General features: G+C 33.4%; 164 protein-coding genes, 5 long non-coding RNA genes, 5 other non-coding genes and 7 pseudogenes across 270 annotated transcripts in view; 89 read left to right on the plus strand and 92 right to left on the minus strand.

The window, feature by feature from the left end:
• Nucleotides 1–1,050: 1,050 nt before the first annotated feature.
• On the minus strand, nt 1,051–3,351 carry LOC123212931 (probable WRKY transcription factor 75). Its single transcript, XM_044632176.1, has 2 exons — nt 2,926–3,351; nt 1,051–1,419 (listed from the first exon to the last, which is right to left on the minus strand). The coding sequence occupies exons 1-2, from the start codon at nt 3,270–3,272 to the stop codon at nt 1,242–1,244; spliced, it is 525 nt and encodes a 174-aa protein (XP_044488111.1). The 5' UTR covers nt 3,273–3,351; the 3' UTR covers nt 1,051–1,241.
• Nucleotides 3,352–10,828: 7,477 nt separating this feature from the next.
• Nucleotides 10,829–15,850, plus strand: LOC123215020 (sphingosine-1-phosphate lyase). 2 transcript variants are annotated; one of them, XM_044635055.1, is made up of 15 exons: nt 10,829–11,202; nt 11,297–11,342; nt 11,853–12,004; nt 12,121–12,180; nt 12,323–12,547; nt 12,642–12,783; nt 12,999–13,049; nt 13,163–13,254; nt 13,722–13,848; nt 14,290–14,305; nt 14,589–14,696; nt 14,791–14,845; nt 14,924–15,070; nt 15,315–15,393; nt 15,568–15,850. In XM_044635055.1, exons 1-15 carry the CDS (start codon nt 11,012–11,014, stop codon nt 15,688–15,690), a joined length of 1,614 nt encoding a protein of 537 aa, XP_044490990.1. In that variant the 5' UTR covers nt 10,829–11,011; the 3' UTR covers nt 15,691–15,850. The 2 variants fall into 2 exon arrangements, with proteins under 2 accessions (XP_044490990.1, XP_044490991.1); XM_044635056.1 differs by having other exon boundaries at nt 11,046–11,202; nt 11,853–11,997.
• A 709-nt stretch (nt 15,851–16,559) lies between these two features.
• LOC123213442 (protein LAZY 1-like) lies at nt 16,560–19,732 on the minus strand. 2 transcript variants are annotated; one of them, XM_044632880.1, is made up of 5 exons: nt 19,447–19,732; nt 19,273–19,339; nt 18,070–18,863; nt 17,699–17,978; nt 16,560–16,928 (listed from the first exon to the last, which is right to left on the minus strand). In XM_044632880.1, exons 1-5 carry the CDS (start codon nt 19,450–19,452, stop codon nt 16,909–16,911), a joined length of 1,167 nt encoding a protein of 388 aa, XP_044488815.1. In that variant the 5' UTR covers nt 19,453–19,732; the 3' UTR covers nt 16,560–16,908. The 2 variants fall into 2 exon arrangements, with proteins under 2 accessions (XP_044488815.1, XP_044488813.1); XM_044632878.1 differs by having other exon boundaries at nt 18,070–18,887.
• A 6,610-nt stretch (nt 19,733–26,342) lies between these two features.
• On the minus strand, nt 26,343–27,502 carry LOC123213214. The gene has a single exon (XM_044632602.1). It carries the CDS (start codon nt 27,483–27,485, stop codon nt 26,592–26,594), a length of 894 nt encoding a protein of 297 aa, XP_044488537.1. The 5' UTR covers nt 27,486–27,502; the 3' UTR covers nt 26,343–26,591.
• Nucleotides 27,503–33,169: 5,667 nt separating this feature from the next.
• LOC123214375 lies at nt 33,170–34,505 on the minus strand. Its single transcript, XM_044634115.1, has 3 exons — nt 34,127–34,505; nt 33,566–33,795; nt 33,170–33,495 (listed from the first exon to the last, which is right to left on the minus strand). The coding sequence occupies exons 1-3, from the start codon at nt 34,503–34,505 to the stop codon at nt 33,283–33,285; spliced, it is 822 nt and encodes a 273-aa protein (XP_044490050.1). The 3' UTR covers nt 33,170–33,282.
• Nucleotides 34,506–36,695: 2,190 nt separating this feature from the next.
• Nucleotides 36,696–39,616, plus strand: LOC123213440. The gene is given in 5 exon segments (XM_044632876.1): nt 36,696–37,393; nt 37,396–37,444; nt 37,564–37,804; nt 38,809–38,926; nt 39,088–39,616. Coding segments are annotated over 5 exon segments (1,017 nt in total). The 5' UTR covers nt 36,696–36,876; the 3' UTR covers nt 39,180–39,616.
• A 2,655-nt stretch (nt 39,617–42,271) lies between these two features.
• LOC123213441 lies at nt 42,272–43,000 on the plus strand. The gene has a single exon (XM_044632877.1). It carries the CDS (start codon nt 42,320–42,322, stop codon nt 42,875–42,877), a length of 558 nt encoding a protein of 185 aa, XP_044488812.1. The 5' UTR covers nt 42,272–42,319; the 3' UTR covers nt 42,878–43,000.
• A 1,484-nt stretch (nt 43,001–44,484) lies between these two features.
• Nucleotides 44,485–48,968, plus strand: LOC123213439 (glucose-6-phosphate 1-dehydrogenase, chloroplastic). Its single transcript, XM_044632875.1, has 10 exons — nt 44,485–44,923; nt 45,244–45,476; nt 45,601–45,695; nt 45,879–45,993; nt 46,802–47,007; nt 47,089–47,238; nt 47,331–47,451; nt 47,555–47,784; nt 47,882–48,082; nt 48,401–48,968. Exons 1-10 carry the CDS (start codon nt 44,740–44,742, stop codon nt 48,648–48,650), a joined length of 1,785 nt encoding a protein of 594 aa, XP_044488810.1. The 5' UTR covers nt 44,485–44,739; the 3' UTR covers nt 48,651–48,968.
• Nucleotides 48,969–53,106: 4,138 nt separating this feature from the next.
• LOC123213062 (transcription factor TCP20-like) lies at nt 53,107–54,445 on the plus strand. Its single transcript, XM_044632401.1, has one exon. The coding sequence runs from the start codon at nt 53,298–53,300 to the stop codon at nt 54,084–54,086; it is 789 nt and encodes a 262-aa protein (XP_044488336.1). The 5' UTR covers nt 53,107–53,297; the 3' UTR covers nt 54,087–54,445.
• Nucleotides 54,446–60,121: 5,676 nt separating this feature from the next.
• LOC123215108 (ACT domain-containing protein ACR4-like) lies at nt 60,122–63,283 on the plus strand. Its single transcript, XM_044635166.1, has 7 exons — nt 60,122–60,517; nt 60,698–60,743; nt 60,840–60,954; nt 61,043–61,110; nt 61,771–62,367; nt 62,532–62,636; nt 62,732–63,283. The coding sequence occupies exons 1-7, from the start codon at nt 60,444–60,446 to the stop codon at nt 63,074–63,076; spliced, it is 1,350 nt and encodes a 449-aa protein (XP_044491101.1). The 5' UTR covers nt 60,122–60,443; the 3' UTR covers nt 63,077–63,283.
• A 1,710-nt stretch (nt 63,284–64,993) lies between these two features.
• On the minus strand, nt 64,994–69,195 carry LOC123214450 (photosynthetic NDH subunit of lumenal location 5, chloroplastic-like). Its single transcript, XM_044634219.1, has 7 exons — nt 69,041–69,195; nt 68,741–68,956; nt 68,378–68,528; nt 68,153–68,241; nt 66,651–66,705; nt 66,263–66,348; nt 64,994–65,497 (listed from the first exon to the last, which is right to left on the minus strand). Exons 1-7 carry the CDS (start codon nt 69,179–69,181, stop codon nt 65,339–65,341), a joined length of 897 nt encoding a protein of 298 aa, XP_044490154.1. The 5' UTR covers nt 69,182–69,195; the 3' UTR covers nt 64,994–65,338.
• Nucleotides 69,196–71,540: 2,345 nt separating this feature from the next.
• Nucleotides 71,541–75,137, plus strand: LOC123214449. The gene is made up of 10 exons (XM_044634218.1): nt 71,541–71,752; nt 71,835–71,906; nt 72,277–72,356; nt 72,782–72,881; nt 72,958–73,011; nt 73,363–73,440; nt 73,688–73,785; nt 73,871–73,928; nt 74,347–74,468; nt 74,853–75,137. Exons 1-10 carry the CDS (start codon nt 71,552–71,554, stop codon nt 75,013–75,015), a joined length of 1,026 nt encoding a protein of 341 aa, XP_044490153.1. The 5' UTR covers nt 71,541–71,551; the 3' UTR covers nt 75,016–75,137.
• Nucleotides 75,138–75,457: 320 nt separating this feature from the next.
• On the minus strand, nt 75,458–82,966 carry LOC123214448 (protein ESSENTIAL FOR POTEXVIRUS ACCUMULATION 1-like). 2 transcript variants are annotated; one of them, XM_044634215.1, is made up of 11 exons: nt 82,545–82,966; nt 82,168–82,227; nt 81,967–82,040; nt 80,715–81,557; nt 80,530–80,623; nt 80,287–80,445; nt 79,255–80,013; nt 76,976–79,162; nt 76,847–76,898; nt 76,120–76,259; nt 75,458–75,989 (listed from the first exon to the last, which is right to left on the minus strand). In XM_044634215.1, exons 1-11 carry the CDS (start codon nt 82,618–82,620, stop codon nt 75,661–75,663), a joined length of 4,773 nt encoding a protein of 1,590 aa, XP_044490150.1. In that variant the 5' UTR covers nt 82,621–82,966; the 3' UTR covers nt 75,458–75,660. The 2 variants fall into 2 exon arrangements, with proteins under 2 accessions (XP_044490150.1, XP_044490151.1); XM_044634216.1 differs by lacking the exon at nt 82,168–82,227.
• A 1,392-nt stretch (nt 82,967–84,358) lies between these two features.
• Nucleotides 84,359–85,438, minus strand: LOC123214376 (BAG family molecular chaperone regulator 6-like). Its single transcript, XM_044634116.1, has one exon. It carries the CDS (start codon nt 85,436–85,438, stop codon nt 84,359–84,361), a length of 1,080 nt encoding a protein of 359 aa, XP_044490051.1.
• Nucleotides 85,439–86,964: 1,526 nt separating this feature from the next.
• LOC123212947 (5-methylthioadenosine/S-adenosylhomocysteine deaminase-like) lies at nt 86,965–92,188 on the minus strand. 2 transcript variants are annotated; one of them, XM_044632203.1, is made up of 10 exons: nt 91,879–92,188; nt 91,230–91,402; nt 91,012–91,117; nt 90,322–90,497; nt 89,666–89,809; nt 89,153–89,309; nt 88,633–88,805; nt 87,951–88,006; nt 87,516–87,618; nt 86,965–87,233 (listed from the first exon to the last, which is right to left on the minus strand). In XM_044632203.1, the coding sequence occupies exons 1-10, from the start codon at nt 92,090–92,092 to the stop codon at nt 87,144–87,146; spliced, it is 1,392 nt and encodes a 463-aa protein (XP_044488138.1). In that variant the 5' UTR covers nt 92,093–92,188; the 3' UTR covers nt 86,965–87,143. The 2 variants fall into 2 exon arrangements, with proteins under 2 accessions (XP_044488138.1, XP_044488137.1); XM_044632202.1 differs by having other exon boundaries at nt 90,322–90,471; nt 90,959–91,117; nt 91,879–92,185.
• Nucleotides 92,189–96,988: 4,800 nt separating this feature from the next.
• LOC123213013 (auxin-responsive protein SAUR36-like) lies at nt 96,989–98,018 on the minus strand. The gene has a single exon (XM_044632325.1). The coding sequence runs from the start codon at nt 97,699–97,701 to the stop codon at nt 97,168–97,170; it is 534 nt and encodes a 177-aa protein (XP_044488260.1). The 5' UTR covers nt 97,702–98,018; the 3' UTR covers nt 96,989–97,167.
• Nucleotides 98,019–105,405: 7,387 nt separating this feature from the next.
• Nucleotides 105,406–111,344, plus strand: LOC123214377 (protein MICRORCHIDIA 7-like). Its single transcript, XM_044634117.1, has 19 exons — nt 105,406–105,991; nt 106,443–106,517; nt 106,617–106,651; nt 106,734–106,812; nt 107,028–107,120; nt 107,238–107,322; nt 107,462–107,537; nt 107,759–107,887; nt 108,402–108,500; nt 108,620–108,721; nt 108,885–109,046; nt 109,128–109,223; nt 109,337–109,388; nt 109,526–109,637; nt 109,716–110,067; nt 110,208–110,425; nt 110,675–110,747; nt 110,882–111,004; nt 111,090–111,344. The coding sequence occupies exons 1-19, from the start codon at nt 105,475–105,477 to the stop codon at nt 111,156–111,158; spliced, it is 2,547 nt and encodes an 848-aa protein (XP_044490052.1). The 5' UTR covers nt 105,406–105,474; the 3' UTR covers nt 111,159–111,344.
• Nucleotides 111,345–112,710: 1,366 nt separating this feature from the next.
• LOC123215082 (glutaredoxin-C1-like) lies at nt 112,711–113,249 on the minus strand. The gene has a single exon (XM_044635139.1). The coding sequence runs from the start codon at nt 113,224–113,226 to the stop codon at nt 112,846–112,848; it is 381 nt and encodes a 126-aa protein (XP_044491074.1). The 5' UTR covers nt 113,227–113,249; the 3' UTR covers nt 112,711–112,845.
• Nucleotides 113,250–118,016: 4,767 nt separating this feature from the next.
• Nucleotides 118,017–120,002, minus strand: LOC123214378 (exocyst complex component EXO70B1). Its single transcript, XM_044634118.1, has one exon. The coding sequence runs from the start codon at nt 120,000–120,002 to the stop codon at nt 118,017–118,019; it is 1,986 nt and encodes a 661-aa protein (XP_044490053.1).
• Nucleotides 120,003–121,418: 1,416 nt separating this feature from the next.
• On the plus strand, nt 121,419–126,122 carry LOC123213918 (serine/threonine-protein kinase PBS1-like). Its single transcript, XM_044633545.1, has 5 exons — nt 121,419–121,977; nt 122,611–122,819; nt 123,847–124,036; nt 124,822–125,213; nt 125,341–126,122. The coding sequence occupies exons 1-5, from the start codon at nt 121,857–121,859 to the stop codon at nt 125,821–125,823; spliced, it is 1,395 nt and encodes a 464-aa protein (XP_044489480.1). The 5' UTR covers nt 121,419–121,856; the 3' UTR covers nt 125,824–126,122.
• Nucleotides 126,123–126,708: 586 nt separating this feature from the next.
• Nucleotides 126,709–129,505, minus strand: LOC123213920 (bidirectional sugar transporter N3-like). Its single transcript, XM_044633546.1, has 6 exons — nt 129,296–129,505; nt 128,861–128,897; nt 127,846–128,056; nt 127,592–127,753; nt 127,381–127,500; nt 126,709–127,279 (listed from the first exon to the last, which is right to left on the minus strand). The coding sequence occupies exons 1-6, from the start codon at nt 129,339–129,341 to the stop codon at nt 126,962–126,964; spliced, it is 894 nt and encodes a 297-aa protein (XP_044489481.1). The 5' UTR covers nt 129,342–129,505; the 3' UTR covers nt 126,709–126,961.
• Nucleotides 129,506–132,506: 3,001 nt separating this feature from the next.
• Nucleotides 132,507–132,578, plus strand: TRNAQ-UUG. The gene has a single exon. It is a non-coding gene; the product is annotated as a tRNA-Gln (tRNA).
• Nucleotides 132,579–132,642: 64 nt separating this feature from the next.
• Nucleotides 132,643–134,792, plus strand: LOC123212727 (delta(3,5)-Delta(2,4)-dienoyl-CoA isomerase, peroxisomal). 2 transcript variants are annotated; one of them, XM_044631886.1, is made up of 3 exons: nt 132,643–133,352; nt 134,328–134,535; nt 134,649–134,792. In XM_044631886.1, exons 1-2 carry the CDS (start codon nt 132,713–132,715, stop codon nt 134,516–134,518), a joined length of 831 nt encoding a protein of 276 aa, XP_044487821.1. In that variant the 5' UTR covers nt 132,643–132,712; the 3' UTR covers nt 134,519–134,535; nt 134,649–134,792. The 2 variants fall into 2 exon arrangements, with proteins under 2 accessions (XP_044487821.1, XP_044487820.1); XM_044631885.1 differs by having other exon boundaries at nt 134,328–134,792.
• A 2,649-nt stretch (nt 134,793–137,441) lies between these two features.
• On the minus strand, nt 137,442–139,827 carry LOC123213466 (glycerophosphodiester phosphodiesterase GDPD1, chloroplastic-like). Its single transcript, XM_044632902.1, has 8 exons — nt 139,622–139,827; nt 139,328–139,521; nt 138,906–138,965; nt 138,726–138,806; nt 138,418–138,618; nt 138,237–138,332; nt 137,952–138,148; nt 137,442–137,859 (listed from the first exon to the last, which is right to left on the minus strand). Exons 1-8 carry the CDS (start codon nt 139,716–139,718, stop codon nt 137,613–137,615), a joined length of 1,173 nt encoding a protein of 390 aa, XP_044488837.1. The 5' UTR covers nt 139,719–139,827; the 3' UTR covers nt 137,442–137,612.
• A 10,043-nt stretch (nt 139,828–149,870) lies between these two features.
• On the plus strand, nt 149,871–151,479 carry LOC123215013 (NAC domain-containing protein 83-like). The gene is made up of 3 exons (XM_044635045.1): nt 149,871–150,433; nt 150,520–150,791; nt 150,893–151,479. Exons 1-3 carry the CDS (start codon nt 150,253–150,255, stop codon nt 151,181–151,183), a joined length of 744 nt encoding a protein of 247 aa, XP_044490980.1. The 5' UTR covers nt 149,871–150,252; the 3' UTR covers nt 151,184–151,479.
• An 8,786-nt stretch (nt 151,480–160,265) lies between these two features.
• LOC123213352 lies at nt 160,266–161,350 on the plus strand. The gene is made up of 2 exons (XR_006501689.1): nt 160,266–160,936; nt 161,028–161,350. It is a non-coding gene; the product is annotated as an uncharacterized LOC123213352 (long non-coding RNA).
• A 2,805-nt stretch (nt 161,351–164,155) lies between these two features.
• LOC123212882 (pyruvate dehydrogenase E1 component subunit beta-1, mitochondrial-like) lies at nt 164,156–168,739 on the plus strand. The gene is made up of 16 exons (XM_044632109.1): nt 164,156–164,383; nt 164,530–164,595; nt 164,665–164,718; nt 165,095–165,175; nt 165,268–165,294; nt 165,406–165,468; nt 165,668–165,754; nt 166,128–166,253; nt 166,451–166,584; nt 166,683–166,755; nt 166,901–166,966; nt 167,533–167,571; nt 167,659–167,783; nt 167,881–167,995; nt 168,182–168,287; nt 168,439–168,739. The coding sequence occupies exons 2-15, from the start codon at nt 164,545–164,547 to the stop codon at nt 168,248–168,250; spliced, it is 1,110 nt and encodes a 369-aa protein (XP_044488044.1). The 5' UTR covers nt 164,156–164,383; nt 164,530–164,544; the 3' UTR covers nt 168,251–168,287; nt 168,439–168,739.
• A 354-nt stretch (nt 168,740–169,093) lies between these two features.
• On the plus strand, nt 169,094–175,246 carry LOC123214195 (uncharacterized protein At2g33490-like). 2 transcript variants are annotated; one of them, XR_006501823.1, is made up of 12 exons: nt 169,095–169,538; nt 169,851–169,923; nt 170,100–170,171; nt 170,462–170,523; nt 170,610–170,678; nt 171,132–171,160; nt 171,337–171,544; nt 171,635–171,871; nt 172,628–172,681; nt 173,152–174,127; nt 174,694–174,762; nt 175,192–175,246. XR_006501823.1 is itself a non-coding variant. In XM_044633956.1 (11 exons), exons 1-11 carry the CDS (start codon nt 169,419–169,421, stop codon nt 174,708–174,710), a joined length of 1,917 nt encoding a protein of 638 aa, XP_044489891.1. In that variant the 5' UTR covers nt 169,094–169,418; the 3' UTR covers nt 174,711–175,246. The 2 variants fall into 2 exon arrangements, 1 of the variants encoding a protein (XP_044489891.1); XM_044633956.1 differs by having other exon boundaries at nt 169,094–169,538; nt 174,694–175,246.
• Nucleotides 175,247–175,477: 231 nt separating this feature from the next.
• Nucleotides 175,478–177,373, minus strand: LOC123214196 (leucine-rich repeat protein 1-like). Of its 2 annotated transcripts, XM_044633957.1 has the most exons (7): nt 177,077–177,370; nt 176,847–176,979; nt 176,684–176,755; nt 176,324–176,467; nt 176,172–176,243; nt 175,878–175,949; nt 175,478–175,774 (listed from the first exon to the last, which is right to left on the minus strand). In XM_044633957.1, the coding sequence occupies exons 1-7, from the start codon at nt 177,156–177,158 to the stop codon at nt 175,696–175,698; spliced, it is 654 nt and encodes a 217-aa protein (XP_044489892.1). In that variant the 5' UTR covers nt 177,159–177,370; the 3' UTR covers nt 175,478–175,695. The 2 variants fall into 2 exon arrangements, with proteins under 2 accessions (XP_044489892.1, XP_044489894.1); XM_044633959.1 differs by lacking the exon at nt 176,172–176,243 and having other exon boundaries at nt 177,077–177,373.
• Nucleotides 177,374–181,368: 3,995 nt separating this feature from the next.
• LOC123214725 (leucine-rich repeat protein 1-like) lies at nt 181,369–183,375 on the minus strand. Its single transcript, XM_044634690.1, has 7 exons — nt 183,179–183,375; nt 182,905–183,037; nt 182,737–182,808; nt 182,249–182,392; nt 182,076–182,156; nt 181,642–181,694; nt 181,369–181,521 (listed from the first exon to the last, which is right to left on the minus strand). The coding sequence occupies exons 1-7, from the start codon at nt 183,252–183,254 to the stop codon at nt 181,472–181,474; spliced, it is 609 nt and encodes a 202-aa protein (XP_044490625.1). The 5' UTR covers nt 183,255–183,375; the 3' UTR covers nt 181,369–181,471.
• Nucleotides 183,376–184,110: 735 nt separating this feature from the next.
• LOC123214726 (leucine-rich repeat protein 1-like) lies at nt 184,111–185,557 on the minus strand. The gene is made up of 7 exons (XM_044634691.1): nt 185,390–185,557; nt 185,136–185,268; nt 184,970–185,041; nt 184,709–184,852; nt 184,545–184,622; nt 184,363–184,439; nt 184,111–184,272 (listed from the first exon to the last, which is right to left on the minus strand). The coding sequence occupies exons 1-6, from the start codon at nt 185,463–185,465 to the stop codon at nt 184,403–184,405; spliced, it is 540 nt and encodes a 179-aa protein (XP_044490626.1). The 5' UTR covers nt 185,466–185,557; the 3' UTR covers nt 184,111–184,272; nt 184,363–184,402.
• A 1,268-nt stretch (nt 185,558–186,825) lies between these two features.
• Nucleotides 186,826–188,116, minus strand: LOC123212827 (leucine-rich repeat protein 1-like). Its single transcript, XM_044632036.1, has 6 exons — nt 187,974–188,116; nt 187,675–187,807; nt 187,493–187,564; nt 187,235–187,378; nt 187,076–187,153; nt 186,826–186,947 (listed from the first exon to the last, which is right to left on the minus strand). The coding sequence occupies exons 1-6, from the start codon at nt 188,047–188,049 to the stop codon at nt 186,917–186,919; spliced, it is 534 nt and encodes a 177-aa protein (XP_044487971.1). The 5' UTR covers nt 188,050–188,116; the 3' UTR covers nt 186,826–186,916.
• Nucleotides 188,117–190,164: 2,048 nt separating this feature from the next.
• LOC123215065 (leucine-rich repeat protein 1-like) lies at nt 190,165–191,458 on the minus strand. The gene is made up of 6 exons (XM_044635119.1): nt 191,323–191,458; nt 191,070–191,202; nt 190,888–190,959; nt 190,632–190,775; nt 190,455–190,532; nt 190,165–190,330 (listed from the first exon to the last, which is right to left on the minus strand). The coding sequence occupies exons 1-6, from the start codon at nt 191,396–191,398 to the stop codon at nt 190,300–190,302; spliced, it is 534 nt and encodes a 177-aa protein (XP_044491054.1). The 5' UTR covers nt 191,399–191,458; the 3' UTR covers nt 190,165–190,299.
• Nucleotides 191,459–191,886: 428 nt separating this feature from the next.
• On the minus strand, nt 191,887–195,770 carry LOC123214485 (zinc finger protein CONSTANS-LIKE 15-like). The gene is made up of 4 exons (XM_044634275.1): nt 194,769–195,770; nt 193,828–194,031; nt 192,912–193,177; nt 191,887–192,821 (listed from the first exon to the last, which is right to left on the minus strand). The coding sequence occupies exons 1-4, from the start codon at nt 195,663–195,665 to the stop codon at nt 192,719–192,721; spliced, it is 1,470 nt and encodes a 489-aa protein (XP_044490210.1). The 5' UTR covers nt 195,666–195,770; the 3' UTR covers nt 191,887–192,718.
• Nucleotides 195,771–202,249: 6,479 nt separating this feature from the next.
• On the minus strand, nt 202,250–204,058 carry LOC123212930 (GSH-induced LITAF domain protein). Its single transcript, XM_044632175.1, has 3 exons — nt 203,740–204,058; nt 202,636–202,762; nt 202,250–202,529 (listed from the first exon to the last, which is right to left on the minus strand). The coding sequence occupies exons 1-3, from the start codon at nt 203,931–203,933 to the stop codon at nt 202,446–202,448; spliced, it is 405 nt and encodes a 134-aa protein (XP_044488110.1). The 5' UTR covers nt 203,934–204,058; the 3' UTR covers nt 202,250–202,445.
• A 4,363-nt stretch (nt 204,059–208,421) lies between these two features.
• On the plus strand, nt 208,422–209,726 carry LOC123214172. The gene is made up of 2 exons (XM_044633928.1): nt 208,422–208,822; nt 209,243–209,726. The coding sequence occupies exons 1-2, from the start codon at nt 208,589–208,591 to the stop codon at nt 209,555–209,557; spliced, it is 549 nt and encodes a 182-aa protein (XP_044489863.1). The 5' UTR covers nt 208,422–208,588; the 3' UTR covers nt 209,558–209,726.
• Nucleotides 209,727–215,627: 5,901 nt separating this feature from the next.
• LOC123214171 (GEM-like protein 5) lies at nt 215,628–217,070 on the minus strand. Its single transcript, XM_044633927.1, has 3 exons — nt 216,594–217,070; nt 216,228–216,502; nt 215,628–216,143 (listed from the first exon to the last, which is right to left on the minus strand). The coding sequence occupies exons 1-3, from the start codon at nt 216,937–216,939 to the stop codon at nt 215,949–215,951; spliced, it is 816 nt and encodes a 271-aa protein (XP_044489862.1). The 5' UTR covers nt 216,940–217,070; the 3' UTR covers nt 215,628–215,948.
• A 382-nt stretch (nt 217,071–217,452) lies between these two features.
• On the plus strand, nt 217,453–218,919 carry LOC123214173 (uncharacterized proline-rich protein-like). Its single transcript, XM_044633929.1, has 4 exons — nt 217,453–217,612; nt 217,709–217,763; nt 217,881–218,052; nt 218,736–218,919. The coding sequence occupies exons 2-4, from the start codon at nt 217,727–217,729 to the stop codon at nt 218,785–218,787; spliced, it is 261 nt and encodes an 86-aa protein (XP_044489864.1). The 5' UTR covers nt 217,453–217,612; nt 217,709–217,726; the 3' UTR covers nt 218,788–218,919.
• A 3,768-nt stretch (nt 218,920–222,687) lies between these two features.
• On the plus strand, nt 222,688–224,814 carry LOC123212881. Its single transcript, XM_044632108.1, has one exon. It carries the CDS (start codon nt 222,794–222,796, stop codon nt 224,720–224,722), a length of 1,929 nt encoding a protein of 642 aa, XP_044488043.1. The 5' UTR covers nt 222,688–222,793; the 3' UTR covers nt 224,723–224,814.
• Nucleotides 224,815–226,979: 2,165 nt separating this feature from the next.
• TRNAV-UAC lies at nt 226,980–227,052 on the plus strand. The gene has a single exon. It is a non-coding gene; the product is annotated as a tRNA-Val (tRNA).
• A 5,290-nt stretch (nt 227,053–232,342) lies between these two features.
• On the plus strand, nt 232,343–234,287 carry LOC123212798 (protein TIFY 9). The gene is made up of 6 exons (XM_044631992.1): nt 232,343–232,627; nt 232,729–232,903; nt 233,008–233,095; nt 233,193–233,304; nt 233,418–233,475; nt 233,880–234,287. The coding sequence occupies exons 1-6, from the start codon at nt 232,519–232,521 to the stop codon at nt 233,911–233,913; spliced, it is 576 nt and encodes a 191-aa protein (XP_044487927.1). The 5' UTR covers nt 232,343–232,518; the 3' UTR covers nt 233,914–234,287.
• A 2,383-nt stretch (nt 234,288–236,670) lies between these two features.
• LOC123212669 (putative pentatricopeptide repeat-containing protein At5g13230, mitochondrial) lies at nt 236,671–243,338 on the plus strand. The gene is made up of 4 exons (XM_044631796.1): nt 236,671–240,043; nt 240,363–240,425; nt 240,557–240,607; nt 242,484–243,338. Exon 1 carries the CDS (start codon nt 237,443–237,445, stop codon nt 239,936–239,938), a length of 2,496 nt encoding a protein of 831 aa, XP_044487731.1. The 5' UTR covers nt 236,671–237,442; the 3' UTR covers nt 239,939–240,043; nt 240,363–240,425; nt 240,557–240,607; nt 242,484–243,338.
• On the minus strand, nt 237,022–237,103 carry LOC123215156. Its single transcript, XR_006501959.1, has one exon. It is a non-coding gene; the product is annotated as a small nucleolar RNA SNORD36 (small nucleolar RNA).
• A 9,586-nt stretch (nt 243,339–252,924) lies between the features above and the next one.
• LOC123214944 (protein LAX PANICLE 2) lies at nt 252,925–260,741 on the plus strand. The gene is made up of 4 exons (XM_044634975.1): nt 252,925–254,012; nt 254,152–254,202; nt 254,374–254,446; nt 260,498–260,741. The coding sequence occupies exons 1-4, from the start codon at nt 253,255–253,257 to the stop codon at nt 260,651–260,653; spliced, it is 1,038 nt and encodes a 345-aa protein (XP_044490910.1). The 5' UTR covers nt 252,925–253,254; the 3' UTR covers nt 260,654–260,741.
• Nucleotides 260,742–261,123: 382 nt separating this feature from the next.
• Nucleotides 261,124–264,575, minus strand: LOC123212802. Of its 4 annotated transcripts, none has more exons than XM_044631997.1 (2): nt 263,490–264,575; nt 261,124–261,786 (listed from the first exon to the last, which is right to left on the minus strand). In XM_044631997.1, the coding sequence occupies exons 1-2, from the start codon at nt 264,361–264,363 to the stop codon at nt 261,746–261,748; spliced, it is 915 nt and encodes a 304-aa protein (XP_044487932.1). In that variant the 5' UTR covers nt 264,364–264,575; the 3' UTR covers nt 261,124–261,745. The 4 variants fall into 4 exon arrangements, with proteins under 4 accessions (XP_044487932.1, XP_044487931.1, XP_044487934.1 ...); XM_044631996.1 differs by having other exon boundaries at nt 261,124–261,789; XM_044631999.1 differs by lacking the exon at nt 261,124–261,786 and adding an exon at nt 262,450–262,860 and having other exon boundaries at nt 263,490–264,573.
• Nucleotides 264,576–269,273: 4,698 nt separating this feature from the next.
• LOC123215112 (transcription factor bHLH137-like) lies at nt 269,274–271,044 on the minus strand. Of its 2 annotated transcripts, none has more exons than XM_044635173.1 (6): nt 270,605–271,044; nt 270,381–270,506; nt 270,233–270,298; nt 270,067–270,135; nt 269,904–269,984; nt 269,274–269,812 (listed from the first exon to the last, which is right to left on the minus strand). In XM_044635173.1, exons 1-6 carry the CDS (start codon nt 270,989–270,991, stop codon nt 269,612–269,614), a joined length of 930 nt encoding a protein of 309 aa, XP_044491108.1. In that variant the 5' UTR covers nt 270,992–271,044; the 3' UTR covers nt 269,274–269,611. The 2 variants fall into 2 exon arrangements, with proteins under 2 accessions (XP_044491108.1, XP_044491107.1); XM_044635172.1 differs by having other exon boundaries at nt 269,274–269,815.
• Nucleotides 271,045–285,294: 14,250 nt separating this feature from the next.
• On the minus strand, nt 285,295–286,937 carry LOC123212701 (transcription factor BPE-like). Its single transcript, XM_044631834.1, has 6 exons — nt 286,615–286,937; nt 286,391–286,516; nt 286,244–286,309; nt 286,078–286,146; nt 285,920–286,000; nt 285,295–285,831 (listed from the first exon to the last, which is right to left on the minus strand). Exons 1-6 carry the CDS (start codon nt 286,924–286,926, stop codon nt 285,628–285,630), a joined length of 858 nt encoding a protein of 285 aa, XP_044487769.1. The 5' UTR covers nt 286,927–286,937; the 3' UTR covers nt 285,295–285,627.
• Nucleotides 286,938–295,010: 8,073 nt separating this feature from the next.
• Nucleotides 295,011–297,623, minus strand: LOC123214949 (transcription factor bHLH137-like). Its single transcript, XM_044634980.1, has 7 exons — nt 297,121–297,623; nt 296,851–297,039; nt 296,177–296,242; nt 295,899–295,967; nt 295,719–295,802; nt 295,473–295,619; nt 295,011–295,341 (listed from the first exon to the last, which is right to left on the minus strand). Exons 1-7 carry the CDS (start codon nt 297,520–297,522, stop codon nt 295,327–295,329), a joined length of 972 nt encoding a protein of 323 aa, XP_044490915.1. The 5' UTR covers nt 297,523–297,623; the 3' UTR covers nt 295,011–295,326.
• A 6,766-nt stretch (nt 297,624–304,389) lies between these two features.
• LOC123212895 lies at nt 304,390–307,563 on the plus strand. 4 transcript variants are annotated; one of them, XR_006501631.1, is made up of 3 exons: nt 304,390–306,036; nt 306,541–306,601; nt 306,759–307,563. It is a non-coding gene; the product is annotated as an uncharacterized LOC123212895 (long non-coding RNA). The 4 variants fall into 4 exon arrangements; XR_006501630.1 differs by lacking the exon at nt 306,541–306,601 and having other exon boundaries at nt 304,390–305,218; nt 305,602–306,036; XR_006501632.1 differs by lacking the exon at nt 306,541–306,601 and having other exon boundaries at nt 304,390–304,829; nt 304,919–306,036.
• Nucleotides 307,564–309,796: 2,233 nt separating this feature from the next.
• LOC123213493 (RNA polymerase II C-terminal domain phosphatase-like 3) lies at nt 309,797–315,880 on the plus strand. The gene is made up of 11 exons (XM_044632933.1): nt 309,797–310,713; nt 310,825–310,960; nt 311,125–311,180; nt 311,263–311,323; nt 311,418–312,833; nt 313,006–313,635; nt 313,738–314,156; nt 314,260–314,371; nt 314,472–314,729; nt 314,965–315,011; nt 315,122–315,880. Exons 1-11 carry the CDS (start codon nt 310,175–310,177, stop codon nt 315,183–315,185), a joined length of 3,738 nt encoding a protein of 1,245 aa, XP_044488868.1. The 5' UTR covers nt 309,797–310,174; the 3' UTR covers nt 315,186–315,880.
• Nucleotides 315,881–316,511: 631 nt separating this feature from the next.
• Nucleotides 316,512–318,380, plus strand: LOC123213494 (protein NETWORKED 3A-like). 2 transcript variants are annotated; one of them, XM_044632935.1, is made up of 4 exons: nt 316,512–317,115; nt 317,204–317,279; nt 317,362–317,526; nt 317,597–318,380. In XM_044632935.1, exons 3-4 carry the CDS (start codon nt 317,400–317,402, stop codon nt 318,301–318,303), a joined length of 834 nt encoding a protein of 277 aa, XP_044488870.1. In that variant the 5' UTR covers nt 316,512–317,115; nt 317,204–317,279; nt 317,362–317,399; the 3' UTR covers nt 318,304–318,380. The 2 variants fall into 2 exon arrangements, with proteins under 2 accessions (XP_044488870.1, XP_044488869.1); XM_044632934.1 differs by having other exon boundaries at nt 316,513–317,115; nt 317,204–317,526.
• A 656-nt stretch (nt 318,381–319,036) lies between these two features.
• On the plus strand, nt 319,037–326,498 carry LOC123214691 (coiled-coil domain-containing protein SCD2). The gene is made up of 17 exons (XM_044634632.1): nt 319,037–319,600; nt 319,686–319,858; nt 319,939–320,014; nt 320,106–320,147; nt 320,257–320,319; nt 320,442–320,491; nt 320,578–320,605; nt 320,833–320,907; nt 321,026–321,136; nt 321,209–321,269; nt 321,605–321,721; nt 321,824–321,945; nt 322,092–322,161; nt 322,283–322,327; nt 325,488–325,528; nt 325,781–325,907; nt 326,108–326,498. Exons 1-17 carry the CDS (start codon nt 319,211–319,213, stop codon nt 326,224–326,226), a joined length of 1,710 nt encoding a protein of 569 aa, XP_044490567.1. The 5' UTR covers nt 319,037–319,210; the 3' UTR covers nt 326,227–326,498.
• A 6,045-nt stretch (nt 326,499–332,543) lies between these two features.
• Nucleotides 332,544–335,543, plus strand: LOC123212718 (serine carboxypeptidase-like 45). Of its 2 annotated transcripts, XM_044631862.1 has the most exons (10): nt 332,546–332,913; nt 333,014–333,115; nt 333,251–333,346; nt 333,745–333,837; nt 333,922–334,001; nt 334,069–334,350; nt 334,465–334,589; nt 334,920–335,012; nt 335,099–335,216; nt 335,308–335,543. In XM_044631862.1, exons 1-10 carry the CDS (start codon nt 332,652–332,654, stop codon nt 335,455–335,457), a joined length of 1,401 nt encoding a protein of 466 aa, XP_044487797.1. In that variant the 5' UTR covers nt 332,546–332,651; the 3' UTR covers nt 335,458–335,543. The 2 variants fall into 2 exon arrangements, with proteins under 2 accessions (XP_044487796.1, XP_044487797.1); XM_044631861.1 differs by having other exon boundaries at nt 332,544–332,913; nt 334,069–334,589.
• Nucleotides 335,544–335,751: 208 nt separating this feature from the next.
• LOC123212719 (protein NEOXANTHIN-DEFICIENT 1-like) lies at nt 335,752–339,054 on the minus strand. 3 transcript variants are annotated; one of them, XM_044631863.1, is made up of 11 exons: nt 338,934–339,053; nt 338,648–338,741; nt 338,472–338,555; nt 338,311–338,374; nt 338,118–338,164; nt 337,423–337,498; nt 337,140–337,178; nt 336,804–336,975; nt 336,555–336,618; nt 336,412–336,468; nt 335,752–336,214 (listed from the first exon to the last, which is right to left on the minus strand). In XM_044631863.1, exons 2-11 carry the CDS (start codon nt 338,710–338,712, stop codon nt 335,953–335,955), a joined length of 930 nt encoding a protein of 309 aa, XP_044487798.1. In that variant the 5' UTR covers nt 338,713–338,741; nt 338,934–339,053; the 3' UTR covers nt 335,752–335,952. The 3 variants fall into 3 exon arrangements, with proteins under 3 accessions (XP_044487798.1, XP_044487799.1, XP_044487800.1); XM_044631864.1 differs by having other exon boundaries at nt 337,423–337,477; nt 338,934–339,052; XM_044631865.1 differs by lacking the exon at nt 336,412–336,468 and having other exon boundaries at nt 338,934–339,054.
• Nucleotides 339,055–340,548: 1,494 nt separating this feature from the next.
• LOC123212717 (pentatricopeptide repeat-containing protein At5g13270, chloroplastic) lies at nt 340,549–343,555 on the minus strand. The gene has a single exon (XM_044631860.1). It carries the CDS (start codon nt 343,366–343,368, stop codon nt 341,053–341,055), a length of 2,316 nt encoding a protein of 771 aa, XP_044487795.1. The 5' UTR covers nt 343,369–343,555; the 3' UTR covers nt 340,549–341,052.
• Nucleotides 343,556–343,697: 142 nt separating this feature from the next.
• Nucleotides 343,698–348,291, minus strand: LOC123212716 (auxin response factor 2B-like). Of its 2 annotated transcripts, none has more exons than XM_044631859.1 (13): nt 347,974–348,291; nt 347,623–347,856; nt 347,485–347,541; nt 347,238–347,390; nt 347,071–347,155; nt 346,392–346,482; nt 345,937–346,221; nt 345,716–345,791; nt 345,469–345,637; nt 345,228–345,332; nt 344,438–345,126; nt 344,151–344,341; nt 343,698–344,054 (listed from the first exon to the last, which is right to left on the minus strand). In XM_044631859.1, the coding sequence occupies exons 1-13, from the start codon at nt 348,118–348,120 to the stop codon at nt 343,874–343,876; spliced, it is 2,463 nt and encodes an 820-aa protein (XP_044487794.1). In that variant the 5' UTR covers nt 348,121–348,291; the 3' UTR covers nt 343,698–343,873. The 2 variants fall into 2 exon arrangements, with proteins under 2 accessions (XP_044487794.1, XP_044487793.1); XM_044631858.1 differs by having other exon boundaries at nt 345,228–345,353; nt 347,974–348,290.
• Nucleotides 348,292–356,431: 8,140 nt separating this feature from the next.
• On the plus strand, nt 356,432–358,153 carry LOC123213154 (annexin-like protein RJ4). Its single transcript, XM_044632526.1, has 6 exons — nt 356,432–356,643; nt 356,742–356,887; nt 356,975–357,187; nt 357,267–357,473; nt 357,556–357,645; nt 357,712–358,153. Exons 1-6 carry the CDS (start codon nt 356,571–356,573, stop codon nt 357,913–357,915), a joined length of 933 nt encoding a protein of 310 aa, XP_044488461.1. The 5' UTR covers nt 356,432–356,570; the 3' UTR covers nt 357,916–358,153.
• A 424-nt stretch (nt 358,154–358,577) lies between these two features.
• On the minus strand, nt 358,578–360,636 carry LOC123213153 (annexin D4). Its single transcript, XM_044632525.1, has 6 exons — nt 360,586–360,636; nt 360,261–360,436; nt 359,701–359,919; nt 359,347–359,565; nt 359,141–359,212; nt 358,578–359,042 (listed from the first exon to the last, which is right to left on the minus strand). The coding sequence occupies exons 1-6, from the start codon at nt 360,629–360,631 to the stop codon at nt 358,833–358,835; spliced, it is 942 nt and encodes a 313-aa protein (XP_044488460.1). The 5' UTR covers nt 360,632–360,636; the 3' UTR covers nt 358,578–358,832.
• A 1,216-nt stretch (nt 360,637–361,852) lies between these two features.
• Nucleotides 361,853–364,120, plus strand: LOC123215135 (annexin D3). The gene is made up of 6 exons (XM_044635206.1): nt 361,853–362,099; nt 362,183–362,328; nt 363,019–363,243; nt 363,375–363,587; nt 363,664–363,753; nt 363,859–364,120. Exons 1-6 carry the CDS (start codon nt 361,988–361,990, stop codon nt 364,060–364,062), a joined length of 990 nt encoding a protein of 329 aa, XP_044491141.1. The 5' UTR covers nt 361,853–361,987; the 3' UTR covers nt 364,063–364,120.
• A 691-nt stretch (nt 364,121–364,811) lies between these two features.
• LOC123213019 (integrator complex subunit 9 homolog) lies at nt 364,812–370,515 on the minus strand. Of its 2 annotated transcripts, XM_044632336.1 has the most exons (12): nt 370,192–370,515; nt 369,700–369,758; nt 369,208–369,597; nt 368,887–369,101; nt 368,204–368,494; nt 367,249–367,459; nt 366,915–367,007; nt 366,735–366,826; nt 366,497–366,614; nt 366,095–366,180; nt 365,567–365,618; nt 364,812–365,451 (listed from the first exon to the last, which is right to left on the minus strand). In XM_044632336.1, the coding sequence occupies exons 2-12, from the start codon at nt 369,706–369,708 to the stop codon at nt 364,933–364,935; spliced, it is 2,076 nt and encodes a 691-aa protein (XP_044488271.1). In that variant the 5' UTR covers nt 369,709–369,758; nt 370,192–370,515; the 3' UTR covers nt 364,812–364,932. The 2 variants fall into 2 exon arrangements, with proteins under 2 accessions (XP_044488271.1, XP_044488272.1); XM_044632337.1 differs by lacking the exons at nt 369,700–369,758; nt 370,192–370,515 and having other exon boundaries at nt 369,208–369,603.
• A 978-nt stretch (nt 370,516–371,493) lies between these two features.
• Nucleotides 371,494–375,381, minus strand: LOC123215043 (CSC1-like protein At3g54510). The gene is made up of 9 exons (XM_044635084.1): nt 375,098–375,381; nt 374,883–375,020; nt 374,665–374,803; nt 374,323–374,535; nt 373,772–373,969; nt 373,400–373,698; nt 373,048–373,327; nt 372,672–372,950; nt 371,494–372,013 (listed from the first exon to the last, which is right to left on the minus strand). The coding sequence occupies exons 1-9, from the start codon at nt 375,379–375,381 to the stop codon at nt 371,624–371,626; spliced, it is 2,220 nt and encodes a 739-aa protein (XP_044491019.1). The 3' UTR covers nt 371,494–371,623.
• Nucleotides 375,382–376,262: 881 nt separating this feature from the next.
• LOC123215029 (mediator of RNA polymerase II transcription subunit 28-like) lies at nt 376,263–377,803 on the minus strand. Its single transcript, XM_044635067.1, has 3 exons — nt 377,423–377,803; nt 376,719–376,837; nt 376,263–376,623 (listed from the first exon to the last, which is right to left on the minus strand). Exons 1-3 carry the CDS (start codon nt 377,661–377,663, stop codon nt 376,489–376,491), a joined length of 495 nt encoding a protein of 164 aa, XP_044491002.1. The 5' UTR covers nt 377,664–377,803; the 3' UTR covers nt 376,263–376,488.
• Nucleotides 377,804–381,306: 3,503 nt separating this feature from the next.
• On the plus strand, nt 381,307–385,316 carry LOC123212934 (U-box domain-containing protein 44-like). Of its 2 annotated transcripts, XM_044632182.1 has the most exons (5): nt 381,309–381,835; nt 382,209–382,264; nt 382,339–382,993; nt 383,107–383,407; nt 383,763–385,316. In XM_044632182.1, the coding sequence occupies exons 3-5, from the start codon at nt 382,346–382,348 to the stop codon at nt 385,214–385,216; spliced, it is 2,403 nt and encodes an 800-aa protein (XP_044488117.1). In that variant the 5' UTR covers nt 381,309–381,835; nt 382,209–382,264; nt 382,339–382,345; the 3' UTR covers nt 385,217–385,316. The 2 variants fall into 2 exon arrangements, with proteins under 2 accessions (XP_044488116.1, XP_044488117.1); XM_044632181.1 differs by having other exon boundaries at nt 381,307–381,835; nt 382,145–382,993.
• A 997-nt stretch (nt 385,317–386,313) lies between these two features.
• LOC123213221 (U3 small nucleolar ribonucleoprotein protein IMP4) lies at nt 386,314–389,427 on the plus strand. The gene is made up of 9 exons (XM_044632612.1): nt 386,314–386,517; nt 386,607–386,690; nt 387,058–387,167; nt 387,319–387,369; nt 387,899–388,042; nt 388,134–388,223; nt 388,515–388,621; nt 388,758–388,842; nt 389,088–389,427. The coding sequence occupies exons 1-9, from the start codon at nt 386,406–386,408 to the stop codon at nt 389,184–389,186; spliced, it is 882 nt and encodes a 293-aa protein (XP_044488547.1). The 5' UTR covers nt 386,314–386,405; the 3' UTR covers nt 389,187–389,427.
• A 1,994-nt stretch (nt 389,428–391,421) lies between these two features.
• On the minus strand, nt 391,422–394,335 carry LOC123215053 (zerumbone synthase). 2 transcript variants are annotated; one of them, XM_044635101.1, is made up of 2 exons: nt 394,057–394,335; nt 391,422–392,386 (listed from the first exon to the last, which is right to left on the minus strand). In XM_044635101.1, the coding sequence occupies exons 1-2, from the start codon at nt 394,098–394,100 to the stop codon at nt 391,588–391,590; spliced, it is 843 nt and encodes a 280-aa protein (XP_044491036.1). In that variant the 5' UTR covers nt 394,101–394,335; the 3' UTR covers nt 391,422–391,587. The 2 variants fall into 2 exon arrangements, with proteins under 2 accessions (XP_044491036.1, XP_044491035.1); XM_044635100.1 differs by lacking the exon at nt 394,057–394,335 and adding an exon at nt 393,549–394,030.
• Nucleotides 394,336–395,374: 1,039 nt separating this feature from the next.
• On the plus strand, nt 395,375–408,019 carry LOC123213792 (RNA helicase aquarius). Its single transcript, XM_044633369.1, has 14 exons — nt 395,375–395,886; nt 395,992–396,081; nt 396,451–396,513; nt 396,653–396,739; nt 400,730–400,882; nt 400,989–401,149; nt 401,577–401,811; nt 401,948–402,058; nt 402,146–403,204; nt 403,333–403,596; nt 404,307–404,492; nt 404,665–405,819; nt 406,049–406,387; nt 407,274–408,019. Exons 1-14 carry the CDS (start codon nt 395,485–395,487, stop codon nt 407,595–407,597), a joined length of 4,629 nt encoding a protein of 1,542 aa, XP_044489304.1. The 5' UTR covers nt 395,375–395,484; the 3' UTR covers nt 407,598–408,019.
• Nucleotides 408,020–408,976: 957 nt separating this feature from the next.
• On the minus strand, nt 408,977–412,400 carry LOC123214379 (putative disease resistance RPP13-like protein 1). The gene has a single exon (XM_044634119.1). The coding sequence runs from the start codon at nt 412,398–412,400 to the stop codon at nt 409,008–409,010; it is 3,393 nt and encodes a 1,130-aa protein (XP_044490054.1). The 3' UTR covers nt 408,977–409,007.
• A 2,745-nt stretch (nt 412,401–415,145) lies between these two features.
• LOC123212670 lies at nt 415,146–418,506 on the plus strand. Of its 5 annotated transcripts, none has more exons than XR_006501595.1 (8): nt 415,146–415,589; nt 415,777–416,114; nt 416,473–416,664; nt 416,765–416,857; nt 417,342–417,400; nt 417,492–417,622; nt 417,701–417,794; nt 418,191–418,429. XR_006501595.1 is itself a non-coding variant. In XM_044631797.1 (7 exons), the coding sequence occupies exons 1-7, from the start codon at nt 415,205–415,207 to the stop codon at nt 418,407–418,409; spliced, it is 1,380 nt and encodes a 459-aa protein (XP_044487732.1). In that variant the 5' UTR covers nt 415,146–415,204; the 3' UTR covers nt 418,410–418,506. The 5 variants fall into 5 exon arrangements, 2 of the variants coding, with proteins under 2 accessions (XP_044487732.1, XP_044487733.1); XR_006501597.1 differs by having other exon boundaries at nt 417,472–417,585; nt 418,191–418,213; XR_006501596.1 differs by having other exon boundaries at nt 417,492–417,585; nt 418,191–418,211.
• Nucleotides 418,507–424,164: 5,658 nt separating this feature from the next.
• Nucleotides 424,165–427,614, plus strand: LOC123213216 (calmodulin binding protein PICBP). Of its 2 annotated transcripts, none has more exons than XM_044632605.1 (2): nt 424,165–427,177; nt 427,279–427,614. In XM_044632605.1, exon 1 carries the CDS (start codon nt 424,374–424,376, stop codon nt 427,161–427,163), a length of 2,790 nt encoding a protein of 929 aa, XP_044488540.1. In that variant the 5' UTR covers nt 424,165–424,373; the 3' UTR covers nt 427,164–427,177; nt 427,279–427,614. The 2 variants fall into 2 exon arrangements, with proteins under 2 accessions (XP_044488540.1, XP_044488539.1); XM_044632604.1 differs by having other exon boundaries at nt 424,166–427,186.
• A 445-nt stretch (nt 427,615–428,059) lies between these two features.
• On the minus strand, nt 428,060–430,048 carry LOC123213217. The gene is made up of 5 exons (XM_044632606.1): nt 429,949–430,048; nt 429,557–429,641; nt 428,933–429,054; nt 428,703–428,824; nt 428,060–428,541 (listed from the first exon to the last, which is right to left on the minus strand). Exons 2-5 carry the CDS (start codon nt 429,639–429,641, stop codon nt 428,229–428,231), a joined length of 642 nt encoding a protein of 213 aa, XP_044488541.1. The 5' UTR covers nt 429,949–430,048; the 3' UTR covers nt 428,060–428,228.
• A 1,980-nt stretch (nt 430,049–432,028) lies between these two features.
• Nucleotides 432,029–436,824, minus strand: LOC123213694 (glycosyltransferase-like KOBITO 1). Its single transcript, XM_044633169.1, has 11 exons — nt 436,395–436,824; nt 435,492–435,641; nt 435,256–435,308; nt 434,947–435,055; nt 434,720–434,854; nt 434,536–434,580; nt 433,998–434,185; nt 433,474–433,615; nt 433,228–433,274; nt 432,962–433,049; nt 432,029–432,661 (listed from the first exon to the last, which is right to left on the minus strand). The coding sequence occupies exons 1-11, from the start codon at nt 436,758–436,760 to the stop codon at nt 432,383–432,385; spliced, it is 1,602 nt and encodes a 533-aa protein (XP_044489104.1). The 5' UTR covers nt 436,761–436,824; the 3' UTR covers nt 432,029–432,382.
• Nucleotides 436,825–438,016: 1,192 nt separating this feature from the next.
• On the plus strand, nt 438,017–442,192 carry LOC123213693 (ubiquitin carboxyl-terminal hydrolase 24-like). Of its 3 annotated transcripts, none has more exons than XM_044633168.1 (7): nt 438,017–438,529; nt 439,017–439,724; nt 440,025–440,212; nt 440,675–440,922; nt 441,150–441,295; nt 441,528–441,704; nt 441,801–442,192. In XM_044633168.1, exons 1-7 carry the CDS (start codon nt 438,515–438,517, stop codon nt 441,849–441,851), a joined length of 1,533 nt encoding a protein of 510 aa, XP_044489103.1. In that variant the 5' UTR covers nt 438,017–438,514; the 3' UTR covers nt 441,852–442,192. The 3 variants fall into 3 exon arrangements, with proteins under 3 accessions (XP_044489103.1, XP_044489100.1, XP_044489101.1); XM_044633165.1 differs by having other exon boundaries at nt 438,023–438,529; nt 441,830–442,192; XM_044633166.1 differs by having other exon boundaries at nt 438,024–438,529; nt 439,020–439,724; nt 441,830–442,192.
• Nucleotides 442,193–442,764: 572 nt separating this feature from the next.
• LOC123212963 (U3 small nucleolar RNA-associated protein 25) lies at nt 442,765–455,004 on the minus strand. 2 transcript variants are annotated; one of them, XM_044632232.1, is made up of 25 exons: nt 454,866–455,004; nt 454,570–454,677; nt 454,196–454,331; nt 453,222–453,322; nt 452,369–452,546; nt 452,063–452,207; nt 451,439–451,562; nt 450,999–451,099; nt 450,776–450,907; nt 450,002–450,082; nt 449,404–449,606; nt 448,883–448,955; nt 448,038–448,097; nt 447,871–447,909; nt 447,655–447,743; nt 447,361–447,425; nt 446,962–447,008; nt 446,321–446,380; nt 445,705–445,776; nt 445,207–445,236; nt 445,005–445,099; nt 444,770–444,875; nt 444,163–444,225; nt 443,961–444,032; nt 442,765–443,061 (listed from the first exon to the last, which is right to left on the minus strand). In XM_044632232.1, the coding sequence occupies exons 1-25, from the start codon at nt 454,891–454,893 to the stop codon at nt 442,987–442,989; spliced, it is 2,283 nt and encodes a 760-aa protein (XP_044488167.1). In that variant the 5' UTR covers nt 454,894–455,004; the 3' UTR covers nt 442,765–442,986. The 2 variants fall into 2 exon arrangements, 1 of the variants encoding a protein (XP_044488167.1); XR_006501637.1 differs by having other exon boundaries at nt 444,770–444,867; nt 454,866–454,993.
• Nucleotides 455,005–457,071: 2,067 nt separating this feature from the next.
• Nucleotides 457,072–458,681, minus strand: LOC123212969 (protein JINGUBANG). The gene has a single exon (XM_044632249.1). The coding sequence runs from the start codon at nt 458,559–458,561 to the stop codon at nt 457,317–457,319; it is 1,245 nt and encodes a 414-aa protein (XP_044488184.1). The 5' UTR covers nt 458,562–458,681; the 3' UTR covers nt 457,072–457,316.
• A 2,874-nt stretch (nt 458,682–461,555) lies between these two features.
• Nucleotides 461,556–470,429, minus strand: LOC123212965 (probable inactive purple acid phosphatase 1). 7 transcript variants are annotated; one of them, XM_044632239.1, is made up of 15 exons: nt 469,939–470,213; nt 469,757–469,836; nt 466,287–466,374; nt 465,553–465,819; nt 465,372–465,480; nt 464,872–464,986; nt 464,653–464,785; nt 463,836–463,913; nt 463,554–463,741; nt 463,135–463,321; nt 462,971–463,038; nt 462,532–462,622; nt 462,247–462,435; nt 462,064–462,141; nt 461,556–461,883 (listed from the first exon to the last, which is right to left on the minus strand). In XM_044632239.1, the coding sequence occupies exons 2-15, from the start codon at nt 469,810–469,812 to the stop codon at nt 461,827–461,829; spliced, it is 1,704 nt and encodes a 567-aa protein (XP_044488174.1). In that variant the 5' UTR covers nt 469,813–469,836; nt 469,939–470,213; the 3' UTR covers nt 461,556–461,826. The 7 variants fall into 7 exon arrangements, with proteins under 7 accessions (XP_044488174.1, XP_044488173.1, XP_044488170.1 ...); XM_044632238.1 differs by having other exon boundaries at nt 469,757–469,844; nt 469,939–470,080; XM_044632235.1 differs by lacking the exon at nt 469,939–470,213 and adding an exon at nt 466,940–467,384 and having other exon boundaries at nt 469,757–469,844.
• Nucleotides 470,430–471,100: 671 nt separating this feature from the next.
• Nucleotides 471,101–475,578, minus strand: LOC123212967 (probable inactive purple acid phosphatase 1). The gene is made up of 13 exons (XM_044632244.1): nt 475,223–475,578; nt 474,698–474,785; nt 474,189–474,455; nt 474,007–474,115; nt 473,483–473,597; nt 473,161–473,293; nt 472,897–473,084; nt 472,632–472,818; nt 472,475–472,542; nt 471,854–471,938; nt 471,594–471,779; nt 471,418–471,498; nt 471,101–471,275 (listed from the first exon to the last, which is right to left on the minus strand). The coding sequence occupies exons 1-13, from the start codon at nt 475,552–475,554 to the stop codon at nt 471,210–471,212; spliced, it is 1,905 nt and encodes a 634-aa protein (XP_044488179.1). The 5' UTR covers nt 475,555–475,578; the 3' UTR covers nt 471,101–471,209.
• Nucleotides 475,579–479,916: 4,338 nt separating this feature from the next.
• Nucleotides 479,917–482,976, plus strand: LOC123212968 (scarecrow-like protein 3). 4 transcript variants are annotated; one of them, XM_044632246.1, is made up of 2 exons: nt 479,917–480,234; nt 481,225–482,976. In XM_044632246.1, exon 2 carries the CDS (start codon nt 481,262–481,264, stop codon nt 482,687–482,689), a length of 1,428 nt encoding a protein of 475 aa, XP_044488181.1. In that variant the 5' UTR covers nt 479,917–480,234; nt 481,225–481,261; the 3' UTR covers nt 482,690–482,976. The 4 variants fall into 4 exon arrangements, with proteins under 4 accessions (XP_044488181.1, XP_044488182.1, XP_044488180.1 ...); XM_044632247.1 differs by lacking the exon at nt 479,917–480,234 and adding an exon at nt 480,267–480,659; XM_044632245.1 differs by lacking the exon at nt 479,917–480,234 and adding an exon at nt 480,268–480,585.
• A 491-nt stretch (nt 482,977–483,467) lies between these two features.
• On the minus strand, nt 483,468–484,452 carry LOC123212973 (dirigent protein 22-like). Its single transcript, XM_044632252.1, has one exon. It carries the CDS (start codon nt 484,333–484,335, stop codon nt 483,766–483,768), a length of 570 nt encoding a protein of 189 aa, XP_044488187.1. The 5' UTR covers nt 484,336–484,452; the 3' UTR covers nt 483,468–483,765.
• Nucleotides 484,453–486,084: 1,632 nt separating this feature from the next.
• Nucleotides 486,085–488,607, minus strand: LOC123212971 (protein trichome birefringence-like 38). Its single transcript, XM_044632251.1, has 5 exons — nt 488,260–488,607; nt 487,190–487,361; nt 486,939–487,111; nt 486,633–486,791; nt 486,085–486,550 (listed from the first exon to the last, which is right to left on the minus strand). Exons 1-5 carry the CDS (start codon nt 488,553–488,555, stop codon nt 486,259–486,261), a joined length of 1,092 nt encoding a protein of 363 aa, XP_044488186.1. The 5' UTR covers nt 488,556–488,607; the 3' UTR covers nt 486,085–486,258.
• A 1,340-nt stretch (nt 488,608–489,947) lies between these two features.
• On the plus strand, nt 489,948–491,552 carry LOC123212974. Its single transcript, XM_044632253.1, has 2 exons — nt 489,948–490,373; nt 491,125–491,552. Exons 1-2 carry the CDS (start codon nt 490,095–490,097, stop codon nt 491,308–491,310), a joined length of 465 nt encoding a protein of 154 aa, XP_044488188.1. The 5' UTR covers nt 489,948–490,094; the 3' UTR covers nt 491,311–491,552.
• Nucleotides 491,553–492,844: 1,292 nt separating this feature from the next.
• LOC123212964 (pentatricopeptide repeat-containing protein At4g20740) lies at nt 492,845–497,265 on the minus strand. 2 transcript variants are annotated; one of them, XM_044632234.1, is made up of 3 exons: nt 493,561–497,265; nt 493,246–493,399; nt 492,845–493,168 (listed from the first exon to the last, which is right to left on the minus strand). In XM_044632234.1, exon 1 carries the CDS (start codon nt 496,084–496,086, stop codon nt 493,924–493,926), a length of 2,163 nt encoding a protein of 720 aa, XP_044488169.1. In that variant the 5' UTR covers nt 496,087–497,265; the 3' UTR covers nt 492,845–493,168; nt 493,246–493,399; nt 493,561–493,923. The 2 variants fall into 2 exon arrangements, with proteins under 2 accessions (XP_044488169.1, XP_044488168.1); XM_044632233.1 differs by having other exon boundaries at nt 492,845–493,399.
• An 8,728-nt stretch (nt 497,266–505,993) lies between these two features.
• Nucleotides 505,994–508,901, minus strand: LOC123212970 (bifunctional endo-1,4-beta-xylanase XylA-like). Its single transcript, XM_044632250.1, has 2 exons — nt 508,613–508,901; nt 505,994–507,414 (listed from the first exon to the last, which is right to left on the minus strand). Exons 1-2 carry the CDS (start codon nt 508,701–508,703, stop codon nt 506,267–506,269), a joined length of 1,239 nt encoding a protein of 412 aa, XP_044488185.1. The 5' UTR covers nt 508,704–508,901; the 3' UTR covers nt 505,994–506,266.
• Nucleotides 508,902–511,863: 2,962 nt separating this feature from the next.
• Nucleotides 511,864–514,754, plus strand: LOC123213112 (protein IQ-DOMAIN 11). Of its 3 annotated transcripts, none has more exons than XM_044632473.1 (6): nt 511,864–512,192; nt 512,379–512,568; nt 512,638–513,009; nt 513,140–513,355; nt 513,689–513,820; nt 513,920–514,754. In XM_044632473.1, the coding sequence occupies exons 2-6, from the start codon at nt 512,494–512,496 to the stop codon at nt 514,538–514,540; spliced, it is 1,416 nt and encodes a 471-aa protein (XP_044488408.1). In that variant the 5' UTR covers nt 511,864–512,192; nt 512,379–512,493; the 3' UTR covers nt 514,541–514,754. The 3 variants fall into 3 exon arrangements, with proteins under 3 accessions (XP_044488408.1, XP_044488407.1, XP_044488406.1); XM_044632472.1 differs by having other exon boundaries at nt 511,865–512,192; nt 512,395–512,568; XM_044632471.1 differs by having other exon boundaries at nt 511,865–512,192; nt 512,399–512,568.
• Nucleotides 514,755–523,421: 8,667 nt separating this feature from the next.
• LOC123214227 lies at nt 523,422–524,168 on the minus strand. The gene is made up of 2 exons (XR_006501827.1): nt 524,029–524,168; nt 523,422–523,843 (listed from the first exon to the last, which is right to left on the minus strand). It is a non-coding gene; the product is annotated as an uncharacterized LOC123214227 (long non-coding RNA).
• A 640-nt stretch (nt 524,169–524,808) lies between these two features.
• LOC123214226 (cytokinin dehydrogenase 6-like) lies at nt 524,809–527,384 on the plus strand. Its single transcript, XM_044634009.1, has 5 exons — nt 524,809–525,433; nt 525,753–525,880; nt 525,980–526,240; nt 526,369–526,631; nt 526,725–527,384. Exons 1-5 carry the CDS (start codon nt 524,818–524,820, stop codon nt 527,044–527,046), a joined length of 1,590 nt encoding a protein of 529 aa, XP_044489944.1. The 5' UTR covers nt 524,809–524,817; the 3' UTR covers nt 527,047–527,384.
• On the minus strand, nt 525,294–531,756 carry LOC123214228. The gene is made up of 6 exons (XR_006501828.1): nt 531,549–531,756; nt 528,966–529,150; nt 527,292–527,376; nt 526,004–526,189; nt 525,726–525,872; nt 525,294–525,435 (listed from the first exon to the last, which is right to left on the minus strand). It is a non-coding gene; the product is annotated as an uncharacterized LOC123214228 (long non-coding RNA).
• A 3,452-nt stretch (nt 531,757–535,208) lies between these two features.
• On the plus strand, nt 535,209–540,063 carry LOC123214166 (probable glycerol-3-phosphate dehydrogenase [NAD(+)] 1, cytosolic). The gene is made up of 5 exons (XM_044633919.1): nt 535,209–536,631; nt 537,248–537,469; nt 538,484–538,731; nt 539,488–539,627; nt 539,729–540,063. The coding sequence occupies exons 1-5, from the start codon at nt 535,971–535,973 to the stop codon at nt 539,853–539,855; spliced, it is 1,398 nt and encodes a 465-aa protein (XP_044489854.1). The 5' UTR covers nt 535,209–535,970; the 3' UTR covers nt 539,856–540,063.
• A 563-nt stretch (nt 540,064–540,626) lies between these two features.
• Nucleotides 540,627–542,658, plus strand: LOC123214167. Of its 2 annotated transcripts, none has more exons than XM_044633922.1 (4): nt 540,627–540,836; nt 540,929–541,246; nt 541,332–541,419; nt 542,136–542,658. In XM_044633922.1, the coding sequence occupies exons 1-3, from the start codon at nt 540,703–540,705 to the stop codon at nt 541,399–541,401; spliced, it is 522 nt and encodes a 173-aa protein (XP_044489857.1). In that variant the 5' UTR covers nt 540,627–540,702; the 3' UTR covers nt 541,402–541,419; nt 542,136–542,658. The 2 variants fall into 2 exon arrangements, with proteins under 2 accessions (XP_044489857.1, XP_044489855.1); XM_044633920.1 differs by having other exon boundaries at nt 542,376–542,658.
• A 389-nt stretch (nt 542,659–543,047) lies between these two features.
• On the minus strand, nt 543,048–549,120 carry LOC123214165 (calcium-transporting ATPase 4, plasma membrane-type-like). Its single transcript, XM_044633918.1, is given in 8 exon segments — nt 543,048–543,570; nt 543,659–543,957; nt 544,039–544,210; nt 544,315–544,473; nt 544,537–544,733; nt 544,736–546,481; nt 546,572–546,626; nt 548,799–549,120. Coding segments are annotated over 8 exon segments (3,120 nt in total). The 5' UTR covers nt 548,973–549,120; the 3' UTR covers nt 543,048–543,252.
• Nucleotides 549,121–554,446: 5,326 nt separating this feature from the next.
• LOC123214168 (zinc finger CCCH domain-containing protein 46-like) lies at nt 554,447–559,082 on the minus strand. 2 transcript variants are annotated; one of them, XM_044633924.1, is made up of 10 exons: nt 558,551–559,082; nt 556,949–558,199; nt 556,693–556,857; nt 556,416–556,595; nt 556,220–556,314; nt 555,876–556,136; nt 555,617–555,770; nt 555,325–555,531; nt 555,154–555,240; nt 554,447–555,031 (listed from the first exon to the last, which is right to left on the minus strand). In XM_044633924.1, the coding sequence occupies exons 2-9, from the start codon at nt 557,965–557,967 to the stop codon at nt 555,168–555,170; spliced, it is 2,154 nt and encodes a 717-aa protein (XP_044489859.1). In that variant the 5' UTR covers nt 557,968–558,199; nt 558,551–559,082; the 3' UTR covers nt 554,447–555,031; nt 555,154–555,167. The 2 variants fall into 2 exon arrangements, with proteins under 2 accessions (XP_044489859.1, XP_044489858.1); XM_044633923.1 differs by having other exon boundaries at nt 556,410–556,595; nt 558,551–559,081.
• Nucleotides 559,083–568,948: 9,866 nt separating this feature from the next.
• Nucleotides 568,949–571,264, minus strand: LOC123213937 (basic leucine zipper 23-like). The gene is made up of 2 exons (XM_044633572.1): nt 570,602–571,264; nt 568,949–570,150 (listed from the first exon to the last, which is right to left on the minus strand). The coding sequence occupies exon 2, from the start codon at nt 570,097–570,099 to the stop codon at nt 569,299–569,301; it is 801 nt and encodes a 266-aa protein (XP_044489507.1). The 5' UTR covers nt 570,100–570,150; nt 570,602–571,264; the 3' UTR covers nt 568,949–569,298.
• A 1,433-nt stretch (nt 571,265–572,697) lies between these two features.
• On the plus strand, nt 572,698–575,561 carry LOC123213936 (pheophytinase, chloroplastic-like). Of its 2 annotated transcripts, XM_044633571.1 has the most exons (5): nt 572,698–572,872; nt 573,375–574,374; nt 574,624–574,815; nt 574,921–575,077; nt 575,201–575,561. In XM_044633571.1, the coding sequence occupies exons 2-5, from the start codon at nt 573,392–573,394 to the stop codon at nt 575,423–575,425; spliced, it is 1,557 nt and encodes a 518-aa protein (XP_044489506.1). In that variant the 5' UTR covers nt 572,698–572,872; nt 573,375–573,391; the 3' UTR covers nt 575,426–575,561. The 2 variants fall into 2 exon arrangements, with proteins under 2 accessions (XP_044489506.1, XP_044489505.1); XM_044633570.1 differs by having other exon boundaries at nt 572,698–574,374.
• Nucleotides 575,562–576,111: 550 nt separating this feature from the next.
• Nucleotides 576,112–578,466, plus strand: LOC123213355 (structure-specific endonuclease subunit slx1). Its single transcript, XM_044632773.1, has 3 exons — nt 576,112–576,420; nt 576,871–576,977; nt 577,968–578,466. Exons 1-3 carry the CDS (start codon nt 576,203–576,205, stop codon nt 578,159–578,161), a joined length of 519 nt encoding a protein of 172 aa, XP_044488708.1. The 5' UTR covers nt 576,112–576,202; the 3' UTR covers nt 578,162–578,466.
• A 3,433-nt stretch (nt 578,467–581,899) lies between these two features.
• LOC123213351 (acyl-CoA--sterol O-acyltransferase 1) lies at nt 581,900–583,238 on the plus strand. Its single transcript, XM_044632769.1, has one exon. It carries the CDS (start codon nt 582,032–582,034, stop codon nt 583,115–583,117), a length of 1,086 nt encoding a protein of 361 aa, XP_044488704.1. The 5' UTR covers nt 581,900–582,031; the 3' UTR covers nt 583,118–583,238.
• Nucleotides 583,239–585,619: 2,381 nt separating this feature from the next.
• LOC123215002 (serine/threonine-protein kinase-like protein At3g51990) lies at nt 585,620–587,639 on the plus strand. The gene has a single exon (XM_044635029.1). The coding sequence runs from the start codon at nt 585,950–585,952 to the stop codon at nt 587,375–587,377; it is 1,428 nt and encodes a 475-aa protein (XP_044490964.1). The 5' UTR covers nt 585,620–585,949; the 3' UTR covers nt 587,378–587,639.
• A 3,954-nt stretch (nt 587,640–591,593) lies between these two features.
• On the minus strand, nt 591,594–600,994 carry LOC123213829 (protein transport protein SEC31 homolog B-like). The gene is made up of 22 exons (XM_044633433.1): nt 600,380–600,994; nt 599,547–599,604; nt 599,287–599,409; nt 598,870–598,966; nt 598,749–598,785; nt 598,502–598,607; nt 598,333–598,390; nt 597,980–598,077; nt 597,676–597,795; nt 597,168–597,210; nt 596,748–596,851; nt 596,543–596,670; nt 595,892–596,441; nt 595,647–595,739; nt 595,025–595,210; nt 594,729–594,942; nt 593,984–594,132; nt 593,711–593,875; nt 593,354–593,476; nt 592,983–593,259; nt 592,270–592,508; nt 591,594–592,167 (listed from the first exon to the last, which is right to left on the minus strand). Exons 1-22 carry the CDS (start codon nt 600,694–600,696, stop codon nt 592,072–592,074), a joined length of 3,381 nt encoding a protein of 1,126 aa, XP_044489368.1. The 5' UTR covers nt 600,697–600,994; the 3' UTR covers nt 591,594–592,071.
• Nucleotides 600,995–603,307: 2,313 nt separating this feature from the next.
• LOC123213011 (EEF1A lysine methyltransferase 4-like) lies at nt 603,308–606,303 on the plus strand. The gene is made up of 8 exons (XM_044632323.1): nt 603,308–603,583; nt 604,086–604,199; nt 604,308–604,376; nt 604,511–604,530; nt 604,654–604,706; nt 604,932–604,962; nt 605,066–605,147; nt 605,930–606,303. Exons 1-8 carry the CDS (start codon nt 603,400–603,402, stop codon nt 606,091–606,093), a joined length of 717 nt encoding a protein of 238 aa, XP_044488258.1. The 5' UTR covers nt 603,308–603,399; the 3' UTR covers nt 606,094–606,303.
• Nucleotides 606,304–609,006: 2,703 nt separating this feature from the next.
• Nucleotides 609,007–613,418, plus strand: LOC123214501 (agamous-like MADS-box protein AGL15). Its single transcript, XM_044634299.1, has 8 exons — nt 609,007–609,441; nt 611,145–611,220; nt 611,517–611,581; nt 611,686–611,785; nt 611,876–611,917; nt 612,315–612,356; nt 612,444–612,622; nt 613,119–613,418. Exons 1-8 carry the CDS (start codon nt 609,260–609,262, stop codon nt 613,204–613,206), a joined length of 774 nt encoding a protein of 257 aa, XP_044490234.1. The 5' UTR covers nt 609,007–609,259; the 3' UTR covers nt 613,207–613,418.
• A 202-nt stretch (nt 613,419–613,620) lies between these two features.
• Nucleotides 613,621–614,553, minus strand: LOC123214381 (protein BPS1, chloroplastic-like). Its single transcript, XM_044634120.1, has one exon. The coding sequence runs from the start codon at nt 614,551–614,553 to the stop codon at nt 613,621–613,623; it is 933 nt and encodes a 310-aa protein (XP_044490055.1).
• A 5,364-nt stretch (nt 614,554–619,917) lies between these two features.
• LOC123213270 (serine carboxypeptidase-like 40) lies at nt 619,918–626,366 on the plus strand. The gene is made up of 7 exons (XM_044632667.1): nt 619,918–620,355; nt 621,873–621,980; nt 622,088–622,362; nt 624,211–624,471; nt 624,554–624,765; nt 625,622–625,727; nt 625,983–626,366. Exons 1-7 carry the CDS (start codon nt 619,986–619,988, stop codon nt 626,139–626,141), a joined length of 1,491 nt encoding a protein of 496 aa, XP_044488602.1. The 5' UTR covers nt 619,918–619,985; the 3' UTR covers nt 626,142–626,366.
• A 1,546-nt stretch (nt 626,367–627,912) lies between these two features.
• LOC123215023 (N-terminal acetyltransferase A complex catalytic subunit NAA10) lies at nt 627,913–630,428 on the plus strand. Its single transcript, XM_044635059.1, has 2 exons — nt 627,913–628,506; nt 629,852–630,428. The coding sequence occupies exons 1-2, from the start codon at nt 628,207–628,209 to the stop codon at nt 630,215–630,217; spliced, it is 666 nt and encodes a 221-aa protein (XP_044490994.1). The 5' UTR covers nt 627,913–628,206; the 3' UTR covers nt 630,218–630,428.
• A 1,722-nt stretch (nt 630,429–632,150) lies between these two features.
• Nucleotides 632,151–635,210, minus strand: LOC123213129 (protein PNS1). 2 transcript variants are annotated; one of them, XM_044632488.1, is made up of 5 exons: nt 635,026–635,210; nt 634,534–634,884; nt 633,489–634,400; nt 632,697–632,930; nt 632,151–632,613 (listed from the first exon to the last, which is right to left on the minus strand). In XM_044632488.1, exons 1-5 carry the CDS (start codon nt 635,050–635,052, stop codon nt 632,437–632,439), a joined length of 1,701 nt encoding a protein of 566 aa, XP_044488423.1. In that variant the 5' UTR covers nt 635,053–635,210; the 3' UTR covers nt 632,151–632,436. The 2 variants fall into 2 exon arrangements, with proteins under 2 accessions (XP_044488423.1, XP_044488424.1); XM_044632489.1 differs by having other exon boundaries at nt 632,151–632,635.
• A 2,264-nt stretch (nt 635,211–637,474) lies between these two features.
• Nucleotides 637,475–639,839, minus strand: LOC123213252. The gene is made up of 3 exons (XM_044632645.1): nt 639,669–639,839; nt 639,527–639,579; nt 637,475–637,819 (listed from the first exon to the last, which is right to left on the minus strand). Exons 1-3 carry the CDS (start codon nt 639,757–639,759, stop codon nt 637,682–637,684), a joined length of 282 nt encoding a protein of 93 aa, XP_044488580.1. The 5' UTR covers nt 639,760–639,839; the 3' UTR covers nt 637,475–637,681.
• A 1,815-nt stretch (nt 639,840–641,654) lies between these two features.
• LOC123214535 (putative disease resistance RPP13-like protein 1) lies at nt 641,655–647,110 on the plus strand. 3 transcript variants are annotated; one of them, XM_044634355.1, is made up of 2 exons: nt 641,655–641,767; nt 642,004–647,110. In XM_044634355.1, the coding sequence occupies exon 2, from the start codon at nt 642,120–642,122 to the stop codon at nt 646,587–646,589; it is 4,470 nt and encodes a 1,489-aa protein (XP_044490290.1). In that variant the 5' UTR covers nt 641,655–641,767; nt 642,004–642,119; the 3' UTR covers nt 646,590–647,110. The 3 variants fall into 3 exon arrangements, 2 of the variants coding, with proteins under 2 accessions (XP_044490290.1, XP_044490289.1); XM_044634354.1 differs by lacking the exon at nt 641,655–641,767 and having other exon boundaries at nt 641,810–646,631; nt 646,730–647,110; XR_006501850.1 differs by lacking the exon at nt 641,655–641,767 and having other exon boundaries at nt 641,810–646,643; nt 646,730–647,110.
• A 7,519-nt stretch (nt 647,111–654,629) lies between these two features.
• LOC123213496 lies at nt 654,630–656,848 on the plus strand (annotated as a pseudogene).
• LOC123213495 (putative disease resistance protein At3g14460) lies at nt 656,766–659,710 on the plus strand. The gene is made up of 4 exons (XM_044632936.1): nt 656,766–659,090; nt 659,177–659,236; nt 659,346–659,421; nt 659,523–659,710. The coding sequence occupies exon 1, from the start codon at nt 656,858–656,860 to the stop codon at nt 659,054–659,056; it is 2,199 nt and encodes a 732-aa protein (XP_044488871.1). The 5' UTR covers nt 656,766–656,857; the 3' UTR covers nt 659,057–659,090; nt 659,177–659,236; nt 659,346–659,421; nt 659,523–659,710.
• A 932-nt stretch (nt 659,711–660,642) lies between these two features.
• LOC123215104 (protein RETICULATA-RELATED 4, chloroplastic-like) lies at nt 660,643–665,856 on the minus strand. The gene is made up of 9 exons (XM_044635163.1): nt 665,238–665,856; nt 664,889–665,104; nt 664,013–664,081; nt 663,087–663,218; nt 662,936–662,989; nt 662,810–662,854; nt 661,927–662,066; nt 660,989–661,114; nt 660,643–660,892 (listed from the first exon to the last, which is right to left on the minus strand). The coding sequence occupies exons 1-9, from the start codon at nt 665,580–665,582 to the stop codon at nt 660,844–660,846; spliced, it is 1,176 nt and encodes a 391-aa protein (XP_044491098.1). The 5' UTR covers nt 665,583–665,856; the 3' UTR covers nt 660,643–660,843.
• Nucleotides 665,857–666,593: 737 nt separating this feature from the next.
• Nucleotides 666,594–669,640, plus strand: LOC123213588 (50S ribosomal protein L1, chloroplastic-like). Of its 2 annotated transcripts, none has more exons than XM_044633061.1 (7): nt 666,594–667,129; nt 667,717–667,953; nt 668,050–668,104; nt 668,356–668,483; nt 668,898–668,981; nt 669,104–669,229; nt 669,320–669,640. In XM_044633061.1, exons 1-7 carry the CDS (start codon nt 666,737–666,739, stop codon nt 669,455–669,457), a joined length of 1,161 nt encoding a protein of 386 aa, XP_044488996.1. In that variant the 5' UTR covers nt 666,594–666,736; the 3' UTR covers nt 669,458–669,640. The 2 variants fall into 2 exon arrangements, with proteins under 2 accessions (XP_044488996.1, XP_044488997.1); XM_044633062.1 differs by having other exon boundaries at nt 667,774–667,953.
• Nucleotides 669,641–669,973: 333 nt separating this feature from the next.
• LOC123213590 (structural maintenance of chromosomes protein 5) lies at nt 669,974–683,612 on the minus strand. 3 transcript variants are annotated; one of them, XM_044633064.1, is made up of 30 exons: nt 683,284–683,612; nt 682,433–682,610; nt 682,200–682,353; nt 681,494–681,567; nt 680,742–680,891; nt 680,541–680,645; nt 680,321–680,466; nt 679,757–679,868; nt 679,523–679,678; nt 678,983–679,104; nt 678,755–678,899; nt 678,602–678,667; nt 677,455–677,583; nt 677,267–677,365; nt 676,951–677,116; nt 676,733–676,878; nt 676,508–676,571; nt 676,289–676,413; nt 676,047–676,124; nt 674,787–674,859; nt 673,764–673,867; nt 673,326–673,442; nt 673,169–673,246; nt 672,534–672,633; nt 672,404–672,458; nt 671,790–671,838; nt 671,614–671,701; nt 671,445–671,517; nt 670,516–670,619; nt 669,974–670,239 (listed from the first exon to the last, which is right to left on the minus strand). In XM_044633064.1, exons 1-30 carry the CDS (start codon nt 683,319–683,321, stop codon nt 670,178–670,180), a joined length of 3,156 nt encoding a protein of 1,051 aa, XP_044488999.1. In that variant the 5' UTR covers nt 683,322–683,612; the 3' UTR covers nt 669,974–670,177. The 3 variants fall into 3 exon arrangements, with proteins under 3 accessions (XP_044488999.1, XP_044488998.1, XP_044489000.1); XM_044633063.1 differs by having other exon boundaries at nt 671,614–671,719; XM_044633065.1 differs by lacking the exon at nt 683,284–683,612 and having other exon boundaries at nt 671,614–671,719; nt 682,200–682,342; nt 682,433–682,573.
• A 1,955-nt stretch (nt 683,613–685,567) lies between these two features.
• LOC123214134 (RNA polymerase sigma factor sigD, chloroplastic) lies at nt 685,568–688,153 on the plus strand. The gene is made up of 5 exons (XM_044633871.1): nt 685,568–686,074; nt 686,153–686,383; nt 686,460–686,600; nt 686,870–687,070; nt 687,523–688,153. The coding sequence occupies exons 1-5, from the start codon at nt 685,670–685,672 to the stop codon at nt 687,799–687,801; spliced, it is 1,257 nt and encodes a 418-aa protein (XP_044489806.1). The 5' UTR covers nt 685,568–685,669; the 3' UTR covers nt 687,802–688,153.
• Nucleotides 688,154–688,714: 561 nt separating this feature from the next.
• On the minus strand, nt 688,715–692,175 carry LOC123214135. The gene is made up of 5 exons (XM_044633872.1): nt 691,677–692,175; nt 690,465–690,542; nt 690,020–690,119; nt 689,439–689,581; nt 688,715–689,008 (listed from the first exon to the last, which is right to left on the minus strand). The coding sequence occupies exons 1-5, from the start codon at nt 691,965–691,967 to the stop codon at nt 688,799–688,801; spliced, it is 822 nt and encodes a 273-aa protein (XP_044489807.1). The 5' UTR covers nt 691,968–692,175; the 3' UTR covers nt 688,715–688,798.
• A 452-nt stretch (nt 692,176–692,627) lies between these two features.
• On the minus strand, nt 692,628–696,191 carry LOC123213645 (annotated as a pseudogene).
• Nucleotides 696,192–701,563: 5,372 nt separating this feature from the next.
• Nucleotides 701,564–705,112, plus strand: LOC123214092 (phenylacetaldehyde reductase-like). 2 transcript variants are annotated; one of them, XM_044633813.1, is made up of 6 exons: nt 701,564–701,870; nt 702,912–703,078; nt 703,499–703,690; nt 704,273–704,435; nt 704,498–704,681; nt 704,755–705,112. In XM_044633813.1, the coding sequence occupies exons 1-6, from the start codon at nt 701,753–701,755 to the stop codon at nt 704,771–704,773; spliced, it is 843 nt and encodes a 280-aa protein (XP_044489748.1). In that variant the 5' UTR covers nt 701,564–701,752; the 3' UTR covers nt 704,774–705,112. The 2 variants fall into 2 exon arrangements, with proteins under 2 accessions (XP_044489748.1, XP_044489746.1); XM_044633811.1 differs by having other exon boundaries at nt 701,571–701,870; nt 704,774–705,112.
• Nucleotides 705,113–706,491: 1,379 nt separating this feature from the next.
• On the plus strand, nt 706,492–709,147 carry LOC123214091 (phenylacetaldehyde reductase-like). The gene is made up of 6 exons (XM_044633810.1): nt 706,492–706,710; nt 707,481–707,647; nt 707,728–707,919; nt 707,997–708,159; nt 708,591–708,774; nt 708,880–709,147. The coding sequence occupies exons 1-6, from the start codon at nt 706,593–706,595 to the stop codon at nt 709,019–709,021; spliced, it is 966 nt and encodes a 321-aa protein (XP_044489745.1). The 5' UTR covers nt 706,492–706,592; the 3' UTR covers nt 709,022–709,147.
• Nucleotides 709,148–709,951: 804 nt separating this feature from the next.
• Nucleotides 709,952–713,186, plus strand: LOC123214094 (phenylacetaldehyde reductase-like). Its single transcript, XM_044633815.1, has 6 exons — nt 709,952–710,151; nt 710,268–710,434; nt 710,527–710,718; nt 711,499–711,661; nt 712,538–712,721; nt 712,824–713,186. Exons 1-6 carry the CDS (start codon nt 710,034–710,036, stop codon nt 712,984–712,986), a joined length of 987 nt encoding a protein of 328 aa, XP_044489750.1. The 5' UTR covers nt 709,952–710,033; the 3' UTR covers nt 712,987–713,186.
• A 907-nt stretch (nt 713,187–714,093) lies between these two features.
• LOC123214382 lies at nt 714,094–716,769 on the plus strand (annotated as a pseudogene).
• Nucleotides 716,770–717,391: 622 nt separating this feature from the next.
• Nucleotides 717,392–724,203, plus strand: LOC123214383 (annotated as a pseudogene).
• Nucleotides 724,204–724,368: 165 nt separating this feature from the next.
• On the minus strand, nt 724,369–728,992 carry LOC123214093 (notchless protein homolog). Its single transcript, XM_044633814.1, has 13 exons — nt 728,630–728,992; nt 728,465–728,546; nt 728,255–728,344; nt 727,989–728,114; nt 727,612–727,739; nt 727,219–727,418; nt 726,890–726,953; nt 726,381–726,491; nt 725,972–726,109; nt 725,402–725,544; nt 725,269–725,323; nt 725,031–725,087; nt 724,369–724,907 (listed from the first exon to the last, which is right to left on the minus strand). The coding sequence occupies exons 1-13, from the start codon at nt 728,771–728,773 to the stop codon at nt 724,824–724,826; spliced, it is 1,422 nt and encodes a 473-aa protein (XP_044489749.1). The 5' UTR covers nt 728,774–728,992; the 3' UTR covers nt 724,369–724,823.
• A 973-nt stretch (nt 728,993–729,965) lies between these two features.
• Nucleotides 729,966–737,005, plus strand: LOC123214699 (alpha-N-acetylglucosaminidase). 5 transcript variants are annotated; one of them, XM_044634644.1, is made up of 20 exons: nt 730,209–730,349; nt 730,438–730,487; nt 730,727–730,800; nt 731,141–731,352; nt 731,770–731,891; nt 731,988–732,073; nt 732,591–732,685; nt 732,864–732,945; nt 733,198–733,304; nt 733,465–733,495; nt 734,083–734,200; nt 734,412–734,462; nt 734,542–734,651; nt 734,804–734,906; nt 735,194–735,292; nt 735,414–735,524; nt 735,641–735,864; nt 735,957–736,194; nt 736,429–736,507; nt 736,594–737,005. In XM_044634644.1, exons 2-20 carry the CDS (start codon nt 730,476–730,478, stop codon nt 736,836–736,838), a joined length of 2,199 nt encoding a protein of 732 aa, XP_044490579.1. In that variant the 5' UTR covers nt 730,209–730,349; nt 730,438–730,475; the 3' UTR covers nt 736,839–737,005. The 5 variants fall into 5 exon arrangements, with proteins under 5 accessions (XP_044490578.1, XP_044490580.1, XP_044490579.1 ...); XM_044634647.1 differs by lacking the exons at nt 730,209–730,349; nt 730,438–730,487 and adding exons at nt 730,984–731,049; nt 731,634–731,682 and having other exon boundaries at nt 730,743–730,800; XM_044634643.1 differs by lacking the exon at nt 730,438–730,487 and having other exon boundaries at nt 729,966–730,349.
• LOC123214701 (polyamine oxidase 1) lies at nt 736,977–742,567 on the minus strand. 2 transcript variants are annotated; one of them, XM_044634648.1, is made up of 10 exons: nt 742,431–742,567; nt 742,084–742,333; nt 741,711–741,839; nt 741,568–741,629; nt 741,318–741,472; nt 740,008–740,151; nt 739,146–739,295; nt 737,825–738,079; nt 737,644–737,725; nt 736,977–737,550 (listed from the first exon to the last, which is right to left on the minus strand). In XM_044634648.1, the coding sequence occupies exons 1-10, from the start codon at nt 742,480–742,482 to the stop codon at nt 737,351–737,353; spliced, it is 1,479 nt and encodes a 492-aa protein (XP_044490583.1). In that variant the 5' UTR covers nt 742,483–742,567; the 3' UTR covers nt 736,977–737,350. The 2 variants fall into 2 exon arrangements, with proteins under 2 accessions (XP_044490583.1, XP_044490584.1); XM_044634649.1 differs by lacking the exon at nt 740,008–740,151.
• A 10,294-nt stretch (nt 742,568–752,861) lies between these two features.
• On the minus strand, nt 752,862–756,525 carry LOC123214702 (pentatricopeptide repeat-containing protein At3g53170). Of its 2 annotated transcripts, XM_044634650.1 has the most exons (4): nt 756,144–756,522; nt 753,832–754,927; nt 753,355–753,502; nt 752,862–753,255 (listed from the first exon to the last, which is right to left on the minus strand). In XM_044634650.1, the coding sequence occupies exons 1-3, from the start codon at nt 756,498–756,500 to the stop codon at nt 753,480–753,482; spliced, it is 1,476 nt and encodes a 491-aa protein (XP_044490585.1). In that variant the 5' UTR covers nt 756,501–756,522; the 3' UTR covers nt 752,862–753,255; nt 753,355–753,479. The 2 variants fall into 2 exon arrangements, with proteins under 2 accessions (XP_044490585.1, XP_044490587.1); XM_044634652.1 differs by lacking the exons at nt 752,862–753,255; nt 753,355–753,502 and adding an exon at nt 753,509–753,723 and having other exon boundaries at nt 756,144–756,525.
• Nucleotides 756,526–760,012: 3,487 nt separating this feature from the next.
• Nucleotides 760,013–764,279, minus strand: LOC123214703 (cycloartenol-C-24-methyltransferase). Its single transcript, XM_044634653.1, has 14 exons — nt 764,132–764,279; nt 763,887–763,987; nt 762,991–763,057; nt 762,623–762,696; nt 762,437–762,521; nt 762,274–762,329; nt 761,777–761,831; nt 761,580–761,627; nt 761,324–761,407; nt 761,081–761,197; nt 760,897–760,980; nt 760,660–760,785; nt 760,406–760,503; nt 760,013–760,289 (listed from the first exon to the last, which is right to left on the minus strand). The coding sequence occupies exons 2-14, from the start codon at nt 763,967–763,969 to the stop codon at nt 760,226–760,228; spliced, it is 1,041 nt and encodes a 346-aa protein (XP_044490588.1). The 5' UTR covers nt 763,970–763,987; nt 764,132–764,279; the 3' UTR covers nt 760,013–760,225.
• Nucleotides 764,280–769,495: 5,216 nt separating this feature from the next.
• LOC123214118 (cytochrome b5 domain-containing protein RLF) lies at nt 769,496–772,112 on the plus strand. 2 transcript variants are annotated; one of them, XM_044633852.1, is made up of 5 exons: nt 769,496–769,674; nt 769,759–770,044; nt 771,077–771,211; nt 771,342–771,392; nt 771,751–772,112. In XM_044633852.1, exons 1-5 carry the CDS (start codon nt 769,642–769,644, stop codon nt 771,849–771,851), a joined length of 606 nt encoding a protein of 201 aa, XP_044489787.1. In that variant the 5' UTR covers nt 769,496–769,641; the 3' UTR covers nt 771,852–772,112. The 2 variants fall into 2 exon arrangements, with proteins under 2 accessions (XP_044489787.1, XP_044489788.1); XM_044633853.1 differs by having other exon boundaries at nt 769,498–769,678.
• Nucleotides 772,113–772,448: 336 nt separating this feature from the next.
• On the minus strand, nt 772,449–774,188 carry LOC123214117. Its single transcript, XM_044633851.1, has 3 exons — nt 773,974–774,188; nt 773,361–773,858; nt 772,449–773,261 (listed from the first exon to the last, which is right to left on the minus strand). Exons 1-3 carry the CDS (start codon nt 774,050–774,052, stop codon nt 772,735–772,737), a joined length of 1,104 nt encoding a protein of 367 aa, XP_044489786.1. The 5' UTR covers nt 774,053–774,188; the 3' UTR covers nt 772,449–772,734.
• A 1,742-nt stretch (nt 774,189–775,930) lies between these two features.
• On the plus strand, nt 775,931–782,792 carry LOC123212721 (DNA topoisomerase 2). Of its 2 annotated transcripts, none has more exons than XM_044631867.1 (19): nt 775,931–776,596; nt 777,218–777,486; nt 777,575–777,641; nt 777,729–777,999; nt 778,096–778,298; nt 778,402–778,611; nt 778,710–778,823; nt 778,915–779,025; nt 779,142–779,306; nt 779,389–779,730; nt 779,821–779,954; nt 780,042–780,387; nt 780,480–780,666; nt 780,767–780,816; nt 780,920–781,348; nt 781,444–781,639; nt 781,744–781,811; nt 781,892–781,997; nt 782,101–782,792. In XM_044631867.1, the coding sequence occupies exons 1-19, from the start codon at nt 776,018–776,020 to the stop codon at nt 782,613–782,615; spliced, it is 4,362 nt and encodes a 1,453-aa protein (XP_044487802.1). In that variant the 5' UTR covers nt 775,931–776,017; the 3' UTR covers nt 782,616–782,792. The 2 variants fall into 2 exon arrangements, with proteins under 2 accessions (XP_044487802.1, XP_044487801.1); XM_044631866.1 differs by having other exon boundaries at nt 775,932–776,596; nt 782,083–782,792.
• Nucleotides 782,793–783,560: 768 nt separating this feature from the next.
• On the minus strand, nt 783,561–788,301 carry LOC123213578 (protein OBERON 4). Of its 2 annotated transcripts, XM_044633051.1 has the most exons (3): nt 788,083–788,301; nt 784,919–787,913; nt 783,561–784,296 (listed from the first exon to the last, which is right to left on the minus strand). In XM_044633051.1, exons 2-3 carry the CDS (start codon nt 787,908–787,910, stop codon nt 783,740–783,742), a joined length of 3,549 nt encoding a protein of 1,182 aa, XP_044488986.1. In that variant the 5' UTR covers nt 787,911–787,913; nt 788,083–788,301; the 3' UTR covers nt 783,561–783,739. The 2 variants fall into 2 exon arrangements, with proteins under 2 accessions (XP_044488986.1, XP_044488987.1); XM_044633052.1 differs by having other exon boundaries at nt 784,919–788,301.
• Nucleotides 788,302–789,695: 1,394 nt separating this feature from the next.
• LOC123214580 lies at nt 789,696–790,454 on the plus strand. Its single transcript, XM_044634439.1, has one exon. The coding sequence runs from the start codon at nt 789,761–789,763 to the stop codon at nt 790,184–790,186; it is 426 nt and encodes a 141-aa protein (XP_044490374.1). The 5' UTR covers nt 789,696–789,760; the 3' UTR covers nt 790,187–790,454.
• Nucleotides 790,455–790,720: 266 nt separating this feature from the next.
• Nucleotides 790,721–794,333, minus strand: LOC123214579 (peptidyl-prolyl cis-trans isomerase FKBP42-like). The gene is made up of 7 exons (XM_044634438.1): nt 794,052–794,333; nt 793,648–793,830; nt 793,451–793,540; nt 792,936–793,120; nt 792,673–792,795; nt 792,390–792,542; nt 790,721–791,240 (listed from the first exon to the last, which is right to left on the minus strand). Exons 1-7 carry the CDS (start codon nt 794,089–794,091, stop codon nt 790,914–790,916), a joined length of 1,101 nt encoding a protein of 366 aa, XP_044490373.1. The 5' UTR covers nt 794,092–794,333; the 3' UTR covers nt 790,721–790,913.
• A 1,065-nt stretch (nt 794,334–795,398) lies between these two features.
• Nucleotides 795,399–798,941, plus strand: LOC123214384 (cation/H(+) antiporter 28-like). The gene is made up of 4 exons (XM_044634122.1): nt 795,399–795,560; nt 795,655–796,645; nt 796,821–797,407; nt 798,336–798,941. Exons 1-4 carry the CDS (start codon nt 795,399–795,401, stop codon nt 798,939–798,941), a joined length of 2,346 nt encoding a protein of 781 aa, XP_044490057.1.
• A 699-nt stretch (nt 798,942–799,640) lies between these two features.
• LOC123213163 (DNA-directed RNA polymerases II, IV and V subunit 11-like) lies at nt 799,641–801,841 on the minus strand. The gene is made up of 5 exons (XM_044632541.1): nt 801,681–801,841; nt 801,493–801,582; nt 801,313–801,391; nt 800,457–800,552; nt 799,641–799,910 (listed from the first exon to the last, which is right to left on the minus strand). Exons 1-5 carry the CDS (start codon nt 801,731–801,733, stop codon nt 799,878–799,880), a joined length of 351 nt encoding a protein of 116 aa, XP_044488476.1. The 5' UTR covers nt 801,734–801,841; the 3' UTR covers nt 799,641–799,877.
• A 1,916-nt stretch (nt 801,842–803,757) lies between these two features.
• On the plus strand, nt 803,758–810,130 carry LOC123213943. Of its 3 annotated transcripts, XR_006501781.1 has the most exons (14): nt 803,764–803,974; nt 804,169–804,535; nt 805,117–805,294; nt 805,366–805,415; nt 805,781–805,873; nt 805,953–806,041; nt 806,133–806,211; nt 806,484–806,566; nt 807,305–807,383; nt 807,545–808,271; nt 808,583–808,663; nt 808,783–809,407; nt 809,564–809,936; nt 810,020–810,130. XR_006501781.1 is itself a non-coding variant. In XM_044633582.1 (13 exons), the coding sequence occupies exons 1-13, from the start codon at nt 803,943–803,945 to the stop codon at nt 809,703–809,705; spliced, it is 2,625 nt and encodes an 874-aa protein (XP_044489517.1). In that variant the 5' UTR covers nt 803,764–803,942; the 3' UTR covers nt 809,706–810,130. The 3 variants fall into 3 exon arrangements, 2 of the variants coding, with proteins under 2 accessions (XP_044489518.1, XP_044489517.1); XM_044633582.1 differs by having other exon boundaries at nt 809,564–810,130; XM_044633583.1 differs by lacking the exon at nt 808,583–808,663 and having other exon boundaries at nt 803,758–803,974; nt 809,564–810,130.
• A 700-nt stretch (nt 810,131–810,830) lies between these two features.
• On the minus strand, nt 810,831–814,327 carry LOC123214385 (annotated as a pseudogene).
• Nucleotides 814,328–815,160: 833 nt separating this feature from the next.
• LOC123212668 (tRNA-dihydrouridine(20/20a) synthase-like) lies at nt 815,161–821,836 on the plus strand. Of its 4 annotated transcripts, none has more exons than XM_044631791.1 (13): nt 815,161–815,265; nt 815,787–816,022; nt 816,104–816,230; nt 816,602–816,729; nt 816,819–816,888; nt 816,977–817,079; nt 817,678–817,795; nt 818,010–818,091; nt 819,666–819,727; nt 819,949–820,021; nt 820,114–820,197; nt 820,832–820,912; nt 821,456–821,836. In XM_044631791.1, exons 2-13 carry the CDS (start codon nt 815,820–815,822, stop codon nt 821,618–821,620), a joined length of 1,296 nt encoding a protein of 431 aa, XP_044487726.1. In that variant the 5' UTR covers nt 815,161–815,265; nt 815,787–815,819; the 3' UTR covers nt 821,621–821,836. The 4 variants fall into 4 exon arrangements, with proteins under 4 accessions (XP_044487726.1, XP_044487730.1, XP_044487728.1 ...); XM_044631795.1 differs by having other exon boundaries at nt 815,166–815,265; nt 815,884–816,022; XM_044631793.1 differs by having other exon boundaries at nt 815,216–815,297.
• Nucleotides 821,837–822,823: 987 nt separating this feature from the next.
• LOC123214224 lies at nt 822,824–826,337 on the plus strand. Its single transcript, XM_044634007.1, has 3 exons — nt 822,824–823,149; nt 823,439–823,785; nt 824,206–826,337. The coding sequence occupies exons 1-3, from the start codon at nt 822,912–822,914 to the stop codon at nt 826,126–826,128; spliced, it is 2,508 nt and encodes an 835-aa protein (XP_044489942.1). The 5' UTR covers nt 822,824–822,911; the 3' UTR covers nt 826,129–826,337.
• Nucleotides 826,338–827,839: 1,502 nt separating this feature from the next.
• Nucleotides 827,840–831,414, plus strand: LOC123212828 (actin-related protein 7). 2 transcript variants are annotated; one of them, XM_044632038.1, is made up of 8 exons: nt 827,840–828,211; nt 828,429–828,650; nt 829,080–829,221; nt 829,635–829,879; nt 830,334–830,517; nt 830,610–830,677; nt 831,068–831,234; nt 831,325–831,414. In XM_044632038.1, the coding sequence occupies exons 1-7, from the start codon at nt 828,134–828,136 to the stop codon at nt 831,218–831,220; spliced, it is 1,092 nt and encodes a 363-aa protein (XP_044487973.1). In that variant the 5' UTR covers nt 827,840–828,133; the 3' UTR covers nt 831,221–831,234; nt 831,325–831,414. The 2 variants fall into 2 exon arrangements, with proteins under 2 accessions (XP_044487973.1, XP_044487972.1); XM_044632037.1 differs by having other exon boundaries at nt 827,841–828,211; nt 831,068–831,414.
• A 1,435-nt stretch (nt 831,415–832,849) lies between these two features.
• On the minus strand, nt 832,850–834,887 carry LOC123214386 (annotated as a pseudogene).
• A 1,987-nt stretch (nt 834,888–836,874) lies between these two features.
• On the minus strand, nt 836,875–840,805 carry LOC123214886 (polygalacturonase-like). Its single transcript, XM_044634895.1, has 9 exons — nt 840,475–840,805; nt 840,272–840,403; nt 839,978–840,145; nt 839,819–839,839; nt 839,224–839,431; nt 839,056–839,137; nt 838,330–838,438; nt 837,424–837,540; nt 836,875–837,324 (listed from the first exon to the last, which is right to left on the minus strand). Exons 1-9 carry the CDS (start codon nt 840,733–840,735, stop codon nt 837,103–837,105), a joined length of 1,320 nt encoding a protein of 439 aa, XP_044490830.1. The 5' UTR covers nt 840,736–840,805; the 3' UTR covers nt 836,875–837,102.
• An 11,765-nt stretch (nt 840,806–852,570) lies between these two features.
• LOC123212769 (carotenoid 9,10(9',10')-cleavage dioxygenase 1-like) lies at nt 852,571–858,484 on the plus strand. The gene is made up of 14 exons (XM_044631957.1): nt 852,571–853,019; nt 853,093–853,163; nt 853,490–853,504; nt 854,378–854,489; nt 854,849–854,948; nt 855,028–855,090; nt 855,171–855,281; nt 855,355–855,539; nt 855,608–855,746; nt 857,265–857,382; nt 857,481–857,582; nt 857,808–858,056; nt 858,139–858,250; nt 858,331–858,484. The coding sequence occupies exons 1-14, from the start codon at nt 852,669–852,671 to the stop codon at nt 858,358–858,360; spliced, it is 1,758 nt and encodes a 585-aa protein (XP_044487892.1). The 5' UTR covers nt 852,571–852,668; the 3' UTR covers nt 858,361–858,484.
• A 1,237-nt stretch (nt 858,485–859,721) lies between these two features.
• LOC123212767 (carotenoid 9,10(9',10')-cleavage dioxygenase 1-like) lies at nt 859,722–864,308 on the plus strand. Of its 2 annotated transcripts, XM_044631956.1 has the most exons (13): nt 859,722–860,215; nt 860,333–860,403; nt 860,965–860,979; nt 861,090–861,201; nt 861,914–862,013; nt 862,092–862,154; nt 862,243–862,353; nt 862,436–862,620; nt 862,709–862,847; nt 862,925–863,042; nt 863,125–863,478; nt 863,578–863,689; nt 863,951–864,308. In XM_044631956.1, exons 1-13 carry the CDS (start codon nt 859,877–859,879, stop codon nt 863,984–863,986), a joined length of 1,755 nt encoding a protein of 584 aa, XP_044487891.1. In that variant the 5' UTR covers nt 859,722–859,876; the 3' UTR covers nt 863,987–864,308. The 2 variants fall into 2 exon arrangements, with proteins under 2 accessions (XP_044487891.1, XP_044487890.1); XM_044631955.1 differs by having other exon boundaries at nt 861,914–862,154.
• Nucleotides 864,309–865,071: 763 nt separating this feature from the next.
• Nucleotides 865,072–871,100, plus strand: LOC123212770 (carotenoid 9,10(9',10')-cleavage dioxygenase 1). Its single transcript, XM_044631958.1, has 14 exons — nt 865,072–865,332; nt 865,600–865,670; nt 865,792–865,806; nt 866,025–866,136; nt 866,806–866,905; nt 867,351–867,413; nt 867,684–867,794; nt 867,886–868,070; nt 868,272–868,410; nt 868,901–869,018; nt 869,117–869,218; nt 869,445–869,696; nt 870,062–870,173; nt 870,846–871,100. The coding sequence occupies exons 1-14, from the start codon at nt 865,129–865,131 to the stop codon at nt 870,873–870,875; spliced, it is 1,614 nt and encodes a 537-aa protein (XP_044487893.1). The 5' UTR covers nt 865,072–865,128; the 3' UTR covers nt 870,876–871,100.
• Nucleotides 871,101–871,502: 402 nt separating this feature from the next.
• LOC123212771 lies at nt 871,503–872,218 on the minus strand. Its single transcript, XR_006501611.1, has 2 exons — nt 872,112–872,218; nt 871,503–871,837 (listed from the first exon to the last, which is right to left on the minus strand). It is a non-coding gene; the product is annotated as an uncharacterized LOC123212771 (long non-coding RNA).
• An 816-nt stretch (nt 872,219–873,034) lies between these two features.
• On the minus strand, nt 873,035–876,975 carry LOC123213325 (nuclear transcription factor Y subunit A-7-like). 6 transcript variants are annotated; one of them, XM_044632732.1, is made up of 8 exons: nt 876,837–876,975; nt 875,763–875,985; nt 875,134–875,249; nt 874,918–874,986; nt 874,081–874,245; nt 873,873–873,990; nt 873,582–873,648; nt 873,035–873,445 (listed from the first exon to the last, which is right to left on the minus strand). In XM_044632732.1, exons 2-8 carry the CDS (start codon nt 875,944–875,946, stop codon nt 873,160–873,162), a joined length of 1,005 nt encoding a protein of 334 aa, XP_044488667.1. In that variant the 5' UTR covers nt 875,947–875,985; nt 876,837–876,975; the 3' UTR covers nt 873,035–873,159. The 6 variants fall into 6 exon arrangements, with proteins under 6 accessions (XP_044488667.1, XP_044488666.1, XP_044488668.1 ...); XM_044632731.1 differs by having other exon boundaries at nt 874,081–874,233; nt 875,134–875,267; XM_044632733.1 differs by having other exon boundaries at nt 873,582–873,627; nt 875,134–875,267.
• A 4,278-nt stretch (nt 876,976–881,253) lies between these two features.
• Nucleotides 881,254–887,836, minus strand: LOC123214400 (protein FRA10AC1). 2 transcript variants are annotated; one of them, XM_044634141.1, is made up of 14 exons: nt 887,604–887,836; nt 887,425–887,492; nt 886,295–886,382; nt 885,987–886,070; nt 885,150–885,189; nt 884,099–884,144; nt 883,714–883,772; nt 883,474–883,541; nt 883,290–883,373; nt 883,076–883,177; nt 882,875–882,964; nt 882,708–882,769; nt 881,869–881,977; nt 881,254–881,726 (listed from the first exon to the last, which is right to left on the minus strand). In XM_044634141.1, exons 1-13 carry the CDS (start codon nt 887,657–887,659, stop codon nt 881,901–881,903), a joined length of 924 nt encoding a protein of 307 aa, XP_044490076.1. In that variant the 5' UTR covers nt 887,660–887,836; the 3' UTR covers nt 881,254–881,726; nt 881,869–881,900. The 2 variants fall into 2 exon arrangements, with proteins under 2 accessions (XP_044490076.1, XP_044490075.1); XM_044634140.1 differs by having other exon boundaries at nt 881,869–881,991; nt 887,604–887,835.
• Nucleotides 887,837–890,853: 3,017 nt separating this feature from the next.
• LOC123213572 (cellulose synthase A catalytic subunit 3 [UDP-forming]) lies at nt 890,854–897,564 on the plus strand. Of its 3 annotated transcripts, none has more exons than XM_044633037.1 (16): nt 890,856–890,973; nt 891,069–891,153; nt 891,463–891,642; nt 892,009–892,204; nt 892,536–892,756; nt 892,845–892,959; nt 893,063–893,261; nt 893,543–893,809; nt 893,945–894,290; nt 894,368–894,505; nt 894,887–895,012; nt 895,093–895,305; nt 895,439–895,703; nt 895,875–896,077; nt 896,235–896,585; nt 896,672–897,564. In XM_044633037.1, exons 3-16 carry the CDS (start codon nt 891,619–891,621, stop codon nt 897,254–897,256), a joined length of 3,249 nt encoding a protein of 1,082 aa, XP_044488972.1. In that variant the 5' UTR covers nt 890,856–890,973; nt 891,069–891,153; nt 891,463–891,618; the 3' UTR covers nt 897,257–897,564. The 3 variants fall into 3 exon arrangements, with proteins under 3 accessions (XP_044488974.1, XP_044488972.1, XP_044488973.1); XM_044633038.1 differs by having other exon boundaries at nt 890,911–890,929; XM_044633039.1 differs by lacking the exon at nt 892,009–892,204 and having other exon boundaries at nt 890,854–891,153.
• A 578-nt stretch (nt 897,565–898,142) lies between these two features.
• On the plus strand, nt 898,143–899,181 carry LOC123213573. 2 transcript variants are annotated; one of them, XM_044633041.1, is made up of 3 exons: nt 898,143–898,361; nt 898,602–898,832; nt 898,974–899,181. In XM_044633041.1, exons 1-3 carry the CDS (start codon nt 898,194–898,196, stop codon nt 899,103–899,105), a joined length of 531 nt encoding a protein of 176 aa, XP_044488976.1. In that variant the 5' UTR covers nt 898,143–898,193; the 3' UTR covers nt 899,106–899,181. The 2 variants fall into 2 exon arrangements, with proteins under 2 accessions (XP_044488976.1, XP_044488975.1); XM_044633040.1 differs by having other exon boundaries at nt 898,183–898,361; nt 898,962–899,181.
• A 5,704-nt stretch (nt 899,182–904,885) lies between these two features.
• Nucleotides 904,886–908,609, plus strand: LOC123214120 (zinc finger CCCH domain-containing protein 30-like). Its single transcript, XM_044633855.1, has 2 exons — nt 904,886–905,289; nt 905,904–908,609. Exon 2 carries the CDS (start codon nt 905,915–905,917, stop codon nt 908,069–908,071), a length of 2,157 nt encoding a protein of 718 aa, XP_044489790.1. The 5' UTR covers nt 904,886–905,289; nt 905,904–905,914; the 3' UTR covers nt 908,072–908,609.
• A 3,373-nt stretch (nt 908,610–911,982) lies between these two features.
• LOC123214909 (protein DETOXIFICATION 43-like) lies at nt 911,983–915,330 on the minus strand. The gene is made up of 13 exons (XM_044634933.1): nt 915,082–915,330; nt 914,791–914,969; nt 914,588–914,709; nt 914,019–914,512; nt 913,799–913,934; nt 913,613–913,709; nt 913,348–913,448; nt 913,102–913,265; nt 912,925–912,996; nt 912,697–912,813; nt 912,496–912,591; nt 912,286–912,407; nt 911,983–912,199 (listed from the first exon to the last, which is right to left on the minus strand). Exons 2-13 carry the CDS (start codon nt 914,865–914,867, stop codon nt 912,145–912,147), a joined length of 1,653 nt encoding a protein of 550 aa, XP_044490868.1. The 5' UTR covers nt 914,868–914,969; nt 915,082–915,330; the 3' UTR covers nt 911,983–912,144.
• Nucleotides 915,331–924,528: 9,198 nt separating this feature from the next.
• Nucleotides 924,529–924,610, plus strand: TRNAS-GCU. Its single transcript has one exon. It is a non-coding gene; the product is annotated as a tRNA-Ser (tRNA).
• Nucleotides 924,611–924,810: 200 nt separating this feature from the next.
• Nucleotides 924,811–927,355, minus strand: LOC123214918 (transcription factor MYB83-like). Its single transcript, XM_044634944.1, has 2 exons — nt 926,906–927,355; nt 924,811–925,960 (listed from the first exon to the last, which is right to left on the minus strand). Exons 1-2 carry the CDS (start codon nt 927,202–927,204, stop codon nt 925,288–925,290), a joined length of 972 nt encoding a protein of 323 aa, XP_044490879.1. The 5' UTR covers nt 927,205–927,355; the 3' UTR covers nt 924,811–925,287.
• A 3,392-nt stretch (nt 927,356–930,747) lies between these two features.
• LOC123214942 (ATP synthase subunit O, mitochondrial-like) lies at nt 930,748–933,784 on the minus strand. The gene is made up of 6 exons (XM_044634971.1): nt 933,590–933,784; nt 933,359–933,409; nt 932,821–933,064; nt 931,856–931,968; nt 931,247–931,333; nt 930,748–931,151 (listed from the first exon to the last, which is right to left on the minus strand). The coding sequence occupies exons 1-6, from the start codon at nt 933,686–933,688 to the stop codon at nt 931,023–931,025; spliced, it is 723 nt and encodes a 240-aa protein (XP_044490906.1). The 5' UTR covers nt 933,689–933,784; the 3' UTR covers nt 930,748–931,022.
• Nucleotides 933,785–937,363: 3,579 nt separating this feature from the next.
• On the minus strand, nt 937,364–939,373 carry LOC123212736. Its single transcript, XM_044631908.1, has 6 exons — nt 939,027–939,373; nt 938,851–938,906; nt 938,728–938,774; nt 938,157–938,645; nt 937,820–937,994; nt 937,364–937,689 (listed from the first exon to the last, which is right to left on the minus strand). Exons 1-6 carry the CDS (start codon nt 939,172–939,174, stop codon nt 937,540–937,542), a joined length of 1,065 nt encoding a protein of 354 aa, XP_044487843.1. The 5' UTR covers nt 939,175–939,373; the 3' UTR covers nt 937,364–937,539.
• Nucleotides 939,374–940,856: 1,483 nt separating this feature from the next.
• LOC123213326 (E3 ubiquitin-protein ligase BIG BROTHER-like) lies at nt 940,857–945,077 on the minus strand. The gene is made up of 9 exons (XM_044632736.1): nt 944,803–945,077; nt 944,155–944,214; nt 943,881–944,063; nt 943,139–943,367; nt 942,872–942,912; nt 942,659–942,703; nt 941,951–942,078; nt 941,252–941,360; nt 940,857–941,157 (listed from the first exon to the last, which is right to left on the minus strand). The coding sequence occupies exons 3-9, from the start codon at nt 944,019–944,021 to the stop codon at nt 941,107–941,109; spliced, it is 744 nt and encodes a 247-aa protein (XP_044488671.1). The 5' UTR covers nt 944,022–944,063; nt 944,155–944,214; nt 944,803–945,077; the 3' UTR covers nt 940,857–941,106.
• Nucleotides 945,078–949,913: 4,836 nt separating this feature from the next.
• Nucleotides 949,914–952,816, minus strand: LOC123214169 (ADP,ATP carrier protein 1, mitochondrial). Its single transcript, XM_044633925.1, has 4 exons — nt 952,660–952,816; nt 951,589–952,100; nt 951,109–951,480; nt 949,914–950,420 (listed from the first exon to the last, which is right to left on the minus strand). The coding sequence occupies exons 2-4, from the start codon at nt 952,087–952,089 to the stop codon at nt 950,124–950,126; spliced, it is 1,170 nt and encodes a 389-aa protein (XP_044489860.1). The 5' UTR covers nt 952,090–952,100; nt 952,660–952,816; the 3' UTR covers nt 949,914–950,123.
• A 1,307-nt stretch (nt 952,817–954,123) lies between these two features.
• Nucleotides 954,124–954,196, minus strand: TRNAA-UGC. The gene has a single exon. It is a non-coding gene; the product is annotated as a tRNA-Ala (tRNA).
• Nucleotides 954,197–958,679: 4,483 nt separating this feature from the next.
• LOC123214905 (zinc finger protein WIP2-like) lies at nt 958,680–961,038 on the plus strand. The gene is made up of 2 exons (XM_044634926.1): nt 958,680–959,479; nt 960,493–961,038. Exons 1-2 carry the CDS (start codon nt 958,976–958,978, stop codon nt 960,937–960,939), a joined length of 951 nt encoding a protein of 316 aa, XP_044490861.1. The 5' UTR covers nt 958,680–958,975; the 3' UTR covers nt 960,940–961,038.
• A 762-nt stretch (nt 961,039–961,800) lies between these two features.
• Nucleotides 961,801–967,565, minus strand: LOC123214475 (N-acetylglucosaminyl-phosphatidylinositol biosynthetic protein gpi1). Of its 2 annotated transcripts, XM_044634256.1 has the most exons (10): nt 967,425–967,565; nt 967,026–967,234; nt 966,261–966,656; nt 966,027–966,167; nt 965,814–965,917; nt 965,512–965,733; nt 964,636–965,130; nt 963,219–963,643; nt 962,479–962,572; nt 961,801–962,376 (listed from the first exon to the last, which is right to left on the minus strand). In XM_044634256.1, the coding sequence occupies exons 2-10, from the start codon at nt 967,194–967,196 to the stop codon at nt 962,238–962,240; spliced, it is 2,187 nt and encodes a 728-aa protein (XP_044490191.1). In that variant the 5' UTR covers nt 967,197–967,234; nt 967,425–967,565; the 3' UTR covers nt 961,801–962,237. The 2 variants fall into 2 exon arrangements, with proteins under 2 accessions (XP_044490191.1, XP_044490192.1); XM_044634257.1 differs by lacking the exons at nt 967,026–967,234; nt 967,425–967,565 and having other exon boundaries at nt 966,257–966,390.
• A 66-nt stretch (nt 967,566–967,631) lies between these two features.
• LOC123214476 lies at nt 967,632–968,314 on the plus strand. The gene is made up of 2 exons (XM_044634258.1): nt 967,632–967,840; nt 967,913–968,314. Exons 1-2 carry the CDS (start codon nt 967,675–967,677, stop codon nt 968,140–968,142), a joined length of 396 nt encoding a protein of 131 aa, XP_044490193.1. The 5' UTR covers nt 967,632–967,674; the 3' UTR covers nt 968,143–968,314.
• A 5,817-nt stretch (nt 968,315–974,131) lies between these two features.
• On the plus strand, nt 974,132–979,724 carry LOC123212725 (putative RING-type E3 ubiquitin transferase C3H69). Of its 8 annotated transcripts, none has more exons than XM_044631880.1 (9): nt 974,132–974,348; nt 974,589–974,676; nt 974,760–975,520; nt 976,002–976,071; nt 977,450–977,505; nt 978,321–978,409; nt 978,502–978,580; nt 978,721–978,804; nt 979,363–979,724. In XM_044631880.1, the coding sequence occupies exons 1-6, from the start codon at nt 974,338–974,340 to the stop codon at nt 978,391–978,393; spliced, it is 1,059 nt and encodes a 352-aa protein (XP_044487815.1). In that variant the 5' UTR covers nt 974,132–974,337; the 3' UTR covers nt 978,394–978,409; nt 978,502–978,580; nt 978,721–978,804; nt 979,363–979,724. The 8 variants fall into 8 exon arrangements, with proteins under 8 accessions (XP_044487815.1, XP_044487813.1, XP_044487812.1 ...); XM_044631878.1 differs by having other exon boundaries at nt 974,133–974,348; nt 978,520–978,580; nt 978,708–978,804; XM_044631877.1 differs by having other exon boundaries at nt 974,133–974,348; nt 978,520–978,580.
• LOC123212724 (malonyl-coenzyme A:anthocyanin 3-O-glucoside-6''-O-malonyltransferase-like) lies at nt 979,361–982,234 on the minus strand. The gene is made up of 2 exons (XM_044631873.1): nt 980,536–982,234; nt 979,361–980,408 (listed from the first exon to the last, which is right to left on the minus strand). The coding sequence occupies exons 1-2, from the start codon at nt 981,911–981,913 to the stop codon at nt 980,380–980,382; spliced, it is 1,407 nt and encodes a 468-aa protein (XP_044487808.1). The 5' UTR covers nt 981,914–982,234; the 3' UTR covers nt 979,361–980,379.
• Nucleotides 982,235–986,583: 4,349 nt separating this feature from the next.
• LOC123212723 lies at nt 986,584–993,057 on the minus strand. 3 transcript variants are annotated; one of them, XM_044631871.1, is made up of 10 exons: nt 992,795–993,057; nt 992,533–992,682; nt 991,023–991,123; nt 990,554–990,902; nt 989,536–990,411; nt 989,360–989,417; nt 989,006–989,067; nt 988,823–988,929; nt 988,589–988,688; nt 986,584–987,603 (listed from the first exon to the last, which is right to left on the minus strand). In XM_044631871.1, the coding sequence occupies exons 2-10, from the start codon at nt 992,656–992,658 to the stop codon at nt 987,292–987,294; spliced, it is 2,091 nt and encodes a 696-aa protein (XP_044487806.1). In that variant the 5' UTR covers nt 992,659–992,682; nt 992,795–993,057; the 3' UTR covers nt 986,584–987,291. The 3 variants fall into 3 exon arrangements, with proteins under 3 accessions (XP_044487806.1, XP_044487805.1, XP_044487807.1); XM_044631870.1 differs by having other exon boundaries at nt 992,533–993,056; XM_044631872.1 differs by having other exon boundaries at nt 988,589–988,676; nt 992,533–993,053.
• A 4,987-nt stretch (nt 993,058–998,044) lies between these two features.
• Nucleotides 998,045–999,025, plus strand: LOC123214604 (zinc finger A20 and AN1 domain-containing stress-associated protein 5-like). Its single transcript, XM_044634479.1, has one exon. The coding sequence runs from the start codon at nt 998,191–998,193 to the stop codon at nt 998,710–998,712; it is 522 nt and encodes a 173-aa protein (XP_044490414.1). The 5' UTR covers nt 998,045–998,190; the 3' UTR covers nt 998,713–999,025.
• Nucleotides 999,026–1,003,393: 4,368 nt separating this feature from the next.
• On the minus strand, nt 1,003,394–1,006,307 carry LOC123213212 (sm-like protein LSM7). The gene is made up of 5 exons (XM_044632598.1): nt 1,006,115–1,006,307; nt 1,005,949–1,006,030; nt 1,005,501–1,005,572; nt 1,004,351–1,004,403; nt 1,003,394–1,003,798 (listed from the first exon to the last, which is right to left on the minus strand). The coding sequence occupies exons 1-5, from the start codon at nt 1,006,115–1,006,117 to the stop codon at nt 1,003,709–1,003,711; spliced, it is 300 nt and encodes a 99-aa protein (XP_044488533.1). The 5' UTR covers nt 1,006,118–1,006,307; the 3' UTR covers nt 1,003,394–1,003,708.
• Nucleotides 1,006,308–1,006,799: 492 nt separating this feature from the next.
• On the plus strand, nt 1,006,800–1,014,019 carry LOC123212855 (protein gamma response 1). 5 transcript variants are annotated; one of them, XM_044632081.1, is made up of 5 exons: nt 1,006,800–1,007,083; nt 1,007,873–1,009,334; nt 1,009,880–1,011,121; nt 1,011,440–1,012,012; nt 1,012,616–1,014,019. In XM_044632081.1, the coding sequence occupies exons 3-5, from the start codon at nt 1,009,882–1,009,884 to the stop codon at nt 1,012,621–1,012,623; spliced, it is 1,821 nt and encodes a 606-aa protein (XP_044488016.1). In that variant the 5' UTR covers nt 1,006,800–1,007,083; nt 1,007,873–1,009,334; nt 1,009,880–1,009,881; the 3' UTR covers nt 1,012,624–1,014,019. The 5 variants fall into 5 exon arrangements, with proteins under 5 accessions (XP_044488016.1, XP_044488013.1, XP_044488014.1 ...); XM_044632078.1 differs by lacking the exon at nt 1,012,616–1,014,019 and having other exon boundaries at nt 1,006,800–1,007,087; nt 1,011,440–1,012,278; XM_044632079.1 differs by lacking the exon at nt 1,012,616–1,014,019 and having other exon boundaries at nt 1,007,873–1,009,339; nt 1,011,440–1,012,278.
• Nucleotides 1,014,020–1,014,583: 564 nt separating this feature from the next.
• LOC123213088 (DNA damage-repair/toleration protein DRT100-like) lies at nt 1,014,584–1,015,888 on the minus strand. The gene has a single exon (XM_044632447.1). The coding sequence runs from the start codon at nt 1,015,873–1,015,875 to the stop codon at nt 1,014,691–1,014,693; it is 1,185 nt and encodes a 394-aa protein (XP_044488382.1). The 5' UTR covers nt 1,015,876–1,015,888; the 3' UTR covers nt 1,014,584–1,014,690.
• A 3,316-nt stretch (nt 1,015,889–1,019,204) lies between these two features.
• LOC123213189 (putative tRNA (cytidine(34)-2'-O)-methyltransferase) lies at nt 1,019,205–1,022,507 on the minus strand. Its single transcript, XM_044632571.1, has 7 exons — nt 1,022,259–1,022,507; nt 1,022,061–1,022,161; nt 1,021,153–1,021,221; nt 1,021,014–1,021,072; nt 1,020,508–1,020,568; nt 1,020,356–1,020,409; nt 1,019,205–1,019,711 (listed from the first exon to the last, which is right to left on the minus strand). The coding sequence occupies exons 1-7, from the start codon at nt 1,022,410–1,022,412 to the stop codon at nt 1,019,433–1,019,435; spliced, it is 777 nt and encodes a 258-aa protein (XP_044488506.1). The 5' UTR covers nt 1,022,413–1,022,507; the 3' UTR covers nt 1,019,205–1,019,432.
• Nucleotides 1,022,508–1,023,317: 810 nt separating this feature from the next.
• On the plus strand, nt 1,023,318–1,027,792 carry LOC123214603 (SURP and G-patch domain-containing protein 1-like protein). 3 transcript variants are annotated; one of them, XM_044634475.1, is made up of 9 exons: nt 1,023,318–1,023,478; nt 1,024,207–1,024,637; nt 1,025,185–1,025,311; nt 1,025,511–1,025,617; nt 1,025,858–1,026,019; nt 1,026,212–1,026,346; nt 1,026,492–1,026,674; nt 1,027,334–1,027,512; nt 1,027,614–1,027,792. In XM_044634475.1, the coding sequence occupies exons 2-9, from the start codon at nt 1,024,232–1,024,234 to the stop codon at nt 1,027,638–1,027,640; spliced, it is 1,326 nt and encodes a 441-aa protein (XP_044490410.1). In that variant the 5' UTR covers nt 1,023,318–1,023,478; nt 1,024,207–1,024,231; the 3' UTR covers nt 1,027,641–1,027,792. The 3 variants fall into 3 exon arrangements, with proteins under 3 accessions (XP_044490410.1, XP_044490411.1, XP_044490413.1); XM_044634476.1 differs by having other exon boundaries at nt 1,023,328–1,023,478; nt 1,024,087–1,024,637; XM_044634478.1 differs by having other exon boundaries at nt 1,023,332–1,023,478; nt 1,024,191–1,024,637.
• Nucleotides 1,027,793–1,032,332: 4,540 nt separating this feature from the next.
• On the plus strand, nt 1,032,333–1,035,111 carry LOC123214011 (transcription factor bHLH130-like). Of its 2 annotated transcripts, XM_044633692.1 has the most exons (7): nt 1,032,333–1,032,480; nt 1,032,670–1,033,243; nt 1,033,799–1,034,127; nt 1,034,209–1,034,379; nt 1,034,465–1,034,530; nt 1,034,611–1,034,679; nt 1,034,756–1,035,111. In XM_044633692.1, the coding sequence occupies exons 2-7, from the start codon at nt 1,032,676–1,032,678 to the stop codon at nt 1,034,810–1,034,812; spliced, it is 1,260 nt and encodes a 419-aa protein (XP_044489627.1). In that variant the 5' UTR covers nt 1,032,333–1,032,480; nt 1,032,670–1,032,675; the 3' UTR covers nt 1,034,813–1,035,111. The 2 variants fall into 2 exon arrangements, with proteins under 2 accessions (XP_044489627.1, XP_044489626.1); XM_044633691.1 differs by lacking the exon at nt 1,032,333–1,032,480 and having other exon boundaries at nt 1,032,490–1,033,243.
• A 468-nt stretch (nt 1,035,112–1,035,579) lies between these two features.
• LOC123214013 (ras-related protein RABA4c-like) lies at nt 1,035,580–1,037,811 on the plus strand. Its single transcript, XM_044633694.1, has 2 exons — nt 1,035,580–1,036,137; nt 1,037,051–1,037,811. Exons 1-2 carry the CDS (start codon nt 1,035,908–1,035,910, stop codon nt 1,037,499–1,037,501), a joined length of 681 nt encoding a protein of 226 aa, XP_044489629.1. The 5' UTR covers nt 1,035,580–1,035,907; the 3' UTR covers nt 1,037,502–1,037,811.
• Nucleotides 1,037,812–1,038,424: 613 nt separating this feature from the next.
• Nucleotides 1,038,425–1,039,437, minus strand: LOC123214012 (pathogenesis-related thaumatin-like protein 3.5). Its single transcript, XM_044633693.1, has 2 exons — nt 1,039,308–1,039,437; nt 1,038,425–1,039,208 (listed from the first exon to the last, which is right to left on the minus strand). The coding sequence occupies exons 1-2, from the start codon at nt 1,039,354–1,039,356 to the stop codon at nt 1,038,544–1,038,546; spliced, it is 714 nt and encodes a 237-aa protein (XP_044489628.1). The 5' UTR covers nt 1,039,357–1,039,437; the 3' UTR covers nt 1,038,425–1,038,543.
• A 1,064-nt stretch (nt 1,039,438–1,040,501) lies between these two features.
• LOC123213484 (cytochrome P450 705A22-like) lies at nt 1,040,502–1,042,421 on the plus strand. Its single transcript, XM_044632923.1, has 2 exons — nt 1,040,502–1,041,534; nt 1,041,622–1,042,421. The coding sequence occupies exons 1-2, from the start codon at nt 1,040,602–1,040,604 to the stop codon at nt 1,042,243–1,042,245; spliced, it is 1,557 nt and encodes a 518-aa protein (XP_044488858.1). The 5' UTR covers nt 1,040,502–1,040,601; the 3' UTR covers nt 1,042,246–1,042,421.
• Nucleotides 1,042,422–1,047,326: 4,905 nt separating this feature from the next.
• On the minus strand, nt 1,047,327–1,050,889 carry LOC123214387 (annotated as a pseudogene).
• A 197-nt stretch (nt 1,050,890–1,051,086) lies between these two features.
• Nucleotides 1,051,087–1,056,713, minus strand: LOC123215127. Of its 2 annotated transcripts, none has more exons than XM_044635198.1 (7): nt 1,056,254–1,056,713; nt 1,054,905–1,055,078; nt 1,054,705–1,054,797; nt 1,054,555–1,054,623; nt 1,052,158–1,052,364; nt 1,051,528–1,051,653; nt 1,051,087–1,051,405 (listed from the first exon to the last, which is right to left on the minus strand). In XM_044635198.1, exons 1-7 carry the CDS (start codon nt 1,056,518–1,056,520, stop codon nt 1,051,250–1,051,252), a joined length of 1,092 nt encoding a protein of 363 aa, XP_044491133.1. In that variant the 5' UTR covers nt 1,056,521–1,056,713; the 3' UTR covers nt 1,051,087–1,051,249. The 2 variants fall into 2 exon arrangements, with proteins under 2 accessions (XP_044491133.1, XP_044491134.1); XM_044635199.1 differs by having other exon boundaries at nt 1,051,271–1,051,383.
• A 1,667-nt stretch (nt 1,056,714–1,058,380) lies between these two features.
• LOC123213902 (clustered mitochondria protein-like) lies at nt 1,058,381–1,072,761 on the plus strand. 2 transcript variants are annotated; one of them, XM_044633528.1, is made up of 29 exons: nt 1,058,381–1,058,538; nt 1,058,911–1,059,154; nt 1,060,461–1,060,522; nt 1,060,796–1,060,985; nt 1,061,060–1,061,200; nt 1,061,292–1,061,448; nt 1,061,573–1,061,766; nt 1,061,858–1,061,959; nt 1,062,557–1,062,692; nt 1,062,834–1,062,962; nt 1,063,444–1,063,822; nt 1,063,978–1,064,082; nt 1,064,335–1,064,453; nt 1,064,820–1,064,928; nt 1,065,032–1,065,124; nt 1,066,009–1,066,143; nt 1,066,235–1,066,405; nt 1,066,566–1,066,652; nt 1,067,088–1,067,222; nt 1,067,523–1,067,678; nt 1,068,009–1,068,077; nt 1,068,767–1,068,925; nt 1,069,376–1,069,432; nt 1,069,514–1,069,554; nt 1,070,358–1,070,477; nt 1,070,805–1,071,114; nt 1,071,199–1,071,306; nt 1,071,681–1,071,752; nt 1,071,887–1,072,761. In XM_044633528.1, exons 2-29 carry the CDS (start codon nt 1,058,941–1,058,943, stop codon nt 1,072,364–1,072,366), a joined length of 4,230 nt encoding a protein of 1,409 aa, XP_044489463.1. In that variant the 5' UTR covers nt 1,058,381–1,058,538; nt 1,058,911–1,058,940; the 3' UTR covers nt 1,072,367–1,072,761. The 2 variants fall into 2 exon arrangements, with proteins under 2 accessions (XP_044489463.1, XP_044489464.1); XM_044633529.1 differs by lacking the exon at nt 1,070,805–1,071,114 and having other exon boundaries at nt 1,071,150–1,071,306.
• A 350-nt stretch (nt 1,072,762–1,073,111) lies between these two features.
• On the minus strand, nt 1,073,112–1,078,392 carry LOC123213904 (chaperone protein dnaJ GFA2, mitochondrial-like). Its single transcript, XM_044633531.1, has 18 exons — nt 1,078,000–1,078,392; nt 1,077,813–1,077,906; nt 1,077,586–1,077,663; nt 1,077,406–1,077,491; nt 1,077,177–1,077,260; nt 1,077,040–1,077,078; nt 1,076,721–1,076,819; nt 1,076,473–1,076,526; nt 1,076,292–1,076,379; nt 1,076,141–1,076,205; nt 1,075,915–1,075,989; nt 1,075,169–1,075,241; nt 1,074,803–1,074,894; nt 1,074,623–1,074,694; nt 1,074,351–1,074,407; nt 1,074,201–1,074,249; nt 1,073,966–1,074,032; nt 1,073,112–1,073,419 (listed from the first exon to the last, which is right to left on the minus strand). The coding sequence occupies exons 1-18, from the start codon at nt 1,078,060–1,078,062 to the stop codon at nt 1,073,323–1,073,325; spliced, it is 1,332 nt and encodes a 443-aa protein (XP_044489466.1). The 5' UTR covers nt 1,078,063–1,078,392; the 3' UTR covers nt 1,073,112–1,073,322.
• A 1,556-nt stretch (nt 1,078,393–1,079,948) lies between these two features.
• On the plus strand, nt 1,079,949–1,082,804 carry LOC123213903 (FT-interacting protein 1-like). The gene has a single exon (XM_044633530.1). It carries the CDS (start codon nt 1,080,085–1,080,087, stop codon nt 1,082,479–1,082,481), a length of 2,397 nt encoding a protein of 798 aa, XP_044489465.1. The 5' UTR covers nt 1,079,949–1,080,084; the 3' UTR covers nt 1,082,482–1,082,804.
• Nucleotides 1,082,805–1,083,085: 281 nt separating this feature from the next.
• LOC123213906 (60S ribosomal protein L6-like) lies at nt 1,083,086–1,084,936 on the minus strand. Its single transcript, XM_044633533.1, has 4 exons — nt 1,084,619–1,084,936; nt 1,084,421–1,084,527; nt 1,083,541–1,083,722; nt 1,083,086–1,083,461 (listed from the first exon to the last, which is right to left on the minus strand). The coding sequence occupies exons 1-4, from the start codon at nt 1,084,873–1,084,875 to the stop codon at nt 1,083,306–1,083,308; spliced, it is 702 nt and encodes a 233-aa protein (XP_044489468.1). The 5' UTR covers nt 1,084,876–1,084,936; the 3' UTR covers nt 1,083,086–1,083,305.
• A 132-nt stretch (nt 1,084,937–1,085,068) lies between these two features.
• LOC123213905 (30S ribosomal protein 2, chloroplastic) lies at nt 1,085,069–1,087,182 on the plus strand. Its single transcript, XM_044633532.1, has 4 exons — nt 1,085,069–1,085,417; nt 1,085,785–1,085,886; nt 1,086,021–1,086,320; nt 1,086,794–1,087,182. The coding sequence occupies exons 1-4, from the start codon at nt 1,085,106–1,085,108 to the stop codon at nt 1,086,830–1,086,832; spliced, it is 753 nt and encodes a 250-aa protein (XP_044489467.1). The 5' UTR covers nt 1,085,069–1,085,105; the 3' UTR covers nt 1,086,833–1,087,182.
• A 696-nt stretch (nt 1,087,183–1,087,878) lies between these two features.
• On the plus strand, nt 1,087,879–1,092,171 carry LOC123213404 (sister chromatid cohesion 1 protein 3). The gene is made up of 13 exons (XM_044632838.1): nt 1,087,879–1,088,120; nt 1,088,213–1,088,518; nt 1,088,714–1,088,763; nt 1,088,856–1,088,920; nt 1,089,022–1,089,176; nt 1,089,224–1,089,613; nt 1,089,737–1,089,845; nt 1,089,920–1,090,056; nt 1,090,155–1,090,780; nt 1,090,970–1,091,009; nt 1,091,178–1,091,223; nt 1,091,321–1,091,456; nt 1,091,695–1,092,171. The coding sequence occupies exons 1-13, from the start codon at nt 1,087,997–1,087,999 to the stop codon at nt 1,091,791–1,091,793; spliced, it is 2,283 nt and encodes a 760-aa protein (XP_044488773.1). The 5' UTR covers nt 1,087,879–1,087,996; the 3' UTR covers nt 1,091,794–1,092,171.
• Nucleotides 1,092,172–1,092,826: 655 nt separating this feature from the next.
• LOC123212722 (S-adenosyl-L-methionine-dependent uroporphyrinogen III methyltransferase, chloroplastic) lies at nt 1,092,827–1,096,228 on the plus strand. Its single transcript, XM_044631868.1, is given in 7 exon segments — nt 1,092,827–1,093,319; nt 1,093,322–1,093,486; nt 1,093,489–1,093,658; nt 1,093,833–1,093,910; nt 1,094,012–1,094,081; nt 1,094,684–1,094,961; nt 1,095,799–1,096,228. Coding segments are annotated over 7 exon segments (1,116 nt in total). The 5' UTR covers nt 1,092,827–1,093,114; the 3' UTR covers nt 1,095,949–1,096,228.
• Nucleotides 1,096,229–1,097,077: 849 nt separating this feature from the next.
• LOC123212901 (O-fucosyltransferase 20-like) lies at nt 1,097,078–1,100,395 on the minus strand. The gene is made up of 6 exons (XM_044632137.1): nt 1,099,487–1,100,395; nt 1,099,192–1,099,360; nt 1,098,606–1,098,695; nt 1,098,196–1,098,479; nt 1,097,810–1,098,068; nt 1,097,078–1,097,701 (listed from the first exon to the last, which is right to left on the minus strand). Exons 1-6 carry the CDS (start codon nt 1,100,200–1,100,202, stop codon nt 1,097,465–1,097,467), a joined length of 1,755 nt encoding a protein of 584 aa, XP_044488072.1. The 5' UTR covers nt 1,100,203–1,100,395; the 3' UTR covers nt 1,097,078–1,097,464.
• An 8,366-nt stretch (nt 1,100,396–1,108,761) lies between these two features.
• The window catches only part of LOC123214388 (lactase-phlorizin hydrolase-like), an 8,327-nt gene continuing 8,251 nt past the window's right edge, over nt 1,108,762–1,108,837 (minus strand). The window contains exon 26 of the mRNA XM_044634123.1: nt 1,108,762–1,108,837. This exon is cut by the window's right edge and continues 176 nt beyond it. Coding sequence (XP_044490058.1) covers nt 1,108,797–1,108,837 — 41 coding nt within the window. The 3' untranslated portion in view covers nt 1,108,762–1,108,796.

The raw sequence follows: 1,108,837 nt of genomic DNA on the forward strand, positions 1-1,108,837 counted from the left end.
GTGTATAAACTCACTAAATTAAGAAATAGTGTGTTTGAATCGAACTTAGTGATAATCAAGTCAAGTTCGGTTTGACACGAGCCCAACTATGAGTATTGGTTGGGCACATTTGTAGCCCATTTGCTAGAACAATAAGAATTAAGAATGCCATATTTTGTAGTACCTGCACATGATAATACAAGGATACTCCTGAGCTAATGAATTACAAGTGCTGCTTTCAATAAAGGGTGGCAGTTTTATGAGCAGAACAAAAAATTGCAGTGATTCAATATTTATAACAATTAAACTATGTACAAATAGTTTTCAGTTATCGATTGATTATACAAATAATATGTCCATTCAATACTGGGCACAAAGCAAAACAATGTCAAGGCAATCCATGAATATAGAATAAGAAATCAATATCTGCTACATGATCGACAAGACAACCATAGGCAAAAGCAAGAAAACACATGTTAGCGGATCATGGGTAGGTGTTGTAGTCCCTCGAATCAATTAAAAAACTTGTCAGCAAATGTATTTTCATAATTTCGTTCCAAGGCATACTCAAAATTATAATGTGATTAGATTATTTAATTATTTAATTTATTTATAATTTAAAATCATGGTATAATCACTATTTATTTGTATTTGTGAATATCCAATTATTTATATTTTTTCTATTATTAATTTCTTTTTTAGCAATATTTCCTATGCCAAATTTTGAATATTTATACCTACTTAAAAACTCAAAACTGTTTCAACTAGTTTTATTGTTTCTCATTACTGTAAAAGTATACTGATTGTAACTTAAATTTTGTTGGGTGAAACGAGGTCTCCAGTTTATAAGTAGAGTGGTCGTTGGTTGGCTAGCTCTACCTTGTGGGAGGAAATGCGCCACGTTCAGCCGCCAGGAACACCTTCGTCGCATCACTCAGGCCACAAAAACAAGGGGTCCTTTTCGTTCCTTGTTCATGAATGTAACGTTAGGAGAAAATTACTAATAACATTAATATGCATGTCTCTGGTTTTTCATAACTGAAAGACAATCAATGCACAAGCAAAGAGAAATTAATAAAGTCTACGCTTCATATATACTACTTCCTCCAACCAGCCTTTCAAAGCTGTACTTTGATGGTAGATTTATATTCAAAATAAAAACAAAGGGAATCTGAAAATTCTAATTAATCAAAATTTACAATAGAAAAAGTGTATTTGACGAAGAGTATAATTCTAGCTTTTAGCTGTTGGTTTTTGAAGACTTAAAGAGAAGTGTAAATTTGCATCTGGCCCAAGATATGCTCGAAGTTATCAGTAGACTTTTCTATCGGATGTGAATGCATTCCTTCGTAAGTTGTCACCACCACTCCTTCGTCTTTGGTTAATCGTTGAACTTGCTTCTTCACATTGCACCCTTGATGTGTACATCGATAATAACTTCTGCACATAATTATTAAGAAAACATAATCAGGCCAACTCGATCAGCTGTTTTAGCAACAAAGAGCAAGGCATAAGAGGAGTTTGTCTAAGCTTGAGTTTAGTAAGTTTACAAGGAAACGAGTTCGATCTCACTGAGACAGGTGATGCTCAATGCTCAACTCGCATGGACTCGGTGTTATAAATATGAGCTTGAACTTGATAAATTTATAGCAAAACGAGGTTGTTTTGCACTACTTATAAAAATTCAACACTGACACAAAAAAATGTTATCTTATTATATAAATATATTTAAGCCGCTTGCAAGCCTATCAAATTAAACACCCTAATTGCTTAAATTCAAATTCAAACTTAACTTGTAACTGCTTGTTTTGAGCTCAAACAAGTTAAAATGACAGCCAAACTCTAATTAATTCGATTCAAATTTATAAAAAGAACCTAGAATAAACTCAATCTATTCTAGAATGTTACATGAACTATAACTTTTTATAGCACTGTCCTTGTTCTACAATCTGAAGCAGTAATCACTGTAACTTGAATGTAACATGTACTTTGAGCTCAACCTATGACCGTTCCTTTTGAACTTAACGTGTTCAATTGGCAATCAAATTCGAGTAAACTCAATACGAAACCACCACTGGAGCATACAATAAACATAACCTAATATCTAATCTTGGGGTCCTTGTTGTTTAATCATAGTAATCACTGGGATGCCAATATAAAATGTAACTTTCATGGAAGAGGAAGAAGTTCAATTCTACACGTAGTCCTCATCAAGAATAAAAAATTGCCTTACGTCTCTCTCCTCCAATTACAATTATTCCCAGTAAATTAATACGAGTTGGCTCCTTCAACTTTAATTAAGTAGAATGAAGGATTTGTTTATTATGGTATAATCTTTCATCGTCCTTCTAGACAGCATAATAAATATTTAAGTAATATATACATGCAGGATTAGCAGTTGATACATCACAAGTTTCTTCTTCATGAAAAGACCCTTTCCTAGTTTCCTTCGTCTATATTTTTTATTCTGCTTCAATACGTATCTGTAGAGGACTAAATACTTATAGTCTACACTTAATCGGGAAGGTCTATTCGATTCCCAGTATTAGTTAACAGTTAGAATTAAGCGTAAGAAGATGGCAAACAGAAAGGGCGAAGATTTAATTGGGATTATGACAAATTAATGGCAGCCAGTATCAGCGTGGCCTAGCTGCGGCCTCTGCGTAATTAAAACTCCAAATGCACACTCGCAGAGCAGAAAAGGATATAACTAGGAACCAATGTTGCGCCATAGATTCTAAAGCTATGTGTTATTGGGATGGACCATTAATATTCCATATTAAAAATAAGAGGCACTAACTAGAACACTGTTGCTATCCCGATTGTGTGTGTGTGCGTATCTGATAACCTAGAGTTTTATTAGATATATCTAAAGAAAAAAAGTACAGTAACAATAGATGAATGAAAAAGAAGAAGACTAGAAGAGAAAGAAGAAGCTGATTATACCTTGGAAATTTGTTGTTCTTCACAGCCTTTTGGCCATATTTTCTCCATCTATACCCATCATCAAGAATATCAACCTGGCTTCTTGTTTGAAAAGCGTATCTAGGCTTCCTTATCTTCTTCTCTGACCCCTTTTTCTTTCCTAAATTTTCTTCACTTTCAGACCCTACAACACTTTTGCTGGTAACATTTAAACCAGCTGCAGGAACTTCCATCTCTGGCATTAATCCGAAGAACCCACTGGGCTTGTTGCCTTGAAAATCGCTAAAATTAGTTTGAGGACTCACCATGGCTAATGAACACGATGATGCTGAAGATGAACAGGGAAAATAGGGTTGAAAGTTCTCCATGTCAAAGAAAGAGAAAAAGACAGAGAGATTGGAACCAAAATATAAGGAAGGAGAGACTGAATGTTGATTTTGTGATTCTTATATATAAAGCTGTAAGATCAGGATTTAATAAAATAATTAATTAAAACAGTAAGGCGGCCCGATGGCCAGCTAGCTAGGACCGGGACCAGGAGCCTCCCAGCAACTGCGATCTCCATCCTGTGGTTGGTGTCGTAAACGGCACGTAAAATATTACAAATATTTGCCACGTTATGTGACAGGAAGAATTACCCACCCTTTTTTTCCTATTAATACTTGTTTTCACCCTCACATTTTAAAAACCACATTTTTCTGGTTAATCTGTCTGTTTTGTTGGTTTTGTTAGAAAATTTCATTAATCTTTAAGATAAAAACATTAAGAAAAACAAAATAAAATTCATTACTTCTAATATTAAAGCTAGATAATATTTTATCTTAGAAATATTTTTAATTATTCCACTCCTAGATTATATTAATTTTAAGATGGATAATTAAAATAATAAATTTTATAAACAATCACTGATAGGAAATGATTATGGTTAGAATCACGCTCCAATGATGTGATTCTAATTATCATCAAGCGATTGTTTAATTTTTTAAATTAATTTATTAAGGTTTTGATTTTATTTTCCATTGAAGGATGTAAGTGTAAATGATAAAAAATTAAGTTGATAAGAAAAATATAATTTATTTGCATATTAAAAATGAAATTGATATTAATCTTATAATATTTATATATTTTATAAATCGAAAAAAAAATTTAATTATTAAATTGACATTTGAATTTTAATAAAAGGTAAAAAAAAAAAATGTGTTTTTTGTTTTAATTTGTTAAATAAGTCGTGGTTACAAAACAACCTATAAAATTTTTATCAATATTATAAATGTAATTACCTTTAACACTGTTTAAAATATGATTGTTGGTTGGTGTTGACCAAACTTGTGTTTCGTACAAGAGTACTGCTCTTCTCCATGGAAATATTGATTAAATATTCTTGCAAGCAACATGTAATGAGATTTTTTTTCTGTGGGTAAGCCTTTGGGTCAGAGAATGAGTTATAAAAATAGTTATAAATATCAATTAATAATTAAAAAAATAAATATTTTATTTTATAGATATAATAAAAAATAGAAAGGCCGAGACATCAATAAGATAACTCAATATTTGCACTTGGTATTAAAAAATTACAAGTATTAATTCAAAGTGCACCGGCCTTTTTTTCCTACTGCTTTTAGCACTTTCGTGGAAGTGATAGAACGTTAGCATTGTTCAATGGGAAAGCTCTTAAAAATATTCAATGAAAGGGTCCGTTGCACATAATTTTACCATTCAAACCAATTCTTAATCAGGATTATATCATCTTAGTTTGAACTTAAAACGAATGCATCTTAATCTAACACAAAATCTGTTCTAATTGCGACGGATTGCCGATAAATAGAGACAAACTCCACGTGTTGTAACAAAGGACGCAAGATTTTGTTTTGTGGGAAATCAAAGGATGTGGACTGCAAATTAAAGCTTGAAATATAATTAACTACCGTGATTAACTGTTAATAGTCCACGGTGTTTGACCACATCCAGAAGGTGGAGTGGTGATGAGCAGTGAAGAAGTTTTAAAATCAACTACAATTTTAGAGCGTAGGCGCAGGAGCAGCCTGTAATTTTGCTGCAGATTGATGATTTAGATGATAAAAACATGCATTTTAAAAACTAAAATGATAATAACGTGTTAACAACTTTAATTTATTTATTTATTTATAAAATCCTCCTAAAACTATCATTGCAGCAGTGACGATTCCACGAAATTCAGGTTTGAAACGACTAATTAAAGTTTCCAGGCTCCTTTTCACGCCAAGCTTTATTCAAGAATCAGCATCCAACGTAAACTAAATAGAAAACATGATTCACGTTAAGGTTTTAAAACGTGTAAAACTTAAAAACACAGCTGGTATCTGATTCCAGTCTATGCATATTCATTGGGGTGAAATAACAGTGCTAGAAACAAAATGATCTCAAATATTTTTCATCTTATTTATCATGAAATTTTTGTTATACTTCAGTAGCATTGATTGGATGATGGTGGGGCATATGGGTTAGGGTGGAACCAAGCTAAGTCACTTAGCGTTCAATTTAAATAAGTCAAACTTGAATTAAAATAGTCTTAACTAAAGTTTAAATCAATATCTAATTCAAATGGAGAGAATCATTAATAAAGTCATATTCTTTAATAATTTTTTTTTACAGTAATTATTTATTTTTCTAACAATTTTTTTTTCTATTATTTTCGATTTTTTTTTCTTTGACAGCTATTTTGATAAATTTATTATCAATTCAAATTTAAATTAATTATTTTAAATTTGAGCTTTCAAGTTCAGCATATCTCAAACGCCCTTCCAAGTATAGGCCAGTTGGCCTTGCCAATGCCACTTGTAATTAGAATAAGAGAGTTATGGCCTGAAGAGGACTTGACACCCAAAGGGGACCATTTTCTGCTTCAAAATTTTTCAATCATAATTAATTAGGTCTGTATTTCAAAAAATTGCATGTAACCAACTGGAGATATATATTTAAGACAATGAGTTTTCTATTACATAGGAATGTGTTCTAATTCTTTCTGCTATTTTTTTAATGACTGATTCATTAGACAATTATCAAATCCATAAACACTAAAAAGACTAGTCTGACAACCCACATGGGATCTTTCAATTCATTACAAAGAATCTTTGATCTGAAACCATTAACGGAGTTGCCTGTTAATATTTCTTTTGAATCGACCAAAGATCAAAATCTTTACATTGTTGCTACAGTATTCTCGAACGGTACATAACTGATGTTGAAAGGTTAACAAGAAGCTAATTTTACAAAGACAAAAAAGGATTCAAATCCAATCCCTTCCTCTGTGCCACATTTATCTGAAAATATGTTGCTTTTAAAAGCACATGGAGGCTTCTTGACTCCTTTGCAAGGAATTAGAAGAATTGTATGATGACACACGTGATTTGGCATTGCCGGAGTCAAAATTAACATGCTGGATGCAGCCACATTTCATTAGTGAAACGACCAGATTCAATGGATATGCTTGAGGTTAACAGTGCAGACAAATTAGCCTGCCAGCAGCCAGCAAATCGCAACGTCACCAATTGTCCTTGCTGTGGACTTTTCGCCTGCTGCTTTTCACCCTGTCCAAGTCAAGAGCCAACACCAATATAATCTCATTAACTTCACGAGCCCGAATTTCCATCAGACATGAAAATCTCTAACAGGATGATGATAAGAGAGATCGACTATTGGTATATCTCAATCTATGTTGCAAAAATTTATAATTCACGAGGGTATGACATGTTTCCCTAATAGAATATCTATATGAGATATACATCGTTTATGTCTTCCCTCAATCTATGAGTTGGTATGATGTATCTTTGCTAGTCACTCATTATCTTTATAAATATTTATTGAAAAGTTTGATTGAAAAGAAGTTTTGCCCATATATCAAAATAAAATGTCATCAAATTTGCCAAATCATTGATGTAAATAATTTCATGTTTCACTGAAGCTCTCAAAGTATTTAAGAAATTAAGACGTCTACAAGAATGAATGATGGACAAAATTTCTGCAGCCTTGGCCCATGGTTTGGACGGCAAGGAAAAAATTGTCTAATCTGGGTTGAATAGAAGGTTTTGAATCAGGCTGAAAACGATGATATAGAAATTGAGATATCAGAGATAAAGAGCATAATTCTCTGCATCGATCATCCACAACCATTTTCTCCCACTTGTGACGTAGGAAGTGACGATTTCTGTTGTTTACGTGATCCAGATATCTCTTTCATTCTTTGAAATAATCCAGTCTAGGCTGTCTAGCTAATTAATCACTCTATTCGCTTCCCGTCATTTCATCAACGCCGTTGCTTGTCTTCGTGTACACAATTTCAAACTACCAAAGGCGCGTTTACTTTGGTTATTTTATATTATTAAAAACAAAAATTATTGTGATAATAGGCTATTTAAAAAATTAATGGATTTAAATTATTATTATTATATTAAATAAAATTTTGATAAAAATTAATATATATAAATAATTATTGTAATAATTTAAAAATAATAAAAAATAAAAATATTATTATTTTTTAAATATTTTAAATATAATTTTTTTAAATAATTTTTTATTTATTATATTAATTAAAAATAAAGATATTTTTATCTTAAAAAATTTATAAATAAAAATATAATTTTAATAAAACTAAGGTTATCTTAATAACTTTTTAATATCTAAGATAGATGTAATACCCATATTATTTATCATATTATTATTAATAATAAAATATTATTAAAATTTTTATTATTAATAAATCAAATAAAATAATATTAATAATAAAAAATATATTATCAAAATAATAATTTATTCCAGCAAACGAAACTGCCCCTAATTATTGACAAACATGGTTCTAAAAACCAATACACAATTTATTAGTTCGAGTGTCAACAAGATGGTTTGATCATTGATTGATCTGGAACAAGGAAAGAGAGGGCCCGAGGATTTAAATATTTTTAAAAATCAAAAATTTATTATATTTTATCCTTAAATTTAAAAATCTCAAATTTCACACCTTAAAATTTGAAAAATAACTATTTCTTCTTAGAGTTTTTCAATTACCACTATCGGTGACGAGAGATAGCAATGATGACATTCACTTTCCATTCTGATCAACAATTTATTTTCATTTCCAGCCAAAAACAGAGTTGATGTGAAGAAGACGAAGAAGCAAAGCGTTGAACTTAGATCATTGCCAAAGTTCAACCCTTTTGTCACAAGAACCACAATGACTGGAAACAACTAGAAACGAAGAAGGAGAACCAATATTGAAGTTCAACGGAGATAGATCAATGCTCTCCAGTTCTTCATCTTCTTCACTTCAACTCAGTTTTTGATTGGAAACAAAAATAGATCATTAACCAAAATGGAGAGAGAGAAGTAGATGTTGCCATCGATAATGGTAATTGGAAAATTTTAGGGAGAAATGATTATTTTTCAAATTTTAAAAAATAAAATTTTGACTCTTAAACTTAATAGAGAAAATATGATAATTTTTTTAAATATATTTGTTAAATAATGATTTTATTTTTAATAATAACTATAAAAATTAATTAATTTTTTAATTTTTTAAAATTAATAAATAAAAACTTAAGAAAAGGCTAACCTTTGGATGAGAATAAATCCTTCGGCAGAAAGGAAGACTTGGAACTCCTTTCAGGGTGAGCATCACACTTTGAGTAGCGTTTACTTAACACAATGTTATAGAGCCTAAAAATTTGACTGACTTAAGATTTTTACTGAATAAACTTAAATATAAATATTTAAATGTATAGGATTTTTTGAATGGAAACATAAAGCGTATTTAATGGTTTTGTTCTTACAAGGAAAATGGAATACTATAAACTCTGTTGATGCGAATTGTATTCATCGATAAAAGGTACCTTGAGTTAGGCCAAAATTAAGACAATAATAAATCCCATTGGAATTAAATTAATGAAATAATTTAATATCTACTATATAGGAAGATGAGATGACCATAACTGATAGTCAAAAAATAAAGGAGAGTGATACATCCAATAAAATAATTTCATATCTATCATATAAGATAATAACCAAAACCAGAAATGAAAGAATTTAAGAAAATGATATATTCAAGTTTGCAATGAAACTCATCTGAATACGATATGAGATGTTAACTTAAGTTATTTCCACAACCTCATTTATTCGAGTACTATACTTTTTTTTAAGAAGATATGACAACTCTATGTTTTAAATTCCATGGAGAAGAAAATTTTTTCTTCTGTTATTAAAATGACATTATTCTCCTATTGGATACAGTTTTGGACATATATGTAATAGTCAAATTGCCACATAACTATCATTTGACAATTTTAATAAAATTATGTTAAGTCGATCTGTTATGGGTTGACTCAGACTTAATAAAAATAATTTAAATATTACAGTTTGAGTTAATTTAAATTGAAACTAAGGTTAAATTATTTTTAAACTGAGTTTAAATTTATCGATCTAGAGTAAATTTTTTCATATGTGAATTAATCTCAAAGTGAGCATTGTTCAAACTCAGCTAGCATCAATTGACCACCAATAAGGTAGACCCCGTTAGCATGACAACCAAAAATAATTACTACCATTAAGAAGTTAAACTATTTTTCTTGAATATCAAATCATTTACAATAATCTGTGCCCGATTGATGTACCGTAGAACACCTTGGAAACAATTTGATAAAAATGGATTCTTCAAAATCTAATTTATTTTTGTGACCATATTATAAACTGGCAGATTAATACTCAAGATTTGTGGACAATTAATGGCGCAAGTTCACTTCGTCTTTGTGGTTGGACAATTAATCGTGTTTGCTGACAAAAATGTTAGTTGACGCCTAAAAATTGATGGGAGAAAAAGATGTTGGAAAGGCCAATCGTTGGCTAAAACGGAGATTCTCATTGAAAAAGAAGAAAAAAATCTTAAAGAAAAAAAAAAATTTCAAAAAAAACTTTAAAGTAAAAAGATAATTTTTTAAACTTTGTATGGAGAGAAATTATTAGTTAAAAAAAAATATATAATAAAACTTATTTTTTTAATATTTTTAACTAAATATTTTATCATAATCCTAATAGAAATTTTTAATAAGAAAGTGGGTTTTAAAATTTTTAAGACTCTGTAATAGAGAGTTTGAAAAAATACTAATCTTTGGGTGAGAATAAGTCTTCTGCCTTATTATTATTATTATTATTATTTGTGATTGTATTGGGCCTTCCAATTAAAAATTCTCTGAAGCCAGCCCATAAACTTTCCACCTTAAATTGCTGAATTTGTCGATCCATCTTCTTTACCATGCTATTGGGCTAACTGATGGCACCACATCCTGTCATCTCAGCTTCCCAACAATTTTAGCAGGTCCAATGACTGTATCTCACCCAAGGTTTCCCAGCTTTAAGTTGGAAAAACCTTTACAAAAATAGGTTTTTTTTTCTTAAATAAAATTGTTAAAAAAAAATCTCAAACCAAATTGCCTTCGAAATTTTATTAAATAGTTTATCAAATTCTTATTTTATATTATTTGTAATTAAAAATAATAAAAAATGACAAATTTAATTTTTAAAAATGTTAAAGGTATTAATAAATTTGAATTGTGTAAGATAAACTCAAATATAATTTAAATTAGATTTGTTTTAAAAAATTTTGATACAATTTTAACTCAGATAAAATTTAAGTTAAAAATTTTTAACACAAATCTAATTTAAAATAGATTAATATTAAAAGATTTTAATGTGAAATTTAAACTAATATAACACAAACAACTTAATAATATTAATTTTAAAGTTTGAATAAAATAAAAATATTATCAATAAAATAAATAAACACCATAAATAAGTTGATGTTAAATTGATACTAAAAATTACCTTATCTGAATTTATTCACCGTTGTTCGATTTTGTCTATAGCTATTAATGCACATCTATTACACGAAATCATTTATCTAAAGCAAATGCCTAAACACCAGTCAATAAAAATATCAATAATATAAAAACAGTCAAAATGATGGATCTGACACGCGATCAAGCGAATCGCTAAAACACCAGTCAATCCGAATTTCATCTATTTAAATTTTGTTTTCTCAGAATTGCTTTGCTTGCTGTGTCTGCTCTGTTTCCGGCTACCGATAATGGATTTTTCGTTCTTGATTGATTTTAGAGCTTCTGCTAATTCGTTCTTGACCAAGTTCGAGCCTCTCGCACTGCTTCTCACTCCTTTTCTCACTCTCCTTGTCGCGCGTGTTCTGCAAACGTTTATCCACGTTGTTCACGAGAAAGGATTCAAACAGACTATCCTAGGGTTCTCCATGAGTACTATCAAGTAAACTGCTTACTTGTTTCTTTAATTTTTGAAAATTTTCTGTTTATTAATTAATTACTGGTTATGAAATAAATTTGTTTTTTATTTTCTGCAGGTTAATTCCTGCTGTTAATAGTTACATTGAAGCGGAGAAACAGAAGGTCAGATTTGTTTCTTGTTTTTTATTATATTTTTGAATTTTTTATATTTTTCTTTGGAATTCTTTTCTACCAGTACTTGTGGGGTCAGTTTAGTCACTGAAATCTTACCATAAATGAAGTGAGTTTGTAAACGTATATATTGAGCTGCATCGTCGTAGTTCTTAAGGATGTTTATTGTTAGAGATACGCATTTTAATACTGTTTGTTTGTTAACTCTTTTTATTATTGGCGGGTCCTGAAAATTGAGTATAGTAGTCTAATATCAATGGTCTGTTGATTTCTCATCTGTGGACCATTTTACAAATCCATGGTTCACTAATGCGCATCAGTAGTTTATGATTTACTGAACGGCTATGTACAACTCACTCTTTTTTTTTTTTTTTCTTAGCTTTGTTAAGCACTGTGGATGATTAATAAAGTGTAGTGCTTGTGTTCTTCTTATTTAATTTATGAAATCAGCTACATTTCTGACAGTGAGATTTGTGTTATCTCTGCAAATATGATGTTCAGGTTGTGGATAAGATGCAGTCTGGTGTTAAATCTAAACGAGAGGGTTGGAGGAAAGAGTTGCCCTATGCAGGCTTAGGAGCAAGGGTCATTGAGACAATGAAAGAGGAAAAAGCAAAAGATGTAGTTTGGCAAGGAAAATGTTCTGGTACAGTGTATGTTTATAATTAATGTAATGTAACTCTTTATATGTGTTCTGAAAATTAGACTTTAGGTTCTGCTTCAATAGTGCTTGAGCTTTGATATTTTCTGGATTATTGTTTAATTGCAGCTACATTGGAGGAAGTGAATCTGAGGGCCATTTTTCCTTAATAAATGAGGCATGCTCAATGTTAGTAACATATGGTGCAGTAATAATCTCTATTTACTATTTCATTTGAAGATGTAGAGAGTTTTTTTCTTTCAGTCCTTTCCTTTCCCGTCAACATCCTTCTGTTAACTCTCATATGAATTTTTGCTAAATTTATTTACAGGTTTGCTCATACCAATCCATTGCATTTGGATGTATTCCAGAGTATTGCCCTATTTGAGGCAGAAGTCGTAGCAATGACGGCTGCTCTACTAGGCAACAGAGAAAAGGCGTCTGGAGGACAAGTATGTGGAAGCATGACTTCAGGAGGAACTGAGAGCATATTATTAGCTGTTAAATCATCCCGTGACTACATGAAAAATAAGAAGGGAATTACCAGGCCTGAAATGTATGTGTTTTCCAATGTTTTACTTTCATCTATTTTGCTAGTGTTTACCTGATTTGAGAATTATTAATCTGAATGCATTTTGTTCCAAGCACAGGATCATACCTGAATCTGCTCACTCAGCATATGACAAAGCAGCGCAATATTTTAATATCAGGCTATGGCGTGTTCCAGTTAATAAAGAGTTTCAAGCTGATGTCAAAGCAATAAGACAATACATTAACAAAAACACCATATTGGTATCCTAATCTAGATCATGTTTTGTAATGATAATTTATTTGTTTTCATTTCCCTTCTTATTAATCTGTTATAATGTTCATACCTCAAATTAACTTTCCTGTTCCAAGATTGAACAAATCAACACATTTTACGGTTACTTTTACTATCAGTTGAATTATATAATTTGCAGTTTATCTAAACAAAAGGATCTCTCCTAAATTTTTTGATAATACAGATTGTTGGATCTGCACCTGGGTTTCCTCATGGCATCATTGATCCAATTGAGGTGTGTGATTGTATTTATTATTGTAGTAACAGTAAATGCATGTGAAACATGAGTTTTATATGTAATTGTCTTTTTAATTTTTGATTGAGGAACTATGACAATTTATCATGTAGGAGCTTGGTGAACTGGCTTCTAGCTATGGTGTATGTCTCCATGTTGACCTATGTCTTGGTGGCTTTGTGTTGCCGTTTGCTCGAAAACTTGGGTATGTCTGCTTGGTTTGTTATCATCAAGTCATCTTTTAATTTATTATTTATAAAATCTGTACAATGTTTTTTCAGTATTTTTAACAAGGCAAGAGCTTCGTACATATAGACTATATAGTTGACCATCTATGTCTGCGGGAACAGTACTATAATTTTGTCTGAAAATAATTTTTGTTTTTTCTTAGTGTTTCGTTAGAGCTGAGAGTAATGTGTGATCTTTAAGTTTAAGCTTTAATTCTTTGACTTTCAATTGAATGCTTCTGGATTTACACCTAACGTAATAATATGTTTATTGTAAACTCTCATCACGCATGTCAACATTCATTTGCAGTTTTTTTCCTTTCATTATTTTGGGAAATGCTAGACAATATATTTTATTGAGAAAGCTTTTCACAACATTCTGCAGTCTGCCTTTTTGTCGGGTTGCTGTGATTGTTTGGTAATTTTCGAGCTCTTTTCTTCACAGGTACCCAATTCCACCATTTGACTTTTCTGTTCAAGGAGTAACCTCAATATCAGTGGATGTGCATAAATATGGACTGGCTCCAAAAGGAACAAGTGTAGTATTGTACAGAAATCATGAAATTAGAAAGGTACTTGTTGAACATTTTTCAAATTTTCAAGAACCTGTTTGCATTCGGAATTAAGGACTGGCATCTAATTTTGCCATTCTTTATTGTCAAATTTTTATCTCATTCTTTCCATGCCTATGACCGTACCCCTAAATTTTGAGTATATTTATGTGGATGGACATGTTTGGAAAGATAAAGTTAAGTTTCTTTTAAAAGACAAAGGTTGTTTGCGGAACTAACATGCTTTAATTTCCTATGGCTATATTAATAAAGCTGGTTTCAGACATGGATTGCATTCATAGTATAGATCTTTATTGACTTGATCTGGTTAGGAATCAGTATTCTTTTTGTTGGTATTCCTCTTAATTTCTACCTAATTATGCTTTACTTTTCATGTTATCATGGTTGGCGGGATACTAATTTATGTGAATTGTGGGTTCTTGGATTCTTGCATTCCAACAGCATCAATTTGTTGCTGGTAAGTAATCGTTCCAAATAATAACTTGTTATACTAATTGTCTTAAAGGTCTATTTTTTTAATCGCTTTGGTCATGCATTTTGACATTAACATCAAGACTGGTCTTGTTTATATAAATTGCACTGGTCTTAGACTGACTTGTGCCTGACTCTGGTTCCAGGTGGAACTGTTTTTATTTGGTTCCAGGGTTATAAGTTTAAAGTTAGTGCTACAATAAACCATGGTTTTAAAGCTTATGCTTATGACATCTACTTCTTCTGTTTTGTTTATGCCCTTGCTGCAGTTACTGAGTGGTCAGGTGGGTTGTATGTGTCTCCAACCATAGCTGGAAGCAGGCCAGGGGGTTTGATTGCTGGGGCTTGGGCTGCAATGATGTCTCTGGGACAGGAAGGTGTCAGAACAGATATATCAGTTGGCATTATTGAAGAAATTTAATGATTACTTGGTGTTATTACCAATGCTGATTATGATATTATTAACTGTAGGATACTTGGAGAACACTAAAGCAATAATGGAAGTGTCAAAGAGCATCCAGAAGGGGTTAGTTTTGTTTTCAACTTTCCTTTCACCTGTTTTAAAATGTTGTACTAATCAAAATAACAACTATCGTCCGTGCAGAATTAAGGAGATCGCTGAGTTGTCTATAATTGGAAGACCAGATATGACAATTGTGGCATTTGGATCTGATGTTCTTGATATATTTGAAGTCAATGATATCATGTCTTCCAAGGGCTGGCATTTGAATGCATTACAAAGACCTAACAGGTGACCTCTTTAAGCACGAGGAAAATGATTGAGTAGCATTGTTGTATGCATTCGTCATCCTTTCAATTTGAATTTGCTTGATGGCATCAGTGAATTGATTTTATATTTATTGGGCAGTATTGATGATTTGATTTATATGCAGTAGCATGAGCTCCTTTTTGAGTATAAATATGGTTTATAGCTTGACCCATTTTAGATACTGAAATGTTTTTTCTTCCTATTTTGGGTTTTGTGTTTAAATCAGCATTCATATCTGTGTTACCCTTCAACATGTGTCAGTAGTTGACAACTTCCTCCGGGATTTGCGAGAATCTGTGCAAACTGTAAGTGGTTTTCCACCTTCAAAATATAAAATTATTTCTGCTATGTAGTGGATGGAACTTTTATTTACTATGATATTGTAAAATTACCGTGCACTGGTCTACTTTTTGTAAGGAGATATGATAATTCGCTGCTGGGTGCTGGTGACTGACAGTGCCCTAATTAATTTGTTTCAGGTGAAAGCAAATCCTGGTCCAATAAGTGGTGGCCTAGCACCCATATATGGTGCTGCCGGAAGGATGCCAGATAGAGGCATGGTGTCAGAATTGTTGGTAAACTATATGGATTCTACATGCTAGTCACATTCCACATTTCTTCTGTTCACATATTTTTGATTCAATGTACTTTGATTTGATTTGATTAATGTTCATTTCTCGTGTGAATCCCTTGAATTTAAACTGTGTTGGAAAACTGTACAAATATATGATATACCTACCTATACATTATCTTGATTGTTCACGCTAGTCTCTCTGTGAGCTGCGTAGATTTTTACCCATCTGAAATCAGTTCTTGCTAATTTTATTATGAGTGATACTATACGTGCTCATAATAAGTATTAGTTTGATTTGTAATAATAATATGTTATCTTATGATTAAATGTTATATTATTTTTAATTATAAATTGCCCCATTACAATGTAACATATTTTCATTAATATTTATTATAAGTACATGTGTATAAAACAGGCCTTTCTTTACGAAAAGAAAATATGATAATATGGGATTGGACCATTTTTCCTATTCAATTGGAGGTCAGTCTGACTTAGGTTAATTATAAATCAAAACTTCTCAGGTGGAGGGCTTCATAACAAAGATTGATAGAACTCGTCGAAGAAGTTAAAGAAGAAACATAAGAAGTAAAATACAATGGAGAGGATCCTATCAATTTTGATGATGCATGGCCACTTGTCTGGTCATTCATGAATAGCTAAGATATAAACGAGCTAGGCAGGTAGAGGCAAATTTGTATTTGTTGTCTTGTGATTTGTCTTCTGAATATTTAATGAGAAACGAGGCAAGCTAAGCTATGCACTTCAATTGATGTGGAATAAAACTTAGCAATAAAATTATCTATATAATACAAAATTAAGTATATAAATAATACGTCATAATATGATTAGATTATTTTGAATTAAATGTATATTTAAAACTCTGTGCACATAACATTATTCTAAAGCTAGATACATCATCATATATCAAAATATGTTTTCACCAAAACCAAATATTACACCTTCCATTACATGAGACAGGATCTCTCACAGTCAAGGCCACAGGGAGTAAAGTTTCTAGGAGGACTGCCTCCTTTATTCATTTTATTTGTTCCATTCAAGCTCTTCTTAATTATAATATTAATCACTCACATAGTTATAATATTACTACAAACCACTAACCATTTTTGTAATGACATTCTTACAAACATAATTGTGCTTCTTACTCTGCTTAATCCTCGTGAGTTCATCAGTTTTTGTATCTCAGACTTTTGGCCCTCTTCCTCTTCCATGTCTCTGACCCTGCCTCTTAGAGCTCCAACACCAGGTCTACAATGGAAGTTAACCATATAATTAGATCAAGACTTTCACTAGGAATATTAGTATCAAAATAACCATAACATTATGCATGTAATATATAATCAATAATTAGAGACTACATCTTCATTAAAATGAACCTATGTTGTCATCTGTATATAGAGGTAGATTCTAGTTGAGCTGAACCCAAATAGGAATTGACACAAGCTTGGCTTGATTCCAGAAGTTTAACTTGAGCTTGAGTCAATGATGAGGTTGTTGGAAAGTATCGGAAAAGAAAAAGGATCATTAGAGAGTATGAAGTAGAATAATCATTGAAAAATTAGAAAGGTCATATGAGATTATAAAAGAGAAGAATCATAAGAAAAATAGAGTTTTGGAAGATGATGAAAAAGAAGATGCTAGAGAAGAAGAAAAGTCGATGGAGAAAATTAATTTATTAACAATTTTCTTGGTGACTCATGAGATTCAATCCAACTCGAACTTAAGATGGGGTTACCCCAGTTTGAATTTAACTCTTTTTGAGTCAAACACTGAGTTGAGATAAAACCTACTCAGTTGGGATTTAGCCCCTATCTGTAAATCCATCTTATAAGATTATTTCACCTATATATGAATTGAAAATTAAATATGCAATAGAGAAAGTGAACAATGCTATTTATATTTCTGTATAGGCGAAGAACAAGTAGGTATGGTGTTTAGACAACAGAAACAAACCCTCAATAACGGGGTGGCATTGCATGCATAGTAGACCTTGGAATAGGAAATATTTGTGTACTTACAGTCAGCGTCTGTTTTGATCCAGTACTCCCTGTTTCCGTTTGAATCACAGCCCCCAAGTGTGATCTGTGGTGAAATGGATTGGCTCTTGTAGCGTCTTATCTTTTCTTTTAAGAGGTTTCTCTGAGGAAATATTGTAATGTCTTCATCAGTCACCATCTGACCTCCATTGTCTACTCTGTCATACTCCATACTCCTGTTCACCTTTTTTAGAGGCTTATCAGTCTTTTTCGTGGCCGTGGAACTCTCAGGGTGAACTTTCCTGTGGAACATATGCAGGATCTGCAGGCCACAAAAAACCCAGAAACAGAATGGTAAGATGAAGAGTTAATGTTGAATATACACTTAATTCACGGAGTTTTTGCAACATTACCTTGTGCAGTTTTGTTTCTGCTGAAGCAGAATCAACACCTCCACCAGTGGAGCTCCTGGAAGCATGAAGCATTTTTTTCTTTAATAATTTTTTCATAAGTTGCACAGCTGATTTATCAGCTTCTTTGTCAGTTCGCTTCTCCTCTCTCTCGTATTTACTTCCAGAATTAGTGTTCTCCTCAGCTAATTTAGTCCTCTGGAAAAGTTCTCCAAGCGATGTTCTATGTTCCTTCTTTGCCACGGTTGTGGTTTCAGACAATTCAATGGCTGAACCGAAAAGATATCCCTGGAGTGGACACACTGAAAACCCGTTTCCATTGTTGTCTTGCCCTTCCAACGGCTTCCCACTAAGAGTAATGGTGCTTCCATGGCTGCTCCTTCCATTACTCACGTGACTGTTCCTCCCTGATGACTCATAACATCCATCTTCCTTATTAGCTTCAGCTCCAAGAACTTTCTCCAACTCATCATTGATCAGCTTCAGTTCATTTTCTGTCACTTCCGTTTCCTTCTCAGTTATATTCTCAACAGAGATGCCGAATGTTGGCGTTGATGGGTGATTAACGCCAGGTTCAGAACCAAGGGTGCCAATTGCAAGAAAGCCATGGAATAATTCAGATAGTACAGCTGAAGTTTCTTGATCTTCATAATCTTCTTCTTCTACTCGGGCGGCTTCTAACCCGGCAAAAGAGCTTCGAAGCTGGTGCTCTCTGGGGCCTAATTGCCTGAATGGCTTGGTCATGGTGCCATAGTTTGGCTTTGGGTAGCATTGTTGGTCATCAGGCGATGGCTGCCCTGTAAGACAAGAACAGGCATTTCCTGACACAAAATATGTTAAAAGAAAAAGAAGCAACAAAAATAAATAAATGAAAACAACAACAACTCTGAGCAAGGCCAGATTGTTAACCGGCAGAAAATTTTCTAATTTGTTCTCTCAGGCCATTGTGTGATGTTACAGCTTTTATGTTTATATATAGTTCACATATCATAGTGCTTTATACAAGTCCTTGATAGTTCATGGGCAGCGGCTTTTTATATTTATATGCCAAGTCCCATAATCCGATCAGCTAAAAGAGTCATCAGGGCTCGACTCTTCATCCATTATTAATCAATGGATAGTCATGGATTCTCTTTCAATGCTCATGTACTCTGCCTGTTACATATGTTAGCACGGAAGATACGAAAATGGCAGAAGAAGTCTTACCAAGTGCAAAATCTTTGAGTGGTTCGCTGCTATTTTGCCGGAACTTCCGGTGCATCCAACCCAGTAACTGCAGCAGAGAGATTGAAAACATTAAAAACGTAAGTACATTGAGGAAGACAAGACATGCTTAATTTTCTGCGATGAATATTTGATAATTTGCCTGGTCTTCCTTACCTTCATGCTTAGCTCTCTTTAGGATTCCCAAGCTTTGAATTCGGTCACTCTGATTATGCTGAAATGGTGTTTAATCTCTAGATGTTCAGAGTAATGCTGAATATGAGCCAGTAATGAAAAATGATAGTTGTTTGAAGGTGTTTATCAGATAATAAAGGTGGGAGGAGAGAAACACAGAGATAGTTACAAGATATAGGTTGGCTATAGCTATTGATGGGCAAGATCAAATCATGTGGCCACAGATAAATGGATAGTGGGTCATCAAATCCCTTGTATTCAAGTTCATGTGCGTGGTTGGTCATGTAGAGTATGAGTTATTTATAGGTATAGGTAACTTTCTCTATTCTTAATTGGAGGTGCCAAACTATTCATTTTATATTTAAAACAAAACAAAATAAATAATTTTAATTGTGTTTATTCGATAGCTTTAATATGAAAATATTAAAAATTTGATACATTTTATATAAAAATTTGTAAGTTCAATCATTTTAATAAAAAAATTTGAAAATTCAATTTTTTTAATAAAAAAATCTGAAAATTTAACCATTTTATTTAGAGAAAACAAAATTAGATTTCTTGATAGTTTTATACCTCTAAATATTATGATCCCTTTATTTATTTTAATATTGTGCATGATTTAATTTGTTTTTGATAAAAATGCCAACCCTAGAACAAGTTTCTGTACATTAGCCTTAGTACAACCGAACTCGGAAGTTGACAATTAAACCAATTAGCAATTATTTGACAGAAAAAAAAATTAATTTGCTAGGTATAAATTTTTAGGGAAGAGCCCACAAAAAACCAGCATGAAATATAGAGAATAGTTTGCCAGAGAGCAGCAAAGGTTTCAACTTTCAATGAAAGTATGACAAAGAAGATCTCCTCCGGAATACGAAAAGTTTTATACCATTCTGCGCTTCTTGTTGAATGGTACATTTCTGTGGGCTCCCAATATATCACCAGTACAAATTTCTAGTCCTGCGCTTAGGGACTTGTTGATCTCGAATCACTAAAGAGAAAAAAAAAAAAAAGCATTAGCGATTTAACAATTATTAAGCGGGTAATATACTATAAGTTTTTTTTTTCTATAATTTTAATAATTAATTATTTATATTTTTATTAAAATTAAATAAATTTATAATTTTAATAAAAAAATTTATTATAATTTTTTCAGTTAAAAATAATAGTGACAAGAATAAAAATATTTTTTCTTTTGTTAAAAGCATCTTTTTAATAGTGAATGATTTGGGAAAACACTAAGCTATTGTAGGATTTGAACATATAAGGAGAGTTATATGTTGTGATTCTAAATCTACAAAATGCGATTTAAATCTCACGTTAAAAATATGAGTTTTTTATATGATATTTATATAATTTTGATTTTTCTAATTTCAATAATTAGTTTTTGTATGTAATTTTTTAAAGATTTATATCATTTTGTATTATATAATTACAGTGTTCTACTTGCGATGAGCATTAGAGTCAAAAAGTATATCGGGGCATTAAGGTTAGAGTGTACGGGCATGCACCATATAACAATGCAATTTTTGCCTATGTGGGCATTAGGCTCGAGATTGGAAAGTATGTGCCTGCATACACACTCTTGTCAGATCAAAAATTATATATAAATTTTTAATGTGAGTTTTCTATAATTTTGAATTTTTTATTTAACTTTTAAAATATATATTTTTTAAGATTCATATCATATTAACATTATTTTTTATTTTAATAATATTTTATTATAACTATAACATTGACATTGACGTGATATATATTGTTATTGTGTGACTATAAATTAACCAAGTAGAAGGTTTGAAAATCATGAGTGATAACCCAACTTGAAACAGAAGATCGATCAACTCATCTTCCTTGTCCTTCATTGTTAGCCTGTCGTGTTCAACTTTTTAGATAATGAAGATCAATCGAGCAGAAATATGTCCTCACTTATAAGGAAAAGCTCAACTGGCCCTGGGGATTTTGGCCCTAGAATTAACTGTGCGTGTGTGTCCCACTATCAATCACATGAACACGAAGAAGCTGAAAATTCAGAAACGGGTTTACAACTTTGAGACAAAGCTATATAATGCAGATATTAATTATTGAAAGATGGGAAAAATATATAAATAATCCAAATCAGGATTAACCCATTATCTCTCCATATATGCATAAATACATAAAGTAAGATTTAGAATTATTGATATCAATAAAATATAAAAAAATATTATTATATAGATATTTTATATCACTTATAACGATTAATTAAATAATTTACAAATTTATAAGATATTAATAAATATTTTAAATTATAAAATTTTAAAATTATATACACTTTGATATAAACTAGAAGAAGTTTAAGTTTATCTCTAATTAAAGTAGTTTGGGTCAAACCGAACCCTCCCTAAAAAACTGCAGTGAACTAGGTCTCCTAGGTCGGCAAAATCTTGATAGGGCCAAACTACTGAACAAGCAATAAGACAACTAATGATTGAGTTGAGTCGTGTACACACAGAGGAGATAGTTGTAGAAAGTTGTGCATTTCCATGCCATTTTAGCAAATCAAGTCTTGAAAATCAATGGAACTAAGAGTAGGAAAACGAAACACCATAGCCAGATGGAGGTTGTCATTCAAATGGAAGATTTTCCATTTAAATGGTGTTACATTTTGAGGAGGAAGTGACCTTCTTCCAACGAACAAGTAAATTTTGCATGGGATAATACCATCCAAAAGATAATCCAATTGGGATTTTCATTTTCTCTTGTCCCGATGTAGTTTATGAGCTATGTATAATAATATTAATTTAGATATCAATAATAATTATATTATATATTATAATATATATATATTATTCAATCACTTCGATAATTATCTTGATTGATACACTTTTTTAAAATAAACTTTGACATAAATGAATTAAACCATACACGAATTACTCTTGATTGATACAGATAAAATAAACTTTGACATAAATGAATTAAACCATCTTTACCACATCCTTGCTATAGAATCATTATTATTAAATAATATATTCTTGAAAAAGTAAACAGTAATAAAAGTATTAAATAAATCCGTAAATAGTCTAAATATCCAAACTAATAACCAAATTAGAAAACAAAATAACTAAAAAACTAGTTTGATTATCAATATGATAATATTTGTAAACTGATTAACCGAATTGAATTAAATTTAAATATTGTGAAAAACATATTTTATTTCATTTTTTACGATTGTTAGTTCAATAAAGGACAACCATACATATTCTACTGATGGTCCACCACTTGAATGAATTGAAGAAAATGAAAAGTTTGAAGCTATAACTAATGACCGTTCTTATAGACCTTCAGTTAAAAAATGATTAATTTACAATCCGATTAATCTCTCAATTAATTCAGTTTTGATTTACAATTTTCTTAAAAGTCAGTTGGGTTCAAAAAATGATCAAACTTGGGTTATCAAGTTTTAGACAAACCTAAAAAGTAAGGTCGGATTGATTCATGATATCGTGCCAAACCTCAATTCGGTAGCCAATATGAAACTAGAATACGAAACTGTTGGACTGTTGGCTGCCACAAACATGAGGGAAACTGACCCTCTAGGAGACACTTCAAAGCAAGGCAAGTGCACTGCCACGTGACACATTTTCTATCATCAACAAGTCATGATCAACACTGCATGCATGCATGCAATTAATGTATGGTGATCTTTTGTCACATTGCCATTTAAATTCAGGTTTTCTTATCAAATTTGATATAGGGGCTCTGTAGAATATCTTGCAAACGGTATAGTCAGGCAAGATATTAAGAAATTTGTCCAGCGTCTGCTTTGCTTGTGGCTGTGGATTCAAGTGACCAGCAATCAGAACACAAGGAAAGTAAATAATAAGTCCAGATTGAATTTGCAGCCTCAAACATTGAGCAAACAATCATAGAAAAATATGAATATCCAACATCATCAGGTGTTGGGGGGTTGGACGCTGAGTTTCCTGTCGGCTCTCCATCCTTAGGCAGCTTCAAGCAAGTTCAATGTGAACTGAACTTTTTTTATTCGAATCGGGTTCAAGTCAAATCCACCCTTTATTTATTTGGTAATTCCCTAGATACAGCTGTTGGCTCTGTCCAAAGTCCAAATTTTTTGTCGCATTCCGATACATATATTTGAATTATACATGATGAATATCTTCAAGCTTTCTTCTACCAGTAGCTTATAGAGAGAAAAGTTTAAAATCAAGAAAAATAAAACTTATTATTGCTGGCTCCAGAAATTCCATAATAGATCGCAAGTCACACACCACATGCAAGAATCTTTTCAATTTTACTAATCTGCATGGAATTTAACTAATCATATTAGTTAATAGAGCTCAAATAAAAAGAGGTTGGGGCTCAATTTAAATTTAAATCCATCATGATGTGTCATGTTAGAGAGTCAAATGAATTATGTTTTTTGTTTTTGGAGTTTGGTTTTTGTAACTTAATCAAATCTTGAAGTCATTCATGAATCTAGTAGCTGAATTGTTGAAACATCAATTCTATCGAATTAATTAATTAATGTCAATAAACCATAGCTAGTAAGGTTGTCATTTGTCTAAATTATTTGAGTTAATGATTGGATTTACTTTTATAAATGAATTGTTTAAAATAAACTAATTTATATCAAATTTAAAATTAAATTTTTTTCATTCTGAGTTCAATCTTTAATTAAACGACTTAGATCCCAACCTTAATATCTAGCCTAATTCTCTGCAACCATCATAAAAAGAGCAGTAACATCAACATCAATGAACTAAAATGGGCCAATTAGCAGCGGCATTTGTGGGTTCTAATAGAGAATTATATGTGGTTCTCCTACTTCAGGGATTGATAGCAGCGGCCTGTGGGTTCATCATTTTCGTAAGGGTAATATTATGCTTTTAAATATTTAATTAGGTAGCTAAATAATTTATATTATGTGATTAAAAACTATTTTATTATTAATTTTAAATTAAATAATTATAAGATAATATATTATTATTTAAATAAATAATTAAATATTTTAAATTATATATATATAATTTTATTATTTCCCTTGATGAACTAAGTTACTATTCCATATGTAACTGGAGCTAAAAATAATAATGCTTGTTTAGGTTTAACCCGTAGTTCGGAATTGTCCAAATCCGTGGTGGCTGAAACTGAAACTCAATTGAATTAAACTGATGTCTTGGACAAGGCCCAAGTTCAACTATGGTCTGGTCCATCAAATCAATCTATTTCAGATAAAGCAAATATATTTTATTTATTATTTTCTTAATTTAATACCAATCCTTAACAATAATTAATTCACGTGATTGATGTGATTATAATAATAATAAGCAGAGGATGGGAGAGAGTCATAAAAATAACAGAGATTATTTAACATGATTAAATATATATGTCTTGATAAAAAAAGAAATATTACATTTTGATATGTGACAATTTACATATAAATTCAAAAATTAATTTTCATTTCATATATAATTACTTTTTTGCCCGTGAACACAAGATAAAAATGAAAAGAGGTTAAGAAACTTCTACTTGCCTCGCTCTTCTATTTGTTAGAGCTTAACTTGGTGTTTCATCGGGTGTCCATAAATTTGGTTAATGACATTATAACACATGTTACTACACCCATTCAAATTATCAAAATCTTCAATTTTGGTGGTACTAAATATTCATATTGATAAGTCAAAAACTAAAGTTGGAGAATATTATACTATTGGATGAAAAAATGAGAAGCAATTTGAGGAAGATGAAGACGGTGTGTGTCACAGCAGCACTAATCACTATCCCAGGTGATGGAAGAGGTTGTGATGACACAGTGATGGGCTTTTTGCTCAAATTGATGTTCATTGGTTTGTCACTCTCGAACCAAACAAAACGGAAGCAGACAATGGAGAGTCCACAAGAATTTTATTTATTGCGTTTGTTTCGCTTGTTTATAGTAGTAGCCTTCTTCAGCAGCAGCAACTCTTTTCTGTCTATAGCTGCCATTTGCCAAACTTTTTAACTCTCATTAACTCTTTGCTTGGCGCTGTCCACACTCCACTATTTCAGACTGCCATTATCAACACAACCAACTCTTAATTTTTTGCTTCTTGTTCTTTTTCAATTCCCATTGATTCTTCTGTCACAAAAAGACCATATCTACAAACCAATAAACAATCCCTTGGCTGCTCCGGTACCATCTTCAATAGACACAAATCATATCAATCCCTTATATGGGTCCCTAAAAAAATGGATCTTCCCTTATCATAACAACATAGAAAAAGGATACCCACTTCCCCATCCCAAGTGCCTATCTAAAAATTTACAACACTAATTACTCTTAGAGGTGGACTGGGTGATTACTGTTAATCTCGTTAACAATATTGTTTTCATATCGATAGCTTTCTAATGATACTATAAACCAATTTGAATGAACTCAAACTAGGTATAATTCCATCCAAACTTGAATCTGGATCAAACCCACTTCAAATTGACACCTAATGTCTCCTTCAAAGAAGATAACCTAAACAAGAAGCTTAATTGTACCTCTGGTATTTGTTCTTCATTAGGGTACCCTGCATTTCTAAGGATAAGATCCAACCTAAGTATCCTAGATGTAAGAAACATAAGGGCACCTAACAAGCCTTTAAAAAAGATTAAATTATTACTCGAAAGATGGTTCCAGCAAAAAAGAATCATAGAAAATGGCATCAATTGACATTTATATAAAGAGAAGAGAATAAACTAATATTAAATACAATCCCAGTTCATAATAAAGCATACTACCCAATAATTCCCATAATTTTAATCTTTCCACTAACTATCAAATCTCACATTCCATTGGCCCACTTCACAAAAACTATCTTCACCTAATCACATACTTAAATTCTAAGCAAAAATTTAATCACCCAGAAAGTTATTCTTATTCATTCATAAACATATTTTTCTGAAGTGACTTCTTGCCTGCAACCGAATTCACAATCCAGCCAAATTAAGGAACAATATAGAGTAAAAGGAAAGGGAACATTTCATCGCAAAAATAGAACAAATTTGTTTTTCCCGCTAATAATTTTTTTTTTTGTGGGCTCTCGGCTCGGAAATTAAAAAAAGAAAGTGTTTTTAAAATAAAAAATTCATTTTTATTGACCTTAAGCATTCGGACTCCAAAGCGACCACAAACGAGAATTGAATAACCCTAACACGTCCGGCAGCACTTTTCTAGCCAAACCCTTGTGGTTGCTGCAGCAGCTACCTCCCGCCGCCGTTGCTCGTACAAACTCTGTCGTCGTCTCGTCCGCCGCTGGCAAGGACCCACCGGAGAAATCTATCACCTCGTTTTTCTCAACCTCTTCTATGGGCGAACTCACGAGTGACACGTCGTCGTCTGACAAGACCTCCTCAGCAACAACAGTAACGTTATCGGTTGGTTGTTTGGAGTCTTCAAGTTCTTTTTTAAGAACAGAGCTTTCGGGTTTACCCGGGTTGTTATTCTCGGAACCAAAACGGCGTGCCGTTTTGTCTCTTCTCTTGGCTTTCCCATTTTTCTTAGACTTCTGAGCTTCACCGTTGGTCAAGTGATCTTCAAAGGCTTCAATGGCTTGGTGAATAAGCTCCCGGTTCGGAGAAGAATCCCATCTGAACCAGTAACTGGTATAGCAGTCAAAACAATCGCAATCAAACATAGGAGGCTTATGAGTAGTAAGAGCGTTTCCGTTGCCGTTGTTGTTGCTGCTGCTACCATTTGCAGCGGCAGTCCTCTTCGACGACTTCCTCTGGGTGATCGATGAAGACAAAGTTGTTGCAGTTGTTGTTTTGATTGACCTGGTTATAAGATAAGCCAAAACATCACGGTCCTCGAGAGGGAGGACAGATACAAGAGCAATAATGGCCGCAGGTAGAAGCTTCAGCAAAGAAAGATAGTCCCCGTCTGAAGAGGAAGAAGGAGGAGAGGGAGATGGGTATACTTTACCTTTGTTCTTTATCTTCATGCTTCTTTTTCTTCTTGCTTCTTTTCTTCGAGCTGAAATGGTTATGGGGTTCATTATTGTACTTTGCCTTGTTTTATCTTTATCCTTTTCTTATTATTTATTTATTAAAGAAAATAAAAAGTTAGAATTATTTGGTGACATGATAAATAGTTTTTATTTATTTATGTAATAATAATTATAAACGAATATTTTAATTTCCTTATTCAACAAGGCAGGGAAGGCTGAGTACGTCGGACAGAGGGAGAAGTTACCGTTCCTTGTTTTTTGAGGTTAATATTTGTACGTCTCCTGTTTAGCGCGTGTAAAACACGGTTATGAGTACCATCCTTAATCAAGAAACCGTTTGAAGTTGAGCAAAATAGGCCAAATCACTATTTTTCACCTCAGGTTCAGTGTAAGCGCAATTTTTTATTTATTAATTATTAAAATTTTAAAATTTTATTTATTTTATTAAATTTTTTTATTATTATTAGAGGTAAAATTATTATTTAATTAAAAAATTTATTTTAAAAATTAAAAATTTATTACAATTTTATCCTCTAAATTTAAAAACTAATAATAAGTTATCTGACCAAAATTTTAAAAAACTTATATTATCTTTTGGGTTTTCATAATAGTTGTTGTTGATTAGAAACAAAAATGATAATGACGTTCTTTCTCTCCTCTAACTTTTTTTTTAGTTATAATATATTTTTAATTATTATTGATCATCTTTTTCTCTCATCAATGACATTACAAAAAACTAAGATCTAAATCTCGTATTATTACTAACAACAAAATGAGTATAGGAATTTTTCTTGTTCCCATGACAAAAAAAGGGTGGGGAATGATTTCATGTAAGAGAAATGGGATGGGGAAAAGTGAAATTCAACTCTTCACCCATTGTCATTTTTTATATAAATTTCTTTTAATCATAGTTATATTTTTAAGTTAAATAAAAATAATTAATTAAATAAAATAAAATAATTTATAGATAAGTTTAATAAAACCAATAAATATAAATTAAATACACTTTGAAAAATAAGTTCTAAATCAATGTCGATTTAAAGAAGGGTTTGATCACTAATATATATGTAAAGCCAAGAAGAACTTCGTATAAATAATTATAATAAAATTTATGAATTAAAAAAATGACTTAAAGAAGCTAATTTAATTCTTTTAATTATGCCAGATCTTGCGGATTACATTGCAATCTAAATTTATATCACATCCCTACGTGATACCATCGAATGCTGAACCTAGGCAATGAATTCGGCGCGTGGAAATTCGACAGCCGAAGTTCGGCACTGGCGTGAAACTCGGTAGAGGTAGTGAATTTACCTTTTTAGCATCAAGTAGTACAGAGTTTGAAATCTATTTTGAAAATAATTAGGGGTAAATTCGTAATTAAATAAGCAAATGTCGATAAAGACTACCGACCAAAAAGCAAGTACGAAAATTTTATACGGTGGTGGTGAGAGCACGATAATTTGATTGGTCCGTCAAAGTAAAAAAATTTAAAAAAAAATTTGTTTACTTTTTTCAAACTGTATTTTGTTTTTTTTTAACCAAGAGACTTGTTGCCGTTTTTATTATTAATTTGATTCGTTTTTTGCGTTTTACACTTGTTTGTGTTTTTTGACTATGTGTCTATCTTATCTCATCGCTTACCCAGCAGCAGCTCTTTCTCATGTCCCATTGGAAATTTCCTAAGAGTATAAAAAACAAAAGGCCAAACTATTTTTCCCCCCAAGGTATGTTGTAATCTCAAATTTTTATCCTTTAACTATAGAAATACCAAACACCTACCCATGAGTAATTAAAATTAACGGTAATAAAGGTAAAATCGTTATTTTTTTATAATATTAAAAAATAAATTAAAATAGAATCTATTTTTACCCCCCATAAACTTTAAAAACTAAAATTTTTCCCCAGCTTAAGTTTAAAAAATGGCAGTTTCACCTTAGGGTTTCAGCTTAAGTTCTGCTTCATTACCGATGGTCTCTCACTCCCGAAACATCCTCTCCTACTAACTATCTCTTTCCTCCCATTTGGACATTTGATCAGCATCCAAAAAGCCTTGAGAGACGAAGAACTTTGTCAGGGAAGACGAAGTTCTTCGTCAGGGAAGACGAAGTTCTTCGTTTGGGAAGACGATTGTCTTCCCAGAGGTATTCTTTTGGGAAGACAACTGTCTTTCTAGACGAAGACGACGACTTCGTCTTCGTCTTCTCCGACGAAGTTCTTCATCTCCCAAGGCCTTTTGGATGTCAATCAGACATCCAAATGGGAAGAAAGAGATCGCCAAAAGGAGATGATGCTTCAAGAGGGAGAGGCCATCGGTAATGCCACTGGAGATTTCAAAACGAAACCCTAGGGTGAAACTACTATTTTTTAAAACTTAGGCTGGGGGAAAATTTTAATTTTTAAAGTTTAAGGGGGTAAAAAGTGATCAAATTTTAAGGCGTTAGGGTTCTGTTAAATTTAATCAGCCATGAGTGGGTGTTTGGTGTTTCCATAGTTAAAGAGTAGAAACTTGAAATTGCAACATACCTTGGGTGGGAAATAGTTCTTTGGCCAAAACAAAACCACATTCGATTCGTTTTTGTTTTTTTGTTTTTAATGCTAAACCACATCAAACATTATATAATTTACGAAGATTTTATTTGGTTGGGTTTATTTGTTGGTTGGCGCCTTTGAAGTTTTTTTTTTTTTGGAAGAAACGAGTCAAGCTAAAAGAATATTGCAAACCCTTATCACATAAACAAATTGAAGGCATAGTTGGGTTATTTGGCTAATGATGTTTAAAAGTGAACAGACATAATAGATTTTATATTATTTTTTAGGGTTATAATATTTAAAAGATATAATTACATATTTATATAAAAATTCAAAGGACAATACAAACCCTTAACTCTCGAAAAATAAGCGGACAACTAAACCGAAAAGAGAACTTCAACCCCATTGACCCCCGATTATTAGATTATTCCTCGTAACAAATCTCTATTAATCTATAAATATATTTTTTAAGTATAATTATATTTTAAAAATACCTATACAATTTAAAATATATTGTAATATTATAATATTTCTGTAAACCCTTTTAGAATTTATTTTAAGTGTTTGAAATTAAAAAAATATATAAAAATTTTATTTCATATAATTAACTTAACTTGTTATTAGAGATAACTGTACTTTACAATAAATTAATGAATATATATGATACAATCAAATTCTATTAACTTATAAATATAAACTAAGGTGATAATTTATAATAAAGTAACGTGATTATTTAATTTTTTTCATATTTTAAAATCAAATAATAAATTTTTATAATTTATTTATACATACAACATTACTCATTCTAGTAATAATATATTCATAAATAAAATATATAATTATAATTATAAAAATTAATATAATATTATATAATTAAATATTAATTTATCTTAATAAAAATCTATTAATTACGTTTATATTTATTATTAATACATAAAATATTATAGATAAATTATACTCACATCATTGTACAAAAATAACCAAAATTAAAAATAATAAGCCGCCATTAAATTGTCCCCGAAAGAAAGAAAACAGATAAAATAATTTAGTTTGATAAGTTTTTTTTTAATTTATTTTTTTGGTTTACTTTAGTGTCAGTTAAAGTTTTGATACATCATACGGCCCAATGTGTGTTTCCCACTCTAAACAAAACAAAATCATGCTATAAAATTAACTGTTTGTTTGGTCACAGGAATTCTTAAAACCCCACTTGTGATTGGTAATTTGAAACTCCCGCCCCAAGTTTGGCAAAATAACAGTTTTCACAATATAAATGTCTAAACTACAAACACATGTCTAAGATCAAACTCCATTAAAATTAAAAACGAACGATAATTTCTTTTAAAAAGAAATTGCCTCACATCTTTTCCATTAAGTCTCCTATAGAATCGGACTTGAAGAGGTGTCTTATGGCATGAATTATACCAAGAAAGAGATAATTTCATCATATTATATATTTTTATTACGATTTTTATGGATCTGATAATTAGTTTGTAGCTTTTTTTTAAGTGGGATTTGATTGAAAATTGTAAAATCACATTTTTTTTTTTGGATTTTGATCATTGGATTCAGCTAATTCCCTAATTATTACAAATGATTATATAAAAAAAATAAAATAGTTACATGTAATATAATTATTTCCATGACCCATCTCCATGGAGTTAAATTTTATTTATGTTTTAGAAATTTAAGGGGTGGCATTAGTTTCCCCAAGTATTGGGTAGGAAATTTATTTACTCATAATTAATTAACTAGTGGCCAGAGAGTGAAGTGAAACAGGGAACATGATGCGACATTTAGGAGGATTTTTGTTGCTCGGAAGGTCCAATGTAGCTTTTGGTACGGCCAAATCACCCTTGCCCATCCAGGTTTGATGCAAATTGATATTTCACATGTTAAGTTTGAAAACTTTAAATATCTTTTTTTTGGTTAAAATTTTATTAGTATTATCAAAGGTAAAATTACTATTTAAAAATTTTATTTAAACTCATATTTTAAAATTATTTTTAAGTTAAAAAATTATATTTTTACCTTCTAGACTTATATTTTTTAGGTTTACAAATTGATTTTCTTCCCCCTTTCTAATTCTGGAATTTCAACTCTTATATTTTCTCATATACATCCCCCTTGCCTTTTAAAAAATCATAATTTCACCCTTTTTTAGTTTTAATTTTTTATCATCACTGACATTCTCCTCCTCTGAAACCGAGTTGCCAATGTTCTTCTGCCTTCAATGGTGACTTCTGTCAATATAAAATGGGGTTGAAATTTAGTGAGAGATCTTGCTCAATTTTAATTGGACTTACTTGATCTCAGTGGATGATAGTGACAAGAAACTAAGAAGGAGGCTCTTGATGGCAACGCAAAAGAGAAGAAAAATCGTGTCTAAAGGTCGTTAGGAAAGAGTAAACTCGTCAAAGATTGATATTAGGCTTGATGATGGCTCAACCTTTGGCAGAGTGGTGGTTGGAGATAGAGGGGATGACATCAAAAATGTAACAACAATGAGAATAAGAGATTAAGGTGTGTATCGACAATATTTCAAAACCTTGGGGTGGCAAAAACAGAGAAAAATATGTGGGGGGTCTTTGGATTTGTCGAGGAAACCCTTGAACAAGGGAAAATAATAGATTTTGAAACACGAGCGGGACATAGTCGGCCTTCTAATAGCATATTAATTAATTACACTAAAAACGACTTCGTGCCCTCTTCATTATCCTTGTCTGGGAGGCCACAACCAGTCACAATCTTTTTGTCTGCCGACCACTGGATTTCAGGACCATGAAAGATTCCGGGGCTCTATAAATGTACTTCATTCTGAGCAATCACAGAATAGAAGAGTATTCGTTGACAAAAAGATGTAAAGTAGACATCGACGACCCTGTAGTTGACCAACCCAGATAATAATCAAACAAGATTCCAATCAAAGGGATACGCTGTTTTGTTCTGGTTCTCAACAAAATTTTCAGCATATTTTGTGGGTTCTGTTCTGTTGCTTGAATTAAGGATAGGTTCGATTCGAAGGAATGAACAGTATTGTCATAAAGTATACCTGGAATGATCAAACACATGGTAATATTGGTGGTGGTAAATTAATTACTGAAAGCATAAACCAATGATGAGACTTTGGTAATTAGCTTTTCTTGTTCATCATCTTTCATAATTAGTGGCAATGTCAACTTTTATGATTAATGGAACTTAAGAAATCAAAGGGAAAATCTACTGCTTTTACATTACAAAGAAACCAATATCTTCGTCTGAAACAAGGATTTTTTTATGAGCAGAAATGAAAACGCCATTTAAAGGAACAGAATCAGTCAGTTTTTTTATCTGTTGGTTGAGATTTGTTTGCAGAGGTTGAACGTTTATCCTCTGCATACTTTCCCTGAATCTCTTCTCTCTTCCTGAAGTACTTCTCAAAAGCCAGAGGAAGGAACCTTGGAATCAGGAAGCAGAAGAGATTAGCTGAGAAATACACTAGATTGGCAACAGCAAGAGCCCTCCGAAACCAAAACCAGGCCATGTCCTGAATCACAACAATTTCGATAAGCACATAAATTTCATATATATCATGAACAGAAAGTTTCGGAAATTACCTTTGGTTCCGCAGTGACGGGCAGAGTTCTGCTGAACCAAACACCAGATATCCCGTCAATGATCAGAAAGAGTCGCCTGACAGTATAAAGCAATGGAACCAGTGCCCTCACTGGTGCTGAAAATAACGATAACCCGCAGATGATGTTCTCAGTTAGTATTTGAAACGAGAGCAAGAACAAGTGAGGTGTGGCTGAGCGAACTGCTTCATCATCCCCTCCGGCGAATCCACATAAGCCAATTGATTTTGTGTAATATAGATTTCAATCTTTACACTTGTAGACCCAATATATATCAGAGTACAAGCCAAACGGTGGGTTTAACCACCTAAGTATTTTTTGATACAAATGACAATACACCCAGCCAAAAGACATTTTTAACACTCTAGGTTGCGGAGGTGTTGGAGACTCAAATAAAGAATAAATAAAGAGAGTCTCACATTTAATAAATAGAATAGTGATATATAAGTGTATGGATTGAATTTTAACACAAACTAATTGGTTTTGTATAATATGAATTTTAATATTTATATTTGTAGATCTAATATATATTTTCGACACCTCCTAACATGTAAGCCAGTGGCAAGAACAGCCCGACCGTGGTTCCTACAACAACATAAAACCTGAACAGTTTGCTCCCTTGGAAGATCTCCAGCGAGCTCGAGGAAGACTTGCCATGAGAGGGGAAGACAAAACGTGAAAGTGCCAGTAGATGAGCTGATGTAAAGGCGGGGAAGACTAAATCTAGAAGTGGGACGAGGCCACTGGCTGAGAAAACCATAATGAAGGCCACTAGTTGAAGCTCAGTTACTCGCAATGACCCCAACACAGTCCCCACTGCTCTTGACTGCTGCTGCGGGTGATTTATCAGAGTTCTTTGGTCAGCACCTGTGGCTCTGTCAACCTCATCTTGAGGCGCTACAGCAAGAGATACACCGGACATGGATGATTAAGAGAATGAAAGAGATCAGAGAGAAATTAAAGACAATTTCTGTGGAATGCGAATTAAAGCCAGTATCCGAATAGAGAGGGAAACGGGAAGAAGATTGCATTTAAAAAGAAATATGCCAGTGGATATCTGTGTAAGATAGAAACCTTTTTCTGATGTTGAAGAACGTGTTTGTGTGACAACTTGTGTTTGACAAATGGTGGTAACTCCACGTGGCGAAGCTACAGTTTAACATGTGGCAAGTACGTCTGTTCTCTCATGTGCCCATTTGAGGTCATCGGTGCATATTATTATATTATTTAAAGTTTTCTTTTAATCTAATATAAATAAATTTAGGGTCGAAGCATTGAACTCTATCTAAACAAATTCCCTATGATGTTATATAATTAAATAATTTTAAATTTAAATTAAAATAATATATAATTAAATAGAGACACATCACCAAGACATTAAAAATAGTTTATAAATTGCATTACTCATTAGAGAAAGTAAAATGATCATCATCATTCGTCACCATACAATACTTACCAAAACGAGGCCTACAGATCCAAAATCAAAGCCCATTTTTGCAAAATAAAAAGATCAGGCATACACTTGTCCAAAATGAAAGCCCATTGAAAGCTTAGGTCTACTCATCCAGAATCAAGCCCATTTTAGAATATGCAATTCCATTGTTTGGAATAGGGGCAGATATTATTCAAAGCGGTTGAAACTCAAAATCTTCTAAAATAAAAATGAACCAGATAAAAAGGTCAATTTCAAGGTTTAATTTCTTTTTCTAATTCCATTTTGTTGTCTGTTAAGCCATATGACATGATAGTGGTCAATTTGTCAGGAGTTTCAAATGTTAGACCCAGATAATAAAGAAGAAGCAAAGAACGAGTATAGCAATACCAATAAATAATACATATCCTTCTCAATGTCCCTGGAAATAATAATAATAATAATGTTAAATTATTATATGATTAAAATGTTGATTCATGTTGGACTGGGGTGGGGTAGAGACAAAATATAACGACACATTACATCAGATAGAAACAAAATTACGGTTGCACCTTTTCATCTCATAATCACATCTCTATTATTTTATTTATTTGTTTTCCAGATGCAATCAAAATTTCCATTAAAATTCCAACCAAAAATACTGCCTCATGGGCCATTAATATGTCTCAACAATGTTACGGGTATTTAGTTTTAAATATTTAATTTGATAATTAAATAATATATATCATTTCATATAATAAAATATTATCTTAACAATTAAAATTAGACATAGATAATTTAATCTAATGCACATTTTATTTTTTATTATAATACAAAAATATTAAATTCTAAAATGTTATTATGGACCATTCGAACTTGAATAAGGATGTTATTGACGTCCATCAACTACAATCAAACGAGAAATTTTTGATAGTGACAAATATGCTGATGAGAGACATTCAATAATTTATATGAATTATGAATTAAAACATATAAGATTGTGTACGTTTGTGACACTTCAATCATTTTATTGGATCAAAACAAAAAATGATTAATGATTTTAATGTGTTATTTTAATTAATTTTTTTATTTTTATAGTATAGAGATTTTTTTTCTAATTTAGTCTATAAATTCTTTATTTTTAGTAAATAATTTTAAATAGTGTTTTATATTCTACGTAAAATTTTGAACCTTAATTTATACGAAAATATTAAGACAGAGGATAACCATAACCAACGTAAATAGCAGCAACTAATAGAGCCGTTGTAAGACTAGTTAACTAATTGGATAAGTTTTTGGCCGTTACAAAATTAAATCAGGCCACGTCATTTTTGTACCGTTACCTTGCGCCGGCCGAGAAGCCGCACGCTTGGTTCGGTCAAACTTCATCGGTTCTATTCATACAGGTGGTACAACAGAGTTTCATTGATATCTCAAAAACGGTCCTCATTATCTGACGTGTCAGGATTTCATTGGATCTATCACAGATCATTACTCACCTACCATAACGCCAACGCATGCCAACTAACAACGAACGCCCCTTGTGGTGAATAACAATAATAATTGGCGTAAGTTTGCTTATTGTGGTCCACTTGCGTATGTTAGCATCTATCACTCAGTCAGACACACGCAGATAAGAATTCTAGAGTGTGCTATATAGCCCAGGATGCCGACACGTGTAATTGTAACTCTCCCGCGTCGTACATTTATCCGTTAACCCTAATCTCTCTCCCTTTCTTTCAGTATTTTCTCTCTCTTCTTCTCTCTGTAACTCTCTTTGGATTCAAGAAGAGAAGAGAAAGAAATTCTACGAGGATCATTTTGGAAGGATTTTAAAATAAATATATCATCGAAACTGTTGAGAGAGAAAGTAGAAATTCAAATGGGTAAGCTTTTATGCGATTCGACAACTGTTGCGGAAACGTTTCAAACGGCTTCTCCGACCGTGCATTGGCGAGACCCGAAGCCGTCCGTCGATCTCGTTGACCAGTCGAACGCAGTCGTAACCGCTACACCCGATGACACGTGGGAGGATGTGAGCGGTCTAGAGGAGCAACAGAAACGGCATTTGCAAAGACTCCATGCGAAGGGAGTCCTCTGGAAGCATCCGGAGGACCAGTCCCGTTCAATAGTTTTCAAGTTGTCTCACGGAGGAGAGGTGTCGGCGGACGGGAACTGCCTCTTCACGGCATCGCAAAAGGCGATGGCGCGTGAAGTGGACGCGCGAGAACTGCGAAGGCGGACGGTGAGGAGCTTTATGGAGGATCTTGGATCGGTGGGTGAAGAGGATAGAGACGCTATAAACGATGCGATTAAGCATATGTACTCGCCGGATCTGAAAAACGGTTGGGGGATCCACGTTGTCCAAGAGGTCAAAATGTTGGCCAAGAAAGAAGATCGGGTCGGTTGGACTCCGCTATCGACGAGCTCGTTCAGCTCGGCATGCAAAGGTATTTTTTTTTTTCCTCTCTTTTTAAAACTAAAAATGCATTTCATTCAGAATTTTGATTCAGATCGCTATACAGTTATGTCTTCATTAATGTTTTATTATTTGCATTTCTTACTGAAGAGAGATGGCCGCGGAATCTATATACAAAGAGAAATGTATTCCTGTGAATGATGTGCCGAGTTGGGCTAAGTACATGTTGATCTCTGGTTCACCTGATGATGAATATGATATCATCACTTTGCAGTATACTGAGGACGGTTTATTATCTGTAGATGAGAACAGGGAAGGTCATGCCGCTGCTTTTGGAGATGATATTGCAATCGAGTGCCTTGCAACAGAGTTCAAGAGAGAGATATATGTGGTTAGCAATTTGTGATTTTTTTTTGTTTTGTTGAAGTTGGTGCATATTGCAGAAATACGTAGTTGGTTTATCAAATTTGGTTTCAACTGTGCTGGGTAGTCGATTTGATTATGTAGTTTTGAAGTTTCTATGGTGCTGAAATGTTATACAGAGTCTATACGTGCAATCATATCTATGATTGATTTCTTGGAGATATGGGTCATAATCATATTTCTTTTTTTTTTTTTTAAATGATCAAACCGTCTATATTTGTTGGATAGAAAAATTCGAGATACAATGATCAGATTCACAACTATTGTATCAAACAAGTTAAGGTTTTACAAGCATGACAAAAATTCAAACCTAGATTTTCACTTTGAAAGTTATAATATTCCACTAGTTTTGTTAAATCTTGGGGTTTTATTTCTGTTTTTACTTCATGTTTAGTGTCTGTCGCTGTGATTTCTCATTTTTCACCAAGATGGATGGGTATTTTTAACCAAGTTATACACAGTAATGGCACATGAACTCTGACCATGATATAATTTGATCAATTTTAGGATGCTTGCATTTATGCTATGAAGAGAATGTTTAACAAATGGTGTCGCCAACTGCACTTACGTGAACAAAGTGAAGTGTCATGTACTTTTAATATGTCATGACTTGGATTATGTGCTCCAGTGAAAACATCATGTCTCTGTCCTCCTTTTGTGTTCCTTCTATTGATCAAATATAATTTGTTTCTTGGTGACACTGTTGGTGTAATCATGTCAGAGTTTGTTCTTACGGAGTTAATGGACAGAGAGTGTTTTGTGAAAGATGGGCATAGTGACTTAAGCAGAAAAGAATTATATTTAGTGGTTTTGCTCATGGCAGCACCATGTTATGGGGAAGCCCTCTCTTATCTTGGGCATGCTTTTTTTTGTCTATGGAAATGTACTCAGTTCTATTACAAGAAAAAATTTCTTTAATCCTGGGGTTTGAATTTTTTTTAACTATGTCTTCTGTTTTTGTGTTATCTGCAGGTGCAAGCACATGGATCCGATGCAATGGTTGATGAAGAAAATTGTGTCTTCTTCCTTCCACACCGACCAAGAAGTGAAATTTGTGAACCTCCGTTTTTCCTATTTATGAAAGGAACAGGTAACGACAGTTTTTGATTTTGAAGTGGGGCTGTTAGTGCTTTGTACTTACTTCTGTTCATTTATGCACTGTGCCTCCCATTTGGATCACTTAGTTATTGTTGATATTTCCAGCTTTATTTTCTCTACAAGCAACTGATAGGAATTTCCTTGCACACACAGGCTGGTGTGGTGCCGGGGCTGATCATTATGAGCCATTAGTCGCACATCCGTGTTCACTTGTCTCCAATGAGAAGGTTGCTCTGGTACTTTGAGGACAATAGTCTGCAGTTTTGTGGCGTAGAGTTTGGGTAGAAGTAATTATATTCTTTTTTCTCCTCTCGAAGGCATGCAGTTTAGTTCTTCTCCTGATTCCTTTCTGGGATCACAAGGAGAAGAACTTGATTACATAGAAATCAATTTTTTGTTAACATTTTTTTAGAGTTGGTCATCTTTGACTCTTAACTAGCAGGTTCCGTGCCTGCACTTGAGCAAACCCTGTAATGTTTTTGTAGTGTTTCTGCCGGCTTCTCTTGTTTTTGTTGAGCTCTTTTTGTTGTTGCTTGTATTGGTGGTCTCTGGTGCTATTTGGTCCAAGCCAGAATGGTGCCATGATGTTGTATTTTATGATGCTCTTCACTTTGTCCATGAAAGAAGAGACTCCATTTAGCCGATTTTGGTATTTACTGTTTTGCCCATGATCTTTGTGGAACTACGGCTTCTTTCAATCCCCGGCAGTTACGTATGCAAAGCACGTGGGTGCCAGTTTTTATTGCTAAAATAAAAAAGGCTTTTGCTAAATAGCCCCTGAAACTAAAAGAATTACTTGTCATTCCCACCAACTTTGGGGAATGACCGCGAATTCTTCCGTTGGAGCAGACGACATAAAAAATGTAAAATAAAATTGGTATTTCGAATGAAAACAGAAGAAAAATTTGGAAAGAAAAGAAAAGAAATGGAATAAGAAAGCATAAAAATGGAATCTATAAAGAAAGATTCTAAAAATATTTGTATTCCCACTAAAAACCAAATTGGAATAAGAGAAAATTTAGATAGTGATACAATTTATATGTATTTCTAAAAAATTAATTAACAAATTTAGTTATTTGAGAATGGAGGCCGAAGCCTAAAGGGTCTTGTTTTTTTTGGTCCAATTTATCTGAGGTTTGAGATCCCTTCCAATTTAGGGTAGTTTGAATAGAAACTAAAATTTAATAAATTTTTTAATTGCATTTAAGTCTCGACTTATTAATTTTAAATTGATTTCAGATTAATTATTTTATATTCAAAGAGATTTCGTATTGAGTCTTGTTTGTGTTCAGATTGGAACAAATCTAGTCTTTATCTTCACTAATTTATTGATACAAAACATTTTAGATATCTATTATAAAAATAATAATAATAAAATTGTATGCATCATAATTTAGATACTGATAATTATATTATTATATGATCAAATAATTTTAAATTAATTATAAAAAAATTTAATTATATAATAATACATCTTAATTGATACCTTAAATAATGTTTATTTTAAATATACGGAAGTTAAAAAAAACAATATTACACTGCAATTAGGAGGATCTAATTAGTTATCTTTGCTGCCTAATAATTTTTTAACCACCCAAATTTGGCGTAGCTGGGCAGCATTAAGTGACGAAAGCATAACTTTTATGAGCCCCACTTCTATGAAGCTTCAGCAATAATCCACTTCCTTTCTCTCTTACATTAAGTAAAGGATCTTTTAAAATAGAATCTGAAATTTCCCATTTCCCAAAAGTAACATACCGATTCGTTGAACTTGAACCTGTTATTTTTTTGTAGGAAAGGGGTGGACCTGAATCAACTATTCGATTTGAGTTTTATTTGTTTCTCTTTTTAAATATTATTATTTATTTTATTAATATTATTATTTATTTTATTGATAATATTTTAATAATATTTTACACCAACTCAAATAAACTTAATGAGTTCTGAGCTTGGATTAAATCGAATCTACTATTTATTTTTTTAATTTCAGCAAATTTCACCTTCATATCCAAGGGTAGGTTGCAACTGGAACTAGAGAGAATACAGAGAAAACTTTTTTTGACAATGACTTTGATTTCATGATCACTCAACTGTGTATCTCTTTTTACAAGCCAACCTTTTTCTCCATTCAACAAAACGTGCTACCTAATGCTTTCAGCTTTCGATTATGGAGGAGAAAGCAGAATAATTTAATACAAAAAGCAAGAATATGGCAGATTGACAAGGACAATTTTCAAATTTTTAGTAAAATTTTCTAGTGCGTTCAGTGAGCATCCATGAAGAGCGAGAACAAAATATTATCACAGTTTCTAGTGCTAACTCATCTGCTTTTAATATATAAAGATCAAATTTAACAGTGAAGTTAAACTGGAGGAGAATGAATTATGCACTAAATATCTTCTCACTTTTCTTTTTCATTAACTTTCTTCTGTTTGTTTTGTCATCACAAATGAAATTATTGTACTTATATCTTGAAACAGTGTTCATATATGTGAATCACCAGCACATTTAGAGGGCAATTTGTTTTGATTGCATAAGGCACAACTACTCTCTCTCAGCACATACACTTACAATTTTTATATACAAATCTTAATTAAAAAATACTTGACAGACATATTAGAAGGTTAGCATGTTCGTAGTAAGTCACACTAGTTCTACCCACAGATAGTACTTGCTTGAATGCAAATTGTTATTCTATTCGTTGTCTATTGTATTTACTAATGAAAGGTTCATTAACCTAATCTCTATGCTACCATAACAAATCTTTTTGAAAAATCTATATATTATTGGCTTAATCACATTTCTAGAATTTGGACAATCCCCTCTCGGAATTGGGATCACCACTGTGCAAAACATATTATCTCCTTTTTTTTTTTTTTGTAATAATATATAAAAGCTTTTGAGTTCACTGCACTCGTATGAACATTATCCATGTATTATATAGAATTTAAGTTGACCAAATGGAATATACATCTAATTAAGACTGATATGCGATGCATATTGTACATTCATTTGATTCAAAAATTTTATGATCAAACTTAAATCCTTGAAAAAGCTATTCAATGATGTCAATTAAGAAAGTTTTATGAGGGATATTCTCTTATAAATATTCTGAAAAAATGGAAAAATTCAAAACCAGCAATACCAGACAAAACTCTAAAATGGCAGGCGGAGGAGGCCAAGCCAAAAGCACCTAATTTTATAATCACAACCTACCATGTCTTTTCATAAAGTAACTCTCCCATGCATTTAAAAAGAAGAAAAAAAGAAATAAAATTTAAAAGCCCTTCTTTTTCCCTACTATATAAACCATTCTTTTGGTTCCACTTCTATGTTCAGTCATACGTCAATCCTTGATTTTCTGTATTCAACTTCTTCGGTGGCCATGGCTTCTGTGAAGAGAGTGAAGAAGCTTCAAGCCAATAAGAATTATGAGAAGGGTTGCTTTTTTGTTTGTAATTTGGTAATTGTTTATGCTCTTACTGGGTTGGCTTGCAGTTTGTTCTGGCCTTATCCCTTTTGGTTTTCTTCTGTAAGTTGTTGCATGACGCAGGTTTTGTTCATCCATCTGCCGTATATTTGGTCTTCCTTTTCTAATAATCCCAAGTGGCTGTTCGTGGTTGTCAATGTCATCATTGTCGTCCTTGTAGGAGAATCAAATTTTCTCGGTTCAAAATCATCATCTTTATCAGCTGTCGATCAGTATTACGATAAGTATGTTGAGCGAAGCAAAAGGCTTAGTGGTCTTGACTCAAATTATAATACTGTTCAAGAGAAAAAAGAAGTTAAAATGGACAAAAAGGATCAGGAAGAAGAAGAAGAAGACGAAGAAGAAGTTGGATTGCCTGCTCAGGAGCTAAACAAGAGAGTTGAAGAATTCATTGCTAGGGTTAACAAGCAAAGATGGCTCGAAGAAAAATCAATAGTCTGTTGCCCGGCATGAAAATTCAACATTTGATCATGATAATAACTATGTCCTTGTTTCTTCTATAAATCGAAGAACATCTTTGTGTTTATAGACAACAAAATATTGTAAATAACTTAATCATAATTACTAGACTTCTAATAAATATTTTAAAGATTATTAATAAAATAATTTACATAATTTTATGTACAAATAATAATGTCTAATCATGTGATTACATCTTATTTTATATTTAATTTTTAATTATTAAATTATATAATAATATATTATTATTTATATATAAGAATTATATATATAATGTTACCTAAAAATTATTGTAAGAATGAGAAGAAAAGAAAGTAATTCAAGATTGCTTCAAAGATGAAGTCCGTGCAAGAGTAAAGGGTAATCACAGGCTCAACAATGATGAATACAGGAGCCCAATGGGCTAACTTTTACAACTCTTGTTCGTGTGTTTATCTTTATTCGTATTGAAGTTATTAATGGATTTGAATTCAGTCAAGATAAAACCAGAATAAGACTTAATTATAGATAAATTTAAATTCAAAAAAATAAAGTTTAAAATCAGTTGAAGACAAGGATATGATATTTGAATTTGGTTTTAAAATATTTTTATTTTAGATTCTATTTAGATTGGTTTAAATTTAAATATTTGAATTGTTAAACTGAATTTGTTTTATAAAAATAAGCTTAATTTTTAACTTAAATTCGAACTCAAATTACTCATATAACCCTAGTTATTGACACTCGAAAATAATCTTTATTTTAATATGTCAATTCTTTGTATGATGTTTCGTAAATATGTTTAGTATGTTCTCCTATACTACACTATTGTTATCCACAAAATAAAAATTATATTAAAATATTTATCAAGTCTTTGCAAGAGGGAAAAAAATAATTATAGTTTTAATAATTTGATATAAGAATAAATTTATCATAATAAAATTTATAAAAAATTGGAGTTTCCTTTATTTATTGTAGAGAGTTCATAGATAAGACCTTCTCTTAATTACTAGCCGAACTTACCATATCACAAAAATATTTAGAAATTTATCCAATCTAATTTGAACTGATCAAATTATTCAAAGATAATTAAAATTTTTTAAATTATCTTAAATTTTGGTCTAACTCAATTTTGTCAATTTTGATCAGGTTTGATCAAGTCAATAAATAAATAATTTTTTAATGCTAACTGGATAGAACTTAAAACAGGTTTCTGATTCAATCAATTAAATCAACTAATCTGATCTGATTTTTAAAATAGTAATTTAAACTATTTTTACAAAATTAAATTATTTTTAATAGAGTTTGAATGTCAACTATCAATCTTAAAATAACGTTTTAAAATTACAATTGCTCTTGACGTGGACCTTTTCCAAGATTCAACCCATGTTGATTAAGATATTGCCCTTAAATGTGCTCAACATGTTTCATGCTTCATTCCAATTCCATACAATTATTCATTTTCCACATGGTTTTTACATAATACTCAAAATATTTATTTTCTGTTTTAATTAACAGAAATTTCAAACAACAGGTTTAATTTTTAACCGTTGGATTCATCCAACGGCTATGATGGTGTTTATATATTTAATTAGGTTTTAGCCCGTTGATCCTAAATTCGAAAGAAACAATGAAAGGAATAAAACGCCATTTGTGATTTTGCCTTTCCAATTGTCTGGTAAGACGAAAGGCCAAAAGCAGCCTTTCGGAGATCTCAAGAGTCCGACTTCTCGATATATCCGAACAAGTTTTTTGCTTCTCTTCCTCTTCAAAACCCACTTTGTTAACTCAATCTTCTTTCACCCTTCACTTTTATTTCTTCTGTTTAATCTTATTCTCTGTCTGTTTGGTTGAAAATATATAGAGAGAGTTTTTGGATGGCGACTCTTTATTCTTCATCAGTTCATTGTCCTTCTTATGCCTTTTCTCGTTTATCATCATCTTCTTCATCAAATGGGCATCATCATCGTATTGGTTTCGCTTCTTCGTTGCCCCAACGGTCTAAGATATTTCTTCAATGTTTGAAAAATTCCCATCAAAATATAGTTCTCATGCAAGATGGTTTGTTTTTTCTTTTTTATTTTTTATGTTAACATTCATGTTTTGTAGTTTAATGATTTGGGTTCTTTCCATTTTTCTGATTTTTATCTGAATTTGTTGTTTTAATTGTACTACAGACTTAATGAATTGAATAAAAAAATGGGTAAAAAGGCTTCAATGTTAATAGGAGCTGTTTTATTGAAATTTAGAAGAAAATGGAATGAAAGAAACATGAAGTATATTCTTAAAGATAAAATTTTAAGTTTCATCAGCTATAGTAATAGAGTTGAATTGTTTAATTTTGTATTGATTCTTTTTTATGTAATGGGTAATTTGTATAGGTCCATTGGCCACAACAGCAACCCCAGTTGGAAATGAAACCCCTTTCAAGGAATCGAAAGGTGGATTGTTGTCGGGTGCATCTTTAGAGGAATGTAAAGATGCAGTCAGTTTCGATAATAATGAAAATGAGTCCTCTGTTAGTATTACTGTTGTTGGAGCCTCGGGGGACCTTGCCAAGAAGAAGATATTTCCTGCACTTTTCGCGCTTTATTATGAGGACTGTCTTCCTAAGGTTTCAATTAATTTATCTTTCCTTTAATCTGTGTTGTCTTTCTGCGATTTCAATTTGCTGAAAGGGTTGTAAGTTTCATTGTGTTAACGTAAAGTTTTTTGTGTGTGAATATATTTGGTTGCAGCACTTTACAATATATGGTTATGCTCGGAGTAAAATGACTGATTCAGAACTCAGAAACATGGTTAGCAGGACCCTCACTTGCAGAATTGATAAGAGGTGAACTGGGCTTTATATTCTGTTTGTGATTTGTAGTTGGCATAATAGAGGTTGTTTTGGATGAAGGAAGTCCTCTTATGTTCATTTCATGCTTCCTTCAATTTCTCTTATTGTGTTTTATATTGACTTTCTGTTGTTCAACTTAGTTCAGACATGACAAATGTCTTTTTGTTTGGTTTTCAGGGAGAACTGTGATGAAAAGATGGAGGAATTTCTTAAAAGATGTTTCTACCATTCTGGTCAGTATGATTCTGAGGAAAATTTTGCTGAGCTTGACAAGATGCTGAAGAAACATGAGGTAATTTGGTTGCAGGATGTGTGTGGTGATAACGTTGTACATTTTAGTGTACCAGTAGGTTTTTTAATTTTTTATTCCAACAGCCTTTCTTTATAGTTGAATTTATTTGCTTCTTGTTTGGTGCTTCTTTAAGTGGAAATTATATTGTGTGTTTGTTGTGATCAGGATCAATTCTGCATTCTTCTTTCCTACACGTTTCTAAGCATTTGATGATTAATAACGGGACAGGAGTTTGGCAAAAGTTATTGCACGAATAGATATTTGCGCTTCATTGAGTGTTGGCTTTAACCTGCATCTTTATTGAAAGAGAGAGAAAAACACTTTATTTTTAATCCAAGTTGAAATATTTGATTTCTCACCATTCTGGAACTGTTAAATATCATGTGTCTAGATCTGTAAGTTATGTTGGCTAATAATCATTATATTGTGCTGATACTTTATTCCAGGAAAATTTGGGAGCAGTAATTTTATATTTATTATGAGTTATAGAATTACTATTTATCAGGTAGCATACCTCTTAGCATCATTTGCATTTGTTGGTGAGGATCCGCAAATTATTACCATGTCTGTTAGGGTACATGTTAGAATTGTAATAGGATGCAATATAACATTGAGGCATCTGGGGGTATTATATATCATTTCACTTTCAAATTACCAACAAATGCAACTCTTTGTTCTTCATAGATTATGTTCTTTTGCAGCTAGTTAGGTATCAAACATATTTTTTATGCCAATATCACTTGATTTAAACAATCAATCCTTTAACAGCGTGTCCAATTTTTTTGACAACGAGAAATCACTTGTGCAGGGTGGAAGGGTTTCTAATCGCCTCTTCTATCTGTCCATCCCTCCAAATATATTCATAGATGCTGTAAAGTGTGCAAGCTTGTCAGCATCATCTAGTAATGGCTGGACAAGGGTCATTGTTGAAAAACCCTTTGGTCGAGATTCAGAATCCTCATCTGCTTTGACAAAAGCCCTCAAGAATTACTTAGATGAGGATCAAATATTTAGGTATAGATTTTCTAGCCATAGTTTGTCTTATTATGAAAGAAGATAGACTATTCCCTCGTTGAACGAATTTACATTCTACAGGATAGATCACTATCTGGGGAAGGAGCTAGTTGAAAACTTATCTGTTCTCCGCTTCTCCAACCTCATCTTTGAACCATTATGGTCAAGGCAGTATATTAGGAATGTACAGTTGATATTCTCTGAAGATTTTGGCACTGAAGGACGTGGAGGGTATTGTCTTTTTCCTTATATGTACATCTGTTTTTTAGTTTTCATATTTATTAAGATCTTATGATTTATTTTCTTCTATGGGTTAAATCTAGGTACTTTGACAATTATGGGATAATAAGAGATATAATGCAAAACCATCTGCTTCAAATTCTTGCCCTGTTTGCCATGGAAACTCCTGTCAGTTTGGATGCAGAAGATATCAGAAATGAAAAGGTTCTTTTGTACTAAGACACTGAAGCTGGGCTTATTTGTAATATCTTGCTGTTGCACTTTTTTTTTTTATAATTTAAAATTTTGAATTGCTTCTGAATGCCAGGTCAAAGTTTTACGTTCTATGAGACCTTTACAACTTGAAGACATGGTTGTAGGGCAATATAAGAGCCATACAAAAGGAGGAGTTAATTACCCTGCCTACACTGATGACAAGACTGTGCCAAATGGCAGCTTGACTCCAACTTTTGCGGCGGCTGCCCTCTTCATAGACAATGCAAGATGGGATGGGGTGCCTTTCCTCATGAAAGCTGGCAAGGCACTGCATTCTAAGAGGTATCTAAGGAAGATATAATTTATATATATGTTGCATCTTGGACTGGACAATCCATTACCTGTTCATTTTTTACTTTATTTTTTCTTCTTTCTTCAGGGCAGAGATAAGGGTGCAGTTTAGGCATGTGCCTGGCAATTTATATAACAGAAATTTTGGAACAGATCTTGACCGAGCTACAAATGAACTTGTTATACGTGTACAGCCTGATGAGGCTATTTACTTGAAGATCAATAACAAGGTCCCTGGTTTGGGAATGAGACTGGACCGTAGTAATCTAAACCTTCACTATGCGGCAAGGTAGACATTTTAACATGACTTTGTATTGTGCTGGTAAAACATGTTCATAGATTCGGGGATCAACTCACATTTGTACGGTATGCTGACAAAATGAGACATTGGTCATTTTTCATTGGGCATGAAAACATGGTGAAAATTAACTAAAATAAGTTTTGGTTGAATTTGAAGTGGATATGCTGCTTCTGCATCTGATTTTGTCAGTGAAAATACTCAAATATGACATTGCTCACATCTGATGTTTATTTATTTTTTCTTTTTTAGCATCTACATTAACTTATGTGTCACTCCAATTAATCTTAGTGGGTACGGTCTTTGTAGATATTCAAAGGAGATTCCAGATGCATATGAGAGGCTTCTACTGGATGCTATTGAAGGGGAAAGGAGGCTGTTTATCCGAAGTGATGAATTAGATGCTGCTTGGGCTCTCTTCACTCCCCTTCTGAAAGAACTAGAAGAGAAAAAGATTATCCCCGAGTACTATCCTTATGGAAGTCGGGGTCCTGTTGGAGCTCACTACCTTGCGGCTAGATACAAAGTTCGGTGGGGTGACCTCAACGGCGAGCAATAAGTGCTATCAGAATGAGGTTATACGAGCAGAAAAGCTTCGTGATACATTTATTATTTATTCGGGTGCATTGAATTTGTATTATTGATGGTGGTGGATGAAGTAAACTCTTATTAAAAGCTGACAGGTGACGTTTGTAAAGCAAAAGAGAGAGAGATCAAACCAAGGAAGAGCAGGAGCCTATCCTTTGCGAGATTGTTTTTCCTCCTCATGATCTGTTTTTTAAATATCTATTTGTTCCTTCCCAGAGGGGAAATAGATGGAGTTCTTAATGTTGGTTATAAACATGGTAATAGCCCTTTCTAGTCCTCTTTTAACCCAGATTTCTCGGTTCCTTTGCAAGCCCTTTTCTTTCAAACTTTGTGAGTTTGTGTGCTGGGGAAGGCTGAATGCCTGTAACGCTTTCAAAGAATTCAGTTTTCTAGGAGACCGTTATTTCTGTTTGGCTGCCAAGAAAGTGCAGAAAGGACAACATTAATTAGGAACATGACTATATAAATTATCAAATCGAGCAATATATACTGTTGTGGTTGATAACACTTACAACTGAAATGAGAGATGATCTTATCTTTATTTAAATGAGATTTGTTCTCGTTTCTTTATATATATATTTTCCTCATCAATATTGATTAAAAAAAGGGAAATTATATTAAATATCCATTTTACCTTTTTATTAAGCAAAAATACCCATTTCTTTTATTCCTAAGCAAAAATGTTCTAATTTTTTTAAATACCAAAATTACCATTTATCACATTTATATAAACACTCACTCTCACTCTCACTCTCATTTTTTCTTAATATCAATTACTACGGGTCGGTTTGGAAGGAAGAAATTCATATTTCTAAATTCGAATCGAAAAAAAATCAATTCATGAAAACTATATTGAAAATAACATGTTAAAAATAAATAAATATATTGAAATACCCTAGAATGTCAATAATAAAAAAATCATTCGAAAATATAAAAAAATAGATCTGAATTTTAAAAATTACAAGTTCAAATAGCTTATGAATGAGAAAACTGAAAAATCGATCTAAAATTTTATAATTACATCGTAAAACATGTCTAGAAAAGGATATCGTAATTAAAAATGTCAAATTTGAAAACTATATATCAAAAAAGTCTAGCCCAATCACAAACAAGCTCAAAATCACAAAAACTGAAAATCCTAAATTTGATAAAACAAAAAAATTGCATAATACACACTGAAACAGTTTTATTTTGGCCTCCAAATTTGGCACAACCGATAAAGCTGATTGTTGTTATAGAGCTCGAAATGAGCTTTGCATTGATATATTACAGACCCCGTAACTCCTCCTGGATCAAAAGTTATAACCGTTCAAAGTCTATCTCATATAAGTCTTATAGTTTTAAAAAAGTTAATTTTCACCCAACCCACGGTTTTCACAGACTGACCCACTGTTTAATGTAAAATTTCCCATAGACCCCTGTGGATCTCCCCTTTTTCCCCCTCCCCCTAAAATTCCCCACCCCCCCCCCACCCCACGGGCGCCTATGGGAGGTTATCATAGCGCCAACAGATCTAACCCGTTTTTTGGCTAAAAATCGTCATTTCAATCTCTAATTTTAACACGAGTCAAATATACACATCTAATAACACAAAACACCTCAAGAAATTCAAGCAAAACAACCTAGAATCAAAACATTTTATGCATTGTTCAAAATCAAAACCCTAAACATTCAAGCCTCAAAATTTCCCTCAAATCTCAATAATCCTAACAATAAATTGATTCAAACAAGAAGTGAGATGATGTACTATCCTTATTTATCATTTTCGGTTGTCGAAATACACGAAAAGTCGATAAAAAATACAAAAACCGTTGCACCCGTGGAAGACCCGTGAGAGATTCAAATTTTCTCTGATTTTAAACAGTAAATCAGTGGGAAATGTAGGGTTTATATACAAGGATAGTTTGATCATTTTTCTAAATTGAGGATATTTTTATTTAAACCTTAGAGTTTTGGGCAATTTCATTAAACACCCTCTAGTTTTTAACATTTATTATAATTTCTCTTAAAAAAATAGATCAAAACAGAATCTGCAACTATCTGAGAACAAACTGATCCTAAGAAGCAACTTATAGGTGTTCTTTAGTTGCTAGCCACCAGGGGACTAGTAGAATGTTCTAGAATGGCTTTTTTAACCATCAGAAACTTGCTGGCTGAGCTCGTTTTGTTCACTTTTCACATTTTGATTATGTATCAACATCATTCATCCAACTACTGCCTAACCCCATTATCTATTTGCAATCTTAATATCCCTGATAATAAGACTGATATTTTTTTTATAATAATAAATCTAAATAAAAGTAATCAAATTTAGTTATATTGTATAATGACGAAGGATAAACTTTTCATTACATTTAAATAAATGTAAAAACTATCGGGTAAGAGTGACCTGTGTACATAAGAAAACAAATAATTTATTCTCCTTCTTTTACCCATGCTTTTATCTGAACGAATGATGACCTATCAAACTTTTGATTGCTCTACAAGTTAAGCTAAGAATTTAATTTTGATGTACACCTGTGCTCTCTTACAAATCAGTATTACAAGCTCTAACTCTAACACACTGGGTCCTGATTCTCCTGAACCTCAGCTTTTTCAGAAGCCACATGAGCGGCTAGTAGTGATATAAAAAGAGTGTTGCCTTGAATGCCGTCATTTTGATAGCTACCAGGCCTTGAGCAGCAAGCAAGTGATGACAAAGTGGTTCCATAAGCAAAATACGATAAACCATTTAGGGTTTCTGTTTATATTCTGAAATACCGCGTCAGCTTTTTGTCCGATTCCATAACCGTACATCAATCACTCTGTACCCACTTGCTGTATATCAGTGTAGGGACAACCATATTTACTGTATGTTTGTGCGAGAGAAACGAAGTTGCTTTGATTTTGATTGCCTGGAAATAATACACAAAGAGAATAAAGTTTTAGAATCTTTATAGATTATTGCTCATCTATATTATAATTCTAATGGGTTGCTTAAACTATGGCTTAACACTGAAGATCTTGAAAAGTTGCAGTATCTTATATAAAATAGACTCTGAAAGTAAAGTCATCAGTGTAAAAGATAAGGATTGTGTAGTGATTTGGAGGAGAAAAGTTGGACGGGGCTATTGATTACAGCAAACAAATATTGACTAAAGAAGTAACACAAATCCCATATTATTTGGAGGCCTTTTCACAGGGACAATATTTTGGCTGTGGATCAGGTATTAGATCAGGACGTTAGAGGAGAGATAACATCTAACAACTAGTCAAAAACCTTTAGCAATCATGAAAGCTGAAGGATTACATAGAAGAGGCGGTGCAGTAAGGACAATTAATGGGTTTGAATGGTATTTCGACTAGAGCAGAACCCAGTCAAGGAATTTAAATGGGAAAGAAAATAATGCATTTAGAAAGGAAAAAAAGAAGAATTTAAGACCCTCCAATTGTGAAATACCATTCATATATTCAACTTCAAACCTGCCAAAGATCGATTCAAATGTTCAAATTCAAGTAATGGTTAAAATGTCAATAGCCTGCTTGCCAAGGGACCCTCTTGTGTCTACAAGCGGGGAAACACTCATGAAAAGCATTGCAAGGACTTAACATATTCATATTGGTGGTGATTGCTCTCAACTCTCACCTGCCCGTCTTGATATCCCATTCCCACAGCTGTTAATGAACCTTGCATGCACCTCAAACTGGTGCATTTCGAGAGATTTTACAAAGGATGAACATAATTTTTTTACTGTTATGATAATGTAATTTTGCAGGACCTATTATGAATATGTACTAATAATTTAGGAATTCATAAACTATATAACTAGTTTAGTTTTATCATTCCCAAATGAAATCTTATAAGTCTCACTCTTTTTATCAAGATTTGCTACACCATCATCTAAGAAAACTCACAAAGATTTAATACCGTTTGTAAAATTCTAATTCAAAGGGGTTTGAACTCTCTCCTATACTAGGATAGAGTATTACATTCACTTTTCTTACAAAACTGTTTTGTTAATATAAGATTTGACGAAAGGGTCATGTTTTGTTTACGAAGAAGACGAGACTGTGTAGAGTAACCTGTCTCGTGATTGGTTCAAAATATGAAAGAAAACAAGTGGAAATATATGTAAAGTAATCCTCTTTTCAAGGACCCACCTGTGGCCATGACTTGATATCTCAAGGTGATCAGACCCTTTATCAAAATCTGCTATGAAATAGTGAATCCAATTGCTTCACAAATGCAGACTAATTATTATAATCCATTAGCAATCCACGTCACTAATTTGAGGCACAATACACGCATGATTTAATTGCTGTAATTTTCAGTATCAGCTTCCGGACTGGGTAAAGTTCAGTATGGAATACAAAACAATAGTGAGATGTCAGTACCTGTAAATCTGAAATTTAGTTAAATGATTGCGTGGTAATTTTAAGTTGAAGCTTCCAAATTTGAACATGAAGCCAATACGTTGACACTTGCATTGAAAGGTCAAGAAAGCAAGTCTTTTTGAGGTTACCTTTACCAATCAAAAGAAGGGCCTTATTTTTTTCCTTGTTTCCATGGAATCTAAGGCCTGAAAATCACCATCCGCTGGAGGTACCCACCTTCAAGAGTCTTTCCCAAGAGGCAAGCATGGCAGAGAACAAGTCTGGGGAGATCAAAGACTTCCAACTCATGATTGCAAACAAAACTGATGGTTCAAAGAAGCTGGCCCCAAAAAGAAGCTCAAGCAAAGATAGACACACAAAAGTCGATGGTAGAGGAAGAAGAATCAGGATGCCAGCTTTATGTGCCGCCAGGATTTTTCAATTAACCAGAGAATTGGGTCATAAATCTGACGGAGAGACAATTCAATGGCTGTTACAACAAGCTGAACCATCTGTTATTGCTGCTACTGGTACTGGAACCATTCCAGCTTCCATGCTTGCAGCTGCTGAGGCCTGTGTTTCTCAACAGGGGACCTCTGTTTCTGCCGGTTTGCATACAAAGATAGAGGGACTGGGGTCAGGTGTTGGGTCCATGAATAGGACCAATTGGACAACCATGAGTGCAAATTTAGGAAGGTCTCACATAGGAAGTGGGGTATGGCCAACTATAAATGGAATTGGGTCAGGGTTTGTTCAAAATTATGGGCAGTTAGCATCAAGTTTTGGAAGCGAAAACTTGAATAACATGTCTAAGTTCGGGTTCCATGGGATAGAATTTCCAAATATGAATATGGGTCTGATGAGTTTTTCCTCTATGTTAAGTGGTTCTCACCAACAAATTCCAGGCTTGGAGCTTGGTCTCTCGCAAGACAGGCACGTTGGAATGTTGAATTCTCAAGCTCTCAGCCAGTTTTATCAACCTATGGAGCACCACAGAAGCAATTCAGGATCTTTGAATCAGCAACAGCATCCTGACAAAGATGACTTTCAATGATCAAGAAAGTAGACTGATTAAGATAGAAGTGTTGTAAGACAAATTTTTGGTCAGAAACGCGTAGCATAGTTCAGAAGCTTTTAGTCCCTCATATTTCTTGCTGCGGACATGAAGTTGGAGTCAAGATTTCTCTTACTTCAGCCCTTATGAACTGAGTTACAAGATCAAAAGAGCAATGGCTTGAAGGTTTGATTTGAGTTTGTTGGCTACAAAAATTTGAGATTGTAATTGTGTTATACATAGCAATATGCATATTTGAATGGTGTGTTTATTTGTTTCTGAAAGTTAACTTAGACAAGCAAATATGGATTCTGAAGCATAATTTATTATCAAAGCAGCTAGAAAAATACTTTAAATAAGTTTTTGGGACGTAATATTTGTCTGTGTTTCAATTAAACGCCGGCTCTTATGGATGCCTCCAGCTTTTCAATGTTTTTGTCTCCTTTTATTCTTGGGATGAACAGCTTTTTAGCCCTGCAAAAGATAAGTCAAGGGCTATAAATCAGTTGGTTCACTTGTAATCCTTTGCTTTATTCCTTCAAGATGAAGCATTCATTCCCTGCCAAAAAAAGTTTAAAATTATCCGACACGATGGAATTGACTACTTAAATTCCTCTCATTGATTGCTTATTTTTTGCCGTGATTAACTCTCATAGGGCCAAATGTTGATTTAGAAACTTCACTGTTATTCTTGTCTTCCTTGTGAAGAAATTTCACTATCTAAAATTGATTAATTGAGAATTTAACTTGGAAATAATTTAATTTTAGAGTTTATTTTAACTGATTTAAATTCATATATTTAGATCAATTCAAATTCAATTTGTTTGATCAAAACTTAAATAGTTTAAATCACATTTAATCTTAATCAACTGTTATTGATGTTTCTCTGATAAAAGAAGCTCAGAGCATGTGAGCCTTCTATCTCTAGTGTGATGGTATGGTTTTGTAAAGCTTACGTCCATTGAAAAGAATTATATATAATGTATCATCCAAATTCAGTAGATTAATTGAAGCAAAGACACAGAATTTTATCAAAAATTTGTTTCTATATGGAGCTCTTTCACGAGTGCCAAATGGGTCTTCTCTTTGAACCTGTCAATACAGCCTAGATCCATAATTCTGTATGATGCGATTGCCAAGACCAGCTGAAAGCAGCACATATTGCATAGCCACATCTATAGACAACTAGAACCCACATGGACGATGGCATCGTATTAAATTGTAGGCGAGATGAGAATATGAATATAAACATACAAGAGAAAGTTTGGGGGATTCCATCTTCTAGAAGTGGGCAATTTGGTATGTTAAGGTGGTCCAGTGGAGGAGCAACTTCTGGTTGTGGCTGGAACACATCCACATGAATTGAATTGGGCTGGGTCCAATTTCACACCAATCAAGATTTCCTGAATCTTCTCTCTCTCACACACACACACACGCACACGCACATGTGCTCCTTCATTATTCCAATTGTATGCAGTTTCAAATAATGTTTTATGACCTAGTTCCATTCTTAACCCAATTATGTGGTCTGCTCAGGTTTGTCTTGGTCACATCGGCTGAACGGTTTAAATAAGCATTGATATAGTATATAACCAAACAAAATTGTAGTGCATATTCCTCACCAACTATGTGGGGAATCAAATCTTAACTATCACAAAATTTTGAAAAATGTTAGATTGACAAACGATTGAATTACAATTTAACATGGGTTAGACATTTCGATTATATGACAAACCAATCAACTACTTAAATGATTTCATCATTTAACTGAATTAAACTAATTATCGTATTCCAACTCAATATAGGTTTCAAAACAATAATTTAAAAAAGTGCTTAAAAAAAATCTATTTAGATAGTTATTATTTCTAAGATTATGTTGAGTTTTAAAATCTCCCATCCTCAAAAAAATACGTCCACATCTTAATATGACAAAATTTCAACCCCTCAACTTTTAGAATTCATACATACAGCCTAACACCAAACTTCAAATAATGGATAATATATAAATATTTAAATTATGAAATTCAATTATTCTTTCTTTAAACTAAAATCAAGTTAACAGTTTATATCTCAAACTTGAGATCAAGCTTATAATTTTCGAACTAAGTCTTAATTAAACCCAATAATATTTAGTTTCACTCGATTTGATTGCTATTCAAGATACTAATATATTGTGTTTAGAGTTGGTTTAGCTCAAGTTATCTTATTGTGATTATAAATAAACTCTTTGGGGTAAATCAACCAATTGTATTAACCGAATCTGACAAAAAATCCAAGCGAACTGAATAGAAAAGTTGGAAAAAGCTTAAATGGATTTGAGTTCGGAAGAACATATGATGTCAGAATACTTTATACATAGAAAAGGAAACAGTGAAAAGTAAAGAAGAAATTTGGAGTTTAACCTAGAATGGTAGAAGTAAAACCAAAAAAATGAGCAAGTCACCGGAGTCCATGAGTGGTGTGGACTGGTAAAGAACTAGGGTTACCAGAAGGTAATAATATGAGCAACAATGTTGGACAGAAAGAAAATTGCCAATCTCATGCTTTGTGCTGTCCTTTCAGTTTCACCATGTGCATTTTTCACATGTTCTTACTTTTGGGTCCTGCTGGTACGGCCTCTGTCTCTCTCTGTCTCTCCCTTTCTTTTTTGTTTTCATTTAATCATCTTTGATTTCAGTGAGTCATGTGCATTTTCGTACCAAGGTTTCATGTTAAATACCGTTTACACCACTAAATATATAAATTATACTTTTTCATTTAAAATATTCGTAACAATATAAATACCTATTTTAAATATATAAATATATATATTTAAATTTATTATTATATATTTAGATGTTATTTTATTTTTAATTTAAAATCACTCAATCGTATGATAACATATATTAAATATGTATATATTTATAAATTCAAAATATGTATATATGATTTTATTATTAAAGATATTACCCTATTAAAAAAATAAATGGTTCAAGGAAAAGGGTAATTTTATTATTTAAAAATTAAAAAAATAACTTTTTTACGTATCTTAATCATAGTTAAATCTTTAAAACCTCTTATTCAATTTTTGTAATTTAAATTTAAAAACCCTAATTGTTATAATTGTCACCTACAAGAATCATCATCCACCCAAATTAAGACCCACCGTAATAGTCACCACCCAAATCCACAAGAATTGTCAAACATGACAATTAGATATTTTTATAAGTTTAAAAACCTATAAAAAAATCCCTATAATTTAAGTTTGGAAACATAACCTATATAATTGTTATTTATCCAAACTCAAACCTATCAAAACTGCCACCCACCCAAATATACAAAAACCATTTAAAAGAAGAATATGATGAAAGTGAAATGAGAAAAATAATGTGTTGATATATGCAAAAGACAATGTTAATTTTGGGTGATGTGAAAATTTATAAAAATGAAATAGTTAGAGTAATATGGTAATTTAATTTTCTTAACACTGTGTTGAAATTATTTTATGTTAATGAAGTTAGACTTTGGATGGAAAACTGTGATTTATACAATTAGCATGTAAAAGTGTTTTGAGGCCAAACTCTGAGGGGGCAAAGGAAATCAGCCCTGTGGTGGCAAAGTGACAAGGCTTTCATTGTTCTCATTGTTTAAATTGGTCAAACTTTTTCCCTTTTACCTGATTCCCAAATGCCAATCCCATCTCCACCTTTGATGTGATCTGATTGGTGGTTATGATCATCTTATCTAACCGACCTGCCAACCTTTTACTGTACATCCCACACCCACTAGATCCACATGCCTCTGTCCCACCCTTTGTTATTTACCTTCATCCAAACACCCCCACGAAATTCTTTTCATTCTAAATTTTATGGTAATTCGTTGAATTAAATTCGTATGTGAAATTGTTTGCGTTGTGTTAATATGAATAATACCTTATACAAGAATTCACCCAAGGAGAAGTATATAGAATCAAAAGTGCAATTCTATTCAGAAAAATAGGACACAATAAGATTATTGCTCTGTTATTGATTGTTCTTTAAGTAATTTCGATAAAATAAAGAGCGTTTGGTTTAAATAATATTTTATTGTTAAAAATAAAAGATTACCTTAAAAATAGATAACTTAAAAAATTAATAAGTATAAATAATTATTATATGTGATAAAATTTAGTAAAAAATGACAAGTATAAATAATAATTGTATTTAGTTAAAGGTAATAAAATAATACTTAGATATTATTTTATTTAAATATTTTTAGATATAATTATTTTAAAATATATTTCAAATTACTTATAATATTAATTAAAAATGAGCGTATTTTAGTCATAAAAGATTGATAAATAAAAATAAAATTATTATAAAATAAAAATTATGCTAATAATCTTTAAATACTTACAGTGAAGATAGTAATCAAATTACCATTTATATTATCTATTATATCATAATTGGTAATATATTATTTATCACATCATCATTAGTAATATAATATTATCATAATATTTTATTATTGAAAAACCAAATAAGATGATATAAATAATAAAAAATAGATTATCAAAGTAATATTTATATATCACAAACCAAACTACCCTAAAAACGTAATATGCACAATATACTCTAAACCCTAAACCCTAGTCAGTAAAGTCTTGAAATTATAGAACAATAAGAAAGGTTAATTATGTAATTATATAAAAATATTTAATCAGGATTTAGTATATTAAGTCTGGGTATCTAACGAATTTAGTTCATTGTGTTTTCTTCAAAAGATATAAGATAATGACCGTTTTATAATGATACGGGGATAAAGATAGAATATTATGTCAGAATTATGAATAAAAATGATACGTTAAGGGATAATGAAAATGATTGATATTAAGTCCCACACTTTTTGGTACATTTGAATAAAAAGATTTTTACCTATATTCTGGATTGATCTACACGTTGAAGATGTGTTTAATCTTTGTAAGTTAATTGTATAACTAATCACCTTTTTTATATTACTCTTGTATATTATTTTTTGAGAAGTCTGATCGTACAACAATATTCGTTCAATTAGATGACTTCTCCTTTCTTTTTTATGGACAAAATATCATGAGTTTAATTCTTTAAAGTCATGAACGTTGCATTAATAAATAATTAACCATGAGAATCAAAACAAGTAAAAGATAACCCTAAATCAGAGAGAAAACTTGTAGGGACAATCTTTTAACCGAATATTGGAATCTCTTTGCTTTAGAGGACCTATAATGAAAAGTTCTAAATTGAGACTAAAAGCAATTTTTAGTATGTGAATGTGATTAATAAAGTTGGAAATGAGACAGATACACCACTGTCACTTAAATATAGTAAGAAGTACATATTATGAAATTGAAGGAAAGAATAATATTATGGGTACCTTTTAAAATGTAGTCTTTTCATCTCAGATTACAATTATTTAAGAAATAGTAATATTATATGTAAAAATGATGCGCCAATTGTTCGTATGAAAATAGGCCAACAATAATAATAAAAAAAATTGGCGAAATTGAGAGACAGGAAATCATATACAGTTTGGCAGAATCCTGGTAGATATGGAAAACAGATAAATGAGATCTATAGTTTCCTTCAATATTGACTACCCAAAAGCACAACAAAATCCAACTGGATTTTTCCACTGATAACTTTCATTCGAATAGATAGATTTTTCCCTTTAAGCCAAAGGAATTCCCTTAAGCACAGCAAAATCCTGCTACATTTTCAGATAAAAAGAAGCTTGTCTCTCTTTTCTGTGCCACCAGTCCACATTGCTTTGTGTATTGCCAAAAAGGCCTATGGCACTGGCAATGCCCTCTCAAACTTCAATTTTAATTATGAACCAGCCATTGAATTATATACTATGTTTGTTATAATGAAAGCCAGGCCTGCCTATAAAAAGGGAAAAGAGAAAAAGGGGTGACTTTAAACAGTTTGCAATGTTGGTGAAAGAAACATAGAGTAGAGGCAGCTAGCCAGCCAGCCAGCCGCCTTGTGAAGAGCACCCCAGTCATAAAACAGCCTCACAAAGACGACGAGAAGGGAAAAGGCAGGACCCACTTGAGCCAGCGACTAACGCGGATGATGACAGTGCCATCCCTCTCTCTTTTATTTTTTATTTGTGGTGTATTTATAAATATTTTGTTTGTACTTTGTTAATTGTTGGGTTATCTTGTGTATTATGTCCCTCCAAAATTTTTCGTCCAACTCAAGAGCCGCCACCACCACCCAACAAACACACAACACACAACACAAAACCACAGCCAAATTCAGAAACGCGCAGCTCAGACAGCCCCATTTCTTGTTTTTTCTATAGCCCTTCTTCAGTTTCGCTTCTTAAATTCATAATCTTTACTGTCGTTATTCAAAAATGGATTGCTGGACTTCATCTGTTAGCGTTGATGATGAGTTTGAGAAGCTTGTGCTACGAGTGAACCCTCCAAGGTATCTTTATTTCTTAAATTTTCATGTTAATTTGGTTCCACTTTTTGTTGTATCAAATTTGGCTTCTTTTTGTTTGTTTTTCGTAAAAAATTTTCCCTTTCTTGAGATGAAATGATGGCGCTTGAAAGATTTTGCTTTAAAGATACGTGATTTTGTTTCTTGGTGATGTGGGATTTACAGGGTCACTGTTGATAACACCTCAAGCAGAGAGGCTACTCTGATAAAGGTGCTTGCTTGAATTCTCTGGAATTCTCTGGTTATATTATAAACAAATTCTTGACGATTTTTGTTTTATTTTTTTTCCTCTTTCAATGTTTTCCAGGTTGATAGTGCAAATAAGCGTGGAAGTTTGTTAGAAGTTGTTCAGGTTTTGAATGATATGAATCTCATAATTCGTCGAGCTTACATTTCTTCAGATGGAGAGTGGTTCATGGATGGTAAGCTTTTGATTTTCAAGGGCTTAGCCTTATAAATTTGTGTTCTTTTTGTTGTATGAGTTGGGATTAATTTCATTGTTCTATGCAGTCTTTCATGTTACAGATCAGCATGGAAACAAACTCTCTGAAGATGTTGTGGCTGAAAGAATTCAACAGGTAGATCTACAGAAACCTTGATTTCTCGTAACTCTGAAGTTTTTTGGAAGATGGTTACATAGAGATCCAAGTTGGAGTGGACTTGAGAATACAGTTTTGATTTCTATTGTTTTTTGACAGACACTTAGAGTTTTTTTTCTTTGTTTTGAATACTTTAGGTGCCAAAATGACACCTCAGAATAGATTCCATTGGTTTTAACTATTTTCTGGAACTATTATGGAATCAAATGTTGCCCGTTTCATTTGATAGATTAATAGTATCCTTTCTTCCTTTAGTTCTCTATAGCCTAGACTAGAGATTGGTTATAGCACATTCATACTAAAAAATTGCTATATATTGTTCTAATTCTAAAGCCATGACAGACTCCTTTCTTTACAAAAGAGAAAGAAAATCATAAAGAGGACAAATAACAGTGTTCATAAAGCCTTTGTTGAGTGCTTAAATGCTGGGGAAAGAAACATGTTTGGTTGAGTTGTATGTAGGTACAGATTCGGTACTTAGAGTGGTCACTGCACACTTAATTGCTAGTTGGCCCCAATGTCTAGCTAACAATAACTTGTAAATTGATGGCCTTAATTGCTGTGTGATGTCCTAGCTAAAATATTTGAGGATCCATTTGTCTTCCATGTGATGTTAATAATTGAACTTACATCTTACAGTCACTGGGACGAAGGGCTCGAAGCTTCCGATCCTTAAGAAGGTCTGTGGGTGTTCAAGCTGCCCCAGAGCACACAACCATAGAACTGACAGGGAGAGATCGGCCAGGTCTGCTTTCAGAGGTTTTTGCTGTTCTTGCTGACCTCAAATGTAATGTGGTAGCTGCAGAAGTCTGGACCCATAATTCTAGAATGGCATCAGTGGTTTATATTACTAGTGAAGCTACTGGACTGCCAATTGACGATCTTGATACACTTGCTAAAATCAAACAGCTTCTTTTATATGTTCTCAAAGGGGATAGAGATAAGCAGAGTGCCAATACGGCTGTTTCTGTGGGTTCCACTCATAAGGAAAGGAGGCTGCATCAAATGTTGTATGCTGATCGTGATTATGATATGAATGATACTAGTGGGTCAGCACGTGAGCGATGCAAACCTCTTGTTACTGTTGAAAATGTCTCAGACAAGGGATATACTGTTGTGAACTTGAGGTGCCCAGACCGCCCTAAACTACTGTTTGATACAGTTTGCACATTGACGGATATGCAATATGTGGTGTACCATGCAACTGTCATAGCTGAAGGACCAGAGGCATCCCAGGTTGCCCTTAAAATCAGTTCCTTTTCCAATTTCTGATTGACTTTTTACATTTGATTTAAGAATGAACTTTGCCTTCCCAAAGTTATTAGCAAGGCTTTGAGATTGTCAAATGGTACCAATTTGGAGCATGTCATATTAATATTGGCTTAACTATTGTGTGATAGGAATATTACATCAGGCATATGGATGGGAACCCTATTAGTTCTGAAGCAGAGAGACAAAGGGTAGTAAATTGCTTGGAGGCTGCAATCAAGAGGCGAGCTTCTGAGGTATAGAGGCATTTGGAGGTCTTAATTCAGATTTTAGTTTCCATATCTTGTCTGCCCCTTCATAATTTGGTGTCATTGCATTGTTTGTTTCACAGGGTATAAGTCTAGAACTTTGTTGTGAAGACAGAGTTGGCCTTCTGTCTGATGTTACTCGCATATTTAGAGAAAACGGTCTTTCAGTCACCAGAGCTGAGGTTACTACCAGGGGTTCCCAAGCTGTAAATGTTTTCTATGTCATTGATACATCAGGAAATCCTGTGAAGAGCGAAACAATTGAAGCAGTTCGTCAAGAGATTGGTCAGACTATACTACATGTGAAGGATATAGCGTACTCTAAATCTCCACCCCAGGAGAGTGGAAGATTCTCCCTGGGTTATCTCTTCCGAAGTAGGTCAGAGAAGTTCCTCTACAACTTGGGTTTGATTAAGTCACGTTCGTGAGTAGTTCACTTGGGAGAGTGGAAGATTCTCCCTGGTTTAGTTTGCCTTACTCACAGAGTGTGCTTCAGAATCTCATTGCAAAAACATTTAGGTTAGTTAGAGTCAGTCAGGCCACAAACTTGTTCCATTCCAACATTGTAAAGCTTCATGTAAATACATACATCAGTCTTCTGTTGCTTGGTAGATTTTTCATTTCTTATTGTCCTCCGTTGTGGCTCTCTAAAGCATTCTGATCTTACAGGCATAGCAACAGGTAATGGCAATACAGCTTAAGGTTGCTGAAATGGGATTAAAATCCTCTCAATTCAACCATTTTATCAGCATCTACATATAGGAAAAGTTTTTGTGCAAGAATGTTACACAAAGTTTTAGAATGAATTAAAACCAATTTGAATTGGGATCAAAATCCCTCTCAAGCCTGTCACAATGCAAATAAAGGCAATGTTTGAATGCAAGATTGTCACGCAGAAGCTTTATATAAATTTTTTTTCAAAGAAATTCCATTTTACCTGTGCCCTTCAATATCATTTATATAAACAATGTACACATTTATATAACGTACACTTCAATACAAAAAAATCTGATAGTTTAATAATTTCAAATATTATTATTTGTATTATTTTAAAAAATTAATCCAAAAATAAGATAATATATAATAGAATAATATTATATATATAAATAATATATATATAAATTTATTCAAATAATAATATATTATCATACATATATAATATAAGATATGAAAAATTAAATTTTATGTTCAACCATTAGAAGATAGCAACACGGTTTATAATAAACACACACATAAGGTTAGATTTGAGTTGAACTGAACTCAAACTCAGCTTAGTTTGTATATAGTAGAATTTGAGTTCGAGCTTGAACTCATAGAAGTTAGACTCGAACTCATTTCAAATTTAATTTGATTCATTTTGAGCTAAAATTTTTAATAATTTTATTATTAAAGCGATGTTATTTTAATATATATTAATTAAAACGAATCGTTTTGTATCAAAATTTTTAATTAATAAATTTGATTATTGATTTGAGCTCGAATGAGCTTATATAAGATTAACTCATTTTAAACTCATTCAAACTAAATTTAAATTCAAATTTAAATAAATTCGATTTAAATCTAACTTCACGTGCATGCAGTCACAAAAAAGATAAAAATGCAAAAGAAATGAAATTAGAAGGCAATATTTTTGTGCAAGTGATTAAAGTGACACAATCAGTTAATAATAATAATAGTAATGATGAGAAAAAGAAAGAAAATAGAATTTAAACCGACAGAATCTGAACAGAGTTGAGGGGGTGAGGACAAACGATTCGTCGTTTTCAGTTACGTCGTGAAGACAGCTAGCATTAGTACACGTGGCAAGCTAGGGATCACAAAACAGCAAAAGAAAGTCGTCCGTCAGGTACACAGCAGATGGGGGCAGCTGGGTGGGTTGTAGTATAGTGGACCGACTGGAGGGATGTTGACATAACGTAACATGGTCCAACACTGTGTCACGTGCTTAGGATTCCATCGAATCCTCCTCGGGCCACGTGACCCCCTTCGCAATTGTCAATATTTAGATACCTCACATAATTGGTTTTCTTAATTACTGCAAATTTTTCGATTGAGCTGTAACTTAATACGGATTAGACCGCCGCTAGAGCCATCATTTCTTTTATGCATTGCAACGCACTGCCTTCTTTATACGTTTTTTGTACTTCAATTTAGAAATCTTTTGATCCAAATAAATAAAATTGCTCATTATTTAATATCCCAACCATAAATATGAAATCATTTGATAATGGATGAATGATCATTACACTAAGTTAAGAATTGGATGTTTTGTCTGATAGCCTCTATTGCAGAAGCTTTTATCAGAAGAAAATACATATTCCAATCTAATCATAATGCCATCATAATTAACAAAGTGCAATCATAAATCAGTCACTTATTGATTTTGTGCTGGAATTTTTTTTCAGACCCATATCAAACATTATAAATCTGATTCACCATGTCCACTGGATGAACCAAACTCCAATTATAGCCATTGATACATCGCAAGTTCTCAACACTTTGACTGACTGGTAAAGGTTTGCCAGTATCACTTTCAACTCCCGGATACTTAAGCCTATCTACTGAATACAAGGGACCATACTGAACTTTCAAAAATGGCTCCAAATTCCATTCAATAGAAGCCCAATAAACTGTTTAAACTAGTCTCATATATAAAATCAGCGGCAAAAGAAATACTAGAATTGATCTCATCATACTTCAGACATTGGAAGCTCACCACAGTCGCTAATGACCACTTTCTTTCTAGGACGATCTCCCCTGTCAGTCTCTTGCGACTCGATAAGCTTAACAATGTCCATGCCTTCCAAAACTTGCCCAAAAACAACATGCCTCTGATCTAGCCATGGTGTCTATCATTTGCAAAATATGAGAAATATATCAATGTCTACTCAAATCATGTATGCATGACATAAGAAAACTGTTTACTAAATAAAGTCAACCACCAAGGACAATGGGGAAAACTTGCATAAACCATCCAGCTTAATGAAAATCTCAGTCATAAGGGTGCTTCCATTATCATTATTCAACAAGACAGATTTCAATTTTAAAGTATCAACTTCACAATGTTAACAAAATTAAGACAGCTAAAAGAATATTAAAGTTGGACAAAAGGCAAATCCATGAGCATTTAACATATTCTTTATACTTATACAAACAAGTATACATGGAATTGATATCATAGCAATCAACAAGCTATTCTTTTAGTGATATATTTTTGCATTTCTTTAGCAGAAAGTCCCCAACAGATTGCCATAAGTTAAACACAAGAAGATACATGACAATACCACGTTTCATAAGAGCAGTCAAACCAGCATACTTGAGATAAAGATGAAGAGCAAATTTTGTCAACACAGGAAGGAGGACAACCATTAGGCAGGTGGATAGTAAACTATATCAAGCAAGCTATAACAACTTGGCAAGTGAATTCAAACAGGATTCTTCTTGGATTAAAAAATAGTTATTTCAAAAGGCAGTTTAATGATAGCATGGTCACTTTCTCTAACCTCTGAAAGGTCATTCTGGAGAATATTTTATAGATTGTTAACCGACATAAATTACCAGAAAAATTTTAGCTCCTAATTTTTTTCTTTTCACTGGAATAGAAATCAATGTACCTTCACTGTGCAAATGAAAAATTGACTTCCATTAGTGTTGGGGCCTGCATTTGCCATGCTAACTACTCCTGGTCCAGTATGTGCCACTGCAATACATTATACACTTCTGAATGAAAATGTGCAAAATTAGATAGATATAGAAGAAAAGAATTGACCGTCTCAGGTGACCTAAAGTGCTAGTCAAGAATTCCCACACAAAACATAGTCACTCTTTAAATTAAATATACTGCTAGAAGGAAAAAAATTTTTAATTGAATGACAAAGATATGACATTTGATCAGATAGACCTCATCATCATCTTTTTATTTCCTCATGATGTAACCTGCATGGGCTCTAATGAGAAGTGTGTTTTAACAGCCACAAAAGTAATGTGAGAGGATCAACTTACATTTGAAATTCTCATCTTTAAATGTACGACCATATATACTTTTACCTCCAGTGCCCTGAAAAATATTTCAAATTTCAAGGAATTAGTACACACTACACAGATCAAGTTAGAAGCAAAGTTAAGTGACCAACACAAAAGATAAATTCAGTAACATACATATGTTTTTTTTTAAATTAAACTTTCTGACAAGTACATACTAAGCACAGGTAATTTGGTTGAACAATTTGCCAAATCAAACAATATTTAACAACCATTCAGAGTAATATGGAGATGGAGATGGAGAAAAGGATCAAATATAAAGTATTTGCGCATTAAACTACTGTATTAGACATCCTTCAAATTGATTAAAGATATCTAAAAATCAGCAGTACCCAAATTATTTGCATACATTGGTAGTCGAGGAGCATGGATAATATATAACACCTAAGTAGCAATTGAAACTCAAGAGAAGCACTAGTTGCAAGAATTCAGATTAAACATCAAAAATGAACTTCAGAAATCAGAAACTTATATACTATTGACATTTTCTCCAAAGGTGTTGGTCGACTGCTCTACAAGTGATATTACAAAAATTTGAAGAAATCATGCTACCCTTTTCTCCTATATATAATTATTCACACACTTTTGAGACCTTTTTATCCACAAAGTTATACTTTATGCATTTCTGATATATGCTATCTTACAATTCTAACTAAAGAACGAGAAGGAATAGAAGGTCATGCAGCTGTGCAATAAGTCCATTATAATTTAAATGCCCAAGCTCCACCTTCCAAAGATATATAAGGTGATGTTGAAATAGATTTAAACCCAATCAACTTTTTCTCTCAAATTATATATATAACACACCTGGTGCAAAAAAGCACAGACTTATATTTGTTAGCCCATTCAAAGTAAGCAGGAGTTTAACTCTAACGTATTTTACCCTAAATGGCAGAAATTTTTTTGACAAGGGCATGTTTTAAGAGTCAAAGAGATCAATTGAAACTTTGGCCAGTCAAAAAAACAATATCCACCCTTACAAAAATAATAAGACCAAATATCTTCCAGAAATAAGTGTTTGCATTCCAGGAAAACAAATTTTATTCATCAATTAAGAACAAAAAATGCCAAAAAGTTAAGAGTAGCTTTGGGACCATAAAATTAATTGCATTCACCAGCTAAACACACTGGTCACCAAATGCTCGATCAATGAAGGGGGCATAGACCTATTTTATTTTTAATTTTCATGTATTTAAGGAAATTGAATTGGTAACACAAAAAGGATAATGAGCTTAGAAACTTGATTATCTTAGATATGAGACCAATTCAAGTTGACACATATGTGGATGCTAAATTTTATTTCAGATATTTTTAAAACTCAAAAGAGAATAAAGTCATCAATGCCTTATCAGTATGACAAAAAGCCACTCTACTATAATCCTACATGGAGAAGAATATGGTTTTCATTTCAAGCATTTAACTAATTTAATATGTAATCAAGAACTTTGATAATTTCAACTCACATTTCCTTTGTCAAAGTCGCCTCCTTGAATCATGAAATCTTTGATGACACGATGAAATGCAGAACCTTTGTAACCGAAGCCCTTCTCTCCTGCTCAAATTTACACAATTAAAATAAATTTATAAATACAAAACCAGACCAATAGAAGCCAAAAGGAAAAAACAAACAAAGATATTTCATATTTGAACTGCTCTTTAACATCAAAATAAGAATCCTGCAAAATTACCTGTGCATAAAGCACGGAAGTTCTCAGCCGTCTGTGGCACATCATCACCGTACAATCCAATCACAATTCTTCCAGCAAGCTTCCCAACTGGATTCCCAATGCTTATGTCAAAAAACACTTTGTTGGTAACTTTTGATTGTAAACTCGCTTCCTGAAGCCAACTCAAAAAAGAAAAAAAAAAAAAAACTTCAGTTTTCTTGTCACAATACTAATTTCATTAGCTTATATAACAGACCCTAATTCCAAATCATGGGCTTTTGCCAATTCACTAAATAATATCAGAGACTCGTATCAAAACTCTAAATTCTCAACATTGAAACGTTTCGCTAACTGAGAAAATGTAAGAGATAAGAAAGCCCTAACCTCAGCACTGGCACGGACCACGCTACGAAAACTGGGTTTCTTGTTGGATGAAGTTAGAGGAACCGAACGAAGCGAACCAGAGAAGAAACTGGAGCAGGAAGAAGCATTGGACGGAAAAGCAACCCTTTTGGGAATTTTGATTACATTGCACGTGGCACCCAATCCTTTTCTCTGACAGAAGCTTGCTCGTGGAGCCGATATCGAGCCCACATTTATCTGCAAAATAAAATAGATCAGTCCTGTAACATGAAATGAAATAAAATAAAAACAGAAAGAGAACTGGATTGGAAGAGATGGTACTTGGCTTGAAAAAGTTGCCGCCATTGATGGTGCACTGTCTTGTATTGCTTGACGAAGGTGAGCTGATAAGGGGAGGCGTTGTTGGCTGAAATGACATGTATATCCTCTAGTGGTATCGATCCGGCGGTTTATACGGGACATCCATTGACTTAGTGAGGACGTTAATGTCATTTCGGTTTCACAAATATATAACATAATAACAAGATTCTTCTCATTAATTTTTCCGCGTAAACCTTTTTAGGGAACGTACAACGATTTTATCTTTATAGACAAATTTATTTTTAATTCTAAAAATACTCTCTCCTAACTTATTACGTCACTCTCAGTAATTTACATCATGTTTGACTGTTTAAAATTTTCTTAATATATTTGACAATTTTTCATTCGAAGTATCACTAATTCAGGTTCTAAGAATTAAAAATATATTTAAAAATTGATAAATTTTTGTTTAAATTTCAAATACGGATAGTAACAAAAAAATAGCATAGATTAAGAGAATAATAAATACGAACCGACGTTGTATCACGGTGCGTATGGGGTATAAATAGTGTGTATAGGGTGCGTAAAGTACATACAAGGTGTGTATAGATTAATATAAGTGATCAATTTTTGATAACCTATGAGCATTCTCTATTTGTTAGGTTATGATTTGAAGATTCAAAAATTTATTTGAAATGATCAATTTTTGTTATAATATAAATTGAAACGAAAATATTAACATAAGTGCGAAGAAGGGTACGTGAGGATATACACAAGTGTTTAAGAGTGCGTAAAGGGTGTGGAGTGCGTAAAATTCATCTTAAAATCTATCTAAATATAAATATATATATTATATTGGTATATATAAAACAATATAATATATATATATTTATATATATAGAGATTTTAAAAGGTTTTATGCACCTCACACCCTTTACATACCCTTTGCACTTTTTACATATTCTACACACACCCTTAAGCACTTGTGCGTACCCTCACACACCCTTATTCACACTTATATTAATCTTTTTGTTTTAATCTATATTATAATAAAAATTGATCATTTCGAATAAGTTTTTTAATCTTCAAATCATAACCTAACAAATAGAGAATGCTCATAGGGTATCAAAAATTGATCACTTATGTTAATCTATATGCACTCTGCACGCACCTTATACGCACCTTACGTACCTTTTACGTTTCATATGCACCGTGATACAACGTCGATTCACACTTATCATTCTCCTCATTTATACTATTTTTTCGTTACTATCTATATTTGAAACCTAAACAAAAATTTATCAATTTTTAAGTATATTTTTAATCTTTAGAACTTGAATTAGTGATAGTTCAAATAAAAAATTATTAAATTTGTTAAAAAAATTTTAAGTAGTCAAGCGTGATGTAATAAACCGAAAGAGATATTTTTGAAATTAAAAATAAATTTACCTATAAAGATAAAATCGTTGTACGTTTACCTAAAAATGTTTACGCGAAAAATTTTTTTACTGATTTTAATTAATATCCCCATTAATAATCATACCAATGAAACTCATTTACCACATTTTAATTTTTAAATATGAACTATTTAAGTGCACTTCAAATACTTTTTTTTTTTTATGCATTTTCAAACCTTTGAACTGATTCCTTTCGCCCCAAAATTTTTTTGTGTTTTCGGTATTAAGATATATGTTTAGTTCAGACATTTCAAAATCTAAAGTTTTATATTGTAGATTTTGTGATTCGATTCAGTAAATAATTTATTCTATTTTTGACTATTTTATTAAATAATTCATACATGTGAATGCTTTTAGTTGACACACATAATTTTGTTTCATTGAAAAAGTTGTCTAAAACATATAAAACCAAGTTTTTGGACTAAAAACATAAATAGTAATATTATGTATATCTATTTTAAATATATAAATATATATAATTGAGTATTATTTTATTCATAATTCAAAATCGTTCAATCATATAATGATATATATAAATATATGTATATTTATATACTTTAAATATATATACATAATTTTATATGCATTAAAAAACACATTCAACATATATACACCAAAACAAATTCATCAAATAACCTAATAATTTAGATCCAACTTTAGACTTCAAGATATAAAAGGTAAACACATACCTTGTATTTGAAAACATGAAAATTTTGAGATTGATTATACCTGAGTAGTTCATATTTTGAATATGGAAAGATAAAATTCTGTCGTTATTTGTGACAATAAACAATAGGTAAACAACAGTAAGTATCATAAACAATGTTATTTATATTCAATTTCGAATTAAATAGATTATTAGGGGAGGGAGTGTTTACCTAAAGACACATAATATTATAAATATTATAATAATAATTAATGCAATAATACAGGTGGAGCTTTGGTGGGCCGTATGCTAAAACCCGCATTTTGCATTTTCGGCAGGTTGGGCCTTGCGATTTTTAGCCCGACCCACCGACCCTCTAAGAAAGTGGCCCTAACTTGTGATAAATATCGTTACCATATTGCATCTGAGATGGACATGGCAGTGGTAACGAAATTATTAAAGCAACTGGTTACAGCTCCGGCCCTTCCTCGTTATCCACACCCCAATCATAGAAGGCCACCATTAACAATCTCTGCTTCAAAAATGAGCTCCACTGAATCCCAGACTAAAGCTTTTTCAACAGCCAAAACCATCGATTCACATTTACACATATGGGCTTCACCCGAAGAGGTCATTAGTAAATCGCATCATCAATCTATTTTCATAAGCTAAGGGCTTCCATAATGCTTACAATTTTTTGTACTTTGTGCAGGCTGCAGACAAATACCCTTACTTTCCTGGCCAAGAACCCACTTTGCCTGGAAATGTTGATTTCTTGCTCCAGGTGCGCTTCCTCTTGTTGTTAGCGTAGATAAGTCTACTTTTTATTTTTTGCTATCTGATCTTACATGGGTTTTCATTAAAATTAAAATTGCATACATTTTTAATTACTGATGTCGTTGGAATTGGGTACTACACGTGTTTAATTTGTATATACTGTGTGAAAATGCGGTTATATGGTGGTTTTCAAAACATTTGGAGAATTTGTTTAGGTTCATTTTCTCTTCTTGCCCTTTACCACTATTTGATTTGAGAAATTTACAGGCATGACTTTGATTATGAAGAATGAGTAAATTCTTTTATAGTATTCTTTTGTAATTTTAACATGACAGATATGTAATAATTTTTTTCTTTTTTCATTTTTTTTCCTGTAGTGCATGGCAGAAGCGAGTGTGGATGGGGCACTCATTGTGCAGCCTATTAATCATAAGTTTGATCATTCTTTAGTGACAAGGTTTGTTGAAATTACATTATTGCAAAAGTTTAAGTTTTTGATTTTCTGTTTTCCATATGCGTAAGAGAACAATATTTCAGAAAGCTGCAAAGTCACATGAAAATTGGGAACTTGATTCAACTCATAAAAGACCTTGCACCCAATGAGCTGTGCTCAACCTGAAGATCCTTTTCCTTCCTCTAGAATTGGATTTCTAAGTCATACAAAGGACAAAGATCCAAGATTAAAAATTGAAGACGTTGTTTCTTTACTTTTAAAGATATGTTCAATCTTAGACTTTGCCTTTTTGATCATGCTGTTGAGATAGTGATTTTCCGTCTGCTGTTGATTTGCTATTGTTAATTAACCACAAAGATTCATACAATTGATTCAGATTTTCCTTTATCGTTATGGTATTGCCTAAAGCCAATTCTATCATTGGACAGTGTCCTGAAGAAGTACCCGACCAAATTTGTTGGTTGTTGCCTAGCAAATCCTGCAGAAGATGGCAGTGGGATTAAGCAGCTTGAACAGCTTGTTTTGAAGGTCTTGGATTGCCACCATCTCATAATTGCATTATTATCTTAGATCATCTTTCTGATTCATTCTCTTTTCTTGTTAGGATGGTTTCCGTGCTGTTCGTTTCAATCCATATCTATGGCCATCTGGTCAGCAGGTACTAACCTTAGCATAGAATTGTCTCTACCTATTGTCATAGCTTGCTTTTTGGCTCTCGATTCTTTTCATTATGCTATATTTATCAAACTTCACACATTTGTGAGGATTTAATTTTATCACATAGTCCACCATCTTGTAGAGAGCAAAAAAATTGTGTTTAGACATTCCATTTGATTGATTATTTTTACTTCTAGCTCAAATACAATTCGTTGAGAAACAAGTATGGCAGTTATTTGTGGGATTCCCATCTAATGATGTATTTTATTCCTCCTGACATCTTCATTTCAGTTCCAGCATGTTGATGAAGCAATAATGAGGATGATCATGTCGTTCTTATTAATTTTTGCAGATGACAAATGAAGTTGGCAAGGCAATGTTTTCTCGGGCTGGAGAACTTGGAGTGCCAGTGGGTTTCTTGTGTATGAAGGTATTACAATTCTTCCTTACTGCATTTAAACCAAAATGAGACAAAAAAGACAAGGAATTACTTGGTAAAGTTTTTCTCTCACTAGACTGGTTGCTACATTCTAGTATGGAGCTACCGTATCTTAATAAACAATTTTGTGAAATTAAAATAACATTGACCATATTGGTCTCCAGGTAAACAGTTGCTACATTACTTCTACACATGATTGGTTGGAGTGATATGATAGTAAAACAATGAGCTTTTTCAGGGTCTTAATCTGCACATTTCAGAGATTGAGGAGCTATGCACTGAGTTTCCTTCAACAAATGTCTTGCTTGATCATTTGGGTTTCTGCAAACAGCCAACGTGAGCTCTCCTATAACTTTGATTTTGTTATATAACCCTGTTTGTATTTTTTTGTTATCCAAATCAGTCATATGTTATCTTGCAGAAATGACGATGAAAGTCTTGCCTTCTCAAAGCTTTTAAAGCTATCCAGATTTCCACAGGTACAGCTTCACAAGTGGCTTTTCCAGTGCTTCCTTTCATTCACAATTTTTTTTTATAAATATTGGGATTAAAAGCAGCTGTTCTGGGCTCCATTTTACTTTTTATGAAATATCTTAAGTAAATCTTACATTGACAAAACACAAAAAGATACTTGTTATATATGAGTATCTCATATCGCTTGGGGATGATAAAAGAAAATTGTTTAAATAGTCTGTGAACTTCTAAACTATCAAGATGTATTTTTTGTTGCAAAGCCCAAACTTGTCTTCAAAATGAATAATATCTTCATAGTGGATTGAACTATTTGACTAGGATGTTACATTTAACTTTAGGCTGACATCGATATATACTGTTATTATCTTGTTAAGGCAGTATTTAATGTACTAAATTTGTTATATGGAAATTTGATTTTTACAGGTGTATATTAAATTCAGTGCTCTGTTTCGGCTGTCAAGAATGGCATTCCCATACCAGGATCTCTGCTCTCTTCTATCTCAAGTTGTCTCCAGCTTTGGCATAAACCGTGTGATGTGGGGCAGGTAACATTTCCATTTTCTCCTGTCATACTGGGTTTTTCCTGGTTCAACCTATTGGACTGAAAACAACATTTTTCAAAAATTATAGTTATAATATTTCACAAATAAAATAAGTGGCACAGTAGTATTGATTTTGCATTATGACAACGTGCTAATGTCTTGCAAAACTGTGAATTGGGGTTTATACCAAGATTAGTTTGTGAACAGCCTGATATTCTATTTAGTCGTGGAAGCCTTTAGATTGCTCAATCGGACAGAACTGGCCTACAGGTCTCAGTCTAACCAAACTGTTGGGTTTTCATAACCCTGATTTAGACGATATAATGTATTAATATATTAAGAATGTAATTGAAAACATTAATGTTAATTCTATAGATTTTTTTACAGTGATTTTCCATACGTCGTTGCTGAATGCGGTTATAAAGAAAATAAAGAAGCAGTTTGTCTCATTGCCGATGAAGCAAAATTGTCATCTTCAGAGTCGGAATGGCTCATGGGCGGAACAATCACGCGACTTTTCCAAGATCAATGGCTTCCTCAGCAATATTAATGATTATATTACCTGCAAATATCATATTTCTTTCTGTTGTCATCAATGGTCAAGAGTATTTTGGCAACATTTGGTCAATCCTCCTCGAAAATGCAACAAAAATATAAATTATTTTGTCACAACTTTCTTCCGAATTATTAAAACCGCAACACAAGATTAAATCAAACCAACTCAACTAAATTGAGTCGTCGGTGACCCTTCTTCAACAGCTTTTCAATTCTTTTTCCAGCAAACTCATTGCCAATTATGTGAATTAGACTCAATCAACTGTTTTAAATGTGAGTTGAGCTCTAATTGATTATTTTGGATTTTAATTTAGATCAAATCCACCCCTAGTCTTCCAACTGGGTTTCGACATTGCGTAAGAGAAACGCAAATGCCAATTCTTATTTAAGTACGGCCACGTTTAAGTTAAAAAAAAAAACAAATTTTTCCCCATGAATCCATAAAGAAATGATCTTGCCATGTAAACCTTGCTAGTCTATACAACACTTTACCCTTTGGATGTAAAAAATATCCTAGGCCTAAACCAGGAATTCTTCCTGTACCGAAATGAACATATATAAAAAAAAATCAAATAATTTTCATCTCAACCTATACGACTAAGAAAAAGACCATTACATGGCCGCTACCAAATTAATTAGGCTAATCATCTAGGCGCTGGATTTCACCCATCATGATGCGATTACTAGTAACTTTAAAACCCAGGAGAGCAGGATCAATTTGCCTCCCTTTCTTACCTTTCTTTTTACCACCACGACCACCTTGGGGTCCATCTGGATCTAATGTCCCTATTGTCATGTGGGCGTCAGGCACAACATTTTTCTTGGTATTACTCTTCAACGTGTCTATAAATGAAGGCTCTGAAACATCAGCATCACCGCAGGATGAGGTGTGGCGAAATCTCATTTCTTTCATCCCTGATGCCATGTCTGAACCTTGGCTTCCAAGATTTCCCCCAGGATCTTGCCTCCCTGACAATTTCACAAATACAAATTATTTGCTAGACTAATAATAGGACCCTGATTAAAAAAATATCACTTTTCCCCAATCCATCCCTCAGGAAAACAAATACATGAATTAAGAGAGTACAGATATCAATACCATTAGTACTAGGTGAAACTTTTCCTCTCATAGCAGGATTAGAGATGAGATCAGTCAATCCTTCCTGGGATGATGAAACACGTGAGACTGGTGGACGTCTCAACAAAATATTTTCTTGAATCCTGGATGCAACCTGCACCCTGTTAAAGAGGAACCCAGTGTAAGAAAAGCATTGCAAAATTTGTAATAAATGTTGCCTTTATATCCATCCAAACAGCACACACATTGAACTGCAGTATTCCAAAACACCCAAATCCAGGGCAATGGATGGCAAAAAAATGAATCTGAGTGAATGTCTGATATTGATCAAAACATTAGAGAAGAGAGCATTGACATGGTTTAAACGTATGTTCCTGTTCAGTCACCAAGTAATTATGCTATTTTCATCCATGCTTCTAGTCAAACAACCATTAGTTATACTATAATAAATCATGATATAGGCACAAACTATTATACAGTCTATCATCACATGCGATAGGGATTACGGACTTGCTAGCTTCGTAAACACTCCAACTCAATTTTCACTGAGAAAAATATATTAAGAAACCCAATTAGTAACTCTTTTCCAAAGGTGGCCTATTCATACTCTTTAATACAAGTTCTCTACCAGGGCATATCTTTACGGTTTTTTTTTTTTTTTGTAAATACTTTTTCCCACACCTGTTTTTTTCGTAAATACTTTTTATCACACTTCAGCAGCAAAGAAATTTAGGGAAATAATACTTACTTATCCTTGGGAATATCTTCTGTGAAAGAATCATAAAAACCTGTATCACTACCTGAAAAAGATTCAGAAAATATTAATATTGCTCCAGCAATATATAGGCCTACAAACTAAGCAAGGAGCAGAAATTACCAGCAACATGTGAATTATGTCTGCTAAGAGGATGAGTGGGAATTTCCACCCAATCCAAAGTGGCCAAACCTGCTTGCTTGGCCATCCCATCTTGAACCTCAAAAATAGAACCCTTAATCATATCTTCACTTTTGGAACCATGCTTCACTGCATCAACATCGGAGAACTCTTTGTTTACAGAAGACTGACCAATCATGTTAGAATCAGCGTAAATTGCCCGAGTACCATCATTCACACTTGACAATAATGGCTCTCCCTCAGACATTGCTCCAGATTCAGGTCTTAACCATAATTTCTCACTGCTATCAAAACTGCTAACCTGCTTGCCAGCTACATAAACCTGCTGAGGGTCAGAGGAATTAGAACCATAAGATCCTACTGTAAATGAATTGTTTGGACCTGCTTCTTGGCCTGAATGAAGATTGAAATGGTGACTGGGAGAGCTTGACCCAGAGTAGACTCCAGATGGTGACCTCCTTCCAAAGGGTACACCATTCATATTCATGTCCAATGACTCAGCAGGGTGATGACCTGATCTCTTATGGATCAGCTCCATTAACAATTGCCTTGACTTGTCATCATGAGGCCTATCTGGCATCCATAAACTTGGATCTTCAGAAGGCATTCTAACTTCTGGCTCCCTTCTCTGCTGCTCAGCATTAATGTGAAACTGTTGAATTTGAGATTCCACCCATTGATTTGCCAGCTGCCCATTGTTTTCAGCCCTGTAACCCTCCACTGCATCCAAATGTGAAGCATTGAGCTGGTTTGGGGCTAAAGGGTGGGGTAAAATATGAGGGTGAATGCCAGAAGGAAATGTCCCAGCATGACCACCAGATTGCATACGTGAGCTAGACTGCTTTAAATCCAAACCATGATGACGTGCCATAGTATTAAGTGTATCCAAATTCATCTCCGAAGCACCAGCAGGCAAAGACAAGGACGGCTCAAATGACAGTGAACCAGGCTCAAAAAGTCCTTGCTGCAGCTGCTCTTGTAATGACAGATTCCGCTCAAGCTGACCCAGCTGCTCCTCATGAGTTGACCTCTGTTGCTGCTGGTAAATATCTAGTGGGCTAAACCCTGAGGAGTGAGCACCAGACAAACTCCTATGAAACAGATCAGGCTCATCAGCCGGCCAAATAGAATCAATATGCCTCCCTTCCTGCACTTTGGTTTGCTGCCTTAATCCCACTGATAACTGCCGTGCTTGCATCTGGTCCTGAAGAATCTGATGCTCCAATGCTGGCATTTGTCCATGTTGAGCACGTGACATTAACTCAAACATCTCTCTTTGCTTATCTTGCAGTGGCACCTGACCCAATTTCATTTGCACAAGCTGATCTAAAGAAGGAATGAAGTGCTTTTGGGGATGATGAGAACGTTGTTGCATCTCATGTAAAAGGTGCTGCTCTAATAAAGCCTGATTGAAAGCATTGTTCGCTCTTATTGGGTCAATATGTGAGTGCCCAAGGGCAGGATCAGGCATTTGACCATGCATCAACTGCTCAAAGAGCAACTGTCGAGCTTGAGATTGCTGTTGGTCCTGCAAAAGCTTTTGTTGTTGATGAAATTGCTGCTGTTGCTGCAATTGATGATGTTGGAGTTCCAGCTGACGCTGTTGTTGCAGATGAAGGGTCAAAAGATGTTCCATATCTGAAGCTGGATGATTCGCCAACTGTTGTTGATGAATCAGATTCTGATTTGTCAACTGTTCTAAAACTGATTCATTCAGGCGTGTATGAGGAAACATATTTCGCCGTTGGAGCTGCTGTTGCTGCAATTGTTTAGACAAAAGCTGATCTGCTAGATCAAATCGGTTGGATTCCTGTTCCATGTGTCGCATATGGTGAGCAGTCATAGGATCTTGATACACAATGGGGTCAGCAAGTATGTTTTTTCTATATATATCTGACCGTGTCTCTTCAGTAAGACTTGGATCAGCCATGGCACTGAATGGAGCAGCCCTTCTCATGCCAGAAGGCACATTTGTAGGTCTTGTGTGGGTTCCTTCAAGCTCAGACCACAGCAGGCCAAAAGGGTGCAACTTATCATCATTTTGAATTGCAATGCCAGAACTTGCTGACTCAGTTGGATGAGATGGCTGGACACAACTATCATGAATCCTCCCAGAAGATTTTACAATAGGATATCCGGTATTCCCTGCTCTTCCTGGAAACAAGATTTCTGGAACAAGTAAAAATGAAACAATTAGCATGGGATTTGGGGGATGAAAACAATCGAACAATCCAAAAATATCAATGTAAATATATACAAACCTTCATCTTGCGCAGCGAAATCTTGAATGCTTTGACCTTCAGGATGGAGCAATTGTAAAGGAGCTTCAAGCTCTGGTAATCCTGACTGAAGATGTTGAGTTGAGAGACTGTCAAACTTAGGCAGAGGTTGGTTCACGCCATTTACCAAGGTTGAACCTGTAATTGCTGAAACAGGTAAAGCAGCCTCCATATTTCCTCCCAAAGAGTCAAATTGTTCCAGCTCAGAATTTGGATCAACACAACTGACATTCTTATCTTTATCTTTCAGATGTTGCCACACCTCACCCAAACTTTGGAAAGGTGTTCCCTCAGGAGCATCAGCCAGGCGGACAGGTAAGTCTGTCCCGAAAAAACCTTGTTCAAACCATGAAAGAATATCTGCACCAAGAAATGGTCCCTGAGTTACCCCTTGAGGATCAATGTAGTACAAAATTTGTTGCTCTGGTGGAGTATCCCTTGATAAGTCTTTCTCCGTACTTCCCAAAAGCTGCACATCGCTACCCTGTTTGGGCTGAGTCGATGCTGTATCCAACAGCAAGCTTGAATCATCAGGAAGCTTGGATCTGATGTCAAAAGCAGTAGAGTCAATGTTATCAGACGGAGGCTGTTTATTCAAAGTCAAATCCTCAAATTGCCAATTTTCAGCATGATGACAAGCAGCATCAATGCCTATGGCACTGCTGACACCATTGCTTTTTGAGAAAGTTGAGAACCTTCCATCTATATCTGATTTGTGATCTTCATAATTAACCTCTCCTCCTGAAATAGTACACATCCAATTCCTCTCAGTTGCAAACATGTACAAATATCCTTGTTTCAACAGTATGAATACAACTAACTTAGCTGGTAAGATCCCTTGTACATAAATTAAATATTACTCACACCAAGCTTGGGGAATTTGGCTTCAGTTTGGGAAAGTGCAAATAATGGAGAATTTAATATATAAGAAAATAAAAAGAAAAAAGAAAAAACCTTGCTTGAAAATGATCTAAATGAGCCTTTTTTCAAGAACTACACCAAAACATTACTCACCATCTGCCACATTCACATGTAAACCATAATTCTTCAAGGTATCATTATTAACAAATTGACATGCAACATTTCCAGCTTCCTGCAATGTCTGAACAGTTTCATCAAGAACTGCAGGGAGGACTCCCTTCTTTCCCTCAGTGGATTCCAAGTCTTCATGACCTACACAAGGAACAGGTTGGTGGAAAAAAAATAATAAGTGCAGAAGATGGGAGTAAATCAGTAAAAATTTAAAAAAAAAAATACCTGAAGCAAAATCAGTTGATCTCCCTTGTCTCAGTGAGTTGTATACTGCCCCACTATTTGTGATCTTTCCCCTCCATATATCACTAAGGACAGCCTGTCAGCATCAAGTAACCAAAAGTGAGGCAAATAAAATTTAATTGAAACATTTTTTTTTTATATCAGACAAGTAAATATTTAGTCTTTACCTCCTCTACAGGGTCAGGAGCAACAAAAGCCAATGGTTCAATAAAAGCTGCTTGAGTAATAGGGGACAATTCCTCCATTTCACTGAGCACAGTAGCAAATGAAGGATCAGTCTTTTGCCTACGATAATTGTCAAGAAGCTTCCCCCTGGGATAGCAAAAAGTTTCGGCTAAATGGCCAGATTTCCCTCGGGCACTTTCACTATGGTGAGGATGTGCAGCACCAATGGGGCCTACAGATGAAACCCTCCCAATAACATTTGACCTTCCTCGTCCAATAGTAAATCCCAAATTTGAACCCTCCACTCGTCCTTCGAGTCCAAATCCAGGCGCAGCACGGTATGAACTAGAACCAGTAAAATGAGGATCCACTCTATGGCGAGGTCTCCATTTATCCCTAGCATCTGTGTCACGTTCAGAAGCTGAGCGGTTGCTACTTACAAAAGATTGATTGTCATTGTGAGGATCTTCCTTCTCCTTCTCCGCATCTGTTTTCTTCCCAGTTCGGGTTTCCTTCTCTTTGTCTTCCGGACCCCACCTAGAAGACCATTTGCTATCACGACGTGTGTTACCATCATGCCATCGATCAGAAGATGGTAAGGTTCTATTGTCAACTGTATCTCTAGACGAAACATTATCATTACGACGGTCTACTTTCCTGCGATCTCTTCTAACACCAAGTAAGCTAGTTTCTCTTTCCTCTTCGCGCCAGCGGCGGCTATTGTCACCGTCTGTAACACTCCTCCTCCAGTCCCTTTTGTCCTCAGATCCTTCCAAACGCCAGCTGTCCTTCAGATTGGAATCAGTGGAGTTTCCAAGAGAGACAGAAGTTGGACCACGCACATCCTGTCATTCAAAAAAAAAAGAAAAAAGAACTCCAGAAAACTGCTTAAGAAAGAAATAGCATCTTCTGACAACACAGCTGAGGGGTTATCATATAATTTTGAAGCATGATTATTTACAAGGTCCATAATTTCTCAAAAAAAAAAAAAAACTGGAAGTGAATGCACAGCAACTGATTACATGTAGTATAGTTAGAACACATCTAATAATAATAAATGTCAAAAATAAAAAACGTACACACACATGGCAATCTCAAATAGCTTGGGAAAACACCAAAACTAGCAATTTCAGGAAAGAAAAAATAAAAATCTAGATGATTGATAAGTGAATCTGTCAACCATGCAAGATGCAACTGATATGGTATTGGCTAATCAGTTAGAATATATAGATTCCATTGCCAACAAATACGTACCATCTTGGTTTCACTTGGTTTAGCATATAGCCACTGGGGAGACAATGGAATACTGCTTTCTGATGTCAAATGGTCTGCAGTTCATTAATCAATCAATCAACCAAACATATTACTCATACAAAATGCAAAAGCACATAAATGACAATGAACACAAAATGATATATATATACACAAATAGGATCAAACGTGTCCGTGTTCCACCTTTGGAATCATCAAGTATCCCCAAATGAACCTTATCCTCATTTCCCCCTGACGCAGCCCCTGGCGTAAAATGAACGACAAGCACAAACAAGATATATAACATAACTTTTGTATCCACTAAACAATCGAGCTAATATACCATAACAAATAAAAATCATCAGTGAAACAACCTGATTGCAGACTCACTCTATACAAATTCAACAAATGAAATCCTCAATGCCAGATTCCAATGTGACATTTTAAAAAACAATAAAAAAATAAATCCTATAAAAATAAATATTTTTAAAAAACCCTAACGAATAAAAACGTGGGCATTTTCAAAGAAATTGAGATTGCGATTAATCGAATGAAATTTAAAAAAGAAACCAGAAGAATACCTTTAGGAGTCCAGGGACGATCGGAGGGTTTAGAGGTGAAGAGATCGTCGGGTAGATCGAACTTGCCTTCGGCCATCGAATACTGTAATGAAGATCGAAAGAGAGGCAGGCGGTGATAGGAGTAATACAAAGCAAATAGAGAGAAAACAAGTGAAGGAGAAGAGACGTGATTTAATAGGCAGGTTGTATGAATTTGTAACTGTAAAATGGTTTAGATTTTTTTTAATTTTTTAATTTTAATTTTTGCAAAGAGTTTCGAATTTTTTGTCCAGGAGCAAAGGGGGAGCCGGAGAGGGAGAGAGGAGACAGGGGGTAGTAGATAGATAGACTGAGTTTGAGAGAAGAATGAATGGAGAAAAGGCCAAAGGGGTAAAGAGGATTAGGGTGGACCGAACAGAAGAGTTAAATCAATTAACCATCGATCTATGGAAGTTCAAAGCTAGGGCAGAAAGTTTGAATTCATATTTGGTTTGATTGAATTAAGTTCGAATTAAAATTTTAGTTTAATAATTTTATTTAAATTTGGTTTATTTATTTATTTAATTATATTATTTTTTATTAATAATATTATTTATTTTGTTAAAAAATTTTCTTGAATGTTATATACTAAATTAGATATATTAATATCGATTTAGACTCAATTTGAATTCACTTTTAAAATTGAAATCAACTTCATTCATTGAATTTATAAAAATGATAAAGACCAAAATGAAAATAAAAATGATATAAAAATAATAAGAAATTGTTATCTTTTACTTGTGAACAAATTTTTTTATTATAAAAATAATAAAATATTTACTAAAAACAAAAATATATTTATAATAATTTAAAATTTTTAATAAAAATTTAATAATTAAATATTTAAGGGAATATTAAAAAAGGCAAACCAAATAATACATCGATTGGAGAATATTTATTCTTATCACAATCCAATCAAAGTAGTTGAAGGGTAATTAACCTTATGTCAATCCTTAATCGCAGATTATTTTAATCATCCTCTGCTCATCAAAAATTATAAATATTTTAACTGACCTCATCTCATCTCATCCCATCCGAAAATCCACTAGCTATTGAGGGGATGGGCATCCTAGGTAACCTACCTCCGCTGTTTCATAAAATATTAAAAATGGGTTGGATCATTGCCCAATCGTCCTTCCATTTATTAAGGCTATAAAATAATAATTCTAATAAATATGAGATACTATACATTTTGAAGAAATTATGGATATTGATAAACAAGAGGAAATAAGATTTTTCTAATATGGGGTCAGCTAAACTCAATTTAAGACCTATGACTTATTTTCATGACATTGAGCTAGAACAATTGTACGATTACGCACATAACAATGACCCGTTTTATGATTATTGATTGGAATTACTTCTGGTTTGATAATCGAATATTGAATTGGTGTTACAAAAATAGTTGTCTTAGTGATAACTATTATTTTTCCCTTTATTTTTTGTCGAAAGGATAAGATCACCTTATTTAATAAAGTTATTTAAATCCTGTTTCCGTGAGCATTCCGTTTGGGAAAGGCCGGAATTATGGGCCACTCCGTTTTGAAGGGCCCAAGATTCTTATCACTCCGAGCTACATATGTCCTTTATCCATCCACAAATTAGAAATGAGAAGTTTTGGAAGCAATTTTTTTGGACACCTGACCTCAACAGAATACCGAAGGCACTCGGAGAATCAAGCTACGAGAAATTATTACTTACAAACATCTAAAACAGAGAAATACCGAGAGATGAAAAAAACAGATTGACATCAAATTTTTTTTGCGAAAATTACAAAATACAAGTAAATCCAGAACTCACGATCTCTTGCCGCATTTTTTGTTATCCGGTATCGTTTCGCAGCTATCAACCGTCCCAGAATTTCTCTTCTTCTTCCTCCTCAACCTCTCACACACAAAGGCCTTCTCCAGCTGCTCAACCCTATGTGATAACGAGCTCAACAACTTCGTCTGCATTTCATTCCTCTCGAATAACTTCGCCATCATATCCATCATCTTCTCATTGTCCTCTATCATCTTCTCCAACAGCTCTCTGTTCTTCGAATTCTCCTCTCCTGCTCTATATTCTTTGCCACTCACTTCCTTAACTTCTGCTTGATGTGTTTCAACGGCGTCAATTTCGTCCTTTGACGATGAATTAACATCTTCCTCACACGATTCAATCGAATTCTGAGGATTAGCAGAGGAATCAGACACTGACTCGGTCTGATTCGTTCCTACACTTTCTTCTAAACATTCAGTCATCCAAGCCTTCAATTCACAGTTTTCAACAATCTCTTCGCCTACGTCATCTCTTTGATTGTCGACAACTTCTTTAATTTCTTTATCACCCACTTGTTCAGGTTCAGCATTGTCTTTCGCTGAACCATCACGATTTTCACCATCTTCTGCACATTCCATGACCGTCTCATTAATAGCTTCGATAATCTTTTCAGCCTGATCAAATTCCACGTCGGCATTACCAGAAACAATAGCGTCAATGGTTTCTTGCAACGATATCGCTTTCTTAATAACCGCTTTTCTAAAATCCCTAACTCCCGAATCAACGCCCCTCACCGAATCCAACTTAAAGAGCAAACTCATCAACATCTCATTAATTCTCAATCGCTCCTTTCCGTCTCTTTTAATCAAATCGACGGTCTCTTTGTCTGATATCAGCTTCTCGATCTCCTCGACTTGCCTTCTAATCTCCACGATCTTCTTCACGCTTTTTCTGACGAGGAAACCTCTGAACGCCTTCTCGATCCTCACGGCCATAACGGATCTATCCACAGGCTGCTCCGAACCGACGTAGTGGACCGGTATTTCTCTGACAGTCGGTACCTGGTGAGGGCGAGAAGGCATATTCCAGTAGCTTTTGTAAAACGGAGAATCCATTGTCTCGTTTTAGAAAATAAAATTTTTTTGAAGTGCTTACGTGCTTTTGTTTTAGCTGTGTTGAAAGAGAGTTTCGTGCTTGTGATTTATAAGGCATTATTTGTTACGCTTGAAAGTTCGAGAAGATTCAGGGACGTAGGAGATTTTTCGATAAACGGTCTGCGTCTGACCGTTTAATGTTCTAGAGCAATGGAGATTCTTCTTTAATTTGTGCGCGGGAGTAGGACCGAGCGGTTTATTGGATTTGGATCATCTCCTCTGCTCCGCACCCCCACATGTTAAGTTGCTCCCTCAATTTATTATGAGCGATTCGGCATCATCTGACGTACATTTCCTATATATATATATATATATAAAGCCTCAATTTTAAAATTCATAATACTATTGTTTAATTTACTTTTACGGTGGATATGGATTAAAATACTTATTTATTTTATTTTTTATGTATATAATTATTTTTTTATTATACAAATATAATCATTTGTTAAATTGAAAAGATTATAAAATTTAAGATTAATTAGATGGATTGACTAGCCAACAATTAACTTCCAATAATATCACTAATCAAAACAGGTATTTATGATTTAAGATATTGATTAAAATACTTATTTATTTTATCTTATATATATAATTATTTTTTTATTATATAAATATAATCATTTTTTAAATTAAAAAAATTATAAGATTTGGGATTAATCGAGAGATTGGCTGATCGGTCATGACTAGTCGATCAATCAATTTTTTAAAAATAAATTGATAAGATAGATATTTGACCGACTAACCAACCTTCCCATCATTAAAATCATTAGAAAATTTCATTTTTTCATCTCATATTTTAATTTTAGTAAAATGAATAAATAAGTTTTATATTCTAAGTTTATACTTAATTTAATAAGTTTTAATTAAGTGAGTACAAAACATAAAAATATTTTATATTTTACACTGTATATATAAAATAAACAAAAAACTCTCTCTCTCTCTCTCTATATATATATATATATATATATATATATATATAATTTATTTTAGGTCAATATCCTTTATAATTTCCTGAAGAGACTCAATGATATTCACCTCACTTTTAAATTTATTGTTTGTTTCTGACCAATTTAAGCATTATTAGAAATAACATTATAATTTTAAACACATTCTAGTTAAATTTTAAACATTAACATTTAAATAAACCCTAATCCTAAATTCTTATAATTATTAATTATTTATTTTATTTTCATTATTTGCTTCTTTGATGAAGGTGTACTACTAACCATGCCATCAAATTGCCTGAGTTTAAATTCAAATTTAAATTAAATAAATCAAATTTAAACCGATTTAAATATTTAAATTCAAATTGATTTATATTAAATCCAAAATTAAATGGTTTTTCAACTAAATTTAACATTTAATTCATCAATCTACAAGTACCTCTTTTAAATTCTAATTGATTTCAAACTAAGCCTTCTCAGATTCAATCCGGATACAATCTAACTCCAAACATTATTAGATCATTAGCTTTTAAATAAATGGAATATGGTAAATATATTCTTCTTCTTCTTCTTCTTTTTTTTTTCTAGAACACAAATAAATATTATGCAAACAGAGCATGCTATGCAATCCAATACTGAACTGTATAACACATTACATACATTTCAAGTAAAATAGCAACCAGAAGGGTTTGCCACAACGAGATTGCCCAAGAGAATACCACTCAGAGAACATTCATTCTGTGTGGTAATTTAATGCCAGCCCTTTTCAGAAGTTCGGAAGAAGCTTCTTTTGCAGCTGAAATAATTTCTCCCTGTTCCATTAAAATTAACATCCATTAGTAAGCCTAGAACATAAGGTATTTTGGCAACATATATATAAATATAGTTCGACTTGCATATACTACTAAAATGTGCAAGTAATAATACTTCATCTACAAATGGTTGGTGATAACCTTGACTAGTTAACTTGTTTGTACATGTTAATACCTACTATTTGTACATTTTGTATTTCTAGTGTATAAGCATGATTATAACTTAGAAACATGTGAATTGGAAAACAGAAAGAGAAGCAACTGAAACGCACTGCACAATACCTCATTGACATTCAAGATTTTCTTTTCCTTCATAATCCACTGCCCATTGCACATTACAGAGACTACATTCTCTGATCGCATGCAATACACGATACTTGTAATCCTGCAATTAGTGAAACAAAAAAAGAACCCAGCTAATGTGATTAATTAACTAGCTAGGTTGTACAGAATGAATTGATAAAAAAAAGTCAGTACAGAATGGTTTGTTATATGGTCAATGATTAATCCTCACAAATTTGGAATACTACTGATAGTTCATAACACAGTATTACATCAGAAGTCCATAAAGTCATTATCAGATGAGGCTGATCGCAGAAGTCACCTTGAGAATTAGTTTAAAGAGACATAAGAAATCTTCTTCAGAATATTGAAAAATACACTAATGGATCAGTGAAAATTCATGTCATGAAATAAAATAACAGCATAGTTACATACCAGTCGTGAATAGGAACCATAGGCCATGAAAAAGGATCAACCACAACCATATCAGCCTGCCAAATCATTAAGACACATATCAGTAAGCCTCTTTTATTGGCAAAGGTATGCAGAAGGACTACTACTGATCAGTATCCAACAAAGAATATAACCTTAAATATTGTTTATCAATAAGAATGTGTTCTAGCAGCTATTTGATTACTTATCAATTTTTTATTTATCACAGAAAGAAATTATTTTCCAAAAAATGCTGCCTCTACCCTACTCAGTTTTCATCCCTTTTTTATTTCTGAATTTTTTCATATCTATAAAGTACACAAAAATTGTCAAATAAACTTGTTATTTTGCAACTACTCACAAGTTTCTTTCCTTTTGGTTTGGTAATTGATGTTGTACACATTGTAAAAATGAAATAAAATCCTACTCTTTCCTGCATCATATAGTCCAGCATAGCTGGCTATCTGCCATGGTATAACAGAAACAAATCCGGCAATTACTTCTACAAGTTAAATATTTTCATGAAATTGTCTCCAAAAATAGATTCTCAACAGGAGACACGACGTAAAAAATTCATAAGGCCAAACTCTGAAGTTGTATTTCCATAAAGAATCACACTGCTTATCCAATTCAGCTACTTAGACACAAAGTAAGAGAAACCAATCTAGTGCAGTACTACTCTAACCTTTTTCCCAATCTCAAGTGACCCTATTTCATTGTCCCATAGAACTGATTTTGCACCATTTATTGTAGCCATTCTGAGTACTGTTTCAGCAGGCAGAGCCGTTGGATCAGTTGTTCCATTTGCAAAAACTTCTCGTCCTTTGTTAATCAAAGAAGCTAGATACATCTCATCAACTGCAAAAAGGTAAATGCATACAAAACTTTTCAAGCAATTACCAGCCTAAAGCATACTTACACATAAGAAATTTTTTGAATCAACGTCTTATTTTTATCACATAACCAAGCAGCACTTAAACCATTTTGACTGAGTTATTGGTTGCTCAATATGACCCAAAGAAAATGTCACCATCTGAGTTTTTCTGTTATAAATTTTTGCATGTTATATTTTTTACCTTTTGAAGGTGTAAACTTCAAAGCGTGTACAGGATAAGTGTGCAAAGCAAGCCAAACGCCCTAACAGTATGGTATTACCAAAAATACTGAAGAAGAATTAGAATAACAAAGCAAGAAGTAAAACAGACCTATGCTCATCCTATTGTTTGATGGTGCCCCATCAGTTCCCAAGGAAACACATATGTCAGCATTAAGCATCTCCTTTATGGGTGCAAACCCTAGCATACGCATTGCAGCAGCAGGGCAGTGAGATACTTTGACACCAGCCCTTGAGAGGAAACCAATCTGAAGATAGCATTATGACAGCTATCACATATTATTGTCATGGTTCATCATAAGCAGAAAGCAAATAACACATCACACACAAAAATTCTATTCAAAGGTGGAGTCATTAATTATATATATACATTTGCTTCCTTAAGGAACCATTGAACCCAAAGCCCCTTCACATTTAAGTGTGAACACGGTTAAGGTACTCTTCAATCAGTACAGAACAAACAGAAATAAATTCTTAGCAGAAAAGTTGATAAAATGATTTTATTTTTGATCTTAGTATTAAAGCAGCTGCATTGATGAAACAATTGCACATAACTGAAAATATTTTCAAAATGCACAACACTAACTACGAGAAAAAAATTTACCTCTGTGTTGTTTACCCAAACAGTATGGGCTGAGAGCAAGTTGTCTTGCAGGAATCCTATCTTGTCCAAATATGTAACTGTTCCATGATCAACATCTCGAGTATTCATCACGAGTTGATTCTCATAGGGTATCTCTGCAACATGCTTAAAATTGGAAAAGTCAGCCAATCTATTTTGGAAACAGCATCTTTTGGACTGAGTTCACCCCACAGTTATACATAGAATTTCATGCTTACGCTGAATAAAATTGAAAGTGAAGAAGGAAATAAGGATATGAATCCTATACATTTTCACAAAAAGAAGAAAGAAAGGCTCTGACAGTAATTCAACATTATTTCTTCTCTTCAAGCTCATTTCTAACATCTTTTATCCAGTACCAAATGAAGTTCACATTCCATTAGATGCCACATTTCCATATCTTATAATTTCAAATAGAAATGACAAATTACTGAAATGAGGAAATGGACAAATTAAAATGATGAACATTCCACAGCACACTCTATGAGGTTCCATAGCCTTGTATGGAAAGCAAGTTTTAATGATATTCTATTCTGAAAAGCATATTTCAGCATGCATCAGAAACACATAGTTTAAATACTCAGAAGCATGTACAATCTCCATCTGTAACTGACAGAACAACTGGAAGAGCTCAGTACCATGTGGATTCCAGTTTTCAATTCTCTGGCTGTATCTCTTGTTTTAAGTAATAAAGTGTCAGTTGAATTCATAATTTGCCTAATCCCAAGCCATACTCTAATGCGCTCCTCAGCTGTACCATGGTGCTTCTCATAAAGCTCCTTCTGAGACTGCATCCTTGAAGTGAGAAAATTAGCTTCACTCAGATAAAAATTGGTCAACACTTAAAACTAGTTATTCAATCAAATAATATAAATTAATCAAATGACAATGTAATATATCTCTGTGCAAACAATTAAGTAGCCATAGAATTCATAAACAGAAAGCTTCTCAGGGCTGGCCATAATTACATTAAAGCACATGCAAAACAAGCCAGCAAACAGTACAATCCATTTTCTAATTGAAATAATCTTCTTGAGATTCCAAAGCATGGAAATTTTTTATGAAATCCAGTATGCAAGATTTGTGAGTGCAACTTTATTTAAGTTAACAAAAGAATCGTAAGTCACAAAATGGATTACCTCCATAAATCAAGAAGTTTATATAAATGTGAGTGATTAGACATAAAGCACATAACATTTGTAAACATGTGTACAATTATTGAATCACTCTAAAACTTTGAAGCATTCTAAACAAAAACGCTAAATCATGAACAACCTGAATACAATCATCAGTAGTTCGAATTGCCCAAGAAGCAGGTAGACCCTCACCAGAGTCCATTGTTGACTGGACTAAACATGCGCGTATCCCCAGTAACTCAACTGCTTTAGCCATTCCAGTTACATGCTGCCCTCCTGCTTCAGCAAAACACGTTACCTAATTCCAAAAATTCCCAATCACCATCACTTACATTATAACAAGCTGCAAAGAAACTCTCATATAGAAAAATAAAAGAACACAAAACGGTGCGATGTCTTTTTTCACTTACACCAGAGTGAATGAGCTCAATTCCACAAAGTAAAGTGGAGATGTAAGAATCTTCTTTGGTCATGTTAGATTCGTATGGCCAGATTCGATTGTGTAACCATGTCATCAAATCCACATCATCAGCTATCCCTCTCGCTAGTTGTTGAGATGTGTGAACGTGTGTATTGATCAGTCCTATCATAAACAACCATAATTTGAATATTAACACTAGTGTCCATATAATATAGCTTATTTAATCAGGATTATTTGATTAAATAATCAATTATGACAAGTTTAAGATTGCTTATACGAAAGTCTAACCGTAGATAATAATCACATTTTTAGATTCTTTAATCCATAATCCAAAAGCTAGTAGGATTAGCTATGATTTTTTTTACCGCTAAAGTATTATACATAGTCAACATTTTAATACAAACATTCTTTTGAGATTATTTGTCAAATTGTCACCTATTATTGATTATTCATACTACAATAATCATAAGTTGTACCAGACACGATCAATTATTCTCATAATCATAATCAGATAATTATAAGTCGTGCAAAACTGACACGTAATAAGAGTAAATGCTTTCATTATCAAAACACTTCACTTGCTCTCAGAAACAAAATGGCTTCATAGTAATCACTTCGGAAAGAGATGAAGTCGTTACCAGGAAGTAGGATTCGGCCTTGAAGATCGACGATCTGGTCGGTCAACGAAGAGAACTGTTGAAGTATATCAGCAGATTGACCAATGGCCTTGATTTGATCTCGAGCAATGAAAACGCCGCCGTTTCGAAATACTCTGCTTTCGTTGTCCATAGTAACTATCACCGCGTTGTGGAGTATCGTCGTTGAGCTACCCATCTCCATGTCTTGCTCCATTACACACCGACTCCTTACAGTTTTCACTCAATAAATGTTACTAACTAAGCCCCTTTCAGAGACGCGCCGTTTTGCTTGTCCAATTTTTTCTTTCCAAAAAAGGTATTTTATTTTTATTTATTTTTCATCCGTACGACTAAAATTAAAATTCAGGTTTTAAACAGAAGGAAATCTTCTTTTTAAAATATAGTGATTAACATTTTTCCCACCAACATTTGGAAGTTAATATTTTTTGGGCCAAATCAATAGGTCCCACCCAATTTTTAGTTGAAATTCAAAAACATACTATGGCAATTGAAAAGCCTAAACTCTCACCCACGACCTAATTTCTATTAAAAAAAGAGGTAAAATGGTCATTTTATTATTTATATAAAAAATTATAAATTTTATTAATTTACCTTAGGTTTTAGAAATTAACATTTCACTTTTACCTAAAATTTTCGAACTTTTAAAATAACATTTTTATCTCAAACCTAGGGTTTTCATATTTTTTAAACTATAATCGCCCTCCAAAACTTTCAAAAATAGTAATCTCACCCCCACTCTTCAACTTCAACTTTCGGATCCCTTTCGATGTCATCTCTGGTCTTTTCCTTCTCCTGTCGTGACGAAGAGACGAAGATCTCACGAAGGGATCTCTTTCTTTTGGTTGCACGGTTTTTCGGTGAGCAGGAGAAGAAGAAGGCCAAAGATGATGTCGAAAGGGATTTGAAAACTAAAGTTGAAGAGTAGGGGCGAGATTGTTGTTTTTGAAAGTTTTGGAGGGTGGCTGCAGTTTAAAAAATATGAAAATCTTAGGTTTGAGATAAAAAATTATTTTTCAAAGTTCAAAAATTTTAGATAAGGGCATGTTAGTTTCTAAAACCTGGAGCAAAGTAATAAAATTTATAATTTTTTATATAAATAGCAAAATGATTGTTTTACCTCTTTTTTTTTAAGAAAAAGTTAATAGAAATTAGTCATAGGTGAGAGTTTTAATTTTTCAATTATCACAGATATATTTTTGAATTTCAGTTAAAACTTGGGTGGGAAATAGTCCTCTGCCCTATTTTTTATTATAAAACTCAACTGTAATGATTTTTCACACAATGCAAAAGGTAAATTATCATATTATTCTCAATTATTTTACACTTTTTTAAAATTAAGTTATCATTCAAAATTAACAAAATCAATTAAGTCTAACTCAAGTTTGTTTAGTATGATTTGAGTTCCAAAATTAATTTATTAATTAAAAATTATTTGGCTCAATTCGATTAAGTTTAATTTCAAATCAAACTTTTAAAACCAAATCAATGAGTCACAAATTTTGTTCGTAATATAATTTGAATTATGTTAAATAATTATTAAAATAATATTATTTATCAATAAAATCACAAACTAAAATCACGAATTTGATTTATAGATTTGAATTATAAACTTAAATTAAACTATTTTTATTTGAATTAAATTTAAATTATCTTTAATTTTAAGATATTAAACTTAATTTAAATTAATCTTAAACTCAAAATTTTTCGGACTTTGTCTTGATTTGCATCCAAGCTGACTTTAAAATATTAAGAATAAGAGATTCAATTGTGTACGCAACGCCGTCCGATCGTTTCACCTACTCCTTGCGTTGGTTCATTTGTCTCATGCTCATCCAAATCATCTCCACTCCTTAATTGGCCCGACAAGGTCTACTTCTGTTGCGACCAACTGTTGAGGCTGCACAGCGCTCATCGAACGCAGACTCTTCCTCTTTATTTTATTACTTATAGAAAACAGAAAATTTTTGGCAATTTTCGATCGATAAAGATATTTTGGGTTACTTTATTTTATACGTTGTTTCTAGGAAAGTGACACCAATCATCCCATGCTATTCATCCACTGAATTTAATCCATGTTTTTAAAAAGTTGTAGCAGCTTTTGCTTTTGCAATTGCAATTAATTGATTTATGTGCGAATTTCAAAAGTTTCAAAGATTGTGAAAACGACGTCGATGCACTGAGGTTGCCACCCACCATCTTTTGTTAGTCAAAATTGGTGCACAATAGATCATATCTCAGTCTAACAACCCAATCAATGCGGCACATTTGCAGAAAGTACCAGGAAGGTCCACCAACGTGTGTCTTATGCTTCAAAGTGAAAAAAATTGTATTGGAATATAAAACTTTTTACGTTCTGCAAAAAAATATTTAATAAAAGATATAAAAATTATGAATCGAAGTGTCAAGAAGAGTCCATTGATCCTATTTTTTTCTTTGGAAATTACTTTTAAATAATGTTATATATATTTAATTTTAAATATTAAATTTAGTATTATTTTATTTTCTATTTAAAATAATTTAATCATATAATAATATATTATTTTGATATCTAATTAAATATTTAAAATTAAATATACATAATTTTATTAAATATATATACATGTAAAATACTAATAAAATTTTTGATATTTTACCTCGGTTTTCCATAGGTTTCAATATTATTTTATATTAATTGTCTTATCAATTATTATTATTTTAACCTAGACTTAACCTATTATTTTTTATTTCCAACTTTGTTCTGAGAGTTGATGAAATTACTTTAATTATGTTGCCTTGATTTTCTCATAATTTATTATTATTCTCCGTTAATTTTCTTACCATTTGTTATTATTTTAACCTTGACTTGATCTCTTATATTTCATTTTCAACTTTGCCTCGGAGAGTAACATTTTGATATAATTACTTTGGTTATGTTACCTTCATTTTCCTATATTTTATTATTATTAGACATTAATTTTCTTACCATTTATTATTATTCTAACGATGACTCGAAATTTTTATAATTTATTTCTAACTTTATCCCAAAAAGTAACATTTTGATATAATTACCTTGATTATATTACATTGATTTTCTTAGATTTCATTGTTATTTTATGTTAATTATATTACCGATTATTATTTCTTTAACTTGACTTGACTCTTTATCTTTCATTTCCAACTTTGCTATAGAGAGTAACATTTGACTCTTTATATTTCATTTTCAACTTTATCCAAAAGAGTAACATTTTGATATAATTAATATTGATGATATTTCTCGTTATCAATTAATATATTACGGTATGAGATAAGCCAAAGAAAATATGATACAATAAATTTTTAACGTGGTTCAACAAAATAATTTGAAAACCTACACCCACAACTTTATGGTAGATTATTGATCGAGTAAATACAATGAAATATGTATTATAAAAAAGTCGATTTTGGACATTTATCCTAAAGAGAATAGTCGAATTTCTATGTGCCTTATATTCTATCTTCACGTGATTTTTTTTTATATAGTTTCTTTGTATCCTCAATCCTTTCTCTATATTGATTTTCCATATTTATAAGATGAAAAAGAGAAATTACATTCAAATAATTGAATATAAATATTTATAAGTCAAATATGATTCTTAAGATCTCATCCTATTTTAATTTAACCGTAGCAAAATAATTACATTAAACGGTATAATCCCCAATTTGATAAGAAACAATAAGTTTTCCCTCGTAGGCATACTAAGAATAAGAAAAAAAAACCTTGCTAATGTTGGGAATATATATTACCTTAAGGGGACGTTTGGTTTGGGTAATATTTTATTACCAAAATAAAAAGATTACCTTGAAGATAAATTACTTAGAAGATTACTGGATATAAATGATTACTATGTTTGATAAAATTTGATAGGTATAAATAATTATTATATTTGGTTAACGGTAATAAAAGATTACTAGTAAATTATTTTACTTAAATACCTTTCAATATAATTATTTTTAAATATTTTTTTGATATTATTTATCATATTAATTAAAAATAAATTTATTTTTATCTCAAAAAATTAATAAATAATAATATAATTATAATAAACTCAAAATTACCTCAGTAATCTTTAAATACCTAAGGTGAAGATGGTAATCAGATTACCACTTATATTACCTGTCACGTCAGTATTAGTAATAGAAGATTACTGTAATCTTTTATTGCTGACAAACCAAACAAGAAAATAAAAGATAGATTATCAAGGTAATCTTAAAAATCCCTAACCAAACGCCCCATAAGGAGTTATTCTTATTATCTTCAAGTAACAAATTTAGCCGAATTATTACAACATTATCTCATCCAAGACACATTTAATTGTTATTATTGTTGTTAGTTGCTGAAAATATAACTCATTCAATGTCAGCTTCGGATAATGAGGTGTTTTACTTTATAAGTTTATAGTACCAATTAGGAAGATGGGCATCCCTACTGGGGAAGAATCGTGATGCATATCTACCTGATAATGAAGTGGAAAATGATATATTACTAAATATGAATTAATTATTAGGCAATTAAGTTAAGTTTAGTCGTCCAACTAATTAAGAAATGTATAAAAAATTACAAGGTCAACTTAGGTGAGGTTCAGCATGCGTGCTAGTGACATTGTCATTTTCTAAAATCTCTCCAAAGGCGTGCCAATTGCGAGGTGCTTCGTTACATATTTTTCAACTAATTTTTTCAATTAATAAAATTATATTTATTTATTTTTATATTTAATTAGATATTTATATTATATATAATTAAAATTAAGTATACATAATAATGTATATTCGATTCCAATCCAAATAATAACCAACTTGCATGTAATTTCGGAACTTTGGATCTTATCTTATGAGCTTCGAATCAACCTGCGTGATGTGAGACTCTCAGCCAGAAAGCTTAGAAAAGCTATCCAAATCGCATGGCTGATGTAACTTTTGCATATCAAGTCTCTTTCATCACAACGCTTTCACACACATCCACACTCTTGAATCAGTCTCTCATTGATTAGCATCAACTAGTTGCATTATTGTTGTTTACGGGTGGATTCAATTTGATCCGATCCGAATTAAGTCAAATCTTAACAAAATAGAATTTTGTTCATAACAGTAGATAGATATTATATATCACCATCTTACAATGAAGATAAGGGCGGGCTTGGAGTTGGATATTATTAGCCTTTAGTATTATTGTACAAGATTATTTATTCTTCTCAACAGAGGACTTACAACTAAGAAAACATGAAAACTAGAAAAAAGATGATTAAATTTGATTTAGAACTGGTTTATGGCAATCATCCTGGAGGGGCTGAGGAGGCGATAAGAGTTATGGCTCAAGGGGAAGCCACAACCTTGATGGATCTCATCGTTTTCAGCATCCATTGCTAGTAGAACCTTGTAAAACGCTTCCACTTTGCATGGGAGAACGAGAGGGCCTTCGCTGTTGAATCCGTATTCTGATTCAGCTTCTTCCAGGAGCATCTTGAAAAGTGGGTGATTCACGTACTCTGTTTTGATCACAAATCGTTGTTTCTGAGGACCAACGTAAACAGAGAAGCAGCCTTCAGGAGCCACTCGGCGTTTTCTCTGACGCTTTTGGTTATTGTTTTTGTCGTAATCAAGCGAGCGTGCTGAGGCATCCGAGCGTGGCCATGATTTGCTCTTCATTGTTAAACCTGGAACTGAGCGTTTAAGTTTACCGCTTCTGCCAATCGATTTGCATCTCTCCCATGTCTTCACGATCAAATTGCCTCCTTTCTTTCCTTTTCCTTTACTCATCGCATCCATGGTAAAGAGATATATACACATATAAAGCAAAAAAGAGAACTCAACAAATCAAGAGATGAAAAAGAAAATGAAGGAGAAGGATCTTGTTAACCTCTGTCATAAACCATACAAAACATGAACTCAATATTCCTCGGCCTCATTGTTTTTCTCATGTATGCTAAATCAAACGAAAATAACTCTGAAATCATGCAAGAGGAAGATGAAAATAAAGAACCCAGAAGAAGTTCATAGAGAACATAAGCTGAGTTGAATGATTCAAAGTGAAATGGCAATTTAACAGGGAGATGCAAAAGATGAGAACATATACATATATAAAACGGAAAGGCTGCCTCACAGTTCACCGAATATGCGTACTCAACTGCCCTGGAATCGAAATTAATTAATTAATTAATTAATAGGATAATCCACTTGTCATTTCACAGTTCTGTGGATCGAGAAACTGATACAAGTGGACAAATAAAATTTATCTTTTAACAAATATTTTCATTAGTTTTTACCTGTGAGGACAAAATTGAGTTACGGAATTAGAAAACTTTTCTGTGGATTTTTCCAGTATTTTATGTTGCCTTTGGATAACCACAAAGGTTAGCAGGCCGAGGGAAGTTTGCCGCTAGAGCCGCCAGTAAGCTCCTGACCTGTTCATAGAGAAAGGTTGATTGATAATTTGTTTGTTGGTTTATCAAAAAATTAATACGATTAATAAAAAATAATACTCTATCTATTTAATATGATTAATACTTTTATTAGCTAATTAATATGATGAATACTTTTATTTATGCATTGGTGGTTAGCCTGTAACGTCTTGAATTAAAATCATATTATATATCTTTATAGTTGGATTAGGTATATTAAAATGATGTTATTTTTTATAATTAACATTCAATGATTTATGTGCATAATTTTGATAAATGGGAGGATTATTATTATTATTATTATTATATAAAGTGATGCGGTAAAATATAAACGAATAATAGAATAAATTTAGGGAATTAATGTAACAGCTTATGTTTCATTTAAGTAGTATTATTTTTTTAATTAAAAAAATTAAATTTTGTTTTTTTTTGTTTTTTTATATTGAAGGATTAAAATCTTATATTTCCTATTGAAGGGATGAACTCTTAAATTTTTCTATAAAATATTTCAAAACATTGAATATTTTTTATTATAGGTACCAAACAAATATGATTAAGATTATTTATTCTATTTTGTTTAAAAAGTAAAGTGATTAATTTGATAACTTTAATAAGAAATAATGAAAGTTTAATCTCTTTAATAAAAAAATTTTGAAAGATCAATTCCTTTTATTGAAAAAATAAAGTTTGTTCTTTTGAAAGCTTCCATAGAACAAATACAATAATTCAATACATTTGAGGGGTGTTTGGTTCAAGTATTAAAAAATTACATTAATAATCTATTTTTTATTATTAATATTATTTTGTTTGGTTTATCAAATAATAAAAAATTTTGATAATATTTTATTATTAATAGTGATACGAAAGGTAATATAAAAATAATCTTAGGTATTAAAAATCATTAAGATAATCTTGATTTTATTATAATTATATGTTTACTTATTAATTTTTATGGCAAAAATATTATTATTTTAAATTAATATAACAAATAATATGAAAAATATATTAGAATAATTATATCAAAGATATTTAAGTAAAATAATATTTTTTTATTTTTTTATTACCTATCACTAAATATAATAATTATTTATTTTTATCTAATTTAATCAAATATAATCATAATTTATATTAAATAATTTTCTAATTAAGATAATAAAATATTATACATATCAAACATAGTCTTGGTGTTGTTATTCCCACAAGAACAATACCAAATAAGCAACTAAAAAAAAAGATTATACTCCTCATTTTGCTTACGTTTTATTGATGAAATTTTTATCTTTAACATCACTTTTTTGTAATAATAATAAATTATTATTTAATTATATAATAATATATTATTATCGTAAATGGTATATAAATTAATAATTAATTTTTAATATTTATAATTTTACGCACAATGTAAATATTATGATGACAAATTGCGTAAGTGTATAATAGAGAAATCGAATGAATCATTCAAAGCCCATAGGATTAAGAATCCATGATGAATGATTATCCATATAATAAAGCATGTGTCTATATATGATGTATCTTCTACCATGGAAAGTGCTTTGAAGACAGTTAAATTGACTTTGGGAAAAATAAAAAAAAATATGCACTTGGGAAAGCGTGAAGTGAATAATATCGATTACTTGGTTGTGGTTCCACGAAATGGTGGATTGGTGGATTTGGTCAATCCACAAAACGTTGAATTTGGAAATAGTTGCATTGCTGCATAAATCTGAGCCGTCCATCATAACGTGGAACCCAAAAAAATTTCAATCATAATTTCCTATGCCCACTATCAAATGTCTTCCAATTAGTTTATTTCCAGCACTGCCATGCTGTCCAATCCTCCAGTTCGAGTCTAATCAACAATCCCCAGGTGCTCATTGCCTTCAGAGTTCCCACCTCTTATTCAAGATAATAAAAATTATCTGTCAAATATTTAAATAAAATACCTCTCAATAATATGATATTATATTATTTAAATGTTTGACTAAACCTTTAAAATTAGATGTTCAATTCAAAGACATAATGAATAAGATTTAAGATAAAATATCTTTTTTTAATTAAAATAATAAATATTATAAATAATATTTAAAAAAATACATATTAACAATAAAATGATAATAAAAAAATAATTTAATTAATACAATTTACAATTTAAGAACATAAAAATTCCTAATATATTATTAACCTAAAATATATTTTAAAAAATACATAAAACAAATATTTAAGTTACAGTATTTTAGTTTATACAAACGTAATGCTAATTATATTATTTAATCTTAAGATATTTAAATAAAATAATATTATATTATTTTTTATTATTATTAATCAAATACGATAATTATTTACATATATCAATTTTATTACATATTATAATAATAATAATAATATTATTATTATTATTATTATTATTATTATTATTTTGTAGTAATATTTTATATTTTTAAAAATAAAATGAATTATGAATTAAGATAAGTATAAGATTTAAAATTTAAATTTTATATTAAAAAGTAAAAATTTTTGGTGTGAGCTCTTATTACTTTAGGATTTCTAATATTAATCGCTAGCTTTGTAAGAGATAAACATGATAGTATGTTATAATTTTAAATACAAGATATAAAACATGAATCTCACCTTATAACAACAATTTTATGTGAATAAAATTTTGAGTATCTAATTAAGTATTTATATGATATGTTACTATATAATTAAATATTATTTTATCATTAATTTAAAATTATTTAATTATAGAGTAATATTATGTGTATCGATTTTAGGTGTATAAATATGTACATACTTATATATATCATCACATGATTGAATAATACTTTATTTTTAATATAAAATCATCTAATTATGTAATAATATATTTAAGTATGTATATATTTATGTATCTAAAATGAGTATACACTATTTTATCCATAATTATATAATGATAAATATTTCAAATATTCAATTAAATATTTAAAATTGAATATACATAATTTTATAATATATATATAACTAGGCTCTATGCACAGTATGCACATTTTAAATGTACAGGTCAGTACATGTGACGGCACTAGATGTGACCAAATTAATCATCTCAAGTATTGACATTTTTTATATTATTTTAATACTCGCCACCTTGCTCATGATTCACTACTTGAATTGACCCTATAAATCGGTTGAGTACTCTGACTCCCCTTCATAATAAATTATAGAGTGAATTGCCTTTGTCCACCCAAGATTCGGTTGTGACCCTTTCAAATTTGTGAAAGTATAAATAACATTTTTTGTTTAACATTATAATATTATCTTTAATTATTTTACCTTTTAAAATTATAATGTTGTCTCATATTAACACCATTTGAAAATCAAATTTGTACCAATACTCTCTTTTTCCTCTCTCTTTTTCATTTTCCAATGACTTTGTCACCTGACCCATGCTTTAACCAATAGGCAAATCCTTGTATTAAAACCCTTTCGAAATTATGTTGTCACCTCCACTGAGAAATTGAAACACAACTTCTTTGCCAACCTTACCAATGACCTTGACAATAAACGATAAGTTATTGATATAATCTAACAATGCTAACTTCTTTGCCAATTTCCCGTGAGATGGCGGAGAGAACAGTAATATTATTATAAGTTGTGAAGATGAGTAAGATTATTATAGACTATTTAAAAAGTTATTATTAAAGTTAAAGTCTCCAAAATTTTATTAGAACTAAAAATACCGAATTGTCATGTGTAAAATATATAGGTAATATATCTAAAAGACCATTGTAAATTTATTTTCAAAAAAATTGGATTGGTAAATTACTATGTTACAATTATAAAGTTAATTTATGTTAACCAAGGTTACTTTTTTGTAAAAAATATGTATGTATATATATATATCTTAAAATATGTTAAGTGTTTAAATCCAAAGTTTGCTTATTGGAAATAATTATGACATAATGTTAAATAGTTAAATTATTATATTATTTTTAATTATTTCACTTTTTTTAAATTATTACATCATCCAAAATTAATAAAATTTTGAAATAATCATTGGCTTATTAAAGTTATATCAACGCTATCTTCTTTTCTTTCTACTTTCACTCTATTCATCATTTCAAATGGTTCTAATCGATTTGAGTTTGGGTGGGTAACAATTGTGATGGATTTGGGTTAGAGTTAATGACAGTTACAATAGGATAGGTGATGATTGTACAGTTAAAGTTTTCAAACTTGAATTGTATAATTTGAATTGCAAATTTTTAAGTTTAAAAATTTGTCAAACAGTCATATTTGGTGGTTTTGGAGTTGTTTAGGAGGCAGTTTTAGTGAATTTGGGCTTGGATGGGTGACACTTTTGGTGGATAGGGTTTTCAAACTTAAATTATAAAGACTACAATACAGGTTTTGAAATCTGTAAAATGATTAAATTATCGTATTTAAAATATTAAATTCATGTAAAAAGGTATTTTTAAAATTTATAGATAAAAAAATTATTATTTTACTATTATATTATTAAGTTATTTTTTAAATAGTGTCAGATTTTGGGGGAAAAAAGTGATTTAGGCATATAAAGGGTAGAAAATGTTTTGAGATAAAACATTGTGTGCTCTTAAGTACTCTATCAAGCGTTGACATTTTTCTTCAAACCAATAAATTATCCTGGATGAACTTCTCCACGAAACAACCTTTTGCTCTGACAATTTCAATGGTCAGAATATAAATTCGAATTTTACTTCAGACGGCTTAGTGAATCTATTATCAAAGGGACAAAGGAAAAATAAAAGGAAAAAAGAAAAAGAAAAATCTATGTAAAATATTTTTGTAATCTTTTCGTTCATGAAATAACTGACGAATGTAAATAACAAATAAGAATATAATATTTTTTAAATTTAAAAAATAAAAATGTATTATTTTAACAAATCTTGAATAAAAAATTCATCACAACTTATGCATGGGGCCCTTCATGAGACAATATCAAACATCCGATAAATTTTATTTACTTATCTCACTTTAGGCATTCAAACAACTTAATATATGGTCAACCATAATATCTTTAATATAATCTCAATAATTCTCTAAATTAAATGTATCATATCTAAGTGGGTAATGATAATATTATAGTTATCCGAAAACATGTTTTTCTTACTTTCTTTATATCTATAATTCAAAATCTAATGGATGTTTCTCGTGATTCAATATCAATTTGTAAACTTCACGCGATTTAAAACTTTTTTATAGAGTTAATATAATATTGATTAAAATTTAAATAAATCATTATTTATGATTTTCTAACAAGTAATAGACAACAAAATGATAAAAAAAATATTTATTTTACCAAATAAATGTTGACATGTGACATTGTAATACATGCTAAAAACTTTACAAAATAAAATTTTGATTATTTTTACATCAGGGTGAGAGTAAATTTTTTTGCCTTCGAGATTCATAAATATCAAAAGTTTATATGATTTTTATAGAATTATTATAAAAAAAAAACTCTACATTTTTATCAAAAATAACCTTATAGAAGTATATTTAAAGCATGTTTTGATAGAAGAGCATTTAATCATTTTTAAAATAATTAAATTATTTGAAAATATTTATTGACAAAATGTGTTAAACTAACCCAAAATATAAGATTTACATTGGGTTAGCATGATATTGAACTATCATATTCATTTTTTTTTTTTAATTTGAAGAACTGAATTTTATTTTTTTTATTAAAGTGATTGAAATTTAAATTTTATGAACCGGAGTTTTAAATTTTTCTATAAAAAAGATCAAACTTTCAATATTTACTAAATATATCGAACAAACATAATTATAATTGTTTTTTAAAATAAAATGCTTAGTATAATATCACTTAATCAAAAATAATAAAAATTTAGTTTTTTTAATATTATAAATTTAAAAGTTTAATCTTTTTAATAAAAAAATTTAAAATTTTCTTCTTTTTAATAAAAATATTTACAAGTTAAATTCATATATATATATATATATATATATATATATATATATATATATATATATATATATATAATGAATCGATATTTTTAGATATTATTATCTCTCCTATTTTCTATAAATATTGGACATCCGTAAAATTTAATTAGGGCACCCTTTATCTTTCAAATCATGAAATGTTACACCAAAAGTACTATTTTATTTCACCCAATGTTGCTCACCTGGGTTGGGCGCTAACCCAATCAAAAAGTGGCTTACGGGTCTTAAAGCAATGATAACACATTTTAAAAATAAATTCACAATGATTGGACCATATGGTTGAACTTAATTTAACACTATTTATAGTGATTCAATTTAATTCAATAGCTAAAAATATACCGAACTTAGGATTGGTTTGCAATTCAAGTTTTGGAAATTTTCAACGCAATATCTATTTTAATTCGTGAGAGAATAGGTGGTCCAAAAAATATCCTTAAGATTGTTAAATGTTCTCCCACTCTTAGAATATGTGTGTTATAACCAATATAAATGATAAAATTTGAGGGTTTCCAAAAAGCGTAATGGATAATAAACATAAATTTTAGAGTTTTTAAATGAGATTATTTACCTAAAAGTGTTCTTTTACTTTTAGGATCGATATGTTATAGTTAAAGAAAAACTAAAATCAAAACCACACGTATTTTTAAAATGTAGATTTTGAATGATTTTACACACAGATTTACTAACCTAATTTTAGAATAATAATTTTAACTCTAATAGGATTTATAATTCTAATACTAAGAGATAATATCACCATAATGACAGTTTCAACTCGGTTATAAATATAGGCACTTCGTTTAACCACTATTAGCGCTGATGATGCTATTTCCTAATCACAATAGAATTTGATATATAATCCTTTTCCCTGTTGCAGACACAGATTTTGATTTCGACACCGATTTCACACTTTACTATCAGCCAATCGCCTTACTTGACAGCTGTCCACCATTAATGACGAGTAAATTTGTTTATATACTCGCGCGAGTTACGGTGTATCCCTCCATGCCTCATACGGTCGTACGCCTTGCCGCATTACGACGCGAGGGTATAAATATTAAAGAAGCCGCTTCCTTGGTGGTGTCATTAAGCTAGTTAGAGCCCAAACGAAATTCTCTTTCTCCTTCAACTCTCTTGTGAATCAAAAGAGTTTCTCTCGTTTTCTTCGTGCTCCAAACACACCATGGCTTCTACCATGAAGCAAGAAAAACCTGGTTTCGTTTACTCCGGAAAAACAAGCGACATTGAGAATCTGCGGGAACAAACTTTAATTGCTCCGGCGATCGATATTAGCAGTAGTAGTATCAGCAGCAGCAGCAGCAGCGAAAGCAGTTCTAGTGATGATTCAAATACTGATAACCCGTTCTTTGTTAATATCCGATGTGGAATGAACAAGAAACGAGTTTTAAACGAATCTGACAACGGTGACTTGTTTCACAAGAAACCAAAACTCGAGACTCCTGAATTTAATACCGCGATTTCACCTGATTTTCTTTCTGTTCTTCCACCGCCATTGCCGTTGAACTTCGTGGCGCCTGAGACAGTCGTGGAGGCTGAGCCGGTGCATAGCGTGCCGGCAGCAGCGGATGCTAATATGAATTTTAATTGTCCAGCGTCTCCGATTTTGAGGGCGTGTAAACAGTTTTGGAAGGCAGGGGACTATGAGGGAGTCACTGCTGATGATTCTTCGATTAATTCGGGTGATTAAGCCTTTCGTTATGTTGCTTTTGCTCGATTTTATTGGTTTTCTTTTAAATATCTTTGTGAATCCAGGCGTCATTAAGCGCTTGCTAATTATATGATATCCTTTTGTTGTTTGCGTTGATTGATTGTATAACAGTATGGAGTTTATGATTTCTTATGAATGATTATTTAATTTGAAAGAAGGAATCAACCGGATCTTAGAATGTTAAATTTCAGTTTGGCCGCTTATGTTCCTCTACAAGAATTGTCGAAAATTTGTTTCTCTTATGATGAATGAAGAATTGTAGAGTGTTTATTTTATTATGAATGAACTATGAAATAAAAAACATATGATTGGTTTAGGTGCTAGAGATTAAAATTCATGCGAAAAATTTGCGATCGACCTTTCCTTTTGATATGAATATTTAATTACTATGCTAACAGATAATGTTTTCATCCTGTCATCAGCTGGATTGGATCATGTCAGGGTGCATCCAAAGTTCTTACATTCAAATGCAACCAGCCATAAATGGGCTTTGGGAGGTAAATAGTGATCCAAGCATTTAAAACAATACATTGCATATGGATGATATATTTTAATATTTATCTTCTGTGAATTTACTGACTGAATTTCGTGTGCAGCTTTCGCCGAACTTCTGGACAATTCTTTGGATGAGGTATTGGATCATTTTTTCACTTATTAAACAGTGTCCCAAAGCATTTTTACCTTGCAGTGTTTTGACTATCAGCTATTTCCAGGTTTGCAATAGGGCCACTTATGTTAATGTAGACATGATGAAGAATAAAAAAGATGGTTCTAACATGTTGCTGGTTGAAGGTACACTGTCTTGTTTCCATGTTTGGTAGAACCTGTGAAAATGTTCAAGGATGATTTTGTGCCTGAAAGGCTTTTGGTTTTTTGTTGTTTTTATAATAGAATTGGGTACGATATAGTCATAAGTGCCGGTTTTCAGAATGTCTGATACATAGTACCTGTTACTGCTTCTCATGACAATGCTAGGTGGTTTTATAATTTTTATTCATTGAAAACAGATAATGGTGGTGGAATGACGCCTGATAAAATGCGGCAGTGCGTGTCTCTTGGTTATTCTGCCAAAAGTAAAATGACAAACACCATTGGTCAATGTGAGTTTCTTTTATTAACGGGGAAATGCTATAATTGCGATTATAAATCTTTTTTATGCTCAATTGATTGGGGACCTAACTGGCTCTTACACATTAATATTTGCATATTAACTTCAGATGGAAATGGATTCAAGACAAGCACAATGAGACTTGGAGCAGATGTGATTGTGTTTTCATGTTGTAAGGGGAACAATGGAAACAGGTTGTTCCATTAGTTATGAGTTAATTTTGCTGTTCGGAATTCTACTTGATTGGGAATTTAATAACTACTTTGTTTTTCATACTCAAGTTTATTGCAATGATGGAAGTCCAAAACTAATTGAACCTTTCTCATTATTCAGCATGACTCGAAGTATTGGACTGCTGTCCTATTCTTTTTTGATGGGCACTGGAAAGCAAGATATTGTGGTTCCCATGGTATGTTAGGTTATCTTAGCTTATTTTTCTCATTGTGACTGTATGTTTGGGATGTACACTGGTTGTATGTGTGTGATTCTAAGTACAGATCACTAATTTAGGTACTGTTGCTTGCATGTTTAGCAAATGATAACATATCACTTTCTTATTTACAATTTTAGCAAATGATAATTGGTCTATATTATCTGCCTCTTAATTGTTTCTTCTACTATAATTACAAGATTGACTATGAGAGAAGAGGAGAAACTTGGAACAAGATGATAAGGTCTTCACTGGATGATTGGAACAGAAATTTAGAAACCATAGTACAGTGGTCGCCATATACAAGTGAAGAAGATCTACTTCATCAGGTTTGTGATATTATCCTATTATGTATACGGTTTCTTTTAGATGTGGAATGAAATTGTTTTTTAGGATTACGTACTTCTCATTTGCTTCGGTGTTTGGTTGTTTCTATCAAAAGAAATAGCAGACCACAAGTAAAAACAATTATTGTAGTAGAGCTGCATTCTTAAGGGTTTAACATTCTTTCATGAATGTTCTGATTACTTTTTGAATAACTAGATTTTTCAATTTTAATTCACTCCTGGCATTCTACCTCTTATCGTTTGTGCTTCAGGTCATATTCGTAATTCTAGATCAAAGAAGGGTTCTGTGGAGTTTATAGTTGTTCTTATGCTATGAGTGTAAATAATTCAAATGCTGTAGTGTTAGCGTCAGTTTTTGGGTTATTGTTTTTTCATATTGAATCTGAAGTAATGAATTCTGTTTGACACTTACTCTTTAGTCTTTATAGCTATCTGCAATTACAATAACTAAATTTTCTCTCACCATGTTTACTTTTGTTGTCACGTTATGCTGCAGTTCAACCTCTTAGAAGATCAAGGAACACGCATAATCATATACAATCTTTGGGAGGATGATGAAGGAGATCTAGAACTAGATTTTGAATCTGATCAATATGTAAGCCCTTAGCAATTTTGTTTTCCTTTGCATACCAATTTTCTTCTGAATTTCACCCAGAACTAAAAGGTTGAAAGTTTAGTTTCTCATAATATCTGGTATTATGTTCTGAATAACAGGATATTCAAATTAGAGGAGTCAATCGAGAGGAGAAAAGCATAGAGATGGCAAAAAAGTATCCCAACTCAAGACATTTTCTAACTTATCGACATTCTCTAAGGGTATGTAATATGTATATCAGTATATGTGTTCTGTACAAAGTATTTTACCTTGTTTAAGTTGAAATGTTAGGGTTTGAATATCTTGGTTCATATTTTCCCTCTTAATTTATTTTTTCCTTTCTTATGAATTCCTTATCTATATTTTCTCTATTCATCTTTTCAGAGTTATGCATCGATTCTTTATCTCAGACTTCCAGCCGGCTTTAGAATTATTTTGCGTGGAAAAGACGTCGTGCATCACAACATAATCAATGACATGATGCTGACTAAGGAGATCACATATAAACCTCTACATCTTCCTGACCGAGTTCCAAAAGATTTGAATGTACCGTTAATTTACTTTTAATTGTTATTTGCTTCACTTCCAGTTTGCCATAACCTTGAATTTGCCCACCTATTGTATCAGATGGTTGCTACTGTGACAATTGGGTTCGTGAAGGATGCTCGACATCATATTGATGTTCAGGGATTTAACGTTTATCATAAGAACAGACTCATAAAGGTTAATTTCATGTTTCACTAATGCTTGACAAGGATGATCTTTTTCCCGTTATTATTAGAAATTTTTTTTAAATTTTGTCATTGACTGGTGAACTGACGCTGTGATGCATACAGCCATTCTGGCGAGTCTGGAATGCTGCTGGAAGTGATGGTCGTGGGGCTATAGGTAATTGCAAATATTTTTAGCTTTGCTAATTACTTGTATAATTGTATTTAGACAGATTTTTCTTTTGCTTTGAGTTAACTAATTAATGAAATGGATTCCTTACCCAATTTCACTTTGTTATGCCTTCTTCTTATCAGGTGTGTTGGAGGCCAATTTTGTTGAACCAGCTCATGACAAACAAGGCTTTGAGCGCACACCTGTGCTATCTAGACTAGAAAATCGCTTAGTTGCAATTCAGAAGAATTACTGGTTTGTACTCTTGCCATGTACCTTCGTTGCTTCAGGATTAGATATCAAATAATAAACAGTTTATATTCTTTTAATTAGGTGTACGAACTGTCAGGAAGTTGGTTATGCTCCGAGGCGGCCTTCTGCAAAGACAGACTCTAGAACATCAGATAAAGAAAAGCCGCCTCCTTCAAAACCTGCTTCTGCAAAGAAAGATTCAAACGCCTCAGATAAAGACAAATGCTTCTCACCTTCAATTCAGAATGGGCGTGACCACAGTAGGCTCAAGACAAAACCGCTCACGGAATTGGACAAAAGATCAACAGAATCAGATAACACCAGTGAAGATGGAAGCAGTCATGAACCATCCCGTGTCATTGGTCAATCTCAAGCTCCTAGGTTACATTTACATGAAACAAGCCCTCATATTCCTAGGAGATCTCGCTCAAAGGTAATTCTTTTTAAGCCTTTACAGTTATTAGCTGCTGCACCTGATAAGCCTCGTTTTGATAATCATTGGAACACCTTAATTTCTCAAAACATTCCTTTGTTCATGTGTTCTGTCCCTTAAGTTTCTTTTGCTATACCCAGAATTCCCAGGCAGCTGCTGTCCATGAAGATGGGCGAATTCTTTATAATGGTAACGCAGCGAGTTCAATCAAGTCCAAAGGAAATGATGGACGAGTTCTCCCTCATGGCGACACAGAGAGGTTAATCAAGTCTCAAGAAAAGGATGGACGAGTTATCTCTGATGGTGATACGGCAAGTTTAACGAATTTTAAGGAAGAGGATTATAAATCAAGTGGAAGGTAATATTTAACAATACAATTATCTGTGTATATAGATGATATATTATTATATGATTACGTATTAATTTATCTTAAATTTATATTATTTAATCATATAATAATACATCATTTATATGTATATTTTGTGTATTAGTGCCTGCACTTTTAACATTTCTCAATATTTAAAGTTTCTTTCCTACTCAATTCGTTCATCCTTTTGCCAGTTAAATGTGAATCTTTTTTAGTAATTTTATATCTGCTTGGTTGTAGATCGGAAAGAGTAGATGATTTGCTGAGGGATTTACAGTATGAAAGGGAAAAGTGCACATCCCTCGAAAATCAAGTAGGTTTTCCATTCACTGTTCTCCGTCAATTTAATTTTGGACGCATTTCCAACTTCATAGTTTTGATTCCGTGTCTCATATTAATTTTTAACTATAACTTCACTGTTGGCTTTCCTCTTGTAAATAAATTCAGCTTCAGAAGGCACAACAGAAAATAGAAGAGATGGACAAAGAACAGGTTGCTTTGATTGATATAATTCAAGAAGAAAGGGTGCGGCGAGATGCGGAGGAGGACAGATTGAGGGAAAAATTAAAGGTTAAGGATTAAAACTTCCATCGAATTTGCATAATTATTTAATGAATTGTTTCTTTTTCTAAGTTTATTTGAATGCCATCTACAGGAAGCATCGAGTACCATAAATAATCTAATAGAAAAGATTAAGTGGCTTGAAGAACAGAGAACTCCATGATAGAATGATAAAACGTAATCTTAAGTGTTGGGATCCCTTGAATTAAATGCAGGCGGCGGTGGAGGAGATATGGAGCTTGGTTCGGATCCACCCCTGATTATTATTATACAACTGAGAATCTTGTAACGATGAAACTGGAAAATATAGTGAGGTTTATGATGTATTTTAGAAACTTATTAAAGAAAGAAAAGCAATGGCTTGTTAAGGACCCAATTATATATGTTTCAGATTTTGTTTTTGCTTTGTTTTGTTTAACTTGGATTTTGGATTGGGTTGGGAGCCTATTGATTAACAAAAGAGGGAGCCACCAGAATTGACACTCGTTCAGATTCAACTCCACTCCTCACCTACGCAAAATTAAGTGAATTTTAAAGTAATGCAGAAAAAAAGAAAAAAAACAAAAAAGGAAAACCTTTGTGGATAATTGAATAGCTATCTTGACGCTAGCATTTCGTCAAGACACATAAGGCAGAGGTTATATGCGAAGGTATATTAAAAGGCAAGCAAAATCATGATGTTTTTGTCCTTGTTTTCGTGTTTATCTTCCAAGGAAGGCCTTTCCCAACATTATGATTATGATTTTCCGAAGTGAAGTTAATATATCATCATGTTTACCATTTTCAACTCCCATTCCACTTTTTTGTTCTATCTGTTTTTGTTTTTGCATTTTTTTTTTTATTAACACGACACGAGGAGCTCTTCATTCATGCTATGTGGCCTTGACCTGATGATGTTACCGGTAAAAAACCTTAAGCCAAAGTCATTTCAACATAATTATTGAAACTAATTAACTAGCTCGGCGCATGCATGTTTCTGATTCTATACTTCTCTCTCACTCCCCAATCATTTCATACATTCTTAATACGTTTAGGGAGCCCAAAACATTCTTTTGAATTTCACTTGAGATTATCTAACTCAAATTTAAGGGGGAGCAAATTTGATTCAAATGAAAAATAATGGATGAAATATAGTCATTTTGTACATGAGTTATGAAGTCTAACTCTCTAATTAAGCCATGGATTTTAATTATGAAATCAAATCGAAAGAGTCACAAATCAAAACTATAAATTTTAATTGAATTCAAGACTAATCTAATCAAACATCTTTTGACTTGGTTTAAAAAACTAGTTAATAAATTTGATTTGAATTTAAATTGAAAAGTTTCGAATTAAATCAATTCAGCTTTAGAATTGGAGACTTAGCATACAAACATGCATAAGCCTGTAAGATAAGCCTTCAGTAAAACATACTTTCCTCTAGAAGCTACATTATGTGAAACAAGACCAAATTTGTCATGACTACCGTGACAATATGGCCGAAGGAGACTGAAGGTTCTGGCCCTTCCGTCCGAACCATGTTATAACTTAATGACGCTTCTCATTAGTGTAAACTTACACACCAACATAGCAGAAGTAAATCTGACTCTTCTCTGATCAGTCCGAGTTCTCATGCTCTCCATAAATGGTGACGTCACTCATTAACTTATAAAGAAACCCAGTAATAATCCAAGTTTAACATACATTAATTTAATTTCATTGCATTAGTTAAACGATTAAGCCTTACAGATTCTCAGCTCTAGTGTTACAATATTAGACTTTCAATATAAAAAAACGAAATTAAAAAAAAAAAACAGCATATTATTCTAAGATTAGTTAGACTGGTGTTATTATGAATTATCTGTCCAAATTCAAAGCCAAAGAGCTCCAGCTTCCTTGAGAAGAGGCACTAAAGAGCCATTGATATGGGAAGCCATGACTCGGTCCATGGAGCCAATCAATTTGCCACCAATGAACACAGCAGGAACAGCAGAAGAAGCTCCAAGCAACCTCATCAATGTCCTCTCAATCTCCTTCCCTCTGGGATCATGATCCAGCTCGTACACAGTCGGGTTCACCCCCATTCCGCAAAACAACCTCTTCACAGCGTGGCACATGCAACAACTACTCAAACTGAAAACCACCACTGCACTCTCTGAAGCCAGCCTCCTAATCCTCTCCATCGGATCCTCCATGTTCCTGCTCCTCATTGGCACGTAGAAACCCCATGCATCAGCTTTCTGGTACTGCATTTTTCTCAAGATGCTGTGGCTGTGATTGTGTTTTAGAAAGTGAAACTTCGTGGGGTCGCTTATATAGGCATTGCCAAGGAGATGGGTTAATGGTAATTAAAAAAAGTTTGTCTGTTGTTGTCGCAGCGCGTGCCTGGAAGATTTTGTTCATTTTGCTTTAAAAGGATTGTTGTCTGGGGATATAGGGCACTGCTTGTATTGTATAGTTAGAGTGAGCTTTAATGGAAGCAAAGGTGTCAGTTTCAGAAGGCGGCTATGAAAATTTTGTCTACTCTGGAGAGAGTAGATTGAGCTACAATTATTATTAGTTATTAACGAAGATACGAGTAAATGAGGATTTATAATAATAATATAAAGGTGGGACATGGCAGGGGGCTTTTTCAGGCGGAGGCTGACGGGGATTTATAGACTGCAGTCTCCGTCGTCGTTGTCGGTTCCTGATAGAGATAAAGGTGCGCATGTCGACTTTTAATTATATTAATTATAATTTTTTAACTTGCTTCAACCATAAACATGAAGTTTCTATAATGATTATTATCATTTCTCAAAACTCAGAAGTCCCTGGAGATCTTCATATTCAACGCCTTTCTCTTTCACCTCCATCTCCACGCCCGTGAGAGCTTCAAGGCTACTTTTCTCATGGTCAAATTTGATCCTCAATTTCAAGATTATTAAATAGGCCTCAAGACTATTTCCCACCACCACTTTCTATTTCTCATCCGAATTTTGATGATTTGAAAAGTTAATTATATCCGCCGAAATTATATCTTAATTTTAAGTTTTTATGAGTATTTTTGTCCCTTTACTTCTACTTTCCTATTTCTTAAACATTTAGAATCACTCAAATAAAATTAAAATTAAATTGAGTTGAATTCAATTTTATTATTAGTTTAACTTGATCTAACTGAAAACAAGCTCAATTTTGCGGGTTTTGACTTGCCCAATTCACAAATATAAAAGAATTTGAGTTGAATTGATTAATGATATTATTTCGATCAATACACATTAAAACAATATTATTTTAATTAATAAACATTATAATAATATCATTTTAGTAAATTTTGCTTTGATTAAGCTCGAGTTGGTTTGGGGAAAGTTTATTGAACTCAAACTAAGTTCAAACTAACCTCTCAAACCTAGTTAAACTTAAATTACTCTAAGTTGAATTTAATTTAATTCGAATATATTTATACACTTAGTGAGTCAAATCTAGTCATTGTTATTACAATAACTAGGATTTAAATATGATACAACTACCAATCTTATTGATTGAATAAAAAATTAACCTAAACTAGATATTTATTCAAACCAACTGATGGTATGATTATTAAAATATTATATGTGGTTTTATAATTTTTAACTAAGGATAGATTATCATTTTATAATTTTTTGACCTATTAAATGTTATCCCAAATTTTGTAATCCTTAAATTTTCTATCGATCAAGGAAGAAAATAGGAGAGATTTAAGTGCTTGTTATGGGGATTGAGGAAGCTCCATACTCACTAACACAGTTTGATTAGTAAGAATTCGTCAGTACAAGGAACTGCAGTTAGCAATTGTCTATCGTGGTCCGAAGCATTGCGTAATGCAGTTGAATTGCAGAGGATGAGGAAGATGATCATCTAATTATAGAAACTACCTCAGTCCATTATACAACAAAATATTAATTGATGGCTGGCAAAGGTTGGCAAGTTCACATAAAGCAGAGACAATGTGGCAGTTGTGATTGACATAAAGAGTTTAGGCGTGGCTTATTCGGGCGGCGGAGTACGAATGCGCCGAATACCGGCAGATTATCAGCAGCATCTTTCTATTGTAAAGTGGCTCGGTTAGGTCCGACCACAAGTTAACCTTATTATTTTTCGGCTGCATACATGTATACGTGTATATATCTCAGTCAGACACAACTGTAATTACTGTCGCCCTGCTTTTGGGTAGCTATTAAAAGCAGAGGCCAGAGAGATCCGTGAAATGGCTAAAATTTACTATCTTTGTCTTGTATATCAGTAAATCTAGCGGTATCGGTTTCGATCCCTGATCTGTTCTTCAATAATTCCTAGTTCGCTTCTTGTTATAGCTTGAGTCAAGAACTTGGGGGGTACAAAAGCAAGTGTAGGCCTGATTGAATTGAGTTGGTTCATTTTAAAAATTAATTTAATTCGATTTAGATTTAGATTGACTTAATTTTTTTTTTATCAAACTCTACTCGCACTTGAGCCATGAGGGTTAATTTATGGCTAAACGACTATTTCCTACCCAAGGTATGCTGCAATCTTAAGTTTCCACCCTTTAATTATAGAAGCACCAAACATTCACCCATGACCGATTAAATTTAACGAAACTTTAACCTCTGAAAATTTAATCTTATTTTCCCCTCTAAAAGTTTAAAAACTAACTTTTTTTCTTAAGCTAAGTTTGAAAAAATTGTATTTCTCCCCCTAGGGTTTAGTTTCCAAACCCTTTCACTTTCTTCGGCGCCATCGCCGATCGTCTCTCCCTCCCGACCGTTTCTCTTCCACCGACGGTCTCCCTTAACTCCACCCCAACCCATCCGACGTAGAGAGACGTCGTCTGGGAAGAGAAATCGTCTTCCCAGACGATGAAGACGAGATCGATCGATCTCGTCTTTGTCGTCTGGGAAGGCGATTGTCTTCCCAGATGAAGACGACCCGTTTTCCCAGAGGATGACAATGACTGGGAAGACGAAGAACTTCGTCTCTTCGTCTTCTCAGACGAAGAACTTCGTCTCTTCGTCTTCTCAGACGAAGTTCTTCATCTTCTCAGACGAAGTTCTTCATCTTTCACGATTTCTCTGACGTTGATCAGACGTCCAAATGGGAGGAGAGAGATCGTCGAAAGGAGAGAATGCTTCGAGAGGGAGAGACCATCAGTAATGGAGTCGAAGATGTCATCGGAGATTTCAAAACGAAACCATATGGTGAAACTACGATTTTTTAAAACTTAGGCTGGGGGAAATTTTAGTTTTTAAAGTTTAGGGACGCAAAAGTAGATTCTATTTTAGTTTATTTTTAATATTATGGAGAAAATGACGATTTTATCCTTACCACCGTTAATTTTAACTGCTCATGGGTGGGTGTTTAGTGTTTTCATAGTTAAAGGGTGAAAACTTGAGATTGTTGCATACCTTGGGTGGGAAATAGTCATTTGGCCTTAATTTATTTACAAAATTGAGTCAAACAAGAGTTAGAGAAAATTCAATTTAAGTCATAAATCGAGTGATGACTAATTTTGTTTTAGTTTGACTTATAATTTGATTCAAATTATATTAAATAATTATTAAATGATATTATTTTATTTATTATTAAATAAAATGATCTTGTTTTATTAATGAGTTGTAAATTTAAATCACAAATTTAAATTATAAACTTAAGTAGAGTTTTGAATTTTAAATTTAGAAACTTAGTTGAATTCAAACTATCTTTAACTTTAAGTTGATGAATTTGAGTTGTCTTATTTTTTATTGATCTAAACAAGAGAATATAAGTTTAAAATTTATTAAAAACATATTAAAATCAAATTCATAATATATTTAGATATAATACTTGTATAACCCGATTAGACCCAGGATTTTTGTTTGGAGTAATTCCAATTAGTTCCTTAAAAAATAAATTTCCCAGTTTGGTAGAATAGATTAATATGTTGGTTTCTGTCTGGTTACATTTTCTTGGTGCTTGAGAAAATTAATAAATGAGGCGTGCTTGATCGGTCACAACACAAGCCGAAGACATGGAAGAATTGAATCCATCCTGCGTCGACCCAGAAGAAAGTTTGGCGACTTTGGTCAAATTAGTAGCAGCATAAGCATTGGAAGAAGCGGAAGAAGTCTAAAAAGGGATGGGTCATTAATGAAAGTCTGTGATAATGGTGAAAGTACAGGCGAAAGGTACATGCTAGTGTTGGACTGCCATGGCTGGCTACTTGGAAGGCACACAAAGAAACAAGTGCAAGGCATGCCAAATCAGAAATATGCTATTATCAGAAAACACAGCGGACTCCATAAGTAGATAAAACCTGGATGAAATGCAGCACAACTTCTGTACATTCCGTGCGCTCTAAGTGTAGAAGTAATCAGCAGCAATTGATAAAAAGAGGAGATTATATATAAAAGAGAGTATGTGTTTAAATCTTTGTGGATTTGATTTCTGAATTTGGAGTGATTAATTTTATCTCAAATAGATGATTCAATTCGAAAGCTTAATATGCAAGTTTAAATAGAAAAAAGGTTATAAGAAGTAAACTTTGACAATAACATGAGAGACTCTGCAAAGGATATGATGTAAATACTAACTTATGTTCACCTATGGATGAATTTGAACTTAATTATTCGAGTTCGGATTAGTGTTTAGCAGCTATAATTTTTTTTTAATAAAATTTTTCAATTGTCGGGACTTGAACTAAGCTCATCTCTTGCAAGAGTATGCAACAATCTACCATTAGTTACTTTTCAGTTTTGTTAAATATTGTTTATTTAATCTGCTGTCACTTCAACCAATCAATTTCTGTTTGGCCCTCGATCAGGTTAATACCCGGTTTGAGTGAAAAACATTGCATTTGCATAGTACTCTACATCAATACATCTAAATGTGCAGAGAGAAATATAAAAAGATTTTACAAATTTAATTCCTATAAATAAAATCGTAAAAATAAAAAATGAAATGAAATGTATATCAAGCATCTCAAACTCCCCTGTAATTACATGAAAAAATTAATGCAGAGTTTCACACGAATGCTTAATTTAATTTAACAATAAGCAAAGCATTAATCTTCTTAATCTTTTCCGGTTTTTTTCCTTCCCATAGACATTGGATTTCCATCAAATAATTCTTCAATCAACGCCTCTATGTCTTCTGGTTGATACTTGATATACTTATCTCCTTTGCTACCTTCCAGATATTGCCTAAATCTTCCCAAAAACGACCGGTAAGCCGGAATCACCACCGCCGTTATCGAAACTCGGAGCTCAGATTGAAGCTGTTCATCACTCACCACCCAAGTGCTCTGTGTCTTGCGTATCTCTTCCACCATCGTGTTAAAATTCTTGAACCTCTCTTTCAATGCAGACTTGAGAACCTTCCCGCTGTTGTTTTGTAAACCTTCATGGTTGATGCATTGCAACACTTTGCCCCACGTTTCTCTCTGGTAACTCTTATGGTATTGCCTCAAATCTGTTGTCCTTTTCCTGTGCCATGCGGCGCCCATTACATCTTTAAGCTCCGTGGACCCTTTGATCTTCTGTAATATGTATCTTCCATTGTTCATCAGGAAAATGTAACTCAAGGAAAGGTCCTTATACAGCTTTGACTTGGTATCAAGATTTGCATCCAACATGTCCATAATACTGATCAATTTCATTGAAAATGGAGATCTTCTTGGCGTCCCATCACCCGAATTCTCAGGTTCTGGCTCATCTGACATGTCTACTTTTTCTTGCTGCTTGAACACTTCTTCTAATGTCTTCGCGTATTCACAGGCGTATTTCAGATAATTCACTGTGTAGCGAGTTAAGGGGTGAACTTGGCCACTGGGTACCGGGGTTCGTCCATGGTCACTCTTGATTGCAGTTTCAAGTTCAGAAAATATGCTGACGGCCATTTCACCAATCCGGCATTGAGCAACCCAAATCTGGCATTTTAAGTCTTTAGCACCCTCACTAGAACACCATTGTCCCATTGCTGGAAGCAGGTCTCTGAAAGTCTCATACATATCCAAAATTTTGAACAATTTCTCAGTTGACCTCTTTGTTAAAACAACGCCTTCACCGAAATTGAGAAACCTTTTAATCATTACAGTGGCAAGATCGGTAAACAATCTTTCAGATATAGATGGATATTCGGAGAAGACTGAATCTGAAAGCTTGCGTTCTCTAGGGAAGAGAACCGTGTAACAATGACTGAAAATCCTGATCCATGTTTTGATTTCTTCTTCAAGGGATTCCCATTGCATTCTTTGCACATCATCAAAGCTGATATTGTCGAATCCAAGCTTGGTGAGTTGATCTCCCAGCGCCATTTTCCTAAAGATACTATACACCATGCAACATTCTGATTCGTGCCCGGTTGAGATCATTGCTGTGGCAATGTTGTTCATGTTTGAGATTGCATCTTGTGAGAAAGCTGGGAACTCGTCTTCTTGATTGAACCCGGTTTCAGGCAGAATACATCTATCTGAGTCCTGATTTGATGAGGAATTCGAACTGAAAATGGATTGGTTCGGTGTCTTTGGAGTTTTGAGGTCTAAGTGGCAGCGCTTATGGTATAAAAGTGCACGGAATTCTTCATTCAACAAAGACATGGCACGATTCAGCACATTGCTCGCCTGGTTCAGAGAAAATCCAGTTACATCTCTGGATGACAATTCACCCATTCCATTCATCAGCTTTGAAACCCGTTTCACACATTCAAAAAACAAATCATCCTCATGAGGATTCTGCCCGAATCTGGCCGAACTTTCCCTCGATTCATATGTTTTAATCAATGATTCAAACATCCTGTAAAAGGACCATATTGATTCCGGAACCTGTGCCAGTTCCGAAGATAATGAATTAACGAACCCATCAACCTCTTCCAGAGCCCGAGGAAGGGAAGCTGACTCATCATCAACATTCTTCTGTGACATCTCCTTCAAACTAGCTGAAGCCGAACCTTTTAATGGGTGCCCAGATGGTTTTATCCGAATGATTTCAGATTGATTCCTTCTATGTTCACTACCTTTGGGCAAACTTGCAGTGGTCTCTAGAGCTAAGAATTTCTCCATGGCTGAAAGTTTCAACAGACTTTGTCTGCTGAAGATTAAATTAGATTAGATCAATGGAGGTGAAGAATCATAGCGCAAAGAGTGGAAACCTGTTATTCATTTCAATTTTATTGTTGCATAATCTAGTTTTGGGAAGGCACAATTCTGACATTTTTTTTTTTTTGGATGTGGCCGTTGGTTTTTGTAAGGTGGCAAATTTTCGTTGAAGGGTTGACCTTTCCGTTTTATGCTTCGCGCGACCTGCCCTGTTCTTGAGCTACTCTTACGGAAATCGCTGCCTCATTGGCCCTTTTTTCTCAATTGGGCCTTCCGTTTATATTCTATCTATCTATGCTTAACCCGTGATTAATAATTTAATTTCTATCTCATTAATGATAAAATTGTAATTAGTGGTGAGACTGAAGTAGTGGAGGTTTGATGTCATTAGGTCATATTCGTACCATATTAATTTAAATTTTGTCTCAAAGATAACATGCCTAAATTATAATCATGCCATGTACATTTATACATAATTGGGATTATGTAAATTGAATGGGTATCTAATCCTTTATAGGGTAAAATCATTTAACAAATAAGTTACCAAAGGTGTTAATTTGGTTAGTGGGGATTTGGAATCTAGCCTAATTGGTTAATTAATTAAATGGGCATTTTCATTAGATATGTTCAAAGTTGACAATGACCTCCTTTTCTACATTACATCTTTATCATAGATATAGATAACAAATAATAATAATTTTTTTCCCAAATTGGAATCTAATAATTATATTATATTTATATAAAATAATGATTTTTATTTAAATTTGAATTCAACTAAAAATATTATAATCAATAATATTACTACAAATATTGGTTCTCCAAGAAAGAGTTAAACTATATTGAATTTTTTTTTTTATTATTCATTTATGTAAATTTTTTTGTAATATCTTATGATTATAATCGCGTTATTATAAGTATGTTAAGGTAAAACTAAATATTACGTACAAATAATTGATGTATACAAAATCACGTAACAGATAATTAGATTAGATTGTAATCAAGTTATCAAAAAATAAGTTACATAATTTAAACATGATATACTTTTAGGTTTTAGCCCATGAAAAAACCTAATTTTTCGACAAATTTAAGGTTAAAATAGAATTAGAAACCCAAGTGAAAATATTTACAACACAAAAAATGTGTTGATTTTGAAAGACATAATCTAAGTAACGTTGAGCTAGAACTAATCGTAAGGCAAAAAGTACAGAACGTAGCCTGGGGTTTATGTTGTAACGTTTTCCTCCTGCGTTCCTCCAGAGTCCAGTCCAGTCCAATCCAGTCTCGCCAATTGACACGTATATATGTATTTTGGTTTGCTTTGGACTGGTTTATCTTTTTACAACGTCATTGTCTCTGGTGAAAAAAATTATATATGGATACCGGGTTGCAGTAAAAAGTGGCGATTGGATAAAAAATTAAAGATGGAAACTTGACAAAATCTAGAGAGGAATTTCCATTTTTTTTATATGGTCAAACTTTGTAGCGTCTTACTGGCTGGCAGGGATGGTTATCAGCACATTGATTTTGTATGTACACAGTAATGTTCGGGAAGCCGAAAGCCGGCTCTTTTTCACTTCAAAATCTCTTTCTTTGTTTCTCTTTCTAGCATCTCTGCTTAGCCAATACCATCTCTAAAGTTTTTATCTATATTGGGTTCATTTTGTTCTGTTTGGTGGGAGTTAAATAGATGTTTTGTTTTGTTTTGCATTGAATATGAACCGTTGATTGAGTGTAAAAAAAATCTTGTTTCTTTCTTTTTTCGTATATTGATTCTTGGGAAGACAAAGATTTGAATAGGTTTTGACTTGATTTGAGGAGATGGGTTGTTTTCCTTGTTTTGATTCGAGGGAAGAAGAGAAGTTGAATCCAGTAAAAGAATCGGATGTTCAAAAGCAGGGCCAACATACTGTTCCTGATAACATTTCCAGGTTGCCTACTGGTAAGCTTTGTTTATAATATATGTGTTTTCTTCTTGTTATAATTTTTGGCTATTGTTTGATTGATCTGATCTGGTTGTTTGATTTATTGTTGATTGAGATAAGAAGCTGATGATGATCAATTTATTCAATTACTTTTATATTGCGTGTTTTTTGTAGTTCTGCATCATTAATCTGGTTAATTAGATTTAGGACCTTGTATTATTCTCTTCATTTTGTGGATTATAACTTGATTGATTTTTGTTTTCAAAGAATTTTAGAGTTTTAGATTATGGATTGTGATCATTGATAAGGGAGATCTCAAGATGAATTTGGATAATTTGTGTTGATCTGACTGGTAATTTAGTTTTTGGTATTGTAAATATTTGTTTAATTTTAGGTCAAATGTTGAAAATACATAAATTTCTTAGAATCATCTTCACTTACTATGATTAAAGTTTTGAGTCCGTCATTGTAGCTTAATGATTTCAATTGAACTTAGCGTGATTAAGCTTTCTTCTTTTGATCAATGTGATAGAAATTTTTGTTCTTCTGTCTTTTCAAATTTAAGGAGCTTAATTCTCGACATAGATTATCTGGTTGGCATAATATAGCACTCATGGATCCACTATTTATTGTTTTGATGGAACCTGCAGGAAGAGAGAGACTCAGAGCAAGAAACAATGCAGGGTCTAAAAGGGAATTGCCAATTCCTAAGGAACTTCCTGGTGGTGCCAATATCGCAGCTCAAACATTTACTTTCCGTGAGCTTGCAGCTGCAACCTGGAATTTCAGACCAGAATGTTTCATAGGGGAAGGGGGTTTTGGACGTGTGTACAAAGGGCGGCTTGAGAGCACTGGCCAGGTAAATTATTCTATTATTGCATTATTTCAACTATCAAATCTGAATCAGAGTATATAGATGAAAAAAATCTATATTATATTTTACTTGGATTTACTGGCATAAGGTCTTCATTCTTGTTGATTGATTTATCTAAGCCTACCCAATAAAGAAAGAAGAGTATAATTCTTAGACTGAAAGAGGATGATGATTGCAGCAATTCAAGGCCAAGTATTTGGAAAATGGAATGGTTTTGAATAAATGAATGAATATGTTTTTCCTTGTATGTTCTAAGTCCCTTGTAGAGCGCCAAGTTGGTAAATCCATTTAATATGGTCAGCAGAATTTAATAATTGCAGAACATCATCTATTTATTTTGTCAGAACAAAAGTTAAAGGATAAAATTATAATTTACAAGGCTTCTCATGTCATTGAAGTGTGGGATATTTGATGGCATATAACTCTTTTTTTTTTTTTAAATTCTTCATCATGGTTGATTCTTGAGACACTCTAACATGATATGATTTCCAGGATTATTATAATTAGTGTAACTTGATATTATCAGCCTTTCTGGATAGATTGCACTGTCTATATGTTTTAATGTGAATTCTCTATTAATCTAGTGAAAAATTGATTTAACGTTGCTATTTAGCTCCTACTGCCACATGCATAAGCATTAGCTATGGTTAATTTCTTAACCATTTAAACACAAAAAATGTGAAGAAGATGTAACTGCACCAAACTATTTATTTGGATAATTAAATTCTTTTCTTATTACCAAAGCTGCAATACATGATAAGATTCACCATATGATAATTGTAATAGTTTCAAAGAGATCTCGATTCCTTTAGCCACAGTGAGACAGTTCAAAGATTTACACTCTTAAGACTAAGATTTCATTAGGTTATAAATGAAATTATAAGATTTTACAGGCATGCCTCCATGGTACCCCTGCAGTTTCTGGTCTTAATAGGAATTGTCTACATGTGTATACAGTAGTGACTGTGTTTAATGTGTTTTTTATGTCTATGACTCTATTTTCGCTTCGTAGGTTGTTGCTGTCAAACAATTGGATAGAAATGGACTTCAAGGCAATCGAGAATTTCTGGTGGAGGTCCTCATGCTCAGTCTTCTTCATCATCCAAACCTAGTGAATCTGATTGGATATTGTGCTGATGGGGACCAGCGGCTTCTTGTCTATGAATTTATGCCCTTAGGATCTTTGGAAGATCATCTTCATGGTAACATTTTGTTGCACTTCTGAGTTTCCAAATTTTGGCGTCTTTTAATTATTCGTAGTTTCAAATTTGAATCCCATGAGGACTTTGGAGCCCATTTCAAATGGTAAAGTGACAATACAATGAGAGGTGACTTACTGCTTCTGAAATGATGAGCTGATTATGTGGTTGACTAAATCAGAAAATGATTATTCAAAGCCCACAGATGTGGCAATTCTATGTTGCCAATAGCGAGTGGTTGAGATTTTCCTTTGTTAATGAGTTGTTCTTTTTATGTTGGTTGAATTAGTGTGATTAATGTACACAACTCAGTAATAGGCAGGGTTGCTCAAGTCCTATCTGATGGATATATGTTTTTTGCCTTATAGCTATCTGGTTTGCTTTCTTAGATGTGTTTGTGCTTATTAATAAAGAATAAATGAATAGTGAGCTAATCTGGTTGGAAGGGGCAGTATGCTGGATAGAAAGAAGCGTAACATAATGGACTTTTGATACTCATTTCATTCGACAGTTTTGCTGTTAACACTTGCAAACTGCCATAAGCTACCAACTTTGAATCTAAGAATCGTGATGTCGAATGCATGTGTTTATGAACATACAGAGGCATTTGAAAGAAGAAACAAAAATAAGTTATCGGACTTTAGATATTAGCATTTTTCATAAAGTAGGATCTAGTTGGGGGACACTTGGTGCTGTAATTGCAGCTTTATAGTATGTTTTTCTTTGTTCAACCTTTTAATTTAAAAGATTGTTGTGTGGTGTAATCTAACTGTTGATTCTTTGTACAGATCTTCCACCGGGCAAGGAACCACTTGATTGGAACAGAAGAATGAAGATAGCAGCTGGTGCAGCCAAAGGTTTGGAATACCTTCATGATAAAGCAAACCCTCCAGTTATTTATAGAGACTTTAAGTCCTCCAACATATTACTTGATGAAGGATTTTTTCCTAAGCTTTCTGATTTTGGGCTTGCAAAGCTTGGTCCGGTTGGAGACAAGTCACATGTATCCACCAGAGTTATGGGAACATATGGTTATTGTGCTCCAGAGTATGCTATGACTGGTCAATTAACAGTAAAATCTGATGTCTATAGTTTTGGGGTGGTCCTCTTAGAGCTGATTACAGGACGAAAAGCCATTGACAGCACCCGACCACATGGAGAGCAGAACCTAGTCACATGGGTAATATATTTAAACGTTGTGAAATGTAGTTACAACTTTTCTGCATGTTCTATAGCGCCTGTTTGTCCAGCTGAAAGTTCTGTGATTTCTTTATCACTTAGGCTGCTGGTGGTTTTTGCATATACAGGCACGTCCATTGTTCAATGATAAAAGGAAATTTGCTAAATTGGCTGATCCACAACTTCAGGGCTGGTACCCAATGAGGGGTCTCTATCAAGCTCTAGCTGTGGCATCAATGTGCATCCAGGAACAGGCTGCCACTCGTCCTTTGATTGGGGATGTGGTCACAGCCCTCTCTTATTTGGCAAACCAGGGGTACGACCCTAATACAACTTCACATGGCTACAAAGGCTCTGGGGATAAGGATGACAGAAGAAGCAGAGATGATAGAGGTGGAAGAATTTTAAGAAACGAGGAAAGGGGAGGATCTGGACGCAGGTGGCAATTGGAAGCGTCAGACAAGGAAGACTCTCCAAGAGAAACTGCTAGAATTTTGTGCAGGGATTTAGATAGAGAACGAGCTGTTGCTGAGGCCAAAATGTGGGGAGAGAAATTGCGAGAACAAATGCGACAAACCACCCAAGGCAGTTTTGACGGCAATAATGGGTAGTTTACCACTCTTAGCATTCTTATCAGACAGTGGAAGAAACATGGGAAGCTTAGCTTTAATTTGAGCAGGTTCATCGAAACAGCTTGACAATGCTTCTTCTTACTTCTGAGCCTGCACAGATTATGAGAGACTTGTTGCAGCCATGTTCAAACCTTTTTGTTTTCGTGCTTATCGTTTTTTATTTTCTTTGATTGGAACATAGAGGACGAAGATGATTATGATTATGTAAAAGAGTGTACATTATCTACTAGGAGACTGGAAGCAGAACGAGGCGAATTTATAAAAATTTTGATAGTAAACTCGTCTTGCTCGTGTTCTCTGTATCTTGCAGTCATATTACTTCATTAATGCATAGACAAACTTACTATACAATGAATCCGGTTGAGAACCCTTCAGTGACACTGACTCAAGCTGGGCATTACGGATTCAATCCAAACTTTGCAAGATCCACCCCAGCTTTACTACCAAACACTATTTGCTTTTTATCTTGTCTGGTCGCTATCTTGCCACTTGTTTGTTTCTTATAACAACTTGGAATCAGAAATCTCTGTCACTTCCATACTTACGAATGATTTATTTTCTATGGCTGAACAGAGATGATTGCTGAATTTGTGATTATCTGCAAGGTTCAATAATATGAATTGAGGTAAGCATAACGAATTCCATCTGGCACAAAATTAGTAGTGCTGTGTTGAGGTCATGAATTTTCAACTTGCAGGGTTCCCCCAACACTGAAAATACTCAAAACATAGACCCTCCTTAAAATGGGTCCATCAAATATGAAATATCAACTTCAAAGTAGACTTGACTGCCTTGGTTCACGCTTTTGATTCCAAGTGTCCGGTTTGGTGAAAATTGAAAGCACTGATTATTTGTATTCATATATCTTGCAAGCGGCGACATATATTAAGATACTGAAGCTGAACAGGTACATAAAAACTAACTGGACTGGGACAGTGACTGTATTTGTCATATATGAGAAGATTCACATAACAAGGTTACTGAGCGAAACAAAGGACAATTACGAGGATAGCTTGATTCAGCTTTCATTTTCTATTCATGCATACAGATGCAGTGCAAAATTAACTAGAAAGGGAAGAAGACAAAGCTGTTTCGGTGTGTGAGAAGTAGGTGGTAATTAAACAGCTGCACATAATTCGATTTTTTGGACTCCCTCCTTTGAAATTACTTCCAAGGCTTTCTCAGGTTTCCCTGGCTCCTCTATTTGTTCATTCTCTTTGGCATCTTCATTCACAATATCTCCTCCAACTTCGGGTTCAACTTGAATATGATCAACTGGGTATACTTCAGAAGCTCCCAATGTGCTGAGTACGACAACGTTCTTTAAGGGTTCTGCAGGTAGCTTTTTCTCCTCTATGACCTTACTGGCGTTTCTGTAAATCGTGTAGAGGATCATCTGGAGCAACCCCAAGATGAAACCCAAGACGTTTGGGATCTGGAATATCAATCGAAACAAACAAAAAATTAGAAAACATAATCTCATAGATGAAATGAAACAAGGAAAAAAGTATTTAACAAAGGTAGATTTAAACTTACTGCTATGCAAATATCCTTCTGAAAAAGGCCATAACCGAACCACATAATTGCGCTCAACGTAAGGAAGAACGATAAGTTGAATGGCATGAACTCGACACTTTTGGTTCGGATAACTTGTGCCTACAAAGACATAAAATAATCAAATGATTACAAAATACAAAAAAAAAAAAAAGTAATCTTTTTTAAGGTTGGTTTGTTAATTAATACTCACCACAATGCTCAATGGTGCTGCAAAAACACTAACAGAGAAGGCAACGCAAACCCAACCAAGAACTTTGATCCGGGTATCACCATGAATGAGATAGTGAGAAACAATAAGGATAGAAAAGAAGGCTCCCAAGTTCATTAAAGCAAATATTCTGATGGTTGATTTCTGCAGCCATATAATTTACAGGTTAAGTTGACTGCTGAACTTGAATGTCACATAATTAAAAAAAAACCATTGTCGTTTTTGGTCTAGATTACCCTTCCGTCTTTTGGCGCATAGGCAAGGTACATAATGATGTAAACGGTCTCCACAAAACATCCAAAGGAGTTGATAGTGATGAGAAGAAAGGCATTTCCTTTAACTAATGCATAGTAGAGCCATAGCATCGAACTGAACAACGCTACCAGATAAGGCAAGGATTGGAAACTCTCGGTTGATTTCTTTTTGAAAATTCGATAAAACGTTGGCCTGCAAAGAGCATATATGTAAATAATATTCCAATTCTTTCTAAATTGAAAAAGGAAAATTTTAAAGGCCAAAGGACTATGTCCCACCCAAAGTGTGCGCATTTCCCAAGTTTTCCCCTGTTAACTTTGAAAATCTCATTTACCCACCCGTGTACGGTTAAGACTAACGGTTTCAAGGGTAAAATCATCATTTTTTTTTGTATTTTAAAAAATAAACTTAAATTGTTCCCCTCCAAACCCTAAAAACTAATAATTTCACCACAACCCAAGTTTTAAAAAATAGCATTTCCCCCCCTAGGGTTTCCAGTTTTCAGAGTGCTTTTTTCCGACGGTGTTTCTTCCTCTCCGGCGACCTCCAAGCCACTACTCTTCCTCTCCGGCATGGTCTTCTTCCGGCGGCTCTCCTGGGAGAGGTCCAGACGACGACGTTGACTCGTTTTCGTTGAAACGAAAACGTGATGAAGACAACTCGTCTTCGTGGATCACCGCTGCCAGGAGAGCTGCCAGAGAGGAAGAGCCATCGCCTGGAGGTCGTCGAAGAGGAAGAAACGCCACAAAAAAAATGCATTTTGAAAACTGGAAACCCTAGGGGGGGAAATACTATTTTTTAAAACTTGGGTTGGAGGTGAAATATTAGTTTTTAGGGTTTAAGGGGAGAAATTATATAATTAACAGACTTAATTAATTTTAATAATATATAGGTAGGTAAATAAAATTTTTATAATTAATAAGAAAAAACTTAAAAAATGCGCATACTTTGAACGGATATAGTCTTTTGGCCAAATTTAAAAAGGTAAATACTTACACAGGGGCAAGATAGACCAGAATGGAGATGACATTACCTGCGGTCAATCAATCAAAGAAATAATTACGTAAGCATGATTTTAATTATTAACTTATTATTACTACGACAGCTACTTGTGTCTACAGTTGAACAGTATCTATCTGAGAAACATTTTTAATGGTTCATCAGTTTTCAGTTTTATGCATAAAATATAAACAATAGATATGTAAACTGTGAGGAAGGTTGATCATCTTTTACATGCCCGCCTCAAAATGAAAAATGATTCTCAGTGACTATACTACTGTATGGAAAACTAACTGTGAAATGAACGGATTGAGAACTTAATATGAAGTACACACAGGCTGAATGATGAAGCCAGATAAAGAGAGTAATGAATAAGCTGGAGAAGGGTTATGAAAATGGAGAAAAGCAGAAGCATGGTAAGGTTCCGTATACCTAAGACGCCAAATACAACACCCCATTGATGGTGGTTAATACCCATGAGAGCTATCTCTTCAAAATGAACAAACGGAAACAGAAGATGAAAGAAGCACAAGCGGGGTGAAACAAAAAACTCTAGCTAGCTCTTTCTCGCTGGCTTTGGAGCACCCTCAAAATCACATGCAAAACTGCAGTAAAGCCAACGTAGAATGGTGCTAATAGGTCTAGGAAGCGGCTTTTTATACACAAATTATTGGCACACACAGTAATGAAACAAGAAGATAGTGTGCGTATTGAATTCATTCTTGTAGCATGACAAGTGGAGGATTACCGGGTGGCTTTGCTTTAAAATCAATCATCCAACTATATTTTTTTATCTCCACGTGCCTCGCCAGGCCCCGCGTCGTCTATTCCAACCATGCCCATTTTTTCACCATATCACTTTGCTTTGATATTTAAAATCTGATTAATCATTTAATAATCTATATACTTTCCTTAATTAACATATTTAACTCTTAATATTGAAGTGTAATAAGGAAGACACACGGCATGAGAAAAGCCTGACATAAGATCATTTATTTTTACGTCATTGAGAGACCGTAAAGGTGTCCTTAAGTAGGGCTGATATTCACGTGAGCTCTCAAAATACAGAGTCCTGAAAAGCCGTTTCTTCAATGGGGAGTTGAAAAAGTACAAAAGGCAGAAGAGGAAAACACGCCTGGGTGCGTCAGCCCTGGCGAGATTGGGTATTCTGTTTCATTTTAATTTGTTTGATAGTGTTTCGGATGCTCATGCAAAAGCAAAGGCAGAAAAATTTTTAAAAATTAAAAAAAAAAAAAAAACTGAAAAGGGTTTCGTGTGTGAGAGGATGATGAACATCTCCTGACTTTTTTCTCCTTAACGCCTTTTCTTTTTCTGCAGTTATATCCAAGTAACGGACCAAACTTATGACATAAATAACAATCATGGTGTTGTTATTCTTTTTTTTGTTTTTATTATACGTAATCAGCCGAAGAATGCTAGGTGGAGATTGAAGAATTCGCCAGATAATTCTTTCATGGCTCTCACAGAAAGAGAGAGTCTTCTTGATGCCTTTGATGTCCCCTCCTTCCTTCCTTCCTTCATTTCCGCTGTAAATTATAATAATAATAATATTAATGAAAATAATAAAGCTCTTGCAAGCTATTTGCACTAATGCGCTTCACCCCTTTTCGATAATCTTGTTATATCCTTGCTTAAAGTTGCACTTTATATCTTGTCTTGCTCCCTATCATTCATCTCATCTGATCCGAAAAGCCATGACGAAATAAGAAGTGATAGGTTAAAATTTTTAATATGGAACCGGTCTCTTTCAATTGGTTAAATTGTGTCCTCTTCAATTCAATTTTAAAGTTGATTTAATATTCACCTTAAATATGAACCCACAAACATGTAATAACTTTAAAATTTTTTGAATGTCAAGACAATTAATAGATCAACTTATTGTGATAAAAAAGAACAAATCTCATGTTTGTTTTGACGTTAGACAAGTCTCTTTTTTGAAACTATAATACAATAGTTTTATTTATTTATTATAATTCAGATATTCGAGAGAAGATTCACGAAACTGCAATTATATAAGATGAACAAGCAACTTGTGACGCAGAATTCTATTCATAAATGGAATTGAATTAGACATCTTCGGCTCCTATAATTGAGAAACCTAGCTGGCTGCTTGCATGCAGAAACAGATATATGATCGACCAAAGCCTTCAAATTTTAATGTTGAGTCAATTTTGAGACTAAATATCATTACTGTTTCCGGATCCCAATGCAGATACTTGATCAATATTATTTCATTTTTGAGGAACAAACGATAAGGTTGGTGGGGCAATCAAGATAATGACACAGCCACATGTGAATTGAATTAAGCTGGAAATTTGAAGGATAAATTGAAAGGAGGGAGCATTTCTAAATCTAAACATGAGGATAAATCTTTGTATTAAATGGAAATAACGTGCAAGGTGGAGGTCTTAATTTCATCAAAATCCGGCGATATTCCAGCAAAATTGAAGACAAATAATTAAATTCTATTCTTAATTTGGTCTAAATGTTAATAATTAATTAATCATTTGTGTCATGACTCATGAAAGAAGGAAATCCCAGTGCTGCTGCAACTAAATGTATCGTACAGGCTCCCGTACACAACTCTCCACCTATCTCAAACTCAATCATTTGCAACCAATTAATGCTGGATTACAACATACGTATACGTATCATTGTTGTCTAAAGTAACAAGATTCGAGGAAATAGACATTGTCAACGTTCTAGTTTAATTGTATCCTCTGGCTTCTCCATCCTTTTTCCATTAAGTGAGAGTCAAAGCTACACAAATATCTGAGGTAGTGCGGGAGTTAATTTAATGATATGATAAATTCCACCCCTTTTCCATCAAGTGAGAGTTGAAGTTATACAAATATTCGAGCTAGTGTAGTAGTTAATGATACGGTAAATGTTATTAAAGTTATATATATTTAATTTATTTGAATAATTTATTATTGTGTAAGTATATATTATTTTATTAATAAAATTATATATACATATTTTAAACACATAAATGATATATTATAATATAATTAAAAATTTTAAATTAAAGATAAAATAACACCTTAATATATGATTATATATCATCTGTGTATCTATTTTTATAATAAAAAATATATATAAATATAATAATATTATTATTTTATTATTAATTCACAATCACATAATAATATATTATTTAAATACTTAATTGAATATTCGAAATTAATTGAATGAATATAGTTTTATTGATATTTTCATTGTAACCATGGTAGATTGTTCTTTAATAACTACTGGATTATAATTGCTATGTTAGAAAAATGTCTCGTCTTAGAGACTTAATAGTAGAGATTCTAGGCTAGAACAATGTTTATTGTTGGTCCCCATAACAAAAGGAATAAACCAATATTATATGTATTTATTTTATGTATACAAATAGATATACATTTATGTATGTTATTATATTATTGAGTATTACTTTATTTTTAATTCAAAAATTATTCAATTATATGATAACATATATTAAATATATACTCAAAATAACTATATATAATTTTATTTAAAGGAATATTATTTTTTAGGAAAACTTGTTTGGTTAAGGACGCGTGGCACAGTGTTATATATTTATTATATAGATATAGTGGTTGAAAAGCGAACATCAACGGGTTCTATGGTGTAGTGGTTAGCACTCTGGACTTTGAATCCAGCGACCTGGGTTCGACTCCCGGTAGGACCTTTTGTAATTATTTATTTTCTCCAATATTTTTTTTTTTAATTTTATTAATCAAATAACTAACTTTTCTTTTCCAATTTTCTCAAATTCATCAAAATTTTCTAAAATTTTCTTCCACTTTCTTTCGGACCAAACACATGGAGGAGAAATACAAAACCCTTGAAATCGTTAAAAAAACCCCTAACTCTCGAGTCATCTACCTATACCTAAATCGTCCATCGCAGCGCAACGCACTGTCACGTGACTTCTTCTCCGAATTTCCCAATGCCTTATCTTCGCTTGACCAAAACCCTAATGTGAACGTAATTGTCCTCGCCGGCTCCGGGGATCATTTCTGTTCTGGAATCGACTTAAAAACGCTGAATTCCATTGCTGATGCCTCCTCTACGGCCGACCGCGGGCGCTCCTCCGAGCGTCTCCGGAGAGATATTAAGTTCTTGCAAGACGCGGTCACCGCCATCGAGCTGTGCCGGAAGCCGGTGATTGCCGCTATTCACGGGGCGTGTATTGGAGGGGGCGTTGACATTGTCACCGCCTGTGACATTAGGTTTTGTACAAAAGATGCGTTTTTTTCTGTCAAAGAGGTTGACTTGGCAATCACGGCGGATCTCGGTACTTTACAGAGGTTGCCTGGGATCGTTGGTTTTGGTAACGCGATGGAGTTGGCATTGACGGGTCGAAGATTTTCGGGTTTGGAAGCTAAAGTGTTGGGTTTAGTTTCTCGGGCCTTCGGGTCGAAAACAGAATTGGATGCGGGTGTAAGAGCTGTTGCTGAGGGTGAGTTTGTAATTTTTTTTTTTTTTCTGGTTTGATCTTTTAGTTGCAATTTTAGGTTAAAACCTTAATTCTTAATGAACTGATAATAACTGATGTAATCGTTCTACTTGTCCCATAAATACATGATTAACCTTTGGGACTGATTTTGTTTGGCTCGTCAACTCTTAAGAGGATTAAACATGGATTTGTGAATATAATCCTTCGAAATAGTCCAGATTAGTTTGGTGCCTCAAAGATACTCAATTGTATTAAGTCTTTCCTGAGTGAAGATTTTTTACGATAAGATTTTATATTGATAATTTTCAATGAGACAACTATAAGACCTCCTAGGCCTAAAAGCTAGTTGTTAGCTCTAGGACCCTGGATACCAAATGATTTGAATATTGAGATAACCAAACCCCAAAAGTTAGTTGTTGAAATGGGACAGCTCAAAATCATATAAATCACAAACCAAAAACTAATATTTTCTAACGTGGGATCCAAATCTCATACTTGCACTTGCAATTGTAACATAATTATATTGGTACTTTATAAGTGATTGTCTTAACGGATTTTTTTGTTTAAAAAAAACATTATTTTAGTCATTGTGTTAATTTCAGTTAATTTTTGTTATTTTCATGATAATTGTGTAGACATGAGTTCCTGGTTAGCTTTTTCTTCCCATTTGTCCTTTCCAAATGCCTTAATTAGACCAGCATCATCCAGATTTAGGCACTGCCAGGATGAATGAGTCAAGCTATTTTATGAAGGTTGAGTGACAATCATATAACATATTTGTTAATTGTTTTGAAAAGAACAATTTGATCATAAAAAGTCAAGTATTATCTGAAGCTGAGTATCTGATTTAACTTTTATGATTTGCCGGGTGCCATGAACATGTGTTTGTTAAAGGTTTCATCTTTGATTTGCTTTTACAGAGTTCTTGTCTCCTCACTAGTCAACCTTAAGTTGAGAAATTATCTTAATAAATTGTAGGAATTGCTGCGAAGTCTCCTCTAGCTGTCACTGGGACAAAAGCAGTGTTACTAAGAGGCCGAGACATGACTGTGGATCAAGGTTTAGATTATGTTGCTACTTGGAACTCTGCTATGCTTTTATCCAATGATCTAACGGAAGCAGTTTCAGCACAAATCCAGAAACGAAAGGCTGTTTTTGCAAAGCTCTAATGGGACCTTGGTGCGAGGTATTGTTTTCATTTTCTTGATTTGGAGTAGGGCCAGAACCTAATTTCAGTCGGTGTATGCGAGAATAAGCAATTTAGCCCTTAAACTGATAAGATATTATTCTTTTTTCTAGGGTGCAAACATCTGAGAACAGAGTGCATAAGCTTGCACTTATAACTGTGGCTGTGTCTAAAACTACAGACTTTATTTGCCAATATTGGCTTTTAGACCAAATTGGTTATTTATCTAATGGAAAAAGGGATACTCTTGAATTCAACATTCTCCATGTATTGTGCTGTGGTTTCATGCTTAGGAAGACACTGAGGAATGAGTTTTGTGAAATCATCCTCCATCAAATCATGGGCTGCAAAACAAGAATGAAAGCCATACGCTATTTACAGCATATACTTATCTATAAAGAATAATCTTTGGAGGCACTTTTATTGATTCTAAAGAGTGCAAAATGAGCGGTGTTTAGTAAAATATAGGATACCATTAGAAATGTGTTCCCCATCTTGTATGCCAGTGGCGTAACTCACGCTCTCTTTTTCATGATTTATAACAACTTCTCTCCTGAATTTTGCACCGTTGCTCCTGAATCATTGACAATTTTATCATGTTGAAACCGAAGACTTGGGGTGGTCCATATTGAATCCATTTTTGGTTCAAATGAGTTGATTTCATGTTGGAGCTCCAGCTTTGTAGCTTGAATCAAGTTTGCTTTGTTTGCTCTCCAGTGATGTTGATCACTCTTTCAATAATATTATTTATCCCATTGGCTTGTCATTGATCTTCTAATGACAGTGTACACAAACTCAAACGGGGTATTGTTGAATGGGTTTGTTTCAATACAAATTCATCTATAATAAAGACTTTATTTTGTCTTTTTGAGTGACGTTAGAAACAAAGATTTTTTTTTTTTTTTGAAAGCAAAGATTTATATATTCTTTTGAAGGCAATGATCTATATTATATTCTTTTTGAAAGCAAAGATTTATACATTCTTTTGGAAGCAAAGATCTATATATGTTTTTTGAAAGCGGAGAAATCAATTATCATGTCCCTACTTATCGTCGTAATTTGTAATTTTTAATGTCCTTGATATTTCTTGACAATGACATAATCACATGATTCATTTTAATTATTATTAATAGTGACGTTGGTGTAGTGAAAAGCACTTCTAATGGGACGTGCATGACCTATGTGTGAGGCATCGTTACATTCTGAGTCTTCACTTGAGAGGGATAGGACCATAATAATATAATAAAAGCTACTCTTGATTTACTTCTTTGTCGAATCTTATACACAAAAATAAGCATTTTTAACCCTTGAAGGTTCAATTAGATTTTATTTCCTCCATGTATGAATGGGATGCACCAACGGGCTTCTGGCCAAGTTGAGGGACGCTCTTTATATATGTGTATTGAGCCATTGATATCATGGTTCAGAAGACATTGAAGAAAGAGTATTGATTGTGGAATCATCCATCAAGCAGATGTGATTGGAGTTGCGTGTAGCACCTTTCTTGATGATTATATAAAGACGGGAAAACAGATGGTGCAATCAAAATTCAGGAAAATGCTCCTCCTTATCATGCGTACCAGCGGCGGATTTCAGCCTCCTCTTTCGTGATTGCAACACATTCTGTCTCCTGAACTGTGAACCATTACATATTTAATGTTTGTTTACTTAAGTTGTCTTTTGCAAGTAAAGGACAGGTGGAATGAAAAAATCTATACATTTTGATGGCAAGCAAATCCATTGATTTATGTATTTAAATCTTATAATCCCATGATTCATCTTTCAAGTTAAGGTAGTAGGCTTAGAAGAGACTATCGATAATTTACATGTATATATCATGTGGATCCCAATACAATGAGACAATTTGTAAGAACTGACTGATTTACTAAATGTATGAAAGTTGTTAACCTAATGTATACAGAACAATTAGTTATAAGAACGACAATCATACATGTAATTTACATTGTAGGGGAAGCCAATGATGATTAAATAAATATATTTTCAAATTTAAATAATAAAAATTATCATTTATTTCAAGTTTTGATGGGATATAGTTATTCTGTTTATTATACAGAAGGTATAAATATGGAAAAGAGGTCGGACTGGTTTATAATCTGGTTTATATCTCCTATTTTTGGCATGACTTGGGACGGTATGATCAGCAAAATTACGGGCTATGTGGGTTGCTGGTGCCAACGACAATTAAAAAATAATAATAAAAGGTCGAAAAATATTAAAAATTTTATAATTTTGTCAACCAATGGCATGTTTTTCAAATTGATCCGCAAATCCTATTAATTGACAGGCTTAGATACGACCAAAGCCAGTCTAACATGGTCAAATACCTTAACTAGTATATTTATTGATATCCCAATGCAACGGCAGAGATTTGAATAACTTCTAAGTACCATTACTTCGTGAGTCCCAATGCATGAGTAAAAGAAAATTATCCCGATGTCTTGTTACCCATCTCATATGGACTGAGAGAAGCCACATGTCCATGATGATAGAACCAACTCAACCACCACCATTATCAACACCTTAAATCAGGAGCAGTTGATTGTGTGACCCAGATGAAAAATAAAATATTGAACAATCTCTAGATGCATCGTTTGTGACCTTGAAGCAATGTTTTCTTATTACGATCGGCCCTTTATCCAGTCAAGGTTACAGTTCTAGTCTATTTTGATTTAGCTGGTTAGATTGCGAAATCAATATTGTTGATTTCAATTGTTTGGGAGTCCACACAATTACAAAATTTTTCATTTTCCTGGTTGCAGTGGGTTAAATAAAAATTAGAACTTGTAACCAAATGGAATTATCGAACTAGATTGGTTATCAAATCCCAATCGAACTGGTTGATCCTGTCTAGATTTCAAAACCTACTTCAATTCAACACAGAATAATACTCCTGAAAGAATTATTTTTATGCATTACTCAGTCAATACAATACAAATTTACTTAAACATAAAAAGTTCTTAGGTAATAGCTTGTTCATACAAGCTATTTACAAAAGTGTCCTATTTACACTAGAATTGGAAAAAGACGACTAGTGTTTTGAGAGCATTTGTAAGTGTTTAATGCCTTGAATTAGACTGTATCAGTTCTGGGATAAGCTTGGTAAAAAGAAATGAGAGTTCATCCTTCGAGATTTGAGGCTCTGTTTTTAGTACCATCTTTCCATCCTCTCCAAACAATCTGTCCTCTTCACCATTTTCATTGCTAATTAAATCTGTGACTGCCTCTGTGATCTCTTGCACAAGGTCAACAACCACCCCTTCGACTCCGATTAATCGTTGCAAGAACACCACCTCCGGCACGTTACTGTGCAGATATCAAAAACAAGCAATGTCAGTAGAGTTGGTGAAATTCAATGTCGAAATTAACTTGTTAGATCCAAGTTAAAATAAACTTACTTCAATTCACCGTATGTTACGAGGGAAAGCTTGCACTCCTTGATTCTTGCTATTGCTCCTGGATTTTTAAAGAGAGCCTTCACTTCAGAAACAATCCCTTGTAACCCACCAACCATGCACACCTTAATAGCCTCATCTAAAGAGCCCCTTCTTACATCTGTATAAGTTTGTGCCCCTCCATTGGTTAAGAAGAACACCTGAAAAGCACCATTAACAAACCCCTTAAGGTTCTGAATCAAAATACTGAACTGTAATTAAATTCAATGTAAACATATCTTGACTTACGGGGTAAATGCTCTGCAATTTCCGGATCAACAAAGCAGCGTCAGGTTGAAAGCTTGAAAAGAAGATAGGTCTTTCCTTGGCATGCTTAAATACAACCTGTTACAAACAAAACATCGGTAATTAAATGCTTAAATACAAAAAAAAATTTACTGCAGAAACACAAGAGGGAGGCAATGGATACCTGCAAGATAACTTGAAGTATATGTGAAAGTTGTTCTTCTTTGTAATCTATCTGATCATCAAACTTCAATTCTATGTTGAAGCCTACTGAATCATCAACTTTCTCGAAAGCCTCTTGCAATGTGCAAAGAGGAGCATCTTTTTCAACCATCCATTCAAAAATTCTTCCATCCTTTGTTTTCCTGAACATGGGCTTCCCAATCTGAATAATATAAACAGAATAAGTAATGACTGAACTTTCAGTCCAAATCCATCTTTCAAAACACAAAAGTCTAATTTCAATAGGAGACAGAAGAATCTGAAACTTACTTTTTCATGCTCTTTCTGTGGTCCATATGAAAGAAATTCTTCTAAACTGAGGTCAGTCACTCTTTTCTGAACAATTAAACCCTGAAATGAAACACCCAAATCAATATAAAATCAAATTTTCTGAAGCATAATCTCCAAAGTCATATAAATAGAACCGAGAATCATGTAAAAATCACCAACCTTTTCTTGAGTGAAAATGAAATTGTCATGGAAAATGACTGGACAGTCATCTTTAGTCACCTGTAACAAATATGTAGGTTCTTCGCTCACCCAACCAATAGTAAAAGCAAAAAAAAAAAAGAATAAGAAAAAAAAAAAAAAAACCAAGTCTTATCAGTATCCCTCCATGAAAATTCTGCAGAAATCAAATTCCCATTATCAAAAAGGAAAAAAATTATATCTTTGGCCTGGGATTGAGCCTGACGTGGTGGGCTTCTAAACATGACTAACCCAATGATTCCACGTGCAAGTCTCCGCACAAACCGGACTCGGTCAAAACCATTATTAAGAGAAAACGACGTTAAAGAAACGGGAGGAAGAAACTCACCGGAAAACAAATCGGAAAATTAAAAGAAACGATTGAAAAAAAAAAAAAAACCAACCTGAACGTCAAATTCAATGAAGTCAAGAGGGAGATTCGTGGCTGCATTGAAGGCAAGAATTGTATTCTCTTTGATCGATTTCATTCTTTTGTCAGATGACTGCAACATGTTCATTCCACTTCCTCTATGTCCCATCACAACAAATTTTGGAAACTTAAAACTACCCTTTACTTCATCACCATCACCATTAACACCTAAACAAAAAAAACTCAATAAAGCTCTTGCATATAAAACAAAAATATATATATATGCCCCTATATTAAAATAAAAATTGATTCACGAGATGAAACTTACCATTACGAAAGCGGATTGCGCAGAAGTTTAATGTGACATTATCAGGGACTTGATCAAGATTGGGAACATCTTTAACATGAACAGCTTTGAGAGCCATTTATGATATGTATTTTATTAAATTGTCTGAGAAAGAGGAGGATAATAAGAATGAACCAGACGGAGAGGACAACGGGATTTTCGAGCTTGGCTAGAAGGTGATACAGGAGGGTGGTATTACGTAAACGGTTGGAGTCATTTTCCATTGTTTGGAATAAAGGAATATTCCACTAGTTTTTTTATTCTTTTTTTAAATTTTTAGTTAAAATTTTTACAATATTTTTGGGTTCATAACGCATTTATGGGAGTTCCATGTTCATTGTCTGGTGGAATCGTGTCAGTTTTACATAGCAGACGTGAATTCTATCTGCGCCGAGTCAGGTGGCCATTTCAAATTTGGATTAAGTCTATATCTGTAATTCGAACTCAAAGTTTATTTGAGCTAACATATAATATTATCGAAAGTCTTTTCGAGTTCATTTGTGTTAAAATCATAGCTAAAAGTCAATTTATTTAAATTGAATAATAGATTTGAATCAAATTAATTTGAATTAAATTACTAATAAGAGAAAGAGAAAGAGAAAGAGAAAGGGGTGAAGTGAAAAAATAGAGCATTCACGAGAAATCTAGGAAAATGTTACTACGGAATGAAACTTGATAATTTAATGAGTGAAAGATGAAATAATAAAATCAGGGGAGGAATGCTTCTCACACGGGAAATAGTTTCTAGACAATTGGAGAAAATATTTTATAAGTACGAAGAATGTGCTAGAAAGCAAATTCTTTAGACACGGGAAATCATGGGTCCAATGGGCTTGGAAGCGTGCACCGAAAAAGGCAGAGCTCTCGGTGACCCGGTCCTGGGATTAAGTAGCCGACGACGGTCCAATCCAATATACATTGAAATATTTCCTGCACGATTTTAGTTCCCTGATCTTATTTAATTGCTAGTTGTGGTATATGTACAGAGAACAAGCATTAAATCCCAAAATAATATCTCAAAAATACATGGGTAAATTTTTCAAACTTTTTGTTATAAAATTTCTTGTTATTTTACCATTATCTTATAATTTTTTTTTATATTATTCCTTTCTTCACATATAAATTTATTGTAGTTTTTTTAGTATTGGTAGTATAATTTAATTGTATTATGTTATCAGAATTAGGAAAACTCTTTTAGATAAAAATTATTTTTAAACTTTGAAATAGTGTCTAAAGAATTTGGGCTTTTTTGGTCTATTAGTGACGTGTCAATTACTCTACTCTTTATTATGTCTGGTTACGAGGTGGGATTCAATCTAGGTGGAGTCGGAACAAGATATGATTTGAAATTGGTTTAAACAAAAAAAAAAAGCAATTTAAAATTGATTAGATAAGACTCAATATTAGATTATCAATTTAAAAACAATTTTATTTCAAATTCAATCATGATCAAATTGAATTCAAATGTTCATATTAATTCAAACTTGACTTATTTTATAAAAACAAACTTAATACTAAACTCGAATTTAAGTTGTTTGATATAAGTTTAAATTTGAATTTAAACAATTCGGTGTTAAATCCAACCTTAGTTCAGTCAAAACTGCCCCACTCAAAAAAAAAAAAAAAAAGAAAGAAAGAAGCACCCAAAATGGATTTCCTCTGGCCCTGAATTTTCTGGCCTAGCTATATCAAAAGAACTTCCACCTTGAGCCCATCCCAAATAAATACTAAAGCAAATCAAACATAGAACAGAGCTAAAATTTGAACCGTAAAGTTGAGTGGAATTGTTTAATGACCCACAAAAAGAAAAGCAATGCACGAACACTGCAAAAGTGTTAGTGTTGGAGCAGCAAAGGAGCAGTTGTAGAGTTGCTTTTTCTATAGCAAAGGCATATAATAAAGCAGCATCAATGCACCCACATTACATAAAAAGAAAAGCTGGAATAAAGGTAAAAAGACAGATGCAATTTGCTCATCGGAACAGAATTTGTAGCTTGTAAGTTTTGAAGAAGAAGGGAAGCTACTGAGCAAGAAGCTCCAAAGGTAACTTGAGTAAGAGGGCGTGGATTCGAACCGTGTACAGTGACTGTAAGGGTTTCTCTTTTTAACGTTATTAGTTCATACCCATTAGGTCAAAAAAGGAACTTTCTATGTGAAGTTGACATGAAAGCTGAAGCCAAGCCAGTTGGGGAACTTTTCAAAACCAAGTTTCTGTGAAGTACGGCTTCAGATTCCAAGCAGCAGCTGAATGAAAGCAACTTTTCTGTTTCAAACTTAATTTTTCTACTATATAAAATTGCAGGTACGTACGATTATACGTACAAGCATCAAAATCAGGAGATGGGTTAGTCTCTAAAGGAAGGGAAGAGATGAAGACACGTTTTTAATTTGGTAGCTAGCTAGCTAGGTTGAAGTCCTGAAGAATATTATTATTGGTTTGAATTAGTGTTAATTTAATTTAAAGACCATCCCATTTTGGCAACTTATGTTGAGGTTGAAGAATATCGCACGCATGCTCTAACCTTTTTCCAGCAAGTTGTGGGATTAATTATTGAATGGCTGCCATTGACACTTCTCACTTTGCCTAATTCTTTTTGAAGAAAATGTTTGGGCTAGACTCCGCTTGAGTGCGATTAAATTGAGTGTCAGCTAGAGTTATTAGTTTATTTAGAAAGTGAGTTGAACTCTGATTGGGAGAGTTCGATTCGATTTGATTCAAACATTATCATAATTCAAATCAAAATCAAGTTAAAAATTGATAAAACAATATTGTTTTGACATTTAAAACGACATCATTCTAATCATTATTAAAACAAGCCATGAATATGATTTAATTTCGAGTTTTGAACTTCCACCTTGAGTCAAGTTTGAACTTTTCTAATTTTTCGTTCAATAAACTCAAATAAAACTAAAACTTTTTTAAATCTCACTACAACAAATTTAAGCTAAGCTTGAACCATTCCATTATGTATCTAAATTGAACTTGAGTAAACTCATGTTCAGTAAGGGTAATTCGAGTTAAAGTTAAAGATAATTCAAGTTTGATTTGATCCAAAGTTCAAAGTTTGAAAATATACTCTAATTAACGGTTTATTAATAAAATAATATTATTTTGATAATTTTTTGACATAATTTAAATTGATCTGTTAGCTAAATTTGAATCAAATTAAGTTATTTATCCGGATCACAATCCAAAAGGAGTTAAATACTCTTTAATTTAAATTCGACTCAATTTAAAAAAATAAGCTAACTCTCTCAAATTAAATTTAATTTGAGTTTGGCTCATCTTAATTCAAATTACGGCGAATCAAAATAAGTTAAGTCAATTTGGGTTTAGCCCTAATGTTCAGGCTAGGTGGGTCCACTCGTATCCTGGCCTAGGAAAATTGGTAAAAATTGCTTGCCGGGTTGGACCCGACAGTTGCAAAATTTAATGGAAATCAAATAAATGTCTGAGGCCTTGCGGGCACGGGTCTGATTATAAAGTTTGCGTAGTAAAGTAAAGCAGGTTTATTTATATAAAATAGAAGTCCCATCGGCAAGGCTCCATCATCATCTTCATTCTTCAACTCGTGACTATCTATTTTCTGTTCAACTATTGAGAAAAATCCCATATGGGCTTGCCTCTGAATGTTGACAAATCTTGCTTTAAACTGAAGAAATCAAGCCGATAATCCATGGTAAAAAAAAAAGAAGATACGACTTGTTAAAGGCAAAGAAATGACTAAACAACACATGGGCCAACTTTGAAATCTATGGTGGCTTTTGAATTTCGCCTCCATTTTTGTTATAGAAATGCTCTTATAATTGGGCATATTACATTTTTAAAATACAAAAAAAAGCATAGAAAAAAAATTATATAATAAGAAAGTGATTCATGCATTGATGTATAAGTGGGAATATACAATGTATAATATATGATTGCTTATTGCTTGTGGGTTTTATTTCTTTATATATATATATAAAAGAACAGCATGAGATCATTCTTATATTATTCTATATTTTCCGGGGACAAAGATTAGATCAACTTGTGACTTTGATCTTTTTGAATGTGCTGCACGAAACTCCAGTTTCAGGAATCACAGTTTTTTTTTTTTTTTAATTTAATAATTATATATTGATATCGTAGTCAATGTGAATAAGGAAAGTAACCACTTTCAACATGACACACGATGCCCAAAAATTTAAAATATGAATGATTGAAATAAAGAATAAGAAATGTTCGGCCAATCCAGTTAAACTGTCGTGCTGATGTTAATAATTATAATTTATATAATTTTATAATTATTGAAATTCGATTGTAAAAAATATAGATAGTTCAATTATATATTAAATTAAAAGATAAAACAAAATTTTAATTATTAAGTCTTAAACAGAGTAAAGAAATGTCAAATATTTTAATTTTTCTCTTTGTTCCGATGAAAAGACCTTTTCCCATTTTTTGATAAAAAAAATGATAATGAATTATTATCTTTATTTTTAAATAAAAAATAAAATATTTATTGGGTATTTGAATATATTAATAATAATTCAAATTTTTTAATGATAAATTAATTTTAAAAAGTTATAAGATATATAAAAGAGGGAATAAACTGATAAAATGACGAGTCGACGATATATCTATTGTCATTATTGTTTGTGAAATTTATTAAAAAATTCATTTTTCATCTCAAACAAAAGATTTGGTTTGATTTATCAAATTGATATCTCTATTTTAAACAGAATTTATATGTGTTAGTGATATACGCTATACCACTTAACTAATATTTTATTTAATTAAATTATCAATTAGATTAATCAAAACTTAAACCTATCTTTAATCAGATCGACAAAGATTGACTCTAACTATTATTTCAACAATATTAGTCTATTTGCTATGATTATTAAGTGACAAACTTATAATAATAGAGTTTTGTTGGAATATTTAGAAGTTAAAAAATATTCCTATATAAATTTACAAATCAAGAAATGGGATGCTTCTAAGGAGGGCAACCTAAAAGAGGGAAAACCATAAATAAAATAAGAAAAGTGACCAATGGATCAATTATACCAAACTAAAGGGGTCGTTGTTAGAGAAAAGAAGGTTAAAATTGTAAAAATTGATTGAAAGAGCACAAACACATTTTCCACTAAACAACATATTTTACTCAAAACATAATAATTGTACCCGTTGACGTTTCTCTCTTATTCCCTCAAACCGTCTTCGACGCCCACACGCAAACTCCTTTTGACTCTTAACAGGGGCAATTCAATTATTTATTTATTTATTTAAAAAAGAAAGTATGCAAAAATCGGAGCCGCAATTCGGCTCACGAAACCCGACTTTTCTTTTGTTTCTATTACCGTTTGCTCAGGTGGAGCATTAGGTTGGACCCTTCAAAAAGTTAGCTCGGTTTGAGAAATATCAATTTGAATATGTAGTAATTAAATTTAAATCGAATATTAATTAAAAAAAGGTTAATTCAACATAATTTATAAATTAATTATTTAATTTAGTTTGATTTACTTTTAATTATAATTCGAATCAAGTTAAATTATAAAATTAATAAAATAATATTATATTAATTATTATTAAAATGACTTTTTTTAATGATAGAGAAAATAATGTAAAGTTATAAATTTAAATCACACAAATGAATTATAATCCTGAATTATAATACAAGTCAAACTTAAAAGATTTATCCAATCAAAGTTTAAACGTTCTTAAACGTTAGTTTGACGAACTCAAGCTATCCTCAAAGCTTCACGTAAAGGGTATCTTAAACATTTGCACTTTTCGATTTAGTCCTTGTGAATGGAGTTTCCCTTCTCCCTACGGAATCGGGCATTTTCTTTTGTCAATGTTTGAAGCGCTATTTTAACTAAATCTCAGCTGTCCCGCGTTACATCCCACTTTACTTTCTGTCTCTTTACTACCCTTATTACATATCCAATATTACAATAATGGCATTACCTTGTCAGCTTTAAGGGACAAGTTTATATATTCTTTTCGGTGCTTTAAACTGTATTAGTGCAACAGTGACATGGTATCCAATCACTCTTAATTTCATTATTATTATTATTGCATGATTAAGTGCTTTAAGCTTTTCATTACCTGTTCAGTCCAAAGCCTCTTTATTTTATGGAAGATCAGGTGAAAAGACTTTCGTACCCACAACATAAAATAAAAAAAAAAAAGTAGCAAATAGTAATGCAAGGCACTTTGGGACAGCTTTAGTAGCAAAGGTACATAAGTTGGGAAATTGCGGGGATATATTAAGATTAAAATTTTATTTTGATGGGTTTGGTTTGGCTATAGCACCAATTTGAGCTCAGTTTGGTATTTTAGTCAAGCCAAAAGTTGACAAAAAATATATTATTTTAATATATATTAGTTTAAATAATATTATTTTAATTAATTCAAATCAAATTTTTTTAAATTTATAAATTGAATATTTTCAAACTCAAATTTAAGATTAATTAAAACAAGTCTATTTTGAGTTTATTTAAGTTAAAATAAATTTAAATTAATTTAATTTAATTTTTATCTATTTGATATAATGTGAGTTAAATAAGCATTTTTCGTTTAAAAAAAAATCAATGTAAAAGTGGGATGGAAGGGCATATGTGTCTTCTCGGAAAGAGATTCCCCCTAAAATTCTCCACCTGATCCGAAATAGTGAGACAAGAAGATTTAGAAAATCTTGAGATGGGGCATCACTTGAAGGTGGCATTTTTGTCAGCTACCCGAATCCGACGTGGGTGCCCGTCGTTTTTGAGGCAAGTAGGTCCCTTATCCTTTATTCCCTCACCCACCTGTCGCAAGGCCGTATTCTCTTTTAAATGCAATAATACCCTCCCTTTTTTTTAACCAATTTTACTCCTATATATATTTAAATTATAATTAATGTATTAATGTATAAGTAAAAAAATCAGCAACGAGAAAAAACTTCAATAGGTAACATCGATGACACATTAATATTGAGGTAAAATTTTTTTCAATTTAAATTAAAATAAGAGTAATATTATGTGTATCTATTTTAAATACATAAATATATATATATTTATATATGTAATCATATGATTGGTTATTATTTTATTCTTAATTCAAAATTATTTAATCATATGATGATATATATAAATATGTATATATTTATATACCCAAAATAAATACATATAATTTTATTGTTAAAATAAACCACAATTTAAGTCTAATTTGATTCACATTACATCACATCCATCGTTACTTATGGTGGGCAATGGCAAAACATCCCCCAAATGGGAGAATTATTCAATGACTTGTCAATATCAATGACCCCCTCCATATATACGAGCATCTTAATTTGGTTCATTGATTCTACAAGACAATCTAACACGTATGTCCCTATTCTTTATCATAAACAATTTTAAACCTTGTTTTTTATTTATTTTTATTTTTTTGTGTTTTGATTAGATCTATACCATAGGATTCTTCTTATTACATAGAGGTGTTCCTTTTTTCCTTTATTTGTGCAAATAAACATTCGTATCCACAGATATGAATGTGATTATATTCCTATAAAAATAATATCAATAAAATTTTGTGTATATATTTCTAATATATAATTTAAGTATATAAACAATATATTATTATATGATTAAATAATTTTAAAATAAAAATAAAATAATATTTAATCATATGATAATATATTATCTTTGTATTCAAATTATATATAAAAAATATATACATATAATATTACCAAAATAATAATCATGTTATTAATAATCAAAGTATTTTATGTTTGGTATATTTGATTTTTGGTAGCTTCTATATAGGCCCATATCTCCATATGAATATGCTTCACCATTTTTATTTTTTGATTTGTAGCATATCATAACATATTTTCTTTACTTTCTTTACTCATTTGTAATGATAGATTAGACTTGAACCGATCCTAAATAAAGGTCAATTTAAGTTTAGTTATAATTTAAGAAGTTTAGTTCAAACTCAAACTCATTTAAGTTGGTAATGAGATTACAAAAAAAAAAAATTATAAAAAAACATCAAACAAGAAGAAGAGGACCACTGAAGATGATGATGATGATTAAAAATTATTTCAGAAAAAAGTAAATGAATTTATTAATAATTTTTAACAATTTGTTAGATTTGAGTTAACTTGACTCGAACTTAAATTGGAGTTATTCAAACTCAAATTCAACTAATTACAAGTTGAACATCAAGCAAAAACTAACCTAATTTCGTTTGGATCTAACTCAACCGATTAGTACTCACATGTAATATTCCTTTATTTAATTTATTTATATTTTGAGTTAATTTCTATGCATATTTTTATACTCAATTATAAACTTAAATATTGTTATTATGGACCAGCGAATTTTCTATTAATCAAATTTTTGTTCCATGCCCAACAAATCATGTACTAGACATTGTTAATTCGAATACAAATGTCTCACGGAAACTTATAAAATGCTCATTCAATATGTATGGAAGGAGAAAAATATTAAAAACATGAAAAAGATAGTTTAAGAATAGTTTGAAAATAATTTAATTTTAAATTTATCTGATTTAATTTAGATTTAAATATTCAAATCAATTTAACTCGAATAATTTAAATTGAATCTATTATTAGATACATATGATAAAGGAAAAAAATGTTAAGAACATGAGTCTTGATGTAATTTTATGAAGAGAATTATACTATTTTTTTAAATTTAGGTATTATATTTTATTCGACGACTTAAAATTTATTTTTTAAAATTTATAAAACTTGTAGGGTTGACTTTCTTGAATTTATAAAAGCATGTAATTATTATTGAAATTCCCATAATATATCAATTAGTCATTCAATTTCACCAATTTGGCATTCGAAGTGAATTTATTCATTTATTTTTTTTAAAGATTGAATTAGTTTTGGCTTATGAAGCATGGTAAGGTCAAGAATGCGAATAGATGTATCGTTACGGACAAAATTGTCATTTCAGTAAAACAGCAGACATTTCGTGAAAGTGTAGCGATGTTGAATCCTAAAAACAAGCAGCTAAACTAACCATAAAATCTGGTTCTCCTTATCTGATCGCTCAAACAGAAGTTTGAGGGTTAGTTTTGTAATTTCATCCTAATTAAAAGATTGATAACGTACAGCTGTAAGCATGACATAAGGTGACATCACCCTTACAAGCCCCCAACTCTATTCCGTCTCTTTTTCCTAAATCACTAAAATGCCCCCATCTCCGTCTAATAATTTCTTAAGCATAAAAAACTTGATATTATTTTAAGATAATATGTATTATTTAATAATAAAAATAACAACACTAAATTATTTTTCATAATCAAGCAATCGAAATTTTGTTTTTATAAAAAGGATCAATTTTTTAAATTTTATTATTAAATAGAGCAAATTTATATTTTATTTTACAAAAATGAGTTTAACTTGTAACACTACAAAAAATTAATATGTAAATCTTTTGTTTTAATATATAAATAATGATCAAGATATTTTTTTACCGACCAATTTTTTTTTTTGTATTGAAAGATTGTAGTTTTAAAATTTTCAATTAAAATCTAAACCTTTATTCTATCAGAAAAAAAAAAAAGTCTAACATTTATATGTGCATTATGTGTTTCTTACAATTTTTTTAATTTAACATCATATTTATTTAAATTTTTTAAAATTAGAATGATATTTATTGATGTTAACTGTTGTACTTTTTTTCAATAAATCATGTCCCATTTTTTTCAATTAATTAAATCGTGTCTTAGATCTATCCAACCCATTGAATATGTCAATGTCACATGATATATTTATTTTAGTGTTTTCAATTTAAAAAAAAAAAACTACATCAATTTTCTTTAAAATTATTTAAAGTCAAATGACAGCTTAGTATACTTAATTCTATAGTAAAAATTTTATCCCCTTAATTAAAAAATTAGAAAGTTTAATCACTTTAACAATAAAAAACAAAATTTGATTTTTTCATTTAAAAGAAAATTTGATAATTCGGTATTTAAAAAAGTTTTTTCAAATTTTAGAAAATAATAATGGCTAAGGAAGAAGGGTGCAATAGTAATTTTATAAGGAGAGGACATGGAAAAGGAAACGTTTGACAGCTTCGGTAATTCCCATACACAAAGGTCGAAGACAACTAAGCTGAAAGAGCTAAAAAGCATTAGATGGATTCGGTTTCGTTTCAATTAAAAACTTTAACCTTTTCGCAGAGACCCAAATTTAACTGCTTTAAACGTATTCTTGATGATAATGTGAATGTCAAAGATAAAGGAGTTTGAGTCTTGTTTACGCCATACGGGGTTCGTCCTTATTTATTCCACCCTGTTCTTCTCTCCATTGGTATAAGGAAACCCACAAATTTTCCTTCTCAGTCTGCACTCCTCGCCAATCTCTGCACCCTTTTCTTTCTTTTCAGTCATTGTTTCTTGTTCTTGTTCTTGTTGTTTGGTTGATTGGTTTTTATTATTTTGTCTTTCTTTTAGTTTGATGGGTGTATAAGAAGTTTACATCACTTACTTTGGATTCTGCCTCAATTGGGTTTCGACACTTTGAACTGCCTGCTGCTGTTGTGTTGCTGCTACAAGTACAAAGGCTTTCTTGCTTCAAGTGGCGTGTGCTTTTTTGAAGATGGAAAAGATTAATTTTGTCAAAAATGGAGTTTTAAGATTGCCACCGGGATTCCGTTTTCATCCCACTGATGAAGAGTTGGTTGTTCAGTATTTGAAGCGCAAGGTTTTTGCTTTCCCCTTGCCTGCTTCTATAATTCCTGAAGTTGATGTCTGCAAGTCTGATCCTTGGGATTTGCCAGGTTAGTGAGTTTACATGCCTTTAATTTGGCCTAAAGATTAAAAGAAGTTGTTTGATGATACATAGGGGTTTTTATTTTGGGTTTAGGTGATTTGGAGCAAGAGAGGTACTTTTTTAGCACGAGGGAAGCAAAATACCCAAATGGGAACAGATCCAATAGAGCTACTGGCTCTGGTTATTGGAAGGCCACTGGACTTGACAAGCAAATTGTAACTTCCAGGGGCAACCAAATTGTGGGCATGAAAAAAACTTTGGTTTTTTATGGGGGGAAGCCACCGCATGGTTCAAGAACCGATTGGGTTATGCATGAATATAGGCTTGTTGGTTCGGAGACAACTCAAAATAAAAGCTCAAACCAGGTGAGTTTTCAATCTTAAAAGTCCAACAGATTGCAAGTTTCAGAGCTTTTCAACTTATGCTTCATTGGATCATTTTATAATTTTAATTAAGATATGTGCAGAGCCCTGTGATGGTGGTCGAAAATTGGGTTCTATGCCGGATATTCTTGAAGAAAAGAAGTTCTAAAAATGAAGATGAGGAGACTTGCAATGCTAAAGGAAGCCGTAAATCGAGGACCATCAAGCCTGTTCTCTATGATTTTATGAAAAAAGAAAGAGCTGATTTGAATCTGGCTCCTTCTTTTTCTTCTTCTTCAGGGACAAGTGGAATCACTGAAATTTCTTCCACTGAATCAGATGGTCACGAAGAGAGCAGTTGCAATAGCTTCCTTTATTTCAGAAGAAAACAGTAAACAAATAAATTATAATTTCCCTCTTTTGTACTGGCTGTACCAGTAATTGCTGGTCTTCCGATCAAAAAAAAAAAAAGTCAGAATAAGCATTTTGCAATCCATTGTTTGGTCATTTAAGTCTCAACTTTGTTGTCTCAGATTATCAATTTACAGAACGAGATCTCAATGGAAGAAAAGCCTCCAAAAAAACAACTGCATTAGTTGTTATCAGTAATTTCAAAGAGCAATGTATTTTAACAAATTCAAGTCAACTTGACTGTAATCATCAATAAATCCCGGATCTCATTATGTTCTTATTTCTCTCCTAAAATTTTTAGCAGGGAAAATTTTCTCTGAAAAGATTGTTTTAGCTGTCCAATAACCTATTCGATACTAAAAGGCAAATGATTCACAAAAGAGAAAGATAAAAATTATTAAAGACTGATAAAGTGGTCTGAAAAAAAAGGTACACACACACACATGTATAACATATACATATATATTTTTTAGCTTTGTTAAAAGACAAGTCCTTCGAAAGGAGAAGGAGAATAAGCATATGATCTTTGCAAAATCAGCTTTGCACGAGGTTCTGATTTTCCATATAGGAAAAAGGCAAAGATTTTACTCCAAGGGAACCCAATTCTTTGACACTTCACTATATATATCTCAACTAGAATCGAATCTCGAAGAATCTGAGCCTCCTGCTCCAGGTCAAAACCTTCATACACACTCTCCACCATTTTTATCTACAAAATTGACAAATGGGTTCGGAGGAGCAGACATTCTTTACGTATATTCTACAACATTTGTTACAGTGGTCATCTTCATCTAACAATAATACAAAAGTTATAGGGGAGGGTAGGTGGGAATGCTGATAAAGGACCTTAGAGCCAACTAAAAATTTTGAATTTTACAGGACCAGTTGGTGAAAGTTGAGAGCTGGAAGAAATCGATTCCTGAGCAAGGACGGGATGGGACGGGACAGCCTGGAAGCATTTGAAAATTGGTGAATACTGTATAATGGCTTTTCAAGAGATTGAAGTTTTTAAGATTGCTTGTGCGATCCTGCCAAAAATTTCTGGTTGTTACAATAAGATTGTGAATAAAGAATTAAATCTATTTTTTTTTTAAGTTTTAATATAGTTTAATCTATTATTAAAAAATCTATATTTAAATTTATATAATGTCTATCAAGTGTATCATGTGTTTCCTTTTATTTATTCATTATAATTTTAAAATATAAATTTTTTAAATTGATTATATAAAAATAAAATTATGATCGATAATTATAATTTCTCATTGTATAAAATAGGACATAAAATAAGTGTCAAATGACAAATATATTTGGCGTCTTAAAGCACACAAACAACTGTCACTTCTTTCTATTGATTACTTTTTTAGGAAACACTCTACCATCCAACGGTAATATATATTCTCTTAAATAGAAAAAACTTAGGAATTCAAGATTCTCTTCTCTTTCCTTTCTCCAACAAGCTCCGGAATTAAGTAAATAAATGTAATTGAAGCTTTCACTGCATGTGTAGTACACGTGTCAAACATGCAAGAAGCAGCCACAACCCAGTTGTATAGTTGACTCAATGAACACTTTAAATTATGATCTAGGATGAAATTTTGATAAAAATAAAATAATAATAATAGCCATTTAATTGATTCATTCGTAAAAATAATAAATATTAATTAATTAAAAACGAAAACTTGTAAGGTGGGGTTGTCACCTCCTTGGAAAAATAAATAAATAAATGATATCTTATGCAAACGCTAGATTGACAAAAGACGTTTAAATGATGCCAAGTGGATTTCAGATTGACAAAAGACGGCATAAATTTAATTATATACTATTTAAGAAGAAAAACCCTTTTAATTGTCCGAAATTTGAGAGCTCAAGTCCATGAATAAAATTATTCCTTTAAATAAATTATATATATATATATATATAAAATTAATTTAAAGTGAGGTTTCCGTAAGCTGAAATAAGCTGAATTTGGTTAAAAAATAATTTAATTTTAAACTTACACAAATCAATTTAAATTTGAATATTTAAATCAATTTTATTATATTATATTTTTTAGTGTATAAAAAGCTACTTGAAAAACAATCTTTTAAAAAAGTCTGTTCAAACAATAATAATCAACGACCATACTAGTGTTACACTCGAATCGAGCTAGTTTGGTTTTAAAAGTCAATTTAAGTTTATTTAATTTAACTTGAATTAAAATTGAGTTTGAATTGAAAGAGTTAACTTGTTTCTAAAACTGAGTTAAACTATAGTTAGAGAAAGTTTAATTCAATCTAGCTTACGAGTCAAAAAATAGTTTTATTTAATTTGAATTATGTTAAACAAAATAATATCATTTTGTCTATTATTATATAAAATAATATTATTTTATTAATGAATCGCAAACTCAAGTTATGAATTTGAGTAATTAATTCAAGCCAAACCGACCTAAACTATTTTTATTCAAATCAAATTCGAATTACTTAAATTTTAGTTTGTTAAACTTGAACTGAACTATTTTTTATTCAAATCAAATTAAAATTAAAAGATGTTTGAACTCGATTTTTTTCAACACATTTGAAATAAAATACAACTCAAATCGATTCAAATTTAGGAAAATAAACTTCAGATTGATGAGTTCAGATTCTAACTTGACTAAAAAACAATTGGTTCAACAATAATTTAAACTCAAATATTTATAAAAATTTGAACTTAAATCATTTATAAAAAGGAATCTAATTTTTTTCATTTATACTAAGATTTCTTTGGTCCAAACTCCGAGCCCTAATTATTATAATTAGCATGGCCAAAACAAAGAGGAAGAAGAAGCAAAAGGGCATTAGAAAAAATAAATAAGCCGACCACAGAGTTTCTTGCGACAGTGGTTTACAATGACCTAAAGCTTGGCTGGCTGTTGGAGTTCTTCACGTCACTTTTTTTTCCTTTCTATCTGTAAAAATATAATATTTCGTTTTCAGGATTTGTGTGACAGACACATTGGTTTGGTTTGGTTTGGATTGGATTAGATTGGATTGGATTGGATTGGATTGCTGACTTAGGTTACGAAAATTTGTCAATCACGTGGGCAGCCCGTCATGGTAGACCACTCACTTACACCACATAACTTTAAAATTATACCCTTATGTAGCCTCACCTGATGCTTCTGATTAGGTCAATTTCTTGAAGAAATTAGTACAGATTTATGCGGGTAATTTTGACATTTCATTAATCCAATACCTTGCAGATAGGGCAGGGAATGTATTATCAATTATGCAAGTTGACCGGTTCCTAAACCAACCACTCTTGCCTGGACAATTTTAAGTTCCAAGGGGTTGCTTAGTATCTCTGCAACAATGACATCTCCAATTATTTTAATCACATTCAATTGATATGTTTAATTATGGGATATTAAGGTCCTCCCCTGCAACTACCACCCTATGTCCTTATCTTCAAATAAATTCTAAACCAATATATTCCCTTCATTAGAATGGGATTCAAATACAATTAGATTCAATATAAATTATTCAAACTGAATTTGAGTTTGGATTAAATGATAAGAGTTCAAGTTAATGATTAAGGTTATTTTTATAAACGATAAGTTTAAAAACTTATTTGAATATTTAAGTTAGTGTTGATTCAAATCAAAGAATCAAATTAATTTTTTTGTATTTGAATTGATCTTGAACTTAATTGTACTTAAATTTAATTTGAATCTACTCTAACCTTAATTACAAACTCTTAATTATAGATAGTTAAAACTTAGTCAAAAGGGTATTCTTTTTTTAATATTATATGAGTCTCATTAGGGTTTGACTAGGATAGAATCCAACCCAAGATCAACATCAACTTTATGATTGCCTTGTTGGTTGTAGCTCTTATATGTTAGAAGAAATTAAAGGAATTAGGTGGGCAAGTCGCCTGCAAGTAGGAATCTAAACATGAACAACTCATAGTCATAAGAAGAAACCAACAGTTGTATCAGGTAATGCAAGCTAAGCCAATTTGAAATGAAATTGTCTAGAATTGGAGACTAAATGGTCAACGCTATTTCCAGCAGTTGCCTGCCTATATCTTTATATTGCATTAAAATGCTGACTAACACCTAAAGCAACAACCTGCAGAATGGGGCGGGGTAGGGTAGTTTTCAGCCACAAGCTAAAAAAATCCTAACTAAAATTTCAGCTACAATTACTTCCTAACAGTGCAAGCACAAGATTTTATGCAACAAGACAACTCAAAATTTACCAAAATATGTCTTGATTTTTCAGTCTCCAAGACGTACATAAAAGCTTTTTATGCAAAAGGAGGCAGTTTTGGGTGGTGAATTTGAGTTGACCGACTCAAACTTGACTCGAATATTAAATACCCAACTTGATCTCAACTAAAATAATGCACAGTATTACCCTAAGATTGACGGTGGGATAAACAATGCCATCGTAAAAGACAAAAAAGTCAAAATAAAATTCAACTATCAAACTAAGACTGTAATTCAAATTTAATTAGTTAAAATTTAACATTGATTTAAACCCAAACCCTCAACCAATTCTACATATATCCAGCTCTAAATGTATTCAAAAAGTAGAAAAATGTGTGAGAGTTGCGTGTGGAGGAAGGCAAACTAACGCTTGGATTTAGTCTTGGCCATGAGTTGGTTTAACCTATGAATCAGATCGAAATTGATCAATATAAAATCAAAATTGAAACTAACCTAAACCAGAATTGAAACTGAAATCAGATTTTGATGATTCAGTTTTGGTTTTTTTTGAACCATTGAACTAACGATTAAACCACCGGTTTAAAGATTTATAAACCGATGGTTCAATAACTTAATTTAAAAAAAATTATAAAATTTAAATAAAAATCGTTAAACTTTTTTTATTTTTTAAATTTAAAAAAACTTTATTTGCAGGGAACCAACGTGTGGTAGTGAGGCCGCCTAACATGTTGTTGTGCTGAGATATGAAAGAATTGGAGCAATGTTGTTGCTGAGCGTCTCCAAGGTCTTACATTGCGTGGTGCAAGTGTCAGTGATCACGGTCAAGTACAAGATGCCTAGCCAGGATGGTGGCACGGTTCTCTGCAATTAGCTCGCGCAGACGCAGTGCAGCACTGCATCTTGAAGAGAGATCGGATGAATATGAAACCCAAGAGTTACCCCTGGCTGACAGAAGAGAGAAAGCACGTCCTGTCGGTGCTCAAACGGATGCAAATTTGCATATTCAGCTTTCACACTTCACAAATTATTGCTAATGTATCTAGATTTATACTTTTAACTACGTAATAAAGAACCTCTTGATTTAACTATAAATAGTTCGATGACGAGAATTAATAGTAAAAAAAATGAAGGCGAATGATAAAGTAAAAAAATATCACCGACTATCAGACATACAAAAGTAAGAAAACTACATAAGTTTGATTCTTCTAAAACCCCAGAGAATATATAAAAAGCTTAATTGAAAAACTAAGTCTAAACTTTTTTTTAAAATTTTTTATTTTTAATTATTATAATTATTAACTAAAAAAATAAATCGGGTCTTTGAATCAAAACCGATAGTTCAATGTCAATTCTGAATCGGAGTTATGAATTATCGGTTTCAAACTAATTTCGAACCGTCATATAATAGTTTCAATTTAAAATTTTTATTTTTTTGAATCATGAATTAGTAGTTTTAAATCGAAACCATCTTTTTATGAACCGCAGCCAAGTCTTACTGGATTGATGGGTTGGCCGCCAGGATCCCTGCAAATCTCAAATATATTGAGATGTAAATATTCATCAGCCAATTATACTTGATTTTCATCCTGCCCTATATATAGGCGCTTCAACTTCCCACTCGGTGGTTTTGTACCCAGGTTATTCTTGTTTTTCAAATACAAAATAGTTCCACGTCATCTTTATAACGAGATACACTGCTATCCTTCTTATGACAATCTGAAAGATTAATGAATCCGTCCAACCATCAGCAAAATGGACCTGCATGATGCAAGGCTATACATACCATTACATTTAAGTAAAACAGTTGATTCAATCCAATAAATGATAGCTGAACGAATCTTCATTGTCTCTACATCTCTAGTTAAAATTCCATTATCGAAAAATCAAATTTCTGCAAATGTTAATTTGTAGGTCAAACGAAGATGAAATAAGAAAGGCATTGATAAGAAGTTCCACAGCCGCCAATAAGTTCATCCTCAAGTCAAAAACTCAAATCAGTAGCATGAGCGTGCAGAATTTTTGAGTTTTCAGATTTAACTATAGCTAAAGGTCATAGTGTTGTAAATATATCAAATAGAGCAATCAACTGAGTTGGGGAAATACGATATCATAATTGAATTTGCTCCAATGTATTAAACAAGCTACACTAGAATTCCTTGCTGGAGACTGGAACCTCATAATGGAATATTTAGTTTCTATTAAAGATAAACAGAGGTCGCTTACAAGGTTGAATTGATTTTTAATCAGAAACACAACAAAAATATTTGGCAGCGTTTGGCCAGGAATCACAAAAGACCTGCTCTCCAGGTTCATCTAATGGTCTTACTCAGTTTGTCTGTTAACTCAGCTACTCCCACTGTTTTTCTCATTACTTCCCTCAGCACTAGGCTCTGAAGCTTTTGAAGGTGGTGGTTCTGCACATGCCCTTAGGACAGCTTCATTCTGCAATAAAAGGGCATTTCCAGAACTTTCAGAAACAGACAAAAGCCCATAATACAAGTTAACCGACACAAATACTCGAATCAGATATGTTGAACCAAGATTTATGCGAAATCTGTGGCCAAACAACAGATAAATTAGAAGATTTCATAGTTGAGTTATAAATGAATTGGAGTACAGATTTATGTCGTAGGGCCTCTCAATGTGTAAGCCTTAGTCCTGGGATAAAGGCACAGGAATAATAATAAGCAGGGCTAGTAATCATGGCGGCATGTTCCTGACGGCAGCAAAAACATTGCATAAGGTTGAGTCAGGTGTTTTAAAGACATTCTGCTAATTTCATGAACAAAAAATCCAGAATCACTGACAGATAACACAATTATGAACCAAGCAAAAGAAAAAAGTACCAAAACTTGGTAGATCAAGGAAAAAAAAATGTTATGAGAGAAAAAAGTCAAATAAGTGGATTTATATGTTATCCTATCAACTTGATATTAGCGTCACTTAATATTTGCTGGAAAATCAGTTACTACCACTGTATACTAACACCCTAGAACTGGAAGGGATATGGAGTTAAATGCTTTTCCGGCTTTCATAGAATCTGCATCTGCCTTAGATGTTAGAGGTTTTGTCCCAACCTATAGTTCCACTGTCTATCCAATGGCTTGATATACAAGGAAAGTTCTTGCACAGAGCATCAAGGCCAATTAACCAAGTAGATTACCAAGTTAAATAACCCATTCCAGTCTTTGTGTATTTCACAGTACACAGGTAGCACCAACTTCAGGTATCTATGCTTATTCATCAAATAACGATTGTTACAACCCAATTAAAATGTTCTAAGATTAAATTAGTATGCTTTTGATAAGCCTTGTGTTATACAACACTAAACCTCACCTACCAGGCCTAGATAAGGTTGACCTAGCCCTTCTAGTTATTATCACAGCCAGTCAGAACCGCGATTCCCAAAGCTATTCTACATCAATGTGAAGAAATTCTTGACACAAACATCCACTGTGTATCACATTAAAACACAGGAAGAATTATATAAAACAAATCTAAAAAACAATAGACAAATTTATTCCAAGTTCCTAACCAGGTAAAACAATACTCATCCAGCCAATATGACAATCCAAATATATATTTGGATTACCAAAAAATTGCAGAATTAAGCCAAAAAGAAAAAAACACAGAGAAATTCTCATGAAATATTTAAGAACAAATCCTGATTAGAAAAATCTATTTAAATCATATACATAATAATCCAATAATCTGTGCCCGTTTAAACCAAGAATGCTAGATCTTTAATGCTTAAAATATAGAAATTCACATATACTAATATTAAACATATACAATAGCTAAAATTCATATTTAGGCCTGATTTAATTCAATACAGTAACTAATTTCAATAATTAAAAGAAAAAAAAAAGTGAAGCATAAACCCTAGAAGACAAGTGAGAGAGTAAGAAGAAACCTGCCAAACTCGAAGAAGACGTTTCTTAGCGTTGGCTTTTCGAGTAGAAGTAAGCTTTATTCTCTTCCAAACGAGTCCACCAGAGTCGTGCTTTTTCACTATCTCCATCAATCTAGTCCCCCAAAATGCTCCTACACCTGCCATCTTTCTGCCACTCCTCTCCCACTGTGCTTCTCGTCGCCTCCTAAATCAGTCTTTGTTCTGGACTTCTAGGTATAGCTCCGAAGGCCCTTGGCCCCTTTCTGTTAGTAAGTAATTGGGCCTTCTTTTTTAAGATCCTTTATTTTAGTGGGCCTTTTTTTTAGCTTTGCAGAATTCTTTGTTCCGAAAATGGCATATATTCTTAAATAGGACTTGGTCAATTCAACAAAACCAAGTTTGAGATCACTTATAATCCAAAAAAAAGTCAGTTTGAATTAATTCAAAATCGAAAAATTGAGCTTTGAACTCAACTGAAAAGTAAAATCGATTTAAATATTCTTTATTTAGAAAATGGCAAATATTTTTTAATAAGAGTGGATTTAACATAGGTTGAGTCTTAACAAAATCTACTTTGTAATCAATTTTAATTCAAAAGAGTTAGTTTAAGATAAACAAAGTAAGACTCGAGTTAAACTTAAAAATAATTTTATTTTATATTTAATTCAAATTCGATTTATTTTATAAAAATAAATAATTTTTAACATAAATTTAACTTATTTAATCCAAGTTTGAATTAAAGTTTGAGAAACTCTATCCTGTTCTTGAACCCAATTTTTCATGATAAATTATGAATAAAACTCTAAAATTTTCAATGTATATAAAAAGTAAAATAATATACATTAATAATATTGACTAATTTATATAGTAACAAAAAATTTATTATTACATAAATTTATATTATTTTATTTTTAATTTAAAATTATTTAATTACACCCCATGCATGACATGACATTGAATTGTTACAACGAAGTTAGGAGGAAGCTTCTGCTATTTGGATGAGGCTGAGGTCAATTTAATTTGAAAGAAAAAGACACGAAGCATATTGTCCCGTTCTGATTCGAGTCAATCCATTAGGGTTCCAGGATTTTGCTTCCCTTATTTTAAATGATTTATGAATAAATAAAAAAAAGAATGCAATTTCCAGATGTAAGAAGCAGGCGGTTGGCGGTGGTTTCCAAGGCAATACCGGACGATCGCTGTCACAAACTCCAACCCATGTGTGGCTGTGGCTATCCCCTGCCTAAAACTCGACAATCGCAGCTTCACACTTGTCAGTTTTTGTACGTAGCTGAGTATACACTGCATTATTACAACGCACTACTTTTATAATTTCAATGCTGTACTCTGCTTGCATTTGGCCCCATTCCGGTTGTCTTTTACCTGCTACATTATTATTTTTATAATTCACTTCCTCTCCCTCCCAGTCCTTTGTGGTGTATTTACTACGCTATAAATTCATGAATCTTGGTTCTTTGTAAACATGGGAGGTGCGGCCGTTTCATTGGCAAAGAGAAAAGGGTAAGGTTTGAGGCGCACACTTGTGTGGTACCATCAAAACTTACAAAAGGAGTGACGGTGCCACGCTGTGTGCGTCTGAAACACTTGCTCTTTTACTAGAATTTGTTGAAGACAAGGAAACCAAAGGGGGTGAGTGTCACTGTATTTTATCTATGCTTTATTGCTTGTGCTGTCCTTTCTCTTTATAATTTATATTTGTTTCTGCGTAACTCTGTTTTAGGTGAGTCTGATAAACGGTGCCCTTCATTATCTTTACGGTTTATAGTGATTAGTGTGTGATTGTTTTACTTATTTGCCGAACTCTACTTGGTTCACCTATCAAGCATGTGCTTTTGCGGATTTCAGAGGCTGATCAGGTTTTAGTTTTGTTAGATTACAGGATTGTCTTGTATCCCTTGAAAAGCAATTTGTATGGGTCTACTGCTAGGTTGCCTGCAAGACTGCAAAAGATACAAAGAAATGGTTGCCAGATATATAAAACTCTGAAAGTGTCCGTTCCATCTGAAATTTAATGCAATCTTCCATAAGTTTTGACGGTTTAAATGATTATTAGATGTTAATTTATTATTAATTTAAATTAACCAATGATGTTTAATCAATTAATCACTCAAATCTACAAGCACATAATTAAAAATCCCCAGCAGATTTAAGACCCATCAGGCCATTAGAGCCTGGCCCAGCGTTTTCCACCTGGTTCACCTTTGGGTTTTTTTTTTTTTTTTCCCTGGTTTAATTGTGTTCAAATGAAAAAAATTAAAATTGGCAAATTAACCCAAAAAATAATTATATTTAAAATTTTTTGATATTATTGAATTACCAAAATATCATTAATTATCCCTCGGTAGGTATCTATGTCACATATAGCTTGGTTACTAAATATCGAAAAACTAGTTAACAGTTAGCCTCACAATGTGTCACCTGGATATATTTGCTCCAAAGCATAAGTGAGTGGGTTTTAATTGAAGTATGACAAATCCGCCTCAAAAGATAAGGAAGGTTTGGTTGTGCAGTTAACGTCACATGTATACCATTGAATAAGATATATAAATTGTCACCATCATAAAATTTAATCCATTCCATAGAAAAATTTTAGTTAATATAATTACCGGCAAATATCAAGAATCAAAAGAAAACAATGTTAAAATAGCTTGCAGAAATTCTTATATATATATATAAATAACCAGGCAAATAAATTAATAAACATATGCTTATTCGTAGACACACATTCCCGATTGGTTGGTAGCTAGGAATGTTTCGGGTGGTTGTTGGGTGCGCGCACACGCACCCTACCTCACCTACTACTTTCACTATATGGATCATTTTGCTTTTTTTATTGTTAAAAGTTTATTCATCAACGGCTGTTGTTTGTTGATTATTCTCTGCGGTGTCAAAGTCAAACTCAGTTTTTAATTTTTTATTCTGCCCGATCTTCTCAGCCAAACTCATCCTCAGATATTTCCATTAAATGTCCGAAACGTCCCTGTCCAAAAACTGGTTCTGGTATTAGACTTGCCAAGATATTTCAAAGGCTAAAAAGTCTGATTCACACCCATCGTTTGTTGAAGTATAAGTTTTCACCCTATAATTTTTAGAAAGCCAGATTCTCAACTATCATACATTTTGGTTAATAAATTTTATTAAGTGAACAGGTAAAAAGGGTATTTTGTATATATTTTTTTATTTTTCATTTTCCTCTTTTTTGTAATATTCTTTTTATTCTTTTCTCTTATTTTTTCTATTTTAATTTTTCAAAATTTTGAGTGCAAATATTTTTTAAACATATAAGAGGTGTTATTATAATTTTCTTAAGGATTGTGAAAATTTGAAAAAAGTTTGAGGTAATTTTAAAAATTTTAAAATTTCAATATATAATTGATAATTCAACCTAGGGGTGAGTTAAAAAACCAAACCAAAATTGTGGGTAGCCGGCTTTTGGTTGTGGTTCTTATTCATAATGGAAAACCAGTTTACTTTAAATAGGTTTTGATTCTAATTTTTATTTTTATGAAACTAGTTGGTTTCAATTTTGGTTTTGATTCTATTTCCTAAAGAACCAAAAACCAAAATCTAGAGATATAAAAGGGTTTAATGGATTTTTCTGTGTTAATTGAAACAAAATCGATGTTAAGAAAGAAGAGGCTTGGTGGAGTTCAAGGGCTTGTAATAAGCTCACAAAATCTGTCAATTTAAAGCTACAAGTTGTCTATATATTAATGCTTTCTATTAGATTATATTTTCTTTCATTAGTAGATTTTAAAGACTTTGTGGGATTTGTAATTGCATAAACGAGAACTTTTCGTGTTTGAAGTCTCCTTTACATGAAATTTAGTATGAAAACAAGGTAAATATTTTCATAATCTTAAACACGGTTAAAAAAGATTACAGATGTTTTTCTTTATAAATTTTATTAAAATTTATAATCTTTTATAGTTGTGTAACATATAGAACCGATTTTAAGTAAAAATAAAAACCTATTTAGAACCTACAAGATCAATTATGGGTAGTAATCAATCTTGTAGGTTCAAGGTTCCAATTCTTATTTCTATAAATCAATCGATTCTGGTTTTGATTCTTCAAATTTTCATAAAATATTCGGATCTGCTTATTCTTGATAAGATTGGATTTAAGTGGAGCTTATTTAAGCTTGAGCTTGATTTCGAACATTATAATTAAATATTTTTAAACTCAAGTTGGGCTCGAGCTTTGAAGTGTTTGACTCATTAAACTTGTAAATTTAAAAAAATTGATATAAATATTATTTTGATAAATACACATCAAAATAATGTCATTTTAATATCAATCTATACTCAAAATTAGAATTCAACTAATTTTAAACAAACTAAGTTTGAATATCTTTGAAACAAATTCAAACTTGATTTAATTCGAATATAACTTTATCCCTAATTACACTTTAAAAAAAATTATTAAAATGTAACGTATTAAAATTAGTTAGAATTTTATTATATTTTATAAAACTAAGTAATAATTTTTTTAACTAGAAAATATACGTTGGTAATTTGATTTGTATAAAGGATTAAAGATAATTTTTTAATTTCAATGAAACATAAAAGAAATCAGTTTTTTTAGAAACTGAACACATTCATTAACAAAAGGAATAAGGGATAGGATTTTGGCTTTTGGAATTTAAAGGTCGTGAATTGTACCGGCATCAAAATTTTGGTGGAAGATGAGAATTTAGCCTATTTCAAAATGCTAAGCTGACACCCACGCCATCTTCTTCGAGGCAGTTGTTCTTTGCAGTAAACAAAATAATATAAATAACAAAAAAATAAATTATTATTAATCTTTAAACAACGCTAATCGATACAATTGTACCCTAATAGACGTTGGATCAAATCTTGACCGCACAATGATTAAGCTATAAGAGGGACGAAGTTTTGTCTACCCTGAATCCTAGCTCATGTGATAGTATCCGCAAAAGGCAAAGCGAAGTTACAAGTGCTAAAAGAGAAACTGGTGGCTGTAGGTCTGTTCATTTCGTATTAACTCTGTTCAGGCTTCGGCAATCGGGCCTTGCTCACTTCCGTCTTTACTCATCTCAAACCACCGAACAAGGTGCGTCTGCGATCTAATTTCTTTCTTCGATTCTTTTTCTTGCTTTCTTTGGCGCTCGATATGCGTGGTATTTAATTTCTGTAAATAATAAATTTTATTCGAATAATATTTTAATTTGCGGTGTTGTTAATTGGATTTGCTTGTAGAGGAAAGAGATAAACATGTTGGGAATTATTAGACAGAAAATGGCTGCTGGAGTTTCTCCCGTGATGGTACGTCTTTTTCATTTTTTTTTTTCAAATTTTTGTGTTCTTTGATTGGCTTTTTCATTTTTTATTCAGCGAATACGCCCGGTGGTGTCGGCGTTGAGGAGTTATTCGTCTGCAGTTAAAGAGGTGATTGTGCCTTGTACATGATAGTTTGCGTTTTTGTATTGAATTTGGAATTAGGATGATGTGTGCCTTTTTTTTTTTTTAAAGTTTATATATAGTTGATTTTGAGTATTAGGGTTCTTATTGTTCAGGTTGTTTATGGAATTTTTGTTACGTGGACAGTGAGTTATACATGGTTTTTAATTATTTGGATTTGAGAAGTTACATGTTTATTATTTTTTAATTATTATTTATATTTCCTTTTCTTTTTGTGTTAAGAAGGTGCTTATCTATTTTGGAAATGTTATTTAAGAATTCATCTTTTATTTTAGTTTTTCTGCTTTAGGGCATGTTGTTTTACCTCATAAAGTAACTGAATTATTGATTTTGTGGGGGGCAGATGACTGTTAGAGAGGCTTTAAACTCTGCACTTGATGAGGAGATGTCTGCAGATCCTAAAGTCTTCTTGATGGGTGAAGAGGTAAGGAGAAATGATCAGGAATAATGTTTTGTATAAAGTTGCTTTTTTTAAAAAAATTATGTTATTAATTTCATTTATGCTTTTGAATGCAGGTTGGGGAATATCAGGGTGCTTACAAGGTTAGACTTTCTTCTTGAGGAGATAATCTTTATCATGCTATTTTTCTTTCAAGGCCAGCAAGTGTATTTACTTCCTTCTATTTATCTAATTTTACTTTTTGTTTTGTACAGATAACCAAAGGGCTTTTGGACAAGTATGGTCCTGAGAGGGTCCTTGATACCCCAATCACTGAGGTTATTGATTTCATTTGACTTGATTATGGTTTGTTGTTACTAAATTAGTTGAGGAATTTTTGATGATTATCGTCCGCTTGGTATAGCTTACTGCTAAAGCTTATATTAGTTGTTAATAAATAATGAAATTGAATCTAATTGTTTCAGTTCTTGGTGACAATTGTTTGCGCATTTTAATTTTTGTTTCATGGCTTTGCAGGCTGGTTTCACTGGGATTGGAGTTGGAGCTGCTTACTATGGTCTCAAGCCTGTTGTGGAGTTTATGACAATTAACTTCTCTTTGCAGGTCAGTGGGTTTCATGTTAGATTGCCTTAGTTTATTAAACTGCTAGTCAATGCTCACAAAGGCTACAATCGTATATCGTTAGTTAAATCATTTTATATGAAAAAGAAGATTGATTTTCTGAATTGATGTAGGATATATATGTTTCGTGATCTTATCATCATAAATGTAATTTCAATAATAAAATCCTTGTAACTAGGAGATGAATGAGGCATTAGCATACCATTTATAATTCCACTTCTAGGTTGTGTCAATCTTTTACATTGGCGGTGATGGATTTTAGTACCTGCTTAATATGATTTTCACTGTTTACGTTTGTAGTATTTCCTAATGATATATTTATTTTGATGAGTATCTCTTGTTACTTCTGTTACAGGCAATTGACCACATCATTAATTCTGCTGCAAAATCAAATTACATGTCTGCTGGCCAGATTCCTGTTTCCATTGTTTTCAGAGGGCCTAATGGTGCTGCTGCTGGAGTTGGTGCTCAACACTCTCACGTATGGATTCCCAAATTTTCCTTTTATTCTTTCACCTTATTTATTGCCTTTTCCTTCAAAATCTAAATTGTCTATTTATATCCTTTATGAGACCATGTTTTCACCCTTAAATTGCATATGATTTTTCTAATGCATATTTGGTTCTCATTTAATGGGGGCCTAGTATTCAATAATGCTTCTTTTGGCTTCCTCTACAGTGTTTTGCAGCTTGGTATGGCTCTGTCCCTGGGTTGAAAGTACTGGCTCCATATAGTTCGGAAGATGCACGTGGATTGCTAAAAGCCGCTATAAGGGATCCTGATCCTGTTGTTTTCCTTGAAAATGAGTTGCTGTAAGTAGTTTAGTTCAGTGTTTGATTGTAATGTATGATTAGGAATTTTCAGCTTTCTTTTTCAAAGATTTTTTTAACTTAAAAATTTCGTGCTTCAGATATGGTGAGTCATTCCCTGTTTCAGCTGAAGTTCTAGATTCAAGTTTTTGCCTCCCAATTGGAAAAGCTAAGGTAAGTGTCCTGATCCTTGGAACTTCCATGGGGTCTTTCTGCTTTTGATGTCTCTGCCATTAGTGGTTGTCTTTGTTACTCACATTTTATTATGTTATACTGTCTTTTCTTTTTTATTTACCTTGCAATTATCTACATCAAACAGATTGAGAGAGAAGGAAAGGATGTAACTATCACAGCCTTCTCAAAGATGGTTGGCCTTTCACTCAAGGTTTGTTTTGCCATTCTGTAGCTTTTTTTTAAATGCAGAGGGCTGTGCTATCATCTTGTATTATATTCTGTATGTTGAGTAATTCAATTGATTGAACGTAATTGTGTCATGTGTGAATGAGAAAAAAAAAGTAAGTACAACGTGCATTAGATGTTTAGTTTCAATTGAAAGTAAAATAGGATGTTCCAAATGGTCTGGGTGAATGAGACTTTATAAGCACCCAGGGTGTGGCATTCTTCAGGGGCTTTAGAGCAATTGAATATGGGGAGAAGCCTTGATGCCTCTTCTTTGGTTTAACATTATATGAAGATTTGGGCTCAGGCTCATGATAACAGCACCTTGAATGACTTTTTGGTTTAACCTGATTTGTTTTATATATTATTTGTATAAATAACTGGAACACGATGTTATAGCTTTCATAAGTTGTTGAATATTGCCGTGCTTTGCTAGAGTTCATTTACTGATCAACGCATGCAATTCCATTGAAAAATTTCCTTTATAATTATGACAGTTAGGCCATATTATTCTTTTATTCATTTTGGTATATTTTGTCGCTTCTTTTTCAGGCTGCTGATATACTGGCGAAGGAAGGAATCAGTGCTGAGGTATATTGATACCAGAATGATAATATGTACTTTCAAATGTCTCCAGTTTTAGTTCATATGATTTAATAACTGACTCTGTTAATGTAGGTCATAAACTTGCGGTCAATCAGGCCACTAGATAGAGCCACAATCAATACTTCGGTCCGGAAAACGAACAGACTGGTGACAGTAGAAGAAGGGTTCCCTCAGCATGGAATTGGTGCTGAAATCTGGTTTGTTTTCTTCCTACTTGGATATTTAATCTCTGGTGATCAGTTTTCTGTCCAGTGACTTGATGCACTTGATGAATAATCTTTTTCCTCCAAACAGCACTTCTGTTGTTGAAGAGAGCTTTGGGTATCTTGATGCACCAGTTGAGAGGATTGCTGGAGCTGATGTACCCATGCCATATGCTGCCAATCTTGAGAGAATGGCTGTCCCACAGGTCATTTATGCTTCTACTATTCTTCTTGTTTGATCACTCTTGCTTCTTATGCATTGATCTTTATGGCTCGTTGACTGTTGGTAGTTGTTTGGAAAGCATGATCTATGTCTTGGTATCTTATGGGAAGTGATATTGGATGTGTATTTAGGTTTCAGAGTTTTTTCTAATGCCGGTTACCATCTGCAGGTTGAAGATATTGTCCGTGCTGCAAAGAGAGCATGCTACCGTTCTGTGCCAATGGCTGCAGTTGCATAGTTTTACTGATTGAGCCCATAATTGGTGTCAACTCCAGGTTGGTTTCATTGGTATCTCTTTTGTGAAGTAGTTCTGCCTAGAGGCTTTTTTTTTTTTTGGTAGCTGATGATTAAAGGCTTGTAACTTGGGTTTTACTTATATATTTCTGATATATCTGACAAACCAAAAAAAAAAAAACACTTTTTCAGGAACGGATGGAGGGATCATACATTTTTTTGTCCTTCTCAACTCAACGGGGAGGAATTTCTTTCTAAATAATTGGGAGATTGTTAACAAACAATGACGGGAATTTTGTTGCTCTGTTTTGTCATGTTTACATTGAAATCATTTTGTAACATGTTCAATTCTTGCAAGCCAAAATAAATTATCTTTTAATCTGAAAAGTGAAATCGCTATGTATTGAGGTTTCCTTTTTACCTTGTTAAATAGTACTTTGTAATCATAATCAATTCATTGATCTGAGAATTTGAATGTATTTTTCTTCTCAAATTTTGCTTTATCATCAACAAATTACTTAATAATTATAATTAATAAATAAATTAATGTATGATATAATTGAATGTTAAACGAATTATTAATGTATGAGTTGATGGATATCTCGAATGAATAATTTTGCAACTTTTTGACGGTTCACCTTTCGTTAATAAATATCTTCTCTAATAGGCAATGGTTCATGACAAAGAAAGTGGAGCTCCATGAAAATTAACCGGTGAAATCGGAGCCTATCAGTACGTTATCGGTTTTACAAAATTTAAAACTAGAATTGAAATCACAACATTGGATATCCTCCCATTTTAATTTCGCTTAATTGTTTTGTACGCTTCTGTTTAGTGAAGAGAAGAACTCGACAGAATTAACTTGAGTATAAATAATTAGCTTGATTTGGTAAAAGATGGCGACTTCAACTTGTCTATTAATGACTATCATAAAACGGCAATTTATTATTATTGTTGTTTTTATATTAAAATAAAAAATAAAAAATAAGGCATTCAATTTTATTGATGACGTAACCTTGCCGGGAAGTAGTTTTCTGCTTTCGAAAGATTGAAATTACTGGTCGCTATGAAGATTCGCAACCAGTAAGCACCTCAACAGGAAGAGAAAATTGTATCATTTTCATTTTGCATGAGGCCTTGAAAGAAGAAGAAGAAGAAAATCCAAATCCAAAATGAAGACTTCTCTGAGAAGATTACGAGGCTTTTCATTTCACCACGGGAATGTTAACTCCAAGGACCGACGAGATCTTCGGCCTCAAGCTCAGTTGGACGAGTTCGATCAGGCTTATCAGGTACACCTCTTTCTCTATGCCATATTTTAATTTTGAACGAAATGATTTTCTTTCTTTTTTAAATTTTTTTACCGTCTTGTTTTAATTTTTAGTTGCCAAATATGCGGTTATAATTACTTTGTGTGAAATTTGTTAATTTTTTTCGTTTAATTGTAAGATATTTTCACTGTTATAGTTGGTTGGTTCTGGCTCTTGATGATGATTATCGTTGAAGCATGTTCTGGAAAGTGGAAAGAATTGAATGGTTAACTATAATAATTTAACCATGTAAATGCATGTATGGTTTTGATGACTCGGATTGTACGTGTGTAGGACATGCATGAAATGATAGACTGCTATGATAGCTTACTTTCGGCAGCTGCAGCAACGGCAAATAGCGCTTATGGTAACTAAATTTTCATATATGTGGTATTATCTGCTGGTGGAATTAAGAAAGCTAAACTTATTTAGCATGATGGTTTTAATCTCTGTTTAGTGTATTGGCATTCACTTATTAATCTCTGTTTAGTACTTTGTTGGGGTGATCTCAAGAATTATACTATGTGTACCTTTTTCTGTCAGAATTCTCGAAGTCTTTGCAGGAAATGGGTGCCTGTCTTGAGAAAACTGCTTTAAATGATAATGAAGAAAGTAGTAAGTGAATTTGACTTGCCCATTTGCTTTATTTTCATTTGACAATTCATTTGCTCATCCACTGTGAAGCTACATTCAAAATGAAGTAGATGTTTCTCCAACATGGAAATTAAAAATTGTTTCATATTCTTGTTATGAGTTGCACAGTTGTAATTATTTAATGACATGTTATTACTTGGTCTTCTTACTGCAAAACAAGTTATTACTTGGTTTTCAATTTCAATATGTTGTTTCTCAGGATTCAGGCAGAGAGAAAACGAAAATATTTAGTTCTTTGTGTTTCTGTTCAGGTAAGGTTTTGCTAATGCTGGGAAAAGTGCAGTTTGAACTCCAGAAACTTGTTGATAACTATGTGAGTCATCTTTTTTAGCTGTAAGCTGTAACAAAAATTGTATATCTGACCGTACCCTGGTAATAATTACAATTTTCAAATTTCAGCGCTCGCATATCTTCCAGACAATTGCAATCCCATCAGATTCTCTTCTTAATGAACTTCGAACTGTTGAGGTTTGTTCTTTATGAAGTCTTTGATTTTTGACCTGAGCATCCTATGTCAAGTTTGACATACAGCTCATCCTTTTGGTATAAGAATTAAACTAGAATCAGTCAAAGATTGCCAGCAGCTCAACCAAGATCTTTAGTTGGGTTCGAACACCCTAAATTTTGTGAAAGATATACATATATATATATTCTTCATTACATAGGAAATGATTGTGGAATATGTCTATTGGAACTTATTGGTATCTTAAAATTTGTTTTGAGGACTTCTCTTCCAACATTTTTGCTTACCATTTTTTTACTGGAAAATGACATTCCCAATCAATGAATTTTCCATGGGATAACTATTTCATTCTTATTGTTGTTTTTTTACAAGTATTATAGCACTGTTTGTGTGTGACCTGATTTAGCATTTGACTAAAATGAAAATAAAGTTTTATTTGTTATTTTGTGATGATGCAGGAGATGAAGCGGCAATGTGATGAAAAAAGGTTCTTTTTTTTAAGTTCACACTAACATGAACACAATCAACCTTTTAGATAACCTGTATTCTCGTATTGGTGATTGATCTACAGAAATGTATAGATAACCTGTTTTCCCGTATTGTTGATTGATCTACAGAAATGCATAGATAACCTGTTTTCTCGTATTGGTGAATGATCTACAGAAATGCATATGATTACATGGTGACAAGGCAGAGAGAGAAAGGGAGATCAAAAAGTGGGAAAGGAGAAACTTTTTCTATGCAGCAGTTGCAAACAGCTCATGATGAATATGATGAGGAGGAAACCTTGTTTGTTTTTCGTATGAAATCCCTGAAGCAAGGACAATCCCGGAGTCTTCTTACACAGGCTGCTAGACACCATGCTGCTCAGGTTTCTCTGTTCATTTCTTCCTATGTCTTTATCACATGTTCTTGTGCTGGATGATGTTTAATATACTTATTTTCCTCTGCTTGGAAGCAGATGTGTTTCTTCAAGAAGGCTCTTATGTCTCTTGAGGCAATAGAGCCACATGTAAAGATGGTTACGGAGAAACAGCACATTCATTACCATTTCAGTGGACTTGAAGATGAAGATGGTGATGACGACGGTGATGACGATGATGATGACAGCTCTGACACACATGGTGATGGGGAATTAGGTTTTGACTGTGGACATAATGACCAGGAAAATGCTTCTACTTTGCAGAAGTCAATGGAGGTGAAAGCATAATGTGTTCATTATGTGGCAGAGAAAGCTAAATAACTTATTTTCTGTTTAAGCCCTTACGGATGGAACTCATTTGCATGCTTGCAATCTTGACATTCTGAACAATACTTAGGATAACAAATATTGCTCATGTGTTGTAATATTGAATCATTGTTAAGATAACAAATATGCCCATAACTTAACATTTAGAATCATAGTTAGGATGACTAATATGCCCATAACTTAACATTTTGAACCATAGTTATGATGACAAATATACCCATAACTTAATGATTTTGAAAATCGTTTGGACAACAAATATGCTCATATCTAACATTTTGAACCATAGTTAGGATAACAACTATTCCCATAACATTTTGAATCATTGTTAGGATAACAAATATGCCCTTATGTTAACATTTTGAATCATAGGATAAAAAATATGCTCATGCATCAATTCTGACAAATCTAATAATCATCTAGAGCTGTCATGTCAAATGTTTTATTTTGAAAGAAATGAGAGACAAGTGGAATGTCCATGTTGAAGCCAATTCATGCATGAAAAGCAGAAATTGTCTTCTTGCTTGTCAATCAGCATTTATTTTCAGTGTAGAGAACTACTTTTCGCCTGGAATTTTTTTTTTTATATGATAACTGTTTTGGACATCATAAAATGATCAGACAATTACCTTGTGGATCATCCTTATTTCTACATCTAGAGATGGATTACAGTTAACCTGTAACTTGATTATATACTGATTTATGCAGTTGGATAAGGCAGGCATTACATTTCCCCAAGTTGCTTCTGTGGAGACTGCAAAGGTAAAGGAATTTACTTGATTGACCATTTAATGTGCACAATGATCAGTTTATAAATCGAAGATCAATGTGATGCAAACATAGCCCTATGGGTCAAATCAGATAGTTATTCAATTTTTTAAAATGTTTTTTCAAGTTGTAAATGTATATATGATTAACCCATACAGTTGACCTTGCAAAAGCTGGTTATCTGACTGCAGATAACTTTTATTCAAGTATTTTTTTTTTTTTTGCCATTTTATTATTTAATTATGATATCACTAGATACTTGATTTCGTATGAATAAACAATGAACTGCATCCACTACAAATTGTTGAGTTACTGCTGAATGGAAAACAAGTCTTATCTCCCCTAGTACCACATAACAAGTAGCGAATTTCCCTGCATTTCATATTTTGTGTGTCTGATCATTGAGGTGATGAAGAAGTAATGATGGGTTTTATGGTTTTTTTTTTTTTTTGGCATATTTGCAGGAAAATCTGGATAGAGGCTGTAGCAGATCTATCTCCTTTAATAGGGATGTCAGGCTAGGAAGCCAGTCTGTGCCAATTTTTGCTGAACTCAAATCTGACCCTATTGAAAAGATTAAGCAGATGCAACCATCATCTTCACGGAAGTTCAACACATATGTACTGCCAACACCAGTAGCTACAAAGGTTTCAAATTCTCTAGGACCATGTAGTCCAGTTCCTCACCCAATGAAGTCAAGATTGAGTGGACATACTCATAATTTGTGGCATTCATCCCCCTTGGACCAAACAAAATTTGATAAAAGTTTGGATGATGAGAAATTTTCCAAATCTTCTGCACAGTTTGTCCTCCGAGAGAACAGTGATATTACTACATCAACTCAAATGCCTCCTCCTTTGGCAGATGGGATTATATTTTCGCATCCCCCAGGTGCTTCTGATTATAAAATAATCAAAAGACAATCCTTTTCTGGTCCAATTACAGGTATACCGTCTGCTACAAAACCTGTCTCAAAGGAACATCCACAATTGTTATCTGGACCAATTTTAAGAATTGCAATAGCTCAACCACCAACCTCATCTCTGAAAATATCTCCAAGTGCTTCCCCTACTTTTATGTCTTCACCCAAGATAAGTGAGCTTCATGAACTTCCAAGACCCCCTGCCAGTTCTTTTTCCGAGTCTTCAAAACCTATAGGCTTGATTGGTCATTCTGCTCCATTGATGTCCAAAATTCAAATGCCTTGTGCTACCAATAGATCACCAGTATTGAATGCAGCATCCCAATCGCCAACACCTCCTCAGGCAATCACTCGTAGTTTTTCCATACCCACAAGGGGTCATCGAAAGACTGACTTAGATGTTTCCAAGCCACAGAATTTAGGGATGGCATCTCCTCCTCTATCACCAATAACTTTAACTAACAAGAAGTCATCATCAACTGGTTCCAGAACTGTTGCTCAGGTTGTTGAAATTACAGGTGATTAAAAACCAAGTGCTGTTAATTTTTTAATCAGTATAATTTATTTCACCTAGCATGTCAACATGACAGGAGTTTTGGTATCATCTGAGTAAGCACCAGAGGAGGTGATATATTAATCAATCTCCAATGTTCTGGTGGTAGTAATTAATTTTCATGAACATATTGAGCTATAAAATATGTTAGTGTTAGGGATGGAGATAGCATAATAAACTTCTGCAATTAGACATTTTCACTTTCCAGTTTGAAGTTGAAGATGGTTGAGTGAAAATTGAATTTGATTAGTATTTTCAAGTATTTGATATTTATTTTTGTGGATCAAACATTCTAACAGCGAAGTGAACCTCCGAGTAAACTATTCTTTCTGAGGCTTATGTTGTAACTAAGTGATGTGGATTTGATAGAATTTGTTTTAGGAGGAATATCGTATCTAATCTTTGTATATATCATTTTTATTTGTATAGCCACAGTGCATGAAATCAAAGAGTAATATGTGGTTGGCATTCTGGCTATCCCTTTTTCCGATGATGGTTTTTTCTGATCATAACCATTGTTATATATGACAGAAACAGGCGCCGAGTAATTCTTTTGTTCAGTAGGAATTTCCTGACTTGACAGAAATTTCTCTGGAGGAGGTGAGATTGTTTCATATAATTTCATATAGGCTAAAACGTGTATATATCTCCTTGTCTATTCATCTGTTTTGATCTCTACCTTGGCATCCTTCCATTATTCAAGGAGGAATTTCGTATCTTCACATAGGAATTAATAGCTAAATGCCCCTTTTACTCCCACCATTACCCTTTAAATATTTCTAACTCTGTTTAGCAGCGTGTTGCAAGATGATATGCGGGACATTGAGAAAATTTTATTGACACATTTTTCTCAATTTATAATTATTAATTGTATAATGTTCAGTTTTTTTTTAAAAAAAATTATCTTGTGACATCACGTTGGGCCAATAGATAATCTTGAGTTATTAGTTATTTACCATAAACTGTTGATGCAGAGAACAATAATTTCTTATCCAACCTGTTTCTAATGTGTCTCTACGGCTATCACAGAATATTGCTGGAAGTGGTTAACCAGAAAATCAGCAAAAAGTTTTGGCTGATGTTGCAAAAGCAAGCAAACAAGACTGAAAAAGGAATCGTGATCAAAGTAGGCATTAACCATTGATTTAACTGTTAATATTATCTCTAATATAAAATCATTCAATCATACGATAATACGTTTATTTGTATCTATTAATACTATCATTTGTACATAAAGTTTTATGCTGTTGAAACCGAATTTCTGGGTGATTTAGAAAGAGTGGTTCTGGTTAAGAACTTTATACACCACTGGACATTATGAAGCAAAAGATATATACCATATATATATTTAGGAGCCAAAAACAAATACAGATGGTTGAAAACTTAATCACATACATCCGTAAAGATAAAGGATATCTCCACTTAATACAAGAACCCTAATTAGTTACACAAATTAGACAATTATTAGCTGTTTCCATATGAAGAGACATTATTATGGAATTGGTCATAGTGGCTCCTTCCCTCTTTGGTGCCTCATTTACAGTCTCCTCCTACATCGTATCTCACAAATCCCATCAATTCTGGTCCCTCTAGTCTCGGATTATTCATGAAACTGCATCAACAAATGCAAGCCCAGTCAGGATTTAAACCAAAAATAGCTTCCCAATAGCCATCGACTCTTAAAACTAATGGATGAGTTGAAATATATGCCACACCTTTCCTCAGAGAACTTTGAGAATGAACCCCAGGTTGGAATTGTTCCACACAAATCATTGTTTGACACGTCACTGTAATATTTCCACATTAATGTGAGGTTATATTATGGATGAACAATGATATATGTATTCAATTTTAAATATCTAATTAAATATTTAGATGATATATCATTATATAATTGAATCTTATTATTTAAGATACTCAATTAAATACTCAAAATAAAGTGCATATAGGTTGATTGATTATAGATTTTTATGGGAGATTTGATTTAATTATATAATGTTAAAACTCACAGGATCTTGAGGCTTCCAAGTTTAGTAAGTTCCCTTGGAATCCTTCCTGTCAGTCTGTTACCATTAAGTCTCCTGCATGCGAGATTACGTGAACCATTATGGAGATTACTTCTTAAACATACCAAAGACTAAGAAAGGTATTTGATGCTTACAAGAACTTGAGATTAGAGAGCTTGGAGAGTGAAGAAGGGATGGGTCCAGTAAGGTTATTGTGGTAAAGATCCAAGCTGATAAGGCTTTTAAGTCCTCCCAGTTCCTCTGGTAGAGGACCCACCAAGTCGTTCATGTATAGTTCCCTGTACAGTAAACACACACCGTTACCGACCACTTCATGTTGTATTAAATGCTCCATGTTTCATCATCAATGATGACCGAATTTAAGACCTTCCCCGATCTGACGGTGATGCCATCACTAAAGAAAAGGACACCATTTATTGCACAACCTAATTTGATTACTCTTATTACGTCTCATATTTGTCTCTTCTGTAACAAAATAAAATAAATATGCTTACAGATATTGTAAACGTTCCAGCTTCCCCAACTCAGGGACTAGGCTGCCCGACAGCTTTCCATTTCCGAGGTCTCTGCAATATTTGTAAATTCTTTTAAAAATCGCTGGCCCGATAAAAATATGCATCATGAACAAAGAAGAAAGTTTGGTTGTGAGAAACTTACAGACGGGTAACCCGACTATCAGAGTCACAAGTGACATGGAACCAAGTACAAGGATCCACCAGAGTCGGATCCCAGCTTTCAAGAACACCTTGTGGATCTTTAACAGCTCTTCTCAACGCGTATAAAGCATCCCCTTTTTCATTGAACAATAAATAATATATGAACAAAAAGACTATATATGATTGAAAAATTATCAAGACAACTGTTAAGGATCATCCTTGTATGTATACCTTCTGTGTTAGCGTTTGTAGTAGCTAAAGCAGTTGATAAAAGCAAAACTACAAGGGGATGAAGCAGGGTCGAGATGGCCATGGCAGAACTTTAAAAGCTGAAGGTTATTATTATTCCCAGCTACCGTAAAAGAGTCAAGATGCTGCTTGTGGAGAACTTGGAGATGGAAAGAGTTGTGGTATTTTTGCAGTTTGGTTGAAGAGAGGGAGCATGGAATCAGAACTCTGGTAGGGGGAATTTATAGAGCCCCATAAAATTGAGAACGCCTGGCTTTATGGCTATACAGTAATTACAAGATCTATAAAATTTTTCTCCTTTCTTTATAAGGTACGCTTGCCAAAGTCCTACCCTATCCTTTGTATAGTTCTTTTCTTTTAAATGTCCAGAGATGAAATTCTTAAAATATCCCTCGGCCCTATCCTATAAGACGATTCTGTCCCTGTTGTCGTTACTCTGATAAATAATCTTGTTTAATATTTTATGTACAAGTAGCTGGATATGATATTCTCCTATCTGTAAGCCTCTGAAATATCACTTCAAGAAAATTTGTCTGAATGATTGACTAAAGTCTAATTGTAGGACCAGTGATAAAAAACATTTAGCTATAAATATGTTCAGAATCTTCCCAAAATGATATCCCTATAATCCTTTGCAACAACAACAGAAAACTATCGAGATAATTTTGTTAGTATAAATTTTCTTTTAGCTCAGATCAATTTTTGTAATAATATTTGAAACAATCTAGTTCCACCATAAACGTAAGCTTCTTAGCTCCTCTAAACATTGAATATTAGAAGTTGGAAACGGTGGTAGGAGCCGAAAAAGATAGAAAATAAAGTTGTGTGGGGTAATATTTCCAGTAACATTTGGAGTTGGACCACCATGTTGCTCATACGGTTGCGTTACATCACTGTCACTGAGGAACAAAAATTTCAGAAACCGAGTTGAAGTCAGAGTATTTTGCATGCTGAATATTGATGGATTTCAGGAAAAGTTTCTCATTAACCCAACCATTATCCTTATCTTATTCCATTGATTATTATTTAACTTGATATATTGAAGATAAACTGTCAGTATTGAAAAAGGGTAATGGGTTCGGGGAAAACCAGGCAAATCTTTTGAACTCTGTTGGAGCCAAAACAATATATGCAGTAGAATAATTGAGACCTCAGCATGTGTGGACTGACATCTGTTCATTTTTGCAGTTTCAATGACTAAAATAATGTCTTTTATTAAAGAGTTTGTATTTTGAAGTTTGGATTGTTTTGTTTAGTGTAAAGAGCATAGCATAGGCATAAGAGAAACAATGTTTACTTTGGAAATTCGTGGTAATAGGGTACACATTTTCATTATTCTCCTAATATTTTTATATATTTTACTTCCCCAAACATAGTTTTTTGTCCTATTTGAACCAATTAGAGAGAATATAAAATCAATATTTTATAATTATCCCTCTTGTTATAATAAATATTTTATTAATGTAAAAGAGCCTACAATATTTATTTTAGTCCATAAAAAATAGGATTATATCTAATATAATCAATATTATTTATTATTTATTAAAATCTTTTCACCTTAATGTATTTGCTAAATAAGTTGTTATGGCTTAAACAAGAAAATAATTTGTTTATATTTTAGGATTTTAATTCCAAAGAGAAACTTTATAATAATTCTTATTTTTAAAAAACCTTTACAAAGATTCTTATTCTTAAGAAAAATTTTAGAACAACACTTTATAGGACCCATGTTTCTTGCGCCTTAATGTCAAAGTGTTTTCCAATTCCTATAGCATCTTATAGTTTTATTTATTTAAACAGGTTTATCACACTCAGATTCGGCATTCAGTGGCCTAACTTTAAAGATGAAAATTAATTTCAGGAAGTCAACTGAATGAACAAAGGAATTTATTTTGTTGATACGCCAGCCATTTGCTTGCAAAAAAAACTTTCTGATGAATAATTTGAGTGAAAAAAAAAAAAAACGATTTTATATGTAAGGGAAAATGAATTCAAATATTTTTTTATAACAATTTAAGATGAAAGTCTTATTATTTGATTTGTGAAATCTATTTGGTGGACTTGTTTTGCCCCATGATGGGGTTATCCAACTCGGATAGAGCGGTTTCTCATTAAAAGAAAAGAAATTGAAGCTTTGGATGATACTGAAACCTGTCTGTTCATATTGTTCTTCCCTCTCTTCAGGTTAATAAATTCAATCCCATCTGCAATCAATATCTGACAATGAAATGACATTATCCTCTTCTGGGTTCCCTGGTTTTGTCCTTTCAGTTTAAATTACTGTCATTATGATGCCGTAGTTGCTAGGTTGCCAGATCCTCCTGAACACTACTTAATACGACTTCGGTAGGTGTTTGGGAAGAAGAGAAACAGACCAAAACAAGAAAATAAAATGGACATAAAGGAAAAAAATTGAAACTGGGTGGGATCAAGATTCAGCTCCTCTAAGAAGAGAAATTGGCAGAATGCTTGCTTGTTGCCATGTGAAACTCTTCTTTTAATGTGGGAAGTAATTGTTTTGTTTTGGGGTCCCTTTTTTTGGAGCCTTGACTTAACATCTATTTGAATGTGACAATCTTTCATGTGCAGATGTTTGTTAATAAGCGTTAATGGAAAAAAAAATTAGTGGGTGGATGGAGATATTATGATAAGTCTTTCTCCTTAAAAGGAGTGACTCTTGACTAGGCCAAGCACTAACATTGCATTGAATCTTTCCTTTTTCTCTGTAAAGGCCTTGTTCTTCTTCTTCTAAGACAAAAGCTTTCCACACGGACCATTGAGTATATGATCAAAAGCAACCCGTAGTTGACCATTCTTTTCTCATTATCCTTGATTTGGTTTTCAAAAGCGCCTTTCACGTTTACATATCCCTCCAATTCTGACCATTTGATTATAAAAGTTGTGAAACGGGTTTGATTAAATTCGCATGATTGAGAAACGTTTATTTGTCACAACAACTTTTTTATGGTTAAGCTAAAATTGCTTTTGGCTTTATGTCCATGGGATTACATCATTTGTTTAGATTTGAGATGATTTTAGTTTTGCACTCAATTTGTTCAAACTTAACTTGAACGATAAGTTAAAATCCTTTTTGGTTTTGAACTCTCTTATAAAAATCATTAAAAAATCATATACTATGATCTAATTTATCTAACTAGCATGTAAACAAAGAAAAAACAATACGTGTTATAAATATAAAGAAGACTTAAACAAAAACACTTAATATTTTTGTTATTTATAAGCGATATAAAAATGTTCACACAAAAATCAATAATGTGCACACATGTCAATGAAAAAATGTGTATACATAAAAACCAAGAGTGAACACATGGTTCGTAATTTGCCAAAACACTTGTAGATTATATACTAAAGAGTCCTTATAACCACCTTATATTGTTAGTGAAAAATGAAAATAGCCATGATAAGTTTGTGTAAAGTTGGGAAGAAAAAGGGTCAAAAAGATCTATTTAGTTTGAATAATGAAAACCGATCATAATGTAAACAATAAAGGCAGCAACATCAAACTGCTTTTCCTCCATTTTTCAAATTGAACTGGCCTTTAAGCCTTTAAACCTTTAACAGGAATAGCTGTTCTAGTAGTCTCAGGGGACATCCAAAATTTACATAATTTCAATTAATATATTCTTAATTCAAACAAAGTCAGATAGAAAGGAAGTGGCATTATCTAAACAAGAAATCATTATCATTTCCTTGAACAATGTGAGCTCTTGACCTATATGATTCTTGATTCTTTTTTTATTTTATTTTACTTCCTTCTTGATTTTGTCACACGTAAAAACTACCGAGGGTTTTGGTTAAAAGCTAAATGATCAACCGCAAAATTGGGCAAAATGATCTCCCTTTATTGGGAGGGGCTTAACCAGGGTGGTCCAAATTCGGGCAAAATCGAAATTAAGATCAATTTAAATTTGAATTAAATTTATAATGCTAACTCGAATTTTTAAGTTTGAGCTAGAATATAATATTAATAAGTTTAGAATAATGATTTAATAAAATTTTAGGTATCATAAAAGTAATATTTCAAACCCAAATAAAACATTGACTTAATTAAAAAGTCGCTTCAGGTTTTATTTAGTCTGACTAATAGTTAGACCAATAAAAAATTAAATAAATATCATAATAATATTTATTCAAACAAAATTATGACATGATATTATATGGTTCATATTCTTCAATGGATGGAGTCGAATGGAAATGATCCAACCACCGCATCCAAACAGGGGTTTAAAACAATGCGGAGAACATTATTTTCATAATCTCTGAAGTATTGGGCCACATGCATTACCCGTGCCACTTTATTTTTCTCACTATAATACAGATCACAACTAAAATCAAACAGCTATTTCAACATTCAGGTCAAGCATTTTGAGCTCTTGGGTCCTGTATGATTGTGGTAACAGCATATCCTGCAAAAACAAAAACAAGAACAACTAGTAATTAATGGATCATTGAAATGGACTTGGACAGAACAGTATATCATTATTGTTTCTCCAGTTAGTCTCAGTTCTGGGTGATTATGAGGGTACCTGTTGAGTTCGTGGAAGGAACAGTTCCTGCCAATGAATTGTTTGCTACGTTCCTGATGTTAAATCATTAGATATAGATTATCAAGATTTATGCCAAGAATGATGTATGAAACTAATTGTGTGTCTCTTACTTTAAAAACTAACTCAAAATGTGAGATTTTTCCTCACACTTATACATTGACACTTAAAACCTCTTTCCCAACAAATGTAACTGATGTGGGATAGAGCACACAATGTGCTACCAATTGGACCCTCACATCAAGTGACTCTTGGGTTGTTACACAAAGGCCCTGATATCACTGTTAAATACTATTGGGTCTCTTTCACCCGAAGAGTAAGATCAATGAGTGAGATTTTCTAGACAACCTAGTAAAAACAACAAATATGACTTTATGATGAGTTGTCAGGTTATAGCAAGGAATGCGAGAACTCACAGGATCATCAAATTGCCAAATGAAACGAGGCCAATGACCTGTTCTGGTAATATGCCACTTAGATAGTTATTGTTCAATCTCCTGCCACATTTCGCCCAACAGAATATGAAATAAGTATGATAATTTTGGCTTACTCTGGGATAGTTCAATGGTATTTTGAGTTATCTACTTACATGAACCTCAGATATTTCAAGTTGCCGAGAGTTGCTGGAATTGGACCTGAAAGTTGATTATTGTACAAGTCCAAGCTGACCAGGCTTGTTAAATAACCAATCTCAGCTGGAATTGTTCCCGTAATGTTATTGTCATATACCTCCCTGCCACCAAATTACAATTGTTATCTATTATTCATACCTAACATCGATTCATTTAATTCATAATTAAAAACCCAAAAACCTCCCTCTCACACACATTAAGTTATAGATTCGACATTTCTCATAATTAGTCATCCAGAGGAGTAACACTGGACTCTGATATCAGAGTTAAGTGTTATTGGGTCTTTTTGACCATAAAAGCCAACTTAGGTGTCAGACTTTCACTCACATTTATACACTAACACTTGGCCACTTTCCCAGTGGAGTTGGAACAACCCAGCAAAAGCTATATTTGGAACATCAAGAAATAGAATCACGGGTAAACATTTCAGAAGATTGGATCTTACAGGTATTGAAGATTGGTCAAATTTCCAAGCAAAGGGGAAAGACTTCCGCTTAGGCCAGCACTACCAAGATCCCTTCAATAAGCAAACTGAAATTTCAGTTTCTTGCAGGACTAAAAACACTTCTAATAAAAAAATAAATTTATAAAAAAAGAATGGCAGAATACATACACCCTTGTGACGCTGTTCTCACTATTACATGTAATGTGAAACCAGGTGCATGGATTTAATAAAGTTGGATCCCAGCTTTGAAGAACATTATTTGGGTCAACCAAGGTGGCCTTCCAAGCAGAAAGAACGTCCACTGTTTGCCAAACAACAGTAATTTGAAGACAGTGTGAATGGAAAAGAACTCAAGATCAAACAAACGTTTTAAAAGGACATTGATGATGATATCTATGTGCATATAATGATGCCGGCAAGAAGCTATTTATGCTGTCAATACCTTCAGAGTTGCATCTTACAGTTGCAATTACAAGGGCTAATGCGAAGAGAAAAGACACCAGAGCTTGTGAAGCCATCCACAGTTGAGTAAATGAGATCTGAACGAAGAAGAGAATTCCCCAGTTGTTTACAATCCTCGGACACTGCTGCTTATATTGAATTAAATGAAATCCATTTTTGGAGAATTGTCCAAGAACAAGTCAATTGAGAAGTTCCAAGACTTTTGATTATATATATGTTTAAGACTTAGTCCAAGTTAAAACATACAGTCCAAATACTTAACCGACCCTTTAAGGTGTTTTTATAAATTACTGCAGTTGAAATTCCTGAACTATTAAATTCACCGGTACAACTCTTAGTGGCTATCAATGACCAATGGATAAGCATTGCTCTCGCCCCCAGTCCACCAGATAAGTCTCAGGCAAGACATTTTTTTAGAAGCCATAAAATAGGAAACACTGATCAAATACGTGATGACTTTCGTAAACAGTTGCATAAAAAAGGGTAACTCTCGCTGCTGTAAATTCTCAACAATGGAAGACGAATGACACACTCAAATATACAACAAAATTAAGACAGAGTCTCTATTTGTTTTCAATCTTATTGTATAGTAATTTCTTGTTGTTCAAATAATAGTTACACAATAAATGGAGACGCTTGAATTTTCTAGGAAAACAACGTTAAAAATTTATCATAATCTTTTTTCACTGCGTCATTTCATATTCTTCGGTCCAAATTCGCCTGCGTTTAATATACTTTCTGTAGGTTCAAACTTCTCCCCAGCGACTGCAATTGCCGAAGAATGTTTATAATAATTAAGAAAAACGCCTACAGAATTGACTAGAACAGTTGTACTTTCTGAGAACTGCCAGTAAAACCATAGTTAGTCTATCCACCTAAAGAACATTTCAATCAATTTTTCTAGATACAGAAGAGTCAAAACTCACTTTTCTTATCTTAATATTATAATCTCTTATAAAGTCCGCAAGCCAGTACATTCAATACCACTGATTATATTATTTTGAAGTAATACGACTATAATTTACTTAAGACTTATGAGCTCCAAAGTTTATTTGATCCTTGTAACAACATATCCTACAAAAGCAAAAAAAATTGACAACTTGAAAATTGTTGGAACGGCCATAACTGAAATGTTTCAAACACTGTCAGGTTTGTCTTTCTTACTTCATAGTGATAATTGGGTACAGCTGCTAAGTCTGGGAAGTTATGCAGAGCCTGACAAATGATTATTTGTAACGTTCCTGATAAACCATTAAACAATTATCATCAAGATTACGCTTAAGAGGAAGCCATGGTACAGAGATTCAATAAGAAAGAAATGCTTTGACAAGGAATGAGAAACTCACAGGATCCTCAAATTTCCGCGTTTAAGGGCTTTGACACTCTCTGGTACTGTACCCGTTAGCAGATTATCGTTCAATCTCCTGTTGGAGGAAAACGGCAGGAAATGAACACAAATAAAGATGCATATTCAGGGATACAGAATATACATAGATACAAATATGCTTACATAAACCGTAAAGCTTTTAAGTTGCCAAGCGAATCTGGAATTGAACCAGAGAGTTGATTTTTGTACAGGTCCAAGCTGAGCAAGTTTGATAAATTTCCGAGCTCCACTGGAATCGATCCATTGATTTGATTGCTATGTATCTCCCTGCCAGGATGTGTCAACTCGTATAATATAATGTACTTGTCTCCATAATTTATTCATCACAAGCATAAATTCATTGAGTTCACTAAGGGGAAAAAAAATAAAAAACAAAGGAAGTACAGATATTGAAGATTTCCCAAAGATCCAAGTTGAGGGACTAGAGATCCCTGGAGTCCATAATTGCCAAGATCCCTTCAAGTTAGAAAAATTAAGATGTCAAACAGCCAAATTTGAACTCTTGAATATGTAAATAAACTAAGTAAAGTTGGAATTAATAGATACGTACAGTCTTGTGACTTTGCTATCACCATTGCATGTAACGTGAAACCAGGAGCAAGGATCACCAAGCGTTGCGTCCCAGCTTTGAAGAACGCCTTTTGGGTCAACCAAGGCGTTTTTCAAAGCAGAAAGAGCGTCGGCTGTTTGACAAACATATAAACAGACGCTTGAGCTATTATCATGTCTTCACATGAATGAATTGGAATGTTCAGAAAACTTGTGCAATTTTCAAAAAAAATAAAAATAACATAAGCTCCTTACCTTCTCTGTTGCATTTTACAGTGGAAATTGCCACGGCAAATACAAACAGAAAATGTACCAGGAACTGAGATGCCATCGCAAGAGAACTCTGTGGAAATTCCTATTAGAGAAGTTGAAGAGCAGAGAGTTGGATTACTTTCAGAGAATCCGAGGGAAGACTAAGTAAATACTATCAGTGACATAATAAATAATAAAAAATATATATATATGTATATATTTATATACAAAAAATAACCTATTTATGGAAGTAGAGTACAGCTAACATTTAATAAATTTTACCAAATAATATCAGTAGCATTTTTGGGAAATGGATGGAGACCTATGTGGTACTTACTAATTTATTACGAAGATTTGAATATCTTACTATTTTTCCACCAGGGCTCTTTAAGATTAGCATTAATAATAGTTTTATATCCTTTTTTAAATTTTAATATAATTACTGATAATTTTTTAAAATAAAATACCCTCAATTCTCAAAAATATATATCTTTCTCTCTGACACAATTTTTGACAAATCAATCTTTTGAATATTTCATGTGGCTTTGACTCTATAAATTTTGAAACAAGCATAATTATCTCTGTTTTTTTTTTTTTGGATACATTGTATAGATTTTACGATACAAGTTTGTGTTAATGCAATTGTTTATTTATTTATTTATTTTAAACTATCAAATAGTTGATTTTTATACATATCCAAAGATTTTTTGCTAATCACGTTGAGATTAAATGTTTGTACATGAAGAACTTAGATCCATACCCGAATTCATACAAGAATCATATCATATAGAGTTTATGCACCCATGATGACATTTACCCAATTGACGTGCGTAACCCAAACTAGGTAAATTATCAAAATCTCATAAGTACAAAAACAATAAATCAACAAAATAACAAGACACAATTATTTTAAAAATGGATTTCAAATTTTAAATTCAAATTGATCTTCATACTATCTATAATAATTTTTCTTATTTGAATTTATATTTTCAGTATGAAATATTGTAGACGAAAGTTAGATAATGATTAAGTTAACGGTTTATTTAGTTAGCGTTAAAAATTTGGAACGAAGGTAAAATTGTCTTTAATTAGTTACTTGATTATATCCATAGAGGATTATAATTATTGGTTATTTTATTGAACCAACAGTGTTATAACTTTTTTTTCTGTTTCCTTTTTCCATGTTGCCAAAAATCGAGTATAGAAACAAATTTCAAAGCAGTAGATATACCAAGATTATTCTAAAATTTTTGCTTTATACACCAAAAGCATTTATTAATAGAATAGTATTTATGTATTATTTTATTTTTTTTATGAATAATTATAAAGTGTTATTTTTATAGGAGAAAGGGGTCAAAAGTTAGGACAGGAGATATTCTATTCTACCAAATAAACGAGATATAAGAAGGCTATTACCAAAAATATATACATTGTTATACATACAATAATAATTTTATTATTTTGAAGTGACACGACTATAATTTTACTTCTGACATTTGAGCTCCAAGGTCCCCTAAACCAATTGAATCATTAATCTGATAAAGGATTATTTGTAACGTCCCTGGTAAACCATCAAACAAAAAAATCATCAATATATTATTATTTCGAAAGAAATCACAAGTCATGACAAGAGGAAAAAAATAATGAGAAGAAAGACAGACAGGCTTCGATAAGGAATGGGAAACTCACAGGATCATCAAATTTCCCTTTTCCAGGGCTTTGACACTTTCTGGTACTTTGCCTGTTAACTGATTATTGTTCAATCTCCTGTTCGAGGAACAAAACTTGAATTTTATACATGTGCATATGCATATTCAAGGATATACACACACTCACAAATATGCTTACATGAATCGTAAAGCTTTCAACTTGCCAAACGAATCTGGAATTGTACCATTGAGTTTATTTTCGTACAGTTCCAAGCTGATCAATTTTGATAAATTTCCAAGCTCGATTGGAATCGGTCCAGTGATGTTATTCTGAAACATCTCTCTGCCAGGAATGTATTAACTCTTATAATAATGTGTACTTGTCTCTATAATTTATTTATTAAAAGCATAAATTCATTGAGTTTATACTAAGAACAAAAAAAAGACAAAATCTTACAGACTTTCAAGATCTCCCAATAATCCAAGTTCAGGGACAAGAGAGCCCCCGAGTCCATAATCACCAAGATCCCTTCAAGCAGCAAATTGAAATTCCGGTTTCAAGATAGAATTCAAACAATCGAATCTGAACTCTTGAATATGTAAATAAAGTAAGCAAAGTTGGAATTAACATATACGTACAGCTTTATGACTTTGTTATCACGACTGCATACAACGTGAAACCAGGTGCAAGGATCAGTAAACCTTTCGTCCCAACTTTCAAGTATACCGTTTGGGTCAACCAAGGCTTTTTTCAAAGCAGAAAGAGCGTCCGCTGTTTGGCAAACAAATACACAGACAGTTGAGCTATTATCATGTCTTCACATAATCATGGTAAAATTTCAATAGTTTACTGGCAACATGTTTGAATTGAACTGTACAAAAAACTTTAATTTGTAAAAAAATTACAAAAATAAAATAAAATATGCTAAGCTCCTTACCTTCTATGGTGCACGTTACAGGCGAAATTGCAACGGCAAATACGAACAGAAAAAAACCCAGAAATCGAGATGCCATAGCAAGAGAACTCTGCAACAATTCTTCCTAGAGAAGTTGAAGAGTAGAGGGTGAAAATACTTTTGAGGAGAAAGCTAAATAATATAAGTGACATAGTAAATAATGTGTCTATACATATATATATATAATATGCACCTCCTTATGGCAATAGGATATCGCTAACATTTAATAATATTTACCAACTAAATATTTACCTAATTTGTGTAGCATATCTAGGAAATAGATTTGGATTTTTATTAAAAATACCTATTTTATACTTATAAATTTGTTACAATGATTTAAATTTTTACTGTTTTCCAAATAGGGTTCTTTTAGAAAAGCTTTAATAGTTTTAAATCTTTTATATTTTAATATAATCACCAAAAATTTTATAAATTAATATTTAAAAATAATAATAACAATGATTATTTGATAAATCGCAATAATACCAAACTATAATTGAAGGGAATATAGAATTAAAAAAAAAACTTATTAGAAAAAAATATAAATCAATTTCCTATTTTAGTAAGTAATATTGCTTGTTATGTGTAGATACGTAATCTGATTCTCATTCGTTAGGATTTACTTACCTATTCTTTATAGAAATAGATTTTCGGAAATAGATGGGAATTACCTTAAAAAAATACCTATTTTTATACTTATTAATTTTTTTAAATTTTTAATATAATTTCCAAATATTTTTGATATAATTACTAAATATATCAAGAGGATAGACATAAGGCAAGACATTCAAGAGGATGTCCAACTCCTGAGATTCATCTGTTTATGGTTAGGAAATTTGGAACACTTTGAGGTACAGGATGAATGACCATTAATGAATGATGTACGACTGTTTCCTTCTTATATCAAGACGTTAACAAGGTATTGTTCGCATATGACAGGTTTACTTTCAAATGATTAAATGCGGGATGAAAGTTAACAAATTAACAAACGATTGTTTATAATTCATATACACTTATTCAAAAGCCAATTTATAACCCGTGCAAGAAAATTTGAGAATCGTTCATTACACAGTTCATGGAAATGAAAATTTTCAAAGATATTATGTTAAAACTATGAATGTCTTTGTATGATTGGTGGACGCTCATTAACGTATTTGATGTCAACTGTTGGGAGCTAATTGAGGTAGACTTTACCTGAAAAATAAATGTTATGATATTGAATGTTCGTTTGTTCGTACTGATCAAACTCCCATTTGAGAGCACATTTCAATGAGAAATACATCCATTTGATATGTCAACAACTACATTTGTGTGTCTAATAGTTATTTCAAGCATTCCAAACTTTGAAGCATGCAATTTGAGATGGAAGAAGGTTAGAGAAACCAACTTGACAAGCGAGACACTTTTACCCTCTTCCAAAACATTTAATCACTCCTTTTGTACTTAATTCAAATTCTTGAAAGAATTCCAGTTATTTATTTTGTAATCAGTCTTGTAGAGACATTGTACAAAAATTAGTTTTCAATTTCTTCTTAGATGATGTTAGAGATTTAAGCCTTAAAGATTACTTAATCGAATATAAAACATGCAAAAACTATAAAAGAAAATTCAATAATATTTACTTGGTTCAAATTTTTTGAATAAAATCCTACATCGTAGGTAGATGACGTTCTCTAATCAATCCACTAATAAATAAATAAAATACAAGCTTACAACATTTAAATCACCCGATCTACGCAATTAAACTATATAACACAAATAACACTAAGATATACAATAATATTTCTCACTAAAACAACTAAATAGAGAAAGAGATCAAAACCCTAATAAAAAAGAAGAATTCGTTCTCATCCAATAAACCTAGGTTTATATAATTAGGTCAAAAAATATCTCAACCAAGGAAATAACAATTTTGCCTCTAGTAAAAGAATTTATACACGAGTTTTACAAAACTCCATCTTGTCTATAATACCCGCTCCAAAAGATTTTATATTCAAGTTGATTGTGTTTTTTTTTTTCCATTTCAAGTCATGTTGATAAAGTATTTCATATATGAATAGTATTTATGTATTTTTTTTAATAATTAAAGTTTGTTATTTTATTTTAAAAAAAAAAAGAAGTCAAAGTTAGGAGAGGAGCTGTTCTACCGATAAAGGAGATATAAGAAGCCTACTAGCAGAAATATATAATTATTCATATAAGTAAAATTTTATGATTTTGAAGTAATACAGCTATTATTTCAAACACTCTCAGGTTTGTCTTCCTTACTAATTCTATCACATAGTGATACTTGGATGCAGCTGTTTAGTCATCCGGACAAATGATTATTTGAAACATCCCTGATAAATCATTAAACAAAAATCATCAATATAATCCTTCAAAAGAAGCCACAAGTCATAGGATCAGAAAAAAAAATACAAAAAGAGACTAAACATGAAACAAAACAATGAATGAGAAACTCACAGGATCTTCAAATTTCCCTTTGTAAGGGTTTTGACACTCTCTGGTAGTTTGCCTGTTAACTGGTTATTGTTCAATCTCCTGTTTAAGAAACAAAACATGAATTGAATACATGTACTGATGCATCTTCAAGGATAAAGAATATATATAAGATATATCTATGCACACACAAATGCTTACATAAATCGTAAAGCTTTCAACATTCCAAGCGAATCTGGAATTGAACCAGAGAGTTCATTTTCGTAGAGGTCCAAGCTGATCAAGTTTGATAAATTTCCGAGCTCGGTTGGAATCGATCCAGTGATGTTGTTCTGATACATCTCCCTGACAGGAATGTATTAACTCTTATGAGTGTACTTGTCTCCATAATCTATTTATCACGAGCATAAATTCATTGAGTTCACTAAGAACCAAAAAAACAAAAACAAAAACTTACAGATATTCAAGATCTCCCAAAGATCCAAGTTCAGGGACAAGAGATCCCCCGAGTCCAAAATTGCCAAGATCCCTTCAAGAAGCAAATTGAAATTCCAGTTTCAAGATAGAATTCAAACAGCCAATACTAAACCCTTGAATCTGTAAATAGACTAAGTTAAGTTAGAATTAATATATACGTACAGCCTTGTAACTTTGTTATCTTGATTGCAAGTAACGTGAATCCAGGTGCAAGGATCAACAAGGGTTGCATCCCAGCTTTCAAGTTTCCCGTTTGGGTCAACCAAGGATTTCCTCAAAGCAGAAAGAGCGTCCGCTGTTTGGCAAACAAATACACAGAATAATAATGGTATAATTTCCACAGTTTACAGGCAACATGACTGAATTGAATTGTTCAAAAAACTCCAGTTTGTGAAAAATAAAATAAACTCCTTACATTCATGGTTGCATTTTACAGTCGAAATTGCAACGGCAAATACAAACAGACAATGTACCAGAAATTGAGATGCCATGGCAAGAAAACAATTCTTAGTAGAGAAGTTGAACAGAAGAGGGTTTAAATACTTTAAGAGGAGAAAGACTCCTTTATATTTTTGCAAGTAAATATTTACCTTATTTGGTTGAGTTTCTAGATACGGAATCTGATTCTTTAACTCAGCATTTATTGCTAAAGTTTTTTTAAATTGCTTTATAATGAAATCATGTAACTTCTTTTATTTTAAATTCTTGACATTAAATATGGAATCAAGATCTCAATTGGAGGGTGATGCAATATACAATAAAAGTTGTAGAAGGATCTCAAAAAGTATTTAAGCCATTCATTTTTTATTTTATTTTTAATTTTGATGAGAAAAGAAACCAATTTTTTTTTTTTTTATAGTTAAGTCTAATAGATGGTGTAACCAATAAATAGTATTCGCAATAGCATCTTGTTACAAGTTGTCTTTTGACTTATTTTCCATGTTCCCAATTTCCAAAATCTTGAAAATGTTGACAAAAATTGTAAGAAAAATTTTGAATACGAAGCTTATTTACAAATTTGGCAACAAATTTAGGCTTTATACACACAATGAATTTATGGAGAAGAAACCATATAAATTTCAACTTCCCAATAGATGCTGAAACATGACCCGAGAGTTGATTTTCGTGGAGGGTCAATTTCCAAGCTTATTATAGAGGTCCCTCGACTCTCAGTAACGCCAAGATCCCTTCTATATGAAAATTGTATTCCCAATTTTCCACCTAGAAAATTGTGTAAATTGAGTCCCTGGAAACTCTAATCTTAAATGAATGAAGTAATAGTGGAATAAACACAGCCTTGTAACCCTGCCATCAGGGTCGAACGATGCCTGGAACCAGTAACACAAATCCATAGCACTTGCCAGAAGCTTTTAAAAGAAATAGTAAAAAACTAGTACCTTCACCTAAAGAACCCTTGTTCAATATTTGTACCAAGGGGCAGGGGCAAAAGCAGCATCATTTTTCTGTTCTCCAATGGCTTTTTCAGGTTTCTACATTCTCACATAGTTGGCTTGTAGCAGAACATACATAAGCCTGGGAATCTGCCAGATACAAGTTATTTTCCTACACTATGAAAGCATCGACAACTACCAACCTATTACCAGTCTTCCATTGTCCCCAGCATTTGCCAACTCTGGTACATTGTTTTAAGCAAAACACTTTTGCTATACTCACACATACGGATGTGTTACAACACATAGAGAGATGACAATGCAAAATAACGACAGCAGAATTATGCCTTAAACCGTGGGAAGAACGTAAGAAATATATACAATAGAGCAAGCAAGGAGCAGTCTATCCCCGCAGAGGATTCAACCATCAGGAGCTTCACTAGCCTTCACAAATCGACCTTTCACTCTCTTCCTAGTATCAGCTCTTGCCTTCCTTGATTCATACCGTATGTGCTTCTCATATCTATTCATGAATTAGATTGAAAACTCAGAAATGAAATTATCTGGATACATCTACAGCAAGATCTTGAATAATGACAAGTTAAGAACCTACCTCCGTGTTTTCTTCTTCTCCTTGTAACGTTGCATTGCATTGCCTCTATTTTGTGCCAGCAGCTCCAGATCAGCTTTGGTTGACGCAGCTGTTGCCACTTTATCATGTCTCAAAAGAAAAGACTGTTCCATGAACTTGATTTCTTTGGAGCTACTAGAGTCCTTGGGCTTACCAAAAGCTGAACCTGATGATGGCTTTGCTATTGGTAGGTTGTTGCTCTCAGATGTTGCAGGCCCCTGGCTGGCTGTTGGGTTGTATGAGTTATTCTGGATTTTATTATACAAAACATTAGTACATAGTGCCCTAATATTAGAAAAGAATTGTTCGCTGCCAACATTACTCACAAGACAGTGTTAATTATTTGAAAAAACAAATTATCAAGTTTGATCAGCTCCATATTTAAAAGCTTTTACCCACAAAAGTACCACTTCATATTTGCTATTAAATTCATGTCAAATACTTGAATATGTAGGAAACAATTGTCCATCAACAGTTATAGTGGGCATAAATAAGTTTTATCATCCTATACAAATTTCTATCTCGCTCATTTAAAAAAGGAAGTTTGACCAACCATTTTCTACTTCTTGAAGATTTCAAAGTATGGAGTGTTAACAAACACAGAAAAGTGCTAAGGTAGTTTTTGAATGTTATTTTGAAGCAGATATGCTATTACAATTAAAAATTCCATATTTTGTAAAGGAGACTACTGGGGTACTAGCTTTACAGTTAAGAAATTGCAGACCTTTCACTAACTAATTGTTGCACAGTATCACACATTTTTGTTTCACTTGTGAGTTCATCGAGTTTAAAAGCTAGAGTATCCAAGAGATTTGAATCCCTAACCTCTTGGTTATATACAACTGGAAATCTAATGAAGGAACAATTACAAGCAAACTGAAATTCAGTCAATACTTACATTAAAAGAAGCCATGTCTTCATGCCCTATGGGGCAATTCAATTGGAACATATTTGCAAACATTTCTGTACTAGCCAAGGAAGTTTCATTCATAAGTTCACCAAAGTTCTTTATCATAAATACTGCCTCGCTTCCACCGTATGCAACTTCTAGCTGGCTAGATTCCTCAGTGGCCCTCAAACGTCCTGAATGAAAATCCCATATCTGCAACGGAGTAGAAAATGAGCATTAAAGTATATTTCTATTAAATCAACAACTGTTATTTTTAATGAGTAGCTTTTATGTGCACAAACAATGATGTTTCATATGTGATTGAGTAGTTTTAAATTAAAAATAAAACTACACCCAATTATATGATGACATGACATTGTTTATGCACATAGTTTTATTGATTTTGAATCACACATAAAAGTGAACAAATTAAAAATTCCGGCAAGTTGACGGGGGGAAAAAAGTACAGTATACCTCAGCAAATGCAATTTCTGAGAAGAAAATTTGAGGACCCATGCCAATCAAACATTCAAATTAGAAAGGTGTTACCTTATTGCTTTCATTTTAAAATGCCTTCTAAAGAACAAACGACAAACAATCATGAAGGTATGATAATAGCAGGCCCCTCAGTTTATATTCTAAATCCAAATCACATTATCTCTCACCCCACCATTAAAATCCATAGTAGATTAAGACTCAAGTTAATACTTGAATGATGTGAAACTGATAGTTTTACAGGATTTAGTCAAAATCAATGCATCATGAAACAAAACGAATATGGGTATAAGAATAAAATTTGTTAATTTCAGTTTGAAACAATTGAAAACACGTTCTGCATACATAGCAGACTTGCTTAAGACTCTATCAAAGCTTGAAGGCAATCAAAAACAAATAATTGAACGAACAAATGCCATAATCCAATAAGTTTTTTAGGGTTTCAAAAACAACACCTGAGATCCCTGGCCACCAGAATTACCACCCCACAACATGTTTCTGTTAACAACACGGTCACTCTCTTTGGTGTCAATCTGTTCCTGCATCATAAGTAAAGACGTAAAAGGCGTTTGTTGCCGCAACGATTCTTGAACACAACTATCAACTTGAGCCTCCGTCATTCGATTATTCATTGGAACCAAATTCTCTGCATCTCCATCACCACTAAAATTACTGTTTTTAACATTATCATCATCCTGGTTGACATTCACATCACCAACTTCATTTCCCATCAAATCACTCTTTAACAACTCAACCAGTTGTTTATGTATCACTTGTTTAAGTTTCCCACAACTCGGACTCTGCCTTTTCGTCATACTTATCATAACCTCTCCATTATAAAACATAGCACTCTCATTCGGCACCATCAAATCCTGAACACTCACTCCCGGTTTGTTGTTATACATCCACGAAGACTCAACCGGACTCATCATATCTTGAAACCCGCTCCAGTCGTTAACCAACGGTGAAGATTCATTCATTTTTTTATCTTCAAGACCGAATCCCCACATTGACGCGAGCTCCAGAGCTGAGGGACAGCCAGAGAAGCCTTCAACCGGGACACGATCGTGTGAAGCGGACACAGAGCAAGTCCCGTGGCCATCCCAATCACACTCTTGGCATAGAACCAAATTGTCCGTCGTGCAGCGGATCGAAACCGGTTCGTTACTGCAGTTGTCACAGATCTGCGACCGGAGATGTTTCTTCGAGAGAAGGTTCGCAGAGTGGACGTGTTGGTCGCAGAACAAACAGAGCTTCGCAGAGTCAGCTCTACAGTACAGAACTGCAGTCCGCTCAGTGCAGAAATCACAAGGTACGGTTTCCTTAGTGGTGCCGGCTCTGGGATTCACCATCGTGAAGAAGAAAAAAGGAAAAAAAAATTTGAAAGTGAAAATTTAGAGTCTGATAAGAAGTGAAAACATGATTCAGATTTTAGTGATTCTGTTTTTGTTTTGGGGTAGAGATGAGAAAGAAGGGTGGGTTAGAGAGGGGCCCCATTTTTGAAAAATATCTTAAATCTAAACTTATTGTGATGAGGTGGCAGTAGGGCACATGAAAAGATTGCACGTGCGAAGACAAGGATAGGTTTTGTTACTGTGATTAGTAAGGGTAAGTACGTTGGTTAAGATTGAAGTTGATTTTAAAATTCGAGCCATTCCTCAATTAGTAATCCACTTCTTCGGATTGTCTCTCGTGACTTGAACGACATCTGTAGGCGCCAACCATAGATTATGGGTGTGCTTAATTCAGTTAATATTTTAATAATATTAAAATATCTATCATTTTAATAATATTTGTTATTAATTTTGAGAAAAAAAGGTATTTTGATTTTAAAAATTTGTAATAAAACAAAAACAAAATGAAGGTTTTTTTTTTTTTATTTTAAAATTAGAGAAATCATATCAATAATTTAATATATATATATATATTTTTTTTTAACAAAACAATTTTATTTAAATTGGATTATTTTTTAGAGACAAACTAATCATATTAAATATATTAAACTTTAGATTTAATTATTAATCTCATAATTATTAAATTAAAAAATAAAAAATTTAATTTTAATATATTATAAAATATTTAAAAATTATATTTTTTATATGAAAAATTTGTTCTTTTATCATTCAATGTATCATTTGAGAGCTTGAAAAGCCAATATTGACTAATGAGAAAGGGTAGGGGAGGAAGAATGATTCAAAGTGAACAGGGGCGGGGGAGGGGGTGGTGGGTGGGAGGAGTCAATAAGTCAAATCCCAAAAAATAAGGAAGGGTAAAATCACGTGGAAGGCATTGGGAGATGAGTTGCATTGCGGCTACCTAGGCTTTTCCTTTTAGCACATTTTACACATCCACATCGTCATCCATGACGTCATTTCTATGTAAGAAGATGATCACAAGGTTCGTTTCGGCAGTATATATAGAATGATTTGATTGTACGTTGGAAGACGACATCCGGTCATCGTTCTGGACGGTGTAAAGGTGTGGGCTTATCATTAATTTGGACAATCAATATTGAAAGGCCACCTAATATGTTAATAGGATGTCATCAAAGCTATTCCATCGGAAAATTATGAGTTTGAAAAGCCTTATCAACTATTATTTTTGTTGATTCCCTTGGATTAACAAAGATAAATGGTTCATAAGAAGATTAAAAAAAAATTAAGTCACAATTTTTTTATTCTTGAAATAATAATAAACATATCTCCTATTCAAGTTCTTTTTATAATTAAGTACTATATAAATATTCTAATTATTGATATGAATATTTCAAAATAATTATTAATAAAATTAAGGTGTTCAAAATGGTAATAAGTATTTTTAATTAAAATATAAATACTGAAGTAGTATTAAGAAATTTTGATTATTTTTAATATAAATAAATAATCTTATTCAATTTCATTTATTACTAAACATAAGTAAATATGTATGATTCTAATCCAATTATATCCCAAAACTTGATTCAGTTTTAGGAAAAAATTGTTTTGAATAAAGTTTATATAAACAATTTATCGGTTCAACCGAAAAATTTTTAAATCGAGCTATTGATTAAGTCAAGTTTTAGTTTGGGTTTTTATATATTTCAAAAAGTTTTTTTTTAAAGCAAATTATTTTTCTTACTAAATGGTTCATAAATTTAATATAACTCACTGTTAAAGATTATTTTTTCTACTCTAGTTCATTATATATCTCTAGATCTTAAAAATAATTTGATGCAAGTTAGCTTCTAATGTATTTTGAAGTTTTGAAATTTTGATTATTGAGTTGCAAAACAAACGTAATTTTATTATTGGGTTGGCTGTCTCCCTGGCCTGAACCCCTCATTGACTGTTGGATGGTTGGGTCGGACGCCCCAACACTCTGTTGCAAGCCTTCTGCCCGTTTGTCCAGGACTAGGCCTAGCTCTCCCACTGGCCTGTCTGTTGCTTGTGCGTGCGCACCCCTTGTGCTGTTGCTTGTCTGGACCCGCGTTCACACTGCATTCTGGACCTGTGTTCACACAATGGCATGCTATGTCCCGCCCACAAAAATTAGCCCGTGACAGACTCCCTCCCACGCCTGTTTTGCGATACCCCCATCGCGGTGTCTTGAGCTTTGTCCTGATCCTGGTCCACCCCTTTGGTCTCTTGGTTGCGCTCTCCCGAGCGACTTGCCTCATTGTGATTAAGTTAAATCTAACCATTATTGACTTTGATAATTAGATGATAATATTATGTTTAAAAATATTTTTAAAAATTCAAAAGGAAACCCTACAAAATTTGAAATATTTTCTTTAAAATTCCAAAATATCTTAAATTATGTATTTATATTACATTTCAAACTATTTTCGGATTGAATCTTGTTCACTTTTTGCTTAAATCAAATTCAACTGTGATTTTATGCTTGTGTTTCAAAAATATGATTTATGTATGTCTTAGTTTTGAGTTTTCAATCGTGAGCGGGTTTATAGGACTTTGAACTCGTCAGCTAGTTTTTGGATGATAATTCTCTTAAGATTAGCTTCAGAAAATAATATGTTCGGAATATTTTACAAGTGTGTGAATCTGATTTTGAAAATTAATGAAAGCTTATGTGAAACCTGTAACGAGAGATATTTCGACACCTAACATAGATATATTAACTTGATGATGCGGTTGTTCTATGGAGCCTGTTGAGAGAAAGGAACAAAAACAGTGACTTGTCAGTTTTGTTCTTTATCTCTTTATTATTGGAGAAACTTGGTATAATGTCGATGGTCTCCACCACCGCCCACCAAAGCCCACAACTGATGGAGAGGTGCTCGTTGGTTGATTTGCGATTTTCAGACGAGTGTGAAGTGTCTGTCTTTGCCTCATGTGGCCTTCTTGTTTGATGTTGAGATGGAATAACATTAAATTCCTAATTATGCTGGTCATCATCAACACGCCTGGCTTAATCCCAATTTGACTCATTCTTACTTTTGACATTATTGGGTGGAGATATGCCCAAAAAAAAATCTGAAGAGTTACGTAATCTTATATAAAAATAGATCTTTTGAAATGTTCCTTCAGTTGAAGAAACTATTTAAAAATTATAACTCTTAACATAAATAATCTTGAGCTTACTCTTTAGTTTGAGTAAATTATTAATAAATCATTGAAAATTTCAAATATTACATTTATATTCTGAAAATCTTATTTTTTATCTTTAAATATAAAAAATTAATTGATAAATATAAAAATTATAAAAAGTTTTAATTTTATTTTAAAATTTTAAGTGGTTAAAATATATATTTTTATATTAAATTTGAGTCAATTGGCCCTATTGTCTTAACGAACTCTATGTTAAATTGTCTAGCAATAAAATTACACTAATTTAATTAATTTAAATTAAATTTTATAAATTTGATTCAAAATTTAACTTAGTTTAAATTTAACTTTAATATAAAAAGTGATCGTGTGTGTATATATATATATATATATATATATATATATATGAATCCCATTTAATAAATATTCTCTCGTACAAGAGGAATTGAAAGTTGGGCATAAAATCAAACACAAGAGGGTATAAACTATTATATTTACAAGCCATTGAAAATAGAAAAAGGTCAAATAAAAGTTTGATTGAGCAATGGCAGATCGAAACGCAAGTCCCACTTTTAATAGAAAATTGATAGATAGATTCCGAGTAGTACTTTATGGAGTTTGAAATTCGATCTTCGTATAGATCCATCAGTGAACATGGACGGCCTACTTTATGGGCACGAAAATTCCGAACACGACAAGAGTCTATTTGATATGAATATCATCATGCAAATTGATGGATACGTGAATCTGATATTGAACAATCTATAAATAGAGGGTTGAAAACATTGCATTTTTGCATCAAATCATCAAGATATTTGATTGTTTTCTCGGTCGAAATTTGGAGGAAGGAAGAGAGGTACTGCATGAAGATAAAGAGCCTTTGTGTTGTAGCCAAGGATGACTTGCCTGCAGCCTCACCAGGACGAACACTAATGTCAACCACTGTATGTAATATTATGAAACGCAGAAGGTTTAGGCTGGATGAATCCTGAAGTGGGTGACAGGCAAGCGTCCTTGGCTAACGAGACAGGCTCTCATCTCTCATGCTGAACCTGCTCTTCTTTCAAATGCTGGATCTTGTTCATCCTTGTCTCAGATTTTCAGTGGATAAGCTTCTAAGAAGACGCAAGTTTAGAGGTACATGTAATGCATTTCTATATCTATCCAACCTTTTTACAATGCATTAAGACAGCTGCTTGACCAAGTAGATTTATATTTTGTGCATGTTCCGATTTCTCCTTTATCAATTGCATACTATTAATTATTTTTTTTGCCTATGTTCTGCCTTATAGCCTATAGGTGAGCTCAATTTGCACACTCCACGCAGTACTACATAGAATTCTCCGCTCCAAAACAAGAAACTATTAAATTTATAATTTTAACCCGATTCAAAGGTGTGTATAATTCAATTCAAATTATAAATTTGAATTAAGTTATTTAAAAATTATAGTTTAGTTTATAAAATAGTTTGATACAGGTTAAAATTTTTTAAACAATTTTTTCAGTTCAGATTATGATTTGAACGATTTTCAAACCGAATCAAATTGTATTTTTATAATATATATATAAAACTATATTTGACAAAATATTTCAATAAGTAATTAGGTGTACACTTTGTTTTTTAATATTTATTTTATCATTTTCTGTACATATATATGGTATATAGATATTTTATATCTATTTTATATGTGTATATTATGTTTTAGAAAACTATAATTTAGTTAATTTTATTAAACAATATATATGTAAATGATTTTAAAATATTCAAACTATAATAGTTGAATTGTGTATTATGTCGTATATCAAAAACTTAATTTATCATATCGTGTATCATATTGTAAGATATACATTTTAAAAATTAAAATAATAAAATATTATAATTGAGACGTCATCATTTTGAAAAATATCATAAACACCTTTAGTATTTCAAAAATTTTCATATACACCCCTAATGACTTATCATTTTTTTTTTTTAAAAGTGTATCATTTCATAGAAGTAATATGTATTGTATTGTAGGATACATATTGTATCATATATACGTTTATCATATCATATTAATTCAATACACTTTGTTATACGTATCATTTTTCATCTATATCGTATTATATAGTAGGATACGATACATATCATGTATTATAGAATATTGATAAATATGATTCAAATTGTAATCCAAATCAAACCAAATTTTTTTAGTTGGGTTTGGTTTGGTTTAAAACATTTTAAAACAATTTTTTTCAATTTAGTTTGAAAAATCTCTTAAATCGTACTAAACTGGATTATACACACCCCTAATACGATTCATATATAGAATACAAGACAACTATGCCTAGGGATGGAATAGAGCCCAGCCAGCTCAGACAGTTTTTGGTATTAGGCTCAAACAAGTTTGAGTACGACTAGGGCTGGATTCGAGCCGAGCCGAGCCAGCTCGAGCTCGGCTTGGTTCGAGCCCGATGAGCCGGGCTCTGCTCGGCTCGATCAAGCTCGAGCTGGCTCGGGTTGGCTCGGTAATTTTTTTTTAATTTTTTATACAAAACGATGTCGTTTTGATTCATCTATATATACAAAACGATGCCGTTTTGATATGAAAAACGAACCAAGCCGAGCCATAAACAAGCCAAGCCGAACTCGAGCCGGCCATAAAAAAACCGAGCCGAGCCCAAGCTGGCTGTGAGCCAAGCTCGGCTCGGCTCGAATCCAGCCCTAAGTACGACACATTATCTCGCTCATAATTCTTTTTCTGTAATATTATTGTTTAGAGTTGTTATTCTAGATTTAAGTCAAACTCAGGCTACTTATCATTCAGACTTAATTCAATTTGAACCCAACCATTTACAACATTGAACAAAAGAGCCAAACCTATATTAGAATTCTTGAAGTATCCATGATCCTGAACAGAAAATCAGAACACCGGCTAACGCCTTGATCTCCTAGAAACGTTCTCTTTTGCACCACCTATTATCTACTCAAACATAAAATCTATAAAAGTCAGTTTCAGGGTTTACGTTTTTCTAGCTGATTTTATTTAAGACATTCAATCATACAGCTTAAATGCGCAGAATATGTTTCAGTTTCCCTGCCTGATCTTCAGATAACTAGTTATCTTTCGATAACTAGTTACCAAGCATGCAAGTTTCAAGTTCAAGAAAACCATACAACTAGTATTGAGGACTCTACTGCTATTGAATCCAATAATAATCATATTAGCCAGTTGAGAAAGACATCTTAAGAGGGAAATCAGGCTAAGCCAGGCTGACTGGATATCCATGTTTAAGCAGAGACACCTTGTAGACAGCCCCAACTGTTATTTATTGATGAACATAAAAAAAACAGGTCTAATATCTAACTTATTCGGCCATACTGCGACATGGGAAAATTATTTCACAAGTAATTCACAAACCATATCATATATTGAGAGAAAATGTTGTTCATACACCATATAAAAAATTATTACGCATTAACAACATTGTTTACAGCCTTGTGTAAAGACAAGATATAGCCAAAAGAGTTCCTCATAAGACAATAAGATCACATGCCAGCAAGTGAAAAAGAAGACACAATACAAATACTAGACCAATCACAATATCTCATGCAGGCAACCCAAAGCTCTGCTGTTTCCAGTGTGGAGGATCCATCACCGCACATGGATCTGATTTCTCAAAATCAGCAACCTGAACAAAGGCCAGTGCACATAACCAAATGTCTTAATTGAAGGCACATCAAAAATAAAAGATATATATATATATATATATATATATATGGAAAAGGTTCACTTGCCTTTTCATGGCAAACCGGGCAATAGTGATATTTATGCCAGAGACAATCCATTGAAGGCAAAAGAAAGCAAAATCCAAGCATCATCGGCACCATGCATCCAACAACAGATGCCAGACTTGGCTTTGATCTGAGTTACACATAAATTAAGCAGTCAGGGGAAAGAAAAGACAGCAGAATCAATGCCTACTAGCTTAAAATTGAGATATTGAAACATTTTGACTTGTAATTGGCACTTCTTCCAAATTAATAATCCAAAGTTAAGAAGAATTCCCAAAATACTAAATAGAATAGCAAGTTGCCTCTTTCAAACAACTAAACGCATTCAGCTTTGGTGCCACAATCTACCAACTAATGAATCACTACAATGTAAATATACGTGCTACAAAAATGGGGTGTCAACACAGAAAGTCAAAACTGTATATAAATCAACAATTAACAAGAATATTCAATGTTAGATAACATGTAAATGCTTCAATTTGGCAAACTATGAATACTGTGTATATTTTGTGATCACATTCTATGGTGACTCTTTTTACTTTACATCTGACAAAAGTGAATTGAATTTATTATAACATTTTTAGACGCACTATTCTAATATGAACGTGTGTCTCAAGTCGGATTTTTAAACCAGTCTTCTATCTACTTGGATTCTATTTGCTTGCTTTAAATTCTTGAAAATTTTCTCTCATAACTGATTTTGGTATCAGAGAAGGGGGGGATTCCATACAAAAAGTTCAAGTGTAGCTTTAAAACACTAAGCTGGAAACTTAGAAAGCTTTGATTTTACTGTAAAATCAAACCCACCATTCAATTAAGTGTGAAATTTCATTACGCCGCGTCAAAATTTTACTGTGCTCAACGAGACTTATAATTCATAGAACCAATTGAAGAAAAGCCATTAAACATTTTGGTATTCAGTGTAATTCAAAAATGACAGCTAAATAGGTCTGTTTTCGCTCTTTATAGATTATATCGAGGATGGAGCATCAAAGAACTCTGTGGTTAAAATATAATTAGACAACTCTGTGGTCCTGTTCTTATATTTTCATTAATCAAATTAAAAAACAAAATCTAGAAAAAAAAACAGAGAATGAATTAAATTACCTGACACTGGTAACTCCAGTGTTACCACAAAAATTACAGTTAAAAGGAGCAGGGGTGTCCCGATATATCGTTTGTTGAATCGGAATTCCCTTGGGATTGCCGAAGACAGCGTTAGGCGGGATCAAGCCGGCTTGATACGGATTTTCGCCGACGTAGTAAGGGACCCCCATGACTGGTTCGTCGATTTTCTTCATTTCTCAAACCCTAGGTCGTCTCAGAACTCCGCGAGCTATTAATAGAGAAAGATGACTTGGACGGGAGAGTCAACTTAACTCGGTTCTATTTAATAGAAATTTGCGCAGATTATTCCACAAGGTCACGCGGTCCAAATGACTAGAGACCTTCTAGAATTATTAAGGTTCCATATATTGGCAAGACCCAGACCAATCAAAGTGCAGACAATCGGGAATTTTTATTGAATAGTTGAAGACTATTCCAAATTGTATATAACGTTTTAAAACTTTGACCAAATGGGCCGGTTCAACCGGTTTAATTAAGATTCTATGGTTAACTTAACTCGGGTTAATTTTGAAATTATATATATTATTAGCTTAGATTGATTTATAATTAAATCAGATAAACTATAATTGGATTATAATTCAATCATTTATCATTAAGTGAAGCTTAATAGAATTATAAATTGTTGTATGTGCAAGTGATGAAGATATGGTAAAAATACAATCACACATGGTTGCAAGGGTAAGTGTAATAGCTAGTGTAGAAACATTACAGATCTAGGCAAAGGGTTGGTGGCACAATCACAAAGACAACAAGCTGGTGAAGAAACACAATAAGTTTGGTGGTGATACGATGAAATGGAGTAGATATAATGACAGATTGATGGAGAAACATGTGGCGACAGCATATCTAATTGAGTAAAGGGTAGCGGTGATGGGTAGCATAATCTTACAAAGCCAAACACGGTGTTTTAATGATATGACTAAGGGTAGTGTATAGAGGGAGAGTTGCTTGTGGACTAACAATAAGAAAACAACAACCATGTTGCCTCTTGAAAGTTGAATAGTACATCGAAAACATAATGTTGAGAGGTTGGATAGTCAATCATAAAGTTGAACAATTATTGAAAAATTAAATATTAATATATCGTATATTTATTGATGTCATACAATATCACCAATCAAATTAAATTGTCAAATTAATCAAAACAATGAATGTCTAGATCGGACATTGATTAAGTCAATATCCGATTCAAATTTTAAAACATTGACTGTATATTAGAGATGAATTTGAGCTACCCTTGAATAAAGATAATGAGTTCACCAACTAAGTCATTAGAGAATAAGAAGAAAGAATAATAGAAGTTGAAGAGAAATGGTCAGAAGATGAGAAATCGCTAGAGGAGATAAATATCTTGTTGGCTTTTAGTGATTCCATCAATTTGTGTTGGCTCTACCGAATCGTTTAAGCTGAACACCAAGCCAGTAAAGGGCTGAGATCCACCCCCGTTGTATATACATTTCAAACTAGGCCTTAGGCCCTTCGATATCTGGCAGACTCCCACTGCCCCACACTAGAAACCTTTTTGTAATGTTTTGGGTTTTGACATCCAAGAATATTAAGTCATGCATGAATTGATGAAGCCCAGCCCAATGGTTATTTAGGCATTACAGAGTTAAACTTTGTTAGAGTGATAGTACTAGACCCTCAAATTTTATCTTTTTAGATTAATATATATTTTGTGATTCTAATTTAATACTATTTGAAAATTACTAAATAAGACAACATAATATAATATATATATATAAATAATTCTTTGTGATTTAAATCTTAAAAAATAATAATAATAATAAAGACTAATAAAGTATGAGATTAGTAATTGTAAAATCTTCGATAAATATGTTTATGGGATTTATTTAGATATTTTGATAACTATAAAAGTTTTAATTGAGTGTTTTTTTTTTTAATAAAATAAAGAGTTATACTATATAAACTTATACTAAGTACTAATGATCATGTGTATTGAACATCGCTCAATTAATACACAATAATAATTCATATACATATGATTTCTATGATAACACATTTTTTATATCATCCACGATTAAAATATGAAAAGAATTCAATATTCAAGAGACAATTACTCTTCTAATAGCAATAAACTATGTAATCACGGTCAAATGGCGCAAGTTGATTGCAAACAAGATATCTCCGCATCTAAAAGTAATAAGAAGGACATTCTATTAAAATATAATTACTCTATCCTCTTATAAATTCGAGATTATACAAAGATTTAGAAATTTTAAAAAGCTTTATCGTTATTATTTTCTAAATATACTTAATAACATAACTATAAACATAAATTTATAAATTAAATATCAAACTACCTCCGGAGCATGTTTAAAATCTTAGCATAACCATAAAATGTTTTTGGGTGAATCTTGTCAATATTAGTATACTTTTTATAGTTGGTGTCAAGTCAACAAATGCAACCAGTAGTAATATTTTAATTAATTGAAAGGAATATGATTAAGCAGTGGGGGAATGGATGCCCAGCCCAAAGCCACTAAGAAATGTTCCCTTCGTGCGCTAAAACAAAGTCCCAATCTCATAATGCCGACGACCTTCAGGGAATGAATTGGGAAACTCGCCCTTAACATGTTGTATTGGATGTATGGTCACTTGAACATTCAAAATGAAAAAAAAAAGTAGTTTGTTTTCTGAAAATAATGAATAAACACAAACAAACGCCTCGCTGGGAAAGTCAGACCAGAAGCAAGGAATATTAGTGCAGAGAAAGAGATAGACAGATAAAAGAGAAAGCTGTCAGAACTGAGAATAATACTTCAGAATAAGATTCCACCTCTGCCAAAATTCTCTTCATTTCGGGCCAACTAAAGCCCCCACATCTCGTGATTTCCGAATCTAATGGCTGTATATGTATTACCCCAGTACTGTTACTTCACCCTTAATGTAAAAGAACCCTTTCTTCACAGGCCTCTCACCCAATACATTCCGCCTGTCCACTATTATTTACATGCTCCTCTGTTTCTTCTTGTCTGGTTTTCCATCTTCAACACCTATCTTTGGACCTTTATTTAATTTCCTGTCAAATACACTCTATGTAATCAATAAATAAAATCCCCAGTTTTAAATTGTTTACATATATAAAATCTGATACTAAAAAACTTCTCTTTCAGACGTCAAAGGTTCAATATTTGTAGCTATATGTGAAGCTTTCATTAAGTGGGATTCGTTTATGCCACTTTGACTTTCCTTCCATGGATAGACCGACTTCTTAAGTTAAAAAAATATGCACGTCTGAGCCTCTCTGGTAGATGCAGTTATCGTCGTTTTTGATGGTGATGCTGAATTGCATGAAGAAGAAGAAGAAGAAGATGATGATGATGATGAAGAATCAGATCTATAAAACTGCGCGTGTTGAAAGGGAGTGAGACATTTTCAATCTCGCCAATCAAGAATTTCACAAACTTTTCCGGCATTTTTTTTTTGGTAAAAGCATATTTTTTACCTGTTCCCAGGCCCATGTCTCGCTAAACTATTCAACACAATTCGGCAACTCTCTTCCAACCCCGCGACTCTGCAGCGCGTGTGTTCCAAAGCAATACTCCGATGAGGGACAAATTTAGAAGTGATAATTTTCGACCAGATTCGATAATCCAAATAATAATAAAATATTGTTTGTGTTAAAGGTTTTTACCTAAATCTTGTTTGTGTTAAAATATATATATATATAAATATATGTTTGATATATTTTATTTTATAGTTAAATAATTTTAAATTAAAATAAAATAATATTTAATTATATAATGATATATATAAATATATATTTAAAATAAATATATATAATATTACTCATATAGATTAATATAAAAAAGAAAACTAAATAAATCAAATCTAATTTATTTGTTTTTTGGGTGTGATTATAACCTGTTGGACTATGTAATTCCTTTAAAATTAACTTTTAAATATTTGTTATATTTTCACTTTATTATATTTTATATTATATTATATAATATTTAATTAGTGTGTATCTTCTTGTTGATATATTTATATAATAATAAAATTATGTATATTTATTTTATATATATAAATAAGTACATATTTGATATATATCACCAAATAATTAGATAATTTTGAGTTAATAATAAAATAATATTTAATTATATGATGACATATTATATATATATATATATATATATATGTATTTGTATATAAAAAATAAATACACATAACATTATTTTTTATATAATTTTATTATTTATGTGTTTTAGTGAATTGAACAATAATTTTTTTGTTTAAGATTTTACAAGCATACAACAAAATAAGTAATCAATTAAGTTATATATATCAATATTGTTTTGTGTCAAAATATATTATTTTACTGTCAAATTTATTATTTTATATTTATATATTAATATGACTCAACACTTTATATAATTTAAATTAATTTTAGGTTAATTTAAATATTATTTAAATTATGTTAGAATTGAAAGGTTTTCTGTACGATTTTAATTTACTTTCAATTAAAGTTGAGAATGTCTCACCTAAAATTTGAATTAATAGGAAACAAATAGCATGTGACAGGGAAAAACCTAGAACTTAGACAAATTGCAATGGTAACCTTGGTGTCGACAGTTTGGGGCCACTCAAGGTTCTGTACAGAAAACCCACGCGCAGTTAAAAAGCGTGAAACTTGTGTTTTTCCTTCAAAAGACTCTAGACCACTTCTTCATTTTCTCAACTTCTTTCCCTACAAAATCTCGCCCTTCACTGGATTCTATCTCTCTTTGTATCAGTTTTCTGCTTCAATTTTTCTCTTTTGTATTGTTTTGTTTCTGGGATTTTTGCGGGGATAAAGTGAGAAAATATGAGAGCACCAAACATGGCGACGATCACTGAATCTTTAGAGAGGTCTCTTCAGAATTGTTCACTGAATAACCACCAAAGAAGAAGCAGCAGCGTTCATGAAGGCTCAAGCGAAGAAGGAATAGGAAGCTCATCAAGATCAGATGAAAACAATCTTCAAAATTCTGATTCAACTTTAGAGCTTAACTCACATCTTTCCCTTCCTTACCACTGGGAACAATGTCTTGATTTAAAGGTAAAACCAGTTCTTTTTTTCTTCTCTTGTCATCTCTTCTCATCACTTTTGTATTCAGTCACTTTCCTTTTACTGTTACGAATGCAATTAATGAGAAACCAGGGCAGATCTTGTGGTTTCTGTTTTACTTTCTGAAAGTGGAATAGTTTTATTCTTTAATGGCTTTTGTTCATTGTCTTGTATTTATTACTATTCTGTTCGGTCTCTTTTTCTCCAGCATAATCTCAGATTATTAGATCGAGACTGGTTTTAAAACCAAACCCTAAAAAGGGACTAAGCTTTTTTCCCTTCTGATTTTGTTTTCTTTGGGTAATTTCTCTGAAAAAAAGCTTCCATGTTTGACCATCGAATATGGAATTTTTCATTCAATAAAGGAGACAGCTTCCAGGGTTTTAATTTGTTTCAATTTTAATAATGCAGACAGGAGAAGTTTACTACATAAACTGGAGGAACGGGATGAGAGCAAAAGAAGATCCAAGAACAACAGCGGAATACAGTGGAGAATACTATTCGGAGGAAGACGATAGCTCCTGTGACAGCGAAGAGTCATCGTCGGAGTCATCTCCGTCATCATCAAGAGACCATAATCGAGGAGGAGAGAAAGACAACGTTTTGGTGGTGGCTGGTTGCAAGAGTTGTCTTATGTATTTCATGGTCCCAAAGCAAGTTGAAGAGTGCCCCAAATGCAATGGTCGACTACTCCACTTTGATCGATCCGAAAATGCATCTCTTTGAACCAGATCAATTTTTTTTTTCGGCTCTTTTCATTTATCTTTTCTTATTTTTTTGTCCCTGGTTTTTGTTTCTGATTAGAAACTTTTTCCTTTTTTACTGCCTGGAAGAATTTTCTGTGTGAAGATCAAGAAATGCTGAGACAAATATGAGTTACTAGTTTACTGTTATACATTATTCTCCATACCCTTCTTTCTCCTCTTTTCAATTTAGTCTCTTTTCAATTACACTCCCTTGGCAAGCTCACTAAATAGGAGAGAATAATATCCAATTAATATGATTAAGAAGACGTTTGCCATTTCTTTGCTTCTTCTTATTCCCTTTGTATATTTATAAATATATATGCTCTTGTTTTTACATTTTAATATTACCTCCCTTCCTGATAAGATTAGGATTAACCAGAAGTATATTGAACGATTGTGGATCACCTGGTTGGAAGGGTAAACTTTACCGTTTCTCGCCTTGATCTGTAGGCTTGTAAGTTGTTTATCTGTTAATTGCTGATGGCCTCTTTGAATGTAGTATCTGGATATAGAATTTTGATAAAGTAGGAGTTTTAACCGTATAACCTATCCTCCAATCTGTTTATGCATTTAATCTGTTTATGTCCTTTGCATAGTGACCCACTTCCAATCTGCTATGCATGTTTCAACTCTCAAGCACTTTAGTTAGTTCAAACACCATACATTCCCTTGTGGTTGCCCAGAAGAATTTGCTCCTCTTTAAAAGTTAACTTGATCGATGTTGACAAATTCACCCATCGGAAATTTCATTTGGGACAACTGAACTTTAGATCCACCAAAGACCATGGATAGACAGAATAAATCTTCATTCAAGAACTAATTCTCTGCATCTCCTTACTAAAATTTTATTCGATTTAGCCATTGAACCAACATTCTTCTTTCATTTTGGGTCAAGTTCTATTATTATTTATTCTGTCAAAAAAAGGCTGAAGAAATATATAATTTATGCTTCACATTTGAGAACATGAGAGTGAAAAGTTAAACTTTAGATGTAAGGGAAACTAGAATCACAAACCCCTAGAGACTGTAACCTTTTGATTCGTTTTAAGAGCCACCGAGGTTGAAAGAAAAGCTTAAAGAAAGAGACAATGGAAGTAATAATTGAAGGAAAAAGTATAGACCTACAATGAAACCCTAAACCCTGTGGGCTCATTTTATGAGATATCAATGAAATTAAAAAAGAAAAGTCTTGGAGATTAATTATGACTAAAATTGATTAACATGTGGGATGATTAGAAATTAAGATTGTCCATATCGTAGTGGGTCTCATCTAGATAAATATCAATATTTTATACAGTAATAATTTTGATACACAATAATATTTTATTGTGAGAAATATCAATATTATATACAGTAACAATTTTGGTATACAATAATATCTTATTATGTAATTAAATGATTTTAAATAAAATTTAATTACATAATAATACATGCTTATATGAGAGGATTAAAAATTAAGATTGTCCATATTGTAGTGAGTTTCATCCAAAAAAATATTAATATTTTATACAGTAACAATTTGGGTATACGATCATGTTTTATTATATAATTGAATGGTTTTAAATAAAAAGTAATATAATATTCAGTTACATAATAACACATATTTATTTGTACTCAAATTAATACTTATTATAAGTGCACATAGCTCTCTCTCTCTCTCTCTCTCTCTCTCTCTCTCTCTCTCTCTCTCTCTCTCTCTCTCTCTCTCTCTCTCTCTCTATATATATATATATATATATATATATATATATATATATATATATATATATATATATATATATATATATATATATATATATACACACACACACACACACTACCATTTTTCTATTCAAAAGACTCACAATCCAGAATTGTTCAATGATGGTGGATTCAATTGAAGCTAGTTTGCACTCGAATCCATATTTGGCTCTATCTCGATTCAAATTTGAGGGTTCATTAACATCATCATACCAAAGCTTTTATTCTTGAACAATTCTTCCTATTCTTCTTGGCATCACTATTTACCATTTGACCCAATTTATATTGATTATTTTAAATTTTAAACCAAACTCGAACTAACCCTTATTCAAAAAAATTTGAATCCACCCATAATTAAAATAATAAAATTATGCATGTTTAATTTGAGTACACAATTAATGTATATCATTTTTTAATTAGATAATTTTGTATTAAGAATAAAATAACATCTAATTATATAATAATACACGTAAATATGCATTGAAAGTGGATATTCAAAATATTGCTCTAGGGAAAAATTGAGGTTGCAAAAACCACACAATTACCGCATGTCTCTAAAATTTATACTCTTTACGCAAAGCTACATATTTAATGTTAGGAACTCGTATTATAAGATTTGTCTTTTTTTTGTAATATATGATTGTATTATACGTATTTCCCGGCGTATGAGAAGGTTTTGATATAGTTGACAGCTAACAGAAGAAAGTGTCAAGAACATAAGATAAACCAATTAAATAGCAACACAGAAGGGTTCATTTTCCATTCAGCTTTTTACGGTCAACTGCACAGCTCATTGGAAAGATTGTTATCACGTTAAGATAGCCCATATGGCATTTTTTGGAAAGTTGATTCTTCTCTTTCTTTGATGACTTAGTCGTCTTTTCTGATATTACCATTTACTATTATAATTGGTTCGAGTTTAAATTTGCATTTCTCATTTTGAATTCAAATTGAACTTAAACAGAGTTTTCTTGGGTCTGACTCTATTTGAATGCATTTCTAGTTTAAAGGAAATTAATTTCCTATCAAACATACATTTAAAGATGTATATAAATCATTGATATGCTTTCAACATGATATTTTCAGTTCATAAAGAAAGTATTAATTATTGCTTATTTCAGAGACTTTTCTGTTCACAATCCCCAACTCTCCTCCACGTTTGTTTGTTTGACATATTTAAGCAAATAATTAATTATGGTAGATTAATTGTTATAATTGAATGAGTTAGACTAATCACACGTAATGCATAAATGGCCATACGAAAGGGAAAGGATACTGGCCATGTTGCAGAAAAGATGGGAATTGTAAAATGGGGCAGTCAACTCTAACATCCGCCCGCTATTTCATAACAACAGACTAATGGCTGCAGCAGTCGGCAGATCCATAAAGTAAAATTTTTAACCAAAGCCTTTACCTGATAAAAATATAGGCAGTGGCTACTGTTGTATGCATATATATGGTTATTGAATATGAAAAGAACAACAATATATGGTGTTTCTAAATTCTAGAGTAAGATAGATAATGAAAGCATGAGAAGCATGTTCTGCAGGCAAAAGGGTGTGACATGGATAGTGCAGCAGGCGAGGCCTTGTGTCATAAAAGATTCGAAAGTTTCAGAGAAAGAGAGAGAGAAAAGAGGTGCTTTATTATGGTACAAAAAAGAAGAAGTTGGTCCATTGAGGGGTAGCTCATAGCTGGACTGATGACAGTAGAGGAAATAAAACAAAGGAACGTTTTCTTTTACAGAAGAATAGGGAATCTAAGCAGTGATGTTGCTTGCTCAACCATAATATAGATAGAGATAGATTGAGAGGCTGCTAATGTATAGAGTATTCAGTGATTTATCAGTAAGAAACAAAAAACAATAATAATTTAAATATCTCTCTCTCTCTTCTTTGTGTTCTCTTTGCAACAAAAGAAACTGATACTTACATTTGAAACTGTAGAAGATAAGAACCCACGTCTGAATAGTTTGAGAGGAAATTATTGGGGTTTAACATGTTCGATATAATTAATTCTGTCTTAAAGAGATAATTAGGATATCCGAACAATAAGGTTAGTAGATGAATTTGAAACTTACTCAAAGTATATCAAGATTTTTCAACTTAAGCTAAGGTTTTTTCATGTTTGGTTTGATTAGTTTGGTCCTCAAAGAATTATCCAACTCAGGTAACTACTCAGTTAGAAAAGAAATAAAAGATGCATACTTTGTTCAAAATTTTATCCATTATTACTGAACCTGTTATGTTAAAGGAATCTATGTATCTTTTGTCTGTTTTCATGATCCTTCTTCTTGGGTTTTTATTCCACTTTGCATCTTTCTACTGTTTTGTAAATATTATATGATTATCTTCTGGTTACATTTGGGGATACTTATTGGGAAACGAAAACACAAAACAAAAATTATAAGTAGAATTATATATATAATTTTATATAAAAGTAACGATGTTTTATTATAAGATTAGATAATTAAAAATTAAATATAAAATAATATTTAATTATATAATAACACCTTATTATTTATATATAAATTTAAACATATAATATTATTAAAAAATTATTAGGGCACTGGTTCGCTACCAGAGCCAGTCCTTTGCAATTGGTGTCTCACCAACTTCTTGGTGCCCTACCCATTGAAGTATTTGCCAATAATTGGGTTTTTGTATCCTTAACCGTAACCCAATCCAAGAACAAAAGTTGGTCTAGGGCGATTTATTTTGGGTTCATGGACTGGGTCTAAATATTTTTAAGGGAAAAGGACTATGTTCCACCCAAAATTTTAGGTCATTTTTAAATCTACACCCACAAAAAATGAAAAACTTTTTTTTCCATTCATAAGCAAACTTCTGTTAATTTTTTCTGTTAAAAGGAAGGGTAAAATAGTTATTTTACTTTTTATATTAAAAAGTTATAAAGTTTATTACTGTTCACCCCCTTTAGGTTTTAAAAATTAATATTTCACTTTTATCTAAAGTTTTTATACTTTGAAAAGTAACATTTTCACCCCCAATCTAGGGTTTTTATATTTTTTAAAACGTAGCCACCCCCCCATCACTTTCAAAAATAGCAGTTTCACCCTATTCTTCAACTTCATCTTTCGACATCGTCTCTTGCCTTCTCCTTCTCCTTCTCCTGGTGCGACAGTGGTGATGGGCTGAAGATATCTTTATCTCCTCGTCACACGATGCGACGAAGAGGTCTCTCTTCGTCGCTCCACCCAAACGACGAAGGACAATGCTTCGTCGCTCATCTCGTGGTCCAGAGGCAACGACGAAGCGTCGTCTTTTGTCTGTTCTTTCAGATCTGGACAATGCTTTGTCGTCCAGATCCTTTGTAGTAGGAGATAGGAGATTGGTGGAATGTGTCAGCCGTCAGTGGTGGTCGGAGAAGGAAGCAAACTCTAAGGGTGAAATCTAAACTTTTCAAACTTTAAGGATATGTTGAGGTGTTAGTTTTTAAAACTTGGAGGGGGGAAATTGTGAGATTTTAAAGTTTTAAGGTTTATAATTAAAATAACCATTTTACCCATGTCCCTAACTAAAAATTTAGATAACAGTTTGGTCATGGGTGAGAAAAAAGGTTTTTCATCTTCCGTGGGTGTAGGTTTGAGATTGACCTAAAATTTGGGTGTGACATAGTCCTTTTCCCACATTTTTAATTCTCCATTTCCGCCTGGGGCTTCTCTGCCTTCTTAGATGAAGTGCCAAATGGTGGCATTCCCTGGAGACAGAATCTGACAATCAAACTAGTAAATCTCGAAAACACTAATACAACGTCCGGTCATCATAGTTTTTCAGTTTACTATAACATATTAAAAGACATTAGTGTATATAATTAAGTCAGTTTACCAGAGTGTGAAATCAAAATTAAATCCCCTAACTCTATGTTTAAATTTTCAAATTTTAACCAACCATTTTCGATCATCTTAATACCTATTTCTAAAATTCCAGTTTTTGAATCTTCAGAAAAAAAACTCTACTACTCATAATTGTTTTGAAATTATGAAAACTAAAGGTGAATTTAAACCAATTTAACTCAGATTTTAGTTTAATACTTTGTTCAAATAAATTGAACTTGAAGATAGGCATTTTATTGACATTATCGCACCAGAGCTTGTTTCACTTGCGATTCTTTTTTTTCCCCTCTTTCAACATTGTTGTATATGAATTCGAAGAAATTAAACTCAAACTAATCTTTGTTTAGACTCGAATAGACTCAAATTAACTTTTAATTCATTGGAAAATTTAAAATCCCAGCTTAGGCGGGCTGAAGCAAGATTGCAAGACTGATGATAGAACATATAGACAAAATGAAAGCTCAAGAAATTTGAAATTGTATTTCTAGGATCTCTCACTTGAATTCACAAGATTTTCAGGCTGTCAAAGATCATGCAATATAGTTGTAAGAGTTTATTAAAACATATATACAAGAAAACTCGGTCCATTTTTTTTTAACATGTCGATTGGAAACAAACAAAACAAATACACATGAAAATGAAATTGGAAACATGTAAAAATTACAACCTAACTGATGCACTCTTCTTTTTACGTGGTAGAAATCAACTACAGGGAATCAGAGATTCAAGAAGGATGAAGGAGGACGAACAAAAGAGCCTAACCAATTACTGGTTGTTATCCTGCAATCCCAGTTGCTCTGTATTCTGTCACACTTTCCAAGAGCTGAAGCGATGCTTTCTCAAAATTAACAAATCCCATGAACCAAAATTCGTGCCCATCAATGGTGACAATCTGAATATACTTCTCTGATGCATTTGCACTCATGTTCACTGGGTTGACACTGCTAATACTGGCCAAAGGTATCATAACCTGTTTCAAAAACATGTTATGTTGACAACTGAAAGGCTACTGAAATTTGCGAAAATTGAGGTAGATTTAGTAGCTTGTAATTACCTTGTAGTAGCTCCAAGCCTCCTGTCTCGATGGAGCAGTGAAAGATAAGGGACGATCACTGCAAAAAGCCACCCGAGCAGTTGATAAATAGAGGGTTCCAGCAACAGGGCCAGTTGTTGTGGAAAGGTAACAAGCAAATGTCTTCTTCAACTTCTCGTTTGGATTAGTTGCAAATATCTGCTTAAAAAGAGACTCAAACCCTCCCTCTGTCATCGCTTTGACCGTCAAATTCACCTTCCCCCATGCAGCTTCAGATACAGAATGCCCAGTTTTGACTGCATATTTATGCAAAGAAATAGTAACTTGGTGAATCGATCATGTATGAATAGATTCTATATTCTTGACTAGTTAAGATATGAAACTTACGGTTGTGCCAGATGTTGCGAGCTATAGTCTCAGCTTTCCTGCTCCAGGAATTAAACATGTGAATCACAGATTCTAAAGGGTTGTTAGTTGGCTTGTCAATGGGGGAGTAAACTATGTAAGGCTGTTGGTAGATTTGCTGGTGATCTGAAGCGTTCCAGGAGGCGGCTTTTTGATTGTCAGGGTGAGCTGTAGGGTCGGCCGGGGCTCCCATTATGTGGGTGCCCCATTTTTTGGCTTCCTCTTCAGAAGGTGGAGCTGGAGATTCCTGCTGAGACTGTGTTGCCTCTGTGACAGTTGAAGACAGTTGGGGTTGATGGGATTGTGTTTCTTCATGTGTTCCTGTCATGATGAAATTGGGATGGCACAGAGATTTGGGGATTCTGCGAGTGTTGTTTTTCTGATAGATTTGGAGTTAAAAGCTGAACAATTTATAAAGGAAGACATTTTGTACACGGTTTTAATTCCTTTGCGACGAAGCCTTCATACAAAGACATAGACAGGTAAAGCCACATGTTCTGGATTTTGGAAGAATACTTAAGCGGCAGAGTCTATCCAGAAGGGTTATTTATGTAAAAGTAATACTTTGTTGACTTCTTGTTATCCAAGGAAAAAAGCTAGAAATTTCAAGGCTTGGAGTCTTATATGATGCTTGCACATCCATGAATAATTCTGTACAACACATTCATTTATAAGCAAATCACAGTCAAATTCAATTCAAAGTATACAGGCTCTATGAAATGAGAATCAAGAAACGATTAGCCCAGAGATTCAAACCGTAAACTAAAAAATCAGTTAAAGAGAAACCAGTTGTGATTAGATGTTGAATGGTAGTTGAAAAATTATTTTAAAAAGCAAACAAAAAGGAAAGTTAGTTGGAATTGGAACGCTTAAGATCAGGGTCGTTTCGCCTCGACACGCCAAGGATAGATTTGATTTCACTCTAGTCTTGATCTTGATCGTATCCCTTTTACTGAAAAGTCATTGTCCTGTAATTTTTTTGGCGTTCATCTTGAAGGAAAGTAAGTGGGAACCTTCCTTTATTAAATTCCTCTGCATTTTGGTTTATATAGTGGCCTTCACTGTCTCAGACTCACTTTCTATCTTTCTGCCATTAGAGAGTCCAGCTTCTAGCAATGAGCTACCGCCCTGTTCCTCCCTACCCACCACCAGGTACGAGCTGATCTTTATTATTATTATTATTTTGGACTTTGGTTGAAGGTGAGTTTTTATGTGTGGTAATGATTGTAATGAATGAGGTTAAACAATTAGTGTTCTCGTGCAATTCAGGGACGCCCCCTCCTCCCCCGCCACCATACTTCCCACCTCCGCCACCACCCGGGCCTCCACCTCCACCACCCCCTGGCTACCAAGGCTATTTCTATGAAGGGTACCCACCACCACCAACTCCTCCTCCTCCACGCCAAGACGACACTGGCTGCTCTTCCTTTCTAAAGGGATGGTAAGTGATTGCTGTTCCTTTCTCTATTAACCATTAGAATACTTGGATTTTACAACATAAACTCATCGAGAGTGATACGGCACAGGGAAACTTTAGTGTTTCATTTCCTTCAATCAAAGTTCAAGATACTGAATCTTATTGTTTTGTAGATAGGGCTGAAAACAATTTGACCTTGGATTAGAATCTTAGCTCTCACTCAGTTCATTCAATGTGAGTTTAAAATCAAATTCGATCAGTTCTGATCAAATCTACCGCCTATTTGTAAAATAAAGAATTCTTTAAAAGGTTAAGAGATAACTATTTCCAATAACCAATTCTTTGTTTAAGAATCTTAAAAGTGGCATCAATCTTGCTCTAAGCTTTGCACTCTTGTATGCAATTGCAACACCATTTAGATCTTCTCTCCATCTGGGTTTGAGATAAAATACTCTTCTGAAATCCATTTGCATCCGAAGCCAATAGGACCTGTAGTAAGTAATAAAATAGTATCACTTTCGAGCTATATAACTAACATTTTTTTATTTTATTAAAATGACCGATGTCTCAAATTTTTGCCCGTCATGAATTTTGTGTGCCTATAAATGCTGTACTTGTACATATACTGTTTCATGCTTAATTGATTCTGTAAGTTTATGACTTCTGAACTGCTAAACACTGTTTTGATTTCCACCATTTCTTTGCAGTTTGGCTGCACTTTGTTGCTGCTGTTTGTTGGAAAATTTGTGCTGCTTCTAGGCCTCTTAATCTACACTCAAATGCTATTTTGTATTTCTAAATTAGAATTCTTGTGCCTCCATTGCAAACTAGCAGATCTGTATGCTGCATTCCAGAAGTAACCAGAAGTAAAATTTACTATTTTCTTCCTAAGATTCTCTGTATATTCAATTGAATGAATTATGAGTATAGTCATTGTTATAATAGCTTCTTGGTCGAAACCGCTGGTTCACGGTTCGAAAAAATAAGAACCCTGAACCGAAACCGTAATAGGACGGTTCGTCCACGATTCGGAACCGATGGTTCCGTTTCGAAACGGACGGTTCGTCCACGGTTCGAAATCGACGAATTGGGTTCATGAGCCTGGTTCAAAACCGACATTGAACCGTCAATTCTAATACATGATCTTGATTTAATTTTTAAATTATTAATTACAATAATTGAAAATTAAAAGAAATGTTTGGACTTAATTTTTCAATTAAGCTTCCTACGTATCTTCTTGGGGTTTAGAAGAATCAAAGTCTACGTAGTTTTCTTACCTTTGCATATCTAATAGCTGGCAATACTCCCTTACCTTATCATTCACCTCCACTATCCTGAGTATTATTTCTCATCATCGAACTATCTATAGTTAAATCAAGCAATTTTTCATTGAAGTCCACTTTTATTTCTTGTTGGCGTAATTCGACTCTTGTCCAATCGTCCACACATACTTGGGCTTCAATAGATTCGGGAGCCAAACTTGATCGCCTCTCATCCAATATATTACCCCATTGACTAAAAACTTGTTCTACTGTGACAATTGATACTGGTGTTGTCAGAACTTGTTTAGCAATAGCTGCTAATGTTGGAAAAGTTGATGCATGTCGACTCCACCATTCTAAAACTGGAAAGTCTTTACCTATATTGTTGTTACCAAACTCAAAAATAGTAGTTAAATAAATATCAAGCTCCGAGATGGAGTCTAATGTTCTTCTTGGTCTTTTGCCTCTTTGCATTATAATACGATCACCATAACTCATATTTTGGGTTGATGATGGGGCAATAGGTGGTAGAGAGGAAGAAGAACTACCATAAATTAATGAATATTCAACATAAATTTCTTTAATTAAATTCATAATGTTAGTTATAGTTAATGAAATATTAACTTTATCTAATTGCAAACATTCATAATATAATGTCAAATAATTTGTGACACCATCTAATTTAAATCTAAGATAAAAAAAACATGCAACAAGAAAAAGTTCTGGAATTGTTTTATAGTAACTTAAACATTTTGTTTTCATTAAAAAAATAGCTTCTTGTAGAATAATATCTTGTTCGGCTTCTTGTAAAGCCCCAATAATATTAACAGTTTTATTTAAAAACAAATGAGAAGTGGGATAATAAACTCCACTTAAAGTATATGTTGCATTATTAAAATTTCTTAAAACATTTAAAATTATTTTACAAATATCCCAATATTGGGGATATAATGTAACTTGTGGCACATGTTATGAAATAAATGAGCATAATAAATCTCTATAATCAAAAGACTCGTTGAGTAATTCATATGTTGAATTCCAACGAGTTGGCACGTCTTTAGGAAATCTTTTTGGTCTTCTATTATATTGTTTACAAAATTTACCCCATTCTTTTATAGTTTGGGGATGTGTCCATAAAAATAAAATTGTTGTTTTTATTAGACTAATAAAATTATTAAGACAATGTAAACCATTTTGTACACATAAATTTAATACATGACATGCACATCTAATATGAAAAAATCTACCACTTAAATTAGGTTTGTAAATATTAATTAAATCATTTATTGAGGCAATATTTGAACGTGCATTATCAAATGAAATTGAAAAAATTTTATAAAGTAATTTATATTTTTCTAATATTCTTTTAATTATTCTATAAATATTATCGGTTGTATGTCATTCATCAAACACCCTAAATGTTAAAATTATTTTTTGTAATAGAAAATTATCATATATTCAATGACAAGTTATACCCATATAAGAGTGAACTTGCCAATGGTCACTCCAAATATCACTATATATAGATACACACCCATTAAAATTTGTAAAAAATTGAATTAATTCTTTTTTTTGTTTTTTATATAAACTAAATAATGTTCTTTTTAATGTGTTTCTTAGAATATTTTTATGTGCAAGATTTAATGCAGTTTTACAATAATTATTAAAACCTAAATTTTCACCAAAATTAAATGCTAAATGATTTATTGCTACTATTTTTGCAAATTCTTCTTTACTTTTATTATCACTATACATAAATAAAGATTTGTGTGTAGAACTATACCCGGTTATTTGTGTTTGGCCTCGGCTTTGCCCCATTTTTTTTGGATGTTTTGACTTCAAGTGTCTTTTGAATGTCCTGTATCCACCTCCTTGTTTAAATTTATAAATTTGTCTACAATAATTGCAAGCAACATTGAAATTACCATCTTCCTTTTGTATTTTCTTGAAATGAATCTTGAAAATATCGGATGTAGGAATTTTTTGAGAGTGTTGTTCTATCTCCATCTGTTGTTGATGTTGTTGTTGTTGCTCAACCTCTTCATATTGACTTTCATTTTCTTGTGTTGAAAAATCATCTATAAATTGATTATGATTATAATAAAAAAATAAATAAAATTAATTATATAAATAAATTATATGATTAATTATGAAAGGTAATAAAATAATAATAAATAAAATAAATTATAAAAATAAATTATATAATTAATTATGAATTGTATAATAAAAATAAAAATTGGAATTAATAAAAAATTAAGAAAGAATTTAATTAAATTTAAGAGAATTTGGTTGAATTGAAAGATTGAGAGAGTATTAAGAGTTGAAAGAATGAGAACGGGAGTTTGAAGATTGAGGGAGAAAGTGGAGAGATTGAAATTTTAGAGATTGAAATAGGAAAAAAAAATTTTGAAAAATATTAAAAAATAGGGGGGTGAATTGTTAATTTAAAAAATGCAGGGGACTGCAAGCCAACGGTTCCCTGCGCAGGGAACCGTTGGCTGCTTAATAAATTTAAAAAAAATTCAGAAAATTCAAAAAAATTTCAAAATTTTTTGGTTCAATACAGTAAACCGTCGATTTACATGTCAGTTCATAAACCGTGTGTGAACCGGCGGTTTTACGATTCAAAATTAGATAAATCAGAATCGAACCGCTAAAATCCAGTTTCGATTCCGATTCAGTCCGGTTCTGAGTTTGCTGGTTCCGGTTCCAAGTTTTTTCGGACCAGTTTCGTTTCGGTTCACGGGCCAAACTGGCCCCTGGCCAGGTCTAGCTTACAGACAAGAAGGAAAACATGAAAAAATAAAAAAAAGGTAAGGTGAATTTAATACTCATATTAATAGAGAATAAAAGCATCAAATCCTTCTGGTTAATTTCTCCAACATCAATTTTCCCATGATTAAGGATGGATTTCATCCAAACTGTTCTAATTAAAATTCAAATTTGGATTGAATAAGTTAAACTTGAATCAAGGATTAGTCCCGTTTTTTAAACATAATTAAAATATTTAAATTTGAATTAATTTAAATCGAATTCAACACTTCATAGATTTTAAGTTGACTTTCTAAATTTAAGTTAATCTTAAGATGAATTTTATATAAACTTAATTAAAATCGAATATAACCCTAATTTATTTTATGGGTGATATTATTACTCTCTTCCACCAAATATTGTTAACCTCTCCAATCACTCTTGATAATATTGTATATTAATTAAAATAATTTTAAGTATTATAAATTCCATCTAAATTTAAAGTGATCCAAAATGCTATGGTTGAATTAAATCCACCAGTTTGGCCAAGTGGGTCCATCTGTATACCATAAAAGTTACGGTTCTCGGTCACCACGGCAACTCTTTCTTTCCATATATTCGTAAATAAACTTCACCGCAAAGCAATGTTCTCAATACAAAGACCTTCTCCACTCAAGCGCCTCATCAGAAGCTTACAATTTTCTTGCCAATCAAGCTTTCAAAACTTGCGAACCCACAAACTACATCCCAAAATGGCTTCTCTGCTGGGTCCACCAGAGCTCCGCAAACCAGCCCCACAGTCTCAGCCACAACCACAACAAGCCTCGGAGTCGAAGGCTGATCCTTTTATGGATCTAATGGTGGCCAATTTCAACAAAGCATCACTAGCCACAACGCCTCCCATGGGCTTCACTGAGAATGGTTCAGCAACCTTTCTCTCTTCAGGCAATCCCTGTCTCGATTTCTTCTTCCACGTGGTCCCAGATACTCCACCTCACGATTTGACCCAGCGACTTGTCGCTGCTTGGGCTCACCACCCCTTGACCACTATCAAACTTATCTGTAATCTAAGAGGTGTACGTGGCACCGGCAAGTCCGACAAGGAAGGCTTCTACACGGCTGCGCTTTGGCTACACTCTCTCCACCCCAAGACCTTAGCTTGCAACGTGGCGTCATTTGCAGATTTCGGGTATTTTAAGGATCTCCCTGAGATAATCTACCGACTTTTAGAGGGTCCAGATGTGAGGAGAATACAAAAAGCCGAGTGGATGCAGAGGAAGGGAAGCGGAAGAAGAAAGTCTCACAGAAAATTTGGCTACAGAGTCAATCGCAGAGGATCGCAGAAACGGAAAAACAAAAAATCGTCGATTCCAGAACATATACGTATCAAGAACGCAGAGGAAAGAAACCAACTTGAGAAAGAAAAAGCAAGCAAAACAAGAAAGGAAAAACGATACAGAATGGCGAAGAAAGTCGTGGAGAGATATTCACACGATGCCCATTTTCGGTTCTTGTACGACCGCGTTTCAGATCATTTCGCCGAGTGTCTCAAAAACGACATGAAGTTTTATGAAGCCGGTGACTTTAGGAAGGTGAGCCTGGCGGCAAAATGGTGCCCTTCTATTGACAGTTCGTTTGATCGATCGACATTGATTTGCGAGAGTATAGCAAGAAAAGTTTTTCCCAGAGAATCTTATCCTGAATACGAAGGAATCGAAGAGGCTCATTACGCTTACAGGGTTCGTGACCGATTGAGAAAACAAGTGTTAGTGCGACTGAGGAAGGTTCTTGAATTGCCAGAAGTTTACATAGGAGCAAATAGATGGGACTTGATACCGTACAATAGAGTAGCCTCTGTAGCCATGAAGTTTTATAAAGACAAGTTCTTGAAGCATGATAAAGAACGATTTAGCAAATACTTAGAAGAAGTGAAATCTGGGAAGTCGAAAATTGCAGCGGGTGCATTGCTTCCACATGAGATCATAGCGTCTTTGGACGATCCTGACGGTGGACAAGTAGCAGAGCTCCAATGGAAGAGAATTGTTGATGATATTTTGAAGAAGGGCAAGTTGAGGAACTGTCTAGCAGTATGCGACGTCTCAGGTAGCATGACAGGAACACCAATGGAGGTCTCAGTGGCATTAGGTGTTCTGGTTTCTGAGCTAAGTGAAAAGCCGTGGAATGGGAAATTAATCACTTTCAGTGAAAACCCAGAGCTTCAAATGGTGGAAGGAGTTGATCTAAAATCCAAAACAGAATTCGTGAGGATGATGGACTGGGGACGAAATACTGATTTCCAGAAAGTTTTTGATTTGATATTACAAGTGGCTGTGAATGGGAAGTTAAAACCAGAACAGATGATAAAAAGACTGTTCGTGTTCAGTGACATGGAATTCGATCAAGCTGGGATGAATCCTTGGGAAACAGATTATCAGATTATTGAAAGAAAATACAAAGAGAAGGGATACGGGTCAGTGGTGCCGGAGATAGTGTTCTGGAATTTAAGACACTCTAGAGCAACACCAGTGCCTGGAACACAGAAAGGGGTAGCGCTTGTGAGTGGGTTCTCGAAAAATTTGCTCACATTGTTCCTTGACAATGGTGGAGCCATCGATCCAGAGCTTGCAATGGAAGCTGCCATCTCTGGGAAAGAGTATCAGAAACTAGTTGTCGTGGACTAATTAATATGAATATAAAACAACTTGTAATGATGCTTGATGATGAAAATTTGAACAACAATTAACAAAGATGCTGGTTTATTTTTCTCTAATAATTTTTTTTTTCTAATTTCCTACTATTCTTGATCTTATCTTCGCTTTTGGATGATTTTTTGTTTCAATTATTCTTTGCTAATTTTTATTCCTTCTCTATTGCTATTCTTATTCTTGTTCTCTTTGAATAATTTATGTTGCTTACTTTTCAATTATAATTATATTTATGTTTACCAATTATACAATTTAACGAAAACAAAGGTAGTTTTAATTGTATTTATATTGAAAATATCATAATTGAAAAGTTAAACATGTATGGTTTTATATATCAAAATAAAGTTAAGTGACACACTTATATTTGATTGATACTTAACATTTATAAATTATTATAATAAAATTATGTATAAAAATAATATACATAATGTTAAACATAAATAATAACATGTTATTATGTGATTTATTGTTATTTTATTTTTAATTTAAAACTACTTAATCACATAATAATATTTTATTATTTTATATAAAGTTATATATATAATACTATTCAAATTTTATAATATGATCTATGTTTTTTTAAAGGCTACATCTTGCTACTCCTATAAATTTAGGGAGTTGAGAGCTAGGTAGCCTCTCTGATTATATTATATTAGAGTTAAATTCAAATTAAACTAAATACAGCGTTTTCACCTTGCGAGCCTGGAAATTTTGGTGACTGCCATCGGCTCAGTTTACAGGAAAACAGCTCAGGATTGGCTAAAAAATACTCAGAACAGTGAAACCAAGCCTGAATTTTGATCGGGCTCGCAATGTGGGCTTGTGTTCGTGTTCATTCTTGGGCTCAGATTTGCCCGAAATGTATTGGGCTCATGTTCATACATGAGCTTAGGTTGGGATAGAGCAATAAACAGCTTCCAATGGCGCCGCTTCTCCGCCTGCAATTCTATATTGACAGCTATATTTTCATCAAAAAAGTAAAAATCACACGCATTCTCAGACCCCTACATTATCTTTTTACTTTTTTTTAATTTCTACCAATTTCTCCTGAAATATTTGACAGAAAGCAAAAACGGAAGTTACTTTGACCGCTGAAACCATCATCAGTCATTCAGTCATCATCACCATATCTTCTCATCGTATACCTTTTTTAGGACGGTTGATTTAGGTTATTAAAAATTATTTTAATAATTTATTTTTTATTTTATATATTATTTTATTTTATTTATAATATAATAGATAATATAAATAATAATTTGATTATTACATTTATTTTAAATATTAATAAAATAATATCCATTTTATTATGATTATATTTTTTAAAATAAAAATAACTTTGTATCATTAATATAATAAATAAAATAAAAAAATATTTTAAAATAATTATATTTAAAAATTTTGAATAAAATAACTTATTAATTTTTTATTATCTTTAATTCATCATAATAATTATTTATTTTTTAAAATTTTATTAAATATAATAATTCTTTATATTTAATTATTTTTTAAATAATTTATTTTTAAAATAATTTTTTAAATTTTATAATAAAATATTATTCAACTACACGTCTTAAATAATAGAACAGGTCCATCCCGAAGATTACGCAGCAGCCCCGGAACCAGTATAATAAAAACTCAACACGTGTATACCACACGCGTTGACCGGTTAGAGAGACAACGAAACAAACCGTAGACACTGCTCTTCTAAACCGATCAATGTTGAGTTGACTCTTTAACTCGGGCAGACTGCAGACAGAAGAACATCACCGTTCTAAATCAGCGCCAAGGTGAAGCTGTAGCTTTAAACTTGCTTGACTCTTCAGTATCTTCATCATGGATTGCAAGAATCAGGCACTCTTTCCCTTTCTCGTCTCTCAAATTGATTAAAATGCAGTCTTTTATACGAACGAGTGCCCTGATTTGAAGTGTGAGTTTCTCTTCTGATTTCTCCGAGGAAGAAAGAATCGACCTTTTTCTTTCCCTTTTTGACCAACGTAATCGGCGATTCCTCGTCTACTTCTTGCTTCTTGTACTCTTTCTGGTAGAGTTCCCGTTCATGGCGTGTCCGTTTCGCTTTGAGCCTTAAAGGTTTCTCCGTCTTCCTCTTAGATGCAAAAAATCATATCGAGAAAAATAGCGTTAGGTAATACTGATGAGAGGCACGAACAAAAGTGTGAACCGTGCTGTGATCATAATTGAGTAGGGAAAAAAAAAAGGAAAGGGGAACATCGACGTTGCTGTGGTGTAGTGGTCATCACGTCAGTCTTACACACTGAAGGTCCCCAGTTCGATCCTGGGCAGCAACATCTTGAAATAAGTATCTTTTTTGTAAACTACATAATAAATCGTATTAGAAGTGTTTTCAGGTTCCAATGTGATATGTGCATATGTATGTAGTTTTACAATTCTTAAATTAGAGGGAAATTAAATTCATTTATCTCATGTTCATATGCCTATAATCTAACTATATTGAATGACTTAAAAATTCATAAGTTTGTGATGATCTATAATCCAAATAATAACATCTAAAAATATTGAACTATTAGGACCAAATAGTAAAATTATTTTATAAATTGAATTGAACTTTCATGTTTTCATGTAGAAAAAAATTTTATTCCTTTCCAGATTTTTAGTTTTCTCATAATAATTTTGAAATATTTTTAGAGACGAATTTATTTTAAATTTTGTTTTAAAATAAATGTTTCAGATATTAATTCGTAACATTTTTTCTCTAAAAGACAACACTTCTTGAGAAGAATGTTACAACATGTTTCATCAATTGACAATTGATTGGATTTTGAATTTATTATGCATCAGTTATGATATATCATTTTTGTTTGAATCATTAAAACTTTTAATTTCATTATTATATAAATTATATATATGAAGAATTAATATTAGTTATTAATATCAGATTAATGAGTTATGTCCGAATCATATAAGCCAATCCTGTATATTATTCATAATTATTTTATAAAATTATGATAATATGATAATAAACATAAATTCTTGAACAATAAATTAGATCATTTTTAAAATGTTTGTTTTTTTTTTATATTATTATAACACAATTATATCACTAATTCCACTCAATAGATAAGATCTTACCGTAGACTTAGATATTTCCCGTACTAACACGTGAAAATTTCATTATACAATTTTATTTTTGGAAAATGTGGTGCAAGAATCGTAGTGCCTAACATAGTATATAGGAATCGTGACATTATATGTGGGTATAATTTAGTGAGATTGTTCTGGAATAGCATTATTTAAAGTCCGTCAAAAGTGAAAAATGATGTGATACTTGAGGATTTAAAAGAAACACGAGAATAATACTAAAACACGGGCAAATGAATAATGCTCAACATCATCATAATTATGGATCAAATATCCAAGTATTACGTCATTTAAATTATATTTTCTTTTAGTGTTGAATATTTTAGGCCAAAAGTTCCCAATTAAGGTATAGTGAATCCTCAAATTTTTATTTATTAACTTTCAAAAATCTAAATATTTACTTATAATTTGAAAAACTAACATCTATCCTCCAAAATTAATATAAGATTAAGGATAAAATCATCATTTAACAATAATATTTAATATTTATATCATTTTACCCCTTTAATTTAAAAAATTAACAATTTCACCTAAAATTAAGTTTTGAAAAGTGACATTTTTCCCCTACCTAAGGTTTCCAATTTCACCAACGAATTTTCGGCCAACAATGGTTAATCTCTCTCCCTCCCGGTGTCGTAACTCCCTCTGGTGTTCAATATTGAACCGATGATATCTAGATTCGATAAAATCCAGATGAAGAGTCGAAACTCTTCTTTTGGATCTTTGTTGTTTGGACGAAGTCAGCTTCGTCTAATTGACAATGACGATTCAGATAAGGAGATTGGTCTCTTCTGAACTGTCGTTGTCATCTAGACGAAGTCGACTTCATTTGGACGACTAAAATCCAAACGAAGAGTTTCGACTCTTCATTTGGATTTCATCAAATCCAGATATCGTCGATCCAATATTGAACACCGGAGGGAGATAAGACATCGGGAGGGAGAGAGATCAGTAATCGTTGGTCGGAAATTCACCGGCGAAATTAGAAAACCCTAGATAGGGGGTAAAATATCACTTTTCAAAACTTAATTTTGGGTGAAATTGTTAGTTTTTCAAATTAAAGAGGTAAAATGATATAAATGTTAAATATTATTATTAAATGATGATTTTGTCCTTAATTTTATCTTAATTTTGGAGGATAGGTGTTAGTTTTCCAAACCATAGGTGGGTATTTGGGTTTTTAAAAGTTGGTGGGTGGGAATTTGGAATTCACTATACCTTTTGGCCAATATTTGAAAGTTGTGAACTTATTGATAAATGTTGATTGAAGTACAGCTACTTTTAACTTTTCTTAATATGTAATGTATTCGATGGTAATATTTTGTCGGCAGAAGGTTTTTTAAAGATCAATAAAATTATAAACCGATTATTGATGTGAAAGAAATAATAATGAATATGATGTTTTTAGCGGTTTGGCTTGGGCAACCATACAGCCACATATATTATTGGTTTTAGACACATTCGTGGATAAGAAAGGCTAAGATCCAGATGAACCACCCTACTCATGGGTTGTGTTAACCCACTGAAATAACAAGGTTTGGGGCACGAATTTTAAATTATATATTTTTAAATTTTTTTAATCATACCAAGTTGTGGGCCAAGTTTTTTTCATATGCAAATGTAGAGATATATATAATAGTTAACCTTATCATCTTGTTTAAATAAAAAAATAAAAAAATAAAAAAAATTATCATATCATATAATTGTTGATATATTATTATATAATTATATAATTTAAAATTTAAAATAAAAATAATATATAATGATATATTAATGTTTGTATCTATATTTATATTTATTATTAATATATGTAATTTTATTCTATGACAAGAGAGTTATCACCTATTATATAATACAATAAAATTATGTGTATCTATTTTTGATACATAATTTATATACACAGATGAGGTATTATCATGTGATTGAATGTTTTTTTATTATATGATAACACATGTTTTAAAATAACCTAATCACATGATGACATATTACTGTGTACATGAATTGTGTATCAAAAATAGTATACATAACATTGTTCTATATAATAATGTAAAAATCAATAAGATCTATAAAATAAATATTTAATTGACAAAAATAGGCATTATATTTATTATTATAAATAATAATTATAATAATGATTAATGTTATATATAAATAAGTTTTATTAACTTATTTATATATTTAACATAATAATATATTATTTCATGATTTTGGAATAAAAATAAATAAATAATCACACTATCTAATAATATATTATTATATTGATTTATAAATATAAATTAATAAAATTGATTTATATTTTATATATATAAATAAATTTATTAATTAACAAATAAAAAGAAATTTACCAATAAAATATGTAATATGTGATAAGATTATTTATTTATTTTGTATAAATTAATCTGTATATAATATTATTATAATTAAAAGGAGGTTTAATTTGTAAAACAAATTTTATTTTGATATATACGTAATTAATAAAATTTTGTAGATAAATAATATATAAAATTTTAAATATAAATAATAATATATTATTATATAATTAAATATTATTTAATATTTAATTATATTAATCCTCATAAATAAAATTAATTTGCGTTAACAAACCTCGTGATAACATTGCTCGGCATTTATTTCGTTTTGTCATAATTTATTCGTTTTCCGCCAGAGCACGTTAAAATCACGAACATTATTTTTGTTTTTTTGAATTTCAATGAGATCGCCTACCGTAGAACTTGACGGTGCTGCACTGTTCTCACGGACCCCACAGCCAGATTAGGTATACCGTAAGCATATCAAACTTGATGGCGTGTTCTTTAACGCCGTAAGTCATTTCCCTTACGCTCTGTTCAAAATGTCGAGGACACGCGTCTCGCGGTGATTTTCTTTTTTAGTAGAAATATAAATATGATTTATTTGAAACGGCACCGGTTTCGAGGTGGATTGGAATCACGAGATGGAGTTGGCAGTGCGACAACTTCTGCCGTCTCGTTCATAAAATTAGGCGATAATGACCTTTCAATTTAAACACGTGAGAAAAAGCATCTGTCAGGTTTTTAATCACGTGAATTTTGAGTTTCTTTCGTTCGGTTCACGTTACCTGCTACACAAAAAATATCTATTCTTTCTCCCTTATTTCCTAACAACCCACTGTGTTTCCAATTCCGCCAATTTTGATCAATTAATTAATTAGGGAAAATAGGCTGTCTTTTGTGATTTTACAATAATGTCATTTTTTTCAAAAATATTAAATAAACAAGTGCAAAGAATTTGCGCTTTTAATTATTTTAACAAATTTAAAATTAAATAAAAAACAAATGCATTAAATGAAAATTGAATAATTTTTTATTATCAAAAAATTAATTATTTAAAATTTATTAAATATAAATTATTATTATATTTAATACAAATTAATAAATATAAATAATTATTATATTTGATTAATTTACTTAAATATCTTTAAATTTATCTATTTTAAAATATTTTTCTTATTATTTGATACAATCTTACATTTGTTTAATAAATTTAGTTTAACTTTAACATATTAAATATTATTAAGTAAAATAATATTTGAATATTTTTTTATTATTATCGACCAAACATAATATTTATTTATATATATTAATTTAATTAAACACATTATTAATTTACACCCATAAAAATATATTTTTAAATTTTAATAATAAAATATTTATTAAACTAAACATACCTTAAAAGGTTATACAGAGATAGTGAAAATAATTATATTAAAAATATAAAAAAAAAATATCTATGACAATTCTTTTGCACTTTACATAATAAATAATATAATCATAGAGGCAAACTTATAAATAATAAGTCGAACTATGTTAAACTTATATTATATTCATTATTTATTTATATTGTTATACATTTGTCTTTCTTTTACTCATCTATTATAATTTTATTTTATATTATCATTTTTATAACACAAAAATCCAATTTTATGTATTTTTCACTAGTTTACAAATTGTTATATGCGTATATGGTTACATGGATAAACTCACTTGAATTCACTCTTTGGAAGACAACAAACAAATGAATTTTATAAAGAAAATAAAAAGCCAATTTTGTACGTGGACAACGGTATATAAATTTAAATCTCATTATCTAATTTAATTTAAAAAATATTAAAAATGTAAGGGTAGAATTGTCCAAAAGGCAAGGGGCAGGTAGAGGTTGATTTGGGCAGATAACAGCGACCAAAATTCGCCCGTCGCATTCGAGTCCAAGACAGCCCAAAAAAAAAAAAATAATAATAATAGTTGATAATATTTTGATAAAGACCAACACCAATAATCTAGAGTTGAGCGGGTAAACTTCTGTATGCAATACTAGTTGCGTCGCGCCTTTTAAGTCAAGCGGGACCCATCAATTACTTTTATTTTTAAAATTTTCCACGTACATCACGTGGAAGACGTGTGCTTTTTACGAGCCAAACTAGACCAAAACCTTAGGCGCCTCTCTCTAGAATACTTCTCCCTCTAATTTCTCCACCTCATGTGCACCTCGTGCTTCTTTATTCTCTCTCCCGCTTTCCCATTTAAGTTGTTATCGCCTTCTTTCTCTCGAGCCAAACCACAAATCAGACATTCAAATTTCGTTCTCACAAGAAGAAGAAAACAACAAAAAAGATAATAATGTCGCGTGCTAACGTAGAACTCGATTTCTTTGGCATGGAGAGGAAGGAAATGGCTTCTTCCAAATCTCAGTTTCAGAAGTTCCTTCATCGTCAACGGAGCTTCCGAGGTACGTGCCTGACCTTGCCGTCGTTTTATTCTCTATTTTTGATTAAATTGTTTTTTCTGTGAGGTGTTATGTTTAGAGCTTATTGTTATGAGTTTCTGTAGACCTTCAAGGCGCCATTTCCAAGATTAATCCTGAGATACTCAAATCTGTTATTGCTTCCGGTTCCATGAATGCTGTTGATTCTAAGAAGTTACCGGTCTCCGTGCCGTCTACTCCCAAAGAAGAGCCTGCTGCTTTTTCTGCTTTGCCTCTTTTTAATCATATCTCCGGCTCCAGGTACTTGAATAAAATGTTTCTTTGAAAAACTTGTCATAAGAAAAAATTAAGTTATTTGCCAGGAAAAAATATTCTTATTTATTTGGCTTACGCATATATCTCAGGCCTGGTACTGAGACCCTTCCGGAAACAGCTCCTCTGACTATTTTCTACAATGGAACCGTCACCGTTTTCGATGTTCCTCGAGACAAGGTTTGTATTTACAAGAATATTGAATTAATTAATTTTTATTATCATTTTTTTTTCCGCTAAGAGTTGTTTCTTATTGCAAAATGGAATAATTGTACAGGCTGAATGCATTCTGAAACTTGCCGTTGAAGGAAGCTCCAAAACTGAAGAATCAAAAGACTCGAAAACTGCTACCGACAAACAACAGCTGCTAGAGACTCTTAACACCGGAGGTTAGTTTCGATTACATTGATTCTTCTTATCATTATTCCATCTTAATCACGGAGGAGACTAATTGAACTCTATAAACGGTACTGATTTAGATTATTTTTGGTATGATTTGCAGATTTCCCAATTGCTCGCAAAAAGTCATTGCAGAGATTTCTCGAGAAACGCAGAGAGAGGTAATAAAAAGATCTGATCTTAAATGTCGAATTCGAGAGCCTTATTTTTGAATTTCAAAAACTCCATCAAAATTGTTGCCATATATGAACACTAGTAAGAATGATTAGTCATGTAAATTTAAGTAGAAAATTTTCTCCTTTCATGGAAACCTGGAATGACATGGGCTTTGATCCGAATCAACTTATCGGTAAATACCATCTCAAACGTCCCATTAACATGGCAAACAGAGGCTTACTGCAACTCTGAATCTAGAAAATTTAATATACAAATTCATTACCAGATTAAAAGTAAACATTAAATCCCATAAATATCGAGAGTAATTTTGTTACGTGTGCCTATGATCTTTGAATTTGCATTTTGTAAAAGTAATAATAAATAACACGCGGCACTATTTTGTTTGCAGGTTGACTTCGGTGTCGTTGCCATACGGCTGTTGAAACCTAATACGCGTTTGGGGGCCGACCGAAAAGAGCAACATGGGATGGGACCGGGGCTAGCGAAAGAGGAGATATATATAACAGAGATATGAAAAATAGGTTGTAATGTTTGATGATTAGGTTAAAGTAAAGTTGTATCAGCCTGCCTGCCTGCCTCTTTTGACTGGGTAGATACAAAATATAATACTGGTACAATAGAATGGCTTTTATTTTTGCGGTGGTTGCAACCAACATTTATAGTATTAATGTTGTTTCGTTTGCAATTTAGCTTTTAATGTCTCCTTCCTTGCACTTTCCTAAGGGGTCTTAACGTGTGTACTTAGACCATTCTTTTATTTACTAATTTATTTATTTCTATAAGTTTCAAAGTGACACGTATTCGACTGCTAAATCTCTTCTTTGAATCATATCATTCATATCTGATTATTATTATTATTATAATTATAATTGTTGTTATTGGTGTTGGGTTAACACATGTTGTTGAATCCATGCTTTGTTGGGTGGGATGTCTAATTATTAATAAGATCAAATATGATATATTAAATTAGTACTAATGGGTTGTTAAATGATTCAGTATTATTTTTTTATTTATATTATAATAAGGAATTAGAAAAATACCATTTGATTTTAAGATGCAGAGGAGTGATACATTTCCTTGACTTGTGCCAATTATTATATTTAATTCTAAAATATTTTTATTTAATAATTATTATTATATATAATGACAAAACATTTTCATTTACATGTTTTTGTATTTTAATTATTATATCATCTCTAGGTTGAGGGAGGGCGTTAAAGGAGAGTCACTGGACCATCCTTAATTTAATTTATTTGTGAAATACGTTTTCTTTAATTTTAACCTCTCTACATCTTCTTATCTTGTCTTGCCCTTTTTATGTTTTATTCTTAACTGTACCACTTTTTATTTGAATGGGAAAGATTCACCTACTAATCCATTTTCCACATAAAAAGGAGAAAGAGTTAGTAGCTTATAAAAAAAAAAAATCAATTTATATGAAAATATATGAACAAAATTGAGTAATATTATATATACAAATAAAATTTAACAAATATAAACAAATGAACATTTTAATATATAATTAAGGAATTTAATTGTTTTAATTATTTATAATTTAAAATGGTTAAATCGATTATTTTATACCCCTTAGTATATAATAAGGTTTATTCACGAAGTATCATTGAAAAAGATTTTACGCGCAAAATGGAGAAGAACTTGTGTCGTGGTGGTTGGGAAAATTAAGACGAATGGGCCAAGTTAGGTTTGAGTGGGAGTAGGACTTAATTTTGGACCTAGTAGGTGTAGTTGGAAATGTAAAGTGGAGTACAGGAGGTTGAGTAATCAAATTTCCAAAACGTGATCAATGTTTAGAACTTTACCTGGGTTGATTCCTTCCTTTACGGTACTTGCTTACCAAGTTTGAACCACAATTTCCTCGACAAGACTTTTTACACATTAAATATTTATATCACAAAATTAGTTAAATATTTAATTTACTTTTATTTTCATTTTTATAACTATGAAAAGGAATCGTCCTTCTAACATTAAAAAACTATTTTTTAAGAGATTTTATTGATAATTTATCTTAATTCAAGTTAGTATTGAATCTCTTATCTTATATATTTTTTTGTATAATAATTGAGAACTAAATATTATGTACTAAAGTAGATGATTATGGTAAATTTATGTTAATATATTGTTAAATGTTATTATTTATAAGTTAAAATAGTCGAAATATTGATTGATAGTTCAATTGGGGTTTGAATCTTGTTTGAAGAACGAGTTTATATATTAGTGAATGTTGTTCTTTTTCTTAATTGCAATGTGAAAAATTGTAGGAAGAATGAGTCGATCACCTCGCCTACCCCATTTTCCTATAAGAATTTTCCATTTATCATCTAAGTTTATTGCATTACGTTATAGGTATTGAGAAAAAAATAGAAAAAAACTACATTTAAGATTTATTTCGAAGAACAATGAATTACAGGTGATGATAATGTAATAAAATATGTTGAGAGGAATGAGAGGCTAATTTGTATTCACATAACTGTTGATTTTGAATGATTTATACTGAAAATATGTTAAAGTTTAAGAATCGGTCAAAGTTAGTCAAATATCAATATATTTATCCCTAATGACGTATTCATAGGTTCAATTGAGATTTTAAATAACAATAATTTTGAGTATATGATGGTAGCAGTAAAAAGTTTACAACTTATTTGAAGGAAAAGATGATCAACATGAATAATTTGATAAATGATTACTTTTGCAAATATTTAAGAATTTAATAAATAGAATTAATGAATTTTGATGTTTTAAGGGAAGGAAATAAACAAAGATGATAGAGAAACAGGTTTTACCTGTTTCCTTCCCAAATCAGACCTTCTAAGAAGGAACAAGATGAGATTCTATCTCATAGAGTTCAATCCATGACCAAAATGAATTTAATGTTTCTTTCGTAATTCATAAATCTTTTCTTTCTTTCTTTCTGATGGGCATAGGAAATATCATTTTTAGCCATGTCTGTTCCTATTTTTGTATATGAAAAGTTAAAAAAAAATCATTATCAAATATTTGAAATTCGAGATATGGTCATATTTGGTTCACTCTAATTTATCATTAAAATATAGACCAGATATAATTGACTTTTTTTATTATTTGAATATATCATTAAAATTATTTTCGGCCTATTTATTTATGAAGCAAATTCTCTATATTTTCACACAAATAAACTCAAAAGGCCCAATAATCTTTAGTAAGTTAGAGTTGGGCCTTTTATTTTACAACTAGCCCACGGTATCACTGGCTTATGTTATTATAGTTAGGACTGAACCAAAATCAGCTAACAAACTAAAGACAAGAACAGAAGTTGAAATCTCCATTCCATCCATTCCCGTTTCAATCCCTGGATTCAATTTGGGAACAAACCTGGTTTGACGTCAATCAGCCTTTAGCGTCAAAGTAAATCTCAGTTTTTTCATCAATTATATAAGCATAAAACAAATTAAATCGAGTTGAAACTCAACATGAAAAGCACACAACGACACAATACACTACAGGAGAAGTACGAAGGGAGTTATGTCGACGACTGAGCATCAGTTTTAAAAAGCTCGAATTTTGAAGCTTCATGGATTTATCAGCTATGTGTGATAAATGTCTCATCATATGCTCAGACTTAAACGCCCGATTTCTCTTCAATCAAAAGATTTAAAAAAAAAAAAACGCTAACCCATGAAAGAAGAAGATTAAGAGAGAAAAATAAGTAAGTTGAACTGGAGCTTGGAAGCTCAGAACCCTGGAAACATGATGAATCTAAAGCGGCCACAACATGCCTTTATATAGACTACTGACAAAGCCCACAGAAACCCTAGCTTCAACATTACTTACAACACGACGCCGTTTCACTTGAACCAATTATAAAATTTCTAATTATCTGCCGCTTTACTTTAAACAATGAAAACGCACCGTTTTTATTCGTTGAGTTGAGCGGTCTGGAGAATCGAAGGTAGTATGGTAAGATTATTCGGCTTTGGCAGAACAATTTCATCTTTGAATTTTGCTACTCATTGTAAAATCAAGACCTGGATTTGTGGGTTTTCAGCTCAAGCTGTCGTATTGACCCAACAATGGGACAATGTTATGGAGCCATCGATAAAATTCTCAGAATTCAATTCTTATGCTTACTCCTGTTCCCTTCAAAACTGTATCCTAAACGATAACCCCAAAACGGCAATGGCTATTCACTGTCAGGTTCTGAAGAAGGGTAATTGCATGGACTTGTTTGGGAGTAACGTTCTTCTAAATGTCTATACGAAGTTAAATTTGCTGATTAATGCAAGACATCTGTTTGATGAAATGCCTGAGCGAAGTGTCATATCATTTGTTACTTTAATTCAAGGGTATGCACAGTCGTTTCAGTTTTCCGAGTGTCTTGGCTTGTTTTCGAGGTTACATAGGGAAGGTCATGAACTTAACTCCTTTGTGTTCACTACTATTTTGAAGGTTCTTGTGAGCATGGATTGGGCTGAGTTGTGTTCTTGTATTCATGCTTGTGTATATAAGCTTGGTCATGAGTCTAATTCTATTGTCGGGACTGCACTTATTGATGCCTACTCTGGTTGTGGGTATGTTGATTTTGCTAGAAAAGTTTTTGATGGAATTGTTTGTGCGGATATGGTTACTTGGACTGGAATGGTTACTTGCTATACTGAGAATGATTGTTTTGAAGAGGCATTTGATATGTATAAAGAAATGAGGATTGTGGGGTTCAAGCCAAATAACTTTACGTTTGCTAGTGTGCTTAAAGCTTGTCTTGGATTAGAGGCTTTTGGTGTTGCAAAGAGTGTTCATGGGTGTGCTTTGAAAACTCGATATGAGATGAATCTTTATGTTGGTACTGCTTTGCTTGATTTGTATACTGAGTCTGGGGACATTGGAAGTGCTCGACGGATTTTTGAGGAGATGCCTAAGAAAGATGTGATTCCTTGGAGTTTCATGATTGCACGTTATGCTCAAAGTGATCAGACCATGAGCGCATTGCAGCTGTTTCATAGAATGAGGCGGTCTTTTGTTTTGCCTAATCAGTTCACATTTGCTAGTGTGCTCCAAGCTTGTGCTACCATGGAGGGTTTGGATTTGGGAAAGCAAATCCATTCCCTAGTGGTCAAGAATGGTCTTGACTCAGATTTGTTTGTTTCAAATGCCCTCATGGATGTCTATGCTAAATGTGGAAGGATTGAGAACTCTATGGAACTGTTTATGGAAACATCAAATAGGAATGATGTGTCTTGGAATACAATGATTGTTGGCTATGTGCAATTAGGGGTTGGGAGCAAGGCACTAAGTTTGTTCCTGGAAATGCTTGAGAACCAAGTAATGGCAACTGAAGTGACATACTCTAGTGTTCTTCGGGCATGTGCTAGTTTGGCAGCAATGGAGCCAGGAACTCAGATTCATTCCTTAATTGTAAAATCAAATTATGACATGAACGTTGTTGTCGCTAATGCTTTGATAGACATGTATGCGAAGTGTGGGAGCATTAACAATGCTCGTTTAGTTTTTGATGTGATGAATGAGCGAAATGAAGTTACATGGAATGCTATGATCTCAGGATACTCCATGCATGGTCTAAGTGTTGAGGCCTTAAAAGTTTTTGAAATTATGCTGCAAAGAGGGTGTAAACCCAATAATTTGACTTTTATTGGTGTGCTATCAGCATGTTGCAATGCTGGACTCCTAGATGAAGGACAAGCTTTTTTAAAATCTATGGTGGGGGACTATGGCATTGAACCATGTATAGAGCATTACACTAGTATGGTCTCACTTTTGGGCAAAGCGGGGCATCTTGATAAGGCTGCAAAGTTGATAGAAGAAATCCCATTTGAGCCTAATGTCATGGTGTGGCGTGCATTACTTGGTGCCTGCACTATTCATAACAATGTTGAGCTTGGAAGAATATCTGCCCAACGTATTTTAGAGATGGAACCCCAAGATGAGGCGGCCCATGTGCTGTTATCAAACATTTATGCCGATGCAAAGAGGTGGAGAGATGTTGCTTCTGTTAGAAAGAGCATGAAAAGGAAAGGAGTGAAAAAGGAACCAGGTCTGAGTTGGATTGAGTACCAGGGAACAGTTCATTATTTCACTGTGAGGGATACCTCACATCATGACATGAAAGTGATTTATGGGATGTTGGAGTGGTTGAATGTTAGAACCAGGAAGGCTGGTTATGTTCCCAATCATCGTGCTGTTTTGCATGATGTGGAAGAAGATGAAAAGGAGCGTACCTTGTGGGTTCACAGTGAAAGAATAGCTTTAGCTTTTGCTCTAATAAAAACTCCTCCTGGGAGCGATATTCGCATCATTAAGAATCTCCGAATATGTGTGGATTGTCATGTTGCAATAAAACTGATATCAAAGATAGTCCAAAGAGATATTGTTATCAGAGATATGAACCGCTTTCATCATTTTGAGGATGGATTTTGCTCCTGTGGTGATTACTGGTGATTGATTCATTGATGCTCCTTATTGACATTTACCATTCTTCGACAAAAGTTTCAATCTTCTCCACTAAGTTTATACCCTAAGCAGGCCTCAACTTGCTGCCCTTAGGTATGCCAGAATGTTGAACAATAATGCAAGTGCATTCTACTAATATGTGTACTAGTTTGCTATTAATTGATTAATTAATATTAAATTACTTTGAATAATTTAATTAGGAAAAATAGAATAAGGCAGAACACAACTTAAAAGGTAAAATTTTCCTTTTTCTTAAGTAATAGTATATGCATGGTCCACTCATGTATTTCTCTTTTATCACGCACTATTATTTGTCTTTTATATTTCCTTTAATAATAATAAAAAAAAAGAAGTTGCAAAATGGGAAAATTCCATCTTGTTTATTACTAATCTGAGCATGAATGGTCTGCAGGCTCGTCAGATAATTGGAGGTCAATTTCTCCTCTGAATAAGATGAGCAGCACATGATATGAAGGTTGAATTCTGTGTTTAATAGATCTTTTTTATATCCTATAATACTCTAGAGGTTATTTTAAGTCGTTGGTTTTATTTTTTGTGAAATATAAGTAGCATATGAACTGTTTTTTTTCTCGTGTTGGAACATAGGTTGGATTGCAAGCTCTCTGAGTCTTCTTGTTATGTGCTCTATTACCGCAGGTAGATGTTCTCTGTATTTCTTCTTATAATCCTTTTTATTCCTTTACAATCCTTGTTCCAAAATATAATCTGCTGTTAATAACTTTGTATCAAAGAATAACCAATGACTCCTAGCTCAGAATAATCATTCATACTGTGATTAGGATAACCAAAGGCACTCCATATAATGATGTCATGAACATATAAGGAGGCTTATCATCATAGTTACAGAAAATATATGCAATATATGAATTTGTCAGCAGGCACTGTATTTGTCACTATCAAGATGTTACACGTGATGTGAACTTTACCCTGATCCAATCCTTAGTCCTGTTGGATCATGTTTAGGTTATGATCATTGTTTTATCGTGGATTGTTTTTTATTTGGTGCAGAGGTTGTATTTATATATATGACAAGAGTCAGGTATCATGGATATAGTTTGCCCCATACTTGCCTCATATTTTCATGCATACGTTATGTCGGCATCATATTGCACTTCCTGAAGCATCCAATATATTGCACAATATATTGCCTTTCCTTGCATTTCAGATTTTTTAATCATTCAAACTCAGATATACAAAATGATCAACCTTTTGACTGGGAGATTGCTTCTCGTACACGGATAATATTTTAGGTGGTAGTGGACAGAGAAAAGTCAAAATCAGTAAGATTACAATATATAATATCTTTATTGTTTTTAGTATTAGGGGAAGTTTTTCAATCTGTAGGTCGGCAGATTTCAATTATATTCTGAAATAGGGTCGATTTGTAAGTATAGACTTCCTACGTAAAACATCTGCCTAATTACCATAGTGTTACTACTACTTCTATCAACTTTGCTGCTGCTAGTTTTTATTGTGGATTTTAACTTGCCTAAATGATATGCTATCTATCAATTTGTTTGCTGTACAGTTCCAATACTCTCTGTCAAAGGGTTTCAATGAGGTTGAAATATGCTTTTCTTGGCAGTGTTGTCCTCATAAGGGAATCAATAAACCAACTAAATATTACCTTGTTGCTTCATTATTTCAACCATCTGTTAATTTAACCTATTCAGTCATTTCTAAATTATCATTTGACTTACTTTTGGTTGTATGCCTCTGAAAATAACATCTAGGATTAATTCACCTGCATATGAAGCACCAACTTGAATAGAAGCCTGAATTTTGAAGAATAACAGTTGGTGCCTCGTTGCACCATCCAATCTGTCAGGAAATTGCTGAATCATAGGAGTAGGAACCCATCCTTGTTAGAGAGTCTTTGAAAATGACTTTCTGCTTGATTATGAAATGAGAACTGACCAAGTAATCTGTAGGATTAATATTCATGGAAATTGGTTGTTCTTTTCAGGTTGACAATATTCACCACTTCCAGCTCTCTCTAATATCTAAATTAAAACTTGTAACTTAAAAATAACGATAAAATGTGGTTAAACACTTTCTATAGTTATAGACATTGTGTCGTGAAGTTAGCTTAGGTAGGGTCTGAAGTGAACTGAATAATTATCAAAATGCAACTCTACTTAAGATCATGGTACTTTAAAATATATTTTTAGGAGTGCTTCGTGAGCAATTTGGCAGATACTACTCAGATATAAGTTTTGGATGATGAAGCTTGCTCTTAATCTTGTAGAGCAGTTTAAAATCACACACAAAACTCCAGCACCTCATACTTTTCATGAACAAAATTTCTAAAATTAGATGTCGCTTATACATTAAGGCTGCATTTGTATGTGTAGTTGGTAGTGACATGACTTTTCTTTGTCTTTACTTTTTATGAACAAACTGTTGTTAGTGTCATTCCTTTTTTGGGTCCTGTAGTTTCTTTTCTTTGTTTTTATCCGGTGTTTCACTGGTGACATTTTCTCTCTTTTTCTTAAAAATGATTTGAATGCAGGTATAACCAAGAGCTAAAGATCTTGCGAGGCTGTAAACACACAAAATGCCGCCAGGCTAAGGCATTTGCCTATTGATAAAATATGATGTTGAATGTGGTGACAATTTCCTTTCTTAAAGCCATCGATGTTCTGTGTTACCATGTAGTTTGTTGCCTTCCAGTTTGCCACCGAAGTAGCAACTGGTTTATCTATGATACTGTGCGGAGTCATGGTTTATATGGTAGTGCTGGCAAGCTGCCTTTGAATGAGGAAAGGGCGTATCTGGTTGAAGGAATAGCCATGTTGAAACCATAAGATTGGTCACAGATCTTATAAAGTCACGCCTGAGAATCAATTGGCTTGTGTTGATGGTGGTGGAGAAAATTTTGGGTCGTAATCAGCATTGAGAAGGACTCATATATGGGGGACATAAAGTCTGTAGCCCATGTGATATTTCTCTAAATGCCTACTTTTGATTGTTCAATTGGGCACCATTTACTTCTAATTATATTAGGTGAACCAAACATAAAATAGAAAGAAGTTAAAAGTCGTGCCTTACTATCTCTCATGGAGCTAAATCGCCCCTCAATGAACTATTCGTTACGTATACCACTAAATTTCTCTTACATTTAGCCGTCCTCTTGTTTGATTTTCAAACTTCTTTGACTTTCATTTACACATTTCACAGGCCCACTATTCCCCTTGTGTTCATACTCGAGGGTATGAACCTGCAAAGACAACGTATAACCGCCGTGCTGAAAAGAAACAATCCACCTCAAAAAATTAGTTGGTGAAGGTACGAAATCTAAGTGTGGAGACATAAGATTTAAATTTACTTCCGTAAATAGATTTGAATGCATATATTAATATGTTTTGATATGTTTTATTGTTGAATTGAGAGGTTGGGTTGCGTCTCAACAAGATAATATGTAAGGTTATTAATATCTTATAATATATGTTTATACATCATACAATATAAAATGATATATATCTTAAAGTGAATAAAAATTTAGTATAATATAGTGATGGATCATATGATTTGATAATATTATTAATATAAACCAATATATATGGGAAAAAACTCTTAGAATTTTGATAAATTTGTGATATTTTTTAAAATGATAATGTGATATACAAAAAGTTAAATTTTGGATATCCCATACAATGGCCACCATGATAGCTTCCCAAATGGAGTTGTAAAAAAAAAAAAAACCACAGGCAATGGCGGACATTTCCCCTTTTTGTTACAAACATAGAACTTATGGTGAGAATTTCTCTTTGGTTGGTTGACCGTAAAATCTATGGCCTCGTTAGTTTGACAAGATTCACGTTATGTCCATATTTTTTCAACAAGAAAATCAATTAGAAAAGTTGTACTTGAAATTTATTAGTTTAGTGATCGGGTTGCATCTCAATAAGTTAATCAGTATGATAATCAGTATTTTATAATACATATTATGCATTGTATAGTATAATATGAAACATTATATGAAAAATGATATATTTTAAAGTGTATAAAAAAATTAGTACAATATAATAATATATTATATAATATAATATATATTATTGATATAAATTAATACGCATATAAAAAACCTTAGAATTCGATAGGTGTGTGATATTTTTAAGATGGTATTGTAATAATTAAAATTTTTATTATTTTATTATCATAATTTTTAAAAAGATATATCCTATAATAATATAAGAAAAATTGAATTTTGAATGTATTATAAGATGCGTGATTTACTCATGAGGATAGCTTCCCAAACAGGGTTACTTGGAAAAAAAAAACAAACATAGAATTTAAGGTGGGAATTTCTCTTTGGTGGGTTGACCGTACAGTCTATAAGCTCGTCAATTTGGCGGATTCACGTCGCATCCACGTTCTTTCAACAAACGAACACTTGATTTTAATTATAAGAGAAAAGTCAAATTAAAAAAATATATATATTCATCTGGAACTGGAAGCATAACAAGAAACCTTAAAAAATAAATTGGCAGAAAGAAACAAAAAAGAATTTTAATTTGAGACGCTCTACAATTAACAATAGATTAAGAACAGATTATTATATAATTAATGTTTGTTGATTAGTAGAATATAAGATAATTATGGTGTTAATACAAGATTAAAATAATAATCTTATTGATTAAAGAGTGTTTAGTGGGAATCGACAGGAGAGGACCCCATGAAGTTGGGCTTTGCACGCGCAGTCAGGAGATCGGGGTCCACTTCTTCCCCACCCACCTCCATGCAAAACTCTTATCTCAGCCTCTCGGATTCAGTCTACCGTTCTTATTTATCTCGAACCCTTCAACTCAATTACTAACTTATAATAATTTCTTTATGGCCTATCATGTTCAAGCCTCATGTCATGCCTGCGCATTGCTCATCATCATCATCATCACCATTGTTTTTCTGAACTCGGTAATCAGAGTCCACGTTTCAGCGGCGCCTTGCCGTGCTTGTGGCACGAGCATCGATACTCTGTGAATCTCTGGTGGGTGGGTTTGTTTAATGTAAAATTCTGTGTAACGTTTGTTGGATCGATGCTTTTTGAGGAGCTAAAGATGTGTTTATTGTTCTTAATTAATCATGTTGGAATAATAGACAATCAAGAATATGATGAAAACGTTAAAAAATGACCGTATAAATAAATGTGCATGCAGGTATTATTATACAAAGAGCTATATAGGTAATCTTTAAATGTATACGTACGGAGATGAGGAACAAAGTTGATGGAACATTATGATTGTCTTTCATTAGGGTTAGACAAAGGGTAATATACCAGCTTCAGAATGGGCTAAAAACTGACAATTCTTGGGCCTCATTGGTGCCTTAATTGAGTCATGTTTTCATTATTATATGGTGAATTATTGGTGGGTTTGTAATATTGTAAAGAGGAAAATTTTTGTTATATTTCAGAGAGGAAAAATATTATTGGTAGGAGGTGGATTTGATCTTAGATGAATTAAGTTTGTGGTTAGTTTGAATTTGGATCAAACTCATTAATTCGGAGTTTGTTTAAGGTAGTGTATAGTATTACTGAAAGATTATCGACAAAATATATAATGTCGTTCGTGGAATAGACAATGTTACCAACAGAATAAATAATATTATCAGATAAAAAAACTAATCAACTTATGAATTCATTTTGAGTTAGCTCGAATTAGATCACCTCTATTTATAGGAATATGAGTAAACCCTAAATTGATTAGTTGATTTGCATAGGGCCAAAGCATATTCTTGGAGATGTCAATTGAATAATAAGTGGAGAATATTAAACATAGTTGTCATATTTGAAGAAGGTTTGGTAGCATAGCATGGATGCCGATTAGTAAATGGAAGTAAGCGATAAGATCATGCAAGAACTCGTGGGTATCATCAATCAGAATTAGAATGTTTTCTTTTTTTCCCTATGTGGTGGGAGATTATATTACTTGAATATGCAACACTTTGGCAAAGGATTTCATTTAATTTTTGTAGGGAATGTATCCACTATATGGCCTGTCTTTACTTTCAATGCAAACAGCCAACAAAACAGCTCATAGATCATAGAAAATTATTTTGTATACTCCTGGCTATTATGGTGCCATTCTATTTATGATAAATTTATACATACACAAATCTACAACATTATGGTATATCCCTGATTTTATGTTGTGTTTGCCACTCAAATAAGATCATGATTTGGGTTTCCTTTGATCATTTCTATTATTATGGCATCTTGATTCTCATATCATTCTGTGTATGCACAAGTTAAAGCGGCCATAAAACCCATCTGGAATGAGTAAAAAGAAAGGAAAGATGAAAAGTTTGTTTGCCTTGCAAGGCCACTTTAATTGAATTTAATTTAATTTTAATATATGCTTACACGCCCAAATGTGAATATAAAATTTGTCTTTTTTTTTTCTTACTAGCAATTTGATCTTGACAATGATGAGGTAACTTAAGAAAACAAAATTTGCTACTATATGATGGTGGCTTTATAATTAACTCGATGTCAAAAGAGTCTAGTTTGAGATAAGAATCAGATTATTTTTATAAATTGAATCGAATTTAAATTGATTCAAATATTTGAATTTAAATTATTTTTTCAGTTAAGTTTAAATTATAATTTATCAATTTTAAATTAACTTTTTTAGATTTAAACTAATTTTAATTTAGGTTTTATTTAAATTTGTTAAGATCAAATTTATCCCTAACTATAAGTGGATTAGAAATAAAGTACATGAGCGGCTGAGCTGGCTGGCTTATTAAATATTAACATATATTATGCTATCCAATTATAAACCTGTGAGCTTGACCATGAAGTTAAATATATATATAAACGACAGGGGTATGTGGGAGAGAGAGAATGAAAAAGAGAAAGCAAAAGGTGAACTCAAAGTCAATTTGAGTGTAATTGCAAGTAAGCTTTTGGTAGTAAAACTAATAATAACAGATGGATGAAAATAATGATCGAAAGGAAGAAAGTGGTAGGTTTGTAAAGAAAGAAGTCTAAACCATAGCCGGCCATGAAAAAAGAAAGAGAGAAATATACAAATGTAATTAAAAAGAAAAAAAAAATATTTAAGAATAGTAAACGATGAGGTGTTGGTGATGATGGTGAGTGGGAAGCAGTGAAGATGAAATAAAGGAATAATAGAAAAGGGGAATATTTTGGGTTTGATGACATGCAAAGGATGCATTGGAGCAGGGAGTGCCTTTGCTTCTGTTTAATTTTATAATTTTTATTCATTATGTGCTCTCTCTCCCCCTCTCTCTCTTTCTTTCTGCATTCGTAAATTCCTATGCATGTGTCAACCAAGCGTGCCTGAAATTCTCATTGATGAATGAACAATAAAACCTGTCAAATTGGGCTACTGCCTGTGCCTCCTGCTACCTGCATATTTATTCTATATATTCATTTCTTTATACGTTTATCCGAGACTGAAAATTCCTTTCTGTTAGACTGGTACATATACTTCTTTATCCTCGTGCAAATCACAGCTTTTTTTAATCTTAGAAGACAGCTAGTACAAACTCTCTCATAAGCTTGAATCTAAGAATGTGTTTATTTATTTATTTTTTAGATAACCGAGACTCGTTCATATTTATTGGATAGATAAATTCAAGATATAGTGATTAGATCTATAATTAGTGTACCAAGTAAGTTAAAGGTTCACAAGTATAATAGAAACTTGAACCCAAACTCTCACTTTAAAAATTTTAATACTTCACTAGTTTTGTTAACCCTTGAAGTCATGAGAGTGTATTTAGCACATCTCCCTATATCTTTTATCTGTGGAGATTTTCACAACTATAACTTAATGTATTCATAATCAATTAAAATTAAGAGAAGGGGTTAAAAGGTGTATATATTTTAATTGAAGGATGAAGAAGGAGTCAAGTCACACTAGAAAGCCGCCCAATGTGAGAAAAAAAAGGGAAGTGCTCAAGGCAGTGTTTTCATGTAAAAATAAGAAAAATATTCTGTAGACGTGAAAGGGTTTTGTTTGGCTTGAAAGGCGACATGCAATGCAAAGAAATAATCCAAAAAGCAAAGAGGTTTATAGAAAGTTGCCCCCCTTTTCACTTTGGAATGATCACCCCACATTCCACTATGTACTATTGTAGACCTAGCGAGTGCCGTGCCAAAACTATCCAACAATGCTACAAAATTCATCTCCTTCTTTTTTAATTTTAAAAATGCTCCACCAAAAAAAGACATAACCCTACCACATCAGTCTCTATCACAAGATTGCAAAAGAAAACCATGGTATGTGTTCGTGTGAAATCGAATTTGTGAAAAGAGAGAGAGTCCTAACACACTTTCACTGTATCTTTGTCACATATTCACATTCCAATAGCTTAAAATTTCAAACAGTTGTGTGTTGGAACCAAAATTGTTGCAAGATCTCATTCATTTCAGACCTAGCTTCAATTAACTTATTAATATCTAGCTTAAAACAAATCAAGCTTATTTATTTAGAATTTCATCTTACACATATGATCTGGCTAATACTAATTCTTCTTGCCTTGAAGAGAACAATTAGTAAGGTTATTCATCATAATAACATTATTATGTTCTTCGTTGGCCAAGTTTTGTTAGAGTCTAAGTTTCCTAAACAAAAGTGAAAAAATTGTTTATTTTTTCAGAAAGATTGGATCAGCTTATATAACCTGCATAGGAGGACGCAGGTAGTCCATTAATTTCTAAAAATTTAAGCTAAATGGAATCATTAACATTAAACAAAGTGCCGATATTGCTTATAGCACAAGGGCCCTAATTATCAATGAGGGGCGCAGACACAGGCACCTGCTGATAAGTTTCATCATAACTTTGTCTCCTTTTGCGGTATGAAAAATTGATTCGATTAACTATCATAGTGATGAACCACAAATTACTCTAGTTTCTCTGACCTATATTTACATTTACTATTTATGTCCACATAAGCGGAATTAGTCTCCTTTGTGAAAAATTAATTCAAGAGAAATTACAAACTCAACTCCATTCTTAATTTGAATTAATGCTAATGAACTTGTCATATAGTGGTGATTTGAATTTTGAAAGAGGGTTATATGAATTTAAGAAGTGCTAATTTGAGATGTAGATTTTCAAAATGATTTGTGTGATAGTAAAATGATCAATTAGGCCGATAGACCTATATGATTCAACAAATAAACTTCTTATTACACTTAACTAAATATAGTGATTAGTAAATATTTAGATGTGATTTGTGCATGAGTATATCTGTCAAGTATCTGCCAAATAGTGTAGGTAAAATAAGTGAATTAGTGTGTCAAAAAATAGAGTAAACTAAGACTGAAAGTTAGCCAAAGAGCAAACAAATAATCTCTTCTCCATCTTGTAACTTTCATCAATAGTGAAAATTTCTTTATCTTCTATTAGTAGGTTTTCTTGTATTGAATTTTCCATGTAAATCATTTAGTCTTATTTGAAGTATTTGTATACTTTACTAATTTTGTTAGGGTTTCTTGACACAACTAAAAACAATCACGTCTCCTTATCAAAGATTATTATAGGTTTAAGGATTTTTAGTCGATTACTACCCTATTATAATCAATATAATTAATCAATAAATTAATGTTAAAATCATGTTTTTTCTAAGTTAATGATGTCTCTGAATAAAAAGTGTAAAATTTTTCAAGTAGAGAAGCGCTTGATCGACTATTCTAAATGCCCACATCCAATAATGGATTAGCATAAAGAAAGATTAGTTTCATTTTCAAATTAATCGGCAAAGGTAGTAATTAAAATCGCAATGATGAGCTGATAATGACATTTTTTTTTCAGATTAGTGGAAAAGAAGATGCCGTCGTGGAAATTTCTTTGGTTTTGAGGTTCACTGTAAGACACTCAAAGGCGAGCCTAAAAAAAAAAAACACATAATTGAATAAATGGATATTAGAGGCTAAAGTCTCACATTAAATAAATATAATATAAGTGAGTGTTATATAAATATAGTGAATTGGACCTTAACACAAATTAATTAATTTTATATAATATAAGTTTCGATCTCCACACTTATAGATCCGATATATTTTTGATATAATATCAGAGTACAAATCAAATAACTGACATAATAGTTTATGATGGTACGACAGATCTAATCACCTATAATGGTTCTACTAATAAATATAATATAAATATGATGGATTGAATCTTAACACAAATCAATATAATCGTCTATAGTGGTACGGTAAGTCTAACCATTTATGGGGGTTCCACTAATAAATATAATATAAATGAATTATATATAAGTGTAGTAGATTAAACCTTAACATAAATCAATATATTTTCGACAGCGAACAAGTCTATGCATTTGTTCATATAGATTCATCATGTTGTGGTTCTTATCTTTGAATTTTGTAATGTAATTAATGTTGACTGAAATTGACCAAAGAGCACTGAATCAAGTAGATAGAAAGTAGGCTGAGGCATGCACATGCATTCAATTCAAAGCCCAAGATAGGGTGTGTAGTGTGCTCAAAATCCTGACATAGAGAACTCCCTCCATACGCCATGCCATGCATTATTTTCTCTTTCTCTCTCGGTTTCAACAAATTAAACCCCCCACTTGTATCACATGCATGGACTGACATTGCCGCTCATTATATCACATGCACATGCAAATTGACTTCCTTTCTTCTACTTCTTTTTAAATTCTTCTCTTCTTCCAACTCCAAATTGAAAGAAAGAATTGCACAGAAAAATGGAGTACATAACCAGTTTGGCGTTTGTTTTGGGTTTTCTCTTTGTAATTTATATGGAGAAAGTGATGATGGTGATGATGGCATTGATGATGGTATGATGACGAGATTAAAAGGGTATTTATTTTTCTGATCTTTTAATTGTTTTCTCGCCTCCCAATTCTATTTAGTGGGAGAAAAAGAAACCCACTTTCTCTAATGGGAACATGCACAAATAAAAGCTATTATAATTCGGTCCCCCTTGGGTACGGTACTAATATAAATTCCATGGACTCTGATACATGAAATCTCTATCTCTTTCAAAAGTCATCAAACCATTCAATGCCATGCATGATTATTACGTATACACCAATACATGCGTTCATATTTTGCCCTTCCTTTTGGCTTCTAGATTTAGATATTAGTTGGTTTCCTGTTCATAATTTTGTTGGGCTTTTAGTTACTATGAATTCAGTAAGTATAATCTTTCTTTAGGGCCCCAATAAGTTATTGAATTTCAACTCTTTTCTGTCATCTGCACACTTGTAATTGAGTTCTTCCCTTTCTCAGTTGAAGTATACTGTATAGCAAAGATCATAAATCGTTTTTAATTACGATCTTCAGTGCTCAATTTTGAAATCTCACATAATTTTATGAATTATGATTAATGAATGCTGCTTGATTTTGAAGACATTAATGCAATTGATATCTCCATTGGCTTATTTGTGCATGGCTTGACACATAATACCTGCAACAAATGTCAACTCAGCTGAATTATATCATATAAAATGGTGCCATAATGACTAAACAGAATTCTCTTTCATTAATTTCAAGATGTAGAAAAAGTTCCTTTAAGTTCATTAGTGCAAGCCATAATTCTTGAATCTTTGTAGCATAAAGTAAATAATTTTGAGATAATTCAATCGGAGGCACCTAATTAAAATTGTTTGTTTGTGAAAGAGAGAAAAAGAGAGAGAATTGGCCGGGGGTGCCCACTTCCTAGAATCTTGAGGGACAATTTTTGGTAGATAGATATCTCTATCAGTGACCATTTGCTTTCATGCTTTGATTCCAAGCTTAAGTCATTCCATGCCCATGCACTGTCACTCAGAGGCCACGCTTGCCTTCTTTTACTATTCCTTTATTTAGACTAATAACACTTTCCTCAACTTCTTTATTCGGCAACAAGTTTTCCTCAACACAGTAAAATAAAGTTGCAAAATTCCATCATAAATAGGGAAGAAAGTTGAAGAGAGTCTCAGATAATTCATATCCAGGTCTTATAAACATATAACTAATTTTACTTGTAAATGTAATCAATAAGTACATCAGATAGGTTAAGATAGAGACCACGTTTGATGGGCTGGAAAGAAGGTCAGCAGCTTTTCAGGAAGGCAACAGCAGCTATTGTTGTTTAAGCTAAAAAAAATATGACTTATTTTCAAGTTTTAACTGAAAAAGCAAGCATCAGAGAAGAAAAAATAAAAATAATTAAAAGAGGAAATTTGACAAATCAGAAGTCTTGCGCAGTTAATGCAGGGAGGGTGGGAGGCACATGCTTAAACAACAAATGTCCTACAAGCCCACGTCGCTGTGTTTTGATTCTTGTGTTATGAGGAAACACCATCATGCATGCCTAACTCCCATTTATTTGTTTATAATTACCCTATTAATAACTTACTCTAATGTGCTTCTTGTGTTCATATCTTATACTTTATTTCCCTAACTGACAGGTAATGTCATTGTGCCAGGTCAAAAGAATTCTAAACCCTGCACTTCCTTTGTCTCATTAGTTTTTGATTATTCACACACACACACACACACATATATATATACACAAATTTATTTATCTGGAGAAGTTATCAACAGGATCAAAGAATATGAGAGGCGTGGGATCTTGAATTTGAAGCTTATTAATAAGGTCAAATCCAAGACGTGATTAACGCTTTGTTGCACAATATTGAGCATTGATTCCAACTATTGATTAGCAATTAATAATAATTAATAATCTCTAATTAAACATGACCGTCTACAGAGCTAAAAAGGACCTTTTTGTGATATTCTAAGAAGAAAGGAACTTTACAGTCATTTTCTCCTTGGGACATATGCCCTAAAGTTGTAAGCTGGAAGGGCCTTAAAATACCATTGTATACAAATTTCTTATTAACAAAGTAAAAAAAAAATTACTGTTAGACCTCTCTAGGTATATATATATGGATATTCAATAATAAGATTATTAATATTTAACTGACTGACTGACTACCATCTCTCTTTCTCTCTCCTTTCCTGCAACTATTTCATCTCCACATGCTTCCAAACAAAGAGAATTAATGGAAAGTGAGATTTGTAAGGTTTGTTCTCCCCCTTGTCCTATGACATATTTATGATGAAACAGAAAACACTAACCCTTATCTTGTTAATGGGTATCTTTCTCTATCTTTATGCCTCAATTTCAAAACATGCTTGTACCAATAACTATAGATCCCTCTTTCCAATATAACTCACTCCTCCATAATTTTTCAATCCATGGCTCATGTTGATATCAGCTATAACGATTATCATCGAAACTGCTGGTTCGGTTTTTTCTTTTCTCGGATATGACCATGGTTCCTGCTGAAAACCTCTCTAAACAACAAAATCATCATCTTTATTCTGGTTATGGTGGTTGTGGTAATAGTTGTACAGAGAGTTTTGGTCTTATGAGTCGAATAAAAGGTTATGACTATAGTAGTGAGGCTTGCTTAGGATCTGATCTAGTTGTTAATCCCATGGCTGAAGATGAATCAAGAACTGACAGTCTTAACGAAGCCGGTTCAAGCTCGAAAGAAAACCAAGAAGATCAAAGAGATGAAGGATGGCTACAATTGAGTATAGGTAGCCATCACAAAACAAACCATGACATCAAGCATCATCAGGTGGACCCAACAGTGAGAAGAGGAGGATTGATCGAGCTTGATCTATTACCAGGGGGAGGTGGCAGTTCACCACAAACAAGGCCTGTAGCCCCTACTTTTCATGTGCCTGAGTTTCGAGGTCCACGGCCGGTAATGAATATCGCAGGTGCCAATAGTTTTAGTTCATCTTTATTCTTTCAACACCAAGGAAGTAGCTCAGCATTTCTTCCTCATCAAGAGATTAACTGGGCATTTAGACCCATCCCACAAAACATTGCGATGGCTTCTTCGTCTTCGAATTCTTCTTCTTCTTTGATGCCATTTGGGTCCTACTTTGCACGACCATTTCAAGTGCATACGGGAATAGATGTTGCTGGGCCGAGCTCAGATTTCAGAGTTATTGATCCTCCTCGAAGACCCCAGTCTGGCATTTGGTTTATGCTATTAGCATCACAAAATCAGTAAGTGCAAAACCAGACGTTGAGAACAATCGCTATAGCTCCCTTTGCTCTTTAATTTTCTTTTTCATCATTTTTTTAATATTTTAAAAGACGCTCAATTTACTCTCTCTAATCAAATTATATCCATTTCTCAACGCAGAGCGAGAGAGCCGTTCTTGCCGCAGATAAAGAAGAGCTACTTAAGAATCAAGTAATTTATTTTATCATCATACTCTACATTTCATCCTTTATACTGTGTTTCTATAAATAGAGAAAAAAAATTCATTTCAAGGTCGTGAAATCGTAGAACTTTTTCTCTATTTCTTTATCTTTCTCGAACTTATTCATTTGAGTAATATTGATTTCTCAAATTAATCTTCAGGGACGAGAGGATGACGGTTCGAGTATTACTAAAGTATCTGGTTAATAAGCTGAAACTGGATAGCGAATCAGAGGTATTTAAAACCATTTCTGCTCCTTATTTTCCCTTCAAATGCTTAGGAAAAAGTAGTTCATTGATTATATTTTTGCCTTACATTATCATTCTTCAATATTTCACATCCCATTATTTAAGGTGTTCTAGCTCCATACATGAGAAAAGCCAAAAAGAGAAAACCAAAACCTTCTTGTCCATCACTTAATTACATAAATGAGATCACGGTTGGTGCTACAGACATGATAGAAACATCAGAACTAGATGCGTTTTCTCTAGTGGTATTTATTTCTTTTTGAAAACATCAAATTTAGGTGGAAAGTATATTTCTAGGTAGCCATCTTCTCTTTCTGTCTCATTAGCTAGCCTTTTACCCCATAATCTATTGCTCAATTGTTTTGGTCTTCCTGCAATCTGCATGTCTAATCAAGGTAATGACTCTTCTAAAATGCTCATAAACTTCGTATTAAGTTAGTTATAAACGCCTTTACTGACCAAGTTTAGAAGTGTAAGGTTCAAACGTAGATCTGCTTTCTCTTTTCTCGATCACAAAATAAATGGAGGGCTTTTACACATGATTTCACTGTTTAGACCACAGACATGTATAAAAGTAACCCGTAAGTAAAAAATGTCCGAATTTCATGTCAAAATATTCAGAAAAGTATACATGTAAAGCAAATAAAAAAACCTTTTAAAATAGAATCCTAGGCTGAGACTCCGCGTATTCTGCGTCGTATAGCTAGCCACAGTAACCTTAAACCATTATCGACGTCGTCGTTTCCTCTCCTAAAAAGATCATATTAGCTTAACATTAAGTCGTTCTCTTTTCGATTTCTAGAACCATAATCAACAAGTATCGTTGAAGTTTTGAAATGCAAACACATGACGGTGATGGAGTTTGGTTCAAGCAAAAGCATTATATGGTTTGTAATTTCAGGAAAATGATAGTTAAGTTAAAGTCCAGATTATAAATATTTCCTTAGAGGTTAAGTATTTATGTGTTTTGGATGTCTTTAGTAGTCATGAACGATTATAGGGACCAGTAATCTTTAGAAGAAGACATAGAGATATAAATTTCCTCACCATCGTATTCAGCAACGTTAACATTTATTGCACTGCACTCAAGATCTTAAGTTAGCCTGAAAGTGATGAAAATATGGTTCACTTTCCACATTGCACGAAAATGGATTAAATTAGTATTTCAATCCAATTTTAAGATGCTTTCTATACATTAATCTGAAAATATTAACAGAACCCTAAAAATATGATGCACAAATTAGTAATTGACACTTTGCTTAATAATGTTCAGCATGCATGCATGCCAATGGCATGGATCATATTTCCAATTTCTGACCTTATCAGCTATTATAGACTTCAATTTAGCTTGTAGTCATTCTTAGTGATAATAAAAGAATAAGCATGCACGATACATATTATTGGATGAATAAAGTATAAAGTAAAGATAATTTATACGAGGATTTTGATGAGTAAAAGTAACCCGTAATTGATTTCAATTTGTATGTAGTTATTAGCAATAAAAAATTATAGGAAACTAATGGGTGCACGAGGTGTATATATACACAAATGCTTCTCTTGCACTCTTCATTATGAAAAACCATTGTATGTATTTTCACTAATAATTACAAACTAAGGTTTCTTTTATACCATGGCTTATGAAACATTATGGATTTCTAGGTTTCAATAATACATCATAAATATAAAGAGGGATATATTATCATATAATTAATTGATTTTAAATTAGTGATAAAAAGAATTAATCACAAAATAAAATTTATGCTGTGTTTGTACCCATTAATAGTGTTACCCCATTACTGTATTAGTTATGGAGATTCTTTAATTTTCTTGAGACAGTTTGATAAACGAATTTTTCAACCTAGCAGACATGATTACATGTACACTGCAAATAGAGATTCGAGGAAATTTTTACGTCTAGCTATTTGAAATAAAGAATTAATAATAATAAAAATAACAAATCTTGAAACTCAAGTGTCTAGTTAAGAAGTGGAGGCGTTAAACCTTTAACAAGATTAAGCAACGATCCTGTGATATTTCACATTCACATGATTATCCTATAACAAAAGATTAAGAGTCTGAAGTGAAATTGTTGTATGGAGTAAGTGAATGGGTGTCTTCAGAGCCATTCTATCGAACTAGTAAGTGTCTGGGTCACATGATTATGTTTCGAACCATACTGTGAGCGTTAGTAGAATTTTGCTGCTTGCTTTGTTCATTGTATTTGTTACAGTTATATAACAGTTTATATTGCTTTCATATGTCAAGATGTGTTACTTGTATGCATAAAAGTAGGGTTGGACTTGAGGTCTAGTTGAACTCTAACTTGGGTTAGCTCGAGTTTGGCTGCAAAACCAATTGAGATTAAACTTGGTTCAGTTTGATACCATAAAAAACAAAATAAGTTGGTTTGATACATATAGATCAAAATTATGTTATTTAACCTATTCAAATTAATTTCCTTCAAACTTGAGTTCAAGCTAGATAATATACAACCACTAAACTCAAGTTCACTTAAAGAAGAGTTTGTTTTAAGCTCCATCAAGCCGAGGCAAATGAACTAGAGCTAGATGCAAATAGAGCTAGATTCAATGACTTACACCGCATAGAAAGATGTGACGCTAGGAAGAAGAATACTGTGGTTAGTTATAAGTGTTAAAAATCAACTAGTTATTATTGGGCTAATCAGAAGAAGAAAAATTACACTGTGGCCTAATAATTATAAGTTCCTTAACCTAGGTCTTAGAATTGCATTTAGCTTGTTTTTGTATTGTGAGATTTGTGTAGGAACGATTCTCTGCTAAAGAATTAGAAGAGTAATAATAAATTACTACATTAGCAACAAAAAATGACAAAAATAATACACGAACAGCGATGACACATAGGGTTTCCTTCAATTAACTTCATAGATGGCATGCATATTTTTATTAATAGTCAAAACTCAAACCCAAAATAACTAGTTGAATGCGTCCTGCGCCTTCGAAAATGGTGCTTAGGATGTCATACCATACGACGTATATATATGTATTTGTTTTTTCTACCTAACAAATAAATTATGTTAGATTGTAGGCATGTATTTCACTCAACATTCCTTTTTGTTATAGTTTAATCAAGTTCACGAATAAGTTGGGGGTTAGGTCAGTCCTTTGATAAGCCATGATATGAATGAGACTTTGACGTAGAATAAATTATTCAATCAATCATTCCCAAATATAACAAAGTTTCTCTTTCTCTCCCTTAGCGGATACTTCAAAATACATGGCCAGTTATGTACTCTTCACCTAAATTTTATATACACCTATCACAAAACTGTCAGTTGTATGTATATATATATATATATATATATATATATATATATATATATGTCACCCTCAACGTTCTTCTGGCTTATTCGTATTTTCAAAGTGGTTTTCCTATACTTTAAACCTCTTAGGTCAGCCAAATATGTCATTGATTTGTCAAGTTCTTGGTAGAATTACACTTATCACACAAACTTTCGTCTCTTAGCCTTAAGATTCATTACTATTCCATACTATAACACCCCATATCGATAAATTACCTCAGAGATATTAAATATGTACCCACATCGCTTAAAGATCAATAAAGATGACTCTTAAGTTGTGTGTTTTGAGTGGAAAAACATAAAAGCAAAACCGTATATTCATAGCCGACAATATCAGACTAAGGATACATACATTGTACAAAATATTAAGTCATGATTACTTAGGATCTAGGAATTTATTTTCCATGGACATGAATACATAAGAGTCTTAGAGCAATGATCAGAGAAAGAAAAGTAAAAAGATGTCTGGATAGTGGAAAGGGTTTCGTTTCTTTTCTTCGATTTTTATAAATAAGCATTGACTTTATGATCAAAATAAAAACTTATACACATCTTCAACTTGGATTTATCTTTGCCTAGTTGACACTCGATCATGAACTGAATATGTATACAAAAAACAAAATAATATACAGTTGATATTAACACATCAAAATCATCATATCGTAGGGCCCTGAAGCTCCCACGTGGCTGTCATTCCCATCTCTTCATTTGCATGCATTACAGCTTCCTTTCGTCATGCTTTCTCCTCTCTCAGCCCATCTCTCAACTCACCCAACTCATTTTTATGCTTTCATAAAGAAAATCTTTGTAAGTGCTGCACTTGGATTGAATTTTAAACACCTCATCATCTCTCTTCTTCCAAAACCAACCACGTATAATTTCATAGAGAAATAAATATATATATAGAGAGAGAGAGAGAGAGAAAGAGAGACTACTCTCAATATATATTTTACGTCGGACGAAAGCAATGCATGAGAGAAAATTCAACAACAGAATCATTCCAAGTTGTTGAAAAAAAACAAAAAAATATATAATAGCAAAAAAGACAGATAAGAGCCATCCAAATTGTTTTTATATAGTTGGTGAAATGGACTGCAACTGCATGCATATTAAAATAATTTACATCATATCATTCTTCTTCTAACCGTTGATGATCTCAAGAATGACCCTTTAAACAACAAGTTTCTGGTAATATTGACCTTCATTTTAGTGTTTTTTTTCTAAAAAGAAAAATTTATAGAAGCGAAGAGAAAGCAACGTGAAGAAGACGTGCATGAGATGGGATTGAAAAATATATATTAATAATAATATTTATATATTTTATGATTAGGGCTTATAGTGCCTATTCCTCGCCGTGCTTTCAGGATCCATTACGTTAGAAATCTTCTTTTTTTTTTTTTTAAATTTAAATTTTGAGAGAGCACTGGTTTGATTATAAAATCTGATACTAAAATATGAAAGTCTAATGGCCTCATGATTTTGGCTTACGAGTGAAGTCTCAGTGGGTCCTGTAATCATTAAACTCGGGCTGTTTAATGGGTGGGTCGGGCAGCCCTAATCCGTTCATTTCCTTATCTGTCCTAAATTTTTTTTCTGCAACGAATGTCTTCTCTCTTGTGTGTAAAGAAAAAAAAGTTAGTGAGAGAAATTGTATGGGTAAAGTTGACGTTAGGTGATTGAGAGATAGCATGGAGAACACGTAAGCTAGTGACGAAGCATGACTTCAATAACCTAACGCTGCAAGTCTAAGTTAGGGCTAACTTTAAAACCGAGCTGGTTTTGTTTCAAATAAAGAAGTCAATTCGATAAACCTCTGTAAAAATTTGTATTTATTGAGCATGAGTTGATATAAATTAGAGGTTTTAGGTTCAATTAAATATCAAATCGTATTTGAATCTAAAAAACTTTAATTTAATTTAAATTGATATGATTGAAATTTAATTATAATTTAATTTAAGACAAATAAAAAAATTGACAAATAATATCATTTTAGTTATATGTTAAATTATTTATCTAAATAATTAAATATCATTTTAATAATGTTCAACCAATTTGAATTTTTAACTTTATTCATAATCAACTCTACAAACATGGATCAAACTTTGATGTCCCTTGGCTAGTTCGAGTCAATCTACATTTGGGTTGGCTAAGCTAGCAGCTGAACCTTGTCTAAACTTTTTTAACTTTCATTAATTAGTAATTATGGGGATTTGTGTATAAGGTGATAGCAGGCATGAGGTCTTGCTCCCCAGTGAACAGACAATGGTGTTGAGACAATACCTCGTAAATGATTTTACGTACTTTTTCCTTATCATGTAGCTGATATATTGTTATATGCTATTAGACACTACTTATTATTTGAGTTTTGAGTTTACTTTGTAAAGGGTCTTTTTAAGATTTTTTTTTTAATTAACAAGATCTTTATAATTAGGGTTTAGTTTAATTATAAGAATCCTGGCCTGGTTAGTTTAGGGATTATAATACCTACGTATAGAAATTTTTTTTTTTTTAAAATTTGTATGAGTGCAATAAAAATAAGAGAGAGGAGAAAATATTTAATTAATTAATTAATTAAAGTGATTGATCATGTTTATTTTTGTGGTTAATTATAATTATTGTTGATTTACTACGACGGTTCGTGTGGAGTCTAATGATGAAAACACGTTTGTGGATGATTGTGTGATTGATTGAAAGCAGATAGAGATAACATGTAGGGGGCAACAGCTTTCACCTTTCTTGACGTTGCAGCATGTGAGGGATAATATATGGAGTCCAAGAGACGCTGTGACTTTGCTTCCAGATTCCTCAACTACAGATCACGTCATGGTGCTGCACTATGCTAGGACTGCTTAATTATAAACCCAATAACATATTTCAAAGAAAATAATAATAATAATAAACACAATCCCATAATTTATTTATTTGCTCTCCCACATGTATTATTTTTAAATTATGGTGAAAACCTCTCTTTCTTTCCTTCTTTCTTTCTTTGCTTTCTCGATGGCTAATGGGCTTTGTTTTTTAATTTCTCATTTTTTTCGTTATCATGAAAACCTCTTAGCCCATATTCTTTGGTTCTTTCTGGGTGCAAAACAAGCCCAACTGATCCACTGGGTAACACCGGTCTGGATTTTCGCTTAGCTTTAAACCTCGAACAACTCCATCACTAGGGAGGATCCGGGCTGACTTCCATATGAGATGCCCAAACTTAAGATCAATGCAAGAATTAAACTTATTTTTATAAATAAATCTGAGTTTAAATTAATTAAAATATTTAAATTTGAATCTATTCAAATATAATTTAAAATTAAATTACTTTCAGATAAAATTTAAACTTTAAATCATCAATCTCGGATTAAGCTTTGTTCAGACAACTGAATCAAATCGTAGTTGATAAATGTTCCTGAAAATTGATGAACTTTTTAACTTCGTAACCGTCTATTTGAATCCAACTGTAGGGTTGGACTTGTAGAGACGGAAATAATACAATCCAAACCAGCCAACATATCAAATCCTTCACCAATCCAACTGTAAGGTTGGACTTGAACTTTGAAGACTTCAAGGCCTAGCCATGCCAACAGAAAGTCCTACAAAAGCCTGTCAGCGCAATTCTAGGATTCATTGTTGTAAACTAAAACACATCCAACTGTGACTGTTTAGCTCCTAAAACCGAGGGGAGAGACAAAGATCTTCAAAACCAAAGCCCAAAAAAAATGATTCTACTCATGCCTCTAAATATACCCAGATAGCATTGAATTTGCCAAACTAATGTAAACTACATTACAAATTCTACTATCAAAGTTAAATCTAAGCAGACACTTTACAATGTGCAAAACACTCCCTCGCGAATGTGAAATAGAGAGCAAATACTATTCAATAGTGCATACTAGCAACACCCTACAGACTGGAAATGTTCATCTGACTGGTTTTGAGAATGAGAACTAGTTACGTTTCAGAGGGCTTGGCTATAGTTTCTGCAAGTAGAGCTGCTGTCCAGACAAAAGAAAGGAACTGCGTTACATAGCATCTGAAAAAATCTAACAGGACCAAAGTAAAAGGCTTATTACACTCATAGGTCAATCCATAAGGCATAATTCAGAGCAAGTTATCACATTGATGGTGATGTTAAGCACTCAAAAATATAAACAAAGCGCTCCCCAATCACCCAAAGATAAAAATTGCACACACAACTAATAAAAAGGGAAATAAAGAGGCATTGAAGCCAACAGAGCGACAGCACCATGGCCACATTAAAGAAGATAACAGAAACCTTGGCAAATCAACTTTTTTATCATTAGTTGAAAGCGTCAAATGAGGAATGAAAGATTGCTAATTAGCAATAAAAATTTTTAAAAATCAATAATTGTGTAAGAAAAGGAAACTAAGACTCCCAGTTAAGGATAACTAAACCCAAAAGAAGCACTGAAATAAATCTTACAAAATTCACTGAAAATGAAGACCCATGTAATGAGATAAGCTATAAAAAGCAAGCATCAGAGAAACTAATAGGTATTAAAAGACCAAGGAAGAGCCCCAATATGAAATTCTACATAATACTTACAGATCAGTGCTCTCCTTAGAAAGAATTAAAATAAAAGAAAAGAAGAGAAATATCCTCATATAAGATCTAAAAGAATAAAACAAACTGATTCAGGAGGCATAAGTTTACTAAATAAGTTCTCCAAGATTGTAAACCAAGAGTTAAAATGTAACCATGTTAACTCAGTAGTTATCATTTGACAAAGGACATCTCTTAAATAAAACTCATAAGACAAACAATACAAGAGACATGGTATCTATTAGATTAGAAGTATGCATATACAATCACAACCATATCAAAGGTATGTATGTTCCCAGTATCAGGAAATATCTCTATGCACAACTTATCCAGCAAGAAGTAGAATTAAGACTCCACAAACATTATATAGAGTTTCTACACTAATAATGTTAATTGAGAATGAGTATGTCATTTGCAAGGCTGACTTCTTGAATGAGGGCCAAATATCCTCCCTACAGTATGAACCAGAGGAGCTTTGAATCAGTGTATTATTAGATTCCACCTGTTCCTACAAGAAAATATTTCTTCCTTAAAAAGGAAACAGAGCTGATAAACATGAATCAATCCTATCCTAAACCACAGAAAGCCCACCACTCTATCCTACAAAGCAATGCTATAATTTGATTCCAGTTGGCTCATCCAAAACTTGCAGTTCTCTGAAAGTAATATTCAAGAATTATAAGGTTGAGACAGAAACAAAGCCTACAGCAAGACAAGTACCATTTTCTTCTGTTTATTAGTTTTAAGAAATCCTTTTAACATATGTACCATGCTTTATTTCCTTTTTCTTTTCTTGGCCCAAAAGATATGCTACACTAACACAGAAACCATTGCTATCGATCAAGGAAACATTAATTCATAAAATGAAAATTATTTCTATGTTATTTCCCTCCTTACACCAAATTAATCAATAAAACACCTCAAAGTCATGCAGTAAATGATAAGAAAAACACAATTAGAATGCAAAACTAACAACTCAAACATCACAATATCATGATCATTAAGCTCAAACCATCCCAGACATGCAAATCATATCAAAAATTTAATCCATGACTGTTTTCATCATCAAAAAAGAGTTACAGAATTATTATCGGTATTATTATTAACCAAACGGTCATGAAAACCCCTTACGAAGCTTCTGAATGGCGGCATACATTTTCCTTCTAGAACCCACGGCATTTATTCCCATATCTTTAAGATCTTCTAATGTCAACATAGGCAACACTTCGTCATCCACTTCATGTATCTCAAAAACGGGTGCGTATCGACTCAACCCTAATTCAATCAGAAACGACCTCACTCCATCACAAGTTCCAGGATCATTGTCAAATTCAGCTCCCCCATTTTCTCGACCATCCGAAACCCTAGTCCGACCCGGATCCGACCCCGAGGCCCCTCGCCTGTGACCGGGCCAAAAATCCATAGCCACGTTATCCACCGAATGGACGGGGCTTTGGTCTTTTAAAGGACTGTCCGAATCATGATCGAAATCTCGAAACGTTTCGTCCCCATCCTCTCTACTGTCACCTTCAGCCCCTTCGTCAATTCTCGATGTCCAGTTGGTCCTCGCTCTCTTTGCCGTCGGCGCTCTCTTAGATTTCACTTTCCTGTGAGTAAATTCAAGATTGCTAGTGTTGTTGTTGCCATCGCCATTCTGATTCCTGTCTTCGTCTTCTTGAAAATCCAGCAAGACACTTCCGTTCACTAGGTTTGTTAAGGAACGAGCCTTGATTGATTTAGATGAGGCATCTTTAGGGAGACGCCAAGTGTGATGGAACGGTTTGTTGCGGCGCACGTGCGAGTCGTACGAAGGTTGGTCTCCGATCTCGCCCAATCTTACGCTGGGCCGACGCTGCCGTTTCGGGGCCAGAGGGGGTCCGGCGGCATCAGTTTGAACCGGCTGTATTGCCGTAGAATTCGTAGATGCTGGAGCAGCTGTTGCGGCTGTTGTGGATGCAACGGCGACGGTTGTTGGATTGTCCGGTGGCTGTAACTCAGTGGCCATTAGGGTGTGTTTGTGCGAGTGTTTGGTCAACTAGTCAAGTGTGCGTAGGATAAGGAAGGGTCGTGATGCAGGGATCTGCTGAGTCTGGTTAGAATTCAGTACGTGATTTTGTCCGTTAGATAAGAATTGCTGACCTTGATGTTCAGGTTTTATTAGAATCAAGCGGTGAAGAATCAAGATGCGTGGTATAGGTAGAGGGTACTAACGTAGGGTTTTAAGGGCTTTTCAGATTAGATTGGGATTATTTTTGGACTCCACCTGTCAGCCGAATTAGCATTAATTTCAACAAAATTTTGAACATGCATGATATTACTATTAAAATTAGACTTTGATAATCGATAACATGTTATAAACTACTTAACAAATTTTTTTATTAGAAATATTTACAATTTTCGTAAATGGGCTTGAATGCGCATACTACCATATAAAATGTACCCATATTTAAAAATATAATTAAATCAAATTAAATAATAGTTTGTTCGAGTTCAATTTGGTCATAAAATCTCAATTCCTTTCCTTACCATACATTAATAGTTCAAACTCCAAAAATACTAAATCAATATTATATGGCCCATAATCTTAAACAGTATTGGACTGGAATGATGGACCAAATTGCTAGGAATAGTTTTCTTTGAGGAAAAGTAGCATATGCTCTTACATTTAAAATTAGCATGCCAGTATCAGAAATATAATAATTAAACTCGTTTCCCACCAAGAACACTAACTATGAAATTAAATCACAGTACATTGCTCTATCTTAATACTACAAGAATGAAATCTGAATTCATTTCATAGAGGCATATACGTATGTAGAGACCCTTCAAATTACAAGACAATTAATATCTCTAGTGGTGTGGTGGAATAATATTAGGAAATAAATCAAACAAAAAAGAAACTGAGAATTAAGAATCAAAATCAATCATATAGAGCAAAGGAATTTTTACAGCGGTTTTGTTCGATGGTCAAAAAATAAATATTCACGGTGTATTATTAATCAATGTTACAATATGAGATATCCTAAATGATATATAAATGTGAATGAGGGTTTTAGATAATATATCGGTTTTTTCTTATATGTTATCTATTATGTATGTCATCTCACTCTTCTTAATACTTATGTTCAATAGGATAGTGAGAAGAATTACATCCAAATAATAAGATATGAGTATGTGCTAATTTTAATATGATTGTTAGGGTTCATTACTATTGTAATTGAATTAAAATGGAATGATTGTATTAATAGAATGATCATACTTGAGAAGGAAATTAAGGATGTCTTTTACTAGTAAGCACGAAGGAAAAGAGTGGGAAAGTCAATAAGTCATTGATGTTGAGCATATAAATTGCTTTTAAGAGTCCATCTTATTGTTACAGAGTGAAAGGTCTATCCATATTTGTAGATAAATAATATGTTTGGTCGTTGCTACCATAACTAATTCATGACCATGATTTTTCGAACTGATTCAAGTAAGGAAAAGCTTTAGGATAGATATTTGGTGAACATGACTTTACATTATAACAGAAATTAAAAATATGAGATATTAATTAAAATTGGTAAAAAAATTTTCGTGTAAACTTTTTTAGGCAAACATACAACAGTTTTACCTTTATAGACAAATTTACTTTTAATTCCAAAAATACTCTCTCCTGGTTTATTACGTCACTCTCAGTAATTTATGTCATGCTTGGCCGCCTAAAATTTTCTTAACAAATTTGATAATTTTTTATTCGAACTATCACTAATTCACATTCTAAGGATTACAAACATACTTAAAAATTGATAAATTTTTGTTTAGATTTCAAATACAGATGGTAACGAAAAAATAGCATAGATGAAAAGAATGATAAGTGCAAACCGACGTTATATCATTGTGCATATAGGGCATAAAGGATGCGTATAGAGTGCGTAAGGTGCGTACATGGTACGTAAGGTGCGTACAGGGTGCGTGTAGGGTGCATACAGATTAACATAAGTGATCAATTTTTGATAACCTATGAGCATTCTCTATTTGTTAAGTTATGATTTGAAGATTAAAAAACTTATTCAAAATGATCAATTTTTGTTATAATATAGATTGAAACGAAAAGATTAACATAAGTGCGAAGAAAGGTGCATGAGGGTGTACACATGTGCTTAAAGATGCGTAAAACTCATTTTAAAATCTATATATATATATATATATATATATATATATATATATATATATACACACACACACACTCTCTTCACACCCCTGTTTTATATATATTTATATATAATAATATAATATATATTTAAAAATTATTATTATTATTTTTATATATTATATTATACTAAATATTATAATATAATATTATTTTTATATATAATATTATTTTTATATTATATTTAAAAATAATATAATATATAAAAATAATATTATATTATAATATATATTTAAAAATTATTATTATTATTTTTATATATTATAATATTTAGTATAATATAATATATAAAAATAATAATAATAATTTTTAAATATATATTATATTATTATATATAAATATATATAAAACAGAGGTGTGATGAGAGTGCACACCCTCTTCACACCCCCTTCACACCCGTGTGTGTGTGTGTGTATATATATATATATATATATATATATATATATATATATATATATATATATATATATATATATATATATATATATATATATTAAAATGAGTTTTACACACCCTTTACGCACTCTTAAGCACATGTGCACACCCTCACCACCATTTTTTGCACTTATGCTAATTTGTACGCACCTTATGCATCATTTATGTCCTATACGCACTGTGATACAACGTCGGTTCGTACTTATCATCCTTCTCATCTATGCTATTTTTTCGTTACTATCTGTATTTGAAATCTAAACAAAAATTTATCAATTTTAAAGTATATTTTTAATCCTTAAAATGTGAATTAATGATAGTTCAAATAAAAAATTATCAAATATGTTAAGAAAATTTTAGGTAACCGAGTCTCACATAAATCACTAAAAGTGACGTAATAATCCTCGAGAGGATATTTTTAAAATTAAAAATAAATTTACTTATAAAAATAAAATCTCTATATGTCTACCTAAAAAAATTTATATCCCTAAAAATACACCCCGAGCTTCATAAGAGTAGAATCATGACTCTGTCAGGTTTCCACTTTTCATGGAATTTTCTTGGCACTTTCCATAGTATGATCTAAGACGTGACGACTGTAATTAAAAAGGTGAAGGCCTACTTAAGGCATGCAGCTGTTTTTGATGATTTCAGAGGGAGAGAGGAAAAGTCCAATTACATGATGATAGTGATACGGTTATTACTGAGCTCGATCATTGAGTTTGTGCATGTTTGTCACTACCAAATGTGAAAAATTGAAAAACATCTATGCGTAATTAACATGGCTGACTGCCTTTTATAAGTTAAGTTCCCACGTAACAGAGGGGACTTACAATTATTGGACGACAAGATCACTGATGAAGATTGGATAGCATCAACGATTTTTTCTTTTGACTCTTACGACATTACCATCTAACACAATTACCTTCAAAACATAAGTGAAATAGACAACAAAGCCATTATGATTAATTTCATAGACATTACCATCTAAAAATTAGGAGATGTTCTCATCCACCAAACGAGACTCATGAAGGAAGAATCATGGTGATTATTTACAATTAAATCACCAAAAACATTATACGGAATGGACAAATTAATCAGTCGTGCACGTGCAAGACTTAGAATATAAACTTTTTTATGTAAAGAGAGCTGGCAAGTAAAATGTGCTAGGCATGCCCATTGCCCATACTATCAGAATAATTCCTTTTTAATAAGGAAGACTAGACTGAATTTATAAGACATTTCATCGCTCTCCAGTTTTGACAACATTTCCATCTCAGACGTTAACAACTTGTACTTTTCCATTTCTGTTTACTGTTTGCCTTGTCTTCTTACGCGCAAAGGCTGATGAATTAAGATTCAGGAAACAATATTATGTATATATATTTTAAATATATAAATAAATACATATTTATATGAATTATTATGTAATTGAGTATTATTTTATCTTTAATTTAAAATCATTCAATCATATGATGACATATATAAATATATATTTATTTATATATTTAAAACAAATATACATAATTTTATTATTAAATAAAAAGGTAGGTTTAAAATTTGGCTTAAAAACCTTTTATGAACTTATAATTATTTATTCTTAGGAAAAAAATAATACTTAATTTTTTAAAAAAGAAATCACTTTTCTTCTGATACTCTGAAGTTTATATAGAAAGTACTATTATTAAATTATCAGAGGGTTATATTTTATTAATTTTATTTTTACTGTAAATAATAACAACGTCTACAAATATTTGACTTATAACCTGTTCTTTTAGAAAAATGTACAAGAATAGCATAACTATTACATAACAAGTGACTAATTATTGATTCAAAATGTAAGTACGAATCCTTTGATCCAAAAATATTGGAGAGAATGAGTCTTGTAGTTGTAAATATTTCTAAAATTTGTTCAATAACATTTTATCTGTAACTTCTGTATTTACGGAATCATACAATCAATATATTTCTTTTAAATTAAGGTATAAGTGTATTTTCTTTCAATTTTGTATTACTCAATAGTGGATTTTTTTATTCCATAAAAATGAAGATCGTACATAAACAAAAAAGACTCCCAATTTATTTTCAAAAAGGTTAATAATATTAGAGTAAGTGTAGGTTTCTGATCGATTCGTGGGCTTATTTCTAACTCACCATCCAATATAAGTAAGTGTGCTATATATATATATATATATATATATATATATATATCATCATTCTTGGATTTTGATTGATGAAAGCAAATAATTACGATGACAGACACATCATAGAATGCGAAATAATAGGGATAAAGATATATAAAGCCTTCAAAAATTCATTAGGAAAAGTGGAGTATAAGTCAACAAACAGAGCAGTCGTAGTATCCAAAGCGCACAGCAAGAAATGCAAGAATAATATGACAATTACATTGCAGCACATGATGGCTACATAGAGAAATCATAATTAATCCTTTGATGGAGAAAGCAGAGATCGTGACCCTTCAAATTTTGTTTCAGGATGATCTCTGATGCTTCTCTAAATTTGGTTGATAAAGTTGCCTGCGAATAGAAGCCAATTGAAATATGGTAAGATGTATATAGGTAGGAAATTATGAATTTTTTTTTATTCACTTTAATTTGCCATTAAAAAGAGCTCAAATTATCCTGAAATTTTGTTCATCCGTGGTCCACAACTGATTGGTATTATCCTGAAATTCATTGATCATCAAAGTTTGCTCCTGATTAGGCAACAGGAAATTTGGTCCAGTAAGTGTACAACTCTCGGCCAGGAAAGATGTGAGCTGGGGGGAGTTGGATTCTAGCACAAGTGGGATTTGAACATCCAAGTTGCAGGTCTTCTGAAATTAAATTCATGACTTTAATTACTAATGAAAGCTAATTTAAGATAAGATGAAGTATTGTACTCATTCATTGATACTTAATTACCTCCTGGGCAAGTGTGTTTGAGTCGACTTCAAAGTCATTAATGCAAACGGGATTTACAGAAGCAAGTTTGGCTGCAAGGACCTGAAGGTGAGAACGAATGTTAACGGAAGTGGGATAACAAAATAAGCTTAAGTTGAATGGAAATCACAGTTCAATTATTTACCTCCACTTGTGTCTGTAGGATTTGGACATATTTGATTATTCGATCCAGGATGAGAGCCTTTCCAACCATCTGTCATAAATTAAGAAGAAAACAGTTTCAGTGACAATAAAACTCATAGAACTTCTTGTCGTTTTTGGTTTTTGCCATGCCACGATGGTCTTGGTACCTTGTCACATCCTGGAACAAGTGATCGCAATAGAGTCATCCTTGCTTTGATTTTCTCTCTCCTTGCCTGCAAAATATTCATTTAGTAAACAAACTATGCGGTTATTGATGAATTTTTTCGACATTTTGAGGTCTCACGGGTTGATTACCCTCTCAGCTAAGCTATGACTGTCAGTGGCTTCACCTCTCCTTGCTCTCACATGAACATAACCCCTTGGAGCTTCTTCAGCAGCTTTCTTCTGTTTCTTTGCAACACGTTTGGTTCTCTCCTCAGCCTTCTCCAAATTTAAAAAAAAAAAATTGAAACCAATACAGAATAAGCTGATCAAATTCACTCAATATCAAAACCTATTCATAAAAATCAAAAGATTACCTTTCCTTTCATCTTCTTTCTCTTATCCTCCATTGGGTTTTGTTTCTCTGCTTGAGTAACCTGATCAACACACTGACTAAGTGGCTGGTGAACCACCATGGATGACGAATTTGAATCAGGTTTCACAACTACTGTTGACAAAGAAGGATCAGAAATACACGAAAAGGGCATGCATTTTTCATAAAGAGGGGTAGTAGTTTCATAAATTTGAGCATGCAAAGGAATCTCCTGAAGATATTCATGATCATTGTCAGGCAGCATTATTTCAGAAAAAGAGCTATTAGTGGCGCCTTCCTGAATGAAGCTACACATGTTGTTCGAGGAATTTTGCCAGGGAAACGAGCCAAGAACAAAAGAAGGATCCTGATCATGATAAAAGGTTGCCATTTGAGTGATTGGAATTAAATGAAAAGTTGTGAAGGATGATGCTGAACACACTGTAAAGAGAGGGAAATGGTCAATAGCGTGTACGTGACTGAAAGGGCCAATATATAGAGAGAGAGAGAGAGAGAGAGAGAGAGAAGAAACATTAATTAATGTGAGTTGTCTTTGTCCTGGCTTGCATGCATTCGAAGAATATTAATTGCCCTTTTAGGCCGAGAAAATTTTGTAGGGTTTTGGATTTTCCGGGAGGAATAGAATATCTTGTCATGAAATAATATAATTTAGACAAAGTTGAGAAGAAATTTTTTAGGGGGCGCTTGGTTTGGGTAATATTTTATTATCAAAATAGAAAGATTATTTTGAAGATAGATTACTTAAAAGATTACTGAGTATAAATGATTACTATGTTTGATAAAATTTGATAAGTATAAATAATTATTGTGTTTGGTTAAAGATAATAAAAGATTATTAGTAAATTATTTTACTTAAATGCCCTTAAATATAATTATTTTTAAATATTTTTTATATTATTTATCATATTAATTAAAAATAAATTTATTTTTATCTAAAAAAATTAATAAATAATAATATAATTATAATAAACTCAAGATTACCTCAGTAATCTTTAAATACCTAAGGTAAAGGTGGTAATCAGATTACCACCTATATTACTTGCCACGTCAGCATTGGTAATAGAAGATTACTGTAATATTTTATTACTGACAAACTAAACAAGAGAATAAAAGATAGATTACCAAGGTAATCTTAAAATCCCCCAACCAAACGCCCCCTTAATGTTATGTCACGTCATTTGTTGAATGCAGAAACATTATCTGCCCTCAAATAGAAAACATATGGATCTCTGCGTTCATGTACAAATTCTTTTGTTAATAGTAACACGTGTATAATTTTAGATATAAATAATAATATATTATTATATAATTAAATAATTAAAAATAAAATAATATTTAATTATATAATACTATTTTATTATTTATATATATAAATTATATATATAATATTAATGAAAGATTTTCTAATCATAACATACATAATTTTAACTAAAATTCTACAAATATTAATATATTACATATTTGATCAGAATAATAGAAAATTTTAAGTAAAATTCATCAAATGACTCGAATAAAAAAAATATTTCATTGTGTTACATAGAGAATAATCTTTTAATACATTTCTTTCTCTTATAAGTTTTTTATATTATGATAAAATATTATTTAAAATTTCTAATACAAGGTTACAAATCTCTATTAATTTATTATTATTTTTTATACTGGGAAAATTTATTTGGTGGAGTCCAACCAACAAATCAGTAATCTCGAGAGATTAATCTTACAACATATCCACTATTAGAGATGTCTATAGGTTGGGTCAAACTGATCTTAACGATTATTTTAATAGTAAGTCTTTGGATCAAGTTGACCCATATGATATATAAGACCACCAACTCCATCCAATATATATGAGGTCGAGCCTTAAAATAGTTGGCCCATTAATTTTAAAAAATTAATTTTTAATATTATAATTATTAATTAATTAATTTTATACTATGTAAACAGTACCACACGGGGGGGTGGGTGGGGCGGCATCAAGTCTTGTGTCTAAGTTCACAGTCTTGTCTGAAAGGTCTATAGGCCGAACTTGACACGTTATAATATCTAGTCATACCATTTTCATGGGTTTTGGATTGGGTCGTGGGTTGACCCTATCCAATTGATGGCTCTATCCACCACTCAGGACTTTCATCATTACCCCCACAATTATATAGAAGCCACAAGTATAATTTATCTTAAATTTTGTTTGATATCAAGTTTTGTATTATATTTAGATTAAGTAAAATAATAATTATATCATTTACACTAGTGAGAAAAGATACATCGCCAGGAAAACAAAGGAAAAATACAAACTTATGAAAAAAATGTAACTTTTTAAATTTTTAGATAAAAGAGAAATTGTTAATTTTTTAAACTATTAAAGGGGAATATGGTAAAATTTTATTTTTTGGCCAAAAGTCTTGTTTCCACCTAAGATATAGTGAAACGCAAAGTGGGAATAAGTCTTTTGGTTATAATAAAATTATGTATACTTTATTTTAAGTATAAAAATAGATACATATATGATTGTGTTATTAAATGATTAAGTGATTTTAAATTAAAAATAAAATAATATCTAATTATACAATAATATATTATATATATACTCATTTATGTACTAAAAATTAAATATACATATCATTAATCATACTTTTATTATCGTATCTTTCTCTCTTCCTTACACTTTTAAGCTTTTATCTTTCTCATTCCTTTTTATTTTTTTAAAATTTGTCAGGTGGGGCTAATTCAGAATAAAAAGCAAGTGAGCCTGAGTCAAGAACTGTTCCGTTCACATTAGATCTGGAGAAACTACACTTCCATGTAAGATCCGTGTATAACTTATCTTGCGCATGGAAATTGCACGTGGCATGCGGAAATAAAAGTATTGCACACGTGGCATGCGGAAATAAAAGCATTGCACTTCTGCATTGACTAAAAAATAATGCTAATGTCCTTGGAATATGCATTGTACATAAATCTCAGTCGTAATTAAGGATGACAATAGAAAGGAACGGGGAGGGGATCTCAATTCTTGTCCCTATCCCTGTAGGGGATATCAATCCCTGTCCCCAACCTATCTCCACTATAAGGATGAAAATAATTTTTCGTCCATTCCCTGCAAAAAAAAATCTTCTTTTTATCTCCTCTCCATCCTCGCAGGAAAAAATCTCTTTGTTGTACCTGCAAAAAAAAATCTATTTTTTTTTACTTTCTAAACATAATATAAATATATTAAATAATATAATTAAGTAAAATTAAAATTAACCAACTATTTCAAATATCACAAATATAATATATTAACTACTTTAATATATACAACAAAAACCTAAATAAATTTAAAAAACATAAATAATTTAAAAATATAAAAAATATATTAATATTTTAAATAAATATATTAATATATAAGGAGGGGGAGGGGAAGGGGCAGGGCGAGACGGGGAGGGGAGAGGACACATGTATCCCCATCCCCGGCCAGTCCCCAATTATGAAGATTTTTTTTTATCTCTATTCTCATCCCCTTTCCCATTTTTATAGAGGAATTTTCTCTCCGTTAAGGTTAGAGAGATCGAAACCCTTAAAATCAGACCCAAATTACCATCCCTAATCGTAATCGATTTGTCAACTTTGTACACAAGGTAAAACCTAAACTAAGCCAAGTTTCCGTTTTAGCTTTTTGATTTCAGTGGAGGCTTTAAAGTCCTGGTTTTTATTATTTAGGCACATGTTAATACTGTGATGGCGTACAGGACTTTGAAATTTGTGCTTTCAGGAATTTAAAGTCCCCTGTTTCGGCTGAGGATGCAATTCAAAGCCATCATACTCTTTATGTTCTTTCATATTGTAATCACATACGCAATCAAGGTTGTCACTAAGTCAAGTCGGTGCAGCGTAAATGTTATATGTATGTTTTTGATGGAAGTAAAGAGCATCTTAAATATTAATTTATTAATTCCATTAAATACTATTTAGAAAATTATTATTTAACACTAAAATGATACAAAAGGAAATAAAAGTTTAAAATTTAATAATTAAACAAATAATAAAAGAGTAACAAATAATAATAGACACAAATAAATCGATATGTTATCATATGATTAAGTAATTTAATTATTAATTTAAAATTAATGATCACATGACATGTCTATTTGTTTGGTAGTAATTACCATATATACATGAAATAATTTTTATGATAGAAAATTAGAGAAATAAAAATATGAGAAGCAGTAAATGTCAATTGGAGATTAGAAATATATGAACAGAAAATTAAACACAAGTAAACTCTTAAAATTTTAACAAATATAAAAACCAATAATATTTTATGTGCAGATTGTTGGATACTAACACATAAAATAAATTAATATATTATTATATGATTAAACTACTTTAAATTAAAAATAAAATAAATAATTAAATAATTAGTCATATAATAACTATCAATATATTTATAATTAACTAATTTTAATTAATTCTTGATAAGTTATTCAATTACTTGAATGAAAAAATGGAACAAGAATTAAGAAAGGAAATTATAATTTTTCAAAAGGGCTTGGTTTATAGTCAACTTGTGAATCGTTAACAAAGTAGGATTATAAAGAGGGGAAATTGAAATTTTGAGTGGGTTTGTTTATATAAATTTATCATATTTTTTAAATATTGAATATTTATATTACAAAAATAGCATAATATCTAAACTATTATCATCTTTTAACTTTAGATAAAGGTTAGCTAACAATCCCATCAACATATTCTTTTATAGATATATAGTTCAAAATTTGAGTTTATTTTTAATTTTTTTTATTAAAAACCTTTTAAACCCTATATTTAACTAAAAAAAATTCAACCATCAACAATCAATAATTTAAATTTTGAGTTCATTCTTGATGTTTTTTACGTAAACAAAAAAAATTGTTTCGAGGATATGATAGAAATACAAGAGATTTCGTGTGATTAAATAGTAACCTTGTATGGATTCCATACTTTGATCAAATATAAAGGTATTTTAGAAAATATTCAAATTTTATGATATAAATATTTAAAATGTAAAAAATATGATAAATTTATATAAGCAAACCCATGAAATTTTCCTTCAAAGGATGCAGAATTAAACACCCGTGAAAGGGGTCTTATACATCCTGCCTTCATTTTGGCAAATTGAGACAGCTAGCGAGACGTTTACATGTGTTGCTATGATTACCAACACAATTCGAAGGAAAATTGAGGCCGGATGAAGAGAATCTCTTAGCTGGGTCACTAATACATGCTCAAGAATCACTTAGCTGCATTGCAGACGATATTAATTACGTGAATGTCATGGGCGGCTGCCATTTTGCTATAAAAGGCTACTATCACATCAAGCTGGCTGTCGAGGAGACAGACTTATATGATCAACGAAGTCTCTTCCTTCACATTTAGAGTCATTCTTGGTAGGCCACAAGGGTAGAATAGATGATGTTGAATGAATCGAATATCTGAATTAAAACCAACTCATGGAACATATTTCTGACAAATTGTTGTTGAAAAGTAGAATAAAACAAGCTGAAGGGATATGTATATAGATTTGGAGTGAAGACCAAACATGGCTTTTAGCATGTTTTGGATTTCTAAAACCTATCTAACCCTGGTACTATTACATTACATTACGTATCCTCTCATTTTTTAATTTTTCTTTCTAACATGAGCTTTATATATTTTAATACAACTCTCCCTCAAGAATATATGTTCTAACATTCAACACATGTTATACATTCTACCAAATTTAATAAAAGCTAACGAAAATTTTTATCTGAAAAAGTAAAAAATTTATCCTAAAAAATATTCAAGATAATAGATTGAATCATCGAAAAATACACGTTAATAATTAGTAATACTTACGAAAAAAATCATCTTTAATAACTAGTTAATATGGACAAAATAGTGTTTCGTCAAAAAAAAGATACACATTTTGGGACAAAATTTTTTGTCCATAAATGAGACAAATTTCATCCTAAATAACTCTATTTTGTCTTTAAAAAACACATTTAAGGATAAAATTTTTTGTCTTAAAAATAACACATTTAAAGATAAAATTTTTTGTCTTTGATATTGTGGTGAATATGGGACAAAATTTTTTATCCTTAATTATATAGTGAATTAGTAATAAAGTTTTTCGTCCTTAATTATACAATAAATTTAAGACAATTTCTTTTGCCATTTATTATGTAATAAATTAAAGACAAATTTTATTGTTCTCGATTATGGGATGAATTGAAGACAATTTTTTATACTATTGACTGTATTGCGAATTATAGACAAAAATTTTCGTTCTTAATTATGTGGTGAATTAGAAACAAATATTCTTTTTCTTTTTCATATGGTGAATTTGATATGGGAATTTTAATCATAAATTAAAATTAATAATTGTATTAATCCTCAAAATTCAACCATTAGTATAAAATATCATTTCAACTAAGTAAAAAAATAGTAATCATATTAAACTATTACTACTAAAATCAACTAGTAACTAAGCATTAAATTGTTAGTACTACTAAAAATCATATTAAAAGCTTCAACAGCAAGCACACAGGGCAACATGGCTACTAGAAAGTTGAACAAACCCAAACCTGTCTTCCTTGCATGAGTGCACAGTCAAAGAAGAAACCGCCCAGGCACACCAAGCACATAGTTGCATAAATTGGCCCAAGTCATTGAATTTGTTGATTTGTCATCATAATTCACAAAAAAAAAAGACTTAAAACATACCTAATCTTTAATGTTGGCTGATCTAAAGCATAAAAGTTGCCTTGATGAAAAGTTTATTCCAGGAGTTTTGAATGATTGTACAAATAGTATCCTAAGAATCAAAACATAATAATATGAAGAAAAAAAAGAATCATTAACAGCAGCACAAGTCATCAACACCTATTCTTCACATACGTTAGTACCTTTTCCAGAATGCAAACAGAAGCAATATAAGGACAGCACATAATCAAAGATTAATGCAGACCACTTCTCAAGCTAATTGAACAGACAACCCTCTAATACCACTTAACAATGCCTAACATCTCTCTGCATCATACAACAAATTCTTTTTTACTATCTAATATGACAAAACACTTGAATACATTATTTTACAATTTTAATTTATTAATCAAAGATATTATTTTGTGGAACTCAAAAGCAACAGATAGTTAAGACTGTTTTTTTCCTTTATTTTTTTCAAGCAAAAAAACAGAATCAACTTGTATTACTCATTAGGAAAAAAAAAAAAAAAGGAGTTCAAAAGGGGATGGAAGGGAACAAACAGTCTTGTATTCTACCTCCCCATAGAGTATTTTTCAAATAAATGTCATATTTTGACACAACCCATTTTGTACTTTGAAGCCATTGAAACATTACATCATAAGTTTAAAGTAATGGCACAGGACAGAGAGAAGATAATATTTAATGCTAATAGTTTCTAAAAATGTGAAAGAAGAATCATGAAAACCTTATGGCTTGTAAGAATATATGATTAAGATCACACAATTTTAACTCATGCAGCATTGAAACAAGCTACATCCATGAAAAATACATGTCCATTGACAATGACCAGAACCCCTAACTCTTCTATGAGAAAGCAAGATTCTTTCAACTAAACTACCCAAACCCAATTCCATTTCCAATAAGGTTGAATCACTATTTTCCACCTCACAATCTCTTTTACCTTTCCCAAATCCGCCATAGAAAATAACACATATGAGCAGTTCCATCTATTTGCCACATTAACTTGGATTCAAAGGAAAGAATGAAAGCATAGAGACCAGAAAGATGATTGTAGTAACAATGATATAGATCCTACAAACTTGCTTATAAAAAAACAATGGGTAGTGTTACACAAGATTAAAAAAAATAAAATTAAATAAGCTATCAACTATCAGCATATACACATTAATATATTAAATTGCACCTATAAGTTTAATCGACAACAATTTCTTATACCTGGAAGCTCAGATGACATAATAGTCATGCTGTAAATTCAAAAAAAAAATGAGTCATCTATAGCAACCATGCTCTGTAATCAGCTTTAGCGTAAAAGATGGAGTATAACAGACACATAATATACATAATACATTTTATGTATGTTAATTAAGTCATTAAAATTTTAAAATATCAATTAATACCATACACTCAAATAAATCTTGCCTAAAAGTATGAACACATCAATTCGTGTTAACAATACAAAGCAAAGGTCATATGCAACATAAATGATCAGTTCTTTTCTGTTTCTCCTCAGAGATAGTGTGCCTGCAACAAAAAATTTACCAGTAAGGCATGAGATGATTTAGCTGGACGTTACAGCTACAGGTTTCTGTAACTCAGTAATTATATATTCTTATGAATGTAATTTTTTAAATCGATAATCAAAATCAACTTACTTGAAAGGAAATGTGGGATCTTTGCTCCGGATCATGAGGAAACATCTGGGAATTTAGTATTGCCATTTTCTTATGGGAAGATGTCATGAACTGGGTGGAGCTGGATTCTACAAAAGGTGGCAGCTGAAAATCCAAGCTACAGGTCTCCTGGAAATTTACATCAAGAAGATGAATGAAAAGTAAAAAAAAAATCATACTGCATGATGATGATGAAGAAACTATAATATGTACGAGCATAAGTACCTCCTGGCCAAGTGTGTTTGTATTGAAGTCCAGGTCAAAGCCATAAATTATGGGATTTACAGAAGCAAGTTTTGCAGTCAAGTACTGAAAATAAGATGATTAGTTAGTTGTTAATTTGATAATAAATTAAGTTAATTAATTAAAGCCAGAGATTATTTAAGGTATGGGTTGAAGGGTTTCCTGTACTTGAGTCTGCAGGGTTTTGACATATTTAATAATTTCATCCAATATTACAGCCTTGCCTGTGATCTGTTAGAAATGAAAAGCATATTGTTTAAGGGCGTGTGCCATGCCAATTTTGACTAGGACAAGAGAGTCAAAGACGTTTTCCAGGCATTAATGGCAACAATGTAGATCTCTGGCATTACTTTGGGATTGAGCCAGGGCCATTCAAAGTTTGGAATTAATGGAAATTATATGAAATAAATTAATTAAAATTCCAGAAAATAGAATGTCACCTAATCACACTCTGGAACAAGTGATTGCAATAGCTTCATCCTCACACTGATTTTTTGTCTTCTCACCTGGATAATCAACATTTAAGAAAAGCGTTTGATCACATTTTGAACCAAATCAATTATTAGGTTTATAAAAAATCTTAAATTGAAATTAAATTGCTTAAAATATCGAATTACTTTGAACTGTTTATCAATCCAGTTTCACCATTTTTTTGCCTTCTCACCGTTTTCTAAACTGAATTAGTTTTTTGATAATTTTAGTTTTAGATTTTAGATTTTCTTCAATTCATTCTCATTCAAAATTGTGAATGACTAGTGTAACCAAATTATTTCTTGACAACCAAATTTTTTATTACCTTGTTTTCCGATCCAGTTCTTAGTTTAAATGGTGATTCGGTTCAATTTACGGAAATATTTTCAATACATTATACAGATATTCAACAGAAGAGAATAAAAATATATTGCAATTTTATTGAGAAGAAAATAAGATTTTTAACGGAATTAAACATAATTAAAAAGTTGTTTAATGACTTAATTACCCTCTCAGCTAAGCTGTGACTGTCTGTGGCTTGACCTCTCCTTGCTCTTACGTGAACAAAACCATTTGGAACTTCTGCAGGAATTCTCTGATTTTTTTAAACCCGTTTCGCCTTTCTCACCTCAGCCTTTCTTGGGTTACCACAGTACTTGCTTTCTTTCTCATCACCTTTGCCTACTGTTTCTACCTGATAATAATCAAAATGAAGCCAGAAGATCATATTCAGATCTTGTTCATGTTCAAGTTGAAACTTATCATATCAATTCACCTTCGTTTCCATGCTCTTTGTCTTCTTCTCCATTGAGCTGAAACCCACCTCAACAGAGAGTTGATGTTCACCTCCAGCAAGCCCACCAACCATGGCCGATGAAATTGAATCTTGTTCTACAGTAAAAGAAGGGCCAGCAGTAGAAGTTTTAGTACATGAAAGCTGAACAGTGGAAGTTTCATGGATTTGGGGAAGCACAGGTATCTCCTGACGATATTGATAACTATGATGATCAGGCAGTAACATAGAAGGAAAACAAGGTTCAGTGATAGTGGCTGTTGTTTGAGCATTATCATGAGATAATATATGCATGTTGTTCGAGGTGTCTGGCACAAGAATCGAGTCAAGAACAAAAGTGGGATGCTGCTGCTGATTATAAGAAAGGCTCCCATTAAATGATATGGGAGAAAATGCGTCCTCACAGAAGGAGCAGACTGGTGGCGGATCTCTGGCAAATAACAAGCTGCTACTCACTCTATTTATAAAATTAAAAAAATTAAAAATTAAAAGGATTGGAGAGAGAATTGATTTTGATTTGGCTTTAATTATATATATAAAATGAATGTGTGATTGAATAGTAGCCTTTGCTTTGAGGATATGATACAAGAAATGCCTTGTATGGATTCCATACTTTAATCAAATATAAGGATATTTGAGAAAATGTTTAAATTTTGTAATATAAATGTTTAGAATACAAAAAATATGATAAATTTATATAAGCAAACCCATGAAGTGGCAAAATTTTGAATTTTCCTATAAAGGATGCAGAATTAGACAGTTGTGAAAGCGGTCTTACATATCCTGCATTCATTTTGACAAATTAAGAAAGCTAGCGTGGTATTCATACTTGTTGCTATGATTACTAACACAAGTCGAAGGAAACTGAGGCTGGATGAAGAAAATCTCTAAGCTGGGTTACTATTACATGCTCAAGAATCACCTAGCTGCACTGCAGATGATATTAATTACGTGAATGTCATGGGCGGCTGCCATTTTGCTGTAAAGGCTGCGTCCACATGAAGCCGGCCATCGAGGAGACAGACTTATATCAACGAAGACTTTCGAGTCTCTTCCTTCACATTTACAGTCATTATTGGTGGGTAACCCTGGTACAAGGGTAGAATAGATGATGTTAAATGAATCGAATATCTGAATTAAAACCAACTCATGAAAAATATTTCTAACAAATTGTTGTTGAAAAGTAGAATAAAACAAGTTGAAGAGATATATATGTATATAGATTTGGAGTGAAGATCAATAGTTCATGCTATTGAATAAGACTAAATTCAAAATTGAGAAGGAAATTAAGGATGTCTTTCACCAGTAAGTAAGCACGAAGGAAAAGAGTAGGAAAGTCAATAAGTCATTGATGTTGAGCATATAAATTGTTTTTAAGAGCCCTTCTGATTTTTACAGAGTGAAAGGTCTATCCATATTTGTAGACGATTTGTAGATAAGTAATATATTTGGTCATTGCTACCATAACTAATTGATGACCATGATTTTTCGAACTGATTTAAATAGGGAAAAACTTTAGGATAGATATTTGGTGAGCATGACTTTACATTATAACAGAAGTTAAAAATATACCCCGAGATTCATAAGATTAGAATCATGACTCCGTCAGGTTTCCACTTTTCATGGAATTTTCTTGGCACTTTCCATAGTATGATCTAAGGCGTGACGACTATAATTAAAAAGGCGAAGACCTAATTAAGGCATGCAGCTGTTTCTGAATGATTTCCAGAGAGAGAGAGGGAAAGTCCAATTACATGATGATAGTGATAGGGATATTACTACTATTGAGTTTGTGCATGTTTTTCGCTACCAAATTTGAAAAATTGAAAAACATCTATGTGTAACTAATATGGCTGACTGCCCTTTATAAGTTAAGTTCCCACAAAATAGAGGGGGCTTCCAATTATTAGACGATAAGATCACTGATAAAGATGGGATAACATCAACGATCTTTTCTTTTGACTCTTACGACATTACTATCTAACATGGTTGCCTTCAAAACATAAGTGAAATAGATAACAAAGCCATTATGATTAATTTCATAGAAAATTTGATCTAACAACTTTGTGAACATAGAAAAATTAGGAGATGTTCTCATCCACCAAACAAGACTCATGATGGAAGAATCATAGTGATTATTTACAATTAAATCACCAAAAACATTGTACGGAATGGACAAATTAATCAGTCGTGCACGTACAAGACTTAGAATATAAACTTTTTTATGTAAACAGAACTGGCAAGTAAAATGTGCTAGGCATGCCCATGGCCCATACTATTAGAATAATTCCTTTTTAATAAGGAAGACTAGACTGAATTTATAAGACATTTCATCGCTCTCCAGTTTTGACAACATTTCTATCTCACATGTTAACAACTTGTACTTTTCATTTCTGTTTACTGTTTGCCTTGTCTTCTTACGCGCAAAGGCTAATGAATTAAGATTACAGGAAGTAATATTATGTATATATATTTTAAGTATATAAATAAATGTATACTTATATATATTATTATGTAATTGAGTATTATTTTATCTTTAATTCAAAATCATTTAACCATATAATAATACATATAAATATATATTTATTTATATATTTAAAATAAGTACACATAATTTTATTGTTAAATAAGAGGGTAGGTTTAAAATTTGGCTTCAAAACCTTTTATGAACTTATAAGGCCAAAGGACTATTTCCCACTTAAAGTATGCTACAATGTCAAGTTTCCCCCCTTTATCTTTGATAATATCAAATACTCCTTCATGAACAGTTAAAATTAACGGCAATAAGGGTAAAATTATCATTTTCTCTATAATATTAAAAATAAACTAAAATAATCTCTTTTTGCCCCCCCAAACTTTAAAAACTAAAAGTTTCCCCCAGCCTAAGTTTTAAAAAATGGCAGTTTCACTCTAGGGTTTTGTTTTGAAATCTTCGACGTCATCTTTGGCTCCATTGTTGGCGGTCTCTCCCTCCCGAAGCATCCTCTCCCTCCGACGGTCTCTCTCCTCCCATTTGGATGCCCGATCGACATCAGAGTTAATTAATAAGAAAACTTCCATTTGGATGCCCGATCGACATCTCTGGTATTTATAACTTGAAATCATAATTTAGTTAATTAATTTCATAATTTGATAATATGAAAAAAAATCATAATATATTATTAATAAGAAAACTATTTTAAAAGATACACAAAACAATTTTTTTTGGGCATATAAGTAAAAGAATGTCTCATTATTCTACTAGTCAAACACAATAATCATTTACATATGTCAATTTTAATAATAATTTATATCCCATAATATTCTAGATAATCTATATTTATAATAATATTTTATTTTTTATAAATAAAAGGTATTAAAACCAAACACACCCTGAAATATATGAACCAAATACAATAATAATTTATAAATACCAGTGTTATAATCATTTTATTATTAGTGTAGGATTTTCAATAATTATTATGGTTCTTTATGTTTGCATTATTAGTTATAATATTTGGTATCACTATTAGAGTTAATAGTTAAAAAGAGATTTAAAATTAAAAAAGTTTGAAAAGAGAGCACGATATGCAAGTTAGACTATCATTGTTACCTTTTTTTAATATTTAGTTTAGTATAAACTAACTACATTAAATAGGATAAAACTTCGGATCTAGTAATTTATAAAATTTTAGTATAATATATTATCAGTAAAACCTCTAAAATTTTACATAACCTTCTAAATTTTATTATCTTTTGATTGACCTTATATTATACTGTTATTCAAACCTTAGACCCCTTAAATTTTATTTCTAATTCCATTAATACAAGTTGAGAGTTTGGGGCAATTTGAAACCACAATAAGAAAGATTGAAATTACATGTACTTGATCTATCAATTTCTATGTATCCCCACCTTAAAATACCCAAACAAATATCTATAATTTATTGCAAATTGCATGCTTTTATTATTATTTTTTCTTATTCTTTCTAGTCTTACATGCAACAAAACCTCCATTTATCTTGTTCAACATAATATATATATATATATATATATATATATAGAGAGAGAGAGAGAGAGAAAGAGAGAGAGAGCGCCATAAATCAAGGCATGGGCATAGGTGTTTGTTATTTTACTTCAATATTTTATGGAAGCCAAGTTGGTAGTTGGCCCTGGTAGGGTTTGTTAATGGTTTATTGAAACCATCAAATTTGGATAAAGGGTGTGGATGAAAACCAGAAGAAAATGCAAGAAAGTGGATGAGGACAAGTTATTTTGAGAAAGTGTCTTATAGAAGCATACAACATCAGGGTCAAAAGTCAAGTCTGTTTTAAACTGTAAATAAAAACTAAGAAAGTTATAATATATAATTAGTTACTATGACTTGATGTAATCAACTTAAATTAGGGTGGATTTGAATTACTCGATATAAGTGTATTTTTTTAAAATTAAGATATAAGTGTATTTTTTTTCAATTTTGTATTACTCGATAGTGGATGTTTTTATTCCATAAAAATGAAGATGGTACATAAACAAAAAAGACTCCCAATTTATTTTCGGAAAGGTTAATAATATTAAGTAAATGTAGGTTTCTGATGGACCAGTGTGCTTATTTCTAACTTACCATCCAATATAAGTACGTGTGCTTATATATATATATATATATATATATATATATATATATATATATATATATATATATATATATATATATCATCATTCTTGGATTTTAATTGATGAAAGCAAATAATTACGATGACAGACACATCATAGAATGCGTCATAATAGGGATAAAGATATACAAAGCCTTCAAAAATTCATTAGGAAAAGCGGAATATAAGTCAACAAACAGAGCAGTCGTACAATCCAAAGCACACAGCTCGAAATGCAAGAATAATATGACAATTACATTGCTGCACATGATGGCTACATAGAGAAATCATAATTAATCCTTTGATGGAGAAAGCAGAGATCGTGACGCTTCAAATTTTGTTTCAGGATGATCTCTGATGCTTCTCTAAATTTGGTTGATAAAGTTGCCTGCGAATAGAAGCCAATAGAAATATAAAAAGATGTAGGAAATTAGGTTTTTTCTTTTTTTTTTCACTTTAATTTGCCACTAAAAAGAGCTCAAATTATCCAGAAATTTTGTTCATCCGTGCCCCATAATTGATCGGCATTATCCTGAAATTGATTGATTATCAAAGTTTGCTCCTGATCAGGCAACAGGAAATTTGGTCCAGTAAGTGTACAACTCTTGGCCGGGAAAGATGTGAGCTGGGTGGAGTTGGATTCTAGCACAGGTGGGATTTGAACATCCAAGTTGCAAGTCTTCTGAAATTAAATTCAAGACTTTAATTACTAATGAAAGCTAATTTAAGATAAGGTGAAGTATTGTACTCATTCATTGATACTTAATTACCTCCTGGGCAAGTGTGTTTGAGTCGACTTCAAAGTCATAAATGCATACGGGATTTACAGAATCAAGTTTGGCTGCAAGGAACTGAAGGTGAGAACGAATGTTAATGGCAGTGGGATACCAAAATAAGCTTAAGTTAAATGGAAATCACAGTTCAATACCTCCACTTGAGTCTGTAGGATTTGGACATATTTGATTATTTGATCCAGGATGAGAGCCTTTCCAATCATCTGTCATAAATTAAGAAGAAAACAGTTTCAGTGACAATAAAACTCATAGAACTACTTGTCGTTTTTGGTTTTTGCCATGCCACTATGATCTTGGTACCTTGTCACATCCTGGAACAAGTGATTGCAATAGAGTCATCCTTGCTTTGATTTTCTCTCTCCTTGCCTGCAAAATATTCATTTGGTAAACAAACTATGCGGTTATTGATGAATTTTTTCGACATTTTGAGGTCTCATGGTTAATTACCCTCTCAGCTAAGCTATGACTGTCAGTGGCTTCACCTCTCCTTGCTCTCACATGAACATAACCCCTTGGAGCTTCTTCAGGAGCTTTCTTCTGTTTCTTTGCAACACGTTTGGTTTTCTCCTCAGCCTTCTCCAAATTTAAAAAAAAAAAAATTGAAACCAATACAGAATAAGCTGATCAAATTCACTCAATATCAAAACCTATTCATAAAATCAAAAGATTACCTTTCCTTTCATCTTCTTTCTCTTATCCTCCATTGGGTTTTGTTTCTCTGCTTGAGTAACCTGATCAACACACTGACTAAGTAGCTGGTCAACCACCATGGATGACGAATTTGAATCAGGTTTCACAACTACTGTTGACAAAGAAGGATCAGAAATACACGAAAAGGGCATGCATTTTTCGTAAAGAGGGGCAGTAGTTTCATAAATTTGAGCATGCAAAGGAATCTCCTGAAGATATTCATGATGATTGTTAGGCAGCATTGTTTCGGAAAAAGAGCTATTAGTGGCGCCTTCCTGAATGAAGCTACACATGTTGTTTGAGGAATTTTGCCAGGGAAACGAGCCAAGAACGAAAGAAGGATCCTGATCTTGATAAAAGGTTGCCATTTGAGTGATTGGAATCAAATGAAAAGTTGTGAAGGATGGTGCTGAGCACAGTGTAAAGAGAGGGAAATGGTCAATAACGTGTACGTGACAGAAAGGGTCAATATATATATAGAGAGAGAGAGAGAGGAAAGTTCAGAGAAGAAACATTAATTGATCTGAGTTGTCTTTGTCCTGGCTTGCATTCGAAGAATATTAATTGCCCTTTTAGGCCGAGAAAATTTTGTAGGGTTTTGAATTTTCCGGGAATATAATTTAGATAAAGTTGACAAGACATTTTTTAATGTTATGTCACGTCATTTGTTGAATGCAGAAACATATGTCCCTTCAAATAGAAAACATATGGATCTCCGCGTTCATGTACAATTTCTTATTAAAAATTTATTATTAAAAATTTATTAATAGTATTATGTGTATAATTTTAGATATAAATAATAATATATTATTATATAATTAAATAATTAAAAATAAAATAATATTTTATTATTTATATATAAAAATTATATATATAATATTAATGAAAGATTTTCTTATCATAACATACATAATTTTAACTAAAATTCTACAAATATTAATATATTACATATTTGATCAGAATAATATAAAATTTTAAGTAAAATTCATCAAATGACTCTAATACAAAAAAATATTTCATGGTGTTACATAGAGAATAATCTTTTAATGCATTTCTTTCTCTTATAAGTTTTTTATATTATGATAAAATATTATTTAAAATTTCTAATACAAGGTTACAAATCTCTATTAATTTACTATTATTTTTTATACTGGGGAAATTTATTTGGTGGAGTCCAACCAACAAATCGGTAATCTTGAGAGATCAATCTAGCAACATATCCACCATTAGAGATATCTATAGGTTGGGTCAGACTGAGCTTAAGGATTGTTTTAGTAGTAAACCTTTGGATCAAGTTGACCCATATGATATATAAGACCAACAACTCAACCTAATATATATGGGGTCAAGCCTTAAAATAGTTGGCCCATTAATTTTAAAAAATTAATTTTTAATATTATAATTATTAATTAATTAATTTTATACTATGTAAGCAGTATTTGACTGGGGGGGACAACCGACAAGTCTTGTGTCCAAGTTCATGGTCTGATTCGAAAGGTTCATGGGCTGAACCTGACACGTTATAATATTTGGTTATACCATTTTCCCAGGTTTTGGATTGGGTCGTGGGCTGACCCTATCCAATTGATGCCTCTATCCACCACCCAAGACTTTCATCTTTACCCCCACAATTATATAGAAGCCACAAGTATAATTTATCCTAAATTTTGTTTAATATCAAGTTTTGTATTATATTTAGATTAAGTAAAATAATAATTATATCATTTACACTGGTGAGAAAAGACGCATCGCTAGAGAAACAAAGAAAAAATGCAAACTTAGGAAGAAAATATAACTTTTTAAATTTTCAGATAAAAAAGAAATCGTTAATTTTTTAAATTATTAAGAAGAAAATATGATAAAATTTTAACTTTTGGCTAAGCGTCTTGTTCCCACCCAAGATATAGTGAAACCCCAAAGTGGGAATAAGTCTTTTGGTTACAATAAAATTATGTATACTCTACTTTAAGTATAAAAATAGATATATATATATATATATATATATATATATATATATATATATATATATATATATATATATATATATATATAATATGTGTTATTAAATGATTAAATTAGTTTAAATTAAAGATAAAACAATACCTAATTATATGATAACACATTATATATATACTCATTTGCTTACTAAAAATTAAGTATGCATATCATTACTCATACTTTTATCATATCCTTCTCTCTTCCTTACACTTTTAAGCTTTTATCTTTCTCATTCCTTTGTTTTTTTTTTTAAATTTGTACCGTGGGGCTAATTCAGAATAAAAAGCAAGTGAGAATGAGTCAAGAACTGTCCCATTCAGATTAGATCTGGAGAAACTACACTTCCATGGAAGACCCGTGTATAACTTATCTTGCGCATGGAAATTGCACCTGACATGGAAATTAGGCTTGCGGAAATAAAAGTATTACACTTCTGCATAGACTAAAAAATAATGCTAATGTCCTTGGAATATGCATAGTACATAACACTCAGTCGTAATCGATTTGTCAACTTTATACACAAGGTAAAACCTAAACTAAGCCAAAGAGTTGATTAAAAAAACCAGTTTTTGTATTAATCAGGGAAGCCATCACAGAGAATCCGGAAAGAAAAATTAATTGGAAGTTTCCGTTTTAGGGTTTTGATTCCTGTGGAGGCTTTAAAGTCATGATTTTTATTATTTAGGCACATGTTAATAGTGTGATGAAGTACCGGACTTTGAAATTTCTGCTTTCAGGAATTTAAAGTCCCCTGCATGCGTTTTGACGTTATTTTCAATTTTTCGGCTGTGAGGATGCAATTCAAAGCCATCATACTATTTATGTTCTTTCATATTGTAATCACATACGCAATCAAGGTTATCACTAAGTCAAGTCGGTGCAGCGTAAATGTTATATGAATGTTTTTGATGGAAGTAAAGAGCATCTTAAATATTAATTTATTAGATTCCATTAAATACTATTTAGAAAATTATTATTTAACACTAAAATGATACAAAAGGAAATAAAAGTTTAAAATTTAATAATTAAAAAAATGATAGAAGAGTAACAAATAATAATAGACACAAATAAATCGATATGTTATCATATGATTAAGTAATTTAATTATTAATTTATTTTTAATAATACTTTATGTGTAGATTGTTAGATACTAATATATAAAATAAGTTGACACATCATTATGTAATTAAATTACTTTAAATTAAAAATAAAATAAATAATTAAATCATTAACTATATAATAACTATCAATATATTTATAATTAACTAATTTTAAACTAATTCTTGATAAGTTATTCAATTACTTGAATGAAAAAAAGGGACAAGAATTAAGAAAGGAAATTATAATTTTTCAAAAGGGCTTGGTTTTTAGGGAACTTTTGAATCATTAATAAAGTAGGATTATAAAGAGGGGAACTTGAAATTTTGAATGGGTTTGTTTATCCAAATTTATCATATTTTTTAAATATTAAACATTTATATTATAAAAATAGCATAATATCTAAATTATTATTATCTTCAACTTTGGATGGAGGTAGAGTTGGCCAACAATCTTATCAATGTGTTCTTTTATAGATACATAATTCAAAATTTGAGTTCATTTTTTATTTTTTTTTACTAAAAACCTTTTAAACCTTGGATCTAACTAAAAAAAATCCTACCATAAACAATTAACAATTCAAATTTTGAGTTTATTCTTGATGTTTTTGAGTAAACAAAATAAAAAATTGCTTTGAGGATATGATAGAAATGCAAGAGGCTTTGTGTGAATGAATAGTAGCCTTGAATGAATTCCATACATTAATCAAATATAAGGATATTTTAGAAAATGTTTAAATTTTGTGATATAAATGTTTATATAAACAAACCCATGAAGTGGCAAAATTTTGAATTTTCCTACAAAGGATGCAGAATTAGACAGTTGTGAAAGGGGTCTTACATATCCTGCATTCATTTTGACAAAGTAAGAAAGCTAGCGTGATATTTATACGTGTTGCTATGATTACTAACACAAGTCGAAGGAAAACTGAGGCTGGATGAAGAAAATCTCTAAGCTGGGTTACTTTTACATGCTGAAGAATCACCTAGCTGCATTGCAAATGATATTAATTACGTGAATGTCATGGGCGGCTGCCATTTTGCTGTAAAGGCTGCGTTCACATGAAGCCGGCCATCGAGGAGACAGACTTATATCAACGAAGACTTTCAAGTCTCTTCCTTCACATTTACAGTCATTATTGGTGGGTAACGCTGGCACAAGGGTAGAATAGATGATGTTAAATGAATCGAATATCTGAATTAAAACCAACTCATGGAAAATATTTCTAACAAATTGTTGTTGAAAAGTAGAATAAAACAAGCTGAAGAGATGTATATATATGGATTTGGAGTGAAGATCAACATGACTTTCAGCATGTTTTGGATTTCTAAAACCTATCTAACTCTGATACTATTACATTACGTATCCTCTCATTTTTTTATTTTTCTTTCTAACGAGAGCTTTATATATTTGATACTCTCCCTCAAGGATATATGTTCTAACATTCAACACGTGTTATACACTATAACAAATTTAATAAAAAGTGACAAAAACTTTTATCTCAAAAAGTAAAAAATTTATCCTAAAATATATTCAAGACAAAAGATTAAATCGTAAAAAAATGTACGTTAACAATTGATAATACTTACAAAAAAGATCGTTTCTAATAACTAGTTATTATAGATGAAATGATGTTTTGTCATAAAAAAATACACATTTTGAGATGAAATTTTTTGTCCATAAATAAGGCAGATTTCATCCCAAATAACTCTATTTTGTCTCAAAAAAACACATTTAGGGACAAAATTTTTCATTCTAAAAAGAATACATTTAAAGAAAAAATTTTTTGTCTTTGATATTGTGGTGAATACGGGACAAAATTTTTTGTCCTTAATTATATCGTGAATTAGTAACAAATTTTTTAGTCCTTAGTTATACAATGAATTTAAGACAAAATTTTTTCATCATTTATTATTCGATACATTAAAGACAATATTTTTCGTCCTTGACTATATAACGAATTGGGAACAAAATTTTTCATCCTTAATTATATGTTAAATTAAGGACAATTGTATAATGAAATTAGAAACAAATTTTGTTGTCCTCGATTATGAGATGAATTGAAGACAATTTTTTATATCATTGACTGTATTGTGAATTGAAGACAAAAATTTTCATTCTTAATTATGTGTTGAATTAGAAACAAGAAATAACTGTGATCAAGAAAAGGAAACTAAAAAAAATACACTTCGAAAATCGTAAGCTACCTCAAATTATCACATAATACATAGGCTAAGTAATATGATTACTAGTGATTGCATATTTTTGTGGTTTCATCAGCCATATTTGCCATCGTCATAAAAGAGTCAATGCTACGTTGTTTCTCGATCAGAAAGAAAAACTGATAAAAAACGAAATTACATAAAGAATTCGTACGAGATTAGAATTAATAAGTGAAGTAGGGATAATTCAGAAGAGGATTTACCTTCAAAGAGTAAGAAATGTGATTGATGTTAGAGCTTTGTTTTTGTCGATGCTATTTTTCGAATTTCAAAGAAAATTAGCAGACCAAAAATAATATAATATAAAAAGGAATGAAGGGACAAAAACGCAAGAGTTTTTACTTACGGTTGCATGAAATCATCAATTTGAATTATAAATTAGTACTTAACTTAGTTATAAATTTAAACTGAATCAAGATTTAAATTTGAATTATCGAGCAAAAATCAAATTGAAACAAACATTTTTTAACTTGATTTAAAAAAATCATTTTAGGATAAAATTAAAATTTTATCCCTGAAATAATATTTTTAGACAAAATTAAAATCTTCCTTAAAAATAAATCTTGTATTTTTGAAAATCCCCTAAAATTATCTTTCAAGGGAAAAAATAAAATCGTATCTAAAAGTTACATTTTAGGACAAAAATAAAATCATTTATAAAAGTAAATCTTATGTTTTTTATACAAAATTAAAATTGTCCTTAAAAATAAATCTTAAGTCGTAAATTCATTCCCTAAAATAATCGTTTTTAGACAAAAATAAATCATCTCTAAAATTATCATCTTGTGACGTAATTAAAAATGCCCCTAAAAATAAATCAAATTCTTAGGTATGTAATTAAAATTTCATCCCCTAAAATAATCGTTTTGAGACAAAAATAAAATTGTCCCTATAATTATCATTATTTAGAGATGACTTTAAAAAATGTATTTAAAAATAAATCTTAACTTATTGGGAATGAAACTAAAATTTCATCTCTAAAAGTAATATTTTGGATGGAATTAAAATTATCTTTAAAAATAAATTTTATGTTTTTGGGGATGAAATTAAGATTTTGTCCTTAAAAGTAACATTCCAAGGTGAAATTAAAATCGTCCTTAAAAATAAATCTTATGTTTTTTTTTTGGATGAAATTAAAATTTCATCCCCTAAAGTTATTATTCTAGGATAAATATAAAATCATCTCTAAAAGTTACATTTTAAAACAAAATTAAATTGGTTGCTAAAAATAAATCATACATTTTTTAGAACAAAATTAAGATTTTATCTCTAAAAGTAACATTGTAAAATGAAATTAAAATCATCCATAAAAATGAAACCTATATTTTTGCATTTTGGGACAAAAATAAAATTGTCCCTAAAAATAAATCTTAACTTTTAAGGGATGAAATTAAGATTTTGTCGTAAAAGTAACATTCTAAAACAAAATTAAAATCGTCTCTAAAAATAAATCCTATATTTTTGGGTACAAAATTAAAATTTCATCCCCTAAATTTATCATTTTGAGACAAAAATAAAATCATTCCCAAAAGTGACATTCTAGGATGAAATTAAAATCATCTCTAAAAATAAAACCTACTTTAAAATTTTCATCTCCCAAAATTATCATTCTAGGATAAAAATAAAATCATCCTTAGAACGAAATCAAAATTGTCTTTGAAAATAAATCTTAACTTATTGGAGCAAAATTAAGATTTCACCCTAAAAGTAATATTTTGGAACAAAAGTAAAATTGTTCTTAAAAATAAATCTTATGTTTTTATGGACAAAATTAAAATTTCAACCCCTAAATTTATCATTCTAGGACAAAAATAAAATTGTTCTTAAAAATAAAATTCTAGAACGAAATTAAAATCGTCTCTAAAAATAAATTCTACGTTTTTTGGGATAAAATTAAGATTTCGTCCTCTAAAATTATCATCCTAAGACCCTAATTAAATTGTCCATAAAATTATCATTTTGGGACAACATTGAAAATGTCCTTAAAAATAAATCTTAACTTATTAAATTTCCTCTCTTGAAATAATCATTTTAGGAAAAAATCCCAAAATTTTGACAAAATTAAAATTGTTTCTAAATATGTTATTCCTAAATTTAATATTTGTTGCAGTGATAGATGAGGCAACTTATCTTCTTGATTCAGCCGGAAAAAATGTCTAGCCCTTTCTGGTTAACACATGGGTTCATTTGAGTTTTTTAGTTCATTCCCATGCTCAAACGACCTTTGGATCAACAACTTTTATGTTAATTATGAAATTTTAACATGTTTTGGATTTTAATTATTAATATGGCTTAACTAGGCACTCATTATATTATATTCCTCAGAAGAGGATCACTGTTCTTCATTTATATGTATATAATATTACTAAATTATGGAGATTGAAAAGCAAAGTTTATAGTCAACATTTGCCTAATTGTAAAATTTTTATTCTAAGGATTTAAATAATTCAGAATAATTCTTTGTTCAAAATATGTAATCACCTCACTCCTTTTTATTCAATAATATGCCATCACAATTTCAATTATGCAGCCCTTTTAGAGATTGTATTTATTTGCCCCGAAATTCAAAGGAATAGAAAAAATTGTCAGACATTCCTATTTTTTGCCCATCTAATTTAAATCTATCTCGCTTATTTTTATTGACAAGTAAATGCAAGATCCAACATCAAACGTATTGTTTGACATTATTATTTTAGTCCAATTTTGTATTTGAATTTTTATAAGTTCACTTGACGTTTAAAGTAATATTCATATAAGAGGAATATTATATGTATTAATAAGGTACAAATATTTACATATCATTATATGTTTTAGTGTATAAAATATTATAAGTAATGTTATATATATAAATAATATATATAATTTTATACATAAATAACGCTCGATTATATGATAATATGTTATTATATATATATAAAATTATATAGATTAATTATGTACATAATTTTATTGAAGTATTACCATTATAACAATGGACTATTTTGATGGGTTTGTTTTATTTTGTACAATATATAGCATTAATAATAAATATAAAAATTAAAAAATAATACATCTACTACTAAAGAGAACAACATACAGCGGTGTCACATTCACTATTTTAAAATAATTCAATCACAAAAAATATTATTTTAAAAAAACTGCAAATTAAAGTGCAAATCAATGGGAGGATTCATCAATATCTCAAACATTGAATTAGAGGTTTGACGTTCAATTTTATTACTTCGGAAGACTGACAGACAACGGCAACTATTTATCTGCAGCAATAAATTCGTCAAATTCCAGGGCATTTTGTGCCTAACTCCTGTTGTCGGATATAAATTGGTAGATCAGGATTCTTTTATGTCACGCTTTTGATCAGTTCTTTTCTGTTTCTCCTCAGAGATAGTGTGCCTGGAACAAAAAATTTATCAGTAAGGCATGAGATGATTTAGCAGGACGTTATAGCTACAGGTTTCTGTAACTCAGTAATTATATATTCTTATGAATGTAATTTTTTAAATCGATAATCAAAATCAACGTACTTGAAAGGAAATGTGGGATCTTTGCTCCGGAACATGAGGAAACATCTGGGAATTTAGTATTGCCATTTTCTCATGGAAAGATGTCATGGACGGGGTGGAGCTGGATTCTACAAAAGGTGGCAGCTGAAAATCCAAGCTACGGCTCTCCTGGAAATTTACATTAAGAAGATGAATGAAAAGTAAAATAAAAATCATACTGCATGATGATGATGATGAAGAAACTATAATATGTACGCGCATAAGTACCTCCTGGCCAAATGTGTTTGTATTGAAGTCCAGGTCAAAGCCATAAATTATGGGATTTACAGAAGCAAGTTTTGCAGTCAAGTACTGAAAATAAGATGATTAGTTAGTCGTTAATTTGATAATAAATTAAGTTAATTAATTAAAACCAGAGATTAATTAAGGTATGGGTTGAAGGGTTACCTGTACTTGAGTCTGCAGGGTTTTGACATATTTAATAATTTCATCCAATATTAGAGCCTTGCCTGTGATCTGTTAGAAATGAAAAGCATATTGCTTAGGGGCGTGAGCCATGCCAATCTTGACTAGGACAAGAGAGTCAAAGACGTTTTCCAGGCATTAATGGCAACAATGTAGATCTCTGGCATTACTTTGGGATTGGGCCAGGGCCATTCAAAGTTTGGAATTAATGGAAATTATATGAAATAAATTAATTAAAATTCCAGAAAATAGAATGTCACCTTATCACACCCTGGAACAAGTGATTGCAGTAGCTTCATCCTCACACTGATTTTTTGTCTTCTCACCTGGAGAATCAACGTTTAAGAAAAGCGTTTGATCACCTTTTGAACTGAATCAATTATTAGGTTTATAGAAAATCTTAAATTAAAACTAAACCAATTAAAATATCGTATTGTTTTGAAATAATTATCAATCCAGTTTCACCGTTTTCTAAACCGAATTAGTTTTTTGGTAATTTTAGTTTTAGATTTTATATTTTCTTCAATTTATTCTCATTCAAAATAGTGAACGAACCAGGGTAACTAGATTGTTTCTTGTTGGACAAGCAATTTAGAAAATAAAATGGGTATTTCAACCTTTAAACTTTCTTTTTCTTTAATTTGATTTAGTTTGATTAACTGATTTACAAATACTACCAAATTGGTAGCCGAATAAAAAAAAACAGGTTGAGCAAAATCCTAATCAGTTTCCAACCAAATTTTTTATTATCTTTGTTTTCCGATCCAGTTCTTAGTTTAAATGGTGATTCGGTTCAATTTACGGAAATATTTTCAACACATTATACAGATATTCAACAGAAGAGAATAAAAATATATTGCAATTTTATTGAGAAGAAAATAAGATTTTTAACGGAATTAAACATAATTAAAAAGTTGTTTAATGACTTAATTACCCTCTCAGCTAAGCTGTGACTGTCTGTGGCTTGACCTCTCCTTGCTCTTACGTGAACAAAACCACTTGGAACTTCTGCAGGAATTCTCTTCTGATTTTTTGAAACCCGTTTCACCTTTCTCACCTCAGCCTTTCTTGGGTTACCACAGTACTTGCTTTCTTTCTCATCACCTTTGCCTACTATTTCTACCTGATAATAATCAAAATGAAGCCAGAAGATCATATTCAGATCTTGTTCATGTTCAAGTTGAAACTTATAATATCAATTCACCTTCGTTTCCATGCTCTTTGTCTTCTTCTCCATTGAGCTGAAACCCACCTCAACAGAGAGTTGATGTTCACCTCCAGCAAGCCCACCAACCATGGCCGATGAAATTGAATCTTGCTCTGCAGTAAAAGAAGGGCCAGCAGTAGCAGCAGTAGAAGTTTTAGTACATGAAAGCTGAACAGTGGAAGTTTCATGGATTTGAGGGAGCACAGGTATCTCCTGACAATATTGATAACTATGATGATCAGGCAGTACCATAGAAGGAAAACAAGGTTCAGTGATAGTGGCTGTTGTTTGAGCATTATCATGAGATAATATATGCATGTTGTTCGAGGTGTCTGGCACAAGAATCGAGTCAAGAACAAAAGTGGGATGCTGCTGCTGATTATAAGAGAAGGCTGCCATTAAATAATATGGGAGAAAATCCGTCCTCACAGAAGAAGCAGACTGGTGCGGATCTGTGGCAAATAACAAGCTGCTACTCACTCTATTTATAAAATCAAAAAATAATAATTAAAAGGATTGGAGAGAGAATTGATTTTGATTTGGCTTTAATTTTATATGTACTAGACTTAAGTAGAATTTAGTGTTTGATATTTAGACGGAAGCTATGATGTTTTGTTTAAATTCTTTTAAATTAATGTATAATCCAATGTTATAAAAAAATTATTGAAAAAATTAATAATATTATTAATAAAATAAATAATATTATTAAATAATAATTGAATCAATCACGAATAAATTATTAAATTGAAATTTTAATTCAAAAATGAGTCTTTTATATTAAACAATAATGTCAATCAAAATCAATTTAGATGAGATTTATATTATATCATTACTTGGACCAATTTTTTCTTTTTTACGTTTTTTAATCTTATATTTTTTTCAAAATTTTGAAAATTTGAAATGATTTTTATCCCTTTGTCAGTTTTACCCATGAATTGCAATTTGGGTGAGAATTTTGAATAAAAAAAAGTTAAAATTTGAAAATCTGGAATTGTCTTACGTATTTGTGTTGACGGATGCAGTGACCTGTTGTTGTGGGCTTTGTTTTGTTTCGGCTGATTTGTAATAGGCTTCCTCGACGGTTCCTTGGCACCAACCATCACCATCACTTTTCTTATTGCCTCTTTTTAATTCTATTGCTGACACTTGTGGACAAGAAAAATCTCCTGAGTTTGGCCCCATTTTTTTAATTAAATGATGCGCCATATCTTACTCATGATATTGATTACCCTTTTGTCAATATTTCATCGCATTGGTTGCTTTCAAATGGTATTTTGTACTAATTAGAATTATATTAAATTAAAAATTATAGATTTAATCTGAATTTGAGTTAACAATAAACTCAATTAGACAAAAATATAATCCTAAATATGTATATAAATATTAATATATTATTATATAATTAAATAATTTTAATCACACAATAATATATTAAATTTATATCTATATTTGAACTTACTTATATTTGAACCTATTTTAGTAGGTATTATTAAATGCTCAAACTAAAATGGAAAGGGACCATCTTTATTATAAAATAATATTTTGACTTTTTTTAATTATGACTTGAAAGACATTGTTTTAGTGGTCACAAATTTGAGTTGAATGTAATCGTGCCCAGTTCCAGCTGAAGTGTGTCAGCATTTCTCTCTCTAAAATCGATATCCTTGTGCTTAAAACACGTGCTTAATTGGCACGTTTATAAAACTTATACGCTAGCGTGCAAGCAATTGACTGCCGAAATTTTCCAACGGCACGACTTGGGACTGTTGAATTACCTGGGAATCACATGTTACATTCTCCTCTCTGCATTCAAACTGGCCAGACAATTACAACACGAGGGTTCCATCTTTTAGACTGTCGTCTTCCACCTTTTTGAATATTGATTCATAACTTTTTAATCTTCCACATGGCGGAAAAATATTCCTACAGAGGTGTGGATTTAAAGTCAATTTGAGAATAAAGATGATTGGAGATTTAAAAGAAAAAATCATTTAAAAAAGCTGACAATTTTTGAATAATTTTATCAATTCACATTGACTTGACTCAAGTTTAAATTAGAGTTATCTTAACTTAAATTTAATTTATTCAAATTAAACATTAATCTAGTATAAATTGTTTCAGTTTACATCCACCCCTATTCCTAACCACCAATTCTTAAGGCATACTCTTCTTGTAGCTTCCAAGATCCTTCCTATTTCTTTATGTTGTCATGCATGCATGGCACAGAGCATATGACGCAATGTTTCATAGCTATATTATCAATTTCCCATTCATAAAATGAAATCTGGCGTTTGGATCGAGAGAAAGTTGTTGAAATAATTCCACAATTCTGCTGTCAATCATGTGTTTTGAATCAAGAAGTGTATTTATCTGGGGACCATACGGAATCTTTAAATGCATGGAATGAAACACATTTTTCAATTGAATATATCCTTTGTTAATTGCTGCCTTAAAAGCAGCTATGAAGTTTCAAACAATCACATGCAAAAAATATCAGGTGTGGATCGCATGAGGTGCTATAAGCTTGCATGCGTTGAACAAACAAAGAAGAATTCGAAAAAAAGCAAGCGACTTTTTCATTTCAAATAAATTACCAACACTGGCTTGACCTGTGACAACCTGATCCAACACTCTCATTATTTTAGGGTTTTATTTTTTAATTTTATAATTTAAAATACGTAAAATTAAAAGTTCATATATAATTTAATTAATTTTATTTTAATATTTAAAAAAAAATACATAAAATTAAAGAACGGTCATTTATATCTAATATTTTTTTATATATTTTATTAATAAAATATTTGTCTGTGAGTATTATGAGATTATATGCAACTCCCTTCTTTCGAAAGTGGCTTATCATGCACTGCACATATGGTCCATGGCTACGTATGCTCCCTATCTTGTCAGCCTCTTGTCGTTGAAACTTTGTGTTGGCAGTTTGAAAATATTCAAATAAATCAATATCATACATAATTCTTGCATATGTTTTCTCTTAGATTTGATTTGTTATGTATATATCTTTTGAAATACGCGTGTTCTTTTTGTTTAGATTAACTTAATTGTTCCTGTTAAAAGTTTGAACGAGGAAATTTTAATATTCATATGGTAAACATGATACAAAATTTTAATAAACGTGTCTGAATCTTGTTAATATCTTACCAACAATGCCCTTTCTATAAAATGATTTTTCTCTCATTTCCCACCATTTTAAAACATCAATCTTCACCTCATCGATTTGAATTCTAACCAAAATCCTATCATTTCCAGATTCTAAACTTCGCCTTTGAAGATTTAGGATGCATTTCGAAACTTCTCTTAGTTCACTGTTTTAAATTAATCAACTTACTATTATAATTTTGGTTCAGAGTTATAAAGTGATGAGAAGTCAGAAATATATTGTTTTATTATGTAAGAGTGTTATTTTACATTGAAAAACAAATTTAGGGAACTAAAAATGTGTAAATAAGTAGTATTGGGATCGATATTTAGCTCATACCAGTTAAGTTTAAACTAAAAAAATTAGTTTGCGCCCTCTTACTTTGTCGGCATTGTAGCACTGGAGTTGGTCTTCTTGATGATTTTTCTTCTTTTATAGTGACCTTTCTCATTTTTTTCCTAATAACTATTTTTTCTTCCCCGACAATAATATTCACCAATCAAACAATACGAGTTTAATCTCAAATTCACTATTATGAATTCGAGTTAAACTCAAAATGGTTGAAGTGTACATAATTTAGTTCAAATCGTAAAATCAAACTGAATCACTTAAAAATTATAGTTTAGTTTGGTTTAATTTATAAAATTGTTTGGTTTGGATTAAAAATTTTTTAAACTAATTTTCAGTTTGGATTATAGTTTGAGTCAAATCAAACCAAACCGTAAACACTATATATATAATTTAATAAAATTAATAATGTAAACATATAAAATAAATATGAAATATATATACAATATACATTTAGTTTGAATCATTTCGTATTGTAGATATTGATAATTATAATTCAAACTGTATTATTTTCAATTTGGTTTGGTTTGAAACCTAAAATTGTTTGATTTGGTTCGAAAAATTTTTAAACAGTTTTTTCAGTTTAGTTTGAAAAATCTCTCAAATTATACCAAATCAGAGCGTATACACCCTTACAAAATAGTGTTTATTCAGGCTAGACTCGAATTTACCCTTAGATAGATATATTGTTTATATATCTTATATAAAGTTATCAGCTTGACAACATTCTTATGAGAAAATGGGCTATACTTAGACATGTTAATGTGTTGGGTCAACTTAGCCCATTGAGCTCACGGGGTGGGATCGGGTTGGGCCCTAGGCCCACATAATAATGGACCTTTAGGTTGGGCTAACCCTTACATTTTTTAAAAGTTCGCTCTTATATATATAAGATTGGGTCGGACCTTAATTGGAGTAGCCCATTAAAACCTTTTTTTTTTTAATTAATAAAAAAATTTAAACACAAATTGAAATCGAGAACAATACTTTTAATATTTTATTTATAATCTCTCACTTGTGATGAATGAATATCATAGTTACATGATGAAAAATATTAAAAATTTATAATGTAGTATAAATATATTAATTGGCATAATGTATAATTATAAACATAAATAAAATATATATACCATACTATTAATCTACTCATCTTCAACATCCAATCTTTGAATTCTTCAAAGATATCTTCTGCAACCCAATTTTATATTTTGAAATCAGTTTTTATTCAATCATTTATATATATTATCGTCTCAACCATGTTTGAATATAAATTAAATCATCTATCATTTCACATGCATCCACATGCACTAAAAGCGAATTCCAATTCTCCATCAACACCAAAGGTATTAGTAGATCTTGGGTCATGATAGTAAACATAGAAAAAGTTTATGTCTTGTTTTTCCATCATACCAAAACATCTAATTTTTCAGCATTATATCTTTAAACAATATTTGGATAATGATCAATATTGATATAATTATAAAATTGATTATAATTTATACTTTGATTGATAGATTGTTTACCTTTGCACAAAAAAGGCTATATGTGCGACTTTTTTTTTCTGAACTACCATAATTTACCTTTGGTACAAAACTTTGTTTAGTCTTTTCATATTTTTATTTATAAATATTATACGTATCAAATAAAAAATCTTGTACGTATTCAATATAATTAACATTGTTTTTAATTGATAAATTTTTATTAATAATATCAAATAAATTTTGTATTCTATTAGTTTTTGTTCTAAGATCTAAAACAATAGTTGCAAAATAAAGTAAAAGAATTTCACTCTAATATTTTTTAAATTTTTTATTTCATTTATCTAAATATATTCTGGAAAATATGATAAGAGTTATGAGACCCATGTTCTTTAAAAATATCACTTATTTCTATCGTACTATATATTATTAAACAAATTGTTAGATAATACACACCTGAACAACGGTCTGTGACTATTTTCAATAGCTCTAACATATTCATTAGATTCATAATTATCTCTCAATCTTAATCTGTAAAAAAAAAATTCACCGAATCTTTTGGTTGGGTGTTAAAGTACCGTATTATAGGAACATTATATTTTTCATACATTTTTAACATGAGGTATATTAAATTTCATATAGTTTCAGTATCTATTTTTAATTTTTTTTCTCAACCCTATTGATTTACATAATTGATGATATACTTATACCCATGATGGAGATGATGAAATTTATGCAATAACATTTCTAATTACTTGTATACGTTTTTTAGTCAAATTCAACTCTTCTTAAGTTATTAAATTAATAACATGACATACATACTTAACATGAAATAATTTTTCATTAAATAGAGAAGATAAATGATTATGCATATATTCAATAACTTTATCATTATTTTTGACATTATTAAAAGTAATTGAAAAAATAGACTTATAAAGTTTATGTTCCTTAAAAATATTGGCTAATACACGATAAATTGTAAGATCATCATACAAATTTTCTCAAATTTTTAAATGCAATAATTTTTTTTGTATAACTACCAATCAAAATTAATATAATAGCAGTTACGCAAAAATACCCTATATCTTGATTTATAACAGTTCATAAATTAGAAGTTATTGAAATAACACCATTAAAATTACTTAATTCTCTAATTACTTTTAATTTCATTAAATTATAATTTCTCAGAATGTCTGACCTAAGAGTTGATCTAAGAATTCTTCTAAATGTGGGTTGAACACTATTTTGTATTATATATTTAAAAATTTTATCTTTTGCATAACTAAAAGGTTAATAAAAAATAATTACATACCTAGTCATGTAGTCCTGTATTTTCATTTGATCATATGTGAAAGTTGACATTCCTCCCATATATTCAAAACTGCTCGGACCTTCTACTGAACTAGCGTCGGGACCAACGAATCATGATCTGGTGAATGCAATTTGTTTTTATTTTCTAAGCTTATGTGAAATTTTTTTACAGTAATCAGTAATGTATAAACGAAGATCTCATGTGTCACTCGTACTTGCATATGTCAAACAAGAATCACAATATTTACATACTGCTCAGTGAATTAATTTTTCTTCAATCATTTTCTTTATTCAATCAAAGTGCTCCCACACCATTGACGTTTGTTTTTTTTTCTATCAAATGTAAACTTGTACCTACACCATTTTTATCTATTGGTGTTTCATCTATTCCACCTTATCCATCATCAATAATATCATTAACATCAATATGATAATATTTAAATAGATTGAATTTATTTGATATTAAATCTATTTGTAATATTTTGTAATGATAACATTAAAATAAAAACGAAATTATAAATAAAAAGAATTATTATTTGTAAATTCAGATAGTTTTCGAGTGAGAGTTAGTGAGATAAAATGAAAGTAAGAATATAATGAAATAATTGAGTTTAAAAAATTTATAAATAAAATTAGAAACAGGAAGAGTTAGATTGGATTATATAAAAAAAAAATTAAAAAATTAAAAAAAACTGTTTGTTGCTTCAATCATAAGCAACTGTAAATATCTTTTTTTTTTTAATTTTTATTTTTTTAAACAGTTTCAATCAAATTAGATTAGCCCATAAATATAATATTAAAATTTATAGTTCGGTCCAAAGCATCTGTAGGTCGCATCTGACATACTGCAGTATCAAACTGAGCCTTTTCTAGTTGAGTCCAAATTTTGTGCTTTGGGCTGGGCTCCATTTAACCCGATCTAGTACTGAAAACATTGCCCTTTAACTGGCCAAATCCAAATCAAACTATGACCCAAACCCGTTGCTCTCCAAACTGTACAGAATGTTTCCTCCATCAGATCAATGTTGGTCTCCTAGTCTCCACAGAGGCACAGATCAAATGACAATGGCCTCTTTTTATTCGGTTCAAGCTGAAGTCAAGGATGGAGGATAGGAGGGAGCCAACGCCAAAGATGTTGTCACCTGCAGATACACTGGCAGAAATCAGTTTCAGTGATGACGATTTGGATCACGTTCAACTACCTTACGAAGAGCCGCTCCCGCTTGCCGTGTCACTCAATGTAGCCAATGTTTGAGTCCATCGAGTGCTTAATTCTTTGGGACCAAAGATAGAAATAGCATAAATGGCATGCATTCCATGTGTGAGTTTGTGTCATAATACTAATTCATGTATTTCGTAAATTTTGACTTACGACACAAATATGAAATCTTGAAGATGTTTGTGCAAAATTGGTATGGCATTCTTGGTTAGTTGAAATTCTGTTGTTATTAATCAGATTTCTGGTTGCAATACTAATTCACTTAGTTAATTTTCCAAAAAGAAAATTTACAGGTACAAGGAGTATTTCATCAATGAAAAGATTGTCTATGACTATTTGGGGGACTTGCAAACAATGAAAAGCTGAAGTGTCTTTGGCTTTTCCAATGTTTGCAAAACTTTCTTTTCAGGTCAACTCTGGTGAGTATTTGTTTTCCAACTTAGTGGTTGATGGACCCTTATCTGTCAGAGGCATCTGATATTAGTGACCATTCAATCCACGGCTCTCACTTTGCGCCTGGTCACTGGTGAACTAGCTCTGTACTTGAAAGAGTTATCTTGATCCGTGTTGAGGTCCAACAAGGTAACCGAATTTCTGGTTTTCAATCATTTCTTTGTTTCTATTTGCTGTAGGGAAGAATCCTTTACGAAATGAACTCTATGCTAGCATTTGGGTCTGGATAAGCATCTATGAAGTTGTTGTGGAGGCTTGGACTTCTAACGATACTTATCTCCACCCATCCAGACATCGAAACTTCTCACTTGAATACTAATTAGTCCTCGTTACCAAAAAAAAAAAAAAAATTAGTCCTTAATAGTTTGAATGAACTGGGATGTAAGTAGGTAGAAATCCTGTCCTAGCTAGTACTGAAATGCCAAACCATATTTGATATTGGGTGTTATGTGACCTAAAAACAGTATTTCCTTGTTCATTACCTGGTATTTCATATTCTTTAAGTGCTGCAGGATATGGGTATTAGCTTTCCATATAGCTCTGGTTGACCAACCCCAACTAGAGAGTTTGATGGAGGAGTGATAAGAGCAAGCTCAAAGATGGCAATTTATTTTGATTGCATCTCACATGTGTCCCGGAAGTCTATCCACCATTTATAACAAGTCAGATATCCTCTACTCTTAATACAAGATTCCAAAGGCCAAGCCAACCCACTTGGATCAGCCTAAAGCTTGAAGAGGCCCTACTTCAGTAAGAGGATAAACCCTCTAACAACTCTTCCTTCATTTGATATGAACACTATTGCGTTTTCTGCTTCACAAATTACTTTCACTTACTGTTTATCTCTTATCTCTCATGTTCCACTGGGCTTGAGTTCCAATAGCTGCTTTCTCTGCAACTTCTGTTACCTGTGCATCTTCAGTCAAGCTCTTCTCAGGATTAATGCGGTAACTTGTTTTCTGGTCATTTGAAATTATTGCTCTTGCTTCTCTTGCTACTGGGTCAAGTTCTTCATCCAGTTTCAGTCAGTTGGCTTCAAGATTTTTGTTTTCACTGCTGGAATTTTAAGCTTGCTTGTTAATTAATTTGTTACTTGGACCTTAGTTTAGAACCTGTATATGCCCTGTCTCTGTAAACTTTAAAGCATACACATTCGCACCAATCATGTGCAAATGTGTTCCAATGCTCGGGTTCGATTCATGTTCAACTCGAATAAGCTAAACTTGAACTGAAGTTTCAACTTAGGCTCTTCTTCTCTGCTTTCGGCAACTGAATTGTCTTCTCCAGCATCACTATTCACCAATTGCGCCGAGCTTGAGTTGGCTCTTATTTGAGCTTGTTTTGGATCGAATCCACCCCTAGGTCTAAATCCTTATATGATTTATTAATATTATATGTGAAATCTTATGATGACATTGATTCTGGCTATCTTTATGTTTCAATCTTTGTAGGAATTGAATCAAAATGGCAGTGACTTTGAGATGATCTTTCTTGTACATTCCAAATGACTATGTACTGTATTTGACTGATACAAACTTTTCAATGTTCTGTTTTTGTTACTTGTTAGTGTCATTTAAATGAAGTTCACAAGCTTCTGAAGTGGCATGGCAGCTGCAAATGTATGCCTGTGTTGTTAGGATGCAAAATCCTTATGAATACTTTTGTGCAGATAACTGAAAGGACTTCAAATCTGAAGCTGGATACAGCTTGCAGAAAGAAGAGCTTCCCTTCTTTGAGGACCAATGGCTTCCGTGTCTCATGTGTTATGATTGACTGTCTTATAAAGATTGACAATTCTACAATATGCTGGTGGAAATGGTAATGACTTTGGAGGAAGAATTTAAAATAGGTGTTGAAGAGGAAAGTTCCCAAAGCATCACAACTGTCCTAGAGGCGGCTGAATTGATGGAGAAGCTTGTGGAAAGGAAGACAGCTTAAAAAAAGAAAGAAGATCCAAGCTGAAATCAAACTGAGTTGTCATTCTTTTGAATTAGCTGGAACATTTTCGATCCAAATGACATTCTTCAATGGCACATCCTTGCATTGGTTTACACAGATAGCTTTCTGATTAGTCATCTCCCCTCGCTATCAAGTGCCCCATGCCACAGGTATAAAGTCCGAGAAGTTGTTCCCGTCAATGGGGTTAAGACTTGGTAAGTCCAGATTTGTTTTTGTTTGCTTGGAAAATTTTGCTAATTGGACCGATTCACAGCCTGAGCTGTCCCCCTTTAGCGTGTAGAATGAGTAAATTAGAATCTTGGTTTACTCTGGTGTCATTTGGCATGGGTCAAACAAAATTGAGTATGTATAAAGCTCCGAGAAACTTGCAGTTCTGGCTGTGTTTGTGTTGTATTTTTTTCTTGTTATGGATAGGGTTATAACGAGTTCAGGCTATTCAAGTTTGTAAGTTTATGTGCTTGCATATTGGTTCAGGTATAATGTTAATAAACCATTAAAAGTTTAGAATTTTTCAAGTTCTAACTTTTAGTTTGGGGTTAATATAAAAATATATAAATTATGTGGTTTAACGTAATTTTTTTAACCAAGTTTGAGATAGTTATTCTTCTCTCAAGTTTGAACCTACAACTACCTTGCTCGGCAAATTGTTGAGCTCAAGTTTTGTCTACATGCAATCAAACTAAACAATACTCGATTCAATTAAATTACACCTCTAATTACAATTCAAAAAATATTTAATTTGAACATGATTTGAATTTGAATCACGTTTACTGTATCTAACTCAAACATGACTTGTTTTATAAATGAGTTGACACAATACAACCCATTTAAAACATTTTAAAAAGAGATTGTGTTATGTCATAACACAATTAGTTCAAAATATTTTGATACAAAACAATAAATTTTATATAGTTTTTTTTTTTTAATACATGACCCGAAATGGACTCAACCCACCCATCTTGACATCAACAAAATACAATACGATATTTATGTACATGTTGCATACAGGGTGTGAGGCGTGACAATTGTAATTCGTGTATAAAATACTTAATCCAAAACAGTTTAATAGATCTAGTCACAGATTGTCAAACTTCAATTGTTTTTTAAAAACTCTAAAATTTAATATGATTTTACACGACAGGCAGCTGTTGGGGAGACAAAGTAGAAATTTCCAAGTCCAACTTTATTAATTATTTAGTTATGTGTCTGCTTCTTTAGATTTGGAGTTTCCATTGCAGGGGCTTTTCTTCATGCCGAGGCCACCAGCTTTTGCGTTGGCTGCTCTGCTGTCTTGCTCTACGACAAATACAAAACAAATTGAGTCACCATTACACTACATTAAAATTTTATTCATTGTAAAGATAAAGTTGAATGCAAGCGGATCCCTTTCCTTGTCACCACGAAACCTTGCTAAAATTTTGTCAAATAGAAACTAATTCAGATTAAATTAAAAATTAAATTATTTTTAATTGAATTCAAATATTAATTTATTGGTCTTAAATCAATTTTTTAGATTCAATTAAAAGTTTATTCAAACTCAAACTAAATCAAAGTAATCCTAAACTAAACCCTTAGCTTTATCAGTGTAGTCTTGTAGATATCATAAAATACGAATCACCTGAATAAAACCGCATATATTCTTTTCTTCCTTGAATAAATAATTTTGTACCTTTCATAAGGCTTATGACTCAAATCTCCGTGAGGTTTAAAAAGGACATAAAGATACCATAAAATATAGAAAATGTTGCTTGCCTCCCCCACATTAAGAGTAGATTTAAATCAAGTTAAATCAGATTTTAACAAAGACTAAGCCAAAATTGGTTTGATTATAGAACAATCACTCTTAGCACGAGCTTAATTTGATTGAACTAACAAATAGTAATGTCAAAAAAGAAATATCAAAAAAAAATTATTGAAAAAAATAAAAAATAATTACCAATAAGATGATTTATGATATAACGATATTGACAAAATATTAATATCAAACATTTAAAGAGTCAATATTTTTTTAATTCTAACTCAACCTAACCCCTAGAGCTAGGTCAATCTACCTCTACCCACACCACATAGTTAATAAAAATAGGTAAAATGATAATTTATCAAAAGACTTATGAACTTTTTTTGAATTTTTAATAACACTTAAAATTTTTAAAAATTATAATTTATTCTCTAAAATACAATTATACGATAAAGGTATTTTTATTCATTAGAAAGAGGAGGAAATGTATGAAAATTTAAAAAAAATAAGGGATTTCTTACCTAATTTAGATATTTAAATTTTTTTCAAATTTTATTAATTTAAAATTATATAATAATTATAAAAAAATAAGTGAAAATAAAGTAATAATTTTACTCCCTTATACTATTATTTATTAAAATTATTTAATTTTAGTTGAGAAAATGTAATTTATATTTGATTTTTGACTAAGAATGTTATTTATATCGATTAAAACTGGAAAAATTTCTTTAAGTGAAACCTGGGTGGGAACATGTCATTTACTCTTTTATTTTACAATTCACAAAATTAAATCAAACTTATGACTCAGCATTTAGCCCTGGCAAGTCCTCACTAACCCCAGCGCCTCAGTAGTCTTCCATTGCGTCACACGTTACGCTCTCAACAATTTAGAAGTCTAATTTTCCTATTCTCGGGTAGATGATGATGTGTACGGTCCAGATTCAATCTGAACAGATTGTACTAGATTCACCCTCTCCCTTATAAACCTCCTCTCGCCTCCCAATATTCACTCTATGGCGTCTCTTTTATTTTCCTTCTAATGTGTCTGTGTCTGTCTATTTTTCTCTTGCCTTCTATTCATTTTCTCGAGTAAATAATCCGTTGTATTTGGTTGGAAAATCTCACATAAACACAGATCTGAATCTGAGATTTGGAAAGAAATTAAAACGAAAGTTAGAAATTGAATTTCTTTTCATTTTTGTTGACATTCATATAATTTTATTTTTGTGTTAATATTTAGATCGTAGTCAAAGAAAGACAGACGATTAATTAATATTGTTCAGATCTATTGAAGAGTTCTTCTGAACGATCGGTTGAATATTTGTATATATGTTTGTGGTTGTCTGGTTGGATAATTTAAAAAGAAAAAGGAAAAATCAGGCTGAGGGATGGGATTAGAGGAAGGTGAAATTTCTGATACGGCGTCGGTTGAAGAGATCAGTGAAGAGGTTTTTAATAATAATCAGGAAGTTGTTGTTGTGAAAGAATCGAAGCCTAAAGGTGAGTCTGCTAGGGTTTGGACGATGCAAGATCTATACAATAAATATCCGACGATTTGTCGAGGATATGCGTCGGCTGGTTTGTATAATCTTGCGTGGGCCCAGGCGGTTCAGAATAGACCGCTGAATGATATATTTGTTATGGATGTTGAACAAGATGAGGTGTCGAAAAGATTGTCGCCGTCGTCGTCGGTGGCGTCTGTTAATAGTAAAGAAGTAGTGAAGAAGGAAGTGGATAAAGTTGTGATTGATGATAGCGGGGATGAGAAGGAGGAGGGTGAGTTGGAGGAAGGTGAGATTGATTTGGATTCAGAACCGGTTGAGAATGTTATTGAAGATAAGGATTTAGTTAATGGTGATAGTTTAGAGAAAAGGGTAGAGTCTGTTAGAGGAGATTTGGAGAGTGTTGCTAATGTGATTGATGACAAGTAAGTGGTGTTAATGGAATAGAATTGGATTGGATTATATATGATTCGGTTGATTATTGTTGAGCTATTTGACTAGTTTCAGGATTGATGTTTTATGGTTTTGTTCTGTAGATCATTTGAAGGAGTGTGTTCAAGACTTCAAAATGCTTTGGAGAGCTTGGGTGAAGTGATTGTCGACAATAATGTTCTTCCCAGAAGAGATGCTCTCATTCAACTAGCATTTTCTGCTGTTCAAGCTGTTAATTCTGTAAGGCTCACTAGTTAAATTTAATTGTGGAATAATGTAAATTATTGTAAATTATTAATTTATGAAGTTTGCTTTGAATTAACTAATTTAAATTCATGAGAGTACTTGTTTATAAAGCTGGTAGTGAAAGTTTTGGTGCCTGAAAGATGTTTCTTTGTTTGCAGGTGTTCTGCTCAATGAATATCGACTTAAAAGAACAGAACAAGGACATTTTATCAAGGTTCAGTTTGTAATGGTCATTTTCTTGTTATTTTAAATATTATTATTAGTTGTAGATGTTTAATTATCTATTTGGGTAACAGGTTACTTTCTCTTATCAAGAGCCACTATCCTCCTCTTTTCCTCCCTCACCAGATGGAAGAGGTGCGGTTCTAAGTTAACTAATATAGTTCGGAAATCTTTAAGAAGTGTTTCAGCTTTATTTTTGTTGTTAAATTTAAACATGTTCTCCCAACAGATAGACGCTGTGGTATCTTCTCTGGACTCCCGAAATGTTTTGCTGGGTGGTAAAGCAAGCAATAATGAGAAAGAGATGGTGGACATAGATGGTGTTAACAAAACGGATTGTAATGCATTAGCTGAAAATGATGGCCATGATATGACCCATAAGAAGAATTTGCTACCTGTTGAACCTTTGATACATAATAAACTATACGTGTCACTAGAAGCTTCAAAACCAGCTGTACCTGCTGTTAAGAGTAGAGTTCTGCTCCCACTGCTTGACCTACATAAGGACCATGATGCTGACAGCCTCCCATCTCCCACAAGGGAAACAACACCATCTCTACCTGCTCGCAGAGCATTGACTGTTGGAGAAGGTATGGTTAAGTCAGGGTTGGCCGCAGCCAATGCAGCTCATGACTCAGAAGATATTAAAATGTGTTATTATGAAACTGATGTCGTCAAAGCTGTTTCCTCCTATCAACAGAAATTCAGTAATAGTTCATTCTTTTCCAATGATAGACTTCCAAGTCCAACCCCGTCAGAGGAGTCTGGTGAAGGGAATGGTGATACTGGTGGGGAGATTTCTAGTTCCTCCGCGGTTGACAAATTCAAAGTTGTAAATCCACCTGTTTCAGGGCAAGAAGCTTTTTCTTCTTCACAACGCATGGAAAATTCCACCATTCAAGGATTGTCTTCTGCTAAAAGTGCTGCCTTCCTTAGCTCAGGGTCTAACCCTATTGTGAAAGCATCTGTTAAGAGTAGAGACCCCAGGCTTCGGTTTGCAAACCCTGATGCATTGGATTTCAACCAACGTACTGTACCCATGGCGCACAATAATCCTAAAGTGGAACCTGTTGGTGGAATAACGAATACAAGAAAGCAAAAGACCATGGAAGAGGCTTCTTTTGGGGGTCCTGCAACTAAAAGGCAACGACACAGAACAGAAAATTATGGAGTTGGTGGGGAAGCAAAAACTGTGTATGGAAACGCTGGCTGGTTGGAGGACACCAGTATGGTTGGGCCTAAAATTTCAAACAGAAATCAGTTTGTAGAATCTGCCGCCTCTGATCCCAAGAATGTAGCTGCTTGCCCTAGTGTTACTATTGGTACACCGAATGGGGTTGCTAGCAGAAATGAGCCTGTGGCAGTGACTGCTCCCAGTACCACAGCCTCTTTGCCTGCTCTATTGAAAGATATTGCAGGGAATCCAACCATGTTACTAAATATACTAAAGATGGGACAACAACAGAAATTAGTGGTAGAAGCCCAGCAGAAGTCGACTGATCCTTTAAGAAGTATGATGCACCTGCAGAGTTTGAGTTCGATTGTGGGATCAGTTCCTTTGGAGAATGTTTCCCAATCAACTCCCTCAGGGGTTTTGCCAAAACCAACAGGAACAGTTCAGGTTCCTTCTCAAGCAGCATCTTTGGTGAGTGCTATTTATATATCTTTTTGAATGAGAGAGTCTTAACAATATTGACACTATACTGGGATTTAGTTTGTTTTATGAAAGAACCCGTTTATTTTGGCAGCTTTTATTTTTTTAAGGCTTTCTTTGAAGTAAAACTCCGGGCATGTATAATAAAATATGGACCTTGTAGGATGATTTGGGAAAAGTCCGCATGAAGCCTCGTGACCCTCGACGTGTTCTCCATGGAAATTCACTTCAGAGGAGTGGGAGCTTGGGACCTGAGCAGTTAAAAATAGATGGACCTTTAACTTCTAATACCCTGGGGGACAAGGACAATTTGAATTTCCAAAGGCAACAGGGTCAAGCAGAATCAAAACAAGTGCTATCTCTATCAGTTCCACCTCCAGATATTGCACAGCAATTCACCAAGACTTTGATAAATCTTGCTGATATTATGTCTGTGTCCCAAGCATCAACAAATCAACCAATGGCTTCACAGAATCTTCCGGGTCAATCATCGCAGGTGAAATTGGACAGAACAGATGTGAAAACTGTAACACCAAATCAGGATGACAAGCAAACTGGAACTGGTACGACTGCTGATGGACCTGTAGGTCCTCCATCGCAGAACCTTCCTACTGGTCCTGTACAGAACACATGGGGAGAAGTTGCACATCTTTTTGAAGGATATGATGAACAGCAAAAGGCCGCCATTCAAAGAGAGAGAACAAGGAGGATAGAAGAACAGAAGAAGATGTTTGCTGCACACAAGCTTTGTCTCGTCTTGGATCTAGATCATACTCTTCTTAATTCAGCTAAGGTGGATTCCTGCTGTTCATAGATTTTTTTCTTCTCATTTCTGTAGATATTAGCCTGATTTATTGAGTAGGGTTTTTTATTTATAAATTATACATTTGTTCAGTTCAACGAAGTAGACCCAGTGCATGATGAGATATTGAGAAAGAAAGAGGAGGAGGATCGGGAAAAACCACAGAGACATCTTTTCCGCTTTCCTCATATGTCAATGTGGACCAAATTGAGGCCTGGGATCTGGAAATTTTTGGAGAGAGCTAGTAAACTATATGAGCTGCATCTTTATACAATGGGGAACAAGCTATATGCTACGGAGATGGCAAAGGTGCTTGACCCTAAAGGGGTTCTGTTTGCTGGACGAGTCATTTCTAGGGGTGATGATGGAGATCCCTTTGACAGTGATAATGGGGGGCCTCCTAAGAGTAAGGATCTTGAAGGGGTGTTGGGTTTGGAATCTGGTGTTGTGATTGTAGATGATTCAGTTAGAGTGTGGCCACATCACAAAATGAATTTGATAGTTGTAGAAAGGTATCTGCTTATTGACTAATGAAATTCCTGTCCCTTCTCAGTTTTGTAGTTCATTCCATCTTCTCTGTTTAGCCATACACCAATCTGATTTTTAGTATTGCAGGTATATTTATTTTCCTTGCAGTAGGCGCCATTTTGGGCTTCCAGGTCCTTCTCTTCTTGAAATTGATGTAGATGAGAGACCTGAAGATGGGACTTTGGCATCTTCTTTGATGGTGAGGATGCAGTTGCATTAATTTCAGAGTCTGCAGTTGATTTGCACCCTGCTTATCATGTCTCTGTTTTTATGACAATATATTTGCTTGTTTCAACTAGGTTATTGAGAGAATCCACCAAAACTTTTTTGCCCATCAGTCTTTAGATGATGCAGATGTTAGGAGTATTCTAGTAATGGAGCAGAAAAAGATTTTGGCCGGTTGTCATATAGTATTTAGCAGGGTGATTCCAATTGGTGATGCCAATCCTCATCTACATCCACTGTGGCAGACAGCTGAACAGTTTGGTGCTGTGTGCACTAATCAGATCGATGAACAGGTTACTCATGTGGTTGCCAATTCCCTTGGAACTGATAAGGTAACTTTTGACTCTTTTTTTTTTTTTTTAATTGAATTTCTCCTAACTTCCTTTATAAATATTAGGACATCTTTTAATTGATTGTCTGAACATATAAATCTTTCCTGTATTGCATTCATGTATAATATAGTGGGCAGTGTTCTATTTGCCTAAATAAGGGGACTTCAAATGTTATGCAAGACTTTAAGTTTCAATTTCTATGTTTTGAGTTAATGATATCAAATTCTTTTGACAGGTGAATTGGGCCCTATCCACTGGAAGATATGTTGTCTATCCTAGCTGGTGAGATTGTCTGTTCTCTTCATTCTGTGTCCTTGCAATTTAGCTATTGTATGTATTTCAGAGTCTTCTTTGTCCCTTCCTACTTTTTAACCATTTGAAAATATATACAGGGTGGAAGCATCGGCGTTGCTTTATCGGAGGGCAAATGAGCATGATTTTGCCGTTAAAACATAAACAAGCCATTACCCTAACCTCTTCTGGTAAAATTATAATACATGATAAAGATTGAATCAAGTAGACACCTAAAGTTGGAAAAGGCAACTGCCAGGTCATACTTGGTAGCACTGGCTGAGACTAGAGAGATCCTTTCAGGACCTGTTTCTGAGTCCAGTAAACCACCCATTATAGCTAGCTATCGGCTTTTCTCTTCATTAGCCAATTTGCTGAAGAGGATTTTGAAATTAACTGGTATAAGAAGATTACCAGAAGTTTAACGATGGATATTTTGTGAGAGAAAACGAATTGGGATGAGTCGGGAGCTCTTGATCCCATGTGGAATTGTGGTGGCTGAACCAAGTTTTGACGTGGTTATGAAAATTTCCGAGAATTTGACTAACGTGGGTGAGGATGATCCATAAATGACATTTAGGACGGAAAAGAAAAATTAAAATACAATCACAATGTGTCATCGGGGTAGTGTAATGAAGGGGAGTGTGATGATTTTTGTCTGGAAAATTCACCTGAAGGAGTGTGGTTTCGTTCTGGGTTGAACAATTTGAGGCTGCGGTTATCGGAGTTTGGACAGATAGACTTAACTTAGGCATCCAGGAGATTAGTGGTTCAATCTATTTAACCTCACAGCGTGCGTTTGAACCTTCTATTTTTATTCCTTTTAAATAATTCGAAGTCTGTTTAAATTTTTGCCAGAATTATCAGTTGAACTTGAAAGAAACATCATTCATTTGTAGGCTTTAATACTCAAGATATGTGTAGGGAATGAAAGAAAACATGTAACTTAATCAGATTTGAAAATAACAATCACTGAAATTGCCAAAAAAAGAATCTCTTCCGGAAATGTGAACTCTCGATCATGGTCGATAATGGGGCTTTACTCAATCAAGTGACAGGAAAAGGATGGCCTAATAAGAGAAAGTAAAATTTGGTACATAGGCCCACGAAACGCAATAAATCCTCCCTCCAAGTCTGCTGCTATAGAGAATTTCCTTCTAGGCTTTTGCCAGTGTCTTCCCAGTACCAGGTGCACTGGTACAGGTGTCATCCTTCGTTGTCTTGTCAAATTAGGATTTCTGAAGTTATTTTTCAGGGTCCAACAACTTTTTCCACCTGAACATGGACAAAATGAATTTTCCATGTTTGAAAAGTCTAATTTCTCACGTGTGATCTGCTTTTAGTAATAAAATTTGTCTAGTTTTTCTTGAATTTAAGTTAAAATTATGGAGCTATCCTTTGCATGCCATACAAAATGTTAATTATTGGTTTAATTAATTTAAAATTTTGTCATTTATATTTTTGAAAAAAAATCAAAACTGTAATTAATTTGAAAATGTATTATCTAAATTTTGAAAAAATTTTAATCGTTAATCAAGTTGAAAACAATCAATTCGGCCATGGAAAGAAGGGAGGTTGTTGTCGGAGGGATATTGACAATAATAAGAGAAACATCAATAGGGAGGGAGATAAAATACAGTCACAATGAGAAGAGGGAGACAAGGTATAGTCATGACATGATTTAGTCTTAGTGACTGAGGCATAACCATATGCAATGACAAGAGAAACATTGACATTGTTAGATGTTATAATTTAACTTTTAAGAAATTGGTTGTGATTGACATGAGAAGGAATGATCAATTATGAAAGAGTAATGGGGAGAGAAAAAATAGAAGTGTTTGTGCAAAATAACATTTTACCCTTTCACGTACTGATTTTTATTAATGAAAATAGATAACAAATGAGATTTGGACATTTCAAACACAAGAGATGAAAAATTATTTTATCAAAGTTTGGGAGGGAAAAGGCATGTGGCCTATTTTAAAGTGGTTATAATTTAAAGCTTGAATAAGTGGTCATCATTGTTGCACAGGACCAGCCATCCATATACACAAATTTAACCACATCCTCCTGGTATCGTTCAATGTTTTTTCAGGTAAAAGCAGTTTCTCCAATCTTAACTCGACTGCACTTATATGAATTTATTAATTACAGTGACACAGAAAACATCTTCCTCTGTTAAGGTGTCGCCCCCAAAGATGTGAAAGGAGATGACGTGTTTGGAGTTTGGAGAAACTCTACTCAAAGAAACTTGGCGAGGTTCCTTTTTAGCTAGAGCTAGACTTCTTGAATGCCCGTTCCTGTCACTTTCATATTAGCTTGGGGATTGCTTTGTGGGTAGGATATATACATGAGACCCTTCTGAGGGAAAGATGAGATATGGCTTCAATTGACATCAAGGAAGAGAAAGAGAACGATGAGGCTGCTGCTGCTTCTGCTTGTTCGAGGAGATGGGATACTCTTCATCCTCCTCAACAATCCCAATGGCTTCAAACAACTCTCTCAGGTATTAAACATTCATGAATGCATGCAAGATGATATATTTTAAACCCTCTACTTAAATTTTGGATTTGCAGATTTGGATGAGAAGACGAAGGCCATGCTCGACATGATGCAGGATGATAGTGATTCATTTGCTCAAAGAGCTGAGATGTATTATAAGAAGAGACCTCAGCTTGTAGAGATGGTGGAAGACTTGAGCAAATCTTATCGTTCTCTAGCTCTGAAATATGACCAACTCAGATCCAATTCATTCCGAGTCACCAACTTAGATCTGGTGCTGTCGTCTTCTTCAAACTCCTCCTTCAATCAAGTTAAACAGCTCCAAAACTCGCTCAATCAAGTTCAACAGCTCCAAACCTGCCACCAGAAAAAGATCAGAGACGACTTTGAGAGTCTGAAAAAGGAGTTGATGGCAAATAACTCGAGACAGATGAAAAAAACAGTCAATGCTGATAAAGTGAGTGATGAAATTGAACCCAGTAGTGATCGTCAAATCATGCCTTTCTTAGAAAGGGAGAAGATGTGGAATGAAATGAGCTTGAAGTTGTCCAAACTGGTGGAAGATAACTTGAGACAGCAAGGGCAGTTGATTCGGAGAAATGATAAAAAGAGAGAAGATATTGAACAGCTTTATTCTGAAATTAACAGACTGATGAATGAGAACAAGGCTTTGAAGTGGTCTCAAAGCAGCTGCCCTGATAAAGTTGGTGATAAGAACCAAAACCATAGCCATCGAGCTTCAATATTTAAAAAAATTTTCTGCATGAGATTCAAGACTTGAGTCGGCTCTCTGTGGGTTCTTGTATTTAACGGAAGAACAATTTGCATATACATAAATAATATGTATAGTTCTATGCATGGCTTTCCTTAATTTTTTTTTTCTATATTTAAACATTTGATTACTTTGGTTTTGGTGATCTAATTTGATCGAATTCAAAAGCTAATTTCAGTTATCAATTAATTACCAAAACAAACTTATCTCTCTGATTTTTTATTAACCCGACAATTACAATTTTTAGGAAGTTAAATTACCAATACTTATAATTGATAGGATTAGATTTAATTCAAACCATTTAAATTTATATTTAAATTTTGATTGATTGAATCAAGACTAATTAAAGATAACAATGATTTTTATAGATAAATTAAGTTTAAATTAATTTTAATTAAATTATTTTTTAATCTAAATCAATCTTGAATCAACTAATTAAAATAGAAGAAGACTTTCTAATAAAATGAGTTTTGATACAATAATAGTAGATAAACACTATCGAAAATGTTTAAACTAAGATTAATTTAAGTCAAAATTTATTTAACTCAAAATAAATTTGATCGAGGTATACAGAGTTCTGAGCTTACATAAAATTATTTATTTAACCTAATTTTTTTTGTATATATTTTGGAATAAATAATATTATTGGTGAAAAAAATGTTTTAAAAAGATTTTTTTTTGAAAAAAATGTGATAATCTTATTATCCAAAATGTACTGTATTCAAAAACAGTGGTTAAAGCAAAGTGTTTTACTTTTCGAAAGCAGAGGGCGAAGTCTCCGCCAAACTCACCCAACATTGTCCACTATGGACTGAGTCACTGACTGACTGACTCGTGTCTCGCTCACCAAGATCTGCGCCCAGACACGCTCTCAATCGTATCACCGTCTTCATTTCTCCCTCTCTTTTATTATAAAATGGACCGGAACCGAACCGACAGTCCTGTTTACGCGCGCCAATGGAGCAGCGAGTCCGGTAGCACCTCCTCTCCTGTAATGTCTCCTGCGCGTCACCACCACGCTCGTTCTTCCTCCGTTAGTGGAATGTCTACTATTAAGCGGAATCAGAACTTCGCTGCTAAAGCTGCCGCTCAGCGTCTCGCTCAGGTCATGGCTTCTCAAACCGCTGACGATGATGTCGACGACGACAATGATGACGATCTAGATTTTCGTTACAGTGCTCATCCGCCTCTGTCATTGACTCTGACAAAGAACGTTAGTTCTGGTTCAAATGCTGCTATTGCAAGCACTGGTATTAATAAACCGGCGGTTACGTCTGCAAGAACCACGAGATCTCCTTCACCTGCGGTAATTTTATTACGATGCGGTGCGTTTACTGAGTTTGTTCGTGTTTAAATTAAATAATTGGTTTGTGCTATTTTGTAATTGTTAGTCGTTAGGAAGGAACTTAGGTGAAGAAACTCCCTCGGTTAGATCAACGTCAGCTGGACGGCCGGCAATGTCTCTTCGTACGACGCCGTCTCTGCCACCTAATAAGGTGCCACTTAGGACTGCTGTTTCATTACCTCCTATTGACCCTCCCAAAAATGTTCCCAGAGACAAAAGGTTTGAAAATTAACAAATATGTTTGTTTAAACTTATAACTGTCTGGAGAAGTAAATTTGGATTGTTTTCATGAATGGCAGGTTCTCACCGGATATGGGACGTTTTCATGCAAAAGCAAATGGAGATCAACGTGAGGCTTCTGCGCTTCATGATGAAGTATGTATGCTAATTGTAAATTACACTGTGACTTTTATATGCATCAACACTCAAATTGGTGAAAAGTAAATTTGTTTGGAATATTTTGCAGCTCGATATGCTACAGGAAGAGAATGACAATATTCTTAATAAGGTGGGATACTTGATTGTTTTTATCTGCTGAAAAAGTAATAAGTTTATTACAAAATATACTATTCATGGTACTTATTTGTTGTAAATTCATTGCTGCATTTGCTTTACAGCTCAGACTTGAGGAAGAGAGATGTGAAGAAGCAGAGGCCAGGGTCAGGGAGCTTGAGAAACAGGTTAATAGATAGTTCTGAGTTTGTAAATGATCATATTTATACTTGTCATAGTCTGGAAGATTGGAATCAGCGGAATTATTTTACTCACATGGATTTCCCTTTTTGTTTATCTTATTAATTAGGTTGCTGCTCTTGGAGAAGGTGTATCCTTGGAAGCTAAACTATTGAGCCGGTAAGTAATGATTTCAACCAATTTAATATGTGCTCATTTTTGTTACCGTATTGTTGTTATTGTTACAACCTAGTTACCATGTGCAGGAAGGAGGCTGCATTGCGTCAGAGAGAGGTATCAAGGGAAACTTTCAGTTCTGCTTGATTCTTGATATGCAAATTGCTTATCAAGTTAACTTCATAATGAGTCTTTTACTTTGAGTTGTGCTGGGAAAATTTGCTTGTTCTTTAACAACATGATGAGTAATTTACTTTTCATCTTTTAGTAGGACAGGAAAGGCCTTCTTGTTTTATTTTTGTCTATTTGGAGAAAAATAAAAAAACCAGGTCATTTTTCTTTAGGCTGCACTCAAGGACATAAAACAAAATAAGGACGGGGCAAATAAAGAAATTGCATCTCTTCGGTCTGAACTGGAGGTTAGTCCTTTTGTCTATCCTACTATAATCGTTGTTCTTATATTGCTAAATCTATCATTTAGTTTCTGGCTTCTGACACAAATTGTTGCCTTATGCTTTAATTTCATGCTTGAATAAGAATACTAGAGATGAAACTGCTGCTGTTGTACAAAAACTTCGTGGAGCTGAATCTGAAGTGAGAGCCCTTCGCTCAATGACACAAAGAATGATACTGACTCAGAAAGAGATGGTTAGCACTTAGTTTCTGCTAACACATGCGTGGTCATCTAAGGATAATATAGTTACTGTATATTCATTTCAGGAAGAAGTTGTTCTTAAGAGGTGTTGGCTTGCACGTTACTGGGGCTTAGCTGCAAAATATGGTATTTATGGGATACTTCTTGGTTTCTAATTCATCACAGAGAATTATATCCATATAAATCTTCATGAAGTTGACTTGTTCTCCGTGACTCATAAGGCTATTACTAAATTATGCTAGAACCAATTTCCATTTCATCTTATTTTGTTTATTATATTCAATACAGATTGGTAACATTATCTTAAAACCTGACAAGTTATCATTTCCAGGGATTTATCCTATGCAAATTTTTTAAAGTTAATTAGACATGATCTCACTTCGTATCCACAGTGTTCCATACTGGTAATCAATGTAGTTGATTCTGTTCTGCTCCATGTTTAATTTTTCTTGCTCTTTCAGGGATCTGTGCGGATGTAGCAGTTTCAAAGTATGAATACTGGTCTTCCTTGGCTCCACTTCCTTTTGAGGTTGTCATTTCTGCTGGACAAAAGGCTAAAGAAGAATTTTCAGAAAAAGGCTAGTAATTAGAATGTTGATCATTGTAGTAATATTGAACCATTTTTTTTCAGCCCTTAATTTGATTGGCTGTTGAAATTTTTTATCACTGGAACTGAGCAGGAGATGATGACAGTGAGAAGAGAGGCAAATTGGTTCTGGACTTGACAGATCTAACTGGAGAAGGGAATATTGAGAGTATGCTGTCAGTTGAAATGGGTTTGAAGGAGCTTGCTTCCTTGAAGGTTTCCGTGCCTTATTTGCTGCTTATTTTGTTATAGTTTAATTCAGTTTTGGAGTGTTCAGAATCTCCTGTAGTGTTATGCTTAAGTCTCTACTGCCACAAAAGGGTTATTGTATATGTGATACTTTTATGGTTGCCACTTATAAGGTTGAAGATGCTATTGTGCTTGCATTGGCCCAACAACGGCGTGCCAATTCTGCCCGACTATACAACTCAGGTTTGCTTTCTGTAACCTGATGACACACTGCATTTCTGTGTGTATATCGATAATTTGATATCTCTGACTTAGTAATGCAGGCTTGATGCTTATTTTTTACATTATCTCCTATTGCTTTCAGATCTCAAATCTCCTGGTGGTGATCCAAAGTTGATAGAGGCATTTGGTGAGTGGTAGTTTAGTTGCATTTTGCACCTGCATTTTCTGTCTTCTGTCTACTTAATTATTATTTGATAGAAACCTAACTCAAATATTATTAATATTAATAAAATAGTGTTGACAACAGAGGTGTCAACTCCTTCCAAAGGCAATTAGAGGTGTCTTTCCCCTCCCAAATTACCCAAAGGCTACCCAAATACCAAATTAACAATGTTTTTCTTTTTCCCCCGTTTCTCTCTTCCAATCACTCATATTTATACTCACTATGTTTTAAATTTTAAATTCAAATATTATTTAGATCAAATCAAATATTTATCTAAATCAACTCAAATATTATCTAAATCAAATCAAATATTTACCTAATCAAATCAAATATCCTATTATAAATATCTTATAATTAAATCAAATATATTATCCTAATCCAAATATATTTTATTTATTATTATTATTTATTAAGTCCTAATATTACCTGCCCTCAAAAACCACCTTGTCCTCAAGGTGGGGATTTTTTTTTTTTTTTAAGCTCTTTCAACCCAATTTAAAAAAATTCCTGTCATGTTGTTGTTTAAGGTTGAGAACATCAAATTCATGTTGTTCCCCATTGCTAAACACATCATACTAACATCATTTGTCCTAAGCATCAACGCATATGCCTTGTCAAGTTCAACATCATTCACCATCAAGAATGTGTCAAGTACTCCAAATTCAGTCTTGATCACATCATCTTCCTCCTCAATCATCTCTTTTTTTATGAGTTCTTTAGATAATGATGATGGTGGTTGAACCTCAATCTCTTCGTATTCTTCCTCAAACAATTGCCATGGTGGTTGGATTTTGATCTTGTTATCTTCTTCCTTCTCCCATATTTTTTTCATTTTCTCCTCCATTCATTTCTTCAAATCTTCTCTATTCATTTTCATGTTCTTTCTCTTGCAATTTTTTCTCTTCAGTCTCCATTTGAATCAAACATTCAAGTGAAGAGAGGTTTTCCAACGGCGAGATCTTGCTAGATTCTGCGATTCCTTCATTCAAGTGGCCATTTTCCTTTTTGTCTTCAGATAATGCCGGATTTTGCTCTAGGACGCTGGAATCAATCAACATAGATTCTTTCCTTTTTATGTCATCTTTGAATACGATTAGAATCCCATCATCATCCAAATCATCTTCTTCCACCATGAAAATGGCCCATGACTTACGTTTACAATCATGGTTTGAGTCCTCTTTGTCTTCACAACGAGGACAAATTCCATTCGTTATCATTTCTCGGATTTTTCACTGTGTTAATTGTCGAACAATCCACCATTGTCCATCATCGTCCTTGATGAGATCGACTTTTTCCATTCTCATAATCGATACTCTGATACCACTTTGATAGAAACCTAACTCAAATATTATTAATATTAATAAAATAGTGTTGACAACAGAGGTGTTAACTCCTTCCAAAGACAATTAGAGGTGTCTTTCCCCTCTCAAATCAGCCAAAGGCTACCCAAATACCAAATTAACAATGTTTTTCTTTTTTCCCTCTTTCTCTCCTCCAATCACTCATATTTATACTTCTTATATTTTAAATTTTAAATTAAAATATTATTTAGATCAAATCAAATATTTATCCTAATTAACTCAAATATTATCTAAATCAAATCAAATATTTACCTAATCAAATTAAATATCCTATTATAAATATCTTATAATTAAATCAAATATATTATCCTAATCCAAATATATTTTATTTATTAAATCCTAACATTATTTTTATTGTATTTGTATTTCATGAAAGGAAACATTTTTTAACCATGTTATGACAGACAAAAACTACCACCTCCCCAATTAAATCACAAATTGTACGCTAGAGATTTTCATCACAAAATTTTTGCTTCTGGAAAATCCTGTTATTTCATCTGTGATTATTTGTATGCTGTTTGTTTCTAATGCTCATTTTCTTTTGAAGATTTAGAAGTTCAACAAATTCATTAGAAGCAGTTTGTTAGGTTTATAGGTCATAAACAGTAGGTGTACTATTGTGGTCCCTATTTGCTTACAGTATATTTGCCTAAGTCTCCTAGTTATCATAAGAGTCTAAAGCAGATACCTCTGGGCTGTAGATGGCAGACACCTACCAAAACTTGTCATAATATAGAATTTGACGTGGTCTCCCTTTTTTGTTTTCCAAATAAGTTGGATCAGAACTCACTTTGTTTGAAACAGCTGTCAAATGGTACTTTAAATCCAATGTTTGTTCTACTGTATGTAGTTAGATTATTCATACTTTTTTAGTCTTCTAAAAATGATTTGACTGTGACTTTGATGGTCGGTTGTGGAAAGAAAGTGATTAGACAAGGTCAAAGCGTAAGTTTCTGTGGCTTGAGCGCATTTTTGGGTAGAATGCTTATATAATGCAAGAGCTTAATGGGGGAAAAGAAATGGAACCACTTGATGATCTTTGACTTCTGAGTCTTGAATCTTTGAACTTATTAGTAGTTTTATGAAATTTCTCCCTTGATTCAATAACATCGAATCTTTAAGAAAATCTCTAATTTTTTTAATCATTGCTGCAGAGTGTGACCAGGAGATCTATGAGTAATCAAATCTGTTTGTCTGATTTGGCCATGTATTATGTTTGTTAAATTCTTCCCGTTTGTTGCAGAGCTACAGTTGGTTGTTGGGCATTCACATGAAAGTCAAATTTCTTATTTCATGTGAAAAAAACATGTGGGAAACTCATGACATAACATAAATTAGATTCATGTGTTCTGTTTCAACATTGCCTAACATATTACTTATGATGATGTTTATAGGAGAAGAGTAATATTATGTTTCGCATTTCAAGTGATCTTAGTATTAATAAATTCCTACCACATTGTCCACCTTTTATATTGCACTTGGTTGAGGAGGCAGATAACTTGGAAGGGGTGGCATTCTTATTAAAATACACAAGCATAATTGCATTGATGGTATTTAACTGTTCTTGTTTAGACGAAGTATGATGACTATTAAACGGCTGGGAATTCTGTCTAATTTTGGCTTGGCAATATTAGTTGGTATATCAAGTTTGCGCTTAACTTTCTATGTATAGGGAACGTTTTAGTTTTAAAAAAATTACCTCTAATCCTTTTAATTGGCTTCCATTGTGTATCTGATTTTGACGTCTGAGGATGTTCTTGCAGAACTTAGCCCAGAGGAGTCTGAGGATGTTCTTTTCAAGGAGGTCTGGCATTTATTTCTTCATAGCTTGACTTCCAATCTCGTTGATTTACCTTTTTTGACGTAACTCATCTTATAATTTTAATATTATACCTTCTCAATATGGTATGTTATATAAATAAAAAATAAAATAAAATCTTGTTTATAGTAACTATTACAGAAGTTACAAAAACTTAAATAGTCTTATCCTAGGCATGGAAAAAATGTGTAGATCATACTGTTTCAGTTGTATAAACCATATATTGAACTGGCACAGGCATGGCTGACATACTTCTGGAGAAGAGCCAAAGCCCATGGCATAGAGGAGGACATTGCCAAAGAACAACTTCAGTTTTGGATCAACCGCAGTGGACACTCACCCAGTTCACATGATGCTGTAGATGGTAAAATTACACTTTTTTTTTTTTTTTGCCTCAGTCCCATGAAAAAACCAAAGGAAAGAGAATACCGGTTGAGGACATTTAACTGGATTTTAACTTCTGGTCTTTTCAATCCTGATCTTTTTGAGAGAAATCTGTCATTTTTTAAGCATTTTTTATGCGCTCACAAATTATGGCCTGATTGGGGGTGTTTTGTTGTTTAGTTGAGCAAGGTTTGACGGAGCTAAGGAAACTGGGAATTGAGCATAGACTGTGGGAAGCTTCACGCAAAGAAATCGACTTAGATTCTTCCACGTCCAGCGCCCGAAAACTTGTGAAATAACTGAAGATTTCTGCTGGGTTAGTGTGGTCCTGAGATGCTTGTTTATTTGTTATTTAATTTAGTTTTCCACTTCTATTATATTCTCCATCAGCTCATGATCATCCCAATGATTATGGTTGTTAGTTTGAGATGATACGCAGCATCATATAATATATTATAAGTGAAAAATAATATGTATTTTCGGATATATTAGAAATTGGTACAATATAGTGGTTTATCATACAATACAATATTTATCATTTTATATCGGTAATTTTATCGATATGAACTAATTCATCTTTTTTGAGAAATGATATATAGTAGGGTGCGATTGAAAAAATTTAGAAATTTTAAATGTTTGTATTTTTCAAGATTGGTGTGGCAATTAAAATTTTTTATCATACGAATTTTATGGATGAAACAGAAAATGGGTTTGGTCCTCCACCAGTATTATAATATTGTAGGTTGGGGTTCTTTCCGTTGGACGCTTTGGTATATAGGTGGGCATACGTCGGAGTAAATTCAAAATTTGAATTTTCCCTAATTAATGTATTTAAAGAGAGTCATGACTGCACCGATCAGTATGGAGACAACTTTCGAAGATTACACTATATTAATTAATTATTATGGAGAGGAATAAATGAGTACACTTTTTTAGGTAACACTTGACACCCACTCTCGCGAGTACTCTCTTTTCTTTTGAGATTAAGTCGGGCCCTTGTATGCCCAAATGGATCTCCACTCCTAGTCTTTCACATCTAGCATGATTAGTTACTGCTGGGCTTACTCTTTTATCCTCCTTCTCTATCAGGGCCATTACACTTCGATTCTATATAATAGATAATGGGTCTGGGAACAGGATATGGTACAGAAGGTCGGTCTCCTTTTCCAATACCTAGAATTTAGGAACTCAGGCTCAATATAATTAAAAATTAAAAATTAATTTAACTATGTGACGTTCGGACGGTTGAATTAATCTGATCCGACGGTTGAATCTTAGATCTGATCTAATAGATAAAATGAGTTTTAATGGACTAGATTTAACTCCGGTTCTTAGTCAGACCGCTCAAACAAAGGGATTGTTGTTGTCAATTTAGAATTTAATACGGTGGTTGGTAATTAATATGTTGGTTAAGTTTCGGCCCATCAAGAATAAATGGGGTTGACTCTTTGAAATGGTCGGTAATCTTTACCAATATTTACTTTTACTTTTATCGAGTCTATGGGTGAAAGGCGCTGTCAAAAGGATCATCATCTGCAACTGCAACAAACGCTAATCACAGTGACAATCATATCTGTCCGCTACGTTTACTGAACTTGGGGACGGGGATCCCGAAGTAATTTTAATGGTGAAATTATGAAGCAGATGGTCTTAAAAGCCAAAGTAGGGGACGCAGGAAATTACTGGTTTCATTATTAACCAAGCCAGCCACACCGGAACTCTATGCAACGTTTTACAAAATTTATTGCCCCTCAGCTGGGGATGGAGCCCATTGGAGTAGAGTGGATCTGAACTGACTTCAGTCTGGTCAGTTTGACCTCGGATCGAAACCAAAATATCTAATTCCTACTCATATGAGGGATTACAATAATAACAAATTACTTGATCTGGAGCCGAATCTGTTCCACCTTAGCTTTAAATGCAAATTAAGACATGTAGCACGAGCCATCAGGTCCCCACAAAACGCAGAGGTGAGGCTAAAATGGGATTTTGAGGAGTAAAAGAGAAAAGTCCTGGAACTGGGTTTTGTCATTTCTCAAATGGAACCTTGTAAATTGACCGCTAAGAGATCGGAATCTCTAGGGTCCCTCAAATTTCTGTAACAAGTCTCTTTCACTCTGTCTATGGCACTTAGCATGCGGAACCAGTTTTTTCTCTCTTAAACTTCAAATATATATTTTTATAAAAAGGTATTTGGAAGCTGCAGATGAGCATGTGCGCTGTTCAATATAATAGTAACAGTGGGCTTTCTCTCTGGAGAAGAAAAAAAGCTTTCTTTTTAGTGAAAAGGTGAGCATGGGGAAAGAAGATAAAGAAAAGACACTAAAATTCTAAAGCTCATTTTGACCTAATCTTCATTATCTTAATTCCTTTTTTTTTTTTTTTTTCCCTCACTTTCTGATACTCTCTTGGAGGACCTACAATATACACTTCTCTATCAAATCTTCCTCCTCAGTCTCACTCACTCCCTCCTGCCCACTACAATTTCTTTTATTATCTTCTATTATTTCAATATGTGAATAAATCCTAGTTGTGTCTGAGGCCTGAGGTTATTGTCTCCTTTTGAATTTTTTTACTTGTAATTATGACACTGAAATGATGGTGTTTTAAGTGCAACTTCTTATTGATAAATATTTTCTAGCTCTTAAACAAATTATCGGAGAGGATGAATATGTAGGCATGATATCATACTGATGTAATAAATTATGAATTTTTTAAGTAATTTAAAAAACATTTTGAGTTATAGATATATATTTAAAATAAATAATTTTTAAATAGTAAATCAGGCTATTTTGATCAAGATATTATAAATAGTATCATAATTTTTTATTTGTTAAAATGTATATTTTATTACAAAACTCAAAAACAAAATTATAATGGATTTTATTATTAAAGCGGCAATGACTATTGAACCATGATTTTACATATGTTGTGGACACATATCTTTTTCTCTTTGATCTTACATTTGTGAACGTTTAATTGAATGAAGATTAATTGAGATGGGCCACAAAAAAAGGCAAACGGAAGGTGGTTGAGAGGGGGTTTCAGAGATGAGAGATTTGAACAGTAGCATGGCATGGTCTTGTTCATGATGAAAACATTTTCTACAGACATGCTCAAGTGGGTGTATCATTACCCTCTTGACCCCAACATAAATGTCAGACGAAAGAAAGAAACTGACCTTCCCATCTATAGCCAGTAACTGGTCCCATTTTCCAAGCTTAAAATCTTCAAAAATTTTTATTACTTTAACAAACCCAGTTCCAGTTGCAGTTTATCTTCTAGTTCACATTGCCTAGGCTTTAAATCTGAATTGCTTATTTGTCACTTCAAGTTTTAAACAGTAACTTTTACCCTAACCATAACATGATTAAATAATATAATTATTTACTTTATCTTAAATTTGCTTAATTACCTACAACATTTAAGTTCTAACCTGTAATGGTAAAAAAATAGGTACGAAAAGTGTATAATCCATTGAAAAGTATGTTAGCTTTTTCCCTATGTAGATTTTAATAATAATATTCAGCATATAAATAATAATAATAATAATAATGCAGGTTAGAGGAAGGGGGAAAAAAAAGGGTGAAACTTTAAATTTACGTCCATTTCAGGCCTTCAAAAAGCCATGAACTTCATCTCCATTCTCTTTACTTGCACATTTTCCAAGCATATTGTCCAACTAGACCAACCATAATATTAATATTAATACCCATATATTTTTTTTAAAGTTATCCATGTCAATTAGATATGAATTTCAACTTCAAATGAAAATCAATTTAACTGTGATTTGAACTATTAGTTTTCAGTTCAAATTTAATTTGTTTGAGCTTGAACTTGTTTAAATCCACCCCTAACATAAATATTTAAATTGTATTTAGTTTTTTTTATATATTATAAATAATTTTTGTGGGCCTGTGAAGTTTTCTGGTTTTCTTTCCTTCATCGTGTTTTGAATTTCAATGAAAGATTGAGACTTAACCTAGCTGTGATTGCGAAGCAACAATAAAAAAATGAATATCGAATCAAAATTTGTCTCTAATGGCAGCCTCCTATGAAAGCAACAAAGAAGAAAAGCCAATGCCGCAGCAGCTATAAGGGGTATTTGGTAGCTCAAAAAACTTTAAATTAATTCACTACTGTAATGCCCATTTGAATTCTGATGCCCCATTCTTCTGCAAATATTCTCTGAGCCGATTGACCTATCAACTATCTTCATATGGAGAATAAAAATATTCTCTGACGAGTACACACAATCTTGAATTCTTGATGCTGAGAAGAAAGCTGTATTGGATTTGAAAATGAGCCAGGACCTGCATATTCCATTGGTATCACTCATGCATATCAGATAAATTCACATGCTTGTATTTGGAATCCGCCATTTCAGATCTTCCTTTTCCTGTTTCAGAATCCAAACATGCATTACACCACTCAGTGCACATCCCCATACTTACATGTATGCCTTCTCCCGTTTCTTCATTTGTAAATATACTATATACACTTATAATTAGTACAAATTTGAATATAAATGATGATGTCACTTAAGGTTCAATCTTAAATACAATCTATCTTGGATTTTCAGGATATATGCAAGTTGCTTTCAACTAATTAAGTTGATTTTTTTCTCTATATAGGTTACTGGTGTTCTATGTTCCTCCTACAGAAACCACTACAAAGAAGATTGATAATATTTTACTTGTTTTCCGATAGAAGGTATTTCCTTAATCTTCTTTTGGAGCTAAAAAAGCATAAACTTTTGTATGTTTATGAATGTATGGGGTTGGGGTATTAAACAGGGACAAGACGGGAACAAAACAACGATCTTCAAACATGTTTGACACTTACTAATCGGCTCCCTATATGATTGTCATTGATACATTCAATTTTTTTTGAGGTGACGATTCTTCTGACATATCAAGGTGGCGTCTGGGGTCTCATGAATATGGAAGAAGATTCTATATAGTCAAGATTAATGTAGGATTGATGGTTCATTGACTTTTCTGTCAAACCTGGATCATCAATACATATGCTTTGAAAAACACCAACCACTACAAGTTAAAGAATTTCGATCTTGAAATACCAACAAATTTCGAATTCTTTTACTTGAGTGCCTCATTTTTGCCACGCAAATTTTTCATGTGAGCATTGTAGATTTATATTGTTCAGGTGGATGAAACAACAATTATATTATAACCCAGAGGGGGGTGGGGGTGGTGGAGAGGATATAAAGTAACTTCTAGGAAATGCCTTCTTGCTATTAGTCCATTTTCAGACTTTCCTGGTTGATAGGCCCCATTTGAGAGTGAAAGAGAGAGAGAGAGAGAGAGAGGAGTTGATGGATTGAGAAGGAAGAAAGGGGCTTTTACAGTTTTATTACGGAAGCAGAAGGTCAGACAAAATGTAAGGACTTGCGAACTTCAAATCACTCTGTCTCTTCCACTAAAATATTGTATAACTGCAAAACGACACCATTAAAAAGCTTCAATCTTCATCATCATTTACTGTAATTTTTTCAGCATATATCTCTTTGAATTAAGCCATGTGGGTCACCCATATTTCAGTGATAATAAATAAGCCTCTCCTAAATTTCTACTAAATTTTTGGACATATCTGGTTATCTTTCTCCAGAACAGCCAAAGATTTAGCAAGAGACATGGGAAAACAAAGATATACTTTGTTCTTTATGGGAAGCTTGTTCTTTGATTATATTTATGTACTATATGATTTGGGCATTTGGGGGTTATTAACAACTGAGAGGCTTGTTCTTATGGGAAAAGAAAAAAGTATGGCTTGTCATTAACCATGATTCTCCCAATAACCCTTTTTGAAAACAGAAGCAATTTTATTTGTGAATTTCAGTTTGAGATTGATCTCATTACACCAAAACTTGTTTTTGCAGGTAATCCTTTTTTAACTTTTCCAGCAATAAATAAACTATTAAAACTCATTTCACCTCATTTTTAATTTTCATAAGTAAATAAGAGTGAATTTGAGTCAAGAGCTCTTAATATTCATAATGCATAGTTCAGATTAGAGTTCAAACTTGTTCAAATTAATATACAATATCATTAAAATGTTGTTAATAAGATAAATAATACTACTCATATAAGCAGTATCATTGAAAGACAATATTACTGAAAAATAAATGAGCTTAAATTATACCGAATTACAAAGCTCAGGCTCTAATAGGAGCTCAATTGTTTGAGCCAAAGAATAAATTCAAGTCAAACAGGATAGGCCAGAATACTTCCCTACAAGCAAGCAAGCGTTTATTTATTTTTCTGTAAAGCACCTTTTCCATAGAGTGCAGGTAACAACACGGTGTATGTGTATAGTGCCATTGTTATGATTGAAATGGTAATGAGCATATTTTGGCGTATTTTCTTCTTTGCACAGAAAACAAAAACACACAAGTCCTCTACTGTAACTTCCGTGAGCCAATTCAGAATCGAAAGCACATTCTCTCTTTCTCATTTACCCATTTCACCATTATCAGAATCAGGCTCTGTAATAAAAGAACAATGATAGTGAAAAAAAATATGAAAAGGAAAATTTAGTTGACCCCCCACAAATAGTAATAATGTATGTCTTTCCCCGCTTTCTTATTATATAGTCCCCTCCCTACTTCTAGTCTTCACCTAAGCTTTTCTTTTCTCTTTTCACCTCAAAAGCACAGTCTAACTCTTTCTCTTTCTAGCTTCTTTATTCTCTACTGTAAAAAGCCATGTCTTCTCTACACAGGAAAATGCAAGCATTGGCTGCAATTTTGATCCAGCTATGCTTTTGCATACAAGTGGAGTCCAACTCCAATCCTTATACTTGTGATGATAGAATCACTTGGTTACCGGGTCAACCTCTAGTCGGGTTTCAACATTATTCAGGTTATGTGACCGTGGATGAGAAGAAACAGAAAGCTCTGTTTTACTACTTCTCTGAAGCTGAAATAGATCCTGCTTCTAAGCCTCTTGTTCTCTGGCTCAATGGAGGTTAAAAAAGAAAAAAAATTCTCACTTTCTCACTTGTACAACTCAAAAATGGCATTAATTTTCTGTCCTTTGATTGCGTGCTCTTGATCTTTGTTTGCAGGTCCTGGTTGCTCTTCTCTGGGAGTTGGGGCTTTTTCTGAAAATGGGCCTTTTAGACCCAGTGGAGAGGTGCTGGTCAGGAATGAATATAGCTGGAATAGAGGTAGTGTAATTTAAACTCACAATCAGAGATTCTGATGAGTTTAAAGTTAGAAGTTTTTCATTTCGGTCTTTGTGTTACTGCGTTGTTTATAAAGAAGCCAAAGTGCTCAGCTTTAACATGCTCATTTGTCTGCAGAAGCAAACATGTTATATCTGGAGACTCCAATTGGAGTTGGCTTCTCTTATTCAACAGACACCTCCTCCTATGAAGGTGTCAATGACAAGATTACTGGTATTTCTCACTGTCTCCAATGCTCATAATTTTTCTTATGTAAGTTTTTTTTTTTTGTGGAAAAGAAACAAAATATCTGTGCTGGACATTCAGGTTAACTTTTTTTCTTTTCCTGTAATGGAACTTCTCTTTTATTCTTTTCTTAAATTTCTAGGTTACCCTCTTTTTTCTTCTTTCGTATATCCTTCTGAATCTCAAAATTATTAAAAAAAAAAAATTCTGGCTGGAATATTTCATCATGTTCTTGGCTGGCACTTGTATTATGATTACTTTACAATTATACAACGTTCTATGCTTACTGTGCTTGTTTTGTTGTTTTCTTTCTGATTTGACAAAAGCTAACCTTTACAGGCCACATTCAGCTTTCTGATACATCGTTTTTGTCTTTGTGATTATAGCAAGGGACAATATGATGTTCTTGCAAAACTGGTTTGTGAAATTTCCACAGTACAGAAATAGAAGTCTGTTCATCACAGGAGAGAGCTATGCTGGTATTATTTTTTCTTCTCCAAGAATCTAAACCATGATTTTGAGACCGAGATTTATTTAATGTTTCTATCTATAACTATGACTAGGTCACTATATACCCCAACTGGCTCAACTTATGCTTGAATTCAACAAGAAGGAGAGATTGTTCAATTTGAAAGGAATTGCTGTGAGTAGTCAAAATTGTTATTCTTTTTTTAATGTAAGATACCTTCTGACCCTCCATTTGATTGCAGCTGGGAAATCCAGTTTTGGAGTTTGCTACTGATTTCAATTCCAGGGCTGAATACTTTTGGTCTCATGGACTGATATCTGATTCCACATACACTATGTTCACCTCTTTCTGCAACTATTCACGATATGTCAGTGAATATTACAGAGGCTCTGTCTCTGCCATATGTTCAAGGGTAATGAGCCAAGTGAGCAGAGAAACCAGCAGATTTGTTGACAAATATGATGTCACTCTTGATGTTTGTGTATCGTCTGTGCTCTCACAATCCAAAGTTCTTACTCCCAAGGTGACTACTACCATTTACTCTTTATCATTTATGAATTGTGTTTCATCTTTTAGCACAACTCAACACATCCAATTTCTTAATAATTGTCTTCTCTACAATCATTTTTCTCTGCAGCAAATGGGTGAAACAGTAGATGTATGTGTGGAAGACGAAACTGTTAATTATCTTAACAGGAAAGATGTGCAGCAGGCTCTTCATGCTCGCCTCGTAGGAGTCCGCCGTTGGGACGTTTGCAGCAAGTAATTCTACACTGCATAACTCAGTTTTATTTGTTGTGTAACACCCTGGACAAACCCATATCAACAAATATGAAAGAGATGTTGGGATATATGGCATCCCACATCACTTTAAGACAATAAAAGATAAATTTTTAAATAGCCCATAAAGTCTTAAGTTGTCAAGTAGCATTTTGAGTTGCAAAACAAACTGTGTCCAAAGTGGAGAACACTTCTTATTTTTTTGCGTTTCTGGAATTTGGTAGAACCTTCTTCAGTTCAGGATTTTCTGGAAAAAGGTTGATAGCTTTAGTGATGATGTCTAATCATTGTCTCTCTGCCATGGTGTTACAGCATCCTAGACTATGAGTTGCTTGACCTGGAAATACCAACAATCACTATTGTTAGACAGCTTATCAAGGCTGGAATCCCAGTTCTGGTGTACAGGTACATATTCCTAGCCTCGAACCTTACTCAAGAACCATATCAAGATTGTTGTAGAAATGATACATATTGGTGCTTTCAAATTGCAGTGGTGACCAGGATTCTGTTATCCCATTAACCGGAAGTCGAAAATTAGTGAATGGACTGGCAAAGGAATTGAACCTCAGAACCACTGTGCCTTACAGGGTATGGTTTGAGGGGCAGCAGGTAAAATCCTGTGACTTGAGGTCCATGAAACGTGATGGTAGTTTCAATAGAGTGTTATGTTACAGCATAATTTTTTCTTTCTCATCTCCAGGTTGGTGGATGGACCCAAGTTTATGGCGATATCCTATCATTTGCCACCATTAGAGGAGCATCCCATGAAGCTCCATTCTCACAGCCTGAGCGATCACTAGTGCTTTTCAAGGCATTCTTAGATGGCCAGCCTCTTCCAGAAGCCTTCTGATTTGTTAATCAGGTCTTTGATGGGTGTTATATATGGGATTTAATTTAATTGGATGCAAGCAAATAATACATCTCTATCCAAGCAAATTAAATGAACAAATATAACCAAACACAGCACAAACACAAGATTGATAGTGGTTCACTCTCCGAATGAAAAAAAAAAAAAAATCAATAGAGTTTCTCGCAAGCCTCATAAATTGGCTATCTCTCTAAGCCTCTCCCACTGACTCACTAGCATTTTCTTCCATTGTATTCTTTAGAAGAATCGTCAAAGAAACAGATGCGCTAACACTGATAAGGCTTCAATCTCAAACTGAAATTTCTTCTGATCGACCTTGATTTGGTCAAACCGAATAATGATCTAAACTTAAGCCAACTCTGATTGTGTTCACTCTTAATTTAATCGAATAACTTGTCATCCCATAGATATGGCAGCATATTTCATGTAAAAAGAAAATTATTAACTTGATCAGGAAATGAGGTAGTACATTAATGATCAAGAAACTTTTAAAGAGCTTTTCGAGCAATTGGCAACAACAATGGGAGCTTCAACTCGCATTTTCAAACAGTTGAATTCCAAAGCTATTAAGGGCTTAGATAACATTACAGATATGCTCAAGTTGCGTTCATTATCTATGAGTTCTTTAGTAGTAGAGTTTGCTGATTTGTGAGCATGGAGGTGCTGCAAACTTTTCCCTGTGTCCTCTTCCGTTGCAAAAGATGGCCCTGACACTTTTGCTGGCTCCACCGCTCTCACCCTGTATTGTCTCAGGAATCATTTCACTCATTGAAGTCAACCCAGATTAAAATTACAGTAATCTACTTTTTCCCACTAGGGGCTACCTCAATATAAGCACATAAAATTAGAACAATGGGTGGATTTAACCTATCGATGAGTTTGCTGAAAGAAAAAGAAAAGTTTTTTCTATTAATTAGGATTGTGTATCAGAAATACCTGCAATCAATATGGCAAGAATACTTCAAAAGGTTGGGAATATACTCTGAAAGGCCACTGCAGTTGAGAGTATAAAAACTTACCATTGTTACAAAGTGAAACTCTTTACCCTTTAAACAAAGAAATCAGTAAAAAAAAATTACCTGAAACTTGGCAGTGACATTTTAACTGCAAGCCCCAAATTTTTGTCGTGTTTCGGCGCAGGCCCTTTCACCACGCACGTAACCAGAATAACATACAAAGCCATCAATAAAAAGCATGAAATTTCATACAAAAATTGAGATAAATGAGGAGAGTCATGAAGTCCTTTTCACATAAAATTCAAAACTATTCAAAAATTTGCTACATAACCAGCTGCAAGAAGTAACAGAGCTAGTAAAATTGAAGCTTACCTATAGCCGGAAGTTTTATGTTACAAATATCTGTGGCAGCATGACTCTTGATTTCCCTCACTTGTAAATCCATGAAATCCTTTGGAAAGCATTTTGTCGTTGTGCCTAAACCAAGCATGTTCAGAAAGCTACAGGATTTTCGGTTCGGTTGCCCTCGAACAGTAGTGATTCTCTATCTCAAGCATCAAAACACAATGTTAGATTTGCACTTTCTTTAAGCGCAGTAAGGAATACAAACTGCAAAGAACATTTTCAATCTGCCTAATGCCACAATTAGTCAGAAGGATCAATAAAACATAACTAGGAGCCCCATTAGAGAAGGCAACAAAGCCTTACCTTTGTAAATCTTGCAACCTGACTTGGAAGCCCTACATACTGCAAGAAGAGAAGGCAAAATACACAAAAGATTTTAATAAGAAATAGTATTGCTGTTTCTCTGAGATAATTATTCATAAGAAAGTGAAATAATGGGAGTTGCCAATTAAATGCAGTCCTGTTTGCAAGGTATATTCAGAGCTCCTAACAATTTTGACCACCATATTTACCAAATATACAAATGGTGGTGGGATATTGAACTACAAAAAATAAGAATATGCAGTAAGATTTTGCAACTTCCCACCTTTCTTCCATGATCACAAGCCTCATCACTGTTCACGAACACCCTAGCAGCCCATCTGTTGCAGAAGAAAAGAAGACTGAAAAATCAACACAGCCCATTGACCTCTTAGTCAATATAGAATTTTTACAAGATAAAAGACATTATTTAACCTACTTGACAGGAAAAGTGAGTCTCATCAGCCAATTTAAGAGTGCTACATCAGCACAGATGGTACTAACTGGTCCCATGCACATGCTTCATTACATCAAAGATATTCTCTACAACTACTAAAGCTCAGGCGGCTAGGCCCACTGAGTAGGAAAGCCAATGAATATGGTGCTTCATAGAATATTGGTTTCTGTGGTTTTTTCCATGCATGAATCTAACTAACCCACTTAGTCAGACAAGAACAACTTGTCAATTGTTAATACCATTTATAGAAACCATCCGTACTGTAGCCAACTTGACATATATAAAATAGAATTCCAATAATAGTATAACGTGGTAAACACGAGACATTCAAGATTAGGAATTGTTAATCGAGGAAGCTTTTATCTAGCATAATTTTTATGGGCTGGGTTATTTCAGGTTCATGAATACCCTCATGAACCTGGACCAGGAACAGCAAGATCAGCATTAGTGCATTTATCTCAACTCATTTTCAATATATTGTCAGCATCAATGGACTAAATAGAAGAAGAGGATAGTGAACATACGCGCAAGATGTTGGGGGATTCCACACAATTCCTGCAATCACCACAAGCTGGTGAAGAAGAAGAAGAAGAAGAAGCACACACAAAGATAAAAAGTTAAATATGATGGTGAGTACTGATTGAATTAACTTCAAGCACACAGTATATGCTTTTCAATAACGATAGATAATGAGTGGCTGAAATGAAAGTGTACAACCTCATCAAAGGCCCCAGCTGGACTGTCCTCATAGTTAGCAAGGAAAAAGCCACCAAGGGTGTATCTGCAGTACATAAACTCAAATATTTGTAAATAGTAGAAGATTAAACTGTTAAACCTCTCTAAACAACCCCACAACTTTGAAGTTAAGTATAAAGTACCCAAAGGCTTCAACCAATCTCAGCTCCTTCGGGATGAATGCTCGAGCAGTTTCTGCCTTCACAAGATGGAGCTGGTATAGTGCACTGAAATAAGAGAAAAACACAAACCATTTAACAAAGTAACTCGCTAACACAAGTGAGAGTGAGGAGGAAAACATAAGAAAGCTGCAACTTGCCTGCCTTTAAATGTCCATGGAGGCTTGCCATACCCAGTTGAACATAATGTTCTTCCAGCTTCCATAGGCTTCAGATGTGCTTGAATACTAATATCTTAAAAGGCAAGTTTCAGAGATGCCAAATCACAACTTAATCGGGTTTAGTGAAACCCAAATTTCTACTAAAAAACCATGCATGATTTATGGTTCATAAATATTCATCACTACTAAGTACAAGAAAAGAAATATGGCTGCCAAGAGGTCCAAGACTCTCATAACCCAAATAAAACCATCAATAATCAATTACCTTATGGTACGAATGTAAGAAGCCAGCAAAGCAGCTTTCAAAGGAGGAAAAAGAAGTAAGAAAATATAGAAGATAACAGGCTAAAACTTTTTGAAGACACAGATATATATAAGGAAAACGACAGAAACCCAGAAGAGCAATGAGAACAAGTTATATGAAAGTGATTGAAAGCTAACAAATTATGAAGAGGAACCGACGGCAAAGAGCCGCGGAAGGAGTGGATAAATTTTATCTGTATATGCATCCAATCCTTTTTGGCACCAAACTGAATATAACACAATTCCATGTGCCATTTTCTACATAGTTATAAGGAAAATGACAGAACCCAGAAGAGCAATGAGAACAAGTTGCATGAAAGTGATGAAAGCTAGCAAATTATGAAGAGGAACTGACAGCAAAGAGTTTGTAGAAGGGAGTGGATAAACTTTATCTATATATGCAACCAATCCTCTTTTGGCGCCAACTGAATGTAACACAATCCCATTTGCCATTCTCTACAGTTTCCTAAAACCACTTTCTTCAATTTTTGCCATTAAATGTTTTTAATTTTTTTATAATTTCTTTTGTGATCCGATAACTGGATTTCTGGTTTAAAGATTGGCGCAAACATATGTGGATGTGGGTGGTTGTTGGAAATGAGGTAAATTAAAGCATGCATATTTAGAAATGGAATCCAACTCGCTTAATCTATGGTAGATTTCTTTCAATTTCCTATTCCAACTTGATTTTAGTGTCCAATAATTAATTCTACCTTTTCTTTTAGGATATTTTCAACAAAATAATTATATTTTAAGGTACCAAGTCCGGTGGAACTTTTTCCGTAAAAAGTTTTGAGTTCGAGTTCCAACATTTTGAACTGAGTCAATTGACAGAAGAGGGATTTGGTCATAGATTTCTTATGGGCTCCTTCAGCCTGAACAGGCCAGATCTTCAAAGACTTTGTTGCTGATTTTTTTTAAGACAAGCTCGCTTGTTACCTCCCTAATCATTCCTGGAAGTAAATTGGTTACTGTACTCTGCTGCAAGTTCTCATAAAATATTCACCTGAACGGAATCAAAATCATAATCTTTTTTATCTTCTTCCATATTCTCAGGAATGAACACCTTGAGCATCAAAGATAAATCATCACCAGCAAGCTCAACCTCCTTCCTCATAGCTGAAATTGGCTCATCTTTCAAATCAACCTCAACAATTTCTTAATGATCTTTCGTTTCTTAAATTTGAGCCATCACTGAGATTGAGTGTTTTTAAGTAGGCAATTTTTTTTAAAAAGTTTTTTGGGAAGACTATGAACGCAAATCTTCTTCCATATTCTCATGAATGAACATCCTGAGCATCAAATATAGATGCCATTTTTAGGCAAATTCACAAATTTATAAGTAAGATATGTTAACATATGAATAAATAAATTTAAATAAAAATAAAATAATCTTCACTCTTATAATGATATATAATTTATATATTTAAATTATACATAAAATATATATATATATATAATATTGTTTTTTTACAAATGAGATATAATAATGTTCTTGAGAAACATCTCATCTTTGATGACATAATTTACATAGAATGATCACTAATTATAAATTTAATAATTTTCAACCGTCATTAAAGAAGTATGATTTGAGATTAACTTATTTATTCAACTAATAATATTACTTATCTTGTCAATACTCATCCGATAATATTATACATCAGTTTATACGAACTCAAACTTTAAACATCATAAATTCAATCTAAACTCCAATCGACTTCAAACTCAATTCAGATTGAATTCACTCCTACAACTAACAAAGAGATTGTGACCACTTAAAGGTGATCAATCCAACATAGTTCAATAGATATTGTCGAACCACGATTGGTTTCTTCACCCCACTTCATTTTGTAGGTGGTGACTAAAGATTTCTTCTCTACAGAGCACGAGATTTAGTGGCAACCCCTGTTTCAAATTCACGCGTGCAACCAGCCACCGGCGGCTACGACACCAAAATCCTACCCCACTTGCCAATGATTTCAACGAAAAGAATGCAGTGTTGGTATCTTAACTGAGATACAGTGATGTGAAAAACTTGCCTGCTGTACATTCTGGGATACCTTCTGTTCCTTTTGGACAGATCACCAGTAATCGTTGCAAGAACATTGCCCTGAGTGGAAATGATGGAACCTGCAGGCATCTCTAACGACAATCTTACGCCCGGTGACCATGGACACATGTTTTGCAAAGTCATGGCAGTCCTTACAAGCACGCAGGTTTTTGAATATCACAATAGCGGCGTTCGTTGGGGTTGATATGAGCCCGAATGATATAGCAAGTCTCTCACTATGATCAAGAAGTTGTTCTTTTCGCTCCAGCAAACTACCTGATAAATCCTCTTCCGTTAGAAGACAATCTTCATGGCTTATCATGGAATCATTGAACTCCTTTAACTTCACGTAAATCTCCTCACTCTGAGGATGGTGTTTATCGCCCACCACAAACCGATGTACCTTTCCCTTGACAGTAATCCAACTGCAACTAAGTTCCTTCCTCAAATTTCTCTCAGTCATCATTTTCCTGATATTAGCTGCTTCTTCCCACTGCCCAGATGAAGTATACAGGTTAAATAAAAGAATATAGCCGGAAGTATCCCGAGGGTCCAGCTGAAGGAGGTTTTCAGCTCCGAGTTTTCCAAGCTTGAGATTTTTATGAGCCCAACAGCCACCCAATAAACACTTCCAGCTCATTGTATCAGGATCAAATGGCATACTCTTTATCAGCTCATATGCTTCTTTCAATAGCCCAGCACGAGAATAAATATCAATCATACAATTAAAATGATCGATGGTTGGGTTCACACTATACTCACTAAGCATTGTATCCATAAAATGCTTGGCCTCTGTAACCAATCCCGAATGACTACAAGCAGTTAAAACTGCTATGAAGGTAACTGCATTTGGCCTCACACCACAGTCCTGCATCCTCCTAAAAAGCCCTAGAGCTTCTGAAGCATTGCCATGATAAGAATTACCAGATATTATGGCAGTCCAAGCAACAGTATCTGGTGCATCGATCGATTCAAACACTTGAGTGGCATAGTCTAACCTTCCACATCTGGAATACATACTAACCAAAGCACTCTGCCCGTATAGGTCTGAAATTACACCATTTTTCATGGCGTCTGCATGAGCCTGGCTACCCAGGTTGAAGTCTGCAAGTGCAGAGCATGCTTGAAAAATGTTTGTATATATCCATGAATTAAGAACTGGACCTTTACTCCTCAAAGATTTGAAAATTTTAACAGAATCCTCAAATTTTCCATTTTGGCAATAACCACATATCATAGCACTCCATGAAACATCACTAGGTTCTCTTATCCTCTCAAATGCTCGACAAGCAGATTCAAAACTTGAACATTTGAAATAAAAGTCCACAAGAGGAGTTCCCACGGAAACATCAGATTCCAACCCAAGTTTAACAACAGAGCCATGAATTTGTCTGCCCAAGTTCAAGTCCTTCAACCTGGTGCAGGCTTTGAGGACGATTGAGAACACATATTCATCCAATTCAATAGCTTCAACTACCATCTTCTCGAACAAATTTGATACATCCTTCAATTTATCAGCTTGAATATAGCCCACCATCAATGCAGTCCAAGCAACAGAATCTTTTTCATCCATCTGACCAAAAACAAGCTTAGCACCATCTAAACAGTCACATTTCACATACATGTTACAAATTGCAGTATTGATAGAGACACTTGAGCTCAACCCACTTCTTATAACATGAGAATGCAACTGTTTACCAAGATCCAAATAACAAGGATGAACTAAATACTTTAAAAGGCCATTATATATCATCGAATTTGGTTCGATTCCCGATTCTATCATATCAGAAAATAACCGAAAAGATTTATTCAGAGAACCCGACTCCGCATAAGCAGATATGATGATAAACCAAGAAACCAAAGTTCTTTCCGTCATTTCATCGAACACTTTCTGCGCGTCAACCAGACTGCCACAATCACAATACATATGAAGCACGGAATTCTGAAGAAACCCAGATGGATTCTCCACTGTTTCTCGTAATCTATGGTGAAAGTATCTTCCCTCTGATAGTGATTTTAAATTACTGCATGTTTGAAGTAGGCATTCGAACGAGTTCGGGCTGACGGAAACGCCAGCATCGCACATTTGTTCGATAAACGCACGAGCTTCTTTGAGCTTTCCCTGTTTGGATAAAGAAACCAAGTGTAGATTCTCGACTTTGCCTGGCTGGTTTTGTTGTTGGGCTTTCAGGGAAGAAGGGGCGGTTTTGAGAGAGAGCCATGACGGGATTTGACTGAAGTTAGGAGGTTTTATGGTTGGAGCATTGTCTGAAGCCGCTATTTTATGTGAAGTATTGGAAGGCTTTATGATTGAAGACATGCAATTACTTGTACAGTACACCGCCATGAAGAAAGATGATCTTGCGCTCTAGAGGGTGGCTGTACATTTATCTATGCTCTCCATATTTGACAGTTTTAAGCGACCACAAAAACGAGTGAGCCTCGTGGCGCCCATAAGACAAGACCTGGTTTTCTGTGCCTTCGTGGCATCTGACATGGCCATTTCAGAATTAGGGTTTGACATATTAATAATTATTGCAGGAAAGAGATTTCAAATTAGTTGAATTGAAATCTTAATGTCTATGTATGTAGGATTTGAGAATTTAACACAATGTGATATGTGCAACTCCTTGCCACAAGCATACATCAAAGACAAGTATACACAAACACAAGAAATGAAATGTAACCACCACAACCACCATATCCCAGACCTGAATTATGTCTGCTGGAACAATTTCATAAGAAATTCGGAAGTAAAAACGGGGGAAAAACAGAAAACAATTTAATATTCAAACCAACGTCTGCAGAACTTTGCAGCCCTTCTAACCTTATCCACATCCCGTAACTCAAAACTAGACCTCAGAAGGACTCGCTACTGGAGGATGTGTGAAGCTTTTGTCCTCTGTTGAACCGACATTTGGATCTGCAATGAATGAATTATCCTTGATTTTTACATTCAGGGGTCGTGGATCCATTTGCTTAACCTCCTCTCGAGTGTAAACAAAGATCCTGCGGACAACGCTACAGAATTCCCTACAGCATACAGAACAAGCAACCAGCTTAGATTGCAATTTATTAAAAAGTGAAGAAGCCGTGATATGCATGAAGAAGATAAATTTAGATACTTACAGCCATGGATCATCTCCTACTAGCATCATATCACCTTCATCATCAGTAAAAACAATCATCCAGTTTTTGTTACGAGCAATCAATTCACCATTAAATTCAAAAATTCGATCCAGTTCTGCAATCAATTCATCATAGCCATTTAACTTGTTAAGGTCCACAGACCTCCCCACAGCAATCCCCTGCTTGTGCACCTGAATCAATTAAGGAAAGAACATGCAAAATATTAGAATTTCCAAATCCAAAAGGAAAACACCCTTTCCATCCAAGATCAACACTTTACACCATACCTTAACGCAACTTCTGACTGAAGCAGTCAACTGCTTTCCCACGTCTCTCGGAAGTTGTTCTGAAGTCTGAAATAGATTGCCCTGTTCATCACCTCCACTGGCAGCCTCACTCGAACTTGTACCCTTCTGTTGCTGCAACAGTGAGTCAGTGCCCAAATCTTGTGCATGATTTGAAGCAAGATTGATTTGCCGTTGTCGCCCATGCACAGAGTTTATATGTGGCAAGGCCAGATCTGTTGCCACAGGTTTACTCATGAGAGAGAAACCAAAAAGTTTGCAACTGCCATCTCCTTTAGATTTCACCACCTCCTGTTGTTTTGAAGACTGAGGTTGTGCATCGGACACCATTTGATGGGAAGAGCCCTCGGCATATGATGAAAGAAAAGGCAAAATCCAGCTTCCTGACTGCTGATTGATTTCGGGGCCATGAAGTCTTTCATACCATTGGAATGGGACAGGTCTAATATTTAAAGCATTCTGGCATTGCCTCTCTTTATCTTCCACTGCACGAATTTTCCTGCCAGACTCCACCATGTTAAATGGGGAATTTACATGCATCACAGCCCCCGGAAGCAACTTGAATATGCTTTCCTGATCTACATCATGATTCTTCATTTGGTCAACATCTTCAGCATTCTGCTCCACAAAGGACTGAAATTTTTTGCAGGGTTCATGCGAGCTCTGAGAAGCTGATATTGGATATAAACATAATTCAAGGCATTAATTCAGGAATCCTATCCCCTGGTCCAAATCTACTTTTTACAGAAAGTTGTTTCAGTTAGATCTTTACCTAGTGATGGAATGGGTACACCTGCACTATGAGCAATGGATGACTCATTGCTCCCTGGAATTATGCCTCTCAAGACTCTTGAAGTTTCAAAATCTGGAGAAGGGTCTACAGCAATTTTTGATGATCCTGATCAGTAAGATGTTAAGCACTTGTATTAACAGATGACAATTATAAAACAAAGTAATAGACCAACAGGACAGAATATAGTCTTCTAAATAGTGTAATGCAAGTCATATTAGACCTTCCTCTGTGAGCACAAAGGAACTGGTTGATGATGAAGCAATGTTTGGACGAGGTCTTTTCATTCGGCAGAGAGGAAGAGGATCCTGAGGAAAAGCTTGAGAAAACTCTGCCTCCCACGGAGAAATCCTCTCTGGATGATGATGAGGAGAATTTTCATCCCAATGTACCTAAAACAAAATAAGAGAGTTTTAGCTGATCATATAAATATTGTGAAATCCAATACAAAGTATGCTACCATAGAAAACCTTAAGACATCTCCACTTTGAACCAGGCCACTTAATGGGATCAGCGTCTTCAACTCCAATAACAGTGCCTGAGAATCTAATGTCATTCAGAAAATGAATAGATCAGTGAAGAAATAGAAGTTTTTTTTTTTTTGTCTTTTGTCAACTCTAAGCAATGATGCCCAAAAATAGAAAGTTTGGGACAATAGGGATTTTTTCACCACAGTAAAAAACAGTTATACCTCTGTTCTGAAGACTCTTCACCTTCAAACCTCATCTTGAATCTCATTCCTATGGTGTAGTTGTTCTTCACAGACTCCATATATTTGTCATAAGGAACAATGAACTCAGCAGGGCTAGTCCGGGGTTTGTAGTAGACAGAAAACCTTGTGCCTGTTTTAACAGCATGCCATGCTGTTGCAAGAACACCAACATGCATACTGTGGCTTGATATAACTGAAGAAGAAACTGTACTTGGCTGCCTTTTAGCACATCTTACCCCAACACGAAGTTCCCCAGTTTCACCCCTGATAATAAGAATTTAGAAAATGATCACAATGATTGATTCACCATTGAATCAAAACTACCAATGCACTGAAAAATCAAGATGATAGTAGACACAAGGAAAATAAAAGCATCTCTGGCTACAATCGCTACACACCCTCCCAATACATTGAGAATCACAACTATAGTAAACCTGAGGAAAATAAAAGCGTCTCCAGCTACAAGCTTCTTTGAGCTGACAAAAAGACTCCAACCGCTTTGAAGAAGATGCCTCCTTGGTTGACCTGTTATTTTCAGTTCATGTTGGTGAGCAAATGTGCTAGAACATAGCTTACAATGACAGCAAAATAAACTTGTATCTGAGAAAATTAATTTATTCTTGATTACAATTCTAAAAGCCATGATGTTATCAAATTGACAAGATTTTTTGGAGATTGAACTCAGAAACCTCTTGATCACTTCTCAAGAGGCATTCCTGCCACCATAAAGATATGGAGTATCAAAAGTTATTGTCATGTCAAAAAGCCAAACTAATATTTCAAAAATTTTAGATATGAGCAAACATCAACTGATAATGCATACAAGATAATAAATAGTATATATTAACTGTAATCACATGCCTGTAGATATGCCACTAACACCAAGACCTTGATCAAAGATCAGAGGTCTTATGCAAATGCAAGGAGATCAAGATCTTATGCAATGCAAGGCCTCCATCTCATCCTAAAGACAAATTACTCCTACTTTTGGTCAAATTAACTTTATCCAATTCCAATGATCATAGTTTCACTAGATTTCAGGAAGCTATTCAACAAAAATAAAAAATCATATTCAGTACACTTCATTTTAACTCAAACAAAAACAACTATTACCCCGAAAGATGTGGCGAAATCGCCACTCATTTCCATGCAAGTCCTTGCTAACCAACTCCTGTGTAGGAGGCTGTTTGGACATGTCCTGCGAACAGAGAAGCGATCCAGTCCTCCTAACTATTAAAATATTAAACAACAGTACAGAGCAAAAGGGAAGGAAGCAAAACCAGAGGAGGCAGGCATTCTTCAGCATGTCGTCTCAACACTGAAAATCCACCGTGAGTGCTTGTATCGGACGCCGTTAAAGTCTTACAAAAGGAATAGACTCGAGGACGGGGAGGCGGAGGCTCCACTTCCTTCTCCACCGTATCCTCCTCATGCTGCCATGCCACACATTTCCCATCTCGTTATAGAATAAGCCAATCGGTTGATTAATTAATTACCGTTCTAAAAATTCCAAAAAGAGAATCATACTTTATCTAACGGATGCAAAGTCATTTGAGCAAACACTTCATCAGTCTCAGGTTCAGCCTGCAACAAGACAAACAAAACATTTGAACCTAATTCCAAAGAAACCAAACATTTGATAAGGATGAAACTGAAAGATAGCACCTTCAATTCAACATTGACAACACGACAAAGTATTTTGGCAGTAAGATCATAAGCAGGCATCTGTTGATCAGAGGCTTGATTCATCGAGGCTTCAACCTGCTCTATATGACCTTGAGGAAAGTAAAAAACGATGTCGCCTCGACGAGGCACCGTCACAAGCGGACCTGCACACGCATGCCATAACTCCTTGTACAAAGCACGATCTTCTCCTCCTCCTACTGAATCTCCACCACTCTCCATTGACACAAAAATACAATCACTTCCGTTCACACTCTGACCTAAAACTTGAACTAAACCAAAACCTTAATAAATAATTATTAATAATATTGATAATAATATATAATTCAAGACCTCCGAAAAGCTAATTCTGGCTACGACACTCGAAACACTCTGCGACTCTGTAACTGAAACAGGAAGCAATAAGAAAAGTCCACCTCGATCCACGAACAATATGGATCGGCTTGGTTTCATCATCTGAATCATTTTTTCCTGTCTCATCTGTAACCATCTCGCCACTAATTTCTACTACCATTTACTTGCTATTCGCCATTCGTACAGTCAGCTTTCTCTCTTTCACAGTCACACGTTTAAAATTTTTGATCTCCTCCTTAATAATGATAAAAATAATGTATAAACTATTTGTTTTTCAACTGAGTAGAAATTATTGTGCCTGCTTAATCTGCTCCTGTCCACTGCTTAAGCGGCAAGGGGAGGATTTTAATTACGCGCGTTGACGGAAAAATCTGACGGTGCTGCAGTCAGCGTTATACGTTGCTGTTGACAGACAGGTAAAAATAGACGGCGTTTGTCCTTGAAAACGGAAAGTTGTTTCTGATACGAGGATGACATTTTGTCCCGTTATTAACAGGCATGAGTGTACGATAGGAAAAAGGAGAGAAGATAAAGTCACAAGACTTAGAAGACAGACCAATGAGGAGTCGAGTACAGGAGAAAGTTATACACACGTGTTGTTGACGATAGGCGAATTTTGGTTTTTGTGGTTAGCGTTACTAACTTGAGCTTCTTTACATTTATATTATTTCTAATTTAAAATCTTATTATTATTTATAATAATATTATATATAAATATTTTTTATTATAAATAATACATTAACATATAATTACATATTATTTGATTATTATTTTAAAATTATAAATTATATAATATTATATTATTTATATAAAAAATATTTTTATTAAATTATTTAACCAAATTACACCTATAAAATGTGTCATGTAAATTGGAAAAAATTATATTCTATTTTCCATCAAATCAAAAACTGGTCTACACATTAACACTAATTTATTAATAGGTTTATTATTATCACAATAATTTATTAACTATTCATAAATACATAAATATATTTTATATAAAAGAATAATATTATATACATAATTTTATACATAAATAACTATATTTCATCATATGATTAAATAATTAAAAATTAAAAATAAAATAATACTTAATTATATAAGGTAATTTTAACATTTTTTAAAATAATAATAGTGTTTTTAAATAATAAAAATAACAATATATAAATACATTATTTTTTATATAAATAATATGATAATTTATTAATGATTATATTTATTTCAACATGACATGAGAAAATATTAAAATAATGTATGATAAAAATGTGGTAGAAAAATTATAGAAAGTGCATTGAACTGTGAAGAAACAGAATAAAAGGATTATATAGATGTAAGATTGAATCCACTAAAATAAAAAATTGGCCTTACAAAGGTATCACTAGTGTTATGTCTACATCAACAAAACTAGGCATCTGGTTTCCCCTTGTGTAGCCACTGTTTTGGGCACCAGTTATGCATGCTTACCAAATGACACAAATCACCCATATCTTTATTTATTCGAAATTTCAAGTACCAATTTTAGATAAATGCTTTTTGTTTTTTAACCTTCTTCTGCCCTTGTTTTAGACTCTACAGTATGAATATGACTGCTCAATTAATTTTAGATTATTTTGATGTATCTTACCAAGTGTATTAGTAGGTCGAGCCTAGCTTAAAATCAAATTAAATTTAAAAGAATTGGTTTTAAATTAACAAACTGATATTTAAACTTAATTAAAAATGATTTTATTTTATAATGGATATGAGTTTGTTTGGATTCGATTATTTAGTTTGAGTTAAATTTAATTTGTTTGATCCAATTTTGGATTCAAATTTGGACAACTCAAATTGAATCAAATCCTATATATTAGTATTATTTAAATATATAAAAATAAAAAATTTTCAAACTTGAATATATTTTTTTGGGAATAATTTTTAAATACTTCTAAGGATAAACACAAAATTTCAAGCCATTTTGTTTGATTTTTTTATAATTCTTTATTTAGAAAATTACCTTGATACCCTTATATAGTGAAACTAATATTTGACTAGATTATTTGATCATTTTTTAAAATGGTATTATTTAGGGTACAAGGACTATGGAGAGGGGACAAGGGTGTCTCTTGACCTCCTCAAAATAATAATAATAATAAGGCCAAAACACTTGTTCCCACCCAAGGTTAGTTGTAATCTCAAACTCCACCTTTCAACTTTTAAAAACTTAAAATTTTATCTATCAGTAAAATTCTGTTAAATTTTTTAGTTAAAGTTAACACAAAACTATTATTTAATAAAAAAAATTTAAATTAAAGTTTTATCACATTTCTCCTTCTCAATTTAAAAACTAATAGTTTTCCCCTAATTCAAAGTTTAAAAAATGATAATTTTCTCCTAAGGTTTTGAAGTCATCGTCAAAGATGGTGAAATTCGTATTCTCTGATTGTATTTGTTCCCCCTTTCAAGTTATTTTTCTTTGCTAATCAAACTCTTGCATCCAATGAAGACAAAATTATCTTTGACAGAGTGTTTTTGTTTCGGACAAAGATGATTTCTTTTTAGTCCTAGATGAAGACACTCAAACGAAAATAATTTTGTTGTTATCAGAGGAAATAACTTTAATCTAAGGCAGGGGTTTAATCGATATAGAGAGATAACCTGAGAGAGTAGCTGAATACAATCATAGATGGTGAATTTTGTTGTCTTTGATAATAGTTTTGAAATCTTAAGGGAGAAATTGTCACTTTTTAAACTTTTGATAGGGGAAAATTTTAGTTTCTAAACTGACGAAGGAAAATGTGATAAAATTTTAGTTTTTTTAATTTTTTTGCTAAATAATGGTTTTGTTTTAATTTTAACGTAATTTTATTTATATGTGAGATTTTGAGTTTTTAAAAGTTAAGAAGATAGTAATTTGAGATAATGCCTAACCTTGGGTGGGAACAAGTATTTTAGCCTAATAAATAATAATGAAGTTTACTTTTTGTTAAAGTACTAATTTTAATTCTTAATTCTAGATTTAATCCAGATTAAACCCAAACAAAATCTAATTGGAGATTAATGGGGTAAAATTTGAACTTACTTCATAAATAATTTAACTGGAGTTTTAATCAAACAAATTTGACTTTAAACTCTAAGTTAAAACTTTAGCAGTATGGATGGAATCCAACCATAGCTGCCATGGTTTCCAAATTACTCGCTGACAACAACATAACATATTTTAAAGCTTCAACACCTTCTTGATGAGACAAATTAATTGACAATGTCTTGTTGATCAAATCTACATAATGTGAAAATCAGCTTCCTCCACCTGGAAAGATAAGCTTTTTAATTATTTCCATAATCAAAGATTATGCGTCCTAACCATTTTTAAACCCAAAAGATATATAGGATCTGTAATTGTGCCTGCAGCTAGGCTATGACTTTGTTCAAGATTATAGCTTAATCAACATAATTAGGACTTAGATTCAATCCAAATGACATAGGCAGTCTTGAGTTCAATTTAAATTTATAATGATGAAAAGATATTATTAATATTATAAATAAATAATAAAATCAAAGAAAACAATTTTTTGTCAAAAAAAATTTAAAACAAACCCAAATCAACCGTATCCTGATTGATGTGTCATATTTTTTCCATAAGCATTTTTCAAAGTGGGACATGTCAAAGGCTGCCAGATGAATTGTTTATGATACCTTCGTCAACTGCATTGAGATTTAGTTATAATGGGCACATTTTTCTTGTGTTGATTAATTTGACGGTATAATCTAGACAATGAATCTGGTTAAATTCATTCATGGATTAGTATTTATACTGTTGTGCCATGATTTTATCGTGAGTTTTGTTTTTACTACTATTATTTCTACGTTCAAGGGTTATTCGATTTCAACGATGTTCGATGATTGTCAATCTTCATAATTATTTTTTGTATGTGAGTTTTCTTTCTATACAATATTATTTTGTCAAATATTTACGCATGATCTTGATTTCTTTCATTTTCATTTCTGTTGAAAGTTTGAGTTTTGTATAAAATTGAATGATTTAAGTCATTTCAAATAAATTAGTGATTATATTATACACTATGATTCTATTGTGAATCTTGTTTCTTAGTATTATTATTTTCAAATGATAATCAATTTTCATGATTATTTTTTGTTTTTTTAGAAACTATGAGTTTTTTGATTTTTTACGATATTGTTTTGTCAAACTTTTATGTATGACATAATTTTTTTTTGTTATGATATAACTTGAGAGTTCGGAATAAAATTGAATATAAAATATTACTTTATTCAAATTGGCATTAATTTTCATTTAAAATATTATTATATGACTAACTAGACATGCATAAAAGATGTACTAATTAAGATGCTTTATCTCGATAATTTACGGAAGATTAATTGTGGAATAAACGCCTTATTCCCTACAAAAGAAAAAGAAACAAATTGCACCTGTCAAGATACTTTGAAGCCCAAGTTCTAGATTACTTTAAAGCACAAGCCCAGGTAGAAAACCCCACTGGGGATCGAACCCAGAATCTGTGGTTCTATAGACCAGCGCCTTATCCCATGGGCCATGGAGTCCCACAAATGGTGAGAAATTATCAATTAATCATGTACTAGTAGAACAAAGCATCATCAGTACCGGTTGTCCAATCGAGTTCAGAATTTTCGAACAGAATCCATAACTGTATCATTTTAGCATGAAATTCTTCAATGGATTGTCCTGGTTCTTGATGCAAATTTGACAAAAGTTGTCAAAATGTGATACTGATGTGCAAGAGTAGCGATTTATAGCACGTGACAGGGAAATCCCATGCATCTTTGATTGTATCGAAGCGGGCAAAGTGTCCATGAATGGTCGACGACACGTATTTGTCCGAGAGGAATATCAAAAAGAGGAAGGTCCACGACCTGCCATTTGTCTTGCTATACTCACAAACTACAAACTTGGTTGGTAACCTTAAAGGAGAAAACCAGGTTTCATCTGGTGAGGTGAGATTGAATTAATGTGCAGAACTTAATTGGTGGAAACAATACACTTAATGCCGTTGGAGACTGGTTAAAATAATAAAAATGATGAATATCATAATTTAATATAATTACAAAAGGCCAAAGGGTTATTTCTTACACAAGTTTAAGTGCGTTACTAAAGTTACATTTGTAAAATTTAAAAAGTCAAAAGTTTTATTTATCTATTTAAAATTTTAGTTAAAATTAAAGATAAAACTATTATTTAATCAAAAAAATTAAAAAAATTAAAGTTTTATTACCTTTACCTCCTTTAGTTTGAAAATCTTATAATTCTCCCCTACTTAAAGTTTGAAAAATCAATATGTTTCCCTTAGGATTTGCATATCGTTGTCAAAGTTGGCAAACTTGACAGTCTTCGGCCACTTTGGCTCTCCCTCCCAGTTTAACTCTCTCTGTTGATCACATTCCAATCACTGACAAAATCTAATTCTTCTAATGAAGATGAATCGTCTTCGTCCAAGATTAAGATGATTGTTAGAGGTCTTAGACAAAGACAACATGACTATTTGAGACCCCTGACAAACATCTTCATCTTGGACGAAAATCTTTTTATCTTCTCCTGTGACAAAGATACTCGGACGAAGAGGATTTTGTCTTTTTCGAAGAAAATATGTTTCGTCGGTGGTTAAGATGTGATCGGTAAGGAGAGTCAATGCGGTCGAAGAAGATCGTCTCCAACGACTGTTTGCAAACTCTATGATGGAAATGTTGATTTTTCAAATTTCAGATATAGAAAAATTGTGATTTTTTAAATTGAAGAGAACAAACATAATAAAACTTTATTTTTTTAATTTCTTATTAAATGATAATTTTATCTCTAATATTAATTAAAATTTTAAATAGATAAGTGAGATTTTTAACTTTTCAAATTTTACTAATGTAACTTAGAAAATACACCTAAATTTGGGTGGAAACTAGTCATTTGGCCATTTCAAAATAAGTAACGGTTCTTGCTTTTATATTATGAAAAAAAATTAATTAGTTTCGATAAAATAAAGCATCCAGGTGGACTTGATTCGTTGGCTTAAATTCATTTGGAAGTTCAAAAGAGAATATGACAAATTAGGGAATGATTTTTAACCTTTCAAGACATTTTCGGGCGTTGCTTGCAAGAATGAGTTTGTCAAAAAGTATTAACATACTGTATTTATATATAATAAGTTAATTAGAATATGGTAATCGTATAATATTATATAGTAAAAATCTTATTTTTTATATTATGTATCATATCATATTGTAATATTCGCATTTTAAAAAATAAAATAATAAAAAATTTTAACTAATATACAATCATTTTGAAAAATATCACAAACAATTCTTAAAATTTAAAATTTCTTATATATATTTATACTACATTATTATTTATTTTAAAGATATATCAATTTATATTATTAATATATAATATAATATCATATGATATGTATCGTATCATATAAGACATTTATTGTATTATGTTAATTCGATATATTTTAGAAAACATATTATTTTTTCCATATATCATATCATATTGTAGAATACGTCTCACTATATCATATTATATTGTAGAATACGTCTCACATATTGTACTATACTAATAACTTTTCACATAAAAATTACTAGGGCTTGAATGTAATTACAAAATTTTCATTTCTCATAGTATTCTTAATGTTGAAATATTAATGTACCATATACATGGTCAATAAAAACTATATGTGCTTCTAGGTATATAATTACGTAATAATATATCATTTGAATATTTAATTAAATAGTCAACATTAGATACGTATAACATTAGTCATTTAAACAATATGTTTGCACCCAATTAGTATTAATGTATTAGACATAGTAAATAGTTTTTATCTTATCAAAGTGCAAATGGGAGCGAGTTGACTTTAAAGGGGTATTCGGCTAAAAGTTTATAAAAATTATTCTCATAATCTATCTTTTATTACTTATATTACTGTATTTGATTTACAAGTAATAAAAGATTCCGATTACCTTCTATTACCAATGGTGATATGACATGTAATATAAGAAGTAATTTTATTATCATATTCATCTTAGATATTAAAAAATTATTAAGGGAATCTTGATTTTATTATAACTATATATTTATTTATAATTTTTTTGGATAAAAATAAAAATTTTCAATTAATATAATAAATAACATAAAAATATTTTAGAGTAATTAAACCTAATGACATTTAAGTAAAATAATACACTAGTATTCTTTTATTACCTCTAACTAAACATAATAATTATTTTTATTTACTTATTTTTATTAAATTTATCAAATATATTAATAATTTATATACAGTAATCATTAAGGTAATCTATCTTCGAAGAAATCTTATAATTTTGATAATAAAACATTCTTCAAATCAAACGCCCCTATATTACTTCGTTTGAATTATAGATAATAAAATATTCTAATAATTTTTTATTTGCAATAGTGATGTAGCAGGTAATATAAAAAGTGATATGAGTATTAACTCCAATTTAGGGATTAAAAGATTAGTCAGATAATCTTGATTTTATTATAATTATATATTTATTTATTAATTTTTAAAGACATAAGTAATCTCATTTTCAATTAATATAACAAATAATATAAAAAATATTTTAAAATAATTAAACCCAAGAGTATTTAAATAAAATAATATATTAATTTCTTTTATTACTATTAACCGAACACAATAATTATTTATTTCTATATATTTTTATCAAATATAGTAATAATTTATATATAATAATTCTCAAAATAATATTCTAATTTTGGTAATAAAATATTACTCAAACTAATACTCTTTTAGTATTTTATGATATATATATATAAATCTTATATACAATATAATATATATAAAAACAATACATATTTTAAATAAATTAAATTAATATGATATAATAGAGTATAATATAATATAATGTATACTTATATGATGTATACTACTCATATCAATCGATATACTTTAAAAAAAAAATTGAAGACATGTTATTATGTTAAAGCAAAAAGAAAATTTTAAACTTTTAAAAAGATAATAAAATTGTTATAATTTTTATAATTTTATTATTATTAATCATTAAAAACTTATCCTAATTCCTACTCTCAAATCCATGATTGTGAGTTCCAATTTTTTTATTTTCCAAGAACGACAAAAGAATAAAAAAGACTAAACAGCAAAGATAACCAGTCAGAGAATCTTAAAATCTGATAACATCTGGCAACCAGGCACGCACAAAACGACATCACCTAATACAAGAAAGTTACAAATTACAGCACGAAATACCAAATATTACGAGAAAACAAGATCAGTGCAGCACACTAATGAAGGTGGGCAAAACAATGGGCTATTTTGCCTTTTCCTTTTCCATTTCCTTAAAAATAAGGTAACATTCAGTGACCGACCAATGCTTGCATTACAGGCTTCACCTGGCGTATCTGCCAATATTGCAACAATATTTAATACTAACATTTACTAGGGTTGAAACTTGGATGCTATATATTGGAAGGTGTTTTCTCAGGATTTTCATTCCAGGGCATTGCTCATCTCTCTATTCATACACACACTAAGAAACATTCTTCAAAAACAATGTCGACCATTGTTGCTCCTCTCGAGCATTCTCCTCTTGAAGATGCTGAAGTTATCTACCAGGCTTGCAAAGGTAAAAGGAAAAATCCTGATGATCACTTCGTTTTAGAAATGTTTATGTAATTTTTAATTTTCTGATATGATTCAATCCGTTTTTGCTTGGTTTGTCAGGATGGGGGACTGATGAGAAGGCAATAATTTCAATACTGGGTCATAGAACTGCATATCAAAGGCAGCAGATCAGGAGAGCTTATCAAGAACTTCACCAGGAAGACCTTGTCAAACGCCTCGAGTCTGAACTCAGAGGAGACTTCGAGGTTTTGCTTGTCATATTCCTCTTTATTTATTTTTTTAACTTGATTGAGTAATTAGTAGGTGAACTGATTTTTGTTTTTACTTCATAGAGAGCTGTCTACCGATGGATATTGGAACCTGCCGATCGTGATGCTGTACTAGCCCACGTGGCCCTCAAGAAACTTCACCCTGCTGTGATCATCGAAATCGCCTGCGTTCTATGTCCCGAAGAGCTCTTGGCTGTGCGGAGGGCTTACCAGGCTCGCTACCAGCACTCCCTGGAAGAAGATGTGGCTGCTCATACCACTGGTGATATGCGCAAGGCAAGTAACACAACATTGCTTCATCATTTTAACTTCTTAATAGACATAATAATGGTCATTGTTTTCATCATTGTTACAGCTCTTGGTTGGCTTAGTGAGTGCATATAGGCATGCTGGTCCTGAGATCAATGAGAGATTGGCTAAAACTGAGGCTGAAATTCTTCATGAAGCTATCAAGCATCATGATTATGAAGAAACCATCAGGATTTTGACCACAAGGAGTAAGGCACAGCTCATAGCAACTTTCAATCGTTACAGAGATGAACATAGCAATTCCATTACTAAGGTAATATTCATAAAAATGATTCTGTAAGTAAAATTGGCCGGCATGGATTGTTAATTTTTTATCATTTTTTTATTTTTTGCAGAATCTGTCAGACTCTAAGCATCAGGAGTTTTCAGCTGCTCTGCGTACAATCATTCGCTGCTTCATCGACCCAACTAAGTACTATGAAAAGGTAAAATGAATTACGTGCAATTAGAGAATCAGTTTACGGAGTCTTAATTGGGTTTTTATTCTTCAGGTTATCCGCAATGCATTGAAAGGGATTGGGAGCGATGAGGGTGCACTCACTCGAGTGATCGTTACCCGGGCAGAGAAGGACTTGAGGCAGATCAAAGAGGCTTATCACAACAGGAACAGTGTCTCTCTTGAACATGCAGTGGCCAAGGAGACTTCAGGGGACTACAAACACTTCCTTGTAACTTTGATAGGCCAAGAAGGTTAAGATTATTGTCATGGGGACTGGTCAGATGGTGAAAATTTGAAATAATGGGTGACTTGGTTGGACTTTGTTGGTCACTTTTATTTGGCACTCTGATCTTTTATTTTTGTTGTGAGTTTCTTTATGTGGGTTGTGTTTCTTAGTTATGTCCCTGTCTAGTGTGCTTTCAGTTAGCTTTACTTCAATGAGTATCAGTCTTTTATGAGTGCTATCTATAAAATTTTATAACTTGCTATGGATATATTTATGGTGGAAATGTTATATTATTTTAAGTTGAACTGGAAGCAGTAACTGTGTTTGTCTGGCTAAGAATCTTGCAGAAGACTGCTTCTGTCAGATTGCATTCATTGCTCGTATTCAGAGTGTTAGAAAATCCAAACGGGCATCACATGTTTACTAGACCAGCTTAACCACAGGTCCCCATTGGCTGATATATTTACTTGAATATAATGAGAAATTATCTGATGAGGCATATGATCTATACCACATTCCCATTGGGCTAATCTCTCTGCTACTACCGTAGATCTCTTTGAAAACCATATCTCAAATGCCTTTTTTCTGGATTGGGATAACTCTTTTAAGAATTCGGATCACCATTATACAACACATAGCTGCATTGATACTTCGAGTTTTATATATAAATTGTGTAACAAGAAGTGTGCTCTACTGTTGAAAGTTCTTACTAGAAGCTCCATCAGTTTCCAAGTGACCGCATATTTCATTTCCTCAGCTCTTAAAAAGAGGAAAGAAAAGCCAACAAATGGAAGCATGTCTGATTTATTAAGCCTCTGGTTATGTTATCACAGTTGTTGTACAAACTGTAAGTTCATGATGAAGAAGATATCACAGGTATTGACCCAAACTCATACAATTCAATTTTAAAAAAAGCTAAATCCAAATTTAAGTAATGTGTTTTCCAATTAGTTCTCTCTTGATATCAAGGTAAGCAAGAACTCCTTATAGTTCCCACTGGCAGTTTCAACAATTTTCTGTGCCAGAGAAACTCCATACTGGTTCTGGTATTCTTCATTGATCTCCTGAATATCTGTATCAGCTCGTGTCACAATTACTCGTGCCAGTGCTTTTTTGGTACTCGTATGAGCATTGTCTCTCAATGCTGCATCCAAGACCTGAAAAGAGAACAAAAGAAATGGAGAATTAGTCATTTGGTGCATTAGGAATAACAAAGTAATTGAACCTTAGGAGTTGAATAATTTTGTAATCTTACTCGGCTGAAGTATTTATGAGGAGTACATAAGCATTGCACAGCCGCTTGCAAGATCAAGTCATGATCAAGATCCTGAGTCAAGCATGTGGGGTTAGATGAAAACAGAGAGCTTCAACAACATTGCTTTCAGGTTCATTTATGTGCTCAAAGAACCAGATTTTCTGTATGCCCTTAATGTTAGGCTATGGTGCATTTAAATGACATACCTCATTGATGTTCTTGCCGTATAAATCCTTGTAGTACTTGTATACTGTCTTGAGGTGGGGCTTGCTCCTGGTTGAAAGTATTCTTATTAATTCTGCATTTTCAATGGGCTTCTGCTCAGCATTCATGGCTTCAGCCAGTATTTCAGCTTCTGATTTTGCTGTGTCTTCGTTAACCTTCGGGCCTTCAAACCTGTATGCGCTCACAAGTGCTACCAAGAGCTGCCCAAAGTACAAGTAACCCAGTCAATGGAAGCAATTAGACCAATTTTAGTCACTCTCTGTCAGGACTTCTAGCAGATTGTAACAATTTTCTCATACTACACAATTAGTACATAATCTGAGAAAGAAAAAAACCTTGCGCTCTCTTCCTTCAACCTGGGTTGCAATGTCTTCCTCGATTGAATGGTTAAAAAGAGAATGATAAGCCTTCCTTGCTCCCAAGAGCTCCTCTGATGATCTGGTACATGCAACCTCTACAATCACACCATATGATTCTGGTCCCTCTCTCAAGGCACCCCAAATCGAACGAGCATCTCTTTCCCAAGGATGCATGGTCCAAAGCACCACAGCATTCTATCAATCATTCAACCCACAACTATAAATCCCAGAAATGAAAATAACTTCTTTCCATAATCGAATATTGAGAATTGTTAAATTGGCACTTTCACATTCTAGCAAGAACACACACACTAGCAACTTTTCTATATATATAAACTAGTTTAATTCTATAACATGCTAGTCTAATAGCCTTTGGACACACAGTATCCCAGTGTTTTGACAGTTTATAAGCCGTAAGAATATTTAACCGATCATCTCTTATCATCTTCTGAATATGCGAAATTTTCCAGGGTGTTACAAATTCCCAATTAACTAAAAACAAGAGCTGAAAACTGTAAAGAAGAAGAAAATTGAACCTTAAATCTCATGAATTCTTGCTTTATAAGCTTTATACTATGATCATCCCATCGTTCGAAACGACGTTCGTTGTCCTCTATGAAGAATTCCTTACATTCCTTCCTGAAAGTTCGTCTATGCTCAGCTCGTGATCTTCCCAGCAAAGAAATTATTGACTGCTCATCAACTCCATGCCCTGATTGAATTATTAAAAAAAAAAAACCAGGTAAATTTCCATCAAAATTACAAGAATTATAATGCTTCTTATACAACAAAATCAGCTACAGAATGTTACTTGGCCTGTACCAGGGAAATTACGAAGACAAAGACAGGATAAGTAAGAACCTGAGAAAGCCTTTATGAGAGATTCCAGTCCACCTGGAAGAGCCATTTCTGTTGAACTTGAAGATGGAAGTAGAAGATATCTAATTCCTGCCCAAATTTATATAATCCTGAAAGGGTTTTTTGGTCATTTACAGGGGAAAATGCCACATGTTATGTGGCTTTGAAAGATTTGACTGTTTACACCGCGTTTATAGTTTAACGCCCGGAAGTAAAAACATGAAGAGTTATGCTGCCACTAAATATTGTAACATTCCTTATTCAATTGATTAATTATGAGCTTTTCACAGTTTAGTCCACACATTTTGAAATATTGCTGAACCCCTATTTATATTCAATTTAAGTGTAGACCTTTGACTACTTGATTTTAGATATTGCCCTTTTATGATTGTGAAATACACTATAGAATGTGCTTTCTTAGTGTGATATCATTAACAAACTTCATCAGACTTTGTTACAATTGAGAAAATGGATATGCCTAAACTTCAATTAAAATCTAATCGAATAATACTTCACGTACAAAGAAAGTTTGATGATAACACCTCAATTAGTATTTATCCATTAGTGTATATAGTATTACTTAACTGTATATTACTTTAATCTTATTGGATCAGAAAATTATTGTCAATTACTTCTAAAAAAAAAAATCAGATTTGATTGTAAAACTAAAATTGATGAAGATTTGAATTAGAAGTGTCCATATTCTAATATTTAAGCAGCGCAAAGTATTAAAACTTTTAATGAATTTTGATTGGGGTTCAAATTGAGTTGAATTTGAATAAGAATTTGTTTGAGCTTGGTTTGAATATAAAAAATTTAGTTCTAGCTCATTTATGCTGATGACGAGTTGTCAAAAAAGCTATTAAAAAACGTTGGAGAAAGAAAGAAAGATTGTCAAAGACGAAGAAAAGAAAAAATTATTAGAAAGGAAGTTAACGAAGAAGAAAAGTCTTCAAAGAAATTCAAAAATTGTCATAAAAGATTAAAAATTAGTGGAGATGATAAATTTGCTAGTGACTCACTCAACTCGAATTGAGATAACTTCAACTTGAGTTTTAGCTTCATTTGGATCTACATCTAATTTTGATGACGTATTTGTCAAAGTGAAGCCAAGCGAATGAGGTTTTGTACAATATATAAAATCTCAGGGAATTCATGAAGTACAAGAAAACATGAGGCTAATAATGCAACAAACATAAAATAAGAGAGGTATTAAAAAATCTAAAATGGCCCCCGGAAGAAACAATCCAATTCGGAAGAAAGGCAATGAAGTCTAATCCGAAAATAAAGTTACGGTTGCTCCATCTAAGCTGCATACGAGGAGGGAACATAGCAGAAACCGAAAGCAGAAGAGCCGAGAACGAACAGCTCATTTTTTTTTTCCTGAGAAATACAGAGAGCAAAGATGACAACTCTAAGAGTGCCAGATATGGTTCCTACTCCTGAAGAGGACGCTCAGAAACTCAGGGAAGCTCTCCAAGGTGCCCCTGTTTCTTCTCCACTTGCTTTCTTGCAAGGTGTTTTCCAGTTCCTGCTATAAGTTATGGTTCAACAATTTGATTATCGAATTTTTTATGATTTTTTTGTGTTTTTTATGCAGGAAATGGAGAGGAAGAGAAGTTGTTGATAAGGATATTAGGACATAGAAATGCAACCCAAAGGAAGCAGATCAGGGAAATGTATCAGCAGCTTTACAATGAAAATCTCATTGATCGTATCAACTCTGAAATCTTTGGTGATTTTAAAGTAAGTTGTTAAAATTTGAGGAAGAGTCTCGTATTTGTAATTTCAGGGTATTTTCATTGTTGATGCCAAACAAAAGTTGAGAGTCTTGGTAGATATAAATTCATTGTCTTTCTCACTCTGGCAAGACACCTTTTAGGGGTAAAAAACCTGAGGCCAAAATGAAGGCTAAAGCGGACAATATCTTGCTGCTTCAAGTAGTCTATTATGTGCAGATCATGACTTGCGGGAATGATGTTAGGTACTCTCCCCAACCCCTCAATTGAGGGATTATGTTGATTTCAAAAATCTCACATCGAATTGGAGCTAAATGTCTTAAGTCAACATAAACCTGTCCTCTCTCTCTCCCTCTTGAAATGTTTTTAAGGGCAAAACTATGAGATCAATATAGTTCAAACTGAACAATTCCTTGCAATTTTAAATTATCTGTTATGTGCGGATTGAAGCAACATTAGCATTCCTATTGTATTTGTAGATAACCAATTCTGGGAGGTTTATCAAGACTGCTATTGAAATTTCGGGGTCCATCTCTGCTGCTATAGAGTGCCCTTTAGAAAAGTAACTGAAATCATATACTTTAAATCACTCTCTAAGTCCTGGAAATCGATCTTGAATTCTTTGAAATTTTCAGTTGCAACATAAATTTATCCATCTGCTAGTGTGTGACAATTCAAGCTTTCTTGTGTGTAACAGGATGCATTGATTATGTGGACATATGATCCTGCAGAAAGGCATGCAATACTAGCACACAAATCATTGAAGAAAAAATTCAGTGTTAAACGCCTACAAGTGATAGTTGAGATAGCCTGTGCCTCGTCCCCTTACCATCTCATCGCAGTGAGGAAGGCATATTGTTCTCTCTTTGATTGCTCACTTGAAGAAGATATTGTGTCCATAGTTCCTTTCGCCCTGAGAAAGGTGACAATAACCTACTCAAAAAGTCATAAGATACCTGCATTCATCAATATGGACTTTTCTTATAGTTTTGTATGAACCTGGATTGATCCCATGTGCTGAATTAATAAATCTTAGTATGTGGCATTGCACAGCTTCTACTGGGTCTAGTGAGCTCCATCAGGTATGATAAGGAACTGGTGGACACAGAATTAGCCAAATCAGAAGCAGATGTGTTACATCACGTCATCACATCAAAGCGATTCGATGATGATAAAGTTATTCATATACTTAGCACGAGGAACTTCTATCAGCTTAGATTAACTTTTGAGTGCTACAGAAACAAACATGCTAATTCTATTGAGCAGGTTCACCTTCTGCATTTAATTGTAGATATATTATATACCAACTTTTTCCCTCCTTGAGCATCTGTTTTTGTGGCAGGATATCAAGAATGGTGGGAAGGGTGATATGGTATCTCTATTGAAAATGGTCATTTTATGCATTGACCACCCAGAAATGCACTTTGCAGAGGTATCTTGTGTTTCCTTTATAGTTAATATGTGAATTATGAAAACATGAAACAGCTCAACAAAAAAGATGGCTTCAGGTTAATTTTTGTTCATTGCTTCTGAACAGGTTATCAGAGATTCCATTCTGGGTCTTGGTACAGATGAGAAAGCTCTAAGCAGAGTAATTGTGACTAGAGCTGAAATTGACATGAAGAATGTCAAAGAAGTGTACCCTCACATATATAAATGCACTGTGGAAGATGATGTAGTTGGAGATACATCAGGAAGCTACAAGGACTTCTTACTCACATTGACTGGGGATAAATACTAACTCTTTCAGCCCATATCTATATTTCATTTTATTTCTCAAACGACCTTGTATTGCTCATATTGGCTGCTTTGAATAAAAGATGTATGTGTTTGTTGCTTCTAAGATATTTCTGTTGTGAATTTCTGTTCTTGTAGAGACTTGAATTGAAAGACACCGTAATTAAAGAGACAATTCATTATAAAAGAAACAATCAATCATAATGACTCAAATATACGTGGTTCGACATTGTGTCTATATTTAACTAAACTTGGCCTGTCCAACAAACCAAATGTTCTAAGTGATGCAATGCCCATTCCAAGCTTTTCAGCTTGCTCATTCAGCATGAACAAGCCCGTTCCCTTTCTTGTTCTGCTTCCTGTAAAATGCCATACTTGGACCGATTTCGTTCTCCTTGAAATAGCTATATTCCTCCTAACTTGAACACTTTTGAAATTCGCAACAGAAAAATTATTGAAATGATTGTTCTACACTACACGGCGTTTGGAACAAACGTTCTATGCATAGAATGAGCATGTTCTGATTCTTCATCACTTGGAATGTTATTTACCCCGGATGGAACATCTATTCCATCTATTTTGAAACTTTAAGTTGGTGCATTTTCAAATATAAACCACTTTTATCAGCTGAAAGATAAAATTTTGCATTCCTGTGACATAATCTCTTTAATTGAAAAAAATTTAACAAATCAATTGCAATGTATTGAGGAGAGTCTTTCCATCCTCGTTAACCAAAAAAAAAAAAAAAACGCGTTGAGGACAGCCAATTGGCATTTCTTAAACAGCTCAGTGAACACACCTGATTGTAAGGTATCTATATTTTGTATCTTTCAAACAGATATAATACATAGAAAAACATATGAGAAACGCCGAATTAAATACCATCCAGGATGCTTCCTAAAGCTTCAAAAAGTTGGGAGGCTAAATTCTCATCAGCAGCACTTATAACAGTACCTGCTGCTCTGACTTCAATCGTAGCTTTATTTGGCTCTTGAATATGTAAAATAAAAGCCTTACCTGATTCAACATCTAACATGCTTTGTTCCAGATTTCCATTGATACCCATCTTGGATAATGCCGCCAAAAGATTTTCCGGATCTGGAGAACTCCAATGTAGTAAGGGCCTATTCTTTGAGGAGCCTGCTTCTTCCTTTACGGAGAATAACTGATGTTTGTTGTGTGCTATCAAGAGCTCTCCCTTTAATCTCGAGATGTTCAGGTTTTTGTGTTTTGAGATTCTCCGCTGGAACTGGGCACTTAAGTTGGCTTCAATCTCAAGCTCTACACTTTCTTTTAAACTTGGTATGCATAATGTCTGATTTACAGAGTAGTGAGAAACTGAGAATGAATTCACATTTGAAGCATTGAAATGATTCCTCCATTCCTCTGGAAACTAGTTTTAGCGGAAAAGAAAAGAGAAGGAACTGATTAGTTGCACAGATGGGATCTCCTCTTGCTATAAATATAAGGAACTTAAAAATAAATATATAGTTGATGTCGATGAATACCAGAACAAATTTCGGCTGAAGTGCCTTCAGCATAAGTTGAACCTTCTGCAACCTACAGAGGAGAAAGAATTTATAGCAAACTGAAATCAAAACAGTGAAATTACTAGTTTTTTGCAGCCATCAGACCACTCAAAAGTCTTTTCCATCTAACCTTTCAAAATTGTCAGGGAAGTTCAATAGAAATGTAAAGTTTTCAGTTAGCCCAACAAATGACCTACCTTGCATTTCGTAAATAAATCAACATGTTCCTACTTAAATTTTAGCAAAGAAAAGAGTGTAACCTCTACCATCCTGATATTAAGCTGACATGGTTTTGAAGGGATTATCAGTTTCAGAATTTCAAATCCTCTACATAAAAAGCATCGTATAGAAAGAATGTGTTTATAAAGGTTTTGTTCTTAGACTTGAGGTTAATCTTATGATATGTACATGATACATGAGACAGATTGGGTAAAGGAAAAAAAATCTCGCCATTTCAAAAGTATAACACTAAATACAGAGGGGCATAGAGAAAGAAGTAATCCATACTTTATTCCAGAGATAAATGAACATTGAAGAACCTTCATTAACATTGGCTTGAAAGGCAAGAGGGCTATATTGGCATCCATTTTATCCTGCATAGATAGTGCATTCACTAAGTCATCCAATAAAATATTCCTGAAACAATACACAGACCGTAATTTAAGGAAACCAAAAAAAAAAAAAAAAGACAAATGTACTTTATGGGTTAGAGACCACTTGGGGTCACCTCTATGGCATATTGTATCTCATAAATTTTTGGACTATCAAGGTTGCCGGGTCTGACAGTACTATCCAGTCTAGAATGTGGTGAATATGCAATAAAGGCTAATCGACTTTGATATTGGCCAAAAAAAGAAAAAAAGAGAAAGAAAAGAAAGAATAAAGAAATATCAGGGACAAAATTTGTACCTCCAAAACAAGTAAAGAATTTTGATCCCCACACCATCGCCGGAGCAAATGCATGGCAGGCCCAAGCCGCAAACTCCAGTGAGGAGAAAATACAATGCACGGTTCCTGCCAATTTGTTCTACATACATAATGTCAGTTACTTCGGTAAACACATATCACTAGTATTTATGTCTTGGTATTTGCCTCTCAGCATTGCATATAAGATAAATTACAACTCAAAGACAAGCCCTTATCTTACAGTAGTTTAGGTGAATGAACTGCAGGAAACACTTGTATCTTATTTGCTTTTAGGAGCTCGACATGAGCAAACAATGGCTCACCAGAAAAAAGCTGTCACCATATTATTTACAAGTTTATGCAACAAATAAAGCATAATTTCAACACAACGAGAACCAGTAAACCTAGAAGAAAGATGTACCTTCTCTTGCCGTTTAGCACATAGCCACTCCGGTATGATATTGGTGTACGTCAACAATTCTTCTGCTACAGAAGAGATGATATATATTGGAACCTGCAGAATGGTAAAATTGATAGGTCAAATGCAGTAGTCTACCCTCACACTTCCCATTACACGAATCCTTAAGCATTACAATTGAGCAGGTCACACATGAAAAATTTTGTGTTTAAAAGTTTGCATATATTCCTATTTATGCAAGAATCATAGACTTGTACCTATAGAGTTTCTTAAGTGTTAGCATAACCACACAAATGAAAGTTTATACAATAACAAAAATAAAAGGTTGAGTATATACCTTCAGGCTTGAGGATTCCATGAACATAGATATCTGCTCCAAAAACTGCAGAATAACTCCAAGTCCACTAATAGGAATAAGGACTGATCCACCAGCTTTAACAGAATCAATGGCACAGGAGCAAATAAAATCTAGTTTCTCCCTTTCCTCTATACTCTCATCACCATTATGCAAGGATTCAGTCAGAGCTTCCCATTTGTTATTATCATCACTACAAATAGTGTACAATAATGTAATTTTTTAATCAATGCATTAGGAATTACAAAAGATGGATATACATAAAAAAGTATCACCTAAACTGGAAAAAAAAAAAAAAGGAATTCAAATAATACCCAAACAAAATCTAAATTGTGGGTGGCTACACTTGGATAATCATTCTAAAATTTTCCAACAGTTGAGAAGAAGGAAATTCAAAGTGCAGAGTAACCAAACATCTCTATATTAGGTGAACTTTTTAATTAGGAGTCTAACTTTGGAATGGAAAATATAATCACTAGTAGCATACCATGGATGCCAATAACATTTGCAAAATTAATCACTGAATTTAAATCTAGCCACCATTTGCCATCAATTACCCAATATCATGTTTAGTCCATCACCAATCTAGAATCAAAACATACCCAATTTGAGAAAGACCTTAGAAGGAGTGCTGAAAAAAGATTTAAGATTGAGGAAGAAAAACTATTAATTTGATGTCTGGTAAGATGGACTCTTCCCATCACTGTGCTCTTCCTTGAAGGGCTATACATTAGATTCCACGACATTTCAGAGAAGCAAGATTTTGATTTGGCATTTGATCGGCACATATTCAGTCTAATTTTGCGTGCAATTCAACTTTGTCCCAAGCACATTCATATACACATACCGAAAGTGGAATTTAAATTTCCACTAGTGCATCAAATTCCTAAGATAAATATCACATTCAAATACACAATTAAGTTAAGTTCAAAAGCACCTGAAAGCAGACTGAACCATTTCTGTCATGTCCACGGATAAGAAGTCTGAATGTAATATAAGATCACACCCTTGAAGAGCACTGTAATCAAAACCCATTGCATGATCAGATGCAAAAATGGAGCCAGAAACATATGCGATGTTTCCTTTTGGACCATTCATTATCCAATTACATGCACCTATTTCTGAACCAGAGCTGAATGCCTTTATGATCAACGCCCCATTGTAGCATGCTTCTTCAGCATATCTAAGTGTTTGAACCTTTGTCAAGCAATCCTTCACATCAGCTGCACTGAGAAAAACAATTTATTATAAATGTCTAAATATGTCATCAGTAATATCCAATCAAAAGAACAGAGATATTGAATATGCCATTTGATAAAACATGCTCAACAAAATCCATTAAGATTGGCTGTTATTTTGTCTTTTAACAACTTCAACCATGAAAATAACATAAAACTGGCAGATGGAACTGAAAATCTACTTCCCCCCAACTGAATTTAAAGCCTACAAGACAAGACTAAAATTAAAGGTTAAATGCTACATAAAAGCCAACTTTCCAAGTTGTATAGGACAGCTGAATAGATACTGAAGGGTAGGTTCTCTATCCTACAACTATTGTCCACCATGCTATAACAACAAAACAACAGGATTTCCTACTTTAACAAATAAAGCATTAATTACCTGTACAGGGGCATCCAGCCTCCTAGTTCTGCCCCATCTTTACCAAGAGCTATCATCCTCAGCAACGATGGAAGGAGTTCAATCTCTTCCCACTTCATCCATTGAGGGTCGCTTGAACCCTCAGAGCCATAGAATTGTTTATATTCCATATGCATTGAAACAAGATCATCCATCATAAGCTGCCCCAGTTTAGCTGTTGCTTCAGTTACATATATCTAATCAGTTGGAAACAAGACTCAGCAAATCAAAACCATCTCCAGCTCTAAATAAATTAACTTAATATACAATCAATTCTATATACCAGCCCAACTTTTCAGTTACCTTAGCATAAAATCCCTTCATTCTAGTAAGAAACGGCAATCCAAGCATGCCCATTGGGCTGGAAATCAACACAACATCAATAAAAGAAACATTCCACAGGTGCAAGTTGTTAACAGTTTTGTACCATGGCTCTGCATATATTAAATCACTAGAATCAAGGGGTTTCTCAACTTTCTGCCTCTTTTGAGCTACAGATTCTACATCTAAGGACTTATGAATTGCATGATCAGGAGTTTCTTCAGGTACAATGGTGTGACGATCATTTAGAAAAGGAGCAAAGATTGTGAGAGCTGAAAGGTCCAATGGACACTCAAGTAAGACCCTGAACCCACATACATCAAGAATATGACATGGTGGAAAGTGGTTACCACCACCTTTGCTCAAACATGTCTGCATATAATTGAAGATAAAAAAAAAAACACTTATTAAGCTCAATAACAGAATTTGAAAACAATACACTGTGTCTTGTGGCAGCGAAGGATAGAGACTTACAAAATTCATGAAGATAAACCAAACAGAAGAATATTTGAAGTCTATAACAGTTAGCAGACCTACAAAAAAAGATTCATAACCCCATATTATTAAGAAGATAGCATGTCAAATGTATTAAAAATGGAAAAAGAAATTACTTTACCAATAAACTTTCACTGAAGTTTATGTGGTCACAATTCTAAAGGACAAAATTTATGTCAATGGTAATGATAGATACATTCTGGGACATGCATATAGCAGGAACCGACTTAAAATAAGTAAAAGGGACATGAAAACTGAAACTTTCACAAAACTAAATGCTAACTCGAATTAAAAGCAAAATGCGATCTTTGATAAAATAAACAGTTAAAAGAAAAAAATTTCTGGTCTTAGAGACTAATAAAGCATTTTTTCCAGCTCTGCCCAGAAAAAACTTTCCCTACTGTCAAGTGTACGCAAGACTATCCCTCAACGTCATTACAATAGCATCCGACCAACAAACAAACTACCCACCTCGCAGTGTTCTTCTTGGACGGGGGAAAGGGGCGGCAGCCGATTTCCTTAAGGCGGCGTGAGGGAGGCGTTAAGGCGTAAGGCAGTGGTCGTTTGATGACAAGGGTAATCTGTAATGGGGATATGGAAGCATAATTAAGTCTTAATTTTTTGGTTTTATTGACTAGATTACTTTAATAATGAAGAGAATTGGCATGAAATTCATGGGTTTGGATTTGACTGAATGGTTCTTCTGGTTCCCACTTCCCAGACTTGCGTCGAATAGTTTATTTGCGGTGGGGTTTTAGCGAATCAAGGTTTTTCAACCACCCCTCTATATTTCACGCCTCTGGGGTGTTTGATTTAGACTTGAAGATAGATTATTTAAAAGATTATTGGGTATAAATAATTACTATGTTTAATAAAATTTAATAAATATAAATAATTATTATGTTTGATTAAAAGTAGTAAAAGATTACTAGTAAATTATTTTGTTTAGACATCTTTAAATATAATTATTTTTAAATATTTTTTATATTATTTGTCATATTAATTAAAAATAAATTTATTTTTATCTCAAAAAATTAATAAATAATAATTTTTCTATAATAAATTCAAGATTACCCCAATAATCTTTAAATACCTAAGATGAAGATGATAATCAGATTACTACCTATATTATATGTCATGTCAGCATTGGTAATAGAAGATTACTATAATCTTTTATTACTGATAAATCAAACAAGAAAATAAAAGATAGATTATCAAAATAAACTTAAAAACCGTCAACCAAACGCACCCTTATAGTATTTTTCATTTTATTTTAAATCTCGTCCCAATTGACCCACCGATGGAAAATTGATGTCAAATCCGGCCCGAACATGACTAATTCATGTTTAAGCCATTAATAGTACCTAACCAAAACTTGTTTTAATTATTAAAGTCGATTAATTAAGAATAAATTGGGTAAATAATAAATCATGATTCAATTGATCAGACCATTATACTAATACACGTTTTATTGTTGATTTATCTCGTTGATTAGGTTAATGGGTTGAAAAAACAATTTTATTTTTTAAGTAAACGTATATATTAACCAAAAAAAATGACGGCCTCTCAAGACACAAACTAAGATAAGTTAAAGTCTTTCACAACAAGAGATAGACAAACTAATATTATCTCTTTGTAAAAATCTATCAAAATTCTCATTATAATAGAAATTAAGAGAAAAATCGAAACAACCCTTTCAGCATGTAAAAAACCTGAAATCTTACCGAGGATACCCACAACAACACCAAAGGAAAAAAAAAAATATATAATTACTGATGAGAATAAGAAGATTATTCACTTACATCTAAAATAACAATAATCCAGTAATGTGCAAGGCTTCTCTTCTGTAATGACAAAAACGAAAGGAAGAAGAAGAGAGTTTGAATCATAATCACAGTCATAATCATGCTGAAGAAACTAAGGGCAGTCTTAAGCTTGACTCTGAGGTTATGTAGTTGATAGGCCTTAGAGAAGGCTGGCAGTAGGCAGTGCTTGCTCTTCTGTAATTGGCTTCTATCTCGCCATTCTTCTCGTCAATTTCATCATTCTCCACAGCATCCTGGATGGAGTTTCGTCGGAATGTTGGAAGGAACTGGTTCTTGCAGTACTCATTGAACATTATGGTCAGGATCAAGAGAGGAATAGTTGCTATGGAAGCTGCTGGTTTCGACTTCAGTCCGAAAAGCCCAATCATGGTGATTTGCATGAGAATGAATCCTACAAATATGTAATGATGAATGTATGGCCAATACTGTCCACATGTATCATATACGGTTTCATATACATCTTCAATCTGCAAAATATTGGTAATAATTACATACATCATATTAATATGAGAAAGTATACTCAGGAGAATTGAACAATACAAATAGATATTAAACTATCATTTTAAGGGGAAAAAAAAGGGCTAAATTTTGTGTTTTTTTTTAATTAAAGGAGAGATAAATAAAATTAAACCGAACTCAAATACCTTTTGAGTTTGATTCTAATGAAAAATGGTTTATCTTTAATTTGGTTTAAGTTTATTTAAAAGTAATTTGAGTTTAGCTCGATTCTTAATTTTAAAATTTAAAGCTCAATTCGAACTCATGATTTGAATTCAAAGACTCAAGTTTGATTTAAACAAATTAGAACTAAATTAAATTGACTTTTAAAACTAAACCAATTCAATTTTTGTCTAACTTTAATTAAAGAGATTAAACTTTTAGATTTTTATATTAAAGGAATTAAATTAATATTATTTTTATTGAATATACTAAATTAACTATTATATTTTAAGAATAAAATAAAACAAACCATCTTAATTGAGTTTGTTTAATCCATTTAACAGACAAGTTTGTTCCTTCAAAAGAAAATCCGAAAGTTTGGTTATTTTTATTTATATGAAAAACAAAGTTTGGTTTTGTTAACGGATAAAAAAAAATTGATAGTTTGGAAGCCAGAAGGATAACCTGGTTGATGTACACGACATAGCCTAGAAAGAAATAGCCAAGAAGAAATGGAAGCAGCAATGGAGCCACCAATGCGTACACAAGACCGATCAGAAATGACAGGGAGACCAAAGGGATGACTCTAAAGTAGGGTAATGGATAAAGGTATGGATTTTTGTCCTTTCCTCGGCCAAAAGTATGCGATCTTATGAAGTCCAACAACAGCATTCCAGCCTGAAGAGCCTCCAGAGAAAATACTGACAGCCCATCTGCTAAGATGTAAGTCATAAAGAAATCTGCCTGGAGAACAGAAAGTTAACAATTTAATATGCAAGATCAGTTTGTTCAGAGAAAATTGAAGTTTAACAGAGACAAAAATCATGTAATTTCGGCTTACCTGAGAAGAGACTGCACGAGCAAGATGACTCGGAAAGTTCTTAGGATGCTCAAACGATTCTCCAATTTCCTCCAGTAAGGACCCTGATATCAAGCTCAAGAAGAACACATTTCCCACTAAAAAATAGAAAACCATGTTGCAGGTTTTCATCTCCACCTTGCTTCTTGATATAGAACCACCAACTTTAGCAATGCCGAACATTGCAAAGGGAACAACATATATAAATCCATTAAGAATGACACTTGGAAGATAACCCATCACAATTGAGCTTAATCCAGGTCTGTTGCACATTTAATATTTGATTACAAACGAATTGATGTGTAACCATGTAATTCGGTGTAAGAATACTTACATCAACTGCATGGCCATGGCTGGAGGGAACCATTTCTTTAGCTTCTCAAAATTGGCGATTCCTTGAACAGCTGTGACTGGAATAGTGAAGAAAATTGTTAGAAGTGAAGCTGCAAGAACAACTCCAATTTGGTAAATTGGCAAATATTTAAATGAAATTGCCAGATTCTTCCAGTATATATCTCCTGGTTCAGGAGCCCTGCCAGTGATCCACTGAAGTGGATTATGATGTTGCTGAGATTGGGCAGCTAGTGCAGCACCCCACCGGGATTTGAATGTGACAAAGGCAACTGGCAACTCCTACAACAAACAAGAACAGCAATAACTTGCATTGACCAAGATCATCAATTCTGTTAGTATAAGATATAATTACCTTATCCTTGAGCATATTTTCATCCTGTAATTGACGAATTTTATGACTGAGTTCTACGAGCTTTTCTTCATGCATGGCTATTTTTTTGTTATTTTCTCGAGATGTGCCCAAGAATAAGTGCTTGCTGCTTTGCTTCTTGAAGGAAGAGCACCGATTTTTCAATACTTCTATCTTCTTCGCAATATGTTTTGCCTGGTTCTACATTTAACAATATCGGTAAGAGGTGACCATTTGAATGAAATATGAACAGAATGATACTCTCTCTCTCTGTGTAGCAGAGCAATCGTTGCAAATTTAATACAACTGTTGATGTTGTTCGATTGGCACAAAACTGATCTTATGGTTTAACCCTTAAAAAATATCTCGCGAGCAAGATCATGGGTTTATATTGACCCAAAACTCTCTAGTCCTCAAGAGCAAGAATATGTGAGATTTTTGGTATCAACATAATCAAATATTATCCATTTTGGAGTGGAGACAATAAAACTTTTGGTATCAACAACATCAAATGCATTAATTGCAAAGACTAGTACAAAATGTTCAAACCTTACCAGCAAATCTTGAAGAGCTTTACCCTCATATAACATTTGACAAGAATAATAACTGTTGGGATAATGCTTGGAGAAGAAATGATCAACAGAACACCCACGAGTCTGATGCTCAGCACAGATGGGAATTTGCCGAACTAGAACAGTGAACTGATCAGGCCGATGCCTGATGTTTCGAAGCTGTTGGATCCTTTTTATCATAATCTCGCTATACTCCTGGATATGAAATGATGCAGGAAGTCACCCCTTACAAACTTGCACCTCAGATAAAAAAAATACCATGCCATAAGTGCTTCTCAAGGAGAAAATTCTTGTGAAGCAGGAAAATACAAGACTGCAACTCACCTTATACAACAGGTATAATCCATAGAAAGATATAAACCACAAGCATGTAAAATGCACCCAAAGCCTAATAAATGAAACATGGAAAAGAAAAATCATATTAGATGTATAAATTAACCCAGGTTCGAATTTGAAGTCCATCCTTTAATAATTTCTGTTTAAACTAATATGAATCTTACCGCTTAGCCAATAAAAAAAAAAAAAAAAAGAATGAAACTTACCAGTTGGAACCTTTTTTTATGTTAGAGATAGTAAAAGAATCCATGGAATCAAAGCTCCATGGCCCAACCTGGCTGTGGAAATTAACTGGGAGAAGCACCACCAACCCAACGAGAGAGCAAACTGAAAAGAAACTGATACTGCAAAACAAGATAATGCATTCAGAGCGAACAGGTTTCAAGGAGTCTTGGAAGAAGAAATTAATCAGACAACTGACCCAAATTTAAGGAGCCTGATGACAATGAGCGCATCAAGACCACTGGTTTGAAGGATTTCGTCTTCGGTGAAGCGTATGGCGCGAGGGATCCAGGAAAGCGAGGGGAGAAATCTGGGTATGGAAAGAGAATGATCGAAGGAAATATGGTGATTCTGGGAGAGACGACGAGCGTAGTATATGGAGGCATTTGAAGGCTGTTTTTTGCAAATGGAAAAGAGTGAAAGAACAATGATGGCCAAGCCAATGTTAATCACCGCAGATGCAAGAAGGCTTAGCGGATTCATTTTCACTCAGTCCCAAGGAGAATGTTTATTCTGGTTCTCGCTGTAGAAAATTATGAAGATCGATACAGAAACTGCCAGCTTCTGGATACGTGGCAGGCTTCCATCTTGCATGCAAACTCTTATACACGTCGTCGGAGAGCTTCTGGTAGATATTAATTTAGAATTATTTATTCATTATAAATAGAAAAAAAATTATACATGACATTATATAAACAGGAGTATAGATTAATGATCATTGTGATTATATTATAACATTTTATATTCATTAGTCTTATACCTGGTGGAATCTGGAATTGTTGACAAATCTAGTTCAAATTATGATTAAATCGAATGAATCATATCGAATTATATTAATCCAACTATTATGATAATTTTAACATGACCAAAATCTTTATTAAGAGTGAAGCGATTCGAATATAAAAGGTGATATTTGTGAAAGATGGGAATCGAATGTAAGTTTTGACGTTTTGATTGGGCACATATACTAGTTGTTACAAAAAAATTAATGTTGAATGTCAAGGATATCAACACCCAAAATATCGAATTATCAAATATTTTTATTCAGAGAATCGAACTTTTAAATTTTTTTATAAAGAAAACCAAATTTTTAAATGTTTTATTAAAAAGAATAAATTTTTACTATTTTTTATTAAAGAAAAAAGCAAAACAAATAATTTTTATCTATTTAATATTTACTGAGGGTTTGGGTTTTCAGTCCCTTCAATGAAAAATTGTGATAGTTTGATTCCTATGTTGTTATCGTTTGACTGCTGTCGAATAAATATATTTAATATATAATTTTAATTATGTTAGGTTAGATATTATTAGCCTGTTTGATTATTAAAACCGATCGACCTCCTTTTAATATAAAAATACGAATAGAATCTAAAAACATTGGCCTCTATTTGTACTCAAATGGAAATGGTTTGTCATGATATTAAAAATGCAACAATTTCCAAATTTTCTTGAATCTTGGAGGCAAATGAATGTATTAACAGGCAGGAGGAATAGATGTGAGAGCTGCTGAATGAGAAAATTTTGCTGAAAATTCCAATCAGAGCAGTGATTTTTTAAGGGAAACAGCTGCACAACGATTCAATATCTATCCTAAACCCTTTCTAACTCAGCTTTGTGCTTGTCCAATCGGTATTTGAACTCAGTTTTCCAGTCTTCAATCCGTTTCTCTTGCTTCTGAATGAGCTCATCCTTCAGCTTTGACTCTTCTTCCATGGCAGCAATCTCCTGCAAAAAAAAAAGTTGACGTCAAATACATAAGACGCATACAATATAAAGACTACTTAATTAATGCATGCAACGACTGTTCATGGATATTATACCTTTCTAACAGTTTCAGCCTTTGTTGGCTTGCTGTCAGCAGCACGTTGCAGACAAATAAAATATCGCTGAAGTTTTTTGGCGGCCACCATGAAAGCTTTAGCCTGCTTCTCCACATCAGCTGAAACAAGACAACAACCCACCAAATTAAAATATATCAGAATGTAATTGTTTGATCAAGAAGCAAAAATGTATTAAAACAATTGCGATTTAGTTGAACTTGGAGGATCAAAATTTTCTTTTAACCTGCATCATGTAAATGGTCTTAAATTGCAAAGCCAATGATGCAATTGCTATCAAAATATAACATATTAGCCTTTAAATAGGGCTGGATTTAGTCCGGCTAGCCCAAAAATAGGGCTCGTATCAATTGAAATCTAAATACAAAATTGTTTCAAAATCGATGAATAAAGATTTGAATTAAGACTTGAATTCAATTATAAAACAATTTAATTTTGAATTTCTTCGAATTCAGTTTCATTCCATTTGAATAGTTTAGATTGATGGTTTTGAACTTAGTAAATCACAATCACAGTTTTGAACTACGAAGCAATTGTACAATCCTATGCTAAACCTTATATCTTAACACGAATGAATGCTACATTGCAGTATACCAGTGAAAATAAATGTTTCAGAAGAAATATATATATATATATATATATATATATATATAAATAATAAAAAGAGATAATGGGTCGATACAAACTCTGATGAGGAGGAAGAGGGCGATCGTCGGCTTTTTCCACCTTCATTGCAGGCGGTTCTACGAGCTCTGTCATCATGGAATCATCAAAATCCGGCACAGGTTCTTTATGATCAATAGACGGCAAGCATGGAAGCAACGCAGCCTCTAATGCATTCAAGCAAGCGATCATATCTTGCGACTTAAGGGAAGATAGGTCAGCAGCATCAAGGTTTTTATGCTGCGATTGTTCCTCATCGGCCATGAACGAAATCAATCAATACAGATTAAAGAGAAGATGAAAATGTAACAGTAGAGCAGCCGTTGAAACCTATGTGATGTGAATATGATGATCCGTCAATGATGTATTAACACCTGTTTAGAAAACGTCAAATTCTTGCATCAACACGTGTATTATGTATAACGGTTTTAGTCTCAGATTTCGTTGTTTGTTCGGATTCGAAGACAGTAAATTTTTCCATCCTTATCATCAAGATATGTTTAGTCCTTGTTTTCTGCTACGGTTAGAGCTGCGTTCACAGATCTGATTATGATGAGTTAGAACTTTTGAAAATAATTTCACCTGGATTTAATTCATACTGAGGTAGAATTCAAAATTTCAAACTTACATGAAAACAAATTCAATCCTTGAACACGACTAATTCAATTCAAGATCAAGCAATTTGGATCATAGTTAGGGTTGCTTTTGATTTGGGTCTAATAAGAACAAAGCTAAATTATATTAATAAATTGATATTTCAACTCGAGTTAAATACAATTTAATTTTTTTTTAATTTAAACTAATTCAAATTCAAATGTTTAGATTGATTCAAACTCAACTGATTTTTGTTTATGAAAACAAACTCAATTGTTAGATTTGAATTCAATTAACTTAGATCAAATCTAACCCTTCCTACTATGTGGATTTATAGACTTAATCATCAATTATAAATCTCTGTCATTGCATTGTTTTCATTCAAATAACAGAATAAAAGTGACATTCTTCAGCTTGTATGAAATATCAAAGACATTGAAGCCACAATTAACCAGTGTCTTACTAAATTGGCCAAACGACTATTTCCCACTCAAGGTATGCTGTAATGACAAGTTTTCACCTTTTAACTATGGAAACACCAAATATCCACCCATGGCCTGTTAAATTTAACGAAACTCTAACTCCTGAAAATTTAATCTCATTTTCTCTCATAAAATTTTAAAAACTAACATTTTTTCTCTAAGCTAAGTTTGAAAAAATCACATTTTTCCCCCTAGGGTTTAGTTTCCGAACCCTTTCACTTTCTCCGGTGCCATTGTCGGCCATCTCCCCCTCCTGACGGTTTCTCTTCCACCGACGACCCCCCTCAACTCTATCCCAACCCATTCGGCGCAGAGAGACGTTGTCTGGGAAGAGAAATCGTCTTCCCAGACGACGATCTCGTCTTCGTCATCTGGGAAGACGATCGTCTTCCCAAATGAAGATGACTCGTCTTCCCAGAGGACGACGAGTCTTCTCATCTTCGTCTGAGAAGACGATTGTCTTCCCAGATGACGATTGGGAAGACGAAAAACTTCGTCTTCCGTCTTCCCAGGCTTCTCCAACGTCGATCGGGCGTCCAAATGGGAGGAAAGAGATCGCCGAAAGGAGAGGATGCTTCGAGAAGGAGAGGCCGTCGGCAATGTTGTCGGAGATGTCGTCAGAGATTTCAAAACGAAACCCTAGGGTGAAACTGTAATTTTTTAAAACTTAGGTTGGGGGAAAATTGTAGTTTTTAAAGTTTAGGGGGGCAAAATTTCATTCTATTTTAGTTTATTTTTAATATTATAGAAAAAATGACGATTTTACCCTTACCACTGTTAGGGTTTTGTTAAATTTAACCAGTCATGGGTAGGTGTTTGGTGTTTCCATAGTTAAAGGATAGAAACTTGTCATTACAGCATACCTTGGGTGGGAAATAGTCGTTTGGCCTACTAAATTCAATATTCCAAATAAGAATCCCTCTTCCCAAAGCATAGTCATTAGTAACTTGCAATATACGATTATGAATCGCATGATAAGATTTGATACATGTAAAAAACGATAGTTATCTTAATTATATAAAAAATTATATGATATATATTATTGATATCAATTAATACACCGTTTTGGTGAAATAATAATGTAACAAAATTGTAAATTAGAAATTTTAAATTTTGAAGTGTTTTTGTTATAATTTTCGAGATGATAATATCACCATCAAAGTTTATTATTATTTTAAAAAAGATTTATTTTATAATATCCTCTGATATATAATATATTTTATATATAATATAATATATAATTTGATTATTATAATTTAAACATATTATTTTAAAATTTGGATTGAATAGTTAATTTAAGTAGGAATGACTCATAGACTTAATTCATTATTAAAACTAATTTTAATTATTAAATACGATTGATTTAAGGTTGACCTATTGTAAACAAAATCAAATTAGGATTCAGTCTCAGAATTGGAGAACAAAATTTATTTTATATTGTTCCTTGGATTCTGAATTCAAATATATTTATTTTAAAATTTATTAAATTTTTAAAATTTTATTATATATATGTTGTCGTCACTGAATATGGGACCTCTTGACCGGGTCATATGTTGTAATGTATGAATGGGAAGGAAACACGTTGTGTGACAATTATTGATTGACAACATAATTGGAATTTGGACGCCAAAAAGGACACATTTGTAAATCAGAATTACGCCACAAATTGGTGGGCCTTCGTGGGTTACAATGTCGCAGCCTCATTTAATGATCTGAAACTGTCACATGACTTTGGGCTCATACGTACTTATAATTTTATACATACCGTACACGTACGTGCAGTTCAGTTCACCTGTTTAGAGAAGGGAAGGGAATGACATTGGTCGAAAGTCTTGATCCCCATACCTGTCTTCTCATGGAAAATATAATTAGTTTTTAATATACATATGACGGGGAATCTCCAGTTCGGTGTCATAAGAAAAATATCTCTCACTTTACCTCTCTAATCTTATGATGAAATTTTTTTTCATTTTCCCCTGTCTAGGAGGAGACTTTTTAGGGAGATAACCGAGTAAAAATATATTTATCCTTACCATAATTTTAATCTTTTTTATCCTTCTAATTTATGAAAGACTCAATTTTATAAATCAAATAATTATTTTTATATTAATTTAAAAATTTATAATTTTTAATCAAATTTATGACAGAACATATGTATTACTGTGATGAATAGTATTATAATAATAAAATTGTGTATATTTATTTTAAGTAAATAAATAAATATATATTTAATATATATTATTAAATAATTTTAAATTAATGATAAAATAATATCTGATTATATATATATATAAATAAATTTACATAATATTATTCTTTTTACGTTTGGATTGCAAACACATCCATTACACTAAATTCGATCTAAATATGGTCTCAGATTGTGTTTAAATATTATATTAACAAACTTTTTCAAACTTTCATACTTAAATTATTAATTTCTAAGGGGTTATCGAGTAAACCCAACAGGGGTAAACTCGAATCCATCAATGCATACTCGAGTAAACCGAATAAAGTTAAAATCGAGTAAACCGAATAAAGTTAAAATCGAGTACATCAATGTCAACCGTCAACTTTAGCTTGTGTCAGGGTGCTCACCAGACTTGCAAGTTAAAAATAAATAAATAAACTTGATGGTTGAAGGTTGCTTTCGTTACCCATGCGCCGGCATAGTTTTTTTTTTAATTTCTATGTATTTACAGGGCTTTAATATTCCGAATTTGACAGAAGAAACAGAGTATCTGAAGACTTTTAACACACCAGTAAATAGCATTTACCTCTCTGTGGTCAATATTTACATGGCATTAAACTATGAAGCACATAATCTGAAGTCGAAGTCAAAATGTGCTGACAGATTGAAGTCCTAATGCGGTATATGAGTGTGCATGGTAAAGGAGAGAGCTCAAAGTATTTAATACTTACCATGAAGAAACAGAAGAATTCGCATGTCACTGACCTGATCATAAGCTTGTCTTCACCAGCTAGACTTTCATACAATACGAACATTCAAAGCAAATGGGGTAGAGAAAGAAGCCAGAAACGGGTAGGTAATTTGAATTTTTTGACTCAGTCTTCTTTTTTTATTTGCAGATGGTAACAACTCAGAGCCGATTGACAACACCTCCATGTGCGGAAGGTTCTAAATTTATTAAAAATAACTTCTTTGAATAGCCTAAGAAATTAACTACCCTGAATTTGGATGTTTCTTGTTGGAGTTGAAGAAGAAGAAGAAGGAGAAGTGGACGGGTAGACAAAAAGAAGGATACAGAAGAATACAGCTCATAGTGTTGTGTTTTTCTTCTTGTATTTCCCGTCCAAGACGAAATAGTTGGTGGGTTCCGTCTCCATTTCTGTCTTCATCAGGTTCAGTTCCTTCTCGTTTCTTTCTTCATCTTTTCAAAATTTAGTACTTTGAGTTCGGTCTATCTGCCATGTCTATCTCTATGGTTTATTTAGGTGTGTTCGTTGTTTCCACTGTTAATTTCTTATTCTTCTTTAATTGTTTTGAACTTTTAGGCTTTTCTCATTTTCTGTCTCAACTGTCTCAATTCTTTCAACGTCTGGTTATTTAGTTGCTCTCCTATAAGTCTTGTTTTCTCTATCTGTGGAAGAAAATTTTCTGTTCTGGGAGTTCTTGTTTTGTTCTAATTGTTTAATCAATTCCTCTGTCAGACACTTAGCAATCTTCATAGAATGCAAGATACAGATAATAGAAGTTTTTTGGTGGTTGTGACAGAGCTGCAAGTGTTAACTGAAGTGGTGACGTCACTTGCAAGAAGTTCAGAATCTGAGGTAGAAATCTTCAATGAATTTTCACTTATACTTGAGAAATTCAATCCGATTTTTGATGGTATAAAAGAAAACAGCAAGGTGATGGACATACCTCCAATTCAAAAAGCAGTTGAATCCCTCGAAAAAGAGCTTAGGAGAGCCAAGTCTATGATAAAAAATTCCAATTCAAGATTACTGAGTAAGCAAATGGAGGATTTAACTCGAGATATCGGGAGATCTTTAGGCCTTGTGCTCTTTGCAAGTATTGATTTGAAGTTAGATATCAAGGGAAAAATTGGAGCATTGCATAAAGAATTGATGAATGCCAAGTTTGATAAGAGTTTAAGTGTGAGCCCTAGCACTAGCCAAAGTCCAAGTGCAAATCCAAGTAGTGAATCAGGGTTTGCTAGTCTAAGCGCAATTCCAAGTTATGAATCAGGGTTAGCTAGTGACTTGGAGTCTGAAAAACAAACTGAAATTGAGGAGGAAATACAAGAAATAGCAGAAAGAATTAGTCTTGGAATCGATGATGTTGTGTTACAGCTCAAGTATGGTGATGATGAAGGACTGAGACTTGCCATTTTGAATTTAAATGAAATGATTTCTGCTAAGAGAGTTGACAGAGAGTGGATTGACGAGGAAGAAGTTGCTTCAATTCTGTTAAATCGGTTAGGTGCCAGCAAGCCAAACAATCGGTTAAGTATAATTCAAGCCTTAAGAAGCCTTGCATCAGATAATGCTAACTTCAAGGTACATCATATTTGAGTTCTTTATCATTATTATAGTATTACCTAATTTGATTTGGTTTTGACATGTCGGAATTGGAAGTTGTTAGTTATCTCACATTATGTAGTAGTTTGCAGGAGAAGATGTCTGATGTTGGGTCATTATCAGCATTGGTGAAATCTTTGACGCGAGATGCAGAAGAGCGACAAGAAACTGTGGGGCTGTTGCTGGATCTTTCGGATCTTCCTGCAGTCAGGCGGCGGCTAGGCAGAATCCAAGGGTGCATTGTTATGTTAGTTGCAATGCTACTTGGGGATGACCCTGTTGCTTCACATGATGCTGGGAAGTTGTTAGATGCGTTGTCTAGCAATACACAGGATGCACTTCATATGGCAGAAGCCGGTTATTTTAAGCCATTGGTGAAGTATCTGCATGAGGGTAATAACACAGTCTCCTTTTACTAGTTGTCTGACATTTATGTTCCTTCACCCTCCTTTGTAGATGTTTATCTGCTTCAATCTTTAAGAAAATGAAGATCTCTCCTTTTTATTCTAATTGTGTAAGATTCGAATTTAAATTTCAGTACTTTAAGCTGTACCACCAAGATAGTTAGGATAAAGTTTCATTAGCACGATTAGCTATTTGTAAAATTGTAAGACCTTGCTTGACGAATTGACGGGACAAGCAAAAGGGTCTAAACTTCTCTATTTTTTCATTTGGGTAATATGAACATTTATTGGAGCTGAAACTAACGTTTGCAATGTCCTTAATGCATAATGAAATTACCTTTCAGGTTCTGACATGAGCAAGATCCTCATGGCAACGGCACTTTCCAGGATGGCGCTTACAGACCAAAGTAGAGCTTCCCTTGCAGAGGATGGGGCAATTGAACCTCTTGTTAAAATGTTTAAAGTTGGGAAGCTTGAAGCCAAACTATCGGCATTAAGTGCATTGCAAAATTTGTCTATCTTGGCAGAGAACATACCACGTCTGATCAGTTCAGGAATTGTCACACTACTGCTTCAGCTCCTCTTCTCTGTAACATCTGTGCTCATGACTCTTCGGGAGCCAGCATCAGCGATTCTGGCAAGAGTGGCTCAATCAGAATCTATTCTGGTCAACCAAGATGTGGCTCAGCAGATGCTTTCCCTTCTAAATCTTTCTAGTCCAACGATTAAGTATCACCTCTTACAAGCACTTAATAGCATTGCTGCACATTCTAGCGCATTAAACATTAGAAGAAAAATGAAAGAAAATGGTGCAATTCGACTGCTGCTACCCTTCTTGCAAGAAACCAACACAAAGATCAGGACAGCTGCATTGAATTTGATTTGCACTCTCTCTAAAGATTTGTCAGGAGAATTAACAGAACAGCTAGGAGAAGGCCATATTAAAATGATTGTTAACATTGTATCATCATCAACTATTGAGAGTGAAAAAGCTGCTGCAGTTGCCATACTGAGCAATATACCCGATAATGATAAGAAAGCTACAGAATTACTTAAGAAGATAGGTTTGCTGCATATCTTGATCTCCATAATAAATTCAAGCACAGCAACTTCAACTCCAACTACCCAGTGGTTAGCTGAGAGTGTTGCTGGTGTGTTGGTTCGGTTTACAGTTTCCTCAGATAAGAAGTTACAGCAGTTTTCAGTAGAACATGGGGTGATTCCATTGCTAGTGAAGTTGCTGTCAAGTGGGTCAGTGATTGCTAGAAGCAGAGCCGCGTCGGCACTGGCTCAGCTATCTCAGAATTCACTTTCTCTCAGAAAGTCCAAAACATCAAGGTGGTTGTGTGTCCCTCCTTCTGCAGATGCATTTTGTGAAGTTCACGATGGTTACTGCTTTGTCAATAGCACATTTTGTTTGGTCAAGGCGGGGGCTATACCTCCATTGGTCCAAGTACTGGAAGGAAAAGAGAGAGAAGCTGATGAAGCTGCTCTTGCTGCCCTTGAAACTCTCTTGCAGGACGAAATTTGTGAAAATGGAAGTAATTATATAGCAAAAGGCTCAGGCATTCAAGCCATTATTAAAGTTTTAGAATCCGGGAATGTAAAGGCTCAAGAGAAAGCATTGTGGATGTTGGAGAGAATATTTAGAATTCAGGAACACAGAGTGAACTATGGAGAATCTGCACAGGTGGTGCTCATTGACCTTGCTCAGAAGGGTGATTCTAGATTGAAATCAACGGTTGCAAAAATATTGGCACAGCTTGAACTCTTGCAAGGTCAATCAAGTTACTTCTGAGACAATTCATGCTGTATACGCAACATCGTGATTCCTACTATTTTCTTATACTTTTATGTAAAAAATATATATATATATATTTCTTTGTTTGCATCTTTCATTTTCATCTTGATTCTTTGTTTATTGTGTAATTAAAAAACATTTTGCATTCAAAATGAAAATAATTGGGGAAATGCTAGAAGTTGTCCCTGTGAAGGACACTCAATGAAAGGATTGAGTTTGATGAAACTTCGAATCCAGCTGTTGAGACTTTAGATGGCCCATATAAGTCCTTTAAATGGGTTAACATTTTATGAACATGTGCTTATATCCTTTTAAGGCTGGGGTTTGAATTGAGATTATTCGAGTTAGATTATTAGCTCGACTCAATTGAGTTTGAAACGATCTGTTTTTAGGCAAACTTGAGGTTAAAAGTATTTTTACTATCAAACTTGAATGTGAAAGTGTTTGATTCATCAAATTTATGAGACTAACAAATTGAATTCAAAATGATCAAAATAATATTGTTTTAACTAATAAGTATCAAAATAACGTCATTTTGATGCGAATTGAATAACTTAATTCAATATTATAATTAAATTTGGACTTAGTTTGAGAGGAGCTTGTCAAGCATGACTTTTTCAAGTTGGGTCAAACTCAAATCCTTTTCATTACTACATTATTTACATCTTATGTTATTTGGAATAAGTTGATATAATGTTTATCTTATCATCTACTAAATTATTTAAAGATATTAAGTATATTTCAATTAAACAAATGACAAAGTTGCAACTGAAAAGAAATGATGGGCTTTAATTATATAAATCGATTTTATCTTTAAAGACTTTTGTTTTATCGTTTAAAAAAAAAGGATCATTATTTTTTACTATTTTTTTTTCGATAACTTTATCTATAAAATAGGTATTTTAATAATCTTCTTATCTAATTTTAAATATTAATTATAATTTTGTGAAAATTATCTAATTTTAAATATTACTTGTAATTTTATTAAAAAAATATATAAGGGGATTTTTGTCTTTCTAGCTTTGGGAATTTATTGTTTTTTCAACTTTAAGGTAGGAACCTGTCATTAGGGTAAAATACGAGTGAGAAGCGGTGATTCTCCTTATCAAAAACCCTAAAACCCTGCCATTCTTGAACCTGAATAAAACACAGATTTTTTTACTTCGTAAACTCTAATTTGAGCAACATGTTGCGTCGTAACATAAGATTGAGAAGGGAGTACTTGTATAGAAAGAGCTTGGAAGGCAAAGAACGGTTGCTTTATGAGAAGAAGCGCAAAATCAGAGAAGCCCTGCAAGGTATATTTATTTATTTATTTTTGTAAGAAAGCGATTCAGTACCTTTCTATGTGAAGTTATAGTTTTGATATAATATTGTGTTGTTGCAGAGGGTAAACCTATTCCCACCGAGCTCCGAAACGAGGAGGCCGCACTTCGCGAAGAAATTGATCTTGAAGATGAGAATACTGCTGGTAGAGTTTGCTTGCATTTTTTAAATTAAATAGAAAAATTGTACTTTGGGTTACGTGTCGTTTGGTTCTGGCAACGTGGGTTTTGCAATTTATGTTCTTTTGTTGAAGTTTCGCTTGTAACTTTGGGCCTTGTTCTTTAGTATTTGCAATAGGGATTAGTCAGTTCAATGCAATCCTGGTGTTTATGAGCTTCAGATTCAGATAACTTGGAGCTTTTGAAATTTAACAAATTTGAAAAATATGGGAACTTCTTTATTTTTAAATAATCTTTTTAGAGAATAGGGCAGATTAAACATTTTTTTCCCAAAAGAGATGTTTGGATGGTTGGGCATTACTGATAATATGTTCTCCTTCTTGTCAAATTCAGTGCCAAAGAGTCACATTGATGATGAATATGCAAATGCGACGGAAAGAGATCCAAAAATTTTGCTGACGACATCCCGCAATCCAAGTGCTCCTCTTACACAATTTGTGAAGGTTGGAGTTGTGTTGTGGTGTTTTTTTGTTGATTAATACATATGCTGACTGTGGTTATGCTTTTTTTTTTTAATTTTTATTTTGTTTGTATTGGGAATGTAAGTTTGTCTTGATCATCTGCTGTGTTTTTAATTGGCACAATTTTTTGCAGGAATTGAAGTTTGTCTTCCCGAATGCACAGCGAATGAATCGTGGTTCCCAGGTTGGTCTTTAATTTATGCTTGTCCTCTCTTCCCTTTTGTGGCACGTGCATAGTAGTTTTCATGTCTATACATATAGTTTTTTGCTTCTTATTCATTTGAGTCATGAATAACTTTTATTATCCATATAAATCAAATGTATATCTTCTATATAATCATTCATATTTATTAGATTATTGAAGCAGCTCATTCTTTTAAGTGTTAGAATTTGGATACTATTATGGGGCTTTTTCCTATTAGCTTTTGAGCTGTTGGAATTAAGAGTTCAAATATGATAACAAAGCCAATTTGGTCAAGAGTCCATCTTCATCATCATTTCATACTATTTATTTTGATTATGAGTTTGTCTTTATGTATATTTTTTCTAATATATGTGACAAGTCCATTGATTTTGGTCATGCACGGTGGGGGCTTCTTAACATTAAATTCCTATGGTTGGACACTTTTTCTGAGCTTTTCATAAACTATAATCTCAAACATCCAACTTTAAGCTAGGTTCAGTCAAATATAAATATGAGGTTCCCCTTGCAGGTTATATCTGAAATTATTGAAACTTGCCGCGCACATGATTTTACTGATGTTGTGTTGGTTCATGAACATCGTGGTGTGCCAGATGGTTTAATTATAAGTCATCTACCTTTTGGCCCAACTGCCTACTTTGGATTACTCAACGTGGCAAGTATTTTGATCAGTCTTGTGCTTTGTGGATCTATTCTTTGGCCTATATTTCTCTGCTTGACTGTTGTAATTATTTTTGTGCCTGTAGGTTACCAGACATGATATTAAAGACAAAAACGCCATTGGGACAATGCCTGAGGCTTACCCTCATTTGATTCTAAATAACTTCAAAACAAAGGTATTCCTTTACGCATAATAGCATGCAATGTGATGATAATACGATTAAATACCTATGAATTACTGTGAATTACTGTGTTGGCTTTACAACAAGGCTTTCCCATTCTTGTCGTGGAACTCTTCCAGAAATGACTGATTATATGTGGAAAGTAATTGTGATTTGTGAGAAGGATTTACTATTCCTTAATTATTATGTCATTCAGAAATTATGTTTCATTATGTGTTTTTGCATAAATTTGTCAATCTATATTGAAATATTAAACTGATATTGGACCTTTATAATTGTTGTTAGCTTGGTGAAAGAACAGCAAATATTCTAAAGCATTTATTTCCAGTGCCAAAGCCAGACACCAAACGCATTATCACATTCGCTAATCAGTCTGACTATATCTCATTCAGGTTGGTTTGTTGCAGCATATTTCAAAAGTTGTTTGTCTTGACTCCATGTTAGTTGTTGAACATTATTTGTGCAAATGCTGAAGTGAATAGGACACTAACACACAACTTGTTTCTTGTTAACCTTGCTTACATGAAGGCATCATATCTATGAGAAGCCAGGAGGTCCTAAATCAGTTGAGCTGAAGGAGATTGGTCCTCGATTTGAATTGCGGCTTTATCAGGTATCAACATGCCATTTCATTTTTCAGTATAGGTCAAATTCTTTTTCCTTTCTCTCGTATTTTTAACCGTTTTCCTGGGTATTCCTGTGAATACTTGAAAACTTGGCCTAATAGATTCAATGGTTCATTTATTATCTGTTTAATTTGATGATAGGGTATCAAGCAGAAGTCGTGTATTGTTATAGTGTAGTTTCCTTTAATTGACCATTCTATTTGGTCCTCTTTTTGCCTTTCATATGTTGCAGATAAAATTGGGAACAGTTGATCAGAGTGAAGCCCAGATTGAATGGGTGATTAGACCATACATGAACACAACAAAGAAGAGGAAGTTCCTTGGGGATTGATAATTAAAGAATCTTTCCAGGCTTTATTCTTTATGTAGGATTATCTTTCCTGAGTGCTTTGAGGTGTTGAATTTAACATAAGTTATAATTCTTTTTGTTCACACCCCTAATTGTAACAGGCTGATCTCTCTTATAATTCTCCTGTGCATCACTTAGGTCGTAATTTGTTGTTCATAACACTATTCATGTAGCTAATATTCATGATTACATGGTTATATTATTTATAATTGATTTTAGACAATAGTAGCTTACATGGGTTAACTCAAGTTAGTTAGCTTGAGAATGAGTTTGAGTATCACGATTAATGAACAATAATGTTAAAAGGAGGAGAAAAAGAGTCAGTTGAAAAAGAAGAGTTGTCAAAAGACAGAAGAAAAATCCCTGTTGGGGTGAGTTCCACCGCAACAGCATCGATAAGACGGCGAGATATCAATCTTAAACCAAACTTAAAATAAACTTCAGCTTGAACTGAATTTATTAAATTGAACAAAAATCTGAACCCAAACCAGCTGTGCTGTGATACCAACCTAGCAATGAATTCAGATTTATGGAAAATTAATTAAAATAGGTATCAAATTTGTCATCTAAATCTTTTTTGGCAAGATTTTTCAACTTTTACTTTTTTAAGCGAATGATATTTTTCATTTCAAAAATACCTTCATCTTATTTCTTTTTATTTATAACAGTTTTCACAGATTAAGTTTAATTTTTCTGTAATGAATAAGATTTACAGATAAAAAACAGATTAATTTAGGATGTAATAATTGATATTTATATACCTTTACAAAATGATAAACATAAAATGATACGTTTTTTCAAGCATATGCAAAAATGTGTGAAAGTGTAAAGCGGTGCGTGAAAATGCGAAGGTGTGCATGAAAGTCTGAAGGGGTGCGTGAAAATATGAAAGACGTGTATCAATTTCGAAGGGGTGCGTGAAAATATAAAGGGCGTGCGTCAACTCCGAAATGGTGCATGAAATCGTAAAATGGTGTGTCATTCTCTTAAGGGGTGCGTGCATTCATAAAAGGGTACATGAAATCTTAAAAGGGTATGACAGCTTCTGAAAGGGGTGCATCAACCTCTGAAGAGGTGCGTGAAATGATTCGACAATGTTGAAGGGGTGTGTGAAAGGGTGCGGCAAGGCTAAAAGGGTGTGTGAAAATACAAATTGATACGTAAAAATATAAACAAATGTGTGAAAATACAAACGGATACATAAAAATACAAATAAGGGGGCGTAAAAATACAAACGGATGCATAAAAATATAAAAAGGTGCGTGAAAATAGAAAATGATGCGTGAAAATACAAACGGATGCATAAAAGTATAAATAAGTGTATAAAAATACAAATAGGTGCTTAAAAATATAAATGAGTGCGTAAAATATAAAAAAGGTGCGTAGATTATAAAAGGGGCGTGTGAGAACATAAAATATATATATATTATATTATATTAATAATATAATATATAATATATATTTTATATATATAAAAGGGTGCGGAAAAATACAAAAGGGCGCGTTTCTTTGCATTTCTACGCACCCATTTATATATAATAATATAATATATTATATATTATATATGTAAATATATATTATATTTTATTATATATTATTATTATTATTATTATTACGCAACTTTTTATACTTTTACGCACCCCTTCAGCGTTGTCGTACCCTTTCATACACCCGCACCCCTTCAACTTTGTCACACCCTTTCACGCACCTTTTCAAAAGTGTCGCATCCTTTCACGCACCTGCACCTTTTCACGAACCCCTTCAGCGTTGTCGCACCCTTTAACGCACCCGCACTCGCACCCTTTCAAAAGTGCTGCACCTTTTTATATTTTCGTACATTTTCGCACTCGCTCGAAAAAATACACCATTTTGAGAAAAACACCCACCCTTTCACTCATTTTCGTTTCATTTCGAAAAGACGCACACCCTTTCTCACCCGACACAACCCACATATCTTGTGTTAGTTATATCCATCATTTTGTAAATATATAAAAGTATATAAATATAAATTATTATATCGAAATTTAATCTTTTTTTCATCTTTAAATCTTATTCATTATAAAAAGATTAAGTTTAATCTGTATACTTTAAAATATAAGAAAAGATTAATTTGTGAAAACTACTCTAAATGAAAAGAAATAGGATGATGAGTATTTTTGGAATGAAAGATATCATTTACTTAAAAAGGTAAAAGTTGAGAAATGTAACTAAAAAAGATTTACGCGGCAAATTTGGTACGTATTTTAATTAATTTCCCCAAATTAATTATTGATACAACAATATCAATAATAAAAAGCCAATCAATTCAGGTCCAACGATATAATGCCAAGCTAGTAAGGCGGCCAACCTCCTGGAATGGCTCATATGAACAGCATATCTCTTATCACCTAAACACACGCAAGGAATGGTTCACAGTGGTGAAGCCTCCATCAACCATGAGATTGGCTCCACTTATATACCGAGATTCATCACTTGCCAGGAAGAGCACAGCATTAGCAACATCTTCAGGCATCAACTCCACTCCCTGCAAATTAGCATTTCGACCCGTAAAATCACGAACAGCAGCCATGGCATCATCTGTCCTCTCCTCCTCAGGCAGGTGAGCCACAGCCAAGCCTGTTGCAACTGCATAAGGAGAAACACAGTTCACACGTATCCTGTATTTTCCCAGCTCAGCTGCAACATTCTTGTTCAGCCCCAAAACAGCATGTTTTGACCCCGTATATGCATGGGGACCCAGACCCCCTATGACACTTGCAACACTACAGACAGAAATGATGCTGCCATTGTTTTGTGGGATCATGATCCGAGCTGCATGTTTCATTCCATGGAAAACTCCCTTCACATTTACGTCAAATACCCTCTCAAACTCTGATAAGTCCGCATTACGGATGTCAAAGCAAGGAGAGCCTGAAATCCCAGCATTGTTGACCATGATATCAAGTGTGCCAAATTTATCAACAGTAGAGTCAATAGCAGCACGGACATTGTCCTCCTTTGTGACATCACAATGGAAAAAAAAAGTGTTTGGATCACCACCGAGGGAGTCACAGACCAGCTGACCAAGATTGTCCTGCACATCTACTATGCAAACTTTTGCACCATGCTTGCAAAACAGCCGTGCGATGCTCTCTCCAATTCCAGTTGCTGCCCCTGTGACCAATGCGACTTTCCCCTCTAACCTAAGGATAAGAAAGAGGATAAAAATATAAAAAAGTTAATACAATCAGAAAGTTGAGATACAGCAGCAAATTGCTTCTAATGTTGTTTAGGAGTTAGCAAATTTTGCAGAAAGACATCATTGTTCTGAGAACTGCTAGCAGTAATAACTTCAAATCCCTGAGCTGACTAAATATATATGTAAAAGCAACCTAACAACAAAGGTTCCATCTCCACTCATTTACCCAAAATAATGAATTTTGTGATCCTACTGGCAAGATCAAAGTTATCTTTTATTGTAGTATGACATCACTGGTTCAAGAACTACTTCAGAGGTGCCATCAACAGATTCAATCGGGATTTGAGCAGAAAGGCATGTAAGCTTAGGCATTATGGCTGGAATGTCCTACTACACTTTTATGCTTATAAGTACTTTTGCTAATCAATTCTCACCTTCCAAACACCCTTTAAAGTTAACAGATCAAGTGAACTATGCTACTTGTATGAGTGGCAAAACCAAAAGCAAAAGGTTCATACAATGAAAACTCAATAGGCCCACATCAGTCTTGCTTGTTTGCCCGCCTCACTCTTTTTTGTTCATTGTCTGTACTGCAAGCATTATCTTTCGAGTACCGATCTCAGAGAGACACTAGCGTATTATCTAATATATCTAAGAAAATGACAGCATGAATTCAACGAAATTCTGAGCCCCACATCAGTAATTTCAATTCCAAAGTGTACACGGCTCTAAGCTTTTCCTTTCATATTGTTTTCCAAAGAAGTTGAAACACTGGAATAGTCAACATGATTATGATTTTGGCTTCAATAACAATTTTAAAGATGCCTTGCAAAATAAATACTCGAGAAATTCCCAGCCCCAGCTAGCCTTAAGTTTAAATTTGAACCACATAAGTTAGCTTGCAAGGAGAAAAAAAAAAACTACAAAATAATCAAAATCTGGATGCAAGTCTGGAAATCCTCATTTATTTTTATCAATTTGGCTTGTAATTTTCATGGACAAAAGGAATCAAACCAAATAATTAAGAAGGCTAACAAAAATGATATTGAAATCCTGCAGTGTAATATGTAACTACAAAAACAAAAGGAAAAAACAAGATCAAAGTACAGTATATTGATGATATAAAACTCCTTTTTGCTGGAAAAAATGGTGGTGAGCTTACTTACAAGTAGGGTTGTAAAGCAACTCGCGAGCTACTCATAGCCGGGCTCAGCTTGATCAATGTCAAGCCGAGCTCAAATTTACTGTTGCATGCCTGGGCTCTTAAAAACTGATTTTGAACACAAGAGGTAATTGAACAATACATAACTTGTGGAGTTTAATAAATTAGCTCGAGTATCGAGCCTCCAACTATACGAGCTTAAGCTTTATATATCGTATAACTCCATTGCAGCCTTACATAAAACCCAGACAGAGAAGAAGCAACCAGTTTGACCAGAAGTCTTAACCAACCCAGGTACTCTCAGAATCATACATAGAATATTATATTATATGGATGGAGTTGGGCAAGAATTAACCTTACAAACCCGGATCTGAAACGGTAATCATATTTAAAAAAAGAAATAAAAAGACTATTCTACAGCAGAAAACACAAATCTAGTGAAAAAAAACTGTACAGAATAAAAGTGATGGTATGAATGAGATGAAGCACAAGATGAGAAAGCTTGTTACTACCTTCGAGGAGGAACAGGTAAGTCAGTAGAGTTGGAGTTTGACATAGGTGATGATGAAGAAGAGATCTGCCTATGTGAAGATGAGAGCAGAAACCAAAAACTAGCTTTTTAAGCCGAATCAACCCAGGAATTCGCTCAATCAAAGTGCGTTTGAGTCGAACGCAAACAGAGACTGAGTTTTCAGGGTCTAGTAATGAGTATCGCTGTGGCCTGGTCAAGAATGTGAGTGGACTTCAGTCAACATCTCTGTCACCAAACATATACCAGGAAATGATGAAAAGAAGATATTTATTTCCTGATCTTATCAACTTTTATGGCCAAATAGCTATTTTCAACCCAAGGTATAATGAAATAATGGAGCTCATATAAGGATGCATTCCAAGTCTAAAGTCAAGTTGCATCTAAGTTGAGGTCAAATCTCAATTTTGCAAATCAAGCAAAAGTTACAGAGTTAGTGTCCTTGCTAGCGCTTGCACTACCAACCATGGCCTAAAAGGATACACAAAATAATTTTGATACCATTTTTAACCTTTTGCTTCAATAACCCAAGTTATAATCGATATATTTTTACTTTGATTATATTGTCATTGTAATTTTATTTTTAAACTTTATGTCTTCATAATTTACGAGATTATAAACTATTTAATCAACATTGTCTTAATATCCTTAAAACAACGTGTAAGTTTGTCAATTAGATTGGGAAAGCTTGAGACCTAATTGTTTAATTTGAAAATTTTAATTTAAGGTTGAACAAAATTCAGGCCTCAAGCATATTGAACAAAAAATTTATCTATTAAGTTATCATATTTGAACTTGAATAAAGACTATTTAAGTTTGGTACTTGTTAGTTTTTGGAAATTGTAGAAGATTATGAAAGATGTTTTTTTAAGGTTATCCAAATTATAGAGACATACCTGCAACTTATTATAAGCCTAAAAAATTTTAATAAATTAGGCTTAAACAAAAATCTAAGTCTCAAATGGATAGACCCGAAACGCCTTTACAGGCTTGGACTTGAACAAGTCTACCTCAATTTAGTAGGTTTGATTGATAGACCTTACTGGGGGATGCTTATGTATAGAAATCATTTCTTTTCTATATTGTTCATATAGAATTTTTTGGGTCAGGTTGCCATCCAAATTTCATAACAATTTTGACATTATTACTTGAACTTTACTATTTTTTAGCTTCATTTGGGCCCAAAATGGGCCTAATCTATGCATTTGAATTTTAAATTTAGTAATTGGCCCAGGCCCAGCCAAAAGATACAAAATCGTGCTCCTTATAATTTAAAAAGAACAGCAAATTCCAGTGTTCATTACTGGTTCTCACAGAACCAATCTAAAACCCTAATCAATAATTTTATTTTTTATAAAAAAAAATCCCTTTAAAATTCACATCCTGTTCATTTCTTTACTAAACCTTGACGATGACCAAGGTTTATGGTACCGGTGCTTACGATTTCAAGCGGCACCGGGTCGCGGAGTACCCGGTGGAGTTACCGAACCAGCTCGATGACAAACCGGTGGAGTCAAAGGCCGGTTCGACGCTCCCAAGCGCTATAACTCTCTCGGAAATTCAACGCGATAGGTTGACGAAAATAGCTTCGGAGAATTGGCTTAAAATGGAGAAGCCATTCGATGCGGAGCTGGTGAAGGAGATTTATATGACTGAGTTAACGGTCAAGGAGGGGAGGAAGACAGTGCCGTTACATAGAGTGATGATTTTGGAAGTGAGTCAATATTTGGAGAACTATCTGTGGCCGAATTTTAAAGCTGAGACGGCATCGTTTGAACATGTGATGTCTATGATACTGATGATTAATGAGAAGGTAAATGTTCGCTTTATTATTATTTTTTAAAATTTAAATATGAATATATAGTTTATGGGACAGTGTTAGTCGTTTTTATGAATTTAAATTTTGAAATATTTGCAGTTTCGGGAGAATGTGGCAGCTTGGATGTGCTTTTACGATCGGAAGGATGCATTCAGGGGATTTCTCGATAGGGTTCTTCGTCTTAAGGAGGTTTGTGATAGATTTTTTCTTTTTGTTGGAATTGATGTAACAAAATGCTTTTATCATTTGGACGGGGAGAAACTATCTGAAGTGTGAGAACAAAGATTGATTTTAAAGTTTTTATTGTTTTGAGCTCCGTGGTGAGGAGAACGAAATTGGTATTTGTAACTTTTGGATAGATTTTTGAGGGAACCGAATAAAACTAAATAATGAAAATAAAGCACAACTAAAACCTGAATATTGAGCTATTTGTTTATATTTGTCTTAGTTGCACCTTTGTATGAAAAGCATGCTGCTGGCTTGTATATAGTTGTTAAGACAGTGTGAACCTTTTTAGACAGATTTATTGAACTTTTTGAATCTATAATGTGGTTGTAGGGAAAAGCCCTGACTATAGCTGAGAAGACAAATTATCTGGTTTTCATGATAAACGCTTTTCAGGTATGTTTGCATACCAATTTCAATTACCAGTAAACCGCATATATATATTTTTTAATTTTTTTAATAATAAAACATTGTTTATGGAATTTCAAATGTTTATTGGCTTTTCTAAAATTTCATCAAACTGTTTTATTTACAGAGTTTGGAAGATGAAATTGTCAGTGAGACTGTCCTGAAACTAGCTAGTTTACAGTGCTGGCATAGTTTGTCTTATGGTCGTTTTCAGGTAAGAAATGGTCCCTGTTAGCTTTGGTTCATGATAGATGTTGAAGCAAATTGAAATTAAAAGTATATTTTCATTCATATTTTTACCATTATAGAGATACATTTATATATACACATTAGGTATTTTAGATTAGGAAAAGAAATATTTGATTCCTATAATTAAGATCCTATAATCTACTTCTATCATAGTTAAATTCCTATAATTAAGCTTTATATACTAATATATAGATTCTGCAACACTCCCTCTCAAGCTGGAGCATAGATGTTAATCATGTCTAGCTTATTATAAATATAATCAATTTGAACCCCATTTATAGCCTTAGTGAAAATATCTCCTAACTGTTCTCCAGTCTTCACATATCTTGTAGAAATAAAATTTTGTTGAATTTTCTTTCGAACAAAGTGACAATCAATCTCAATATGTTTAGTTCGTTCATGAAACACAAGATTAGAGGCAATATGAAGAGCAACTTGATTATCACACCATAATTGCGCTGGTAATGACATCTGAAAACCCACTTCAGTCAAAAGTTGATATACCCACATTATTTCACACATAGACTGAGCTTTCACACACAGACTGAGTCATAGTTCTATATTTTGATTCTACACTAGATTGGGACACAACACTCTGCTTTTTGCTCTTCTATGGTACCAAATTTCCTCTAACGAAAACACAATAACCAGTGATGGATCTTCTATCTACCTTGAAACCTGCCCAATCTGCATCTGAGAAACACTCAATGTTAGTATGACCATAATTCCCATATAATATGCCACGTCCAGGAGCACCCTTCAAGTAGCATAAAATTTGTTCTAAAGCTACCTAATGATTGACTATTAGAGATGACATGAATTGACTTACAACACTGACAAAATATGTAATGTTAGGATGAGTCATTGTAAGATAATTCAACTTTCCTACCAATCTTCTATACTTCTCAGGTTTTTCGAATGGTTCACCATCTTTTGTAAGCTGTAGATTAGGAATCATTGGAGTGCTACATGATTTAGCTCTCAACTTTCCTATTTTAGTCAATAAGTCAAGCATATATTTCCTCTGAGATAGGAAGATATTTTTCTTGCTTCTTGTCATTTCAATACCCAAGAAATATTTCAACACCCAAGAAATATTTCAACCCCCCTAAATCTTTTGTTTGAAATTGAGTGTGAAGAAATGATTAAAAAAAGGAAATTCCCACAGTATCGCTTTCAATAATGATAATATCATTAACATACACAACTAGAAGAATACTGCCAGTTTCAGACTGTCTATAGAAAACTGAATGATTATATTTGCTCTTTATTATGTTGAACTTTTGAACTGCTGGACTAAATTTTCCAAACCAAGTATGAGGACTTTGTTTCAAACCATACAAGGATTAGCGAAGACGACAAACCTTTCCATACTCCCCCTGAGCAACAAAACTAGGTGGTTGTTCTATATAAACTTTCTCTTGAAGGTCACCATGCAAGAAGACATTCTTAATATCCAACTGGTGTAAAAATCAATTATAGGTAGCTGCCATAAAAATAAATAAATGAATAGATGTCAGCTTAGCAACATGAGAGAAAGCATCAAAATAATCCACCCATAAGTTTGGGCATATCCTTTAGCAACTGGGCGAGCCTTAAGGTAAGCCACTGATCCATCTGGGTTAACCTTAACTGCAAACACCTATTTGCATTCAATGACTTTCTTCCTTGCAGGTAGATCAACCAAGTCCCAAGTACCATTATCAGCTAAAGTATTCATTTTCTCTATCATAGCCTCACGCCAACTAGGATGAGATATAGCTTCATGAGTGGTGTTAGGAATAGAAATAGATTTGAGTGATGCAATAAAAGAACAGGAAATAGGGGATAAGTGACCATAAGAAACAAAAGAAGAAATAAGATAAGTACATTGTCTTTTACCTTTTCGAAGAGCAATTGGTAGATCAATATAATTAGAAACTAGATCTGACAAAGAGAATGGTTCAGGACATGTATTCGGGGGTGGTTGACGTTTGAAATAGACCTGTGTAATGGGTGGTCTAGCAGGGGTAGACTCTTCAGGTAGAAAAATTTCTGGAGAACTAACAGATGTAGGAGTGTCCTCTAGAAGACAAGATGAGGTAACGGTGTATACCAACAAATCATCATCCTCCCCCTGAATGGTGTAAGTAGGAGAAGTAGAGAAGAACGAAATGTTTTTCAAAAAGGTAACATCAGCTGACACCAGATATTTGTTTAGGGTGGGGGAAAAACACCTATATCCTTTTTGAAGACAAGAGTAACCAAAGAACACACATTTTAAAGATTTATTTTGAAAAAGAACACTATAAAGAATCTGACCTTGAAAAACCGATGACAGTGTGCGGTTAATAAAAAAACAGGATGTTGTTGAAACAACATCAGCCCAAAATTGTTTGGGAACTTGCATTTGAAACAAGAATGCTTCAACTGTTTCAAACAGGTGTTTATTTTTTCTCTTAGTTACTCCATTTTGGGATGGTGTGGTCGCACAAGAGGATTGATGAAGAATGTCATTTTGGATCAAATACGATTGAAAGGATTCAAAAAAATATTCTTTGGCATTATCACTACGTAAGGTATGAATAGAAACATTGAATTGTGTTTTTATTTCAACATGAAAGACACAAAAATGAGAAAACACTTTAGAACGATTTTTCATTAAGTAAAGTCATACGAGAGTAATCATCAACGAAAGTAACAAAGTATTTAAATCCAATTTTAGACACAATATGACAAGGACCCCAAACATTTGAATGAACTAACTCAAAATGAGAGTTAGCTTGTTTATTGACTCTAAAACCTGAAGATAGACGATGATGTTTGACAAATTGACATCACTCAAAATCTATCAAAGATACATGACGAAACTGTGGACATAGACTCTTGAGAGGGAGCACGATTTATAGCTTATTACAAATTTTACAGATTAACATCTATTACAACTCTAAATATTCCATTAGTTTTTTAACCAATTTACAATGATTAATTAAACTGACTATCTTTCAATGGAATTCCGGATCTACAAAAATAATCGAGCATTATCTCTAAGCCATGTTTGTCTAGTACCATCCATAGGAGGAGCGTGCGTAAGGTGATCATCTTTCTCCAGGCTTAACAGATACAACTGAATAGTTTTACTCCACTCTAGATAATTGGAACCATTAAGCTTGTGTTCAGTGATTTTTGACATTACAGGAACCATTTTAACCATAGTTATCGATTTAATATCCGTCATAATAACGCTCAAAACAACTGAATAGAATAAATAGCAAGAAACCGTTGGACAAATTGATTTTTGCAACAACTAGGGCACGAAAACACTGCACAAACAACAAAGAATAGCAAATAAAAGAATTGAAATCTGATCAGAAAGAGAGATTCGACGACGGTGCGGGCGACGGTGAATGGCGATGAGATTATGGGGATCTGAATCATCGGCGTTGTTTGAGTCTGACTGTGTCGGCTGTGAGAGCTAACACACCTCAAAACAAGAGATCTGATGTGTACGTTTGCAGAAGAAACGGGCGGCGCGTGTGGGTCACACGCTGGGTTTTCGATGACCAGATTTTGGGAAACTGTCGATCGTCGAAGTGTGCTTTTTTTAGAGTGGCGGTGAGAACTAATAGTTACTCTACATGGGTGAATTACGAAATTGCTCACTAGGGTTGGAAGAAATTTTCGAATTTGCACACTAGGGCAAACCGGGCTCCGATACCATGAAACAAACTGAAATTAAAAGTATATTTTTATTCATATTTTTACTATTATAGAGATTCATTTATATATACACATTAGGTATTTTAGATTAGGAAAAGGAATATTTAATTCCTATAATTGAGATCCTATAATCTACTTCTATCATAATTAAATTCCTATAATTAAGTTCTATATACTAATATACAGATTTTGCAACAGATGTAAAGTAAATTTTTTTTTTTTAAATTTAATGCATGATTTGCTTCTATCTCTGTAGATGGAGCTTTCTCTTAATCCAGATTTGATCAAGAAATGGAAGAGGATGATAAAGAGAGAATCAAAGGAAGCTGCGAAATGGGGGGAGCCTTTTGACCCCTCGTCATCACTTGAAGTGAAGTTCCTGAGAAATCTTATTGAAGAGTTTCTTGAGGTACTGTATTACTAAATTAATTAACAGGTGTATCTTTATAATGTTTTAATTTCTGGTGCCATACAATTTCAAAACTAACATTTTACCACTTTTTAATGTATACCAGGTGCTAGACCACAAGGTTTTTGCACAAAAGCACTCTGTCAATGGTGATGATGATCTTGTTGCTGCTTATGGTTTTGAGAAAATTGATGATGCCTGTGTTCTGTACTGTGAGAGGTTTATGGAATTTCTTATTGATCTATTGAGCCAACTGCCTACAAGAAGGTTTGATTGCTACTATAGTCATTGTTTTTTTTTTTTTTTTTAAATTGTTTTGTTAAATTTTCTTTGGTGACTTATTTCTGGTCATCACTAGGGACATTTAGGCTTCCAAATGCAACTAGTTTGGAATGAAAGCTTAGTTGAGTAGTTGAGAAGTTGAGTTTTTGCTATATTCTAGAGTTTTCCAGCTGGTCTTATGTGATGGACTTTAAGCTGAGATGATCCTGTTAAAAAGAAAACCAATTTTGTTCCTGCTCTTTTAAGATTATAGAATTTACTTTCTTAGATTTGTTATTAGTTGGCATTTATATGCTTCTTTTGCTGGTGAAGGGTGAGAATTTCTTGTACATCTGATTTCATCATAATAGATTCTCTCATTCTTTTATTGTTTATGCTGTTTCTCATTTTTGGTTTTGTTTTGCTGTTACAGGTACCTTAGGCCTCTTGTTGCTGATGTAGCAGTTGTTGCTAAATGTCATTTAAGTGCTCTTTATAGACATGAAAAGGGAAAACTCTTTGCGCAATTGGTTGACTTACTACAGTTTTATGAAAATTTTGAGATCAATGATCATGTTGGCACACAACTGACAGATGATGAAGTTCTACAATCTCATTATGATCGTTTCCAATCTTTCCAATTATTTGCATTTAAGAAAATCCCCAAGGTTTGTCATAGCTAATCTCGTTTAGTTTGTATATTGTCTCACTTTTAAAATCAGTTTCTATGAAGTTTGGGACCAGTTACTTGTTGTTATGGTTGTTCTTTGCAGTATTTAAATTTTTCCTGTATGGTGCTTGCAGTTGCAAGAACTGGCACTGTCCAACATTGGTGCAATCAACAAAAGAGCTGATCTATCAAACAAATTGTCAGTACTCTCTCCTCAAGAGCTGCAGGATCTTGTCTGTTGTAAGGTTTGTAGTGGGCAATTTATGTGTTTCTATAAGTATCTTTTTTGAATAATGTGTAAATCTTTGCTCTCATGACATCTACTTGTGCAGCTCAAGCTGCTTTCAAAGGAGGATCCTTGGTCTGAAAGGGTTGATTTTCTAATTGAAGTAATGGTCTCCTTCTTTGAGAAACAGAAGTCACAAAAAGAAGCCATAAATGCTCTTCCACTGTACCCCAATGAACTGATTATGTGGGATGAAAGTGTTGTGCCAAGCATTAATTACTCTGGAGAAGGATGTCTTGCTCTTCCAAAGCTTAATCTACAATTCTTAACTCTCCATGATTATCTCCTCAGAAATTTCAATCTCTTCCGTTTAGAATCAACATATGAGATTCGTGAGGATATTCAGGAAGCTGTACCCCACCTCCTTGCTTACATTAATAATGAGGGTGAAACTGCTTTCCGTGGCTGGTCAAGAATGGCTGTGCCAATTAAGGACTTTAAAATCACTGAGGTAAAGCAGCCCAACATTGGAGAAGTCAAGCCAGCATCTGTGACAGCAGAAGTTACTTTTAGCATTTCAAGTTATAAAGCACAGATAAGATCAGAATGGAATGCACTTAAAGAGCATGATGTCTTTTTTTTACTTTCTATTCGCCCATCATTTGAGCCTCTAAGTTCAGAGGAAGCTGCAAAGGCTAGCGTGCCACAGAGGCTTGGCCTTCAATATGTACGAGGATGTGAAATTATTGAGATACGTGATGAGGAAGGAACTCTCATGAATGATTTCACTGGAAGAATCAAGCGGGATGAGTGGAAGCCACCGAAAGGTGAAATGAGAACCGTGACTGTTGCTTTAGATGCAGCACAATACTACATGGATGTCACAGACATTGCAGAAAAAGGCACAGAGGACGTTTATGGGACATTTAATGTGTTGATGAGGAGGAAACCAAAGGAAAATAATTTCAAGGCAATCTTAGAATCTATAAGAGATCTGATGAATGAATACTGTATTGTTCCTGATTGGTTGCACAACATATTCCTGGGCTATGGGAATCCTTCTGCTGCACAATGGACTAATATGCCCGATCTTCTGGAAACAGTAGATTTCAAAGATACTTTTCTTGATGCAGATCACTTGAGAACTTGTTTTTCAGATTATCAGGTTAGTATTGTTTTTCCTTTGCCTCTGGTTATGGGAAAGTGCCACGTTCTGATATCATAAGAACTCTTCAATACAATTTAAAGAATGATGTGACTTAGAAACTTTTTTTCTCTCTCTTGAATCTATAGATTAGTTTTATAAATTCAGATGGTACTGAGAACTTGGACCCAAGGCCTCCATTCAGAATTAGGTTGCCCAGGACACTGAAAGGGAACACTCATGCTCTTCCTGGGAATAAGAAATTAATTGCTGATTCTATGAATGACGTGAATATGGTGGATCCTTGTGGTGAAAGAGATCAACTTATCATTGAAGCATACATCCCTCCAGACCCAGGTCCTTATCCCCAAGATCAACCAAAACAGAATTCTGTGAGATTCACACCCACTCAGGTACTGAGCAACTCTTTCTTGTGCCCATTTCTTTATCTTGTATTCCATCTTGTACTAAATTTTTTTAATCTTTAGATGTTGGTGCAACTGGTGTTTTTGTTAGTTGTTTTTGAATAAGCTTAAGTCTATTATGGCAGATCCCTGTACTTTAAATTATTTTTTTGGAAAATTGATAGTAACATTCACTATCCTATCAGGGAAAAGAAAAGTGGCGACTTTCTGTCCGATGTTTTTTCCCTTTACAACAATTAATTTGCTAGTACTCTTTTTCATTGAATCTGGTGATGCACGCTTCATCCCCTTCCCTTATTCTGGATCTAATTATTTTCTATCCTTAGACTTCCTAGTCTTTCTTTACTCAAGGGAATGATATTGTGTTTTTTTTTTAGTCGTATCTTGAGATATGTGTTGTCTAATTTTTTATTCTTATTTTGAAATGGAGGGTGCAAAATCAAGGTTTGAAAGTCAGAAGTTTTTCGATGGATTTTCATGGCAGTTGACTTTTGACTCTACTTTGTTATGGCAAGGAGTGGTGTCTGAAGTTTGTATTCTTTTCAATACTGATTTTGCTTAATTATCTGTAGCTCAGATATTCTTTTACAGGGATTTGGTGTTGATCTATAGTGACTGTTACAATTTCTTAATAAAAACAAAGGCTGCTGTCTGTGTTATTTTTGAGTAACTGGACACTTCTTTTTCTTTTTGGTCAGATTGGGGCAATAATATCTGGCATTCAACCTGGACTAACAATGGTTGTGGGTCCACCTGGTACGGGAAAGACTGATACAGCTGTGCAAATCTTGAATGTTCTCTATCACAATTGTCCTTCACAAAGAACGTTAATAATCACTCATTCAAATCAGGCTTTAAATGACCTTTTTGAGAAGATTATGCAGGTACTTTTGATCTACTTTTAAGATTAAATACATTGAAAGGACTCTCTCTTAGTCCTGTGTTGTGGAACTGACCATGGCACACTAAATTCCTTGCAATACAGGAGCTTATATTTTCTGTAAGTGGGAAATCAGCTAATAACTTGCTAATGGATGTCTTGTTTTTCTTTGTCAGAGGGATGTACCTGCTCGCTATCTTCTACGTTTAGGTCAAGGTGAACAAGAGCTAGCAACTGATCTTGACTTTAGCCGGCAAGGCCGTGTTAATGCGATGCTTGTTAGGCGGTTGGAATTGTTAAGTGAGGTTGAGAGGCTTGCAAGATCTCTTCAATTGCCTGAAGATGTGGGGTATACTTGTGAAACTGCAGGATATTTTTGGCTGCTTCATGTGTACTCGCGCTGGGAGCAATTTCTGGCTGCTTGTGCAGATAATGAAGGCAAACCAACAATTGTACAAGACCGCTTCCCCTTCAAGGAGTTCTTCTCCAACACCCCTCAGCCGGTCTTTACAGGTGAGTCATTTGAGAGAGACATGCGGGCGGCTAAGGGGTGTTTTCGTCATCTTAAGACTATTTTCCAAGAACTTGAAGAGTGCAGGGCATTTGAACTGCTAAAGTCAACGGCTGATCGAGCAAATTACCTAATGACGAAGCAGGCAAAGATTGTTGCAATGACTTGCACTCATGCTGCTCTTAAGAGGAAGGATTTTCTTCAATTAGGTTTTAAGTATGACAATCTGTTGATGGAAGAAAGTGCCCAAATTTTGGAGATCGAAACTTTTATCCCAATGTTGCTCCAGAGACAGGAGGATGGTTATGCACGTCTAAAACGCTGCATACTTATAGGTGATCATCATCAACTGCCTCCTGTTGTGAAGAATATGGCTTTCCAAAAGTACAGTCACATGGATCAGAGTTTATTCACAAGGTTTGTTCGTCTGGGTATTCCTTATATAGAGCTTAATGCTCAGGGTAGAGCTAGACCGAGCATAGCCAAACTATACAACTGGAGGTACAGAGATCTGGGAGACCTTCCTTATGTGAAGGAGGATGCAATCTTCCATAAGGCAAATGCTGGATTTTCCTATGATTATCAATTGGTGGATGTTCCTGATTATCATGGGAGAGGTGAGAGTGCCCCTTCTCCTTGGTTCTATCAAAATGAGGGAGAGGCTGAATATGTTGTCAGTGTCTATATATATATGCGACTTTTAGGGTATCCTGCTAATAAGATATCCATCTTGACAACTTATAATGGCCAGAAGCTTCTGATTCGTGATGTAATCAACAGGCGATGTGTTCCATATCCCTTTATTGGCCCACCCAGTAAGGTAATTTTTTAAGTATAGTCCTCTTCGCATTAGAATACTTTGACATTATAGCGAAAAAGCAGTTCAATATCTTGTGTCATATGTCATTGTTAGCCAGTGGAGGTCTTGTGACATCTCTTTGGTGCACATTAAATTTTGCTTGATGACCATATTCGTTCCTTTAATTTTACTAGATTGATGCTTTATAATTGTGCTTGTATGTAAAGGCTACCTTTATGTTTTGGTTCAGGTCACAACAGTTGATAAGTTTCAAGGTCAGCAAAATGATTTTGTATTGTTGTCTCTCGTGCGAACTCGCTTTGTGGGTCACCTTCGTGATGTTAGAAGATTGGTTGTTGCCATGTCTCGTGCTCGGCTTGGTCTGTATGTGTTTTGTCGACGTTCTCTGTTTGAGCAATGCTATGAACTGCAGCCTACATTTCAACTTCTGCTTCAGAGACCTGATAGACTTGCACTCAATGTGAAGGAGACAACATCATATACTGAACGTAACGTTGAAGACATTGGAGATCCCTATCTTGTTGGTGGCATTGAGCATATGGGTGATATTGTCAATCAATTATATCAGGTAGCTCTCATCTTGATATGATTTATATATTTCTGGTATTCTGCATGGTTGATGCCTGACTTTGAAGTGTTGCATTGCATTTGCTTGCTTTTCAGTTGGAAATATTTGAGCTCTATTTAATTGTTACCGATGTTTGGAAATCATTCTTTTTCAAGATCCAGTAAATGCATTGCCACTTTGAGTCTGCTAAAGTTGGTTAAGCCAAAATATGAAGCTGCTTTTAGATATTTGTTTTGCACATTGGACCTTGATATTGATGAACTTTCTCTGACACTGATCGCATTCGTGCCATTAAAAATTGATTGTTAGATTCTAGTTTCTGTTAGGTTCTAGAACTTTTGAACTTCAATGATTTATTCTCATAATTGTGTTGGTTTAACAACCTTGCAGTGCCAGAATATTAAGTAGTTTCATTGGAGACTTGTTTTAGTATTGAATGCTATCAAGTTCTCTAATAATGATACTCTGCACTAGACCTCCAATCCTTGGGAGATTAGGGCCTTTAATTTAAGTTCTCTAATAATGATTCTCTCTCTTTCCAGAATTTTGATTACCCCTGAAGGAGGCAGATATATGTCTGCTTTCATGTGTTATCTTAGTAACTTGAAGTTCTCCAGTTGTCTCCAATCCTTGGGAGATTAGGGCCTTTAATTTAAGTTCTCTAATAATGATTCTCTCTCTTTCCAGAATTTTGATTACCCCTGAAGGAGGCAGATATATGTCTGCTTTCATGTGTTATCTTAGTAACTTGAAGTTCTCCAGTTGTAGCTTAATATTTATGAATGCATAGAACTACTGAGATATTTGAAACGTGAATCATTTGTTGGTTACAAGCACTTACGTTGCTCGAAGTTTTTATTCATGATTCTAAATTTCTTGTTGACAGGCAACCATTGCTAGCTATGAATATCATCAGCACATGGCTTATTCTGAAACCGTGGGTACACCAGAAGAGCAAAATTTCCAGCCAAATTCAATGGAAATGCATGATGACATGGACACTGATATGCCAGCATCTGCAAATGGTGCTGTGGGTGGTACACCACCTTTGAGCCAATCAGAGGGCCCTGCTGACATGAATGGCTGTGGAAATGGGGAAACTACTCTTGATAATCAGCTAGATAGTGAGACAGAGACTCAAGCTCCATCCACCGATGGGAATGGCATGCCACGTGAAAGTGATGTAAAAGAGGATACTAAGTCAGAGTAGTGTAATTTAACACTGCACCTGTTAGCACTTTTTTCCTTTCCTGCTATTTTGCAGAAACTTCTGGTTCAACTGGACAGACAGCCAGCAAATTTGAACCATGCGGATATGGGACAAGGAAATTGTCAATCCATATTTTGTTGGTCGAAAACTTCTACTAACAGATCAAAGCTTATCAGCAACTAATTGTACTTCAGCTGCATCATATCGACAGGAGAATGATGGGAGTTGCCATTTTGATGCATGGTAATTCTTGGAAATTACTTGATGAAAACTCAACAAAATGTTACTAGCTGTATTGTACTGACTTTTAGCTACTAGAGAGAATTTTTGTTGTAAATTGTGTTATTGACTTGAGAATTTGTCACTTGTAATTGGGCGTTGTCAGTGTTAGGGTTGTATTTGAATCAAATTGAGTTTGAACATGAGTTGACTCAAGTTCTTCTGGGTAGGTGGCTTTGAGGATATTCCATCACTTTGTGCCTTGCATATATTGATAGGTAGTAGTACCTGTACAAGCTGGCTGTGGGTATAAATGGATACAAGCAAATAGACATCATTATACATAATTTGATATTCAGATATATTAAAAACTGTATAAATGGATACAAGCAAACTGACATTATTATATTATTATATGTAATTCCGTATTCAAATATGTTAAAATCTCTGTATGACTTTGTATAAAAATAAGATATTGTTTCTGATGGATTAGGTCAAATAATATGTTAACAAAATTGAGAATTCCATAGTTTTTGGGGGATAGATCGAGAACTAAATGCTATTTCTCCATCAAATAAAAAAAACTATTTCATTGGAAGAAACCGAGCATACTCGGCAGGCAACAATGAAGAAAAAAACAATACTAATAGTTGACTAGTGTTTTGTCTTATGCAGGCGGACAAACTCTAGCAAATTTTTTATTTTTGATTGTTGATGCTGTGTTCTCAATTTTCTATACGATGATTAATGAATCTAGCTAGCAAATGAGAAGAGTGTCTTATGTACAACTTATAATAAGGTAAAGAAGACCAAATATATGATAGGATTGATTCGAATTGAGTTAGTTTAGATTCAAATTCATGTTTGGATTAAATAAACTAAACTCGATTTGAAATTATAGTTTGATAATTTAACTTTAAATTTGAAGGGTTATTAACAGTTTTTATTGATTTTTTTTTTTTTTTGGATGGCTCACCATTTTCCTTAACTTTGTTTAATGTTCCACCATTCAAACCAATTTATCATTCTAAATTTGAATTAAGTTTAAATTAACCCTTATTTAAGTTGGGTTTAATTCAACTATAAAATTGCAAGAAACTTATAATAAAGCTACCACAAGAATTGAAATGACATACTTAAAATGTTATTTTTTCGCCAAATTGAGACTGATACATATGTACTTCACGTTATTTAATAAATTTCAATATTGGGGATATTCTTAATCTTTTCCCAATGATCCCCCGTCTCTTTTTCGCATTTTGGTTTCAGCAATGGACATTCATTGATGATCAGATAAGCAAGAGAACTGGGTAAGGTCCCTTCTGACATAGCTTGGAGGCTAAAGCAGCTGTTGATCTCCAGGGTTCTAAGAGAAGTGAGGAGCTGCAGCCCCCTCAGGTCCAAGATTTCGAGCTCCGGAAACTTGATCGCTTGAAGAGACATAAGTGAGGGGGGCAGTAGCCCCTCCTCAGGAAACGACTTCACATCACATGCATCTGTAATTGTCAAAGACTTCAGGTTTGGGGGCAAACTGTTATTTTGAAAAGATTTCAGGTTTGGGCAACCAGAGAGAGTCAGGGTTTCAAGAGAAGTCAGCAGCATGTTCATCTTTTCTGGCAATAATTCAAGGCTCCGGCAATTCAAGACAGAAAAAGATTTCAGGTTAGGAGCAAGCAACCCAATTCCTGTGAAGTATTTCAGCTTGGAACAATCACTAACGTCCAAGTCCCTTAGAAATTGTAGCTCCTGTTGGTCATCTGAAACTTCTATGTACTTCAGTTGGCTACATTTGTGGATTTGAAGATAAGCAATCTTGTTGAAGAAGTGTAATGGGAAACTCTCCAGAGCATCACAGCCTATGATGTGAAGTGTCTGAAGCTCCCTGTAATCTCTTGAATCATCAATGAAATCTAAAATCTTACAATCTTCAATGTGTAGCAATGTCAAAGAAGGAAGGTGACTAGGAAGATTCCCGGAAAGATTTTGACAATTCTGTATGTGAAGTTCTTTGAGGGAAGGAAATTCTCCACCTTCAACAGGAAAAGGTGACCATTGCTTCCAATTTGGCATGTCCTGGAAATGCAAAACTTCAAGAGATTTGAAAGGCCTGACAGAAGTATTGGTACCATTACTGTAAAATTCAGTATCAATTCTTGCTAAACTCTCCATTTTAGCAATTTGAAGTTTCTTGAGAGATGGTAGCGGTCCTAGTGAAGGCAAAGAAGAACAATTTTTGCAACCGGTAAGACGTAGAAACACCACATTGGCTAATATTGATGAACTTTCCAACCAATGTGGGAACTTCATACTTCCATATTTCTCAATTGTGAGTTTCTCTATGTTTTCATGTGGCTGCAGCTTTTCCAAAATATCAGCTTGTCCCAACGCGGAGCTCCAGCTGAAAACCAACTCTTTAATATTCTTCTTATCCTTCAATTTGGCAGCCTCAGCCTCAGCACCTTGGCTCACATTCTGCAGCTCCAAAATGGAAATTTTACCCTGAAGATGTTGCAGGACCCCCAATTCATGGATGCTTGATCCATTGCTCACAACAAAAGTTGGAAGTGTATGAAGATTCTTCAGTTCGCCTAAGTCAGGTGGCATCTCTTTCAACCTGGTGCCACTCACATCAAAATGAGCTAATTTTCTCAGGTTCCGGATGTTTTCTGGCAACTCAATAAGGTTGAAACAATTTGACAACAACAATGTCTGTAAGTTATAAAGAAAACAAGTTGACTGAGGCAATTCTTTTATTTTTGTGCGAGAAAGGTCCAAGTAACGTAAATGTTTTAATCTGTGAAAAGTATCAGGCAATTCACTGATCTCATAATGGCACAGAGACAACACCCGCAAGCACTTCATTGTCAGCAGAAAATCTTCAATCACCACCTTGTTTAAGGAAAGGGCTCCTCCAGGATTTGATGAAAAACTCAACGGCAGGAAGGTCCGCAAGAACTTCAACTCATGCAAGGTCTCAAATTTCTGAATGGTATCTATCTGGTCCATTACATACGAGAAATGGCGAACCCTCTCTGAAACAATTGGCCTTCCTCCATCATTGTTGAAGCAAAATTCACCAGAAGCAAATTGAGCTAATTCACTGATAAGGTCATGCATCATGAAGCGTGATTTATTGTCACCCAATTGCTGGAATAAAGACCTTGATAGCAGTTCATCGAAGTACTCACGACCCACTTCTTCCATTTTTTTCTCACTTGTTGGCTGCTGCAAGAATCCTTCTGCCATCCATAAAAGAACTAGCTTTTCCTTTTCGAATGCATAGCCTTTGGGAAAGATTGAGCAGTATGCAAAGCATTGTTTCAAATTCGGAGGGAGATAGTAGTAGCTCAACATCAAAGAAGGAAGTATATAGCTCTCATCAATGGAAAGATCCCATATGTTGCTCTTTAAGATCTTATTCCACTCATTGGTTTCATCTCCTTTAGAGCACAATAAACTCCCCATTGTTTTTGCAGCTAAAGGTAGACCTTTGCACTTCTTAGCTATCTGTCGACCGATCTCCCTTAGGTTTTGTTGTGGGCCGATATTTGCACTTCTTCTAAATGCAAAATTTTCAAACACCAACAAGCAATCTTCATCAGATAATGGCTGAAGAGGATGAACAAGAACTGAGTGCATAACCGACGCAACGTTCCTGTTTCGAGTTGTAACAATAATTCGACTCCTGACATCTCCATCTCCAAAGGGTTTCTTCAGGACATCCCAATTCATGAAATTTTCATTCCACACATCGTCTAATATGAGCAAAAATCTCTTTCCTGCCAGTTTCTCCTTCAACTTTACTTGTAGTACATTTAGATCAGTGATCTTGCATTGCGAACTATAGGTTACTGGCTCCAGGATTGTCTCTGTTATCTTAAACACATCAAAGTTCTCAGAAACATGAACCCATACTCTTGTGGAAAAATGCTCCTGTACTTCAGGGTCGTTGTACAGAATTTGAGCAAACGTTGTCTTGCCAACTCCACCTACTCCAACTATCGTTATTACTGGAATTTCCCGTCCTTTCAGATCAGTACAATCTAATAGCAGAAGTTTCTTAATCTTCAGTTTATCATTATCTCTACCGAACACTTTAGATTCATCTACCAAAGATGTGGATGGCCATCTTGGAAATGAATTTGCACTAGGGCTACTTTCTTTCAGACCAAGATCATCTTTGGTATTTGCTATATGTTCCAGCCTCGAAATTATGCTTTTAAGCCTGGGAATGTTACAGGAATTTCTGATTTCGACACGTTTGTTGATTCCTCGAGATTCGTCTTCCATTTTACGTTGCAAATTATTGGTAAAAATCTCATCAAGAAAATCCTCAGCATGGTAGACAGCATCTTTAAGTTCATTAACCCACCTCTTCACGATCGAGTTTGTGATTTGCTTCTCCTCTGCATCACAAAGCACAGCGTGAACAGAGAGCAGTATTATCTCCAGTCTGTGCAACAGAGTTTCATCGCATTCCTTGCTCCGGAAGAAATCAAGTAGCTGACGAGAAGCTAGTCTGTCAAACAGCACTTGAATGGAAGCTGACAGAAGCGCCCCTATTACTGTCTCAGTCAAAACCATGGTCTCCTCTTTGTGGGATACGAGACAAGAACAACCAGAAAAAGTTTTTAGGAAAATAGGTGACCAGCGTGAAGGTCAAACTCAGTGAAAGCCAGTGTACCGAAGAATATTTGCTTGTAAATCAGAGGATGGTTTGAATGGCCCCATTTATCATTTTGATGCGTGACTAAGAAGATACGTAACACTTTGGATAAATCTCCCGATAAATTTAAAAAGAAAATAAAAGAAATATCGAATACATATAGATATACCATATCGTAAAAGATGTTTAAAAAATATAGTTAATAGTGACAACTAAGTCAGGTTTCTAAAATAAGGTGTTATAAGATATATTCGATCCGAAAATAAATAAATAATATAAAAATTAGGAAACAAGTTTCCTGAAATTTTCTGTTGTAAAATGAGTGGGTACTGTCAAGGAAGAACTTCGTTTTAATCTCCGGGCTTATTATTATAAATGGTGGTGCTCTGTTGTCCCACTTTGTCATGGATATATTTGTTTTACTTTCTTGTATGCTCCTTTCTTGTATATTCTTTTCTTTATATGGGTATTAATTTCCATAACCTTGTTGGTGTTTCATAGTTCACACTCCCATCCTGGTGCCATAAATTGATATTTGTCCAATTTTGTACTTAGTTATTTGTGTAAATTAATATTTTTCAAATTTTATATCAAATTTTTAGAATATATTTTTATTTTTGTATCATATAATTTGAATTCAAACTAAATTTAAATTAAAAAATTCAACTCACCCTTAAAACTAAATCAAATTTAATTTAAAAGTTGCTTGGTTTATTTTAGCTTGAATTTATACCTTGAATTTATAATTCAATTCGGTTTAAATTTATAACTAAAATTAGTAATTTAAATTTATAATTTGATTCAACTCAAATTCATATTAAAAAAAAAACCATTTTTAATAAAAAATAAATAAAAATAAATCAATTTTTATAATACATGTTTTATTCAAAAAAATAAAAATAAAAATAAAAAACTTAAAACTTGTACATAAAAAAACCTGAAACGTAGAAAATTTTCAATTTACCTTTAAAATGGAAAACATAAGATAACCCCGTAATTGAAAAATTACTGTCGGGCCCTACCATGTGTGGTGGAAAATCACATAACCTCCCACCATGCAACCTGCATGTAGGGGTGTGTACGGTCCAGTTTGGTACAGTTTACAATATTTTTCAATCCAAATTGAAAGAAACGGTTTGAAAAAATTTCAAACCAAACCAAACCATTTTAAATTACAAACCAAATCAAACCAAACTAAAAATATATGGTTTGGTGCAGGTCGGTTTAAGGTTCAAACAGAATAAAAAGTATTCACTTTCAAATTTTCAAATTCAAGAAAAAATAAATTAATAATAACCATGATTAAAAGACATAATTAGTGAAAAATTATCATCGATATCTTCTATATGTGAAATTTAATAAAATTATAATAATACTATCATAAACATAATATGTTTAATTTATAGTAATAGCATCATTGTTATTTTTAAGAATAGATGCATCATTGGGTTCTAAAGTAAATTGATGACTTACCGGCGACGATGATGAGTTGAGCGACGATGAGTTGACCAGTGTTTCAAATGAGAACTTAGACCAAAAAGATGGTGATGGCGCTCTGATTCCTTTTTGTTGAGAAAGAATCACAAAAATTTAAAATGTGTTGCGATGCTGAACGCAGGAAGGGGAGAAAGAAATTTTTATAGAAAAAAAAAAAGTGAGATATTAGGTGCCAGATATGTTTTATTTTTAAGAAATAGATTACTGCATTATTTTTTTATATATATTAATTAGTGGTGGTTGTATATATTTATAAAATATTGTATTGGTTGTTATGTGTATTTATGAGTGTTTACTGTTCTTTGTATGTATGCATATATGAATTATTAACTGTTGTGTCGATTGTTGTGTAAATATATATATATATATATATATATATATATATATATATATATATATATATATATATTATATATTATATATATATAAAAACCGTTCAAACCGTTTTTTAAAAATTTTTTAACCTAAACTAAACCAAACCGTAATTTTCAAATGGTTCAATCTGGTTTTATGGTTTGAACCAAATTATGTACACCCCTACCTGCATGTCATGTGCTGCAAAAAACCCCGTGCACTGAAATCTCACATTTAGTCCCCCATCATGCACCCCGTGGGACCTGAACTGTTTAAAAAATCACAAAAGCACCCTCGTCCCCAAATTTTCTCACCATGCATGATTTGTGTGATGATTGAATTACCACTAACCTTGATTTTTCGAACCCAAATTTCTTGTCAATCAATTCTAAACTTATTCTAACACAAAAATCCTAACAAATTTCGTCCAAAACTCTCAAAACCGGATTACCTAACTTTAAAATACTTCAAATTTACATCAATGGGTTTAACTCTATATTATAGGAGGTATTAAATATGATAAGAAATGATTTACTAATCTTTTGTGTCATTGCTATAACTATTTAAAAGAGGGGTAAATAGTAGGAGAATTTCTTACTCACTTAGTCTTCGTCTCCCAAAAACTGGAGAAAAAGCTGATGGAATTCGCGGAAGCACTGTGTAGGAGTGAAGGTTGAACACGAGGGGTGGGATGCAAGTTTTCAAACAAGAGATATATTGGTATTTTCGTTATTTTACAAACTATTGGGTACATTCGGTTAATATTAAAAAAAACATTGGTTAATTGCTATATATATTTTAACATTTATAATAAATATTTTAGAAACGTACGTTTCATGGCCACTCACTTCTCTTTCGCCTTACCAGAACCATGACTTGTCTGCAATCACCGTGGCTCTCTTCTTTCTCCACCATTAAAACCGTCTCCTCCACCAAGCCAAAGCTCTCCTCTTTCAAACTATCCTTCTCTTTGAAGTCGTCATCCAACAATGCTGAACAATCTTCTTCACAACCCACTTCTGACAACTTAACAGAACCTCCACTGGACCCTGTAAAGCTAGCTTTTGAAAAAGCAAAGGCCTATAAGAAGACTATACGGTCTGTCCCGCATTCTAAAACTGAGCAAAACCCGGATAAGGATTTGGCCTCGAATGGTGATGGTGGTAAAAATATTCCAGCTTCAGTTAAGGCTGCAATGGAGAAAGCAGAGGAATACAAGGGGAACAAAAGGATTGTTGAGAATGGAACAAGTTCAGGTATTATGGTTATTACTCTTGTGATATGTTTTTATGTGAAAAATCGTATTTTTAGAATTATTACTTCCAATTTAATGGTGATGAGAAGAGGGAGTATATAATTTGGTTTGTTTAATAAATGGATGGAAAGTTATACATTTTGAAATCCAAATTGGGTTGCTGAAATCTTGAATTCGTTAAATTTTAGGCTTGAAGGGAGCAGTTAAGGGCAATATGCCAAATGAAATTGTGGAGAAGAGGGTTAGTAAGGAGGGAGAACTGAGGGTCTCAAGCATTGATTTTATGGGTCTGAACTTTGCCGATAAGAAAGAGGGTAGAGCCCTGCCTGCTGGATTAGTTCCAGTGTCTGATCCTCTTCCAGAAGGTGACATTCCTGAGGTGGAGATAATTGTTGGAGACGCCAGTAAGTTTGGGGAAACAACAGTGTCGAAGACTGAGCTAATTCAACAAGATAATTCTGATCTTTACAAGCCAAGGGTTTCTACATGGGGAGTTTTTCCTAGGCCTGGGAATATTTCCAATACAGTATATTCTTTATGAACTTCACAATTTACTTAAACGTATATGTACATGTAGTTAAAAGGCATGAATTTTCCTGTTAACTACAATGCATCTTTATATGTAACGAATATCTGGGATGCTAGCTGATAGCTTGGTTTGAACTTTTGGATTTCATTCATAAACAGTTGCAATTTTTTACATGTAATATTCATCAACGACAGATTTAATGAGCAGTTAGGTTTAGTCTGAAAGCATAGCATGTTTAAGTAAAACATATGATGCACCTACTTGATAGATGAATATAGTGTACTTGGTAGTTCAATAAGCGCAAACTTTCTACATCAATGGTTGTGGATTTGATGCCACATTTGAATCTCTGCAGGGAATCTTGTCTTATAACATTCTTACTTTTTGTGTTAAGTTTGGAGGTGGAAGAACTATTCGCCCTGGAGATGTTCTTGAAACAGCAGAAGATAGAGCTGCTAAAGACAAACGCACTAGAGAGCTCCTTGCTGCCTACAAGAAAAAGGTTGGCTTAAGTGTTGATCCGAAGCTAAAATCTGAGTGTGAGAAGGTATTTTTCAGACAGAGTTGTATTTTTGACTTCTAATGCTTGGAGAAAAGGAAATATCTTATGAATTTTTTTCTCTAATTTTAATTCTTTGTAAATATAGGCATTGAAGGATGGTGACTCCTTGATGAATTCAGGGAAGCTTAAGGAAGCTTTGCCTTACTATGAAAAGGTTATGAATAAAATGACATTCAAGGTAAGCCTACAAAAAATGTGATCCACATAATTATTTGCATATTTTGAGTAGCAGCACTATCATTAGTATCTCTTTTACGACTTCATTGAGCAATGCATTCTCTTCTCTCCCCCTTTCTGTGTGTAAAGTATAGGGAGTAGGACACTGTTTAACATGTCTGAAATTTTAGAAAGTTGTATACAATACATGCCCATACCAATTTTATTTTGAGCATATTTTGTTAATGTTGGAGTCAGTTGTAATTGATTTCTATAGTCTTAAACGACAAGAATTTCAATGGTTCTTTGAGATTTGGCGAAATTATTCAATTATCTTTACTTTGTGAATTGGAGTTAGCAATTTGTTTGATTTAATTCAACTTGCCCAACTTGTGGCCAACTTGAGACATCATTTAGTGAAACCATTAAATCAACTGTGGCTCCATGACGTATAATCTTTTGATCCTATATTTGATTCAATTGAATATAGTATTTTCTTTGTGCAGAGTGAACTTCATGGATTAGCTGCTTTGCAGTGGTCTGTTTGTCAGGATTCTCTTCGTAGGTATATATATATGCTATTGTTAATTACTGAACCCTATATGGAGCTTGGCATACTATGAAAATCTGAGCTAGTAATTGTGTTTTTCACCTAGGATAAAAGTTGATAAAGCAGAGACCATTGCCTCCAAGAGTTAACTTAATAGAGCCGAGAGTTGAGCTGTGGGTTCTGGAAAAAAAAAACAAAAAGTAGATGCCTGTACCTGAGAATTCATATATGGATATGGTGCCTTTATTCCCCGTATTTTAAGATATTTCTTTGCATCATGAGTTGAGAAAATATTAATCTGTTGCAATCTTGCAGGCCAAAAGAGGCTCGAATTATGTATGAGAAGCTTCAGTCTCACCCCAATGCCATGGTGAGAAGGAGGGCCCAGCAATTTTTGTTCAGCTTTCAGGTATCGATAAAATGCTCTGGTGATATTGTGTGTGGGAACAAACTCAATTTCTGGAAAATGTTAACTTATCTAACAAAGACATTTTTTTTCTAATATCTGACCTGGAGATTTCTGAACAAACCAGCTTAAAAAGTACCATTGTTACTGTTGTTAGATTCTAAAAATATTTCTTCATATTACATTGTCTGCCATAGCAAAAAATGCCAGATTATGAGTAGTGTAGTTCAAGTTACATTTTTTGGAAGTTGAAAAGTAAAGTAGGAACACTATTTTAATGTTTCTCAAGGGTGTTTCAGGTTATGAAATTCATCATTTCCTCATTAGATGGATGATCTTCCACATTCTTTTATCTTAAATTTCTTAAAGTCTTCTTAATGATTCAAATCATTATGACAGGCCATGGAAATGATGAAGGTCACAAGTTCAAATCTCTCTCAATACACAGGGTACCAGAACTATTTTGAGGCTTTTATTGAAGATAAATCCAACTGCCTTCTCCAAGAGGCTGGCATCGAAGAAGGTGCACTGAGTGAAGCCCTCCCATACATTTTTTTTCTTGTTTCTCCCATTTTAATAGTACTCTTTATTGCTGTACAGAAAGGAAGTATGAATTAGAAATTTAGAATTTCCAACTAGGATGTAATTAACCAGATTTGTATCTTAAAATGTATAGTATCAAGGTTATTCAATTGTATCACAAAAATTAACCCAAGTTAAAAATTTTCTTAAAAAAATACTAAAATAAAAGCTGCCATCTGCCTTGTGCTAAGTTGATGCATTCTAGATAGGTACATTACAATAGGGCATGTTGTCATGATAATTGGCTGACTAGAGCTGCTGTCAAAGATAGGAATGAGGGGCTGACCCCACAGGAATGGAACTGTTCTGTTGAATTAAGACAAACCTCCATCTAGCACACTAAATTCACAATAATTCCTTTCTAAAAGTTGTACTTGGAAGAAAAAGTGAACCTACTAGTCATGAAGAGGAGATGGGCTATTGAAGAAGAAATGTATTTGTAGGGATGACAAGTATAGTGGCCACACACAAAGATAAAATTGTGATCAGTTATGCTGTATGAAATGAGGTGAAACTGGAATAGATATAAAAATATTAGCTGCAGACTAGATATTGATTTTAATTCAAATAATTGACATATGTACTGCTGATGATGCTTTGGAAGTAGGTTTTTTTGTTGTTGACTTATTGTTCGGGATTTTGCTGTTGCTATGAAAAGTCAACAATATGCTTTTCTTTAATGTTCCTTAGTATGTGTCATCTTCTTTTGATTCACCCACCACCCACGCCAAGGTATGCAAATTAAAAAGCATAGTTTCTAAGAGTCGAACTTCAATCCATTATTTATCAATCAGTGCTGATTTTCTGGACACCACCAACATGCGATTTTAATTATGATTACATCACTGAGCATGCTTTTAGCCACCTTGTTGAAATAATGTTTGTTGTTTATGAGCTTTAGTTGACAATTAAGCGTATGCTATCTGATGATTGTGACATTTGGTTAATGGTTTTTTTTTTTTCACTACCGATTAGTTGGGGTGGTTAATTAGATTATATCATATGCTTGATTAATATAAAAGCATCACAGGAAAATCTTGAATTATTGTGAAGTCCTGTCTATATTATTTATGATAAAAGTAACATCCCTGTTTTTGGGGTCTAGGATTCAAAGTTGAACTTGATTCTCTAGGTAAAGGTGCTCAAAAGTTACTTGTACTGCTCTCTTTTAAGTGAAAAGTTGGCTGGCTGCCTCCGCAAAATGAGTAAAATGTTCTTGGGACAACTTTTATGTTTCATTTATCCACATTCATCTCTAATTAGTATGAAACTGATTGATGATTAGCCATCTTTTTGTGAGTTATCCAACATGTCCATGTGATTTAGTCCATCATGTTTATTAGTTACAAATAATTCATAGGGAATTCTAGTTTTAATATGCATGCATCACCTTAATCAAACATCTATATGACCCTTAACTAATCCTGGCTTTATTTTCCTGATCATTTTCCTTGCCTGGCCATGCTCACGGCACAGAGATGTCACACTATGCAAGGGAAAATTGATAGAAAAGATACAATGCATATTGAACTCAAGATGAAATTATGGAGTCCCTGTTTTGAGGCTTAGGTATGTATTTCAAGTCAGCACAAACAAGAGTTTAAATGGATTGAATCGCGTCATATTTGTATATTACTATATGTAATGCCTCATTCCAACATCATTAGGTATTAAGTAATTCAGAAACCCAATTAGAGGTGGACATAATCCAAGCCAACTTGGGGTGGGATTGTTGTTCGCCTCGAACAATCCAAACGCAAACTGAAGTTTTAGCTCATCAAACTAACATTTGTTCAAGCTGAATTTGACTCAAATTTATCTTTAAATCTAGTTTGCTGGATGGATAAACTCAGAATATAAAGATCCGATTATCAATCAGTGTACTAGGTAAGTCAAAGTTTTATAAACGTAATAGAGATTAGAACTTAGAGCTTCATTTTGAAAGTTCTAATGTTTCATTAATTTTACTAACTTTTGAGGTTGAGAAAATTAATGCTTTATAAACATTGATTCACTTAGAATAAGTTTACTAGACATTTCATTGTTCTTATCTATGCATCAAACAGAAAGCAGATTTGTATTAGGGTTCTCTCCCTTAAAAGTAGCTGAGACTTATTTTTTTAAGAATACGGACTGTTCCTAAAGGTGGTTCTGAATCATAGATGGCATCCACTCACCTTTTTCTTTTTCATAAAGCTGCTTTCATGCATCTAATCTCAATGTAATCACCTTCATTTGTTTGTTTAACGTGTCCATAACCATCTTTGTAATCATCCAAAATAACTCATCCCCAATATGCGTGACAGTGGTCAAGTATCAGTTTGCCTGGCATTATAAATGAATGTTTTTAAATTTGGACCGAGCATTGATTTGATTAAGGGGCTGGTTTAGGTCTTTATTGGTTGGGTGAGGGATCAGTGATAGATTAAATAACTATTTAAACAATATTTAACCAAATGGAAACTTATCCTGATTTTATGTAGTGTATATTTCTTACTAAGTCTTACCAATTACAAAATTTTTCATCCTAACTTTGTCAACTGCATGATAGATTAAACAAGCATTAGACCAATAATATATAAACTAATAGAATTATGACTTGGAGATCGAGCGTTTTTTTATATATAACCATATAAGTGATAATAAATCTTCATTTGAGGGAACATAGCTTACTTGTCATGTATGTACATATACATTTGGCAAAATTTTGACAAACTCTTGGTGGTTTTGAAAGCTTGTTGACATCATCTCAGAATCAGTCAAAAGGGAAATTTGCAATGCAGGGAGGATAAAATGTCCAAAGTTTATACATGATGAAGGGAGATGGAGCTGTCTTTCTATATGCAAAACCACGTGGAATCATCTTAACTCCTACCAATATTTAGTTAATGTCTGGTTCACACCATAGCCTCAAACATGGAGTGTTTTGTTCTTTAGCTTTGTGACAGAACTTTGGCCGTCAAATTTCTGATATCTTTCTCATGCATTCTGAGAAGTTTTGTTAGAAATAATGTCCCGATGGGTGTCCACTTCAGGCTCCTTCCTTGTCAGGATTGTAAGAAGCATGGCGTTTGGCCTTGTTTTCAATAAATCAATATATATATATATATATATATATATATATATATGAACACCGTATTCATGAATCCCATCAATATTTTTACGGTAAAATCCCAGTTCCAGAACTTAGAATTATTAAATTCTAGAGCTGTCGAAAGTGTTAACTTCTGAAGTAGGTTCTGTGATGTCGGTGCAGTGATGCCGTAAATTTGAGTCAAATTGTTAAATCTTTTAACTCAAGTTCAACTTGTTTAAGTTGAACATAGAATTGAATATGAAACGGCTCAATTTAAATCCAAAGACAAACTTTGCTGTTATCATACCTTAGCATGCCAAATATAATGTGACCACCCTTCCAGATAAGACTAGATTTCAAAGTTCAAAAAGAGCAGCTGGGTTTGTTCAAATAATAGCAAGATTGGTTATTATCTTGAAGGTTCCTTGACCATTAGGATTTGTTTGAATAAGAAATGGGTCAAGTATGAAAGGAGGTTTTAGAGCACAGAAAATAGCCATCAATACCAAACTACCTCGGTTGCTTGTCTAAAATGAGTCGGTAAGACTTTTTTTTATGAAGTTTGATAAACTAGGGCAAACTTCTGTAGTTTTAGAGCACAGAAAATAGCCATCAATACCAAACTACCTCGGTTACTTGTCTAAAATGAGTCGGTAAGACTTTTTTTTATTAAGTTTGGTAAACTAGGGCAAACTTCTGTAGTCACAGCCTTTACCTGTAATTAAGAACCGTAACGATGCTATTAAGAACCATTAAATGACAATTAAAAGGTTTTTTTTTTCTTTTTGGGTGGCAGTGGTGGTGGCGGCCGGTGGGATGTGACTTGTGATGCCGTTTTATGGGCAAATAACTATTTCTAACCCTATCTTTAATGAAATGATGTGGTCACCCTTTAGATTTAAGAAGTCCATTGCTAAAATTAAACATTAGTTTTAACACTCAAAATGTATTTTTGTTATCTTTTATAAAATATAATAGGATTAATATCCCTCGGTTCTATCAGTACAAACAAATTACATACTTATCTTAACTATTTTTTTCAATAAATTATGTAAATCTATTTTGAGTAAATAAATATGTATATACTTATATATGTTTATCATATGATTGAGTGATTTTAAATTAAGTATAAAATAACACTCAATCATGTGATAACACTATAAATACTTACATATTTGTAAATCCAAAATGGATACATACAATATTGTTTTTTTTTTTCTCCTTTCAACAATTTAGTGTTATGAGATTAATATTTATGGTAATCATGTGTTTGGATTGCCATTTTAGTAGTTTGGTAATGTATTTGACTATGATTTTTGGATTTGGATACCAAGTTTATGAAATATCATAAAAAGATGGACTTTAATTTTAATGTCCAATTGATATATTTGTTTTTATGTGCAATTGATGTGATTGGAAAATAATAGCAAACAACAGTAATTAATGACGAATGGAAAAGAAGAAAGAGAGGCAATATTCAATAAAGAGAAGAGATGGCGATTTGGTGGATTGATCGTGTTTGAGGTTGGAGAGAGACAACTATAGTGGTTACTTGAATTTGATAGAAAGTGATAAAAAAAAGATAATAGTATGATTGACAAATGTATTTCAAATTAGAACAAAAAAATGTCGACGTAATTATATGTGCTTGAAATTATAAATTGCTAAAAAGTTGTGCATAGAGAATTAATTATTTAGCTTAATACTTTTTATGTTTTCACTAATTTTATAAAATATATATATATATATATATATATATATATATATATATATATATATATATATATAAATATAATTAATTTAATATACAGGTAACGCATAAAATTTTCAAACTTGAAGGTGTAAAAGTTTTTTTTTTAAAGGTCAGGTGGAACATTGTTATTTGGCCTTTTCCTTTAGAAGAAGAAAAGGAGCGTATGCGGAAAAGGACCTTTTCAGGGCCCACGGGCAGGCCATTTTTGCCGACCGTTTTGGTTTGTTATTTATTTCCTTTAAAGTCCCACCGCCCACCATCTTTCGTTACGAACAAAGCGCTTATACTTCTGCAAAATGAAATTCTTATTATACCCTTAAACATTTAACATGTATATGTAAAAACAAACATAAGTGAGAATAGATAGGGATGTAACTGTAAATGTATTTTTACTTCATTTCATTTTCAAACATTTTTAAATGGCATATATTTGAAAATTGAAAGGAATGGGAGTTTTCAATACCGCCAAAGTTTTACATTATAGCCATTTGTATCATCAACAAGCAACATCATAGAGATGCTTATCCATGTGAGAGAAGGATGTTTTTGTAATTTTATTATTCATGGATGAGTTAAAACATCTAGTCAACCTACTGATTTTCATTTAAAAAGACTTAAGAAATAAGGAAACATTGAATGGCAACCACGCATATAGATTTTTATTATCATAGATATTATATTTAAGTTCGAGTGAAACCCAAATATAAATTGGTTTGTATTCAAATCGAATCTATAATAATTAATTTAAATTGATTAGATACATTATTAAAAAGTTGTTGATAACATAAATAATATTATTGATAAATACTATTATTGAAAAGAGATTTAAATCAAATTAAACTCTAAGTTGAAATAAATTAAACACCGTACCAAATTAATTCGATTCGGATTAACCCTAGTTGCAAAGGTCATAATTCAACACTTTAGTTCAAATTTTTATCTATAAAGTCACTGTTATAATAAACAAAGGGCCACCCACTAAAGACCTGGGGACAAATAAACCAAACCAGGAAGGATCTTCATATTGGATTGTCTCTTTTCAGGAATTCCTCAAACAATCCCTAAGAGAGAATACTACTTTTCTTTCATAAGGGAAGGAAAATTTGAAAACCAACCTCAAGTTTCATCTTTTGTTCTTTGATATGGCTCAAGTTTTGGTTTTTTTTTGAAGATGGTGCAAAGGAAGGTAACCAAGCAGCTTGGCATCCAGGCTGATCATGTTAAATCAGAGAAGCGGTTGGTGAACATGAAATCATCTTCTTATCAGCACCACGATGGGAAGAATAGGGGGCCTGAGATGAAGAAGAAAATGAAGAAGTCAAGATCAATCAAGCTTTCTGATGTTGATAGCTTGAGATCTTCATCCCCTTTGAAACAGACTTTCTCACAGCCCGGAAAGCCTCCTCCTGAAAATATTCCAAGCCTTGCAACTCCTCCTCAGAAGCAGTCTCCTGTGAAATCAACTTATAGTTCACCAAATTACATGAAGTCCACAAGCAGTTCAGAGGCAAGGAAGGAGAGTTCTCAGGTGAGTTCCCGGTGCTATCAAACTGGTTTAGATATTAAGAATCATAGCAGAAGGAACTCAACTAGTTCTAAAGCTGGCTCTGGTTCTGGTACTAAATCAGCTAGAGCTTTGACAAAGTCATCTAGTTTGAAGCGGGTAAGGACTTTAACAAAGGCCCCCAGTTTTAAGAATGGGAGAGGTTCTGCAAGAAAATGTTCTAGAGTTGTTCTCTGTACAGAAATGGATGCACAGAGAGCTACCTGTTCTTCAACTCTGAAGGACTCAAAATTTCCTGATTATCTTATGCTTAGTCCTGGGGCAACTGAGGCTGAAGGAATTTCAGCTGTTAAGGTGTGTCCATACACTTATTGCTCTCTTAATGGTCATCACCACGCACCTTTGCCACCATTGAAGAGCTTCTTGTCGGCAAGGAGGCGATTGTTGAAAACACAGAAAAGCATGAAGCTGGAAGCTCTATCCCCGCGTAGAGTGAAGCCGGTTGCTGAGGGAACAGAAGGAATTGATGCAGGGAAGGTGATGTTTAATGACAACTCTGCATGTAAGGTAGGGGATTTGGTTTGTTCACCAAGCTCTCCTCTGATAAAAGAAGGGAGCATGGATTTTTTCATTGAAATCTGTGCTAAGAATAAGAAAGACAATAGTGAGTCTCCTTTTGGAGGTTGTGATGGATCAAAAGTAGAGCACAACAATGACAAACAAGTTGCTGGAAGCCTCTCTGATGGATCACCACGCTCAGAGATAGATTGTGAGGAAAATCTTGAACAACATAGCCATGTAATTCCAATAGGAGTTGATATTACACAGTGTTTTCCTGAAGAACAGAAAGGGGATGATCCAGAAGAAGGCTACTCGCCAATTGCAGCTCACAATGAAGTTGTACCCGAAAGTTATTACAATGGAAGTGACTTTGAAGAGGAATGCAGTGCCAGCACGCAAGGGAATGAATATATCTCTGAAGCTTCTGACATGGAGTGGGAGGAGGGCCAATTTTCTACTGCTGATCCTGGTGCAGAAGCCAACTATTCAACAAAAAAGTATATGGAATCTGATCTAGATGATGGGAATTTGTCAGAAATCAAGAATCATGGTTTTCATGATGAACCTGTTATCAAATTGGATAACACTGTTATTGATTGTGGAGAGGAGATTGCAGCTGATGAAGTCTTTGAAGAACAAAGTGTTTGCTTTGATACACAGCATGATGACAGTGATTCTGAAATGGAGGACTCAGATCAAAATTTTGCGATTGTTGAATCTAGCCTTGTGATCATGGAGGAAGCTGAGACAGATTTTATAGGAGTTATGATCACTTCAGCTTGTTCAGATGTACCAATTGTGGAACCAGCAGCTTCTACTGAGGAGAAGGAAGTTCCTGAAGCAGAGGATGAATTTCTGAATGATCAACAAAAGGAAAAATCTCTGTTAGATGAAGAGGTGACATATCATTTTGCAACCGATAAAGCTGAGCCCAAGGATTTGGAAAAAGATCAAAACGCTGTCATCAATGTAGTTGACTTGGTAAAAGAAGTACCCAAAATTGAAGCTGGAAATCAAATGGACGAGAAAGAACAAGTTGCTGTCACTAAGAGGTCGATTGGAATCCAAGTCGATAAAAATCCGGTTGCTGTCACCAAAGTATCAGTTGGAGTTCAAGCTCCTGATGATCTCTATGAAGCAAATCAAGTTGATGCTAAGGTTGATACCAATTTCTGCCAGATTGAAGACCTTGCTGAAGACACTGTTTCAAGTCAAGATATGGTTGATGAGATCCTTCCAGAGAAAAGCAAAGAGCAAACGCCAGAGGAGAGTGATGGAATGAATGTCGCTGACAACCAGAACTTCATGGAGAAAGACGAAGACGAAGTTGAGAAGTTCAAAATCCCAAGTTCCACAGCTTCAGATGAGCGAAGTGATTCAAAGATTCAAAAAATCAGTTTGGCTGAGGAAACTGAGAAAAGGGAGGTGAAAGATAGCGTCCAAAGAGATACAGAAGAAATCCTCACCTTGACAGACAATAAATTGGAAAGCACACCATTCCTTTCAGAGAAAAAGTCCAAGTACAACCCAGAACCATCAAGTGCCTGTAGCAATCAGAAATGGACAACTGGATCCAAGAGAACTTTCACTGATGAAGAGGAACTGAGGGGATTCAACCCACGAGAACCAAATTACCTGCCTATGGTTCCAGACCCAGAAGCAGAGAAGGTTGATCTCAGGCATCAGACGGAGGATGAAAGGAAAAATTCTGAGGAATGGATGGTCGATTATGCACTCAGACAGGCAGTTACCAAACTTGCTCCTGCTAGGAAGAAAAAGGTGGCACTACTAGTTGAAGCTTTCGAAACAGTAATACCAACCCCTCAATGGAAAACTCATCTCATGCGTTCTTCAACAGCACTTGCTCCTGCAAGGCCAATTCAAGCTTGCAGCTGAAGTTGGTTCTTTAGGTAAGCAAGGTAACTCATTTCTAACTCCTCTTCTTAAACATTGTTAAAACCTTTGTAACTCAATCACCAATATTCGTTATCCCTTTTTATTTGGTGTGCAGGTGATGTTTAAGAGCAAACAATGGAGGCAGATTATACTGCTGAATCTGTAAAGTAGACAGTCTTATGTAGTAAACTGCTTTAGAGCCACAGCAGACTGCAGACAAGATAGTGAATGGAGAACAAAAAACCTATTCTAGGTGGGTGAGGTGAGAGCGAGGAGTTTCTAGTTTAATAATGGATGTAATAATAGTATTAGTTCTGGTGTTCAGTTTCTTCAAATGGATGCCTAGGTCTGTCCTTTGTTGTTACTGGGGGCACTTGACCTCCAAACTTCTACAATTTATTAATGCATTTCTAAATTATGTACTAATAATCATAACTCATTTCTTATCTAATTTATAATGGCTAGCAGCTCTGATGAAAAGACTACGCGAATTATTGTAAAGTGAATAAAAGAAATTTCAGGGATTCTGCAACATAAATAAGAGACTAACCATGTCTTCTGCTTAGTACCACATAATACTTCAGCAACATAAGTAAGAGATATCTTCTGCCTAATTAGTACCACATAATACTAACAGCTAGTTCCAAGCATAATCAATGAGAATATAAATCCTTCCGAGCATAAACAACAACAGTATCAGAACTTTAGTAGCAAAGGGAGATAACACATTGAAATAATTGATACTGCAAATGTAGATTAAAGTTTTCCATTCACCACATAAAATCAGCATGTACCATTATTACTTTTATCTCTGTGCTCTACCATCGGATAGTTCAAGTAGAAAAGAATTTGCTATAATATTTCAACTAATATGGTAGAAAATAACTATAAAAGGATTACTTACAAGATCATCAGACCATACTAAAGATATATCTTCTTTGAAATGATACAATTCTAGTTCTACAAAAACAGGCTGCCACAAGTTTTGGCAGATCACTTCCACTACACATTCTTTTTCATTACGAGTATTGTTTCACAAACGAGTTATACGCAAAGGGACACCAACTATTTGTTACCCACGGTTAAATGTACTTGCACTGCAGGAGTTTCCAGAAGAAGTGATTGAAGCTCTACAATGTGATTTTCCAGATGGCTGCACCCTGAACTTTGCTCTTGTAAGCCTACTACATTGGAGCTAATCTCAGCATTATCACTATGTCCCACTGCTTTGCTAGCCATTATATCATCATGATACAAACTAAGCACATTGTTAGTCGAAAGAGAATGCACTGATGTGTACAAACTCTGAAACTTGTTTCTGTTCTCTTGTGTTTCAACCAACATCTCTTTCAGCTCATTAGGAAGGGCAGCAAATGCACTACATAAGGGTACAGGAAAAAATTTTAAAATAATTCTATCAATTTTAATATTTTTTTCGTTTAACAGAAACAAAAAAGGAAAGAAATGTCTGCCTTTAAGTCAATAAATTCAGATGGTTAAAAATAAATATTTCTTATTCTTCTTCTTTTTCCTTTTTACCTGGTTACACCTCTAACAAGACCCCAATTGTATCCAGAGAGAAAAGATTGCTTAAAGCCAATATTAAATCCCTCTTGTGCAGAAGCTTCTTTCCCTGCTATAAGGCCGTTGCGGTATCCTATCTGAAATTTACCAAGTATGATAGTGGCATTATCATATATCAGATGGTATGAGAAATAAAAAAAGTTTTTTATTATAAAAAGAAAATCAACTTCATGTTGTCAAATTACAGTGGAGAATTGATCACGCCTCTTCTCCCACTCTCTGTCCAAATCAGATGAATGATCAAATTCCTCATCAGAACCACCCCACAAAGATCCATCCCTATCCTGCAATTCACCTTCATTACAATCTGAAACCAAACAACAAAGTAAGTGCCTTGCTATATAAAGAATGACTTGGATGCCCCCCAACATGATATATGCCTTTTATTCTAAAATTGTCTGCAGCAGGAAATAAACCAGAAGCTCAAAGGACTCCAAAAACCAAAAATTAAGGTACCAAAATTCATGTGCCACAGGAAAATACAAAGGTAGATAACCCAAGTTTGTAATTCCTTATCTAAAGGAATCTCAAACTACATGTCGGCCAGGAGGATTCTCCCTGATGCCGCCAGCAAACATAAAATTTTCAAAATTGAACATTTTTCACACATTCTAGCATGTATTGACTACTAACAATTTATACGTAATTCAATAATTACTGATTATCTATATGATACATTGTTTATACTCCTTTCATTCATCGGGAATGAAACAGTCACGTCGTCAAGCTACCATAACATTCAACATAAAACCTTAGCATCGTATGAACAAGCAAATAAAAGTATAAAATTTACATCATATGTTACTTACCGTTGCTAGTTGAAGTAGGATCCAATTCTAAATTTGATAACTTCAAACTTTCAGAGAAGAGCTCCTCAGCAAAACTGCCCTCCATCTATGCACCCAAAAAGCCAAGAGAAGTAAAAAAATATATACCAGTTCCCAATAACACACATACAGAAGTGTATTAAAATAAATAAAATTCCAACTGGGTTCCGTTGAAACTAAGAAAAAATGACGAATTTGATTCAGCTCAATATAAATGTAGTATTAAAAAACTAAAAGGAAAAAACAGGTCTCCAGAAAAGCAGAAATTTGTAGGAAGAAATGTTTAAAAAAAGAAAGAAAAAAATTCAGTCCGCAAAGCTGACAGTAAATTTAATTCAAGAAATTAAATATGAAATTTGTAGCTCTGGGATCACCTTTAAGATTGCAAGGACGAGAGAGACTGAGCGACCTCCTTCGCCACTGATACAAAAGACGAAACAATTCAGAGGAAGCCAAACTGAAATCAAAAAGGTCCTTTCCATGCCCACCCAAAGTCTACTCTTCTCTCAAATTTTCCCCCATTAATTTTAAAAATCTCAAACACTCACACATATATTAACTTTTTTGTTACTAGAAAAAATAAAATCATTATTTAAAAAGTTTTATTTAAAATAAAATAATTTATCTCTATTTCTAATCTCAGTTTTAAAATTTCACAATTTCTCGCCTAACTCAATTTAAAAATATTAACTTAATTTTAAAAAATTACTTTTTTACCCTCACTATTTAGGATTCCTAAGGTTTTCATATTTTAGAGATAACACAACCCCCCTCAAATTTTAAAACATTGCCTTACACCCCTAAAATTTCAAATTTTCTTCTCGATGATCGTTTTTCTTGACGATTCTCTTCAATGTATCATCAACTCTACCATCGGTAAGTCTTCTCCCTCCCTGATGGTTTTCTAACGTGGAAAACATTGAAATCTGATAAAACTCACTAGATATCACATGAATTTGTACAAATCACATAGATCCATGTGATGAATCTATGTGTCAGTGTGTCAGCTAATGTTGCACGAACTTGAACCAAGTCCATGCGACGTTGGCTTATGCATAAATTTGTGCGATTCACATAGATTAGTCACATGAATCGTGCAATTCACACATATTCATGCAACATTTAGTCATTTTCGTCAAATTTTAGTGGTTTTCACGGCAAAAAACCATTGAGTAGGGAGAGCGCTTGCCGATGGTGGGATTAACGATGTATCGAGGGGAATCGTTGGGAAGAACACTCATTGAAAAGAGAAAATTAAATTTTGGGGTGCAAGTGTAATATTTTAAATTTTGAGAGGGCGGTTGTTATTTATAAAATATGAAAATCTTATAAACCCTAAATGTTAGGGTAAAAAAATAACTTTTAAAATTAAATTAATTTTTTTAAATTGAGTTAGTAGATAAATTGTGAGTTTTTTAAACTAAAATAAAAAATTGAGATAAATTATTCTTTCTTAAATAAAAAATTTAAAATTATGGTTTTATCTTTGACAATAACAATAAAAATTATTAGATGAATAGATGTTTGAGATTTTTAAAATTAATAGATGAAAATTAAAAAAAAAAGAAAATTTTGGATGGGAATAAGTCCTTCAACCTTTATATAATATTTAAAGAAATTACTGTAGAAGTTTATATTGAAATACAATAGTGCCCCTAATCACTAACCCTACTTTTCGAGATAATCACATTATGGGCATATGATTTTGAAATTCAAATTGAATTGATTGGTTTGATCTAGATTCAATAATCAATTTGATCTAACAGTTAGATCACTTTTATATGTTATAGATCATATTCAACCAATGAATATAACTGTTAGACTAAATTTGATTTTAATTAATATTGTTTTTAAATATTATTTTAATAATAAAATTATATATATTTATTTTAAGTATACAAATATATATACATTTATATGTATCATTACATGATTAAATAATTTTAAATTAAAAATAAAATAACTTCTAATCATGTGATGACATATATAACATGGGAATATAATTGCATATTAAAGTGGATATATTTTGTATTGTTGTTAATTTAATATTTAAAAAAAAAATTAATGATCCCGTTGGATTTGACCTAGACTAACCAGTAAAACCGTCTTTGGAATGTAGGTTTTACACTCTGCCATCGCCTGGCTTGCAGGACAAGGTACAATCTTTCCTAGTATAAACCTTCAAGTCTAGATGTAAATGTTCCTTCAACAACCATACCAGATTTTAGGAATTGCATTATCCCTCACCAGAACTGTAACAAATGCTGATGCCTCAGATTGCAACAATGGAGCAGTTATCGAACCTCCATTGGCTTTAACTTCAGGACTACAACAAAGATCATGTTTCAGTGAATTTCTTAGCTGTTTTTGTTTGTAATTCAGTAGAGGTCCCTGTATTATGTAGCTGGAGTTACTCTTGTATCGTAACTCAATGTCATCTCATTGTCAAGCCAATTAAGAGAAATGATTTGCAATTTAAGCATGACAATGAAGTGTTCAAAATACAGCGATAAAATCTTCAACCGTATAACTGTGGTTTCTATAAATGAGAATTCAAGGCCAAAAATTCTGTTGGCAAAATCAGCTTGTCATGCCCAGAAACACAAATAGAATTTTCTCCTTAGAATGTCCAGCAGCGCTTGGTGAAAGATCGGGAAGAAACAATTGAATCAAGGACAGATATACCACAACAAGAACCAATTTGCTCATCCTTTTCTCTCCTGATTCCTCCCTTTAATAGAGAATCTAGTTGAATTTGGCTATCCAAAACAGGAAGGAGAAAAGGAAGCAATCAAGCCAGGAAATCTATCACATGTCTATCAGATGGTGCTCATGATATCCTGGGGGAGACAATGGTGGCACAGCTGCTTCATGAGACTTGGCTTCAATATCCAATACCTTCCGAACAGTTGCCTGGTACTCTTTGCTCCTACCAACCTTTCTCGAGGGATCCAATTCAGGGGCAATCGCTCTTGATGAGTTGCTACTATCAATGGATTCCAAAAACTTTTCCTTTGAAAGAGTTGTCTGGGCGGATTTAATAACAGAGGTGAAGACACCTGACTCCCTTAAACCTTGTATTATGACCTGATATGTACAATAGCAAAGAATATCGATAAGAACAAACAAAACATGGGATCCAGCAGAGTTTTGGATTGTTGGTACTACACAAAAATAAACAATTCTTTTTCTTGCAAAACAAATCCCAAGAGAAGTGTAAAAGGTTCTCTGAATATTTAAAAAAATAGTAACCACAGTGCAGATTTTTTACATTGGCCACTGTATGCTTAATTAATGAATATGACCAATCAATTCACTAATTGCAGTTTTACACCATTCTTTTCACTGTAATTCTGTGAAAGTAAAAGATACTATTGTCATGCTTACCATGGGAGCATATATGCGAGTTAGAATTCCCTTCCTGAGGAGTTTTAACTTCAGGTCCTTGTTATCCCATACAACATGCGCACGGTACCTAAAACAGAAACAGCAAAATCTTGATTGATTCATCGAATAGAATACCCCATAAAAAATTTTCATGGGGCAAAAGATAGACATCTTCATTAATTAGCAGCACTTGTATGCAAAAACTCAAATTGAGACAAAACATCTAGCAATTGGGGAAAAATAAATCTCCCGATTCAAGTATTTACCAATTTAGCATTTCCTCCTCAGTTGCAGTTGAAGCAATTATAAATGCCTGCAAGGGATAGCATTAACTTCAAAAAGTGAATGAGTTAGCAAAAGGAACTAAAATTGAGAACAAACTTAACTACTAATAAACATGGTTATTTAAACCCAGTATTCTGCCATTCCACACAAGCTTAATCTTAGGACTTGGTCAAAAAAAAAAAAAAAGCAGAATAATCAAGAAGCACAAAGGACAACAGTGAACTCACATGTCTATCAAAGTCCAACATAAAGCATCTTTTGACATCCTCCTTTGTAGGCTTGCACCCACACCTATCACGTCTGGATGTCAGGTCAGAAAATTTGGCATATGTATAGTGTAGAACAGCCGCCTCATCCAATTTGATCTCACTGAAAAAGAACAGTATTGCACAATTATTGTCATAAAGAAATCATTTAGAGCAACACTTGTATTTTTGCTACAATTACAATTAAAAAACAGCATAACAATGGCAAAATCAATGGCACATAATAACATTAATGCACAGTTTTAATCCTTTGGATGTGGAGGAAACTAAGAGTAGTAAAATAAGCAACTTGTATTTGCTTAAATTTGAGAATAATATACTGTTGCTTGATACATTTGCAATCTTATTCAATGAATATACACAAATCTCTCTCCCCCAACCATACATACCAACATCTCCGCATGTGTGACATTGTGAAAGCAATCATATGCACATGCATGTATAATGATGTATGCCTTACTAGATTAACATATCAAATTACATACACTGGGGTTTTCATATAATTGTGCCACCTATGTGCACCATTAGGACGAAGATGATCACGGATTCGAGCAATTGATTTTCCATTTCCATAAGTCAAGAAGTAGTTTGGGTTTCCCCGAGTAGCTTCTTTATACATGCCAAAGTATGTATCCTTTGGAAGATGGTCATAGTTCTTCTTGAACAGTGATACCTGTTCACAAAGATACAGGAATAAGAAACATACCAAAAATATTATAAAGTAAGTCAATCATCATAGATAAGCAAATATGATGCTATAAAAATGGATTTTTGCTTTACAATGAAAGTGATCTCCTATAACATTCAGCAGTATCTAAAAATAATTTACCATCACTATTTCATTAAAATATGAGAAATTTCCCTTAATATAATCTCTGTCATTGACTGAATAATGAGCTCAACTTCCACCCGAAAATTTATTAGACTGACCAGTAAATTGGTTGAACACATGTTAAATAACACAAGATAAACAACACATAACCAAGACAAAAGCATGGACACTGAAAAATAAATGAGAAAAACCTCGCTGAAAGGATCAGCAATATCGTCTCGTTCAACACTGCTCTCCTGCAGGAAAAAATATATACCATCATCTATATGCCAAGGCATATCATAGAAAGAACGTGACAATTAATTTGACATTGTAAATTCGTGATTGATATTATCACTAGCAAAACATTTTAATAGCATAAATAATTCCACTCACATAATTTGGAAATACAACCATATCCACATTTCCAGGCACATCAAGAAGCAATTGCCTCAGTGAATACTCACGAGCACCGGCCGGATGTATTAATTCGTCAGTGTCAAGATGAAGTATCCAGTCCATGCCAGCATCCTAATATTTTCATTAAGTAACAGAAAATGTATATCATATTAATATCTATACTCATCTAGCAATTACTAATGACAATGGTTCATAAAGCATACCCTTGCCATAACAATAGCCATTTCCATATTGAGAGATTGCTTCACAAACAACTCAGAATTGCAGGGTTTGTAAAAGTAACTTGACAGCCATGTCTCATTCCAGATACGGCTGATGATCCCAAAAATAAACAGAATTAGTATGTGAAACAAAACATCTCTAAAAGAGGCAAGATAAATCAAGTCCAAAAAGCTCCAAGTAACAAGTTGCTGGAACTAAACAAGGATAAACTGTGAACAGTCTAAACTTGCTTAAAAACAAATATGGGATATAAAGAATCTACAACAGTAAAGATGGCAAAATCAACCAACCTTCTAGCCTGTTGCTCCTCTAACTCTTTTGTTCTGTAAATCACTTTCACCCCCTGAGAAAGAAATGCAAATTTAATAGACCACAAAAATTAGAGAAAAACAAACAGTGTATTGCAAATCAAAGTGGACAGTTCCATTAATTAAAAATGAAGAATACAGAGGAAAACCAAAAAGAAAAAAAAAAAAGAAAACTAAACCAAATTGAGGAAAGGGAATGGTTATTTAAAATAACTCACGGGAATAGATTCTAAAACTTTAGACACATCAGGAGATGCAGCCTTTCCTTCCACAAAAAGGAAAAAGGTTGTCACTCCAATGACCTTGTGATAGAACATCCACGGCAAAATCTGCTCCAAGCCAGCTGATGTACTAGTTGTAATACATATCTGCATAAAGGCATAAACAATCATCCCAATTAAACAAGGTTTCTACGGATAGACGAACTAGTATAGTTCCATTAGCCAGAGTTTATCATAAACAAAAACTAGAAATCTTCATATTAAACCGAAAAAATAGAGCAATTTGAGAGAAGATTACCCTAAGAACCGTATCTGACTTAAGTTGGCAATCAAACTCAAAATCAAAGTTTAGTTGGTGTATAGTAACATACAAAGGGTATCATCATTAACTTCACTATAGGATTTCAATACGGTAGCAAGTTAGCCAAAAGAGCAAATTAAGTTAAGAATATGAGCTCAAATTGGAACTTCAAAAATAAAACTGAATCAACATAGGAACATCCATTCTCAGTAAACTGAAAATGAATGCAAAGAGCAACAAATCAACAGACACTAATTGGTTTATGAATATCATAAAAGCTCAACTTGCTCTTTATTTACTCAGATTTCGGGCTAACTAGGTAATATGTTAGTAATTAAACTTCCCTCTCACATTCCAACAAAGCGCCCATCATCAAAAAGCATATTTGAACTCAGATCAACCCTTGAATTAGGAACTCACAAAAAACACCAATCAAACATTCAATAAGACAACAGAAGCATCAATGAAAAAAATGCAACACGAATCAGATCAATATAGAAAACAATAATTTAACAAAAACTTAAAAACCAACCACCATAAAAAGAAATAAGGAAACTCCAACTTCAAAATCCCACAATCTAACACACTAAAAAAAGCACCTTTGGCTTCAAATCGGCGTTAAAGTCAGGCTTCCAGTCCCTGTAATAAGGAAAAGATGGCGAAGAGCTCCTCAAAAGTTTAGCACAATCGTGGCGCGAGACATGTTGAGCTTTGGGCGACGGAGAAGACTCCATACCGGGGAACACCTCACGGTTTTGGAGGCGGGACCCACGTGGGGCCCAGTGAGAGACGGTCGAAGCAGCTGTTGTTATCGGATCAGGAAGGCCGGCGTCGCCTTTCCATCGGAGAAAGAAAGCCAACAAAGCGAGAGAAAGAGGGAGAAGGGTCAGAAGTAAAAGAAGCCTCGAAGTGAACGAAGATTGCAAAGAAGAAGAGAGTTGAGCAGTGGCACGGTTTTGCTGCATTTTGGAAACTTGAGAGAGACAAAGATCTCTCAAGCACTGACAATACAACAGGGGGTTAAATATTGATGACTTTGTATGAATGTCAACGTCAGTATGTATATATATATATATATATATATGAACGAAGGTCAACTCTGTATGACTTGTGAAAAAATAAAATAATTTAGAATTTTTTTAAAATTTATTAATATCAAAATATTAATTTATTTAATATAATAATTTTAGAATGGGTTAATAGATGATGAGAGTTCTACTGTTTGATGTAATCATTTGAAGTCCAAAGAGATGTGCAACTTAAATAAGAGTTATTAGTTAAAAAGAAAAAATTAAGAAACCAACAACTTTCCTTTTAATAAAATTTAATGCTAATAAATCAGAATTAACATTTTTACCATTTTCATCCTCTAATAAAGCAATATACCGTTTTTGTGTTGATTTTTTTCAAATTTTTTCCATTTACATATTTAATCTTTTCTTATTTTAGACTTATAATATTACTGTATTAATTAGCCATCATCAATGAAAAAATTATAATAAAAATATATAAAAATAAATAAAGGTTGCATTTGTATATGGCATTCAATTCGATTAATAATTAGTATTATTAAAATTTTGTTTTAATATATATTATTAAAATAATATTGTTTTAGTTAATTTAAATTAATTTTTTTAAATTTATAAATTTAATATATTTAAATTGAGATGATAATCAAACTTAAATTAACTCGATTTGAATTTATTATTAATAAAACTCTCGTGATTATATTATTTACAAATAAATAAAAATGTTAAAGAAGGTTGTGTTGACCCACCATATAGGTCAAGCTATTTTTTTTAATACAACCCACTATTATAGTTAATGTGTTAGGTTCATAAGGCATATGAGCTGTATGTATCAGGGCCTTCGGATACAAGCTATTAAAAATATTAACTGACTAAAAATAATTAAATATTATAAAATTATAATTTGATAGGCCAATTACCAACTCTTCAATTTTATTAGGCTGACAACCTGTCAATTGATGAGTTTAACCTTAATCGAACCCTTAGACATGATGGACTGCACCAAAACAGGCACGGCATAACTAACCTACTAGCCTCCCTCCTTCGAGGCGAATTATTGAGTATATGTATTCTAATATAAGCCGGCTCAACGGGTCATATAATTAATTAATCTTCTGGTAATAATAATTTGTATTATTCGGAAAATAGGTAGAAGAGAAACTGATTCCCCTTGTCTGACAAGTTTTCTAATTAGTTTATATAAAATAAAATATCAAAAGCGCTGTTCAACAGCACAGCAGCCAAACAACACCCAATCCCAAGTCATTCTTCTCCCTTCTTCGATAAGGCTAAAACAGAGCAAAGTCTCCGAACCCTAGACGGTCAGAAACTGAAAAGCGTTTGGATTTGGGAGTTCGTCTTCTTCTCCTTCTCGAATAAGTATTTTGAAACATAGTCGATGCTCGGATTCGGAGAGGAAATCGAAAGAGGAAGAGGAAGAAGAAGAGAGGGTCGGTTCATTAAATGCTCTCTCTCTTCTTCAAATATAAAACACTCTTTCTTCAGCTTTTCATGTCTTCTTCAATCAACACTCTTTCTTTCTCTTTTTTGCCTGCTGCATCTGCTCCAGGGTGCTCTCAAACCCTAGCTCGATTTGCTTCCCATAATTTTTCTATACTTGCCGCGTTCTCGCTCTTTGATCGTTGTCGTTTAAAGTCTCAGGTTTCTTGGGTTTACGTTGCATTTAAAACATGACTGATTCTAAGGTAACCTTACTTTTTATTTTTGATTTATGAAATGTATTGAATCTTTCATGCTTGGATTAATTGCAAACTAGTTTTTTTATGAATGAAATGCTCTGAGATGTGTTAAGAATATAATAAAGTAAGCAGTTTTTTAAGCTAAAGGAAGATTTAGGACAAGTTTTAGACTGGAGTTGAACATATTTGAATTGTGAATGAAGTGTTAGTAGGAGTATAGGTTATTAGGCTGGTGTTAGGTTAAAAAAAAAAAATTGTTTTGTGATGGTGAAGGATGCCTGGATTTATGAAGCTCTGGTGTGGTCTAACTATCTTGTTTAAGGGTTTCTTTGATTTGGACGTTGTGTATGTTTATATAGATTTAGTTTAAAGAATTTCTACTCTGTGATTAATCTAGCTTTAATGGGGTTATGTGAAGAATGCTGTTGTTGAATGATCTGGTTGTTGTCCTTTTAAGTGCTGGGCTGTTCACTGAGTGTTTCTTGTATGACAGCAGGTAATAGTGTTTGGGTCATTCACTGAAGATGAAACAAGGTTATGGCAGGTAAAACGATCATCTGCTAAAAAGCCTGTTTCGTCTGGGAGAGCTGAAAAGCCCATGGAAGAAACAGCTTTGCCATTCGGTTCTTTCAATCTGACTGGAAGTTCTTCTGGCAGTTTGAATGGTGAACCAAGTGGACAGTTAGGTATTGCAAATGGGCCAGTCGATCTTCAGCCCTCAACTCCGGTTAGGAAGGATGATAAAGTGAAGATTGCAACCGCACCAAATTATCAGTTTACAGGAGCCTTAGAAGGCATGATAGAAAATGGAAATATTAAGAATTCTACAAATGGCACTGCTCTTAGTAATGGTGTTAAAGAACTGAAAGCAGATGGCATTGATTTAGACTCGTTAAGCCTATCTCAGAGTGAAGGCAATCATTCGTATTCACACCCTAGTTCAAAATTTCATGTCCTTGACTGTATAAGTGTAAAGGATGGGTATCAGAATGGGACTGCATGTGGTTCATCAATATCTGTGTCAAAAAAAGGGGTTTGGAAGACAACTAGTGAGCCTGTTAAAAGTGCTAGAGACTTACTGCCCCGAGGTTTGAGCAATTTGGGAAATCTATGCTTTCTTAACGCAACTCTGCAGGCTCTGCTGTCCTGTTTCCCTTTTGTTCAGCTCATGCTTGAACTTAAAACTCATGACATACCGAAGGTTAGTTCCATATTTGTGTTTAAAATTTTATTTATCTGTATGCTAAAGACGGAAATGCCTTGTGCATGGCTGTTTGTGTTGTACACATCTGTGGTTAATTTTCTTTTGGTCTTCTTCTTTTTCATTATACCTTCTATATACTTAAGGTTATTTAATTTTTTGCATGTTAATTTGTTATATGTTTAGTGTAGTTATGAATTTGTGCACAAATCAGCTAATGACAAAATATATTACATTGCTGATATTGTTTGAAAATAAAATATAGCTAAAGCTTTAGGTTTTTGGGTTGTAATTTGTTAGGTTGGATATCCCACGTTAACTGCATTTTTTGAGTTTATCTCTGAATTCGACACACTCTCTAGTCCAAGGTTGAAGAAGAAAGACATGGCTTATGTTGAAACTGGGAGGCCCTTTAGTCCTGTCATGTTTGAAGCTGTTCTTAAAAGTTTTACTCCAGATGTGTCGAGCAGCATATCCGGCAGACCAAGGTTTGTTTGTTTTCTGGATCAAGTTGATCTTCTCTTCCATTTATCATTAGACATTTCTTTTACTTGGTGACAGTTTAGCTCTGGACTATAAAGTATTGCCTGGTGTGCTTTGTGGATCTAAATCTTATTTATATCTACCTTTTCCGTTAGGGTGATTCTTTTTTCCTCTTGCATCTCCATTGTATCGATCTTCTTCTGTCCTGCTTTTTGTGCCTTTCACTGTAATCATATTCCTTGTATTCTATCCTCAGAATGCAATTATTGTGGTTGGGAAACTGTATAATGGTACATATGAGTTGACTAAATTCTTGAAAATATGGTGAGATGGAACTTGAAAATGGGTTTACCGGCTAATGACTTGGCATCTGTTACATCTAGACATTTCTTGCCATTACCCATAAACTTTATTATGATCATGTGGGTGATTTGGAAGTTGGTTTCTGACATAATTACCATTTTCAGGCAGGAAGACGCACAGGAGTTTCTAAGTTTTATAATGGGTCAAATGCATGATGAATTACTTAAGCTTCAAGGACAGAGTGCTAGCACCAATGGAGCCAAGTCATCTCTTGTCTCTTCATCTGAAGATGATGAATGGGAGACTGTTGGCCCTAAGAACACATCTGCTGTGACAAGAACACAAAGCTTTGTTCGATCAGAGCTTAGTGATATTTTTGGAGGACAATTGAAAAGTGTAGTGAAGGCAAAAGGTTTGCCAATTTCTTTGGGTTTAATAAACAGAGATATGTCCACAATTGGTTTTCACTTTTATAGTGATTTTTTTTTTTTTTTTTTATGACGACTTAAATAGTGATAAAGTTATTGCCTTTGCCAGCAAAAATGAACTCTGTTTCACTTTACTGTTCTTACCAAAATTTTACCCCTCTGCAGTATATATCCAATAGTTCCTTTTTATTTAATTTTTGCGTCTTATCAGGAAATAAAGCTTCTGCTACTGTTCAACCATTTCTCTTGCTCCACCTTGATATTCATCCTGAAGCTGTTTGTACAATTGAGGATGCACTTCGTTTATTTTCAGCACCAGAAAATCTTGAGGGATATCGAACTTCAGCAACTGGGAAGGTTATTTTAGTTTATAATTTTTTTTTGTTTTTCGTGGCACTGTATAGTATGTTGGCTTTCCTTTATCATAGGCCTAAGGACCTCTTATCATGTATATGATTTGTGGTTTGCATTCATACATGTAGCTCATATAAATATTGATTATATTTATTTAGATTTGGTATTACATATCTCTGTCTCCTGACTATTGATGGATCTTGCAATACATGTATTTGTTAATCCCAACTTTCAGGCTGGATTTGTGACTGCCAGAAAATCTGTTAAGATACAGACCCTCTCAAAGATAATGATATTGCACCTTAAGCGATTTAGTTATGGAAGCGAAGGGAGCACCAAGTTGCTTAAACCTGTGCATTTTGCTCTCGAACTGGTCTTGGGTCGAGAACTGCTTGTTACTCCATCTGCTGAGGTAATGCAGCACTTCCATATTGCCTGCCCCTTTTTCTTTTTATTTCTGATTACATTAAAATTATATATAATGAGTACAACTTAGTAGAACTGCCAGTTCCTTTCCCTTGTGCATTCAATTTACAGGGCCGAAAATACGAACTTGTAGCCACCATTACCCACCATGGAAAAGAGCCTTCAAAAGGGCATTACACTGCAGATGCTCGGTATTCTAATGGACAATGGCTACGATTTGATGATGCCTCTGTGACTGCCATTGGGACAGGCAAGTTATTGCATGACCAAGCATATGTCCTCTTCTACAAACAAATATAAAAGGTTGTGGAGGAATTTTGTCATCATGGACGAGAAAAAGAAGTCTTTTCATCAAAATTGGTGTTTATGTTATGAATACTTGTAGCAATTCGCCAGTCACTGATTTGCAGTTTTGTTTTGTATGAATGTAAAATTTTATTCAAGTTATTGCCATCTTAGTATTAACTTCCGCCAGTAGGATCAAAAGTTTTAAAAGTTATGCTTTTTAGTATACGATTGATTGGCCTAATAATTAAAATAATTAGGGCTGAATTTGATTTATGATATTGAGTCTGGAATGAACAAGTGAAATTTGAATTATTATAATTTTATAAGACAAATTAAGTTTAAATTGATCTAAATATTCAAATTTAAACAGATTTAAATTGACTTAGAAGTAAAAAGTACTTTGATTTATAAGTGAGTCTGAGGGCAAAGTTGTTGATTGTTAATTGACTTTTCCAGAATAAAGACTGATTTCAAAATTGAGGTCAGGAAGAAAGCCTCCGCTATCAAAAATTTAGCATTAATTATGTTACAGTGAACATTCAAATTAAGCTGACATTTTAATAAAATTAAAAATATTGAGCCATAGCAAAAATTGTGTTACAGAAAAGAAAATGTTCAGTTTGAGATCAACTTAAATTAAAGAAAGTTAATTCAAGACGGATATACTAAGATTTAAATTCAATAAAAAAATAATTTAATTTTAAATTTATTTAAATCAATTTATATTCAATTTGTTTTATAACTCAAAGCTTGCTCAATTGATTCAAACTCAACAACTTATTAGATCCAAACCTATTACAAGTCCAATTTTATATTATACAATACAAAAACTTGTCAGATCTAACATTTATAACATATATTTTGGGAATTTATCAACTTGTACAATTGCGAACTACGCACTTCTTGTGGTGTTGAGGAAATAAGAAAAGAGGAAGATTAACGAGTCCAAGAAGAATAGAATTGCATTTGTGAACACTTTGTTAACAGAATGCAAAAACTCCTTTCTCCGATTTGACCATCTTTTTTGCTGGGGCGGAACCTACAATTCTCTCGAGCTAAAACACAAGCACACAAAACACTGTCAATATTTAAAACCATCTACATGACCAGTATCTCAAGTGGGAAAAAAAAGAACCAAGGCTACAGAAATGTAGCTAACCTGACATTATCAGGACTCACATGGATTTATTTATGTACATATGAAGTAGAAAATGAATGCATACTAATAAAACATATGTGGATTAGGACTGGATTTAATCTGAAACGTTCTCAAATTAAAGTTCAGATTGAACAAGTTCAAACTAAGGATGCAAATGGGCCTAACCCTTAAACTCTAAAAAGGATTACATTAAAAACCTCATAACTTCTAAATTATCAATTACTCTTTATATTCAAAGCTTAAAAAAGATTTTCAGGATGTTAGCATAAAATTTAAAACATTTAAAGACTTATTGATGTTTTACTTGAATTGAACCATGAACTCACAAGCTGAACAAAATCAATTTTAAGCTCAGTTCATTGCAGTCCTAATTCAAGCCAAAGATTAGACACATTTTCATAAATGAACTGAGTTCTAAATTGATCCAAACATATGAATTCAAATCAGTTTGGATCAAAACCAAAGTTAAATTGTTTTCGAGACGAGTTTAAATCTCAACTGGTCGATCTTGAACTGACTCTTTTAAATTTGATCTTAGCTTTGTTCGAGCTCAATCTAGATTCAGCCCAACCCTAACATGAATAGTTACCTTTGCATATTGTCTGTCTTTTATTTTTAAGTTCAATCATTAATTCTTAGAGGGGCACAAAGGGTTTTGTCAACTGAAACCAAGAAAGTTTTGTAGCAGATTCTATTAAGATATTTTTTAAAGTTATGCATACTTTGCACAATGAATTGGACAAAAACACAGTATTTGCACCTCTACACAAGGGTTATCAAAGATGAAAAGATTACCCGCAGCATATCGAAGCGAGAAAAAAGCACAGTGCATGTCATGTTATGAGACCCTTCAAGCATGTTAACAATCTGCAAGAGAATTATTAGTTTCATTTATGCCAAAAAAAAAAATAATAATAACAAGATAAGCTTTCTGGATGGAAGAAGATGGTTGAGCAGAGATGGTAAAGGCAATCAGATTCACAGATATCTTGCTCACCTCGGGGTAGAACTCCTTTCTCTCAGGGAGAGAATACATTATCAAATTTTGGATTCCGCGAATCTATAACCAATTATGAAAAAAATATGCATTAAAAATATACATCAATGAAGGACAGTCCAAAATCTTCATAATTATTCTTTGTGAGAAACTAATCCAAGTCATCAGAAGAGCTCCTCTGAATACATAATTAACTGCTAATATCATGCTTATATAAATCCAAAGAGCAATACTATGCATATTTGCTTTGAATACACAAATAGATACATACTTATGTGTTATTGCATGATTGAGTGTTATTTTATTTTTAATTCAAAATCATCTAATCACATAATGACACACATCAAATATGAACCCATTTATATTTGTGTACTCAATATAAGTACGCATAGTTTTATTGAACCCAAAACACCATTTCCTATTTTCCCATACATTTAAAAAAATCAAAATAGTTGTGACATTGCTATTATTTTTCTCATTCATCAAATAATTTTAGCACGAATCACAATTTTGTACTAGTGCTTGCAGAGTGTCATACTCAAAAGTACTACCATTACAAGAAATAATTAACATTATAACTAAAAGGAGATAAAAGCAGTTTAGAAACCTTGTATCTATGGTAAAAGTGTGCTCTCTCTGTGTAGAGCATGATTTTTCGTTTTCCTTCAAAAAACCAAACCCGCGCGCGAGATATGTCACTTGCTTCTGTGTAACTAAGGGGAAAAGTTAGTACTTCAATCAAATTGGGTAAGCAATAAGAGAATTTTACACAGCAGCATCAAAATTGCACAGATGACACAAAAATATATAAGACATGAATACACAAGAATAGAGCTCCTTACTCTCCAAGCAGACAGAAGGATGCATTCTGCGACTTCAAGAAATTTCGAAGTCGAACAAATTCAAAATAAGAACTAGTAAATAGCATAATCCCACCCTGCATAGATGAACAGGAAATAATAAGAGAATTTAACAAAAATTAAATTTAACTTGACTTTTAAATGCACCGGAATTCATCGATAAAGTTAAGGGAAAAAAAAAAACCTGAATTGAATCTTTTATCTTTGGGAACACCTGCATCACGAAAATCATTACCATAAGTATATATCATCATAGTTGACTAAGGAATGCTTCAATGCTATACATCCCAAGTAGGCCTATAAGTTGCTTCTCTAAGGAGTTAACAGAATGACAGTATGGGGAAGGGCATGTAATACCAAGAGGGGTCTATGATCTGCTTCTTATACTGAAGCTAAGAACTTCTTGTTGCTTATGTGCACAACAGATGCAGACCAGTTGAAATACTAAGAAAAAGGACCAATAAATATTCACCAAAATCATTACAAAACTGCTAACTGGACTGTTGGGATGTCGGAATGTCAAATCAGAAGGAAATGAAAAACATTAAGATCACTAGACTGAAACCAGAGTTAAACTTTATCACAACAACAGATTGTCAGATTCCAAATAGGAGAAACACTAATGAATGTCTAAATACCAAGAAAAAAACTTACACTACATAAAATACTGTTCAACATGTACCTTCTTTGTAAAATACTCAAGACGAGCATCATCAGCATCTGCTATTGAGTCAGCATTAAACCGTTCATAGATCTGTAAAATCAAAAGAAATAAAACACATAAAAATATATAATATAAACCTCAAAGATATAGCCATCAAGATAATATATCAGCAGTAGTTATTGAAGTTATCAGAAAACCAACAGAGTAAACATCTAAATAATTAGTTGACAAACTGCAAATAATGAGGACCCTTAAGGCCAAACAAATAGGGAGAAAACAATAGGAAGAACTGTGTCCTCTTCTATATTTCTAGATTGTCTTTCAGAAAATTCAGTTGATTAAAATTTTGAGCCTTTTGGCATAAGTGGTAAAATCATTCCATTTTTAGCTCTTCTACATTCTATTTTTTATTTGTCTATTATTATTATTATTATTACTTTTTCTTCTAAATATCATGAATGTGAAAAGCAAGTTTATTGAACAAAGATGAATGCAAAAGCAAGTTCTTGATATCATGAAAAGAAAAAAAATCAAAAATAAAAAAATAAAAACACATTAACAGTTCAAGGAGGATGGCGGATCATAAATTTAGGCAAAATTTTAGTGAGGAACAAGCCAAAACAGGCAGACATACCTGCCGCACATTGAGCAATACTTTGGGAAGAACGCCTTTATATTGACATACCAATTTCACCTGTAATTATAACTCACAAAAAAAGAATTAATAAGATTGCATATATCTGAATAAAAATAAACAGAAGCAGAAAGCTTCAGTGTCCTCAGATGTGATAACTAAAGGACTAGGCATTTTAGTCACTGAAAGGTGATTAAACCTCAAAAGCTATTGGTTGTTTCATAAAAGATAATGCAAAAAGTTATTTTTTTTAAAACTTGAAAAATAAATTTCTAGTCAACGTTATTCGAGCATCTAGTGTCTAAAATCATATAAAAATAACATATACCTCAATGCTGATCAAAGCATGTGGAACTTGATTATAGAAACCAAAAAAGCCAAACTGTGACTCACACAAGCAACACAATAAAATTTGTTGACAAAATTTAATAAAAAGAGAAAAATTGGAAACAAAGGTTAAAATAATCATATGAAGTAAATTGAGAAAAATCCAGATTTCATGTTCTCTTTGAAAGTTATTTGAGACTTGAGACAGTTTTGTTGAACTACCTCACTACATTAGAAAGATTTCATTGAAATGCATCTTTCTACAAATCCTGATGTGTGCATGAAGTATAACAAAATGAAGAATACCAACGCACCTTTCCTTGATAGTTAGCACAATGGTGATTAAAGAAAGAATTGATGTCTGGAACAAGAACATACAGCACTAGGTTAGACATAAAGAAGCATCAGACCATGCTAAACCATTCATTTGAACAATGCATGGAAATGATAGACATAAGTTTATGGAAAATAACCCAACAAGAAAAAGAAAGAACACAAGATAGAAGTCAATCAAGTAAGATTAAGGTTTCATTATTTGAAATCTAGATCTTGATTTGTTTATTATAAGTGACAAGATAAATCATCATGTACATGTGCATAAAAGATGGCAATTTGTAGATGATTATACATTATGATTTCAAAACATTTACACAAATGGAAATAATATGGCAAAGGTATAAAAAGCCTTCTTGAAAAAGAAAATGGGTGCTTACCTGGGTTCAAATAATAACTTAAAACAATTGATTGCCGGTAAAACCTTGCATATCCATCCAAATACCTAACATCAAATACAATGTTTGGAATCAATTTATTGGAACAAATGATACTAAATCAGATGAAGCTTCACCTACTCAATTTTCCAGTTGATAGGAAGTAAAGAAACATTATCATTATACAAGGGTTTCTTAATATTTCTGCAAAAGATCCAAAATTGCCATTACATGAACAAGAAGTTCCAAGAGACAGAGCATAACCATTTCAAAATAGAAAATATTATCTACACGTACCACTGTCTAATGCGCATGACATCAGTTCCGTGCTGTTTAGATGGTATGCAATTCAATTGCTCAACGACAGAAGTCAGAAACGTCCAGTTCTGGATATTCATCAAAACAGGGAAGGTAATTAAGAAAGAAAGGGGGGTGGGGTGTTTATTGTACACAACGCAATAAACTGGAAAAAAAAACCCACCATTAAAGTAATTCAAAAAATTATGAGATTACCTGCATTGATATTACGTCTGAATGATCAATAATAAGAACCTGATCATACAGAAGATGCATACTCTACTTGTTAGCACAAAAAGGGAGTAACATATGTACATATATGAAAGAACCGCAGAAAGAAAAAGTGAGAAAGAGAGAATATAACATTAAAAATAATTTTATACCTCTATAGAAGAAAGGTAATCGACATCTAAATCTTTGTTTTTTTCAGTCTTCGCAATTTTCTAACAAAAATACAGTACAATTAATTGAATGCTTATACAAAAAAAAAAAAAAAAAACTTTATCTCAGCAATAAACAGGGAAAGATGAGCAATAAATTGAAAATAAGCAAATGGATTAGCATCAAATATAACATTACATAAGCATGAAGCTCCATTTGATCGGTAACATACATATAATTCAAACTTCACTTGAAGGTATTCTGCAGATTTCTCTATATATATATTTTCAATATATTGTCATGAAAACGTCATATGACAGTTCAAAGAGGATTTCATCGCTGGAAATAGATAAGTGAATGAAATGTGAAGATCCTGTAAAGTTCCTGATGATCCAGGAAAAAAAGGCAACAACACGGTATTTTTAAATCTGCTCATTTAACTTCTTGCTGGATAGATATTCTGTGCAATATTTCACAACATTATTGTCAATTAAACAAACAAGAGTTGTTTGCCACTGAACGCAAGGACTGAAGGGCCTTGATATGAAGCACATCTCAAGGACTCAACTTTAATTTTGGCCATCAAAAAGTGGGCCCAAATGGAACACAGTTTCTGAGCGCAAAATATTTAACTTTTTCCAAGTAAGCAACAGCAAATAATTAACCGAACAGGCAATATACAAAATGAACTTTGAAATGACCTCCACGCATTACTCATAAAAGTTGCATTACACAATATTATACCATGTGAAAAGAATCATATGTCGAACAAACATGGTCGAAATTAGAAAAAGAAGCCAAAAACAATTTACAGTACTGAGATTGTACAGAAAGGGGACATGCTTACCGCAAGTAAGCTGATAGGAGAGGCAATGATAATGTCTGAGGAGTAGAAATCATTGTACAACTTTATGCTCTTCCTAAACATGAAATGGTGAAGAAAAAATGTGAACAAAGCAACATTAATAATGACTAACATGCAAATCCATGATCTCTCTGCAGACACTTTAGCAAACAATAAATAATGATAACAACATGAGACTTCAAATTAATTAAGAAATTAAAATTTTTCAAAATACAAGAAATGGCTAAAATGAATATCTAGTCAGAAAAAATAAAATATCATAATAGTTGTGTCCCCAATATTGTCAATATCTTGAAATATTGTTTTTTAAGAGAATCCAAGAGCATGTTCATCTCTTTCATGTTTTCCTTAAATGCAAGATATTTTTAAATTTCCCTTCAGATTTTGTGATGAAACAGATAGTGCTCTAAATAAAACCACTATATAGTAATATTTTTAATTGTTTTTTACAGTGTACAAGAAAAAATACAAATGGACCATTGGTATAGAAGAAAGTAATATACCTTGTAAATTTAATGCCAATCATAAAGTCATCATCTTTATTACCACCAAAAAGTATTTGAAAGTCTCTGGGTTTGGAAGACTTCTGAGGCTTTGTCTTTCCAGTGCCATGGATATCTTGTGATGATTGATTATTGCCTTTCTCATCTTCCTCCTCTTCAATTCCAAATTCATCATAGAAACGGTCAAGGTGCTCGACATTCACCTGAGAAAATGGTAACAAAAATATAAACGGTCAAGGTGCTCGACAATTCCAAATTCATTGCTTTCTTGATCCTAGCTTAAGTTCATAGTATCTTTCTCCCCCTCAAATTTTCCTTTCAGTTTCTTAATTCCATAACTGTAAATTTCAGGCTACATCACTCTGACAAATTTGTGTATCCCAGCAAATTCAGTGGTATAAACATTGGAGTTGGCCCATATAAAGACAACTCACTAATATTTTGGTGACCAACTATAAGATACATATGGCAAATGTCACTAGGTTTCTGACTCGACAAATGTTTAAATTAATTGAATTATACCAATACGGATAATTGGTAATATCAAAGGAATTTTTCATATGATTAAGCAACAGTAAATAAAAGGAACTAAGATTACCTTGTAAGCATCAGGAGTCAGTCGTATTAATCTCCTAATAATTTTAAGCGCAATGCTTCTCAGCGGCAGCAATATCAAGACCTGGAACACATATTAAAACTAACATTAAAGGCAATCTGTAAATAGTTGTATAGATATAATTGGATGTTTCCAAGAAATGGGAGGGCATATTAATTTAAAGCCTTGCTACTGATTACAGATTATTCTAAGGAAGGAGATAAACTAGAAGCAGAAAAATAAATTACATTAGGCACAAGATGAATGTAAACTTTAAAAGTTACCCATGCTAAGCAATTCAGAATGTAGTCATAACAGCATTTACTAACAATGTCCCGCATGCAATGCAAGCTAAAACATAAACAAAAATAATTGCAGTAGACAACACGCCAAAAAGTTGTAAACAAGCTCAGGAACAACACACAAGCTTAATCTACTTTTGGAATATTTGTATTTTCCAAGAGTTCTACACTTTCATAATTGCAACATGAAATGGTTGAGATTCCAAAACATAAAGATAAATGCTAACCAGCTTACATAAGATGAATTTGAATAAGAGTTACTTCAATTTCTGTGATTTACATGAAATATATAATACATAAACCTGAACAAAGTGGAGGTGAAATGTTAAAATAATGGTGGATAAAAGAAAATAAAGGAGCAAAAATTGAAGATTCTCTACCAAGTCCAGTCTAATAATTACTATATCATGTGCAAGTTTCTTAGATATAATGGAGTAAGCATAACAAGTACATAAAAGTAAGCGCTGAATGCTACCTTAGGACGAGTAAATCCTCGATCAAGGAAACCATCACCAACAAGTATTTCCTCCTTGCCACTCTCTTTATTTTTTGCCACCTTTGCATCATTCTTTGTCACAAGATCTCTAGTTCTGAAGATGTGATTGAGCTGCATGACAAACACTTTATTTCATCATCACAACAGAATGACTACTCAAACTTATAGCAAAAAAGGGCAAGTGATAGAGGCAAGGACACACAGAATGCATGAGGTACGCGTCCATAATACTTGAGTCTTCTTCCTGGCCTTTATAGTAATATGGTTTCTTGTTACAGTGTAGTATATCCCGATAGCTGTTGCCTAGAAAGAAAAAAGGAGTATATAACCACATAAGTTCAACCAAAAATAAATGCCAACCCAATTGCAGAGTCATTATTTTTCTACCATAAGAAAAGGCCAACTAGAAGTACAAGGACACAACATGCCAAAGTATCAACGTCAATCCCATACCATAATGGAGAAGCTGATAGACATGGCATTGATATAGTAAATATCAAAGTCAAACGAGCTACGTACTGAATAAAATATTCTTATACATTGAATAAACAAAACGCACACAGCCGAATATCAGATAGACATGAAAAAAAATCAGCAAGAACTTGGAAAACTTTCAAATATTCTTCTACGAGGCAAACTTACAAAGAGAGAAAAACCATCTTTGTTTGGATGAATTGAAGTCATTGCCTCCGGATGCCTTATAAATATCCAACCAGTGTTTGTACAACTTTGCTTTGAGACCATAATCAGAATTTGGATTAACATCCTGAAAAAAGTATTCGGATTATGTAGAAAGTTCACCAAAAGTTAAGAACAAACATTGAAATAAAGCCAGAACCCAACTCTAAAATTTTAAATCAGGGCATGACAAGTATGCAAAGTAGCGTGCAGAGCATGCTGGTATTTTAGCTACACTGAGTCTGATTTTGCATGACAAGCTGATGGAAGCTTCCCATCTAGGGATAGTTTTGTGAGACCCCTATTGACCACTCAGTCTATCACTGCCATACAACTAATATTGAAACACTTCTATGACCGCATGTCAAGGACACTGGTATAGCTGCTATCTATCTATAGAAAATTTCACCACAAAAAAACAATGCAATGAATTATAATAAAGATTGTGCCATCCCACTGATCCAGAGTGGTAAGAGAATAATTTTCACATATTATTAGAAGAAGAAGAGAAGACTTATATAATGCATAGATAGACAGATAACATGAATTAAACGAAAAACTATAACCCAGGAAAGATGAAAAACATACCTTAAGAAAACATTCTCCTGTTCCTGTCCACTTACAATTTGACATTTCAACAGCAGGTACTTCCCATTTATATTTCCATTTCTTGTCTGACAGGTTGTCAACCTCTGCTTTTGATAAATTGTATCCAAAGTGTTCATTATAAGAACTGCATCATGAAAGTTACCATTTAAATTCTAGAATGACAACTCACAAAAGATTGAGAATGATCACATCTTCAAATCATATCAGTCACTTTAATTTTATATGAAATACTGTGTGATGATGTAGTAGAAAAAAGGTCATCAAAATCACATCAAGCAAATAAACCTTGCATATGTTGATGCCTCTACAGAAGGTTGACCACCAACATCCAAGCAATGTTCTTCATCTGTGTCAGAGGCCTCGTAATCAGCCTCAATTTTGGCATCTAAACTTTTCTCCACGATGCCTATGTTGTTGGGCTCCTTTAGTTTACTATCACTTGCAGGAGACTTATCATCAGTCTCTACAAACCAATGTGAATAAATAACCCAGTGAAATTCATTACAGAAGGCCAGGCTAGGAGGAAATGTTAAGAAATCAAAAAATATAACAACTAGGATGATTAAACATGCAAACACATTTATATTGCTACCTCATTGAAAAATCTCTTGAGGGTTGAATCTTTCCATTCTGGAGACTGGTACCAATGATTTGTGACAATTCTAATATGCCCAACATTTTTTGTCAAAGCAAGGTTTCTTAAGTGAGCCTACCCACATTACCCAAATACACTATGCCAATGAAAATAGTCTTGCAATTTATATGAGGAAATTTGAAAACTCAAATTAAGACACCCATATACTTAGCTCAAGTAAAACTAATTAAAGAAATAACAAAATTACAGCAGATAGTGGTAAAACATATGTGCATCTATACTAAAAATAAAATTCTATTAAATGATTAAACCTTCAATAAACTAAAACACCCATGATGATTAGTGAGAACGTTAAATTTTACAATTACTTGGGCAAACACATGACCCATGTACACCCATACAACTTATCCGTCCCCAACTATTTGCTTCACCAATGAAAGAATCAAAATATAGCTAAGTGATTATAAAAAATTAAATGATAAAAAAATTCATAAATAATTAAACTCCACACATTTTATAAAGAAAATATAGGGTGGTCCTTACCTTCATCACCATCATCATCCCCTTGCTCTAACAGATTATCAGAGTCAGAGCCATCACCTTCATCTTCTTCCGAGTCACTTCTACCTTCTTCTTGTCTTTGTCTACATAAGAAGACAAATGATATTTTAAATTTTTATTAAAATTAATCCTACTTAGCCAAATGCCAAATTATGCGATTAACTATAAAAAAAAAGGTAGCCCATAAAAAAATAATATAACTCGCAATTAACAATTATGTGGTTTAGAAATGCTATATAAAAAATTCCAAGGCTAACCGGAAATTGGCAAAAGATAATTATTTCCATAATGTAAAACTATGTGGTGGCTACATTCTTACTAATGGAATTTTTTTCTGAAGATGAAAGGCTTTAAGAAAATAATTACTGATGTTCAACAATAAACTAACATAATGGCATATTGAGATCAAACTAATTCATGTTATTCTTCTTTCAATGTCATCAAAAGTAGAAAAGGAATAACTGTTTCCTCTATTAGTTTCATTTGAATTGCAATTCAAGAAAAGAAAAAAGAATAAATATTAACATCAAATTCCAATTCCTCACTGTTTCTTAGAAACTCCAAATTCCACTAGTTACTATTATTCATTGTCCTTCTACATAATTTAAATGATGTTTCCAGCTACAAGGTAGTAAGTAAATGTGTAATTATTACACCAGTTGCAATCAATCTATATTCAATAACTAGATTTTGAGCATCTTAGAGCCAATAAATTTCAGTCCAGGGACAAGTGTGCTTTTAACATGCTACCCTCATGATCACCCAAGACTTGGTTTTTCTGCGCATTAACATGCTTAAATTCTTTTACACTTGCTTCATTTGACAAATTATCATGCATGATGAACAAAATAAAGAGTAGAAACTTAAAGAAAAAAAAGCAACTAGAAACAGATTAAGAAAATACTAGAATAAATGTACTATGTAGCGGCTCTTAACTACACTCCATCACAAATTACCGTATCCTAAATGCCTTGGCAAGAGATCCACTACTTGACCCCAGTTTCATCAACAAATTATTAAATACGGATGGCTCTTTATAAATTACTTCCTCTTCAGATGCAATACCGCTAGATCCTTCAGCGGATACATCCCCTGTATAAACAATTCATTGAAACTTAATTAGTTTAAGCACATTGAGCATAAAATCCAAATAAATCATTCCACAAATTCAACAAGAACACAACATACCACATACACTAGTCAATAATTACTCATAAATTTTCGTTATACATTTCACATTCCACAATGGCAAAACAAACAAACAAAAAAATAAAGCAAAAAAAAAAAAAAAATTGAACATCAGCATTGTATGAGGTGGAGATTGCCAGACCTGATGAACTTGGAGACGGGCTGCGAGCCACTTTTTCTTCCCTCTGTTGGTTTTTCTTCGCACGCTTATTTCTGTCAAACTTCGGCGTAATCTTTCGCTTCTTCATTCCTGCTCCAAAAGTTTATTTAAATCATAATACTGATAAAACCAGAATCCAACAACAATGACCTATTACAAGGATCAGCTAAGACCCCTTTTTTTTTCCCATTAACGTTGAGAAGAATAGCATATAGCAACAGCCGATTTCAATGACTGAGTTTTTATATATTCCGAACCAAACAGAGGCGGAAAAATACCTTGTTTTCTACCAAATTGCTTCCCCATAGTTCTAAATACAATTTCGGTTCAAGTGACTTTACTGGATTCCTGTTTTAAACTGGTCTGGATAGAGAGTTATTGTTACAAAAGGGTTTTGGCACTAGGGTTCTAGCGGGCGAAGATGATATAAAGAGACGAATTGAACCGGATCGGATCCTCGTTTAAAGCGGGATTGGGCTTCGGCTTATGTTTAAGTGTAGGCTTGGGCTTGCTATTGGGCCAGATCTGGGCCCGATTTCACTACTAAATCCGGCCCATATTGTATCATAAACAATCTGAGGAAGGGTTTAATTTTACCTTACATTAATAGTACTCATGTATTAATTTTTATTATATGATTTCTAATTTAGAATTAAAAATAAAATAATATTCAATTATATTTCATATTAACATATGCACCAAATCAATGGAATGTTTCCTAAAAGATATTTCATTAAAATTGGTTCTTTAAATCTTGGCAATTGAATAAAAATAGGTTATTATGATTTCAAGCAAGCCTCTATGGTGAATTCGATAGATATGAAATCTGATTTCAATAGAGAAAACAACCTTAAAATATTGATTTCGAAGATCAATTCATTAGTGATGTTGATGACAAAAATTCACGAACAAGAACTATGAAAAATTAGACAAAAATTTTTATACAAGCTATAAGGAACCAAGATAAGGTTTTTAAAGTTATTGCACTCATCAATAAGAATTATATGTCCGTCGTTATGTTATAAACTTTTTTAAAAGTAATTTGCCAAAGTTACAATATGAAAATATAACTTGTTGTCCCTTGTCTATATACAATTTTTTTGATTCATAGAACAAAAGAAGCATATTATTGATAATTGCATAATTAAAAGTAGATAAAAGGGATTTTTTGGTTGGGTTCATCTCATAAAAATAAGAAATAGAGATAAAATGTTATTAAACAAAACAGTTAAAACCGTAAAACTCATTCTTCTCACTATTTATAAATAGAAAAATTTTTACATGTGTATAGATGACATATTTAGTCATTACATGTTTTTTGTATAACTAATTACTTAATATATAATAACTATATGCTTCTTTAATATAATTTTTTGGTATTTTTCAAAGGAGAAATCTAACCATATAATAATTGAAAAGCTATCTCCAACTTTCGAGTTGTCAAAACATGACTTGATGTTTCAATAGTTAAATATTTAATTAATTGTAATAATTAATTGACCCAAATTAAATAAATTGTTGCTTTCCATTAAGGTGCTTAACCTAATTGCTTGAACCTTTTGAATGGTCCCCAAATACTATACCTAACAGTTTCCGAAAGATGTTTGGTAAATTTGCTTGCATCCCTTCAAAGTTCTGTTGGCATTGCTTTCAATGGTTGCTTGATTTCTTTTATATATCTCAAAAGAATGTCTTCTCTATGGGATAAATGGGTGGCTGTTTTCTATATTAAAATGAGCAACAAAGTGAAAAAGGTTGCATTTTATTTTACTCTTTAATTGGGTATCTTTTTCATGTGGGTGCTTTTACATTGTAGCTTGCTTCCTTCTCATATTCTAGATGCTCTTTCTCTTTTTGTGGTCCAATTTGGACATGGAGGATAACAGCTAATGAATGAAATGCTATTTGCTGAATTCAACAAAACAAGCTATTGGTTTGAAATATGTTAATAAAGAAGCATCATTTCTTGACCATAGCACTGAAGAATTATATTCTTTACAATATTTGTAATTAAGAAAAAGTAGAAGCTCATATTCATGTTCATATTGTTCAGATTAAAACAATATATATTAATTTCGGTACAAACGTTGAAATTTTATTATATGATTGTTATTATTTTATCATTTATTCAAAATTACCAAACCACATAGTAATACAATAATATTTGTATTTGTTGTTGTATTTGTTATTAATACATAAAATATTAAAAATTTTTATTTGAGTCGGGCTACTCAGTTTATATCTAATTAAAAATTATTTTTTTAACTTAACCTGTATCTTGAATGACCATATCAAAAATGAATAATAAAAAGACTATTATATCCAGTTAATTAGTTGATTGAATTCTCAGTAGGCATTGCACTCTCCCAATGTTGGTGGGGTAGGAGTGTCAGCTCTCAGAGTAACAATGCCATGTTCTTGGGTCGTTGACAGAAACCTCACATGATTAAGCTTGATTTTGTCATTAATTAGCAGGCAAGCACATGCATCACTATGATGTCAATGCTAAAGAATAGTATATATCTCTTTTCATTGATTGAATCCCCCAAACAATAATTACAATTTCTTAAAAATATAAAAACCTGTATAATTAAGACTTAAAAGCTGAAGAAAAAAGAAATCACACCTCTCAACTATAGACACAAAACCCAATAATGGAAGCATTGCAGACACAAAAAAAGGGACCAATGCTTCATCAGCTCTCACGCAAAGCCTGAAAAACTTCCAAGCTAACACAAGATAATGGACTTTGCTTCTGTAAATTTTTGTGTTTTAGAGTTGCCATGTTTCTCAGGAGATGAGTGCTTTGGCACCCACCAGACCCGGACACTTTTATCAAGGCCTCCACTGTATAGCAAAAACCCACCACCAATACTGTTAGGTGATGCTTGCAAGCATTTTACAGGCCCTTCATGGCCGTTAATGATCCCAACTTTACTAAGTTTACCATAGGCCTCTCTCTTCCATATGCCAATACTCTTATCAGCTGATCCACTGCACAAAAACTCCCCCGCCAAGCATACACACAAGACAGCCATTTCATGTGCCTTTTTCTCAGACACCGGCTTCCAGCTTACAAAATCAGCATTTCCCTCCCATCCCATCACAAACCCATCTGAACCTCCCCCATATACCCACTTCCCATCCTCAGAAACCACAACTGAATTCAATGAAACATCTTTATGACCCTCCAAAATCCCCTTCAATGAATGTGAACTTTTCCCTTCTTTGCCCCAAGCCTTAATCTTGCCATCTGCAGAAGCTGAATACACTATCCCTTTGCTTGCAACCAGCCCATTTATGGCATCATCATGAGCCTTAATTGACTCTAAACACTTCAAATCCGCTATCCTCCAAACCTTGAGTGTTTTATCCCAAGAACCTGAATAAATCAACCCGTTATAAACTGTCAAACAAGATATACTGTCAGCATGTTCAATCCACAACCTCTTATGATGCCTCCTAGTTTGCACATAATTACTTTGCTTCATAAACTTCCCTAAATAATCCTTAGTAGTAGGAAGTGTATCAACAAGCCTGAACACATTCTCCGAGCTTCTTGAAACCTTCCATACTCTAATCCTACTATCTTGATGAGCGGTAAACACTCTGTTTCCAGCAGTTACAAGCGCTTTAACAGAGCCATCACCTTGCCCAAACTTTGCAAAAAGCCTCAAATCAGGCTGCTGCCACACAATAATATCCTTCCCTTGTGAAGCGCTCAGGATGAACTCCCCACATAAAGCCAAGCAAGAAACCGAACCAACATGCCCAGAAAGTACAGCCAACGAGCGATATGATTGAAAACCTGCAAAGGGTTTGCTTGGAACACAAACCTTAACATCTTGCAGCTCAAAACGCTGAGATGTAAAAGTGCCATCAATATCCTCAACCCCGCTGCTGCTACTGTTGCTGCTCATGCTCCTGGAACTTGTCGCAGAAGATGACAATAGAGGAGTTGCTAATGTCGCCATTGAATGCAAAACCTGTTGGCTAATTTCCTGAAAGAATTTCAGTAAAAAGAAAAGTAAAAGAGAATCAGGAGCGGAGTTGCTCTAAAAGAACACGGGATTCCCGAAGATAACAGGAAGTAGTTTTTTAAATATACAGTGCGGGGATGGTGTAACGGCTACTTTGACATTATATAAGTTAGATCATTGAAAGTCGGTTAAAGGTGGGGACAGGACTACTGGCTCTTGCTTCTTTTTCTTATGAATAAATTAATGGAGGATCTGAACTGGTGCTTTGTTGTTAAGCGTAGACCAATGATAAGCAAGAAGCATATATAGACTGCCATGGAAAATGTATTTAATTGGATCTGAGCATTTACGCGAAGAGAGTATATTCCAATATGATATGAAATTTTTATTCTTTGACATATCTTTGTAAATCTTCTAATCGAGCATAAATGCGAAAAAATTTGGATCCACTTACTTGATTGAACAAGTCCCTTCAAGAACATCATATCTATAAGGCCAAACGACTATTTCCCACCCAAGGTTTAGCGTTTTCTCAAAAGTCCCCCCTTTAACTATGGAAACACCAAACACCCACCCATGGCCGGTTAGATTTAACCAAACCCTAACGGTGGTAGGGGTAAAATCGTCATTTTACTATAATATTAAAAATAAACTAAAATATAATCTAATTTTGCCCCCCTAAACTTTAAAAACTAAAATTTTCCCCCACCCTAAGTTTTAAAAAATCACAGTTTCACCCTAGGGTTTGGTTTTGAAATCTCCGGCGACCTCTCCGGCTCCGTTGCCGACGGCCGCTCCCTCCCGAGGCAACCTCTCCTTCCGGCGATCTCTTTCCTCCCATTTGGAGGTCCGATCGGAGCCCGGAGACGTCGTGGGAGACGAAGAACTTCGTCGGGAAGACGAAGACGACGGCGTCGGCTTCGTCTGGGAAGACGAAGAACTTCGTCTTCCCGACGAAGTTCTTCGTCTCCCACGGCGTCTCCGGGCTCCGATCGGACCTCCAAATGGGAGGAAAGAGATCGCCGGAAGGAGAGGTTGCCTCGGGAGGGAGCGGCCGTCGGCAACGGAGCCGGAGAGGTCGCCGGAGATTTTAAAACCAAACCCTAGGGTGAAACTGTAATTTTTTAAAACTTAGGCGGGGGGAAAATTTCAGTTTTTAAAGTTTAGGGGGGCAAAATGAGATAAAATTTTCAGGCGTTAGGGTTTGGTTAAATCTAACCGGCCATGGATGGGTATTTGGTGTTTCCATAGTTAAAGGGGGGACTTTTGAGAATGCATTAAACCTTGGGTGGGAAATAGTCGTTTGGCCTATCTATAAAGTAACTATGCAATCCAAATATCAAAGCTTTCATTCTAATACAAATAGTAGATGAGGCGACGGGCGCGACCGGCACAACGGGCTGGCTCATGTCGTATCGTGGCAAGGTTTGCCAAAAAGTGGGCCTTGGTGGGCGTGCTAATCAGCCTCAACATTAAGACTCGAAGCATAACCTAAAACTTTTTTGGATAGTTATTTCATGAATTATACTTTGCAGATCGACGCACTAAAAATCAATATTTTATTTTTTTATAAATTTTTTTTTTTTAATTTTTGCAAGATACGTTGATTCACCCCAGCCTTTCCGACCTTTCCCACGTACCCTGACTTGACTCACAACTTTGCTGATTATACCCATTTGGGTCAGGCTTTTTAAAGCCTATTAACTGGTCTAATAGTGAGGATTGTATTCAAAACTAAAGAATAGGATTGTTAATTCTTGATGAGTAAAATTGCACAGAAGATATTGAAAAGTAAAATCTAATCATCGTTAGTAAAATAATTTTAAAGCTGTCATCCTTAAATCTAGCACACCAAATCTTTGCCAGAATATTTTGTCATTCTATATATAATATAATATAAGCCAACCAACTTCCTACAAACAAGATATTTCACTCAACTTAATTAATTACAATTTGATTGGGCTTAACCGCTAATTATCTTCATTAATCAACTTGAAGCTCAACTTAACATTACTTTATGGACCACCACCAACTATTTTATTGCCAATTTTGAAATGCTTTTCCTGTAAACTGAAGTGGCCGGCTACAAAAAGATGTATCATCATTGGAAGAATGTAAAGCATACTTCTTCATTACATTCCCTCACAGGTTTCATTAACACTTTGCCCCTTCATTATCCAATGGTTATGATTTGTATATAACCGCATTTGATTGAGTTGTTCAAACTTGAATTTGATATCAGATCAAACAAATTGAATTTGAACCCAAGATTGAGTTTGTTATCATGAAATGAGCTGAACTAAATGTTCAAGTTTAAGCAAATTCGAATTGAATCTAAAATAAAATTATTTTTTAGTCAAGTTTAAACCTTAATTTGTTGATATCAAGGTGATTATTTTTAATTGAAACCAATGTAGAATTGAACTTTGTTTGAACTTAACTGAGATAAAATCTAACCGTAATTTTATAAGAGTTAGATGAGATAATACCTAAGCACAATGGGTAAATTACTATTTTAGATACTTATTAGGAATTAGATAAATAAATTCGTTATTAAGAGAGTGAAAATTGTTTTTATCTTAGATAATAATTATAGAGAAAACAAAACAATAGACATGAAAGCGTTAAATTATTAATTTCTTGAAAGTAGTTGTAGTGTTTGGTGTGTGGGTAATTTTTAAGTATTTTCACAAAGGACTGTGTATATATAAAAAAGTTGGAATAAGAGTAATGTTATGTATATATTTTTTTTTTGTATATAATTTGAATATACAGATGATATATCAAATCATTCAGTTACACTATGATATATTATCTATATATAAAAAATATGTATACATAATTTTATTGTTAATGTAAATGTCTAATTATTAATATATTATTACCAATTTAAAAATGCATTATTTAAAGTTCTAAAAAATATTAAAACTCTGACCAATTTTGACATATGTTTTAACACTAATTTACAAGTGTTGCAAGATTCCAACATAATAATAGCATTGGATTGAATTCAGCTCATTCAATCAGATTTTAAATTTGAGCTTCAGCAGATCATATTCGATCCAATCTTAATTAGTGAGCCATAGTTGGTTCAAGAAAATGCAAACAGCGAAGTGAGGGATTAGTCAGTAGCCCTTTGTCCAGGATGCATCATAATTTATTCAGTATTAACAGAGAGATAATTTGATACATGTTCATGAAGTTCTTGTAAAGCCCATCTCTTGCCAATTTTCATCTGTATATTATCTGTCCATTTATACTATCTCTTAATAATTCGGAAACTATCTCCAACTTTTCTTGTGTCTGCTTCTACAAACTGCAAAAGTGAAGAAAATCAGGGTAAAGTCAAATTTGGGTATAACATTGATGTATAACTATGAGATTAATTATTACTTTATTCTAATTCAAATTTATCTAATTTTATAATAACATGTTAGTGTTTATAACCGTGTTTGTAAAAGAGAATACCCTATAATGAAGAGTTATTAGTACAAACCTCTAATTTCATGTCTTCCTTTGTGGCATGAACTCTTAGGTATCCGAATTTCATCATCTTCGACAAACTCCAGGTCTCCTGTCACACGAATATGATTATATGATATGATATGACAAGATCAACCAACTAATTTCATCATCTGTGATGAATGTATGGAAATGGGAAACAGAAAAATCTAATTACATTTTTTTGGAAACCGTCCAATTTGAAGCCAGCCATGCCAATTACAGCCTGCACTGGTGCTTTGTAATTGCTATGATCATATGTGTCTGTCCCGTTTGCATCTTTTGCAGGCATGGCGAGGCATCTGCTTTGAAAAACTGAGCAGGTTCTCTCATAGTTATGAACATGGCCGAAGAGCACCAGATCAACCTGTTTCATTTTTCCAAATAGTACTAGTATCAGCAACCAAAATGAGTCAATATCTGATGAATGAAGTAGAACTACTCCTAGAGATAAAAATCTGACCTTGCTTTGAAGAAGTAATGGTTCTACCTCTTGAGCAAAGCGCCCGTCCACATTCAGCAGTCCACCAGAAGAAGTATACATTGGTCTGTGCCTAAATTTAGCACATTTTCACTTAGCTACAGTTCAATGAAGCTACATAGGAATCTCATGTCAACAAAGCAAGAGAGATGTATTGGTTATTGACGAGTATTTCACATCACTTGAAAATAATAACACATGATTGAATTAGCAAGCTCGACTATCGAATCAAGATAAACAGATAATGTATGTCCAAAGAAGATAATAACTTGACAATGGCTCTGGTTATTTGACTAAAATGTTATAGAAATTGAACTATGAAGAACTGCATGTTTAAAACAGATAATTGGACTAAACTATTAGATTATGATATTACAGAAACTAAAATCAGCTAGGTAATGTAAAATCCAGCTAAACTTACCCTGTAAAAATTAACCAAGGGGTTTTTGATCGATCCACCGAAGCCATATCCATTTTCATCCAGTTATACTGAAAACAATACAGTGTTGCAGTTCCATGAATCAGAGTGAAAAATCAATGATAAGAGATGAGAGAAATAGTGCATGTATAACTTAATTTGAGTACCTGTTCAGAATTAAATGACCAGTCATGCTCAGTAGACATGACTGTGAAGTGAACAGGACCTTGTTCGATGGAATACCATGGCTTATCCTTTGCCGGAGTTGGCATCGGAAAATATGTCTCATAAGGAACTCCACATTCTCCACCTGAATCCGGAGTGATATACACTGACCCTGAATTTATGTAATCCCTGAACAGAATTTGGGGAAATCAAAGTGATTGTTCAAGATATTTGCAAGCAAAGTTTATATTATAAATTCTGCGTCAATGAATGGTAAGGATGACAACACATAGAAGTATCGAACTATCAATAGATTTTTTTAAGAAACCAAACTCTCAGTTTTATCTCATGAAAATTTGAAAATTTACATTTTTCAATAGATAAAAGGGTAATATTCCATACATCCAGATGTTGAATATACCTTTCATGGTTTCCAATTGCAGTCATGTAAGAAACTCTTGAAGCCAAAGGGGTTATAAGGTTGAGGAAGTAGTCCCATTCAACCAAGAAGCCTGTTGCATAGCTGATGTCTCCGATGTGGAAGATTGAGTCTACATTGCCATTATCTATTTCTTGAGTCATGGCTTTCACCACTGAGATAGATCCTGGCTACATTTGCATTTCATCTAATTAAATTTTCTCCACATAGATCTTAAATCCGGACGTAAAATGAGGATTAACGGAACTTTTAACTACTGCTAACCAAAGTTTTCAGACCGAACCGTGCCTTGACCAGATCAAAGGGTACTCTCCGGGTCAACGTCAGTCCAACCGATTGAATCTGTCGGTTGGACCAATGAGGCATCAGTAACATAGCTAAAATTTTAAATATGGCATGACATTATGCTGATATCATTGTAATATTCGACTCCGATTCAGTCTGGGTTTTAAATCAAAGTTGCCAACTAGGGGTGGATTCGGGTTGAACTGAGCCCGAACAACCCTCGACTCAAGTTCGGCTCGCATTAAAAAATGAACTAAATCTTTTGGTTCGAGTTTGATTCGAATTTTAATCAAATAAATTTGAGTCAATCTAAATCGAATTGAATCAACTTTTGAGACCAAGCCGGCTGGAATTATATCCAAAGCATATTAAAAATTAGAGATCGTCCCATCTCTACATTTGGAACATTTCAAAAATGACCCCTTATTTAGAGAATGGTAAAACAAAAATGAAATCTAGAGAATATGAAAATGTGAAAAGCAGGTTTGAAGATAATTTGATGGAGTTCTTACTGTAGTGACAGTTGAGTCCCTTGCAACTAGAGTAAGAGTATCTGCACAAGAAACTACACTAGGGCATTCTTCAATCGAACTGAATTTGAGCTAAACTGAGTCGAACACTCTTTGACTCAAGTTCGGCTCTAATTAAAAAATGAGCTAAATCTTTTGGCTTGAGTTAAATCCGAATTTTAATCAAATAAATTTGAGTCGAGCTAAATCGAATCGAATTAATTTTCGAGACCGAGCCGACTCAGATCATATCTAGGCCTATTGCCAACAACCAACTCAAAACCAACCTGTATGTAGTGTTCAGTTGAGGCATCAAGAGGAGCCTTTCCCATATCGCCATATGCAAGAAACTTGAGTTCATTTGATCCTCCGGCAGACGGAGTCCGGAAATCGATTTGCTTACTCCAGCCAACTGAATTACTGCATGGATCTTCAACAAACACATCATTGCTCCATTCATGAGTTCTAGCATTAATTAACATTCAGAACATTCCTGCGTGCATTACCTTCCATATCTGTAGGAAAATTTGGATGAGGGCTGAAGTCCTGTCATGACTGCTGAATGAATATATCCAGGATCATGCCACCCAAAATCCTTCGCTGGACTTGGTACAAGAGAGCCTACATAAAATCAATATAGCAAAAATCACATTCGCCAAGCAGGATAACGAAGGTATTGAAAGGACTGAATCAAGCTTTCAGATTTTTCAATTGAATGAACTAGATTTTTACTATTTTCTATTAAAAGTACCAAACTAATTAATATAAAATATAAAAAAAAATTGAAAGCATCATTGTCAACTAGTTTTTGGGGTATGAAAGGATCAATAGCACTTATAGTTTGTATCAAAGCTCTGTTGCAACAACTTCATACAAGAGTTCACATGAATGAATGGTTAACGTGATGGTATGTCCAACCAATAACCCGTTCACGTCAACCAATAGATTGTCAAACCGATAACTGGATGTGTACTATAACAATAGACCAGAATTGAATGGAACTCACTGCACATGTCAGCTTGCGAGAAGGTAGAAACTTGTGATGTCTCTGATTTTCCATCTCCATATTGGACTTGTTGGGGTCCCTTATCCCCACTGACCCATGTCAATCTCATCTGCACCAACACAAAATTTTCAGCGAGAACTCAAATGAGTGAATTGCTTCTTAAGTTGGAACTTTTGCTTACAGATGTTCCTGAAGAGTCTATGCTCGATATATGTCCATATAAAGGCTGATTTGCATTGGCAAAATTGATAGGATCTGACCGTCTCAAAATGCAAGGCGTCTCAAATCCAGCAGCAAAGAAAACGAATTCAATGTCTGTTCTGATGTTAATGACATGAAAAGTTACTGAACCACTGCATGATTTCACCACACATTCGGTATTGTTATACTTCTTGCATTCCTGCTTCCTGCAACTCAGATAATCTGGATCGTTGCTCACAAACTGTGCCTGCAATTTCGAAAGCTCACATTTAAGACCATCTCCTCATTTTTTGTCAACCGAAAGTTCAAAAGAATCAGGATCTTCTTCTGATCTTTCCTACACTACTGTTAACGATTTCGTGTCATATATATATTGAGTGAATCCAATTTTGAGTATTTATAAAAATATTTGGATGTAACGAACTTCCTTTCTTAAATTCGAAATCATGTTGTTGGATTGTGGGTGAGAGTGTGAAATGATCATTTTCAAAGTTTGAAGGATTTGGTTGTGATGTTTTATGTAATGCATTAGGGTTGACTTGTACAGAAAGGGCGAGGGTTCTAGTATTTAATTATGGGTTTTGGTTATAATAGCATAACCCTGAAGAGTTGGTCAAGTATTTATACACCTCTCATTTTTATCATTATATTAATAACCCCTTTTTTTTTCTCACTTGTCTTTTAAATCCAAAATTGCCGATAGGATTTTGTTACCTTCACAGGATAATGGCAGAGGAGAGGAAGATGACTTGTATCTCCAGTCTGAAGATAGAAAGCCTCGCTTAAGGGACAACTCTTCACACTGTAATTAATATTAGTACAATATCAGCAGTTAATTAATTTAGAACAACAATCCAAAGAGAATACTAAATGTAAAGGTTAATTCGGTCTAAAATAAATCAAATATGAGATTAGTTTGAACTTAGATTAAATCTATAAATCCCCATTCGAGTTTCATCTCTTTCTAGCCAGTGTCATACGGAGGCTAAGAGGTCTTTGATGATAGGGAGATGATGAATATTATTTTCGAAAAGTGAACAGTATTATTGGCAAGAGAGCAAAATCAATGACATAATAAATAGGTTTACTGAATGGATAAACAAATAAACCTAAAGTCGAGTTCCTGAGTTGAAGATCCAATTTGAGATTAACATATTTAAATCAATCAATAGATTCAAATCGAAGTAAATTAGATAGGATCCACCCTAAACTATATGTACAAACTATGGATATTATTAAGGATAAACAAACTAACATTATCATAATGATAACATATCAGTTTATGTATATCCGATAATATCCAAACATTTGTACATGGTAATAAAAAAATAATGGTATAATAATGAACTAATATGTTATTTTCTTACGAAGCATGAGAAGGCGAGATCATAGCAACCCAATCACTGTGTGCAGGATGCAAGACTCCGCTGACAGTCACCGTGACAAACTCTTCATCGGCGAGGTCAGAAGTTTTACTGACGTTAACTTGGAGATAAGGGTTGAGATTAGGACACTCCAACAAAGATCTTCTGTTCACTACTCGAAACGCAGATATGGCGGTGTGGTTACGGTGTTCATAAACTGAGTTGGCCACCGAAGGATGCAACAACGATGAACAAAAACCAAGAAACAACAAAATCAACAGGAAACACAATGGCTTCAGGAAAATCCTGGAAGGAACAGTGGAGGCTGCCATTGCAAGCAGTGATTCCGGATGTACAGACATGAAATTAATTATTTTACTACTTATTCAATTGAATAGAATTTAGTCGCCCAAATTAAGCAATTTTTAGCGTCAGACTTTCTATATAACTGCAAGAAAAGATAGAAACAAAATAATATATTTACGAAAGTGTATTTAGGAAAGAAAATTTAGAGATGATTTGTTACCAAATAACGGAACCCACCAAAAGATATGACACCGAAGGTTCGAGGAATCTAGTATGATGGTATATATGTGGTATCTTATGAAAGAACACGCTGATGTTAGCCTATCGATTTGATTGAATTGGGCAAATAGTTTAAACAACAATTCGAACTCATCACTGGGTCTTGGTCAAACATGTTAGAATAAATGTTTTAAAGTCAGTCATTAATGCTAATTATGTAATTTTATTCAAATAGTGTATCGTGTATTATAAATAAATTGACAATTATTCATATTTTATTAAGTGTGTATGTACATATATATGTAAGATAATTACTCTTAAATTTGTAGAATCGTGATAAAGAGATCAATATATAACTTGGTCCTGAACACTGTATGAATATGTATGGTATGACAAATCTAGAAGCGTTTATAGCTTCAATATTATTCTAACTAATAACATAAATATTAAAATAAAGTTATCGTTATGTTAAACGATCATTTCAAAAGTTTGTGATGGATTTTATGTGTTGAGGTTATTGTTGTTAATTTAGTACAATACATGAATGTTTATTGACTAGATTAACCCACTAAATAATTCTATATAAATGGTAATTCCAATATTTGAAATAGATACTCTGATCCAAATTTAACATTTAATAGTCTAACATAATCTTTTTTTAAGGGTAATTAATATAATAGTTGTTGATTATATGAAAAAGTATAACAAGATTATGGTGGATTAATACATAATTCATCACTTCTGTGTGATAAGATGTGGTGTTATTTGATGAAAGACTACAACCAATTAAATTTGTAATGACAATATGATTGATTTGGTGCTCGAATCTGATAATACTCTATCGTTGCTAAGTCAAATTATGAAGTCAAGGAAACTTGAGGTAAATACTACTTATTAGGGGTGTTCAAAACCGGTTAACCGAACCGCTTTGCCAATTATTTGAACCGAACCGAATTTTCGGTTTGGAAAAAATCATGAACCGAAACCGAATCGATTTAAAGATTAACCGATTTTAAACTGAACCGAAATTTCGGTTAACCGATTTTTGAACCGAATTTCAAAATGTTATCATATTTTATTATTTTTTCTAATTTTTTGAAAATATATTCAATATTTTATTAATATTTTATTCAATTTTTTAAAAACCGGTTCGGTTCAGTTAACCGATTTTCAAAATTAGGCAAACCAGTAATCAAACCGAAATTTCGGTTTATATATATTTTTGAACTGGTATCCGAACCAATTTTTCAAATAACCTATTTTTCGGTTTAAAAATCGGTTCGATTTGGTTACCAGATAATTTTGAACGCCCCTACTACTTATATGTCTCAATTATGATGAAATGTCAATACGGTGAAAGGCTAATTTGATTGCATAATCACCGTGCTGTTAAAAAATATAATTGATTTAATGTTAACTATATATTAATTGGGTAATTATGATCTCTTGCCAGAGACCATTCACAGTCTATGAATGAAGAGAAAATTAATTGTATATTAATTCTAATTATATTCACTGTCAATTTTATATACAATAAAACGTTGTGTGCTATGACTTAGAAGGTCTAAGTTAATTACATAAAGAGTAAATTACATCGGGTTTTTATCTAATACAATGAATTTAGATTTCTGTAAACATGTCTTGAAATTTGGGAATGAATATAAGACACAGAGTTAGGTTTAAATGAGGTATAAAAAGTTTGAGATCAAAATGTAATAACCAAAAAGTTAGGGGGGTGGAAATATAGTGTGAATTAAACTACAACTTGAACCGAATTTTTTACCTATTCTCATTTGTACATACTAATCAAACCTTCGAGTTTAACAAAAAATGACTCTAGTACAAAATCATACTCAAAATATGAACTAACAAATTAAGATTATTTTCAATGTATTAATTAGTGACAAACCATTTAATACAAAATTAATTGATTTTGGTATAACCCACCCTAGTTTAGGGTTGGCCATAACTATTCTTGCATGTATACATTCAATGAGATACATTAAAAGCTATTTTTATTTTTAATTATTATTAAGGGTCGAGATATTTTAATTTTAATTTAAGACTTAAATTGTTAGCTATCTGTACTTCAAAAAAAAAAAAAGACTCATTTACTAGTTATATCATCTATGATAGTCTGATATTGATGTAAGCTAATTGAATTTAAACTTAAATTTGAATCCATGATTTAGGATTTAAATCGAACTTGAGTTGGTTCTTTCCAGCCTAGTTAAGCAGTGAATTAGTTTGTTTAGTTTTAGGTTTAATAGTAGATATCAAGTTTAAAATGCATACCTTAACTGGATAATGGCACAGAAGAGGAAGTTGGCTAAAATCACCAGTTTGTGCATAAAGAAAACCGTCAACGGGACATCCTGAAACACTGCAATTAATAAATCATACAAATGAAATTAAAGGGGCGTCCTGACCATGCAGATAATTATATGCCGAAAACATTTCATGAATTCAGCTCTTACTCATGATGAGAAGGTGAGATCATGGCAACCCAATGACCTTCGGAGGGACGCAAAACGCCACTAACAGTTACCGTGACAAATTCTTCATCAGAAAGCTTGCTGGAACCTGAACTAACATTGATATGGAGAAAAGGGTTATTGACAGGACAGTCCAATAAAGCTCTTCTATTCAGTACTCTGAACTTTGATATTGCAGTGTAATTTCGGTGTTGAATGGTTGAGTTGACGATCATTGGATGCAACGGCAGCGGCCAAGAACGGCCAAAGAACAGAAGAAAAACAGACAGAAGGAAGGAGAATTTCAAAGGCTCCATTGGAGGGAAGGAAATGATTATGAAGACTCAGAAAGAACAGAAAGATTGATCTGTTTTGATTGAGGTTGAAGATGACTGGAATTATGTTTCAGAAAATTTCGGCATGGAAGATGTAACTGATTATGTCAACATCTTCTCAACACCAAGTGTTTTAGTGGGCATATCTACATTTCATTACGTGGGGAATTATGGTTGCTTGGCGTATTGCTAAAGAGTAGCCGATAACTGAAATCTGTCACTTTCTTTTCGTTACTTGTAGGGAAAGAATTATTGTCTAATAGAGGGTTAGATTTAATCCGGCCTGAGTTTGAATATGGTATATCTAAAAATTGGTTCAAATTCACAAGATTTAATTCGAAATAGATGAGTTGAGGCTCATACTAAGGTTGCAATCAAAACAACTTGAGTGTTATTTGTCTCAAGCTCAAACTCGTGAAGTTGAACTTGAAATAGAAATGGCTAACTCGAGCTCAATTCGTAAAAATTATGTTGAATTCTGTAATTTATATATTTGTCAATTATCTTTATATTCAAAGTTAAAGTGCAAAATTTTAAAGTGTAAATATAAAATTATTTAAGAGTTTATTGATATTATACTTAAGTTAAGTCTTGAGCTCACTGAGTCAAACAACAATAAGCTTAAGTCAATCTCAACTCATTTGCAACATTAACACAAAGTTAATTAAAAAATAATTCTATTTTATAGCATATTCGAACCAACTTAAATTTGAATATTTGAATCGACTCAAACTTGATTCATTCTATGAATACGAGTTATATCCTTAATTTAAACTTAACTCGTTTAATTTGAACTTAATAGCTTGATTGAATCCAACCTTAATCCAATGTACACATAACAAACTGAAATTTGTATTACTTTTTGTTCCTTTCATAAACACTGAATATACAAGAGAAATTATGATCATTCATGTGCCATTTTTATCATCATTTGATATTCTATCTGTTTTGCTTCTTGGTGATACGGAAGCTATCTTCAACCTCTCTTGTATCTGCATTCACAAACTGCAAAAATCAAGAGAATTAATAAGAAAAAAAGTCAATAAATTTTAATGTGTCATTATATTATTGAATAATTTTAATTAGAAATAAAAGTAATATTCCATCATATTAAAGTACAATTATAGTTGGTTTGTGCAAAACTAACCTCTAATTTCATTTCATCCCTTGTTGCATGTCCTCTTAAGTACCCAAACTTGGAAATTCTTGTCAGACTCCAGCTTTCAGCCTGTTAAAGGATGACAGAATGGCAATCATGAATGAAAATTAGGAACAGGTGAGGTGAGCGCTTGTTGTTATGGAAGGATTTCTACAAACACTTACAGAGTCAGGGAACTTGTCCAATCTGAAGCCAGCCATGCCAATGACAGCTTGAACTGGTGCACTGTAGTTGCTGTGATCGTATGTGTCTATCCCCTCCTCTTTTGTAGGCATTGCCAGGCAATTACTTTGATATATTGAACAGGTTCTCTCATAGTTGTGAACATGGCCAAACAAAACCAAATCAACCTGGTTCATTAGAGCAAGCAGATCAAGAAACAGAGCTTATTTGATCATTAGTTATGCATGGCATAGAAGCTTACCTTGTTATCCAGCAGTAATGGCTCCACAGCATCAAGAAACTTGTTGTCTACCCCAGATCCAGTAGAACTGTACATTGGCCTGTGCCTGCATTTCACATTTTGTTCTTAAAACTATTCACTAACACTTTAAGCAAATTGGTTAGTCTTTGGGAATTATTGTCAAATAGTGTTAGGTCACGAAAGAGTGTCGTTGGACCTCTCTCACTCCAACAGCTACTCAAGCACTTATATATCCATATCTAATTTGTTTCCCGCCCAACTAATGTGGGATACTCAACAATCCTCTCCTCTCAAATTGGTCCATCAGCAACCTCTCCCTCAACCTGGCAAGTCAATAGGGGAGTAACGCTGGCAAAACGTCCCTTCATTTAAGCTTCCTAAACCAGGCCTCAATGGGAGAGTAAGATGCAGTCTCTCCTCAATTGGGCCTTTTGAGTTACCAACTTGGATGGACCTGATTGTACTATATTAAATGTGGATGGAATTGTTTGAAACTTGGATTCTGATATTACTTGTTGGGTTACCACAAAAGTGCTATTAGTCACTCTCAGCCTGAAAGCTAACATTTGTACTCACATTCAAAATGTTTTTCAATTAATGTGAGATAGTCAGGTAACTTACCCTGCAAAAATTAACCACGGGGTTCTCGATCGATCAACCGAAGCCATATCTTGTTTCATCCAATTATACTGTTACAATTCCAAAGTGAACACCACCAAGGTTTCATATTGTATAAAAGCATTTAGAATTAGCAAATTAGAATGGCATTTCAGTTAACCTGTTCAGAATTTTGTGACCAATCATGTTCAGTTGACATCACTGTGAAGTGAACACTTGCTTGCTCTATGGAATACCATGGCTTGTCCTTGGCTGCAGTCGGCATCTGAAAGTAAGTTTCATAAGGAACTCCACATTCTCCACCAGAATCCGGAGTCACATACACTGACCCTGTCCCTACGTAATCCCTGAACAAGAGGGTTGAAAATCATGCATAAAAACTACTGCCACAAAAACAAATCTCCAGAGGAGAACAAGAAAATTACCTTTCATGGTTTCCAATTGCAGTCATGTAAGAAACCCGAGAAGCCAAGGGACTTATAAGGTTGAGGAAGAAATCCCATTCAACTAAGAAGCCTGTTGCATAGCTTATATCACCAATGTGGAAGATGGAATCTACGTTGCCATCATCTATTTCACTGGCCATAGCTTTGATCACTGACAGCGATCCTGGCTATACTTGTCATGGAATTCAAATTACAAGAGCGCCTTCACTAAGTACAAATTTAGTTTAGTCAAATTTATAGTACCTGAATGTAGTGTTCCACGGAAGCATCAAGAGGAGCCTTTCCCATGTCACCGTATGCAAGAAATTTGAGCTCATCAGATCCTCCAGCTGGGGGAGTCTGGAATTGGATTTTATCACTCCAACCCACTGAATCACTGAATCAGATTGAAAACAGCTGAGTGAAGGGCTTTCCAGGCAGTCTATTCAACAGGAATGATGATATACAATAATACTTCATGTGTAAAAGATGGGTACTAACTGATACAAATAAAGAGATGTGTTTACAATTACACTGTTGAAATTGAAATACTCACGGGTTATGAAATTAACTTAAAATGTCATACCTTCCATAACTGTAAGAAAAGGTTTTTGAAGGCTCAAGTCCAGTCATGACTGCTGTATGAATGTAACCTGGGTCATGCCACCCAAAGTCCTTGGCTGGGCTTGCTAAAGCCGAACCTATACATTTCACAGTCATTACATACTAATAATTAGTAAACCAATCCCTTATTATTACACTGCAATATCAAAGTTAACAGGTAAGAGCTCAACAATAATATTAATCTTAATGGGAATGACCGATAGGGTTATCCCACACTAGTTGGGAAAGGGGTTAAGTGTTAGCATATGAAAAAATGTCTCACCCCTTAAACTACTATTTGGATAAGAAAATCCGTTAACACCTAACATTGGTATTAAAGTTTGGTTGCAACAACTTTATACAAAAGTCCACTAAAATGAATGGTTGATGTGAAGGTACGACCAATAGCCTGTCATGTCAACCAATAAAGTGTGGATGACTGGATGTGTGAGGCCAATAACACCTAACACTCAGGTTAACAATAGAGCAAAATTGAATGGAACTCACTGCACATGTCATCCTGTGTAAAGGTAGAAACTTGTGATGTCTCTGATTTTCCATCTCCATATTGAACTTGATGAGGTTCGTTATCGCCGCTGACCCATGTCAATCTCATCTGCAGCAACCTAAAATTTTAAGCACCAGCTCTCAAATGAGCGAATTGCTTCTAAGTTGAAACCTTTGCTTACAGATGTTCCTGAAGAGTCTGTGCTGGAGATATGCCCATATAAAGGCTTATTTGCATTGGCAAAATTGATAGGATTTGACCGACTCAAAATACAAGGCGTCTCAAATCCAGCAGCAAAGAAAACGAATTCAATGTCTGTTCTGATGTTAACGACATGAAAAGTTATTGAACCACTGCATGTAGTCACCACACATTCTCCGTTGTTATATTTCTTGCATTCCTGCTTCTTGCAACTTAGATAATCTGGATCGTTGCTCACAAACTGTGCCTGCAATTTAAATAAAGAGCTCATAAAATGTGTCTATTCCATGATACAATATTAGGTAGAAATCGCTAGCTATGCCTGCATGGTCACTTTCAGATGTATTGACTCAACACCCTCTTACGTGAACGCTTCTTCTTGCTTTACGTGACTCAAGTTATTACTGACAGTTATGTTTCTATATTGCATGTTTATATTTTTCTTTTACTTGTCTCTTAAATCCAAATTTGAAAGAAAGATTTTGTTACCTTCACAGGATAATGGCAGAGGAGAGGAAGGCTACTTGTATCTCCAGTTTGCAAATAGAAAGTCTCGCTTAAGGGACAAGTTGACACACTGTAATCAATATTAGCACAATCAGGATTCAATTAATTTAGATTAATGCAAAAATAATACCACATATTAGAAGTGCATCTTATCCAAGTTGATTCGATTCAAACGAAGTGATCTCAAACTAGAGCTTAAGTTAGATAATTTGGAATAAACATCGGCTTATTTGTTTATTCCGTGAGACTATTAAACCTGTCAACAATATTGTTCGCATCTTCGATTATAATTCTAGTAACATTATTTGCCAGTGTAAACAAGTTTGAATTCAAGCTAAATATTTTGGAATTAATCCAAGCTTGGGCTGACCCTAGATTTGGTTTGATTTATACCAAATCCACCCTAGTATAAATGGTGAGTACTAGCAAGAGTTACTGTAATGGAAGAAGAGTTATTGTAATGGAAAAATAATCCTGTAATAGTTAATTAATATGTTATCTTCTTACTCAGCATTAGAAGGAGAGATCATAGCAACCCAATCACTGTCCGCAGGATGCAAAACTCCACTGACAGTCACCGTGACATTCTCTTCATCAGAGAGGCCAGAAGTTTTACTGACGTTAACTTGGAGATAAGGGTTGGGATCGGGGCACTGGGACAGAAATCTTCTATTCACTACACGAAACGCAGATATGGCGGTGTGGTTACGGTGTTCATAAACTGAGTTGGCCGCAAAAGGATGCAAAAACGACGATGAACAAAAGCAAGGAAACAACAAAATCAACAGGAAACACAATGGATTCAGGAAATTCTTGGAAAAAACAGCGCAGGGGGCCATTGCTCGCAGTGATTCGGGATTCACAGACATAATTGTGACAAGTTTATTTATAATAACTAGTAAGAATAAGATTACAAACAACATTGAAACATACATCAAGGGCGAATATTACGTGGGAAATTAGATTGACTGTGACTGTCACTTTTGTCTCCTACGTGGGAAATTAGATTGATTGGCCTGATCATTGGTTTATTAATATTAATTAAATATTGAACTCCGCAAAAATTAATGATGAGATAAGAGATTGCTTTCATGGCTATGTATGTGGTGATCAGTTGTATTCCTGTCAATTTCTTGATAGCAATTTTGTTATTGTATATATTCATACACGAAGAGGCGTTTTTGTTGAACTTGGCGAGCACTTGTTCATACATGAAAGATTTTTCTTAGAAATAATATATAATTAAACAATTATTCTTTCATATTAGCAAATGTGTTAATAGTATTAATACAGTTGATCATGAGATTTTGACATAGTACTTACCGATGTAGAGGTAAACCAAAATAAATCAATATAAAGTTTGTTTTTTCTTTTTCCCATCTGTATATTTGTTTACTTTGTTGATTCTAAACTCTCAAATTCATTCAATTTGAGAAAGACGCACTTTTGGTGATGATGTGCAGTGCCGTGTTTAGAAGTCCAAAATAGTGGCAAAGTAAGCTAAGTTTGAACGTACGCAGCGTCTGGTTTTCCAATTGCTGTTCCCGCTCGGCAACCCTACTACTACAGGTCAAGTCTCGATAATTTTACAATTAATCACTTCACATTATATAGTCTAATCATGGTTTTAAATTTAATAATAAAAAATTTTAATTACAGTATATCATGTGTGGTAAAATATATCTTTCAAAAAATACTATACACCCTTTAAACTTAAAAATTTTTCAAATACATTTTTGTTACATTATTATTTTTTTTTAAAGTGCAAAATATATATCGTATTATATAATATATTTATTGTATTATATTAATTTTTAATACATTTTAAAATACATATTATTTTACAGTTATATTATATTGTATCTATATATGTATAATATATCATAGAATATTAATAAATCACTTTTATAGGTTTAAAAATCTCAAATAAAGAGGGGAAAAAAATAAAGATCTAATTAACTAATAAAGATGGCTTCACTTTAGATACACTAATCCTAAACTATTTAGGGTTGGATTTGATTATTCGATCTAGACTAAATTCGAATATAACCCAATTCAAGATTAATGAGTTGAGTTTATAACCCGACTTAAAAATAATTAAAGTTTAAATTTTATACAAGTCTACTTAAATTCAATTTGTTTATAAAAATTTACTAAATCTTTATTTTAAACTTAACATGTTCAGTCCTAATTTAAATAAGAGATTAAGTAGGCATCTTTGAATCTAAATCTAATATATATATTACAAAATTGGACATGCTTTGATTCTTTTTGTTGGACACAAGTCTCACCAATTTTTTATGTTTATCTATTCTACTAAATTTTTGTATATAATATTTTTGTTGGCTAAAATGTTAAAAATGCAGCCTTGCTTGAAACGTTAACGTCCAGCTACTTTGAGAGTGACGACACGAAAAATACGTCCAAGTGTTAGAATTTTTAGGCATCTTATTCTATTGTATGCCAATTAATAGATAAATCACTTCATAAACGTTTAGTTGACAAAAGTGTCAAGCTAGCTAAAGTACCTTACAGTTGGGCCATTTAGATTAGAGCCTACGTCCATTTTAGATCACTGATGCCCAAACCAAAACAAAGATTTTGGCCCAATTCCTGTCTAAAATGTTCAACATTAGGGTTGATTTTTATCTGAGTTATTTGAGTCCGAATTCAAACTTTAATAATATGAATCAAGTTCAAACAGAAGATTGGTTTTGTTTTCATAAAATGAATTGAGTTTGAGCCAATCTAAATATTTGAGTTCGAGTCAAATTTAAGTTAGTTTTGTACTGACTTTTTTTTTATTTGAATTGATTTTAAATTGAGTATCGTTTGAACATGACCTAGATAAATCCAACCCATCTTCTTCAAACTTTGGATCTTCATGAGTTTAAACTTGTGTTTCTAACACTTATATTCTATTGTATAAGGTTGGATTTGATTCTAGTTGCTGAAATTCAAATTTGAGTTCAAATTGAATAAACTAAGTTTAAGTAAAAAATTAAATCTATTTCATAAACAAGTCAAGTTTAAATTAGTTCATATTAATATATAATTAAATTATTTTTAAACCTAATTTGAATATTAATTCGTCAATCTCAAACCAATTTTAAACTAATTCTTTTTAAATACAAACTGGTTGAAATCCAACCTTGCTCTTGTCTAAAATTCTTTCACAAGCAAAGCTTAGAATAAGAAGTTACTAAATTTCCCATTTTAATCTCACAAACATCCACATTAGTGATCCTTTTATCCCCTTTTGTTTTTACCTCATTTCCCAACACAATCTGCCAAGTTTTAGCTGAATTTTAGCGGAATTTTACCGCTTATTTTATCGAGTTTCGACTTTAAGAGTCGCCATTTACAATGCCCTGTGCCCAGAAACCTACAAAAACTTCATTCTCTTGAAAACTCCCCCTTTAAACATTGTTGGGATCGACGGAAGTGCTTCAAGGCAATTTGTTTGCTTTGTCTTTCTAGTAATACGTCACAATCTAATCTAATCTGAACAAACTAAATGCAATCTATCCCTTCTTCTAATTTAAAGCTTACCTTGGAAACACCTACTATTTTAAGGTAAATCTTTGTGTTTATTCAGCTTGTGTAGATTCCATATGAGTCAAGAGTGTTAAAAAAATGGCAAATCTAATCTATATTCGAACCAATAATTGAACTAAAAAATAGGGTAATAAAAAGTTTAGTTTAACTATCAATTAGAATTTCGACCAAACAAGTTTATTTAGTTACTAATTTAGTAATGTCTGTAGGCTGGGTAACGGAACAAAACTGAATTAAAGGAAAATAAGTTCAAAAGTAGAAACATTTGTTCAAGATGTAAAGCATTTGTTCCATTTCTCTAATCGTTTCATCAACAAGGAGTGACCTTATTCTATTGACATTTGCTATTGTAGACAAATCAAAGAAAATGTGAAATTAGAAGTCATAACACTTGTTCCAAGATTGGAATGACCGTTTCTCTGAAAATTTAATTAAAAAGCCTTAACAACAAATTTGATCCCATTATTTGATATATTTAGTTTAATTTAAAACTAGTTAATCATTCAAGCGATTTCATTTTGGTTTGCAATTTTAGAAACGAAAAATTGGGTTCTCAGCCACCTCCAAAAGTCCAAAACTCACCAAGGAGAGACGGTTAAAGGTTACTGATTAAGCTATCTCACATTCAGCAGCAGCATGGCAGCTTACCTTATAACTAGTTGGTTTGATTGGCATATTTTTGATCGCCTTATAAATGGAGACGAATGTATGTGGACACACCCAAAGCAGGGTTTTGTTTTTGCATGTTGGTAATAATGCTGATAAGTGAAAACAATGACTGATTCTTTGAGTTGTCATATCATACTTGGCTTATTTATGCATTATTGTCGGACGCAATTGCTGACTGATCTCTGCAGCAACTTGACTGTAAAATTTGGATAAAGCAACATTAAACTCTTAATAGATTATTAAAAAATAAGAAATCTTCAATCTGTTATCATAAAGTACGCAAACATAGAAATGTGTTTTCATGTTTATCACAACAAATTTTTTCATATCCTGAAATATGCTAGTTGCATACTTTTAAATATAATTCTTGCTGATTCTATAAATTCTGCTAACAGGAGGAATAGTGTTTCTGGTGGTTAATGTCAACTAAGGATTTATTTCAGGTGTTGAGTGGTTCACCAAATAATATTCTAGTTAGTAAAATTGTGATACAGTGATACATGTTGTCGAGTCTGGAATACCAACCTGATTCTAATTCCTTGGCGACTGAATTTACCTGTTAAAGGCAGGTGATACATGTCTTGAAAGAAGACAATATAGGAAAGTGCTGGCCACTAGTACTATCATTACCCCAACCAAAACTTTGGAAAATTTAAAGATGATAAGAAAGAGCGAAGAAAACAACAAATATCTTTGTTCCCACTAGCATTTAGCAGATTCAGCTTTTCAAAATGGATGATGTGGTTTATCACTAATCTATTGGATAGGTTGATCTAACACTTGAATCACATTCAACATCATTCATTCTTCAATCTTGAATTAATATGATTTGATGTGACCATGAGGGTCGGCACAGAGTCTAGATACTCACAAGAACTCCCAACCAAGACTCCACGGTCCACCACTAAAGTTAAATGTTCCATCTACTTTTGGCCTTTCCCAAAATCTTCGTGTTTCTTTGTCTTTTAATAGGAGAAGAAAAGTACCAAGTGGATGGTGTGTGTGCTTGAAAGAAAACAGATAATGGATTTGGAGGGACCTGTAAAACGCTCCCTTGCAATCCCCACTATTACCCACAAAGCAACAAGCAAGGCTGTTGTTTTGTTTTGTTAGGGCATGTTTGGATTGGTGTTCCGTTTCAGCATAATACCAAAGTCTGGCCAGCTCTTATTCCCATCCATAGCACATAATGACAAAGAAAAATCAACTGAGAGAGAGGGAGAAAGGGAGAAAGAGACAAGAGCTCTTCATTTTTTTAGAGGAGAAAGTAAGAAAGATAGAAAGTAAAAAGAGTAAGTGCGCTCTCTCTTCTATTGTATTTGTATTTCAAGAAATTCCGTATTCCTCTTATCCCTCCAAAGGACAACAAAACAATGAAGACAAAAACAAACTCTTGTGTTGTCGCCAAAGCAACCATGGAAAAGTCCTTCAAGACAATAACTTTAATTCCATTTTACTTACTTTGCAACAAAACCCTAGCCCACAAACCCTACCTAATTCCTGTCATCCCACTTTGATGGATTAGGAAATGTTTTTTTAGGGCCTTTACGGGTTTTTGCTGAATTTTATAACACACCTGGGAATTTTAATTCACTACTCTGTTTCATCTGTAATTCTCAAGAACAGCCACTGAGCTTTCTCTGGTGAGTTCTTGAAGCTGATAATTGATTTTGACTGCTTGATTTTGGGGAAATCTTTGAAAACCAATGCATGTCCAGTTGAGTTTGCTCTCTGTTTTAAATAAAGAAAGTCAAATTTGCTTTTGTTTTTGGCATACTATTCATTTAGAGTCTTTTGGTTGCTGGAAACTATCATGAAAGAGTGGAGATAATAATTCAGAAACCAAAAATGCAGAATTTTTCACTTAACTGAGCCTAATACAACTTGTTTGGTTAGTCATGTTTAGTATTAATGTGCCTTTGGAGATAAGTACAAAAACAAAACGGAAGAAACCTGGTCTTGCTTTTCATTTTCTATATTGGAATTAGATTATTATTTGTTGGTTAAATAGTTCTTTTAACGAGTCATAATCTTTATTCTACTGGAAATTTGGAAAGGGAACCAGCTTCTTGTTTTCTCAGAATAACAATAAGCAAAGATGAAATAGTGTTGTTTGCCCACTCAGGGGAGGAAATGGAAGATGAAGAAAAAGTAACCATCTTTCTTTGTGCAAGAAGTTTCTTCTAATTATAGATTTAATATGTTTTTTCCTCTACTGATCATCTTCTTCAAATTTTAATGGCTACCTGATGATCTAATTCTTGCTATATATTTGGTCTCAGCTCCTGTTTCTGGGCACGGAGTTTGTTTTTATAGTTAATGGCAGGAATGGTTCAAGAGGAGGGATCATCACCCCTTCAGTTTTTCTCCCGGATGTCACTGTCTCCTGGGTTTGGATCACCGTATCCATGGCTTAGGGAGCTGAAATCTGAAGAGAGGGGTTTGTGTCTAATTCATCTCCTTGTCGCTTGTGCAAACCACGTTGCTGCTGGCAGTGTTGAGAATGCAAATATAGGTCTTGAGCATATTTCCCACCTTGCTTCTCCAGATGGGGATACCATGCAGCGAATTGCTGCATATTTCACTGAGGCACTAGCTGATCGAATGCTTAAAGCTTGGCCTGGTCTACACAAAGCCCTCAATTCCACGAAAATATCATCAGTAACCGAAGAAATACTTGCCCAGAAGTTATTCTTTGATCTCTGCCCCTTCATGAAGCTTTCATACGTGATCACAAATCAGGCAATTATAGAAGCCATGGAAGGAGAGAAGATGGTCCATATTATTGATCTTAATTCCTTTGAGCCTGCCCAATGGATCAACCTTCTTCAGACGTTAAGTGCACGCCCAGAAGGCCCACCCCATTTGAGGATTACTGGTATACATGAACAGAAAGAGTTACTGGAACAAATGGCTCTGCGATTGGCTGAGGAGGCTGAAAAATTGGACATTCCATTCCAATTTAACCCTGTAGTAAGCAAATTGGAGAATCTTGATGTTGAAAGTTTACGTGTAAAGACCGGAGAAGCTCTTGCTGTCAGCTCTGTTCTTCAGTTGCACACTCTCCTGGCAACAGATGATGAGATGCTCAAGAGGAGCTCTCCAACAGCATCAAAAACTCAAAATTCTAGTCACTTGCAGAGAGTCTTGCAGATGAACCAACGCACGCTGGGAGAGTGGCTTGAGAAAGATTCTTTCCATCTGTACAGTGCAAGTCCTGACTCTGCATCAGCATCAACCCCACTGACCCCACTGTCTTTAGCTGCTTCACCAAAAATGGGAAGCTTTTTAAATGCCCTTTGGGGTCTATCACCAAAATTGGTAGTAGTAACCGAGCAGGAATCCAATCACAATGGCCCTACTTTAATGGAGAGGGTCATGGAAGCATTGAACTTTTATGCAGCATTGTTTGATTGCTTGGAGTCCACCTTACCCAGGGCATCGATAGAGCGGCAGAAGGTGGAGAAGATGCTTTTTGGAGAGGAAATAAAGAACATCATAGCATGTGAGGGAACTGAGAGGAAGGAAAGGCATGAAAAGCTTGAGAAATGGATTCTGCGACTTGAGTTAGCTGGGTTTGGAAGGGTGCCTTTAAGTTACCATGGCATTTTACAGGCTAGGAGGTTGTTGCAGAACTATGGCTATGATGGGTATAGGATCAAAGAAGAGAATGGACGTCTAGTTATTTGCTGGCAAGATAGACCCCTCTATTCTGTTTCTGCCTGGAGGTTTAGAAGTTATGACTGAAATTATTGACCATGCAGGAAATTTGTGTGTCTGTGTGTGCTCTGTTTTCCCCTTTTTTTCTACTTCGTATAAAGGAACCTAAGTTTTAATTCTCTGAAATTGCATAGCGTTTCCGAGGAAAGGTTTGAACTACTTCATCCTCTGATCCATATATTTTCTCTCTGTTGTTTATTATTTGTATTTTATTTTACTGATTTGCTATTCTTGTTTGCTAATCAATAGATTTGTAATAAACAGACTTAATATGTTGTACTCATTATAATTAAACTCTCCATTGATTCTCTAGAGTTGCCTCTGAAAAACTCCCGTAGTATACTTTATGACCACTCACAGGAAGCAGTAGAATGGTTTCTTCCCGGGATTATAAGAGCAGGAAATTTGCTAGAAAAATGTTTTTAGCCTGAAGTAATTGTATGGTTTCATGTGTTTTTAAGGCAGATTGATTTTGATACATCAACTGACTTTATGCATTTAAGAGGTAAATTCTCAATCTGTTGAGTGTAAGGTTTAAGGATATTGATTACACATAGAGTAGATTTAAGCTAAATCGAGCCCGAACAATGACTGGTCAAGCTTGACTCAAATTCAAAAAGTCCAATTTGAACTTTAGTTGGCAATAAGGTTGTTAAAGAACTGTTAGAAAGAGTTGGAAAATAAAAAAATGAACAATTGTCAAAGAAAAAATCACTGATAAATATGAAAAATCAGTTAAGAAGATAAATTTGCCAATGATTTTTCGGCATTCATTGGATTCAAGTTAGCTTGACTAAAACTCGAGTTTGGGTTATCGCAACTTGTGTTTGGCACTGGATTCAGCCCTGATTACACATACCATTTTCATCACATAAACTGACATGACTGCCAAAAGAGAATTCCTATGACATACGAGGTTGGGAACTTGGGAATTTGCTTTAATAGTTTAAGCTTGCATCTGGTTACGCGTGAGCAATTGTACACTAAATATATGGAAAGTTACTAATATAATTCTCAGGCAGCTTTATCAGGATCTGCCAATAAACTGATAAATATGGACTTGTTCTAGCTCCCTTGTTAATTATCCCAGAAGGCTACAAGGCTCAGTAGTGGGTTACATACACATTGTACTCAACAGTGGCATCTCCAGTTTTGGCATCAAACCAAATTGTATGTGCCAATGCATATCCATGAGCCAACCTAAACAGTCCACTGCCTCCAACAATCGGCATCTCTCTCACATCATTGAAAACAGGATTTCTCCCAAGAATGCTGATGCTACTTCCATTATATTTACCTTCCATGAAAGCAAAGTTCACGACCATAAGCAGTGAAACTTCTTGCTGTGCAGCTATGGCATATAGTCCTTGAGCCCTTCCCACAAGCTTCGAGTTGCGTTCAGGTCCTTCCGTTAAGGCATCATCCATCATCGTTGTACTGCCAAAGCCATAACCAGTACTGTTAGGTGGTCCTGCAATTTTCACAGCAGTTGGGTTCTTGCCACCAATAATGTCATGAAAGTAGAAATTGAGGTGACTTGTTTTCTCTGTGCGCTTTATAGCTATGCCTTCTGCGAGTTCTTCATAGAAAACTCCATTGCTAGCTATGAAAAAGCATGATAAAAAGACTAAGAAATAGGCAGTGAAGACACAGAAACAGACAGAAGAAATCATATTGGAACTTTACTAGGGAACTCGAGAGTGCTCTTTTGGGTTACAGTAAGTAGAGTTAGAAGTGTGAAGGAATTGACTAGTGTTGCACCCAATTTAAAGACTGGACAAAGTGTAAAGTATGATGCTCTGCAAAGGCTTAGTATTCGTATAATACTTATAAGTAAATCTCACATTGACAAAATACAATAATAATGTTAGCTATATATAAATAATTCATATTATTTGAAGATAATAAGATAAAACAAAACTGATTTAATAGTCGGTGCACTCCCCGGACCAAACAGTTTGATTATTCTTGCGCATGCAAAGGTGTGCTTATGCTTGACGATAAAGCTTTGGCTCCTCTTTGACAAAAGAATGATTACGCCTCCACCTTTCACATACCCATGTGCTGTAATTGCACAATATCTAGCTTATACTTTACTCTCCGTATATTTTATCTTTCTTGAAACAAAGCTTACATAACTTTCTTGAAACAAAAGAATTAATGAGGAGCTGTGATGTGCTTGGCTGGCTACTTTACAGTGTGTAATATATTTTCTATGCATTCTCTTTCCTTCTTAATTCATAGAAAGCTGTATTCAGAAGTTGATTCCTAAGTGTCTCGAATGTTAGAAAACACATTAAGCTAAAAAAAAAAAAAAAAAACTGGATTTCAAAAGTCAATCACATAAAACATGCCATATTTATATATTTTGATTAATAATGTGTTTATCTATGGTCATATTAAGTTTTTTTAACTGATTTTAAGGTTACAAGTTATAATAAATATCTACAATGAGTATTAATTTGAGTATCAATAATGTAATGTCAATTATGTAATTTTGAATTAATAATAGAGTATTTAGAATTTAGAATAATATAATTACAAATAAACACCTCACATAACCTTCAACAATGAGCTCTGCCTCCTTATCCCCGGTTACCGGACTATGCCCTGCAATGTGTCCAGGCCAACCGAGCAGTTATTTACTCCTGGTTCATTCCAGTTCTTGCCATTGATCATCAAGCAGAGATCACGCAGTCAATAAAACATCTCAATTACTTCAAGACTTGGAAAAGGGAACAGAAATCTAGTTTTAGTTGTAATATATTTTTGGCTAACAGAAGTCTAGATTATAAATAGAACCTGGAAAATCACAGTGGAGATGGAGTTATTGTCCTATCTGATAATACTGGTATGTGGAACAACGGCTTGAAGTAAGCTGACTGCATTTGGTAGGTGGCATATTTTTCTTCCCTTCACAGTCTGTAACATTTTCTCTGAATTCACCAGACAAAAACATGAAAAATTGACAAAGATGGCCAGACAGAAAAAACAAGATATCGGAATCCCAGAAGCCATGTTCATTGTTTAAATTTTGATGATTACTGAGATAAACTGTTTGTTTTAAGAAGCACAGTCCATGAATATATTAGTGAAGAAGTTGAAGCAATATGCAGGAAAGTGCTGTGTGTCTTACAATGAATCTTCCGAAGTTGTGGAACTTTGGTGCTATTGGTTAAAAAGGAATTAACAATGTTATTAAGACTAAATACATAGTATTAGTAAGGTAGAATTCAATCCAAGTTACTCAAATTGAAATTTGAGTTTAGATCAAATTAAAAGAATTTAAGTTAGCTCGGATAAAATCAAAGTAAAATTATTTTTTAATTTGAATCTCAACTCGTCGATTTCAAATTAAGTCTTGTTTAGCCCAAATTAAGTCCATCTCTACATAAAGTAACTTAGCTTTTGCTCATATCATATGGAAAATCAAAACTCATTATCTTTTTCTTTATATCTTTATTTATTTTATCTTTGCTTCAAAGAGAGCTTATCTCTATAATCAATTGTTATACAGAATGGATTCCCTCTGACAAGCTACATTTTACTCTGTAATCAATTTTTCTATGTATTATTATCTTTATTATCTTCAGTTTCTAACTGATGAGAGCTGCATACAGAAGCTGATTCCATGTGTCTGGAAGGCCAGCAATACACCAGTGAGTACAATCCATGCCCTTGAAGGCGTTATAAGAGCTAGGATGTGCATCTTTTCTCAGCTGTGAGAGAGTGGTTATGTTAAGGAGATGAACTGGTTTCTTGATACTGCTTAACACTTCCTGTAATACGTATGATGCTGCAGGCAAGCCACTCGGATAAGTTGTTCCCATTACAGGTTGCTTCTCCATTGAGCAGTTTTTCGCTGCTGTTTCATTCCAGTCCTCACCTCTGATCAAGCAGTCAATAAAACATCTTAATAGCAAGAAAATGTCATTGGAGAACCTGAATAGAACAAGGCAAGGTGACTAACTTGTAGTGAGAAGGTGAGATTCCTTGAAAAATGACTCTAGTTTTTGTGGGATCTACATCTGAATCAACCCATTTGGCCCAAGTTGTTAAAGCTTCTTGAAAAGCATCCATACGATCCATGTCCTTCAGAATACTGTCACCAGATTGAATATAATCCCATCTGGGTGTTTCAGGAGGCACATACAACATTAGTCCATGCCGAAATCAAGTGACATATAATAATAAATACAGGGCTGAAAAGGTCAGGCCAAACTCGGTTCAAATCTAGAATAATGGTCAATTCAATAGTGATGTATAAAGCTCTTACGGTTGTCCAGCTCTGCGGTACCACCAAAGCCAGGAGTTGAAAACCAAAACATCAACATTCTTCCATACATTGCCATTCTTGATGGAATCAAGTTTCAGAACTCGACCAATTTTCTCCACTTCTATGTCCACCAAGTATGCTGAGTGAAACAGCATCACCGAAACATCATAGTCCTGCAGAATCAACCAATTGATTAAATTTCTGATAAATTTCCAGCTTACAGTAATCTATAGATTATAAATATATAGAACCTGGAAGAACACAGTGGAGATCGAGTCATTGGTCTGACTGATAGTATTGGCGTGTGGAACAGAGGTTTGAAGTAAGCATAACAGCGACTGCATTTGATTAAGGCTTACTGAGTCACCCACGAACATAATTTTCTTGCCTTCAAATCTTTGTAGAAAATCTTCAGCATCAAACCTGCAAGCAATGTGAGTGTAGAGTATAAGAAAAAGCTAATGCCAGTTTAGGAAGCAAAATAAAGCAATGGGTTGTAGGAAACGCCAAGTCGGTCACATTTTTAAGCAATCGGAGAAGTAGGAAACGACAAGTCACAAAAATTCGTCTTTTGATTAAGATAAGAGACAAAGGATTACAACTAATTACCGGATAAGTAAATGACAAGTCGGTTTTTCTTTTACTAGAAAGTGACATGTCGGTTATATTTCATTTATTCTAACAACCTAATCTCTGCTAGTGCCAGCTTTTCGCTCTTTTATGAAGACAAAACTACTCTGTACCGTATCCGTGTCTCTACTTTCAAAATTGACGGGTAATCATGTGACACTTTATCATCAAATTTATTCTTCCACCGCTTTTACACCTTAGCAAACGAATAACTTAAAAAAGAGAATTGGAAATCAAAATATATACATATATTAAAATAACTTTAAATGGTTGTGGAGCATTCAAGAATATATACATATATACGTCTATTTTGATTATAAAGATTAATAAAATTGATAAAATATTAAAATTTTTAAGATAAAAATCTAAAGATAGTGATTGATCTGATCATTTTATTCTGAATTTATCTGTTCAATAAATATAAATAAGATTTTTGATTAAAAAAAAACTTTGAATGATTATCTCTAAAGCTTTATTAAATTTATGACAAATAAAATTTTTATTTTATCAATAATATTTAAATGATATGTACATAAATAAGTTTATATTGAATATTTTAGATTTAAATAAGACTGATTTGATTTGAATTAACTTTAAGTGGGAAAAATGTTTCCTTGGCCCGATTCTACTTTTTCAAAATGCTACAACAAAAGGCCACCAAAAAGGAAGAAAAGATTGTAGATTCATGTACCTCGGCAAGTCACAGTCATGGGGCTGCCATCTGTAGTTAAGGTAGAGATGGTCGGGGCGGCCATACTTCTGGCAATCGAATTCCCGTCGAATGTGCGGGCAGTCTGATGAATTGTAGAGCGGATACGACTCGTCGTACACCCATCTCCCTTCATACACATTGCAACTCTTCTCCTCTTTTCTCCATTTCCCACTCTGCAACACCTTCTGCGAATTCGCCAAACAGAAACATGACAAAACAACTAAGATGGCAACCGAGAAAGAAGAAGATCTCGGAATCGCAGAAGACATTTTCATCTTTCGATACTTGAGACAGAGGGGAAGTAAAAGAGAGAAGAGAGGGAAGAGAGAAGGTGAGAGTTTGGTTTGAAACTGTAGATATATTAATTAATTAATTATATGTAACCAATTGTGCGTGTAAATCAGATTCTGATTGAAGTATAATTTAGTTAAATTCCTAAGAAATGGTATTTAATTTAAGAACATGCCATTTTTTACTAGAACAAAATTAGAATTTTAATGATTGTGATTAGGAAAAATGAAAGAATGTTAATCTAAAAATAAATATCCACCTCTTATATATTTGGCAAATTAAATAAAATAAATAAAAATGGAAATGTAAAATCTAATAAGTAACAAAATTATAGGAACATTGTATACTTTTTCTTCTTCCTCATCATCAATAATCAATTACAATTATGATGACGACTTTTTTTAATCGCAAGAAAGAAACTAACTACAGTGACATGGTGAAAGGGTTGGCGACCATAACAAAAATTAAAATACAGATATGGGAAAGTCCAAGATCTACAGTAGAGGTTCATAATTCCCTAATTTTCACATGTCAAACAGCTCATTTACTCTGCATTTTCTCAATTCCTTAATCAATAAAATTATATACCTAATATGTATGTAATTAAAAAGTTAGATAATAAATCAATATTTTTAATTTAAAATTATTTAATTAAAAAATAACAAATTATCTAAAGGCTTTATAATATTTATTTATTTCATCATAGGTCAAACCATCCATACCTATCAAGACCAATTAATGAGATATTAATTAAAATAGTCACTTTTTATTTTATATATATATATATATAATAACTATTTCTTATTATATAAAAGAGAAGATATGAAGTTGACTAAATAGGTTGGTTGGATGGGTTGGTCAGCCAGGTGGTCAAACACACAACTAACTAATTTTAAAAATAAATTGGTTAATTGAGTGTTTGACAGGCTAACCAACCAGACCAAATAATTTTTAAAAATAAATTGATTGATTGAGTATTTGACTAACTGGCTAACCACCAGACCAACCTTTCCACCATTAAAATTATCAAAAAATTTTATATTTTCTCTCATATCTCGGTCTTAACTAAATAAGTGAGTGAATTTTATATTTTAATTGGATGAGTTTATGTTCGGCTAAATAAATACAAAACTTAAAAATATTTTAGACATTTTATATGTTAAACTATATATATATAATTAAAAAAAAATTAACTATATATATAAAAGAAAAAAATAAACTATTTTAATTTAATATCTTCAATCAACCGTCTGCTGGGTCATTGCCCTTCCTAATCTAAAAACATATATTTGGATGCTTTTCATTTATCCGTTAATTCAATAATAAAAAATTGCTTGGCTGAAGTGAATACAAAGGAAAAATGAATATGTTGTATTATATTATTATGTATTCAGCATAAACATAGAAAAATATTTGCAAAATCAATTAAATTTTTTCATCATCACAAATATAAAAGAAATCAACTTTGGGGATAAAAAATCCAGCACTACACAGGTTGGAGAGATATTTGGAAGCTGCCAAAAATGGCGACCCTCCTCATCCCCAATTCACTCTTTTCCCTACCTTTGTCTCTTCCTACCACACCCTCACGTGCCTACTTCAGGCCTTCCCGCTTGCCAGTGTATCCGGGTCTCGGCTTTCGTTTCTCCCCTAAAACCAGAGGCCTAACGGTGGTGACACGTGCAGGGCCCAGCACTAGCAGCTACGTCTTCGCTTTCCTTCTCCCTCTCTCCCTCCTTGCTGGCACTGTCTTTACTTCGCTTCGAATCGCCGATAGACTTGACCAAAAGTTCCTTGAAGAGGTAACTTTCGGTCTTAACTGGGTTTTTATTTTTTACTTGTTTGTGGTTGAAATTGGAGACTATCTGAAAGATTGTGCTCAATTTTGATATTATAAAGTTAAATTTAATGTAATTTTAGTAACTGGGTTGATTGATTTTGTATGTTTTAATTTGAAAGATTTTGCCTTTGCTTGAGATTGTTGGGATTGTCTGCTGTATAACTGATATTATTTTGAGGTCAAGAATAGGGGTCGACATGGCCTCGGATCGCTGGTTAGCTCAAACGAATTGAGTTTTAGCTGAAGCTTTAGCATAGTTTGTCTACCATGTAATTTTTCCTTTTTATTTGGCAATTTTTCTTCCATAGAATCAGTGAATGGTAAGCTTAAATCAGTCAAGTTAGATCTCAAATTGATCGTTCTGAATTCCAGTTGCGTTCGAATTAATCCTTGTTTGAGCTTAAGTTTCAGTCGACCACCTCGGTTGCTGGCATTGTCGAACTGAAGCTCTCTTCCTTGGATGTTCTTTTTTTTTGGGGTAATTTATCCCTGCCGCTCTGTGAATGGCTAGCTCAAATGAATTGAGTTTAGCTCAAATTGATCGTTCTAGGTTCAAATTGAGTTTAAATTGACCCTTGTTGGATTTGTTACAGTTCAAATTCACTTGTGATCCAGAAATGAGATCCTTTTTTGGAGACAAATCATTTTTCAAGCTAATTGCAGCAGTATTAATTTCAAGATATAATATTTAACTTCATGATTTGATGGTTTAGCTTATACTTAATGAAGCAATGAGGGAGGCGGAAGAAGAGGATGATGACAATGATGATGAGGGAGATGATGAGGGCAAGGATTTTGACGGCAGTGACAGCAAAAAGGATGAAGTGAAAATATTTGCAGAGAAGATACAGGAACCCGTGCTTCCACACACTCGAAATCGTCCCAAAAGGGAAGTGTAAGCTTCATTGATACTTGCATCTCCTTCTTGGAGTTCTTGTTTATAGCATCAAATTCGTTGAGTGTCTGGTTTCAGTTTTAGTAATTGGTTGATGTGAAAATACGGATTTTGTTCTAGCTAGATGGCTATCTGGAAGGTTTTGTATACTTATTCAAGTTGGTAAAACTGTAACAAAAGAGTGATACGGTTGTTGTAGAGCACCATATTTGTTGGAATTGATAACAGTAACTTTTGGTTTTCTAAGTTGATTTGCTATACTGAGGGTGGGGTGGATTCGAACAAACAGCTTCACAGTTTGACTTGAGTTTGAAGGCTCACGACTGTCACCACATTCTTAGTTGAGTCTTGTTTTTAATCTTCACCATCTTTGACTTGAGCTGAAGAAATAGTAATAACTAATCTTGTTTCAAATTTTGTTAAGTTGATATTGCTTGAAATATTTGAAATGGCGAATAATGAAACAACAAAGTGTTTTTTCACCTTTTGATTAACTATAGCATGTTTATTGATGAATTTTATTGAAAAATCTTGGGTGAGAAAGCTAACTTTTTAAGCTTTAAAGGTTAGAAAGGGAATCTCAACAAACCATGGGTGGGAAACCTTCCTTCGTTCTCTCCAATTAAAAATTGGGAAAATTTTATTTCCTAAATATATATATATAGATATATATATATAAGACTCAATTATAAAAATTTTAGTTTCCTTTTTCATCAAAATTAATATAAAAAGAAATTGAATGGCTCTTTGAGATCCTTTTAAAAATTTTATTGTAAATTGCATCACTTTCCTATTCAAATCTTGACTCCATCTTTGATGACAATAATTTACCATATAAAGACGTTATATGATTTTATAAAAAATAATTTTAAAAAATCGTTATTACATATCTAGACACAAGAAGAAATTTTTGCTCCTAAAATAACCCTAGTTGAAAAATAGTCAAATATTTAAATAAATAAATCATTGTAATAATTTTTATTAGTAAAATCCCAATCTATTTCCTAAATATGCTACACAAATTAGTTGGTAAATATTATTAAATATTAGCGATATCCTATTTCAGTAAGGAGGTGCATATTTTATATATATATATATTATTAAATAATGTATAGACACATTATTTACTATGTCACTTATATTATTTACCCTTCTCTTTCACCCACTAATCTTCAACTTCTCTAGTAAGAATTGTTGCAGAGTTCTCTTGCAATGGCATCTAGATTTCTGTTTTTTTTTTCCTGTCTGTTTTGGCCGTTGTAATTTCGACTGTAACATGCACCATAGAAAGTAAGGAGCTTAGCTTTTTTTTTTTAAATTTGTTTTTACAAACTGAAGCTTTTTTGTACAATTCAATTCAGCCATGTTGCCAGTAAACTGAAGCTTAATTGTCTGCGTATTTGTTTTCCGAACAGCGGACGCTCTTACTGCTTTAAAAAAAAAAGCTTCGGTTGACCCAAACGGTGTACTTGAAAGCTGGGACGAAGGCCGTGTTGATCCTTGCGCCTGGCTTCACATTGTATGTAATAGTGATAACAAAGTCAGAAGGCTGTATGTATATATTAATTAATTCCAACTTTACTTAGTTTATTTACATATTCAAGAATTATTTCCTTCAAAATAATAAAATTATAGTTGTACTGCATGGATACCAAACTCAATAGTCTAGAGGCGACCAGACCAAAAGCAATCCAGGCTTGCTCTATTGGCTCTTTTTCAACACTGAGCAAGCTTTCCATATCTCCAGAATTTAATTTAAAAAAAAAAAAAATACAGCAGCAAAAATCACTCGGACGATTTAGCTCCAAAACGTGCTCCAATTGAACTCATTTGCCAGCAAGAACAATCATGTTGTTTAAGACCTGCATTCCAGAATAACTAAAGCTTTAAGTGAACACTTTCATTACTAAAAATAGATTACGGCTGTACGCAGGGAGACCTGAAAAGTTGTAAGCACAACACTATCCAAGACTCGCCAGTCTGAAGGACGTGGTGCCAGGTGTCATTGTGTACATTTGTCTTCTGTGCATGTTCATCAATCAATCAAGACCAGTAAATAATAAATTCGTTGACAAGGGGCCTCCAACACAACCCTGTAACAGATTACCTTTTCTTAATAATGTACCAGCATTTATCTGTTATAAATGATGTCACATGCATAAAGTTATGCGCTTGACAAACCAACTTGAAGATTGAACTCTCTGTAACAAGATATGCTAAATGCAAATAGCAGGAAAGCAAAATAAATCAGTACCTGGCTTCTAATTTAAGCTTGACAGCAGAATTCTGCCCCTGGATTCCACTGAGAAAAGCTTCAATCCTGATTGCATCAACAACTCTCTCTTCTTATTTATACATTCAACTAATGTTCATTGTATACAATTGTATTGACAACCTTTCAATGTCAGCACTCTCAAATTTGTAACAACTCTTCTTGACTGGTCCCATATTGTGTTCTTGCACATTCCATAGATGTTGGCAGAAAATATAAAAGACATCAACTAATATATCCATCACAAATGAAATATAGCGTCACAGATATGTTATATTTTTATAGCTAAGGTTAGCAGGAAATCAAAACACAGAAATATCCAAATGTGAATTTGGTTTCATGATTTCAACTTGAGAGCAACCTACTACCCTTTGCTTTCAACTTCGATTCAAGACCAAAAAACTTCAACCCTAATAGGACCAAGTCTGCTGTCTTCTTCTTCATATGTTCAATTAGTATTTCATCATACACAATTGTATTGGCTTCTGTAAGAAGTTTACGCTCACTCAAATGGGTGAAAACTTTCCTTGCCTCTTCCAATGTTCCATATTTGCACATGCCATAGATTATAGCAGAACATATAACAGCATCGAGGGCACAACCTTCCTCCATCATCTCATTTAGCACTTCAATCACCTTCTCAGCATCCCTTGACCTACACATATGAATAATGGTAAGTGTGTACTTAAATTCCATGGGCCCAGTCGTAACATTGCCTAAACAATCGTGAACTAGCATCATAGCTACATCGATTTCTCCAATTTTGCAGAGCCCTCTGGCCAAGGAAGAATATGCATCAACAGAAGGAACATGAGACATCTCAACTATTTTATTATGACATGTGCAAGCCTCCTGGACATCTCCACTATCAACAAAACACTGAATCGCAATACTATAAGTTGATGGATTTAGTTCAAGATTTAGATCTTTCATTTCATCAAAGAGTGATAATGCTTTTTTCACCTCCCCAACCTTGTGGAGAGTCCCCATAAGTATATTGTAAATTGAAACACTACCATAGCCTTTCCCTTTTAATTCTTCAAACACTTCCAAGGCCACGTTTATTTTTTCCTCCTTCCCAACCATAAGCTCAAAAAACTTCTCAAGATCATCAACCACACAAAATCTCAATTTCTCCATTTGCATAAGCAACTTACAGAAATCATCCATCCTCCTCATTTCTGCATAACAAACCAACAGAGGATTCACAGTCGAAAAGTCCGGCTCAATGCCCTCTTGAACTGTAATTTCAAATAGCTTATAAGCCTTATCAACTCGCTTAATGCTACACAATCCTCCAATGATTGAATTATAAATTCCCAAATCTGCCCTGTACCCTGAATCTACCAAATCCTTCAATAAATCACATGCCTTCCCAACCTTCCCCTCTCCCACAAACCCATCAACCAAAACTCCATAAATCGCCCTGTCAATCAAAACCCCCTTCTCCTTCATTTCCCTGAACAATTCATACCCTCTCTCAACTCTGCCCCCTTTACAGAAACCCATGATCAACGTCACATATGCCATAACATCCGGCTCAACCAAATCTTTTCTCATTTCCTCCCACACCCGCCAACATGCATCCAGATTCCCCTCCCAAACCAAAACCCTAAGCATTGCTGTGTAAGCAAAAACATCCGGTTTACACAAATTCCCCCTCATCTTCTCCAAAATCTCAAACATCTCGCTAACTCTCCCTGCCTTGCACAAACCCTTAATCAAAATCATGTAAGTCACACTCTCCTCAATCAATCCATGTCCTTTAAAATCCTCATACACGGATAAGGCCAAGTCTAAACAATTCGTTCTAACTAATACATCCATAATTTTATTATACAAAAACACTCTCGGCACAACTCCAAATTTCTTCATTTTTTGATACACATAATATACCCTATTCCCTCTATTACAATCACTATGCATTCTTATCAAAATCTCAAACTGCTTTTCTGTGGGCGGCTTACCTTGAGCCTCCATCAATTCTGGGACTTGATCCGCGGCGCGAAATAACTTGTTGCGGTGCAAGCAATAAGCCAACGCGTTGTAAGATGAGAAAGTATGTCTATAACCCTTCTGTTTCCCCGCCCAGTGGAAGAACTTTGAGGCCAGTACAGGGTTATTTTCCACCTTTAGTACCTCGGCCACGAGGTCTGGAGTTACCCGCCGGAGTTTTTGCAGCTGGGTCAAGACTTCTGGGCCCCAGCGGTATTGGTTCTTACGGAAAGAGTCAATGATGAAGCGGGCGATCGGGGAGAGGCGTTGAGAGATGGAAAGAGGTGTGATGGACGGTGGTGATCGAGTACGAGTTTGAGAGGGGAGGTAATGTGGGTCCCATTTTTGGATGTCAAAGGGCTGTGACTGGAGGTGGGGTGTGGGATCTGGGTTTTTGAGCGATTGAAGATTGGAAAACAGGCCACCGTATACGGTGGGTCGGTTTTGGGAGGGCTTTCGGTGACCGTAGAAGAAGTAGGGTTTCAATGGCGGTAGTGGCGGTTGAGGTGGCATTTTCAGCAGTGAAGGCCTCGTTGTTTCAAAAAATCAACTTGCTTATCTCAGTAAAGTCAGTGACACTGTGAGATGAGCGTTCTCGCAAACCTCATGGACGAATATGCCTTTTTTTTCTTTTAATTTCAGTAATAAAATAGAATCACAAAATTATATTTCATTCTTAAGAATCTCTATCTTTTATTTTTAAATCTCCAATTCCAACCAAACAGAAGCAGTTCTATGCTCTTTTCTGCGACAGAAAAAACCTAGATGCAGTTTTCGTTTTTGTGGATAAAACCCTAGACTAACAGGAAATCAACAAAGACTAACAGGAAATCAACAAATATAGATCAAGTATAAAGATAAAACCCTAGAGTAGCAGAAAAATCATAGAAAGAGAGGAGAGGATTCTAGAAGGCTGCTGTGTATTTCATACTGAAAGAATAAACGAAAACCCTAATTGTTTACAGTCATTGTGCATTTTTATATGTTTGAGGGACAATTACAGAAAGGCCCTCATAGTTATCTTGAAGTGTAGCATTGTCCTTTCAGCTTTATAGCACTGCAATCTGGCCCATCATTTCATTTTGTTTACATATACCAACATGCCCCCTTAAACTGAACCTCCTCTGTTATGAGTCTTTCGAATGGTTTGCTCTTTTGCATATTCCTCTGTTGATTGTGCTGTTGCTTTCTGGTTTACTCTTTTGCAGATTCCTCTGAATGCCCTTCTGGATGCTCTGAAGCTCTAATTTGGATGTGTGTTATTGCTTTCTCTGAACTGTTCAAATTTGCTAATCCGTAATGGATGGCTTCTCACTCCTGTAGACTTTGATAGGCTGTCTTCTGAATTGTGATTGGTTTAGTCCTGATGATCTATTCTTCTGAAGGCTCCTCCAATAGCTATGTGTTGTTGTTGCCCTCTATTTCTGAATAATCTGAATGCTCTTCTGGATGCTCTAACCAGCTTGGATGTGTGTTATTGCTTTCTCTGAACTGTTCAAATTTGCTGATCCGTAGTGGATGGCTTCTCACTCCTGTAGACTTTGATAGGCTGTCTTCTGAAGGCTCCTCCAATAGCTATGTGTTGTTGTTGCCCTCTATTTCTGAATAAGCTGAATGCTCTTCTGGATGCTCTGAAGCTCAAGAAAAATTATGAACCTTTAACAAGAAATTCTCTCATCTTTTCTGTTCTCTCTTTCCTTTACCCTCTCTCTTTTTTTTTTGAGGAAGATAACATAATCTCTTTTTTTTTTCTTTTATATATACATTTTGCTGCTTCCTCTCTTTTTTTTATGATTCCTTTTTTTTTAACTTTTTCTTCTTTTCTTCTCCTCTTCCCTCTTTCTTTTTTTTTTAATTATTTTCCTTTCCTCTTTTTGCAAGAAGATAACAATGTCGTTACAAGTAAAGAGTAGATACAATGAATGACCAGAAATAACAAGAAAGAATATAAGCCTAAAAAAAAAACTGAATGAAACCATAATTCTGTACTGTTGAAAAGTAAAAACATACACTCTAAAAAAAAAGGTGTAGGCATAGAAGTCAACCCATGTAAAACAAGAAATAACATCAACAAGAAGACAATCAGACATTAATAGTAGATAAAGGGCGCAACTATGGATGGTAAACAAACCTGACAGAGAAACTTGTAACAAGAATATTCCCCTAGGCAGGATAAAAAATAGAAAAAAAAATTTTACTATGTACTCTATTTTATACCCATGCTATCCACAATGTCAAGTGATCAAAAAAATTGCTTTATACCTCTCTCTTTTTTTTTGTTTTCTTTTGAAGGAAGATAACGAAATCACTCATCTTCTTTTTTTTTTTTTTTTTTTTTTATCATAGACATTTTGCTGCTTCCTTTTTTTTTATTCTTCTTCCTTTTTTTTTACAAAGAATCTCTCTTCTTTTTTTTTAACAAAACAATTAGAGAATACTATCATTGCCAGCTTCCATTCGAATTTGACAGAAAGATTCAAAGAACAACAAACTGAAAAATTCTTATTTTCTTCTCTCACAGTAATCATTTGCACTCCCTCTGTTTTGAGTTTATTGCACTCATTCTCTGTCCTTCACCCTCCTTTTTTTTAAAAAATCACCACTCCTGAAATTGCTTTCCTAGTAAAGATGCTTTCTGTGATAGGCACTCACTACCACTCCTGAAATTGCTTTCCTAGTAAAGATGCTTTCTGTGATAGGCACTCACTATTTTGATACTTATTCACTCACTTTTCCAGATGCCATTTTCGCTCTCTTATTTTAGGAATCTCTCTTCTTTTTTTTTTAAAATTGACCTCTCCTCTCTTTTTTTTATTTTGATACTCACCTGATTGACATCTGCCTCTTTCTATTTTGATACTCACCAATTTTCTCCTTTCTATCAAAGACTCAGAATAACCAAGAAGAGAAAGAGAAAGAAAAATCTGACCCAAACAAAAGAAGATATAAATGATACATTCTTGATTCAAAATGAAAACAAGAGAAGGGAGCAATGAAGAAGAGATAAAAAGGAATAGAGACCAACAACAAAAAAAGAACACAATTGAATCAAGAGAACTTTAATGACCAGAGATTGAGAACAAAGAAAAAGGTAGAGGTCTTCAACAATTAGACAGACTTAGAAAGTTCAACAAAGAAAAAGAGAGGACAATAAGGATAGAGAATTTGTAACACTAATGATAAAGAGCTAAAAAAAACTTGAGCTCCAGATAAACAACAAAGAAATAGAGAGACAGAGCCAAAGCTTTTATAGAAGTCGAAGTTACTGTTCATATAAAGCAGAAAATTGCCAAATGAACCAAAAAAAAATTAGAGAGAAAAAAAAAAAGAAGGAAAGACAACAATTCAATCCAGAAGGAGACAGAGAGATTTATATTATGGGATAACAGAAGATACCTGTAAGGCATTTCGAAAATATTCAAATTTGTGAGCAGGCAGAGCTTTTGTCAGAATATCAGCCTTCTGATGATCACTGGGAACATATTGAACAGTAAGATGTTTGGCAGCCACTTGATCTCTTATATAATGGGCATCAATTTCTATGTGTTTGGTTCGAGCATGAAAAACAGGATTGGAAGACAAGGCCAAAGCACTCTGATTATCACACCAGATAACAGGAGGAGTTAGGATGTGAAGTCCTAACTCAGTAAAGAGAGTCCTGATCCAGGCTACTTCAGTGGCAGTATGGGTAAGAGCACGATACTCAGCTTCAGTAGAAGACAATGCCACTACTCTTTGTTTTCTAGTGCACCACTGAATGAGATTGGTACCTAGAAACAGACAGTACCCAGTTGTGGATCTTCTGTCATGAAGATCACTGGCCCAGTCTGAATCAGAGTAGCATTCCAATTGAAGATTGGAGGCAGGAGCAAATAAGAGACCAAGATTAAGGGTGCCTTGAATATATCTCAGTACACGTTTACAAGCTTTCCATTGTAATTGGGTAGGAGCTTGTAAAAACTGACTTAATTTATTGACTGAGAATGAAAGATCAGGTCTACTGAGAGTAAGATATTGGAGAGCTCCAACCAAACTTCTATACAAAGCAGGATGATCATAGGGAGCACTATCAGTGGGGAATAGCTTGGTGTCAGTAGTGATAGGAGTAGAACAGGGTTTAGAGTCATGCATGTTGGCTTTACGAAGAAGATCTGTAGCATATTTGGTTTGAGCCAAATGCAAACCATTCGAAGTCTTAGTGACTTCAAAACCCAAGAAGAAATGTAAGAATCCTAGATCTTTCAATGCAAATTGATTATGCAATCTGGAAATAAAATTGTCTATGAGGGAATTGTCATTGCCAGTTAATAATATATCATCAACATAGACAAGTATATAAACTATGACCTGATCAGCTTTGTAAATGAAAAGACTAGTGTCAGCAATTGAAGGTAGAAATCCCCAAGACAAAAGAGCAGTTTTTAACTTATCAAACCAGGCTCTAGGAGCTTGCTTTAAACCATATAAAGCCTTATTGAGTTTGCAAACATACTGGGTAGAAGAGTCAGAGTGAGTGAAGCCTTCAGGTTGACTCATAAAAACAGTTTCAGAGAGATCACCATTGAGAAAAGCATTATTAACATCAACTTGCCTAATATCCCAATGATAACTAACAGCAATTGTGAGAATGACCCGAATGGTAGCAGATTTGACAACAGGGCTAAAAGTTTCAAAGTAATCAATGCCAGGTGTCTGTTGAAACCCCTTGGCAACTAACCGGGCTTTGTATCTGTGAACACTACCATCAGGATTGTGTTTGACCTTGAACACCCATTTACATCCAACAACATTCATTTGAGCAGACCAAGGAACAAGAGACCAAGTATTATTTTTGACAAGAGCTTCATATTCAGATTGCATAGCTTGCTTCCAAGTAGGATGAGCAAGGGCTTCATGGACAGTTTGAGGTTCAGTATGAGTAGAAGGATTTACAGAAGCAGTGAGACCAGAAAGAGAAGAAGATCGAGCAGCCAGAGAAGTAATGCACTGTCTAGGTTTAGGTAAATGACCAGTTTTGGATCTAGTAAGCATTGGGTGAAGATTAGTAGAAGGAGGTTGAGATACAAAATTAGAATTCTGAGAGTCAAAACCTATAGATGAAGAAGGAGCCATAGTGGAAGAAAAAGGAGTAACTATATGAGGAAGAGAGTTGGAAGAAGACAATGGAGAAGAAGTAGAAGGCACAAGAGAAGGAGAGGTAGGAGAGGGAACAAGAGTGAATGATCTTAAGGTATGGTCATGAGTAGTTGTGTGAGGAAGAGGGCTGGAAGAAATTAATGGAGAAGGAGCAGAAGGTTGAGGAAATAGATCAGAGGGAGAAGAGATAGACATGGATGGTGTGAAGGTAGTATCATGTATGGAATTGGAAGAGAATGGTGCTAATGAAGGAGGAGGAAAATGAAAAACAGAAGTGGGTGAGGAAAATGAAACAGTATTAGTGATGGGAGAGGAGGAATGACTTGTATGAAAGTTTGGATCATGATGAAAAGGGAATTCAGATTCATTAAATTTGACATTTTGAGCTATATAAATCTTGCCAGAAGAGTTAAGACACTTGTATCCTTTGTGGCAGGGACTATATCCAACAAAAACACATTTCTCAGTGTGGAAATTAAATTTATGAGCATGAAAAGGTCTTAAGAAAGGAAAAACAGCACAGCCAAAAACTTTAAGAGCAGAATAGTTGGGTAATTTGTGAAACAAGACTTGGAAAGGAGATTTAAAACTTAGAACAGATGAAGGAAGCCGATTGATCAGATAAACAGAAGTTTGAAAAGCATGCCACCAGAAACAAAGAGGCATACCACTGTGAGCAAGAAGAGTGAGCCCCATTTCAACAATATGTCTATGTTTTCTTTCAGCCCTGCCATTTTGTTGATGAGTATGAGGACAAGAATGTCTAAAGATGATCCCATGTTGCTGAAGGTATGCAGTTAAAGGTCTGTATTCCCCTCCCCAGTCTGATTGGACACATTTAATTTTAGCACTAAATTGTCTCTCAACAAGAAGATGAAAGGCTTGAAAAACAGAAGTAGTTTCAGATTTTAGCTTTAAAGGAAAAATCCAAGTAAATCTAGAATAGTCATCTGTGAAATGAATGTAGTATCTATAGCCTTCTGCAGCAAGAATGGGTGAGGGTCCCCAAAGGTCAGTATGAATTAGCTCCAAGGGTTGTGAAGCTCTTGATGATGAAACAGGAAAAGAATTTTGACTAAGTTTTCCATATTGACAAGCATTGCAAAAAGGTTTTGAAGAAAAAGTAGGGTGAGATGGATTAACAAGTTTAATGACAGTGGAAACAATCTTAGAATGAGGATGTCCAAGCCTTGTGTGCCACAGAGTATAAGAAGACAAATTATTGCAATCAGAGTGCACATCTTTATTAAGACCAACAACATTGCAAGAGATAACATGAGCAGGATAATTATGACAGTTAGGCATCAAGCAATGATCAGTAGAAAATAAGTTTTTATTAAGACCAGTAATGTTTGGGGAGATAGCAGGAGAATAAGCAGTAGCATGATAATCCTTATAAGCATCAAGATGATTAACATGACATACTAAAAAATTGTTTTTGTCTAAGTCATTACAATTCCCAAAACTAGTAGTATTCAATGGTATAGTATCAGCTGTAGACATGAAGGCATGTGATAGCTTGTGAAAATCAGAAGCAGTTGAAACATCAGTATGATCAGGGATGATATAATGGTCAGTCAGCTTGGGAACAGATAATTGGTAAAGACCATCTTTAAGTTTGCCCTGCAGTAAGACAGTATGACTCAGTTTATCACGAATAACACACTGATCAGCAGAAAACTCAACAGAAACATTATTGTCCTTAGTGATCTTGGAGATACTAAGAAGATTTCTTGTAATTTTTGGTACACACAATACATGTTTAAGATATAGAGCTTTATTCTGAAAAAGGCTAGGGAAGGAGAGCTGACCAGTGTGAGATATTTTCAAGTTGTCACCATTTCCCACTTGAAGTTGATCAGAACCTTGATAAGGAGAACAATTGACCAACTGAGTGGGATCAGAAGTGATATGATCAGTGGCACCTGAATCCATAAACCAGGCAGCATCTTGAACAGTAAAGGGAGTTGCTATGGTAGAGGCAGAGTGAGCAGAAGCAATGGGGATTGAGCTGGAGGGTCTGAGAGGAGAGGGATTATGAGTTAAGTAAGCTTGATGAGCACCAGAGGTAATTGGTGGAGGTAGAGCACGGGTAGGTGGACATGAAGGTGTTAGAGGTTGGGAAAAAGTGGACTGAGGAGTAGGTGTTGATGTATAATAAGATGTATGGGGAGCTGATGGGTAGTAGGGAGAAGAGGAAACACTATTGTATGTGTAGGTAGGAGAAGGAGTACTCATAGCACCAGGATAAAACTGAGGATGAACAGGCTGATTGTTAGGAGGATTACTATTTCTATAATAGCAATGAAGAGCCAGATGACCAGGTTTATTACAAATTTGGCAGATCACTTTGCCCCTACCATATCCTCTACCTCTACCTCTACCTCTAGAAAAACCAAAATTGAAGGGATGACCAGAGGAGTGACCAAGCAGAAGTGAAGGTCGTGATCCTAGAGAAGAGTTGTAGGGCAATGGTGTAGAGAGATTGAATGATTGTGGAGAAGGAGTGGGATATTGTGAATTTGAGTGATTGAAACTATGAAAGGTATGATACTGAGATGGTACGTTGTTGTATGGGACAGATTGTGTAGAATGTAAAGTGGATGGATGCTGCTGATGATTGGGAGTTTGGACCATATTAACAGAACCCGTGGGTTGGTCAGACTGCTTCACAAGATTGGCAGAGTTAGCAGTGTGAAATTCAAGCGACACATTGTTGTTCAGACTCTGTTGGCTTCTCTTAAGCCTCAACTCATGTTTTTGAAGATGATATTGAGCATCTTGCAGAGTTGGTTTGTCAAATTTAGACTCTAGCCTAGAATTTAGCATGACAACAACTGGATCATAATCAGAGTCGAGACCATCTAATATATGATTTAAAAGTTCTTCATCAGTAACATTTTGACCACCAGAAAGAAGAATGTCCCCATATTCTTTCATTTGAGTAACATACTCATTTATACTAAGACTATTTTTCCTAGTGGTTTGAAGTAAAGTCTTAATATGTAGGAGTTGGGACTTAGACTCAGAATGAAATTCATTCTCTAAGGTAACCCAAAGATCATGAGCATAGTGACATTTAGATATAACTCTGAACATGCTAGCTGAGATGGAAGATAACAACCAGCTAACCAGTTGCTTGTCTAACTTTTGCCAGATAGCATGTTCAGGGTTCAGCCTCTGGGTAACAGTGGGGACTTCATTTGGTGGAGTTGCAGGAACTTGTATGAAAGGTGGTGGACAAGGTGTATACCCTAAGAGATGACTCTCTAGATCATGAGCTCCGACAGAAAATAATACTTGAGACCTCCAGAAACTATAATTGGTTCTATCAAGTTTTGGTGTGATAGATTGAAGACTAGAGGAAAAGGTGGAAGGGCCAGGAGTAATAGAAGCAGTCTGACTTCCACTAGGGTTTGAGTTAACAGTGATATTTGGTGAGTTTTCCATGAGAGAATAAACAGAAAAAAAAATAATCCTGAAAAAGGGAAACAAGTTATTAAGAGAGAAAAAAATTATAGAAAATAAATCAACATGCAAAATTAGGCATCTAAGCAACCATTAAAGTATGCCATTGATATAGATTGCGTCATTGTTACAAGGCTTTCGTTACACCTTAGGGACTAAAGGTAAAAACCTTTGTCTCTCGCGCCAGTAGCACTGCACCCAGAGGTTTCCAGCGGATGTAACAGTGAGGCAACTTATGCAATGACATACTCTTAAAGAAAACATACGACACACTAATGATGCAAAACAAAAAAAAATGTCAACATACACTGATAGGCAAGATCATTAGCTCACACAGCCAAACAGAGTATTATGAAACAAAATACTGAACAAGGTCCTCAAAGAAACATCACTAAACAAAAAAAAATATTAAACCAGTAAAAGACTCAGAACAGAATAAAGAATGATAGACTCATATATGAATAAAAGCTTACTAACAAAAAAAAATGACAAGAATCACACCATTACAGAGTAGATCTACAACGAATAACCCAATAACAGTAGATTTAAAACAACTGAACATTAAGACCCTAGTGAAGAATGAGCAAAAATTTCAAAGATAATGACCAAACACAGCAGATCTAGCAAAAAAAATATATCACCACAAACCAACCAACGAAAAACTTGTAAAAAAATCTCATAATAGATCAAGCAATATAACATCAAGCCAAGAAAAATCTAGGCATATTCATTCACACTGAGACAAAATAACAAAAAAACAAAAAAAATAAACAGTAAGGCTAATGAATCAATTATTATTCGCATGAAACATCAATAAAGAGAAATGAGAGATTTACCAAGCGTGACTGAGTCTTACTTTTCTTTTAATCACAAAACAAAGCGCTACCTCTTGATTCCCAGGTAAATGACGATGGTCTGTAGCTCTGATACCATGTGGAAATATAAATTGTGCTTACAAGTGTGTAGATTGAAACCCATGTTACATAAAACCAATTGGCTTATGTTAAGGTCCAATCCACAACACTTATTTGAGTCCTTAACACCCCCGCTTAAGTGCAAGCACCTAGGCTGTTAAACCTGCCTTTCGGCTCAGCCGATTCTTGGCTGGGTGCGTTGTCACTTGTATCCAGGAACACTTAGGCTGTTAAACCCGCCGTTTGGCTCGCGCTCTGATACCATGTGGATAAAACCCTAGACTAACAGGAAATCAACAAAGACTAACAGGAAATCAACAAATATAGATCAAGTATAAAGATAAAACCCTAGAGTAGCAGAAAAATCATAGAAAGAGAGGAGAGGATTCTAGAAGGCTGCTGTGTATTTCATACTGAAAGAATAAACGAAAACCCTAATTGTTTACAGTCATTGTGCATTTTTATATGTTTGAGGGACAATTACAGAAAGGCCCTCATAGTTATCTTGAAGTGTAGCATTGTCCTTTCAGCTTTATAGCACTGCAATCTGGCCCATCATTTCATTTTGTTTACATATACCAACAGTTTTGCACCGTTGAATTTCAATTCACGGTGATCCCATCCGCTCTAGCTTGAGTGGTTTCGAACGAAGTTTTAAGGTTGAATTTTAACTTCATATCTCAGTAGGGACTAACTCGAATTTATTATGATTCGCCCAAACCAAATTTGAGTTAAATTTAAACTGGTTAGAGATTTTTATCGAAAAGTTATCAATAAGAACTCCTTGGTTCAAATCCACACCTAGTTTCTTCCAAGAATTAAATTCACTAATAAAATGGCTTAATGAAATGGCAAGAACTTGTCCCAGTCTGTCACAAAAAGGGATTGAATAGAGAACTATATGAGAAAAAGTTAAGCTGCTGAGCTCATTTTATCCTGTCATGTTATTCATTAAATCGCCTCTTCAATCCGCTGTGGCCGTGTAGAATAATTCGCATACAAGAAGCACATAATTAACCTCAAATCAATAATAGGCAAAGAAACAATACATAAACATTGTGCAAAACAAGTTTTCACACAATGCCGCAAATAAACAGGCCTCACCACATATATAAACCGCTGGGGTGGCTCGCCGGTGAACAGAAGGCCTACTACAATACATCACTGGCTAGTAGCTACCCAAGTGAAACCCTCTTGTTAGCATTTCTGCTCCTCCAGCACTGACCCGTTTGCCTATAGTCTTGCTGATATCCATAGCCCCTGTAACTAGTTAGATGAGAGCCTTCCCTCTTCTGACGACACTCATTCTGGGCTCCCCAACCCCAATCACATCTTCCAAATTCTGAATGTTTTGGCGCACTTCTATATTTGTCTTGTTGTTTCCAACTCCGTGCATTGCCTCCACGAGTTCGCCATCCTCTATCTTTAGGAGGCTCACCATTCTGAACAAAGTAGTGATCCGAAGGATTGTCACCACTATTCAACTTCCAGGACTTCTGCGGATTCCAACACCCAGAATTAGTCCCAATGTCACCCCATTTTTCACTAGGCTTCCAGGAACTGGCATTGTTAGCCCAATTACTAAACTGATCGACATGGTTTACCCACTGATCCCAGCCCCGAGACTTTCCCCACGCATTGCTCTTTACAGCTTCATTACACTTATTAAGGTTGAGTTCCCAGGGATTATAATCACAATTTAAATTCATAGAATTATTGTCTTTATTTTCCCACTGGTTCCAGCCATGTACTTCGGCGTTCACATCTTCATCACTCTGCGTAAAGCTTCTCTCCCAAGGATTGCCATCCTGATATGTATTCAAATTATTGTTACTGTTACCCCATCGGTTCCTGTCCTGTGCTTCATCCTTCAAGTTGTCCCTACCTTGCACACAGTTGTTACTTTCCCAAGGATTGTCAATGATTTCAGAATTTCCATTACAGCTTTTTGAAGCAACAGCAGTTAAATTTCTTGACTTCTTGTTTCCATGCTCAAACCTTCTCTTGTTTTCTTCATCATTAGGATCAAAGAAAACAGATTCTAAGTTCTTAATCAGTTCAGGATCAATGTCAGGATCCCAATTTATTTCATCAATATAAATATCAGGGTCCGGGAGAGATATGTTGCAGGGGAAGCCATTGATCTCAGCCCAAAAACGATTTTTTGCATTATTAAATGCCTCCTTGCCAGCTGAGTCATCCCAGTTGAGTACATTATTGCTATACATAAACTTTTTGGTATGCACAACCTTCTGCCAGGGTACTGAACCAATCAAAAAGCAAAATTTCTTTTCCCACAAAGGTGTACCATCTTCAATAGACCCTGTTAAATGAAACACATTAAATTATGAAACAAGAATTTAAACAAATCCATTATCTTTTCTAAAGGATAACACAGGAAAAAAAGGGTACCAGATTTAACCATTGTACATATAGTTTTAAGGAACCACAGAAATCCCAACTATTTGAACAAGCAAGAGTTGTTCTACTTAAGTCAAAATGGATGTGCAAATATTACAGTTTAGGGAAAGTATCCTGGAGACCATCATATTATATTAAGCTGACAACAATAGCCAAATGAAGCAATAGAAGATACAAATTGTTTTCTTAATATGCAGTTGAAAGCTTGTGTCAAAGTAGGAGTTCAAATTGCAGTTTGCTAAGGAGAGTGAAAGTATGTATTAATAAACTTTCCCATTGCACATTTGCTGCATGACAAAGAGGTGATTGTGTTCCTGTCCATGCCTATTGTAGCTACAGAATGCAGTACACCAAATATTGCCACATTATTTTTATAATGAAACTATGTGCATGGTGCATCAATTTTAAGTACTCAATTGGGTATTTCGATAATATGTTATCATGTAATTGAGTAGTTTTGAATTAAGATAAAGTAATACTCAATCACATGATAACATATCATCTAAGTACCTAAATGAATAAAACAGGGTGCACATTGCATTTCTGTTAATTTTAACTAGAGGTAGCTTCCAAATACCATTAAAGACCTTTAAAAGTTATACAAACTCAAAAATAAGAAAAAGAAGATAACAATGGTAAATATATGGAATCTTAGAACCAAAACAAAAATTTTAAAGAAAAATATGAAATTGCATATTTACTAGAACCAAACGCATACCATTCAGAGCTAAAAATAAAGTCATCTTTATATCAGAAAATCAGTACAAGTAATGCCTATTACAGCAAAAACCTCAAAAAGATACAAATTTAGTAATGAGTAATCGCTAATTGCCCCAAAAGTAAATAAAAAATAAAAAACCTACAATCGAATATTTCTAAATCTCTTCACTTCCTTTTATATTTATGCATTATTGGTTTTTTTTTTTTTTTATTTCAGTTTATGCATAACGCTCCTACCCAAATTCAGTCCATATTAAGTTCAAAATTTCACAGCAACGATTGAATTACCACAATACAACAACAGAAAAAAATCAAATCAAATCAATCAGAACAGAAGATATGTTTTCAGGTCAAGATTTAAAACCCATCAATAATTATACCTGAAGAATAAGGGTCTTTGTCATATTCAGGAGGTGACTTTGGAACTCTTTGTCGATTGAAAAATCTAGGTCGATTTCTCCAACTTCCCATCACAAAACAACCGCAAAACTCTCTATCTGGTTCTTTTCAAATCGACTCACTAAGAGAACCACATTGCAATTCAAAATGTACAAAGAGAATAGAGAACTCCTCGATCGAACAGTGAGAGAAAAACTTATGGAACAAGAAAAAGAAAAGATTTTTGACAGATAGAGAGTTCAGTTCGACGTTTCCTGGGGCAGCTGTCTGATACAGATATTTACAATTTATATACGAGTTTTATTACCTGTTTGACCCTCAAGTTCTTTAAATTAAATTGATAGCTTTTACTTCAAAACATTACTACATACATCCTTATTTACTTGTAACGTTTCACCCAAATAATCTTTTATTACTCAAATCAAAAGATTATGTATAAATTAATTCTGTTTTTGGGCTGTGGGAGAAATTGTTTATATAAATTAATTATTAGGCTTAATTTGTAATAATAAAAAAATATTAAGATATTATTTTATTTAAATATATTTAAGATATTAAATAAATTTATTAAAAATTAAATTATAATAAAATTAAATCATTTTCAATAATATTTTAATATTAAAATAAATGTGATAATTAAATTATCTTTATATAGTCTATATTATCTATCGTGTCAACTTAATGATTAAAAAATCATTGTAATTTATTATTATTAAGTAAACCAAATAAAATAATATCAATAATAAAAGATAAATTATTAAAACGATTTATTATCCTCGTAAACCTAACACACCCCGTAGGATTATCGGGCTGCAAGATTATTCTTAAAAAACATAGGGGTGTTATGTAATAAAACAATGCGATGGTTTGGTTTCTAGCTATAACAGTAGCATTTTGGGTGTATGGCAATGTTTTCGTGCATAATCAAACTGACTTTGTGTAACGGTTGGTTCTAAGTATTGACTACTCTAATTAAATTTAGGTCTTGATCAATCATATGGATCAATTGTATAAATAAACATTAAAACAACTAAATAAAATTGTAGTTTTGTGGCATACGATCATATATTTTTACCAGATGAATTTGATTTGAGTCTAAAAAAATTACAAAAGAGACCACTCTCCAACTTGACAAACTTAAAAACATATTATATAAAAATTTGATCAAATTGCAAAACAATAAGATAACATCAACATAATGGTTTAATCAAATCGGCTTATAGTTGAATTGAATGAATCACTTACTATTAGGTGTTAATCAAATTGATTCTATCAATTAATCTGATATGAGTTTTTAAAACAATGGTATATGGATTAGCGATGTCCAACTAAAAAGTCTAATACCCATTAGCTCTCTTAAGGTAAAAAATTATTTAAAACTTAAACTCGATTAAAAATAATTTAACTTTGAATTTAATCTGAATTAGTTTAAAACTCGAATATCCGAATCGGTTTGATTAACTTGTTTATGAAAATAAATACAATTTTTAATCAAACTTGATAAATCTAAATTCGAATTCAAAGTCAAACAACTTTGATCAAATTTAGCCCTAATCCTTCTTTTGGTTAATACTCTTGAGATGTATGGTCAAACCACGTATGGTCAACTTTTTGTGTCACTTTCATAATATTCTTACAAATATAATTAAAATATCTTAAAAGATCAGTAAAATTCTTTGTATAACCTTATTGAAATATTTATACCCTCCCAATAAACTATCTTTTATGGTAATGGATTGGATTGAAAAATTCAAGTGAGAATTCACGTTAAATTGGTTTGAATTAAGTTAAATCTTGAAATAAAATTGAATTAGATAAATAACATGAGTTGTGATTATACTACTAATTTATCAAACCGATTACCTAGAAATTGACTCTTTTATTAGATCAACTTTAGAATGATATAAACCAAAGTTATTTTATTTTAAAGGGGATTATGGATAATTTCGGACAAATTAAAACTCAAATACGGATTAGTTAGAGTTTATTTATATCTATAATATTTAGTTGAATTAGCTAAAAATATTGTTGGAGGGTTATTGATAAAATGATAATATCACTAGTGAGATAAATAATATCACTTTCTGATTTGGATAAACAATATTGTTAGAGAGAGATTCAAACTGAATTCGAATTGAGTCAAACCAAAGTACCTTAGATTAGATCTAATCCTATAGTTGTGTTAGAGCATTAGTTCTACAATCTCAAACTAGTCTTATTCGAACTCAATTCAAATCGAATATATATACAGTTGTGTTTTTTTCATTGACATTCAATGGACAATAAGGATAGTAGCCAAAGAAGGTAAACGCATCAACCGTGAAGCAGGATAGATTTGGTGTTGTGCCTGTGAAAGGAAAAAGAGAAATATTCTTATACTTTTTTCTAAAAGATGGTTCCGTTCTGGATGTGTGGAAGAGAATGACAAAAGCCTTGATTACTATTCTATTCTAGGGCCCTTTAATAGCTGTAAATTCGGTTCTCCCTCGCAAACACAAGGCTGCTTTGTCTGCTTCTGCTTCTCTTCTGCATATTCTTTCTCACTCCCCTCAATAATGCCTCTCTGCCTGCCACACTCTGTATGCGCACTACCATTTCCACTGCCTGTACTCTTTTTTTGAGGAATAGTCTTTAGTTTTTTCAAGAAAACATAACTTGACCATAACGCCAAAGGAATGTAATGTCAGTGCTTGGTAACATGCCCATCACATAACTTGTAGAAATCCGTATACAATCGAGTAAATGCAGCTAACTACGAGTACATATGTCAAGGATCAATCCGGTAGTGTTTGTATATTAAAGTTGTGTTGAAGTGAATGTATATAAAGCTAAACTTAAGAGCTAGACAATCAAGAAATATCTTCTTCATCTTGTAATATTCTTCATCCATAGTAAAATTTTCACCATTGTTTATCCATGTTTTGTCCCGTATCAAGATTTCCACCATGTTGAGTATTTCTGCATTTTAAATGTTTGTTTCATTGGGGATTTCAGAACAGAAACAGTGGTTTTCGGTGATAAATACAGATCAGACCATTCGACTAATCATTTTATATAAATATATATATATAGACACACGATACTTCTTTGAATGAAGCCAGGTCAAGGATAGGGTTGTAATTTTGTACCCAGCAGACATTTGAAAATGTCTGTTGCAATTGCGTAAAGTGAGGGTGGGAAGGAGATGGGGAGGCCCCATGAAGCTCACAAGGCATTCTCATAATTCATCAAGAGGTTCCCAATGGTGATGCCTTTTTAATTTTTTCTTTTTTCTATTTAGCGTGCTTAAAGGCCCACAACTTGAACAGAACATGACACTTCTCCCTCGGAATAAGAAAAACATGAATGATTGATCTAATACACAAACGTACCAGCTTGATCATCTTATCAGCTCATAATTTTTAACATTCTTCTCAGTGTTGGTGGTTTCAGTTTTGCTTTAGGAAAAAGAAAAACAAGAAGCTTGATGGTACTTTCCCACTATCCTTCTTGGTATTTGTTATCTGAAATCAAGGAAGCTGTTTCTATTGACTAACTGGATCACTATATTTCAGCAGATGGGTAAGATACTGGATTGCATATCTTAACAATCTTATTTTCATTTCTTATTTAGATATGGGAAATGCATTAATAGTGGTGACTTTGATATGTTTTAGTGTTTTCTTAGATTTATAATCCTGCCCTTTACTATTCAGCAAATATACCGTTCGGCTCTATAAAGTTCATCTAATTTAGGTTGGTGATTAGTTTGCTTCATGTCTAGCCAGCCATATGGATCCTTAATTGCTTACATGCACATGTAGCATAGTCATGAAAACCTAGAAGAATTTCTCTCAAGTGTTGCGCAAGTGATGGTTCTGCAATGGCAAAGAAGAAGAGCTGGTTCAATCTGGTAAAAAGATTCTTTACTTCCGACACAGGTTCAAAATCTGAAAAGGTATGTGCTGTCTTTAGAATCTCCTGATGCTTAATTGATTGTGTAACATAGTGTTACAAGCAATAACAGGAGAAGAAGAAAAGGAAATGGATATTTGGAAGGCCAAAGATCAAAGGGTTGCCTAACATCGCAGCAGCGCCATCGATAGCATCACAAGGCAGAACGCTTAGTGAAGCAGAGGAAGAGCATAGCAAGCATGCTCTAACAGTAGCCATTGCCACAGCTGCTGCGGCGGAAGCAGCTGTGGCTGCTGCTGAGGCTGCAGCTGAGGTTGTGAGACTTACTGGAACCCCTGAATCACTTCATCAATGTGAAAGAGAAAAAGGAGAAGACTCCCCCATTGAAATTAAAATTGATGCTCCTCAGTTAACTAATCAATATGAGAGGAAGATCCAGGAACTTGCTGCCATTAAAATTCAAACTGCATTTCGGGGTTACCTTGTAAATTCTTTTGAACCTTTTTTTCTTCAATATGGAAATGCACTCTCTTTTTCAATCAGATCTTTTGGAATCCGTTTCTTGAATTGCTTGTACATTACAAAGTTCTGGTAATTAATCAGATCTTCTGCAGGCAAGGAAAGCTTTGAGGGCATTGAAGGGCATAGTGAAGCTTCAAGCGATTATTAGAGGTCAAAACGTGAGGCGCCAAGCTATTACTACTCTCAAATGCCTGCAGTCCATTGTAAATATCCAGTCACAGGTCTGTGCAATGAGATATGGAATGACAGGTGCTTGGCATTGTGATGCATCTAAACAGTTGCAGACTCTGAAGGACAAGATCATTAAGGTTGGTTTGCTAACAATAAGTTAGCTGTAATGTTAAGAACTCGTCTTACAATATCATTATACACAGGTTCAAGTCGCCATTCCTTTTTATGATGTCTATATTTTTCTGCTAAATCCTGAGATTTCATGTCCTTTTGAACTCCTTATATCAATATCACCTAATTTGTTCATATATTGATGAAGTATTCTTATATTTAGCTTCAATAATTTTGCCATAGATATGGATAGGCAGACCCTTAAAAGGACTAGAGCAATCACAGCTTGCTGGTGGATTAATTTCTCAATAAAATATGTTATGAGTCTAATTGAGTTGGCAAATGAAATTGAATTTCAGATGGACTCAAACAGTCGAAGAAGATGGGATGACAGCACTTTGACAAAGGAAGAGGCAGATGCATTGTTCCAAAGCAAGAAAGAAGCTTTTATCAAGAGAGAACGGGCGAAGGAATACGCGTTCAGCCATAGGGTAAACAATTAAGCTCTTAAGTCAAGTGGTTCATTTTTCAGCCTTCTTGTTTTTTTTACATATTGAATTGTAATATCAAGCATGCAAAAATTTGTGTAGAAATCAGCTGAATCAGAACAGAACAAGGTTAGTGGAAGATGGAGATTCTGGCTAGAGCAATGGGTCGATACACAAGTAATGAAGAGTAAAGAGCTTGAAGATTTGGACACAGTGTGGACTTCAGATAGAAAGGCAAAAGAAGAATACGTAGGAAAAGGGCTGAGACTGAAAAATCTCCAGAGACAATATCAGGTTGAAGGATTGGATTCACCATCATTAGTTCAGCAAAGGTCAATGCATCGAAGGAAGTGCTCACTCGGAGAAGAAAACTCATTCTCTACCTCTCCTGTAGTTCCAACATACATGGCAGCAACTGAATCAGCCAAGGCAAAAGCAAGATCAATGAGCTCACCGAAACTGAGGACTAGCAGTTTTGATACTTATTCCGAAAGCTATTCGCCATGTAAGAATAGGCTTTCATTAGTATCTCCAATCAGAAGCGAAGTTTCAAGTTGTAGTAGGATAGGCACTGGCAGGCCTAGTGTTTATCAGCAGAGATCTCCTGGCTTGAAGGGTGTTCAAGGTCCCGTAAAATCACTTTCAATCAAGGCAGCGAATGATCTCAGCTTTAATTCAGAATGCTCTATACTGAACTGGGAAAGACAAAGTACCTACGGATGATTTTGGTGGTTGAGTTTTGAGTGCTAGAAGTCCAAGGAGAATCTTTGATTAGTTAATTTAGTTGGCTTGAAGTCCAAAGTTAGTTCTGTAATTACTAATAATCTGGATGGATTAAACAGTAGCACAATGTCTGTTCCCTTCTCCAAATAACAGTTCCTTTCAATGTTCAGATTCTGCATAGTCATATGAATGAAACATCTTAGCATCTTTGAGACGCTATCATGTTAATATTCTTACGAGCTAATCAATTCATTTAAGTTCTTGTCATTATGATAGAAAGGGAGTGAAAATAATACATATGTGAGAAGTTATATTGACTTCTTCCTAACAAATTAAAATGCCAGAGTAAAAACTGCAAAATGCGAGAACAACTCCATCATTAATGCCTGAATATATTGTTGTTATGTTCATTATCTCCTGCCGATTCCTGGACCTAGAGCTGAATGCTGCTGGATCCAGATGCTGATAATAATACATGTAATTAGGCTATAGTACGACTACTGCTTGGGTTTGGTGCACTTAGCCATTCCATTAACATCCATTCAGAGTGGGCTAGCCCTAAAAGTAATGTTTTATAACAGTAATGCCTGAATATATTGTTGTTATGTTCATTGTCTCCTGCCGATTCCTGGACCTAGAGCTGAATGCTGCTGGGTCCAGATGCTGATAATAATACATGTAATTAGGCTATAGTACGACCACTGCTTGGGTTTAGTGCACTTAGCCATTCCATTAACATCCATTCAGAGTGGGCTAGCCCTAAAAGTAATGTTTTATAACAGTAAATCCATTATACCCAACCCAGCCTATCTAGTGCTCACCTAACCTTGTAACAAAATTATTCTTTTAATTAGAGATGAATTTGATTTGAGTTATTTAAGCTTAGATAATTATTTAGCTCAGCTTAAACCCTCTCATTATGTTGATGTCATTGCACTAGAACTAACCTTGCTGACAATTATTTTTCTTATCCTCCAACGAGTTTTCTGCTTCCTTTCCAATAATTCTTCTTCTTCTCTAACAATTCAAGCAAACCGAATTTGTTCATTTTTTATCCAGAAATAGATTTGATAAGAGTTGCTCAAACTTGATCCATAGTTTTGCTCGACTCTAACTCTCTTATCATGTTGACATTAACGCATTAGAACTCACCTTGTTGACAATTCTTATTATTCTTTTTTATAATGATTTGAATAAGTCGAGCTTGAGCTCATGCGAGCTAATGCATAATATTTTAATTGGAGGGCTATTGGTGAGATGAATAGAATCATCAAAGAAATAAAAAATATTATCAATAAAATAAATAGTATTATCAAATGAATAGATGAGTCTATCTATTAAGTTAAAGTTTTAATTTATAATTGACTCGTTCAAATTATTAAATCATCTCATATCAAATCCACCCTTAACAGTATAATTAGAACCAAAAGAGTGTTTTATGGCTTCCACCAAGTCATGTACTTTTTGATATCATACTCAGAACAACTAAATCATTGAAATTGTAGAAAGCAAGTTTCAACTTTGAAGCAACTTGATGCATTTCAAAAGAGAGAAAATAGACCTATGCTCCAAGGATGGAGTCTCTAAGGATTAGCTTCACTAACTAATACTACCTTTACAATAATTGAACTTGAGTATGACAGATTCCAAATCAAAAGGGAGAGAGTTGCATGCATCTCAAGTTAAGCATGGGTCAATTGTTCTAGACCCAACCAACCAATGTAAATATAGCAAATGGACTTTCAGAAGGAGTATTGTCAACACCAAAAATTTCATACTGAATAGAGTTGAGGGTCAATATTAATTTATTATCTCTTTCTTTCTCAAATATTTTTTTGGGCAAAATTGTGAGACCAACAAAAATCAAATAGACAATACCTTGTGACTTTAAATAATTTATTATATACAAATTAAGTCAACATCAATAATAATATCGTTTTTAGAGACAATGTCAATCGTTCTCTCAAAATCCTATGATTTGAGGTTGTGTTGATGTCAAACTTTTCAAATAGGAGCCAAAGGTTTTTAATCAATATGTTCATGTATAGATAACATCTATAAGTGTGTATATATATATATATGCGCACATGTGTGTCTGTGTGTGTGTGAAATATTACTATGTGGCCGACAAATAGCATACAAAACCTAAAATTGACTTGAGTGTAAATCCATTAGAAGGAAGATTGCGATGGCTCTCAAGGGAGAGCAATTCAAAAGTAGTGGCAGAATACTTTCAAAAGTCATTCAACAACTCCAAGAAAAATTATTAGAGTTTAACCCAATCGTCAATATGAAACTTGCAAGACTCATTTTTGTATCATTATTTACACAGAAAACGACCCCTTTATGGATCTTCTTCATTTAAGTAGTGATATTGGAAGGAATATAATAATGTCACACAGTCAAAGAACTGGTCCCAGTTCTATCTCAGTGTGTTCAAAGCCAGGTCGAAATCAACTTATAAATTGACTCATCAGTTTGTAATATACATATAATATTGCACCTCTGATGGCTACTGATTTTTCTTCTTCATATCAATCCAACTAAGCGAATTGACCAACACCCAATTTTGCATCGTGCAAGAGCCACTCACGCATGTCACCACCTTTTTTGCCTTCCCTTCCAAGGATAATTACTTGGAAAATACCAGAAAAATTTTGACCCTTTTACTTCTGCGTAAAGATGATCAAGTTTCAATGACGTTTGTCGTTGTTATAGTATGGGGATTTGTCTGCATCGTGAGCAGAAGGGAGATGATGAAGGAAGACTTATAGTTATGGAAATTAATTAGCACGTTTCCTTCTTGATGTTTGTGATTTCAGTTGAGATTCCATGTACATTTAGCGGCTTTCAATAATGGAACAAGTTGAACAGATTATAGCCGAAAAGAAGTTGCACCGAAGCCTGTTGGCTTTTGTGTCATCTTTTTACGCTAACAGTAATTAAACTTATTGAAGTTTGAGAAATTGGATAGAGTTAGATCTGATTGGAGCAGATCGTCTCGAATCCAAGGCTTAGCTTAAAACAAGCTATAAAAGTTAGAGTTCCAGGTTGACAATTCATCTCAAGATTGGTTGGTTTATCTATGTGATGATAGTTTTTCATATTACAGGTTATGTTATTCACTCATTTGATGATATTATTTATCTCTTTAACAGTTGTTTGGTAATTCTATATATTAGCTCGAATAAGTTTGAATTAAAGTTGAATATTATATCCGAACTCAAATCCATCTCAAATTTAATTTGACTTAGATAAGATTAAATCGACTGTTAAAATCTATCACTGTATCAATATAATAACAATAATATTTAAAACATTAATAATAGGTATAAATATAAATATAAATATTAATATGTCAATTAATTTTGAATTAAAAATATAATAATATTCAATCATATTATGATATATCAATATTTATATTCATATTTCTATCGTTATTAATATATAAATTATTGCCAATATTATATAATTATTACAATTGCCAAAGTTGCACACATTTGTCAATATTGGACTTAAACCTAACCAATCCTTACCCACCGGAATATTTGCATTGCATGCGTAGACTAAGCTAACAACTTAAACTTTTTTAAACATATTATATAAAAATAACATAAAATTGACTGGGAGAAATCTCATGAATTCCATTATAAAGTCATTGGCATTATTGCAGAAAGAAAATTCGATTCTCTATCAAGGTACTGCTGCAAGGTTGGGACAAGAGCATGAATCAGAGTCTGAGAGTTGTGGGGATGGTTTTCTGTTGTTGTTACATTGAAAATGACAGTATTTTTAGGTCTAAGAAAATGATATTCAAAGGCTAATATATACTGATTGGTGTTTGCGTGTCGACTGTCGATGAACTGGGACCATGCATATACATATGTTGCATCATGCTTTAAGGCTCGATCGATTACGGCTCGCTGATTCATCATCTACTCAAGTATTTATCATTAGATGTTCAAAGTTTACATGGATTGTTATCTGTGAGGTCGATATATCTATTATGTTTCTCAGTCAATATTGTAACGATAATGAACCAAGAAAATAGTGACCCATCACACAGGAAACCCTAAAAAAATTATTGTAAAATCTAGGAACTACTTGTTAGTTACCATTACCAGATTCTTCATTGTGTATGTAATTTGTTTTTTTGTTTTTTTGTATTTGTGTGTGTGTGTATATATATATATATATATATATATATATATATATATATATATATATATATATATATATTATCATTTACTTGTAAGATTAATCAAGTATATTTAAACTCTTTCATAGCTCTGCATTAGAGAAGTAGTAAACTACATGGCTAGTAACTAGACATATTACCTTTATGGTGATCAACCCAATATAAAGGTAGAAGACCTTCTCATAAGAAGCATCGGAAAGAGTGAAACTTAACAATATTAATTGTTTTCACGATTACTAGATATTGTATATTTATGAAATTGTAATCATTTCCTTCTAAAATGGAATTATCTACTTTTCGTATAAGTGGAATTGGAGTAAATGTTTAGATTCATTATTATACTAGAGATTGATTCAATTACATAATTAGTTGAAACACTACCTCTTGTTATATAAATTAAGGAGTATACAAAGGTAAAAAATACACATTATTATACTACTAAATCATATTGAGTAGACTTCCTAGGAGCTCTCTTTTATGCAAATTTCCGTATCAACATACCTATAGTTGTTCATGGTGATGAGGGTGAGAGGGACTTAACATGAAGGTGCATTATGAAGAAAGAGAAAAGAGATGATAAAAATCAGAGGTCGAGGACGGATTAACTTTATCTATAGAACTGTTGGTGACATTATATTTGAAGAATTAAGATAAGAAAAGTTAAAACCAAGCACATGGTCTGATGTTAATAGTTTTTAAATTACTATATATAATATTTTGTGGCTGCTTCTTTTTATTTGTATTTTTTAGCAAGGAACTCTATTTGATGGAGTTCAATCAACTTTTTAAAGTGTAATCTAGTAATTTATTATTAGAGTCTTTCATTTCAATATGTATGCATTCAAGTCTATTTATAAGAGTATAGAGTCAAACTTGGATTCTTTAACTTTATATTTAGGATTTTACGTATTTATTAACAGATCTATCAAGTTGTTTTCAATCTTTATATACGGCCAATAATAGTATCGATGATATATGTACTTCCACACAAGAACTTGTTCATGATCATCTAGCTTGACAAAATAAAGCAAAAGCATTAGGTTGACATATGAATGTGAATGAAGCACTACTTTTTTCTTGGAGAAGGATTTTAATTGTAAACTTTGAGCACAAAAGCCTAGCATTGTGGAAACACGTATTAGTGGATACCTAACACAATTATTCATTAAAGTCATTTATAAAATTAATTATTATCATTTATATACATAGTTAGATTTGATTTAAGTTGTTAGAGTTTAGATCAAACAAATCAAATTTGAACTAAATTGAACATTCAAATTTGAGTCTCGATTTATCAGTCTCGAATTTGACCTTATTTAAACTCACTTTAAATCAAATTTAGTCCTAATCATGTATAGCATGGGCTGGTAAGCTAGCAAAAACATATCAATAGGACACAACACCTTCATGGAACCAATATTTAAATGAAAATTAAAACCCTAGTTATGAATAAATATTGCATGTAACCAATAAAATTATTGGTTGAAGAAGAGACAAATTAAGCTAATTAGGATTAAAGTGTGATTGTTGATGGTGGAAGGGTCATGAACAACCCAAAGTATAGAATTGCAAAAGTACAATTTTCACATAAATTATTCACTAAAGTGTTAATTAGAAAACATAGTTTAAATTTACAAAGTACTAATCCTCGTTTGCTTTCTTCACTAATGGTTTTCCCTTCTCTTGCATGAAGAAGCTAGCTAGCTAGCTTTCTTCATCAATGGGTTTACCATAATTAAGTATATATTAAATCTTCACATAATTATATTCATGCATATAATGATATTATTTTTATTAGAATAATACTCTCTCTCTCTCTCTATATATATATATATATAGAGAGAGAGAGAGGTGGATATGTTTCGAATCAAATTAAGCTCAAGGTTAGTTCAAACTCAACCTCAAATTCATTCAAGGTGGTGTATAGTGTCGTCAAATAGTTACCAATAAAATAAACAATATTATTAGTAGAGTGAACAATATCATCATAAAGAGCGAATAGTATCACTAAAAAGATAAACGAGTAGAATTCGAGTTAAAAAGTTAGCGTTTTAGATCAAGTTTGAATCACTTAAACCAAACCAACTCAAATCAAATTCACCCTTACAAATGGATGCTAGTGATTGACATGTCATTATGTAATTGTATAATCTAATTGTTTATTTTATCTCTAATTTAAAATTACTCAATCACATATTAACATGTCAGTCCATTAGTATTCATCAATATGTACATAAAATATTATTGCTTTTATTACAACTTGAATTGTATAAATGTTTGGATGGCTCCATATAATTTGATATTTAGTGTCCCAAAAAAATCAGAATTGAAATGTTCAATGAACTAGATAACAGAGAAAGACTAAAGTTAGTCAATTTTGGAAAAAAAAAAAATCTTGCATTAGTGAATTGGATTGATAGGATATATTTGTTTTATTTTGATGTTGGTGGGTGTTGGTGGTCAGCAATGAAACTTGACTTGAGGAAGAAGATTTCGACCTTAATTTTTATTTTTGTTTTTGGCCTAAAGTTAATGGGAAAGAGGACAAAACATGAATAAGATATTAAAACTTTATATTATAATTTTAATTTATGGTCATATTTGGAAGTGGGCTTAAGAGACAAAGAGACAGCGATTAGAGTGGAATAATGATAATAAACAAGGATGGGGAACATGATTTAGATAATTTTATTTCATAATCACATAAAAAATATTTTTTAATTAAAAAACCTTATTTAAATTGAATTACCTTTTTAAAACCAAATCAATTATACCAAATAAGTGAAATATTAAATTTATTAATAGACCCTAAAATTACTATACCAATATACTAAATAAGTGAAATATTAAATTTATTAATATACCCTAAAATTACTATATTAAATAAGTTAAAAATTTGATATGAATATATTATTAATAAATTTTAAACTCACTTTCATATTTAAACACTTCCTATATTTGTAACACAAGCTACCTAAAGGGCAAAATTATTTAAGGCCAAACGACTATTTCCCACCCAAGGTTTAGCGTTTTCTCAAAAATCCCCCCTTTAACTATGGAAACACCAAACACCCACCCATGGCCGGTTAGATTTAACCAAACCCTAACGGCTGAAAATTTTATCTCCTTTTGCCCCCCTAAACTTTAAAAACTGAAATTTTCCCCCGCCTAAGTTTTAAAAAATGACAGTTTCACCCTAGGGTTTGGTTTTGAAATCTCCGGCTCCGTTGCCGACGACCGCTCCCTCCGGAAGCAACCTCTCCTTCCGGCGATCTCTTTCCTCCTATTTGGAGGTCCGATCGACGCCTAGAGACGCCGTGGGAGACGAAGACTTCGTCGGGAAGACGAAGTTCTTCGTCTTCCCGACGAAGTCTTCGTCTCCCACAGCGTCTCCGGGCGCCGATCGGACCTCCAAATGGGAGGAAAGAGATCGCCGGAAGGAGAGATTGCTTCCGGAGGGAGCGGCCGTCGGCAACAGAGCCGGAGAGGTCGCCGGAGATTTCAAAACCAAACCCTAGGGTGAAACTGCCATTTTTTAAAACTTAGGCGGGGGGGAAATTTCAGTTTTTAAAGTTTAGGGGGGCAAAATTAGATTCTATTTTAGTTTATTTTTAATATTATAGTTAAAATAACGATTTTACCCCTACCATCGTTAGGGTTTGGTTAAATCTAACTGGTCATGAGTGGGTGTTTGGTGTTTCCATAATTAAAGGGGGGACTTTTGAGAAAACGCTAAACCTTGGGTGGGAAATAGTCGTTTGGCCATTATTTAATCATGCAAAATTGTAACCTGCCGACCACTCTAAGCCACATCTGTTGGTCTTAAACGTGCCTTAGTCTTATTGGTCCATCTTTGATCTCAGTCTAGCCAATTGAAGGCACTAGATTTTGCTGACATGGCATGATACCCACATGTCATTCTTTGATGATCTTTTTTTTTGATCTTGGAAAGTGGGCTTTGTGATTATCATGATGGGACCCCACCGTCGCCGCCCTTTCAATCCCTTCGAGGACAAATGTATCAAGATTAAAGAGGATTTGTTTTGTTATCTGATTTTGCAACATCCAACGGACGGGATGGACCCATCATGGAGGGTTCCACCATATGGACTTATGGGTGTGCCTACGTTACCAGTTTTACTTAGTGGCAGGTCTCTTCTTCTAGAAAGCAAAGCAAGCACAAAAAGTAAAGGACTATGTTTACTATTAGTTCACCCTTAGCAATGGCTGGATATCAAATGGGCTCAACTCTATTTTCGGTTTAAATCTCCCCCTTCACCTATAACACATCTTATTAATAATATTATTTATCCTATCAATAATTATTTAATAGTATTTTAAAAAACTCAAAATCATGATAAATTTAAATCAAATTCTAACTAATTTATATTCAAATTCGATTCGACTCAAATTCAAACTTAATAAACATTATAATTAAGTGCAAAATCTAATCCAAATTACAAGAATCTTAATCTTACACAAATAATAAATAAATTCCCATAAAGAATTACATTTGTACATTCGTTTGATATATAGATATAATCATACCTTATCTATCTAATAATAACCTAACATTAATTGAAATGTCATTTTCAATTTTATGTGCAACAAATTAAGTTCATGATATGGGAGGGCCTTTGTGATTTTTGAAAGTGAAAGTGGATTGTATAAATCTACTAAAAATTTCCCATGAAAATCCAATTCAGATATAAATATTGACGTTTCATCAAATCACATATGGAAAATAATGCAAAGACTTTTGGGGACACAGAATCTAAAGTAAGCTCTGTATAATTAATGTTGAATCTGCAGTACACCTACCATTTGTTGCTGACTTTTAGCCACCATTTATAAGCCTCAACAACTTTTACAAAAATGAAATCTGCAAACCTGAGATTTGGGGATGGATACAAAGGATATCGAATCTTCGTGGGGAATGATAAATCAACTTCTAGCATCACTGAAATTGAAAGAAAAGGTCAAAAGTAAAAGGGATAAAATACACTCTGAAGGTGGAGAAGAGGTGAGTGAATTAAATAAATTACACTTATCTTGAGGGAAAGTGAGTGATGAGATGCTTCCCTTTGGAGCTGCAAATCCCCCCACTGGAGTCCATAAACAAGTTGTTAGGAAAAGTGAAGGAGTAATTATTGCACTACAGAAATTTGATTGAAGTAGAAACATATAAACAATAGAATCAGAATGATTTCAGCCTGGTCCAGTAGCTGGGAACTGAGGCTTCAGAACAATAACAGTAGAATTAAAAAAAAAAGCAATCTTTCAGTGCTACCTCCAAGTTGTCATCCCCACGTTCTATCTTCAACTTCCTTGGCCATGGAGACTGGCCCAGAGAGGTCCCAACACAACCAATCATAGCCCTTCATTCCCACAAACAACACATTCATATCAACTTCATGGGCTCCATGGATCCTTTAATACCACACACAGTTATCTCTCTCTCTCTCTCAAATGAATCAATGGCAGGTCCTCTAGTCACCCTCATCCGATCTGAAAGTAGATACGTGATGTTTGTATTCTGACAACAACAGATACAAGTGTAACACACAGCATCATGAATGTCAGTAAAACTTAGGTATGGGATACCTATCATCGGAGGCAAAGATATACGAGTTCTGGAAAAGCCATTGCTCCTACTATAATAGGGAAAAGTATCCTTAACAAGTTTGATGAGCAAACTTTAAGACATTTTGTCTTTTGGTGGAAAAGGTGAGATTATGGTAGCAACTGTTGGTAAAAGTGCAAAGATTTGTGAAATCTTTCATTCTGGTGACTTTCTATTCAACTTGGCATATATGTGATGCTTCTGTTATAAACAAAAGAGCCCAAAAAGGAGAACTAAAAGAAAATCCTAAAACTCTTCCACTAAGTAGGCAGTCTTCATACGGATTCTCAACACTGAAGACAGGTTGACTCAACAACTTAAATCTTTCCCTTTAAATTCCCTCCTGAACTCTCATTTCCTTGGCTCTTGTAAACCTCTCCTTCTGCTTTCTCTCTCAGAAGTACAGGACTAAAACATCTTTAGTCTTTAGCTTCACCCATCTCTTCTGACTAATAAATGCGATATCCAGCAATTAGCTTTTTCAAAAATAACATGCTTTCCATAAGAATCTTCCTGATTTTGCTCGTAAGCTGCATAACTGTTAAAATAAACCTTTGTTTTTCCAGCATACCTTATCCATTAAGATCACTCACCCTTGATGGGCATTTCAATTTTGATGAAGTTCAACATGCAGCTAGAGATTTTGGCAATAGGCATCACTACCTCCCTTTGGCAGTACTACATCCAAAGTCTGTTTCTGACATTGGCACAACAATAAAGCATATTTGGGACATGGGCTGTCATTCAGAGCTCACAGTTGCAGCCAGAGGCCATGGCCACTCACTCCAGGGTCAGGCACAAGTCCACCAAGGGCTTGTCATCAACATGGAATCCCTTCAAGGCCCAAAAATGCAGGTTTACACTGGAAACTTTCTATATGTGGATGTCTCCGGAGGTGAATTGTGGATAAATATCCTGCATGAAAGTCTGAAATATGGGTTAGCACCAAAATCTTGGACAGACTACCTGCATTTAACTGTTGGTGGTACTTTGTCAAATGCTGGGATCAGCGGGCAGGCCTTTCGGCATGGCCCCCAGATAAGTAATGTCCATCAGCTGGAAGTAGTTACAGGTCTGTCAAAGAATTATTAACAAAAAATTAAACATTATGTTGTGAAAGTTGCATCATTCAAATCAAAACTAAGGTCAAGTGACAGAAATCAATGAATGAGAAATCAGCATATTATTACTCATGATAGTCTTCATTTTGTCTGTGTCTGATATATTCACTTATAATTGAAAGGTTAGGTTGCCAACTTCACTCATTATGCATGCTGTGACTTGACCTCAGTTTCAAGAAAATTATTTCCGATCAAATTTAATTTCCAACCAAAATTTAAATTGCGCACAACTGCAATTCTTACTAAAAATTGGGCTGAAACTGAGTGCAGGAAAAGGGGAGATTGTGAACTGTTCAGAGAAGCAGAATAGTGACCTCTTTCACAGTGTCCTTGGAGGACTAGGTCAGTTTGGCATCATCACAAGGGCCAGAATATCACTGGAACGAGCACCTGATATGGTAAAAGCAATAAGTATTATGGTTAAAGATAAGCTCAAAACTGAGATCTCTGTCCAGTAGAAAATGCCAGTTTGTCTAAACCAATTCCATTTTGAACAGGTGAAATGGATTAGAGTACTTTACTCTGATTTCAATACATTTGCCACGGACCAGGAGCATTTGATATCTGTAGAAAACACATTTGATTATATTGAAGGGTTTGTGATCGCAAACAGGACTGGTCTCTTGAATAATTGGAGATCTTCCTTCAACCCACAAGACCCAGTACAAGCCAGCCAGTTCAAGTCAGACGGAAAAACTCTCTTCTGCCTAGAATTAGCCAAGTACATCTACTCAGATGAAACAGATTTAGTAAATCAGGTGAGGTGTAATGACCCACCATTTGTGAATGTTTAAATAACAAATTAATTAATTAATAATAAACAATATGCTAATAATAGAATTGTTAAAATAAGGCAGTCAAGTAAATATTTGTTTAATCCCTGCAGGAAGTTGAGAATTCATTGTCCCTACTAAACTACATTCCTTCAACTCTTTTCATATCAGAAGTTTCGTATGTACAATTCTTAGACAGGGTTCATGTATCAGAGATCAAATTACGGTCAAAAGGCTTATGGGAAGTTCCACACCCATGGCTCAACCTTCTTATTCCCAAGAGCAAAATACATGATTTTGCTGAAGGAGTCTTTGGAAATATCATTAAAGAGACAAGCAATGGCCCCATCCTCATCTATCCACTCAACAAGTCAAAGTAAGAGTTATTTTAAATATAAGTCAATTATCTAATTATCTCACTAAATTCTTGCACAATTTTTAACTGATGAATTTATCAATTCGATTTCAGGTGGGACAACAGAACTTCTGTTGTTATACCAGGGGAAGATATTTTCTACCTGGTGGCATTTCTTTCCTCCGCTGTTCCCTCTTCCACAGGAAAAGATGGCTTAGAACACATCTTAACTCAGAACAAAAGAATTCTAGACTACTGTGAAACAGCAAATCTTGGAGTGAAGCAATATCTGCCCCACTACACTACACAGGAAGAGTGGAAAACGCACTTTGGGCCACAATGGGAAGTTTTTGTACAGAGAAAATCTACTTATGACCCTTTGGCAATACTTGCTCCTGGCCAGAGAATATTTCAAAAGGCAATACCTTTCTCATGACATCAACCCTATTTTATTATTAAAAGAAAAAGGACCTCACTACATGCAAGAAAGATGCCTTAACCACAAATGCTGTAAACCTAAAACTAGGAAATTCCCATGCTTTCTCAGATATTGTAAGTCTAATGAGGAAGTGGTAGTAACTGGTTGTTTTTTTTTTTTTTTTGGTTAAAGAAAATAGGCCAAATATTTTGGATATATTATTAATTAGATTTGTAGAAGGCAATAAAAAACAGTAGCCCTACAAAGAATGTATATTATCGAGCTTGTGTACAAGACTATTTTTCTTTCTGATAAATCCAATTCCGAAGCCAGACATGAAATACTTCCCTGCACAAGTAGATAACAAATTTCAAACATATAATAAATACATGATTACCTTCCTTTAAAATAACAAGTTCCAGAGCAAAGTAATCATATGGAAGAAGCAATTTGGGACATATAAACAGTGTCCACAAGTACACAATAGATTTACCATAGATAAGGAGGAAATTAACCACGTTGTCACAGCATGCAACATATTTCCAATAACACTGTGCCTCATTAAAATGAAACTGTGATCCCATGATTCATGTTATTACTTTGGCTTCGCTTCTTTGTTAAACAAAGGCCATATAATGCGCACATAGAAAAAATCTTAGTCAAAACACTAGCAATTGCAATGGTTGTAGAGGTTCTAAAACCCACAACTCCACACTCCTACAGTTACCATACAACAAGTTGTGAAGATTCTGAAGAATTTCGCTCACTTTTGCTACCTTCTTTCAAAATCATGTTGTGCAACACTTTGGGAGTAATAATTCTGTCAAAAGCTATAGTATATATTAAGCAGAGCAGACCCCAACAGTTTTCTATAATGTCTGTAAATTTATCAGGTAAATTAAATGCTGAAATGCCAATTTAAAGCCACAAACCCAAAATGGGAACTAATGGAAAAGTAAATAGAACACAAAATCTAGAATATCTAATTCTAATTATATTAGAAATGAAAGCTTTTACCAGATCAACTGTAGCAATTTCAACAATATTAATCTGTTATCAACTCAACTCAAATGATAGTTAGGCAGTTAATGGTTAATTTAGAAAACAATAAAATAGAATTTAGGGAAACTAGAATTATAATAATTGAATTTAAAATGTTTGAACTTAATGTCATTCGTTTAACAAAACAGCTTATATTCTCCAAACAAATCTTTTACTAATCATATATTTAAAATGATTCTCTTGTCCTTGCATATTCAACAATCCATAATAAGAGCAATTATTTTTTTTCCAGTTTCATTCAACTTTATGATTATCCAATGTCAGCAAATAGGAAAAGGACCTACCATAAAAAGCAAATTCTTAAAAAAATAATAATAATAAAAGCATATTTCTGTTATTAGGAGATTCTGAATCTTTTGTCAGAACCATCAAAGCAATGGTGTTCAATAGTTCACACAGTGTATTCTCTGTTTAGTCACCGTCTAACAGATTCAACTGACAAGTGTCAAGGAAGACCACGTCCATTATTCCAGAATTCATTGGTTTAGGTTACGTGTCACTGCTTAAAAATCCTTCCAAAATAATTGTAACCTTCGGAATACTGCAATTGCTACATGATAAAGTGAAACTTCAATCATTCTTCTGATGAGCACTGAGGACCTCAGCTTGAGAATATTTGCAAGAAAAGGGACCTACCATGTATATGGTAAGCATGTGAAGGAAGTTAATATACCATGATTCATCCTACTTGACAAAGTTAGGTCACTACTTGGTTAATGGCAAAAACAGCCATGAAAATTTGAAACCAATATATATAGATATATAGAAATCCCATAAGAGAATAGTCCTCTCTCTGCTTGAACAATGACATTGTAGCCTATATTTTGCATGTAGATTTAGAATTTTCTAGAGAAAAAAATACCAACACTCTCAACTTATATTGCATATAGCTATTTCCTTAACTGGAGCATTTGCTTTGACATTGCTTTTCCAGTAGCAATATCAACCTGCTGGATACTCAGACCCCATTTGAAAGGTGTATTCACCGTCAAAAGCACTTCAGCAAATTCATCAGTTCCAGATTGACTAGTATAGCATTGATAACATGTGAATGATCACTCTAACAAGAATATATAAAGTCAATGCAAATCCAACTCTTTACAACTTTTCTCAGAACCCAAGAATCATGGTCAAGGAACAAAGTTGCCCGATGAAGAGCATACCACAATCCAACAGTCAATGGTAAATCAGAAGCAAGATTGATGAGAGCACCAATTTAAAGCAGTTTAACACTATTTATATTTAGTCCAAACTTGAAGGATTACCACAAGAAATTTTAGCTTCACTTCATTTAAAAAAATAATCCAAGTTAACTCTAAAATTTGCTAATTGTAAATCAATGACTAAAACAAACAAATAGAAGTAAAGATATGATTGTTTTTAACAGGAAAAAAAAGGAACTAGTTAATGTGCAAATGACCCAAACCAATGTGCTATTTGGTATTGTAATCAATTCCAACTGCTTTCCCTGATTTAGAAGAAACTTTGGATTCTGGGCTCAGCCAGAGCAAAACAACAGCAGTCTAACCAAGACATGCAGCATTTCTTCCTATGAGGCTAGCTTTTATTATTTTTTAACACAAAGAACATCATAACTCAAAAGAGTAATATAAAGATAGTTAATTTACGATAATTAAAATAATTTTAAGCAACAGCAAGACGTTTTACGCAGATTTCATCTATTTGCAGCTATTTATGGAGTGAGCTATAATAACATAATTAAGGAACACCTCGGAAAATGCTACATGAAACAGTACTCAGCTACAAACACATCTCGACAATCAAATAGAATGAGAATGGAAGTAATTGATGGTTGACTCATATGATATACCACCCACACAAGAACATATGCAAGAACACAACAAAAGAATCACTGTTCAACTGAACTGCACACAGAAATAATAGACAAGAAAAAAACTGCCATCTAAAGTTGTTGAATTTTTCATACTCTAATCCTCGTTTTTGAAAGCTTTAAAACTCCTAACCAGGGAACTATATGTTACAAAGGTGAGCAAGCCTCTAATCATAAAAAGACAATAATTAGCTTTGTTTGTATCAACTCTAAAAAACTGGAAGTGGTTGATTAAATATCAAAGTGATTCAATTTTCCATGATTTGTTTGTCAACCTAAGAACAAGCATGAAGTTACATCAGTTTGATTCCTATTACAATATATATAGAGGATAAGTGTCAAAAGGAAACGAAGTTGTCTCAATCCTTTACTATAAATAAACTAGTTCAGATATCTAGGGGAATGTAGCTCAAACATGAGTCTTATTATTGTTCAATTAGAGCTAAGATAAAAGAATTAAAAAATAACTTGTTGACAACACAGCCTGTAATAGAAACATGTTATTGAGTTTGTACAACTTTAAGGAATTAAAGTCTTTGTGTGTGGAGCTGCATCAAGCAAAATACAAAAATTTGCAACAAGAACAGGAAAATAATCAACAACAGTAGTAAAGAAATACAATAGACGAAAACTCTTAACTATCACAATCAAATTCACTCAATGCCTACAGTCAACATACGACCTGGTGAAGCTACCAGTTCAAATTCAAAAAGTTAATTTTAAAAAAAAAGTCCATTTAGCAACTTATTGTTTTGATAGCCACACACCCAAGCCAATTCACCTCCCAACTGAAATTTTTTTGGCACCAAATCCGATATGCCTACCACTTCTGTTGTCCTTAAAGATGTCACACTACCTCAGAGCTTAAGCAAAACACCCTCAATTCACATTTATAGTTTTCCCACGCCACTGTCATCAATTGAGATTCAAAAAAATGAACAACCAAAATAATGATCAAACCTAAGACAAGAGAGTCCTTTCTCAAAATGCCCCACCAACGCCAATCTGAGCTCTTAATTATAAGAGTAATGTATGTACACAGAGTAAGAATTCCAAGTTGGTATCCTAACTTGATATAGTTGCAAATGGGACAATGCCATGTTAATCGTAAATGATGTGATAGGTCATATAAGTTTCCTAAAACTAATGTAGCAGGTCATTAATAGTTTATAAACTCAGATCCCTACTTTATCTACATAAAATTACCATAATTCTAATCCAACATAAATTATCAATAGAGTTTGCCACATATTGTCCACCGCACTTCAATTATCACCAATATACCCGTAAACAGAAAGCCATTTGCATTAGAATCAGCACAATGTAGCAAAACTCAATATGCTTAAACTCAAAATGCCAAATACTATTTTCCCAAAGAAGAAACATGTAATCTAACTTGAGTTATGCTTTGAACAACAAGACTATGCACTAAAACCAAACAAGTTAAAAAAATGCCAGAACCCATTTCCAGGAACAAGTGTATGATCTAGTTTAACTCATATTTCATCTGGCTTTTAACTACTAAGCCTTTCAGACATTGCCCATTAAAACGAAGCATCTAAAATCAAAGGTAAAGAAAGCACTACAAAGGGAATTTTCCTCTTACCCTCTTGGCCTCTTTTTCTTGCCCAAATCCTTGGAGAGGGAACAAGCTGGAGCGTTAAGCATTGGATCAGAAGGCATTCTCTCTGACTGCACAAATTTCTAGTTTGTAATTCAAGGATTGCAAAATAGATTGGCGGTGATTTTGAAGATGGGAAGGGTATTATATGGGGTGTTTTTGCAGGTTATCAAACCTTTTGGATCACGCGATACCCAGTAGCGGGGTGGGGTTGTTAGAGTGAAATTTCAGTAGGCGGGGCCTACTCTTGATTACCCGACGCGCGGGGCCGCAAGGTTGGGGTTCTTGGAAAATTTTCACCACGCGTGGTAGAGAGTGTTTTTGACAGTATCCAATTTTGGTTAGATTTCATTTTGGGGGCAAATAAAATTTTTTATTTTCGGTTTTTTACATGTGGTTTTCAAAATTTTGGTTATAAATCATGTATTCCAAAAATTAACTTATTTTCATTTATTTTCTTAAGTAAAATAACTTCAAGAGAACAAAATAGAGAAATTAAATTAAATGACTATTTTACTCTTTTATTAAATAAAAATGCTTATTTTTTATTTTTAAGCAAAAATACTTTAATTTTTTTTTTAAATATCAAAATTACCATTCCTCATATCTATATAAACTCTCTCACTTTCACTCTCATTACATACATTTTTTATATCACTTAAACAATTATTTTTACTCTCACTTTTACTTAATATCAATTACTACATGTTTGTTCAGAATGAAAAAGTTCGTATTTCTGAATTCGAATCGAAAAAAGTTAATTCGTGAAAAAAAGTATTTATATGAATCTTAACTCAAAATTTAATTTTATTTGTTAAATCTAGTTTGTATGTCATGTAAAAGGGGTATTTTGATATTATACAATATATAAAAAAGGCCAAACGACTATTTCCCACCCAAGGTTTGATGTTTTCTCAAGTTTTCACCCTTTAACTATGGAAACACCAAACACCCACCTATGGCCGGTTAGATTTAACAAAACTCTAACAGTGATAAGGGTAAAATCATCATTTTCGCTATAATATTAAAAATAAACTAAAATAGAACCTAATTGCCCCCCTAAACTTTAAAAACTAAAATTTTCTCTCAGCCTAAGTTTTAAAAAATAGCAGTTTCAACCTAGGGTTTGGTTTTGAAATCTCCGACGACCGTTTCGGCTCCATTGCCAATAGCCTCTCCCTCCTGAAGCAGCCTCTCCTTCCAACGAATGCTTTCCTCCCATTTAGAGGCTCGATCGGCTTCGTCTTCGTCTTCCCCGACGAAGTTCTTCGTCTCCCAAGGCAAAGACGAAGTCGATCGAGCCTCCAAATGGGAGGAAAGCATTCGTCGGAAGGAGAGACTGCTTCGGGAGGGAGAGACCGTCAGTAATGGAGCCGAAACGGTTGTCGAAGATTTCAAAACCAAACCCTAGGGTGAAACTGCCATTTTTTAAAACTTAGGCTAAGGGAAAAATTTAGTTTTTAAAGTTTATGAGGGCAAAAAGAGATAAAATTTTCAGGCGTTAGGGTTTTGTTAAATCTAACCGGCCATGAGTGGGTGTTTTGTGTTTCCATAGTTAAAGGGGGGACATTTGAGAAAACATCAAACCTTGGGTAGGAAATAGTCGTTTGGCCTATAAAAAATTTAAATAATATGTTAAGAATAAAAAGATATATTGAAATAACATAGAATGTCAACAATCGAAAAATTACTTGAAAATCTGAATTTTGAAAATTATACGTTTAAATAGCTTAGGAACAAAAAAACTCAAAAATCAATCTGAAATTTCATAATTACTCGTAAAATATGTCTAAAAAAGCACAAAACTAAAGAGACAGATGTCAAATTTGAAAAATATATATCAAAAAAGTCTAGTCCGATCATAAACACGCTCAAAATCATAAAAACTGAAAATTTTAAATTTGGTAAAACAAAAAAATTGCATAATACACACTGAAACAGTTTTATTTAGGCCTCCAAATTGGGTACAATTGGCAAAGCTATTTGTCATTATAGAGCTCGAAACGAGCTTCACGTTGATATATTACAACCCTCGTAACTCCTTCTGGATAAAAAATTATGGTCATTCAAAATCTGTCTCTTACAGGTTCAATAATTTTAAAAAAATCAATTTCCACTCAACTCACAGTTTTCACAGACTGCCCCACTGTTCAGTGTAAAATTTCCAACGAACCCCCGTGGATCTCCCCTGCTTCCTCCTCCCCATAAAATTTTGAAAACGCTAAATTTTTTCCCCACCCCACGGGGGCCCTTGGGAGATTACTATAACGCTGATAGATCTAACCCATTTTTTGATCAAAAATTGTCATTTAAACCTCAAATTTTAACACAAATCAAATATAGATATCCAATGACACAAAACCCCTCAAGAAATTTAAACAAAAAAATCAAGAATTAAAACATTTTATACATTGTTCAAAATCGGAACCCTAAAATTCAAACTTCAAAATCTCTCTCAAATCTCAATATTTTTAACAATAAATTGATTCAAACAAGAAGTGGGATGATGTACTATCCTTATTTGTCAATTTTGGTAGCCGGAAAATACAAAAAGTCTGCGAAAAAAATGAAAACCCGCTGAATTTTCTCTTAATTTCAACTGTAAATCTATGGGAAATGTAGGGTTTATATATAAGGGCAGTTTAGTCAAATCACAAATTGAAGGCATTTTTGCTTAATCCTTAGAGTTTTGGACAATTTTCTTAACATCCCTTAGTTTTAGACATTTATTATAATTTCCCAAAAAAATCATGAATTCAATTCAAACTCAATCATAAATTTAAATTATTGCTTCAAATAATAAATTTGAACTAAATCAAATTGAACATTTCTTAATTCAAGTTTAACTTAACTTAAAAATAAATCAAATCTTTTGACTCAAATTTGAATTATACTAATTTGAACCAAATTAAATCAAGAAAAGTCAATTTCTAAGTCGAATTGGTTCGATTTGCATCCAACCTTAGTTAATAGATATTTTAAAGTATTATTAGATATTATAAATAAGAGTATATTTTAAAAAATTTGATACAAAATAAAAAATACCGCTTTATCCCTACATAGTAAAATATCAATTTTACAATACATAAAAATTATTAACAAATTTAACAAATATCAATATACCCCGGTAGAGTAACATACAATTTAACCCTTATACAAGTAATATATACTTCATGGTATGTATAATATTATTTAAACTTTCATAGTCAAATATTTAGTAAACGCACACTACAAAATATTATTTTATTTACGAATAATCTAAATATCTAATAACACCCTCACATTAACAAATATTATCTTAATTTTATTTTTAATTAATATAATAAATAATATAAATAGTATTCTAAAATAATTAATATTTTTTGCAAAATACAATAATTATTTTTATTTATTAATTTTATTAAATTTTATCAAAAATTATAATAATTTATACATGATAATTTTTAAGTTAATCTTTTATTTTAATATTACAATTTTTATATATGGATGTAAGCAACTTTTGGGTATATTATTATTATTTCAAATCTTTTGACATGTTTGTCAGTTTCTTAAACCATGAGGGGGAAATATTGCATGGGCCTTTGTCTCTGGTGCTTCGGTAATAGGAAGAATTCTAAGCTTTGAAAATTGAAATTGTCAATTCCAAACATTTCATTATTGCCAATGCAAAATGGGGTCAGCCGCATCACACAGGCGATGACCTCACTTGGCAGCTTCTCTTGCTTCTACTTTGTTATTTCCTTCTTCCAACGAAACAAATCCACTTTGGTTCACCAACTTTGTGTGAATTCTGGAATCTTTGAAGTGGGTGACACTATTCTATGCGCAACAAAACAAAGCTCAAATTGGTGTCATCGCGTTCCGCAAGGTGACAAGATTAGTTTGTTCAACTTTGCCTTTGCTTTTCTCTTCAACTTTGGTGGGGTTAGGTGAGAAACAAAAACTTTATAGACCTAGTCTTATTATTTTCTCTTTTTGGTTGCACAATCTCGCGTGGGTTCTTGGTAGTTGCTGATATTGATAAGAGAATTGCGAAACCCATGTGGCAAAATAAACCCTGTGGCACATTTCGTGCTGTGTTCTAGAACTTGGACTTTCTACATGGATGTTTGGCGGCCGGAGTTTGACTAGTTGTGTAAGGGTTTGTTCTATCTTAGTGTGGAATCCAGAAATGGAATCAAATTTGTGTTTTGTTTCTTTATGAGGTGATTAATGTGAAGTTGTTATGGCTGCTTGAGAGAAAATAATTATGAAGTCTGTGTTATGAATTAGCTATTTCTTAATCTATCTATTATTTGGTTTAAGATCAATACTTTGTAGCGAAACAAATCTGAACTTGGAGCTTGGGCTTACGACTGTGAAAAGGTTTTTTAAATACTGGTGAGCACCATAAATTTGGTGTAGAAGATGGTTGAAACTATTGAAGCAACTGGTAATTCCATGTGCTCAAATGGGTTGATTCAAAACTCCAACGTTTCTTTAGAGCAGAATCTTGATATGCTTCGCTGTCTAATGGGAAAAGCCGAAGGTGATCCCTTGAGGATTGTTGGGGTTGGGGCAGGAGCCTGGGGTAGTGTATTTACTGCAATGTTGCAAGACAGTTATGGACACTTAAGAGATAAGGTTCTTATGAGGATATGGAGGAGACCTGGAAGATCAGTTGATAGGGCAACAGCGGAGCATTTGTTTGACGTGATCAATTCAAGGGAAGATGTATTGAGGAGACTAATTAGACGTTGTGCATACTTGAAATATGTTGAGGGAAGATTAGGTGATAGAACATTATATGCTGATGAGATATTGAAAGATGGGTTTTGCTTGAATATGATTGATACCCCTCTTTGCCCTTTGAAGGTTGTGACCAACTTGCAGGAAGCTGTGTGGGATGCTGATATTGTGATAAATGGATTGCCTTCAACAGAAACTAAGGAGGTTTTTGAAGAGATCAGTCAGTATTGGAAAGAGAGAATCACAGTACCAGTCATCATTTCATTGGCAAAAGGTGTAGAAGCTGAGTTGGAGCCCTTACCACGTGTAATAACTCCTACCCAAATGATCAATCGAGCAAGTAAGAATCATTCCTCTTTCCTTGAATTCCTGACAAATTAGTTCTCGTCTACTATTCGTCCATGAGCTGTGGAGAAAAAAAAAATCTGTGTTTTTTAAACTTCTATCATGTTTTTGGATAAATATGCAACACGAAACTAATGTTTGTTTTGTAACTTAATTATCGTGTAATTGTTGGGGATTTAGTAGTCCATTGCTAGATTAACCCCCAAAAAAAAAAAGGACTTCTTTACACATTTAAAGAAATTATTCAACTCCAACTGACACTTATCATTTGCTTGATTGCTTCCAAGGGTCAGTAGTGTATGAGATATTGTCTCGATTCCTGACAGCTTATAACTGGTGAGAGATGTCCTTTAGAAAGAGTTATTATTCAATCTTATTTTTTTTATTTTTATGAACTGTCATAGATTACGTAGTAGAATATTTTAGGAGCTTTCATTTAGATTTCACTCACATCAACATTCAAATTGCATATTAAAAATAAAAAAAACATGTTAGACTCTTCAGACTCTGTAGCTTTGAGAAGACTAAAATTGGGTTTATCATTTTGGTAGCTTCAGAGAGAGATTTATTTTGGATTGTACTATTATAATTTTATTATATTTTGCTTTCAGCTGGAGTTCCCATAGAGAACATTCTATATCTTGGAGGACCAAATATTGCCTCAGAGATTTACGACAAGGAATATGCTAATGCTCGAATATGTGGAGCTGAAAAGTGGAGGAAACCATTGGCAAAGTTTTTGAGGCAGCCCCATTTTATAGTATGGGACAATGGAGACCTTGTTACTCATGAAGTCATGGGTGGCTTAAAGAATGTCTATGCCATTGGAGCTGGTAAGATTTTCTCTCTTTTGGTGTACCAAATATGGGCATTAAAGATTTAGTTGAATAGTGACATTTAAGTTTACTACAAACCTCCAATTGCAACTTTGCATAAATGCCAATGTCTTAGTCTTTTTCTTTTATGAGTATAGGGCTATAATAGTTGAGCTTGACCAATGACAAGTGAAGCATGATTGCTTCAACTTAGATTTGTTACCTGGATTTAAGCAAAAGTAAATTCTTTTGGAACTGACATGGTTGAAACTTTGAAAGTACTCTAAAATGCAATTTAAGGATTTTCCTTTTCCTTTTTTCTAATCTACTCCCCATATGCGCAGAAATAAATGTTGACTAGATTAACATTTGAAAAAAGTCTATCCAGTTTGCAACGCTATATGAATGAATTAAAGTATTAACATCTCCTTTGTTGATAAAAGCCTCTTTAGAATGTTATTCATAATTGTGCATCAGTTTCCTGAACTGGTTAGTTTCAACTTTTATGGTTGGAAGTTTTATCAGTGTCTTTTTTGTGGCTTTATATTATCCTTCTGTATGTTGTTCACTCATGCTATTTAACTATAATACCCTTAAACAAATCTCACATCTTCAAATCACAGGAAAGATACTAAGTTTGTTTATACTCTATTTGTGCATCCTACATTGGTAAAGGATGAGAAAATTTGACTAGTTAAATAGTCTATAAGCTCCTCAAACTATCAATATGTGTTTTGGATTGTAAAATTCAGAAGCAAAACCATGATGAATTGTTTGTTCAAAGTAGACAATATCTTTACAGTAGGTTAGGCTATTGGACCAGGGATGATACAATGGTATCAGAGCGGTTTCGCGTATCCTCTTGAGTGATAGTGGGACAAATCTCAGCGAGGATGTTGAGTCCCATAAAGAGAAGTGTATGTGATACCTTTAGGATAAATGAACAATATCTTAATAATGGGTCGGGTTATTAGACCAGGGATGTTACTTAACAAACAATACTAAGTGTAACTTATTATTTTAATTTCACAGGAATGGTAGCAGCTCTAACCAAGGAGAGTGCCACCAGCAAGTCGGTATACTTTGCACACTGTACATCTGAGATGATATTTATCACTCATCTCTTGGCAGAGGAACCTGAAAAACTTGCTGGGCCTTTGTTGGCTGACACATATGTGACCCTTTTGAAAGGTCGGAATGCATGGTATGGGCAAGAATTGGCAAAAGGGAAACTGAGCCTTGACTTGGGGGATAGCATCAAGGGCAAGGGAATGATTCAGGTATGGACTTAACAACTCCAACTAATGTTGAATGACAGAGTTTGGATTCATTGAGCATGATTTCTCTCAGAAGTGGTGTGACTCAAACTGAGTTAGAGGATACAGCAATTGTTTTATTTTCTCGTTTATCTTCTCTGTTTTTTTTTCAGAGTTTGAGTGTGAATATTAAGAAAGGGTACTCTTGTTAAGATTGGTCAATTTCTGTGTCATCGTCCTAATAATCAATTGCCATGTCATCACCTGACCTCAATGACCATGTCATCATCCTCAATCATTTGCCATGTCAGCATCATTCTAAACCATTTGCCATGTCATCACCTCTACCTCATTGGCCACATCATCATTACCACGTCATCATCCTAACTCACTTGTCATGTCTTTAACATTGCATGTCAATGGCCATTATTAAAGATGATTTATACTTACACGTTTGACTTATGCCTTTATCCTGCATATAAGAATGTGGCATTTGGAAGCATCTGTTAGTAACATCTTTGAGAACAGTGATACATCAGACGACCATTTTGACATCTGCCAGACTATTTGGAGTCCACTCAAGATTTTAAACTGCCTGTGAACATAATTCTACTCAAGATTTTAAACTGCCTGTGAACATAATTCTTCTAATCGTTAAATCTGAAATTTCATCTCGATACTGTTATAGGTTTATGATATATGAGATCATTACTTAATGTTACTTATATATTTTTTTTTCATCTATATTGAACAATGCGAACCTCCGTAATTTATTTGTAGGGGGTCTCTGCAGTGAAAGCATTTTATGAGCTTCTAAGTCATTCCTCTTTAAGCGTCCTACATCCGGAAGAGAACAAAGCCGTAGCTCCTGTTGAGTTATGTCCGATCTTGAAGATGCTTTATGCTATACTCATTAAAAGGTACCCAATACCTGACCTTCAATGTTTGTGTTAGTGCTTGTACTTGACTCTCTATAAGTTTCGGACTTGCAATCTGATCTGACACTTAAATGAATCTTCAGGGAGTTCCCATCTCAGGCAATTCTTGAAGCATTAAGAGATGAAACCATGAATGATCCACGAGATCGCATTGAGATTGCGCAAAGCCATGTTTTCTACCAGCCATCACTTCTTGGCCACCAGCCTTGATTGCCAACAGAATGTGTAATTTTTTCCACCTTCATCGGATGTAAGTTTGATAAATTAGTGTAGATTATTGGCTGGTTTATATACACACTGTAGAGGAGGTGACTTCTTAGAACAGGGAATTTTGTAATATTTCAGTTCTTCTTTGTACTTTACTCCATTGGAACTTTGAAATTGATTGTTGAAATTCGAAGATTATACTTTTTGTTGATTTCATGGCATAAATTATGTTATATGATTAGTTGTTGAATGTTGAAAATATTTGATGTTTTGTGCGCACACGTGATATAACATCAGCGGCACTGCTTGCGGCCACCAAAACGGATTCAGCCCAGTGGTGGACTTGAGCTGGAGCCAATTCCAAACAAAGATCAGTTTGAGTTTGATATGAGTTCAAAATAATTAATTTAAAATTGAATTCAGTTTGCAGAATTAGTGAAGAATATCTCTGTTCACCAAAAAGAATAAAGAATCACTAGAAAAAAGAAAAAAAACCATATAAAAGAGGAAGAATTCATAAAAATTATAAGAGAAGAAGATTTGTTTAAGAAGGACAAAAGAATAGCCAATGAAGTGAGTTCTCGTGCGGTGATGCCAGCTAGGCATTTATCTTGAAATAAAATTGAATTGAACATTTTTTACCCCGAATAAGTCCACAGCCCATCGCCAATTGGGCTGCTGTCAGACAACAGCCCATTAAATTGTCGAAACATCGATTTGATTGAGCCGCTGTCAAGACGGCCATTCGATGATAGGACGCGTACATGTAAATACGACGTCGTGACGGTTAAGAGACAATTACAAATGTTGGAATCTAACTGAGGGGGAGGTTGCGGAGTGAAAGAGAGAGATGTCGCTGGTGGACTATGCTTCTTCCTCAGACGACGACGTATCGGAACCCGAAGCTGAACAACAACACGACAACGTACAGCCACAAATCTCCAAACAGCAACCTTCTCCTCCTCCCCCTCGTCCTAATCTCCGGTAATCCCTCTTAATTTCTCCCAATACTCAATTCTAGGGTTTAAAATTTTAATTTTTCAATTTTAACAATCCTAACTGCTCCGTTATTTTAGATCGGAGTCATCTTCTTCGTCGAATAATGAGCCAGAAATTGCCGCAACTTTGTCGTTACCACCGCCTTTCGAATCTTTCGAGAAACTTCCAGATGCTTCAATGCTCTTGAATTCAACCACGATCTCACTGGTTAGTGGAAACGACCATGCATCACGCGTTGCAGCTGCAATGGCTGAAAGTGCAACCCGCAAGAGAGACGCTAATGGCTTGTCTTCCACTTTACCTCGCCGTAAAATCCCCAAAGGGACCTTGCCTCATTCCAAGAATGTCCTCGACACTGCCGGTGGTTCGCTACTGCCACCTCAGCTCAGCGGCAGGTGAATAGAATTGAATAGAATTGGGTTCATTCGATAGCGTTAACTTTGTTCGGTTGCTGATTGTATGAATTGGATTCTTTTGTAGGAGCAATATTGTGACGGAAGATATAAGCAAGCTGTTTGTTAGAAGACAGGAGGAACCTTCTTCTCAGTAGAGGACTTCTAAATTAGTGGTAATAGCTTTGTGTGTTACATTTGTTGTAGCTTTTTGGTTAATGAATGAAAAATACTGTTGAAAATGTTTCAAGGATTTTGTTTGTGTTAATGTAAGGATGTGTTTGTTTGCCCTTGAAATTTTTTCTTCATATGATGGTGGTAATGAGATTAATATTCAATGAAATTGTTGCAAAAAGCAATTGAGGATGGGACCTTAGCCTTGACTTTGCTTTTTGACTGAGAAGTAGACATTCTATTGAAAGTTTACTAGCTCATTTGAAGTTGCAGTATTACATCCCACCTTCCATACATAATTTTTGGCTGGCAATATTTATGTTAATGTTGAATGATTGTTCTCTCAAATAAGGGCTTACTGATAGTTTGGTTGATCGTGTTGTTATCTTCATGTTACTTTGACCAACGTGCTTGCTTAAGAATTATGTAGCTTCAATGGAATAGCCATTTATTTCTTTTGGATCTTTATCAGTTGGGCCAATATGAACAAAAGGAATTGCTATTTCCTGCTTTGTTTATAATTTCTTGAGTTATGTGTATGGAAGGTGGGATGTTAATGTCCTGAGGTGGTCAAAGGAAGCAAGCAGACATTTTTGTTCTTATAAAGTTGTTTTAATAGCTTGATTAAGTTTGTACCTTTAATCAGAAGAAGCTTGTTTGGGGTGTGTGTTTAGCTTTGTGCAACCTTCTCTTTTGATTTGTAGTTCTGATTATGCAGAAAATATGCTTAAATTGGGCATTGATAGGAGGATAGAATTTAAATCTTCTTGACCCAAGGATAAAGGGCCACTGTCTTCTCAGGTTGAAACTTGAAAATGTCTTTATCGGAACATGGGCAAACAAGGTCCTCAACCATGAGAGAGGATGTTTCACATTCTTTACTGCTATGCTAAAATTATCTTATTTCTTGCCTTTTTTATCATTCGGGCTGTTGCATAATATATTTTGGGTAATGTAGGAAGCAAAACAATGAGTTGCAGAACATGTCAACGGCCTGAGTGTCACTGCCTTAAGACTCCCTTGTGCAGCGGCAGACAGACAATGTTTGCCCAAGTCCCAGCAATTGCAAGGAATATGTACCGCCATTACCACCTGTCATGAAGTTGGCTAAGTTGGAGAATGAAGCAATTTCTAAAACTCAAACCAAGTCTGTCTAGTTAAGAATATGCATCATGTACCACTAAGTCACAATTCTATTTGATTGAATATTGTTCTAATATATATTTAATCTGTCACCGGTATGATTGATTGGTAGTCGGACCAGTCCCTTGACCGAGCCAAGGGGCCGGTTCTGATCCAAGAATTCCCTATGCAACTTAAATTTGAGAGTTGGGCTTATAGAACTAACTTTTAACCTGAAGGTTACAAAATAAACACATGGTCATGAATCTAGTGATTTAGACATTGTTGAGTTTGGCATTTATTTTTTTAATTAGCATTGGAATGATAAACAACTTCTTAGAATGAATTTTATCAATGATCAATAATTTTATTGCACAATTTAATTCAATAATTGGTGATATAGTTGTTTGAACTTGACTTTAAATATCTAATACTCAAAACTCGAGTCAAATAACAATTTCATAGGCATATGGGGTGCATCTTCAATTGAAAATCATATATAATTTCAGAAACAAGAAACATAAATTTGATTACCAAATAATAATAATAATAATCTGAAAAGTAAATCTTAAGAATCATCATCAGTTGATTATAGTCTTAACTGACAATATCTTAACTCTATCATCAGGTAGCCTTGAGAATAAAGGAGTCAAAATTTGTAACCAGCTTGAAATTGCTGCCTTAGAACATGTATGTCAGGTCCTCCAGTTTCCTTATGCAATGTCTGGACCTCTGGGGAGCGGTTCATAACCATCATGGTTGCAGTTGTCTTTGACTGACTGACTGATTGTTTCAACCGGAATCCACTTAAGAACAACAGCAACAGGCAAACTAACAGCTCCAATAACAACACTGGCCAGCCATAAGTTCCAGTTTAGAGGTACTGTTTCTGCAAATGCGCCCAGTAACTCAACCATTATGATCTGGAAGCATACTGTAACCACCATCACAAGTATGAACACCCAGCTATCGAATATCCCTGCAAAAATGTTTATCTTCTCCATGTCTCGGCTGTTTATTTCGTTGAATACCTATGCATATATATACACCGTAACATTAATAATTTGCATCTAATTGAAAATATTGCCCCCAGAATAAGCTGCAATGAAGAAACAGTACCTGGCAAAACACAAAGGTGTTGAATATGAATGTGTTGAGCGTTACAGTAGCTTCTGAACCTGAGAGTTTCAACATATGTTTTCCATAGAAAGTTAGAATTCCAAGGACTATAATCTGATAAATGCTCTGGCCAATGATATTCCTCCACATGGTCAAGGTGATGAAATTTTCATTTCTCCCAACTGGGGTTCTTTTCATTAGAGCATCATTGGGAGGTTCTGTAGCCAAAGCCAATGCACCAAGAGTGTCCATTATCATGTTGACCCACAGCAATTGAACAGCAGTAAGAGGGGCAGAGCCTGAAAGTCAAATTTTATTCATGGTAAATATAAATAGTCATCTCTATTATCAAAACACCAAATGTTTGAAGCTAATTTTACCTGTGATACAAGCAGAGACAAAATTGATAGTAAGAGCTACGACATTAACTGTTAACTGGAATTGAACGAACTTCTGAATGTTGATGTAAACTGATCGACCCCATCTAGCAACATTGACTATGGTGGTAAAGTTGTCATCCATGATGATCACATCAGCATTTTCTTTTGCAACCTACAGTTTTTATAGAGGAGAAAGCTGATGAGCTATTGATGGTGCAATAGAGAAATTATGCTGTCATCATCATATGATCTTCGCAAAAGAGGAAAGTAGCAAACCTCTGTGCCTGCAATGCCCATAGCAAGTCCAATGTCAGCCTCATGTAAAGCAGGAGCATCATTGGTGCCATCACCAGTCACTGCCACAACTTCATGGAACACACTTCTGAGCTGAGTAACTAATGTATGTTTGTCCGTGGGTGATGATCGAGCCATAACCTACACAAAAGCTAGAGAATTAGAACTGAGAAAATGAGAGAAAGTTGTAATCATCTAGTTCACCTGTAGTTTTGGGATTATCTCTTGCATCTGCTGTGGACTTTTCGCACGAAAATCAGGTCCTTCTATAGCCAAACCATCTTGTGTCAAGATGCCACATTCTTTAGCTATGGCTTTGGCAGTGAAAATGTTGTCACCAGTGACCATTCTCACAGTAATGCCAGCGGCTAAACAAGATTTAACAGCTTCCTTCACCCCGGGCGAACAGGGTCTTTGATTCCAACAACAGCTATTAGTGTGTATTTATTATCAGGAATGTCATCTACATTAGACTTGTCTTTTATATCCTTATATGCAAAGCACAGTGTTCTCAGAGCTTCAGAGGCAAAACTATTAATTACATTGATCATGTTTTTTCTTTCATCTTCAGACATAGGCACAGCTTTCCCATCTGCATTAATAATCTTGTCACACATCTTTAAAATTATTTCAGATGCACCCTTGCAGAATGCACGAAAACCGCCATTGTTGGGAAGTGAGACAAGCACAGACATCTTTTTCTTGACTGAATTGAAAGGTTCCAGTTTCACTATTGCTGATTCGTTTCTATGGATTTTGTAATCACCACCTAAAAGCAATCCATATTCTAATATCGCAGTCTCAGTCGGAGTGCCTATAATGTTTGGTTTTCCATCTTTTCCTGCAACCACTTCTGAGCCAGTGTTCTGAAATATAGACTGCAAAAGCATGTTATATACTGCTTCTGAGATTGATGACTTGAGTGAGTTTTCTTTTTCATTTCTCTTTATTATTTTAGTTTCATTGCATATCCATATTCTGTCCACCACCATGTGATTTGTGGTCAATGTACCTGTTTTATCAGTGCAAATGCAACTGGAAGACCCCATGGTTTCACATGCTGAGAGGTGTCTCACGAGTGCTTTATCATTCATCAATTTCTTCATTGCAAAGGCAAGACTTAATGTGACTGCCAATGGTAGTCCTTCAGGGACTGCAACTACAATTATGGTCACTGCAATGGCAAAGAAATTCAAAAGTTTCAATGCATCTTCTGAAGACCAGTGCTTTATGTCATCATGAAATACCTTGTTCGCTAAAAACCTTGCAGTCAAAACCAAAAATGTCATCACAGCAAAAGCTAAACCAATCTTCCCAATAATAGTGGCAACCCCATTAAGCTTCACTTGCAATGGTGTCTCATCTTCACCTCCTTCACTCAGTGTAACCATCAATCTTCCCCATTCAGTTCTCATTCCCACAGAAGTCGCCAACATCTTACCTGAACCATCCTGAACTTTAGTCCCTGCTAAGAGAAAAGGCCTCTGCTCGTTCACATGAACCGGTTCAGTCTCACCTGACAAGCTCGATTCATCGATTGTTAAGTTATAACCTGAAATAAGTACACCATCTGCTGGAACCTGGTCACCAATTGATAAGTGAACTACATCTCCAACAACTAAATCATAGATTGAAACTTTCTGTCTGGTACCATCTCTTGTCACCTGAACAATTATGTTTTTTTTCTCTTTATCCAAGGCCTTGAATTGCAAGGATTGTTTGTAGTCACTAAAAGCAGTAACCATTACAACTAGGAAAATACTCAGAATAATACCTAATCCATCATACATCCCATCAGGCCAGCCTTCAGTGGCGATGCCAACACCTATAGAGACTGCAGCACAAACCATGAGAATAACAAGAGTCAAGTCATGGAAGGCATCCCAGAAGAACATAAAAAAGCCTTTAGAAGGCTTCTCAGCATATTTGTTGATCCCATATATGTTTTGTCTATTAGTTATTTCACTTGAGGCAATGCCATCCTTCAAAGATACACAGACTTCTCTTGCTAATCCTTCAACTCCTCCATGCTTTTCCAAGCCCTTCTTGTCATTGGATCTAGAAATGGATTCTAATTCATCAGGCTCAATGCTATAGCCGGCTTGCAGGACATGTTGGGAGAGCTTGTACTCAACTCGAGTACTACCAGCTGCATCGGATAAAATTGTATATGTAATTAGAAGAGAATCAAGGACTTCCATCAGTATTTAGCTTTTATTTGCTGAGTCTGAGATCTTACCATAAATGAACTGCAATGCAGCTTTTTGCACATAAAGAGCTATTCTTAACTTTTCCTGGCCAATAATGGTAAGAGCACAATAAGGATAGGAAATGCATGCATGCAAACAGTAAAGCAATTTATGAAATATTCAAACGCTAAAAGATCATTACGATGATGAAAATCTCAATGCGTTTCCATTAAGAGTTGTATTCTTATAGATAACATTCAATTCCTTTACTATGCACCAAATTCTTGTGGATGAATTCCAGAAAGCTTACTACTGGCCATGAAAGCCATGGTTTGACCTTCTCGATTTATAACTATAACATCATGTCCAACAACCCGGTATACTATTATGATATTATCCATTTTAAATATATTTTATCAGGGTTTTACTTGTGAGTTTTACAACCTAAAATACGTCTTGACAATTATGTTTATACTTAGTCATTATCTTTTTCATATTTTATAATGTGAAATTTGTCTAAGAATGTATGGTACAAGAACAATTTTTTTTTATACAAATCAAAGCATGTTATCAATATGAGTAATACTACATATATAAACAATAGATATTAACAGATATAAATAAACTAACGTGTCGTTATATGATTAAATAATTTAATTGCTAACTTAATTCAAAATCAATTAATTTTTTGATAACATATCGATTTACTTGTATTAATTAATATCCAACTATTTAAACTCAAAATATTATTGTATTGACATTACCATTTGCTAGAAGAAACAATGCTACACAAAGAATAATATTCACAGAGTTAGATGTATGTAGGATAAAAAGAATGAGTCAAAATGGCATAAAGATATCCTTTCATATCCTATTCTTTTCTGATTCCATTATGTTAGTGGGCAGCCAAAATTATTAAAGCTAAGAAGAAAAAATTAATCATCCATGGACATACCACTAACTTAAACTATAGATTTGAAGGTCAAAGAGGAATGGAACATTTAAAGGCTTCCACTTGTTTTTCACCTTTCTATTCTTAAAGTGAGGGATAAATTCTATCTTACTTAAATGTAAACCCAATTAAATATTTATACGAATTTAAAAGAGTTGATTTAAGATTAATAAATTGAGACTTGAACTCAATTTAAAAACAATTTAATCTTGAGTTTGATCTAAGTTGGTTTAAAGTTAGCTCTTTCTCAGCTACTCATATGGAATCTAATCCTACATGCAATAATGTTCCTTCTTGGTATTGAGAGGAAGAAGTGTTCTACTTTAACTCATAAAGGTATTAGGGTCGTTCAACTAACTACATGACGTTTCTTTTTCAACAGCAGCAAATCGTCCAATTTGTGAGGCTGCAATTGCATTCATAATATTCAAACACGGTTTCAAAGATTTCATCTCCTGTAGATAGTTTGAAAGAAATATTAACCATAAATAACGATGAACCGCGGCCGATATTGAATTTGTTTTCCAATAACAGATTCGGTTGAAGCAGCCAGCCGAGCAACAATGGTAGACATTTATGAAAGGAGAGAGCTTAACATAACTCGCTCAATATGAAAATGCCAATGGCCGCCTAATAATAATAACTTGAAACCTTTGAAAAAACGTAACGTCACCATGCATTGAAAATCTGAAACTCTCTAATCTATTACTTTTCTTTATTGGTCTTCCAATTCTTTGCACGATCGAATTACCGCGGCGGTGACACGACTCACCAAAATCCATTATATAATAAATAAATGAATCAAACTGACTCCTGATGAAACTGAAGTCAAATACGTGGGATTCTGAATGGTTATTAAAAAAGACCTAGAAAAATAAAATAGAATGTTACATGTTAGCAATTGCAAGGAATGGACTTTGATCACACATAAGAAAAAAGTAGATAGATTTGATCTGAGTCTAGCCAGGGGTTCGCTCCAGTTTGATCAAATTCATAATTGTTGACTGAGTGACAATGTTATCCGAGAGATGAAAAGTGTCATCAGAGAGATATCGGATAATAAGGTCTCTGATATGAAAAAAATAACTGTGGACTCTCCATTCACATTTTGAGCCACCATCAAGTTGTTATCCAAACATTCATATAATAAACTTTCTATTTTAAGAATACCTCTAAAACTCTGTTGTTTTTCCTCGTATTTTCTCAGTAACCAAACAACGTTTATAACATATACCTGATTGCTGAGAGATATAGGAGATCTACCCATGCAAACAAATCAGCAGCAAGAAATACATAAACATAAATATAAATATACATAACAAAACCTGGATTTTTTTACGCTTAGTTTCGGCTTCAGCTCGCTTTGCAAGATCAGCCACCATGCGAAAGCGACGACGAGGGTTCTTGACAACACGGACAGAATCTCTCCATCTCCTCAGAGCTTCCTCCGAGGGGTTCTTGGCTTCCACGTCGAAGTTCTTCTTCAGGTAATCTTCCATTATTATTCTCACAACACCCAAAACACTAAACTAGATTAACAACAATCTCAGGATTCAAAACACAACATGACACTTAGGTGAGGTTGGGGTTGTAATCGATGAAACGAAACGTTCAAAATCTACAAGCGAAGAGGGCGGGATGCAGTGAGAAGATACCGGATTCTGATATGCACCAGCTGAACACCACGTGTATATATATACACACACAAGGTACGTATAGTTTGACCTGATTTATAGTTTAATTAAGGCCAAAGAACTATATCCCACCCAAGGTATGCTTTTTCTCCAAATTTCCCCAGTTAACTTTGAAAATCCCATTTACTTACCTATGGAATGTTAAAAAAAACATCAGATTGACGGATTCAAAGGCAAAATTATCATTTTATCTACAATATTAAAAATAAATTTTAATTTAATTTCTTTTTTATCCCCAAACCCTAACAACAAATAATTTTTCCCCAACCCAAGTTTTCAAAAATAACATTTTCTCCCCTAAGGTTTCTAAACTTTCAATTGAATTTTTTGGCAATGATCGACGATCTCCAGGTGACGTCTCCTCTTTTGGACCGTACAGTGTCTTCCCCTCCTAGGCGTCGTCGTCGACGAAGATAACGCATCTTCGTCAATCGTCTTCGTCTCTGATGAAGACATCGTCTTCATTTCTAAAAGAAGACGATTTGTCTTCGTCTTGATGAAGACAAATCGTCTTCGTCGACGATGACACCATACAACATAGGAAGTGTATGAGCAAAAAGAGGGGTCGTCGGAGAGGGAGGGCAGGTTCTTAGAGATCGTCGGTTATCATCGAAAAAATTGGATCGAAGGTTTGGAAACCCTATGAGGGAAATGCAGTTTTTGAAAACTTGGGTTGAGGGAAAGTGTTAGTTTTTAGGGTTTGAGAGGGGAAAATGATATAACCAACGAACTCAGTTAAATTTAACGGCTCATGAGTGGTTAAATGAGATTTTCATAGTTAACGAGGGGAATTTGGAAAAAAAGCATACCTTGGGTGGGAAATAGTCCTTTGGCCTTTAATTAATAGTAAATTTTTGACACCCAAGGTTTTGCCTAAAACCACTTTTACACCCTTAATAGCATAAATAACACTTTCCCAAAGAAAATAAGAGGAAAATGATTTTAATGTTAATTTAATATTTAAACAGTTGCTTTATTTTTTAATTTAGGATAATATGGTAATTTTAAATAGTTAAATAGTTATAAATAATATAAATTATTGAACTAAATCTTTTATTTCAGATTGGTTTATTCAAATCGAGTCAACTCATAATTTAATAATTTTAATAAAATAATGTAAGATTTGACTCATTAACAAAATATTATATATTTCAAACACACGGTCCAAATTTTATAATTTAAAATACATCTGGATAGTTTTAGAGCTTACAAAAACTATTTAACCAATATTCACCTATTATTTTCAAGCAAAATGAGATGTCTATGCTTAATACTTTTCTTAAATTTTGTGGTTGTGAGATTTGCTTGTAAGTGTTACATGGGGAAGTAGGACTAGATTCAAAGTGAGTTTGTTTAGCCTCAATACAATTAAAACAAACCTAAACCTAAACTTAATATATACAAACTCGAGTCTAAACCATAACTAAAATTTACATGAAAACTAATCATAAACTCAAACTCGAGTTAAAATATATTAAAAAAATTTTAAACAATATTGCACAAGTCATAAAGAAACCAAATTCAAGTGAACAAGTTTAGCAAATCGAAGTTAAGTTCGGCTTCTCTACACAAACCTAAGGCCTTATAGAGTCAAACACAAACTCTTAATCTATAAAACAAGTCGGACATGAATGAGTTATTCTTCATACTTGACAAACCCATGTCAAGCTCGAATTGAGCCCTTAAAAATGAGTTTTATCTTATTCATGTTTGATTTGACTCAAATTTTATCTTAGATGAAGGGGTTTAAAACTAAAACAACACTTAAAAGCAAAATTAAAATCTTAAGTCAAAATATAGGGGGTTAATTAATGAAAAAAGATTTAAATAGGTAATTATTGATATCTAACAAACAACATTTAAAGCAAAATTAAAGTCTTAATAAACATGTCATTAAAGAAGACAAAATATGGGGGGGGGGGGGGTTAATTATGCAAAAAGGGATTTAAATAGGTAATTATTGATGTCTAACATTAGGAGGGGGGGTGGCTGGAAATGAAACAACATTTAAAGCAAAATTAAAGTCTTAATAAATGTGTTCAAAAGTAGACAAAATATTTTTTTGGGGGGTGGGGTTGTAAATTATGTAAAAAGGGATTTAAACAGGTAATTATTGATTTCTAACATTATGTCGTCCAATTAAAATTGCAAGGTTAATTTTATTTATAATTAATTCAAGAAAATTAATGGGTAATTACTTATTGATAAACAGGTAATCACTTTTTTTTTTTAAATCAAACATTTTTAATGAAAAAAATATTTTGATATAGTATTAGAAAGTTAGATTACTCTATTATCTCTCTTCAAAATTATCATCTCACTCTAAATCTAAATGAACAAAATTAAAAAAAAAAAAAAAATTTAGATGACAAATTTCTTCAACGCCTTCTTTTTCATCATCTTTCACTTTTATTTTATTTTTTTTAAATACTTTAGTTAATTGCCACTATCACCGCCAAGTTGCGACTTTGTTCACCCTAATTTGTCATTTCATATTTCTAACCACACAAGCCATCCTCTCTCCCATATTAATTGGATTGTCATCAACATCATGAACACACCCATGATCTTTCTCCTTCTCTCTTCATCTATATTCAAATTAGTCGGTGCCACTCATAATATTCAATTTCAAACTCTAAGCTAGCACGATTTCAATTCACTCATAGTTTCAATTTAGAATTGAAACTTTAACTCCTCTTTAACTTACTCACGCCAAAGATAGATTGAAATTCAAACTAACATAACTTGAATCCAACCCTAGTATTACATTTAGTTGTAATAGTAAGGTTGAGTATAATCTAAAGTAACACTTAGGTTTTCTATTTATATGTTATTTGAAGAACATTTTTTAAAATCTATGGTATTTTAATTTTTTTATATATAACCAAAAAATTTCTAATAGAACTTTCAAGTAAGAGTAATATTTAAAAAAAAATAAAATCTATTAATTTCTAATGCCTATTACATAAGATAAAGATTACGAGTATTTTAGATTTTTATTAAAAATTTGAATAAATATTAATTGATAAAGACTGAAGAATTGCTTTCTGTTTCGTGTTTAACTCTTAAAAAAGATTATTTGCATCTTGGGCTTTCTAAGAACATTAAGACGAAGCTCACCTAGCCCATAACCCAACTATAGCAAAGCCCAAAACTTTGTGATTTTAATTCCAGTCGGCCCATCTAGAAATTCAGGCCCATGAAACTTCAATAATATCTATGGTAGGAATAGGATTTTATTTGGACCGACCAGCTCGGAGTCAAATTACTATATTATCCCTAAGATGGGCTTAGTTAGCTAGATGAAGAGATCACGTGCGGTCACATGGGAGTGTAAAAATCACATGCATAAAATCAAACAGTTTATACACACACGTATCTTCCTTGTTTTGTCATTCACGTATTTTATAATATTATTTTGAGCATTCAAATAAATAAACCATATTATTAATACTTTGATAATCCAAAAAAATACTTTTTAATTTGGATTGACTCAATTAAAGGGTTGATTTAGAGGTTGTCCAATCAAATTGACCAGTAATATTAATATAATATAATTAAAATTTGAAAATAAATTTCAATTATATTAATATTAATATAATAATTAAATTAATATGATCTAACGAGATTCATTTCAACCTGATCGGCCCGCCACAAAAGGATGAATATTTGGTTGAATGGTCTTAAAAGTAAAATCAGCTCTCACTTTCTTGAAGAAGCGTAAGCAACTGTAATTTGTCCTAGTAGATAATAAAAGATTTGTTCTTAGTGACTTTTTGATTTTATCTTCTGGATTGGATCTCCCTTTTTCAAGAACATCAAAGGAGACTCGGCCACTCACTTGAATTTTTATAATACTAGATCACCATGTACTTTCTTTTTTTTTTCTTTAAAGTAAAGAACAAATGAGGGTAAAGTTCAAATCAAATTTAATTGGATTGGGTTGAATAATCAATTTGAATTCCCAATTTAAATTTAAATTAAATCAATTTAAATCTAAATAATTATTAAAAAAATAATCAATATATTCATCTTTTTCTATCATTTTCTTTTCTTTGAATAGTTTTTTAATGTTTTTAATGGTTATTTTTCTTTATTTATGATAATTCTTATTTTACTAATAATTTCTTCAAAAATCTCATTGTCAGTCTAAATACTTTTAAATTTGAATTATTCCCCTTCTTGAATTCACCTAAGTATTTCAAAAATAGATGTGTAATTAAACTGATTCGAGAAATATTTGACTTAAAACCGACTCAAATACTTTAAATTTAAGGGAGAGTGAGAGCTCGCACTCTAACTCAAAAACTAATATATGATTAACTGAAATTATGACTTAGAATATTACATCTGCGCTCTTCAATTTTTAAAATATTACATGAAAACATCCTAATTTAGATATTTATTAATTTTCTCTTATATTCAAATTTATGAACTCGTCATCATCGAATCAATCAATCTCAAACTCGTGCTCAAATTGCATTGCACCACTGCCGAAAGTCTGACACTGTTAAAAATGTTTTGAAATAATAAAGAACGAAGCTGCACAGAATCCAATAGATTCCTAGCCTGGTCTGGCATGCACTGCAACTAAGAGCTTTTGTCATACGTGTGGTGTCCAAAGTATGTCACTGAAAGAAAATCGAATTGGCTTTGGCATTGGCTTTTAAAAAAATTCTCAACTAATGAAATGTGAACGTGAAGGTGTCCTTCGCTGTCAATGAGTAGCCAGCCAGCCTTATTACAAGAGAAAGTTCAAAAAGAGCCGAGTAAGTGGGCATCATCACTCACATCACATGGAATTTGGACCCACAAACAACCTGGCAAATTTTATCTATCTCATTTTGTTTTTTCCCTTTTCAAGTAGGCCCCTAAGCCAGGTGCAACCCATGTGACTTTATGCCTTGCTGTGGCCCTTTCTCCTTCCCACTTCCCTTCCCTTCCTCTTCTTGCATACAAAAGTCTTTTGAAGAGACAGAGAAAGCACAAACTTTGTCTCATAGATTATGGAAAGATGATTTTTCTTCTTTTTCAACTTCTGATTGCCAGGTTTTGTGTCTTCTGATGAGAAAACATAGTAGGTATTCGATCGGGTTTTAACTAAATCAACCTAAACAAAAACTGGTTCAACTCGATTCAATCAGATTATAAAATAAAAGAAAAAGTCATTGAAAAAAATTGCTTGAAAGAGAAGAAAAATTGTTAGAAGTCTGATGTGACAACATTGATGAATGAGTTCAAGGATTAATAGAATGAAATCCACCCCTAAATACATAATATCAATAATAGTGGATCTACTTCTTTTTATTTATAATCTGAAACGGACAATTACCATCCCTATCCATTTTTTCACATCAAAGTCAACAAAGAAAATATTATCCTTTGGTGGGTTAAAAATAGGCTTTCCAGTTACACTGTGCTTTCACCTTTGGACTCTGGCTTCTGCTTCTGCTATATATAAGGGGTTCTTTTCTTTTCTTTGCTCCTTCAGGGGAAACCAGGAGTGGTAAAAATAGAAAATTACTGTTCAAAGAAGTTACAACTACACATTAACGGTGATGGGATCTTCTTCTCTATGCTTTTCTTTGTTTCTTTCTTTAATCTGTGGTCCAACTTTTCAACTACTGAATTGAAAGACAAATAATACAACAAAGAAAGGAATGGCTGACCCACTTCCTTCAGTCTTTTTATGTATGCATTTTGTATGGTAGCAAATAGTATTGTATCAAGGGATGGTGATGACGTGAGGATGATCATGATAATGGTGGTGATGATAAAGATGTGTGATTATAGAGGCAATGGTGGTTCTCTACAGTACTGATCTCTGATGAAAGTAGTTCGTTTGGTTCCACTCCTCGGTCTTCCTGTAGAAACAGATGAAAACAACCACAACAAACCAACTTACTTCAGTACCATACATCAAAAAATTTTGTATCATCGTGAAGATTACAAATCTGCACAAGAGAATCCAAAGCTGAGGATTGACCTAAGCAAAGGAAGCTAAATTCCAACTGGGCATGTGGGCCCGCCTGTGCCAGTATACAGGCCTATAGCTCCGTGGCCTGATGAAAACCTGAATTTAATCACCAAAATGAATTAAGATAAGAAGAATCACTGATAGTATGATGATTAAAAGTTTTAATTTTTTATTATTGACCTTGGCATTTGACAGTTAAAGGATTTGAAAGATGCCCTGTCTAGTGAATCATTAGCAGGAAGTAAGTTTGAAGTGACCAAATTATTGTTAGCAGAAGATGATTCATCTTTTTCAGCTCCATTGGCAATACTGGAGAAAGCTGACAAGTACTCTGAACACCCTTTGGTTGGAGATGCAAAGGGACTATCAGGGAGATTGTGCTCCAAACTGTAATCATCAATTGGTGAAACAAATATTATGAAAACCAAACATAATATTACCAAATTCATATTCGAGACCTAAAGATACTTACATTTCTGGCAAATCACCATCTTCACCGTTGGAGCTCTCCTTTCCACTGCCATTCTCTTCACTGCTGGCTGTTTCTTTGCCAATGGAAGCATTTGTTGTTTGCTTCTCCGAGAAAGGGCTCACAGAAAAAGATGGCAAAGGGCTTGAACCATTTTCTGCAATTAATATAAAAAATTCCAATTCTCAATTTCCTAAGCTGATGGATTTCTAACAGAGTAGATGAGATATAGTGATTTTTTTTTTTTTTTACAGAAAATTACCTTGGTGAAGTTCTGAGCCGCTGCTCTGGAATGGAGGAAAAACTAGATTTTGATGGAAAAGACTTGGAGAGTGGGTTGGGGATGGAATAGGACTGCCTGTGGAAAGAGCCCTGTGATGGTGATGCTTATTCTTAACATCAAGAAGTTGCAGGCCCATCAATCTTCTGCTTTGAAGCTCGAGGGCTTGCTGCAAATCAGCTTGCTCTTCCATTTTCCTCCTCCATAGCGTGTCCTGGGTGTTATTGTAGAAGATGCTTGCCCCTACAAAGTTAAAGAGAGTAACAATCAGTACAAAATTTTTTTATAAAAAAAAAAAAGAAAAACAAAAATGGGTTTGTAATTACCCTGAAGATCAAAAGGGTCCCTTGAATCAAGGCCAGTTGGAGTTGCACATGGAGAGAACTCTCCTCTATCAACTTGTTGTTGCTGTTGTTGCTTCCTGCAAATACATAGCAAAAGAAAATTTTCGTTAAGAAAACTAAGAAAATAAGAGCCAGTAAAAGAATGAGATTTAGAGTTGAAGGTAGAGAGTGCCTGTACTTGTCTGGAACTTTGCCTTTCTCCTTGTATGGCTTAACAAGCACTCGTGCATCACAGACAAAATGAGGGTTACCTTTGGCTAGAATAATCTTCACCGTCTCTGGAAAAACAAAAGTAACAAATCCAAACATCCTCTTCTGCTGGTATGGAATCCTCACATCTTGCACAGGCCCATACATTCTTCAAAATCAAAAGAAGCAATTGAATTCAGCCTCAAAGTTTTTTCAAGTTTGCAGAAACACCGACAAACTAAAGCTAGCTAAGTACTAAACAAAACCTGAAGTAACTTGAAACATCTTCCTCTCTGAATGTGCTATCAGCTGGAAAAGTCAAATAGATCTGTCTTGAAGCTGGGTTCACCAGGCTCGAAAAATCATTTCTTTCGAGCCGAGTTCGGGCAAATTTGTGCATATCTTCATTCATCATCAAAGCAGCCGCGGCCCTATACCATTGAAATTAAAATTGTAAGAAACTTTTGTTAATTGACTCGTTTAAGAGTACAACGAACACTACTGAAATGGCTCTGTTTATACCTCTGGGTATCATTTTGTTGCTGTTGAAGAAACAGGTTCATGCTTTTTGGAGAGTAAGGAAAAGAAGAACCACCCATAAGATGTGAAGCAGCAGCAGCTAGTCTTTGTTGCTGAACTTGAGCTGCAGACTTAGATCTAAGAATCTCATGGCACTGGTCCATGGTCTCAATCTTGCTCAGTGAACCCACCAGCGGTGCGCCATCTGAACTCATCATAGCAGCACCACTTGAATCACCGTGAATAAATCTGCAATTGCTTCCATTCTTGCAATACCCTCTAGCATAATACAAACATGGTCTCCATCCAAATCCTGAGTTCAAATCCTCAGCTGACCCCAACACATCACTCACTGAACAGCTCCGTCTATGAACTAAGCTGCCTCCCCAGTAAGAAGAGAAGAGCACTGAGTCACCGTTTGGTGGGCTAGATGACAAGTCAAGTTGTGGGTAGAACAAGTCTTGGTTTTTGTTAACAAGACTTGGTGAGTTATCATTGAGAAAGGAAAGGTGGTCTTGGAGTTTAATATCATCGATGATATCATTGGAGCCTCCCCCTCCATTAGCATAGAAAGGTAAAGCTGAGGAATTCATTTTACTACTAGTGTTTGGTGTAATTAAGTCATCAGGGTTGGGAAGATCATGAGATAAAGCACCCCAAGGAGAGGTTCCACCTGAAGAAGAAGAAGGATTTGGTATGGTGAGAGGTGTGAGAGTGTTTGCTAGAAGACGAGAAGAAGAAGAAGAGTTCTGTCTAGAAATATTAACTGGGTTGTTGGGCATGAAAGGAGATGGAGAAGGTGGAGTTGAAGGTGAGTTTGGAGAGTTGGAAGGAAGACCGAGTTCTTTCCTGGCTTTAAGTATGAGTGAATGGACAAGAGCTTCAGGACCAAAAGCCAATCTAATCATTTCTTTCTCACCATGATCTTGAATGAGAAGTAGACCCATGATTTTAGAGGCATTTTCAGGATCTAAGTTTTGGATTCTTGAGAAAACAATTCTTGTTGCTTCATAACCGTCCATGGTTGGATGATGGATTCACAGTAGATTTCCACACCAACTACCCCACTCTTCAAATGCTATGTGGTTAAGTACAAGTTTCTGGCTTTATGAGGGTGAGTGAGTGGGGAGCTAAGGGTTATGGTATGTAAGCAAGGCCTCTCGTTACAAGCAAAACTTCTTTCTCAACAAACAAACCCTACCTACCAAAAGTGAGTAGAACAAGCGCAGTGCCTCTCCTTTTTCTTTTCTAATCCTGCAAAACCCAAGAAAAGAAAGGTAAGAAAAGAGATAAAAAAGATTGTATTCTCGTGTGGTGATTAAAAGAAGAAAACTTGAAAGAACCAAGAGAGGCATGATGATGCTGAGAGTTGCCTTTGTTACAAGGAAAAGAAAACCATGGTAGCTAGTGTTTGAAACTTGAAACTAGACATTTCTTAATAAAGCAAACAAGAGTAAGAGCAGAAAAGTTGCAGTAATAACTAATAAGAAAAGAAATAGTAGCACAACAATCTCATAAAAATCACTTAATAAGCTCAAGCTCTTTCTTAGTTCAAGTTCCAAATTAAAATTGAAACCCAGTTCTGGGCATGTTAGTACGGCTTACCAAAATGAGAGGTATAAGAAAACACCGCTTTGGCTTCAGCTGTTCCTTTCTTCAGTCTTTGAATTTTTTTCCGTTTCTTTTTGCTATATGGTGGCAGAACTAGAGCTGAAGCTGCTGTGTATATTGGGCTCTGAGCAATCAGTGGGCAGTCAAAGCTAAAATCTCTCTCCTTCCCTAGGCTCTTTCAACACTCACAGCCCTCTCTCTCTCTCTCTTCTTGAGTTTATAAAAAAAGAAAAATAAAAGAATGGTCTGAGTGGCAGTGAGAGGAGCGTGTGGGGAGTTGGGAGGCTTGAGTGGATCCAGATCTATGTGCCCTTGAAATACTGCACGTTCTCTTGCTCCTCCAAACCCCTGACACACAATTACTCTTTCTGTTTATTACAACAGCAGTAAGCTTAAATGCAAATGCAATTTCTCTCTGTCCACATGCATCTTCAATCAGTGCCTTACACGCACCAATCCTTCATTCCTAGGGGCCCCAAATCAAAATCCTATCGGCAGCTCCAATTGGGTCTGTGTTGAGATGTGCTTAAGAATCCATTTAGGTTCTGCCTTTGGAGGGAGGGAGGGAGGGCCAGTCAATGCCTCTCCAATCAATTTTATCTCTCAAAATAGGCCAAATGACTATTTCCCACCCAAGGTATGCTGTAATGACGAGTTTCCACCCTTTAACTATGGAAACACCAAACACCCACCCATGGCCGGTTAGATTTAACCAAACCCTAACGGTGGTAAATTTAATTGCATTTCCCCCCCTAAAAGTTTAAAAACTAACATTTTTTCCCTAAGCTAAGTTTGAAAATATTGCATTTCCCCCCCTAGGGTTTATTTCCAAACCCTTCCAATTTCCAAACCCTTTTCCGTCGCTTTCTCCGGCGCCATCACCGGCCGTCTTCCCCTCCCGACGGTTTCTCTTCCACCGACGGCGCCTCTCAACTCGACCTCAACGTATCCGACGCAGAGATAAGCCGTCTGGGAAGAGAAATCGTCTTCGTCGTCTGGGAAGACGATTGTCTTCCCAGATGAAGACGACTCGTCTTCCCAGAGGACGACGAGTCGTCTCGTCGTCTCGTCTTCGTCTGGGAAGACGTCGTCTTCCCAGACGACGACGACGACTGGGAAGACGAAGAACTTCGTCTTCCCCGACGAAGTTCTTCGTCTTCCACAGCTTCTCCGACTCCGATTGGAAGTCCAAATGGGAGGAAAGAGTTCTCTGGAAGGTGAGGATGCTTCGGGAGGGAGAGACCGTCGGCAGTGGAGCCGGAGACCGTCGGCAATGCTTCGGGAGGGTGAAACTGCGATTTTTGAAAACTTAGGCTGGGGGGGGAATTTTAGTTTTTAAAGTTTAGGGGGGCAAAATATATTCTATTTTAGTTTATTTTTAATATTCTAGAGAAAATGACAATTTTACCCTTGTCACCGTTAGGATTTGGTTAAATCTAACCGGCCATGGGTGGGTGTTTGGTGTTTCCATAGTTAAAGGGTGGAAACTCGTCATTACAGCATACCTTGGGTGGGAAATAGTCGTTTGGCCCTCAAAATAATAATAAGAAAAAGAGTCTCTCTAATTAAGCACATCATTTTGTGGGCATTTGTTGTCATGTCATGTCCCCACCTACACTATATTTTTTAGAGTCTCTCTCTTTCTCTTTGGTTTTTAAGTTTTTTTTCTTGCTTAATTATTATGCTCTGTTACTGTTGATAGTATAATTTGATAATGTACCTAGATAATAAGACGACATTGGAGACGGCAATCGGTAATCAAATCAATTAATCAATAATTACATCAATTAATTATTTATAAATAATATTAAATATTTTAAATATATAATTTATATTATTTTAATAATATTATTAATTATGTATGATAATATATATATATTTAAAATTGATTGATAAAATTTCAAATATAATTTTTTATATTAATTATTTAAATTATCTGATTTAATTTATTTAAATCTAAAAATAATTTTTAAAAAAATTAAAACTATTTTTATTGACGGATGATAATTTAATTGGTTAGATCAATTAATTCAATTGATTTTTAAAATCATCCTTCAATAAAAATAGTGAGTATACCCAAATAAAAGAGAGGATTCAAAACTTGTTAGAGGTTAATTAAAATTTTAATTTATTAAGTAAAGTGGTATTAATTATTAGACCTAAAATTTCTTTTTTATTTAATTTAATGGGTTTATCTCACCTAATTTAAAAAATAACATACAACTAAATTAGAAAAAAAAGATTGATTAGGGGTTTTTTATGTTTGATATAATTAATTTAAATTTAATTAGATTAAAAAATTTATTTTTCACTGAACGTGAAAAAGGATAATATGACTTTAGTAAAAAGAAAGTTGATCTTTTCATAGGATAGGAGGCATTAGAAAAAAATCAAAGGGTGTTGGAATTTGCATGGATAGCTAGCATGGTTGTTTTAGACATATCCTTTTTATGATTTGTCTTTTCAAGTTACCCCACAACATCAAAAAAATCATGCCTAAATCTCTCTCTTTTTTTAATTTGTATGCATATATGATGAAATTACACTTTCTTTTACCCTTTTTCTCATAATTGTTCATCTTTGTAAACTTAAGCTTGGTCATTTGGATATGATCAACAAAGAAAAAGAAGAATAAGCTCAACTTTCAACCTGTTGTGATAGTAAAGTGAGCTTCAAAAGTTTTGGCATTCATGAAAGAGGTAGAGAAACAGTAGAGCCTTTTCAACATGGGGTGTAGAGAATATCATTTTTCTTTAAAGTTATCATCGGTTGTAGAGTTAATCATAAGATCTGAGATTTGATTTACTTAATGTGATTAATTTTACTAAAAAAAGTGATTTAACTTGAATAGAACTTCTTATTACAAAAAACATATATATATATATATATATATATATATATATATATATATATATATATATATTAGTTAGTTACAATTACATACAATGTTTTTATATCAAAAAGAAATCATATTTACAAATTTTTTTACGAATTTATCCATACAAACTAATAAATTTTAATATAATTGGATAATTTTACATACAATAAAACTACATACACTTTAAAAAAGTCTTAATTTAAATACTAATGATATAATTAAATGATTTTAGATTAAAGATAAGTAACACATAATTATACGATATCATATCATCATTAATACCTAAATTAATATTTATTATAAGTGCATATAATTTTACTTTTTTAATTAAAAATAAAATAAATAATTATATTATCTAAATACATTAAAATTCACAAGTTTATTTGAATGTTAATAAAACAACATTTATAATCCCATTAGAACACCCAAATTTATCTGAATAAGTTATCATGCCAATCTTCTCAAACATAATTACTACAAAAGAAAATTTTCATAAATAATAAGAGGCAATTGTCTTAAAGTAAATAAATTAACTAGGGAAAGTCTATTTCATCCTAATTAGCTCATTAGTTGCAATTAAAGTATATTATTAAACTTAACCTCTATCCAGAATGTATGAACAGAATTAATTTTATATATATATATATATATATATATATATATATGATAGATAAGATTAGATAAGATAAGATAAGATACCAATTATCAAGTAGCTCTTCTCTCATTACCACTGGTATGCATATGGCAAGAGAAACTATAAAGTGAAAGTGATTAGCAATGGCACAATGGATTACATAATTTAACTTAAAACCTTAATGAAGTTTTAATTAGTAGTTACAATATTTTAGAGGAATCTGATGGATACTAATAAAATTATGTGTACTAATAATAAATATTATTTTATCTTAAATTTAAAATTATTTATTCATCGATAATATATAAATTAATACTTATTATTAATATATATAATTTTATTAATAAAACTAAATTGAGTCAAACCAATTTTTAAGGTTGAATCGTTTTAATTCAAATCTAACCTTACGTCATAGATACTGAATAGAGATATGCATGTTAACTTTCAAGGTTAATCATCTTTCAGCTATTACTAAACCGGCCACTATCATGGTTTGCTGCTATACCAAACTCGGTGAAAAAAAGGTAAAGTGGGTGTCTTTGCATGGCCAGGCAAGTTACCAAACCAGAAAGAGACGGAGGGAGGAAGATGGACATGACATGGATTAAATGCAGCCGTGAGCAAACTAATGGCAAACGTTAGTATAATTATGATATGCTTGCACAGATGCTTTTGAAAGAGATGCTCAAAGTATTATCGGAACTCTTAAATAAATATCATATTAATAAAATATAAAAAATAATATTAAATATATATATATATTATAATAAAAAATATGATTAAATAACATTTAAACTTCGAAACTTCCCAGGCGATTTCTGAAGCCCCAAAATAAAACGTTAACGGCTAAAAAACAATAATATACAATGGGGTAGGATGTTATCATTACTGTAGTAGATATCAAAAGTAAAGAGAAGAGACATAAATTTTTGTGTTCCCTAGAAAAGCGACTTTGTGAAAAGATAGTAAATTATTTACCTGTTTCTGTGTGCCCTCCCTTAATTTATGCTGTTTTCATCTCCTAATTTATTACCTGTATAACTTCAATTAACCCCCCTTTGTATTTCTGATTTACATCTTCTTTCTACTGTTTGCTTCTCTTCTTTTGTACCGCTTGTTAATCCCACCTTGTCCAACCCAAAGGGGGTATAAATGAGTCGAATTTGAATTTATTATCATTCGGTTTGATGAGTTCATGAACTCATGCTTTGGACAAGAAATATCAATAAACCCTTATAAATTGTAAATTTTAGGCCTTATACTTTGAATATAATAAATAAATAATATAAGATTTGAATTTAATTATTTGAATTTTGAAAGATTTAAAATAATTTTTCAAATTAAGTTTGAGTTAATCAATTGTATCACAAGTTGAGAACTTAATGGCTCGATAAGCTTGACTAGTCTACATTTATGTCATAGAGTCAAGGTCGAGCTAAACACTACTAAACTAAGGTCGACCATATTACAACTTTAGTTCCAACAAAATTGAACAATAATCAATATTGATAGGATGTTTTACACCCTTATCATATCAACCCTCTTATTTGTCTTCAATTCTCAATTTCTCATTTTTTTTCCACATGTATATAATATATGAATAATATTACGAACACTAATAATTGATGGGTACAAACATAAGTATATATATTGATGTATCATTATATAATTTTATTTTATTTTATCTCCAAATTTAAAATCACCTAACTACATGATGCATGACATGTCAATATATATATTCGTATTTATACAAATTATTAATACATAAAGTATCATTGATAATATTTTGTGAAAAGGGTTTCGTTATCGTATATGGTTGTATCAATATATAAATGTTCAATTTGTAAAATCGCAACATTATCTAGTAAACCAAAATGTAAAACTCCATAAATATTTGTATAATGGATGTAGATAGTATGGCTAAATTTGAACTGAGCCGATTTAGTTCAAAAGCCAACTTTGCTCAAATTTATTTAGGTTAAAACTAAAACTTGAGCTTGAAGGGTTGAATTGTTTTTTAAATCAAACCGAATTTGAGTTAGGAATAGTTTGACTCAAAAGTCAGACAAATTACTTGATTTAATTAAAGTTTGATTTACAACTCAATTCAAATAATGTCAAACAGCATCGTTTAACAATTACTAAAATGATATTGTTTTCTCTATTATTAAGTAAAATAACGTTGTTTTATCAGTGAGTTATAAAGTTGAGTCACAAATTCCAATCATCAACTCGAACTGAAGCTTCTAATTATGAACTTAAGAATCGATTCAAATTCAAATTATTTGTAACTTTAGCTGAACGAATTCAAATTAAAATTGATCTGAATAGTTTTTTATTCAAATTAAACTCAAATTAGAGGATGTTTGAGTTCAATTCAATTCGTATCCATTCTAAGAATATGGTTTACTAAAAATAATAATAAAGGTGATAGAGAAGGAATTGTTTACTCATATTGTTGACCTACTTAGTGGGAGAGGTCCATATTTATGGAGGGTCTTTTATGAAATTTGCAAAATGTTTTCTGTTTATTCAAATTAGCCACTGCCTTGGATAATGGTTTCATTATTTGTGATTACCTTTTGGCTAAATAAAGAAAGAAAGAATTTATAAGTGGCGACCCAACAACTCCTTATTGTTTATTCTTTTACTTCTATATGATTGGTAAGATCGGGGCCCACCTAAATGTTCCATCAAATGAACAGAAAAAAATAAACATATAAAGACTAATTTCAACGCAAATAATTGAGTTCCAAATGTGGAACTTTCTGGTAAACTAATAAAACAACATGAGACTGATTTACGCAATTTAGTTAATAAAACTTATATCTAAAATCTTTTCTTATAAAAATAATTTTGAAGTTAAAAAAAAAAATTTCCGACTTATATACAAATTTAAAATAATATAATATTAAATAAATTATTTATTAAATTTAGTATAAAATTTAATTTTAAATTTTTATTATCATAGGAGAAATTTTATCCTTTAAAAAAAAAAAAGAACTTAAACTTAACTAAATCTAAATAAGGGTTGAAGTAAATCTAAAAAATTCATCTCGAACTAGTGATAAGTTATTAGATAAGCCAGTAAAAATTGAATTGATAGAAAAAATAATCAAAAACAAATAAGAAGATTATAGCCGTATAAAGTTGAACGGGGGGAGACGATGATCATAAAAAAATTGACAATATATAATAAAAAGTTTGTCCTTAGCGAGGACAAGGTCTGCTTCATGGTAGACGAAAAATTAGACTTTATACTATGGAGGGGATGTATTTATACATAAAATTAATATAAATTTATGTGCCAAGGTCCCACGAACAATTTTGGCGCATGATTAAATTATCCTAAGGTTGTTTTAACTCATTAAATTATATATATTATATAGTTGAATTTCACACAAATTTTCACGTAGGATATATTTTGTCTCCCTCTTTGTCTAGCTCTGGTACTAAAAATCCGTTTCTTCCACATGTCGATAATAATAGTGACCAAATTATTTATTTATTATTATTTATAAAATTAGGTGAATCTAATTTTAAATATTTGATAAATATTTTAATTTTATAATAATATATTAATTGATTACTTAAAATTGAGTGTTTATAGAATTGTCTTAATTTTCTGTAATAGATTTGATTTGAGTTTGGATTGATTCCAAACTTGATTTGGTTCAGCTTATCCACACCATTCAAGAGAAAAATGAATGATAGGAGAAATAGGGTTAGCATGATTTTCATGGGGGAAGTGAGTAAAAGATTGAAAATCAAAAGGTGGCGACAAGATCAGAGCTTTAAATCAAAGATGGGGAAAGGCAAAGGAGCGAGCACATCATCTTTCAACTCGATCACGACTCAGATACATCACCATTCTGATATGATCATATCGATCATCTGTCCCTTTCCATCTAGATTTTACATTCATTATTTCTCCACTGTAATGCTATCTAAATTATTGCCACTATTATTTTTTATTCCATTTTGACAAAATATCCTTATACACAGTCATCAACAAGATTCATAGTTGCCAATGATTTGTTTAATAGAAATCACTGTCTAAGGATTTTATTCTGTGAGCGAAAATAATCTCTCAAGATTCAACAAACTCTCCTGAAAATTTTCCAGCATAAGAGGAAGGAGTCTAGCAGAAAAGTTGTAAATAAGTTGCGGGTAGCGAGTAGAGGGAATATGAGCCCCCCTTTTTTTTTTTTTTTTATAGTTGTAATCAATTACAAGAATTAGGTTTTGTATTTATCTGGAATCCAGCACCGATTTACATATGAATTAGGTTTTTACCGAGTTCTTGTATGTGCGAGACCAATTTGACTAACCTTTTACATATTCTCCTTGTGTCCAGGTTTAAAATGGAAGAGATGATGGGGTAAAATCAATAGGATAAAACACAGAGGAATGATAAAAAGGAGAGGAAACTTTGAAGTTAAAAAATAAATGGAAAAAAAAAGCACATTGTAAAGAGGAATCTTTCAACACTGACGAATGATTACAAAAAAGAGAAGGAGAAATGATAAAAGAGACAAATAAATTCTGAGATGCATGCAATGGAAAGGAAGGTAGAAATTAAAAGGATGTGAGAAAGATGGTAGAGGAAAATAGCGACAGGACAAGTTATGTTAAGAGAAGGAGCCAGAGACACCCATGTGCCTTTCTGTGATGCTTCTTCTTAGAGGTAGTTAAATCACAATATTTATCATTCTGACAGCACTTGAGTCTTGATCTTTAATGGTGCAGCCGCAGCCGCTGCCATGAATCATTCATATGATATAGGCCCCTTGCTACTGTTAAAAAATTATAGCAGTATCTTGGGTCAAATAACGAGACCGGTATTGTTTCTCTTCGTTCTATTATTAAATTTTGCATCCAAACTATGTTTTAACATAAGTTTATCGGTTATCTAATTAATTTTATTTTAATATTTTTTTATTATATAAAATAGTTATATATATTCGATATATTTATATAAATATTTCATACCAACAGTAAAAAAGTTATATATTGATACATCTTACATTATTTAAAATGCTAAAATAAAACTATTTAAATAATCAATGAGAGTCTAAACTTTTAATATGTGTTCTTGATTATAAAACTCAAAAATAAAATTATTATAAATTATGTCTAAAACTGATAATGTGTCGTGTAATTAGAAAAAATTAAAAGTTAAGAAGTTTTTAAGGGTTGAAGGTTAAGAAGTTCAAAGCGAAATTCATTGTGAAATTTTAGTATTGTGAAAATGGAACTCCTCTCATTTTTAATTTACAAATTTTTTCTAGCTCTCTTTTCTACTTAAAATTAAGTTATTTTATTGTGGAATTCATACTTTTCCTTAAATATTTCTTAGATTGTAATAGTATTCAAACTTCAGTTTTTTAAAATAAATGAGCGGATCTCTCTTAATATTTCTTTGTTATTGTTTTTTAAATTATATATATTATTCAATTTTTTATACATTTTAGTAAATGAGACAAATCTGTTTTAAGAAAATTACGTTACGATATTAAACCTAAATTTATTATAATTTTTATTATCGGTTTTTAACTGATCATATTAAAGGTTTAATTGCTCACAATCCTTAAGTCTGTGGCTTACTTGCCCGGAATTATAATTGAGCTCAAAATGCTGAGACATCTGGCTGTCTGATCCTATCCTATCATCTTTTGGTTTTTGATGTGATGCATTCAAGTTTCCATGAGGCTTCATTTCAGGAAAACATTTCTAAATTTCGACGGGAGATAGTTTATATATGTTTGTTCAAAGTCTTGTCTGTGCTGAGAAAGACCGATCATCTGAACCAGAAAATATATTAGATGACGTCCTCCAGACATCACGCTGTTCAATCAAAGATGGACTCTGTGAATTAAAGTTAATTTATGATCAGAAAATGAACTAGGGATAGAGGCAGCTTCGGTTGCATCTTCTGCAGTTGGACTTGTGTTCAAAGGTTTACAAACAGATTCACACCTTCGGCATCATGGTTTGTCCATTTGATAATATTATTTATTTTTTTTATAATATTATTTATTAATTTAAATTAACTCAAATTTCAATTGAGTATTCTAAAATCGAGTTGAGCTTTGAACTAATTTTTATTTAATTCGATTCAAATTCACATTTTTAAGTGTGAATGCGATGAATATTTGGAGGGCCATGGTTAGAATGATAACTTGAAGAGGCTGAACATCCTTCATTTTTATAATCAACCAGGATAACATACGTTCTCTCTCAGATCGTGTGGAAAATTTTAAAGTCTCTTTCAGTGACTGTCGCCCATTAGATGAATAAATACTTGTCCATAGACTTGTTCCATAAAAGCATATATATATATATATATATATATATATATATATATGTAGACTTTGATTAACCAACTACTATCAACCATAAAAATTTCAAAATAAAACAATGCCCAATTGATGCCATTATTATTATATTTTTTTTTGTTGAAATAGTGTATCTTGCTGTTCAATATGAAAATTCCGATGAGCGGATTTCTTGAGATTTTTTAATGTATGAAATAAATATAGATAGTTATTAGCTTTATTTTGTATTTTGTCAAGGTAAAAAGAGTTAAGCTTGTAGTTCTAGCTCAAATTCTACTTCAAGTTTGAGTTTAAGCTAACCATTTTAGATTCAAATCAAATTCGAAATGACCCTTGTTTGGATTCGGCTTAACTAAATCCACCCATGAAGGTGATAATCAGTATTTACTGTAACATTTGAAGGAGACACACTTTTGGGCTATGCTTAGCTCTTGTGTACAACACCCACCTCAATCAATTGCTGGTCCACTTCAGCCCAATTCAATGTGGAGAAAAAAACAAAGCCTGGAAAATTCAGCTTGGTCTCAATCAAGAGGTAATCATAAAAAGTCTCCAACAAGAAGCAGCAGATTTTTTATACGAAACTTCAATGTACACATTCATTGACATGAACAAGAGAAAGTGCTTTCTAAAGACAGTTACCTTACAAGCTGCTCTGAGATATCAAAATGAAAAAGTAGAGTCCTCAAGTACAAAAGTTTCTGTTGAGCTGAAGCTGTTATGCACTATATATGTATAGATTTACAGTGACAACATTTGGAGATCTATATTAGTATATTTTAGTATCTAAAAACATTGATGTATATATGCAAAGATACTCCTGTATTCTATACTTTCGTAAATTACCAACATCAGTAAATCGAAGAAAATCTTACAAAATATTTCACTCTTTTTATTCAGCAGCTTGAGATGCAGATGATACCATTGCTTCGACCGCGTTGAAAGCCCATCCTTGATCAGCATTCATTATATGATCATGTCTGTTAACTAAACAATCTATTTTAGCAGGATGGCAATTTCCTTCCCACAATGCCACCATTTTCCCACTTCCACCGATATCAGTTTGTGAAGATGGCTCTGCTTGTGGATCAAAGCATGGTAGATCACCCTCACACCGAAGGCCGATTGTCCCGCCAGTATGCACACTGCAATCACCTTCCTTCATTATAGTTGAGGTATGACACTGCTTTTGGAATGGGAAAACACCTAACTCATCATCAATTTTTGCTTTAAGGTCTGCCAAAAGACCTCTCAACCTCAATACCTCAGCTTCAAGAATAGCTTGCCCTTGCAATTTCCTAACTAGTTGCTGGTTCAACAAACGCAATTTCTTGACTTCCTCTTCTAAATAAGCTGCGTGTGCCTTCTTTTTCTCCCGATACTTTCTAACAGCTTCTCTATTACCTAATGACCTTCTTGGTTTTAAACCAGAATGCTCTCTACCATTCGAGTGATCATGATCATGATCATGATCTTCTTCGGATGGAATAACTTGAGTGTGTGTATGGTAGCAAGTATGTGTATGCACAGCCACCTCAGGGCCAGGTGGGTTGCAAGTATGAGTGTGGGTACATGTTCTAGTGTTCTTCAACAATTCATCAAGAAATGAGTCCACAGAAGGAGAAGTTCCCAATTTTGCCATTAGAGCTTGATCTGAAAGCTCTACCTCTCCATCATTCATGTGTTCTTGCATAACAACAGAAGTGGATGAACTAATCTAAAACACCCAATTCTCCTGACACAACTACTCCAACAAGGCAATATCTTTGTGTAAGACTAAAATAATTAATCTTCTAGACAGCCAATTCATACAGTTCTCAATCAAAGTCAAAAGGTATGATTCTGATAATGGAAATAATAATTTTAGAAATTTCAAGAATATATGCAAAGAATCACAGCCAGCATGCAGAACCTAATCCACTAATTGTCCACAGCATCAGTGTTCATGATCAACGTATACTAATAAGCAAAGAAAAACCCTGTACTCAATCAAGAGTTGAGGGTTAAACAAAAGAAAACTAAGCTTTGTGAGCAATCTAAAGAATACACAACACAGGAGGAGATACTTGGTAAGAAGATAAAAGCAAAGCATAAAGGCAAAGAGCTTTGAAGTGGAACTCCCTCAACCACTGAAGAGAATCAAAGCTTCAAGTGGGGCAAGATGATAAAATTGTGGACTTGAACAGAAAGTTTACCTGTTTTTTTTCCAGTAAGATTCTCTGACCCTGATGATTTCATCTGTGAGCCACCTTTACTCATTTCTGATGGTACAATTGCACAGAAATTTTCTGGTTTTATCTGCGTGAAATATGAAAGTAAGTCAAGCGTAGGAAGACTAATCTGGCCGAAAAAAGAAGGCACAAAAGTAGAGATAACAGCTAAGTGGTTCAGAAAATAAGAGAAAATTTTGTTGTTGACTCTTTTCATTTGGCTTTCCATTGAATCTATTGTCATATTATATTATATTTTTCAATGTACAAGCCAATCACTTTTCAGTCTTGTGATAGAATCTTATTATCCCCCTTTATAGCTTTGGACTGAAGTGTTTCCCCTTTGCCATTTTTCCGATATCTGAAAACAACTACAGGACATTCAATTGGAGGAGCAAATTCATGCTTTATCAAATGCAGTTCTTTGTCGTTTCTGAGTAATCTGGATAGCCACCCCATTCCAGATCAGCTGAATAAAGAGCTTCTTGTTCTTCCAGTTAGCTTCAAAAGCAATTTTTTAGGGTAGTGGGTGGCACTTTGCACCTTAGATTCACCAGGGAAACTTGATTTTCATCCTCTTCTCTTTATTTCAGTTACTGCATAAGCTTTCATAAACTTGGCATGCACTTGGATTTGGTGTAACTAGTATGAACCGGGTAAACTTAAAATTAAGATGAAGTTATTCAACAAAGTTTTTAACATGTAACAAGTTATTGATGTAACAAGAGTCTTAAGGTAAAATGAGTTAAAAAACAAGAATATCAATAAAATAAAAAAGGTAAAATCGATAAGATCGGTAACAAAAATAATTATAAAAGTTAAATTACTATCTTAAATAAGTTATCGAAAGTGAAAATGAGAGTTAAGAGTGTAAGAAAATAAAAAAATCAATGTTGTAATTAATTGGACTGTGATAGGTGAGAAAGTATTGAAATTATATTAATTCTATAAGGTATAGGTCGAGTGAACCAAAATAAAGGTTATATTTTTAATTAGCTTAAATGTGATTGTTTGTTTTGTCTTATTATTTCTGCAAAAAATCAAGCATCTCATTCACAAAAGAATCTCGTTGACCCATGAAATGATATGAAATCAGTGAATCAGCACTTGATTTTGCTCTATCATATCCATGTCAAGGGTAGGTGACACATGTAAAGAGACGAAACGATCAAGCTTCATCTCATACTGACGTGGCTACATCAAGTTCTTCATTTTTCTTCCATGCTTTCTCAACCATTTAAAAAACTCAATTTTTTTTATTTTATATATAAATGTATATTAAGGATAATTTTTTTAAAAAATAATAAAAATTATAATTATCATATTATAATTTTAAAAATTTTCAATTACCTTATTATATTTTTTTCAAATACTATTTTATTTAACTATCAATTTATAATAAAATTTTAAAATTAATATTAAATAATTTTATAAAAACAATATAATCATAAATATTAATTAAAATAGTCATCTTTCTTTTCTTTTTATACATATATAACTATTTTTTTATAATATAAATATAATTATTTTTTAGTTTGATTTTATTTTTAAAAAGAGAAAATTTTAAAATTTACGATTAATTGAATGGGTTGGTCAATCCTCCCTAACTGAATAGATTAACCAAGTAGATTAGTTGGTTAGCCAAGACAGAATAGCTTGGTCAAGTAGGATAGTTAGAAGATATAGTGTGATATTTTATATCTTAATTAAGTAAGTTTATATTTTAATTAAGTGAATAAATAAAAAGTTTAAACATATTTTAAATATTTTATATCTTGAGTTACATATGTATAATAAAAAAATAATTACTTACCTATATAAAAGAGAAAAAATAAAATTATTTTAATAAATGTCGTTTGTAGTATATATATATATTTTATATATAATTTAAATATATAAATAATATAATATTATTTATTATTATTTTATTTTTAATTTAAAATTATTTAAAATTACATGCAGAATGTTTTTTCAATCACAATTTACAATTAGGGGGTCGGTGACAAATGAAAGGGCAATAGAAAGTACAGGCAATTACTTCACGAGGTACAAGTTCTTAAAGCGTGGTTAGATTATTCTAGTAAAGCAACTATGCATGCTTTCAATATTCAACAGAAAATAGCGTAAATACAATAATTGGATTTTTTCTCTTGGCTTTGAGAGGAAGAAGAAGCTTTCAAGCAACCGGGTTATTCTCTCTTAAAGTTCCATTACAATCCTTCACACTCTGATGAAACTTCCCTCTTCAAATTAGAGGTAAAAGAACATTCTTTTTTGGTGTTGAATGGTGTTTGTTTGTTGATCAGTTTTGCTTGATTTTTATTTTCATAATTTTTAATGATTCTTATGTTGTAGTCAGCAATTGTAAACAAGTTTATGAGTTCTATTTTTTGGTGGGAATTCAAGGTTAGTTTATCTAAAAGCTAGCTCTTGTAGTTTCTGGTCATGTGTGCTTTGCTTTTTTTTTTTTCTTGAAAGCCTGTTTGGTTGCCAGGAAATGATGGAAAAGAAAGAAAGTAATACTATGGAAATTTCCTATTGATAATTTTGAGTTTAAGGATGATTTTCTTTTGACTTGGCCTAAGAATTGCTCTGGATTGGGTTTTGCTATGTTCTTAAGCTTTTGGGAGCTAATATTGTATGAGTCATGAGGTTAAATTTGTTTTTTTTTTTTTTTTAACTGTTAGTTGTTTATACAACTAGATAGAGAGTCATGTTAAACTATTGGTGAAGTATTTGCTTTGGGTGATCATTATAGTGAAAAAGTTTCTGGGTATGGAAATTATATCATACAATTGTCCGCCAAGCTGTCATGTTGTACACTTGAGGTGGAAATTTGAGGAGAGAGGTTCGAGTTCATGCCACTCAAAGCTTACATCATTTAGGAAACAAAATATATTGTATACTAGGATTAATTTCAGAAGTGGGCTCCCAAGATACTGTGATAGTAAACAGTTATTCTTAAAGAATGTTGATCATGGAAAAGGTTCTTATTCATTAAAAACTGTTAAAGGGTTTAAAAAGGTCTGTTCAAAGGTATCGAGTGGAAACTATGATGCATATGTAATTGATGGGGAAGAGGGTGCTGGAAGTATTTCGAAAGATGGGGCATCAATACCAAAGGTTTTAATTTCAGGCTTGCCAGATGAATCCAATGATGAATGTGGTGCACCTATAAGTAGTTGCTTTTGGGAGTGGAAACCTAAATTAACTGTGCATTATGAGAAGGCTGGGTGTGAGAATGTAAATTCCCCACCCGTACTGTTTCTTCCTGGATTTGGTGTTGGTACTTTTCATTATGAGAAGCAACTAAAAGATTTGGGCAGGGAATATAGAGTATGGGCGATTGACTTTCTTGGGCAAGGCATGTCATTGCCATTTGAAGATCCTACTGCTCGGTCTGAGGAAGGAGTTACAACAGAAAGGAAGGATAAAGTGTGGGGATTTGGAGATGACGCTGAACCATGGGCAAGTGAGCTTGTTTTTTCTATGGATTTATGGCGGGATCAGGTTCGCTATTTCATAGAAGAGGTCATTCGCGAACCAGTTTATGTTGTGGGGAACTCCCTTGGAGGATTTGTTGCAGTTTACTTTGCTGCGTGCAACCCTCAACTAGTGAAGGGTGTTACATTGCTTAATGCAACCCCCTTTTGGGGATTTTTACCTAATCCTGTGAAGTCCCCAAGACTAGCAAAGATTTTTCCATGGTCTGGAACATTTCCTCTGCCTGCAAATGTGCGAAAGCTCACAGAATTGATGTAAGTTTTTCTTTAATTAATTAATAATAACATATGATTCTATTTGTGAACCTCTGTACTTTTAATTTGCCCTAGTTGTTTTTCAACAAAGTTCTTGTAAAAATATTCTCTTAATGTTTTTAATCTGAAATCGAAAATTCAGAAAAATAGTTTTTAGGCATATTGGTAATACTATGTTCCCGAGATAAGGCAGTTGTATTTTCTCTTTTCCAATCATGTTCAACTTATTCTAACTTTTTGTCACTGTAGTTGGCAGAAAATAAGTGATCCACAAAGTATCGCTGAGGTGCTTAAACAGGTTTATGCAGATCATTCTACTAATGTAGACAAAGTTTTCTCTTGTATTCTTGAGACAACCGAACATCCTGCTGCTGCCGCATCATTTGCATCAATTATGTTTGCTCCACAGGGACAACTATCCTTCAGGGAGGCATTATCTGGGTAAGTATTACTAAAATCTCTCATTGTGAGATAAAAGATTTCCAGTATTGCATTTCCTCTTTTTGTTGCTCCATTTTAAGGATGTCTGGTTCTTCTAATGGTTAGGTGTCAGATGAATGATGTTCCAATCTGTCTCATGTATGGAAAAGAAGACCCCTGGGTTAAGCCTATCTGGGGCCTTAAGGTGAAAAGGCAGCTACCTGAAGCTCCATACTATGAACTCAGTCCAGCTGGTCACTGCCCACATGATGAAGTGCCTGAGGTACACAGCTTTTCACTGATTAGGATAGCGCATGGTGATGCAGCAGTTATCTTGCATCAGTATTTTCCTTTTTGGCCTTAATTCTTTTCTTTATTTGACATCTGACTGTCGTCAGCTACACAGGTTGTGAACTATTTACTTCATGGGTGGATAAAAAATCTGGAGTCCAAGGGTTTAATAGCACTACCTCTGCTTGATGACATAGAAAGCATTCAGGATAGCATTGCCAAGGACTTGGAATTTGTTAGAGAAGGATCAAAAAAATCAGTAAGAGTACAATTCCATGGTTCCAAGTTCTCAATCTGGAACCGGATTCTGTCCTTTATTACATCTCGGCTTGATCACTGACACAGAGCTTAGTTTTAGTTTGCCAAAAGTTATGTGAATTCTTATATGTTTTGTATTCTTTTGATGTATCATAGAAAACATAGTAAATTTTGATTAAATGATTCATTATATTAAGTTTCTGAAAGTTCTTCTGTCAGACTTGGAAGTTGAAACTTACTGTTTCAGTTACTAAATATAACATCATGTTAAGAAGAAACAGAAGTTCTTCATAGATTGAATGTGAGCATATAAGAAAGGAATTTTTGTTATTTAAAATGAGGAGAAGCTTATATGCTTGAAAAAATTTTACATTGTTGAATGGTTGGAATCGTCTTTTGGCCAATTTATTAAGCTCTAGAGCCGCTCACTCCCCTTACTTTCTTCCAAGTAATTTCAAGAAAACAAGGTTAGAATTACAAGTGCCACGCCTATTTGAATTGTGTAGTTTTAGCGCACACTGCACACAAGTTATGGATTTTAGTAGAGTTAGACTTGAATAAATAAGAGCTAAATTTGATTTGACTTGAAGTATTATATTTGAATTAATCTGAACTTGGCTTAAAGTCTAATTCTTAGTTTGAGTTTGAATTCAATTTATTCTATTTTAGTTTCAACCCATTTGAACAGCGTCTAACCCTACTTACAATATTTAATAAAGAAAAAAAACCAACTGATGCAAAACCAGTATAACAGAATTTTAAACGAGCCGCCGAGGTTCAACGTCAACGGCTATTTGGGTTATGAACGAAACCATATATAATCAGAATTGAAATAAATAAAAAACCAGTAACGACAGAGATGAGGCTTCTCTCTCAAACTTTTCGATCCGTAAAACTTTCAAACCCTAACCCAGCGAAACCATCATCTTCATCAGCAACATCAAGAATATTAAAATCCCAGTTACAACCGAGTCCAAATACGAATTCTAAATCAAGATCATGGTGTGTGTATCTCATTGTCTCTACCAACACCCCTATCAAGACCTACGTTGGTGTCACCACCGATTTCTCTCGCCGGTACGCTTGATTCATGTGAAAATTTTGAGAAATTACACAAGTTCGTCTATCGGAATCTATTTGAGAGCTTATCAAAATTGGGCATCTGGGCATGATTCAAATGTTTGAATTTTTCTTTAAACGGTCGGATTTTTATTTGTTTGATCGGCTAATCTGCATGCTAAACGTGCTTTGTCTGTTGAGATTGAGTATTTTGTCAAAGTCTAGGTATATGTTTACCTGAGTCAAATTGGATCAAACTGAGGTGATTTATTGTTATTTAATGGCTGAATTTGTAACAACCTAGGACATCCCACATTGATTGGGAATATAATATAAGACTGCTTAAATAGCCTACCACTCCTATATTGTTTGGTTGGTCTGAATGTATTTTCTTCATCTTTTATGTGCTGTCTTCATTGTATTATTCAGTAACTTAAGCATGATAAATAAGTCCTGTACTCTTTGCAGCTTGAAACAACATAATGGTGAACTAAAAGGTGGTGCTAAAGCATCCCGTGCAGGAAGACCATGGGTTTGTGCATGCTTAATTCGAGGTTTCTACGGCCAAAGTGAAGGTAATTCCACTTATACATCTGTTGCCTTGAAAGATTGTGTTTTCCCTTTTTGTTTGATTAATGGAGAAGAAGGAAGTTCCTTTGAATATGTTGATGTTAAACAATATAGTTTCTGTGAAGTACTCATAGAGAAACACGTTTATTGAATTAGAATGCTGCAGCTTTAAATGTATCTGGAAAATATCTTTCTGTGCTTTCCTTGTTTATATTGCAGTGGATTCTTGGAATTTTGTTGTCTTCAAGTTCCCTATTTGATTTGTTCCAACAATGGTCTAAATAGCAGATATATTTCCAACTTTTTACCCTAATATAAATTCAGCATCCACAAAGCATAAGAGATGTTGGATATGTACGAGCATCCTACATTAATTGAGAATGATAACAGGAAATTTATTAAATAATTTATGAACTCTTAAACTCTCAAGACATATTTTAAGTTACAAAGCTTTAAAGCAAAATGTGATAGATTATCTGTCCAAAACAAGTCGGGCTATTGGACTATGATGTTGCAATCTCACATATGATCACCTTTGTTCTGCCTTTCTTTGTTTTCTCTTGGAATTTCCAAAACTATTTAAAGAATTACGTAGTATCAGTTACTCCCTTTATAAAGTCATCTTTTCCAGTTATTCATAAAATTATTTGACATTGCTGATTGCTCTGCAACACCATTTTAAGGCTGCTACAGTATATAACAATGGAATTCCTTGACCAATGGTTTCCCATCGGTGATAACCATGAATGCAGCTCTATTGAACTGTTTGATGATTATTTGCAATTTTTGTGCCTTTCCCTGAAATCTTTTGCTCTAGAGAATAGCTGAAATCTCCATTACTTAGTCACAAACATTAACAATGATTAGGACAAGAGTAAAAAACAATTGCTTTAACATGACGATCACACAGTTTTATTATCGGAAACTTTCTAATTCATGTTGCTTCTTGAGGTTCTATAAATTCTTATGAATGTTTCCTTGTATCATTTATGCAGCTTGCGAATTTGAATCAAAATGGAAAATCTTCTCACGGAAATTGCCACGCAAAAGGAATCGTGAAGACACAATGAAGCAGAAGAATGATAAATCACTTCCACTGCTGCAACACAGGCAAGCAGCTCTAAATAGAGTGAAAGCATCTCTTCATTGCAGTCACTTAGAAATTGATTGGCAATTGAACCCTTTCTAGATTGTTGTAAATAATCCCGGATGTATGCTAAATTAATGAGAAGTGTATAATATAGGGTAAAGGAAACACCCATCTCCATCATTCCTGTACACAGTATTAATCCTATATATCTCAATAATGAAAAAGCATGTATTATCAAATACTAATTCAAATGTGACTAGTCTTTCTTCATTAAGGATATACTGGCGCAGCTGAAGGTGTGTCTGTACTTTAGAATGTCGAAACTGGCTTCTTGTTCCTTTGATTTGTGGCAACATGAAGATGTTGTCCCTCTAGATCATAATAACACTGCCAAATTTTTTATTGTATTGCGAGTTCATTTCATCTTTGAATATACTCTGGAACTCTACAAGATGAACATAAGTTCAAAGAAGAGTCATTAATATCTTGTTTGAAGTGACTTGACTGACGACTTGAAGTCCCGATCTAGTAAAGCTTATCTCTGGGGCCCAAATAAGTTGTTAGACTGGTTCTGAAAACTTAAATTAGGGAGAGTTCGTTCTCGAAGGCTCAGATAAGAGGGAGGTTTTCTACAATTATTCTCCATTAGCTTAATTTTGAAGGCCCAATTAAGGAGAGTTTATTGTTGGCCTGGATGACGAGGATAATGTTGGGTTTGGTTGTGAAAAGTGTCGAATTGATAATCCAATGTGTGAGGGGAGGACCACATTAGTTCGAGGCGATGAGAGAAAGTCTTATCTCTTGAAACTAGTTTTTGGGTGAAAGAGATCCAATAACATTCGGCCAAGTTGCATTCCGATTGCGCCAAGTCCACCAACGTCTTTGTCATTACACACATTTTTGGTCGTTCAACAAGTCTGCAACTAACTCATCAACCATAAAAATCGCAGTTTGCAACTATCTTGTCAACCATAATATTTCCAACCATAAAATCATTGGTAAAACACATACAATCTTCAACTGAGACCTATCTCCAATCATAATTTTTCAAATGAAATAAAATCCTTTCAATCTTCCACTCTAAAGCAACTAAGCTAATTGGTAACTAGATTATCAGTAAAAAGACACTTTCTATTAATAAATCAAAAATATCAAATCCCTCGTGACTCAGGTTAGATTTGATCTGGGTTAAGTGTCATTAAAGAATTAGAATTCAAAATCAATTTAATTTTTGCAGGAGTGTTGGTCCATCATCTCACCGATAGAGTTTGACAAGATTTTATATATACACATATACACACACGCACACATTATTATCACAATTTTTTTTTCTTAGGCTTTTGTAAGTTAAAATATGTATTGGTAGTTTAAAAAATTATAATATCGGTAGATGTTTGTAAATGTGGTTCAGCTTTTAAACTTTACAAGTTAAAATAAATATTATTAATTTAAAATATCATTTCCATGTTACATAAGTATATGATTTAGGATTTAGGTCCTATTCCATACAAAAGGATTATAATAATTTAGATATTATTGATTTTTTATTATTATTCTTTGCACGTGTGATTGTTGTAGAGGCGGTTGAAAGAAATCTAGAAAAGCATAGGAAGAAATTGTTTAATCCTCTTTCACCTTTCTTCTCAAATCACATTTCACAATGTTTTAATCAATGACCCATTGCTTTGATATTAAAAAACGGCCAAACGACTATTTCCCACCCAAGGTTTAGCGTTTTCTCAAATGTCCTCCCTTTAACTATGAAAACACCAAATACTCACTCATGACCGATAAGATTTAATAGAACCCTAACGCCTAAAAATTTAATCTCATTTTCCCCTCTAAAAGTTTAAAAACTAATATTTTTTCTCTAAGCTAAGTTTGAAAAGATTGCATTTTCCCCCCTAGGGTTTATTTCCAAACCCTTCTCCGTCGCTTTCTCCGGCGTCATCACCGGCCGTCTTCCCCTCTCAACGGTTTCTCTTCCACCGACGACCCCTCTCAACTCGATCTCAACACATCCGATGCAGAGAAAAGCTGTCTGGGAAGACGATTGTCTTCCCAGATGAAGACGACTCGTCTTCCCAGAGGACGACGAGTCGTCTCGTCATCTTGTCTTCGTCTGGGAAGACGTCGTCTTCCCAGACGACGACGACGACTAGGAAGACGAAGAACTTCGTCTTCCCCGACGAAGTTCTTCATCTTCCACAACTTCTCCGACTCCGATTGGAAGTCCAAATGGGAGGAAAGAGATCTCCGGAAGGTGAGGATGCTTCTGGAGGGAGAGACCGTTGGCAATGCTTCGGGAGGGTGAAACTGCGATTTTTTAAAACTTAGACTGGGGGGGAATTTTAGTTTTCAAAGTTTAGGGGGTAAAATATATTCTATTTTAGTTTATTTTTAATATTCTAGAGAAAATGACGATTTTATCTTTATCACCATTAGAGTTTTGTTAAATCTAACCGGTCATGGGTGGGTGTTTAGTATTTTCATAGTTAAAGGGGAGACATTTGAGAAAACGCTGAACCTTGGGTGGGAAATAGTTGTTTGGCCTTAAAAAACAAACAATAATAGAAAAGAGTGAGGAAGATTCCTTCACCTTTAACAAAGTTTTTATTTTTCATGTTCTGATTTTTGGCGTTATATATGTGTTCATACATTAAAAATATCTAGCTCGAGGATTTTGACCTCCAGCCGTGGTTTTCCACAAACCATAAAATAAAAGTTCACATTCTAGAATTTCCACCATGAAATTTTGTTTTGTAATTGGAAGTCTCTCCAATGGCCTGAAAATTTCAGTCTCAGGCAGCATCATTCCAACCAACCCACTTTAGACTTTGACATTACTATTGGGCCAAAATGACTCATTTTCCACCCTTAAAGTTTAAAAAAATCTAATTTTTCACCTATTTTCCACTACTTCTATTACAAAAGAAAATTTGCATGAAAGGATACAAAGGTTATTTTGCATAAACATTTCTCTTGTCCCTTTATTCTTTTTAGTTTCTCTTTCTTGATTATTCTTTTTATTTTTTTTCTCTTAATCTTTTTATTTTCTTTTTACTCTATCTTTTTTTATCTTTTCATCATTGGTTATCTTTTTCTATCATTAGTTGTTATTTCTTAATCTAGTCTCAATTGATTTTTCAGAGAAAAAAAATTATATCGAACAATGTTATTGTCTCTTTTATCATTGTAAGTGAGGATATCTCATCTTCCTCTTCTATTTGTGACTATAACTTGCCTCCTTCCTTGTTAACGTCTTTTTTTGTCATCGTCAATGTTCCTTTAATAATAGCCTTTCTCTTACCTATGAGCAATTTGAACTTTTTTTTTTTGATAATTGAAATGTTTTTTTGAGGTTTAAATGATAAATTTTTAAGTAGATTAAAACTTTTAATTTTCTCAATGCTTTAAGCTATAAAATTTTAAATTAATAAAATTATGTATATATACTTTTAGTATATAAATAATTATATATATTTAATTATATAATAATACATATAAATATAAATATATTTGTATATTAAAAATAATAGATATAATATTACTCATTTTAAATTAATAAGGATACATTAAAAATTCGCATTTGTATTAAACGCTAAGAAAAAATTCATATAAGTCCAACAAATAAGACAAAATCACGAAGTGGTCATTTTTGAACAATTAAATGGAATTTGTTATAGACGAGGCTGATAGATAAAAATTAGATTTTTTTAAATTTAAGGTGGGCATGATCATATCATCAAAGTGTGGGCCATTCAATGACATGTACTTTAATGACACCCTTCCGTATATGGGAAATGTACCGCCTCATTAAAGCATTTCTATATTTTCATGTACGCATGTGTCTGTAATAACTTTAAGACTTGAGAGATGCATGCACATTCCTGATCTTGTTCTTCTGGTTCTCTGCTTGGACTGTTTTGTCAGCCGCAGACGTATTAAGATCTGAAATAAACAAGATTCATGGAAGGTGGTGAGAAGGAGATCAAAAACTTTGTCAAGGTATGGCTTTCTGTCGCCTTATGTTTATGCTACTGTTATGGCATTGGCAAAATGGTTCCTAAAGGTTCAAAAAGACTGGTTTTTGTGCTACCAATTGTGGCCTTTTTTCTGTATCTTCCTCTCTTTCTTTCTTCAGTTCACCTCTTAGGCATCACTGCTTTTTTCATTGCTTGGCTTGCAAATTTCAAGCTACTGCTCTTTGCTTTCGGCTTTGGTCCCTTATGTTCAGATCCATCCATCTCTCTCCCTCTTTTCACGGCCGTCGGTTGCCTCCCCATCAAGATCCAACACAGCCCACCTCAAAATGGCCATAAAAAACAAACCCCATCTCAGAAAAATCCTGAAAATGGTAAAAAACAAGGCCCTTTGAATTATGCAATAAAGGCTCTACTTTTGGCTGGTTTTGTCAAGGCTTATGATTACAGCGACCTTATGCACCCAAAAATGGTCCTTCTTCTCTACGCTTTCCATATCTATTTCATGCTTGAACTCATCCTCGCCCTGAGTGCAACCATGGCCCGAACCGTCCTCGGACTCGAGCTCGAGCCGCAGTTCAATGAGCCGTTTCTTTCCACTTCTCTGCAAGACTTTTGGGGGAAAAGATGGAACCTTATGGTCACCAGTATCCTGCGCCCTACCGTATACAAGCCCACCCTCGATTTTTTCACACGTGTCGCCTGTCGGAAGTGGGCTCCACTCCCCGCGGTTTTCGCGACTTTTGTGGTGTCCGGGTTAATGCACGAGCTTCAGTTTTTCTACTTGGGCCTCCGCCGGGTGAAGCCCAATTGGGAGATTACTTGGTTCTTTGTTCTTCATGGGCTTTGTTTAATGGCCGAGATTGCCCTAAAGAAGGCCGTGACTGGTAAGTTCCGGTTGCCGAGTTTGATATCGAGGCCATTGACGGTTGTGTTCATGATGTTCACCGGCTGCTGGCTGTTTTTGCCACATTTTTCCCGGTATGAAGTCGATGTTAGGGCGTTTGAAGAGTATGCAGCTTTGGGAGCATACATGAAGAATGTGAGTCAAAGTATAGTTAGTATTTTATAAGGCAAAATATGACATTTTGAGTAATTTTGTTTTTAGGCATGGAAATAGGAAGTGGGTATTGTATTTTTATTTGATAAAATGATGTATTATTACGTAATTAATTGATTTTAAAGTAACATAATAACACAACGGCTGATTGAACTTGTTTATATTAATCATATTTAAGTTAGTATCTTTATTTGTTATTTTAGTATTTTACAATTTGAAAACACAATTATTTGTTCATGGCTTCAGGGAATATTTTCCTAGACAAGTGATTAATATTGTTTTTCAAACCCAAATTGGGCGTTGACCCTAAAAGGATATGTTAAATTGACAATAAAACTATATATATATATATATTATAAGTATATAAAATGAGTATACATATATTTTGTCATTATACAATTAAATTATTTTGAATTAAAAATAAAATAATATTTAATCATGTAATAATATATCTTTTATGTATTCATTTTGTATAATCAAAATATTTTTATATAGCATTGTTACATTGGATCAACTTGATTTAATAGCTAGTATGAGTTCAAATATGACCATCCCTTGATGGCAATGTGGGCAGAAGAGAAGAACTCTGATTTCTGAATTACGAAGCTTGTCAAGTTTGAGAGGGAATTGTTTCTACGAGGCCCACTTTTGATTGGTCTAGATGTTGATTTCTCCTTGTCTAGCCCATAATATGTGGCCCTATGCCAATGATCTTTAACAATATTTCTTCAATAATATATTACATGAATAAGGTTGTCTTATGAGAAGTACAACAATGGGCATGAATAATATTATTAGCAGTAGATTTGAATCTAATCGGATTTGAATAAAGGATAAATTTGAGTTTAACTTAAATTGAGGACAACTAGTTTGAGATGCTAAATAGTGATATCAGAAAAGGAAAACAATAACACAAAATGATTATTAGAAAAAAAAGAAGAAAAATCATTAAAAAGAAAAAAAAATTATTGGTATTGATTGTAGGTTATGCTTAAGCTTGATGAACTAAAATTACCTATATTCGAGTTCAACTCATTTGAATGGAACAACAAACCAAAACCCAGAATAATTCGAATCGAAACTACTTTTAAATGTTAACTGTCATTATAGTTACCTTTAGGAAAAAAAATAATAATAATAACTTGAAAAAAGCCAAAATTTTATTAGACTGTCTTTTTGTATGGCAGAAAGAGGATACTGCCCTGTCTTGTTAAAGTTCTACCAGCCTTTTCAGGAAAAAATCAATCGACTTTCTTCTTGTCCTTAATTTAAGCATCCCTTTAAGCCCATGATTAAGTTAATATTAATCACTTCAAATCACTAACTTAATTCCATCTAATTACTGACATAATTAAGCTCATGATGCATGATAACCCACTAAGAAATGCTTCCACAAAAACTGGAAAAAAAAAAAGTATCACCATAGCTTCAGGTTCATGGCTACTCACAAGTACTGAAATCTGATCTTACATGCACAGGTTTCTTGTTCTTGAGGGCATGGAAGCTCCTTTAATAAAAATTCTTTTGAAACTTTTCAATACAGTTATCATTGAACCAACTACTTGTAATGCTTTCAACCATTTTTATGGGCATAGCTTATTATGAAATTTATGTTCTTGTGATGATGGCGTGGTGAAGGATGGCTTGTCCTTATCAATGGAGAAATAAACGTGTTCAAGTCATCTGTGGAAGCAGTTGGATTGGCTTTAACAAAGAGAAAGAAGAAAACTTTTATAATTTCTTATAACTAAATCTATAATTGTTAGGTGTTGTGATCTATTTCACCCAAAAAGTTAGTTGCGGGGCTTTCTCCATATTTATTATAGAGTTTTCTCTTGCACTTATATTCTTTGATGTGAGATAACTATACAATTTTTTCATAATCAGTTATATAAAAAATTTACATTTTCAATTATTAGTTCGGCACTTTTCACAATCTATCATCTGCAAATATTACTATAGGTCTATGATAACTGTTATCTTAAGAGGATGCATCAAGCCCTCTGAGAAAAGCTGGGTAGTTTTTGGATATGAATGACCTGGACGTTTGGTTACCATTGCTCAATTATGAAGCTAGCCCAAATACGGTTGATTTGATTGATTTGAAGTAGGGTTATCTTGAGGGACCTCTCTGTCTCTGTCAATCGTCAATAAATATTCATTTGGATAACTACTTACGTTCTATATGCGTTTTACTTTTTACTGGTCAATTTGTTGATAATGAAACTCCAATGCAAAGATGTTTCTAGCTTCCGATTTGGTCAAAAAGTTAGTGTTAATTTAAAATAAATTTGAGTTATGATGATAATACTAATATGATAATCAAAACCATTTAATTTAACCCTTAAATTGCGATTTGATGTGACTTATCTGACTATACCCAGCCCAGTCAATTTATGATTCAGTTATACCATTTTTACCCTTTTGTCAACTTCTGGTCTTGTAGACTTCGACTTGTTTTGATCTACCAATGATATACACTTTTTCATGGCAACAAGTGGCGTGGCTTGGCTTGGCTTGGGGATTCCACTTTCGTGGGCTCCTGTTCAACACCCAAGCATATCCCTTGCCTTCATTTTACATCAATCTCTCTCCTTTTCATGCACCACATCTTTTTAAGCAGTTTCTTAATCTGACTTCAATCGCAACACCATTTTTTACAGCTCAAGTTCAAGCCTTTAAAGCACAGGGAACCCAAAGTTCCCAACTTTTATAACTGCATAGTGGCCCTGTTCTTTACTTGTTGTAATGAACTTTTGATTTATATATACATATCATCAAAGCAACAAATTATTGCAAACCCATCTTGCAAAATCTCTTATTTCACCCAAAAATCAAATCTTGATGGGGTACCTTTCTTGCAAAGCTGACTCAGCTATCTCTGTGATCTCTACAAAGGCTGTGGCATCACAGCAAACTCAATCCTCAAAAACTAGTCAAAAGCAAGAGAAGCCTATCAAGATCCAGCAGTTTGATTACAGTGACCTTGAAGCGGCCACCAATGGTTTTTCTGACCAAAGACTTCTGGGTAAAGGTAGCCATGGCTGTGTCTACAAGGCAGTTCTACGTGGTCGTCAGGTTGCTATAAAGAAACCCTCTAAGAATCAAGAGATCAGCCTTGAAGTTGATAATGAGATTGAAATCTTGTCCAAGATTCATAGCCCTCGATTGGTGAATCTCTTAGGCTTTTCTAATGACTCTAAAGATCGTCTACTGGTTGTTGAGTTTATGTCTAATGGTACTTTATATGATGTTCTTCATTCTAATAACAGGCCATTGAATTGGGGTAGAAGAATAAGGTTGGCTTTACAAGTTGCTAAAGCTATTGAAATACTTCATTCAGAAAAGCCTCCAATTATTCATAGAGATATTAAATCAGCAAATGTGTTGATTGATAGGAATTTCAATGCTAGATTAGGTGATTTTGGGCTGGCTTTAAGGTGTGGTGTTGATAATTATAGGCTTAGATCAACTCCACCTGCTGGGACTATTGGATATCTAGATCCATGTTATGTGACCCCTGATAGTTTGAGTACAAAAACAGATGTGTTCAGTTTTGGAATTTTGCTGCTGGAGATTATTAGTGGAAGAAAAGCTATTGATGTTGGTTTTTCACCACCATCCATAGTGGATTGGGCGACTCCATTGATAAAGAAAGGGAAGATGGTTGCTGTTTTCGACCCACGGATTCCGCCTCCTAAGGATCCTATTGTTAGGAAACAGTTAGCTGTGATTGCAGCCAGGTGTGTGAGGTCCTGTAGGGAAAGGAGACCTACAATGAAAGAGGTTGTTGGCTGGTTAACTGGGTTGAGTAAATTGGTTCCTCTGCATTCATGGAATGGGTTCAACAATCCATGTTTGATGGTAGAGACCATGGGGCGTCCGGTTGAAGTAAGAAAGACCCCACAAGAAGATATTGGAGGTGCACGTGAGAGTTTGGATATGGTAGAAGCTAAATTCAATAGGATGGCAATGAGAGACTCAAGGAGAGTCTATTCAGACTTGGGTTTGAGGAGCAATTTGATGGAACTCATGGTTGGTACTGATGAGCAGGAATTTCAAGAAGGGGCTGATGGTGTTGAGCCAAATACGAAGTCTGCAAAAAGGGTTTCTAGTTCAAGATTTGGTAGTGGAAGATACATTAACAAAGGCAGAGCTAAAGCTCAGACTCAAGTTAATGACAAAGGTGGCTTTTCCAGCTTCAGGAGAAACTTATCTTTTGGGGATGGTTCAGAATTGTTTTTAAGAAGAGCTGACAAAAAAACTCAGTAGTATTGCTGCAAACATTTGATTCATGGTATCAAGTTTCTCTGTGCATTTTCTACTGTTTGTCTTTTTTTTTTTTTTTTATCCAGTGTTCTTTCGATTGTTAATGTATTGTCAATTTTAACATAGATATAGATCCCGTTGGACATTGCTCATGTCCTCTAAAGTTGTTAATTAACTTATGTATGATAAAAAAAGTCTGTTCTTATATACATAAAGCTGATTCAAAATCCATCAGCCGAGTGGTAATCCAATTCTTGTTCTTAAACTGATTCCGTATTGTTTTTGTATCAATCATTCAGTGTTAAGAACTTGAAGAATATTTTGCTAGATTAACACCTGCTATGCACACTTCCAAACAAGTTAACAAGTTGTCTAGGTTTTCTCTAGGGGTGGAAACAAGCCAAAACTCAGCTCAGATCGAATTCACCCCTAGTTTTCACTTGGACCTGTTCAACTAAATTTATTATTTTGTTATCAGGATAACAAATATCCTGCATTTCCTATCTCTATGTTTGTATTTAGCCACATGTGGGCATGTTATTGAGGATATAGTTTTCAGAAATTGTGGAGCAGATGAATGAATAATCTTATCTCATGAATAATAGTCCAAATTGACGAGAAAAACAAAGGGCAATACAAATTTTCATATTTTATTCCTCAGGCTGGCTTCAAATTTGTCCATTATCTGTATGTTTTCTTGTTGCAAAGGATCAATGCGGATCCTCAACCCATTGTTCTGCAATCTCATGAATAATGGGAAGTGCTACTTTACTTCAATCACACGCCTGTGGACCAGGAAATTCAGTCACAAAGTCACGTAACCATGTTCTACTTGTCTTAGTGAAAAGGAAATGCTAAGGTGGTTGTTATATTCAATTGTGAAAGAATAGATCAAGGGATTTCTTCCACTTTGGATCTGTTATATGGTCAAATGACTATTTCCCACCCAAGGTTTCATACAAACTCAATTTCTCACTTGCTAACTATCGAAAATCCAAGTACTCACTAGTCTGTTAAATTTCACTGTTATTGTTAAGGGTGAAATTGTCATTTATTAAAATATTTAAAAAAACTAAACGTTTATGATATCCCCCCCTCCTAAAGTTTAAAAATCTAACAAATTTTCTCTCACTTAATGTTTCAAAAATAAACATTTTCTTCGAGGGTTTTTCCAACCACTATTGTCGATGACCGAAGAAGGTGATGGTTGTATTCTCCCTCACTTTAGACAAAGACGTGATTCATCTTTATCTAAGATGAAACATCTTTGTCTTCAACTTTCATTAATCGAGATTGGCCAAGAATGGAACATGGATTGATAGAAAAACAGGGAAGGAAAGAGAACGTCACCATCTTTGGTTGCTGGCAATGTGCTAGAGAAACTCTAGTGGGGGGAAATGCAAGTTTTTCAAACTTTAAGTGGGAAAAATTTGTTAGTTTTTAAATCTGAGGGACAAAAAAATGTGATAAATTTTTTGTTTTTTTAATATTTCAATAAATAACAATTTTACCCTTGACAATAATAGATGAGTAGATATTTGAGTTTTTGATAGTTAACGAATAGAAAGTTAAGTTTGCATCAAACCTTGCGTGGAAAATAGTCATTTGGCCTTCTTATACTAAGATATTGTCTTGTCTGTTTTGAACACACAATTAGTTACGATTTTTTACTTTTAAGTTTTATAACTTAAAACATATCTTGACAGTTTAGAGACTTACAAATTATTTAATCAAATTTTTTTATTATTCTCAAGTGATATGGAACCCCTATATATACTTAATATATATTATGTGTTTTATCAGTATGAAATTTGTTAACTAATGTTACATATTGTATCTCAACTACGGTGACCTGTTACAGAATCTAGTGGCATATGGAGAGCTTTTGTTATTTTAAATATAAACCATGCGGCATGGCGACAGCTTTGTTGTTATGAGGTTGGTGACCAATAAAACTTCTGTTACGTAGCCGGTGAGATAATTATGCTTGGTTAAACAAATTGTAAATCACCATAATTGCTGTTGGTGGTATTTATATAATTAGCTAATATTTCATCCCCTATAATAGATCATAATATCTCTCTGCCTGCTTTCTCTCCCTCTCTCTCTCTTTCTCAACGTAAAATTATCTTTTCATCCTAAAAGCATTTAGATTCAAATTAAATTGAATTTGAATATAAATTAATTCAAATTCAATTCAAATATATAATAATCAACAAAGTTGTCAATGAGATTAATAATGTTATCGGTAATATAAATAGTATCGATAGTAAAATAAATAATGTTACCAATAAAATAAGTAATATTTGTCAAAGAAAAATTCAAACCAAACTATCTAGTTGAAGCTTCAAATCTTATGGAGCTAGCTAAGTCCAACCGACTTGATTTAGTTCCAGACTAACTCAAAAAGAAAAAGCATTTGATACCCTTTTAGATTGACTGCTTTGACAATGTCTACTATGGATGATAATGGCACTTTGAACCTTTTCTCCTGTAATTTTCCAAGCGAAATTAGGTAAAACCCTTTTGGGAATAATGTTGTTGTGTGATCTTTCCAATACAATAAACCCTTTAGACCAAACCCAGATGGCAGAAAACTTGTTTGAACCTTCGTTAAGCTTTCTGTGTTCTTCTTGATTTAATTGCCATTTGGACTGCAGTCTGCAAATGGCTAGATAGAATTATCGTTGCTGCCAAAAACTCCAATTACAAAAGACAAAATTGGTATCAATTTACCAAATCAAGAAGAAGCTGGCTCAAGAATTTGCTTCATACTTGAAAATAAGCAGAAAAGAGAAGGATGTCTGTAGTTGGCAGCAACAAGCAGGAAAAAATATATTCTCTTTTTCGCAAATTTCAAGGCTTTTCTAAATCTCAAATTATCTCCATTTGTCTCTTTCTTTATAAATATCCGTGTACCTCTTTAGAAATGGTCAGGGCTATTATTCCATTCAAACAATTTGATCATGAATTAAAATTTCAGTTCAATATTAAGATAAAAATCAACTCATTTATTTATTTAATAATATTATTAATTAATTAATTAATTTTTTAAATAATATTATTCAGTATTCATTTCATCAATTATAATTATTAATATCTTTTAATATAAGATATATATTATAAAATATAATACTATATAAATGAAAAGTGAAAAATGATACTCACCCATCAATAACTATTTGATGATATTATATACAATGCCAATCAGAATATTACAAATTTACTCTAAGTTCAAACCAATCATCAGTTCAATTAGATCCAAATCTACTCACAGACGGCCATGTGTTATAATTGAATATATTTTTCTAGGAAACACAAACAAACACATCCATCAATCAAGGTAGACATTGCAATTAATTAGAATTACGAGAAGAAGAGCCTTTCACTTTTGAAAAAGGAGTTTGGTAGCATCATGTGGTAGAAAAATGAGCTGGGTACTAATTTTACCCACCTAGGTAAAAATGTCAAACTCATTTGGTAGACAGCACTGTCTACAAAGAGCATTTCTGTTCTTATTATTTTGGCCCTCTTAATTGAAATGAATCATTTTTCAAAGATTTAATATCTTGTTCCTGCATCTGCCCAATAGTTGACATCCATACACTACAGTTTTTTACTATCAATAATACAATATTTCATGTATGCATTGTTAGTTCCGTAGGTGTGATATTGATAGTTGAAAGCATTCCATTCACAAGACATGCACAATAAAACCAACCAAGAGGGCAATATTATTGAAGGGGAATTAAACTATCCTTACACAAATTGATCGGAAACAAAAATTATCTCCCTACGAGTTTAAGATAGAACAAAACCGATAACCTTAAACCATAACATGGGCATAAAGAAAACTGATCCTCGAGAAATCAGTATTAGAGGTGTGAGTTTTTAATTATCAATAATATTTAATATACAAATAATTAAATATTAATAAATATAAACAAATTGACATATCATCATAATGACATCTTAGTCAATATCCACGTTTGCACTACCCATACTCAATAAGAGAGTAATCAAACCCCCCAAACTTAGAACTTTAACCATATGGATAAATGACAATTACTCTGTGGATTCAAACCCTAACAGATAAAACAGAGTTTTTGGGACTCAAACTGGACCTTGACCTGATCAAAAGATCAATCCATGGGTCAATTGATTCGACCAATGGAATAGACTGACAACTTCAACATAATTAATCATTGGATAAGCAAAATGAAAGAGGAAAAAGTAAACAATATTGTTATTAAACCTTTGAGAGTTGCTAGAAGAATCACATGGGTGGTAAAATTGTTGGCCACACAGAAATAAACAAACAAGGTGACAGAAATTCAGATTCCAGACCATCTAAACACTAGTAGAATTGAGGCCCTAAAAATATTAAGAGCAAAAAAAAAAAAAAAAATTATAAAACTAAAGAAAACAGACTCTATTTGCTCAAAACTACTACAAAAATATCAACTGAGTAACAAAATCAATGGCCATGTTCATTGATGTACTAAAAAAACTACCTTGACTACTGACCTTCCAAATCCATAATTTGATGTGAAACCCAGTCAATATCTTGCCAACTGAGGGAGCAGTTCTTGTGTACATCCAAAAGAAAGAGCAGAGCCCCGTACAGATCACCAAATATGTGAAAAAGAAAATGCAAACCAGGGGCTAATTCCTTGAGGATTCAGTTCTGTCCCTTCTTAATTTGGTCGAACATTCTGCCTTGTCTTGATCATTCGTTTTAGTGTGGCTAGCCAGAAATTGCACTCATCCCATTCGCTTGTGGTGAGAAGTACCTGTACCACACAGATTGGAGAATTAAATAATCAGTTAAGCTACCAACACAGGCATGAAATCACCAACAAAAAAATAAGTAATCTTGAACTTGCCGTTTTTACCTGGATTTGTAGGGCTGTACCAAAATCATTCTTGTCCAAAGCTTGGCAGAGCTGAACAAGCTTATCGGCAGCATTTTTAGAGATGTCCCCGCTGTTAAGTTTGGCAAACAAGGCACCTATCTTCTTTGAATTATCTTCTATTTCACGCTTTTTAGCTGGATTAGCACGGGCACCTCCCAGTGCTTCTGATGTCTCGTGATAAAGTCTTGTCAATGTCACGATAACAGGTTTTTGATGAGCTGTAGAAAATATGCAAAATCAACACAAGTTAATAAGATGAAGCAAATCAAGATTAATTAGAGAATATGGAGAGCTACATAACAAAGCAGAGGCATTATTTCTCATATATAAGTAAACAAATAGAAATATTCTTTAAACCTATAAAAGACCAGAATCAAGACTTCCATTGACTCTAAAAGTGAGTTATGTCACCCCAAGTAGTGTAACATGAACCAAATCAAGAGAAGGCAACAAGATACTTCTTTTAGTTTGTTGTGACAAGTATATAAACATCTTTGGAATGAAGAGGCAGAAACAAACATGCCTACAGACACAATCAATAGTATATAATGCCTTTAAGGTGCCCCAGAGTTGATTAAATTTGATAAAATTTCAAGTGCCACCTCAAGAACATGTTTATATGGCAGAAACTTTGGAAAAATCATCAGGACCACTAGATTTGAACTTCACACGCCTTTAATAAAGAAAATTACCAGGCACATTTGATGTATCAGCAGTCTGTATTGTTGGTGGTGGTGCAGCAGGTGCAACAGCTGGTTGTACAGGTGCTGCCTGAGGACTAGTTGGTTGCATTGATCCCATCCCAGGTCTTTGAACAACCCCTGAACCAGTCATGGGCATAAATCCCATTGGTGCAGTTGTGGGTGCTACAACCTTTGGCATTTTAGGGCCGGGAACAGATCCCAAATGTGATGGCCCGTGTGCATCTGGCCCAGGAGGTACAGGATTATAACCCTGGTTAGAAGTTCCCTGAAAAAATTCATGCAAAGAGTTTCTTCAGTATACCAGTAAGAAAACCATATATACCACAAAAGCCACTCAATTCTTAAGCAGATATACTGACTGGATACAAATGAGAACCCAAAGTTGGTTGCTGATATTGATCTGCGTTTCTCAGCACAGGAGGAGTTGAAGGAATGAAGGGTCTCATAGACGGCTCTGTGGTAGCAGGAGGTGCAAAATTTGGCTACATGGAAATGAATATATACTTGATTAATCATAGAAAAAGATTCCAAAGAATATGTTTACTTTCAGTGACAAGGTATATCTTACAAAACAAATCTGCGAAATGACAGTACACCATAAGCAAATACTATACTTCAATGCCACAATTTTTCCAGACAAGTAACAAGAAAACATATTTTGTTGAATCGTGATTAATATAGAGATGAAAAGAAATAAGTCAAGTAATTCAGAGTACCTGAGTTGCGGGAGATGGTATAAATAAGTTAGGTTGTTGTACAGGCTGATACCCTGCAGAAGCTCCAAATCCTCTTCCGTTCCCATAAGGAGCCAATGGTGGTTGATAATTGTCACCATACACACTACCGGGAACTGACTGATGCAATTGAGCAGGTGCCGGTTCCTAAGCAATCCTCAAGAAAAGAAAGTGTAATTCAGACCAAGACAGCACAAAACCAAACCTGAACTGTAACAAGAACAATTTCTAGAAATAAACAGTAGATATAATCACCTGATAATATTGATGAGAGGAGTCAACCATGCCGAATTTGGATTGATTAACACCATGCAATAATCTATTTTGTAGTTGAGAGTTCTCATAAGCCACAGCAGAATTTTGTAGTTGAGAGTTCTCATAAGCCACAGCAGCAGCTTCTTTCTCTGTAGCAATGAATCAGACAAAGTCATCAGCTAGTATTAAATACTACAAGTAGCAAGATATATGTGTGTGGGCTATAGACCTATAATAACCGTGTTCCATTTAAATCATCACATGGAACTACCTGAAACCAGCAATGACAGTAATATGGACTCATCAACTCAAGAAATATATGTAATTGTCATTTTGTGAAACACAATTGGAAAATTAGTAACACAGACTGATAAAATAATAGGAAAGTTGATGCCAAAATTACACATACATTATGTATATATTTGAGCAGGAATGCAAACCCAAAAGGGCACCAGATTTATTCCGTTTAGGTTTGGAAAAGGATACACCATGCTATCAGCATTTTTTCCAGAAATCTGGCTAGGAAATATTTTTGCTATTACAGAAAAGTCTGAACATATTTGATATCCAATTTTCAATAGAAAGAAAGTATTGTCAAAAAGGAAGAGCTAGAAATTCCAATTAGAAGAAATTTAAATAATATTTCCCAATAAACAATGTCCATTAGTACCAAAAACGAGATAACCCCAGAAGCACATACCAGGTCCATTAGTACCAAAAATGAGATAACCTCAGAAGCACATACCAGGTTCAATAGAACGAGCAATACGGTCTCTTAAGACTGTAAGCTCAGGTGACAATTCCTCTGATCCCAAAAGTTTCAAGTACTCCATTGCAGTTGTTAGAAGCCCTTGACTAGCTAAAATTTCAGCATATTTCTCAACAAGCCTGCACAGTGATGCACTAAATCTCTTCTGACCAGTAGCCAAAGCTAAAACAATAGTCTTCTCCATCAAGTCCTAACCAAAAAAAAAATCTCAAATATGAAAGCTATCTAGACAAAAGATGTGTTAGATATTCTACTAAAGGAAGTGCACCTACCTGAAGAAGATCAACATAGGATTTCCCTCCATGATCAGTCGCCAGGCTCCTTGACCAAATTTCCACGGTCTTATCAATGTTATTTGCACATATATAGCACAGAGTTGCTGCCAGTGTATTACCAGCTGCCATTAGCTTCGAAGCAAGTGCATCACAGAGCATAGTCCATTCCTCTCTCTGAGCAAACTGAATAATTACAAGAAAGTCATCAATTGTCAGCAAGCACATAATTTTGAGATGGAATCTAAATATTTTTGCATACAGAGCTAATAATAATGGCACATGTGACTAGGTAATCAATGGGATTGTATGGCCTGTGCAAGCATATGCAAAAGCTGTAGGCCAAAATCAATTCAGACAGATCATACCATGTGCTAAGTATTTTTAGTAACATTTCAGCATAACACATACAGTAACTCCCAAGGAATTTCAGCACAAAGTAGGCCAGTGAGGTTACCAATTCTGGCACTCGTAAGTTCTCTCCAATGTTATGGTATTGCAATATTTTGACTATCATCAATATCAAGAAGAAGAAAATACAGATAATCTCATTAATGTAATATGCAACATATTCTCACAGCATCATAAATTCTATATTTGCTTCCCAGAATTCAATTCTTACCGTACAGAGAAGAGCAAGTGTTTCTTTCCAGAATTTAAGAGGCCTGGTGTTCACAAGGCTCAGAAGATCATTATTCACCATTGCAGACACAATCTGAAAGCAAAAACAATCAATGTTGAAGTTCTTCAAAGCAAGAGTGCAGCTGAAAACATTCAATAATTCATGAGATGAAAATTTAGCTACCCCATTATAACTGAGCAAAAAATTAACAGATCCACTAAATAAGAGAGTAGAAATTAAGCTACCTTTAGATAAGGTGAATGACTCATCTTGAGATATTGATCACGTGTGCTCTCCCACAAGGCAGCACCACCAATGTGAGCAATAACTAAAGCATCAGCCATTTTATTTGTAGATATGCACAGTGCTACTGCCCCCTTGTAGTCTCCCACAACCAAAGCACGTTGAATACTATCATCAAATGATGGATTAGAACTCTCCTCCAGTCCATCTGTTTCTTCCTGCATTTCTTGTGCATTAGGAACAGAATCCTCAGCAAAAGTATTGACAGAAGTTGATACAGGTGTGTCAGCTTTGGGACTTGGAAGACTATTAAAGAAATCTTCCCCATTATCAGCAGCAAAGATTGAGGCTCCTCTATCCCCCTTGTCAACCACTTTATCTGTTGGTGAATTCTCAAGTGTAACAGCACTTACTTCCTGGGAAAGATCATCTGGCACAATATCTTTTTCCTGTTTAGGTAAACTAAAACCAAAGTGAGTAATCAACTTTGTCCTTGCATCATCTTCAAACATTATTTTTAAGAAATCCCATGTTTCACGGTCATCCTCAGACCTGTTTGGAAAACAACCAACAGAGAGTTATATGCAGTCATTTTCTATTTCAAGTAGAGGAAAAAGAAGAAAGAAAATTTTATCCCAACACAGCCAGCATACTTGCTCTCTTGTGATTTTTTCTCACATAAAATCCTCAGCGAAGACCTCTCTCCATTCTGTATCGATTCTTCAAATTCAGATGAACGACTCACCAAACTGTCTTCTGTAACTAAGCTGTGCACAGAGACCTGAAAAAAAACAGAAAATAATAACTAGAGAAAAGTCACAGAAGCAGAAGAGAATAGGAAACTTGAAATAAAATTACCTCTGAAGCACCAGATGACTTGGGATGAAATGAAACAAGCTTTCCTCCAAATCCAAAGGATACTCCAATGGGACGTTTATACCACTTTGGTGCCCTCAGTGGAGCTGCATGGAAATGATACCAAGTAAGGAGATTTCAAAACTGATTCTCTTGTAAACAATATTAGTAAATACAGAAGCAAACACAAAAGGAAATATTAAATAAAATTTTAGAACATGAAAAAAAAGTAGCACATTATCAGATTTGAAAATTCCAATTTAATTCAAGTTGTAGACACTTTCAATTGCCAACCCTCTCTACCAAATAGAAGCTCCATAATCAGATTACAATAATTTCCAACATATTTTTGTGGCAAAATATGTGGTATTATCATTTCCATGAACTGTTTATTTAATGTATATTACAACATAGCTAAATTACCTGCACCAAATTCATTCTCGCCCACACCATATCTGCTGCAACCCTGTGGAGTGAAAAATAAATATCTTGGCAAAATAAGGCCAATATATTTTCTAATAACATCATCAAAGGAAACTATAATGTCTCTCCTATGCTTAGTCAGGAAAACAAAGAGAAAAAAATGCAAAAGGTTTATATTAGATACAACTCTTCTCAGTTACAAAAAAGTTTTCAGATTCTATGTTTGGGCAATCTTCTGGGACCAAAATCTAATATTCCACTTAAAAAACACAAAATGCAAGCCAGCCTTATTCACACATTCAAAATGAAGTTCATAAGAAACAGATGTATCTTCCAAGAAGAAAGCCGCCAAAAATATTCCAAAATTTTATAACATGAAACTTCAGTATTAGCCACATTCAAAAAAACAGTGGGAGGCCTTCAATATTACTCTGTTAGAGATATTTCACAGGTTCCATAGCAATGAGCTGAAAACAATTTCTTCCAGAAAGACACAATAAGAACATACCTCAATATTATAAAGTCCAATTTTCCCATCAAATGATGATGCAGAAATCACTCCAGGTATCTTTGGATACCAATGGACATCAAAATTCCAGTTGGTTCCAGCTGGCAGTTCAGTGACAATCTGCATTAAATATTAAAAATAAAAATTATAATAATAATCAGTATAGTGTCACTATAGCACAAAGTTCTGTCAAGACATGAAAAACATCACAATAAAAATACATGCTGAGGAGTGATTCAGACCAAAAATTACATGGTTCTAGGGGGAAGGAGGAAGACCAAAGCTCACAAACAGATTTCCCTACCTCACCAGTAACTGTGTCCCAGCAAATAGTACGGTTATCCTTTGCACAAGTAAGCAAATAGGAACTGTCAATTGGACACCAGGACATTGCGATTACACCTGTGTAAGATAAGCAGTTACACATAAGAACCTCGGAACTATGTACATTACAGTATGAAAACATATAACTACAATTGACAATGGGGACCCTTCCTTGCAGACAAGGAAAAGTGCAGCATCAGAAAAGCAGTAAAGACATATTAACTGCGCCTAAGTGTCACTCAGAAGTATTAACTCTTAACTTCCAAAGAGAATGGGCAAGCTGACAAGACATCGATAAATTTACAATGAGAATCATTTTGCAGAATGCCATACCTTTGGTGTGCCCCACAAACTCCTTAACTGGCGACATCACATTCCTCATATCCCAAAGCTGCTCACAAACATCATTGAAAATTAACCAAGTTTAACAACAGTCCACAGGTAAAACTAACAATAATATATAGATAAAAATATACATGTATGTGTGTGTGTGCATCATTACCCTTAGAGCAGGTGAACCATCTTCGTCAGATGCGACAACTAGCTGAGTAGCAACATCAGGATTCCACTGTAGAACAGAGCACCGCCTTCGAACCGAATCAGCAAAACTGAAAATAAAAAGAAACAAATTGATTACAAATTGCAATACATAAAAAGAAACAAACTGATTACAAATTGCAATACACAATCATATTAACAGCATCAGGCAGAAACGCAGAAGGCAATAGTCACTAAAATCAAGCCCTTACCTTATTACAGGTTTTTGCTTCTTTAGGTCCCAAACCACTGATAATACAAGAAAAACGATCTAATTATCAATGAAAAGAATACTAAAATAACAAATAAATGTAATGTTTCCCAATTCCTCACCAGTTGTTCCATTATAGGAAGTGGATGCTAATATGTGTTGAACCTTGCTATTCCAAGAAAGAAATGAAATTTCTCCTTGGGCAGCAGAACCACTACCCTGCGAAAAGAAGTTACAGAACATGTCAGATCCCAAGGAGATTTATATGAAGGAAAAAATATCTCAGGTTATGCAAAGGAGAAAGAAAAAGAAAAACACAAAAAGAGAAGGGGTTTCTTAATTGAGATCCATGTCTCTTGTCGCATTAATAATTCAAGAACATTCCAATAGCAGAAAAAGGTGATTATATTATGGACACATTTCACAATCCCAGCATTTAAAAATCTACATAAGCTGGCAAAAGCAAAACTTTCTAAAGTGGTAAGCAGCAAGGTGAACACATGAAACAAAAATTTATCCAGAGGTATAGTGCCTCTTACCTTGAGGGGTGGAAAATGAGAAGGTTCAGTTGGTGCTGTTAGATCCCAAATGCATATTTCACCATCATCAGCCCCAGAGGCAAGCAAGTTTGGGGCAATGGCATTAAATTCAAGACCACGAACCTGACATTGAGAAAAAAATTATATAGAGAGAAATAAGTTTGTCATCCAATCATTCCATAATTGAAGATCAAGCAAAACCACATATAACAAACAGAAAAATAACCTAATTAGAAGAAGAAAAAAAAAAAGAAACTCACAGGTCCTTTGTGCCTTGAAAGATGTCCAACAAGAGGATTTCCAGCAGTTCCAGAAGAACTGAGAAAAAATTAAAATAAAAAATTGCCTCCATAAAGTACAAGAGCATTTTTTTCCTACCATTGGCTAGTATAAATGAAAAGCATCCTTACAGCTAGAAAACTGATTAATTGCATTTAGTTATGAACATTTGAAGTAAACTATCATTGTCAAGCTCTAAACCCCCAAAAATTACATGAGCACTATCAACTAAAATCTACATAAACAGGAGTTCAAACTCCCATAATTACCAGTATTTCTGATTCATTGCAAAAATTGTTTGTCTTGAGCTTTATAATAACAGGAAAAAAAGAAAAAAGATAGTGTTGAAAGTAAAATGCAGTGGTTACTAAACTCAAACTAACCCTAGTTTGGAAATAGTGGGCAAAGAAAGAGTAAGACCTACGGAAAAAAATTGAAGAAATTTGAAATGCCTAAAATTTGCAATGAATATAAATGAAGAAACAAATTAAGCACCAATTATTCTGTGTCCAGAAGTTAGTGGCAAGGGTTTAGAAATGCAGTAACTATAAGTGATGAATTTCAATAGAACCCGTATGTCAAGAACCCAACAGACCATAATTCCAATTCATCAAATTTAACCAAATTTCAGGGAGCTAAAATCAATACAACGGTCATACCAAATACGTTCAAAAACAATAAATCAAATCAGAACAATTACCCTAATTTCCATTCATTATAATTTTCCGAATGCAATAATGAAATCATAACATTGCCTCCAATTCACCAAAATTGTCAAGGTTTTCAGCAAATCGAAATAATAATGATTAATTACCGGATCAGATTGAGAGGGTTCCATAGATCGATACTCCCATCGACGAGCCCACCCGCCACAAGCCCCAGCGAAAACTCCTCCGAACCGGATCCATTTTTACCCCAAGCAAGCCGGTTGAACCGCTCCGAGCTAGGCGACTCGCCAACCACGGGGAGATCACGATCGTCCGATTGAAAATCAAGCTTGAATATCTCGAGATTAGCCGAGGAGCTAAATGACAAATCAACTGCTCCTGCCATCGTCCCCGCCGCCATGTAAGGCGCGTCCGGCGCCAGCGCCACCGACGCCGATCTATTCACGCCTTTAATACAAGCCATCACACAAAGTTAATTACACCAATTTCGATCCGTGAATTTGTCAATTAACCTAGCGGATCTGAAAAATGATTATTTCCGGTTTTAAAGAATTTTAGGGTTTGAATTCGAATTTGATTTTAAATGATTTCAAAGAAGAAGGGGAAGAAGATAGAGGTTTCACGCTCGATGTCTCTCTCTCTGTCTCGACTCGCTCTGCACTCTGTCTCTGCTCGACTATTATTTGTGCTTAGCTTGTGTTGTACCTTGGACTAGACTGAGGTTCAAGGGCAGTTTTGTGCCGATTGTATTAGATCTGTAAAGTACACAAATATCTGGTGAATCAGACTGAGGTTCAAGGGCAGTTTTGTGCTGATTGTATTAGATCTGTAAAGTACACAAATATCTGGTGAATTTTCTCTATGTCCCAGTATTTTAATATGCGTGGGAAAACCCCCTATCGGTGGTGATTCTAAATAATTTTAATTTAAAATGTGTAAAACTATTTTACCTATTTATATCAATTAATAATATTACAAAATAATTCGTTTTGGTATAAACTGCAATGTATATGAAAAAGAGTAATACTATGTGTATCCACTTTGGGTACACAAATATATACACATTCATATGTGTCATCATATGATTGAGTATTGTTTTATTTTTAATTCAAAATGATCTAATCACATGATGACACATATAAATGTATACACATTTATATATCCAAAGTGGGTACATATAGTTTTATTGCATGAAAAAAGAGTCTTCTCATTTGCAAACAAAATCAAAGATTAAAAATAATAACATAATTGATTTTATTATTGTACGATTAGACTTTGTTTTATTTAAATATATTGAAGTAATATCAAATAATCGACAAGTTACAAAGTTAATGATGAAACACTTTATCTATACATAAATTGGCGAAAAGTATTAAAGTTTTTGATCAACAAACAACAAAAAAATTATTTTCATGATTTTGTAAAACATCATCTTTGATTAAATTATATATTATTGTGATTTTTTAATAAAAATTTAATAATAAGATTAAAAAAAAGAAAAATAAGGTTGAATTCAAATTAAATCAAAATTAATAAGTCATTTAAAAAGAAAAAAATATTTTAAAACATAGAAGAAAAAATTTTACAAGGCAAACTCCCAATGTCAACAGGGCAAAGTCTAACAATGATTCGAAAACATCTACCCCATGAAAAAATGGATAAAGGAAAGAAAAATAAATAATTCATTCGGACATAAGTTTTATGTTCACTTGAGAGACTAAAATGCCCTTCAATAATTCTGAAATTTGTAATCCTCCTAATACTGATCATTTTTAAAAATACTAGGTCTTACTTGTATCAAATGATTTCTCAAGGGGACAGCCAAGAACTTTCCCATATTTGATGTCGTCAGACTTTCCAATGATCTCATGACAAGTGTACCATCTCAATTTAATTTAATTTTCCTACATTTTGCCATGAAATTTGATTGACATATATGCTAGTCCACAGGTGCATTCCAATCTAGTCGTGCCTTACCAATACCACGGGTGATCTAACCTAATTTTGTCTTCAATTTTGTAGAGTTTAGTTTAAATGAAATCATCTTTTCAAAAGAGGAGTGGATTTGGGTCAAACCCAGTTCAAATTGAGCAAAAACCAGCTCAAACAAAAATCAAATAAGAAACATCCAGTTTGAATTCATTTTTGAACCATTTCACAGTGACGAGCAATAATGTCGAAAATTTCTAGGTTCCCAAATAAGAAAAACAAGAAGATCTTTCCCTTCATTGTTTTTCTCCTCTTGATTCTCGTTGGCCTCACTGTTCTCCCCCGTTGTCCTGTGGAAAAACTATGTACTTCAATCACTTGTCTAATCGATGTTGCTGTGCTTTATAAAAAAGGGGGTGGAGGTAGGCGGCGGGGGAGGACGGTGAGAGGAGGAGATGGAAGATGACACGTGGAGGATTTGCATGAAATGGTTTTACGTGTGCGAATGAGAAAGAGACGCTCACATTTAGATTTTCCATTCCAAGATTAATTGAAAACAAAGAGTCCAAGTCGTGTAGGCACCGCAATTTCATTAAATATTTATGAATGAGATAAACAGTGATATAAACAATCTATCGAAGAGACAAATAAATTAATCTTCAGTTAAATTATTAAGATAAAACTCTAATTCAAAATTAATTTATTTAAATCAAACCAATATAAACAAGATATACTCTTTAAGTTTTTATTATTTATACTTTTTTTTTTTGTAAAATTTTATCTTGTCAATAGATGGCATTCAATTTTATTTATAATAATACTATTATTTCGAATTTTTAATATCAAATTTGAGTTACAATCAAACGAGATGAATTTGAATTAAGGATTGAACTTATTTTTATAAATAAATCGAGTTTGAATCGATTTAAATCAAATATAAAATTAAATTATTTCAAAACTAATTTCAAAACCCAATTTATTGATTTTGAATTGATTTTTTTGAAATTGTTCAATCCTAACTAGATTTTATTCAAAATTCAATTGGTATAGAACCAAGGCATGAAATGGCTTCTTATATGAGGCTAACATTGACCAACATCTTAACGGCCCATTAAGGCCCAAAAAACTCACCCACACGCGCAGTCACGCTTCTAAATGCAAACGCCATCAATGTCACTCCTCTCTCTTGTTTCCACCCAACGAACCGAACAAACCAAACCTCAACCCGTAACTAAACATGTACCGCGACGTTTCCAGCTGCAGCACGTACAGCTACGGCGACGCACTCTACTGGGACACGCGCTACTTGCAGGAGGCCGGTTCTTTTGACTGGTACCAGCGTTACTCTGCTCTGCGGCCTCTTGTTCGCAAGAATATCCCTACCTCTTCGCGTGTCCTCATGGTCGGCTGTGGCAATGCTCGTAATTTGTCACCTACTCTCTGCCTCTTTTATATTTTCATCATTTTTTTTCAATTATGATAATTATTGTAATTTTCAGCTATTTTTTTGTTTGGCTGTTAGCAAAGTATGAGAAATTGTTGTGATTTTTTATGATGATTTCTGCTTTATGATTGTTTTCTGAGTAAGTGTGGAATTTTCTGGAGAAAGTGTGGAACTTTACACTAACAGAAAACCGCGTGTTCTCATAAGATTTCTTCAATCTTTCAAACAATTGTATATACTAAATGCTTTTTTGAACTTTGATCGGGCTTTTGTGAATATGTTACTCTAACACCTGGTGCAATAGTTCGGCAATTGTTAATATATTGTCCATTTTGACAAATAGCCTATCAATGTTTTGCTCCATGTATTGACAGATTAGTAGCTCACTTGCTGTTTAAGTCGTCATTTGTTATTATTTTCAAGCGATATATGGTTTGAATAGAAGTGTTACAGTTTCTCATAATGGAAGTACTTTGCAGTTATGTCTGAGGACATGGTCAAGGATGGGTATGAAGACATAATGAATATTGATATTTCAGCGGTGGCCATTGAGACGATGAAGAGAAAATATGAGTATATCCCTCAGCTAAAATGTATCCTGTTAAAGAACTTTGGAATTAGTGCCTGTTGTTATTTTATTTATTTGTTTTTTACTCAAATAACCGTTCCTACTTCTATGTTTTCTTTATCATTGTCAATAGACATGCAGATGGATGTTAGGGATATGAGTTTCTTTCCGGACAATTCTTTCGATAGTGTCATTGATAAAGGTATGGCTTGACCCCTTCTATCAGATTCTTGTTGAAAGTTGTAAATGTTGGTATTAAGTTAGTTCTTTATATGTTGGTGGTACTTTATTGTTGCTGCTGAATCTACACTCATGGCTTGCTGATCCGCAATCTAGGAACTCTTGATTCTTTGATGGTATGATGCACTTTCATATTTATTCATGATTCCATTCGCTCATTATGTAGCATCTTCAATTATTAACTGCTGCCTGATGGGGCACTGATATGTTTTAATTCCTTCCTTCTGCTTATATATTAGTGTGGCTTGGATGCTCCAATTAGTGCAGCCCAAATGCTGGGTGAAGTGAGCAGGTTAAAGACTTTCCTTCAGTTTTAAATTTTGATTCCTACTTTTGCATAAGCATCCAATTTTTTTGTTTTTATCAAACCTAGAATTCTATTGAGTGGTCACACATCCATGCACTCGCTAACCAATTGTTCTTTGTTACATATTACTGTGTGCATGACAAGTGTCTGCTTACTCATTTACCTTCCATTGTTTAGTCTTTCTGAGTATCATTTTCTTTTCTCATGTAGGCTCCTGAAACCAGGAGGGATCTATATGTTGGTAACCATAATCCCATAGATGTAACTTTTATTTTTTGTCATTGTTTATTAGTTTATTGGAGGAGTTCCAAATATATGATCTGTCCTTAATTTGCTATCGACAGATAACTTATGGTGATCCTAAAGTAAGAATGATTCATTTGAATCGCTTGGTATACAATTGGAAGATTTTATTGTACATAATACGTGAGTTTTCTTTTCCTTTTTACTCCCTACATATTGTTTTTCTTTCCCATTCATCTGGATAATTACTATTTGGGTGCGAACTTTTGGATGAATCATTACTGTATAGAAGAAAAGCAAAATATATCTACCCTGTTCACAGTGGGTAGTAAAATATGGACTGGAAAACAGAGTTATCTATTAATTGGCTCACACATATCAACTGTAGTTTATGTTATTTTTTCAATATCCATCTCTTGAATTATACTTGTTGCTAAATTTTGCAGAATACACACACACACATTTGTAATATAAGAACATGGCTGGTAGAACCCTAGAAATCCGATGTGACTTTGAGCTTACATAGTTTTGATTCTGGTGGGTCCACCTTAGCCATCGATAACTTGAATGTGTAAGGTTAGGAAAGAGGGTTTTTTCCAACTAAAGTGCAAGGGATCAGGTCTTCTTTTTCAGTTTTGAGTTAAGAAGGTGTTTGCTATTCTAAACCCTGATTGGTTTCACCCAAAGCAATAAATAATATGCTACATAAGGAAAGCTCTTGACAACTCATGGCATGTATGTGAGAGAGAAATTGGAATAACTTTGTATTCAGGAAATATATGTTTCAATTCATCCATGGTGCCCACTGATTTGTTGGTAAATAAGATTTCTTTTGTCTTGCCTTGATATGTTGCATTGGCATTATGATTTTATCAATTTGCCATAGTGAGTTTTTCATCTCAAATTGAGAGGAAGGAATATAGGTTTTAGTTCTGATTTCCTCTTTTTGTCCTGTCCCTTTTCAGCTCGACCAGGATTTGAAAGAACTGAAGATGGCAATTCTTCAATGAAATCATATTTGGAGCCTATTCCGACTACTGAAAATGGGCACCTTCCAGCAGACTTTGTTATGGAAGATCCTGATTCTCACTTCATATACGTATGTAAAAAGATGGATGATATTCTATAGGAACGTGTTCTGGTGAAGGTCTACGGTGCTCTGCAACAAGCTTCAATATGCGGCAGCATAAAATAACTATTTCCATCATCTTCACTTTTACAAGAAGGAATAGGTAGCAGGCATTCGTGCAGCTTTTGTAACATAAGATCTTATTTCTATGACTCCATTTGTTAGGTTAACTTCTGGATTAGCTGCTAAATAAATGCAGACATGAATCCATAGAGAATGTGCAAAAGAATTAGGCCAAATGACTATTTCCCACCCAAGGTTTGATGTTTTCTCAAGTTTCCACCCTTTAACTATGGAAACATCAAACACCCACTCATGGCCGGTTAGATTTAACAAAACCCTAACGGTGGTAAGGGTAAAATCCGATCGGAGTCAGAGAAGCCGTGGAAGACGAAGAACTTCGTCGGGGAAGACGAATCTTCCCAGTCATTGTCGTCTGGGAAGATGATCGTCTTCCCAGACAAAGACGAGATGACTTGTCGTCCTCTGGGAAGACGAGTCGTCTTCATCTGGGAAGATGATCGTCTTCCCAGACGACGAAGATGAGATCAATCGATCTCGTCTTTGTCGTCTGGGAAGACAATTTCTCTTCCCAGACGACTTCTCTTTGTGTCAGATGCGTAGTACAAGAGTTGAGGGCAACCGTCGGTGGAAGAGAAACCGTCGGGAGGGGAAGACGGCTAGTGATGGCGCCGGAGAAAGTGAAAGGGTTTGGAAATAAACCTTAGGGGGGGAAATGTAATCTTTTCAAACTTAACTTAGGGAAAAAAATGTTATTTTTAAAATTTTTAGAGGGGAAATGAGATTAAATTTACTACCGTTAGGGTTTTGTTAAATCTAATCGATCATAGGTGGGTGTTTGGTGTTTTCATAGTTAAAAGGTGAAAACTTGAGAAAACATCAAACCTTGGGTGGGAAATAGTCGTTAGGCCAAAGAATTATTTCAAACTAGAAATAAATTAAATTAATAATATATTACAATAATTAAATTATAAGTGATCATTGTGTTCAAAATGATTAGTTTGAGACTTGTAAGTTGTTGATATGCTTATACATGCAACAAGCAAGATACTTTTGAGAGAATGTTAGTTGAAATTTAGGGAGGTGCAGAATTTTTAGGGGTGATCAATGTGGATTTTAACTTTGTCTTATAATATTATTTATTTTATTGATATTATTATTTATCTTATTAATAATCTTTAATAATATTTTTAATTAATTCAAACGAGTTAAAAATAACCATTTAAGGTTTAAATTGAATTTAATCCACCTTATATTCAAGCTCGACTCTATAATAATAAAACTTTAAAATTTCCTCTAAAAACAACAGGAGTGAATGAAGAATTTACCCTCTGTCCCGCTTTAACATTGGTAAGCTTAGATATAATAAATTTGGTAGTCATTGACCATAGCCTATTGGTACCGCTAATTCTAGACAAAAATTGATATCAATGATAGGGATCTTCAAATGCCTATTTATAGCAATCTCCTAAAATACAATGGTTGGGCGCAGTTCTATGCAGATGACAAGCGGTGGAAGGGTGGTGGGTGATGGGCGGTGGTTGTGTAAGTGATAGGGTAGGTGGCTTGTAAAATTAATTGAAAATTAATATATTTTTATCTTAAAAATTATATGAATAAAAGTAAAATATTCATGATAAATCTTTGAAGTTTATTGTTATTTTAAAAGAAAATGAGGGCATTTTTATATTATAGTAAGTACAAAATTGTAATAAGATTAAAATTATTAAAAATAAAATGGTAAATTAACTTGTATATTAATAAAAAATTACCAAAATTTGACAAACCAAACAATAATTGGTAATCTTAGACTTAAAAAGGGAAATCTTTGACTATATATGGTGAGAACCACTAAATCTAGAAAAAGATTTCAATATCAACACTTGGATTTGAAATGCCCATTTATAGTAATCTACTAAAATACTACCATCTCTGGATACAATTTTACCACAAAGTGAAAAGACAAGAATGCCACTAGTTTTTCTCTAGAATTGGAAAAACCCATTTGCTAAATGTAGCAGTGAAAACAAAAAGCCATCCAAACTTGGTCCTCAAAGGCCAACTAAACCAGGACTCTCTCTGCAGAAACAAGCCATTGTTCTAAATTTGGTATTCCACCTTACCAAATCTAGGGAAAGATTATAAAAAGAGATTCAGAAAAATAAGATATCCGACTAAAATTCTCAGTCTAAATCTGGTAAAGCCAACAGAGAAAATACCACAAATCTCTAGAATGGATGGTGTGCTGGTTACCCTTTAGTATAACTAGCAAGGGAGGTATCTGAAAACAGAAATTGCAGCAAACTAAGCCAGCATGATTCTCATTTGCTACAAAACAAATGATAATAAAATTGCACAAACCCACATTCTAATTGTAGAAGAAGTGAACACTTCAATGTAAAAAATACAGAATGAATAGGATAAACAAAATTTAAAATTATTTGTAACACCTTTAAAACATAAAAGAGATGTTGGGTATATATAAATATCTTATATCGTTTGTTTGGATAGTTTATAAGTTTTTAAACTTAAAAAACTAGAAGCAAAGTTGTAATACATTGTAATGTTATATAAAAAATAAATAATATATTAACAGTAGGTTAGTATCATAAACTATTGGATTAATGAAACTTTGTGATATTAAAGTTGTTCTATATGTCATTGAATGTGATACTGTATATCCAAAGCACACAATGTGGAAACAGGATGTTTCATTATTTAAAAATAAAAAAAATAAAAAACCTAAACTTGGAACTGCCTAGAAAAGTCAGGAAAAAATGGTATTGTGGACCCAAAAAAGAGAACTATGAGCACCCAGGACACTCCAAATGTGGGAAAAGGAATCATGCAAAGCTCAGCACACAAAGACTCTAAATAGAATACAAAGACACAGCCATGCAAACTTGCCGTTTCCAGCCTTAAACGCTCTCAAACACAAACTATCTCTTTATCTTCTCTAAATTTGGCAATCTGTCTCACATACATTTCCAATGCCCTTATTAAATAACTCTTCTCACAAAACCTGAAACACCATATTCCAAACCAAACCAACCAGACCTCTCTGTCCCAAACTGAATTGTTGGAGGAGACAAAGAATTTTGATTTTTTTCCTTGTACTTTTATATCATCTGCTCAAGAAATTGAAATGGGGAGAGGTAAGATAGAGATAAAGAGGATCGAGAATTCAAATAGTAGGCAAGTTACCTTCTCTAAAAGGCGAGCAGGTTTGCTCAAGAAGGCTCACGAATTGGCCACTCTTTGTGATGCTGAGGTGGCTGTTATAATCTTCTCTAATTCTGGCAAGCTTTTCGAGTTTTCAAGTTCTGGGTTAGTTTTGGATTCCTTTTGAGGACAAATGTGATGGTTGCATGTGTTTGTTTGATTGTATTTCTTGATGGGTTCTCTTTGGTTTTTCAGAATTTTTCATCTTCTTGCATGTTTGTTTATTACCCCTTTAATTATTCTATGACTCTCTTGCTATTCTATATCTAGAATCTTGTTTTTAGATACAATTTTTTTCTTTTTCTATGCTGGATGATTTTGAAGTTCACTAAATTTTATTTGTTGCATGTGTTCTTGATTATACATGTTGATTTGTACTCTGGTTTTTGTTTGGAGCAATTGTTATGTCAAAATGATTTTTGGATAAGTACTCTGTAAATTTATGTAGGAATTCTGAAACTTTGCGTATGACTGTTGTTTAATTTTGTGTTGCAGGGAAATATTTTATATATGACTGTTGATGGTTTCTCTTTGTTCTTTTCTTCTTTTTAGAAGGACTTTTGTTAATGTTTTTCAGTTAAAATTGTTGACGACCTCCGCTTGAACAATGTATAGGTTGATTCTTTATCAATATTTTCCCATTATTTCTGAAAAAATACTCTTTATTATACTCCCTCTCTGTCTTTCTAACTTTTCCGTAGGGGCTGGTTTGGGGCTTTTGTTATTTGAACTTTGAGAAATGGTGACCCCAATTGATAATCTTGAAATCCAGATTACTGAAAATGGTTTCAGGATCTTACTTCTTTCTGTTTGGGACAGTTTTTGTCATTTTTTTGCATTGCCCTTGCAGAGATTGGCTTGCAGTAAGCTCCACTCAGTAATTCTCTGTGTAATGTTATTGCTCTAGGCTAAAGGTCCACTTTTAGCGTTTCAACTTAATTTCCACATAATTAAATGCTTGTGTAGTTTCCTCAGTCGTTCCTAATGCGGAATCTGTACTAGAACCTATGACACTATTGCTCAAAGGAGGGGCTGAAAAATTTCAAATTATACAAAAAGAGGTTTTAACATCAGGTAGTTGTTTTTGAGTAGTTAATGTTGTATAGGTGACCCAAATTCTGAAAGGGCTTGTCTAAATTCAGAAAGTTTGGATTTAAGATGTGGATCCTTCATCATTTGCCTGTGGTTTTTCCCGTATTGGGTTTTCCACGTAAATACTTGTGTTCCTATGTCAAGTTTTTGTGCATTTTATTTTATTTTTCTCTGGGTTTCGTAACAGTTAAGACCTTGGATCATCTTGATGCTGGTTTGTTAGATTACGGATATCTAGTTTGGAAGATAGAGAGCAGCAGAAATAAGTTTTAAGCTTGGTTTGGTGAGCCCGTTGGTATCAAAAGGTAAAGGTAATCTATGGGGCTGTAACATACAGGTGGTCTTAGAAAGGGTATTTTAGTCTGGGACTAAAATGAGTGTCCAAAACAAAGATTTATGTGGTAGCTGTGGGGTTCTGAATAGCACTATTTGACCATTGTTTATAAGAATTTGGCGAATAATCTTTACTTTGAATTTGTAAAACGATAATGAAGATAGAATGTCCTTCAGAGACCTGAGGATTTTAGTACAGATGATATTCTTGGTGCTAAAACTTATCGTAAGATTGAGTACAATGGTAATATTGTTATGAGGAAGCCATGTTAACCGCATTGTATACTGATATTGATTGCAAGTTTTCAAAAATATTTAAAACTATGTGCTTCATAAATTTGTTTACAGAAACATTGAACTATTTCTATATCTTATTTTTGCAGCATGAAGAAAACACTTTCCAGATATAACAAGTGTATGAACTCTCTGGAGATTGCTGTAGCAGAACACAAACCCGAGGTACTCATTGATGCATGGTTTACTTGTAAAATCTGGAGCAATTCTATTATTCTGTTATATTTTTTGTCTATGAATCCCTCTTGTGACACATTGTTGCCACTCCAATCTTTCATAAATCCTTTTAAAGCAGCAATGATATTGTATCTTTGTAATCAGTGCATCTACTTGGTTAGATTTATGAGTCCATGAAAATTTTCCCTCTTGTAAGCTTTTGGTATGTTGGTTTTCTCTATGATGATTATTCTGCGGATTCATGCTTTTGGTATTAATGTTTCCAACTTTTCTTTTCTCCTCAGAAGCAAGGGACTAAGGAAGTCAATATTCTAAAAGATGAAATTGCAAAGCTACAAATAAAGCAGTTGTAAGTATTCTTTATTCTATTTGAGTTAGTATAAAAATCAGACTTTGGATAAATTGCCTGTCAATTCTCATTTTAGAAGTATACTGATTGCTTTGATTGTATAGGCAACTTATGGGCAAGGACCTGAATAGCTTGAGCTTAAAGGACTTGCAGCTTCTAGAACAGGAATTACAGGAGGGACTGTCATTTGTGAAGGAGAAAAAGGTTTGAAAGATCTCTGCTTTTATTTGTTTTTTCACCCGTTTCAGTAACTATCATTGCCGAGAGGCCTTTACTAAATCTGCATCATTCCAGGAGCAACAACTGATGGAGCAACTGGAACAATCAAGAGCACAGGTAAGGTTGTTTTAGTTTGCATATACATATATATATATATATATATATATATATATATATATATATATATATATATATATATATATAAAATAATAGGGACTCACACTGATGTCAGATTCATCTGAAACTGGTGTTAAGTAATTCTTCATGCCATATCTAGCTAAGGTTTTCAAAAACAATTTTCTAAAATATGTTGGATATGACATGAAGAATTACTAAACACCAGTTCATGTCATATCTATCCCATAGTTAAATTTAGTTTGGGCTTACACTTGATGCTAAAAAGTGGCAGCATACGCTGCATCTTTTATGGTGCTGTGAAGCTGAATTCTTTTTACCAAAGGAAGGCTGGAATTTCTGTCTGTATGATTACATTGTCTTTATTTCTTTTGTACAGGGACAGCAGGCAATGCTGGAGAATGAAACTTTGCGCAGACAGGTAAGATATGTCATTGTAGAAGCAAATCTTTTTCATTTTATTTTCTTTGTCTGAGTGTCTAATCTGTGTGTCCATCTTGTATCATAGGTTGAGGAACTTCGGGGTGTCTTTCGATCTACTGATCAAGTCTCACCAGTCCCACCATATTTGGAGTACTATCCTCTAGGAGGAAACAATTCTCTTGTAAACCATAGTTCTGCAAGTCCTGAAGTGGCCTCCGATATTGTAATGGAAAAGGGAGATTCAGACACTACCCTGCATTTAGGGTACTACTATACTTTTCCCTTATTCAATGTCACCCTTAACTAATTGCAAAAATCCTGCTGCTCTTGTTGTTTAGAAGAATGTTCTCTCTAGTTGACACCCTTCAGCTCAGGGTAAATCTTTGATTTCAATCTGGTAACTGTTTTATTTAAGCAGAACCCATTCAAAGTGTCCATTATTTTTGTCAAATTTCCTCGTGCTACTAAATTTAAACTTGATAGATGGACATGGGGATGTCTGTATATGGTGGTCAGCGTGAGCTGCCATAGGTTTTTCTTCCTACTATTAACTTGATTTCACAAGGCCTGTTCTTATTAAGATGGAGCAAGATTTCCATTCAAGCATTGAACTAATGATAACCGAAATCAACTTTATCTTTATCTTTAACTAGCTTAGTTATGAAAAAAATATGCAGAAACATGTTATTTTTTATTGACAGAACTGTCATTCATTTGCTTTCTTCATACTCATGTATATATATTCTTTGAGTTTGCCTAGGCTGCCAAGCAATTCTTGCCGCAAGAGGAAGACACCCGAAGGAGAAACCAATTCCAATGACTCAAGGAGCCAACTGGGCCAACCATAACCCCTTGCCATCACTTCTGATAGAAACAACAGAAAATGAAATAATTTTGTTACAGTTGCTTGTAGCTTTAGCAGTTTTTTCTGAATCATCAAAGCAGGGACTTTATATGCATATAATTGAAGCTAATATTTCAGATGATGATGATGAAAAACGTTGTAGTTACTCTTTTATTATTTTTCAAAGTAATGATCAGAGTACATTTCCAAAGTTTAGATTTTAAATGTAGTGCTTTTGGGTGATGATAAATCGAACGTATTCTCTCTATTTATTACGTGATAATTGATGAGTTCAAATCGCTAATTTGAATTTAACAGGTAGCAAGCTGATCGCTTCACACGGAAGATGTATAAAAGAAAACTAAGAACATTGAATTTATTTACAAATTAAGAATGGAATTGCAATGGTTGATTAGACTTAATTCAATACTTTTCTAATGCCATTAAGCAGTTCATTTCTTCCAGCTAAAAGCATGGAGAAGAGAAGATCAACCTCCTTTGTTAAGCTGTCTATCAGCTTCTCAAAAGCCTGCAATTTTCTTTTTAATTCCTCCACTCCATGGCTGCTATTTCCAGCTTCAATGGCAGCTGCAAAGCAAGCAGCTGAATCATTCAGCTCTCTCACCTCCTTCAACACAACCCCTTGTTTAATTGCTTCACAGAAACTTGAATCCAAACCGCTCAGAGTAGAGCCTGATAATCCTCCAAGTTCTTTGATCGTTTCCAAGTATGGTTTAGAATCTCCAGACAATCCCGCTAAAATAACGCCACAGATCCACAATCCAACTCTCTTTACTTCCAACAAAGCTAGATGAAGAATCTTTTCTTTGCTGGAAAAATTCAACCTTTCATCACCGTCTTCCTTGTTTTGAGTCTTTCTGAAACCATCTTTGATTGAGCTTGAACCCTTTACTTGAACAGCCTTGAGACGCTCAATAGCCGAAGAAGGTGAACTCTCCACAAGGTCTACAGCATGAGAAAGACAAAGCCGAGCGTGACCCAGATGAGAAACAGACGAGGAAATTGAATTAAGAAGCTCCAATAAAGTCAAGCTGAACTCGAGATACTCCTCCACAGAATTCTCCTCCCATTTACACATGGGGTAGTCTATATCCACAACCAGCTTTGCAAAAGCCTTGTTGACGCTTGGAAGGATCTCAAAGCATTGCAGAATCCATGACAGGGACAAGAATTCCGATCCGGGTTTCGACAATTGGGTTAAGCAAATGGAAATATGTGATTCAAAATCCTGAAGAGAAGCTTGCAAAGCTTCAGGTTCATGGCGGTGGTGGTGTAAATGATTCTCCAGCTTGAAGTAGACTTTGCTAAGCCTTTGTACCAAGAGTACCATGACAAGAAGCAAAGTTAACTAGACAAGTATTCAAACTTTTGGCTTTGATGGTTTGGATTGTACAAGTCTGGCTTTTTATTTCAAAGTTGTAAGTCGGTACACGCTCTTAAGATCACTGTGGGCAAAAACAGGAGCTTGGAAGTTGAAAGAATCAATGGTGATTGGCTGTTTGTTCGGCGGTGAAGTCGTGTTTATCTATTTGTATATTCATTCAGACACGCTTCTTCTGCACAATTGGGTCCACTTTGTGCTTGTTAGCTAAGCAAGATTGGAATTTGGAAGGAAGCAGTGAAGAAGAAGACTTCAAATTCTTGGAGGAATGAAACACATTTCCTTTGAAAAGTCCATTTACCGAACCATTTATTAAATTTATAAATAAAGTTTGTTAATTTTTGTTATATTTTTCACAGGTGAAAAGTAAAAAATGCATCATCTTTGGAAAAGTTAAATAATAGATATAGATTCAGGTGATTGTATAATCGGGGGGAATAGTCATTTGGTGGGACTTTTTGGTCATGTTTTATATAATGTATTTGTAATAAGAGTAACCTGAAGAGGAAAGAGGTGGATACGAACTGAATCGAATCAAATTTGAATATTCTTCAAATCAAGTTTGAAAATTCTTTGACTCAAGTTTGATTTGAATTTATTAAATCAACATTAAAGATGGTTCGAGTTTAGTTTAATTAAAAATGATTCTGTTTGAGTTTGACTTAAATTTATGATTCAAATTTATTACTCAGATATATGACTCAAATTCGTGATTTAAATTCATGATTTATTGATAAAACAATATCATTTAACAATTATTTAATATAATTCAAATTGAATCATGAGTTAAATTTAAAAGAATTGAGTCATTTATCTAGTGTGCAAGTCAAATCGAGCCAAATTATTTGTAACCTGAGTTTAGTTCGATTTTAAAATAAGTCAAGTCTTTTTAATTTAAGTTTAAGTCATATTTAAAATAAACAAATTTGAATCACATTGAATAAAGTTAAATTGATTTTTAAATTTAAATTGATTCAATTTGAATTTACCCTTATAGAGGATGCCTTAAATCTTCTCGGACTCTTTTTATGGCACAAAATTTGGTAACATTTTATTTACCGTCCATCTAATCCATATTGTTGTAGAAAAACAGAACAGCGGCGCCAGTAGGCTGGCTGGCTCACTATGGGCCGCCCATTGTTTATTTATTCCAGGTAAATTTTTACCTTTATATTCGTAAATGCTCAAGTGAATCACATTCTCCCCCTTCAACGTTTGCCGAATATATTTTTTCATAATTGGTGGCATAAATCAAATTCTTTTATCCAAATTCTAATCTTATTAACGGAAAAAATCTGTTATAATTTTAAACAAGTGAAATTACTAAATTGTTTCAAATTATATTTTATTTAATATAAAATTATCATATGATCTATTTCCCTTTTTTTCATTATTTATTCTTATTTTTCTATTTTATAGTCGATAGTGTTTTAAAACATGAACTGAATCGATTGACTAAATTGAGTAAATTACGTATGATCATAATTTAATCTAATCAAACCTGTATGCACACATAGGCCAAGTTATTTTGCAAAATTTTGTAATTACTAAAACTTGAATTGAGTTCACTTGATAAGAAATATACACCACATAATGTTAGATCATAAATATGAATAGTTAAATATTATTTTAATATTTATTTAATTTATTATCAATCTATTTATATTAGATGAAGTTCGGATCAATCCCTTAATCGGTCAATATCTTATCCAAGTCTGTAAATTTTACAACAAGTACACTACTAGTTGTACAAGATTATTTATTCTTTGCCTAGAGGAATTAAAAATGCAGGATAGAACTTTTTAAGTTTACGGTAAGCTTGAATGTGTTAATTGTGATTATGTCTTGATCACGTATATAGAGAACACGGCTCCACTTTAATTAGATTGAAAGGGTAATTACGTGTTTAGCTCAAATTTGTTATTAATATAATGAGGCAACAACCATTTGGCACCGATTTTCCCGGAGATATTAATTAAAATAGTTATATATATATATAATTATTATTTTTATTATACATATATAACCTAAAACATAAAATGTCTTTAAATTTTATATTTATTCAATCAAGTCTCACTCATTCATGACATAAAACTCATCTACTTATCAAATCAAGACAAAAATATGAGATGAAATGAGATGAAAATGTAAAAGGAAAGTTGGCTAAACACCAAACCAACTAATTTATTTTTAAAAAATTAATTGATCAATTAATTTATTTTTAAAAAATTGGTTAATCAACCAATTTATTTTTAAAAATTGATTGATCGGGTGCTTGATCAGTCAATCCATCCAACCAATCCTAAATCTCATAATTTTTTTTTTAAAAACAAAATCAATTTAAAAATGATTATATTTATATAATAGAAAAAATGGATTTTATATATATATATATATATATATATATATATATATATATATATAAAAGATAACAAAGTGATTATTTTAATTAATATTCTGATTTTTCCTTTTTATAATTGCTTCAAAGTTCAAACACTTAGTAAATCAAATCAAATCATATCATATGTTGTTGACACTCTCAATATAATTTGTTTTCAAATGACGGTGTGACTAAGTTTGATAAAATTTTAAAATATAAGATATAAAATTTAAATTCTATATAAAAATATATAAATTTTTAATATGAGATTTATATGATTTAAAAAAATTTTAAAATATGATCCTGGATTTGTAAGTTTAGTCAATTGACCCACCAAACTTTGAAAATATTAAATTGAATTCAGACGATGTGGAAGTCAGTTGGCTTAATTGTTGGGGAAGAAAATGGAGCATTATTTGTAAAAGAATTTCCCATATGTTTTGAATCTTATTATATGTTGTTAATTTATTAGAAAATGGTTAGATGGTTGCTTCTATGGCTTCTTACTTATATAAGTAATGAATGGACTAAATGAAATGAAACCCACATTACATGTTGCCGGTCGTAAACTCTTTATAAATTGGCTTGATTATTACCGATTTGAATTTGAATTTGAATTTATTGTTATTCGATTTGATAAGTTCTCAAACTTGAGATTCAGTTTAAATATAATATGAATTAAATCTTAAAAAATAAAAATATTGCATTTATTCTTTTTAAATAATTGATGAACTTAAGAAGACTAAGCTTGAACTCTTCTGGGTTCTCTTTCTTTGCAATTATAGTGGATAGTAATGGCCCATTAAAGCATCTTGGGTTGCCCTTCAAGAAAGGTGCACATAATCCATAAAATGAGCCGGGCAAAATTCATTTACAAATCCCATTAAGAAATAGAGTTGGGTTTGGCCTATGAAGTTTGCATGGATTAGATTTCATCAAGCGCAAGAACAATTAAGGTTGGGTTTAATTTAAATCGAGTTCAAATCATATTTAGTTTAAGATCAATTTAAATTTAAATAAATTGATTTGATATTAATAAATTTATCTGGGTTTAATTTGATCATCAAGAAACTAACTGTGGAACAATATATGAAAACACCAAAATGATAAGTTTTTTTTTTTTTTTAAGATATGATGTTCAACATTTCAACCTAACCATGCCCACAGTTTTATTAATTATTTAGATTTTTTTTTGGTTTTGGCAACATAAAATAGACTAGACTAAACCCATAACAAGATGGGATTTTGTTTCTTATTCATTCTGTTATTGAGAAGCTTCCAAATTAATATGTTTTCAAAATAAACAAAGGGAATCCTCCACCCACCACTCCTTCTAATTTCCTTTTGAATCTAGCCCTTATCATTTTTGGCCCACTCTTCAACTTGTTATTTATTTATTTTTACTTCAGAATTTGGTCCATTCAATGATTCCTTCACAAGAAAAGGAAATTGCTAGATCATTCTGCCATATTGAGTGTCCATAATCAATCATATTATAAATTATAATTAGGCATAACCACCATGAAAAAAATATATATATTCTTATAAAATTTTTATAATTAATTATGCATAATCATTCACAAACATCAATAATGCATGAAAAATAAATCGACCACCTAATAATTATTAAAGACAAGAATAGAGTCTTGTTTAAATTATAATGTATAAACTTGGATATGTAGGCAAATGATTATTCATTAACTTATTGTTTAGAAATTCTTGGTATATATAAATTTTCAATGGATAAAATTGTTTATATAAGTTTCGAAGAATAGACCCAATTTTAATAAGAATTTTTACTTGTATTAAAAATTCTTTTTGATGAAATAAATATTAAAAAATCTGTAAAAGAAAATTAAATTTTGACAAAGGACTTGTAAAACGCACGCGTTTTAGCATTGAGGCAAGCTGGTTACGGGCTTTAGCTTGACAAACTACACCAATTTTAGACACATTTAATTTGGGTATGTCTAATATGTTGAGCTCCCCATGTTCAATAAAATCAAAATTATGAACCACTCTGCATGTGTCATTAGTTGACCTAACCACTGTATCAAAATTCTGGTCACATGGCAGAACATGATTGGTGAATAAGCAATTTGTTTGGATCATAATTTTGTATTATTATATTTATTAATTATATTATAAATTTTATTTGCATTACACAAGTTTTTCCGCATACTGACTAGCCTTGCTGCTGGAGGTTGAAACTACACCATTTAAAAAAAAAAAAAAGAGTGATTAACATTTCGCCACCTATTTTTTTTTTACTTAAAATACTTTTCCGCCCATTAAATGCATGAATAACACCTTTTCACTTGAAAATAAATTTTGACATAATGTCAAAAGGTTAAATTACTGCATCACCCTTAACTATTTCGTTTTTTAAAATTAACGTATCACCTCAGAATGGTAAAATTTTAAATTAGTATTTTACATATCAAGTTTGTCATTTTTTCTTTCTCTTTCATTTTCAATCTCCTTTTTCTTGTAGATGGTTCTAATTGGGTGGGTGACAATTTGGGTGGGTTTGCACTTTAATAAGTAAAGGTTTTGACGGCTAAGATTTATTATAAACTTAAATTATAATTTTTAAACATATAAAATAGTTACATCTACATGTTTGATGAATTTGATTGGATTGAGTTTGAGTGAAGTGGGTTTAATTTGGGTGTGTGATGATTCTAATGGATTGGGATTTGAATTTAGATGATTGACTAATATGAAGACTAAAGTTTTTAAACTTAAATTACAAAATTTTAAAAGCATATGAAATGAGACATTATATTGGATGATACCATTATTATTTTATCTTTGTAATGCTAATTTTTTAATAAAATTAAGTTTTGCCTAAAAAAAGTACGAAAAAAAATGTTTTATTCGTTTACAATTCCATATAAACAGCTTGTTCCTGGATCCAACTTCAATTATTCTATTCTCTATATCTTCTATTTATACTGAAAGAGACAGCAATAAGAAGAAGGAGAAGCAAGCTAACACAATGGAGAAGAGACTTTTCAGTAGTTTAATTCTCTTAGTGGTATTTCTGGTAGGTAAGAGTCATTGCAAGAAGCAAACCGAGCAGCTTGGCCATTTCTACAACGCCAAGCTGAAGGAGAATTCCGGGATCGATAAGAGTCTCTTCGAAGGAATTCATCATGTGAAGACAGCCTCCAAGCTTCATCCCCAAGAGGGTCTCAAAGAGAAAGATAAAATCCAGAGACTCCCTGGACAGCCTCAGGTTAAGTTTTCTCAGTATGCAGGTTATGTTATTGTCGATAAATCTGCTGGTCGTGCTCTTTATTATTACTTTGCTGAAACTGATCACGAGTCTAAGGAATCTTTTCCTCTTCTTCTTTGGCTCAATGGAGGTACACCGACCATTTTTGTTTTTTTTTTTTTTGTTTTTGCGTTTTTCTTAATTTCTTGAAGCATTTGACATTTTCATTATCACTGTGAATGATATTATTTGCTAAAGCTGTGCAAGTTTGTAGTTTTCTTTCCCTTTCTTCTCCCATTCTCATCTATTCTGGCAACAAATTTGCATGATTACTCCTTGCATGATTAATAATATCATGTGCGCTGTCTCATCATTTCTCTTCTATAATGCTTTGTATTTTATATATACCTATATATTTAAGGCCCACATTTCTTCTCCACACGTGGTGCATATGTGCCTGTGTTCAAATCCCTGGCTTGATTTTCCATGGAGGATTTGCAGGCGTGCATCTAGTCGCCACTGCTATCAGGCATGCACAATGAATAGAGAATTCAGATCTAAACTTTCCCATGTGTAGATTTAATGGTATAACAACACTGGTTTATCAAATTATTACCTTTTTCATCTTTATTGAAGAGATCAAATTTTATTTTTTTATTAAATAGATTGAATTCTTAAATTTTTTTATTAAAATAATTTACATTTCAAAATTAAAAAAAAAAATCAAATTTTCAGTTTTTTTTTAAAATTAAATATACATAAAAAATATATTTAGATTCGGTTGATTTATTTTATTTTAAAAATAAAGTGACTAGTTTATAACCTTAACCAAAAAAAAAAAAAAAAAACCTATTTAATATGAATTTCAAAAGTCAGTCCTTTTAATTTTTAAAAAAAAAAAAACTCCATATCTTTTTGACGTGTTGTTATCCATAATTTAATCATAGGTATGCCTTTTCATTGGGAAATGGAACTCTTGCATGCTGTCACGCTTAATGTATTATATGGGATTTGTGAAATACATACATAACAAGAGATGAAAATTACGACCCAATTTTAGAAATCTTGACTTTAATAGAGGGAAAGTTTTTTGATAAAAAAAGAGAAAGAGATAGAAAGATAGATGAAAAAAATCTTTATAATTAAGAATAGATCAAGGATAGAAATACATGTATCCCCTCCCAGTTTTTCCCCATCTCGTCCGTCTCTATCCTTTTATATTAATATATTTACTTAAAATATTAACACATCTTTATAGTTTTAGAGTATTTATATTTTTCAAATTTATTTAGGTTTTTATTATGTATATTAAAGTGATTAATATATTATACTTGTGACATTTGAAATAGTGGATTGATTTTAATTTTACTTAATTTTGTTATTTAATATATTTATATTGTGTTTAGAGAGTATAAAGAAGAGATTTTTTCTTACGAGAACGGTAAGAGGATAGAGAGAAGATTTTTCTTCAAGGACGGAGAATTATTTTCATCCTCATAATAGAAACGGGACAGAGATTGAGATCCCTTCTCTGTCTCTCCCCGTTGCCATCTCTATACATAGCATAAAGTAAAATACTAATCTAGAACATGTTGCTTCTGATCATTACTTCTCTTCTTTAATTATTATTTGACAACATTGTAGCTTAATTTTCGTGTTCATTTTCAGGTCCTGGTTGCTCATCTCTTGCTTATGGAGCAATGCAAGAACTTGGACCATTTAGAGTCCGCAGTGATGGCAAAACACTCTACAAAAATTTATACTCATGGAACAATGGTATATATAATATATAATATATATATTATTATTTTTCATTTTTATACAGATAATTAATGTATATTCCTAGTAGATTAATTTAACATTTTTTTTTCTTCTGGGTGAAGCTGCAAATGTATTGTTTCTTGAGTCGCCTGCTGGGGTAGGGTTTTCGTACTCTAATACAACTAAAGATTACGATGAGAATGGAGATAGAAGAACAGCTGAAGATAATTATGTGTTCTTGGTGAATTGGCTTCAGAGATTTCCTGAATATAAAGACACAGATTTTTACATTGCTGGTGAGAGCTATGCTGGGCATTATGTGCCTCAACTTGCACGTACAATTCTCTCCCATAACGAGATGGCAAACCAGACCCTCATCAACCTCAAAGGGATTATGGTATCAATCTTCTCTCCTTCTTCTTTGAATTTTCTACTATTTTTACATAATAAAACAAAATCAATTTAATCCAAATGATATACACAAATGTTTTAAAATAATGAATTAAAATTGATTTAGGGTTACATGATGCCTAAAATGCCTATAAAATATTTCTAAATGACGACTTTCAATAATTAAACTTGTACGTTAAGGTTTCAAAAAAAGGATATAACTTATATATAATAGATTATTAAATCTTTTCAAAGGTCTTATAAATCTTAAACGTCATGTTGATGTCTAAAACATTATTTGTGAATTTGTAAACTACAATTAAAAATTATTTAATTACTGAATTTTATTAAATCAAAATTATAATTAATTTTAACTTACATTTGGAAATTTTCTAATATTTTCTACTTAAATTTATCACATGCCCTCTTTCAAAGACACCTCATATAATTATCAATCAATTGAAACTTGAAGTCTATGACACATAAGGTTATGCCGCCATTTTCTTTTGGTTGTTTGTTTCTTTTCAAAGAGTAGTTGAAATGATTGATGCTTAGAATTTGGATGAAAGCTCCCATGTGAGTTAGCTTTTCATTTTCAATTGTTAAATTTTCATCATTTTTCCTTTAGGTTGCATTTACTTTTCATTCAAAATTTCCTTTTAATTTCTCTTTTCTAAATAGTGATTTGTTATAAAATGGCGCCTCTGTTACCAGAATATTTAAAAAATTAGCATATTATATATGTTTTGCAACATTACTTATTAAATGATGTGACCTCTCTTGAGGTTCAACTGAACCAAGCTTACATTAGGCTCAAAAAAACTCAAACTTAAGTTTGTATGGGCTTACGAGCTAGAATTCTTCACTCATTTAGAAATCAAACCGAAATCGATTTAAGAAAATTTGAGTTAGTTCAACTCATGAGTGAGCTTAAATTAAATTGAGTTAATTAATTGACAAAATAATATTATTTTGATATTAAAAACACCGTCATTCTCTCTATTATTAAAACAAGTAACACATTCAAGTCACACAAACAAACCACGAACTCAATTTACAATAATGAGTCATGAAGATAAGCCAAACTTCAAGCTTTGAACTTTAACCCCAAGCCAAACTCAAACTTCCCTAAATCCCAACTCAATGAATTCGAGCCATCCAATTGTACATCCAAATTGAATTCAAATTAATCTTGGTTTAAGCATTACCTGACTCATATCTAAGCATACTTCTCTATATATGCATATTAAAGCTGTACATGTTAAGCCAAAGCCTGCATACCAGTTGTGGTGCATATATCTTGGGGTGATGAAATACAATTAATTCGATTTTAACATTTTACACTTAATTCTCATGAACAGCATGCATAGATGGAAAATATAATCTTTTTAATCTTTATATATACATCAATGTTACTTTAGGTTGTATAAAGTAAAACCAGGCTGTTATGGGTCCTCTTGGTCCATCTCCCCCACATTTTGGTATAACAATTTGATCTTAAATATGGGGTCCTTGCCCGCCTTATGTGGGGAGAGGATTCTTTGAAACAAGCAAGGACGGAGAAATATATGTATTCCCGCCCCATGTCCACCTCATTTGGTACCTTTTTTGCCTTTATCAAAATATTATTACTATGATAACACTTACACATGAGGGACACGAAGGGAGTGGGAAATGAGAGGAAAGAGGAAGACATTATTTCCCACGGGTAAGGAATTGTAATCCCACTAACGGGAATGAGGATATCCATCCTCTCCTCACCCCTTCCGCCCCATTGCCATTCCTATCAACATTCGAACACTTGGTTTTCTCTCTCATAACAAATCAGTTTCATTCGAATATATTTTTTATGCAGATTGGGAATGCTGTGATAAATGATGAAACTGACGTTAGAGGAATGTATGAGTACTTCAAAAACCATGCTTTAATTTCATATGAAACTGCAGATCAAATTGAAAAATCCTGCGATTTTTCACCCAGTGCCTCAACTCAATCTGCTGAATGCGACGCAGCCACTGAAGTTGCTAGCCTGAACATTTACTATCTCGACATATACAACATCTATGCCCCCTTGTGCGCCAATTCCAGTCTCACTGCACATCCCAAGAGAGCTTCAGTAAGTTGACATAATCAGCCAAAAGTTTCCAATCAACAGTTTTAAAAGCCAAGAGATTGATTGATTGCTTTTGCTTGTGCAGATCATGAATTTCGATCCGTGCAGCGATAATTATGTGTATGCTTATCTAAACAGGCCCGATGTTCAAGAAGCCATGCATGCCAATATCACAAAACTTGACCATGACTGGCAGCCATGCAGTGATTTAATTCAAAACTGGAATGATAGCCCTTCAACTATTATTCCTCTTCTACAAGAGTTAATGTCAAACGGGCTTCGAGTCTGGATATTCAGGTAATCAAATCGTTAATTTCAGTTTGCTTTCTCTTTCGGATTTGAGACTTTTTGGGTTGTGAAACCAAATTGACAATGAGCTGATACATTCACTCCGTATGTATGACAATATCTTAACCATGGACTGAGTTATTGGTCCTCGATATGCAGTTTGTTTAGTTCTAGCTTGCTATGAAAACAATTGGCCTTTATCTTACTGAAAGGTACAAAACAAGCGAGCAGGCCCCTAGCTTTTCATAGGATTCATCTCTCTGCACTTTTACTTTTGCTGAAAACGTGCGTGTATAGGCCCCTCTTTTGGTTTTCATGATTAATAGTGATGGATGGAAGCCAATTTCATAACATAAATATTGATTATTGGCAGATGGGTTGAAGACTTTACTACAGCTACTATATCATAGAAATAAAGGTTGATCCAAGGCTCAATGTTCAACTCGAATGAGCCCAAACTCAAACTGAGATAGTCTTGACTTGAGTTTGAGTTAATTCAGTTCAATTTCGTTTAGACAATGAAAAGTCATTGATAGATTCATCTTTTTGATGACTTTTCATTGATAATGATAGTAAATTCATTTTCTTCAATTTCCCAGATAATTCTTTTTCTTTATCTCCGACAACTTTTACTTTTTATTTCTAACAACTCTTATTCTTCCTCTCCAACAACTTTATGATGGCTGGTCTAAGAACACATTGCCAACTCAGTTTAGTCTTTCAAGATTTGAGCCGACCCTTGTTCGGGTTTTGACTTGTTTCAAATCCACAATTAATTAGAAATAGAATTATTCATTATACTCACCCTCATTTTATGCACATTGATGCTATATATCTTAATATTTCTTTGGTGGCAATTTTGCAGTGGTGATACAGATGGAAGAGTGCCAGTTACTTCAACCCAGAATTCTATTAACACAATGAAACTTCCCATCAAAACTCCATGGCATGCTTGGTATCACGGTGGCGAGGTAAACTTCACCTTTATTTTCTTCTTCCTCTCATTAAAGTTCTGTGCGCCACACCCAATTATCCATTTTGGGTTTGGTTGAATTAAGTTAGGCTTTTTGGGTCTGGTTCAACTCAATGCGTTCAAGCTCACCGTTCTGAATTCTAACAAAGCTCGAGCTGACCTTTATTTAAGCTCGACTTTATTCGAATCCAATCCTGCATACGAATGGTTTATTTGCAATGACTTCTGATATTCATTTAATATTGTTTGACAGGTTGGTGGATACACACAAGTGTACAAGGGAGACTTGACATTTGCCACAGTGAGAGGAGCTGGGCATCAAGTGCCAAGCTACCAGCCCAAGAGAGCTCTTTCACTTGTCTCCCACTTCCTGAATGGCTCACCTCTTCCCAATACTTCAAGATACACCTAATTCATTTACTTTCTTTAGGATTTTATTTATAGCTTCATATGTTTCAGCAGCATTTCATTGTTTTGCCAGGAAAAGAAGAGAAAGAAGCCTGGTTCAAATTGGGGATTAGGATTTAGCATGGTTGATCAATATTGTTTCTTACTGGAAATTGGTAATTTTATCTCTTATTTTGTTTCTTGTCAATAAGTTCAGAGCAATAACAAGAAAATTAATACCATTTTTCAACCTTATCATGATAAAACAAAGGAGTCCAAAAAGATTCAATGCAATCCAACTTTTAGCACAATGACAAATACTTGGACAATTTGGAGATTACATTAAATTTAATTATCAAACCAAACCTGTAAAAATATTTGTTTCCTACAGAAAAAAACAATATATTATGCTATTAAACCTGAAGGGGTAAATTTGAGTTAAATCAAACTGAATTAAATTTAAACAAAAAATTTGTTTGTGCTCAACTTGTTAGATTAGTGAACAATATTTTCGAAGAAGAATTAGAGTTGTTGGAAAAGAAAGGGAATTGTTTAAATTCAAAAGAATCAATGGGAAGAAGAAGAAGAATCACTAACGATCCAAACTTTAGTATGGGGACACTGATGGTAAAAGTGTTACTTTTATTTCATGGAAGACTATACAATCTTAGGGTAGAGTGAATTTGAGTCGAGTTAAATCTGAATGAGAATCATTTTAAGTTTGATTTGAATTAACTAGACTCGTTTGATTAGTAGAAAATGAGAAGTTGTTAAAGAAAAAGGAGTAGAAAAAAAGAATGATTAATTGAATCCAAAATCAGCAAAGAAGAAACAAAATCATCCTTGATGAGATGATCTCCAATGCAACAACCCGGCGAGTTGAGAGAGTTTGAGCTGGACCGAACAACCATCTAAGTAGCTCGGATCGGTTCCATGTGGGGGTTGAATTGTGCGGGGGTTGAGATGAGTTGGCTCGGATGGATAGCACGTGCTTTTATATACATAAACAAATCAAGCGGCAGCTAGGATATTGTGTTAAAACATCACCGACAATGTTGGGCAGGATATTTTATGGTTCCATATTGAGCATCCTTGAGGGCTTTTTCTACTTGATCATGATCATTCCTTTGTTCATCAATGAAGCCTTCCGATGAAACCCATCACCAGACTGGCCTCCACCATCTCTCGCAACCCCTCTCATGCATTTTTTGGCAGGTACATGAAGCTTCTCTTATCTCAAACTTGAGAATTTCCAATCCATCAATACTCTGTGTGTGTACTGATTCTGAATTTGTGCAATTAAGGATCTTCAATTTTTGAAGAGTGATAGGAAAATAGTCTTGGCTTGAGCAAGGGATGGGTGGATTTGATTCGAATTGAAAATCTCAGGTCATCTCAAGCTTGGATTGAAGTCATAATGTCTTACTTAAGTTATTTGAATTGGTGCACCATCTCATCGGAAGGTGGCGTAAACAGTTGCGTTGGAGTGGTGAAGAGCATCACTAATACGATAAATAGTTATTAAATATATAAACAAATCAATCTCGAATCAAACTATCAAACTAGAGTTTCAATTTAAAATAGACTTATTTAAGATGAAAGCTCAATTTAAAATAAACTTATTTAAGATGAAAGCTTGAATCTGATCCACCATTAGTAAGGTTGAACTTGAATAGAGCCAGTTTGGCTCAAATTACCGTTAAGTTTGATTTAATTAATTTTGAATTAGAGTTTTAGATATTATTTATCACTTAGATGATATTATTTCTCTTATCAGTGACCTACGACAATATCTCATGTTAGTTTGGACAAACTCAAACTAATTATATGAGATTCGAATTGAATTTAAGCATACTCATGCTTAGATACGGCGTAGCTCGAATCCATTCCTAACCTAGGAAAGAAACATCCAACTTCAAGTTTTTCCAACTAACAGCCCAATAAAATAGCCCAAGCCCAAATTTCTCCAACAAGCCTACAAAATCCACTCCTTACCTCCAGACTCCTGCCTCTTACCACAGGAACCAAATCGGACAAACCCTAACCCTAAACCCCAGAAAAGACGATCGAAGCACAACTAAGAGAAAACAATGGTGTGCATACGCAAGGCGACCGTAGACGACTTACTTGCGATGCAAGCTTGCAACTTGTTCTGTCTGCCCGAGAACTACCAGATGAAGTATTACTTTTACCACATACTTTCGTGGCCGCAGCTCCTCTACGTGGCCGAAGACTACAACGGCCGCATTGTTGGTTACGTGTTAGCCAAGATGGAGGAAGAAAGCAACGAGTGCCACGGCCATATTACGTCACTCGCCGTGCTTCGTACGCATCGCAAGCTGGGATTGGCTACCAAACTCATGAGCGCTGCCCAAAATGCCATGGAACAGGTCTGCCTTTTTATTTTTTTTCAATTCTGTTTATTTTGTGTCTGAAATATTTATTATTATACTGGATTCGATTTTATAATCAGTTCTAGTTTATTCATAATTTATTTTACTTCTTTCGCGAAAGACATGAGTGGTTGAATTAGGATATGAGATGATGCTGAACAGCTTGGTAAATCTGAAAACTAGGCAGCGTAAGATAAAATAATTTTCAGCGCCTTTGAGGATGGTGCTGAGAAAATAATTTTCCAAAAACTAAGGTAAGATTAAAAACTCTGAGTTGCAAAAATTGTTTTTAACTGTATATTTAGGATTACACCTGAAAACTGTTTTTGAAAACATTTCAACTAAATACGCGTATCCCTGATTTTCCGGAACGGGGAGTTCTATTTAAATTTCATATCAAGAAGGTGAGTTGCTTCTCAAGGCTAAGTGACTTATTTCAAACAATAAAACTATGTGTACATACTTTTTAAGCAATGTTTTTAAAACTGGACCAGTAGTTGAACCAGTTGTCTTACTGATTTATGGTTCGACCAATTCAATTGGTTTCTAAATTATAATGTGTTTCTTGAATACTATTAAATATTTATCACATTTTTTAAATATAAGAATTTGTATATAAACAAAATAATCTAATATCATTCATCTAGCTTTTTCCTATTAAAAACACTTTTTTAAATAATTAACTTATTTCAACCCACTAAAATTATTTAATTTAATTATTTTCTCTAATTAATGTTTGTTTATTTTCAAGAACTTTCTTTCTCTAATTAATATTTGTTTATTTTCAATGACAACTATTTAACTTCCAACTAATTAGTCAACTATACTTTTTTAATGTTATCCACTAAAACTTTGATTTTTCTTTTTTTATAAATATATATATATATATATATATATATATATATATATATATATATATATATATAAGAGACAAAAATCGGTCTTTTTTTTTTATGAACTAGACCAAACTAGGAGTTGGTTCAAGATTGAACCGACTAATCCGGTTCGGTTCTTATAACACTACTTTTGATTACACAATTGAGTAGAAAGATGATGCATCATCATGTAATTGAGTAAGTTTAAATTAAAAATAAAATAAAAATCAATTATACAATAACATATCATGGATGTACGCAATTGTGTAGCCGAAAGTGCGTGGGCATAACATTGCGCTATTTCAAAATGCTAATTAAATAGAAAATGATGTTGAAAGTTACAATTTGATCCCCTTGGAGCAAAGCATTAGTTTCTTTGGTCATTTAGCTCAGCAGATTACCTAAATACTAGGGCAATGTAGGTGACAAATTATTGTACTACTTATACTTAAAGTGATTTGGCACAGGTGTGTGGAGCTGAGTATGTGTCACTACATGTCAGAAAGAGTAATAGGGCAGCGTTTAATTTGTACACAGGAACTTTAGGTTACAAAATTCATGATGTGGAGGCAAAGTACTATGCCGATGGGGAGGATGCTTATGATATGCGAAAGCAGTTAAAGGGAAAGCAGCCTCACCAACATGCGCCGCAGCAGCAGCATCACCACCACCACCACCACCACCACCACCACCATCATCATCATCATCACCACCATGGTGGTGGGTGTTGTTCTGGTGAGGTAAAAAGTGCAGATGCAAAGAGTGTTGAGGCAAGAGGAGTCTCAAAATCAGATTTGAAAGCCGGCACGAAAGCAGATTCAAAAAATGGGTGAGTACTGGAGGTAAAGTGAGTATTTAAGGAAATGGGAGCTATGGGTTCTCTCATTGTATTTGTTGAAACATTATTGGTGGTATTGAATCTTATAATGTGTTCTGTAATAATACACTGGACACGGGGACGTGTGGCCATTTATGTTTACTGCTCATACCAAATTGCTGTCCTGAATGTAGTTATTAAATGGTATCTATACTTCCTGTTTTGTTTGTTGTGTGTTTTAATCACAGAATATTAACACTACAGAACGAACATGCTGCACACATTATATTATACACGTATGTTGGGATTTATAGTTTATACAATTGATTTTCAATTCCTCTTTTTTCCAACAAAATTCAGTTGTGGTTTAAAATTAGTGAGAGTTGTATCTGTTTCTTGTTGTGTTTTCCGAATTGATGGTGTGTGGTCTAACAAATCTGATCTCTGTAGATGATAGGAGTGATTGATTTCGAGGCTGCTTGGACCCTTTTTTATTTTATAACATTATTTAGGCAAGATGGTAGACTTTGCAAGTAAAATATTTTGAGACTTTATGGGAATATGCATATTTGATATGTGGGGTTTTAATATTTGTGGTGCATTTGACATTACTTATCTGGTTTGTGCCTAGCTTTCTGGTGTAGCTGAAATGGACCTAGAGTAATTAAACGAAGTAGAGATGAACTAACCTTGAATTAAAAATACTTGTTAGGATTTCTATTTGGTTAGTTTGTGATGCTAATTTTAAGTTCTTGGGGAAGATGGGGTTTCTTGCATACTAAGTTAGACCAATGATACCCAACTAGACTTCTCCAACCAAAACGTGTTCATTGAAGTACTTATTCAACCCAGACGTGTAATCGAATTGAGAAAATGAAAAGAGACAATTATGCAAGTCAATAGCCAAAGGATGTTACCAGAAGATACTTTTAATGTTGAAGGAAATTGCCTGTAGAGATGATGTAATAGCATAAGTATGAGTAGGGTTGCAATCAAGTCGAATTGAATATTACTTGGCTTGAGTTTGTTTCAATTGTATTTAGATAAAGCTCGGTCTTGTTGAGTTGGGAAGTTTGTGACTCCAGCTCAAGATAAGAATGACTTACTCAAGCTTGGTCAAACAAATTTTAGTTGAACTTTATAACTTATATGTTTAGGAAGTAAAATTTTAGGGTTGTAATAAATATTATATTTTAAACTTTTTGAAGTTTATTGATATTTTTTTTAAGTCATGTCGAAAGCTTTCGAGCTCATCAAATCAAACAATAGTAAGTTTGAGTTGTGTTTGAGAGCCAAACTCAAGTTGTTCAAGTTCAATCGATAATAATCAAGCTAACCCTTGGATCACGATCCAAGAGATGCTATACAATCCCTAGATATGTCACATTATTTGTCGTATATTATTTAAAGTTTCCATAGTACCAAGTTGGTGGCTTGCATATCCATTCTTCAATTCATGGTTAATGATTTTTTTTTGTCAATGTATGAACATGTTTTATATTAGTTTCTGGCTTCCTTAAATTGATTTTCATGTCTATATAGTTCAATTCGCTTCCATATGGACGGTTCAAAGCTGATTAAGAGTAAGCCTTTTTCAGTTATATGTTATTTACTCTCGGTTTGAATGAGTTAAACTCGAATTGAAGCTCTAACTTAATAGTTTAATTCAAGATCGATTTGTGACCTTTGATGAGATTGTTCATTCTAATGATATCACCATTTATCATGTTGATGCCTTGTGATAATACCATACACCAGTTTAAACTAGGTATTAAGAATTTTGAGCCGACTAGGCTCTGGCTTGGACGCCTAACACATGCCTTCACTCTGCGTTATTTAAATCCTTTAAAACATGGTTCAAAGATTCGCCTACAGCTCATGCAGATTCTCGCAAGATTTCATTGAATATTATGCTTCAAGTTTATAGATCAAAAGTCATAAACAAAAAATAACTGAATGGTGGGGCTTTTTTATTCCATCGAATATGCCAAAAGTATATGCGAAAATATGATACATTAAAAGACACTTTTGTCCTTGTCGCCTTATTTCGTTGGAATCAGTGGGCGCTCCACGTTTCCTCCGTTATCAACAACAAACAAGAAAAAAGTCAGATATTTCACTATCAAAATTTGTTGTCACCACCAGTCTTTCCACCTCATCTATTTTGGATAGCTTGCTTGGACTTAAGTTGGTTTAACATTTGGGAAATTTACAGGAAAGAACATGCCTTTGATCTTACGTGTTGAATTGATGAGGCACTCGAGGTGTTGGTACGATGACATCACGACTGGCTTTGATCAAGGAGAGATGATCCTTGATGGTTGAATCGAACAATCTGTTCTCGGGGTTTTCTGCATAGCAAGCATAGTAGCAACTCACACAGGCATGAGGCAATGCCATTGCAATCCGGGTCTGAAACATCAAAATTTTCACACTGAAATGCGTAAGTTAGAATAAATGGCATAAAAAGGATAGACAAAAGGGCAGCTAATTACCATGAGGTATCCCACAAAGAATGCGAGGAGGGAGACGGTGGCGGTGAATGGCAGGTGCACTTTGGCAGTCCAAGCGGCAACAACAATGACACATATAGAACCACTGCAGACTCCGGTGAGGAAGCAAAGAGCACTGGTCATGTCAGAGTCGACAATGCATTCCATTTCTTGCCTCTCAAAGAGCCCCCAGGTGTCTTGTGATGCCTTCACAAAGCCTTTTCCATATGCAGCTACCTGTATAGTGGCATTGATATTGCTATGAATATGGAATTAAACTGAAGCCATGGAAATTTGATATTGCTCTATAAATGACCAAAGTTTGACTAAAATGACAGGGAAAATTTAATAATATTGACTGCAATGGCAACAGCCCAAAATTTGGAATTGACAAGTCTTTATAAAATGACAACCAGCTTTTCAATACTCTTTCATTCAAAACTTTCAGAAACAGGTTTCTGAGAACTAAGCCACAATGAGAAGGACCTTCTAGCAAGAAGTCACACCCATGTTAACTTATGTTCTAGACAATAATGGAAACGTTTCAGTCATTTGAATTATCGAACTGCAACTGATAATAAAAAGGAAAATCTCTACAATCAAGTGATCAAATAGCAACATTGTTCAATTTGATATCAATACGTTAGTTCTGGTTTTTCCCGTTTTTGGTTGATGGACTCCGTACGAGATACTATAAGAAACTATATGCTACTTATAGACGTGCATGGTACAATACATGGCATGAAGAAAGACTAAGGAAAAACACTAAATATAATGGCTTATTAGCAACAATACCTGCACATATGCCCAGCCATTTCCATATCTGAAGATGGACTCCATAACTCTAAGACAGCAGTGTGCACATGAAAACATGAACTCATCTTCTCCCTCGAGTACATTTAAACCCCGGGCGACAATTCTCAAAGCTTCAATAGCTGGCACAAATAAAGAACCAAGACACGCACTTCCAAGATTCTTAGTCAAGGCTCTCTGGAAGCAAAATTGAGTACTAGGTTGCATTCCCCTGAGATAATACAAAGCAATCACTCTACTGACTGTTAGATTAACAACATTCCTCATTACTTCTGTAGTCCAGGCCAAGCTCAACACCAATGCAATGATGATTAAAGGAGGAACATAAAAATTCAAGGCTCCAACAACAGCTAAAATCCACAGAGACATCCATGTGAAACCAGCTCCAAGCATCCAATAAGTGGGTTGATTCAAATCTGGAAACTTTGAAACGGGTTGCAGCGATTTCATCAAAATCTTAGTACAAAATCCAATTCTCTGGTTAACCCAACAAGCATATAAGCCATTGCCAATTGCGAAGGCAATGAAGCAAACTCCAACTCCATCGGTGGGGGGCTTCTGGAAGCAAATTAGGAGAATTCCAACTGAAAGTGACATGAAGAACGAGCTCCATAGTATGAAATGAACCATGAATTGAGGCCAAACCGTGACAGCCTTTTGCCAAGCAAAAGCAAGAGTAATGCTTAAAAGAGATGCAGCTTCAACTTGTGGCAGAAAATACTGTAACACCCTTTTCTCTTTTCTTTTAGTAGAATCTGATGCCACTAATAGACCTTGAATTCCCTTGAATACAAGAAAACCCACTAGAGCAACAGCCGCCACCATATGAAGAACAAAAATAAACAGAGATGTCTTATTGGTGTACCTTCTTGAATTCAATGTTGTTAGTGATATCTGGTAAAAATAAAAAAATAAAACCCACCAAAAATTTCAGATTAATAACTTGAAAATTAAGCATTAACTAAGACTATACATGTAGAGACTTAACTTGAACAATACTCAAAAAAAGGGTAAGTGTAAAATTTACTTGAGAGGTTGGTGTTGGAGTAGAGCGAGGCTGAGAAGGAGTAGCAAATCTAGAAGCTGCAACTCTTGTAGGAGCTGCAACTCTCGTACGGCCACCATTGATAGCAATCCTTAATGGGTTTGTTGGGTTCAATGTTCTTAACATTGACGCATTAAACCCTCTTTGATCACCATGAATATTATTATCATTTTTCTCCACCACCACCTTTTCTTCTACAGACTCCGCATAACCCATCTCTCCTTTCTCCACATCTCTCACTTTCCCTTCTTCTTCTTCTTTTTCCTCTTCTTTATTCCCCTTTCCTTCTCTTTCTTCTCCTTCTTCTTTCTTCTGAATCTCTCTCTCTTCCACCTAACACACCCAAAAAAAAAAAAAACCTTGAAAGCTCATCAGTATGTAAACATAAATATTAATCAATAACATGGCATGAAGACATGCAAATGAATTTAAAATAGATGAGTTAAAATGGCTTATTATTTAGTTCTATCTTACAGGAGGGTCACTCCCAGGGGCACCCATGGCGGCGGTAATGACGTCAGGAAAGGGCGGCGATGGAGGTAGTAGTGGTGATGATGTGTGATATGTTATTGTTGTTGGATTTGATTTTGATTTTGGATTTCTTCAATAAATATTTTTCTTATTTTTCTGATGATGTTATGAATGTTACCGACTAAATGCCCTCTTCATACTTCGACTGCTACAATTTATTTATATATTAATTTTTTTCTTTTATTTTATTACAAAAACAGTATGGTAGGGCCCGGTTTTCAATGCCTTTTTCATTGTCAAAAAGTTTGAAAATTGAATATTCTATTGAAGTTTATAATTTAGTTTTGTAGATAGAATTCACAATTAACTACTGGTAAAATAATATTTTTTTATTTAATAATAAATAATATAATATTATTTTAATAATTATTCTAAATTAAATCATTATTTTGTTAAAAAATTAAATTGAGTCGAATTTTTTAACTTAAATTTAATTTAGTTTCAAAAAATGAGTTAATTTTTTTGATTGAATATAATTCAAGTTTAAATTAAATAAATTTAAATAGAATAAATTTGGCATGGTGGTATGTGCTTTTGGAAAATTGATAGAGTGAAAAAGAAAAATGGTGGCATGAATTTTCCAAAAGTGAAAAAAAGAAGAGAAGTGAAATGGGAAAAGGATCTAAAAATTTTCTAGGGAAAGAAAAAGATGAGGAAAATAAGGTTAAGCATCGTATTACATTACATCATTCTGACTTCCTAGATAATTCGCAGGCCGTGTAGGACGGCGCTACAACCTCCCCCTGTTGCTTCAAACAATAATTACAAATTAACCAAGGCTTGGTCAAAGGTCGGTCTTGGATTTTATTCGTCGGATCAATGGTTAGATCATTTACATTTTATTATACCCACTTGGGCGTATCAGTGTGAGTTGTCAAACATGGGGGAGGACAAAGTTGTCGTGCCAAAGCTTAGGGTCGTACTGAATATACTTTATCATTAATGGCTTTCAAATTATTTAAACAAAGAGCAAGTGGGGGCTATAGACATAGAGCTTGAGGATGGAATAAATAACGGGGCCAAGTGAAATTACTAGAAAGCCCATGAATATTAAATGAATTACAGATATCCCCAAAGCGAATTAAAAATTGTTAATGGTATAAACAAACGTATAAATATTATCATATCATTGTGTATTTAAATAAATTTAATTAAAATAAAAAGTTACATGCTAATATTCAATTATATAATAATTTTGATAATATTTGTATCTATTATTCATTATAAATAACCGCTGCTAGAATTTTAGAATGGTTGCTTTCAAAGACTTCAAAAAATTATATTCACACATTAAATTCATCCACCACAACACAGTTGATGCGTATTTCAGTGATCCATGAAACAATATAAAGGAGATTCTGATCCTTGTCATCAGAATAAAATATATGAAGAAATTAAGATACCACTAAAGCAAGAAGATTTAGGTATTGATGATGATGCTGGCTATTGATAAAGAATAATACCATATGTGCTAATGAAATGAAAAAGTTTACATTCCTTTCATTTCCAACGCTGCAGAATATATAATAGATAATTTATTATGTGTTTAGATATAATTTTAATAATTTAAAACTTCTAACATTTAAAAGTTTAGGAGATATGCAAAGGAAAATACCAATTCAAAAAAAGCTGAGAAAGAGACAACTTGAAATATATTTAATCCTCCTTTTGTCTCGTCCCCAACTGAGGATTTTAACCATATGAGATCTTGTTTAGAGGAATGATTGTATCCTCCATGGTAGGTGACAGGACGGAGAGGAAAAGCTTCTTACTGCGGAGTTTGAACGTTGGATGGGATCGAGGTTTTCTGTAAAGAGACAAAATGGAATGGGTCACATGCATGGAAAGCTGAAATCAAAACAGCATATTTTGGATTCAAATGATGAGTGATGGACGTGACTCTTCTTTTGTTAAAAAAGTGGATGAGTTTGGGCCACTCCATCCTGTCCATAGCTTTTATCAAACATTCATAGGCAGCAACATGGTAAGAATAAGAAGTATTATGTAGTGACAATTCGAATTCTGCAATGGGTTGTCACCACAACCTTTCCTAGCCGCTCCTTCTTGGTAGCTGGTTGCTTTGCCTTCTTGCTTCTTCCTTGCCGCTCCTTTGCACGTTTACTCCATGTTTGTTACCGTGCACTAGTATAAATTTGTAATGTACAGTGTAGATGTTGAAATAGACAGATAAATACAGTGAGACTCTTTCAGAGACTGATCCCAGGCTTTAAAGCCATCTATTGTCAGCGGGTTACATAAAATTTTGCGTTTTTGTGTTACTCAATTTGCATTTCATTCCTGTTTGCCATCCAGGTTTCACAAATTTTCATAACAAGAAGCCTCATTTATTAAAACAACGATATGATAAAAAAAACTGTTGGACTTTGTTCCATTCTGTTCAATCTGTTATATATATTATCTCAACTTTAAAACTTCGGTTACCAACCAAGTCAAAGCAACAAGATTCTAAGCTTCACAGATGAGTCCAAAAAAATAATAATAATAGTAAGTGAGAAAAATAAACACAAGGATTAAGAACACGTTACAACAGGAACTGGGTTTAGTTTGTATTTCCCGGAAAGTTTTATAACTAAGCTTATTAGGAGTCTAATTTTTCATCCTTCTTGTTTCCAGTAGACCCAGTAGATGTTTTAACGATACCTAGTTGGCCACCTTCCTTGTTCGCAAGAGTAGCTGCCTTCATCTCGTTGCAGTGATTTATGAATTTGGTCAGTTCCTAAAATCATCAGATAAGATAAGGCAATGCTGTTAACAATATGAATGAGTCAATATGAATCAAAACAAGTGATCATAATTGAGCACAAAATGTTAATCCACTGTTTATAGTCATCTTTTGGAACCTGTTAAGTCAGTTACTGCAATACGAAGTTAATGACATTACACAGTTAATAATTGATTATCTTGCAAAGTAAGAAAAAAAAATAGCATCAAAGCAATGACAAATGCATTAAACAAAGCTCAGCTCTATTGACCAAAAAAAATAACAATGCTACAAGAGTCAGTCATGCTTCAAGGTACTTCTTAATGCAATGTTTTCAGATAAGTGTTCTATATTAGGTGCCTAACATATATAATACTTGAAAAATTGAAACTGCAAAAATCTAATAATACCCACACTACAGAATGATTTCTAGCTGCAGAATCTTTCCATCCTTTTTTCAAGTAGATATAAGAAAGATATTACATAGGAAAAGATCCAGAAATCTTTCCTACTGAGCCCATTTTGTAAGCCATCTAATGCCTTCAAACTAACTAGTCCCTCCTTGCCTTAGCACTAATTATGGAAAGTATGAAACTGAGAACAATATATATTAACATATTAGATCTAATGTGCTAATAAAGTGCAGTTAGGGACATTACATATTACAAAAGAAACTGAAAATCAACTGGTGATTCCCACTCAAACCAGAAAAAATTGGTCTTGATATGATGGGGTTGCAAAATCTAATCCAGTCGAATCTAACAATGAAACTAACATCTCTTTTGCTAGTAAATATGCTCCATTTGCGATCAAATTTGCGAGTGAGAACAATTTTTCATCCACAAATAGCAAATTTTAAATTATGGATGTAAAAATCCTCTTTGATACCTCCTAAATAATTGTCTGCACAAATTACACAAACTTTGCCAAAGAAACTATGATTGAATATGGTTACATGACCTAAATTTCCCAGTAAAAAATTCTGCCACCATCCCTTTGGCCCAAACATGAACTACCGAAATACCCCTAAATTTCCAGAGTGCAGAGAAGACACTGAATACCCTCTGTCCCATCCACCAAATTCAGAGAAGAAACTTCTCAATTTATACAGAAAGAAGAAACATAAAGAGAAAATGCTCCAACCAAGACCCTTATTTCCAATAAAATTAACTTCAGCAAACAGACCAGAATACCATAACATTTATAATAAAACCACACAAATCATCGGCCAACTGAGTAATCATCAACTTATCCAACCTGCTTAACAACGAAAAAGATCTAAATGAAAAAAAATAGAGCCCCGATCCAAATCATTCTTCACAATAGAATACTCTCAAATACCCATAACAACAATGCCATCATTGTCAAATGGCCTCAGTCCTAGACATAGTGTCTAACAGAGCCGAATATCAAGTAAACTAGTAAAGTAACAGCTAACATATACATACTAAAATTGGACCAATAATTATAGCTTAAATCAGTATCTAATACTTAAAAATGCTTATACCAAAGCAGGGTCATCACCCTTCTTTACAAAAGAGTAGCTTCTTAACTAAAAAAGTAATCGGTGATACTAAAAAATAAGACATTTTAACACAAAATATTTATCAAAACTCTACAACTGCCTATACTTAAAAATACAGAAAATAAAACTTAACGAGATAAAAAATAAAGAGTTTCTATAGTAAAGCCACAACAAAGAGGGTGAAAAATGAAACATACCCTATCAGTATCCATGTCTTTTGTAATCTTTGAAGGCTTCACAACTCTCTTCCCTTCATAAATAAACATAAAATAAATCCTTACATTAACCCAAAAGATAAAACATACAGAGAGTAGTAGATAAGGAACATCGACAACTTACCTTTGCGAATATGAACGGATTTTCCATGGCGGTTGGGAGGCATTACCTTCTTGTTTTGTTTGCCTTTGAATAGGTTCCCTTTCTGCGTCATCACTTTCAGACTCTGAATGTGGCTGCTGTTTGGTGATTCAGGCTCAGCCCTATAAATTCTTTGGCCTAGGGTTGCCGCGCACTATGAATTTTTATATTAAAATGTTATTTATTAGATTAATTTAATAAAAAATTATTAAAATATTTTTATTATTACTTTTTTATTTAATAAATTCATATAGGATATTAACTAAAATAAGTTTTGTTTAAATACTTTTACCCAAACTCTTCTTACCGTTACTTTTTTTAAAGTAAATTCGTTGTTTATTTTAATAATATTATTTTTCTTTAGTATACTTTTATGTCTATCGTGTTTTTTTTAGATACAAAATAGTATATTATCATATTGAATATAAGATAATTTCATAATTTATATAATAATAAATTAAAATTTTTGTTGAAAACTTATTATAAAAACTTTCACTAATAAAAGTATAAAACTTTGAATATTGATTTCTAAGAGAGATTTGATTTTATTTATTTATTTAGTTATCTATCATATTAGTTATATAGACAGTAAATATCTATTGTATTAATTAAAATGGAACAAGTGCTAATGTTATATCAAAATGGAAAGCAGAAACACGATTTTTTGGAAACAGAGTGCCAATGCAAGTGTAAGTGCAAATGCGAATACAAATGTGAAGTATGAGTGCGTGCAAAAGAAATATATACATTCTCGCATTCATATTTTTATATAAATACTTTTATATAAAATCATGAATGCGCTTGGATACATATTTTTATATAAAAATATTTGTATAAATATTTTTTCTATAAAGTGAAAGAAATGAATGTATTCTCACATGCATGCACGCACGCATTCACGTGCCACATTTATATTCGCACATTTGTATTTGCACTAGCACTCGTATTTTGCACTCATACTCGTACTTGCATTTTGAACTTATACTTTACACTCATATTTGTATTCGCACTCAGTTTTCAGAAAATCATATTTCTACTTTTCGTTTCGATCTAACATCATAATTTGTTTTGTTTTGACTAATACAATAAATATTCATTGTCTACACAACTAATGTAATTAGTAACTAAATAAATAAACAAAATTAAACATTTCTTAGAAATCAACATTTAAACTTCAAAAATTAACATTCAAAGTTTTAAACTTTTATTCGTGAAAGTTTCCACAACAGGTTTTCAAAAAAAGTTTTGATTTATTATGATATAAATTGTTAAACTATCTTGTGTTCAATGTGACGATGTGTTGTTGGAGTATATCACTGTTGGCTATGTCGAGAAAGAACACAACCAAAGAAAAGATATACTAAAGAAAAAAAGGTATTATTAAAACAAATGATGAATTTTCTTAGAAAAGTAATTGTATCAAAAGTTTGCTTAAAAACATTTAGACGATAATTTTTTTATCTATTTTAATTAATATCCCTTTAAAATAAAATAATGCGAGTTTAATTTGAAAAAAGTAGTGGAAAAATTTAGTATAAATTAGTTTTATCAATAGATCTACCTATTATAATGCAAAACAAGGTTAGATTCAATTGAATTATTTAAGTTAAATTTAAGTTTGGTTTCAATAAATCGAATTTAAATTTAATATTTATTAAAAAATTTTAAAAATAAATTAAATTTGAATTAATTTAAACATTTAAATTTGAATAAATTCAAATAAAATATAAAATAATTATTTTGAGTCAAATTTAAACCTTAACTCGTAAATATTAAGTTCAATATTCTTGATATGAGTCTTCTTAGGCTTAATTCAGATTAAATCCAGTAATAGGGATTGATAGCCGTTTTTTTTGTAAACCCCACATGAAATGGTTATTTAATTAATAACCCATCCATGCCAACAGGGATTGTTGCCCAATTAGTAATAATATCATTGGTCCATCTTGCCTGCTCCGCTCTCCAATATTCTGACCAACCCACAAATTTTCTGCATTAAATTTTGGAAAATGTCAACATTTGGCAACACAAGTTGTACAATTTTTACCATGTCAAACTTGCCAGCATCAGCAGCTTTCAAAGTCAGTAAGTTACATCACGTTATTGCTTTCAGCTTTGCTTGTAACATTTGTCGGAAATTGTCAATCATATAATATAGTAATTATCTAATTCAGTGTTTGAACTGGTTCAATCAGGAGCCGATAGTTAGTCTGATTCAGATCTATGCATTATTTTAATTTAAAAAAAAAAAAAAGAATACTTTATTTTTATCTTGTATTATATCCCAGTTTAACAGTCAGTCGAATCGGTTGGACAGGATGGACCGGATCAGCCACTTGACCTGGTCAGTAACAACAAGGATAAGTAACTGGAAAGTGAGTAACCTTGCTTGTAAATTTGATAATTGAAGTTCATTTGGTCATAATTCTAAGCATGTCGATCATTGGAGAGGCAATTCTGTCTGTCACCGTTGAGATGCTGATCCAGAAGTTGGTTTCAGAGGTGGTTGTGCAGTTTGGACGCCAGGAGCAGATCCATGATGATCTCAAGAAGTGGGAAAAGACATTGAAGAAGATTCAGGCGGTGCTTGACGATGCAGATGAGAAACAGATGACGAACCGATTGGTTAAGATATGGTTGAGTGAGCTCCAGGACTTGGCTTATGACTTGGAAGATATCCTGGATGAGTTAGCCACTGAGGCTTTGCGCAGGAAGTTGTTGCTTCTTCAACCTCAACCTCAACCCACCACCACCAGTAAGCTACGAAAACTGATTCCCAATTTCTTCACAGGTTTCAGTCCACGATCTGTCAAGTTCAGTAACATGATGGCGTCCAAAATAAAGGAGATCACGGCCAGATTACAAAATATTGCAGCTGAAAAAGATAGCCTGGAGTTGAGGAAGAATTCGGAAGGAGGGTCAAAGAAAATCAGGGAAAGACTACCCACCACCTCTCTGGTCAATGAAGCCAAAGTTTTTGGCAGGGAAAAAGATAAGGAGGTAATCGTTGAATTATTGTTGAATGTTGATTCATGTAATGATTATGTTGTTGGAGTCTCTGTCATTCCTATCACTGGGATGGGCGGCTTGGGCAAGACCACGCTTGCTAAACTTGTCTATAATGATAAAAGAGTAGAAAATCATTTTGATCATAAAGTATGGATTCATGTTTCCGAGGCTTTTGATGCAATTAGAGTCACAAAAACAATTCTACAGTCCATTGATGCTCCCATGTCAGATGATGGGAATTACGTTTTAAGCTTCCTTCATTTTAATGATCTAGACAATCTTCAGGTCCAACTGAAAAGAAAACTCTCTGGTAAGAAGTTGTTGCTTGTTTTGGATGATGTCTGGACACAAAATTATAATGATTGGACTGCTTTATGTAGTCCATTTGAAAGCTGTTCTCCAGGAAGTAAGATTGTCGTCACAACTCGCAATCAAGGTGTTTCATCTATGATAAAAACTGGTGCAGAATACTCATTAGATAAGCTGTCAGATTTGGACTGTTTGCAAGTTTTTGCTCAGCACTCATTGGAAACAAAAGACTCTAGTGTTCATGATCATCAAGACTTGAAAGAAATTGGTGAGAAGATAGTTAAAAAGTGTGATGGATTGCCTTTGGCAGCCAAAACTCTCGGTGGCTTATTACGTGGTAAATATGATGTCAATGATTGGAGAGATATTCTGAATAGCAAAATATGGGATATATCAGAAGATGAAGGTGACATTATGCCGGCTCTCAAAGTAAGCTACTGTCATCTTCCCCCACGCCTGAAACAATGCTTTGCATACTGCTCCTTGTTCCCAAAGGGCTATGAATTTCAAGAGCAGAAGATGGTTTTATTATGGATGGCTGAAGGTTTCTTGGATGGTGCAAATGGTGCGGACAAAATGGAAGACTTGGGTTGCAAATACTTTCGTGAGTTGAAGTCAAGATCTTTCTTTCAAAAATCAAACTCCAATCAGTCATTGCTTGTGATGCATGACCTAATCCATGATCTTGCACAATGGGCTGCTGGAAAAACATACTTGAGAATGGAGGGTGTGCCCCAGGGTGATAATACAATTTTGTTTTCTAATAATCTTCGCCATTTATCATGCACAGGAGACTCTTTGGATGGCTTGGAAAAGCTTGAAGCATCGGATTCTGTCAAATTTTTAAGAACTTTCTTACCACTCACGGTGAAAAAAGAAGATCGCTCTGAAGCCAGCCGTAAACGTTTTTTTCGTTTTAATTATGTAAAGGAGCGTTTAGCTTCTAAAGAAACCCTTCCTGTCAGTCTTAAAATCTTTTATCAAATATTGCAGAAGTCACAACATTTAAGGGTTTTGTCTTTTCATAAATACTGTGTCAAAGTGCTACCAGATGAAGTTGGAGGTTTTAAGTATCTACGGTATCTTGATCTTTCTTATATTGATATTAAAAGTTTGCCTGAATCAGTTAGCACCATGTACAATTTACAATCACTTTTGTTAGAGGGTTGTGCTTCTCTAAGGAAATTGTGTAGAGATATGGGGAATCTAATCAATTTGCGACACCTGAACATTCTCAAAGTAAATTCATTAGAGCATATGCCTCACAGGATTGGAAAATTAACAAGTCTCCAAACGCTGCCTAAGTTTGTTTTGGGCAAAGACGTTGGCTCTGGGTTAGCAGAATTGAAGTCTTTAGCTCATCTAAAGGAAAAGCTTCACATTTCAGGATTGGAGAATGTACATGATGCTAATGATGCCAAGGAGGCTGATTTAAAGGGTAAGGAGAGCCTGAAAGTGCTTATTTTGGAATGGAGTAGTGGTACTGATGATTCGATGCAGACAGAAACTCAAATGCAAGTTCTGGACTTGCTAAAACCTTATCAGAAGTTGACAGAGCTCAGTGTTATTGGCTTCTGTGGTACAAAATTTCCAATATGGCTTGGAAATTCCACATTGACAAAACTAACAAGTCTAAGATTGGAGAATTGTGGCAATTGTGCTTGCTTGCCTTCTGTTGGGCATCTACCCCTTCTCAAGGAACTTGTTATCAAAGGAATGGTTCGAGTGAAGAGCGTTGGTCTAGAGTTCAATGGAAATGGTTGCTTGGTCCCTTTTGCCTCACTTGAGACTCTTTACTTTCAGGACATGAAACAATGGGAAGACTGGATTCCTTTTGCACCGGGTCAAGAGGTTGATGGGTTTCCTAGCCTCCAAAAGCTTTGTATTGTACGGTGTTCAAAACTAAATGGTGAATTGCCAAAACGTCTTCCAAAATTGGAAAAGCTTGTCATTGAAGACTGCAAGCAATTGTCGGTGTCAGTTCCAATTTCTCCGGTACTCAGCAAATTAGAGATTTATGGATGCAATGAGGTGGAATGGGAGATTGAAGATGTTGGTTCATTGAAGTCGGTAGAACTTGTTAATGTGTCAAAGCCTGTGTCCATTGGAGAGAGTTTTGTGCAAGGGGTACCAAAGCTAGAAGAACTGAGGATTTGTGGCTGCAAAGATGTAACATTTAAAGGAATGGACACACATGAAGATATTAGCTCACTTCATGGTCTTTCGATGGTGGAAGAGGTCGAACAAGAGCAACTACAAAAAAGGTTGCCCTGCAAACTTCAGACTCTGGAACTGAGGGATTGTGAGAACCTTGCAAAGCTACCACAAGCGCTGCATAATCTCAGTTCTCTTACCAATGTATCAATACAAAACTGCCCAAATCTTGCTTCTTTTCCAGAAGTAGTGGGCTTGCCTTCCCAGCTGAGATCCATTACCATTGAGAATTGCAAAGCATGGGGAGTAGAAGCATTGGTGCACGGCAGCGTGACGTCTCTTGAAAGTTTAAGCATTTCAGATTGTGAGTCCGTGAAATACATTGCAAGAGTCCAACTGCCTCCAAAGCTGAAGCGGCTGCACCTCGAATATTGCAATGAGTTGGAGACGTTAGTGAACAAAGATGCTTCCAAAATGCACGAGGAGAGTATTAACAGATGCAGCAGCAGTCCAAACGCCTCTGTGCTAGAGTACTTGAATATTAGAGGCTGCGAATCTCTTGCGTCCTTGTGGTCACACAGCGAGTTGCCATGTTCAATCAAGCACATTCAGGTCGATAATTGCCCCAACCTTGTTTCCTTCTCTCCAAATGGTAATCTGCCTACAGCTCTTGAATACCTTAGGATTCGGCAATGCTTAAAGCTGGAGCGGATAGCAGAAAAGGTGAATGATGACACATCTCTTCAGACATTTTGTATCGATGGCTGTCAAAATCTTAAACTGTTGCCGGATTGCCTGAACAAACTCAGCCGTCTTCAAACGATTGAAGTAATGGATTGTCCAAGTTTTATTAAATTTCCGGATGGAGGGTTGCCTAACAACCTCTCAACGCTTAACCTAACTGAGTGTGAGAAACTGGTGGCTCTGCCAAACGGCATGTGCCATCTTACCTCTCTCCAGGATTTGACAATAAAAAAATGTCCAGCCATTGCATCTTTTCCTGAAGATGGATTTCCCACCAACATTCGGTCACTGGAGATTAAGGATGCCGACATCTGCAAGCCATTGTTCAAGTGGGGATTGTATAGACTCACATCTCTATCTAAACTCAAAATCAGTGGAGGATATGATCTAGAATCCTTTCCGCAGGAGGAGATTGGAATGAAACTTCCTGCCTCTTTAGAAAGCCTGCAGATTGAAAATTTTCCGAATTTGGAAACCCTGTCCTCTTCGGTTCAAGACCTCACCTCATTAGAGCAACTACACCTCCTTCATTGTCCAAGACTCAAATACTTTCCAAAGAAGCTGCCCAGCTCAATTTATGATTTATATATCAATGGATGTCCTCTGCTGGAAGAAAAATGCAGAAAGAATGCCGAGTATTGGCCCATCATAGCCAAAGCCAAAGTAATCACAATGCCCTTAAGATAAATCAGGATGTATTGAACTCCAATAAAATTTATAAACCTTCAGGTACACCTCCGGGTAAGCCATTTTAAAATTAATATTCTAGTTCAGTTACTATATGGAATCTCCTTGAATTCTTATTCATCCTCTTTTCATCTGAACAGTCTACTTTAAAGATCTGTTCCTTCTCCTTGCATTTGGGATCGTAACATTTTCAAACAGTCAGGAATATGGACTCTATTGTTCTTGTAATTTCTGGTGGTGGGCCGCTGAGTTCCAAGGTAATAAGGTTTCATTTTTATCCTCATGGAATGTGTAATAGAGTAAACCTCAGGTTATTTAGCTAAATAAGGCGGCCTATTTAACCAAGATGGAGCTCTGATGATTGTGGATGATAATTACAAGCTTTTGAAAGCTCTAGCAAATTACTTTCCCTTGATGGTTTTCAAGAGGGGTTGCAGAATCAGTGTGTTGTGATGTTTACTCAGTGTATTCTTAAATAAATCACATTGCTGGAAATATAATCTTGGTTGATTTCTTCCCAATTCATGCTGTTTGTAATAGTATGTCTCATTGGTGATCTTGACATCGAAACACAAGCAGGAGAACAATAAACAACAAAAAATACAATATGATACGAAAAACCACCGTCAAATTATATCAATGTTCAAGTATTGGATTGAAAGAAATATCCTTAAGGTTTTTTTATTAATAATGATCGATAAAATGAATAATAACTTCACACTTTAAATAGTTTTTTTGGAAAAATAATTAAATTGCCCCAAAGATAAGGGGGCAAAACCGGTTATAGGAGTTGCCCAGATATTAAGATGACACACGAAAGACATTACGGGATGAGATTCTATCTCAACTATCTTCACTAGAGATGTAGTAAGTACTAATTTGTTAAACATTAATATATGTATAATGTATAATAATAAAGTGCATTGAAAAAAAATAGTTTGTAGGATGATGTTAATCTTCCACTAGTTTTATCTTTGATTGAGAAAGATACAGACTGGTATGAGGATATCGTCTGATACATAGGAAAGTCGGATAGTTGATCTTCTTCGTCGACATCACCCTTGGCGTCTTCAGGAGATGTATCATCGAGTCCTCCTAACGTTAGTTCTCCGATCGTTGCTCCTCCTCCTATTGAGGCTCATGTTCAACCTTCTCCCACTGAGCCTTGTCCAATCAGCAACCCTGTTACGACCCTTGTCGAGGAGCATATATCATTGGAGCTCGTGCCTATGCCCCCTACCACTAAGCACATGTTAGATGATCCTCCTATCAATGGACCAGATTTCTCCATTCATTACTTTGATGTTGCATTGGCTCGATGGAGAAATCTTATCTTAGATCAACTCATTGATTTGGAGGCTAAAATGGAGGATAGGTTTAGTCGAATTGAGGATAAGATGACTCTTATAAAGGATAGACTGAGTCATACAACAAATACGATGACTCATACGGATGAGAGACGATCTCATTACCACACATATATTGTCCGATAAATAAAAAAAGTTAATAATTTACTAGATATTTCATCTATTTATATATGCAATCATATAAACTTTATCATAGTTATATATGTTGTTATAGTCTTCTCCGGCTATGACTCCAGCGTTACAGAAGGTATTATAAAGTTTTAAATTTTCAAAAATTTTAATAAGAACGATTGAAATAATTTATTATTCATTTTAACTGATGTATTATTTGTTTTGGTGTAGTATTTTCACACACTTCATGGTAAGATTGTCAAGAAGTGACCGCTTATTCGTAGCCCATACACGAATCCTTTGAAATCGCAAAGCCAATAAACGAGATTGATTATGTAGTTATCAATAGCCGAGCTGAAGGAAATTTTCAAGAAATGGTATGCAGAGCCGAATCTTTTTGAGAAACGTCATGTATATGACATAGGTGAAAGGACCAAAATTGCGTTTTGGGGTACACTCATGGATATATCCAGATGGTTGTCTACCAAGGTGAGTTCACTTGATTAATTAATTTACAAGAATTAGCCTGGAAGATCGTTCTGGGGCGTGATAACATTGTATTTGGGATTATTACACCAATGACAGTATAATGATACTACGAATGTTCGTCAAAACTGGACGACAATTCTGAGTCGCTTTGTTGGATACATCTCTCATGAGTATGTCGCATGGATGAAAGATCAGTATAACTACCAGTTTCTTTTGCTCTTTACACCCATGGTGGATGCAGATTATCCACCTGAGTTGCATTTGCAACCTTAGGGTGTGATCGATGAGGTTAGTATTCGAATCTCAAGTATTTTTCCAAGAATACTAAATTAAGGTCTAATATATATATTATATTAATGTGTGCAGGTTTATATCCCGATAAACTTCGATAATATGCATTAGATAGCAGGGGTGTTAGATTTGAATGAGTGGAATATTACAATATACAACTCCTTACAGAGTTTTACTGTTGACCCGGAGCTATTTAGATGAAAGATGTTGGGATATACGTCGATGATACCACATTTGCTAGCTACGACATCATTTTGGTCTCATACAGGTCAGAGTCCACGCGACTAGGGATGGCAATGGGGAGGGGATATCAATCCCCCTCCCCAGCCCGTCCCCATAGGGGATATCAATCCCCCTCCCCAGCCTGTCCCCGTTATAGGGATAACAAAGAATCTCTGTCCCCTCCCCGTGAAGGAAAATCCCCTCCCCATCCCCGTGGAGAAAAATCCCCTCCCCATACCCATAAATATAAATTTTAATTCCTTCTTGTATTTCAATAAATAAAATAAATCATATTTTCCCAAAATATTCATTGTTATTTTAGTTTAAATACAAAATATTAAGGTTATTGTTTTTAGTAAATATGTATATGATTTAGGGTAATTTTGTAGGAACATTAAATTTAACACTTTTCATTCACTTCAATTGATTTTATCAAGTTTATAATTTGTTTTTTTTTTTAACCCTGGTGGATTAGTTGACTAAGTTTTAAAGTTGAAATAGAATTAATTTGGTGCATTTGGATTTTATGATAATGAGACTCTTGGGGTTTTTTTAATATATTAGATGAATAGTTGAGAAATTAGTAAAAGTTGATAATTGATAGTTCAAAAATTAGTAAAATTAAAGTTACAGTTTTAATAAATCATAATATAAAAGTTTCTAGAATTTAATAGTTCAAAAATTATTATATTAATATATTAGATTTACGGGGTGGGGTGGGGTGGGGTGGGGTAAGGTGGGGCAGGGTGGGGACATATGTATCCCCGTTCCCAATTACAGGGATTTTTTTCATCCTCATCCACGCCCCTTTTCCCATTTTTATTGGGGAATCCCTTCCCCGTTAGGGTCGGGGAGGGTTGGAGCCTCTAAAGTTGGGCCCAAATTGTCATCCCTACACGCGACGATCCATTTGTATTACATAGGGTGGTGGATATATCGTAGTAGACGCCCCTATCAGGTGACTGTGGTGTGTTCATGTTACGATACATCAAGTGCTTGACATTTTGTCAATCATTATCTTTTGAGGGGGAGGACTCGGTACGCCTACGCACACGTTTAGACACACAATTATTTTTCTAGGATATTGATTGACGATTATATTATATTTCATTTGTATATGTATAAATGGTTATTTATTCATATATATATGTATATCCATATATTGATTCATTTATACGCGTTTCTCTTTTATATAATTATCATAAGCGATAAGTATAATGAATAAAAAACGAATGAAAAAGATAACATATTACAATCAACAACTGTTTATTTTACAATCACAAACATTATAGTTTTGGGGGAAAGTACAATGACAACCTGCATGTTAAAATTAACAAGCATAATTACAAGTGCATTTATCTTCTATTCTTCTTTTTTTTTTCTGAACTTGATGGTACCGAACTAGGTATTGAATAGGACTCCTGTAATTTGTCTCGTATATCCAAGTATATGACATCAACTACAAATAAGTTGTTTAACAATCTCTCATTACAAAAGATGTATGTTTTTATTTGCTAGACGACCCGCACGATGACGATGCATGAATGGGGGAGGGGGGGTGTGGATAACGCTTGCCTCCTTTGGATGGATCCACTTTGATTGATCTCCTAATGGATTGACCACCTCCGTGTAGATTGTACGATAAAAAGCAGTGTTGTAGTATGGATGCACACATTGAATGCAGATGGTGAGCTTCATATATCTGGCTACAACAATAACATGCATGTAGGAAATCTATGATAGTTAAAATTTTCTACAAGTACATGTCCGCTTTGTCAAATCGACTAGGGCATCATATTGGCCACTACCAAGAACCTGGTATCGTTCAAATGTTATAAGAGACACCTCTAAGTTTAAAAACTTTCGCACATGCTTGGCAATCTTTTCTTCAACCGAAGGTGTTACTAGGCTGGTATAAGTATCTGCAAATGGAATTAATATAAATAGAAAATGTGAGTAATCAAGTATAAGTTTACTTACACACATTTATAACATATTATAATATTGAATATGAACTTACTTGCATGATTTCTTCTTTCATAAAACCATCGTTGTAATATACTTCTAATGAACTCGATTAGTATTGTAATAGGTAAGCCCCGAGCGTGTCTCACAAGAGCATTAAACGACTCAACAATATTGGTAGTCATTACATTGTACCTATGTCAAGATTTGTTTATGGAAAACTACTTGTACCTTCGATATCTTTATTAACATATGTCTTCTCTTCAACCTTCGATTCCTCAATTGGAATATCATATACAATCTTTATGTCAAATTCACTCCACTCTGAAAATTTTTCTTTGTAGCCATTAAGAAATTCTTCCGCACAATACAATGTATCAACATCAACATCATTTATATACGCAAAATCTTCCTCTAAAAATTCTTGTTTTGGATTGATCCCAATATTTTGAATCTCTTTTATACCAATTGTTTGATTTTTTGGATAATTACTCGACTCACCACCTTGTAAATCCTTATTTGTTTGTTGAGTCTCATAATCATCATCATTAACCGTAGTTATAACAAAAACTTGAACACATTCTTTGAAGAGGTTAGATAGACCGTTAAGAACTTCAACATCTTCATCATTCGAAATTTCTACGAGAATGCCATTGTCAAGATGCTTTGGTTTCATGCTTAATTGAATGTTAAATATCCTTCGATTTATATTACACTTGTCGCTCACTGTTTAGATTAATTCTTCGAATGATGTGTGTTCTGAAATTTTAATCAATTTCCTATTACCTCCAACATATTTTATAACATTGTCACCATTTTCTATCCATTTTTCTCCGTATCTAATTAAAACATATCCAACCATTTAGATTAATCCTACAATAAAATATATAATTAACATAAATAATATAATTGAAAATACTATTTACATATTTCTATTGCATAATTATATCTATTCCATAATTCAATTATATATTGTGACTATTTAAATATTTTGATTAATGTTCTACTAATTTGTGGAAATATCACTTTAGCTTTATATTGTATAATATCATGTTTTCCCAAATATTATCTAACATATCTCTAACACCCTTCATTGTAAAATATCATTTTACCCTCTAATATTATCTATTCAAAACTATCCTCTAACACCTTTTATTATCAAATATCATTTTATCATATACTACTATAATATTTACAATATAACCCATGTAATTTTTATTATTTTACTTATTACACACAATTATAATTTATTATATAAAATATCACATATAATTGCATTATTAATAAAATAATAACGATTGAAGTAATAGCAGGGATAAATACTTTGAAATGACAAACTTTTTTCTTCTTGCCCAAAATCCTGAACACGAACTTCTTTTCTCTTTTCAGAAATCTCTCTCAGATATGTTAAAAATGAAAGAAGATATGTGGTTTATATAGAAATAAAAGAATGATAGTTTTGGTATTATTTTGAGGCATTTTTGTTTAAATGCCTTAAATTAAGGGTATTTTTGTTTAAACCCCAACATTAGGGGTAAATTTGTTTATTACCCCTAAAAAAATAATTTAATTAAGAAGGGTAGTTTTAGTATTTAAGGGGATATTTGAGACATTTTCGTTTAAATATTTTAATATAAGGTATTTTTGTTTAAACCCTAAAATTTGGGATAAATTTTTTATTGCCCCAAAAAAAGGGGTAATTATTTTAATTTCCCAATTTTTTTCTTAACAAGATAAAATTATAAATAATAGTTCGAATAAATTTGAAGTACGATGGAAAGACTGTTCCATTAATGGAACACTCATTTTGAGTTCAATATATGGTTGTTTTGTCAAAAAATGATCCTATTTTCCCATCATTTGACATTCTGTGTAATCCTTCTGAAACACCTATGATAAACTCTATAATTACTGAATTGCTTGTTCCTAGCTTGGAATGCCAGTTCGAGAATTCGTGCATCAAATCCCACTTGTCCCTGTTCAATGCTAGAGTCTGTGTAAAACATTGATACATTCATCATATATACATATATAAGCACGACATACTTTTTTCTGCAGTGAATGTGGTTGAAAAGGACGTTATGATTAATCTGTAAAATTTGAGATTGAATTGAAGAAAATGGAAAACATGTTTTTCTCACTTGCCCTTTATATTTATATAATTCGGAAAGATGAGGAAATTTCTGTCCATGGGTTTTGAAAGAGTACAGTTTATTTATATCTATTTTGCTTTATCCACCCACGTCCGTGTAAAAAGTTATGAAAGTTTTATACACCCACTTTGATTAAATATTATTTTATCTTTACATCTTCTGTGTCTTTGTCCCATCATCTCATGTGTTCAACTTCAACATTAGACGAGTTCCAACTCATTTAAATATATGAGTTTGAGATGATTCTAATTAAATCTCAAATAAAATTATTTCAAGCCAAGTTTAAATTTTTAATTCATTTATCTTAAATTGATTCTTTTGTGTTTGAATCAATCTTGAGCTGAGCTTTAATCCAATCATCTGTAACTGTATGTAAACGCTGACTTAGCAGTTAATATCACCCAAGTCTGTCACTAGCAACAAAAAGAGAGAAAATATTCATTAGTATGCTTGAGCTTGTCCACAATCCAAACGAAATTTCATCCTTCCAGTTCAGTCTTCTGCAGAATTTCTATACTTCAATTTTTATAATTTTGTTTTTATTTTTCACAAAAGACATCATGTCTACAATTGGGGTGGCAGCTTTTACAGTAACCTTTGAGATGTTATACTTCAATTCTTCTTCTTGTTTCTAGTAGCGGCAGTAACTGGCAATAATTGGAGGCGGTTTGCACAGGCTTGAAGAATTCTGGAATGGCGGCAGCTTGGTGGAATAATCCAGAGTGGCGGTTGGCAAGTGAAAAATCTGGATTCTTGGAGACAGATTGTAGGAGGTGCATTTAATTAACAGTAACAGCAAACATCGATTGACTTGGAGGGTGGGTGGTGGTGGCAAAGTTGCTCAGTTAGCAAACTTTTTGGGATTTGAAGCTGTAAAAAATTTGTTTAATTGTTCTTTATGTGTGCTTGTCCGATAAACTGGGCCGCTTCCTCTGTATTTCCTTGAGAAAAGGAAAAAAAATTAGGGCGGCATTGTTATGAATTGAAGCAACCAAGCTTGAAGCGAATTTTACTTGTAAAATTTGTTAATAGTCTCATGATATGAAACCCCTTTCCCATGGAAAGAGCAAATCTGACGAGTGCAGGCTGAGCCTTTCTGTATCCATTCCATGGAAAAGAACATACTGCTCCTTTTCTGTGTCAGTTAGCTGGCATTAACTTTAATGTTTCTGTAGACGTGAAGTACAATAGAATCTTCCTGGAAAATCATACACACATATTTTTGAATACAGAATCGAACATAATTGGGTGATAAAGTAATCTCTAATACATCTTTTATATATCAATTGTATATACATAATATGACTATTTCTCTATTGGCATATAAAGCTGGATTCCAATTCCAGGTTGGATCAAATGAGAGCTAAAGATTATAAACAAAGTCAATGTGAGTTAATTCAAACATCAGAATTCAATCGACTTGTATTGAATTCCAAATTATATTATTTTTTAAACCGGATCCAACCACCTCTTATGGCGTTAGTGCCAACTTACTAGTTAATAATCCTCCAAACAACAAGAAGAGCGTTGACCTTTATTGCAAACCGAGCCCAAATTTCTTCCTTTTAATTCAATCTTGCAGATTTTCAGTACTTCTAAGTTTCGTTAGCTTCTTCCTTTTCATTTTTTGTCTCCACGAAAATACATCATGTCTATAATCGGGGAGGCGGTTCTTTCAGTCATCATTGAGAAGCTGATAGAAAAGTTGGTTTCAGATGTGCTTGTTCGATTTGGATGCCACGAACAAGTCCTTAGGGATCTCAAAAAGTGGGAAAAGTTATTGATGAAGATTCGTGCAGTGCTTGACGATGCAGACGAGAAGCAGATGACGAACCGGTTAGTAAAAATCTGGGTTGGTGAACTTCAAAAATTGGCTTATGATTTGGAAGACTTACTGGATGAGTTTGCCACTGAAGGTTTGCGGAGGAAGTTGCTGCTCGAACCTCAAAGTCAAGCCACAACAAGTAAGGTACGACAACTAGTTTATCCTTGCTTCATCGGCTTGAATTCAAAACCTTTGAAGTTCAATTCCAAGATGATGGCTCGAATAAAGGAGATTAATACTAGATTGCAAGATATTGCAACAGAGAAAGACCAACTGGGTCTGTTAGAAAATTCAGGAGGAAGGTTTAACAAAGCCAAAAAAAAACTGCCCACAACCTCTTTGGTGAATGAGGCCAAAGTTTATGGTAGAGAAGAAGATAAGGAGGCAATACTTGAAACATTGCTAAGAGATGATTTTACAGGTGATGGAGTTCCTGTTATTTCTATAGTAGGGATGGGAGGGATAGGCAAGACTACTCTTGCTCAGCTCATTTACAGTGATGTCAAAGTGGAGAATCATTTTGATGTCAAAGCATGGGTTCATGTATCTGACGACTTTAATATTATTAAGATGACAAAATCAATTCTAAGGTCTGTTGCTCCTGGGAGTAGTGATGATAATGACCTAAACCTGCTTCAAATTGAATTGAAGCAGCAATTGTTGAAAAGGAAGTTTTTGCTTGTCTTGGATGACGTTTGGAATGAAAACTATTGTGTCTGGACTGCCCTATGTTCTCATTTTGAAGTTGGCAGCCTAGGAAGTAAGATTCTTGTTACAACGCGCAATCAAAGTGTTTCATCAATTGTGAGCACTCTTCCGGCTTTCACGCTGAGAGAGTTGTCATATGAAGAAAGTTTGTATGTATTTTCTCAACACTCGTTGGGGACAAGAGATTTAGCATGCATCAACACTTGAAGGAAGTTGGTGAGAATATAGTGAAAAAATGCAAGGGCTTGCCTTTGGCAGTAAAAACACTTGGTGGCCTTTTACGAGGTAAATATGATCTCATCGATTGGGAATATGTCCTAAACAGTAAAATATGGGATTTACCAGAAGGCGCATGCAATGTTATTCCAGCTCTTAGAATCAGTTATCATTATCTTCCATCTCATTTGAAGCGTTGTTTTGCTTATTGTTCCATATTTCCAAAGGGTTATGAATTTCAAGAAAAGGAGATAACTTTATTATGGATGGCTGAGGGTTTTTTGCAACATGAAACAAGGGAGATGCAATTAGAAGATGTATGTCGCAAGGCTTTTACTGGGCTTTGGTCCAGGTCCTTTTTTCAGCAATCAAGCATGGACAACTCACTCTTTTTTATGCATGACCTCATTAATGATCTTGCTCAATGGGCAGCCGGAGAAATATGCTTGAGGTTGGAAAATACTGGAGAGGGTAACAAGCTAGAGGGAATATCAGAAAATCTTCGCCATTTTTCTTGCACAGGTAGCTCAGTCTATGACTATAAAAATTTTGAGGCCTTATATAACTCCATACATTTGCGAACTTTCTTGCCATTGGAACCTTCTAGGCTGACAGCCTTGAATAGTTCCCTGGGTTGTAATGTTCATTATATAGTGTCAAAATTATTGCGTTTAAGGGTCTTATCTTTGCGGAATCATTGCATCTCGGAGCTACCAAATGAAATCGGAAACTTGAAACACTTACGGTACCTTGACCTTTCTTTTACTTGTATTGAAAGTTTGCCGGACTCAGTTAACACTCTACAATTTACAGACCCTTAATTTAGTATACTGCAACCAGCTAAAGAAATTGTGTACAGACATAGGGAACCTAATCAACCTGCGTCATCTTATTAATTCTGAGGTCAGTTCATTGGAGCATATGCCTAAGAGGATTGGTAAATTAACCAGTCTCCGGACACTTCCTATTTTTGTTGTGGGCACAGGCATCGGCTATGGCTTAGGAGAGTTGAAGTCCTTGATGCATCTTCAGAATACGCTTTGCATTTCAAACTTGGAGAATGTAAATAATGTTGATGATGCCAAAGAGGCAAACTTAATTGGCAAGAGGAACCTTAATGAGCTATTGCTGAATTGGACTAGCAGTATCGATGATTCACGGAAGGCAGAAATGGTGACACAACTGCTAAACAAGTTACAACCTCATCAAAATCTGAAAGAGCTTACTGTAAATGGCTATGGTGGCATAAAATTTCCTACTTGGTTAGGCAATTCCTCACTCTCAAATCTGGTGCTTCTAAGATTTGAGAATTGTTCCAAGTGTACTTCCTTGCCAGCAGTCGGCCAACTACTTTCGCTCAAGGATCTTTTTATTAGTGGAATGAATGCAGTTAAGAATATAGGACCAGAATTTTATGGAAGCGGTTGCTCATTGCCGTTTCCATCACTAAAGACTCTTAATTTCCAGTATATGGATGAATGGGAATACTGGACTGCAAATGGAACTGATCAAGAAATGGAAGGATTTCCTCAACTGCAGCATCTTTCTATTATAAGTTGTTCAAAACTGCGAGGAAAATTGCCTGCACATCTTCCTGCATTGGAAAGGCTTGTCATTCAAAAATGTGATAAAATTTTGCTGTCAATTTCAGGTCTTCCAAGGCTCCAAAAATTAGAAATTGATGGATGCAAAGAGGTGGCATGGAAAAGTAGAATTGACCTCATCTATCTGAAATCTGTGATTCTTTCTTATATAGAGCACCTGTTTTTAGTAGATCAGTTTACACAACAGATGCCAAACTTAGAAGAAATGAAGATTGTTAAATGTGAAGAGTTGATATCTTTCTGTCAGAGGGGTATCAGATTGAAGCAAGATGTTGGCTACCTTCGTGTATTGGTGATTGATAGCTGTGCCAATATTACTTCCATGGAGGCAGCTGAGGGAGACGAGCTACGGAACCTATGGATTCCCAGTGGACTTCGGTGTCTGCGGTTGAATGATTGTAAACGCTTAGTGGAGCTACCTCGAGCATTGTCGAACCTCAGTTTTCTCAGAGAGATATCTGTCACGAACTGCCCAAAACTTGTTTCCTTTCCAGATGATGGTCTTCCTTCCCATCTGAGATTCATTTCAATCAGGAAATGTGAAGCATTGGAATCATTGCCTCAGTCATGGAATTGCAGCAGTAATATATATCTTGATAGTATGTTTATTGAAGAATGTGCTGCTTTGACATACATTTTTAGAGTCCAGCTACCCTCAAATTTGAAGCGACTGGTCATACGGTCTTGCAACAATTTAAGAACTCTGGTGCAGGAGGAAGAAATGCCAGTACCGAACACCTCTCTTCTTGAGGATCTTGTTATTTCTCATTGCCCAAATCTTGTTTCCTTGAAATCAAGTGGCAATCTACCTAAGTTTCTTAAATTCCTTAGTATCAATGAATGTTCAAAGCTGGAATCAATAGCAGAAGGGTTGCCTGACAACACCTCTTTTGAATGTATAGAAAAGATCTGTGTACGGGGTTGTCCAACTCTTGTTTCCCTCGTAGGAAATTTGGCTTCCCGAGAGCTTACAGAACTTGTCCTAAATGACTGTGAGAAACTGGAGGCCCTGCCCAATGGCATGCATCATCTTATCTCTCTTCAGGAATTGGATTTAAGATCCTGCCCAGGTATAGTAACCTTCCCTGAAGGGGGCTTTCCCACCAAAATTACATCCCTTCAGATTAATAGCCTTAACATCTGTAAGGCATTGCTCGAGTGGGGATTGCACAGATTCACCTCCCTTCGACGACTCAATATTACTGGAGGATGTGAGGATGTAGTGTCATTTCCACAAGAGGAGACAGGAATGTTACTTCCTACCTCTCTAAACCAACTCTCTATTGCCCATTTTCCAAATCTGAAAAGTCTATCACCCTTTCTTCTAAGCTTGACTTCCTTGGGACAACTATATCTACGTAATTGTCCTAATCTCAAATACTTTCCAGAGAACGGCCTGCCTTCTTCACTTTCCCAACTATATATATATAGATGTCCATTTCTGAAGAAAAGGTGCGCAAAGGATAAAGGAAAATATTGGCCCATCATAGCTGGAATACCAAAAGTTGTCTTATGAAGAGTGAATGCAATTTCATCAACCTGAACTCAATGTAAGTTAATATGCAACTAAAATTTGTATCCGCTGGAACCTCTATTGATTCTTATTCATTTTTCTGTTCTGGAATTAAAAAATTAGGTTTTGGTTCTGCCCAAGCTCAGATTGATTTTGAGGTCATTATCAAATCAGTGTATAAATGTAAGTTCCATTCTTTTTGGCTATCTCAATATCTATCTATTTCAGGATTAGCTTCCACTGAAAATTCCAGAACACAGTTGTATGATGCAACTATTTCCATCTTTATCAGGCCTACAAAACTCAAGCTAAAAACTTTCTGGTTGATCAAGATGGAGCTACAACAGACTGTTTCTTCAATTTTCCAAGTATGCTTCAGTTTGTCTGTACATTAAACAATTGTCCAGATTTTACATGTGAAGCCAACTTGTAGAATATATTTGAATCTGATTCTCCATTTTTTTTCCAGACCAGGAAAAGAAGGGTGTGGCAAATGGACTCTAGATTATAGAGCAGCTGTTTCATATGAAAGTCCCTAGCTTGCTACTGCTAACAGCAAAGCACCATTTAGTTTTTCAGTTTGGCCTTATCTTTGCTTTGGAATAACTGGAGAGAAAAATAATTTATTTGAAAGATTATGGTTTGAATTTATTTATGAGTTATTCTTTATTGTTGAGACTATTTGAAGAAAATTCCGCTGTGACTTCTCTTGACAAGTTCTTTCTGAAGCTAGAAATTAGTGACAAATATGTCATAAACATCTCAGTAATAACAAAGAGATGCAAAATTCTCTTTTGTAGGATGGCTTTTCTCTGTTTCAGCAGAGGATCTCTCCTAAAACAGAGGTGCAAAAGGATAGTCAGTCGATACAGAATACCCAGGCTTTAGCACCTGGTGAAATCGATTTGACTTGGGGATGCTGGAAAATTTTCTGAAGAACATATAAATGTTGGCAGTGGCTGGCTTTAATCATAATTATATATGTACTTGGACTTTAAAATTCTTCAAATATTGGGAAATGCCAACAGTTGTGTAAGATTCCTAATAAAATCTCACATTGAAAAATATATGAGAGACATTAGGTATATATAAATATCTCACCTCACATAAAAGTAATAAGTTAACATTAGTTAACTAGTTTGTAAGCTATTAAATTGTCACAATTTTAAAAATAAAATAATGATAAACTGTATATTCAAAACAGAGAAATCTTAACAGTAGACCAATTGACATTGGGTAGGAGAAATGTTTGTGCAAGTCACAAGACTCAGCTAATGTTTTCCAAATAATGCCTTTATCCTACATTGGTAGCTCCTCAAATATTATAGAGAAGCTTGGGACCTCCGCAGACATCAAACAATTGAGAACATTTTTACCACCAGATGTGGAATTGAGTGATATGTTGGCACAGCTTTCCTCCTCTTTCTCTGTTGAAGTTTTTTACCATATGCAACCAAAATCTCAGCGTTTAGGAGATGGCAATGAACATTTCTCAAATAAAATCTTAAGTTCATCTGAACCAGTAAGTAACCTTTTTGCCTTCACAATCCACCATTAATAGAAATTAGCATGAAATACATAGAAGCATGTAAAGAAAATGGATTTCCTGTAGCAGTTCGCTGATGATGGTAACATTTGGAATTCAAGACATTTCTTTGTTTATATGTAAAGTTCACAGTGATGAATTTATAGCCATGGCTTTAACTATACAGAATCAACAAATGGTAAATTCAACCAACACAATACCGATCCATCATCAATTCTAACCAAGCAAGATTATCCTCCATGTACTATTCCCTTATCTTTTGGATTCCAACCCACCGCGCATAATCGACCCACCTGTTCATAAATCATATGTAAAGTTCAAGCACTGTACCAGGGAAGGTTGAGCAAATTGATATGATAGGCCTCAGCATATAGTTTGATATATCTTACATTAATGATCCCAAAAATGTGTTGCCAGTTCGAACAACAAAACATATTGCACTGAGTATAAGCTTATGTTGGTGTAACAATGGCTCTAGAATCCGCTGTTCGATAACACCAGCCAGTACTTGATACCTGTTAAACAAAGAATGGCCATCCTTATGTTAGAGCTAGCTTTCATCTTTAGAAGGATGATTAGGGTAGAGAATCACCCCTGTTAAAGTTCATTTGCAGACATAAGAGTATTCTTTTTGAGTATTGGAATTTTAGGAACCCAGCCACTCTCACTCATACATAACAAGAAATTGAAGAAACTGAGGATAAAACGACAATTCGAGGAGCAGAGGCCTCCTGATTCTGGGCACCGGAAACCTTCCAAATCAGCCCTAAGGCTGCCCACAAACAAAGGTTTCCCAAAAACCCTGATTTTCTTCCATCCCTTTTTACAACCCTAACTACCCTAGATCCTAACATAGCACGTTTTACTAGCATAACTATATAACTGAATTGGTATACATTTTGATGAAAATCATTTTGTCATCCCAAAAATATATCCAAAAACCACTGCTAGCCATCTGCTATCAGAGGTATACAGGAGAAATCTTACCCAGTTCCTTACTGACATTACACCTTAAGACTTGTAATAATTGAACCCATTGCTCCAAAATATTTTCCATAAATCTAGTTACCATCTATGCAAACTTATAACCCATAAAAAAAAAAGGCCTTCTTAGATGAGAAATCAAGACACCGTGCAACAAGTATCTAGAGCAGAGAGTTTTGTGCTGAAATAACATTTATGTGGCTAAAGTTATGTCCCAAACTTAATTTGTTAAAGACAATTCAGGATAATCATTCTGGCTTATCTCAAAATTTGAGAAATAACGAAGAAATAAAAATTACGTAACCTCATAGTGAAAATTATATTATACGCTGATAATCATTACCTTAGGTTGCTAGAAACTGCCATGTAAACACCATAGGCAACACTAGTTGAAAGTACAGGCACATCCTCTGCTTCATCAGCAAAAGACTTATCAAAGGCCTTTCTCACATTGATCAAAGCATTTGTTATACCTGTACCAATCTGTAAAATGATGCTATTGGTCAAATGCCACCCAATTGGAATTAGAATAATCAATTTTCTATTAAGCAAGATTTAGAGAGGTTAAACTCGATACCAACAACTTATGCTACCTTTCCCAAAATGAACACGAAAGGCTAGTAGGATGTTGAAACAAAGATTAAAATAGACAACATCCACCCTTATATCATTAATTTGTTGATTTGAATTGACATAATGAACATAAGAATCAATGTAGAAAGAATGTTATGCTATCATACTTGTAACACCACTAGGCAAATCCCACGTCAACAAAATGTAAGAGAGATGTTAGGTTTATATGAGAATCTCACATCGCTTAAAAATGATAAAAGAAAATTGTTTAAATAGCTTGTGAGCTCTCACAACTTTCAAAACGTGTTTTAAGATGTAAAGTTTAAAAGGCTATGTATCCAAAACGGACAATATCTTGACATTGGCAATACTAATGATAGAAACAAAAGAACTAACATATAGAGGACAACTAGACACTAAAATTTTCCAAGTTCAATTTGCATAATTAGTTAAATACTGTAAGAAATACCCAAAATATGAATTAAGTGATCTCCCGGAAAACACAATGGTTATATGATGGAACATTTCTTCTTGATGGGCAATAGGAATGCACAAAGGTTTAGCTGCAGTAGAAAAGCATCCAAAGATTGAATACCAAAAACTACGAAAGGCTAAAAATAAAACATTCGGGTAACATTTTGTAGTTGACCTACCAGAGATGCACCAGTTCCAACCGCAAATAATTTAGCCCCATTACGCTGCACACCAGTGAAGATATTATGAGGTCTCAATTTCTATGGAAAAGATGCTAGATATATTTTTCCAGGAATCTGACATACCATTATTGCACCTATTCTCTGTAAAAATGAATATGATGTTCCGGCCAATGCCACCTGCACAAAGGATTTCAAAAGTTCATAATGAATAATATTTTGTAACCAGTTCAGAGATTATTTATGGCAATAATTTTTTCCCATACTATTTGAGAACCTGGAATGCATTATCAGGACAGTTGTGCAAGAACTTAGCTATAGGCCCAGCACTGACTGCAAGAGGAGCCCGAAGAGCAACAGTAGGAGCTGGAAGCCAGACAAGCATAAAATCTGCTATTATAGCCATTACCTAGGATGGATTATTTAGTAGTTAGGAAATTGATGATACTATAAAATGTCGAGTTTAACAAAACTGAAAAAAAAAAAAAAAAGGCATGTTCAATAATAAATATGGAAACACAAGCATTTGACATTTAACATGTAGTTATAAGTGAAAATTTCCAACAAAACATTCTTGGTTTTACCAGCACTAAATATAGTTCATTTTTGTTTGTTCATATGATGCGTTTGGCAATGTGGAAGATCCCTGTAACTAAGCAACTAAGATATGAAACCAGCTACAACCACACTTGGCTTGGTGTGAAATTGTGTGTATATGAGCAACTAAACTCCATCCCTGTTGTAAATTGTCTATCATAGCACAAAGTGGTTAGTTTGCAAAGTCATGCACTCAGTAGTTCAATCAATGTTGATAGCCTTAATTTTCGGTCAACATAGATCGAGTGCTGAAGATAAGCCTGTCTGGCATGGTGATAATTATGGATAAGTAGATAGGATGTGTCCATGTCAAAGGCTTTGTATTAAATTAACAAAAATCAAGCAGATACAAGGAACTCAGTTTCATACAATTGACACTCAGTAAGGACCATAGCAATATTAAGAAAGCGGTAGCCAAGTTTAGGCTATCATATTCTATTCTTAATTTGAATACTCCTCCATCCTAAACTTTTGCATGATTGAGTTGCAGGTTAGAATATAAACACATTCAGTTTATAAGCCTTTTCATTAGAAAATGGCACTTTCTGAACCACAAAAGAGAACTTAAATATAGCATTGGAGATTTAATCTTGAAGACAACCATACCACATCAGCAAAAACAAAATCCAGCTCCTTGGTAAAATTTTCTCTACGCCTCTCCAGCTCTGCAGCAGTCTGAAATGCAAGCAAGACAGGAAAAACAAATTAAATCTCTGTAATTCACTCTAAATTCAAACATTAAAAGTACTAATTTTTCCATAGAGCTTCTAAAAGTTGACAAATAAAGATGAAACATCAAAACGACAAATAATTTATATACTGATGATATATATAAAATAATAATAAAACAATGTGCACACCTTTGTGCACAAATAATGACTTGTTACCATGTGATTGGGTGTTGTTTTATTATTGTGAATTTAATGAAATTCTATATAAAAATTCCATGGACGATCAGGCTCTAGGTAGGCTACTTGTTAATTCAGAGATAGCTAGAATATTAAATTACAGAAAACAAGCTTCATAATAAAATCAAATAAAAACCCAAATTCGAAGAAGGGCTGGATGCGATCCAAGCCTCTTTGAGCTTGGATTGCGACTTGGATCGAATGTTCCAAGTTTGAGCAGGGTAACCCAAGCTCTAGGAAAGTTGCCAGAAGATTCATCTTCTCTAGCAAGTTTTATTCTTCTCTAACGATTCTTCATCTTTAGCAAACTCATTGCCAATAAATGAGCCGAGCTCAATTTTGAGTTGGCCATTCTGGATTCAAGCTGAGCTCAAGTTGCTCTTTTCGGGCTTGGCTCAACTCAAATCCACTCCTATTAAGCATCAAAATGCTCCTCAATTTCCAACCAAAAGGTTATAAAAAAGAAGTCTTAGATTTGCAGAAACGCTGTTAGTTTGAACAAGAAAATTAATCATAAACCATAAAAGCAGCATCAGGAATAACAGCAAAAGTGAAGCTTTAAAATAAAACAAACCTTGGTGAAGATGCCAACACCACACTCTATTGCAACCTTGGTCAGAAATAAATCATCAGCCAGCAACCGTTCTTTAAACCCACCAAACTGAAGCAACCACCGAAACACTGGTGCTTTCTCCAGCTCAAAATACCTTCTCACAATAGCTGCCGGTACTCTCCCTGCCTCAACAGCCGCCGCCAAGTCCTTCGGCAAGCTTTCCAACGTCCTTCCTGCCTAAACCCAACAACAATCCCCACACAACGTGCCCACATTACGTACTTACTCAGCAACGAATGTAACAGTAAAATAAAGAAAAGTGAAAAAAAAGCCCAACTTATTTAATAATATCATGTAAGTTTGTATATACCTCAGCGAGAGCGAGAATTGCGTCGGTCCTGTTGTGGAACCGAGCGTCATCATTGGAGTCACCTCCTCCTCCACCACTGCCACCACCTCCACCGAGGTTACCGTTTCCACCGCCGCCGCTTCCGGAAGAGAAAATGGGAGTTGGATGGGATTTGTTTCGGGTAGATAAGGTCCATCTGAGAGAGAACTTGGTGAAGTTGGGACTGGTGATGGTGTTGGCAGTGGTAACAGGGCGGCGGGTAATGATTGCAAAGCTCTGATGACGTGGATTGTGATGATGGGGGTGGTTCGATGACTGAAGCGAGGAGGCGCGTGTAGAGAGAGCAGAGAAAGAAGCAGTTGCCATATTGTTGAAGCAAAGTCAATCCAGTCAAGCGATTCAGAGACACTACTTCAAACTCTCAACACATTGTTTGTAATATTGATTTAGAACAGTAACACGAAAGAGGTTAAATGTAAGGTTCCATGGCCCTTAACGAAGTCAACTGGTGGATAGAAAAGAAGGGACGCAGATGAAAAGTGGCGGGAGAGGGCGCGTGAGGATGAATATAGAGAGTGAGTGAATAGAGAGCAAAGGGTGACTTACACGTGTCTGACATGAGAAGGTAATGGAACAAGATCTGAATCTGATTATTATTATTAATTCATTAGAAGGTTCTTACATCTCATTCCATGAATCCGAGGAAGAATATGGTTGGGTTCCAATTCAACTCAAATTTGGATCTACCAGTTTAAGATTGGGTTTGGTTTGGTTTGGTTTGATTGAATCCCTGATTTAAAAATAATAATAATAATAAGAATCATTGGATTGGAGAATAAAATAATTCAAGAAAGAATCTTAAAAAAAAGTTTGTCCATGAGATCAAGAAAGAAAAGTATGCCAGTTTAATGAACCAATTTTGATTGAATACTGGGTCCGAAAAGTTTCAATTCAAATCCACATGTACATGTACGGCTACAAATGGAATAGAATCATGGGCCGATAAAAACCATATGATTTTAACATTCACTTGCATTCTCGATGGGCCTTGCATAATAAGAATAAGAAGCCCATCATTTTGTTTTGTTAAATAAATAAATAAATAAAACATGTATTTTAATTTTCTAAATAGTAAATACCATAAGGCTTGAATATATTTATTGCTCTTTTATGATAGCGGGGTGAGAATTAGATTTAATTAGAATCGTGTTTAAATAAAACTTAATTTGGAATCGATTTAAATTTAGAATAATTCTCTTATCAAAAAGAAATTTAGAAAAATTCAATTCGGTTCTAAAACATTTAAATTCTAAATTTGATCAGAATTAATTCCAACCAAGTAAAATATTCATATCGGTTCGAAATAGCGTACTATATGAGTGGTCGAGGAATCCCCAATAGTTACTGTACCCTAGTAGACACTGTCTTATCTTCTTCTGGATAGTGGCTATAGATAGCCAGAGCCAAATAAAAATTGCAGCTCTCACTTCAAAACTCAGCACGGACCCATCAACTCAACAATGACTACATGTAGCAGCACATCATACTCCCTCATGTTCACGTACGCCGCCTCTTCGGTACACCCCCAAGACTTGACGCCCTCGCTTTCTCTCCTTTCTTTCAAGCCCAAGACCACTTCTTTATCCTGTTACAGCAAGCCTCTGGTGTTGAGCTGTAGAGGGGAGAGGAAGGCGAGCCAATGGATTGATTTTGGTGCGTTGAAAGAAATTAAAAATGGGGCTTTTAATGGCCACATGGTTGTTGTGGCCGCTGTAGCTGCCGAGGCTGAGGTGGCCACCGATGACTTGGAGGGGACTGAAGGAGGTGGTGCTGATGTGGCTACTGCTACTGCTACTACAACTCCAACGAAGCCTAAGAAGGGCAAGGCTGTGTTGCCTCTCAAGAGAGACAGGGTATGTGTTTGGTGTTTCGTATTTGATTTTAGTTGGATTCAGTGGTTTGATTGGTGGGTCTTGATCTGTTGTACATTTGGTTTCAGGAATGTAGAGTCTGATTATTCTTCTTGTTTTATTTTTAAATTCGGGAATAGTTGATGGATTTCTAGTAGACATGTGATGTGTTCAGAGTGTTGTTTTAGCTTTATAATGTGGCTATAGGAAGCACTCACTATGGCTTAATTTATGTAAATTGTGGGTTTAGGAAGATCCACTATGACTTCATTTGGGTGAATCGTGGGTTTCTTGAGTGGTTTTTTTTAGCTATGTATTGTGATTGGTTTCAATTTATATGATTATCCTATGAGATTTATTTTTATAAGACATGGAATTGCATCGCTGATTCCAATAGCCATTATCATCTCCTTGCGCAAGCCCCAGTCTTGCGTACTTCTTGTTGTTGTAGGGATTTTCGTATCAATGGTTTTGTTTAATGGTAATCTGAATAATGAATTGTTTGGCCTAGAGGTTTTGTTTGTTTAATTTCTTGTAGAAAAAGAAAAAAAACTTTTTACTTTGCTTAATTATATTAATATGTGTTACAGTTAAATGGATTTGTCAGGTATGTTTCCTTAACATCAATGGGCTCTTCCAAGTGTCAGACAAGGTCTAAAAGGTTCTTGGAAATTCAAAAATTGAGAGAAATAAAAAAAGAGTATGACTTGAAGACAGCAATATCTTTAATCAAGCAAATGTCAAGTACTAAGTTTACAGAAACAGCCGAAGCCCACTTTCGCCTCAATATCGACCCCAAATATAATGATCAACAGCTGAGAGCAACAGTAAGTTTTCAGTCTTTTTAGCAATATGTTAGAACCATTTGTTTATGGTACAACTGCATTTGATGTTAAATTGTTCTCATCCCTTTTTGTTCACAGGTGAATTTGCCAAAGGGAACTGGACAAACTGTTAAAGTGGCTGTTCTTACTCAAGGTATTTGAGGATGTTACACATTTCTGAATTGTTTATTTATGCTATCTCTATGTTCAAATTGAAATGCTTTTCCTTGATATCTCTTGCCTTTTATATAGTTTTTTCCCATCTGTACTTTTTGATGTGTTGATGCGGTGTTATCAGAGATATTTCTTTTGAAAATGAATAATTATCAATTCTCTTATATGCACATGTGCGCCTATTATAGCCCTTTTTTTTTTTCATTGTGTTCAAGCCTATTTTCTTTACAGGTGAAAAGGTCGACGAGGCAAAAAATGCTGGAGCAGACTTGGTTGGTGGTGAAGACTTGATTGAACAAATAAAAGGAGGATTCATGGAGTTTGACAAGTTAATTGCTTCTCCCGATATGATGGTTAAGGTGATGCTCATGTTTTTCTTATGGCAATAAGTTCATGAAATTCCAATGGTTGATAAGGTAGCTTTGCATTTTTTCTGAAATGCTAGAAATCCTCCGAATAAGAACTTTAATTGCTAGAGGGATGTGGTTTCATGGTCCATGAAAATTGCTGGACTGGTTATTTGTAGGGGGGCTTTGGATCATTTTATTGATCATCACATCAGAGATTTCTAGTGCTTGGAATTGACTGACTGAAGCTTCTTGTATCGTGTTTTGAGGGGAATCCATTCACTCTTTTGCTGAATCTTATCAGACCATAATACTGACTGATAGTAATGTGCTTGCATGCAATGAAAAATGATTTATTTTTTCTTATTGTCATTTTAATGCTGCTGCTTTGGATTTTCTTTTATAGTCTTTGCTCACATGCATCAGGTTGCCAGCCTAGGAAAGATTCTTGGACCGCGGGGACTCATGCCAAATCCAAAAGCTGGTACTGTTTCAGCTAATATACCTCAGGTAAGATGTAAATACGTGTTTGCAATTCTTCCTTTTCGAATGATAATAGAGATATTTTTCTTAGATGACAAGTATAAGTTTGGTACCTGAATCAATTTGGTTCACTGTGTAAATCTGTCCAGGCTATAGAAGAATTCAAGAAAGGGAAAGTTGAATATAGAGCAGATAAAACTGGGATAGTTCACATACCTTTTGGAAAACTCGATTTTTCAGAAGAAGACCTCCTTATTAACTTCCTGGCTGCCGTTGTATGTTCTCTTTCTTTTCTTCTCCAATTTTAATTAGTGTGTAAAGTACGTCTTACTCAACTTGAAAGTATACTTGGTTTTATGTCTCAGAAATCAATTGAAACAAACAAGCCGAAAGGCGCAAAGGGAGTATACTGGAAAAGTGCCCATATTTGTTCATCAATGGGACCTTCCATTCGGTTAAACATAAAGGAGATGCTTGATTACAAGCCTCCGTCAAATGCTTGAAGGATGAAACTGACAATTGTATATGATGTGTTCAACTGTTTGATCAGTGTCTACGGTATCACTGCCAGTGCTCATGATGATTGGTAAAATGATAGGAGTACACAGTGTAGTGAGGAGGCCCTGATTGTTACATTTTGAATGAAATATTGGCAAAACACATGCATACGGCATTGTTTTTCTCTATACTGACATTTCTAAGATGGCATATGATTGTTATTATCATTTCATATCTGCAATTTATAGATGAGAAATTTGATTGTTATTCCAGTTCTGGTATAGTAATTTTCTATGTATAAGTAACAGAATGCCCTGGTTTTGATATATTGAAATTACTGGTCCAGAGTCATGTTTAAATAACCTGGAATTATGATAACATAGCCTATCATAATTCTATTTAATTGAATGTTATTCTAATATTATTTTGAAGAATTCCCCTGTTCTACTGTCAGACGAGCTGTTTGGAAAAATTGGCCAAAACTAATGTAGATATATTCAATGCACAAATAATTCTCTAGCTTTCAGGAAAGAAACACTTCTTCATTTAAATTATTATAATGCACAAATCATTTTTACAGAGCGCCGAAAAAGAAATGGCAAAAAAGGAAATACATCAGCCTGCGCTTAAAGCATTTTACAAAAGCATTAAGGCTACATTAATACAGGATATGGTGGATGAGAAGGTTTTGTAAATGATTATTTCTTCTGATGAATGTTGGCTCTTCAGCAATGACTTTGTCCCACCAATCCGGTGACAGTGCCCCAACTATCTCCACTGCTCCACACTGAATCATCACAATAAAAGATTGGCAGGGCCACTGAGAGGTCTTCTATTAACTTATGGGTTTAAATAGTAATACTAAATATTAACAAGTATAAATATACTAATATATTATGACATGATTACATAAGTTAATTATTTATTTTAACTTTAGTTTAAAATTACTCAATTATCAATTATATTATAAGACATTTTGGTTTATTTATACTTGTTGATATCCAACCGTTTATATATGTAAATATGAAATATCATTGAGGTTTAAATGGCTAGCATTTTGAACCTTTGGAGGGCTGCTCAATCCAAGGTCCGTTCATTATATTCAGAATGCTGCAGGCTTCACTATACTGCAGATCTGGTAGCAGCTTTGGTGTTAGTAAGAAACACCTGCACAACATTCATAGACAAATGCTTCAACTAACTAATTACGTTTTCACAATAAACCTGAAAAACGGTTTGCTCTTATCTAGAGCCAGCAAACTAGACAGTAAAACATGATCAGAATATAATTATATAAAGATGGAAGATACCCTGCCAGACCATGTCATGACAATTTCAGCAATTTCTTATTTTCCCCTGGGCACAAAATATGTATTTTTTTCCCTATATTTTGGCCATCATATTTCAGACTTCTAATATAAAAAATCTTGTAGTTAAGTGGGATGTAGGGACGAATCCAAGTCATAACTCGAGTCGAGTGAGTGGAAAATTGTTAACAAATTCATTTTCTCCAACAACTTTTCAACTTTCTTAACTTTTCTTCTTCAATGGCTTCTTCTCCCATGATTCTTCTTCTTCATCTTTTTTGACAACCATTCTTTTTCTTTTCCAACATTTTTCAATGACTCCTCTAACAACTCGCCACAACTCAAACAGGACTTTCTAAATCTAAGTGAAGCTCAAACTGACCATTGTTTCAGACTTGACTCGCCACGGCCAAAATCCAACACTATAACTAAGTTTTACTTGGTTACAATTCATGCTAAATTTATATGCTGGATTAACCCTGAAGTCTATCTAGGCTCTGTCTCTGTTAACAATAATTTCCCATCGCATTCAAAAGGCCCACATCCCGTTCTATTAACTTAATTGTTTACCCGTTTTTAGATATCATGATCTGACCTTGCTTAAATTGTCATATAAAAGACATTCAAAATCGAAATAACTAATCAAACAAGAGAAATTATAAACCATATCCATATTGGTCCTTACTGTGGTGTATTCGGTTGGCTAGCAGCTCTTACTAATTGCTGAAACATCTTTCTTTCATTTATTGGATCCATTCCTGGGCAAAGGATTGTCAGCAGCCACAATTATTTTCTGCAGGTGCTAGGTATTTTATGCATCTAGTAGCAATGACAAAACAAGAGAGGTAACTAACCTTGATTGATCTCATCAACTACTCTAAATGGACAGTTTGTAAGATCTTGAAGAGAAACAAGATAAAGAATAGTTGAAACTGAGCGTTCCTTTAAAAGGAAAAAGAACTAATCAAACTACGCGGAAGAACACATAAATCTGCAATAATAAATGCAAGAACTAAATTCACTATGATACCCCGCCAGATTGATGGTGGGCACTGAGAACTTCAAGTTGTCCTGTTTGCCTGAAGATTGCATCATGAAACCAAATATGAGGAAGAATCAAAATCATATATATCAACAGTATTTGATGTCACAAATCAAAGTTTTGCATCATAAATCATAGAAAAATATCAGTGAAGAGGACATATATCTCCATCTAGCCCAATAATTAGAAGCAAAACAATGCTTCATTTCATACCAACAATGGAATGATGACGGATTAATCAGCACCAACCACAAAATGAAAACAGGTATAAAATTACAGAAAAGATTATTTAAACTGATAGACATCAATTCTATATTTGCATTTGCAATCTTCAATGAAAAAGACTTTCAAAACTATTCCAGTTAGCAGCGTCCAAGCAAACAATATAATGTACCGTGTACTGCTAAATAAAAGAATGATGTTGCACATGGATTGCAAAAGTGAGTTAACAGATTTTGTTAACCAGCTCTACCCAAAGTTACAAACATCACTCAGTAAAACAGTCAAATCTAAAATCTCAAATGAAAATGCTAAATAACAAATCATCATAACAGTACAAGACAAAATTACACATAAAAAGCAAGTTGAAAGCTACAATTTACCTGAACTTTACTTTTATAAGTATGCCATACTGATCAAAGTCTGTGTCATGCTCATCTGGAAAGAAACGTTAAATCAGAAAAGGCAGCTTGAAATTGTCATACAACTTCATAAAGGAAATAGCATATATACCCAATGAAACTTCTCCGGCAACAGCCATTTCTTGAAAGTTATGACTGAAAGTTTCATTTATCTGAGCAACAAGGTTCCTTAATGTTGGAAGCCAATTTGCCTACAAGTCGTCCATGAGATTTGTTATAAAGAAAAAAAGACCCAAGTCAACATGTATCAGCAACAAAAAAAGCAGATGCAAGAGACAAGACACACACACATGCATGCACATGCAAGAGAGACTTATAGAGATTAAATTCAAAATCGGTTTTGAGAGAAATTATCAGGCAACCTTTCAATTAGTTATTGCAGTACTAACACACCAAGCACATAAAATTGGAGGTTAGGGGATTCAATTAAGCAGTTAATGAGATCTTAAAGAAAACTTGCAAGAAAGAAAAGATTAGCAGTGCACTAGAGATACAAATTCCTTTTGCATGACATGGCATATGCATATTTCTTTAATAGGGCTCACATCAATGAATTAACTTTTAGCTCAAATAAGAATCCAATAAGTAATCATATTATAGCTTCTTGCTTATATTACATTACATGACTTTCATGTAACAGTTATCCTACCTCTTGGAAATAGAATCTGAGACAGCAACAAGATAATTTTACATTTGTTAGGAAAAGAATTTATCAAACTTCTTTACCTTCAAGGCATCTATTTCCCTTAAACACCTCTTTAGTTCCTTTTTGTCTGCTTCCAGTTTCCTGTCCATACCTTCTATCTGCCAGTGCAATAACATTCTTTATGAAGCATCATGACTAATAACTAAAAATAGAGATATAAAAATAGAAGAAGAATACCTGTTTCTGACGATGCTCATATTCTTGCAGAATGTTCTGGTTTAGGAAAAGAATAGAATTGGCTTGAGAAATATTATCTTGTATTGTAGCCTCTAGCTCCTCAATTGTGGTAGGCATCTGCAGTAATCACGGAAGACAAATTTCAGCAACTTCTAAACTAATCATGACAAAATTTATTCATGCTTCAAGCTTATATAACCAGATGAAACCAACTTCAGTACCAGACTATCAAATTATGGTGTTAGAATGCAACATGTAGCTTTTTTTTTTTTTTTTTAAATCACTCCTTTGTGCATTCATATTCTATTATATAGTAGATTCTATCACTGTTCTGAATTTGACATCCAAACTAGGATCTAATAGTTGCAAATATAATTTAAATATTAATTAATAAAAAATAAAACATTTCAAGAACTTCAAGTTACAATACTATCAAACCTCAAGAAATCCCCTCTCAAGTTCAGGAGTGATGATAGCAATTGATTCTGCATGCCTTTTGGCATCTGACAGTTCTTTTCGACAATCCTCCACCTCTTGCTTACCTATGGAAGAAGAAAATGAGAAACTCAATAGCAGAAAAAAATAAAAATAAAAATAAAATTCTTTCTTTTTTTCTTTTTACATAATTCAAGGTCGAAGTGACAATACGAGATTTTCACTTGATCATGCCTTATTCGAAAGAAATCACCAAATTTCAATAGTTTTGACAATTATTAAGACTACAATGTCACATAAACTATGAAATCACAAAAAAGGAAAGATGGGTCTAACATTCTAGTTCAACAACCCAACTTATTGTTAAGATATTGTTCGTTTTAGAGATACTCTATCACAGTTTTGTTTGTAGACTCTGTAATCCAAAACGTGTCTTTCCATACCTAGTATTTCTCTTGTTCTTTGTTCATGTGAGATTCCACAAGAAGTGTTACATTCACCACATCTTACAAGACTAAATGCCCTCACAGAGGTTTGTCCAACATTGTTAGTCTAAAAACAAAAATGTGATAAACTATGTCCAAAGCAAACAATATATTAACAATGGGTCGGGTTATTAGACTGGGATGTCACAATAGGGAAGTTTTGACAAACCAAAACCAAATTATTTCAAAGTGAACTTATTACATGATAAAACAGGATACAAGTACTTAAAATAATTGTAGAATCATGCTGAGTGCACAAAAGTAGAAAATCTGCAAGCTAAGAATGACCCTTTTTTTCAAATCAAAACCATGTTTCTACAGATCTTTGAGCAGACTCATACTCAACAAGGATCTCTGCATGAGAATAATATATAAACCAAGTGCTCACAATGTTCCAATATGGTAAATTTGTTCTATAAAATGTGAAACAAACAGAACAGATTATTAAACTTTATGAAGTAAGAAACAAGACAAATCTTGACTTGATCAACTTCTTGCAATAAACAAAACTGAAATAAAATTCAGTGAAATACTAACTTACAATATTCGTACTGCAGTGATGCTTGCTCAGCAAATTTCTGCTGCTGCTTGAGATCGACTTCCAAATCCCTAATCTGAGACAACAAAGCCAGGAACTCATTAATTAGAAATTGCCAACATAATGAAAGTGATGTAAGATATGCCAAATCATTCCAAATTATGCACAATCAGACAGGGTGTCAAACACGACAATGAAATTCATTAAAGAAAGGCATACTTCATTTAGGTGAAAAAGAGTTTACTGTGTAAATAGATGACAGCTCCACTTTCTGAAAATTTTCATCAACTCTTTACTTATGTACAGCCCATCTTAAATTATGCATTCAACTTGTGATTTATCACACAAAGCATAAGTAAGAATTTTATTTTTGAAGAAAAAAAATTTGAACTGACATTCATAATTTGCTTTGAAGATTGAAAAAGTTTTGAAAAAAGTTTGAAAATTTCATTTGTACTGAGACAATCAAAGATTATGAGAAATATACAGCTTTAATCCTAAATTGCCCCACCAGAACAGGAAGAAAAAGAAAGTTAAGAGTTTAATCACACAGATTAAATTATATTGTGTTATTTACATATAGTAAATTTCCTTCACAATCACAAGCCTATATGTTCTATTACATAACTTATTCAGTCAAGTCCCAGCATGTTTAAGAATATTACAATCTACCTACGTGCAGAAATAGCTGTCCACATTAGACATTTAGAAACTGGAACAGTTATACAGCCATGCAAACTATCTCCATGTCACGCAGTGAAGAGAACAAGCCAAGAATTCTCACATTGACTTTGCTAGGGAGCTTATCATATTTTGCTACAAATAAATTAGTTCTGTAATACTACTGCAATTTTACACAATCAATCACAGCTTTATAAATTAAAGAGTTGATTGTAGTATAAATTGGTAAAAGAAAATTCCATGGGAAAACGTTTATAATAAAAATACAAAAAAGTAGCACTTATTGTTCTTTTGTCCTAAAAATTTGACAGCTCTGAATAAGGCCATGTGTAAATTCGGGACATTAATCAAATGTAAGGAAATTCTCATTTGACAGTGCTATACAAAGTCACAGCAGTAACTAAAAGAAACATAAAGTAAAGTATTGGAACCATCCAGAATGGTTTTAGCTAAATTTTTCCCACTAGCTACAGTAATGTGACTTAAAATTCCTTACTCATCACTTGATATATCTAAATGATAAAAGCCATAAAAATCAGTAAAATGATCTAGACCAACAATGACACTTGACCACGGAAATACCTTTGCATCAAGTTCAATGAAGGCCATATGCTTTTCTGCATAACTCCATTTGTAAGAAATAGCCTCAAGAAGTAAATTCTGCCCACAAATAAAGTAAAAGAGTAAAATTAAATATTTATAGAAAGTAAATTATTGAAAGCAAGTAAGTAGCCACTTGAATCTGAATCAAAGCCTCCCTAGATTATCAGTACCACCAATAATATGACCTCAAAAACATATAGACACTTGACCTCCAACTTCACCTTAATTTCAATAGCATATTTGACCCGCTGACCATTAAGACTTGCAGCTTGGTCAACAAGCTTGGCCATAACAGTGTCCTGGTCACCCTCCTTCTCAATAGATTCTAACCTTCTTCTCCTTTGATCTAAAATCAACATATCATGATCATAATTTCTAAATATGTATAGATCCTAACAAAAGATTCCCTTCACATTGATATGAAACCTGTATGCACTTACCAACTCGGCTTTCCATTTCACGCCGCTTCCTCTTCTCATGTTGAACAATGCTAATAATCTCCTCCTATACACAAGTAAAAGATAGGAATTAAAGTAACCAATCCATAACATACAATTCAAGATTATATATATAAACCAGTTGTACATAAAAATACACATTAAGAAAAAATATGCTGCTACTAGAATCTAAGATCTAAATCAGAAAAGGTCACATATTATGCACACCCTTTGTTTATGAAGTTCAGCTTCTTTATCCTCTAAAAGTCTTTGCTCAGTCTGTAGTGATTTCCGGCTTTCCTCTAATTCAACTACAGATTCTTCCAGCTCCATCTTTCTGGATCTCAGGTTTTCAAATTCCCCAGCATCCGAACCTAAGCCAACACAAAATGGCAGCTTAGATAATGCACAAGTTTTATTTGTCAGGACGGTTAATAGAAACATACTACAAGATAGAAGACGTGAGGGAAACACAGGTTCCACGCTTGCAGAAACATGTCCCCCATATCGGGAACGATTCCATCTATAGTGATTTTCTGAAGTCCAAAAATCTGAAATTCCCAACTTTTCAACCTCATCGGCCTTCTGATCAGTTTCCTTCGATCCAATGTACTGAGGGAAAAACAAAAAACTCAGAGACATACAAAACCAAAAATTTTCAAGTGCATATTTTAACTTATTAACTTCATCATAGTTGACCAAAGGGACATGATGAATATTCGGAGAACTAACATATCTATAAACAACGTTTAGGAGACATACTGAATACTCAAGACCACACTGGCTTGTCAAAACCTCCATGACCGCTTTGGGAGCATCAAAAACTTGATCAAGCCGGTTAGAGATGCCAAGTGCACGCATCTGCTCAATGCAATAAAATCAAAATCCTCAGTAAATGACTTGGATTACTTCAAATGTAATAATAAATTGAGGTTTCAGTTACAGAATACCTCCTCTGTAATTCGAACAGGCTCCTTGTGCTGACTTTCAGTGCTCACATAATTCAAAACAGGAACATCAAATAATCTCAGGTTTCTTACCAAAAAGTCCCTATCACCAGCATCCTGAGTGATGAAAGACTAAAAACAAGAAAAATCAATTAACACCATCAAATAAAATGCCATTCAAGGGCCAAGTAACCTGTTTGTCCAAACAACCAACAAGCATTCTGTTTTAAGAAGCAAATACTAAATAAAAGATCTTAGAGGAGCTAAACTAAAGATGGTCCCTAATCCAAGAAGATAATCAAAAAGAGATTACAGTATTGATGTAATATATTAACAATTTCTATTCATTCAAGACGACTGTGACATTAACCAGCTAGATATCTAGTACACACAGATACACACAAACACAGAGACTGATGCAAAGACAGATAGAATATGACTCCAATAATTCTCCAAAGGTTGCAGTGGTGACAAGTATTTGTACCGGGTGAAAGGTTTGACTAATACATATACATTTGTAAGCTTTTGAGCCATTACAACTTAGACACAACCTTGAATTTTCAGAAGGACATGGGTAAATTCTAAGCAGTCACCTTAAATTCCATGTCTGAGTCAAGGAATATTTTTCCTCTTTAAAATTTCAGGTAATTTAAGCAGTCATCTTTATAGTTCATGACACAATACTTATAATGCTACATTCACTTCTTTTCATGGGGCCTACCCTATCAACCGCATATATATCAATCAATGAATGACTTTTTTTGGTGAAGCATAATCAAAGAAATTTCTGAGAACTAGCAATTTCATCGATTTACCTTCTCTCATTTTTCCCTCAAAGGATTAAGTTTCTTTTCTGGAATTTGTCAAACTTAGGCAGAAATACCTTTCTCCATCATTTTTTTACTAAGTTCCTCCTCTCCCCCTTGTCCACGGAATAAACCTCTGGGATAGTCGAAATTTCACTAAAATTCATAAATAAGACACAGCCTATGCACAATTTTCTCAACTATTATTATAGCCATTGCAATGTGTGAAACTCACACAAAACAGTATAAGCGATTAGTAACACCCAAACAAAAAAAATGCAACAGTGTCACATTTATCAGAAATTATGAGCAAATCCAATAGATACAAGAATGCTTCAACATACCTTCCAGATATAATTAGGAACCTGACCTTCTAAGTAGTTAGCATGAACTCGATTTGGCACATTAACCTGAATTATGCACCGACAAGACATATTGAAAAACAGTGGGTAAAATTATCATCAAATGAACAATGATCTGAACTTAAACATATATACCTCAAGTAGAACAGGACCATACACCTCCTTATTTAACTCATGTCGATGTTGTTGCAACCATTCATAAGCCTCAAATATCTTTTCAGCTCCAGAATTTCGTAAAGCAAGCAAAAGTTTATTATTTTTGTTTTCCATATCTTTCAACCTGAAAAGGTTGTTTTGCAGAGATTAGAAATTGAATTTTCTTAAGGCAATTGGCTATCAGTTTTACCTTAGCTTGAAACTTACCTATCTGAGCACTGTCTCAAGGTTAATTTAGTTTGAGTTAGTTTTTTTTCCTTCTCAGCCATCTGAAGCCTCTTTTGGTTGGCAAAAACTCCTAGCTCCAATATTTGGGCACCTAAATTTTCCTGGTGACAATCTCATTTAATAACTGAAATGTATGTGACAATCTATCCAAAAGTTTGAGATTACAGAATAAAAATTGACAAAGAAGTTAAACACCATGCTAAATAATCATTCAGAGTTCAATTACACCAGTCTCATCACTGGCATCCTTACACAGAAAAAAGCTGTGGTCGATTACAAATTATTTAATTACAAGCTACAATTTCTAACCATGGTGTGTGGTGCCTTTCTTTATATCCCAATCAATATCTCTGAATCAATTGATTCTATATGATGTATTTCAAACTTTTTACCACTAGTTGGAGTCAAAGGGCAGTGTAGGCCAAGTTGCCTGGCTCAGTAGGAAGATACCAACTTGAACCACATCCCAACAGGTACTGTCAGAAAGAGGGATTTCAAAGTTAGAAACTAAAAACATACAAGTTCACTCTTGGGATGTTCATATGCAGGCAGGTTTTGAAGATCCAGCTCAGCAGCTGCAAGATCCTCTTTGGCCTTTAAGATTCTCTGTTGACGAGATTGTTCTTGCCTCCTTAAGTCTTCCATTTCCCTATATTTTCCTTGCACTTGCACTCCCTAAAAATGCATAATGAACATTGAAACTATATTAATAAAACAAAACTACTCGAGCAACTAAAGATGTCTTCAATATACCGCTTGGTTTGCTTTCTCTAGAAAATCCATTCGTCTCTGGACATTGTCATTCACAAGACTGCTAAGTTTCTTACGCTTAGCATCCAACATTGCTTTCTCCTGCCTCTTTTTCCTAATTTGAACAATTAATTGAAGAGTAAGCCATAAACTTATAAAGAAACAACAGCAACATTGCAATATAAAGGGAAAAAACAGATACAATGTCCACTGTTTACTTGGCCTGTACTTCCCACTTTATCAGCAACTATATCAGTGTCAAGTGAAAAAATAATTTCTCCAACCTAACAACAACACTGTCAATGTGGTCCTATTTACTTGGCTATGTAGCGTTCTTTATGTAAGTTCACCACCTTACATATGTGTATCAGAACATCTTTACTCTACCAAGATCCAAACCTATGTTTCAGTACCCAATTTATGAACCACAAAATTTCATGAAGAGAAATGTAGAGGTAAAAATATACTTGAAAGCAGAATGTCAACATCACTTATTGTGAGGCCAAAATTTTTAGATAAAAATACAGTAAATCTAAAATGGAAATAAACTGGACCAGTTCAACATACTCAATAGGTTTGCTAAATTCATTTAAAGTAATTGCAGCTTCATCCAACTTCTTCTTAGCACCTTTCTCCTGCTCTTTTGCTTCCATATACTTAGCCTTCTTCATATCGTACTTTAGCCATGGTAATTTCTTTTTCATAGACTCAACCTATAGATGACAACATAGATGCATCAGAATGTTATCGATCAAAAAAATTGGCTACAAACTCGCCTAATGCTAACCTTCTCTAGTAATTCCGCTCTCTGGCGAACACGCTCAACATCTTTTTCTTGTTCGGCATTCAGGGCCTTTAGTTGATTCAATGTGTCTCCATTTTTCTCAACTGCCTAAAACAGATTAAGGAAAAAGCCTCCAAATAGTTAAAAGAAGTTTCACTGAATCATTCCCATTGTTAACCATGAAAAGTAGATTTAGAAAATTACACATTGAATTTTCTTCAGTTCATGGCTTTTTTCAATAAGAGCACGATGCTGGACTGGAAGCTGAGGATCACCAACAGCCTTTTCTGTCTCTTCTAAAAGTTGCACAGGTGTTAACTTCGCAAATTCGCAGACCCGGTCTTGCGGTAAGAACTAACCCCAACCCAGAAGAAATGATAAATAAATTAATGAAATGAACAAGAAAGGAAAAACCAGTTAAGGAAAAAGAAAAATGCCCCCCATGGAGTTACATATAATTTTTTTCCAAATATAGAAGATAAATATCAATGGAACATCCAAATACAATACTGTGCACAAAGCAATTTTACTTCAATGTCATCAGCTAAAATTATTGTAAGAGTTTGTCTTGTTTTGATAAAAGAAGTAGACAAAATTCTCTAATCAGCTTACATACAACTATTAATTCTATGCGAATGCTAAAGACAATACTTATTCAACTACAACCATGTAACAATGAAAAAATTTAACAGATATTTTCTTCATAGAATGACTGTGTTTGTCATATGAGAAGGCACTCAACATACATGAAATTTATCATACTGTGCACAAAACAAATTTATGAAACAAAAGCCTTTATTGAAAATGACTCAAGTTGAATGAATATTGTTCTTATATTGAGGGATCAAACATAAATAACCTACAAAAACAAAAATTGAAAAAAAAAATATGCATTTATATACTAACACTGCACACCAAGAAACATGTAGGTTCCGATTGTAAGTCCTGAAACTTACTTGGGTCAAATTATTGACTTGGATGTTGAATCTCTTGATGATTTCTAATACATCTCTCTTAGGTACCACTTTGCCTGAAACCAATATATAAATGTATAAATGAAACTAAAAAAATGCTACGATTCTTAGTTTATTAAGATAATTATCGCAAATCTTTCCATTTTCAGCACCATGCACAAGAGATAGACAGAACAGAGCTCCAAAAGGTTTCCAGTTTCTTGGATTTAAACAGATAATATAAATAAGATGAATATATAGGATCATACCAGGTCAAAGAGGTGTGTTTCAGTAAAATTAAAACATAAAACAAAAGATAAAAATCCTCTGACCACAAGGAAATAGACACGAAATTACCTGAATTATATAAAGCATGAAGACAGGAACACACAAATATAAATAAATAAATAATTCATTGGTGACCATAAATTATTAATTGATAATATCCAATATAGTGGAAGGATTGGTGTTGTTATGCAAGATCCTTCTCTAAGAGATAAACCAGAAAGAAAATCCTTGCTGATCAGCAACCACAATTCTTCCCTTTTTAGCCAAAACCATTGGATATCTACGTGAGATTGTTGTAGTTGTCACTCTGACCCATGACTACCACAAAATTTAAACTTGGTGAAGATATGTTCAATACGAAACTGAATAGGATTATTGAATTAAATGAAAAGCAGTGCCAGCATGAAATTAGATATCTAACCATTGAACAACCACTCTGACTTATTATGAGTATCAATTTTACGCATTACAATAATCTGCTCATCTTTAGGGGCCCCTCTCAAAGAAATCTTGATGTACCCAGACTCCTCACCTCTCTTCACATATGCCCCAATACTTGTGGCCCTGCCAAGCAGCTACAGGAAGTCCCGAATTTATGTAGGGTAAAAAGACACACATTATGATTATCAAACAAAGTGAAAGACAAAGACTCACCTGTGGCTCACCACCAAGAGCCAGAGCAATGGCACAAACGAGAGAGCTCTTACCAGAACCGTTTGGTCCAATTACTAAGTTTAGGCGTGATCCTGGTTTACAAATCAAGTGATCAAAGGTCATAAAGTTATGAAGCTCAATCTCAACAATATTCCCTGCAATATAATCATCTTGGCCTCTGAAAGAAAACATTTTTGAAGTCAGTAACCCAGCTGCATACTTGATAACAAAGTTTGAAAAAATTGTATGAGACAAAACATTAAACTATATGTAACATGTCATTATGACAACAAAAACTTATAACAGAAAAAGGTCAGCACAACTGAACTGAACAGTCGCAATAAGCTTAGCTGGACTGGCTGTCTTTTCTCAGTTACCAAATAAAGTAAAATAAACGAATAAAAGAGTGAAATATAATTGATTATTTTCTCATCTCATTCTCTTGACAAAGCATGAAGTCAGAGAAGACTACAAAAACCAAAAACATTATATGCAGTTTGAAATCAACAGCAACAATAATAAATAAATTTGTCAACTTATTTCTTACACCAATTTTCACTTCATGGAAAACATTCAAAATCAAATCAACCAAAAAATAACCCTAATTATCCACTTGAATCAAAAAGACAAAACTGAACGCAGAAAGCAGAGAATAAATAACTAGTAGTCAGATAGAACAGAGGATACACATATATCCCTCAATTTGGCTGCTTTCCCCCTAGTTTATTAAGCAAGCAGTCAAACAATAAAATAAATAAATAAGCCCAGACCTTTCAGCGTGATGTTACATATTAGAAAAAGCAAAGAGAAAAAATTAGTAGAGTAATGGCCAACCGGCAATGTGTACCGACCTAGAAATTCTGAGGCGTTTGGGGCGAGGCTCTTCCATCGATTAAAAAACAAAATGAAAGGTCGTTTAATCCTCCTTCGATATTTCGGAATCAAACATCGAAAAGTATGCAAAATGGCACTTGTGATTGACTCCAGTGACGAGATTGAGAGCTAGGGTTTCAGAGTGACCGAGAGTGTTCGTTTTGAGAGGGAAAAGAAATTGGCGCCAAAGTGGCAAGAGAAAACGGGATAGGCATTTATCGCAAAGTTATATTGAAGATGACTCAGTGAGTTAAAGCAACCGACTCGAATTGTTAACGTCGGAGTCTGAGTCTGATTATGTTAATTTTTGTGGGGAAATTCAAAGTTTGCTACTTTATGGACCTGTTTATATAGATTTACCATATTTTTGACCTTTTAAATGTGTATATCATAAAACCTTTGTACTCCTTAGGATACTTCTCTATTTGATTAGAGTATAAAATTCGTATAAAACTATTATTTAATAATAAAATTACGTATACCCATTTTTGATACACAATTTGTGTATACAGATGAAGTGTTATCATATGATTGACTATTTCTTTATCATATGATGATACATGTTTTAAAATCAGTTAATTATGTGATGACACATCACTGTGTACATGAATTGTGTATCAAAAATGGGTACACATAGCATTACTCATTATTTAATTACATAATTTTTTTTATATTTTTATCATTTTTATAAGCAATTTTTTTAATCTATCCAAATATATCAAGAATAAACTCAAATTATATTTTATTAATTATTGATAGTTGAATTTGTTTAATTAGATTTAGGATATAGAGAGTTTTTAGTCAAAAAAAAATAAAAATAAACTCAACTATTAAATCATACGTTTGTAAAAAAATAGTTTAATGAGATCATTAGATTAGCAAAGTCGTTAACTCTTAACAATCTCACCAACCTTATCTTTATCCAAAGTTAAAAATAATAATAATTTAAATATTATGTTATTTTTATAATATAAATGTTTAATAATTAAAAGGTATAATAAATTTACATTTTTTTATTATTAGTAATATCCAAATAGGTTGTTAAAAAGATTATTAAAAATTAATTATTATTATATTGATAAATTAATATATAAATAAAATAATATTAATATTTTTAAGATATTATTAAATATAAATTACCATTATATAAGTTAATACATCTTATATAAATTAATGTTACGTAAACTAATATATTTTATGTTAAAATATTTGTTTGTAAATTTAGTTTTTAAAAATATATTTCAGTCTTATTGTTATTTTAATTAAAAATTGAGATTTTTTTATTGATTAAATAATAATAAAATAAAGATTAATTTAATAATTTTTCAATGGTTAAGTTAAAACTGGTAATGAGGCTATATTATGTACTATTTATTAGATTATTATTAGTTAAAATTTTTTATTAATTATAAATCAACTAAAATATTATAACAATATAGTTTATTAATCATCAAAGACTAACTAAAATCATATTTTATGCAAAATAAATTCAAATTGAATTAAACTTAAATAAAAATTAATTTAAATTTGATTTAAATTTTAAATAGTCAATTTAAAATCGAGATTGGATCATTTGAATTATTGATTAAATAAAAAAATTGTCAAACAAAAAATAATTATTTGAATTTTAAAAAATCATTAAAGAAGTAAAAAAATTATTAAAAAAAATTATTTGAATACATAAGAATGATCATAGAATAGGAAAAAGAAAAATAATTAACAAAAAAAGTTGTTTAAAAAAAGCCCTTACCAACAAAACTTGTCCCTAGAAAAAAAAAATCATTCTAATATAAAATAATTGTATGAGAAAAAGGAGAATCTCTGAAAAATCATGAAAAAATAATTAAAAAAACAAGCTCTAATTATTGATTTAGCTCAAATAAAAAATTAAATAATTTTTTAATTGATATTGAATCGTAACTCATCCCTCTCAACTCTCTAACTCATTGATAAGACAAGAAAGTTTGAACTAAAATTTTTTTTTTGCTTAAATTTGGGTCCTTTTAAATCAAATATCACTTTGAATTTAAGTTAACGCTAATGAAATTTAATATTATTAATTGAGAAGTAATTATTTTTTAATAAATAAAATTAAAAATTATTATAAAATTTTAATTATTACGTATTAATGTGATTAGTCTGTCCAATCATTTCGATCAATCGATCCCAAATAACATCCCTTTTTTATTTTATTTATGAAAAAAAAAAATTGACGGAAGTTTGCTGGAGGTGTTAAAAACAAATAAAAATATCTACAAAGAGGACAATATCTGTCTTCTTCTGCATTGGACGAAGCTCAGACCTTTCTCATCCAATCCATAATCAAAACCTCTATACTTTCTCTTCTTCTTCATCCTTCCATGCATGGCCATCACAACCATTTGTTCTTCACCTCCAACTCTCAAAACCCATCTGTCTCCTCCGCTCTCTTCTTCTTCTAACGTCAAGTTCAACGCCAACTTAGCCTCCAATTCCAGTGAAGCCCTCGCTATCATTGCCTCAGCAACCGAAGCAATGGCCTTGGCAAGTGCAGCAGTGCATGCAGCCCGAGAGGCCGTGGCATTGGCTCGTGGGGTTGAAGAGGTGGAGGCGTTTGATGGTAGTGAGAGTGTGGTGAGAGTGAGGAAAAGGAAGAGTAGGAGAAAGAAGAAAATTAAAGAGCATGACAATTTGGATAAAGGGCTTAGCAGTGCAGATGAATTTGTGAAGAATAACAAGTCTTGGTACTTGAGCCCAAAAGAAGAGGCTGAGTTTTGTCTCTGTCTCAAGGTTTGTTTGGTTTTGTCAATTCAATTCAATGCAATTTAATTGCAGGTTCTAATTTAGCAAGTTTTTGCAATTTAACAGGAGGGTGCCAGGCTAGAAGAAGCAAGAACAAAATTTGCAGAATTTCAAGAGCAGAAGTCAATTTCAAAGAAGTTAGCAGAGGCCACAGGGAAGAGAAGGAGACAAGTGGATAAGATTTTGTGTAAAGACAGAGAGTCACAAGAAAGGATCACTAGGAGCTACAGGGGACTTGTAGTCTCCATTGCTGCTGGTTATCAAGGCAAAGGAATAAGCATCCAAGACCTCATTCAGGTTCCCACCACAAATTTCCCTCCAGCATTGCTTCCTTCCAGTACTTGACTAAGAAATTTGTATCTTGCTTTGGCAGGAAGGAAGCATTGGACTTCTTCGAGGTGCAAAGAGATTTGATCCAGAGAGAGGATATAAACTATCAACATATGTTTACTGGTGGATCAAACAAGCCATGCTTAAAGCCATAGCAAATAATTCCAGAATAATCAGATTGCCGGTAAGCTTCTGTTAATTACAATCCCAAGGTAGATGACTTGAATCCCTTACGAAAAGCATATGTTTCTGGTGGGGGGCTATATGACTTTGGGTTCGCTAATCTTAACAATTAGCTTTTGGGTAATATTTGGTTCTATCGGAGCTAGTTTTTGTGATTTGGTTCTCTTAAAGTTCATCTGATTTGTACTTGAACCACAGAAATTTGTGTTTTTCCTTCCCTTGGAGGTAAGCTGGTAATTAGTGAATGCATGGTTAGCTTGTTATGTGTAGGGAAGTATGTGTGAGATGGTGGCAAAAATTGCGGAAGCTAATGGAGTCTTGACCAGAAGGTTAAGGCGGTTACCTACACATAATGAGATTGCTGAAATGCTTGACATCCATGTTTCTACTGTGAGGCTTGCTTTCGAGAGGACCAGGCATCCAATTTCCTTGGATCGAGCTGTAACTGTTCGCGGCAGCATGACACTTCAGGTTCTCTTGAACTTTAATGCATTTTAGGTTTATACACTTAAGTAAATACATAACAGGCAATGAGTAGAATATCAACAACCGGTAGTATATTGATTTCCACTTGTGGTCATGAAGACTATTGCAGACATATAATATCACCTAAAGTTTATATTAAAGTGCATGTAAAAATATCTAGAAAGAGTGCCACCAATAGAGAGACACATACACTCTCCTTCACCCAGAATCTTCTTTGTCCATTCCTAGTAAAAATTTCTTCATCTTATACACGGGGTTTTTCTGGTATTGGGTTTTCCACATTATGCATATCTTTGCCTATTCTTCTTTCAGTTTCATAACAAAAAAGATTCTCAGTACTCTGTTATATCTGGCTAATTTCATCCATTCACCTTACTTTTTCTTTTGTAAGAACCATTTCTGAGCTGAGCTTTTTCAATTTGACAATGCTGAGGCAGGATATTATGCCAGGGCCAGATGAGACAAAGCCAGAAAAGATGGTGGAAAAGCAGCTAATGAAGCAAGAGTTGGAGGATCTTCTCAAAACACTAACCCAAAGAGAAGAAAAAATATTGAGATTATATTATGGACTAAATGGAGACACCCCTCTGACACATGAGCAAATAGGGAAAGTTTTGAGGCTCTCCAGGGAGAGAGTTCGACAGATTATTGGCATTGCGTTAAAAAAATTACAACAGACAGATAATCTGAACAATCTGAAAGTGTACGTTGTATAGACTTTTTCATTTATGAACAGACTGAAGTTAGGTATGGATAAAGATAATGCACAGAGGTTTCTTCATGTTCCTGGCATTTATCATTTGAGCAACTATCCAGTCTGGACCAAGAAATAGCAGTACTTTTTTCGGCTAAACAATGTCATGATTTCCCATGTCAGATCAAATGAAAACAAGCTCTTTCTTGGTACCAGAGTATGGCCAGTCTTTTGAAATATAAATTACACATACGGATATCTAGTTCATCATGCCTCAAAACTGCATCTGGCAGTAAAGTAATATGTCAAGATACTAATTGTAAGAGGTATGAGATATGGATCTTATATAAGAAAGTATAAGTTTATAGTTTGTAGTTTATTTAGTTTTATACTCTTCAATCTCTACAACTAACTTTATAATAGTGCATTTATTGAGGTCTTCTTTCCAAATTTGCATCGTAATTATATACTGTAATTTCCTTTTGGTTTCCTTCCTGTGGGACTCATGGAGCCAAATGAAGTCATTGAGTATCAATGAGGCTCCTGACAATTGACATGAACACACTGATGCCTTTTCCTGGTTTCTTCACCACTGATATCTTAGCTCTTTCTATCAGATATTTATATGACCATGGTGCTTTCAATATTCAGGGACAAACTTGGACCACAACACAACAAATACCACAGTAAAATGCGTAGTGATGAATAATAATGACACATTACATCTCTCAGCAGTTGCGTTTGTGGTCCAATAGTTAGGATAATTGCCTTTCAAGCAATAGACCCGACTCTTGGAAACGCATTTGAATATTTTTCTTTTTAATTTCCGATTACAAGAGAAGCATTTCAATATTTCTCTTCTTAATTTTCGATTACAAGAGAAGCATTTAATTTTCAGAAACACTGTCATACTAAAACCTTGAATTATAGACACATTTTGACATGAAAAATAATTAAGAAATATCTGTCGTACAGATGATTCTGAGCATAGTAGATTGCATTACAGAGTTAACATCTTTTTATTCTTCCTTGTGTAGATGATGAAGGATGTACAAGGAAGCAGAAGATAACAGAATACAGAAAGAATAACTTAGTAGATCCATGCCAGTGGATATTGCCACCAGCTTGCTTCTTTCAAACATCTTCACCAGAAGAATCATGACAATGACATGCCCTACTTTCGTCTTTAGTTCATCAAGTGAGCTAATTTTCATCCATTTTGGTCTCTCCTACAAACCAGAAAGAATTGTTCAGTCAATTAGTAAATGTGCATTTATAGTAAATATTGAAATGAATTCTAATGATAGCATATTCGAAGAGTTACTTACTTCTTAAAGATCCCGAAAGTGAGGATTGTATTACTCATGTTTCTATATGAGAAACACCCTAATATGCACAATGTATAAATTTTGTTCATAAGAAAAAGAGATTGTGGCTCCATGGACATAAACATATTTTCGAAGCACGTAAATTTGTATGTCTAGCGTGATTGTTTTCTTGCTTTGATTTTCTCTGTACTTGCTGTGCAATTTCAATTCAATATCTTGCATCACAACAACATTTTATTGCTTTTGAAAATAGGATAAATGGATATGCTGGTACCCAAAATTTTGACAAGATGCTAACAGTCAATCCTTGTTCAAATGCAATAAATAGTACCTTCAAAGAGAACATTCCAAACAAGGAAGAGCCTTTGAGTGCACGATCAACATTGGGAGCTTCATCAGGAGGCACATTACTAATAAATAATCCGTATAAGCCCATACCAAAAATTAACATGACAGTCCCCGCAAGATAAACATCTGCATCAAGAAGAAAAATGTTGTAATCCTCTTCCTCTTTGAAGATTAAGATTATTATAGAAAGATAAAAAGTAAAATTTTAATCTAATAACTTAGTCTATTATTAAAATATTATTTGTTTTGGACAAATAATTTGTCTCGGTTTTATTTTTTGGATTTTACAACCTAGAACGATAACTTAGAAGTTCACTAACTATCTAATTAGAGTTCTCTTATCATACCTAAACAATGTGGGATGTCCATACATATCCAAAATATCTCATATGCAATGTGTTACATAAAATATGCATGAAAAGGAATGATGTTGCTGTGATGTCCTTCAAGGGAGCGTTAAAATGGTTTGAAGATTCAGTTTGGAGTAATAATCATGACTACTTAGTAAGGTCTAACAAGATCAAAGAGGTTCTGTAAAATCGACTCTTTGAAATAGAATCTTACCAATAGCCTCGACCAATCGTAGAACCATCTGACCAGTGTGAATCCCTTTGACACAGTTTGTCCAATAAACTTTGTATGCATCAACAATATAAATACAACCCTACATAAATCAGTGATAGTCAGGATATTTCTCTGTGATTTAAAAAACAATACAAAGTTGTTGTCGAAGTGCAACTCAATCACTTGAGCTCTACTGGTCAAGGATGTGATGTGATTGTTAATGTTAAGAAAAGGTCTCTGAATAATAGAGGAAACATTTCTTGAGTTAACATGTTTGCAGAACAAAAGCTAAATCTTAACTCTAAAATGTTATGAAGAGTTGAGCTTTATTCCTCAAGTGAACACTTCTTGACTGACCTGCTTTGAATATAATGCTTTAACCTCTACTTTTTAAGCTAAAAACCTTCACAAGATAGATTGCAAATTACAAGGTCTGAGAACATACATTTAGAAAGCACAGCACTGAACCTGCCAGTGAACCTCCAACAGCCAGAAGTGCTAAGAAGCGAAAGTCAAAGATTACCTGCTCAAAAAGGGACAAGGACAGAGTATATTAAAGATGTACAAGAAGTTAGAAACTGCATCTATTACACAAGAATAACACGAAATGGTCTGAGTATAGATTTTGGATGGTAACAACCTTTAAAGCTTTCTTGGTCTCTTAGAAAATTAGTCTTCCAAAAGGGTATTTGCTCATCTGCAAACTAAAGAATACACAGGAAGCCAAAATACCCAGATGACTTTATAGATTGTTCTCTTACAATCACATCTCTCTGTACGAAGCTATGCCAATTCGAGCTGAATAACTGGTTTTCTAAAGGCAAGTCGCCAAGCTTGAAAATATGAAATACTATCTCAAACAATTTAAAAGAAGGCCTAATCTAAAGCACATAAAATTTAAACAAGCTAGAAAATATTTTTTTACCTTCTAGTTTCATTCCAAGACAAAAAGAAAATCAAGTTAGATCAAGTCCTTCATTTGTGCTTTTCTTTTTAACTAATACAGAATTAGTTCAGCTAAACATAGATCAAATTGTGTTTTATAGTAGTGAACCGAGTTATGTAAGGGGTGACCATAATTCAGAAAGTGAAGATTTGAAAGTGACTAAGATTAAGAACTCAAACATGGAGAACAAAAACAACCTCTTCTTTATCTTGTGACATTCTCCATTGATAGTGAAAATTTTCTCCGACTTCTACTCATAGTTTTTCTCATTTTTCCACTTAAATACTTGTGTTCTTACGTTCAATATTGTGCATTTTTGCTTTCCAATGTATTTATAGTTTATTACAAACCCTTACTAATTTACTCACCATACTTTATAACCATGCTTAGAAGTTGAAATTCCAAATCTCTTCAAACCAGAAGTAATTTTTTCAATTTTCCAGATAATTGGTAGTTGAATATACAAAAATTTTCTGAACCACAAATTAAATATCCTATCCAAGTAAATGTAAAAATGTGCATCAAATTACCATCTCATATTCTTGCACTCTATGAAATGATCAAATACAGCTACCTCATGTTCTTCAAATCTCCCAAACCCAACCCAACCCATCACTCACTAACCAAAAACAAGTACAAAAGCCAAAACAAGCTGGGTCAAAAAGGGCAATTAAACTAAATTAAAACAAACAAAAAAACAAATCAATTTACCCTTTCAATGTTGGTCTCAGTGGACCTGACAAATCGAACAACCGGATCCCCACTTGGGTTCGCAAGCGTATAGTTGAAGCTTGATGGGGTTCTAGAGCTTAAAGCATTTTCATTGCTTGAAGGAGTTGTTGTTGTTGCTGGTGAAGATTTTGAAGGTGGTGATGATGATGATTCTGACGGACTTAGAGAAGAAGCAAAGGGGCGTAAAGATCGCCGGCTACCAGTGAAACGGTGGTGGATTGGTGATGATACAGAGAGTGGAATCGAGGAGATTGATGTGAAGAGAGCCATTGATGGGAAGAAGAAGCTTTTTATCTGTAATTGTATACTGACTGAGAGGTGCTGTGGCGGGTGACAACAGTAATTTTCAGTTTAGGACTGGTATAAGGAGCGTAAAGAGTTTTGGGACTGGTTGGGTTACAATCAAGTGTGACCCACGTAGATGATAATATGTCTGAGATCTTTTTCCCAAATTTTGGCATCAAAATCATGCGTCCATAATTTTAAACAAGTCTAGAAACTAATAGGATCCGGGGCTAAGAGCAGAACTCGTTTTAGCCTTTGAATCGTTTTGATCTGTGAGTGGTCAATTTATGTTGGGGCAGACCAGTCTGACTCAAAATTAAGGATTCAGGCCCGTTATCATGGTGTTAAAAGTACGGGTAGAACCTAATTAAGTTGCTTTTAACTGAAGTTTTAATTTAATAATTCAATTCAGTTTTAGGTCATTTATTTTTTTATTAAAATTATTTATTTATTAATAGTATTATTTATTATTTAATTAAAAATACTATTTATTTTACTAATAATTTTTCAATTACACTATATATAAATTTAAGTAAAAATTGAAAACTTCCAATTAACTCTGGACTCATATGAGATCCATCTCCAAAAAGGAAGCATTTGTTTTTATATGTTGAAAGAATTTATTGTTCAACATTACCAAGCATCTCTCAGACCAATTAAGTTGAGGACGGGGCTTTTCACTATCCATGTTTGAAAACATTGGTGATGCTACATGAAAAAGAAAAATCAAAAGGTTTTAACGAAGAAATTAAAAAGAAAGAAAAACTGAAATTGGATTATTGGCGTTCAACATGTTGATTTCTTTTACTTGCTGGTTTTTTAATTTTGAATCCTAGTCCATCTGTCAACAATTTTGTCCACAAAACCAATGTATGCATCGCTCCAAGGTCTTCTGATGGATAAAATCAGTACAGGAAAAAGAAGACCAGCTGCATAACCTAAGCCAAGAGTCAAGTAAAACCAGTGGTCAATAAATTCATCACCATTGTCATTCTGATCTTCAACACTCCCTCCTGTATCTGATTCCTGATCGGCACTCTACAAGAAGACCAGGGTTCTCAGAATAGGCTGATGCCGAAAAAGTTGTCATTTGCCCCAGTTGGGGAATCAAGCCCGAAAGATTATTGTCTGATAAGTTTAAATAACCCAAAAACGTTAAGGAAGACATGCTGGAAGGAATTGGACCCGAAAGATCATTGCTTGAGAGGTCAAGAGGTACCAGTTGATGCAGACTTGAAATGTTTACAGGAATTTGACCCGTGATGTGGTTTCCTGATAAGTTCAAAACCACCAAGCTTGACAGCTTTGTCAATTCTTCAGGAATTTCTCCAGATAAATTGTTTCCTGAGAGGTCTATGCTGATGACCAGGGAAAGAGTCTTGGTAAATTCTCGAGACTGGCCTTTCATGCTGACAAGCACACTTTCTTCATAGTAGAGGCCTCTGAGTATTCCATAGAGGAGGTACTTGATTGAGTTTTGCTCTTGCTTCATGGCCTGCAGATCTCCCAAAGCTTCCTGGGATGCTGCCTGTTAAATTGTTTTCTGCCAGGTCCAGGACTTGTAGTGAACTTAAATTTGAAAGCTTGGAGGGGATTTCTCTGGAGAATCTATTGGACCGCAACCTAAGAATTCTGAGCTCTGAAAAGTCATCTCCAAGCAACAGTGGAATGTTACCAGAAAAGCTGTTGTCTCCAAGGTCTAAGGTCCCTAAACTTAATAAGTTTTGGAATGATGATGGAAGATTTCCTCTGAGTTCATTATTGCTTAGGCACAGAGATTGAAGCTGCTGTAATTGACCCAAAGATGCTGGAATCTCGCCGAACAAATTGTTCTAACTGAGATCCAGAGCTTTTATGAATGAACAATTCCCTATGCTTGAAGGAACGATTCCAGTAACACTGTTGCTTGATAGATCAATGACCTGAAGAGACATCATTTTTCCAGTAGAAGCCGGAATTTTGCCAGTTAAATTGTTGCCTGATAGAGACAGAAAATTCAAGTTTGGCATGGATTCACTTATGTTTTCTGGGATAGAACCTGAGAAGTGATTGTTGGAGAGGTAAACTAATTCAATCTCCACAACAGGAAGGGGAATGAGTCCTTTAAAAAGGTTGGAGCTAAAATCAACTTCTGCAAAGCGGGCAATATTTAAAGGATTTGGTAGCTGACCTTGTAATTGATTAAAAGAGACATTGACCAATGACAAGTTGCTGGAGATATCCCAAAACCAGTTGGGTATGGCACCTGCAATGCTAGCATTTGAAAAATCTAGAAACATAGCCTCCTTTTGAGTTTGAAGCCAAGTTGGAAACATGGGACCTAAATGACATGATATCAAAATTGCGGACTTGGAATGGTGGAATCCAATTGGAAATGACATTCAAAATGAAGGAGTTGGAGGACAAGTGCAAGATCTTCAATTTACTTAACCTTGAAAAATGCATTTAAGAGATTCTACCATTTAAATTATTTGAAGATACATCTAAGGTATCCAACACGGAAAGAAGTCCAAAACTCTCTGGCAGAGTACCATTTAGTTCATTCTCAGCAAGGCTCAAGCTGGTAAGGTTCTGCAGTTTCCCCAGGGAAGCAGGGATGGGGCCTTGAAGCAAATTATAGCTCAGACCGAGTTCTTCAAGATTTTCAAGTTGACTCAACCATTCAGGCAGTTTGCCACGTAAACAGTTGTTGTTTAATCTCAAGGACACCAAATTAGGAAGAGGACTACTAGAAACACAGCCATTGGCAAACTCAAGGAATTAAGGCAAAGTACCTGTCAAGTTATTACTAGACAAATCAAAATTTTTTAGGTTGCAAAGTTTACCAACGGAACTTGGAAAACCACCCTCAACAGCATTACTGGACAGATCAAAATTTGTGAGAAAAGTCATGTTTCCAATAAAAAAGGGAAGTTTGCCATGTAATTTGGTGGAAGCGAAGTTGAGAAACTGAATCTTTTTTTCCAGCTTCCACTGAGCAACTGAGAGCAGCTTAATGAAAGATTATTGTTCAAGGCAAGATTCAAGTACTGCAGATTAGGTAACTCATCATAGCCTAGTGGAATCCTTCCATAAAAATTACAATTGCTTAAATCCACATGAACAAGACTAGTAATGTTAACAAGCCAGTCAGGGAACTTTGAATTGAATCCATTAAAACCAAGGCCTAAAACAGCAAGTGAAGTCAAATTAATGGGTGAATGGGCCCTGTAAGGCCACAACTTTGAAAATGTAACTCAGTTAAATTTGAAAGCTTGTTCAGGTCCTCATACAATTCAGAACCCACTAATGACAGATCAACATTATTCATAGCAAGATGGTTGAGAGAAACAAGACCATTCATCCATTCTAGACTATCTACCTGTAAACCAAAAAGCTCAGAAAAATCAAGATACTGCAGTCTAGAGAGGTTTCCCAAACTTGAAGGAACAACACCACTAAACCCAGGTTTTGAGCAGTTCAAATACTGCAAATTTTCCAATAATCCCAAAAATTTCGGAACTGGAATGTCATTAAAACTATTTAGACTCACATCTAGATATTGTAGAGACTTAAGTTTTATCAATGAAGGTTTAAGCTCCCCACCTAAATCCCAAGAGCCATACCTGTTCTGCAGGTCAATGGAAACAACAACTCCAGTGCTATTATCACATCCGAATCAGCGCCATTGACAATAGTTTTTTCCTTGCCAAGATGAGAGCTGGTTTGTTGGATCTTCAAGTCCAGATTTAAAATCAATAAGTGCTTCTATCTCATTGTCACCATGACTAGCATTGTTACATGTCCTGGCACAAAAAATGGCAAAAACAAAGCAAAAAACTAAGAACCTCCCCATACTGGGTTCAGAATGCAGGGTTTGGATCAGTTTAAAGCCATGGAATACATGTTATCTGTATATGTAAACTACATTTTCTTGACTTACCAGAGGAAAAAAATGATATATAATCATCATAAGATAAAATAATCTGTTCGCACAACAAAGTTGAAGTTTGGTCAATTATCTGTCCAGACTTGCAGTATTGTTGAATTTTGATAAGGTAATATTTTACTTGAAAATTTTGTTGATCTGATAGACTGTTGAAATCACAGGCCATGGGCATTATTAAACAGGCTGACCGCCATCTTGCCAAGCACGTAGCTCTCATTTTGAGCGTACAAAATTCAGAAAATGAGATCAACAAACCAGTCCAAGTCACCGAATAAATCCAACTCAACAAAAAATGTCCAAAGACCATTACAATTGGTTACTGAGTGGAACTTTTAGCGTGCAGTGAGCGGTTTCAGGTTGGACTTCAATATAAACAATACTGCTTTGTTAACTAATTCTCCCGAACTTTACCAACTTAGCGGACAAACTTGACCAAGTGGTTCCTTGTTAAAATAAAATACTCCCTCCTAAGCCAAAGTTTAAGAGTTCAATTACTATATAATCAATTTTGTTTTAACATCACAAACAATGTAAAATTTACGTACTCAGATTCTCTTGTGAGATTTGTTTAAAAATATGACAAATTGACGCCTTCACCTTAAATACTTTTTTATTTTGTACAATTAAAATTTCAATAATTATTATTTCCATTCACCCTTTATATGTTATTGTTAGAATAACTTTCACCTCTTTCAAAGTGATTATACCACTTTTTTAAGTTTATTTTATTTTATGTGAAAAATAATATGAACTAAAAAGAAACAAGAGGAAAATTCTATCCTCGACACACCGATAGATTTCTTGGATTTATTTGTCTTTTCTTCTTAACCATGAATCATCTGTCAACATTTTTTTTCGGAGCAATCCAAAAAGCTGACTCATCGAGTGTTTAACTAGTCTTATGTTATTATCATTGGGATGTTCATACATATTAAAAATCTTTATTATGCTTTGGGAATCTGACCTGCGACGCCGTACACACTAAACCCAGCAGTAATTGCTATAGATTGTAGATAGTGATCATATATGATTGGAGTTTCTATATTTCTTCCAATAGAATTAAATTGCCTTGAATGCTTGAAGTAGATGACAGTTTAAACAATACCAGGACTAAAGAAAATTGTTTACATGTAAATGTTGAATATGAACAAATTAGAGAGCTTAAAGAGAAAAAAACATGCACGATTTATCTTTGTTTATCCAAAACAAGGTTACATCAGTAGAGTTAATATTATTTCTGCCCTATGAGAATTTTTAAAGTAGTTTTTCATGGGTTAAACTCAAATCGCCTCTGGGTCCAAAGGCATTGCCCCTGTGTCACCCATGACTGCTCACCGGAGAGGGAACCCTGTCCAGTAACCACAATGGCACCCGTGTGCGTCGCACTTCATAGGCAAGTGCTTGCCAATTCCAACATAATATGTTAAACTATTCCATATTGATATAGTATATTCTTTCTCTCCTGGCAAAACAAATATAGATGAAGTTTGAACCAGTTATATTTATTGCTTTCTGTTTAATTTTATCTTAGACAGTGACCTGCGTAAACTACAATAAAATTTACAGGTCTTTTTGTTTATGATTTCTCTCTTGTATGCTTGCTCATATACCCTGTAAATTTAATGACATTGACTGTGGAGAAACTGGTGACTTTTCAATCACACTAATTCTTCCTTATGGCTGCATCCTCATTGTCAATTTTACAGAACATCTACATGCAGACAATCTTTGCATCTCAACTATGCTTCCCAATTTTTAAGGTCTAAATAAGGAGGTTTTCCAGCATTATCTAAAATTATAACTTTGTTTGTTGTCTTATCCGTTGAAACTTGCCCTTTTAACCTTTTTTTTTTTTTTTCAAGAAAGTGGAAGATTCTTGTATATCACAAGAATGGAGATAGTCCTGGCCACGGTTCATGAATTGGCAGTTCACGATTTGAAAAAATAAGGATCTTGAATCGAAACCGTAATAGGACGGTTTATAACCGGTTCGGAACCGATGGTTCCGATTCATGACCCCGGTTCGGAACCGACGGTGTCGATTCGAAACTAATATTAAACCGTCAATTCTAATACATGATCTTGATTTAATTTTAAATTATTAATTACAATAATTGAAAATTAAAAGAAATGCTTTGACTTAATTTTTCAATTAAGCTTCCTATGTATCTTCTTGGGGTTTAGAAGAATCAAAGTCTACGTAGTTCTCTTACCTTTGCATATTTAATAGCTGGTAGTACCCCCTTACCTTATCATTCACCTCCACTTTCTTGAGTATTATTTTCCGTCATCGAACTATCCGTAGTTAAATCAAACGATTCTATAAAATTAATTTTATTACAGAAAGAATTTTCACTACTTGTCATTTTTTGATAATAAATAAAATTAATTATATAAATAAATTATATGATTAATTATGAAAGATAACAAATAAATAATAAATAAAATTAATTATAGAAATAATTTCTATAATTAATTGTGAATTGTATAATAAAAATAGAAATTGGAATTAATAAAAAATTAAAAAAGAATTTAATTAAATTTAAGAGAATTTGATTGAATTGAAAGATTGAGAGAGTATTAAGAATTGAAAGAATAAGAATGAGAGTTTGAAGGATTGAGTGAGAGAGTGGAGAGATTAAAATTTGGGAAATTGAAATTTAAATGGGTATATATATAGAATTTTTTTTTAAATATTAAATAATAGGGGGTGAAATACAATTTTAAAAATTACAGGGGACTGGTCCCTGCAAATTTCTTTTCAAATGTGCAGGGCATCATCCCCTGCACATTTTGCAGTGAACCAATGGTTCCTTATGCAAGGAATCGTTGGTTCTTTACTAAATTTTAAAAAATAAAAAAAATTTAAAATTGTTTGGTTCAGTACAGTAAAACCGCCGGTTTACATGTTGATTCATAAATCGGATGTGAACTGACGGTTTCACGGTTCAAAATTAGATAAACCGGAACCGAACCCCTAAATTCTGGTTCCAGTTCCGGGTTTACCCGTTTTGGTTCTGGTTTAGTACAGGCCGGTTTTGGTTAGGTTCACGGGCCAAACCGGCCCGTGGCCAGGTCTAAATGGAGACCACTAATTGGACTACATATTATGGTGCATGGCCTCTTATTGATCAGAACTTGAGAGTGCAACCGAAGGAAATATCTTCAGTTAAACGAATTAGTAGTGCTGTCAATCATCTCCTTACTGATAGTGATCCTTCTTCCTGAAGGGAATGCCTATTGCTTAGAGTCTGACAGGAGAGCTCTGGTCGACTTCCAAGGTGACCTTGATGATCCCAAGGACTGGCTTGCTTCATGGAAAGGAGAAAATTGTTGTCAGTGGAGTGGAATAACTTGTAACAACAAAACTGGAGTTGTCATTGGAATTGATCTTGGTAATCCGAATCCATCATCTTTCAAGTGGAGGTTAGGTGGGAAAATAAGACCATCCTTGACAAAGCTCAAGTCATTGAGTCATTTCAGTGGCATCTCAATTCCAAAGTTCGTGGAGTCTGTAAAGAATTTGAGATATCTAAATTTATCAAATGCTGGTTTTAGTGGTGCAATTCCTCCAAATCTCGGAAACCTCTCTAGCCTGCAGTATCTTGATCTCTCCTCTGACTATTCAGTTTCTTCTGACAGTCTTGACTGGCTGAGTGGTGTTCAGTCACTAAAATATTTACAAATGAACGGGACTAACCTATCAAACGTGGGATCAGATTGGATTGTGCCCCTAAACAAGCTTCCATCTTTATCTGAGTTGCATCTGCCGTTTTGTGGCCTTTCCAGTTTCCTTGCAAACTGTTCAATTCCATATAAAAACTTGTTCAATTTGCAAACTGAATGCTTCCCCTTACCCCAGACACCTGGTGGAAGTGACATGTAAATTTCTTCATCAAGGTCACCGTGGAGAAAGGCATTATGAACATTTAGCTGATGTAAAGCCCAATTCTTTGCAGAAGCAACAGCTAAAAGGCATCTAATTGTGGTCATTTTTGCCACTGGAGCAAAAGTTTCATGGAAATCTACTCTTCCTTGTTACATACATGTAACCTTTTGCAACGAGTTGTGTCTTATACTAATCAATAGAACTATCAGATTGGTATTTAATCTTGAAGACCCATTTGCAACCAATGGGTGATTTATGAGAAGGCAGATCAACAATGCTCCAAGTATTGTTTTTATTTAAAGCCTGTAGTTCAGCATCAATGGTTGCTCTCCAGTTTAGATATTTAACAACTTGAGAGTAAGTTTTAGGTTCAACAACTTAGGTTAAATTCGAAACAAATGAAAGATATGAAGAAGATAAATTATGGTAAGACAAAAAATTAGAAATAGGATACTGCATAACTGATCGCGACGATAACAATGGAGGTGACTGAGTGTAAGCATTGAAACACTGATAATTCTTTAGATAAGTTGGTTGGCGTTGAATTCTTTGTGGTCAAGGTGAGGTTGCACGAGATGTGGGGGAATGAAAAAGCTTATTGGAATTTTTCTATAAGGTGATTAGGGAAGCCCTCTAATAAAATAAGATTATTAACATTAAAACGGGCATCTTGTGATGGTGTGAAAGAATTATGTGGCAAATCAATTATTGGTAACAAGAGAACTTGGTTCGGTTGGTTTGAGCTAGCTGTAGTGTGAAAGGGAACAAGATTTTCATGAAAAATAACATCCCAACTAACCAAATATTGATTTTTATCAAGGTTATATAAACGATATCCTCTTTGGGTTAAAGGATAACCAACAAAAATGCATTTCTTTGCTCAACTACCAAACTTATCTCTAGAGAAAGGTAAAGTAGTAGCATAACAAAGACTACCATTTACAAATCCAAGCTTGTTCTTGGCCCTTTAAAGCAGTTGTCATGGCTTGATTCCAAGAGGGATAATTATTTATCACCAGTCAAAAGGGTTGTGACAAGAGGCATTAATAAGGACTTGAAGATATTACAATCAAATAAATCATTATCCTAATCCTATGAGATTACAAGATAAAAGTCAAGAGATTACAATTATGTTATCAAAATTGCTCTAAGAAGAATGAATTTTTATTAATTATACAAAGAAAGAAAGATATTTATACATGTATTATTCAAGCTCTATACTTACTAACTAAATCAAGGAAATCATCATCCTAATCCTATGGGATTGATTACAAGCTAAAATCAAGATATTACAATCAAATAAATCATTATCCTAATCCTATGAGATTACAAGATAAAGTCAAGAGATTACAATTATGTTATGTATAAGGAAAATGAATCAAACCTTTACAAGGAAAGCAAATATATGGAATCAGGAAGTATTTATTTTCTAGTCTTGACACATTACTATTTGATATTCTGCTTTCTTTAGGCACTAAGTTTGTTCGAATACTAACACTTTCAAACATGCCCACCATCGTGTCGTGTCTAAATTGACAATCCATTAATTAAAAATGAATTGAATTGTTATCTTCAACACAAAATTTGTGCATGACGTTTTAAATAAATAAATAAATTAGCAAAAGAAATAATGGATTGTCTTTGAATTCAGCTGCAAATTTTTACGGTGAGTAATACTATATATACAGACAAACAAACAAACAAATTTTCCATTAAGGTAGATCTGTTAAATGTAATGAACTTCCGTTTTGTATATAAGGAAGCCAAAAGTCATGTTAAAGCATTATTTTCCCTTCAATAAAAATCAAAATATCTTCAACTGCATTCTCTCTGTCTTAATTCTTCTACACCTTCTCTTAGTTTTCTTGTTTCAAAAAACTCTAACCGGTAGTCCAGATTTCCGATCAGAGGTCAAACTCCAGTTTGGCGGAAGATCGATATAGAAAAATAATAATGAGTGGAGAAGGAAAGGTGGTTTGTGTAACAGGTGGTTCAGGCTACATAGCATCTTGGTTAGTGAAGCTACTACTTGAACGAGGTTACGCTGTCAAAGCCACTGTTCGAGACCCAAGTAAGACTTCATCTGTCACTCTCTCTCACTTCAACTGGTTTTTCCTTATTTGGGTTTTCTTTTTGAGAATAACAGGTCGTGAGGAGTCGAATTATCGCTTTCTTTATCAAAAATAATTAAATTTTGCTTTTATTCCAAAAGGGGCTAAATTAGGAGTCAAACTTTAGATTTTACTATTTAAACTAAAATAAAATAACCAATCTTAATCATTTTTATTCAATATTTTTAATTAAAAAAATAAAAGATTGGTTAAAAAAGGAGTGAGTTTAATCTTTTTAATTAAAAAATTAGTTAAATTAATAAAAAAATATTATTTTTTATTTAAATTTGTATTTGTAACCCTTAACTTAAAATGATCTCAATTTTTCAGTTGTTAGGGTACATTTAAAGGTGGCAATGAACTAGGTAAGACTAGCTTCAGCTTAGTTTATTGGGCCCATAGGTTAGATTGAGTTCTCATTATCAATCTCATTAATGTAGGATCTAAAATATAATTTGGTTAAATATTTTATTTTGTTTAACTTTTATTTATAGTACATAAAAAAATCGAGTAATTGTATTTTTTTAGATATGAGACGTTTACACATATACTTTTACACTTTGCAAAGAGTTCCACATCTAAAAAAATAAAATTTTTCACTTCCTTCACCTATTATAAATAAAGGTTAAGCAACATGTTCAATCAAACTAAAATTTTGATTATCTCATACATTTGAGATTGATTCAAAGAACTCAAATCCTTTTTCTTAGTTTTTATTTTTATAAATATCTATATTATAATTATCAATTAATTATATTATAATTTTTAAAAGTATTATAAATAGTAACAGGCTGCCTCATGTGCCTAACCTAGGCCCATGGGCTAAGTACGATATGCGATAGTATTTTATTAGACCTTATTTTCGAGTTTTAGACCAAACCGGATTGATGTGCACATTACATATGATATTACTCTATCATTGGTCAGCAGTATAATTGACGGCTTTGGTCTTAAAATAGAATGTTCTTTCAGTTAAGTTGTCCTACTTTTATGTGTCATAGATGATCCCAAAATAAAACATTTAAGTGAATTTGATGGAGCTGAAGAAAGACTTCAATTGTTCAAGGCAAACTTGTTAGAAGAAGGATCTTTTGATTCTGCTGTTGATGGCTGTGTAGGTGTTTTCCACACAGCATCCCCATCAATTCTCTCAGCCAGAGACCCTCAGGTTTATATATTCTTACGTACTTCTTTTCCTTCCCTGATTTCTACATTCATTTCTGGTCATACATCAAAATAAGTAGTTCCGAATTCAAGATTTCCATTGTCACTCAGGTCTGCTACATCTGTTTGTGTCCTAAGGGAGGATCTGAACCTAGTTGACTCAGTTCAAATGAGTTGATTTTGAATTGAAGCTCCAGTTAGGCTTGAGATCAACTCAAATGAAACTGTTTACCCCATTGATGATATTGTTCACCTGTTGATAGTCCTCCAATAGCACTGGATATCAACTCAAACTCGAACACAAGTTCAAGTTGGGCATCATGGTTTCAATCCAAGCTTGCTACTCAGATCAAATCCACCCCTGTGTTTGACTCCATGATTCTTTGTTAACTGGTATGATCAAGTTTTATCTCTCAATTTTCAGGCAGAAATAATTGATCCTGCTGTGAAGGGAACACTTAATGTTCTTAGTTCATGTGCAAAAGTGCAGTCTGTCAAGAGAGTCGTCATAACATCTTCAATGACTGCAGTTGCATTTAATGGAAATCCTCTGACCCCTGATGTAGTGGTTGATGAAACTTGGTTCTCAGATCCAGCTTTTTGCAAGGAGTCAAAGGTGTGTAAAAATGCTTTCATTGCTTTATACCTATATCTTTCACACAATATTTACTTTTAACCTGAATATTTTTCATTTTAACCTTGTTTTTTAGTTTCTTACAGTCAAATTAGCTTTAGTGAACTCGTGCGATACAATTTGAAACTGGTGCTTGAAGCGATTTCAAGCCCAGGGATCAAAGTGATTTTGGCTTTTGAAAGTTCAAGGGGGAGCTTGAACTAAACTGAGCGGAATACTCGAAAACCAAGTGGGAATTTTTTTCAGATTTGTAAATGAGTTTCTCTCTTACAGAAAGTGAGAAATTACTTTGTGTTTAATTTCTACTTATTGTAGACACTGAGCTTGCTTGGTGGTGAATTTGATTTTTACTGAATTAGGTCTTACGGATGTAGCCTAAGTGCCCAAATAATGATTTCACTATATAAAGATAAACAGATATTATAGTACACTCATGGACTTCACATTAGTGAACTGATGCAAACTGTATTCAGTCTCAACCCAAATTCAATTCAAAGAGAATTATCACAATTTTCTCAAGAGATGCACCTTTCGGAATTCATGTTTGCTCATCTTTCTTTCCAGTACTGGTATCATCCTTCCAAGACCTTAGCAGAAAAAGCTGCCTGGGAATTTGCAAAAGAGAATGGAATTGACTTGGTGACATTGCATCCAGGATTGGTGATTGGTCCCTTGTTGCAGTCAACTGTCAATGTCTCTATACAGATCGTTCTGGACATCATAAATGGTAATCTTTTTCTACTGAACTTATAATTTTCACCACTGTTCACACCAATTTTTTGGATGCAGGAACACAATCATATCCTGGCCCTTACAGACTCGTTGATGTTAGAGATGTTGCGTATGCACATATTCAAGCTTTTGAGGTTTCCACAGCCAGTGGTAGATATTTGCTGGTTGGGAAAGTTACACATTTCAGTGAGGTTCTGAAGCTGTTGCATGAAATTTACCCCACTTTTCATCTTCCTGAAAAGTAAGTTTCAGTGGTATTACTATCTTCTTACTGGGAGTTTTTTTTTTTTTCAAAATTTGAGATTATTAAACAGGAAACTTGCATCATGGTAGATTTGGAGATGTGAAGTATGAACCAACATAACAGATCTCTAAAGAGAGAGCAAAGAGTTTGGGCATAAACTATATCCCTGTGGAGGTGAGTCTTAGGGACACTGTTGAATGCTTCAAGGAGAAAGATCTCCTTAATCTCTAAGATGCTGCTCATTGCTGACTGGAAATGATGCAAAACATTGCAAGAAGGTTTTTGATTGTCTTCAAAACTTCATATGTACACACCTATGTGAAATTAAACTACTTACTAAGATTATGTATCTAATAATCAGCATTAATTTGTGTACTTATACTGACCTTGTTAGTAATTGTTATTGCACTTGGTTATATTGTTACTTATTCCTCTTTTTATAGTAAATTTTGTAATTGATCTTAAAAAGATTATAATGCTTATCACACAGATTGAAAAATAATAAATTTATCATATGTCAAATATGACATCGCTTATTATACATCATCTAGTTTTAAGTATTCAATTCAGTATTCAAATAATATGATTATATATCATTTTATCTTTAATTGAAAACACTTTGACATTGTTGATTATACATCTCTAAACATTTTACATGATAAAGAGAGTATAAATGACTTGAGTTTAAGTTGACTCAATTTTCAAAGTTAATTTATTTTTAATCAAATTTTAATTTTAATTTATCAATCTCGAATCAATTTTAAACTAATTTTTTTTAATTCAAATTGATAATTTTGTTGTGTCTTAATAAAAAGACAAAAAGACACGTTGAGAAGCCCAATGTGAAAGGTTTTTTTTTTTTTTAATGAAACTTGAAGGACAAAAGACAATGTTTCAAATTTAAACATAAAACATTTTCAATGTAAAAAGAAGAAAGATTAGCAAAATTGGGAGAATGCTAAAACTTTTAATAATGACATGATTTCAATTTTTTGAATTTGGGTATGGTCATGGGATAAGAGATCATATTATAATTGTTTTTAACTTTTTAATCAACGAATTATCTAAATTTTTTGAAAAAGAAACATGATGATAATCTCTGATTATCCTTTATCCTTTATCCTATAATCATTTTAAGCTTGCCACTGCTCTCCTAGCCTTGATTTCACAATTATTAACTCACTGAAATCAGAACTCTCTCTAAAAATTCTCTAACAGTAGAGTAAGTTGTACTCCTATTTCATTTTAATTTTGCTTATGCTTACTTTGTCCTATCTTAGATGGGTTCTTCGCATTATTTTTAGACCCCGAACTGGATATTGAATCTGGTCAAAAATCAGTTTGTGAGTCAAAATTTTAAACTGGTTTTAGTCATATCTATGTCAGCATAACATGTTCTATCCGTAATTCCATCTGGAGTTGGCATCAGTTTCCAATCGAATATAAAATAGATCTTTGTTAAATTATGTATATAAAAATTACGAAGGTGGTTTGAAAATTTATGTTTATAACGTGTTAAAATACCTTTTATAATCTTCGATCTCATATCCGTTTCTTAACCAAAGATCTTATATACTTATTTCAAGAGTCAGATGGCTCATCCCTCGTCATTACCTTTCTACCAACTTCTGACCACAAAAAATCTACTTCATTAAATGTTTGATGAGTTAGAAGTTTTGTATTCAAAATACTGTAAGTAAATGCTGTATAATGGTTAAGTCATAGCCATAAAAAAGATAACCGTGCATTGGATTCTAAAATTGTCCCATGTAAGGACAAGCAATAAATTTGTAACTAACAGCCATTCTTAATTAGTATGTAATTAAAATTCAGTTTGATTCTCTGCAAGTCTGCACTAGAAAAGCTGAGTCTGTGGATGCCTTCCCTTGACACACAGATTCACAGAGAATGAGTGGAGAGAGGAAGGTGGTGTGTGTGACAGGAGCTTCTGGTTTCATAGCTTCATGGCTGGTTAAGCTGTTGCTTCAACGTAATTACATTGTCAAAGCAACTGTTCGTGACCCAGGTCGGTCTCTCTTACTCTCTGGTTTTTTTCTCACTTGTAGCTTATATTTGGATGCTCTTTACTTTCATTTCTGTTGTTTCTCCGAGTTCTTGCCCCGGGTTCATTGGTGGTTAATTTTACTGGACAGACTCTGATCAAAAATGAATGGTCATGGTGACCCACCGCGGGTACAATAGCTGGTTAAGATGGGGTGGATTCCACCTTCAGAGTTTAAAAGTGCTCGATTTGTTAAATTCATAAATTTAGAAAGTTTAATTAAAATAACATTATATTAAGTAATACATATCAAAACAATATTATTTTATTTAATTTTGACTTGAATTATAGTCAAACTTGAAATCAACCCATATCATTGAGTTTGAGTTCAACTCTTTACAGTTAAACCAAACTCAAGTTAACCCAAACTCGAATTTGTTTAAGCTCAAATCTACCTTTGCTATCGGATTACTCAAATTTGGCTTCACACTCTCACAAATGAATTTAAACACATATGCTGCCATCTTTTGGTATGTGTATATTGAGAAAGCCTGGATGGTGGGTTGCTAAATTAGTCTTCCCGGATTTATCTGTTTAGTGGATGGACTTCGTCCCATAGAGAGAAGCCGGCTCTACCAGTTGGGTTCTTCGAGAATTAAAAAAAAAATCGTACTGTTAAATTTTGCATTACAAAATTGTTAATTATAACTTACTACTAAAGAAAAAAGAAGGTTCTCATTTTGATTTGGCTTTTCTTAGTGTGCTTCATCATTGTTGGTTTTCATGTGCCACAGGTGATGCTAAGATAAAGCACTTGCATGAACTTGATGGAGCTAAAGAAAGACTTCAGATCTTCCAGGCAAACCTATTGGAAGAAGGGTCTTTTGATTCTGCAGTTGAAGGATGTGAAGGTGTTTTCCATACAGCATCCCCTGTAACTTTCTCAGCCAATGACCCACAGGTTTTATCACAGATACTAGAATATTTCAACACCAATATGTACACACTAGCTACTTCCAACTTCTTTTCTCTGATTTTCAGGCAGAATTGCTGGATCCTGCAGTAAAAGGAACACTCAATGTTCTAAGTTCATGTGCAAAAACTCAGTCTGTCAAGAGAGTAGTTGTGACATCTTCTATAGCGACAATCTTGTTCAATGGAAACCCTCTGAACCCTGGTGTGGTGGTAGATGAGACTTGGTTTTCAAGTACAGCTTTCTGCAAGAAATTGAATGTACAGTAATGTTCTGGTTTCTTCCGTAAACTTTTTTCAATTTCATTGTGGTTGATCTTGCTTTAAATTTCTTCCAGAACTGGTATGTAGTTTCAAAGACCTTAGCTGAAGAGGCTGCTTGGAAATTTGCAAAAGAGAATAAGATAGACTTAGTTACATTACATCCAGGATTGGTTATCGGACCCTTCTTACAATCAACTCTTAACCTGTCTGTGAAGGTGATTCTGGACATCGTAAATGGTAAATCATTTTCAATCAAATTTATAGTTTCCATCAAATGCTAGTACTGAAGAAGTGACCATAATCCTTCCCAGTTTATGCTACTTCAACTGATTTTCGATTTAGTGATTTGCTTACCCTATATATTCACATTTTAGAGATCTTTAAAAGTTGTTCTTGTTGAGGTAACGGTCCATATGATTTAAGCTTTAATTTTGGTAAAATTCCATCCCCAAAGGCCAATTGAGGAGAGGTTTTGTACACCTTTCCCCCAGGTTGGCCTAGTTGAGGGAAAGTTAGTGTAGTTGATTATCTCATGGTTAATGTGGTTTAGTATCTCACATTGGTTGAGAAGTAAGTTTGATGTGAGCTTCAGCTAACTTTCGGAGTAGCATTTTTCAAGGCCTAACAGTTTTTGTTATAGCTAAGTGGTTAAAGTTGTATAAATGCAGGAGCTCAAACTTATACTAGCCCTTACAGAATTGTTGATGTTAGAGATGTTGCATTGGCTCATATTCAAGCTCTTGAGGTTCCCGCGGCCAGTGGCAGATATCTCTTAGTTGGAAGAGTTACACAATTCTGCGAGATTCTGAAGATTTTGCAGCACCATTACCCTACTTTGCAACTTCAGGAAAAGTATGGCATAGTATTTTTGCCTTTTTATTCAGTCACTTTGACCTTAACTAGCATTTTGATTCCCTTAAAACTTAGAACTCACAAATTTTAATACATTTATGGCAGATTCAAAGCTGAAAAGTATGAGCCAACATACCAGATTTCCAAGGAGAAAACAGAGAGTTTGGGCATCAATTTTATGCCTTGGGAGGTGAGTGTTAGGGACACTGTGGAGTGCTTCATGGAGAAAGGCTTTCTCAAAGTCTAAGAAGATGCTCAAACAAGATCAAGATCACTGACTGTCACAAGTACTTGCAGGGATTAAGATCAAGATTCAGGACTGTATGAGACATTAAAACAGTAAAAATAAGATGGATGTGACAGGATGGCATTATAAAGTCTTACTGGCTTGCCCAAAGAGGGCTACTATGATTGTATAGAAAGACTATTTCTAAAAAAAAAGTTTAAAATTTTCTAGTAAAAATAATTGAACCATATAATACCCATTTGACGGTAAAAAATATATTTTATATTTATAGGATCAAGAGGAAGCCTAATTTTATAAAAATCATATAATTACATTGATAATACAAATTTTGCTTAATTTTTTAAAACCTTAAGAGAGTATTTGGTTTGAAAAAATTTTTATTATTAAAATTAAAAAATTATTTTAAAAATAGATTATCTTGAGGATTATTGGATATAAATTTATTACTATACTTACTTATATTCGATAAAATTAATATGTATAAATAATTATTATATTTAGTTAGAAATAATAAAAAAATACTAATATATTATTTTATTTATTATATGAAATATTAATAAGTATAAAATATATTTTTCATATTATTTATTATTTTAATTAAAAATTGTGGGTAATTTTATATTAAAATTTTAATAATTAAGAATAAAATAGTAATAATAATTATGATTATTATAATAATTTTTTAATATTTAAATTAAAGATGATGATTAGGATTTTTTTAATATTTTTTATTATATTATTATTGGTAATAAAATATTATTAAATTTTTTTATTATTTTATAAATTAAATAAAATAATAAAAATTAAATTACCAGGATGCCCTTTGAATCCCCTATCCAAAGGCCCAAAAAGGGAATATTCCTATTTTTAAGTGTCGAGCAAGAAAGCCGTGGACCGAGATTATGAATAATTTAATGTATGAATAAAAAAGGGGATTCATTGAAGGTTGGTCCAATATTATACACAGGAGAAACCAATTTCTATTTGAGCTCTACTTCAGAGACACAGAAGAATGAGCAGAGAAGGGAAGGTGGTCTGTGTAACAGGAGCTTCAGGATTCATAGCTTCTTGGTTAGTCAAGCTTTTACTTGAACGTGGTTACACTGTAAAAGCTACCGTTCGTAATCCAGGTCGGTCTTTCTTTCTTTTGGCTCTTCCTTCGAATCTCTTTCTGGGTTCAGTAGTTTTCTGGGTCAAAGATTTATGTCATATTTTTGGACTGGTTAAATGTATGCATATGCCACAGATGATCCGAAGATGAAACACTTGCATGAACTTGATGGAGCTGAAGAAAGGCTTCATTTGTTCAAGGCAAGCTTGTTAGAAGAAGGATCTTTTGATGCTGCAGTTGATGGCTGTGTAGGTGTTTTCCACACAGCATCACCTTTAACTACGACAGCCAAAGATCCTCAGGTTATGATTATTTTATACCTTTCTTTTTTCCCCTTTTTCTCAGTGTGGAATTATGAATACTTCTTCCAACATATTTTGCTTCCATTTTTCAGGCTGAATTGATTGATCCTGCAGTGAAGGGAACACTCAATGTTCTTAGATCATGTGCAAAAGTTGAGTCTGTCAAGAGAGTTGTTATAACATCTTCTCTAACTTCAGTTATATTCAATGGAAAACCTCTTAACCCTGATGTGGTGGTAGATGAGACCTGGTTTTCAGATCCTACTTTTTGCAAGGAGTCGAAGGTGTGTAAGTTATTTCTTAGCATAAATCTTTATCTCTTATGATCAATTTACTCATTACATCGTTTATCTTAAACACAACCGGTCACGATTTTTCTTTTGAGCATTACGATCCAAAATACTTCTTTAGTGTTTAAGATTTCTGTTATCGTTCCCAAACAACGTGGAATATATATACATACCAGGATCTCTCACATCCTTTGTTAATATGTATTTGTCTAAGGTTGTTAGAGAAACATTTATATGTGAAAGATTTTGGCATGTTTAACATATAATTTTGTGGCCAAAATTTAGGGAGATCCTGCAGAAGGTATGGATTGTCAGTATCTATTTAATTACTTCATTCCTGGAAACTCATTATTGCTTCTTTTTTTCCTACACCTGAAGTCTCTAGATAAAGAATTAAGGGGAAAGCTAATCTTCCAATAGAGACAAAGTGTGATTAATTTGCAGATTTCTTCATTTAAGAACTGTCAACTCTCTAGATAGAGTTAAAAGGAAAGTTAATCTTCCAATAGAGACTAAGTGTGATTAAATTGCAGATTTCTACATTTAAGAACTGTTAGTTGCTTCATTTACCCAAGTAGTAGGAATCAAGGTTAAATCATTCAAGGCTGTCAAATACACTTCAAGTGTTTACTGATCTTGATGGTCAACATCAGTCACATACTATTATATTGTTTAGGTTACCGCTCCAAAAGCTAACTTAGTATTTTATAGCTTTACCCATTAGGAGAGGAGGACTTAATCTTGGAGGTCAATCTAATTTTGATTTTCTTACAGTACTGGTATCATCTTTCAAAGACCTTAGCAGAAGAGACAGCTTGGAGATTTGCAAAAGAAAAAGGCATTGATTTGGTCACATTACATCCAGGATTGGTAATTGGTCCCATCTTACAGTCAACACTTAATTTTTCTGTGGAGGTGATTTTCAACATCATAAATGGTAATAATCAGCAACCATTTGAGGATTATGATACATAAATTTCTAGTTTATATTTAATTGAAGTAATTAAGCAGCATATAACAAAGTTGCTATCTGTTCTACTTGATTACTTTGATTTCCATATTTTAAGTTGTGATCGGATCTATTCTTTAATAGGAATTGATTCAATACATTTCTTATATACCCATGGATGCTATATTGGATATGAATCCAATTTCAGATCAATCTACATTGATTGATTGCTTCCATTATGTTGTTGCTAGCAAATACCACTATTTTTAGTTTTGGAACTTTCACATCATTCTTGCAAGAATCCAAACCTTTTTTGTTCTGATTCTTTGATAAAAAGATTCACTCTCTTCATAAAAAAATAGAAGGTAGAACAAATAAAGATTGCTTTTTCAATTCATCCTTGGAGTTGAATACTTCCTTCAAGAATTGTTTTTGAACCAATCTGCAGAAATCAACATAAAAAGCAAATCCCTTGTGATATGCCAGATCGTTATTGATAGAGTAAGTGGATATGTCATTTCTTGAAATCTTTCTTCAGATTCAAAATTTTGGTCTAACGCATATCCCCCCTGTTCCGGAATGAAGACCTTAATCTTTCAGACATTTTCTCATCGAACCAATGGTTTTACTGTAACATTCTGGTTCAATGGCCAACCCACTATTAAGATTTTGTCTGCTCGTTTTGATAGTTTAGGAGCTCACAAGATATGTAACTAGTCTTGTCTTAACATCTCCAAGTGATGTGGATGGGATGCTTATACATACCAACATCTCTCTCGCTTTGCTAACATGGGATTTGTATAGAAGTGTTATATTTACCATTACATATATCACTACTAAAAAGTTGGGGTCATTTTAATGCAGGAGTCCAGTCATTCCCTAGCCCTTTCAGACTTGTTGATGTTAGAGATGTTGCATATGCACACATTCAAGCTCTTGAGGTTCCCATAGCAAGTGGCAGATATTTGTTGATTGGTAGAGTTACACAGCTACATGAGATTCTGAAGATTTTACATGAACATTACCCTGCTTTCAACATTCCAGAAAAGTATGTTTTAGGATTGTCACAATTTTATTCATTTCATTTTCTGCAATATAAAAATTTCATTGTTGCTTGAGAACTCACAGGTTTTTAAATACTAAATGGCAGATTCAAAGATGTGAAGAATGAGACAACATACCAGATTTCTAATGAGAGGGCAAAGAGTTTGGGCGTCAACTTTAGGCCTTGGGAGGCAAGTCTTCTGGACACCGTGGAAAGCTTGAAGGGGAAAGGCTTCCTCAATTTCTATGAAGCTACAGAAAGCAAGTGATGCAGAACTTCTTGAATCAAAGCTTTTATTTATCTATGTAGTCCTTTTTTTTATCCAGCTTTGTATCAAGTGAATGGCAGCTGCAACATGCTTTCCAAGTCATGTCTGCAAAAAATAATAAGGTATCAAGCCATATAGAACTATGGCTCTACCCAAACTACTTTGAAACACATTTTTATTGAACGTTTACAGTTTAGACAGAGGGAAGAATGTTACATTTACGGGCATACCATTTGCTTTCCAGCTCACTCTCAGACAAGTCACTAGTTTGCTGAGATAAAGACTTGGTGAATATTAACTCATTCAAGCTATAGAAAGGCACAGTACAGCTCAACAAAAGAAAGAAAATAAATCTGTACAGGTTAAGTTAAATAATCAACCAACCTGTTTCCATACCAAGTGTATGATATAGGATTTGAATTTCACGTAACAAAAAATATATAGGTTTCTAGTATGCGGTTTGTATGGTTTTGGGTTCTCTAATCTCAACATTTAACTTTTGAAATATGGTTTATCTAGGTTCATATATTTCCAAAAGCAAGCTAAGAGACTTGAATTCCTCGTGGGAAAATATGAATTCTAGTATGGGCTTACGACTTTTGTATCCTGCGAAACAGCATAACCTACCTGCCACAATAATTCAAATCCATTTTTGGTCCTAAGAAAGCAACTGCAACTACATATGTTAAGCTTCTATCCAAATGAAAATAGAGATCCTAGTAGTGTAAAACAGAAGAACTAACTTTCAGAAGCTTGCTGCACAAAATATGAAAATGAGGAATATTTAGAGCCGTATGCGTAGCAGTCCACGGTTCTCAAGATTCATGCATCCAAAACATAAGATATTCGGTAAGGGGTATACGGTCACTTTCCAACACCCTCGGCAACCCATAATTTTGTCAAACCCCAAGGGGATACTTGTAATATTCCTGTTCTTATAGTGTCATGCCATGCGTCAGGCACTCTAGGCCATTGGCTGCAAAGGACAGTGGCTACTCCTAGTATTATTCCGCTAATAAATAAAAGAAACAATAGCATTCTTGGTACTAGTCCCATTCTACCGAGAGAATATTCCCTTGAACCCTACTTCGCAGACGGATTGAGAAAATGAGTGGAGAAGGAAAGGTGGTGTGTGTGTGTGTGTGTGTGTGTGTGTGTGTGTGTTACAGGAGATTCTGGTTACATAGCTTCATGGTTGGTTAAGCTGTTACTTGAACATTGTTACAGAGTCAAGGCCACTGTTCGTGACCCAGGTGAACTTTCTGTTCTCTCTTGCTTTTGACTCTTAAGTTGAATCTCTCCAATTTCCACTTCTGGGTATTGTAGTTTTGCAGATAAAGTTTCTATTAGATGAAGTGGTAAATCCTTTGGCTGTTTCTGTATCACTCTAGTGTGGCCTTGACATGATACTCAGTCTAAAGGTTGATTCGGCCGGTTCGCATTCAGATCAAATCTATAACGTGTCGCTTAAATTCAAATTCATTTGAATTTGGTGAACAATATCATTGGAGAGATAAACAAAATTGAGAATACATGAATTCAAACCGAACCAGACTGAATTGAATCCACCCCTCTTTCTCACAATGTTTTTACCCATCTAGTTTGATTTAATTACAAATATGAAACTGAGTGATTGGTCTTATTTGCATATGCCACAGATGATCCTGTTAGAAGACATGTTTAGGACTGCTGATGTGGAATCATAAATGCTGCTTAGTTGAATGTTTCAAATTATTTTTGTGTTGGTTTTTTTTTTTATTCATGGTATTATCTTAGGAACATGACCTTAGTGGATTGTCATTCATGGCTTAATCCTAGGACCATGACTTTAGTGGGTTATTATCAATTCATGCTCTTGATCATGGCATAATCTTAGGACCATGACTTTAATGGGTTGCTATTCTTGATCATGGCATAATCTTAGGATCATGACTTTAGTGGGTTGTTATTAATTAAGCTTTAAATTGTAATGTTTCTGAAGTTAACAAGAGTAGTATTTCTTTGCTTCAAATACGTTGCTCTCAATTTAATAGAAACACTCTTTTTTTCTTTTCTCTTTCAAAATTACAACAGATCCTAAGATAAAACACTTACATGACTTAGATGGAGCTAAAGAAAGACTTCAATTGGTCAAGGCCAACTTGTTAGAAGAAGGATCTTTTGATTCTGCAGTTGATGGCTGTGTAGATGTTTTCCACACAGCATCACCTGTATTTATGACAGCCAATGATCCTCGGGTTATGATTATCCCAGACCTCTCTTTTTCCCTTTTTCTTTGTATGCAACCATGAATGCTTCTTCCAGCATATTTTGCTTCCATTTTTGGGGCGGAATTGGTCAATCCTGCAGTGAAGGGAACACTGAATGTTCTTAGGTCATGTATAAAAGTGAGTCTATCAAGAGAGTTGTTATAACATCTTCTGTAGCTTTGGTTATAGTCAATGGAAAGCCTCTTAACCCTGATGTGGTGGTAGATGAGACCTGGTTTTCAGATCCAGCTTTTTGCAATGAGTCAAATGTAAATGTTCTCATTTCCTGATACTTGTGTTTTTTAACACAACAAATTTCTTAATTAAAATAGCTTATTTTAATATGTCAAATTATTTTAAACAACCTTTTATAGGTTATACGGATATAGTTAAGATCTCGATTTAATATCCGTTTTACCCTCATCTCTCCCCTTAACAGCCTTAGCCTCTTAAACATTTTTTCATCCAAAATTTCATCTGAAATTCAATTAAAACGGAGAATACATTAACAAGAAAGGGTAAATGCTCTCTTTCCTGAAACAGGAATTTTCGCATAATGATGCATCTTAATTTTGAATTCGCTAAGTTAAGCTTTGAATTTTTTTTCTTGATTTTCTTCCAGAACTGGAATCATCTTTCAAAAACCTTAGCAGAAAAGGCAGCTTGGAAATTTGCATAAGAGAATGGGCTGGACTTTGTTACGTTACATCCAAGAGTGGTAATTGGTTTCATCTTACAGTCAACACTTGATTTCTCTGTGGAGGTGATTTTCAACATCATAAATGGTAAAAATTTGCAACCATTTAAGATTCAAAATGTGATTACATCTTGTTTACTCATTAGTATTCAACCGTTTATAAATAATACATAAAGTATTATTGTATATGAATTCTCTTGTTATCCGTTACTACTCAACCGTAATAACACATGAAGTATTATTGTATCTTAATGCAGGGTCCCAAACATTCCCTAGCCCTTATAGACTTGTTGATGTTAGAGATGTTGCACTTGCACACATTCAATCTCTTGAGGTGTCCACGGCTAGTGGCAGATACTTGTTTGTTGTTGGAGCCATTCATTTTGCTGAGATTCTGCAGATTTTGCAGGTAAATAGCCCATCTTTCAACCTCCTGGAAAAGTATGTTTCAGTATGATTCCCTTTTTATTCAGTTACTGTCATATAAATTTTTTGCGTATGTTTAGAATTCACTAGTTTGACTATGCTTATGGCAGATTCAAAGGCAAAGCTGTGAAGTATGGGCTAACATTCCAGATTTCTAAAGAGAGAGCAAAGAGCTTGGGCATCAGCTCTAGGCCTTGGGAGGCAAGTCTTCAGGACACTGTGGAAAGCTTCAAGGAGAAAGGCTTTCTCCATGTTTAAGAAGATACAGAAGGCAACTGATGCCAAGCATTGAAGAAGTGTCGGTGACTAAGCAACTAATGAGCAGCAAGCAGCTGCAATATTGTTGTAAATCATTTATGCAAGACATAATTAAGTATTCATTATGAAATAAGAACTATGGCTGAACCCAAACTATTTTGCAAGATATATTTTATTGCACATCAGCAATCATGTTGCATTTACAGACAAACAATAGTTTTGCAACTCAGTATTAAGACATGTCACTAACTTGCTGATGTACAGTTTTGGTAAACATTAACTGATTCAAGCCACCTCCAACGCAAACAGAACATTCAGAGGTATGATCTGCACACAGAGCATTGTAACCAAAAGGTCAAAAAGAAAATAAATTTGTACAGGTCAAGTTATATAATCAGCCGACTTATTAGGATATTAAGTGTAAGGTATGAAATTTAAATTTTATATTGGAAAAGATAAACTTATGGTGCAGGGTTTACATAATGTTGGATTCTCCAATCTTAACAAATAGCTTTTGAAAAATAGTTCTTTCAATGTTTATATGATTATAAAAGTAAGGTACAAGATTTTAAATTTATTCAGAAAATACATCCCGCAAAACAACATAACCTACCCTCCACAAAAGTTTAAATCCAATTTGTTGTACAAGGAAAGCAACTGTAACTACAAATGTTAAGCGTCCATCCATCCGAAAATGAGGAATATTTAAACTGTAAGTGTAACAGTCCAGGGTTCTTACAATTCACGCATACAAAACATAACAAGGTATACAGTCAGGGGTATACAACTCACTTTCCAAAACCCTCGGCTATCTTTAGTTTTGTCAAACCTCAAGGGGACACCTGTGATATTCCTGTTCTTAGAGAGTCATGTCGGGTAAGGCACTTTAGCTGCTCCGTGGTTGCTCAATGAATTATTCCACTAATAAATTTAAGAAAAAAAAAAAAAAACAACAACAAAATCATTCTTGGTACTTGGTCCAATTCTACGCAAGAGAATATTCTCCTTAAACTCAAGTTCACAGAGAGATAGGGACAATGAGTGGAGAAGGGAAAGTGGTGTGTGTAACAGGAGCTTCTGGTTACATAGCTTCATGGTTAGCTAAGCTGTTACTTGAACATGGCTACACAGTCAAAGCCACTGTTCGTGACCCAGGTAACTCTTTCTCTTGCTTTTAACTCTTAAGTCGAATCTCTCCAATTTCCACTTCTGGGTTGGGTTGTTTTACAGATAAGGTTACTATTAGATGAAATAGCAAATCCTTTCGGTTGCCTCTGTATCACTTTAGTGTGGCCTTGACATGATACCCAGTCTAGGGGTGGATTCGGCCTGCTTGAATTCAGATCAAATCCATAATATTCGGTTTGAGCTCAAGCTCGTCCCTAATGCTCGCAATGTTTTTACCCATCTAGTCTGATTTAGTTACCATATAAAACTGAGTAATTGGTGTTATTTGCATATGCAACAGATGATCCTAAGGTAAAACACTTACATGACTTAGATGGAGCTAAAGAAAGACTTCATTTGTTGAAGGCAAACTTGTTAGAAGAAGGATCTTTTGATGCTGCAGTTGATGGCTGTGTAGGTGTTTTCCACACAGCATCACCTGTATTTATAACAGCCAATGATCCTCAGGTCAGGTTATGATTATCCCATACCTTTCGTTTTCCCTTTTTCTTTGTATGCAACCATGAATTCTTTTTCCAACATATTTTGCTTCCATTTTCAGGCTCAATTGATTGATCCTGCAGTGAAGGGAACACTGAATGTTCTTAGGTCATGTGTAAAAGTTGAGTCTGTCAAGAGAGTTGTTCTAACAGCTTCTCTAGCTTCAGTTATGTTCAGTGGAAAGCCCCTTAACCCTGATGTGGTGGTAGATGAAACCTGGTTTTCAGATCCAGCGTTTTGCGGGGAGTCAAATGTAAATGTTCTCATTTCCTGATACTTGTGTCTCCAACACAATTATTTCTTATTTGAGCATACACTCTTTTATGAACTTATCCTTAGGGTTGCCTACGAGCTTTCTGCCTGTTATAATCAATTCACAGGATTTATGTCTCACATCCATAAGAGAACTCTAACAATACTTTTAGGTATCTAACTTGGTGGTTGAGCCATGGTTCGGCAATATGCACCTAGTTCCATCTCGAGTCAATCTGTCCCAATGGTTAAAATGGGTTTTAGCTATAACTCGGACCATATTTAGCATCGGTTCCTAGTCAGATTGACTAGTTCGATCTAAGTTTCAAAATAGTGTTTTAAATTGAAAAATACATGATGCGTCTTAATTTAGAATTCACTAGGCTAAGCTTTTACATTTTTTTTCTTCTAGATTAATCTAATTTTGATTTTTTTTTACAGAATTGGTATCCTCTTTCAAAGACCTTAGCAGAAGAAGCAGCTTGGAGATTTGCAAAAGAGAATGGGATTGACTTGGTTACATTACATCCAGGATTGGTAATCGGTCCCATCTTACAGTCAACACTTAATTTCTCTGTGGAGGTGATTTTCAATATCATAAATGGTAAAAATCTGCAACGATTGAAGATTCAGAATGTGATTATATCTTCTTTACTAGTTAGTACCCAACCATTTATAAATAATACATGAAGTTTTGATGTATCTGAATACAGGGTCTCAAACCCTCCTCAGCCCTCATAGACTTGTTGATGTTAGAGATGTTCCACTTGCACACATTCAAGCTCTTGAGGTGCCCACGGCTAGTGGCAGGTATTTGCTGGTTGGTGGAGTCACGCATCATGCTGAGATTCTGAAGATTTTGCAGGAAAATTACCCTTCTTTCAACCTCATGGAAAAGTATGTTTCAGTATGATTCCCACTTCATTTACTGTAATCTAAAATTTTCACGTATGTATAGAATTCACATGCTTAAGTATGCTCATGGCAGATTCAAAGGTAAAGCTGTGAAAAATGGACCATCATTCCAGGTTTCTAAAGAGAAAGCAAAGAGCTTGGGCATCAGCTTTAGGCCTTGGGAAGTAAGTCTTCAGGACACTGTGGAAAGCTTCAAGGAGAAAGGTATTCTCCATGTTTAAGAAGATAAAGAAGGCAACTGATGCCAAGCATTGAAAGTAAGTGTCAGTGACTAAGCAACTAATGAGCAGCAAGCAGCTGCAATAATCTTGTAAATCATGCATGGAAGACATAATTAAGCATTCAGTATGCAATAAGAACTATGGCTGAACCCAAACTATTTTGCAAGACATATTTTATTGCACATCAACAATTATGTTACATTTACAGACAAACAATGGTTTTCCAACTCCCTATTACGACCTGTCACTAACTTGCTGATGTACAGTTTTGGTAAACATTAACTGATTCAAGCTACCTCCAACACAAACAGAACATCCAGAGGTATGATCTGCAAACAGAGCATTGTGACCAAAAGGTTATAATCTGAATTGGTCATCAACAAGACAACACAACCCTCGGCCATAATCGCAAATCTGATGTAATAGAACATTTTCCACCAACCACCCTAGCAATTGATATTTTAATTCTATTGTTCTTGGCACCTTAGCATCACCTAGAGCATACAGAAAAAATAAAAGAAGGTAGAACACATAAAGATTGTTTTTTCAACTCATCCCTAGAGTTGAATATCTCATTCAAGAATTGTTTTTGAATCAATCAATGTGAAGTGATATGCTAGATTTGTTATTGATAGAGTGAATAGATTTGTTATTCCTTGAAATCTCTTTTTTATTCAAATTTGTGGTGTAATGCGTATCCCACCGGAAAGAAGACCTTCATCTTTTGGACATTTTTCATAGAACTAATGGTTTTAGTTAGTAACATCCTAGTCTAATAGTTAATTCATTATTAAGATATCGTCTGCTTATCTTGATAGTTTTGAAACTCAGAGGTTATTTACTTATCTTCTCTTAGCATCTCCAAATGATTTGGGTAGTGTATTCATACATATCCAACATCTTTCTCATTTTGCTGATATGAGATTTACTAAATCTAATTTTAGAACAATCTACGTTGATTGATTGATTCCATTATGCTGTTGTTGGCATTTGCTTTCCAACTACTTGATTGATTGATAGATCAATCTACATAGATCTTCTGGACACTGTGGAAAGCCTTAAGGAGAAACGCTTTCTCAATTTCTATGAAGCTACTGAAAGCAAGTGATGCAGAAACTTCTTGAATCAAAGCTTTTATATATCTATGTAATCCTTTCTTTTATCTAGCTTTGTATCAAGTGAATAGCAGCTGCAATATGCTTTCCAAGTCATGTCTGCAAAAAATAATAAAGTATCAAGCCATATAGAACTATGGCTCTACCCAAACTACTTTGAAACATATATTTTTATTGCATTGCATATTTACAGTCTAGACAGAGTGAGAGGGAAGAATGTTACATTTACAGGCATACCATTTGCTTTCCAACTCTTGTTTCGATACTAAGTGAAAGATATAAGATTTGAATTTCACGTAAAAAAAAAATATAGGTTTATGCAATGACATTTATATGGTTGGGTTTTCCAATATCAACAACTAGTTTTTGAAATATGATTTTTTTTAAGATTCATATGATCCCAAAGGTGAGGTACGAGAAGATGTAAATTTCTGGTACGGACTTTCCAGCTTTTACATTCTGCAAAACAACATTACCCACCCTCCACGAAAGTTCAAATTCCATTTTTGATCCTAAGAAAGCAACTGCAACTACATCTGTTAAGCTTCCATCCAACTGAAAATAGAGATCCTAATAGTGTAAACCAAAAGAAGTAAATTTTTTTAAAATACCTTGCTGCAAAAAAAATATGAAAATGAGGAATATATTACAACTGTAGGTGTAACAGTCCAGGGTTCACACAATTCACGCAAACAAAACATAACAAGATATTCGGTAAGGTGTATACAAGTCACATTCCCAAACCCTCAGCTATCTTTAAATTGTACAAACTTCCAGGGGATAATTGTCATATTCCTGTTCTTAGAGAGTCACATTGGACCACTGGCTGCTCAGGAAAGTGGCTACTCCCACTATTATTTCGCTATAAGGCAAAAAACAACAAAAGCATGTTTTTTGGTACCTAGTCCAATTCTACGCAAGAGAATATTTTCCTTGAACTCAAGTTCACAGACAGATAATGAGTGGAGAAGGGAAGGTGGTGTGTGTCACAGGAGCTTCCGGTTACATAGCTTCATGGTTAGTTAAGCTGTTACTTGAACACAGTTACGCAGTCAAACCACTGTTCGTGACCCAGGTAAACTTGCTTCTCTCTCCTGGTTTCGACTCTTCAGTTGAGTCTCTCCAATTTCCACTTCTGGGTTTAGTAGTTTTACAGATAAGGTCACTATTAGATGAAAAGGTAAATCCTAGGGTTGTTTCTGTGTCACTTTAGTGTGACCTAGACATGATACTCTGTCTAAAGGTGGATTCAGCAAACTCGAATTCGAACTCGTTTGAACCTGCTAAACAGTGTTGGCAGGATGAACTCATGCCGATCCAGTTCAATCAATCCACCCGGAAAACTCGCAATGCTTCACCCATCTAGTTTGATTTAATTACAATATAAAACCTAGTAATTGGTCTTATTTGCATATGCCACAGTTGATCCTAAGATAAAACACTTTCATGACTTAGATGGAGCTAAAGAAAGACTTCAATTGTTCAAGGCAAACTTGTTCGAAGAAGGATCTTTTGATTCTGCAGTTGATGGCTGTGAAGGTGTTTTCCACACAGCATCACCTGTATTTATGACAGCCAATGATCCTCAGGTTATGACCCATACCTTGCTTTTTCCCTTTTTCTTTTGTGTGCAACTACGAATACTTATTCCAACATGTTTTGCTTCCATTTTCCAGGCTGAATTGATTGATCCTGCAGTGAAGGGAACACTGAATGTTCTTAGGTCATGTGTAAAAGTTGAGTCTGTCAAGAGAGTTGTTATAACATCTTCTATAGCTTCAGTTATATATAATGGAAAGCCTCTTAACCCTGATGCGGTGGTAGATGAGACCTGGTTTTCAGATGAAGCTTTTTGCAAGGAATCAAATGTAAATGTACTCATTTCCTGATAACACAATAATTTTCTTAACTAAAATAGCTTATTTTTAATGTGTTGAAACGATACCAACTTTTTATAAATTATACAAATATAGTTAAAATGTCAATTTAATAACCATTTTACCTTCATTTCTATTCTTAAAACCCTTGGCCTCTAAGCATTTTTTCATCCAAAATTTTATTTGAAATTCAATAAAACAAAAAATACATTACCAAGAAAAGTGATTTTTAGTTGATGAAAATTATTCATTAGTTATAATAAGGTATGATTTGTGTAAATAATTATTTATTTTGCCTGAAAAATGATAGAATTTTATCAATAGGAAGTTTGGATGTAGATAACCCAATAAGAACAATCAAACTTTTTAATAGTTCATCTAGTCTAGTTATTGTTTATTAAGTCTAGTCATTATTCATTACACCTAATCCTTATTCATAACAAATTTTGGAGCAAAACATTTTTAACAAAAGGTATATTTTACCATTATATCTGTATAATTTATAAAAAAATATGTTTTAGCTATGTGGCATCATTATGGTGTCAATATTATAGTCAAACCATTAGACTTTGTGGTTGAATTGTTTTGACACTATCCATCATATTCAACTTTCGGTCAATTCAATTTGATGGTTAAAATCATAACCCCAACCATATTTAGCGTTAATTCTTGTTTAGAGTGATTAGTTTAATCTAAATTTTAAAACAGTGTTTTAAATCATAGGACACAGGAGTTTATGCATAAAAATGTATCTTAATTTAGAATTCCCTAGGCTAAACTTTTCCTTTTTCGATTAATTTTCTTACAGAACTGATATCCTCTTTCAAAAACCTTAGCAAAAGAGACAGCTTGGAGATTTGCAAAAGAGAATGGGCTTGACTTGGTCACATTACATCCAGGAATGGTAATTGGTCCCATCTTACAGTCAACACTTGATTTCTCCGTGGAGGTGATTTTCAACATCATAAGTGGTAAAAGTTTGCAATTATTCAAGATTCAAAATGTGATTATATTTTGTTAACTCGGTAGTACTCAACCGTTTATACATAATACATAACGTATTATTGTATCTGAATTCTCTTGTTACCCATTTATACATAGTACATGAAGTATTATTGTATCTAAATTCAGGGTCCCAGGCATTCCCTAGCCCTTATAGACTTGTTGATGTTAGGGGATGTTGCACTTGCACACATTCAAGCTCTTGAGGTGCCCAGGGCTAATGGCAGGTATTTGTTGGTTGGTACAATCACTCCTCTTGCAGACATTCTGAAGATTTTACGGGAAAATTACCCATCTTTCAACCTCATGGGAAATATGTTTCAGTGTAATTCCCCTTTCATTCAGTTACTGTCATATAAAATTTTCGCCTATGTTTAGAACTCACTAGTTTTAGCATACTTTATGGCAGATTCAAAGACAAAGCTGCGACTAATGGGCCAACATACTGGGTTTCTAAAGAGAGAGCAAAGAGCTTAGGCATCAGCCTTAGGCCTTGGGAGGTCAGTCTTCAGGACTCAGTGGAAAGCTACAAGGAGAAAGGCTTTCTCCATGTTTAAGAAGATGCAGAAGGCAACTGATGCCATGCATTGAAAGTAAGTGTCAGTGACTGAGCAACTACTGAGAAGCAAGCACCTGCAATAATCTTGTAAATCATGCATGCATGACATAGTTAAGTATTCAGTATGCAATAAGAACTATGGCTGAACCTAAACTATTTTGCAAGAAATATTTTATTGCACATCAACAATTATGTTACATTTACAGACAAACAATTGTTTTCCAACTCACTCTTAAGACATGTCACTAACTTGCTGATATACAGCTTTGGTAAACATTAACCAATTCAAGCTACCTCCAACACAAACAGAACATCCAGAGACACGATCTGCAACCAGATCATTATGACCAAAATGTTAGAATCTGAATTGCTCATCCATGAAACAACATAACCCCATGGTCAAAATCGCAATTCTGATGTAATGGAACAATTTCCGCCAACCACCCTAGCAATTGATATTTTATTCTATTGTTCTTGGCACTTTATCATATCACCCAGCACATACAGATAAATCAAGGCTGAACCAAAATGATTGGTGTTGGTGAATATTTTCCAAACCAGATTGTAATTGCATGCCCTTTAGTCTACTTTGATTACTTTAGCCCATCCATAACTTCAGTACTCTGTCCTTACCACCAGAGGCAACTTTCTCACCATCTGGACTCCAATCAACAGCAAAGACCTTTAAAAAAACAAATAATAAATCATTTATCAGCATGCTGGTTCAGAAAGAATGCATTTTGTTTACCAACTTGTTAGTACGAGGGAAGACATTTTTTTCCAGTGATGAGTTCAGAGTAGATACCTCATCTGCATGGCCCGGAAGGTCTTGTTTCAGCTTACGTGTCCGGATATCCCAAACCTAAAAATACACGAAATACATAAATTCAACAGCACAAGAATGGCTTTTCTGTTTTTTGACCATGGGAAAGAAATGAAAAATTGCCATCAGCAGAAGGTTAGCACTTTCTCAAATTATGTTCTGCGAAAAAATAAGATAATACAATCTCACTCATTATAAAGAAACAATTGTTTAAAACAACCTTCAGTGTGGAATCTTTGCTACCACTTAAAAGAAGCCGACTATCTGCAGACCAGCTGTACAGAGGGAAGCAACATAACCATTAATAGCAGGAATAAATTTATGGATATACAAAACCATGGAGTACCACCAACCTGATCTGATAAACAGGCCCAACATGGCCTCGAAATGCAGCAACGAATTTCCCTGTCGTACCATTCCATAACTTGACAGACTTATCAAATGAGGCACTTGCCACCCATTGCCCATCAGGTGAAAAGTAAACATGGTTAACAAGCTGTAACAGGCAAACACAATTTAGAAGGCCCATATAAATGGTTAAAAAGCTCTATTTTATAACAAAAAAGCAACTGCTACTAAATATTTCAAGTTCCCTTCCTGTTTAAAACAGATGTCCTAGTTATTACACCTTTCAACTATGTAGGCAAGAAGCAAATAATTTCAAAAAGCTGGCTGCAAAGAAGAGATTGATCGCTATCACTAACTTTTCTTCATGGATGTTACCAAGATACAGAAAAGCTTGGAAAAGGCAACTTCAAAGCCACATAAACATGTCAGCAGATCCCTTATATCTAGTCAAAAGCATTCAAGTACTTGACTAAAAGGTGATAGACAAAGAAAAGTGTACATTCCACTCCCAACAAATAATAGCTTGTAAACTATAATCCAACCACACATAGGAAGTAACATTATATAATTTGTACCTGTTGATGACCTGTCATGCGAGTTTTAGGGTGCTTGCTAACAGCAGGTTCCCAAAGGAACATGGTAAAATCATCAGATCCCGAAACCAACCTTTCAGGAGCATTCCCTTTCATTTTGTTATACCTCTCCAGCGCAACCTGCGTATATTGATATGATATAATGTAGTTAGTTCCAACTGCAAAATTCAACAATCATATAAACTGATCATAGAAATTTATATGATACTAAAGTTAATGCATACTTTTTTAAATGAGCATGTAAAGAACCCAAAAGTTGTACTAGTTCAATGACAAAGGTGTCGATCAATTAAACTCAACAAAACTGGCATGCACATGAAAAAAGAAAGATAAATGAAATACAAAGCACAATGTATAGAAGAGAACAAAATTGCAAAAACAAGAGAGATACCTTCTTCATTTCCTCAGGAGAGGAATACTCTTTGCCAGTATGATCAAAAGCTCCCGTCCGAAGAACATATTCGGTGCTCAGTGCAAGGGAATTAACCCAATGTCCATGACCCTAAATGAGCAACATATAAAGAGAGGTGAAGGTCGATAGAGAGGTCAGAGGAAAAAGAAATTTTAAGCCTCAATAATTTAATATTAAATTATGAACCATAAAATCAGAGTTCACTCATTAATTCAACTGATATTTTGCACATAGTCAGACATACATCTATCTGGTTTGATTCCTCAACAGTTGGCTATCTTCAGAGAATATTAGCGCAAAGTTACATAAGAGACAGAAAGCTCTATCAAGCTTAGGTAGAACAAAAAGTTTTACATATACACTACAAAGATGACATTATCTTTCTTCAAGGCACAGGATTAGGAAAGACCAACATATAAATACAATTGAAATTTGAACCAGACAGATAAGGAACAGAAATAGGGGAGAGCATAAGCCAAAAGATATACCTTCAGTTCACGAATCAACTTCCCCTGCGTAGTTTCCCAGACTTTTATAGTACAATCCTGAGAGCTGCAAAAGTTAAGATGAGATATAAGTGATAAAAATTGAACAGAAAACAGATTGTAGATGTAAAACAATGAAGTAAATAACTAAACAGTCGTGACAGTCAATTGACTAGTGCTGACACAGAACTTCCAGGATAAAACTACAAGAATTTTGTTATAGATGAGGCTATAAACTTATTCATTCACTACAAGTTCAAATAAATCAGTATATGGTGTGTTACAGGGAAAAAATTGTATTTCACACTTCTAAGAACATAAGAAAGGTCTACCCCGTGTATATCACTCCATCTCCACCCCATTTCACACAAGTCACTGCAAGTGTATGGCCACTAAGACAAATAACACATTTCCTCAATGTAATGTCCCATATGCGCGCATCCCCGTCTTTGCTAGAACTTACAAAGCGACGACTAGGAGAATTCAAGTGGATTGGCTCCCAAGAGATACCAGTAATCCATTTCTTGTGACCCTAGAAATAGCAGATTCAAAAAATCAGCATTTTTGAGAAGCTTTTGTCAATCAATACAGTCAATACACAAACAATTATAGCATTCAAATCAATTGCACTCAAAAAGAAACTCAACCATCTAACAACATATTAGTACAACTAATTCTTTCGAGTTCAGAGAGGAATTAAAAATTTTCAAGTACAAAGACTTTACAGTGAGTGGATTGCCTGATGGCTTTCCTGTCTCTGGATCCCAACATCGAAGTTCTCCAGACTTGCTCCCACTCACAAGATGCTTCCCATCGGGTGACCATGCTATACAAAGAACCCAATTCTTGTGTCCTGTAGAAAGGTAAAATTTCTAGTAGTTAAGCAAATGTATTGGCAGTAATATTAATACAATATCCAATTAATTAATCTAGTAAACAATTTATGAGTTATAGGAACAAATCTTAATAAAACGCATTTAAAGATAAGAAATGACCACTAATACCCAAGCTTGTGATCAGGAATTTATTGAGTGTGTATACAGAAACTTTAAGGTAACCAATAGAAGGTAGGCAATAGTTATGAGAGTTTCCCATTCCTAACCTGTGCATGTGTACATTGGTGTCTGTGTATTGAGGTCCCATATTCGAACAGTAGTATCACCTGAACCACTTGCCAATTGTCGCCCATCAGGACTAAAAGCTACAGAAAGCACAGCTTCCGTATGACCTAGGCATTTGAAACACTTACACAGTTGAGAATACCAAAAAGTAATATTAAACCACATGCTAGAGAAAAACTAACTCATTCAACAACTCAATTGAGAGGAACTAGCAATGCGACAAAAGATCCCCAACGCATTCACACACCAGCAATCGTAGCTGAACAACGACTCACAGAACGAATTCTGAAAACAGCTTGTGGTTGATAAACAATCGACAGCACCTTCTCCACAGAGACTGAAAATTCATTGATACAACAAAATTAATAAACGAAATGAAACCATAGTAAAAAACAATCCGAGGGCAGAATTAACAAATGGGTACGTCAATTTTGTAAAGATTGTATAAAAAACAAACCCTTGTGCTTCTCTAAGTAAGTTCCAAGGGCCACAAGAAGCTCTTGATCTGATATATAAAAAGCATACGGTAATTTCTCCTCCTAAACAAAACCCAAAAGCATAATTATTTAAACTTGAAGAAAAAAGCATAACACATAGTTTTTTTCCCAAGCGAAGTATTTACGTTGTTGAGAAGCTTGTTAACGATTTGTTGGAGCTGCTGGGGACCAGCGATCTGAGGAAGATACATGGAAGCTCCTAACGGAGTACCTTCTGGGTCCGTCAATAGACACATCACGTTGTTCGTAATCTCTGTTTCCACCTCCATGTCTTCTATTTTGGTTTTAACTTTTTAGTGTCTCTGTAGGTTTTCTGTTCTCTGAAAGGGAGAAGAAATAGGGTTTTCAAGGTTTAAGCTTTGTAGACGACGGCGGGGGTTTATGGGTGGGTCGCAGTCAGATGGACGGGCTAGAACTGGGACAATTATTGCCCATCCCACCGGTTAAAGAATTTAGCCCATTGAATATACATGGGTTCAAACTGGGCCAAACCTGCACGAAGCCCAGCTAAAACTCGCCTTTGATTTCAAAAGGATTGGTGCGAGTTTAAGGGCAAGATGAATTATCAAACAAGTCACTAAAAAATCTTCTGAGAGGAAAAATAAGGGTCTTGAATAATGAAAAAGAAGAAAAAATATCGAAAACAAAAACCTAAAGAATGAAGATATACCGCTTTTGTCAATGAAAAGTTTTCAAATTCTGTATAAATAATAAATCTATTAAAAATTTAATATATTTAAATCAATATGATTCGATTTAAATTAGTTCAAAATAAACACTATGTTAGCTTGAAAATTCACCTCTAAATAAATAAAACAATTCAACTCGCTCATACTTTTACAATACTATTATTCGAAAATTATTCTCAACTCCTCCGTAAGTCTCCTTTATTATCAAACCTATTCCAAAGGAGCTTGTCAATTGAAAACACAATACATTACCAATGATAGCTACAGTAACCATTTAATTCTTATTGACTTACTCTATATTTACTACTTTTAATATAGTATTAGTAACCCTACTAAAATTTGAGTAAAGTTAGCTTGAATTGGTGAAATTGTCCTAGATTCATCTATGATGACTTTTCACCTTTTTAGTATTTTCTCTAATAATTTTTTATTTTTATAAAACATTTTCTTCCAATAGCTTTTCTATTAAATTTATTTTAATTCAAATAAATTGAAATTAATTATTTTAAATTAAAGTCAAACTTAACCCATGTTGTTATTACATAAATTTTCTTGATTTATGCAAGAGAATGAATTCAAAACTATCTCCTAAATTACAATTCTATATTTGAATATCCCGTGAGGATTAACTCTAGGCTAGTCGTAAAAGTGAATAAGTCTTCGATTTATTATAAAATAGAAAAGTTTGAATTATCGGTTTGCTTGCATCATTAAGCTTGCTATGATGAGTCATCCAGATTAAACAAAAAAGCCGGCACATGGCTCCAAATCCCATTGACTGTCAGATTGGCTCATTACCTCTTCTGTTTATTCGATTTCTCTCCCTGTTCAAAAATTCATAATTTTTATTTACACAGAAATATTGCTTTGTCACTCACTTCAGTCATCATCATCAGATCACTCTCTTTATCAAGCAGCAATCTTCAGACAGGAACAATAAAAACCAATGTCTGGTTTGAGTTTGCTGTGCTTAATTTTATTTTTTACTTCGCTACCACATGCGATTCTCTCAAAACTTGAACATGTGGAAGCTCTACTTAATCGTTTGGATTCTAAACGCTCATCTTCATCGGTTCAAGAGTCAGCAGCTAAAGCCGTCTTGAAGAGATTGCTTCCCACCCATGTACATAGCTTTGACTTCAAAATTGTCTCCAAGGTAGGAACTTGCTTCGTTTTCTCAAATGGGTATTGTTCATTTTTGTTTAATGTTGTGTAATCTGCGTGGTTTCTGGGAAAAAATCTAGGAGAGGACATAAAGCCAACAACTTCATTACTCTCTCTCATGGGAGAATTGGTAGGACTTCGTAAATTTCTCTTCTTTACTAAGCGTATGCAAAATTTCATTGACTCTTATGAACTCTTGGTTGATCATATGTTCCTACTCAGTAACGTGTAGCTCTTGCTAGGAAAGGAGTTCGTTGTGGCTTTATAAACGTTACTTAAGTTCATAAACATTGGTTTGGTTGTGCATGTTTTACATAATTGTCTAATGTCTATAAATGAAGTCAATTGTTTTTTACTTGTACCTGTCAGGATGTTTGTGGGGGACAGAGTTGCTTTTTGATAGATAATTATGAGCGATCTGGCCAGAATGATCCTGAGATAATGTATGTATAATTTGCTCTTTTTCATAGTAGTCATTCTGCTTTAAGCTTGCGGTACATGAATTAATTTCATGTGCCACTGATTGTATCACTCCTGTACAGGAGGTTCTTGTAGGTTTTGAAAATGTTCCAGTTTTATGTACATGTGTAAATTCATCTCTTATGTGAAAATTTCTTAATCTGCAGCACTCAGTTGATTTTCTTTTTGTCCACCCAGCAGTTCAATCAAACGATTCTTAGTACATCTTAGAGGTTCATTGATATGTCTGTGTTTATATGTGTGTGTCTTCAATGACGTTTATGTTGCAGGTTTTAAAAATTTTAGTTCTTATGCCTATTATAGGATTAGAGGGACTGCTGGAGTTGAAATCACATCTGGACTCCATTGGTACATCAAATATTGGTGTGGTGCTCATGTTTCATGGGACAAGACTGGTGGCATTCAGATAGCATCTGTTCCCAGTCCAGGTTCATTGCCACTTGTAAAAGATGCAGGTGTGAGGATTCAACGGCCAGTCCCATGGAACTATTACCAAAATGTTGTTACATCTAGTTGTAAGTACTTTGTATACATCTCTGCTTTCTCTTCTAGAGCTTCATTATAGTTTTAAAATGCCATTCTGTGATACTTACCCAAAAAAACAAATGCCATTCTATGATCACTGCAGAGCAATTATAGGTCTAATTTTGCCACAATGGATATGGAAAATAATATGGAGAGATTTTAGATGAATATGTGATTCAAATACAATTTTGGTGTTGTTTATTGCTTTCCACTGTCTGATTGTATAAATATGCTACTGAAAGAGTTGTAGCAAGCTCGGTTCTGCCTGTAGGTAAATGGAAACTCCATTGAAAAGTCTAGATGTATTCTGATCTAATGTGGTACTGGTCCATAAAGTTTCTCATCTTAATGTTGTGATAATATAGATGCGATAACAATAAAATAGATCTGACTCTGGAAATATGCAGATTCATACGTTTGGTGGGATTGGGAGAAATGGGAGAAAGAGATTGACTGGATGGCTCTTCAAGGGATTAACCTTCCCTTGGCATTTACTGGGCAAGAATCCATTTGGCAAAAGGTTTTTATGGTGAGCAATTATTACTGTCACTATAGATCTTGATAAATCCACAAATGTGTGATGTACTACTATGTTATTTCTTTGACTGGTTTCTTTTCATTGCAGAATTTTAACATTAGCATGGAAGATTTGAATGATTTCTTTGGTGGACCCGCCTTCCTTGCTTGGGCACGAATGGGAAACTTGCATGGGTAGGTAACAATTACCATTTCACCTCCACTTAGCATGTGGAAACCTAAGGAATTGTTTAAATGAAGCTAGCAGTTCTCTCTTTCACTTCTAATTAACCTTTCTATCAAATTGCATGTTTCCCCTTCATATAAACTTGTTCTTGTGGATAAAACAAGTTTTCTTCCCATTGGTTCACTTACTAAATGGAAATGATGAAACAGAAACTTCTGTTCTCATATCCTGCATGAATTTCCTGTACTCATCTTTGGAATAAATGAGCCAGAAGTCAGTTAAATTTGGAGCTCTGAGAGCTTTATTCAGGTTTTAGGTGTTGGTTATTAAGAAATGAAATTATCTTGCTAAGGGTCAACTAATAACCTGCATTTGTTTCATTTGTCTTGTTCTGAAAATTCGTCCTCCCCCAGTAAGAAACAAGGAAAATTCTTCTTCTGTAGATAATGCACACAAGTCATGGTAAGCAAAATAAGTGCTTGCTGCTCTTTGTTTATGGAATGCTAACACATTATCATACTGCAGATGGGGTGGGCCTTTATCACAAAATTGGTTAAATCAACAACTGCTTTTGCAGAAACAGATACTATCTCGAATGCTGGAGCTGGGCATGACTCCTGGTATAGTTGAGTTTCCTCATGGAATTGAATTTTGTCATTAACTCACTGCTTGTTATCTGATGTGTTATACACATCATGTGATCTACTATACTATTAGTAGCAGTATTGGTTAGACAAACATAATATGTGTGTGTGCATGTTTGTACCTGATCAAATCTACTGTCTTCTTTTTTTCCAGTTCTGCCATCATTCTCAGGGAACGTTCCAGCAGCCTTAAAGAAGACCTTCCCTTCGGCAAATATAACCAGACTTGGGGACTGGTATTCCATGTCTCTTGTTTCATAAACAATACTAGTCATACTGTTGTGTCATACCATATGGGCCTGAGATAGATATGTGTACAGCCAACTTTGGATTCCTAATATATTGATTGATTTACATCATCTATCTTGTCTTACAATAAATCATTTCTGGATTGATTGTTTATCACCTTTTCTGGTATGTGAACATTTCTCTTTTCATATATGTTGAATACATTAAATTCATGTTTTCAATTTCTTTCTCTCTAATAGGAACACTGTGGATGGTAATCCTAAGTGGTGCTGCACTTACCTTCTTGATCCTACTGATCCATTATTTATCAAAATAGGAGAGGCCTTTATCAGGCTGCAAATCGCAGGTATACCCAACTACTGTGAAACTCTGGAACAAATGATATTATATCTGTTCATGAAACATATCTTTTGAATTTTGTGGTTGCATTCAGTAACTTTTGTTAATTCATTTCTTCACCTTTAACTTAGCTTTACTGGTTTATATGTTGTTTGTATATATTTCAGAATACGGGGATGTGACGGACATCTACAATTGGTATGGCCTCTCATATTTTATTTCAATGATACACATCTTACCATAACACTCTATATACCTAAAGAATGGTTTTCATAATCCTTCTACAAAATAGTGTCTTTTAGGAGTCCATTGCATTGGTATTTATACATTTTGATGTCTCTCATTCGGTAATAAGCTTTACTGGCATGAAGTACCAAACTGCAACAAGAAAACTGATATCATGACCAGTCTTACACAATGAAAGAAATATACACAGTTTACATTATTTTACTTCATTTAAATTGTAAATAAATTTGTCACTAACAAGTAGAAATTGTCCTATGGATTTATTTATGGTAGAATTGATTTTCATCTTGTATTGTAGAATTTGGTGATGCAAAAGCTTAAGCTGTTAAGACATGATCAAATGTGAAAGGCTTAATGATTTGGTGGTTAAAGAGCATTGCTCTTATGTATCCAGTTGAAATACAGACTATTCTTTTACATGTACTTCTTCATATAAGTGTCAGAAATCATCTTTTTGCAGTTTATTGGATCATGTTTTCCCCTTCATCTATTGTGTATGTAGTACGTTTCTGGCATGAATTAATTCAAATTTAATGCAGTGATACTTTCAATGAAAATTCTCCACCCACAAATGATCCAACATTTATTTCATCACTTGGAGCTGCAGTATATAAAGCGATGGCCAAGGGTGATAAAGATGCTGTGTGGTTAATGCAAGTATGCACTTAATTGCTTCCTTGTCCCTCCATTTCTCCTATTTTTTATTAAGTTTTTTGTGTTAAACTTCCATTATTCTTGGTGCGTGTATGAAATGAGTGCTTTTCGATAAACACAAGTTCACTGTGTGATGTCTGCTATTTGTTTAGTGTTTTTTTCTCTTGGTACACCACAAGGGATGATTTCCAGTTGATATCTCTATCATGTGTAGGGTTGGCTCTTCTACTCAGACTCTGCTTTCTGGAAGCCACCCCAAATGAAAGTATGCATGTGTATGGACAAATAGCTTGAATACTTGTTCTTTTCAAAGCTTGTTAATACAGACCTGGTGTTATCTTCAGGCACTTTTACACTCTGTTCCACTTGGGAAAATGATAGTTCTTGATCTATTTGCTGATGTCAAACCAATATGGAAAACTTCCTCTCAATTTTATGATACCCCTTATGTCTGGTAATTATCTTCTTTTGCAAAATATGAAGTTTCTTGCATCTTTCATGAGATGTACGGTCTTTTAATTCCTCTATCATCCTTTTTATCTAGTTTTCAAAGTTGACATTTAAATTCATTGGTAAATTTTCATTATTGATCATTGAATATATCAGGTGTATGTTGCATAATTTTGGCGGAAATATTGAAATGTATGGCATATTGGATGCAATTTCTTCAGGTCCGGTTGATGCTCATGTCAGTGAAAATTCAACCATGGTATGATGAAGCCTTGTGTTTGAATATTTTATAATTCCTGATTTCTCTTTACACAAAAGAATTAATTAAAGCATGTAATTACTTGGATGTATAAAATGCACGATGAAAATTTCCTTCGGGTTTGTATAATGGTATCATTGCAAGAGTAATATAATTGTGGATACTATGCTTCATGTATCTTAGAGAACTTTGAGTGTCTTATGTAACAAAGTTTTGATTTTAGCACATTAGTTTCTGTTAGTCTCAAGGCAGATTACCTCCTGTTTCTTACTATGAATGGCATGCAGGTTGGTGTTGGCATGTGCATGGAAGGGATAGAGCAAAACCCGGTTGTTTATGAGTTAATGTCAGAAATGGCTTTCCGTAACAAAAAAGTTCAAGTGCTGGTACTCAAATGTTATAATTAGCATTAAATGCTTAAAGTAGTCCATATCTTATTTTGTTGTTCTTTAACTTTTATAGGATTTCTGCCGCTTAAAGATGGAATTTAACTTTATATTTTTGTAGGAATGGTTGAAGACATATGCCTGTAGGCGCTATGGTAAGGCTGTTCACCAGACTGAGGCAGCTTGGGAAATTCTTTATCACACAGTTTACAATTGTACAGATGGAATTGCTGTATGTGTTCTAGTAAATTTATTCTGTCTTTTGTTTCCTTTTCTATCTTATTGGAAATAGACCTTGTGTACTCGATGTAGCATTTTGCCTAAATTTTAACTATTTCATTGTTGCAGGACCATAACATTGACTTCATAGTTAAATTCCCTGATTGGAATCCATCACCAGGATCTCACATATCAAAGCAAGACCAGATGCCAGGGCCTAGAAGATACTTATTCCAAGAAAAGAGCTCTCAATTGCCTCAGGCTCATTTATGGTATTCTACTCAGGAGGTTGTCAATGCCTTAAAACTGTTGATCGATGCTGGAAATGATCTAGCTGGTAGTTCCACATACAGGTAATGTCACACATAATATGCATATGTTATTTTTTAAGCCCATAATAAACAGTAGGGAATAATCCTTTCATGCTTGCTTATCATTTTGACAGATATGACTTGGTTGACTTAACACGTCAAGTATTGTCAAAGCTAGCAAACAAAGTGTACTTGGACGCAATGGTTGCTTTCCAAAAGAAGGATGTCAAATCATTTAGTCTTTATACCCAAAATTTTCTTCAACTAATTAAGGATATTGATGTACTACTTGCTTCTGATGATAACTTTCTACTTGGTACATGGCTTGAAAGTGCAAAAAAGTTGGCTTTAAATCCTAGTGAAATGAGAAAGGTCGGAAAGTTTCTTTCTCTCTTTTTCTTTTTACCTAATCTATTACCTGGGAAGTATTACTTTATGTTGATAATCAATATCTTTATTCAGGGCAGTCTATTCTACATAGTTGTTCCCAGTAGTGTAGATGCATTCTTTTTTTCTTCGAATTTGTTTATATGGTAAAGCACCTGCATTTGAATTATGCTGCTTTGTTTACTCATTTACTAGATTGGTTTTGTTTTTGTACTTCAGTATGAGTGGAATGCAAGAACACAAGTGACAATGTGGTATGACACCAACAAAACCATGCAGAGCCGGCTTCATGATTATGGTAATGTTACTGCTATAATTTCTATGTTATGATCATTGCACATGCTTTGTCATTGGTGTAATGTAATCTTCCTCTATCCTGGTTAGCAAACAAATTCTGGAGTGGGCTATTAGAAGATTACTATCTTCCACGAGCAACAACATATTTTGGTTATCTGTGGAAAAGCTTGAGAGATAATGAAGACTTCAAGTTGGAGGAATGGAGGAAAGAATGGATATCCTTCTCAACTAATTGGCAAGCAGGTACAAATCTTTACCCAGTCAAGGCCAAAGGAGATCCCCTTTCTATTTCTAGATCGTTATATGGTAAATATTTCAGTCAGTTCAAATGAGCTGTGATAAACTAAGAACTGATTAGGGAGTTTATCGTCAGTGCATGTATTTTATTTGGATCAATTACAACTTTAAGAGGCAATTAGCGGTTATTGTGGCCTACATGTACTGGTTTGAGTGCTGTATGACTCCATTGATGCAATGAAAACACAGTCACTTCATTAAACTGATAAGAAAAGCTTATGTTAAGTTACAAAGAAGATTTCTTCTTGTGTACCAACATCGATGAAGCTTCTGGTGTCACAATGATCACTATGTATGCCTAAAAATTCATTCCCCTTCAATTCCAAAACTGGGCACCGCCCATTTTCAATGATGTAGCAGCTTCACTTTCTGAGGATGAATCTATGCTTCCTTTTTCATGTCTCACGTCATTTTCTTGCAGTTCAAGCCTCATCATGCTGCTACCTATTTTGGCACATGGCTTTAATGGGTTGATATCTGGCACCAAACCCATATGGCCCTCAATCACATTGGTCATATTTTCATCATCAAAATGTGGTCCATCTAGTCATAATATCGCTTCGGGAATGCCGAGCTTTCCACTAAGATACAATTGTGTGGGAATATCACATTTGTGAAGACTTGACACTGCTTCTGTCTGTGTCAAAGTCAATGCTAACAAGGGTTCTAGCAAGAAGTTATTATTATTTTCACTGTTTCTTTCCTCTTCCTTTTTTCTTTCCAGTAATGTTTTACTTGTGTCTATACCTGAAGAAATATTAACCACCAAACATGGCACCATTTTACGAAATCTTGAAACAGGAAAACATGAATAAACCACAAAAAACCCTCTCAAGTTACCTGCAAGGTATCCACCATGAACATAGCCATTGAATCTCTCACTTGTATGCTCACCAGTAAAGAAAACTCTTCCTACAGGAGCCTACAAAACATGCCAAAATGCAATAAAACTCTTTAGTAGGATGAGTATGCACCACAATAAGAATCTTTTATAGTAGGCCCCTAAGTTAGATCCTTTTACCTTAATACTGTTAATAACTTCGGTATTAGAGATGATGGGATAGTTACTGTAGCTACCACGTTGGAATCTGTTGTTCCACCAACGGGGCACAAGTATATCAGTGGCGTTAGGTATGTTGGGTCCAAACATATCTCTTAGTACGCCCATGGCCTCCTCCAATGTTTCTTCATCTGACTGAGCTTCAACACGTTTCGACTCCCCATTGGTCAAAGTTACAACAAGGATATTGGAACCAGGGTATGCAGTCTCCATGTGCTGATGACATAGTAGCAGATCAGTAGCCAGCTTGGAGAAATATATATAACGAGTAATTAAAAATAAATAGACGTTCCTATATTAAAAGTTATGAAGATCATAAATCTATTATTATCTTATTTGTCATAATATAAATAGTCTTCATTGATAAAATAAAAATTGAAAACAATACAGCAGGATCCTACATTGCCTCTGCAAGAAGCCACATTTGATCATTAAAATATAATTAATTATCTCCTAATCAGGCAGATATATTGTTTAAGATTTCGGGTTTGAAAATTGAAGATAATTTATGCCATGGTGCAGCTAGTATTTGCCAGCTCTAAGATAGTGACAAACATTTTATAGATTATGAAAAAGAGTAACCATTTAAACTAATAGTGCAATGCACATAGAATCTAGCTGCTGGTTATCCCAATTCCCAACAAGTAAAGCAATTTTATTTCTTTACTAATACTTTTATCACCTAATATATTAGGAGGCAGTTAAGACCTAATGGAGAGACAAGCACTGTAACACAAAATGTCAACGTTGTAATGAGAATAAACTAAAAGAGTAACAACTCCATCGGATAACCTCCTCATGCATTGAATGTAACGTATCATTCTTATTTTATTCAACCAGATTTCATTACATCAATATGAATGTATTGTCATTTATATGTTTAATTTGCTAAAATGCAAAATACCCCAATTGTGTCATACCAATCTAATTAAAATTGCAACCAATATTATACACTATAGTGCAAGATATAAGAGATGAATATTAAATGTAGCATCACATGTGACATAAATCTAAAAACAAAACATGGTAAACATTAACATCGTAACACCTCACTGGAAACTTACATGTGTTAGAAATTATTATAAATCTATTTGAGGGTCCTATAATAATTTATGTGTAAATTGACATCCGTGGGCAATTATTGATGAGTGAAAACAAAGATCCCAAAGATATCAAACCTCCAAAAGCAAGAAAGAAAGAATTATATATGCAATGATTAAATTTGTATCGGCAGGGAAATAAAAAAAAAAAAGCAACACCATGATTAAATCATGAAACCGACCTGCCAAAACGTGTAGTAGCCTCTCCTCTCATGAGCATAGATGAAGAACTCCTTTTCAGGGCCACATGGCCAGAACTTATAAGGAAACTTTAGGAAGATCTTTGTGTAAACCATCACATCACACTTCTCTATAGCTTCCATTTTCCACCTCTGTTTCATAATTTTTTTTCAATAAGAGATGTTAATTTTTCTACTGAGCTAAGTATTATAATCACATACCAATCGAAGTAATCATGGTTAATGAAATTCTTGCAACACCATAACCAAATATTAGCAACCAAAACCCATGAATGTGTAGAGTATCTGCATTTACCCTACTGACATTAGTCTTTAATAGTTTGTCCCTTACATAAACAAACAAAAACCAACGGTAGCTTAGTCCGATTATTTTCCAAGAAAATATGATATATAACAGCTGTCACAAATTAGAAAATGCAAAACTTTTGCCCACTTTACACGGTAACAACACCAAAAAATATCAACCCAAAAAAGAGTGCCCAATCCGTGACCCAGTGGAAAGCAAATCCTGTGGATCATGCAAAGATTCAACCCATTGTTTTAGCTTATAAAAAGACAAGGACAACCTCGAAATTTTACGCTTTGCGTCATCCAGCAGTAGACCCCAATAATATAAAGTCTGATTAATGTATTAAATATTGGTGGGTCATCCTGTACCAATAAAGACATCAATTGGTGAACCCTCTAGCCTTAGGATTGTCTCCTGTAGGTTCCAATTTTTTATTTTTTTTTTATGTATGAACATTGAAGGGTCAAGATCCTCCCATTAATGCAAATAATAATATAGGAATCTTAAGAAAATATAAGCCACATATAAAATATTATAAAGATAGATGAGACGTACGGGTAAGGGAGGCTTAAAGGAAATAAGATCACTCTGTAAAACTCCAATACTAACAGACAAAATCACGTAATTAGCTTCGTAAACGCAACCATCCTCTGTTTTTACGGTTACGCCGCTTCTCGAGTGCTGTAACTCCCGAACAACCTGCCACAAATCCATGCACAAAATTTTCTCCGTTTACATATTGTGTATTCTTTCGTTTAAAATTTGTTATCTACATTTAAATCTAAATCCTTAGTCTTAGAAAACGTTTAAAAAAAAACCTTAAAAGATTTGAACAGTCAAAGCAAGGAAATGAGTGCAATGTAGAATTCAGAGGCAAAAAATGGGAAAGACTGAAAATTGATGGAAGAGAATCTGTGCTGAGTTAGAGGTACATAGAGCCCATGACCCATTTATGGTAGCTACTGAACATGTGTGTGAATTATATCGATTGAAAGGGAACAGTTAATTGATTTCTGCTCTGATCTTTTTGAACAAAATGGAGTAGTGAACTTTATTGCAATTACTACCTATTAAATGGAGAAAATGACAAGACTATGGATTTGCATGTTCTTATTTGAATTGATATGACATCTCACCTCATGGGTATTATTCTTTGGTCATCATGAACAGTATTCAAGCTAGTGCAAGCAAGGAACTTGGGACCCTATAGTTTTATTCAAGAGTAAAAAGGGGTTTTGATTCAAGGATTATGAATGTTTGAGATCAAAGGATGTTGATAGCCAAGTCTGGGGTCCTCTTCCAAAACACCTTTCATTGTTTAGCATCATTAAAATTAGGCAAAGGTATAATGTCTATATGGGGTTTGACTATTTAGTTTCTTATGATTTATAATCATTAAACAGAAGAAAATTTTTCAAAAGCTGAGCAAATTAAAGCTCTAAAAACTTGAAAAATAAATAATAAACTATTCATAATATGAAACCAAGATAGAAAGAATCTGCCTCTACCGAAACAAATATATATATATTTCAACAGTAGTTTACCCTATTACATGTAATAAAGAAAGGTTAAAAGTGGTTTGAGAAAAATGTCATTATCTACAAACTCCCAAAAGTGGGTCAATCAATCACAACATCGAAAAGAAAACAGTGTAAACTTACGAAACACAGTTTAAATTTTTTTTTTTTTAATTCTTCAAACTTTCCGGTTTTTTTCATTTTCTCTTTCCCTCATCTCAAATGACTATGTACCTTAACATTCATCCTATGATTGGGTGATAATATAACGTCGCAGACAATATGATTTAGGAAAAAAACAAATGACCAAACAACAACAAGAGCAAAAAAACATAATTAAAGATTCACCTTGTTGAGCTTGAGACGACTGTCCAAGATTTCACCATCTAAAGTAAATAAAAATTCTTCTGCCATTTTGTATAGCAAATAACCATACCCTCTTTCATCCGCTACCAAAAATTCCCTCTCCCCAAAATCTACATAAGTTGATATTGGCTCCACTTCTGTACCGAACAACCAATTAAATCACCAAAAAAATACATGCATATTTCTCCTTTTCCAGCAACCAAACACAACAAAAATGAGCTTTAGGACTAACCAGCCATCTCAAAATCATGGAGGATGAAGTCAATTGCAAGCTCTATCGGCGTCTTGGGAGAACTACAAAACCCAACAAAAGAATACCATTAAACAATGAACTTACTTATTATATAAAAAAAATTAAACTTAAAAGATACTCACGATGGCGGCTCCGCGGTGACTTTGATGACGTCATTCACATTGGCCTCTAAAGCCTTCAGCTTTTGAATCGCTGAGTCCACCGCTTTCTTGTACGAATCCGCCGCAAATCCACTGGGAAATATTTTCCCACTACAAGAAAAAAAAAAAGAAAAACCAATTAATTATTTGATAAACGGATAAAATAATTTTGAAAAGATACATGATGTAACAACCCACAAAAGGATAAAGATGTTCCTGATTTTGATACAGATATGACTCGTTAACAACGCAACGCGACAGAAACAACAACGGCGTCGTTTCAAAAAAGATCATATCATTCATGACGCTACTGAAATTTGAATACAATTAGCACATACATACATATATATAATACCTTCGATCGTAGATATTATATCGGGCATTGCTATAATCCGAGAAGCAAGTTCGGAGACCCGATTTTGCGGCGAATTCCCATACCGGGTTAGACTCTTTTCCACCGACTCCGGCGATCCAACCCGCACCGAGTTCCACCGACACACCACCGAAATTCTCGTTCCGGACACGCCCCCCAATCCTGTCGGACGCTTCAAGAATTACTATATCCTCTATTCCGTTTTCCGCTAAAGTTTTGGCCGCCGAAATGCCTGCCCAAAACACAACCGCCGTTAAAAAATAAAAAACTCAACACGGCCGCCGAGAAACAAAACACAGCACGCGAACAAAAAAGGAATGAAAATGTACCGGAGATGCCGGCACCGATGATGATAACGGAGGAGCGAGTTGGGGAATCCATGAGCAAGCGTGAGGCTGAGTCGTTAAGGCGTGTTAGTTTCGTGAACTCTATTGACGACGAGAGAGCCAGAAGTAGCGGGAGTCTGTTTATATAGGCGGTTTCTTTCCTTTTTTTTTTTTTAAGGGCTATTTTTATACGTCCTTCAAATAAACATTAATCATGTTTCACCCCCAAATTCTCGATTTAATTTAATAGAAACACTTGAAGAATCATCTTTCGACTAAATTTTTACTTTTTTTTCGTAGACACTAAATTAATATTTTGTTTTTGAAATAAAATAAAATAAATAATTTAAATTATGTTTATTCGATACTTTTAATATAACATATAAAATTGTTATTCTTTTATATAAAAATATGAATGTTTGATTTTTTATTTTTTTTAATAGAGAATTTTAAGATTTCATATGATGTCTTAAGATGTTCTTAAGAAATTAAATTTCTATTATAAAGATTTCAAAATTTAGGGGTTTTATGAAACTTATAAGGATTTAATGTAATTATTGCTTTTTAATTCTGTTATGATTAATGCGTAAGTGGGAAGAAAACAAGAAAGGTATAATGGTCATTTGAAGAGGGTAATTTAGGAGTTTCAGTCGGATAGGGCAAGCTAATGGGTACCAGAATTTGATCTGGTGTTACGTGGCTTCAGGTAGAAATATTTATTAAAATAGAATTTTAGTTTTTTGTTTTTTTTCAGGTAAATTAATAGAATTTTAATTTGCCTTTAATTACGATGGAAGTTCTTGAATCAAACTGTTTCTGTTTATAATTTATTTCGGTCCTCAAGTTTAAAATATGCTAATGTTAATTATATAATTAGATATTATTTTATCTTAAAATTTTTTTCTTTAAACGGGTTAGATTTAGTTTTAATGACAGTGGTTTCAATATAATTTAAAAAGATTATACGATAATAATTACACTCTAAGTCGAACCCAATTAAATAGTTTATGAGTATTTTCAGAGACAAAATAAATAATTTACATAAAATATTAAAAATAATATGGTAATTCACCATTTTAATGATGTGTTATGACAATTTTATGTAAACAATGTTACTTTTTAGTTGAAAATTTGCAATTTAAGAATAATAAAACTTTGTACATAAATAATATATATAATTTTATATATAAATAATAATATGTTATTATGTGATTGGATATTAATTTATCTCTAATTTAAAATTATTTAAATATACAATAACATATAATTATTTTTAGTATAAAATCATACACATTATTTATACAAATAACATTACTTATTTAAGAATTCAAAAGGAGAAAACTTGTGATTTCCTATGGCTTAATTAGTAATTTACTTTAACTTAATTATACATATACCAAGTACTTATTTAGCCCACTAGGTCATGCAAAGTGATCACATGATCTTATTTGATTCTTTATAAAATAAGAATAATATTATACATATTTATAATTAATACTAATTTAGATATTAAAGTTAACAATATTCAATATGACTCGTTAACTTAATATGATATGATATTAAAGAAAATGTTAGAGTTAAGCCTTTCTGATATAAAATTTATTTTAAATCAATTTGATATAGCTCAAAACTAAATCAGATAGTATTAAGATTGATACGAAAATAATACAAACTTACTCAAATATTTAAAGAAATATTACTTTAGTATAATTTGTAAGGAATAAATTATAGAAATATGGAAAAACAATATTAATAAAAGTTGAAATCATTATCTATTACATATAATTGTATCTTTATAAAATTATAATTACTTATATTATTATTTATTTTTATTTAAATATTATATTTTATTATTTGGTTGTAAAAATATGATTTGGTTAGTTAGATTATTGACGTAATTTAAATGTCTTTATATGTAATTTTTGGTCAACTTATAAATAATATAAAATATTATATTATATATTTTATTAATAATATATTGAGATAATTTAATAAAAAAATTAAAACAGTAAAAATACTCTGGAGTGTTAACACAATAAATAAATTTATATCAAATTGAGTCGAGTCAAATCAATTTAAATATTAAAAGATTGAATTAAATTTAAAAAATTATAATAAAATAATGATAATTTTATCTTAACAATTTATAAATAAAAAATATAATTATAATAAAATCAATGTCATTTTAATGGTAAAATTAAAATTAACAAGATGCTCTTTTGTCCCAACAGACCAAGCAAACCCCAAAAGCAATAATAGGAGACAAACTAGGGTGACGATTTTTCTTATGTTTTACGCTAAGATAAATTTGACTAAAAATGAAATTACACAACAAGCTTAATGTGGGTCGGTTTGAAATATAACCTTACCCCCACCAAGCGTGGACCGACTTGGAACTGTACCCACTACAAAGCCAAGGGGCAATTTAGTCATTTCAAAAGGGCAAATTAGGAACTTCATGCGTACAAAAAAGGAGGGGCAAAATTAGCAATTTGGCAAATTGGTTCGTAGCGGCATGTGTAGCCCAAGGCCACGGTTGAATTTAATGTCCGCACGTGATGATTTTACGGCGGCTAATTACATGCGAGCTGTCAATTTAACAGTGAGAGCGAAATCCTGGTCATAGATTGTCAACTTTGATTGAGCGAGGGTCAACGGTCAAATTTGTAACGAAATTGGAGCGAATTGTAATGGGACTGTCATTTCCACATTGGCTACAGGCTGTAGTCTTCGAAATACTCATGATCTAATAAAAAAAAAATTGATATTCAAACTCAAACTAAATTAAATACTATTTTAAAGCAAATTAGAGGAAAAGTGCCAACTCAAAGGTTCATGTATTTTCCCCCGCTTGTTTAAAAATAAAGTAAATCTTATCCTTCAATTTCAACCACATTCATAATTTAATTGTTAAAACAATAATTAAATACGTTAAATTCAAACTATAAACATAAAACTCTAAGAAAATTTTAAAACTGTGGTTAAAACATATGATTGACGTAATTATTTATGTATAAACCTTCGAAAAGTGGTCTTTTAAATTAATATCCCAGAAATAATTATATATTTAAGTCGAATTTAAATTTTAACTCATCAATCTCTAATTAAATTTTTTGAATTTAAATTGATTTTAACTTATATATTATTTAAATTCGATTTAAATTGAATTCAATCCTAAATAATGGGTATAAAACAATGCGGCTATACAAGTGTTATTGTTGAATTATGAGCACTAATGACAAATTAAAATTATATCATGAAAATTAATATATTTATTTATAGGGATAATTAAGATTTCAAATCATACTACATTTATCAATGGTGATTCTGACTTATACTATTTCTTATTAATGTTGCCAAATAAATCTTATGATAAAAGGCATAAAGCCCCTTCTTATCATAAATATTCACTTATGTTTACATGTGAACCCAAGATAACTTTTTAAAAGGGTTTTTAATATATCAACGGAAATGAATATTTTCAATCTCACACGATATGATATGATGTTACATATCATAAATAGAATTTTAAATGTTTGATTATGTGACAAATCATTTACCATAAAAAGGAAAAAAATTATTGAATTTAGATTAGGTCATAACTTATAATAAAAAAATAAAATAAAAATTTATAATATATATTATATACAGGGTTTATCCAAGTAAAATCAAATTTGATATTGGCTCAAATTTAAAAAAAAAAATATTTGATTAGAGATTAATAAATTAAAGTTCATATTTAATTTTAAATTTAATTTAAATTTAAATTATATAGATTAATCCGAACTCAGTTTATTTTTTGTGATTAGACATCCTAAATCCCAACTTTATCCTTCAACCAAACTCAAATTTAATACTCTAATCTAATCCATCAATAAATAATTAGAAAGCTAAAAAGCATGAATTGAGACAAAACGTTACTTCAATGACTCCTTTACCTTTGGACGGCCGCCGGAAACGTGATTTATTTGTCAACAAAACGTGACTAGCACGTGCCACTCTTCTGGACAAAGATAAGCTCTACTCTCCAGAACTGCCATGAATCCTGGAAACTGCATGCTCACCAACCAATACTATATTGACACGTAACGCCTTGTTGTAGCTCACATCTTGTCAGCCGAAAAAGTTTTTGAGGAATTGTCATCATAATTTGTCTAATTTTTTTAAAAATATAAATCCCTGATATTAAAAGAATTTAATTACAAAATTTATCTAAAATTAGAAATAAAAAAGGAGTATAATTTATAACATTTCCTCCCCAAGATGCAAGGATAATAATACCAATATCACCAAAACATTTAGAATAGTCAAATATACCCAAATTTTTTGTTACTTTACCATAACACCCTTTACCCTAAATATAATACAATATGGATATTAAAGTATATTTTTAAACAAAGACTTAGTATTAGTTTTATATATTTAAACAAAGATTTAAGTTTAAAAAATTAAATAAGAATATATAATTTGACAAGAGATACTGACACCCTTTATATGATAAGTATTTTTTATGAATTTATTATCATTAAATATAAATTTGATCAAAACTAGTTTGAAGTACCTTCATCTCAAGAGTCGAGTTTGAACTAAAAAAATTTCACTTTGAACTTGACTTAACTCAAACTCCTTCATTAGCAATTTTTTTTTTCCTCTTCCTCAAGCGATTCTTATGCTTCTTCTCCGACATAGTTTCTTATTTTTCTCTTATGATTCTTTTTCTTCTTCTTCTCGAACAAATTTTTTATTCTTCTCTATTGATTATTTTTCTTATTTTTTTTGTAATGATTCTTTTAGATTTAAATGATTATTCTTTTCTTTTACAATTTATATTCTTCTTTGACAATTTTTTTATATTGTTTAATCATTCAGACAAACCAAACTCAATCTCAAGCTAACCTGTGGTAGACTAAAAGGGGTCAAAGGTTTTTAATTAACCGTCTTGTGTTTAAAAAATTATTGGTTTATATATATATAAAATACTTTACATTGATATAGCTCCTAAAACTTCATCAGATATATAATATTTTTATAGTTTTAGAAATTATATATAATATCAATATAGTCTCTAAAACTTTAATTAACCTTTTTTAGATTTTATTAGTTCTTATTAATTGTTTTGTATTATATTTTTATTTAATTTGGACTCCTCTTAAATTTTATATATAGGTTTAGACTAAGATTAAATTAACCCTTATTCGAGCTTAACTCTGTTTGAATCTACCTTTAACTAGTTTCTGTTCAATACCCTTAGATATGTTTACAACTTTCTTAATTTTTAAGAAAAAAATCATTATAACCCTATAACAAAGAGAATCCCTTTTTGTTCCTTTTTTGTCTTTTGTATTCACCTTTACAACATAAAATATATTGTCATTGTCGTCATGCATGGAGTAAAGAAGATTAGAAACAAAATTTGAGCACGCAATTACAAGAAATGCATTGCACATGTCAATGTAGAAAGAAAATAGTAATGGATGAATACATGCGTGGCTGATATTCACTTGATTTGTAGACAAAGTGATAAAGAAAGGAGAAGGCTAGCTAGAATTGGCAACCAATCAAGATTTTGCTTTCAACAACAAAAAATAGACAGTAAAAGAGGAGCTGACTCATCTGATTTTGATTTTGATTTTGGTTTGTGGGTTTGTGAATTGGGATTGAGTATAGCCTTATCAATGCATGTACTTTGGGCAATTTTAGTTCCATACATGGAGAGTTTTATGAAGTTGAGACTTGGAAAATAGTAGGGTTTAGTAATAATGGTAGCTTTGTTGGTATAATTTATCTTCAATGGAGGAGTGCTTGCTGTTATTACTTTTCAACAAACATTATCTATTATTGTGTTTTTATTATACAATGGTTTTTAACCTAAACTGAGCATCGACCGAATCAAGAAGTTGATTTAAGTCTTGATCTGAGTCAATTCAGGGTTTTATCATTTAATATTTTCAGTTAAAGGTCTATTCATATACATCTTTTATCATACAATGGTGTCATTTAATTAAATGTTTCAATTAGTTATTATTTTTAGATTCAGATAAGATATTATCCCAATCAGAAGACTAACTTATTGGTCGGACTGATAACAAATTAATAAATATTATAACATTATTTAAACAAATAGAAGTATAATATGATAGTATGTGGTGTATATTCTCTATTAGATGAACTTGGTTTGATTCCCAACCATTTTAAAATTTTAACCCTCAATTTGAACAACTTCATATAATTATATATCACTCCAATTAAAGATTCAAACTCTATTTTTAAAATGAAATATAAAATTTAGGCCAAACAACTTATTCCCACCTAAAGTATGTTGTTATCCCAAGTTTTCTCCCTTAACTTTGAAAATTTCATTTACCCACCTATGGATGGTTAAAATTAATGAAACTCTAACTCCTTAAAATTTTATCTTTTTTCCCCCCTAACCCCCAAAAACTAACCATTCCCCCCTAGACCAAGTTTTAAAAAATAGTATTCCCCCCCAGGGTTTAGTTTTCAATCCCCGACGTCAAATTCGGTACCATCGCCATCGATGAAGCTTCTCCGACATATCACCATGCTCCAACGGCCTCTCTCCCCTCCTTTGGAAAGTCGACCGACACAGATCTTACTTAAAAAGACAAAAAGCTTCATCAATAATAAAATGATGATTTTAGCCTTGAAACAATTAATTTTAACCATTGATGAGTGGGTAAATAAGATTTTTAAAATTAATAGAGGGAAACTTGAAATAACAACATACTTTGGGTGGAAAATAGTCCTTTGGCCTAAAATTTAATCCAATTCATTGGACGAGATTGAGAGAAGTGAATTGGAGAATTCAAGAATTTTATCACTTGAATTGGAGGCACATGTTTGGTGCTTTTCTTCGTTTCAAATGAAATGCATGTCCACATATGGGCATATACAATGCAAAGACAATATCCATGGAAATGAAAGAGATGACACCAATTATGCCCCAACAATGAACAAACAATACAACACCATGATTTCATATCTATGTTTTTTAATGTGACATTTGACCAACCAAATAATAAATAAAGTTTCTTTTTTCATACTCAAATCAAACTGGCTTAATTTTGAAAATTAGCTCAGTTTAGTTTGACTTAATTTGAATTTATTTAGATCGACCTCGAGTTGAGAATATCAACTCGTTTCCAAAATCGAGTCAAAGATGGATAAAAAGAATTTGACTCAATCTAACTTACAAATCAGGTGATGACTCATAACTTCATTTGAATTATATCAAACAATTATTAAAACAATGTTATTTTACCAATTGTTAGATAAGATAATATTGTTTTATTAATGAATTATAAATTTGAATCATAAATTCAAACTACAAATTTACGCCGAATTAATTTTTCATTTCAGTTAAACTCGAGTTAGAGATATTTAGTCTCAATTTGGTTCGATCGTATCTACCCCTATTTTATACTAAGTCAAACAAAAAAGAAAACCCTTATTTTGCAGTGTCATTAATTTTTTTTTAATCTGACAGGCTCTTGTGAATTTAAATTAGGTTTAACTTGGACCGCACCTTATGTTTATTCAATTAAACTCACATATTAATGTTAGGCTTTTATTTAATAGTGAATACTAAACGTGACATCAAAATGATTAAAATTCTTATGTTTGCACTCTCATGTATCACGCATCATTCTATTCTCAATTTATTAGTCACCTCAATCTCATATATCATTAGACTTATACACTTAAGCAAAGAGGGAATTAAATATTAATAAAATTATATATACAAATAATAAGTATTAGTTTATATATTAATAATGATATATCTTTATGTAATTAAGTAATACTTTATGTATAATTGAAAATCACTCAATCACACAATAATACGTTTTTTTTAATATATAAATTAATATTTATTATTAATATACATAATTTTATTAATTTTGAATAAAACTATATTTTCTGTTGGTAAATACTAATTTATATAACAATAATTATGTGTAGTCCTTTATATATATATATATATATATATATATATATATATATATATATATATATATATATATGACATTTTAAAAATATATTTAATAATGTTGAGAACTCAAACCACTAAAGGTGTCACTTTCTGAAGCTAAGGTGGGAATTAGCTAAAAAATTGTACTTTATGTACCAAACCGTTTGAATAACTGAGTATGAATGGTGCCATATTCCTCCAAACCCATATCTAGAATGTCTAGAACTTGCTCAAATTGGTGGAATCACTCCATGAAAGTTCTTTACATATCTTTAAAGTCAAATGCAAAAAGTAATAAAATAAAACAAAACAATATAAGTAATATTATATATATATATAATCAATTTATCTATACAATTTAATATGATAATATATGATTGAATGATTTTAAAACGAGAAAAAAATAAATAATCATTTTATCTAATCACTCAATCATACGTTATCATATCAATTTATATAAATAAATTAGTAAGATTTGTTTGTATATATAGTATTTCTCATTCATTAAATGTTCTATGTTGATGTAAGTAAAAATGTTTTCCAACTATACCTAAATCAAGATTCTAGATGATCATCACCTTTTATATTTATACATATATATGTGTTCAATGGGAAACAAAGAAGTAAGAAGTCTTGTTGTTCCTCAACATCTTACATAAATTATTCTATTCCTAGTGGGTTTAAATTAGAGGAAGGAATCATAACATTTTCATACTATCAACTTAATTCTTTATCAAATGCCAAATGCCAAATACCACCACCATGGGTTCAAAGAGGCATGCATTATTGAGGCATAACATAATTAAAGAGGGATAAGAATAATTTTCCAAGTTGACATGGAAGTGGAATATTGAAAGAGATACATGTACATAATTCATACTTCTAAGCTTTAACGCAACAGTGGCCATAGTGGATGTGGAAAAGAGACAATTCTATGCCCAATGTGGGGCGGTGGGTGGGGGTGAGGCATAAATTGATTGATCATGAAAGAGCTCTAACTTTGTGTTTTAATATTAAGTATTAACTTGTGTACTATATATGATATATCACTATATGATTAAGTTAATTTTATCTCTAATTTAAAATTATTCAATCACATAATGACATATCATCGTTAGTAAGCAAATTAGTAAAATTCATTGATTCTATGAATACCCCTAATGTAAGTTAATGATTTTTCATTTCTTCTTTTTTAGTTTAATAATATTGTATGAATAAACGATTGAATATTTATAAATGCAAACAAAATGATATATTATCGTGTGATTTAATAATTTTGAATTAGAGATAAATAAAATAATTATATTATCTAATCACAAAATGACACACTAATTTATTGTCACCATTAGCACCCTTGATTAATTTAATGAGATGGTCTAATACAATGTGTTTTCACTAATTAGAAGTTGTTGGTATAATGATTAAAAGCCGCAAATACTTACCAAAATAAGTCCTTGGAATTGACCCTCCACTACTTCTGCTTAGTCTTCTTGTCCCAAAGTCTTTGGATTTAATTTCATCAAGGACTAGAATAGAGTTTTAAGAACATGGGTCAATTAAACTATTATTATTATGGCTTTTCTTTCGTCACTTCTAACCAATGAAATTTATAAACCCATTAGTAGAATTGACTTTAGTCTTCTTATCCATAAAGTATTGGGCTTGTAAGTCTTAATATTCAAGGACAGTGCACAATTTTTCAGCATTGCAATGATGTTTTGCAAATGGGTTTTGGCTTTTGGTCACAGTTAATGGCTCCATTCAGAGGCTTTTTTAGCTTTTGAAATAGAGTTCCACACTGTCGTTATCTGTTTCTTTAAATAATTTGAAGCTTGATGAACTTAATTAAGATTCATTTTGGCGTAGAAATTTTCGCTACTTTGTTACATGTATTTATACTTGTGCAACTCCTTTTCACACATAATCTCTTAGATTTTCAAGTTTGGAATTCAAAGTTAAAAATAATTGTTTGATGAATATGTCTTAGAATAGTTTTATTTGATGTGATACTTAATATATAGATTGGATTAGATTCAATTCAAGTTGTCGAGTTTAAATTAAAACTTGGACGAAATAAGCCCAGTTTAGGTTAAGGATTATACTTCTTTTCCTAAAACGAGCTGAGTTCAAACGATCCAAACATTTTAAGTTCAAAATTTGAATCTAGCCCAAAATAAGATTATTTTAAAGTAAAGTTTAAACCTCAATTTGACAATCTTGAAGCAAAAGCAATCTGGAGCTGAGTCTTGTCCAAACTCAACCCAGAACAAATCCAACTGTAGACAGAGATAATTTTTTAGGGCTAGAGCCCATTATCCAGAGGCCATACGTACAAGTTCAGCTAATTTTCTGGGCTGAAAAACTTGAGGCAGAACCACTTTCTTGCTTAAATTTTGGTCTCACAAAAAGCAGCATGAAAAATCAAAGTTAACCAAATATCAGGATACAAGTCAACCAAATATATACACACCAGAGAACTCCATTCGCTGATATCTGTACCTAAACCTTTAGTACAAAATACTCCCGTATATGAATGAAAAAAAATATGAAACATTCTAAACGCGGTACACAAAACTCTTTAATATATCACATTCCAACCTCTATATACCAATCATTTCCTTTATTTCAGCAAATTGTTTGGGTAAATGTATCCAACATTGCCGGTAAAAATGTTTCACACGTGTACCGTGGCCAATCCCAAAATTGGAATGCACCAAAACATGATACCGCTGTTCTTCCATTATTCCATATCCGGGCATGGTATAACAGATAATATCGCGTTGAGCTCGTCAATGATTCATGAGCTTAGTTCAAACATAAACCGGGATCCTCTCGGAGCTATCAAGTAATTAAATATATGCTTCATATCAGAAAGATATCATAAATCTATATATTTAACTAAAATGCATACAATGTTTGTCAATACACTATAGTTACCTTCAATAAAAGAGGTCAAAAGGAAGCAAAACAGAAGCCAGCATACTATCTTCCCTAGTTCTGACCATCCTGGATGTTTCATTTGTCCAATTATGAATTTTGCTCTTCTTCGGTGATGAATCAAATCAGCAAGCAATCAACTTTGTACCTAGGTGAAGGCAACAATGTACAAGGTTAAACCAAATATGCAATATGAAAATTCATTTACTGAGACTTAATGTCACTAAATCTTGAAATTTATATAAGTTCTCTTATCCCTAGCAGCCTACATCCTTTGCGCCACTTGGTCAACACTTTACCACCCATCTTCAGTGCCCATTGAATTATGAACACTTCATTTCTCTAACCAGAAATCTCAATGTGAACACCCAGTGATATCAAACAAATAGGTAACTACTGCTGATACAAGGGTTAACAACAATAAATAATCCTTGACAAGCACTAAATTATAAGAATTTAGAAAGTATGGCAAGATACCTGAATTGTCCTTCATACTAATCATCTTATTTTCTAGCTCTTCAGCAGCCTCAATCATGCCTTGGGCAGTGTACACTTGGATCATAGTGGCAATGGTGATGTTGTCAGGTGTGCAATGCCTCTCTTTCATAGCCAAAAAAATCTCACCCATCTTTTCTACATCACCAGCCTGGCCATAGGCACTGATGATGCAATTGAAAAAAGGGGTATCCAAAATCACATCAGAATTCGCTACCTGCCTCAAAATTGAATCAACTTTCATTATTTGCCCAGCTTTATGATAAGCACTAACAAGAGAGCAATAGGTTATAGAGTTAGGCTTCATTCCTTGATACTTCATTTTCCTGAAATATTCATCCATCTTCTCAATATTGCCAGCCTTCCCAAATATTTCAATAAGGATGTTATAAGTAACAACTGTAGGGCGGAAGAACCTTTTCTCCATGAAATCCATTACAGACCTCATTTTCTCATACATGCCCACTCTTCCATATGATTTAATTAGGATATTAAATGTTTTAATGTCAGCCTTTACTCCCATAAGCTGAAATTCATCATACCATCTCTCCATTTTCTCAATTTGTCCACTATTCCCATAAGCAGAGATCACAGAATTGAATGTGAAAACATCCGGGAGACAGCTGCCACTTTCAACCATTTGAGTCAATGAACTCTCCATTTCTTCAAACATGTTAGCTTTACCATATCCATCAATGATTGTATTGAATGTGACTGTGCTACATTCAATTCCCAAGTAAGACATCTCAGCAAGAACTTTTTCAATGAGATCAAATCGATGAAATCTAGAACAACAGTTAAGAAGAATAGAATAGGTATATACATCAGGTTTGCAATCACAGACTGACTTCATATCATCAACAGTAGAAAACGCTTTGTCAATGAGGCCACTTTGGCCATAGGCACTTACAAGAGCAGTATAAACATCAATAGTTGGTTTGAGCCCCTCAGACAACATGACCTCAAACAACAAACTTGCTTCCTCGGGTTGTTTACACTTGCCAAGCATCATTAACACCTTTGTATATGTTTGGCATCTAGGTTGATACCAATGCTGCTTCCGAAGAAGTCCAAAAATCTACAATAAAAATCATTTCTCATGTCAACAAATAGTGATCACTAAAACATATTGAGATAATATAAACATGCAGACTACAAATCTACAAGTAACCAACCATTTAGCTTTCATATTGCAACTGACCAGCCATCCTTCTAACTAAAGTGATTAAAGGGGCAGAACAGAGTTCATATTTCCCAACAAAATTCAACTCCGAAATTGCAACTTGAAAAGCCTCAAATGTTAAGATTCAAACTATTGCAAATTGTTCAAGAGCAATTCATAAGCCCCACAACTAAAAAAAAGCATCACAAGAAGAAACACAATTCTCATAAACACATTTTAAAAGAAAATTGTTTCAAAATTTTAACATAACAACAGAACATACCCCAACAACCCTGAAAAGGAAAACCAGAAAAAATAAATTAGAACCAACCTTGAGAATAACCCAGTAATATTACCAATTTAAAAAAGGCTTCTCATAAAAATTATAGATATAAAATAAACTTCAGCGGCCAGTAAATAAGATTCTGAAACCTGAATCATTATTGGTAAAAGAATGAAATCTAGTCATTTGTACAGCTCAATCAAAAGTGAGTTTTTAAGTTTCCGGGAATAAAGTTACCCTGATAAAAAATAATAATAATAAAACTACACGTGCAAATATTTGTTCCTAACTTATTCATACACAAACGTTATTAAAGGGATAAGGCTTGATCAAATGAATATTTCCAGAGACTTGAATATGAATTGCTGAGAATTTGTACTAATAAATTATCTTTTTGCCTAAGCTCATAAAAAATGCAAGCTTAAATTGTGATGGGGTTATTTTAACGTGAGAGAAAATGTAAACAAGCATCAATTTATATGGAAATAGTTTTACTCATAAAAAATTATTCTTCAATCTTAAGAAATATAAACAATGTCAAATTGACCCAAATTCTGATTGTAATTGCTCTGGATTCTAATTGTAATACTTCATACACTCACAATGAGTACAAACACAGGTGCAATAATTCATGAACTAAGTACATGTACAAATACGGGTACAGCCCCTAATGTGCATTATTCAAAAGACAAAGCAAACCCAAGTTGCAGTGAATCAATTAATTAATTTTTGAGTCATGTATAATGTGGATTCTAATTGTAATACCTAACGACACAAGTTACAGGATGACTTACAGTATGAAATATCAAACATTGAAGAAGCTTAATGAAATATCAAAAGAGTACAAACCTTCAGAGCAAGTGCCCACTTTTTACCTCTTATGGCTTCTTCAAGAGCTTCTAAAACAGCTTTAGGCCACAGATTTTTGTACTTCTTGGAATTGACTTTGTTCTCAATGTTTTTAATAGCAAAATCAGTTGTTAAAATCTTAGACAATTCCTTCTTCGCCTCTTTCTGTAACCCCGTTTGTTGGACATGGCCGGAGCCCCGTTTTGATGAATGGATAGTGAAAAGCTGTTGTTTGTGGATTGCGGGTAAGCCGGTGGCGGTGTTGGGTGATGCTGTGAAAGAAAGAGATTGGCGCATGTTAGTGGGGATAAAGATGGTTTTGCTACAGTTCCGGTGTAGTGGAGAATGCAAGTTCATACGTCAGTGGAAGTGAAGGATAAATTGAGCAAGGATGAAATGTTGGGCTTTTAATAACTTTTATTGGGCTTATACTCTTCTTTTAGTTCTATTTTACAACAAGACCTAACGCGCAATTTGGATTGAACAAATGGAGTTTAAGTTTGAATTGAAGTTTGAACCGTTAATATGGAGTGGGTCTTGTTAGGACTCAAGTTAAATTGCGCCTAAGTATGAGGAGTTGGGACAGAGGAGGCATGGTGGAGAGATTTCGTTTGTGGCTTTATATGTTGTTAGGATTTAAAACGACGTGTGACACACTAACTTTGTTTCATTCTTTATTGCAAAAAGCTGCTAATAATAATACTAATTGTTTTCTTAATTTTCGTTTTTCATCATCATCATCCTTTTATTTTTCTTACAATCTCACTATTATTTGACAAATTTTGTCTTTATTGTCACTCTTATGTCATAACCCAAATATTCTTCCTCCCTCCCAGATTTATCAACCACAATTGTCGTTGTGGTGGTTAATAATAATTGATGTCATAGTTACTTTCATTTGTGTTAGTCGTGATCTCACCAACGTCAAACTAGTGTCTCCCAAACCTCTCTTGTGTTGACCATTTAACAAATAGTCTTAATCAGATTTTACCTCTCATTTGTGATGTGTGACTCACCAAAAATATAATTTAACGGATCTAGATTGAATTGACAATGAGTAAGAATGTGAGATAGAAAAGTTATACATAAGACTAATAAAAAATTAATAATTTGTATTTAGCTTCAATAAATACAAAGTCATTTTTATATTTTCACTAACTTCATAGAAAATTATAAAGATATTTATGAACAAAATTAACATCCGGGTGGGAAATAGTCATTCGGGCATGCAAAAACTCACAAATTGAAAATATACAAAAAAGAAAGCCTTAAAAAGTAAATACATAAAACTTTAACGGAACCGGCAAACCAGTTATATATTTGAATCTCCTTTTTGGAATTCTTTTCTTCGTATCATAATAATCTGTGTGTCAGCGGTGTGGGTCGTCTTCTTCCTCATTCTTTACGCCTTCCATTCCTTTCCTTGAATTCGCTTTCCTTCATTGCTTTGCCTTTTCGTTTGAAGAAAGATTAAAAGGAAGAAGAAGAAGATTGAAGGCAAAGCAATGGGGAGCAAATACATGGAGATTTTGGACGCAGGCGTGAGGATTGCAGCAAGATTTCACTCTCACTGCCCACATACGGCTCCCCGTTACTACCACCCGCCGGCTAGTAACAACGACCACAGCGGTGGCTCCGCCTCCTCCTCCTCCTCCTCCCCCAGGGATGGTGTTAATGCTACCAAGCCGGTGGTGATGGGAGTCGATACAAAAGACCTCCTTTTCTGTGCTGCTATTTGATATTTGTTTAGTCTTCATCAATTGTTCGTGATTCTTGCACGTAATTCTTCTATGTTACCCGTTGTTTTCTGGAAATTCTCGAAATTGGTGAAAAAAAATGTATTTTCTACAGGAAAAATATATAATTATTTTACCCAAACTTAAATAAATTAATTTCATTCTTTAGTATGTTATCGTGAAATTAATTCTACCGAACTTGAATAAGGTTATTTTTAGATTGGACTTACATTCAATTTGAAAATTAACTAAATATTGTTTACAAAAAATTAAATGTTGAGTAAGTTACATTTTCCCATCGTAGGTTTGACTAATCACGGTTACAATCTCTTAAATGTTTAAATTTCAAATATCTTCATAAAACGTATCTTTGTTAATGGCAAAAAGTTTTTTGGCATGGTTCATTGACCCTGAATATTTCACTTGTGTAGATTTTCCATTTTGACTCTGAAATAAAATAAATAAAAAATTTAAGCTTAAAAAGCAATAGTTGACCATCTGCTCAGATTTAACATGAATACCATAAATTAAAAAGTAAAGATTTGGTGAATCCGGCCAATATTTTTTTTCATTTTTTATTTTTTAATTTACGGCCTAAAGAAGCTAAATGGCTTTTGTAAGTTTACACCATCAGTTATTTTCTAATAGAGTTGCAATTTGGGTGGGCATTTAAATGAATAAAAGCATTAAAAGGGGAAAGAAGTAGAGTTTGCAAAACCCAGGGTGGACAATTTTTAGTTATAATTTATAAACGAGTTTCGCGGATTGTGAGGTCTGATTTGAGGACCAAAGGATATCAAAGGCAAAAATGTTCTGACGCATTCAAAAATAAAAGCAACTTTTACGTCCACCCACCAACCACACCATGCCAATTAGATATTATTCAAATATGTGGCTTACAGAATATATATATATATATATATATATATATATATATATATATATATAAGAAAATTTATTTTACTCATTCAACTTAAATTTTCATCCACACGATCATCTTATTGAATAATTCAAAAATCTGATATCCAAAGAAACTTTTTCATCCACTCGTTCATTTTATCAAATGATCTATATATTTGTTAACTAATGAGACTTTTTCATCCCCATTTTATTTGTTTTAATCTATGTTTCCAATTCCGCCTGAGCATTAACCCAATAAAAGGTCAGTCCGAGCCTTAACCTATTAAAAAAAAATTAAAACAAATTTGCTTGACGACAAATTTTAAGTCATAAAAACTCAAATTCAAAGTCTGAATGTCAACATTTTTTCCTCTAATATCAATTTCCAGTTAAATGAGAATTGTAGATCGTATGGTACATTTTAGAGTTGGCATCGTCATGACAACCTGACTACCTGGCTCTTGGTCAAACTAATTTGGCCAACCAATCCGTTCCAAGTATTAGACAGTAGTTTCATCCTGTCGAATGAATCGAAGATTTCATGACTAATGAAACTTTGATAATAAATTCTAATCAAGACATGCAAGTGGACCGAATCAGTCTACAACATGGCCCAAACCCCATTTTTAACATGGCCCACACAGGTACGATTTGAAAAATCATGGATTGTGCTAGGCCATTGAGTAATGCAAATCGTGTTGGGGGCCTCAGAGTAAAGTCTTCGAACTGACCCAACAAAATCAGTTAAAATTATTAAAAATATATAAATAATTAAAAATAAAAAAAATTCAGAAATTATAATTTGATGAATTAACTTGCCAAAGCATACCTGCTAAAAGCTTGTGAAGACAAAATCCAAAGGACCTTAAACATAATACAAACCTTTCAATTCTAACAAACTAGTCTAACCCATTAGGCCCACTAATTAATAGGTCTAAATTCGACCTGATCTCTAGACATGGCTCACTGTCATCTCTAGGTGAATGTGAATTTCAATACTAACTAGTTGTGGCGTTCTGCAAAGTCGTATTAATATTTAAGCCGGCGCAAGTCATAATCATATTAACTAATATTACCAAATGACCAACCCCAAGCTCAAATCTAATAATTATATGCCGCTAAAGGTACTGACAAACAGGCCACATCATTTAAAATCTAAATGGCCACATGTCGCACATGATCTATGAAAAACAAAAACAAAGTAACAATTTATACGCACAATAAAGGAAAACATGAGAGAATCAGATTTATAGTATAGAAGAAGACTTGAAAATCAAACGGGAAATCATAAGGTTTCACATAAACAGCTAAATAGAAATAACAACAAAGATAAAACAAGCACGCGACTCACCAAAAACCAGGACAATTGCCTAAGAAATTGCATCTCCACTCATAATGATACCACCCTTCATAGTAGCAACCGTTTAAAGAGTTTGCACTACCAATTTACTGATTGTCAGAATGCGGCTTCCGGGCCAGGAAGAAATACATTGGCGTGAAAATCTCTTTCCTGTTGCGTCGAGTTATAGATCATGTCAGTACACATATGGGGGGAAGAATCAACAATTAAACAAATTCAAATTATGTAACAAAACGACTCTGCATTTGTGGAAAACACTGACTGACCTTCCACCAGCAACCAACCCTTCTGCAGCTTTCTCCAGAAAATCTTGAACCCTTTGACTTCCCTTGGGGGCTAGTCCCACAAATTCTAAGGCCTTAACCTACAAAGGAGAATAAATATTTGTCAGCTGCCAACAAAATAGCGAGATGGTATGGCTTGGACAATAATTATTAATTTCAGATAACCAAGTTCTTCGAGAAATTATTTTCTCTAGGATTAACATTAGCAGAAAAGTTAGCATTTCAACAATCTTTACCATGTTTTTAGTGAAGAAACGTCCGACAGCGGTTAGGCGGAAGCTACTTAGTGAGAAGTGGTTTTTATCCAAAGGCAAGTACCATGGGAGAGGTGAGTCAACAGCAAGATCTTTCTCCCACAACACCTTCATGAATAAAAAGTATACATATTCATTTCACAGAGCATATGCTAATGTAAAACATAAAAGGTAAACTGAAACAGGTTATTGAAACTAGAGAGGCAAAAATAGTCTTGCCTCAAAACCAGCTTGTTTCAGAGCTTCAAGACATTTACTAGTCAACCTGATGTCAGGAAGGCCATCACCAATCTCAATTTCAGCCTGTGTCAATAAAACTTTATTACAACCGTAACATTGTAGATTATGGCATAAGAATACAATAACCAGCACGTCTTTTCTTAATCTTTGTGAGATATAAAACCTTAATCTTCTGATGTTCTTGATTATGGGGATCAAAAGCATCAGTCATGCACCATTCATATGCAGCAAAGAATTGGCCAGGCTTTAATACTCTGTAAATCTCTTTGTAGCATCCATACTGTCCAGAAATAAATATAAGTTACACCAAACAGAGGAAAATGCACACACACTCACAAAAAGGAAGCCAATGTTCCCATCTTAGCAAAGGCAGAAGAGATAGATATAGAATCTTAAATTGACATACTGCATCCGGTGCATGACAGGTAGCTTCAATTGCATATACAGCATCAAAACTACTGTCAGGAAATGGCATTTTCATGAAGTCGGCCTGTATTAGTAAGAAAAAAACAGCAATCATGAAATTCATCAGTGCAAATTGTAAACCATTCTGTTGTATCTAAATAAATTTCCATGCACTAGAATTAACAACATAGAAACAAATAATGCGTTACAAAGAATTAAATGAGAAAATCATTAGCTTGGCCAGGGATACCACCAACCTTTACAAAGTTGCAGGTTTTATCCACTCCTGCAATGCGGTTTAGTTCCTGTGGAACAACAAAATTTCATAACATCAAAAGCAAGGTAAGAAAATAACCATTTCAGAAGTTTAAAAATTCAGTCACAGGGATCTCTAACAACAGGCAATAGCAGCTGCAAACACATATATGTAAAAATCAGAAAAGAAAGTATGTACATTTCCTCTTGTTATCTGATATTCATTGTTGTTCAACCCAGTGACTGACGTTGCGCTGCAGCAAATCACCAAAGAAGGCCATCACTTAAAAAAAAAAATTTGTTAAAAAAAAGAAACAAAATGTTCCTAAAGCTTGTTATTCTACATTAGGTTGCACTTTCTTAAGAATTCAGATACTTTGGAGATGCTAGAGTTAATTATCTAGACATTCAGCATAGTTACCCAGTAATTCCAGTATTTTTTGAAGACATGTAGCAAGAAAAAATTTGATCATAAAAGAAACTGAAAGTCCTAAGCAAATTTAACAGCCTAATGACATTGGATACTGCTAGCCAAAGAATTCAGGACATCAAAGGTATAAAGCAAAACCCAATCTAATGAAATGAGCCTTAATGAGAAGCAAGGTGCAAATCATATGCATAATATCAGTTGCTCACTAATTAGCTGATAATGATAGATGACAAAAAGAAAGGCTCAAGCATAAATGTCAATATCACCTGAATCGAGCAATTTCTCTTAATGGTCCACCAATTCCACAACCTACATCCAAAACCTACATGATACCAGTATAAGTTTGTGTCACAATCCAATCCAATCCAAATAAAAATAATAATAAATCTTTCTATTTGATATTACGGTGCTCTACGAAAAGGCATAAACCTTCTGTCCAGGTTTCAGGGCAAGTTGTAAAGCCAGGAAGTGCTCATGTCGCTTGATACTCTCCCTAAGAGACTCTCCTTTCCATCTGAAATAATAAATTCAATGTCATGATAACTTTTTCAGTAACATCTGCAAAGGCAGGTGGTCTCCCTTTGTCATAAACAGCAGGAAAGAATAAAGTATTACCTTGGTGCAAAATGGAAAGACTCCCCCCAGCCAAACTCATAAAAGCTGGTTACTAGATCATAATATTTATTTACCTGAAATTGCAAATGAGACAGTTAATGGTTGTGTGCAATAGAGCATCTTACACCCACTATGAGGGAAAAACTAAATTCTAGCAAAACATTGTATGGCCAGATGACCACTTAGCACGCTATAGAAGATCATGTAGAAGAAATTAAAAAAAAAAAAAAAAAAGCTCATATCACACATTTCCAATTGAAAACATGTTGCAAAAAACTGAGACAGCAAGAGAGAAAAACTTGTTAACAGATGATTCTGGTAAAGTTAGATAATTTTGAAGCAAACTAATTAAATAGATCTTCTTATACCATGTCAGTGTAATTAGCTTTTCTCTCTTCCTCTTCACCTCCATAACAGACATGATACTTCTCATACCTGCATTATTAACCCAGAACTTTTATAACAGAAATCATGAAGACCCTTACTAATTTGGAGAGACAAAACTTAAAAAACCAAGTATAACATGCCAAGTTGTCTACAGGACTATAATTGTATGCAGCACAGAAGAATCACCTCATGCCATTTGGTCATGCGTATCTCATTCAATTTATATGATGGGTTTTTTCCATCACTTGGCTCAATAAAACAGACCAGCACTAATCATAAAACGGTAACAAGCCTTAAACAGAAAACACTATTTTTTAAATTGAACCTCTTTGGAAGTTTGCTTAATTTTCAACAAGGAAAGCTGCAAAACTTGGCACATTTTCTTTTCACTCCCATATACCATTGGTTTGACCTACTAATAACCAATAGACTTCTCCGATACACAGTTGGTGACTTCCCCTGGTATACATAATGAGGGATGATTATGTGAAGCAGGTATATGTAATTCACTCTTGTTGATATTAACAAAAATAAAAAAATAAAATTGGTATGAGTCAACCATTGATTCAAAGAGAAAAATGCAGAAACTGAATCTTGTTTAAAAGAGTATCAGAGCCACTCTATCTTAAGCTCAATACAAAGCCAATTTTCAGATTACAATCATTTTCGAAAAAACATTCAGGATTACAATCACTTTCAGAAATAATATTCAGAACAGAAGCATGCAAAATTTGAATCTCAATTTGAGGTCATTTTTTTAAACAAGTACATAACATGACTTAAACTAAGTGAAATCCACCAGCGAAAGTACTTCCGAAGAGAACATGCAAAAAGTTAAAAAGCAAATAACAAATATGATCGGAAAGTGAAGAAGTACTTTTCGACAGCGGAGAGAACTTCTCTTTTGTCAATCTTTCCACCGAGTCCAGACGCCAGATCCAACGCGCCAGCCTTCGACATTGTTCGGTGAGTTCCGATCTAAAAAAAAAATAGCAAAAGAATCAGAAACAGAATCACATTTTAAGAAAAAACGAAAGAATTAAGTTCACGTGTGACACGGAATCTACAGTTTGGAAAACATGTTTGTTACGAAAATGTAAAGTAGGCGACTGAAAAATTTACTTCAAAAGGGGAGAAGTTGAGGGCGGGCGCCTAGAACAGAGGCGAGGCGATATTTTAGAGCCAGTTAGTAGCCTGTGGCTCGTGAGGAACAAATGATACACGTTATATGCCACCCCACCACCTCGCTATCGACAAGAATAAATACAAATAAGAATATTATTTTAATAAAACTAATTAGTCTATTTTTTATAAGCGCTGAGCTCGAGCATAGAGCAGCTAAGTTCGAATTTGATTTTCTCTGAGTGAAATTAAGTTTGAATTAATATTACAATCAAATCAAAATTGATTAATATAATATGATTTTGATAGATATTAATTAAGATAATGTTATTTTAAGTTTTAATTAATCTAAATCAAGGTTTTTTAAGTTCACAAGTTTGTAAGTAGAACATCTCAAGTTTGAGTTTGAATTTACTATAATCAAATTTGTTTTTTGAACTTGTTCAAACTAAGCTTGTAATTGAGGTATATCCAGCTTTTGTGCAATCAACCAAATTTTATAATGTAATTATTTAGGTATCAATAATGTTATGTTATTATAAGATTTAATAATATAATAATATATCAATATTTATTCTTAAAATTTATAAGTGCATAGGACATTACTCTATTATTATTTTCTCTTCAAGACAAATCAATAATGTTATATCTAAAAACATATAATAAAGAAATTGAATTGTCATTATGTGTTTTATTTAAAATAATTATATTTTTACCTTTAATTTAAAATAATATAACGATGTGATGACAAGTTAATTTTTTTTTTATATATTAACATTTGTTGTATGTAAATATAAGATTAGATATAATACAAATTAGTTTGGTCTCATCTGGTTATTCGGTTTGAACAAACCAAATTCAAGTAAAATATATTCGAATTGGACTTTGAATTGAATTAAATTAAATTATTAAATTAATTAAAAATCACTAACAAATTCATCTTCCTAAGTGATTTTTATTTTTTTAATGATTTTTATTTTTTTTATCTTCACCAAACATTTTTCTTTTTTGTAAACATTTTTTGAGGATTTTTTTGACAATTTTATTATTAGTTTAAATTTGAGCTCAAGCTAAATTATTTAAATTCAAATTATGTTTGAATTGGTCTTTATTCATATTCAATTTGGCTTATATTTACCTCTATATATATTATTAAATATTTGGAATTTAAAAATTATATATTATTATTGCTATATTTATATTATAAAATTATATTGAGTTGATTTTTCATCTGGAAAAATGTTTTCGATCCTTAAATAAAATAAATTATTTTATCTAAATTATAATTTAGAATAATATTATATATTTATTTTGAGTTTTTAAATAAATATGTATTTATATTATTAAATATTATTTTATTTATAATTTAAATTTATTTAATTTTATAATAATATTTACCAAGTGAAAAAATTCGACGGATAAAGAAATTGGCAATGTCAGATCAAACAAAGTCAAGTGTTATCCAATAACATCACAGTTTGATTGATGTGATTCATATCGAATTTGGCCAGATCAACAACCACGGTTTTTAGAGTCAAAATAATAAATGTATTAAATATAAAATTCTTAAAGATGATATGACAGTTTACGTATCCAAAGTTTATTAAGACATTTTCCACGGAAAAGAAAACTGAAAAAATAAATCTAAAATTTAGCTTGAAAAAAGGTAATATCCTCTATTTTATTCACTTCACTCTTCTAGTTTATTTGATATACATTTTAGTACCTATTTTAGTATATTTAGTCTTTAGAGTAATATATATTGATAAAAGATATTATATCAGAGTTTTTTTTTTTTTTTTATTATAAAAAGGGTTCATTGTCATTATTCCAAGCCTTTGGGTGTGTCTCTCACACCTCAAATCTCTGAGGAGGAATATGACCCATGTCCAATTCTTCTTTTGTGTGTGTATTTTATCAATTAATTATCAAAAATCTAAATATCATTTATTTATTAAAATTTATTATTAGTATTAGAGGTAAAATTATTATTTATTAAAATATTTTTAAAAATTAAGAATTTATCATATTTTTTTTTTCAAATTTAAAAATTTAATAAATTTTTCTCTATCTAAGGTTTAAAAAATCAATATTTCTTCACTAAATTTTTTTCAGCATACTACTAACAATCGAAGACAGCAGCATTCTCCTTCCCTTCCGACTTCTCTATCAATTGTGCTCTATTTTATATTATCATTGACCGTTCTCTCTCTCAACGGTCAATACACAACAAGATTGAGTAATGAAGAGATTCGAGTTTCTTCGTTATGCTTTGACTGATAAGGGAGAGGATGACCTACAGTGAGAGAGAGGATGACCAACAGTAGGTGACAATGAATCATTGCCAAAGAGAAGAGGAAAAAAACTTTAGGAGTAAATGTTAATTTTTCAAACCTTAGGTGGCGTAATGCAAGAGAAAATTGTTAGTTTTTAAACCTGAGTGAAAATGTGATGGATTTATAGTTTTTTTAAATATTTTTATTAAATATTAATTTTACTTTTGATAATAACAATATAATTTAATAGATGAATAAATATTTAAAATTTTTATAATTAATGGATTGAAAATTGGGTTTGTGTCAAACGTTTGATTTGTATCAAACTTTGGGTGGGAAACAGTGTTTTGGCCTTATTTATTTATAACTTTATAAGGCCCAAGTATTGATATGAGATTGACTTTTTTTTTTTTGTTTGGTCGAAGGACTTGTTCCCACCTAAGGTTAGGTGAAATTTCGAATTCATACTTATTAATTTTCAAAAACCTAATTACTTATTGTTATGTTAAAATTCACTTATTAAAGTTAAGAGAAAAAATGTAATTTAATTAAAAAAACTAAAAATTTATTATAATTTTTCCATAAGTTTAAAAAATGTAATAATTTTTTTTTATCCAAACTTAAAAAAGCGATCATCTCCCCTTTAAAGTTTTGAAATGATCACCACTTCCGACAAATATCATTGTCTCCAACCGTGTTCTTTTTCTCTTCATTGTCGATCATCTTCGTCTTCAACGAAAATGATTTGGGAGAGAGAAAGTGAGACCGGTAAGTTCACTAGAGATAAATTAGGGACATGAAGACAGTTAAAGATGACTAACTCGTAGTCTCTGGTGACAAGTTCAAAACCTTAGAAAAAAAAATTGTTACTTTTCAAACTTTGAATGAGAGAAAATTGTTAATTTTTAAATTAAGGGAGAGAAATATTATAAGTTTTTAATTTTTTAAATTTTTTATCTAAATAATATTTGTACTCTCAATCTTAACAATGAATTTTAATATAAAAATGAATATTTAAATTTTTAAAAATTAAAAAATATGAGTATGAGATTTCAGCTAACCTAGGGTGAGAATAAGCTTTTCCCCTTATTTATTTAATTATTTTTCTTTAATATATTTATGAAAGGCTGATCAGTGTCATCAGACATCAAATTTTATCCCTGTTGTCGACAAATAGGTAAAATTTATAACTCTTTTTTTATATTTTCTTAGGCATGCCAATATAACCGAATGAATGGGCCGAATTTTTTAAAGCTTATTTTGTTTTTCTTTTCTGGGTAAGTCTATTCCGGCTTCATTTGTTTGTCTAAGTCTGTTCATTTGAAAGATTCGACCTTCATATTAGGGTTGTAAATTGAGTTAAGTATTATTAGGTTTTAGCTTAATTCGATTGAATTTATATAGAATTGAAACTTGAATTTGAACTCCAGATATGAGTTATTGACTTGAATTAATTAGAAAACGATAATATGTATTAATCAATTACGATATATTAAAAATCAATAAAATTTTATAAATATAAATATAATATTTTAAAATTTTAAAATTTATTAATATAATACTTAAATCGGATTATAAGTTCACCAAATTGAGTAACAGTAAGTTTGAATTTCACTAGACACAATTGAGTTCAAACCTAATTTAATATGAGACGTGCCACGAACTATAGAAGATCTAAATATTTTCGTGACTGGAGAAGAAATTCATGTGCTGAGAACTTCGCTTCGACAGAACAAGTTATATTTGCAGTGTTCAAGTTTGTTACTTTCTTCAAACTTTGAAGAGGAATGATTGTAACATTTTTTCACATGGACGAGGCCATTTTGAGATGTCGAATTATCTTTTTTTTTTTTTTATTAAAAGATATAATTTTAGTTTTTTTTTTTAAACAAATTTTCTAAGTTTTCAATAAAGGAGATCAAACTTGTAGATCTCAATTAAAAAAAAAACTAAAAATTTAGTTTATTTTATATAAAAATTTGAAAATTTAGTTTTTCTAATAAGAAATTTTGATAGGTCTGCCGTTTTAATAAAAAAATAATGGTTTAATATATCTTCGTGTTAATTTTTTAATATATATATATATATGCTTCAATTAAGAGTAGAGTCAAATCGAATCAAATATAAATAAATGTTGAACAACAATGTTAGAGAGATGAATTGTCAACAAACCATCAAACTTAGACAGAGTTAGAGTTCTAATGCACTTTTGGTTTGTTTAAACCAAACATAGGATCAAATCTTAGTTAATTTGACTTAAATCTAACCTGATTTTAAATTTTTTTGGCCAAGAAACTTATTCCCACCCAAGTTATAGTGAAGTCCAAATCTCTCACCCTCTAATTTTCAAAAACTCAAACACTTAATTTTAAACAAATTTCTATTAGAAATTTTAGTTAAGGTTAGGGTAAGACCGTTATTTATTAAAAAAATTTTAAAAATTAAAGTTTTGTCATATTTTTTTCTATAGATTTAAAAATCTTACAAATTTCTGCCAACCTAAGTTAAAAAAGTGATAAATATCCTATGTAGTTTTTTTCTCTTTTCTTTGGCATCGATTCGTTGTCTTCAATCATCGATCGTCCTCCTTTTTGCCTTATCTCTCCCTTTCCTCTTCAATCCAGACAAAGATGAACGATTTTTGTCTATTTTCATCTTAGACATCTAAGCCAAAGATGCTCGAAAAGCGAAGGAAGAGAGATCGGGAGAGAGAGAGATAAAATGGGAAGAAGGATGACCAATGACTAGAGACGACGAATCATCGTTGGAGAAAAGAAGAACAAACCGTAAAAGATATTTGTTGCTTTTCAAACTTTGAGTTGAAGGAAAATTGTGAGTTTTTAAACTTTGAGAGTAAAATGTGATAAAACTTTATTTTTTTAAATTTTTAATAAATAACTATTTAACCTCTGAGACTAAGTGAAATTTTTAACAAAAATTTATTTATAAATATGTATTTAAATTTTTAAAAGTTTAAAATTTGACTATACCTTAGGTAAAAACAAGGCTTTTGGCCTTTGTTGTTTTTTTTAATTTAGACAAACAAAAGGGGATGGTTGTCTATACTTATAACTACTTAGATTAACCATATTAGATTGCCTAAATTTTCAATCCACAAGTTTAGGAACGTGTCAAAGAACCCCCTATTAGTTAATCAGCTGAGTTTCTTGTTTGAAACTGGCTTCAGAAAGTAAAGGGATCAAAGACGTGAAGCAATATCAGCAGAAGAAGGAGATGAACAACGATGACGATTTCACATTTTGTCGGGCAGGTTTCGAAATCTTATTTTATATCTCTATCGATTTTTATTTCTGAGTAATTGTAACAAATTTCACATGCTTATACAATTAGGTCGAGAAGAGTGTCGATTCGGAGTCGGAGATAAATCAAATTAACAAAAACAAAATCGACGGAATTCTATGGAAGAACGACAACAAAGGAGTAGCCGCGAAGAAGGAGGAGAGAGTCGGCTTTTTGGCGTTTAATGTAATTGATGCTTCTTCGTCATCATCTGATGCTAAAACTTCAGTCAAAGTTCCGGCTCGAAAGCCGGTTTCACGGACTAAGGTTCCGTTTGAGAAAGGTTATAGCCAAGTTGATTGGCTTAGGCTTACTCAAACTCATCCTGATCTTGCTGGTACTCTTTGAAACCCTAACTTTATTTATATATTTTAATTTGTCATATATGTTTTTGGATTCTAATGGCGATTTTTGTTTATAAAGTATGTATGTGTGTATTAGGCTTCTCACGCGCTTTTTACAAAGAATTTCTGTTGAGAAGATGAGGGTTGTATTTATTTGAAATAAAGTTCATTGCTTGCAACAAAATGTTACTCAGTTACTGTCACTTGTGTACCTGGTTTTCATTTATTTAGATGACTCTTTCAGATAATATGGTCGATTAGTGGTAATATCTGTGTCTGTGAATGAGTATTCATATGAGTACATGATGTGGGGCTTTACATGTTCCATTTTACCTTATATTCCTTATATGATTGGAAGAGGTCAAGCTAAATATGGGTGTGGGGAGGTACTTCTCTGACAGTGGAGGTTGATTCATAGGCTGATAATTTTTATTTGATTTATGTTCGTCAAAGGCCTTGTCTAGCTATGTGAATTGTTACCAGTTTCAAATTGTTTGTTCTGCTTCAGAAACTGCACGGGGCTTTCTTTTTGGTTAAAACAACCAGGGCAATTCTGAATGCTCAAAGAAAAAATAAATAGGGCTTGCAGTTTGATGTTAATGTGTTTGTGTTTGCCCTTACTTTGAAATTCCTAAAGAAACTAGCAGAGATACAGTTGTATGATGGCAACATTTGAGATTCCTAAAGAACCTGGCAGAGATACAGTTGTATGATGGCAACATTTGAAATCCCTAGAGAACCTAGAAGAGATACAGTTGTATGTTGGCAACATATTTTCTATATTCATTATGCTATTATGTACATGATATATCTGCTATGAGCTCTTGGTTATGGGTTAGACACATTTGAGTATATAACCATCCATGAAACATCCTTAAAGTACACATAATCTCGTTATTGGAAGCTAGTCAACTTCTGCTAATTCTCATTCACCACTATTGTACTTAAATGAAACAGCTTGTGCAACCTGTCTAGTGATTGAATATAAAAAAGAGTGTGTTAATTGTGTATAAATTGCATGCCAGGATTGAAGGGCCAGTCGAATAAGAGGCTTATAACTATGGAAGAAGTGGAACAAAATAAAAAGGAAGGTTCCATGTGGACTGTTTTAAAAGGCCGCGTTTATAATTTATCACCATACATGAAGTTTCACCCAGGAGGTATGGACATGATTTATCTTGATAGATTTGCGATATTTTGCTTGTTTTTGGTTCTTTAACATATGATAATTATTTGCTGTTACATGCATATGAACGACCATTAGCTTATTTTGGATAAAATCCTTCTCAGGTGTTGATATGCTGATGAAAGCAGTCGGTAAAGACTGTACATCTTTATTCAGTATCCTTTTCTGGAAGTGTACTTATCCTCACTGCTTCATAGAAATTACAATATAATTTCATCAATGTTTCTAGGACCTAGTAATTATCCCTACTGGTGGTTTTATCGTTGCGTTTTCACTCCTAGTAATCCAATCCTGCATTAGGATAACAAATCTACTTCAGAGAGACAACCCCATAATAAAAATTAGGATCATGTATGACTCTGTGTTTTTGCAATTTGACACTACTGCAACAAGCTTAGCCAGAAAGGTGGTCTAATGGCCAATGAATTGGTTACTTTTGATGAAACTTGGTGGTAGCCATTTCTTTCTCCCTTTAACTAGCATAAAATTGCAATCCTTAACGTTTTATTTCAGATAAATACCATGCTTGGGTAAATGATGAGTTCTTATTAGCTAAGTGCTTGGTGGGTACTCTGGAGAAAGTGGGTGAAGGCCACGATTCTTCAAAAATTTAGCACTTGCTCCCTTCCATCACATCATTCATGCTGGGGTCGGCCATTCCTTTTTCATGTTATATGATTTATAGATGTATACTATTTTATCCCTTTTTTAGCCAGTGGGGGAACAAGATTTCTTTGCACCTTTTGGGTGTTTGATTTATACAAAGATCAACATTGGCGATAAAAATGCACATTTGCAGATGAATTATTTTAATAATTTGTTGAATAATCATCACACATTGTTTTTTAATGTCATCTTGAATATTATATGCTCAATCTTGTGCAAAAGAAAGTGATGTTGGATTTGGCTAGGGCTAAATTCCAGTCAAGTGAAGCCGAATATGGGTTAACTTGAGCTTGATTTGAATCCATCAATTAGTTTGAGTTCGAATTGATTGGAGATGTTGTTGAAGATTTGTTAACATGAGAAATAATATTATAGATGAGATAAAGTAATAGTATTGATAGAATGAATGTTTTTATTGATGAAATAAATAATGTTATAAAAAGAGATTGGATTGAACTTCATCTCTGAGTCATGTTGGCTGGATTCAAATTTAAGTTATTTAACCTTAGATTTGGGCATTAAAGTTTTGGCCATCCAAGGAAAGCTTGATTGAACTTCCATTGCCATTGGGAAGTTTATTTAGATTTTGAAATTGACCAGACCTTGTAATAGAAAATTCAATCTCACTCATTCTATCATTATCCATGTATGATGTAGCCCTGTTTCGACCGACTCTACTACTAGAAAACACAAAAGATTCCAAACTTTGGACTAAAATAAACGTAGAGCATGTGCCTGATAACAGCCAAATATACAAAAGTCCGATCAAGTCATAGTAGCAAAATCTCTATAACTTAACAATAATAAAAAAGTGCTCTGGTGATGGTAAATTTATCTTCGAGAAACTGGGTAGACCCGAACTTGATCAATGGCAGGGCCACAAAGAGATCCAAAGTCATTAATCTTAGAGTGGTAATAAGAGCTAAAGAAAGTGATTCTTGTTCTGGGTTCAAGTGCTTTGAACTTGAAACCAACTGTCTTGAACAGACCTTTTCCTTGTGACTGGAATGGAGTTTTGAGGGTGTCTTTTGCAGCGAACGCTTCAACCATCATGGATCCATGGCAGCCATTCTTGGCATCTCCAACTGCGAATGTTAGATTGTAGACTTTGTTGGGAACTGTTCTAAGAATCTGTGCAATGGCACTTTCTCTGCCAGCAACAAGCTCAACTGCAGAATTTCCTGCGGGTACATTGAAGTGCTTTGAGTCTATGAACTTGACAGCTTTAAGTGACTCAATGATCCAGCCAGGGAGTGGAGATGTGAGATCCTTTTGTCTGGGAGGAAGAAGGACTCCATTGGTAGAGTTCACCAGCCGGTATGGACCCTCTTCAAAGCCAGGGTTCTTTACCAAATTATCTGCAAGAGAACAATGACAGACATTAACAAAACCTTGAACATTGCAAGATGAGCAGGGTGAATGGACAGATCAGAGAAAGAAAGGAGGAAAAGCATTACCTCTGGTGGGCATTGGAGGATATAGCTCCTTAATAGCAACAGCATCAATAAGTGGACCACAAGCAGGATCCTCTTGGACTCCAGGGTTGTGGAAAATCACTTTAACAGAAGTAGAATTGGCTTTGAATCCCCAAGCATAAACGTCTCCACCATTACTGTCATACAATGTTTGCAAAGGCAGGTCCCCAGATTGAGGAGGCACTGAGAGTCTCAACACCTCATCTTGTGCACATGTCCTTGATGCACCAAATGTCAATGCATAAACAGACCCTTTTTTCACCGCTATGGTTTGAGAAATTGTTGCCTCATTCCCAAGCCTCACGGCATGGACTCCATGAGCCACGGGAAAATACATCCCACCCGGCTGCGGCCCACCAGAGATGTACTCAACAAAGCCACTGATTTCCCACTTGGGTAATGCGTATTTTCCCTTGAGCACAGTCTTGTCAAGGTCAGTCTTCTTTGGTGGCTCCTCAAAGTTGCCATTTTGCAAGTACCCTGATAAAGAAAGAACAAATTGAAGCAACAGAACCAAGAGAACAGATCTACACCACTATAGTCTATAAACCAAAATGGTGTGCTCAAATGTAAACAAAATACCCTGAAAACTTACCTTCGTAGTACTTGGCAGCAAAAGCAGGTGCAGCTAAGAGCAAAATGAAAGCAAACAGAAAGAGCATAAAGCGCGTCATTTTGACAGGCTGAACAAAACAGAGCTGAAGTAGTACAGAAATGCAGGAAAAAAGAGGTGAATTTATAGAGAAGAAGAGGGAGAAAGTGAGACAATGAGAGAGAAAAAGATGTAGCAGAGGTAGAGGCAGAAATCACGTTAAGGAGATGAAAGAAAACCCTACTTGATTACCGTATTCATTTCAAGTAGCCCCACTGCTGTATTTGTTTGTCTCCTTGTCTCTGGTCTCGAAAACCGAGTTTTTCTCCACCATTCATGCAGGGGTATTTACGTAATTCTATTTAGCAGTGAATTCCTTTATCGCTTTTCACATTATTGGACTTTATCCAAATAATTCGCACTATTAAACAAATAAATAATTCATTCTTGATTTCTAATTTAGTGTATAGAGGTTCTGACTCTGGTATTTTATTTAGGTTTCAATTATTTGGTATGGGGGGATTATTTCATTTAAATAATTTTTTTGTTAAAAAAATTATATTTACAAATAAATTTTATTGATTTATTTATATAATTTCATGTGTTAAGTAGGAAAGTTTAATTTAGGATTTGATTTTAATTAAGTTGAATTTAAGATTGAATTAGATCAAATTCGATTGGATTTAAAAAAATCAAACTTGATGAATCTTGTAAACTAATTTGACTTTCATTCAGTTTAAAAAGAGTTAAATTTAAATTTAGTTTGAACCGAAATAAACTTGATTCATTCAAATTGTTGAGCAATAATCTTCCTAACAGGAGTGAGCTTGAACATGGGGATGTATAGAAAGTCTGATCAATGATTTAAAGTTGGATCATGTGAAGGTGTATAGTTGGTGATGTGATGTATCCACATGCAAGCAACTCTGAGTATTTGATTAATTTTTCTACACGCAGGCAAGGGATCTGCCTATCCCTGCTTTTAATGGGAAAAAAATACAATTAATAATGGATCAATATGGCCCCTCCACGTGGCCCATTAAGATCCTAATAGCCATCAAAATTTTATTCAATTCTAACGACTCAACTTTATTTTCTCACCGACTCAAATTTCAAGCAATAAACATTAAGTAATTTTCCAATTTAGTTAATTATATTAATAATAAAATAATAATTATCGCTAATAGGTGCAGGACAACTGAGCCACATGTGCAGATGGGCCCATTTTGTGGATATTTGGGAATTAGTATTTGAATGGGCTAAAATTATTATTAGATTGAGGGCCCAGGATCAATCCCAAGGTATGGGCAGATTTGGCATCTAGCCCAAATGCTTCCAAGTGCCCACGTGCTGGATTCACATACTTCCATGATTGGATATGAACATAGTTGGATTCCAATGAGCTCGGTTTGAATTTAATTTAGAGTTTGACAAATTAACTTAAGTTTGAATGATTTATCTTTTTAATTATACTATTTTTATTTGTAATGATAATATTTATTTTATTGATAAATTTTTTATAATATTTTATATTAATTTAAACAAATTTAAAATTTGTGTATTTAGAATTTAAGTAAAACTTTATCAAACTTTGATTGAATTAGAATCAAATCTATCCTTAAAAACTGATAATAACAATAATTATTTAGATACAGTAATATTTATATTTGTGTTAATCTTTTACCTTTATATATATATATATTTTTTTTTTTGGTGTAGTATAATTATCTTTTATATATATATATATATATATATATTATACCATCGTCCCCTCCACACCACGTGACCTGCAAAACAAACATTCACCGTAAGATTAAGAGTATCCAATCCTAGCCATCCAATTTCAAATTCCCTCCCAAAATTCAAATTCAAATTCAAATTCTCCCCACTCCACTCCCGAACTTGACCGTTAGATCGTTTTTCCTCTTTATAAACCCTAATTTGATCTTACGCTCTGTAAATTTCTATTCGAAGACATCCTCTCTGTGTTTCTCTAACCCCAACAAATTCAAAAAATTTCAAATTTCAATCACCCAACCCAGTCACCATGGCGGGGGACAAAAAGCTTCCTTTAACCAGCAGCAACAACGCCAACATGGGACACACGGCCGCCGAGGCCGACTCGAAAAAGACCATCGAAGAGATGTATCAAAAGAAGTCTCAGCTGGAGCACATCCTGCTCCGACCCGACACCTACATCGGATCCATCGAGAAACACACGCAGATGCTCTGGGTCTATGACGAAGAAGCAAAGACGATGGTCCACCGTTCGATCTCTTATGTGCCGGGGCTCTACAAGATCTTTGACGAGATATTGGTCAACGCTGCCGATAACAAACAGAGGGATCCGAAGATGGACTCGGTCAAAGTTTTGATTGACCCAGAGGAGAACTTGATCAGTGTTTATAATAATGGGGATGGGGTTCCGGTGGAGATTCACCAAGAGGAGGGCGTGTACGTGCCAGAGATGATCTTTGGCCACTTGTTAACGAGTAGTAATTATGATGATAACGTGAAGAAGACAACTGGAGGGAGAAATGGGTACGGTGCGAAGCTTACGAATATTTTTTCAACGGAGTTTGTTATTGAGACTGCTGATGGGAGGAGGCAGAAGAAGTATAAGCAGGTATAATCTGATAAAAAAATTAACGTTTCTTTGTTTCGTTTATACCATTTACATTTTCGGCTTAGAAATTTAATACTGAAATGCGTAATCTAATATATTTGTAATGTTTCTTTTTTGGGTTTTGGCGGATTTGATTGAACCGAATTTTTTGTTTTTATTAGGGTTGAGGTTTTGTAGAGATCAGGGTTGGGGGTTCATTTCACGTTGAAGTGGTATAAGCAAGTATAATGTATTCAACTTGTCGTTCCCGTCTATTATCATCAACGGATCACATTCCATCCCTCTGTTACCTGTAAACGATTACAGAATTATCTTACCCCCCAAAAAACAAAAGTTATAATGTATTAATTGAGCCGATTAGTCTGCATTAAGGTTTTGTTATTTGAGTAATGGGCGTGAAGAGTCTTGTTTTCTGAGATTTACAGATTTTCTGGTTTCGTTTTTGAATTGTTTAAATTTCAATTGATGGTATTCGGTGTTTCAGGTACTGTTTGTCAATAGCACCTGAGGGATTTGTGTCTTTATTTTTCCATGAATTTGGTTGAAGTTTAATTTCATTCATAGTTTCCCTAGTTTGAATTATATCCATGAAGTTAATGAGTTGGTTCTGCTGATTTGAAGGTTTTCTCCAGCAACATGGGGAAGAAAGCTGAGCCTATCATAATCAAATGCAAGGAAAGTGAGAGTTGGACTAAGGTTTCGTTTAAGCCCGACCTAGCAAAGTTTAACATGACTCATCTTGAAGAAGATGTCGTTTCACTGATGAAAAAGCGTGTGGTTGACTTGGCTGGTTGTCTTGGAAAGTCTGTGAAAGTTGAACTTAATGGGCGGCGGGTTCCTGTAAAAACATTTGAAGAATATGTTGATCTGTATCCGAAATCTACTGCAAGGTTATTTCCCTGAACTTTCAATTAATTATCCGAAAATTTGCATATTTTTCTGTTGAAATTTGCTTATCCGTTTCGTTTATTTGAACAGGTTTCATGAGAAAGTCAATGATAGGTGGGAGATATGTGTGGGTGTCAGTGAAGGGCAGTTTCAACAGGTACTTAGAATACTTAAGCTAGACTCTTATCGGAGCTGTACTGGTGAGGTGCGATGCTAGTACTTATATGTTTTGTTTTTTCAACAGGTCAGCTTCGTGAATGGGATCTCCACAATTAAGGGTGGTACTCATGTCGACTACGTTGCCAATCAGATTGCTAACCATGTGATGGCTGCTGTGAATAAGAAGAACAAAAATGCTAACATTAAAGCGCATAATGTGAAGAACCATTTATGGGTTTTTGTCAATGCCCTCATTGACAACCCTGCATTTGATTCCCAAACAAAGGAAACTTTGACACTTCGCCAGAGCAGTTTTGGGTCAAAATGCGAACTTCGAGAAGAATTTTTGAAGAAAGGTTTGTTTGCATCATCTTTTTTGCTGTATAAACTAGTGAAAATGATTACCGATTGTAAGACCTTGAGTTAACTGTTATGCGCTAACTATGTTGCAGTTACGGCAAAGTCTGGAATTGTTGAAAATCTTCTCTCTTGGGCAACTTTTAAGCAGAGCAAGGATCTTAAGAAAACGGATGGAACAAAGACACAGGATGTCCGTGGCATTTCCAAGTTAGAGGATGCTAACTTCGCCGGAGGAAGGAACTCTGATCAATGTACCTTGATTTTGACAGAAGGAGATTCAGCCAAGGCTCTTGCTGTAAGTTCTCTTGGGTTGCCATCTTGTTTCAACAATCAAAATAACTTTCATCTAGCCTAGTTTTAAAATTTCTTGAGTTCTCACAGAATTTAGTTTACAACAGATGGCCGGGCTGTCAGTTGTTGGTCGGGACCGCTACGGTGTTTTCCCACTGCGAGGTAAACTCCTTAACGTGAGGGAAGCCAGCAGTAATCAAGTCACTAATAACAGTGAAATTGGGAATATCAAGAAGATTCTAGGTCTGAAGCAAGGCGTTGAATATAACACTGTGAAGGCTTTGAGATATGGTCATTTGATGATAATGACTGATCAGGTTTGTCTTTTCTTTGATATCCTCAGAATAACGACGGTCATGTGATGTATTTTTCTTAATTAATTAGATTTACGCTCTACATCTTTATTCTTGCACAGGATCATGATGGTTCCCACATCAAAGGTTTGTTGATTAATTTCATTCATTCATGCTGGCCGTCATTACTAAAGATTCCATCATTCTTAGTTGAATTTATCACACCAATTGTGAAGGTTGGTACCCTTGCTATTAATTATTTTCTCGTGTCATTGGCAATCTTTCTGAAATAAAATTTTCAAGTTTTAGTGCTTGTTATCTGTGTAGGCAACTCATAGAAATGGAAAAGTACTAGCTTTCTATTCCATGCCTGAGTATGAGTCATGGAAGGAAAGCTTGGGGGGAAATGCTAGTGGCTGGTCAATCAAGTATTATAAGGTTCGTCAATTGATTTCATAAGTAAGGAACAACTGAAAGTATTATACTCTGTATTATCAACTTACTATACCGGCCTTCAGAAATGTAATTCGTGTTCTTATCCAAAATCCAAGTAGGGGTTGGGAACAAGCACATCAAAGGAAGGGAAGGAGTACTTCCAAAATATTGATATGCACAAGAAAGATTTTGTTTGGGTAGATGAGCAAGATGGGGAAGCAATTGAACTCGCATTCAGTAAGAAGAAGATAGATGCAAGGAAGAAATGGCTTCTGCAGTTTGAGGTATGAATCATTTCAAATTATTGTATGAAGGCTTTTTCTCGCAGAAAAACTTGATTGATCTTATCATTTTCTGGATGTGCAGCCTGGTACTCACCTTGATCAAAAAGAGAAATACATAAAATACAGCGACTTTGTTAACAAGGAGCTCATATTGTTTTCCATGGCGGATCTCCAAAGATCTATTCCTTCCATGGTTGATGGCCTCAAGCCGGGTCAACGGAAGATCCTTTTCTGCTCTTTCAAGAGGAATTTCGTCAAAGAAGCTAAAATTGCACAGTTTTCTGGTTATGTTTCTGAGCATTCTGCCTACCATCATGGTGAGCAAAGTCTTGCCAGTACCATCATCGGAATGGCACAAGACTTTGTGGGCAGCAACAACATAAACCTTCTTCAACCTAATGGCCAGTTTGGCACTCGCAACCAGGTGAGGAAAAATTGCATGTAACTTACTGATTGTAGATGGCTCTATTCCGTTTATCTTATTTCCTACATTCCTGCATAATTTTCTTCATAGGGAGGAAAAGATGCAGCGAGTGCTAGGTATATTTATACTCGGCTTTCTCCTATTACACGGTTCCTTTTCCCAAAGGATGATGACAAGCTTCTTGAATATTTGAATGAAGATGGGCAGTCCATTGAACCCACTTGGTAACTTCTCTTTGATATAAGAATTAGGTTTGCTAATTGAGGTTTTATAGACAATTAATCAAACATACTAATTTGTCTGTTGTTTAGGTACATGCCAATCATACCCATGGTTCTTGTGAATGGTAGTGAAGGAATTGGTACTGGATGGAGCTCTTATGTACCCAATTATAATCCAAGAGAGATTGTTGCGAATTTGAGGCGCTTGTTGAATCGTGAGATGATGGAGCCAATGCATCCTTGGTACAGAGGATTTAAAGGAACTATTGAGAAAACTGCTTCAAAGGAAGCTGGGGTTACCTACACTGTAACTGGAGTCGTAGAAGAAGTTAGTGAGACAACACTCAGAATCAAAGAGCTCCCAATACGTAGGTGGACTCAAGATTATAAGGAATTTTTGGAATCTATAGTAGAACAGGCTGATTCCTTCATTGAGGTAAAATATACAGATAAGCATAATATCCACCAATGAAGTTTACTTGTATTTCCAACTTCTTTCTCTGAGACAAAAATGGTGGGTTGCCGCAGGGGTTCAGGCAATACAGTGATGATACAACAGTTGATTTTGAAGTTTCATTATCCGAGGAGAATATGATGCTGGTCAAGCAAGAAGGTTTGCTGAAGAAGTTTAAACTTACTACCACTATTAGCACAAGTAACATGCACCTGTTTGATCCAAAAGGGGCAATAAAGAAATATGACACCCCAGAACAAAGTACGAGTTAGAATTTTACGAATTTTTTGAGAAAATAGTTGCTTTAGTTTAGAATGTCTAATATTGTAAAATTAATGCCTTTTCAATTTCCCATCTGCAGTTCTTGAGGACTTTTTCCACCTAAGGCTTGAGTTCTATCAAAAAAGAAAGGTAAAAACATTTGGATCATAATTAAATATTAGAGATTTGCAGATATTACGGACGTTCTTATTGATGAAACTATTTAACTTGGAACACTTTACCATGCATTCAGAAAGTTCTACTGGACAGCCTTGAGTTGGAGCTGTTGAAATTGGAAAACAAGGTTAGGTTTATCCTTGGGGTTGTGAAAGGAGAGATCATTGTGAACAACAGGAAGAGAGCTGATCTGTTCCTTGAGTTACACCAGAAAGGTTTCACACCTTTTCCAAAGAATTCAAAACCTGTTGAAGCAGTTGTTGCTGGGGCAACTGATGAAACAGAAGATACTGAAGAGATTGCTGATTCTGGAAGTCCTACCGGAGTAAAGGCGAGTGACTATGATTATCTACTTTCCATGGCTATTGGAACCCTGACCCTTGAGAAGGTTAAGGAGTTATTGGCCAATAGGGATAAACTCAATGAGGAGGTAGAAGAATTAAGAAAAGCAACTCCAGAGTTCTTGTGGGTGAAAGATCTTGATGCACTTGAGGAACAACTTGATGTATGAACAAAAAATTCAGTGTTTTTAACGATTTCTTATATTTTGAGTTTTTGCTGTTTCTTGTCTGACTATTTATGTATAATTTCAATTTCCAGGAGCTAGATAAAAGTGATGAGCGGGCTGAGGAGGAAAGAAAGAAAATGAAAAGCAAAGCAAAAGGTGAAGCTGGTACAAAGATGGTTTCTAAACGAGCTGCCCCGAAGAACCCACGAAAGAATGACAAGAAACCTGGCAATGCTAATGCAGCTGCTGAAGCCACGGAAGCATTATCCACATCTACCATGGAAACGGGTGAGCTTTCTCTGGAATGTTTTCTTCTTTATCATTTAGTGTCTTTTTCTTGTCTGATGCAACTTTTCTGAACTCGGGTTGCTTGCTTCATCTTACCTTATCAGAGAATGCTACCAAGGTGGGCAAAGCAAAGGGCAAAGCAGCATCAAAGAAGGCCGCCCCAGTTGAAAAGGTATGTATGTTAGTTTCCATATTCCATTCTTCCTGTTTGCAGCTCCCTGTAACTTACTGACATATTTTCCTCTTTCTCAGCTTGATGAAGATGACGATGACATGCCTGATTTGAAGAAAAGACTTGCTAAACTGAATGAACAACTAGCTTCAACGAACCTTGATTCTTCTCCAGATCAGTCCACTGGTGAGCTTGTTTAAGTGTGAAATGGTTGTAATAATACTGACAAGGTTGGGATAAACTTATTTTTTTTTTTAATTTTATTTCTCAGTCATGGAAACTGATGTAGCCAAGAAGAAAGAACCTAGCAAAAAGAATGCTGCTCGGAAGAAGCCACAGAGAATTGTATCTGACACATCCGAGAGTGAAGATGAAATTGTTATTGATGACGAAGACTTCGAGGTAGAAGAGATAGCCCCAGAAGCGGCAGCTAAGAAGGGAGGCAGAAAAGCAGCTGGAAATGCCAAGCCCCCTGCAGCAGCAACAAAGAAGAGAGGGTCAGCTGCCAACAAGCAGGGAGTAGGCCAGAAGCTCTTAACAGAAATGTTGAAGCCTGCAGAAAACTCTCCGGAGAAGAAAGTGAGGAAGATGAGGGCTTCACCATTCAACAAGAAAAGTGGTTCCAAGTTGGCCAATGAGACCTCAGGTTCGCCTTCTGTACCTGACAACACTGAGGAAGTAATGGAAGTTGCTCCGGCGAAACCTAGGCCTCAAAGAGCAAACAGGAGGCAGATGACGTATGTTCTGAGTGATTCTGAAAGTGAGCCTACTGATGATTCTGACTTCAATGAAGACGAAGATTAAGGTTGATTTTCTCATGCTTTCTAACTGAAAACTGAAATCTGAAGTGGGAAATTGGATCTCATTTCCCGAGTGTAAACATTGTTAAATTGCTAACTTTGCAATGCCCTCATGTACTGTACATTGCATTGTTTGTTCAATTCTCTCTGCAAATATTGGTCCTGGTTTTTTCCCTCTCTATCTAGTATGAAAATATTTGACTAAAATAGCCAAAACTTGTAAAAAGAGTCATCCAAAAAATAGTATGTGCTACCATCAGCCAATACAATGTCACATATTAGGGTTACAAATGAGAGCTCAAGTTTGAATTATTTGAATTTGATTTGAGAATCAATCTCAAGCTTAATGTTGATAAACTCATGACTTAAGTAAAATAAAAAAAAGCAATATTATGTATATTTATTTTAAATATACAAATATTTATATACTTACACATATCATTATATGATTAAATGTTATTTTATTTTTAATTTAAAATTATTCAATTATATAATAACATATATAAATATATATATTTATATACCTAAAGTAAATTCACATAATTTTATTAAATAAATAAACTTATATAAGTTTTAAATCTTAATTTGCATTGTTAAAAAAATATTTCTTTAATCTTCAAAATCAAAAAGTGAAATTAATAAATATATAACTTACAAAATTTAAATATAATATTTCGTGAATAATTAATATTATATATATAATTTTTATGTATAAAACATAAACATATTATTATGTGATTAATTAATTAAAAATAAAATAATATTTATTTACATAACAATAATATATTATTATTATTATTATTTAAACACAAATTATACTCAACATTATTGTTTAACAATTAAGCCAATTAACTCAAACTCGAGAAGAGACCTTAGCAGCTCAAACTCTCCATATACATGCCATCGAGCTCGAGTAAACCAATATCGGACTCAACTTAGCACTTAATTCTGACTTAAAGGGAGCTTTTTATATCATAAAGAGATGTTGAGGTGTCTGTACAGATTTTGGTTACCAGCACAAGCAATGGAAATAAAACTACAACATTAAAAAGATACACCTACAAATCAAACCTACAACATATTCAACAATAACTTAACACACAGGTTTCTGCACTCTGGCAAAATCAATCAAATGGCAAGGTTTCGTTTTGTAGCTTCCATTTTCAGTAAAAGATCGTTAATATCAGCTTCCATCCTCATTTTCATATTAAAATAATCCCTGTGTGCTCTTTCAAGAGCCTGGAATTCTTCAAATTTTTGTTTTCGCATTTCCTCTGCCTCGACAAAGCGCAATTTTGTAATTCTACTTGTATACTCCTCTTCAATTTTTTCGTTCTTTGCTATTGCAATTAGTTTCAAGCTCTCAGCTTCTCTTCTAGCATCGTCAGCTCGTGCTTGGAACATTTTAGCTTCTGCCTGTTTGATTCTTACAATGCTCTCCAGTTCATCAAAAAGAGGCTCCTTTTGGGAACTTTTATGCAATTCTAACTCCAAAGGTCGCTTATCATTCCGGTCAATGTTAAAACTAGGAAGTAGGCTCGATGAACTTTCCAATTGAAGAGCTTTATCTGAATAAACAGATTTCAGCCATGTGTTGTCATGGCTAGGCCCAGCAGTCCCATTGCTTACTTTCACTCTTTCCTTCTCCGAAAAAAGAGTGTCTGAAAACTTGGAAGATTCACTATCTGCAATCACAGTTGAAACAATTAATAGCAGTTTCTCATTCTTAAATTTTGCCCATGCTAAATTTCTAAAGCCACAGCTTCACTAGCCTTCTGATCATTTATATATAAGAAAAGACGGAGTCTGAACTCTCAGCAAAATTTTATATCGTGCAACAAGAGATGACATCGAAGTCAAATCTACAATCTTGCAAACCCAGTTTTTATTTTGAGGTTTCACTCATATAATAAGATTAACTTGCTGGCAAAATTAGAAATTATGCACTCAGACACAGGAACATATAGATAAGCACACTGAATTCATTTTCTTTTGCTGATTATTTAATTATATCAATGCCGACGGGAAGAAGAATACCAAAAACAATCTCCGGAAGAATGTGAAGATGTTCATCTATCACTAATGAGGAAGTATCAGAATTACTCAAATGAACAAATATGCCATATTACTTGCCATACATAGAAAATGCAACTTAAATTAACCTGAAATAATCCAACCAGCCCATAAAGTTTAGGAGAATTAAACAGGTTGTTAAATGTTGTTAATTAAAAGCATGACAGGCCTAAAATTTCCAAGAATGATCCAGAAAATACTTCAATAGAATGCACTAATGAATAAGGAACTTACCAGTCAGAAAACCCACGACATAACTGTAAACCTCCGGAAGTTCAGACTTGTTTGACAGTCTTAACAGCATCTGATCAGCAATTTCATGAAGTCGTTTCCCTCTGATATCTTTGCTGGCAGAAAAAATTCTCTTCACATATTCAAGTTCCCTGGACATTGTTTCAGCTGACCATTCCTTTGCGAAATTCTGAAAAACCTCCTTCACAAAACCAAACATTTCTGAAGGATGATCACAAGCAACACAATGGAACTGCATTTCAGTCCCTTGAGCCGCAGTGGGGCTACGTCCATTTCTGATATAAGATTCTTGTAACCCACAATCCGCATGGCACCAATGAAGACAAACATCACAGCCTACCCAACTACATGTATTTGACGCCATGTCAAATTTTGAACAAACAAGGCACATACATGAGCTGCAAAAGCCATTCTTCTTTACACATACTTTGCAATCACAGTCATCAACAGGCAAAGGATTCCGGCATGTGAGATTTCTGCATCTAAGGTTTAGAAAAATTTCAGCCAAATCAGTTGAAGAAATACCATTATCAAGCTGAAGATATTCTGGTAGTCCAGTTTTCAAAGCAACCAAGATTTCTAGTTGAGCCCGATGAGATTTTAGGAGCACTTCAGTGTTTATGTCAGATCTGCAGCTTAAAGCATTCTGAAAAGCACGCAGTTGAGGCTTCTTATCTGCATTTAACATGATCTCTCGGATGCTCTCCTTAACCAAAGCTATGGACTGTGCAGTCATATCATGAAATTTCCTAGCCATTACATGAAAAGGATCTGAAACTATCCTCCCCATGATTGTCTCAACAAAATCAACTCCACCTATCAGAAGCTCTTGTTCTTTCTGGCTATTACTCCTATATAAACTACCACCAATGTGCTTCTCCCTCATTGCTCGCTTCTTCTCAAAACTATAACTTGAACCAATTTCATGTGATCCAACACTGTTTGAAGGTGAACGGACATCATTCTGTTTATGAAAACTCAACTGCCTTTCCAGTCCATTGGGCATTTTTGTGCTTCCTTCTGTACCCTTAACACGTTGTCCTTGTTCGAGTTGAACATTTGGAATACCTTGAGACTGATGTATTGAACCATTTCCATTCATCAAAATCCTTTGATACAAGGGAATTTCTTTATGCTTACTAGATTCGTTCTGAGATTGTCCCTGCCAAGCTCCTTGAGAAACCTGATCAATTCCCTGAAATATTGGTCGGCTGTGAACTGATTGCTCAAAGTTATCCATAGAATTCTGAGTTAATGAACAGCTTGGATTATGAAAAAATGACTGAGAGCCAGAAAAAGACATTGATGCAGTAAACCCATCAGAGTTTGTACGAAATGTGCTTAAGGACTGAATACTTCTCCCTTGGCTAGGAGAACCAGGAACTTCAGCTGTTTCTCGTGCACCAATTGGTAGCAAGATATTTGGTAAGCTTAGAGAAAGATCAAGTGGTTCCAGAGTCAGATTTTCATCTCTGTCCTTGTTATTGAAGTGCTGTTCTCCTCTCTCTGTTTTTCTAACAGGAGAGCTAGTAAACAAATCAAAGCCCCTATTACTCGGTCCTTCCATATCATCAGCTTTCCATGATGCAGCAGCTCTTGATTCCCTTTCAATCCATACACCATCTTCTGCAGAATCAGTATCATTGGTCGGTGTGAAAGCCACTCTTTTGCCTTTGTCCTTGAAACTCTGGTTCAGCCCCTCAATTTCCACATGAACATCTACATCATTTCCTCCATTTCCCTCCACAACTTGGTCCTTATTGGACTGCGGCGCTTCAAGCTCCTCCACTGCCTTTACCTCAAGATCAATCCCCTTCTCTTCCTTCCTTTCCTCTTCTAAATCTGCAGACTTCTCAACAACCTCATCCTTGGTTCCTTCATCCTTACAGTCATCATCTTTGCTTAAACACTCTTCCTTCTCCTTACTCTCCTCCTCCTTCTCAACCTCATCAACATCCAAGTTCCCGTTTTCATCACCACTTCCAACATTCAAGTTCTCACTATCTGGCAACTCACTAACTTCCAATAAAACATCTTTTTCATCCTCATGTATACTTTCTTTATTTCCCTTTTGCTCTACTTCCTCCATAACATTTTCTCCGTCCTCAATTTTCTTATTTTCACTATCAGCCCCGGTCCTATTGTCTTTTGATTCAATTTTATTTTCAATCTCTACAAGTACAGCAGTAAGCGGCAAATGTTCACGCTCAACATCAGGCTCAAGCTCACCTTCCTCCATCTCACTACTACTACAACCACCCTCAACTTTAACCTCCTCACTCTTCTTCACCACCTCCAGATTCTTTGATTGCTCACTTCCCACTGAATCCTTCGACCATGTTGGTGATGATCTTGACTTGGACTTTGAATCCCCTAATCCTCTCACCCTCGATTGCTCACTCCCTGAATCCCTAGACCAACTTGGAGACTTAATCACATCCCTTAAACCCTTCGAAGCCCCTCCTCTTTCCTCTCTAATACTCCCTCTATTACTCTCCTCAAATTCCTTATTCACACCTCCAAAATCCTTTCTTTCACTCCCAAATTCTTTATTGCCACTCACAAACCTTCGCCACGATGACACCGACCCCTCCCTCCGGGAACGTTCTCTCTCAGACCGGAACCCTTTTGGGAATTCTCTCCTGGACCCACAAAAACTCTCTGATCTATGAATTGTTCTTTCGTTACCAGCACTACTGTATCTATCAAACCCACTTTTCCTCCTATCAAAAGATTCAAAATCATGATCTGATCTTTTCTTTAAATTCCGATTGTCATCATCCAAAGATCGATCACGATCATACCTTGACGAGGAGGAGGTAGAAACCAAACCCTTACGTACATTATCAGACTTGTAATAAAAACTACGATGCGAAGAAGTTGAAGAACGTTTGGGGTTAGGGTTCGACGAGTCCTTACTTGTGTTCTTATCACCGTAGGAACCCAGATCGTCGCTTGACCTCAGTCTCTTCATCTCCTGAAAAACAACAATACAACAGCAGGAATAAGAAGTATTAAAACTTGGCTTGGTCTTGAATTGATTCGAACTAGAAACAGAAACCCTAATTTTTTTCACCCAAAATTCATTATAAGATTCCAAACATTTTAAGTACAGGAACAAAGAAGGAAATGGTATGGAAATAGACCTTGGGAAAAGACGGAGAAAGGAAAAGGAGACGGTGGCGATTGAATCAGAGACAGAAATATGGATTTGGGTGCGGTCAAAAGAGACTAATAATAAAATGAAAGTGGGGGTTTTGTGATGAGAAAGAGTCAACACTTGGTTCAAAAAATAAGAAAGGGAGAGATATGGTTGTACACGCTAACGCAATGTCAGTGTTGTGGGTTGCGACTTTAGGGAAAGAGTAAAACCTTTCAATATTTCTTTCTAATCAAGCCTCAGCCAGCTCCTCTGCATTTTACTCCACACCACACTTATGCTTGACGTGGATGTATTATTGTATGGAAAGATTTGAATTGAGTTAATTTAATTTAAAAAATTAATTTATTTTTATCTACTAATTAAATTTAAATTAAAAAGAGTTTAATTGAATTTAGGGTATAAATGGATTGATGAGCCAATTCGATTTATATTTAATCTAAAGCTTAATTTAAAATATGATGAACAATTTCCAAAATAATGTCACATTGTTTTTATAAATTCAAATCCCATCAACGGCAGGAAAGTAGCTACTTCATGGCGTATACAAAATAACATAAAATCGCGATCGTAACCGAACACGTGTAAGATTTGAAATTTTCTGAGCAGATAAGAGCGAGTTGTTGAAGTTGGGAGCGTGACTGACACAACTGACAAAGGAGACTGTTTTGACTCATTGGGAGACTTTCGACGTTACATCAAGTGGCCTTCTTTTGACTCTTCAGTTTGAATCACAGCCGTTGGATTTTCTAAGGTGGGGTCCGAGGATCTGGATGCCATTGCAAAAGTGCAGTACACGTGTAAGCTGTCTTGATAAATGAATTTGTAAGTAAATTTTGTACAGATCAAGGCAAAATGGTTCACATGACATGTCTTTTCAAGAGAGAATATTTGCCAAATATCTACCCAGAATATCCAAGCATCTTTCTTTTCAAGAACTACTGCTGCCAATTACATTAGCTTGGATTTTGTAAAACATACCAGAAAATGTAGGAGTGGATTCGAGCACACTCTAATTCGGCTTGAGCAAACTGAGCTGAAACGGAAAAATAATTAGTTAGTTTGGTTTGAGTTCAAAGTTTTATTATCAATATTGTTACACGAGAATTTGACTTGCTAATAACTTTCTTTTTTTTATTTTTTGATAATTATTTATATTTTTTTCGATGTTACTCTTTAACATCTTCAATGAGTTGACTTAGAGTTTGTGTTATTTATTTTGGATATAAATTAAATTTTAATGATTTAAAGTCAATTTAATTTAAATTTTTTAATTAAAAATTACACATTTAATCGTGTAATAAATTTTGTTTAATAATATTAATAGTTTATAAACTGTAAATATAAATTGATGAGGGTTAAGAGTTTAAAATAGTTATATATGGTAATTTTAAGTTAAAAATAAAATAAATAATTAGGTTATTTCATCACAAAACAGTTTGATTAACTGACTTGTTTTTCTCATTATTCGTAAATGAAAATTTATTGTTTTTTATATTAAAAATAAAACCTTAAAATTGGACTTTTCTCACCGCTTACGCTGTCGTTTTGCAAGAATCCAACATGGCCAAATCGTATGCACAAAAATTGTTAGTATTATCCAATTCCAAGCCAAGATATTTTTCTGAGGTAAACATTAGCTTCATCATCCAAGATATTTGATTATGCAAGCTCCAAATTGGTCATCGTCATCGTCTTCTTCTTCTTCAATGGCTGCTCTACCATCAGTTGCTCATTCTTTTCTTAACAAAAGCTGTCCAACTCAAGACCTGAAGAGCAGAAGTTGTCCTAGATTGTTTGTGCTTGTAGCTTGTCAAAGTCGTGAGCCAATGGACACATCTAGCAGCAGCCCAGAGACAAAGAAGGAGAAGAAGAAGGAGGAGAACAATTATAAGTTACAGTTTTCACAACTTCTCATTGGAGCAGAGAAGTTTGGGAAGGGTTTGAAGGAGAATTTGAGCCCTCAACAGAAGGGGGACTGGAAAGACTTGACTTTAATGAGTTTATCATTTGCTGTTTATGTGTATATGTCTCAGAGGATTGTTTGTGCTTACTTTGCTTGGATGTCCATTCCCAAACAATCATGGTAGCTAGCTAGCTTGTCATGTTCCACCAACCTGTCTGGTATTGTAGATTATTTTGTTGTGTTTGTCTATGATGTTCAGATGGGTTCTGAACAGATACTGTTTATATTGCTTTTTTTTTTTCCTCAGTTTGTCTTCCAATTTGGTTTCTGGGTTCTTATGCTGTAAAGAAACTTTATGCCTTGATTCAAGTTGTGTCATGTCTAGGCTAATTTGAGTTCAATTCAATTCAAACTCGAGCTCAACTGCCGATATAAAGCTTCAGCTTAAAATCGATAAGTCTATTCAAGTTAGCTTGGATCAAATCCACTCCTAATCCCCACAAGCAAGAAAAGAACTTGTATTTTGCAATATAAGCTTTTGTTATTTTATTTTGGCTGATTCCATAAACTACACAGTGGGATTGGCATTTCTGATACTATGCTTTCTTTACGCATAAAGCTTTCCCATACAGATTCAATTGATGAGAGAGTGAAGAGAAATTAGAACTTAAATTATCATTTGAACAGCCATTTATCTTAGAAGCTGAAAAAGGAATCATCAACTCAAGCATAATGAAATTTTACTAACATATTATCCATCAGCAACATGAGCATCAGAAAAGACTTAACGCTAACCAAAGTTCAAAAAGTAGTACTTAACGAAAGAGGTCATTGAAAAGTCTGAAAACATTATTCAGAATCACTGGAACTGTATCAATTATCTTCCCATATTTAGATGTTCAGACTTCACATCAATCAGCTTTGACTCTCTCGCGTCTAAAGAGGCGATAAAGTAATGACAATAGCCATTGCCAAAAGATGACTAACCAATTGGTACTCTTTGGTTTAGGTTCTGGTCGAGGTCCAAAAATTCCTTTATAGATCTCCTTTTGCTTCTGATAAACAGCCTTGTCATGTTCAGCAATCTTACGAAGCTCTCTTGCAATTGCTTTGTCTTCAGGTGCAAATTTACAAGCCTTTGAAAAGTCTTCCCGTGCAGCTTCTGTTTGACCAAGTTCTGCTCTAGCTTTTCCCCGTCTGAAAAGGGCTTTCACATTGTTTTCATCCTCAGCTAATACCTGTCATTTCATCATCCAATCAAAGTGTCAATCTTCAACATATTCATCACATAAATCCCTCAATTGAAGTGTAAAAAATGAGAGTATGAATGTAGGAAGGAGAGCATCCTGGTGGTTCTGGAAATTGTTGGAGCCATAATGATGCAATAAACCATAGATATAAATAGGGGAAGGTAGTTAAAATTTTACTATAGCAAAACAAGGCGACTCAACGTGAATTGTGATTCAAAACATAACCTGAAGAATAAAAGTGCAATTTAAAGCTGCAAAGCATGGCCTCTCAGCTCTAGAGTCTTGACCAGCATAAGTATGATATAACAAGTTACCACTACTTAAGACCTCCAAGCTGTTTTATATCGCCGATAGGTTCAAAAGTGTAGGAATTTATGAATGGAAGAAACTTTATTGCAGCCCCACAACAAACAGGAAAAGAAAGGAAAACATTGCAGGAAGTAAGCAAATTTCCAGCTCTTTTCTATCTCTCCCTCATTTTTCATGAATTAAATTAAGCCTAAAAGTAATGATGCATAAACTGCCAGGGAATCAAACATTACTTCCACCAATGGGTATTCTCCACTTATTTGTGCAGGCAATACATTTTTGTTTAAAACAGTCAACCATTAGACCAATCATTCTTCATAGGGTCAGTGCATGGCAAAGTCAAACCCATAAACTGGTTTAAATAAACCCAGTGAGCTTCAGATATGTTTAAGCATTAATTCTCCTATAACCTTTTTTGGTTCCTTTAGAAAGTTCAATTCTACTCTTTTCAGAGTCTAGTTGATAGATTTAATAATTAATGGCTGTGCATGCAGCCATCTAGCTGTTCCTTTGGTTCTAATAATATGTTAATTTACAACTTACAAAAAAAGTAGGGATGGATTTAAATGGAGCCAAACTTAAGTTCGGCTCGACTTGAAACAGTCAAACTTGAGTGGTCAAAACGATGTTGTTTAAATGATTCAAATCGAGCTCTTCCAGGCTTGTGAGCTTAATAAGCCAAACACTCACAAGCTCAAGCTCGAGCCACCTCGGCTTGAATCCACCCCTATACAAAAGCCCCTTTCATTATTCAGAGCCTAAAATTAAGAAAAATATATAATGGCACTTAAAATGAAAAAATTGATTCCCTGATAAGCATTTACTTACAAGGCTGCATTGCCCTATGGCTTCTTCATAGAGCTTTAGCTTTATTAGACATGCTGCCATATTAAGGTGGCATGGATTTTTAACAGCCAAAGCCATGTCCCGGTACTTCCCAAACAACTGGAACATGAAATCATCACCCATATATGCTATGGCCTGACATCAACAAAAATCACACTTTCAAAAAAGGAAGGAAATAGAGGGAGATAAAAACAAAACAAAAAGAATCTGTACAAACTCAGATGCTGAGACTAAATAATAGGCAGCGAGAACATGAGAATGTAACCATTTCATACTGTTGCTTGGCCTCTTCCCATTTCTCCTCCTTATATAAGGCATTGCCATCCATCTTTCTTCGATCTGCAGCGCCAATCCTTTCCTCCACAGTCATGTCACTACGAGCTTTCCCCTGCATGAAATACATAGACAATAAATACATGTTAATAGCATCATACAAAGATAAACCTCACACAATTTCAAAAAAAAAAATTTTTTTAAAAGCAGAACATCCATAAACACCGATTGAAGAAGCCATTACACTCAACTTACTTCTTTGGTTTCATCAAACCCAATAAGCACAACTTCATATACTAAGTCAGCCATGGGAGGAACATTAGGGAACGAGAAGCTTCCTTCTTTACCATAACCAAGTTCCCAGCCAACGCGTAACAGGGCATGTTCACCCGACTTCATGCTGGACACACCAATAGCCAAGCCAGTCATTTCTTTTTTCTCTGTTGCAAAAATAAAACTATCAATATTTTGTTACATAAGCAAAAGTACGTTATACACATTAAACTACAAGATTTTTCCAATAACATTTATTTTTACATATATACATACCAAGCATCTAAATTTCCCACCAAATGTAAACCTGAAAACTGTTGGTCTATTAAATGTCATGATTGTTTTGACACACATGTAACCAAAATCACAGCAGGGTTACTAGATGGATTAAAACCAAGTTTAAAAACTAAATTAAAGTCTTCCACAAACGGCGCAGAAAATGGTGAAAATAGTAAAAGCAAAATATTTCAGAAACTCGAAATTACGGAGGTATATACCTTTCCCTAAAATTATTTCAAGAGGTTGTTGTTCATGCCATGTATCCTCAAACTTATGTTGGGTGCTTTCGGTCCAAGCCCTGTAGTGCACTATCAGCAAATAAAGCAACCACTTAGATACATGCAACACATTATTAAAAAATATGTAAAACCAACAGCAACCTTCTTTGATACATCAAATACCAATGTCTACTTACCAAAGCATGTTGAATATTTGGAAGGTTTTTGACCTTGACCCTCCTTGATAATCTGTTTAGTTACATGATCATGAAGCACTTCCACTTTAGAATCCACTATTGGAGGACCACTGCCATCTTGAGGAGCTACACTCTGTGCAAGCCCAACACTCTCAGTGACTATTTCACTCTCATCTTCTTGCCCTAAAAAACACACCAGAGATTTTTTTAAACCCACATATGTTTCGAAATATTTCATTCGAAATCCATTAAAATCACAAGATTCTGCATACTACAAATTTAAAGATCATAAATCGATAGCCCTAGAACAAGAAATTCACATTTTTTCTAAATGGGCAAGCACAAGATTTAAACAAAATTGAATCTTTAAAATGTCACATTAAGATAAAAGATGGTAAATTCACCAAGAGGTTGACTTTTCTGCTGCTCCTGAACGTCCTCCATTGATTTTAATTATCACTTCCTGGAATCCTATTAAACCCAGTGAAAGAAAATGGAAACAAAATCAATTGAGACAAGATCTGCAGACTGTTCTTTAAATTGAAATGTAAATATGTGGTTTGTTATGTTCTTGTAGGAACGAAGAAGATTCTAGAGAGAGATTGGATACTGGCAGCTGATATTCGTTTGATAATAGGAGAAGATGGGTTTAATGACTGTTGTAATAGCTGATTGGTGGAACTTTGGGATTTGCATGTGATTTATTAAAATTTAGAAGTTTAAAATTACATTTCTATAGTTTCATCACCGATTTAATCCACTTATTTATAGGCTTTTTATTTTAATCCTTTTTCAGTTACACAAGGCACAGGAAGAGTAGTGACAAACTGATTTGGTGGACTTGCATCGATGTTTTCATCAAGAAATGGATTTTATGTAGGCATCCCCTTTGATTATTTACATAATATGATACATTTAAATTTTAATATAATGAATCTAGACATTCATAAAAATTAAATATCATATCATCTCATACTTTTTAATATAAAATAATTTTATAATCACATAAAGATAACTAAAAAAGATGAAATTATACAAGATAATTTTGTAATTACTTAAAAGTAATAATTCATAATAATAGAAATATAAAAAATAGTGTTACAATAAGGTAAAAATAATTTATAGAGACAAAATATGATTCCGTGATGATAAGAGAAGAAAATGACATGTCAAGGCAATAAATTTGGATAGAATAATTTCTATTACATATAATGATATATTTAATTACTGATTTCGTAATTAATTGGTTGTTCTAATGGTGGATTGATTCTTCTGTAATAAAGAATTATTATTGGTTTATATGATATTTTTCACTGAATTTTTATGTTGATGAAAATATACAAGTTTCTGGAAAAGAAAATGATAAGAACGCTCTTGAAAGAGTCAAGGAGTTTGTGTATGTCAGTAATGAAGATTAATGATGCACTTTCTATCTTCTCTCTACTGATGATCTTGTTTAGTAATTTTGCTCTCTTCATGAGCCCCAATCTTCACCATTACATGGCCTAGTCACCTTAACTTGCTCCTCCAATTTCTCCTCACTCAAAGGCTCAAAGCAATCAATAAGAACCGTTAATTTATCTCACAGTGGCACCCAAAAGAAAAATAATAAAAATAAGAGAAAAAAACTGCAAAGAAATAGTTTTGACATTGATCATCAGCCAAACTTTTCCATTTCTTTGGAAAAATAATATCACAAACGTCTCCACATTCGGGACGGAAACGACTGTGAAGAAAAAGAAAAGAGAAACATGGCAGGTAAAGGTAAGAAATGTAAGGATTTTGTACGCATAACATTGGCCAATAATGGCTCAGGAAAAGTTCTGGGTCTCATGTTGGCGTTTATTTTGAGCAATCTTGCACATCACCTTCTGAAGCCTGTATATCAACCTCGTATAGCTTCTGATATCATTGTAAGTTTCCCATCTTAGCTCTGTATTTTTCATGTTCTGGGTAGTTTTGTCTTTGCATTTTAGTTAATGATTTGATCTTTGTGGGATGATGCAGATTGGGCTGGTTCTAGGCAGCATAAAAAAGATTCGTGACTCGTTTGAGGCAGAAGTGATAATGACAATCGATTTTATAGTAGAATTTGGCATGATTTTCTACATGTTTGTGTTGGGATTGGAGATGGATTTCTATGTGATTCTAAAACGACCCACTCGAGGTGCTATTGTGGCCTATTCCGGGATGATTTCTACATTCATTTTATCTTGCAGCATAACCCCATTTCTTCATTATGCAAAGACTCCAAGTATTGACTTTACCCTTTGCCTGGCATTCATTGCAGCAGGCAGTGGCTCTCATATACTGTCTAGAGTCATAACAAGTCTCAAGATAGGCAAGTCTGATATAGGAAAACTTGGAATGGCTGCAGGAGTTCATGCTGATATGGTTTCAATGCTTATGATTTGCTTGGCAAGTATTTTTTTCCCAAGACTAGCAACTTTTGAAGATAGCATTAAAGCATATGTCACAAAGGGTGCTGCACTCATCATCCAGTCAGTTTTTGCTGCAAAAGTTTCACCAGTTTTCATGAACTGGATCAACAATGAAAACCCTGAAGGCAAAGCCATGAAAGGCACACATCTTGTGCTGTCACTGGCCTTCATGGTGTTTGTATGCAGCTGCTCTCCATGGTATGGTTACAGCTCCATTCTTAGTGCATTTATGGCTGGGATTTTTTTCCCTTCCGAAGGGAGAATCTCAAAGTGGACAGTGGGAAAAATCAATTACTTGTTAAGCACTGTTTATTATCCTATTTTCTTCTTTTGGGTGGGTTACCATGCTCGTCTTGATAGATTTGAAGCTGCCAATTTAGGCACCTGGGCAAGGTTCTTCATGCTTATAGCCATAAATATAGTTGGGAAAGTTACTGGAACAGTCATCTGTGGATTTCTGTTAGGTTTTCGTTTGCCTGAGTCTGTTGCACTGGGGCTTTTGTTGACTGCAAAGGGCCATTTTGCTATTTTCTTGGCTGTCCTTTCCTTTGCTGTAAGTTTCCAAAACCTTTGATTTATACAAATTCTTAGGCATTATAACATCTGTTACATTTTTTTCTTTGGAAGAGATTGAATTTTCAAATTTTCTTGCTGAAATTATTGAACTATCGGCTTTTTTGGATTAAACTTTTATGTCCTGCAACCAAATGCAGCATTTAGGTCTAATCACAGCTACAACAAACGCTATAATTGTGATTTGCATCTTCCTCTCCGTTGTGCACACCCCATTTGTGGTGAGGCATATCATTGAACGAGCAAGGAAACGTGCACCAACTCGGCGGATGGCATTGCAGGGGCTTGACCCATCACAGCAGCTGAGAATTTTGCTTTGTCTACATGGCCCTCATAATCTGGCTTCTACTATCAACTTCATTGAAATTTCTCGAGGGCCAGCTAACCCTGGAATCATGGTTTATGTTACTGACTTGATCGAACTCACAGACCAGATCGCTGCTACGCTTGTGCATCAAGAAGGAGCGTTGGAGTCTGTGGACACAGTGACTGTGACGGACAAGGCGGTGATGGAAATGAGAGAAGAAATCACCAGGGGAGTCCAATCTTATGTGGATGAAAATGGTGAAGGTATCACACTCAAACGAATGCTTGCTCTGTCATCTTTCGGTGGCATGCCACAAGATATCTGCGTTATCGGTGAAGACCTCATGGTTTCTCTCATAGTCTTGCCATTTCATAAAAGACAACAGCCTGATGGTACATTAGACGCCGGCCATCCTGGCTTCCGGTATGTCAACCGTAAGGTAATTCGCAAAATTTTATCCAATTGTCTCTTTTTCTTATCGAAAGAACTAAAGTTTGTTGTTTTCTGGATCTCTCACGTTTTTCTGTATAATAGTCAAACTTCAATATCCGTTATCAATAAATTTATATGTACCTATTTTAAGTATATAAATATATACACATTTATATGTATTATCATGTGATTAGATGATTTTAAATTAAGAATAAAATAATAACCAATCATATAATGACACATATGAGTGTGTATACATTTGTATATCTAAATTAGATACACATAATATTACTCATTTGTTATACTAAACTTTGACTAGTTGTGTTTAAAACAAAACTAATAATACCAAACGTGTTTTTTATAATATTAATTACTATTAAATGTATTATACTAAAAATAATATATATAAAAATAATGATATATTAATATATAATTTGATAATTAAAATAATATTATTATTTATATATATAGTTTTATTAATCAAACTAGTTATATTGATTTTAAAACAAAACAAAACCGTTTTAATTATATATGTTTAATACTTTGATAACAAAATCTAAAAATTTGATTTCCTTAAAAAGAAATTTTGAAAATCAATACTTTTAGTTAGTGTTATATTAACAAAATTTGAAGGGACTGAACTCTTATATTTAATTATTAAAAGAATTGAATTTTTATATTATTATATAGAAATGATCAAATTTTTAATATTTTTTATTAAAGAATATAAAGAAGCATAATTAGAATTGGTTATTACATTTTATTTTAAAATAGCGTAATTAGTTTAATATATTAAAATTTTAATTATTTCAATGGAAAAATTCAAAAGTTTGTTCTCTTAACGGGGAAATTTAAAATTCTGCCAGTTATCTGCAAAGTGTTGTCATCCTAAGAAAATATTCAATTTTTTATTAATTTTTTCTTGTTCCAAACAGCTGCTGAGGAATTCATCATGTTCAATAGGGATCCTGGTGGACAGAGGGCTTGGACAGATGGGAAAAAAGTCACCAACACAAACACCAATGAATGTGGCAGTGATATTTATAGGAGGAAGGGATGACAGAGAGGCATTGGCATACGCAGGAAGAGTGGCAAGGCATCGGGGAGTAAGACTGACAGTGATAAGATTCCTACTAGACAATTCAGAGAACTCACAGAGAAGTTTTCACAGAGACAACACAGCTGAGTATGAAGAAGAGATGAAGCTTGATGATGAAGCATTTGCAGAGTTTTATGAGAGACATGTAGCTGGAGGGCATGTGGCTTACAAGGAAAAGCACATGGCAAATTCTGCAGAAACATATGAAACACTGAGGTCACTTGAAGGCCAATATGCACTCATAATTGTAGGGAGAGGAGGGAGAGTGAACTCAACTTTGACTGCAGGAATGAATGATTGGCAACAATGTCCAGAATTGGGACCAGTTGGGGATGTTCTCTCTGGCTCAGATTTTTCAGTCAGTACTTCGGTTTTGATCATAAAACAACATGACACTAAAGGAGGGCTTGATGGACTTGATGAAGACTTCTCTATCATGTAAATATAAATATACATATATATGAAATGACTTTAGGACCACAATTACCATAGGCAGATTGTAGAATTCTACTCGTTAATTAGAAAACGGACAGAAATTAACCATGTACTCTAAAAAGAAAAATGGAGAAAGAAGAAGTATGTTGCAAGAAGGCAAATAATACAATAGAGCTTTTTTACTTTTTTAATTTCTCTTATTTTATCTGGAAATTCTATACATTAACAATCTTTTAACTTTTTATTAAGTTTTTTTTTTTTTTAATTTGATCTCTAAATGTTTGTATACTCGTTGTTAATAAATAAAATATGACTGGTGAATGATTTTATTTTAAAATTAAAGCTTTAAACAGTTGATTGATTTTTTGAATCGATTAGGCAAGAAGAAAGATGCAGAGAAACTGATCAGTTTTGTGAGAATTTGACTTATATTTAGCTTTTAGGATGCATGTTATAAAGTTAATATGCATATTAGTTTACCTGAAACTAGGGGTGGACTCAAGCCACACTCAAGTTGAACTTATGCAAAAACTCTAACTCGGCAGTTTAATTCAAGTTCTTCAGCTTATTAATGTTTGCACACAAAAGCTCCGTTCGAAACGCCCAAAACGAGGGTTAAGTTAGTGATGCAAAATTTAAGCCCCGAAAGATAGCTCAAGAGTTATGGATAAATAAAAAAAAAGAAGCTTTGAGAAGAGGCATGAGGTGGATCAAACAAGTGGAATCTCATGTTACATTAATGTTCATAAAATAAGAAACTAAAGGTGGTTCAACAATCTGCAAATTTTTGCTGTATTCAGGATGCCAATTTGTGCTGTCAAAACCTCTTGTTACACCACGCATTCATCACTCAAAACATTAGTTCATTACAATAACAAGAATTTCTTAACTTCTGTCCAGCACCAAGGACCAAACTTTTAAACAACTGCTGAAGAAATGTACATTAATAGTCTCTTGAATGCTTTGCAGCCTCAGCCTACAAACAGATACACTTAGAAAAGTAAGAAATCAAGTTAAAATACGCTTGTGTCCCTAGCAACACATACACAGAAACTAGAAAGTGTAGCAGGGCTTAACTCTTCCAATTAGAATAATATTACGAATTTTGTGCCAGGCATCTGGAACACACTTCGATAACAACTTACTGAGAACCAACTTTAATAAGCACAGAAGACAAATAATGTCTATTGACAAACATTCACCACAAGTTCCCAATCACACTCACCATTATATAACGCCCTGATAAAACACTTCAAAAACAACTGAAGTGCACCCATATTCAACACACCAATGTCAACTAAACACCAAACTATTGAATCACAATCCAAGACACATTTTCTATAAGAATGTATCAAGTACTTTATAAATAAAAGAGTGACCAAATGCAAAAAGTTATGCCCACCATAGAATTTATTGGCGAATGACAAATTTTCTGAAGATCATGACAACATTTTAATAGCATCAAAGAAGGATGCTTAAAGTTAAATGATTAAAAGAAGACCAAAAAAGAGAGATGCCACACCTCAAATGCACTTTTCAGTGTGTCAAGTTCCCTATCGAGGTCATTTATAGCCTGGTTATATGCCTGCATTGGTGAAGACTGGCTTGTGGTGTGAATCTACAAAATTACATCAAATAAGTTATGAAACCAGAATTTAGTAAATCAAAGCCAATGTCATAACCATACATGGGCAAATTTAGCCAAAAAGGGCGCTGCAAGCCATTAATCACAAAGTCAATAGAAATCCCATTCTCAAAAAGCATATATCTATGTATTCATTCCATAATTTAATATTTGTTCATTAGACCTCCAATATATCAATTCAACCAAATAATAAAATTCTCAAACCGTTAACCAAGCTAGTCTAAAAATTCTCATTTGGACAAAAACTTTTAAATAGGTTATTTTTTTCCTCATTCAGCCTATTATAGAACACAGTCAAACAATATCTGAATTCTTCAAACTGAGATGTGCAACCACATGAAGCATTATACAATTGTACACAAATAACCAAAAAGCAAATTCCAGCAAGCACACGATGGCAATATAGATCTTAGCTTATTAATTCTTTCATTTCTACTAAAATCCTTCTGAAACTTTCAAAACAAATACTGTTATCTTACAAAGCATTGCCCAAACATTATCAATCTTTTATAACTCACACAAGCATGCACTCTCCAGATAAAGTTTCCTGAACCCCAAATTCTGAAAACAATGGTTTCAAATAAAAACAACAAACCTGGAAGATAATTGCCCGATTACAATCAGCATCTAATATGCAATTGAGCCATTAAAAACATACATACTTAGAGTTAAGTCAGGCTAGACTGACAAAAACAAACACATAAAATTAAAAAATAATAACAAAAATACTAACCCTAACAATGATTTTGTACTGAAGAGGGTGAGGGAGCTTGTAACCAGCGAATAACACATTCTCATCTCTATGTAATTGCCTAATCATCATTAAACAAAAAGATTAATTAGGATTTAATCAAGTCTCAAATAGCAAAAAAAAAAAGCAGAGGTAAGAAATATAAACAAACTGAAAAAGTACATGCGAAGAATGTTGCCGATAGTGTGCTCTTCTCTCTCAATAGTAAACGACGCTGCATTGATAATCTTCGTGTCTCTCTCGTAAGAAACCCTAAGATGAAAATTTTCAGAAAACAGAAGCAACACAAAAATAAAATAACAAATACCGTGAGCCCGATAGAAGAGTGTTTCAGAGAGGCCTTAGATTACTTTTTGGTTCCTTCGGGGACGACGAATCGTTCGTAACGATCGGGGGCATTCATGGCTTTTTCTCTGTTTTCTCCACTCTCTCATAGAAGCTCCCAGCTCTGAAGATCTTAATCTCAGCCGGCGCAGCCACGTTTACACCAAAATTTGGTGGGTAAAATTATTTGCTAAAAAAAAAATTGGTGGGCAAAATGCCTTGATTCGGTGTCGTTTTTCGGTCTTCAACCTAAAGGATTCGTAGACATAGAGGTAATTATTTTCATCCGATAGTTTTAATATAAATCATTTGGACCCAAAAGTTTCATAAAATAAATAAGTATATCTATTATTGTCTTGCTTTTGAAACCCAAGTCTTTGACCATTTAAGAGTTTACAAAGCAATAAAAGATCCCCATTATACATAACTTTTTTGTGTTTTTATTGAGGTAAGATTTATTTAAAGGTGTTATAATTTGATTATATTTTTTTCACATATAGTATACCATTAAAATTATATATATTTAATTTTAAATATTTAATTTAATATTTTTACTAATATATAATTTTATTATTAAATATTATATTATTTTTAATTTAAAATAGTTTAATTACGATATAAAGTGGATATTCAATTGCCCAAAACTTTGTTCAAAATATAAATTATAATAGGCCATATAATGCCAATTTAACTCTATCCTTCTTACTTATACTGTTCAGCAACTGCGAAACTCATTGATGCTGACAAATCAGTGACGTTATATTCAAACAAAGAGTGGATCACATTGTCTCGCCCAGTGCTTTGCCTATATACACTTTTTCACTCTATATGATGCAAATAATACATTTTCACCCAAAATTAAAGCATGTTAAACAAAATTAATATTGTAATAGTAAAATATTAATTTAATTTTCCATTAATTTTGAAAAAGAAAAACTCTTTTATAAATCAGATCCAAACATCTTTAATATAATAATTTAACTCTTACAAAAATTTGAAAACCAAGAATTAGTTTATAAAATATTTTGAAAACTCTAGCCATTAATATCATATATTTACGACCAGCATGATCATCCCACCTTCTCTTACTTTGTGTTATTAGTTGTTGACAACAACTTTAACGGATCAATTTGTCGATGACTCAATTGATTTTAGGTTATTATCGACAATAGTTTGAATCTAACAAACCAAAGAAAAATATAGAGTGAAAGGAAACAAAACAAAAGAAAAGAGGAAAAGGTAGAGATAATCGGTGATCTAAAACTAGGAAGAGAGAAAAAAAAAAAAGATGAAAGCAAAAATAAATAAGTTATTATGCAATTTTAATATTTAAAGTTTTTTTTTTTAAATTTTTGTTAGTTTAGGGTTATACGGTAATTATAAGAACAATAATAAAATAATATATTTTACTTATTGGCATAACTTTTTTTTTGTATTTATAAAATTTGATTTTAGATTAAAAAATGTTATTTATGTTATCAAAATAGTGAATAACTGGTTTTAGGCCAAAACTCAAGTGGGAAAATGTAATTTACTTTCAAACTCAGTAAGTGAGAGGAAGAGCAAGAAAACAACTTTTGATTAACTGCAATTTTCTCCCAATCATTTATTTTAAATTCCTTTGTGGTGTTAAAATTTCTCCTTTTCCATAATAAATACATCAATATTATTTTATTTCTATCAACCAAGCTCTATAATTATTTTTATATATTAATTAATCTAAATATAATATTATTTTATATATATTAATTTTCATTATAATCCATATTTAAAGTAATTATGTAATTTTAATTAAAAAATTAACCGATCAATCGCACCCTTTTAAGACTTCGTTAAAAATTTATCGATCTCCACAGTAACTTAAAAATAGGTGGCCTACAAGAAAAAAACTGAGAGATCCTATTTTATAACTTTTGAGTAGCAAGTTACTGGGCTAAATTCAAACTTAGATCTACACGTCAGTTTCTCATTGGTCACTGTTTTATCGAGAGTCAGAGCCCAACTGCCCAAACGACACCGCTTTTTGAAAGAAACACAGCGACCAAACTGAATCACACACGTTACAGGGAGAGACAGAAAGAGAGAAAGAGAGAAAGAGAGACATGGCCGCGTAGGCGATTACTTTGAAAGAAAATAAAAAAGAAAAAGAAAAAGGAAAAAAAATATTTTATTTTTATTTATCTTTTAAATATATATATATTTTTAAGCGCGAGTCGAGCGATCTCTAAATCTAAATTCTAAAAATTTCTATTCTCCCCAAAATCACTGACTCGCTCAACTCACTCACTATGGCCTTTCACGTTGCTTGCCCAATTACATGGTATTATTATTTTTAATTTTTATTACAATTTATGCTCTCTAAATAAAAATAGATAAAGCTCTCTCTCCATTTCTCTCCCTTCTTCGTTTTTCTGCTCTCTCGCTCGCGAGCTCTTTATTCAAATAACGAGCTCTCTCTATGCTGTTGTTGTTGTTTTTTTTTTTTTAAATTTTGGTGGTGTTTGTTTTTTGTAGCAAGCGAATTTGCTTTTGCACTCTAGGGTTTACGCGGAGCGTTCAGAGTGCAAAGGCGCGGAGCGACTTCCTACACGAGGTCGTTTTGTTGGAGCGGTTTTTGGACGATCCTTGGGGCGAGATTAGGGTTTCGAAAGAGGGGAGTACGGTTCAGGTCAGCGTTCCTGAGCTTCCGCAACCTCCGCCGCAGCCGCAGCCGCAGTCGCAGTCGCTCGTTGTCGATGGAATTTCTGCTGCAGATGCCGCTGATGAGGCCGCTGCCGCCGTGTCCGCGCAGACTAAGCGTGTGGCTTTGCAACGCAAGGCCGCCGCGGCCATGGTTGCTGCCGAGGATTATGCCAGACGGTTCGAGTCCGGTGATATTGCGGTTGGGTTCTTTCATATTGCTGTTGTCAAGTGTTTATTGTATTCTGTTTTTGCTGGTTATTTTTAACTTTCGTTAATAGTTGAAATTTTGGTTTGGGATTTTGAAATTCAGCTTAATCTTAATGGTTGATTATATAGTTTATTTTTTAATCGTATATTTACATGTGTGTGTCAGGATTTTAGTTTACTCATCTATGATAATGAGTTTAGTGTGTTTGTGTTTTTTGTATAATGGGTGTTCTATTTTTTCTCCTCAATTTATGTTACATTTTTGAAAGTTTGTTGCAGGAGGGCATGGTGATTTTGTTGATTTCTCACTACTATAACTATTTTATCAAATTAATGTGGATTTGTTGAGCTTATGCTATGAAATTTTGTGTTATTTAATTAATTGGTTATAGTTGGGTTTTTTGTCTTCCAAAAACTGTGCAAAAGTGTTTGCTTAAATGTTTTCTTCATGAATATTTTCTACACCAACTTGCAAATTGGGGAAGGTTTTGCTGGCTTGCCATCTTGTTAGTTCAGTATATTGTCTCTGCATTTGTCAATTCCACAAATCACTCATTTCTTTCCTTCGTACAGCTTGCCTCAAAAGATGTTGCTGGAGAAGAACAGGGCCAGTCAAACGTGAACATAATGTGCAGGCTTTGCTTTGTGGGTGAAAATGAAGGAAGTGAAAGAGCAAGGAGGATGCTTTCATGCAAAAGTTGTGGCAAGAAGTACCATAGGAACTGCTTGAAAAACTGGGCAAGAAATAGAGGTATTATATAATGTCCCCAAAATTATAATGCTGCAATTTAATAGTTTTCTCATATCGGGCTTCATTTGTAGAATTATTTCATTGGAGTTCTTGGAAGTGCCCTTCTTGCCGAACTTGTGAGGTACTTCAGCATATGGTAGTTTTACTAGCATTCTTATTTCTTTTTTGTGTGTGAAAGATCAATTGAATGCTTCATTCTTTCACACTGTAACCCTATTCTGATGATTGCCATTTGCCAATTTGTCATAGACCTGGCATCTATCTGCCATTTGTTTTTGCTAATCCTTTCTGCTCAAAAGTTGCAGAGAATCCGGATATTTCTGTTTTTTATCAGTTAAAAAGAAACAACTGTCTACTCCATAAATTTAATGTTTGATATATTATCTGAATCTATAATGTTGTTAGCAGAGTTGGTTTTAGTTTTCTTACCTGTGTTATCATCAAATTTAGTTGCACTTACACTTCAAATTTATCTTCTTTCTTTAGATTTGTCGACGAACTGGGGATCCAAATAAGTTTATGTTCTGTAGAAGATGTGATGGTGCTTATCATTGTTACTGTCAGCATCCTCCTCACAAGGTTGTGTCCGTTTCTCATGTCTGAGCTTTGTACCCAGTTAAAATAACAAGATTTATTTATTTGTTTTTGGATGGTGTAGAATGTTAGTTCTGGACCGTATTTGTGCCCAAAGCATACAAGGTGTCATAGCTGTGGATCCAATGTCCCAGGAAATGGCCTAAGCGTGCGGTAATGATGAATTTTCATTACTTATCTTCGGTATATCTGGTGACTCCTATTATCAGCAGGCCAGTTTATCATTTCTTTTTTAATCTTACAGGTGGTTTCTGGGATACACTTGTTGTGATGCTTGTGGAAGATTGTTTGTGAAGGGTAATTACTGCCCTGTTTGTTTGAAGGTATAATATTTCTTGAGGAATGTTGATCTTCTTCTTATTGTCTTTATTTATTTTATCTATTTGTTTGGCTGTTGTGCTGGTTGCACATTTTAGTGATGCCATCAATCGAATTCCTTGGATAGCATGCATTTTCAATCTGTTATCTCATCTTTTTTTCTCTCTCTTTTGATATAAATATGTAAGGGTGTGTAACATATAACTTTATGTCTATTTTAAATACTTTTTTATGAATGAGTTTGACTACATGCTCTGACCTAACCATTACCGTGTAGGTTTATAGAGACTCAGAATCAACACCGATGGTTTGCTGTGATGTTTGCCTGCGCTGGGTGCACTGCCAATGTGATGGAATCAGGTTTGTTGCTGCTTTGTTAATTGATGAACACATCGGGATTATTTCTACCACTTTGTCTTGTGTTTATGTGAGATTTTGGGGTAGATTTGAGACCTTTTCTTTTGATTCCATTTGTGTTGATGTGATTATACATTTCTGTGGTAGATACTTGTGTGCACGATAGTCAACTTTTTACCAATACTATTTGATTTCTCATAAATACTTTACAGTATACGTTGGGTCATGGTTGATTAATTCTTTGTCTCTCTCCCCAATTTTCGATGTAGCTATTTAGGGTCTCTTTAGCTTGGGTAAGTATATATAAATGTTCTTATGCAGTAATATGCATATTAAAGTTTCCTTAAAATAAAAAAGAGCTAGGGTAGGCATAATCCACTCACTGCCCGAGGTTGTCACCATTGTAGGCTAGCTGTGTTTTGAAGCACTCCTGGAATTGGCTGTTTTACTTGCATGGCTTTCATTTTAGCAAAGACTAATTCACCTTGGGGCAATTCTGGTTCTTTTGACTTGGTGGAGTAGCTTGATTGTTTTGGTCAAACAGGAACATAGAAGCTCTTGCATGAATCCATGTTTATGGTTTATCTGTTGGTTGTGCTGAAGTACAGGTGGCTAAGCATTTGCTTTGACTTCTTCCTTAGTGTAACATTTTTTTTTTTGAAGTTACCATTTTGACTGCTTCAAACTAGTTTGTACCTTTTAGATATGAGACGTTTATTCTGTAAAAAACTTGTTTTGCAGTGACGAAAGGTATCTACAATTCCAAGTAGATGGGAATCTACAGTATAAATGTCCCACATGTCGTGGGGAATGCTACCAGGTTTGTTTATTGTAATGTTGTTTCTCTATCTCTTTCAGCAGCAAGGAGTAGCAGTAGGTTTCTTTTTAGAATGTTGAACTTGACACTTATTTCTTTATTTTCTCTTTAGCTTTTTTGCCCTTTTTTTCTCCTAAATCTTATAATTTAATCTACATTGCTAGGTCAGGGATCTTGAGGATGCTGTTCGTGAGCTTTGGAGAAGAAAAGATATGGCTGATAAAGATCTAATTGCTAGCTTGAGGGCTGCTGCAGGGTTGCCTACTGAAGATGAAATATTTTCCATCTCACCATATTCTGACGATGATGAAAATGTTCATACGGTACTAAAGAATGAATCTGGACGTTCCTTGAAGCTCTCTCTCAAAGGATCAGTTGATAATTCACCCAAAAAGGCGAAGGAATATGGAAAGAAATGGTCAAATAAGAAGTATCCCACTAGAAAAGGATATCATATGCCCTTGGAAAGTAGAACTGAACCACAGGAGAGTTATGAAGAACAACATGATGCTCTATCTCTGGGGCAAAGCTTGCTTGATGGCATGCAGTCTCCTAAAAATGAAGGACCAAATATATCTTCTTCTGTTGCTGGGGTTGTAAGTCATCCTGAAGGAGTATGCTCTGTCAATCAACCAGGGGTTTTGAAACACAAATTTGTGGATGAGGTGATGGTGAGTGATGAAGATAAGATATCCAGAGTAAAATTCAAGAGTAATAAAACCCATGATTTGGACAGTGGAGATGATTCTGGAAAACATGGTAACAAGCCTAAGGCTGTAAAGGCAAAGAAATTAGTTATAAATCTAGGTGCACGAAAAATAAATGTTACCAACTCCCCTCGATCTGATGCTTCAAGCTGCCAAAAGGAACAAGATGTAACAACCACAAATGGTAATGTTTTTTCTTTTTTGGTCCCAAGTTATTTGTATTTTAGGTAGAGATGGGCGATTTTTCAAGAGTTATCAATATAAAGGGAGTACTGATTGATTATTAAATATATTAGGCTTATATTTATTTAGTTCAAAGCTTAGACTTAAGTTTTATTATTTACACTTTTTTGTGGTTAAAAGAAACTGTGTTGGATGTAACCTGTTAGTTTCAGATCCTCTCTTTGAAAACAATCATTTAGTTCTCATTAGTTGATTAATGGTACTCTTGTTCTCTCCTGGGTAAATGGCTGATGACTTCTTACTCATGAGCAGGCACTGAAGATACAAGCCTGCAGAAAACCAATAGTAAGTTTGTGCTGGATAGACGTGATGGCAGTGCTAAATCTGGCAATGGTAAAAATTAGGTTTCAAGATCAATTTGTTTTGTGGGCTTTTGTCTTTGCATGTAACTACTACTTGAGATTTAATTTGGAGCTGCTGTTATTAAATTCATTTATTTCTTCAATTTGCAGGAGAGAGAGTTGATCATACTGGCCACTCAAGAGGTTTGAAGATTCAAGGAAGAGATGGAAATGTGATCAAATTTGGAAAAGTTAGGCAAGAAATTTCTGAATCAAACACAACAACTGGGAGTGGTTGTGGTACTGATGGATCTGAACCAGAGAACATGCGTCTATCATTAGGAAAAAGAAACAAAGATGGAAGCAGGGCTGCAGCTGGGCCTGGTGGTGAGGTTGCCTATCTAAGAGGTGATAAGCTTTCAGGGAAGCAATTAGAAGGCAGATCTGATGCACTTGGGGGTAGCAATGATGATACGCCAATTTTGCATTCATTACCAAAGGATTTTAAGCCTTCACTGAAGCTTAAATTCAGGAAACCAAGTCTTGAAAATCAAAATTCACAGGCTTCTCAGCTTGATGAAGAAAAGAGTTCAGTTAAGGGCCAACGGTCAAAAAGAAAGAGACCATCATCACCCTTCACAGACAAATACTTATTTAATGAAGATGAAGATGCTTCACAGTCAAATCAAGACAGTTTAATGGATGAGATGATGGATGCGAACTGGATTTTAAAAAAATTGGGTAAAGATGCTATTGGAAAGAGAGTTGAAGTTCAGCAGTCATCTGACAATTCATGGTGAGTATTTTTCTTGGAAACTTTGGAACACATTGATAAGAAAGAGATTAAAAAGTCTATGTGGCTTTTTCTATTATGTTAATCTCATGGTTTAATTCTGTATTATATTTTTAGTGCATGGGCAGTCTACTAACTCTTATTGTTTTGTTAATCCAGGCATAAGGGGATGGTTACTGACACCATTGAAGGTACTTCCTCATTATCTGTCACATTAGATGATGGTAGAGTGAAGACTTTGGAACTTGGGAAGCAAGGGGTTAGGTTTGTTTCTCAAAAGCAGAAGAGGTCAAAAACTTGAAGGGTTGATCTTGTGTTCTATAATTGATTATCTCATCTGGAGACCTTTTTTTCTTCTAACAGATGAAGAGGCAGATGTCCATCTCTCCTCCCAGACCCCAAAAAATTCAAATTCTATTTTTCTGGTTGCTTATGGTGCTGGCCAATTATGCGTTGCAGAAATGCTCTCACATTGGAGCTGATATATTCTCACGAAGAACTTTATTCTGTTTCTGTCTGGATTTGATTCCAGGTGAAGGAACACTATCCCCGCTTTCTTTCTTTGGTTGCTATTTATTCAAACATATTTAAAGGCGTACTTTATTCAAAATGTAGGTGTTAATGGATTCCATATTTAGGTATCAATCTAGTGAAAAAGGGTGCTGCTGATGGATACTTTGTGTACAGCACATTTTATGTGACAATTAAAGTGTTTGAATTCCAACATTATATGTACTTATATTTCAATTGTTTCAAGCCCACATCAGGCGTTGACCCAGTTAAGGGCCGGTTTGGGTCAGATCAAAGTATCAACATTGTTAAAAAATTTTCATTTTCCTTCTACTATTAAATTTGATTGGATTGATTTAGTAGATGAATTGCAACCCGGTGTGATTCGTCCGATTTGACTGCAGGTCAATCTGGTATAATAATTAATATTAAATTAAAACTTTACCCGGTTCAGGTTGATCATCGAGACTCAGTTGAACCAATGGAAACGGCCTAGGCTTCGTAGCACTGGTTCAATTTATTAGTTATGGTTTTAGGAGCTTGGAATACTCCTCTACCAGGGGCATTTTCAGGATTGCAAGCTTCATTTCTGTGTGTATCAGTGTCCATATTACAGTCGGTATGATTGTGCTTATTTTTTTGGGGCTTCCATTCTTAGAAATGCTGAAAGAATTCATAAATTTATTTATTTATCTGGAATCCGGGAGGAAACTGCACGTCGCTTGGCATCGGCCAAAGCACACCTAACACTCGCAGGGAAAAGTGTCATTCGGCCTCTGCATTTACCAGACCTGCCTTCAACAACGGGCAGAGAGCTATATCGTTGAATGCCATCAACATCTTTATGCGCAGCCTGCATGCAACAATGGAAACATATTTCGAGTTGGAGGTATTTCAATATGAAAAACAAATAAAGTAGAAAAAATGGCATCTGTATTCAAAGAAAATTGTCAATTCTGGGCCTTGAAAAATTCTGTAATAATAGCAGTGAATTTGATCTGGCTAACTTACCTCAAATATACTGTTTAACTTGAACAAATTAATCTCAAGTTTGAGCTTCAACTTGACAAACTTTCAGTAACACTGTATATCAGCTCGAATTGGATGTTACAGGTTCAATTCAAGCTTGAGCTGATCTCAAACTTGACTTAATTCGAAATCAAATCCATCCCTAGCAAGAACCTTGGAATAGTAGAAAAAAATATTTGACAGGAGAAATTATTGAGCTCAAGTAGTGATGGCATATACTGTTGATGGAATTATACAGGTAGAGGTGGCAAGTCTAGTAAAAGCCAAAATCCAACACAATCTTCCGAGTCCAAGTCATCTTGAATGGCAAGGAAATGCAAGCCTTTACAGGCCTCCTTAGCTGTTCCCAAGCTTCAGCTTCACTTGTTGTAACAGGGTTTTTTTTTTTTTTTTAATTTATAACTAGCATAAATACAACGAGTCGAAATTCCTATGGAGGGAATCAGGGAAGCTCGTGCAGTGTCAGCTTCGATTGAACAGACTTCCGGTCCATTCATTCAAGCTGCAATAGCAACATGTAATGGTTTAATATTCATTTCATGCTTTATAATAATATATTTTCATGAGAGATGCAGATGGTAAATTTCGAAAGTAGTCAACAATATTCCGAAAAAAAAAGAAGCTTTGAGCTGGTGATTAGTGAAAGCTAATTCAAAATTTCAGCATTGAAGTAATAGCTCTTTTCTACCAAAGCGGAACCCAATCTATGTTCTATTGTGTTTAGGGTTGAATTCTATTCAAACTATATAAGCTTGAATCAAACGAACTGAGTTTGAGTAAAAAATTGGCTTCATTTTTATAAAACAAATTGAGTTTAAACTGATTTGAATATTCAAATTTTAGTTGATTCAAATCAAATTCAAAATAAAATTGTTTTTTAGTGAGTTCAAGTCTCAATTAGTCAATTTATTACCACTAAAACAAGAACCCTAACTATGTTTTATTGTATGTAGGATTGGAGTCGATTCAAATTATTTGAGTTCAAATTGAATCAGTTGAGTTCAAGCTAATGATTGAATTCGTTTTTATAAAAAAAAGTTAAGTTCAAACTAATTTTAATATTCGATTTCAAACCAGTTTGGATCAAATTCAAAGTAAAATTATTTTCAAACTGAATTTAAATCTCAACTCATCATTTAAACCAATCTTGAGTTAACTCTTTCGAATTCGAATTACTCCCGCACTGTCCTTGTTCAGACCCAGTCTGGATCGAATCCAGCCGTAAATGTGTTTAGTAGAACTAGACAAAAGAAAAAATTGTGGACTAACAAGTATTTTCGCGATAGAACTAATCCTTAAAACTCTATAAACACCTGATCTGAACAGAATTAAGCACCTAATCTACAGTTCATAGATAAAGGGGAAACGCATAAAGACCTGCTAATGGTTTTGCACGTGAAGTTGCAACGGCAAGTCCTGGAATAAAAGTTTTTTCATCAACTTCAATCCCCAGTAAATCCAAATCTGGACTTGCACCAAACACGAATCTTGTCTCTAAGGATGAGACCTCCTCTCTGACAACTGAGGACGAGAAGAAAGTAAAGTTAGTGTTATGAAACCCTGAGGAAACAAATAGCAAAGATGCACAAACAGTTAACGCAGAAATGCAAATATTTACATGAAAACTCAATATAGAAAAAAATCACAGGAAGATGATATAGAAAATTCCACTACAAATGAAGAAGGGATATTTTTGGTTCTCCCTATCTGAGTTCTTATATTAGCTCACTCTATTTTGCATCAAATACTCTCACTTGCCACTTGTATAAGGAAACCTTATACTTGACACATATACTCGTTAATTGTATTTTCACAGCAAGTCATATCAGCATTCCTGTAGATCATTCTAGTCTATAGGTTGCACTCGCTTTGATTGACTACACTAACAAGCGGGAAGAGTCTTAATTGTTACATATACTTAATTGTATTCATAAAGGTTGAAAATTCACCATTCAAATCCACACTTCTTTAATTTGAGTCACCATCAACACATGGTAAGGGCTACGGAAATCTTATTTAAAAATAACTTATAACCCTCTTAGATACAGATGGATACCCAAAAAATTAACTTGACAAATCCTGTTATTGCTCACCATTTCCCTATTCAGATTTTAACTTCAAACACGATGTTTGTGCAGGTTTATTAATGAAAAATGAATACATAAGTGAGATGCCATTTGGTTAAAAACCTGAACATTATTCTCGTATCAGCCAATAAAGATTTTAGCACCTGAAAAAGGCAACTGAACAAATGCCCATTTCTCTCCATGTAAGTTCTCAGGGTGTTCCATTGGGAAAGGATTATCCTATACCAAAAGTGGTTTAGACCCTTTCTGAAATCCAGGATGTCATTAATATACTGTCTCAAAGCGTTCATCCAACCACGAAAGTAAAGGTATGCACTGAAAAAAAAGGACAATTCAACAACTAAATAGCAAAAAACTTGAAGACTAGATCAAAAGTTTCAGCATTATGTTCATGCTAAAGAGCAGATCTCCATGAAATACCATTCGGCGCTGAATTCAATTCAGGCGATTTATCGGCTCAAACAAACAATTCAACTTTGGATTTGATCTAGAGCTGGCTCAAACTTGAATGTCCAGATCCATGAGCTCAAATTCGAGTTAGAGCAGCTCGGATGGAATCCAGCCCAGCCATGCTTCTCCAAATGGCAGTTAACATAGCCATTCACTGACACTTTTACCTGGAATTAGCTTAATGTTAAGCTCTTCACGTGCTTTTGTTATTATAGTTTGCATCTGTGACTTGTAAACCAAAAACAAAGCAATAAAAAATGGTTAAAAACTAACTTTACATAAAAATATAAAACAAAGAGAAAATTTAAGCACGTTTTGATTTTTTTATATACTAAAAATTACCATAAAATTCACCTGAAGAAGCGGATTTTCTCAGCTATTGGAACTTCAAGCTCCTCAATTATGTTCTCAATAGCCGCCTTTAAAGTGATACTATTAATCACATTATTAGAAAAGTACTTTGTATGTTGAAGTTAAAGTGAATCATCACATACAACAAGCTCCCATAACTTTTTCCCTCTTATGTCAAGAATTGGCCTGGAACAAAAGTCCAGCTCCCATTCTGTGATGCTCTCGGGATCGGTTTCTGGACCAAGATTGCACAGTTCCTGAGTCGAGTCATCTTCAAAATCTTCAGTTTCAACTTCAGCTTCTGTGGGCACTGAAACTGACCCCTCTGACACTGATGATTTTGGTCGAAAATGGTGAATTTTTGGCGGGGTTTTCGCCAAGAAAGCGAAAAATATTTTGGTTTGTTTTTTAAAAGAAGTGATTTGGAGATGGGTTTGAGAGACTTAAGGGTTGAGTTACTCGTTCTTGTGGGATTGTTGAGGCTTAAAGTAGCCATTGAAGAAGCTGTAGAAAGTGGTGATAATGAACATGTAGTTTGTTTTGTTATATTTTAACCACCACAACATAAATGATCCCATCAGTACGGTATAATGAGCCGAGCTCCAAAAGAATCTCCGTGGCCAAAGCCCATGATATCGATCTCTAAATATGGGTTTGATCTGTGCTTGGATCTTAGCAAAATTTAGTTTTATATCAATTGAAATCTAAAATAGTCAAATAGAGCTTCAGAGGTCAAAACTTGGACTCGTTTAGAAAATAATTTAGCTTAGAGATGTGATTTGAACTAATTCGCATTTAAAAATTTATATTAGTTTGAACTCGATCTATTTATTAAAAAACCAAATCTTTAGTTCATATTTAACTTGTTCTATTCGATTTTAAATAACTCAAATATAATCTAATCGTAAATATACATTTGTAAAATCTTTACATATATTATTATTATTTCCATAGGCTTTAAAAAAAATTGTATTTCCATCACTTTGAAAAGGGTTTATATTACCAATTCTAAGCGAAGCATATTATAATATAAAATAATTAGTTTGAGATTAAATTTGACTTATGTAATCTTAACAATATCACAAAAAAGATAAAAACAGTTGTTTGAGAAAAAGAAAAAAAAAACTTGACATGTTTAAGATAAACAGTGATCCAAATCTGGCCTGGCTCAGATTGCATCCACTCTTGGGTATAGTATTTTCAGATATTTTTAAAAGATAAATTCAAAATTAAACTTATATGGAGCTAAAATATGTTAAACTAGTCGTCCCAAAGCACGGCCCAATTAGGGTTAATGTTGTCCCAAACTCCGGCCCAAATCTATGTAAGTAAAATTTATTGCGCCAATAAAGCTGCTTATCTTCCTCAACCTGAGCTCTGAATTGAAAGCTCCTATTTTATTTGTCAGTTCCCGCCGCGAGAATCTTCTGCCACGTAAGCCCTAATCTTCACTTGTTGGTATTCATGTACGTATGCTAAAATTCAGTACATGTAACTGTTTATATATGCGTCTGAGGCATTGTGTTTATATTTTTAATTTTAAAATTTGAATAAAACCTCATTTGTATACATTTCTGTTAATTTTGAGTTTTTTCTTTCTATTTTGTTTTTCCTTCTTATTTAGGTTTATAGATTTACGAAGGCCTGAATGATTCAGAATATAGGGGATTTTTCTTTTTCAATCTACTTTATGAATTTTTTTTTTTTATGCATATCTAAGTTATAGTTTTGACTGTGTGCTGAAAATTCAAGCATGAATGTTAGTGTGAACTTGCTATGGTTAAGTGATGAGAGTTTAGGTTGTTCTTTAGTTCTATGAACTAATTATAAGGAGAGATGTAGTGAATTGTGAATGAATGGCAAAGTGTGTTGACATTGTCGATGTCAATTGTGCATGGTAGTAGATCATTTTTTTGTGTCTACTTATGTGTGATGTAGTTTTATTGAATGAATAGGTACCTAGACGAGAAGGCTATGTGATTTGACAGATGGTGAAGTTTGCGGGATATTCTTTGATTACTTCATTTACCCCATTTCGTTCTGTTATTTTAGAAAAAAATTGCAGATTGGCAGTAAATTTATGTTACAAGAATCTAAATTATTCAAGGAGCCTATCTACTCATACTAATAAAGATATACTACATGCGAAAGCTGATATGGTTGCCAGTCACTATCTTCCTCCTTGGTTTAGGTGGGTATCTACATATCCTATCTGCTTGGTGAGTAATTTGATCCTATAAACCTGAATTGGTTGTGATTCGTTGATTTCTAGTGTTGCTCCGATGATGGACTGGACAGATCATCATTATCGGACTCTTGCTCGTCTCATTTCAAAACATGCATGGCTCTACACAGAGATGCTTGCAGCTGAAACAATTGTCTATCAAAAGGGAAATCTGGTGAGTTTATGAAAGATCTTTCTTTTGAAGGAGCTAAAGAAGAATCAGCAACATTATAATTTATTTTTCATTTACTTGTTAGTTGTATAGGCTTTTTGATACATGAACCTGAGAGCTAGGGACTATTTCATAACTATCAAGGCTGAAGTGTAAGAAACCGTGAAATAATTTTTACTTCTTTCTAAAACTTAGTCTGCTCCCATTCATAATTATTGACTTGAGCATACTCTCAGACAAGTTCAAGTTTTTTCCTTTAATTCATGTCTTCTTCATCAGCAAATGGTTTTGTTGTTAGTTTAATGAACTATTTTGCTGATTTTATTGTCCTTACTGCTGATATCTAATTTTTTTTTTTTGTTTCTGCTGCACAGGACAGATTTTTGGCATTTTCTCCGGAACAACACCCTATTGTTCTGCAAATTGGTGGGAGTAATTTGGAGAACATAGCAAAAGCAACTGAACTTTCTAATGAATATGGCTATGATGAGATAAATTTCAAGTTTGTATTATTTGTTAAACCTTTTCTTCTGGCTTCCTGTTCTTCATTTTTGTCACTGAACTGAGGCTTTAAATTTTCCTGCTTGCCAGTTGTGGCTGCCCTAGTCCAAGAGTAGCTGGGCATGGGTGTTTTGGTGCTCGCCTTATGCTTGATCCAAAGGTTTGGTCACTGACATGTTCAAGCAGATATATAATGTTTTCTTTTGTGAAATTCCTCTTATATGATCATTTGGTGTTTATAAGGAAAGTTTGTTGGTGAGGCTATGTCAGTAATTGCTGCCAATACAAATGTTCCTGTTAGTGTTAAATGTCGAATTGGTGTTGATGATCACGATTCATATAATGAGCTTTGTAAGTCCTTTCGCCAATTTATTGTCTCATCTAGTTTTTTGTCTAAGAACTCTACATCTTTTTAGAATAATAAGCTTATAAATGGAACAACTTGATATTAAGAAACCCCAACGGAAAAATATTCACAGTCCTTAATTCTGCACAACTTTTTCATTGGATATTTCTAATGGCTTCCTGCTAAACTAGAAAAGTTGTTGGTTTAAGGTTCTGATTGCAAAGAGGATAGATCAGAATTGTACAACAATCACTTTCCTGTATTTTGCTTTCTTTAAAAAAAAATAAAAAAAAATTATATCATGATCCACTATTTATGCTGTCATGGGGTCAGGTGAGGCTCTAAGTGATGCTATTTTGTTGTTTTTATGGTTACCTTGGAATTACCATATATGTTACATGACACATTTTTAATGCATAATTTGTTTTTTTAACTAAAACCTTCTTAGGAGTAGCTAATTTGTAATCTCAATTTGACTTGTTTATTGGTCTTGGGAAGGAATATGCCTAGCATTGTTTCAAGTACTGATTGCTTGTTTTTTTCCCATCTTTATTCTTAAGGTGGAATGAGTATACCTTAACTCTCTCTTGCCTCTCTTTTCAGGTGATTTTATCTATAAGGTTTCTTCTCTATCCCCAACAAAACATTTCATTATACATTCACGGAAGGCATTGCTCAATGGTCTTAGCCCAGCTGAAAATCGAACAATTCCTCCCCTAAAGTATGTGCATCACTACCTTACTGTTTATTATATTTTTTGTTCAATTTATTTCAGATTTTTTATTTGTGTACTAGTTTGCGCTAGCACAATAAGATGAGTTTGACAAAGGTTCACCTCCTCTTACCGTGCTAGTTTAAAATAATTTCAATTCCTGATAGATCAGTGTAGACATGTTTTTATTTGTGTAATATTAACGATATTTTTCTTGGTGTAGATATGAGTACTACTATGCGCTCTTGCGAGATTTTCCAGACTTGACTTTTACACTAAATGGAGGCATCAATACAGTTGATGAGGTGAACCTTTGTCAAACTCACTCTTCGTTTGAGCTATGAGTCCAAAGAATGATCAAGAGAATGTTAGTCCTGAGTTCACTAATCTCTGAAGTTATAGAATTGAGAATTTTGATATGTTCTGCCATTTTCTATGATTAAGGGCTTTGATTTGTTATGAGTAAGTTTAATGCCCGCACTTCTATAATGATAAGTAATGAAGTGAACTTGCTTTGTATTTTCATGTAAGGAGGGAAAATATGTCTTCTTTTGGAGTTTTATAAATTAGGAGGTAATGTTTGTAATAAATAAAAGGATTAGAAAAAAAAAAAAAAACTTATAAAGAAGAACGCTAATAAAAGAATTAGACTTGTAAGGAATAGTGCTTAGTAAAATGCTGTGTAGAAATAATCTTGATGGTCATCCATGTGAGGTAAGAGAGTGAGGTTGCTTTGAAATGTTTTAATCTGAATAGGTTATCTGTAATAAAAGATGAAGAATGGAGGGTGAAATCTGATGTAATCTTACAGGATTAAGCTTATTTTGTAAAAATATATAAAGTGTATTGGGAGTAAGATTAAATTGGTCAACATAACGCACAATAAATTTAGACTTGCATTTGATTGTGATGGGACTCAAAGAGATGATTTTTCTTAATGCATTATATTCGAGTTTCGGTTGCATCAAAATCAAGTGTATATATTAATAAGAGTGATTTTAGCATCCTAAGAGCTTTAAGTGAAAGATTGAGAGCAAAAAAGGAGGAAAGGATGAAAAGAAAAGAGAAAAAAGGTATTCAATATTTTTGCAAATTATTTATTATACCAGCATCCAAAAATTTCCTTACTTTTTCTCTTTAATCTCCTTCCCTCCTCTCTCTTTGCTTCCCACTCTTGGCCTTTCATTTAAGCTATTTAAGACGCTGAGAATCACTCTCATAATACCGCTTATTTTGGGTGCCACTAAAACTTGCATTTAATGCAGTGAAAGTCATTTCTTTGTCACCTGTCATGTGCCAATAGGCCTTGATGTATATTGTGTGAGCAAATTTTATTCATCTTCCAAAACAATTTAATATTGTTGCATAATGGTTTTTAATCTTTTGAGATTATTTAAGTATTTCCCTCATTTTTTTTCATCTTTTTATTACAAAACAGTCTATTTAGATTTTAACATTTAAAATAGAATCCAACTTTCTCATACCACATGGGTGATATCATCTTCCTATGACGAAATCATGCATTTCAATAGTATCAATATTATTTTCTATGTAGCATCTTTGACTTACTCTATTCTTTACTAGTGTTATTGTTTTATAATCCTTTCAAAAACTCCCCCTTTTAAAAAAACAAAATCTATTTAGTTTAAAACATTCCTCGAGGAGGTTCTTTTCACTCGTCACATAAAAATATAAAACAAATTCCCTTCATTCATCATCTATAAAAGCTTTTACATTTTAGTAAGTTATTGGATTCTTGATTGTTGATTGTTATTCCTTTTTGGTATGGTGTAATTTTGATTTGTTTTTTCATTTAATTTATGGAATTCCTGTCATGATTCTACACTCACCCACTAATTATGTAGATTTCAAGTTACAGGTAAATGCTGCACGAAGGGAAGGTGCACATTGTGTAATGGTTGGACGGGCTGCATATAATAAGTACGTCAACGTAAACTTTAAACTCTGGCCTTTTTCATTATTTTCCTTTCTGTGTCAAATTAGAGAGGATAAGAACATGGTTTTCCACCTGAAAACATGATTTACTATCTTCTCTTTAATGCTTTTCTCCTGGGAGGTCATGTTTTAACATATTTATGAAGTCATTTTTGTCTTCATATTTGTTTAAACTTATGCTGAAAATTATTTAATAAATTTTGCAGTCCTTGGTATACTTTGGGGCATGTTGATACTGCAATTTATGGTGCACCAAGCAGTGGTCTGACACGACGTCAGGTTCAATGCTAGACTTGCCTTTTTAATGGATGCATCTGCTTAATCTCTGTTGACTATTGACCTTATCTTGTGGTTTTGCTTTCACTGTTTAGGTCCTTGAACAGTATCAGGTCTATGGGGATTCTATCCTTGGAACATACGGTAATAATAGACCCAATGTCCGGGATGTGATGAAGGTGAGATATAACTAGCAGCTTGACTGGATTTCCAGGTTTTCATTTTGTCACATTACATTAAATTTCTTTATAACGGTAAGCTACTCCCTAATATTGTATCTGGCCTTACACCTAGTGTGAGAGATGACTTACAAAACAGTACTTTTATATGCGGGCTGTGGTCACTACTGTTGGTTTAAATTTGCAGGTTGCATTAATTTATGTGCCCTTTTTGTATTGAACCTAACCTGATAGTCATTCGTCTCTAAATGTGGCAATATGTTGTCCTTATCTCCATGCCTATGAGAATTTGGATATAAAGTTAGTCTAACCAACCCTAAACTTGATCTGAGCATGCCTTGCCATATTATAAACTTTTTACCTGTTGTAGTGGTTAGCTTCATTATTCTCCTTAGATTTTGGTTTAGTAGTCAACACAAGGAATACCAAGCCCATAGATGAGAAGCCACTTAAACTGGGCTCTTTTTAGCTGCTTGTCAATTGGTGTCTGTTAACTTAAGAGGTCCAGCTTTGAGAACAGTTCTTACCAATATTTTCTTTATCTCTTTCTTCCTTTTCTTCTCAATTTTGTAGTGTTTATTCAATTTTTTCTTTATGCTCACTCCATAACAACCTTTTACATGATATGCTGCAGCCTTTACTCAACCTTTTTTGGTCAGAGCCTGGAAATGGTCTGTGGAAGCGAAAAGCTGATGCTGCTTTCTTGAAGTGCACTGTATGTCACGTAGCTTAGCTCAGCTCAATAATAGATGAATAGGTTCTCATTGACCAAAATGAAGTATCTAGGTGGCTTGACCGCCGAGGAAATTACTAAAATGAAGGATCTATTTGATTTTGGCCTCTCCATCTCAGTTAGTCCCAATTTTATGTAGAATTTATGGATTTCAAGACATTATGCCATGTCCATTAACCTTATCAGGTTTATATTTGATTCATCATTCTAAATCCACATATATTGCACTATTCCCATATAGTCTGTATGCTATGCATTAATTTTTTTAAAGTTACTTTCTCCTTGTTGAACTAAACATGAAATCAAATGAATCTATGAATATCATAGTTGGACGTATTGCATGAAAATTGGAAGTTAAAATTAACTGGTAAAAGCAACCAGGTGTTGGCAGCCTATAAGATATCTGCTGGCTTAAATTTTCTGAAGCTCTTTATTTGTGCTATTTCCATTTTAATCTCCCCTTCACACTTGCATTTTTTACTTCATACAATTGTGATATTTTTCATGTGGTTTTTAATGTTGCAGACAGTCCAATCCTTCCTTGAAGAAACCATTGTAGCAATTCCAGACACTGTCTTAGATTCACCTATTGAAGATGCACCAGCTGGTCGTAAAGATCTTTTTGCTGATGTTAACAATCTGTTGCCTCCTCCATATGAAACAAGAGAAGAAGAGGTACTATATGCTTAGTTCCTATAGTATTCCATACAAGGAAAGGAAACAAGTGATATTAATGTATTCATTTCAATTTTTGGATACGGGCCTTATTGGTCACTTATCATAGCAAATATTTAACATATACAATAGCAAATAGTGCCCTATTCTTTCATTACCATTAATTCTGTGATAGAGACATTTCGATGATTTTAGTGTTATATTACTACAGAGTGTAAAACATTTATGTGATATCACTGTCTTACTGATCTGGCTGATCTATTAATTTTATAGTGTACAAGATACTTGCGACTTTAATTCTATGCCTAGTTCATACAAAGGTTCTTATTTTATGACTATTCACAGCTTGTGGAATCAAAAATCTTGTATAAGTTTGTCAGTTGAACATTTGATCGATTTTCTTCAGATCTTGTGCATAGCTTTAGTTCTTTATTCTTAAGCAGCTATATAAATCTGCTTTTTCATTTTATTTTTCGGATGGAGCTGATCTTTATTGTGTGGCCCGGGTTCTGTGAATGAATTAAGCTTTTCAGTGACACAGCCTCAGACCATTGATCCTAAAATGCCGTGTTCCAACCTGGACAATGCAAATTATGTGGCAATATTTGATTGGTCCTGGCTTATCTTGAAATCAGATAGTGGATGCACCTCCAACACTCTTTCTTCTCCTTGTATTCTTCTGTTCTTTTAGCCAACCTGAACCATAAAGTAATCAAGCCAACTACAGAATCCACAATACGAGGAAGCAGCACAACATTTGCAGAAATGGCATCAATGGCCGTGATGATCTTCTTCCTTGGCATCATTATATACTTTTTAAAGATATAATACTTTTTAGTCATATGATATTAATGTGATTATTTGACTGCTCTAACCCAAATAATTGAATTGTTTATTTGTTTTAGGTGTAGTGTTATTTGTATAAAAAATGTTATATAATTATATAATTGATTAATTAAAAATTAAAAATTAAAAATATTTAATTATATAATAATATATATTATTTATGTATAAAAATTATATATATAGTATTTTGGTGGTTTTAGCTTCAAACTCAAGCTCAAGCTGGATTTGACATTCAGTTTCGGTCTGGGTTTTAAAGTAGTGGTATATAAACTGTAAATATATATTGAAAGAAATGCATGGACAATGCTAACCAATAATGAAGCGACACATATCATCACAATGCCAAATTTCCCCTTAAAGAAGCTACATATTGACCATTTTACCCACACACTTCCCTCTTCAAAACGGCCGTTCGTTTCACCAAATCTCGACAGCAAAGGATAGCCTAAACGAGAAAATAATGGAAGGAGAAACTGAGCAAAACGACAACACTACCAGCCGAAACGACACTTCATGGAGCGCTACAACGAACTGGACCATCGCCGATGGCTCTCTCGTAAATTCAATCACTTTCGAGTCCACTTTGTCTCCGACCACTGACGACAACGGAAATCGAAACTCCGCCGAAAATTCGACTCCTCAATCTCCTCTTGTTCTGTGCCCTCCCTCAACTGATCAAACGCCCTGCGAGATCAGTAGTGAGTTCTAAAGATTCTTTATTTTTCAATAAAAATGAATTTCATTAAATTAGCTATTTTATTTATTTGACGCGAAATCTGAATCTTTTTACTTTTACTCGATTTATGATTTTTTTTTCTGGTTTAATTTTGCATTATATTTGCTTTTATGAGATTAAGTAGGTAGAAGAACAATCGTATGATTTTGAATATTTAAAATAATGATTTTGCCATGGCAATTTTGTGAAAAATTACATTTTGAATTGCGCTTGAATTGTAAGTTATAGATGATGAAAAACCTTTGCTGCAGTTAATTTTGCTCGAAAAGTTGAGGTGCAGCAGGTTTATGTACGGAGTACGGCTCGAGTGTATGAGATATATTATGCTTCCGATCTCAAGAGTAGCAATGACTATCTTTGTACTGTTCACTGTGGTGTTGCCACTAGAGATGAAGAAGTGCTTCACACCCCTGATATTGGAGAAGTTACTTTGATGAATCAGAAAGGAGATTGTAAAGGATCGGATGAAAAGAAACCCAAAAGGGAGAGTAGTTTGAGCACCAACGAGGATGGCTGGGTTGAAGTGAAAGCTTTTGATTCTCCTCGACTTGACAATGGAAATTCGAATTCTGGTACAAAGACAGAAGGGAGCATGATGGTAACAAGCTCATTCTCCTGTAGATTTATCTGAGCATAGGTTGTTCTGTGTGTTTCATAACATTTTGCTGTTTTCATTTCCATCCGTTAGTTGTTTATCCCTGTAGTTTCAGGTCTCTTTTTGGATAATTTTAGGAGCCCATTGTTACGAGAGACACTGGATGTTTATGTGTGTTTGTTTGGGCATTTGGGGTGACAGGTGTCAGGCAATGGCCCTTTATTCCATATTACATTGGTGGATAACTCAGGGCCAGAAATGGAATGCCTTTTAATCTTGATTGTTGTTTCCCTTGGCCCGACATGTATACCTTAGATACAATGTTATTACCGATAGCCCTTTGTAGTCTAAGTATTCTCCATATACTACAGACAAAGTTGTTCTTTCTTTGTGTATTGTGTTTTTAATTGAAGAATTTTTCAGGATTTTTATGAGGCTACGGCACAAATCACTGATGCAGACCCCTGCATGTCCATTACACTCAGGCTGCTGTCACTTCAGAATAAAGGATGTGTATTTGTTGATGAGATCTATATGTTTGGTGATCCTGTTGAGCCAGCTGAATCAGAAAATGTAACAAGTCGGACTGAAACTGATGGCAGTTCTCTGATGGCCATGTTTGTGCCTACCCTTTTGCAGTTATCTGAAGCGAGAAGTGTCCGTCGAATACAAGATGATCATATTTTAGATGCCAAGGAAAGGGAGATGAAAGAATTTAGCTCACAAACTCCTTATTTAACCAATTCTGCAAACAAAATTCATTGGGAAGAAAATTCTGGTTTAGCTGATAAGCAGAAAGTAAAGTTGCAGGAAACAGTTGGTTCTGTGGCAATAGCATCCCAGGTTGAGAAACTTGGGATACCTTCACAAGTTTCAGATGGAGAAAGGAAGCTTGACTTACCATGCAGTCATAATGAAAAAGTTCTGGACCATCTTGTTTCTCGAGTGAGCAGAATAGAAGATCTCCTTTTGAGGTTTGAAGAACGTATGCTGAAACCCTTAAATAGCATTGAAGCAAGGCTCCAGCATGTAGAACAGCAGCTTGAAGAACTCAACAAGAAGCCACAGAATTCTGACTTGCAGTGTTGTACAAGAATTTATGCTCCAGAGTTTTCTTGCCACGAGTTAGATGATTTCTTTGATAGCAATGAAAATAATATGCCCACTTCAGATGAGATGGGTTCTCCTTTATGTATCCCACCTGAGGATGGAGTGGATTTGGCAAATGCTAGTCACTCCCTCTCAAGTCTTGTTGTCACTGCTCCTGAGTTTTCACATGCTGATGAGGAAGAAGAAGATGAATTGGAGGCAGTGGCAGATTCTTCAAAAGAGGAACCAAAGCGTGCTTTGTCAATCGATGATGCTTTAGCATCTGCACTTGCAGGACTGATGTCTTCAACATCAGCTGAACGTCAGAAATATACTCAAGCTCTTGCTATAAAAGCTCCTGATTTTTCTTTTGAGGAAGATAGCAACAGTGGTAAAAGGGCTATGCAAGAAACTAAAGATGGAATAGCCACTGATCCTCCATTCAACCACACTGTAACTGATGAGACAGAATGCATAATTTCAGCATCAACTTCTTCAAATATTCACTTCTTAGAGAGTAAATTGAAGAAAATTAAATCTTTCAACGATCACTACTTGGAGAATACTGGGGAGGGGGTTGACGAGAAATTCTGGTTCAATGAGGAAGGAAAAGATTCACAGGCCAGTGATATCCAGGATGCAATTGCTTCAGATGGGCAGGTGGTAACAGAGACCAATTTGCATAAGATAACAGAGGACATAGAAGGTTTAGAAGCTAGCAACAGATTCAGCAACATTTCTGCTCTTGGTTATTGTGAGGCTGTGGACCAATTTCTTGACAATCAGATTGATGGTGGCTCAGATTTGATCCAGGAAATAACTTTTGCAAACTTTGAATTTAGCACTACCGCAGAAGTCAAGGATGAAGATTGTGAGAAAGTGATTCTGCAGGACATTTTTTATTTTCCAAGTGCTTCCTCCATTGTGGATTTTGAAATACCAATCTTGGATGTTAACTTTGTTTCTCAGGACATTTCCCCTAGTGCATCTCTCCTTGAGGCCCTTTTGGCGGACTTACCAGATTCAAATGATGAGGTTCCTTGTGCTACCGAACAGGATGATGTTTCTCAAGTTGGCGAGCAATGTGACTTGATTTCAGTAGATGATTACAAATCAATAATTCCAACAAATGCAAACTATTTCTCTGTGGATGTCGACTACTGCAGTTTAGGAGAGATACCGTTAACTGTTGAGGATGAAGGATTGCAGGAATATTATACAAGCAACGGAGGAGAGTGTGAGGTGGGACTCATATAAATCGATTCTTGTTGTTTATAACTGATATGGTCATATGTGTGCTTGTACCTGGGTTCAAAAGCTGTGGAAACTGGCATACCTAACTGCAAATGTTAGGTTGTACATAAATAATCCGGTTTAGACTTAGCAAAGCTTTGTGTTCATTGAAAGTAGATTTGTCACTGACCTTTTTTTTTTAATTATTGAATAATATACTTCATACACTGGCAGTTAGGTACTAATGAAAACAAATTGGTTGACGTGTTATTATGTGAATAAGTGATTTTAAATTAAAAATATAATAAATAATTAGGTCACTTAATTAATATGTCAATTTGATTTTACCGGTTGGTATTGCATATTATATATGTAGAATTAATTATTTTTTGGGTTAATGCACAAACGTATTACCTGTTTAGAAGTTCATATTCTGTGTTATTACAAAGTCGTACCCAAGTACTGAACATCGAATTGAAGGGTAAAGAAAGTTATCGTCCCTCCCTTAGCAAATGAGCCAGAATTCAACCAAAAAACTAAAAACAAGCAAAATACAATGAAGCACAAGGGTAAAGAAAGTTATCGTCCTTCCAGCTTGTGCAGTGGATCATTGGGTTCATTAGAGATGGATTAGAGTAGGGCTGGATTCGAGCCGAGCCAGCTCGAGCTCGAGCTCGGCTCGGCTCGGCTCGGTTCGAGCCCGAAACGAGCTGGGCTCAGCTCGGCTCGATCGAGCTCGAGCCGAGCCCGAGCTGGCTCGGGATATTTTTTTTAAAATTTTTTTATACAAAACGGCGTTGTTTTGATTCATATATATATACAAAACGGTGTCGTTTTGATATAAAAAACGAGCCGAGCCGAACCGAACTGAAAACTAGCCAAACTCGAGCCGAGCCGAATTCGGCTCGAGTCGAGCTCGAGCCGAACTCGAGCTGGCCCTCAAAAAGCCGAGCCGAGCCCGAGCTCGGCTCGGCTCGAATCCAGCCCTAGATTAGAGTCTAGTATGAATATCCTTTAGGTTGAGTTTGATTCGAATAAAATATATTTTGATTCAAATTATATTTGAGTTTATTGAATTAAAGTTAATAATAGCTCGAATTTGGTTTGGTGCTTAAGTTCGAAGTTCGAAGTTTGGTTCGAGTTCATAGTTTGAATTTGTGTCTTAGATTTATAGATTTATGACTTGAGTTATATGAGTCGAATTAAGATGTAATACAAACTTAAACTGATTTGAGCTATCACTTATCTCATAAGTTAGATTGAGTCAAATTTTCTCTAGCTTGGTTTGACTTTGTATTAGAAATTAGCCAACCCTCTTGGCTCAAGTTTGACTCAATTTTCGACCTAAATGAATTTAAATCGAGCCTAACTAATTCAAACAAACTTTTGAGACTAAATTAATTTGATTCGAGTCTAACTCTAAGGTTCATCATTGGGAGAGGTCTACATATGCACAATAGCTATTTTGAGATTCAAGTTATCCTTCGTTCATTATTTAATATAAAAAAATAGATTCATTTTTATAAATGAGTCAAATTTAAATTAGTTCAAATTGAATTTAAATTTAAATTATTTTCTAACCAAGTTTAACTCTTAACTCTTAATTTTGAATGATCTCTTTTGCATTTGAGCTATCTCAAATTAGGTTTTATTTTGATGGAATCTATCCCTACAAATTATGAAAAAAAACAAAGAAGGAATTTATCCCTAATCTAGACATTATCAACAAAGATATTCAATAATTTTCATGTTTTTGCAAAATATTATTATTACTACGGTTTTATAAAGAATAATTTAAACTCAATTTGATAATAATTTTCCTCACAAATACCTAGATTTTTTTGCATGTTTCATTTCAAATTCTCCTGCCTGAGCCCGCTAACAAAAGGGGAAAGGGGACCATACACAATACAGATTCAACTTCACAAATAAACTTTTTAAAACCCTTAAAATCAAAATTAGGGTTTTAAACTACACTTTATAAATTTCAATTTTAGGGTTTCGGGTCCAATTTTTGAGCAAATTGCAAATGGAGGCTGCAGTTGTTGATGCTGGCTCGAAGTTTCTCAAAGCTGGACCTGCTATTCCAGATCAAGCTCCTTCAATGGTAATTAATTTAATAAATTTATGCCCTCTTTTTGGTGGCTGAGAAAATACTGAAATGAAGAAGATTTTTTTCCTTGGCTTTCGTAAGGAAATTTGCTGGCTTTCTGGTTTGAAATGTGATAACGTAACGAAATAAAGAAGAAAGCCTTGATTTTTATTTTTAAAAAATAATTGTTGTTTTTATGGTTTTGTTTTAAATTTATTTGAAATGTTGTCAGATAATTCCGACTCAAATGAAGCGCATGCTTGAAGATGGGTCTGCTGGTGATAATAATAATTCTTTAGCAGAAGATGTAACTGTGGATCCTATTGTGAGAGGTTTTGTCAGAGATTGGGATGCCGTGGAGGATTTGTTGAACCATGTTCTCTACACTGGTCTTGGATGGGAAGTGGGCAATGAAGGACAAATTTTATTCACTGATCCACTTTGTACTCCCAAGGTTAACTTAATCAAACTTTACTTTTCATCCTTGCTTTGATTTTCCCTTGTGTATTCCTTCAGCTTTTTCTATTTTTATGCATAATTGCAATACTTTTGTTCGAGAGTTTCACGTTTGTTTTCAATTCTCATGAAAAACATAAAGAACTTAGTAAAGAGAGGGTCTTTATCTCTTTCTGCAGTGTCAGTTTCAGTTCGGTTGAGTGTAAGCGTGTGGGTAAATTTAATCTTTTAAAGTAATGTTCTTGTGAAAGCTTTTTCGGCTGCAACTGACTTTAGTGGGTGCATGTGTGTATCCCCTTTTGCTTGAATATTGCTGTACTCAACTGTAGGATATTTCATTAAGTTAACTGTAATTTGGTTAATGGTGGTGCGAATTTAATTGGCTTTCATATTTCTCTGATACAAGTTAATAAATTAAATTTTCCAGGCTGTAAGAGAACAACTAGTGCAGCTAATGTTTGAAACATTCAATATCACGGGGTTTTATGCTTCAGAGCAGGCAGTACTTTCCCTTTATGCTGTTGGACGTATCTCTGGATGCACTGTTGACATTGGCCATGGCAAAATTGGTGTGTATATCTACTTGTTATAGCTATGAGATTATTGTTTGTGTCTGTGTTTGACAGTGTCTACATGCACACATGCTTGACATTTTAATGTTATTAACTGTTTGTATATGATAGCATACAGCTTGTTTATACCAATTTGCGAAAGCATAGAGGTCTAATTACTGGATTTTTTTTTTCTGGACTAGTGATTTATTAGCCTTAGCAATGTCAGAATCTGTGTAAGTTATCGGTGTTGATTTACTTTATCTGATTCAGATACTTTAACACTTAAGTTGAAAAAGTTGTCTCCCTTTGTGATGTAACTGATGGGTCGATTCGTAGATGAGATTGATAACTTATTATCTATATTCACTGTTGCTAAATGATTTATTTGATTTCTTAGTGACGTATAAAACCTTTCCCTTTACCACCAGATATTGCTCCAGTAATTGAAGGTGCAGTTCAGCACATTTCCTCCAGAAGATTTGAGTTTGGAGGTGCTGATTTGACAAAGTTACTTGCTCAAGAACTAGGTAAATCTAATCCTTTGGTGAACCTCAGCATCTCTGATATTGAAAAATTGAAAGAGCAATATTCTTGCTGCGCTGAAGATGAACTTACTTATGAGAAAATCAAGCAATCATGTGAGATAGAGCAGCATACTCTACCTGATGGACAGGTTTTAAATTTTGTGTTTTCTTAATTTGCCAAATTTGAGTTGTAACTTAATCATATCTTGCTTAGATGCTTATGCTAAGTGTTAAAAAACTTCCGACTTGCTAAAGAATTTATTGGCCTGACTCAAAGTTGTTTCTTATCCTTTGGCCTGACTCAGTTCTTCATAAAGTTGTGGTAAATACCTTTCTCATGAGAGAAAAAAAAAAGATGTGGTGAATAACCTTGAATGAACTCATATGCTAGTGAGAAATGATTATTACATTCTAATGGAGGACAATCGGGAATTAGGGATGTAGTATAGAAAATGTGTTGATTCCATTCCTTAGGTCCATAGTGTATGTATGCAACCCAACAGTTCCAATTGAGCGTGCTATATGCTATAGTGAGTGGTTTTCTTTTTGGATCTTCAAATGTTTTAGATGTCTGACTGTTACACTTATCAAATGTAATTTCAGGTTATAAGAATCGGAAGAGAAAGATATACTGTTGGTGAGGCTCTATTCCAACCATCTATATTGGGTTTAGAGGCCCATGGAATTGTTGAGCAGCTTGTTCGTAGTATTTCAACAGTTTCTTCTGAGAATCATCGGCAGTTGCTGGAAAACACTGTTCTATGTGGAGGCACTACTTCTATGACAGGTGACATTTACTGTTAGATGAACCAAAGTCTCCAAATTTCATGGATCCCTGGCTGCAAAGAATAACAGGCTATATTTTGTTGCCTACTACAGGTTTTGAAGATAGGTTCCAAAAAGAATCTGGTTTGTGTTCATCAGCTATTCGACCTACACTAGTGAAGGTAATCCACTTTTTCACCAGCTGTATGAACCCTGGTCTAATTCTCTCCAAAATGTTAGCCTTACTGCTTTGTTTTACTGGAGCCGACTCCAGAAGTGGTATTTATTTTGCATGGCAATATAGTTTACGGTTTTCTGGGATCTGGTAAGCCCAATGGTCAGTAGCTCTTTTCTATGAGTTGCTATTCATCCCGTAAATCATCTATAAGCAAGTTTCCACTTAATCTGATATGACGGTACTAACATATCAAGAAGAAGAAGCAATCAAGATGAATTTTAGCCTGATTTCTCTTGAAATTATACTTGAGCAAATCTATTTTAACATGATTTACATATTTATTGAATATTGTTCTTCATGATTGCTATAAGTTCTGGTTTTTGGTTCATTACAGCCACCAGAATATATGCCAGAGAATTTGACACTGTATTCAGCCTGGATTGGAGGCGCAATACTTGCTAAAGTTGTGTTCCCTCAAAATCAGCATGTAACTAAGGCAGACTACGATGAAACGGGACCTTCTGTTGTTCACCGGAAATGCTTTTGATGATTCTGATTTGAGTGAGTTCTTAATGTTTTTGATAGTGTCTAGTTGTATTATTGTTGATGCTATTCTGGTGGAGAACTGTAACTTAATAACTCTCACTGCAGAAAGAAGGATATGCACTGATTGAGCTGTGTCATTGTATGATTGGCGATTTGTCTCTTTGCACGCAGAATGAATCGAAGCATTCCATCAAATATTTTGTTGTATAAATAACACTCAAATTTAGTGGTGGATACAATCTAAGCCAAACCTGAATACCTTTTAGCTTAAGATCAGTGAAAATGAAAAATGGGACAACTTGAGTTTGTTAGGCTAAACTTAAGGCTAGTTCAAGTTTGGTTTGTCCTTAAGTCTGAAGTTTGACTTAAGTTTATTATTTAAATTTATGGTTTGGATTTATAACTCATTTACAAAATGATGTAGTTTTATCTAAGTTGATACAAGCTGAATTGAGTTGTTATCTGACTCAGTTCATGATTTGACATAATTTAAATTGAGTCATCGTTTGATCGCGAGTTGAGTTAGGCTAATTCTTTTGGTCCAAGGTTAGTTTGAGTTTAATTTAAATGAATTCAAAACAAGTTGAGTTAATTCGGTTCAAATTTAACTCTATACAAATTATGGTTATAAGTTAATTGTATTCACTAATCTACTAACAATATTGGACACAAGGGCATGAAGCACAACCAAGGCGGATGACTTTATATTTTTGGCTAAGCCTTTTTAGTGGAATCTGACCACTAAAGCGATAAACCTTAAGAGAGGCTAGTCGAGTAACTCTAGAGCCTTGGATACGGATTTTAAGGGGAACCATTAAAAGACGTTTGCGTGTGCAATCAAATTTATTTAGAACTTTTCAAGGGTAGTGGGGGACCAACCACACAGCCTCGGGCTACAATCAACCCAAAATCCATAGGCACCAATCCACAGATAGGAATCCAATTAATGAAAAATTTCCTTACCCCACTAACAATAATAATAATAATGAGAATAAAAAACCTCAAAATAATCCTTATGAAACAACCACCACCTATATTATCCTTCCTTCCCTTTTGCCCACCCCAACTTGTTCACATGCTATGTTTTTAAACACAGAGTGACTATTAATCAGATCAAAGGGTTGGTCTGCAAGTTGATTGGCCTATTTAGATTGGTAATATCACATAATTAAATTTTTTAAAACAAGTTTTAGTTTTATAACATCAACAAAACATATTAATGTTTAGAGCGGTATGACTTATCGGTTAAACTATGATTTAATATTATCTAACTAATTTAATTCTATATTAATTTAATCCAATAATTAAAATGAGTTTTAACTATAATTTAAAATGAATTATGATTAGATCAATTTGACCTTTAAATCAATATACGGAAGAAAAAGAAAGGAAATATTGAATATGTTTTCAAAGTATTGAGATTAGTCTTTTTATTGTTGAATTGATTTGATTCCAATGAGATCACGAATTTACAAACGGGAGATTAAGATTTGGGGTCTTGGAGTCATCACTTCTTGTGGTGTCCTTTTCATTTTGATTAAGTAATAATGTGAAACAAAAGTGCAATAATATTCATATATCTTTACACACAAATATACCATTATTATTATGATAAAGATCTAATATCTCTTTAGGGTTCCCCACTTGAAGTAGACTCCAATAATTTCTCCCCTTCCCAACTTTTTCTTGGTGCAACTTTCTCATGAATTGGTGCATAATCCTGCAAATACATTCAACATTCAAACCATTTTACAATTCATCTTTGGCTGTAATTTACCAAACCAAACCTCTCCTATAAACTTTAGAACTAATATATGCTTTAGAACTAACTTACCTAATCACTATCATGTTTCTTACCATCAACAAGGTTTGATTTCGACAGAGCATATATCTTTTAACATTTATAAGTAATATTACATATACAAATATTTTTTACTAATTTATTTATACAAATTAATATGACAATATGTAGTTGAATGATTATAAAATAAGAAAATAAATAGTTACATCACTTAATCGTGAGTAAAATTGTATATACAAACATTTCTTACTAACATATCTATATGAATTGATGTAATAATATGTAATTGAGTAATATTATATGTATAAATAAATCTTATTAATTTATTCATACAATTTGATATTGTAACAAATGATTGGGTAATTTTAAATTGAGATAAAAATAAACAATAAGATCATATGTTATCACATTATGTTGTATAGATAAATTAGTAAATTAATAAAATTTGTTTGTACATACAATTTTATTTTAGGTGATTGGATTATTTTGAAGTTAAATGAAAAGTAAACAATTAGATCACTTAATTACATATTGTCACGTTATTTTGTATGAATAGATTAGTAAAATTTATTTGTTCATGTCGTTTTATTACCATATCACTTAATCATATGTTGTCATGTCATTTTGTATGAATAGATTAGTAAAATTTATTTGTACAAGTTTTATTTCTTAATTGCATATTACTATATTAGTTTGTATAAATAATTTTATAAAAAATATTTATACATGTCGTTTTATTACCATAGACATCTACCAAGAGATTTTATATATATATATATATACACTTTACCTCCATCTTGTTGATGAGTTCTTGTGCAGTGTTTGCCATGATAACAATTTGCCTTGCAGAATTTTGAATGAAGCCTTCTTCAACCCCTTTGTCAAACAAGGCTATCAGGCTGTTGTAATACCCATCTACATTCAACAATCCCACCTACATATTTCACGTGTGGACCCATCAAATCATAATATATAATTCTGAGAAAGTTGAATCAAAATCATTCCAAGCTTATACGAATATTCATTCATTCTTTTCTTACTGGTTTCTCGTGGATTCCTAACTGAGACCAAGTTATCATCTCTAACAATTCTTCCATTGTTCCATATCCACCTCATAAAAAAAAGGTGAAAAACTTCAACCAAAAGAGAAGGAGAAAAAAAACTGAAATAAAAAAAGGTAGAAATATATATAATTTGATATACAAGGTGTATACCAGGAAGTGCTATAAATGCATCAGCATGTTTTGCCATTTCAGACTTTCTTTGGTGCATGTCTGCAACTTTTTTTACTTCTCCAATGGTCTCTCCTGATATCTACGATATTAGAGTTTTCAGGTTTGCTCACTGATCAATTGTATATGTAACAGTGGAAGGAAATATATATATAAACAGTACCTCATGGGGCATTAGAGCTTTAGGAATCACTCTATGTAAACATGATGCAAACAAAACATGAACAGATTTGTATGTAAGTCTTTTACTGTAAATTAACCTGAAAAAAATATTGAAAAAAGAAAGGAAAAAAATAAAAAAGGGAAAGTATTACCCAAGAACATGGCAACCTCCATTAAAAACTGTCTTTGAGACCAATCCCATTAGCCCTACACTTCCTCCTCCGTAAACCAAATCAATCTTTCTCTCAATCTGCAGATAATTAACCAAACAGTAAACAAACCCAGTTAAGAAAATTACATGCACAAATTCGTAAAAAGGAAAAACAAAAAAATATGTGTATATATCTTACCAGCTCTTTACCCAGCTGGAGAGCGGCCTCACTGAATGAATATTTGTATCCAGCTCTACTTCCACAGAACACACATATTCTTTTGAACTTTCTTTTCTTTTCATTTGATAAAGAAGATGCCATGGTTGAATTCCTTTTTCTTAGAGATGACAATCAATTTAGTGTTCTCTTTTTCAATACTTTGAAAGGGTTAACTTCATTGTTTGGTTATTATAAACAAGTGCTTTGCACTGAAGAAGAAGAAGATGATGATGAAGAAGAAGAAGAAGAGTAAGGGCCCATCTCTATCTCTCCTTTTATCAACATCTCCAAGCTTTTGTCTTTCCAATAAATTTGGGAATCTTTGCTGAATTTTAGGAGTTTACTATCCCCATAACTTTTCTATTTTATTATGTATGTATGATGAGATGACCAACAATAATTTTACTTTGATTATTTAGTCATTTTTAATTATTAATTAATCTTTGATTAATTAATTCACTCTAAACCCTATTAATTATTTGCATAATCCTTGTTGAAAATGAAAACTATTGTTTGCATATAACAGTCTTAGGAAGCATGTTATATGCTTCCAAATTTAGTGGTATGGTGCATATTACTTTAAAGTTTTACAAAACATCATTGATGATCTAGGTTTTAAAACACCATAGTCATTCCAGTTGTAGTGAAGATGACTATGTTAGGCCTATAAAAAACTCTATATATATATATATATATATTCTCTTCTTACTTACGGTACTTCCATAATTCATATTAAAATAAAAAAATCAATTTGTTTAATGACAAGTTGATTAATATATAATTATAAGATTATGTTTATTAATTATCATTATCATTCTACTTTCTTGTTCAATTATATCCATTAATTCAGTTTTACATGGTGATATATCATTCTTAAGTCTCTCTTATTCATTGAACATTACACTCTAGCCTCACCATTGCAATTTCTTGGTTCAAATTAAATCATGAAAAGAAGCAACTATCCTTTCGTAACATGTAATATGATTAGTCAGAGTCATCTAGTTATAAGTGAGTTCAAACACAAATAGAATCTTTTTCCCTCAAAACAATGAGAAGAATAAAACTTGGTAATATAATATCAATCTTATCCTAAAATTCAATCTCCAACGATTATGAGATTGCATTTCATTTTTATCACATGTAGGAATGCGATAATGATAACAACTATAGGTGAATATGAAATAATGATCACAGCATCTGATAATAAAATGTATTAAGATCTAAACAGTTTTTTTTTTTTTTTAATGTAATTTGATCATCCCCCGTTCGTATAAAAAATAATTTTTTAGAGGGTTCCAAGAGACCAAAAAATTTTTTATATATATACTGTAGTTGTAGTTGTAGACTCCCAAACACTACATTAAAAACGACTTGATAAATTTATTAGAACCAAAATTTATTGAAAGTGTAATAAATGCTTATTTTTATAGCTAGGCTTGTTACATTCCTACTAATTTTTCCTTATTTTAAAATCATTTTCTAACCATTTCCCCACCAACCTCTTATTTTATCTGGCTATAACAAGTTTTTTTATTTTCTAGCAGTCAACCCTTCTCAGTTCTCACATATTAAATTATCGAAATTATTGGCTTATTTGAGAGAGTTGGGTTATTAAATATAATATTTCTTTGATAAAATTAGGTTGTTCAAATTTCAATCGAATTTTAATTGATGATGCCAAGAATCTGTCTTGCAAATCTCATCGTATCCAAATGATTCCGATACATATACATAAATATTTATGAATTATTGGTGCTAATCCAATCTAATTGAGGGCCTTATCCTCTGCTTTGTCTACTCTTAAATCTTAATTAATTGAAATTATGGACATAATTAGCATGATTAGATGTGAATCAAAACGTAGAAATTCATTATTATTCTCATGGGTTGGCTCCTAATTAGGCTCCATAACATATTGTTTGTTATTAGGGGTAGATACACCTAGCACAAATAGATGGGAATTTGGCCGAACATAATCTTTGGCTCGTCTCTCCTCAAACCAAAAGATAATTTTTCAATTGGAATAAAAACATAGATAATTAAAATTTTTATAATAAGAGACATAATAGAGATAAAGATAAATATATCCTGACATATAATAAATATTTTATTATTTTTCTAACAGGTAAAAGAAGAGATTTTTTCTTGTAAATTAACTATTTACACTAATTAAATAAAAACTACAATAGTACCTTAATGTATGTGATTATGTTATTTTGGTATTTACAAAACACATAATCATCACTAATCTAGATGTTTATTACTATGCAAATTCTGGTACTTAATTACTAGCTAATTAATTTACTTTGTTCTTCCTTCAAGAACAACGAGGCCGTAAACTCCCTCTCTTCTTCAGTTCAACATTTAAACACGAAGCCTTGGCAGTCTCATCCTTTTCATGGCTTCCAAGAACAACATCTTGCAGTAATATCCCTTGACAAGCCGAGCTCTTGCTGCAGTCAAATTTAATAGCAACTTCTGAAGCACTAGTCCCTTTGATGTTCTTGTACAAAACATTGCTTATTTGCACAGCTGATGCCTATGATTTGAATAAGATAACACTGATTAATTAGGGTAATTAATAAGTAATTAACTTTTAATTATCGGCCTTGGATAGAAAAATAATTCATTAAATTACCTGTTCTTCGCAGGGTTCTTCTTGATCACAGTAGTATTGATCAATTATTATCGGATTGCTCACATTGTTCATTGCGATATTTTGAAAAATTATGCTCTTGGCGTATCCAGATCCTCCCTGCAACATGTATGTTAGTCATGAAAGCTATTAATTATCATTGTTAAGTCTCTATTAATGATATAATATAATATAATACGAATGAAAAATTATAAGTATTTTAAAATATATAAAAAATTAATACAATGTAATAAATATATCGTACAACATGTGCGTATTCAAGAAATTTCAAAATATCAAGAATGTTTGTGATAATTTTTAAAATGATAATGATGTGATAATTGAAATTTTTATTATTATTATTTTTTAAAAGACATATACTATATATGATACGCAATACATAATAGAAAATTGAGATTTTTATACATAATACAATACATAATTCGACTACTCTATACACAATAACTTTCATTAATAAGTAAGAAGTTAGAGTGATCAAATGATAGTCAGTGAAGCTTAAATTACAAATAATTTCATGGATTAATATAATATAATTTATATATAAAAGCTGTATTTTTCACGAATGTATCAGACATATGTAAATTTATTTATACATGTTAGTACTCAAACATTTGTATATGAAGTATTATTGTTTATAGTTGACAAAATTGACTATGTGACTTCACCTAACTTATTTTGGGACTCAAGACCTTGACCAAAATTATAAGGTGACTTAGGGGATGTAATTATGATATTTATTTTCTCAATTAATTCTTAATCTATTCATGGACCATGTTGAAAAGTTGAAAAGATTGTTTAGACTTTGGGGTAAAACAAGTATGAAAACGAGATTAGTGGGCAGATTAATTAAAATTTCAATTAATAATTTTCAACTCCAGTACTAATTACCTGCCAGGTCTTAATTCTAACTCCGTTGGTGGTTCCTGTAAGTCTTGCTCCATCCACTACCACATTTGAAACCGCAGCTTCTGAATGTCCAGCTCCTAAACTTCCTATGCTACAAATACAGTAGCCATAAATTTGTAAGAAAAATATGCGAGACATTAATAATAGGTATAAATTATGATTGTAATCAAGCCAAATTGAAATAAGTAGTGTTAGACTCAAGTTCAACTTGATTGGGTATAAACTTTCATAATTGATATAGAAACGATTAACTCTAAGTCTAACTCAAAAATTAGAATTTGATTTTATAATTTATATATTTGTCAATAACTCTCGAATTTAAAGTGATAAATTAGGATTTTTAGGGTGTAAAGATAAAATTTTAAACTTTAAGGGATGTATTGATATTATATTTGAACTAGGCCACTAGCTTGTCAAGTTGAGCAACAAAGATCTCAACCTCAACTTAAAATTAATTGGCTCAAGCCACGGGCAGCTCATGAGCGACTCGGTTTATTTGAAATCCGAATATAAATAATTATGTATTATCATATAATGATATTGTATCTCTAATTTAAAATAATATAATCAAACGATAATATATTTACGTTTGTAAACTATAAGTATTACTACTGTTACATTTTGAATGCACCTGAAATTAATTAGAAATGATTTAGTTGAAATGAATTAATTAATAGTTAAATGTTAGGTTAAAGTCTCACTAAGTACCTGATTCCATGACCTGGTCCACAAATTATACCCGTTGCTCGAACATTTTTCGACCCACTTACTATCGATATACAGTCATCACCTTCAACATGTCAAAACAAAATCCAGAAAATCAGAAAGGAAATTTGGTTAATTGAATTAATGAAATGAAATTGATGTTCAGTTTACCAGTTCTAATGACACAGTCTTTAATCTGAATATTTTTTGTTTCAGTGACATGAATGCCATCAGTATTGGGACTGTGCCCTGGAGCAATCACTTTCAGATTCAAAGCTTTCACATTCACACATTTCTGAAAGGAGAGATGCATTTTCTGAGAATTTTTTAACCTCAAGCTTGCCACTCTCAGATTATTGCAGTTGTAGAAAGTTACAGCCTGCGACCACAAATTTTGAAATAGGGTTACATATTAAATTTTCATCCCAATTTGGGGTGGATCCAATATGAGTTTTGGTTACGACTCAGCTCAAACGAATCAATTTTCAAATAGAGTTTCAACTGGGTTTTAAATTTATTCGTTTGTTTATCTAATAACATTATTTATCTTGCACATTTTTCAAGCCCTCTCACAATAGCCCTTCGATATATAATGTACTAGTTTGAACAGGTTCGAATTGGATATCATGATTTCGATCCGAACTCAAATCGATCTTAAACTTAGCTAGACTTAGGTTGAATCCATCTCTAATCCCATATGAATGATATTAATTAGGTAAGGCATAGAAATGAACAGAAGCGATATAGAAATGAATAGGAGCAATACCGTTGGGGCATCCTTGCAGGGCTGTAAATAGTCGGTAGGAACAATACAAAAATGAAAAAAAAAATAATTAATCAGTAATAATTTATGATTGAAACTTTGAATATAAATATAAAAAAGAAATTCGAAATATTAATTCAAATATAAAGATAATAAACATACAAGGCTTTTGTTGACTTTGCATGAATTTCTCCACCATATTTTGCCATTGCCATTGATGGTGCCACCACCTTCTACTATGAAATCATTCACACCGTCGAAAATAATCCAATGTCTTGGATCTTTTGCGTAGTCCGATCGATGAACTGTTGCTTTTATTGTTCCATAAATCTGTCATATAAAAAATTTACGATAACTTATTTACGTATATATGATTATACGTAGTCTTTTTCTTCTCTTCTGAATATGTATGTACGTTTTTGCTTATGTTTATGTGCCATGCATGCGTAAACTGACCTTCATTGTAACACCGGATTTGCAGGGACCCGAAAATGTAACTGGCTTGAGATGATAAATTTTGTTCTTGGGGATAATTAAAACGGCTTCACTTTCAGAAGAACAAGTCTGCTTCCAAGCTTGCAAAAAAGCCTGAACAACAATGCCAGACTCAGATGTCAAATTAAACAAATTAACCACATGATATGAATTACTAAAAGTACCTGAGAATCGTCTGTTCCATCAGCTTTAGCTCCAAAATCGTCAACATTTACAATCTCCGGTGAAGTAGCAGGAACATTTGCCTGAGCAAGCCTCCTGAGAATTCGATCATTCGTCTCAGAGTTGGGATTATAACTATCTTCATGAATATGAAAGCCATTGCTAACAGAAGGTTCATCCTGATAACTACTAAAACAGCAGGAGACAAGAGAGGTTATTAAAATGAACAAAAGTGTTAGACAATATTGCCGTTGGGAAGCCATTTTTTTTCTTCTAATTACTCTTTAAAAGGAGAAAATGAACAAAGAAACGCTAAGGCAGCTGAAAGAAAGATGGGTTGATGAATATGATCATGTGTCGTGAAGGGAACATATTTATAGGAAAAAGGAGGAGTCGAATTCTGAAGAAAGAAATTAAGAGTCAGAGAGATTGTGGAAGAAGCAATGATCGATATAAGTGTTTTAGAGATGAATGGTTTCCGGAGTCAGCCAGGTATGGACTCAGATGCAAGAGGATGAGGATTAGACGGAATGTAAACTTAATCTGAATTTCTCCATTAATGAAGAAATTAATTCAAAGGTTGGTTAGTTAATTAGTTAGTTAATTACTATTGGATTTATCATGCTGGTTTACCAACACGCATGCATACTTATCAAATAAATACTGATGTGTTATTTTAAAAATCATGGGATGATACATTGATGTTGGTGTTAATTGTACTTATTGTTAGTACACAATATAAATATTAGGTCCAAAATATCATACAAATGGATATATATATATATATATGTTATATATAATATATAGTAAATAAATAAAATGATATATACTAACAAATCTTATTAACTTATCTATATTTATAAATATGTATAAAATTTATCTTAATTATTAAATGGATATTGATTAGGATTTTATATGATTATTCTTTTGTTATTTTTTAATGTAATATAAATGTGCATCAAGTTTATCCTAAATATTAAATGGATATGCATAGGATTTCTTATGATTATTTTTGTTTTGTTTTGTTTTGTTTTAATGCTGTAAAAAGGGTCGATTGAATTGAATTAATGAATTTATTTTATATTTAATTTAAATTCATCTAATTTTATAATATTTTTAGTTGGATAATAAAATTGATAGATATAATTTTCCATAACTTTGATTACGGTTTCTGGTATTAAACCACCAATTCTTTTGTTGGAAAACGGCCGTTGACATAATATTAGTTCAAAATTAAACGCCCTTCGGGTCAAATAAAAGAAAAATCAGATTCAGAATGCGACGAGATGAGTGCTTTTGAAGCCAAATAAAGAATTGAAAAAGCTATATTGCCGTCAAGGCTAATGATGATCCGATGGAAGCTCTGGTTCCACTACAGGAAAGAACATTGACGAATTTGGTTTTAATCAGGCCATATGTAAGAATAAGCTGAATCTAGTTAAGCGGCAGTTTGGTTAATTTAGGTACAGTCAATACAAAGCCAAGTTTTATTTTGCTATGGCCAAAAGTAGTAGAAGAAGAAGAAGAAGAAACCTTCTTTTTTTTCCTTGAGAAAATAAAGAGACATTAGATGTGCACTCAAATCTAAACTTGAGTAATTTGAACTCAGGTTTGATATTTAACGCTTTAAGCTGTTGTTCTATCTGTAATGTGTTAAAAAAAAATACGCCACATAAAAACATCCACAAGAAATTAAAATCAAAAGGTCATCAATGAAATAAATAGTATACAAATAATTTTATCAATAAGGTGAATTGGGTAATTTGAGGTAAATTAAAATTTTATTTTGAATTCAATCTGAATCAAATAAAAATAACTCAGTTAAAATCTAATCTTAATCTTAATAGAGTTTTCTTGAATGATAAGAATTAAATATATTCACGTTATTCTCTTATATGTGTGGTATATTAAAATAATATTGGTTCCACTAAATATAATTATATTGTGGGTGAATCATAATAAATCATTTATATTTTTTTATTTAATTGTTTATATTAGTTATAATGTGATTGATTATTTTATTGATTCAATAGACTTTCTAGTTCCTTCATAAACAACTCCACAAGAATAAAATGTAATTTTTCAACCTAGGAATTAGACTCAAATTTCACAAGCAATCCATGTTCATAGAGATGACATATGAATAGCCTTCCTCTGGTGTGCTTTTATAGCTAAAAATTCAATGTAAAATGTAGAGCATTATGGGATTTTACTATAGAAATGAATGACCAGCCGTGCACTAGAAGAACGAAGACAAAATGACTTGAATGATGTCAAGAGGGATTGGAGGTGAAGAGGCTGCGTTTGGTTTGGTAAAGTCGTAAAGTTAGGAAAGTTAGCATTGCTATTTTAGGTGACTTGGGCATTTTTGAGAAGGTAAAAGAGAATTTTCGTGTGCTAGCTTTTTGGGTTTAAATAGATTAAGTATGGCATCACCCCACCGACCTTGCCGTGGTGTGCTTGTTTGTAAAAGTAAAGAGATGGGAGGATATCTTACAATAATTAGAGTAATATTATTTGTACAAATGATAAATCAAAAGTCCTATTACAATAATTATGTCATTAATATTCAAAATCAAAAGTCCAAAGAAGATAGTAGAATGCTCAAATTTGTAGTTGCTCTAGTGAAAACCTATTGCTTTCTGTAATTGCCCTGTAAGCATTTACATGTTAGTTACAAGGTTAATTTAGGGAATCTGATTTCAAACCCAAGTAGGTAATGGGAGAAATAATATTAAGGAGCCATGCCTCATTAATGTTTAAGGGTTTAATTTTGGTTGCCTAATGAAGACCACTATTTTCAAATTATAACCGAATTAGTTAGTTTGACCGATTTAATTGAGGGTTGATGTTAAATCTGATATTTTAATCATTAAATCTAATTAATCCAAATTTAAGTTTGGTAAATATGTTAAACTATAATTCAACTGTTAAATTAAGTCAGTCCAATTATCATATGAATGTCACAATAACGTAACATGGCTATATCCCATATTAAAATTTTATATCGTTTTGACAGTATATGCGAAAGAGGGAATTGTGACGAAGATAATGGTTATGTTTGTGCTTATGCTTATGGAACTGAACTTGACTGGTTTCAGTTTGGGTTAGTTATTGTAGTTATCATTATTTCGTAAAGCAATTCTCTTCTCTTTCCTGCGTTCTTAGCCTACTCCTCGCTCGTATCGCAACTCCATAAGACTTGCAAGCCAAACTACTCCCAAAAGAAAGAAAACCAAATTACACTCTTAAAACAATTTAAAGCCATGACGAGTGATAATATATATACAAACAATAAATACTAATAAATATAAATAAATTTATATCTTATCAGATAATCATATGATATAATTATTTATTTTATTTTTAATTTAAATTTATCTAATTAAATGATAATATATCAGTTTATTTAAATCAATTAATATTTATTATATTTGTGTCTAAATTCTTAAGGTTTTTTCGGTGATAATTCTGTAAAATCTTTATATTGTGACGAGGATGAAATCTTATTGGATTGAATTTTGTTGTTGCGTTTACATTTGCTGGATTGGAGTCCAATGGATATAAACTTTTTGCTCATGTTAAAATTCGTATGTTGGGACCAGCATGAAATCGTACTGGGCTCCAATTTTATTGTGTATATTGTCATGATATGCACAAGGCGTGTGAATTCGATTCAAGATATTTGGCTTGAATTTAAATTTAAATTAAATAAATTAAGTTTTAATAAATTAGTAGACTCATTTTTATCATTTTAAATTAAATTTAGAGTTAAATTATTTTTTCATTTTTGATTTTGAATAAATCTTAAATTTATTTTTTAAAATTTAAGAATAATAAAATAAGTTCAATTTAACTAAAAAATAATTTAAATTTATATTCAATGTGATTTAATTCAAATTTTCGGATAAATTCCAACTTGACTTTTTTTTTAGTGAATCTGATATTTAATTTAAACTTGTCTCATCTGATTTGAAGTTGAATATCTCAAATCAAATATAATATTAATCATATTAATTAAAAAATTTGAGCGAATCTTATTGATAAATATTGTCATCTGCATTATGTACGATTTTTTTTTTAAGTATTATGATTACTCAATCCGTCTTTTTAGGATTATTATACAAATTAATTTTTTTTTTTAAGTATTATGATTACTCGGTTCGACTTTTTATGATTATCATATAATTAATTTGATCGGTTTGAAATTTTGTCCGGCATTCCTATAAGAATAATGCGACGAACAAAATTTTAATGTATAAAATTACTTTATTAAAACGTGTAACATGGTGTATTGAAATTGAAACCCAACATTTATTGATGGATTCTAATTTTACTTGTTTTAGGTGAGATTATCACTAATTACATTAATAATGTAAAATCTAGCAATAATTAAGCTTTAATTCATTATAAAATTTGAAGTATTATATTGGGCTTATTTGAAATCTTGTTGTTGTTGGGTTTTGATTTTGTTCTCTGTGTGCGAGTCCTTATGACTTGAAATGGAGTCCAATGAATATATAAACTTCATGTTAAAAATTTATAATATTAGATTCAATATAGATTAAGTTTGAATAAGACCCAAATTGGGATCAATCAGTTTAGTCTAAAACTTAGCTCAAAGATAATTTTAGTCTAGACTGATTTAATGTAATTTGAACTCAACTTGTTTTTACGAAAACAAATTCAATTTTTTATTTAAATTTAACTTATTTAATTTGAGCTTAAGTAATTTAGATCGACTCTAACTCTAAATCTATTGTATTACTAATCACTCATCAAATTAATATGTTATTATAACACATTCTCTTTTATCACTAACCTAATGTTTCATTTTTCTATATGAATTGAATCATTTTTGGATTAATCCATCAACTCAACTAATATGAAATTACAATGCGTATTTTCAATAGTATGATGATAACTATGGTTTGCAATTTGAATATCGAAAAAATCATATTTTAAAACCTAATTATTAAAAAAAAATAATCTAAAATCATATAAACTTACACAAAAATTTATATTTTTTGATGTAAGATTAAAATCTCATATATTATATTTGAGATCATAATAATATATCACAAGCTTCTTTAATATTTTATATAAAGTGAAATCATATTAAGTTTGTTTTAATATTATTTATTGGATTATTTTGGGTTTTTTTTTAAATTTTTTTATATTAATTTTTTCAAAGTGAAAATAATAATAATAATAATAATAATAGCTAAAATGTGTAACACGGATCGCTGCATTTATTGAATGATTAATTACATTTCAAATCAAGATTTAAATTTACTCATTTTAAGTGAGATTATCACTAATCTCGTAAAAGTCCAAAATAATTTTCATGTGCAATTTTTGAAAAAAGACACAAGTTTTAATATATTCAATTTAGGGACTTTGAAATTAGAGTTGGACTCATCAAACTCGGATCAAATAACTTGAATTTAAGTTAAAAATTAGATTTGTTCTCTTTAAACGAGTCAAACTTGAGTTAATCTAAATATTTGAGATTGAGTTGGCTTAGATTAAATTTAAAATAAAATTATTTTCAAATCGAATTTAAATTGAAGCTCATCAATCTAAAATCGCTCTTAAATTGATTTTCTTAGATTTGAATCGTTATTAAATTAAACTTTGTTTTAAACTCAACCTCTATTGAGTCCATCCCTAATTGTAATTGAGGTTTTGTCCAATATATAGACAAAATAAACAAAGTTTCAATTTGTTTAAGGACATTAAACAAAATTTTGTTAAATTTATGAATATTATAATTAATTACGGGGTGATCAGGTTGGGATATCTTATTCAAAAAATAAGAATTAAAACTAGAACCGATTAATTCTTAAGATTTAAGAATTGGAATTGAAACCTGTACACATAAGTTCTTATCCAAAATCTATCACATTAATTTTAGTTTTGGTTTGAAGTATTCGATAAATATGTATCAATATAATAAAAATAAATTATAATTTATTCATTTATATATTAATTAGAAAAAATTCCTAATCTCAGTGCTCTCTTTCTTCTTGATGAAATAAAAGAAGAAATTTTCATTTTTCGGAAACAGTTCTGAAACCAGCAATGCAAAAACACACAATTCCTAACGAAAAACGCAACATGAATAAATGCCTTCTATAGAATTCTCAGGTTCCTCCACGGATGAAACTCTGCATCCAGACAAAACTCAATATGTGAACATCTTGTGGTGAAAGAAGATATTTTATATATATAAATGGATAAGTTTTTGTTTTATTTAGTGGCCTATCAAAATTAAATTTATAACTTATTTAATGTAATGGTTATAAAATTAATTATTAAACTTAAAATTTATTTTTTTAAATATAATAGATTAATTTCTAAAAAATAAGGGTCTAATTTGGATAGAGTTTCTCATTACCCATATTTCTTCGTGTCAATCAAAATTAATCCCATCAAAGAAAAACTTTCTGAACCACCTGATGAAACTCTGCCTCTTGTTTCTCAATAAATTAAATCTTTCAACATCTGTTTTCTTTTCAATTCCGAAATAATTATTATAAAATATAGAAATATGATAGAATTGGATTGGATTTATTCAAAAATATAAGTTTTGGTTCGATTTCAGTTATTTATAAAGTATAATTGAAATCAGTTGTTTCTATAAAAATAAAATTAAAATTTATCTATAATAAAGTGACTCTAAGTTGGAATTAGAATCAAAAGCTGGATACTCATAATTTCATATTTTGTTCGATTTTTTTCTCACCTCTACTATTAATTGCCCTTAAATGTCCTTTTTACTAATCGAAACTATTATTAGAATTAACTTATGAGTGAGATTTTGAATTTTAAAAAATCAGCGGGTAAAGTTGAGTACATCAACCCTTAGGGGTTTCCGAAGAAAAAAAATATCAACAGATGATATTGTTATTTGTCATAAACGTGATGTGACACGAGCTGGAAATTTGAATTTCTATCAATCATCACAAACGTTTTACATTTGCAAGAAACACGCACTGGCTATCTATACCAAAGCACGTGCCCCACTCGCATGTGAACATGATAAAAAAAATTCCTCATTTTGTAGAAAACTTATGCAACTACTGTTATATAGGTGGATTTTCCACCATGTAGGCAATTTGAAAATTGTGTGTGAACGCAAGAATATTAATTTCTATATAAAGATCCCCTCCCCTTCCTTGTTGATACACGCCTTTCTCTCAATTAATTGCAGATTATTCTTCTCCTTATATAAATCTTCTTCTTGTTTTCTTCTGCCTTTATCTCGTTCCATTTCTAAAATTTTGTTTAATTGTATTTACAACAGCAACAATATTATCCAGTTATTATCATAATGCATATTATAATGTCATCAATATTTTTCAAACTCTTATTCACTTATTTTAAAAATAATAAAATTATATATACTTATTTTTTATATATAATTTATATATATATATAATATATTATCATATAATTAAATATTATTTTATCGTATAATAATACATATTTTTAAATCATTTAATTACGTGATAATAAATCATTTATATATATAAATTATGTATCTATATATATATATATATATATATATATATATATATATATATATATATATATATATATATATATATATATATATATAACATTGCTTTTTCTCAAAATATATTAGATAAATGATGTTTTTATAATTTAACCTTGACATTTTACAATGATTAGGAATTAGGGAAACATAGAAATAAGTTGGGTTAAAGCCAAAAATTAAATTTATTTTCATAAATTAATTTAATTCGAATTGATTTGAATAAAATTTATTTTTTATATAATAAATTTGAATTTTAGTTTATTAATCTTCAATTGGTCTCAAACTTTTTTTTTTTTAATTTGAATTAATTTTAAGCTAGGCCATATTAAGACTCAACCGTGGTTCGAATCCAATTCTGCAGCAAAGTATATCATTTATTTACATATAAAAGGATCCAGATATCCACTAATTTATGTAAGTTAGTTTCGAAATAGTAACTGAGGAGCTCAAATGTAAGTTCAAATTTATTGACCTAATTGTCATAATAAAACTATAGGTTATATTTTATATATAATTTTATGGTTAAATAGTGATATATTATTATATAATTAAATATTATTTTATTTTTAATTTTTAATTATATTATTGTCATGCAGGTGACGCGTGATTCCTTATAGGCCAACACGTATTTATCTCCACCCTCAAACTTGGGAAATTGAAAATTTTAGCACTATTTTATTCCGTGTATACAAAATTATCACCTATTCTAATGCTTTCACAAATATATCACAACAGTACTCACCTTCCCCAAAATACCCCTCTTTAGTTTTTCATACATAAATTCTCTCTCCTCTTTTCTACAACTTTTTTTTCTCTTCTTCCTCTTCTTTCAAAATGATAAAATAATCACTATCACTTCTTCCTCATCTTAAAAAACAAAAGCAGAAAGAAAAAAACTAAATTTTTCAGATTAAGAATTTTTCAAAGTAAGGATTTAAAAAAAAAAGAGCAACCCACAAAAACTCAAACACATCCACTGTATAAACCTTAGAGGAAATGATGATGGGAGAAGACTATGTAACAGTATTTAACTGGAAAAAGATAAAAAATTGAGATTTAAGGATTTAAGTGAAACAAAAAAAACTGGATATTTAACTTTAAAAAAAAAAAAAATTGGCGTGAAAGTTACTGTGTAACGCCAACCCTTAATATATGTATATAATATTATATATATATAATATTAAATAATATTATTATAATATAATATTAAATATATTATAATATATATTTTATATATATAACAGTAAAGGTTGGCGAAATCGCCAACCCTTGGCGCCGCCAAGGGTTGGCGATTTCGCCAACCCTTATTAACTATTATATATATTATAATATAATATATATATTATATTATATATATTATAATATAAAATATTATATTATATATATTATTATTAATATTATATTATATGTTATAATATAAAATATTTTATATATTATTATAATATTATATATATAATATAATATATATAATATATTATATTATAATATATATTTTATATATTATATATATATAATAGTAAAGGTTGGCGGAATCGCCAACGTCAAGGTTGGCGATTCTGCCAACCTTATTAATTATTATATATATATATATATATATATATATATATATATATATATATATATATATATATATATATATATATATATATATATATTATAAATAATATAATATATTATATAATTATAATTATTTTTTATTAATATATTATATATAATATAATATATTATAATATATAAAATATATTAATAGATAATATTAATATTATATATTATAATATTAAAAATAAAAAAAAATTGTAGTACGCCAACCCTTAGCACCAAAAGGGTTGGCGTCCTTTTTTAATTTATTTTAATAATATAATAATATAATATATTATATAATATATATAATTAAAATTATATAATATTATAATATATATGAATACATATTATAATATTATATTATAATATATTTATATATATATATATATTATAATAATATAAAAAATATATATATGTATTCATATATTAATATTATATATATATATATATATATATATATATATATATATATATATATATATATATATATATATATATATATATATATATGTAAAAGGAGTCTAGGTTGGCGATAAGGGAAACTGGCCTGTAGCATTAATGTAGAGTGGGCTCACCCTTTATAAAGCAAAACAAGTGGTGTGGGAAAAGTTAGCGTAATAATCCCAAAATTTTCAGTTTGTTTTTTTTTTTTCTATTAATATATTATATATATTTTGTTATATAATTATATATTATAATATTATATATTATGTAATATATTATATAATTATTTAATTATATAATTAGAATTATATTATATATAATATATTATAATATATAATTATAATTATATAATATATATATATATATATAATACTTAATAAGGTTGGCGGAATCGCCAACCTTGGCATTGGCGATTCCGCCAACCTTTACTATTATATATATATAATATATATAATATATATTATAATTTAATATATTATATATATTGTATTTTATATATAATATTATAATAATATATAAAATATTTTATATTATAATATATAATATAATATTAATAATAATATATAATAAAATATTTTATATTATAATATATATAATACAATTATAATATAATATATATTATAATATAATATAATATATATATTATATTATAATATATATATAATAGTTAATAAGGGTTGGCGAAATCGCCAACCTTTACTGTTATATATAATATATAATATTAATATATATATATAACAAGTACTGCAAGTGGAAGTGTTTCTCGTGAAGTGGGCACAGCTATTTCCAAAAGTGCTTCCATAATAGCAGAAGCACTTCAGGCCTGTGAAGAGAGAGAAGAGAGAAGACACAAAGTCTCCATGAGAGAAGACTGGAGATTGAAATATTATTAACATATATATATTAATATTATATATTATATATATAATATATAATATATAATTACGAAAGGTTAGCGGGGTCGCCAACCCTTAGCGTCGCCAAGGGTTGGCGATGCCGCGAACCTTTGGCAATATTAATATATATATATTATAATATATAACATATTATAATATAAAATATTATATATATAATATTATATATAATAAAATAATATATAATATATTATAATATAAAATATTATATATATTATTAATAATATTATAATATATTTTATATATTGTTAATAATATTATAATATAATATACATATAATTATATAATATATTATATTATATAATTTTATATAAAATATATATTATATAATTATAAATATTAAATATAATATAATATATAATATATTATATATATAATATATATATATATTAATATTATATATATAATATATAATATATAATATATAATTGCCAAAGGTTGGCGGGGTCGCCAACCCTTGGCGACGCCAACCTTTGGCAATATTAATATATATATATTATATAATATTATAATATATAACATATTATAATATAAAATATTATATATATAATATTATATATAATAAAATAATATATAATATATTATAATATAAAATATTATATATATTATTAATAATATTATAATATATTTTATATATTGTTAATAATATTATAATATAATATACATATAATTATATAATATATTATATTATATAATTTTATATAAAATATATATTATATAATTATAAATATTAAATATAATATAATATATAATATATTATATATATAATATATATATATATAAAATTATATATTATAATATATTATATATAATAAAAATATACATTAATATATTATAATATATTATATATATTATTATTATTATTAATATATTAATAATAATATTTATATAATATAATATATGTATATATTGTTGTGAGGGTAGGCGGAATCCCTTATCAATTTATTTTATATATTAAATTATATAATATTATAATATAATATAGTATAATATTATATTATATTATAATATAATGTCTTGGTGTTTGGTGACGCCAACCCTTTGCTTGTAAAAATGTATTATGGGTTGGCGGAAACGCCAACCTCCAAAAATTATAAAACGCCAACCCATGCCAACCATTTAAAATTTTTTTTTTTCCAGTTTTCTTTTTAATTAAATACCCAATCTACCGATAAGATTTCTAGTTTTTTGAAATCTGAAATCTACCGAATAAGATTTGCCAATCAGTTTAATTCTTCAGTTTTTTTTTCTGACAACCTTTTTAACTTTTTTTTCAGTTTTTTTTTCAGTAAAGAATTGTTAATCTGAAATCAATTTCCTTTTTCAGTTTTTTCCTTTCTTCTTTTATTTTTGAAACATTTATTCTATTTTCTACATGATTCTTTTATCACTTGAAAGATGAGAAAGAAGAGAAAAAAAAGTTGCAGAGAAGAAGAAAGAGAGAATATACGCTTGAAATATTGAAGAGGGGTATTTTGGGGAAGGTGAGTACTGTTGTGGTATATTTGTGAAAGCATTAGGATAGGTGGCAATTTTGTATACACAGAATAAAATAGTGCTAAAAATTTCAATTTCCCAATTTCAATTTCCCCTCAAACTTCCCGACTCTCTGCATCAACTTAGAGCTCATAATTGAAGCTCAAAAATTCTCAGCTCCATTCATTTTTTAAGTTTCCCAGTAAGATTCATTATAATGATTACGACTCATCATCACCATCGTCTTCATTTCACGGGAATCAGAATAAAGTCTCCGACGGAGAACCAGCGGCGTCCTTTATGTTCAGTACTTGTCAGCTTTCGTTGCAACAGTCAAGGCAAGAACAGCGGAAAATCTGGAGATCGTATCAATGGCAATGGCATAGTATTGGTGAATCCTAAGCCACATAAAGGGCCGGTTTCTAAAGCCATCGATTGTTTAGAAAGTTTGATCGTCAAGTTCATGCATAATTCTTCGTTGCCTCTCCAGTATCTCTCCGGTAATTTCGCTCCTGTTCCGTCCGAAACTCCCCCCACTGCAGAGCTCCACGTCGTCGGCAATCTTCCTGTAAGTTCGAAGCAAGTTATATACAATTGAATATCAACTTTGATATTGTAAATGTTGTATCTATGTGTTTCAGGAATGCTTGAATGGGGAGTTTATAAGAGTTGGTCCTAACCCAAAGTTTACTCCGGTGGCTGGATATCATTGGTATGTTGTAACACACTGGTTCAATACTCGGTTTCACTGTCCAAATATTATTAGTATTAGACTATTTAGGAGATGCTCAGCATTTCTCTTCGTATTTCGTAGACGATAGATTTATCCTGCATTGCACTTCATGATCTGGTTAAATAGGCAAACTAAAATCCTGATTAACTGGTTCTGGAAGCTGTTAAACTGAACTATTAGCAATAGATCAGATCAGACTATTAAACCAGAATATTTCGTAGCATTAATCAGTTTAATGTTATCTCTGTAGTTGCAAATAATTCGGGTGATGTGGTGTTGATTCCTTGCTGTTGCTTGTTGTGCAGGTTTGATGGAGACGGGTGCGTGCAGATCTCATTTGTTACAATACGACTGAATATCAAGTTTTTCATTTTTCATGAATTTTGTGTAAAAATTATTATGTCTGAAATGAAACAATACACACATGGCTCATCACAAAAGAAATCATATAGTTTATACGCTTTGATTTGGATGAACCAAAAGTAATAACTACAACATGGGCGTACAAGGTCTTCTTCAGCTCACTTTTCTTATGTCGTATTATAGATTTGCTGTTATTTATAGGAAGAAAGAGAGCGGACCTGAGTATGCAATGGAACTAGTCTGATGAATGCAAAGTCGGATAGGATCTTCTAGCTTAGCCTCATGTAAAAAATTATATTTAAAATTCATAACTTATATAATTACCTTTTACATTCAAAAGTTACGTGATAGGATTTTAAGAGTATAAACATAAAGTTTATAATATCTAAGTTAAATCATGAACTCGCAATCTCATCAAACTAATTAACAACAAAATCATACTTAATCATAGTTGAACTGATTTCAACAATGAAAATAAGTCACATGCGTTTCACTGATTTTCAATTCTAGATTAAATCTTATTCAAAGACAACCATTATTTATTAGGTCTACTAATCTGTTCTACACTAAAATATTTTTGTGTTTATTTTTTCGAAGAAAATATATATATATATATACACACACATAAGTAGAGCCAATGACTTATGATAGGTCATATTATAAAAATTCTAACATTTTTACTGCAATAACTTTATGTAATATTGCATCATGGGTTATATTCTGGTTGCTAAACTAGCCTGTATTTTCTGTTAGTAAAGTCTGGTTACTTGCTTTGCTGAAGTACAGAGTTATATGTATATAGACCTAAATATAATTTTGTGAAATTGTAGAATGGTTCATGGTGTGCGCATCAAGGATGGAAGGGCAAGCTATATCTCTCGTTTTGTGCAGACTTCACGTCTTAAGCAGGAAGAGTTTTTTGGAGAAGCTAAATTTACAAAGGTATACTCATTTACTACACAAGTTGATTGATTCAAAAAGAACTAAAAATTGGTTGCCTGATGTAAATGAACAGAGTTATCGAACCTTGCTTGCTATGATTTTAGTCTTTGCTTTATATGATGTTCAGAAAAGTGACTTTTCCATACATCATTTGTGCGCATAAAGAGAAGGTAATGACACAACTTACTTTAAATTTGTTTGAATGGAGCTACATCATTGTTCCGTTTTTATAGGTCTTTACAAAGTGTTATTAGATCTCTTTCACTCAAAAGCTAGCTAGTGCGATTTTCTCTCGCACCCAACTCAATTTCCAACCAATGTGGCATTGCTAATACGTTTCTGGTTTTTTTTTTCCCCAGATTGGAGACCTCAAGGGGCTGTTTGGATTATTGATGTTTTCGATGGGCATTCTGAGGATGAAGTTGAACGTACTGGACTTGTCTTACGGAATTGGAGGAGGTATAGGCTGTTGATCCAATTCCTAAGCTTATGCATAATCCATTAAAAAGATCACTATTTGCTTAGCTCTCTCTTTCAGGCAATACAGCTCTTGTATATCACCATGGAAAACTTCTGGCACTATCAGAGACGGATAAACCTTGTAATTAAGTTTACTTTCTTCTTTCATTCCAACTTTTTTTCTCTTCATGATAAAAAATCTATCCCTCTTCCATTATGCAGATGTCCTTAAAGTTTCAAAAGATGGAGATCTGCAAACACTTGGGATGTTAGATTATGATAAAAGACTAAAACATCCCTTCACTGCTCATCCGAAAATTGACCCGCATACTGGTAAAAGGAAACCCATCCTCTTAAAAATAATCCCTGGTTAACCAGGATCTCTTTACAAGACATCTGAATGCAGGTGAGATGTTTACTTTTGGTCAGTCGCGAACTCCACCGTATGTCACCTACAGAGTCATTTCCAAGGACGGTTTCATGCATGACCCGGTACCTATAACATTATCACAGTCTGTCATGATGCATGACTTTGCTATTACCGAGAATTATGCAATTTTTATGGATCTTCCTATGTGTTTTAGTCCGAAGGTATGGTATTCAAATTTTTCATTGTTCAAAAAGTGAACCTGAAAGTGTTTAATCCAAAAGATTTCCAGGAAATGGTGAAACAAAACAAGATGATCTATGCATTTGATCCAACGATTAGAGCTCGTTTTGGTGTACTTCCACGATATGCCAAGGATGAGGATCAAATTAGATGGTTTGAGCTTCCAAGCTGCTTCATAAGTCATAATGGTTTGTTCGACTTAGTCTCTTAAACTTTAGGGGTGGCTCCAGGTAGCTACAGCCCGGGTGAAATTCCATGCTTATAGGGGTGGATCCTATGTAAGCTGGCTCACTCGACTTGATAGAATCAATCTTGAAATCCAAGATTAACAATTTGGATTGATAACGTCTTAGTTGTTTATCCAATGATAAAGTTCATTATTTTACTGATAATATCTCAAATATACTATTTATCCCTTGAGAGCCAACTAGTAATATTGTATACCAATTAAAACGAATTCTAACATGAATTGAATATTATAAGGCCAAACGACTATTTCCCACCCAAGGTTTGATGATTTCTCAAGTTTTCACCCTTTAACTATGAAAACACCAAACACCCATTCATGATTGGTTAGATTTAACAAAACTCTAACGGTGGTAAATTTAATCTCATTTTCCCTCCTAAAAGTTTAAAAACTAACATTTTTTCCCTAAGCTAAGTTTGAAAATATCGCATTTCCCCCCCAGGGTTTATTTCCAAACCCTTTCACTTTCTCCAACGCCATCACCGGCCGTCTTCCCCTCCCGACGGTTTCTCTTCCACCAACGGTCGCCCTAAACTCCTGCACTACTCATCCAACGTAGAGATAAGTTGTCTGGGAAGAGAAATCGTCTTCTCAGACGACTTATCTGACGACGACGATCGCGGTTGTCTTCATCGTAGTTGGAAGATGAAGACGAAGATTAAGCCTGATCGCAGTTGGAAGATGAAGACGACGACGACTGGGAAGCCCGACGAAGTTCTTCGTCTTCCAAGGATTCTCCGACTCCGATGGGGGGTCCAAATGGGAGGAAAGAGATCGCCGGAAGGAGAGGATACTTCAGGAGGGAGAGATCGTCGGCAATGGAGCCGGAGATGTCGTCGGCAATGGAGCCGGAGATGTCGTCGGAGATTTCAAAAAGAAACCCTAGGGTGAAACTGTGATTTTTTAAAACTTAGGTTGAGGGAAAATTTTAGTTTTTAAAGTTTAGAAGGGCAAAATAGATTCTATTTAAGTTTATTTTTAATATTATAGAGAAAATGACGATTTTACCCTTGCCACTGTTAGAGTTTTGTTAAATCTAACCGACCATAGGTGGGTGTTTGGTGTTTCCATAGTTAAAGGGTGGAAACTTGAGAAAACATCAAACCTTAGGTGGGAAATAGTCATTTGGCCATATTATAAATTCAAGTTGAAAACTCGAGTCAACCTAAATTTAACTTAAATCGAATCCACCCGTTATATTTATATTATAGTTTTATGAATAATTCTACTTGATTTTAGTTCTTATTTTTCTTATTTAAATAAGATTATCTTTAAGAACTGAAATACTATCTGATAGGTCTATTCACACATTCACACACTTTCATCTATATTTGCATGGAGAAAAAGGTTATATATATTAACAATAGGTACAGATATTGGTATAAAACATTATTTTTATTTCAATCATTAATGCATGAAGTATTATTGGAGCCACTCATATTGAATTTTATGTATCTAGCCAATGCTTGGGAGGAGGATGAAGAAGTTGTTCTGATCACTTGTCGCACGGAGAATCTAGATTTAGAAATATTCAACGGACCTCTCAAAGAAAAGACTGAGAACTTCTCAATGGAGTTGTAGGTTATCTATAATTAATGTATATTTACTTTTGGAAGTTCCATACGATGTCATGTTAAGGTCGTCTTTCTTTGTGACCAATATTCTTCATAATCAGGTATGAGATGAGATTCAACATGGAAACTGGTATGGCTTCACAAAAGAAACTATCAGCATCTTCTGTAGAACTTCCCAGGATAAATGACAGATACTGTGGCAAGTATGCTAGTCCCCGCGGATTGTCTCTTATACCATTTGACCTACTTCTATTTAACTAGTTTTACCTTAATGTTCCTTAATAATATATTTCCTAATGATATGAGATGTGCATACATATGCTTAGCATTTTGCCGACTGGGGATTTTACCAAAGATATTAAAGCTTTGACAAATTTGAAAGTACTAGTTTAGCGAAATCTCATATTTTCACCTGATGTCTAACTCAGGAAGCTGAGATATGTTTATGGAACCCGTTTCATAGACAAAAAAGTCTCGGCCATTATCAAATTTGATCTTGAGGTTGAACCAGAGGCAGGGAAAGAGAAGCTTGAAGTTGGCCGAAATGTCAGAGGAATCTTTGAGCTGGGTCCTGGCAGATTTGGTTCAGAAGCTGTGTTTGTTCCTCGAGAGCCTGGCATTGGTTCTGAAGAAGACGATGGGTACCTGATATTCTTTGTACATGATGAGAACACAGGGTATAAATCTAACTAGAAATAATCATCTTGACAGTGAATTGAATAATTGTTCACCAGTAATTCTTCATCTTTCATGGCGCAGAAAGTCAGCAATGTATGCAATAGATGCAAAAACAATGGCAGCAGATGCTGTTGCAGTTGTGGAATTACCTCATAGAGTTCCATATGGGTTTCATGGCATCTTTGTGATAGAGGTTAGTTAGTATTATAACTTGAATTGGTTCCATATTTATTTATCATTGGTAATAATAGAATGGAATGGAGTGTTGTGCAGGAGCAACTACAGGAACTTGCCAAATTGTGATTGTCGAGAGGGGTCCCATCCCATGACTTGTTTGGGCCGCTTTGAAGTTTCTCTCAGAAATAAAAATAATAGTTAAGGCTTGTGTTGTATCAAGGGGAAGAATACATTTCTATCTGTACGAGTACGAGTAATATATTTATTAATAAATTAAAATAATATTGATGTTATTGGTTATAGTGGTTTTTTTTTTTTTTTTTGCGAAATCGGTATAAATTATGCGTTTTTTTTTTTTTTATAAAATATATATATGTTTGTCTCTAATTTATTTACAACGATTGAATTTAATATTAACACATCAATTAAAAAATTTGGAAGATTCATATTCATAAAAAGTGTCTTTATGCCAAAATTTAAGAACATCTTTCTTGGGATATCCGGATAATAAATAAATATTTCTAGTCTCATTAGACTGAACATCAATCTTGGCATACGAGCATAAAATAAAACATTATAAAACTACAAAGATAGATAGATATTACATAGTTTGCACCGTATAATAAGGATAGCAAAATAAAAAAATTGAAAGATTTCAATTAAATTATTCATTAAAATTTTTTAACAAATCTAATTAAAGTTAGGTTTAATTCATATTAAATCTGAATAAGATTAAATACAAATAGAATCTTTAGTTTAAAAGCAATCATTTGTGTAACACTCATTTAAAAGAGCAATATATAAACATTACGTCAATGAGACTCAAAATTTACTTCTGGGTCAATGCAACAATGTAGTTCACAGTATAATTTCAGCAGATCAAGATTACACGTATAAATTTGAAATAAAAATTTAAATTCTTATTTTTAGATGGTTAAGATTAATTCATCTAATTAACTCCAAGAATAAAATAATTATTTAACTCTAATATATTAAAAATAATAAAATATTTTTTCATTTCTTTTGTAATTTTAAAAAATTAATAATTTTTTTCTGAATTAAATTTTGAAAAATTATGTTTTTATCCTTAGGGTTTCATTTTTGTCTAAACTTCTCCAATGCAAGAATTTAGCAATGGTTAACCTTCTGATGGAACTTTTCTCTTGGCAACAATTTGATGATGAAGACAGCCTCTGCGTCTCTAACAAAGACACTATCTTCGTTATCTAATTACTGTCAAGAGAGAGGTTTCATTAGAAGGTTGATCGTTAATGACATAAATAAAGAGATGGTCGTCAGATTCTAATATTAAAAAAATTTGGGTGAAAATAAAACTTTAAAAAGTAAAAGTGCATATTTTAAAATTTAATTTAAAAAATTATTAATTTTTAAATTTAATAAAAAAATAAATAATATTTTATTATTTTTAATATATTATTAAATAATTTTACCTTTTAAACTAATTTTATTAATTTAACTATGATTATGGACGTGAGATCCTGGGGGTCTGGGAAGTAGTCATTTGGCCTAAAAATAATTGAATGGTGTACGATGGATCGCCATTGGAACTGAGAGAGAGAGCACATAGTTGAAGCTCACAAACTTCATCACCTGCATAAATTCTTTTGTTGGTAAGTTTACAATGATTAAGACTCATGATAATCAGTTTGCAGGAACCCGATCCAAGAATCAACGTCTGTTAAGTCCAGTTTTCACCACCAGTTACGGCGCTGTGGAGGCCGAAGAGAGGGAGGAGCTAAAGTACGGCGGCGGCGGAGCAGGAGATTGTGGCATAGTGTTGGTGAATCCTAAGCCACACAAGGGTCTGGCTTCTAAAGCCATTGACTTTTTGGAAACTATGATCGTTAAGTTCATGTACAATGATTCCTCCTTGCCTCTACACTATCTCTCCGGTAATTTTGCTCCGGTTCCGTTCGAAACTCCTCCCACCGGGAACCTCCACGTGATCGGCCATCTACCAGTGAGTTCAAACTCATTCATAATAATGCTTCAACCATGTTATCACTCTAAAAATACAAATTACTGAACTCAGATCGATTTTGCTTAATAAAAAGCTTTATATAATTTTGTATTTCAGGAATGCTTGAATGGAGAGTTCATCAGGGTCGGTCCGAACTCTAAGTTTGCTCCAGTGGCTGGATATCACTGGTATGTCTTCTCTCTGTGCGGAGAAAATTGGAGTGGATCTCCCGAGCTGGCTCGGATTGAACGGACCAATTTTAAGCTAGAGTGCCAAATTGGTAGTTCAGTTCAAAATGAGTTCGTTTATCTATTTAATAACACTATATATTGTTGACAGCTTCCAATGATACTGTTATCGGTTTGAATGAGCCCGAAATCAAATTTGAACTAAACATTAGGTTTTTGATACAAGCTGAAGTTGGCCCCAAACTCGGCTTAGCTCAAATTAAATCCACTTCGAGGAGAACAATAGTGCAGTGTTTATCTATAGTTGATAATTAATCAAGGTGTTTTTATTTAAGGGTAAATTTGATCTAAGTTATTTGAGAATTTCAGTTTGGATAGAGCTAATTGATTTTAAAGCAAGGATTGAACTCAGAAGTTTGAACTGATTTAAATATTTAAATTCGGGTGAATTCAAATCAAATTTGAAATTACATTGTTTTCAATTTCAAACTGAGTCTTACTCAGCTCAAATCCAATTCAACCATAATTTAGCTATCTCCTTCTTGTTGCTCACATTTGCAGGTTCGATGGAGACGGGTGCGTGGACATATGCTCTTCTTGCAAAACAATAAAAGTTTCATTAATTTTGATCTGAAATAACTCTGTTTGTTACTGCAATATCGTTGGATATAATTTTAAATGTGCAGCATGGTTCATGGTGTGCGCATCAAGGACGGAACGGCGACGTATGTTTCCTGTTTTGTGAAGACATCACGTCTTAAGCAGGAAGAGTTTTTTGGGGGACCCAAATTTTCAAAGGTAAATTAACGGACACTTACCAGATAGTGCTTATGCTGCAGGAATGATTATGTTTATGAAATCGGAAGAAAATGGATTATAATATGAAGGCTGTCTTAACATTTGATTAAGAGAACCTCCACAGGTGAGGAGGAGTGTATTCCATCCAAGCTAATTAACTTGAATTGTAGCTCATGTTGAACGCTTTAATTTCAGTTTAAGTATTAGATCCGTTTTCATAAACAAATTGAGTTTGGATTGATTTAAATATTTGAGTTCAAGTGGATGGATTTAATATGAGCTATTTGAGCTCAAATGGCAACTTGAATTTTAACAAGTTGTGTTCAAGCTGAGGATTTAACTCATTTTTATAAATAAATCGAGTTTGAAGTTATTTGAACATTTGAATTCAAATGAATGGATTTGATCCAAGCTACTCATTTTTGAATCGTAACTTAGACAAGTTGAGTTTGAATCAACGATTAAGCTCGTCTTTATAAACAAGTGAGTTTAAATCGATTTAAACATTTGAATTCAAGTCAACTCAAATCACGTTTAAACTTAAATTGTTTTCGAGTTAAGCTTGAGTTTTAACTTATCAATTTTAAACCATTCTTGAGCTGAACTTCTTAAAATCAAACTGATCTTGAACTCTAGATCGGATCACTCCTGCAGGTGATATTCTTCCTTGGAAAGTTATTGTAAATTGTTCTCTTCTGGGACTGTTTTGCAGTTTGGAGATCTCAAGGGGCTGTTCGGATTATTCACAATTTTCATTAAAACGCTAAGAGAAAAGTTCAATGTATTGGACATGTCATATGGATTTGGAGCAGGTAGGCTGTGTCAAATTGTATCAATTACGATTCTACAAGGAATGAAAATTCTACTGTCTGTCTGTCACACTCTTCCAGGTAATACAGCTCTTGTATATCACCGCGGAAAACTTCTAGCTCTATCAGAGCTGGACAAACCTTGTAAGCAAAATTCTTTCTTTCTTTTGTTTCAACTTCAATCTAGCAATACTGAAGATGGATAAAAGTTTATCTCTATTACATTTTGTAGATGTCCTTAATGTTTTGGAAGATGGAGACCTGCAAACACTTGGCATGCTGGATTATGATAAAAGATTGAAACATCCCTTCACTGCTCATCCGAAAATTGACCCAGTCACTGGTAAAAATAATCCTGTACTCTCGAAATCAGTAATGAAGGACTAGAACAACTGAGTATAATGAAGGAATTTGTTTAAGTGTAGGTGAAATGTTTACTTTTGGTTACTCGCAAACTCCCCCATATGTCACCTACAGAGTTATTTCCAAAGACGGTTTCATGCATGACCCAGTAGCTATAACACTATCTGAATGTGTCATGATGCATGACTTTGCTATCACTGAGAATTATGCAATTTTCATGGATCTGCCTATGCATTTCAGGCCACAAGTACGGTAACCTTTTACTTCTTGTAGACTGCACAATTTTCATGAATTCAGAAGAACATGAAAGTGTTTTATCCCATTTCAATTTCCAGGACATGGTGAAGGAAAACAAGCTGATACTAACATTTGATCCAACAGTTAAAGCTCGTTTTGGTGTACTTCCACGGTATGCCAAAGATGAGGTTCAAATCAGATGGTTTGAGCTTCCAAACTGCTTCATAATCCATAATGGTTTGTCAACTACTTGCTCTCTTGAACTTAAAACTCTGCACTGTTGCTAATAATTCTCTCATTAATCCTCTTTCTAGCTAATGCTTGGGAGGAGGAGGAGGAAGTTATTTTGATTACTTGTCGCATAGAGAATCCTAATTTAGATATGCTCAACGGGCCTGTCAAGGGAAAAAATGAAAAAGTCACAATTGAACTGTAAGTGAACCATGACTAATATATATATTTTCTTAAGTTCATCAGGTAGCCAAGGTGTTTCTGATTGATCCTATTACCATAGGTATGAAATGAGATTCAATATGAAGACTGGTGCAGCTTCACAGAAGAAACTCTCAGCACCTTGTGTTGATTTTCCTAGGATAAACGAGAGATATTGTGGCAGGAAACAGAGATATGTCTATGGAGCCATTTTGGACAATATCATAAAGATCACAGGGATCATCAAATTTGATCTGCAAGCTGAACCAGAGGCAGGAAAAGAGAAACTTGAAGTTGGAGGAAATATTGAAGGAATCTTTGACCTGGGTCCTGGTAGATTTGGTTCGGAGGCTGTGTTTGTCCCTCGAGAGCTTGGCATCAGTTCTGAAGAAGATGATGGCTACTTGATTTTCTTTGTACATGATGAGAATACAGAGTAGAGCTCTCCCTTTCTCCAGCTAGTCATAATCTTCTTATTACTGAATTGAATATGCTGATAATTGTTCACTTTAATTCTTCATTTTTAATGGTGCAGAAAATCAGCAGTGTATGTAATTGATGCCAAAACAATGTCGAAAGATCCTGTTGCGGTTGTGGAATTGCCTCAGAGAGTTCCATACGGGTTTCATGGTATCTTTGTAACAGAGGTTAGTAGCACATGCACAAAACAGGTCAACAGAACCAGTTCCGTATTGGAAAATCAATTCAGTTGATATGTTAAATTGGATTACCGAACTGAATAAAACCAATTTTTTGCCGTTTGTGACCTAGTCTCTGAACCGGTTCTTCGGATACCGGTTCTGTCCGGGTATCAGTTAATTCTGAAGTCTGCTGCATGTTTTCAGTCCAAAGTTTAAGATGAGGGGATATCAATAATCACTGGTTGTGATTTATGGATTGTTGAGCAGGAACAACTTGAGGAGCTTGCCCAATTGCCATCGTAGTAAAGGAACAATTGCCAATGACGTACATGGACGACTAGTATGACGAAAAAAACCCAGCATCAAAGAGTCGGCCATAAGGTAACACTGAAGGGTGTTGTAGAATTTTACAATTCTGTAATATTGGATTCGAGATCCAAAAACGAATGCAGACATTTTTGGTTTATTTGCCTTGTAAATTTATTCATTTGCGAATATCAATTATCGGTAAACTGTTAACATGATTGACTGAGTGCAGTCAAGCTTTTTAAGGTCAAATTTTTCGAGTGTGCGTTAACTACTATGTACACATTCGATGTCAAAAGAAGCAGTCATGGTTGTCTTATTTTATGGGCTATTTTTGCATGAAATAAGCTTATGATGGCAGTGCTGTTATTTTATGGACTGCTGATAGGATAGGATCATCACAGTGACTGACCTGACCTTCTGTGTGAGCGGTTTGTCTCTCGTATCAACTATTCAATCAACTCCATCACCCACACGTTAAATGCATTGACAGGTAGCACGAAGCTAGCCTCTATTGTTGAAATAAATTTCGAGATTAGGTTTGGATCAAAATTCAATAAAATCTAATTTAAGATGAATTTAAATTTCAACTATTTAATTTTAAATTGGATTTGGATTAACTCCAACTTAAATATTACAATTAATTTAAATTTAAAATATTCAAAAAAAATACATATATATAAAAAAACAAATTATAATTTAATTATAACAATATAACATGATGAAGAATTCAATTATTGAATTTGTTTAATCCATTTAAGTTTAAATTATTTGTCAGTTGATTGCAAATTTCATATTTTAACTGTGAATCTCAAATTAGTCTTTAACTGATAGTGTTTTTAAACTTAAATTAATCTGAAATTAACCTTAATTAAGTTCGCTCCGCATGGAATTCAACCATTTGTAGTGTAGTCGATAGAATCTCCTATTTGCATAGTGAGTGATCCAGATAGATATCCACTAATTTTTGTCTCATTTGCATTATTATTATTACTTTATCTTTTTGGAATCACTTAAAAATGCCACGTGGCCATTTTCTCACCACCGACGTACAATGACGACACGACCAATATAGAGCGGCCTCTGCGCCACTACCACAGGCCACTCGGGGAAATAAAAAATACTCAAGAAGAGGGAAAATGGCTACTGACGGCGATGTAGTGGTGGTGAATCCGAAACCACAGAACGGACTTACTTCTAAAGTGATCGATTTTGTTGAGAGCTTGATCGTCAAGTTTATGTACGATACTTCGCAGCCTCGCCACTATCTCTCCGGTAACTTTGCTCCGGTATCTGAAGAAACTCCTCCTACTAAAAGCCTCACCGTCATCGGTCATCTCCCGGTAGTGTACAGTATACACTACACTCGTATTTTCTGAAATAATTTATCATTTCTATTTACTTCGTAGTTTCTATATTTGGATTCAAAATTTGATGAATAAATGCTAGTTAGAATTTTTTGCTTGTGTATTTGTAGTAATAGCATATCTGAGTTTTATTTAGGCCGTGTTTGGATGAGTACCAGTGCATTTAGTTACAGAAAGTTATAGAGAAAATTGTTTTTCAAGAATTTATAGTTAATATACGTGGAAATATGTTTTTTCTTTTAGGATTGCTTGAATGGGGAGTTTGTTCGTGTTGGTCCAAATCCAAAGTTCTCTCCGGTTGCTGGATATCACTGGTACTAAAATAAAGAAATGATGTTCTATATATATGATATATTTATGAACATGTTAGCTAGTTACCATTGATTGAAATATTCATGTAGTGTTAAGTAACTCTCCTAGTTGTTTGCTTTGCAGGTTTGATGGAGATGGGTGCGTGAATTTCTGTTTCTTTATAGCAAGATTTGCAACATTACTTCATTTCAGTCTTAGTTTCAAGGAAGGGAAAAATATATGTTATTATTGCTTTTTAAGTGTTGGAATGTCAATTATGTGAGGTTGATGTAAATTGATATTTCAGACCTGGTGGTAAAGGCTTTTTATATTGTTCAATTCAACACAATGTTAATTGTAAATCAATGAATTTGCAGCATGATTCATGGTCTGCGCATCAAAGATGGAAAGGCAACTTATGTCTCACGTTTTGTGAGAACATCACGACTTAAACAGGAAGAATTTTTTGGAGGTGCTAAATTTATGAAGGTACATTGGTTGTTGAGACTCAAATAAAGAAGAGTCCCACATCTAATAAACTTAAGTAAAATGAGTGGTATATAAGTGTTGTGGATTGGACCTTAACATAAGCCAATTGGTTTTGTGTATCATGGGTTTCAATCTACACACTTGTAAGCTCAATATATATTTCCGACATGGTATCAGAGCGCGAGCCAAACGGCGGGTTTAACAGCCTAAGTGTTCCTGGATACAAGTGACAATGCACCCAGCCAAAAATCGGCTGAGCCGAAAGGCAGGTCTAATAACCTAGGTGCTTGCACTTAAGCGGGGGTGTTGAGACTCAAATAAAGAAGAGTCCCACATCTAATAAACTTAAGTAAAATGAGTGGTATATAAGTGTTGTGGATTGGACCTTAACATAAGCCAATTGGTTTTGTGTATCATGGGTTTCAATCTACACACTTGTAAGCTCAATATATATTTCCGACATTGGTGAACTATGCCTGTGACTTTAAAAAAAAAAAACAAAATTTAAATAAGTTGCATAATCTAAATTAGACAGGAAATTATGCCTTGTGAAGTTATGGAATTAGCCATATTTTCTGTTTCCCTGAGCTGCTTTTGTAGAAATAACTGTTTGGAGAAGTTTAGTTTGGAGCCATTATTTTAATGCTTCTTAATGTGACCTTTCTGCAGGTTGGAGACCTTAAGGGGCTATTTGGATTGCTCATGGTTAACATGCAAATGCTTCGAGCTAAACTGAAAGTATTGGATGTTTCATATGGAACTGGAACAGGTTAAGTTTGGTTTGTATGCTATGTTGTCAAATTTCTAAATTGTTCACTGAGCTGAAGAATTGTGCACCTGTCATAAACACTTTGAGATGCAGTTTCAAAAACATTGTTTGTTCTGTTGACTTCATTCATTGTAGTCATGTTACTGTATTCTGTGCTTAATGTTAGTCCTGAGGTGGTTATTGCTACTGCCTGTCTGAGTAAACCCCATGTACAGGTCCTAAATAGTACAAAGCATAAACATGACCTAGTGATTGAATTTAAAATGATTATTCTCTCCTTGTACCCAATTTGATTAAGAATATGCCTAAATAGATCTTCAGTATTGGGGTATGAAACTCCAGAGAGATCAGATATGTGCCCCTTTTTCAGTAGATTTATCCGGTGCATGTTTATTCTTTTGAAAACTGAGTGCAAGGTAACTAACTGTCTGTCATTCTCTTCCAGGTAATACAGCTCTCATTTATCACCATGGGAAACTTCTAGCACTTCAAGAGGCAGACAAACCTTGTAAGATTGTATACCTTCTCTGTTCTTACATTTCAGAAAAGATTCAAAGGTGCAATGGAGATAGAAATCATTTATATATTTGTCTGTTATTGCCGTTTCTCACTTGCATTTCTGTATGTTTCAAAATTGATCCCGCATTAAGCACTTTGAATGAATCTAGCCCTAGTTATGTAGAAAAAAGCCAAAAAGATAGATATATAAGGAAAGGGTATTAGTTTGAATTAGAACTCTTTTGCTGGGAATTAGTTTCATGTCTATTTAATCATGCAGACGCCATCAAAGTATTGGAAGATGGAGATCTGCAGACACTTGGCATGCTGGATTATGACAAAAGATTGCAACATTCCTTTACTGCCCATCCAAAGGTTGATCCATACACTGGTAAACCCAATGCTCTTTAAGAGGCCTAGATAACCAGCTTCACTGAGGAATAAAAAAATATCCTTTTGATTTATGAGATTTATGCATTTAGGTGAGATGTTTACCTTTGGATATTCGCATACACCTCCATACATCACATACAGAGTTATTTCAAAGGATGGTTTCATGCATGATCCCGTGCCAATAACAATATCAGATCCCATCATGATGCATGACTTTGCTATTACGGAGAATTATGCAATTTTCATGGATCTTCCTCTGTATTTCAGGCCAAAGGTATAGTAATTGCAAATTTTCGAATTTCTCACTGTTTTTTAAACCTTAATATAAAATTACCGTTGGTTGGTTATCTAGCTTAAGATGAATGATGTGTACTTTAGATGATTAATGGCTTCTGATCTTTTTACTATTATGATTGTGATTGACTCACATAATGTGAATAGTGGCTTGATATGTTTTAGTTGTTTCATTTTTCAGGAAATGGTGAAAGAAAACAAGCTGATATTCACATTCGATGCAACAAAGAAAGCTCGTTTTGGTGTACTTCCTCGATATGCAAAGAATGAGGCTCAAATAAGATGGTTTGAGCTTCCAAATTGCTTCATATTCCATAATGGTGAGTCAGCCTTTATATTCTTTCTTATTTTTTATTTTTTTATTTTTTTACAATATTTATGTGACAAAGATTGGTCTCTGATAATTTTTTTAATGTTGGACAAGGTTCACTTTTAAGTTTCAATTTTTCTTTTTTAATGATGAATCCTGGTTTTTGGACATAGCATACTATATATTTATATGGTTATGGTGATCTTTTGGAGATTAATGCGAAGCTCTCTACCCCTACCAAATTTTGCCATCTTCTTTAACATATTTACTGTCACTGTAAATATGCATATAGCTTGGCTCAATTTCCATTAAAAATTTTTATATAATGATCATGAATCTTACTTTTGGATTCATCAGAAAGAAAACTCTAGGGGAGCTCTATATCTAATAGTTTCTTTTCTTGGTATTCTGTATATATGTGTTTGTTGCTTTATGAAGATAACGCTTTAAGTTTATCCAATCTCTTGCATTCTGATTCTTTGATAACTACCTTCTACCAGCCAATGCTTGGGAGGAGGAGGAGGAAGTTGTTCTGATCACCTGCCGCCTGGAGAATCCAGATCTGGACATGGTCAATGGGACTGTCAAAGAAAAGCTTGAAAATTTCGCAAATGAACTGTAGGAGAGCTCGGAACTACTTTTAAATTTGTAAAAATCCTTTTACTGCTAAGGTATTTCTGATTGTTTTATTATTAATTTTTTTTTCCCCTCATCAGTTATGAGATGAGATTCAACTTGAAAACTGGTCTAGCTTCACAAAAGAAATTATCAGCACCTGCTGTTGACTTTCCCAGGGTTAATGAGAGCTACACTGGCAGGTATTCATCTATCTACCTATGGTTCTAGACAAAAACTCAGAAATGTGATAGTTTTGAAGGAAAATGTTGTATTGTGTTATTTTGCTTTGATTCGTGATATTCAATTCAATTTCAAGTTCATTTTTTTTATCTTTTAAGTTTTCTTTTTGGGAGTGCTAAATTTATTTTAACCAAGAATTGCATTTTCACCAAAATTTGACCTGCCATTTATCTTGTGCAAATATAGGAAACAAAGATATGTTTATGGGACCATTCTAGACAGTATTGCTAAGGTTACAGGGGTTATCAAATTTGATTTGCATGCTGAACCAGAGGCTGGAAAGACAAAGCTTGAAGTTGGAGGAAATGTTAAAGGTATCTTCGACCTGGGCCCAGGTAGATTTGGTTCAGAGGCTATTTTTGTCCCTCGAGAGCCTGGTACCTCTTCTGAAGAAGATGACGGCTACTTAATTTTCTTTGTACATGATGAAAAGACCGGGTAATTCTCATCTTCTCTCTACTACTAACATGTATTACATAATTAGACATGTGGTTTCTTTCCAAAGACTACAACTCACTGGATGTAACCAGTGGCGGTATTTCACAATGCCCTGCCCTGTAACTGAGTGTCTGTTACTGATTGGAACTGTTATGGATATCAAAACCTCAAACCATTAAAGCATTCTTCTTTAGAATATGCACATGTAGATTCCATAATTGCTTCTTTGCATTCTTCAACTACCCCATTAGTGGTTGTAATCCCGCTATAGTGTTTTCTCTCATAAGCTGGGTAGACTATGCTTACATGACTTTTTCTCTTTCGGATGTCCCTGAGTTTTTTTCCCTTTCTCTCTCTTTGCGCAGAAAGTCACGGGTGAATGTAATTGATGCAAAAACAATGTCGCCAGATCCTGTTGCAGTGGTGGAATTACCAAACAGGGTTCCCTACGGCTTCCATGCCTTTTTTGTGACAGAGGTTAGTTTCTAAATTTAGTTTCACATAAAACAAGCAAAAATTTATCCAATAATACTAATAATGGGTACAAATATTAATGTGTCAATATGTGATTGGATGATTTTAAATTAAAGATGAAGTAATATCTATTCACATGATGACACGTCAATACTTATATTAATGTCAATAATATTACTTATATTTATCCATTAAACGTCGTTGATTGTTAACACAAAAATAACATACTTGATGCAATCACAAGAAGCTTGGGTTGGAGTTGATCTGAACTGGCTGGGCTGAAGGAACTAATCTTAAGTTGGAGCTTTAATTTAACAACTTTTATCTAAATCAGTTTGTTTGTTCATTTGATGACACTATTTATTTTGTTTGCACATTATTCACCCTTACAATAATACTGTTCACTTTACCACTATACACCAATTGGAATGAGTCAATATTTGAATTGAACTTTATGAATTTGATTCAAACTTGAGTTGAGACTAGACTCGCTTTGGCTTGGATCAAATCCACCCTACAAGAAGCTGCAGTAGATGGCACTGATTAAAACAATAGGATAAAAGAGAAGCTTGATTATTGAAATAACTTGAACTGATGCCCTTAATCGCCTTATAATGCTTTATTTGTTTTTGAAGCCTATGCCATTGCATAAAATTTTAATTGATTGTTCAACAGGAACAACTGGAAGAACAAGCAAAATTGTAAACTTGGAAGCTGGAGAAAGGGTGCAAAGTCAGAAATTGCAGAAGATAATGGAAAATTAGCAGAAGCATATGTTTTCTTCATTATGTCATAATACGAGTTTATATATGTTATATTTGCAAATTATGTTGATCATTATGTCATGTATATGTTTTCTTCTTCATACCTAAGATTACACTCCAATGGTATTACTTACTTTTTGCCGCGAATATACAGTTCCATTTCTCATATTAGAGACCATGGATTTTAAAAATCGGTTAGGCTGGTTTTATACGTTTGACTTGGAATTGGAAGCTAATTTGATATTAGTATAATTTAGACTTGGTTAGAGCTTTTGAATTAAGATGAATCGCAGCCGAACTGGTTCAAATTTATCAGTTCATGGTTTAATCACATAACTTTCAACCATGAACAGCATATACACTATGGTCATGTATATGCATTCTTCAAGCATGAGATTACACTCCTGTTATATAACACTTTACCATGAATATATATTTCAATTTCTCATACCAAAATTGAGATAACTATCATAGGATCTCATTGGTTTATGGTTTAATTAATGGCTTTATCTCAAAATCAATTAAATTCTAGATTAACTAAAGATAATTTTGAATTCGAATACTCAGATAGTTTTAAAATTTGACTCATTTTACGAAACAAATTTAATAATTTGGTTCATTTCATCCAAGTTCAAAATTTGGGCTTGAATCCAACCATAACTATAACTTCGTCACCCTACGTATGCAGTCACTGGCAAAAGTGGGTTAACAAACTCTTGGCAATGGTGTACAAATAGTACATATGAATCCGAATCATGGGCAATTCTTCGCAGAGCAAGGCTACAAAAACTGGTATAAAAAATTCTTCAACATTCCAAAGAGAAATCGTAACCCCTTACCAACCATAAACACGAAATTTTTCAACGGCAAGACGAATCAACAGAACCCAGCTTCACACAAACCCTGAAAATACACCAAAATTCAGCAAGCATGCAATGATCAGACAACTCTTCATCACCAAAAATCAAGTATTTGCAATGGGATCCCTCAAAATGCCTAGTGTCAACCTGGCATGAAATGTGGAATGGTTCCTCAACCTTAACAGTGTAAGGGAGCACACACCAAATTTCATGCGCTTTATATAATATATAAAACTTCAGATTACTAAATATTTCATCATGGGGATCCCAAAACATTAACATCAAAAATCACCACAAGTTTAAATTTTAAAAAGTACCCTTTTCGATTACAAACTAAATCTTTAGCAGTTTACACAGACCCTGCGACGACTCACAGAATGAGAGACGAAGAAGAAAGAATGCACAGGGGTGTAGGGTTTTTGAGAGGACCCGGTCAGCCTTGCATACATATATAGCACTATTATTGATTCGGTAGTCTGATTTTGGGCCTATTTTTTACTTGGCCCCATTATTTTGGGCCTCGGCCCATAGTCTGTAACAAAATCGAGCATGACCGTCTTCGTTTTTCTCTTTACAAATTTCAGCTTTACTGATCTAGGAACTTTTAGTAATATTTATTTTACACTTGAAATTCTCAACTTGTGTGGCCTTTGTGCCTTCATTGGTAATCCGCACAATAAATTTACGCACAGCTCACACCTCAAATCCAAAGCAGCCCGCTCAAGAACGAGCTCACTCACTCGACTAGTGAACCATATCATTTGATCAGAATCACCAGAGAATAATAAGAATTACAATAAAAGAAAAAAAATCATTCGAATCTAAAAGAACCATCGAAAAAAAATACACCAACAAAACGAGCTTTGGTGTGATAACATCAGTGAAGCATGAGAGTTCAAAATAAATTTTCTTTAGTTCGAACTCCACTCAGTCAAACTGAACAACAATCTGAGTTTAAACAACTCCGATTGAATCCACCCCTAATCATATTAAGCATCCAAACCATTAATAGGATTACTTGAATTTTGAGCAAACTTATATAAGACTTCTGGACTACATGAATCATATATTATTTGGGATTTTTTTCCCCCTGATATAATGATGCTTTCAACACCCACTGTCTTGCTTGCACAAAGGCAAAATCCAACAAAAATGCAATGAAGTGTAATCAATGGCCTTGCAAGAAGAAAGTTGCTTCACAATACTTACTTGCCAATCACTCAACACAGCAATCAAATGATTAAAAGAAAAGAAAACCAACTTTTTCACATTATTCCGCATGAAACATTTGATTAAAAGTAGAGAAAGTTGAACAGTCTGGCTGCATTACAACAGAAGAAAGGGATCTTCACACATTCAGAATAGTCAAATGTTTGTGTTCTGAAACTTCCCACATTCACAACAAATCCTTCTTAACATATACACATCTAAATTTTTCATATTTACAGAAGGTGAATAGAAGGGACACTGGAACTGAAGGCAGAGTGAACATACCATGATATTCACACATTTTCCTCCTTTTGTAAGTTCCTCATCTTCATCCAAACACCCACAAAGTTTGCAAAGCCAAGAATGAATTGCCTGAGGACCACCACGCAAGTGATGATTTCCCCAACCCCGGGTTGAAAGGGGCAAATGCCTCCAGCCTTGCCTGCTTAAAAGAAACCGAACATTAGAAACACAGACTATTAACTAAACTACATAACAAAAATGAATAGTTAAGAAGATAAAAACAAACCAGTAGATAAATGCTGGAGAGCCCCTCCACGTCAAGGAATTTCACTTACCCGGAAGGGCCCTTCTGGGAGCCCCATTCATTTGCATGTTGTCCTTCTGTTGAACCGAGAAATACCCCTTCACAGTATCAGTAGATGATGAATTGTATGGTAACAGACCATGACCATTACTGTCACCATTATCAAGGAAAGTGTGTGTTCTGTGCATGTTTTCAACTGTTGAACCTTTTCCTTCTTGCTGAACAATGGAGGAATCCACATTTCCAGTACCATTGTCAGGCAAGGGTTCAGAGCCAGATAAACTGGCAGACTCTGTAACAAGGTTTGTGCCAGAATTCATACCTTTCTCTGATGTGGGATTTGCACTGTTATTATCCAGCTTCTTAGTATTAAGAAAACGACCGCCACATCCCCTAGCCCTTCTCATTGCATGTTGGTGCCTAGACTCATGTAGATATGGCTTTAAAGAATACAAGCAAATAAAACACTGTTACTGTCAAAAACTGTTACTCATTGCAGTGGATGAAAAGTATAAAACTACAGGTTCTACCTTTCTAACTTTAATCATTTTCTTTTCAAGCTCAAGCTTAGCACGCGACTGTCTTCGCCTTAGGATACCATGATACTGCTTTGCATTCACATAAACAGGCTCCTCCTCCATTTCAAGGGGCAATGGCATTCTAGCATGATGCATTCCATACACCTGGGGAGGTAACTGAAATCAAACTATAAGTTATTATAAGATTTGCCAGTCCCAGAAAATTCAACTTTAAATATTTATGCATACACAGTACTGATAAACAATCTACAGTAACGTATTCAAACGAAAACCCATTTAAAATCCATATAAAAGCAATTCTTACAGATGAAATAAGGAAAGTAATATCCTCCACGTCAAAAACCAATGATCAGACAATAAAAACTTGGAAAAGCACTAAGCAACAGCCAACCTAATTGGATACAGATGCTTCTCTCAACATATATTTTCCAAAAATACCCAAGAAGAAATTAGCAAAGCCTATTTAAAATTAATATATCCTGATCATTGGGCTTAAAACTGAAACAATTAAGTCCCAACATGTCATATTGTCAGAACTTTGATACAATACATTTGCCTGTATTGTTACTGGACTGTAAAATGCAATATAGACAACACCCTAGCACAATGCCTTCCCCTTCCACAAACACATGCTATTCACTTAGGTAAAATATGATATAGATGTTAATTTTAGTAAATAACTTTGCACAATAGACATTACCTTATCCAGATTGATGTGGAAGAGAACTACCCAAAAGGCTACCCTAACTTTAAGACAGTAAAATCATGTTTTCAACTGACTTTCTAGTTCACACATTTAAAATACAGAAAAGGCTGCAGATTACATACCATAGCTTGTGGACCATAGGGATTCAATATTCCATACTGTGGATCCGAATAAGGAAATGGTGTCAGAACCTGAATTACAGAATTAAGTGTTGTCACTACTTTAATTACACAAAAAAAGGCAAAGCCCCATAGGCTCATATTACCAGCACGCACAGAAACTGCTCAGAACATGTGTGTGCACATATGAGTATGCCAAGATAAAGAGAGATGTCTTACGATCGAGTGACCAACTAGCTCCATTTGAGAATTTGGTTTGGGATGATCAGTCATAGAAAGGACTTTTGCTGATGGCACATGTTTGGAATGTTCACTTTCTTGGCCATTATTCCCATCTGATTTGGAGCATAAACCTTTAATGAATACAACACTCTATGTGATGCTTCAGCAATCTACTGAACTTACACCAAGAATAACTAATACATTTTCCACTTTCAGTTAATTTTACATAAAGCTAGGAAGTTTGCAACCTCCAAACCTAAAATCCTCTCATTTCCTCTAATCAGCTATCAATTCCCATTAAATCTGGAAAGATTAGAGTGGAAAGCTTTCCAATAACAGACCCCAGACAGTCAATTATTATGTGGCTTTGCCAAAGTTTGATTAGGCTTGATGAAACTGATGAGAGAACTCATTTTTTCAGTCAAAAAATTGAACACTCTTTTCTTATCATCAATCTCATACAGCTATTATAATTATCAAATAAATCGTCTTTAAAATTCAAATGTATGCAGTTTGCATGTTTCAATCATTGGTATTAGATTTGAAGTTAACATATTAGTGTGACAATTTGCATTTCTTTATTGAAGTTAGCTCCATCACCATCCAACCAAACATCAGTTTGTTACCTTGTGCATGTGCAGCTCCATTTGCAACAGAACCATTATGCAGTTCAATTGAAGATTTGGGAGTGCTTTCACCTAAGGCTCCAGTCCCAGCTCCATGCCACCAAGGCTGGGTACGGACAGTTGACTGCAACACACCCTGAGAACCATGGTCTAACTGCCGATCTTCATCACTTTTTGCCGGCATTGCAACCTAATCCTAGGAAAATATCAACAGCGTAATCCCCTGACAAATTGACCAAGCCAAAATAAATTGAGGCAGAGGGGAAAAAAACTGTGAGCCACCATGTTCTGGTAATAGTTATTCGTAAAAATAGAACTTCGACCAACAGAAAAATACACAAAACTTTACCTCATATAATGTAGAAATATAAATTCTCAACTAAATGCATAAATATAAAAGAAAAAACTCAAAAGATTAGCATTAACAGAGCCCACTAACACTGCAAGATATATTGCAAACAAACAAGATTAACAAAATAGAACCCATTTATATGAACTTCTAAAAATTCTTTGAAAACGGAAACTTATAATTAATTGCATGTAAATTAGAAAAATAATCAAAACAATAACTAGAAAATAGAATAAAAGACAATCCAATCACATGCATAACACCAAATCTAATCTCAAATTATCTATAAAACCAATATGCCAAATCAGATCTCCACTCAAATGACAACTACCACAAATTTAGAGATTCAAAACAGTAAATAAACCTAACAACCCCATTAAATTGCTCGGAAATTTTTCAAAAAATTAAAATTTTACAAAAATTCAAGAACAAAAACAAAAGAAAAAGAAACTCCAACTGAACTGAAGCTGATGCAAATTAGTTAGTCCAATTATCAGCTCTGTATTACTAATTCCACTCCAAATTTTTACTATAAACAAGCTTTTTTTACTCAAATCCCACATATTTTCTCTAAAACTTTCCACGAAACCCCCCAACAAAGTAAACCATCTAAACAAACAGACGAAGGAAGAATTTTAAACGCTAAGAAGAATTCCACAAAAGACTTCACACTTTCAAATTGAGAAGTTGAATCAATTTGAACTTGAACAAAAATTAGTGCTTACAGTGGAACGCGAAGCAGAGAATTGAGACTCTACAGGAAGAAGAAGAAAGGGTTATCGAGTTTTATTCATTTTCTGAGTTTCTCTCTGCAACCTTAAGAGAGACACAGACACAGACACAGAGACAGTGACGTTTTAATGGAGAAAGAGAATTTATATTTTAAAGGAAATAAATAAACACATAAAAAATTAAATAAAATTTATTTTTAATTATTTTTTATTTGTTTTATTTTTTGGATTATTATTAAAAATTATAGCTTACCCAAAGGGTTTTTTCTAAGTCATTTCAAAGAAAGAAAATTTGATATATTCGAGGAATTGTGTAAATGACGAATTTGGCCTTATTCTATCCCTTTTTGTTGGGTATAACTGTTGATTTTTTAAAAATATTATTTTTATCGTAATCGATAATATTACTATTCTTTATGATTTATTTTAGGCCAAATAACTATTTCCCACCAAGGTATGCATTTTTTACAAACGCATCCCTGTTAGTTTTGAAAATATCATTTACCCACCTATGAGCCGTTAAAATTAACTGAGTCTATTAATCAATATCATTTTCCCCTTCAAACCGTAAAAACTAATAATTTCCCCCCACCCCAAGTTTTCAAAAATTACATTTTTCCATTAGGATTTCCAAACCTTCAGATCTCATTTTTTCGACAATGAGCAACGATCTCCAAACACCTACTCACTCTCTCCGATAGCCCCACCTTTTGGCCGTACATCTCCCGACGTCGTGTGGCATCGTCGTCGACGAAGACAACGCTTCTTCGTCGAGACGAAGACGACTCATTTTTGTCTTTGAACGAAGACGACTCATCTTTGTCTTTGAACGAAGACGATTCGTCTTTGCCTTTGAGCGAAGACGATTCATCTTCGTCTGGAAGAAGATGCGTCGTCTTCGTCAACAACGACACCTAGGAGGGGAAGACGTCGCATGGTCTAAAAAAGGAGACATCGAGGAGGAAGAGACGTCACTTGGAGATCGTCAATCGTTACCAAAAAATTCAATCTGACAATTTGAAAACTCTAAGGGAAAAAATGTTGTTTTTGAAAACTTGGGTTGGAGGAAAATTGTTAGTTTTTAGGGTTTGAAGGAAAAAATAAAATTTAATTTAAATTTATTTTTAATATTACAGATAAAATAACGATTTTGTTCTTGAAACCGTTTTTTTTAACGGTCTATAGATAGGTAAATTAGATTTTCAAAATTAACGAGGGGAATTTGAAAAAAAAACATACCTTGGGTGGGAATAGTTCTTTGGCCTTTATTTTACTAATATATATATATATATATATATATATATATATATATATATATATATATATAAAATAAGTACTTCAGGGGTGAGCACATTGCACGGAATTATAATATAAGAATATGCTCCGTGATCCAGGAGTGGCACTGATGCGGATCGAGTATGCATTAGCTCCAGACAAACGCTATAATATTGGCGTCACTGTTTGTGTTTAGGATGGCAAGCGAGCAAGTATTATAAGAGTTGTGCTCAAAAAATGGTAAAATTGAATTTAAGATAAAGACTACTAATTTAAGTTTAATGTGAGAAATTAAATTAAATCTTATATTTTATATATTTATTAATTATTTTTATATAAAAAGTTTCATGAATCAATGTTAGGTTGTATATATGGATTTTAAATATTACAGGATCATATAAATTTTATTATTCAAACGTAAAAATTTAGGAAAATGATATAATATTTTAAAATGTAAATGTAATATTTTAAACTTAAATGATATATATGTAATATTAAACAACTAAGCTAACTCTACTCAATAAATTTATTTGTGTTATATAATGACATCGAAATTATTAAGATTGGAAAATACAATTATATAAACCTCATACCATGCTATAACTTTATATTTTTTTTTAATATAAGATTTAAATACAGTAGCATATAAGAATCCAAATCTCATTCCTTCAGTCTGAATGTGTCATACAAAAATATAAAGAGATAATTTTGTAATTGAGACAGGTTAAACTCTGTGATTAACTATTGAGCCTTAATTTGATTAGGTAAAATATTTTGACAATTTTTATATATATATATATAGACAAAAATTAAAATAGTAAAAGAAGTGATTATATTTCTTTTACAAAAGTGTAAAAGATATTTGAAAAGTAGACAGAGAGTACTTGCAAGTATAATAAGAAGCAAGCAAGGGAGAATGTGGAGGGAGTGCTTTTGTATTTTTGGCAACACATGTGGAGTCTTTTTAGCCTATCCAGGGTTTTAACTTTTTTTCCAATTGAGTTAGACAAATCACAATTTGGCATCAATTTGAATGCAAAATATTGATAAATTTAGATTTTAACTAAATTAAAAAATATTTTAATTATAAATTTAATTAAAATCGATTTAAATTTAGATATTTAAATCAACTTTAACCCTTTTTTTTTTTATAAAAATGAACTTAATTTTTTACTTTAAATTGATTCTTTGGATTTGAACTTAAATTCAATTTTAAATAATTCACATCAAATCCAATAATACTGTAGCATAAGTAACTAGTAATAATAATTATTACAATTATTATAAACTCCTGGTTGTGGAGTAACTATCACGCCCCATTCTTAAAGCCAAAAGAAATATAATTCATTTTCATTGCCTATCAGTGTCCTTTTGTTGCCCCAACCCACCTCACCTCTCTCTTTTTTCACCAAATTCCTTGCCCACAACAGGGGCAATTTAGGCAAGGAAAATCTGAGACGTGTTGAGCTTTTTTTAATTATTATTATTATTAAAAACGGATAAAACCAAAAAAATAATTTAAAAAGTTTGGAAACTTGGTAGTTGGGGGAGCTGACACATGCGTTGAGGAGGAGCACGACGTGGCAGAATATCAATGACCAAAGTAGGGCCCACTCACCAAGAGCCTGCCACGTCGTTAATATTTATGTTTCCCCCAAGTCAACTTCTGAACGGAATCGGAGTTGGTAAAGCCCGATGGCGCACATTGCCGTTACCCTTCGTTTTCCCGACGTCATCATTCTCTGTATTAAAGGCTGCTTTCAATCTGAATTAAACCAAACAAACTAATTCACTATTAACTCAAATCTTAAATGGTTAGTTTGAGTTTGAATTTAAATTTATTTAAACTCATTACAGATGTTATCAAAAATAAAAAATGAGAAATAGGAAAATAGAGAGGTGGTGAAATGAATAAAAGAAGACAATGAAGGACAGGAGGCTAGCTGGCTGGCATGAGAGGGCAGAAAGGAGACGCGTGGAAGAGAAGGAAAGCTGGAGCCGTGGCGGACAGCCGAGACCGGCAAGGCGGCTGTCTGTGGCAGTGAAGTTAAAAAACGTTGTGTGAGAGTGAGAGCTGGCAAAAACTGGGAGAAAAGTACAAAACATGAGGAACCCAAAGCGAGAAAAAGTTACAAAAAGGTTAGACTTCTTGTAGATTAATACCGTGAACAGTGAGCCAGAAATAATGAGTGGTTATTGTTTACCCTTTCCATCAAAGAGCAGGAGATGCTTTTTACATCTAAATCTACATTGTATGCGCAACTAAATCTAATTGCATGAATGTAAATATTAGGTTGGATTTGATCTGTCCAGATCTGAACAAAATTTAATTGAAGATTAATTCAAATTCAAAAAAAAGAATACTTAACATCAACAAATTAAAATCTAATTTTAATTTAAAAATAATTTAACTTTAAATTTAATTCAAATTATTCAAACTTGAATTAGTAAATCCACTAAAACTCATCTTGTTGATGAAAACAAATTCAATTCCTAGGTTTAAACTCGCTTATTCGATCCAAATTAAATACAGCCCTATGTACATAGAGAAAGAATATTATTTTTATGCCCTATCTAAATACAGATTTGCCTATCCAGTAGAATTGTTGCTTTTTACTCAACATTTTTTTCCTTAAATGGGTAAAAGTTGTGAAGATACAATGACAGGTAGGAAAATTACAATGCGGTAACCTATTGCTTTATTCATGGACAGACACCATAAAGCCCCAGTAAAATTTACATGTATATATATAATCGAACAAAAGAACAGAGAGATCAAGTTACCTATTGCTTTATACTTCTCTCTTCCATGGATAACACATAACAGCAAAGCTCTACTAGAAATGTGAACCATTTCTTGGCCCCTCATCTGCTCTTCACGTCTGATATTTAAGCGCGTTGAGGATATTCAACATTCCAATTTGTATGTATGACTTTTCCTCAGGGTATTTATTTATGTGGCAAGAATAAATGTGATAGGCACCTGACGGCAGCAACTTCTTAGACACCTCCCAACAGTCCCAGTTGCACTTCTTTCTGCAGAACTACTACAACACCAACTTATCTCCACCACAACACAAGGCAACCAACATCCACAACTCACGTCACAACAGCAAGTAAACCAAACACACGAGAATAACAGAAATCCGGAAATGTACTCATTTCATCCATTGATGTTGTAACTGTTAACATGAGATCAATATGACAAATTTACTATTTCTGGAATTGTGTTTCTGATACTCATGACATAAGTACATAAACAGGCTAACAATTATACTGCTGAACCATACAGCCCACAGGAGCTATTTCTAACTCAGGAAACTCACACTCTCACTCCATAACAAAATACAAAACACCCAACAAATGTCAGCCCTTTATGCAGAACTTTCGAGAGTTCCTGCTCTCTCCCCTTTCCCCACTTCTTTTTCTGAAAACCCAATGCCCTTCCTGCTCTTGTCCCCTTTCTTTTTGTACTCACTAACTGTCTCCAGGTTAAAGTCTGCTGTGTGGCTCCCTCTAATTGTTTTCTGTGGACCATCAGTGTGAGAAGCTGCCATTTGCCCCAATTTGCTGCTGCCATCTGTCTTCCTTCCATCAACTCTTCTTTTCCTGCAGGAAATATATATATATATTAGTCCTAACAAAATCACTCAACGTTTTAGCTCAAATTGACATTTTCTGATTCTCTGTTCTCAGTTGCATGCTGTCAAACTTCCATTCCAACAGGATTTTGTCAAATGTGTACGAATACCTTCGGTTAAGGCAGCCATCACTATGCTACTATCATGGAAACATTCCCTCAAGAAATTCATCAAAGTTGTCATCGCTATCAACATTATGATTGCTTGAAGCCCTTTTTCCTGCAAAAAACATGCTAAAAGATCTAAGGTCACTATTGACGATCAAGCATGAGGGGACATGGAAACATTAAACAAGCACAAGAAGAGCAGGAACTAAAGTATATATTTATATTTCCTCAAAGAGAGCCAGCTATTTGAGCCAGACCAGATTGACAATAACGAAGTTTGTCCACTACCTAACAAGCAAAATCCATTGTCAAATAGGATTTTATTCAGCCCGATGGACCCATTAAGCTACTTGTAGTCATTTGGGTCAAATTCACAAGTGCAGACCAGTTATCAAACTGACATGATAAAATCGTCTAAAACAACATTCATAATTTCATGGTAGGTACATCTGTAACTTCTCAAAATTCTTTAACTAGAATGTCCTTCACCTACCTCTTCCTTTCTAGAAGGAAAAATATGGCTAACCATATAGCCATGATTATTTCCCCTTTAACAGAAAACATATCAAAATCAAGCTCACAGGAGCTTGACTAAGTGCTCACAAATTAACAGCTGGCCTAACACAAGCCTCTTCCCAGTCCCAGATGTGGACCACTGGCGAAAGTGCTCCAGAGTAATTTATCAAAAGATAAACATGGATTCTGAAGAAATGTTCGACTGATATACAAAATTTAACTTTTTCAAGAAACTGCATATGCTGGTTATTATTAGAAAAAATTGATAAGAAAAACCTTAAAATTTAATACACGATATAAAAATATTAACAGCAACAACACCATACCTTTTTCTTTCTTTTTGCTCTCCTTATGCACTATTGAATCCCTGTCACTACTTGATGAATCCCTGGAAGTGAAATGGGAGTCAGCTTCCACACAGCTAAAGGCAGGTATTTATAATTCAACCAGTGAATAATACTTTGAGGAAAAATGTTTTAAACATGGTTAGCACCTGTTCTTTTTGTACTCTTCTTTTTCTCTTCCTCCTAAATCTTTTCTCCTCTCATACTCTTCATCTGAATCATCACTCCTTGATTTTTGCCTGAAAGAAGATAGAAAGTCAGCCTCTAAACCGCAAAAACACGAGCTATTCATACTTCAATAAACAGATAATAGGTTTTCAATTGAATTGCCCATATAGTCAAGTTAATACCTCCTCCTTTTGTGCTCTTCTTTCTTCCTACTTTCAGAAATTATTCTCCTCTCTTTGCTCTGATACTCCTCATCTGTGTCATCATCACTTCTTGAAAGATCCCTGAAATGGACACAGTCAGCTCCTTAGCAGCAAAAGAAGTACTGGCCCCCCGCAATTTAATTAGAACATGATGAATTGCAGAGTAGAAAAGCTTCTGCAGAGAAATTAGAACCTCTTCCTTCTATAGTCTACTTTCTCTCTTCTTTCTAGTAGCTCCTTCTCTTTCCTTCTTTTGTAATGAAGCTTTTCTGCACAACTGTTTGCAAACAGCCAACCAATATATAAAATTGCAGTTAGAAAAGATCAGCCAGGCTCTACAATACAAAACCATGATAGCCTAGGTAAATACCACCCACCTCTCACAAGTTACCAATTTCACGAGTGCTTGTTTGTTCTCTCCAGCTTCTACATAAGAAAAGTTCACCTAGAAATACATTGGCCATAGAAATTATTAAATAAGAAAGCTTAGAAACAGAGAACTTCTACATGAAGCTCTTCCAAGGAACATACAAGCTTATATCATCCATCATAGGCTGGAGATAATGAAAGTCAAATGCAAAAGGAATTCAATATTCAAATGAAGCCAGGATTCCAACCTCATAGCTTGCCAGGCCATCTTTCTCATCGCAATGTTTGTTACCACATACAAACTGCCCTGACAGAAAGGGACAATAAGTAAAACTTTCAGCAACATTCAAAATGACTTAGAGATTATTCGAGATCATTAAGGAAAACAAATGGACAACAGAATATTACAGAAATAGAAGAAATCAGAAAATTATTTGCCAGATTATGTGAGGTAGACTGCAAGACTAGATAAAACAGGTTTGTATGCTACAATAAAAAGCAATGAAAAAAATAACACAGACCCAGCATTTACTCACCATTTGCCAAAAAACAACAAATAATCCCAATAACATCACAATACAATTGAAAAAAAAAAATCCTAACACAAGCAGTCCAGGAAGGGACTTATATTACCTTTTCCAGACATGACTTCCTTCTCTGTCCTCCATCTCAAACCAACCTAGAAAAAATAACTTTGAAAGTCAAGAGAAAACCTTACAGGCATCTATAAAGAATACAGAAATCATTCATCAAGCATTCAGTCTAAACATCCTAGAAAGTTGAAATCTGATTTAGTCCCTTATGTGTTAAAAAGGATATGAAAATTCCACAAGTATCTAATAGCATGTCACGCCTTCGTATTAATCTTAGCAGTAGGTTAATTTCACCCTCCACCCTTTTGAAGTTTAGCAAACCTGACTTGTACTAATCTTATGCTTTCATAAATATGATATCCTCTTCACATAAGCATAAGATTACAATATCCTTATGCAAGGCAAACTGAAAAACTAAAAATTTGTAATTAGTTTCCATAAGAAGCCCAAGCATATGGTTCATATTACAAGTAGAATAAACAAATTTTCATCCAGCATCCACAAATAAAAAAATGCACACTTTTCTAACAAAAGCTTAGTTCTATAGGGATAAAAAAGGAGAACCAGAAGGAGAGCCAGAGAAGATATAAATATGCTATCCCCAGCAGGATTGTTACATGAATTAGAAATTAGAACCAAATTTCCGAAAAGTTCACAGCAACTAAGAGTAAGAGACCATGGTAAAATTATTTATCAAAAGGCACAAAGAAAGGCCAGTATCAAGGAAAAAGAAACACAAGAGGAAAATATGGGAGATGAGAGGAAGACAAGATGTGCTGTTTAAATTCTTGCAGTTCCTTTGCATTTCATCCAGAAGTAGAATAGATAGCACAGATGTGCTAAGTTAGAAAATATATTGTTACGGGACATCCACCAAACTCAAGAATAACAAGATTTGGTCTGTGAAGAGGAATTTTATCAAGGAATATAAAGAGGTTTAGGCATCTAATTACCTACGCAAATAGTAGAGGATGGAAGCAAAAGACCAGACTACTGAATCATATATAAAACAATTTCAGTAACAGTTCCTATGACCATCAGAGTGACAGATTGAAAAAACAAAAACTGAAAAAAGCATTAATCCTACATACCTTGCCACTTTTGTAATGTGTCATATCAGCTATGCAGTATCTTAATGAAGTTAAAGGCAATCAATAACAAAGAAAATAACAACACACTAAATGCATACACACAATAGCAAGTTGACCATAAATCCCATGGAATTAAATTTATAAAACAAAAGAATAATCACTAAAAGGAAACCAACCAAATATTTTACACCCATGTGGACAAGTGTTGTAAAAATAAAAGAAAGAAAGATAGAAGAGAGAGAGAGAGAGTTGAATGACATCCAATCACCACTCGATATGGAATCTAGTGAGCAAAGCCACCTTTACTTGATGCAAGGCAACTGTAAGCCAAGGCTTGAGCAGCCATTACAATTTCTGGACTCGAAAGGTTATTCTGATGACTTCTGAAGTGACAGGGTTCCTACTTCTTTCCAGGAAAAAAGTTTACCTGTTGAAGTGTGTTGAAGGGTGTGGTCCATGTGTTAAGCAAGCTATCAGAGAATTAAGACCAATACTGAAGCTTAATCAAGGCTCCATAAATGAAGAAATTTCCTGGGTAGTTGTTTTCCTTAATGAAGGGTGACCCATTTGTTCAGTAAGCTTGTACAGAAACAATGACTTGTGGCTCAAGTTTAGGGGAAAAATCAAATGGAAATGGAAAAGAGTTCACAACTTATGGAAAGAGTGTCTAACTTACATACACAATTAATATAATGCACATCTCTTCACGGACATAAGTTTACCAGAAAACCAATATTACTGGCATATAAATCATACCGAGCACTAATTAGCCAACATCATAAATTCCAAAGTATTAATGATTCAGACATACAAACAGAACCTATTTGAATAGGATACTCTTTAAAAAGCTTATCATAGTAACGCTTCACCAGCCTCTGCTCCCAGGATGAGTCCTTATCATCTTCTTCTGAACGTATGAACCTTAAAAAATATAAATTGAAAATAAGGAAAGAGATTGCATAAAAAACTGCTATTTACAAGAAAAGTTGAAGATATGAAATACATTAAGAAGTTTTCCATGCTTAAGAATTGAATGGAAAAATATTAAGACAGCACGGAGAAGATGTGAACATCTGGTGAAATGTACCAAACAAGTAATAAATGGGAAAGCGCAACAACTCATGAATATAATAAGAAAAACATACCGATATCCTTCTCTTAGAGTGTCTTGATCAGTTTTAACAGGCAGCTTGAGATGTGTTTGCGTAGATTTTTCTTTCCCATAGAAGGCAACTGCAAAACGAAGGCAAACCATGTATTAATTTCTCAAATACAAAAGGAAAATCACTGTAAGCACAAAAAGAAGTGGTGCAGGCGTGATGACAACAATTGTGTTGTTTAGGAAAAAATATATATATACAATTCCCACAACTTTCCCATTTCTACTTTAAAAAAAAAAAAAAGCAGGCTTATCATTGACAAAAAAAATTTCTCCTGATAATCACTTGAATGATTAAAACAAAACCAAAATTTTTCTTAAAAGAAACCCAAATCAGAAAGCATGGCACCTAGAAAGTTCCACAACAAGTACACATACATACACACTCAACAGCAAGCTCAATGTCATCCAAAGGTGGCTTCGAGCCAAGCCAGCTTGGACTCAAATACACATTCAGATTGAACAAGCCAAACTTAGCTCTACTCGAGTTAGAGGGTTCGCCAACTATTCACCACTTCAGTGTTACTGTTTACATCTCCGGAAGCACTGTTCACCAGCTTGAGCAACGATTTGCACTCAAGTCGAGCTCAAGCTGGCACTTATTCAGGTTCAACTCGGCCGAATCCACCCCTAATGCCATCAATCCTAGTAACCCAATATTAGGACAAACACTGAGCTAAATTCTTCTCACCATCATAAGCACATAACACTAAAATCATAACCTCCTATTAACGAACGAACCAGTTCCCAACCTACTTCATGTTAGAATTTCAATAATCAGCAATAAAATGAAAGCAAACAAACTCATAGTTCACGATCAAAAAAAATCAGCAGCTAGTTCCATTATTAAAGAAATTAATAAAATGTGTGGTTGACTGTAGCCTCCTTCCTAACTTGACAGAGGAGATTGTTCGTCTACCATTAAATTTTGGACACCAAGATTCAGCAAATAAAACACTCACTATTTGCTCTTCCATTCTTGTTGTCCCAAATTTCAGCGCACAAATCCCAAATAAAATGTTTCAACATCTCTTAAACAACATCTTTAATTTATCAAAATAAATAATAAATAACAAAGAGTAGGCAAAGCATGATTGTGTAAGTACCGAACCGTACCGTAATCGTTCAAAAACTTTTTATGGCGGTCGTAGGCGTTGAGTCCTCGAATATGAGCTTGGTATTGCCTGTACAATCGAAATGAAATCAAATAAGCCTACCAAAATATAAATAAATAAATATATATATATATATTAAATGAAATTATTATAAAAAACTTAATTATAATTTCAACATACTGTTTTCTCTCTTCTCTATCGAAGATTTTGGACTTGATGGAACTGAAAGAGGCCATGCTTCTTAGTGACCGATCAATTGATGGATCGAATTCGAAAAACAGAAGGAAAGCTCAGACGCCCCTCTGCTGCGCTCTTCTTCTGAGTTTCACAAAGAGGAAATTCATGTCTCCCGACCTGACCTCCTTACCTGATCTCCTTCTAGATTTATCCTCCTTCAAAGGGCCCCGATAGTTTAGGAAATATCATTTAGCTCCCATATAAAAGTAAAAGCTCTTGTCATATGGACACCGACAATAACGCAGACAACAACTTCTTTTTTTTTTTTTTAAATATTATTAGGAGTTGGTGGGCCTTTGAAACCATTCATGCTTTTCTCCTCAACGAAATTAGAATTTGGAAGGTCGCTGTTCAATTATGTTGCTACATTGGGTTTTTTCAATTACTATTATTTTTAAATCTCTTTGTTGATCTTAATAGCACCTTATATTAAAATTAAATGCTAATTATTTACATGTGGTTGCTATTTAACCTTTCAAAATTAATAACTATATACCAAAGACTATAGGTTATATAATTTATAGGTGATTCATTTGGTGGATAGATGTCACACCCCTAACAGTTAAGACCTAAAGATGAGGCTAAATGAGTGGGAGGTAGTAAGGGCACATGCAGGATGCCAAAATGAATAATGTTGTGTAGTTGAAATTGAACAAATTATCCGTTTATATTGGTTGGACATACAAATTTATTATGTTATTTGATAGTATATCACATGACAGATGATAAAATCATATCCAAAACATGACATATTGTATGTCAAAAATGGTTGACAAAAGAGAAAGAGGCAAAGAGAGTGGATTGGTCTAGACAAGAAGCTTAAGTGGGTTTGCTTGAGTTTGCCTATGTTGCATGTTGTGTTTGAGCAAAATGGGAGCTTGCATTGCTAAGAGCTACTAAGTGCTAGCATGCAGTTGATATTGCCCTAGATGTTGTGGTTTCATGGACAAGATTTTAGGAATATGTTGTGGGCAATTGTGTATAAAACTGCATTATTTAAATTCAAACACATGTAATCACTTGTAACTGTCTTGTCTATATGTTTTATAAATATGTGTATGTGCCCTACACATGTAATGAGTGTTGTAGTGTCTTTTACGTGTATTATTTATTTTATAATAATTTGATACAAATTAATAAAGGTTGGAGGAGAGTTTGCCCATATATACTTGTGTTATTTACTTGATGCTCTGTGTTGCATTGTTGCTTGTAAGCCGCGCATGTGCACCATTGTTGCCCTACTAAATCCGCTATTGCTTGACCCTTTTTCTTGCATTATTCTAACCCGAACATATCGAGACATTGCTGAATCAAGTTGGTGTGACTTGGCTACATCATAGGCGCCAATTACAAGCACAATCAACATTGAAGCATTGACCTTGTGACAATAGGTTAGGCTGCCCATGAGTTTTGAGTAGTTACTTGAGGACTATAATTAGAGTTGGATTTGATTTAATTGAGTTTCAATATTGTTTAATTTGAAAATTTTTTCAAATACAAAAAAGTTAATTTGAGATCTATAAATTATAAATAAATTAAATTATAAATAAATTAAATTAAAAATAATTTAATTTTAAATTTAATTCAAATAAGTTTAAACTCAACTCATTTTATAAAAATAAGACAAATCATTAATTCAAATTAAACTTGTTTGATTCGAAATTAAATATTTTGAATCAAATTCAACCCTAATTCATCTAGTTTTTAAAACTATCAAAGGATTGATCTAGTTTTTTTATATAGATTACGGTTTTATTAAATGGCCGAGCAAATTTGTGCTTAAATGAGTGAGTTGGTTAAATTGGTACAATGTTAAAATTGTTGGTTATTTTTATATAAATTTTTAAAAATTAATATCCCCATAATTTATGGACCATCCATTTGACAGCTAGGCTCAATTGCCCGTTACGCATGGAATTATTCTAATAACAACACTTTCTTTAAATTGTTATAAATAACATATGATGTTAATAAACCGAAAAATTCTCCCTTTATCCTTTTTTCACCAAATTTTTCTTGATAGGGGGAAATTTATTATTAATACAGTTATAAGTTTGGGTAATTTGAATAGAATTAGTTTGATCCAAGATTGACAATTTAATGCAACTGTTTCAAGGATTCTTATTTTTTTTTTGTAATTATTTTTGTTTATCGATGATTTTTTTTGTTACACTCAATGATTCTTTTTGTTTAGAGATTTTTTGCTTTTTTTGATATTATTGTTAATCAAATCGAACTGAATTTAATCTTAAATTAAAAAATCAAATTTTGAGACAAATTCAAATTAATTTTTATTTAAATTTGATTCAATTTAATCTTTTTCTAATTATAAAAAGGTTTTGTATATGGTTATACCCAATGGGCTCTGATAATCCAAAATATAAGGGAAGATAAGTACTATTTTTAATAATATATTTTAAATTCAAACAAATAAATTAAAAAATAATGGTCACATGAAATTTTTCAACAGACAAAAAGAAAATTAAATAAATTATATAAATTTATTTATTAAATTTAATATAGTAATATATATAATTAGATAATATTAAAATTTAAAAAAAATAATCATTTCATCAATCATAAACTAACACATCAAAAATTTGTCAATCTAACGCATAATTTGATTGAAAGAACATATAACCCTTCCCAGTTACAGGGCAATTGTGGATCACAGTCAAAGCCTTTCGTCGCGAGAGTGGTACAACGAATCTGTAGACGCTATCTGCGGAAAAAAGCAACTTAAATCCAACACTCTCACGAAGAAAAGACAAACCCAAACAAGTAAATAACATTTTTGCACCCAAGGTTTGTTTTAAAAACATTTTTTACACCATTAAATGTACAAATCATGCCTTTTCACCAAGACTTAATGTATAAAATACTAATCAATTAAAATTATCTTTTTTCTTTTTTCTGTAAAAACTAAAATTATCATTTACTTAAATCCAAACCCATCAAAATTGTCACTTACCTATATCCGCTCCACTCCTCTAATAACCATACAAGAAAAAAAAAATGATGAAAATGAGAAGGGAATAACAAAGTTTTGCCGACAAATGTGATATTCTAAGGAATATTTAAAATCTTATTATGTGTAGGATTATATATTAGTTTTAAAAATTAAAAATAATGTTTGGACGCTAAGTATAGATTAAGAACTCTCAACAAATTATAGCTGTGGATAATAAAATAAGAAAACTCAAATAAATGATTAAATCTTCGTCTCTCTCACTCTCACTGTCGGTGGTGGAGTTTTTAGCCTTCAAATAGTAGGGCGCTTGAATAGTTGCTCTGTCGCTTTCCTTCATTTCAAGTCATCTCTTCTGCATACAGCTAATTAAGCTGAATATCTTTTTTATTGTTATTATTTTTATCTATATTTCATATATTTATTTTATTTATTTATAGAGAGCGACCAGCTTTGCTGTTGCTTTGCATTATTCGTCTAGTTCAACCCAGCTTTCACTCTGGCTCATCGGTCTTCAATTTCGAGGTTCGATTATCGATTTTATTTTTTTTATTTCTCTTTTACTTCATTTTATGATGATTTTTTGTGAGATCTGATTTTTTTATAGTTGAGGAAATCGAGGGAAATAACAGAAAATCAGAGAATGTAGTTTTGAATTTGTTTTATTGTAGCTTAATTTTTAAATTTATGTCTGACGTTGTGTTGACTTAAGTGATTTCGCTATCATTTCTGTTTGTTGGTGAGAAAACTGAAGAAAGTGGATTTGTTTGGTTAGCTTAATTGTGTGAATTGTTTTGATTAAGGAGACAATTTGATTCGCATTCTCTTATGCAGATCTGAGCTTTCACTTGAGCAGTTTATTAGAATATAAAGATTTTTTGTTTCGATCCTGTTCGACATTTGAACTACTGGAGGTGCAGAGATCTTGCTAAGACTGAACCAGAAGCTTCAATTTATTGCTCAAATCTGAACAATTAGAAGAAAGTCAAGATGGAATCTGAAGGGGAAACTACGGTAACTATCAAATATCTACTTATTTATTCGTGTGTTCATTTTTCCTCTTTTGAAGTTTATGATTTTTATTCTTTGCTTAGTTGATTGGCAAATTGAGACAAAAGGAAGGAAATAACGTGTTGTATAATTTTTTTTTTTTTGGTGCTATAGGTTAAGTTTCTCTAATTATGGTTTCAGGTCCCAAATCAACAATTGCATTAGATTTTTGCTTTTGTTTTACGGATTTCCTCCGTTTTTTGGGCAAGAGTGGGACATTGTGATTGTGTTTGCTGGTTTGGCCTAGATTTTCTGTGGTTGGTGTTAATTAACAGATTTAGCTCGTTTGGGTTTTTGGAATTGAGAGATTTCTAAAATTTGATTGCTCAGGGAAAATCCATGAAGAACTTGGGTGGGCAGGTGTGCCAGATCTGCGGTGATAATGTTGGCAAAACTGTGGATGGGGAACCATTTGTTGCTTGCGATGTTTGTGCATTTCCTGTCTGCAGGCCCTGCTATGAGTATGAGAGAAAGGATGGGAATCAGTCTTGCCCTCAATGCAAAACGAGATATAAGAGGCACAAAGGTTTGTTATTGTGTACTTACATTATTTATCAGTTAGAGAACTTTGATGAGTGTTTCAAAATTACTGATATGAATCCTGTAACTGTTCTGCTAGAACAGCATTGCAAGTAGACAGACTTTTCTTGACATCAGAGGAAGTAAAACACCTGAGGATTTTGTCTTTCTTACTTTAATTTTGTGTTATTGATCATTTCTCTAGAGAAACATGAATTATTTGTTGTTTGTGATCACATGGTCACAAATTTCTTTCCATGACACTTGATGAATTGTTTTCAAAATCTTGGAGTTATGTTTCTGGATCAGTTTTGTTACTTATTTTATTGTGATTTCAGGTAGTCCTGCTATTCTAGGTGACCAAGAAGGGGATGCTGATGCTGGTGACAGTGTTAGCGATTTTAATTACTCTTCAGAATATCAAAACCAGAAGCAGAAAATTGCTGAGCGCATGCTGAGCTGGCGTATGAGATACGGACAAGGGGAGGATGTTGGAGCTCCAAGATATGATAATGAGGTTTCTCACAATCATATTCCTCGTCTCACTAGTGGAACAGAGGTACATAAATTAGTTTTGGTGTGTTGTGGTTCGTTTTTGCTGATAATTGAAGTCATATTTATCTTTATTATGACCCCTTAACTTGTAGGTATCTGGAGAATTATCTGCTGCATCACCTGAACATATTTCTATGGCATCTCCTGGTGTTCCTGGTGGAAAGCGTATGCACCCTCTATCCTATTCAGGCGATATCAATCAATCACGTATGTCTCTTCTTTTTCAAGTGATATCTTTCTTTTTTTTCTGCTTGTCACCGTTGTTGATGTTTGATACTATTTCTTGGTTCCTGGAAATGATCTTTTGCAGCTAATATTAGGGTTGTGGATCCAGTGAGGGAGTTTGGGTCGCCTGGATTAGGCAATGTGGCTTGGAAAGAGAGAGTTGATGGCTGGAAGATGAAGCAAGATAAGAATGTTGTTCCTATGAGCACCAGTCAGGCTAATTCGGAAAGGGGTGGTGGAGATATTGATGCTAGCACTGATGTTCTCGTAGATGACTCATTACTGTGGGTTCTTGTTGAAATATGTGAATTTTTGTTGTTACTTTGTGCTTATATTTCCTCCTGTTTATGTTCTCAATCCTTGGGAATTCTAGACTATTTAATGGCCATAAGGCAATTTTATATTTTACCATGCTTAGATTATTGTCATTAGCATTAGTACAGTTTTTATGTATAGCATGATTATGAATTAGTATTTCCCAAGTTTAATATATCCCTTGTTTTATGTTTCTAAAGTCCAGCTAACCAAAGGGCTTTTCTCCTGTTTAATTGTCTTTGTCTTGCAGGAATGATGAAGCTCGACAACCTCTTTCAAGGAAGGTTTCCATTCCATCGTCTAGGATAAACCCTTACAGGATGGTCATTGTTCTGCGGCTGATTATTCTCTGTATTTTCTTGCACTACCGAATAACAAATCCTGTGCCTAATGCTTATGCTCTGTGGTTGATATCTGTGATATGTGAAATTTGGTTTGCAATATCATGGATTCTGGATCAGTTCCCTAAGTGGCTTCCAGTAAATCGTGAGACATATCTTGACAGGCTGGCTCTAAGGTACGAAAATTTCTCCCATCTTCATATGGCATGGAGAGTGTTGATCCTTGGCCATTTTAAAAAGAAGCTTTCTCTGTTAAAATTTGGCATTTTTTTTTTTCAAGTCTTGATTTTAATTGTTTTCCCGAGTAACAGGTACGACCATGAAGGGGAGCCTTCACAGTTAGCTGCTGTTGACATATTTGTCAGTACAGTTGACCCATTGAAGGAGCCACCCCTTGTGACAGCCAACACCGTCCTATCCATTCTTGCAGTTGACTACCCAGTTGACAAGGTCTCTTGCTATGTGTCTGATGATGGTGCAGCTATGTTGACATTTGAAGCTGTGTCTGAAACATCAGAATTTGCAAGAAAATGGGTACCTTTCTGTAAGAAATATAACATTGAGCCCCGAGCTCCAGAATGGTACTTTGCACAAAAAATTGACTACCTGAAGGATAAAGTTCAACCATCATTTGTCAAAGATCGTAGAGCCATGAAGGTGAGGTTTTCTATGTATGGGCATACTCTTCATCTTTCTCTAATTTAGGTTCACTTACATCTTTCCTTGCATTACAGAGAGAGTATGAAGAGTTTAAGATTCGTATTAATGGGCTTGTTGCAAAGGCTCAAAAAGTTCCTGAAGAAGGATGGGTTATGCAAGATGGTACCCCATGGCCTGGAAATAACATCAGAGACCATCCAGGAATGATCCAGGTAACACCATTTTTTAGTGGTAGGTCTTTTTATGATGAACACGACTTGTTAGGGCTTTTTGTATCCACAGTTTGTGTTAAAATTAGCAACTTTCCTGCAATAGCCATTAGAAGCTATGCGTATATAACTATGAATTATGCCTGTTCCATTTTCCTGCCTTGATACTTACTCCATGATTTTCATTTACATTACATAAACTCACTTGGTTGCTGATAATTATATTATTTTAATGGGGAGTAGGATTATTCTATTGTGGACCCGGATAGATTGGAATATAGTGAAACAATAGCAGATGTCAACTGATTTGGATTGCATTTTAGTTGAGCTTATTTCAGAGTAGAAACATTTTCTAACTTAAATTTATATATTTTTCGTTTTTAGGTGTTCTTAGGGCAAAGTGGTGGTCTTGATGCTGAGGGTAATGAGCTGCCACGTTTGGTCTATGTTTCTCGTGAAAAGCGACCAGGCTTCCAGCACCACAAGAAAGCTGGTGCTATGAATGCGTTGGTCAGTATTGGACTATAAGTTGAGCTTCTTCCCTTTGTTTCTTGTCCTGTCTCACCTTTTTGTATCCCACACTATTGCAGGTTCGAGTGTCTGCAGTCCTTACCAATGGACCTTTCTTGTTGAATCTTGATTGTGATCACTACGTTAACAACAGCAAAGCCTTGAGGGAAGCTATGTGTTTTATGATGGATCCTAATCTTGGGAAACATGTTTGTTATGTTCAGTTTCCTCAGAGATTTGATGGTATTGATAAGAACGATCGATATGCTAATCGTAACACTGTTTTCTTTGATGTAAGTTATACATTCTTTTATTGATCATGTATTTGTCTACCTTGATTATGCATTTGAAAATGTCTTAGAAAAGTGTTTGTTATAATTTTTCCTGACTATTCCTTTTGACAATTGTCTTTCTTCTTGATTGTAGATAAACTTGAGAGGTTTGGATGGCATTCAAGGTCCGGTTTATGTCGGTACTGGATGCGTCTTCAATAGAACAGCTTTATATGGTTATGAACCTCCAGTTAAACCCAAACATAGGAAACTAGGAGTGTTATCTTCACTCTGCGGTGGTTCACGGAAGAAGGGTTCAAAATCTAGTAAAACGGGCTCTGACAAGAAGAAATCAAACAAGCACGTGGACCCCACTGTGCCAATATTTAGTCTAGATGACATAGAGGAGGGAGTGGAAGGTATATATTTTGTTTAAATGTTATTCATTTCCTTTGGTACTTGGTATAGATATCATTTAAATGTGTTTAGGTCATGTGAAATTTGAATTATTGAATTCTTTTTATCCAAGGGAGATCTTTTGGCATCTTTTTCTGATGTTTGACTCTCATCTTCCCTTTCAAATCAATCAGGTGCTGGATTTGATGATGAGAAGTCACTGCTTATGTCCCAAATGAGCCTGGAGAAACGATTTGGCCAGTCAGCTGTTTTTGTTGCCTCCACACTTATGGAGAATGGTGGTGTTCCACAGTCTGCAACACCAGAAACTCTTCTTAAAGAGGCTATTCATGTTATTAGTTGTGGATACGAGGACAAAACAGACTGGGGAACGGAGGTATGTTATAAAATTCATTTATTACTCCAGACATTTTGGTTATCTAACAATTAATAATTAGACACCTTCCCTTTGCTCATAGTTGGAAGTATTTATTTAATTTCCCTTTTGATCCTTTTAGGATCTTTATCATATTTTTTTTTTGTCTGTTTTGCAGATTGGATGGATCTATGGATCCGTTACAGAAGATATTCTTACTGGATTCAAGATGCATGCCCGTGGCTGGCGGTCAATTTACTGTATGCCCAAGCGCCCAGCCTTCAAGGGGTCTGCTCCTATTAATCTTTCAGATCGTCTAAACCAAGTGCTCCGATGGGCTTTAGGTTCTGTGGAAATTCTTCTCAGTCGCCATTGTCCTATCTGGTACGGTTATGGTGGCAGGTTGAAATGGCTTGAGAGGTTTTCTTATGTTAACACCACCATTTATCCGATCACTGCAATTCCTCTTCTCATGTATTGTACACTGCCAGCTGTCTGTCTTCTAACCAACAAGTTCATCATTCCTCAGGTTTGTTATATAATCACCTTACTTTTCTGAGTCCAATATCATCTTTAGAATATTCTAATTCTTTTGGCTGGCTTATTATATTACAGATTAGTAACCTTGCCAGTATATGGTTCATTTCACTCTTTCTGTCCATCTTTGCAACTGGTATTCTAGAGATGAGATGGAGTGGCGTTGGAATAGATGAATGGTGGAGAAATGAACAATTTTGGGTTATTGGTGGTGTTTCAGCCCATCTTTTTGCTGTTTTCCAAGGTCTTCTCAAAGTACTTGCTGGAATTGACACCAACTTTACAGTCACCTCCAAGGCATCAGATGAAGACGGAGATTTTGCTGAACTGTATATGTTCAAATGGACAACTCTACTCATCCCACCAACAACTCTTCTCATCATAAACTTGGTGGGAGTGGTTGCTGGGATCTCCTATGCCATTAACAGTGGTTATCAGTCATGGGGTCCTCTATTCGGTAAGCTATTCTTTGCCTTCTGGGTGATCATCCATCTCTATCCCTTCCTTAAAGGTCTGATGGGACGCCAGAACCGGACACCCACCATCGTTGTGGTTTGGTCCATTCTGCTTGCTTCCATTTTCTCGTTATTATGGGTGCGTATCGATCCCTTTACCACAAGAGTTACGGGTCCTGATGTCGAGCAATGTGGAATCAACTGTTAACCAAAAACAACTGTTGGAATTCAGAAAATTTGTTTTGGCCTCGCCCAACCGAAGGCTTGAGAGGTGGGAATCAGGAAACTGTATAATTTTGCCTTATCTTTGTGTCTTGTTTGTCTATGTGAATTTAACATAATGTGCAGATTATAGGTGGGGAAAAGTCAGAAAAATCAAATTTGTTGTTCCATGAGTAATACGCCGTAGTCTGGATATAACTTGTGGAGATTACTGCTGGAAGATTTGTTCATTATATATTATGTATCCATAGAGATTACTGCTGGAATATATATATATTTTTCATTCTAAGTTTATAATAAGCCGATTAAGAGAAATAAAAAACCTCAATATTTGTCAATAATTACACATAAGATAGATTAGAACAAGAATGATATCATGGAGGTTACTCCAGTTAGAGTCAATATGAGTTGAGTTGAACCCAGATAAAAATTGGCCTGAATTTAGTTTAAATCTAAAACAGTCCGTTTGAATTTGAGTTTGTTTGTTCGAGTTGAAGATGAGTTCGGTGGGGATGAAAAGAAGAAAGAAAAGTCGAGAAAGATTCAGAAAAGATGAATCTTTGCACACTTTTTGGCAGTTCTGTCATGGCAAATTGGCTCAGTTTGAGTCCGAGTTGGCGCTATTATTACTGGAGCTAGTCCAGATTGAATATATACTCCAACTCTCTTAGCATGGCTCTGGATTAGAAGGAATTTTGAAACGGCACCGTTTATGTTAAGAGATTAGATGTGTAATACACCAATCATGATAGAAACATTTGGCGTTTTGACGTCCTTTGCATGGAACTGGTTTAGCGTGTCAAAATCACAAACATTATCATGACATGTGTAGGATACTGCAACAGCGAGAAACCTGAGACTCGACACGTGGTTATCAACAGTGTGATCACATCATTTAAGAAACCTCTCGGCCCAACCCAAACATGTCACCCTCACGAATCCTTTGTCACCCACCAGAAAGAAAAACACATTTAGGCGACGAAGAAAGTGATGGTAACTGTTTGTTTCCCGCGAAAAGAAGAAGCAAAACAATGGCTGTAGCCGTCGCCAATACCCCAATTCTCTCCCGATTAGATCGTTTAGACAACATGGTAAGTCCTTTTCAGGTGTAGCTAAATCGGCGGATCCTGTTCGTTGATTATAAAAAGGGTGGATTTAAATCGAACAAATAAAAGTTAGTTTGAACCCTACTAAAATTTGAAACAATCAGTTTAAGTTTGAGTTTAAACAAGGTCTCCGTCGTCGAAATCCAATAGAAGCTTCTACTACTTTGCCATCATGTGTATTAACATGAAGTTTTATGATAAATTGCGTTGTGTTACTGTTGACAGCTGAGGCGACTGGAAGAAATCAGGTGCTGCAGCAGATCAACGAAGAGTTCATGTGCTTCTTCCACTCTATCAAGTGGGACCCTAAATAGTGATGGGCCTCCCTCATCCGTTGATTTCTCCCCAAAGAGTCTGGAGAAGCATTGCCGTCCGATCAATCTTGTGGTCATGGAGACAGGAGTCAAGGGGACCCTCATTGAGAGACTTGAACATGTAGAGTACCGTGTACTAAAGGTAAACGATAATACATCTATTAATCGGTGAAAAAATGATAGAGGGATCTAACGGCACATTTTATCTCAAATTTAAAATCACAAACACATAATTTTATTTATATTCATCAATATTTATTTTTAATCTCAGCTGTGTCTTCAGTTGGAAGAAGAAGTGGAAGGTGAAAAAATCAGAGAAGAACTAGAGCAGAAAATGAGTGAGAAGAAGAAGGGCCTAAAGCAATTTGTAAAACAAATTGTCAAACGAAAGCACAAGGATAAAAAACTAGTTTGATTTTGATCTTGGAGGGTTTTTTTTTTTGGTCTTGGGAAGTTTTGATGGATTGTAATAAAAGCAATGTTTTTGTTAATATTCTTACATATTTTAGTTCCTATGTCAAACAACTTTATAAAATGAACTTTTTTAAATAGTAAAAAATTGAAATTATTAAAATATTTATAATTATAATTACGTTAATATTAATATTTTTAATTTAAAATTTTGATATTATAAATATGAGTGGATTTAAGCTAATTGTCAATAGTATCTTATGTCGAATTTAAAATAATTATTTTTTTTAACAGGAGTTTAATTAATTAAGTTAACAAGAGTGGGTGATAGATTAAGTTGACATGTGGGTCGATATGACTTGACTTTTTTTTTTTTCTTTTTGGGTGTAGACACATCTTGAATATATACACAAATCTGTGAATCATACGAGGTTTCACGGGAAAGCAATTTGGTCAGTAGGATAGGGCTTATGAAATTTACAAAATATAAAGAAAGATTTCATTTTAATCTCCAATCACATAATAATAGTTTCTTTCTTGGATTGTCAAGACTGGAGCCTATAGGTATAATATCCATTTGATGGATTTGATAGATGGGCCCCATACTTGAAAATTCTGGCCCATTTGGATCCGATAGTATAATAATTCTAGTACTTGTGCTTGATCAACGGGTGAGATCCTCCCATCTGGTAGCAACGTATTAAAGAAACTTTAATTCACGTGGGCTCCACTTATTGATAATGATGTGAGTCCTACTGTCATGATTTCATCCTCCATGTCCATGTTCACATGCACCACTAGATTTTTATCTTTTCGATAAGGTCATCATAATTCTTCTTAATTCTTTTTGGGTCACATTTTTAGTCTCTCAAATGTTTGGAATTTGAATTTCGTCATAAATTTTTGTACGATTAAAGCTCGTTATACTTTACTCCTAAATAGTAGTGGGTTCCAATTTGAATTTAGGTGTGGTTAAACTCAACTTTAAATTCAAATTCAAATTTAACATTAAAAAAAAAAAAAAAGCTTGAATTTGGTTTAATAAATTTACAAATTAGTGTCATTTTACCTTTTTATACAAAAAAAAAAAAGATTTTTTATATATTTAATATAATATAATTACTATTTAAAACCATATCATTTTGAATTAAATAAAATATTATCATTTTGTTTAGACTACATAATGAAGATTTAACATTTTTAATTGAGCAAAATTTATTATTTTATTAATAAAATCAATCTGTTTGGTGAGCCTACCCAATCATATATCTATTGATTTGAACTCATTCTATTATTAAAATACGAGTTTAATTGACTCTTTGAATTGATAATTGAGTTTAACCCAACTTAGTTTGAATTTAAGGCTACACACAAATATTGTGGGTTTAGCAAGATTTCACTTTGAACTTGGTTCATAACACAATAACATATATGATAATGTTTTTTTGGATTAGAAAGGGAAATTGTGAGATTGATATTGAAATTGTTTTGTTGGCATTAAAGGGAGCCAAATGAAGAGGCCAAAGGGCTTTTGACATTGTATGTTGATTGTTAGGAAGCTGTATGATTCAGAAGTGCTTTTCAAAATGGGACCAAGTTTGCCTTTGTTTGATAATCAAAATCAAAATCAATTGGCTTTCTCTCCAAGGTTGTTAGGATGGAGCTTTCAATCAAACCTTAGAAAGTGGAACTCTATCTATTATAATTGCTAAATTATATCTTAATCATTTGAGTTTTGTTTCAAATTTGGGTCAAATGAACTGAATATAGGTAAAAAATTAGACTTATTTTTATAGACAAAAGTAAGTTCAAATCGATTTACTTAAATCAAATTCATTATTAAATTATTTTTTAATCGAATAAAAAGCCTCAACTATTTCAATATAACTTGTTTTATATGTTTTGTTCAATCGGGATTTAGATTTAATCTAACCCTAAATGGAAGCACCTAGTTATATGTTGAGCATGCTTTAATAGAAAAAAATGTAATAATTTGATAATTTAACACAAATCTTAGAAAGAACATTTTAACTTGAAAATAAAACCCTCGGTTAGTTCTAGATATTGTATAAAAAAACTAAATGACAAAAGAAAACACTAATTGGTTTATAATTTCAATTGGTTAAAGCTCTACGTCAAAAACCTAAAGGTTACTAGGTTGAGACCTACAAAGGTCAATCAATTTTTTTTTTTTCCATTTTTATCATCCAAGTTAATATATCGTTTATCCTTTGTAATCTTATATCATTAGTGAGAAAAAGTCTTTTGCAATCAAAGTTGGATTTGAGTTTGAACTAAGCCAAAAAAAATATCAACGTAAACTCGGCTCAATTTTATCATCTTTTCTATCTTTATTTATAATCTTATATCATTGACAAGAAAAACTCATTTATGATTAGGATAGGATTCGAGTTCGAAATGAGTTAAATAAATGTCAATGTAAACTTGACTCAAATTCAAAATGATCTATTTGAGATTAAGTTTGGAAAAGTTGTTAACAAGGAAAACTTTAGTGCGATTAGGGTTGGATTCGAGTCTCAACTAAGCAGAATAAATATCAACTCTAATTCTTCGAGATCACATTTGGTTAAGAAGAAGAGTTGGAGAAAAATAAGAAGAAAAATGTAAAGAAAGAAGTCATTAGAGAAAAATAAAAAAAAGAGTGGTAGAAGAAGAAGAAATATTGTTAGTTTTGAAGAAAGAAATTGTTGACAAGCAAAACTTTATTGTGGTTAGGGATAGATTCGAGTCTAAGCCCAAATATGAATTGATTAGAGTTCAACTTAAACCAAAATCAAGTTAGTTAGAAATGTCTGTCTTTTGTTGCATATGAGATGAATAATATTACTGATGAGATAAATAATATCATCGATATGATGAGCATTGTTATCAGAAAATGATTTGAGTTGAACTTAAATCAAACAGCAAATAAAAACTTAAGTTCAAATTTGACAAAAATCAAACTCAATGCTAATTCATATCAAATTGGTTTTATTCAAATCTATTCCTAAATTAAATGCCAACAAAACATTACCTCAAACCAAACAATGACCCAAAACATATTTGAAGTGCCTTTATCCAATTACTAAATAAAGGAACAAGGAATATTACAATAAGATGGCCTTCTTATGGCAAAAGCATTTTCACCATTACTTACCAAAAACTAACGTGTGGGGGCTTCTATTTAAGAAATAAAAATCCCATTAATATTATTGACCCACTTATCCTTCTATTTATGACTTACGAGGGGCCCCCAAAAACCATTCCAAATATGTAAGAATCTTGGGCTAGTGATTGGTTAAGTATACTTGATACGTTAAAAGTTTAATTTTAATATATTTTTAATAATTAATATATATATATATGTGTGTGTGTGTGTGTGTATTGCACCAAATAAGTTGAGAGGTTAATTGTAAAGTATCTCTAATGAATTTTGAACTTATACTTTTTATGTGGATAATTTTATCTTTACTGCTCAAACTACTCATCATGGACAATTAATATATGTTACTAGAGCTTTTAGTGGTAACACTATTTATGACTTTTATTTATACAAATTAAATTATCCAAAATTTTTGGGAAAATAATATTATTAAAGAAAGACTAAAATGGATTAAAAAAAAAAGTATATCATAATCATACACATATCGATTTTATTGTTTCAAAACTCATATTGGACTAGTTGATCAAATCAGTCCAACCAAGACATGTTAATAACGTTATATTCGAGTCGAGCTATATTAAGTTAGCTTGAATTAGTTTTAAAATAGTTTTATTTATGAGTTGATCTAAGCTCAAGTTTAATTTAATTTGAATCCATTCATGCCCTATGGTCAATCTAATTAATCTGTCATACTAACGGATAAAACCAATAAGAGGATAAAATTATTCAAATTTAAGTCTTTTTACATGTGACCGGGGCACTTACACTATTATGTTGGAAACATTTATCTTTAAAATTGTCTAATAAATATATATTAATAATATAACTTTATTTGTGTCACTAATGTCATGTTAGTGTCACCAATCTCACCAAACAAATCCATCAAGACTCGAACTAAATTAATGTAATAACTTTTGTCGTATTGTAAATTTGCCAAACAAGTCATCAGAATAATTCAATAAATATATTATAATTAATAAAATTATATATACTTAATTTTAAGTATTTAAATTAGACACTTATATAATATATTATTATATGGTTAGATGATTTTAAATTATAAATAATATAATATTTAATTATATAATAATATATTATTTAAATACTTAATTAAATAATCAAAATTGAGTATGCATAATATTGTTAGGTTATAATTACTGTATTAATTAGAGTAAATAATTTACCAAACATATCTCCTTAGGTATGGAAGAAAACTTCTTGCCTAACTTGATTAAGATTCTTAAAGGTAAAAGTTTGTCTCCACCAACTAATCTTCCCTGTAATATCTTAAAGAAAAGCAAGTAATTGTGATTTATTAACAAACCATTTGCATTTACATGACTAAGGATTAATGCAAATTGAGTTATTTGAATTCGAATTTAAATTTAGATTGAATGAGTTAAGTTTAAATCGATTTAAATATTCGAGTTTAAGTTGATTTAAATCAAATTTAAAGTTTAATTATTGTTGAATTGAATTCAAGTTTCATATAGTCAAACTTAAAGTGACTATTTTGGATTCAAACCAATCTTACATTAGGTTTTATCTGAGCTTGACTCTGATAGTGAATTTGAATCAATCATAGCTAGAATTAGGCGTGACTTAAAAGAGTTGAATTTTTTTCAAATTAGCTTGAGTATAATATTAAGTTGAGTCAAAATCTATCAAGACAATATTGTTCTAATACGTATTAATAAAAATAATATGAGTTTAGTTTATTTGAATTAAACTTTTTCATATTTGCTAATTTGACAAAGTAAACACCCTTAAGTTTGAATTCAAATTTGAGCTCAACAATACAAAATTTTTAAGATTGAGTTCAAGCTTATTTCAATCTTGTTTATGCGAAATCGACAATTAAACTTGAGCTAACTTGATTCAAATATACTCTTATTAGGTTTTGATCAAATTCAACCCTATGTATGACAATAAATTTTTTATATTATATGTTTAAAATAATCGATCATTGATGTGTTATGGTTTGTATTTTGTTGTACCATTCATTTATATTTAACGAGTTTAATTTATAATAAAATTATGTACACAATTTATATGTATAATTTTATTCATAAACAACGATATATCATAATATGATTGAATATTATTTATCTCTAATTTAAAATTATTTAATTATATAATAATATATAATTATTTATATATATAAAATTATATATTTTATTTATACATATAATATTACTCTTTAATTTATTATACACATTTTTATCATAAAACAATATTTGCCAAAATTACCTTGTAGTAGGTTTTTATAAACAGAATAAAGAAGTTCAAAGAAAGTCGTACTTATTTAAAACATATAAACTAATTAAATAAAATAATTAATTATTTATATTTGATAATTTATTTAATCATATTATTAATATTTAAAATAATTTTTTTACTAAAATAGTTTTTTATTTTTGATAATTTTTAAGTTTTGGTAATAAAATATTTTGTCCGTACAACAACCATAAAGGTTGTCTTTAATTGGCGGACGTCAAATCTCTCATTCCAATCCACTTTTTACCTAACACTTGACGTCCACAATCTTTCCCACCACTTCGCTTTAAATTTAACTCTCATTTCGACTTCATTTAACGTGCATTTCAAGACCATTTCATTTCAGTTTCATTCTTCTCGTTCCTTCTCCTCCATTTTCATTTTTTTCTTTATTTTGAAATCTTCCATTTTCAATTTCAATTCTAATTCGAATTTTCTAAATTTTACTTTCTTTTCTTCCCCTACAAACAATCTCTTTCTTAATTCATAGTTCAGTTCAGTTCAGTTTTTCGTTTCCTCGTTGGCATCGAACTTGAAGAAGATGTTTACAAGTTGTGCTATAAAACAACGCTTCATCTATTATACCTCTGTTTCGTCTTCTTCTGCCACTTTACTTGAGACTGCTTCGGCCATTGATTGATCTTTGTTCTGTAGATCCCTAAGGCCTCATGTTGATTTCTCTTTTATTTCTCTCCCCTTAGACCTGTTGACATCTCTCAGACTCACCTCCTGCTTCAGATTTTGTATGGTGAGTTATTTTTAGTTTGTTGTGTTGTTTGGTTGCTGAGAAAATGAAATACCCTTATTATTATTATTTTTTAAGAATTATAATGTTTAATAGTAAAAAGTTTTGATTTTTTAGAATAAGAATATGTATTTTCACCATTATCGGAAAACAATAATAAAAGTGAGTTGTAATCTAGATTATTCTAGACTTGTTATATGATATGTTTGTGTCAATTATTCAAGAGTTTGAGCAGCAGATCTACCTTTTCTGAGATTCTTGTTGTTGATGATTATAATTTGTTCTGTTTTTGTCTAATCTTCTTGGTAAAGTTCTGTGTTGAGCTATTAGTACATGATCCACTACAAGATTAGTGTTTTTCTTATCTATTTGTTCTATGCATTTATATGTCTGTTGCTTGTAATGAGTAAGCAACTCTCACTATGTCTGAAAAATTATGTAAAAATGGTGATTTAGTAAGATTGAATATTTTCATGTAAATATTTTCTTTATTATCTTCATTTTGGTTTATTGTTTGGTTTTGTAACATTTTCTTGAATGTGCCTTATGGATTTGTAGGTTTCTATATTAGTATTTAATTTATTTTCTGAATTTAATTTTTGTTATTGATTCTCCAGCTAGTTGAAGTATGTGCTGTGGTCCAGAGAGATCAAAATCTGGCAACAAAGATATGAATAACCATATTGTTGAGACTGAAGATTCTTTTTCCAGCTTACTTGAACTTGCTTCTAACAATGATGTTGAAGGCTTTAAGCGAGTATTAGAGCGGGATCTTTCTTGTGTTGACAAGGTTGGGCCCTGGTATGGCCGTCAAAAAGGCTCAAAACAAATAGTTTGTGAGCCTAGAACTCCATTGATGGTTGCTGCTACCTATGGTAGTGTTGATGTTATTAAGCTTATACTTCTGCATTCTATGGCTGACGTAAATCTATCATGTGGCCCGGACGAAAGCACTGCTCTTCATTGTGCTGCTTCTGGAGGTTCACCTAATATGGTTGATGTTGTTAGACTTCTCTTAGCTGCAGGTGCAGATCCATGTTGTGTTGATGCCAATGGTCTACGTCCGGTTGATGTTATTGCTGTTCCACCAAAGCTGCAGGGCATGAGAGTCGCTCTTGAAGAACTTCTTGGAATCAATTGTGCTTCTGGTGTTACACATGATGTTGAGCGCAGTTTAACAGTGTCGATTAGTTCTTCTAATAGTAGCTCCCCAATCCTCTCTTCATCAGGCAGTGAGTCACCACCATCTCCTACTGAGTTAGTATCGTCTCCAATGGCCTCAAAGTTTAATGATGGATCTGTCAGTATTGTGGCTGAAAAGAAAGAATACCCAATTGATCCATCTCTCCCAGACATTAAAAACAGCATTTATTCGACTGATGAGTTTCGGATGTTCTCCTTCAAAATTCGTCCTTGTTCCCGAGCATATTCCCATGATTGGACGGAGTGCCCTTTTGTCCACCCAGGGGAGAACGCCCGACGAAGAGATCCTCGGAAGTTTCATTATAGTTGTGTGCCTTGCCCTGATTTTCGTAAAGGTTCTTGTAGGCGTGGTGATATGTGTGAGTACGCTCATGGAGTGTTTGAGTGCTGGCTACACCCGGCTCAATACAGAACTCGGCTTTGCAAAGACGGCACAAGTTGCAACAGGCGGGTTTGCTTTTTCGCCCACACAGCTGAAGAACTTCGCCCCTTGTATGTCTCTTCTGGATCTGTGGTTCCTTTACCACGATTGTCTGTAAGCAGTGCTGGTGTCATGGATATGGCTGCCACATTGAGCCTTATCCCTGGATCTCCCTCATCGCTGTCTGCCATGTCACCTAATCCCTTTACTCAACCCCTGTCTCCTTCAGGGAATGGCAATATGCACTCATCCATGGCGTGGCCACAACCAAATGTGCCTACACTTAATCTTCCGGGGAGCAACATTCAATCGAGTCGCTTAAGGTCTTCCCTCAGCGCAAGAGATATCACTGCTGATGATTCTAGCGTGTTATCAGAACTTGATACCCAACAACAGATTTTTAATGATCTAACTTGCATTTCACACTCACGAAACAATTCTGTGTCTTTGAGTCGCTGTGGTCGGACTAAAACACTGAATCCCTCAAATCTTGAGGAGCTCTTCTCTGCTGAGGTTTCTTCATCTCCTACGTATTCTGATCAGGCTGTTTTCTCCCCTGGCCACAAATCAGCTGTTCTCAACCAACTCCAACAACAAAGCATGCTCTCTCCCATTAATACAAACGTTTTCTCTCCGAAAAATGTAGAGCACCCACTAAGGCAGGCTTCGTTTGGAGTTGGATCTCCTGGTAGAATGTCACCAAGAAATGTGGAGCCAATTTCACCAATGGGCTCTAGGCTTGTGGCATTGATGCAGCGCGAGAAGCAGCAACATCTACACAGCCTCAGCTGGAGGGACCTGGGATCCAATAACCCCGTCCCCACAGTTGGTTCTCCTGTAAATGCAAATTCTTTGTCTAAATGGGGATCTCCAAATGGAAAAGTAGACTGGTCTGTGAATGGGGATGAACTAGAACTTTTACGGAGATCATCTTCATCCGATCTTCAGAAGAGCAATGGTGAGGAGCCTGATTTAACTTGGGTTCAGTCTCTAGTTAAGGAATCGCCACCTGAGATGATGAAAGCGAAACCAACAGTTCCGGCTTCCAGTGCTGCATCTTCCAGTGAGGGTTTGAGTTCTAATTCTCTTACTGATCCCATCCACCATTCGGTTATTGGGGCATGGCTTGAGCAGATGCAGCTTGATCAGCTTGTAGTCTAGCGAATAAATTCATCTTAATCACTCAAATTGATGATAGTTAAAGCACATTTTCACGAGGTACATATTATTTTGTTGGGAAATTTTGGGAAAGTAGAGATGGTTAAAGCTTTGAGAAGAATGACTTGAAAGGTTAAGGCAAATGATTCAATCTGTTTTATATCTTCCATTTTATTGTTTACAATAGAAATTAAGAAAGTGGGAAGAAGAAGCCAGGCTTTGGTCTCTTTCTTCAAAAATTTCTGCTTTTAGGATTATTCTTACTGCTAAATTCTCTTCAAAGGAAAAAAAAGCTGATACAAGACCTTTGTTGTATCTTTTCATGTCTGATTTGTTTTGCTCTCAAAATATTTCATTGGATAGTTTGTTGACGAAGGACATGGGGGCAAGGTGGGGTTGGGTGGAAGGGAAGGGTAATTCGTTTTGAGGTTTCCATGTTATTGGGATGCCAGTTTGTTTCCTTTTATTGTTGTAATACTAAATTCAAAGCTATTATGTTTTTCTTTCCTATTTTCAATTTCAACCTTCTTGGCCTACTTAATCTTTTTCTAATGTTCGCTTTGCTCTTTATTTCGGACTCAAAGCTACTCTTCTTATAGAATCAGCGTTGCTAACAAGCTTTTGTCGAATATTTAAAGGGTAATTGATAGGTATCTAAAATATGGAGTTGTAAATCGCGTAGGGTTTGACTGCAATTCAAATTATATGTAATTGTATATCGTCATTACATTTACAGTGATATTCGGTACCGGGTACAAGGTATTGCCCTTTGTACGAAATGAGATTGGTCGGATAGATACTCACAGTCTTTTTATACTTTATAAAGAGATATTCCTTGAATAAAATTGGAGTACGAAGGATTAGAGAGTAATATTATATATATAAATAAATAAATATTAATTAGTATTATAATTGGTGTATTATTTAGTAATTGAGTTATTTAATTTATTATTATTTTTTAAAAATGATTTAATTATATAGTAATATAATCATATAACAATATATTAATTTGTTAGGATTTATTTTTTAGTTTATGAAATATTATATGTATTTATTTTAAATATATAAATAAATAAATATATATTTATTGTTATATAATTAAATATTATTTTATTTTTAATTTAAAATTATTTAATAATATATATTTATTCATGTATTTAAAGTTTGTTTATATAATCTTATTAAAAATATTATATAAATACATAAATTTGATTAATTAATTTATTTTAATTAATATGTATTAATATAAATAAGTTAATAAAAAAATATTTACGTAGAAAATGATTGTGGTCCTTGACTTGGAGATTGAGGACGAGGATATTTTCAATTTGTAAATTGTATCTTTTCTTTTGATTAGTTTTGTTGGAAACCACTCAGCCCATAAAGGAGAGTAGGTGAGTAAGGCCCTTCATTGAAGTTAGATAAGAAATGGGTAAATATTTTCTTCGCTTGTAAATTTGCGAGTATTTGAGCTTCAATGTTGGGTCACGTTCATGTAGTAAATATGATATCTTTAAACGAATTTTATATTAATAAAGTATAAAAAAATATTAAATTTATCTATATTTTATTTACGTATCTCATATAGTTAGAGATAGAAGGATTTACTTAGTTAAATAATCTGTGAATTTTTTAAACTATTAAAATGTGTTTTAAATTATAAAATTCAAAAATAAAATTATAATAAATTATATATCTATAATGAATAATATCTTAATAATATATCAAATTATTAGATTAAAGATATTATAATAATATCAAAACGATTTTATGTGTCTTTTTTAAATGATAATAAAATTTGTTTGAAGTTTGCCCTTCGAAGGTGGTTGACGACTAGGTTACTTGCTTTCTATGTTCAATGTTTTGCTTCTAACCATTATTTTTTCAAATTATCTTTTTAATTAATACGCCGGTTGCTTTCTCATTGGGGCACCCTTCCTCCTGGAAGAAGAATGAGAGGGGTCAATTGCCCGCCCGCCCCTTTCATATTAAAATATCACTCTTTATTAAAATAACTGTTTATTTACAATTCTAAAGATTTGGAAAAGTTTAATTGAGCTATAATTGTAATTTTGAATTACTTAGAGCATGAGTATATAATTTTATAACGAAAAAATTTTATTTGAGTCAGATTATTATTTCAAAATTAAATTAATCATACTAAATATATAAAATTTTAGATTTAATGATCAATTTTATAATAATTTGATTTTAATATATCATATTACATAATGTTAGTATATCTAATATAGTTAGTTTCTGTTTTCTTCTTCTTGATTTGATAATATCATATAATTTGAATCATTAAAATTGACACAACAATTTTATCAAATCAACTTTATAATGTTTCTTTTTCACTTTCAAAGGAGTGGTTTTAATATTTCTCGTAAGGTTAAAGGATTATTTGCTATCCAAATTTTAATGGAAAGACAAATATATATCCGTGGGGTTTGAAACTCCAATATTCACCTACGGATTAATTTCAGTTAAAATTTTTTGATAAAGATAAGGATAAAATCTTTATTTTATTAATAATATTAAAAATATATATAATTCATTAAATTTTCAAACTAACAATTTCATCATTGCTTAAAATTTTTTAACTTTTAAAAGAAACATTCGCTCCCCCCCTCCTCCCTAAAAAAAAAAACATAGGGTTTATTTTCTTCCTCTCTTTGCCATCAATGATGACACTTTCAACCCACAAAATGCCGACTATCAAATCTTCATCTTTCTGATGCGAACTCGTCAATTTATCTGAATTGATGAATACAAGTCTTTGCTGACTCTTTTTTGCACCAAAGAGATGAAGATTTGGTGGCTGACATTTCATGGGTTGAAAGAGTCATCGTCAGTGATAGGGCTGGATTCGAGCCGAGCCGAGCTCGGCTCGCAGCCAGCTCGGGCTCGGCTCGGCTTTTTGAGGGCCGGCTCGAGTTCGGCTCGAGCTCGACTCGAGCTGAATTCGGCTCGGCTCGAGTTCGGCTCGTTTTCAGTTCGGCTCGGCTCGGCTCGTTTTTTATATCAAAACGACACCGTTTTGTATATATATAAAAATCAAAACGACGCCGTTTTGTATAAAAAAATTTTAAAAAAAATATACCGAGTCAATCCGAGCCCTAGTCAGTGATTGGAGATGGTGGTCACAGAGAGGAAGAAAATAAACCCTAGGTTTAGGGAAAAAATGTTATTTTTGAAAGTTAAAAAATTTTAAATATGAGTAAAGTTAGTTTTTAAAACTTAGGGAAAAAAAATAATAAATTTTATATTTTTTAAATATTATTGTTAAAATAATAATTTTAACTTTGTTTTTAATAATTTTTTTTTAACAAAAGTTAGCTTATAAATAAGTATTTGAGTTTTTCAAATTTCACGTATGCTTATTTATTTTTATATTAAAATTTAAGTAAGAAATAGTCTTTTGGCCTTCTCATAATATGGTTAAGTGATTCAATTATTTATTTTATTTTTAATTAAAAATAAAATAACCAGATAATATCATGTTAGCCATTGAATACTCGTAGTAAAGTTTTATTGTATGGATTATTATAAGTCTATACAATGTTAAGGGTATATATATTCAAATAAATTATGCACCAGGGAACATTTTCCATATGTGAGAGAATGGAAAATGGCAGTGGTCGGCCTCTGGCTCTGGTTCTTGCCAACTCTGAGGTTTTTATTCTATTAAAACTATATGGTACAATAACATTCAAACAAAAACACCATCTATATATATATATATATATATATATATATATGTTTGGGAAAATAATATTACATTTATTAATTTTTATTATTAACTTAATTATACAAATTATTGTGTTTTAATATAATTGAGTGATTTTAAATTAAAAATAAAATATATAATTATTTCACCCAATCACATTATCACACATAAATCTGTATTGATAAGTTAATAAAAAAATTAGTAAATATATTATTTATTATCCATCTTGGAAATGATACCTCAAAAAACAAATAAAAAAACCAAGAAAAAAAATTATGTTATTGACAAACGCTAGGCCACATATAGTAGGTAATATTCCCGAATCCTGAAGCTATATATATAAAGCTCATGGCAACAATCGGCCTCTGAGAAATTTCCAAGGTCCAGTCCCAGTTCCCATCCTGCATGCAAAAATTGAAGCCTTCTAACATGAAGAAAAGTGTTTCCAGAAAACATTTCATGTGTAAATTTGGTTGAATTTTGTTACCTCCATACACCAGCAAATGTTCGGAGAGCCATGTAGATTGTCAGGGCAATCCAGATTCCAACAAAGCCATTGCTTTTTGACAGCAAAAATAAGCTTGCTATGCTTGCTATGGCTACCAAAACCTGAAGAAATTGACATGTATAAGAAGAGAATTCGTACAAGAGATTGAAGATTGATTCAACATGCTAACGAGTCTGGTTCTGGACTAACCATGGAGTATGCAGAATACGCAAAATCAGAAGCTCCAAAATTTACACCATCAAAGACAAAAGCCAGAGAATTGATGGGTTGAGTTGCTGCAATAAACTGAAAGGTGAAAGAAAAGAGAGATTTAGTTTAAAGTTAATTTCCCTCAATCTTAAATGGGTAGGTTCAAACATCCGAATAAAACTATGTACGTTAACTAATTACCGGTATGCCGATGTTTATGAGGTGGATAACATGAACGTCTTTTGAAAAGATTCCAGAGCCAAAGTAGAGACCGAGTCCTACCAAGGCAGCAAGCCCCAAGCCTAGAACAAAACCCATCTGGAAAACAAAATGATGATGATTTTAAGGATCTTGTTTTAAACATTCCTGAAGCAAGATAAAAGATGAGAGAGGCCATTAATTGTGAATCTTGAAATAATAATAGCTTACCTGCAGTACTCTGTTTGCTGCAGCTGTTGCCTTCTGATAGTTCTTTTCAGCAAATGAACAAGCTAGAATGGCCTGAACCAATGAAGGAAACATGTTACTGATAAGTTCATAATTTCAGAATGCTACTGATTGAAAGCATAGTCATGAAGAAAAATGTAAGTTATTGTTATTAAATACCTGTCCTGCAACAGCCAATCCATCAGCCAGAAGAGATGACGTGATCCAGACCTGTAAACAAATTTGGAATGCAGCCATAGGTGTTGAACCAAGACGTGCAGCCATTGAAGCTGCCAGTGTGACACAGATAGTCACAGCAATTACTCTGGTTAACAGATAAAATCCTGTACCCACATGCAGAAATGATCAGGAAATTGAACTAATAAGACCTGGATTGGATATCATAGTTAAAGTTAAGCCGCTTACCATTTTTAAGAAACCGACCGAATTGTAAATCACTCATACTTGGAGGTAAGAGATTAACTTGTCTCATCAACTTCACCAGGAGGATGAATGAAATCAAGTACCTGGAGAATCATCAATTAATTATTAGTACTCAGGATCCAATAGTCTGGCCTATTATATGGAGTTTGCAACCTAAAATGTGTTTCTTCCCATACTTTATGGATGTGGGAATTGACGATGGCGTCAAAATTAAGACTTCATTTAGAGGATCCGTGGGAAAACTTACTGTGAAAGAACATGGGCAATGGCGGCTCCACTGACACCAAGACGGCAAACGAAGATGAATATTGGGTCAAGAATGATATTTGTTAAATCTCCTGCAACTGTTTTACATGAAATATGATGTTATATATTGCTCTATGAACTCAAATTCTCCAAGATCAGAATGATAAGGGAGAGAAATTTAGCCTACCAGTGGCGAATAAAGGAGTTTTTGTATCCTTCAATCCTCGAAAAACCCCTTGCATTGCGAGAGAAAGGAGGACTGCAGGAGCACCCAGTGACCTCAGAGTCAAGTATTTTTGAGCTGGTGTCATCATGGGAGAATCCTGATTGATAGCCAAGATAAAAAATTCCTTATTCAGTACTTGGTAAACAAGAAAAAATAAAACCTGGAAAAATTAGGAACTTACAGACTTCACGCCCATGATATGCAGGAGAGGTCTGGCTCCCAATATTAGAAATATAGCTTGGACGAGACCAAGAAAGCTCCCTATAATTAGTGCTGTTGATGCCGAAGGGATATGTCGCTTCCCCTTACTCAACTTGATCTCTGTACTTGTTTTGGTACCCGCTATAGCAGAAGGAGACTTGCATGTAGTTGCAGAAGAATTATTATCCGACGAAGATTCACCTTTTGTTTCAGTAGTAGTAGTGTCTGTTGAAGCTCCTTTTTCCAAGTTCTCAAGCACGGTTTCTTCTGGCGTTACGTCCTTCATTTCACTTTCTTTAGCGGAACTCTTTTCCGAGTTCTCAGCTTTTGGTTCTTCACCATTGGTGATTCGTCCAATGGTTTCCTCTTCAGCGACAAAAGAAGTTGTGATACTGACCAGAGGAAATATGGTAATTCTTGAAGCTTGATTGAATATGGCGATTGAAACTCCCACAGCTGCAAGCTGCACCGGCCCTATTGAGTCACAGAATGCTGATTAGTTCACTGAAAAAAACCGAGCCTTAAGAGGATAAAAGACAGAAAACGGACCTAAGCGGCCAATAAATGCTGTGTCAATCAGAGAAGCGATCGGATCAGCAGCTAAAGCTAGAGCAGCAGGAAGTGCTATCCTGATAATCTCAAGACCAAGTGAATCCATCTTGAACACTAGTCTGAATTTCGCATAACACTGATCATATTAGCACATTATAAACGTAAGATCTACAGGAAGCTAGAACTTCATCAATCATTACCTCACATCTTTGAAGAAAACAAAAATCGGGATTCTCCATTTGCTTGGTCGTGAATGCAGATCAGTAGAGTCGGCCATACGATACTGATTAAATGCTAAACAAGCTCGAGTTTGAATCAGATGAACCCCAGTTCAAATTGTCGAGATCTCTCCAGTGTACAAAGCTCCACAACTGCGAGTCTATAACCAAGATTGCAGGGCTTAGAGAAATAAATGATAATCGATGAAGAGTTTCTACTGAAACATAACAATGGAGATATCAGATGTGATAAGAGAAGTGTAAGAAATATACAAGCTTACGAAACGCCAAATGGATTATATGCTGCAGACTTAGCATGTTCAGTGCCAAAACTATCGGAGTATAAGCTAATTATTTTATTATTAAGAAACAATTATATAGTTGAACCCTCCCTCAGTTACAGAAATAAACCTGGCTGTACTTTTCAGCCTAACTTTTTCTTGTATTTGGGCAAAAGACAAGATATTTGCTTCAAAGGGGCAACAAGATTATAGCTTTGATTGTGAATACAGTATTAACAGAATGGCTTTGCAAACTTGAGCCCATCATTCAGGTCACAGCAGAAGTAACCTGGTAAACAAGAAATGGGAAAATAATAATAATAATAATAATATAATAATAATAATAATAATAAGAGAGTATGCAGAAGCCCGAGGTGAATGTGGAAATGTGTGATACGAGCTAAGATTTATAATTCTAAATTATTGAACATAAACCTCCCTCAGTTACCTGTAGTCCCTGATAGCATCACCCGTTAACAAGAGTCTCCAAGTCATGTACGACGATCAAACTTTAGTTTAATATAAATTTTATAATCTTTTTTTATAACTTGAGTCAAATCGTAATCAGAAATAGACACTCTGTCCTGGTCACTGCGAACCTTCCTTGAAAGCAAGATTCATTCGTCTTTCAACTTCTTCCCCAGATATCTCTGCACTATAAGCTTTATTTTGAACCTGGTCAACATTATTTTTGGACCCTTGTTCTTGTGCATATAGTTTTTATATATGATTTGCTTTGAATCCTCACGTATAAGTCAGCAAAATTGACAGAATCACATGCATCTATTTTAAATCGAAACTTGTCCTGTAAATTAGACTGCGCAAAAAATTCTTAAAGAATGGAACGAAGGTAAAAAGTTCAATGAACCTGCTCTAAACTTTGCTGCTTATAGAGCTTTTTAAAACGTTAACATCTGGCAAGTTTCAAAATTGGTGATCCGTTTTTAAATACACCGACTGTCTTCACCGACGAGGACTCATATGAGCAAGATGGAGATCCGTTTTAGAAGAACAACTTTTGGTGAATTAACGTATAGTGAGTGAGAATATTTTGACTTGGTAATGGTAATATTCATGAAAATGTCTTGAATAATGGTGACAATACGTCTTGAATATAATCTTGTTTGTCACGATAAAAACAATCACAATGGAGAGGAGTGATCAAGCTATGGGAAAGTGACGCGTCGTCCTTTGTATTTCATCAAAATAGGAGGCCCTTAGAAGAAGCAGCGGTGGATTTGATCTTAGTCAAATTACATTTGAAACTAATTTAAGTTCAGATTAAATTTATAATATTTCACTCAATTTCATTCTAACTGGGATATAACTAATGTTATCAGAGATAAAGATAAATTTGAATCGAATCAATGCTCAAACTTGAGTTTACTCGAGTTTAACTTGATTTGAAAGAGTTCAGTTTAAGCTTAACAAACTTCCTTCAAATCAATTAGAGGGAAGTCTACCTTGATTTCGCCTACAATATTAAGTCATCGAATTAAAATCAATAAAACGATATTATTTTGAGGTATACTAATTATAACGATATCATTTAAACTAATTCAAATCAAATTTTTTCAAGTTTGTGAGCTTGACAAGTTAAACACTCTCCAAATTTAAGCTCGACATCAAATTCACTTTTAACAAAAGAATTATCAATAAGGTGAATAATATTGTTAGAAGAATAAATAGTATGACTAATAAAATAAATAGTATCAATTTGAGATCAATTAATTTGAATTGAATAGTAGATTTGAGACACAAATCAAATCTATCCCCCTTAATAAAGTTAAGATTGTAAACTTAAGTGGAGAGATTGGATTCAGTGTGATATGGGTCCTTTCAAGCTCATTATCATGAAAACAAAAAGGAAAATGATAAAATGATATAAGTGAGACAATCCAAAGCAATACAAAAGGTTACATTTTTAATACACTTATCTATCTCCCACGCCTTAACAGGATAACATAAGTTAAGACAAAGAATTCATTATTTATATACAAAATATCTAGGCAATTATATATTTGCAAAAGGGAGCTTGATCATAACTTGAGAAGGACACCACTCTGTATGTACATTTACTAGTATACATAGCAATGAATACATGTATCATATACGTATATTTAATTTATACGCCTGCATATTATATGATTGATTACTTGTTTATCAAAATCTTTGTTAGAAAAAAAAAAAAAACTCTGTACATACACTAATGATTGGAACAATAATCCTTCAAACACTAATAATGAGTATAAATAAAAGTATACATATTAACATGTCTTCATATTATTAAGTAATTTTAAATTATAAATATAAAATAACACAACTAGATAATAGTTATAAGAGCGAGAAAAAATGTTATAAGAATTATATGAATATAATATAACAAATGATAAAAAATACGTTTGTAAAATTTGGATAAAAAAACATGTAACATATATACGTGTTTAATACAATATATCGTTAATAATATGTTTTAAAAAATATGACTATCAACTTTAATTTTAACATTTTGTATAAATCCCTGAATTATTCTTAATATGATATTTAAAAAAAAATTTAATTGTCCATTATATCTGATATAATGCAATCCCTAATGGAGACTCAAATATTAGTTTCAAAACTCTTAAACACAAAACATAGGCAGGAAGAGAAATGTCAATGCATATAATTAGATACCAGAACATTTACCCACATTTCATAACAAGACATTAATGATAAAAAAGAAATCAATATAATAAAAACGCCAATTTATTAAGGCTGAAAAGTGATTCAGGTGCTGAATCGAATTTCGACGGAATCGACAAGGTCTGAAGAGTTGCTTGAACGGTGATTAATTGAATAAGGTGAACTGTAATGAATAATATACAAGTTCAAGGCAAGCGTATAATACGTGTTTTGTACATTTGAGGTGAAAGTACACGTTTTACATGCTTTTGGTCCAAAAATACAACCATATACATTTAAAACAGAGGACGTGTATATATGTTTGTTTACTAATTAGTATAATACCTGATCATAAAATGATATTATTATTCATATTTGTAATTATTGTTCAATCATGCATGAAAAAATGATCTGTCTACAAAAGAACTTTATGCTTGCATTGGCTGCTTGGCAAGACATGCAAAGAAAGTAAAGCATATTTTACAGTTATGCATGCATGGCAATATACTCTTTTTGGTATCCAATTATTCCTTGTTAACAAAAGCTGAAAAAGAAATGGCTTATGGGTAACGATCAATATTGAGAGATTCATATTCGTGTTTTCATTGTAGAGCCTGAGAGATCGATGACATAAGAAATAGAAAAGAAAGATGTATAAAGGCAAGGAAAGGTTTGGCTTACCTTAATAATCTGAGTAGCTAGTGTTCGTTCTCAATCTCTTTCAGAGAATGCAGAGCTTTTCCCACCAATTGAACTCTTTTGTCTCGCATACCAAACACTGACCTACACTACACTACACTACACTTCCCTTTATATACTCTTCCCTCTTTCCAACTTCTCCAATAACATAGGCATATAATTTTTATCTTTCCATGATTAAGAAAATTGAAACTTAATCGATCATTTAATCATGGGCCGTTCAATTTAAGTTTATCTTAATCTTTATTCAGCTGACTTTCTAATTATGATTAAAAAAACGTAATTAGAAAGCTAGCCTCTTCCAATATCATATTGACACGATATATTTCAATATTGCCAATGATTGTTTAACAAGTGATGGAATCGCACGTCATATTATAATTTTCAAAGGGCGTGTAGGAATTCCACCACCCATCCCATAATAGGTTAAAAACATGTTCAACTTCGTGGTACAAACTTAAGTGCTGCTAGTTGGTTGCATTCGACAACTTGTTTTACTAATGTGGGCTACGTAGGATTCCAATTACTGCCTGCTTTCCCAACTTCATACGTGACCTAATTTTTGTTGCCAATTCTCCAAATTTCACTGTTCTTCTAACTTTGGGTTCCTTAATAAAACCTGCTAATCCATGGAGATTGACAATGCCATTCTACTTATAGTTTGTAACATCTCGAACTATAACAATTCAGATCTCTGTCAAAATATTATTTAGTTCGGACACATAATTTTTTACAGTTTTGGTTTTTAAGTTTACAACTCTAAATACATCTTAATTGTTTAAAAGTTTAGGTACTATTTAATTAATTTTGTCTCAATATCCCACATTGCTTGGGGATTTCACTTTTATGAGGGTTGTTCATATATACACAACTTCTCTTTTGTACTTTGTTAATATAAAATTTGATTAGAGATATCACATAGTTGTTTATTACAAATTATATCAATAAATGTTGAATAGATTGATGTTTAAGAGACAATGAAATCTCATTAATTTATCTGTAAAACTTGTTCTAAGATTACCTTTTCGTAGTGACAAAAAATTAACATTTGTTGTGGTACTACGGCCAGCAAATTAAAAGTGGAGGGGCCTAAAATCACGTTTGTATAAGATGATAAGATAAATTTTTATTGTGTTGAGAAACGCTCTTGAGCCTTTTTGGGTTCTTTATTAAATATAAATTCTATTAAAGGTTCATCGTTCTTGATTTGTGTTTTGGACATTTACATAATTTCTTTCCACTACAATTAAATTACATACAACAACTAGGATAAAAAGAAATATCATTTTATGCTGTTAAATCAAAGAGATTCAGCAACTAACGGTCCGACAACAAAATATGCAGCAGTCGCTCAGGTGAAGAAACAAATCTCCAACATTAAGGAGGGAAATTTGCACACAAGTCCTGTAAATTGTATAAGAAACTTCCTAGAAGTCGTGAGGATACTTAATAACTTGATGGAAAAATGCTGTGCAAGAAGAATATTCTGCATTGGTCAAAAACTAGACCTGGGGTCTAGTACCTAGCAACCCAATAACAAATCAGTGGTTTGCAAGTGGATTTTCAAGGTTAAGCACAATGTAGATGGAAGTGTAGCAAGATAGAAGGCCAAGTTAATAGTATCCTAACCCCTCATTGTATAGAAATATAATAGGATCCTTACAATATGCCACCATTACACAAGACCAATTATAACCTACTCAATGAATAAACTAAGTCAATTTATGTAACAGCCAGGAGAAGATCACTGGCAAGGAGTAAAGAGAGTCCTAAGATACTTAAAAAGAACAACTGAGTTTGGTCTCTTATACAATCCAGCGGAAAATTTTCAAATACGAGCCTATTTTGATGAAGAGTGGCATGTGATGTGCAAGATAGAAGATCTATAAGAGGATATTGCATTCATGTTCAGTGGGAATCCAGTGGCATGAAGCTCAAGACAGCAAGGAGCATCAAGATCAAATACAGAAAGTGAATATAGCGCACTGTCACAAGCAGGAGTAGAAATTGCATGGTTCAACTCATTGATGAAAAAACATTAAATTAGACAGAAATATATGCGAATTTGGTGTGATAGCATTAGTGCAGCTGCACTAGCTCACAAACCCCATCTTCCATAGTAAAACTAAGCATATGGAAGTGGACATCTATTTCATAAGAGACATGGTGAGCAAAGTGAAGATCAACTGCATTCCCTCCAAGGAGCAAATAGCTGACACCAAGTTCCACGGAACATTTCAAATACATGAGAAGCAAACTCAAAGTCCTTCCTAGACACTTTAGTTTGAGGGGGAATGTGAATGTGCAATAATCGTCCAAGTGGAGGGACAACTCTACAACATTAAGGAGGGAAACTTGCACACCATGTCATGTAAATTGTATAGAAAACTTCCTAAAAGCGGTGAGGCTAATCTGAAAACTTGTGTATAAATAGATGTGTTTAGAAATGAAATGCAAGCGATCTTTTCCAATGCTAAGTAATCACCTTCATAATTTCTGTTGTTATTTTCTTGCTATTCATCCTTGAATACTCAGCCAAACAACTTGGGCTATAAAGCTTACTCGTTCTCATAAACTAATCGATAAAATCCCAATTCGTGTGGACGCTACATTGTCGCCATGCTTTGATTTTTATTCAAAAGGAAGAGGTTTACACTTGTACATCTTTACCTTCTATTTCATGCACTGTTTTATGCATCCGAAACAAATTTAGATTATTGTGCTAATATTTTTCTTTGTAAGATTGATTGAATATATTAATTATGATTATTACTCAATGTTTCAACTAAATTAATTATACATACGTATACTATTCTGATAAATAGAATACTTCCAGCTAGAGACTAACTTTGCTTAATTTGGCACATATATAATAAATATATGGTCTGCTTTCTAAATCAAAAGTTACCTTGTATATAAAAATCAATGGAACTCACCAAGCAATGAAGGAGGAGTTAGTATTAATTAATATGCACAGTCGATCAATTAGTGCATGCTTAGTGATTAGTTTGTAATGTCTAACAGCTGGCTAGACTTAGTACTACGACTTTAGTTTCTTGACATGTTAGTGGTGCTTAATTAATTTGCTCTATAAACAAATTATTTCCTGATATGTATAGTCAACTTTTCTGATCTTCAAGTGTCAAAGAACTTTCTTTCTTTATAATTTGTAATATAGATTTATGATTAGTGCATGCTTAGTGAAGTAGAATAGTGTTTAGTAAAAGAAATTTATCGATTCCAAAAATAATTATAACTGCAGTCTCGAGTAGCTATCAGTCTTCCCTGTCCACTAACATTGCTCCTTCCATTCCATGTTATTTTAATGGTATTAAGTAGTTTAATTAATTAACGTCCATAATCACAGAGATTAGTGCTTTTGTGTGTGCATAATTCTATAGTTTATTTTCTTTTCTCGCATGGTGTTTTCTTCCATTAATGCTCATTCACATTTTAATAATTCTTGCTTTCTTTGTGAAAGATGTCGACAGAACTTTTCTGATTGTTGATTTATTCATATATATAAATTAATGAGCATTATATAAGGAGTTCTAGATATCACCCCACCTTTGGAATAACCTATCGAACTAATTTGACTAATTATATATTAAACAAATTGTCGCCACTATATTCTTATACATTTTATGTGCAAAAGAAATTGAAGGAACAACCACTATATGAATCAAAGAAGTTGAGAATTAATATAGAAAAAGTTTATCTTTAGCCAGTGTGCATTAGTGGGAAATATTTTATCCAAATTCGATCAAAATTCTGTGGGAGTCTGCTTTTGGTTTTGGGGGCTTCTATCAATGTTTAGGTACGGACAATTTTTATATTCAAACATGGATATTATTCTTATTAAACATCAATAATACCTGGTGCTTTCAGCAGTGAGATATAGCTTTCGGTTTTGGGGCCTTCTATCAATGTTTAGGTACGATTGTTCCATTTAAATCGTTATTGTGCTAAGTAATATATAGCTCTTTGAAAATAAGACACTGATGACAAAATCTTTTTTCTTCTAGTTGTTGAATATATTAAGAGGCATGTGGGAAACAAGATGATCTTGTGTTCGTTGGATGCCTTTTTGGCTCAAGCCATGCGCAAAGAATTCATGGATCTCCTAATATTAAGTCCCACCTCCACGTTTATTTTGCCATGTCTAAGGTTGCAACTAGTTGAATTCCAATTAATACCCAACGCTTTTGTTAGATCACTGATTCATCATGATACCTGACCCTAGAAGTGAATAAAGCATAAACAATGAGGTAGGTATAGCTTAGTTAATAGAATACTTTTAAACAAATCCCATATTAACAAAATATGAGAAAGATATTAGATATATATTAAATGAGTATACTACATTATTTAGGGATATTAAAATAAAACTAATTAAAAAATATATGAATTTTAAGTTGTTAAGATATGTTTATATATAATCAATGAGCAATACTATGTATATCCATTTTGGATACACAAATATATACACACTCATATGTGTCATCATATGATTGGTTATTGTTTTATTCTTAATTCAAAATCATCCAATCACATGATGACACATATAAATGTGTACATATTTGTGTACCCAAAATGGGTACACATAGTTTTATTGATAATGAATCTTAACAATAAATCGGGTTGTTGAACAATAATGCTAGTGAATGTAAAATCTTTATATCTTAAGCAAATCTTATATTGGCAAAATACATAAAAGATATTTGGTATGTACGAGTATCCCATATTGAGGGGTGCTAAGATAAAGAGCCATAATATACATACATACTAGTATATAAATGAATACACACTTATATGTGTTATCACGTAATTGAGTTCTTTAATTTAAAATTACTTAATCATATAATGTATATATCAAATGTATACCTATTCATATACTTAGAGGAAGTATAAATAGTTTTATTATTATAATTAAAATATTACAGTTAAAATGTTACTCTGTTATTGTAATCTAAGTCTTGCATATAAAAGTACTGGACGTCTTCAAGAAAGACATGGTGATACATACACAGGGTTGTAATTACATTTGCCAAACACATGCAATGACTTAAACATAAATATACATATAAACGTAAATATCCAGAATCCAACTGAAAAGTCTGGAGACAATTACACCAATCTTTGATTCAGTTGTTGTAATAGAACAAGTGCTATTAAATGTTAGGGTTCGATGTTTTTTTCTCATTATACTTGGTACTGAGAACTAGTGAACACCGGGCTTCGTGGTGGAACTTGTGCTTTATGAGATAGCAAACAACCCCATAACTTGACCTCAACTTCAAACGCACGGTTAAAGGCAATCCCATTCCTGACTCTAGCATGTCCTCCATGTACCTCCCTGCACCATACATGGGCTTGTTTCTTGTTCCCACAAATAAGTCCAACAATGTTGACTCCTGGATCAGAACATGCAGTTTTGGGCCCTCCACTAATTTGTAAACAATAAAATCGTTTAACATTGTAACTTTTTAATATATTCATACAAACTGCTTTAAACTGGAGAAAGATCACATTGCTTAATCAGGCTTGGCTTCATAAGACACCATTAAGATTCACACTCTAAACAAAAGGAATACGTGACTTCAATAAATACATTTGATCTCCCACTCATTCTCTATCTTTTGCCTAGGAATGATGTCAAAGTAAGCATGCTTTAACATTCCCACTAATCTTTCTTTTAATTGTAAGAGTTTCAGATCTTGGACAAAAAACTGCGATAACATCTTTATCGTGTGAGAGATATTAATGGGTTTCATTGAGGGCATTGTGATGAATGAAAGATTGGTGTTCGATTTATGAAATAATAAGATAATTCAAGAATTTGATATTGAGTTGATCAATCAAAATAAAATTATTTACAAAAAAATATAGCTAGATATACCAAACTACACTGATTGATTATATAAATATTAATTGCAATATATGGCCATAAATAATAAGCAATACAGATGTAAACATGTATTCAATTGCTTGGTTTTGAAGAGAAGTTGAATTAAAAATGCAAGAGCGAGAGTCCTTACTCATTCATGATTAACATTTGCGTAGAAAATGCAAGGACGACGCTTTGGCCGAGTGGTTAAGGCGTGTGCCTGCTAAGTACATGGGGTTTCCCCGCGAGAGTTCGAATCTCTCAGGCGTCGCTTACAATTTTTATTTTCAACTTTTTCTTTATTGAGGGGTTTTTCTGGGTTATATATATACATGCTTTGTTAGCTCAAAAGACTCATCGTTTCTCAACTCAATAAATTGACTTCACCGATTCTTTACTTTGATTGCATGATAATTGTTCCTCCTCAAACGCTGAAAAAATTGTTGTTGATAATGCAGAAAGTAAGGATTAAAGAAAAAAATTCGTGAATTTGCTTTTATCAGCATGAATTTGTTTACATAATCTGTGTCTCATCCTTTTCATCTCCCAATACAAGAACAACCCCACCTCCAAATTATTCCCATTAATTTGTATATTAAACTACAACTGACCAACTAAACTTTATTATTTGACTCTCTATATTATCTATATACCTCTATTCACATTTCTCTTCTCAGAAACTTACTCTTAATATTCCACAAACCAGGCATGCTTGTCCTGAAAAAATAACCAAAGTATCTTACTCTTACTGGAGGACCTTGAGATCTTCAATATTTTCGAGAAGAGGCCAAGAAGAAAGAGCTTCTGAGAGAACAAAGTAAGAGAAATATGAAAGAAAAACTAAAAGCTTTTGACATGTTTTAATTTGAAAAGAATGGCCGCCCAAAATTTCCTAGGACGTACAGCATCGAGAGTGAGACCTTGAAAAGAAATTAAGAAGAGGCCAAATTATTCAAGTGGGAAATCAAGAAAAGGAATGGAAGATAAATTGTCCATGAAACCCTCGAAATCCCATTCTCCTTGCCAATTATTTTCCAACTCAAACATGTCTCCAACTTTTGACCCTTGCTGATCAGGACCAGGAGTTGTATTATTGAAGCAAGAATTATTATTGTAGTGGTTGTTATGGCTTTTCATGTCAACGTTAATGTTATTTTTGGCAGCATTAACATTACTATTCTCTTCCATACTCGATCTTGTCTCTAGTGGAGGAAGCCAAAGGTCTCCTTCTAATCCCATTTCACATGGCTCTAACATCCCATAATCCCTATAAAATGATCCATCTCCCATGTAAGTTTCAAGCATAGCGAAGGGATCGATTAACTGGTTATTGTTTGGCGTGACCATGGTTTGGATGGAGGCAGTCGATGAAGAAGATGATATGTCCATGCACATGGTCATGATATCATGATGATCATGCATGGGCATCATCATCATCATCCCTCCAGCTCCTATAAAACCTGTATGCTGATGACGATCTGATAAATTTTCAGTGTCATTTGGTGAAGATGTTGAGGGTGCAGGGTGGTTGTTTTTCAATCTTTTCTTCAACGTGGAGTTCCAAAAATTCTTGATTTCGTTGTCTGTCCTTCCTGGAAGACGTGCCGCAATTTGAGACCACCTGTTATTGTTTAACACAAAATTAATTACCATAAGAGAAATATAAATAGTCAATATAAATTTGCTTCAAATTGGCAACTTCTATTATTGCATGGATGCTTGACTTCTATACTCAACATGTAAGGCAATGGATGTATCAATGGCACAAATAAATTCATCAATCATTATTTGATTATATAATTTTAAATTAAAAATAAAATAACATTCAATTTTATGATAATACATTATTTTTTTTTTATACCTATTTAAATGTTTCATTGCATTGATAAAAATTCAAATATGCAAATTTTTCTAAATTTTAGACAAAAAGGAGAAAAATAAGAAAAGGGAATTTGGAATTGAAGAAGATGAGGAGAAAAGTATAGACTAGGGACTAAGGATATATTATAATCATATATTTAATGTGATTTGAGGATTATAATGCGTGCATGCGTACTCTTAAATCTTAATAAGCAATGAATTACTTGAAGTTTTCTGAGTGTTGAACAACAAGAAATAAGAAATTAAAGTTAGGAAAATTATTATCTTTGGAACCGTCATATTTCAAGCAAAAGATATAAGACTTTATAAAACATTGAAATTATATATACAAATAATAAATATAAAATTAGAATTTAGAATTTAAGATAAAATAATATTAAATCATTTGCTTTGCCGTTGTTTATATTCCTAAAGTGATGACAGTAAAAATATTTTCATAACAAGAATCAAAGTAAAAAAAATTTCAAAATTGAAGTAATAAATATGAGGGAAATTTAACAAGCATGTGTAGCGTAATGTGGTAATGTAATTAGGGTTCTCTAACCGAAGCTTTGAACTGCGTTAAGAAGAAAAAGCAAGAAGAATATAATGCACATATTGTGCTATACGACTCTTTCCATGGCAACTTTGATCGATGAGTTGCGGCCTGTCATTAGATTCATGAACATATATATTATTTACCTACCTGTTGCCAATAATGGAATGCAGATGGATGATGAGGTCTTCTTCTTGATGAGAAAAAGCGCCACGCTTGAGGTCAGGTCTCAGGTAATTGATCCAACGAAGACGACAACTCTTGCCACATCTTTGAAGGCCTGCATTTCTAGCAATATCACTCCAAGACCCTCCTCCATCACTTAACATATACTTAACAAGCTTCTCATCTTCTTCAGGAGACCATAAGCCCTTTCGAAGCTTGTTACTGTTCACTTGAAGCGGTCGGCCGCTATCTTTCCCCACTTGATTCGGCTTCTTCATTGTCATCGATCTAACTAGTTTTAGCTAAAAGAAAATAATGGGTTTGGTTCTAGTGAAGCCTTGGATGAGATAAAGCTATATAGGTAAAGGAGAAGGCTTCCTAGGTTGGTAGTGGTGGTGGTGATGATGGTTGATGAGTTGAGTGGAAAACGGATTGGAGGGGGACCTTGAGCTCCTTAAAAAAGGAGAAAAGATGGTTAAATTGGTCTTCTTGTCTTTGACTCTATCTTGTCTTTTTCGATGCATTTTTCTTCACTCACAAGATAATCATCATATCAATCAAAATGAATTTCAGACTGAGCAGTTTTGCTTCCACTTCACATAATACTAGCATTTCTCTCCCTATCTCTCACAAACCACACGTGTTTTTGAAGGATTAACCTAGAGAGAGATCAGTACACAATTAGTACGTCTGGTGCATTGAACTTCTCTCCATTAATAACAAAATGTTCAACGTTTTTAATTGGCATGGCCTTGGGAATCTTTTTTTTTTCTTTTGTTTCGGGTGACAAACGTGAAAACTTTCTATACGTTTGTCTGTTGGTGGAGTTAACAGTTTAACTTTGCCTTCTCAAGCAATTTACGTTGAGAATACATGAGAGGACAAAAGTCTTTCTCACATCCAAAAATTAGACTTTGTGAGACCCCAACCCAAAAAAAAAAAGAAAAAGAAAGAAAAAACTTATGTGTTCTAGAACAAACAATATTTTAGATTACAACGACGAAAAAGCAAAACGATTAACTATCGGACCAGACCTGATCAAAATGAACTTCATTCTTTCCCCTGAAGCCATGATTCTGTCAAAATAATATATAATATAAACGGGTACTAATTAATATACAATTATATTACTCGGTAGATTTATCATATTACTTGGAATACAATTCATCTGAAACTGGGAAATCTTTCTTCATACAAACGAAAAAGACTTCTGAGGCGTTGTGATTGTCGAAAGAGAAAATATAAAACTTAAGTCCTGCTGCAGTGAGTATTTTTGCTGTAATATTAATTGCAGAGAGGACTTGTTAATATCAGTCTGCAAATTTCGTACTGTATATACTAGATCCTTTGCCATTTATCCTCAAAAGATTGCCAATATCTACATGCCAGTTTGTTCCATCATTCCAAAAACTTTTCAGATTCTGATATATGCTAAACCTTTTCTCCCTTTTCTTTTCTTTTCTCTTCCTACAGAACACTTCATTTTCCATAATGAAAGTTGTAATATTAAGCTGTGCTGTTCTAGATAAAAGCCAATAAAATTTTTCTGGTAATTCTCAGTATATAAACCCGAGTAATGCTACGCTTACTAACGGAGGAGCATTAACACGGACTAATAATGGGAACTAACTTTTTTGTTCAAAATAATTCAATTACATTTATCATACATAAATCTATCCATTAGTATGTATTCGTCAATACATGAAGTATTACTCATATATTAGCTATTGACAGATCCAATCCAAGCTAGTTCGGTTCGTGTTCACAACTTAGAGATTCAGCTCAATTCAAGATTGACTTACTTGTGTATTAATGACACTGTAAAACAATTTGAACCAGCTCAAACCAGCCCTTGGTCAGCCCTAATATTATTAACTGATGAAGCCCAACCTAACAAAAGCTCGTAGGGTTGAATCTAACCTGTTGCAGAAGCATGCATTGCTTTCACTCAAAATTACAGTTACAAAAGTGTTTTTTTTAATTAATATTATTATCATGTAGTTGCAGTACGAGATCCAATTTACGAATTGTTGCTACAATTGATCAGATAAATATATATCAAATAACCCCACAAGTTTCACTGTCTCTTTCAGATTCCTTTTCCTTACCTAATTCAATTCCCTGTACATGCCGGCTGACAACTCTTAATTCTCAAATAAAAAAAATATGGAACGCACCGCAATAAACTCTCCAGGGCATTTCCAAGTCTTTTTTTTTTTTTTGGGTTAAGTAAATGTGTAATATTAGAAAGGTGATAGTCATTTCATCAAATTACTAAAAAGGGCAAGTAATCCACAATATCTTTGCACAAGTCATAAAATATTGAATTAAATATAGAAATTATAAGATATACATGATTGAGTCATATTTTTAAATCCTAAATGTGTTTACTGATATTTCTGTTTTTAAAACCTCATACTTTGGATGAATAAAGTTATTGTGTTAGGGTTTTGAAGAGGAGATCTAACCAAGCCAATATACAGTTGATTATTTTAAATTTAGGCTGGCAATTGTTTCTTATTCATACTCATATACGTTGGGGGTTAAGTGCTATAAATTAACATGAAGTGTGATCGAGACAGTCAACAGTCTGCGATTATATGGGGGAAAAGAGAGTGGGAAACTCTCAAGTTACTCAAAAAGCTTCAAAAGCATTGTGACTGAATATTAACAGGTGTCCCTCGGGGGAGTTATGGTGGCTGAGGCTGAACAAAGCAACATAAAACTTGGTTGAAAAGACAAGAAAATACAACTAGGACTTGAAAGTTGTTACTCATATGTACTAGATTTGTACATTGTAAATGAATCAATTATATGAGTAGATTGTAAATGAATCAATCTACTCATATGTACTAGATTTGGCCAGGACTAGAAGAAGAGAAGCAACCTGATTCAAGAAATAATGGCATCAAAAGTTATAACGCTATCAAATTAGCATGAAAGATGGGTGATGAAAGGTTAAACAGTTGAAGAAAATTCCTTTAAAATAAAGCAATTGTTATTTGAAATATGGATATGGTCAAGAACAATCAAATAAATTTTCTCTACATGCAATGTCAGTGATGTGGTCATATGCATTAGGGTTGGATTCAATCCAAATTAATTGATTTTAAACCAATTCAGATTAAATCCAAAGTTAAAATTGTTTCCCAATTGACTTTGAATCTCAGCTTAGCTATCTCTACCGGATCTTGCACTGGTTTCTATACATTTAAACTGATTTTAGGTTGAACATTGTTCGCACTCCACCCAACTTGAATCTAGTCCTAATTTTGGCTAAAAATATTAGAAATTTCATGAATATAATGCATGTACCAGACAATAATGCATGAATACCTTATATCAGCATTCTATGCACAAACGAGACAATTAGCCTTGCTTCCATTATACGACAGTCACATCGGAAAGCTCAGCAAAACGATTGCATTTAAAAGGTCAATATAAGCGTACGCTGCCCCTATCTTTTTGGCCAGATTGAACATTTCCGCCTAGCTTCACTTTTAAAAATACCCAACTATCATGTAGAGCTTCCCATAGTTTCTCATATGCCCAGCAAAACAACGTACTTCAGATTGACTTCATATTATAGTCTATTCCATTGTTGGGGATAAACCATTTAAATTAATGCCGACAGAAGATTATCTTGAAAGGCTCTAATATTCCCATCTCAAGCTTGGTGGCAACATGATTACATACAAATCTGCCAATAATTAACAACTAATAAGATGAAAGCAAGCAGAAACATCTATCTCCAACTGGTGAGTTAGTGTCCAAGTATCTGCTCTTAAAATCCAAAAGAACAAATGCAAACCATGTACAAGATTCTGTTCATGCGCAAGAAATAGTATTTAAACCAATTATGATCATGATCCATAAACAGAGAACCACAAAAAGAAAAAATGAGGTCTAATAGATGTGTTTGCTTTAAAGCAATGTGAAAAGCAAAGTAACTTTTATTTTCCAATGGATGCATTCCATCACATGAAAAGGCAGAGCATGATCAAACAGAAGCAAACAAGAATATAGATACTTCTTTTTCTACTTGGAGCATCCCAAATTATGCAAAGTAACTTGAAAAACTAGGGCTTGGGTGACTGGCACCTTAGATGATGCCAAAGTTAATAGGTTCACGAAGGAACCTCTCCATTTGTCGAGCCCTAGTCTTAATGGACATGTCGAACACCTTCTGCCCAAATTCAACCACGAGTCCACCAAGAATGCTTGGGTCAATCTGGCATGTATAAGAGAAATTTAGATACTCTTCCCCCGTTAACTGGATTCTGAAATGAAATACAAGCAATTTTATTCATGGGTTATAAAATGTACCTTTTGCTCAACTTTAACCTTCTTCCCTTGTCCAAGTATATCTTGCAGTGTTTCCTTCAAATCTTTCTCCTCCTCTGGAGGGAGAGGCTGGCAGAAAATTATGACAGTTGAGAAGGGGAAAATTAGGAGTAATGATAGCTTTAAACATGTTAGGAAGTTTCTCAATGCAAGCAAAAACGTTATTGGATGTCATGAACAATATAAGACATTGTCATGATAAGGTCCACCTAATATTGGGTGACAGAAGATGTATACAACAGTACACAGCAGAGGTCAAAGTAAACATCAAGCTCATAAAAGCATTACTTGCATAAAGAAATCACAATCTCTAGGGAAAGAAGCCAAATATGTCTCACAGATTAAAGAGAAATGTCTGAATTACAGTAGAATTCCCACAAATCATCAAGTCTAAGAATAGTGAATGCACAATAAACAAGTATACGCATGAAAACTCATTACGATACTGCTACCATACATTTGCTTAATACAAATTATCAATTAACCATCAATTTCTATATATACTAAAAATAAATACAAGTGCTCTGTACAAGTGATATAACAAGTGACTCTTTCCAATAGAAAATTTCAAAACTGATGGAGTAAACTTACAATGACAGTCGTGACAATTACTTTCACTTCTCCCTTATGTGCCATAGTCAACTCCACAAATCTCTTCGCAATGCTGTCTAAGTATCTCAACCTCTCATTCTCAGCCAATACAACTGGTAGGAAATTTTAATAAATCATTGACATAATCTATTAACTTTCTAATATTTAATTAATGCCATATACACTACACATCTACCATTATTCAAAAAAACAAATATAGTCAATATTAGAAAACTAACAAATAAAATCAAAATAATGCTATTGAATAAAAACGCAAGTAATGATGGGAGGTCTGGTAAGTGTGATAGCCTTCTTTTCATTATTATTATTCGTTCACTTTGAAATTCACCAACTTCTCTTACGAATTCATTGAGTTTGAATTCCTAATTCTTGATTGGAAGCCATATGTCTTAACCACCGAACTCAACCTGGTGGATAAATGCACAGCCTCAAACTAAATTAGGAACAACAACACTCTAATCACGCCAAAGATGATCCCTTAAACTTTCTCAAACTAGAGTCAAGCCCAAAATTTCCGTCTTCACTGACTACCAAACCAATGAAGTGGAAACCAAGTTGTTGCAGGAAACTAATAGGTAAAAGTCTACCAAATGATACAGGTTTGAAGAATTCGAAGCTTTAATGGGATCTGCAGATAATTGAACTGACGTGCCATCTAAGTAACCATAAGTTAAAATCAAATCAGAGCATATAAATTTACCGTACCAATATTAAGTTATACAGCCACCAGCAACATACAGACTTTCACAAGAAAATTCCAACAAAAAGAAAAAGGAAATCAACATACTACAGAAGAGCAGGCTCAAAACAACTAAATTGAAAAACCTATCAAAAAAATTAATCACTATTGTACTGTAGTTTAAATGAAAAAAAAAAACCAATGCAGGCTGATGTCACTGGGGAAAATTTTCAAATTTTCAAAAATCAAATTAGTTACAACATACCCAATAAGTTCTTTGTAATCTCTGAAAATTTAGCTTGAGTGCAGATATCATTAATGGCCTTAACTCTTGTATCTGCAGGCACAGCCAAATCCTTCATGAACTGAAAAAATGTAGGAGCTCTCTTTGAAGCCTCAGCAAGTTCAAGAAGCTCAGTCTCAACTTTCTCAAGAGAATTAGCTTTCACTGCTGCAAGGAATAATGCAGAGGCATAGTTTCCAGATCCCCCAAACAAGGCAACAGGCACCTAAAATATAAACAACCAATAAAAGGACACAAATGAAACAGATTACTAATAGCCAAACTCCACATTTCCCACTTATATGTATATTAATAAACTTGTTCACAGGGTTGACCTAACATACGAAATACCCTAATGTTCCTGACAACAACCGAATTCATTTCCGATACAAATTTGTAAATCAGAACTTATCAAGAATTAAACTTCACAACAAACGGAACTCCTACCAAAAATGTTCTTTTTCTATCCCTAATAAACACAACACACAGAGAACAACTGAGTTTATACTTCATCACTAACCTTAACTTTCTCTTCCTTTTGCCCAGAGGCCGTTGCAAAATTCTTGGACAACTGTAAGAATACAATGCACCAAAATTACACAGCAATTCAACAATCAAGAAAACAAATTATTTACCATAATTTTTCCTAGTTTTATTCTAGGCGACTAAACGTGAAATAGGAACTAAGATATCAATTCGTAAGATCAGATTCGAAGACAATGAAAACACTTTCTGTGTTGCAATTTTTTACCTGCGGGTGAAGGATGGATCGCCGAGAAGCGACAGATTCGGATTTGATGACTTTGCTGAAGAGAGACAGGCTCGATCTAACACGCCCAGCCGTTGCCATTTTCCCAAGTTGAAGAAAGAAACCCTAATCTCCTCCGTTTGGTATTTTTTGCGAATATGAAAACGCTGAGACAGAGGAAGGCAGCGAATTTTAGAGTGTAGCTCCAGCACTTGGATCTTTCGTAAGATCGTATCTAGCATTCGACACGTGGAGTTCTATCAAGCAAATTCTCCAGTGGGCCAAGCGCAGTCAGTGAAAATTGGATTTTATCATCTCAGCGGCTCGATGGACCTAAGCAGCTCAAATAGCCCAGCCCGCTTCCACCCTAGTGGCTAAGATCTTCACTCAAAGCGGCCCAGGGGAGCTTCAGTACGGTGGCCCAACCCTCTTAAATGGACCCAAAGGAGTGTTTTGTTTTCAGTATAAATAGCTTAACGTTGATGGTAGGGTGGCTTCAAATCAAATTTGACTCAATCTCAAAATAATAAAATGTAGCATAATTTAAATCTGGAATGATTAATTTAAATGGCCTGAATGATGAACAATAACATTAGAAATTAAAAAAAAATTTGTTAGAAGAAATAAAGAGTTACCTAGAAAAAGAAAAACTTTAAAAAAAAAAAATGTTTCAATATAATAATCTGAATGAATTCTCAAACTTAAGTTAAACATTTAAATTAGAAGTTATTCTTATTTTTTTATAAATCTCTTATCGTTTGAATCTAATATTTTTTTAATAATTAAAACTAATAGTGGATTTTGTCAAGTTTACCCCGTTAATCAAAGATTCTACCAGAAACCCAAGATAATTTTGAACCATCATCATCAATGGCTGGCTGTTTTCTGGAGCCCTCAAAACAGTCTATGCTTTGCCATCAAATGAATTGTTGCCTTTGAAATTCAACCCTTTACCATTCATCTTCTCACAAGTGTTCACCTCACAAATATTTAGTATATTTTACATCATCAATTCCCCACGTTAAAACATTAAAACTGAGCACCTATCACTTTTCTAAAACTTAAAACGAACTAATTGGCTCAAGTGCCCAATCAAAAATGGGTGTCTCATTTGATTTTGAGTATAATTAAAATAAATTTTAATTATTAAATAAGATTGATTTATAGTTTAAATAGATAAATAATATTGAATCCTAATTTAATTATCAAATTAAAATTAATTTAACACTTTCATTGATATTATTATTATGTTCATGTTAATATCATGATATTATATCACTAAACATCGTTTTAAAATTTTAATTATCTTATTAATGTATTACTTATTTAACTAATTGATTAGATTAATTGATCTATAATTTGATATTTTGACTGAGTTAACATTCAGTCTAAGTCTAAAATATTGGAACAATACTTTATATATATATATATATATATATATATATATATATACACTTTTAGATACATAATTAAATACATAAAAATATTTCCTTGTATAATTATGTGTTGTCTTTAATTTAAAATTTTTTAATCATATTATAAAATATTATATGTGTACCTAATTATATACTTAAAGTATATACATATATTTTTATTAAACTAGATTCTAACTTAATCGAATTGAACTCGTCTAAGCTTGAGTTCGTCTAAAAAATGTTTAACCTTGACTTGTTTAAGAGGAACTGAATTCAAATTTAATTTAAGTTCTTATCGAATGATTTTGAAATATATTGATTAAAAAAATATTTTAGTTGATTCGTATTAAATTTTTTGACCTCACAAATTTGACAAACAGTATATCTCTAAAGTTTAAACTAAAATTTAAACTAAAAAATATTGAATTTTTATACTTAAGCTTAAAGAAACCTGATTCAAATATTTCTTTTTAAGTTTTATTGAAAACATGGATGGAGTCATTTCATCAAACCGTGAGTGGGAAATATTATGGATCTACTATTAGTATAATATATAGGTGGGAAAAAAATATCTATTAGAAAGCAATTAAATTTGAAAATATCTGATGCCTGAAATGGTAATTAGGATCCAAATATGAAAAATAGGAAAATAAATATCTATTAGAATCGAAAGCAATTAAAATTGCAAATATCTGACTTATGAACAAAAAAAAAATTAAGTATTAGAAAGCAATTAAACTTGCAAATATCTGATATCTGAAATGGAAGCGAGTATCCAGAAATGGAAAATCCATAAAAACGGTATAAACAGTTGGCAATTCTATCTTAGCCTCAATGTAAATAACAGAATAATCTCCGTAGAGAAGCCATTAACAGCCACCAACTAGCTTTCAACAGTCTTACCTGCCAGTCTTACTTAGAAACGTGAAGGAAACTCTGTCTCTGTCGTTCTTTGGATTTCTTTCTAGAACGTATCCCTTCTCTGTCTTCTCCTTCTTCCATCTTTTCTTCTCTTGGCTGACTTCTTCTGCCCACCGGCACCAACATTCACTATGTTGCAGCTTTTCTTTACAGTGGCTTTCTCTGTCGTCCCTTTGACTCTCTATCTTCCTCCTGTGAGAAGCCTGAATCTTTTTGTGGAGACCATGGAGGATTATGCAAGAGAGTCTACAACGTATACCAGGAGACTCAACCCACAGGCGCGTTTCGTCTGGTCTAGGATCTTGGACTGTATGCTCTGCAACTGGCGCTTAGATTAGAGTCAATCGGGTCCTGGTTTGTATAAATGGGAACAATTATTTTCTCTTGCTTAGTTTCTTTTTTTTTCTTGTTCCCTCTGTTCTTCCCATGAGTTAGCTTTTTTCACTTCTCTTCTTCTTCCTGTTCTGTCTGGGTTTTGTTGTTGTTGCCGCCCTATGGTGTTTTTTCAATGTTATTAGTTATTGCCGGTTCAAAAATGTCAATGTATGAGTTGTAAGTCTTTTCTTCACCGTTTGGTGAAATCTTCAGCATTCTGTTACATAGAACTTGTTTAATCTATGTACATAACAGAACAATGAAGATACAATTCTGGCTTTGTTTCATTTTGAAATGAAGTTTCTCTTTTTTGTCTTTGATGTTAAGGCTTTTGCCATATGCAAATACTTCATTGCCATGTGAAAGATGGATTATTTTTTATGTTCAGAATCATCTGATTGGATGGCGGAATTGGACAAGTTTCTGTTAATGTTGATGATGAGCATGACCAGAAATTGGTGTGGAGGCTTTTTGTTTTATATTTGACAAGATAGGGGCTAAATTAAGGCTGATGGCGGTCTATCTGTGTTGTTTGTTTTCTGTCTAAAATGGGTTCTGAATTTTCTCAACGAAGCCTTTCCTTTGTGTATACATATACTAATATTAGGAAAGTGCTTAGAAAGAGTTTCCAAACAGAACTACAAAATCCAAAAACTGTGGCTTCAAAATTATCTAAAAACAGGCTTTGATTTTAAAGCCCAAATTACTCGGGATGGTTCAAGTTAGACTAGATTGAAAAATAACTCTTAACTAAAAGCGGTAGTAACAGTCCAAAGTTCATGGTTACCAAAATAATAATGATAATAATAATAGTCAATCATCGCCTTTCCTTTGTTAGTTTGAATTCAGCATCAAAGGTGCTTGATTGTATTTGATGGAAGTTCATCTACTTAAATGAGCATGAAGTTCTTCTTTTTCTCCATGTTTTTCTCCACCTTCTGTATGGCTTGACAATTGATCCACTGATTCATATCATGCGAATTAAACTGATGATCATCATCAAGAATAGTGGAACTTCTTTCATGTAATTGCCTTGGTTTTACGCCACAGTCCACAGAAATGGAGATGAAGAAGTACAAACAAATTTTATTCAGTTTGAATGGATTTCAGTACAATTAATTCATACTTAATTACAGTTTCTTTTACAAATGCAAATGAATCAATGAATAAAGAATAGAATTGTTTCAGAGTAGAAAACTAAAGAATGAATTGTGTCACTGGCATACTGTTCAACCAAACATTTCAGCCAGATAGTGTGCAGGGCTTCATGAACCAAAATACATCCAGAGCTCTTGCTTCTCTTCCCTCAACAATTGAAACACTTCTCCCTTTATCTACAGCTCCATCTTTTGCCTTCTTGTCTCGCTCCACTTCTTGCAGGATTCTTCTCTCCTGCTCACAATATCATCACTTTAGTGTAACATCAAGCAAATCTATATTCACAATATCATCTCTCTTCTATTATAAACTATATAATGTTTGGCGCTCCACTTGAAACATAATGAAGTAGCTAGTTACATACCATCGACCTGTATGCAGAAGACTTTGAAGGGGTGGTTTTTGCTGCAGTACGAATGGCAGAGAAGCATTGAGGAGAGGGAGGATTAGTTTTGATTTGCAATAAACGCTCCTCTCCTTTGTTCTTCACATTCTCCGAATTCAAAGGGACTGGGATGTTTTCTGTCTCATCAAATCTTCTGCACAAGTTAGATATCAATCAACCTTTCAGTCAGATATAGAGGTCAACTTAATGGTCTCTACAATCTAAAGCAGAATTGTGATCAATCAGATGGCTCAATAATCTTTTTCCCTAGCTATGAAAAACGTCAGCATATAAGGGTCGTAATACAGGAACTTACTTCTTCCTCCTTTGCTTGTCCTTAGCACTTCCCATCTCAGAACCTTCAGATTTCTCTTTATCCACCACCTCAAGCAATGGCTTCCTCTCCTTCTCCCTCTCCTGCAACTCACCTAAAACCTCATAAGAAACCTCAATTTCACCGGCGACCTTCTCACCCTCCTGACCCTTCTTCTCATTCAACTTCTCTGCATTCTCCCTCTCCCTCGGTCTCGTTGCAAGCCTCTTCATCTCATTGCAAAACTCAGTAATGTGATTGAATATGTCTCTGCCCGCAAACAAGTTCCTTGCTGAAAGTGTGGCTTTTAGTCTTGGCAACACTTCTTCATTTCGTGAAGTGTCATTGATCTGTTTATTGTTCTTTTCACTGCTTGATTTGAAAGCAGCTTTCAAAGACTTAAATTGATTCCGGGGTGTTGCTGAATTTGGGTTCTGATTTTCAATGTCTAACGATGTTTCACTTTGTCCTCTTCTCTTCAACCTAGCATCTCTGAACCCAAATAAACATAAAAAAGAGTGAATTTTTTACTTTGATTAATAAGAATCTGAACTCTGTGAGCTTAAATTGGTACCGTTGATTCCTCTCTCCAAGTCGAAGTCTTTCAATTGATCTTGAAATCTTCACCAAAACCAACAAAAATAATGAGAAAACAATGAAAGAACAACATTCACCTAACTATTATAGAGATTAAAACCTTTGAACTTGGTGGCGTTTGAAAGAAATCTTTAGCTGTCTTTGGATGCTTACAATCTGAAACAGCAAAAAACCAAACCAATTCAATTCAACAGAGCCATTACTCAAGCACAGAAAGACATACATTTCAATGCAAATTAAAGAAAGAAAGAAAGAAAGAAAAAAAAAAAACTTTACCGGGTCTGCAAAACCAGGCTTCATCATCAACATGGACTTCATCAGGAGCCAACAAATCGACCCATTTGGGTGCATTGATATTCTCATAAACTTGATCTTCAACAAACACCGACTCTATTATGTTCCAGTCAATTTTGGCTGGCTCCATTGTACAAAGAGAAAGAGAGAGTTTAGAGAAAATAACAAAGACCCAGATACGAAACAGAGGTGTAAAGCTTATTTCTGAGCGAAAGATTGGGTGGTCTTTGGAGAGAAAAACAGTAACCCGGAATCCAGAAGGCGAGCTGAAAACTGAAGTAGCTGTTCTGCTGCGGCTCGGGAAAGAGGGCAGGAGATGTAACGGTTACTACTGGGCTGGTCAAGTTTGTTACCGTTGGACAATTATTTATTATTAATTAATTAAATGAAATATTAAAATCTTGTGGGGTTTCCCACATAGAAAATAAATAAATGTTTTTATATGAAAAATGAAAAATATTACTAATTATTATTAGGCTTGGATCCAATCCAATGTTAGCCGATAGAGTTTAAGTTGAAAAAATTTTAGCTCCGATGTAGTCAAAACGCAGAATACTTCTTTGTCTTTTTTTAATTATTTTTTGAATTTTAACAATTTTTTTTTTATAATTATTCTTTTTTTATTTTTATTTTCTGTCTATGTTATTCACTAATAATCAAACTTGAGATTAAACAATTTATTTTATATTTGAGTCAAGGTTTAATTAACCCTTATCTAAGTCCGGTTAAACTTGAATTCCTCTTCTTACCCAATATATGACAAAGTTCTATTATTATCCCAATTCACAATATAAATATTATATTTTATCAACTGTAATGAATAATATTATTATATATAATATTTGTTTTGGCTTTCCTTTCACAAATGGATATTTCTTTTCATTTTGTCTTATCCCCCAATTTATTCTATTCCCAACTGAACTTCAATGTAAATAAGGTTTTCATTGTAATATTGTTGATCTCATATTTGATAATAATATTTCATATATAAATAATAATTATAAATTAATTAATATATTATTATTAAATAATTGAGAGATAAAATAAACAATTAGAATACCCTGTTACATAATAACATGTTATCACAAAGCTAAAAACTTCCCTTTTGCTTATAATTTGTTAATAAATGATTCTCAAATAAATTGAATTAGATAGATGACAATGGAATTAGTAGAAGAATTTGAAAAGATAAACTTGTGACTTTATTCATTCATATCATCATTTGTAAACCAGGCTTTTCAACCACAACTCTATGGATGAAGAAGACGAATAAAAATCATTATTCCTTGATATCTTGTTGAACAAAGACAAGATTCGTGACTGAAAGTTGGAAGAATGTTGCTTTATCTCAACCTCCTCCCAAAAAGTCATATACTCAATCTTCTCAAGTCATACTTAAATCACAGTTGAACTGTAATCACGCACAGGCCTATTGCAGAACCACAATGCATAAATACAATCAAACACTAGTACAAAATTTCAGACCCTTGACCAATCCATGTTTCCTAAATTTTCTTAATACAAGGGTCTCCCATTAGGGCTTGGAATTAATAATACAAATTTGATACTTGAATTCAATCTGAAATCCATTTAATTTTAAATTATATTTAAATTGACTCAATCTAGACTTGTTTATGAAAACAAACCCAATTCTTAGACTCAAACTTAACTTATTCAATCTGAACTTGAATTTAAGTTAGAACAACTTGAATCAAGTCAACTCCTATAAAATGAAGTTGTACTTTTCTCCTATATTTTAATAGTTTTGCGAAGATATTAACATCCATTTTAGAGTGCTCATTATGCCAAGGCTCAAAAATTTGAAGGCAACTATATAAAAGGGCTGCTTGTATATCATCACATATGAACAAAAAATGCTTTTTCGGAGACCAATCTGAAATTCACGTTCTCTTACCATATAGAAACGAAGATTATAAAAACTAATACTACCAGGGTTTCGTCTTAGTTCCTTTACCAGCCCCATGTGTGCAAAAGGAAAAAAAAAAAGAAATTAATGGGGAAAGGAGAGAAAAAAAAGAACTTTGTCTTCCATTTTGATGCTTTAATGCCTTGATTCCTCACCAAATACCTCGGTGTTGCAGATCGGACATATCTGATGCATAAAACGTTAAAGATCAGGATCGGTCTTCGAAGAAGGAAATTGAGAAATCTAAAAGATGCTTGCTTAAAACAGAGCAATTACTAACCTTGTTGATGCTAAGCCACTTACTGATGCATTCAGAGTGGTAAACATGCCTGCATGGCAATTTCATTCGTCGATCTCCTCTTTTGTATCTCATTTGGCAAATCACACACCTGTTTCACATACGATAATTAACAACATTCATTCTTTTTACAAGTTGCTGACTTTGCTCTGGCAAATCCAACTATGACATAGAAGCAATGAATTTTCAAAGTTGTGAGAACAGCCGGTTCTTGATGATAGAAGCCATTAATTAAAAAGGACTTAATTCGTTCTTGACTTGGAAAAACTGACACAAACAGTTCCAATTTAAGGACACCAAACATTTTGGTTAAACATGAGATAGAGGCTTTAAATGCACATCACCAGACCATGCAAAAAAAAGCAAGTGCCGCAGAAGCCAGAAGAAATTAATAAAAAACTACAGTAATGTGGATTTTCAGAAAATTTTTGTTCTCTAGTGAGTTATGTTTAAGCTAAAAATGGTTTATATAATTAACATGATTTTACCTTCATTTTGATCAGAAATACTAGAATGCAAATTGATGCATAAGTGCACAAAACTGGGAAAAAACAGAAAGTTGTAAATCATCCCATAAGCCTGAGAGATGGAGACCAGTACAAATGAAAGATGAACAATAATGACAGGTTTATGGATATAATTGATGATGGCAATATTGAGTAACGCTATGAGATATGTTACCTCTCCCCTGATTTTTTTCTTGAGAATAAGTTTCCAAACTTGTATTTTGCAGTTGGAAGCAAATTAATAAGTTCCTGAGAGAGACCGCGACTCTGAGTTCCAACTGTCTCACCCAAGTCAAGTAGTTCCTGCATACAGAAATGAGTTGACAAATCAATACCATAATATGTTGACATCAAGAATCATGGCAAAAACAAATATCCAAAATCTAATAAGGAGACCTACATCATCTAATTCAATAACTTTTTTTTGCACTTCACTCTGGCCCTCAGAGTTGGTTTATTTACATCTAGTATTGTACAAATTTTTACATAACTTTAGAAAAAGTAAATACTCCTAAAAGAACACTAGATATCAGCTCCATTTTCCACTCAAACAATATCGTACTTAAATTCAGATTGTCCAAAAAAGAAGGGTGTTAGTATTTGTACCACAACATACAACAATACATTATAATGTATACGAATAATTTAAAATATTTTGAAAATCCTATGACTGGATGTACCAGAACTTGCTCAAAGAAGTTTCACAATATGCAACACCCAGGTTGCAGACAAATGATAATTAACACCATTCACAGGGTGGGGAACAGAGAAGAGAGAAAAAATTCATAGAAACCAATATCCTGTTCTGCATCATTTTGTAGACTACTAAGAAATAAAAATGCAGTTTATTATAAGAAATTAAAATAAGTCATATAACACAAACCTCATAGGTCATATCATCTGGATCAACATTATCTTGCCAAATGACCTACGACAATAGGAATTAGATCATATCTTCATCAGCAAAATCGTGAAGGGCTTAACATGAGTGAGCATATGATTTTCAAGAGAAAATACAGTCAGTTGGCATAACACTGATAATCTAGCATGGACGTTAAACATATACAATGCACCAGCAAGCAAGCAAGGTTCATACCTGAGGCTGAGAACTATTAGAACTTTGATGATTTGGACTGCCTGCACAAGCAAAAAGGAAATTCTTAGAAGAAAATAGAAGGAGCCAAGTATAATGATTACTGAAAGATATAAGTTCACAAAGATCGAGGAAGACAAGCAATCTCATTCAGAGACGAAGATAACCCAAAAACACCTTTCAGCAATCAAAAATAAAATAACTTCGGTAACTCTAACTTGCTAGTATACTCTTAACAGGAACAACTCTTCAAGAAATTTGTTAACTAACATTCTTCAGGTGTAGCAAGCACATTTATCGTGGATTCTCCTTCACATTGTGTGTCTGTGGTTGTGGGTTCATCAGTGTTCATTGTCGAACCATATTCCCAAGTCCTCCTGCCAGCATCTACTCTAGGCAAATGATAATTTTCCTCGTATTCACCATAGTAATAAGTACTTTCTGGACCAGAAAAACCGAACTTGTATGGATTCATATTCATTGACCAGTAGACATTTTCCTGAGAAAAAGAGCATAGATATGTTAGCATGAAAATAATATAGTAGATAGTGCATATATAGAAACTTCCATGCCATGCATTAGAAGATATAAACAAATCAGGCATCAAAATACTACGCTTGCCAATTCTTCAATTATAAATCCTCCAAAAACAAGAAAATGCCAATTCTTTAACTATAAATCCTCCAAAGACAACAAAACATTTTAGTTCACTTGAAAGCAAAATGATCATTAGTGCACATCAATTCCAGAAAGTGCCTCTCATAGTTTTCTTCTATTTGGCAAAAGTTTCATATATAACAGTTTACGAATAATTGAATTTACTCTCAATTTATGGAAACACATAAAGTCATAAATGTGTAAGGGCAGCAACCCATATCCCCATTGATGAGCAGCATGGATCTGACAAACTTACATCAAAACCAGTGCCAAAAGCATGAACAACTAAAAGGGCTACTTTTGGCAATAATACTTTAAAAAAAAATTAAATTTAGAAACTGTAAAATGAAAGTACCTGATCATGGATCGGCGCAGACTGGGTGTAATTCAGAGGAACATGAGTCAATCCTTCAAAGAAATCCATGAAACTTTCAGTAACAGTGTAAGGAAAGCCGGTATCTATATAATGCACCCCCATTTGTCTATTCCCATTCATTTTGAACCGACTATTTCAACCAACTCAAATTGTCAAAACAAGCTGCAAAAATACACAAAATATCAACAAACGCCAATAAATAAAACTTCTAAAAAAACAAAAGCTCATTTTTATTAAGCATAAAATATTTTACCTGATAGAGAGTTTGAATTTATCCACAATCCACACAAGCTAATCAAAGCAGTCAGCATAACTGCGAAAACAGTAAAAGAATAGTCAAATATCAAGACCAATGCATATACCCACTTCAAACCAAGCACAAAAACCCAAAAACAAAAAAAGCCTAATTATGAGCTAAAAACTTTAGCGAAAAAAAAAAAATTAAGATAACATTTAAAACTCCTACAGCCCCTGTTTGACTAGCAAGAAAATGGAGGAAACTCAAAAAGAAAACACTTTGAAGATTATGAATTTCCAGATTCTTCATATTATTCATCCTAACTACATGAACAAAAAGTTAAAGCAGAGCTCGGAGCCAAAACCAAAAAGTTGTCGCATTTTACTCGAGAGCATAAAATTCACAACTTTCTTTTCAGTTCTCTAAAATTTTCCCGGGAAGCAAACAGAAAATATACACAGCTGTTCAGACCAAAAAGTTTATCACAATCATCAACAACGCAATAAAATGACCAAAATTTAACTAAAATAACAAAATAAATGGATCATTCGGCCGTTTCTCTACAAATTAAAGCTAAATTAGTCTACATTTCGAAATAACCATAAGCACTCATATTTACAATAAAACAAAATGAATTTCAACACCATAACGAAAAACACTTACGACGCCGTATCAGGCACAGATTCTAATCACATTCGCATTTAGAAAATAAAAAATACACACAGATAAATAAAATAACAAGAGAAAAAAGAACTGATTGAGAAGAGAATTGGAAGCTGAGAAGAGGACAATGGAGAGCGGAGGATTGAGTTTGTGAAGAGAGAGAGCATCAACGTGAAAGTGAAATATGTGCTTGTGTTTTTGTTTTTTAATGTTTTTGCTTTTAGTCTGACTCAGTGAGTCATTTTCTTTCTTTCTTTCTTGTCTGTCTCTTCTTTGTGGCACTCTCGATGCTGGGTTTTCTCTTTTTATTTTTTTCCAGGCACGCTAAGCTCATTTTTTCCCTTGCATATATTCGCCAAATCATACGTGTCAAAATTTCAGAAATTAAAATTTTATTTTAATATTTGCATAAAAAAGTTTAATAATAATATAATAAGTATGAACAAGTATGGAGCTTTTTTTTTTCCTAAGGATTAAACTATTAAAATTATCGAAATTTTTAATTTTTTATAGTGTAAATTAAATTTTAATATTTTTTATTAAATATATCAAATAACTATAATTAAAATTGTTTTTTAATAAGAGAATTAATTTAATACTTTTAATAAAAATTAAACAATTAAATATAAAAAATTAAAAATTTGGTTGCTAAATAATAAAATTTCACTGTTATATTCCTTTAATAACAAGGTTTGTCTCTTAAAAAATGATGAGTACAAATTTTTTATATACAATTTATATATATAAATGATATATCATCATATAATTAAATAATTCTAAATTAAAAATAAAATAATAATCAATTATATAATAATATATACTAAAAGTTTGTACATATAACATTAATAAAAAATATTATCCCCTAACATAATGTTAAATTGAATGATTTGTTTTCACAATGTAATAAACTGTTTTTCCCTAATTTAAACTTATAACTTAATTTAAACATTTTAAATATTAAATTGAATTGAAATATTTATAATGTTTCAAATACAATATAGATTGAATATGATTCAGACCAAAATTGAATAAGACCATATTTGAAATTGAATCGAATTTAAAATAGTTAGTTTGAGACTGATAAATTAAAACTTAAATTCAAATTAAAAATAATATAATTTAAGATTCAATTTGAAATAGTTTAAACCTTGTCAATAAAACTGTCCAATCTTTAATTCGAACTTCACTTATTTGATATAAATTTGAATTTAAATTTGGGTAACTTTGAATTGAATCCAACTTTTGATACATTAATGTAATGATTATTGATGGAAAATATGAATAAAATTAGAAATTCAAATAAATAAGTAAAATAGTAAATCATTTTTGCGATTTTTAATATTTAAATTATAAAAAATAATAATAATAATAATAAAGATATATAACTTTATTTGTCATTTTTGATTAATTATTGAATAAAATATAAAATTTCAAAAAAGAGGAAAAATAGTAGACCCACAAAAGATAAAGCCATTTTCACAGCTGGTGAAATCACTACTGTCTACTGGCAGCCGAATTGTCTAAAGATACGAGTGACTAAATCTCAACCGTACAGCTGTTAATTGTGACCCTGATCAGATCTCTACGAATTGCTCACCTAGAACCAACCATCAGATGAGAAGGTTGGTCCCCAAACAGCAACAGTAGCCACCAGCTTTAAAGTGAAGAAACCAACAAGATAATCTTCTTCATAATAATATTTTAATATATATATATATATATAATGTACACCAAACTTTTCAATCCATCGATTCAACACCGGAGAGTTCCGGGGGCCGAGTCCTGGTAGTTTCCAATTGGGATCGTCACCAAGTTGGAAGAAACCGTCAAAATGTCAATGTTGTACATTGCAGAAGTCACTTTTTCGTCAGAGCAAGAGAAGTGCAGTGCAGTGCAGTGCAGGACAAAAAAGTTAAATTTCATTTTTCATTTGTTTCGTAATGAAAAGACTAGACTCATGAATTGGGTAGAGTAATTGCATGCAGTTGAAGATAGATCACCGAACCATCTGACACTTTTAGGGGATGGCTGTTATGGTGAATTAAGGGAGGTTTACGTATGTCTACCTATGTTGAAGCGATCGTGTAAAAATGTCGATTTGATTTTAGTTAAGTTAAAGAAGACAAATAACTCTAGCTCATTAAAGGGTTATTAATAAGATAAATATTATTGTTATGAGGCTAACACTTAGGAGATGTTTAGTTTGGGTAATATTTTATTATCAAAATAAAAATATTATCTTAAAGATAGATTACTTAAAAGATTACTGGGTATAAATGATTACTATATTTAATAAAATTTAATATGTGTAAATAATTATTATGTTTGGTTAAAGGTAATAAAAGATTACTAATAAATTATTTTACTTAAATACCCTTGAGTATAATTATTTTTAAATATTTTTTATATTATTTATCATATTAATTAAAAATAAATTTATTTTTGTCTCAAAAAACTAATAAATAATAATATAATTATAATAAAATCAAGATTATCTTAGTAATCTTTAAATACTTAATATGAAGATAGTAATCAGATTACCACCTATATTATCTGTCACGTCAGCATTGATAATAGAAAATTACTGTAATATTTTATTACTGATAAATCAAACAAGGGAATAAAAGATAGTTTATCAAAGTAATCTTATCAAACTAATTTGGTTTTAAAAGTTGATTCAACTCAGATTGTTTCGATTTAAATTCACCTAAAATAAACTTAAATCGAGAGGTTCAATTTATTTTTGAGACAAACTGAATTTGAAATAAAGGAAGTTTAGTTTGGTTTGACTTGCAAATCGAGTAATGACTCGATTTAGTTTAAACTTAACTCACGATTCGATTTAAGTCATATCAAGTCATTATAAAAATGATGTTGTTTTATTAATAAGTCGAGAATGTGAGTCATGAACTCAATCTAAGCTTTGAACTCAAGCTATTTTTTCAACTTTGGTTCGATAAATTTGAGACACCATACTTTTTATTTGAACCTAACTTAAGTTAAGAATTGTTTGGGCTCAGTTTGATTAACATATATCTCTATAAACAATATTGTTGTAATGAACAATATGAGTGGACAAAAAACGAGTGAATCTCAAACCAAACTATCATGTTGAAGCTCTAACTTGAAACCAATTTTTTCAATTTGAAAGAACTTGGTTCGGATCCACCACTAAATACATACCAAAAATGGTTGGATACTGAAGAAGCTTTTGGCTTGCAGACCACGAGGATACTGTGTTTAGGGTTACATTATGGAAGAAGAAAATACAAGACAATGGAATGGACCACAGACACACATTAAAAGATCGGTATAAAGCAACTCTGCCTTGCCCCTCGATGACTCTATGCATTTATGATGAGTGCATGCATGCATATGAATGAATTCACAAGAACCAGGGGACCGAAAGTGATGGTTTTAAAATCAGTTGTCAGCGTATTAAGAACAAACTTTTTACTTATTTTATATAGTAGTTTTACAGCCAGTCATCACTCGAGCAATGACTTCTCTTAAAAAAAGGGCAAGCAAGGGATTGATCTGGCTTATACACACACAGATGGGATGTGAATGTGATTTGATTTTTTTTCTTTTAAATGGAAGTTGTAAAGCTAGTCAAAAATGTAACAAAAGGATGAGATAAGGTATCTATCTAATACAAGCGATAATCTAATAAAATTTAACAACGTGAGATTTTACTATGAAACAAGAATAAATGTGGATTTGAATTGCTTGCTTGCAGGAGATTATACATGTTAGAAAATAAATTAATTATCAAAATCATCATACATACAAAACAAGACAAATTCTCTGGCATAATTTAACAACCTTACGAAGATGACTACCAGTTGTGGGGTTAAACCCGCAATGAGTCCCAACCAATCTTACGAAGATGTGTCATTTCAAGCATATATATATATATATATATATATATATATATATATATATATATATATATATATATATATGCATGGGCCATGCCAAGCTAAAAGCATGAAATTCCCATTATCGCAAATCTTTTTCAGGCAGAGGTCCAACCTTGAAAATAAATAAAGGGAAGCGACTCAGAACCAACAAAAAAATGTTCAAGGCAGTGCGATGACGGATTCATTCTGGTGCAAAGTTTAGTCTACATTCATCAGTACAAAGGCTAACAACAATTACTTTTTATAATGGTATTATTATTATGATTATGACATGGAGATTCGCCTGCTTGTATTCTGAATAGACGATGGAGATTTGACATTGTCATTTCTATGGAGATTTTTCATCTTCTTTTTCTCTTTGTTTTTTTATCATGTTATTTATGACTCGGAGGTTCTTAATGGACGATGGAGATTGACATTTTTGCACTTGTATGAAGATTCTCAGGAGGGGAATTCAATATTCTATCTTCTTTTGCACCTCATCTCCTTCCTTCAAGATGCTACCTAAATATATATCTAGCCATAGATTTTCACAGGCATATTATTTGTTCTAACTATTGTGAGTGACTAACGGCGCACAATGGTCGCTTTTTCTTCCAAAATTTTAAAAAATGAAAAAAGAAAGTTCGCCAGAATTACTGAATATAACCAGAAAAGATGCCATCTGCACGAAATTACACAAAACAGATGTAATTCAACAGAATTGCACACTTTTCCCAATATGATTCTAAACATTACGACCCTCTCACTGCTCCTTGACCGGTACAAATACAATCCAATTAGATTACAACTTTCCAATTCAAATCTAATCAACCGATTCTGAGCCATCATATGCACGGAAATATTACTAAAAAGGTGAATAATTAAAAATTATATGACTTTATAATTTAATAATTCAATAATGCTAACCGAGCCTTCAGCACTTAAACATTTGATACTCGTTTCTCGAAATGTTAAATTTTCCAGTACAGACGACTACATATTAATATTACGTATGGCAAAAAGAAAGCCAAAAGACAAATTGAATGGCCAACAAAAATATTCATACGCACGCCCTGATCAATTTAAAACAATGAAACAAGCAGATTGAGAGAGATCAATATGAGCTTCTGAGGTATAAATATAATACTTGATCAAGAAAAACAAAATTACTGGTAACAAGGAAAAATTCCCCCAAACGATTGAAACTGAAACTCAAAGAGAGGCAGTGGTATTTGACCACAACTCCTTTATAAATCAGGTTTATGAAATCAAGACTTCCGAAATTAAATTATGTGTTTAGGGAGTGACTCACTCACTCCCCCAAAAATGTGAATTATTAAAGAAAATTCTGTTGGGAAAAATGCTCGATATCAGATTTTCATCACCATCTAAAGCTAAACAGCAAAGAAATACTCCTTAAGCACCACCAGAACCATACTTCTTTCCGAAAACGATTAACTGCAACTTATCATAACCAGCCAACACACCGGCACCAGCAACAGCACGGAGAATGTTTGCACCAGCACCCTTGAAGAGGGACTTGGCACCCTCATTCTTCAAAATTTGAGAAAAGGCATCAAATGAGCTCTTGTACTTGACTGCTTCACCAGATGTCATCATCATTCTTCTGCGCACAGTATCAATGGGGTACGAAGCAAGACCAGCACCGTTGGTGATGAGCCAACCAAGGGCAAAGCTAGCAAAGAAACTATCCTGGAATCATCAAACCAGTAAACAAAATATTAGAAGAAAGTACAAAATTCCATTCATGATCGTTTTAGATGCCTAAAAAGTTACATAGATTTTTATCTCATCAGGTTAGAATGAGGTTAAAGAGATACAAATGCAACATCTTAGCGATGGTACCATGAACAGATAGAAATGCATTAAGAATTACACAGATTTTGGTCTCTTACTATTTTTAAAACAAATTAGGACTGCTACAAATTTGAATGTTTCCATTGAATTAATCATCTAGCAGCCAAAAAATTATATATAAATTTAGATCCTTCAACCAGGAATGACATGGCATACAAAGAATATTAATCTTTGCCTTTATGTGAGAACAGAAAGTGAAAGAGATGGCTACAAAGAAGGATATCTCTAATCACTTCATATAATTGACAGCAAAATCGAACAGTTGAAATAGCTTACACAAGTATTCACACAAAAACAATCAAGCACGGCATGTCAAAAACCATCATTAGAATTTCAGGTGACAACAAAAACATGTTAGTTATAACACATACTACCCCTATTACTTGAAAATGATGTTATCCGAACCATCAAGTGCCAATGAAATTATGAGACTTAATGTTAGCTATAACACATGCAAACTCTATTACTACATCATCATTCCTTAATTTAGAAACAAAAAATTAAATTAAATTAATATACTGACCTGCAAGCTTCCAGTCAGTACAACTGGCTTCAAAGAATCGTACATTCCAAAGTACAGCCCACGGTAGACAATGATTCCAACACATGAAATGTTGAATCCACGGTACAGCCCAGCAATGCCATCAGATTTCAGTGTCTTCCTGTAGACATCAATCAGACCATTAAACTGCCTCTCTCCTCCCTTCTTGGCAGCCTTGGCATCATTGGCCAAACGGGTACGAGCATAATCCAATGAGTACACAAAGAGTAGAGATGAAGCACCAGCAGCACCTCCAGAGGCCAAGTTACCAGCAAACCATTTCCAGTAACCATCCCTGTCTTTCTTGAAGTTGAAAAGCCTCTTGAAGTAATCCTTGAAAGCAAAGTTCAGAGCCTGGAACAAATAAGAAAATAATAGGTATCAAACATGTAATTAGTAAACATGCAAGCCATTTCAACCAAAAGATAAAAAGAGAAAGAGAAAGACAGAAAAAACACTAACCTGAGTGGGGAAGTAACGGATAACATTGGCAGTATTTCCTCTCCACAAAGAAATAACCCCCTCATCCTTAATAGTTCGCCCAAAGCAATCACCAATACCCTTGTAAGGTTCAGACAGCCTACCACTCTTGATCATCTCATCCTGGTTCTGAATCAAAAGCTTAACTCGCTCAATGGGAGCTGCAGCTGTTTTGGACACAGCAGCAGAAACTCCTCCCATAAGGAAATCAACAGCAAAACCAGCAAGACCTTTCTCAGATGGGGCTTGGACAAAAACAGGAGAAGCAGTCGATGGAACCACAGACAAATCAGTGTTAGCTCCACATGATCGCACCAATGGATATCGGAATGCAGCATTTGAGTAGTTCCCATAAAAAGCGTGTCTCTGATACACGGAGGGCCTGATGAAAGATCCATCGCAGCCTTGCTGAGAAAGACTGGATTGAAGGAGCTGCCCAGCTACCTTCTGCATGACAGTAGGGTGTTGAACTTGATCAACCATTGTGACTTTCACTGCAAAGTCCCACACACAATCAGTCAAAAAGACATATAAATTTGAAAGCACACAACAGTACACATTCTGAATGAGAAAAACAACATATATACAGCATAAATGCCTGCAAAAGGAATAAAAATCAATAAGTTGACACGAAGTTCTGAAAAAAAAAAACCCTAATTTCTTGGATACCTTCGAATCAGTAACTAAAAATCGACCTAAACCGAACAAATCACTGTCACTTCTCAAACCACAAACTAACTAATAAATCTACTAACCATTTCCATAATAATAAATCTAAAAATTGAATATACGAATCAAAACATACTACTACTTTCAATATCAATATCAAATGAATCTAAGAATAATAAAGAGTTCCAGATCTAGAGATGTTTAACATCAAAACCTCAAAAAATAGATAAATAAATTATTTACTCAACAAAGCTTCGAGAATTGAACAGTTACAACCAGATCTAACGAATCAAACGACATTAAACAAAAGCAGCTACAGATCTGAAACAGAAACGAGTCAAAGCACGAAGTGAAGATGTGACTAAATCGGACGGCAGAAAATACCTTTAGAGGCGATTGATTGAGCGGCTGCTATTGGTCTCCGCCTTTCGCTTTGGTTTCAAAGGAAAGGCGTGTGCGAGAGAGACACAGAGATACCTTAGCTCTTCGTGCTTTGTGGAGGACGGCGATCTTTGAAATGAGGAAAAAGCGTCCTTTTTATTGGCTCTAAATGTAATATCTTCACACGTGTCACGCGTGTGTGTCTGGTTTTGATTCGTTGTGTACAGCGGCTTGCGTGCTGATCGTTGAGGTTGTTGGATTTCGGCATGTTGCTACATTTATGACCGTAGATCAAGTTGACATTCCTCGTAGTCGAAACATTGAACGGCACAGCTGCGTTGTATTTTTTATTTGATTTGTTATGGGCCTACCACGTAGCAGCCGCCCACCGACCCACGTGGCTGACCTAGAATTAGGCGTTGCTTGATTTGTCAAATCCTGTCAAAAAAGGAATGTGAGTTCATCAATTGTTGGGCTTGGGTCTATCAAAGCCCATTTCAATTCAGCCTCAACCACAATAAACATTGTTGGAGATTAAGTTATTGAGAAGGCAAGTTAATATTTTGGAACTTGATATCTCCTAGGCTAGATTCAAATCAAACAAACCGAGTTTGACTTTAAGTATTACACTAGCTTTTACAAATAAATCAAGTCTAAAGTAATCTAAATATTTAAGTTTAAATTAATTTAAATTAAATCAATGATTAATTTTTTTAGTTTTTGGTCGTCAATCTCAAATGGATTTTGAATATACTCTATTGCTTTAATGTAAATCTTGAGTTGAGATGTATTTAAACTTAGCGTAGATCAAATCTATCACTTTATATTTCACAATCCCTTGGGATACTTTCTTTTGTAAACTCATAGGGGTTTGACACTCTATATAGGGTTTGTCAATTTTAAGGTTGTGTTTTTGGATCTTTTATCATTTTAAAAAAGAATATTTATTTATATTTATAATAAATATTAATTTATAAATAAATAATAATATATCACAATTTAACTAGAGGTTATTGTATGAGTAATTTAAACATCAATTTAGTTTATGTGACATATGGTTGCAATAAATTTTAAGAAGAATTTGTTGTAATTAAAAATGGATATATAAATAATATCTTAAATTATTGATTAATATCACATCAAAATAAAATACATAATTTTAATTCAGAATACAAAACGTGGCAATTTGTGTCAAATTATATATTAATATCACATCAAATAAAATATAGGCTTTGGAGCCGGCCTAGCTTAAAACTTGACAAAAGAATGTGTGTGCCAAATTAATTACTAATATCACATCAAATAAAATATATGATTTTAACTCATGATACAAAACATGGCAGTGGCAATGTGTGCCCAATTATTTATTAATATCACATCAAATAAAATTTATAATCTTAAGTCAGAATACGAAACGTGGCAGTTTGGGCTTTGGAGCCGGTCTAGACTAAAATTAAAAATAAGATGTGGAGATGCGGGGGATCGAACCCCGTACCTCTCGCATGCAAAGCGAGCGCTCTACCATTTGAGCTACATCCCCATTGGCCAGGGTCGAGCTACAAATTTAGTTGACATTAATATGATGGAGTGATTAAAAACCATTTTGTTTCTTTTCAAAAATGATGTTGGGCACCGCTATTAATTGCTTTGAAGTATTGAGTACTTGTGTTTTTATTCATTATATTTTGCTTCTTGTACGAACGTATTAAATTTTTAGTACAATATCCGTGAGTCCTTAAATATTGTTTTGAAATTTGGATCAAATTAACTAATTCGAATAAAAATTGGGGAAAATTTTTGTTTAATTTAAATTAATCGTGTAAGAGCGTGATTCAATCCTTAAATCAGATTAGTCCAATTATCATACTGATGTTGGCATAGCATTGTACTAATATTATCATGAGTAAAATTTATTTTAAAATTATAGTAACATAATGTTGACATCATTAGTTTGCCGGACTGTTTCTATTAATTGACGCATGAATTGGCAATTTAATCAGGTCAAGACGTAGTTCTAAGTTTAAAAATATTTCTTAAGCATTATCACCTTACTATGAACAATCGAATAGTAAGTGCAGATCACCTTGCATATGATGGTGTGGTGGTACGTCATCGTATGATGTATATCACGTCTTGTTACCATGCTATTAGCATTCCTGCATTTACGTACCTTTGTCTTACTAATCCTGTAACCTTCAGTTTTTAATCCTATACATGCTTGATGCTCAGAATATGCTTAATGATTTGGCCACTAGTCACCATCAACCTCCCATATTTGTTCCAAAGACTTGCTTGTTTTTACTGCATTGTTCCTGGATTCTCTAGCTTAAATGAAATAAAATTATGTCCATTTAACACTGGATACTCGGGAACGGCCTATTCCTGATCTGTGGAAAGCCATAGATGATGTTAAATTGAAGAAAGCAGCATGCTTAATATATACATGAATCTGGAAGGCTGGAGCATAGCCTGTTCCGTATATATAAATTGTGTTTCAGGCTTTATAACAACCAGCCCTCGAGCAGAAGTTTCAGCTCGATAGTTCGGATTAAATCTACTTCCAGTGACACTTTATCCCGTCCTACTACTTATCCGACCCTCCAACAATATGTTAACCCAGTTCAAACAATTTCATACTGATGATCATTATAAATTTAAATTGAGTTTAAGTCAATTTATAATTGAATTTGATTCGGCTCAAACCCTAACATGATGGGAATGAAAATGTCTTTATCATCTTTGCTCATTAATATTATTACCATTGGTCCTGATCGTGAGGTTTATTTTCTGCCACACTCTATCCTTCAGCTAGCTAAGCATTTCACGCTAGTTACTGTCTGCTTTGTAGAGACCAGCCCTTCGGAGTTTTTTATAGTGCAGAAAGCAAAGCCAACACTTGAGGTATACCATATATTCTTTTCCATAGTTTTATGGGCACATGTAAAATTGTTTGAGAGGTGAAAAAGGATAAACATTCTTGGTAATTCGTAGTAAAATATATTAAGTCTGAAAAGAGAACTGGATTGGATTGAATATGGACTTGAATATGACAGTTTTGGCAGAAAAATTTCCCGCAGAAAGCAATAATTGTAGGACCCGATTACTGACTCTCTGGATCTTTATTATAGCAGATTTAGAAACTATGGAGATGATTTGACCATCTACCATCTGATCAAGTTCAACAGTCCTTATTGATGAAGAAAGCTAGCCAACTGAACTGGGCCACAAACACCGCCAGTTTCTGCCAATGAAACGGTACAAATTAAGCATCTTACTTTATTAGAATCGATTGATAATTAAAGCTTTGAAAAGTATAAGAAAGCAACAGCTAATTGGATTTGTCGACTGATTATTATATTGATTTAACAGTAAGAGTTGTATATCGATAGTCCCAGTCAAAGTGGGCTGAATTAATAGTAGTAGTGTATTGAAAGAATTCTGAGTTTGGTTATAAACTGAAAAAATGTTAGTGATGAAATATTATATAATTTATAATATTATAGTGTAATTTAAAAGAGAAATCTAATTCTACGAAATGAGTTTGACCGTTGTAGGTGGCGGGGATAGTGAAGGAGACGAAAAATAACTATCGATTCTACTATTTTAAATCAAATTAATCAAAATCAGATTTAATCAAAATCTAACCGGATGAAAAAATAAGTATTATTTAACAGAATATGCGTGCATGAACATGGAACCGATGGGGCGATGTTGAGTGGACGCTGTGAGCATTTCCATGCACGCAACACAGATTCAAAGATAAGCTGGGCCCTTCACTTCACTATCAACCTATACAATTGCAGAAATTGAGAAAATTCATGGTGACGTAATAGCATTATTTTGCAATGCTGATCCTTTCGAGCTGTTGCATTCCATGCAGCTCATCTGTCACCTTCACATGCATGGTTTTTGTCATGTTGAAATTTCGTTTGAACTGATATTGGTTGGCTTTGAAGCTCAAGTCTCATCTTCTCATACCTTCACCCAATCGCTTTCAGAGTTTTAATTATTTTAGTGATCCCCTCTGACTCTGAGAGAGACTTCTCTACATAAATATATACTAACTAAAAAATGTAACGAAGAAAGTCTTGACACAAACAACAGTGAAATTAGAGGATAAAAATTTCTTTTTATTGTGATATAGAAAACAAAAACAATTTAAAAAGAATCTTAGTGACTTGATTTACCTTTTGAAATAATTTTGAGAGTGATTTTGAATTGAAGATATAAAAAATATATGAAATAGGAGAGTTCCAATTTGCATGTAAGGAATAATGGTCTGGGAACACCAGAACAACTTCTCCACATGAAGACTCAGAAGGCTAAAGATCAACTCCATTTCCCAAACACACACGCGCAATCTTGGAAACAATTCATATATGAATATGTGCATAGACTATAGTCAAAATAAAGACTCTTCGTGGATGACTATAAATTAAAAAAATTAAATCAAGTTATGGGCTTATGGTTAAAAAAAAAATAATAATAATAACAATCAAAGACTCCTTCATAAATAACTTAATTTATAATAATACAAAACCCTTGGATATTACAATTAATTCTTCTTAAATATGGGAATGTATTTATAGCAAATATAAGCATTATTTACATTAATACAATGAATATTAAAAGATAAAAATAAATTAATATATCATTATATGATTAATTTATTTATTTTATCTTTAATTCAAAATTATTTAAAGTACTATTAATCTTAAAACCTAAAGTTCGAGATGAAATCTCAAAGCATTGGTAAATTCAATTGTGTCTAACCTAAGTTCTTTGCACATAGAAAAATATGAATCATGCATTTGGAGATATAAATACTTGTTATCTTCATGATACCTTCGCTACTAATTACAAGGTTAATTTGGAATCCCTTAAGAATTTAATTTTGTTTATTGTTAAGTGGCTTTAAGCTTATATCCTAATGTGAGTGTTAATTATGATATGTTTTTGAATGTCCATAAATTAATGAACATCATTACCATTAGCACTTAAAACATAACATTATCAGGTGTAGTTTGACAATTAAATGGATTTATTTATGGTGAAGAAAAGCCCTCACAAATTAGCACCGCTACCACCTCCAATCCTGGGTAGCACGACTTGTGCATCCCATCAACAGTTGCATTTGGATGGGTTTCATTCTGGCTTCCATGCACGAGGCAAAGCTTCTTTAGTCTATGCCGACACAAGACAACCACCACATCTACTAACAATATGTTAGTGTTGAATACCAGTTCTACGTGTTAGAACTGGAACCTTCTCAAGTGCTTCAATTGGAAAACGACAGATTCATTACTTTCTGTCAAATACAATAGCAGTTCAGTTAAGTTGTATGATGAAAATGACAAATTTGAGTGTCATTGTCTTGCTATAGACATGTAACATGTTGATTGATGACTCGAGAAATCCACATTGTATTATATCTCAACTCAGATGAATTAAAACTCTTTGCTATTTGCTGTGATTTGATGGCTAAATACTAAATGATAAGACTTATATCATTATTGGCAAATTTAATTTGAGAGCTTTGTCTTGTTGACTGATTTTTCCAAGCCAAGAAGATGAGAGGGTGATGGTCAAGGTGGTTTCAAAGCTTCGTTTACATTTCCACCATTAAGTTCAAACTAATTCAAAATAATAAATAATAACGCTAAAAAGAGAAATATTATAAAAAAAAAAAATCAAGAAAAAGAAGTCGAATAAGTAAAAAAAAAAAAAAAAAGGAATTGCTCTAATAAAAATAGTTGCCAAGTTTTCAAACTCAAATTGAATTATTAAATTAAAGCTTGAAATTAAATATAGTATATGAATTCGCACCTAAACTGGCTTGATGCATGTTGAACAATCACATTTCACACCAAAGCAAGTGCTGGAAGGCGCTGAGCCTGAAGCTGAAAACACTTTTATTATTAAAGACTAATATACATATATACATATATTTTATATTATACATAATAATAGAAATTATAAAAAAATTACAGAATGTTCCTCTCTCTCTTCCTCTGTGCATCTCTTGGGAGACAAACCTGCAACCGCAAGTCTAATCTCAGACTTTGTTTTTGGCTTTCACTTATTCTTCCTTTATCATTTTCTTTCCCCTTGTTTGCGGAGCAGTAATTTCTTGACTTTTCCCCTACCCTCATATTCTCTCTCTAATTCTCTTCCACCCACCATCGAACAACTTCATGTTTTTGTGTATATATATAGCTATATATACATATATATATATATATATTTATCACAAGAAGTACCCAGCTGACTCTTCTTCTCCAGCTTGATAACTTCATATCATACTCATAATTTGATTATAATGACAGATCCTTTCTCTCATATCTTTGCTTCCGGTTCATGGTTCAATATCAAGCCTCTTCATCCTCACTATTCTTCTCAATCTCATAACTATGCACTACATTTCCCTTCTCCTCCCTCACCTCCTCTCAAAGAAGCGCTTCCTCTAATAAACTGTTTGAGCCTTAGAAGACAAGAAGAAGAAGAGCATGAATCATCGGCAGCAAGTACAGCAGAAGAAGAGGAAAAGAACTTGAACAAAGAAGATAGTAGTACTGGTGATGAAACTGTTACGGTTGCCCTACACATAGGCCTGCCAAACCCTGGTAATTCTGATTTGGGGTCTGAACTCAGAAGAAGACCTTCAGCATCTTCAGATGTGATGGACAAAAGAGGAGTCATGAGTTTAGAAAAATTCAACAAGTCTCAGTACTGGATTCCAACTCAATCTCAGATTCTAATCGGTCTTACACAGTTTTCATGTCATGTTTGTAGTAAAAGCTTTAACAGATACAACAACCTGCAGGTATGCCCCTTAAATTGCTCTTTTTTATTTTCTTCAAGCCCTTGATTAAGTCTTACTTCAGTGGAATGACCCTTGGTTGGTCGGATTTAAATTAATCCAATTAAACAAGAGAAAACTTCATAACCACTGTAATGGATAGTAAATGTTTGTTACAAGTTTTAAACTCATACCATGTTATTTTAACTTTTGCATGTTTCTTTCTTGGCTTTAGATTTGTATCATGAGCATGACTATCTGTTGCCAAGTAATTAAACTTTGCTTGTGCTTTGTAACTTGGGAAGATTGTGTTTCACCTAGTTTTGATGGTCAAGATAAAACTGATATGATTTAGAGTGCTTCCAGTAATTCAGAGATTAACTTCATCATGTAAATTACAATCTGCACACTAAACAGTGTTAATAAAAACAACAAGTTGAGCAGTAAATTTTGTGTAGATTCATTTCTCAAGTCTGTTAAAAGAAAGAAAACTCTTCTTGATTCAGAGATGTGTTATTGCGTATTTCAATCTGACAGTCGAGGCTGTAAAAATATATAATCTGCCAAAGACATTCATTTTTCAATTAATGTTTCTTAGCATTTTGAACTGAAGAGACCAGCTTTATTATCCTCACACTACCAAGCGTGTGTGATATTCTTAGATTAGAATTAGTAAGCAAAACCAACCACACACACACACACTATATATTTACAGTGGTTCTTGGACTTTGTTTGTAGGTCTCATGATTTTGTCTATAAAAAAAGGTCTCGTCTCGGACAACCCCTACCTAGTATTTTAAGAAGTGCATTGTGAGTGAGAAAGATAATAAATTTATGTTTATCCACCACCACCCACCCCTACCTAGTATTCGCGCTCAATGTGAATCAACAATTGTTAAAAAGGCACAAACATAAATCATTTTATTTATTTATTTATTTATTGTTGTGAAATATTTCGTCTTTTTCAATCTGTCTTTTTATTAAGTTTTACCTTTTTTTTTTCTTTTTTAAAAAAACTTACAATCACCTGGGTGCAGATGCATATGTGGGGACATGGATCTCAGTACAGAAAAGGACCCAGCTCATTAAGAGGAACTCAGCCAACAGCCATGCTTCGACTCCCTTGCTATTGCTGTGCACAAGGATGCAAACACAACATCGATCATCCAAGAGCGAGGCCACTCAAGGATTTCAGAACTCTCCGAACTCACTACAAGAGAAAGCATGGAATCAAGCCCTTTACTTGTAGAAAATGTTATAAACCATTCGCAGTGAAAGGTGATTGGCGAACCCATGAGAAAAATTGTGGCAAGATTTGGTACTGCATTTGTGGTTCTGATTTTAAGCACAAGAGGTCTTTGAAAGATCACATTAAGGCCTTTGGTCATGACGATCAGGCTCTGAATGTTCAAAACTTTGAAAAAGAAGATGATGATGACGAACCTGCTTCTGAAATTGAACACGATGGCGAGTCCTCAATGTGAATTGAAACCTCATGTACAATTTTATTCGTGAATGATTGAGGATGGTTTGAACGTACTTTCCTTTTTCTGAAAGAGTTTAATATTCAAATTAACCCTTTATCTTAGCCTAATAATTCTCCTCCCTCCCTGATTTAAAACTCCAATTGCTTCAATTAATAAACAGTGTTAAATTTAGTAATGAATCATGATTTCCAATCATTCAATTGATTTAAATAAAATAGTATTAAATTGCACATCCCACCATTGGGGTCAAACAAAACAATCATGGGCTACCGTTTCATGATTAAAAACTATTTTAAAATTTAAATTATATCATTATGTTGATATCCATGGTTTAACCTTATCAACACTCATCCAAAGTGAAAACCATGATTCTTGCCTCCTCAATATTAATTACCAATCCACCTAGATTTGATCCAAACAAAATCAAATTCAAATCTAAAAGAATTAATTCGTGATAATAATAATTAAATCATATATCATATGATGTATTCAAATTTTAATTTTTTATATCGTATATCACATATTATATCGTAAACTATGCCTTCTAAATATAACAATAACCAAATAATTAAAATTTTTTATCATCATACTATCATTTTAAAAAATATTACAAATACTCATTAAAATTCTAAAATTATTCATATCAATTCTCACAAAAAATATATTGATTCGTATTAATAATATATTGTATCAAATTATATAAATCATATCGTACGATATACTCATTGTATCATATTTTTTAATATACCTTATAGTATATATTATTTTCTACTTATATCTTGTTATATCATACAATATAAATTGTATATAATAAGACGTTCATAACTATGCTCAAGATCACCGAGCTAAAACTCAAACTTGACATAAAATCAATTTAACTTTATATTCGATTCGAACCACCTCAAACTTATATATTGGAATCCACTCTAACTTGACTCATATTATGAAAACAAACATAATATTTGACCCAAACTCAATTTGTTTAATTTGAGCTCGAATTCAAACTCGGATTAGCTCAAATCGAATCCAACATAAAGCTACCCAATAACAAAAAACTATCATATTGTTTTATCAACTAGAGGAAAAAGTTTCAAAATTTCAAAGAAAAAAATTGCCAAAACAGTTATGCCACAACCTAACTATGATTTTACTGACCTTTCCTAGAAAATGTGTAACCAACCAGCTTCGACTGTAAAGCCATATTGTATCATGCCTGGTATCCTTCAAAATTGAGACATGGAAAAAAATCGGTGTCGTCAATAAGATGCTAAGAGTGCCTTAAATCAGATAAGAAATCATTGACATTGACGATGACAGTCACATTCTGGCATGCATGCAAGAATCGAATTACGGCAAAGGCACCAATACTCCTTGCATCGTATGAACATCCAAGGCAGTGTTGATGGAAGCTTTGTCCCCAGTGTATATGCCATTCTGGAAAGGATGAGAATAATCAAGTTTAAAATCCAAGTTTCAATTTCTGTGGCTCAAGTGCACACCGTTAAATGGATAAAGATGGATTTTAAAGGAACTCACCTTTTACCAGTAAGAACTCCATATGCTGATTTAGCAAAATATGATCGAGAAACCCCAGAAAAAACTTCTCTGTAATGAGGCAACACCATTTGCCCTGCATCACATTATCTCATTCAGTTTTGCACAAACTGATTCATGCCCCAACCTTCCCAGCACAACCAATCACTGCTCGCAACAAAGTGCGGGCATGAAAACTCTCACATCATGAGTTTTCAGATTTCAACGAAACAGAGAACACAATAACAATTTTGTAAAAATTTTAACAAACCAGAATCTAAAGTTCAATAGTCCAGACAGCAGAATTTTATGTGATCTCACAAATAGCGGGTTATCAATGATTAAAAACAAATACATCACATAATGTAATTACACTACGATCATAAGTCATAGGCTCTAATACCACTATTGGAACGAGATCATTTCTGGGTTCAACAGCCGTTCTCTAGATAGAAACGCCATTCCATTCTCCAGAATTTGTCATTCAACCCAGGAACAATCTTGTTCCAACAGACATACAGAAAACCATATGATCTTTTTCTTTTCTCTGTCCTCGTGAGAGAGTGTGTTTGCATATGTGCTTATAAACAAGTGTAATGGCTATAAAAATTATAATTGAGCCTCTACTGCACAAGATACTGAGAATAAGTCATATATTAAGCTTTGCTAACGGGTCTCAATTAAGAATTTATCTCCATGCGTAACAAAGAAAGAATCCCATAAATTATTACTCAAGGCCTCACCTATACTCCAAAAGTTGCTCCGGAGAACTGAATCCAGAACATTAGATCTTCCACTTATACTCTCTTGCTGCCGTGAATTATCGGGTGAACTGATTTTATCCTGGCAATTAACCTCAGAAGAAACAATGCTATCACTGTGACAAGATAAAATTTCAAACCATATCCCAGAAGGAAATCTTCTTCGATTCACCAGCCAAAGAACAATGTTAATATAAGGTGTGGCGTGGATGACAGATACAGTGACTTCAATCAGCATGCAAATAAGGCTGACAGATGAGCTCATCATGGTGAAAAAAACATAGAAAACGGAGGTTGTTGGCAACAGAAGTAGAAGTGGTGTAAAAAGAAGAGACCCAACAATATGTTGCTTCACCGTGTAGTCATAGCTATCTAGTCTTTGTCGAAGAGGATTCCACTTTCGACCCCTGTAAATAATTCACAGGCCAATTAAAATCTTGAAGTGAATATTCATTTTTATTTCCCTTTTTTTAATTTTTGGATCAAAAGAAATCAATCAAATAAATATATTCCTAACTATCTACAAAATTCAAAGCTTTATGTGCCTTTAAATTCTTGATTCTGGAAGATATTGGACAGAAGACAAGCACAAAAAGGATCTCTGTAAACAAAAAATATTTCCAATTAATTGAAGAATAAAACAACATTTCCCTCCCTGTTGAAAAGCCACCATCTATCTATTTTAAAGGTGAAATATACTACCCAGAAGCCCAGCCCCTCACCAGCCTAGAGTCCTCAACAATAACATTTAGTTTTAGAACATAATAAAAATACTCTGCAACAAAATAGATGGATATCAAAAGCAAAGGGCGTATTACTAGTTGTCCACCTCTCAAGCAAGTAAAGACTAAATATGCAGTTAGTTCAATACACCATCATTATTACTTAGCACTCCTACAATTCATATAATTATGCAGCATTCTAGTATGTTAACCATCAAACAGATAGTCCAGGTTTATTAAAATACAATAAAACTTTGAACCAGGGTAAAAGATTAAAAAAGTTCTTATAGGTAACAGAAGTGGTACTGTTTTATTGCTTTAAAACTTATCTGATTCCTCATTTTGATCCTTTGCAGATAAATCAGCATTCAACTAGTGCCATGTCAAGCTAAGCCCTATAAACATAACTTCTGAGAAAATACTAATCCATCATAGCACTGAACCATACCCAATAACCTAATGGCAGTATCAAATAATTTGATATATCACCAATACCATACCATATATGGATAGATCAGCCTTATTTAGCATTCTGACCAAATATTTTTCCAGATTACATTGGGGGACGAGCACATTTAGGACCACAACTTTGATGAGTTTATTTTACAGTAATGAAAGTTTAATTTGTAATCAGCTACCGCTCAAACGGAATTACAGTATGTTAGGTTAGGTTTTACCTGAAGAGGCGCCACAAAGCTGCTAATGCTTGTATCTGCTGTGAATACAAAAGTGAGATCATCCAATGAAGAGTTGACACATGCAACGTCACTAACATAATCATGTCTCTGACAAAAGCAGCAGGTACAGTCATCCCAAAAAGAATTCCTAATACAGCAATTCCTTTGACCAAATAAATACATAGATAATCTACAAAGAACCAGAGAGTAGACCATATTTGGATGGCATTAAGTGAAATCATGCCGAGAACACCTGCTAATTCTGTATTCAACTTGAAACCTGCTGGCACTCCCATCAACCAGACACAACCTGAGCGCAGCAACTCATTTGTCGAATCATTGGCAAACTTCAAAATACATGAGCACATTGCTTCGGCATGAAACAAAAGTGTCAGACCAATAACGTTCCCCAAAAGAACATCAACAGCCAAGCTTGACCACATGGAATGCCTCTGTAATGCAGCTTTCTCAGCATATTCCACACATGACTGAGACCTTCCAAGTAAATAATTCCATAATTACCATGAGGTAGTCCCAAAAAATAAAGACTAGAAGAAATCAAATATAAAGAGCTAAGAAGAACTTTTCAATCCTAAATAAAGATCTTCTCAAATAACTGAAATAGATTCTGGGGGGAAGCCTTCAAAAATCCTAAATTTTCAATTTCTAGACAACTTAGCAAAAAACAGTTAAAAATGAAAATTTCATTTTTTGATTCTATAAGTATAAAATCCAAACTTATCTTGTAATTGATAGAATCTTAAATAATAAATAATATTTTGAGCGGAATCAAGTCAGAAAATTTGAATTTCATTGCAAAAGGAAACCTTTTCAATCAAAGAATTCCAAAATATTTTACACACAATGTCTTGTCACCTGTGGTCCTTGTCTTGAAGAAGAATTGGCCAATACAAGATCTGACAACATCGAATTTGAAAATTTAAGAACGCAAAGTTGAATGCCCTAGCTGATGCAATATTTAACCATGTTTCTGATCCAAAACTCAAAAGGTTATGAAGAATCTGAAGAAAAATATAAAACACGGTGGACAATGAAGCCATGGACACGGCCAATAACTGCCACACCAAGGTGATAAACCTAAAAAGCATAAAAAATGAATATTAGAAAGTGTAGATGAGAACAAGGATATGTAAGTGACAAAGTCAAGAAGATAATACATGCAAATAATAGAAAACTTGGCAAAAGATCTCTTGGAGCCCACATGTCTCTCGAAAGCCATTTTGCAAGCAGTGGCACTGTTCATAGCAAGAATGACCGCATCCTGGATTTGAAAAATTGAGGGAAAAGAAAATGGGAATCATAGTAGAATAAATATGGAAAAAATAAAGAGGTATACTTGCACAAAAAAAGAATCTCGCAAACTCTTTTACCAAGTCATTAAGGGGCTGCTTCTGGTGAAGTTCATAGACCCACTTGGGTTTCTCCAAAAGAGCTTTCACTTGTTTAGAAGAATTCCAAAAACTCAGGGAGAAATGATGTGAACCATATCTGGGAGCTTCATAAAATATTACCTGATTTTTCAAATAAAAAGAAGGAGGCTTACCACCACAGAAAATAATAATTTCAACATATATCATGCAGTAAAGTGATCATGACTTACATACGTGGACATCACATTGAGACACAATTTTCCCGCTCCAGTGAATGTGATGCAATTTAGGAATCCAATGAATATTTCTACCATGAATTTCATCAGAATCATATTCCATATGGATCCAATGACTGCTCCCCACAGCAGCTAGCCTATGTTTTCCTAATAAGCCTTCGAGTTCGTTGCACCCACATTGACAGTTATTATTCTTCCCTCTATACCAAACCTGCCTGATCAATCCACTCACAGCTCCATCGTTCGAAGACTTACTTTGATTGTCATCTACCATTTGAACCCTCAACAATTGATCACTTCTGCTTGGATATGCAGCACACTGGCCCAGTAAAGAAAACATTGATTTATCCTGTAAAAATACAGACATGCTCCTATCTGTGTCACAGAGGATCTCCTGATAACAAGAAATAGTGTACAATGTAAGCAATAGTCTAGAAAAGAACTTCCTTCATCCTACCAACTTAAAATGTCAAAATTCAATCGCCATAAAGCACTTAACACATTTGAAAATTTAAATCAAGGGATAAAGTCAATCTAATGTTATAAAAAAACCATATCAAAAAGAATCTGAAAATTTCTCTAACATTAACACAATTTTCTTCGTGCATTTATAGAGATAATGAGTTCTTCTCTCCTGCAAACCTCCAGATTTTTAAGACTGAAACAAATTTATCAAACCAAAAAAATGTGCAAAGTCCTTACTCAAATTTGAGTTTCCTAAATCTAAAAATATATGAATTCTGCATAAGAATACAGATTATACCTTAAGATTTGATTGGCACCGAGAAAGTGTGACCTCATCACAAGCAAAGGCGACGATGATATCAAGAGAAGTAGGCGCACAAGAGACAAACCAACCAAACAAAAAATAATACGAAGATGATTCAGTTATGGAGATCTGCTTCGGCCACCAGATCCTACATTGTCTTCTCATTTTCACCTCAACATCATCGCTTCAAAACCATCGTACAGCTGCATAAAATGAAAAGCACAATAATAAACGAAACTTAAACCTTCCAAAAGCAGTAGATCCAGTATTTAATCATTTTTTCCTGATTTTCCCGAACTTTATCAGCAACCAAACAGAAAATCGCGTTTTAACTAGACAAAGCACTATTGATATTTAATAAGATAGGTAAGTTGCAGGCAACAGATAGCTTACAAGCAGAAGAAATCGGCGGCATTTCTAGATCTATCCAAAACGGTGAGTATTAGTTCTGTCTAGTTCCAGTTCAAATCTGCGTCGTTGAAATCCCAAGCAAATAAAGAAGAGTTGTTGCAGTCTTGCAGACAATCTGCTTTTAAAAATATTTTTGTTTGGGCCTGGAAAGCCCGGCCCAAAAAAACTCTAATATAACTTCTTGGCCGTCTTCTCTGGAATTTTCATCCCTCTGGTAACGTTATCCAAATCCATGGCTCTGGCATACGATTACTCTAAGCTTTTTCTCTGCAAACAATCAAATTTCGTTGTGAGTTCAAGCAAAATCCAGACGAAGAAGCGATGTTTGAGATGTAACACTCTGTATCTTGACAAAGATAATTCCTCAGTTGCTTGCTTCTTCCACGGCCACACCACTGGTATTTTTTTTTTTTTCTAGTCATTTTATCATCTAAGAATGCTTTGTGATATATATATATATATTGTTGAAGGAGATAAAGGCTTGTTTTCATTTGCTCCGCCGCATCAAGGGATTGATGGAGAGTGGAGCGACGGTTCTGGGGTGATCGTTTACAAGTGGAACGAGAAGGGAAATAGGCCAAATACTGGAAGATCCAGTTGGAAGAAAAGATGGAGCTGTTGTGGTGAATATGACGAAAATGCTCCACCTTGTCGAAAAGGGTGGCATGTTTCCTATGATGATGGCTTTACGTTGTTTTGATTTGGAATCATCATCAATATAATTGCTTGTTCTGTTTTGTTTTCACGAGTGTCGAAAGATTTGGTCTTGATCATCAGGTGTTTTTTCGCTGGTTCAAATGACTCTACCTTCAATGTAGATCTTCTCACTGGCAGTAGTGCGGCTTTATAAATGAAGATTTGGATGACTTTAAGGGGTGTTTGGTTTAGGGAATGTTTGATTACTAAAATAAAAAGATTACCTTGAAGATAGATTATTTAAAATATTATTGAGTATAAGTGATTACTATATTTGATAAAATTTGATAGGTATAAATAATTATTGTGTTTGGTTAAAGGTAATAAAAGATTACTAGTAAATTATTTTACTTAAATGCCATTGAATATAATTATTTTTAAATATTTTTTATATTATTTATCATATTAATTAAAAATAAATTTATTTTTATCTCAAAAAATTAATAAATAATAATTTTTCTATAATAAACTAAAGATTACCCCAGTAATCTTTAAATACCTAAGGTGAAGGTGGTAATCAGATTATCACCTATATTACTTGTCACGTCAGCATTAGTAATAGAAAATTACTATAATCTTTTATTACTGACAAACCAAATAAGGGAATAAAATATAGATTACCAAGGTAATCTTAAAAACCCTCAACCAAATGCACCCTAAAAGCGTTTGGTTGCAGTGTTTCAAAAATTATCGTGGTTATTTATTTTTTATTATTTATATTATCTTATTTAATTTATTAATAATAAAAAATTATAATAATATTTTATTATCAGTATTAACGTAACAAATAATATAGGTGATAATTTGATTATCATTTTACTGTAGATATTAAAAGATTATCAAAGTAATCTTAATTTTATTATAATTATATTATTATTTATTAATTTTTAAGATAAAAATAAATTTATTTTTAATTAATATAACAAACAATATTAAAATATTTAAAAATAATTATATTCAAGAGTATTTAAGTAAAATAATTTATTATTATTCCTTTATTATCATTAACCAAACACATTAATTATTTATATCATCTATTTTTATCAAATTTTATCAAAAGTAATAAAGTAATCTCCTTATTTTGGTAATAAAACATTATTCAAACCAAACACCTCCTAACAGGTTTGGGTTTGAAATTATATTTGATTCAAAGTTAAACATGATTTGAGGCTACATTTCGATAGTTGGGCGAATTTAAGAGTATATCGATAGTATTTTATTAGAATTAGAGTTAAATTTTACTCAAATCGACTAGATATAATTGAAATTCAGATTGAATCATTCTTAACAATATTGCTCATTTTATCATTAATTCTGCAAATATTATTTATTTGTAAATCACTTCTAATTTAAATTTGAGTTAAATTCAAATTATTTTTTATTTAAACTCGGCTCAAAATTAGCCTTAGCTTGAGCTTTTTTTGGGGTTGTTATTATTCTTCTTCTTTAACAAATTGCTTTCTTTTTTTGAATTCTTTTTCAACAATATTTTTTCTTTTTTATAATATTTTTCTTAATTAATTTTTTATTTTCTTTTTTTAGTGGCTCATCTTCTTCTCTCCATGTCATTATTTACCATTTTAATCGTCTCGAGTTAATCTTTATTTAGATTTCAGTTTCATTTAAATTCACTCTTAGAGATAATTAGTTTATTCATCGGTAATATTATTTTATTCTTTTTTTTATAGCACTTATTATTTTAATAAAAAATAAAATATTTTTATCCTAAAAATAAAATTATGACAAATTTAAGATTAATAAAACAATTATTTAAAACACAAAACCCTCTATATCATGGATCTCTCACATACTACCCAAAAACGAAAATCGTAATAAAACCAAGGGGAATATTCGAGATCCCAAATTACCTTAGATCAATTATTTGAATAAAGAACATATTATATACAATATTAACGAAACAATACATTTTTTTTTGGGTATATCAAACCATATCTCTGTTATGATAAGTGTCTTCACAATTTACTACAATGCAGTAAAACCAATATTTATCCTCGCATAAAAAGTTAAGTCAGGAAATCACAATGATGTTGAATGAAATTATTGTGAAGTTAAAAAGGAAAAATCATTCATATCGGTGTTTTTAATAGACAATAATTAATAAAGTCTTTTATTACGTGATATTATGGGGATATTAATTAAAATCAGCAAAAAAAATTTCGTTTAAATCTTTTTAGGCAAATATATAACGGTTTTACCTTTATAAGCAAATTAGTTTTAATTCAAAAAATACCATCTCCCGACTTATTTGATGATCATCACGCTTAATTACATCAGACGCAAAACTTTTTTTCAACAAGTTTTTGGCATCATATATCGGTTACATTATGATTTAATGATTCAAAAACTTATTCGAAATATCAGTTATCAGTTGAATTGAAAATATTAACATAAGTGAAAAGCTGGGTGAAGAAGGGTGTGTAGAGTGCACAGGGTGTGTGAGTGCATATGGGTGCAATTTAAGTGCGTAGAGTTATTCAACGTCATTTTCGACCCATCACCTAAGTCGCATAATGAAAACACGAACAACCCACCCGTCTGCTATCATGTTATCCTTCCATTCACATTGACATTACGGACGCCGGCAAACACTTCCGCAATGTCGTCTAATTCATTTAAGGTTCATACGTTTGAGAATCTTGGATGTATTGTCAAGATTGAAATTGTGATTGAGATGGTTGCCTTAGGGTTAGGTTTATGTAAGAGGTTTTTAGTTTAGAGTTTTGTAGGTTTGCATTGTACTGTATTTTTGTCGGATTTGAATTTGTTTGTGTTGCCCGTGACAAAGAGGAAAGGGTCCGGCTCATTTCGCACACACATACACATAGCATCCAGTACACACCCTTGACCTACCCACGCACATGTTACACACTGTTTACGCACCCGCTCACTATATATGCACCATGTACGCAATGTTTACGCACCCATGTACCCTATGCGCACCTAATCACACCTTACACACCAATGCACCCTTTGCTCACCCTATACGCACCCAATCACCTCTTACACACCCTATACACACTCTTACCTATATTACAAATTTTCTGTTTTTAGGGGTCTTTTTAGAGAATTTCAATTAATAATCGGTCTGGTGAAAGGCGTTACAATGATGCACATAATTGTACAGTTACAATCAAAGTTATAAGTCATGTAGAAACAATTAAGCATATCAGGACTTCACTTACTCCTTGACAAAAAGAAATGTTCAGAAAAAGTTGTTTAGGCCAATTTCCGAGTTTAGAAATTTTGAAACATAATTCTCTTTTGATGCATTATGTATTGTTTCGACAGATTAATAAAAGAGTATTAAGTAAAAAATTTTGGATCTGACTGAATGGAGTAGATTACAAATTTGATCCTGTTAAATTTGCTCTGATAACTAGGTTAAAATTTTGTAAAGAAATGGATAGAAGTAATAGGGTAGTAGGAGATTCACAGTTAAAAAATAAGTACTTTTCAGAGATTACGCATGTAACCTATAGTCATCTAGTAAAAGTTTTAAAAAAAAAAAGCATGAGGGAGTAATGATAAAGATGCTGTAAAAATAGCTATGTTATATTTGTTTCACTATGCGTTAATGGGAGTAGATAATAAAAAAGTTATATCAAAATATACATCCAATACCAAATGTTAATGGATAAATTTGATTATTTTCATCATACCCACTGCAATAAAAAATGTACCCCAACATCGACCTTTCAAGAATGCCCCATCAATACAAATAACGAGACAATAATAATCACGAAATGCTCTAATAGAGTATCCTAAAGCCATGAAGACAAAATGAAATCGATTATCCTCATCATTGTCTATTTGTGTAATGATGCTAGGGTTTCATTGTTCAAGGTTGTAACAAAATATCAGTAATAGTCTGAATGACTCCTCTGGCGAACCTTTTATCTCATTCGAAGCCTAATTCTTAGCACGCCAAGGTTGTACATAAGAGATATCAATTTGATATTCATCTGCTATATTCGTGATGATATCTATCGGCCTATAGACACGGTCATCTGCAGTAAATAATGTCTGTAATATTTTTTTTAGTGCCCTTTTACTTGTTTGTCTATGATTAGGTCTTATGACATCGTGATGACAAGTGTGTGTTACTAACTTTCGTAACACAAAAATGTCACTATTGTTTAACTTCACCCCTTCCACTCTCCATTTGCATTGTTAATGCACACACTTTATATCTCATCTCTTTTTATTAGAACTTGATACCCTAAATTGATAACTATTTTCTAGTGCATCCTTAGATAAGGTGGCTATTAAAATTTGTTTAGAATTAAATTGATCGTTGACTTTGAATCTGCCATTGTGTGATGCAACTGCGTGAATTTCAGTTCCCTTATTTTCTACATGTCTATATAGCTTTGGACCATCAAAAAATGGATTCAAACCATAATGTATTAAACTTTCATGCACTAACCCTGATGGACTAATCCCTACATCATCAATAACATCATCACCCCCTTTAGAACTATCAATATCATTGCCACAATTACAATCAATACCGCCATCATCATGACTATGATATTCATCTTCTCCATCAGAATAAAAATCATTTGTTAGTAATTCGCCCATTTGATAACATCCTTCGGGTGTACCCTATAGTGGTTCTGAACTTCTTTCTTCATGTGCTCAATCTTGAGAAAGATTTCAACTAACACCAATCTCAATATCAACACGGTTAAAGTTTACATTTATTTTACTCCTTTCTGGTGTACTTTCTCGTTGCGTATATATATTATCTACGGAGTGAACTTTGGTGGATAGGGAAGGGTTTTGATGAACCATTTGGTGAATTCCTTGTTCTGTTTTTGGATGTTGTTGTTCATTGTTAGCTTATACTTTTTTCTATATATTGTTGTTTAATTTGGTTTGCCACCATTTCAAGAAATAAAGAAGACTTTCTTAGTGACTTAAACAACTTCATCATCTTTTGAACATCATATATGGCAAATCACTGAATTCTCTTAGATTTGACATATAAATTTTTATCTCAGAAGAACTTTTATCGATACTTAAGCAAGAAGATACTGCTTCCACAAATCCATCATAATTGATTTTTCTACTTACTGAAACTAATGGTTGAACTTCACTAATATATTTTAAATTATTATCACCTTCTTTGCGTCATTGCCCACCAAATTCAAGCATGAATATCATTTCATCCAATTTTTTCAAGCAATTGAAGCAAGTGAAAATAAAAGAAGTGAAATATAATTTGTTCATAATCAATTAAATAAAGAATAAAAAAGTGAATTTGTGTTGATGGGGTAAATATTTCATCTCCCTTCAAGCTAACCATCCAAATCATTAATTACTCAAATCAATTTTTTTTTATCAATTATATTCGTACAATTGATTAATGACAAGTGCTTTCATAATAAGAGTTGCATTAAGTTTTTAGTTTCCCCGGCTAGTTAGCTCACAATTTTCCACGACTTGCGCACCCTACACACCCCCTCACAACTTACACACCCTTTACGCATACACCTTACATACATTCCACGCACTCTTTACACACCTTGTACGTATATCATGCACCTTTTACGCACCTTATGTAACACCAGTTCACACTCACCATTCTCCTCACCTATGTCATTTTTTTTGTTACTATCTGTATTTAAAACCCTAAATAAAAATTTATTAATTTTCAAATATGTCTTTAATCCTTAAGACATGACTTAGTGAGTGTTTGAATAAAAAATTATTAAATCTCATAAAAAAATTATGCAACTGAACATGACATAAATAGTCGAGAGTAACATTATTAGTCGAGAAAGTATTTTTAAAATTAATACTAAATTTACTTATAAAAGTAAATTATTGTATGTTTACCTCAAAAGATTTAAACAGAAAAAGTTTTATCGGTCTTGTTTAATACCCCTGATGATATTTTTGACAAATCAAACAGAAAAATTAGAAGATTAATTACCGGATAATCAAATATTTATTACCTAGAAAACTCAAATTTCTTTCTTACAGGTATTTCACGTGCCTCCTTCGTTTTCGCTCTCATTTACCGTCTCTCACCTCTCTTTTTGGCTTCCCCTAAAATCAATCAACCAGTCCTTTTATTGATTATAAACTTCTAGGGTTTCAATTCAATTGCTTCTTTTGAAGCATTTTATAGTCTCCCTTCTCAATCTTTCCTTATTTTAAATTTTATTTCGTCATGTCTAAGAGGTATCCCTTCTGTCTCCCTCCTCTTATTTGATGCAGATTGATGGACTGATTCATTCAATTTTATTCTTTAATTTACTTTAATATTTCATGTGGGTTTTTTTTTTTATTTGAGATTTTTTCGTTCAATTGATTAGGAAACGGAACTGATTGAAATTAGGGATTGATTTTTACCTTTTTGATTGTTTTTTGGTTCATTTTGGTCACTGATTGAATAACCTTTTCATTTTCTGATTTTCTCAGGGTACTTTGCAAGTTCTTTGCTCATGGAGCATGCCTGAAGGGCGAGCATTGTGAATTTTCACATGACTGGAAGGATCCTTCGAATAATGTAAACAATTTTAGTTCTGTACATAATTTTATTAAAAGTTATTGTCTGTCTTCTCATTGCTTCTTACTGGTTTATCATCTTAGATTTGCACTTACTACCAGAAAGGGGTGTGCTTGTATGGTAGTAGATGCAGGTATGAACACGTCAAGCCTTCTCGGTCAGAGTCATCTGCATCATCTTCGTCAACAATTTCTCGTCCTATAAGAGCTGCTTCCAGTGAGTTAATTACAGTTCCAGGGGCTATTTTGGAGCTATCTGCTTTGAGTAGACCTTATCGTCCTCCTGATAAACCAGTATGGAATTTGGATTCTGGGTGTAATGATTCTTTAGATAATGGTGATGTGGTTGTGGAGCCAAGGAATCTCAAACCAGCTGATCTTTCAATATGCTCTTTTGCCGCTGCCGGCAATTGTCCCCGTGGGGATAAATGTCCTCATGTTCATGGAGATATGTGTCCAACTTGTGGGAAGCATTGCTTGCATCCTTTCAGACCTGAAGAAAGAGAAGACCATTTGAAAACATGTGAGAAAAAGCAAAAGCACCTTGAGGCTTTAAGACGTAGCCAGGAAATAGAATGCAGCGTGTGCCTGGATCGTGTTTTATCAAAATCAACACCAGCTGAACGAAAGTTTGGTTTGCTATCTGAGTGTGATCATCCATTCTGTATATCCTGTATCAGAAATTGGCGTAGTAGTTCCCCAACCTCTGGAATGGATGTTAATACTGCATTGCGGACTTGTCCAATTTGCCGCAAGCTATCATACTTTGTCATTCCAAGTGTCATTTGGTATTACACACCAGAAGAAAAGCAGGAAATTGTTGATAGCTACAAGGCAAAACTCAGGTGATTTTGTTGCTATAAACGCATGTTGTATCACTGGTTTTTCAACTTTATTGCTGACATTTTCAAGTTATTTTTTAACATGCATGTCATGGAGTTGGAATTTGAGGATTAGGGTTGCAATTTATTTAAACATGGGAAAAAAGAGGATATTTATTTTCTTGTCTTTCGTGTCTTTGGAATTTAAGGCATTTACAAAGTTATGACTTTGAATATTCTAAACGAAAATTTGACTATAGTTTGATTAATAAATAGCATATCTGAAGAACCTAATAGACAGGAAAAGAAGCTGCCAGTTGAACATGAATCTTATGTATTATGTTGGACAGTAGTATCAGATATTAGGTCTTAATTCCTGAGAAATGGGATTATCTAATTTCTTTTAATCCTATTGATTGGGAAAAATGTTGAGTTGATGAGATTTATGAGAACATCCAGTAGTCATGGTCTTGGAGGTAACTGTTTTCTTTAAACTTTCTTTTAGGTCAATTGATTGCAAACACTTCAACTTTGGTAATGGAAATTGCCCATTTGGAACTAGTTGTTTCTACAAGGTAATATACATATACATATATATATTATGTATGTATGTATGAACTACAGCTGCTCTGTTGTGCTTTTCTCTTCTCTTTCCTTGTAGTGTGTAGCTGGTTATGTTGCGAATGTATTGGAATATGAGCAACTTTGTTTCACTTTTATATGCTTGTTGAAGGCCATGAAAAAGTTGGAGGTTCCTTTTATTCGCTTGCTGTGCTTCCCTGTTTCTGTTTTAGTGATAATTATGCATGTTTGTTATCTACTCTGGTTATCTTTTGTGATGCTTTAATTATCACTTCTTCCTGTAGTGGAATCTGGTAAAGATACATTTGCAACGTTTGCCGTGGATTAGATGAATGGATGATTGTGGGAAAGTCAAGAGATTATATATGATTTAATCTGATCATTATATTATGTTTTGGTAATTTTTTGTAGTTTGTACATCTGATGAATATCCACTCCATGTCTGCTATATAGTGAAGAGTCTCAATCATGTAGAAGAAATGCACATAAAAATATTGTGCAAACATGTTTAAAATATTATGCATCAGTGATCAGTGTCCAGTGTCCATGCACATGCTATCTATAAGACCTTGTCTCAACATTCTTCTGTTCTAATTCATGGCCATGCAAAATCTTTCATCTTGTTGGTCATTTCTGCTTGACTCTAACATCTGCAATCAGATTTCAAATAGCAGACGTATAGATTACTATTGTAAGTGAAGATATCTTCTGGGCTTGTTAGAGTGTCTAGTGCTTGGTTGTATAGAGCATGCATTTGACCCTTACATTTCTTCCATCATCTTAGGAAGACATTCTGTTTTACCTACTGCTGTCACCTCCCTTCCTAGGTGATGCCATTTGAACATCAATCCCTCCTTGCATTGCTTCTGTTAGAGACTTTATGACTATCCACTCTATCTTCCCATCATCGTATGTGCTGCAGTTGCTTGCTGCTTATCCTGGGGCCTATCATGTTTTCTACCATCCTGTTCATTGTTAACTGTGAAATATTGCCATTAATTTTTTCTACTTAGTGCGCTTTAAGTTTGCTTGGAGATCATTCCTTTCAGAAGTCATTCTTAGACCATGACACTCTCTCAATATGTATATCTGCAGTAGGAAATTCAACTCTCTCTATTCACATTATATTTTCAATCAGGAATATGATGCTTTTTCTTTACTTTTAGTGAATTCATTGATGACTGTAGCACAGGGGTAGAGCACACACTGTTGTTTGTGCTATCAATCACTTGGATTTCACTCTGTTCTTAGAGATTCTGCTGAAATCTATAGTAGGTAGTGTGATGCACGTTTTTATGTGTTTTATAGCTCGTAGCAGAGAGTGTTGGCTTATGACTTCTTTAATGGATAGAATGTTGTGTTGTGTTCCAGCATAAAATCAGGCCAGGCTCATACATGTGGAAATATCACAGACCACCTCCCCACAGGTGACCTCCATGCAGATCCAATTTTGTGGATATGGATTAGGGCTGGATTCGAGCCGAGCCGAGCTCGGCTCGGTTTATTTATGGGCGGCTCGAGCTCGGCTCGTTTTCGGTTCGGCTCGTTTTTTATTATCAAAACGACATCGTTTTTAATATATATTGATCAAAACGACGTCGTTTTTTATAAAAATTTAAAAAAAAAAATCTACCGAGTCAGCTCGCTCGAGCCGAGCTCGAGCTGGCTCGGCTCGAGTCCAGCCCTGATATGGATTCATTTATTGATGCATTCGAGTCACAAGATGAGCCTGATATTTTTGATGTTGAATTTGAAAATGAAGTTAGAATGTCTTTAGATTTGGAGATGGCTTTGTTATTAACACAACTGGACTTTGAAACAAGTGACTCAAGTGATAATGAGAGTTATTCTGATTAAGTTATTAGAACTAACGATCTAACCTCCAGTCTATTCTGTGTTGGTCATTTGAGTTGTAGGCATACTGGCTTTTGGTAGCAAACACAATTTTGCATCATTGAAATGTAAAGTTGTGTCTTTTTTCTTTTTGGACATCTAAGTGGTGTTATTTATAATGAAGTCTAGTTCATTATGATTGTAATTTTCTTCATCTGTCGACAATAAATGGTGTACTGCAATATTCGCAATGACCTGCCTGGAAAAATTCTCTATTGGTTGATGTGTGTATTTTGGTAATTATATGTTATCCTGCATGATTTTTGTGATGCCTGTAAGAATAATTCACTACAATGAATCGATTAAGTTTAGCTGTAATTAGATTTTGTTTATGCATGTTCATTTGCAGCATGCTTATCAAGATGGTCGTTTGGAGGAAGTTGCTCTCCGTCACCTTGGGGCTGAAGATGGAAACACAGTGATAGCAAAAGATATCAGGTTTATTAGGCTCTAATAATAAAAATAGTGTTGTTTATACTTTCATTGTTTTCCTTCTTTTGCTGGTAATACTAACTCTATTTGCTTACTAGATTTTGGGTTGTTTACAGGCTGTCAGACTTTCTTAGTAATTTGCATATAAGGTGAAAAGCACTGCTAGAGTCTTCCATTGTAAGTTTCAATAAATGACCCCACTGGAATATGTGACATCACTAACTTATTTGTTGTTGTATTTATATGAGAAGTCTCCTCCAACTGTGAGGCATCAGCCGCGTATTATGATTTGTTGAAACCCTAGTTCATGAATGCAGGATATCAAATATGTCTGTATACGCTGCAACTTTGATGTGGAAGTCCTCTTCTATTGTCAGTGTCGTACTCTATTTTTTTCTGAGGTAAGGTGATGTTATCTGAAATCTTTTGGTGCCTACTTCCCATATAACTTTAGTTCTTCGCTAAAATCATAATGACCTTGTTTCTTTAAGGGAGCGTTTGGTCTTTCCATTGCTTGAATTTGAAATTTATTGAAGCTCAAATTTCTTAATAAAATCCTTGACAGAACATTTGGCCCCGCTACCCTCCTACTTTCCTTACTGCATAAGATGCAGCTTTGATGTTTTCTTTCTAATTATGCTTTAGCTGTGCATCAGTAGCTTTTGTCTTTGTTGTCATCACAAGGTACTTAATGATATGGAATCAAATGACGAAATTCTAGTAGTTACAGTAGAAAATTTATAATTTCTAGAATTTAACTTTCAACTAGATGTAGTTTTCTAAACTAAAGATTTGTCATATTCTTGTACTTGTTGGTTATTGTTACCAATTTCTTTTCTTTTCCTCAGTCTCTATTCCGTGGAGGCTTTGGTATTACCAAAACCCCCATTGGCTCGGATTCTTTATATGCGAAAAAAATTTCGTGTTTGTATTATTGAAATAATTGTTGTGAAATGCAGGATTGCTTGGTGAGGGGACCTTGAATGAGAGAAGCTGGAGCATGGTGGGTTGTATAACAAACTGCATAATATGAGATCTGAATTTAATAAGATTGATATGACAGGAGTGATGAATTTGAAATAAAAATATAATGTCAGTTTCAGAATATTTTTTAACCCACTGGGCTTGACATATGTCCTCAAAACTGTTTGTATTTGGGACTGGGTTTTATTTGGATGATTACCAGGGCTTTTTTTCTTAAAAGAATTGTGAGCCACCCTGGTATCCTATTTTTATCAGCAAAACCATGTTTAGTAGCGATAGCTACTAGCTTGTGTACGAACGATAATATTTCATTATATAATTCAAAATCATTCAATTATGTGGTGATATGTCTTTATTAGTATACATATTAGTATTCATTGTTAGTATAGAGAGTTTTAATGTATTTTATACTAATTGTATCGGAATTTTATACAAGGAAAGCTTGAAATCTATAAGCTACACCGGGCCTTTGACTTCATATTCTGTCATTTTATTTAGTTTCATTGGTACATTATGTTCATATTTGAAGTGAAAAATCAAAATCAAATTAGATATAACAAAATTATATATACTAATAATGAGTATTAATTTTGCTTAAAAACTAATGTTGAAATGGGTAGAGTTGCTAAAAGGTTTAGTTCAAAGAGAAATGATACACGTTAAGGAGAGATGATGAAAACAGCTGCAGCAATCAAGATTTACTTTTCTTGCTACTCATGAATAGAAGAGTTTCTATGACTTGTATTGGAGGTTGGTTAGTTATGAACACAAGAGTTTTTACTAGTAATTATGAATAGAAAAATTTGCACCCTGGATTCAATGAACTATCTCTTTATACCCAAATAAATAAAGCCTATAGTCTCCCCATTATGGGATGATATGCAAAAGCATGAATTCTTATACACTCCAAATGTGAACTAGATAGAGCATTGTTGAAAAATAAGAGGAATGAGTTAATGTGACATACCTTATGTTATAATTGAAGCACAAATTCAGGATATTCCTGTCTCTTTTGAAGATCCTGAACCACATAAGATAAAACATTCAAAATAATGCAAAATCATTATTTTTTCATGTCCCACCTTATCACGATGGGTAATTTTGTAATAGATGAAGGCGACAAATCATCTATGGAAGCAATTTGAGACCTTGATTGAAGACAAAGCTGAAAGAATCCATTTGAAGTTTTGGTAGGGCTAACCCAACTTCAATCCCACCTTCAAAATCTCTACTCTCACTTAATGAAATTGCTTTCGTTTTTTCAATTGAAATCTCCTCTATTTTCTTCGGCCTGCCCCACCCGAAATCCGTTTTATAAAGATCAACTTTCGGTGACCCACAAACCATAACATGAAGATCCGACCCCAATAACACTTCCCAATCCGATATCCACTTCTCAGCTCCTTCAAACATTGCTCTATCCAACATTTTAATTGTGTTCCCTAATGAATTTGCTGCAACAATAATACCATCTTCTCCCAATAGCTCACCCACACGTGCCATGGACCGACCGAACCCGATACAGTTACCGAAATAAGAAGTGGGTACCTGATAATCCAACCGATTTATCCCACCTGCATTGAACCCGAAATAACTTGGATCCTCCGCATGAAATTTCCGAGTCGTTTTGCCGTCTTCTTGAATGAGTGATTTCAGCAAACAAACCCATAGAAAAGCGCAGGTTAATACATATGGCGACAAGTGAACCGGCTGCGGCCAGTTCTTCTTCCTGCATTGGCCTATGATCCATTTTTTTACCTTCTCCATGTCGTTCAAGCTCAGTACAAAAGTGACTCGAGCCATTTCAGGCGAGTCTTTCTCAGTTTCAGAGCCTATAACCATTTTTTTCCTCTTGAACCACTCCTTTAAGAAGACATCTTCGAGCCCATTTCGATCAAGTATCACATAACGATCGTAGGATGGAGATGAATTCATAAAGAAGCAAGAATCCTTACAAAAAGACGCCCATGTTTTGACGAAATTGTTAAACGTTCTACCATCAGCCACAACATGGTGATAAGCCAACCCAATGCATAAACCAGACTTTGCAAAGACCGTAACTTTCACGGCAAACAGAGGAAGAAGAAGAGTAGTTTCGTTGGCACTTACTGAACCCGTATGCAATTCGGGTACGAGAGAGTGAAAGTCATTGATATCTCGGGGATGATTCCCGGTTAAATGAGTGAAATCGCCATCAGACTCAGCGATAGTGAGTGAAACAAAGTCGAATTCAGTGCAAACAATCCTGGGCTTTTCGTTTGTGTCAGAGGGCAGCAAGAGGTTTCCTGCGAAAGGGAAGAAGTGAAGGAGAGTGAGGGAGAGGGATTGCTTGAGAGTTGGGAGAGTTGTGGATAAGAAGTGTGACGTGGAGAAATGGTAGTCGTAGAAGAAGAGAGGTTGAGTTGGAGAAAAGAAAAGCCAAGGAATGTCAAAGAAAGTCAAGGGAAGAGTAATGTTGAAATTTGGTGATGGAGGTGGAGAGATTTTGCAGTGCTCAAGAACTTTAACAATGGAGGTTTTTGCCATGAGAGAGACAGATGGATTTGTGTGTTTGAAATGATAATTCTTTTAAGAGGTTTTATTTATATATAAACAAGGAAAAAATTTCTTCTTGTACCCAAGAGATTTTGTGTAGTGAAAACAAAACTATATGGAATGAGGAACTCCTAAGTTCTATTTCAATTGAAATTATCAAACAAGCATTATTAAAATAGTTTGTTTTGTTTACTGTTGGGAGCAAAGAGATGTTACCCTAGTGAAAAAAAAGGGATAAATAAATAAAGGGCAGGAGTACATTGGACCGCAATGATGGCCCTTCAGGCTTCAGCCATCAGGAACTTGGCATTTACTCTCGGGAAATATAAAAAATAGCCAAAATTTAGGGGGTCTAAGAAAATTGTCCAAAATATTCAGGTTTAAGCAAAAATGCCCAGATTTTATGAAATGACAAAATTGCCCCCATATATAAATACAGTAAATTTCTTACTTCCCACGGTCATTGTACTATGTAAATTCAAAATTTCCCACTTTCCCACGGTCGACCAGATTTCTGTCGATTTTCTTGCTTTTCAGCAACTGCAAGTGGCAAAGAAGGTTAGTATATCTCTCATAATCTTGTTTGAATCAAGTTATTGCTCATATTATTGAGATTTTGAAGTTTGAAATTTTAGGGTTTTGATTTGAACAATGTTTAAAATGTTTTGATTCTTGGTTGTTTTCGTTGAATTGATTAAGGGGTTTTATGTTATACAACGTATAAATTTGATTTATGAAAAAATTTTGGCCAAAACAACCAAATTTTGGCCGCAAATGGCTACCGAAGGATTGGCAGTCCGACCGTGGGAACAGTATTTCCCACGGTCAAACGATTTCTCCCACGGTCAGCAGACATTGACTGTGGGTTAGAGGGGTAAAATAGTTTTGTTAAAATATTGGGGAGCCGGGGGAGATTCCTTAGAACACAACAGGTTTTTCTAAAATTTCCCATATAACAGTTGACCAGTTTTAAAAAGGAATTTTCATGAGCGGGTAAATTGAGAGTTTTGTTATCTACGGTTTCTGATCGTGTAGTTTTCGAATTTTATATCTGTTTTTTCTGTTTTAGGGTTTTTCCATATGTAATTTTCAAATTTGAGATTCGATTTTTCGAATTTTGGAGCTTTTTGGCACAATTTACGATATCATAACGTAATTTCAACTCAATATTTCGATTTTTTCATTTATAAGATATATTGATTCATGTTTTTGAATTTCAGTTCCGTTTTTTCGAATTTCACCTTTTTACGATAGATCGATCCATATTTTTCAGATTTCCGAAGAATTTTTCAATTGTTATCATTCTAGGGTTTTTTAACTTTTAAAATTCAAATTTCAGTTTCGTTTTTTCGAATTTCACCGCTTTACGACATATCGACTCATATTTTTCAGATTTTCGAAGACTTTTTCAATTGTTGTCATTCTAGGGTTTTTCAACTTTTAGAATTCGAATTTTAGTTCCGTTTTTTTGAATTTCACCGTTTTACGATATATCGACTCGTATTTTTCAAATTTCCGAAGAATTTTTTTATTTTTATCATTCTAGGGTTTTTCAACTTTTAGAATTCAAATTTCAGTTCCGATTTTTCGAATTTCACCGTTTTACGATAGATCGACTCGTATTTTTCAGATTTCCGAAGAATTTTTTTATTGTTGTCATTCTAGGGTTTTCCAACTTTTAGAATTCGAATTTCAGTTTCGTTTTTTCAAATTTCACCGTTTTACGATATATCGACTCGTATTTTTCAGATTTCTGAATAATTTTTCGATTGTTGTCATTCTAAGGTTTTTCAACTTTTAGAATTCGAATTTTAATTCCGTTTTTTCAAATTTCACCCTTTTATGATATATCAACTTGTATTTTTCAGATTTCTGAAGAATTTTTCTATTGTTGTCATTCTAGGGTTTTTCAACTTTTAGAATTTGAATTTTAATTTCGTTTTTTTGAATTTCACTGTTTTACGATAGATCGACTTGTTATTTTCAGATTTTTGAAGAATTTTTTTATTGTTGTCATTCTAGGGTTTTTCAACTTTTAGAAATTAAATTTCAGTTTCGTTTTTTCGAATTTCACCGTTTTACGATAGATCGACTCGTATTTTTCAGATTTCTGAAGAATTTTTCGATTGTTGTCATTCTAGGGTTTTTCAACTTTTAGAATTCAAATTTCAATTTTGTTTTTTCGAATTTCACCGTTTTACGATAGATCGACTCGTATTTTTCAGATTTTCAAAAAAAATTTCGATTATTGTCATTCTAGGGTTTTTCAACTTTTAGAATTCGAATTTCAGTTTCGTTTTTTCGAATTTCACCGTTTTACGATATATCGACCCATATTTTTCAGATTTTCGAAGAATTTTTCGATTGTTGTCATTCTAGAGTTTTTCAACTTTTAGAATTCGAATTTCAATTCCGTTTTTTCGATTTTCATCATTTTAGGATATATCAACTCATATTTTCTTATTTTCGGTCGATTTTTTGATTGTTAATATTTTATGGTATTTCAACTTATAGAAATCACATTTCATTGAAGTTTTTCCGTATTTCACCGTTTTTGGCTATATCGACTCGTATTTTCTAGATTTCGATCAATTTTTCAATTATTGACATTTTAATGTATTTCAACGTCTAGAATTTGAACTATCTTATTTGTTAAGTTTTGTCATTTCCTTTTTGATTATTTCGTATTTTTCTTCTTTTTATGTTTTTTTCACGAATACATTTGTTTACAAATTTGTTTTTTTGAATGTCTAACGAATTTTTAAAATTTGTGTAGGATAATTCTCGCAAAAGAAAACGGGTTGACGACGAGTTGCGAATCCCCAATGAGTCTAGACACTTTCGACCAGATGCGATATGTCGTGCATAGTGCAACGCATTATCTAGGACTACTTCTACATTGAACCCGGATCAGCTTCGACTATTTGAGAGGACATGTTTCGGGTATCTCCTTCGTTGATTGTGGCGTGTTTATGTTACGTTTTTTTGAGTGTTTGGAGTTGTCACGGAGCTACGATTTTCCCCGAGAGTCATCCACCTCTATGCGTCGGCGTTTAGCGTCGTAAATGTATTTTCACTGTATCGAGTAGCTCACAGATGTATATTTAGTTACCCCGTTGTTTGTTTATCGTTCTTCATATGTTCGTATGTATATATTTATTGTGTGTGCGTATGTGTACGATATACTTTATCTGTCATTATATATAGATATGTATTTGATTTCATTCTATATGTGATTTGAGTGATGTATCGTAAAACGATGAAATTCGAATTCTAAAAGTTGAAATACCCTAGAATAGCAATAATCGAAAAATCCTTTAAAAATCTGAAAAATACGAGTCGATCTATCGTAAAACTGTGAAATTCGAAAAAACGAAACTGAAATTCGAATTCTAAAAGTTGAAAAACCCTAGAATGGCAACAATCAAAAAATTCTTCAAAAATTTGAAAAATACGGGTCGATCTATCGTAAAACGGTGAAATTCGAAAAAACGGAACTGAAATTCGAATTCTAAAAGTTGAAAAACCTTGGAATAGCAACAATCGAAAAATTCTTCGGAAACCTGAAAAATACGAGTCGATATCTCGTAAAACGCTGAAATTCAAAAAAACGGAACTGAAATTCGAATTCTAAAAGTTGAAAAACCTTATAATAGCAACAATCGAAAAATTCTTAGGAAATCTGAAAAATACGAGTCGATATCTCGTAAAACGGTGAAATTCAAAAAAATGAAACTGAAATTCGAATTCTAAAAGTTGAAAACCTTAGAATGGCAACAATCGAAAAATTCTTTAGAAATCTAAAAAATACGAGTCAATATCTCGTAAAACGGTGAAATTCGAAAAAACAGAACTGAAATTTGAATTCTAAAAGTTGAAAAACCCTAGAATGGTAACAATCGAAAAATTCTTCGAAAATCTGAAAAATACGAGTTGATATCTCGTAAAACGGTGAAATTTGAAAAAATGGAACTGAAATTCGAATTCTAAAAGTTGAGAAACCCTAAAATAACAACAATCGAAAAATTCTTTGGAAATCTGAAAAATACAAATCGATATATCAAAATGCCACCCAAATTTTAATAATATTTCGTTTGACCCTTCAATTATCTATTCCTAAACTTTCATTGAGAAATTTATAATATCCTTATAATGTTTAATATCGCAATACCTTCTAATTTTAATAAAATTTCATTTAACTCTTTCTAGTGAGTGAGAAGGTTTATATAAATGAAGGGAAGGGTAATTTTAGTATTTTAGAAAGAGTCATGGACATTTTTGCTTAAGAATAGTGAATTTCGATATTTTCGCTCGAAAATAATGACTTTGGACATTTTTGCTTAGTGTGAGGGTATTTTGGCCATTTTTGATAATTTCCCTTACTCTAATGTCGTGAATTGATGAAGAATCAGAATAATGGCCTTCAGGCTTCAGCCATTTCAACACAACCCTTTTACAAGAATGCCAGCTGGATTAATCCTTGCACCAAATTTAAAGCATGCATTGGAGCTTCGTCTGTGGCTGTGACCCCCCACCCACCTTATACCAACTCCAGAAGCCTTCTCACATCCAGCTCACCCATTTTACAATTCTTGGACATGGGCTTCATGTACGGATGAGCAAATTATCCTACAAAAGCCGAAACTTTTGGGTACCCGGGATAGATTCAAAGTCTAATATTCAGATTCGAATTTAAACAATAATACCAAAAAGATTGGAATCGTTATAAAAAGAGAAAAAAATTCATCCTAAAAAAAAAATAAAGTCATCAACAAAACATGCTCCACCACCAGCGAAAAAGTTCAAATTCAACAAACTGATCATTTTGCAGACCGAACACTAACTGAGCCCATCCACCCGTAAATCCAGCACTGTAATCTTGTGAAAATGCTTAATCAAGCCTTACGCCCATTAAACTTGGCACCGTATATACAAGGTAGTAACCCAAGTCCCTTCAATTTTCTTTTCACCTAATTTTTTTTATCATTGAACAATGGTAAGTGAAAAAAGAAATCAATATAATAGTGTAAATATATATAACCGGGGGCTGGAACGATTAACAAAAGAAGAAATGATTCAAACTATTCTACAGTTGCTCTGAGAACCAACCATTTCCTCCGCTTCCCTTCTCTCTTTTAGCTCCACAAGAAGGAACCACAAAAACAAAATGCTTAAATGGTAACCCTTCTTAGCCACAACACATCAGTGCTGACACTCCCTCTACCTTTTGGAAGAAGTCCCACATGTACATAAAAACTCATTTCCATTCTGATAATGAGAGATGCTTGTAGCAGTTTTCATGCAGGCGTTCTGATGGAATTTGGTAACCAAAATGCAAACACTTGGGCAAACAACTTTAAACTCTTCAACTAGGTGGTACCTGAATTTCCATCTGACTTAGGCTCCGTTCTGACATAGGTAAGACTACGAGCAGTTGGAGAAAGGACACTGTTCCCAGGAACTTGACTACCACTTTCAGCTGGAGTGGCCCGAGCATCACGCTTCCACTGCAAACTCCTCGCACCAGGTTTAATAGGAAGACGAGGCCTAAATGCACCAGGGATGCCTCTAGGGAAAGAAGCCCTGGTGAACCTAGATGGAGCATATGGAGAGCCCCGGGCAACGCGAGGCCAAGTCATAAGAGGAGCAGCATCTTGATAAGCAGCATTTCTCTTAACCACCTGCAAGGGAAGAAAATAGAAAATGTGGTTCACGTTCTGTTTCTACATCAGATTTTTGAACAAAGGTCCTTATTTCACAATCCACTAGAACAACTCAAAAGATAAAGAAGAGTTGATCAAAGTCATAAAATGAAAAATTATGTTTGATCCTTTGAGCAAACTTTAATTTAGAAATTATTGTTATTCCATAGCAACATCATATTTATGAACAATTAAGTTACAGAATGATAAAAATAGTGTTTGATCCATCAAGCAAACTTTAATTTAGAAATTAGGGTTTTCTTTTTCAGTATGTGTACTAAACAGCGAATCTTGTGGTTGTGATTGTACAGGAGGTTTTACACATTAACCTCCCACAACAGAGAGAGAGAGAGAGAGAGGGGGGAAGGGATCTCTAGGTTAAAAACTAATAATTAAATAGACAAAAATGAAGAGTTCAACAGCATTATGCCTTATGTAACGCATCAGACGATTCCAGACTAATTCCATGAGCATGCACCTACTGGCTATATTCAAAGAGAACTCAGTATACTGATACTTGCTCAGCACAACATGAATTGTTAATTACGGAATGATACAACACAAACTCTGAGATATTTACAGAACCCCAAAGAAAAAAATCATTTTTGTGTCAACACCTGACCCTGTAATTACTATTTTTATAATAACTACAGAGATATGATTACAAAATCCCAAATATATTTCCAAAAGTATAAATTCAATTTAACACCACAATGCCTTAGCATCTTCCCTTCGACTTTTTACTCTAGGTTATCCAAATAATTATGGCACTCTAATAGATAACAGTAAAAATACCACAAGTATCTTCAAAGGGGAAATCATCCTAAAAATAAATAAATAAATAAAACGAACGCAACACTTTTTACAGAAAAATAAATAAATAAATAAGAGCTATAATATTAAGCATAATAACAGCAACACAATACGTTGTTCAGAAAAAAAAAAAAAGTGTCTAAAGAGATACCTTTAGAATCCGTGACATAAAGGAGGTGCCATCCAGACTTAATGCATTGTCTGCCGCTTCTTTACGCATGAACTCCACATAAGCTGACCTGATCAAGCATCTTGACTTGGTATAATTGTAAAGAAGTATTATACATTAAGATAAAAACTTTTTACAGGAATCGCTGAGCAAGTGAAACATTATAAAAAGATGGATATTAAATGTATAAAAGAATCATTATATGAAAAACCTTACCCTGTGGGTTGTCCAGTCGTGGCATCAGTAACAATAACAACTTTAAGAACTTCCCCAAACTTATTAAAATGCCGAGAAAGACTGTCCTTGGTAGCAGCAAAATGAACCTGTGTATGAATAAGCAAAAGACTGTCACAAACAGAAAATTCTACAAAATACATGAACCAATAGAAGAACAATTACATTGGTAAGAAAAATGGTTCGAGAATCAGCATCCACTGAAGGACGACCGGCAGGATATATACCTGTACATAACATCCAAAAAAGAATTTTTTGTAAATATACTACCCAATAAAAGAAAGAAAGAAAGAAAGAGAGAAGAGATCCCACAAACAAAAACAAAGCAAATCTGCAACAGAACCAAAACAATCATATCACTGGGGAAACGAGAAAGAAGTCACCACCAAGATAAACCAAGAAATGAAAGAAATTAACAACAGCAATTGCAATATCTGTGATGTAAAGCAAAACTATTTTCTTTCAAATATTGTGCCACAAACCATCAATAATGTTTTTATAGAGAATTCAAAAACCCACCAGAAGCAGAAGGCAGAACCTTTTGGGATTCTTTTTGAATATCTGCAACAGGTATCGCCTGTTAAAAATCAGAAGCAACAGTCAAATGTTAGAACACAACATAAAGAATAAAAAAAAAAAAAAGATGACCCAGGGTATATAACCAAAAAGAATCCTTTCTCACAAGAATATCTTACATTCCCATTACCAACAGTAGAAGGGTTGCTATTCTCCTTCGTTAGTTGCACACCAGATTTTCCAGACCGTGCCTCAATCTCCTGAATAGATTTTCGACTATCTAATTCTCGGACATCTCTAGGCTCCTGAAAATGAAGAGGTTTCCAGGAAGTTACATTCACAGAAATGTTAGCCGTTTTAGGGGAAGCATTCACTCCTGAAACAGACTGATCATGATCTTTGTTTCGTGGTATTTGCATTACATCATCAACATTCTTGGCTACACCATACTGCAACATCAGAGAATCTTCACTCTTGTTCCCACCAGATGGTCCTGACTGCAAAACATCTGAGACTCGATATCCCATATGATTGACATCATCATAACCTTCATCATGGGTCATGGAGTCAAAGGGCAACCCACAGTCGCTTTCAATCATTCTCATGTCCCCAACATATTGCCCACTGTACTCATGTCTCTTAACATAAGCTGAACCAGTTTGCTCCTGAACTCGGTCAAAATTTTCATACTCTCGGTCTACAACAACAGCTTCTGGAAGTCCAGTATGATGATCAGCCATCTCTGATACATCCATACCCCGACCAAGTCGATCAAATACACTTCCCGTAGACTTAACTCTAATTACGTCTTCAGCAGCTTCTGCCACAGCTTTTATCACAGTTGCTAAAGGATTAGGTACTGTTGCAACTGACCTGATTCTCCGGGCTCGTTCAACCAATTCTGAGTCGGCAGAGGATGTAGACACCACAGATCGAAGACGCTTCAGTTGTGGCTCTCTGCCTGAGCTAGATGGCCTTGTAGTTCCCACTGCATCTCGAACTGCAAACTGAAGTAGCCGAGAAGCAGCGATAGTTGGTTGGCCCATTACCTCCCTCTGCCAGAAAGTTCAGTGATGGATTTGAAGAAAGGGGAAATATATCTCATCAATTTTTGCAAGTGCTTCCAGTGTAAAGAATTTGAAAACCATTGACAAGAGACAAAATAGCAATGTATAACAAGAAATTAAAAATTCACACCTTAGTGTGTTGTCTTTCATCAGGCCTGATCCTTTTCTTTTGAACTCTAGGGGGAGGAGTTTTTTTGGAATGACTAACTTCAGGACCTGGTTTTTCCTCCAAGTAGACATTGTCAACTTCAGATGTTTGAAGAAGGGGAGTTTCTGCTGCATTCCTTGCTAATCCTTTCCACTCCCTATTGTGACGACTCCTAGATAATTTATTAGGTTTTCCTCTTTCAGATTCAGGATCCAATTGAGGAGAATCACCCTGACCACCTAATGTAGGTTTCATTTTTACCATTTTATTTGTGTGAGATTCCTCGTTATGAACATACAAATTCAAATTTGAAGACAGATGTTCCCACAACCTGTTCCAATAAATTAATAAAAGAAAAACTAATCAGCAACACATGTGACATAAACTCTGGCAGAAAAAAAATTTCTATAAGCATCTTCTCAAATTAACTTTCAGGTAAGGACCAAAGTACCAAGACACAAAAGAATCACTATCATCCCCTAAAAAAACATTCAACTCATTCCTTGCTTCTTCCTTACGTCTTCCATTTCTTAGTAAGACAATAACATATTCCTGCCAAAGAAAATCAAGAAGTTAGGAAGGCTTATAGGATCATAAAATCAAAATACCCAAATTCCATACTCTAAAAACAATTTTGAATTATGTGCTCGATAATGCAAAATCATAACAACAGAGATATAAAGTAAATATCATAAAATCAACATTTCACTACATAGCCCTGTTAAGCAGTAAAAAACAGTACAACATTATAAAAAAACATATGCAGAGAATAAAAGAAAAAAAATATCTACATTGAACACCAACATATAAAGAAGGAAAATCAGTGGCACAAAGCTGACCAACAACCACAGCATGCAAACAGATAAAAGACTAGGATCCTTAATGCCCCCACATGTCATGCAAATAATAGAATGTATTTAACCAAGAAGTTTGATCTACGAAATACTTTTCAAAGAAACAAGTCATCTTGCAAATTTCTCCCAATGCTTTATAAAACTATTTGACTCCAGAGGCCAAACTCCCCAACTTCCAAAAGTCTAATCCTCAGTGCACAAAAACCTTGCAAATCCAGCAGTATACAAGGCAAAGCATACACATAATCCAACTCCCAGTTCCTGAAAGCCCTTATAAGACTTGCAAATCATTAAAATAACAAACATAATCAATGATCACTCTGCACAAGTTACCTATTCTTGCTCTCTTACCTCGGATATTGACCATATATCCATGAAGCACCAATAGACATGGGATTATATAACAAAATCCTAACAGAAAAATCTGTAGCTCTAGTGCTCTAGTAAAATTCCATATAGTTCCACAGGTCATTTGAAACTTTCCAATCCTCTAACATAAGAGGGAAAAAAATGACAAAAACAAAGAAAATGACAACAATTATACAGAAAAGCCAGACAATACCAAGATCATATACCAGTTTGGTAATATTGGCACATAGCTCACAACCAATTAGCCAAAACAACAGCCACAGATAAACTGTAGTTACAAGACCATTCCTATGAGCATTACACACTATAATTTAGGCTGAAATGTGAAGCCAAAGAAGATCTAGAATTTAAAGTTTAAAAAAAAGCCCCTAAAACCAACTTGCTTGGTCACAGCGCTTCTAACACACCTAAGAAAACCAAATCCCAAAAAAACTTTAGCGTTCTTTAAGGCTTCAAACTTCATAATTTACTCTCTAGCATACAATGAGCATTTAGGCAAGACATTTTTAGTTCAAGCAGTCGCTGGTAGGTCAAATGAATCCAAATTCATTAACATATACATAAGTTCAAAAAGTAACTAAAACTACCCAATTGTCCAAACACGAAATTAATTAACAAAGTAAATAAAGTCATAGAGAATCAATGCAACAGTTCAGCGCAATTCTATCATTCATATGAGTTCATCATAAAAGCTAAAAATCAAATCAAATTTTAAAAAACTTAAAAAAAAAAAAGTACCACAAGAGTATCGTCGGTGTAATCGCCCATGAACTGTTTGAGTTTATCTTTCACTATATCCCTCAACTTTTTCACTCCCTCGTCGCTAAAATTAACCCTAAATGTCTGATCATCTATGCTGCCCATCTCTTACAAAACCCTAATTGAAACCTAAAGTAACGATGAAAACAAATAAAAACCTGAATTAAACAAAGAGATTAGAAAGAAGAGGCAATGATGGAGTTTAAATCTCGATCCTCCAAAAAAAAAAAAAAACAAAAACCTAATTGGCAAGTATCAATGTGTATAGGCACAGTGAGTGAAATTTCTGTGAGTGAGGTGAAAATAATTGTTGATTGGGATTGGCTGTTGAAGTTTTCAGTGTTTTTTTGGGGTTCATGGATATACCTCCGGATTTGGTTTATATACGGTAATATCAATCCACAATAATTAATGGGCTAAGGCTTTCTTTCTTAGGGAAAATTTTTCGTTTTATGTAACAAAAAAAAAAAAACTTATAATATCACGCATATAAGGGTGGATTCAGTTCGGCTCTTTTAGTGTTTGGCCAAACTTCAGTTGAAGAAGAATAAACTTGCCCAAATCAAGTTTTGGCTAGAGATTTATATCAGCATTGAACCACGTTTTATTAGTAATTTTTCTTTTAATTTTTTTTTTTTTTGGGACAATTCTTCTTTGTATCTAAGGACTCTTTTATATTTGAGTGATTTTTCTTCTCCAACTATTAATCTATTTTTTAATTTTTTTCTTTTTTTGGATGATATTATTTATAACTCGAATTAATTATTTTAAATTTAAATTTAGTTTAAACTAACTCTTATTATGATTTAATTCGGATCAAATTCATCCTACTAACATTCACTTGACTTATTGAAAATTTTGACTATATATACTTAATTTTAAGGTAGTAGCTAGATAATCATCTTATAAGACATTAAAAAAAAAAAAAAAACAATTGAAGGTGGCTAAATTCAACGACGTCGTTTAACATTGGTTTGAAAGTTGTGATGTGAATTCTTTACTTGTTGGACCTGTTTTGATGTTGCCCAGCAGCATGGCGTGTGAATGGTTGCATTACTGGCCTCAACTATGTAATTATACTTACACCTGGTCAGCCCCATTATTTTATTTATTCCAATTTCACGTTTTTCATTGTGGCCTTTCTTCTTGTATATTATATATATATATTATACTGAATTATATTAAACTCTCTGATTATTGTAACATTAGCCTATGGATGCACCTTTCCAATTTTGTCCCACTTGAGTTGAATTCTCAACTTTGAATTGTTTTACACATGATGTTAGGTGATAATTGTGTGATTGTGTTACTTATGAGACTATTGAATAGAAATAGATAAAGTGATATGTATTTGGTGCTTATCCAATAAAAGTTAAAGATGGAGATGAAAACTTTATCAAGTATATTGTGAAATTGTTAATGTTTTTATATTATAAGTTAACTTATATATAGACAATATATTTAATTAGAGATGTAATTAAACCAAGTTTAAGTTTAAACTGAATGATTAAAAGGGGCGAGGTTGTGAGCTCACTACTTAACTCAAATAAACTATTAATAGGCACATAAAAATTTAAAATCTTACCTTTATACCCCTATAATCTTGTTTATTTATTTTTCAATATAAGTGGTATTTGAAAGGTATACAAATTATGGAATTTAAAGAAATAATATAAAAATTAGAAAGTTAAAATGTAGCTTTTTTTTAATCAAACTCAAGTAAACCAAACATGTCTTGAATTCAAGTTCAATCCAAGATCTCACTACTAGTCTTGACATGCTTGAGCCCAAAGCTCCATATAAAGTTGGTTAAACATGTTTTTTCAAAGACATGTTTTTTTTTTTTTTTTTACTATATGAAATTATTTTCAGAGACTGTATTACTATTTTGACAAATCAATTTAAGATATAATTTGAAATTTATGTTAAAAAGTAGCAGAAAATAATTGAAATTGAATAATATCCTACTTATATAGATGCATCACATTATCCTTATAATGAAAGCATTGTTTCAATCTCAATAATCTTGACAGTTAAACTAATTGAGATCCAAATGTGATACCTCAACTTGTCTTAAATTTTCCTGCATATGAAAACGACATCGCAGGTATATAAGTGGGTCCACTTGCTACCATTGATGCAATTTGATGAAAGTGAAATAATGCAAGGGGGAGAGTTATGTCATGTGTGGCCAAATCTATTATTTGTACTTTCTATCTAACATTGAGCGTTCGCCATGTAATCACAACCATAGGAATCCCAACAAAGTTATTTAAAATATAAATAATATTTTATTTATTTATTTTAAATACATAATATATTTATATTTATATTATCATATAATTATATATTATTTTATTTTAATTTTAAAATTAATCAATCATATAATATATATATAAAAAATAATTTAATGGTTAAAATATATATAAATCGTTTTTTTCACACCACTGTAACGTCATTGATGAGCTGGCACAGCATGTACAAAATCGGAGCGGGCACAGATGTTTGCGCCATTTTTAGACGCGTGTGAAGAACACGTGTAGGTGATGGTGAGTTGCGAAAGCGACGTCGTAGAAATGGGAAGGTTGGTCGACCGTGCGGGGCTGTAGTCAGAGTGGGCGGCTTAAAGTTCTTCCCGTAAGCAATACCCCCAGTTAGAAAAGTCCAATTGCACAATTTCCCTTATTACCCCTCCGTTAACTCGTTCTTTTACGGACAATTCATTTATATAAACAAGTTGACATATTTTATCACTAGTTTGATGAACTCACACGTCAACAAATCCACAAAAACTTACTAAAAAATATTTAAATCGATTCAAATTTAATTTATTACAAAACAAATCTAATTTTTTATTCAAATTTGATTTATTTAATACAAATTTAAATTAGAGTTCCAACCATTTAGATTAGATAAAATCCAGCTCTAACAATGAGAATGGTGAGCGTTGTTTAAATTTATGTGCTCTTCAATTATTGATTTGGTACAAAAAGATGGAGGTAGCAGCTAGCAAAATTGTTTAATGGGATTTGAGGGTCACGGGAAAATTCTTAAAGATGTTTCGTCTTCTTGTTGTGATTGTACAAGAACTTGGTCCAAGTTTTTGGCAAAAAAGGTTCTACATTACGGAAATTTTTAGATTCTACTGGGATTTTATTACGCTATACTTGAAATCCTACGATATTACCAAAAGGTACGGCACTATCTTATTCAAACAATATCGCTTCAATATTAAGCTACCTATGTTTTCACCACTTTTCGGTTCTTCCCTTGGTAGCTTTAACAATTTTAACATGCAAATATTATTACTGTATGGTTATAACAAGAATATGAGTAATAATTGATAATATGTTATTATATGATTAGATATTATTTTATTTTTAATTTAAAATTATTCAATTATATAATAATATATAATTATCGATATCTAAATTATTATTCTTATAAGTATATATAATATTATTTTTGTTTCTAATGAGTAGCATGATTGGTTAAAATGTATAATCTTCAATTAGAATTTCATGAGGGTTTAAATTTAAGACATATTGATATTATATTAAAATAATACTCTAAAATATAATAATTTAATAATTATGAGGCTAACCAAAAATTTTATTTATTAGATAATTGATTCAACTCTTAACGGGTTGTATAACTCAAATGGGTTTCTTATTACAAAATATTTTATATATATATATATATATATATATATATATATATATATATATACTAGTTATCAGTTTTTTATATTTCAAGAATTGAAATGAAACCCATCTAATATCATTGATTAAAGGGCACTATAGGGTTTACAAAAAAAATATTGTACAATCTTCCATGTATACAAGGGTTGTAGAATGTATAGTTTTCAATAAATACAACATAAGAATGAGTATTCTGATTTACTGAAATGGGTATTCAATTTTGAAATTTTAATTTTGCTTCAATCTTTGTCGAAAAAAGAACAAATAATATAACAATATTGTTTTGATATGAAACAACTCTAAAACTTTATGCATAGTCGTATAAGCACTTTATCTTATTAGAATGAGTATTTTATTATTCATTGTTTGTTTTTGTCTCAAACTTGACAAATTTGTAAATGATTAAGAATTAAATTTATTTCCAATTAAATTACTCATGAAATGAGTTTTCTTCTCGATGGAGAATGTTTAAATTAGGAAAACAAATTAATTGCCGATATTGGTACAAGTTACCACAAAATTAAATAACGAGTGTGGGGAAATTAACTATAAGATAAATGTTATTTAAAATATTCTTTGGTAAATAAATATATAGCTAAGTTTGCAAGTTTCTTTTAGATATATATTTTTTTTGAAGACAATAATGGTTTACAATTTAATTGAGAAGTCTTTTATGATATGGTGACGAATAAATCACTATTTTCCGACCAAAGTTTTGGAAAAGAAAAATTTCACACCTCATGAATCCAAAACTACAAAATATAACCAAAACTCAACTCTATTAAAAAAAAAAAAAATCTTGAAGTAGGGCAAACAAATTTGTTATCATATTACCCATGACAATTTCACTTTTATGAAATTGTTGTATATACTTAAAATAATCATCCATAATCTAGCTAGATCCGACAATAAAAGTTTATTAGAAAAATGTGATCTTCTCATATTTGGTTAAATTGCACATTTTCAATATGATTTTTATAATCACTTAAAATGTAAGATCTCGTTATATTGCACTTGTTAAATAATTATGGTTAAATCACATAGTTCATATCTTATAAATTCAAAAACTACAAAATATAACTAAAAATCAAAACAATTTAAAAGAAAAATAAAGTCTTGAGATAGTGCTAAACATGTAAACTACCATATCACCTATAACAATTTTAATTTTATGAAATTATTCTATAACTAAAGATCACACCCTATATAGGATGATTATGATTAAATCGCATATTTTTATATACAGTGTCACTTGAATCACACCTGAAAACATGAGTTTTGGTTGTTAAATTTGGCATAATCTTATCAAGCTGGTGTACTATAAAAGAATTAAAAGAAATTATACCTGAATCTATGTTATACCTATAAAATTACACCAAAAAAATGCAATATTAGCCTATTACATTTACCTAAGCAATTTTTTTAATTTCTAGTTTTTAGCTTTTTTTCTTCCAAATAAATACAAAAACAATATTGATACCCTTTTATTTTAAGTTGTTTCTAAGGAAGTTGGAGTTTAGATGATATTTGTAATTTTTGAATTCAAAGAGCCGTAACTTGTAATTTCTCTAAATCTTGAGTGGAACATGGTTATTTACTAAATAGTAAAATAATTCTGGCGGTCCCCTACTACCAGAAAATAACCTGATGGCATTGTATACTTTCTCGAAAGCGACGATTAACACGTCAGATTCAACTTAGAACAAGCAAAACTAGAGTAATTATGGTCACTTGCAAGGTTATTTTAGTAAAAGTGTTGCAACAAATATGTTTGATACGCGTCTCTATGAGGTCCATATTCCATCGCCATTACCGTCCTCTCAATCCCTTCATATCTCCACTCTCCTCTCTCTGATTTCAAACCTTTGAAGCCTGTCTCTCTCTAAAAAGCTCAATAATTCTCTGTGATTTTCCATTTCTCTCTTTAATTCACAATATGGCTCAGAAGACAGAAAAGGAAGAGACGGAATTCAAGGTCCCTGAAACTTTGACTCTTTGTATCAACAATTGTGGTTTCACAGGTAATCCAGCCACCAACAACATGTGCCAGAAATGTTTCAACGCCACCACCGCTACCGCATCAACTGCCACATCAACAACAGTAACAACTGCGGCTTCTAGCTCGAGCGGTGGTGGTTCGATCTTAAAGTTTTCTAGCGATAAAATGAGATCTCGGTTGATCGACCGTTCCTCGGATGCTACAGGTACAACAAGCCAAAGTGCAGAGACAGATCTGCAAAAAAGCGATGTTTTCGAGAAAAGAGTGGTGAACCGATGCTCCGGCTGTCGACGAAAGGTCGGTTTGACTGGCTTCAGATGTCGATGCGGAGAATTGTTCTGTGGAGAACATCGATATTCGGATCGTCACGATTGCAGTTACGATTATAAATCAGCAGGTCGTGACGCGATAGCCAGAGAAAATCCCGTCGTAAAAGCAGCCAAAATTGTTAGGGTTTGAGTTTTGAAAAACAAACAAGAAATTATCAACATCAAAACATGAGACGGTCTCGGTCTCGGAGGTTCTCTTTCTCAGCTATATGGTGATCGGAAAAGAGTTTTAGAGAGAGAGACGATGAACAAATTCTATAACTTGCTTCTTTTTTTTTTTAAATTTTATTAGAGTTGGTTTATTGAGAAATGAAATTATTGTGGTATTCTTGTTTGTGTTCAGAATTTATATTTTTAATTTTTAGGTTATTTGTTTAGAAATCATATTTGGAGCTTAAGATTGTGGCATGTGAATGAAATTTAAGAACTTTATATGGGTTTTATCGTCTTTTTGTTTATGCCGAAAGTTCAGTTGGAAGAAGGTTTACAAAGGTGTGGGGCCCAGATGAAAGTGACTTGTGAAATGTGATGTCTATGATATCGCGAGCCAGTTGACAAAATATCGCGATACGGGTTGGGGTTTGACATAACATAAGGTGCGATATTTTCATGGTCGAATAGGGAGACGCCACGTGAGAGTGGCATAGAGTTATCAGAAGAAAAGCTATAAAAAGCTGAGTTGGGTGTGACGGGAACAATTGCGTAAGGATGATTAGTTGCGTTCTTGTTCAAAACAAAATCATTAAATTATGGTTCAGATCTGAATAATGATCCAACGGCTGTGATTCGAAGGATCGGCGCGTGCCGTATCTGCAAGCTGTTTAACTGATAGGGAAGAAAGGGGGAAACTAGAGATGGGTTTGGGCTTTCGATGGCTTCAAAACGTGTCGTGTGGGGGATTAAATCAGAGGAAGGCTTGTGTTTTCAGGTTTTAAATGGCTTCAAAAGTCCTTTTCAAAATTTTCATTTTAGCAAATTCAGTTAGGAAAATTTTTATAGATTCTTTGTTCTCTCAAGATTTTTAAGGGTTATGTTTTGTAATTTAGCATTAGGGTTAAATTTGATTTGATTTGATTCTGGAAGTAATAAAATCCACTTCAAGATTAATTCGAATTAAGAAGAAATAGTTCGAGATTAAATTTTTAATTCTATTTGAAAATAATTTTATTTGAATTGGTTTGAATTTAAATATTTAAATCGATTTGAACTCTGATTGTTATATAAAAATGAGTTTAATTATTGCTTCAAATTTAGTTTGTTTAATTTTAGTGATAATTCAAGTTTGAATGGCTCGAATTAAATTTAACTGATAAATTATGTCTAATTATAAAATCAAAAGATAAAAGATAGAAGAAGCATATATATATATATGATTTGTTTATACTCATTGAAATTGGAAGTACCATTTGTATAGATTACTATTCCCTCATCACCATATCAACCCAAAAGATTTTAGGAGTTATAATTAACTTTGAAATGCTTCATATAATTTAGGATGCTTTGTGGTTAGACTCCTCAGCAAAATGTATTGGAGTGGAGTGGAGTGACATTGAAGAATCGGCAAGCTATTTAAACAGTTATTTAACATAGAGCGATACTATGTGTACCCACTTTGGGTACACAAATATATACACATTCATATGTGTCATCATATAATTGGTTATTGTTTTATTCTTAATTCAAAATCATCCAATCACATGATGACACATATAAATGTGTATGCATTTGTATACCCAAAGTGGGTACACATAGTTTTATTGTTTAACATATCATCTACCCAAGTGACAGCCTTTCGCAATTACCAAACTGGCCGTTCAACAATTTCAAACATTTCCAATTTATGCAGTGCCCTGACACAAATTATATGATATGAAAACGTGATAGCCTGAAATAGGCCAAATGACTATTTTCTACCCAAGGTTTAATACAAATCTAATCTTTCACTTGCTAACTTTTGAAAATTTAAATACTCATTCTTCTGTTAATTTTAATTGTTACTATTAGGGGTAAAATCATCATTTAAAAAAATTATTTAAACTCAAAATTAGGATTACTTCTAAGTTTTTAAAGTTTATTTTTTCCCCCTAAGCTCATACTTTTCAATTTTAAAAAATAACTCCCCCCCCCCCCCCCCCCCCCACAAAGTCTAGGGTTCCAATCTCATTATCTTTTACCCATTTGCAGTCACCCCCTGCCATCTAAAAACTCTCAATTTCACCCCCTCCTTGATTTTAGTTTTCGAAGTAGCTCCGACATCGTTCTCCCTTTCGTTGTCAATGCCCTTTTTCTGTCGTGACCAAGCCACTGCTGTTGCATCCTCCCTTCGCCGACTAACGAGGCCCACCAACAGTGACATTTGTTCATCTCTATACAAAGACGCGATTCGTTTTCATCTTCATCTAGAAAAACCCTAGAAGGTATTGTTGTCGTCTAATCTAAAATTACGTTTGGAAAAACATCAGAAGAAGCCATCTAGAATCATGTCTTTGTCAGTTGATGAAGGTCGGTAAATGGAGGATATGACGATGGCTTGGTCTCAGCAAAAGAGGACACCAGCGAAGGAGGGAGAACTATGTTAAAGCTACTTTGAAAACTAAAATCAAAGAAGGGGTGAAATTGAGAGTTTTCATAAGGTAGAAGGTGACTACAAATGGGTAAAAGATAAATAGATTGGAACCCTACACTTAGGGAAGGGGGGTTCATTTTTAAACTTGAAAAATATGAGCTTAGAGGGCAAAAATGAAATTTTAAAAACGTAGGGGTAATTCTAATTATGAGTTTAAATAAATTTTCTAAATGATAATTTTACCCTAATAATAACAACTAAAATTAACAGAAGGGAGTATATTTTAAATTTGAAAGTTAGCGGGTGAGGGATTAGATTTGCATCAAATATTGGGTGGGAAATAGTCATTTGGCCCCTGAAATAAAGTTGAAATTTATTTTAAGGCCAAAAGACTTATTTCCATCCAAGGTACAGTAAAATCTCAAACTCTCACCTTTTAACTTTCAAAAACTCATCCATAACCAAATTTTTGTTAAAAATCTCAATTAGCAGTAAGGGTAAAATCGTTATTTATTAAAAAATTTAAAAATAAAAGTTTTATCATATTTTTCTTCTCAAGTTTAGAAATTTACAATTTTTCCCCAATCAAAAATTTGAAAACTGACAAATACCCCTTAGGGTTTGTTCATCTTCTCTTCGACGTCGATTCGCCATCTTCGATGGTCGGGCATCTTCTCTTCTGTCTTATCTCTCCCATTGATTACTCTTCCTTCCCTCTCCGATCGTTTTTAGCCTAGACAAAAACGAAATCATCTTTGTCTCATACGAAAACGACGCGTCTTCGTTTCAAATGAAGTCTGTTTAATTTTGTTGTCTTCGTCTTGGTCAAAGACAATCGGAGAAGGAAGAGAGAAAGATTAAAGAGAGAGATAAGGTGGGAGAGGGGATGACCAATCAATGAAGACGACAAATCGATGTCAAAGAGAAGAGGAACAAATCCTAAAAGGTATTTATCAGTTTTTAAATTTTGGGTTAGAGGAAAATTGTAAGTTTTTTAAATCTAAAAAGAAAAATGTAATAAAATTATAAATTTTTTAATAAATAATAATTTTATCTCTAATACTAATTAAAATTTGATCATAGATAGATGTTTAAATAAGTGTTTCTGCTTTATTTTAATTTGCTCGTAAATTATGCAAACACGTCAGCTTTATTTAACAAATTTTAATGGTGCAAATAGCTGTCACCGAACAAAAAAGAATTCCATTAGATCCTGGCATCAAACAAGAATCGTTTACCAACTTGAAACCCTCTTCTTTAAAAGGAAATTACATTATTGGGTTGGGGGTGGATTTGATCTAACTAGAACCTGCTTAAGGTCAAATAAAAGTCATAAAGTCTAACTTTGACTCTCTTCTGAATGAGTGAATGGCGACGCTTAAAAAGTTGTTTGGTTTCAAAATTTTAAAAATTATCTTAATAATCTATCTTTTATTAAAGTTAATATGATAGATATTTTATCTTTTATTATTTATATTATTTTATTTTATTTTATTTATTAGTAATAAAAAATTATAATAATTTTTTATTATTAATGCTAACGTAACAAGTAATATAGATAGTACTCTAATTACCACATTCACCTTAAATATTAAAAAATTATTAAGATAATATTGATTTTATTATAATTATATTATTATTTATTAATTTTTTGAGATAAAAATAAATTTATTTTTAATTAATATAACAAATAATATAAAAAATTTAAAATAATTATATTCAAAGTGTTTAAATAAAATAATTTACTAATATTCTTTTACTACATTTAATAAAACACAATAATTATTTATATCAATAAAATTTTATTAAACATAATAATCATTTATATCCAGTAATCTTCTAAATAATATATTTTTAAGGTAATATCTCTATTTTAGTAATAAAACATTACCTAAACTAAACACCCCCTAAAGGTCATTAATGGGTTCATCAATATCATTTGTGTTATCGAATCAACAAATGAGTCGATCACAAATCAAACTAGAGTTTTAATTTGAAATTAACTCATTTGAGTTACGCTGTAAATTTAATTTGAGTTGATTCAGATTGGATCTATCTATATTATTGGAGATATTTTCCATGCTTTGGCCAACTATTGCTATTGAAGGATTCATTGTTCTGGCAAATGCATTAATTTTGCAGCTATGTTTTTGTCTGCAAGATAAATAGCAGAAGGTAGCGGCAGTTCTATACAGCCATACATGTCCCTTGTATAATCCCAAAGGACAGAAACAAAGAGGGTCCCTGGAAACAATGTTTCACTCTTCATTCATCATCATTTGCTGACGAAGTCATCTTCAGTATGGAAATAAGAGTCGCAAACAAAGCACATTTCAGAGTGAGGAGCATCAATGGAGACGGACACAGGGATATACAATTTTAACAGAGTAGTTCATTGTGTAGCATGATTCAAGTGCTAAGAGTAGGCTAAAACCAATATAATAAGAAACTATCTATTTTGCAATGAGCAGCTTTTAAATAAAAGTGTGGTGACCAAGCATAGAAGGGCATACAGATTCGAAGTTAGTGGTTTGGGAAGGAAAACAGATTGAAGACATATTTAGGCCCCGTCTGGCTGGACAAAAGGGTTGGAAATCTCATCTGTACCATCAGTTGGTGATACAAGCATCACAGCGGTCCCCCTACACACCTGCAGTGCAATAGCATATTGTCAAATCATTAACAATACATGGGAAAACTTGGACCCAATATAGAATTCAAATACTTTGTGAAAAAATAAATATTGGTTGAGTGAAATATTTTAATAGTTCGTGGTTGCAGGCAGCCTGATCTCCCTTGCCATTTTAACAAGTATCCATACTTTCTTTGAAAATGGTGCAAAATTTTCTAAGGACTGATCTGCAACTTTTAGAAGTTCATCAGTTTGACAGAAACACCATTGAACATTCTACAGTTCATAATTCTGCCATATGTCAAATTGATTTCAAACTTGAATCTATGTCATGAAAATGGTGCTAACATTAGTTTGTCATGCAAGAAAATATGAAGCTATGCACTGAGTGGCTATAGATATCTGATGAGCACAGAATTTTCAAAATGCTGTTCACATGTGAGAGATGTAAAAACATATGTCATAAAATCTATTGACAGGTATAAAGATAGCTAATGTTACACTCATGCAATCAGATCTTCATTCATTCACAACCTATTGACCATAAAAAAAGGGGAAAAACTAGCATACTATTAGGCCAAGTCGTCTGGTCTGATCAGTGGTCTTCAATGGATCATCAGCATCTGTAAAGCAATAAAACAAATTCAAATAAGCTCTTTTCACCAATATCAGAAGCTAAACTTTACTACCCAATCGTGTGTTAACTCAGTGAGACGCGGTTGGAATAATTACCAGGTTTCTCTAATACAGGGTCAAATCAACTGTCACTGACAAATTAGAATAATTATTGTACTCGAAATAACTACCAAGTTGAATTTGTCAGAAGCTAAACAAATTAGAATAATTACCAAGTTGCTCTAATACAGGGTCAAATCAACCGTGTGTTAACTTAGTGACAATCATGTGTAATCTAAATAACTTTGAACACTCACCTAGGAGGAAGGGTTTTACTTCCAAACTCTACGAAAAAACACAGATCGAACATTATTCATTATGGAACCTTACACCATAAGGTATGGATCTCCAAAATTAAAACCTACAATACCATGCTTTTCTAACAAATTTATCATGGGCAAAGAAGTTTGAGACGTGATGCCTTGATTTCCAAGACTGTTTTTGTGTATAAATAAAGTTATTCATGTATCATATGATGTGTTGGGAAAATGAGTTTACTCAAGCCTCTTGAACTGCTTGAGCTTTTGAAGACTCAACATATATTGTCACTGGTTTAATAGTTTTAATTATCTTCCTTGACAAGCAACATTTCATATTGAGTTAAACAATACACAATCCAGGAAAACCCAACTATTTTCCCCATGGTATCAATTTCATGTATCTCAAAAGAACCACATTGAAATTTTAAAAAATTCACTTCAGTAGAGCATACATATATATATTTGAAGTGAAGTTTGCCCAAAAAAATTCCTAATAAGAAGGAAAGCGACATATCGTAATTAATGTGAGAAAAGACTGACATATCCATGTACAAACAGCCAGATTGTTGTTGGCTAGACCTACTGATACAAATAAACTAACATTTTTAGAAGAGTTTCTGTTTAACTTAAACCTCCTAATTCTCATCAAAGAATACATGGCTGAAGAAATCAAAAGAATACCATATCAAGCAGTCACGGTAAAACAATAGCATATAACCACCATCCACACTTGTGCGAACACAGGAGTGTAAGAAACAATACCCATGCACCATACTAGTGATTACCTCTAAGAAATTCAATAGATTCATCCAGGACAAGATTTAGCAATTGATCATACCCTTTCAGAGTCCCTGTCACTGTAACCATAAAAAAAAACACGTCACATTACGATAGCAATAACCCACCGTGGAATAACACATTAACCTACATGACCTCAAGTCATAAATCATGACATTAACAAGATAATGCACACACAATTTCGATCCAGGATGAACGTTCAGCATTATACCAAACAATTCTCAACAATTATACTCCCAAAAGACACCCAACAAAAAACCCTCTTCTCTCTTTGATTACATTCAACTCATACATTATTCAGATAACTTTTAGCTCAAACAAAATCATTGTGCAATAAGCAGCTTAAAACAAAAAAAAAAGGGGGGGGGGGGGTGAAGAGAAGAAAAGGGAGGACCGTATTATAAAAATAAAAACAAATGCAGCAGTAGAAAGAACCTTGTCTTCCTCCAGTGAGCTTCACTTGCACACCTTTGTCAACAAACTTGGCCAAATCCAACACTGTTTCTTTCCTTCCTGACTACATACAAAAATAAAAACAAATTAAATTGTTCTGAGTGAGTACGCTTAGGCCAAAATAATAACTTCTCGAATGAAAAGTTACCATCTTAATCTCCTGAAGCTTTTGCGACTCCGCTGAAACTCGTAGCGAGAAAATATTGATCTGGACTAAACTCGGAGAGCCAATGCTTGCCCGATATAGAATGTAAGAGAGGACTTGAATTAGATCTGGGCTTGATCTGGATCAGGTTTTGACCCGTTGGGTATCAGGGTCGATTTTGAATATTTACTGAAATTTCACAGGGGCCCTATTTGGTTCTCGTATTACATATCAGACCCATGATCTTTCGTGCGTTAACAATGACGGCAAACAGTACATGAAAAAAAAAAAAAACCATTACAAAATCTAAAATCATGTGAGGATAACTCGGACCAGCCAGTGGAACCAACCTCAGTTCAATTAGAATCCCATGATCAGCCTGGTTTGGGTTGAATTTCAAACTGATATTAACTTTTGGATTGGACCAATTAAACTAAATGAATCATATTGAGATGAAATTCAATTCTTAAGTTTATTAGATCATACTCGACTTTTATAATTATTGGGACTAAATCTTGACAAAATTGGATATTAAAAACATTGTAAATTTTTGTACATTTCACTTTAAATCCAAAAATTGCAAGAGAATTTACCTTAGAACCATGTTACAATTTTATTAGAATAGATATTGTTCTAAATTAACACTTTGAATTATATCATTCAATAAAATTGATGTCTCTGTTTGGGTGTCGATCAAATTAGGGTAGACCCAATCCAACCCTTGATTGGACCTCAAGAGGAAAGGCTTTAAAGTAATTTTTCTGAAAAGCAAGGGCATTTTCTTAATAAGTCCTATATTTATGAGTGCAGACAGTAGAGTTCGATTTAGCAGACGCACGCACAGCATGAGGAAGCTCGCTGGGAATAAACAGCAGGACGAGCAACAATGGTGGAGAAGACTGGCAAGGGAAGGAAGGCAAGAAGAGGTTGTAACTCGCGAGTACACAATCAACCTCCACAAGCGTTTGCATGGTTGGTTCTTATATATTTCCCCTTTACCCTTTTTTTGTCGCTGTTTTAGATTTGGTTTTTTGATGTTTAATTGTTACATTACATCTTTGATCTTCATATATAAAACTCGGTCGTTTTTGTTTAATCACATGCACGTACGAGCTACCTGAGAGTTTTGAATTCAGGCTGTGAATATTATTGGTTAGTAAATGATTTAGAGTTTCAGTGATTGGAATTATGGTGTTTCTTTTTTTTTGTGGAATTGTTTTTTATGAGTAAATAAATTTGGGTAAGCAAGAATAGAGGCTTTTTTAAGCTATTAGGTATAGACATCATCATAATTGTCAGCATGTATTTTTCTCTGCAGAGCTCTGGTAATGGTGCTTGATAGTGATTTCTTAAACTAAATGAATCGAGACCAGAAGCCATCAAACTTACCAGTTGTGTGCAGCGTATTCTGTGCAATTAGAATTAAAGTAGAACAAAGTTTGGGATGTAATTGACACTAATAGGATTTTTTTAAAAGGCCAAATTCTGTAAAATGCCCATTGTAATGGACCCTCCATCCATGGCTTGCCTGCCATTCATTGTTATGCACTCTACCATTTAGCTAATAAATACTAACTTTCTTACTCAAGTTATTCATACAAATTGACATGTATTAGTGTGATTAGATAATGTAATTGTTTATTCATCTTTAATTCAAAACACATTAAAATATATTAATTTATATGAATAAGTTAATAATTATAGAATTATTCTTAGCCAATACAGTGTTGATTGTAATTTTCTTTCTGTTTGTTCTTATAGGAGCTGTGCAAGTTATATCATGAGCAACTATGCTTTCCAACATTGTGCAGTACATTCAAGAAGAAGGCACCAAAAGCCATAAAGGAGATCAGAAAGTTTGCTCAAAAGGCTATGGGGACTACCGATGTTAAGAGTTGATGTGAAGCTCAACAAGCATGTATGGAGGCGTGGTATTCGAAGTGTGCCAAGGAGAATTCGTGTTCGCATTGCACGGAAGAGAAATGATGAGGAAGAGGCCAAAGAGTAGTTTTACTCCCTTGTTATTGTCGCTGAGATCCCTCCAGCAGGATTTAGGGGGTTGGCAACCAAGGTCATTGATGAAGAGGATTGAAATAGCGTTGTCCTCTAGATAAGGATTCTGAATTTTTGGTTATATTTATGTTCAATTTAGCGAATTTTCTTTCTTTATGGAATTCTCTAAAGAACATCTAGGATTGAAAGTATCTTTAACTTAATCGAATTTTCACTTTTAGCTTGTTTATGATATCTTATGTTATGTTTCAAGCGATGAAAACCTGGCAGTTTGGTGTGGGTAATTGTTGCTTCATGTCAGCTAAAATTTTGAACATTTTCGAATATTAAGCCTCACAATCAATAATAGATACTATTTTAGCCATGATGATACACAATTTTCAATAAAATTAGAAGTTTGCGTTGCTATAATTTACGAGTGATGTGGTGAGCTATTTTTATGATTAAGGATAGATTATAGTTTTACTCAAATCGAATTAAAAATTAAATTGCTTTGAAATTGAATTTGAGTCTTAACTTGTTAATTTTAAATTGATTTTAAACTGACTCGTTTGGATTTATGCTAGTCTTGAGCTTACCTTTGTACAGGCTTAGTTTCAATTAAATTGAATCATATTTCCAATCCCCATACTCATGGTGTTTGTCTATAGCCTTTATGAAATAATAATGTACGGGAAAATTGTATGTTAAATCCAAATCCAAAGGTTACGTACACTAATTAGGAATTGAATTTATAGTTTAACTCAAATAAGTCATTTTTGAGTTGGAATTTATTTGATAATAATATTTATTTTACTAATAATTTTATTTACCTCTTCAATAATACTGTTTATACCATGAGCTACCTTCTAATAACGTTGTTTATCAAATCAAATAAACTCAAACTCTACCCAGGCATTTTTCCTCGAGCAGAGCTTAATCCAACGCTAGTGGATTAGTGCAATTATCATTGAAGTTTACGTCCAGAATCTGATCAGCAAAAGTGGTCCTTAAGAGAAGCCCATCTTACCGTTTACACGAGTGCCAGCTAATGGACCCTACGAAAGGCCCAGTTTCCCTTAAGAAGCTTGCCCGGGAAGCTCTTCGTAATTAAATGGTACAAAATACAAATCGGCGGGAATAAGATAATCAATCAGACAAAGAGAGTGTGAAGAGGAGATTTCAATTTTAATCGACGAACTCGGAATCAAGGACGCTGCAGTTTATTATCGTAAGGTTTTTTTTTTCGCTTTCTGCTTTCATAAAACCGTTGTTTGGTTGTTGAGAACCGAGTCCAGACTTGTATATTTTCTCTCATTTTACTCTGGAACCAAACAGATCATGAATTCAGTTTTTTATAAGTTTATTGCAATACAAATCATTTGATCTGGATATACAGGGAGCTGGACATTCCACGTCATTTTTTTTTTTACCTCATTCTACAGATTCGTTTTAAGGCGGAATCATAGCGCACGGTTAATTATATAGTTTTAGCTGGATTATATGCCATTTTAGATGAAATTGCTATATTCTGGTTTTACTTATTTTTTTGTATGGTTAATTATTATTGCTAATTACATTCTCGCTTTTGATTTTGAAATTTCTTACTGCTTGTTGAATAGAAGTTTGGGTTACGCTTCAGATTTAGGTCTGTTTATTTTATAATTGATATAAATCGTATGTTAATCAAGGATGTAAAGGCCGTTAATTTTCATGAAAAAGTTCTTTTAGTAAACTGGAATTTACAGGTGATTTCAACCCTTTTTTTTAATCTAGATATGGAGAGCCATCTTCAAGCTTCTCCAAAGTTAGGATGTCCTGCTGACAGTAATGAAGCAAAGTACATCTCTGGGCTTAGTACTATACTTGTTGCAACAATCCAGGAGACGAAGGATAGGATTTCGCAGATAGAATACATTTTCTGCAATCAGATATACCCAAATTTTCAAGCAAAATCTAAAAGCTTGCAGAAGATATATTACGAGGCCAAGAAAGCTGCTGAAGATGCATGGAGAGAAAAGGAAAAAGGTCTCTTGCTTGAGTTGAAGCAGCTTCGGCTTGAAAAGCAACAGGTTCTTGAAGATTATCAGTCTCTCAAGCTTAAGATGGCAAATCCTTCGAAGGAGCAAGAAGAGGAAATAAGTCAACTGCTTTCCAAACTAGAGAGTCAACAACTGAAAATTGATGAGCTTGAGAAGGAGCGTATGCAGAAGTCTAAAGAAGTTGATGAGGGGATGGAATTGCAGAATAAATTACTCCATTTGGTTCAATCAAAAGTTAGTGTGATTGTGGAACAGAGCAAACAAATAAAAGAGCATGAAGAAAAGGCTAAAATTCTTACTGCTGAACTGAATAGCCAGAGGAAAAAAATTGATGAGCTCCAGAAAGAACTTAGTGGAAAGACAGAAAATGTGGCCAGGATAAAAGATTTGACTGAAAAGATTGAAATACTAATCTCAGATATTTCAAATAATGAACAGCTGTTAACTGATTTGAAAGATGAGAAGAAACTACTGACTGTTAAGTTGGAAGGTTCTGAGGATAATTTTAGAAGACTGCAAGAGGAGCTGAGGAAAAAGATGGAAGAAGTTGAGCAGGGAAGAGAACTGCAGGGGCAGTTGCTTCAACAAATTGATATGAATTCTGCTGAAGGGTTAAAGAAGAAGCAGCAGTTGGATGAGTGTGAGAAAGAGAAGAAACTACTTCTTGATAAAGTGGAAGGTTTGGAGTATAAAGTTAATGAGCTAAAGTTAAATCTTAATAAAAGAAATGGTGAGGCAGATGGAGGAAGGGATTCAGATGAAAAATTACTTCAACAGATAAAACTGAAGGACTCTGAGTTGGTTACTGAAAAGAAAAAAAGAAGGGATGTCATAGATGCTTACAAAAGGTTGAAATCTCAGTACAATTTCCTCTGTGCAAAGTCTGGTCTCACAACAGAGAATATGCTACTGCAAAACAAGCTAGATGATGAAAATGATTCATTTAAGCAACATCAAAATCCAATAATTTCCCCCGGTAAGAATTTAATTGAGTTTCTTTGGTCTTTTGGGAATCCTACCTAAGTACTTGCACGATAAAAAATGCTCAAGCTTTGTTGCCATCCATTTTTTTTTTTTCACTTTCTGTTTGAGACAGGATTTTTTTTTTTAATTACAGATTTGACCTGTTTTTGGCTAATGTCATAATTGTGTTTGAGTTGAGCCAGGACTCACGCCTGCATGCATGTGCTTATATGGAACTCATATGCCTATTAACCCAGACTAGCTATTTTATCGGGATTGCATCTGCTGCTAAGCTAAGTTCTAATTGTTTTTATGTTTTCTGGTGTTGTAGACCTTGAAGTCAAAAGTCTCCATACTTTGGCTGTTCATTGCGACACAAGTAAAGTGAAAAATGAATTTGATTTTAGTGATACCTTGGAGGCTGAGAAAGGAGCCAAATCATTTCAGACTTCAAGCTTTCATTCACCTACTTCTAATCACTTTTTCATACCAAAAGGTCCTTCAAATGTAAAATTGGCCCCAGCAGCCGGTACAAAGCGACCTGCATCCTCTTGGAGAGATACCAGGTCCCGTCAAGTCCAAGGTGGCGTTGACCCTCATGATGATTTTCTTGATACTCCCTTAGAGAACATAAGAGGAAACTTGAACAAAGCAATGAAGGAAATTAACGATATTGCAGTTCCATCTGAAAAAGACATGAATCCTGATAGCTCAGATGATGAAACGCAGGATATGAATGTTGATCCTGCACCCCAGAGAGAGCAGAAGCCAGATGCAATTGCTGGAAAAAGAGGTTACAAGTATGTTGAACCAGTCAGAAAGAAAGCTGAGCGGGAAAATTTTAAAGGAGTTGAATGCAAGCAGTGCAAGAAATTCTATGATGCTGTTCTTCCCAATGATGGAGGTAAGGACAGTGATAGTAATAAGAAAAATTTCCGCTGTGAGCATCATGAAGGTGTTTCTAGGCATAGGTATAAGTATATCCCTCCTATGACACCTGAGGGTTTCTGGAATATTGGATTTGAATCTGAAATGTGATTCTTTCAGTTGAAATAGATATTGTCAATATTGTATTGGCTTTGTTATTTAAACTTCATTAATGCTACTTCCTATTCTTAAGCAAGTAGTTATTTCAACCATCAGCCTCTAAATAGAATTGTACATTTCATAGTTCTTAACTCTTCCTATCAATCTGCAATTAATTCATTTGATTGATTGAAATAACGCTCTGATTTCTATTGTACTGATACATCAAAGTGATTGAATATTGTTAGCTATTATTAGTGGTTTTTCTTTTTCTTTCATTCTTGCTCGTGAGATCATTTGCTGTTATTGTCCTGTTCATTGTTCAACATTAGCTCAATTGATAATGACACATGAACCCTTTGTCAACATTCATGCACATGTCAGTGTGAAAAGGTTGGTATTTCTTTATTAAGGAGATAATAGGCATTGTATAATTTCCCGAACCTTCTAACTGGTAATTGTATCTCTTTGTGTTTCTCAGATTATTGAAGTTTTAATGATAATGGAGCTCAACAACTGCTATCTTGTTTGCGATTTACATCTTTTTGGATGAGGCTTCCTCTTTCCATTTCCTTCCTTTTGTGCTCTTATTTATTAGCATTCTCAATATTTTTAGTTGGAATGTGCTCCCATTTACCCGTTAAGCTATTTCTATGGCATTTTAAAGTTCTGAGGCCGACCTTTCTTTTAATTCTATAATTTGTTGGTACATGATTTAGTTGCTAGGATGCTGGAGATAATGAGTGGATTCAAGTCAAGTTGGTTCGGAAATGAATCTATATTTAGTTTGAATGAGTTAAACTCGAGTTGTAGTTTTAGTTTGATAACTTGGTTTAAGTTTGACTCATTCACCCTTTTAGTGATAATGTTCATCTCGTTAGTAACACTGTTTACTATTTAGACATATTGTTTACTCTATCAACAACCTTTAGTAACATTGTTTACCCGATTTGAATGAACTCAAGTTTGATTTGGATATTATGGATTCGAGTCGAGTTTGAGCTGTGTTGTTTGGGCTCAATTTGAATTTATCTTTACTAAAGATGGGTTTGAACAACTTCTAATATGATGAATTACACTTTATTTCGGAGCAATTTGTCCAGTTGCAAGACTAGAAAGATAAAGTAGGATAGTGTGCTGTTCAGCATTATGTTTTCATTAACGTAGAAGGATAAGATAAGAGTGCAATTTTTAGTCCCTAAACTATATATTCCAATTCTATAGGGTACGCTTCACATGCTTTAGCGGCTCCACCATAAATTTCAATCATGTACAGTTGAACTTTTCCTTTGCTCTCTGTTCTTAGTACTTATCTTTTTCTATATCTTATCAGGTGCCGCCATTAAAATGGTTCATTCTCAAGAGCAAGTGTGCAATAAGTTGTTCAGCATTGCAGAGCTTAGAAACAATTTACAGTATTCAAAGTTATAATTATCTTCAATACTACTTTGCCCCTTGGCCAATCTGTAGGATGATTACTAAAGAGAAGTAAGTGCTAACAAGATTCCAATTCAACGATGATTGTTCTAGCCTTTCATTTTTTGGATTTTAGTTTGGAACAAGTATCAGTCGGTGGGATTTATGAAGGACCATCAAACAACAGGGAGCACTGTCTGATGCTGACTGAAGCTGAGCCATTGATGATACTTCAAATTGAGGTTAGTATATTACACTCTCTGTGCACAATAGAGAACCTTACAGAGGCCTGACTAATTTGCGCAGAAAGTTCATGTGGGTGTCAGTATGGTTGCATCTCTAGATTAAATGTGGGTATCAGCGCAGTGGGGTAACATAATGTAACCCCAGCTAGGAACATGCATGCATGCATAGCTGTATCAGACTTGGGCCTTTACTACTACAATACAGCACAGCATTAATGCTGAAATCTATGTGCATTAAATAATTTTGTTAGCTGAAATTAAGACTTGAAAAAGCCACTGGTCCCCAAATCCCCCTAGCTTTTAGAAAGAATTTGTTTGATAATTATCATTATTATAGATAACTTGAAAAGAAAAAAGAGTGACCAACATTCAATTCTGTCCGCCTACCCAAAGCCAACCTTTTGAACCGGTAAACCTCCTGTTGCTCATCACGTGCTTGAGGTCTCTTCTTTGTCCTTTTCACCTCCACAAGCTAACCAATTTTAAGATTCGGTATTATAGAAATATTTGAATAAGACTGATTCAATCTTGGTTAACTATAAATAAGATTTAATTCAACATTGATCAAACTCAAAAGAGTTGTTAAAATTGACGAATTAATATTTAAATTCAATTTTAAAATAGTTTGATTTTAAATTTACTTTAAATCAGATCAAATTTAATTATTTGAATCAATTTAATTTCAAATTTGAACCATTTAGAATCCAGTCTTAGATGGAATCCATGTGACATTTAAGCGTTTGTTCACGTGCGTGCATGTTGCGTATACCTTATCTTTGTCCATCACATAAAATAAAGAAGGCATATTATAAGAACACTTACATTCAATATTACAATAGCATAGAAAACATCCCGATATTTCGGATTAGCAATTAACTGGTATCATCCGATACAATTAGCATGTCTTCAATGGGTTGCCGCACAAACAATCATTGTTGTCAAACGATGACGATTCGAACTGATCGAACGGTGACCCAATGGGAATCGGTCCACAAAGATGGTTGTGACTCAAATCCAGATGCCCGATATATACTGAGGAAGACAATGAACCGGGTATCGGTCCTTTCAAATTGTTGTATGATAAATCCAAAACCATGAAGTACGATTTTGATCCGAAAACGTCCGGTATGTGTCCCTCCAAAGCGTTTCGGCTCAAGTTCAAGATACCCATGCCGGTGTTACTCAACAATGCATCCGGTATTTGACCCGATAACTTGTTACAATCCAACTTCAGAGTTGACAGGACTTTCATTTTTCCCAAAACATCCGGTATCGAACCCCAGATTTGATTCATGGATAAATCTAAATCCGCAAGCCGATACATGTTACCGATAGAACTCGGGATGGTTCCCGTCAGTTTGTTTCGGCTGAGTAAAGCACGGCTTAACATTTTAAGTTTCCCGAAATCCACTGGGATTTTGCCGGAAAGTTGGTTGTTGGTGAGATCTAGATGCTTTAAATTAGAAAGCTGGACTAACGAATCGGGAATCGGACCAGATATGACATTATCGGCTAAATTTAAAATAGCTAGTTTCTGAAGGTTACCGATATTTGCCGGAATCCCGCCCGAAATCTGGTTCCCGACAACGTCCAAAATATGGAGCGGGGCAATGGAAGTTATACACCCTGGAAGTTCACCAGAAATGCCTTTCCAGTCAGCGATAATTAAAGTGCTTAGATGGTCAAGCTGGCAAATGGCCGGGTTAATGGAGCCGGTCATGTACCCTGGCCGTCCAGCTTTGACTAAAATGGGGTCTTCAGACTCTCCACGGAGTGAGATATCAGTGACTCGCTGAGTCGTCGGGTCGCAGCCGACGCCGTACCAGTTTTCACAGCATTTGTCGCCTGTCCAGGAGTCGAAGATGGACAAGTAGGGCTCGTTGAGGGAGGACTTGAAGGCTAAGAGAGCTGCCTTGTCTGACGGCGTACAGGCAGTAACGGCAGAGGTAACGGCAAGGAAAACGATGAGAACAGTCAAGTGAAACACTCCCATTACTCGTAAAATGTTATATGAGGCAGTGTGAGTTTGGTTGCTGAGCGAAGGAGGAGAAGAGGAGGAAGAAGTGGAGGAGGAAGGCATGGGTTCGGTAATATTATATACAGAAAATCAAGTTTTCACCCGTTAATAACTTTTACTAATGAATTATTTTTATTTTTCTAGAAATAATAGTTTTATCCTTTTTATATATTGAAAATTTAAAAGTTTCAAAAACCCCTGGCAAAATTCTAACATTTTTAAAAAAAATTATACTACACTCCTTAAATATATGTCATTTTTAAAAAAAAAAAATTATAGAATAAAAATATCTAAACAAATTGACTTTTTGTTATTTTACTTAATGAATTTTTTTAATAAAAATAGATAATATAAAAGAATTTGCTATTTTTTTTTAAATTTAAAGAATAAAATTTTGGTAGCTTTTCTTATACAATATATTTAAAAAATAAAAATATAAGTATGATTGATTCTTCTTCTATGTGTTATTTATTATTACTAAGTAGTGTAATGGTGACCCTGACCCTACCTGCCATGATGTCGTGCTTACATGTGCTGCCATGCCATGTGATAGCGATATCAAAAGCAAAAGAATAAAATCATAAATCAAATCTCCCAAAATATACATTGACAAGATTCGCCATCAATTTTTACATAAATTTCCCTTGAAATTTTGTATCTCTTTATATACTTTCTTCATGGCAATGATTTAACCCATATATATATATATATGTTAATTATCATAAATCATTATTGTTTGTTATTATTAGACCATTCTTTACATTCAAATCCATAATCTTTGCCCACCAAGAAAAAAAGGGAATGTGGGGGGCTTGCTTATATTATAATTAATCATAGAGTTAAAAGACATCCATCTCCTTTGAAATTATCTCTTCATTGTGGTGAAGTAAATTTTGAGTCATTTAAAATAATTATTTTCAAACTAAATTTATAATCTCAAATCAAATTCAATCTTGTTTGCATTTTACTTGAGATTCAGGTCAAATCTAAACTTAATAATGAACTATCATGTATTCTATTGTTTTTAAAAATTTCGTTATTTGATAGTAAGTATGTTATAAATTTATAACTTGATTACACAGAGACACGGAGGAGGACGGAGGGGATAAGGGAAGGCAGCAAGTAAGAGAATCATGGCATGGGCATGGGCATGGGCATGGGTAGTAAATAATAGGCCAAACGACTATTTCCCACCCAAGGTTTAGCGTTTTCTCAAAAGTCCCCCCTTTAACTATGGAAACACCAAACACCCACCCATGGCCGGTTAGATTTAACCAAACCCTAACGGCTGAAAATTTTATCTCCTTTTGCCCCCCTAAACTTTAAAAACTGAAATTTTTCCCCCGCCTAAGTTTTAAAAAATGACAGTTTCACCCTAGGGTTTGGTTTTGAAATCTCCGGCGACCTCTCCGGCTCCGTTGCCGACGGCCGCTCCCTCCGGAAGCAACCTCTCCTTCCGACGATCTCTTTCCTCCCATTTGGAGGTCCGATCGGCGCCCGGAGACGTCGTAGGAGACGAAGACTTCGTCGGGAAGACGAAGTTCTTCGTCTTCCCAGAAGAAGACCTCTGGGAAGACGACCGTCTTCCCAGACGAGGACGACGGCATCGGCTTCGTCTGGGAAGACGAAGAACTTCGTCTTCCCGACGAAGTCTTCGTCTCCCACGGCGTCTCTGGGCGCCGATCGGACCTCCAAATGGGAGGAAAGAGATCGCCGGAAGGAGAGGTTGCTTCCGGAGGGAGCGGCCGTCGGCAACGGAGCCGGAGAGGTCGTCGGAGATTTCAAAACCAAACCCTAGGGTGAAACTGCCATTTTTTAAAACTTAGGCGGGGGGAAAATTTCAGTTTTTAAAGTTTAGGGGGGCAAAATAGATTCTATTTTAGTTTATTTTTAATATTATAGCTAAAATGACGATTTTACCCCTACCACCGTTAGGGTTTGGTTAAATCTAACTGGCCATGGGTGGGTGTTTGGTGTTTCCATAGTTAAAGGGGGGACTTTTGAGAAAACGCTAAACCTTGGGTGGGAAATAGTCGTTTGGCCTAAATAATACCTAACAACTGACAGACAGATGAGATGAGAGAACATGGGATTGTGTTGTCTTGTTTAGAACATCATTTAAAGGCCTTGCATCTCAATTCAACTCTAACAAGCCCGTCAGGATTTGGATTTATTAATTTATTATTCTTAGTGTTAGAGATGAAATGTCGGTGGAAACAGTTATGGCCGTTGCAACGGGAGCTGTGAAAATCATTTTGTGGAACCCAGAAATGACATTTGGATTAATACAGTTTTTGGGATAAGTTTAAGGGTTTGATTGGATCATTATGATTCATGATGATGCCAGAAATTGCGCCAATTTGATTCCCCAATACTCCGAAAATGTTATGTCAGGAATGTGGTAAAAGTTAATAGTAGAATGGACGAATGCATAAAACAGTCAGCAGCAATGAAGCTGTAACACAAGGACATTTTGTAAGTGATTTGATAGTTTGAGCAAAATCTATATTCATTTTTCTATTATTTGTAATTTTTAGTATGTGTTTTTTTAGAAAAAATATCCTTGTTTTTAGTGGATAAGTGAGTATAAAAGATTATCAAAGGAATACTTTGGAGAACTTGGATATAGGCTTTGAGATTGAATTAAAATAGGATTTCTTGCCTTTGTCTTTCTTTTGGTTTTGTATATCCTAATGGTGAATGTGTTGTGTTGTTATGATAAGGGAATACGAGAAACTTAAATGCTTTACTATACTTATATGTTCATCTGATTTGGGTGATGCGTATGCAAGATTAATACATACTTAAAAATATTGGGTGTGACATCACCATTTTGTATTTAATGTAATGTAATACATATCATTTAACCAATTCAATTTTATTGCATTTAGTATATCACTGAAATGATACAATCATTTTGTATTATATATGACACAATCCACTTAGTCCAAATGGTGATGATAATATTCAATTATCTATTCTAACCTACCTTATCTAGTAGTGGACATATAGTCCCAATTGAATGATAAATTTTTTTTTCCTCACTTGAAAAGTGTTCGCCTTTCGTGTTTGTTCAAGGTAGGGACTTGCATATTCGTACAACGTGAATACATATGTTTATGTGGCATGGGTTATCTGCACGAGTTATCTACAAACTTCCAATGCCCTGTCAAGTCATTGGGATGCTAGACGCATTGCCAAATTTCCACCACTTGGCAAGTACACACAATTTTTAAAAGATAAGTTTACTTAATCAAATTATGTACGCCAATAAGGAGTGTCAACTTATGTACAAATATTATATATTATTATATGATTAAATGATTTAAAATTAAAGATAATATTCAATTACATCAAAACACATGATCATTAATGCACAAATCAACACTCGATGATTCATAAGGCTAATATCTTATTTCATCCTGTAATCTGTTGACTACTATGGAAAAACATGACTCGGAATGAGGAATAAGAGTAGATGAAAGCTGGGATAAGATGGATGCAATAGTGCAAAAATGTCAACAACATAGACGGTTCAAGCTGGAATTAAAACAATCATATAATTTTTTGTGTTGGAAATGATATACCACCTTCTGCTAGTCCTGGTAAAACAACTGAAATCAAGCAAAAATGTCTTCGGTGATAAATGATTGTTCTCCGTTGATAGAAGTTTCAGATGGGATTTCAAGCTGCTCATAGTTTAGCTGTCTGGCAGCTTCATACAAAGCAATGCCGACACTGACAGAGAGATTCAGACATCTAACATAAGTTTCAACCATCGGAATCCGAATAGTCCCACCACCAAAGTTTTCGCATTCACAGTCTTGTAATGCTTCAGGGGGTAGACCACAGGTTTCTGAGCCAAATATGAGATAATCACCTTTGCGGTAGGAGAATTCCTGCAAAATTAAAATATATATGTCTAAGCCAATGTTTCAGAAGAATTCAGTAAAGTAACTAAAGAGGGAAATTGAAAACACTGGACGGTAAGCATATAGTTTAAGGGTTAACAATGCTGAAACGGAAGACTCCTAAATGGAAGCAGAATGAGAAGGAAAAGAAGTCTCAGGGCCTCAGTTAATACCTCTTCAAGAACAGAATGGATTTTTGGAAAGCACACACTTTCAAAAATTGTATCAGACTAATCAAAATTTAACTGTGCATTGTTCTGTGTATGTAAGGCGAGTCAAGCTTGAGATCAATGAATCGCTGCACCAGAGCTTGTCTCATCAGTGATAGTTCTTCTTTTTCTCTGATGGTACTGTTTATCAATCAAGCAAGCCAAACTCAATCTCGAATTAGCTATTTTAGATTTGAACCAAGCTTTTGTTGAGGTTTGACTCGAATCTACCTCTACTTGTATAAAACATCTTACATTGCCCATGTCTTAGTATAAGTTCAATACGAGTGAACCATAAAGTGGAAACATGACAGAAACAAATGCCACTTGAAGAAAACAACAGTTTCTTATGTCAATGCTAACAAACATTATAAGGAGTCAAGGATTGGTAACCAAAAGTAGATTCAAAATTTGGCAACTTACTGAATGTGTTGCCGTTCCTCTTTTCGTAAATCCCAGCAACCGCTTTTTCCCTTCCTGTAACAGAGAACCAAAAACAACTGTAGTCAGAGAGGAGGTAGAAAGGTAAGACCTAGGGCACGGAGTAGAAGGTCTCAAAGTCCGTTGAGAAGTACCTGTTGCTTGAAATACTCTCGAAACTCTGACCATGAGCTATGAACTTTAACAACAACGTAACTGAACTCAAGGGTTAATTCTTGAAAACATCTTCAAACAGAGATTGGAGAATGAAGAAATTGATAATATAAACTAACATTTCCTTATTGGGATGGGAGCAACAAGAGACTTATATAACTAAATCTAATAGGGAAGGTCAATCAGGTTTGGTATTGCATGCCATGCTTTGGCATGAAAAGTGAGAATCTATGGCCAAAACCCTAACTGAACCCACAAGAAAGAGAAAGTATAACATAAATCATATTAACAGACATAAAACATAGAATGATATATCTTAAGTATTCTGCTGAGATTGAATCTGAAAGGATTGCATCATTAGTTCTAGTATTGTGCATGAGTAATGTCAACCAAAATCTAACAAAGAATTAGTTGATGTGACAAAAAGAGATTTCCATCAAATAAAACTAGAAGTGAAGAACTGCAGATAAAACATATGTTTGGATACGGCCAGTAGTCCAATCCAGCTCGCTTCAATTTTGTATCGTCCACTTGAAATCCTAATGGCTGAAAGAATGTTAATGCCCAGATGAGAACAAAATTTTAATAAAAAGATATTCAGGTGACAACAGGTAGTATATATCAACCCCAACTAGGTGCAGCCCAGCAGCTGATGCTGCACATGTTCTCGCAATGCAACCTGTATTTCCAGGGATCTGCCAAGGACAATAGAAATCTCAGAGCCAGCCTTGAGAAATTGAGGTTGTCTGCAACCCAAAAGGAAACATTGAGAAATTATGATTTCAAACACCAAAGCTTGAACACCCAAAATACCGTTGTGTAGCAAGTACAGCTCCATGTAAGCAAACACTTTTGAGGAAAACAAAAATTCACACAGGCGATAAACAGTCACTTCAGTAATATCAATGTTATATGAACCGAAGCACCTTTTGGAAGCTGATGCAATGAAAAGGCAATTGACTGCAAAAAGCTTCTTGATTTATGTTGATGCTAAAAATTGCACCAATGAGAGCTCCACCAAATTGGGATGCAATTCAGTGCAAGAATTAAGAAAAGTAAAATTGTGGTGATCAGAATAACTTTTTTTGGTGGTTCGGTCTGTTATTCAGAAGCTTATGTCTACCGTTATGTTATTGATAATTTTGAATGAATTTTTGTAGAATTACAAAATTGTTGTAGTCACAACAATTTGCAACCAGATGCTTCACTAATATACTCTCTAAATAGACTCAAAAATTTTCTAGAAATATTGTGCAATGCCAATTCAAATTCTTTATCATATTTACTATTGTATTTGGTCTGAGCTACTCCCGCTCGAATTCAAACTCAGATCAAACGAACCAAATTCGAGACAAAGATTGAACTCTTTTAGTCAAGTTCGGGTCAATGTAAACATTCAAGTTTGAGCCAGCTTAGATTGAATCCAAACATCAAATTCTCGTTCCAGTGTTGGGCTCTGATCGAGCTCAGCCAGGATACCATCAAGAAAATAAAGCAACACAACTGAAAGAAAGTTACGGTCTGATTATTATACCTGAGGAGAAACCAAAACAACTTGAAGAAACTTATTTGAGGAGACATTTCTAACAGCTTCACCAACTCCATGTGGCAGAGACACTCCATTCTCTCTTTCAGCTGCATCCACAAGATAAAAGAAATCAAAATTCAGACAATAGCAAAATCTAAAAGGCAAAAAAACTTGCATTCACAAATAAAATAGATAAAAAATTACGAAGAGAGCAGAGAGTGGAGAAGCGAAGTGAGGAGGAGGAAAAGTTGTGCTTGAATTGAGTGAAGCCGAGAGAGCGAAAGAAGGAGACTTTTGAACGAAAATGAGTATGCAAAGGCGTTATAACGTTCAGGGTTTTGAGACTCGTTGGGTCCATTCACTCACTCCGTCTTTGAGCTTTGCAGCAGCTGGGTTCTTCAGGGATGAGATGAAGATTGGGCAGGAGGCCGAGAGGCTGCTACAAAGGAGTCACTGTTTCGGCCTTATATCTTTGTTTGATTTTTTGCAATTAGGTCCTTTATCTATACTTATTTACACTATATTTGGCAAAATAATTTATTATTATTTATTTTTTGAATTTGCCTATATTTTTTTTTCACTTTCACTTATTTATGAGTCAATAATAAAATGATATACAGTACACGAAACTAAACCCATGTTTCAAAATTTAGATGGATTGGTCAAATTGGTTAAATTGAAAACATATTTAAAGTTGAACTAACCATGATACTAAATTAATTTACATTTGAATTAGGTGAATCAAATGGATTAATTTTATATTGAATCTTAACAACAGTAAAAAAAAAAGAAAATACACTACAACTGTTATTTTGTATGAGTATATATTATTTTGATATTTATATTATATAATCTATAATGGAGTTCATGAATTTGGAAAGTGATAAAATTTATAATTATTGTAACTTCAATCAAACCCATCTTATAAAAATATATATGTAACACATCATCAAATCATAATTTTATTTGATTAACTATTAATCTATCATTTATTTATTTAATTTGTACAATTCACTCAACGGTCAAACCGACCCTTGACAATGCTTGATCCAACCGTGAGAACAATGCACAAAACAATTCAAAAATGTTTATTTCTTTATATGATGAATACCTGCCAGTATAAATAACAATAATGACGTGTTTTGATGCAATTAGGTATTATTTTGTATTCATTGTAAAATACGTTTATTTTATAATATTAAAAAAATTGAGTCCTGATTTGCAAAATCTTTTTCTTATACAGAGCAGCCCTAATCGAAGGCCGCGAGTTCTCTTCGTTCTTATTATAATCACTCAATTCACAGAACCAGTTTCCATTCGATTCCAAAAAAAAAAAAAAAAAGGAAAAAAAATCCGTTGACAATATCTCTATCACGAACTGCGAGTCTGATCTCTTTGTTAAAGTCAAAATTACAATTATTTGGGTAAATATTATTTTTTTCTTGTTATTTTTGGATATCATTTTGGTTGATTGAGGTTTAGATTTATGTCACGTGGTTGTATTTTTAGGATTTAGGATTTTGTTTATGATTATTATTCATTTGTTGATCGAAAGTTGTTGGTCTGGATTAATTTCGTATATATTTGCTTATATTTTAGTGGTATGTTATATGGAGGTTTACGGTTTTATTGTGGTTTATTTTTGTACCAATTTGATTAATCGTGATAATATTGGAAAATTCTTAGATGCGATAATTTTTTCACGAAGGGTTTTTAATGATTTCACGAGGGTTTTTAATGATTTCGTGAAAAATTGGATCTTGATTATTGAGGTTCCAGAATGCGTTAGATTTTCAACTTGATTTTTTGATGGGTTTTGTGAGTTATTGTGTTTTCAAAGTTTGTGTGGTTGTGCTGAATGTGATGATGGTGTGTTGTGGAATTCATGTTTTGTTCTATGCTGTGTAATATGTTCTCATGTATATGACATTTTGAGGTTTTACGTTTAATTTGTCTTGGGAGGTATGTTCATTTTTTAATTAATTAAGCTATGGCAGATGTTTTTTATTTTTAAAATTTTTTGTGATTATAGGATATGAGTGATGATGCTTGATCTCCATGCAATTAGTGTAATTTTTGTGTATTTATAAAGTGATGGATTAAAAGTTCCAGTTCAATAGCTGAATAGCTTGGAAGCTTGCTTGTTGAACAGCTTAAGTACTTTTGGCTCCTAGCCAATGGAGAGAGGAACACCTCCTAGCCTTTTTGTTAATGATGGTTCTTTCATGGAGAGGTTCAAACAGCTTCAACAAGGCAAAGACAACGAAAAAGTGAGGGAGAAAGGCTCTACAGTAGTAGAGGAGTCTAAACCCATCAAGATTGTATCAGGGACTTCAACTCCCAAAATATCTTTAAGAAAACCTGTTGTGGATACACAGAAGTCTGGCCCTGCTACATCAGGTGGCAAGCTTGCATTCAGCTTGAAACAGAAATCTAAAGTTGTGGCACCTCCTGTTAAGTTTGGTGCAGATGACGATGAAGATGAGACAGATGCTGAAAATGGTTCAAGTGATGCACCAATGAAACGGCAGAAGTTGGGTCAACCAGAGGCATCTGAGGAATCATCAAGACAAGCGGCAGTTGGTAATTACTGTTTATATATAAATATTCTGTTATCTCATTGTGTTTTATTGGAAAGCCTTTGTGGATCTTCTGAAACTTTGATTTATTGGGTAACAAGAAACAGAGAAGACATAAATAATCTATGCATCTAGTGTTGATGTTTTGATAGCCTTTATTGCTAGTTTATGGTGCATGTTCCTCAACTTTTTACTCCTTGAGGAAGATATTGTCAATGTCTTTGCAATTATTTTTGTGCTCATTTTTAATGATTATTGATGTTAAAAACTATTATGCTGCTAAATTAATCATGTTCAATAGTTTTATGAGTCACACTGTGAGGGAAATAACCTAGGCATGTTCTTTGATCTTGAACTGGTGGATGAAGAGGGCAAAACATTCTTGAATATTTCTGTCTCATGAATGCAGCTTATACCTTAAGTACCACTCAACATTGGTGGAAAGAGATGTTCAATGAAAGATTTGGAATATTTGGCAGCCTGCTACAAGAGTAATTTGCATTCCCTTGTTCATGGTCTCGGTATTAATAAGTTTTATAAGTGATATGCAGCACCACCTTCCCCAAGTGATCCTACTGTGAAGAAAGTTGCAGACAAATTGGCAAGTTTTGTTGCCAAACATGGAAGGCAATTTGAGGATGTAACTCGTCAAAAGAATCCTGGGGACACACCATTTAAGTAAGTTGTGCTCTGTTCTAATTTCTCCAATATATGGTCTTTCTCTACATGTGTGTGGTTTTTTTTTTAAGGTTGGGGAGTTCTTCATACATAGTGGAGAAGTTAAATTCTGCATGTTGCGGCTTCTATTGTTTCTCTGCCTTAAAATCTTTTTTGTGCTTAAGGGTTTGGTATATCTTGTGTTTTATGTTAATTGCAGATTCCTTTTTGATGAGAGTTGTGCGGATTACAAGTATTATGAATATCGGCTTGCTGAAGAGGAAAAAACTCTTTCACAGAGCACAGAAACTCGGATTCCTCAAAGTGGTGGGTATTCTACATTTCTGCTTTAACACTTTTTATGTCAGTTGTATGGCTAAATGGAGAGAGGTGCATAAAATTTTGATTTCTTCTTGGAAATGTTCTCATGAGACAAGAAACACTATTTATTTCTATAATTAGTGGAAGTCTTAATGTTATTTTCCTCCTTTTCCCACTTTTTTCCCCTTTAAAGTTTGATATCTTCTTGTAAATATATTTATGATGTTGGCTTCTTCATTTGGATAGGTGGCATGAGCACTTCAGCCTCTAAATCGATTAATGTTTCTCAAAGGACTCTTCAGCAGCAAAATTATCAAACCCCTGCCTCAGCTTTATATGAAACCGCTGAAGAGCCAAGAACTTCTTTGGCTTCAACTCAAGCAGCTTCATCTGGAGGACCTGGCAGTGGTGTATATCTATCTCAATTAATTAATTTTGGATTTTAATTTAGATTTTTTTTTTCTGTAAACTCTTATAAAATAAGAAACGGTTCTTGCCATCCCTTATTTGGCGCTCTGTTAAATCGACAAACTTGTAATTTTACGTCTATTTGTGTTCGTTATTTAGTGCTATATTTTATGACTTTTTCTTAAACATTAGGTGAATCTAGTGGACCGCCTACTGCTGATCCTATAGCTATGATGGAGTTCTACATGAAGAAGGCTGCTCAGGAAGAGAAGAGGAGACAGCCTAAACAGTCGAAGGATGAGATGCCCCCTCCTTCTTCCCTTCAAGGTTTTTATCTGCTCATGATTGAAACAATTTTTCATTGGGTGGCTGGAAGCTTTTTATTCTAGCTCTCTTTCAGGAATCAACTGTTTACTGTCCAATATTATTTTTGTGCGAAACAATCATATCTTTCACAATTTTTTAAGTGCAGGTCCACCAGCTAAAAGAGGTCACCACATGGGTGATTACATTCCACTAGAAGAGCTTGAGAAGTTCATGGCTACCTGTAATGATGCAGGTGCTCAGAAAGCTGCCAAAGAGGCCGCAGATAGGGCAAGAATTCAGGCTGACAACATTGGGCATAAGCTTCTGTCCAAAATGGGTTGGAAAGAAGGTCCTTCCCCTTGCTCTTTTCCACGTATTTGATATGAATGATTGAAGTTGTAAATAATTCAAGCTTAGAAATATTGATGGTGGAAGTATCTGAATTTTTATGGCAATGGTTGTTCATTTATGTGCTTGTAGAAATCACAGGTCCTTTTTTATTGGCAATGCTTTTATTAACTTAGCATTATCTACCTTGTGTTTGATTGTTTATTCATTGTAAAGAAGAAGCTTGGAGTGCCTTCATAAGTGGTGTGATCTCTTTTGTATGACAGTACGTAAATTCTTTGCAAGGTCATTTGAGCTGCACCCCCCCCCCAAAATAAAAAAAGAAGTTAGGAGCTTTTTATCAAAGTTGCATTGCAATTTGGTTTTTTGAATTTAGAATTACATAATAAGTATATGCACACTGGCATTGTGTGTGAATGACTTATTTTGAAATTGTTGTATGTTAGTGTCTTGCCAAATAGGTAAATGGAGTAGATGTGGTTTCTTAGTGATAGAGGCTAGTCGGCTACTGCTTTTTTTTTTCATAATACATGTGTGAACTACATTTTTTTCTTCAGTTTGTCTGATTTTGGCGTTCATGGAAAACACTTGTTCATGTTTTCCATTTTGTTTTGCTTTATTAGATGGAGAAGTATGGTAACCCTACTCTGTGGATTGCAGGTGAGGGTCTGGGGAGCTCCAGAAGTGGAATTGCAGATCCAATCATGGCAGGTGATGTAAAGACAAACCATTTAGGGGTTGGTGCACATAATCCTGGTGAGGTGGCTCCTGACGATGATATATATGAACAGTACAAGAAGCGAATGATGCTTGGTTACCGTCATAGGCCCAATCCTATGGTATGATCTCCATGTTTGTTAAATTTTTTCCCATGCCATATACAATTGGTATGTGCTGATGGTGGTGGTTTGCTGATTTTGTTTTGAATTTTCTTTGACAGAACAATCCCAGAAAAGCATACTACTGAGTGGTGTGTTATTTTGTCATCAACTCATTGTCTATCGAACATTGCCTCCACGAACTACTTGTTATTTGAGAAAAGGAAAATTAGGTTTGTTGTTTTGGGACAGAACACTGTTGTATGTTTTGGTGAAATTAAATGCATACTGAATTGCTATATATATGCTGCCTCAAAATTTTGAGACTTGTATGAAATGGTCACTTTGTGCGTCAGCCAATCATGCTACTGGTGGTGGCTGGCTGTTCAACGAAAATATCCTGCTTTTAAAGTTGTGAAGGTCACTGCGAAGCATTGCCATTTGCTCCAGCCAGCCATTACCAGAGCTCAACGTTACCCTCATAAAAACCGCTCTCTTGTGCAGACGGTTAATCATGGAGTGTCGCCTCAATACATGTTTTACACATTTAGTTCCTAATAACTCTGTCCAGTTGCTGAATTTTCCCCAAAGCAATAATTTGTCAATTGTTTCGGTGGTTTGTTTGTGGGCTATTATTCAATATATCATAAAGAGTAAATTATCAATTTTTTATCCACTACAAATTCACACCCCCCCTTAAAATTCCAAACGATGCTTGAGATTAATGAACTGAAATGTCAGTTTGAACTCAGCTTGTTGGAGTTGAACAACAATTCGAGTTTTGATAGGCATGGATTGATTCCATCCTTAGGGTAAATATAATAATTTCATTGTTAAAATAAAATTAGTAACTATTTGAATTGATGAGTTTTATGGGAATTTTCTTGACTTGTATGATGACTAAAACAATAAATCAAACTTAATATCATCACTTGGTTGTACAAAATGCTGCAAAATCTTCCAGCATATCTTTCAATTTCTCCTTTATACTGCATATATGCTATCAAATCTCACTTCCAATTTCACACTCTTTCTCTCACGTGTCTTTGCTTCCCTCCACAGAAACATCTTCAACTTTACCAGAATTCTGAATCTGTACCGGAAGGTTCCCCACATTTATTCTCTGAAAATCCAGTGAGAAAAGCTGATGGCAACATTGGCTTTGGCATCTACAAGAAGAATAGTATCCCTTCAGAATTTCGATTCCTGTAATGCTGCAAGTAGTGCGTGCGATAATAGTGATCAGCACAACTCATTATAACTGGAATTTTCCCTGCAAAATTTACGAGTCCATCTCCTCCTCTCCTTTGATTGAACCCAGATGGTGGACAGATATTTCTAAACGAATGGTCAATTCCTGGAGGACATCCACAGCATGTAATGTAACTACGACTAGATGAGAAAGATTCTCAAGCAAAAAACGTAACCACCCTGGTCCCCTCATAGTCATTATTCAACTGGAAATATAAACTTCTAAATTGTTAACACATTTGAATCACACAATATCTTAGCAATCGTTGCATGCTATTCATGAACTTTGAACTAGTCTTATAAAATAGTGATTTTAATGTAAAAAAAAAAAAAAAAATTCAGATAAATCTCATATTTATAAAATAAATATAAAAAATATGTTAAATAACATCATTTAAAAATATATTTTGATATTTAATTAGACTATTAGAGGACGAAGATATTGTTAATATATATATACAAAGTATATAAGTGGAATTATGTGATTATTCGCTGAAATTATGCTCCCTAAGAAATACCACCTAGCTTCCAAGGTAAGACTTATGGAATTTATGCTTGATTGGTACATTACAATGGTCAAATTTTGCTGAGGCAAATGCTTGATTTTGAGGTCGGCAAGGTATAAAAAATAATACACACTATTATTGGATTAGAAGATCAGAAAATCCCATGCCCCTAAAAGTTAGAAACTATACGTAATCACCCACCAATCTAGGGTTTCTGCTAGGGCAGGGAGGGAGGGAGGGCATTCCACTACATTTGTTTGTTTGTTAGAGAAAAAGTGACATCCAAATACAGGATAATATTTCTGTATTTCTATTTGTATTTGTAGACAGTGCTATGCATTTAATGTCCTTTTTATTAAAATATATATTTATATATTGCAAAAGCAAAAGTTAGTGGCTTCAAAAAACACTTGCCATAATAATAATAATAATCTCATCTAATCTAAGGACTTTTTTTTATTTTTTAAATAGGTGATTGTGGTGGGTGCTTTGTAGTTGATTGCAACCATTAGATTTAGGTGGATGAGATGTTGCAAAGACACCAAATATTTATTTATTTATTTTTAGCTTTTTGTGTTCTATGGGTAATTGAAGAGTAGCCGATTTGGCCAAATTAGGTTTGGAAAATTGACAATTAATATATAATTAATCTTATCCTTATACATTATTAATTAGTGTGAATTTGTTTTCTCATTCAGATTTAACAACCTTTTTTTCGTCTCTTGAAACAATAAGGGATTTTGGTTACCAAATTCCACTCTGTTTCAATTGTGTTCATGATTGGTAACCTTTTTTTTAATTTTATAAAATTAGTCTTTTTTAATTTATTTTTAAATTACTAAAAAAATTAAGCTTAATATTTTAAATAAAACATTTTGTGTATGACCTATAAATTCTTTTTGAATCCCAACTAAACACTATGTTTAAAAAAAGAAAAAAAGAAAAATTGATGCTTCCTTTTAGGCTACGGTGTGCAAGGATAGGAGTGGAGATGCCCCAAAGGAAGAACTAAGCGTGTAATAAATAAAATTATGCTCTTCATATCCATTGGAATAGTTTTTATTTTCTTTTCACAACAAATCAATAAATTTAATTATAAAATCCCACCTGAAAATTTTAACCAAATTTGAAAATTCTTGATTCGTAAAATTTAAGAGTAGATTCGAATTGAGTCAAACTTGAATAATGATCAATTTGAATTTGCTTTGATTCAACACGAATAGCTTGAAATTAAGTTTAACTTGTTTGAATCATTGGATAAAAAAAATTACTAAAGACTAATAAAAATCTTTTGAATCTAAAACAACTCGTTGGAGAAGAATAAAAATTGTCAACAATATAAACTTTAATTTAAACTAATTTGAGTGTGAATTAAAATATCTTTAATCAAACTAAATAATGATTCGACCTAGATCAAATCTTCCACTAATCAAATCAAATTGGCTAAATTATTTATTTTTATTTCTAAATTGGTTATAAATTGAATTGAACCTAATTATATGACATGTCAAATTAAGGTTGAAATCAATGAATAAAAAATAAATCAAATGTCACAAAGGGGAATATGATTAAATTTAATAAAATAGTAAAAATATGTAGTAATTGAAATAGAATTGACTTGAGATAGGTTAGTAAGTAGTGTGAATTCCCTTCATTCATTCACATTTTAAAGTTTTTTTTTTTTTTTTTTCCTTTTAAATTTCAATCTTTACCAAAATAAATTTTCAAATGTTCAAAATAGTGAGCCAGATTGACCAGAACAATAGTCAGCAGCTTTATAGAGTTGACTTTTCTCCCAAAGTCAAACCCTAATTACCATAATTAATTATTCATCACATGAAAAAGATGGCTTTATATGAATGAGGCAGGTGGAACTTTGGATTATAATTTTGCCTACCAAGAACAACAACCTTTCTTTCCTTGCTTTGTTTGTCTTTTCTTCCTTCATTGGCATTGTTGCTAAAACCAAGCTACTATAATATTTGATATGGTTTCAATTTTAAGAAAATTTCAATTAGTTTTTAAAGGGTACATATGAACTTAGTTAAAATTGATTTGAATATTTGAGTTTAAATCAAATTAATTTGAATTTAAAATTAATTTTATTCAAATTAAATTTCGAGTTTCGACTTATTAATCTTGTTTGGGTTTGATCTAGATCAAATCCATTTCTATTGTGAGTATTACAATTATTTAAAGGTGATATTATATAATGATTAAATAATAGAAAAAATAAATATTAAAATAAAAAAGATAAAAGGATCATGCAAATGCAATACTATTTTTCAAACATTGAATATAATTAATAAATTAATATTATTTAAGAAAAATTTATTTGAAGATAAGAATCGAGTCGAGAGTGAAGATTATATTATATTTTCCTTGGGAAAATTATATCGTATGCTCAGATGAAGCAACATAATTATTTTCAGTCAACTTTTGTAAAATATTTCAGCAACCTCACAATATTCAAACAATGTTGACCGGATCTTAGACTAAATTATTAAATATATCAATAAAAACCTTAGATTAAGAGTCAGAGTCAGAGTCAGAGACATACATACATACATACATACATACATACATACATACATACCACAAGACAAGAATATGGTTTGGTTACTGCTTATTTTAGAGCGATTCACCTCCGAAATATGACAATTCAAAGCTACTTTTTCATCAAAGTTTTCTAATTAATTATTATTATTATTAAGAGAAAAATATAAATATAATAATTCTTAATTTTTATTTTTAAATATATATATTTTTTATAAATAATATGAGAAGTTTATTTGATTTATTGGACAAATAAACTTCACAACATAATAATGTCATTTTTATTTATTTATTTATCCTATAAATATTTATTTATGAAAGATTTATTTTCATGGTAACCAAAAAACAAACAAAAACATCATATTCTATGCCTAATAAAAAGATAAGAAAAGAAACACTTAAAATCCAAAGCAAAATCTCAGTTAAATTGTCAAGGCAGTTTAGTCAACGAACATGGGCCACATTTCATCATCATCAATGGCAGACTCTTGAGTTTTTCCCTTTTTTTAAGGGCATTTCTGAAACCACTTACTTCATATATGTGTCTCATGATCAGACAAAATTTGTTAGCTTTGCTCTTCTCTCTCCTTCTGTCTTTGGTTTTATTTTTTCTTGATTTCAGTGTTTTCATTTCACAACAAAGTGGTTCTGTGTTATATTCAGGCCACAAACTTAGGTACTTCAATTGTTTTTCAAACTTGTTCTTTCTTTTTTTCTGTTTTCAGTTTTGCAAGTTGTTTTTTGGCTTTCAATGGCTTCTGACGAAATTTATCTTTTGTCTTCTTGTTACACTTTTTTCCCCCCCTTTTAAGAACATAAGCATGGAAATGAGATTTAATGATGTTTGGTTGTGATGATTCTTCAGGAAAAAATGAGTATTTTGTACACACCACATGTCAATTTTCCAGAGAGTGAGTTGAGAAAGGACCAAGTGTTGATGGATTCAAGTCACTGTTATCAGGAACAAAGCCACCAGCAGCATAATTCCGGCCTAATGCGGTACCGTTCAGCTCCAAGTTCATTCTTTGAGAGTATGGCCAATGGGAGCAATGGGGGTGTTAATAATTCTGAAGATTATCGATATCTTCGATCTTCAAGTCCTGAAATGGACACTTTTCTGGCAAAATATATGCTGCCGTGTAACGGTTCTGGTGATTCTGGTTCTCATGATCTGCAAGAATTCGGGGAAAAAGCCATGAAACAAGAAGAGACTGAAGCTGTTCCTCAACAGAATGGTTATCCAAATGGGTCCTCCCAGATGATTTACCAAAGTTTAACAAACCATAATCTGACAATGGATACTTCATTTGGTGTTGTGAATCAGTCTATGGCCTTAGAGAATTCGATGCAAGCGAAAATGGGTACCGGAAATGGCTCCAACCTTGCCAGGCAAAGTAGCTCTCCACCTGGACTGTTTTCCAACCTAGGCGTTGACAATGGTATTTTACTTAGTTTTGTTTTTGCTGCAATTTGCATATTGTTTTATATCAATCTTTGTGTGTTTCGTTTGAAGCCAGGAATAGTTTTAGTTTGAATTCAATGAATTATGTATAATTTAAGCATTCATGTGTTTAATCAAGTTGCAATTTAGATGTCAAGAAATCTGTACACTTTATAGTTAATTATAGATATTAATCAATTCTGCATTCGTACACGCTTGTTCGTAGCTGGAAAGCAGAAGGATCTGTGGTCCCTTTCTTTGATCTTTAGAGGGTTGACTAGTTATGTAACATTTAAAAACCCTTTCTCTTTGACTTGATCTGGCTCAAGTAAGGGTTCTTTGCCAGATCGTAGTGTAAAGATGTAGGACTATAGAATGGAAGAATTTGCAGCCAGGAACAGTACAGAAAGCTCTTGCCTTTGAATTCTATGATGAAAAGCCTAATAATCTTAACTTGCATGAAAATTTGAGTTGCTTATGCTAATTTTTAGATGCTAATTATGTTTTGATCATTGCTTCGTTTAGTTGTCAATGATTTTCTAATGACTGGCAGAGTTTAATGTGCTGAGGGATGTGGGATGCTTTAGAGCTTCCAGTGGTACCAATGGAGAAGCTAGTCCCTCGGGCATTCGGTTAAACAATCATATAAACTTTTCATCTGGATCATCTTCAAGAATTATGCCTCGGATTGGTGAAATTGGGAGCCAGAACATGGGGACCAGTAGGCCGGAGGAAAAATTGGGCAGTAATAATGGTAGCACTAAGCAGTACATGTCGAATTTCTCGAGTGATTCTTGGGATGATACTTCATTCAGTGGCCTGAAGAGAGCTAGAGATGTTGATGGGAGCATGTTTTTTGGTTTGAGTAGTTTGGAAACTCAGGTAGCATTAATATGCAAAATCGCTTTAATGTTTTTCTTCTGTTTATAAAGGTCTTAAGCTGATGGTATTATGATTTATCAGAATGGAAGTTCTGGACACCAGCCTGCTCGCTTGATGCACCATTTGAGCTTGCCTAAAACTTCTGCTGAGATGGCTATTGTAGAGAAGCTTCTGCAATTTCAAGGTTCTGTTCCTTGCAAGATTCGAGCCAAAAGAGGCTGCGCCACTCATCCACGAAGCATTGCAGAGAGGGTAAGTATAAATCTCATTTAAATTATTCAATCAGTCCATTTCTCATGATGATTTTCTGTATGTGTAACCGGGTATGTGATTTCAGGTTCGAAGAACACGAATCAGCGAAAGAATGAGGAAGCTGCAAGAGCTTTTCCCAAACATGGACAAGGTAGTTAAGACCTTAGATTTAACAAATGACACTCACATGTTACATGAACTAAAAAATTGTTTATGTTTTCTTCATGACAGCAAACAAATACAGCTGATATGTTAGATATGGCAGTTGAGTACATTAAAGATCTTCAGAAACAAGTCAAGGTAACATAAAAGAGACTCACATGAACATCTAACCAAATCTATCTTCCCTCACCAAAACTTTATCTTTTTTGTGCAGACGCTCTCGGATACTCGATCCAAATGCACATGTTCAATTAAACCGAAACCATATTGAAGTATTCAGAATCCTTGTGTTCTGTCTGGTTTAATTGTTTTGTTTCTGTACAGATAGCAATAGAAAATTGGTGGGAGATGAAAAAGATGGCTAACCCTTCATTTCCAATTCACTTAAAAATAATAGGGTAGTGAGAAAATGTTGGTTGGGAGAAGAAATGCTGCTGTAATATATTGTAAGAGCCAATTCTGAATCAGTGGGCTAAATGGCTAGTGTCTTATCTGTATTTTAGTTTTAAAAATACAAGGAAAAAAAGAATTTTTTTTCCTGTCCTTCTATGAAGTTCATGTTCTTAACCATGTTCTGTGTGCAAAAGAAGAAAAGAAAAAGTTATTATATTGCTTGAGAGGTTCAACAAATTTGGAAGATCATGGTGTTTGGTCATGATTGATGGGTAGTAATTTATGTGGGTAACTTTAATTTAAATGAAGGGCATTTTATTGTTACAATTAAGTAAGAGTAAAATAGTTATAATAATGAAGTTTGAGGTTTGCAACAATTTTAGTCTAATATAGAAATACTTTTTACTTTAAAATTTTAATGTATAAGGAAAGTATTAATCAAATATCTTTATAATTTTTTAATAAGTGGAATCAAAGAAGGGTAATATGCCGAATAACTAGTTTGTTAATAGTTTTTTCCTGGTAAATTAGTGTAACCTTTATTAGAAGAAGGTAACTAAGTATGTTTATAAAGATTTATACTATATTATTTATTTACCCACGGTTTTCAGTATTCTATTGGTAATTTAAAAGTATCCAATCCGCGTAGCCTTAGTCCCAATACCAAATTGAGGTGGTTTTTGTTGGATGCCATGGATATGTTGTTCTGTTCTGTTCTGTAAAGGCAAAACGGTCAAAACAGTTTAAAGGGCAATTCAACTTTCAACTCTTTCCCCTTTCCTGGCGTAGAGGGTTGTCTCTTTTTTTATGTCCAAAAGCACTTATTGTTTCCTTGGTTTCTTCCTTCTTTCTTCTTGTAACACCCGTTTCTGATTCTCTTTGTTTTGGTGGGTTCGGCTCAAAACCTCAACTTTGATCTACAATTTTCATCTTTTTTCTCTCCCATAAGACTTTGAGTTTTGTAAAAAGAAAGATGGCTTATAACTACCAAGGTAACTTCAATAATAAAATCGATTATGTGTTCAAAATAGTGTTGATTGGAGACTCAGCTGTTGGCAAGACTCAGCTTCTGGCTCGTTTTGCAAGAGATGAATTCAGTTTAGATTCAAAGGCCACGATTGGTGTTGAGTTTCAGACTAAAACTCTTGTTATTGATCACAAAAATGTCAAGGCTCAGATTTGGGACACTGCTGGTCAAGAACGGTACTTATCCTTCTATGAATTAATCAAAATTTTCCTTTTAATTGCTCTAAGCTTTGTTGATCAGTGTGTTCAAGTTTTCTAAATTGGGACTTTTCTATCTCTTGAGTTGCGCCTTGTACTTGATGAACAGAGGAAGAAGCTATAAGATTTGATAACTGTTTATCTGATTCTATTGTCTTAGTTTTAGTTACTCATAGCTTGATGAAAGGAGCTATTATTTATACATTGTTATTGGTCATATATCATTTTGCAAGCAAGGATCAGTATCTTAGCAACCCCTAAGTAGTAGGTCCTTCGTATTGGTAGTTCACATGTCAACTGATGGTAGTCATTGCATTCAGCTTACGATGAAGTATGCTATAAAGAACTGTTTAGAGGTTGGAGACTGTTGGATTAGTGACATTGGATTTTATATTGTCATAGTGACAAGCAAGTGCTACTTTTTAACACAGAAAAAAAAAAAATCGTAAAAGGTAGTAAAATAAGATGGTTATTTTTGTTAGTAATCTATAAGGTTCGAGTTGGGTAGTTAAAGGGGACAAGTGATCGAGTTTATTGCCGAGGATGAATTGAAGGAATGTCAATATATGGAGTAAAACTGCCTGTGGAAAATTGACACAGTTGATTCAGATTTCTTTTATTGAATTGGTATCAATTCAAGATGAAAGAAAAGGTGAAAAACACTAAGTATGTCATGAATGCAATTGATAATACAGAGATTAAATAGATAACATTGTATTGAAGGTATATGTTTTGACATGGAAAACAAGATGCTTGTAATTAACTGAACATTGTCGGATAAGGCATTCCTAGTTGATGGATTTATTTTACTGTAAGGCCCTGGCTGTAAATGACCCAGCAACTAATATGTTTATTTGTGTTGTTCTGTGTACACTGTTGATGGTGGTTTCAGGTATCGTGCTGTTACAAGTGCTTACTACAGAGGTGCAGTGGGGGCAATGCTGGTCTATGACATAAGTAAGCGTCAGTCATTTGATCATATAGCCAAATGGTTGGAGGAACTGCGGGGATATGCAGATAAAAATATTGTGATCATGCTTGTAGGCAACAAGTCTGATCTGGGGACCCTTCGAGCTGTAGCTACTGAAGATGCAAAAGAGTTTGCTGAAAGGGAAAGCCTGTTCTTTATGGAGACATCAGCTCTTGAGTCAACTAATGTTGAATCAGCTTTTCTCACTGTCTTGACTGAGATTTATCGAATTGTTTCCAAAAAGTCTCTTGTTGCCAATGATGAACCTGAATCTGGTGGCAGTTCATCGCTTCTCACCGGTACCAATATTGTTGTCACTGGTCAGGAGCCAGAGTCTGGGGGAAGGAGTTTCAACTGTTGCACATCATCATAGGATATTCTCTTCCGCTGTTTATAGCTTGTGGAAATTTTTACCTTCATTCCATATATTACCCTCTTTCCCATTTACATAAAAATTCCAATGTCATGTGATGTGAGGAATTTTAGGAGAAGCAAACTTTTTTGTAAAACAAAACTTTCTCACCATTTATGCAGTGTTCAGTGGTGGAAATACACAGGCTCCCTGTATACATGTGATCCAGTCGGTTGGCAGCATTTCCTCCATTATATGAACTTTGATTCAGACAGAATAGCTTGTGCGATAAATTTGACAACTTATATGATCATTTGTACTATTGTTTGCACTGTGATGGATGTTTTTATGCTTCCCAGGTGAACAAAGTGATCAATGCCATTCAAAGCCACAATTCATGGACAATTAATAAAAACTGAATCTGGTATTATTCTCTCTCTTTCTAATAACTAATTATTCTTTGATTCTTGATATATACATGTCAGCCAGATTTGCTTGGCCTTATCATCATGAAATCATACATTACATTGACAAAATTTAGAATTTCGTTGCTCCTGGCAATGCTGCAAAATTATTGTTTGGTTGATTTCATGATGATCTAGTAAATATGGCAGAATTAAGTGCTTTTTCCTGTTGCTTCTTCTGTAAAAAGCTGCTTGTTCTTGTATCTGGGAACTGCTGCACATATCGAATATAGATTTATGTACATCTCCATCTTCCTAAATGTAAGCTAGATTTGACAAGTTGATCACTAAAAATCCAAGTTTTAAACATTAAAGTCTATGAGAAAAGGATTTTGGAGCTGAGTTGGTGGGCATTTTCAGGTGTTACAGATTGTAGCCATTAACAAGACCAACATCATAAAAGGAAGCTTGTTTCTAATGTGGAATGACATTTACTTTAATGTTGTTTGAACATCAGCTCTCTTATAAAGGAAAATAATGCAATGCGTACTGAATATATATACCGCATTAGTATGTACATGCTTATATAATACATTTTTCATTTAAAATTATCAGATTCAATTGGCATTTACATATTTTTAGAAGTCGCTGCAGAAACTTCAACAAAATCTAATCAAGTAATTAGCTCCATTGCAGGTGAAGATACTTGACAGATCATCGTAGGCATAACTGTAAGCCATCGGACAAGATTTCTTGAATATTTTGGAGAATTCGGTTGGTTTGCACGTATTAGGGCTATCAAAAGCACCAGTGCAACAAAATTCAGGCTTGTTGAAAGCCATGCATGCACTTTTACATGCTACCACTTTGCCTTTCTCTACCTGTTGTAGCTCTTTGGGGCACTCTCGATTCAAGTCGGAAACACATTTAACAGCTTTGCATCTATCACCGGTACCGCCATAAGGGATTACAGAGATTGGCAAGTTGTAGCCATCAACAAGACTAACATCATAGAAATCCGTTGGGCTGCCAAGTGTAAACTCAGCTAGTGATGCTGGTGGTGCACCACCTGCCCCTGCACAGTTTAGAACACCGCCACAATCACCAGTGGTACAGTTTCCCGTGCCGGTTGGGCCAAATGTGCAGGCTGTACGTGCCCAAAATCGGCCAGACCACCCAGTTGGTGCATTGATGCGAATGATTTGTCCTGGTTTCAAAGTGAGTCCTCCATTATGGAGTTGAGGTTTCCCAGCCCCGGTTAGAATCCCAGGCCATACTGTTTCGTTGCATTTGTTTTGCAACGTAAAAACTGCAGCATTTGTGCCTAGAAAGTAATATCAGATAATTAGTATCATATGCTTAGCTTACTGCAAAGTATAATAAGAATAAAAGAAGAACTAAGAATTAATGTGATTCATAGTACCTAAGGCAGAGATCAAAATAAAAAGAAGATTAAAATTCCAGAACGCCATGGTAGAAATGATAAGTAAATAGAAATAACTTAGTTGGATGAAGCAGAGAAAGAATCAGAATTACATATATGTAAAAAGATCCAAAACCAAAATACCAAAGATGGTAATAAAGTTAGAGAAAAAAGCGCAAGAGTGAATATATACCTTGACAGTTGTATCCTATATATCCCAAAAGATTAGGTCCTTTAATAACCAACGGGTTGCGTGCAAGTCTCTAACTAAAACTGAAGTATATTAGCTTAACATATGGACAAATCCTACTCCTACCCACCGTCAAAACGTTTATTTGGTTTACAAAACTGACCGACTCAAGGACAATGCGTTGATAATGGATCGGTACAATTACTGCCATCAGTTGCTTGTCAGAATGGCATTGAATTTTAGCTAAACTGACTATGAATGATGCTGCAGTACTAATGACTAAAGAATGCCGGAAAATGTAGTATAAATAACACATGTATATTTTTTGCCTTGAATTGGTTACCCAAATGGGATCAGCAGCACGAACTTTGTCTGTTTCAAAATTCTGAAGCTTCCAAGCTAAGTCATTAATTAATTGGGAAAATTGTATCTCAACTACGTCAGCAAAGTATAACTATTTGTAGAAATATATGAATCTGATCAAGTTTAACCTTCAATATCAACGTCTACCACATTTTTCATGAACATTTGGGACAGCAACAAGCCCTGAGTCTCCAAAGAGCATTCCGGCTGATTTTGGCCTAAATGAGAAGTGGACATCATGTGTATTGTGAGATTCAGCAAGTTTTCTCTGTATTTTTGCTTTTCATGGGATATTGTTAATTTGAAAGCTCGCCTTGTTCATCCGTGTTGCATGAATTCATAAAGCGAGTAAACAACACTCAATTACATATGATTTCCAGAGCTCATTGCAACAACTTACACACGGCTGACATGCACTTCTCAGCTACACATTAATACTCTGACTTGGATGGACTAACTCCAACATGTTTTGAAGAGTTCCATGGCTTCAGAAACAAATTAACTTATGTTCTGATTTTCAATGGAAAGCTACATATTATCTAACAATTAATTAATTATTACTTTTTGTTGTTTCTGATCATCACTTAAGTTATAAGAAAGACTGCATTAAATTGCCTAAAAATGTTGAAATAGAAAGTGGGCGATGATCAATTGAAGGCAAAAGATAGTACCAGCTATAAATACTAGCTAATTGAAAGATGCTTTGCAAATAAACTAAAAAAGTTCAATCCTCCTGCAATAATGACCATCATTAACGTAGGAATGCAGTGCTACTGCATAATCACCTTGTTCATTTTCAGTCTCTGTACCCTCCTTCTAGTTCGATTCATCTTCAAAAGGCTCGCTATTTCACCAAGCACCACCCACTTGTGCCTTCCTCCAAGCCCGCCCGCTCTTCCGCTCATTGGTCATCTCCATCTCATGAGCCTAACAGTCCACAGATCCCTCACTGAAATCTGCACTAAATATGGTCCTCTTCTCTACCTTCGCTTTGGCTTTATACGCTGTGTTGTCGTTTCATCAGCTTCTGTGGCCATGGAAATATTCAAAACACATGATGTCAACTTCTCTTATCGCCCTCAATCTGTTTTCGGGGATAGTATACTCTTTGGAAATTCTGGGATGTTCACAGCAGCATATGGAGATTACTGGAGATTTATGAAGAAACTTTGCATCACTGATCTACTAGGAGCGCGGCCCCTTGAAAGATCACGTAATGTTAGACGCGAAGAAATTTTGAGACTCTTGCGCAAAATATTGAAGAAAGCTGATGAAAATAAGGCTGTAGACTTGGGTAGTGAAATTGGGAAGCTCGCAAGCAGTGTTCTACTGAGGATGGTGACGGGCTCAGGATTTTCAGAAGAAAACAGTGAGGCTGAGATGATGAAGGATATGGTGGAGGAGTCGCTTGTGCTGACTGCAAAGTTTTTATTTGCTGAGGCACTAGGGCCTTTAAAAGTTTTTGCTTCGTGGTTGTTTGAGAAACGAGGTAGAGATATAATTACTAAATATGATGAGTTACTGGAAAGGTACTTGGAAGAGCATGAAGTAAGATCGAAGAGAGACGGAGACAGATCAGAAAACAGAGATTTGATGGAAATTCTCTTGCAGGTTTATCATGATGAAAAAGCAGAGTTGAAGATTACCAAAACAAACATCAAGGCCTTTCTTCTAGTATAAAGATCGAGATTCCAATTTCTAATCAGTCCATTCTTTTCTTTTTGAGTAGCTTAAAATAATATTGTTAAAATATACCTGCAGGATCTCTTGGTTGCTGGCATCAGTGGCGCAGATGAGGCATTAAAATGGGCAATAGCAGAGCTTTTAAACCATCCTGATGCATTTAATAAAGCTAGGGAAGAGATTGAATCTGTTGTTGGAAGAAATAGACTTGTTGAAGAATCAGATATACAAAATCTTCCTTATTTGCAAGCCGTAGTGAAGGAAACGCTGAGAATTCATCCACCGGTTCCTATATTAGTAAGGGAATCCTATAGAAATTGTAATATCAAAGGCTTCGACATACCTGAAAATACTTTAACAGCTATTAATGCATATGCCATAATGAGGGATCCTGAGTTTTGGGATAAACCAAGCGAATTCCGTCCTGAGAGGTTCTTGGTTTATTCAAAAGAAGAAGAAGAAGATGGTGAAACAAAGAAACAGCTTTTCAATTACTTTCCATTTGGAGGGGGCAGGAGAAACTGCCCGGCTGCATTGCTATCATCAACCATGCTGACTGCTGCGACAGCTGCAGTGGTACAATGCTTTGATTTTGAAGTTGAAGGCAGAAAATTTAAACTGCAGGCTGGACCAGGAATGTCATTAAGCATGCCTCAGAAACTTATGTGTCGTCCCGTGGTTCACTTCAACCCATTTGCCTAAATATGATCATATATGCTTTTGCTGAACCCCAATATCACGAGTATTGATCAACTAGTAATTACTTTTTTTTCATGTTCAAATCATCTATATACGTAGTAGGAATGTCAGATCCTTCTGCGGTAAAAATGTATTTCAAATAAAAATCTATCCTAAATAATGAAGTTTGATTTTGTCAATATTTCCTGTAAGCATCGCCAGCAAATTATAAGTACACTAACGTACATAGTCTATCTAATTCTGAAGCTAGCTTCCTGGCTATAATTAATTAGACAAAATGCATCTCAGCTAATTTGTGAGACATCTGGTATATAGATAAATCGGATGCATGCTTATGAGAAAATCATCCCAATAAACCAAATTTGGGTAGAAGCAGTTGATTGTACGGTTTATGCAAGTATGATTTATATGTCTGTATCATCTCTAAAACAACTTCCATTCCGTTAAAACACCAAAAAAATGTTAAATATGTATATGCATCCCACATCGTATGAGGCGGACTAGAATAATTTGATATCTATCATTTATCTCTTAAGCATTGGTGAAACTTGTTTTATTTGAATTGATTAACAGATTCAATTTTCAGCTCATAAAAAAGACAGCCACTAATTGCAGCCAGGAAGCTTCAAAATTTTAATAGATTATGTAACTTACATAATGTATTTATAATTACTGCTGATGCGTTTTTCATTATTCAGGATAGAATCTCCTTTTAAATACATTTTATGCCACAACTAATAAACACATATATATAACTGCAGTAGGGTCTTACAGATTTCCAGTTTATTCCTTCTAGATAGATGATTTGAACTTGAAGCAAGTAATTACTAGTTGGGCAATACATGTGAAATCGGCAGAAGCATATCATACTTAAGCAAATGGGTTGAAGTGAACCACAGGATGACACATAAGTTTCTCAGGCATGCTCAATGACATTCCTGGTCCAGCCTGCAGTTTAAACTTACTGCCTTCCTACGTTGATGGTGGCCATTAATTATTGCAAGAGTATTGAACTTTTTTACTTGATTTGCAGAACATCTCCAAATTAGCTAGTATTTATAGCTAAACGACTTGCTTATCAAAGGAAAACTGCATTTTAACAAATAAAATTACTTTCACAAGACGATTGAATAAAATTGATTAGATTATGTTGTTATATTTTCATGGATCATCACTTACATTATAAGTAAGACGGTGTTATTGGGAAAGAGTATATTCCATTTCCTCCCAAAGTTTGGCTTCAAAAGCACTTTTTCACCCTATTAGGTAAATATGACACTTTCCCACCCAATATAAACTTTGTTAATAGAAAAACTAATGATGTAAACGAAAAATAGTAATTTTATCATATATAAATTTTGAAAAAAAAAAATTTACATATCATATGCAAACGTGTTAAAACATAAGGGTTTAATTCATAAAACCATAGTTACCATTGAATCCTCCCTATCACAATTATCTTCCATCAAGCCATGATGTAAAGGCAATCGAAAATAACAAGAATGTATAATAGAGAGGTGCGATTGATAGTGGAGAGATATCAAATATGAAATTACATTGTCAATTTTTTATTTGAGTAATTAGAGATTTTGTCGGTAAAAAATGATAAAATCATTGCGATAATGAACAAGAATTAGAGTTGTTGGTGTCGAGAAAGGGTTTGGAAAGTTGAATCAATATCGAAGATGGTTGATGTAAGTAAGGGTGTAAGTGAAAGGAAAGAAGAAGAAATGTAATCAAGGGTTGGAAAATGTTATTTATATTATGCCATCAAGGGATGCAAAAACAAAAAAAAAAGTTTTAGGCTAAACCTTGGGTGGGAGGCATGTGATTTGCTAATTGGGAAACAGTTTCTGTAAATAAATTAAAAAATTACATAACTATGCTTATATTTCATGTCCTAATCAGCTTTCAGTAGAGATACATAAATATGGAATAGAATGTTAAAGCATCTTAATAATTAATTGATGATCTAAGACAATATAAACCACATACTCTAACTAATTTCCTTCCATCTTCTAGTAATAATTAATTGATTGTTTGATAAAATGTAGCTTTCCATTGAAAAACAGCTTGCAAATAGGGAAGATTTTGTATATCTGATTCTTCAACTGAACTGCTTTTTCCCACAACTGATTCAATCTCTTGTCTAACTTTACTAAACACATCAGGATGGCTAATAAGCTCCGCTATTGCCCATTTCACAGCCACTGATCCCAGCAACCAACAAATCCTGCAGGTAAATTCGTGAATTTTAGAATATTATTTTGAATAATAGAAACTAGAGGTCAAAATTAATCTCTTGTACCAAAAGGAAGGCCTTGATGTTGTGCTTGGTAATCTTGAAATCTACTTTCTCATCATGATAAACCTCCAAGAGAATATCCATCAAATCTTTATTTTCTGATGTCTTACCCTCTCTCTTTGCTCTTTCTTCATGCTTCTGTAAGAACGTTTCCAATAACTCATCATACCTGTTAATTATATCTGTACCCTGTTTCTCAAACAACCACGAAGCTGAAACTCTACAGGGACCTAATGCATCAGCAAATAATAATTTAGCAGTGAGGATAAGTGACCCCTCCTCAGTCTTTTTCATCATCTTAGCCTGATCACTGTTTTCCTTTGAAAATCCTGCCCCAGTTACCATCCTGTATAGAACATGGATGCTAGTTTCCCTAACTCACTACCCATTGTCAGTGGCTTTTCTCAGTAATTTACTTAAGAGTTGCATAAGTTCTTCACGTCTGACACCACATGACCTTTCAATATGTCGCATTCCAAGTAGTTCAGTAACGCAAAGTTTCTTCATGAATTTCCAGTAATCTCCATATGGGGCAGCGATGACCCCGAATGTCCAAAGAGTATACCATCCCGGAAAGCTGATTTTGGGCTGAAGGAGAAGTTGAAATCAACTGTTTTGAACATTTCAGTGGCAATAGAAGCAGATGAAACGTGAATGCCAGACATAGATCCAATTCGGAGACGGAGGAGAGGACCATATGTGGAGGAAATTTCAGCTAAGGATTTGTGAACGGTTAGGGTGAGAAGATGAACCGATAAGAGGAAGATCTGGTGGGCTTGGAGGAGACGAAGGTGGTTGTTTGATGATCTTTTCAACTTTCTGAAAATAGATGAAACTAGGAAAGGCAAGATTATGCCGAGCAATGAAAAGAAGATTAAGTAATACTATTGCATGGTGGCCATTGCATGCGTGCATATACATATATCAGCTTTACGTGCCGCTGTTTATAGCTAGCAAACTTCACAACACATTTATCATCTAAAGCTTGCTTCCCGCTTTACTTTCATGTAAATGCCATGTATTTACAGACGGATTGGAATAAAAAAGTTGAGTACTGCTTCATCTATTGACCATTCAACTCATAAACACCCAGTTCATCTTTTTATTTCAATTCTATAAGGAAAGTAATTTTTCCATAAATTCAGTTGGTATGTTTTAATAGCCAAGGAGCAAAGTAGAAATCAACAGATGAAACGATAACAAGGTGTTGCATGAGATCCCAGTTGGAACAAGAAATCCTTTGCTAAACAGGGAAGGGCTGACTTTGAAATTGAATAAATAAATAGAAAAATTGTTCAAGTCAATGCACCAATTGGGTTGTGGTCTAGTTGATCTAGGCAAATTGTTAAGAACAATACCAAGACTAGGTGATCTGGTCAATCAGGTATTTGTATCCGTGTGCTAAAATGTACAGAGAAGCAAGCAATGGGTGAGCCAGCGACTCAACTCTCTAAAATATTTGAAGATTCTTGTGCTTAATTAATTGTACAACTAGTATCTTCACCTGCAAAGAAGCTCTCCACTTGACTACTAGTTAGCTTTTCATGAAGTTCATCTATAAATACTACAAGTGAGTGGGATGCAGTATATAGCCATGTGTATATATGCACCTTATTATTGCTATTTTAATGCTAGAGTTTTCAGCTAGCCCTTTGGGTCACCAGTTGAGAGAGACTTTAATTCCTCCCCATATACAAGCAAGCATGGTCTCAATACTTTGCCCACAATTTTTGCAGAAATGCTCATGTTTTTTTCATATATTTCGAGGCCGTGCCCACAGTTTTTCAGAGAATAATATTTTCATGTTTGTGCTGTTTATGTTATGCATTTATAGATGGTAACTTCTATATATAAACTTCAAATTATGTTAAGGTCAATTCTAACTCCTCTAAATCATTTTAAATGTGTGTCTAGTTGGAGCATCAAAAGTCTTCACCCCGAATTTTCACAAATTCAATCCAATATTGTCGAACTAATGTTTTCATATTTAAATCTACCATTGATTTGATTAAAGGTTAATCTACAAATAGGTTAATTGATTAAACAATGTTAATATAATATAAATATAATTTTAACATTATAATAAATTTTGAAAATAAATCCATCCAAAATAAATTAGCTATAGATTCTCTTACTAACAGTTAAACCATGGTTCAATAATGCAAATCACTTGATTAAATGTCAAATTTATCCAATCTAATGGTCCATACCAGATTTTAAAACATTGTGTCAAACCCCCTTAGACGTTTGAAGCAACATTAATTAGCCTTCATTTCCTCAACCTTTTAATTAAGAGTAAATTAAATGCGATGGAATAAGGTGAAACATTCTTTTTCTTTTTTTTGCCTTTGAAGGTATATGAATTATTATTGTTACATATATCTGCATGTGCTCACAGTTCCAAACATTGAAAAACCTTTTCTGAATTGGTTCATAATTCGCTTAGCAATATGATATTTATGTTGGAAATAATTCCAAGTGTAGATGCTTTTTAGGGGTGCGGCTGCAATTGGTTTTGTGCTTGTTGGATGTTAGTTCTATAAATAAGGTAGAATAAGTCTAAATAGTGAGTTGTCCATTGACTGTTTATTAGAAAAATTAGGATATGATTTAATTTCATAGAGAGTTATGTGTTCAGTATGATCTATTTTCAAATTAAAAATTATTGAAGTTTCTTCTTTCAAGCTCCACACTTCCCTATAATTTATTCAGATATGATTTAATTTATGGGTAGAAATTCATAAAACATGCAAATAACACTGAAAATTCATCCTTTATTTCCATATTTACTACTGAAAGTTACTTTTCATGCTTGGTGTCATAGTTGATCGAATGGATTGAAGTGAACCACAGGACGGCACACAAGTTGCTGAGAAAAGGTTGTCATTGACATGCCTGATCCAGCTTCTTCAAAATCAAAACGTTGAACCATTGTAGCAATTGCAGTATTCATCAAGGCTAATGATAAGAGTGAACCCGGGCAGCTTCTGATCTTTCCTCCTCCAAAAGAAAGATAATCTATAAGTTGTTTCTTTGTTTCTCCATCTGCGTTATTGTAATCTTGTTCTTTCGAGCAAACTAAGAACCTCTCAGGCTGGAACTCGTGTAGTTGTTCCCATAAATCAGGATCCCTCGTGATAGCATATACATTAATGGCTGTTATAGTTCTTTCTGGTATATCAAAGCCTTTGATGTTACAATTTCCGTGGACTTCTCTGACTAATACAGGAGCTGGTGGATGCATTCTCAGTGATTCCTTCACAGCGGCCTGTAAGTATGGAAGATTCGGTAAATCTGATTCTTCAACGAGTCTACTCCTTCCAACAGCTGATTCAATCTCTTCTCGAACTTTACTGAACATGTCAGGATGGTTAATAAGCTCCACCATTGCCCATTTCGCGGCCTCGTCTGCGCCACTGATTCAAGGATCCTGTCAGTAAATGAAAAAAATAAAGAAAATTTTAATGAATGTAAATGGAAACTGACAAAAAAATAGTGCTTATACCAAGATGAAGGCCTTGGTGTTAGTTCTGGAAATCTGGAACTCTAATTTGTCATCCTGATAAATCTCCATGAGAATACCCATCAAACTATTATTTTCTGACCCTTCTTCATCTTTCGTTGCTCTGTGTATATGCTCCTCTAAGATCCTTTCCAATATCTCATCATACTTTTTAATTGTATCTTTAGCCTGTTTCTCAAACAACCAAGAAGCTAAAATTCTACAGGACCCTAATGCATCAGCAAATGAAAACTTGGCAGTCAACATAACTGACTCCTGCACCAAGTTTTTCATCATCATCTCACCTTCACTGTTTTCCTCTGAAATTCCTGTACCTGTCACTATCCTGAAAAGAACGGTTCCTGCTAGCTTCCCTAACTCACTTTCAATGTCCACAAGCTCATTTTCGCGGGATTTCTTCATTAATTTACCCAAGAGTTTCATAATCTCTTCTCGTGTAACACTCTGCGACCTTTCCAACAGTATACTATCCCGAAAAGCTGATTTCGGGCGGAAGGAGAAGGGAAAATGAGGTGTTTTGAAGATTTCCGCTGCAATAGAAGCAGATGAAACAACAACATAGGGCGTAAAGCCAATGCGGAGATATAGAAAAGGACCGTATTTGGCGGAGATTTCTGAGAAGGATTTGTGGAGATTTGGGCTGAGGAGATGGAGATGACTGATGAAAGGAAGAGCTGGGCTTGGAGGGAGACGAGGATGGGCATGGTGGGTGTTTTTGAGCTATTTGAAGACTGATGAAAGTAGGAAAGTCAAGATTAAACAGAGTAATGACATGAATAAGAAATCATCGTGCATGGCGGCCGGTGCATGCATATTCAAGTTGAATTTCAAAAATGCGAATTAAGAAGATATGATCTTATCCACTTATTAGTATAATCAAATAGATTATAAGAGTTTCCATATAAAAATTGTATCAAAGAGTGTGTAAAATGTTACAAAATAGGATGAACCAACATTAACAAATAAATTTCTTCTTCATTTTGTAATTTTCCTCATTCAAAGTGAAAATTTTTCCATCATTTGTTTGTGATTTTTGTGTGGGTGGGTATTAGGTATTTTTACGTAAATACTTATCATTGTCTTGAGTATTTATCCCACCACTGTATACATTATCGTACAATGTACTGTTTTGAATTGAATGTAACGACCAGCTTGATGTTGAATTAATGTGCCAATTATATAGCTTGCTTCCAAATAAATTTTCTCTTTGAGAATTGACCTCAGGTTATATGTATGAGCTTATTTTCTGCTTTTTATATATAATATTTGTATTGTCAACCGATTAATTTAATTCAGTACTTAAATCCTTTTTTATTTCCCAAGAATCAAATAGTCAATAGATGAAATAATACGCCAATCCTTCAACCTTTCTAGTTGATCTATCTACATATACATGGATATTAATTGATGGCAAAACTCTTACATGAATGATGAGACATATATGATACAATTAAAAACCAAATGTAAGTAATCTCATGAGGTTAGTTGGTTCATAAGCAAGCGCGGATTTGTGATAACATGAGATTAAAGATTGATCTGATTCAAATAAATCAATTTCAAGTTAGAGTTTCAATTCAATAGTTTAGTTTAAGATTAACTTATTTATTTATTCAATGATATTTATTCTACAAATTATATTGTTTACCTAATCGGCAATCTTTGATGATATTATACAATAATTTGAAGAAAGTTTGTTTCCTTTGCATCAAGCCATCTGTATAAAATGTTAAACAACCTGCTTCCATTTGTAATTTCTGCTCGGATTGATCATGGGATATGCACACAGTAAACTGAATTGATCATGAATACCTTTTGTCTTTTATATAGCTAGTGAGCTTAATTATGTTATAATCCATTTTCAAGGAAAATTGCTTTCTGTGATTGCCATAGAGACAAAGTAGTATACTTGAGATTTAATTTGTTGTTATTGGTAGCCTAGGATTTAAGCCTAATCAAGTCAGAAAAGCAAAATTGAGCTCAATTCAAATATAAACCAAAATTGACAACTCAAGAGCAAACTCCGATTGTTTGAGTTGGTTGTTCAATGATGTCAAAAAAAAAAAAAATTATCATAGAACGATGAAACAACACTAGTGGGATGTTAATCTAAAGCCAAACTCAAACAATCTGAAACTAAAGATTGAGTTGGATTGGACTCATCCGTGCAGAACAATGACTAGAGCTCAAGCCATCTAAGATTGCATTCAACCCTAGTTAATAGTGACCAATTGTAGGATATTTGCAGTGTATAGCAGTGTCTTTCTATTGTGGTTGTTAGATTCTGTTTAAAATTTATATATGTATAACAACAACAATGCAAATCAAAATAATTCAGTACACAAGATCACAGTATCAGACCCTAATATCCATGATTAATGGGATGAAAACTTCTTGGAGCTCTCCACACACTTACTCTTCTAACTTCTCTTCTTCTACTTCATAATATCACCTGCAATACATGTTTGAATAAGTCGTGTATTAGTCTGTGTGTTTGGTTTAGAGGGCGAGAAAGAGAAAGTACATACATGGTTCAAAGTTGGCAGTGCACTTGTCAGGGAGCATCATGACCATGTTTCAGTCTATGCCGGCAATGGGAGGGCCATTGGCGAGAGTACACAAACAAGGCTGCCCGAGAGTTCTGATGGCGTTGCAGCAAGCATCACTTGGAGAGCAACTGCTGCCCTACAAGGAATCAGCTGGATAAGTGCAGAAAAAAAGGTGTTACCACAAGGATGGCTCTTACCTCGCTGCACTAAACTTGTCATCACCAGGACAAACACTAGCATTATTGGCAGAGCCTTAGAGTTCAAAACCTTCATGTTTCATTCAATAGTGAAGAAGGCTGAACTCTGAGAATAACATATATACGAATAGAGAGGCTCATGCCATATTGCACCTCTTTCCTAACTCTTAACCTAAAACCATTTTGGTCATGTCACCCACAAGTTTAACTTGTCAGACAAATTGGTTGCACAGTTAGTGAACTCAAATTTCATGACGCCTTTCAGCCCCAATATAATTCAGAACAATTACAAAGTTATTTATTAATTTGCATGAACAATATGCAGCAATATCAGAAAACAAATGAAGTATCAGTAAGTCATTTCAACCCAACAAACTGGGGTGCTTTTAATGTCTATTGATAAACAACAATCTAACATTGTACATATTATAATTTATCAAGACCCCCCTTTATTTCCTTTTAGATTGATCACACCAAGCTCTTGTTCGACAAACTCTCCTGCACAAATAGGTGGATACTTGCTGGCAAGAGGGGATTCAGCAAAGCAGCCTAAAGGCTTCAACACAGCATCTGATGCAATGTGGGCAAAAAGCTACATAAGACAGAATTACCATATATAAGCGTCTTGGGAGCTCGGGAAAGTCCATTACAACCAACTGTTTGGAAATAAACAATGAGCTACCAGAATTGATGATGTGTGCTGGCAGCACTTACCGTTGAGGATACTCTCCATAGGCTGCGGTTTTGCTCTGATGCTAGTTTGATTGCATTGATTGTCCTGGTTGTGACAACAACTTCATGCATTCCGGCAATGCAGTCTCCTGCAGTCAACCATTCTATCTGCATATGTACCCAGTGCAAAGGAAAAAAACTGAAGTCAATAAAAATATAATGGATCATTAGTGTATCAGTCTAAGGACTCAATGAATGAAATGTGAAATATAAAATACAAGCAGTGAATTCCACGCAGAATAAAGGAAGAATCTCTATCACTCCCAAATAAGAAAATAATTCGTTCGTGTATAAATAATACATGCCTATACACAATTTTTTAATCAGTGACATTATAGCTAAGTCATGAAGCCTCAATATAAACCATATGCAAGTAGCTAGATAAAACGCTGACATGGTAAAGTAATTGGGCAAAGCATAACTTTCATGATGGTAAAGTTATCAGTCTTTAAAATTGTCAGACTCTGACATCTTTGAATGTGACATTACTGTTTGTGTAAACATTTATGTTAATTGTTTTCTGTTAAAGCCAGCTCATTCAGGTGGTGAACTGGTTTATGAAACAACCATCCGGGTAATTCATCGGTACAAATGCAATGATCAACGTCGTACCTGCTTTCCTGTCTGAATCAAAAGGCATCCTACAGGAACCTTCACTTCAACTTTTTGCCCATTCCTTAGCCAAATGTTTAGACCAGGGAATCTGCTTCTGCCGTGAATTGTTAGAAAGTTAAGGTCATAATGATACCCTGCAAACACAGTGCCCTCCTGACCATGATGAGCAAGATCACTCCCAGTTGGAGCAAGAAGATGAGGTCCCTGCATTTGAAGGAAATATTACCAGCAGCTACAAAGTGCATGAGGCGGACAAGGACAGAAAGTTCCTTGATAGATATAAAAGGAATGTAGCAATAAAAATAAAATGAGGTGATACCATGTAGATTGAACAGTTTGTATTATCAGATCGTATTTTTATCGTGTCAGTTTGAGTTTTGTGTTAGAAACTTTTAACTTTAACGAGATCTGAATTAAAATTATAGCAAAAATTTTTAATCTTAACTCAACCTTTTAATATTCGAATTAACCAGATCTGGCTCAAATTCATCAGAAATTATCAATTGTTTTCACCCTTTTAATTTATTCACCAAATAACCCCAACCTACTGCTAATAAAACATACAATATAACATTTAATTTTGTTTATAAATAGTCTAAAAATTATTTGCTAAGACATTTAAAACGCGTCAATAATTTAACTAACTAAATCAAATTCTTAATATTTAATAATAAAAAAATATATTTAAATAAAAAAAAATATATGAGTAATTACAATTATATAAAGATACAACTATATGCAATTTGTAAAGATTTCAACTGTTGTTGATTTATCTTTTAATATTTCTATAATTTAAAACTATGCATATATTTTTTTATTATACAATTTGAGTACATAGATAATGTGTGATTATATGAATGAATGATTTTGAATTAAAGATAAAATAACACTCAATCATATGATAACATATTATTTGTGTACTCAAATTGTATACAAAAAATGAGTATATATAACATTACTCATAACTTATCCCTAACAAATTCTATTAAAGTAACATTTTTTTAAAACATTTGAATCAATTCGTATCGTATCGGATTATTTTCGTGTGAACATTAATACTATCCAATTTAATTTCGAGTTATATCAAATTGACCTGAAATAAATTTCGTGTCAAAAAAGGTTAACCTTAACCCTTTTTTTGGTATTGTATCATGTTAAAAATTGTTAACTCTAACACTATGTTACACTTGCAGACAGCAGTAAGAACAAAGAAGGCAAATAGTTCTGAAATATGAGAATTTAAGTAGAGAACCAATATACTAGTGAAGGCAACATCCAAAAATTGCTAAACTCTTATCAGTTACTACAGCATCCAATCCAGTTACCAAAATGTTAGAAACTTCCGATATACAGTAAGACCAGATTATCAGCAAGATTCTATTATCTTTATAATCCAGCATCAAATCTTTTGCTCATAACAGGCCTCTCAAACTGGCCTATGTGACCCAAAAATATCATATGGTTAATTGTGACAAGGCATAAACAAGAACGCATAGAGCAAATGGTTCAGAAAAGGTTAACCTGAAATAAATTTCGAGTTATATCAGGTTGACCTGAAATAAATTTTGTGTCAAAAAAGGTTAACCTTAACCCCTTTTTTTTGTATTGTATCATGTTAAAAATTGTTAACTCTAACACTATGTTACACTTGCAGACAGCGGTAAGAACAAAGAAGGCAAATAGTTCTGAAATATGAGAATTTAAGTAGAGAACCAATATACTAGTGAAGGCAACATCCAAAAATTGCTAAACGCTTATCAGTTACTACAGCATCGAATCCAGTTACCAAATTGTTAGAAACTTCCGATATACAGTAAGACCAGATTATCAGCAAGATTCTATTATCTTTATAATCCAACATCAAATCTTTTGCTCATAACAGGCCTCTCAAACTGGCCTATGTGACGCAAAAATATCATATGGTTAATTGTGACAAGGCATAAACAAGAACGCATAGTGCAACAAAGTAAATTAGCTGATGATTCATTATTTCCAAATAACTTTATATTTGTTCTGTAAAAGAAGAAGAGAAAGATAAAAAGAAAGAACCAGAATCAAAAAGGTTAAACGGAAATAGCACTGTCCGTTAAATTATAATTCACTTTCTAATGAGTCATTTGCCATCATTTTAGATTGGAAAAAGCAAAGGAATTAGCATATTCCCACTTTTCAGATAAAGTAGAGAAATACATGTTGTATGATAGAATGTCGTAAACTTCCAATCAAAGCTTTTTTAAAATCTGTTTGATTAGACCATTATCAGCATAAAAGGCTTACTTATAGTATTCTGATTTTAGTCTGAAAATTAAAAAAAACTAGCAGCAAAGAGTTTAAGATAGATTTGCAGACACTAAATGATACAGTTAGTTAAAAGAACTAGTAAATATGTCTTACCTGCTTCATAAGAGAAGTGAATGCATCCTTTGGCAAGCCAAAACCAATAGCTGCCATTTCAGCAACAACCTGATCCGAAAATTAAGGTACAAGAAACCATTAAATAGTATTAATCAGCCTTACAAAAACTGAACTCCAGCATCAACTGACCTCTATAGCAGATATCATTTTGTATCCCCAGGAGTCCATGGTATCTTTCCACTCAGGAAAGCCTTCAGGTATGACAGGCTCTGAATTAAGTTCCTGCATGAGAAGGATGGAAATTAAAATATAGTCTTACCAAAAAAAAAAAAATTAGAATATAGTACTCAAAGTAATTGAATATGACTGAAACAGCAGCAAGGTGAAACCTGAAAGCGGGTGTTTAATGGCCGAGGACCAACTCTCCACATGTATCGCCACTTTGGATCTGGCCCAGTAGGCAATGATGGTTGAAACTCTTTTGGCATTGCTTTTAATTTCCCTTGCATTTCCTCATCAACTAGGCTTCTTGGAACTTCTACTCCTTCTGGAGTCACCCCAACCTATTAAATCCATTACACCAGAAACCTCTTTAAAATAATTGCCCCACATACACCAATTTGAACTTACAAGACAAACATTAGCAAATAGAAAAAAAATCATTTCATCTATTCTTGTTAAAATTCACTCCTGTTAAATAAGATTTAAGTTTCCTTATCAAGTTTTCAACAACATTTCTCACTCTCTGCTAGACTATTAGAGGAGAGTGCCTATACAATCTAGCAATACTGAGAAATACCTAAAATTGCTACTCTCTCTTTAGGCATCATGCCCAACCAACTAATAATACAAAAGGGAAAGAGCTCTTTAGTTTATTTTAAATAATCATAAACAAGTCAAAAGATGACTAGGGCAATCTTTGTATGTTAGGTACTAAACTTACATAACTTACCCAACTGTTCATCTGGGATCCCTATCATTTGTTGGGTAGGAACTCTTGGAACTAAGTGTGATCAATACAGTCAAGATAAGAATTTAAAAATTCTCATCAACATGCATCTGCTTATATTGATGATTAATCGTACACTAATAAGAAATCTTTTCTGCCAACAACCAAAGATGGTTTTTCAAATATTTTCAACTTTCAAAGTTACCGCCATTTCATGTTAAATTACTCCAAGCATATTCCTTCTTCTTCCAACGCTTGTCATAGTAAAGAAACAAAACTACTAAACAAAAAACTTTAAAATAAGAAAAACATAGTTTCTAATTCAACTTGTGTGATGAGAATTCTGTTATTCCAAAAAGATCACTACATCAAATTTTTTTCAATTTTTTCCAAACCTTACACTAGTTTTTTTATAATCACGCGGCAAGATCTTCCCTTCATTTCCCACACGTCCTCAGCAACGAAACAAAAACCAAGCATATTCCCATTTGTAGTGAATTCTCACATTGCAACACAAATTCGAGTTTCACAATAAGATTTCAAGTTTTTTTTTTTCCATTTCCTGCATATTTATTCAATTAAGCATTCCTCTCTTGCCCCACATTTCCTCAATAACCAAACAAAAACATTACAAATTTAATTATATAAATATATTATTTTCCTCCCCACTCAGTTTAGTCAAAATTAACTCACCTTTCTTACCTCTCAACCAAGCTAAATCCAAAAACATAAAATATTAAAAAAATGAAAATAAAATAAATATCCACAATTAAATTATGCATATCAGACCTGGTAATGCAAATCGGGCCTCTCCTGCAACAGTTTGAACTCCTTCGGTCTCTCGAAGTACTTCTCCATCATGTCGAGGAACCGATCGTTGTCCTCCACCGTACATCTGGGATCCTTCACCAACAGAGCCCCCGTTTCCTTCAGAATCTGACTGACTTGCTTACACAACTCACCGAGTTCACTCGACACTGTCATCACGTCAGCATCTCCGTTGGCTTCGACGGCGACTGACAAATACGGTGCTAGATCAATCACCGGTAGATCCATGGGTCGTGTCTTTTTTTTCAATGGAATTTAATTATTTGCCTTGGAAAATTTAACTTCGAAAAAAAAGTGAGAAGAAAATAAGTGTTGATGGCGGGAGATTGATGATTGTTTATAAGGAAATTGATTGAGCCTCGGGATACGCGCGATTCTCTTTTCAATTTAATTTTAATTTTGTAATCATAAATGTGAATTTCGTATCATTTAATCCTTACCTTCCAGTTCCTCTTATTTCCGTACACGTATGCTTTTATTCTATTGTAAACCATCACGCAAAATCGAATCGAGGAGGGTAAAACAACGTTATTTATTATTTAAAGGCGTGTAAATAGATAATTTATAGGTAAGTACTTTAAATAAATAATAACAAGTTGAATATAAAAAAGATAGATTAATTAAGTGGGAAAAAAATAAATGAGTTTTAAAGAAAGAATGGGAATGATTTGAAATTTATTAATGAAATATTAAAATAAAATTTATTGATTATTTAACTTAATATATCATTTGTTATAAGTAATAGTTTAATTAATAAAAGCATGAACACCCAAATAAAAATAAGAAATTATTTAAAATTTATTAGCGACATGTTAAAACTAAATTTTTAACATATTTAATAAAATAATTATGAATTTATCATTAAATCAAAAGTATTATTTATTTAATATGATTGAATAATTCAATTCAAATGAAAATTCTTTATTAAAAAATGATAAAATTGCTCTTGTCTCAAACATTTTAACATTAATGAGAATCGTAACAAGCAAGAAACTTCACTAAATCCATAAATAAAAATGTATTATTATTATTATTATTATATTATTATTATTATTACTATTATTATTAATTATCCATATCCAATCTCACAGAGAATAAATAATAAAAAAAAAAAAGATTTTGTCTAAAAATTAATTGGCGTACAAGTTTGATAATTATACATAAGCCGTACAATCTTTCAAATATGAATACAATATTGTTATTTATTATATCTTAAACCATCCCTCTACGTACATCAACTAATAATTTTCTTCTTATTGATAAATTGGTTATTTTCCTTACTTTTAGCCGTGATATAATATAAATTAGTCAAATAAACTTTGTTTTTCTAACTATTATAATAAGTAAAATATTTTTTTTCATCAACAGTTTTAAAAATTGGTAAGGCCCCATTTTAACTATTAAATTTTATTAATATAAGATTAAATCAGATAAATTATATCATATTATAATTTAACATTTGTGTAAAGACCAATCAGTCATCATATTAATATTTATCATAATATCATGCTATTGATGGCGTGACTTAACAACCTTATTGATCCTTGTATGATGATGGACTGACTGATCAACTTGTAGAGCGGCCAGGCCAGCATAATTTGTTCGTCGTATCGTATGGTTATAATCAAAAGTTCATTACTAACAAATATCAGATCGTCCGTGGTAATGCGGGCTGTTTCCAATATTTCAATTACTCTGTACATAATTCTTCAATTCAAATATAGAATAGAAGCATTGATCTTCTCCAATGACATGACCATATTACGTCCTCAATCATTTGCATTTCTTTCAATTAATTATAATTATAATTGAATTAATTACAAACCAAATAATTTAATTAAAAAAATAAAAAATTATCAATAACATTCATTTACAAAATAATTTAATTAATTATAATTAAATCAGAACTCGGCTGATTGATTGGAAACATTGCTTTCAATTATCACCAAATTTGAAACATTTTTCATAATAATTCAAATACATTCTAAATTTAAAATCTTAAATTAGTGGATGGGTATTGGATCCGGCTCAAGCCCAACAAGCCCAAATAATTAGCAGTTTGTCATGTCATGTCATGTCACGCCTTGCTACGATATTAAAGAAAATCGCCGCCTCGTACTGCTTCTTCTCCGTCTTTTTGCTCTCTCTCATCTACCCTCCTAAAACCCTCACCCACTATTTTATATTTACATTTATCGGCTCCTTAAAATATTCTCATTTGTCGGTCAATTCCCAGCTCCCGATCGGTATTATATTCACAAGCTTCATTTCCTTTTTCATGTCGAAATTTTAACCAGCTCACTTGTTAGACTTTGTTTTGATCATTTAAGTTTTGGTTACTGTCTCTGTAGAGTTCTTTTTGGCTGTGAATTTCGGTTACGCGAATTTTTTATGCCTAGTATCTGTTTTGAATGTTTGTTTATCTTTATATATTCTATGAAGAGGAGGAAACTACTTTGTTTGTTTGTTTGCTTGCTTGCTTGCTTGTTTTCATTATAATGTCTATTGATTTGAGGTTGAGAAAAATTTCATTCAAAATTGTGTTCTATGATTAAGTGTGCCGTGAGATTTTTGGACTTCTTTATTGTAATACTTATATATATATTTTTTCCCTCTAGTTAAAAGTTTTTGATCGGGAGAGGTGAACGATGGCGGGAAAATCTAATAAAGGGAGGAATCGGAAAGGCGCACATGGTGCTACTACCAAATCTTCGGGACAGCTAGTGTCATCTGACGCTCCTGCCAATAACAAGAGTACTTTGGAGTTGGCAAATGGTGTTCAAGCCGTGAGTGAAACTACTGATGCACGTCCGGTGGTCATGGAGGCTGAAGCAGAAAATTCGGCTAACAAACCAAAGCAAGGTGAATTTAGTTGCATAAGCATTTAATTCCATATTTACCTAAAAGAAAATTGTATGTTGTCATTTTGAGAAATATATAATGGCCCCTGATAGGCTATCCTTCAAAGAGTTTGGGATTACAATATTATAGAAAAAAGCTTATTGATACGAGAATAGGGAAGTTCTAGTTTTATTTTCAATTTCTTTATGCTAGATACAAACAGTTGAATTCATGTTCATCTTCTCATGCTGTACATATTTTGTAGCTGAAAGGAAAAAAAAAAACAGCAGAAGGATGCAATTAGGTTATTGAAATATCTGTTTCGTTATTATGATAATGGAAAAGGAAGTCATGTCTCTGTGTGTGCGCAAATATTATTTACACGTAAGTTAACAATTTGGCTATTGTAGCATATAAATTTCGTTTTCATAATTATAGATTTAATATATTGAGCTCTGTCGAAGTTTTATTTTTGAGACTTCTAATATCAGTTTCTCTGTCTCATTGCAAGCTTTACCTTTTCAAGTTTGATTTTGTGGTATTCAACCTGAAGTACATTTATGTTAAAATTCTATTGAACAGCATTGTTCTTTCCATGTGACTAAAATTTCAGAGTTAAATGAATGAGGTACTTGTGTTCATAACTCGACTTAACTCACTACTACTCAATTTTAACCTAGCTCAGATTTGCATTTGGAGTTTTTTTTTTTATATTTTTATTTTTCCAATATGCCATTTTGAGTGCACTTTTGTTGTTTCCATTACAGCATTATGGCTTTTTGCCGCTAGCATCCCACACTTTACTTTATTTGAGAGTGTGCTCAGACAGTTGACCTTTGTTTCTTGCACCCATTTATATTTGTCCATCGTAACCCTGTTTCTTGCATTTGGAGGTTTTTTTTTTTTTAATTTTTATTTTTCGAATATGCCATTTTGAGTGCTTTTTTGTTGTTTCATTACAGCATTATGGCTTTTTGCCGCTAGCATCTCACACTTTTCTTTATTTGAGAGTGTGCTCAGACAGTTGACCTTTGTTTCTTACACGCATATATATTTGTCCGTCGTAACCCTATTTCTTACATTTGCAGTTTTTTTTTTAAATTTTTTTTCCAATATGCCATTTTGAGTGCTTTTTTGTTGTTTCCATTACAGCATCATGGCTTTTTGCTGCTGGCATCCCACACTTTATTTGAGAGTCTGCTCAGACAGTTGACCTTTGTTTCTTGCACGCATTTATATTTGTCCATTGTAACCCTGTTTTGTTGGTTATGAGATCTGTTTTTTTCCGATTGGACATCATATATGTGATTTTCTTATCGAATTTCAGGTGATACTAATCTCTATCCTGTCTCTGTCAGAACACAGAGTGGTGAGAAGCTGGAACTACAAGTAAGCTAACTTTTTAAAGAATCAGTACCTATTAGTTATACTGCCTTTTGGAAATTATTATAAAATGAAGAGCAACACAACTCAAGCACCTGCAGCATAATTTTGTTTGATGGCCTTATTATTTCCATTTACCATTGTGGAAGGTTGTTTTGACTTCATTTTTGATATATGATTTGTTTGTTTCCTAGTTATCCACCAATTACCATATTCTTGAATCCACTTTTACCATCTTACTTTAAACTGCTCATTTGTTGAATCAATCTATACTTGCAGTTGAACCCAGGAGATTCTGTCATGGATGTAAGACAATTTCTTCTTGATGCCCCAGAGACATGTTTTTTCACGTGTTATGACTTGTTGCTGCAAACAAAAGATGGCTCAACTCATCATCTGGAAGATTACAATGAAATATCTGAAGTAGCTGATATCACTACTGGTGGTTGCTCCTTGGAGATGGTTGCTGGTAAACTGACATGTGCTCTTATTTATTTTTGTAACATCTACCTGTGGACTCTAACATATTAGTTACTTTGGCAGCATTATATGATGATAGATCTGTCAGGGCTCATGTTCACCGCACAAAGGATTTGCTTTCCCTTTCAACACTTCATGCCTCACTGTCCACATCACTTGCGTTACAGTATGACTTGTCACAGAGCAAAGCTTCAAGTTCAGCAGGTTTGCGATATTAAGCATTTAGCGCCCCTCTTCTGATATTCATTGTATGTGAACTCATCTCTAGAGTGATTGGCTTTTTGTTATGATCCAGATACTGTTAAAACAGATGTCCTGGAGCTTGATGGTCTGGGTTTCATGGAGGATGTTTCTGGCTCACTTGGTAAATTGCTGTCACCTTCTACACAAGAGATCAAATGTGTGGAGAGCATTGTGTTTTCCTCCTTTAATCCTCCTCCAAGCTATAGAAGGTAGATATGAAACTTTGAGGCACCTGTAAATTTTTTTTATTATTTTTGTACTTACTTTCTATACTCAAATGAATTGTGAAATGTTCATTAGAAAAATAATGTGTGGTGTTTTTCTTGTCTTCAGGCTTGTTGGGGATTTGATTTATTTGGATGTGGTAACATTGGAGGGAAATAAATATTGCATTACTGGAACCACAAAAGTGTTTTATGTTAATTCAAGTACAGGAAATGTCCTTGACCCTAGGCCAAGTAAAGCTACTTCTGAAGCAACTACCCTTATTGGGCTCTTGCAAAAGATTAGCCCCAAGTTCAAAAAGGGTAACTAAACATGTTCTGTAACTTGTTAGAGCTTTGAGGTGTCAAGTGTTATTATCACTAATCTTATTTCCTCGTGTTTTTTTATTTGAAGCATTCCGTGAAATCCTGGAGAGGAAAGCCTCAGCACATCCGTTCGAAAATGTTCAATCTCTGTTGCCTCCAAATTCATGGCTGGGGTTGTATCCTGTTCCTGGTACGTTTAATTGTTATAGAAGTTTATTTGATGTTCAGGGATACAATCTTGCCCCTTGGAGTTGTGAACACAAACCAACGTAACCCTGAACACAAAATGACATAAGATTAGCCGAAGAGAGTACATGTAGGCTTCTGAATGATAAAGAGAAAAGTACTTAGTTTCATTGGAATAACCAACAATATATCATATTGACTTTCTCTCGCCCTACTTCTATGGATAGATCATTTCACTCATTTTCTGAAGTTCCATTTTGTGCAGTCATGTTTAGTTTATTTGACGATTTGGTTAGTTTTGTGATAGCTTTTGCATCAAAGACAGTGATGATTCTAACTGATGCTTACACTTCTTACCTTGTCTTCATTTATTTGTTTGTTTGCCCTGGTGAATTATGGGTTATGTTAGTGCATTGGGTTTAGTTTGTTGATGTGGGCATGTATATTCCATTCAGCAAATACTTTTGATAGTTTAGAATTGATACAGCAGTCTAGGGTTTCTGATTTGCATTCATGTTTTTTCTATTTCATGTATCCATGAGTTTTGTATCACATGTTCTTTCCTCACATATAAATGGTATTTGCATGGTTCTGTTGTCAGATCACAAGCATGATGCAGCGAGGGCAGAGGATGCGCTGACTCTTTCATATGGTAGTGAGCTAATTGGCATGCAAAGAGATTGGAATGAAGAATTGCAATCTTGTCAGGAATTTCCCCATACAAATCCCCAAGAAAGGTTTATTTGATTATTTACAAGGGTTTTTTTCCATGTATAAAATTCATTTAGTAGCTTTAGTTTGATGATGGCTTCTATAATAAAGAGCTGATTGTTTCTTTTAGAGGAGCTCCTTCTGTCCTGATGATGATTTTGTTGCAGGGTTTTGCGGGACAGGGCTTTGTACAAAGTAACTTCTGATTTTGTTGATGCAGCTGTCAGTGGTGCTGTAGGAGTCATAAGCAGATGTATACCCCCTATAAATCCAACTGATCCAGAGTGCTTTCACATGTTAGTGAACCTGAATGAATTCTGTAATAAATTTATAAGTTTCTTTTGCCTTTGGTTTGTTTGCAATGCTTTATCTATCAGAACAAAGCAGGTAAATATATTCTATTGGCTGCTTTTCAATCTTCATTATATATAGGTTTTATTCCAACACTCATGCATCTATATATGCATATAGGTGTCTGAATGTTTTTGCTTGATTGGATGTGTGCTTCAGGCTTTAATTACGTGTTTATAAAGGTGATAACTGCTTACAGCTGTTACTGTTCTAGCCCCTGTTATCACTTTTATGCATTACATTATACCACTTTTCCACATATGTAAACACTCTGCTTTTTCCAACTTTTTAATCCATTTTATACTTTTTGATGTGCTCTTTGTTAAATACTATTTTTCTTGTGTGTTTTGTAAATATGTCAATTTATCTGTTTTCATAATTATGTTTATTGTGGAACTAAAACTGTCATATTATCTTTGCATATAGGTATGTTCACAATAATATATTCTTTAGTTTTGCGGTGGATGCGGACCTTGAACAACTTTCCAGGAAACATCCGTCTGCTACCAATTTACATGTTGAGGGCATTGGCACTTCTACCAATTCGTCTGAAAAGTTGTCCAATGATGTTGTACCAGGGGATGGTGCAATTTACAAAGGTGAGAGTACGGGGGAACCCAATGGTGTCGTGGAATTGGCTCAAGTGTCATCTGAAACCCAGTTGGCTGAGAGTGAGCAGGCTACATATGCTTCTGCAAATAATGATTTGAAAGGCACCAAGGCATTCCAGGAAGCTGATGTCCCTGGACTTTATAATCTTGCTATGGCTATAATTGATTACAGGGGTCATAGAGTTGTAGCTCAGGTGTGTATTAACCATGAGTTTACCTTCCTTTTGTTGGATGTTGATGATCATTTTAGTAGTTAATTTCTTGAACAGTTATTTTTCTTATGTGCTTTTCCAAATTTACTTAAATGCAATGACCCATCTTATATGTTTCTTTGACCATTCTTTTGCAGAGTGTTTTACCTGGCATTCTTCAAGGTGATAAATCAGACTCCCTTTTGTATGGTTCTGTTGACAATGGCAAGAAAATAAGCTGGAATGAAGATTTCCATTCCAAGGTTAGGCAGAATATGAAATTTCTCTGACTGAATTGCTGTGAAGTTTTGTATTTTACATTTGTTAATCTCCATGACAAAATTCTGTTACTTTGGTCTCAATCCTTACATTTGCTATTTAAAATTTTGGGAAGTATGTTTTCTATCAGCATCTGTATGAATTTTGCAATTTTGAAATAAAATTTCAGACATAGTTTGTTGGGTTCTGAGGTTCTCTATATTATCTGATGGAGTGCTGATAATTGTGTTCTTCAGGTTCTTGAGGCTGCTAAACATCTTCATTTGAAGGAACACACAGTCCTTGATGGATCTGGAAATGTTTTCAAATTAGCTGCTCCAGTGGAATGCAAGGGCATTGTTGGGAGTGATGACAGGTGATTAATCTCCCGGTTTGTCTATCTCTAATAAAAGAGAAATTTGATTATTGCCTCACAAGTTTGCTGGATTAATTGCCCTTTATTGTGGCAGTTACTTATTTTTATAATAGGATTTCTGACTTTGATTAAACTAGTTTTGGTTATGAAGGTGATTTAAAAAAATGGTTTCATGGCCCAATTTTGTTGCTAAAAGATTGACATTTCATTTGTTTTATGTAAACCTCAATTTTGTGCTTGCATATAACTTTACTGATTGTATTTGAGATGTTACAATTACATGCTTAATGATAGATGAATAGAATCAACTGCTTATTAAGTTTTTTAAAGGTGTTAGTTACCAGTGTTTCTTCTCTCACAATTAAGGCATTATCTTTTGGACTTGATGAGAGTAACTCCTCGTGATGCAAACTGCTCTGGACCTGGTTCCCGGTTTTGTATTTTGAGGCCAGAACTAATTACTGCCTTTTGCCAGGTATGTGATATTAATATTTTAAAAATATGAATGTTATATTTATATATTTTGGGTCTTTTATCTTATGTTCCATTCTTGTGCTCTTTGGTTTTTGTTGGAGAAGGCTGAAGCTGGAAAATCGAAATCTATGGCTAAATCTGAGGTCAAGGCTGATGGGACCTCTGATTCTATAGAAGTGGCTGATGCTGAAGAGCCAGTGAGAATTTTCTCTTTATGAACTTATCACTTGTTTCATAGAATGCTCTTTGGATAATCAACTCTTTGCATCATTATGTATGCTGTGTATCTGCCATTGGTGTTACTAAGTGCACATTGTTGTAAATTCATGTCACATCACTATATTTCACTTCACCTTTTCCCATCAATGAGCAAGATAGGAAACACATATATCTATTCTAGTGGCAGTGTTCATTCTAATAGTGTGGGTTTTTTACATGGTTTTAAAAGTCATGAAGTCTTGATTGCCAAATCTGTCTTTAGTTATTTGCATGTTGTCTTCTTACTCAATGTCAGTTGACGTCACCAGAATCCAGAATTTGTAAGTCAAGCATGTTTATTTCTTTCAATCAAACTCTAGATTTGAAATTTTATGACATCTTCGTGGTTATATAATTGGTTTTGTTTTTCCACATATGAAAATACTTATGATAAAGAGATATTCATGTAAATTATTATAATTTTTTGGGTTATAGCATCATTGCTTAACTGTTCAGTATTAATTAGAAAGTCACATTTAGTGATCATAAGTGTTATCTATTTTCCTCTAGGTCTAAAATATTGGCGTTCACTAGATGATGAAATTAGTGGAAGAATTATGAGCTGAGCTCAATGTTCATCTGATATTTCATACTGTTTGGATTCAAGCAACAAAGAAAATGTGGAAAATTGTATTGCAAATATTAGGTGCAGTTGTATTGTAGATCTAATGCATATTCGTTCTTTCCCTGGAGTTATAAATGTTCGTTTTTATGGCAAGAAATGCACACAAATGGAAAGTAATCATCTGCATTTTTTTCTTGTCTGTTCAACATATGTGTTAAGTGCATCCAGATAAATTGATTCACGTAGCTTGATCCACAGGATAAAATAAAGGAGGAGAAGAATGAGACTGTCCAAGAATGTGCTTCTACACCTATAGAAAGTTCTGAATCGTGCGAGGAGATACAATTTAACCCCAATGTCTTAACTGAATTTAAGTTGGCTGGGAATCAAGAGGTGTGTTTATAAACATAAAAATGTTCTTTTTTTATTCAATGGGCTGTATACTGAAGTTCTTATATGTTGCTTGGTTCCTTTGTTTTTCCAGGAGATAGCAGCAGATGAAGAAAGTGTAAGGAAAGTTAGTTCTTACCTTGCAAATATTGTACTTCCAAAATTTATACAAGACCTTTGTGCGCTTGAAGCTTCACCAATGGATGGCCAGACATTGACTGAAGCACTCCATGCTCATGGAATCAATATTCGATACATTGGAAGAGTAAGTGTTATATGTTTGAATTGATGCTTTAAAACTCTAAACCATGAATCTATATATTATAACTTATAAAAAAGGGATCTAGTTGATGGCACACATGTAAGTTCTTTCCTTTCGCTGTTTGATTTTTCTGCATGTGTTTTAACATTAGTAAATATATCAGGTAGCTGATGGGACCAAGCATGTACCTCATCTATGGGATCTTTGTTCTAATGAAATTGTAGTCAGGTCCACAAAGCATATCATCAAGGTGATTTCATTTTTACTTACTTGAACAACTGTTGATCCTTGGAAGGGCTTTGGCATCTGTTTTTATTAATTTTGTAATTTGTAATGAAATTTAAGTGAAGACAGTTGGGAGTTGAGGTGTGGTGTTGATCTGTATACTAAAATTGTCAAATTCGTGTATAGTTTAGATATAGACATTGATTTTAAGTCAAGTAGCCATTTCTTGTTCATATCATTATTCTCAAACGGCAAAGTTGTTGGAGGTTTTGGTTTTAGAACTTTGAAGTCCCAAGTAAAATAGCAAAGGAAACAGCTTCATTTTCTTGATTATTTGAACTTGAAACTATTAGTTTGCTATTTTAGCATGTAGGATTAATTAATATTGAACCCCTTTTCAATTTAATTTTGTTTGTTTGCTGGGGGTTTATCCTTTTGCTACATATTTCTGGTGATGCAGAATGTTTTAAGAGATGTAGAGGATCATGATCTTGGCCCAGCAATTGCACATTTTTTCAACTGTTTCTTTGGAAGTTGTCAAACTGTTGGGGGCAAAGTTGCTGCCAATGGTATACAGTTCAGAACCCAAAAGAAAGTATGTGACTTATATCCTTCCTACTTTGTAGTTTTTTCCATACACTTTTTTAAGCTTTTATGTGCAGATTTGAGGTTCCCTGCTTCATTCTCTTTATAATGACTCTATAGTAGTACACCAAACTATGTACCAAAGATTTTTCATGGTAAAATAAGTGTTTTGCTGAACCAACATATATATCAGAAAGATGTCAAGAATCCTTAATTTTTTATTTTTGAATTAGTTTTATATCTATTTTTTCAATTCATGTTCTAGGTCAACCTTCAGGGTGGACTTGTAATTTATTTCAAGTTTTTGCAGGACCAGGCAAGCCATCATTCTTCAGGCAAGCCATCTAAGAGTCAAGCTAGGTGGAAATCCAAAGTGTCTTTAAGAGAGCATCATTTGTCTTATATGAATATTAGCTCAGAAACTCTATGGTCTGAACTCAAAGAATTTGCAAAGTTGAAATATCAGGTATTAAATTTCTTATTTAAAAAGACACTTATAGGAGTATGACACAACCTTTGGAAGTAGAGGAAGCTGATTAATATTCATTTGGTTAAGAATGGGTTCTTTTGTTTCCACCTTGCTTATTTTAAATTTGAAAATTAGGATTGTTTAGGGAGGTGCTCTTTCAAAAATGTCAAGTTTGTGTCAGGGACGCAAGAATGAATGTTTGTTAGATTGCCAAGTTCCTTGTAATCTTGATCTCTGGGAATCTCTACCATGTACACTTTGTGATTTAATTGCTGGTTCTGTGTTTTGTTTTATGTTTGAAACTAAACTAATCTCTGTTTGGTGTAGTTTGAGCTGCCTGGGGATGCAAGATTGCGAGTAAAGAAAGTTTCAGTTATTCGAAATCTTTGCCAAAAGGTAGTAATAATTCAGTGTAATATTCTGGATCCGAACTTTGTTTAACAGTCAGGCTTCTCTATTCTTTCAGAATATCATATAATTTCTGTTCACATGCTATTACTTGCCCTTGATGAATGGAATGGTTTTGAGATCCATTGGGTAGGCCTGATATGTATGAGAGTCAGATTACTTTTTAATTGTTTTTAAATTGTAGCAAAGAAGCCTCTAGAAATTCAATGATTGTACAAGATGCTTTTCAACCTTGACTAATGTTATTATAGGGGCTTTATGGTGACACTTGGCTAAACATTAAGTTTAACTGTTTGGTCAAACATTCTGAAATTTTAATTGGTCTGCCTTCCTGCTGACAATTCTTTGGCCAAATATTTTAATCAGTTATTTAATAAGTTTTCTTTGAGATGATTTCTTGATCAATGCTTGTTGATTGGGCTATTATAATGTTACCTTTGCCACGTGCTGTTTGTTTCTTCATATTTAATGCATGTTGTTGTCTTGCATTTATTAACTCATGAGTATTAGCTATTGTTATAGAACGGGCTTCAAATACTTTTCAATACACCTTGGTAATCTGCATTCTGTGTACTATCTATGTTTCATTTACTTAATTATGTTGTTATTTTGTTTTGTCTTGAATGTGCTTCTGCACTTGAGTTTGAGCTTCTATCTTAAATGTGGTTCTTTAATAGGTGGGCATAAGCATTGCAGCTCGCAAATATGATTTTAATGCTGCAGCACCTTTTCAAACTTCAGATATTCTCAATCTTCAACCAGTAGTGAAGCATTCAGTTCCCGTATGTTCTGAAGCTAAAAATCTTGTTGAAATGGGGAAAGCTCAATTATCTGAGGTAATTTTACTCTGTTATGTTACTCATGAACCTTGGCAAGGGATCCATAATTGGAGTTATTACTTTGTCAAGTTTAGGAATTGAAGATACTTGATTGCGGAAGTACTTAAAAATAACTGAGGAAACTCCTCAATGTTGTTGGAGCAGTGGAATTAAGCCACCATTTTTTTTTGCTGGCATAAATATGTTTAGATCAGATTCCTGACATTATTATTGGTTAAATTGATAAACTTTCCTTTGAATTTTGGAATTATATCAATGTTGTGGAAATAAATTATATTTTTGTATATTAAGTAACAAATAAGGTCTCAGTCACAGGAATTCTGTACTATTTTAAGATATGCTACTGAATGGTGATGTGTAGAACTCTGATCCAAGTGCTGCTCGATGAACATGATCTTATAGCCTTTTTGGAGATTAATGAGTTAACTTTGCCACTTTCTGTTTCAGGGTCTGCTTAGTGAAGCATACACGCTATTTTCTGAGGCATTTTCAATACTTCAACAGGTATGCTCATCACTTCTTAGTATTTGCTCTTTCAAAGATTATTGTGTACATATTCTCATTTCTTTATTGAATGGATTTCAGGTGACTGGTCCAATGCATCGGGAGGTTGCCAACTGCTGTCGGTAGTTACCTCACTTCCAGTCATGCAGTATTTTTTTTTTAAGTTCTAAACATGCTGGTTTATATTAGTGGCATCATAATCATGTTTGTTTTTCTTTACAATTGTAAGGAGGATTTCAGGTGACTTGAACTTAGTGACCTGAATAACTAATTTTTAGAGTTTGGAGCTTTGGCTCAACTCATAGGCTTGAAACTTCCAACTGAAAGCTAGGTGCCTGTATGCTAGCTTTGTGTTAAAAACAAATGGAACATAAAATCTCATGGTCTTCACATACGATGCGTAATTTTGAAAATACTGTGATGTAACCTGTATAATTATTTAAAAAAAATTTCTTCCAGAAACCTGGGAACAAGGTTGCCCCTGTTAGCACACTGCTGAATGACTACTTCAAATTATGGGAATGAATGGAGAACCATTTTTATAGTCATGTCTTTCCATATTTTTTATGTTCAAAAGTTTCATTTTAGAAGTGTAGATCAGAAAGTGGCATTATTAATTTCAAGGAAATATGATATGTTTGGATCCTACTGAGTAGAACTAAAACACTAGCTGTAGTATAGATGATTAACCCAGTTTGTGAAGGGAAGCAGGAGTTTATAAAAATTTCAGATTGATGTTGAGTTCAGGATAAGATTATTTGCATCAATGAGCAAACTGAGCTAAACTTTATAAAAATTTGGGGATTTCATATTGGCAAAGTCAGCTATTGTAACTGTTCATGTTAACCTGTTGCTCTCATAATAAATTTACTGTGCTCCTTTATGTATCTGTGGCTATGTTCTGAAACTTTTTCTAAACCTTCAGGTACCTTGCCATGGTTTTGTATCATGCAGGAGATATGGCTGGAGCCATTATGCAACAGCACAAGGAACTAATTATAAATGAACGATGCATGGGTCTTGACCACCCTGATACTGCTCACAGGTACTAGTCATTTTGTTTAGTGAGGTTGAAGCCATATACTATCTTCTTGAATATTAATTTTAGAAATGAGTTGCTTTTTTCTTTCGAAATTTTAATGCCTATGATTAAGTTTTTATGAACTAGATGAAGTTGTAAGCACATAATGGAGGCAAACATCTGGGAAAATTTTATGGGTATCCTTGAAATTGTTTAAAATGTGAGGCATTTTCATGTCAGTTGTGATAGAATGCTTTTGAATTTCACTTCCAACCATCACCATAACTTTCATCTCGTTTCATCTTTCCTGGGAAATTTGTCAACTCGTCTGGTCTGTGATATGTGCTGCAGCTATGGCAATATGGCCCTTTTCTATCATGGGCTTGATCAAACAGAGCTTGCACTACGGCACATGTCCCGGGCACTGCTCTTGTTGAGTCTTTCATCTGGCCCAGATCATCCTGATGTGGCTGCAACTTTCATAAATGTTGCAATGATGTACCAGGATATTGGGAAAATGGACATGGCTCTTCGATATCTGCAAGAGGCCTTGAAGAAGAATGAAAGGCTTCTTGGTGAGGAGCATATACAGACTGCAGTTTGCTACCATGCTCTTGCCATTGCATTCAACTGCATGGGTGCCTTCAAACTGTCTCACCAGGTTTGTCTTATAGGAACTATTTGCCTGTGTTGCAGTGGACTGCTATCAATGTCGCTTACTGATACGAGATTGTGGTATTTTCAGCATGAAAAGAAAACCTATGATATACTTGTCAAACAACTTGGTGAGGAGGATTCAAGGACAAAAGACTCACAAAACTGGATGAAGACATTTAAGATGAGGGAACATCAGGTAATAGCATCTCATGGCAACAGGAATGTGAAAGATAAATCCCTATGCTCCATCCATATATATATATATATATATATATATATATATATATTTGTTTTATTCGTCAGTTGGAAAACATGCAGTGCTGACTTATAGGCAAGGATATCCATATTTTGTTTGTGGAATTGTTTCTAGAATTATTATGAATAATTAGTTATAATCTGCTTTTGTTTTTCTCTTATCTCATTTAATTTCATATGGTATTGAAACCCCTATATCACTTGGAGAATAGTTTTCGATTCTTGCTTTCTAAACAGATCCTAGAGATCAGATAATGCTGCCAAGTTCTGCTCTATTGTCATCTGGCTTTTTAATTCATAAATTTCTTGTCACAGATGAATGTACAAAAACAGAAAGGACAGGCATTAAATGCTGCTTCGACACAAAAAGCTATTGATATCTTAAAGGTATTGTTAACGTAGAAGATCCGCACTCACATTTCTCTTTAATTTTGTTTATTATCATTAGTTAAATCCTCTTTATCTTAACGTCTGTTATATTCAGTCGTGTCATTTTTGAATTGAGAATTTTGCATTGACAGGCCAATCCTGATCTAATGCATGCTTTCCAAAGTGTTGCTGCTGCTGGGGGGTCTGCAGGTTCAAGTGCATCTGTCAACAGTTCACTTAATGCAGCAGTACTTGGTGAGACCATTCCTCGAGGAAGGGGATTTGATGAAAGGGCGGCCCGTGCAGCAGCAGAAGTAAGAAAAAAAGCTACAGCAAAGGGTCTTTTGATTCGTCCTCATGGTCTTCCAGCCCAAGCTTTACCGCCACTTACTCAGCTCCTCAACATCATAAACTCGGGAATTACCTCTGAGGCCAATGGTAGTGGGGCCACTGATGTCCCAAAGAAGGAAGCCAACGGCGATCCTTCAAATGACCCATCTGCAGCAGCAGATGCCAAAAAGGATAAATCATCATCATCGTCAGAGCAAGGTCAACTGCCTGCCGGGTTGGGCAAGGGGCTAACATCCTTAGATTCGAAGAAAAAGAAAACAAAAGCTAAATTAACATCCTGAAGTTTTGAAAGGTAGAGATTCAATTATTTGGCTGAAAGATGTGGAAATCATAACAAAGCGTGGGAGTTATTTTTTTGCCCTGTGCTGTGGATGTAGCATTTTGTTTCTGAAAACAGGTAACGAGAGAGGAGCCAACCCATCTCACAAGGTAGAAGAGATTATTGAAACGTGGTAGTGAATCAATCTGTATCTTAATTTTTTTTTTTCAATAATCGGGGTCATCCTGATAGATTCATAAACTACCAATGCATCAATCCCTGTTTGGGTCATTTGATTTACATAAAGAGTTTGGGATGACCTTTTTCTATAACCATTTGAAGTATCTTCCATGGAGGATATTTTTGTCCACAAGAACTTCTAACTTTTACAACATAATTCCTTTAGCCCCATTCAAATTTGAATTTTCATCAACAATCAGCCATTGTTGTGGAAAAATGTTCGACTGCTTTTAGGGTTTAATATGATCTAAGTTGAGTTAAAAAATCATTTTACTTAAAATCCACTTAAACGTAAAATACTTGATCATTGAACTTAATTTTAAAATAATTTTATATTAAATTTAATTTGGAATTGATCCAAAGTTATTGGATACATTTAAAACGTGTTTAAATAATTTAGATTGAATCTAACTCTGATTGTCACACAGATTGCTCATTAAAGCTTACGGTAATTGGCAAATAAAGCACGTTCAGGGTTTTCAGAAATATATGATAATATTATGCACAGCACCCCACGGGGTGAAAGCTGATAGACTATTATTTGTGATTTTTTTGGAATAAATAAATATAATTACATACGTTATACATAAAAAAGAGGTCAAATCCGACTCCTACAAAACTTCCAAAGCAGGCGGGATTACTCAGAAAGCTAATTTGCTTTTCCAACTATTCCTAATTTTTGTCCCACATAACAGGACTAAATTGACAACAAAGAATTTGACTGAGGGGAGAGGTCTTTCATCTGGATGCTCCAGCAGCAGCACACTTATCATATTCTTCTTGCTCTTCTTTGGCAAACTCTTCGATCAATTCACGTTGTCTCTGGTTAAGATTCCTACATGGATATGCTTATAAAATAAGAAATTCACACTTAAACTATAACATTCTTAGATAAATCTTATATTGACAAAACATGTGAGGGATCATAGGTTCTATATAGTTTAGGGATAATAGTAGAAGAATGCACTCTTAAACTGTCAAGACGTACTCTGGGTTACAAAACCCAAGACCAATACCATTACCGACTGTGTATCCAAAACATGGCCAATCTCTAGTAGAAGAGAAGGTTTCGTCGGAACAATTATTTATTTCAGGGCACCTCATCTCTTAAAAAAAAAAGAGGAAGTGTGGGGAAAAATGGCAAGAAGATATTGAAATATTAATTTGGAAGAAATGATGGACGCAGGAATTCATTTTGGTCATGGTACTAGGAAATGAAATCCTAGAATGACGCTTTATATCTCTGCAAAGCATAAAGGTAATATTTTAACAGTAGACTAGACCATTAGACCAAGATGTTACACAAACATGTTTATTTTCCACACAAATTTGGGAGATGGATACTCATATTACGTGTAAAATACTAAGAATGTAAACTTACGTTGGAATGTTGACATTGTAGTGCACATACTGATCACCAAATTTATATGAGTTTCTTGTTTTAATCCCTGCAACACAATTATATCATAACATAGTAAGATAACTTGTGCATTGAATTTGCTACAACATCTTGAAGCAGAGCCGGTAGCAAATGTTTGGAAGAACCAGACACTGCATGAGAAACTATGTAAAGGAAAAAAAGAAAGAAAAGGAAGCACTATATGTAGTATTCAAACCTTTGTTCTTCAGAACCACCTTCTGCCCAGGTTGGGTTCCAGGGCGGACCTGCAGATATAAGATTTATTTTACCACCTCAACAGATGGAAGAAAAAGTATCTACAGAAACCAATCATGTAAAGATAATTTTACATAAGATTTCGGCAAACCTTAAGTACAACATCTCCGGTGAGAGTTGGGACCTGAATGGTTCCTCCCAACATTGCCTGCACAAAAACAAACCAAATGTATTTCGAAAAAATATTGAAGAGATTGTTGGACAAATAACAGTAAAAATAGCACATTGTTTAGGAAATCCACAGGTTTCAGTACTAGTAAGACAAAATTTTATGCAGAACTAGATATCACACACTATTGAGATCTTGATAGATTAGCATCTCATTCTTTTGTAAAGCCAAAAATGTACTAGAAAACATTTTACCTGAGTGACACTCAAAACAGCATCTACATGAATTTTGGCACCTTCTCTACGGAAAACAGGGTCTTCCCTAATCTGAAGGATTAAAAGAATAAACAAAGGTTATCCAATTTAAAGAGTAACAAAATAAACTCACTTTCACTGTATGACATAATTCATAACATAAAAAGCTAAGAGATTAACCTTGATGGTAACAAATAGATCCCCAGGTTGATTTCCATCAGGATCGGTTCCACCACTTCTGAAGACCTTTAAAGTTTCATTGTTGTCAACTCCTGCAGACACATTCAAATAAACTCACATAACCAAAAGTAAGAAAAGAAGAGGATACGATCCAGGATGCATTGCACAATCAGATGTCTGGCATAAAATTCACATGGAAAAACTTTGGGTGCATAATAGACAATCATGCATAAGAAGGTGAATACACAGACATATGTTTGAAAGCAAGAAAAAAGATGGACCCATAATTTAAATGTATTGAAACAAAAAGACGAATTTCTAGGCTCTAGTAAAGCAACCATCAATGCTTCAAGATTTAAAAAGTACCAGGCATAATATCTAATTTCACCGTCTTTGATCCTTTCACCACTCTAGCTCCTTTGCATGCTTTGCATAAGCTCTGATACCAACAACAATAATAGAGTTTATAAAGATTCAGATAAAGGGCATAATGAAAACAATTACATTAATGTCTTACAAAAATAAATGAAGTTCAATATGCTATTTGACTCATTTAAATGAGGAAAATTAGTTTTTTTTTTTTTTTCACAGCAACTACTTCATCATAGTTAAATTATCACTTCTAAAAATATCTATAAATTCTTAAAAAGGAAGTTTAATTCATAAAGCAGTCTCCAGCACAATATGCAAAGCCACAAGCTTCAATTAAGTACTAATTAGCATTACAGATTGCTGTATACAATGCTAACAATGTTAAATATGTAATTAACCAAATCTTTTAAAATGCACTTGGCATTAAAACCAATAATTTTCTAAATCAGTAATATATACTGCACTAATTTCAACATTAATAGCTTAGCCTGTTGGGATTTTTATTTCTCATCCATGCATGTATATGACAATTAATTTCCTTTAATTCCAACACCATTTACCGTGCTCAAACATGGTGTACCTCATATTACAAAAATCTTATCAAATAATTTATGCAATCATACTAAGCAAAAAAAGCCAATTTAATTGACAGTCACATGGAGGCAGATAATATTTGTACATATCCTGGCATGTTTTAACAAAATTACTGACTATGAAACCACAAAGCAGGTGTGACATACTGTTACAACTTGACCCCTTCCGCCACACTGTCGACAAGTTTGATTAATGCTAATAAAGCCATTCTGTATAAACTCCTGCATTGTAAAAAATATATAACAAACAACACTGCATTAATACTTAAACTAATGTATATATATTACAAAAAATACATACAAAATATGCTTAAAGGTGTGAGCACATATGTGTTTGCACGTTCTATGCCTCTGTAACTTCAGTAAAACTTACCATGCCTGAACCCTTACACTTCCTACATTTTTCAGGTTTAACTCCAGGAGGGACACCTTCACCAGCTGCAAAACACCGAAACAGTATAAGAAAAAAAATTGGGCAATGTTTCTTCTAATATTAATTAGGATCAAACATATAATATGCATACCACAAGCTTCACAAGGCAACTCTGTTTGAAATGTGATGGTTTTGGAACACCCCTGAACAGCTTCCATGAAGGACAGCTCAACTGCAACCTATCATTGATGAATAAATATGCATGTCAATGATTCAACTTTCAAGCACAATCCAAAGCACCAACATCAGAAAAAATAAATAAGAATGATCACCTTGACATCTTGGCCACTCATTCTGTTTCTGAAAAAATCTTTCATGTTGAAGATCTGGCCATTATAGGCAAATAGAAACCAAGTGCATGAAAATCATATTAGACTTCAACAATTTAACTCTAAACAAATCAATCATTAAAATGTTTGCTTCAAATAAAATAAGCACAAAATGTTAGGTTTCTAAGTAGAAAGAGGAAAGGAAATAATTTGACACGATAAAGGAAATAAGCTTCAGAAAAAGTTTTTACATTCTCCATATTGAAGATATCCTGGAATGGATTTCCAAAACCACCATCATGCCCTGGACCACCATTGGTTTCTTGGTGCACAAATGCTTCATGGCCAACCTATATGACCCGCACACAGGCAATGCTTAAAAACGTTTTTGAGGATAGAAATAACAAAAATCATGAAATATTACACAATCTAACATAAGAAATATGAATGAACTCAGCTGTGAAACAAAGTCTACTTCTAAATTGAATTCAAGAAAAAAACATTTTAGCCTAAATGTTGTAATCAATACTTTGCACCTTGTAAAAAGGCAAAACAAAAATTAAGAGCTACCTGATCATAAATGTTGCGCTTCTCCTCATCTTTCAAAACCTAGAACAAAACAAAAATAAAGGTTTCAGTAAGTCAATCATGTAAATGAAAAGTAAGCTGGGGCAATGTCTTACATGATCCTAATTAAGCAAGCTCACCTCGTATGCCTTTGAAACTTCTTGGAACTTCTTTTCAGCTTCTGGATCATCTTTGTTTGTATCTGGATGCAGCTTCTTTGCTAGCTGCAAATAATGAACAAAATAAGCTCATGATGCACAAAAAAGTAAACTAAAGGACTGTAATACAAAACAAAGGCATCTTGTGCAAGTCCACCCTTATCCCGGAAACAAAAACAAATACATATTGCTGATGCAAGCAAAAGCGTACCCCATAGTAAGCTTTCTTTATCTCAGATGCAGTTGCATTCTTTCTCACACCAAGTATATCATAATAATCTCTTGCTGACATGGAAGCTGAACAAGCACAAAAACAAGTAAAAACTTCAGGAAATTTGTTTGTAACGATCAAATAATGCGTGTCGAAAATAAAAATAAACAAAAAAAATACCAGTCCCATGGATTGACCTCGTCGCACCCAAATTGCTATTCGCAAGACCAAACAGAAAGCAGTTTCTATGATTATTAACTGCAATTTGCACAAAGTCAAAAAAAAAAAAGGCAGATTACTATTTTAACGGAAATTCAATCCAACAGAATGCCAATTCACCAAACACACATACACACAGGGAATACAATATAACATTATAACTTTCGTCTTTAAAATTTGAAAAGTACCGTTTTTAAAAGCACAATTTCCTGTAACCCAAACTGGGTCGCGAGCACCCGCATTGAAGCTCCTGTGACTTCCTCCAATTACGGTCCTCAATACCTAAAACCAATCAAATCGTTAACTTGTTCATATAAAAACCGATTAAAACAAATCTAAAACTGGAAAAGAGAGAAGGGAGAGAAAGGCACACACTGAATTTCGAGAATCTTCAGAAAGTCTCCGAGAGAAAGAGTGAAGAAGTCTAATTCGAACCATCTGTGAGAGTATCTGGAACCTGCTCTCCACGTGGGTGTTAGATTTTTCAGAATAAACCCCAGAAAAACCCTAGCTTTGTTTCGCGGAGAAAGAGAAAGTTCTATTATATAATATTATTTCTAATTTTTAATTTGAGAAAGAAAACCCTACCAATCGAGTTGGAGAGAGAACTCCTAATCTCTGTAGAGTTGGTCTGTTAAGTATAGGGGCCTGGCCAGAATTCCTTTTGGTCCCTGAGGTTTGATATATTACTGTGAAACCCAGTAAAATCTGAAAGTAGCACATAGACTACGATCACCCATCTTCTTCTCCAATCTCAAGTGAAAGTCGGATTCAAATCTTCTCTCCATTTATTTTCTTTATCATGTCCGCTTAAGTATCCATCTTTAAGGTCTGCAAACGTTGAAGGCTGTTCCTGTAATTTCAGACATTTCTGATTAGCACCCCGAGATACCGGCTTGCTAACCATGGGAAGATTGAGTTTAAATGGATTCATACTAATGTCAAACTTGCAAGTAGCAGAACTTTTCAATTGAACCACTAAATTCAATTCATCTCCTTGTGTATTTAGAACATAAATCAGTTACAGTAATATAATAATCTTTTTAAGTCTTTCACTCACTTTTTACCTATTGTTATATCTTTCAAAAAAAAAAAGGATTCAAGAGAATATTTAATGATTAACAAATGTGTTTATTTGATAGCCAGAGCTTTTTTGCCCTGGTTTAAGGTGCTCCATATACAAGTGACTGTAAAATCAACTAAGCTTTATAGCTTTCAGCAATGAGACAGTCAAGTCAAGCCTAGAGGGAAGACTCAAGACACTTATGATATGGGATTTGTTGAAGCTGCTTTCTTTATAACTCTTCACTTTTATGAAAAGGCTCAAATCCCCAGGTAAATATGACGATCAGAATAAATGGATCCATGTCAAACATTAAGAAGGATTGAAAACTTGTCTTGTACGTAAACCAGTTTCTGTTAGGCCTAAACAAAGGCATCTTTGGTAAGGTCGCAAACCCTTCAGCTTTAGGCTTGTAGCTTTGCTTCCTTTTAGTCCTCCTTGTTTTTTGCTTGCTTTTTTTGGCGTTGCTGCCCACCCAAGAAAGGGATTTCATAGACTTAGACCTCACAGAATCAAGAAAGGGATTTCATGGGCTAAAATCTGGTGTGAATGCACAACGAGTAACAGTTCTAGCTATAAATTTTACGTTCATGTTTGATACGCCAATGCTGTTCAACAAAGCTAGTGTTTACTTTCTACTTCAAATAAAGCTTATACTTTTCTTCCATTTTCCTCTTGTTCATCTTTGGATTACTACAAAAGTAACAGAAAGCTTCTCCTTCAAAGCATTCCTTACTTCCATCAAGAGAATAGAGGCTACTACTATTGTGAGGAATAGAGAACCTTAATTATTCCTTCCTTATGTTATCTTCTACCTTCTAGAGTAGAACTTCTTTGCTTCAGAATTGAGTTTGAGATTTCTTGTGGAGAGCCACTTCCTTTTAGCTTCATATCAGTGAAGTAACAGGGAAAAAAGGAGCATGGTGGAAGTAGTGGATGCTTATAATCTTGTGCCCAAAGATGGACAAAGATCAACCGGTCTATTTACAGAAGTTGATTTCATTAACCAAGCAAAACCAAAACTATTCCAGAGAACCTAAACCCCATTTGGAACCAAAAGCTTTTCTTTGATTTAGACAAAACCATAAACCATAACCACAATTTCCTGGGCCGGGTGAAAACTTCACTGCAACTTCTGTTCCACAAAACATTGAATTTTAGTGCAGAACTTGCTCTTCCTAACTTAGAAAACCTGTTGTTAATGCGCCAGAAACTCTCACTGAAAAAGAAATTCCTTCAGTTGCTTTCATCTAGAACTTTCCCTTTCCAGCTGAGTCTATCAGTGGAGCACCTGCTATAAGGCCAAAAGTAGAGGCAATAGAACAGATACACAAACATCAAATTTTGCGCAACCGATACTGTCTGTGGAGAAGAGACCACAAGCTGTCCCATTCACAATGCTGCCCGTCAATCCACAAGGTCATCCCGGTGACCTAGATGACTACGATCTGAAGGACACCAATCCCCAGTTGGGCGAGCAATGGCCCAATGGTATGGGATATGGAGGAAGAGGATGGATGAGTGGTGAAAGATTCACAAGCACTTACGACCTTGTCGAGCAGATGTTCTATCTTTATGTTCGTGTTGTGAAAGCGAAAGACCTTCCTCTCAGCTCCATTACTGGGAGCTGTGACCCTTATGTTGAAGTAAAGCTTGGCAACTACAAAGGACGGACAAGGCATTTTGAGAAGAAGATGAATCCTGAATGGAACCAGGTCTTTGCTTTCTCCAAAGATCGTATTCAGGCATCAATGCTTGAAGTTTTTGTCAAGGACAAAGAAATGATAGGTAGAGATGATTATCTAGGAAGAATTGTTTTCGATTTGAATGAAGTTCCCACTAGAGTTCCACCTGACAGCCCCCTGGCTCCTCAGTGGTATAGACTAGAGGAGCGGCGCAGTACAGGAAAAGTAAGGGGACAGATCATGGTTGCAGTTTGGATGGGAACTCAAGCCGATGAAGCCTTCTCAGAGGCTAGGCATTCTGATGCTTCCTCAGTCTATGGAGAGGGGGTTTTCAACATTCGATCAAAGGTTTATGTATCTCCAAAGCTGTGGTACCTTAGGGTGAATGTAATTGAAGCCCAGGATGTGGTGCCTGATGACAGAAACCGCCTCCCAGAAGTTTTTGTCAACGTTCAGGTTGGAAGCCAAGTTCTTAAAACCAAGACATGCTCAAGCCCAACTACTAATCCACTCTGGAATGAAGATTTAGTTTTTGTAGTAGCTGAGCCATTTGAGGAGCAGCTACTCATTACAGTTGAGGATCGAGTTCATCAGTCAAGAGATATTATGTTGGGGAAGACAATCCTACCGCTCAACATATTTGAGAAACGGCTAGACCACAGGCCAGTTCATTCTCGTTGGTTTAATCTTGAAAAATATGGATTTGGAGTCCTGGAAGCAGACAGGAGGAAAGAGCACAAGTTTTCAAGCAGAGTTCACCTTCGAGTTTGTCTTGAAGGTGGATATCATGTGTTGGATGAATCAACATTGTACATTAGTGATCAGAGGCCAACAGCAAAGCAGCTCTGGAAACAGCCTGTTGGGATATTAGAAGTGGGCATTCTAGGTGCTCAAGGACTCCTGCCGATGAAGATGAGGGATGGAAAAGGAAGTACAGATGCTTACTGTGTTGCTAAGTATGGCCAGAAATGGGTTCGAACCAGAACACTTCTGGACACATTCAACCCCAGGTGGAATGAGCAATACACATGGGAAGTTTATGATCCCTGCACAGTGATCACACTTGGAGTTTTCGACAATTGTCACTTGGGTGGAGATGAGAAACAACATGTTGGCACTGCAGCTAGAGATTCACGGATAGGAAAGGTACGAATAAGGCTATCAACCCTTGAAGCTCATCGAATTTATACACATTCATATCCACTGCTTGTTCTTCATCCACATGGGGTGAAGAAGATGGGCGAGCTTCAACTAGCAGTTAGATTTACCACTCTTTCTTTAGCTAACATGATATATGTTTATGGCCACCCCTTGCTGCCCAAAATGCATTACATTCATCCTTTCACTGTGAATCAAGTAGATAATTTAAGGTACCAAGCCATGAATATTGTAGCAGTGAGGCTAGGCCGGGCTGAACCACCTCTACGAAAAGAGGTGGTGGAGTACATGCTAGATGTCGACTCCCATATGTGGAGTATGAGAAGAAGCAAAGCAAACTTCTTTCGCATTATGTCTCTTCTTTCAGGTATGATATCCGTGAGCAGATGGTTTGGTGATGTATGCAAGTGGAGAAATCCTGTCACATCAGTTCTAGTTCACATTCTGTTCCTAATACTAATTTGGTATCCGGAGTTGATCCTCCCAACTGTGTTTCTGTACATGTTCCTCATTGGACTATGGAACTATAGGTTTCGTCCAAGGCACCCACCTCATATGGATACGAAACTTTCGTGGGCAGAAGCAGTGCATCCAGATGAGCTAGACGAAGAATTTGATACTTTCCCTACTTCTAAATCTCAAGATTTAGTTAGGATGAGGTATGATCGGCTTAGAAGTGTTGCAGGGAGGATTCAGACAGTGGTAGGTGATATAGCAACGCAAGGTGAAAGGTATCAGTCCCTGCTCAGCTGGAGAGACCCCAGAGCTACAGCACTTTTCATAGTGTTCAGTCTTTGCGCAGCTGTGGTGCTCTATACAACACCATTTAAAGTGGTGGCTCTGCTTGGCGGTCTGTATTATCTGCGGCACCCCAGGTTCCGCAGCAAGCTGCCTTCTGTGCCCAGCAACTTCTTCAGGAGATTGCCACCTCGAACAGATAGCTTACTGTGACACTTAAAACACAAATAACTCAATTGCTATATTTCACTAGTTTGGGATTACACTGTACCTTAAACTGTTTCTTATGCTTTTTTTTATTTTCTTGCGAGTTCAATAAGTGTTGCATAAACATATTACTAGTAACAGCTGATGTAAAATACGTCCGGATATTTGTTTGCATGAAAGCCGTGTGTAATAGTCATTCTGGGCACCGTTACAGTGACTTTTCTTGTTTTACTTTGTTATTGCATCCGGATCAACGATCAGGCTATTACTCGGAGACTTTAGCAAGCTGTTGGAACTTAATCAAGTACACTGCGGAATTCCAATACTCAGTTTCATTGGGCGATTCTCTGTTCTTTGTTAAATTCAGTTTGGCTACCTTTGCTACACAGTTGTAAAAAAAATCTCTGTTCAAAAGCAGCTATATCCTCCCCAAGACGGTGCCCCCCAATGCCTTGTATAATGACAACTGACAGTCTTAAGACAGATGGTTCACAAAAACTTGGCAAGCCAAGTAAGTCATCGAATTCCAACCAAGTTCGACAGGCATCCCATAAAAATGACTGATAAGAAAGTGACTCATGTTACCCATCAGAGGTTAACCGAGATCATATGAAATGAACTAGTCACATATTATATATCAGTTATCATTTGTTCATAAAAAATTAAAAAAAAAGTAATTCCTTGCACAATGCAACGCCTAACACAATAACAAAATTTAGATGTTTGATACCAATGAAACTCAGAGAGTACAAGTGCTAAACTCAAGTCCAAACGAAACATAAAAAGTAGGAAATGCCAGGGAATCCTAAAACTCTCCAACATGTTTCTCTCTAAAACACTAGCTCGTGAGGTTTCATGCCAGCCTTGAGGGAAAACCTTGCAGCCAGATAGGACTTCAAGTCCGGAACACTCTCAATGGATTTGATCAAGACTGTATCAACTGATTTCTGATCATCCTTTTGCTCCTGTGGAAGTGCCTTTTTCTCCTGCAAATTTTAAACATTACAACCAAAATAATGTTAGAAAAGACCCCAATACATTGTACAAACAATGCATTTCACCAACCTCTTTCTCTGCCTCAAAGAACTCATTCTCTCCCTTCTTTTTCTTCTTTTCGACCTCCTTGGCAAAGTATTTGTCGTCAAACTTGTCCACATTCACCCCAGAGATGTCAACCTTGGTTGAAGTTCCAATCACATAGGATTGGTTTACACGTCTTAAAGGCACACCATTGATCTTAAATGGTCCTGTATAGTAGCAAGAGAAAATAAGTCAAAATCAACAAATATATACAACATAAACCAATCAGACTGAAAAATTTCTCCAAATCATAGCACCAGCAAATGGAAATACATGCAATGCCATAGAACTGTAACAAAAAGGATCACAATGCACTTTGCCATTGTTAATAATTTTTACGACACTACACACAGTTTAAAAGAGTCCTGACCAAAACCTATTAATAAGCCCATCAAACAATGGCAAAAGAATCAATACTTTAGTATTACTGATTCAACAAAGAGACAAAGCCTGCAAAGCTCCACATTAACCTTTTTTATATACAAAGTTACCAATCAGAACAACTCACTGATTCAAGCAGCTGAGTTGCATAAAACCAAAAATAAAAAGACATAGATGGGAACTCAGACAAAAGCCCAGGAAAGTGATCAACATTGAATTTAATCACCAATGAAACATAACTTATAGCTAAAAACAACTATATCAAGTACCAGTGGGGTTCTCTAGGCATGCAGCTCAACAAGCCTCACTCAAAGCAGATTATATACAATACAGACTAAATAATTATCTAAAGAAATTCCGATTCAAAAAACATTTATTTACAACAATTACATCTACACAATACTTAAAAAAAAACACTTTCACTACACCTAATCATTTCTATTACAAATTATAAACCAATAAACATTCACAAGACAAAACTCACCAGTAACCAAAAGCAACCCAGATGGAAGCTGCTTCAAGAACACAACTCTCTTCCCCTTGAACCTTCCAGCAAGCATAATCAACACGGTACCGGGAGTAATACTCGCTCTAAAAACGAAAAAACCAAACCAAGCCAAAAAAATCTATAAAAACACAATCTTTAGGTACCTTAAAAATAGAAAATGAATTATATTTGTACCTAAGCTTGGTGGGTTTAGGCTTGCGCTTATTAACAAGTGGTTTTTTGACGTCATCGGCCGGGTAGAACTTGGGTGGCTTCTCAGCCGGAGAGACAGCTTTGGGCTTGGGGTCATGGTGGGGGAAAACGCCGCCGTTTTTAGCTTTGATGGCCCAGAGACCCCTCTTGTGGTACATCTTGGAACGAGAGAATTTCCCAATTCCTCGGATCAGCTCCGGGTTACGGCTTACCTTCGGCTTCCTCTGTTTCAGCGCCATTGCTAGGTTCCAGTCGTCTCTCTCGTTGCGGTTGTGAGCAAACTCGAAGAACTCTAGCTATTTAAACGCTTGAAATGAAAACCCTAGAAAAAATAGAAACCCTAATATGTTTTGGGCTTTTTGTGGGCTTCTGAATCTAAATGGGCCAAAAAGAAGGCCCAATATTCCACTGGATAAAGTGATAAACCTCTTCACAATTTCCTTCACTTTATCCTCCTCCCCAAACAGAAATGGCTTCAATTTCATCTCTTATAATCCCTCCACCAAATCTCCTTTCGACAGAAACCCATCTCACACTTCAATCAAAACTTCCCACTTTTCAATTCAACTTCTTTAAACTGTCATATTCTGCATTCCATCTCAAGTCAACCAGCAAAGACTATTACTCCAATTCAAGACTCTTCGCTGTAGCCGAAGAAACTTCAGTCGACACCTCTTCGGAGTTTGCCAGAAAGCTCTACATAGGCAACATTCCCAGGAACATTGATAATGATGAGCTTGCAAAGATTGTTCAAGAACATGGTGCTGTTGAGAAAGCCGAGGTTATTTCTTTTGATGCATTTGCTCAGTTTGTAAAATTTGGAACATCAGTTTGATTATTCTGATGTGGAATTGTGTGTGATTGTCATTTTACGTTATTATGTGGTGATTTATAGTTTAAAGTTTTTTTATATGAAAATAAATTTCAGTATTTGATGAAGACTGTACAAATTGCAATATGGGTTCAAGCTTATTTCCAATGCTTCAAACATTGGGTACAAGCTAGTCAATCTAAAGAATGCATATTGGAAATTCAGATAAAGATTGAAAAGGGTTGCCGTTGTCTTCAATAAAGTTTTGTTTGATAAGTGTCTAGAGATGATATTGTCATTTTCTGATTTTATTTTGTTCTTGTTTTCATTCTTCTAGGTCATGTATGATAAGTACACTGGAAGAAGTCGCCGGTTTGCCTTTGTCACAATGAAAACTGTAGAGGATGCAAATGCAGCCATTGAGAAACTGAATGGCACTGTAAGACTTGATGTTATTTGTACTTTTACTGGAATTAGAGTCATTGGCAATCTCTGCTATTCTTGATTGGCTTGCCTAGATTTATTTCATGATGAAGGATTGATTAGTTTAATTCTTTTTGTATCTTGCTGCAGGAAATTGGTGGACGGGAAATCAAAGTAAACATCACAGATAAGCCTTTGGTATCGGTTGATTTGTTTATCCTCCAAGCTGAGGATTCTAATTTTGTTGAAAGCCCCTACAAAGTCTATGTGGGAAATCTTGCAAAGACAGTCACAACAGAAACACTAACGAACTTTTTCTCTGAGAAGGGAAAGGTTCTCAGTGCAAAAGTTCAACGGGTCCCAGGGACCTCAAAATCAAGTGGTTATGGATTTGTTTCATTCTCTTCAGAAGAGGAAGTTGAAGCTGCAATCTCAGCTCTTAACAATTCAGTAAGTAGTTTCCTGCACTTGCTTTCTCATAGAGGTTTTTGCTTGAACTGATTTGTGATATTTCCATGGATATCCATTTTTTCTCTGGCTTCTGATTGTTGTTGAATCAGTTTTTAAGCATCTTGTTGACATTTATCAATGGTTGAGCAGCCTTGTAAATGTACTTACATTAAAAAGTATTTTTGGTGAGGGATTAAATATCTTACGAATGGTAGAATTCCTGCTTTTATTGTCTGGTTTCTGTTCTTGAATGTTTCAATGTAATATATGAACCAAACAAGAGGCCTCAAGCATATTAGTGAAGTTCATAAGGTGACCACATGTTCTTACTTGCCTATATATCACTAGTTTCCTAATTGGATTAGAGAAGCTATGGCATTATCAATACATCTAAATAGTTGACATCGTCTCTTTGTGCTCCCGTTCCTTGTTATTGATAGTTTGCAATCTTTGTCACGATTTGTTTGCTGCAGTTGCTGGAAGGACAACCCATTCGCGTAAACAAGGCATAGTATGGCTCTGAGAGCAGTGAATCTAGGATTTTGGAGAGTGGTCAACTTGTTTCAATTACATTTGAAATGTAAAACACACTGAATTGGCAATTTAGTCTGTCGATCTTATTGTTTTGATGTGGAGGCTTGTTGGCTATAAGAAGATAGATTTGAAGAACACATCAGGCCTGCTATAGAATGATGCCTACAGCTTGACAAACCATATCAAGCCTTGTTCGTGTATCACTAGATGGCCAGGGACAACACCTTATCATTTTTAATGCTACTTTGTAATTTTTAGTTAAAAAAACATTAATTATAACATTTTACAACCTTTGATAAATTTGAGGAGATGTTAAAATTTTTCTTGATTGGAATGGTGCCTTTCATTTATTGAGCATATCACAAAAAAAAAATATATATATATATATATATATATATATATATATATATATTATGGAAATTATACTATTTAGTTGGTTTAGGTGTAAAATGAAAATTAGCCCCGAAAGTGAAAAATAGGGGTGCATGCGGTTTGAACCAGAACAAACTTGGATTGTTGTTCAATTTGAATGATTTAAGTTTTCGTTTAAGATAAATGATTCTTGGGTTTTTTTTTTTTTTTTGGATGATCTTTTTTTTTTACAATTATTTTGGATTTAAACGAATTTTTCTTATTTAGTGATTTTTTTTATAATAATTCTTTTTTTATTGTATTTATTATTATTTTCTAACAATGGTATTATTCATCAATCAAACAATCTTAATTTGATCTTGAGTAGCCGCACTGAATTTGACATAGCATGGTACAAAGAAGTTTAATTTTAATTTTTGAACGCGGAAAAATTGTCATTTACATCTTAAAACAAAAAAAATTTATTTTAATATGATTTATGAAATATTTTTTATTTTAGGGCTAGTTTTCATTTTACGGCCAAAAGCAGAGTATGTATATAAATAATAATAATATAATTTTTCAAAAAATTATTAACTTTTTATGGCCGAGATAGTAAATATCTTGAACAAAAGGGGGGGTTTCCAATTCACATTTCATTCTCAGAATTGGCGCCAGAGTTCAGTTTCCCGCGTCAATGTTCCCACTAAACCAAGAAGTTAAAACCGATTCAGAAACAAAACCTAGTAACTGAAAATCCTCTTCCTCTCTCACTCGATCAGTCGCTTAAAATGTTTTATTCACAGACATTTCTGGCTCGTAAAGGTCCGCTCGGCACCGTCTGGTGTGCGGCGCATCTCCAGCACCGGCTCAAAAAGTCTCACTACACCTCCACCAACATTCCCTCCACCGTCGGTTTGTACTGCTTTCTAACTATTTCTACGTTTGGATTTTAAATGGTAATAATAATATTTTTTTTAATGATTATTTCTTTTCTTAATGGGTAGATCGTATTATGTTTCCGGAAGTTCCGATTGCGTTGAGACTGTCGGGGCATCTTCTGTTAGGCGTGGTTCGGATCTATTCGAAGAAAGTTGATTATCTTCATCATGACTGTAATGTCGTTTTGATTGGGTTGAGAAAAGCTTTTACTACTGTTAATGTTAATTTGCCTGAGGATGCCACACAAGCTCAGATTGAAAGTATTACTTTTCCTGAAAGGATGGACCTTGATGCTGTGGATTTGGATGACCTTATTTATGATGACCATTATGATCGTCATCTTAGGGATCAGGAGGAGATTACACTTACAGGTTATTATTCTTTACTTCGTATTTTTGGTTGAAGTGAAGCGTTAACATGTGCTCTTACGATTACACATTTAGCTCACTAAAAGTTAGAATTTTGATTAATCTGTTGTAATTTGTTCGCTAGTTTTGTGTGTTTATTATTTTTGCATACTCTTTGAGATGGTGAATAATTTACATGTTTATTTTGGTTATGTTTAGATCAAATTCCTATTGGGAGAGATATTTATGTTGCGATATCTTTTGATGAGGTAAATGCTGCTTTATCTTTTTTTTTATTTTTTATTTTTTGTATTTTGAGGTATTGGAATTGTGGTTCTATCGATGTTAAATTTTGGTGTAGGATGTTATAATGGATTCTGTGTGGCCGGAAGAGGTTGCAAATTTGGGAGTTCAACAAATGGAGACGTATGTATCTATGTTTTTTTTCTTGGCCTGTTCAGAATGATATTGAAGTGTTCATATTATTAGTTGAGATCCAAGTTTTATGTGTTGTTGTCTTAATACAGCATTGTTCCTGTACCTCCAATGGATGCTGATGCGGGTTTTCAGCTTGGTCCAAGTAATCAGACAGAAGTACTTAGTGAGACTGTGGATGATCAAAATGCTGGTGTAAGTAATCAGAGAGAACCACTTAGTGAGGCTCTGAACCTGCAACAGCCTGGTGCAAGTAATCAGACAGATATTTTGAAAGAACAGTAGATTTTCTAGAACCTGGTCAGAGCAATCAGACAGATGTTCTTGATAAAACAATGGATTTTCAAGAACCCAGTCCAAGTAATCAGACAGATAACCTTGATCCAAGGAAAACTGATCAGGCTTCTCCACATAGTGTTCCAGAATTTGAAGTTATGCGTGATGCTACCCATGATTTTAGCCCTGGAAACATGCCTCCGGTATTTACCAATCATGTACATGATGCAACTGAGCCTTTAGGATCTCCAGGCAAGAACTTGAATGAGAAGGAAGTTCATACTCTAAATTTAGAGGATGTATTGGAATCTGGAGGGCTTTCCTTTCAATTTCACCAACATTCAGAACCATCAGCTTCTGCAGTTTCACAAGAAGCTGCCGAGATTTTTGATACACATATTTCCCTCGGTAGGTGCATATTTCTTATCATATGAGATATGCTTGGAGTGTATAGACGACCAGACTCATCTTGCTTTTCTTTAAAATGAAATGTGACCTCTTTTTTCATTTCATTTCAATTCGCTGTTTCAGGGCATCCAACTCCTGAATTGGCTATCCGATCAACTCCTCCTGTACAGCGGAAAAAACCAAGAGCACTGAAAAGAAAGATTCTTGATAAGTCCATAGTGCTGTCTAATAAGTATGATTGATCATACAATTCATATTGATCTTTTGCTTCACTTTGTACAGCTAATCGAATAAGAATTTGGACAGGTTTATGAAGAAAGCACTTGAAGATTCCAGTTATTTATTAAGGAAGAAGAGAAATTTGCCTGGCTCTGATTTAGAAGTGTGGAAGTTGAACAACCATGTCAGAAAGGAGCAAGTCTTTCAAGAGCCTTCGTTAACTGGTAAGTTAGTCTTTCCATTTGTAATTCTTATTTCAGCTTGTCTTTCAGATTAAGAAGTTTGGTTTACAAAATGTTTTTGTCTGTCTGCCTATATGCAGGGATGTGTGAAGATATCCGCAATATCTTCAAAAAGGACTATATCTCAGCCAAACCCTATTTGTTTTCCATTGAGGAAGATATAGTAGAACCCATGGCCATGGATTCTCTTGCACCTGAAACAGAAGCTAACTTGCAGCCCCTGATTACTGATTCTCCAGCTCTTCAGGCTCAAGCTATCCTGGATCCTGGGGTTGTGCAATCTCCTTTGCACACAACTGAAAGTATTCTGCAGCCTAGGATTGTAGAATCTCCTCATCACTCAGCTGAAGCTATCCAGGAGCCTAGTGTGGCATGTTCTTCTAGTCCAGTGCCTGAAAATGATATGGAAATTGAAAGATTTAGAAATGAGGAAAGAAATATTGGCAATGATAATTTACCTGAATTTATGGCTTCTGGAAAAGATGGCTTTACTCCTTTCTCAACTAATACCACAAGATCTGGGTCAGTATCCCAGGCAGGAACAACTGTCAGGTCTCCAACGCTACCTACACCAGATGTTGCAGCTTTGACTGGAACTCGTGGATCTGAGCTTGAAACACCAACAACACTTATTGAGGAGGGAATTGGACTTGAGTACACTGGGCTATCAGATATTCCAGAGTTGGTAAATACTGCAGAAGCAGAAGTAAGTTTTTGTGTGTTTATTCAATCATTCCTTAGGAGCACTTTCTTGCAAGATAATTTACTAGTTTGTCCTCTCTTACAGACAACTGAATACTTTATTGTGCTGTTATAGTTATACTTCTTTCTTGGATTTCATCTGATTGCTGCTAAATTAGTTACACTTCTGACGGTGTGAACTCTGATGCTGTAGGAGCTTAGTTTCCTGGAAGCAGAAAACAATACACCAACAGGTAAGCCAAGTCAAATTTAGTTCTACTTTTACTTTGGATGTCTCTGAAAAATCTGGGAGTTGCTTATCACTGGTTTTCTTAAATGGCAATGGAAAGTTATTGAATGTACAAATTCATGGACATTCATTTTTTTAATTAACAAATATTTGACATGTTTGTTTATGGCAGGATCCCAAGCAAGTCAAGGAGTTGACTCATTGTCTGTGAGAACCAGGTACGTTCTGCCTATTCTTTTAAGAATAAGAAACTTTCATCCTAGCAGATTATTACCTTGAGTGGCTCCTAAATTACTCTATAATACTTTTATGCAGGGCAGTGGCTCAATATCTAAAACATCATTCTCCTATTACCCCGGTCTCGGAAGACCCATCTGGCCATCTCAGTTTGAACAAGATCTTAACAGGGAAAACAAGAAAGTTATCTGCAAGAATGTTTTTTGAGACATTGGTAAGTTGCAGAGGGTTTGTGATTAACTTTAATTTGCATGGCATTTGTATGGGGGTAAATGCATAATAAAGTGCTTTAAAGGTACCATGTATATTGCATATCATAGATGATACTATCCAAACTGGCATTTCCCTTTCAGAAAGGATAGTTGAACATGAAGCTTTTTGTATTTTCATATCAAGTTCATGCTACTTGCTGCAAAATGTCATGTATATGTGATTTTTGTGGTTGATTACAGGTTTTGAAGAGCCATGGACTTATTGATGTGCAGCAAGAAGAGCCTTACGGAGATATTGCTTTAAAGTTGACTGATACACTCTCTAAGGCAGATATATGAGGTAATATATGTCATCTAACATGCTGGGGGGCTTTCATCTGTATAAAGGTAGAATTGAGGGTGGCAGAAAAAAGTTTTTGTAGATCTTGTAAAAATTTAGACAAAGTAGACAAGAAGATGGAGGCAAAGTTGCGGAGGAATCCATCCTCAATTGTTCTAGATATGGCTTTTGTCACTGTTGCTTTGTAGATCTTGCATGCTAGCCATCCAATAGAACGCAGAAGAAGCCATCACATAATATATGCAAAGCTAATTCTTTTCCATGATGATGTATGCATGGCAGAAGCTAGACGTTACCATCTGCCTATAAATTTGCTTAGGCGCATGTAACCTGAAACTTCATTCTTAACTAAATAAAACTGCTTGCTTCTAATCCTACTCCCATCTCTCTGGTAAAAGTGAATTTAAAAAAAAAAAAAAAAACGCTGTGCTGTCTGTTTTTAAGCTGTTTCATGCCTTGTCTAGAGTCTTCACGAGGGTCGGATTATAATGGTGCTCTGGGGATCATGAAAGCTTCTGAGAGGGCAACATTTCATTTCATTTCATTTTCACCGGCCTTGAATAAAAATAATAGCAGTATAATCTTCCATTTTGATTTGTAATCTTTACAGAATTATGTTGTTGATTGATTTATATCTTACTGTATCCCCACGAAGCTGTCAGGAAAGACACTTATCTCTCACAAACTAATTTCCATCTTGGTCCAAGCCACAATACTAATACTAATACTTCTGAAATGAGTTGGGCCTGAGATGGCTTAATCCCTGGTTTGAAACCCCAATCAAGTTTTAATACACTACACTACTAAAGAAAGATTTATATATATATTTTTTATTTTTACTATTTACATTTAAAATTACCCAATTATACAATTTATTGCCAACAAATAAAAACACAAAAAATGGGTCCAAATAACATCCTTCAAAAACGAGTCCAAAGAATCTTATCCATAACCACCATCACTGTTCATGTTTTAAAAAACAACAATTCTAAAAAGAAAAAACTCAACTTTGACTGATATATGCTGTAATAAAACCTAAATCACGGAAGTTCTGTGTCACTTAGGAAGTGCAGAGGGCTTTCTTTTATGGGTGGTTGATTGGTTTCTCCAGCGAACTTTGTCAGCCTATGTGGCTTTGCCCTGGTGCCCTTTCTTAAATAAGAAAAGGCAAAACCCCCATCCAAGTCTTCAAAAGAACATGTCCCTTCTCAAACCCAAAAAGCACACACTTAACAACTCAAATCCAACATCTCTTTTTATGTATTTAGACGCATAAGCATCTTTGTTCTTGTCTCTGTCACTAACTCCTCTCAAACTCAGATGGCTCTTGTTTGCAAACTTTCCCTTTCTTCTGCTTCTTCTTTCTCTTTTGCAGACACAAAACCTTTCACTTCTATCAATCCGATCACCATTTCTTGTTCTTTGCGTTTTGAAAGTTCTTCTTCTTCTTCGCCTTTCACTGAGAAATACTCGTTAGAAAGATACCAAAGGGACAGTTGGCTTTATAATGTTAAACAACAAGAACCCAATCTTGTTCTATCTCTTCTGACCCAGAATCCATGAGACAAAACGACATCGCCTTGCAGCTACCGGAGTTGAAAAATCTGCTTCAGGTATTGAGAGAGAAGCGCGAGGAGAACTGTGGTGATGGTAAAGGTGAAAAATGCGGGCCAGGGAATGTGTATTTGGTAGGGACGGGCCAGGTGACCCTGAATTGTTGACTGTTAAGGCAATGAGAGTGATACAAAAAGCTGATCTTTTGTTGTATGATAGGTTAGTTTCAAATGATGTTCTTGATTTGGTGGGTCCAAATGCCAGACTTCTATATGTTGGCAAAACTGCTGGTTACCACAGCAGAACCCAGGTAAATAAAAAAGACACAACTTTTTGCTTGATTAATCTGGAAACTTCAATTTTTGTAGTGTTTTTTTTATGAATTGAGAAATTGTTGTATCATTTTATTACAAATTTGGTTTTTGAGTTGTGTTGGTTTCTTGTCGAGGGGGAAACGAATCATGTGTGGATGGTACTGTTGCAGGAGGAAATACATGAATTGCTTCTGAGTTTTGCTGAAGTTGGAGCTAATGTTGTGAGACTGAAAGGAGGTGATCCACTGGTAAGTTTCTGTTTATAGAATTTAATGAAATTAGCTTTGTATTGAAATGCAATGTGCTGTTTGGTAGGGCATTGTGTGAAGGATATTGTTGGAATGTATAGGTATTTGGAAGAGGTGGAGAAGAGATGGATTTTCTGCAACAGCAGGGAATTCAAGTGAAGGTTATCCCAGGTATAATGAAGTCCATTAGTTTCTGTAATTTTTTGAAATAATAAGGCTATGTTTAGCTGTCTCAGTTTTAGGTGGAAATTTTTCACCATTGTGCATGGAGTCACAATCACTGTAGGATTAAGATTAACTGAAATTGCCCTTAACGTTTTAACTTACATCTATTTAGCAAATTTTTAAGTTAATTATAAATTTGTGAAATAGCTTTCAGTTTCTGTAAAATAATATGGATTTCTGGTTAAGGGATTTACCTTGCTGCTGCTTTCTGCTGATTTTTTCATGGTTTGGTAAGAAACTAACGTCTGTCACACAACTCGTGGAGATTCATTTAGACATTTAACATTTAAGATGCAAATGATATAACGCTTTTCTTAATTTTGTAAAATCTTTTCACAAAATCAAGAGTTTTCTTTCAATGTATCCTGTATTCACATATTGGTAAACACATGATAATACTCTCAACTTCTTCCATTCTGATAGTGCCCTAACCTTTGCATTACTGCTGTATGTAGTTGACTGATCCTGTGGGGAAATAATTTTCTTAGAAGGCAATGAATTCTTTTTTCTGGCTCAATGGTGTAATTATTGTATTTGTTATTTTGCAGGTATCACTGCTGCCTCGGGGATTGCAGCAGAGCTAGGGATTCCATTAACACATCGAGGTGTTGCAAATAGTGTTAGATTTCTCACAGGGCACTCAAGAAAGGGTGGAACAGATCCTCTGTTTGTCGCTGAGAATGCAGCAGACCCTGATTCAACCTTGGTTGTTTATATGGGCTTGTCAACCTTCCCTTCTCTTGCCCTGAAGTTGATGTGTCATGGTCTACCATCAAATACACCAGCTGCTGCAATTGAGAGAGGAACAACACCTCAACAGCGTGTGGTAAGCATGATTCCAAGTTTTGTGCATGCATGCGTCTGCACTTTTGTGCAATGTATGTGCTTGTGTGTGTTCATTCTGTGCAGTTTTTCAATTATGTTGGTTCTATTGTATTCACATGTTTCAAATTTGAAGCTAGTTTCCTAATTTCTCCTCCTGAGCTTAGTCCTGCTGAGCATGTTAAACTCTTCTGTTTTCTTTCATTTCAAACACTTAAGTTAAATGATTCCCTTTTTTTCACAGCATTTGTCCTGTGTATGCTTGATAATTTGACTTCATTTTATGAATCCCTTGAACCATGTGTTATTACCACACAAGCAATGAACTCATCAAGCTCTGTTTGAAAAAATGTATTCAAAAGATATGAGTGTGATGATATGATTTGAGGTTCAAATCCTCCTAAGTGCATAATTAATGAACTATACGTGGGAAATTTGATGAAAAGTTATTACTATTCATGTTGCTTATTTTGGCATAGTGTGAAACTTGATTGAAAGAACTACAAAGCTTTTGAAAACAGCAACTGAATTAATAAGTTATTATGTACATAGTGGCAAACAGTTGGAATCAGGTTCCATTGTAAAAAATAAAGTAGAAGAGTTTCTTTTGATGTGGGTTTCAAATGCTTCTTCATCTTTATGAAATGTCCCATTATTGATTAGATGCAAAGATGATACTAATTAAGGCGATTGATTTGATGCAATTATTTTCTGTTAGAAGATTTAAGCTTCAACCTGAAGCAACTTTTTCAGGGATGTACCTTTACAGACCATTGTGAATTTTTCAAAGTGTTTTCCTTTTGTTGGTGATGATGGTTTACCTGCTTTTGCAATTATGTAGGTTTTTGCAGAACTGAAGGATCTTGCTCATGAAATTACATCAGCAGTATTGTTATCTCCAACATTGATCATCATTGGCAATGTTGTTTCACTTTCACCATTTTGGCCGTATTCTTCGAAAGAAGTGCCTTGTTTAGCTAGAGCTAAATAGAAATATTCAAGGTGCACAGACTGGTCTTCTGCTGTCTAATATTGGTTTTTAGCTAATGACACCTTCCATTGTTCAAATTCAACCAGACAAGTTCCATTGTTGCCTGATAAGTTGTCCTGCGGTTAAGTTTGATGCTGCCCTAAATATGGATTCACACCTTTTTCTGGTATTTATCATGAGATTCTGAGAACTGTTGGGAATGAGGTGCACTGGACATACAAGAATCTTGTTCAGTGCCCCAAATAAATCAGACTTTCGGAGTGAAGTCTTGATTAAATTTTTCACAGAGAGAATTAAAAAACAAAGCCTTGTCACTCCCAACCTTCTGTATTGGATTTGTTTGAATTAAGAACGGTAGCTATGAGTAGAAGTTTTGTAACATGAGCCTGAATCTATACCATTGTAATTTATTTAGGCATGTTACTATTCAATTGTTTTTCATCTGTATTCTTGTACGTGACTCTACCTGATGCATAATATGCTAGAAAAAAACAGCGGAAAGAAACTTCTAGATTCACATTGTAAGCAAATGGTAAATTTGGAAAAATAAAACATTTCCCATATAATCAACGTTATATTTCTGAAAAAAAAATCTTAGAGATATCATCCACAGGGGGATAACAGTGTGGTCCAAAAGGGTTCCTATCATTTTCCTTGAAAGAGAATTGGCTTAAGCAGCAAGCATTTATAGGTAAATGGAATTAGATACAAATAACTGGATGCTTTTAATGTTTTACAACGTTTTATAAAGGCAAGCATTACAATCAATCACCATTTCTTTCTCCTCTCTAATTTCTGTAGTGTTGGGTATATGCTTAACCAGGCTCTTTAAAATATCTGCCTGTGCCTCATGTATACTGGAAAGTGGGAACTGCCAAAACAAACAGGACAGGAAACTTTTGCAGAAAAAAGTAGAATTGATTGTTGACTGAACATTGAAAAGGAGACCAAAACTTAAAACTGGCAACAGTCTGGCATTTGAGCCTCCGTGGCAAAGAAAATTCTCATGATTCAAAATCCACGGAGCAGGGGGGGACCTCTTTAACTTTCTTCCAAATATAGATTCCCATTTTTCTTTCCCTCACTTAAAATTTGCGCCGATTGCCCCGGTTCACTAAAAACCAGAACATCAAACTGAATTGAAATTGCTTTATTATACTTTTGTACATGTATACATCTGTGGTACATAGATATGATACAGACTGAAATGGGGCAAGAAGAATCTATCCATGTAGAAAAAAAAGAGTCCTATAAAGAATTAAAGAATGGTATCCTATAGAATATACATACAAGAATCAATGTGAATGCTCTACTTGAGGAGTGTGCAGGCTGAGATCACTTATTTTGCAATAGCGGTGTAGAGAAAACTCATTGCCCTGAAAACCACAGGTATATAGTTTTCACAAGGCTCAAGTTCATGGTATTTGCTGAAAAGTTTTAAACTTTTTGTAGTGAAGAAATCTGCTGTGTGTGTGATCTTGTTGTGAATGGAAGCCTTTAAGCCTTTGAAATTGGATCACAAGTTGGAATGAGAGTGTGTATCATTACACATACACTCCGGCACAGGATACTTTGTAACATCCCTTCCAGCTTTACTTGATCTGAGTTCTGGTTGTCCCCAGGATTCGCTGTGCAACTCCTTTATGATCCTGTTGAACTCTGTTTCAGGAAGAGAGGAGCTTAGGAAATAAGGGAGCATGTGTCTTTTGTTCGGGGTAATATACTTCTTGTGCCCTGCATATGCTCGGTGTCCCTGTATCAACAGACAAAACAAATATTAATTTAGAGACATAAGATAATGTTCTAATCCAGACTTGTATCACTGACAATGCTGAAAAAAGAATGATGATGTTGACTATACCTGGATCACGTGGCCCATATTTCCTCCATGAGAAGGCATGAAAACGTCACTATTCTCAGAGACAATATAGTCAAGGGCAGCCATGAAGGAAGCTTTGTTTGCAAATGGTTCTAGCTCACCAGGCATAGCAAGATCTTCCTTATTGTAAAAATGGGGAAATTCTCTAGTTAATGGCAGTAGGGCTTCTTTCCCACCCAGAGGTTGCCCTCCTGCCCAAAAGATTTTGGCACTCTTTGGAGCTCCAAGGGCCTTAAGCAACCTAAAAAATCATAACACATAATCAAATCTACAGTCATCAAATAATTAATAGATGAAATAAGGAAAAAAGTTATCCATTTGAAAATTTTGAGCTACTTATGTTGATATACAAATATCCACAGTCTCACCTGGTCACGTCCACGGCATTTAAGGGGCAGAGACCAGCAAGCTTTCGCTTATGGTAAGTCATGTTTGATTTAGCAGTTAAGAGCTCTGGCCTTTGTTTCCTCTCATTATTTATTATTTCATCAAACTCAGGGCTCAAACCTGGAAGGCAACCAGTTCTCACCCAAACATCCTTCTCCATTCTTAGATGAAGAGCAAGGTAGGGTCCTTTGCTCCGCATCCTCTCTGCAAGTGTGTTACCAAGTTCCAAAATTGGAGGGGCAAAACTCAATGCATGAAAGGCCACCTGAGGTCAAACGAAGACAATATCAATAACCTTCGATGATTTTTGAAGAACAATAGACTGAACATCTCAACTGTACACTCGACAGAATTCCACCCACAGCAAAGAAACATAACAAGAATTTGATACCTTGCAGCGGAGTTTCTGAAGATCAGAAGGGAGATCTTTAGAGAGCCTCGAATCCAAACCACGCAGGAGCAGAACCCCATCCCTGTTGAGCTGCAATAACAAAGAGGAGACATGGATAATTCTTGTTCTTAACATAGAAGATGAAACAAAGGACAAATGAAACAGTGGACTGTACAACCAGTTTATTCTAAACACAGATTGGTCAATAAGTTCGTTAGTTTAAGACAATATTTTCAGTTTATTGATAACATATTCCATTAATCCACCCGACAATCAAAATCACTAAATATTAATTTGACTATATTCATTAATTCAGCAAGAAATGATCTTATGTTGAGAAGTGGCTCATCTCCATAATAAAACAGACACAAAAAGACAACATTTAAGGACATTTCCATGATACAACAGCTGTAAAGTAAACTAATTGTTGACACATTCTTAATAAGCTTCTTCAGTTTAATGTTAAACCTGGCTTAGGAAACAATTAAGGCCACTGATGAATCCTAACCATTAACTAAAATATTTTCAGTACTGAACTTGCAAGAGAACCCAACCATGTAAAGAATAAATGAACAATCAATCTCACCCTCCTAAGATAACGTGCACGAATCCATTGAGGAGAAACATGAAGTGGAGTTCGTTTCTCCTCTACTGGCCTTGTCATTATATGAGTTGAAGGTAATGAAGAAACTATTCTTACATCATTGGCAAGAACCTTCTTGAAATGCTTCAAATCAAATATATCAGAGAATTCGCTGCAGCCATCAAAAGGATACGCCAAAAAAAGCTATTCAATCGTTAATACAAACCATAAGCAAACATTCATAAATTATGAGATAATGAAATGTTAGGATGTTTAAATGTGCTATTTTTTCTTTTACCTCTCATCTCCCCAAATGACATTGACTTGCAAAATGGGAACAACAAGCGCAGCACCAAGAATCCTAGCAATGACCACAGCATCAACAATTTGATTTCTTTGCTGATTCATGCCACCTGAGACTACTACTAATAAATATTTTCTTCTGTTCTTTATAATCGCTTCAGTTTGCTTCTTATAATCTCTAGTAAATCGCAAACATGGCTTGTACCCCATCCCATCTGGCTGTTTCCAAAATTCAGTATCTTCATCTGACTCCGAATACCCATGTGTAATCAATGCTTGTGGTTGATTCACACCTTTCGAAACCTTATTATTCTCAATGTTTGAAACCGCACCCAACTCACTTAAAAACTCATCTTTGAAAGTGTTTTGAGCATGGTTTTCACCATTTGAAGCTAAAGCTAGAAGGGGTTTTGTATACCCTTTTGAAAAAGAGTTGTGCTGTTGAGTTATGAAACAAGGGTATGGAGAGAAAGGGATCAAATAATCAAGATCGAAACCGAGCTTTAACATTCCAAAAAGGCCAAAAATAAAGAGAGTTAAAAACCAGAACTTGGTGCTCTTGTAAGAGGTCGGAGAAAAGAACCTCTTGGTAAAGCTGGGTTTGGAAGATTTTTTAGGTGAAACAAGAAGAGATTGCAGTGAAGAAGACGATAAAGTGTTTATTACTTGAGAAGGCACTGCTATGTAGGAAACCTTCTTTGTTTTAACCATTTTTACAAAACTAAAACAAGCAACAAACTTTTCTTCCTTCACTTTAGGATTTATAGTTTTCTAAATGACAAAGAGAAACGTTGAGCTAGAAGAGAAAAAGGAGATTTGGGTGCGGAAGCCGGGAAGGTGAAGGCTAATGACTTGTGTACGCGTTCTTAAAGAGGAGAGGAGACGTTCAATGGCAGAGCCAGAGTTCTGGTTATTAGTTTTTATTTTTTTTTTTTCCTAGTTCTAGAACCTTTAACTATTAACACAATTAATAATAATATTTATTCAATTATATTTTAATATCTGAGGTGTATAAATTAATATATTTGAGATTTCGAATTTGGATATTGTGTTGTGTATTTTAGTTATCATCAATGAGAATAATATATATCACATTGATTGGCTTATGGAATACCAAGAGGAAGAAGGAGAAGTGTTTTATTGGTGTTTTAAGGGTATTTTTAATAATAAGATAGGTTAGGTTAGAGTCAAATTTATTTAAATAAAAATATAATTCCATTTGAATTAATAAATTTTAAAATTTTGAAATTATTTATTTATTTATTTACTTAATAATATTATTTAATTTGTTAAAGAGATTATTTATTTTTTCAAAAATACTTCATTTTATTAATAACTTTTTAATAATATTATTTATTAATTTGATTAAACTCAAATTTGAAATAAATATTATAGTTTCAAATCTTTTTATTTCATTAATATTTTCGTATCAAAACTTATTTTATTGTCAATTTTTATTCTTTTTTGATAATTTTCTTTTCTTTTTCTTTTATTAACCCTTCTTTTTCTCTAATAACATTATATACTAATAAATAAATGAGTGAAATATAAACTGGTTATTGTTTAAAGGGGCTTAAATTCAGAAATAATAATAATAATAATAATAATTGTAGGGTTAAAATTTTGAAAGAGATAAGGAATATATGATGAAACGACATAAATCTCGAGAAGAAGTTGTCGTTTAGTGGGTACGGCTAGTTGGAACAATAAAACAAACAAACAAACGGCAGGACAAGTTAGTGAGCATGTGAGCCTGCTTCCTTTCCACCATTCATGTCTGCCTTCGCCTATTCCCCTCCTCTCCTGCCCCTTAAGGCTCTAACCCTGAGCATATTATTCCTTTTTCCTCTCCCAAGTATCTACTCCTGCCAGCTGGCATCCACTGACATGCTGGCAGCTTCTGCTGACGTGTTCGACAGTGACTTCTCTTTCTTTATCTGCCAAGTGGGTTTTGTCATTGCTATTTTGCCTGGCCTTGTGGGCTCTTAGCCATTGCATTGCATTGCATTGCAATTGGTTGGTTGATAACAGGTCACACAAGTCCAGGAAGGAATTATTTACCCTGAAGGAAATTATATTAAAATATAAATAGAAATTTGAAGAATTAACTAGCAGTGTGTTTGTGTTTGTGTTTGTTGAAGAATGAGTAGTAGTAGGTAAGGGGGGGGGATGAGGCTTGTTGGTTAAGTGATTATTATTAATGAGTAAAAAATCTATTGGAAATGGGGAAAGATGATGATGTTGATTGAGTACTGAATGTGGGGAGGGGATGAAGACGATGACAAGGCTTCTTCCTGTGTCCTATTTATTTCCATGAAATGATATGAGGTAGCGTCTCAAATTAAAATACAAATTAACTTCACCCTTCAGTCCAGCTGTTTATGGTGTCAGCTATTGCTTTCTTTTTTTTTTTTTTTTTTTTAAATTCTTCTTATTCATTGGCCTCCTCCCTCAAACAAAAGTCACCACTTTCCCTCTCTCTTTCTTTCTCCTCATTCAATTCAATCATCAATGGCGTCTGGGTCCCCTCCTTCTGACTCTTCCAATACCTTAATTTGTTTTTATCTCTGTGAGTGATTGTTTTTTAACTGGTTCTATTTCTTTTGTTTTCTGGGTTATTTTATAATAATTTTGTTAAGGTTAATTTCAATTATTATTATTATTATTGTCTAGGCAAAGAGAATTATCATTACTTTTTTCTAATTAACTTGAGTTTTAGATGTAATGTTATATAATAATATTGTATATATTGTTGATGTGGATTATTAGTTTTGGCATTTTAATCATCTTTATCCATGGACAATAATACCAATGGAGCTATTAAAATTGATCCTGCCATGCCATGCCATGCCATGCCATATAGGTATAGCTTATATATATGTATTACAGGTGGGACAAATTATATATCAATTCCAACTCCAAATGAATGATTTTTCAAACTAAATGGACCCATCACATTCACAGCTTAACAAATTCAATTATGTAGGTGGGTTTAGGTTTTTAATCAAAATCATCAATTAATTAATACATGGATTATTTGGTGAAAGTGGGTGTACTAATCGTAATCAAAATGGTTGGATATTTATTTTTGCCACTTTGTGCTTTTTGGGTTCGATGATATATATACATATCATTATAATATATATATGATTCAACCATTCTGACTGACCATGTACATCTAAGTCTTAAGAAATTGGTAACAAGGCAGTGCAGTGCAGTGCAGCAGGTACAATTATTTATTTAATTATGACCCTAATCAAGATTTGTCATCAATCAGTATCAAATCAAACAATTAACCAATCTTATTAATTATAAAGTCAAAAACTTGTCTTTGAAGAATAGTAGGTATATTGGCTGAAATTGTTGTTGAATTTGTCACACTTCACAACTTATATTATAGAATAGAATAGAATAGTAGTTGGATTGGATTGAATCAATTTATACATTTAATTTCTTATAATGTAATTTATTTAGTAGTATTGTTTTAATTAAAAAAAAAAAGAAAACGATTACATCAAATATTTATTTAAAAACTTAAATGAGTTTTGATCTTATGCTCTCAACTTTTCCATGCAATGCAATGCAATGGAAGCTATCAATTAATGACTTTGGTAGGCTACTGGTCTGGGGGAGGGTATAAGAAAAAGATAATAATAAGTCATTGGCTGGGCATGTGCGAAACTGAGATGTCGTCTGTCAAATTGATGAGTGAAATTAACTTCCCATAATGTTGTGGTTTATTTGTGTCCCACTTGAACTTTGATGAAACAATTATTATACTATACTATTAAAGTTTGAAAAATTTTAATTTTATTTCTTGCTATTCACTTTCATTAATAATGTTTCATTCTTAAATACTTATTCTACACTTTACATTAAAATTTCAAAACCACCTTTAATATTTAATACAAATAGCAAATTATTAATAATTTAAAAACTTCTCATTTAAACTATTAAAAAATAACAAGACTCTGATCAATTTAAAAATTATTAATTCAACCCTTAATTTTAGAAATTTATAATCATTGATAAGAAAACAATTAAATTGATCATGGTAGAAAGAAGGTTGTCCTCAACAGAGATAAAAGAGACATGATCACAACAAATAGAGGAAGAAAAGGTAGGCATAATCACTAAATATAATAAAATTCAAATGATTAATGCACGATAGGAAAATTGAGATGAAACATGGTCTTCAATAACAACAAGAGAGATATCAACATTGTTAAAAACTAATATGACTTTTTTGTGATCGATTGAGATCAGATTGACAAGAAAAGAGACAACTATGACTAGAAGAGACAAATAAGAGGGGAAAAGACAAACATAAACAATAAAGTAAAAAATAGAAAATAAAAAGAGTAAAAGATAAAAAATAAAATAAAGAGAATAAGGAGGAAAAGAGAGAAAAAAAAATAAGGAAAAAAATTGAATTATTTATGCAAAATGATCATTCTAGCCTTCTACTTAACAAATTTAACAAGGAAAATGGATGATGGGTGAAAATTGAAATTTTCAAACTTGAAGGATGGGAAGTTAATTCATCAAAAGTAGGGTGAGACATAATTATTTTGCTTTTATTAAAAGTTAAAATAAATAAGCCAAAGGATGATAATTTCCCACCCAAGGTTTAATGAAAAGACAAATTCTCACCAATTAACTTTTAAAAACTCAAATATCCACCTATTTATTGTTATGAATAGGGATAAAATTGTTATTTAATTAAAAATACTAAAAAAATAAAATACTATCACATTTTTCCTCTACTCAAGGTTTAAAAAAATGCCATTTTCTCCTTAGGGTTTCATTCCTCCTCCGACGACATTCTTCGGCTGACCTTCTGTTTATCGGTGCTCCCTCTAGCCTCCATGATGAAGATGCCTTCATGAAAAGGGCACGAAGATGACAATTGAAAGCGACATTGTCGAAGATCCGTCGCATAATGGATCGTTTGGAAGTAACATCTAACACCAACAATCTTTGACTAAGATTTAGAGTTTTAGACCAGGAGGAAGAGAGAAGTTGGAAGGAAAAGAGAACACAATCAGAGACGACAAACTCCATTATCTCTGGTGATAGTTTTAAAACCCTAGGGAAAAAATGTGATTTTTCAAATCCTCATTGAAGGAAATCAGATTTATAAACTTAGGGGGAAATAAATTATTTTTTATTTTTTATAAAATGATAATTTTATCCCTATTCATAACAATAAATAAGTGGGTATTTGAGTTTTTAAAAGTTAATTAGTGAGAATTTATCCTTTCATTAAACTTTGGGTGGGAAATTGTCCTTTGGCCAATAAATAATGCAGTTGAGTTGTGGAGTGTCTGGCGGATAGTGAAGAAGCCACCAAGTTTTTTCATACATTTAAGAGCCTGTGTTTTGATTAATGCCAAGCACGAGAAAAGACAGAGAAGCCTAAACCAAACACAAAATTTCACAATATATCAAACGAAATCACCACGCCATCTCTCCCAATTCCTTACGTTTTGGTACTTCCTCTTTTGGATAATTTTGCATTTCGCCCGATTCTAAGTATGTGTTAAATGTAGGACTGGATTCGAGCGAGTCAAGACATGAATTAATTTGAGTTTGATTTAAATCTTAAATGACTAATTTAAACTTATTTAAACAGGTCAAAAATGTCGTTAGATGTTGTTTACATATAAATAGTATTATTAACAAAATAAATATTATTGTATGAAGAGATATAAGCCAAACAATAGTCAAATTAAGGCTCCAAATCGAATTTGATTTGAATCTAGCCAAACACACTAATATAATCCAGCCCTAGTTAATTGGGTTTCATTATATTATGTTTGAATGTAAACAAGGGATTCCACAGATCCAAAATATGATGTTTTAGAGGCATCATGTGACTTGAAACTGAAGAAAAAATAATTAGTTTAGGTTACAACATGAAAGAAGACAGGAGATATTGTGGGCACAACCACTAATAAAAGAGTAGTGGTTGTGACATTGAAGAATGCCACAATACTGCATAGCCAGTAATCTCTATCCTCACAACATCACCGTTGATTAAATCATTCAGTTTTCAACATATATAAATTTTTCTGTCAAAGTGTTTGGGTATCACCCATGTGGAAATTGGAATCCAATGGTGAGCTTCTGACAGATCATACAAATAAACAACTCTCCGAAATCTCCATGCATGACATATATTTTAAGCTATTCTTGCTGTGACTAGTCGTACTTGGTGGACAGGCAAAAAATCACAAATTCATATGCATTAGATTGGGAAGCTGTTGTTCTTGATTATTAATAATGCCCAACAAATGGAATCAACATGTATCATGTTTGTGCTTTCTTGCTGATAATGAGGAGGAAATACATGAGGTGGGTCACTTGCTTGGCACTTGTGTTCATGATATGTACAAAACTTGCAATAGCAATAGCAAGCACAGCTGTGTTGATCAATAATGAAAGCAAAAAAGGATTGGATTTTCATGTATGGAAGTTTATGTTGTTTCTGATTTCAATGAAGGGTTTTGCTTTATTTATGTAAATGACATGATTTTGAGCAGCTTGTGGCTGCGGTAAGGCTGATAGAGGGATGTTAACCTATTGATTTTGTTAATTTGAACGTGGAAATGGTGACTCATATCAGCCTTACAAGATCAAAGATTAAGTATTACGAAAAGGACTCTTTATTGTTGTCACATTTCATGGCTTTCATCAGTCAATTATTTTCTCTGTAAGTTATGTTTCTATATTTCATTTTTTTCTTAAGATATCCATGACTTGAAAATCAAGTCACATAATAGTTTTTACCTACTAAATTATTGAAGAAGAATTCATTAACAAGTCTCCATAACTTTGGCTTAATTTTGCACAAATTTGTTTTTCAATTTCATGTAAGTATACTCTAACTAAAATGAGTTAGTGAAGAAGGCCTAATTTTATAATTAGAATCACAAATTCATTCATTAGCGATATAAAATATTATAAACTTTGTAACACTTTTAAACAAATTTAGTATCGATAAAATACATAAAAATGTCAAATATATATAAATATTTCACGTCTTTGGATGATATTAAAACAAAATTAGTTAAATAATCTGTAAACTTCTAACCCATAAAGACTTTCAAAGCGAATATGAGACATTATCTATTTTAAATCTATACTAACACAAGTTTAGTTTTGGATTTTATGCCATTGTCTTTTAACCTAATACATATATATTTAGTTGTGAGACCTAACCTTTTGGATTGTAATATTTAGGTTCTCGACCCTTACACAACACGAAATATTTCTCATTTTCCACAATGAATTTAGATGAGAAGTGTTGTGTTGGGCCACCCCATATGCTAGTGCTAACTGAAAATGTTTTTGTCACTTGTAATTCAATGTGATTGGCCAAGGTTTAGTACATTTGATATAAAACCTAATAAGGATAGGATAATGTAACTAGCAAGAAATGAACTTACTGAAATCCCAATTGAGGACCAATTTTGTGGAGATGCAACAAGGCACGTGATGATGCTTAGAGAGAAGACGAAGAGCATGTTCTTGATTATTTCCAATCATGGGATGGACATGTTTATGGTGATAAGCAAGAAGAAAGAAATAATGGAGTGGGCCAATTTGAATGGCACTTTTTGATACACAAAGGTGGTCCCCTCATTTTAATGGCTCACATGTAGTGAAATATAATTATTGAACAAAGAACTAGCTATAAAATTTCTAAGCAAATTTCATATTGACAAAACAAGAAAGAAATGCTGAATAGATATATGCATCCTATACCACTTGAGATTGAAAGACAAAGATTCGTTAAATAGTTCTTGAACTTTTACGCTGTCAATATGCATTCAAAGGTTACACTATTAGAGGACAAGAGAAGAAAACTACAAAAAATTTGAAAGGGGAGTGTTTTGAATTGAGGAAGCAATGGCCATGTTTCTTTCATGTGAGTACCGTCTGGTTGCCATGTGTATTTAATTTTGTAGCGTTTTCACTCAAATCACAATCCCATCTTCTAATTAATCTTTAAAGAGATGTGGCTAGCTTCTGCTGCCCTTCATCTTCGTACCATGGTCAAATTGAATTATTCAAAATACAACAAAAAAGGAGGCTGATAAAGTGAAGCATTTGCCATTTCAAGGAAGGTTTTGAACCATAAGGCTGAGTTTTTGAACAGAATCCTCTCAAATCAATTCCTTTTCTTAAAATTTGAACAAGAGTTAGAGCTTGTATTCATTTTAGATTGAAAGTTTTCTGGTTATAATTTGGATGACAGCACTGACTTGATAGCTTTCAACGTATATGAGAGAACAAGTCCTGGAAAAGAAAAAAATTAAGGAAATACCAAATTCTATGAGTAGCTAGTAATATCTGAAATCTAGAGCTTTGGAGGCAGCCCTGTGACACTTATTTGTTTCATATTAGGCACCATCCATGTAAGCACTGTTGTCCCAATGTTTTCCTTTTCAATATCCTGTAATCAATCAGGATCCAATTTTACCTTATTAAATCTATTGGTTAACTGTTTCTTCTTGTTATGAAATTTTAGTGAAACTTGATTGTATGGAAGCTTGCATTATGTTTAAATGGTGAGCATATAAATTAACCTGGTAAGTCTCTCTGTAAAGCTTGAGAGCTGCAGCTTGACAAAGAAGTAAATGGACTGCAACATATGGTTCTGTGGCCAAGTTCCTAACCTGGCTATCCATTTGAATTTAGAACCGAACAAATTTAGTTCATGAAATGCCACCCAATTCTTAGCACAGATCACCAAATTCCTTGAGGCAGAAGTTTGTAAAGTTGCTGAAATTAAGGCTGGATTCTATCCAGGCAAAGCCCAAAAAAACCCAACTCAAAATCAGTTCGAATTCAAAATAATTAGCCCGACATTGACGTGGATTATGATCCCCAGTTTTATCTGCCACAAAATTATTCTTAAGAACAGCGACTTAGTCACCTACCAGTGACATAACCAACCTGAAAAATGACATAATCAATTACAAAAACCTGGACGTATCCTAATGAAAGTATCCCATAAGCTTGGTCCTTTGCCATCCATATAAGCTGCTCCTTCATGCTACTAACAAATTATATGTGAGCACACCAGGTATGTAGGCTCTTAATGGTTTAAGAGTTGATAGGGTATTTAACCAGTCTTCTATATTCATCCCTCCATGGATATCCATCATCTTAAGGAGCTGCACATGCTCATCCAATAACCCATATGTTCTTCAAATAATCTAAAATGTAAATAATGCATGTGTTAACTATTCAGTCAGTTCATTCTAATAAGCATTTCTAATTAAAATCATGGAACATCACTGATCGGAGTACAATAAAGAAGCTGTGTTTGTGGAAA

Source organism: Mangifera indica, chromosome 4 (genome assembly GCF_011075055.1).
Source record: "Mangifera indica cultivar Alphonso chromosome 4, CATAS_Mindica_2.1, whole genome shotgun sequence".
In the NCBI taxonomy this organism is placed as follows: Eukaryota; Viridiplantae; Streptophyta; class Magnoliopsida; order Sapindales; family Anacardiaceae; genus Mangifera; species Mangifera indica.

Bases quoted from the DNA above. Each gene is read 5' to 3' on its own strand.
- LOC123212931 (XM_044632176.1), bottom strand. From the start codon at position 3,272: ATGGAGAACTTTCAACCCTATTTTCCCTGTTCATCTTCAGCATCATCG. The intron at 1,420-2,925 runs GTATAATCAGCT...AATTATGTGCAG, and splicing joins AAGAACAACAAATTTCCAAG to AAGTTATTATCGATGTACAC.
- LOC123215020 (XM_044635055.1), top strand. From the start codon at position 11,012: ATGGATTTTTCGTTCTTGATTGATTTTAGAGCTTCTGCTAATTCGTTC. The intron at 12,181-12,322 runs GTTAGTAACATA...ATTTATTTACAG, and splicing joins ATAAATGAGGCATGCTCAAT to GTTTGCTCATACCAATCCAT. The intron at 15,394-15,567 runs GTAAGTGGTTTT...AATTTGTTTCAG, and splicing joins TGCGAGAATCTGTGCAAACT to GTGAAAGCAAATCCTGGTCC.
- LOC123213442 (XM_044632878.1), bottom strand. The intron at 17,979-18,069 runs GTAATGTTGCAA...TGTGGCCTGCAG, and splicing joins CAGAAACAAAACTGCACAAG to ATCCTGCATATGTTCCACAG. The intron at 16,929-17,698 runs GTAAGTACACAA...CTTCCATTGTAG, and splicing joins GATCAAAACAGACGCTGACT to ACCTGGTGTTGGAGCTCTAA.
- LOC123213214 (XM_044632602.1), bottom strand. From the start codon at position 27,485: ATGAACCCCATAACCATTTCAGCTCGAAGAAAAGAAGCAAGAAGAAAA.
- LOC123214375 (XM_044634115.1), bottom strand. From the start codon at position 34,505: ATGTCCGGTGTATCTCTTGCTGTAGCGCCTCAAGATGAGGTTGACAGA. The intron at 33,796-34,126 runs GAGGTGTCGAAA...CAATTGGCTTAT, and splicing joins GCCACTGGCTTACATGTTAG to GTGGATTCGCCGGAGGGGAT. The intron at 33,496-33,565 runs GTAATTTCCGAA...GTTGTGATTCAG, and splicing joins CCGTCACTGCGGAACCAAAG to GACATGGCCTGGTTTTGGTT.
- LOC123213441 (XM_044632877.1), top strand. From the start codon at position 42,320: ATGGCTTCTGTGAAGAGAGTGAAGAAGCTTCAAGCCAATAAGAATTAT.
- LOC123213439 (XM_044632875.1), top strand. From the start codon at position 44,740: ATGGCGACTCTTTATTCTTCATCAGTTCATTGTCCTTCTTATGCCTTT. The intron at 44,924-45,243 runs GTTTGTTTTTTC...TAATTTGTATAG, and splicing joins TATAGTTCTCATGCAAGATG to GTCCATTGGCCACAACAGCA. The intron at 47,008-47,088 runs GTATAGATTTTC...TACATTCTACAG, and splicing joins GATGAGGATCAAATATTTAG to GATAGATCACTATCTGGGGA.
- LOC123213062 (XM_044632401.1), top strand. From the start codon at position 53,298: ATGGCAGAGAACAAGTCTGGGGAGATCAAAGACTTCCAACTCATGATT.
- LOC123215108 (XM_044635166.1), top strand. From the start codon at position 60,444: ATGGATTGCTGGACTTCATCTGTTAGCGTTGATGATGAGTTTGAGAAG. The intron at 60,518-60,697 runs GTATCTTTATTT...TGGGATTTACAG, and splicing joins CTACGAGTGAACCCTCCAAG to GGTCACTGTTGATAACACCT. The intron at 62,637-62,731 runs GTATAGAGGCAT...TTTGTTTCACAG, and splicing joins TCAAGAGGCGAGCTTCTGAG to GGTATAAGTCTAGAACTTTG.
- LOC123214450 (XM_044634219.1), bottom strand. From the start codon at position 69,181: ATGTCCCGTATAAACCGCCGGATCGATACCACTAGAGGATATACATGT. The intron at 68,529-68,740 runs GTTAGGGCTTTC...AGTTGGCTTCAG, and splicing joins TGGTCCGTGCCAGTGCTGAG to GAAGCGAGTTTACAATCAAA. The intron at 66,349-66,650 runs GTAAGTTGATCC...AATGTATTGCAG, and splicing joins TAAAGATGAGAATTTCAAAT to TGGCACATACTGGACCAGGA.
- LOC123214449 (XM_044634218.1), top strand. From the start codon at position 71,552: ATGGACATGGCAGTGGTAACGAAATTATTAAAGCAACTGGTTACAGCT. The intron at 71,753-71,834 runs GTCATTAGTAAA...TACTTTGTGCAG, and splicing joins TATGGGCTTCACCCGAAGAG to GCTGCAGACAAATACCCTTA. The intron at 73,786-73,870 runs GTGAGCTCTCCT...GTTATCTTGCAG, and splicing joins GGTTTCTGCAAACAGCCAAC to AAATGACGATGAAAGTCTTG.
- LOC123214448 (XM_044634215.1), bottom strand. From the start codon at position 82,620: ATGGCCGAAGGCAAGTTCGATCTACCCGACGATCTCTTCACCTCTAAA. The intron at 82,041-82,167 runs GTGGAACACGGA...AATGAACTGCAG, and splicing joins GATACTTGATGATTCCAAAG to ACCATTTGACATCAGAAAGC. The intron at 75,990-76,119 runs GTATTGATATCT...TGAAATTGTCAG, and splicing joins AGTTTCACCTAGTACTAATG to GGAGGCAAGATCCTGGGGGA.
- LOC123214376 (XM_044634116.1), bottom strand. From the start codon at position 85,438: ATGGATTCTCCGTTTTACAAAAGCTACTGGAATATGCCTTCTCGCCCT.
- LOC123212947 (XM_044632202.1), bottom strand. From the start codon at position 92,092: ATGGAGCAAGACATGGAGATGGGTAGCTCAACGACGATACTCCACAAC. The intron at 91,403-91,878 runs GTAACGACTTCA...TGTTTATGATAG, and splicing joins AGGCCGAATCCTACTTCCTG to GACTGATCAATACACACGTT. The intron at 89,810-90,321 runs GTACTGAGCTCT...TCCAATTTTAAG, and splicing joins TGAAAACTGGAATCCACATG to CATGTTGCAGAGATACCCTA.
- LOC123213013 (XM_044632325.1), bottom strand. From the start codon at position 97,701: ATGTGTATATATCTCTTTACCATGGATGCGATGAGTAAAGGAAAAGGA.
- LOC123214377 (XM_044634117.1), top strand. From the start codon at position 105,475: ATGGCTTCTACCATGAAGCAAGAAAAACCTGGTTTCGTTTACTCCGGA. The intron at 109,389-109,525 runs GTAATTGCAAAT...TCTTCTTATCAG, and splicing joins TGATGGTCGTGGGGCTATAG to GTGTGTTGGAGGCCAATTTT. The intron at 110,748-110,881 runs GTAGGTTTTCCA...AAATAAATTCAG, and splicing joins GCACATCCCTCGAAAATCAA to CTTCAGAAGGCACAACAGAA.
- LOC123215082 (XM_044635139.1), bottom strand. From the start codon at position 113,226: ATGCAGTACCAGAAAGCTGATGCATGGGGTTTCTACGTGCCAATGAGG.
- LOC123214378 (XM_044634118.1), bottom strand. From the start codon at position 120,002: ATGGAGAAATTCTTAGCTCTAGAGACCACTGCAAGTTTGCCCAAAGGT.
- LOC123213918 (XM_044633545.1), top strand. From the start codon at position 121,857: ATGGGTTGTTTTCCTTGTTTTGATTCGAGGGAAGAAGAGAAGTTGAAT. The intron at 121,978-122,610 runs GTAAGCTTTGTT...TGGAACCTGCAG, and splicing joins CATTTCCAGGTTGCCTACTG to GAAGAGAGAGACTCAGAGCA. The intron at 125,214-125,340 runs GTAATATATTTA...TTGCATATACAG, and splicing joins AGCAGAACCTAGTCACATGG to GCACGTCCATTGTTCAATGA.
- LOC123213920 (XM_044633546.1), bottom strand. From the start codon at position 129,341: ATGGGTATTAACCACCATCAATGGGGTGTTGTATTTGGCGTCTTAG. The intron at 127,501-127,591 runs GTGAGTATTAAT...ATGTCTTTGTAG, and splicing joins CAGCACCATTGAGCATTGTG to GCACAAGTTATCCGAACCAA. The intron at 127,280-127,380 runs GTAAGTTTAAAT...TTGATATTCCAG, and splicing joins AGAAGGATATTTGCATAGCA to ATCCCAAACGTCTTGGGTTT.
- LOC123212727 (XM_044631885.1), top strand. From the start codon at position 132,713: ATGGAGGAGAAATACAAAACCCTTGAAATCGTTAAAAAAACCCCTAAC. The intron at 133,353-134,327 runs GTGAGTTTGTAA...AATAAATTGTAG, and splicing joins TGTAAGAGCTGTTGCTGAGG to GAATTGCTGCGAAGTCTCCT.
- LOC123213466 (XM_044632902.1), bottom strand. From the start codon at position 139,718: ATGGCTCTCAAAGCTGTTCATGTTAAAGATGTTCCCAATCTTGATCAA. The intron at 138,333-138,417 runs GTATCCATTGCC...TGTTTGTAACAG, and splicing joins TACTTCAAGTTATCTTGCAG to GTTGTATTTAAGCATGCCAA. The intron at 138,149-138,236 runs GTAAGTCAAGAT...GGTGCTTTTCAG, and splicing joins AATTGCAGAGCATTTACCCC to GTGTTCTTCTTAACCAATGG.
- LOC123215013 (XM_044635045.1), top strand. From the start codon at position 150,253: ATGGAAAAGATTAATTTTGTCAAAAATGGAGTTTTAAGATTGCCACCG. The intron at 150,434-150,519 runs GTTAGTGAGTTT...TTTTGGGTTTAG, and splicing joins TGATCCTTGGGATTTGCCAG to GTGATTTGGAGCAAGAGAGG. The intron at 150,792-150,892 runs GTGAGTTTTCAA...AGATATGTGCAG, and splicing joins AAAATAAAAGCTCAAACCAG to AGCCCTGTGATGGTGGTCGA.
- LOC123212882 (XM_044632109.1), top strand. From the start codon at position 164,545: ATGTTGGGAATTATTAGACAGAAAATGGCTGCTGGAGTTTCTCCCGTG. The intron at 164,596-164,664 runs GTACGTCTTTTT...TTTTTTATTCAG, and splicing joins CTGGAGTTTCTCCCGTGATG to CGAATACGCCCGGTGGTGTC. The intron at 166,585-166,682 runs GTAAGTAGTTTA...TTCGTGCTTCAG, and splicing joins TTCCTTGAAAATGAGTTGCT to ATATGGTGAGTCATTCCCTG.
- LOC123214195 (XM_044633956.1), top strand. From the start codon at position 169,419: ATGAAGACTTCTCTGAGAAGATTACGAGGCTTTTCATTTCACCACGGG. The intron at 169,539-169,850 runs GTACACCTCTTT...GTACGTGTGTAG, and splicing joins AGTTCGATCAGGCTTATCAG to GACATGCATGAAATGATAGA. The intron at 172,682-173,151 runs GTAAAGGAATTT...GCATATTTGCAG, and splicing joins CTTCTGTGGAGACTGCAAAG to GAAAATCTGGATAGAGGCTG.
- LOC123214196 (XM_044633957.1), bottom strand. From the start codon at position 177,158: ATGGCCATCTCGACCCTGCTTCATCCCCTTGTAGTTTTGCTTTTATCA. The intron at 176,980-177,076 runs GTATACATACAA...TCAATGAAAAAG, and splicing joins TACAAACGCTAACACAGAAG to GGGATGCTTTATACGCGTTG. The intron at 175,950-176,171 runs GTGAGTTTTAAC...GAAATATTACAG, and splicing joins CTTGGAAGCCTCAAGATCCT to TGACGTGTCAAACAATGATT.
- LOC123214725 (XM_044634690.1), bottom strand. From the start codon at position 183,254: ATGGCTTCACAAGCTCTGGTGTCTTTTCTCTTCGCATTAGCCCTTGTA. The intron at 183,038-183,178 runs GTATTGACAGCA...TTTGGCAAACAG, and splicing joins TGTAAGATGCAACTCTGAAG to TGGACGTTCTTTCTGCTTGG. The intron at 182,809-182,904 runs GTATGTATTCTG...TGCTTATTGAAG, and splicing joins GAGAACAGCGTCACAAGGGT to GGATCTTGGTAGTGCTGGCC.
- LOC123214726 (XM_044634691.1), bottom strand. From the start codon at position 185,465: ATGGCATCTCAGTTCCTGGTACATTTTCTGTTTGTATTTGCCGTGGCA. The intron at 185,269-185,389 runs GTAAGGAGCTTA...TTTGTCAAACAG, and splicing joins TGTAAAATGCAACAGAGAAG to CCGACGCTCTTTCTGCTTTG. The intron at 185,042-185,135 runs GTACGTATCTAT...TCTAACTTGAAG, and splicing joins GATAGCAAAGTCACAAGACT to GGATCTTGGCAATTATGGAC.
- LOC123212827 (XM_044632036.1), bottom strand. From the start codon at position 188,049: ATGGCATCTCGATTTCTGGGTTTTTTTCTGTTCGTATTTGCCGTTGCA. The intron at 187,808-187,973 runs GTAAGGAGCTTA...TTTGCCAAACAG, and splicing joins TGTAACGTGCACCATAGAAG to CGGACGCTCTTTCTGCTTTG. The intron at 187,565-187,674 runs GTACGTATATGT...TGCTGCTTGAAG, and splicing joins GATAACAAAGTCATAAAGCT to GGATCTTGGTGATTATGGAC.
- LOC123215065 (XM_044635119.1), bottom strand. From the start codon at position 191,398: ATGGCATCTCAATTTCTGGTACATTGTCTGTTTGTATTTGCCGTTGCA. The intron at 191,203-191,322 runs GTAAGGAGTTTA...TTTGCCAAACAG, and splicing joins TGTAAAATGCAACCATGAAT to CGGACGCTCTTTCTGCTTTG. The intron at 190,960-191,069 runs GTACGTATATAT...TGCTTCTTGAAG, and splicing joins GATAACAAAGTTACAAGGCT to GGATCTTGGCAATTTTGGAC.
- LOC123214485 (XM_044634275.1), bottom strand. From the start codon at position 195,665: ATGGTGAATCCCAGAGCCGGCACCACTAAGGAAACCGTACCTTGTGAT. The intron at 193,178-193,827 runs GTAAGTATTGAC...AATAAAATCCAG, and splicing joins AAGACATGGCTTCTTTTAAT to AATAACTCATACAACCCAAC. The intron at 192,822-192,911 runs GTAGGTTCTTAA...ATTCATGAATAG, and splicing joins GAGAAGAAGAAAACACGGAG to ATATGAGAAGCACATACGGT.
- LOC123212930 (XM_044632175.1), bottom strand. From the start codon at position 203,933: ATGAAGAAAATCGACGAACCAGTCATGGGGGTCCCTTACTACGTCGGC. The intron at 202,763-203,739 runs GTAATTTAATTC...TGTGTAACTCAG, and splicing joins ACTGGAGTTACCAGTGTCAG to ATCAAAGCCAAGTCTGGCAT. The intron at 202,530-202,635 runs GCAAGTGAACCT...GCCTTTGTTCAG, and splicing joins GCCCGGTTTGCCATGAAAAG to GTTGCTGATTTTGAGAAATC.
- LOC123214172 (XM_044633928.1), top strand. From the start codon at position 208,589: ATGAGAGCACCAAACATGGCGACGATCACTGAATCTTTAGAGAGGTCT. The intron at 208,823-209,242 runs GTAAAACCAGTT...TTAATAATGCAG, and splicing joins AACAATGTCTTGATTTAAAG to ACAGGAGAAGTTTACTACAT.
- LOC123214171 (XM_044633927.1), bottom strand. From the start codon at position 216,939: ATGACAGGAACACATGAAGAAACACAATCCCATCAACCCCAACTGTCT. The intron at 216,503-216,593 runs GTAAGTTTCATA...ATAAATATGCAG, and splicing joins TCGCAACATCTGGCACAACC to TCAAAACTGGGCATTCTGTA. The intron at 216,144-216,227 runs GTAATTACAAGC...TTTTTGAAACAG, and splicing joins AGGCTTGGAGCTACTACAAG to GTTATGATACCTTTGGCCAG.
- LOC123214173 (XM_044633929.1), top strand. From the start codon at position 217,727: ATGAGCTACCGCCCTGTTCCTCCCTACCCACCACCAG. The intron at 217,764-217,880 runs GTACGAGCTGAT...CGTGCAATTCAG, and splicing joins TCCTCCCTACCCACCACCAG to GGACGCCCCCTCCTCCCCCG. The intron at 218,053-218,735 runs GTAAGTGATTGC...ATTTCTTTGCAG, and splicing joins TCTTCCTTTCTAAAGGGATG to TTTGGCTGCACTTTGTTGCT.
- LOC123212881 (XM_044632108.1), top strand. From the start codon at position 222,794: ATGGCTTCTCTGCTGGGTCCACCAGAGCTCCGCAAACCAGCCCCACAG.
- LOC123212798 (XM_044631992.1), top strand. From the start codon at position 232,519: ATGTCGCGTGCTAACGTAGAACTCGATTTCTTTGGCATGGAGAGGAAG. The intron at 233,096-233,192 runs GTTTGTATTTAC...ATAATTGTACAG, and splicing joins TCGATGTTCCTCGAGACAAG to GCTGAATGCATTCTGAAACT. The intron at 233,305-233,417 runs GTTAGTTTCGAT...TATGATTTGCAG, and splicing joins AGAGACTCTTAACACCGGAG to ATTTCCCAATTGCTCGCAAA.
- LOC123212669 (XM_044631796.1), top strand. From the start codon at position 237,443: ATGGTAAGATTATTCGGCTTTGGCAGAACAATTTCATCTTTGAATTTT.
- LOC123214944 (XM_044634975.1), top strand. From the start codon at position 253,255: ATGACCATGGTTCCTGCTGAAAACCTCTCTAAACAACAAAATCATCAT. The intron at 254,203-254,373 runs GTAATTTATTTT...ATTAATCTTCAG, and splicing joins AAGAGCTACTTAAGAATCAA to GGACGAGAGGATGACGGTTC. The intron at 254,447-260,497 runs GTATTTAAAACC...GATTGAAAGCAG, and splicing joins AACTGGATAGCGAATCAGAG to ATAGAGATAACATGTAGGGG.
- LOC123212802 (XM_044631996.1), bottom strand. From the start codon at position 264,363: ATGGCCACTGAGTTACAGCCACCGGACAATCCAACAACCGTCGCCGTT. The intron at 261,790-263,489 runs GTAAGGGGTTTT...TTGTCTGGACAG, and splicing joins TGCCGCCATTCAGAAGCTTC to CAGCTCTACTTGCAGAAACT.
- LOC123215112 (XM_044635172.1), bottom strand. From the start codon at position 270,991: ATGGCAACCTTTTATCATGATCAGGATCCTTCTTTTGTTCTTGGCTCG. The intron at 270,136-270,232 runs GTACCAAGACCA...AATTTATGACAG, and splicing joins TTGTTCCAGGATGTGACAAG to ATGGTTGGAAAGGCTCTCAT. The intron at 269,816-269,903 runs GTAATTAAGTAT...ATTTAATTTCAG, and splicing joins CAAACACACTTGCCCAGGAG to AAGACCTGCAACTTGGATGT.
- LOC123212701 (XM_044631834.1), bottom strand. From the start codon at position 286,926: ATGTGTAGCTTCATTCAGGAAGGCGCCACTAATAGCTCTTTTTCCGAA. The intron at 286,310-286,390 runs GTAATTAACCAT...AATATTTTGCAG, and splicing joins GTCATAGCTTAGCTGAGAGG to GCAAGGAGAGAGAAAATCAA. The intron at 286,147-286,243 runs GTACCAAGATCA...AATTTATGACAG, and splicing joins TTGTTCCAGGATGTGACAAG to ATGATTGGAAAGGCTCTCAT.
- LOC123214949 (XM_044634980.1), bottom strand. From the start codon at position 297,522: ATGGCAGCCTTCTCTTATAATCAGCAGCAGCATCCCACTTTTGTTCTT. The intron at 297,040-297,120 runs GTGAATTGATAT...GATTATTATCAG, and splicing joins CAAAGAGCATGGAAACGAAG to GTAGAAATAGTAGGCAAAGG. The intron at 295,968-296,176 runs GTGACATTCTAT...CATTTCTAACAG, and splicing joins TTGTTCCAGGGTGTGATAAG to ATCACAGGCAAGGCTCTAAT.
- LOC123213493 (XM_044632933.1), top strand. From the start codon at position 310,175: ATGGGATTAGAGGAAGGTGAAATTTCTGATACGGCGTCGGTTGAAGAG. The intron at 310,714-310,824 runs GTAAGTGGTGTT...TTTGTTCTGTAG, and splicing joins GCTAATGTGATTGATGACAA to ATCATTTGAAGGAGTGTGTT. The intron at 315,012-315,121 runs GTGAGATTGTCT...AAATATATACAG, and splicing joins TATGTTGTCTATCCTAGCTG to GGTGGAAGCATCGGCGTTGC.
- LOC123213494 (XM_044632935.1), top strand. From the start codon at position 317,400: ATGGCTTCAATTGACATCAAGGAAGAGAAAGAGAACGATGAGGCTGCT. The intron at 317,527-317,596 runs GTATTAAACATT...TTGGATTTGCAG, and splicing joins GCTTCAAACAACTCTCTCAG to ATTTGGATGAGAAGACGAAG.
- LOC123214691 (XM_044634632.1), top strand. From the start codon at position 319,211: ATGGACCGGAACCGAACCGACAGTCCTGTTTACGCGCGCCAATGGAGC. The intron at 319,859-319,938 runs GTTTGAAAATTA...CATGAATGGCAG, and splicing joins AATGTTCCCAGAGACAAAAG to GTTCTCACCGGATATGGGAC. The intron at 320,015-320,105 runs GTATGTATGCTA...AATATTTTGCAG, and splicing joins CTTCTGCGCTTCATGATGAA to CTCGATATGCTACAGGAAGA.
- LOC123212718 (XM_044631861.1), top strand. From the start codon at position 332,652: ATGTCTTCTCTACACAGGAAAATGCAAGCATTGGCTGCAATTTTGATC. The intron at 334,002-334,068 runs GTGAGTAGTCAA...ATTTGATTGCAG, and splicing joins TCAATTTGAAAGGAATTGCT to CTGGGAAATCCAGTTTTGGA. The intron at 334,590-334,919 runs GTAATTCTACAC...ATGGTGTTACAG, and splicing joins CGTTGGGACGTTTGCAGCAA to CATCCTAGACTATGAGTTGC.
- LOC123212719 (XM_044631863.1), bottom strand. From the start codon at position 338,712: ATGGAAGCTGGAAGAACATTATGTTCAACTGGGTATGGCAAGCCTCCA. The intron at 338,556-338,647 runs GCAAGTTGCAGC...CTCTTATTTCAG, and splicing joins CCATGGACATTTAAAGGCAG to TGCACTATACCAGCTCCATC. The intron at 337,499-338,117 runs GTATGTTCACTA...TTGATTTTTCAG, and splicing joins AATCCCCCAACATCTTGCGC to TCTTCTTTTCTTCTGCAACA.
- LOC123212717 (XM_044631860.1), bottom strand. From the start codon at position 343,368: ATGGCGGTGTACTGTACAAGTAATTGCATGTCTTCAATCATAAAGCCT.
- LOC123212716 (XM_044631858.1), bottom strand. From the start codon at position 348,120: ATGAGACAGGAAAAAATGATTCAGATGATGAAACCAAGCCGATCCATA. The intron at 347,542-347,622 runs GTGCTATCTTTC...GTCTTGTTGCAG, and splicing joins TTGTCAATGTTGAATTGAAG to GCTGAACCTGAGACTGATGA. The intron at 345,638-345,715 runs GTTTTCTATGGT...ATTTTGTTTTAG, and splicing joins CAAAGTGGAGATGTCTTAAG to GTACATTGGGATGAAAATTC.
- LOC123213154 (XM_044632526.1), top strand. From the start codon at position 356,571: ATGTCGACCATTGTTGCTCCTCTCGAGCATTCTCCTCTTGAAGATGCT. The intron at 356,888-356,974 runs GTTTTGCTTGTC...TTTACTTCATAG, and splicing joins AACTCAGAGGAGACTTCGAG to AGAGCTGTCTACCGATGGAT. The intron at 357,474-357,555 runs GTAATATTCATA...TATTTTTTGCAG, and splicing joins ATAGCAATTCCATTACTAAG to AATCTGTCAGACTCTAAGCA.
- LOC123213153 (XM_044632525.1), bottom strand. From the start codon at position 360,631: ATGGCTCTTCCAGGTGGACTGGAATCTCTCATAAAGGCTTTCTCAG. The intron at 359,920-360,260 runs GTTCAATTTTCT...AATGATTGATAG, and splicing joins AAGAATTCATGAGATTTAAG to AATGCTGTGGTGCTTTGGAC. The intron at 359,043-359,140 runs GTAAGATTACAA...TTCTCTTTTCAG, and splicing joins CTCATAAATACTTCAGCCGA to GTCTTGGATGCAGCATTGAG.
- LOC123215135 (XM_044635206.1), top strand. From the start codon at position 361,988: ATGACAACTCTAAGAGTGCCAGATATGGTTCCTACTCCTGAAGAGGAC. The intron at 362,100-362,182 runs GTGTTTTCCAGT...TTTTTTATGCAG, and splicing joins TCCACTTGCTTTCTTGCAAG to GAAATGGAGAGGAAGAGAAG. The intron at 363,244-363,374 runs GTGACAATAACC...GGCATTGCACAG, and splicing joins TTCCTTTCGCCCTGAGAAAG to CTTCTACTGGGTCTAGTGAG.
- LOC123213019 (XM_044632336.1), bottom strand. The intron at 368,495-368,886 runs GTAATTAATGCT...TGTTTTTCTCAG, and splicing joins GGCTGGATGCCCCTGTACAG to TGCAGCTGATGTGAAGGATT. The intron at 366,615-366,734 runs GTAAGATAAGGG...TTATGTATGTAG, and splicing joins GTTCATTCACCTAAACTACT to AACAAATTGGCAGGAACCGT.
- LOC123215043 (XM_044635084.1), bottom strand. From the start codon at position 375,381: ATGAATCCGCTAAGCCTTCTTGCATCTGCGGTGATTAACATTGGCTTG. The intron at 374,804-374,882 runs GTAAGTTTCATT...AAATTATTAAAG, and splicing joins ATAAAAAAAGGTTCCAACTG to GATGGACTTCAAATTCGAAC. The intron at 373,970-374,322 runs GTAAGGTTTGAA...TGTTAAATGTAG, and splicing joins AAGCTCTTCAAGATTTGCTG to AACCAGGCAAAACATATTGC.
- LOC123215029 (XM_044635067.1), bottom strand. From the start codon at position 377,663: ATGGCCGATGAGGAACAATCGCAGCATAAAAACCTTGATGCTGCTGAC. The intron at 376,838-377,422 runs GTTTGTATCGAC...GTCTTGTTTCAG, and splicing joins CCCTCTTCCTCCTCATCAGA to CTGATGTGGAGAAGCAGGCT. The intron at 376,624-376,718 runs GTATAATATCCA...TTTTTTTTGCAG, and splicing joins AGGCTGAAACTGTTAGAAAG to GAGATTGCTGCCATGGAAGA.
- LOC123212934 (XM_044632181.1), top strand. From the start codon at position 382,166: ATGCAAGATACAGATAATAGAAGTTTTTTGGTGGTTGTGACAGAGCTG. The intron at 382,994-383,106 runs GTACATCATATT...AGTAGTTTGCAG, and splicing joins CAGATAATGCTAACTTCAAG to GAGAAGATGTCTGATGTTGG. The intron at 383,408-383,762 runs GTAATAACACAG...ATTACCTTTCAG, and splicing joins GGTGAAGTATCTGCATGAGG to GTTCTGACATGAGCAAGATC.
- LOC123213221 (XM_044632612.1), top strand. From the start codon at position 386,406: ATGTTGCGTCGTAACATAAGATTGAGAAGGGAGTACTTGTATAGAAAG. The intron at 387,168-387,318 runs GTTGGAGTTGTG...AATTTTTTGCAG, and splicing joins CTCTTACACAATTTGTGAAG to GAATTGAAGTTTGTCTTCCC. The intron at 388,843-389,087 runs GTATCAACATGC...CATATGTTGCAG, and splicing joins TTGAATTGCGGCTTTATCAG to ATAAAATTGGGAACAGTTGA.
- LOC123215053 (XM_044635100.1), bottom strand. From the start codon at position 393,688: ATGTATTGTTCAATTACCTCTTGTGTTCAAAATCAGTTTTTAAGAGCC. The intron at 392,387-393,548 runs GTAAGTAAGCTC...TCTTATCCTTAG, and splicing joins GTTGCTTTACAACCCTACTT to GTTAGAGGGGAAAGTCGCAT.
- LOC123213792 (XM_044633369.1), top strand. From the start codon at position 395,485: ATGACCAAGGTTTATGGTACCGGTGCTTACGATTTCAAGCGGCACCGG. The intron at 396,514-396,652 runs GTATGTTTGCAT...TTTTATTTACAG, and splicing joins TCATGATAAACGCTTTTCAG to AGTTTGGAAGATGAAATTGT. The intron at 406,388-407,273 runs GTAGCTCTCATC...TCTTGTTGACAG, and splicing joins TTGTCAATCAATTATATCAG to GCAACCATTGCTAGCTATGA.
- LOC123214379 (XM_044634119.1), bottom strand. From the start codon at position 412,400: ATGGTTTTGACTGAGACAGTAATAGGGGCGCTTCTGTCAGCTTCCATT.
- LOC123212670 (XM_044631797.1), top strand. From the start codon at position 415,205: ATGACTTGTCTGCAATCACCGTGGCTCTCTTCTTTCTCCACCATTAAA. The intron at 416,858-417,341 runs GTAAGCCTACAA...TTCTTTGTGCAG, and splicing joins TGAATAAAATGACATTCAAG to AGTGAACTTCATGGATTAGC. The intron at 417,401-417,700 runs GTATATATATAT...GCAATCTTGCAG, and splicing joins TGTCAGGATTCTCTTCGTAG to GCCAAAAGAGGCTCGAATTA.
- LOC123213216 (XM_044632605.1), top strand. From the start codon at position 424,374: ATGGTGCAAAGGAAGGTAACCAAGCAGCTTGGCATCCAGGCTGATCAT.
- LOC123213217 (XM_044632606.1), bottom strand. From the start codon at position 429,641: ATGGAGGGCAGTTTTGCTGAGGAGCTCTTCTCTGAAAGTTTGAAGTTA. The intron at 428,825-428,932 runs GTAATTTGACAA...GGTAAATTTCAG, and splicing joins GGCGTGATCAATTCTCCACT to ATAGGATACCGCAACGGCCT. The intron at 428,542-428,702 runs GTAAAAAGGAAA...ACCCTTATGTAG, and splicing joins CTTGTTAGAGGTGTAACCAG to TGCATTTGCTGCCCTTCCTA.
- LOC123213694 (XM_044633169.1), bottom strand. From the start codon at position 436,760: ATGCAGCAAAACCGTGCCACTGCTCAACTCTCTTCTTCTTTGCAATCT. The intron at 434,581-434,719 runs GTGAGTGGAATT...TTTTTCCTGCAG, and splicing joins TGGTTGTATTTCCAAATTAT to GAGAGCAGTGTTGAACGAGA. The intron at 433,616-433,997 runs GTATGTAATTTG...GTTCTTTTTCAG, and splicing joins AATTATATGAAAACCCCAGT to TGAGATCAAATTGGATGAGG.
- LOC123213693 (XM_044633165.1), top strand. The intron at 441,296-441,527 runs GTTATTTTAGTT...CCCAACTTTCAG, and splicing joins GAACTTCAGCAACTGGGAAG to GCTGGATTTGTGACTGCCAG. The intron at 441,705-441,829 runs GTAATGCAGCAC...TTCAATTTACAG, and splicing joins TTGTTACTCCATCTGCTGAG to GGCCGAAAATACGAACTTGT.
- LOC123212963 (XM_044632232.1), bottom strand. From the start codon at position 454,893: ATGGGGAAGCAATTTGGTAGAAAACAAG. The intron at 447,009-447,360 runs GTAAGCACCCAT...TTCTTGTTCCAG, and splicing joins AAGTTATTATTTGAACCCAG to ACATCAATTCTTTCTTTAAT. The intron at 443,062-443,960 runs GTAATCTTTTCA...CTTGTGTTTTAG, and splicing joins CTCGCTTCGATATGCTGCGG to CTCGAGAGAATTGTAGGTTC.
- LOC123212969 (XM_044632249.1), bottom strand. From the start codon at position 458,561: ATGGCGACATTAGCAACTCCTCTATTGTCATCTTCTGCGACAAGTTCC.
- LOC123212965 (XM_044632235.1), bottom strand. From the start codon at position 467,298: ATGTCTGTACATCCGGAATCACTGCTTGCAATGGCAGCCTCCACTGTT. The intron at 465,820-466,286 runs GTAACAAAATCC...TCGAAATTGCAG, and splicing joins TCTGCCATTATCCTGTGAAG to GCACAGTTTGTGAGCAACGA. The intron at 463,322-463,553 runs GTATATTCAACA...AATTCTGTTCAG, and splicing joins GCAATTGGAAACCATGAAAG to GGATTACATAAATTCAGGGT.
- LOC123212967 (XM_044632244.1), bottom strand. From the start codon at position 475,554: ATGGCCCCCTGCGCTGTTTTTTCCAAGAATTTCCTGAATCCATTGTGT. The intron at 471,499-471,593 runs GTAAGTGTTTGT...ATCCTTTAACAG, and splicing joins TGGACAAGTTCCCTGACTCT to GCTGAAAGCTGGAGTCTGAC. The intron at 471,276-471,417 runs GTTAGTTTTGCA...TGATTTTTGCAG, and splicing joins GGGATGAAATGAAATTAGAG to TTTGTGAATGCAGATACAAG.
- LOC123212968 (XM_044632246.1), top strand. From the start codon at position 481,262: ATGGCAGGAATGGTTCAAGAGGAGGGATCATCACCCCTTCAGTTTTTC.
- LOC123212973 (XM_044632252.1), bottom strand. From the start codon at position 484,335: ATGATTTCTTCTGTCTGTTTCTGTGTCTTCACTGCCTATTTCTTAGTC.
- LOC123212971 (XM_044632251.1), bottom strand. From the start codon at position 488,555: ATGAAAATGTCTTCTGCGATTCCGAGATCTTCTTCTTTCTCGGTTGCC. The intron at 486,792-486,938 runs GTAAGAGCTTTA...TGAAACACCCAG, and splicing joins TACCGCAGAGCTGGACAACC to ATGGGATTATATTCAATCTG. The intron at 486,551-486,632 runs GTTAGTCACCTT...CTGCTTGATCAG, and splicing joins ATCTCACCTTCTCACTACAA to AGGTGAGGACTGGAATGAAA.
- LOC123212974 (XM_044632253.1), top strand. From the start codon at position 490,095: ATGGCGACCCTCCTCATCCCCAATTCACTCTTTTCCCTACCTTTGTCT. The intron at 490,374-491,124 runs GTAACTTTCGGT...TTGATGGTTTAG, and splicing joins ACCAAAAGTTCCTTGAAGAG to CTTATACTTAATGAAGCAAT.
- LOC123212964 (XM_044632234.1), bottom strand. From the start codon at position 496,086: ATGCCACCTCAACCGCCACTACCGCCATTGAAACCCTACTTCTTCTAC.
- LOC123212970 (XM_044632250.1), bottom strand. From the start codon at position 508,703: ATGGGAAGTTGGAGAAATCGACCTAGATTTTTCAATCGACAAAGAGTT. The intron at 507,415-508,612 runs GTATAATTATTG...TTCATTTAACAG, and splicing joins CAAAGACCCTTATTCTTCAG to GGTCTATTGAAGATGGTACA.
- LOC123213112 (XM_044632473.1), top strand. From the start codon at position 512,494: ATGGCAAAGAAGAAGAGCTGGTTCAATCTGGTAAAAAGATTCTTTACT. The intron at 512,569-512,637 runs GTATGTGCTGTC...AAGCAATAACAG, and splicing joins CAGGTTCAAAATCTGAAAAG to GAGAAGAAGAAAAGGAAATG. The intron at 513,010-513,139 runs GTAAATTCTTTT...GATCTTCTGCAG, and splicing joins CTGCATTTCGGGGTTACCTT to GCAAGGAAAGCTTTGAGGGC.
- LOC123214226 (XM_044634009.1), top strand. From the start codon at position 524,818: ATGCGATATCCAGCAATTAGCTTTTTCAAAAATAACATGCTTTCCATA. The intron at 525,434-525,752 runs GTCTGTCAAAGA...AACTGAGTGCAG, and splicing joins TCAGCTGGAAGTAGTTACAG to GAAAAGGGGAGATTGTGAAC. The intron at 526,632-526,724 runs GTAAGAGTTATT...ATTCGATTTCAG, and splicing joins TATCCACTCAACAAGTCAAA to GTGGGACAACAGAACTTCTG.
- LOC123214166 (XM_044633919.1), top strand. From the start codon at position 535,971: ATGGTTGAAACTATTGAAGCAACTGGTAATTCCATGTGCTCAAATGGG. The intron at 538,732-539,487 runs GTATGGACTTAA...ATTTATTTGTAG, and splicing joins AGGGCAAGGGAATGATTCAG to GGGGTCTCTGCAGTGAAAGC. The intron at 539,628-539,728 runs GTACCCAATACC...ATGAATCTTCAG, and splicing joins TATGCTATACTCATTAAAAG to GGAGTTCCCATCTCAGGCAA.
- LOC123214167 (XM_044633922.1), top strand. From the start codon at position 540,703: ATGTCGCTGGTGGACTATGCTTCTTCCTCAGACGACGACGTATCGGAA. The intron at 540,837-540,928 runs GTAATCCCTCTT...CCGTTATTTTAG, and splicing joins CCCCCTCGTCCTAATCTCCG to ATCGGAGTCATCTTCTTCGT. The intron at 541,247-541,331 runs GTGAATAGAATT...ATTCTTTTGTAG, and splicing joins CCACCTCAGCTCAGCGGCAG to GAGCAATATTGTGACGGAAG.
- LOC123214168 (XM_044633923.1), bottom strand. From the start codon at position 557,967: ATGGACGGTTATGAAGCAACAAGAATTGTTTTCTCAAGAATCCAAAAC. The intron at 556,858-556,948 runs GTATAAACAGAG...TCAATGGTATAG, and splicing joins CAACAAAATGATACCCAGAG to GGCCGCGGCTGCTTTGATGA. The intron at 555,771-555,875 runs GTAATTTTCTGT...TATTAATTGCAG, and splicing joins CGGCTCAGAACTTCACCAAG to AAAATGGTTCAAGCCCTTTG.
- LOC123213937 (XM_044633572.1), bottom strand. From the start codon at position 570,099: ATGCAAGAACACATGAATGATGGAGAGGTAGAGCTTTCAGATCAAGCT.
- LOC123213936 (XM_044633570.1), top strand. From the start codon at position 573,392: ATGGAAATTATATCATACAATTGTCCGCCAAGCTGTCATGTTGTACAC. The intron at 574,375-574,623 runs GTAAGTTTTTCT...TTGTCACTGTAG, and splicing joins CGAAAGCTCACAGAATTGAT to TTGGCAGAAAATAAGTGATC. The intron at 574,816-574,920 runs GTAAGTATTACT...TCTAATGGTTAG, and splicing joins TTCAGGGAGGCATTATCTGG to GTGTCAGATGAATGATGTTC.
- LOC123213355 (XM_044632773.1), top strand. From the start codon at position 576,203: ATGAGGCTTCTCTCTCAAACTTTTCGATCCGTAAAACTTTCAAACCCT. The intron at 576,421-576,870 runs GTACGCTTGATT...TACTCTTTGCAG, and splicing joins ACCACCGATTTCTCTCGCCG to CTTGAAACAACATAATGGTG. The intron at 576,978-577,967 runs GTAATTCCACTT...TCATTTATGCAG, and splicing joins TTTCTACGGCCAAAGTGAAG to CTTGCGAATTTGAATCAAAA.
- LOC123213351 (XM_044632769.1), top strand. From the start codon at position 582,032: ATGGAAGGTGGTGAGAAGGAGATCAAAAACTTTGTCAAGGTATGGCTT.
- LOC123215002 (XM_044635029.1), top strand. From the start codon at position 585,950: ATGGGGTACCTTTCTTGCAAAGCTGACTCAGCTATCTCTGTGATCTCT.
- LOC123213829 (XM_044633433.1), bottom strand. From the start codon at position 600,696: ATGGCTTGTATTAAAGGCGTGAATAGATCGGCGTCGGTGGCGCTGGCG. The intron at 597,796-597,979 runs GTAGGGAAATCT...TATTTAATGCAG, and splicing joins GGGACACAGTTACTGGTGAG to ATTGTCACTGAACTGCCAGC. The intron at 594,133-594,728 runs GTATGTGCTTCT...TCATTGCTACAG, and splicing joins TGCTCGTTCTATTGAACCTG to AGAAAGAAGCTGCTGCTGTG.
- LOC123213011 (XM_044632323.1), top strand. From the start codon at position 603,400: ATGTACCGCGACGTTTCCAGCTGCAGCACGTACAGCTACGGCGACGCA. The intron at 603,584-604,085 runs GTAATTTGTCAC...AGTACTTTGCAG, and splicing joins GGTCGGCTGTGGCAATGCTC to TTATGTCTGAGGACATGGTC. The intron at 604,531-604,653 runs GTATGATGCACT...CTTATATATTAG, and splicing joins GAACTCTTGATTCTTTGATG to TGTGGCTTGGATGCTCCAAT.
- LOC123214501 (XM_044634299.1), top strand. From the start codon at position 609,260: ATGGGGAGAGGTAAGATAGAGATAAAGAGGATCGAGAATTCAAATAGT. The intron at 611,582-611,685 runs GTAAGTATTCTT...TTGATTGTATAG, and splicing joins AAGCTACAAATAAAGCAGTT to GCAACTTATGGGCAAGGACC. The intron at 612,357-612,443 runs GTAAGATATGTC...CTTGTATCATAG, and splicing joins ATGAAACTTTGCGCAGACAG to GTTGAGGAACTTCGGGGTGT.
- LOC123214381 (XM_044634120.1), bottom strand. From the start codon at position 614,553: ATGGTACTCTTGGTACAAAGGCTTAGCAAAGTCTACTTCAAGCTGGAG.
- LOC123213270 (XM_044632667.1), top strand. From the start codon at position 619,986: ATGGAGAAGAGACTTTTCAGTAGTTTAATTCTCTTAGTGGTATTTCTG. The intron at 622,363-624,210 runs GTATCAATCTTC...TTTTTTATGCAG, and splicing joins TCAACCTCAAAGGGATTATG to ATTGGGAATGCTGTGATAAA. The intron at 625,728-625,982 runs GTAAACTTCACC...ATTGTTTGACAG, and splicing joins CTTGGTATCACGGTGGCGAG to GTTGGTGGATACACACAAGT.
- LOC123215023 (XM_044635059.1), top strand. From the start codon at position 628,207: ATGGTGTGCATACGCAAGGCGACCGTAGACGACTTACTTGCGATGCAA. The intron at 628,507-629,851 runs GTCTGCCTTTTT...GATTTGGCACAG, and splicing joins CCCAAAATGCCATGGAACAG to GTGTGTGGAGCTGAGTATGT.
- LOC123213129 (XM_044632488.1), bottom strand. From the start codon at position 635,052: ATGGGTGCCCCTGGGAGTGACCCTCCT. The intron at 634,401-634,533 runs GTAAATTTTACA...TATTTTTACCAG, and splicing joins CTCCAACACCAACCTCTCAA to ATATCACTAACAACATTGAA. The intron at 632,614-632,696 runs GTAATTAGCTGC...TTGATGTTTCAG, and splicing joins TCTTTGTGGGATACCTCATG to ACCCGGATTGCAATGGCATT.
- LOC123213252 (XM_044632645.1), bottom strand. From the start codon at position 639,759: ATGACGCAGAAAGGGAACCTATTCAAAGGCAAACAAAACAAGAAGGTA. The intron at 639,580-639,668 runs GTAAGTTGTCGA...TTATTTATGAAG, and splicing joins ATCCGTTCATATTCGCAAAG to GGAAGAGAGTTGTGAAGCCT. The intron at 637,820-639,526 runs GTATGTTTCATT...TGATGATTTTAG, and splicing joins AAGACATGGATACTGATAGG to GAACTGACCAAATTCATAAA.
- LOC123214535 (XM_044634355.1), top strand. From the start codon at position 642,120: ATGTCGATCATTGGAGAGGCAATTCTGTCTGTCACCGTTGAGATGCTG.
- LOC123213495 (XM_044632936.1), top strand. From the start codon at position 656,858: ATGCCTAAGAGGATTGGTAAATTAACCAGTCTCCGGACACTTCCTATT.
- LOC123215104 (XM_044635163.1), bottom strand. From the start codon at position 665,582: ATGGCAACTGCTTCTTTCTCTGCTCTCTCTACACGCGCCTCCTCGCTT. The intron at 662,855-662,935 runs GTATGTCAGATT...ACTGGTGTGCAG, and splicing joins AGAGAATAGGTGCAATAATG to CGTAATGGGGCTAAATTATT. The intron at 662,067-662,809 runs GTAGGTCAACTA...ATCATTTTACAG, and splicing joins TTGGAACTGGTGCATCTCTG to ATTGGTACAGGTATAACAAA.
- LOC123213588 (XM_044633061.1), top strand. From the start codon at position 666,737: ATGACTACATGTAGCAGCACATCATACTCCCTCATGTTCACGTACGCC. The intron at 667,954-668,049 runs GTAAGTTTTCAG...TTTTGTTCACAG, and splicing joins ATCAACAGCTGAGAGCAACA to GTGAATTTGCCAAAGGGAAC. The intron at 668,105-668,355 runs GTATTTGAGGAT...TTTTCTTTACAG, and splicing joins AGTGGCTGTTCTTACTCAAG to GTGAAAAGGTCGACGAGGCA.
- LOC123213590 (XM_044633063.1), bottom strand. From the start codon at position 683,321: ATGGAAGAGCCTCGCCCCAAACGCCTCAGAATTTCTAG. The intron at 679,105-679,522 runs GTATGTTTTTAG...GATTGTCACCAG, and splicing joins AACATCCCAAGAGTGAACTT to GAAAATTTAGGTGCCCAAAT. The intron at 670,240-670,515 runs GTTCAAAATGCT...GTGATGATTCAG, and splicing joins GATTGAGCAGCCCTCCAAAG to TGTGGAGCAGTGGAGATAGT.
- LOC123214134 (XM_044633871.1), top strand. From the start codon at position 685,670: ATGGCCATCACAACCATTTGTTCTTCACCTCCAACTCTCAAAACCCAT. The intron at 686,384-686,459 runs GTTCCCACCACA...TTGCTTTGGCAG, and splicing joins GCATCCAAGACCTCATTCAG to GAAGGAAGCATTGGACTTCT. The intron at 686,601-686,869 runs GTAAGCTTCTGT...TGTTATGTGTAG, and splicing joins CCAGAATAATCAGATTGCCG to GGAAGTATGTGTGAGATGGT.
- LOC123214135 (XM_044633872.1), bottom strand. From the start codon at position 691,967: ATGGCTCTCTTCACATCAATCTCCTCGATTCCACTCTCTGTATCATCA. The intron at 690,120-690,464 runs GTATGTTCTCAG...TGATTTATGTAG, and splicing joins CAGTGCTGTGCTTTCTAAAT to GGTTGTATTTATATTGTTGA. The intron at 689,582-690,019 runs GTAAGATTCTAT...TTCTTGATGCAG, and splicing joins ACGATTGGTCGAGGCTATTG to ATGTTTATCTTGCGGGGACT.
- LOC123214092 (XM_044633811.1), top strand. From the start codon at position 701,753: ATGAGTGGAGAAGGAAAGGTGGTTTGTGTAACAGGTGGTTCAGGCTAC. The intron at 703,079-703,498 runs GTTTATATATTC...CTCAATTTTCAG, and splicing joins TCTCAGCCAGAGACCCTCAG to GCAGAAATAATTGATCCTGC. The intron at 704,436-704,497 runs GTAATCTTTTTC...TTTTGGATGCAG, and splicing joins CGTTCTGGACATCATAAATG to GAACACAATCATATCCTGGC.
- LOC123214091 (XM_044633810.1), top strand. From the start codon at position 706,593: ATGAGTGGAGAGAGGAAGGTGGTGTGTGTGACAGGAGCTTCTGGTTTC. The intron at 707,920-707,996 runs GTACAGTAATGT...AATTTCTTCCAG, and splicing joins CTTTCTGCAAGAAATTGAAT to AACTGGTATGTAGTTTCAAA. The intron at 708,775-708,879 runs GTATGGCATAGT...CATTTATGGCAG, and splicing joins ACTTTGCAACTTCAGGAAAA to ATTCAAAGCTGAAAAGTATG.
- LOC123214094 (XM_044633815.1), top strand. From the start codon at position 710,034: ATGAGCAGAGAAGGGAAGGTGGTCTGTGTAACAGGAGCTTCAGGATTC. The intron at 710,152-710,267 runs GTCGGTCTTTCT...CATATGCCACAG, and splicing joins AGCTACCGTTCGTAATCCAG to ATGATCCGAAGATGAAACAC. The intron at 710,435-710,526 runs GTTATGATTATT...TCCATTTTTCAG, and splicing joins CGACAGCCAAAGATCCTCAG to GCTGAATTGATTGATCCTGC.
- LOC123214093 (XM_044633814.1), bottom strand. From the start codon at position 728,773: ATGGAGGTGGAAACAGAGATTACGAACAACGTGATGTGTCTATTGACG. The intron at 728,547-728,629 runs GTAAATACTTCG...GGTTTTGTTTAG, and splicing joins TTAACAAGCTTCTCAACAAC to GAGGAGAAATTACCGTATGC. The intron at 726,110-726,380 runs GTATCTCTCTTG...CAATATACGCAG, and splicing joins CTCCTGAGGAAATGAAGAAG to GTTGCGCTGGAGAGGTATAA.
- LOC123214699 (XM_044634643.1), top strand. From the start codon at position 730,140: ATGTCTGGTTTGAGTTTGCTGTGCTTAATTTTATTTTTTACTTCGCTA. The intron at 732,946-733,197 runs GTATTCCATGTC...TCTCTCTAATAG, and splicing joins ATAACCAGACTTGGGGACTG to GAACACTGTGGATGGTAATC. The intron at 735,865-735,956 runs GTAATGTCACAC...TCATTTTGACAG, and splicing joins GCTGGTAGTTCCACATACAG to ATATGACTTGGTTGACTTAA.
- LOC123214701 (XM_044634648.1), bottom strand. From the start codon at position 742,482: ATGGATTCCCCAACTCGCTCCTCCGTTATCATCATCGGTGCCGGCATC. The intron at 739,296-740,007 runs GTACGTCTCATC...ATTATGAAACAG, and splicing joins CCTTTAAGCCTCCCTTACCC to AGGTGGAAAATGGAAGCTAT. The intron at 737,551-737,643 runs GTAACTTGAGAG...ATATTTCTTCAG, and splicing joins TCATGGTGGATACCTTGCAG to GTATAGACACAAGTAAAACA.
- LOC123214702 (XM_044634650.1), bottom strand. From the start codon at position 756,500: ATGAACTTGCATTCTCCACTACACCGGAACTGTAGCAAAACCATCTTT. The intron at 754,928-756,143 runs GTTTGTACTCTT...TTTTTATTGTAG, and splicing joins AGTGGGCACTTGCTCTGAAG to ATTTTTGGACTTCTTCGGAA. The intron at 753,503-753,831 runs GTATCTTGCCAT...GCCTTCACCTAG, and splicing joins TAGTATGAAGGACAATTCAG to GTACAAAGTTGATTGCTTGC.
- LOC123214703 (XM_044634653.1), bottom strand. From the start codon at position 763,969: ATGTCGAAGGCTGGCGCGTTGGATCTGGCGTCTGGACTCGGTGGAAAG. The intron at 762,330-762,436 runs GTTTATGCCTTT...GGTATCATGTAG, and splicing joins CCCTGAAACCTGGACAGAAG to GTTTTGGATGTAGGTTGTGG. The intron at 761,408-761,579 runs GTTGGTGGTATC...TTACTAATACAG, and splicing joins AAACCTGCAACTTTGTAAAG to GCCGACTTCATGAAAATGCC.
- LOC123214118 (XM_044633852.1), top strand. From the start codon at position 769,642: ATGAACAACGATGACGATTTCACATTTTGTCGG. The intron at 770,045-771,076 runs GTACTCTTTGAA...ATTGCATGCCAG, and splicing joins AACTCATCCTGATCTTGCTG to GATTGAAGGGCCAGTCGAAT. The intron at 771,393-771,750 runs GTATCCTTTTCT...GTTTTATTTCAG, and splicing joins AGACTGTACATCTTTATTCA to ATAAATACCATGCTTGGGTA.
- LOC123214117 (XM_044633851.1), bottom strand. From the start codon at position 774,052: ATGACGCGCTTTATGCTCTTTCTGTTTGCTTTCATTTTGCTCTTAGCT. The intron at 773,859-773,973 runs GTAAGTTTTCAG...TTTCTTTATCAG, and splicing joins TGCTGCCAAGTACTACGAAG to GGTACTTGCAAAATGGCAAC. The intron at 773,262-773,360 runs GTAATGCTTTTC...GTTCTCTTGCAG, and splicing joins TCCTCCAATGCCCACCAGAG to ATAATTTGGTAAAGAACCCT.
- LOC123212721 (XM_044631866.1), top strand. From the start codon at position 776,018: ATGGCGGGGGACAAAAAGCTTCCTTTAACCAGCAGCAACAACGCCAAC. The intron at 778,612-778,709 runs GTTTGTCTTTTC...ATTCTTGCACAG, and splicing joins TGATGATAATGACTGATCAG to GATCATGATGGTTCCCACAT. The intron at 781,640-781,743 runs GTGAGCTTTCTC...TTACCTTATCAG, and splicing joins CACATCTACCATGGAAACGG to AGAATGCTACCAAGGTGGGC.
- LOC123213578 (XM_044633051.1), bottom strand. From the start codon at position 787,910: ATGAAGAGACTGAGGTCAAGCGACGATCTGGGTTCCTACGGTGATAAG. The intron at 784,297-784,918 runs GTAAGTTCCTTA...CTGTGATTGCAG, and splicing joins TGTCGTGGGTTTTCTGACTG to ATAGTGAATCTTCCAAGTTT.
- LOC123214580 (XM_044634439.1), top strand. From the start codon at position 789,761: ATGCAAGCTCCAAATTGGTCATCGTCATCGTCTTCTTCTTCTTCAATG.
- LOC123214579 (XM_044634438.1), bottom strand. From the start codon at position 794,091: ATGGAGGACGTTCAGGAGCAGCAGAAAAGTCAACCTCTTG. The intron at 792,796-792,935 runs GTAAGTTGAGTG...TATTTCATGCAG, and splicing joins GGTTTGATGAAACCAAAGAA to GGGAAAGCTCGTAGTGACAT. The intron at 791,241-792,389 runs GTAAGTAAATGC...ATGAAATGACAG, and splicing joins CCATAGGGCAATGCAGCCTT to GTATTAGCTGAGGATGAAAA.
- LOC123214384 (XM_044634122.1), top strand. From the start codon at position 795,399: ATGGCAGGTAAAGGTAAGAAATGTAAGGATTTTGTACGCATAACATTG. The intron at 795,561-795,654 runs GTAAGTTTCCCA...GGGATGATGCAG, and splicing joins GTATAGCTTCTGATATCATT to ATTGGGCTGGTTCTAGGCAG. The intron at 796,646-796,820 runs GTTTCCAAAACC...GTCTAATCACAG, and splicing joins TGTCCTTTCCTTTGCTGTAA to CTACAACAAACGCTATAATT.
- LOC123213163 (XM_044632541.1), bottom strand. From the start codon at position 801,733: ATGAATGCCCCCGATCGTTACGAACGATTCGTCGTCCCCGAAGGAACC. The intron at 800,553-801,312 runs GTTAGTATTTTT...GTAATTTTGTAG, and splicing joins AGTACAAAATCATTGTTAGG to ATTCACACCACAAGCCAGTC. The intron at 799,911-800,456 runs GTGTGGCATCTC...ATCTGTTTGTAG, and splicing joins CACTGAAAAGTGCATTTGAG to GCTGAGGCTGCAAAGCATTC.
- LOC123213943 (XM_044633582.1), top strand. From the start codon at position 803,943: ATGGCCTTTCACGTTGCTTGCCCAATTACATG. The intron at 805,295-805,365 runs GTATTATATAAT...CTTCATTTGTAG, and splicing joins AAACTGGGCAAGAAATAGAG to AATTATTTCATTGGAGTTCT. The intron at 808,272-808,582 runs GTAATGTTTTTT...ACTCATGAGCAG, and splicing joins AGATGTAACAACCACAAATG to GCACTGAAGATACAAGCCTG.
- LOC123212668 (XM_044631791.1), top strand. From the start codon at position 815,820: ATGGTGAAGTTTGCGGGATATTCTTTGATTACTTCATTTACCCCATTT. The intron at 817,796-818,009 runs GTATGTGCATCA...TTCTTGGTGTAG, and splicing joins CGAACAATTCCTCCCCTAAA to ATATGAGTACTACTATGCGC. The intron at 820,022-820,113 runs GTTCAATGCTAG...TTCACTGTTTAG, and splicing joins GTGGTCTGACACGACGTCAG to GTCCTTGAACAGTATCAGGT.
- LOC123214224 (XM_044634007.1), top strand. From the start codon at position 822,912: ATGGAAGGAGAAACTGAGCAAAACGACAACACTACCAGCCGAAACGAC. The intron at 823,150-823,438 runs GTGAGTTCTAAA...CCTTTGCTGCAG, and splicing joins AACGCCCTGCGAGATCAGTA to TTAATTTTGCTCGAAAAGTT. The intron at 823,786-824,205 runs GTAACAAGCTCA...AGAATTTTTCAG, and splicing joins AGACAGAAGGGAGCATGATG to GATTTTTATGAGGCTACGGC.
- LOC123212828 (XM_044632038.1), top strand. From the start codon at position 828,134: ATGGAGGCTGCAGTTGTTGATGCTGGCTCGAAGTTTCTCAAAGCTGGA. The intron at 830,518-830,609 runs GTGACATTTACT...TGCCTACTACAG, and splicing joins AGGCACTACTTCTATGACAG to GTTTTGAAGATAGGTTCCAA. The intron at 830,678-831,067 runs GTAATCCACTTT...GGTTCATTACAG, and splicing joins TTCGACCTACACTAGTGAAG to CCACCAGAATATATGCCAGA.
- LOC123214886 (XM_044634895.1), bottom strand. From the start codon at position 840,735: ATGGCTTCCCAACGGCAATATTGTCTAACACTTTTGTTCATTTTAATA. The intron at 839,840-839,977 runs GTATGTTTATTA...GACTATTTACAG, and splicing joins GCAAAGTCAACAAAAGCCTT to CCCTGCAAGGATGCCCCAAC. The intron at 839,138-839,223 runs GTAAACTGAACA...GACATGTTGAAG, and splicing joins AGACTGTGTCATTAGAACTG to GTGATGACTGTATATCGATA.
- LOC123212769 (XM_044631957.1), top strand. From the start codon at position 852,669: ATGATTACGACTCATCATCACCATCGTCTTCATTTCACGGGAATCAGA. The intron at 854,490-854,848 runs GTATACTCATTT...TTTTTTCCCCAG, and splicing joins GAGAAGCTAAATTTACAAAG to ATTGGAGACCTCAAGGGGCT. The intron at 855,747-857,264 runs GTTTGTTCGACT...TTATGTATCTAG, and splicing joins CTGCTTCATAAGTCATAATG to CCAATGCTTGGGAGGAGGAT.
- LOC123212767 (XM_044631955.1), top strand. From the start codon at position 859,877: ATGATTAAGACTCATGATAATCAGTTTGCAGGAACCCGATCCAAGAAT. The intron at 860,216-860,332 runs GTGAGTTCAAAC...TTTGTATTTCAG, and splicing joins ACGTGATCGGCCATCTACCA to GAATGCTTGAATGGAGAGTT. The intron at 862,354-862,435 runs GTAAAAATAATC...GTTTAAGTGTAG, and splicing joins GAAAATTGACCCAGTCACTG to GTGAAATGTTTACTTTTGGT.
- LOC123212770 (XM_044631958.1), top strand. From the start codon at position 865,129: ATGGCTACTGACGGCGATGTAGTGGTGGTGAATCCGAAACCACAGAAC. The intron at 867,414-867,683 runs GTAAGATTGTAT...TTAATCATGCAG, and splicing joins TCAAGAGGCAGACAAACCTT to ACGCCATCAAAGTATTGGAA. The intron at 867,795-867,885 runs GTAAACCCAATG...TTATGCATTTAG, and splicing joins AAAGGTTGATCCATACACTG to GTGAGATGTTTACCTTTGGA.
- LOC123213325 (XM_044632730.1), bottom strand. From the start codon at position 875,946: ATGCCGGCAAAAAGTGATGAAGATCGGCAGTTAGACCATGGTTCTCAG. The intron at 875,268-875,762 runs GTAACAAACTGA...TATTCATTAAAG, and splicing joins TGGAGCTGCACATGCACAAG to GTTTATGCTCCAAATCAGAT. The intron at 874,246-874,917 runs GTATGTAATCTG...GTTTGATTTCAG, and splicing joins CCTATGGTCCACAAGCTATG to TTACCTCCCCAGGTGTATGG.
- LOC123214400 (XM_044634140.1), bottom strand. From the start codon at position 887,659: ATGGCCTCTTTCAGTTCCATCAAGTCCAAAATCTTCGATAGAGAAGAG. The intron at 884,145-885,149 runs GTATGTAGGATT...TATTTTTTCTAG, and splicing joins CACATTACAAAAGTGGCAAG to GTTGGTTTGAGATGGAGGAC. The intron at 881,727-881,868 runs GTATTCGTACAC...TATTTCCTGCAG, and splicing joins GATGGCTGCCTTAACCGAAG to GAAAAGAAGAGTTGATGGAA.
- LOC123213572 (XM_044633037.1), top strand. From the start codon at position 891,619: ATGGAATCTGAAGGGGAAACTACG. The intron at 895,013-895,092 runs GTCAGTATTGGA...ACACTATTGCAG, and splicing joins CTGGTGCTATGAATGCGTTG to GTTCGAGTGTCTGCAGTCCT. The intron at 896,078-896,234 runs GTATGTTATAAA...TCTGTTTTGCAG, and splicing joins AAACAGACTGGGGAACGGAG to ATTGGATGGATCTATGGATC.
- LOC123213573 (XM_044633040.1), top strand. From the start codon at position 898,194: ATGTCACCCTCACGAATCCTTTGTCACCCACCAGAAAGAAAAACACAT. The intron at 898,362-898,601 runs GTAAGTCCTTTT...TACTGTTGACAG, and splicing joins TAGATCGTTTAGACAACATG to CTGAGGCGACTGGAAGAAAT. The intron at 898,833-898,961 runs GTAAACGATAAT...TTTTAATCTCAG, and splicing joins TAGAGTACCGTGTACTAAAG to CTGTGTCTTCAGTTGGAAGA.
- LOC123214120 (XM_044633855.1), top strand. From the start codon at position 905,915: ATGTGCTGTGGTCCAGAGAGATCAAAATCTGGCAACAAAGATATGAAT.
- LOC123214909 (XM_044634933.1), bottom strand. From the start codon at position 914,867: ATGGCCGACTCTACTGATCTGCATTCACGACCAAGCAAATGGAGAATC. The intron at 913,935-914,018 runs GTAAGTTCCTAA...GCTATCAATCAG, and splicing joins ATATCATGGGCGTGAAGTCT to GATTCTCCCATGATGACACC. The intron at 912,408-912,495 runs GTTAGTCCAGAA...CAATTTCTTCAG, and splicing joins CGTATTCTGCATACTCCATG to GTTTTGGTAGCCATAGCAAG.
- LOC123214918 (XM_044634944.1), bottom strand. From the start codon at position 927,204: ATGACAATGAAGAAGCCGAATCAAGTGGGGAAAGATAGCGGCCGACCG. The intron at 925,961-926,905 runs GTAGGTAAATAA...AAACAATAACAG, and splicing joins CATTCCATTATTGGCAACAG to GTGGTCTCAAATTGCGGCAC.
- LOC123214942 (XM_044634971.1), bottom strand. From the start codon at position 933,688: ATGGCAACGGCTGGGCGTGTTAGATCGAGCCTGTCTCTCTTCAGCAAA. The intron at 933,410-933,589 runs GTAAAAAATTGC...GTATTCTTACAG, and splicing joins GATCCATCCTTCACCCGCAG to TTGTCCAAGAATTTTGCAAC. The intron at 933,065-933,358 runs GTTAGTGATGAA...TTTATATTTTAG, and splicing joins AAAAGGAAGAGAAAGTTAAG to GTGCCTGTTGCCTTGTTTGG.
- LOC123212736 (XM_044631908.1), bottom strand. From the start codon at position 939,174: ATGGAGCCAGCCAAAATTGACTGGAACATAATAGAGTCGGTGTTTGTT. The intron at 938,907-939,026 runs GTAAAGTTTTTT...TTGCTGTTTCAG, and splicing joins AGCCTGGTTTTGCAGACCCG to ATTGTAAGCATCCAAAGACA. The intron at 937,995-938,156 runs GTAAGTTCCTGT...TAACTTGTGCAG, and splicing joins GACAAGCAAAGGAGGAAGAA to AAGATTTGATGAGACAGAAA.
- LOC123213326 (XM_044632736.1), bottom strand. From the start codon at position 944,021: ATGAATGGGAATAGACAAATGGGGGTGCATTATATAGATACCGGCTTT. The intron at 943,368-943,880 runs GTACTTTCATTT...TCTTTTTCTCAG, and splicing joins CTGCGCCGATCCATGATCAG to GAAAATGTCTACTGGTCAAT. The intron at 941,361-941,950 runs GTAACATATCTC...TATGTGAAACAG, and splicing joins AGAAAAAAATCAGGGGAGAG to GTGTGTGATTTGCCAAATGA.
- LOC123214169 (XM_044633925.1), bottom strand. From the start codon at position 952,089: ATGGTTGATCAAGTTCAACACCCTACTGTCATGCAGAAGGTAGCTGGG. The intron at 951,481-951,588 runs GTTAGTGTTTTT...TATTTGTTCCAG, and splicing joins TCCGTTACTTCCCCACTCAG to GCTCTGAACTTTGCTTTCAA. The intron at 950,421-951,108 runs GTCAGTATATTA...TGATGATTCCAG, and splicing joins TACTGACTGGAAGCTTGCAG to GATAGTTTCTTTGCTAGCTT.
- LOC123214905 (XM_044634926.1), top strand. From the start codon at position 958,976: ATGACAGATCCTTTCTCTCATATCTTTGCTTCCGGTTCATGGTTCAAT. The intron at 959,480-960,492 runs GTATGCCCCTTA...ACCTGGGTGCAG, and splicing joins ACAGATACAACAACCTGCAG to ATGCATATGTGGGGACATGG.
- LOC123214475 (XM_044634256.1), bottom strand. From the start codon at position 967,196: ATGAGAAGACAATGTAGGATCTGGTGGCCGAAGCAGATCTCCATAACT. The intron at 965,734-965,813 runs GTATTATCTTCT...TATGCTTTTTAG, and splicing joins AAGTTTTCTATTATTTGCAT to GTTTATCACCTTGGTGTGGC. The intron at 962,573-963,218 runs GTGAGGCCTTGA...AATGTGATGCAG, and splicing joins GAGCAACTTTTGGAGTATAG to GGCAAATGGTGTTGCCTCAT.
- LOC123214476 (XM_044634258.1), top strand. From the start codon at position 967,675: ATGGCTCTGGCATACGATTACTCTAAGCTTTTTCTCTGCAAACAATCA. The intron at 967,841-967,912 runs GTATTTTTTTTT...ATATTGTTGAAG, and splicing joins CTTCCACGGCCACACCACTG to GAGATAAAGGCTTGTTTTCA.
- LOC123212725 (XM_044631875.1), top strand. The intron at 974,677-974,759 runs GTAAACAATTTT...TTATCATCTTAG, and splicing joins GGAAGGATCCTTCGAATAAT to ATTTGCACTTACTACCAGAA. The intron at 978,410-978,501 runs GTTTATTAGGCT...TTTGCTTACTAG, and splicing joins GTGATAGCAAAAGATATCAG to ATTTTGGGTTGTTTACAGGC.
- LOC123212724 (XM_044631873.1), bottom strand. From the start codon at position 981,913: ATGGCAAAAACCTCCATTGTTAAAGTTCTTGAGCACTGCAAAATCTCT. The intron at 980,409-980,535 runs GTCTCAAATTGC...TATGTGGTTCAG, and splicing joins CAGCTTTGTCTTCAATCAAG to GATCTTCAAAAGAGACAGGA.
- LOC123212723 (XM_044631871.1), bottom strand. From the start codon at position 992,658: ATGGGCAGCATAGATGATCAGACATTTAGGGTTAATTTTAGCGACGAG. The intron at 991,124-992,532 runs GTACTTTTTTTT...TTTCTTTGGCAG, and splicing joins ACACCGACGATACTCTTGTG to GAATATGTTATTGTCTTACT. The intron at 989,418-989,535 runs GTAAGATATTCT...GATTTTTAACAG, and splicing joins CTACTGTTGGTAATGGGAAT to GCGATACCTGTTGCAGATAT.
- LOC123214604 (XM_044634479.1), top strand. From the start codon at position 998,191: ATGGCTCAGAAGACAGAAAAGGAAGAGACGGAATTCAAGGTCCCTGAA.
- LOC123213212 (XM_044632598.1), bottom strand. The intron at 1,004,404-1,005,500 runs GTAATCACTAGT...ATTGCTTTACAG, and splicing joins ATCTATTGAATTTCTTAGAG to ATGCTGATGATCCATTGAAG. The intron at 1,003,799-1,004,350 runs GTATGCTAGTTT...ATTGCACTGCAG, and splicing joins CCAGACGACTTGGCCTAATA to GTGTGTAGGGGGACCGCTGT.
- LOC123212855 (XM_044632078.1), top strand. From the start codon at position 1,009,882: ATGGAGAGCCATCTTCAAGCTTCTCCAAAGTTAGGATGTCCTGCTGAC. The intron at 1,011,122-1,011,439 runs GTAAGAATTTAA...CTGGTGTTGTAG, and splicing joins AAATCCAATAATTTCCCCCG to ACCTTGAAGTCAAAAGTCTC.
- LOC123213088 (XM_044632447.1), bottom strand. From the start codon at position 1,015,875: ATGCCTTCCTCCTCCACTTCTTCCTCCTCTTCTCCTCCTTCGCTCAGC.
- LOC123213189 (XM_044632571.1), bottom strand. From the start codon at position 1,022,412: ATGGACCCAACGAGTCTCAAAACCCTGAACGTTATAACGCCTTTGCAT. The intron at 1,021,073-1,021,152 runs GTTGATATATAC...ACATTCTTTCAG, and splicing joins CTGGGCTGCACCTAGTTGGG to CCATTAGGATTTCAAGTGGA. The intron at 1,020,410-1,020,507 runs GTACTTCTCAAC...TCTCTGTTACAG, and splicing joins GAGAGTATTTCAAGCAACAG to GAAGGGAAAAAGCGGTTGCT.
- LOC123214603 (XM_044634475.1), top strand. From the start codon at position 1,024,232: ATGGAGAGAGGAACACCTCCTAGCCTTTTTGTTAATGATGGTTCTTTC. The intron at 1,026,020-1,026,211 runs GTGTATATCTAT...CTTAAACATTAG, and splicing joins ATCTGGAGGACCTGGCAGTG to GTGAATCTAGTGGACCGCCT. The intron at 1,027,513-1,027,613 runs GTATGATCTCCA...TTTCTTTGACAG, and splicing joins GTCATAGGCCCAATCCTATG to AACAATCCCAGAAAAGCATA.
- LOC123214011 (XM_044633691.1), top strand. From the start codon at position 1,032,658: ATGATTCTTCAGGAAAAAATGAGTATTTTGTACACACCACATGTCAAT. The intron at 1,034,128-1,034,208 runs GTAGCATTAATA...ATGATTTATCAG, and splicing joins TGAGTAGTTTGGAAACTCAG to AATGGAAGTTCTGGACACCA. The intron at 1,034,531-1,034,610 runs GTAGTTAAGACC...TCTTCATGACAG, and splicing joins TTTTCCCAAACATGGACAAG to CAAACAAATACAGCTGATAT.
- LOC123214013 (XM_044633694.1), top strand. From the start codon at position 1,035,908: ATGGCTTATAACTACCAAGGTAACTTCAATAATAAAATCGATTATGTG. The intron at 1,036,138-1,037,050 runs GTACTTATCCTT...TGGTGGTTTCAG, and splicing joins GACACTGCTGGTCAAGAACG to GTATCGTGCTGTTACAAGTG.
- LOC123214012 (XM_044633693.1), bottom strand. From the start codon at position 1,039,356: ATGGCGTTCTGGAATTTTAATCTTCTTTTTATTTTGATCTCTGCCTTA. The intron at 1,039,209-1,039,307 runs GTACTATGAATC...ATTACTTTCTAG, and splicing joins TATTTTGATCTCTGCCTTAG to GCACAAATGCTGCAGTTTTT.
- LOC123213484 (XM_044632923.1), top strand. From the start codon at position 1,040,602: ATGACCATCATTAACGTAGGAATGCAGTGCTACTGCATAATCACCTTG. The intron at 1,041,535-1,041,621 runs GTATAAAGATCG...ATATACCTGCAG, and splicing joins ACATCAAGGCCTTTCTTCTA to GATCTCTTGGTTGCTGGCAT.
- LOC123215127 (XM_044635198.1), bottom strand. From the start codon at position 1,056,520: ATGGATCTACCGGTGATTGATCTAGCACCGTATTTGTCAGTCGCCGTC. The intron at 1,055,079-1,056,253 runs GTCTGATATGCA...TGGATTTAATAG, and splicing joins GGCCCGATTTGCATTACCAG to GTTGGGGTGACTCCAGAAGG. The intron at 1,051,406-1,051,527 runs GTAAGTGCTGCC...TGTCTTATGTAG, and splicing joins TATGGAGAGTATCCTCAACG to CTTTTTGCCCACATTGCATC.
- LOC123213902 (XM_044633528.1), top strand. From the start codon at position 1,058,941: ATGGCGGGAAAATCTAATAAAGGGAGGAATCGGAAAGGCGCACATGGT. The intron at 1,060,523-1,060,795 runs GTAAGCTAACTT...CTATACTTGCAG, and splicing joins GTGAGAAGCTGGAACTACAA to TTGAACCCAGGAGATTCTGT. The intron at 1,066,144-1,066,234 runs GTGTGTTTATAA...TTGTTTTTCCAG, and splicing joins AGTTGGCTGGGAATCAAGAG to GAGATAGCAGCAGATGAAGA.
- LOC123213904 (XM_044633531.1), bottom strand. From the start codon at position 1,078,062: ATGGTTCGAATTAGACTTCTTCACTCTTTCTCTCGGAGACTTTCTGAA. The intron at 1,076,380-1,076,472 runs GTGATCATTCTT...CATCAATGATAG, and splicing joins TGAGTGGCCAAGATGTCAAG to GTTGCAGTTGAGCTGTCCTT. The intron at 1,074,033-1,074,200 runs GTTTGAATACTA...ATTGTGTTGCAG, and splicing joins GGTGGTTCTGAAGAACAAAG to GGATTAAAACAAGAAACTCA.
- LOC123213903 (XM_044633530.1), top strand. From the start codon at position 1,080,085: ATGCTGCCCGTCAATCCACAAGGTCATCCCGGTGACCTAGATGACTAC.
- LOC123213906 (XM_044633533.1), bottom strand. From the start codon at position 1,084,875: ATGGCGCTGAAACAGAGGAAGCCGAAGGTAAGCCGTAACCCGGAGCTG. The intron at 1,084,528-1,084,618 runs GTACAAATATAA...TTTCGTTTTTAG, and splicing joins CCTAAACCCACCAAGCTTAG to AGCGAGTATTACTCCCGGTA. The intron at 1,083,723-1,084,420 runs GTGAGTTTTGTC...GCTACTATACAG, and splicing joins TGGGTTGCTTTTGGTTACTG to GACCATTTAAGATCAATGGT.
- LOC123213905 (XM_044633532.1), top strand. From the start codon at position 1,085,106: ATGGCTTCAATTTCATCTCTTATAATCCCTCCACCAAATCTCCTTTCG. The intron at 1,085,418-1,085,784 runs GTTATTTCTTTT...TCATTCTTCTAG, and splicing joins GTGCTGTTGAGAAAGCCGAG to GTCATGTATGATAAGTACAC. The intron at 1,085,887-1,086,020 runs GTAAGACTTGAT...ATCTTGCTGCAG, and splicing joins TTGAGAAACTGAATGGCACT to GAAATTGGTGGACGGGAAAT.
- LOC123213404 (XM_044632838.1), top strand. From the start codon at position 1,087,997: ATGTTTTATTCACAGACATTTCTGGCTCGTAAAGGTCCGCTCGGCACC. The intron at 1,088,121-1,088,212 runs GTTTGTACTGCT...CTTAATGGGTAG, and splicing joins CAACATTCCCTCCACCGTCG to ATCGTATTATGTTTCCGGAA. The intron at 1,089,177-1,089,223 runs GTGCAAGTAATC...TAGATTTTCTAG, and splicing joins TCTGAACCTGCAACAGCCTG to AACCTGGTCAGAGCAATCAG.
- LOC123212901 (XM_044632137.1), bottom strand. From the start codon at position 1,100,202: ATGGTTAAAACAAAGAAGGTTTCCTACATAGCAGTGCCTTCTCAAGTA. The intron at 1,099,361-1,099,486 runs GTAAAAGAAAAA...TGATGGCTGCAG, and splicing joins GTCATTTGGGGAGATGAGAG to CGAATTCTCTGATATATTTG. The intron at 1,098,696-1,099,191 runs GTGAGATTGATT...TTGTTATTGCAG, and splicing joins GTGCACGTTATCTTAGGAGG to CTCAACAGGGATGGGGTTCT.